Below are 1,153,433 nucleotides of genomic sequence, written 5' to 3' on the forward strand. Positions count from 1 at the left end.
GTATCGAAATATCGATAGAATCGAAATATCGATTTCCGACTATATAAAGTATATATATTCTTGATCAGGGAGAAATTCTAAGACGATATAAGCATGTCGGTCTGTCCGTCTGTCTGTCTGTTGTAATCACGCTACAGCCTTCAATAATGGCGCTATCGTCCTGAAATTTGGCACAGATGTTTGCAGGCAGGTCAAATTCGAAGATGGGCTATATCGGTTCAAGTTTTGATATAGTGCCCATATAAACCGATTTCCCGATTTGGGGTCTTGGACTTATAAAAACCGCAGCTTTTATCCAATTTGCCTAAAATTGACAATCTAGAGGTATTCTAGGACCTTAAGGAGGTGTGCCGAAAATGGTGAGTATCGTTCTATATTTTGATATAGCCCCCATATAGACTGATCTCCCGATTGTACTTCTTGGGCTTCTAGAATCCGAAGTTTTTATCCAATTTGCCTGAAATTTGAAATCTGGAGGTAACATACATTATGGATTCTTAGTCCAATATTTTGATGTGTTATAAACGAAATGACAAAGTTAATACACCCCACCATGCTATGCTGGAGGGAATATACAAATAGGTGAAAATACCAAAGAAAAATTAATTAATTTTTCAATCAAAAATTTTGTTATTCCTTTTACTAAATTCATGGATTGATACTATCATTTACGTGATTAAATCAATTTCAATTAAAATATTAATCAAATCCTTTAATTTTCTGATTCAATCAGGAATTTTCTCTATGTACTACAATTATATTTTAAGTTCTCAAAAAGAATCTCCGAGATGGAAAATTGAAAAATTATTAATGATAAAAATGCAAACTATAAAGTTTAATGAATTTAGAATCATTTATTCCTTATTCCATTATCGTTACACCCTAATGGATTTTATTGTGCTTAAAATTTTTTAGTACGAAAATAATCTTTTGCATTTAAATTGAAATCAGTAATAATAAAAAACAAGTATATACAGCAGTAAGTTCGGCCGGGCCGAATCTTAAATACCCACCACCATGAACCAAATATTAGGATTTCCTTTGAAATTTCAGGAGGGCTTGAGGACTTGAGGACACTTCCCGAAGATACATTTAAAGATTTCACCTATGAGCACTATATCAGATTCTGGATTTATAAGAACCATCATTAACATCTCTTGTAAGTGTGCAAGAAAATTATAAAATAGCGTCTTGATTTGAAATCTTAAATCTGTAGAAGTAAAATCTGGAAATTTTACATTGAGTTTCAAGCAATTTTCATGATCAGTGCGCCTTCTACACCCTCAAGAAGTGAAGTCGGTCTATATGGAGGCATTACCAAATGGACCGATAAAAACTTAATCCGATACACGTTTTTGTGAGCCTAAAATACCAGAATATTTACAATTTCAGGCATATCAGATAAAAACTACGGTTTCTAGAAACCCAAGGAGTTAAATCGGGAGATCGTTCTTATGGGGGCTATACTAAAATATGGACCGATACTCACCATTTTCGGCACACCTCTTTGTGACCCGAAAATACCTCTAGATTTCCAATTTCAGGCAAATAGGGTAAAAACTTCGGATTCTAGAAGCCCAAGAAGTAAAATTGGGAAATGGGTCTATATATATATATATGGGGGCTATACCAAAATATGGACCGATACTCACCATTTTCGGCACACCTCTTTATGGTCCTAAAATACCTCTAGATTTCCAATTTCAGACAAATTGGATAAAAACTACGGTTTCTATAAGCCCAAGACTCCAAATCGGGAGATCGGTCTATATGGGGGCTATACCAAAATATGGACCGATACTCACAATTTTTGGCACACGTATTTGTGGTCCTATAATACCTCTAGATTTCCAATTTCAGGTAAATTGAATAAAAACTGCGGTTTCTATAAGCCCAAGAAGTAAAATCGGGAGATCGGGGGCTATACCAAAATATGGACCGATACTCACAATTTTTGGCACACGTATTTTTGGTCCTAAAATACCTCTAGATTTCCAATTTCAGGTAAATTGAATAAAAACTGCATTTTCTCTAAGCCCAAGAAGTAAAATCGGGAGATCGGTCTATATGGGGGGCTATACCAAAATATGGACCGATACTCACAATTTTTGGCACACGTATTTGTGGTCCTATAATACCTCTAGATTTCCAATTTCAGGTAAATTGAATAAAAACTGCATTTTCTCTAAGCCCAAGAAGTAAAATCGGGAGATCGGTCTATATGGGGGCTATACCAAAGTATGGACCGATACTCACAATTTTTGGCACACGTATTTGTGGTCCTATAATACCTCTAGATTTCCAATTTCAGGTAAATTGAATAAAAACTGCGGTTTCTATAAGCCCAAGAAGTAAAATCGGGAGATCGGTCTATATGGGGTCTATACCAAACCGTGGACCGATACTCACCATTTTTGGCACACCTCTTTATGGTCATAAAGTACCTCCAGATTTCAAATTTCAGGCAAATTGGATAAAAACTACGATTTCTATAAGCCCAAGACCCCAAATCGGGAGGTCGGTTTATATGGGGACTATATCAAAACCTGGATCGATATAGCCCATCTTCGAACTTGACCTGCTTGCAGACAAAAGACGAGCTTGTGCAAAATTTCAGCATGATTGCTTCATTATTGAAGACTGTAGCGTGATTACAACAGACAGACAGACAGACAGACGGACAGACGGACATCGTTATATCGTCTTAGAATTTCTCCCTGATCAAGAATATATATACTTTATATAGTCGGAAATCGATATTTCGTTGTGTTACAAATGGAATGACAAACTTATTATACCCCCGTCACCATTCTATGGTGGTGGGTATAAAAAAAAAACAAATATGCTACTGCATAAATTGCAAAAACAACAAGTATATACGGCCGTAAGTTCGGCCAGGCCGAAGCTTATGTACCCTCCATCATGGATTGCGTAGAAACTTCTTCTAAACACTGCCATCCACAATCGAATTACTTAAGTTGCGGTAACGCTTGCCGATGGCAAGGTATCTTAAAACCTCCTAACACCATCTTCCAAATTGTATGTAAGTCCATACGTGGTATATATTAAATCAAAAATGATCGATCGTATATAATTCAGTTTGACAAAGTAGACATAAAATTTTGACAAAATTTTCTACAGAAATAAAATTTTAACAAAATATTCTATAGAAATAAAATTTTCACAAAATTTTCTATAGAAATAAAAATTTTGACAAAATTTTCTATAGAAAAAAAATTTTCACAAAAATTTTTACAGAAAGAAAATATTAACAAAATTTTCTATAGAAATAAACTTTTGACAACATTTTCTATAGAAATAAAATCTTGGTAGATTAATTTTGGCTCGAGTGGCAACCATGATTATGAACCGAATAAAATTTGAACAAAATTTTCTATAGAAATAAAATTTTGACAAAATTTTCTATAGAAATAAAATTTTGATAATGATGAAAATTTTGTTATGAACCGAATAAAATTTTAACAAAATTTTCTCTAGAAATAAAATTTTGACAAAATTTTCTATATAAATAAAATTTTGGTAGATTATTTTTGGCTCTAGTGGCAACCATGATTATGAATCGATATGGACCAATTTTTGTGTGATTGGACCAATTTTGGTATGGTTGTTAGCGACCATATACTAACACCACGTTCCTAATTTGAACCGGATCGGATGAATTTTGCTCCTCTAAGAGGCTCCGGAGGTCAAATCTGGAGAACGTTTTATATGGGGGCTATATATAATTATGGACCGATATTAACCAATTCTGGCACGGTTGTTATTGATCATATACTAACACCATGTTCAAAACTACAACCGGATTGGATGAAATTTGCTTCTCTTGGAGACTTCGCAAGCCAAATCTGGGGATCGGCTTATATGGAGGCTATATATAATTATGAACCGATGTGGACCAATTTTTGCATGGTTATTAGAGACCATATAACAATATCATGTACCAAATTTCAGGGCGATCGGATGAAATTTGCTTCTCTTGAGGCTCCGCAACCCAAATCTGGGGATCGGTTTATATGGGCGCTATATATAATTATGGACCGATGTGGACCAATTTTTGCACGGTTGTTACACACAAAAAAATTTCACGAACATTTTTCCAATTAAAATTTTAATTGAGTTTTAAAAAATATTCAATTAAAAATTTAATTGATTCAACAAATTTTTTAATTGAAACAAAAATCAATCACAAAAATAATAGTATCAATTAATTTTTTAATTGGATCAATTAACTTTTTAATTGAGCTTCAATTAATTTTTTAATTGATACTATCATTTCTGTGATTGAAGACATTTCAATTAAAAATTAATTGGATCAATTAATTTCGTGATTGAATCAGAAAATTTTTTTTTGTGTGTAGAGACCATATACCAATACCATGCACCCAATTTCAGCCGGATCGGATGCAATTTGCTTCTCTTTGAGGCTTCGCAAGCCAAATCTGGAGATCGGTTTATATGGGGTCTATATATAATTATGGACCGATGTGGACCAATTTTTGCATGGTTGTTAGAGACCATATACCAATACCATGTACCAAATTTCAGCCGAATCGGATGAAATATGCTTCTCTTAGAGGTTCCACAATCCAAATCTGCGGATCAATTTATATGGGGGCTATATATAATTAAGGACCGATATGGCCCATTTTCAATACCATCCGACCTACATCGATAACAACTACTTGTGCCAAGTTTCAAGTCGATAGCTTGTTTCGTTCGGAAGTTTGCGTGATTTCAACAGACGGACGGACGGACGGACGGACGGACGGACGGACGGACATGCTTAGATCGACTCAGAATTTCACCACGACCCAGAATATATATTCTTTATGGGGTCTTAGAGCAATATTTCGATGTGTTACAAACGGAATGACAAAGTTAATATACCCCCATCCTATGATGGAGGGTATAAAAAGGATTATTGAAAACTAATGAAGAGGAAGTAAGCACTGGAATATTTGTTTTATTTCGTATAAATCGCCTTTCCCTGTTTTAGTTCTCTTTGATTTCACAAAAAAAGTTACAAACTTTTTTTTTTTTGGCATAATGAAATTTCCCAGTGATCATCACTCACTCGTTATGCTTTGCAGATACCTTAAGATACTTTGGAATATAAAGCAAATATATAAAATTTCTATTTGTTGAAATATTGAAAGTAACTTCTTATGAAACTAGCCGAAGGCGGAAGTTTACATTAAAAATAATATCTATAGAATTTGCGAAAATTCGATTTAGAGAATTAAATACTTTATGAATTTTGAAAAATTTTAAAAAGTGTACGAATACGTATTTATTATGCTGAAATTCAATTTACTGTTTGCCCTCATAATATCATTTATAGGTTGCTTACAATATTCTCTTACTATAACATGAGAGAGACCTTTGCACGTGACTATGTTGTATCACTATATTATATACATATGATGAACAAAGGTATTGTTTTTTTTAGCAATATTTCTAATATTAAAATTATTGCTGATGAATAGTGAAGCCACCTTTATTTTATCACACTAGTAACAGATTTCTTGGCATATTTTCCAAAAAACGGGGTAAAATAGAAAATACGAAAATAAAACTAATTCATGTAGAACTCAACTAATGCGGAATCAGTTGTCATTGGCAAAAGAAATGTGCACGAACTCTATATCTTGACAGTGAATCCTGACTACTGCCATTTCCATATTGCGTTGACTGTATGAGCAAGTTCCGTATCCTGGATGTAAGGATGTGCGAGTTAATATGTTTCATTTACTTATGCTATGCACATATTGTATAAAACAAACATCATTCCTGCCACCGAAGGAGCGGCAGGCAACTTAGGTAGCTTGGCTGGCACATAGTCAGCTAACAATTTCATGGCCAAATGGAGCACGTTCTTCACACCATGCTGTTTTTTTTCGTTATTTTTCATGCAAGACTATAGAATCTTGCTAGTGGAGAGGACAAAAGTCACGCGTATTACTGACGCCACATAGAATGTTTTCTCTTTTTGGATGATATCTCGAGGCAACGGTTGAATGGTGTGAATGGTGACGTAGGTATGATAAATGCGATATTTAAATCTTGGGGGCCTTTTCAAATACATTTATGAATGGTTAAGAAAAATGGAATGGAATATTGTTGTTTAAAAAAATCAAGTTCAAAATCTTCACATGTCACCTCAAGCAATGAAGATAGACAAATCCAATGACGTCTATTGACAAAATACTGAAAAAAAAAACTTTTTATACTAATCAACATACGAAAGTTGTCTTTAATATTTCGGGTTTAAAAAACCAAAAAGCTAATATTAAACATCGTAAGTTTTGCATGCATTTGAACCAATTTTCGAAGAACTTTTGCCTGATTGAGGTACCTCCAAAAACATGCAATCTGACCACATCAAATGCTTCTTCAGGTGTGGAAAAACGTTGACCTTCGATGCCAAGTCAGGACTATACGGCAGATGACCCATCTTATTGATGTTTCTAGTGCTCAAAAAATGCAGTTCTGTGAGCCGATGTGTGAGAACTCGCATTGTCTTGGTCAAGGGTGATCCGCCTTCGGCCGTTGAATTTACTGATTAGTAGCCAACGTGTTGCAATGGTTACCTTGTCTACCTAGCATACAAAGGGTCATGGGTTTAATCCCAATTTCGATCAAACACCAAATTAAGTAGTTCCTTAGAGAATTCAAGCGTGAAATTGTGATTGCTTTATATTTGGCTATCGATAGGGCCCCCAGCATTTAAATGTTGACAAATCGTTTGTTTCTCGTACCATTGTTTGTTATCGTGATGCTGCCTAAAAATTGGACACAAAACTGTAACAACATCAGAAATTATGCGAGAAGTGATGACAAGATTCGATCGCAATTCCCGCTAGAAAAGTTCCTCGAGAGCTGAATATGTAGCGAAAATGGATACAACATATATATAAAAAACAAGTATATACGGCCGTAAGTTCGGCCAGGCCGAATCTTATGTACCCTCCACCATGGATTGCGTAGAAACTTCTACGAAAGACTGTCATCACCAAATTTCAACTCACATGGTTGTTAAATATCATATACTACCACCACGTACCAAATTTCAACCAGATCGGATGAATTTTGCTTCTCCAAAAGGCACCGGAGGTCAAATCTGGCGATCGGTTTATATGGGGCTATATATAATTAAGGACTGATAGGAACCAATTCCTGAATGGTTGTTGGATACCATATACTAACATCACGTACCAAATTTTAACCGAATGGGAAGAATTTTGCCCTTCCAAGGTGCTCCGAAGGTCAAATCTGAGAATCGGTTTATATGGGGGCTATATATAATTATGGACCGATATCGACCAATTTTTGCATGGGTGTTTGAGGCCATATATTAACATCATGTACCAAATTTCAGCCGGATCGGATGAAATTTGTTTCTCTTAGAGGCTCTACAAGCCAAATCGGGGGAGCGGTTTATATGGGGGCTATATATAATTATGGACCGATTTGGACCAATTTTTGAATGGTGGTTAGAGACCATATACTAACACCATGTACCAAATTTCATCCGGATCGGATGAAATTTACTTCTCGTAGAGGCCTCGCAAGCCAAATTTGGGGGTCCGTTTATGTGGGGGCTATACGTAAAAGTGGACCGATATGGCCCATTTGTAATACCATCCAACCTACATCAATAACAACTACTTGTGCCAAGTTTCAAGTCGATGGCTTGTTTCGATCGGAAGTTAGCGTGATTTCAACAGACGGACGGACGGACACGCTCAGATCGACTCAGAATTTCACCACGACCCAGAATATATATACTTTTTGGGGTCTTAGAGCAATATTTCGATGTGTTACAAACGCAATGACAAAGTTAATATACCCCCCATCCTATGGTGGAGGGTATAAAAAACTGTAACAACACCAGGAATTATGCGAGAACTGATGACAAGATTAGAAAAGTACCCCGAGAGCTGAATGTGTCGCGAGAATGGATACAACATATAGAAAACATTAAGTTCCAAGAAGTACCAGAACTCACTGATGCACAAACTAGTGGCCAGTAACGGAACTTACATTTTTTTTCGATGAGAATCAATATCAAATTGAACAGTTTGTGAAATTGTAGATCCAAAAAGTGAAAAAGCTACCGATGCACAAAAAAGTTAGAATTAAAAGAGCAAAGGCGCCAAGGTTAGGTATAGTGGTAGTCCATTATTTCAGGCTCACAATTGTGTTACCACAGTGGTGAACTTCTCTCTTGTCACTGAATGCTGCCCGATTCCATGTTTAACTCATTGATAAGGGACCATATTTCTGAGAAGGGATAATTAGAGCGTTTTTATACCCTCCACCATAGGATGGGGGTATATTAACTTTGTCATTCCGTTTGTAACACATCGAAATATTGCTCTAAACCCCCATAAAGTGTATATATTCTGGGTCGTGGTGAAATTCTGAGTCGATCTGAGCATGTCCGTCCGTCCGTCTGTCTGTTGAAATCACGCTAACTTCCGAACGAAACAAGCTATCGACTTGAAACTTGGCACAAGCAGTTGTTATTGATGTAGGTCGGATGGTATTGCAAATGGGCCATATCGGTCCATTGTTACGTATAGCCCCCATATAAACGGACCCTCAAATTTGGATTGCGAATCCTCTAAGAAAAGCAAAGTTCATCCGATCCGGCTGAAATTTGGTACATGGTGTTAGTATATGGTTTCCAACAACCACATCGGTCCATAATTATATATAGCCCCCATATAAACCGATCCCCCGATTTGGCTTGCGGAGCCTCTAAGAGAAGCAAATTTCATCCAATCTGGCTGAAATTTGGTACATGGTGTTAGTATATGGTCTCTAACAATCATGCAAAAAGGGGTCCACATCGGTCCATAATTATATATAGCCCCCATATAAGCCGATGCCCCTATTTGGCTTGCGGAGCCTCTAAGTGAAGCAAATTTCATCCTATCTGGCTGAAATTTGGTACATGGTGTTAGAATGTGGTCTCTAACAACCATGCAAAAATTGGTCCATATCGGTCCATAATTATATATAGTCCATAATTATATATGGTCCCGATCCCCCGATTTGGCTTGCGAATCCTCTAAGAGAAGCAAATTTCATCCGATCCGGCTGAAATTTGGTACATGGTGTTAGTATATGGTCTCCAACAACCATGCAAAAATTGGTCCACATCGGTCCATAATTATATATAGCAGTTAGAAGCAAATTTCATCCGATCCGCTTGAAATTTGGTACATGGTGTTAGTATGTGGTCTCTAACAACCATGCAAAAATTGGTCCACATCGGTGCATAATTATATATAGCCCCCATATAAACCGATCGCCCGATTTGGCTTGCGGAGCCTCTAAGTGAAGCAAATTTCATCCAATCTGGCTGAAATTTGGTACATGGTGTTAGTATATGGTCTCTAACAATCATGCAAAAATTGGTCCACATCGGTCCATAATTATATATAGCCCCCATATAAACCGATCCCCAGATTTGACCTCCGGTGCCTTTTGGAGAAGCAAAATTCATCCGATCTGGTTGAAATTTAGTACGTGGTGATAGTATATTAGATTTAACAACTATGCCAAAAGTGGTCCATATCAGTCCATACGCATATATAGCCCCCATATAAACCGATCCCGAGATTTGGTTTTGGAGCCTCTTTGAGGAGCAAATTTCATCCGAGACAGTTGAAATTTGGTACATTGTGCTAGTATATGACCGTTAACAACCATGCCTAAATAGGTCCATATCGGTCTATAGTTATATAGCCATCAGATAAATCGATCCCCAATCACACAAAAATTGGTCCATATCAAGTTCATAATTGTATATAGCCCCCATATAAGCGACCCCAGTATTTCAATTCTGGCACGTATATGCCACGTATGGGCTAACTCACAATTTAGAAAACGATGTTAAGAAGTTTTAAGATACCACAATCCAAGTAATTCGATTGTGGATGACAGTCTTTCGTAGAAGTTTCTACGCAATCCATGGTGGAGGGTAGGAAAGATTCGGCCTGGCCGAAAAAGTTACCAATTGCCTTTCTTCGATGATAGGCCCTATGAAATTGCGCTGTGTGTGAACAACAAAATGATCGGGTCACCAGAACTCAAGCGCCGCTGATGGTAATGTATTAACCGTGGGGTTAAAATAAATACCGAATATTATCGGAAAAATGTTCCAAAGTCGGTATGGAATACTTTACCATGGATATTAGGTTAGGTTAGTTATAGTGGCATCCCTTTATTTTAGGCTCACTTATACTATTCAGTCTACTATGATACCACAGTGGTGAAGTTCACTGAGTGCTGACTGATTCTATGTTTAGCTTAATGGCCAGGGACTTCCTTCTTATAGCCGAGTGCGAACGGCGTACCATATTGCGTTGAAACCGCTTAGAGAAGCTTCGAAACGATCAGAAATGTCACCATCTTTACTGAGAGAGGACAATCCACATTTAAATTTTTTGTTATGTTTGATAGAAACTGGGATTTAACCCATGATCGTTTGTATGCAAGGCTGTCATGCTAACCATAGCACCACGGCGGGGGCCCTATGGACATTTTAATAGGACTTATAGCTCCATCGCCCTTAGCACGAGTCAACAAAAATGGCTTAAAAAGTAGGGTTTTCCCTTCATATCTAGCCAATTGCCACCAAATTCTCCGAATCTCAATCCCAAAAAAAGAAAAAGATGTAGCAAGCTTCAATTTAAAACGGAGGTTCTTCATTTCATTTCTTGCGCACAATGGTGAGCAAAATCTCCGAATCGAAATCCATGAGGAAGGCAAACATTTAGGTCCAAGACCATGGACATTCCCACAGGACTCAGCACTGCCCTCAGTCCACCTCAAACAAGAATGGCCTAAAAAGGGGGGTGCTTTGCTTTATTTCAACCCCGTAATCGCCATCAAAATCTCCGAATTTAAATCCTTTGGACTTTTACTCCTGGAGGATTGTTTGAGAGTAAGGTTGGCTCTAAGAAATATCAAATCGTCGATCAAGACGGCACTTCACAGGGAATGGGCCAAAATATCGTAGAGCCACTTTTGTGCGGTGTGCATTGTGGGTCAGTTGAAGGCCATATTTCGTGCCAATGATAACCAATTCGAACAAATCTAAACTGATTCTAAAAGTTGAATCTTTTTTTGCTTTTGAACGCTTTATTTTGGTGTATTATATATGAGCGGCCCTGTAATAGATGCCGTCTGTCTGTAGCTCTTTCTTACATGTTTTTCCAACCAAAAAATATTAACTCAAACCGTTTCATTCAGTAAAAATTAAAGGCCTTCATTTTTTGGGCTAACTATACCGGAACTATACATTTTTCCTTTACCCAAAAACAAACACCCAGTGGCATATTTACCCACCAAAGACTAATGTTTGTATGTATGTATGCGTGTGCCACGTAAATGTCCTTGCAACATGTGTGTGCTAATAACATGTCCGCCGTCATCTTCTACTTGCTACTTATAAATTCGTCTGCTCTACATTTTGGCTTGTTAGTTACTACTTCTGCAACTGCAGCAGCAACAGCAGCCGCATCATCATAAAGGGATTTACTGGGGAAGATGTGTTGTTGTTTTTTGTTGGGCTCTGTGTTTTGTTTTTCTTTTGACGTTTGAATGCCTTCGCTTTAATTATAAGAGTATACTTTGCATTTAACCCTCTGTTCCCCTACTCACGTAGTTGAGAACTTACGTAAGGGACATGAAAAATCTGTTGCTAAACAAGACATGTTGCTTGTTTTTACAGATGGTATTTTGTTGTTTTTGTAACTGGTGTAGGATTTGTTGTAGTTGTTGTTCTTGTTGTTATTATTAAACATGCATACAACCAATATTTCTGGAAGATGCTGACATTGTTACAGGCATTGTATGAAACATGCCTGTGAAATGAGTTAAGGTCCCCAGAGAGAGAGAGAGCGCACACCAACAAAAAAGTACTCTGGCCCAGTGAACATGAAATTGCATTATCTTTGTATTTGTTGTTGTTGTATACATCATTTTGTATATAGGGATAAGAGTGTGCAACTTAAAGCATGGTACAAAAGCAAATAATTGGGATGTCAAGAGAAAGTTACTTTAATGAAAAGGCCTGCCCTTTAATAATTAGATGGAAAAAGGTTAACTGAGATATAATCAAATGAGAAATAGCTAAAGTCAGGAAGGTTTCTCTGTACCTTACTCTAACAAGCTGAGTTCGGTTGGAATGAGTTTCTCTTTACTCTTCGTAAATGGTAAATTATTTCAACGTGTTTCATTAGAAAATATTTTATTAATAAGACAATTGAGAAATGATATGGGTCGAATTTTTGGTCAAGACGAGCGAGTGGAGAGTAAGACAGTGAGCACTGAGAAATGCCTTGAGAAATGCCCTGTTTTGAAAACGATTACAAGCTCAAAAACAAGTGAGTAAAGCAGAAAGTCGGGAGGGGCCGACTACATCATACCCTAAACCACCCCTACTGAATTAATAAACATTCGGGAGAACCCGAATTTCCACATTTAAGAACACTAAGAACATTTCCTCTGTTGGTTAAGCTACAATTGTAGTTTAGTCAATGCATGGTTTTAGGCTGAAATCGAAAAACAACAACAATGATTAAAGAAATATAAAACCAACAATAACAAAACAAAACGAATGAAAAAAAGAGGAAGCACGCTCAAAATAAACCCAGCCAACTGTACTCGATGATTTGACGATGGCAAAAGGAAAAGAGATATGTTTGTACGACTTTATTTCCGCATAAGCCGGCTATCATGTAAAACTTTTTTTCGAAAGATTCAAATGTGGTTTACTTTTGGGTTTAGTGAACTGCCTGAATTTATTCTGATAATTGGTTGATAGTTTTGCTGCAAGTAGAGGATGCTGATGAGGAATGTAATAAAATTTTGACAAAATTTCCTATAGAAATAAAATTTTGACAAAATTTTCTACAACATTAAAATTTTGACAAAAATTTCCTAAAAAATAAAATTTTTAAAAATTTTCTATAGACATAAAATTTTCAAAAAAAAAAAAAATAAATAAAATGAATAAAATTTTGATAAAATTTTCTATAGAAATAAATTTTCGACAAAGTTTTCTATAGAAATAAATTTTTGTTGTTCTTTTGATTTCAGCTTAAAACCAGGCATTGACTAAACTACAAGTGTAGCTTAACCAACAGAGGAAAAGAATGTTTGTCAAATTTATTTGGGCAAAGCCCTATAGACTGCAAAATGGTTGGATGGACGCACGTTTCGGAATTACCACATTCCTCATCAGCATCCTCTACTTGCAGCAAAAGTATCAACCAATTATCAGAATAAATTCAGGCAGTTCACTAAACCCAAAAATTTTATATCTAAAGGGTGGTTAAAATTTCAAGGGCCGATGTTGATTTTGAATAAAACACAAACTATTTAGGAAATTATTGTAATTTTATTTTATTATGATATATTGGTATTACTCAATTATGTATGGAACAAAATATCGGCCAAATGGGCGCCGCGACCTCGGTGGCACACCTTCATCCGATAGTCCAAATGTTCGATGACGCTGAGGCATAATGGAGGTTCTATGCCGTTAATGTGCCGAACTATCTCGTCCTTTAGCTCTTGAATTTTTGCTGGCTTATCGACGTACACCTTTTCAAATAACCCCAAAGAAAAAAGTCCAACGGTGTCAAATCACATGATCTTGGCGGCCATTTGACATCGCCATTACTTGAGATAACACGGCCATTGAATTTGTTGCGCAAAAGAGTCATTGTTTCGTTAGCTGTGTGGCAAGTGGCACCGTCCTGCTGAAACCACATATCGTCCACGTCCATATCTTCCAATTCGGGCCATTAAAAGTTCGTTACCATCTCACGATTGCGAACACCATTCACAGTAACTGCCTGACCGGCTTCATTTTGGAAAAAATACGGCCCGATGATGCCGCCAGCCAATACACCGCACCAAACAGTCACTCTTTGTGGGTGCATTGGTTTTTCGACAATCACTCTTGGATTCTCATTCGCCCAAATGCGGCAATTCTGTTTATTGACGAATCCACTGAGGTGAAAATGTGCCTCATCACTGAAGATGATTTTCTTCGAAAACTGATCAACCACTGTTGCCATTTCTTGGAACCATTCTGCCAATTCACGACGTCCATGGTTCAAATTGAGTAAGTCTGAAATAGAGAAATGTCAAATAAAATTCGGAAAAAAACTTGGCGTTTAGGTGTGGTTCACATTCAACATCGGCCCTTACAATTTAACCACCCTTTATAAAAAATGTTGTGAAAATTTTATTTCAATAGAAAATCTTGTCAAAATTTTAATGTTATAGAAAATTTTGTCAAAATTTTATTTCTATAGGAAGTTTTGTCAAAAATTTATTTCTTGCGAAAATGTTGTCAAAATTTTATTTGTGTAGTAAATTTTGTCAAAATTTTATTTGTATAGAATTTTTTGTTTCAAAATTTTATTTATATAGAAAATTTTGTTAAAATTTTAGTTCTATGGAAAAATTTGTCAAAATTTATTTTCTGTAGTATATTTTGTCAAAATTGTATTTCTATAGAAAATCTAGTAAAAATTTTACTTCTATAAAAAATTTTCTGAAAATTTTATTTCAATAGAAAATCTTGTCAAAATTTTAATGTTATAGAAAATTTTGTCAAAATTTTATTTCTATAGGAAATTTTGTCAAAAATTTATTTCTAGCGAAAATTTTGTCAACATTTTATTTGTGTAGTAAATTTTGTCAAAATTTTATTTGTATAGAATTTTTTGTTTCAAAAATTTTTATATATACAAAATTTTGTTAAAATTTTAGTTCTATGGAAAATTTTGTCAAAATTTTATTTCTGTAGTAAATTTTGTCAAAATTTTATTTCTATAGAAAATCTTGTAAAAATTTTATTTCTATAATGTTAATGTTATAAAAATTTTTTTCAATATTTATATTATATTTATTTATTCTATAGAAAATTTTGTCAAAATTTTAATTTTGTAGAAAATTTTGTTAAAATTTTATTTCTTTAGTGAATTTTGTCAAAGTTTTATTTCTGTAGTAAATTTTGTCAAAATTGTATTTCTATAGAAAATCTTGCAAAAATTTTATTTCTATAAAAAATTTTATTTCAATAGAAAATCTTGTCAAAATTTTTATGTTATAAAAAATTTTGTCAATATTTATATTATATTTATTTATTCTATAGAAAATTTTGTCAAAATTTTAATTTTGTAGAAAATTTTGTTAAAATTTTATTTCTTTAGTGAATTTTGTCAAAATTTTATTTCTATAACAAACTTTATTTCAATAGCAAATTTTCTTAAAATTGTATATTCAACTGATGGTCATTGATACTTACTGCTAAGTCGAAAACTTGTAAAAATGACTCAAATTTTCCTATACCTCTAAACTATCGGCTGATAAATCATAAACGCATTTTTGCCAAATTGCCTAAAACTATTTAAATATTTCCTATATTCATAACCTGCGCCACACTGTGCCCAAGGCATTAGCCGTGCCCAAGATTTTGTAGAAGTCTGACAAAATTTTGTCCAAATCGGGTCAGTTTTAAATATTGGTTAATGGGAACATAAACCTTTATATAAAGCACTCAACAAATTTGAAGAGACTTTGAGATTTTATCGTACTGAAATGTTCTTTTTGGAATTGGCGCAAAATTGGGCATAGGACGGTTGTCCACCATTTCAACAGCCGTTGCACTGAATATGCCTCACTTCGTACTGTGTGATCCTTATTCAGTGTTTTTGGATGTGAATTAAAAAAAAAAAATAATAATTTTTTGACAAATAAATAATTTTTATATTTTTTATGTGAAAATTGCCAAATAAATAATTTTTATAATTCTTTATGCTTTTTAATGCATTCTAATACTTGTCCTGAAAGATTTATCTCTAATATTTTCAGAAATTCTGAATTTTTTCTTTTCTCTTTGGGAGGATATTTTTCGAAGTGCTTTTAAAGTTGTGCCTTTAGAAGAACTTCCAAATTTTTTTGATGGTATATAAAGGGCTTGGACTGGCTTGGAAGTCAAAATTCTGATTAAAATATATTATATAGTGTCATGTGCTGTATTTATTTTATAAACTAGAACGATTACTTCAGTAAAAACCATATATTTGATACAAAACTTTTTTCTTATTTTATTCAGCAAAAAACAAAGTTTTCCACCTATTTGTTATAGCAATTTTTTATTTTTTATTTTATTCACGTTTTGTTTCATATTTGCTTCGATTAATTCACAGAAATAATTATTCAATCTTTCCTAAAAAAAAAAAAAAACAAAACAAATTCCTACAGGCCATTCATGTGCTATGGATTTGGAAGTAAATAATTTAAAATTCCCTATGAAGGTATAGCTAAAGTGCTATAGAAATTTTTAAGTAGGGTGGTGTACGTGTTTATCTCCCGGGGCTAGGCTTTAAAATGTTCATAATCAAATATTTTCCTCAATGTGGGTCTCTAATCTCCACAGTAATATTTCAAAACGTAGAAGACAGAATATATTCCCCTTTGTCTTTGTTGTTGTACCATTACTCTGAAACATGTAAATAGAAATATTCCACCAAATCCCATATTTAGAAGATTTTTGGCACTCAACTAAGCCAGTATCCCTATCTCCCCCTAGTAAGCCCATGTAAATAAATCATTACGAAAATACGAAAACAAAAATTCATTGAATGCGGTAAAACTGACTAGTCAAAAAAAAAAAAAAGGAAAAACACGTGAAGGCGTTAGCAAAAACTTCCCAAAAATTTCGCGTGTGTTTGAACTTTCATTGTTGCTATCCCATAAGAAGATTTCACAAAGGACATTGCTAGTAGAGTTGTTGGTTTACATAATCCTCTGGTTGCCGCGGACAAATGTTAAGGGCCATAAATAATAAATGGCGATTGTGGGACAGTTTAAGATCCCAAAGTGGTTTTACAGGTTTAAGGCTTACCATTATGCCACCATAGCGCCGAGAGCCTTTTGCCAACTCTAACTGTGACAAGGACAAAGTCATGGGGACGAGATGCAAACACGATTTAATGGGGAAAACAAAATAAAACCATCTGCGCGATTTGTGATTCCCACCGAAAGGAATATGAATACGGAAAAGATTTATGAAAATAAAAATAAAAACAAAATTTGGGAAGATCATATGAACTCAATAGCTACAACGAACATCCATGAGTGAATGTGTAGCAGGGATGGAAAATGCAATACAATAGTACTTTTTTCAATACCTTTACACCCTGGTCAGTACCGTAGTACCGCGAATGATTTAGTAACTTTTGTGTATACATTTGTGAACCGATAATATTTTAACAAACTTATTTGCTAATAGTCTTTTACAAATTTGGCAAAACAAAGAAGTTCAAGCGGGAAGAACATCTCGATTTTGTAAAAGACATAGTTAAAAAGAGAAGTTCACCAATCTGGTATCACAATGGACTGAATAGTCTAAGTGAGCCTGATACATCGGGCTGCCACCTAACCTAACCTAACCTAGTTAAAAACACGATTTTATTAAATTTCAAGAATGCTTTAGCTGAAAAAAGCCTGTGTTTCTATATTACGCATCCACACGAACACTTTCTATATGAGTTATCGATCGCGTACTAAAATAATGCTAATCTTACAAAAAATTACCCAAAAATATTATTTTGCAAAAGTTTATTTCTTCAGAAAGTTTTGTCAAAATTTTATTTCTATAGAAGATTTTGTCAAAGTTTTATTGCTGTAGAAAATTTTGTCAAAATTTTATTTCTGTAGAAAATTTTGGCAAAATTTTATTTCTATAGAAAAGTTTGTCAACATTTTTTTCTATAGAAAATTTTGTCAAAATTTTATTTCTACAAAAGATTTTATCAACATTTTTTCCTATAGAAAATATTATCAACATTTATTTTCTATAGAGAATTTTGTCCACATTATTTTATTTCTATAGAAAATTTTGTCAAAATTTTATTTCTATAGAAAATTTTGTCAAAATTTTATTTTTGTAGAAAATGTTGTCAAAATTTTATTTCTATAGAAAATTTTGTCAAAATTTTATGTCTATAGAAAATTTTGTCAAAATTTTATTTTAATAGAAAATTTTGTCAAAATTTTATTTTAATAGAAAATTTTGTCAAAATTTTATTTTAATAGAAAATTTTGTCAAAATTTTATTTTAATAGAAAATTTTGTCAAAATTTTATTTTAATAGAAAATTTTGTCAAAATTTTATTTTAATAGAAAATTTTGTCAAAATTTTATTTCTATAGAATTTTTTTTCAAAATTTTATTTCTATAGAAAATTTTGTCAAAATTTTATTTTAATAGAAAATTTTGTCAAAATTTTATTTCTATAGAACATTTTGCCAAAATTTTATTTCTATAGAAATTTTTGTCAAACTTTTATTTCTATAGAAAATTTTGTCAAAATTTTATTTCTATAGAAAATTTTGTCAATATTTTATTTCTATAGAAAATATTGTCAAAATATTATTTCTATAGAAAATTTTGTTAAAATTTTATTTCTATAGAAAATTTTGTCAAAGATTTATTTCTATAAAAAATTTTGTCAAAATTTTATTTATTTCTATAAAAAATTTTGTCAAAATTTTATTTCTATAGAAAATTTTATCAAAATTTTATTTCTATAGAAAATTTTGCCAAAATTTAATTTCTATAGAACATTTTGTCAAAATTTTATTTCTATAGAAAATTTTGTCAAACTTTTATTACTATAGAAAATTTTGTCAAAATTATATTTTTATAGAAAATTTTGTCAAAGATTATTTCTATAAAAAATTTTGTCAAAATTTTATTTCTATAGAAAATTTTGTCAATATTTTATTTCTATAGAAAATTTTGTCAAAATTTTGTTTCTATAGAAAAGTTTGTCTAAATTTTATTTCTATAGAAAATTTTATTTCTATAAAAAATTTTGTCAAAATTTTATTTTTATAGAAAAGTTTTTCAAAATTTTATTTCTATAGAAAATTTTGTAAAAATGTTATTTCTATAGAACATTTTGTAGAAATTTTATTTCTATAGAAAATATTGTCAAAATTTTATTTCTATAGAAAATTTTTTCAAAACTTTATTTCTATCGAAAATATTGTCAAAAAATTAGTTCTATAGAAAATTTTGTCAAAATTTTATTTATATAAAAAATGTTGTCAACATGTTATTTCTATAGAAAAATTGTCAAAATTTTCTATAGAATTTTTGTCAAAAATTTAGTTCTATAGCAAATTTTGTCAAAATTTTATTTCTATAGAAAATTTTGTCAAAATTTTATTTCTACAAAAGATTTTATCAACATTTTTTCCTATAGAAAATATTATCAACATTTATTTTCTATAGAGAATTTTGTCCACATTATTTTATTTCTATAGAAAATTTTGTCAAAATTTTATTTCTATAGAAAATTTTGTCAAAATTTTATTTTTGTAGAAAATGTTGTCAAAATTTTATTTCTATAGAAAATTTTGTCAAAATTTTATGTCTATAGAAAATTTTGTCAAAATTTTATTTTAATAGAAAATTTTGTCAAAATTTTATTTTAATAGAAAATTTTGTCAAAATTTTATTTTAATAGAAAATTTTGTCAAAATTTTATTTTAATAGAAAATTTTGTCAAAATTTTATTTTAATAGAAAATTTTGTCAAAATTTTATTTCTATAGAATTTTTTTTCAAAATTTTATTTCTATAGAAAATTTTGTCAAAATTTTATTTTAATAGAAAATTTTGTCAAAATTTTATTTCTTTCTATAAAAAATTTTGTCAAAATTTTATTTCTATAGAACATTTTGCCAAAATTTTATTTCTATAGAAATTTTTGTCAAACTTTTATTTCTATAGAAAATTTTGTCAAAATTTTATTTCTATAGAAAATTTTGTCAATATTTTATTTCTATAGAAAATATTGTCAAAATATTATTTCTATAGAAAATTTTGTTAAAATTTTATTTCTATAGAAAATTTTGTCAAAGATTTATTTCTATAAAGAATTTTGTCAAAATTTTATTTATTTCTATAAAAAATTTTGTCAAAATTTTATTTCTATAGAAAATTTTATCAAAATTTTATTTCTATAGAAAATTTTGCCAAAATCTAATTTCTATAGAACATTTTGTCAAAATTTTATTTCTATAGAAAATTTTGTCAAACTTTTATTTCTATAGAAAATTTTGTCAAAATTATATTTTTATCGAAAATTTTGTCAAAGATTATTTCTATAAAAAATTTTGTCAAAATTTTATTTCTATAGAAAATTTTGTCAATATTTTATTTCTATAGAAAATTTTGTCAAAATTTTGTTTCTATAGAAAAGTTTGTCTAAATTTTATTTCTATAGAAAATTTTATTTCTATAAAAAATTTTGTCAAAATTTTATTTTTATAGAAAAGTTTTTCAAAATTTTATTTCTATAGAAAATTTTGTAAAAATGTTATTTCTATAGAACATTTTGTAGAAATTTTATTTCTATAGAAAATATTGTCAAAATTTTATTTCTATAGAAAATTTTTTCAAAACTTTATTTCTATCGAAAATATTGTCAAAAAATTAGTTCTATAGAAAATGTTGTAAAAATTTTATTTATATAAAAAATGTTGTCAACATGTTATTTCTATAGAAAAATTGTCAAAATTTTCTATAGAATTTTTGTCAAAAATTTAGTTCTATAGCAAATTTTGTCAAAATTTTATTTCTATAGAAAATTTTGTAAAAATTTTGTTTCTATAGAAAATTTTGTCAAAATTTTATTTCTATAGAAAATTTTGTCAACATTTTATCTTAATAGAAAATTTTATCAAAATTTTATTTTAATAGAAAATTTTGTCAAAATTTTATTTTTATAGAAAATTTTGTAAAAATGCTGTTCTTTAGAAAATTTTGTCAAAATTTTATTTCCATGGAAAATTTTGTGAAAATTTTATTTATATAGAAAATTTGTCAAAATTTTCTTTCTATAGAAAATTTTGTCAAAATTTTATTCCTATAGAAAATTTTGTCAAAATTTTATTTCTATAGAAAATTTTGTCAAAATTTTAGTTCAATAGAAAATTTTGTCAAAATTTTATTTCTATAGAAAATTTTGTCAAAATTTTATTTCTATAGAAATTTGGTCAAAGTTTTATTTCTATAGAACATTTTATCAACATTTTTTTATTGAAAAAATTATCAACATTTGTTTTCTATAGAACATTTTGTCAAAATTTTATGCCTATAGAAAAATTTGTCAAAATTTTTTTTCTATAGAAAATTTTGTTAAAATTTCATTTCTATAGAAAACTTTGTCAAAATTTTGTTTCTATAGAAAAGTTTGTCTAAATTTTATTTCTATAGAAAATTTTGATTCAATAGAAAATTTAGTCAAAATTTTATTTCTATAGAAAAGTTTTTCAAAATTTTATTTCCATAGAAAATTTTGTCAAAATTTTATTTCTTTATATACAAAATTTTGTCAAAATTTTAGTTCAATAGAAAATTTTGTCAAAATTTTATTCCTATAGAAAATTTTGTCAAAATTTTATTTCTATAGAAAATTTTCTCAAAATTTTATTTCTGTAGCAAATTTTGTCAAAATTTTATTTCCATAGAAAATTTGGTGAAAATTTTAATTCTACAAAAAATTTTGTAAAAATTTTAGTTCTATAGAAAATTTTGTAAAAATTTTATTTTTATAGAAAATTTTGTCAAAATTTTAGTACTATGGAAAATTTTGTCAAAATTTTCTTTCTATAGAAAATTTTGTTAAAATTTTAGTGCTATATAAAAATTTATCAAAATTTTATTTCCACAGAAAATTATATCAACATTTTATTTCTATAGAAAATTTTGTCTAAATTTTATTTCTATAGAAAATTTTGTCAAAATTTTATTTCTATAGAAAATTTTGTCAAAATGTTATTTCTATAGAAAATTTTGCCAAAAATTTAGTTCTATAGAAAATTTTGTCAAAATTTTATTTCTATAGAACATTTTGTGAAAATTTTATGTATATAGAAAAGTTTGTCAAAATTTTCTTTCTATAGAAAATTTTGTCAAAATTTTATTTCTATAGAAAATGTTGTCAAAATTTTATTTCTATACACAATTTTGTGAAAACTTTAATTCTATAGAAAATTTTGTCAAAGTTTTATTTCTATAGAACATTTTATCAACATTTTTTTCTATTGAAAAAATTATCAACATTTGTTTTCTATAGAACATTTTGTCTTCATTTTTTTTCAAAATTTTGTCAAAATTTTCTTTCTATAGAAAATTTTGTTAAAATTTTAGTGCTATATAAAAATTTGTCAAAATTTTATTTCCACAGAAAATTATGACAACATTTTATTTCTATAGAAAATTTTGTCTAAATTTTATTTCTATAGAAAATTTTGTCAAAATTTTATTTCTATAGAAAATTTTGTCAAAATTTTATTTCTATAGAAAATTTTGTCAAAATGTTATTTCTATAGAAAATTTTGCCAAAAATTTATTTCTATAGAAAAGTTTGTCAAAATTTTATTCCTATAGAAAATTTTGTCAAAATTTTATTTCTATAGAAAATTTTATTTATATAGAAAAGTTTGTTAAAATTTTCTTTCTATAGAAAATTTTGTCAAAATTTTATTCCTATAGAAAATTTTGTTAAAATTTTATTTCTATAGAAAATTTTGTCAAAATTTTATTTCTATAGAAAATGTTGTCAAAATTTTATTTCTATAGAAAATTTTTTGAAAATTTTAGTTCTATAGAAAATATTGTCAAAATTTTAGTTCTATAGAAAAATTTGTCAAAATTTTAGTTCTATAGAAAAATTTGTCAAAATTTTATACCTTTAGAAAATTGTGTTAAAATTTTATATCTTTGGAAAATAAAAACTGGATTGTTATTTATCTACAGAAAATTTATGAAGTAACATGAAATACAAATGTGGCAACCGTGATTACAGTAATTCGGTAGCGGATATAAAACTAAAAAACAATATTAAAATTGAGGGGTTGACAAACAAAATTTTATTTTCTTTAAAATTCAGTCTAAAGGAGCTCTTGATAATCTTTCGATGGAATTTGTGTTGAAATTTAGTGAAAAGTACTTTTTCACTCAAAAAATACCTTTTTGGAACTTTATAAAAATTGTATTTTCCATCCCTGTGTACCAAGGGCTACATAACCTAAAAAGGGTGTTCCAATAGGTGCCACATAAAAGCAAACAAATTATACATTCACCGAAAGTGAATTTACGTAATATATTAAAAATGACGCAATCTCAATTTTAGAGTGTGCAATTTATATACTATTTGCTTATATTTTTTTTCATAAAAATTAAGACAACAATTTGGCAAATTGGCGTCCCTCCATTAAAATCGTATTTCTTTGGACTATGGCAAATTTTCCTTAAAGCAAAGAAACACATTTTTATTTAAAGAAATCGTCCTTACAGTAACTGAATTATTGAATCTTTAGATTTAAGATAAAAACGCTTCAAATATAAGCTAAGATTTTTTTCTGTTGAGAATTTAGCATCTTTGGTTTAATGATTATTATTATTATTATTTTTTTTTTTTGTGAATTAAGAAAACAATTTTTATTTGTAATCTGTTATAATATGGAGTTTTAAATTGCCTTTTGTTTGTACGTGAATAGCTTTATTAATATACCGCTAAAATAAAATGAAAATTCAATAAATGAGATCTGTATCCTAATTTTTATTTTAGTGATCCTAGATTCCAAGCCAAGTAGGTGGCTAAAATATATCTTAATTTATTTTTTGGATCCAAGTAACAATTTTTTGCAGTGCGGATACACAAGGATAGTCATCCTTGTTATACCTTAAACCATAGTGAAGGGTATAATAGGTCTTATCTTAGGTTTTCATACATTTTAAAAATTGTCCAATTTCAATTCATGACAAAATTAAAATTTCTAGGTGAAAGATTCATTTGTTTTAACCCCTTTTTTCCATCCAAGATATATCCCGCATACATCGCGCATGGGAAAAAGGCAACGTTCCATGTATTTGTTATATACAAAAATGACAGCATCGAAATGACTAAAGAATTATAAATGATGCTACAAAGTGAAAGCAATTTTTTATTTTTCGTTTTTTTTTTTTTCATTTTCACAGATCTAAAAGCAGCCACTATGTGAGGAAAGTCCACCACGATTTTCACCATAAACTCTTTGATGATAGCAGCAAAAATCTACAAGACATAAAAATTGTTTATTTAACTCATTTGTTATATATACAAAAAAAAAAACAATCACAACAACAAATATAAGAACAATTTATAACAACCAACATGAATATACAGGTGGTACAGGTCCTTTATGGCGACTAAAGAGCTTTTTGACGTAGATTTTTAAGGTAGAACAATATCTCCTATTTAAAAAAAATTCTCTCAGAGTCGGCAGTATGAATCAATAAACAAATCAAATGATCGGTTTCTTGATGAAAACAGACAATTTATTTCAATTTAACCTAACCTAACTATCACAATGAACTGAATAGTCTTACTGAGCCTGAAACGAAATCGGGCTGCCACTTTCACCACGATGGCTAAATTCTCTAAAATTCAAAATTCTCTAAAACATATAGATGCATAACATAAGAATTCAAATCGGTTTATATGAGCAAAATATATCCAATCCTAGATATAGACCTTTTTTAAAATTTACCTGCTTGCAGACAAAATTAGAATTTGTGGCCCCATTCATCAATGTTAGAACTTGATTTAAACAGAGAACCAGACCGTTGGACATCGTCATGTTTTTCTAATAATTTTTCCTTGATCAATAATATATAAACTGTATGTGTTTGAAAATTCAATATTTTGATATGTTACAAACTGAATGGCAAACTTATTATGTACCCAATTCCATGGTGTAGAGCATTTGAAAAAAGATTTACGATGTGAATTCTTTTTTTGATCTTGACTATCTATATTCATAGGCCAAAGCATTGGGCAGTTGCACTATGCAATTCACACACACACACACATACAAAGTGTGTTATTGACACTTGAAAACTGTTCTTCTACCTTTCTCTTGTGTGTATGGATTATGTGTGAGAGAGTGTATAGTCGTTCATTTATGTATACACGAGTGAAATGAATCCACTCTCACATTGTGATGTTGATGATGATGATGCTACAGCTTCTGTTATTCACTTCAATTAATTAATTGCAATTGCATCCAAACCATGGGGTAATTTATATTCATCTAAAGTGAACAAGAATTGAGGAAAAAAATTGCATACATACACCTATACACATACATGTTTTTTTTTTTAATAAAGAAAAAGCAATTGCATTTAAAAAACAAATTTAAAGAGTTTGAGATTTAAATTCAGATCAAGGGAAATTCTCTTAAAAGTCTATGATGGGATTTTTCAGATGAGAAAAAATTGTGCAATAATGACATTATGCTTTTTGGTAAGAGCTTTAATTTCGAATGAGACTAAAACTCAGAGAACATGAGGGAAATTTCTCCCAAATTCTACGAAGGGAAATTGCAAGACAAGTTTTTTGGTAAAATCTTTGATTGCCCAGATTTATATTTCATTTTAAAATAATTTCTTATAGAAAATATATATTGGATAAAACTTAAAATCAATTTTCCTGCTGTTAAAAATACAATACAAATTCTCTTTTGTTTCTTTTCATTTGAAACTTAATTTCGAAAGAGATTTAAGCTTCGAGCACATTCAAATACTTCAAATTTGTTGGTTGATATATATAAAGACTTATGTTTCCACATACATATATTTATTTAAATCTGAATCGATTTGGAAAATATTTTCTAGACTTACACAAAATCTCTACACCTAAGATTTAAATCGGCTAATCCCACGGGGCTGAGTACAATGTTAGCAAAAAATATGGGAAATATTTAAATCAAAAGCTATTTTTATGCAATTTCACATTTATCGGTCGATTGACTGTATAAGCTGTCGACTTAACAGCAGCGATTTTAGAAGATATATAGGGGTATTTTTGCCATATTTGCCCAAGTTGGAAAATACATATATATAGGGAATTTGTGTGAAACTTAGCCTATTTTGACCAAATTTGTTACAAATTGCTAAATGTTAATTCTACTTGTTGTGGAAAATTTCAACTAAACCAGAGTATATTTTTTACCTAAGGTGGACATATTAGATTCATACCTAAGGTGGACATATTAGATTCAAAATATATGAGTGAGTGAGATAGGAATCTACAAACATTTTTTGGGTGTATAAATGCCCTTAAATTGTAAATGTGTTGAATTTATATATATGCTTTAACGAGCTTATCTTGCACCGACAAGTGAAAATTTCTACTTCTACAAAAAGGAGATGTTACTCACAATGGACTTTGATAGTATGAAAAAAAAACACCAAAATTTTAATTTTAAAGATTTAGAATTATACAAAATGTTATCAATATTTTATTTCTCTAAAAAATGTTCTCAAAATGTTACTGTTCTCAATATTTTATTTTTATAGAAAATTTTCGCAAAATTTTATTTCTATAGAAAATATTCTCAAAATTTTATTTCTCGAGAAAATTTTCTCAAAATTTTATTTCTATAGAAAATTTTCTCAAAATTTTGTTACTATAGAAAATGTTTTCAAAATTTTATTTGTAGAGAGAATTTTCTCATAATTTTATTTCAATAGAAAATTTTTTCGAAATGTTATTTCTATTGAATTTATTTCTGTAGAAAATTTTGTCAAAATATTATTTCTATAGAATATTTTGTCAAAACCTCATTTCTATAGAAAATTTTGTCAAAATTTCATTTCTCTAGATTTTTTTTTCTATTTTTTTTTTCTATAAGCAATTTTCTCAATTTTTTTTCAAAATTGTATTTCTATAGAAAATTTTCTTAAAATTTTATTTCTCGAGAAAATTTTCTCAAAATTTTATTTCTATAGAAAATTTTCTCAAAATTTTGTTACTACAGAAAATGATTTCAAAATTTTATTTCTAGAGAAAATTTTCTCATAATTTTATTTCAATAGAAATTTTTTTCGAAATGTTATTTTTATTGAATTTATTTCTGTAGAAAATTTTGTCAAAATTTTATTTCTATAGAATATTTTGTCAAAACCTCATTTCTATAGAAAATTTTGTCAAAATTTCATTTCTCAAGAATTTTTTTCTAAATTTTATTTCTATAAGCAATTTTCTCAAAATGTTATTTTTATTGAAAATTTTTTCAAAATTGTATTTCTATTAAAAATTTTCTTAAAATTTGATTTCTAGAAAATATTTTGTCAAAACCTCCTTTCTATAGAAAATTTTATTTTTATAGACAATTTTCTCAAAATTTTATTTTTATAGAAAATTTTCTCAAAATTTTATTTTAATTTTCTCAAAATGTTATTTCTATTGAAACATTTTTCGAAGGCTTACATCTATAAAAAAATTTTTGCCAAAATTTTATTTCTATAGAAAATTTTCTTAAAATTTTATTTCTATAGAAAATTTTCTTAAAATTTTATTTCTATAGAAAATTTTCTCAAAATTTTATTTCTATTGAAAATTTTATCAAAATTTTATTTCTATTGAAATTTTTCTCAAAATTTTATTTTTATAGAAAATTTTCTCAAAATTTTATTTTTATAGAAAATTTTCTCAAAATTTTATATTTATAGAAAATTTTCTCAAAATTTTATTTCTATTGAAAAATTTTTCGAAGGATTATTTCTATAGGCAATTTTCCCGAAATTTTATTTCTATTGATTTTTTTTTTTATAAAAAAAAAAATTTTGCCAAAATTTTATTTCTATAGAAAATTTTCTCAAAATTTTATTTCTTTTGAAAATTTTCTCATGATTTTATTTCTATAAAAAATTTTCTCAAAATTTTACATTTAAAGAATTTTCTCAAAATTTTATTTTTATAGAACATTTTCTCAAAATTTTATGTTTATAGAAAATTTTCTCAAAATTTTATTTTTATAGAAAATTTTCTCAAAATTTTATTTCTAGTGAAAAATTTTTCGAAAGTTTATCTCTATAGGCAATTTTCTCAAAATTTTATTTCTATTGAAAATTTTTTCGAAGACTTACATCTATAAAAAAATTTTTGTCAAAATGTTATTTCTATAGAAAATTTTCTCAAAATTTTATTTCTATAGAAAAGTTTCTCAAAATTTTACATTTATAAAAAATTTGCTCAAAATTTTACATTTATAGTATTATCTCAAATTTTTTTTCTATTGAAAATTTTCTCAATTTTTTTTTTTTATAGAAAATTTTCTCAAAATTTTATTTTTATAGAAAATTTTCTCAAAATTTTATTTTTATAGAAAATTTTCTCAAAATTTTATTTTTATAGAAAATTTTGTCAACATTTTATTTTTATAGAAAATTTTCTCAAAATTTTATTTTTATAGAAAATTTTCTCAAAACTTTTATTTTTATAGAAAATTTTATTTCTATTGAAAATTTGTTCGAAGGTTCATTTCTGTAAAAAGAAAATTTTGTCAACATTTTATTTCTAGAGAATATTTTTTCAAAATTTTATTTCTATAGAAAATTTTACATTTATAGAATTTTCTCATAATTTTATTTTTATTAAAATTTTTTCGAAGCTTTATTTCTATAAAATATATTTGTCAAAATTTTATTTCTCTAGAAAATTTTCTCAAAATGTTATCTCTATTGCAATTTTTTTCAAAAATGTATTTCTATAGAAAATTAGATCAAAATTCTATTTTTATAGAAATTTTTTTCAAAATTTTATTTCGTTAGAAAATATTGTCAAAATTTAATTTCTATAGAAATGTTTTTTTCCTATTTTTTTCTATAGGAAACTTTCTCAAAATTTTATCTCTATTGAAATTTTTTTTCAAAATTTTATTTCTATAGAAAATTTGTTCAAAATTTTATTCCTATTGAAATTTTTTCGAAGCTTTATTTCTATAAAATATATTTGTCAAAATGTTATTTCTATTGTAATTTTTTTCAAAAATTTATTTCTATAGAAAATTAGATCAAAATTTCATTTAATAGAAAATTTTCTCAAAATTTTATTTCATTAGAAAATATTGTCCAAACTTCATTTCTATAGAAAATTTTGTCAAAATTTAATTTCTATAGATTTTTTTTCCTATGGGAAACTTTCTCAAAATTTTATCTCTATTGAAAATTTTTTCAAATATTTATTTATATAGAAAATTTGTTCAAAATACCATTAGTTACGAAGAAATGTTTTGCAAATCTACCAAAACATCAGGAATTCTCCCATTTTACCAAATAGTAAAAAATCTACCAAATAGTAAAAAATCTACCATTTTTAGTAGAATTATACTAACTGTGTCAACCGTGCTCTGGATCCGGCCAGAGAGAATGTAAATACAAGACGACGAAAAGTTATTTTTTGCAAAGAAAACAAATGTCGCACAATATCTGCGTTGCGACGTTGTGATCGGAGCGCTGTTTTGATAAATTGTTTGTAATTTCAAATTATCTGCCAAAAAAATTAATAGGGTGAAAACATTTATTAGAAAGAACATTTCTTACTACAAAGTAGATTTCAAATCCTATTTTCAGTACGTTTCGCAAAGCAGGCAGAGAACTGGAAAGGTTGACGCCGACTTAAAGTGTATGATATTTGAGAGAAAAGCCGATAAAAACTACACGATATTAGAGAATTTTTCCTCATAACTACCACCTACTGACGAGGTTTCCCTTCACAGTTTCGTTCGCTTTGGGCATAATTGCAAATACACATTGTGGCGCTGCTCCATAGTGTGGCGCTGGGTATACAAAATAGTTTTTATCTTTTTTGCCTTAAAACTTAATTTCGAATGGTATTTAAAAGCAGAGTGTATTAGGGGAATTTTTTTTTCTATGAAATCTCTGCCTACATTGATCATAATTTCGACTTAAAATAATTTTGGATCCAAAAGACAAAAAAATATATATAAATAATATAAATAATAATAAAAAATATAAATAATATAATATATTTTTTGTTATTTTTAATAGAGGCGATTAAATTGCATCTCTATTGTCTTCTTCTTAAAAATTTAATAAAAGATTCTCACATTTTTTTTATGGTAACCAAAAACTCAAAATTCACTCAAAAATATGTAGGGAGAATTATAAAATTTCTGCCTGTCTTTTGATTTAAAATAATTTCGAATACTTAACAGAAATGTTTATATTTATTATTATCTTTAATACAGTCGATTAAAATTCCATCTCTTTTTTCCACTTGTTTAAAAATGCAATAAAAAATTCTCCAAATATTTTGTTCATATTACCTTAAAACTCTGATTGAAAACCTAAAAGTTTAACACCTCCACAAGAAATCTAAAAAAAAAGTTCTGTCATACATCCATCTTTACTTCACCATGATTAACCAACAACACCCATCACTACATTGTTTAGATTCCAATCAAGGCACTCATCCATCTATCGATCGATCTCTCGACCGATTCATCCATCCATCAATCAATGAAATGTTAGGAAATTTTCCAATGATTGCAAAAATGTTTGAGTGAAGTGTTAAGAGTCTACTTCACCAGATAGCCAAATGTTAGCCATTATGAAAGGATGATGGGGGAATTGAGAATTAAAAAAAAAAAAAAAAAAACAACAATTAAGCTACAATTACCATTTTCCAAGGAACAATAATTATGAAGTCTTCATTCTTCATATGGTATGGCATTCTAATTGCACAGCAAGGAATACACATTGAAGTGCAGAACCAAAATTGTAGCTATGGAATCTGGTAACTATCACAATGGCATTGTGTATTAGAGATGCAATTGTATTTTGATAAAGAACTAGGACTTATTATGAGATCTCCATCATTCTTTCAATTAGAAGATGCCTATAATAATTTCTAAAATTTTAAATTTTGAATAAGTGTTCAAAGCCACTTCCCTAGTTTATGTAGCTTATAAATAAATCGATATTTGTTGAGAGAGTCAGGTAGTGTCTCAACAAATTGGAGGGACATACACATAAATTTGATCCGTTTATACTAAGACTTTACATACTCGTAGAACAAAAAAAAAAAAAAAAACAAGTAAGTAAAGTCTAAAGTAGGGCGGGGCCGACTACTTTGTAGACCTTCACCACTTTGTAGACCACAATTTGTCTAACAATCTTAACTTCTTCATGAAGGTTTATATTCCCATATACAAATATTTATATCTTAAACGATTTGGAGACAATTTTTTGTACTTCTACAAAATTTTTAGAATTAAAATTTAAATCGGCTAATGTCCTGGGATGAAGCACAATGTTACTAAAAAACAAGTATATACAGCACTAAGTTCGGCTGGGCCGAATCTTAAATACCCACCACCATGAACCAAATATTAGGGTTTCCTTTGAAATTTCAGGAGGGCTTGAGGACTTGAGGACACTTCCCGAAGATAAATTTAAAGATTTCACCTATGAGGACTATATCAGATTCTGGATTTATAAGAACCATTTTTGTTTGAGTTTTAGAGGAATCATTAACATCTCTTGTAAGTGTGCAAGAAAATTATAAAATAACGTCTTAATTTGAAATCTTAAATCTGTGGAAGTAAAATCTGGAAATTTTACATTGAGTTTCAAGCAATTTTCATGATCAGTGCGCCTTCTACACCGTCAAGAAGTGAAGTCGGTCTATATGGAGGCATTATCAAATGGACCGATAAAAACTTAATCCGATACACGTTTTTGTGAGCCTAAAATATTTGAATATTTACAAATTCAGGCAAATCAGATAAAAACTACGGTTTCTAGAAACCCAAGGAGTTAAATGGGGAGATCGTTCTTATGGGGGCTATACTAAAATATGGACCGATACTCACCGTTTTCGGCACACCTCTTTATGACCCGAAAATACCTCTAGATTTCCAATTTCAGGCAAATATGATAAAAACTTCGGATTCTAGAAGCCCAAGAAGTAAAATCGGGAAATCGGTCTATATGGGGGCTATACCAAAATATGGACCGATACTCACCATTTTCGGCACACCTCTTATGGTCCTAAAATACCTCTAGATATCCAATTTCAGACAAATTGGATAGAAACTACGGTTTCTATAAGCCCAAGACCCAAAATCGGGAGGTCGTTTTATATGGGGGCTATACCAAAACATGGACCGATACTCACAATTTTTGGCACACGTATTTGTGGTCCTACAATACCTCTAGATTTCAAATTTCAAGTAAATTGAATAAAAACTGCGGTTTCTATAAGCCCAAGAAGTAAAATCGGGAGATCGGTCTATATGGAGGCTATACCAAAACATGGACCGATACTCACCATTTTTGGCACACCTCTTTATGGTCATAAAATACCTCTAGATTTCAAATTTCAGGCAAATTGGATAAAAACTACGATTTCTATAAGGCCAAGACCCCAAATCGGGAGGTCGGTTTATATGGGGACTATATAAAAACCTGGACCGATATAGCCCATCTTCGAACTTGACCTGCCTGCAGACAAAAGACGAGTTTGTGCAAAATTTCAGCACGATTGCTTCATTATTGAAGACTGTAGCGTGATTACAACAGACAGACAGACGGACATCGTTATATCGTCTTAGAATTTCTCCCTGATCAAGAATATATACACTTTATATAGTCGGAAATCGATATTTCGATGTGTTACAAACGGAATGACAAACTTATTATACCCCCATCACCATTCTATGGTGGTGGGTATAACAAGTATATACGGCCGTAAGTTCGGACAGGCCGAAGCTTATGTCCCCTCCACCATGGTTGCGGTAACAATTGCCGATGACAAGGTATTGCCGATGACATGGTAAGAATTGCCAATGACAAGGTATCTTAAAACTTCCTAACACCTCTTCTAAATTGCAAAGTAGTCCATACGTAGTATTAAAGTAGTCCATACGTAGTATTAAACTAAAAAAGGCCGATTAAATACGTATATAATTAAGTTTAAAGTTTCTATAGAAATAAAATTTTGACAAAATAAAATTTGGAAAAAATTTTGTATAAAAATAAAATTTGGATAAAATTTTCCATAGAAATAAAATTCTGACACAACTTTCTATAGAAATAAAATATTGACAAAATTTTCTATAGAAATAAAATTCTGACAAAATTTTCTATAGAAATAAAATTTTGACAAAATTTTCTATAGAAATAAAATTTTTACAAAATGTTCTATAGAAATAAAATTTTGACAAAATATTCTATAGAAATAACATTTTGACAATGTTTTCTATAAAAATAAAATTTTGATAGATTATTTTTGGCTCGAGCGGCAACCATGATTATGAACCGATAAGGACCAATTTTTGTGTGATTGGGGATCGCTTATATATAACCTTAGACCGATATAGACCAATTTTGGCATGGTTATTAGCGGCCTTATACTAACACCACATTGCAAATTTCAACCGGATCGGATGAATTTTGCTCCTCTAAGAAGCTCCGGAGATCAAATCTGGGAAACGGTTTATATGGGGGCTGTATATAATTATGGACCGATATGGACCAATTCTTGCGTGTTTGTTGGAGACCACATTCTAACACCACGTTCCAAATTTCAACCGGATCGGATGAATTTTGCTCCTCCAAGAGGCTCCGGAAGACAAATCTGGGGATCGATTTATATGGGGGCTATATATAATTATGGACCGATATGGACCAATTCTTGCATGGTTGTTAGAGACCATATACTAACACCTCGTACCCAATTTCAACCGGATCGGATGAATTTTGCTCCTCCAAGAGGCTCCGGAATACAAATCTGGGGATCGATTTATATGGGGGCTATATATAATTATGGACGGATATGGACATATTTTGGCATGGTTATTAGAGACAATATGCTAACTCCACGGACCAAATTTCAATCGGATCGGATGACTTTTGCTCCTCTAAGAGGCTCCGGAGTTCAAATCTGGGGATCGGTTTATATGGGGGCTATATATAATTATAGGCCGATGTGGACCAATTTTTGCATGGTCATTAGAGAACATAAACCAACACCATGTACCAAATTTCAGCCGGATCGGATGAAATTTGCTTCTCTTAGAGGCTCCGCAAGCCAAATCTGGGGATCGGTTTATATGGGGGCTATACGTAAAACTGGACCGATATGGACCAATTCTTGCATGGTTGTTAGAGACCATACACTAACACCACGTACCCAATTTCAACCGGATCGGATGAAATTTGCTTCTATTAGAGCAATCGCAAGCCAAATTTGGGGGTCCGTTTATATTTGGGGCTATACGTAAAAGTGGACCGATATGGCCCATATGCAATACCATCCGACCTACAACAACTACTTGTGCCAAGTTTCAAGTCGATGTCTTGTTTCGTTCGGAAGTTCGCGTGATTTCAACAGACGGACGGACGGTTCACGTAATCATCAAATTGCACGTAAATCGGATTACAACTTTGACCTCTTTGGTCATATGACGGAAAATCGGGCGAAAGATATATATGGGAGCTATATCAAAATCTGAACCGAATTCAACCAAAATTAGCACACATATCCAGAACCTTAATTCTACTCCCTGTGCAAAGTTTCAAGTTCAGTTCTACTCACTCAGTAAAATTTCATGTAAATCAGAGTAAAACTTTTGCCTCTGTGGTCATATTGGTCCAAATCGGGCGAATGATATATATGGGAGCTATACCTAAATCTGAACCGATTTCAACAAAATTTGGCACAATTAACGATACTATTAGACGTACTCCTTGTGCAAAATGTCAAGCAAATCAGGACAAAACTCTGGCTTTTGAGGCTATATAAATGCAAATCGTACGAAAGATATATATGGGATCTATATCTAAATCTGAACCGATTTGGCTGATATTACGTGTATTTTACGAGAGCCCCCAAATATTCGGCCTTGCGAAATTTTAAGAAAATGTGCTGATAAATACGTCAATTATGATCAGATCGGTGATAAATATAACAGGTTGGCTGATAAGTCCCCGGTCTGACACATAGATGGCGTCTCTAGATTTAAATGCATATTATTTTTATACAGTACCAACCTTCAAATGATTCGTGTCAAAATTTGACGTCTGAAAGTCAATTAGTTTGTGAGATAGAGCATCTTTTGTAAAGCAACCTTTGTTATTGTGAAAAAATTAAAAAAAAGGAATTTCGTGTTTTGATAAAATACTGTTTTCTGAAGGGAAAAAATTCGGTGGAAGCAAAAACTTGCCTTGATAATGAGTTTCCGGATTCTGCCCCAGGGAAATCAACAACAATTGATTGGTATGCAAAATTCAAGCGTGGTGAAATGAGCACGGAGGACGGTGAACGCAGTAAACGCCCGAAAGAGGTGGTTACCAACGAAAACATCAAAAAAATCCACAAAATGATTTTGAATGACCATAAAATGAAGTTGATCGGGATAGCAGAGGCCTTAAAGATATCAAAGGAACGTGTTGGTCATATCATTCATCAATATTTGGATATGCGGAAGCTCTGTGCAAAATGGGTGCCGCGCAAGCTCACATTTCACCAAAAAACAACAACGTGTTGATGATTCTGAGCGGTGTTTGCAGCTGTTAACTCGTAATACACTCGAGTTTTTCCGTCGATATGTGACAATGGATGAAACGTGGCTCCATCACTACATTCCTGAGTCCAATCGACAGTCGGGTGAGTGGACAGCGACCGGTGAACTGTCTCCGAAGCATGGAAAGACTCAAAAGTCCGCTGACAAAGTAATGGTCTCTGCTTGGGATGCGCATAGAATAATTTTTATCGATTATCTTGAGAAGGGAAATACCATCAACAGTGACTATTATATGGCGTTATTGGAGCGTTTGAAGGTTGAAATGAAGGAGAAAAAAGGTTGTTCGTCCAAGACAACGCACCGTGCCACAAGTCATTGAGAACGATGGCAAAAATTCATGAATTGGGCTTCGAATTGCTTCCCCACCAACCGTATTCTCCAGATCTGGCCCCCAGCGACTTTTTCTTATTCTCAGACCTCAAAAGGATGCTCGCAGGGAAAAAATTTGGCTGCAATGAAGAGGTGATCGCCAAAACTGAGGCCTATTTTGAGGCAAAACCGAAGGAGTACTACCAAAATGGTATCAAAAAATTGGAAGGTCGTTATAATCGTTGTATCGCTATTGAAGGGAACTATGTTGAATAATAAAAACGAATTTTGACAAAAAAATGTGTTTTTCTTTGTTAGACCGGGGACTTATCAGCCAACCTGTTATATGGCAGCTATATCTAAATCTGAACCGATTTTTTTCCAAATCAATAGCGATTATCTTTGAGCCAAAGTAGAACTCTGTGCCAAATATGAGAACGATCAGATTTAAACTGCAAACTGTACTTTTTGCACAAAATTACATATGCAGACAGACAGACGGACAGACAGACAGACAGACGAACATCGCCAAATCAACTCAGAATTTAATTCTAAGATGATCGGTATACTAAACGATGGGTCTCAGACTTTTCCTTCTTGGCGTTACATACAAATGCACAAACTTATTATACCCTGTACCACAGTAGTGGTGAAGGGTATAAACAGACATATTTTAGGTTCTCAATCGATCTTGCCCTGCTGCTAAAAGCGTATCATAAAGAAATTCCACAACTACTTTGCTATGTAATATTCCACGTATATGATTTTTCCCATATTTCATTTCAACTGCTGACAATATTCACACAATGTTTTATTCACCAATCGGAGAAAAAGAAAATCCTTTCGGAGAAACAATTTCTTTATATATTCAATCCCAAAAAAGCTTCCTCTTTCACATACAAAGAAATGACTTGTAGAAAAAAAAAATAATAGCATTTTTTCGCAAAAGATTTCCTATGAAAACTAGCGATGATTATAAAGAAATATACAAAAAAAAACTTTACAAAAGACAATGTGAATACATTGCATAAAATTGTATACAAATTTCAATCACATCACCAAAAAAAAAAAAACAAAATCTTCTATAAATGAATGTCTCTACGAGGAAAAGTTTCCCATACTTGAAATAAATCTTTTCCTAAGAAAATGAAATGCATTAAGAAAATTACAAAAAAAAATACTATCTCACCATTGTATGAATATTGAAAGAGAGTCTAGGTTAAGAATGCAAGTCTAAGAATTACACATATTCACTGAGAAAGCATATGTGTGATTACTAGGCGATATTGGATGTATACATATGCATAAGAGTGTGATAGTGTGTGTGTGCGTGTGCATTAATGCAAAAATATTTGCGAATAAATATGCGTGTATACATTTGGGATTGTATTTGTCAGTATGCTCCCTTGAATTACCAGACTCAGAGAGATTTCTGGAAAAAGTTCATGAAAAATGAGACTCTGGAAGCCACTTGACTTTAAATATTGGATTTTATTTCTAATATTTTAGTTGCACTTCTGGTAATTTGAGGGATTTGCCATTGAACAGAACAGATAAATGTTATCATTTATTATTAAATTGCATATTATTCGGACATAATTAGGTGGCTTTAAACAGAACAATTATTTCATAGTTCGAATCTGATGTAAACTATTTTCTTGGCATTTCGGTCTTACGGCCATTTTCATGTAGCTCCGTTAGGCTTTAACTGCCAGTTAACAGAAAGAAAAATTGAAATATCTTTTCTCCAGTTAACTTTAACTGAAAATTTTTTAGCAGTTATGTTTCTAACTGGCATGGTTTAAAAGTCCGTTAGCTAACGTAGCACTAACGGAGCTTCATGCAAATTGGGGCTATATTCATATTTTCCAATTTTGAAAAATATGAACACAAGATATTTGTCCACCTCATGTTCTCAAAGGATCCTTGATTTTCCCCTTCGGTAGAACCATCAGTAAGCTCGTTCGTTTATATCTTTTGAGCTGGCCCATTTTCATCCATTCACATGAAGTGACCTTGCCAGCGTTTTAGATACAGCTCGTGGGTCATACGGTATCTATCTTCACATATATCTTGTGAAGAATATTTCTCTTGAACTTTCTAAGAGCGAACTCATCTGCTTGTATTAATATACCCAATGTTTCACATCCATATATTGACAGACTGGTACTATGAGTGTCTTAGGGAGTCTTATAGAAATGACAAAAGAGATGGATGAAACATGGCTTAAAAACGTTGACGACAGCTTTATAGTCGACGGCTAGGCGATATGTGCCAATTTGTCTCTCTAGGGTAGTGCGGAAATCTTGTCGGTGGTGTATTTTCCAGGTCTGATGTTGGTATGGTCCAATAATAACATTGCCCATAGGGTCCAACCATTCAAACTGCATCCTCCACAGCACTTTGTATCAGATGGGAAAAGACTGATTTCTCTGTGGCTGGCACATATCGTCTTGGCCTCATTCTTGTGCACGGAATGACACGGTTGTCACAGTTTGTAGAATTCTTCCAAAAATGATAGATTCTTTACTGTTTGATAGATTGGCAGATTTCTTGAAGTTTTGCAAAATAGTAAAAGGTAATTTTTAAAATAATATAATTTTGACAAAATTTTCTACGGAAGTAAAATGTTGACAAAATTGTCTGTGGAAATAAAATTTTGATAAAAACAGAAAAATTTTAATAAAATTTTCTATAGAAATAAAATTTAGACAAAATTTTTTAAAAATAAAATTTTCACAAATTAAAAAAAAAAAAAAAACAAGTATAAACGGCCGTAAGTTCGGCCAGGCCGAAGCTTATGTACCCTCCACCATGGATTGCGTAGAAACTTCTACTGAAGACTGTCATCCACAATCGAATTACTTGGGATGAGGTAACACTTACCGATGGCAAGGTATCTTAAAACTTCCTAACATCGTCTTCTAAATTACAAGGTGGTCCATACGTAGTATATATTAAACTAAAAAAGGCCGATTAAATACGTATATAATTAAGTTTAAAGTTTCTATAGAAAAAAATTTTGACAACATTTTCTATAGAAGTAAAATTTGGAAAAAAATTTTGACAAAATTTTCTATAGAAATAAAATTTTGATAAAATTGTCTATAGAAATAAAATTTTTACAAAATTTCTATTGAAATAAAATTTTTACAAAATTTTCTATAGAAATAACATTTTGACAATGTTTTCCATAAAAATAAAATTTTGGTAGTTTATTTTTGGCTCGAGTGGCAACCATGAATATGAACCGATATGGACCAATTTTTGTGTGATTGGGGATCGGCTATATATAACTATAGACCGATAAGGCTCAATTTGGGCATGGATATTAGCGGCCTTATACTAACACCACGTTGCAAATTTCAACCGGATCGGATGAATTTTGCTCCTACAAGAGGCTCCGGAGATCAAATCTGGGGAACGGTTTTTATGGGAACTATATATAATTATGGACCGATATGGACCAATTCTTGCGTGTTTGTTAGAGACGACATTCTAACACCATGTTCAAAATTTCAACCGGATCGGATGAATTTTGCTTCTCCAAGAGGCTCCGGAGGACAAACCTGGGAATCGATTTATATGGGGGCTATATATAATTATGGACCGATAGGACCAATTTTGGCATGGTCATTAGAGAACATATACCAACACCATGTACTAAATTTCAGCCGGATCGGATGAAATTTGCTTCTCTTAGAGCGATCGCAAGTCAAATTTTGTGGTCCGTTTATATGTGGGCTATACGTAAAAGTGGACCGATTTGGCCCATTTGCAATACAATCCGACCTACATCAATAACAACTACTTGTGCCAAGTTTCAAGTCGATAGCTTGCTTCATTCGGAAGTTAGCGTGATTTCAACAGACGGACGGACGGACGGACGGACACGCTCAGATCGACTCAGAATTTCACCACGACCCAGAATATATATACTTTATGGGGTCTTAGAGCAATATTTCGATGTGTTACAAACGGAATGACAAAGTTAATATACCCCCCATCCTATGGTGGAGGGTATAAAAATGTTGACAACATTTTCTATGGAAATAAAATGTTGACAAAATTTCCTATAGAAATACAATTTTGAAAAAAAATTTCTATAAAAATAAAATTTTCACAAAATTTTATATAGAAATAAAATTTTCACAAAATTTTATATACTCGTAGAAATAAAATTTTAACAAAATTTTATATAGAAATAAAATTTTCTGTAGAATTTATATTTTGGCAAAATTTTCTTTAGACAAGAAATTTTGACAAAATGTTGTATAAAATAAAATTTTGATAAAGTTTCCTATGGAAATAAAATTTCAACAAAATTTTTTATCGAAATAAAATTTTGACAACATTTTCCGTGGAAATAAAATTTTGACAAACATTTTCTATAGAAATAAAATTTTCTATGGAAATAAAATTTTGACAAAATTTTCTACAGAAATAAAATTTTGACAAAATTTTCTATTGAAATAAATTTTTGACAAAATTTTCTATAGAACTAAAATTTAAACAAAATTTTCTATAGAAATAAAATTTTGACAAAATTTTCTATAGAATTAAAATTTTGACAAAATTTTCTATAGAAATAAAATTTTGACAAAATTTTCCGTGGAAATGAAATTTTGACAAAAATTTTCTATAGAAATAAAATTTTCTATGGAAATAAAATTTTGACAACATTTTCTATAGAAATAAAATTTTGACAAACTTTTTTTTATAGAAATAAGATTTTGACAACATTTTTTACAGGAATAAAATTTTGAGAATATTTTGTGTAGAAATAAAATTTTGACAAAATTTGCTATGGAAAAAAAATTTTGACAAAATTTTCTATAAAATAAAATTTTGACAACAGTTTCTACAGAAATAAAATTTTGACAACAGTTTCTACAGAAATAAAATTTTCACAAAATGGAAACCAAAAATAAAATTTTGACAAAATTTTCTATAGAAATAAAAATTTTAACAACATTTTCTATAAAAAAAAAAATTTAAAAAAATCTATAGAAATAAAATTTAGACAATTTATTTTATACCCTGCGCTACATTGTGGAACAGGGTATCCCAGCAAAAACTCCTATTACCAGGTATGAGTACAATTATGCCTGCGCCAAATTGGTAACAACTTTTACACAGGCATGATATTGGAAGAAAGTACTTCCGTGCAAGCTACCAGCAGTCGAAAAATAAGTACTTCTTCGCAAGCATAACAGCTCTCCAAAAATAATATCTTTACCACCGTGGTGCAATGGTTAGCATGCCCGCCTTGCATACACAAGGTCGTGGGTTCGATTCCTGTTTCGACCGAACACCAAAAATTTTTTCAGCGGTGGATTATCCCACCTCAGTAATGCTGGTGACATTTCTGAGGGTTTCAGGACTTCTCTATGTGGTTTCACTGCAATGTGAACGCCGTTCGGACTCGGCTATAAAAAGGAGGTCCCTTGTCATTGAGCTTAACATGGAATCGGGCAGCACTCAGTGATAAGAGAGAAGTTCACTAATGTGGTATCACAATGGACTGAATAGTCTAAGTGAGCCTGATACTGATACATCGGGCTGCCACCTAACCTAACCTACCATAAAGATTCCCAAAAAGTGCAAACTCACCCCTGTTGTTTTGTAATCCAACACACTATACCACGCTCCACGACATGGATCTATTCAATGATCCGGTCTCCTAGTTTTTAGTTTCGATCACCGGTCTCCTGGGTTTTGGTTTCGACATTAAATTATTATTGATTTTTTTACCGCAGAGCCTACTTATTGATTTTTATACCCTGCGCCACACTGTGGAACAGGGTATTATAAGTTAGTGCATATGTTTGCAACACCCAGAAGGAGGCGAAATAGACATATGGTGTCTTTGGCAATATTGTTCAGTGTCGGACCCTGAGTCGATCTAGCCATGTCCGTCTGTATGTGAACACATTTTTGTAATCAAAGTCTAGGTTGCAATTTAAGTCCAATCGACTTCAAATTTGCCACAAGTATGTATTTTGAGTCAGAATAGAACCCTATTGATTTTGGAAGAAATCGGTTCAGATTTAGATATAACTCCCATATATATCTTTCGCCCGATTTTCAAACATATGACAACAGAAATTTTAAGTCTACAGTTTTTTGGACGTCTAACAAATTTTGTCCAGCTCGAGTCGGATTTAAATGCATTTTTAGGGGAACAGAATTTTTGACGGATTTGGTATGGCGAAAATGTGGATCTACAAAGTGGTGCAGGGTATAATATAGTCCGTACGCCCGACTTTAGACTTTCCTTACTTACACCAAAAAAATTTCAGCGGAATCAGGCACTAAGGGTCCTGGCTCTTTGATCTTGGGTCAAGCCAAGTTACATTGTGTATATCAATAATTTTGCCGCAACGCTGTTGCTGTTGTCTCATGCCGATATTGCACGTTTACTGGATTGATACTAAATTTTCCAACGTTGGGGCCCAACCGATTTTTGCCTTACAGTCTTCATGAACAATTTAACTATACTCGCAAGGACAGAGGTCATAAGCTTCTTCTAGAAATCTTATGGCAACTACATATTTACGGAAGTACAATTTTAAGATTTATGTATGTACATATTGTTCAGTATATTGCAAATAGAAATAATTTAAGTAGTTCGACCTGTCTAATGTCTATTACTACTAAACTGTTCCAGAACTTGCATCTTGTAATAAATCCAAATCATAACCCGAAATGTAAATTTACTCCGTCAATGACCACACCAAAAATTTAATGAAAAACCCTATTATTATTTTGAGGCCAATTCAAAAAATTCTTCTCCCACAGTGCTAGAAGAAAGGGATATGATTATTAAAGTAATTTTTCTTATTTTCTGGTGACAGAGAGAGAGAAAGTATAAGCTGTAATATAAATAACGACACAAAAGTCTTTCTACTATCACAAAATGTAGTGGCACAATACAAAATCCCTTATCCCTATAGAGAAATGTGACATCTCCAGACAAGAGAACTATAAAGGAATAATTGAAGAAAAGCTTCCATGAATGGGAACAAAAGCCTATAGGATATTTCGATATACATATGAGCTTTAGTATAATGCATTTTTGCATATACGACATCGCTGTAATTTTAAAGATAATTATTTTAGTATTAGACAATAGAACTCATTGTAATTTCTAAAGTACTCTGAAGAAAATCCATCATTATATTAATGTTGATTATGGGAATATTAAATTTTGCATTTATGAGGTTCTTAATGCGACAAGTTGTAAAAGGTATTAGTGAATTTATATTATATATAATTAATATATAATAGGATTAACGTCAATATGGAAAATGGGACATATTTGATTCCTAATCAAAATCCACGCAGAACGATTGTATACACAAAGTGGATGATAGGTATTGAAACTAGTTTCAAGTTGCTCTGACAGTTTTTGACAGTGTTTTGATTTGTTCATTCCGAAATAAAACAAATAACAAATCCCACGATTTTTTTACTCAATGCCACATTGAAATAAAATTTTGAAAAAAAAAAATTATAGAAGTAAAATTTTGACAAAATTTTCAATAGAAATAAAATTTTGACAAAATTGAAAAAAAAAATTGTCTGTGGAAATAAAATTTTTACAAAATTTGTTATAGAAATAAAATGTTGGTAAAATTTTCTATAGAAATAAAATTTTGAAAAAATTTTCTATGGAAATAAAATGTTGATAACATTTTCCATAGATGTACAATTTTGATAAAATTTTCTAAAGAAATAAAAATTTTAACAAAATTTTCTATAAAAATAAAATTTTGAGAAAATTTTCTATAGAAATAAAATTTTGAGAAAATTTTCTATAGAAATAACATTTTGACAAAATTTTCTATAGAAATAAAATTTTGACAAAATTTTCTATCAAAATAAAATTTTCTGTAGAAAAAAACTTTGGCTTAATTTAATATAAAATAAAGTTTTGACAAAATTTTTTGAAAAATTTTCTATAGAAATAAAATTTTGACAAAATTTTCTATAGAAATAAAATTTTGACAAAATTTTCTATAGAAATAAAATTTTGACAAAATTTTCTATAGAAATAAAATTTTGACAAAATTTTCTCTAGATTTAAAATTTTGACAAAATTTTCAACAGAAATAAAATTTTGACAAAATTTTCTATAGAAATAAAATGTTGACAAAATTGTCTTTAGAAATAAAATTTTGACAAAATTGTCTATAGAAATCAAATTGCGAGAATATTTTCTATTGAAATAAAATTTTGAGAATATTTTCTATAGAAATAAAATTTTGACAAAATTTTCTATAAAAATAAAATTTTTACAAAATTTTCTACTGAAATGAACTTACGGCAAAATTTTCTTTAGAAAAAAAATTTTGAGAATATTTTTTATAAAAGTAAAATTTTGACAAAATGTTCTATAGATATAAATTTTTGACAAAAGTTTCTATCAAAATAAAATTTCCCCTAGAAATTAAATTTTGGCTTAATTTAATATAAAATAAAGTTTTGTCAAATTTTCTATAGAAGTAAAATCTTGACAAAATTTTCTGTAGAAATAAAATTTTGACAAAATTTGCTATAGAAATAAAATTTTGACAAAATTTTCTATAGAAATAAAATTTTGACAAATTTTTCTATAGAAATAAAATTTTGACAAAATTTTCTATACAAATAAAATTTTGACAAAATTTATCATATAAATAAAATTTTGACAAAATTTTCTATAGAAATAAAATTTTGATAAAATTTTCTATAGAAATTAAATTGTGAGAATATTTTCTAATGAGATAAAATTTTGAGAATATTTTCTATAGAAATAAAATTTTGACAAAATTTTCTATAAAAATAAAATTTTGGAAATTTTTTCTACAGAAATAAAATGTTGACAAAAATTTCTATAGAAATAAAATTGTGAGATAGAAATAAAATGTTGAGAATATTTTCTATGAAAATAAAATTATGAGCATATTTTCTATATAAATAACATTTTGAGAATATTTTCTATAGAAATAAAATTTTGAGAATATTTTTTTTTATAGAAATAAAATTTTGAAAAAATTTTCTATAGAAATAAAATTTTGACAAAATTTTCTAAAAAAAAATTCACAAAATTGAAACCAATTTCAGTATGCTCGTACAGCTCACAGATTTATTCCAGTGACTGTTTAATTTATTCTTTATAAGCTTAAACAAGTATTTTGATGTTTTCATTCCGAAATAAAAATATAACAAATAGCAAATTCCATGATTTTGAAGCTAATGCAATGAAAACTTTCCAAATAAGGAAATTAAATTCTTACTAAATTGCCCATTTTATTCATCTATTTATTTGTTACAATTCAAAAAACTATATTAAACATTAAAGCTACCAAGGCTATCGGCTTTTGCCCATTTAAGTTTCCTTTAGATATTGAAAAAAGAAAAAAAAAATAATAAAAATCCCCAACATATCGACAAAGAAGTTACTAGAATTTACAAAATGATCTAATCCTTTATGATTTGTTTCTACTTTGTACAATCATTCCAAAAAGGAAATAGAGAAAAATGGGGATACAAAACATTCGATACCAATCTTATTGCAATGAACCATAAAAGAATATTAAACAAATAATATTGCGTAGTCAAAGATCCTTGTATCTCATCACATGGCACATCACACATATCATGTAATGGTATAGACACAGACCCAAGTTCAACAAAATAAGGAGACACACACACAAACAAATATAAATATTTGGGATTTTTCTTACAACATCAAAAATAAAATCATCAAGATTAAATTCAAATAGTTAGAAATAATTTCGGAAAAAATTGTATGTCCGTGTAAGTTCAGTGTGTAGCACCATGTTAGCATTGAATGTGAATGGGTTTTCTACAGAAGGTTCTGTAAATAGAAATGGAAATTCTGAGGCTCTATATATGAATATAGATTTTAGGTTATGAAAATTTATGAAAAGGGATCAAAGGCGATTCGAGTGTGCATTGTTTGTGTTTCATTTGCAAAAAATTTTTTGTTCGTCATTTTAAAGTTAATGGATGATTAGTTATGGAATCGATCGTAGTGCAGTAGATAGCATTCCTATTTTGCATTCAAAGGATAACTTTTTCAAACTTTGATTTTTTTTAAATTATGACAAAATTTTCTATAGAAATAAAATGTACGCGTTAGAATTGTTGTTGTATCCTGGAAACCAGTTTCTGTTAATTGTCATATGTTGTAGTTGACTGTAGAAACAATAAGCATTGTTCGACTGTTCACCACTTAGGTGAATTCAAACAAATTAGCTTTCTAAAAATAAATTTCGTGTTGTTGCATTACTATGTAACAAAACGAAATAAAAATAAGATTAAGGGACTTGTAAGTTATATGAAAAGATGATGTACAGTGGGAGAAAAGATGATTCAATTTGTAAGAGGAAATTTCCCAAATGTTTTCTCCATAAGGAGTTAGCATAAAGGGCCCAAAATTGAGTTATCTCTCGTAGCCAGATCTATACTAAAGGCTGTGGAAAGGTTCATTCGCCCGAACCGAAACATGTACAGTCCAGGCGTGTATAGATTTGTATCTGGCGTTTTCTTTTCAATGGCTCTATTAACCATGTTCCTTAATCTATATCTGTCCATAAAGCTCGAATAATAATTGTTTAATTAGAAATAAAATTTTGAAAAATTTTTTGGCGAATTAAAATTTTGACAAAATTTTCTTAAGAAATAAAAATAGAAAATAACCACAAAAAATTTATTTACAACTGCGAAACCACATTTTGACAAAAAGCTCTATAGGAATGAAATGTTGACAAAATTTTCCACAGAAATAAAATCTTGATAAAAATCTCTACAGAAATAAAATTTTGGTAAAATATTCTATAGAAATAAAACTTCCTATAGAAATAAAATTTTGGTAAAATTTCCTATAGAAATAAAATTTTGATAAAATTTTCTACACAAATAAATTTGTGATAAAATTTTCTACAGGAATAAAATTTTTAAATTTTTTTCAGAATAAACATTTTGACAAAATTTTCTATTGAAATAAATTTTGACAAAATGTTCTATAGAAATAAAATTTTGACAAAATGTTCTATAGAAATAAAATGTAGACACAATTTTCTATAGAAATAAAATTATGACAAAATTTTCTATAGAAATAACATTGTGGGAAAATTTCCCATAGAAATAAAATTTTGGAAAAATCTTCTATAGAAATTAAATTTTGACAAAATTTTCTATAAGAATAAAAAATTGACAAAATTTTCTATAGAAATAGAAATTTGACAATATTTTTATAGAAATACAATTTTGACAAAATTTTCTATTGAAATAAAATTTTGACTAGATTTTCTTTAGACATAAAAATTTTACATTTTCTATAGAATTAACATTTTTATCAAATTGTGCGAAATTTTCTATAGAAATAAAATTGTGACATAATTTTCTAGTGAAATAAAATGTTGACAAAATTTTCTATAGAAATAAAATTTTGACAAAAGTTTCTATAGAAATAAGATTTTGACAAAATTTCCCATAGAAATAAAGTTTTGACAAAATTTTCTGTAAACATAAAATTTTAACAAAATTTTAAATAGAAATAAAATTTTGATAAAATTTTCAATAGCAATAAAATTTTGATAAAATTTTCAATAGCAATAAAATTTTGAAAAAAATTCTTAAAAACAAATTTTGACAAAATTTTCTATATAAATAATGTTTTAAAAACAATTTTTTTAGAATTAAAATTTTGACAAAATTTTGTTAAGGAATAAAAATAAAAAATAAGCCCAAACAATTATATACGGCCGTAAGTTCGGCCAGGCCGAAGCTTATGTACCCTCCATCATTGATTGCGTAGAAACGTCTACTGATGGCAATGTATCATAAAACTTCCTAACAACTTAATATATACTTAATATATTAAACTACAAAAGGGCCGATTAAATACGTATATAATTAAGTTTAAAGTTTCTATAGAAATAAAATTTTGACAACATTTTCTATAGAAGTAAAATTTTGACAAAATTTTCTATAGAAATAACATTTTGACAATGTTTTCTATAAAAATAAAATTTTGGTAGATTATTTTTGGCTCGAGTGGCACCCATGATTATGAACCGATATTGACCAATTTTTGTGTGATTGGGGATCGGCTATATATAACTTTAGACCGATATGGACCAATTTTGGCATGGTTATTAGCGGCCTTATACTAACACCACGTTGCAAATTTCAACCGGATCGGATGAATTTTGCTCCTCCAAGAGGCTCCAGAAATCAAATCTGGGGAACGGTTTATGTGTGGGCTATATATAATTATGGACCGATATGGACCAATTCTTGCGTGTTTGTTAGAGACCACATTCTAACACCAAGTTCCAAAATTCAACCGGATCGGATGAATTTTACTCCTCCAAGAGGCTCCGGAGGACAAATCTGGGGATCGATTTATATGGGGGCTATATATATAATTATGGACCGATATGGACCAATTCTTGCATGGTTATTAGAGACCATATACTAACACCACGTACCAAATTTCAACCGGATCGGATGAATTTTGCTCCTCTAAGAGGCTCCGGAGGTCAAATCTGGAGATCGGTTTATATGGGGGCTTTATATATAATTATGGACCGATATGGACTAATTCTTGCATGGTTATTAGAGACCATATACTAACACCACGTACCAAATTTCAACCGGATCGGATGAATTTTGCTCCTCTAAGAGGCTCCGGAGGTCAAATCTGGAGATCGGTTTATATGGGGGCTTTATATATAATTATGGACCGATATGGACCAATTCTTGCATGGCAATTAGAGAACGTATACCAACACCACGTACCAAATTTCAGCCGGATCGGATAAAATTTGCTTCTCTTAGAGGCTCCGCAAGCCAAATCGAGGGATCGGTTTATATGGGGGCTATATATAATTATGGACCGATGTGGACCAATTTTTGCATGGTTGTTAGAGACCATATACTAACACCACGTACCAAATTTCAGCCGGATTGGATGAAATTTGCTCCTCTAAGAGGCTCCGGAGGTCAAATCTGGAGATCGGTTTATATGGGGGCTATATATATAATTATAGACCGATATGGACCAATTCTTGCATGGTTATTAGAGACCATATACTAACACCACGTACCAAATTTCAACCGGAACGGATGAATTTTGCTCCTCTAAGAGGCTCCGGAGGTCAAATCTGGAGATCGGTTTATATGGGGGCTATATATAATTATGGGTCGATGTGGACCAATTCTTGCATGGCAATTAGATAACGTATACCAACACCACGTACCAAATATCAGCCGGAACGGATAAAATTTGCTTCTCTTAGAGGCTCCGCAAGCCAAATCGGGGGATCGGTTTATATGGGGGCTATATATAATTATGAACCGATGTGGACCAATTTTTGCATGGTTGTTAGAGACCATATACTAACACCACGTACCAAATTTCAGCCGGATTGGATGAAATTTGCTTCTTTTAGAGCAATCGCAAGCCAAATTTGGCGGTCCGTTTATATGGGGGCTATACGTAAAAGTGGACCGATATGGCCCATTTACAATACCATGCGACCTACATCAATAACAACTACTTGTGCCAAGTTTCAAGTCGATAGCTTGTTTCGTTCGGAAGTTAGCGTGATTTCAACAGACGGACGGACGGACGTGCTCAGATCGACTCAGAATTTCACCACGACCCAGAATATATATACTTTATGGGGTCTTAGAGCAATATTTCGATGTGTTACAAACGGAATATACCCCCATCCTATGGTGGAGGGTATAAAAATTGATTAACAACTGACTAACAATTTTGACAAAATTTTCAATTGAACTAAATTTTGACAAAATGTTCTATAGAAATAAACTGTAGACACAATTTTCTATAGAAATAAAATGATGACAAAATTTTCTATAGAAATAAAATTTTGCAAAAATGTTCTATAGAAATAAAATTTTGACAAAATTTTCTATAGGATTAAAAACTTGACAAAATTTTCTATAGAAATAGAAATTTGACAATATTTTTATAGAAATACAATTTTGACAAAATTTTCTATTGAAATAAAATTGTGAATAAATTTTCTTTAGACATAAAATTTTTACATTTTCTATAGAATTGAAATTTTTACAAAATTGTGACGAAATTTTCTATAGAAATAAAATTGTGACATAATTTTCTAATGAAATAAAATTTTGACAAAATTTTTTATGGAAATAAAATTTTGACAAACCTTTTTAAAGAAATAAGATTTTGACAAAATTTCCAATAGAAATAAAATTTTGACAAAATTTTCTGTAAAAATAAAATTTTGACAAAATTTTCAATAGAAATAAAATTTTGATAAAATTTTCAATAAAAATAAGATTTTGAAAAAATATTTTTTAGAAATAACATTTTGAAAAAATTTTCTTTAAAAATAAATTTTGACAAAATTTTCTATATAAATAAGGTTTTGAAAAAAATTTTTGTAGGATTAAAATTTTGACAAAATTTTGTTAAAGAATAAAAATAAAAAATAACTACAAAAATTGATTAACAACTGCGAAACAAAATTTTGACAAAAATCTCTATAGAAATGAAATGTTGTTCTGTAAAAATAAAATGTTGACAAAATTTTCTATATTACTAAAACTTTCACAAAATTTTCTATAGAAATAAAATTTTGATAAAAATCTCTACAAAAATAAAATTTTGATAAAATTTTCTATAGAAATAAAATTTTGACAAATTTTTCTACAGAAATAAAATTTTGATAAAAATCTCTACAGAAATAAAATTTTCATAAAATATTCTATAGAAATAAAATTTTGATAAAATTTCCTATAGAAATAAAATTTTGATAAAATTCCCTATAGAAATAAAATTTTGACAAAATTTTCTATAGAAATAAAATTTTGAAAAAATTTTCTATAGAAATAAAATTTTGAAAAATTTTTCTATTGAAAGAAAATTTTTGACAAAATATTCTATAGAAATAAAATGTTGACAAAATTTTCTATAATACTAAAACTTTTACAAAATTTTCAATAGAAATACAAGTTTGATAAAATTTTCTATAGGAATAAAATTTTGACAAAATTTTCTACAGAAATAAAATTTTGACAAAATTTTCTGCAGAAATAAAATTTTGATAAAATTTTATATAGAAATAAAATGTTGATAAAATTTTTTATAGAAATAAAATTTTGACAAAATTTTCTATTGAAATAAATTTTGAGAAAATTTTCTATTGAAATAAATTTTGAGAAAATTTTCTATTGAAATAAATTTTGAGAAAATTTTCTATTGAAATAAATTTTGACAAAATTTTCTATTGAAATAATGTTTGAAAAAATTTTCGATTCAAATAAATTTTGACAAAATTGTCTATTGAAATAAATTTGACAAAATTTTCTACAGAAATAAAATTTTGACAACATTTTCTAAAGAAATAAAAATAGCCATAAAAAATTGATTAACCACGGCGAAACAAAATTTTTCTATTTGCTAGTTTTTGGTAAAGTTTTCTTAAACATTTGGTACATTATTTTTGACTCGAGTGCAAAAATGTTACCGAACCTGGACAAAGATCTCACAACTGCTGATACCAAGGCTGATATATTGACGAAATTATCTGAAGAGATGAAGGAAATACGTCCCACTTGACAATGGAGCAATTGAATTTCCTACCTCGTAACTTTCATTTCGCCGCGTCTATTCCGTCGATGCTGAATTTAAGACAAATACAACTAGACGATAAAAAGAATGACCTCTCGGCACAAGCTGTCACCTTCCGATTTAGCACAGCCAAATTGGTCAAATTGAACATCTAACTGTTGCCCCATATAATATTTTCTTATTAGGACTATGATATTTTTGTTTTATTCCAAAAAGACTTAAAGAGCCATTCGACGGGCACAAATATCAGTCATTCACGCAGACCTATTTTCAAACATCCGAATTTTTCACATGTATTCTTAGTTACTGTTTACATCCTCCTCCCATCGTTCGACCAATTTGTTTATCCGCTTCACCGTAAATCGGTCGATCAGGTGTCAAAAAAATTATTGTAACACCACTCATTTAGATTGGCAGTGAACGGAAACGGTGATAGTCGGTAGTATGTTGAATTTTGAGGAACCTTGATCGGACTATGCCGAGCAATGAATTTCACAATCCTCTTCATATAAAAAGTTCTAGCACCCTTCTTTTCTCATTATACCAAAGACAACAGAGAGCCATTTTACTCAATTTAGCCTTACAAAAAAAAGTTCTGAAGATTTAAAATTGTTCTTATTGTTCTTTCTCCTTCCTTTATATGACAACTCTTCCATAAAACTCAGCCAATTAAAGTTGTTTTGTACTTAAAAACAAAATTTTACAAACAATTCTATGCTACTTACAACGCTACAATTCTCTCAATCTCAATTCATGGTGATGCTGTCTTGTTTTTATGCTTCACTAGGTAATGATTTTTCATCCAGGATATTCTTTTGTTGATTTTGCGGAAACAACAAAATTCTTAGGTTCATTTGAATTTTTGTAGTGATTACTTTGGCTTACAACGACTAGAACGTCATTAGATTGAGACCAAGTGTAGACCAAGCGGTAGGTATAACAAGAAAAAGGGGGGAAATTTTAAATTGGTATCGATGGGTCTTGGATGTGGTAAAAGAGAGAGCTGGTATTAGTTAGAGAAGTCAAAGATGAATAATACTTTACTGGAGAAGTGACATAAGTTTTTACTGGAGAAGTGACATAAGTTGTTACTGGAGAAGTGACATAAGTTTTACCATGGTATGCTGCGTAGGTGCATTGGAGACTGGAGCCAAATATACCGGTGGGTTTACTAGCCAACCGGTGACAATTTGACTTCTGATTGCTATATAGGGTTCCACTAATACAGGCAATCTTAAGGGGGCCGCATAAACGATAAGGAAATGAACACCATCACTGCTGATGGGTGGACAATGCTGCATTGGTATGATGAAACTGCCTTCTGGCACACTCACTGGTGTTGTCGATCACGTGGTTGGTTGGTTGCTAATTATTTCTGAAGTCTAACCTTGTCTCCTTTCGATGGTAGCCTCATTGGGAAGGCATGTTTTGTGTGAGTCACCTCACGGCAATTTTTCAAGTTCTGGAAGGTTAAGGTTTCGCAGTGTTGTTACCACGTTGTGTTTTCTTCCTGGTCCGTTTATTTCATCTAAATTCCCTATAAGACTGTATACCAGCCGTATCGCTAGCAAGGATCCACCGTGGTGCAATGGTTAGCATGCTCGCCTTGTATACACAAGGTCGTGGGTTCGATTCCCTCTTCGACCGAACACCAAAAAGTTTTTCAGCGGTGGATTCAGTAAACCTGAAACCCTCAGTAATGCTGGTGACATTTCTGAGGGTTTCAAAGCTTCTTTAAGTGGTTTCACTGCAATGTGGAACGCCGTTTGGACTCGGCTATAAAAAGGAGGTTCCTTGTCATTGAGCTTAACATGGAATCGGGCAGCACTCAGTGCTAAGAGAGAAGTTCACCAATGTGGTATCACAATGGACTGCATAGTCTAAGTGAGCCTGATACATCGGGCTGCCACCTAACCTATCCTAACCTAACCTAGCAAGGCATCTCTTAAAATAATTAGGTCACTGCTCGCAACAGTTTTAGCAAACATTTCTGTGTGTTTGCTTAAGAAGAAATGACTCCTGAAGGTTTCGAATGTTCATAGACATACTCTGACCAAGGAAATGTATATGAACCTTGTGATTTTGGTGCAGATACCACCAGAGGGCGGTGTGAGTTACCGTATGAAAGATTTTAGACAAATAAAGTTATACAAGAATTGAAGTTGAAACCCCTAAGACTCGTACATATTTGTTAAATTGTTTGATATAACTTAAAGAATCTTAATTATTCACAATGAATAGTCCTAAAACAAAGGACTCTAAAGTCTATACTTCTATAGGGATTTCCTCTTAAATAAAATTTTCCTCAAAAGCCTCTTAGGCAATTTTTAGTCTGCTCCTTCATTTAGCTCCAAAATAAACTATTGTTAGGTAAAAAATGACCATTTCCTTAGTCCAAATATTACCCTTATAATAATACAGTATTAAAAAAATTCCCTATATTTACTCCAAACTGCAATCCCTTATACCGGTAGTGTGGTTCAATGAATAACCCAGAGAATGTGATTATTTGCATGCAACACAACATCCTTTAAAATGGGACATGACTTCTATGACAATGACTTTAGTTGAATCCTTAGTGAGAAGATGGGTTTGTAATGGTGTTGGTGTGAATGTATGGTTCCAATGAGTAGCTATGTGCATTATAATGGTGTCATAGGTTGTGTCATTACACGAATCCTAGTACCACTACGACATTTGAACGTTTGTTGGTAGCCACACATATACACTATGTCTGGTGTCCATAGCTGAACGACCAATACTGCAGGCACCCATAATTTCTTCGCATGACCGGAAGGGTCGTAATAAATAAACAGCACAAATGCAACATCACAACAATAATAATCTAATGTAATTTTTATATTGATGCTGGGCTATAACAAAGGATTTCATCATCAGCAGCATCAGCATCATCGTCATGGAAAACCTTGCAGTGTTCAACCCTTTTGAGTCAAAGCAAGCTGTATTAATTTTTATGGAAATTACTTGGAGACTTTGTTTTTCAGGAAAATTTTCCAATTTCCCCAATATTGTGTTGGATGATGGGGTTTGTGGTAATGCATCCTTGGTCAGGTGCCAGGTAGATATCGATTACTTTATCGCAAATGTAAATGACTGGACATTTTGAAAATATGTGTGATTGTCCTGTGATATAGGATGACATGTTCTAATAGGAGTTGAACAGGTTTTGTTGTCAAAGGTTATCAGTGGCTAAAATTTAAATATTGCATAAATGAGGATTGGATATTTTCATATGAGGTTGAATTGACTGAGTTTATCAAAATTTAAAGCAAATTTTACCAAAAACTACCAAACCAAACGAATCTTATTTTGTCCAAATTTTATTTCTATAAAACTTTTGTCTTTATTAGTCCTACTCTTATTTCTATAGATTTTTTTTTCAAATTTTAGTTCTATAGAAAATGTCAAAACTTTCTTTCTATAGAAAATTTTGTCAATTTTTTTATAGAAAATTTTGTCAAAATTTTATTTTCTTGGAAAATTTTATTTCTATAGGAAAATTTTGTCAAAATTTTATTTCTTTAAAAAATTTTGTCAAAAATTTTATTTCTATAGAAAATTTTGTCAAAATTTTATTTCTTTAGACAATTTTGTCAAAATTTTATTTCTATAGAAAATTTTGTCAAAACTTTATTTCTATAGAAAATTTTGTCAAAATTGTTTTTATAGAAAATTTTGTCAAAATTTAATTTCTATAGAAAATTTGTCAAAATTTTATTTCTATACGAAAATTTTGTCAAAATTTTATTTCTTTAGACAATTTTGTCAAAATTTTATTTCTTTAGACAATTTTTTCAAAATTTGATTTCAAAAGAAAATTTCGGCAAAATGTTATTTTTATAGAAAAATTTCTAAAAAATTTATTTCTATAGAAAATTTTGTCAAAATTTTATTTCTATAGAAAATTTTGTTAAAATTTTATTTCTATAGAAAATTTTGTCAAAATTTTATTTCTATAGACAATTTTCTCAAAATTTTATTTCTATAGAAAATTTTGTCAAAATTTTATTTCTTTAGACAATTTTGTCAAAATTTTATTTCTTTGGACAATTTTGTCAAAATTGTATTTCTATAGAAAATTTTGTCAAAATTTTATTTCTATAGAAAATTTGTCAAAATTTTATTTCTATAGGAAAATTTTGTCAAAAATTTATTTCTTTAGACAATTTTGTCAAAATTTTATTTCTTTAGACATTTTTTTCAAAATTTGATTTCAAAAGAAAATTTCGGCAAAATTTTATTTTTATAGAAAAATTTCTCAAAGTTTTATTTCTATAGAAAATTTTGTCAAAATTTTATTTCTATAGAAAATTTTGTCAAAATTTTATTTCTATATAAAATTTTGTCAAAATTTTATTTCTATAGAAAATTTTGTCAAAATTTAATTTCTTTAGACAATTTTGTCAAAATTTTATTTCTATAGGAAATTTTGTCAAAATTTTATTTCTATAGGAAATTTTTCAAAATTTTATTTCTATAGAAAATTTTGTCAATTTTTTTATAGAAAATTTTGTCAAAATTTTATTTCTATAGAAAATTTGTCAAAATTGTATTTCTATACGAAAATTTTGTCAAAATTTTATTTCTTTGGACAATTTTTTCAAAATTTGATTTCAAAAGAAATTTTCGGCAAAATTTTATTTTTATAGAAAAATTTCTCAAAATTTTATTTCTATAGAAAATTTTGTCAACATTTTATTTCTATAGAAAATTTTGTCAAAATTTTATTTCTATAGAAAATTTTGTCAATATTTAATTTCTTTAGACAATTTTGTCAAAATTTTATTTCTATAGGAAATTTTGTCAAAATTTTATTTCTATAGGAAATTTTGTCATTTTTTTTATAGAAAATTTTGTTAAAATTTTATTTCTATAGAAAATTTGTCAAAATTTTATTTCTACACGAAAATTTTGTCAAAATTTTATTTCTTTAGACAATTTGGTCAAAATTTTATTTCTATAGAAAATTTTGTCAAAATTTGATTTCAAAAGAAAATTTTGTCAAAAAACAACAATAACGATTGAAGAGAAGCCAACAATAACAAACAAAACGAATGAACATTTTATTTTTATAGAAAACTTTCCCAAAATTTTATTTCTATAAATTTTAATCAAAATTTTAATATTTATAGAATATTTTTGTCAAAATTTTATTTCTTATTTTGTTTATTTTTCCATTTATTTAAGCAATTCAAGGCCCTTTAAAGGCCAGTTTAACGAATTACAATTTTAATAGAAAATTTCGTCAAAATTGTATTTTTACCGAAAATTTTGTCTAAATTGTATTTTTGTAGAAAATTTTGTCAAAATTTTATTTTTATATAAAATTTTGTCAAAATTTTATTGTTATATAAAATTTTGTCAAAATTCTATTTTTATATAAAATTTTATTTTTATAGAAAAATTTTTCAAAATTTTATTTTTCAGAAAATTCTTTCAAAATGTTAGTTTTGTAGAAAATTTTATCAAAGTTTTATCAAAATTTATTTTATATAAAATTTTGTCAAAATTTTAGTTTTATACGAAATTTTGTTATAATTTTATTTTTGTGTAAAATTTTGTCAAAATGTTATTTTTATATAAAATTTTGTCATAATTTTATTTTCGTTTTGTTTGTTATTGTTGGTTTATTCTTCAATCATTGTTGTTGTTTTTGATTTCAGCTTAAAACCATGCATTGACTAAACTACAAGTGTATCTTACCAACAGAGGAAAAGTATGCTTGTCAAATTTATTTGGGAAAAGCATACATTTCCTCAGTTGGTTAAGCTACACTTGTAATTTAGTCAATTCATGGCTTTGTATAAAATTTTGTCAAAATTTTATTTTCATAGAAAATTTTATCAAAATTTTATTTCTATGTTGTTATTTTTATATAAAATTTTGTTAAATTTTGCCCCTATCGCATACACCACATTCTTCGGTATTACGATCATAAGAGTCCGCGTGGTCTGAAATAGAGCTACCATCTGGTCGATCGACTGGACCAGATTTGCTGGATCGGCTAGTTTCACCCTCTGGATCTTATCCCGCATATTAGCAAAACCCTTTGTTAGGATTTCGATCCGCTGGAAGAAACCTGCTGGATCTCTCAGATATTTGAATTGACACTCTGCAGCACCTTTGCAGAATCTTCAGTTTGGGGATACTCCGAATGCGTTTGGGGTTTGAGAAGATCCACTCCGTCGACGGCTACCGCTTCGAGAGATCATATTCCCCTAGATGACTGGTTAAATTTTCTCGCTGGCAAGTTGGTCGATCCCTTTCGTGAATCTTAATATCGGCTGGAGTTCTTCTCCGGCCATCGCCTTTTATCTTCATAGGGAAGTTAACACATATGTCGGAAATCTGACCCCGTAAATCTTACGCGCTCTTGTATTCTCCCACATTCTTAATATTGGTGCATAAAATGGAGAAAAAGAAGATGGGTCCTTGAAAAACTAGAAACTTCTTCTTTTAATGCTTTGATGTAAACAAAACAAAAGCTTTTAAAACCTTTTTCCTTCAATGTCCATATTCAAAATAATTTCTTCACTGGTTATTGGTGGAGTTTACATGGTAAAAGTTGGTACAAACTTTTCTGTATTTTTTTAGGTAAATTTTATTGCTTTTTTCTTGTTTCATGCTAAATTTATTCTTTTTTATATTAAAACGGTGAAAATTTGATTTTTTTCTGCAACTGCAAAAAAGAAAATAAAAACTTCGTAGAAAGCGAGGAAAAATTTAAATTTAAAAGAGCATCTGCTCTTAATAGAAGACAACAATGCTTTTACGTTCTAAATTACACTTTATCTTATTTATTCCACTACCATATTTTTTCTGGTTTCAAATGATTCCAGCCATTAAGATTCCAATCTCTATAATATATATTGCGGCATGGTGATGGTCATTTGCAAAAATAGAAAAAAAATGTAAAGCAATAAGAGAAAATTTTAATTCCATGTTTTCTTGGATTTGTGCTTTATTTTATTTTCTAAAAAAACAGAAAAAATTTTATCATTATTTTTAGATTTTCCTTTGGCTCATTCTTAATCCAATTCTACGAATTTATACCAAAACAAAACCAAATAAACAGAGGAAATGTGTGGATGTCATCTGTGGTCAAATGTTAAATTATAAATGTTTGCCTTTCTTCCGTGCACTATCGTCATCATCAAGATGAATCCTAAGAAGTTTCTCTAACGAGAGAAACTTTCTATGGTGCCAAAGGAAAAGGATTCATAAGAAAAGTGTTTGGGTTTACTCTAATGAAGTTTAATGGTAATGACTACACAGATTAGGCTTTTATTTAATGTGAGACAAAATATGTTGAAGGTATTTGGTCATTTATATCACAACATACCACTGAATTTTATCTATTTTTCCTTTGATGGGTTTGGGAAAAGGTAAAGGATTGCCGCAGTCAGTTGTGTTGACCGTAATATTTTGAATGATTTTTTAAAAGAAATTAAAGGCAGTGCCCACCTTGTTTTGGTTTTAACCATTTTTATAGATACTGGACGCAGAATATGTTATATACATTTTAAGTGTAGGCTTTGTTTAGCTTAAGTGGCTTGGTAATTGATATTAGGTGTATTAAAATATTGGCACTTGAATGGTAAACGACCTGGCGTTTCTTAGGTCCTCAACACCATTGATCAAAGAAATAGTTTATTTTTCCTAGTTGTACTGAGTTACTTTCTCAAGAAGATCGGTTCAATTTGGAGACTCTGTATTTATACGAACAATTTTGGTTTATGGGATTCAAACAACCAACATATGCTACACGCAAATAACTCAACGGTATTTTTGCCCATTTCCAGCGGAGCGCCATCTTTAAATGATAGATACTTTGGTATTTTTTTATACCTATCTTTATAGAAAATTTTGCCAAAATTTTATTTCTACAGAAAATTCTGTAAAAATTTTATTTCTATGGAAAATTTTGTTAAAATTTTATTTCTATAGAAACTTTTGTCAAAATTCTATTTCTGTAGAAAATTTTGTGCAAATTTTCTATCTTTAGAGAACTTTGTGAAAATTTTACTTCTATAGAAAATTGTGTCAAAAATGTTGTTCAAATTTTATTTCTGTGAAGAAATATTGACAAAATTTTATTTCTATAAATATAATTGTCAAAAAAGTTTATAGAAAATTTTGTAAATTTATTTTATAAAAGATTTTGTCAAAATTTTAACTCTATGGAAAAATGTTCCAAATTTTATTTCTATGGAAAAAATTTCCAAATTTTATTTCTAAAGAAAAATTTTGTCAAAATTTTATTTCAATGAAAAATTTTATTAAAATTTTATTTCTATAGAAAATTTTATCAAAATTTTATTGTCAAAATTCTATTTCTGTAGAAAATTTTGTGCAAATTTTATGTCTTTAAAGAACTTTGTGAAAATTTTACTTCTATAGAAAATTGTGTCAAAAATGTTGTTCAAATTTTATTTCTGTGAAGAAAAATTGACAAAATTTTATTTCTACAAATATAATTGTCAAAAAAAATTTATAGAAAATTTTGTAAATTTATTTTATAAAAAATTTTGTCAAAATTTTATTTCTATGGAAAAATCTTCCAAATTTTATTTCTAAAGAAAAATTTTGTCAAAATTTTATTTCAATGGAAAATTTTATTAAAATTTTATTTCTATAGAAAATTGTATCAAAATTTTATTGCTATAGAAAATTTTGTCAAAATTTTATTGCTATAGAAAATTTTGTCAAAATTTTATTTTTATAGAAAATTTTGTTAAAATTTTTTATTTCTATAGAAAATTTTACCCAAATTTTATTTCTATACAAAATTTTGTCAAAATTTTATTTCTGTCGAAAATTTTGTCAAAATTTTAGTTCTATAGAAAAATTTTCCAAATTTTATTTCTAAAGAAAAATTTTGTCAACATTTTATTTCAATGGAAAATTTTATCTAAATTTTATCTCTATAGAAAATTTTGTCAAAATTTTATTGGTATAGAAAATGTTGTCAAAATATTTATTTCAATAAAAATTTCGCTAAAATGTTATTTCTATAGAAAATTTCGCTAGAATTTTATTTCTATAGAAAATTTTGTCATAATTTTGTTTCTAAGGAAAATTTCGCCAAAATTTTATAAAAATTTATGTCTATAAAAATGTTGTTAAATTTTTATTTCGGTAGAAAATTTTGTCCAAATTTTATTTCTATAAAAATTTGTTAAATTTTTATTTTTATAGAAAATTTTTTTCAAAATTTTATTTCTTAAGAAAATTTTGCCAAAAATTGTATTTCTATAGAAAATTTGGTCAATATTTTTTATTTCTATAGAACATTTTATTCAAATTTTATTTCTATAGAAAATTGTGTCAAATTTTTATTTCTATAGAAAATTTTGTCAAAAATTTATTTTTATAGAAAAGTTTGTCAAAATTTTATTTCTATAGAAAAGTTTGTCAACATTTAAACATTCTGTGTTTGGGTATAACAGAGTACGGTTGGAGTCAGCGGGGATGAGCGGGGATTACCTTTACCTGTGTGAGATGAACCGAGTGATCATGGATCTCTCATGAGCCGAAGATAAACCAAAAGCTTTATGACAAATCAATTGGTTTATCGCTCCCAGAAAAGATGACCAAAGATGACGATAAAACCATGGATATATATAAATGAAACAGCAATTAGGGAATGGACTGTATTTAAAGATTGTGTTTTATTTTCTTTGGTCGACTTCTTACCAGTAGGTGTTCGTAGTTACAGGGATGAAAAGCAAGTGACTTATAAAGGAAATACTATTTTCAAAATGGCTTAGTGATTTTATGGATAAAACTTAATTTAATTGTCTGATTACTCATCTACCAATGCGACACTGTAGACAGAAATTCATTTGGGGATTTTTATACTAATCTAGAAATTCATGTATTGATTAGGGTTTTCGTTTCAACGTAAACATATAGAAAATTTTGTCAAAATTTTATTTCTATAGAAAATTTTGTCAAAATTGTATTTTTATAGAAAATTTTGTCAAAATGTTATTTCTATAGAAAATGTTGTCAAAATTTTATTTCTATAGAACATTTTGTCAAGATTTTATTTCTATGGAAAAATTTTCCAAATTTTATTTCCAAAGAAAAATTTTGTGAAAATTTTATTTCAATGGAAAATTTTATCAAAATTCTATTTCTATAGAAAATTTTATCAAAATTTTATTGCTATAGAAAATTTTGTCAAAATTTTATTTTTGTTGAAAATTTTGTCAACATTTTAGTTCTATGGAAAAATTTTCCAAATTTTATTTCTAAAGAAAAATTTTGTCAAAATTTTATTTCAGTGGAAAATTTTATCAAAATTTTATTTCTATAGAGAATTTTGTCAAAATTTTAGTTCTATAGAAAATTTTGTCAAAATTTTAGTTCTATAGAAAAATTTTCCAAATTTTATTTCTAAAGAAAAATTTTGTCAAAATATTATTTCAATGGAAAATTTTATCAAAATTTTATTTCTATTGCAAATTTTGTCAACACTTTATTGCTATAGAAAAATTTGTCAAAATATTTATTTCAATAAAAAATTCGCTAACATTTTATTTCAACAGAAAATGTCGCTAGAATTTTATTTCTATAGAAAATTTTGTCATAATTTTGTTTCTAAGGAAAATTTCGCCAAAATTTTTATAAAAATTTATATCTACAAATATTTTGTTAAATTTTTATTTCCGTAGTAAATTTTGTCCAAATTTTATTTCTATATAAATTTTGTTAAATTTGGTCAAATTTAAATTTCCATAGAAAATTTTCTCGAAATTTTATTTCTATACAAAATGTTGTCAAAATTTTATTTCCATAGCAAATTTTGTCAAAACTTTATTTCCATATCAAATTTTATCAAAATTTTATTTCTATAGAAAATGTTGTCAAATTTTTTTATTTCTATAGAAAATTTTATCCATATTTTATTTCTATAGAAAATTATGGCAAACTTTTATTTCTATAGAAAATTTTGTCAAAATTTTAGTTCTATAGAAAATTTTGTCAAAATTTTAGTTATATAGAAAAATTTTCCAAATTTTATTTTTAAAGAAAAATTTTGTCAAAATTTTATTACAATGGAAAATTTTATCAAAGTTTTCTTTCTACATTTTCCTAATTTTGTTTCTAAAGAAAAATTTTGTCAAAATTTTATTTGAATGGAAAATTTTATCAAAATTTTATTTCTATAGAAAATTTTGTCAAAATTTTATTGCTATAGAAAATTTTGTCAAAATATTTATTTCAATAAAAAATTCGCTAAAATTTTATTTCTATAGAAAATTTCGCTAGAATTTTATTTCTACAGAAAATTTTGTCATAATTTTGTTTCGAAGGGAAATTTCGACAAAATTTTTATAAAAATTTTATATCTATAAAAATTTTGTTAAGTTTTTATTTCGGTAGAAAATTTTGTCCAAATTTTATTTCTATAAAAATTTTGTTAAATTTTTATTTCGGTAGAAAATGTTGTCCAAATTTTATTTCTATAAAAATTTTGTTAAATTTTTATTTTGCTAGAAAATTTTGTCCAAATTTTATTTCTATAGAAAATTTTCTCAAAATTTTATTTCTATACAAAATTCTGTCAAAATTTTATTTCTATAGGAAATTTGGTCAAAATTTTATTTCTATAGGTAATTTTGTAAAAATTTTATTTCTATAGAAAATATTTTCAAAATTTTATTTCTATAGAAAATTTTGTCAAAATTTTATTTCTATAGAAAATTTTGTCAAAATTTTATTTCTATAGAAAATTTTGTCAAAATTTTATTTCTATAGAAAATTTTGTCAAAATTTTATTTCTATAGAAAATTTTGTCAAAATTGCATTTCTATAGAAAATTTTGACAAAATTATATTTTCATCGAAAATGTTGTCAAAATTTAATCAAAATACAAAATTTTGTCAAACATTCTAAAACTTCTAAAAGAATATCTCTTGCAGTGTATACGGGGGTTGTCTATAATCTTTTGGCATTAGGCTACCCCAGTGTTACAATCTGCCAACTGAGAGCTCTATGGTTTAGCCACTAAAAAAAATTAATATTTCGATGAAAATCCTCGAAAATTTTAAATTTTTATATGAAAACTTATTTTGGTCATATCTCCTTAAATATGCGTCCTGGTGCGAGAAGGATGTTAAGTTGTGACCAACCCAATAATTTCTATAAAAATTTGAAACTTTTATATCAAAAACTTATTTTGGCCATATCTCCTTAAATATGCCCAAGAGCTTAAAGGACGTTTATTCGTGACCACCGCTAAAAAAATCAAAATTTCGATTAAAATCCTCGTAAAATTATCTGATTTTTCTTGTTCTGGAAACCATTGTCGACCTTGATATTTCAATCAAGGGAGTATATTTCTATTAAGAAGTGAATTTCAGATGAAAACTCGCTTAATTACTTATTTTGTAATTGATAGGTGTAGCACCAATCATGTATCTTGTTTCTTTACATATCTTAGCTTTATTCAAATTGTCCGAACTTACATGGTCGGACAAGTCCAGGACATTACCGACAATAGGCCTTCCAGTGCGTCGGGCATCTTTGATGTCGAAATAATCGGAACGGAATCGTTGAAATGAAACAAAAAAACGCATTATCGGGCTCACAAATTCAATTCTTATTTCAGCGACCTGGCTGGCATTTAATTAAATTGAATTCAATTCATCTACCAATATGACTTATTGAGCGTAGAATGAGTCAACAGCTCTTTCCCGTTATTGTTTTTCATCCAACTCTTGCCTTTCCAAATGAAAAAGGCAAAGAAAATCAGGTATAAACATGAATACAGTGAAACCTCTGAAAATTTGATATTACTGAAAAGTAGAAAAGAAGAAGAACGACTGGTCTTATTGTGGCCCACACAAAGGCACCCGTTAGCGGTCTCTTTTGATATATTTCACTGTTCATAACATAAACATACGTCGTCCATAGACCATCGTCTCTTCTTAATATTTTCCTCAAAGAAAAAAAGGCGTTTCGTTTTTTTTTCCTCAACCCAATGCTCAGTCACCTCTGAAAAAGTACAAATCACGAAATCTTTGTTGGAAATAAAAATTTCCAAAAATCACACGAATTGGCCACCATGCAGTAAATTTCACTGACTACAAATTTGTTTTCCTACTTCAATAGGATTTTCTTGCAGTTGCCACGAAATAGAAAACAAATATTTTTTATACGTTTTTTCCACTCGAAATGAAATGAACCAATGCCACCACCATATTCAACAGCTGCCAGCAACAATTTATATTCGGTCAAAGTGCAATTTTGTTGTGATAGTGAAAATGAAACACAAAAAACGAATCCACTTCAATTTCGTTTGCTCCCATTTTGTTATGCCAAAGCACCCACATTTCGCTCCATTTGTGGAAGTGAATGAAGATTTGCTTTGGGAAACGAAAAGCAAAGACCATAGAAAATGCATTGGTTGGTAAAGTCATCAGGAATTCTGGAAACGAAGTACAAATGTTACATGGAGTTGGTGTAGCATTGTGGTTTCGAAGATATTTTTTGGGCAATTGCAGTGAGAAGAATTATTACAACCCTATGGGTTCTATTGGATATGAAACATTCCGTAACATAGTGGAAATCATGTATATTTAAAAGGGCATGCAAAAGGGTATATTTTTTAAACATAATTCAGGGCATATGAAGTTCCCGACGCCCAAAAAAGCGAACCCATTACGGCATTAAAACAATTTCACTTTATTTGCGTTCAGGTAAATTTGTATGTTTTATTTAAAATTTTCTTAAAATGAGAAACTTTCGTTCACTTTATTAATACTGTACTTAGGTAATAGGAAACTGTTTATCTTTTATAATATGGGCGCTTGTAATACAGTTTAATTAACAATTTCTTGGTTGGTTCTCACTTGCATATTTAGAAATCTCCATAAATTTTGGCAATGATTTTTCGTATTGAAATTCGTGATTGCTATGTTGGTTTACTATTAAGTACCAGGGTGCGTATTCGTATTGAAGACTTGATTTTATTCTTCATACGACATAGTGTACGGTATTTAACACGAGAGTGTAGCAGGGATGGAATATGCAGTACTATAGTATTTTGTTCAATACTTTTTCAGTACCATAGTATCTCCGCGAATGATTTAGTACCTTTTGTGTGGGAGCCACCGTGGTGCAATGGTTAGCATGCCCAGTCGTGGGTTCGATTCCTGCTTCGACCGAACACCAAAAAGTTTTGCAGCGGTGTATTATCCCACCTCAGTAACGCTGGTGACATTTCTGAGGGTTTCAAAGCTTCTCTAAGTAGTTTCACTGCAATGTGGAACGCCGTTCGGACTCGGCTATAAAAAGGAGGTCCCTTGACATTGAGCTTAACTTGGAATCGGGCAGCACTCAATGATAAGAGAGAAGTTCACCAATGTGGTATCACAATGGACTGAATAGTCTAAGTGAGCCTGATACATCGGGCTGCCACCTAACCTAACATAAACTTTTGTGTAAACATTTTTGAGCCCATATGAGATATATGATACAATAGAAAATCTCGATTTTGTAAAAGCCATAGTCAAAAACACGATTTTCTTGAATTTCAAGAATCTTTTAGTCAAAAAAGCATGTGCTTCTACATTACGCTTCCACACGAACACTTTCTATATAAGGAATTATCGATCGCATTCTAAAATAATGCGAACTAATACAGTCACGGTCGAAACTTGAGACAAAAATAATCCAACAACATTTGGAAAATATCTTTCCAAAAAAAATATTATTTTGCAAAAATTTATTCCTTCAGAAAGTTTTGTAAAAATTTTATTGCATTTTATTTCTATAGAAAATTTTGTCAAAGTTTTATTGCTTTAAAAAAATTTGTCAAAATTTTATTTCTATAGAAAATTTTATATCTTTTTTTTCAAAATTTTATTTCTGTAGAAAATTTTGTTAAAATGTTATTTATATAGAAAATTTTGTCAAAACTTTATTTCTTTAAAAATTTTTGTTATTTTTTTTTTTCATTTTATTTTTATAGAAGATTTTGTCAAAATTTTATTTCTGTAAAAAATTTTGTCAAATTTTTTTTTTTTGGAAAATTTTATTTTTATAGAAAATTTTGTCAAAATTTTTTCAAAATCTTACTTTTTTTAATTTTATTTTTATAGAAAATTTTGTCAAAATTTTATTTCTATAGAAAATTTTGTCAAAATGTTATCTTGTTTTTTAAATTTTATTTTTTATAGAAGATTTTGTCAAAATTTTATTGCTATAAAAAATTTTGTCAAAATTTTATTTCTATAGAAAATTTTGTCAAAATCTTATTTCTATAGAGAATGTCAAAATTTGATTGCTATAAAAAATTTTGTCAAAATTTTATTTCTATAGAAAATTTTGTCAAAATCTTACTTTTTTTAATTTTATTTTTATAGAAGATTTTGTGAAAATTTTATTTCTACAGAAAATTTTGTCAAAATTTTATTTCCATAGAAAATTTTGCAAAAACTAATTTCTATAGAGAATGTCAAAATTTGATTGCTATAGGAAATTTTGTCAAAATTTTATTTCTACAGAAAATTTTGTCAACATTGTTTTCAATAGAAAATTATGTCAAAATTTTATTTCTATAAAAAATATTGTCAACATCTTTTCTATAGAAAATTTTGTCAAAATTTAATTTTTGTTTGTGTAGAAATTTTATTTCTATATAAAATTTTGTCAAAATTTTATTTTTATAGAAAATCTTGTCAAAATTTTATTAATATAGAAAACTTTGTCAACACTTTATTTTTATAGAAAATTTTGTCAATTTTTTTTTTTGAAAAATTTATTTTTATAGAAGATTTTGTCAAAAATGTATTTTTATAGAAAATTTTGTCAAAATCTTATTTCTATAGAAAATTTTGTCAACATTTTTTTTCTATAGAAAAATTTGTCAAAATAATTTTCTATGGAAAATTTTGTCAAAATTGTATTTTTAAAGAAAATTTTGTCAATTTCTTTTTTTTTTTAATTTTATTTTTATAGAAGATTTTGTCAAAAATTTATTTATATAGAAAATTTTGTCAAAATTTTATTTTTATAGAAAATTTTGTCAACATTGTACTTCTTAGAAAAATTTGTCAAAATTTAATTTTTTTTTGAAATTTTTGTTTTGTTGGTTTCGTCCAGTCGTTTTGTTTTTAAATTCATATATCATCTGTGATGTGCATTTAGACTGATTGTCTGTAGGTACACATAGTGTACCGTAGTTTATGTAATGATATAATGGCATTTTATTTGTATAGAAGAAAATTTTATTTTTATAGAAGATTTTATTAATATAGAAAAATTTTATTAATATAGAAAACTTTGTCAACACTTTATTTTTATAGAAAATTTTGTCAATTTTTTTTTTTTGAAAAATTTATTTTTATAGAAGATTTTGTCAGAAATTTATTTTTATAGAAAATTTTGTCAAAATCTTATTTCTGTAGAAAATTCTGTCAACATTTTTTTTTCTATAGAAAAATTTTTCAAATTAATTTTCTATGGAAAATTTTGTCAAAATTGTATTTTTAAAGAAAATTTTGTCAAATTCTTTTTTTTTTTTTAAATTTTATTTTTATAGAAGATTTTGTCAAAAATTTATTTATATAGAAAATTTTGTCAATTTTTTTTTTATAGAAAATTTTGTCGACATTGTATTTCTGTAGAAAAATTTGTAAAAATTTAATTTTTTTTGAATTTTTTTTTTTTTTTTTTGGTTTCGTCCAGTCGTTTTGTTTCTAAATTCATATATCATCTGTGATGCGCATTTAGACTGATTGTCTGTACGTACACATAGTGTACCGTAGTACACGTAATGATATAATGGCATTTTATTTTTATAGAAGATTTTGTCAAAAATTTATTTCTATAGAACATTTTGTCAACATTTGATTTCTATAGAAAATTTAGTCAACATTTTTTTTCTATAGAAAATTTTGTCAAAATTTTATTTATTATTTTTTTTTAAATTTTTATTTCTATAGAAAATTTTGTCAAATTTTCTTATATTGCAAATTGTGTCAAAATTTTATTTCTATAGAAAATATTGTTAAAAATTGATTTAAAAAAAAATTCTTTTCCTTTTCCTCTGTTGGTTAAGCTACACTTGTAGTTTAGTCAATGCATGGTTTTAAGGTGAAATCAAAAAACAACAACAATGCTTAAAGAACAAAACCAACATAACAAAACAAAACGAATAAAAAAATGAGGAGACACGCTCAAAAAACCCAGCCAACTGCACTCAAATCGATGATTTGACAGTGGCATAGGAAAAGAGATATGTTTGTACGAATTTATTTCGGCATAAGCCAGCTATCATGCAAAACCTTTTTTCGGAAGGTTCAAGTGTGGTTCATTGTTGGGTTTATTCTGATAATTGGTTGATAGTTTTGCTGCAAACAGATGATGCTGATGAGGAATGTGGTAATTCCGGAACGTGCGTCCATCTAACCATCTTGCAGTCTATAGGGCTTTGCCCAAATAAATTTGACAAACATTCATTTCCTCTGTTGGTTAAGCTACACTTGTAGTTTAGTTAATGCATGGTTTTAAGCTGAAATCAAAAAACAGCAACAATGCTATAAAAAATTTTGTAAAAATTTTATTTCTATAGAATATTTTGTCAACATTTTGTTTCTATGGGAAATTTTGTCAAAATCTCATTTCTATAGAAAATTTTGTCAAAATTTTATTTCTATAGCAAATTTTTTCAACATTTGTTTCAATACAAAATTTTGTCAAAAAAAAAATTTTTTTTGAGAATTTTATTTTTATAGAAGATTTTGTCAAAATTTTATTTCTGCTGAAAATTTTGTCAACATTTATAGAAAACAACATGTATCGAAAATTTTGTCGAAATTTATTTTTCTTTTATATTTGTTTTATTTCTATAGAAATTTATTTTTATTTATATCCAGGAATTTTATGAAGTACTGCGAATTCTACCAATGTACCAAATAGTAGATTTTTACCAACTGTGGCAACCGTAACTAAAATAATACGATAGTCTTTGTAAGCGGATATAAAACTTAAAAATATATTTAAAATTTGAGGAGTAGACAAACAAAATTTTACTTTCTTTAAAATTCAGTCTAGAGGAGCTCTTCACAATAATCATCCAGTACACACACACAATTTTTTTCTGATTCAATTACAAAACTAATTGATCTAAATAATTTCTTAATTGAAATGTCTTCAATCACAGAAATTTTTTTTTTTTTTTTTTTTTTTTTTTTTATTTAAGCAATTATTGTACAAACTTCATGCTTAACTTATACTACAACTAGTCTCTAGCTAATAAAGGACTAACCAGTAGTTCAAATGTTGGTGTCGATAGACGTAATAGTAAAATTATCTTAGTTCAAGAAATTATTGAATTAAGAAAATGCATGTAAAAAAAAAAAATATTTGGTTATGTAGTTCGGTTTTATGTAGTAAAACGTGTAATTAGATCTCGAGGATAAAATCGCCTTAGTCTTCTAGGTTGATCTGAAGGTTCTAGTAATTTTACAGCTTCACGGTTTACGTGTTGCTGAAGACGCATATAGTGTTTTTGGGCGTATCTTGAGATTTCCTCATTAACTGTACTTATTTGTAAGTCTCGATGCAGGTCCTTATTTCGGACATACCATGGAGCATTAACTGCTGATCTTATTGCTTTGTTCTGAAATTTTTGAATTTTTGCTATAGCACTATTTGATGCACAACCCCAAAGTTGAATACCATATAGCCATATTGGCTTTAGTGTTTGCTTATATATTAGGAGTTTATTATCATTTGAGAGAACGGAATTTCTGCCCATTAACCATTGTAAGTTACGATATTTGATATCCAATTCTTCACGTTTTTTATCGATATGGTCTTTCCAAGTTAATTTGGAATCCAGTATAAATCCAAGATATTTTGCGGAATTTGTATGTGGTACTTGTTCTGTGTTTATGTATAGAGGCTTATATTGCGTAGTGATTTTTGCAAAGTCGACGTGTAGAGATTTGCTGCTGTTCAATTTAAGACCCCATTCAGTTGTCCATTGATAAACTTTGTTGAGGCCTTCTTGGAGTTGGCTTATGGACTCATCCGTGTTTCTCCCCGAAGACATTAACACCGTATCATCGGCAAATGTTCCTATGAAGCACCTTTCGGTTACAGGCATATCATAAGTATATAATAGATATAATAATGGGCCAAGAATGCTGCCTTGTGGTACCCCTGAATATATTGGGTAGAGTTTTGTAAATTCATCGTCATGACGTACTCTATAAAAGCGGTTACTGAGGTATGAACCTAAGATTTCACAGTAATTTTTTGGAAGCAACCTTTCAAGTTTGCTAAGAAGACCTTCATGCCACACACCGTCAAAAGCCTGAGAAATGTCCAAGAAAACAGCAGAACAAACTTGCTTATGTTCAAAAGCGTAATTAATATTTTCAGTTACCCTATGTACTTGTTCGATTGTAGAGTGCTGTTTGCGAAAGCCAAATTGGTGGTCAGGTATAATATCCCTCGAATGGACAAAGTACTCCAGTCTTTTTCGGAATAATTTTTCAAAGAGCTTCCCTATAACTGGTAGAAGTGATATAGGTCTATATGAGCTGGGATCATGAGGGTTTTTGCCCGGTTTTGGTATCATGACTATTTCTGCAACTTTCCAGCAGCTAGGCACGTATTTCAATTTTAGTACAGCGTTCATTATTGTGGTCAAGCGCGCGAAACCATGATATGGTAAGTTTTTAAGGACATCACTCTTTAATTGGTCGAAACCACCAGATTTGTTGTTTTTGAGTTGTTTGACCTCATTCCACACTTCTCTAAAAGAAATGTTGTCAATAGGAATTTCGGCATGGATCGATTGTTGGTGAAGATTTTGATTTGCATTATTTGGTATTTGCGTATAATTTGAAAATATAGATTGTAGGTTTTGTGCGAACTCATCTGCTTGTTCAATGCTGCTCTTAGCCCATTTTCCGTTCCTTTTTAATATTGCTACTTTTTGTACTGCTGGTCTATTTTTTAGATTTACTGCCTTCCAAAGGGAGTGGTCTGAGTTTTTGTTTGGGGCAAGGTTTGACAAGAACCTATGGAAATTTTGATCCTTGTGTTTTTTTGTCAGCCTGCTTAATTTTTTGGTAGCATTATTTAACATAGTTTTGTCTTCAGGTGACCGTGTTTGTTGCCATCTTTTCCTAAGCATTCTTTTGAGTTTGATTTGATTTATTATATGTTGCGGATAAGAACACATATTAGTTACATTATATGGTTCTGGTGTACTATGCCACGCAGCATTTTGTATCAGGTTTGTGAACGCCTCCACTTCTTCTTCGAATTCATTCGAATTTGTAATCGGCGAATGACTAATGGACTTTGTGATTATGTGTCTAAAGTAATTCCAATCAGTTCTTTTGTTTGTCATTCCATAATTAGTTTGTGTAACTGTTGGTCTGCTTAAATAATACAAATAGATGGGTGAATGGTCAGAGCTAAGTTCATGACCATCTTCTATTCTAAGTTTACTAGGGGGAATTTTTTTGGTAATAAAAAAATCAATTAGATCTGGAATTTTTGACACATCTGCCGGCCAGTACGTTGGCTTTCCCGTTGATACTACTGCACATCCAGTAAGCTGCACTGCGCGATACAGTTCTCTACCTTTGGGTGTTGTTAATCTAGAACCCCATTGGATATTCTTTGCGTTGAAGTCTCCTCCCATAATAAATGTATGTTTGTGTGAATTTAAAATATCCTTATATTGTTCAAATTTTATGTTGTGCCTTGGAGGACTGTATAATGATGAAACAGACATTAGTATTTTGTTTATATCAAGTGTTACGGTTGTAACTTGGAATTCTTCTAATGATATTGTATTTTCCGGCCAGTGTTTAATAGATTTTTTGATCAAAATAGCACTTCCTCCCCTAGCTGTGTTGCTAGGGTGATCAGAATGAAAAAGGTTATAGTTTTTAATATTCAGGTATGAATCTTTAACAAAGTGTGTTTCGCTTATGAGACATATGTCAATATTTTTCTCATGTAAAATGAACCGAAGTTCGTTTATATGCCTTAAAAGGCCATTAGCGTTCCATTGCATAATTTTTAGTGATGACTCCATCTAAGCAAGAGTACCGAAAAAATTCTCCTCTAGCATATTTAATCTAGTGTCAAGAGATTTATTAAAAGTTTCAATCGCCTCTAATTTCGCAAGGATTTTGGACAAAGTGTTTTCGTAAGAGCCTTTGCTAGCACTTATCTTCTGCGTGTTGTTTGATTTAGTCATCTCTGAATATGACTTCCTAGTTAATGGTGGAACGGTGGAATTTATTCCTGATTTGTGAATTACTTGTTGTGGTATTTTATTCGAATTTGCATTTCTATTTTGATTTTTTAGTTTTTGATTGCGTAGCTTTTGAAGTTCCTTTGCAACGATACAACCTCTGTAGCTAGCAGGATGTTGTTCGCCGCAGTTGCAGCATTTCGGGAGAAACACCGAAGGTTTTTCGCAAGTTTTAGTTTCGTGCTTTCCTGCACATCTAGCGCATCGGGACTGTTTAGAACAGTAATTTTTTGTATGGTTATACCCCTGACAGTTCTTACACTGTGGTATATGTTTTGGGAGTTTTATTGCTTCGATTTTTACAATCGTATTAAGAATTTGCTTAATATCATATATTTTCTGTATGTTTTCTGTAGGGTGAAAACTTAAGACAAATAAATCGAGAGGATCTTTTGTATAATAATGTGTTTTGTTAAAAGCATTTATAATATTGAAACCCTGTTCTTTCAAATCAGTAATAATATCAATAGGATCACAAGTGTGATGCAAATTCTTCGCTATGACACGTATAGGACGATCATGTTTATTTTCATATGAGTGCCATTGAATTTTGGCTTCGTTAAGAGCTTTCGTTACCTCTCTATAATCGTTAGCCTCAAAAGTCGAAATTTTTTGGGATTGTTTGTCTATTTGTTTTGTAATAAAGCCATTTGCGGCTTTTGATTTAATTACATTTCGAAGTGCTCCGAAGTTTTCCATTGAGCTTACTATTATTGGAGGTGGACGAACAGGTTTTTGTTGCTTTTTCGAAGCTGCTTCCGTTCCATCAATATCATCAGTAGGTACTGATTCAGTTATGGGTGGTGTAGATGGTTCTACATTTTTGTTTGAAATTTTTCGTGCCTTTTTATCATTTTTTCTTTTTTTCATAAGGATCCACTCAGTTTCCCTTGCTAATTCTTCCTCATCCGTTGCATAAACTGTTTGTTGTTCTATGCCCGATTCCATGTTTACTTCGTTGTTTGCGCTTGAAGGAGGCTCCCCTCTTTGTTCATTAGTTCCATAATTAGAATTTTTTGTTTGCATTCCTGCAAATTGAGATCGCAGTGCTTCATTTTCTTGATGGAGTTGGTTGCATACACTTTCCAATAGTTTTATTCTTTCTAAAAGTTCAATATTATGTTGTTCTAACTCTTTGAGTTTGGAGACTCTGAATTGGCTTATGCTATTCCTTGGATTTGCACTCGGTGTGCCATCCATTTTCAAAAGTAACAGTCAATACTTTTGTTTGTATTACTACCCGGTTCATTATATCATGTAACTGACAATAAACTTGGCAGCACTGTTCTTGCCACTATTATGCGTAACACGAACAGATGTTTGATTTTATATTTACTTTTCTGTCTCTGTCAGATTGTTTATCGTAAAAATCGTGTTTTGTTTATGTTATTATTTAATAATTTATTTTGCGATTTAATCAGTGTGTACCACACCAAAACAACTATCTTCACCACCAGGAGTTCAACTCGCGGCGCGATTTGTTTCAATAATTACTTTGTGTTGCAAAAGTTATTATTTTAGACAAAATTTCTTAGACGAAGTATGAGCGTTTATATGCAGGTATTACTACGAACAGTGTTCCGAATCGAAAAAAAAAATCACAGAAATGATAGATAGTATCAATTAAATAATTAATTCATCCAATTAAAAAATTAATTGATACTATTAATTTTAGTGATTGACTTTAGTTGCAAATAAACAAATTTTGGTAATCAATGAAGTTTTTAATTGAATATTCTTTAAAACTCAATTAAGACCTTAAAGGAATTGTGTGAATGGAATTTTTGTTGAAATATATACCGTTTTTGTACTTTCTTAAAAATTTTATTATCCATTCCTGAGGTGTAGTATTTCTGGGTACACGTCACATCTACTTACTAGAGGTGTGCACGTGAGTAATAGTTTACTCACGCTCATGCACACTCACGAAAAAAAAATTTGTACTCACGCACACTCACGCACGAAAACGTCGTGACTCACGAAAAATACCGTGACTTACGAAAAATATCGTGACTCACGAATAATTTTATGATTAATTTACCTTAACGAAGTGTCTGAAAACATGAGCATTACTAAAATCGAGAGTGTTATTAAACTCTTAACATCCCAGGTGTCACTAAAATTGTAATTGAATTTATCTCTTAAGCGTTTTATGTTGGCGAGCAGGAATATTTTCGTGAGTGTTACTTACGTTACTCACGCACATTCACGAATATATTATTTTCGTGACTCACGCTCACGCACGACATTTTGGTTTGTTAATCACGCTCACGCACACTCACGCTGTTGTCATTAGCGTGACTCACACACGAATCACGAAAATGTTCGTGAGCCACGACAATTTCGTGTCACGTACACACCGCTACTACTTACCCAGGTTTTGCTAGGTTATTTTTAAATTGGTAACAAATTACCAATGAAAAGAAATCTTATTTGCTTTTGCCAGGGCTTGGTTTGCAACAAGAGCTAAATTTTAAGTGCAGAAGAAATATAGATACCCTGAAAAAATTTGAAGTTTTTCTTAAGTCTCTTTTCTAATATAGGCTTCATAACATGCAATTTAAAAGACAATTTTAAGAAGCTTTTATATATTTATATATTTTACCATCGGCAACTACTACCACAATTCATTAAATTTGATTGTGGATGACAAGCTTTAGTAGAAATTTGTACACAATTCATGGCGCCATATAGATTTATTTTACTTATTTTATTCGTAAGATTTATATTTATTTATACACCTACTATATCCTGTGGCCCAGGCTAGGCATTTTCCAGAATATTTCGTAAATTTTTGTACCTAATTAATTTTTATTTATTTTCCAATTTTTTTTTGCAGATTTATATTCAGCTTGCAAATCAAAAAATTTCTTCTGAAAGGTAAGCAAACAACGCCTATACATAATATTTTTATTTATATTAATTAATTTGTCTATTATGATGTGAGAATTGAAAACCATCAAGGTAGTCCCGCTAATTATTTCATTCTAAGAACTTGATATTATATTATTTTCTTTTGTTTTATGTTGTTAGGTTGACCATTGGATTGGTTAAAATACGAAGTAAAAGTCCATAATAATTTTTTTTTTTTGCAGAACAATCCTAATAAGATTTCAGCTGGGAATCTAAATGTTCTTATGAAAACACAAAACACGACAGATTTATATGGAAAAAAAACCAAAGTCAAAATTAATGTTGTGTTTTTAATACCAATCTCCATTTCATCAAGGGAAAATAAATACGAAGAAATCTATAAAGTAGATTGGACATTGTAGGCTAACTACACCAGCATTATTCAAATAAAAACTGTGGATATTTTTAATGTTTTAGATTGTAAGGTTATGTATACATCTGCCCTCTCTGAGCTATCGTGAACTCTCTAACAGCATTATCATCAAAAAAGAAAACAAATTAAAACAAATGACTTTTAAAGGGAGGGATATGATTTCAATTATTTCTATTATTTTCCTTCTTGCTCTTCTACTTTATTTAAAATATTTTCACAGGTGTGGATGATGATGATGATGAAGAATTTCTATTTTCTATTTTACTGAATAAACATTGATACAGTTTGCTGATGGTTATTGCCTGCTTAAAGTTTACAAAATAAAAGTTCTACGAAAAAGTGTTTATATGTATGTCTTACGGTTATTCTATGAAACTTCTAAAACTTAAAGTCTAAGTTAACAATGTTACAAAGTGTATGTATATAACAGTATATAACAATGTTACAAAGGATAATTTGTGAAACTTTAATGTTTACATTATAGGGAAAGATGAAATAAAGATGGTGGATGGCTGTTTTATATTTCAGTAAAAAAAAACCTGTAGCCAACAATAAAAATGTTTCTGTTTTTTTGGGTTAGCTGCATCAAAAGCAAAGAATTTTACATGGGCTTGACACAGGACGGACGTCCACCACATTTTAATAACCGTTGCACTAAATTTGCATCATTTCTTAAGTTGTGATCCAAATTCAATCAAACAATTTTTGTAATTATTTTTTATAATTTATTACTATGTTGCATGCATTCTAACTAGTATCTGAAATCTTTGAACCTCAAATATTATCAAAATTTCAAAATTTTTTCCACAAAATTTTTCACAAAATTTAAATAATTTTTATGTGAAATAAAGTTAAAGTTATTCACTAAAAATATGAAAAAAACATGTGAGTAAAGTAGAAAGTCGGGCGGGGCCGACTATATTATGCCCTAAACCACACCTACTGAATTAGTAAACATAACCATTTGAGGGGTATAATTGGCATAAGTTTGGAATATAAACCGCATTTCCATATTTAAGAACATTAAAGGGTTCATGGGAATTGTATCACAATCTAAACAGAAATGTCTCATATTAGGAGATATAGTTGGTTCTGAACCTTCAGAGTTAGCATGCCACTAATATTTAGTCCATTATTAAACAAGTAAGTAAAGTAGAAAGTCGGACGGGGCCGACTATATCATACCCTAAACCACCCTTACTGAATTAGTAATCATAAACATTTGTGGGGTAACATTGATATAGGTCTGGGAGATAAACCGCAGTTGCATATTTAAGAAAATTTAGAGGTACATGTTTATGGGTGATTTCTCACAATCTGACTATTGCTCATAGTCAATGTTGCCAGGGAAACTGTTCGGTTTACCCTACAAGGACAAAAAAGTTCCCTAGTTTCCCATACAATTTTCCCTAGAATATTTTTCGTTAAATTTAAAAAAAAATTACAAAACAAAAATGGTTCTAAGTACTTTATTATCTTAAAACATGAATATGCAACGTATATAACTTAGGATATAAATTTGTATCACCACCACGGTTGCCACAGTTGGTAGAATTCTACCCAAAATAGTATTTTTTTTTTTTGCTAAATCTCTATAAAAATAAAATTTTAGAAAAAGTTTCTATAAACAAATTTTTGTGAGAAATTTTTCTATAGAAATAAAATTTTGACAATAAATTCCATAAAAATAAAATTTTGAGAACATTTTCCATAGAAATAAAATTTTTGAGAAAATTTTTTATAGAAATAATATTAAAAAAAAATTCTATAGAAATACAATTTTGACAAAATTTTCTATAGAAATAAATTGTGGACAACATTTTCTACTAGAATAAAGTTTTGACAAAAATTTCTATAGAATTATTTGTTTGGTAGATTTGTGGTAATCTTCAAATTTTGTTAGATTTTTTTTGGCACGAGTAGTAACTGTTATTACCACACATTGTTAAAGATCAAGCCTTGCCGGCTTCTAATTTCCTCCTCTGGAGCCACCAAAATGTAAAAGTTATTACAAATTGTGTTGAGTGAAAATGTCCTACATTGTGGCCCTATGTCCCTACAAGACGCTAAATATTAGAAAAACCCTACATATAGGGAATTTCCCCTACTTCTAGCAACACTGACTGTGTTGATATTGCACCTACGGAGTTAGTATGCCACTAATATTGGGTCCATTATTAAAAAAGAGAAAATCGCTCAATTAGTGTGGGTAATAAATCCAAATTTGTAAAAATCGAGCAATATTCTTATGTAAGAGCTACAAGTACGTATAAGTATGATTGGTTAGTACATCAAAATTTGAAATTTGAGTAACATTGGTTAATAAATAAGAGTACTATGGCCAAATTTGGGAAAATCGAGCGATGCATATATATGGAAGCTATACCTAAATCTGAACCAATTTGCGTAATATTTTGCGGGTTCGATTAATACCACACCGTGGTGCAATGGTTAGCATGCCCGCCTTGCATACACAAGGTAGTAGGTTCGATTCCTGCTACTACCGAACACCAAAAAGTTTTTCAGCGGTGGATTATCCCACCTCAGTAATGCTGGCGACATTTCTGAGTGTTTCAAAGCTTCTCTATGTGGTTTCCCTGGAATGTGGAACGCCGTTCGGACTCGACTATAAAAAGGAGGTCGCTTGTCATTGAGCTTAACATGGAATCGGGCAGCACTCAGTGATAAGAGAGAAGTTCACCACAGTGGTATCACAATGGACTGAATAGTCTAAGTGAGCCTGATACATCGGGCTGCCACATAACCTAACCTAACCTAATACCACAAAAGGTTACCTTGGTCAAAATTTGAGTAAGATCAGTTAAGAAATAAGGCCTCTATGGTAAAAAAATAAGGTTATTAGGGGCGAGTTTTTCAAAATCGGGCGATACATATATGGGAGCTATATCTACATCTGAACCGATTTTGATAAAATTTTGCACATACCGTTAGTACTATAGTGGACTGGATCTGGGTTAGGACATCAACTCAGAATTTAATTCTAAGCCCATCAATATACTATACAATGGGTCTCAAACACGGTGCCACAGTTGGTAGAATTCTACGAAAGCTGGTAGATCTGTTAGTGATTGGTAGATTGGTAAGTTTTGCAAAATATTCCTCTCCACCTATGAGGTATTCCACAAATTTTCTTTAAAAATAAAATTTGGGCAAAAATTTCTATAAAATAAAAATTTTCACAAAATTGTCAATAAAAATAAAATTTTGACAAAATTTTCTATAAAAATAAAATTTTGACAAAATTTTCTATAAAAATAAAATTTTGACAAAATTTTCTGTAGAAATGAAATTTTGATAAAAGTTTGTACAGGAATAAAACTTTGGCAAAAAAGATTTTTTTGTGTGGTAGTTTTTTCATTTTACAAAATAATCCTCTCCAACTGAGAGTTACTACATAAATTTTCTATAAAATAAAAATTTGCAAGATTTTCTACAAAAATAAAATTTTGGCAAAATTTTCTATAAAAATAAAATTTTGACAAAATTTTCTATAAAAATAAAATTTTGACAAAATTTTCTATAAAAATAAAATTTTGATAAAATTTTCTATAATAATAAAATTTTAGCAAAATTTTCTATAAAATAAAATTTTGGCTAAATTTTATATAAGAATAAAATTTTGTATAAAAATAAAATGTTCACAACATTTTGTATAAAAATAATATTTTGACAAAATTTTCTATAAAAATTAAATTTTGGCAAAATTTTCTATAAGAATAAAATTTGACAAAATTTTCTTTAAAAATAAAATTTTGACAAAATTTTCTATAAAAATAAAATTTTGACAACATTTTCTAAACAAATAAAATTTTTACAAAATTTTCTATACAAATAAAATTTTGACATCATTTTCTATAAAAATAAAATTTTCACAAAGTTTTCTAAAAAAATAAAATTTTTACAAAATTTTCTGTAGAAATTAAATTCGGACAAATGTTTGTACAGGAATAAAACTTTGGCAAAAAGATTTTTTTGTGTAATAGTTTTGTTTGTTTTACTCCACAAATTTGCTATAAAATAAAATTTTGCAATATTTTCTACAAAAATAAAATTTTGGCAAAATTTTCTATAATAATAAAATTTTGGCAAAATTTTCTATAAAATAAAATTTTTGCTAAATTTTTTATACGAATAAAATTTTGCAAAAAATTTTGTATAAAAATAAAATTTTGACAAAATTTTCTATAATAATAAAATTTTGACAAAAGTGATCTCAACCCACTCCTTCTTGGCGTTACATACAAATGCACAAACTTATTATACCCTGTGCCACAGTAGTAGTGAAGGGTATGCAAATTATGTAAAACTCACTACCACATCTTCGGATTTTGCAAGAAATATTCACCTCCAGAGATAAAGGTTAAGTTACACTGTGCATAATTTAGATGATTGTTCACTTTAAAGAGAACAGCCATTGATTTTTCACCTCCTACGTTAAAGGTTAAACTCCATTGTGTATTTTTAGTAGGTGTTACTTCAATGTTCACATAAAAGTAAATACAGTCAATGGTTCTATTGAGCTACATCGCGTGTTTTTTACCTAAGTAAACTTTTCAACTACCAATATTCACATACACACGCGCGCACACACAAAGATAAACTGAAATATGGTATTCTCCCATGTGAGTAAGGTAGAGTATGTGGGTGTTTATGGTTTATGCAAAATATTCTCACTGAGCTCACACAGCTGCAATTTGGTTTTGTTATTCATTCTCTCTATCAATGTACTATTCAAACTTTAACTTTTTAACTTTAGTCATCGTTGTATATAAACTATGTCAATTCTTTGTGTCATGTGTCTGTTTCCTCTCTTGCTGTTTTATTTTAATGTACCAAATTCAATATTGAGAGCGATGGTGTTTTATTGCTTTTGTTGCCCCCCCTGTTGAAGTCAAAGGAAAAATTTGTTTACAGATTGGTTTTTTCCTTTTTTTGTTTTTCGTGAAGGGGATATTATAACCAATTTACCTCAGGTGGAAAAAAACAATATATTTTTAATTATTTTAAAATCGTGTTAGGGTTAAAAGAGATATATTCGGAATGGTGTTTTGATATAAATGGAAATGGTTAACATAGGGATTATATAATGGGCTGTGTGAAATGTCGGAATCGTAGTGAAAATATCGGATTTGAAATCATATAATAAAGGGTGATTTGTTAAGAGCTTGATAACTTTTTTTAAAAAAAAAACGCATAAAATTTGCAAAATCTCATCGGTTCTTTATTTGAAACGTTAGATTGGTCCATGACATTTACTTTTTGAAGATAATTTCATTTAAATGTTGACCGCGGCTGCGTCTTAGGTGGTCCATTCGGAAAGTCCAATTTTGGGCAACTTTTTCGAGCATTTCGGCCGGAATAGCCCGAATTTCTTCGGAAATGTTGTCTTCCAAAGCTGGAATAGTTGCTGGCTTATTTCTGTAGACTTTAGACTTGACGTAGCCCCACAAAAAATAGTCTAAAGGCGTCAAATCGTATGATCTTGGTGGCCAACTTACCGGTCCATTTCTTGAGATGAATTGTTCTCCGAAGTTTTCCCTCAAAATGGCCATAGAATCGCGAGCTGTGTGGCATGTAGCGCCATCTTGTTGAAACCACATGTCAACCAAGTTCAGTTTTTCCATTTTTGGCAACAAAAAGTTTGTTAGCATCGAACGATAGCGATCGCCATTCACCGTAACGTTGCGTCCAACAGCATCTTTGAAAAAATACGGTCCAATGATTCCACCAGCGTACAAACCACACCAAACAGTTCATTTTTCGGGATGCATGGGCAGTTCTTGAACGGCTTCTGGTTGCTCTTCACTCCAAATGCGGCAATTTTGCTTATTTACGTAGCCATTCAACCAGAAATGAGCCTCATCGCTGAACAAAATTTTTCGATAAAAAAGCGGATTTTCTGCCAACTTTTCTAGGGCCCATTCACTGAAAATTCGACGTTGTGGCAGATCGTTCGGCTATTCATGATGAAATGCCAAAGCATACTGAGCATCTTTCTCTTTGACACCATGTCTGAAATCCCACGGGATCTGTCAAATACTAATGCATGAAAATCCTAACCTCAAAAGAATCACCCTTTAGTACCAACTCTATTATACCTAGTTCATATTGAAGATGCACAAAAAAAATGGGAAGTTCTTCCAAAGGCACAACTTTAAAAGCACTTCCAGAAGATGTACTCCTAATGATGTTCTTTATTTTAACTACCAAGGGAATTTTTTTAATTAAATTTTTTATAACTTGGTTTTTTCATACTTTTAATAGGAAATTTTAACTTTTTTTTTCATAAAATGGTATAAATTTTATTTTTTTTTACATTTAAATTTTGTCGAAAAAATGCTAAATCCAATCGGAAAAATTTTGAATTTTTGAAACTATTTGAGGTCAAACGTTTACGACAAGCGTTCGAATCCAATAAAAATTATAAAAATTATTTATTTGACAAAATATCACAGAATTTATTAATTTACATCCAAACCAGTGAATTCGGATCCCATCTAAAAAGTGATGCAAATTCAGTGCAACGGCTGTTTAAATAGAGGACTTCCGTCCTATGACAAACCCATTTTAAATTCATCGCTTCTGCGTCCATTTTGTACCTCTTCCGGATCCAAAAAGAAAATTTTCATTACTTTTTTGGCGACTCTTTTTTGCTAGGTAATATACCACCGTATTATTGTGTACAATAACGTATATATTTATTCATGTGCCTGTCACTCCAAAATGTATATAAATATTTTACTTCAATTTATAATGTATGTATATTCTATCAGAATACTAAAATTTCAGCTGTTATATGACTAGTTTTTTTTTGCAAGACTATTTTGCACTTAAAATTCCCTCTATTCTCTATTCATTCTTAGCAGCAAAACTTCCCCTTTCGTTTACATAGTAGAGTTTTTCTTTTTGTTGATACTGGATAAAAAAAAGAAATTGAAATTTACAAGTGTTGCAAATTTGTTCAAGTGTTTGCATACACATTTTTCATTATTTCACTCCCCACCACATTTAGAAAATTGCGTTGTGGTATAAAATTCAAGAGAAATGTTTTTTTTTTTACTTCATCTAACTTAGGTCCTATGCATTGAGAAAATGAGTGGCATTGGCCAAAGTTGTTCAATGAGATTTCCTCTATTGATGGTTGAAATCATCTAGCTACCTCTGGTATATTTATACCACACTCTTGCATACTCCCTGCTTTTTTCAATCCTACCTACTCTCTTTCTTTCTATCGTTCTGTTATTCCTATGACTATAAAAACAGCAGTATTTACAATGGACCAGTGTTAAATCTTTATTTCTATTCTTACCTTTTTAATATATTTATATATGCCATAAAAAGGGGTTTTCGGATTCTTTTTATTTTTTTCTTATTTTTACGAGAATAGAAGATTTACATATTCCTAGTAAAAGGGTCGTCTTATAGAAGAATGATGGCAAATATATATTCGAGGAAAACATTTTTTTTTTTAATTTTCCGGAATTTTGATCTATTTATTTTTTATTTATTTATTTATTTAATAAAAATAATTTAATATTTAATTATTAACTAATTTTGATATTTTAAGCATAAAATTAGTTATCATTTTTATTATTATTATTATTTTTTTTTTTGAAAATTAAATAAAGCAAAAACGAATATAAAATTAATAAAAAAGTAAGAAAACACAATGGAAATAAAATTATTCCCGATTAAATTTAATCATGTGCCATTTGGCTATTTCACTTTCATGAGAATACTTTTCAGAGGAGTTTGAAAATTAAAAGAATTATAATTTTTTCAAGAATATAAGGGGAAATATATTTATTCAAATATAGATGCAAAAAAAAAAAAAAAACAAATAATAATAAATAAAAAAAACCGCCTCTGGAAGGATCTGAGCTTGCCTTATATTATATTTTTTATACCCTGAACCACTCTGTGGAATAGACTATTATAAGTTAGTTCATATGTCTTCAACACCCAGAAGGAGATAAGATAAAAACTTGGTGTATTTGGCAATATTGATCAGTGCCGGCTCCTGAGCTGATCTAGCCATATCCAATCGTCTGTATCTAAATTAGATGTGAGCAAGTAAGTAATATTTTACTAACACTCAAGCACACTCATGAAATTTTTGTCAAAATTTTGTTTCTATAGAAAATTTTGTCAAAATTTTATTTCTATAGAAAATTTTTGGAAAATTTTATTTCTATAAAAAATTTTCTCAAAATTTCCATAGCAAATTTTATCAAAATTATATTTCTATAGAAAATTTTGTCAAAATTTTATTTCTGTAGAAAATTTTGTCAAAATTTTATTTCTGTAGAAAATTTTGCCAAATTATATATAAATTTTGGCCAAAATTTTATTTATATAGAAATTGAAAGGACCTCTTAGTTGGAGAGGAATAATTTTCCAAAATTTTATTTCTATAGAAAATGTTGTCAAAATTTTATTTCTGTAGAAAATTTTTTCAAAATTTAATTTCCATAGAAAATTTTCTCAAAATTTTATTTTTATAGAAACTTTTATCAAAATTTTATTTCTAAAGAAAATTTTGTCAAAATTTAATTTCTGTAGAATATTCGGTCAAAATTTTATTTGAATAGAAATTTTGGTCAAAATTTTATTTATATAGAAAATTTTGTTAAAATTTTATTGTTACAAGAAATTTTGTCAAAATTTTATTTCTATATAAATTTTGCTCTAAATATTATTTATACAGAAAATTTAAGCACCTCTTAATTGGCATGGGATATTTTTCCAAAATTTTATTTCTTTACAAAATTTTGTCAAAATTTTATTTCTATAGAAAATTTGGCCAAAATAATATTTTTTTAAAAAAATATCAAAATTTTATCTTCATAAAAAAATTGTTGAAATTTTATATCTATACCATTTGTGTCAAAACTAAAATTTTTATAGCAAATTTTGTAAAAAAATTATTTCTATAGAAAAATTTGTCAACATTTTATTCGTATTTTGTCAAATTTGTTACAATTTTGTCAAAATTTGTTTTCTATAGAATATTTGGTAAAAATTCTACAGAAAATCTTATCAAAATTTTACTTCTACATTAATTTTGTCAAACTTTATTTTGAAAACTTTCTTTAAACATTATTTCTATAGAAAATTTGTTTCAAAATTGTATTTCTATAGGAAATTCGTTTGAAATTTTATTTGTGTACAAAATTTTGTCATAACTTTTTATCTATAGAAAATTTTGTAAAAATTTTATTTATATAGATGTGAGGAGTACCTCTTAGTTGGAGAGGAATACTTTTCCAGAATTTTATTTCTATAGAATATTTTGTCAAAATGTTTTTTCCCATAGAAAATTTTGTCAAAATTTTATTTCTTTAGAACATTTTGCATTTTTTTTTTATTTCTATAAAAATTCTTGTCAAAATTTTATTTCTATTGAAAATTTTGTCAAAATTTTATTTCTATAGAAAATTTTGTCAAAATTTTATTTCCATAAAAATTTTGATCAAAATTTTATTAATATTGATTTTTTTTTTAAATTTATTGCTACAGGAAATTTTGTCAAAATTTTATTTCTGTAGAAAAATTTATTTCTATAAAAAATGTTGGTCAAAATATTATGTATATAGAAAATTGAGGTACCTCTTAGTTGGAGAGGAATATTTTTCCAAAATTTTATTTCTATAGAAAATTTGGTTAAAAATTAATTGATACAGAAAATTTGGCCAAAATTGCATTTCTATAAAAATATCAAAATTTTATCTCCATAAAAAAATTGTTTAAATTTTATATCTATACCATTTGTGTCAAAACTTAATTTTTATAGCAAATTTTATTTCTATAGAAAATATTGTCAACATTTTATTTCTATAGAAAATTTTGTCAAAATTTTATTTCTACAGAGAATTTTGTCAAAAAATTTTCTACAGAAATAAACTGTAGAAATTTTTTTCAAAATTGTATTTCTGTAGAAAATTTTGTCAAAATTTTATTTCTATATAAATTTGGGTCAACATTTTATTTATATAGAAAATGGAAGTACCTCTTAGTTGGAGAGGAATATTTTTCCAAAATTTTATTGCTATAGAAAATTTTGTCAAAATTCTATTTCTATAGAAAATTTGGTTAGGATTTAATTGATACAGAAAATTTGGTCACAATTTGATTTCTATAGAAAATTTTATCAAAATTTTAACTCCATAAAATTGTTGATATTTCATATCTATAACTATTTGTGTCACAACTTAATTGTTATAGCAAATTTTTTAAAAATTTTATTTCTATATAAATTTTGGTCAAAATGTTATTTATTTAGAAAATTTGAATACCTGTTAGTTGGAGAGGAATATTTTTCCAAAATTTTATATCTATAGAAAATTTGGTTAAAATTTAATTGATACAGAAAATTTTGCCAAAATTGTATTTCTATAAAAAAATATCAAAATTTTATCTCCATAAAATTGTTGATATTTCATATCTATAACTATTTGTGTAGCAACTTAATTGTTATAGCAAATTTTTTGAAAATTTTATTTCTATAGAAAATTTTGTCAACATTTTATTTGTATAGAAAATTTTGTCAAAATTTGTTTTCAATAAAATATAAAAATTCTATAGAAAATCTTATCTAAATTTTACATCTACATAAAATTTTGTCAAAATTTCATTTTTAAAACTTTCTCTAACAATAATTTCTATAGAAAATTTTTCTTCAAAATTTTATTTCTATTGGAAATGCGTTCAAAATTTTATTTGTATAGAAAATTTTGTCAAATCTTTTTATCTATAGAAAATTTTGTCAAAATTTTATTTATGTAGAAGTAATGAGTACCTCTTAGTTGGCGAGGAATATTTGTCCAAAATTTTCTTTCTATAGAATATTTTGTCAAAATGTTTTTGCCCATAGAAAATGCTGTCAACATTTTATTTCTCTAGAAAATTTTGCATTATTTTATTTCTATAGAAAATCTTGTCAAAATTTTATTTTTATTGAAAATTTTGTCAAAATTTTATTTCTACAGAAAATTTTGTCAAAATTTTATTTCTACAGAAAAACTTGTCAAAATTTTATTTCTGTAGAAAATTTTGTCAAAATTTTATTTCTATATAAATTTTGGTCAAAATTTTATTTATATAGAAAATGGAAGTATCTCTTAGTTGGAGAGGAATATTTTTCCAAAATTTTATTTCTATAGAAAATTTTGTCAAAATTTTATTTTTATAGAAAATTTTGTCCAAATTCTATCTCTGTAGAAAATTTGGTTAAGATTTAATTGATACAGAAAATTTGGTCACAATTTGATTTCTATAGAAAATTTTATTTCTGTAGAAAATTTTGACCAAAATTTCTATATAAATTTTGGTCAAAATATTATTTATATAAAAAATTGAAGTACCTCTTAGTTGGAGAGGAATATTTTTCCAAAATTTTATTTCTATAGAAAATTTGGTTAAAATTTAATTGATACTGAAAATTTGGCCAAAATTGCATTTCTATAAAAAAAATATCAAAATTTTATCTCCATAAAATTGTTGACATTTTTTATCTATAACCACTTGTGTCAAAACTTAAATGTTATAGCAAATTTTTTAAAAAATTTATTTCTATAGAAAATTTTGTCAAAATTTGTTTTCAATGGAATATTTGGTAAAAATTCTATAGAAAATCTTATCTAAATTTTACTTCTCCATAAAATTTTGTCAACATTTTATTTTTAAAACTTTCACTAAACATTATTTCTATAGAAAATTTGTTTCTAAATTTTATTTCTATAGAAATTTTTTTCAAAATTTTATTTCTATTGAAAATGCGTTAAAAATTTTATTTGTATAGAAAATTTTGTCAAAATTTTATTTATATAGAAGTAATGAGTACCTCTTTGTTGGCGAGGAATATTTTTCCAAAAATTTTATTTCTATAGAATATTTTGTCAAAATGTTTTTTCCCATAGAAAATTTTGTCAAAATTTTATTTCTTTAGAAAATTTTGCATTATTTTATTTCTATAGAAAATCTTGCAAAATGTTATTTCTATTGAAAATGTTTCCAAAATTTTATTTCTATTGAAAATTTTGTCAAAACTTTCTTTCTATAACATTTTTTGTCAACATTTTACTTCTATAGAAAATTTTCTCTAAATTTTATTTTCGTTGAACATATTCTCTAAATTTGATTTCTATAGAAAATGTTTCGCCAAAATTTTATTTCTATAGAAAATTTAGCCAAAATTTTATTTCTACAGAGAATTTAGTCAAAATTTTATATCTGTAGAAATTTGACATACCTTTTAGCCTATCTTTTTGGAGGAGAATGTTTAGCCAAATCTACGAAAACATAAAGAATTCTAATTCCAAACAGTAAAAAATCTACCATTTTTGAAAGAATTCTACCAAGTGTGGTAATCGTGCTCATATAACCATAAACAACAACAACAGGATTTACTCCAATTTATGTGAGCTTGTGCAAAGGGAGTAGAACTAACATGAAATGATTTGAGATGGTATAGAAAATGTAGATCTACAATATGGTGCAGGTTATAATGTAGTCGGCCCGACCGACTTTAGACTTTCCTTGCTAGTTTTCACTAATAATAGAAAACATCTCGAAAAGTATGCCTTGGTGTCAAACTACGTTGATATAACAAACATATAAATTGACTTGAATTCAAAAAAAAAAAACAAACAAACAAAATCCAAATTAATTTTCATGGAGATTATGCAAATGTGAACTACTACTTTCAGCTCACAACTTTGGATGAAGACCAATTTTTGGAAGCTTTTTTGTTGCTGGTTGATTTTTAATGTGGAGGAATACAAAAACGGTTCACTTTTGTTGGAACATCACACTATGCAAATATTAATAAAATTCTTTGTTAATATTTGGCTTATAAAATTATACCATAAATACAATGAAACATTTCGTTAATGTAATGCCTTTTTATCAAATAACTAAATTATTTTTACTATTATTTTTACCAAAGAACCGCTTATTTTTTTGCGAATTGACATGGCATTAAAATTCAGTCTTACGCTAATTCCGAAAATTTCGACAGATTCTAATTTATATCGATTCGGCAAGTCCTCCAATTATTCTATGCTTTAAAAATTCCAACATATTATTGCTGGACAATAACATCTTTTTCTCCCCCTAATAAATTTCTTTTATCGAACAACCCTTTATTGCTCACCTTTTTCGAGCCATAAGTAACTCGACAAACGTGATTATCATATTAAATGGACCTTGGGTATAGTCATTTCGAATTGACTTAGATTAAGAAATACCAATAAAAGATGTACCAACATCTTTCGAACCAGAGATACAAAGATCATAATCGCCTCCCTTTTAAAGGCCATAAAATCTATAGAACAACATTTCCATAAAATGGTCAGAAATAAAATGTTGAAGAAAAAAACAAAAGAAAACTTTTATTTTTTCTTATTTTATTTTCTAAAAACTTAAAAATACCAAAGAGACCTCAAATACAATATAGCTTAAAGCCCTCTCCCCCAACCCAAAGTTCACACAGACATACACATCGAAGAAAACGATAAGACTTAGAAGGTTTCTTAAGAAATTAAATGCGTCAGTCACCAGCATAAATTTCTTTAACTGATTTTCTGTTGGAAAGAAAAAGTTTTGTGGCTATGCCTGCTTTTTTTTTTTTTTGCCCCGGTAGCTGGGGTTTTTCAAAGTTATTTTGGCTTTTCCTGGGAGTTCCAATAGAGATTTGCATTCACTGAATACCCATTATTTCAAATTTGTAGTGCAATATGTTCCCATGTTTGAGAGCAATTTTGTGAGTGTGTGTTTGTGTGATTGAAGTTGTGGGGATGTGGCTGTGGAAAAAAACAGGTATGTTCGCATTCGTTAAAGGCCTTGTTTCGAGGCCTGAATTGTGTCATCGCTTGTTTAAATGCCCAGCGAAAAAAGCGTCGCCAAAAAAGTAATTAAAATATTCTTTTTGTATCCGGAAGTGGTGCATAATTGACGCAGAAGCGATGAATTTAACATGGACTTGTCATAGGACGGAAGTCCTCCATTTCAACAGCCGTTGCACTGAATTTGCATCAGTTCTTTAGGTGTAATCAGAATTCAGTGTTTTGGACGTAAATTAAAAAATTCTGTTATATTTTGTCAAATAAATAATTTTTATAATTTTTTTATAATTTTTAATTGATTCTAACGCTTGTTGGAAACGTTTGACCTCAAATATTTTCAAAAATTCAAAATTTTTTCAGATTGAATTTAGCATTTTTTTTCGACAAAATTTAAATGATTTGTACCATTTTATGAATTCTTACTCTGTTTTTAGCTTATTTGAAACAAAAAAAAGTTAAAGTTACCCATTAAAAGTATGAACAAATCAAGTTATAAAAAATTGAATTAAAAGAACTTCCTGGGTAGTTAAAATCAAGAACATCAATGGGAGTGCATCTTCTGGAAGTGCTTTTAAAGTTGTGCCTTTGGAAGAACTTCCAAATTTTTTTTTGCTGGGTGATCAAAACTTCATGACACCTGAATTTGAGGTGGGTTCGACTCAAAGTGGGTTATTGTTGCTTCCTCAGGGGTGACTGCTAGATGTATACTGACCTTACCTTGGCTATCGGTAGTAAGTTTGTACTCCATATAAGGATCGGATGTGGTAGTCGTCTCGTGCCCGATTCGTATGAATTCAGACCGGGTTTGGATATTGACATCAAGCCATTGGTATAAATATTATAGAATTATAAACCTTGTCTCGATAGGGAAACTGTAGGATTGAATGTCTCGACAGAAAAACTGTGGACCTGAAGTTTCAGTAGGGGAACTGTAGGCTTCAAAACCTTAGTATGGAAACTGTACACCCGAACGTTCCAGTAGGGGAAATGTGGGTCTGAAGGTATCAGAAGAGGAACCGTACACCACAGAGTAGAAGGAAAACTGTAGAGCCGAAGGTCTCAATAAGGGAACTGTGGGTATAAATATCTCAGTAGGGGAACTGTAAGCTTGAATGTTTCGTTAGGAATACTGTGGACCTCAAATTTCAATAGGGGAACTGTGGGCCTTAAAATCTTAATATGGACACTGTAGATCCGAATGTTCCAGTTGGGCTACTGTAGGCCTTAAGGTTTCAGAAGAGGAACCGTAGACCCCAGAGTTTTAGTTGGGGAACTGTAGACCCGGGAGTTTCTGTAGGTGAATTGTAGACCTGAATGCCTCCCGAGAGAAACTGTAGACCCGAAAGTTTCAGCAGGAAAACTGTTGATCCGAAGATCTCAGTAGAGGAACTGTGGGTCTGAAGATTTCAGATTTTAATTGTCGACACAAACGTTCCAGTAAAGGGACTGTAGGCCTGAATGTTTCAGGTCTACATGTTTCAGGGCAATGTCAATTGGTGAACTGTAGGCTTCGATGCCTTGCAAGAGAAACTTTAGACCCGAAGGTTTCAGCAGGAAAACTGTCGATCCGAAGATCTCACTAGAGGAACTGTGGGTCTGAAGATTTCAGATTTTAATTGCCGACCCAAACGTTCCAGTAAAGGGACTGTAGGCCTGAATGTTTCAGGTCTACATGTTTCAGGGCAATGTCAATTGGTGAACTGTAGGCTTCGATGCCTTGCAAGAGAAACTGTAGACCAGAAGGTTTCAGCATGAAAACTGTCGATCCGAAGATCTCACTAGAGGAACTGTGGGTCTGAAGATTTCAGATTTGAATTGTCGACCTAAACGTTCCAGTAGAGGAACTTTAGGCCTGCATGTTTCAGTAGGGAAACTGAAGATCTCAATTGGGAAACTGTAGGCTTGAATGTCTCAGTATGGAAACTGCAGACCTGAAGTTTTCAGAAGAAAAACTGTCGATCCGAAGGTCTCAATAGGGGAACTGTGAGTCTGAAGATTTCAGTGGGGAAACTGCAAGCTTGAATGTTTTGGTAGGGAAACTGTAGACCTAGAATTTCAGTAGGGGAACTGTGGGCCTTAAAGTCTTGGTATGGAAACTGTAGACCCGAAAGTTATAGTAGGGGAATTGTAGGCCTGAAGGTCTCAGAAGAGGAACCGTTGGCCCCATAGTTTTATTTGGGGAACTGTAGACCTAGGAGTTTCAGTAGGGGAATTGTAAGCCTGAATGTCTCGACAGAGAAACTGTAGACCCGAAGATTTCAGAAGGAAAACTTTAGATCCGAAGGTCTCAATAGGGGAACTGTGCAGAATATCAGTAAAGGAACTGTAGGCTTTAAAGTCTTAGTATGGAAACTGTAGACCCGAAGATTTCAGTAGGACGACCGTAGGCCAGATGACCTCAATAGGGGAACAGTAGGTCTGAAAGTCTCCGTAGAGAAACTGTAGACTCGAAGTTTTTAGAAGGAAAACTGTAGATCCCAAGGTCTCAGTTGGGGAACTGTAGGTCTGAAGATCTCAGATCTTAGTTTGGAAATTGTAAACCCAAACGTTCCAGCAGGGGAGTGTTTAGTAGGAAACTAAAGATCTCAGTTGGGGAACTGTGGTCTTGAATGCATCGGTAAGGAAATTGTAGGCCAGAAGGTCTCAGAAGGAAAACTATAGATTCGAAAGTTTCTGTATTGGAAATGTAGGACTGACGGGGTTGGTAAGACTGAACGCTTGAGTAAGGCAAGTGTATGCCTTAATGTTTCGATAGTGAATCTACCGAATCTCTCAGAAGAGGATCTATAGACCCCAGAGTTTCATTAGGGGACCCGGAAATTCCAGTAGGGGAATTGTAGACCTGAATATATTGGCAAAAAAAGTGTACACCGTGTCAATAGGGAAACTGTAAGCCCCAAATTCCCAATAGGGGAACTGTAGGGCTAAAGATCACAAAAGGAGAATTGTATATTTGAATGTCTCGATAGGGAAGCTCTAGACCCGAAATTTCAGTAGAAAAACTGTAGGGGATGTGTGGACCTGAATGTCTCGTCAGAGAATTTGTAGAACCGAAATGTCCCAATAGAGAAACTGTAGGCCTGAAGATCACAGTAGAGGAACTGTGGGCTGAAATGTCTCGAATATGTCTCGAGGAGAATTCTAGGTCTAAAAATGTCTATAGGGGAGCTTGAATGTCTCAGTATGAAGATTGCAGATCCGAAATTTCAGTAGGGAACTGTAAACACGGGAATTTCAGTAGGTGAATTGTAGACCTGAATGTCTTCCCATGAAACTATAGACTCAGTAGGGAAACTGTAAGCCTGAAGGTCTCAGTAGGGCAACTGTTTGCTTGAAAAAAATTCAGTAGTAGAGCTGAAGATTTCCGTAAGAGAATTGTAGGCCTGAATGTATCGCTAGGGAAACTGTAGAAGATTTCTGGCTGTAGGCTTCAAGCTGACTGTATGCTTAAAATCTCGGTAAGGAAACTGTAGACCCGAAATATCAGTAAGGAGGGTTTCATTAGCGGAATTGTAGGCCTGAAGGTATCGCTGGGGATACCGTAGGCCTTAAGGTCTAAGTAGGGCAACTGCAAAACCGATCTCAGTAGGGGAAATCTAGGTCTGAAGCTCTTAATAGAGGTCTGCACTGTAGGTCGGAGCATTTCAGGCTGTAGGCTTCAGGCTAACTGTAGGCTTGAAATCTCGGTAGGGAAATTGTAGACCCGAAATTTCAGTAGGATAACAGCAATCCCTAGAATTTCAGTAGGGGAATTGTCGGCTTAAATGTCTCGCTGGGCAAAACGTAGGCCTTAAGGTTTCAGTAAAGAAACTGTGACACTGTGGTGTAATGGTTAGCATGCCCGCCTTGCTGCCACTAACCTAACCTCACCATCGAAACTGTAAATTCTAAGATTTCAGAAAGGGAAATGTATGTCTGACACTCTCAATAGAGGCTTGAACGGTAGTCTAAAGATTTCAGGCTGACGGTAAGCTTGAAATCTTGGTAGGGTTTCAGTAGGGGAGTTGTCGGCTTGAATGTGTCTCTGGGGAAACCGTTGGCCTCATGGTCTCAGTATGGAAACTGCAAAACCTAAGATCAAAGTAGGGGAAATGTAGGTCTGACACTTTCAATAGAGGTTTGAAAAGTAGTCTGAACATTTCAAACTGTAGGCTTCAGGCTTGGAATCTCGGCAGGAAAACTATAGACCCGATATTTTGAAATCTCGGTAGGGAAACTGTAGACCCAAAATATCAGTAGAAGAACTGCAAACCCGAGGGTTTCATTAGGGCAATTGTAGGCCTGAATGTATCGCTGGCGCAACCGTAGGCCTTAAGGTCTCAGTAGGGCAACTGTAAAACCGATCTGAGTAGGGGCAATCTAGGTCTGAAGCTCTTAATAGAGGTTTGCACTGTAGGTCGGAGGATTTCAGGCTGTAGGCTTCAGGTTAACTGTAGGCTTGAAATCTCGGTCGGGAAATTGTAGACCCGAAATTTCAGTAGGATAACAGCAATCCCTAGGATTTCAGTAGGGGGAATTGTCGGCTTAAATGTCTCGCTGGGGAAATCGTAGGCCTTAAGGTCTCAGTATAGAAACTGTGACACTGTGGTGCAATGGTTACCATGCCCGCCTTACTGCCATTATACCTATACCTAACTTCACCATCGAAACTTTAAATCCTTAGATCTTAGTAAGGGAAATGTAAGTCTGACACTCTCAATAGTGGTTTGAACGGTAGTCTAAAGATTGCAGGCTGACGGTATGCTTGAAATCTCAGTAGAGAAACTGTAGACCCGAAATTTCAGTAGGATAACAACAAACCCTAGGGTTTCAGTAGGGGAGTTGTCAGCTTGAATGTGTCTCTAGGGAGCCGGTGGCCTCATGGTCTCAGTATGGAAACTGCAAAACCTAAGATCAAAGTAAAGGAAATGTAGGTCTGACACTTTCAATAGAGGTTTGAAAAGTAGTCTGAAGATTTCAAACTGTAGGCTTCAGGCTTAGAATCTCGGCAGGAAAACTATAGACCCGATATTTTAGTAGGGGAAGTGCATACGCGAGATTTTCAGTTGGAAAATTGTAAACCTGAATGTATCGGCAGGTAAACTGTAGTCCTTAAGGAATCAACGGTGCAAATGAAAACCAGAATATCTCAATAGGGCTGAAACTCTCAATAGAGGAATTATGATCCTGAATATCTCATCAGGGGAACTGAAGACCAAAAGGTGAGAAAACTATATGTCCAAAGATTTCAGTATAATATTAAAAAACCCAGGAATGAGTTCTTAAGAACGTTTCCAATGCTGTATTACAGAAAAAAACTAGAATCGAATTTTGTTAGAAAAAAATTGAAAGGTCTAAGAAAATTTTAATTTACAAAATCACTTTAAATCGAATTTTGATTTTGATCAGCATCGACTAATTGGTTGCAACCATAATGGCAAAATCGAAAAGTTGATAATGAGTTAGAAAGGGGAACATGATTAAATTTTTGTGTGCTGAATAGTCATCAAAAGGCCTTTTGCATCACATGACTTTCAAATCACGATCCCTCAAATTATTCCCATTTCAACTTATTTTTCTTCTTTGACAGTTTTTTTTTGTTTTATGTGGTTTTGAGTGTACACATGTCTGTATTCTGATTGCTAGAACACCAGTGGATTTCCACTTGGTATGTATCTGTGTATCTTTCTTCCTTTACCACTTTAGTTACCCAGAAATACACATTAAAAGTCGAATTCAAAAAAAGGAGAAAAAAATTGACTTATTGCGGTGTAGTGTTTAAGTTTTTTTTTTTTTGCTACACATGGTCTGTTGTAGAATTTTTCAAATCGTCTGTATGTCATTTAAAAAGACATTTTGTGGTTGACACTTTATTATTTAGTTTTTTTTCCAATTTAGAAGCAAATGTTTCGTTTACTCAAAGTACATGTTGGAAGTTTCAAACTCATCTCAACTTTCTCTAACCTTTGCTTCCTCAGCAAATATTAAAAAAAAGAAAAAACTATTTGATAGTTAAAGTTAATAGAGAGCCGTAGATAATTTTCTTTATGTCATATTGCTAAATAATTGTTTTTTAACAAATATGAAATTTTTTTTTGTGGTGGTGTCATTTAAATAACTTTGGAAATTTTATTTTAATTTGAATTTTTTTTAATAAGGCACAACTAGCTATATTAGATTTTGATTTGATTCTATGAAATGATTTCTATAGTTGCGGTTTCTTTTACATAAATTACAATTTAGAGATAATTAAAGCAATTGTAGAATGTTATAAAATCTGATGGCTAAGAAATAAATGAAAAAATTAAAAAAAACAACTGCATAAAAATTTCCAATGTATTGAAATTTCCTTTGGGTTTTGAACCCTGAAATTGCCTAAAATCGAAAGACATATAAAGCAATTAAGTCATATGTAATTTTCAAAGAAAAAAAGCTTTTTCTCACACACAAAAATATAGAATATGACAAACATCTACTTAACTGTCGTTGCAGATCTATAATTCGGTGCACCTCAGTGTACTTCAGTTATCGTTTCCTCTTTCTTAATGTAGCCGATATGGAGAGTAGTTTGATTTGACAACATTTTTTATAGAAACAAAATTTTTGAAAATTTTCCCATACAAACAAAATTTAATATAGAAATAAAATTTTGACAAAATTTTCTATAGAAATAAAATTTTGACAAAATTTTCTATAGAAATAAAATTTTGACAAAATTTTCTATAGAAATAAAATTTCTTATTAGTTTTTTATTTGATTTTTGATCGACCTTTTATTAGAATAATAAATTCATTTTTTTTCAAGTTCGAGGTCTTTTTTAAATATTTTATTTATTTTTCCCCATATTTCGCGCTTACGATATTAAATTGCTTCATCAGGTTTTTACAATAGATTTATAGTAATTAAATTTCATAAATTTTCTACAGACATAAAATTTTGACAAAACATTCTATAAAAATAAAATTTTGACAAAATTTTCTATAGAAATAAAATTTTGACAATATTTTCCATATACATACAATTTTCTATAGAAATAAAATTTTGACAATATTTTCTGTATACATAAAATTTTCTACAGAAATAAAATTTTGACAAATTTTTCTTTAGAAATAAAATTAAAAAATTTTTTTATAGAAATAAAATTTTGACATTTTCTGTAGAAATAAAATTTTCAAAAAATTTTCCGTAGAAATACAATTTTGACAAAATTTTCTATAGAAATAAAATGTTGAAAACATTTTATGCAGAAATAAAAATTTTACAAAAATTTCTATAGAAATAAAACATTGACATAAATTTCTCTAGAAATACAATTTTGACAAAATTTTCTATGGTGTATAATTTTAGCAAAATTTTCTATAGGCAAAAAAATTTGACAAAAAATTCTTTAGAAATAAATTGTTGGCAAAAGTTTCTAATGGAATAATATTTTGACAAAATTCTTTATGGGATTACAATTCTCACAAAATTTTCCATAGAAATAAAATTTTGACAAAATTTTTTATGGGAATAAAATTTTGACAAAATATTATGTAGAAATAAAATTTCCTATAGAAATAAAATTTTGGCAAAATATTCTATAGAAATAAAATTAGGACAAATTTTCTATAGTAACAAAATTAGGACAAAATTTTCTATAGAAATAACATTTTGACAAAATTTTCTATATAAATAAAATTTTTAACAAATTTTTTTATAGAATTTTAACAAAATTTTGACAAATTTTTCTGACAAAATTTTCTATAGAAATTTTCACAAAATAATATTTCTATAGAAATATTATTTGACAAAATTTTCAATAGAAAAGTTGACAAAATAATATTTCTATAGAAATAAAATTTGACAAAATTTTCTATAGAAATTTTGAGAAAATAATATTTCTATAGAAAAAAAAAACAAAATTTCCTAAAGACGTAAAATTTTGATAAAATTTTCTATACAATAAATAATATTGTGACATAATAATAATAATAAAATAAAATTTTGACATAATTTTCTTTTGCTATAGAAATAAAATTTTTACAAAATTTTCTATAAGAATACAATTTTAACAAAATTTTGTCAAATAAAATTTGACAAAATTTTCTATACAAATAAAATTTTGACAAAATTTGCTATAAAAATAAAATTTTGACAAAATTTTCTACACAAATAAAATTTTGACAAAATTTTCTATACAAATAAATTTATGACAAAATTTTCTATACAAATAAATTTTTGACAAAATTTTCTATACAAATAAAATTTTAACAAAATTTTCTATACAAATAAAATTTTGACAAAATTTTCTATACAAATAAAATTTTGACAAAATTTTCTATACAAATAAAATTTTGACAAAATTTCCAAAAAAAAAAAATAAATTTTAACATAATTTTCTTTTGCAATTTGCTATAGAAATAAAATTTTTACAAAATTTTCTATAAGAATACAATTTTAACAAAATTTGTTATAGAAATAAAATTTTGACAAAATTTTCTATAGAAATAAAATTTTGACAAAATTTTCTATAGAAATAAAATTTTGACATAATTTCCTAAAGACGTAAAATTTTGACAAAATTTTTTATAGAAATAAAATTTGACAAAATTTTCTATACAAATAAAATTTTGACAAAATTTGCTGTAAAAATAAAATTTTGACAAAATTTTCTATACAAATAAAATTTTGAAAAAATTTTCTATACAAATAAATTTTTGACAAAATTTTCTATACAAATAAATTTTTGACAAAATTTTCTATACAAATAAAATTTTAACAAAATTTTCTATACAAATAAAATTTTGACAAAATTTTCTATACAAATAAAATTTTGACAAGATTTCCAAAAAAAAAATAAAATTTTGACATAATTTTCTTTTGCAATTTGCTATAGAAATAAAATTTTTACAAAATTTTCTATAAGAATACAATTTTAACAAAATTTGTTATAGAAATAAAATTTTGACAAAATTTTCTATAGAAATAAAATTTTGACAAAATTTTTATAGAAATAAGATTTTGACCAATTTGTTTCAGATTTTTGACATGATTTCGACAAAAATTTCTGACAAAATTTTGTATAGGAATTTTGACAAAATAATATTTCTATAAAATAAAATTTGACAAAATTTTCTATAGAAAAAAAATTTTGACATAATTTCCTAAAGACGTAAAATTGCTTTTTCTTTCTACAGTCAACAACAACAACATGCGACAACTTACAGAAACTGGTTTCAAGGAGACAACAACAATTCTAACGCGTACATTAGTAGTGTTTTTCCTAGTTTTACGACGCGCTCTTCGTTAGGTTAGGTTAGGTTATGTGGCAGCCCGATGTATCAGGCTCACTTAGACTATTCAGTCCATTGTGATACCACAGTGGTGAACTTCTCTCTTATCACTGAGTGCTGCCCGATTCCATGTTAAGCTCAATGACAAGGGACCTCCTTTTTATAGCCGAGTCCGAACGGCGTTCAACATTCCAGTGAAACTAAAAGCTTTAAAACCCTCAGAAATGTCACTAGCATTACAGAGGTGGGATAATCCACCGCTGAAAAACTTTTTGGTGTTCGGTCGTAGCAGGAATCGAACCCACGACCTTGTGTATGCAAGGCGGGCATGCTAACCATTTCACCACGGCCTCTTCGTTGCTTATTATATTATTAATATATTATTATTATATTAATAAATATTTATATTCTACAGCAAAAACAAGAAATTAACGTCCAAATGCATTATAACTAATTTTACAATTATTAATCGAGCTTTATGGACAGATTTAGATTAAGGAACATGATTAATAGAGTCATTGAAAAGAATCATGTTACTTAATCTAAATCTGTCCATAAAGCTCGATTAATAATTGTAAAATTAGGTATAATGCATTTGGACGTTAATTGCCTGTTTTTGCTGTAGAATATAAATATTTATTAATATTTTAGGGATTGCTGGCATAAGCAAGAAATTTGCTTGGTGTGCAGTGAAGGGCACAAAATATTGACCTCTGGTCTTGGTTTTATATGTTACGCCAACTTTAGACTTTCCTTACTTGTTTATCTACAGATTTCTTCAAAATCTTATTACAGAAAATCCATTTTTACTAAGTGCTCATCTCAAACAAATAGAAAATTTAATGAATATTCTTTTTGGGCTAATTACAAAATCTCAATTACAATTGTTATCATAATTTGTTTGATTTCCAAGTTATTAGCATAGAAAATTTCTTTCCTAATTCATTACCCAAATTAAGTGTACAAATTTCATTGAAAAGTTCATACAAAATAAAGAAAAATTTTCATATTAATTATCACCTAATTTCCATGTCAAAGAAGTTAACATTAATGGAATTACCTTTAATTGCATATAATCTCGAAGGCCAGCGAAATACCATGAACAAAAATATTCAAATGTCATGATCATCATCATCATATGCCTACAAATTATTGTCATTTACTCATTAAAATTCCTTTTGCCAAAGACTAACTTGTTTCGCTTTTAGTTTAAAAAAATAAAAATTCTCAAGAATTGTTTAATTTATTATTCACTTAAAATAAAATGGAAATGATGACAAAGCCAAATTAAAGTGTCAAAATGGTAGTCTGGGCATGACCTGTCTTTCCTGTTCCGGTTGAGGGCGCCCTCAAAAAAAAAAAACGACTAAAACGACACAAAAAAATCACAATGGAAACGGACATCCTTTGTTGTTTGTAAATGAGAATAACACCAAAAGCAAAAAAGCGAATGTTAAGTGTGTGTATTTAACATTTTTTGCAATTAACATAATTCATACTACAACAAAAACAAGTGTTTTCAAAACATTTTCTACACTATTGCGTGACCCCACACCCACACCCAAATAGACATACACATGCACACAAACACTATATAATACTCACAATAACCTCCCAAAAACCTCCCATGATGTTCTTTGTTTTTGCAAATCTTTAAACGTCAGCTGAGTACAACGCTTAGCCAAAAATAAAATGCGAAATGTTTCTTAAGCCCAAAGTTAAAGTTTTATGGCTTTCATTCATTTACTCAATGCAAGGTTCGTCGAACCTCCTGTTCGTCTGCCCTCTACTTCATAATTTTGCCTCAACGACCTACTGAACATTAAAAGACAGACTCTTTGTTGAAGGAAGAGCGAGAGAGAGAGAGGACAAGAGAGTGAGATAGACCAAAGACCATACAAATGCAGTGAGAGAAGAATACTGAGACGCGTTTTGAATAATTTTTTTGCCATTATGTTCAACGGTTGTGTGAGAGATCACAACCCCAACCCCTCTCTATTCCACCCACCCCATTTAAGTGTGAATTTGTTGAAATGTATAGATATCATTTTTGTTTGTCTCAGTAATTTTCCAGTCATAGAGGTATGGGAAGTTATAGAAATTTAATGGAAGAACAAAATAGAAATGACTAAGGACTTAAATGGGACAAAATGAGGCGTACACAAGCGGAAGTCAACTATTCGATCGGCTGATAGCCACTGTCGTGAAAAATGCCTCGTTTCGATTTTTTATCGCTAATTAGTAGTTCAGTGTATTGTTTTTAATTTGCTTTCCAACCGATCATACCAACCATGTAACGTAATATTATTTTGTCTCCATATTTCGCTTGGCTTGGACAATTTCAAGTGGTTGCCTAATTGTGAAAAGTTATGTAAATTAACACGCCAAATATGTAGATAAGCACTTAATAAATTACTTAACGAAATTAATGAGAAAACGTGCACGAAGCATTCTAAGAAGACTGTAGAGCAAGCCAAATACCAAAAAACCAAGACAAAAAATAATACCGGAAGGAAACGACAGAGACGAAACGTTGTGGATACGGAAGGGAATTGAGGCAAATGGTGGAGGTAATAACGAAAATACAATTCAATTCTTTGCAATAGTGAAGGAAAATATAGCCGCCTGGGGGTGGGTATTGTGAAGAATGAAAGTGTACTTGAGCCATAAAAACCGTCACTGTAATCATAATTCTGCCAAAGGAGAATCATAGACAAAAACAGAGAAACGGAAATTATTTTGAAGATGTTTTCTTTGAAGCATTTCGGTGCTAATTATGAAGAACACAGGGTTTTTGTTCGTTGAATTACTTTTGTTTTATTTTCCAAAGATAAGATTTATGAAAGTTTTTGCAATCATTTGGTATTTTTAAGCATACTAAAAAGTTTTTAGTTGTAATCGTGATTATGTACAAAGAGAAGACAAGTAAAATTGAGGAGGAGGGTTAATTTCAATTTCTTAATTAATTTTTTTTTGCGAGGGGGGACAGAAACACGAAAATGAATTATTATTACTATTATTAGGAAACTTAAGAGTTTTGGGGCAAATAAAGCTAAAACTATATTTTACTAAAATTAATCCATAGATGAATTGTAAAATGGGCTTCGGTAAAGACAGGCACAGAATCAGAGCGGAATGGGTTTGGTTCACGGTTGGTGTAGTGACAGACCAATATTTCAGGATCACTTAGACTATTCAGTCCATTGTGATACCACAGTGGTGAACTTCTCTCTTTTCCCATTTTCTCAAAATTTAATTTACACAAAAATATTGGTCAAAATGTTGTGTCTATAGAAAATTTTGTCAAAATTTTATTTCTATAGAAATATTTGTCAAAATTTTGTTTTTATAGAAAATTTTGTCAAAAACTCATTTCTATAGAAACTTTTGCCAAAGGGAGTAACCGTGGTGCCCGCCTTGCATACACAAGGTCGTGGGTTCGATTCCGAACACCAAAAATTTTTTCAGCGGTGGATTTCCCCACCTCAGTAATACTGGTGACATTTCTGAGGATTTCAAAGCTTCTCTAAGTGGTTTCACTGCAATGTGGAACGCTGTTTGGACTCGGCTATAAAAAGGAGGTACCTTGTCATTGAGCTTAAAATGGAATCGGGCAGATCTCATTGATAAGAGAGAACTTCACCAATGTGGTATCACAATGGACTGATTAGTCTAAGTGAGCCTGATACATCGGGCTGCCACCTAACCTAACATAACCTAACCTAACATATTTCTAAAAATTTGCAAAATTTTATTTATAAAGAAAATTTTGTCAAAATTTTATTTCTATAGAAATATTTTTTAAAATTTTATTTCTGTATAAAATTTTGTCAACATTTTATTTCCATTCCACTTCATACCACAGTGGTGAACTTCTCTCTTTTACCATTTTCTCAAAATTTAATTTATATAAAAATATCGGTCAAAATATTATTTCTATAGAAAATTTTTTCAAAATTTTATTTCTAAAGAAATATTTTTCAAAATTTGGTTTTTATAGCAAATTTTGTCAAAAACTCATTTCTATAGAACATTTTGCCAACATTTTACTTCTATAGAAAATTTTATCAAAATTTTATGTCTATAGAAAATTTGCAAAATTTTATTTATATAGAAAATTTGTAAAATTTTATTTATGTAGAAAATTTGCAAAATTTTATTTATGTGGAAAATTTGCAAAATTTTAGTTATAAAGGAAATTTTTTAAAAATTGTATTTCTATAAAAATATTTGTCAAAATTTTATTTCTCTAGAACATTTTATCAACATTTTACTTCTATAGAAAATTTTATCAAAATTTAATTTATATAGATTTCATTCTATTTCTATGGAAAATTTTGTCAAAAGTTTATTTCTATATACATTTTTAACAAAATTTTACTTTTCTAGAAATATTTGCCTAAAGTTTATTTCTATAGAAAATTTTGTCAAAAGTATAATTCTATATAAATTTTTATAAACATTTTCTTTCTCTGGAAATATTTGTCAAAAGTTTATTTATATTGAAAATTTTGTCAACATTTGTGATACCGCAGTGGTGAAATTCTCTCTTTTATCATTTTCTCAAAATTTAAAATATATAAAAATATTGGTCAAAATGTTATTTCTTTAATTATTATTTTTTATTAATTTTATTTTTATAGAAAATTTTGTCAAAATTTTATCTTTATAGAAAATTTTGTCAAAATTTTATCTTTTTTGAAAATTTTGTCAAAATTTTATTTCTATAGAAAATTTTGCTAACATTTTATTTCTATAGAAAACTTTGTGAAAATTTTATTTATATAGAATGTTTTTTTTTTTTTTCATTCTATTTCTATGGAAAATTTTGTCCAAAGTATTATTTCTATATAATTTTTATAAACATTTTCTTTCTCTGGAAATATTTGTCAAAAGTTTATTTCTAGTGAAAATTTTGTCAACATTTTATTTCCATAGAAAATATTATCAACATTTTATTTCTATGGAAAATTTTGTCATAATTTTACTTCTATAGAAAATTTTGTCAACATTTTATTTCTATGGAAAATTTTCTTAAAATTTTATTTATATAGAACATTTTGTCAAAATTTTATTTGTATAGAACATTTTGTCAAAATTTTATTTATATAGAAAATTTTGTCAAAATTTTATTAATATAGAAAATCTTGTCAAAAGTTTATTTCCATATAAATTTTTATCAAAATTTTATTTCTCTGGAAATATTTGCCTAAAGTTTATTTCTATAGAAAATTTTGTCAAAAGTTTATTTTGATATAAAATTTTGCCAAAAGTTTATTTCTATAAAAATTTTTTCAAAATTTTATTTCTCTGGAAATATTTGCCTAAAGTTTATTTCTATGGAAAATTCAAAATTTCATTGCTATAGATTATTTTGTCATAATGTTATTTCTGTTGAAAAGTTTGTAAAAATTTTATTTCTATTGAACATTTTATCAAAATTTTATTTCTATAGAAATATTTGTCAAAATTTAATTTCTATAGAAAATTTTATCAAAATTCTATTTCTATAGAAAATTTTGTCAAAATATTATTTCTATAGAAAATTTTGTCAAAATATTATTTATATATATAGAATTTTATCAAAATTTGTTTATATAGAAAATTTTGTCAAAAGTTTCTTTCTATACAAATTTTTATCAAAATTTTATATCTCTGGAAATTTTTGCCATAAGGTCATTTCTATAGAAAATTTTGTGAAAATTTCATTTCTGTAGAAAATTTTGTCAAAATTTATTTCTATGTAAAAATTTATCAAAGTTTTATTTCTCTGGAAATAATTGTCAAAAGTTTATTTCTATAGTAAAGTTTGTCAACATATTATTCCTATAGAAAAATTGTCAAAATTTAATTTCTATAGAATACAGTAGAACATCTATCATTTTTGCTAGAGTTCTACCAACTTTGTCAACTGTGATCTCAATACATTGGAATTATGTACTTGGCCCATTTTGAAGAATAAGATTGGCACAAAATATTTCCTAAATTTCCATGATCTTGAGACTCCCGCAATACGGCAACAAAATCTTTAGATCTCCATCCGTTATGAGAGTCAGACGACGTTACGTCGGGAAGGCGCCAAAGTTCCACATTACTACTGGCATACAGCTTTTTATAATTTATTTCGCCAGTTGGCTGTCGTGCCAAAGGTAGTCAATCCGAAAAAAAACCTTAACTGATCTTAAAATGTTATGTTATTTCCGAATGTTTTTGCTTTGTAAAAATAAAAGTAAAAATTAAAAATTATAGCGCTTTAATTGTTGTTTTATATTTTAGCCACCCTGTATATAAACCCGTATAACTTTTGTCGTTTTGAGTGGATATAAGCCACACCTTCTATCCCAGTTGCCAAAACTGTTAAATCGAGGGTCTTCTCTGACCTCACCTTCCTACCATTTCAATAAAATCCCACTGTGCCAAAAATTCCCCAAATATTTTATTCCATCCATCCATTTGATCGTACGCTCAAATTTAAATGTGAAGTAATCATTTGTAATGTTTTATGACTTTGCAGTATGTTACTATTGCGGAGATATTTCAAAATCTTGGAAGCAAACAATTTTTTGTGAAACTAAACGGAAGGGAAAATAAAACTGTTGGAGTTGGAAAGAAAGTGGTAGGAAAATGAAAAAGCTGCAATTTTGGCAAACACATAAATACATACGTGGCAAAATAGTTTAGACTCGGGAATGATGATTTTTTAATGTAGAAGATAAATAGAAAATAAGAGTATTTTTTTTTTTTTGGAAAATTATCTATTTCCAGATATCAAGTTAATAGTAAAGCAACTTTATTGCTAATGTAAATTCTAAGAAGTTATAACCAAATTCTCTAAAAATATTTTTTTTTTCTGTGTGTGTTTCGAGAGTATTGAATAGTTCACATGAATCAAGTGTGCAGTAGTTGTACGAAATGGTCCCAGACGCCTCACAGAAAAATATAGAAATAATACGAATGCTTGTGCAACCTAAATTTTAAACATCATAAAATCCAAAAAAAAAAATATATTTTTATTTTGTTTTTACACATTTTGTCAGTCTCCTCAAAAATGATTACGGAATACCCCATATACCTATATGCATAAACTGAAAACTTCTCTCTGATCCATTATGGTATTCGAAGATTTATTACGAAGAATATGAAAATAAAATTGAACAAATGAAAAAATCCTGGAAGCGCTTAATTACTTGGTCATGCATCTGTGGTATTTTCTTATGACTGCATAAGCCATTCTTCGAAACAGCCGATGACAATGGCTTTACTTAAAAATTCATTTCATATTCTCCAACATAAATGTGTGGCAGGGAGGAGGGACTTTTACACTTGAATTCTTCTCTGTGGGGAAAAAATTATGCAAATGCACAGAGGACAACGAATGAAAAGTAATTAATAATATTTCATTTATTAATCTGATGGCATTAATATTATGGTCGACAGGAAAATATTGAACAGAGGCGATTGTAAAACGAATTGGAGTTTCTCCACAATGCAGGTGAAGACAAAAAATTAAAAAGAAAAATCATAACAGAGGCCAAAGAAATTTATACTAATTACTTAAACGAAAAAAGGGGTTGTATATTAAGTGAAATTTATTATAGATATGTGATCATGGTTGCCACAGTTCATAGTATTCTACACAAAAACCAGGAGGTACTTCACAAATTTTCTATAGAAATAAAATTTGGACAAAATTTCCTATAGAGATAAAATTTTGACAAAATTTCCTATAGAGATAAAATTTTGACAAAATTTTCTATTGGAAAAAAATGTAGACAAAATAAATAGCAATAAAATTTTGACAAAATTTTCTACGGGATTTATATAAAATTTTCTATAGGAATAAAATGTAGACAAAATTTTCTATTGGAATAAAATGTAGACAAAAATATCTATTGCAATAAAATTTTGACAAAACCTTCTATAGAAAAAATATTTTGATCAATTTTTCTATAGGAATAAATTTAGACAGAATTTTCTAAGCAACACAATTGTGAAAAAAAAAATCTATATGAATACAATTTACACAAAATTTTCTATAGGAATAAAATTTAGACAAAATTTTCTATAGAAATAAAATTTTGAAAAATTTTTTTTTCGGAATAACATTTTAACAGAATTGTATATAGAGATAAAATTTTTAAAAATTTTCTAAAAGAATAAAATTTAGACAGAATTTTCCAAGCAATAAAATTTTGACAAAATTTTCTACAAGAATAACATTTTAACAAAATTGTCTACAGAGATAAAATTTTTACAAAATTTTTTAACAGAACAAAATTTAGATAGGGAATAAAATATACACAAAATTTTCTATAGGAACAACAATTCCACAAAAATTTTGAAAAAAAAATTTTTTCTTTAGGAAGACAATTTAGACAAAAAATTCTATAGGAGTAAAATATTGACAAAGTTTTCTATAGAAATACAATTTTATAAAATTTTCTATACAAGTAAAATTTCGACAACAATTTTGATAGTTATAAAATGTTGACAAAATTTTCTATCGAAATAAAATTTTGACAAAATTTTCTATATGAATAAAATTTAGACACAATTTTCTACATAACATTTTTTACGAAATTTTCTATAGAAACATAATTTTGACAAAATTTTCTATAGAAGTAACATTTTTACAAAATGTTTGGAAAAAAATTTATAGAAATAAAAAAAAAAATTATAGAAATAAAATGTTGACAAAATTTGCTTTTGTTATAAAATTAAGACAAATTTTTCTATTGAAATAAAATTTCAACGAAATTTTTTTATCTAAATAAAGTCTTGACAAAATTTTCTATTGTTATAAAATTTAGACATTTTTGACAAAATTTTCCATGGAAATAGAAATAAAATGTTGATTTTTTTTATAAAAAACAAATTTGGGAAATTTTCTATAGAAACAAAATATTGACAAAATTTTCTACAGAAATAAAATTTTGACAAAATTTTTCTATAAAAATAAAATTTTGACAAAATTGCTATAGAAATTAAAAGTTGATAAATAAATAAAATTTTACAAAAATTTTTAACGTTATAAAATGTTGACAAAATTTTTTATCGAAATAGAATTTTGACAAAAATTTTCTATAAGAATAAAATTTAGACACAATTTTCTACAGAAATAAAATTTTGACAAAATTTTCTACAAGAATAACATTTTAACAAAATTGTCTACAGAGATAAAATTTTTACAAAATTTTTTAACAGAACAAAATTTAGATAGAATTTTCTAAGCAATAAAATTTTGATAAAACTTTTTATTGGAATAAAATTTACACAAAATTTTTTAAGGGAACAAAAATTCCACAAAATTTTCTATAGGAATAAACTGTTGAAATAAAATTTTATGGGAGTAAAATTTTGACCAAATTTTATATAGAATTAAAATTTAAAAACAAAATTATTTAGGAAGACAATTTAGACAAAAATTTCTATAGGAATAAAATATTGACAACATTTTCTATAGAAATAGAATTTTATAAAATTTTCTATACAAATATAATTTTGACACAATTTTCAATAGGAATAACATTTTGACAATTTTTTTAGGAGTAAAATTTACACAAAATGTTTTCTATAGAAATAAAATTTTGACAAAATTTTCTATAGAAATAAGATTTTGACAAAATTTTGAAAAAATTTTGAAAAAAATTTCCATAGGAATAATATTTGAACAAAATTCTCTATAGAAATAAAATATTGACAACTTTTTTTATAAAAACAAAATTTTATAAAATTGTCTATAGGAAGAACATTTAGGCGAAATTTTCTATATAAATTTTGATAAAGTTTTCTATATAAATAAAATTCTGACAAAATTTTCTATATAAAAAAATTTAGACAAAATTTTCTATATAAATAAAATTTTGACAAAATTGTCATAGAAATAAGGTTTCGCCAAAACTATCGATAGGTGTAAGATTTAGAAATAAATTACAGACAAAATTTTGTCTATAAATAAAATGTTGGCAAAGTTTTCTGTAAATACTAGCTTGAAAACATTTTCTAAAAAATAATATTTTTTAAATATTTTCCAACGGAATAACATTTTAACAAAATTGTCTATAGAGATAAAATTTTCACAATACTTTTTAAAATAATAAAATTTTGACAAAAATTCTACAGAAATAAAATGTTTGCAAAATTTCTGTAGAAATAAATTTTTGAAAAACTTTTATAGAAACACAATTTTTAAACAAACTCTATAAAAATAAAATTTTGACAAAGTTTTCTATTGTTATAAAATTTTGATACAATTTTCTATAGAAATAATAGTTTTTGAAAAAAATTTCCGTAGAAATGAAATTTTGACAAATTTTTCCATAGAAATAAAATTTTAACAAAATTTCTATGGAAATCAAATTTTGACAAAATTTTCCAAAGAAAAAGAAAAATTTCTTCTACACAAATAATGTTTTGAAAAAATTTTCTATTGTTTTAAAATTTAGACAAATTTTTTTATATAAATAACATTTTTACAAAATTTTCTATAGAAACATAATTTTGGCAAAATTTCCTATATGGATAACATTTTGACAAAATGTTTGGAAAAAAATTTATAGAAATAAAAAAAATCTATAGAAATAAAATTTTCACAAAATTTGCTTTTGTTATAAAATTAAGACAAAATTTTCTATTGAAATAAAATTTCAACGAAATTGTTTACTTAAATAAAGTCTTGACAAAATTTTCTATTTTTGTAAAAATTCAGACATTTTTGACAAAATTTTCCATGGAAATAAAATTATGAAAAAATTTTCAATAGAAATAAAAAGTTGAAATTTTTTTTTTTATAAAAAACAAAATTTGGGAAATTTTCTATAGAAACAAAATATTGACAAAATTTTCTACAGAAATAAAATTTTGACAAAATTTTTCTATAGAAATAAAATTTTGACAAAATTGCTATAGACATTTAAAGTTGATAAAACTTTTATAGAAATAAAGTTTTTACAACATTCCTATAGAAATAAAGTTTTTTTCAAAATCTCTGTAGAAATAAAATGTTGACAAAATTTCTATAGAAATAAAATGTTGACAACATTTTCATAGAAATAAAATGCTGTCAAAATTGCTATAGAATAAAATTCCGACAACATAAAATATTGACAAAATTTTCTGCAGAAATAAAATTTTGACAAAATTTTTCTATAGAAATAAAATTTTGACAAAATTGCTATAGAAATTGAAAGTTGACAAAATTTTTATAGAAATAAAGTTTTCACAAAATTTCTATAGTAAATAAATTTTTACAAAATTTCTATAGAAATAAGATGTTGACAACATTTCCATAGTAATAAAATTTTGACAAAAATGCTATAAAATTTAAAAGTTGACTAAATTCCTATCGAAATAATATTTTGACAAAATTTCTATATAAAAAAATTTAGACAACATTTTTTATAGGAATACAATTTTGGAAAAAAATTCTATAGAAATAAAATTTTCACCGCATTTTCTATAGCTATAAAATTTTGACAAAAGTTTCTATAGAAAAAATGTTTGACAAAATATTCCATAGAAAGAAAATTTTGGCAAAATTTTGTATAGAAATAACATTTAAAAAAAAAAAAATCTTGTATAAAATGAAATTTAGCAAATAAGATTTTGTTTGTTTGGTGTATTTGGATAAAATTTTCTTAGAAATTTTTGGTAAATTTTTTTTGGCTCTAGTGACAACCGTGTATGTGATATGTAAAAATGAAGAATATATCGAAGTTTACTATATGATAAAGGACAATTTCTATATATTAAATTAACCGCCGAACTGATTTTTTTCTTCTCTTTAGAAATCAAATTAAAATTCTACACAATTGACTGTGTAGTCTAAATGAGCCTAAAATAACGGCCTGCCACTATACCCAACCTAACCTTAAGGTCTATAGAAATTCCTAAGATTCAAAGATTTGCTTGCATTACATAAAATATTCCTTTAAATGCCACCCTCTGACTTTAATCTAATGGAGTTATTGCCAATAACTGCTGTCACCATTTGGACCTTGAAATATATGTATGTCTGTTTTGTTTTTTTTTTTTTTTTGTATTTGTCCGCATTATTTCATATACAAAGATGGAACTTGATGTTGATATTGTTGCTGTGTCATGTGGCCAGCATATTTCATAAAGGACTTGTTTATGCGATGCATGGTATTGGTGTTGAATATAAATAAATGTCAATGCAAAGGCATAACCAGCAAAAATTCTTAGAATAGACGCCCAGCCGGAAATAAATCAAATTATTTAGGTCGTAAGAAGCAACAAATGTCAAAACAAAGCTAAATGAAAATCTATGGCTATTTATTTCGAACAGAGGGGGACACTTTTCCTCAATTTTATTGGAACTTTGTCAAGTAGGACATTTTCTTTGCTATGAAATTCATTTGCTTAAGAAGCAAAATTTTAAAGAAATTTTAGTCTCTTAATTTATCACAGCAAAACTGTCTTAGAAGCACTAAAATTATTTCACTGGAATGAATTAATGAAAATAAAACAAATTTTTATATTTATATAATTTGTAATATAAATATAAAAATGTCTGAAATAGCCAACACAAAGGATCAAAAATAATAGCTTGCTTTGAAAACCCTTCGTCGTAGTGGAAAACATAGACTCTCCAGAAGTTTCTGCATATGGAGATTACAATAATTGAGTTTTAGAGAATAATTGAGTATGAGCGTGCCCGAATCTTCGATGAAATAAAGCTTTTCATATGATTGCTCAAATGAGTCATTGATCAAATGAGCAGGAGAAGTACAGACGGGAAATTCTTTTGTAGTATGGAGCAATGTGGATAATAAGTATGCTTTTTATCACCTTGGCTTATATGGGAGCTACATGAGAACTTGGACATCCATTATCGAGGGCTATAGAATATATATATATATATATTCTTAAATAACTTTTTTCCTTGTCCAAGAACAAACAATTTTAGAAATAGTACAAAATCACACGATTCATGGGTATAACGCCCATCTTAACATGATTAACACTTTGGTATTTGTTATTGCCAATTCTCTCCTCCAAAGTGACACAATGAAACAAGAAACAAACAATTTATTCACATTTAAATGCCATATAAGGCAATCACAATATCTTCTCGCTAAGTGACTGAGTGAACCTGAAAACAACATTGAGTAAATAAACGAAAAATCAATTCAAAATCTATGGGTAATTCGGGTTCACACCGAATATAGTAGACCGTTCTCCCGATTTGATTTCTTGGTCTTCTATGCACCGCAATTTTTATTCGATTTAGAGATATTTTAGGTCCGTAAATATATGGAGCGAAAATGTAGGGATCGGTGAATGCTTTGGTATAGCCCCTCTGTCTTAAGTCTCCATTTGCTTGGTACAGCGTTTTTCATCAAATCCCCCTGCAATTCTATATATTTTCAAGTAACCCAAAGAAGAGTTTTCAAAAGAAACAATTATATTATCTTATTCATGATGGTTGGTTTTTACGATTCGGTCATTCGGTCCTGCCGAACTCAAGTCCATATATACTTTTTTTTTAATACGATCACAATATATATCGTTTACTCCGATAAATTTTCCAATTTATTTATTTGAAAAAAAAAAATTATAGAAAAATTTTGGGAGAATTTTCAATAGAAATAAAATTTAGAAAAAATTTCTATAGAAATAAAATTTTGACAAAATTGATTTAGAAATTAAAATTTGACAAAGGTTAGGTTAGGTTAGGTTAGGTTAGGTGGCAGCCCGATGTATCAGACTCACTTAGACTATTCAGTCCATTGTGATACCATATTGGTGAACTTCTCTCTTATCACTGAGTGCTGCCCGATTTCATGTTAAACTCAATGACAAGGGACCTCCTTTTTATAGCCGAGTCCGAACGGCATTTCATATTACAGTGAAACCACTTAGAGAAGCTTTGAAACCCTCAGAAATGTCACCAGCATTACTGAGGTGGGATAATACACCGCTGAAAAACTTTTTGGTGTTCGGTCGAAGAAGGAATCGAACCCACGAACTTGTGTATGCAAGGCGGGCATGCTAACCAATTATTTTATAGAAATAAATTTTTGCAAAATTTCCTAGAGAAATAAAATTTTGCAAAATTTCTATAGAAATAAAATTTTTGGACAAAAATTTTCACATAATTTTCTATAAAAATAAAATTTTGACTAAATTTTCTATAGATATAAAATCTTGACAAAATTTTCTTTAGAAATAAACTTTTGACAAAATTTTCCATAGAAATAAAATTTTGACAAAATTTTCTATAAATAAAAAAAAATTTAATTTGCTAAAAATAAAATTTTGACAAAATTTTCTATAGATATAACATTTTGACAAAATTTTCTATAGAAATAAACTTTTGACAAAATTTTCTATAGAAATAAAATTTTGGCAAAATTTTCTATAGCAATAAAATTTGTACAAAAAATTCTATAGAAATAAAATTTTGATAAAATTTTCTATAGAAATAAAATTTGTACAAAAATTTCTATAGAAATAAAATTTTGATAAAATTTTCTATAGAAATAAAAGTTTGACAAAATTTTCTACAGATGTAAAATTTTGACAAAATTTTCTATAGAAATAAATTTTTGACAAAATTTTCTATAGGAATAAAATTTTGACAACATTTTCTATAGAAATAAAATTTTGACAAAATTGATTTAGAAATTAAAATTTGACAAAACTTTTATTGAAATAAAATTTTCATAAAATTTCTATATAAATAAAATTTTGCAAAACTTCCTAGAGAAATAAAATGATGACAAAATTTCTAAAGAAATAAAATTTTTGGACAAAATTTTGAACAAAATTTTCAATAAAAATAAAATTTTGACAAAATTTTCTATAGATACAAAATTTTGACAAAATTTTCTATAGAAGTAAAATCAACATTTTCTATAAATAAAAAAAAAAATAATAAAAAAAAATTGTCAAAATTTTCTTAAAATAAAATTTTGAAAAAATTTTCTATAGATATAATATTTTGACAAAATTTTCTATAGATATAATATTTTGACAAAATTTTCTATAGAAATAAACTTTTGACAAAATTTTCTATAGAAATAAAATTTTGGCAAAATTTTCTATAGAAATAAAAGTTTGACAAAATTTTCTATAGATGTAAAATTTTGACAAAATTTTCTATAGAAGTAAAATCAACATTTTCTACAAATAAAAAAAAAAATAATAAAAAAAAATTGTCAAAATTTTCTTAAAATAAAATTTTGACAAAATTTTCTATAGATATAATATTTTGACAAAATTTTCTATAGATATAATATTTTGACAAAATTTTCTATAGATATAATATTTTGACAAAATTTTCTATAGATATAATATTTTGACAAAATTGTCTATAGAAATAAACTTTTGACAAAATTTTCTATAGAAATAAAATTTTGGCAAAATTTTCTATAGAAATAAAAGTTTGACAAAATTTTCTATAGATGTAAAATTTTGACAAAATTTTCTATAGAAGTAAAATCAACATTTTCTATAAATAAAAAAAAAAATAATAAAAAAAAAATTGTCAAAATTTTCTTAAAATAAAATTTTGACAAAATTTTCTATAGATATAATATTTTGACAAAATTTTCTATAGATATAATATTTTGACAAAATTTTCTATAGAAATAAACTTTTGACAAAATTTTCTATAGAAATAAAATTTTGGCAAAATTTTCTATAGAAATAAAATTTGTACAAAAATTTCTATAGAAATAAAATTTTGATAAAATTTTCTATAGAAATAAAAGTTTGACAAAATTTTCTATAGATGTAAAATTTTGACAAAATTTTCTATAGAAATAAAATTTTGACAACATTTTCTATAGAAATAAAATTTTGACAAAATTTTCTGTAGAAATAAAATTTTGACAAAATTTTCTGTAGGTATACAATTTTCTACAGAAATAAATTTTGAAAAAATTTCAAAATTTCGGTTGTCACTAGAGCTAAATCCACCTGAAATTCTTATTTGAAAAAAAAAATTAAAGAAAAAAATGTTGGGAAAATTTTCTACAGAAATAAAATTTTGGAAAATTTTGACAAAATTGCTATAGAAATTAAAAGTTGACAAAAATTTTATATTTATATAAAATTTTGACAAAATTTCTATAGAAATAAAATTTTGACAAAGCTTTAATAGAAATTAAATTTTGACAAAATTTTCTATTGGAATAAAATTTTCGTTTTTTTGTTATTGTTGGTTTGTACTTCAATCATATTTGTTGTTTTGATCTCAGCTTAAAAACCATTGCGTTGGCTAAACTACAAGAGTAGCTTAACCAACAGAGGAAAAGAATGTTTGTCAAATTTATTTGGGCAAAGCCCTATAGACTGCAAGATGGTTGGATGGACGCACGTTTCGGAATTGCCACATTCTTCATCAGCATCCTCTACACACAAAGAAATTTTCATTGAAAGTCAGCCAACGAAAAATGTTCAATGATGTAACGAAACGTTTTCATTAATACAATGAAAATATTCGTTAATAGTACGAACCGTTACGTAGATTTGCAGAAAATTCGTTATATTACCGAAAAAATTTGTTTCATTGGCTGACTTTTAATGCCACATTTCGTTAATATAACGAAACTTTTCCTATTGGTGTAGTACTTGCAGCAAAACTCACAATAAATTCGGGCAGTTCACTAAACCCAAAATGAACCACACTTGAACCTTCCGACAAAAAGTTTATGATAGTCGGCTTTTTCCGAAATAAATCTTTGTATAATTATTTCTCTTATCCTTTGCCACCTTCAAATCATCGATTTGAGTGTAGTTGGCCGCCGAATATGGTAGATGGTAGACCGATCTCCCGATTTGATTTCTTGGGCTTCTATGCATCGCAATTTTTATCCGGTTTGCCTGAAATTCAAAATTTAGAGACAAAATTTCTATAGAAATAAAATGTTGACAAAATTTCTATAGAAATAAAATGTTGACATAATTTCTATAGAAATAAAATTTTGACAAAATTTTCTCTAGGAATACAATTTGACAAAATTGTTTTCTGTAGAAATAAAATTTTGAAAAAATTTTCTATAGAAATACATTTTTGAAAAAGATTTAAAAATTTCGGTTGTCACTTTTTTTGTAATATGATCACAAAATATATCGTTAACTCCGTTCCATCTTGTACATTATTTATTGGTTTTAAATAGCTAATGTGAACTCTCCCGGAATTTGAGATATGAAATATTGAGTTTTGAATATGACGCCGTTTTACTGCCATTTGGAATTAACTGATAGGGGGTATGACGTAACTCTTCCCACTGTATAAGACATAAATCAAACATTTTCATATAATGACTTCATAGCAAATTATTATGTTGTCAAATATAAAAATTTCTATGTTTATATTTGTTTTATCAGTATCATATATGACATAGCCATTAAATATTCTCATCCATAAATTTAGTTTGTGTAAATCATACAATGTCTCTGGTTTAATTTAAAAAGCTCGACATAACCATAAAGGATTTTTTTTTTTGTAACAAATACAATTGCCAGTTTATATAGCACTGGCCATAAAAGCTTAGTTTAAAATTCATAATTCAATATATGACTTTATTACCCAATTGCTAATGCAGAGCTTAGTTGCTAAGGCAACTTAAAAATTTTTATATCGACTGGCTACATTAGTTACAATGTTATTCAAGCGCCACCAAGGATGTTGCTATTAATCTACAAAGTGTTGTTGCTAAATCCAAAGAGTAGTAGCAAAAACCAAAAATCCCTTGTAGCTCCATTAGAATTCCTTTAAAGCCACCACTTTAAAAGCTTTTGCTAGTTTACAACAAATTGTCTCATCATCCTTAATAAACACAATAAAATTTCGTAACCATAATGATAGAGCTTGAGACATGAAGAAGCTAAAGTCTAAGAAAACAGGCGACAATTGTAACAACCCCACACTTAAGGAATGTAACACCCCTCGAGTGTGGCTATACAATAGTCCACTGCCCTACTGACTGACACAGACAAGGCGAATAGAAGTGCGACCTCGTTTAGATAGTATTAACCTCATGTAGTATCAAAATGTGTCATAAAGAAACAATTGTCCCCACTTTTACTACTAGAACAAGTGTGTAGATTTTCTCATACGTGGGGTTGGTTATTCACATTCTTTATGCTTTTTTTTTTCTTTTTTTGTGGTATATATAAATTTTTGATATTTTTTTCATTCGTTTTCCTTACGGAATGGACAAAAGTCCTGTTTTTTTTTTTGTCTGTTGTTAAAAGAAATTTTGTGGGTAGTGCAAAGCCATTAACATCAAGCAGAAAATAACAAAAATTTTATGTCTGCCATAAAATTAAGTGACACTCAAACTGTGATTAATTGCTTTGGCAAAACATGAAGCGACCTCAACATAATCATTAAAATTTTACGTTGTCACTTAAATATTCGAGAACTCTCCACTGTGGCCTATACACCTACTCTCAGCCATACACACACATAAATATGCACATACTCACCACAATGATGACGGTGAGTGATGTGGTTTGGTTTACTAACAACACACAAAACACATGGCCACACGTTCAAATTAATGTCGTTCATCTAATGCATTTGCTCTCAGAGTAGTGTTAAGGTTTTATGAAAATATCTTTTATGGCTAAAAGCTGTTGGCTAAGAGTCCAAAAAGGAAAACTATTTGTCGGAATATTTTTTTTTTTCGTAGTACTTCTAATAGAGATAATAGTCTATAGAAGACCACAAAAACTTGAAAACTGAGGTTTTCATTTGGATAAACTTTAAGATCGAACTACAAATTTTATAATACAACATATATTAGTATGCGGGGAAAGCTAAGAGACAAATTTAAATCATAATCATTTTGTTCATTAATTCACAGAAGTACTTTGGAACTGAAATATTACAACTAAACACTTTATTGATAAAATTTTGATAAAATTTGCTAAAATTTTGACAAAATGTTCTATAGAAATAAAATTTTCTACATAAATACAATTTTGACAAAATTTTCTACATAAACACAGTTTTGACAAAATTTTCTATAAAAGATACATTTTGACAAAATTTTCTATAGGAAAAAAATTTTGGCAAAGTTTTCTATAGAAAAAAAATTGACAAAATTTTCTATAGAAGTTAAACTTTTTTAATCCTATAAAAATTTTTTCCAAATTTTATTTCTGTAGAAATTTTTTTTCAAAATTTTATTTCCACGGAAAATTTTGTCAAAGTTTTTTTTTTCTATGGAAAATTTTGTCAAAATTTTTTTTCTCACAGAAAATGTTGTCAAAATGTATCTTTTATAGAAAATTTTGTCAAAATTGTATTTATGTAGAAATTTTAAACTTTATTTATATAGTTGAAACTTTATTTATATAGAAGATTTTGTTAAACTTTTATTTCTGTAGAAAATGTTGTCAAAATTTTATTTCTATAGAAATTTTTGTAAAAACTTTATTTCTATGGAAAATTTTGTCAAAATTTTATTTCAATACAGAAATAAAGAAATAAAATTTTGACAAAATTTTCTATATATATAAAATTTTTTACAAAATTTTTTATAGAAATAAAATTTTTACAAAATTTTCTATAAAAGATACATTTTGACAAAACTTTCTATATGAAAAAAAATTTTGATAAAATTTTCTATATAAAAAAAATTTTGACAACATTTTCTATAGAAATAAAATTTTGAAAAAATTTTCTATTATGTTCTATAATTTTCCGTGGAAATAAAATGTTGAAAAAAATTTCTACAGAAATAAAGTTTTGACAAAATTTTCCAAAGAAAAAAAATTTGGAAAAAATCTATTTCCATAGAAAATTTTGCAAATTTTATTTCTGTAGAAATTTTTTTCAAAATTTTATTTCCACGGAAAATTTTGTCAAAGTTTTTTTTTTCTATGGAAATTTTTGTCAAATTTTTTTTCCTACAGAAAATTTTGTCAAAATGTATCTCTTATAGAAAATTTTGTCAAAATTGTATTTATGTAGAAAATTTTGTTAAAACTTTATTTATATAGAAAATTTTGTTAAACTTTTATTTCAGTAAAATATTTTGTCAAAATGTTATTTATGTAGAAAATTCTGTAAAAATTTTATTTCTGCAAAAAATGTCGTCAAAATTTTATTTCTATAGAAATTTTTGTAAAAACTTTATTTCTATGGAAAATTTTGTTAAAATTTTATTTCAATACAGAAATAAAGAAATAAAATTTTGACAAAATTTTCTATGGAAATAAATTTTTGACAAAATTTTCTATATAAATAAAATTTTTTACAAAATTTTGTAAAGAAATAAATTTTTTACAAAATTTTCTATAACAAAACTTTCTTTGACAAAACTTTTTATATGAAAAAAATTTTTGATAAAATTTTCTATATAAAAAAAATTTTGACAAACTTTTCTATAGAAATAAAGTTTTGAAAAAATTTCCTACAGAAATAAAATTTTGACAACTTTTCCTTTGAAAAAAAAATTGAAAAATTCTATTTCTATAGAAAATTTTGCCAAATTTTGCTATAGAAAATTTTGCCTATATAAAAAAAATTTTGACAAAATTTTCTATAGAAGTAAAATTTTGAAAAAATTTTCTATTATGTTCTATAATTTTCCGTGGAAACAAAATTTTGAAAAAATTTTCTACAGAAATAAAATTTTGACAACTTTTCCATTGAAAAAAAAAAATTTGAAAAATTCTATTTCTATAGAAAATTTTTTTCAAAATTTTTTTTTCCACGGAAAATTTTGTCAAAGTTTTTTTTCTATGGAAAATTTTGTCAAAATTTTTTTCCTACAGAAAATTTTGTCAAAATGTATCTTTTATAGAAAATTTTGTCAAAATTGTATTTATGTAGAAAATTTTGATAAAACTTTATTTATACAGAAAATTTTGTTAAACTTTTATTTCTATAAAAAATTTTTGTCAAAATGTTATTTCTGTAAAAAGTTTTGTCAAAATTTTATTTTTATAGAACATTTTGTTAAAATTTTTGCTATAGAAAATTTTGTCAAATGTTTTTTCTATGGAAAATTCTGTCAAAATTTTATTTATGTAGAAAATTTTGTAAATTTTATTTCTGTAGAAAATTTTGTCAAAATTTTATTTCTATATAAATTTTTGCAAAAACTTTATTTCTGTAGAAAATGTTGTCAAAATTTTATTTATGTAGAAAATTCTGTAAAAATTTTATTTCTGTAGAAAATGTTGTCAAAATTTTATTTGTATAGAAATTTTTGTAAAAACTTTATTTCTATGGAAAATTTTGTCAAAATTTTATTTCAATACAAAATTTTGTCAAAATTTTATTTATGTAGAAAATTGTGTAAAAATTTTATTTCTAAAGAAAATTTTGTCAAAATTTTATTTCTATAGAAAATTTTGTCAAAATTTTATTTCCATAGAAAATTTTGTCAAAATGTTAATTCTATAGACATTTTGTCAAAATTTTATTTCTATAGAAAATTTTGTAAAAACTTTGTTTATATAGCAAATTTTTTCAAAATTTTATTTCTATAAAATTTTTTTTTATATTTTATTTCTATAGAATATTTTGTTAAAATTTTATATATATAGAAAATTTTGTTAAAATTTTATTTCTATTTTGACCAAATTTTCGATAGGAATAAAATTTTGACAAAATTTTCTATAGAAATAAATTTTTGACCAAATTTTCTATAGAAATAAAATTTTTGACAAAATTTTCTATAGAAATAAAATTTTTGACAAAATTTTCTACAGACATAAAATTTTGACAAAATTTTCTATAGAATTAAAATTTTGACAACATTTTCTATAGATTTGAAATTTTGATAAAGTGTTCTATAGATATAAACTTTTGACAAAAATTTCCGTGGAAATAAAATATTGACAAAATTTTGTATAAAAATAAAATTTGGCAAAATTTTCTAAAGAAATAAAATTTTGGTAAAATTTTCTATAGAAATAAAATTTAACAAAATTTTCTATAGAAATAAAATTTGACCAACAATTTTCTAAATACTGAAATAAATTTCTAACATTTATGTCGAAGGAAACATTTTTTTTTTGATAGTAACCATTAAAATTTGATCAAAACTTTTTAATATAATAGTTGTGTTCCTTTACGTACTACTAGTTACTACTTTTACTAGTTTTTACTAGAAACCGTTCCTCAACCCCAAAAAATAGTAAAAGTAGTAAACAATTTTAAGAGAACAACGTCAAAATGCATGTCTCTTTTAAAATTTTTTTACTACAAGTTACTCGACAAATTCTTTCGAGTAAAAGTTGTAGATATGTCATGACAAAAATAATTATTTGTTTTCAAATTTTACAAACTAAAGTAGTTCCAAATCGCTTTTTTTGGAAATAATTCTATAACTTTTTAATGGATTAAGATATCATCATAATTTTTTCTTTATGCCAAAGCTGAGATGTTTTTCTCAATATTTAGAGGTTTGTAGGTCCCTAGTGGATTCACGGTCTGGCCTATAGACGTTGGAAGTTGGACACCTCGGATGTATGAAATTTAGTTTTACTTTGCAAACGCGTAATTATGCGCCGATTTTCATGATTTTCTGGATAGAACTTATAAACCACCATAAAAAGATTGTGTATGTGTGCGAATATATCTAATATTTGCGAGATAGGGCCTTACAATGTATTTTTTTTTGCAAAATTTGAACAAAGTGGGGTCTGTATTTTGAGTCTAGAAGGATAGTTTTAAGATCGATTGTTGTTATATTTTCTTAACTACATTCCTTATAAAATTCTACGTATTCTGGAGGAAAAAAACTGTGCACCTTCCACTCCACAATTTGGAATTTCAAAACAATGCCGAACCAATACAACTTGTTTCGAAAAAAGTACCAAAACATTGACCGACTCACACCAAATTCGACGCAACCTTTAATGGACCAAAACTACCTCTACGTTTTGAATTTCATGCAAATCGGATAAAAGTTTTAATGTCTATGTCATGAAGACCCCAACTGGGGGGTCGGTTCATATGGAAGCAAAATCGAATCTTAGGCCGATGTAGTCCATCTTTAAAATTGACCTGCTTGTAGAAGAAAAACGTGTCTGGTAAAATTTCAGCACTATAGGTTCATTATTGAAGGAAGTAGCCCAATTACAACAGATAGCCAGACAGAGAGACATCGTCTTATAATTTCTCCCTGATCAAGACTATATATACTTTCTATAGTCAGAATTCGTTTGTATGTGTTACAAACGGAATGAAAAACCCCACCTGCTACTGATAATATGCGCTATTATTTTACTTTATGGCCCAGAAGCCAGGGTTTTACTTTGATTAAAAATTTTGCAAAAGGAGTACTTTTTATAACAAAGTAAAACCATAGCTTCTTTCTATCGTAATAAGGATTTCAAATTTTCCTGCAAAAAATCTGCCATTTGTCAAAATAATTGCGATATAAAAGTATTTAATTTACCTACATGTTTTGAAAATATTTATTCAAATCACAATGCTTCTTTTGTTTTTTATTTGACATTTTTACTATATTTTCGTTCCTGTACATTTAAAAAATTTAGAAATCTGAGAGGATTGTCGATATTTCTCTCTTTTACTACTTTTTACTACGAGTAAAGTAAAGGAACACACCTAATATCTTTCTAAATTTGGTAGTTTTTGGGTAAAATTTGTTTGATTCTTTTTGGCAGGTGTAGTAACCATGGCTTTCAAAGCATTTTTCTAATGCAATTTCTTTACAATTTTTCTTATGAAAATTAATTGTAAAACTGATTTTGATGGAAGTTTCTTATGTGCCAAAGTTCCAGTAAAAGCGATGCGCAGCACCCCTCTCTGTTGTTATCTCATTTACAAACTAAATTGCCATAGATATTTATTTAGCTTTATTTTGACATTTGTTGCTTATTATGACCTAAATATTTTGATTTATTTTTAACTGGGCGTCTATGGGCATTTTGCTGGTTACGCTTTTGCATTGACACTTATTTATATTCAACTGAAAAGACCACGCATAATACAAAAAAGTCCTTTAAAAATTATGTGGACTACATGATACAGCAGCACTATTTAGAGCAAATTTCATACAGAAAAAAAAATTTTTTTGGTTTCAATCATGAAATCGAAACATTCAAGAAATCGATTCAACCGTGGAATTGATAAACAATAAAACAATAAAAGTGAGGATATCTTCCAGAAGAATAGTCTAAGTGAGCCTGAAATATAAAGTCAGCCACACTGAAAAAAAGTATATCCGATTCCACTTATGATTTTGGTATTGATTCCGAGCCAAAGAAGTGGAGAATTGGTGTAAGGATAACTTTAAGATAAAATTTTCGTTTAAATTTGAGTTTTACATGCCTGATTCTAGGAAACAAATGTTAGTTTATTTGGTTTTTCAGTTTTTTTTCATGTGCTCTCAAAGTCTTTTAAAAACGTGTTATCGATAACTTAAATTTCCAGATTTAGACTCGACTTCAAATATAAATTATGCTAGGTTTTAAGTGAAAAAACCCTAAAAAAAGTGTTGAAAATTATCTCCTCTAGCTTTTTGGCTTTGTGGTAAAAATGCAAAAATCAACAAATTTGAAGTGTATTTCATTAAATTTGTCTAAGTTATTAAAGCCAAGAGTACTTTAGACAACAACAGTATTAAACTCATAGATGTATGTTATGAAACATAAGAAAATAATATCAATAAATTATTTTTATGTCAAATTTTATCAAACATATGAAATAATTTGTTATATTTAATAGTCCTTTCAATATAAAGGACATAATCTATACAAATGTTTTGTGTATTTTTTAATGTAGCACATAAAAACATTGTTTTTGCCTTCAAGAGTTTTCCAATTCAAAATAGATTTCACTGGGTATTTGTTGCGATCATAAATTTTAACGTCTGTTACATTGTTTCCATTGAGATTTATTTGAAATTCTATAAAAATTCAAATGTTCTTCTCTAGAAATGTGTGAGATGAGATGTATGGTCATAGACGTAACAATCTCTCTCCCTCTCCCTTTCTCGCTCTCTGTTTGTTAGGGGAAATACAATAAAAGTCTAGAGCATCAAATACAAAAGAGAATTACCATGAATATTTGTTTTTGTTGTCGTTGTTGTTGCTCTGTGGAGTATTTTTGGCTTGTTACACGCTTATATTGTAGCTGTCAACAGCATCAGTATAGCACAACAGCAATTCATTTTAATAGAAAGAACCGATGACGGCAAACAATTTGCATTTTCAATAGAATTATATTCTACCATGGATGAGAGTTGAATAAATGAATGAATTTTTTATTTATGTCTCCTCTCTCTCTCTGTTTGCGGCTCTGCCAACGTCATTCAGAAATCATCATCAAGACAATTGCTAATGTTTTGTGGCATTGCAAAAAAAGACTTACATATGTACGTAGAATTTCTAAATATGGGAAGACACATATATGAATTTCTCTGTCTCTCACTCTCTAGGACATTTGCAACAGACAGAATGTTCATTCTGTCATTTCATTTTAAAATAAAATACCATGTGGTTTCTATGATTTTCTGAGAAATATTAAAATATACGTTTGTGAATTTTATATGGGAACATTTTGATTGATTGCATGTTTCCTACTCAATTTAATTTGGGAAAATAAGTGAATTAGTCAAACGTTTATGGGACAGGAAAATCAAATTAAATCAAAGGCTTGTAAGTATGAAAAATTGAATTTCGAATAGTCATATAACGAGTCAATTTTGTGAGGGAATTCCACTACTAATCACATAAGGGATCCAATCACGGTTGCCACAGATGGTAGAATTCTACCAAAGATAGTAGATTTTTTTATTGTTTGCTAGGTTGGTAGTATTCTTGATGTTGTGGTAGATTTTGCAATTTCTTCCTCTCCGCATCACACATTTTTATGAAAATTAAATTTTGACATAATTTTCTATAGAAATAAAACTTTTACAAAATTTCCTGTAGGAATCAAATTAAAAAGAAAATCAATAGAAATTAAATATTGACAAAAATTTCTATAAAAATTATATTTTGACAAAATTTTCTATGGAAATTAAATTTTGACAAAATTGCCTATATAAATAAAATTTTGACAAAATTTCCTATATAAATAAAATTTTGACAAAATTTTCTATGGAAATAATAAAATTTTCTATATAAATAAAATTTTGAACAATTTTCTACAGAAATAAAATTTTGACAACATTTTCTATAGAAATAAAATTTTGACAACGATTTCTATAGAAATAAAATTTTGACAACATTTTTTAAAGAAATACAATTGACACAATATTCTATAAAAATAAAATTTTGAAAAAAAAAATCTATAGAAACTAAATTTTGACAAAATTTTCATTATGACAAAACTTTCCATGGAATTAAAATTTTGACAACATTTTCTATAGAAATAATATTTTATTGTTGTTTTTTTGTTTTTTGATCTCAGCTTAAAGCCATGCATTGACTAAACCACAAGTGTAGCTTAACCAACAGAGGAAAGGTATGCTTGTCAAACAAAACGAATGAAATAATATTTTGACAAAATTTTCTATATAAATAAAATTTTGACAAACTCTTCTGTGGAAATAAAATTTTAGCACAATTTTCTATACAAATAAAATGCTGACAGAATTTTCTATCGAAACAATGTTTTTTAAAAATTTTTATAAAAATAAAATTTTTGACAATATTTTCTATAGAAATAAAACGTTGACAAAATTTTCGATAGAAATAAAATTTTGACAAAATTTTCTATAGAAATAAAATTTTGAGAACATTTTCGATATAAATAAAATGTTGACAAAATTTTCTATAAGAAAATTTTCTATAGATATAAAATTTTGACAAAATTTCCTAGGAAAATAAAAATTTGATGAAAACTTCTATTGAAATATTTTTTTTTTTTAAATTTCCTATATAAATAAAAATTTGATGAAATTTCCCATAGAAATAAAATTTTATCAAAATTTCCCATAGAAATAAAATTTTGACAAAATTTTCTGTAGAAATAAAATCTTGACAAAAATGTCTATCGATATAAAATTTTGACAACATTTTCTATAGAAATAAAATTTTACCAAAATTTTCTATAGACACAAATTTTTGAGACAATTTTCTATAGGAATAAAATTTTTATTAAAGTTTTTATAGAAACAAAATTATGGCAAAATTTCCTATAGAAATAAAATGTTGACATATTTTTCTAAAAAATAAAATGTTGACAAAATTTTCTACAGAAATAAAAATTCGATAAAATTTTCTATAGAAATAAAAGTTTGACAAAAGTTTCTATAGAAATAACAAGTATATACGGCCGTAAGTTCGGCCTGGCCGAATCTTATGTACCCTCCACCCTGCATTGTGTAGAAACTTCTACGAAAGACTGTCATCCACAATCGAATTACTTGGGTTGGTCTTACAACTTTTTAACATCGTTTTCTAAATTGTGAGTTAGTCCATACGTGGTATATATTAGACAAAAAAGTTATGTATAGATAAGTCTACAAATAATTACGAATCGATATGGACTTTTTGCACGATAGGTAGATAGCCAGAATAGAAATATGGGGGTCGCTTATATGGTGGCTATATACAATTAGGAACTTGATATGGACCAATTTTTGTGTGATTGGGGATCGATTTTTCTGAGCGATATATATAACTGTAGACCGATATGGACCTAGTTAGGCATGGTTGTTAACGGCCATATACCAGCACAATGTACCAAATTTCAACTGATTCGGATGAAATTTGCTCCTCCAAAACCAAATCTCGGGATCGGTTTATATGGGGGCTATATAACATATGATTATGGACTGATATGGACCACTTTTGGCATGGTTGCTAAATATCATATACTACCACCACGTACCAAATTTCAAACAGATCTGATTAATTTTGCTTCTCCAAAATCGGCTCCGGAGGTCAAATCTGGCGATCGGTTTATTTGGGGCCTATATGTAATTATGGACCGATTTTGACCCATTTTTGCATGGGTGGTTGAGGCCATATATTAACACCACGTTACAAATTTCAACTGAATCAGATGAATTTTGGTCTTCCAAGAAGCTCCGGAGCTCAAAACTGGTGATCGGTTTATATGGCGGCTATATATAATTGTTGACCGATGTGGACCAATTTTTGCATGGTCATTAGAGACCATATACTAACACCATGTACCAAATTTCAGCCGGATAGGATGAAATTTGCTTCTCTTAGAGGCTCCGCTAGCCAAATTTGGGGGTCCGTTTATATGGGGGCTATACGTAAAAGTGGACCGATATGGCCCATTTGCAATACCATCCGACCTATATCAATAGCAACTACTTGTGCCAAGTTTCAAGTCGATAGCTTGTTTCGTTCGGAAGTTAGCGTGATTTGAACAGACGGATGGACGGACATGCTCAGATCGACTCAGAATTTCACCACGACCCAGAATATATATACTTTATGGGGTCTTAGAGCAATATTTCGATGTGTTACAAACGGAATGACAAAGTTAATATACCCCCGTCCTATGATGGAGGGTATAAAAATTTGGCAAAAGTTTCTGTAGAAATACAATTTTCTATAGAAATCAAATTTTGACAAATTTGTTATAGAAAATAAAATTTGATAAAATTTCCCATAGAAATAAAGTTTTGACAAAATTTTTTTATAAAAATGCATTTTTTACAAAATATTTTATAAAAATTAAATTTGAACAAAATTTAGCATATAAATTAAACTTTTACAAAATTTTATAAAGAAATAAAATTTATACCAAATTTTCTATAGAAATAAAATGTTGGAAAATTTGTCTGGGAATCAAATTTTTGCAAATTTTTTCGTAGGAATCAAATTTTGACAAAACTTTCTCTAAGAGGAAAATATTGACAAAATTTTCTCTAGGAATACACGCACCCAGAGAAGGAATATGATCACCTCAAACATATTTTAAGAGCAAAATGTTATTTTTGGGTGGTGACCATGTAACATGGTTTTCGCAACCATGTCATTTTCTCGGAAATCATGTATCTGATATTGGCAAGCAGGTTATATTTGACGAGAAAATAACATTTTAGTGACAATTATGTTACATGGTCACCATACAAAAATAACATTTTGCTCTTGAAACATGTTTGAGGTGATCATATTCCTTCTCTGCGTGTGTGATAAGCTTCCATAGAAACAAAATGTTGACAATTTTTCCGATAAAAAATACAATTTTGTCTAAAAGGCAATTTCTTAAAAAAAAAAATATTCTCATCGTTTAGGTCATACTATCAAATTCCATTACGTGAATCTTCTCCCTTTTTGTAGAATTAGCAATTTTGATGTAGACTAAAAATATTTAAAATTGTCATAAATGTAATGAATTCAAGGAATAATTATACACCCAAATAAATTGTCGCTATTAGGAGTGATCATAAAATAATAAATAAAATTCTAGAATGCTATAATAAATCGTTTTTTTTTTTTTTTGATCAAATTTTTTTTTTAAGTTATGGGGTTTTTGGTAAAATGTTCTTGAAATGTTGGTAGATTAATTTGGTCTAGATCCGCATATAAATATATTTTAAAATATATTGTGGAGTTCGGAGTGGTCCGTTCGTCTGTCTGGTGAATTCACGCTAACTTCTAAAAGAAACAAACTATCCACTTGAATATGGCACAAGTAGTTTACCATTGATGTAGATCGGGTGGTATTATAAATCGAACGTATAGTTCTTATTTAGACAAAGCTCCCATAATTATAAGTGTAGTCCCGGATTCCCAAATTTGATTACCGGATCTTCCTGGAGTTGCAAATTTCATCCGATTCGGTTGTTATGTGGTAAATGATGTCTAATTATTTCCTCTAACCATAATGCAAAAGTTGTCCATATCGGTTCATAATTATATGTAACCCCACATAAACTGATCCCCAGCTTTTACTTCTTGTGCCTCCAGGAAAAGCAAATTTGGTACATGATGTCAGTATGTGCTTCCTATAATTCGTGCAAAAATTGATCCATATCGGTTCATAATTCTATATAGCTCCAAATAAATTGACCAACACCACAACAATCAAGGCAACCAAGTATCGAACCGTGGTGCAGTGGTTAGCATGCTCGCCTTGCATACACAAGGTCGTGGGTTAGATTCCTGCTTCGACCGAACACCAAAAAGTCTTGCAGCGGTGGATTTCCCACCTCAGTAATGCTGTTGACATTTCTGAGGGTTTTCAAAGCTTCTCTAAGTGGAACGCCGTTCGGACTCTGCTAAAAAAGGAGGTCCCTTGTTATTGAGCTTAACATAGAATCGGACATCACTCAGTGCTAAGAGAGAAGTTCACCATTGTGGTATCACAATGGACTGAATAGTCTAAGTGAGCCTAATACATCGGACTGTCACCTAACCTAACCTAAGTATCGAAATTACAGCTGATCGTTGATCTCTTAAATTTCTGACAGTTACAATCTATTTTACTTGCTTCCGTTGTATTCATATTAGCTACACTAACTATCTATTATGCTCTCAAAAATTTGAAAATGTTATTTTTATTTATATCTACCACATACATGCTCTTCGTTAATATGGAAAGCATGTTTTTTCTGAACATGACACGCTGGTGGAAAACTTCTGGCTCCAATGCATTTGCCCGCATTAACTCGACCACGCACACCTCCATAATATCAACGCCTTAAATCACGCTTTTAAATTTATGATCGATTTATGCCCAATGTTAGAGCAAGTGAATTTTCTATGACAGACAACAGACGAGTACATGTGAGTGGGTATGTGTGTAAAAGTCGAACTGTTTTATATTCCATTGATGTTTTTGAGTGCGTTGGGAGAGACTTCCTTTTTTGTGGATGTTGGTTTTATTGTTGTGGTGGTGGGGGGGTATTTTGTCAATGCGTTTACAGACAATCAATGTCGTTTAATGTCGTGTACAATTATTTGGAGGAAAGACTGGATACTGTGGTTTTGCTACAATTCAATGAAAATACAATGAGAGTAGCAGGATTTGACAAATCCTGTGATATTTATTAAACTCTGAAAAGGTTTTGCTCTTTATAGTATCGACTTTTGTTTCCATTATCTTCTGAAGTACTAAAGTTACTAAAACTTACTAAACTTTAAATTACTTTAACTTTAAATTTAAATTTACGATTTAAAGTTAAAAATGAATTGCAATAGTTTTAACTTTAAATCACAGTGCACCACACATTGTTGATGGGAAGTTACTAACATCATGGTTGCCAATGACATCAAGTGATGGCACTTTAAATAATATAACGAGGAATTTTTCGCACAAATATGTCAACGTAATAAAGTGTGTATTTTGAAAATTGACAGCATCAACGACAAATTTATAATAAAATCAATTACGACTAATAGAAGGAATAAAAACATCAAAATAGATCGGCAAGAGTAAATGTAGGTGTACAGGAGGAAAGGCTTCAATAGAGCAATATGCAACGCTATGTCACCTAGCCAACTAGTGACAAATCAAATTGTTCGTAAAATACGTGACGGAAGATGTCAACAAAACCACGTTTTGATGCATAAAACAAGGTGTGTAGCATTGTATCAACTCCATGGTTCACAAAAATGCATAGCTCTATTGGAAATTAAAATAGACATGTCGTCGGTTTGATTTGTTTGAAACTTGCCAATTTATGGCAATATTCTAAGCTCTGTGTGTTAGTTTTTATGGGATTTAATTATCGCACTGATATTTTGCATATAATTTTTGTGAATTTTTTGAAAGAGATAAATTATCTAAAAAACAAACTGATATACTCTTTCTGCCAGAGAAGAAGATATAACTAAGGCCGATTTCGTTTCGGAAAAAAATATGGTGCCTTGTTATTACACAAATTTTTCCCTCCTTCTATTTTCGGCGAAATGATTGTGTCATTCCAATGTTATTGTAAATTGAAAATATTCAAAGGGGTTTTGTATCCAAAAGCTGTGACAGTGTTATTCATATTTTACAATCAATTTCGAAAATGTTGCACATTCTTATTCGAAGCGAAATCGTCATAAGAAACCAGGCTTACTTGAATGAATGGCTATCCTATTCATATAGAGAAATTGACTATAATTTTTCCATCAGAAACTTTGCACAGACCAAAGTATTATATTCCATTCCCAAATAGTTTTGTCTCAGCTGAATCTCGTATTCGCCTTAGTTCTATGCCAAGGTAGTCATATTTTCTATATATGTCTGGAATCTCAAATATGCTAAAAAGCACGAGTAGATTTGGCCATCTGCATCTTTGTTACAATTTTATTTGCGCAATTGCCGCAAATCTCTCAGCAACTTTTATCGCTAAGAAGACATCATTCTGACGACTCTCTGTCTACATGATCTTGAAGCAGGGATGGAAAATTCGGTACAATAGAACTTTTATCTATACTTTTCCAATCTGGTTAGTACCGTAGTACCCCTGAAAATGATATAGTACTTTTGTGTGGACATTTTTGAGCCGATATCGAATTTGTGGTACAAAAGTTTTGACAAAATATTTTAAAATTTTAAAAAAAGTCTTTAACAAACTTATTTGCTAATAGTCTTTTACAAATTTGGCAAAACAGACAAGTTCATGCGGGAAGAAAATATCGATTTTGTAAAAGCCATAGTCAAAAACACGATTTTATTGAATTTCAAGATTTTTTTAGTCGAAAAAAGTATGGGATGCTTTGTTACGCTTCCACATGAACACTTTCTAACATAGATGATATGTTATCGATCGCGTACTAAAATAATGCGAACCATGAACGTCACGGTCGAAACTTAAGACAAAAACTAATCCACCCACATTTGGAGAAAATCTCCCCAAAAACTAAAAAAAAAATATTTTGCAAAAATTTATTTCTTCAGAAAGTTTTTCAAAAGTTTTTTCTTTTGGAAAATTTTATCAAAATTTCATTTTATTTTTTGTCAACATTGTATTTCCATAGAAAATTTTATTTCTATAGACAATCTTGGTAGAAAATTTATATAAAACATTTTTAGCAAAATTGTATTTCTATAGAAAAGTTTGCCAAAATTTTATTTCTAAGAAAATTTAGCCAAAATTTTATTTCTATAGAGAATTTTGCCAAAATTTTATTTCTATAGAAAATTTTATCCAAATTTTATTTTAATAGAAAACTTTGTCAAAGTTTAATTTTTATAGAAAACTTTGTCAATTTTTTTTCTATATAAAATTTTATTTCTATAGAAAATTTTGTCAAAATTTTATTTCTATAGAAAATTTTGTCAAAATTTTATTTCTATAGAAAATTTTGTCAAAATTTTATTTCTATAGAAAATTTTGTCAAATTTTTTTTTTGTATTGAAAATGTTGTCAAAATATTATTTCCATAGAAAATGTTTACCAAAATTCCTATAGAATTTCTTATTTCTATAGAAGACTTTTAGCAAAATTTTATTTCTGTAGAAAAGTTTGTCAAAATTTTTTTTGTATATAAAATTTTGTCAAAATATTATTTCTATAGAAAATTTTTAGCAAAATTTTATTTCAATAGAAAATTTTATCGACATTTTATTTCTATAGAAAATTTTTAGCAAAATTTTATTTCTGTGGAAAATTTTCTCTAAATTTTATTTCTATAGATAATTTTGTCAAAATTTTATTTTTGTGGAAAATTTTGTCAAAATTTTATTTTTATGGAAAATTTGGTCAAAGTTTTATTTTCAGAAAATTTTAAGCAAAATTTAATTTCTATAGAAAATTTTTAGCAAAATTTTATTTCTATAGACAATTTTTAGCAAAATTTTATTTCTCTAGACAATTTTTAGCAATTTTTTTTTATTTTTTTTTTTTATTTTTGTTAACATTGTATTTCTCTAGAAAACATTGTATTTCTATAGAAAATTTTATTTCTATAGACAATTTTGGTAGAAAATTTCTTAGAAAATTTTTAGCCAACTTTTGTTTTTATAGAAAAGTTTGCCAAAATTTTATTTCTATACAAAATTTTGCCAAAATGTTATTTCTATAGAAAATTTAGTCAAAAATGTATTTTAATAGAAAATTGTGTCATAATTTTATTTTTATAGAAAATTTTGTCAAAATTTTATTTTTATAGAAAATTTTGTCAGCATTTTATTTTTGTAGAAAATTTTAACAAAATTTTATATCTATAGAAAATTTTATCAACATTTTATTTTTGTAGAAAGTTTTGTCAAAATTTTATTTCGGTAGAAAATTTTGTCAAAACTTTATTTCTACATAGCATTTTGTCATTCTTTTATTTCTATAGAAAATTTTGTCAAAATGTTATTTCTATAGAAAATATTAACTAAATTTTTTTCTTTTGAAAATTTTGTCAAAATTTTATTTCTATAGAAAATTTTGTTAAACTTTTTTTCTATAGAAAATTTTGTCACAATTTTATTTCTATAGAAAATTTTGTCAATATTCTATTTCAATAGAAAATTTTTTAAAAATTTAATTTCTATAGAAAATTTTGTCAAAATTTTATTTCAATAGAAAATGTTGTCAAAATTTTATTTCTATAGAAAACTTTGTCAAAATTTTATTTCTATAGAAAATTTGGTCAAAATTTTATTTCTGTAGAAAATTTTGTCAAAATTTTATTTCGAGGGAAAATTTTGTCAAAAACTTTATTTTATAGAAAATTTTGTCAAAACTTTATTTCTACATAGCATTTTGTCAATCGTTTATTTCTATAGAAAATTTTGTCAAATTTTTTTTCTATAGAAAATTTTAACTAAATTTTTTTCTTTTGAAAATATTGTCAAAATTTTATTTCGGTAGAAAATGTTGTCAAAATTTTATTTCTATAAAAAATTTTGTCAATATTTTATTTCAATAGAAAATTTTATCAAAATTTTATTTCTATAGAAAATTTTTAGCAAAATGTTATTTCTATAGAACATTTTGTCAAAATTTTATTTCTATAGAAAATTTGGTCAAAAATTTATTTTTATAGAAAATTTTGTCAAAATTTACTTTCTATAGAAAAATTTTACCAAAATTTTCTTATTATAGAAAATTGTGTCAAAATTTAATTTCTATAGAAAATTTTGTCAAATTTTTATATCTATAGAAAGTTTTGTCAAAATTTAATTTCTAAACAGCATTTTGTCAAACTTTTATTTTTATAGAAAACTTTTTTAAAATTTAATTTCTATAGAAAATTTTGTCAAATTTTTTTAACTATAGAAAATTTTGTCAACATTTAATTTTTATACAAAGTTTTGTCAGAATTTTATTTCTAAATAGCATTTTGCTAAACTTTTATTTCTATAGAACACTTTTTTAAAATTTTATTTCGGTGGAAAAATTTGCAAAAATTTTATTTCTATAGAAAATTGTGTCTAAATTTTATTTCTACAGAAAATTTTGTCAAAATTTTATTTCTACTGAAAATTTTGTCAAAATTTTATTTCTACTGAAAATTTTGTCAAAATTTTATTTCTTTGTCAAAAATTTATTTTTATTTATCTACAGAAAATTTATGGAGTACCATGAAGTACAACGGTGGCAACCGTGATTACAATTCTACGGTAGGCTTTGTAAGCGGATATAAATTTAAAAAAATATTTCAATTAAGGAGTTGACAACCAAAATTTTATTTTTTTTTAATTCAGTCTAAAATAGCTCTTATTAATAATCTTCCAATGGAATTTTTGTTGAAATTTTGGGAAAGTACTTTTTCGCTCAAAAAAAAACTACCTTCTTATACCCTGCGTTTTTCTTAAAAATTGTATTTTCCATCACTGATGGGGGTATATTAACTTTGGCATACCGTTTGTAACACATCGAAATATTAGTCTCAGTCCCCATAAAGTATATATATATTCTGGATCGTGGTAAAATTCTGAGTCGATCTCAGCATGTCCGTTCGTCCGTTCATATGTTGAAATCACGCCAACTTCCGAACGAAACAAGATATCGACTTGAGACTTGGTACAAGTAGTTATTATTGATGTAGGTCAGATGGTATTGGAAATGAGCCATATCGGACCACGTTTACGTTTAGCCCTCATATAAAACACCCACAGATTTGGCTTGTGGACGCTCTAGGAGGTGAACTTTTCGAAAGATTTAGTTGAAATTTTGTACATGATGTTAGTATATGACCTATATCACGCATGCAAAAATTGGTCCATATCGGTCCATAATTAAATATAGCCGATCCTTAGAATTTGCTTGCGGATCCTCTTGGAAAGCAAATTTCATCCAATCCGGTTGAAATTTGGTACGTGATGTGAGCATATGGTCTCTAACATTCATTCTAAAATTGGTATAAGCCGATCCCAGATTCGAAATCCGGAGCCTCTTAGAGGAGCAAATTTCATCCGATTCGATGAATATTTCATACGTTATATTAGTATATGGCCGATTTTCTGTCATTCCATAAAGTTAGGTAGAATGAAAAGGTAAGATTCTATAGTGGTGGTTATGAAAACACTTCCATTGTGGTGCGATTTATTTTGGCAAAAAATCGATTAGTTCGTTTAGTTGACTTTAACAATACATTTTTGACCGACATCAAAATTCTCTTATTCAATTTAAGTTGAATTTCAAAAACGTTTGGTGGAATTGAAAAATTATTAAAAACTCCAACGTTTCGAATTTCTCATTACAAAAAATTTGCTTAATAGATTTTCGCATTATTATACCGTAATCTATTACAAACGCTCTTTATCCCTCCCACAGGAATAGACAGGTATATTATATGCAAATAACGAAAGAAATTAAAATTTTTTAATCTCTTGAATGCTATGAAATTTGATCATATCGATCATTATTGATTTGATTTCATAACAAAAATCATTTGAAGATGCATAGCAAAAGAAAAACATGAGTATAAATTTACTTTGTCCTCCAGTATATAATTTTATTTATACGCCTTAATGAGATATAAGGAAAACCGTTTAAGTATCTTGCGTATGCCAAAAAGATAACCTGCGACTTGCAGATAATTGCTTGTGTATGTGTAATCGCCTGCATGTGAGCACGTCTGCCTCTGAGTGTATCATATAAAACTTAAACCTGAGGGTTTTGTTATTTTCTTTTTTTATTTTTCACATAACCAACGTGGCAAGCATGGCCGTTGTTATTTACAACAGTCATTATGTTGTAAACGAGACAGTGTGCAGGTCGTCTAAATGTGTCTGTGTAATAAGAATTTGTTCTTTTGTTTTCTTGTTTTTTATCTTCGACCCTGGCATACTGGCCTTGTGTGAGTGACTATGCAAGAGAGTATGTGTGAGTATGAAATATATATTATGATATACATGAGAGCCTTCATATTTATCATTAAGATTATTACTTTATATATGTGCATGTGTGAGTGTGCGTATTCGTGTGCTTGTACGTACACGTACTAGAATATAACCTGCAATAATATTTAAGCTTTAATTCTCGTAAAGCAGCAGTTACTTTGACTATTTTCAAGGGTGGAGGGTTGGGAAATAGTCTCGGCATATAACAGTTCATAAATAAAAAGCAAATAACTTCTAGAAGGTCATATTTGCCATGAAAACAAAAAAAAAAAAAAACATCACAGCGAAATGAGCATTAGGTGTGCATGGAGGGGATATTAAATCAATTCAGTTGAAACCTAAGCCAAAGTGAGAAGTTATGACAAGAGCTGTCACAATATCTCTAAGCCAAATAACCTAGAAGATATTTTATGGGATTTTCATTTTATGTTAGACACATTATATACACTCTAATGGTTTTGTTTTAAGACCATAATAAAATGCAAAATTAAATGGGGTATAAAATAAAGCAAACTGTAATTGCTGGAGTTATATCCTTGCAATCATATACACAAAGTTTTATTAAATTTTAGTACTAATAATTGCAATTGCGAAAATGTATAGGAAGTTTTGTCAAATTTCAATTCTATAGAAAATTTTGACAAAATTTCATTTCTATAGAAAATTTTGACAAAATTTCACTTTATAGGAAATTTTGAAAAACAAATTGACTTTCATAGGAAATTTTGTCAAAATTTCACTTCTATAGGAAATTTTGTCAAAATTTTATTTCCATAGAAAATGTCAAATTTTTTTCCCATGGGAAATTTTATCAAAATTTCCTATAAAATTCAATTTCATTTCTATGGAAACCATTGTCAAAATTTCATTTCTATAGGAAATATTGTCAAAATTTCATTTCTGTAGGAAATTATGTCAAAATTTTTTCTAAATTTGGCAAAATTTAATTTCTATAGGAAATATTGTCAAAATTTCATTTCTATAGAAAATTTTGTCAAAATTTCATGTCTATTGGAATCTTTGTAAAAATTTCATTTCTATAGATTTTTTTCAAAATTGCATTTCTATAGAAAAATTTTATTTCAAAAATTATAATTTAAAAATTCTCAAACTATAGTTTAAACAAAAAATTTTTGTGTATAATTTTGTAAAAATTTTATTTCAATAGAAAATTTTGTTAAAATTTTATTTCTATAGAAAATTTTGTTAAAAATTTATTTCTACAGAAAATGTTATTAAAATTATATTTGTATAGAAAATTTTCTCAAAATTTTATTTCTATTGAAAATTTTCTATAGATTTCATTTCTATAGAAAATGTTTTCAAATTTTTAATTCTAAAGAATATTTTCTCAAAATGGAAAAACTTCACAAAATTTTATTTCTCTAAAAAAATTTCCCAAAATTTCATTTCTTTCAAAATTTTAGTGCTATAATTAAAATTATATTTATGTAGAAAAAAGTCACCCACAATTTAAATTTTTCGAAAAAATTTTTTTTTGGCGTTTTATATTTTATTTCTATAGAAAATTTTGTTAAAATTTTATTTCTACAGAAAATGTTATTAAAATTATATTTATATAGAAAATTTTCTCTAAATTTTATTTCTATTGAGAATTTTCTATAGATTTCATTTCTATAGAAAATGTTCTCAAATTTTTAATTCTAAAGAATATTTTCCCAAAATAGGAAAACTTCACAAAATTTTATTTCTCTAAAAAATTTTCCCAAAATTTCATTTCTTTCAAAATCTTAGTGCTATAATTGAAATTATATTTATGTAGAAAAAAGTCACCCACAATTTAAAGTTTTCGAAAAAATATTTCTTTTTTTTTGGCGTTTTAAATTTTATTTCTATAGAAAATTTTGTTAAAATTTTATTTTTATAGAAAATGTTATTAAAATTATATTTGTATAGAAAATTTTCTCAAAATTTTATCTCTATTGAAAATTTTCTATAGATTTCATTTCTATAGAAAATGTTCTCAAAGTTTTAATTCTAAAGAATATTTGCTCAAAATAGGAAAACTTCAAAAATTTTATTTTTCTAAAAATTTTCCCAAAATTTAATTTCTTTCAAAATTTTAGTGCTAAAAATTATATTTATGTAGAAAAAAGTCACCCACAATTAAAATTTTTCGAAAAAAAAAAATATTTTTCGGCGTTTTAAATTTTATTTCTATAGAAAATTTTGTTAAAATTTTATTTCTACAGAAAATGTTATTAAAATTATATTTGTATAGAAAATTTTCTCAAAATTTTATATCTATTGAAAATTTTCTATAGATTTCATTTCTATAGAAAATGTTTTCAAATTTTTAATTCTAAAGAATATTTTCTCAAAATAGAAAAACTTCACAAAATTTTATTTTTCTAAAAAAATTTCCCAAAATTTCATTTCTTTCAAAATCTTAGTGCTATAATTAAAATTATATTTATGTAGAAAAAAGTCACCCACAATTTAAAGTTTTCGAAAAAATATTTTTTTTTTTTTGCGTTTTAAATTTTATTTCTATTGAAAATTGTGTTAAAATTTTATTTCTACAGAAAATGTTATTAAAATTATATTTATATAGAAAATTTTCTCTAAATTTTATTTCTGTTGAAAATTTTCTATAGATTTCATTTCTATAGAAAATGTTCTCAAAGTTTTAATTCTAAAGAATATTTGCTCAAAATAGGAAAACTTCAAAAAATTTTATTTTTCTAAAAAATTTCCCAAAATTTAATTTCTTTCAAAATTTTAGTGCTAAAAATTATATTTATGTAGAAAAAAAGTCATCCACAACTTAAAGTTCTCGAAAAAAAATATTTTGTGGCGTTTTAAATTTTATTTATATAGAAAATTTTGTTAAAATTTTATTTCTACAGAAAATGTTATTAAAATTATATTTATATAGGAAATTTTCTCAAAATTTTATATCTATTGAAAATTTTCTATAGATTTCATTTCTATAGAAAATGTTTTCAAATTTTTAATTCTACAGAATATTTTCTCAAAATAGAAAAACTTCACAACATTTTATTTTTCTAAAAAAATTTCCAAAATTTCATTTCTTTCAAAATTTTAGTGCTATAATTAAAATAATATTAATTAAAAAAAAATGTCACCCACAATTTAACATTTTCGAAAAATATTTTTTTCAACGTTTTAAACAAAATTTTATTTTTATTAAAAATTTTCTCTAGATCTTATTTCTATTGAAAATTTTCTCTAGATTTCATTTCTATAGAAAATGTAATCAAAGTTTTATATCTAAAGAAAATTTTCTCAAAATAGAAAAATTTCGTAAAATGTTCTCAAAATTTAATTTCTATAGAATTTTTTTTTTTTCAAAATTTTATTGCTATAATTAAAATTATATTTATGTGGAAAATTTTCTCAAAATTTTATTTCTATAGAAAAATTGTTTAAAGTTTTATTTCTATAGAATATGTTATAAAAGATTAAATCTATAAAAAAATGTATCAAAATTTTATTTCTATGATTTTTTGTTGGGTTTGAAAATTTTATTTCTATTTTCTCAAAATTTTATTTCTATAGAAAATTTTCTTAAAATTTTATATCTGTAGAAAAGATTCTCAAAATTTAATTTTTGTTTTTAATTTTATCAAAATTTGATTTAAAAGAAAATGTTGTAAAACTTTTATTTCTATAAATAGTTTTGTTTCCATACATTCCAAATTTGCATAGATTTTTTTTTAAATTTTATTTCTCTAGAAAATTTTGTAATTTTTTTATAGAAAATTTTATCAAAATTGTATTGCGATAGAAATTTTTTTCAAAATTTTGTTTTTAATTTTCTTAAAAATTTATTTCTTAGAAAAATTCCTCAAAATTCAATAGAGAGTTTATAGAAATTTCAAATCAATAAAAATTTTTTATAATTTATTCCAAATTTAAGATCTATAGATAATTTTCACAATATTTGATTTCTGTACAATTTTTTAAGATTTTATTCCATTACAAAATTTATTGAGATTTTATTTCTACAAGAAATTTTGTATAAAATTTATCTATTTATATGGTCAAAGTTTTATTTCTATAGATTTTTTTCAACATTTTATTTATGTATAAAAATGTTAGCCACTCTACGTTTGTTAGTATGCCATGTGATACTGCAATGACCTCGGCACTTTTGATAACTTTGAACTTTACATATAAAATCAAATCAATTTTTATTGAAATCATGACACAATACTTGAAGCAAATATAAAAATATTTTCCTAAAGCCATATTTAAATATAAATTCATTTGGTATTATTTTTCCAGGTCACACGATTGCTATAGGCAAATTTCAAATAAATTTATTTATTTTAATAAAATAACATTAAAAATATTTTGGCAAAAATCAACGACACTTCAAAACTTTCCCATTTCCCCAAAACTATGGTGACCACTCTTTATCAACATGTATGACGATCTATAATATTTGCAATAATTTATGTTTAATTTCTTACCTATGTATGTTCATAAAAATATTGTTGCAATTATTTATTGTATAATAGGTGGTTGAACATTGTCCACAGATGACATCTGTTTGTTATACCCGCACAATAACTAAACAATGTACACAAATTAATGTGCAATTTTATTTACAATCTAATTGCAATGAACATTGTCGTCCAAAATAAATAGGCATATGATTCAATTAAAATAATTACCACGAATCCAGCATAATGGTCTAAATGTATAATATGCCATAATTTTGTATCACGTATAGGGGCAGAATCTCAAAATATTGTCAATTATTGGAATAGCTAACAAAAATTTATGTTGCAAAAGAGTAACATGGTATTACCGAAATTGGATCACATTATTTACAATGTATGCTCATTTTGGACAAAAATTAAATTAATTACCAAATAACTGGAGGGAGAATACATTTTTGGAGTAATTACAATATTACCGGTCACTTATATGCTAACTAAGGTGTAAATGGAAAATCGTACATTGATAAAATTTAGTTTTTTGAAATTTTAATTTAAAATAAAGTTTTTTGTGTTTCGTTAAATTTCTATGTGGTTCTTTATAGGGCAAATTTTAAACGACACTACAGTCAACTTTAATAAAATATAGTTTAAAATATGTGTACACCTATCGTGTACAATCTCCTTCATCTTTAAATTGTACTCTATATTGTTCCGATTGAAATTCCTATAGAAACTTTTGTCAACATTTTATTTCTATAGAAAATATTGTCAAAAAAAAATTTTTTTTTTGAATATTTTATCAAAATGTTACTTCTATTGAAAATTTTATCAAAATGTTACTTTTATAGAAAATTTTGTCAAAATTTTATTTATATAGAAAATTTTGTCAAAACTTTATTTCTATAGAAAATTTTGTCAAAAATTTTTTCCTATAGAAAATTTTGTCAAAATTTTTTCTTTTAGAAAATGTTGTCAAAATTTTTTCCTTTAGAAAATTTTGTCAAATTTTTTTTTCTATAGAAAATTTTGTCAAAATTTTATTTCTATAGAAAATTTTGTCAAAATTATATTTCTATAGAAAATTTTGTCAAAATTTTATTTCTATAGAAAATTTTGTCAAAATTTTATTTCTATAGAAAATTTTGTCAAAATTTTATTTCTATCGAAAATGTTGTCATAACTTTATTTCTATAGAAATTTTTTTCAAATTTTTATTTCTGAAGAAAATTTTGTCAAAATTTTATTTCTATAGAAAATTTTGTCAAAATTTTATTTCCACAGAAAATTTTGTCAAAATTTTATATTTATAGACAATTTTGTCAAAATTTTATTTCTATAGACAATTTTGTCAAAAATTGTTTCCTATAGAAAATTTTGTCGATTTTTTTCCTATAGAAAATTTTGTCAAAATTTTATTTCTATAGAGAATTTTGTCAAAATTATTAATTATTATTTCTATAAAAAATTTTATTTCTATAGACAATTTTGTCAAAATTATATTTCTATAGAAAATTTTGTCAAAATTTTATTTATATAGAAAATTTTGTCAAAATTTTATTTCTATAGAAAATTTTGTCAAAATTTTATTTCTATCGAAAATGTTGTCATAAATTTATTTCTATCGAAAATGTTGTCATAAATTTATTTCTATAGAAATTTTTTTCAAATTTTTATTTCTGAAGAAAATTTTGTCAAAATTTTATTTCTATAGCAAATTTTGTCAAAATTTTATTTCCGCAGAAAATTTTGTCAAAATTTTATTTCCACAGAAAATTTTGTCAAAATTTTGTTTCTATAGACAATTTTGTCAAAATTTTATTTCTATAGACAATTTTGTCAAAATTTTATTTCTATAGACAATTTTGTCAAAAATTGTCTCCTATAGAAAATTTTGTCGATTTTTTTTCCTATAGAAAATTTTGTCAAAATTTTATTTCTATAGAGAATTTTGTCAAAATTATTAATTATTATTTCTATAAAAAATTTTATTTCTATAGACAATTTTGTAAAAATGTTGTCTATTAGAAAATTTTGTCAAAAGTTTATTTCTGTTAGAAAATTTTACGACATTTTATTTCTATGGAAAATTTTGTTAAAAATTTATTTCTGTAGAAAATTTTGTTAAAATTTTATTTCATTAGAAAATTTTATCAAAATCTAATTTGTTTAAAAAAAAATTTTAATATTTTATTTCTATGGAAAATTTTGTAAAAATTTTATTTCTTTAGAAAATTTTGCAACATGTTTATTTCTATAGAAAATTTCGTCAAAATGTTATTTCTATAGAAAATTTTGTCAGAACTCTATAGAAAATTTTGTCAAAATTTTATTTCCATAGAAAATTTTGTCAAAATTATATTTCTGTAGAAAGTTTTGTCAAAATTTTATTTCTATAGAAAATTTTGTTGATATTTTATTTCTATAGAAAATTTTGTCAAAACTTTATTTCTATAGAAAATTTTGTCAAAATTTTATTTCTATAGGAAATTTTGTCAAAATTTTATTTCTATAGAAAATTTTGTCAAAATTTTATTTCTATAGACAATTTTGTCAAAAATTGTCTCCTATAGAAAATTTTATCAATTTTTTTCCTATAGAAAATTTTGTCAAAATTTTATTTGTATAGAGAATTTTGTCAAAATTTTATTTCTATAGAACATTTTTTAGACATTTTTTTTTCTATAGAAAATTTTGTCAAAAGTTTATTTATATAGAAAACATTGTCAAAATTTTATTTCTAAAGAAAATTTTGTAAATTTTTTTTCTACAGAAAATTTTGTCAATTTTTTTCTATAGAATAACATATTTTATCAAAAATTTTTTTCTATTAAAAATTTTGTCAAAATTTGATTTTTATATAAAATTTTGTCAAAATTTTATTTCTATAGAAAATTTTGCCAATATTTCATTCTATAGAAAATTTTGTCGAAATTTGATTCCTATGGAGAATTTTGTCAAAATTTGATTTCTATAGAAAATTTTGTAAAAATTTTATTATACCCTCCACCATAGGATGGGGTATACATAATGTAATAATAAAATGTATAATAAAATGTTGATTTTGTCATATCGTTTGTAACACATCGGTAGTGTATATTCAGGGTTGTGGTAAAATTCTGAGTCGACCTAGTGATGTCCGTCCGTCTGTGGAAATCACGCTAATTTCCGAAAGAAACATGCTATCGCCTTGAAACTTGTCACAAGTAGTTGCTCTTGATATAGGTCGGATGGTATTGCACATGGACCATATCGGACCACTTTTACGTATAGCCCCCATATAAATCCCAGATTTTGCTGCGGATCCCCTTGGAGGAGGAAATTTCATCCGATCCGTTTGAAATTTGGTACGTCGAGTTAGTATACGGTCTTTAACATTCCTGTTAAAATTGGTCCCTATAGGTCCATAATTATATATAGTCCCCAAATAAACGGATCACCAGATTTGACCTTCAGAGCCTCTTGGAGGAGCTAATTTCATCCGACATGGCTGAAATTTGGTACGTGGTATATGGTCTCTATCAACCATGCACAATTTGCTTTTTATGGGTCCATAATTATATAGCCTCATATAAACCGATTTTATTTCTATAGAAAATTTTGTCAAAATTTTATTTATTTAGACAATTTTATCAAAATTTTACTTCTGCAGAAAATTTTGTCAAAATTTTATTTCTATAAACATTTTTGTCAAAATTTTTTTTCTTAAGAAATTGTTTTCAAAATTTTATTTCTATAGAAATTGTTTTCAAAATTTTATTCCTATATAAAATTTTGTCAATATTTTATTTCTATAAAAAATTTTATCACTTTTTATATCTATAGAAAATTTTGTTAACAGTTTATTCCTGTGGAAAATTTTGTCAAAATTTTATTTCCTTAAATATTTTATAAAAATATAAGTTCTATAAAAAATTTTATAAATATTTTATTTCTTTAGAAAATTTTGTAAAAATTTTTTTGTGTGAAAAATTTTATTTCTTTAGAAAATTTTGTAAAAATTTTATTTCTATAGAAAGTTTTGTCGAAGTTTTTGTTTTTTGCTATAGAAGATTTTATTAAAATTTTATTTCTATAGAATGTTTTATCGAAATTTTATTTCTACAGATTTTTTTTCAAGCTTTTACTTCTATAGAAAATTTTGCAAAAATTTTATTTCTACAGAAAAATTTAATAGAATTTTATATTTTTTGATAATTTTGTCACAATTATATTTCTATAGAAAATGTTGTCAGCTTATTATTTCTTTAGCAGATTTGGTCAAAGCTTCAATTTTATAAAAAAAATTATTAACCTTTTATTTCTACACAAAGCTTAGTCAAAATTTAATTTCGATATGAAATTTTGTGGAATCTACAAGTCTATTAAACATTTTGAAAACATTTATTTCTATAGAAAATTTTGTCAAACTTTTATTTTTATAGGTAATTTTATCAAAATTTTATTTCTATAGAATGTTTTTAAAAATTTTAATTCCATTTTGTTAAAAGTTTTATAAGTATATTGATAAAAATATTGTTTTCATAGAAAATTTTGTTAAAATTGTATATCTATAGAACATTTTTTAAAGCTTTATTTCTATCGACAAATTGGTATAATTTTATTTCTATAGTAGATGTAGTCAAAATTTAGTTTTTAAATAAAATTTTAAAGTTTTTTAATTTTGAAATTTTGATGTTTCATTCATTGTGAGAAATATCTATGGTGATTCTAAAAAGGGGTCGTGAACAAAACTATAGTAATATAAAATATATTCTAAAATATTCTAAATTGGTTTTATTAGATAGCTGAAATAAAATCTATTTCTATTAACTGTAAAAAAATTAGTTCTTATTTTTTTAATGAATTGGAAATGTGAGAAATTCAAAATATTGGCAAAGAGATAACTTCACTGTAATAGGAAACCATTTTTTATTTTCCTTGACATCAATGTTATGCATAGGACCCATATTAATGTATATAATATTACTCCCACAGGTGTGTTTAAAACCTAGCCACCTTAAAAAAGGCAAACAACCAATAGCCCCTCCCACACAAGCATACTATATAAATGATGCATTCATCCACTCAAATACTTTTGCACACAACACTTATCCAGATCCTTACATATACTCTTACAGACACCGCATAGAAAAGGCCGGGATAGCGAAAATGAGAAAAAATCAGAGAAAACAATGAGGATGACGGTGATCCATAACCCACCTATTCTGATGAATTGTTAACGCTTAAGAAAGAGGGAAATAAATTGCAAAGTGAACATGAAAAGCAAACTTTAACACTCACTCACACACACACAAACATCCACCCATTCACTTACGTAGCTTTCAAAACAGAATTTAATCTTAAAGAGAAAAGTCATACATAAATGGTATAGTGCGAGATGGGAGATTTAACGGAAGGATGATGAAAAAAATTAACTTAATTTATTTCATTGCTCTTTTGTGACACGACATAAAAAAAAAAACAAAGCTGAATGTGAAGCGAAGCTACATACAAAGTGAAATGAAATGAAATGAAACTCAAGGAACTTGAGTGATTGTTTGATTTACTGATGCTAGCGATGCTGCTTTCCGCGTAAAATTCACGCTTGTTTCACAATACTTGATGGTACTGTTAACGTATTATTCTCAAGAGTAGTTGTCGAGAGAATGTGATAGAGCGAGAGGGAGGTAGAGAGTAGCTAAAGAGAAGAACTGCATGGATAATGAATGTCTGATGACTGACGATGACACTTGGGTGATGAGGGAGAAAATTATATTTGTATTTTCACATAAACAAACATACTCTCACACACACTCCTTCACAGACCCCTACATACCGTTATGAGTATGTAATACATAACTATGAATGCCCTTTGAATGTGTGGATGAGTTTTTATGTACGTTAGTGTAGCTGGTATTAACGCATGCATGTGTAAGTAGACGGAAATAGAAATGATTTAGTAGGTGTTAAGTTGAAATATTTTCTCATAAAGTATGCATAGAAAATAAAAGTCGATAAAACAAAAAACACGAAATGAAAGTAAATGGAGATACAAGTTAATACTCGTATACAACACCTAAACACACTCACCAAGAGTATTGTCGAGTATAATAAAACGAGGGTAAATATTAAATTTCCCTCATACAATGAGTAACTTTTGCGAAACTAATATTATAAATGAAGAAACTTTAATAGCTACGGAAATTACTTTATTATGAGTTTTGTTATATTCTTCATCTTGGGACGAGGTTATCGTTTCATTGCCAATGGGTTTGTAACGAATCAGAATAAGGGAATTTAAAATTGTACGCCAAATATTTACTTCATATAGAAGTAAAAGGGGAATATCAAGGTAGAAGAGAATGAAAAAGTTTACACGCGAGAGAGTATATCGCAATATTTATATTATATTCAATATAAGAGAGCAGGCACATCATCGATCCCACTGTTGTCAGCATTTTTCTAGATCTTATCGTTCCAAAAATCTCCATATAATATAGAATTCTCCACAAAAAAAAAACAAAAATGACAAAATTTTTTTTATAGAGGCAAAATTTTGACAAAACTGTTTATAGGAACAAAAATTTGACAACATTTTTATAGAAATAAAATTTTCTATGGAAATAAAATTTTGACAACATTTTCCCTAGAGATAAAATTTTGAAAAAAAAATCTATAGAAAAATATGTTCACAACATTTTTTATAGAAATAAAATAACGACAACATTTTTATAAAAATAAAATTGTGACAACATTTTTTATAGAAATAAAATTGTGACAAAATTTTCTATAGAAATAAAATTGTTATTTTGAAAAAAATTTCTATAGAAATAAATTTTTTACAACATTTTCTATAGAAATAAAATTTTGACAAAATTTTCTGTAGAAATAAATTTTTGACAAAATTTTCAATAGAAATAAAGTTTTGACAACATTTTCTATGGAAATAAAATTTTGACAAAATCTTCTGTAGAAATAAATTTTTGACAAAAATTTTAATAGAAATACAATTTTGACAAAAAATTTCTATAGGATAAAAATGTTGACAACATTTTCTATTGAAATAAAATGTTGAAAAAATTCTCTATAGAAATAAAATGTTGACAAAAATCTCTATAGAAATAACATTTTGACAAAATTTTCTATAGAAACAACATTTTGACAAAATTTTCTATAGAAATAAAATTTTGACAAAATTTTTTATAGAAATAAAATTTTGACAAAATTTTCTATAGAAATAAAATTTTGACAAAATTTTCTATAAAAATAAAATTTTGACAAAATTTTCTACAGAAATAAAATTTTGACAAAATTTTCTATAGAAATAAAATTTTGAAAAAATTTTCTATAGAAATAAAATTTTGAAAAAATTTTCTATAGAAATAAAATTTTGACAAAATTTTCTATAGAAATAAAATTTTGGCAAAATTTTCTATAGGAATAAAATTTTGACAAAATTTTCTATAGAAATAAAATTTTGACAAAATTTTTTATAGAAAAAAAATTAAAAAAAATTCTATAGAAATAAAATTTTGACAAAATTTGCTATAGAAATAAAATCTTGACAAAATTTTCTATAGAAATAAAATTTTGACAAAATTTTTCATAAAAAAAAAAATTAAAAAAATTTCTATAGAAATAAAATTTTGACAAAATTTTCTATAGAAATAAAATTTTGATAAAAATTTCTATAGGATAAAAATGTTGGCAACATTTTCTATAGAAATAAAATGTTGACAAAATTTTCTATAGAAATTAAATCTTGAAAAAATTTTCTATAGAAATAAAATTTTGACAAAATTTTCTATAGAAATAAAATGTTGCCAAATTTTCTATAGAAATAAAATCTTGACAAGATTTTCTATAGAAATAAAATTTTGACAAAATTTTCTATAGAAATAAAATTTTGACAAAATTTTCTATAGGAATAAAATTTTGACAAAATTTTCTAAAGAAAGCTGAGAGCAAAACAACAATCAAAAACAAAACGAACAAAACAACAATAAAAAACAAAACGAAATAACATTTTAATAAAATTTTCCATAGAAATAAAATGTTGACAAAATTTTCTCTAGAAATAAAATTTTGATATATTTATCTACAGAATTAAATTTTGTCAAAATTTTCTACAGAAATAAAATTTTGACAAGATTAATAGGAGCAGAATTTTGACAAAATTATTTATAAAAATTAAATTTCAAAACTTCCTATAGCATTACAAATTTGACAACATTTTCTATAGAAATAAAATTAAAAAAATTCTAAAGCATTAAAACTTTGACAAAATTTTCTATAGAAATAATATTTTGATAAAATTTCTATAAAATAAAATTTTATTATTGTTGTTTTTGATTTCAGCTTAAAACCAAGTATTGACTAAACGACAAGTGTAGCTTAACCAACAGAGGGAAATTATGGTTGTCAAATTTATTTAGGTGGTTCAAGTGTAGTTCACTTTGGGTTGAGTGAATTACCCGAATTTATTCTGATCATTGGTTGAGAGTTTTGCTGCAAATAGAGGATTGTGATGAGGAATGTGGTTATTCCGGAAAAGCTATACATCAAACCGTCTGGCAGTCTATAGGACTTTGCCCAAATAAATTTGACAAGCCTACCTTTCCTCTATTGGTTAAGCTATATTTGTAGTTTAGTCAATATATGGTTTAAAGCTGAAATCAAAAACAACAATAATGATTGAAGCATAAACCAACCATATCAAAACAAATCAAATGAAATAATATTTTGACAAAATCGTCTACAGAAATAAAATTTTGAAAAAATTTTCTATAGAAATAAAATTTTGACAAAATTTTCTATCGATTTTCTATAAAAATAAAATTTTGACAAAATTTTCTATAGAAATAAAAATTTGACAAAATATTCTATAGAAATAAAAATTTGACAAAATATTCTATAGAAATAAAATTTTAACAAAATTTTCTACTGAAATAAAATTGTAACAACATTTTTTATAGAAATAAAATGTTGCCAAAATTTTCTAAAGAAACAAAAGTGTTACAAAATTTTCTGTAGGAATAAAATCTTCTATAGAAATAAATTTTGACAAAATTTTCGATAGAGATAAGATTAAAAAAAAAAGATTCTATAGAAGTAAAATTTTAACAAATAAGATTTTCTATAGAAATAAAATTTTGACAAAATTTTCAATAGAAATGAAATTCCGACAAAATTTTCTACAGAAGCAAAATTTTGTACAAAATTTTCTACAGAAGCAAAAATTTGTACAAAATTTTCTATAGAAATAAAATTTTACCAAAATTTTCTACAGCAATAAAAATGTGACAACATTTTTTATAGAAAAAATGGCAAAATTCTCTATAGGTATAAAATTTTGACAAACATTTTTATAGAAATAAAATTTTGACAAGGTTTTCTATAGAAATAAAATGTTGACAAAATTTTCTATAGAAATAAAATTTTGACAAAATTTTCAATAGAAATAAAATTTTGAAAAAAATCTATAAAAATAAAATTTTTACAAAATTCTCTATAGAGTGAAATCTATATATATAAAATTCAAATTATGTTTGTTTATTTGTTTGTTTGTTTGTTTGTTTATTTGTATGTTCCGGGTTGGCGCGAAAACGGCTGAACCGATTTACTTGAAACTTTCAGAGAACGTGGGGGGCACTCATGTGCTGAAAATAGGGTACCTAATTTTTTGACATATGGTCGCGGAGAGGAACCTCCCCTATGTCCGACTTTTTGAAAATTAGACCAAAGTTGACCGATTTGCTTGAAATTTTCATTGAAGATTGGGGTTGGCATCTAGACAAAGATCCGCTACTTTTTATTTCGATATTTGGTGGCGGAGGGGGGCCTCCCCTTTGTTCGACTTTTTTTTAAGTACAGTGAAAAAACTAAAATTCTCTAAATTATCAGAGATTTACAGAGAACATGTGGTGAGGTTATGGAATTAATATGGGGTACCCGATGATTTCATATGTGGATGGGGAGGGGGACCTCCCCGTTGCCCTACTTTTTGAAACTTGGAACAAAATTATGCGATTTACTTGAAATTTTCATTGAATGTTGGGGTTGGCATCTAGACAAAAATCCGCTACATTATTTTTCGATATTTGGTCGGGGAGGGGGACCACCCCTTTGCCCGATTTTTTTTTTTTGTTTGAAAGTACAAACAAAACTAAACTCCCCCGACTGAAATTTTACGGAAAAAATGGGTTAATAAAAATAAAAGGGCATAGGGAGACATCCGCTTCTCTTAAGTACATACAGAGAAACAATTAAACTTTTACCGAGTTACTTGAAATTTACAGAGGACTGGGGAGAGGTTACGATATTAATAGTTGATACCAAATTTTGTGATATTTGGACGGAAGAGGGGCCGCCCCTTTAGGCTTATAATTTGCTTGACATTTTCTGGGACGTTTACAAAAGATACGCTACATCACTTTTCGATATTTAGTCGGGGAGGAGGTCCTCCTCTAAAACTGCAAAAAAAAACAACAATTCTTAAGTTTTCTTGAAATTTACATAGGCAGTGGGGGAAGGTTATGAACGAAGAGCAACCTTCCTTGCCCCACACTTGAAGGAAAGTTTAAAGAATTTTCAGGGAAGGTTAGGGGTGCTCTTCACTACGGTGTTTGTCGATATTGTATCGGGGAAAGTGACGTCCCTTTAAAACAATAGAGCAAAATTTAAACATCGCCGATCTACTTGAAATTTACAGGGAACGTGGGAGGAGGTGATTAAATTTATACATGATTTTTAAATTAGTATATGATTTTTCGATATCTGGTTGGGGAAGGGGAAAATTGAAATAAACTTTGTCGAATTACTTCGATAGAATTTATAGGGACCATTGAGTAGTTGCGAAATTAATATAGGGTGGTAGTCCGATATCAGGTCGGAGCGGAGCGAATGTGGGGGGAGGGTTCCCTTTTGTCCGTTTTTTTTTTCTTAAATTGAAAGTAGAGGGTTGTCCGTAAATGGGAACTCTGTACATAATTTTATGATTTTTGCACAGGCTTCTGCCAGACTTCTTTTTAGTAAAGAACTTAAATTTACATGAAATTGGCAGCCAACGTAGAGGGTGCATCATTTGCCAACATTTTAGCAAATGTTAATGTGGTAAAATTTGTTACTATTTTTGCTTTTTCCGATTTATTGGATGGGAAACAGTAATTCTTTGTATGTTATTATAATATAGAGCATAATTTTCAGATATGTTGAGGAGAAGGATACCTTTCCTTGACAAACCACACTTAAAATTCACAAGAAATATAGAAGAAGATACACCGTCTCCCACCGTATGTGCACCTATAAACGAAAAATCAAGTAGTCCGATTTGTTTAAAAGAATTCAAATCTTTTCGAATTTGTTTTCAGCACGAAGGATATAGTTGACTAAGTTAACGCAAAATATTCCTCCAAATATGCTTCGGAAGGCGCAGCGAAGCGGGCCGGGTTACGCTAGTTTTCTATAGAAATAAATATTTGACAAAATTTTCTATAGAAGCAACATTTTGACACAATTTTCCATAGCAATAAAGATTTTACAAAATTTTTTATAGAAATAAAATTTTGATGAATAAAATTTTTCTATAGAAGCAACATTTTGATAAAATTTTCTATAGAAATAAAATTTAAAAAAAAAATTCTATAGAAATAAAATTTTTACAAAATTTTCAATAGAAATGAAATTCCGACAAAATTTTCTATAGAAACAAAATTTTGTACAAAATTTTCTATAGAAATAAAATTTTATCAAAATTTTCTACAGCAATAAAAATTTGACAACATTTTTTATAGAAAACCAGTACGGAAAGTCTAAAGTCGGGCGTGGCCGACTATATTATACCCTGCACCACTTTGAGATCTAAATTTTCGATACCATATCACATCCGTCAAATGTGTTGGGTGCTATATATTGTCCCAAATACATACATTTAAATATCACTCGATCTGGAAGAATTTGATAGACTTCTACAAAATCTATAGACTCAAAATTTAAGTCGGCTAATGCACTAGGGTGGAACGCAATGTTAATAAAAAAATATGGGAAACGTTTAAATCTGAAGCAATTTTAAGGAAACTTCGAAAAAGTTTATTTATGATTTATCGCTCGATATATATGTATTAGAAATTTAGGAAAATTAGAGTCATTTTTACAACTTTTCGACTAAGCAGTGGCGATTTTACAAGGAAAATGTTGGTATTTTGACCATTTTTGTCGAAATCAGAAAAACATATATATGGGAGCTATATCTAAATCTGAACCGATTTCAACCAAATTTGGCACGCATAGCTACAATGCTAATTCAACTCCCTGTGCAAAATTTCAACTAAATCGGAGTTAAAAATTGGCCTCTGTTGTCATATGAGTATAAATCGGGTGAAAGCTTTATATGGGAGATATATCCAAATCTGAACCGATTTCAAGCAAATTTGGCAACTAAATCAGAGCAAAAAATTGGCCTCTGTGGGCAAATGAGTGTAAATCGGGCGAAAGCTATATATGGGAGCTATATCTAAATCTGAACCGATTTTGCTGATATTTTGCAAGTTTTTCGAGACTCATAAAATATTCGGATGTACGGAATTTGAGGAAGATCGGTTGATATACACGCCAATTATGACCAGATCGGTGAAAAATATATATGGCAGCTATATCTAAATCTGAACCGATTTTTTCCAAAATCAATAGGGATCGTCTTTGAGCTGAAACAGGACCCTATACCAAATTTTAGGACAATCGGACTAAAAGTGCGAGCTGTACTTTGCACACAAAAATACATCAGCAGGCAGACAGACAGACAGACAGACGGACAGACAGACAGACGGACATCGCTAAATCGACTCAAAATTCTATAGAAAATTTGGTCTATGATTACTCCTTCTTGGCGTTACATACAAATGCACAAACTTATTATACCCTGTACCACAGTAGTGGTGAAGGGTATAAAAATGGCAAAATTCTCTATAGGAATAAAATTTTGATAGAATTTTCTATAGAAAAAAAAAAATTGACAAACATTTTTATAGAAATAAAATTTTGACAAAACTTTCTACAGAAATAAAATTTTGACAAATTTTTCTATAGATATAAAATGTTGACAAAATTTTATATAGAAATAAAATTTAGACAAAATTTTCAATAGAAATAGAATTTTGAAAAAAATTTCTATAGAAATAAAATTTTTACAAAATTTTCTATAGAAATAAAATTTTTACAAAATTTTCTATAGAAATAAAATTTTTACAAAATTTTCTATAGAAATAAAATTTTTACAAAATTTTCTATAGAAATAAAATTTTTACAAAATTTTCTATAGAAATAAAATTTTTACAAAATTTTCTATAGAAATAAAATTTTTACAAAATTTTCCATAGAATGAAATTTTCTATAGAAATAAAATTTTGACAACATTTTCTATAGAAGCAACATTTTGACACAATTTTCCATAACAATAAAGATTTTACAAAATTTTTTATAGAAATAAAATTTTTGACAAAATTTTCTATAGAAATAACATTTTGACAAAATTTTCTGTAGGAATAACATTTTTACAAAATTTTTTATAGAAATAAAATTTTGAAAAAAAAAATATTCTATAGAAATAAAAATTTAAAAAAATTTTCTATAGAAATAAAATTTTGTATAGAAATAAAATTTGGAAAAAAATTCTATAGAAATAAAATTTTTACAAAATTTTCTATAGAATAAAATTTTCTATAGAAATAAAATTTTGACAAAATTTTCTATAGAAGCAAGATTTTGACACAATTTTCCATATTAATAAAAAATTGACAAAATTTTTTATAAAAATAAAATTTTGACAAAATTTTCTCTAGGAATAAAATTTTTACAAAATTTTCTCTAGAAATAAAATTCTGATAAAATTTTCTATAAAAATAAAATTTAGACAAAAAAAATAAAATGTTTACAAAATTTTCTATAGAAATGCAGCTTAGCTTTATTGAAAGCCAATAGTCTATAAATGCGAAAAAAAAACTAAAATTAGAATCGTTTTATAAAATTATTTGTCCAAATTTGTTAAAATTTTTAGGGAACATATTTTTTTTTTTTTTGAGGTGCAGTTATGTTCAAATTCAAATATGGGTACTAGTATAGAATCCCTTGACCACGTTGTTTTACTTACAATGTAATGAAATCAAATTCTTTAACCTTAAATTTTCCATCTATACCTCGCTTTGACACATATCGAGCCGACGATTTCTTGTGTTCCTTCTCACTGTGATTTTGCATCATCTCATGGTGATTTGTTGCAAAGAGTTTGAGTTAATAAATTTATCATCACCACCTCATTGCCTTTGCAGACACATGTACACATGTTATCACGCATTTTCATGCGGGAAATGATTTCGAGGAAAAAAATCCCTTTATAAATGGATCTTATTTCAGATTCGAGAAAAATAAATATTTTCATTAATACACACATCATTTATTTGTTTAAGGCTTTTTAATGTATAGCGAGTACGACTGTATTATGGTCGATTTCATTAATATTAAAAACATATTTCTCATTTCTCAATTTCATTTCATTTTCTTTCTTTCACAGTTACCAAGGATATTTCCATATAATTCAGCAGGTGAGTTGTTTGCCTTGTGGTCATATATGATAAACCTTCGCGTCATCATTGTATTGTGGCATTTTAATTTATTTTTTCTGGTGATGAACATTTTTTCTTTTTAATTTTAATAAAAATAATTTATTATTTTAAGAAAATATGAGGAGAAGATGAACTCAATGGGAAGAAAATAGCTTTTTTTCTGCAATATGTACACAGTAAAAAAAATTGGAAGATCTTTTAAAGGCACGACTTTAAAAAGAATTCCAAAAATATCCACCAATATATATCCCCCAACAAATATAAATTTGAGGCCATGACTTTTGTACCCAATATATTTTTGGATCACCTCCACAGTTATTAGTTTTTTTTGTCATATTTATTTTAATAAAAACCCTCTTGTATCCATTTTGTTAAGAAAATTAAAATTCGCGAACCTCTATCTAAATCCTTTGCCGAATTCATCATAGTCAATTTGCAATGCTATTATTTATTTTGTTTTTCATCATTCTTCAAATAGAAATGCCTTTGTTTTGCATTCATCACCATGCACTCATCGACCAGAGGTTTTTGCTTTTGTGGTTCACAAACTAAAGGATTATGCCTCGAGTAGAAAACCACAGAGAATTTACTGTTGCTATTGCGTATTGTTGATCCTGTAGTTACCACCGTTATCCAGGGGGATCTAAATAACAATTCATCAACAATATGTGTATCAATTGGTTGGTTGCAGTAGCTTAAAACAAAGGCTTTATGTCGATATAACCACATCCGAATGGGATGAATGAAAAGTTTCAACGACTAATAGAGTACAGGATATATGTATGTAAATATGTAGCACACTTTTGTTTTTGTGAAATTGGTACAAGTTTAAAGCATGTGCCAATAACGTAGCCATATACTGGAATTCATATACACATACACACTTCCATGGCTCTTGAGGAAGGATAGAGTCTCATATAAATACAGGCACTAGCCGTTGAACTATTTATTGTTAGCTGGTTGGGTCAAAAACCTAAATTGCCATTGTGGAACTACTTACTCTTTATATCCACTACCATAGAGTGGCGAGTTTAATTAGTTTGTGATTCTGTTTATATTAAATGCAAATAAAGGTAGGTTAATATACAATGCAAAAAAGAACGGCGATATATTTTTATAGCCACTGCCAATGGATGGTATAGGAAGAAAGGTGTACTACCATTACCTATCCGTTTATAACAAATCGAAATATTTGTCTCAGACCCCATAAAACATATATATTCTGGATCATGGTAAAACTTTTCACAAATTTTCTATAGAAATAAAATTTTGACAACATTTTCTCCAGGAATAGAATTTTTCTAAGGTTTTCTAAATGAATAAAATTTTGACAAAATTTTTTATACGAATAAAATGTTGACATAATTTGCGATAGAAATAATATTTTGACAAAATTTTCTATAGAAATAAAATTTGGACACAATTTTCTAAAGAAATAAAATTTTGACAAAATTTTCGATTGAAATAAAATTTTGACAAATTTTTCGATAGAAATGTAATTTTGAAAAAAAAAATCTATAGAAGTAAAGTTTGGACAAAATTTCTATAGAAGTAAAATGTTGACTAAATTTTCCATAGATGTAAAAGTTTGACTAAATTTTAAATACAGGTAAAATTTTGAAAATTTTTTATTGAAAAAAAAAATTAACAAAGTTTGCCTATACGAATGAAATTTTGACTTAAAAAATGTTGACAATATTTTCTACAGAAATAAAATGTTGACAGTATTTTCTATAGAAATAAAATGTTGTTAATATTTTCTGTAGAAGCAAAATTTTGACGAAATTTTCTATAAAAATAAAATTTTGACAAAATTTTCTATAGAAATAAAATTTTGAAAAAAAAAACAAGTATATACTAGAGGTCTGCATCGAATAACTTTTCACTACATGTATGCAATTCGCTGTCGAATATAGTACATACACTGTCTTTCTCTCAGAGCGCAAGTAGTGAAGTGAAGAGAACACTTGCTTGTCAAATACCACCAAGTACTTATCCGAAAAAATATGTGTTCCGAAAAAAAGGAACAATAAAAATGCAAGTACTTGAAAAAAAGTACAACATGGATTCTCTTCACTTCACGTGGTACCACAAGTATTTCTCAGTTATGTGCGAAGCAAAACTTTCCATTATTATTAATCATAGATATGTATGTATGTCACATATTTCATATATTTATGTATGTCACACACTTACCTTAACGTTTGCCGTTCTTTATAACAAACCTAAAACACATATTATGGAGAGTAACTGTTTTTTGTATTTCTGAAACTGCACGTGGTACATGGAGTACTCTATGAAGTTTTGTTCTCGCAACATACTCGACGTGATCACTCTGAGTACACTTCAATAAGAGAGAAAGAGGAATATGTGTTTGTTGGTAGTGAAGACATCAGAGTACCAACAAGAAGTTACTCGTGGCTTTTGGTGTTCATCAAAATGTGTACCAATTGTTTTGCTACTCTCTCAAATATATGTACTCATGTAGCAAGTACACGTGTACTCTTCATTTACAAATGGAATTGTGCAAACCTCTAGTATATACGGCCGTAAGTTCGGCCAGGCCGAATCTTATGTACCCTTCACCATGTATTGCGTAGAAACTTCTACGAAAGACTGTCATCCACAAATTTCAACTCACATGGTTGTTAAATATCATAAGCTACCACCACGTACCAAATTTCAGCCAAATCGGATGAATTTTGCTTCTCCAAAAGGCACCGGAAGTCAAATCTGGGAATCGGTTTATATGGGAGCTATATATTATTATGGACTGATAGGAACCAATTCCTGCATGGTTGTTGGATACCCTATTCTAACATCACGTACCAAATTTCAACCGATTGGGAAGAATTTTGCTCTTCCAAGGTGCTCCGGAAGTCACATCTGGGGATCGGTTTATATGGGGCCTATATATAATTATGGACCGATATCGACCAATTTTTGCATGGGAGTTTGAGGCCATATATTAACATCACGTGCCAAATTTCAACTGAATCAGATGAATTTTGGTCTTCTAACAGGCTCCGGAGGTCAAATCTGGTGATCGGTATATATGGGGGCTATATATAATTATGGACCGATATGGACCAATTTTTGCATGGTTGCTGGATATACTAACATATACTAACACCATGTACCAAATTTCAGCCGGATCGGATGAAATTTGCTTCTCTTAGAGGCCTCGCAAGCCAAATTTGGGAGTCCGTTTATATGGAGGCTATACGAAAAAGTGGACCGATATGGCCCATTTGCAATACCATCTGACCTACATCAATAACAACTACTTGTGCCAAGTTTCAAGTCGATAGCTTGTTTCGTTCGGCAGTTAGCGTGATTTCAACAGACGGACGGACATGCTCAGATCGACTCAGAATTTCACAACGACCTAGAATATATATACTTTATGGGGTCTTAGAGCAATATTTCGATGTGTTACAAACGGAATGACAAAGTTAATATACCCCCCATCCTATGGTGGAGGGTATACAAATCAATAGAAATAAAATTTTGACAAAATTTTCTATAGAAATAAAAAAAATAGAAATAAAATTTTGACAAAATTTTCTATAGCAGCAAAATTTTAAAAAAATTTTTTTAGAAATAAAATTTCGTTTTTTTTTTTTTTGTGTTTATTGCTGGTTTGTACTTCAGTCATATTTGTTGTTTTGATTTCAGCTTTAAAACAATTGCGTTGACTAAACTACAGAGGAAATGAATGATTGTCAAATATTTTTGGGCAAAGCCCTATAGCCACGGGAGCCACCGTGGTGGTTAGCATGCCCGCCTTGCATACACAAGGTCGTGAGTTCGATTCCTGTTTCGACCGAACACCAAAAAAGATTTTCAACGGTGGATTATCCCACCTCAGTAATGCTGGTGACATTTCTTCTCTTCTCTAAGTGGTTTCACAGCAATGTGGAACGCCGTTCGGACTCGGCTATAAAAAGGAGTCTCTTGTCCTTGAGCTTAACATGGAATCGGGCAGCACTCAGTGATAAGAGAGAAGTTCACCACTGTGGTATCACAATGGACTGAATAGTCTAAGTGAGCCTAATACATCGGGCTGCCACCTAACCGAACATAGCCTGCAAGATGTTTGCATGGACGCACGTTTCGGAATTACCATATTCCTCATCAGCATCCTCTACTTGCAGCAAAACTATCAACCAGTTATCAGAATAAATTCGGGTATATGACTAAACCCAAAGTGAACCACACTCGAACCTTCCTTTTCCTCTGTTGGTTAAGCTACTCTTGTAGTTTAGTCAACACAATGGTTTTAAAGCTGAGATCAAAACAACAGATATAAAATAAAATAAAAAACAAAAACGAATGTAGTAAGAGGTGGGAGCCACCGTGGTGCAATGGTTAGCATGCCCGCCTTGCATACACAAGGTCGTGGGTTCGATTCCTGCTTCGACCGAACACCAAAAAGTTTTTAAGCGGTGGATTATAGCACTTCAGTAATGCTGGTGACATTTCTGAGGGTTTCAAAGCTTCTCTAAGTGGTTTCACTGCAATGTGGAACGCCGTTCGGACTCGGCTATAAAAAGGAGGTCCCTTGTCATTGAGCATAACATGGAATCGGGCAGCACTCAGTGATAAGAGGGAAGTTCACCAATGTGGTATCACAATGGACTGAATAGTCTAAGTGAGCCTGATACATCAGGCTACCACCTAACCTAAGAGGTAGCACGCTCAAAATAAACCCAGCCAACTGCACTCAAAGCGATGATTTGACAGTGGCAACGGAAAAGAGAGATGTTTGTACACAGTTTTTTCTTGGCAGAGCCCAACTATCGTAAACCTTTTTTCGGAAGGTTCATGTGTGGTTCACTTTGGGCTTATTGAACTAGCCGAATTTATTCTGATAATTGGTTGATAGTTTTGCTGCAAGTAGAGGATGCTGATGAGGAATGTGGTAATTCAGAAACGTGCGTCCATCCAACCATCTTGCATTCTATAGGGCTTTGCCCAAATAAATTTGACAAACATTATTTTCCTCTGTTGGTTAAGCTACTCTTGTAGTTTAGTCAACGCAATGGGTTTAAAGCTAAGATCAAAACAACAAATAAAATTGTAACAATATTTTCTACAGAAATAAAATGTTGACAAAATTTTCCCTAGAACCAAAACTTAGACGAAATTATAGAAATAAAATTTTGACAAAATTTTCTATAGTAATAAAATTTTGACAAAATTTTCTATTGAGATGGTTAGGTTAGGTTAGGTGGCAGCCCGATGTTTCAGGCTCACTTAGACTATTCAGTCCATTGTGATACCACAATGGTGAACTTCTCTCTTATCACTGAGTGCTGCCCGATTCTATGTTAAGCTCAATGACAAGGGACCTCCTTTTTATAGCCGAGTCCGAACGGCGTTCCACATTCCAGTGAAACCACTTAGAGAAGCTTTGAAACCCTCAGAAATGTCACCAGCATTACTGAGGTGGGATAATCCACCGCTGACAAACTTTTTGGTGTTCGGTCGAAGCAGGAATCGAACCCACGACCTTGTGTATGCAAGGCGGGCATGCTAACCATTGCAACACGGTGGCTCCCTATTGAGATACAATTTTGACAAATTTTTTTTATAGAAATAAAATTTTGTCAAAATTTTCTATCGAAATAAAATTTTGACAAAATGTTCTATAGAAATAAAATTTTCACAAAATTTTCTATAGAAATAAAATTTTGTCAAAATTTTCTATCGAAATAGAATTTTGTCAAAATTTCTATCGAAATAAAATGTTGACAAACTTTTGTATGGAAATAAAATTTTGATAAAATTTTTTATGGAAATAAAATATTGATAAATTTTTTTGTGGAAGTATAAATGAGTTTCAGTGCTTGCCCTACTTCATATATTTCGCTATTTACTTCCTAGAATTTCGATTTCGAAACCATAACGACTTTTAACCTCTGATTTGATGGTTTATTGTGGAAAATATTTTTTTCAGATTAGTAGAGATATTAGAAGCTATAGCTTACCACATATTCTCACACCAACACATACACTCCATTGGCAATGCATACAATTTATGCAGATGGTATTAGCTCAGACTTCATAAAATCCAACTAAAATAAAAAAATATCGATAGTATTTTATGAAATTAGTTTTTTTAGTAAAAAAAAAATCACAATATTGTCATGGCTTATGTACTATATTTAATATGGCCACATACAGGTTTGTATAGATATAAGGTTGTGTGTCAAATGTGTTCATCCTCTGACTACAATCTGCTTTATCTAACTACAGATTATACTACAGTCTGAGAGCTTTAATGATAAATATTTTTGCTTTGTTTTAGATTTTTTTATCTAAAATATGTTACACATTTATTATTCTTTTGTTGGCTCTTGATAAATAAACTTGTTAGAAATAGAGTTTAGTTTTTTTTTTCCTCTTCCATTTCCTACTAAACTCTTATATTTGGAATTGTGTAGGTTTTCTAGTGCTTTGTTTTGAAATTGCAAATGATTTAGGCTAGACAAGATAAAGCCAGCCAAAAATTTTTGTTTCCAACACCATACGATGGGGAATATATTAACTATGCCATTCTGTGAATATATTGGCCAGAGACGTCTTAGAGAATGGCGAGTATTTGTGGCTACATGCTAAGAGTTTAGTTAGTTTAACTTTAACCGAAAAAATAAAAATTCGAATTTGAACTAAAGGAGGCCATGATGTATAATGAAACCTTTTTTACACAGACAACTCATTAGAGAGACGAAAATGCTGAAATGTTGAAAATTCAAAGATAGAAAGAATTTCAAAATGATCGAAAAATTAACATTCCCAAATTTCAAGAAAAAAAAAAAAACAGATACAAATTCAATTAAATGTGGAAAGTCGACTTGAAATTATTTCGTCCACTAAGAGAAAACCCCTTGTCTATTGCACACTTCTGAGGTGTGTCCGGTTTTCAGGATCAAAGTTTGAGAGGTTTCATTTTATTAAGAAACTAAACAACTCTGATTTTAAGATAATCTAAATTTATTTCTTAGATGTATGTTTTAGGCTTCGCACAGGCATTTTTATGGAATGGGGTTCAGAAACTCTAGTACCCTCATTTTATTCATTATACCCTAAACCACATAGTGGTCAGGGTATAATAAGTTTGATCGGCCAAAAAATTTTCCTACCAGAAATATTGATTTTAGACCCCATAAAATATATACCGATCGACTCAGAATCACCTCCTGAGTCGATCTAGCGCTTGGTGTCCGTCCGTCTGTCCATGTATTTGTTGTTCACAGGATTCCGGTCGCAATTATTAACCGATTTGGATGAAATTTGGTACAGGATGTTTTTTGGGCACAAGGACGAAGGCTATGGAATTTGGAAGAAATCGGATCAAATTTAGATATAGCTCCCATATATATGTATCGCCCGATTGCGACAAATTGGAGTCACGTTGCCTTTTTTTTACAAACCGATGGTCATCAAATTTTGCACATAGTAAACTTTTTCATCACCCTTTAAGTCTGCAAAATTTCATCGAAATCGGTTCAGATTTAGATATAGCTCCCATATATATGTATCGCCCGATTTTCCCAAATTTGGCCATAAAAACCTTATTTATTAAGCAATCTTACTCAAACTTGGCTTACTGTAATCCTTTATGGTACTGACAATATGTGCCAAAAATAATCGATATCGGTTCAGATTTATATATAGCTCCCATATATATGTATCGCCCGCTTTTGCCAAATTTGGCCGTAAAACCCTTATTTATCAACCGATAGTGCTCAAAGTTGGGTAAATATAATCTTCTAGACCTCTAACTGTATGTGCGCAATTTCATCGAAATCGGTTCAGATTTAGATATAGCTCCCATATATATGTATCGCCCGATTTGGGCAAATTTGGCCGTAAAACCCTTATTTATCAATCGATTGTACTCAAAGTTGGCTAAATGTAATCTTCTATAGCTCTAACTATATGTGCGAAATTTCATCGAAATCGGTTCAGATTTAGATGTAGCTCCCATATATATGTATCGCCCTCTTTTGCCAAATTTGGCCGTAAAACCCTTATTTATCAACCGATCGTAACCAAGGTTGGCTAAATGTAATCTTCTATAGCACTAACTGTATGTGCAAAATTTCATCGAAATCGGGTCAAATTTAGATATAGCTCCCATATATATATATCGCCCGAATTTTGAAAAATTTGCCTCCAATAACCTTATTTTTGACTATAGGGGCCTCATTTATTAACTGACCGTACTCAAATTTTACACAAAGTGATCTTCTGTGGTTTCAATCATACCTGAAAAATATTATACAAATTGGTTCAGATTTAGATATAGGTCCCATATATATGTATCGCCCGATTTTGCCAAATTTGGCCGTAAAACCCTTATTTATCAACCGATAGTGCTCAAAGTTGGGTAGATATAATCTTTTAGACCTTTAACTGTATGTGCGCAATTTCATCGAAATCGGTTCAGATTTAGATATAGCTCCCATATATATGTATCGCCAGATTTGGGCAAATTTGGCCGTAAAACCCTTATTTATCAATCGATTGTACTCAAAGTTGGCTAAATGTAATCTTCTATAGCTCTAACTGTATGTGCGAAATTTCATCGAAATCGGTACAGATTTAGATATAGCAACCATATATATGTATCGCCCGATTTTGCCAAAGTTGGCCGTAAACCCCTTATTTATCAACCGATCGTAACCAAGGTTGGCTAAATGTAATCTTCTATAGCACTAACTGTATGTGCAAAATTTCATCGAAATCGGGTCAAATTTAGATATAGCTCCCATATATATATCGCCCGAATTTTGAAAAATTTGCCTCCAATAACCTTATTTTTGACTATAGGGGCCTCATTTATTAACTGACCGTACTCAAATTTTACACAAAGTGACCTTCTGTGGTTTCAATCATACCTGCAAAATATTATACAAATTGGTTCAGATTTAGATATAGGTCCCATATATATGCATCGCTCGATTTTGTCATATTTGGCCATAATACTCTTATTTATTAACCTTTGGTATTCAAATTTCAAATTATGATGTACTAGCTGATCGTATTTAGACTTACATGTAGCTCTTACATAAATCTCTTGACCTATTTGCAGAAATTTGAATTTATTACCCACAACTAATTGACCGATTTCCTCTTTTTTTAATAATGAACTCAATATTAGAGGCATACTAACTCTTTTGGTGCAAAATAAACTATAGCTCATAATATTAAACATTTCTGCTCAGATTGTGACAAGACACCCATAAACATATACCCCCCTTTATGTTCTCCAAAACCTATACCAACGATACCCCACAAATGCTTATGTTTACTAATTCAGTAGGGGTGGTTTAGGGTATGATATAGTCGGCCCCGCCCGACTTTCTACTTTACTTACTTGTTTTAGCATAGTGTAAATATAGCTTAGTATAAATATATAGATAATTAGGTCATGCGGCTTATCAATTTAATTGTGAAGTTATTATAATCGAGCACAAATCTTGATTAATTTCATCTCAACAATTTTGCAAAATCTGTACTTCTATCGTATTATATTTTTTCAAGACTAGTCCTTGTAGTAATAGGACCTATATTGCCTCTACTATTTGTTTTACCTTTTTCTATTACATTTCACAGAGGTGCAAGACCCTTGTCAAAACTGAAATTGCTGATATTAACATTTATAAAATTTTTGCCTTTTTACAACATTTATTATATTAAATAATTTTATTTCTGTTTCCTTTTTTCTCTGCAATAAAAAAGGAAACATTTACTACGACAGGAAGTGAAAATTTCATTTCCTTTATTCACACAATATTAAATAGCATTAACTCAGTCACAGAGAAACGTCGCACACAAATACACACACACACATTTACCTGTTAGTAAGTAGTAAACAAATACTCAAATTGAAATAAAATGAGAAAATATGACAAACAAAACATCTATGGGATGCCATTTAATGACACCTAAAAACAGCTGACACAGGTCTAAAATATTTACTCAACCGTATCGGAAAATATTCAGAAAAAATAGTGAATGGAATGAGCGGATCAACCAGCATATGTCACTAACTGACTGCGAAAAAGAAGACTAACTGACAGACTCACTGAAGCATCAATAATGGCAACATTTAAGAGCATATGTTGGATATGAGCACACAAACACACACACACAAGTGTTTTGCAATATTAATGGAATTGAAAGCCTTGAATAAATATAAAAATAATGTAATAAATATAGGGACAATATCAACAAATGTAAAAAGCTAAAAACATTTTAATAAATTTTATAGATTAACTGGTTTTTTTGTGCATTTTAATTCGCTAGCTGATTGAATAAGCGCATTGACTGTATAAGCTGGATTTAAGGGTAAATGGAAAAGTAAATAGTCCTTTGTAATGCCACAATGAAAAACTTTCATTCAAATAGGAAAAAAACTAAAAATGGGAAAATAACTTGGAAAATATGATTGAATGGATATTCGCTTCAATAAAACAAGTAAGAGAAAATTTGTAAACCGCTCTAAAGTAATGCTTGTTTGGTTGGTTATTAATGCATCGCCACACACTATTCAGTAGAAGTAGTCAAAATTTTATTTCTATAGAAATAAAATTTTGTCAACATTTTATTTCAATAGAAAATTTTGTCAAAATTTTATTTCAATAGAAAATTTTGTCAAAATTTTATTTCAATAGAAAGTTTTGTCAAAATTTTATTTCTATAGAAAATGTAGTCAAAATTTTATTTTTTATAGAAAATGTTGTCAAAATTTTATTTCTATAGAAAATTTTGTTAAAATTTTATTTCTATAGAAAATTTTGTCAAAATTTTATTTCTATAGAAAATTTTGTCAAAATTTTATTTCTATAGAAAATTTTGTCAAAATTTTATTTCTATAGAAAATTTTGTCAAAATTTTATTTCCACACAAAAAAAAATAACAAAAATCTTTCCAATTAAAGTCTTAATTGAGTTTTAAAAAATATTCAATTAAAAATCTGATTGATGCAACATTTTTTTTGTTTTTAATTGAATCAATAATTAATTAATTTTATAATTCGAACAATTAATGTTCTTAATTGACTATCAATTAATTTTTAATTGATACTATCATTTCTATGATTGAAGACATTTCAATTACAAATTAATTACGTTAATTAATTTCGTGATTAAAGACAAAAAATATTTTTTTTCTTTATAGATTTTTTTTTTCAAAATTTTATTTCTACAGAAAATTTTGTCAAACTTTTTTCCTATAGAAAATTGTGTCAAAATTTTATTTCTATAGCAAATTTTTTCAAAATTTAGTTCTATAGAACATTTTGTCGAAATTATATTTCTATAGAAAATTTTGTCAAAATTTTATTTATATAGAAGATTTTGTCAAAATTTTATTTCAATAGAAAATTTTGTCAAAATTTTATTTCAATAGAAAATTTTATCAAAATTTTATTTCAATCGAAAATTTTGTCAAAATTTTATTTCAATAGAAAATTTTGTCAAAATTTTATTTCTATAGAAAATGTTGTCAAAATTTTATTTCCATAGAAATTTTGTCAAATTTTTTTTTTTTAGAGAAAATGTTGTCAAAATTTTTATTTGTATAGAAAATTTTGTCATAACTTTATTTCTATAGAAAATTTTGTTAATATTTTATTTCCATAGAAAATTTTGTCAAAATTTTATTTCTATAGAAAATTTTGTCAAAATTTTATTTCTACACAAAAAAAAAAAATCACAAAAATCTTTCCAATTAAAGTTTTAATTGGGGTTTAAAAAATATTCCATTAAAAATTTGATTGATGCCACAATTTTTTTTAATTGAAACAAAAATTAATAGTATCAATTAATTTTTTAATTCGATCAATTAATGTTCTTAATTGATTTTCAATTAATTTTTAATTTGATATTATCATTTCTATGATTAAAGACATTTCAATTACAAATTAATTGGGTTAATTAATTTCGTGATTAAAGACAAAAAATTATTTTTTGTCTGTATAGAATTTTTTTTTTTAATTTTATTTCTACAGAAAATTTTGTCAAACTATTTTCCTATAGAAAATTGTGTCAAAATTTTATTTCTATAGAATTTGTCAAAATTTTTTTCTATAGAACATTTTGTCAAAATTTTATTTCTATAGATGTTCTATTTGTCAAAATTTTATTTCTCTAGAAAATATTGTCACAATTTTATTTCTATAGAAAATTTTGTCAAAATTTTATTTCTACACAAAAAAAAAATCGAATTAAAGTCTTAATTGAGTTTTAAAAAATATTCAATTAAAATTTTTATTAATTTAATTAATTTTTTAATTCGATGAATTAATGTTCTTAATTGACTTTTAATTAATTTACAAATTATTTACAATTACAAATGAATTGCATTTATTAATTTCGCGATTAAACACAAAAATTAATTTTTGTCTTTATAGAATTTTTGGTTTTTAAAAAATTTTATTTCTACAGAAAATTTAGTCAAACTTTTTTCCTATAGAAAATTGTGTCAAGATTTTGTTTTTATAGAAAATTTTGTCAAAATTTTATTTCTATAGAACATTTTGTCAAAATTATATTTCTATAGAACATTTTGTAAAAATTTTATTTATATAGATTTTTTTTTAATCTTATTTCTTTAAAGAATTTTGTCAACATTTTATTTCTGTAGAAAATTTTGTCAACATTTTATTTCTATAGAAAATTTTGTCAACATTTTATTTCTAAAGCAAGTTTTGTCAAAATTTTATTTCTATAGAAAATTTATCAAAATTTTATTTCTATAGATAATATTATCAAAATTTTATTTATATAGAAAATTTTGTCAGCATTTTATTTCTAAAGCAAGTTTTGTCAACATTTTATTTCTATAGAAAATTTATCAAAATTTTATTTCCATAGAAAATTTTGTCAAAATTTTATTTCCATAGAAAATTTTGTCAAAATTTTATTTTTATAGAAAATGTTGTCAATATTTTATTGCTATAGAAAATTTTGTCAAAACTTTATTTATTCTTTAGACAATTTTGTGAAAATGTTTTTTTTTTTTTAATAGGAAATTTTTCAACACTTTATTTCTACAGAAAAACACAGAAAAAAATTCATAAAAATATTTCCAATTAAAAGTTAATTTGGTTAATTAATTTCGTGATTGAAGACAAAAAGTATATTATTGAGTGTATAGAAAATTTTGTCAAATTTTATTTCTATAGAAAATTTTGTCAAAATTTTATTTCTATAGCAAGTTTTGTCAAAATGTTATGTCTATAGAAAATGTTATCGAAATTTTATTTCTATAGAAAATTTTGTCAAAATTTTATTTCTATAGAAAATTTTATCAAAATTTTATTAATATAGAAAATTTTGTCAACATTTTATTTCTAAAGCAGGTTTTGTCAAAATTTTATTTCTATAGAAAATTTATCAAAATTTTATTTCTATAAAAAATTTTGTCAAAATTTTATTTATATAGAAAATTTTGTCAACATTTTATTTCTAAAGCAGGTTTTGTCAAAATTTTATTTCTATAGAAAATTTATCAAAATTTTATTTCTATAGAAAATTTTGTCAAAACTTTATTTATTCTTTAGACAATTTTGTGAAAATGTTTTTTGTTTTTTTTTTAATAGGAAATTTTTCAAAACTTTATTTCTATAGAAAAACACAGAAAAAAAATTCATAAAAATATTTCCAATTAAAAGTTAATTTGGTTAATTAATTTCGTGATTGAAGACAAAAAGTATATTATTGCGTGTATAGAAAATTTTGTCAAATTTTACTTCTATAGAAAATTTTGTCAAAATTTTATTTCTATAGCAAGTTTTGTCAAAATGTTATGTCTATAGAAAATGTTATCGAAATTTTATTTCTATAGAAAATTTTGTCAAAATTTTATTTCTATAGAAAATGTTATCAAAATTTTATTAATATAGAAAATTTTGTCAACATTTTATTTCTAAAGCAGGTTTTGTCAAAATTTTATTTCTATAGAAAATTTATCAAAATTTTATTTCTATAGAAAATTTTGTCAAAATTTTATTTATATAGAAAATTTTGTCAACATTTTATTTCTAAAGCAGGTTTTGTCAAAATTTTATTTCTATAGAAAATTTATCAAAATTTTATTTCTATAGAAAATTTTGTCAAAATGTTATTTCTATAGAAAATTTTGTCAATATTTTATTGCTATGGAAAATTTTGTCAAAACTTTATTTCTTTAGAAAATTTTGTGAAAATGTTTGTTTTTTTTAATAGAAAATTTTGTCAACACTTTAGTTCTAAAGAAAAAACAGAGAAAAAATTTCATAAAAATATTTCCAATTAAAAGTTAATTGGGTTAATTTATTTCGTGATTGAAAACAAAAAGTATATTTTTGTGTGTATAGAAAATTTTTTCAAAATTTTACTTCTATAGGAAATTTTGTCAAAATTTTATTTCTTTAGGAAGTTTTGTCAAAATGTTATTTCTATAGAAAATGTTATCAAAATTTTAGTTCTATAGAAAATTTTGTCAAAATTTTATTTCTATAGCAAGTTTTGTTAAAATTTTATTTATATAGAACATTTTGTCAACATTTTATTTCTATAGCAAGTTTTGTCAAAATTTTATTTCTATAGAAAATTTATCAAAATTTTATTTCTATATAAAATTTGGTTAAAATTTTATTTCTATAGAAAATTTTATAAAAATTTAGTTTCTCTAGAAAATTTTGTCAAAATTTTATTTCTTTGGAAAATTTTGTCAAAATTTTATTTCTATAGCAAGTTTTGTCAAAATGTTATTTATATAGAAAAATTTAACAAAATGTCTTTTCAATAGAAAATTTTTTACAAATTGTATTTCTGTAAAAATTTTTGTCAAAATTTTATTTCTACACAGAAAAAAATTTCACAAAAATGTTGCCAATTAAAGTCTTAGTAGTGTTTTAAAAAATATATTGAATTAAAAATTTGATTGATTCAACATTTCTTTTTTAAATTTAAACAATAACCAATCACAAAAATTAATAGTAACAATTAATTTTTTTATTGGATCAATTTATCTTTTAATTGACTTTCAATTAATTTTTAATTGATACTATCATTTCTGTGATTGAGGATATTTCAATTAATTAGTTTCGTGATTGAAGACAAAAAATATTTGTTTTTTTTTGTGTGTTTATACAATTTGGTCAAAGTTTTATTTCCTTAGAAGATTTTGTCAAAATTTTATTTCCATAGAAAATTTTGTCAAAATTTTATTTCTATAGAAAGTTTTGTCAAATTTTTTTTCCTATAGAAAATTGTGTCAAAATTTAGTTTAAATAGAAAATTTTATCAACATTTTATTGCTATAGAATATTTGGTTAACATTTTATTTTTATAGAAAATTTTGCAATTTTTTATTTCTATAGAAAGTTTTGTCAAAACTTTATTTCTTTAGACCCCTATGGTGTCACTTAGTACAAGATATTCATTAGATGAACAAAAATATTGACAATCAATGTTACTAAGGTCGATTCTGCAATTGGTGTTTGTTACGGTTTTTGCTAGCTTAATATAAGTTTTCTATTTTATTTTGGTTATTTCATTATTTTTTCAAATTTGGTACATTTTGAACCCAAAATTACTGCCGTTGGTATATTAAAAAAATACAAAAAAAAAAATATATTGTTCATCCCTGTCACATAGTCGACTCCGGTTATTCTTAGGACAAAATTAGAAAAGAAATAATCAACAATGGTTGTTTTCCGTTTTTAGCTATAGCGCGAGGTGCTCGATTCAAATAACGTAAAACAAGTGTAACATTGTTTGTTTTTATCCGCTGAATACAAATATAAAAAAAAAAAACAAAGCCATACGCATACAATCAATAATTACAACACCCATACTCACACTCTCTGCCCCTTTCTCACTCTTTGTTTCAATTTCAAGCTCACCATACTCACAAACTCATATAAGCAACAACAACAAGCATTGAATAGTCTATTGGCCATATGGAGCCTGTATAGAAGATTGTAAATGGTTCTGTTGGAGTTGGCTATACAATGTCGCTGATGATAAAAGAGCATAGTTAATAGAAAAATTATTGTTTAGCAAAGAACTCCTCCGCTCTAGCAAATATCCAAACACGACAACGACAGTGAATTTTCGCTGTTACATGCTGCTGTTGCTGCTACCATAGCCTAAGGGATCTAAATTGCCATGAAACTCTTAAAAGTGAAATACGATGAAAATTGGTGGAATTCATGTGGAGTGAGTGAATGAAAGCTTTTAGAAAATTCTTTATAGAATTTATGATGTGTCTCATATGGCGTCCAACAAACCGCGACGAACAAAAATATTCCCAAACAGCCATACCACACACACAAACACACAGTCGAACCAAACAACCAATGTTGTTACAGTGACGATAAATACCAACTAGGAATGTCAGCCGTTTTCAAAACAGCCATTTGCCACAATACACAAACAATACTCGTATGTAGATAGGCTATCATGCCAGTCTTGATTGTTGATTTAGAGTTTGCTGTGCGAGCAAATGGTTATATGTGTATGTATATATACATAGGAAAAAAAAATAATGGCAATGGAATTGTGTGTCTACATAAATATTAACCATATCTCTAACAATTTTACCCAAATCACTTTTAATATGAAAAAATTTTGTAAAACCCTTAAAGAAGTCCCATACATTTCATTGGAGTTTTTCCCAGTGTATTCAAGGCCCAATATAATATAATTTATCACTTTTAATATGAAAAAATTTTGTAACTTCCTTAAAAGAAGTTCCATAAATTTCATTGAAATTTTTCCCGGTGTATTCAAGACCCAATATAACTGTGTCCTGGTTCATAGTTGACTATAGTTAGCATGTAGTCGAAGGTAATAGCGGATAAACTCTATAAAATGAACCCGTTGGGAAGTTGATGACGATGACAAGTGAGACAATGTATATGGTGTCACGATTTTAAGTTTGTCATATGCCGTAGATATCATATCCAGATGCAGTACTATAGCGACAATAGTGCCCGTGAATAAAATAAGAAAAACTTTTACTTATAACATCGAAAACATACCGCCACACAAACGAAATACGTAAAAGAGATAGTTTACGAGGGTAAACTGAAAATCATAATAACAAAAAAAAAAAATTAAAAAAAAAATCATTTATTACGAGGGTAAAACGAAAATCAAAAAATCACAAAATATTTCAAAAATATCATTTATTAACCAATTGCAAGATTACAAAAGCATTTCGATCTATTTCATTCAAATATAAAGTTTTTCGTGATGGAATTCAAGCGTGATAGTGTGATGGCTTTATACTTGGCAGGAAACTACATGAGTTTATCGCTAGAGCCCTCCTGCATTTAATTATAAAAAAAATTGTTTCTCGTATTTTTACCGAGATACTGGCAGTATTGCATCCACGGTTTTAGAATTCTACGCAAAATGGTAGATTTTTTTATTGTTTGGTAGATTGGTAGTATCCCTACGAAAATTGGTGCAAATTTCCATTGACGGATCTATCACAGGACTCGTACCGGAGATCCAGTTTGTCGCAGTTTTTAAATAGTCGTAATTTAATGATTTCCATACTCGCTTGATATAAAAATCTTATTGGATCTACACATTTAATGAAGTAAATAGAATTACCAGAAACACCTATTGTGCAATATATTTCAAAAGTTTTTCATTTCTGGTGCGATTCGGATAACCAAACTGAAACAGATTCCTAATAGTTTATCAGAGACTGGTTCATGAGGACCTGTCTATGGAGTGCTACTATACTAAAATGTCCTAAGGAACGAGTCCAAGACGTGTCCTAAAGTGTAAATTTACCCCGCCAATGACAAACCCATGTTAAAATTGCTGGTGCCTTCCATACGTCTTGACCAGAACTAGGACTGGTCCATGCAAACCAGGGACTAGCCCTGCACCGGTCCTGTGGTTGATCCATTTCCCCTAGGGATCCTTGACGCTTTGGTAGATTTTGCACGATATTCCTCCACAACTGAGATGTAAAACAAATTTTTGACAATATTGTCTAGAAATAAGATTTTGAAAAAATCTTCTATAGAAATAAAATTTTGAAAAAAAAAACTTTTATAGAAATACACTTTTGAAAAACAATTTTTATAGAAATAAAATATTGAAAATAATTTCTATAGTAATAAGATTAAAAAAAAATCTATAGAAATAAGATTTTGAAAAAAAATTTCTATAGAAATAACATTTTGAATAAAAAAAATTCTATAGAACTAAAATGTTGAAAAAAAAACAATTCTATAGAACTAAAATTTTGAGAACAATTTCCATAGCAATAATATTTTGAAAAAATGTTTTATAGAAATAAAATTTTAAAAAAAACTTTCCACAGAAATAAGTTTTTACAGAAATAAAATTTTGAAAAAATTTTCTATACAAATACAATTTTGGAAAAAAAATCAATAAATAATGTTTTTAACAAATTTTCTAAAGAAATAAAATTTCTTTGGTAATATAATTTTGAAAAATATTTTCTATAGAAATAAAATTTTGACAAAATCTTTTATAGAAATAAAATTTTGAAAAAATTTTCATAGAACTAATATTTTGAAAAAAAAATTTATAGAAATAAAATTTTGGAAAATGTTTCTATTGAAATCAAATTTTGAAAAAAATTTTCTATAGAAATAAAATGGTGAAAAATTTTCTATAGAAATAAAATTTTGGAAAATTTTTCTATAGAAATAAATTTTTAAAAACTTTTCTATAGAAATAAAATTTTGAAAAAAAAAAATATAGAAATAATATTTTGAAAAAAATTTTCTTTAGTAATATAATTTTGAAAAATATTTTCTATAGAAATAAAATTTTGAAAAAATTTTCATAGAAATAATATTTTGAAAAAATTTTTATAGAAAAAAAAATTTCTATTGAAATCAAATTTTGAAAAAATTTTCAATAGAAATAAAATGGTGAAAAAATTTTCTATAGAAATAAAATTTTGAAAAATTTTCTATAGAAATAAATTTTGAAAACATTTTCTATAGAAATAAAATTTTGAAGAAAAAAATTATAGAAATAATGTTTTGAAAATTTTTTTTAGTAATATAATTTTGAAAAATATTTTCTATAGAAATAAAATTTTGAAAAAAAATATAGAAAAAAAATTTTCTATTGAAATAAAATTTTGAAAAAAAAAATTTCTATAGAAATACAATTAAAAAAATCCATAGAAATAAAATTTTGAAAAAATGTTCTTTAGAAATAAAATTTTGAAAAAAAAAATTATAGAAATAAAATTTTGGAAAAATTTTCTATTGAAAGAAAATTTGGAAAAACTTTTCTATAGAACTAAAATGGTGAACAAATTTTCTATAGAAATAGAATTTTGAAAAAAAAAATTATAGAAATAATATTTTTAAAAAAAATTTCTTTAGTAATATAATTTTGAAAAATATATTCTATAGAAATAAAATTTTGAAAAATTTTTATAGAAATAATATTTTGAAAAAAAAAAGAGAAAAAAAAATTCTATTGAAATAAAATTTTGAAAAAAAATAGAAAAAAAATTCTATTGAAATAAAATTTTGAAAACAAATTCTATAGAAATAACATTTTGAAAAAAAATTCTATAGAAATAAAATTTTGAAAAAACTTTACTATTACAATTTGGAAAAATATTTTCTATAGAAATAAATTTGACAGATATTCTGTTCCTCTGTTGGTTAAGACACACTTGTAGTTTAGTCAATACATGGTTTTAAGCTGAAATTAAAAACAAAAATAATGATTGAAGAATAAACCAACAATAACAAAACAAAACGAAATAAAAGTTTGACAAAATCTTTTATAGAAATAAAATTTTGAGAAAAAAAATTCTTTAGTAATATAATTTTGAAAAATATTTTCTATAGAAATAAAATTTTGAAAAAATTTTCTATAGAAATAAAATTTTGAAAAAGATTTCTATAGGAAAAAAAAAGTTTTCTATAGAAATAATATTTTGAAAAAAGTTTATATAGAAACAAAATTTTTAGAAATTTTTCTTTAAAAATAAATTTTTGACTAAATTTTCTATAAAAACAATATCTTTAAAAATTTAAATTTTATGTTTTAAGTCCTACTATGAAAGTCTTCCTTTTTTTGACTTTTGTAGAAGTCAATATCTTTAAAAATTTTAAGTTTTATTTTGACCATAATATCAAAGTCTCCCTTTTCGGCCTTTTGTTGAAGTAGTAATTTTGTCTTTTTGGTGCAAATTAAAACTTTTTAAAACTAAATCTAAAATAAAATAATGAAAGGTTTCTTTTGAAGAAACATTTTTTTGTTTCATTAAAACCACAAAACATTGATCCAAAACTGCAAAATAATATTTTTTTTTGGTAGATTTTTGGTAAAAAATTCTCCAAGATTTGGTAGATTATTTTTGGCTCGAGTGGCAACCGTCGTTGCATCGCATCCGAAGAGGTGATTATATAAACGGTAACAACTGCAGAAATAATTTGAAACGTGAAGGGTCGCTTTTACCGAAACACCGATCGCAATGGTGGAAACCCTGCTCGTAAGATGAACATAGCGCGAGAACGGATGCAACACATATTGACATATGACGAAGGACTAAAGCCATTGAAGTTTCAAAAAATAGAAAAGCTCACCGCTTGCACGAACATTTTCAAATTTGGGTTTCTCCGATAAACAGCCATTCAAAATTGAAGAGTTTACTTGTTCATTCTAATTCTTCCTTAATTTGCGTTGTTCACCCTCCTATGAAAAGGAAACCGCATAACCCAACATAAGTTACTTGAAAAGAGTTAATCATTTTATCTCGATTTAAAAAGAGTAGGTTTCCTCTTTTTAAACAAAGACTAACTATGACAACCCACGAGTGAATGCACACGCCTCTTTGTGAGGTTAGAGAGTGTGTATGGGTGTGTGTAGGAGAGAATGAGTGAATCTTTGTTTGAGAGTATAAGGGAATGAGTGTCGTATATTATGTTTTGGGTTTTACTGCTACCACCACTACTACCGCTGGCACTTCTATGTAGACGACTACAGTTAACTGTTGGTGTTTTTGTTATGCTCCATATACTGTTATCCTTTGATTTCTCACTGGGGATTTGTAACCGGTCATATGGATGATGTCGCCGCATATACAAAACAATGAAATGGGAACTATGCCCACACACACACGCTGAGTGAAGACACAATTCTTCATATATATGTACATCGATTTGTGAACTTGATCTTATGTGGCTTTATGTAGTACGCTCATATGTTGGATATTGAAACGAATGACTGAAAGCTTTGCGAATGCACTGTACTTATTGTTGGGCGATAGTGTCTGCTGTGGGCAGCTTGTGTAGGCTATTCTGTTAGGGGATATACTATCTCTGATTGTTTTGTGCCTTGTGCTGTTAAGGGATTCGCTATTTAGCCACAGGCATACTAACACAAAGTAACACCCCAATACTTTCATCCATTCATGTAGTTTACACAATCACACATATATGGGGGGGGGGGTCGGGAGAATGTACATTAGAGTGGAATCATTAATTAAGTGGAAAAAGGTTTTATCTCCTTTTTAAAAAGAATTAAAACTATACATTCATAAGAATATTATCATAATATGTATTTCGCATTTATTTTATTATATTTTTAACATTAAAATTAAGTAAAAAAACACGTATATACGGCCGTAAGTTTGGCCAGGCCGAAGCTTATGTACCCTCCACCATGGATTGCGTAGAAACTTCTACTGCAGACTGTCATCCACAATCGAATTACTTGGGTTGCGGTAACACTTGCCGATGGCAAGGTATCTTAAACCTTCCTAACACCGTAATATATACCACATAGTCCATACGTGGTATATATTAAATTAAAAAAGGCCGATTAAATACGTATTTAATTAAGTTTAAAGTTTCTATAGAAATAAAATTTTGACAAAATCAAATTTTGACAACATTTTCTATAGAAGTAAAATTTGGAAAAAATTTTCTATAAAAATAACATTTGGAAAAATTTTCCTATAGAAATAAAATTTTGACAAAATTTTCTATTGAAACAAAATTTTCTATAGAAATAAAATTTTGACAAAACTTTCTACAGAAATAAAATTTTGACAATGTTTTCTATAAAAATAAAATTTTGGTAGATTATTTTTGGCTCGAGTGGCAACCATGATTATGAACCGATAAGGACCAATTTTTGTGTGATTGGGGATCGCCTATATATAACTATAGACCGATAATCTGGGGCTCGATTTATATGGGGGCTATATATAATTATGGACCGATATGGACAAATTCTTGCATGGTTGTTAGAGACCATATACTAACACCACGTACCCAAGTTCAACAGGATCGGATGAATTATGCTCCTCTAATAGGCTCCGGAGGTCAAATCTGGGGATCGGCTTATATGGGGGGTATATATAATTATGGGCCGATGTGGACCAATTTTTGCATGGTCATTAGATAACATATAGCAACACCATGTACCAAATTTCAGCGGGATTGGATGAAATTTGCTTCTCTTAGAGGCTCCAAAAACCAAATCGGGAGATCGGTTTATATGGGGGCTATATATAATTATGGACCGATGTAGACCAATTTTTGCATGGTTGTTAGATACCATATACTAACACCATGTACCAAATTTCAGCCGGATCGGATGAAATTTGCTTCTCTTAGAAGCCAAATCGGGGGATCGGTTTATATGGGGTTACATATAATTATGGACCGTTGTGGACCAATTTTTGCATGGTCATTAGAGAACATCTACCAACACCATGTACCAAATTTCAGCATATAAACGGACCCCCAAATTTGGCTTGCGATTGCTCTAAGAGAAGCAAATTTCATCCGATTCGGCTAAAATTTGGTACATGGTGTTGGTATATGGTCTCTAACAACAATGCAAAAATTGGTCCACATCGGTTCATAATTATATATAGCCCCCATATAAACCGGTCCCCAGATTTGGCTTGCGAAGCCTCTAAGAGAAGCAAATTTCATCCGATCCGGAAACATGGTGTTAGTATATGGTCTCTACCAACCGTGCCAGAATTGGTCCTTATCGGTCCGTAATTATATATAGCCCCCATATAAACCGTTCTCCAGATTTGACCTCCGGAGCCTCTTGGTGGAGCAAAATTCATCCGATTCGGTTCAAATTTAGAACATGGTGTTAGTATATGGCCGCTAACAACCATACCAAAATTGGTCCATATCGGTCTATAGTTATATAGCCGATCCCCAATCACATAAAAATTGGTCCACATCGGTTCATAATCATGGTTGCCACTCGAGCCAAAAGTTATCTACCAACATTTTGTATGGAAAATTCTGTAAAAATTTTATTTCTATAGAAAATTTTGTTAAAATTTTATTTCTATAGAAAATTTTGTTAAAATTTTATTTCTATAGAAAATTTGGTTAAAATTTCATTTCTATAGAAAATTTTGTCAAAATTTTATTTCTATAGAAAAATTTTATCAAAATGTTTTTTTTTGTAATAAAAATTTTTGTTAAAATTTTATTTCTATAGAACATTTTGTCAAAATTTTGTTTCTATAGAAAATTTTGTCAAATTTTATTTCTATAGAAAATTTTGTCAATCTGGATTATATACGTATTTAATCGGTCTGTTTTAATTTAATATATATGACGTATGGACTTACTTACAATTTAGAAGACGGTGTTAGGAGTTTTTAAGACAACTTGCCATCGGCAATCGTTACCGCAACTCAAGTAATTCGATTGTGAATGGCAGTGTATAGAAGAAGTTTCTACGCAATCCATGGTGGAGGGTACATAAGCTTCGGCCTGGCCGAACTTACGGCCGTATATATTTGTTATTATTATATTTTAATCATTGGAAATCTATCGCCTTACCCTTATAAACCGCCACAATCTAATTCAATGTCTTGGACATGTTACGCTTCATCTGTTTCCTACTCCATAAATACTAATCATGAGTTTAGTGATTTGTTTGACTGTAAGTAGTTTAGTTAGTAATGTGTTAAGTTGACCATACAATTGTAACAAATTAAATTATGACCCAAATCACAAAAACAAACATCAGCAACAGTAACCCAAAGAAACCTTCTGCTACATTTTGCTTGACATTTTCTTCATTAAGATGTTTTCCTTTGCCATTCATTGTGCTATTCCCCTTTTTTGTGTTGTGTGGTTTATATTTTCTATAGATTTGTTTTGAAGATAATGTTACAATTGTAGCATCCCTATTTCGGAAAGAAATGGTGGGAGGAAATCATAAATTAAGCCTTAGCAAAATAAGCAAAAAGCCCTTTTCTGTGTATGTTTCGTAGGCTCTGTTGTGAATGGTAACGTGAACAAATTTGTACCGGAAGTTGCTGAAACTAATTGATGTGAATTGGGACTGTTCTTTGTAACAAGGGTGTGTATTGAACTCAAAAAGCTTACTCAGTCTCAATGGACAAGGGTGAGAGCTCAATTAATTGATGTCATAGAAAATGAATTGACCTTATTTAATATATTATGATAAGAAAATGTGAAGTTTTCTATTATATTTAGTTGAAGGAATATAAATACGTCTCAATAATGCCTTCAATTCATAAAACAGAGAATTATTTTTCTATTAATAGGCTTAAGACTACATCCTTAGTAACCATTGGTTATAACACTAGTGCTATATGCCATTGGGAATTGGCTGTATTGGTAGCGAAAACTTTGAAACTGAAAACACTAGATTTTCATTATAAGAGGAAGCCCAAAAAAATATCCTAGTGACTCTATGCCTATTGATATGTAATTTTAATTTTTTTCTCTATTGTTCTTCTTGAGAGCATAGGACTTCTACAAGAATCTTGTCTCTGTTTTTATCGATACATATAATTTTACCCTGCGTCACACTGTGGAACATGGTATTATAAGTTAGTGCAACACCCAGATGGAGATGAAATAGGCACGTGGTGTCTTGCGAAATAATGCTACTGAGTCGATCTAGCCTTGTCCGTTTATCTGTCCGTCCGTCTGTCTGAGGACGCATTTGTGTGATCAAAGTCTAAGTCGCAGTTTTAGCCCAATCGACTTCAATTTTGGCACAAGAATGTGTTTTGGGTCAGAATTTTGGAAGAAATCGGTTCAGATTTAGATATAGCTCCCGATTTATACTCATATGACCATAGAAGTTCAAATTCGATTTGCTGGAAATTTTGCAGGGGGGCTATTATTGCGGTTCTGGATATCCATTCCGATTTTGGTTGAAATCGGTTTAGGTATCGGTTCAGATTTTATATCCTTCGCCCGATTTACACTCATATGACCACAGAGACCAAGTTTTAACTCCGATACATGGCAAATTTGGTTGAAATCAGTTTAGATTTAGATATAGCTCCCATATATATGCTTTTCCGATTTGGACAAAAATGGCCAAAATACATTTTCCTTTTAAACTCGCCACTACTAAGTCGAAAACTTGTAAATACGACATAAATTTTCCTATAATTCTAATACATATCTATCGACCGATAAATCATAAATGCACTTTTGCGAAGTGGCTTAAAAATTGCTTTAGATTTAAATATTTCCCATATCTATATCCTGCGCCACACTGTGGAACAGGGCATTATAAGTTAGTGCATATGTTTGCAACACCCAGAAGGAGACGAGATAGACACATGGTGTATTTGGCAAGTGTGCTCAGCGTCGGCCCCTGAGCAGGGTTGATAAAGTTGACATTTTTGTGCTTTTTTTGATACATTTCGACTGTCAAAGCACCGTTGCACGACCGCGAGCCATTTGGTATCATAATTATTCTATGAACGTTTCTCAGATATCAGCTCAACTATAAAAATTATAAATAGCGGACATTGAAGAAATAAGCATATTCCAAAATGAGGATATTTTAGTTTTTATTACAGGAACACATTTTTTTCGTCAAAATTTGTTTTTATTATTCAATATAGTTTCCTTCAAGAGCGATACAACGATTATAATGACCTTCCAATTTTTTGATACCATTTTGGTAGTACTCCTTCGGTTTTGCCTCAAAATATGCCTCAGTTTCGGCGATCACCTCTTCATTGCAGCCAAATTTTTTCCCTGTGAGCATCCTTTTGAGGTCTGAAAACAAGAAAAAGTCGCTGGGGGCCAGATCTAGAGAATACGGTGGGTGGGGAAGCAATTCGAAGCCCAATTCATGAATTTTTGCCATCGTTCTCAATGACTTGTGGCACGGTGCGTTGTCTTGGTGGAACAACACTTTTTTCTTCTTTATATGGGGCCATTTTGCAGCGATTTCGACCTTCAAACTCTCCAATAACGCCATATAAGAGTGACTGTTGATGGTTTTTCCCTTCTCAAGATAATCGATAAAAATTATTCCATGCGCATCCCAAAAATCAGAGACCATTACTTTGCCCGCGGACTTTTGAGTCTTTCAACGCTACGGAGACGGTTCACCGGGCGTCCACTGCGTTCACCGTCCTCCGTGCTCATTTCACCACGCTTGAATTTTGCATACCAATCAATTATTGTTGATTTCCCTGGGGCAGAGTCCGGAAACTCATTATCAAGCCAAGTTTTTGCTTCCACTGTATTTTTTCCCTTCAGAAAACAGTATTTTATCAAAACACGAAATTCCTTTTTTCCATTTTTTTTCACAATAACAAAAGTTGCTTCACAAAAGACGCTCTTAAGGACGTCAAATTTTGACAGAAATTATTTGAAGGTTGGTACTATATAAAAATAATATGCATTTAATACTAGCGACGCCATCTATGTGTCAGACCGGGGACTTATCAGCCAACCTGTTAAGATAGTGTATATATTTGAAACGCCGAGAAGGAGACGATATACACACATTGTGTCTTTAGCGATAATACCTAGAGCTGGCCCCTGAGCCGGTTGCCACAGTTGGTAGAATTCTGTAAAAACGATTTTGGTAGATTTTGCAAAGAGGTACTTCTTCATAAATTTTTTATAGAAAAAACATTTTTGAAAAATTCCCTATTGAATAAAAATTGGGCAAAATTTTTTATGGAAATAAAATTTTCGATAGAAATAAATTGTTGACAAAATTTTCTATAGAAATACAATTTTGACGAAATTTTCCTATAGAAATAAAATTTTCACAAAATTTTGGAAATCACATTTTCACAAAATTTTCTATAGAAATAAAAATTTGATACAATTTTTTATAGAAATAAAATATTGACAAAATTTTATTTGGAAATAAAATTTTGACAAAATTTCCTATAGAATAAAAATTGGACAAAATTTTCTATGGGAATAAAATTTTGACAAAATTTTCTCTAGAAATAAATTTTGACAAAATTTTCTATAGAAATAAATTTTGACAACATTCTCCATAGAAATAAAATTTTCAAAAAATTATCAATAGAAATAAAATATTGACAAAATTTTCTATGGAAATAAATATTTCAAAAAATTGTTGACCAAATTGTCTATGGAAATAAATATTTCAAAAAATTTTCTATAGAAATAAATTGTTGACCAAATTTTCTATAGAAATAAAATTTTGACAAAATTTTTGTAGAAAGAAAATTTTGGCAAAATTTTCTATAGAAATAAAAATTTCAAAAAATTTTCAATAGAAATGAAATATTGACAAAATTTTCTATGCAAATAAAGTTGTGACAAAATTTTCTATGGAAATAAATTTTTCCAAAAAATTTTTATAGAAATAAATTGTTGACCAAATTTTCTATATAAATAAAATTTTGACAAAATCTTTTATGGAAATAAAATTTTGACAAAATTTCCTATAGAAATAAATTGTTGACAAAATTTTCTAAAGGAATAAAATTTGACAAAATTTTCTATAGAAATAAAATTTTCAATAGAAGTGAAATATTGAAAAAATTTTCTATAGAAATAAAGTTTTGACAAAATTTTCTATGGAAATAAATATTTCAAAAAATTTTCTATAGAAATAACCAAATTTTCTATAGAAATAAAATTTTGATAAAGTCTTTTATGGAAATAAAATTTTGGCAAAATGTTTGTAGAAATAAAATTTTTACAAAATTTTCTAAAGGAATAGATTTTGATAAAATTTTCTATAGAAATAAAATTTTCAAAAAATTATCAATAGAAATAAAATATTGACAAAATTTTCTATAGAAATAAAGTTTTGACAAAATTTTCTATGGAAATAAATATTTCAAAAAATTTTCTATAGAAATAAATTGATGACTAAATTTTCTATAGAAATAAAATTTTGACAAAATCTTCTATGGAAATTAAATTTTGACAAATTTTTTGTAGAAATAAAATGTTTACAAAATTTTCTAAAGGAATAAATTTTGACAAAATTTTCTATAGAAATAAAATTGTCAAAAAATGTTCAATAGAAATAAAATATTGACAAAATTTTCTATACAAATAAAGTTTTGACAAAATTTTCTATGAAAATAAATATTTCCAAAAATTTTCTATAGAAATAAATTGATAACTAAATTTTCTACAGAAATAAAATTTTGACAAAATCTTCTATGGAAATTAAATTTTGACAAAACTTTCTAAAGAAATAAATTTTGACAAAATTTTCTATAGAAATAAAATTTTCAAAAAATTATCAATAGAAATAAAATATTGACAAAATTTTCTATAGAAATAAAGTTTTGACAAAATTTTCTATGGAAATAAATATTTCAAAAAATTTTCTATAGAAATAAATTGTTGACCAAATTTTCTATAGAAATAAAATTTTGACAAAATCTTCTATGGAAATACAGTTTTGACAAAATTTTTGTAGAAATAAAATTTTTAAAAAATTTTCTAAAGAATTAAACACATTTTGCTTCAAACATATATATTTTCAGGATTGGTGCAAAAAAAATATTGTTTGTATTGTTCAAACAAATTATGTTTCACCTTAGGGTATACACTGGTAGTAAGAAATTTTAATGAAATTTTCTTTGTGTTGATATATTTTTAAGGTTACTTCCATTACTTCCATTATTTTACTTGCAGCATACTCTCTAGGTCTCTCTTTCTAAACACATATATGTTTATAGGCTATTTCCAAATTAATATATGTTTGCATCTAAGCATATTATATTTACAAACTTTTTGTGTCTCAAACATAATATGTTCTAACATATTAACATATATGTCCCAAACATGTTATACTTGTTTATGAACATTATATGCTTACACATAAAAATATTATATTAAAAAATTTGAGTTCCAAGCATATAATTTTTACACCCAAACATACGAAAAACAGCCTTTTTCGTCCTCAACAAATTTGAGGGTTTGGGATGGTGTAGAAAATGTAGAAGTACAAAGTGCTGCAGGGTATATTATAGTCGGCCCCGCCCGACTTTAGACTTCCCTTACTTATTTTAGTATAATTTAGTGTCTTGTTTATTGTTAATAATTCATGTAAAATTATTATAAACTTTAAAATTTTTAAATTTGTAAATTTCAATAATATATTATGTGCAAAAGTTATCCCTAAAATTTATTGTACATAAATCATTTCGGCACCCAAAAATGTTAAGCTTCCCTGCAAACAAATTTTAATCTATAAAGAAAATACTTTCTTCAATTGTAAAACATCGGCCCAGTCAATTTCGATGTCATTGACAATAGCATTACAAGAACAAGAACAAAATTATTATGTAAAAAAACTTTTAGAAATTGCTGTTTTTCCTTTCTTTTATAATGGAAATGGAAAAACCAATAGTTATGGTCTGGTAGAGCAATTAAAAGTTTTTCCTATACTGATTTTTTTTTTCTCTTTTCACTTCATATGCTTTCTTATTTAGATATTCATTGAGAAGGAAAAATAAATTCACTGAAGCGTAAGATCTGCTAGATATCTATGAGTATATTTGGCAATGTATATGTGTTTGTATGAGAGTGTATTTGACATTGGGTTTGTGAGTGTCCCCAAATAAAGTTTTTGCCAAATTAAAAACGAATTGTATTACTCTACCCCCATTTCATAGGTCTGTATGACTGTCGCAGTGAATTTTTGTAGATAAGTAAAATGGACATTGAATCGCACACATATACACACAAATAAATTCACACTAATAATTGTGCTTACAAACCAATGCAAGTGAAAGTTATTTTTTGAGCAATCAGAGTAAGCTCTTACATACAATTTTCAATCTTTATGGAAACAAATACAAGTTCAGAGTTGAGAAGGATTGTTAGCATTTACCCATCAGCAGGGTCAGCATGATGCCAATAAATGCAAAAAACAACAACAAAAGGAAGATTCAGGGCCGTATAATACCATCTAAAATGGAGAGGAAGTCTTTCGAAAATAATGGAGATTTAAATACGCTTTGGAATTCGTTTACAATAAGCAATTTGTGAAGACAAATTCTTAAGTTGTTCTCCAGTACAAATTCATGGGAACCTGTCTAAGGACAGCTGCTACTAAACCGTACTTTGAAATGTGTCCAAGTTATGTGCATAGTGTAAAAGTGCTACGAGTGGCTCATTGCACATCGTTCCGGTCGAAATTAGGTGATATTTTTTTGCGTCATCTGAGGAATTTATTCCCAGGCGCGAAATAAATATTACACAAAGACCTTCGGACCTACTGTTTCTCCACAGAGACCTTCGGGCCTACTGTTCCACCACAGAGACCATCGGGCCCACTGTCCACAGAGACTTCCGAGCCTACTGTTCCACCACAGAGACCTTCGGGCCTACTGTTCCACCACAGAGACCATCGGGCTTACTGTTCCACCACACAGACCTTCGGACGTACTCTTCCAACACAGAGACTTTCGGGTCTACTGTTCCACCACAGAGACCTTCGGGTCTACAGTTGCACCACAGAGACCTTCGTGCCTATTGTTCCACCACAGAGAACTTTGGGCCTACTGTTCCACAACGGAGACCTTCAGGCCTACTGTTACACCACAGAGACCTTCGGTTCTATTCATGGGGACCTGTCTAAGGACAGCTGCTACTACACCATACTTTGAAATGCGTCCAAGATATGTTCATGGTGTAACAGTGCTACGAATGGCTCGTTGCACATCGTTCCGGTCGAAGTTCGGTGATATTTTCTTTGCGTCGTCTGAGGAATTTATTCCCAGACGCGACATAAATAATACACAGAGACCTTCAGGCCTACTATTCCCCTACAGAGACCCTCGGTCCTACTGTTCCCCCACAGAGACCTTCGGACCTACTGTTCCACCACAGAGACGATCGGCCCTACTGTTCCCCACAGAGACCTTCGGGCCTACTGTTCCCCCACAGAGACCTTCAGGCCTACTGTTCTACCACAGAGACCTTCGGGCCTATTCATGGGGACCCGTCTACGGTCAGCTGTTACTAAACCGTACTTTGCACATCCTTCCGGGCGAAGATCGGTGATATTTTCTTTGCGTCCCAGACGCGAAATAAATATTACACAAAGACCTTCGGACCTACTGTTCCCCCACAGAGACCTACGGGCCTACGGTTCCCCCACTGATACCTTTGGGCCTACTGTTCCCCCACAGAGACCTTCGGGCCTACTGTTCCACCATAGAGACCTTCGGGCCTACTGTTCCCCCACAGATACCTTCAGGCCTATTGTTCCACCACAGAGATCTTTGGGCCTATTCATGGGGACCTGTCTAAGGACAGCTGCTACTAACCCGTACTTTGAAATGAGTCTAAGTTATGTTGATAGTGTAAAAATGCTCATGGCACATGGTCCCGGGCGAAGTTTGGTGATATTTTCTTTGCGTCGTCTGAGGAATTTATTCCCAAATGCGAAATAAATATTACACAGAGACCTTCGAACCTACTATTCCACCACAGACACCATCGGGCCTACTGTTCCCCCACAGAGACATTCGGGCCTACTGTTGCACCGCAGAGACCTTCGGGCATACTGTTGCACCACAGAGACCTTCGGGTCTACTGTTCCCTTACAAAGAATTTGGGGTCTACTGTTCCCTCACAGAGAACTTCGGGTCTATTGTTCCTCCACAGAGACCTTCGGGCCTACTGTTCCACCACATAGACCTTCGAGCATACTCTCCACCACAGAGACCTTCGAGCCTACTGTTCCACCACAGAAACTTTCGGGCCTACTGTTCCACCATAAGACCTTCGGGTCTACTGTTCCACCACAGAGACCTTTGGCCTACTGTTCCACCACAGTAGGGATGCCAGATTTTGAAGAGGCAAAAAGAGCACATTCAGCTTATAAAAAGAGCACATACGAAAAGAATAGAGCACACTTTTTCATATAAAAGAAAAACATTTAATTTAATTGAAATATAATTCATTTGAACATTTAAGCAAAAAGCTACATACCATAAACATAAAATAACCCACTTTCAACTCAAGCTAATTTTCTTACAATACTTTGTAAGTCATTTTTTGGTGTTTTTGTGAAAAACGTTATTGAAGAAGTTTGTTTACATTTAGAACAGAGTACAAAGTGAAGAGGCAAGATCAGCATGCTATTCTACGACTCTGATATATAAAGTAAAACACTCTTTAATTAGAAAATAACGGCTAGGAAAATCTCTTATTGCGACATTTACATCCCAATAAACACAAACGCTTGAAAAATGCTAAATTTCAACAATTTTTCAAACATTTTTTCAAAGGATTAGGGTAATATTCAAGTTGAGAAATTGTTGAGAAAATCGCGTTCTCAACAAAAAATAGACATTACCCTCAACAGTGAAATTCAACACATTAGCAATAATATCTCAAGTGTTATCCTCAAATTGAAATGCATCGCTACTCAATAATTTGTCAAACAATTTTCGATGCGAGTCAAATTCAAAATTAACATCGTTGCAAATACTTTTCAACCTAAATTTGTATGAATGATATCCCCACTTCAAATTGAAAGTCAAAGCCAAAATTCTATGAATTTTGTATAATTTATTCATTTTCATCAAAATAAATTATATAATAATACACTACACTACATAATACACTACAATACCAATTGATAAATAATAATCTTATTAAACATATCAACAAATAAGAAAAAAACAACAAACAACAAAACTTTAAATATCTTAAACATTATTAGTAAACACTTTTGCATTGATCATTCGATTTCCTTCCTGTTGGTGTCATAAAACAGCACTAAAATGTATTAACATGCGGGCAATTTGAAATTAGGAACGCACTGGACCGCGTGTTAGAATTGATTTCCAGCAGAAGGAATTCACAAAATATCAATTTTAAACTGATAACAGAATATGATTTAAATTGACGATGCGATGCAGATTTTTATCCAGAAGTTGTTGATTTCAACAATTTGTTGTTTTTAACAATTTTAATTGATTGCACTTGTAATGTTTCTGGAAACTTTTTCTTGTCGATAAGCCACTCATTTTTCATTGGTCAGCTTTTAATGTTTGCAAGAATGTACCATCTAAAGATTTTAGTTTTCTGCAAAGAGATTTAAATTTAGTGACTTCTCTAAAGTGTTGATTTAATTTTTCATATTGACGTACCAATTATTATAAACTAATTGAAGCAGTTCCAGTTAATTGTGCACCATTTTTTCATCGGTCAGCTTTTTAATGTTTTCAAGAACGTAGAATCCATAATTTTAGTTTTCTGCAAAGAGATATACATTTAGTGACTTCCTTAAAGTTTTATTTCATTTTCTATTTTCACTTACCTATTTTTATAAACTATTTGGTTATTTGTCTAAAATTTTCCATTTTTTTATTTCTTGCAATTGACCACGAACTTCGTTGCACAAATAAGTACTGAAAACCTCATGGTTTTTTCGTTGCATTTTAGTGTAGTGTTTTGTCAAAGTTTTCTCATATTATCTTCAACACCTTTTCAAAGATTTCGTCAACATTTTGGCAAATTGGAAGTAAACAATTTGAAGATGTATTGAAAATGAGCTATTTCAAGTCAAGTTGAATTTATGTTGAAAATTATATTTACCCTCAAACTGAAAAGTTGTTGCATTTGAAAAACGCTTATCCTGTGTTTATTGGGATATTTTCAGTTTACTTTTACCATTTGATTAATATTTGTTGTGATGCTAAAAAAGAGCACTTTTGCGTGCTCTTTTGGCCTTTCTTGTTTTAAGAGCACATTTTGTAAAAAAGAGCACATGTGCTCTTTAAAAGAGCACGTCTGGCATCCCTACACCACAGAGACTTTCTAGCCTACTGTTCTACCACAGAGACCTTCGGGCTTAGTGTTCCACCACAGAGACTTTCGGGCTTACTGTTCCACCACAGAGACCTTCTGGCCTACTGTTCCACCACAGAGACCTTCGGGCCTACTGTTCCACCACAGAGACCTTCTGGCCTACTGTTCCACCACAGAGACCTTCTGGCCTACTGTTCCAACACGGAGACCTTCACGCCTAGTTTTCCACCACAGGGACATTCGGGCCTACTGTTCCACAACAGAGACCTTCGGGCCTACTGTTCCACCACATAGACCTTCGAGCATACTCTCCACCACAGAGACCTTCGAGCCTACTGTTCCACCACAGAAACTTTCGGGCCTACTGTTCCACCATAAGACCTTCGGGTCTACTGTTCCACCACAGAGACCTTTGGCCTACTGTTCCACCACAGAGACTTTCAAGCCTACTGTTCCTCCACAGAGACATTTGGCCTACTGTTCCACCACAGAGACTTTCAAGCCTACTGTTCTACCACAGAGACCTTCGGGCTTAATGTTATACCACAGAGACTTTCGGGCTTACTGTTCCACCACAGAGACCTTCGGGCCTACTGTTCCACCACAGAGACCTTCGGGCTTACTGTTCCACCACAGAGACCTTCGGGCCTACTTTTCCACCACAGAGACCTTCGGGCCTACCTCCACCACAGAGACCTTCGAGCCTACTGTTCCACCACAGAGACCATCGGGCCTACTCTTCCAACACAGGGACCTTCAGCCCTACTGTTCTCTCACAGAGACCTTTGGGTCTCCTGTTCCCTCACAGAGACCTTCGGGCTTACTGTTCCACCACTGAAACTTTCGGGCCTACTGTTCCACCACAGATACCTTCGGGACTACGGTTCCACTACAGAGACTTTCGGGCCTGCTGTTCCCCCTTGACCGATTACCGACCCGAAGCTGATCCCGATTGTCACACCACTGCCACACCGTCTCTACAACAATCAATTGCAGCAACACTAGAAGTTCCCGATCAACTACAAATCGATGAATGCAGAACTTCGAAATCGCCAACGAGACGAAATACTCAGCAACGACCAAAGGTCCACGTCTCAACGAATTCAATAGCCTCCGATTGTGAACGAATCATCAACTACGCAGCATAGACGAACCGATATTCTCCTCCACTAACGATTATCTACGAACCGAATACCTCACCAATTACCCAAGCTATACGAGCCGACGTCCTCATATATCGCCGTTCATCAACAAGCGGAATAATCAACGAACACCGATCCTCAACGAACCGAATTTCTCATCAAATCCCGATCATCAAGCAACTAAAGAATGGAAGTATTTACGATTATCTATGAATCGAATTCCCTCTTCATCTCACGAAGACACCAGATGCAATATCGACGAAATCCAAATAAATTGAGAATTTTACGGCTCATCCTCTTGCCCATAGCATACTTAGGATCATATAAAAGCTATAACATTTATCTGGTGTTAATTAATAGATAGAAAGACGGACGGATAGCGAACTGTAGATCAACTAAAGAAATTGACTTTATGCAAAATCTCAAATCATGGATCATGACTTTCGAACTCAACGAAGGCTGACATCTCGTCCGCCACTGAGGAATACTTGGACACATAAGGTACATTTTTTCTGAAGAGGCTCAAGACAATCTACGAAATGTAGATTCAATTATCTATACCAAAGTCTATTGAACAATTGTCCTATAAAGATGGCGAAGACTTGCGCATTGGCCAAAAAGGTGAATGCCATGTTTTTTGGAATTCACATAATTTGATCTACATTGGTCGAAAGTTTATTGTGATGTACTCTGAAGAACACACACAATTCTCTATCTTTATTTAAAAAAAAAGTTAAAGGGATTCACTTCTCATTATTAAAAACCCGAAGAGATCTGGCAATTTGGTGTACTGTGCGTCATATGTATTGCTGTACTAAGAACAGTTCCACTGCGAAGACCAACGAGTCCTTAGTTCCAAAGCAAACTCTTCCATCATTGAGACAATTCGTGGACCTAGTAGGTTCCCCTGCTAAACCTTTGGGTTCATAGTTCCTTCATTAAGACTTTTCAGTGCCACCACCGAGCCTACAATTCAAACATTGAAATCTTTGGAGCTATAGATCATCCTTTAAAACCGTCAAGCTCTTCCATAAATAAGCCCTTTCGGCCTGCAGTTCATTCAGAGAGATCTTTCAGTTTTCAGTTCCGTCACTGAAATATTTGGTTCAACAGATCAATCAATCTTTAAAGCTAAAGTTCAACCTCTTCAATTCTCGAGCTCTTCCATCAATGAGCCCTGTCGCTCAACAGATCAATCATTTTCATCTTTCAATCGTCTTTCGGTCTTCAGTTCCGTCACTGAGATATTTCCTTCTACATATCAATCATTGACTTAACAGTTTCACTATTGAGACCCTTGTGCCCCCCCAGTTCCACCATGAAACCTATAGTTCCAAGACAAAGACTTTCAGACCAAGAATTCCGTCTCTCAAGACCGCTACTATAATTTTTTGGGAGCCACCGTGGTACAATGGTTAGCATGCCCGCCTAGCATACACAAGGTCGTGGGTTCGAATTCTGCTTCGACCGAACACCAAAAAGTTTTTCAGCGGTGGATTATCCCACCTCAGTAATGCTGGTGACATTTCTAAGGGTTTCAAAGCTTCTCTAAGTGGTTTCACTGTAATGTGGAACGCCGTTCGGACTCGGCTATAAAAAGGAGGTCCCTTGTCATAGAGCTTAACATGGAATCGGGCAGCACTCAGTGATAAGAGAGAAGTTCACCAATGTGGTATCACAATGGACTGAATAGTCTAAGTGAGCCTGATACATCGGGCTGCCACCTAACCTAGCCTAACCTAACTATAATTTTTGAGCCTACTGTTCCATCACTGGGAACTTCGAACGTACAATTTAATGAATGAGATCTTCGGATCTACTGGACGCCTGCTAAAATCTTTGGGGTAATAGTTCCTCCATTAAGAATTTGAAGTCAGCAAACAAAAAAAAAAAAAAAACGAAAATTGGCCGAAAAAATTAAAATCAATTCAATGTCAATCACTCCTTCCTCAAAAGTATACTTTAAGAGGATTACATTAAAAGCTGTAACATTTATTAGGTGATAAATTAATAGATGGAAAGAAGGACGGACAGCGAGCTATAGACCAACATAAGAAAAGAGTCTGACACTCTCACTATCTTTGCCTTGAAATGGATGACTTGCAGAACTTGATGAAGGCTATCTGAAGGCATTATTTGAGAAAGATGGTCGCTTCATTTTCAATTCAGTGACAATCTGTCGCCATCATTAACTTGGGCCATGGGTGTCTCACGAATGCAACGAAGAAAGGCAGGAAATGCCTTCAAACTGCTGCTCAATATCTCGTTCGCCACTGAGCAACATCTGGAGACAAAACGAACATTTTGTATCAAACCATAACGGAGTTTAGGAATGGTGTCTTTAAGGCAATGTGAAGCAAGGAAATGATTGGGTTGCCTCAGGAGCGATGCTGAAATCGGGAGTCAACGAAGGTCAAAAAAGTCAATAATCTGCATTTGGTGTGACGAGGACGGCAAAGGGCATTAGGAAATATCCCTTTTCAAGATCGAGCTCTATATAGGTTAGCGGGACCAACTAAATGAGTTTATTCACTTCAAAGGGCTCGATAGACAAGGTTAATTCATCTGGCTTCAAAGCAGTAACCTTTATCTAGCGACCAATGAATAGATGAAAAAACCGGCGAATAGATCGGCTTAAGAACCCAGCAAAAAAAGCGTCACCAAAAATATAGTACAAATGTTCTTTTTGGATCCAGAAGTGGTGAACAATCTTGTGTAGTGAATATAAAGAATATCTTTGGGAGAGCATTTTTGCAAATGCTTTTGAAGTTCTGACTTTAGAACCAATCTTTTTATACCCTCCATCATAGGATGGGGGTATATTAACTTTGTCATTACGTTTGTAACACATCGAAATATTGCTCTAAGACCCCATAAAGTATATATTCTGGGTCGTGGTGAAATTCTGAGTCGATCTAAGCATGTCCGTCCGTCTGTTGAAATCACGCTAACTTCCGAACGAAACCAGCTATCGACTTGAAACTTGGCACAAGTAGTTGCTATCGATGTAGGTCGGACGGTATTGAAAATGGGCCATATCGGTCCACTTTTACGTATAGCCCCCATATAAACGGACCCTCAGATTTGGCTTGTGGAGCCCCTAACAGAAACATATTTCATCGGATCCGGCTGAAATATGGTATATGGTGTTGGTATATGGTCTCTAATAACCACGCAAAAATTGGTCCACATCGGTCCATAATTATATATAGCCCCCATATAAACCGATCTCCAGATTTGGCTTACGGAGCCTAAAAGAGAAGCAAATTTCATCCGATCCGGCTGAAATTTGGTACATGGTGTTGGAATATGATCTCTAACAACCATGCTAAAATTGGTTCACATCGGTCCATAATTATATATAGGCCCCATATAAACCGATCACCAGATTTGGCTTGCGGAGCCTCAAAGAGAAGAAAATTTCATCCGATCCAGCTGAAATTTGGTACATGATTTTGGTATATGGTCTCTAACAACCATGCAAAAATTGGTCCGTATCGGTCCTTAATTATATATAGCCCCCCATAAAAACCGATCCCCAGATTTGGCTTGTGGAGCCCCTAAGAGAAGCATATTTCATCCGATCCGGTTGAAATTTGGTACATGGTGTTGGTATATGGTCTCTAACAATCATGCAAAAATTGGTCCACATCGGTTCATAATTATATATAGACCCCATATAAACCGATCTCCAGATTTGGCTTGCGAAGCCTCAAAGAGGAGAAAATTGCATCCGATCCGCCTGAAATTTGGTACATGATATTGGTATATGGTCTCTAACAACCATGCAAAAATTGGCCCACATCGGTCCATAATTATATATGGCGCCCATATAAACCGATCCCCAGATTTGGCTTGCGAAGTCTCCAAGAGAAGCAAATTTCATCCAATCCGGTTGTAATTTGGAACATGGTGTTAGTATATGATCTTTAACAACCGCGCCAGAATTGGTCCATATCGGTCCATAATTATATATAGCCCCCATATAAAGCATTCTCCAGATTTGACCTCCGGAGCCTCTTGGAGGAGCAAAATTCATCCGATCCGGTTCAAATTAGGCACGTGGTGTTAGTATATGGTCGCTAACAACCATACCAAAATTGGTCCAATCACACAAAAATTGGTCCATATCGGTTCATAATCATGGTTGCCACTAGAGCCAAAAATAGTCTACCAAAATTTTATTTGTATAGAAAATTTTATCAAAATTTTATTTGTATAGAAAATTTTATCAAAATTTTATTTCTATAGAAAATTTTATCGAAATTTTATTTCTAGAGAAAATTTAGTTAAAATTTTATTCGGTTCGTAATAAAATTTTCATCATTGTCAAAATTCTGTTTCTATAGAAAATTTTGTCAAAATTTTATTTCTATAAAAAATTTTGTCAAAATTTTATTTCTATAAAAAATTTTGTCAAAATTTTATTTCTATGGAAATTTTTATCAAAATTTTAATTCTATAGAAAATTTTGTCAAAATGTGTCCTTTGCATACACGTTGGAATTCAAATAAACATATTTGTAATCGATAATCTTCTTCCTTTATCGGGAACATTTAAACACTGTTCATTCTCCACCCAAACATCGTTAATGTGTTGACCCTACATTCAACCTACAACCCTGTTTTGTAGCCGTAACACTTCCAGTCCCCATTGATTGTAGCTAAATGCATGTTGTCGTTTATGTTTGTTATTACCATGTCTCTCTAAGTAATTTAGCAAAAGTACTTCGTAAACAAGTGGCAATTTCATAAGGACATAAAGAAAAAAAAAAATAATAATAAAAAGACACAAACACTTTTACATAGACTCTGTCTTAAAGGCAACGGGGCACCATGAGGGCAGAGAAAAGTTGAGTGTTGTTTTAGTCACCAACAAATATAAAAGTCTTGCTATTAAATAACTTCGACGAATAAAGTTTGTCCCATGACTTTGAAGCATGTATATAGTAATAGAGATGTGAATTTGTTCATTGAGATAGGTTATGGGAGAAAATCTCAAGAACATTATACTCATTGGTAGGGAGAAGAAAGGATTATGATTTTATAAAATATTTTAACAAATATAAAAGGGGGAGAGAGCGATCTAAAGTAGGAAGGAGATGACTGTATGATATTTTACTTTGGTCCTGTGATGTAAAATAGAAAACAAAAACAAACTAATTATTCTTAATTGAATGATAATGTATTAATAAATTATGACTTTATTTCATAATTAATAATAAAATCAATTTGTTATTACATTTTGTTGACATGCAAATGACCAGTTCAGTAAACAGCACTAAAGATAAGTAATGCCTGGTATATACCATCGCCTAAGTAAATTTTAAAGACAACATTTTCCAAGGAGAAACAGAGTCTAGAACAAAGACACCTATGTTGTATGGACTCGGAACCTTTTATAGCAGCATGCATTTATTATCAATTTTTTTGATATCTTATTAGTACCTCATCTTGTGCACCAAATACCTTATTGTACTGAAAACTACAGGAAATCTCCATCACCGACATCTTCGGGCTTATAGTTCTACACAGAGACCTTCAAGTTTATGGTTTCACTGCTAACACCATCGAGCTCTTCCATCATTGACACTTTTCGCTCTACAGTTTTAACAGTGACACCTATCCGTCATTAGTTCTAGTACTGGGTTATTTCGTTTTACAGTTCTATCCCTGAGATCTTCGGGTTTAGAGTCTCAACATTAAAACTTTTGGGTTAACAGTTCCATTATTGAGACCATGGAGACTACAGTTCCATCATTGAGAACTTTGAGTTTACAATTTAATTAATGAAACCTTTGGTCCTGCAGATACCCTGCCAGAACCTTTGGTAATAGTTTTCCCGATAAGACTTTGAATTTTTCAGAGCAACCATTGACATCTTTGAGCCGACAATTCCAACATTGAGACCTTTCAGTCTTCAGTTCTATCACTTAGATTTTTCTCTTTATATAGATCCATCAGAGTAATATTCGTACCTACAGTTCCACCACTAAAACCGTTTGAGCCAAAACTTTGATTATTGAGACCTTTTTTACTACAGTTCCATAATTGATAAATTTGATCGTACAGTTTAATGAATGAAATCTTTGGGCCTACCATGTCCCTGCTAAAATCTTCGGTTTAATAGTTCTCCCGTTAAGATTTTGAAGTTTCCAGAGCCATCATTGCCATCTTTGAGCCTACAATTCCAACATCGAGGCTTTTGGAGCTACAGTTCCACCTCTAAAACTTTCGACCTCTGCCATCATTGAAACCTGTCGTTTTAAGGTTAGGTTAGGTTAGGTTATGTGGTAGACTATTCAGTCCATTGTGATACCACAGTGTTGAACTTCTCTCTTATCACTGAGTGCTGCCCGATTCCATGTTAAGCTCAATGACAAGGGACCTCCTTTTTATAGCCGAGTCCGAACGGCGTTCCACATTCCAGTGAAACCACTTAGAGAAGCTTTGACACCCTCAGAAATGTCACCAGCATTACTAAGGTGGGATAATCCACCGCTGAAAAACTTTTTGGTGTTCGGTCGTAGCAGGAATCGAACCCCCGACCTCCTGTATGCAAGGCGGGCATGCTAACCATTGCACCACCTGTCGTTCTAAGATCACTCACTGAAACGTTTCTGTCTTCAGTTCAATCTCTGAGATATTTTAGTGTACAGATCCATCACTGAGATCTTCGGGCCTGCGGTTCCACCACTAAACTTTTAGGGTTAACAATTCCATTACTGAGAACTTAGAGCGTGCAATATAATGAAAGAAACCTTCGGGTTACTAGTTCCCCCTTTAAGATTTTGGAATTTTCAGCGCCACCATTGACATCTTTGAACCTAAAATTCCAATATTGAAACCTTTGGAGCTGCCAATATTGAAACCTTCGAGCTCTGCCATCATTGAGACCTTTCGCTCTAAGATCAATGAGATTTTTCGGTCTTCAGATCAATCTCGGAGATATTTTAATATACATATTCATCACTGAGATCTCCGGGCCTGAGGTTCCACCACTAAACTTTTAGGGTTAACAATGAAGTTTTCAAAGCCACCATAGACATCATTGAGCGTACTGGTCCACCACAAAGACCTTCGAGTCTAAATTTGCACCGCTAAGAAAATCGAGCTCCATCCTTCCATCATTGAGTCCTATCGCTCTAATATCAATCACTGAAATCTCTCGGTCTTTACTTCCATCACTGGGATATTTCGGTCTATAGTCCCATCACTGAGATCATCTCATGTACAATTCCATTACTAAGATATTCCGGCCTACAATTCCTCCACCAAAATCAGTTGATCTAACTGTTCCATTATTGAGACCTTTTGTCATACAGTTCCATCATTGAAAACTTCGAGAGAACAATTTAATGAATGGGACCTTTGGATCAACTGTTACCCTGCTAAAACCTTCGTATTAATTGTTTTCCTAATAAGAATACGGAGTTTTTAGCACCACCATTAACACCCTTGTGTCTCCAATTCCAAAATTGAGATCTTTGGACCTATAGTTCAACCTCTAAATCCTTCAACCTCTGCCATCATTGCGATCTTTCCCTCTAAGATCAATCAATGAGATCTTTCGGTCCTCAATTCAATCTCTGAGATATTTTAGTGTACATATATATCACTGAGATCTTCGGGCTTACAATGAAGTTTTCAAAGCCACCACGGACATCTTGGAGCGTACAGTTCAGCCACAAAGACCTTCGAGTCTACATTTGCACCGCTAAGAAAATCGAGATTTTACATAATTGAGTCCTTTCGCTCTAATATCAATCTCTCGGTCTTTACTTCCATCACTGGGATATTTCGGTCTATAGTCCCATCACTGAGATCATCTCATGTACAATTCCATTAATAAGATATTCCGGCCTATAATTCCTCCACCAAAATCAGTTGATCTAACAGTTCCATTATTGAGACCTTTTGTCATACAGTTCCATCATTGAAAACTTCGAGAGAACAATTTAATGAATGGGACCTTTGGATCAACTGTTACTCTGCTGAAACTTTCATGTTAATTGTTCCCTTAATAATAATTTTGAGTTTTTAGCACCACCATTAACACCTTTGGGTCTACCATTCCAAAATTGAGATCCTTGGAGCTATAGTTCCACCTCTAAATCCTTCGAGCTCTGTTATCATTGTCAGATCTTTCCCTCGAAGATCAATCACTGAAACCCTTCGGGCCTGCAGTTCCACTATTAAACCTTTAGAGTTAACAATCCCTAACTGAGAACTTAGAGCTTACCATTTAATGAATGAATCCGTTAGACCTACAGTGTACCTGGTAAAACCTTTGGGTTAATAATTCCCCTGTAAAGACTTTGAAGTTTTTAGAGACACGACGGACATCATTGAGCGTATAGTTCCACCACAAAGACCTTCGAGTCTACAGTTTCACCACTAAGAGCTCTTCCATCATAGAGTCCTTTCGCTCTAATATCAATCACTTAGCCCTCTTGGTCTTCACTTCGATCACTGGGATATTTTGATCTACAGTTCCATCACTGAGATCATCTGGTGTACAAACCCATCACTAAGATCTTCGGGCCTACAGTCTTTTGAGCTAACACTTCGATTCTTGAGACCTTTTGTCCTACAGTTCCACCATTGAGAACCTCGAGCGAACCATTTAATGAATGAGACATTTGCATCAACTGTTACTCTGCTAAAACTTTCGGGTTAATTGTTCCCCTAATAAGAATATGGAGTTTTTAGCAGTCTACAATTCCAACATTGAGATCTTTGGAGTTAAATTTGCACCTCTAAAACCGTTCACTGAGATGTTCTGGTCTTCAGTTTCATCTCTGAGATATTTTAGTGTACCGATTCATCATTGAGATCTTCGAGCCTTCAGTTCCATCACTAAAACGTTTTGAGTTTAGTTTCTCTATTATTAAGACCTTTCAGCTTATAGTCCCAACATTGGGACCTTTTGGCTTTCAGTGCCACCATAAACCTTCGAGTTAACAATTCCATCAATAAGGCCTTCGTACCTACAGTTCTGACGTAGAAGCTTTCGGGCCTACAGCACTGACACTTCCGAAGAACATCGTGTCTACCGTTCCACAATTAAGATCTTTGTGCCTAAAGTTCCACCACTAAAATCGTCGAGGTTGTTCCATCATTAAGACCTTTCGGTTTATACATCCAACGTTGAGACATTCTGGTCTTCAGTCCCACCACTAAAACCTACGAGTTAACAGTTTCATCACTGAGACCTTCGAATCAACAGGTCCGTCGATAAAGCATTCTGGCCGACAGTTCCAACACTGAGACCTTCCACTCCTAAAACCTTCGGGTTAACGTATCGCCTATGTTTAAACCTATGGGAAAGTTTTTAAACCTATGGGAAAAATCTTCGGGTTAACAGTTCGCAGTAATAGTTCCACCACCTAGACCTTCCACAGATAGAATCGTTGAACATAAATTTCCCGCATTAAAACCTTCAAATTTTCTGGTTTTTAGTTCTACAACTTAAGCCTTCAAGATAACAGTTCATCACTTAGATCTTTATGCCTACAATTCCATCGCTGAAACGATCGGGATCGCCACTCATATTTTTGAGTTTACAGGGAGAATCTTCAGATTAGAAGTTCGGTTTCATAGTTCCACCCCCTTGACCTTCTACATTTAAGATCTTTGAAGCTAAAGATCCACCACTTTATGTTAGGTAAGGTTAGGTGGCAGCCCGATGTATCAGGCTCACTTAGACTATTCAGTCCATTGTGATACCACATTGGTGAACTTCTCTCTTATCACTGAGTGCTGCCCGATTCCATGTTAAGCTCAATGATAAGGGACCTCCTTTTTATAGCCGAGTCCGAACGGCGTTCCACATTGCAGTGAAACCACTTAGAGATGCTTTGAAACCCTCAGAAATGTCACCAGCATTACTGAGGTGGGATAATCCACCGCTGAAAAACTTTTTGGTGTTCGATCGAAGCAGGAATCGAACCCACGACCTTGAGTATGCAAGGCGGGCATGCTAACCATTGCACCACGGTGGCTCTCCACCACTTAAATCTTCAAGTTTTCTGGCTTTCTTTTCCGCAACTGAAAACTTTGGGTTTACAGTTCCATCATTGAGACCTTTAGCCTACAATTTTATCGCTGAAACCTTCGGTCGCACAATTCAATCAATTATAGCTTTCGCTACTATAACCTTCAGGTTAACGGATCGTCACTTAGATTTTGCCTACAGCGAAAAATCTTCGGGTTAAGAGTTCGGTGTCGTAGTTCCACCACCTATATCTTCCACAGTTAATATGTTTGAACCTAAAGTTCCACCACTAAAACCTTAAAAATTTTTGGCTTTCAGTTCCACAAATGATACCTTTACGCTTACTGTTCCATCATTGAGACCTTTAGGCCTACAATTCTATCGTTCCCCCACTGAAACCATAGAGTTTAAGACCTTCTGACTTTCAGTTCCTCAAGTGAAATCTTCGAGTTCGATCACTGAAACCTTTAGATCTAAAATTTCATCGCTGAAACCTTCGCGGGTATAGTTCTATCACTGAGACACTCCACTACTAAAATCTTGGGGCTAAGCCCACGTAAAATTTATTGCAGATTGGACGAATTTTGCACTACTTTCAGATCGAGAGCCAAACCACTTTTTTCTGAAGCTCTTTTTATTTTACTGGGTTACATATATCGAACATTGCATATGCATTACTTCCATCCTCAATATGGCAAAAGTGAAACTTTTCCTTTTATCAATGTGCACACACTACATGTGGTAAGTGTAAAGTTTATCGTTCTGTTCGATATGTTTTCTGTTTCGAACTTTAATACTCGACCATTGGAGAGCTCATCATCAGCCATGGCAATAATAACCATCATAGTGCCAATAACCAACTAAAAAATTTCAAACACGAAGTTCGATGCAGTACTTGAACTAATCGTACTGGTCAATATATTGGTTTCCTAATTGTCCTTGGTGTTGTTAGTTCTTCTATGGCAAATGCTGGTCCATTGGTGGTTGACTCCTAATTGTCGTTTGCCATATTTCAGAAGTTGTTAGAAATTCTCTTCACATTTGGATTTCACTGGAGAAGTGAACGAGAATATGTGTGCTGTTTCGATTTAGTTACTTTTTTTCTTCAAAAAAAATTTTTTCTATTCTATGACGAGAATGACTTCTGTTGGCTAAGGACCAACGTCATTATTGCATGTTGAGTGTTGAGACCATTCACATCATCACCATCTTCATCATCATTCCTTTCATCATTAAATTTTTTTGAAACTATTTTTGTACAAAGGACCAGCAAAATTTAACTTGTGGAGAATTTTTGTGTAACTTAGTTAACACAATGTTGCTGTTGCTCTCATTGTTGATGTTACTGTGGTCATTTTCATCATCACCATCGTCATCATTGCAAGCAGCAACAATAGAATCCATCAAATTAGTTGGCAACATCCGCTTTATCAATACACTTAACAAAAATGGTTGCTTCCACATTACCTGAGATGGCTATAGCTGTCAATTGTGACATTCTGACACCAATAAGATGGTCCTGGTAAGATAAGTGCTATACCTGATGGATCGAAGATGGGAGACATGACAGGACTGGGCGTTTATGTAGAGGAGCCACAGACCGATCCTATTCACATTATCGCACCACAGCCACGGTTGCCACAGTTGGTAGAACTCTACCAACAATAGTAGATTTTTTACTATTTAATAGATTGCTAGAAGTCTTGATGTTTTGGTAGATTTTGCAACATTTTCTTTTCAAAAATTCATGACAAAACTTTCTATAGAAATAAAATGTTGACAAAATTTTCTATAGAAAAAAAAATTTTGACAAAATTTTCTATAAAAATAAAATGTTGACAAAATTCTCCATAAAAATAAAATTTTGACAAAATTTTCTATAGAAATTAAATTCTGACAAAATTTTCTACGGAAATAAAATGTTGAAAAAATTTTCTATAAAAATAAAATTTTGACAAAATTGTCTATAGAAATAAAATTTTGACAGAATTTTCTATAGAAATAAAATTTTGACAAAATTGTCTATAGAAATAAAATTTTGACAGAATTTTCTAAAGAAATAAAATTTTGACAAAATTTTCTATAAAAATAAAATTTCGACAAAATTTTCTTTAGAAATAAAATTTTTACAAAATTCTCTAGAGAATTAAATTTTTACAAAATTTTCTATAGAAATAAAATGTTGACAAAATTTTCTATAGAAATAAAATATTGACAAAATTTTGTATAGAAATAAAATTTTGAACAAATTTTTCATAGAAATAAAATTTTGGCAAAATTTTCAATAGAAATAAAGTTTTGACAAATTTTTCTATAGGAAAAAAATGTTTGACAAATTTTTCTACAGAAATAAAATGTTGACAAAATTTTCCATAAAAATAAAATTTTGACAAAATTTCTATAGAAATTAAATTGTGACAAAATTTTCTACGGAAATAAAATGTTGACAAAATTTTCTATAAAAATAAAATTTTGACAAAATTGTCTATAGAAATAAAATGTTGACAAAATTTTCTATAGAAATAAAATATTGACAAAATTTTGTATAGAAATAAAATTTTGAACAAATTTTTCATAGAAATAAAATTTTGGCAAAATTTTCAATAGAAATAAAGTTTTGACAAATTTTTCTATAGGAAAAAAATGTTTGACAAATTTTTCTACAGAAATAAAATGTTGACAAAATTTTCCATAAAAATAAAATTTTGACAAAATTTTCTATAGAAATAAAATTTTGACAAAATTGTCTACGGAAATAAAATTTTGATAAAATTTTCTATAGAAATTAAATTGTGACAAAATTTTCTTTAGGAATAAAATTTTCTATAGAAATAAAAAATTGACAAATTTTCTATAGAAATAAAACTTTGAGAATGTTGTCTATAGAAATAAAATTTAGAGAAAATTGTCTGTAGAAATAAAATTTTGACCAAATTTTCTATAGAAATAAAATTTTGAAAAATTTTCAATAGAAATAAAGTTTTAACAAATTTTTCTATAGAAATAAAATGTTGACAAAATTTTCCATAAAAATAAAATTTTGACAAATTTTTCTATAGAAATAAAATTTTGACAAAATTTCTATAGAAATTAAATTGTGACAAAATTTTCTACGGAAATAAAATGTTGACAAAATTTTCTATAAAAATAAAATTTTGACAAAATTGTCTATAGAAATAAAATTTTGACAAAATTTTCTATAGAAATAAAATTTTGATAAAATTGTCTATAGAAATAAAATTTTGACAAAATTGTCTATAGAAATAAAATTTTGACAAAATTTTCAATAGAAATAAAGTTTTGACAAAATTTTCTATAAAAATAAAATTTTGACAAAATTGTCTATAGAAATAAAATTTTGACAAAATTTCCTTTAGAAATAAAATTTTGCGAAAATTGTCTATAGAAATAAAATGTTGACAAAATTTTCTATAGAAATAAAATTTTGACAAAATTTTCAATAGAAATAAAGTTTTGACAAAATTTTCTATAGAAATAAAATTTTGACAAAATTGTCGATAGAAATTAAATTGTGACAAAATTTTCTACGGAAATAAAATGTTGACAAAATTTTCTATAAAAATAAAATTTTGACAAAATTTTCTATAGAACTAAAATTTTGAAAATTTTTTCTACAGAAATAAAATGTTGACAAAATGTTCTATGAAAATAAAATTTTGACAAAATTTTCTATAGAAATAAAATTTTGACAAAATTTTCTACAGAAATAAAATTTCGACAAAATATTCTATAGAAATAAAATTTTGATAAAATTTTCTACAGAAGTAAAATTTTGACAAAATTTTCTAAGAAAAAAAATTTTGACAAAAATTTTTATAGAAAAAAATTGACAAAATTTTCTATAGAATAATATTTTGACAAAATGTTCTATAGAAAAAAGTTTTTGATAAATATCTCGGAAATAACAAGTTAACTTTTTTCTAAGGTGTTTAAAAGATTTATTCGTGGGGCAATATCAGCCCCCGATATCTTTTTCTTTTTGAAGTGTATCATTATCAACTTCATCCTCCACGTTGTGAACAATTCAAACAACTAGAAAATTGGGTGGAAACTATTGTGGAGTTATTTGTGTTTCTACTTCATCTCTTAACAAACTATTGGCATAGTCTTAGTTCAGTCACTGCCATTTCTGTTTCAGTGATTCAGCTTAGTTTAGCAATGGTTTCCCGCCTCATCTTTAGCTTGAGTACTTAACAAAATTGTACAATTACACGAATGGTTAAAACTTTTCAAAAGATTGAAAGATGTTCTTCTTTAGTTGTTGTTTCAATGAATTTTTGGGAAGATGTCGATGTAATCCGCATTTGGTGGTGGACCTTAGAAAGTTAAATTGATCGAAGAATATAATCACTTCAGTTGGTATGCAAAATTAGATAGTGTGAGGGGAAAAATATTTTGGGTTCGGGTCAAACTTAAAAACAAATCAAATTCAAATATTGCTTCAATATATATAAGGTTAGAGTACATAACCCACCAAAAAAAGAGAAGAAGACAAATAAGTTTTCTCGCAATCTACATAAAAGGTATTTCTTACTTCCTATTTGCCTTTGAAGTCATGCCGGAAATCCGCCTATAAAAAATGTCTTATTTCTATAGAAAATTTTGTTCAAATTTAATTTCTATAGAAAATTTTGTCAATATTTATTTCTGTAAGAAATTTTATCAAAATTTTATTTCTATGAAAAATTTTATTTCTATCAACATTATATTTCTATAGAAAATTTTGTCTTAGATTTATTTCTATGGAAAATTTAATTTCTATAGAAAATTTTGTTGAAATTTTATTTCTATAGAATATTTTATCAAAATTTTATTTCTATAGAAAATTTGGCAAAATTTTATTTCTATTGAAAATTTTGTCAAAATTTTATTTCTATAGAATATTTGATCAAAATTTTATTTCTATAGAAAATCTGGCAAAATTTTATTTCTATAGAAAATTTTGTCAAAATTTTATTTCTATAGAAAATTTTGTCAAAATTTAATTTCTGTAGAAAATGTTGTCAAAATTTTATTTCTATAGAAAATTTTGTCAAAAGTTTGTTTCCATATGAAGACAGCGCTTCACCGGGACTGAGCCAAAATATATACAGGAACCACATTTGTGTAGTGTGTGGTTTCTTTGTCAGCGGCTTGAAGGCCATAACTCTTGCCAAAGGTAGCCACTTCGAAATTAGGATCAGTCACTGATATATAGCATTCGCCCATTCACCCATTTAAATTTTATGTCTATAGAAAATTTTGTTAGCATGTTATTTCGTTATAAAATTTTGTCAAAATTTTCTTTCCAAATAAAATTTGTCAAAATTTTGTTCCTATAGGAAATTTGGTTAAAATTGTATTCCTATTGAAAATTTTGTCAAAATTTTATTTGAATAGAAATTTTGTCAAAATTTTATTTCAACAAAAATTTTGTCAAAATTTTATTTCTATAGAAACTTGTGCAAAAACTTTATTTCCACAGAAAATTTTGTAAAATTTTATTTTCACAAAAAAGTTAGTCAAAATTTTATTTTCACAAAAAAATTAGTCAATTTTTTTGTCAACATTTTATTTCCACAGAAAATTTTGTCAAAAGTTTATTTCCATATGAAGACAGCGCTTCACCGGGACTGAGCCAAAATATATATAGGAACCACTTTTGTGTAGTGTGTGCTTTTTTTGTCATAACTCGTGCTAAAGGTAGCCACTTCGAAATTAGGATCGGTCACTGATATATAGCATTCGCCCATTCACCCATTTAAATTTTATGTCTATAGAAAATTTTGTCGAAACTTTATTTCGTTATTTTTGTCAAAATTTACTTTCCAAAGAAAAATTTTTCAAAATTTTATTCCTATAGAAAATTTGGTTAAAATTGTATTCCTATTGAAAATTTTGTCAAAATTTTATTTCTATAGAAACTCGTGCAAAATCTTTATTTCCACAGAAAATTTTGTAAAATTTTATTTCCATAAAAGGTTAGGTTAGGTTAGGTTAGGTTAGGTTAGGTTAGGTTATGTGGCAGCCCGATGTATCAGGCTCACTTAGACTATTCAGTCCATTGTGATACCACATTGGTGAACTTCTCTCTTATCACTGAGTGCTGCCGATTCCATGTTAAGCTCAATGACAAGAGACCTCCGTTTTATAGCCGAGTCCGAACGGCGTTCCACATTGCAGTGAAACCACTTAGAGAAGCTTTAAAACACTCAGAAATGTAACCAGCATTACTGAGGTGGGATAATCCACGGCTGAAAAAATTTTTGGTGTTCGGTCGTATTAGAATCGAACCCACGACCTTGTGTATGAAAGGCGGGCATGCTAACCATTGCACCTCGGTGGCTCCCATTTCCATAAAAACTTTAGTAAAAATTTTATTTCCACAAAAAATTTTGTCAAAATTTTATTTCTATAGGAAATTTTGTCAACATTTTATTTCCACAGAAAATTTTGTCAAAATTTTATTTCCACAGAAGATTTTGTCAAAATTTTATTTTTTATTTATATCTATCGAAATTTTTATCAAAAAATTTTTTTTCTTTAAATAATTTTGTCAAAATTTTTTTCTTTGAAAAATTTTGTCAAAATTTTATTTATATAGAAAATTTTGTCAAAATTTTATTTCTATTAAATATTTTGTCAAAATTTTATTTCTATAGAAAATTTTGCCAAAATTTTATTTCTGTAAAAATTTTGTCAATTTTGCATATAAAAAATTTTGTCAAAATTTTATTTCTGTAGAAAATTTTGTCAAAATTTTATTTCTATAGAAAATTTTGTCAAAATTTTATTTCTGTAGAAATTTTTTTCAAAATTTTATTTCTATTGAAAGTTTTGTCAATATTTTATTTCTATGGCAAATTTTGCCAAAATTTTATTTCTCTAGAAATTTTTGTCAAAATAGTATTTTTATAGAAAATTTGTCAAAATTTTATTTCCACACAAAATTTTTGTCAAAATTTTATATCCACAAAAAGCTTTCACAAAATTTTATTACCACAGTAAATCTTGTCAAAATTTTATTTCTATAGAAAATCTTGTCAATATTTTATTTCTACAGAAAATTATGTCAAATTGTTTCTATAGAAAATTTTGTCAATGGAAAGAATACTTTTACAATTTCATTAAATTCCCAAAAAAGATATTTGTGAAGCGACTTCACAAATATTTTTAATTAGACATATATGAATATTTGTTCAAAAAGATTCATTTAAGTCTCATTGAAGATAATTAATAGTGAGGCTGTCTATTAGTTTTCCCGATTAAATTCACAAAAATGTTTACCAATTTGTTGTTATTGCGTTTAAAACTCTCAGGTTTATACAATTCACATTTCCCACTTTCGTTGGCTTGCAGTAAAATATTTCCAAAAGAAATACACATTTTTTTAATTACTAAAATCCCTTAAACTTTCAACTGCCGGAGTAGATTGCCGGCATTTGAACACAAAATTTGAATAAAGTTAATTTGATTATTACTTTGGAATGGATTTGCATGAAATACAACAAGAACATAAGAAACAGCCAATTTTTGTCAACGACCATGTCAAACATTTGTCTTTAATTTATATTTCCAAGAAATTTTCCACATCTACCACAAAATTCTTCTTAAACGAAAATGTCTTTTGCCAAGTTACACAATAAATGTGAAACCACAATCATGATATTCCCATACAGATATTGAGAAGTATTCACCCTCTGTGTATCTCACATCATAGCCCAGTTCATGGTTTCATGAGAAAATATGCATATTTATTCCATTTCGCTGCTTGAGAAATGTATTTACATTTCTTATATTTTATTATCCCTTCTTAAGTTCTTTTCAGATCCTTGATCACAAGTATTGTACAAGTCAACGTATTGCGTGCGTGTGTGTGAGAGAGAAAGAGCGGGTGGTGTGGTGTACTCTTCTTCGTGGGTTTTCGTTCCAAATCATTCTCACATGTGTATACACACCCAAGAGAGATATACTGATGACTTCTCCATTGCTATCGGGGTGTGTGTGAGTGCATTGCTTGTAAACATCTTGGTGTATGTGTTTGTGTATATCTATGCTTCAGAGGATATATTCGGAAAACTTTTCTATTAAATGAAAAACTTTTTAATTTTAAAAAGTTGTCAAACAAAATACTTGAGTATTATTTCTCTCTTTCGCTCTCTTCCTGCTATGTAAAGGAATTCTTTAACATCAACGACATAGACGATGACAACAACGAGAATGCATACAATAATGCCTTGTCAACATCAGAGAGGACAATGCTTTTCCATATTCAATGATATGGGATGTTGCTGTTAGATCCATAATAATAGTGAAACATGGGTACATGTTGCAAAGTTTATGTCTGTTGTACTATCCGATTTCAATAGAAGAGTCGTGTGCTGAAATATGTTATTGTAAAATAATTTAAATTTAATATTAATTACAGATAATTTATTATTGCTTAATACGTTAAGCAGAGTAATTTATGTTAGCACTTACAGTACACACTTTTGCGTACTTGATTATATGTAATTAATTCGTTTTTTTCTGCTTTTTCCTTCAAATGATGCAAAATGACTAAAAAAACTACTTTATAGAAAAGTTTATTTTTCTGTCTTTTGGACAAGAAAAACAACTTAATATCAGAGAAATGCCTCCTCTCTGCTAAGCAAAAACGCATTCGTATTTAAAGGACATGAAATCTTTGGCCTCACGACAATAGTTTTTCAGTGTGCACTGCACTATGGGCCAATGGCCGAAATCTCACGCATAAAACGTGAAAATACAAAAATGTTTAAAGTTACAACGTTAAAATAAATTGGAAAATTGATGTAAACGTGTATACGTTTACTGGGCGCGCAAATTAGTAATGCTAAATTGACAGCATTTGCTATAGTTATAGAAAAGGTGGCTGATATGCATTGCAACCAACTTCAGATTGCTACCATTTCTAAACTGACATTTGATAAATGTATTCCATTGAGATTTCATTATATTTTTTACAAACCTACAAAACATTTTGATCTATTGCATTCAGAAATAAAGCTATTCATGATTGACTTAAGGAGTCATTGTGTGATTGCTTGGCATTTGGTTGGAAATCTACAATTGGCCATCGTTAGGTGTCATTCAAAATTTAACTGTTTTGTTTCTCGTATCATTGTTCTATTTCGCGACCAAATTATTCAAAAAGTGAATGGTAGATTTGATTGAAATCCACGCCGCAGTGGTAGAAAACTTGTGTTGAAATTATCTCGAAAATGGATACAGCACATATTGAAAAGCCATTAAAGTTCCATAAAGTGTAAGTCCTCATGGTGAAGATTGGATGAGCCTGTAGTTGCTTCTTTTGCGCGCAAGTGGTGATAAGAGAGATGGGAAGCCATTCCTCATCTCAACTCAAAATGGCCATTAAAATCTTTGGGTCTTAATCCGTTAGAATTTTGGTAGTGGAACGATATGAAGACAGCGCTTCACCGGGATTGGGCCAAAAATATAGAGGACCCACTATTGTGCAAACTCTCGGCAGCCACCGTGGTGCAATGGTTAGCAAGCCCGCCTTGCATACACATTTCTGTATGCAATGCGGGCATTTCTGAGGGTTTCAAAGCTTCTCTAAGTGGTTTCACTGTGGAACGCCGTTCGGACTCGGCTATAAAAAGGAGGTCCCTTGTCATTGAGCTTAACATGGAATCGGGCAGCACTCAGTGATAAGAGAGAAGTTCACCATTGTGGTATCACAATGGACTGAATAGTCTAAGTGAGCCTGATACATCGGGCTGCCACATAACCTAACCTAACTATTGTGCAGTGTGTGATTTCTTTGTCAACAGTTTGAAGAACTTAATTCGTGTCAAAGGTAGCCAATTTGAAATTAGGATCGGTGCGTAAACTTGGTTGAAAGTAATTCAGATTTTTATATAACCAGTTTAAATCTTTGGTCCGAAACATTTTGTCAAAATTTTATATCTATAGAAAAATTTTTGTGTAAACATTTTATTTCTATGGAAACTTTTATCAAAATTATATTTCCATAGAATATGTTTTTAAAATTTTATTTCTATACTAATTTTTGTCAAAATTTTATTTCCATGGAAAATTTTGTCAAAATTTTATTTCTATAGAAAATTTTGTCTCAATTTTATATCTATTGAAAATTTTGTCAAAATTTTATTTCTATGGAAAATTTTGTCAAAATTTTATTTCTATAGAAAAGCTTGTCAAAATTTTATTTCTATGAAAAATTTTGTCAAAATTTTATTTCTATAGAAAAGCTTGTCAAAATTTTATTTCTATGGAAAATTTTATTTCTATTTTGTGAAAATTTTATTTCAAAAATGTTGTTCTTATAGTACATTTTTTCAAAATTTTATTTATGTGGAAAATATTGGCAAAATTGTATGCCTATCAAAAATTTTGCCAAATTTATTATTTTAATGGAAAATGTTGGCAAAACTGTATTTCTATAGAAATTTTTGTTAAAATTTTATTTTTATTGAAAATGTTGGCAAAATTGTATGTCTATAGTTTGCAAAAAATAAAGTTTTGCCAAAATTTTATTTCTACAGAAAATTTTGTCAAAATTTTATTTCTATAGAAAATTTTGTCAAAATTTTAGTTTTATAGAAAATTTTGTCAACATTTTATTTCCGTAGAAAGTTTTGTCACAATTTAATTTCTATAGAAAATTTTGCCAAAATTTTATTTCCATAGAAAAAGTTGTCAAAATTTTATTTCTATAGAAGATTTTGTCAAAATTTTATTTCTATGGAAAATTTTGTCAAAATTTTATTTCTATAGAAAATTTTGTCAAAATTTTATTTTTATAGAAAATTTTGTCTAAATTTAATTTCTGTAGGAAATTTTGAAGATATTTTATTACTATAGAAAATTTTGTCAATTTTTTTTTTTTGTGAAAAATATTGGCAAAATTGTATGTCTATCAAAAGTTTTGCCAAATTTATTATTTTAATCGAAAATGTTGGCAAAATTGTATTTCTATAGAAATTTTTGTTAAAATTTTATTTTTATTGAAAATGTTGGCAATATTGTATGTCTATAGTTTGCAAAAAAAAAGTTTTGCCACAATTTTATTTCTACAGAAAATTTTGTCTAAATTTTATTTCTATAGAAAATTTTGTCAAAATTTTATTTCTATAGAAAATTTTGTCAAAATTTTATTTTTATAGAAAATTTTTTCAAAATTATATTTCTATAAAAATTTTGTCAAAATTTTATTTCTATAGAAAATGTTGTTAAAATTTTATTTCTATAGAAAATTTTGTCAAAATTTTAGTTCTATGGAAATTTTTTTTCAAATTTTATACGTATTTAATCGGTTGTTTTTATTTAATATATACCACGTATGGACTTACTTACAATTTAGAAGACGGTGTTAGGAATTTTTAAGATACCTCGCCATGGGCAAGCGTTACCACAACCCAAGTAATTGGATTGTCGATGGCAGTGTTTAGAAGAAGTTTCTACGCAATCAATGGTGTATATACTTTTTTATTATCCGTCGTTGACCCCTCAAGGATACCTACTTTTATACAGCTTCAGTTTCTTAGATCATTTTAACTCTTTTTCCCTCTTTTATATTCTAGGCTTATAAATAAAAACATAATTGTGTTTTGCGAATCCATAACGTCAATAATATTTCATCTCATGTATTCTGCAATCATTAGTCATCGTATTATAAATAATAAAGCCAGCAGGGATTACCTATTTACTCTCTTACTTTTTGGCTTTCCCAAAATGCCGAAGCCTTTGCAAGTCCTCCTTTTGCTTGTCATGAAGAAATTCATCAACTTTTTTTTCACAAGCAAAATAAGTGTACAAACTTAGACGTTTTTTGTCGCGCTTTGGCTCTCTTCAAAAAAGGTTTTATCCTAATACTTTTTTTTTTCAAAGTAACAATTTGTTTCGATCAATTCAAATTCATCGATGCCCCGCCCTTTATGTAGTACTAGAGAACTTTTTTTTCATCCTTATCCCGGTCTATTGTTCATTAATAATGTCATGTTTTATGACAAAGCAACATCAATTACATTCAATAGCGAAGAATATATGACGAGGCAAAACAAACAAAACAAAAAATTATCGAACACTGTTGCAAAAAAAGAGAAAAAGAAAACTCGTTAAGTTTTTCTCCTTCAATTCTCAGGAAAGGAAAGAAAATTCTTTTAGTAATTCAACAGAATAAGGGATTCCCCCTCTCTGCGAGCAAGTCATCGAAGGTAAAAAAACTAGACAAGCCATTCAAGAAGCTGTTATTTGATAAACTGTTAATATTGAATTTGTAACCCAAAGGCACTTTGTCATTATGAGTTGTCAAAGTTATGCTTAAACACCATTTGTGTCCTTGTTCTGACATACCTGGCAGTCTGGCCGTGTCATGTCATATGGGTGGGGGTGGGTCCAGGGCAAGGCAAAATGTTGTTGTGGCAAAACTTTTACTTATGATGGTAATTTTTCCTCTTTTATGGGATAGTGTTACAGTTGCTTTTTGTGTGAGGCGTTTGTATTGATCCTGATGTTGTCTATAAGGATTAAAGGTAATCGGAGCCATCAATAAAGAGGGTTATCAAATTGGCGATTAATTATGATCCAACTAGGAGAGTTTCATAAGTGTGATCTAAATCGCTCATACCTATGAATCCCAAATCGATCTGGGATTCATAGGTGTGTGCTTACCCATATACGAATTCTTTTATTGAATGCACTAGCGACAGTGTAGTGGATTATAGGACGGACACCATTTATTTAGCCTTCAACAAATAGTGAAGAAAAAACCAAATTTTTTTCGATCCCCATAAAATCGTTAATTCTTTTCTAATCTGAACCGTTTTTGGTCAAAATCGAAATAGGCCAAAATCAAATTAGGAAATATTTTTGGGATATTGCCACTCTTGCCAACAATAATCAATCAAAATTTTAAGGAAATTTTACCAAATTAAAAAAACCTTAAATGATAAATTTTTTAAATGATAAAATCTTGAGATTTTCAACAGTTTAGTATTTTTTAGTGCCAACCTTATTCTCAAAAATACCGAAAGGGCAATAATCCAACAAATGGAGATAGTGGTTGCCACAGTTTGTAGAATTCTACCAAAAGTTGTAGATTTTTTTGCAGTTTGGAAGATTGGTAGAATTTTTGGTGTTTTGGTAGATTTTGCAACATATTCTTCTTCAGCTAAAAGATACTTCACAAATTTTTTTGACAAATTTTTTTTTAGAAATAAAATTTTTTCTATAGAAATAACATTTTGACAACATTTTCTATAGAAATAAAATTGTGACAAAATTTTCTATAGAAATAAAATTGTATCAACATTTTCTATAACAATTTTTTCTATAGATATAAATTTTTCACAAAATTTTCTATAGAAATAAAATTTTGTCAAAATTTTCTATTGCAATTAAATTGTGACAAAATTTTTTATATAAATAGAACTTTTATAAAATTTTCTATAGAAATAAAATTTTGAAAATAAAATTCTATAGAAAGACAATTTTGAAAAAAGTTTCTTTAGAAATAAAATTTTGACAAAATTCTCTATAGAAATAAAATGTTGACAAAATTTTCTATAGAAATAAAATTTTGACAAAATTTTCTTTAGAAATAAAACTTTTCTAAAAGTTTCTACACAAATGCCATTTTGACAAAATTTTCTATAGAAATAAAATTTTTATATAAATAAAGATTTGCACAAAATTTACTATAAAGATTAAATTTTGAAAAAAAAATCTATAAAAATTAAATTTTAGCAAAATTTTCGATAAAAATTACATTTTGACTAAATTTTCTTTAAAAACTAAATTTTGACAAAATTTTCTATAAAAATTAAATTTTGACAAAATTTTCTATAAAAACCCAGCAAAAAAATTTGGAAGTTCTTCCAAGGGCACAACTTTAAAAGCACTTCCAAAAGATTCACTCCCAATGATGTTCTTAATTTAAACTACCCAGGAAGATCTTTTAATGCAATTTTTTATAGCTTGGTTTTTTCATACTTGTTTCAAATAGGTTAAAAACCGAGTAAGAATTCATAAAATGGTACAAATCCAGTCTAAAAATATTGCGAATTTTTGAAAATGTTTGAGGTCAAACGTTTCAAACAATCGTTACAATCCACCAAAAATTATAAAAAATTATAAAAATTGTTTATTTGACAAAATATTAAAGAATTTTTTAATTTACATCCAAAACATTGAATGCGGATCACACCTAACGAAGTGGTGCAAATTCAGTGCACCGGCTGTTGAAATGGAGAACCTCTGGATCCAAAAAGAACATTTTCATTACTTTTTTGGCGACGCTTTTTTTGCTGGAAATTAAATTTTGACAACTTTTTCTATAAAAATTAAATTTTGTCAAAATGTTCTCAAGAAATAAAATTTTGACAACATTTTCTATAAAAAATAAATTTCGACAAAATTTTCTATAGAAATAAAATTTCACCAAAATTTTCCATAAAAATCAAATTATGAAAAAATTTTTATTAAATTAAATTTTTGAGAAAACTTTCTATAAAATAAAATTTTGACAAAATTTTCTATAGAAATAAAGCTTTGACAAAATTATTTTAAGAAATAAAATGCTGACAAAATTTTCTATAGAAATAAAGGTTTGACAAAAATTTCTATAGAAAAAAAAAATTGACAAAATTTTCTATAGAAATAAAATTTTGACAAAAATTTCTGTAAAAATAAAATTTTGACAAAAATTTCTATAGAAATAAAATTTCACCAAAATTTTCTATAAAAATAAAATTATGAAAAAATTTTTATAAAATTAAATTTTTGAGAAAACTTTCTATAAAATAAAATTTTGACAAAATTGTCTAAAGAAATAAAATTTTGACAAAATTTTCTATAGAAATAAAATTTTGACAAATTTTCTATTGAAATAAAAGTTTGACATAATTTTCTATAGAAAAAAAAATTGACGAAATTTTCTGTAGAAATAAAATGTTGAAAAAATTTCTATAAAATAAAATTTTGACAAAATTTTCTATAAAATAAAATTTTGACAAAATTTTCTATAGAAATAAAATTTTGACAAAATTTTCTATAGAAATAAAATTTTGACAAAATTTTCTATAGAAATAAAATTTTGACAAAATTTTCTATAGAAATAAAATTTTGACAAAATTTTCTATAGAAGTAAGTTTTTGATAGAAATAAAGATTTGTACAAAATTTATTATAAAAATTAAACTTAGACAAAATTTTCAATAAAAATTAAATTTTGACAAAATTTCCTGTTAAAGTTAAATTTTGACAAAATTTCCTATAAAAATAAATTTTGAAAAAATTTTCTATAAAAATTAAATTTTGACAATATTTTCTATAAAAATTAATTTTGACACAAATTTCTATAAAAATAAAATTTTATCATAATTTGCTATAAAAATAAAATTATGAAAAAAATTTTATAAAATTAAATTTTTGACAAGATTTTCTATAGAAATAAAATTTTCGTTTTGTTTTTTATTGTTGGTAGAAATTAAATTTTGACAAGATTTTCTATAGAAATAAAATTTTGACAAAATTTTCTATAGAAATAAAATTTTGACAAAATTTTCTATAGGAATAAAATTTTGACAACATTTTCTATAGAAATAAATTTTTGACAAAATTTTATATAGAAATAAAATTTTGACAAAATTTTCTACAGAAATAAAATTTTGACAAAATTTTCTATAGAAATAAAATTTTCGTTTTGTTTGTTATTGTTGGTTTCTTTTTAATCATTATTGTTGTTTTTGATCTCAGCTTAAAACCATGCATTGACTAAACTACAAGTGTAGCTTAAGCAACAAGCATACTTTTCCTCTGTTGTCTAAGCTACATTTGTAGTTTAGTCAATGCATGGTTTTAAGCTGAGATCAGAAATAAAATTTGGACAAAATTTTCTTTAGAAATAAAATTTTTAAAAAATATTCTATAGAAATAAAATTTTTAAAAAATTTTCTATAGAAATAAAATTTTGCAAAATTTTCTATAGAAATAAAATTTTGACAAAATTTTCTAAGGAAATAAAATTTTGACAAAATTTTCTATAGAAATAAAATTTTGATAAAATTTTCTATAAAATAAAATTTTGACATAATTTTCTATAGAAATAAAATTTTCTATAGAAATAAAATTTTGACAAAATTTTCTAAGGAAATTAAATTTTGACAAAATTTTCTAAGGAAATTAAATTTTGATAAAATTTTATATAGAAATAAAATGTATACAAAATTTTCTAAAGAAATAAAATTTTGACAAAATTTTCTAAAGAAATAAAATTTTGACAAAATTTTATATAGAAATAAAATTTTGACAGAATTTTCTATAGAAATAAAATTTTGACAAAAATTTCTAAGGAAATAAAATTTTGAGAAAATTTTCTATAAAATAAAATTTTGACATAAGTTTCTATAGAAATAAAATTTTGACAAAATTTTCTAAAGAAATAAAATTTTGAAATAAAATTTTAACAAAATTTTCTATAGAAATAAAATTTTGACAAAATTTTCTACAGAAATAAAATTTTCCCAAAATTTTATATAAAAAAAAATTGACAAAAATTTCTAAGGAAATAAAATTTTGATAAAATTTTCTATAAAATAAAATGTTGACATAAGTTTCTATAGAAATAAAATTTTGACAAAATTTTCTAAAGAAATAAAATTTTAACAAAATTTTCTATAGAAATAAAATTTTGACAAAATTTTCTACAGAAATAAAATTTTGACAAAATTTTCTATAGAAATAAAATTTTCGTTTTGTTTGTTATTGTTGGTTGATTAAAAAATCATTATTGTTGTTTTTGATCTCAGCTTAAAACCATGCATTGACTAAACTACAAGTGTAGCTTAAGCAACAAGCATACTTTTCCTCTGTTGTCTAAGCTACATTTGTAGTTTAGTCAATGCATGGTTTTAAGCTGAGATCAGAAATAAAATTTGGACAAAATTTTCTTTAGAAATAAAATTTTTAAAAAATATTCTATAGAAATAAAATTTTTAAAAAATTTTCTATAAAATAAAATTTTGACATAATTTTCTATAGAAATAAAATTTTGATAAAATTTTCTAAAGAAATAAAATTTTGACAAAATTTTCTAAAGAAATAAAATTTTGACAAAATTTTATATAGAAATAAAATTTTCTATAGAAATAAAATTTTGACAAAATTTTCTAAGGAAATTAAATTTTGACAAAATTTTCTAAGGAAATTAAATTTTGATAAAATTTTATATAGAAATAAAATTTATACAAAATTTTCTAAAGAAATAAAATTTTGACAAAATTTTCTAAAGAAATAAAATTTTGACAAAATTTTATATAGAAATAAAATTTTGACAGAATTTTCTATAGAAATAAAATTTTGACAAAAATTTCTAAGGAAATAAAATTTTGAGAAAATTTTCTATAAAATAAAATTTTGACATAAGTTTCTATAGAAATAAAATTTTGACAAAATTTTCTAAAGAAATAAAATTTTGAAATAAAATTTTAACAAAATTTTCTATAGAAATAAAATTTTGACAAAATTTTCTACAGAAATAAAATTTTCACAAAATTTTATATAAAAAAAAAATTGACAAAAATTTCTAAGGAAATAAAATTTTGATAAAATTTTCTATAAAATAAAATGTTGACATAAGTTTCTATAGAAATAAAATTTTGACAAAATTTTCTAAAGAAATAAAATTTTAACAAAATTTTCTATAGAAATAAAATTTTGACAAAATTTTCTACAGAAATAAAATTTTCACAAAATTTTATATAAAAAAAAATTTTGACAAAATTTTTTACAGAAAAATTCACCACTGTTGAATCACAATGCTCAAAGTAAGCCTGACCGGCAGCCACAATACCTAACCTAATCTAAAAAATATATGTGGACTTATTCAATATCCCTTTTAAGAGCATAATAATGTTCAATTCTTAACTTAAGGGCTTTCTCAACTCAATAGATTTTGTTTAAACAATACCATGTACAAACGTTTCTTTAGCAATTCAAACGTTTCTCTAGCAATTCATTGATGATTATGTGAAGACTTTACCTCGCCTACTAACATACCATAGATTGAGGGTGTTTCTCTACGAATGGAAAGTGCATAGTCGAACATACATGGAACCCACTAACATCATCAGCAAAGCCAATGAAGATAAAAGCTAAACATCAGGTTGTGTGTTTCTAGGATTTTTGAAAAAAGAGCAAAAAAAAAAAGAATAAAAGCCATTGAACAACAAAAGGGCAAATGTAAGACAATTTCCTAATAGAACACCTTAAGGTCTAAGAGTTGCTTGCATTTGCAATGGAATTAAAACAATCAAGGTGTACTTCCCACATAAAGTGAAACAATTGATGAAGGTGATCGATATTTGATTTGAGTTAACAACAAAATAAAAAAATATGAACGGGGTGGCTGATATGCATTGCAAACAAAAAAATAGAAAAAAATACAAAATTTTCTATTGAAATAAAATTTTGAGAAAATTTTTTATAAAAATAAACATTTTGAGAAAAATTTTTATTAAAATAAAAGTTTTAACAAAATTGTTTATAAAAAATAAAAATTTTAACAAAATAGTTTATAGAAATAAAACATATACAGGATGCTTTCATTTCTAAATTAGCAGCCGAGCAGTTAAGTAACATTGATAGAGCCTGGGCTTAGCACTCAGGAGCTCCCTTAAATTTCATTTATTTTAAAGAAGTTGAATCTATGGATCGGAATTAAAAAAACAGCTAAGCCGATATAAATTTGTCGTTTTGGCGACGCCCATTATCCATTATCAAATAAATTTGAAGTTATCCGAATGGTAATGACATTTGTTGTACAACAAATCCTACAATCAATCCTACCATAAAATTTACTTTTCATTCAAATTATCTGAGGAAAATTTTTGCAAAATTTTTAATATAAACTTGATTGATTGTGGAGCAAAATTTTTGCAAAAATTACTGTTTCTTTTTACTACATTTGTGCTTCAATCTCTATGGAGGCCAATTTTTTTAATTCCATCTTGAGATTTTTCCAATTTCACAAAGCACTCGTCCTTTTTGTATGAAATTCGCCAGTTATGTGCGCTTTGACTATGACCGCTCGTTTTACTGTTCTTGCACATGCTTCAATTTCCACAATGCTGGTCGATTGACTTTCTATGTAAAACTAATCATTCCATAGGGCTTTGCTGGCTAGGATTGGATCTCTTCTTTCCTTTTCCGTTGTACGACAACACATCCGTAAAAGGATGTTTATTTCATGTTTATTTACGGCACCATTGTGTGGATGTGGTGCTGCAGTGCTTATGGTTTATGGTTTCTGGCTGTTTGGTCATTTCCTATTGAATTGTTTTCGATATTGCCTTTTTTTGTGCACAAATGCACAACAGGGTGTAAAATGGATTTGTGCTCTTAGTAAATAGTTTTTCATTGCACCATCGCCTTGCACATAAGATAAGTGTTTGAAGATTTAAATTGAAATGGTGTTGCGTAGCAGGGTTTAGGTTTTTTGGAATATTAATTGGATTTTTTTTTGGCAAAATGGGTATAACATAAATGGAAAATGATTAATTTCAAAAATATTAAAAAAAATATTTAAAAAAAATAAACTTTTCCTCTGTAGCTTAAGCAACAGAGGAAAAGTATGCTTGTCAAATTTATTTGGGCAAAGCCCTATTGACTGCAAGATGGTTGGATGTACAGCTTTTTCGGAATTACCACATTCATCACTCTTTTCCTCAAAAACAAACCCAGCCAACTACATCTAAATCGATGATTTGAGTTTGGCAAAGGAAAAGAGATATGGTTGCAAATTAGGCATTAGCCGACTATCAAACCTTTTTTCGGAAGGTTCAAATGTGGTTCATTGTTGTGTTGAGTGAATTACCCGAATTTATTCTGATAATTGGTTGATAGTTTTGCTGCAGGTAGAGGATGCTGATGAGGAATGTGGTAATTACGAAACATCTGTACATCCAACCACCTTGCAGTCTATAGGGCTTTGCCCAAATATATTTGACAAGCATACTTTTCCACTGTTGGTTAAGCTACACTTGTAGTTTAGTCAATGCATGGTTTTAGCTGGAATCAAAAACAACGATACGATTGAGGAGAAACCAACAAAATCAAACAAATTTTTTTTTATAAAAAATTTTGTTAAAAATTTATTCCTTTAAAAAATGTTGTCAAAATTTTATTTCTATAGACAATTTTGTCAAAATTGTATTTCTATGGACAATTTTGTCAAAATTTCATTTCTATAGAAAATTTTGTAAAAAAATTATTTCTATAGAAAATTTTGTCAAAATTTCTATAGAAAATTTTGTCAAAATTTTATTTCTAGAGAAAATTTTCGCCAAACTTTTATTGGTATAGAAAATGTTGTCAAAACTTTTCTGCAAAATCTGCCAAAACATCAAGAATTTTACCTATCTACCAAAACGTAAAATATCTATAATTTTTTGTAGAATTATACAAATTGTGGCAACCATGCGACAGATACCATCTGTCTATTTCGTCTCCTTCTGGGTGCTGCAAATATATACATTAACTTATAATATCTTGTTTTTTGTCAAAATTTTATTTCCATAGAAAATTTTGTCAAAATTTTATTTCTATAGAAAATTTTGTCAACATTTTATTTCTATAGAAAAGTTTGTCAAAATTGTATTTCTATAGAAACTCTTGTCAAACTTTTCTTTCAATAGAAAATTTTACCAAAATTTTCTTTCAACAGAAATTTTCTTTCAATAGAAAATTGTGTCAAAATTTTATTTCTATAGAAAATTTTGTCAACATTTTATCGCTATAGAAAATTTTGTCAACATTTTATTTCTCTCGAAAATGTTGCCAAAATTGTATTTCTATAGAAATTCTTGTCAAAATTTTATTTCTCTAGAAAATGTTGTCAAAATTTTATTTCTCTAGAAAATGTTGTCAAAATTGTATTTCTCTAGAAAATTATGTCAACATTGTATTTCTAAAGAAAATCTTGTCAAATATTTTCAAACATCTATTGTTATTTTTGGGCTTTTAAGGTCAGGTATTTTAATGCGAATAAAAGATTAATTTATTCCATTTTTGTCATCCAACGTTTCGCTGGGCGATTCCAGCTTCTTCAGGGATGGTATTTTTATTGAATATTTAATCTTTCGTCAGGTTATTTTCTATTGCACTTATAAAGTTTTCTTATTCGCTAACATATGATATGAGACAAACACAAAACTTTATATAATTGCTGAAAATAATCAGATTTAAAACTAAATATCACAGAGCTTTCCTATTATCTAGATCACAGTTGAATATCGACTCTATAGAAAATTTTACCAAAATTTTCTTTCAATAGAAAATTTTGCCACAATTTTCATTCAATAGAAAATTTTGCCAAAAGTTTCCTTCAATAGAAGATTTTGCCAAAATTTTCTTTCAATAGAAAATTTTGTCAAAATTTTATTTCTCTAGAAAATGTTGTCAAAATTTTATTTCTGTAGAATATTTTGTCAACATTTTATTTTTATTGAAAATTTGGTCAAAATTTTATTCCCTAGAAAATTTTGTCAAAATTTTATTTCTATAAAAAATTTTTGTCAAAATTTTATTTCTCTAGAAAATGTTGTCAAAATTTTATTCCTATAGACAATTTTGTCAAACTTTTCTTTCAATAGAAAATTTTACCAAATTTTTCTTTCAATAGAAAATGTTGCCAATATTTTCATTCAATAGAAAAATTTGCCAAAATTTTCATTCAATAGAAAATTTTGCCAAAAGTTTCTTTCAATAGAAGATTTTATTTATTTCTATAGAAAATTTTGTCAAAATTTTTTTTCTATAAAAAAATTTGTCAACATTTTATTTCTATAGAAAATTTTGTCAACATTTTATTTCTATAGAAAATGTTGTCAAAATTGTATTTCTCTAGAAAATTTTGTCAAATATTGTTTCTATAGAAAATGTTGTCAAAATTTTGTTTCTATAGAAAACTTTGTCAAAATTTTGTTTCAATAGAAAATTTTGTCAAAATTTTATTTCTATAGAAAATTTTACCTCTATAGAAAATTTTACTTCTATAGAAAATGTTGTCAAAATTTTAGTTCTATAGAAAATTTTGTTAAAATTTTATTGCTCTAGAAAATGTTGTCAAAATTGTATTTCTCTTGAAAATGTTGTCAAAGTTATAATTCTATAGAACATTTTGTCAAATATTGTTTTAATAGAAAATTTTGTCAAAATTTTATTTATAGAAAATCTAGTCAAAATTTTATTTCTATAGAAAATTTTGTCAAAATTTTATTTCTATAGAAAATGTTGTCAACATTTTATTTCTATACAAAATTTTGTCAAAATTTTATTTCTATAGAAAATTTTGTCAAAATTTTATTTCTGTAGAATATTTTGTCAACATTTTATTTTTATTGAAAATTTGGTCAAAATTTTATCCCCTAGAAAATTTTGTCAAAATTTTATTTCTATAAAAAATTTTTGTCAAAATTTTATTTCTATAAAAAATTTTTGTCAAAATTTTATTTCCATAGAAAATTTTGTCAAAATTTTATTTTTATAGAAAATTTTGTCAAAATTCTATTTTTATAGATAATTTTCTCAAAATTTTATTTCCATAGAAAATTTTCTCAAAATTTTATTTCTACAGAAAATTTTCTCATAATTTTATTTCTATAGAAAATTTTGTAAAAATTTTATTTCTATAGAAAGTTTTGTCAAAATTTTATTTCTATACAAAATTTTGCTAAATTTTATTTCTATAGAAAATTTTGTCAAAATTTTATTTCTATAGAAATTTTTGTCAAAATTTTATTTCTATAGAAAATTTTGTCAAAATTTTATTTCTCTAGAAAATGTTGTCAAAATTGTATTTCTATAGAAAATTTTGTCAAATATTGTTTCTATAGAAAATTTTGTCAACATTTTATTTCTCTAGAAAATGTTGCCAAAATTTTATTTCTCTAGAAAATGGTGTGAAAATTGTATTTCTATAGAAAATTTTGTCAAATCTTGTCAAAATTTTCTTTCAATAGAAAATTTTGTTGCTATAGAAATTTTTTTTTTAAATTTAATTTTTATAAAAAATTTTGTCAAAATTTTATTCCCAGAGAACGTTTGGTCAAAATTTTATTTATATAGAACATTTTATCACAATTTTATTTCTATAGAAAATTTTTTAATATCTTATATCTATAGAAAATTTTGTCAAAATTTTAGATCTATTGAAATTTTTTTTCAAAATTTTATATCTATAGAAAATTTTGTCAAAATTTTATTCCCAGAGAACGTTTGGTAAAAATTTTATTTCTTTAGAACATTTGGTCACATTTTTATTTTTATAGAAAATTTTGGTAATATTTTATATCTATAGAAACTTTTGTCAAAATTTTATTTCTATAGAAAATTTTGTCACAATTTAATTCTTATAGAAAATTTCGTCAGAATTTTATAGCTATAAAAAATTATATTTCGATAGAAAATTTTGTCAAAATTTTATTTCGATAGACAATTTTGTCAACATTTTATTTCTATAAAAAGGAATATTTGAAAAAATCAAGCAAAACATCAAAAATTCTACCAATGTAACAAACAGTGAAAAATCTAACATTTTCGTTAGAATCCTACCAACTGCGGCAACCGTGCCCAACGGAGCCCAACGGGGCCCACCCTGAGCATTTCTGGGAAAGACACCATATGTCTTTTTCATTTACTGTTAGGTGTTGCGAACATATGCACTAACTTATAATACCCTGTTCCACATACTTTTCAAACAGTGGAAAAATATGTTGAAAAGTATACAGTTGAAGACATACTCGTGACAGTTTTTATAAAAATTTCTATTCGATTTCGGTTACAAACTTTATTCGAAATGAAAGTTGATTTTAGCTTTCTGAAAGTTATATTCAAAACATAGTATCACAATTTATTCCAATGCATATAGGTTTACGAAAACAAAAATTCATAAATTTCTCTACCCAGTCTTGAAATAAAATACTTTACACAGAGTAGAGAATTTTATAGATTCTTTTAAGTGGAAATTGACAGGAAATTGACATAGATTTTGTTTTTTGAAAATATTATCAAACTTTGAAACAACATGTTTTTCCCCCAGCTCTGTCTGTCAAGTATTCTTAAAGTAATAGAATCCTTTTTATGTTAAGCTCTCAACACTTTTATTCAACATAGGTATATTCTACCATATATACAAGTATTGTATTAAAGTTGAATACATCATGAATGTAGCCTATAACTCAAATTTCATTCATGGCATTGTTCGTTATTCATTGACTCTGGTCAAAAGAAATCAATCAAAAGTTTTCCCATAAATTTTCCTAAGCTCTATTACATGTAGAGCCTTTAGGCACTTCACATGGTTTTGTTCAAGTTGAAATTTTATTTTTGTTGCTGTTGTTTTTCATCTATTGTTATTTCTTAGCCTTTCATTTAGATATTGAGTTTCATTTCCATGAAAATTCGATTATCCCATTTTTGTGCTTTATTTGGTGAACCACTTATTTACTCCACACTAAAGTATTTTCCTACACACATAGATATATGCATGTGTGTATGTATTTATTTAATGGTTTTTCTCAAAGGATATCTGAACACGTTGTTGGTAATGATGATGATGCGATGATGTTGATGATGAAAGACTTTACGTTCTTTACCTATAGCTAAGGAGATTTCTTGGTCTGTTTGTTTGCATATAAGGAATTTTTCACCTTGAGCAAAGTTCATAAGAAATGTGATAATGCTCGTTATTATATTTGACTTTATTTGCTGAGAATTTCTATATGGGGCATTTAATGAAAGATTGGATTGGCAATTGTAATTACCATTAAATTAAGGATATTAAAGAAAAACGATCATACAGATCCAATAAAATTTTCTGTTAAATGTTGTCTTTTGGTATTCAAATAGAAATGTCAGTTTTGCAGATAAATGACGGGTTGTCTATGTCATACTTCAAGCCGAAAGTGAATCGTTAATAATATTAAATAATATCAGGCAAATGCCCACATTAACTACTATTACAGGAGCGTATATTTTTCATGGTGTAGCCAAAGCAAATCGTAAAATTGTTGCCCTACAGGCAAAGTAACGCGTTATATTGACTTAATTTTATTGTTCAAAAGCCACAATTTTTGGGAAAAAATCAAATTTTACAATCAGTTCAGTTTGTTCAACTTAGCTTCCGTTTGGCATGAAAGAGGCTGACATTATACAAAGTTTAGCTAACATATCTTTTATAGAAAACTTTTATCAAAAATTCATTTCTATAAAAACTTTTCCTTTTGAACAAAATTTTATTCCTAGAGAAAATTTTGTGAAAATTTTATTCATAGAGACAATTTTGTCAAACTTTTGTCAAAATTTTATTTATATAGACAATTTTGTCAAAATGTTATTCCTGGAGCAAATTTTGTCAAAATTTTATTTTTATATACAATTTTGCAAAATTTTATTTGTATAGAAAATTTTGTAAAAATTTTATTTGTATAGAAAATTTTGTAAAAATTTTATTTGTATAGAAAATTTTGTAAAAATTTTATTTGTATAGAAAATTTTGTTAAAATGTTATTCCTAGAAAATTGTGTCAAAATTGTATTCCTAGAGAAAATTTAGCCAAAATTTTATTCCTAGAGAAAATTTAGCCAAAATTTTATTCCTAGAAAAAATTTTGTTTCTGAAGATAATTGTGTCAATATTTTATTCGTGGAGAAAATTTTGGTAAATTTTAGTTCCTAGATAAAATTTTGTCGAACTTTTATTTTGTTAGTAAATTTTGTCAAAATTTAATTCCTTGAGAAAATGTTGTGAAAATTTTATTCCTAGAGAAAATTTTGTCAAAATTTTATTCCTAGAGAAAATTTTGTCAAAATTTTATTCCTAGAGAAAATTTCGTTTCTGTAGATGATTGTGTCAATATGTTATTCGTGGAGAAAATTTTGGTGAATTTTAATTCCTAGATACAATTTTGTCAAACTTTTATTTTATTAGTAAATTTTGTCAAAATTTAATTCCTTGAGAAAATTTTGACAAAATTTTATTTCTATTAAAAATTTTGTTAAAATTTTTATTGCTATAGGAAATGTTATCAAAATTTTAATCGTGGAGAAAATTTTAATTCCTTGAGAAAATGTTGGCAAAATGTTATTTTTACAGAAAATTTTATTTCTACAGAAAATATTGCCAAAAATTTTTTCTATAGAAAATTTTGTGAAATTTTTGTTCTTATATTAAGTTTTGTCAAAATGTTATTTCTATAGAAAATTTTTTCAAAATTTTATTTCTATTGCAGCTTAAAACCATACATTGACTAAACTATAAGGGTAGCTTAACCAAAAGAGGAAAATAATGTTTGTCAAATTTATTTGGCACGCTCAAAATAAACCCAGGAAAAGAGATATGTTTGTTTTGAATTTATTTCGCCATAAGCCGGCTAGCAATGTAAAACCTTTTTTCGGAGGGTTCAAGTGTGTTTTTGTTGGGTTTAATAAACTGCCTGAATTTATTCTGATAATTGGTTGATAGCTTTGCTGCAAGTAGAGGATGCTGATGAGGAATGTGGTAATTCCGAAACGTGCGTCCATCCAACCATCTTGCAGTCTATAGGGCTTTGCCCAAATAAATTTGACAAACATTCTTTTCCTCTGTTGGTTAAGCTACACTTGTAGTTTAGTCAATGTATGGTTTTAAGCTGCAATAAAAAACAACAACAATGCTTAAAGAACAAAACCAACAATAACAAAACAAAAGGAATGGAAAATTTTATTTCTATAGAAAATTTTACCAAATTTTTTTTCTATATAAAGTTTTCCAAAATTTTGTTCGTATGTAGAATTTTGTAAAAATTTTATTTCTATAGAAAATGTTGTCAAAATTTTATTTCTATAGACATTTAGTGAAATTGTTATTCCTAGATAAACTTTTGTCAAAATTTTATTTCAATAAACAATTTTGTCAAATTGTTATTCCTAAATAAACTTTGGTCAAAATTTTATTTCTATAAATAGTTTTATCAAAATTTTGTTTCTATAGAAAATTTTGCCAAAATGTTATTTCTATAGAAAATTTTGTCAAAATTTTATTTCTATAGAAAATGTTGTCAAAATTATTATTTTGTCAAAATTTTATTCCTATGTAGAATTTTGTCAAAATTTCATTTCTGTTGAAAATTTTGTCAAATTTTTATTCCTAGAGAAAATGTTGTCAAAATTTTATTCTTAAAAAAATGTTGTTGCTGTGTCAATGTTTTATTTGTGGAGAGAATTTTGGTAAATTTAAATGCCTAGATAATGTTTTGTCAGACTTTTATTTTGTTAGAAAATGTTGACAAAATTTTATTTTTTTTTTAAATTTAGTTAACATTTTTATTTCTATTGAAAATGTTATCAAAATTTTATTCCTGGAGAAAATTTTAATAAAATTTAATTCCTTGAATAAATGTTGGCAAAATTTTATTTTTAAAGAAAATTTTATTTCTACAGAAAATTTTGTTAAAATTTTATTTCTATAGAAAATTTGGTCAAATTTTTATTCTTATATAAAATTTTGTCAAAATTTTATTTCTATAGAAAATTTTGTCAAAATTTTATTTCTGTAGATTTTTAGTCAAATTGTTATTTCTAGATAAACTTTTGTCAAAATTTTATTTCTATAGAAAATTTTGTCAAATTTTAATTTTTATAAAAATTTTTTTAAAATATAGGAAATTTTATCAAAATGTTATCCGTGGAGAAAATTTTAATAATGTTTACTTCCTTGAGAAAATGTTGGCAATTTTTTTTTTTAATTTTATTTATACAGAAAATTTTGTCAAAATTTGATTTCTATAGAAAATTTTGTTAAATTGTTATTCCTAGATAACGTTTTGTCAAAATTTTATTTCAATAGAAAATTTTGTAAAATTTTTATTCTTATATAAAATTTTGTAAAAATTTTATTTCTAAGGAAAATTTTGTCAAAATTTTATTTCAATAGACAATTTTTTCAAATTGTTATTTATAGATAAACTTTTGTCAAACTTTTATTTCTATAAATAATTTTATCAAAATTTTATTTCTTAGAAAATTTTGTCAAAATTTTATTTCTATAGAAAATTTTGTCAACATTTTATTTCTAAATTTGTTTATTTTTAAAATTTTATTTGTATAGAAAATTTTACCAACATTTTATTTCTATAGAAAATTTTGCCAAAATTTTATTTCTATAAAAAATGTTGTCAACATTTTATTTCTATACAAATTTAGTCAAATTGTTATTCCTATATAAACTTTTGTCAACATTTTATTTCTATAGAAAATTTTGTCAAATTCTTATTCTTATATAAAAGTTTGTAAAAATGTTTTCTTCTACAGAAAATGGTGTCAAAATTTTTTTTCAATAGACAATTTTCTCAAATTATTATTTCTAGATAAACTTATGTCAAAATTTTATTTCTATAAATAATTTTATCAAAATTTTATTTCTATAGAAAATTTTGTCAAAATTTTATTTCTTTACAAAATTTTGTAAAAATTTTATTTCTATAGAACATTTTGCCAAAATTTTATTTTTATAAATAATTTAAGCAAAATTTTATTTCTATATAGAATTTTGTCAAAATTTCATTTCTGTTGAAAAATTTGTCAAAATTTTATTTCTATAAAAATATTTTCCAAATTTTTATTCTTATATAAAATTTTGTCAAAATTTTATTTCAATAGACAATTTCGTCAAATTGTTATTTCTACATAAACCCTTGTCAAAATTGTATTTCTATAAAAAAATTTTCAAATTTTATTTCTATAAAAAATTTTGTCAAAATTTTATTTCTATAGAAAATTATGTCAAAATATTATTTCTATTGAAAATTTTGTCAAAATTTTATTTCTATAGAGAATTGTGTCAAAATTTCAGTTCTATAGACGATTTTGTCAAATTATTATTTCTAGATAAACGTTGTCAAAATTTTATTTCTATAGAAAATATTGTCCAATTTTTTTTCGTATAAAAATTTTTGTTAAAATTTTATTTCTATGGAGAATTTTGTCAAAATGTTATTTCTATAGAGAATTTTATCAAATTGTTATTCTTAGATAAATTTTTGTTAAAATTTTATTTCTATAAAAAATTTTATCAAAATTTTATGTCTATAGAAAATTTTGTAAAAATTTTATTTCTGTAGAAAATTTTCTTAAAATTTCGATAGAAAATTATGTCAAAATTTTATTTCTATAGAAAATGTTTTCAAAATTTCATTTCTTAGCCGATTCCAAACGGCATTTTAAATTTCAGGAGAAACCATCCGAAATTTTAAGCAGTTGCCCATCAAAAAAATTTGGAAGTTCTTCCAAAAGCACTTCCAGAAGATGCACTCCCAATGATGTCATTTATTTGAACTACCCAGGAAGTTCTTTTAATTCAATTTTTTATAACTAGGTTTTTTTCATACTTTTAATGGGGAATTTTAACATTTTTGTTTCAAATAGGTTAAAAACAGAGTAAGAATTCATAAAATGGTACAAATCATTTAAATTTTGTCGCAAAAAAATGCTAAATCCAATCTGAAAAAATTGTGAATTTTTGAAAATAGTTGAGGTCAAATGTTTCCTACAATATTTGGATTCCGTTAAAAATTATAAAAAATTATAAAAATTATTTACTTGACAAAATATCACAATTTTTTTTTAATTTGCATCCAAAACATTGAATTCGTATCACACCTTAAGAAGTGATGCAAATTCAGTGCATCGGCTCTTGAAATGGAGGACTTCCATCCTATGACAAGCCCATGTTAAATTAACCGCTTCTTCGTCAATTTTGCACCACTTCCGGATCCCAAAAGAACATTTTCATTCACTTTTTTTGGCGATCCTTTTTTTGCTGGGTGATTACAGCAAACTTTGTCTTCAAGGCGTACAGCAACATACAATATTCAAATTTCTACCTCTTAAATTGACTTGGATTTTTTTGACTGGATTGCCTCTATGGCAATTTATATTATTCTGCAAAATAGTTTTGTTTTTCTTTATTTATTTCTTTGCTCTTCTGTGGATAGATATACATTTCTGTTCTCTACAAAATTCACAACAAAATTGGAATTTTCGGAAATACCTTTCTTATCACATTCCTCTTACAGAGATCATGTTAAATCTAATTAACATTTGCTGTTATGTTTAATCCGTAGTATTAAGTTATGGGATTGTATTGTTTAATTAAATTGATAAAGCAAAACAATTAACACCTGAATCAATACTTAGGTTACATTTTTGTCACAGTAACAGAATATTTTTTGTTTCGATCACAAATTATTTGATGCAATTAATTTTTAAATGAAATTTCTTAAATCAAGGAAATTATACTATCAACCACCGACGATAATTAAAAATATTTCTAGTTAAAAAATCAATTAAATCACTTAATTTGTATATTTGAACATTTTTTAATTCATTAAAGAGTTTAATTGAAAAACTTTTGGTTGTATTTGTTTTTTTTTATCTCGGTATCGATAGCAAAAGCATTATTATAACGACAAAAATTTTGGAACAGGACACGATTTTGCATTAAGTTTAGCATTTCTATATATTTGGGTATGAGACACCTTTAATATGAGGCCTTTTATATTCTCACATAAAAATGATAGTATTTCGTCCCTCTTATTAAGTTTGAAATTTTATCAGAATTCCTCTTAGTAAATAACACTTGCTTTAAACCGAAATCTCTAAAATTTAATTTGCTTCATTCCAATGTTAGATTTCTTTAGTTATTTATTTATTTTGGTTTGCTTTATTTTGTGGCGATGTGCTCCTCCCAGAGATGGTCCGAATAGCAATTTTTTTCTATTGTCAAAAACGTCATATACATATGTAGCAAATCTCGAAAACACTTGAGATTCGATTTCAAACTATTTTTTTAATATAGTTTGAAATCAAATTGAAGATTTTTTATATAAAAATATTTTGAAATTTTCACTTATATTATTCAAATTTTTATTTTGTCAAAAATTAAATAATTTCCAAAGGTTTACGGCATTTTTGACGTCTAGTAAAATACGTCGTATATATATGTCCATCTCTGGTTCCTCTTATCCTTTTCTCCTATAGCTTCTTCTTTGTTGTTGTCATTGTCTCCCCAACATCGATGTGGTTGTTCTTTACATATTCATAAGAATGACTGAGTGAATGTTCGTTTGCATGCATATCTTAAATATTTATAAAGTTTTATTCAGATAATGGGTCTCAGGTATATAGCTCAGGGCCAAAGACTTTATTCCTTCCAAACCATAACAAAAGAATGGTCGTTGAAAGTGTTATTATAGTTGTTTTAGTCATTAACACCATTACCCAAAATATTTTTTTTTGTTTGCAGAGAAAAGTGGAAATAGCATGCATGAATTCATTGCGAGAGGGGGGGGGGAGGGGGTGTGAAATAATAAAAATAAATAAACATGAAATTGTTATGAAGTTATGTTTATGGTTTCGGAGGTTTATAAGGCTAGTTTGCTTCAAGGATATACATTTTGTGCCAAATATACAAATGTAAAATACACTTGCTTTAATAACGATAAGTGAACCAAATATTTTCTACAAATTTAATATAAAAGCTTAAAATATGAATATTAACCAAATTACTTAGACCAATCCAAAATCTAAATAATTATCGCATTTAGCGAATTTTCCGTTTTTATACGGACGGACATCGCTAGAAAGACTTAGAAAATCACCACGAACCAGATAACGATTTGTCATCGTTGGTAAGATTTTATAAAAAATGATAGATTTTTTACTGTTTGGCAGAATGGTATAATTCTTGATGTTTTGGTAGATTTTGCAAGGAAATTTTCTATAGAAATACAATGTTTACAAAAATTTTCTATAGAAATAAAATTTTCACAAAATTTTCTATAGAACTAACATTTTCACAAAATTTTGTATAGAAATACAATTATCACAAAACTTTCTATATAAATAAATTATTATTATTATTAGTTTATTTAAAATCATAATAAATTATGAAAATAAATACAAAAAAAAATGAAGGTACTAACAACTATAGAAATAAAATTTTCACAAAATTTTCTATAGAAATAAAATTTTCATAAAAATTCCTATAGAAATTAAATTTTCACAAAACTTTCTATAGAAATTAAATTTTCACAAAATTTCCTATAGAAATTAAATTTTCACAAAATTTTCTATAGAAATAAAATTTTCACAAAATTTTCTATAGAAATAAAATTTTCTACAGAAATACTATTTTGACAAAATTTTCTATAAAAATAAAATTTTGACAAAATTTTCTATAAAAATAAAATTTTGACAAAATTTTCTATAAAAATAAAATTTTGACAACATTTTCTATAAAAACAAAAATTTTACGAAATTTACCATAGAAATAAAATTTTCACAAAATTTTTATAGAAATAAAATTTTCCATATAAATAAAATTTTATAAAAAATTAAAAAAAAAAAAAATAAAATCTTGGCAAAACTTTCTATAGAAACAAAATTTTCGCAAACTTTTCTATAGAAATAAAATTTTCTATAGAAATACTATTTTGACAAAATTTTCGATAGAAATAAAATTTTGACAAAATTTTCACAAAATATTCTATAGAAACAAAAATTTCACGAAATTTTCTAAAGAAATAAAATTTTCTATAAAAATAAAATTTTGACAAAATTTTATATAAAAATAAAATCTTGACAAAACTTTCTATAGAAATAAAATTTTCACAAAATATTCTATAGAAATAAAAATTTCACGAAGTTTTCAATAGAAATAAAATTTTCACAAAATTTTTTATTGAAATAATATTTTGACAAAAATTTCTATTGAAATAAAATCGTTACGATATGTTATGTAGGAATAAAATGTAAAAACAAAAATGTAGAAATAAAATGTAAAAATAAAATTTTGGCCATTTTTTTTATAGAAATAAAATTTTCATAAAATTTTCTATAGAAATAAAATTTTGAGAAAATCTATATATTATATATAAAATTCAAAGTATGGTTGTTTATTTGTTTGTTTGTATGTTCCTGGTAGGCTCGGAAACGGCTGAGCCGATTTACTTGAAACTTTCAGGGATCGTAAGGGGCGGTAATGTGGTGAAAATAAGGTACCTCATTTTTTGACACCTGGTCGCGGAGGGGGTCTCCTCCTTGTCCAACTTTTTGAAAATTGGACCAGAGTTGACCGATTTGCTTGAAAGTTTCACTGAATGTTGGGGTTGCCATCTAGACAAAAATCCACTACAGTATTTTTCGATGTTTGGTCGCGGTGGGGGACCTCCCCCTTGTCCGAATTTTTTTTAATGTACAGTGAAAAAACCAAAAATTCTTTAAATTACCTGAGGTTTACAGAGAACAGGCTATGAGGTTATGAAATTAAAATGAGGTGTTCATATGTGTACGGGGAGGGGGACATTCCTCTTGCCCAACTATATGAAACTTTGAACAAAATTATCCGATTTGTTTGAAATTTTCAGGAAAGGTTGAATGAGGCGTCTAGACAAAGAACGGCTACTTTATTTTTCGATATTTGGTCGGGGTCCCCCTCCCATTTGCCCGACTTTTTTAAAGTACAGTGAAAACAAAACTAAAGTCCTCCGACTGAAATTTTATGAAAAAATAGGGTGAGGTTATGAAATTTATATTAGGTTCAGTACATACAGAGAAACAATTAAACTTATCTAATTTACTTGAAATTTACAGAGGACGTGGGGAGAGGGTATGAAATTAATATAGGATACTTGATTTTGTGATATGTGGACGGAAAGGCTGGCTGCCCCTTGCCCTGGTGTTTGAAAATTGGGCTTATAATTTGCTTGACGTTTTCTGGGACGTTTACACAAGATCACTTGATCACTTTTCGATCTTTCGTCGGGGAGGCGGGACCTCTAAAACTGAAAAAACTAAAATTCGCCGTTTGGTAGTTTATGAATTCAATATAGGGTACGTGATTTTCAGATATCTGGTCGGAGTGGAGCGAAGGTGACTCAATTTTCTATGGAAATAAAATTTTGACTAAATTTTCTATAGAAAAAAGTATTTCTATAGTAATAAAATTTTGAATAATTTTTTTATAGAAATAAAATTTTGACAAAATTTGCTATAGAAATAAAATTATGACAAAAATATAAAAAAAAAAATTTGACAATAACATTTTGACAAAATTTTCTATAAAATACAACTTTGAAAAAATTTTCTGTCAATATTCCACATATGTATATGACCTTAAAATAAAATAAAAATAATAATTTCGATTGTTCGAAATATTTCAAATAAATCGATATGGGCATTAAAATGGATCGAAAATGGAGGAAACATAAAAAGATAGCCGTAATTGGAAGTTGATTTTCATTTACAATCATGCTGTACATTGATCGAATGAATAACGCAATGGAAACTAATTTGCGTAAAAACTTACTTAGTTACAAAAATGTGAAGTGTTTTAAAAAATTTGGGTTAGCGGGAGTCGGAGTCGAGCAAAATTTTTACGACTTCTACTCCGACTCCAGCAAAATCTTCAGACTCCGACTCCAAGACTCCGACTCCGGCTCCACAGCCCTGATGTTGAGGAGAAGGATACCTTTCCTTGACAAACCACACTTTAAAATTCACAGGAAATGTAGAAAATATGAAAGAATTCAAATCTTTTCGAATTTGTTTTCAGCACGAAGGATATGGTTGACTAACTTAACACAAAATGTTCACACAAATACGCATCGGAAGGTGCAGCGAAGCGGGACGGGTTACGCTAGTTTTCTATAAAAACAAAATTTTCACAAAATTTTCTATAGAAATAAAATGTTTTTTGGTCAAATTTTGTCCTAATTTTTATTAGTTTTTTTTTCCTCGTGTGGCACCCGTGCTCTGATACCAATACTTCCCCATACTAGATGGAGGGTGTATTAAAGTAAAGACAAAAATCTTTAAAAATGCCTTAGCTTTTTCAGTAAATTGAGCTCCAGTAAACTGTTTTTCCTCATCTTGCTTATTTTATTTTAAAAATTTATTTTAATTTTCATTTATAAATTCTTGGAAAATAAGTCCTTTGATTATTTTTCCCAAGTAAATAGTAAATAAATGCAATACAACATTTTTTCTTTATCCTTGAGCAAAGAAGTAATTTATTTTCTTTGTTTACTTGGCCCAGCTGGTCTCATTTACCCCCTCAGAATAGCGTCAATTGAACACAAATGTACTTTGTTATAAAAGTAAAGTAAATCCCTCCATCCTTGTATTAATTGAAAATTGCACAGACTTTCAGACAATTCAGGTTTACTTTTTGGGTAAATGGAAAAATAAACGGAAAAAATTCTCTTCATGGTGGACGACCCAATGGACCAATTGAAAGGACATTCACTTGAAATCTGCTTAATGAAACATTTAAAAGGTGGAGATGAACATTCATCTCTTCTGTTTATTTTATTCAATTACTTACTGGAAAGTCATTCATTTATTACCAATAAATTATATGAGAATATTTCGCTTTTACCTCGATAACTTTTGGGTAATATTGCCTTGCCTTTAAGTGAACTGCAGTTTTTTTTCACAATTAAATATCGTTTTCATGCCATTGTGTAAAGATTTGATTGGGCATTAAGGACATACAATGCAAAGTTAACGAAAAACTACAGTGGCTATTGATTTTCTGTATTATTTTTCTGTATATGGGCGACAGCAATAAGAAAGAGGCAAGAGCGTGTAGAGAGGACTATGTGATACCTCTAGATAAACTTAAGACATGTAAGGAAAGTCTAAACTCGGGCGGGGTCGACTATAATATACTCTGTCCCACCTTGTAGATCTACATTTTGGATGCAATCTCAAACCCATCATGTTTGTTGGATGCTAAATATAAAGGTTTATGTGCTATAAGACTTTGAAAAAAATTTCTATAGAAATGAAATATCGACAAAATTTTCTATAGAAATGAAATTTTGACAAAATTTTCTACAGAAATGAAATTTTGACAAAACTTTGCATAGAAATAAAACTTTGGCAAAATTACCCATAGAAATAAAATGTTGAAAAAATTTTCTATAGAAATAAAATGTTGAAAAAATTTTCTATAGAAATAAAATTTTGACAAAATTTTCTACAGAAATAAAATTTTAAAAAAATTTCTATGGGAATAAAATTTTGACAAAATTTTCTCTAGAAATAAAATTTTGAAAAAAATTTTATAGAAATAAAATTTTGACAAAATTTTCTATAGAAATAAAATTTTGACAAAATTTTCTCTAGAAATAAAATTTTTAAAAAATTTTTTATAAAAATAAAATTTTGACAAAATTTTCTATAGAAATAAAATTTTACAAAATTTTCTATAGAAATTAAATTTTGACAAAATTTTCTATAGCAATAAAATTTTGACGAATTTTTCTATAGAAATAAAATTTTAACAAAATTTTCTATAAAAAAAATTGGCACAATTTTCTATACAAATAAAATTTTCACAAAATTTTCTATAGAAATAAATTTTTGACCAAATTTTCTATAGAAAAAAATTTGAAAAAAATTTCTATAGAAAAAAATGTTGACAAAACTTTGCATAGCAATACCATTTTGACAAAATTACTCATAGAAATAAAATGTTGAAAATTTTTTCTATAGAAATAGTAATTTGAAAAAATTTTCTACAGAAATAAAATTTTGCAAAATTTTATATAGAAATAAAATTTTGACAAAATTACCCATAGAATTAAAATGTTGAAAAATTTTTCTATAGAAATAGCACGTTGAAAAAATTTTCCACAGAAATAAAATTTTGACAAAATTTTATATAGAAATACAATTTTGACAAAATTGTCTATAGAAATAAAATTTTGACAAAATTTTCTATAGAAATAAAATTTTGACAAAAATTTCTATAGAAATAAAATGTTGACAAAACTTTGTATAGAAATAAAATGTTGACAAAACTTTGTATAGGAATAAAGTTTTGACAAAATTTTCTATAGAAATGAAATTTTGACAAAATTTTCTATAGAAATAAAAATTTGACAAAATTTTCTATAAAAATAAAATTTAACAAAATTTTCTATAGAAATAAAATTTAACAAAATTTTCTATAGAAATAAAATTTTCTATAAAAATAAAAATTAAATTAAATTAAATTTTGACGAAATTTTTTATAGAAACAAAATAAAATTTTGACAAAATTTTCTATAGAAGTAAAATTTTGACAAAATTTTCTATAGAAGTAAAATTTTGACAAAATTTTCTATAGAAGTAAAATTTTGACAAAATTTTCTATAGAAATAAAATTTTGACAAAATTTTCTATAGAAATGAAATTTTGACAAAATTTTCTATAGAAATAAAAATTTGACAAAATTTTCTATAGAAATAAAATTTGACAAAATTTTCTATAGAAATAAAATTTTGATAAAATTTTCTTTAGAAATAAAATTTTGACAAAATTTTCTATAGAAATAAAATTTTGAAAACATTTTCTATAGAAATAAAATTTTGACAAAATATCTAAAAAAATCTATAGAAATAAAATTTTGACAAAATTTTCTATAGAAATAAAATTTTGACAAAATTTTCTATAGTAATAAAATTTTGACAAAATTTTCTATAAAAATAAAATTTTGACAAAATTTTCTCTAGAAATAAAATTTTGACAAAATTTTCTATAGTAATAAAATTTTGACAAATTTTTCTATAGAAATAAAATTTTGACAAAATTTTCTATAGAAAAAAATTTTGACAAAATTTTCCATAGAAAAAAATGTGAAAAAAATTTCTATAGAAATAAAATGTTGACAAAATTTTGTATAGGAATAAAATTTTGACAAAATTTTCTATAGAAATGAAATTTTGAAAAAATTTCTATAGAAATAAAATTTTGACAAAATTTTCTATAGAAATAAAATTTTGACAAAATTTTCTATAAAAAATAAAATTTTGACGAAATTTTTTATAGAAATAAAATTTTGACAAAATTTTCTATAGAAAAAAATTTTTGAAAAGAATTGATATAGAAATAAAATTTTGACAAAATTTTCTATAGAAATAAAATTTTGACACAATTTTCAATGGAAAAAAAATTGAAAAATATTCTATAGAAACAAAATGTGGACAACATTTTGTATAAAAATAAAAATTTGACAAAATTTTCTATAGAAATGAAATTTTGAGTATATTTTCTATAGAAAAAAAATTTTAAAAATTTTCTATAGAAATAAAATGTTGACAAAATTTTCTATAGAAATAAAATTTTTTACAAAATTTTCTATAGGAATAAAATGTTGACAAATTTTTCTATAGAAATAAAATGTTGACAAAATTTTCTATAGAAATGAAATTTTGACAACATTTTCTATAGAAATGAAATGTTGACAAAATTTTCTATAGAAATAAAATTTTGACAAAATTTTCTATGGGAATAAAATTTTGACAAAATATTCTATAGAAATAAAATTTTGACAAAATTTTCTACAGAAATGAAATTTTGACAAAAATTTCTATAGAAATACAATTTTGACAAAATTTTCCACAAAAATAAAGTTTTGACTACATCTTTTATAGAAAATTTGTTTACAAAATTTTTATAGAAATAAAATTTTGACTAAATTTTCTGCAAAAATAAAATTTTGACAAAATTTTGTATAAAAATAAAAAATTTACAAAATTTTCTATAGAAATAAAATTTTGACAAAATTTTCTATAGAAATAAAATTTTGACAAAATTTTCTATAGAAATAAAATTTTGACAAAAATTTTCTTTATGATTTTTTTTTGACAAAAAATATTGAAATAAAAGCATTATTATTTATTTTTATTTCAACTTAACAAACAACCCGAGTAGTTTAACCAACAGAGGCATGGTATGTTTGTCAACAGTAGAATAGTCGAAAGTCTAAATTTTTGAAATTGTTAAAAAATTAAATTCTAAAAAACAACTTTTCAAAATTTTGAAATTGACTTTTTAATTTTCAGTGCAATCCCTATTCCGACTATATGAATAAATTTTGAAATGTTGACTCAAAAAATATTAAATCTTCAAATATAAAAAAAATTAACAAAAAAATCAGATTTTCTTATGTTAATTTGGACAGACCCTAAGAATCACCTGTTAAGCCACGTCCCTGACCAAAATTCCAATGTGATACATTGTTCTTAGTTTTGCCAGCAGCACTTGGGTATAAAGCTATTTTCCAATTGTCCTTCTATTGATTATTTCAATGTCCACTTAAATAAGATCTGCAAGACAAACACTTTTGTCACCCCTTTCTCTTATTCTGACACTCTGGAGACCTTACCGCCACAACTTTCCTTCCTTGGCATTATCTGGTAAGAATACATTCACACGTACATGCAGACACACTCACACATACCACAATATCCTCCCTGTATAACCACTTGAGCAAATTCATTTAAAATATTCCAGGCGGACATTTTCTTTGGTTTTAAGCTTCAATGACAATGTCAAGAAGGAGAAGAAGTTGTGAAAGGATATCGGAGAGAGAATGGGAAAATTTCAAGTGGTTTAGGGACACATTTTGTTAATGTTTATATTATCATTGGCTATTGGTATTGAAAAATTAAGTATCAACAAATATTGTTGACACTGTCTACTGATGCGTTTGGGGAGTAACCAAGATAGACAATGATATTAAATGAACAGAGAGTGGGTCAAGTTCGGAGAAAATGCACTTGAAGAAAAAGCTATTGTTTATTAAAGAGTTGAAATTTCTTTAGAAAATTTTGTCAAAATTTTATTTTTAGAATTTTTTTTTTAAATTTTATTTAAAAAAATTAGTTTTTATTTCTATTTCTATGGAAAATTTTGTCAAAATTTTATTTCTATAGAAAATGTTGCCAAAATTTTATTTCTATAGAAAATTTTGTCAAAATTTTATTTCTATAGGAAATCTTATCAAAATTTTATTTCTTTAGAAATTTTTTTCAACATTTTATTTTTTCTGTAGAAAGTTTTGTTAACATTTTATTTCTATAGAAAAATTCTTCAAAATTTTATTTCTATAGGAAATTTTGTTAACATTTTAGTTCTATTGAAAAATTTTACAAAATTTTATTTGTAAGAAAATTTTGTTAAAATTTTATTTCTATGGAAAATTTTGTGAAATTGTATATCTATTGAAAATTGTGTCAAAATTGCATTTCTATTGAAAATTTTGTCAAAATTTAATGTCTATAGAAAATTTTGTCAGAATTTTATTTTTATAGAAAATTTTGTCAGAATTTTATTTTTATAGAAAATAATGTCAAAATTTTATTTCCATGGAAAATTTTGTAAAAATTTTATTTCTATAGAAAATTTTATTAAAATTTTTTATTTAATTTCTATAGAAAATTTTGTCAGAATTTTATTTTTATAGAAATTTTTGTCAACGTTTTATTTCCATGGAATGTTTTGTCATAATGAAAGTTTTGTCAATATTTAATTTCTATAAAAAATTTTGTCAAAATTTTATTTCTATAGAAAATTTTGTCAAAATTTTATTTCTATAGAAAATGTTGTCAATATTTTATTTTCATGGAAAATTTTGTCATAGTTTTATTCCTGTAGAAAGTTTTGTTAATTTTTTTTCTATACAAAATTTTGTCAAAATTTTAATTATATAGAAATTTTTGTCGAAATTTTATTTCTATAGAAAATTATGTCAAAATTTTATTTCCATGGAAAATTTTGTAAAAATTTTATTTCTATAGAAAATTTTATTAAATTTTTTTTTTTAAAAATGTATTTCTTTTTTTTCTTAAAAAATGCTTGGATTGTTTAAGATTTTTTCCAAGAATAGGTTTTTCTCAACATTACATGTTATTGTTATTTTTTCTTAGTATACTCTACCACCTAATGGACCCCAAATTGTTTTGATACAAGTCAAAATTTCGGCTAGTTCATTTGCTTCAATCCAAACACTGGGGTATATTAGCATATCCTGCCATAATAAATGTCCATCCATTGAGTGGTATTAAATTTATAATGACCGAATGACGATGAAAATGAATGAATTTAAATTAAAACGATGACAACAAGGCGAAGAAGCAAAGTAATTAAATGCAAATAGCTTGGTTTATGTTAATGTGTTAACAAAATTGCTGAAAACGTTTGTTAGTTTGTTGCTTTTGTTTTTTCTTCTTTTTGTTGATGTTTTTTTTCGCTTGGACGACAACAGCAAAATGAATAGAAATTGAGATCTAAATAAGTGATAAATTTTAATAAATTGCTTTAAGGCCAAAAGAACAATTGTGTTTTTGTTTGAAATTTTCTAGTGTTTGCATTTTCACAGAGGGCGCACAGAGAGTGAATAGAAAATAACAATGTAGTTTTGAAATTAATTGTATTTACATAAGATTTTAAATTTTAAAGGAGATTTAAAGAAAACTATATAATTTTTTTTAAATTCTCGTATTTGTATGGCCTAATATTAATAATTTTTTTCTTTGTTTTTTTTTTATTTGCAGGTAAGATCCCATAAAACGAAATTAAGAAAATATGTGAGTACCAATTGCCTAAATAAGGGTATGCACTAACGCCCTAATACCCTTTTATTTCATAAACTAAGAAAATTACTCAGCTGAATTTTCTTTATAAATTAACATCCTACACGAACGAAATGTTTTCCTTTCGGATATGAGAAATCGGATATTATATCGGATATTATATTATTTACGTTATTTTTGTAGTTTTAAGGCGAGTGTCTCTAAAAGCTTAAGTTAGTCAAGTCGTTTGTAGAACACTGATATAATTAACTGAGAGGAATATTGTAGCGAAGCCACAGATTTCATGTCCTTAACATGCGAATCAGAATTTTGCTTAGCATAGAAGACGCATTTCACTGACATAAAGTTTTTTGCCTTGTCCAAACGTCTATACAATTTTTAATGAAGTCATTTTGTCCTTATAGTTAAGTGATTCGACCTAAAATTGCGTATCCTAAAAGGAAAGAAAATTTTGTTTAACTAAGGTAAACTTGGCTTTAGTAAATTCTGAAAAATTCTTCAAAAATATAATGAAATCGTGTTGAATTTTTTTACTTTTTATTACTTGATTACAAAGCAAAGAAGCGTTTAACATTTTATTCTAAAGGCTTTTTGACTTGAAACAACTGTCAACTACGGCCCGTTTTCTGAGACGGCTAAATAGAAAAAATATTAAATAAGAATTTGTTAATAAATTTTAAAATTTTTATTATTAGATGTGTGAAATTAATAATATGAGATTTACTGCAGATTAGGTAGTTCGACATATACGCAAAGGCAATACTGCAACTATATCCATTCTATAGCTTTTATTTAAGGTTAGGTTAGGTTAAAAAGATGATTCAGGTTGACCTTTCCCTTTCCAATGAAATAAATCTAAGTCAGTATTCGGCGTAGTGTGTCCTCCAATATCTTCTTTTCATTCCATTACAGGAACTATGTATCTCTCATGAATTCCCTAATTTTTTCCACTGCCTGTTTCTCATCTGGGCCAGGTCTCGAATCACTTCTTGACCATGATGTTTACTCTTTACCTACCGATGGAAGGGTAGTGACAAAGATAGTGTTCCACGTTCTCACCCTCCTCAAAACTCGCCCTACATGCACTACCCTCTGCTGGTCATATTCGGCACATATGTGCTCATAATTCTAGTTGCCGTCCTACATTCCTTGAGTAGCTTTCCATTTTCTATAGAAATAAAATTTTGACAAAAATTTCTATAGAAATAAAATTTTGACAAAATTTTCTATAGAAATAAAATTTTGACAAGATTTTCTATAAATAAAATTTTGACAATTTTTTTTTATTGAAATAAAATTTTGATAAAATTTTCTATAGAAATAAAATTTTGACAAAATTTTCGAGAGAAATAAAATGTTGACAAAATTTTCTAGGGAATAACATTTTGACCAAATTTTCAATATAAATAAAATTTTGAAAAAAATTTCTATAGAAATAAAATTTTTACAAAATTTTCTATAGAAATAAAATTTTGACAAAATTTTCTATAGAAATAAAATTTTTACAAAATTTTCTATAGAAATAAAATTTTGACAAAATTTTCTGTAGAAATAAAATTTTGAGAAAATTTTCTATGGAAATAAAATTTTGAGAAAATTATCTATGAAAATAGAATTTTGACAAAATTTTCTATAGAAATAAAATTTTGACAAAATTTTCTATAGAAATAAAATTTTTACAAAATTTTCTATAGAAATAAAATTTTGACAAAATTTTCTGTAGAAATAAAATTTTGAGAAAATTTTCTATGGAAATAAAATTTTGAGAAAATTATCTATAAAAATAGAATTTTGACCAAATTTTCAATATAAATAAAATTTTGACAAAATTTTCTATAGAAATAAAATTTTGACAAAATTTTCTATAGAAATAAAATTTTTACAAAATTTTCTATAGAAATAAAATTTTGACAAAATTTTCTGTAGAAATAAAATTTTGAGAAAATTTTCTATGGAAATAAAATTTTGAGAAAATTATCTATAAAAATAGAATTTTGACAAAATTTTCTATAGAAATAAAATTTTGACAAAATTTTCTATAAAAATAAAATTTTGACAAAATTTTCTATGGAAATAAAATTTTGACAAAATTTTTTATAGAAATAAAATTTTGACAAAATTTTCTAGGGAATAAAATTTTGACAAAATTTTTTATAGAAATAAAATGTTAACAACATTTTGTACAGAAATAAAATTTTGACAAAATCTATATATAAAATTCAATCTATGTTTGTTTATTTGTTTGTTTGTTTATATGTTCCGAGTTGGCTCCGAAACGGCTGAACCGATTTACTTGAAACTTTCAGGGATCGTAGGGGGCGTCCATGTGGTGAAAATAGGGTACCTCATTTTTTGACACCTGGTCGCGGAGGGGGGCCTCTCCTTTGTCGGACTTTTTGAAAATTGGACCAAAGTTGAGCAATTTGCTTGAAATTTTCATTGAATGTTGGGGTTGGCATCTACACAAAGATCCGCTACTTTGTATTTCGATACTTTGTGGCGGAGGGGGACCCCCTTTGTTCGACTTTTTTTTAAGTACAGTGAAAAAACTAAAGTTCTCTAAATTATCTGAGATTTACAGAGAACATGCAGTGAGGTTATGGAATTAATATGGGGTACTTGATGATTTCATATATGGACTTTTTGCCCTAATTTTTGAAACTTGGAAAAAAATTATGCGACTTGCTTGAAATTTTCATTGAATGTTGGGGTTGGCATCTAGACAAAAATCCGCTACATTATTTTTTGATATTTGGTCGGGGAGGGGGACCACCCCTTTGCCCGACTTTTTTAAGGTACAGTGAAAACAAAACTAAACTCCCCCGACTGAAATTTTACGAAAAAAATGGGTGAGATTATGAAATTTTGGGGAAGGGGAAAATTGAAATAAACTTTGTCGATTTACTTCGATAGAATTTATAGGGACCATTGAGTAGTTGCGAAATTAATATAGGGTACGTGATAGTCCGATATCAGGTCGGAGTGGAGCAAAGGTGGGCAGAGGGTGCCCTTTTGTTCGTTTTTTTTTTTTTTTTTTTTTTAAATTGAAATTAGAGGTTTGTCCATAAATGGGAACTCGGTACATAATTTTACGTATTTTGCACAGGCTTCTGCCAGACTTCTTTTTAGTAAAGAACTTAAATTTACATGAAATTGGCAGCCAACGTAGAGGGTGCATAATTTTCCAACATTTTAGCAAATGTTAAAGTGGTAAAATTTTTTATTACTTTTGCTTTTTCCGATTTATTGGATGGGAAACAATAATTCTTTGTATATTACTATAATATAGTGCTTAACTTTCAGATATGTTGAGGAGAAGGATACCTTTCCTTGACAAACCACACTTAAAATTCACAAGAAATATAGAAGATTTAGTTGGACAATCTTCTATATTTCTTGAATACAGAACATTATTTAAAAAATTTGGAAGAAAGGGTACACTCTCTCCTTAAGACGAACCGTTTTACATATGCATTCCCGCCGTATTTCTACCTATAAACGAAAAATTAAGTAGTCCGATTTGTTTAAAAGAATTCAAATCTTTTCGAATTTGTTTTCAGCACGAAGGATATAGTTGACTAAGTTAATGCAAAATGTTTCTCCAAATACGCTTCGGAAGGCGCAGCGAAGCGGGCCGAGTTACGCTAGTTTTCTATAGAAATAAAATTTTGACAAAATTTTCTATAGAAATAAAATTTTGACAACATTTTCTATAGAAATAAAATTTTGACAAAATTTTCTATAGAAATAAAATTTTGACAAAATTTTCTATAGAAATAAAATTTTGACAAGATTTTCTATAAATAAAATTTTGACAAATTTTTTTATGGAAATAAAATTTTGATAAAATTTTCTATAGAAATAAAATTTTGACAAAATTTTCTAGAGAAATAAAATATTGACAAAATTTTCTAGGGAATAAAATTTTGACCAAATTTTCAATAAAAATAAAACTTTGACAAAATTTTCTATAGAAATAGAATTTTGACAAAATTTTCTTTAGAAATAAAATTTTGAAAAATTTTTCTATAGAAATAAAATTTTGACAAAATTTTCTATAGAAATAAAATGTCGACAAAATTTTCTATAGAAATAAAATTTTTACAAAATTTTCTATAGAAATAAAATTTTTACAAAATTTTCTATGGAAAGAAAATGTTGACAAAATTTTGACAAAATTTTATATAGAAATAAAATTTTGACAAAATTTTCTATGGAAATAAAATTTTGAGAAAATTTTCTATGGAAATAAAATTTTGACAAAATTATCTATAAAAATAGAATTTTGACAAAATTTTCTATAGAAATAAAATTTTGACAAAATTTTCTATAGAAATAAAATTTTGACAAAATTTTCTATAGAAATAAAATGTTGACAAAATTTTCTATGGAAATAAAATTTTGACAAAATTTTTTTATAGAAATAAAACTTTGACAAAATTTTCTATAGAAATAAAATTTTAACAAAATTTTCTATGGGAATAAAATTTTGACCAACTTTTCAATAAAAATAAAATTTTAACCAAATTTTCTGTAGAAATAAAATTTTTACAAAATTGTCTACATAAATAGAATTTTAAAAATTTTTGCTATCGAAATAAAATTTTTACAAAATTTTCTGTAGAAATAAAAATTTTCCAAATTTTCTATTGAAAAAAATTTTGACAAAATTTTCGATAGCAATAAAATTTTGTCAAAATTTTCCGTAAAATGTTGACAAAATTTTCTATAGAACTAAAATTTTTACAAAATTTTCTATGGAAATAAAATTTTGCCAAAATTTTCTATAAGAATAAAATTTTAACAAAATTTTCGATAGGAATAAAATTTTAACAAAATTTTCGATAGGAATAAATTTTGACAAAATTTTCGTAGAAATAAAATTTGAAAAAAAAAAATTTTTTGTTTATTTTAAGTTTGGTAGATTTTTGGTAAATTTTTCATCAAATTTGTGGCCTCATGTTATTTTCGAGCCATTTAACACATTCTGTAATGGAATACACTTCTGCCTGCTGGATTGTGAGGTGGTTCGGTAATCCGAATAATATCTTGTTCTCTGCGGCCCCCACATATACTCCCAGTCTTTTCCTCTCACATATCACGATCCATCAGTGTATCAGTAATTTCCCTCTGGTATCTGTTCTGGTATCCATTTCTCCCAGGACAATCTAACTGGCGTCGGAATGTCACACTCGGCAGCTATGGCCACCTCAAGTATCCGATCATGAATTATTGCGGCATCCGTCATTTCACCCACTGTCTCACTTATTATCCTTTGTTGGTTCGTCTTTTATGTTTCCGTCCATCCGCCCAACATCTTCAACCTCATCGCAGCCATGGCGGCTACGTTTTTTTTATCTAAACCTCAATAGGTGTAAAGTCCAGCTTTTTTCTAAGGCTCTGGTTGACGTGGCTCTGGTTGGTCCAAGTATGCCATTTGTGTTTTTTTACACTCAATTCGAACCACCGTGGTACAATGGTTAGCATGCCCACCTTGCATACACAGGGTCGTGGGTTCAAACCCAGTTTCGACCAAACACCAAAAAGTTTTTCAGCGGTGGATTATCCCACCTCAGTAATGCTGGTGATATTTTTGAGGGTTTCAAAGTTTCTCTAAGTGGTTTCACTGCAATGTGGAACGCCGTTCGGACTCGGCTATAAAAAGGAGGTTCCTTGTCATTGAGCTTAACATAGAATCGGGCAGCACTCAGTGATAAGAGAGAAGTTCACCACTGTGGTATCACAATCGACTGAATAGTCTAAGTGAGCCTGAAATATCGGGCTGCCACTATACCTAACCTAACCTAACCTACCCTCAATGCGAGAAGTTTTCATTGAGGGTAAAAACAATAGAAACGCGTCATTGCAGATGATGAAATTGGATCCACAGAGACAAAAATCATATGGCTATCCGGGTCAACATTAACATTCAAGCCAAATATTCATTGAGAGAAACAAATGACGGAAATTACTCCTATCCAAAGAAAATTTCAATTTCTCTCTCTCACTCCTCTGCTAATACATATACATCATAAATATTTCCGAAAAATTCTTCTATCCATACGGTGATAAATTTCACACTCAATGAATCAAATACCAATAGAATGGAAAAAAATGCGAGTACCTCATCCATATTGTGCAACAAGAGAAAATTGAAAATACGCAAAAAATAATAGATTACATCATCTTGTCAAAGAAAAATTGATGTACCTCGAAGTGGGAGGTAAAAGAAATGGAGAGCTAGCTAAAGCACAAAAAAAAACGTACAACGAAGCAATGGAAAACCGGAACATTACTGGAAAATCTTGTTTGGCTTATGAATTAATCGATGCAAACAAGGATGAAAGAATGCTGCCATAACAACAAGAACATAAACAAGCCTTCTGGCGGCAACAATTTCGAGCAGCTCTAATACCTAGGTGGGATGCAAAATAAGTTGATATAGAGTGGTGTGCTAGTGTGTGGGTGTGATTTTGATTTTCCAGGGTATACAAAGTCAAAGATAGACTAGAGGAGATAGAGAGAGAGGAGTGAGTATAGAAGCTAGAAAAGATGACATGATGCATGGTGCGTCACAAAACTTAACTAATGCTCATTTTTCACATATTCAAAAATGTGGAAAAACGTTCTAGTGGTTTTTTACTCACTTGTTCGATGTGTTCTCTGGCTTTACCTAACACTAACCCAGCAAACAAATTGGAAGTTCTTTCACAAAAATTTCTTTTGAAAAGTATTGCTCCGTACTCCGATTAATTTTAATAAGATAAGTTTTAGAAAATACGCATTTTGGCCGTATTAAGCGAAAAATAAAAATTTAGAACAATTACATGTTGCAAAAAAAAAAAAGAAAATGTATAAAAAAATCAATGTAATTTACTTTTGAGAAGTATATATGACCGAAATTCGGCCAGACAGAATCTTAGGTACTCCCATTATGGTTTGCGTTTAAAGTTCTACAAAATTAAATTAAATTAAAAAATATTTTAAAACTTCTTAACATTGTCTTCTAAATTGTGAGTTAGTCTATATGGAGTCTAAGAGACAGATTAAATACCTACATGAGTCACTTTGTTATTGATCGGTCTATCTAGAGGAGTCTATAAATAATTAACATATGAATGGATATGTGAGAATATTTTCTCTTTCACGAAGTCATGGAATTCAACTCTGTGGATCGGACAATATTTTGATATATTCCCCATATAAAGGCTATACTGAAATGTGGTCCAATATGGACCATTTGCAATATCAGCTACCCAGAAAAAAAAAAAATATTCCAACAAGTATATACAGCCGTAAGTTCGGCCAGGTCGAATCTTATGTACCCTCCACCATGGATTGCGTAGAAACTTCTACTAAAGACTGTCATCCACAATCGAATTACTTGGGTTGCGGTAACACTTGCCGATGCCAAGGTATCTTAAAACTTCTTAACACCGTCTTTTAAATTGTAAGTTAGTCCATACGGGGTATAAATTAAACAAACAAAAAAGCCGATTAATTACGTATATAATTCAATTTGACAAAATTTTCTATAGAAATAAAATTTTGACAAATTTTCATTAGAAGTTAAATTTTGGTAGATTATTTTTGGCAATATGGACCAATTTTTGTGTGATTGGCGATCGGCTATATATAACTATTGACCGATATAGACCAATTGTTGCATTGCTGTTAGCGGCCATTTACTAGTGCTGTGTACCAAATTTCAACCGAATGGTTGAAAAGTTCCGGGGGTCAAATCTGGGGATCGATTTATATGAGGGCTTTATATAATTATGGACCGATATGGATGCATTTTTGCCTGTTTTTAGAGACCATGTACCAAATTTCGACCGAATCGGATGAATTTGGCTCCTCCAAGAGGCTGCGGAGGTCAAATTTGGGGGATCCTTTTATATGGGGGCTATAATAATAATATAATTATGAACCGGTATGGACCAATTTTTGCGATATGGACCATTTTCGGTCCGGTTGTTAGAGACCCTATGCTAACACCACGTACAAAATTTCAACCGGATCGGATGAATTTTGCTCCTCCGCCAAGCCAAATCTGAATGTCGGTTTATATGGGGGCTATACGTAAAAGTGGTCCGAAATGGCCCATTTGCAATACCATCCGACCTACATCAATCGGATGAATTTTGCTCCTCCAAGAGGCTCCGAAAGCCAAATCTGAATGTCGGTTTATATGGGGGCTATACGTAAAAGTGGTCCGAAATGGCCCATTTGCAATACCATCCGACGTACATCAATAACAACAACTTGTGCCAAGTTTCAAGTCGATATCTTGTTTCGTTCGGAAGTTAGCGTGATTTCAACAGAGGAATGAACGGACGAACATGCTTAGATCGACTCAGAATTTCACCACGACCCAGAATATATATATACTTTATGGGGTCTTAGAGCAATATTTCGATGTGTTACAAACGGAATGACAAAGTTAATATACCCCCATCCTTTGGTGGAGGGTATAAAAAAGGAGTTTGGATCCCCAATTTGTGAACTGGAAGTAGTGCAAACTTGGATCATCTCCAATGAATTTTGCATGGGCTTGTCAAAGGAAGGATGTACTCCATTTTTGGATCTTTTGCACTGCTTTAGAAGTTGTGCCTTGGAAGTTCATTTGGATAAAGGAATTTAAGCCTCTAATGCCCAAGCCCGCCTTTAGGCGGTCTTCATTTAATAAGGAAGCTTTTAGTAAAACACACCTTAAGACAACAAAAATGGGTAAAATAAAAAGAAAACTTATGGCGATTTCGATTGGGAAAAAAGGTGCAACATTCTCGAAATTGATTGCCAAATATAAAGGATACTGTCATAGATTTTGGATCTTGAATCAGTCACAATATTATGAATTAACAATAACTTTGGAATGATACTATAATTTGAGCGAAAATACAGTGGGGGAAAAAGTAGTGTAACACCAGAGCAACATATTTTTTGCGAAACGAAAACGCCCTTAGTTAAAACTGTTCAAGAGGCTTTGCAGCATATACTGTTTTACCGTACAAATTTTTCTTGTTTAGTTTTCTTGCTTTCGTGTCGGTAACATTGAAAATTTAATCAGCTGGCAAAAAAATTGGGGCATTAGAGGGTTAAAAATTAAAAACACAATTTTTTTTTCAAATTTCACATTTTATTTTTATACCCACCATTCCGTTTATAACACATCGAAATATCGATTTCCGACTATTTAAAGTATATATATTCCTGATCTGGAAGAAATTCTAAGACGATATAAGCATGTCCGTCTGTCTGTGCTACTCACGCCACAGTCTTAAATAATGAAGCAATCGTGCTGTAATTTTCACAAACTCAGCTTTTGTCTGCAGGCAGGTCAAGTTCGAAGATGGTCTATATCGGTCCAGGTTGTGATATAGTCCCCATATAAACCGATCTTACGATTTGGGGTCTTGGGCTTATAAAACCGTAGTTTTTATCCAATTTGCCTGAAATTCGAAATCTACAGGTATTTTAGGATCGTAAAAAGGTGCGCCGAAAATGGTGCCTAACGGTCAATGTTTTGGTATAGCCCCCATTGAGACCGATCTCCTGATTTTGCTTCTTGGGCGTCTAGAAACTGTATTTTCTATGCTATTTGTCTGAAATTGAAAATCTAGAGGTATTTGGACCATAAATTGGTGTGTTGAATATGATCCGTATCGATCGATGTTTTGGTATAGCCCCTATATAGACTGATCTCCCAAGTTTACTTCTTGGGCTTCTAGAATTCGTAATTTTTACCCGGTTTGTCTGACATTGGAATTCTAGAGGTATTTGAGGACCATTAAGAGGTGTGTCGAAAATGGTGAGTATTGGTCTACGTTTTGGTAAAGCCCCCATATAGACATACCTCCCGAATTTATTTCTAGAACTTCTAGTATCCGGCTAACTACAAATAGGTCAGCCGAATATGGTGCGTGTCGACCCATGTTTTGGTATAGTCCACACATAGACCGATCTTACGAGATTACTCCTTGGACTTCTAGAAACCATAGTTTTTATCCGATTTGCACAAAAATGTAAATATGCTCGTATTTGAGACCCTCAAAAATCTGTATCGCATTTATTTTTACAGGTCCATTAGGTAAGTCATCGATATAGACCAATTTAACTGCTTGAGAGTACACCAGAGATGGTCTGTATCAAACTTTTTTAGGTTTGCGACTGTCGTAAAGTTGTAAACGTCGTAAACGTCACATACGCGTCGTAAATGTAGAAAAAGTAACAAAAGTCGCAAACTGAAAATACTTTAGTCGCGTCGGCTAGGCAGCGAATTCGATGATATCCAAGACGATGGTAGGTGCGAAGAAGTTTCAATTCTTAGGAATGTTCACAATTTTCGGTTTTAGTCCCCACATTTTCCCTATTGCCTTTTGCACGAGTACAGGGTAACCGTGGATTTTCTCGTCCTTTCTTAGCTTTAAGTTCAGTCTCCTGTCCAATATAACTCCAAGGTATTTTGCACACTCACCAACGGGAATTTCGATACCACGTAAGAAAATAGGCTTGACGGTGGAAAAATTTTCACAAATTTCTGCAGAAACTCACAGCGAATGCTGTCATGCTAAATTAAAAAATGTTCAGGATTTCTTCTATTCGCAAACGTATGTCGCAAAAGTCACAGTTTGTGACAGGCCAACCCTGGAGTACACCCAAAGAAAAAAATATTTTCCTCCGGAATACAATTTTAGACAAACGTATAAAGTATTTTCGTTTAGAGTAAACTAATACGAATTTTTGATAAGCGATTCAACGATTGCCTCTAAAATTTGTGTCAAAAGAAAATTTTGCTTGTCTCAAAATTCGTTCCTCAGAAAAGAAAAACACTTCTTCCAGGGTATAACAGGCGCACTGATCATAAAAATTGCTTGAAACTGAAAAGAAAATTTCCAGATTTTACTCCTCGCATTCATTTAAATAATGGAGGAAAAAATCTACAAATTTAAGATTTCAAATCAAGGAGTTATTTCATCACAATATGTTTATGATTTCTATAAAACTCAAACAAAATTGTTCTTATGAATCCAGGATCTGATCTAGTCTTCATAGGTAGAATCTTTAAATTTATCTCTGGGAAATGTACTGTTTGAACTGTTCTGCTGGTTGAGCTCATTCGTATATTTCAAAGATCTCTAAAAACCATGAAAAAATTGGACCCTATCGGTTCATATTTATATATATTTATTGACTTCTCTATATAAACCGATATACTATATATGGGCTAACTTACAATTTAGAAGACAATGTTAATGGTACATATAATTTTTCCTGGTTGAACTTTTGGTCGTATATAAATTTTTCCATTTCTGATCCAAATTTTCTTAACTTTCAAAACTGAAGTTGTAGGTCTAAATTACTTTATGAAAAGCTCTTTGTGTGCTGGGTTATTTACTGTTGTTGCTGATGTAACACGACAGGTAACATGAAGTTTTTTGAGGTGTTTTGTTATCGGTCTGAACATCAGTACCATGGCGAAGGTAGCCCTAGCAACTACCAACCTCTTCTATCATCTACTCTTGGGGAAGAGTAAATGGATATAATATAGAGGAATTTCACTCATAAACATTTCTATGTGAATGTGAATTTCTATATGCCTGTATGTGTATAGTGAAGAGAGATGAACATCAACACTAGTTCAGGTTTCCGATATATTTTCATTCACCTCCAAGTAATTCGCTCCCCAGCACCCCCCACCCATACATGACGCCAACTACAACCAACATTGTAGTATGGTGTCAGTGCACAACATGCAATGCAGTGACACAAATTTCCGTGAATGAGTTTTTGTGGCTATTCAAGTACCGGCTCGAACATTTGTTCTTTTCCAATAAAACATGAGAATATGTTTTGATATTTTGTTTGTTATGATGGGACAATGGAATAATTTTTTTTTTGTTCTTCTTTTTCTGCATCTTGTTGGAGGAAATAGGAACTTGGCAAACGGATATGCTATGGTAACTTTGGACAAAAAAAATATATATGTTGGCACAAACTGTAAAAAAGTCTTGTTATTTTTCGAGATAAGTAAGTGTACCAAAAAGCAATGGTCATATTATGTAGAATATAAATCTGATAAAAATTTTTGTAAGACATAGTCTTGTTGCCCATCAATCCATGTCATTGCAATAAGCTATGAACACAAGTTTTTTTCATCTGCAAGTGGTCTCATATGCAATATTCAAAGTAGTTTATTTAGAGTTATTATCATTGCAGAGAAATTTACAAAAAAAAGACAGATGAAATGATACGAAAAGTGCAAGACATCGGTATGGAGCTTAGTTTAACTAAATTTGTTGAATAAATATGTGACAAGCAAATAAATAATTTTAGTTTTACGAAAATCAAAATAAACCCCTAATGTCAGAGTGTAAAAATGAAATGGGGTCATGTAGTAGGAACTTTATAAATCCTTTCGAGATTAGTCAAAACTTTTAATTTCAACGAAAGTTACTAGAAATGTAACAATTAAAGAACACAAAAAAAATATCACCATGATATTTCCATTTACTAAGTTGATTCAAATTGAAAATGGAATTCTATATTTTAATTTGTTTTATATAATTGTATTAGTTAGAAGATTTTAAAAACATATAGGATATTCTCCCCGAACTATAACTATAAGATTTTTGTATTCTTGTTGTGCAAGTATTATTCAATAAATCAAAGTAAGTGTAAAAAATCATTTAAAAATTAAATCAAATTAAATAAGTATATACGGCCGTAAGTTCGGCCAGGCCGAAGCTTATGTACCCTTATGTACCATGGATTGCGTAGAAACTTCTACTGAAGACTGTCATCCACAATCGAATTACTTGGGTTGCGGCAGAGTTGCCAGGTGATTTTTTCAAAAACACCCAAAAAATTGCAGAGTATAAAAGTACAAAAAGTGGTCCCAAAATTACGTGAAAAAAATCCTGTAGTGATACACTTTAAAAATTAAATTTAACACAAATATATATCCTGAAAGAAGAGTTCTTTCCTGAGAAACGAAATTTTAGAAAAACTAAGTTTTCTTTTGATGCTAATTTTTTTTTTCGTTTGAAGTAAATAAAAAATCAAATTTGCTATTTAAGAAAATATTTTAAAACAAAAGTGATTTTCGTTTGTTTAAAATTTCATCTCTGAGGAAATTATTATTTTTTTTATGGATGTAATAATACAATATGTATATGAATTTAAAAAGCGGGCTTACTCTTAAAAAGCTTTCAGCTGCTAATACGATTGTTTTTAATTTTGTCAAATATTAAAAATGCCCTTTCAACAGAAGAGTTTAAAAATGATAATGAAAATAATGCTATTGGATACTTGTTTGTATTCAGGATCTTCTTGTTGACATCTTTTTTCTCATAACTCATGCTAGAATTGTTCCGAATTTGCTTGAGAATTGCTCCACTTTATAAGGTCTGAAATAATTTTTTACCCCCAAAAATCCCCCCAAATAAATTTTACCCCTAAAAATCCCCCTAAACGTGAAAAAACCCCTAAATTTGGGGGGAAAACCCTAACCTGGCAACACTGGGTTGCGGTAACTTTTGCCGATGACAAGGTATCTCAAAACTTCTTAATACCGTAATATTTATATACCACATAGTCCATACGTGGTATATATTAAATTTAAAATGGCCGATTAAATACGAATATAATAAAGTTTGACAAAATTTTCTATAGAAATAAAATTTTGCCAAAATTTTCTATAGAAATAAAATTTGACAAAATTTTCTATAGGAATAAAATTTCGACAACATTTTCTATTGAAATAAAATTTTGACAAAATTTTCTATAGAAATAAAATGTTGCTAGATTATTTTTGCTCGAGTGGCAAGCATGATTATGAACCGATTTGGACCAATTTTTGTGTGATTGGGGATTGGCTATATATAACTATAGACCAATATGGACCAATTTTGGCATGGTTATTAGCGGCCATATATTAACACCACGTTGAAAATTTCAACCGGATCGGATGAATTTTGCTCGTCCAAGTGGCTCCGGATGTCAAATCTGGGAATCGGTTAATATGGGGGCTACATATAATTATGGACCGGTATGGACCAATTTTTTGCATGGTTGTTAGAGACCATATACCAACACCATGTACCAAATTTCAGCCGGATCAGATGAAATTTGCTTCTCTTAGAGCAATCGCAAGCCAAATTTGTGGGATCGGTTTATATGAGGGCTATATATAATTATGGACTGATGTGGACCACTTTTTGCACAGTTGTTAGAGACCATATACTTACACCATGTACTAAATTTCAGCTGGATCGGATGAAATTTGCTTCTCTTAGAGGTTCCGCAATCCAAATCTGGGGATCGATATGGACCAATTTTTGCATGGTTGTTAGAGACCACATACTAACACCATGTACCAAATTTCAACAGGATCGGATGAAATTTGCTTCTCTTAGAGGGTCTGCAAGCCAAATTTGGGGGTCCGTTTATATGGGGGCTATACGTAAAAGTGGACCGATATGGCCCATTTGCAATACCATCCGACCTACATCAATAAAAACTACTTGTGCCAAGTTTCAAGTCGATCGCTTGTTTCGTGCGGAAGTTAGCGTGATTTCAACAGACGGACGGACATGCTCAGATCGACTCAGAATTTCACCACGACCCAGAATATATATACTTTATGGGGTCTTAGAGCAATATTTCGATGTGTTACAAACGGAATGACAAAGTTAATATACCCCCCATCCTATGGTGGAGGGTATAAAAATAGAGACAGTAAGGAAAGTAATCGAAAATATTTATATTTTTTAGTTAAAATATCAATTATACCAATTGACGATTAATTAAAAAAAAAAAATTAGTAATGTTATTTGTTGTTGTTTTTTCTTTAGAAAAATTAAAAATTATTTTAAAATATTAATGCTTGAAACTTTTTTATTAAAATACTTATCATTAAATATTATTACTGAGTAGATTTTATTAAAAAAAATATTAATTATTAAATATAAACATTTCTTATATTATACATAAATAAATAAATAAATAAGAATTATTTCCAATGAAAAATTTTATAGATTTATTTTATTTCATTTTTTTTATATTTTATATAAATACTATTACATATTAATACATGAAAATATAATTTTTTTCCTATAGAAAATTTTGACAAAATTTTATTTCTTTAGAAAATTTTGTCGAAATTTTATTTCTATAGAAAATTATTTCTGTAGAAAATTTTATCAAAATTGTATTTCTATAGCAAATATTGCCAAATTTTTTTTCTGGAGAAAGTTTTTGACAACATTTTTTTCCAAAGAAAGTTTTTGACAAATTTTATTTCTATAACAAAATTTTGTGAAAAATGAAAAAAAATGAAAATTTTGTAGAAATTTTATTTCTATCTAATTATACAATTATTTTTCGAGCTTTATGGACAGATATAGATTAAGGAACATGGTTAATAGAGCCATTGAAAAGAATCTGTCCATAAAGCTCGAAAAATAATTGTATAATTAGATATAGTGCATTTGGACGTCAATTGCCTGTTTCGGTATCAGGCTAACATGAAATATAAATTTTATTTCTATATGTTACTATATAAAAATAATATGCATTTGATACTAGCGACGCCATCTATGTGTCAGACCGGGGATTTATCAGGCAACCTGTTACAAAATTATTTTTGTACAAAATTTTGTTAAAATTTTATTTCTATGGAAAATTTTGTCAAAATTTTATTTCTATAGAAAATTTGGTCACCATTTTTTTTCAATTAAAAATTTTGTTAAAATTTTATTTCTATGGAAAATTTTGTCAACATTTTATTATAATTGAAAATTTTGTCAAAATTTTATTTCTATAGAAAATTTTGTCAAAATTTTAATTTAGCGAATTCAACCAAAATCTACCATTTTGGGTTGACATACGAACGCGTTTTTTCATATTCCCATTATGCGTAAATTTTGTGAAAAATATTTTAAAATTAATGTGGGTATGCGATGGGAATTCTTATACTCATAGCCACATGGTGCAATTTTTAAAATGATTCGGGTGTCTCGCCTCCTTTGGCACCTACAATCTAATATTTTGTCCCCAGACATCACAAAAACGTGGTCCATGCCAGTCCATAGTCCGAATTTTTGGCCCTATATATTTCGTTTTTTAGTTTTAGTGATACATACTTTGCAATTTCTCATTCCACTCTAATTCTGGTCGCCTCATCTTAATCATCTCAAAAGTTTTGGCATTGGAAAAAACTGGTTTGTAGTTACTCTTAGCACTTGAAGCCCTATCACGATTTCGAATCTTAACAAAATGATATTTTAATTCAGCCATATTCTGTTTTGTCATTTCCATATGAGTTGCATTTTTATTTTGAAGATGATATTGTTTGCCAAAACAGATTTTAATTTCAACAATTATTCTGGTAGTACGTTTCTTTTTTTTATTTTTTAAGTGATCCAACGAATAATTGGTGCATATCATTCCGTTATACCAACCAAAGAATTTGGGGAAGGGACTATGGGAGGAATAAAGCCAAACAGCTTGACTCTGATGTTGGATGTACCGTGGTTTGCTTGGCAGGAGGCTTTTTCGTAATGAACCACCACAACATTCATGACAATCGCCAAAGAAAAGGTTAACATCCTAGCCAAATGGCACCAGCATGAACAACGCTTCGCTCATTGAAGAGGTATGTATGTATGGGGCATCATGGCATGCCATGAAAGTGTGTGGGTGTGTCATCAACGTTTAAATAATCTGTGGCATTTGGAAAGGGCTGATGCCGCTGCTGCTACTGCTACTGCTATTGCTGTGTGAGGATGCATTGCCAGTCTGTGGTGCATAACCATGCCAAAAACATGTCAGGGCTGTTATGCCTCGTTATCATCGCCAAAGCAAACTTCCATGACGGCGCATTCATATATGCATAGTTGATGCTAAGAGGCAAAATGATCTACGACCGAAATTTTGAGAAATTAATAGAATATACAGAGTAACACTTCTATAGTGAAACCTCTCAAACTTGGACACTTTGAAAACCGGACACCTCCCAAATGTCTGGGTATGTAACTTTTAACTGCGGCAGAAGTTACGGTTGGCACAAAATATGTTATTATTCCTTAAGCATTTCATACTACGCATTTTTTTTATCAAAAAGTGAGGTGCTTCCACCAGCTGTATTTTAGATTTATCTTCATTGACATAAAAGTCGATGAAATTTTATATTTCATTTAATGGATTATTTCATTAATATCCACAAAAACTAAAAAAAAAACAAATAATGTCATTTAGCTCACTTTGCTTTATCACCAAGAAATTTTAACATTCACTTTCACAACCTTGGCATGGTTGAAACGATTCTTGTTTTAATTTGCATAAATTGTAGTTGCTCATAGTTGAATCTTATTATACCTGTCTTAAAATTGTTTTGCATCTTTTGTAACATTTGCTTAAAGCATTACCAAAATCGATTTGAGGTTACCTTATTCGCGTGCAATGTACGGTTGAAAAACCTTAAGCATTAAGCGTTCACAATTATTTTTAAAATTATGGATTCCAAAAAAGGTTCCAATTTAGATTTAAGAAAAATATTCAAAAATAATACAATATTAGATTGTAGGTGCCAAAGGAGGCGAGACTCCCGGATCATTTTTAAAATTGCACCATGTAGCTATGAGTATAAGAATTCTTAACGCATACCCACATTAATTTTAAAATATTTCTCACAAAATTTACGCATAAAGGGGATATGAAAAAAGCGTTCGTATATCAACCCAAAATGGTAGATTATTTACTATTTGGCAGATTGGTAGAATTTTTAAAGTTTTGGTTGAATTTGCTAAATTAAAATGTTGACAACATTATAAATTAAAATAAAATTTTGACAAAATTTTCTATAGAAATAAAATGTTCACAACATTTTCTATAGAAATAAAATTTTTACAAAATTTTCTATAGAAATAAAATTTTGACAAATTTTCAATGGAAATAAAATTTTGACAAAATTTTCTATAGAAATAAAATTTTGACAAAATTTTCCATAGAAATAAAATTTTTACAAAATTTTCTATAGAAAAAAAGATTTGACAACATATTCTATAGGAATAAAATTTTTACACAATTTGCTATGGAAATAAAATTTTGACAAAATTTTACAAAATTTTACAAAATTTTTTACAGAAATAAAATTTTGACAAAATTTTTAATTGAAACAAAATTTTTACAAAATTTTCTATAGAAATAAAATTTTGACAAAATTTTCTATAGAAAAAAAGTTTTGACAACATTTTCTATAGAAATAAAATTTTTACAAAATATTCTAGGGACATACATTTTTGACAACATTTTTTATAGAAATAAAATTTTGACAACATTTTGTATATAAATAAAATTTTTACAAAATTTTCTATAGAAATAAAATTTTGACAAATTTTCTATGGAAATAAAATTTTTAAAACATTTTCTATCGAAATAAAATTTTAACAAAATTTTCTATAGAAATAAAATTTTGACAAAATTTTCTATAGATATAAAATTTTTACAAAATTTTCTATAGAAAAAAAGTTTTGACAAAATTTTCTATAGAAATAAAATTTTTATAAAATTTTCTATGGAAAAAAAGTTTTGACAAAATTTTCTATGGAAATAAAATTTTGACAAAATTTTCTATAGAAATAAAATTTTTACAAAATTTTCTATAGAAAAAAAGTTTTGACAAAATCTTCTATAGAAATAAAATTTTGACAAATTTTCTATGGAAATAAAATTTTTAAAACATTTTCTATCGAAATAAAATTTTGACAAAATTTTCTATAGAAATAAAATGTTGACAAAAGTTTCTATAGAAATAAAATTTTTACAAAATTTTCTATAGAAAAAAAGTTTTGACAAAATTTTCTATAGAAATGAAATTTTTTACAAAATTTTCTATGGACATAAAATTTTGACAAAATTTTCCATAGAAATAAAATTTTGACAACATTTTGTATAGAAATAAAATTTTTACAAAATTTTCTATAGAAATAAAATTTTGACAAATTTTCTATGGAAATAGAATTTTTACAACATTTTCTATCGAAATAAAATTTTGCCAAAATTTTCTATAGAAATAAAATTTTTCCAAATTTTCTACAGAAATAAAATGTTTACAAAATTTTCTATAGAACAACGTTTTGACAAAATTTCCTATAAAAATAAAATTTTTACAAAATTTTCTATGGAAATAAAATTTTGTCAAAATTTTACAAAATTTTCTATAGAAATAAAATTTTTACAAAATTTTCAATTGAAATAAAATTTTGACAAAATTTTCTATGGAAATAAAATTTTGACAAAATTTTCAATTTAAATAAAATTTTGACAAAATTTTCAATTGAAACAAAAATTTTGACAAAATTTTCTATAGTAATAAAATTTTTCCAAATTTTCTACAGAAATAAAATGTTTACAAAATTTTCTATAGAACAACGTTTTGACAAAATTTCCTATAAAAATAAAATTTTTACAAAATTTTCAATTGAAATAAAATTTTGACAAAATTTTCAATTGAAATAAAATTTTGACAAAATTTTCAATTTAAATAAAATTTTGACAAAATTTTCAATTGAAATAAAATTTTGACAAAATTTTCTATAGAAATAAAATTTTGAAAAATTTTTCTACAGAAATAAAATTTTGACAAAACTTTGTACAGAAATAAAATTTTGATAAAATTTTCTATAGAAATAAAATTTTGACAAAATTTTCTAAAGAAATAAAATTTTGACAAAATTTTCTATAGAAATAAAATTTTGATAAAATTTCCGAAATAAATTCGTACAAACATAGGAATAGAGATATGTTTGTACGAATTTATTTCGGCATAAGCCGGCTATCATGCAAAATCTTTTTTCGGAAGGTTCATTGTTGTGTTTAATGAACTGCCTGAATTTATTCTTATAATTGGTTGATAGTTTTGCTGCAAGTAGAGGATGCTGATGAGGAATGTGGTAATTCCGAAACGTGCGTCCATCCAACCATCTTGCAGTCTATAGGGCTTTGCTCAAATAAATTTGACAAAAAATGTTTTCCTCTGTTGGTTAAGCTACACTTGTAGTTTAATCAATGCATGGTTTTAAGCTGAAATCAAAAAACAACAGAAATAAAATTTTTACAAAATTTTCTATAGATTTTTTTGACAAAATTTTACAAAATTTTACAAAATTTTTTACAGAAATAAAATTTTGACAAAATTTTTAATTGAAACAAAATTTTTACAAAATTTTCTATAGAAATAAAATTTTGACAAAATTTTCTATAGAAAAAAAGTTTTGACAACATTTTCTATAGAAATAAAATTTTTACAAAATATTCTAGGGACATAAATTTTTGACAACATTTTTTATAGAAATAAAATTTTGACAACATTTTGTATATAAATAAAATTTTTACAAAATTTTCTATAGAAATAAAATTTTGACAAATTTTCTATGGAAATAAAATTTTTAAAACATTTTCTATCGAAATAAAATTTTGACAAAATTTGCTATAGAAATAAAATTTTGACAAAATTTTCTATCGAAATAAAATTTTGACAAAATTTTCTATAGAAAAAACGTTTTGACAAAATTTTCTATAGAAACAACATTTTTACAAAATTTTATATGGAAATAAAATTTTGACAAAATTTTCTATAGAAATAAAATTTTGACAAATTTTCTATGGAAATAAAATTTTGACAAATTTTCTATGGAAATAAAATTTTTACAACATTTTCTATCGAAATAAAATTTTTACAAAATTTTCGATAGAAATAAAATTTTTACAAAATTTTCTATGGAAATAAAATTTTGACAAAATTTTCTATAGAATAAAATTTTGACAAAATTTTCTATAGAAATAAAATTTTGACAAATTTTCTATGGAAATAAAATTTTGACAAATTTTCTTTGAAAACAAAATTTTTACAACATTTTCTATCGAAATAAAATTTTTACAAAATTTTCTATAAAATAACATTTTTACAAAATTTTCTATGGAAATAAAATTTTGACAAAATTTTTTATAGAAAAAAAGTTTTGACAAAATTTTCTATAGAAATAAAATGTTTACAAAATTTTCAATTGAAATAAAATTTTGACAAAATTTTCTATGGAAATAAAATTTTGACAAAATTTTCAATTGAAATAAAATTTTGACAAAATTTTCTATAGAAATAAAGTTTTGAAAATTTTTTCTACAGAAATAAAATTTTGACAAAACTTTGTACAGAAATAAAATTTTGATAAAATTTTCTATAGAAATAAAATTTTGACAAAATTTTCTATAGAAATAAAATTTTGACAAAATTTTCTATAGAAATAAAATTTTCACAAAATTTTCTATAGAAAAAAGTTTTGACAAAATTTTCTATAGAAACAAAATTTTTACAAAATTTTCTATGGAAATAAAATTTTGACAAAATTTTACAAAATTTTCTATAGAAATAAAATTTTGACAAATTTTCTATGGAAATAAAATTTGTAAAACATTTTCTATGGAAATAAAATTTTGACAAAATTGAAATGAAATTTTTACAAAATTGAAATGAAATTTTTACAAAATTTTCTATAAAAATAAAATGTTTACAAAATTTTCTATAGAAATAAATTTTTTACAAAATTTTCTATCGAAATAAAATTTTGACAACATTTTCTATAGAAATAAAATTTTGACAAATTTTCTATGGAAATAAAATTTTTATAAAATTTTCTATAGAAATAAAATTTTGACTAAATTTTCTCTAAAAATAAAATTTTGACAAATTTTCTATGGAAATAAAATTTTGACAAAATTTTCTATAGAAATAAAATTTTGACAAATTTTTCTATATAAATAAAATTTTGACAAATTTTTCTATATAAATAAAATTTTGACAAATTTTTCTATATAAATAAAATTTTGACAAATTTTTCTATATAAATTAAATTTTGACAAAATTTTCTATGGGAATAAAGTTTTGACAAAATTTTCTATAGAAATAAAATTTTGACAAATTTTCTATGGAAATAAAATTTTTACAACATTTTCTATCGAAATAAAATTTTGACAAAATTTTCTATAGAATAAAATTTTGACAAAATTTTCTATAGAAATAAAATTTTGACAAATTTTCTATGGAAATAAAATTTTGACAAATTTTCTTTGAAAACAAAATTTTTGCAACATTTTCTATCGAAATAAAATTTTTACAAAATTTTCTATAAAATAACATTTTTACAAAATTTTCTATGGAAATAAAATTTTGACAAAATTTTTTATAGAAAAAAAGTTTTGACAAAATTTTCTATAGAAATAAAATGTTTACAAAATTTTCAATTGAAATAAAATTTTGACAAAATTTTCTATGGAAATAAAATTTTGACAAAATTTTCTATGGAAATAAAATTTTGACAAAATTTTCTATAGAAATAAAATTTTGAAAATTTTTTCTACAGAAATAAAATTTTGACAAAACTTTGTACAGAAATAAAATTTTGATAAAATTTTCTATAGAAATAAAATTTTGACAAAATTTTCTATAGAAATAAAATTTTGACAAAATTTTCTATAGAAATAAAATTTTCACAAAATTTTCTATAGAAAAAAGTTTTGACAAAATTTTCTATAGAAATAAAATTTTTACAAAATTTTCTATGGAAATAAAATTTTGACAAAATTTTACAAAATTTTCTATAGAAATAAAATTTTGACAAATTTTCTATGGAAATAAAATTTTTACAACATTTTCTATCGAAATAAAATTTTGACAAAATTTTCTATAGAAATAAAATTTTGACAAATCGAAATGAAATTTTTACAAAATTTTCTATAAAAATAAAATGTTTACAAAATTTTCTATAGAAATAAAATTTTTACAAAATTTTCTATCGAAATAAAATTTTGACAACATTTTCTATAGAAATAAAATTTTGACAAATTTTCTATGGAAATAAAATTTTTATAAAATTTTCTATGGAAATAAAATTTGGCTAAATTTTTAAATTTTAAAATTTTGACAAATTTTTCTATATAAATTCAATTTTGACAAAATTTTCTATGGGAATAAAGTTTTGACAAAATTTTCTATACCAATAAAATTTTGACAAATTTTCTATAGAAATAAAATTTTGACAAATTTTCTATGGAAATAAAATTTTTACAACATTTTCTATCGAAATAAAATTTTGACAAAATTTTCTATAGAAATAAAATTTTGACAAAATTTTGTATAGAAAGAAAATTTTGACAAAATTTTCAATTGAAATAAAATTTTGACAAAATTTTCTATGGAAATAAAATTTTGAAAAAATTTTCAATTGAAATAAAATTTTGCCAAACCTTTCTATAGAAATAAAATTTTGAAAAATTTTTCTACACAAATAAAATTTTGACAAAACTTTGTACAGAAATAAAATTTTGATAAAATTTTCTAAAGAAATAAAATTTTGACAAAATTTTCTATAGAAATAAAATTTTGACAAAATTTTCTAAAGAAATAAAATTTTGACAAAATTTTCTATAGAAATAAAATTTTGATAAAATTTCCGAAATAAATTCGTACAAACATAGGAATAGAGATATGTTTGTACGAATTTATTTCGGCATAAGCCGGCTATCATGCAAAATCTTTTTTCGGAAGGTTCAAGTGTGGTTCATTGTTGTGTTTAATGAACTGCCTGAATTTATTCTTATAATTGGTTGATAGTTTTGCTGCAAATAGAGGATGCTGATGAGGAATGTGGTAATTCCGAAACGTGCGTCCATCCAACCATCTTGCAGTCTATAGGGCTTTGCTCAAATAAATTTGACAAAAAATGTTTTCCTCTGTTGGTTAAGCTACACTTGTAGTTTAGTCAATGCATGGTTTTAAGCTGAAATCAAAAAACAACAGAAATAAAATTTTTACAAAATTTTCTATAGATTTTTTTGACAAAAGTTTCTATAGAAAAAAATTGTTGACAAAATTTTCTATAGAAAAAAAATGTTGACAAAATTTTCTATAGAAATAAAATTTTGACAAACTTTTTATATGTTACAAATAAAATTCTATTAAAATTTTCTATAGAAAAGAAATCAAATATTTTTGTTTGTTAGTTTTGTGGTAAAATTTTCTCAAAATTTTTGTCCCGTGATTTCGACCCTATCTTTATATTTAAGTAACTAGCTAACTTCCGAGACTCATTAAACTCATAATAATACCTGACACAAGGATTACATTAATTATGCTCCCTTAAAAGTGCATCCCTCCCAATGCTAGTTCAAATAAAATTTTCCACGAAACACCACATGATTGCCCACAATTTCATGATTCATATTTCACTATACCTGCAACTGATGGTAATTTTGCCAAAAGGAAAAAAGTAAGGAAGAATGTTTATTAACACCATTTAAAAATAAACAAAATTACAATTCATGTTCTGATTCTACATAGGAGCGTACAAGTTTAACGTTTTGTTACTTTCGGTCGCAATTCTCAATGAAACCACAAAGTTAATGCTGTTATGAACTAGCAGTGTGAACAAAATCAACGCGTTTTGGGAAAAACCCAAAACTTTTTTTCTCATGTTTTACGTAAATGAATCCTTGTGATCCTTTATGGGTTGTTGATACACAATATTTTATGACATACTTACACACTTAGGCCATAATGCCATAGGAATGTTTGCAGATATTTTATTTCTAGTGAGTAATTGAGTGAGTGTATGTGTGGGTGTAGAAATTTTCTGCGTGTTGGCAAATTAATTTAAACAACTCTCTCAAATTGTATCTGAATTCATTCCCATGCATCTCTACGTTTGGGAGTGTGTTTGTATGTTTATATGAGATTGTGTTTGTTTTTTTTTTTTGCTCTCTCAAAACTTTACTTAATTTCCGTTACATATCTCTGTATGCGCCGTTTGCCTTTATAAATGCCATTCACGCCAGTGATTAAAACCACAAAGTTGATGTGATTCGAAATTGCTGGTGGCATATCTTAAATGCTTTGGGGTTTTATTTGTAAATTGACAGTGAAATATTTGTTTAATTAGCAAAATGCCAAAGGAATGCCTATGGGAGGTTTACCAAGTTTTGTTGTTTTCGCCTTAATTGTTAAAGTGATATAATACTTAAGCTGAAACAAAAAAGATTCCACCTCGAAATAAATACCATTTGTTTTACAAGGTCAAGGTAATATACAATTGTTTCCTGGAAATTTCAAAACATTAAAATTTACATTGAATATATTTTATGTGAAGAAGCAGCGGCAATTATTGCAACAAAATACTGGTAATGGTTAAAAAAAATATTTAAATTCAATTTTGTTTAGAATATCTTGTGTCTATTTCATATATAATTTTTATATTGTTTACAAACATAAAATTATTTTAAATATCCAATCCCCAATCACGCCACCACCTATTGCCTCTGTTTACTATATGTAAGTACACTTCTATTATTCTCGTTGTCTAAGATCTATCTCTTGCTCCCCATGCTCTCACACATCCTATGGTGCTGAGCATAAAAAATGTGAGCATATCTACCACCTAAGATATGCAAATCCCCACTCACTCCACCATCTATTGCCTATGTTTACTATATAAAGTACACTCCTATTATTCTTATTGCCTAACATCTATCTCTTGCTCTCAATGCTCTAACATATCATATGTGCTGAGTACAAAAAATATGAGAATATCAGATAATTTTAACACCTAAAATATAAAAATCCCCACTCACTCCACCATCTATTGCCTTTGTTTACTATATAAAAAACACTCCTATTATGCTCATTGCTTAAGCTCACTCTCTAGCTCTCAATACCCTGCCAATGACTCCTAAACATAACAAAAGCCAAACACAGTCATAACCAACTACACAGAAGCTACCCAAATTGATGCACCCACTACAATAAGGGAATACGTTGAATTGAAAATTACTACTTTAAAATTTGGAAATATACCCCCATGTTCTGGTTTTACTAATTTCCAAAACTCAAGAATTTTAACAGCAATTAAATTTTTAACCATTTTTTTCCAAGAAATTTCCTACAATTGATCTATGTAAAAATTTCGTATTAAATATCATTGTGGTTCGGATACTAGAAATTGAGGTATTCATAAACTAGAACAGGTGGGATACTTCTTAGTGAAAAGATCAAATTGAAATTGGATTGAAGTCCGAGAGTTTGTAATTTTTTTTATACCCTCCACCATACGATGGGGGGTATATTAACTTTGTCATTCCGTTTGTAACACATCGAAATATTGCTCTAAGACCCCATAAAGTATATATATTCTGGGTCGTGGTGAAAATCTGAGTCGATATAAGCATGTCCGTCCGTCCGTCCGTCCGTCTGTTGAAATCACGCTAACTTCCGAACGAAACCAGCTATCGACTTGAAACTTGACACAAGGAGTTGTTATTGATTTAGGTCGGATGGTATTGCAAATGGACCATATCGGTCCACTTTTACGTATAGCCTCAATATAAACGGACCCCCCAGATTTGGCTTGCGGAGCCTAAAAGAGAAGCAAATTTCATCCGATCCGGCTAAAATTTGGTACGTGGTGTTGGTATATGGTCTCTAACCACCATGCAAAAATTAGTCCACATCGGACCATAATTATATATAGCCCCCATATAAACCGATCCCCAGATTTGGCTTGCGGAGCCTCAAAGAGAAGCAAATTTCATCCGATCCGGCTGAAATTTAGAACATGGTGATGGTATATAGTCTCTAACAATCATGCACAAATTGGTCCATATCGGTTCATAATTATATATAGCCCCAATATAAACCGATCCCCAGGTTTTGTTTTCGGAGCCTCTAGGTTAGGTTAGGTTAGGTTATGTGGCAGCCCGATGTATCAGGCTCACTTAGACTATTCAGTCCATTGTGATACCACAGTGGTTAACTTCTCTCTTATCACTGAGTGCTGCCCGATTCCATGTAAAGCTCAATGTCAAGGATCCTCCTTTTTATAGCCGAGTCCGAACGGCGTTCCACATTCCAGTGAAACCACTTAGAGAAACTTTGAAACCCTCAGAAATGTCACCAGCATTACTGAGATGGGATAATCCACCGCTGAAAAACTTTTTAGTGTTCGGTCGTAGCAGGAATCGAACCCACGACCTTGTGTATTCAAGGCGGGCATGCTAACCATTGCACCACGGTAGCTCCCAAAGCCTCTAAGAGAAGCAAATTGCATCCGATCCGGTTGCAACTTAATACGTGGTGTTAGTATATGGTCTCTAACAACCATGCAAAAAATGGTGCATATCGGTTCATAATTGTATATAGCCCCCATATAACCGATCCCCAGATTTGACCGCCGGAGCCACTTGAAGGAGCAAAATTCATCCGATCCGGTTGAAATTTGGTACATGTCGCTAGTGTGTGGCCGATAACAACCATGGCAAAATTGGTCCGAATCGATCTATATTATATATAGCCCCGAAATAAACCGATCCCCAATCCAGAAAAATCACGATTGCCACTCGAGCCAAAAATAATCTACCAAAATTTTATTGCCATAGAAAATTGTTTCAAAATTTCATTTCTATAGAAAATTTTGTCAACATTATATGTCTTTAGGAAATTTTGTAAAAATATAATTTCTATACACAAAATTTTTTATATAGAAAATTTTTGTCTATACCCAAAATTTATTTCTATACAAAATTTTGTCAAAGAATTTCATAGTTGGTGAGGAATATTTTTCAAAATCTTCCAAGACATCAAGAATTCTACCAATCTACCAAACAGTAAAAAATCTGTCATATTTGGTAGACTCGTGTTCGTAATTGTATATAGTCCCCATAAAAAAGCGACCCCCATATTTCAATTCTGGCTCTATAATTACCGCACAAAAGTTCATAACGGTTCGTAATTATTTCTTCCCTATATATACCGGTCAAGAACTGAATATATATTCGTATTTAATCGACCATTTTTTTGTCTACTATATATCCCGAATTTACTAATTTACAATTTAGAAGATGATGTTAAGAAGTTTTAAGATGCCTTGGCATCGGCCGCAACCCAAGTTATTTAATTGTGGATGACCTCTTTAGTAGAAGTTTCTACGCAATCCATGGTGGAGGGTACATAAGATTCGGCACGGCCGAATATACTTGATTTTTTTTATAAAAAAAAAAAAAATAAATAAATTCGTGCGAATGTCAGATGACTGGTACTATCTAGGCCTTTACCTTTAGTTTAAACCAATATCCTCTCCTGCGGTAACAATATTTACAAAAAAAAAAAAAACAAAAAAATAAAATAAAATAAATTAACATATTAACATTCAGGTCAAATAATATTCAGGCTGTCACTGATTAGCTTGATACTGGTAAAACTGTCTGTCTGATTGTTACAATGGATACTGACATACTTTTATTTTATTTTACTATTTTTATTTTATTTTTTCGAAAATGTAGGTTCGCTTTCCTATCAGTTTACTACCCTAAGTAATATGGAACTATGAAGTCCACAACAAAATAGTTGAACGCCTCTTATTCTGACTCAAGAATACTCACATTTACCATGTTAGGTACAGTATTATTAAATACATTTTATGAAACTTGTCGAACAAAAAACTTTTTTTATTACAAATTTTATTTTTTATAGTGGTCAAAGAATGACCAACTTATAAATGCTCATCCTGCACTCCCCATCGATAACAAGTTATCACCACAAAGTTTTGCCAGTGGTTACAAAAATGTAACAAAAAATTTACACGTGCCGTTACTTCTAAATGCACTCATATGCATCTTTGTTTTGGGGGAGGTGGGGGGAGAACATCAGATCCACAATATTTTTTAACTTTTATCGTACAACTTTAAACACCATGTACTTTGAATTTCATAATGTGTATAAATTTGAATATAAAAAAGTAGGGGGAGGGAGAGAGAGAGGCATTTAGGTCCCACACTTCAACTAAACGAAATGTAGGACTTGCACTTGGATATATGATAGTATTGGTGACCAACTTTTGTAAGCTCCACAAATAGATAATCTCTTTAAAATGCTTACCAACCGACAGATATGTTGAAATGAACATTCAAATGACACATTGAATAAGATCTAAACGAATCTATTGACTGAGTGAGTCTGTCTGACAATTGCATGGATGATTTTCTGTATATTTTTTTTATATAGTGTATATGGTTGGGATATTGCATATATTTCGAGTTATGAATGACATTCAAATATCATTTGCATAGTCAGTAACATCTACAGAGCCGAATAAAATTATTGGCCCAGAGAGAAGTTTTGAGTAAAACAGAAAATATCAAGCACAACCAAAGAAAACAAATAATTTCGAATTTTCGTAGAAAATTTGTTGTAAATCGAATATTTATAGACAATTTGTTGTAAATCGAATTTTCATAGAAAAGTTGATGAAAATAGAATTTTCACAGAAAATTTTGATGGAAATCGAATTTTCATAAAACATTTTATGAAATTCGCATTTTCATAGAAAATTTGATGCCAAACGAATTTTTATAGAAAATGATGAAAATCAAATTTTCTTAGAAAATGATGAAAATCGAATTTTCTTAGAAAATGATGAAAATCGAATTTTCTTAGAAAATTTGATGCAATTCGAATTTTCATAGAAAATTTGGTGTAAATCTAATTTTAATAGAAATCGAATATTTATAGAAAATTTGATGAAATTCGAATTTTCGTAGAAAATTTGATGAAATTCGAATTTTCACAGAAAAGTGTTTTAAGTCGAGTTTTCATAGAAAATTTGACGTAATTCAAATTTTCATAGAAAATTTTATGAAATTCGAATTTTCATAGAAAATTTGATGAAATTCGAATTTTCATAGAAAATTTTTTGTAAATCGAATTTTCATAGAAAACTTGTGGTGAATTCAATTTTTATAGAAAATTTGATGAAAATCGAATTTTCATAGAAAATTTTATAAAAATCGAATTTTCATAGAAAATTTGATGAAATCCTAATTTTCTAGAAAATTTGATGAAATTCGAATTTTCATAGAAAATTTGATGAAATTCGAATTTTCATAGAAAATTTGATGAAATTCAAATTTTCATAGAAAATTTGGTGTGAATCGAAGTTTCATAGAAAATTTGTTGTAAATCGAATTTTCGATAAATATCGACATTTCATAGAAAATTTGATGAAATTCGAATTTTCATAGAAAACTTGTGGTGAATCGAATTTTTATAGAAAATTTGTTGTAAATCGAATGTTCATAGAAAATTTGATGAAAATCGAATTTTCATAGAAAATTTGATAAAAATCGAATTTTCATAGAAAATTTGATGAAATTCGAATTTTCGTACAAAATTTGATGAAATTCGAATTTTCATAGAAAATTTGATGTAATTCATAGAAAATTTGTTGTAAATCGAATTTTCATAGAAAACTTGTGGTAAATCGATTTTTTATAAAAAATTTGTTGTAAATCGCATTTTCATAGAAAATTTGATGAAAATTGAGTTTTCATAGAAATTTTGATAAAAATCGAATTTTCATAGAAAATTTGATGCCAACGAATTTTCATAGAAAATTTGATGCCAACGAATTTTCATAGAAAATTTGATGATGATTGAAAAAAAAGAAAACTTGTGGTGAATTCAAGTTTTATAGAAAATTTGATGAAAATCGAATTTTCATAGAAAATTTGATGAAATTCGAAATTTCATAGAAAATTTGATGAAATTCGAATTTTCATAGAAAATTTGATGAAATTCGAATTTTCATAGAAAATTTGGTGTGATTCGAAGTTTCATAGAAAACTTGTAGTGACTCGAATTTTTATAGAAAATTTGTAGTGACTCGAATTTTTATAGAAAATTTGTTGTAAATCGAATTTGATGAAATTCGAATTTTCATAAAAAACTTGTAGTGAATCGAACTTTTATAGAAAATTTGTTGAAAATCGAATTTTCATAGGAAATTTGAAGACAATCGAATTTTCATGGAAAATTTGATGAAAATCGAATTTTCATAGAAAATTTATTTATAATCGTATTTTCATAGAAATTTATTTACAATCGAATTTTCATAGAAAATTTAGTGCAAATCGAATTTTCATAGAAAATTTGACGACAATCGAATTTTCATTGAAAATTTTATGGCAATCGAATTTTCATAGAAAATTTAGCGCAAATCGAATTTCCATAGATAATTTGATGAAAATCGAATTTTCACAGAAAATTTATTTACAATCGTATTTTCATAGAATTTTTAGTAAAACTGGAATTTTCATAGAAAATTTGATGACAATCGAATTTACATTGAAAATTTAGTAAAAATCGCATTTTCATAGAAAATTTATTTACAATCGTATTTGCATAGAAAATTTAGTGAAAATGGAATAAAGGGTGATACGGTCAAAATTTGGTCAATATAAACTTGACGTATTTCTTTCAATTTTGCATTTAAAAAACGTGAACACCCCTCATTTTGAAGGTGTGTGTGTAGAATGTTGCTCCTATTTTGATTTTGGAATTCACTCTTCAGTTGTCAAAATGCCGTCCAAGCAAGAAGAGCAGCGTAGCAAAATTTTGCTCGCGCATCGCGAAAATCCGAGCTACTCGCACACAAAGCTGGCAAAATCGCTAAAAGTTGCCAAATCAACCGTTATAAATGTAATTAAAGTGTTTGGGGAACGTTTGCCGGACTATCGACTTACAAGAAGGTAGTGACTCCTAATCGCGATGATAAATAAAATACGACGGCCAAAGCGCGATCCCGGAGGCTGTACACGACGATGCTGACGAAGTTTGACTGCGTGGTAATGGACGACGAAACCTACGTCAAAGCCGACTACAAGCAGCTTCCGGGACAGGAGTTTTATACGGCAAAGGGAAGGGGAAAGGTAGCAGATAGTTTTAAGCACATACAACTGTCAAAGTTCGCAAAGAAATATCTGGTTTGGCAAGTCATCTGTACCTGTGGCTTGAAAAGCAGCATTTTCATAGCTTCCGGGACTGTTAACCAGGAAATTTACGTGAAAGAGTGTTTGAATAAACGTGTGCTACCTTTCTTGAAGAAAAACGGTTGTTCCGTACTATTTTGGCCGGATTTGGCATCTTGCCATTACGGTAAAAAGGCCATGGAGTGGCCGCCAACAACGTGCAGGTGGTTCCCGAGGACAAGAACCCTCCCAACACGCCAGAGCTCCGCCAATGTGGCTGTACAAAATCTGTGGCAGGTGTCAAGCGTGAGGACCGGCAATTCGGATTTGGAAAAGCGAAAGCCTAACTGAATATTTTTCCTGAATTTTATACTAATTGAACTTGAAAAAGAAATTTAATTTGATTTTTTAAATAAACGATTTCACCGATTTACACGCGTTTTCCCTTGACCAAATTTTGACCGAATCACCCTTTATTCATAGTAAATTTGATGACAATCCAATTTTCATAGTAAATGTGTTATAAATAGAATTTTAATAGAAAATTTAATGAAAGTTCAATGAATGAAAATTTAGTGAAATTTATATTTTCATAAAATTTACATACAATAAAATTTTCACAGAAAATTTGCTGTAAATCGAAATTTCATAGAAAATTTGTTGTTAATCGAATTTTCATGGAAACTTTGTTGTGAATTGAGTTTTCTTTGAAAATTCGATTTACAACAAATTTTCTATAAAAATTCGATTCATCACAAGTTTTCTATGAAACTTCGATTTACATCAAATTTTCATATAAAATTTGGTGTAAATCGAATTTTCATATAAAAATTTTCATAGAAACTTGTGAATCGAGTTTTCATAGAAAATTTGATGAGAATCGAAATTTCATAGAAAATTTGATGAGAATTAATGCCGCTGATTTTTTTTTGCAGGCATTTCATGTTGAAGCATCAAATTTAGTTAAAACCAATCAGCAAGATAGTTTCTTCAGCATAACTAATATCCCCTCTGTGTTATTAAAATGACATATGATAAATACATGCCGTCACTTCAAAGTACACAAAAGCCTATCAAATCTTACCAAAAAATTCTTTATTCCAAATTTAAAGCAATTCTGATAAAAGCCAAAGAGGGATGCTAAAATCTGACCATATCAAACAACAAATCCAATTTCGAACTATAATAATAAATTGTCACATATGAGCTATATGGTATCTTCGAACTTGGAGAAGACAGTTTGTGAGTCATAAGGAGATCATTTGTAGGGAGAAGAGAATGAATTCAAGTTATGACATTAATAGGATTTTCAATGCACTCACGACCCGAATGCGTATAAGTCTAGTAAAATGAATAAGAGACCGTTTTTAAATTAATTATTTTTATTTTTTGTTACGTAGTGTAAAGTCACTTTTCATTGCCTTTTTTTATATTGTATATAGAAAACCACAAGCCACACAAAATCATAGACTTGCCATTACTCACACCCATATATTGGACCTACATATCTAGGTTGAGTAATGTAATAAAATTTAAACCCCCTCATACACTCTCACACAATATCATAGGATATTTATTTGGGATGGTCCAGTGCACAGGACTTGTCTGAGTCATTTGTTCTTATAATTGCTGTAGGCTATATTTTGATCTTTAAAAACGAATTAATTTTTTTGTTTTTTTTTCGCAAACAATAAAAAACTCGGGTGATGAACTTTATTTACTAAAAGGCAAAATACCATATTTCATTCATTCAAGTGGGGTTTATTTTCGTAATCCTTTTTATTAAATAACAATAAAAAAAGTTTCCATGAAAATAACAAAACAATTGTTATTTTATTTGTGTGTGTGCGTGGGTGTGTCTAGACATATCACTTTTAACTTGATTGTGTACATCCGTCCCCGTATTTTGATGCTATTTTTTGTTATTGTTTTTTGTTAACCGGGTAGAGTAAAATATTTACCAAACAAATCAATGACATGAATTTATAGTTGAAGCCAAAAATCAGCCAATGTTTATTGTTGTACGAAACAAAAATTCACATTTTCCAATTTATTCGCTCTACCATAGAATGGATGGTAAAATGGATTTATTGTAACATTTGTAACAAGTCGGGAAATAGTTTCGTCATTGTAGACAATATTCGGAAGTGGATCGCGTTGGTACAAGTGATGCACTGTGTATTTAGCTCTTGGGAAACTAAATTTCTACGCATTTCAAAATGTGTGGGAGCTCACAGATGCACTAGAAAGTTACACTGGTAAGAGTCAAGAGTCGAAATTGGCCAATTGCTAAATTTATTTATTTATATTTAATGGTTTAAAAATTAACAATTCTATGCACAACCAATATGATCCATTGTATTCATGGTTATTCCAACAGAACTCAGTATCATAGCACTCAGGACGTTCAACGTATTGTGACTTAAAAAGGAGGTTCCTTTTTCATTTCTGACCCACAAAATGGTCATCAAAATCTCCAAAAAAGCACTTTTGAGAGCAAAGTTGACATGAACAAAAACACCAAAGTAATGACCATCTCAAGACGATGCTTCGTCGAGAATGGACCATAGCCATTGCCGTGCAACGCATGATGGATTTGTCGGACGTTTTCGTTCCAAAGGTAGATTCTAAAATTTGATTTTATTTTCGACATTTTTTACTTCGAGTACAAATATGTACCCTTCTCCAGGGATTGTATAGAAAGTATACTAAAGGCTGTCATCCACAATTGAATAACTTGAGTTGTGATCACGGTTGCCACTCGAGCCCAAAAAAAAATCTACCAAAATTCAAACAAGAAAATCTTATTCAAACAAGAAATATGTTTGTACGAATTTATTTCGGCATACGCCGGCTAAACCTTTTTTCGGAAGGTTCAAGTGTGGTTCACTTTTGGGTTTTGGTGAACTGCCTGAATTTATTCTGATAATTGGTTGATAGTTTTGCTGCAAGTAGAGGATGCTGATGAGGAAGGTGGTAATTCCGAAACGTGCGTCCATCCGACCATCTTGCAATCTATAGGGCTTTGCCCAAATAAATTTGACAAACATTCTTTTTCTCTGTTGGTTAAGCTACAATTGTAGTTTAGTCAGTGCATGGTTTTAAGCTGAAATCAAAAACAACAATTTTGCAAAATTTTATTTCTAAAGAAAATTTTGTCAAAATTTTATTTTTATGGAAGAACTTGTCAAATTTCTATTTCTATAGAAAATTTTGTCAAAATTTTATTTCTATAAAAAAATCCTCAAAACTTTAGTTCCATAGAAAATTTTCTCAAAATTTTATGCCTATAGAAAATTTTGTCAAAATTTTATTTCTTAAAAATATTTTTGAGTGTTGTTGACCTATTTTATGTTTATTCTGATTATTAATTTTGTTCGGCTTAAGGTCATAGAAACAATCGATTATTGATTTGTTTTAATATTTATTTCCAATATTTCGGTTAGTGTCACTAACCATCTTCTGGGATTTTGTATTTACATAAAATACAAAAATTAAATTACTTTTAATGTTCACAAATCACAATTTTAGATATATTATATTGAAAATAACTAACGTGAGTTCGTGTGATGCTGTTCGTTCTGTAAGTCACCGTACACTAAGCTTCGTTTGTTTCGATGCTTGTTTATGATGTGTCGACACATTCTCGCGCATTCTTCCGAGTCTTTTTTTGAAATTCATTCTCTTGTCAGGAGAGAGATCTATTATATTAAGCATATCAAGAGTGTATCTACTCCTATGATTATTCTCTTGAGCAAGTATCTCGACGTCTGTGAAGTTGGGCTTGTGTCCTGTTGTTGCACAGTGAGCTGCAAGTGCTGTTTTTTGCTCTACTGATTTGTCTGCAGCTTTAAGGTCTCATTTATGCGACGAAAGTCTTGTCTTACGTTTGGTCATTGTAGTGCCAACATATGCCATTGGGTATATTTCTATAGAAATTTTTTTCTAAATTTTATTTCTATAGAAAATTTTGTCAAACTTTTATTTCTATAGAAAATTTTTTCAAAATTTTATTTCTATAGAACATTTTTTCAAAATTTTACGTCTATAGAAAATTTTATCAAAATTTTATATTTATAGAAAATTTTGTCAAAGTTTTATTTTTATAGAAAATTTTGTCAAAATTTTATTTGTATAGAAAATTTTGTCAAAATTTTATTTCTATAGAAAATTTTGTCAAAATTTTATTTGTATAGAAAATTTTGTCAAGATTGTAATTTGTATTTATAGAAAACTTTGTCACAATTTTATTTCTATAGAAAATTTTTTCTAAATTTTATGTATATAAAAAATTTTTTCAAAATTTTATATTTATAGAAAATTTTGTCAAAATTTTATTTGTATAGAAAATTTTGTCAAAATTGTATTTGTATAGAAAATTTTGTCAAAATTGTATTTCTATAGAAAATTTTGTCAAAATTCTATTTCTATAGAAAATTTTGTCAAAATTTTATTTCTATAGAAAATTTTGTCAACATTTGATTTCTATAGATAATTTTGTAAAAATTTTATTTCCATAGAAAATTTTGTCAAAATTTGATTTCTATAGAAAATTTTGTCAAAATTTCATTTCTATAGAAAATTTTATAAAATTGTTATTTGTATTGAAAATTTTGTCTAAATTTTATTTTTGCAGACAATTTTGTCAAAATTTTATTTTTGTAGACAATTTTGTCAAAATTTTATTTTTATAGAAAATTTTGTCAAAATTTTATTTCTAAGAAAATTTTGTCAAAATTTTATTTCTATAGAAAATTTTGTCAACATTTTAATTCTATAGAAAAATTTGTCAAAATTTTATGTCTATAGAAAATTTTGATAAAATTTTTTGTCTATAGAAAATCTTGTCAAAATTTTATTGCTATGGAAAATTTTGTCAAAATTTTATTATTATAGAAAATTTTTTCAAAATTTTATTTCTATAGAAAATTTTGTCAAAATTTTATTTGTATCGAAAAATTTGTCAAAATTTTATTTGTATAGAAAAATTTGTCAAAATTTTATTTGTATAGAAAAATTTGTCAAAATTTTATTTCTATAGAAATTTCCTCTCTGTACTTCAAGAAATCTAGCAATCTACAAAACAGTAAAAAATTTACAATTTTTATTAGATTTTTCCATACCATTCGTCCAACATTAATAAAAACTGCTTGTGCCAAAGTTGAAGCCGATAGCTTGTTTAAATCGAAAGTTCGTGTGATTTCAGCATACGGACGGACATCGTTCAGAGTTTTACCACGACTTAGAGATGCGGTTGCCACAGTTGGTAGAATTTTACCAAAACTGGTAGATTTTTAAAGCTTGGTAATGGGTAGATTCCTTTCCGTTTTGGAAGATTTTGCAAAATATTCCTATCCCAGTGAGAGGTACTTCAATTTTCTATAGAAATAAAATTTTGAGAAAATTATCTGTAGAAAAAAAATTTTGACAAAATTTTCTATAGGAATAAAAGTTTACGAAAATTTTCAATAGAAACAGTATTTTGACAGTATTTTCTACAGGAATAAAATTTTGAAAAATTTTTCTATGGAAATAAAATTTTGACAAAATAATCTATAGAAATAAAAATTTGATAAACTTTTCGGTAGAACAAACATTTTGAAAAAAAAATCTATAGAAATCAAATTTTAAACAAATTTTCTGTAGAAATAAAAAAAATCTCAGATCTAAAATTTTGAAAAACAAAATCTATAGAAATAAAATTTTTACAATATTTGCTATAGAAATAAAATGTTTTGAAAATTTTCTATAGAAATAAAAAAAATCTCAAAACTAAAATTTTTAAAAAAAGAAACCAAAGATGTAAAATTTTTACAATATTTGCTGTAGAAATAAAATTTTGACAAAATTTGCTATAGAAATAAAATGTTTTGAAAATTTTCTATAGAAATAACATTTTGAAAAATTTTTCCTTATATTCAATATCTCTAAAAATTTTAATTCTTGCGTTAGATCATACTATCAAAATCGATTTTAAGTGCTCCATTTGCTAGGAGTAGTATCTTTCCATTGTTGGTGCAAGCTAAAATCTTCATAACATACATTTACTATTCAAGGGATATTTATACACCCTAAAAATTGTCGCTAATAGGAGATATCAAAAATATATAATATTGCAAATATTGACAAAAAAATATAAAGAATAAAAAAAATAAAAAATAAAATAATAAAACATTTCTTTCAAAAAAAAAAATTGTTCATACTTACCAAAAAATTGATCAAAGACCTCAAAATATATTTTTTTAAATTTGGCAGATTTTTGTTAAAATGTTCTCCACATTGCGGTAGATTATTGGAGATCAATATTTTTCTGTATTATAAACGGAATGACAAAGTTAGTATCCATGAAGTAGATTTTAGTAGTTTTCCATTTTGTTAGGGTTTTTTTATTGCAACTTAGTTATTTTTCATCCTTTTCGTCGTCTGCTTGAGACTTATTCAATTACGTCGATCTATTCGATGGCGAATCATATAATATCTAACATAATCTTTTTTTCCATTTGATTTGAATGGAATATTATTTCATAACTTTTATTTATATTCATAACATCTACTAAAATAATTAATTGAATTTTTTTCTCACTGTGTATTGACAACAAAACTATATTTTATTGCTGTATTGTATCAAAACTATAGCCAACCCGTTTTGTTTTTTTTTTTCTTACATGGCGCTCATAGGATTTTGATGTCGGCAATGTCTGTTTTAGTATGTTGGCATTGTAGGATTTCAAGCTTTCCATATCGAGGTTGAGGGGTTTAATTTAGTTAAAAGCATTTTTGCAAATAATACGCATACAAATAAATCGTTTATTTGCCAGCGACACAGTTAGCAATATTCACACTAACACAGACATTTGAACACAAACACTAAAGCCATGGCAGAGACAAAGACTAACGGCCACAAGGAGGCTGTTTTTATTTAATATATAGATTTTTTATATAGTGACAAATGCTGCACTCACTAACACATAGAAAGTCATATATTATGTTGTTTGAATTCTCAGTGACATGCCAACAACAAATGAAATAAATTATCACTGACAAAACAAAAACTTTCAAATCAAGATGATGTGAACAGTTTGAATTATTTTTTTTTGGTCTCACACTCGCTATATTTTCATTTTATTTTGTAATTTCATCTAAAAAAGAAACTGACAAAATGTCATTTTAAACCAATGTTGTTTTGCTATTTAATAAAGTATCACTGTTATTATTTTAAATAAATATGAGAGCTGTCTCAATGTTCGAATAGAAAAAGACAACAAAAATGAGTTGAAATAACAAAAATCTAGTGGGTAATACGAAAGTTGCCTTCAATATTCAAGGATTGTTGAACTCTAGTCTCACAATGTGCCAACTAATAGCTCTATTAAATTTTCTTGCGATTATTAGTTTCAACTTTCGATTATTAGTTACACTGTTCAATAACAGTGCATCGATGATTATTTCTATAAAAAAATTTTATTTCAATACAAAATTTTGTAAAAAATTTATTTCTATACAAAACTTTGTCAAAATTTTATTTCTATAGAATATTTTGTCAAGATTTTATTTCTATAGAAAATTTTGTAAAAATTTTATTTCTACAGAAAATTTTGTCAAAATTTTATTTCTTAAAAAAATTTTTTCAAAATTTTATTTTTATAGAAATTTCGTCAAAATTGTATTTCTATAGAAAATTTTCACAAATTTTTATTTCCATAGAAAATTTTGTCAAAATGTTATTTCCATAGAAAATTTTATCAAAATTTCATCTCCATAGAAAATTTTGTCAAAATTTTATTTCCATAGAAATTTTTCCAAATTTTAAATTTGTGAACTATTTCTATAGAAAGTTTTGTCAACATTTTATATCTATATAAAATTCTTGCAAAATGTTATTACTATAGAAAATTTTGTCAAAATTTTATTTCTGTAGAAAATTTGATATAAATTTTATTTCTATAGAAAATTTTGTAAAATTTTTATTTATATAGAAAATTTGATATAAATTTTATTTCTATAGAATTTTTATCAAAATTTTATTTCAATTTTGGCTTAGGTAGATTGTTGAACTCTAGTCTCACAATGTGCCAACTAATAGCTCTATTTAATTTTCTTGCGATTATTATTTACAACTATCGACATGGATTTATTCAATAACAGTGCATCGGTGATTATTTCTATAAAAAATTTTATTTCTATACAAAATTTTGTAATAATTTTATTTCTATGCAAAATTTTTTAAAAAATTTATTTTTATAGAATATTTTTTCAAGATTTTATTTCTATAGAAAATTTTGTAAAAATTTTATTTCTATAGAAAATTTCGTCAAAATTGTGTTTCTATAGAAAATTTTGACAAATTTTTATTTCGATAGAAAATTTTGTCAAAATTGTATCTCCATAGAAAATGTTGTCAAAATTTTATCTCCATAGAAAATTTTTTCAAAATTTTATTTCCATATTAATTTTTCCAAATTTTAAATTTGTGAACTATTTCTATAGAAAGTTTTGTCAAAATTTCATTTCCATAGAAAATGTTGTCAACATTTTATTTCTATATAAAATTCTTGCAAAATATTATTTCTATAGAAAATTTTGTCAAAATTTTATTTCTATAAAAAATTTGATATAAATTTTATTTCTATAGAAAATTTTGTAAAGCTTTTATTTATATAGAAAATTTGACATAAATTTTTTTTTCTATAGGTTTTTTTAATTTTATTTATATAGAAACTTTTATCAAAATTTTATTTCATACAGTAAAAAATTTACCATTTTTGGTAGAATTCAACAAACTTTGGCAACCGTGATCTAAATAAGTTGAACTTCTGTGCCTGGAGCATTTTGGAAAATTCGTTTGGCACTAAACAATAGCATTATGACGCTCATCTTAATGGGCCAAATACCGCAGAGCCATTTTCATGCAGCTTGCGATGGCTATATCGCGACCCCAAAGTATCTAATTCGAACAAATATTAACTGATTTAAAGAATGTATGTTTTGTCCAAAATATTTCATTTGTTTCATTAGATTTCAACTACCCAGTAGAAAGGAATATAATTTTTTATACCCTCCACCATAGGATGGGGGTATATTAACTTTGTCATTCCGTTTGTAACACATCGAAATATTGCTCTAAGACCCCATAAAGTATATATATTCTGGGTCGTGGTGAAATTCTGAGTCGATCTAAACATGTCCATCCGTCCGTCCGTCTGTTGAAATCACGCTAACTTCCGAACGAAACAAGCTATTGACTTGAAACTTGGCACAAGTAGTTGTTATTGATGTAGGTCGGACGATATTAAAAATGGGCCATATCGGACCACCTTTACGTATAGCCCCAATATAAACCGACGCACAGATTTGGATTGCGGAGCCTCTTGGAGGAGCAAAATTCATCCGATCCGGTTGAAATTTGGTACCTGATGTTTGTACATGGTCTTTAACACGCAAAAATTGGTCCACATTGGTTCATAATTATATATAGCCCCCATATAAACCGATCGCCTGATTTGGTTTGCGGAGCCTCTAAGAGAAGCAAATTTTATCCGATCCGGCTGAAATTTGGTACATGGTGTAAGTATATTGTATCTAACAACTGTGCAAAAATTGGTCCACATCTGTCCATAATTATATATAGCCCCCATATAAACCGATCCCAAGACTTGGCTTGCGGAGCCTCTAAAAGAAGCAAATTTCATCCGATCCGGCAGAAATTTGGTACATAGTGCTAGTATATGGCCTTTAACAAATTGGTCCCCATCGGTCCATAATTATATATCGCCCCCATATAAACCGATCCCCAGATTTGTCCTCCGGAGCCTTTTGGATGAGCCAAATTTATCCGATCAGGTTGAAATTTGGTACGTTGTGTTATTATATGGTCTCTAACAACCATGCCAAAATTGGTCCATATCGGTCCATAATTATATATAGCCCCCATATAAACCGTTCCCCAGATTTGATCTCCTGTTGGAGAAGCAAAATTCATCCGATCCGTTTGAAATTTGGAACGTGGTGTTAGTATATGCCCGATCCCCAATCACGCCAAAATTGGTCCATATCGGTTCATAATCATGGTTGCCACTCGAGCCAAAAATAATCTATCAAAATTTTATTTCTATAGAAAATTTTGTCAAAATTTTACTTCTATAGAAAATTTTGTCAAAATTTTTGTTTTATAGAAAATGTTGTCAAAATTTTATTTCTATAGAAAATTTTGTCAAAATTTTATTTCTATAAAAATTTTAGTCAAAATTTTATTTCTCTATAAAACTTTGTCAAAATTTTATTTCTATAAAAAATTTTGTCAAAATTTTATTTCTATAGAAATTTTTGTCAAAATTTTATTTCTATGAAAAATTTGGTCAAACTTAATTACATACGTATTTAATCGGCCTTTTTATACCCTTCACCACTACTGTGGTACAGGGTATAATAAGTTTGTGCATTTGTATGTAACGCCGAGAAATAGTGGTCATAGACCCATCTTTTAGTATACCGATCGGCTTAGAATTAAATTCTGAATCGATTTAGCGATGTCCGTCCGTCTGTCTGCCTGTCCGTCCGTCTGTCTGTATATGTAATTTTGTGCAAAAAGTACAGCTCGCAATTTAAGTCCGATCGCCCTCAAATTTGGCATAGGGCTGTTTCTTGGGACAGAGACAATCGCTATTGGTTTTGGAAAAAATCGGTTCAGATTTAGATATAGCTGCCCGATTTGATCATAGTTAGCGTGTTTATGCCGTACATCCAAATAGTTTATGAATCTCGAAAGTCTTGCAAAATATCAGCTAAATCGGTTCAGATTTAGATATAGCTCCCATATATCTTTCGTCCGATTTAGACTCATATGACCACAGAGGGCAAAGTTTACTACCGATCTTTGTGAAATTTTGCACAGAGGGTAGAATTGACATTCTACCAATGCTTGGTAAATTTGATTGAAATCGGTTCAAATTGAGATATAGCTCCCATATATATCTTTCGTCCGATTTGAACTTATATGGCCTCAAAATCCAGGGTTTTGCCGTGATTTGCTTCAAACTTCGCACAAGGAGTACGTTTAGTAGTATCGGTAATTGGGCCAAATTTGGTTGAAATCGGTTCAGATTTAGATATGGCTCCCATATATATCTTCCGTCCGATTTGCACTCATATGACCAGCGGGGGCCAACGTTATACTCCCATTTACGTGAAATTTCGCATAGATAGCAGAATTATTGTTCTAACTAGACATGTCAAATTTAGACAAAATCGGTTCAGATTATATATAGCTCCCATATATACGTACCAGAGTTTGGGAAATATGGTAGACTGTTTCACATTTTAGACCCATTTTCAATGGAAGTTTCCTCCAATTAACTGGATAGCGTTAGCCGATTTAAATTTTAATTCTAGAGATTTTGTTGAAGTACAAAAATTGTCTCCTTTATATAGCTTCCAGCAAATGTGAAGTAGTTGAGATGGTAACACAGGGTATAATATGGTCGGCCCGCCCGACCATATTATACCCTTAATATATGTTACCACGTATGGACTACCTTGCAATGTAGTGTTAGGAAGTTTTAAGATACCTTGCCATCGGCAAGTGTTACAGCAACCCAAGTAATTCGATTGTGGATGACAGTTTTCAGTAGAACTTTCTACGCAATCTATGGTGGAGGGTACATAAGTTTCGGCCTGTTCGAACTTACGGCCGTATATACTTGTTTTTAAATCATTTCCTCTTCCAATTACATGCTTGCGTTTTTATCTTTACACAATACAACCAAGGATTATCTACTTATTATTATTAATTAAAATATTGAAGCTTCAGCAGGTTTGCTTTTTATGAGAAAAAAAAAACACATCCTCTCCTCCTGCCAATCTAGATTTAGATTTATTGAAAATTTTATAAATTTATTAATGCTATAGGAGTATAGGTGCAAAATAAGCAATATCCATATTGGGAAAAACTTTCTTAATTTCTGTCGCAGAGTGACAAATTATCCCCAAGCAAATAAATTGAATTCGCCATGAGCAGACACCAGGGAATATTTTTTTTTTCTACTCAGAGATTTTTATTTTATTTTTACACAGACTTATCATTTCATTCATTAATATATGAATGATTACATACAATACCAACTAAAAAATATTTTTCCTTTATTTTTTGTTTAACATTCACCGCATTTATAATTATGAGCAAATATATGACATCTGAAGGATGATTTTCATTGTGATGAGTGCACAACCCTCACCTACGTTATAAACCCAGTATAATTGTATTGACCTCCCCTGAAGAGATAAATATTGATATTTTTGTGGATTAATTTTTTAAGAGTGATGACAATGACGAGCTTGCAGTGATAATCAGAGACAATTTTTATACAGTCAGTAATTGGTTTATTTTATAAACATTTTGGCAAGTACTATAAGATCGAACGAAATTAATAAGGGAAATGACAAAATTGTGACAAAAATCGTAAAGAAATCAGTAAGCATAGAAACATATCGGCCGAATGATACAAACGGATAACACACATACACACACAACGTGGCACAAAATAGTGCCACAAATAGAGGCAATTTGCGAGCATTTTCAACACTGCCGAAAACGAGAGTGCTGTGATTGCCGTGCTTGCTCCTTTGAATTCTTTTCGGCCCGCTGAAATGATAGCATATTTCAAGAATTCTATCAATCTACAAAACAGTAAAAAATTTATAATTTTTTTAGATTGATAGAATTCTTGATTTTGGCAGATTTTGCAAAGAAGTACTTCTTCATAAATTTTCTATTGAAATAAACTTTTGACAAAATTTTCTATTGAAATAAAATTTTATCAAAATTTCCTATTGAAATAAAATTTTGCCAAAATTTTTTTTTGAAATAAAATTTTGCCGAATTTTTCTATACAAATAAAATTTTGTCAAAATTGTGTGGAGATATAACATTTTGACAAAATCTTCTATGGAAATAGAATTTTTGAAAAATTTTCTATAGACATAACATTTTTTCAAAATTATCTATAGAAATACAATGTTGACAACATTTTCTATAGAAATAAATTTTTACAAAATTCTCTATAGAATAAAAATTGAAAAATTTGTTCTATGGAAATAAAATTTTGATACAATTTCCTATAGAAATAAATTAGTGACAAAATTTTCTACAGAAATAAATTGTTGGAAAATTTTTCTGTAGAAATAAAATTTTGCAAACACTTTCTATAGATATAAAATTTTGACAAAAATTTTCTATAGATATAAAATTTTGAAAAATTTTATATAGAAATTAAAGTTTGACAAAATTTTCCATGAAAATAAAATGTTGACAAAATTTGCTATAGAAATAAAATGTTGACAAAATTTCCTATAGAAATAAATTGTTGACAAAATTTTCTATAGAAATAAAATTTTAAAAAAATCTGTAGAAATAAAAGTTTCGAAAAATTTTGTATAGATATAAAATTTTGAAAAAAGTTTTTATAGAAATAAATGTTTGACAAAAATTTTTATGGAAATAAAATTTTGACAAAATTTCCAATTCAATAAAATTTTGACAAAACTTGCTATAGCAATAAAATTTTGACAAAATTTGCTATAGAAATAAAATTTGAAAATAAAAATCTGTAGAAATAAAATTTTTACAAAATTTTCGAAGAAATAAAATTTTTATTGCAAAGAAGTACTTCTTCATATATTTTCTATTGAAATAAACTTTTGACAAAATTTTCTATAGAAATCAAATTTTGTCAAAATTCCTATTGAAATAAACTTTTGCCAAAATTTTCTATAGAAATAAAATTTTATCAAATTTTTCTATGCAAGTAAAATTTTGTCAAAAGTTTGTGTATATATAAAATTTTGACAAAATCTTATAGGAAATAAAATTTTGGGAAATTTTTCTATAGAAATAAAATTTTGTCAAAATTTTGTGTAAATATATAATATTGACAAAATCTTCCACGAAAATAAAATTTTGGCAAAATTTTCTATAGACATAAAATTTTTACAAAATTATCTATAGAAATAAAATGTTGACAACATTGTCTATAGAAAAAAGATGTTGACAAAATTTTCTATAGAATAAAAATTGGACAAAATTTTCTATGGAAATAAAATTTTAACCCAATTTCCTATAGAAATAAATTGGTGACAAAATTTTCTATAGAAATAAATTGTTGGAAAAATTTTATGTAGAAATAAAATTTTATATAAATATAAAATCTTGACAAAATTTTTATAGAAATTAAAGTTTGAAAAAAATTTCTATGGAAATAAAATTTGGACCAACTTTGATATAGCAATAAAAATAAAAAATCTATAGAAATAAAATGTATACAAATTTTTCGAGGAAATAAAATTTTTATTTCAAAGAAGTACTTCTTCATATATTTTCTATTGAAATAAACTTTTGACAAAATTTTCTACAGAAATAAAATTTTGCCAAAATTTTCTATAGAAATAAAATTTTGCCAAATTTTTCTATAGAAATAAAATTTTGTCAAAATTTTGTGTAGATATAAAATTTTGACAAAATTTTCTATGGAAATAAAATTTTGGCAAATTTTTCTATAGAGATAAATTCTTGTCAAATTTTTGTGTAGATATAAAATATTGACAAAATCTGCTATGAAAATAAAATTTTGGAAAAATTTTCTATAGACACTAAATTTTTACAAAATTATCTATAGAAATAAAATGTTGACAACATTTTCTATAGAAATAAAATTTTGACAAAATTTTCTATAGAATAAAATTGGACAGTTTTTTCCATAGAAATAAATTGGAAAATTTTCTGTAGATATAACATTTTCTATAGATATAAAATTGTGACAAAATTTTCTATGGAAATAAAATTTTGACAAAATTTGCTATGGAAAAACAATTTTGATAAAAATAAATTGTTGACAAAATTTTCTATAGAAATGAATTGTTGGAAAAATTTTCTGTAGAAATAAAATTTTCCAAAAATTTTCTATAGATATAAAATTTTGACAAAATTTTCTATGGCAATAAAATTTTGACAAAATTTGCTATGGAAATACAATTTTGACAAAATTTCCTATAGAAATAAATTGTTGACAAAATTTTCTATAAAAATAAATTGTTGGAAAAATTTTCTGTAGAAATAAAATTTTCCAAAAATTTCTATAGGAATAAAATTTTGACAAAAATTGTTTATAGAAATAAAAGTTCGACAAATATTCTTTATAAATAAATCTTTAACAAAATTTGCTATAGCAATAAAATTTTGACAAAATTTTCTATACAAAAAAAATTTGACAAAATTTTCTGTAGAAATAACTTTTTTTAAAAATTTTTCTGCAGAAATAAAATTTTGCAAAATAAGATTTATTTAGAAAATCTAAAAAAATGTGCAAATCGGTTTAGATTTAAATATACGTATTATTTTATAATAGCGTCTGAGTTTGATATTGCGTAATTTTAGCACTTTTGGCTTTGAAAAGTACTAAAAGTACTAGTACTTTTTCGTCAACACCAAAACAAAAACAAACTGGCGATCATTAGCTTGGAAATGTTACGTACGTGAGTAACCTTTTGTTGCATTTGGCTCATTCTTGAAAGTCTGTATGTATGATTCGACGCCTGCGTACATTCAGGCTCATACGTGTAAGTCCACGTCTTGATATATTGTGAACTGTTTTTTTCCGCTTTGATATACGTTCCACCCCATTACATATGCAGATGTTGAACTGTGTATAAACACATGCACACACACAAGCATCCATAATACTTTTATTATAACGCTAGTAAATTAACTCAAAGTTATAATTTCCAGCTGCGTAGACATTATTAAAGTCAGTAATTACAATGCCAAAAGCAACTTTTGTGTCATTCGATGTGAACGTGTTTATATTTATCTGTTGGTTTGTTTTATTTTCCATATAAATCATCTCCCTCTTTGGGTATTACACATGGAACAATGCGTCTGTGTGTGTGTGTGTGTTTGAGTATTTCCCTTTATATTACGATACACATGTTGACGTGTGGTTTAGTTGTTTGAGAATGAATAGCATTCATAAAATAAATGTGTATATCTCAAAAGAAGTGTTTATATGTATGTGTGTGTGTGTGAATAAACAAAGAATTTTGTAAAAAACAACAACAATGGGTTTATAGCTAGCCATGTAATTTTTATTAAAGAAATTTACATGTGTGTGTTTCATGGTAAATTTACAGACAGCTATGGCCATACAAATATTTTCTACCTAAAGATCAAACTTGACCATTAAGTGTTAAAATCTTTGTTAAAATAGACCAACTTCTCATTTTAATACAGTCATGGATTATAACAAATTTTATAATAATAATTCCAAAATAATCTAAACATGTAATTATTTAGAAATACTCGTACTTTCAGAGGAAAAAATATCACCAACATTTTTATACCCTCCACCATAGGATGGGGGTATATTAACTTTGTCATTCCGTTTGTAACACATCGAAATATTGATCTAAGGCCCCATAAAGTATATATATTCTGGGTCGTGGTGAAATTCTGAGTCGATCTAAGCATGTCCGTCCGTCCGTCTGTTGAAATCACGCCAACTTCCGAACGAAACAAGCTATCAACTTGAAACTTGGCACAAGTAGTTGTTATTGATGTAGGTCGGATGGTATTGCAAATGGGTCATATCGGTCCACTTTTAAGTATAGCCCCCATATAAAGGGACCCTCAGATTTGGCTTGTGGAGCCTCGTGGAGGAGCAAACTTCATCCGATCTGGCTGAAATTTGGTTCATGGTGTTAGCATATGGTCCTTAACAACCACGCAAAAATTGGTCGACATCGGTCCATAATTATATATAGCTCCCATATAAACCGATCACCAAATTTGGCTTGCGGAGCCTCTAAGAGAAGCACATTTCATCCGATCCGGCTGAAATTTGGTACATGGTGTTGGTATATGGTCTCGAACAACCATGCAAAAATTGGTCCACATCGGTCTATAATTATATATAGCCCCCATATAAACCGATCCCCAGATTTGGCTTGCGAAGCCTCAAAGAGAAGCAAACTTCATCTGATCTTGCTGAAATTTGGTACATGGTGTTAGTATATGGTCTCTAACAACCATACAAAAATTGATCCATATCGGGCCATAATTAAATATAGCCCCCATATAAACCGATCCCCAGATGTGGCTTGTGGAGCCTCTAACAGAAGCACATTTCATCCGATCCGGCTGAAATTTGGTACATGGTGTTGGTATATGGTCTCCAACAACCGTGCAAAAATTGGTCTACATCGGTCCATAATTATATATAGCCCCCCTATAAACCGTTCTCCAGATTTGACCTTCGGAGCCTCTTCGAGGAGCAAAATTCATCCGATCCGGTTCAAATTTGGAACGTGGTGTTAGTATATGGCCGCTAACAACCATACCAAAATTGATCCATATCGGTCTATAGTTATATATAGCCGATCTCCAATCACACAAAAATTGGTCCATATCGGTTCATAATCATGGTTGCCACTCGAGCCAAAAATAATCTACGAAAATTTTATTTCTATAGAATATTTTTTTAAAATTTTATTTCTATAGAAAATTTTCTCAAAATTTTAGTTCTATAGAAAATTTTGTCAAAATTTTATTTCTATAGAAAATTTTGTTAAAATTTTATTTCTGTAAAAAAAATTTTTTGAAAATTTTATTTGTATAGAAAATTTTGTCAAAATTTTATTTCTGTAAAAAATTTCTTTGAAAATTTTATTTCTATAGAAAATTTTGTTAAAATTTTATTTCTATAGAGAATTTTGTCAAAATTTTATGTCTATAGAAGATTTTGTCAAACTGAATTATATACGTATTTGATCGATCTTTTTTGATTTAATATATATGGACTTACATACAATTTAGAAGACGGTGTCAGGAGGTTTTAAGATACCTTGCCATCGGCAAGCGATACCGCAACTTAAGTAATTCGATTGTGGATGGCAGTGTTTATAAGAAGTTTCTACGCAATCCCTGGTGGAGGGTACATAAGCTTCGGCCTGGCCGAACTTACGGCCGTATATACTTGTTTCAATTAAAATTTTAATTGATTTTTAAAAAATATGCTATGAAAAATTTTATTGGCTCAACAAAATTTTTAATTAAAACAAAAATTAATTGTATCAATATTTTTTTTTATTGGAACAAGTAATTTTTTTTAATTAACTTTGGTGATTGATACAAATTAATTTGATCAAATAATTTCGTGATTGAAAAAAATATGTTTTTTCTGTGTTCAAGAATGTTTGCTGGTCTATTATAGCATGATTACGAGCTTATACACTTCTCCGCAGGAGATTAGAATTTGTATCTATTGTATGAAACTCAATGATTGAATGTGTTTCTTACATTTGAGAAAAAAAGGAATATAAGATCATCTAAGACCCCATAAAGTATATATATATTTTGGGTCATGGTGAAATTCTGAGTCGATCGAAGCATGTCCGTCCATATGTTGAAATCACGACAACTTCCGAACGAAACAAGCTATCGACAAGTAGTTGTTATTGATGTAGATCAGACGGTATTGCAAATGGGCTATATCAGATCACTTTATAGCCCCCATATAAAGGGTGATATGGTCAAAATTTGGTCAAGGGAAAACGCGTGTAAATCGGTTAAATCGTTTATTTAAAAAATCAAATTAAATTTCTTTTTCAAGTTCAATTAGTATAAAATTCAGGAAAAATATTCAGTTAGGCTTTCGCTTTTCCAAATCCGAATTGCCGGGCCTCACGCTTGACACCTGTCATCAGATTTTGTACAGCCACCTTGTCCACCTTCTTCGCCGCAGAAAGCCAGTTTGCCTTGAACTGCTGCTCGTCCTTAGCAGTTTTTTTGGTCTTCTTTAGGTTCCGCTTGACAATAGCCCAGTATTTCTCAATTGGGCGGAGCTCTGGCGTGTTGGGAGGGTTCTTGTCCTTGGGAACCACCTACACGTTGTTGGCGGCGTACCACTCCATGGCCTTTTTACCGTAAGATGCCAAATCCGGCCAAAACAGTACGGAACAACCGTGTTTCAGGAAAGGCAGCAGACGTTTATTCAAACACTCTTTCACGTAAATTTCTTGGTTGACAGTCCCGGAAGCTATGAAAATGCTGCTTTTCAAGCCACAGGTACAGATGGCTTGCCAAACCAGATATTTCTTTGCGAACTTTGACAGTTTTATGTGCTTGAAAATATCTGCTACCTTTCCCTTCCTTTTGCCGTATAAAACTCCTGTCCAGGAAGCTGCTTGTAGTCGGCTTTGACGTAGGTTTCGTCGTCCATTACCACGCAGTCAAACTTCGTCAGCATCGTCGTATACAGCCTCCGGGATCGCGCTTTGGCCGTCGTATTTTGTTTATCATCGCGATTTGGAGTCACTACCTTCTTGTAAGTCGATAGTCCGGCTCGTTTTTTGGCTCGATGCACGGTTGTAGACGATACACCCAGCTTATTTGCGGCATCTCGGAGAGAGAGGTTAGGGTTTCGCTGGAAACTACCGGCAACTCTCTTTGTCGTCTCAGCGGCTTCCGGTTTTCGATTTCCCCCCGATCCAGACTTCCTGGCTGTCGACAAACGTTCCCCAAACACTTTAATTACATTTGTAACGGTTGATTTGGCAACTTTCGCTATGCGCGAGCAAAATTTTGATACGCTGCTCTTCTTGCTTGGACGGCATTTTGACAACTGAAGAGTGAATTCCAAAATCAAAATAGGAGCAACATTCTACACACACACCTTCAAAATGACCCCTCATTTTGAAGGTGTGTGTGTAGAGGTTTTTTAAATGCAAAATTGAAAGAAATACGTCAAGTTTATATTGACCAAATTTTGACCGTATCACCCTTTAAACCGATCCCGAAGACCTCCGGAAACTATACGAGGAGAAAAATTCATCCGATCCGGTTGAAATTTGGTACGTGGTGTAAGTATATGGTCTCTAACAACCATGCAAAAATTGGGCCATAGCGGTCCATAATTATATATAGCCCCCATATAAACCGATCCCCAGATTAGTCGGATCCGGTTGAAATTTGGTACGTGGTATACGTATATAGTCTCCAATAACCATGGAAAAATTGGTCCATATCGGTCCATATTTGTATATAGCTCCCATATAAACCGATCCCTAAATTTTACCTCCGCTGCCTTTTGGGGAAGAGAAATCCATCCGATCCGGTTGAAATTGAGTGCGTGGTGTTGGTATATGGTTTTGGAGCCTCTTGGAGGAGCAAATTTCATCCGATTCAGTTGAAATTTGGTGCAGTGTGCTAGTATTTGGCCGTTATTAACCACCCAGCAAAAAAATTTGGAAGTTCTTCCAAAGCACAACTTTAAAAGCACTTCCAAAAGATGGCCTCCAAAGATGTTCTTTATTTTAACTACCCAGGAAGTTCTTTTAATTCAATTTTTTATAACTCATTTTTTTCATATTTTTAAAGGGTAAGTTTAACTTTTTTTGTCTCAAATATGTTAAAAAGAGAGTAGGGATTAAAAAAGTGGTACAAATTTTTTAAATTTTGTCGGAAAAATGCTAAATCCATTTTAGAAAAATTGGGAATTTGTGGAAACATTTGATGTCAAATGTGTCAGGCAAGCGTTAGAATGCATTAAAAATCATACAAAATTGTAAAAAATTATTTATTTGGCAAAACATCACAAATTTTTCTAATTCACATCCAAAACACTTAATTCGGATCACACCCTACGAAGTGAAGCAAATGCAGTGCAACGGCTGTTGAAATGGTGGACATCCGTCCTATGACAAGCACATGTTATATTCATCGCTTCTGCGCCAATTTTGCACCACTTTCGGATCCAAAAAGCACATTTTCACTACTTTTTTGGCTACGTTTTATTTGCCCATGTAAAATTCATTGGAGATTGGGGATCCAAACTACTTTTTTGGAAGGTCTTTTTTGCTGGGTTATAATATAGATATATATTATAATATATAGTTATATATAGCTCTCAGATAAACCGACTATAAAACTTGGTCCATATCGGTTCATAATTGTATATAGCCCCCATATAAAGCGACCTCCATATTTCAGATTTTATCTTTTCAACTCAATACTGCATTTATCACATTTGTTTTTAAATTCCTGTAACTCAAATATTTTTATTTCTGTGAATAAATAAGATTTTTTAACTTAGATTTCCATTTTCTAATTTTTGATATTTAGACTTGTTTTTGACATTTTCTTCATTATCAACGTATAATTTTCAGTTGCTAATATCAACGAACCATGTTGTTACTTTCAAATAAATCATAATAAATTAGACATTTCCACGACATAGAAAAAAAAACTATTTCCATAGGCAACAATGAATCTCACCATAAGTCCTCTTATCAAGGCTCACGTATTTACTGCGTATAAATTAATATGTTTACGCTGAAGAAATATTTTACACATACTATACATTATCCATATAAACCGAAATAGCAACCACTCACAATATTTTTTTTACACCAAATTGGCGTCTGCTATTTCCGTTTCGCATTATTTCCAGCAAATTGCTTTTTGTAGTTTATTTCGTTGGTGAGGTATTATTATATCACATTTTAAAAATAACAAAATGCGAAAAAAAATAAATTCGATTCATTTCACTTTGACTTCCTTCTCTCACCACAGGTTCTTCAAAGTGAATGCGATCGAGCTCATTTTTTTCTGGTGCCGGTTGCAAGCGTATAACATTTCATTATGGCTTTTGTGGTATGAGAAATATAATGACGTTGCTGGAAGTATGCCATTTAATTTGGCTACCAACATATTTTCGTTCGTTTACGTTACGTCCATTAATGGCAAAAAAAAAAAATTAATTCACTACAAGAGTGAATTATGTGTTTTTCTAGTGGTAGACAATGGTCACTGTGGTTAAAGTGATCGATTACGACTACGCAATGGGGGAAAATAAAAATCTTTAAATTTGAGATTTCAAACCAAGCCGGTATCTCATCATTTCTTAGATCGTTCGCACGAGATTTGAATCATTTTTACGAGCGACACGTTTGCCACTCGGGCCAAAAAAATCTACAAAAATTTGAAGAAAATTTTACCAATAAATTACCAAATAAAAAGTTATGGCAAAAAATGTTCCTTCAAAAGAAATGTCTTATTATTTTATTTATTATTTTTTGGTCACCGCCAATAGCGATAATTTATTTTAGCGTATAAATATCTCTTGAGACTTTGATAGTATGGCCTAAAACAAAAATTAAAATTTTTAAAGTTATTTATAGAAAATGAATATATTTATAGAACATTTTGTCAAAATTTTATTTCTATATAAAATTTTGTTAACATTTTATTTCTAGAGAAAATTTTGTCAAAATTTTACTTCTATAAAAAATTTTGTGAAAATTTTATTTCTATAGAAAATTTTGTGAAAATTTTATTTCTATATAAAATTTTGTCAATATTGTATTTCGATAGAAAATGTTGTCAAATCTTTATTTCTATATAACATTTTGTCAAAATTTATTTCTATAAAAAATTTTGTCAACATTTTATTTTCATAGAAAAATTTGTCAAAATTTTATTTCTATACAAAATTTTGTCAAAATTTTAAATTTATAGACAATTTTTCACAAGTTTCTTGCTATAGAAAATTTAGCCAAAATTTTATTTCTATAGAAAATTTTGTCAAAATTTTATTTCTATAGAAAATTTTGTCAAAATTTTATTCCTATATAAAATTTTGTCAAAATTTTATTCCTATTTAAAATTTTGTCAAAATTTTATTACTATAGAAAATTTTGTCAAAATTTATTTCTATATAAAATTTTGTCAAAATTTTATTTCTATAGAAAATTTTGTGAAAATTATATTTCTATAGAAAATATTTTTATTTTTATAGACAATTTTCCAAAAGTTTCTTTCTATAGAAAATTTTGCCAAAATTTTATTTCTATAGAAACTTTTGCCAAAATTTTATTTCTATAGAAACTTTTGCCAAAATTTTATTTCTATAGACAATTTGGTCAAAATTTTATTCCTATATAAAATTTAGTCAAAATTTTATTACTATAGAAAATTTTGTAAAAATTTATTTCTATATAAAATTTTGTCAATATTTTATTTTCATAGAAAGTTTTGTCATCATTTTATTTCTATACAAAATTTTATCAACAGTTTTTTTATAGAAAATTTTGTCAAAATTGTATGTCTATATAAACTTTTATAAAATTTGTCAACATTTTATTTCTATAGAAAATTTATTAAAAATTTTATTTGTATAGAAAATTTTGTCAAAATGTTATTTCTATAGAAAATTTTGTCAACATTTTATTTTCATAGAAAATTTTGTAAAAATTTTATTTCTATACAAAATTTTGTCAAAATTTCTTTCTAGAAAATTTTGTCAAAATTTTATGTCTATATAAAAATTTGTCAACATTTTATTTCTATAGAAAATTTATTCAAAATTTTATTTGTATAGAAAATGTTTATCAAAACTTTATTTCTATAGAAAATTTTGTCAATATTGTATTTCTATAGAAAATTTTATCAAAATTTTTTTTCTATAGAAAAATTTGTCAAAATTTCATGTCTATATAAAAGTTTTTCAATATTCTATTTCTATAGAAAATTTTATCAAAACTTTATTTTATCAACAGTTTTTTTTTTATTTGTTATCAATAGTTTTTTTTTAGAAAATTTTGTCATAATTTTATAAAATTTGTCAACATTTAATTTCTATAGAAAATTTATTCAAAATTTTATTTGTATAGAATATTTTTGTCAAAATTTTATTTCTATAGAAAATTTTGTCAATATTGTATTTCTATAGAAAATTTATTCAAAATTTTATTTGTATAGAAAATTTTTGTCAAAATTTTATTTTTATAGGAAATTTTGTCAATATTAGATTTCTATATAAAATTTTGTCAAAATTTTATTTCTATAGAAAATTCAGTCAAAATTTATTTCAATATAAAATTTTGTCAAAATTTTATTTTCATAGAAAATTTTGTCAAATTTTTATTTCTGTACAAAATTTTATCAAAATTTTATATTTATATACAATTTTTCAAAAGTTTCTCTTTATAGAACATTTTGCCAAAATTTTATTGCTATAGAAAATTTTGTCAAAATTTTATGTCTGTAGAAAATTTTGTCAATATTTTATTTCTATAGAATTTTTTTTTACAATTTTATTTGTTCGGAAAATTTTGTGAAAATTTTATTTCTATATATTTGTTATAATTTTATCCCAATAAAATCTAAAAAAAAGTTTAGTTGCTAGTGCTTAAATCTGTTTTTTATTTAATGTAATTTTTATTATATATTTTATATATACAAATAAAATAAAATAATTTTGGTTTATTTTCAATTCTTTTCAAACCAATGTATCCGATATTTAATTATGTAATAGTATTTTTAAATATGTATAGTTCAAAAGAGAAGACCCAAATATGGAAAGAAAAAAATGACGGAAAACACGAACGTGCGAAATACCAAGAAATATTGTCCGATGTTATTGTGTTCTGTTTTGCTCTGCTCTGTTCGATGTTAATAATTGGCATAATTTACATTACAACACAATATTACAAGCACTTGGCCTCATAAATATTTCCGAGTAAGGTTATGAGAGAGGAGTACAAATTTCTTAGTTTTTTGTTGTTGAATTCCACATTTTTAAATTACAAGCTATTTAAATATTTGTTATGATCAAATATACATAGGAATTTTCCAAGTAAACTATATACAGGGTTGCTGATATGTATTGCAACAACTATAATTTAGTAATCAGTTCGCTTGACAGCTGACAGATTTTTTCCAGTGACAGTTCAATGGGTCAATTTGCGATGAATAATTTTTCATAGGAAGTTAACACAAAACTGCCATCATGAATTGCGTAGATAGTGCTACTAAAGAATGTCATCTACAATCGAATATTTGGGTTGTGGTAATACTTGCCGATGGCAAGACATTTTAAAAATTCCTAACTTTGTCTTATGTCTATATTAAGGCAAATGAAATACCTATATAAGGCACTTCATTTCTATAGAAAACTTAATGGAAACTTAATTTCTATAGAAAATTTTGTCAAGATTTTTTTCTATAGAAAATTTACGAAATTTTTTTCAAACATTTATTTCTGTAGAAAATTTTGTCAAACTTTTATTTCTGTAGAAAATTTTGTCAAAATTTTATTTCTATAAAAATTTTTTTCAAAATTTTATTTCTATAGAAAGTTATGTCAAAATTTTATATCTGTAAAAAATTTGTCAAAATGTAATTTCTGTAGAAGTGTTTTTTTTCAAAATTTAATTTCTATAGAAAATTTTGTCAACATTTTTTCTTGTATCGAAAACTTTGTCAAAACTTTACTTGTATAGAAAATTTTGTACACATTTTTTTTCGATAGAAAATTTTGTCAAAAAAAAAAAATTATAAAAAAATTTGTCAAATTTTTTTTCTATAGAAAACTTTGTCAAAGCTATATTTCCATAGAAAATTTTGTCAAAATTTTATTTCTACAGGAAATTTTGTGCAAATTTTATTTCTCTAGAAAATGTTGTCAACATTTTATTTCTATAGAAAATTTTGTCAAAATTTTACTTCAATAGAAAATTTTGTCAAAAATTTACTTGTATAGAAAGTTTTGTCAAAGTTTTATTTCTATAGAAAATCTTGTCAAAATTTTATTTCCATAGAAACTTTTGTCAAAATTTTATTTCTACAGGAAATTTTGTGCAAATTTTATTTCTCTTGAAAATGTTGTCAACATTTTATTTCTCTTGAAAATGTTGTCAACATTTTATTTCTATAGAAAATTTTGTCAAAATTTTACTTGTATAGAAAATTTTGTCAAAATTTTATTTCTATAGAAAATTTTGACAAAATTTTATTTCTATAAAAAATTTTGATAAAATTTTATTTCTATGGACAATTTTGACAAAATTTTATTTCTATAAAAAATTTTGACAAAATATTATTTCTACAGAAAATTTTGTCACAATTAGACAATTAGACAATTTTTTGAAAATGTTATATCTATATAAAATTTTGTTAATATTGCATTTATATAGAAAATTTTGTCAAAACTTTATTTCTATAAAAATTGTGCTAAAATATTATTTCTATAGAAAATTTTGTTAAAATTTTATTTCTATTGAAATTTTTGTTAAAATTTTATTTATATAGAAAATTTTATCAACATTTTTTCTTGTATCGAAAATTTTGTCAAAATTTTACTTGTATAGAAAATTTTGCGCACATTTTATTTCTATAGAAAATTTTGTCAAAAAATTTTTTTGTAGAAAATTTTGTCAAAAAAAATTTTATAGAAAATTTTGTCATTTCTTTTTTTTTTTGTAGAAAACTGTGTCAAAATTTTATTTCTACAGGAAATTTTGTGCAAGTTTTATTTCTCTATAAAATGTTATCAAAATTTTATTTCTGTACAAAATTTTGTCAAAATTTTACTTGTATAGACAAATTGTCAAAATTTTATTTCTATAGAAAATTTTGTCAAAATGTTATATCTATATTAAATTTTGTTAATATTTCATTTATATAAAAAATATTGTCAAAACTTTATTTCTATAAAAAATTTTGCCACAATTTTGTTTCTATAGAAAATTTTGTTAAAATTTTATTTCTATAGAAAATTTTGTCAAAATTTTATTTCTATTGAAAATTGTGTCAAAATTTTATTTCTGGAGAAAATTGTATCACAAATTCTAAAAAAAATTTGTCCCAATTTTATTTCTATAGAAAATTTTCGCAAAATTTTATTTCTACAGGAAATTTTGTGCAAATTTTATTTCTCTATAAAATGTTATTTGATAATTTATTTCTATACAAAATTTTGTCAAAATTTTACTTGTATAGACAATTTAGTTAAAATTTTATATCTATAGAAAATTATGTCAAAATGTTATGTCTATATAAAATTTTGTTAATATTTCATTTATATAGAAAATTTTGTCGAAACTTTATTTCTGTAAAAAATTATTTCTATAAAAAATTTTGCCAAATTTTTATTTCTATAGAAAATTTTGTTAAAATTTTATTTCTATAGAAAATTGTGTTTCTATAGAAAATTGTGTCAAAATTTTATTTCTGTAAAAAAATGTATCAACTTTTATTCCTTTAGAAAAACTTGTCAAAAAGTCTGAAACAAAATTTTGTTCGAATTTTATTTCTATAGAAAAATTTCGCAAAACTTTATTTCTTTATAAAAATTTAATTTCTATGGGGTCTGAACCATAGAACCATGGTGTCTGAAACCAACATATTGATGTGTTACAAACGGAATGATAATGCCAATATACCCCCATACTATGGTGGGGAGTATAAAAAAAAATTAAAAATATTCTGTTGCAGAAATATCAGCCACCCTGTATAAACATTTTTCCGTCATTAGTATAGTTTGTGCTATGCTTGGGCCTTGTGAGGCTAGGCCACCTAGAGATAAGATAAGTATAGCCTCACATAATTATGATCGCGTGTCTCACATTTACACATATTATCACCGCCGATTTTGCTATCCCCTATAAAGTTTTCATATACATTCTCTGTGCCTATTCACACTTCTAACAATTCATCTACAATAACCCATTTTCTCCTACAAATGCTCACAAATAAACACCGACTTGTATTGAAGAGGAACACGCACATAAATACATGTGTTGACTGACCATTTGTAATAACGTTTGAGTATGTATTTAACTCTCCGTATGTGTGTAACACTCTTTGAATGTGTGCATTATAAATTAATATGATAAATCTTCAAAAAGAAAATTTACCATAATTACAGCACCTTAGCGCCACATATACCTTGAAATGAGTTGGTATTTAAGAAACCACTTTGTCAGAATTAACTAACGGAACCACATACTGGCCAAAGAGTGCACCACTCATTATGGGCAAAAAAGAAAATCCTTGCCCCTCTACTTCAAGGGGATTCTTATCAAATGTCCATAGCCATATACCCCATTTGGGCATACCACAATTTATAAAGACTTGTTTTTAGTAGCAACTTTTTGTATTTTGAGGAATTTTTCCTTGTACCACCACATCAGTAGTGGTGGTTTTTTCATTAGCCTCATTATTTGGTCTGAGCAAAAGAGAGAGAGAGTAATGGTGACAGAGAGGGGAGCGGAGTTTATTTTGTTTTGTTTCCTGTTGGCATCGTTAAGGATGAATGCGTATACAAGTCTTTGCCATTTATTTTATTTAATCAGAAACTATCTTAACGACCAAACATTAACAGCAACAGTGATTCACTGGCTGCCATCTTTGGTATTAGCTGGTTATCGTTTGATTTCGGTAGGTCTCATTGTGAGCACCATGCTCATAATATATATGACCATTGCTTTTAATATGCAGGCCAGTTTTTTGTTTTTTGTACATACCTTTATTGTTATTTTTAGGTAAAAACTGGTAATGATGTGTCTGTGTATATGTGTGTAATTAAAGCAGTGTTTGTTACTTTAGCTGCCATTGACTTTTTATGTTAGCCTATTTCGACCGTAATTATAATAATAATAAGGATTTTTACACATACATTAGGCCAACAATTATTTTTGGTATATAGACTAATGGATTTTGGGCATATGGGGCATTCACTCATTGCTTAGATTTGATATTTTAGAGCACGAAAAAACTAAAAACCCAAAATAGGAAGAGACAAGAAGATTTAAAATTAGAATCATCACCGCCTAAAATTTAAAGAAAATATAATGCGAAGTAAACCATCGTTGACTTATGGGACAAACAATAATAAGGCTCTTTGAAATTGGAAAACTCACCGGAAAATTTCATTAAAAAAATCCTACTTGCAATGTCCAGGTGATATGATACAGGTGTGTGTTTGACACGCAATTGTTATGGATGTGTGGCGCTCTTGGAGGATCGTTCCATAAAATAAATGGCGCCCAACGGGGGGCGCTGAACAGATTTACTTGAAATTTTTGGAGAATGTGAAGGGTGATCATATGGAGCAAATAGGGTACCTGATGTTTAAATATGGTCGGGGTGGGGACCACCCTTTTGTGAAAAGGGGAACAAAGGTCGATTTGCTTGAAATTTTCAGACGAACATGATTATGTCGTCAAATTGGTTGAAAATGAATGTGCCCAATAGACAGAAATCCGCTGCTTTTTTTTTCGATATTTGGTCAATATTTTAAGTGGGAGAGGGGGTGGGGGTGGAGGAGCATGCATTTGCACGAATTTTTGCTTAAAGTACTGTGATAAAAAACTTTCTGCGATTTGCTTGAAATTTACAGAAGACGTGGGGGAAGTTGTAAAGTTAATATAGTGTTCCTGAGATTTTAATATTAGGATGTGGAGGGGGACCTGCCCCCTTTGGCCATCGGTTTGTAAATTGAACCAAAATTCTTCGATTTGCTTGAAACTTCCAGGAAAGGTTGAACGTGGTGTCTAAGCAAAGATTCTCCATTTTATTTTTCGATATTTGGTGGGGACCCCCCCCACCTTTTGAACGACTTGGTTTAAATGCTGTAATAAAAGTGATCTGTGTTATTGTGGGAAACGGGTGAATATATTTACATAAAATTTTCGGAGAATGTAAAGGGTGATCATGTGGTAAAAAAGGGTATCTGATTTTTTAATATTGTCGGCGAAGGGATCCCCCTTACCGGAATTTTTGAAAAGGGATCAATTTGCTTAAATTTATCAGAAAAGGTTGAGGGTGTCCAATAGATAAAAATCAGATGTTTTTTTTTAATATTTCGTTTTTTGCCTGAAGTACAATGAAAAAAACTAAAATTTACAGAAGACGTGGGGCCAGATTATAAAGTTAGTATGGGGTACCTGATATTTTGAGGGGGCTCCCCCTGCCTGGTCATATGAGAAATGGACACAACGATATCCGATTTTCTTGAAATTTTCAGGAACGGCTAAGGTGGTGTCTAGACACAAATACTCGATTTTATATTCCGGGGAGGGGCTTCTCATTTGTCTGACTTTTTTTAAGTGCAGTGATACCACACTGCGAAACAAGGTATTTTAAGTTAGTGCATATATTTGAAACATCCAGAAGGAGACGAGATAGACATATGGTGTCTGTGGCAATATTGCTCGGGGCTGATCCCTGAGTCGATCTACCTATGTCCGGCTGACCGTACGTCCATCTCTCCGTGCGTCTGTGAACACATTTTTGTAATCACAATTTTAATCCAATCGATTTCAAGTTTGGCACAGGTATTTGTTTTGGGTCAGAATAGAATATTTTGGAAAATTTTATATTGAGGGGGCTCCCCCTGCCTGGTCATATGAGAAATGGACACAACGATATCCGATTTTCTTGAAATTTTCAGGAACGGCTAAGGTGGTGTCTAGACACAAATACTCGATTTTATATTCCGGGGAGGGGCTTCTCATTTGTCTGACTTTTTTTAAGTGCAGTGATACCACACTGCGAAACAAGGTATTTTAAGTTAGTGCATATATTTGAAACATCCAGAAGGAGACGAGATAGACATATGGTGTCTGTGGCAATATTGCTCGGGGCTGATCCCTGAGTCGATCTACCTATGTCCGGCTGACCGTACGTCCATCTCTCCGTGCGTCTGTGAACACATTTTTGTAATCACAATTTTAATCCAATCGATTTCAAGTTTGGCACAGGTATTTGTTTTGGGTCAGAATAGAATATTTTGGAAAATTTTATATTGAGGGGGCTCCCCCTGCCTGGTCATATGAGAAACGGACACAACGATATCCGATTTTCTTGAAATTTTCAGGAACGGCTAAGGTGGTGTCTAGACACAAATACTCGATTTTATATTCCGGGGAGGGGCTTCTCATTTGTCTGACTTTTTTTAAGTGCAGTGATACCACACTGCGAAACAAGGTATTTTAAGTTAGTGCATATATTTGAAACATCCAGAAGGAGACGAGATAGACATATGGTGTCTGTGGCAATATTGCTCGGGGCTGATCCCTGAGTCGATCTACCTATGTCCGGCTGACCGTACGTCCGTCTCTCCGTGCGTCTGTGAACACATTTTTGTAATCACAATTTTAATCCAATCGATTTCAAGTTTGGCACAGGTATTTGTTTTGGGTCAGAATAGAATATTTTGGAAAATTTTATTTCTATAGAAAATGTTGTCAAAGTTTTATTTCTTTAGAAAATTTTGTCAAAATTTTATGCCTATAGAAAATGTTTTTAAAATTTTATTTCTATAGAATATTTTATTTTCATTTCTATAGAAAAATTTGTCAAAAGTTTATTTCTATAGAAAATTTCCGTAAAGTTTTATTTATATAAAAAAATTTTGTCAAAATATATTTTTATAGAAAATTTTGTCACAATTTTATTTTTATAGAAAATGTTGTTAAAATTTTATTTCTATAGAATATTTTGTCAAAATTTTATATCTATAAAAAATTTTATCAAAATTTTATTTCCATAGAATATTTTGTCAAAATTTTATTTCTATAGAAAATTTTGTCAAAATTTTATTTCCATAGAAAATTTTGTCAACATTTTATGCCTACAGAAAATGTTGTCAAAATTTTAATTCTATAGAAAATTTTGTCAAAATTTTATTTCTATAGAAAATTTTGTCAAAATTTTATTTCTATAGAAAATTTTGTCAAAATTGTATTTCTATAGAAAATTTTGTCAAAATTTTATTTCTATAGAAAATTTTGTCAATATTTTATTTCTACGGAAGATTTTGTCAAAATTTTATTTCTATAGAAAATTTTTGGAAAATTTTGTCAAAATTTTATTTCTATAAAAATTTTTTGGGAAATTTTGTCAAACTTTTATTTGTGTACAAAATGTTGTTAACATTTTATTTCTATAGAAAATTTTGTCAAAATTTTATGCCTATTAGTGCATATGTTTGAAACATCCAGAAGGAGACGAGATAGACATATGGTGTCTGTGGCAATATTGCTCAGGGCTGATCCCTGAGTCGATCTACCTATGTCCGTTTCTCCGTCTGTCTGGGAACACATTTTTGTAATCACAGTCTAGGTCCCAATTTCAATCCAATCGATTTCAAATTTGGCACAGGTATTTGTTTTGGGTTAGAATAGAACACGATCGATTTTGGAAAATTTTATTTCTATAGAAAATTTTGTGAATATTGTATTTCTGTGGAAAATGTTGTCAACATTTTATTTTTATAGAAAATTTTGTCAAAATTTTATTTTTATAGAAAATTTTGTTAAAATTTTATTTCTATAGAAAATTTTGTGAAAATTTTATTTCTGTGGAAAATTTTGTCAAAATTTTATTTCTATAGAAAGTTTTGTCAAAATTTTATTTTTATAGAAAATGTTATCAAAATTTTATTTCTATAGAAAATTTTGTCAAAATTTTATTTCTACGGAAAATTTTGTCAAAATTTTATTTCTATAGGAAATTTTTGGAAAATTTTGTCAAAATTTTATTTCTATAGAAAATTTGTCAAAATTTTATTTCTACAGAAGATTTTGACAACATTTTATTTCTATAGAAAATTTTGTCAAAATTTTATTTCTATAGAAAATTTTGTCAAAATTTTATTTTTATAGAAAATTTTGTTAAAATTTTATTTTTATAGAAAATTTTGTGAACATATATTTTATGGAAAATTTTGTCAAAATTTTATTTTTATAGAAAATTTTGTCAAAATTTTATTTGTATACAAAATTTTGTCAAAATATATTTTTATAGAAAATTTTGTCAAAATTTTATTTTTATAGAAAATTTTGTTAAAATTTTATTTCTATACAAAATGTTGTTAAAATTCTATTTCTATAGAATATTTTGTCAAAATTTTATTTCTATAGAAAATGTTGTTAAAATTTTATTTCTATAGAAAATTTTGTCAAAATTTTATTTCTATAGAAAATGTTGCCAACATTTTTATCCCATAAAAAAATTTTGTCAAAATTTTATTTCTATAGAAAATTTTTGGAAAATTTGTCAAAATTTCATTTCTATAGAAAATTTTGTCAACATTTTATTTCTATAGAATATTTGGTCAAAATTTTATTTCTATAGAATATTTTGTCAAAATTTTATTTCTATAGAAAATTTTGTCAACTTTTTATTTCTGTAGAAAATTTTATATATAATATATATCTTTCGCCTGATGTTTACTAATATGGCCCCAGAAGCCAGAATTTCGGCATGATTTGCTGTAAATTTTGTACAAGGAGTGCAATTGATAGTGTCGTAAAATGTGCCGAATTTTGTTGAAATCGGTTTAGATTTAGATATAGCTCCCATATATATCTTTCGCCCGATATGCACTTATATGGTACCACAAGCCAGAGTTTTGTCCTGACTTGCTTTAAGTTTTGTACATGGAGTAGAATTATCGTTCTCGATACACATGCCAATTTTGGTTGAAATCGCTGCAGATTTGGATATAGCTCCCATATATATCTCTCGTCCGATTTACACTCATATGACAACAGAGGTCAAATTTGCAATCCTGTTTATTTGATAGTTTGCACACGGAAGTAGAATTGTCATTGTAGCTATGCGTACCAAATTTGGATGAAATCGGTTCAGATTTAGATATAGCTGCCATATATATCTTTCGTCCGATTTATACTCATATAACAACAGAGGTCAAAGTTGTAATCCGATTTACGTGAAATTTTGCACAGGGAGTAGAATTAGCATTGTAGCTATGCATGCCAAAACATGGTAGCTATGCATGCCAAATTTGAAATCAGGTTCAGATTTAGATATAACTCCCATATATATGTTTTTCCTATTTGAGCAAAAATGGGCAAAATATCCACATTTTCCACTGCTAAGTCGAAAACTTGTAAATTGACTCCAATTTGCCTATACTTCTGATACATTTAGCGATTGATAAATCATAAATCCACTTTTGCAAAGTTGTTTTCCACTTCAGTGCATTAGTCGACTTAATTTTGATATGCTATCGAAAATGTGGATCTACAAAGTGGTGCAGTGCATTATATATAGACATCACCCGATTTTAGACCTTCCTTACTTGTTCAATATTTTGATAGGACCTCCTCCTTGCCCGAGCTATTGCAAGTTGGACTAAATTGCTCCGATTTTCTTTTAATTATTAAGGCGTCTTAAGGTGGCGTCTAGACAAAGATCCGCAATTTGTTGGGGGAACTCCCTTTTTCGTAATTTGTTCGGGGGAACTCCCTTTGCCCGACATTTTGAAAGTTGAAGAAAAGTTTCCCGAGTTTCTTGAAATTTTAGAGAAATTTAGGGTTGTCCCTGGACAAAAAATCACCTTATTTGTTGTGCGATATTTGATCGGGGTAGACTTTTTTTGAATAATAGAACAAAATCTTTATTTCACCAATTTACTTGAAATTTACAGAGAACGTGGGAAAGGCGAGTAAATTAATATGGGATAAGTAATTTTTCGATATTAGCTCGAGATGTTATATCTCTCTGCCTTGCCCGGTTTTTTGAAAGTTTAAAGTTTTCATAGTCTCTTGAAACTCTTCTGATTTATTTGACATTTACTAGGAACGATAGAGAGGTGCACCATCTGCTTGCCCGATTTTTTGTGATAATTGAAAATTTTCCGAATTTATATTAATTAATTAATTAATAATTTTAATTCTTCAATGCTACGTAATTTAAATCGATTTAGCAATAAAATACATTAAATTATACTGACGACCCTATAATATTAAACCATTAATTAAGATATATAAGAAATTCAAAAATAAAGATGCCTCCTTGTACTTCTTGCTCTTCACAAATATTGTATATGGATGTTAACATAAAAGTTATTATTTTATATCACGCAATCGGATCATACCGCCTTTTCATATTCAATTCATGCTCCTTTTCATTAAAATTTAAGTCACGAATTAGAGAAAAGTAATTTTACCTAACATGCTATTTTATCAGTTGTTATTAATAACAGTCTTTTGTTTGGTTGCCTAGTAAATATTGACTTCTGTCGTTACTGTTGACATTACAAAAGACCAAACATTAAATAAAACACCAACTTAATTATTGACACTTGTTCAATACAATGGCATTCGATAAGACTTTGCGAGGTGAGTGCAAAGTTCTGTTTTCCTTTAATTATTGTTAATGTTCTGAAAGCATTTATACATAATTCTAGAGATCTTTATCGTAATGAACATTAATGTGACTCGGGTTTGTATTGATAAGCTAGCTTAGGCAAGGTAAGGTGAGGTGGTTGCAGTGTTGACAGAAAAAAATTTTCGGTTTACCCTTCAAGGACAAAAAATGTTCCCAAAAAATTTTCCCTACAATATTTTTCGTTAAATTTGAACAAAATTTACAAAACAAAAATAATTCTATGCGCTTTATTATCTTAAATCATATAAAAAACCAACGTATATTACGTAAAAATAAATTTGTATTACCACCACGGTTGCCATAGTTGGTAGAATTCTACCAAAAAGAAGTAGTTTTTTCTGTTTGGTAAATTGGGAGATTTCTCTATAGAAATAAAATTTTTGAAACACTTTATTTTAAAATTAAATTTTGGAAAAAGCTTTTGTTGATGTGATAGGCTCAAAATGAACTTGGCTGAATGTGAATTTGGAAGGCTGCAAAACACCAACAGGAGTAGAAATGTCACTCGATTTTAGTCAAAGATTTCCTCCGAAAAGAAATAAAGAAAACAGGTGTTGTTCGTTTCAAAGATGAATCCAAAGTGAGTTTTTATTTGGTCATGAACTTAACAGCTAACATAGGATTTATTGTAGTTGCAATTTTAACGAATGCAAGGCAACGCCACCTGCATTTCAACTATATGTAGTAATTGTACTTATAGATACGTTTCTATGTAAGGGAATTCACATTATTGACCCAGCAAAAACTCTCATTACCCGGTAATCTTGTAGGTAAGCCAATTTAAAAATTAATAACCACTTATTAATTGGCATCGCTTCGGATTACATTTACATACGCATGTCCTAGGAGGAAAGTACTTCTCCCCAGGAATACTTTCGGCCATAAAATAAGTAGTGCATTTAAAGCATATAATCACCTAATATGTAATGACTTATTCGTAGATACACCAAAGCTTGCAAAATAGACACATATTGTCTCAGGCAACCAAATCTCGAAAATATTGATTTCTATGGCCGATTACAATGGATCAAAATATGGCGAGTGGTGCTGTAATAGGAGAACTACTTGAATAGAAATAGAATATTGTATAAATAAACAAAAAATCTAATAAATAATCTAAATAAGACTACACTCAAATTAATTTCACACTTAAAATAGAAATATATGTAGGTTGTTTAAGGGAGTTGGATTCGTGAATTACGTTATAATATATCCAATAGCCAATTCACATAAGGTTCGAAATCTACTAAAAGTGGATTTTAAGTCTCTTTTTATAAGGCAAATGGCATTTGAAATTTAGTTTAAGCGCATTTTGGAAGTGTAATGTCAATGAGGTATAAGAAAGCATTTATTTAAAACATAATATGATAATGTAATTATACACAATTATTATGAAATATTTGTGATAAAAAATTCTTAACGGAAAAATCTTCAGAATTACCGTTACATTACATATTCTTTTTGATTTTTTATGTAAGTGCTCGATTATGTGAATAATTATATTAACTACAACTGCCTAAAAATTTGAGAATAACAATTCGAAAATTGCCGAGAAGTATTTATTTTTGTCATTACAAGTTAGTCATTATAACTCGCCGCAATGTAATGCAACGTGTAATGACAGCTTTACTCCTGGTAATGTCAATTGTAATGAGATGTGGTTACCTAGTTTTTGCTGGGGACGTAAACATTCCGGGCCCCTTGATGGGTACCATCAAAATATTTTGTTTTAAAAATTCAGATTTTGTTTTAAAAATTCAGAATATTAACAAAGATTATAGAATTAGGTTAAAATTTTGATTGTTATTTTTGTTATTTGATTACTTTCACCAGTTCAATGGCCCACATTTACATAGGACACGTTCCTGAAACCAACCATCCGAATATCGAATTTTGAGCCATTGGCATGCCGTCGTGGTTTGGCATAACTCCACCTAGAATGAGTTTAGGGTACACGTCGGCTCCGAAAACTAGTGATATTTGTGAACTTTCGTAAAAGTTGGGATCTGCAAGAATCAAATTTAAAAATCGTTCTTTGAAAGTCGATGGTAGTGAGTGGGATGGCGTCTTCATGGATATCCGGTTATCGATTCGAAAGCACGATGTAAATCTGGCTTGTGGATCGGACATTGACCTAATGGTTAACTGGCACATAGTAATGTCCTCCACACGACTCGTCGGAACGCCAAGTTTTTCAACAATTGCTTTGGCTATGCGGCTCGTTGCTGATCCTGTGTCGATAAGAGCTCTAATCGGATAGAGACGTCCTTCATGAGCTATCTTTACGAGGGCGGTAGGAAGAATAGTGACTATTTGAGGTGGTAATATTCTTGGTACGGCAGGAACCATAGATTTCTGTCGGAGCGATCTGTTTATTGTGTTTTCGTGTAATAACGTATGATGTGGTCGTCTACAGATATGGCATCCAGTGTTGGAGAAACAACCCGAACCAGAATGTTCATGTGCCAAACAATTTGCACAATAGTTATGTTTTGCAACGATTTGCTTTCTTTGGTGAGAACCCATAGAGAGGAATTTTTTGCAATTTCGCAACGGATGAAATGCTTTACAGATTCGGCATTGAAAACGTCGAGAAGATTTTTTAAAAGTTCCCTTTGGGGTGGAAGGGCGATTCTCCACAATTCTAGGCATTCTGAAAATAAAATAAGCTAAAAATAAAGAACTACTGCAAAAAAAAAATTGTTGGTAGAATAAAGTTAGAGTAGGGGAGGAAATAAGCTATTTTGTTGGAAGGATGACTAGCTTTACGATTGGGCGCGTAAGTACGCCTTTGGTTGTATAAATGTCGGCCACTCTAACACGATTATCTTTTCCTGGATATAATTTTGTAACTCGGCCAATTCGCCACTCGCTAGGAGGAAGGTTTTCCTCCCGAACAACCACAACGGAGTCAATTTCGATATTGTTTTGTGGAGTCTTCCATTTATTCCTTTTATGGAGTTCCTTTAAATATTCCATTTTCCATCGTTGGCAAAAGTGTTGTTGAAGAACTTTAACACGCTGCCATCGATTAACGACCGACTCAGGATGGGTATCATAGCAAGGTTCAGGTGGGGCTAATATGGGACCACCAGTTAGGAAATGACCTGGCGTAAGCGGGTTTAAATCCTGCGGATCTTCCGAAGCAATAGAGATTGGCCTGGAATTCATACAAGCCTCAATTTTGGCTAAAAGAGTGCAGAACTCCTCGAAAGTATACGTAAAGTTACCGGAAATTTTTTTGAAATGGTTCTTAAAACTTTTTACACCGGCTTCCCACAAGCCGCCCATATGGGGTGCACCTGGAGGAATGAAATGCCAGGAGAGTTGTTGATGGACAAAGTGGGATACAAGATTGGATTTTGAGGCTTCAACAAAATTTTTTGCGATTTCTCTTGAAGCGCCTGTGAAATTGGTTCCGTTGTCGGAATACACATTTTGGGGGCAACCTCGTCTTGAGATGAATCGATGAAATGCTGCCAGAAATGCGGGAGTGGATAGGCAGGATGTTGCTTCCAGATGAATGGCTTTCGTTGCAAAGCACACGAAAACACAGACATATCCTTTTGAAATTTTAGAACCACGCCCTGAAAAGCTTTTAATGTTGAATGGGCCTGAAAAATCAATGCCGGTGTTATAAAACGGACGTTTAAGAGTGGTTCTAGCTGGAGGAAGTGCAGCCATAAGCTGTTTTTGGAGTTTCTTTTTATAGAGAACACACACCTTGCATTGGTGGATAATGGATTTAATTAAATTTTTTAATTTTGGAATCCAAAATTGTAATCTAACGAGGTTAAGCACTTGTTGATTACCACCATGAAGACACAAAAGATGTGTAAATTTCACTATAAGCCGACTTAGATGGCCATTGTAGGGCAGAATAATAGGATAGCGTTCGTCATAACTTAGCGATGGTGAATATGCAAGTCGGCCAAATGCACGAATAATCCCATTTTCATCCAGAAAAGGATTGAGGTTGAGAATAGCACAAGATTTAGAAAGCATTTCCTTCTTTCTTAAGGATTCAACGACATTTGGAAAATATTTTGCCTGCGTCAGTAAAATTAATCTATTTTTTGTGTTTTTTATTTCATCAACGGTTAAATCAGTCGAATAGTTAACGCAAGAATTACGATGCTTTGGGTGAATTCGGTAAATGAAGCGAAATATATAAGATATAACTCGGATAGCTCGAGGAAACGACGAAAATCGTTCAACAATGTCCCTTTGATTTGAGTCGGTGGCAACATGTACTTTTATAGCTTTTTGTTCCAAATTTGTATCGGTGAGGATATCTTGGCACAAAGGCCAACAACTTGGTGGTTGTGCTAACCAGTAGGGCCCGTGCCACCAAAGAGGGTTATCTATCAATTCGTTGGGATAAACACCACGACTAGCTAAATCTGCGGGATTGGACTGGGTATCTACATGGAACCAGTTGTCAATTCCAACTTTGTTGCTTATAAGAGATACCCTATTTGCAACAAAAGTTTTCCAATGACAGGCAGGTTTTCTAAGCCATGATAGGACGATCGTAGAGTCGGTCCATTTGAAAACTTCATATTCGGGAATTTTCATGGAAGGTATGACAGACTCGACAATATCGGCTAGTAAGGTAGCACCACAAAGTTCTAGCCTTGGAATCGAAAGTGATTTTACGGGGGAAACTCTGGATTTTGAAGTTAACAAATTAACGCAAACGGAATTATCTTCGAATTGGATGCGAGTATAAATGGCAGCCGCGTAGGCGTTTTCCGATGCATCACAAAATGCATGAAATTGAATATTACATTTTGGAGAATAGGAGACCCAACGAGGAATTTGAATAGATTTGGTGGATGAGAAATTTTCTAAAAATTTTACCCACCCATTAAAGCATTTAGGAGTGATATCATCATCCCAATCAACTTTTGAAAGCCATACATCTCGCATTAGAATCTTGGCAAGTATAACAATTGGAGCTAACCATCCGGCTGGATCAAATATTTTAGATATCTCAGAAAGAACTTGCCGCTTTGTATATTTTGGGTTCGGAGGTGAAGCTTGTATATCGAAAAGGAAACAATCTGACATCGCATTCCATTTCACGCCTAATGTTTTTGTTTGACTGGAATCGTCAAAAACAAGAAAATCTTGTTTCAAAATATGTTCCTTTGGCAAGGATTTTAAAAATTCTGTGGAATTTGACGTCCATTTTCTTAACGGGAAGCATGCAGAGTTAAGAGCGGAAATTAATTCATTCCTGGCCTCAAAGGTAGATTCGAGATCATGACATCCGCTTAAAACATCATCGACGTACATGTCGTCTCTAATAATTTTACTGGCGATAGGATATGAAGTATAACAATCCTGTGCTAACTGCAACAGCGACCTAATTGCTAAATATGGTGCTGCATTCACACCAAAAGTTACAGTCTGAAGTTCGAAATCTTCAATTTTGTCGTTGGAATCGAAGCGGAAGAGAATTCTTTGGAAACGGGTTTCACGTGGATTAACTCTTATTTGCCGATACATTTTTTCAATATCGGCACTGAAAACGAAGCGATAAAACCGCCATCTTAAAAGGAGGAGAGTCAAATCCGTTTGGAGAGTTGGACCTGGATATAGGATATCATTCAATGATGTGCCTGAAGAACTAGGACAAGAGGCATTGAAAACGACTCTTACCTTTGTTGTAGTTCTATCAGGTTTAATGACCGCGTGATGTGGAAGATAATAATGTTCAGGATATTTATTTTCGGAAAGGGTGGGAACTTTTACCATATGACCCAGTTCTAAATATTCTTGAATGACTGAATCATATTGCTTTTTCAGATCCACGTTTTTAAGCAGACGAGTTTCGTTTCTTAGAAACTGAGCACTTGCAATAGATCTTGATTGACCTAGCCGAGGAGAATCATTGGATAAAGATGGTTTAAACGGAAGGGATACAACAAATCTACCGTTTTTGTCACGGGTAGTAGTATCTGAGAATAATTTTTCGCAGAAAGAGTCGGAATCAGAGAGGTGAGGCTTTTGCGGAACTTCCTCCACCTCCCAAAAACGCTTAAGCTGTTTTTCTAAATTGGATTCTGTCAAATAAGATACCACAGTAGAAAAGGACGATATTTTGGGGTTTTGTTGGATAGGACCTGTAATTATCCATCCAAATACGGTCTCTTGTGCAACTAAGGATCCACATATATTCCGTTGGACATTTTCCAACATGATGTTGTTAAACAAATCCGCACCTATTAACAAATCAATTCGATTGCTTTCGTAAAACTGTGGGTCAGCGAGTTGAATGTTTGGAAAGTCTACCAAAATGGAAGGATTCACAGAGGTGGTTGGAAGGTCGCCTGATAGGCGCGGTACAACCAGGGCTGTAATACTAACTTCTAAGTTTGAGTCGAATCGGGGGCATATGGAAAAGTTAGCCAATTTGTTGGCCTTGGCTGTTGTGACACCGTTTAGGCCTGCAATTTCCGCTTCAATAGCTTGGAATGGTAGCTTAAGTATGTTAAAAATACGTTCAGAAATAAAAGATCCTTGAGAGCCGGAGTCAATTAAAGCCCTTACGAAATATTTTAATCCCAGATGTGTGACTTGAACGACCGCTGTACCGAGAAGTACATTATGGGAATGTGCGGCAAAACACGTTTGAATACTGTTCCCAGATGTCGAAGGGCAGAATGAAAGTGGCTCCGAATTTGAAGGATGGGAAGAAGCTTGGGGTGATGTGGACTGTATAGATTGGGCATTGGACTTTTGGACTTGTTGCTGACTTTTTATATTTGGAGTAGCAGACGTTTCTTGTGATTGTTGGATATCACGATGTAGTAGTGTATGGTGTCTTTTACCACAAGAAAAACAATTATAGGAGCTTTTGCATTCTTTAAGGTTATGTGCCTTAGCGAAACAGTTAGTGCATAAATTCAGTTTTTTAATATATAATGCTCTCTCATTAGCAGTCATATTTAGAAATTTTGGACATTTGCGTATAGTGTGAGAAACATTTGCACATAAACTGCAAGATGGATTAGACGAAGAGGGAGAAATTTTAGCATGATTGCTATTAACTTTTTTGTTCAAGGGAAGATTAGGTTTCTTAGAATTCGAATGTGATTTATCAGAACTAGAAGGCGCATTGATTTCGGAAATTGTTTCCAATGTCTGGTACCGACTCGACAGAAAACAATCTAAATCTTCCCATTTGGACAAATCTTTTTTGTTTTTAATGGATTGCTCCCACAATGATAGAGTGGTGCGAGGAAGTTTTGTTGAGCATACATACACAAAAATTGCATCCCAACTAGAGACATCAATGTCATACATTTTTAACGATGAAATACAGGAGTTTATATCCCTCTGAAGGCATTTGATATCGTCACTTGATTCCGCCGAAACAGTGGTGAGGTTGAAAAGTAATCGGAGTTGAGAATGGACAAGCATTCTCTTGTTCTCAAATCTATCTTTGAGATTAGACCAAGCGATGTCAAACCCACTGTTTGTTAACGGGCATTTTTTAACAATGTCATGGGCTTCTCCTTCTGTCTTTTTTCTCAAATGGAAAAGTTTCTGAACCTTTGAAAGACTTGAATTTCTAATATATATGGCGGAGAACATGTCTCGGAATGAAGGCCAAGACTGATAATCCCCTCGAAATGATTCAGTGTCACAGGCTGGTAAATGGAAATTTGAAGGAGAAGGTAACGATACAGTGGGATTTGTTTGCGAACGCATGTGGATATCGGAACTAAGTTTCGAAACAATTCGAACATATATCTCGTAGGAGCTATGGAGTCTGGCATTTATACTATCTAAGTCCGGATTTCCATCATCTGAGTCTGAATCAGCTTCATTATCCTCAGCTGATTTATCCTCTTTAGATTGGCCACGATCCTTCTCCTCACTATCAAGTTGATCAATGCATTTATCATAGAGACCCTTAATTGTAGACCATATGGATTTAAGCTCTTCACGATGGACCTCTAAGGAAAAAATGGTTGAATCAGAAATAACTGCGTCAGTTAATTCCTGTTCAAACATAACCAATTTATTATTGGCGCGTATAAATCTGTCCAAGGCACTCATAATGTATAATATGAAAGAGCTTGAATTGGTTGTGGAGAAATTAACACAGAAATTGGAATAGACTAAAATTAAATATCCCGAAACAGATAGCTTCAAATGAGCTTCAACGAATCACAGAATGAATGTTCCGGCGAACTTTTGACGATTGATAATAATGGTAGATAAAAAATATTTTCCTTTCATATATTTTATCAGAAAGAGGATTGAAGCACAATTGTAAACAAATATTTCTAATGGTTCGATTTTATTTTATGTTAAAGATGTTATTTCATCTCTTAGGATTTAAGAGTTTCCATTTCTACTTGGACTTACGTTTTCACTCATAACTGGATAACTTCTGGGGAATTTAAAAAGGAAATTATTAATAGAAACAGCCAGTAATGTAATACCTTTATTGTTAAACAAAGTGGAAATTACTTGACGTCGTGGATTTAAACAGATTTTTTCAAGCGATGGGTTAGATGTTCAAAACAAAAACTTTATAAGTGGTAGTTGGCAAAAACTTCAGAATTGAACAATTGAGTGTGCGCTTACTTTCAATAAAGAAACCTTTTTGTTTTTTTTTTTTTTTCAGCTTTCATATTTCAGGGCCTTGACTCGATAAAAAATATGAAAATATTTCCTTGAATCGTTAACCAGTAGCGAACAGTTTGTGAAAATGTCGTAATTAGAACTTTTTTCTAGCCAGAGCTGGGAAAATGAAGATAATTGGCAGATCAACTTTTCATAAACAAAATTTCGTTTAAAAACAAAATGAGGTTTTCAAATAAAGAAAATACAAGAATTTCACAAACAACATAAATAATTTGTATTGTTTCTTAAATATACAAAAAAAATAATAAGTATGGAAAATACGTTCAATTATGTTTTTCTTTTATGGAAAGTGAAACGTGTGGGAATGTTTATTTAATTCTTGTATCGGCTTTCTATTGCGAAATTTGGCAAAAGTGTACTAATGTTTTTGCTCGAGTGTATAGAATCTATAACATTACTTCAATATGTTGGTAAAGTCTGGTCACCTTTATTAAAGAACGTTTTTCACCGATAATTTTCTTTCTCCAAATGGATTTATGGGTACAAATGGTAAACGCTTGTCACAATTATTAAAGAAAGTTTTTTCACCGATGACCTTTCCCCAAATGGATTTATGGGTTTACATTTAAAAAAAAGAGTTATGGATCATGCAACACTTTTAAAAAATTGAGGTCACGATAAAAAAATCATAATCTGACTTTTTGAAATATATTTGGTTGATATTTCTTTATATTGTTAAGATTTTTCATGTATATGGTTTTTTTATTTTTCTGATTATCACTTTCCTCCCTTTTGGTTCTCGCATGCATAACAAATTTATCGATCTGTGGGTTATCGATGGGAACTCCGGAATGAAACGACTAACCAATTTTATAGAATGAGTGTAACTGGAAGAGAGAGTGATGAGTCGTATACTAATCGAGCACCCACTCTCTGCCTCTCTTATTAAACTGTCATACAAGAGATATATTGATAAATTGGTAATTACAATAAGGGGGAATTATAAGGCATGAGTAACATTAATAAAATAAAAAGAGCAGGAATGCGAATATGTAAATAATTTTTTGGAGGGAAAAGTAAAAAATATTTGCATGTATGTACGTACCACTCAAATTAAGTTATCTTTGTGGAATAACGGTTAAAGGTTAAAGTGGAGACTTTGACTATCTCGTTTTCTCTTTTAAGAAATCACACACTTTGTAATATATATAGGTTGTATATATATTTTTCTGGTTATGGTTAAACACGTGTACATATATACATATGATTATAAATCCAAATTTTAGGTTATGTTTGATATTACCTTTCTTTCAAGTGCACTTTTTCGGTTTTCGATGGAATTTCTTATGTAATATTTTTTTGTATGTATGTACATTTCTATTTTGCCTTTTGCATGGAATTTTCTGGATTTTTTTTTTTTTTTTCAAAGAAATGTACAAAACTTTTGTAAAAACATATATATGTTTATATGGAGAACAAAAAAACTACGAGAATTCACTTGTCGTTTTAGGAAACACTAAGAGTATTTTTTTTTGTTGAGAAATTATGTTGGATTTTATGAGAATTATTGGCTGAGATATTGAAATTAGTATTTTAAAGAAATTTTAGCGACTTTTTCTGTTTTACGAAATTTTTATAATACTCTTTTTTATATAATGGATTTAATTTTCTTTTTAGAAAAACATTTAATGAAAGGTTTTAAGTTTGTAATGAATTTCTAAACCACACTTTGTAAAATAACTTAGGAAAATTACACAGAAATTTCGCTCTTTTCTTTTTCGAAATTGTTAATTTTTCCTATTTTAAAGGAGAGACTTTAGAAGAAATGTATTTTATGATTTTTACGCGAAATTTTTAGTCTCTTTGTCGCATACATATACTGAGAACATTGAAATATTCCGAATTACGTCAATTCGCTTGCCTGCCAACACTATACTAGTTCCCAAATTGAAACATACATACCATTGGAGACGAAAATGTACACAGAGACAAACCTGAGACAAATGGAATTAGTGGAGATGATTCCGTATGATGGAGTGAGATGATGAGTGATGTAGCTTTGGGGAATAAATGTTATGCAACCGGGTCCAAGTTTGTAGAAATCCGGTTCGAATGGATCATAAAATGTTGATGTGATAGGCTCAAAATGAACTTGGCTGAATGTGAATTTGGAAGGCTGCAAAACACCAACAGGAGTAGAAATGTCACTCGATTTTAGTCAAAGATTTCCTCCGAAAAGAAATAAAGAAAACAGGTGTTGTTCGTTTCAAAGATGAATCCAAAGTGAGTTTTTATTTGGTCATGAACTTAACAGCTAACATAGGATTTATTGTAGTTGCAATTTTAACGAATGCAAGGCAACGCCACCTGCATTTCAACTATATGTAGTAATTGTACTTATAGATACGTTTCTATGTAAGGGAATTCACATTATTGACGTAAACAGCTTTTATAAAATATTTTGAGAAAATTATTTATAGAAATAAAATTTTGACAAACTTTTCTATAGAAATAAAAATTTGACAAAATTTTCTACCGAAATAAAATTTTGAAAAAATTTTCTATAGAAATAAAATGTTGACAACATTTTCTACAGAAATATAATTTTGACATTTTCTATAGAAATAAAATTTTAACAACATTTTCTACAGAAATATAATTTTGACAAAATTTTCTATAGACATACAATTTTGACAAAATTTTCCATAGGAATAAAATTTTGACAAAATTTTCGATAGAAATAAAATGTTTACAAAATTTTCTATAGAAATAAAATTTTGACAAAATTTTCTACAGAAATTAAATTTTGACAAAATTTTCTATAGAAATAAAATTTTGACAAAATTGTCTATAGAAACAAAATTTTCTATAGAAATGAAATTTAGATAAAATTTTCTATAGAACTTTTTTACAGAAATAAAATTTTGACAATATTTTCTATAGAAATAAAATTTTGACAAAATTTTCCCAAGGAATAAAATTTTGACAAAATTTTCTACAGAAATGAAATTTTGACAGAATTTTCCCTAGGAATAAAATTTTGACAAAATTTCTATAGAAATAAAATTTTGACAAAATTTTCCCTAGGAATAAAATTTTGACAAAATTTTCTATAGATATAAAATTTTGACAAAATTTTCTATAGCTATATAAAATTTTGACAAAATTTTCTACAAAAATTAAATTTTGACAAAATTTTCTATAGAAATAAAATTTTGACAAAATTGCCTATAGAAATAAAATTTTGATAACATTTTCTATATATATGAAATTTTGATAAAATTTTCTATAGAAATTTTTTTCAGAAATAAAATTTTGACAACATTTTCTATAGAAATAAAATTTTGACAAAATTTCCCCTAGGAATAAAATTTTGACAAAATTTTCTACAGAAATAAAATTTTGACAAAATTTCCCCTAGGAATAAAATTTTGACAAAATTTTCTACAGAAACAAAATTTTGACAAAATTTTGACAAAATTTTCCCTAGGAATAAAATTTTGACAAAATTTTCTACAGAAATAAAATTTTGACAAATTTTCTACAGAAATAAAATTTTGACAAAATTTTCCCTAGGAATAAAATTTTGACAAATTTTCTATAAAAAAAAATGTTGACAAAATTTTCTATAGAAATAAAATTTTTCTATAGAAAAAAACTACAAGCTTAAGGTTCAAGCGTGGTTCACTTTGGGCTTTGCCAAATAAATTTGACAAATATTATTTTCCTCTGTTGGTTAAGCTACTCTTGTAGTTTAGTCAACGCATTGGTTTTTAAGCTGAGATCAAAACAATAAATATGATTGAAGTGCACATCAATAATAACAAAACAAAATGAAATAAAATTTTGACAACATTTTCTATAGAAATAAAATTTTGACAAAATATTCTATAGAAATAAAATTTTGACAAAATTTTCTATAAAAATAAAATTTTGACAAAATTTGCTACAGAAATATATTTTTGACAAAATTTTCTATAGAAATAAAATTTTGACAAAATAATCTATAGAAATAAAATTTTGACAAAATAATCTATAGGAATAAATTTTTGACAAAAATTTTCTATTGAAATAAAATTTTTGACAAAATTTTCTACAGAAATAAAATTTTGACAAAATAATCTATAGAAATAAAATTTTGACAAAATAATCTATAGAAGTAAAATTTTGACAAAATTTTCTATAGAAATAAAATTTTGACATAATTTTAACAAAATTTTCTATAGAAATAAAATATTGACAAAATTTTTTATAGGAATATTTGGTTGGTAGATTTATGGTAAAATTTTCTTCAAATAGTTGTAGATTTTATTGTGGTAACCGTGGTTACTACCTCCTCTAGAACCACCAAAATGTAAAAGTTCTCCTTTCATATTTCGGGTAAGAGAATAGAAAAAATCAACAGTCAGGATGGCCGTAGAAGTTCCTTCTGCATCGGTATGGCCGAAGTTTCAGCTTTTTTTTTTGTTTAAAGGAACTATGTTGTATTATCAGTTTTTTATTTCATAAGATCGATTTTGTTTTATTTATTTATTTATTTATTGTTAATATTAAATTTCTTCTATATTACCCCAATATCCATCAGTATACATAATATATCTGTTACACCACAATATACTACTTTTCTATTTCTCTTTAATTTATGTATGAGTTCATGAGTAGTATCATTGCACACATTACACCATTACCCATTTATGTATTTAACCTTAATTAAATTTTGCTAATGAAACATACCAACACACACAAAAAGGTCATACATATATTCAAGCTAATTAAAATGGTGTCGAAATCTCAAGTGATGAATGAGCCAAAGCAGAATATGAGGGCAATTAATGAAAGTGTTAATATACCATACGTCACAGTTAGTGATTTTTGATTTTTACTTTGTTTCTTGTGTTACAAAGAAACAAATTTTCATTAATTAGTACAAACATAATTAAATATACATTTTGATATTCCGCAATTAGTTTATGTACATATATTTAGAGTCACAGAGTATTGAGAAAAACCTTCTATTAAGTTGTATAAAGAATAGGACATGGTGTCGTATGATGTATACGAACAAAAAATTATAATACGAATACGCACCATGGTTACTACATATGCAGTTTATAAAACACAGAGGTCAAGGTTGCCATTCGTACCAAAAAAAAAAAAAAATACCAACATTTGAAGAAAAATTTTCCAAAAACTACCAAATTTAAAAAAATCTTATTTTGATGTTTTTGATAAAAAGTTTGTGGTGAGAGTGAAAATATGTTCCTTGGAATTGTGTGTCGTGGCGTAGGTCGAAAGCGAAAAACGGCAAAATGAGGTAGTTATGGAAATTTTCCACACATATTTAAGGACAATCTGTTCTCATTGTTAGGTTTGGGAATGTTAGGTGTGTTTATTTGCATATTATTAGAATATTTTTGTATTTTATTTTATTTTTTTTTATTTTCTATTTCTTTTATTATACCCTCCACCATAGGATGGGGGTATATTAACTTTGTCATTCCGTTTATAATACATCGAAATATTGCTCTAAGACCCCATAAAGTATATATATTCTGGGTCGTGGTGAAATTCTCAGTCGATCTGAGCATGTCCGTCCGTCCGTCTGTTAAAATCATGCAAACTTCCGAACGAAACAAGCTATCGACTTGAAACTTGGCACAAGTAGTTGTTATTGATGTAGGTCGGACGGTATTGCAAATGGGCCATATCGGTCCACTTTTACTTATAGCCCCCATATAAACGGACCCCCAAATTTGGCTTGCGGACCCTCTAAGAGAAGCAACTTTAATCCGATCCGGCTGAAATTTGGTACATGGTGTAAGTATATAGTCTGAAACAACTATGGTCCACATCGGTCAACAGTTATATATTGACCTCATATAAACCGATCTCACGATGTGGCTTGCGGAGCCTCTAAGAGAAGCAAGTTTCATCCGATCCGGCTGAAATTTGGTACATGGTGTTAGTATATGGTCTCTAACAACCATGCAAAAATTGGTCCACATCGGTCCATAATTATATATAGCCCCCATATAAACCGATCACCAGATTTGACCTCCGGAGCCCCTTGGAAGAGCAAATTTCTTCCCATTCGGTTGAAATTTGGTACGTGATGTTAGTATATGGTATCCAACAACCATGCAGGAATTGGTTCACATCAGTCCATAATTATATATAACCCCCATATAAACCGATCCCCAGATTTGACCTCCGGTGCCTTTTGGAGAAACAAAATTCATCCGATCTGGTTGAAATTTAGTACGTGGTGGTAGTATATTGTATTTAACAGCCATGCCAAAAGTGGTCCATATCAGTCCATAATCATATAAACCGATCCCGAGATTTGGTTTTGGAGCCTCTTGGAGGAGCAAATTTCATCCGAGTCACTTCACACGTTAACAACAATGCCTAACTAGGTCCATATCGGTCTATAGTTATATATAACCCTCAGATAAATCGATCCCCAATCACACAAAAATTGGTCCATATCAAGTTCATAATTCTATATAGCCCCCATATAAGCAACCCCCATATTTCAATTCTGGCTCTCTACGTACCGTGCAAAAGTCCATAGCGATTCGTAATTATTTGTAGACTTACTTATACATACCTTTTTTGTCTAATATATACCACGTATGGACTAACTCACAATTTAGAAAACGATGTTAAGAAGTTTTAAGATACCACAACCCAAGTAATTCGATTGTGGATGACAGTCTTTCGTAGAAGTTTCTACGCAATCCATGGTGGAGGGTACATAAGATTCGGCCTGGCCGAACTTACGGCCGTATATACTTGTATTATTTATATATTATTATTTAGGATATCTATTTATCATTTCGTACTGGCCATAGTGCATTGACTTTAGTGTAGGGTCTGCCATTATGTGGTCATGTGATAATATGTGATACAGTGAGAGCGACTGTTTTTCACACAGGGGAAAGTTACTACTTCTACAACAAGGGTGAACATACTCCGAAAGGAATTAGATAGTATGAAATAAAACGAAAATTATGTTTTGTTTAAGATATTGAATTTAAAGATTTTTTTTTCAAAATTTTCTTTCGGTAGAAAATTTTTTCTCAAAATTTTATTTCTATTGAAAATTGTCTCAAAATTTTATTTCTTAAGATTTTGGCCAACCTTTTAGTTTTAAAGAAAATTTGGGCAAAATTTTATTTCTAAAAAAAATTTGGCCAAAATTTTATTTCTATAGAAAATTTGGTCAAGATTAGCATTCTGTTGAAAATGTGGTCAACATTTTATTTCTATAGAAATTTTTCTCAAAATTTTATTTCTAAATAAAAGTTGGCCAAGATTTTATATTTCTGAAGAAAATTTGGCCAACATACTTTTTCTAAAAAAAATACAACATTTTATTTGTATAGAAGATTTTCTCAAAATTTTTATTTCTAAAGAAAATTTACGCAAAATTTGATCAACATTTTATTTCTACAGTAAAATTTCTCAAAATTGTATTTCTAAAGAAATTTTGGCCAAAATTTTATTAGTGAAGAAAATTTGGCCAAAGTTTTTTTTTTCTAAAGAAAATTTGGCCCAATTTTATTTCTTTCAGAGAAAATTTTCTCAAAAGTCTTTTTTTTGTTTTCTAAAGAAAATTTCCTCAAAATTTAATTTCTTAAGAAACTTTGACCAAAGTTTTATATCTAAAGAAAATTTGGCCAAAGTTTTATATCTAAAGAAAATTTGGCTAACATACCCTTTCTAAAAAAAAGAAAAGGTATGTTAGCCAAATTTTCTTTAGAACATACCCTTTCTAAAAAAATTACAAAATTTTATTTGTATAGAAAATTTTCTCAAAATTTTTATTTCTAAAAAAATATGCGCAAAATTTTATTTCTTAAGAAAATTTTATTTCTGTAGAAAATTTGGTCAACATTTTATTTCTACAGAAAATTTGGTCAAAATATTATTTCTGTAGAAATATATCTATAGAACGTTGGAAGCCACGGTGGTGCAATGGTTAGCATGCCCGCCTTGCATACACAAGGTCGTGGGTACGATTCCTGCTTCGAGCGAAAACCAAAAAGTTTTTCAGCGGTGGATTATCCCACCTCAGTAATGCTGGTGACATTTCTGAGGGTTTCAAAGCTTCTCCAAGTGATTTCATTGCAATGTGGAATGCCGTTCGGACTCGGCTATAAAAAGGAGGTCCCTTGTCATTGAGCTTAACATAGAATCGGGCAGCACTCTGTGGTAAGAGAGAAGTTCACCAATGTGGTATCACAATGGACTGAATAGTCTAAGTGTGCCTGATACATCGGGCTGAGACCTAACCTAACCTATCTATAAAAAGTTGTCTCAAAATTTTATCTCTATGTAACACTTTCTCATAATTTTATTTATGAAGCAATTTTTTCAAAATTTTATTTCTAAGCAAAATTTGGTCGAAATTTTATTTCTATAGAAAATTTGGCCAACATTTTATTTCGATAGAAAATTTTGTCAACATTCTCTTTCTGTTGAAAATTTGATCAAAATTTTATTTCTATAGATTATTTTAATCTTAGTTTCATAGAAAATTTGATAAAAATTTTATTTCTACAGAAAATTTTGTCAAAAATTTATTCCTATTGAACATTTTCGCAGCATTCTATTTCTATAGAAAATTTTGTAAACATTTTATGTCTATAGAAAATTTTTTGACAAGATTTTATTTCAATAGAAAAATTTGTCTACATTTTACGTCTATAGAAAAATTTGTCAAGATTTTATTTCCATAGAAAGTTTTCTCAAAATTTTATTTATATAGGAGATTTTTCTCAAAATTTTATATCTAAAGAAAATTTGAAAAAATTCTTTTTCTATAGAAAATTTGATCAAAAATTTGTTTCTGTACAAAAAATTTTTATAGAATTTGTTTCAAAATTTTATTTCTATAGACAAATGTTGTCCAAATTTTATTTCTATTAAAAATTTGGTAAAAAAATTCTTTCGTTTTGTTTAGAAAATTTTGTCTAAGATTTCTTTTAAAAATTTTATTTTTAAATAAAGTTTGGCCAAAATTGTATTTCAAAATTTTTCGTTCTAAAGAAAATAAAAAAAAAAATATTTCTAAAGAATATACGGTCAAAATTTTATTCCTTAGAAAATTTGTTTTAGTTCTAAAGCAATATGGCCAAAATTTTTGGTTCTAAAGAAAATTTGGTAAAAAATTTTTTTCTAAAGGAAATTCGGTGAAAATTTTTCGTTCTAAAGAAAATTTGGAAAAAATATTAATTTTAAAGAATATATGGTCACAATTTTATTCTTTTAAAAAATTTTGTAAAAATTTAAGTTCTACAGAAAAATTTCTCAAAATTTTAGTTCCATATAAAATTTGGTAAAAATTTTATTTCTACAGAAAATTTTCTCAAATTTTTATTTCTGTAGAAAATTTTCTCAAAATTTTATTTCTCTTGAAATTTTGGTCAATAAAGAAAATTTTGTCAACCATTTATGTCTAAGGAAAAATTTGTCAAAATTTTATTTCTATAGAAAATATTTCCAAAATTCTATTTCTAAAGAAAATTTGATGAAAATTTTATTTCTAAAGAAAATTTAGCAAAGATTTTATTTCTATTAAAAATTTGGTATTTGTGAAAAAAAATTTTTTTCAAAATTTAATTTTTTAAAGCGAGAAAAACTCAATATTTTATTTCTACAGAATAAAATATTCTTAAAGTTTTATTTCTATAGAACTTCTGTAGAAGAATTTCTCAATATATATATATATATATATATATATATATATATATATATATATATATATATATATATATATATATATATATATATATATATATATATATATATATATATATATATATATATATATATATATATATATATATATATATCTCTATTCAAAATATTATTTTAATTAAACTTTGCTTATTTAATTATTTATTTATTTTTTTTTCCATTAATTTAATTTAATTGTATTAATTGCCTTTTTATATTATTTGGAATTTTTTTAATACTTATACATTTTTTATACCCTGCGCCACACTGTGGAACAGGGTATTATAAGTTAGTGCATATGTTTGTAACACCCACAAGGACACGAGATAGACACATGGTGTCTTTGGCAATAATGCTCAGGGTGGGTCCCTGAGTCGGTATAACCATGTCCGTCTGTCCGCTTGTAAAAATCCGTGATATAGAGCTTAAATTTGCGAATGATTAAAAATTTAATTTTAAGATATATTTTCGAATAATGAAAACTCTATTTTTGAAATGATTACGCATAACCATAAATCGAACAAAAATAATAAAATACAATAACGAACTCGAGCCTAATAGCACACAATAGAAAAAATGCATATGTATGTGTATATTGATTGGTATGAGTGTGATGTTATATTTGTAAACGATAATGTTTACAGCAAAATTGTATATTATTATTTTATTGTTGTCATTATTGTTGTAGATTTAAAAGCTTTAACGCATGCATGGATGGATAGAATGCTTTAAACTGTCAGAAGAGGACAAACATTCATCTGGAAAAAATACAAATACGCATTTACAAGTTTTTCAATTCTATGGGTGTATAAAATTGTTCAGAAAACATGACTTTATGTAGTAAATAGTAAATTAACTTTACCAAGTATAGATAGTTTTGTTAAATGCACATACAATATGTACATTGGTAAAGAACGTCAAAAAAATTGTTGATGAAATTAATACAGAAATAGCCCAGCAAAAAAAAGTTGGAAGTTATTCACAAGCATTTCATTTTAAGAATATCCCGGGATCATCCATTAATTTTTTCCACTTCCAATGAAGTTATTTTAAATTGTGGACAATTAGATGTCCAAAAAAAAAAAAAAAAGAATACAAAATAAACAAAAAAAATTAAAAAATAACGGAAATAAAATTAAAATTACTAGGATTTTAAATGGAAAAGACTTATTTCTACAGAAATATATGCCGAAAAATAAAAACGATGTACAAAAAAATCTTTTGTATAAATATTTGATAAGAAAGGAGGTTCAAGTGTAACTCACTTATTTGAATTATATTCTGATAATTGATTGATAGTTTCGCTGCAAGAAGAGGTTGCTGATGAGGAATGTGGGAGTTCCGAAACGGCCGTCCATCCAACCATCTTGCCCAAATAAATTTGACAAACTTACTTTTCCTCTGTTGGTTAAGCTACTCCACTAGTTTAGCTAATGCATCGTTTTAAGCTTTAATAAAAACTATAATAATGCCTGAAATATTTTTAAATATTATTATTTTATATCCGTTCCATCCAATTATTCACATCAATATGCGAGTCTTGACGTATGCATGTTTACAGTAATTTTGTATATGCAACTCCCTACCAAATACAAGCAACAATTCTCATTTTTGCAAAATACATTAAAAATGCTTTTGTTTATTGTGTCAGAACAATGCCAATTGACGTAAGTGCGTTTGTAAATAAATAAGTGAGGATTTTCAAATAAACCACTTTAAGTGTAGTGCGTGTATTTGTGGATATTGTGTGCAATGCTTTAGCAATTATTTCTCTATGTTTTGTTGTTATGCCGACAACATAGCGACTGAATTGATTATGTGCATGTGTGTAAGTATGTGGTATTATGAATATAAAGCGAATAAGTTCCTTATTCGAAAAAAAAACAAGTAAAGTTTAAAGTCGGGCGGGGCCCTGCACCATTTTGTAAATCCACATTTTCGATACTATATCAAATCCGTCAAATGTTTTGGGTGCTATATAAAGGGTAATACGGTCAATATAAACTTGACGTATTTATTTCAATTTTGCATTTAAAAAACTTGAACACCCCTCATTTTGAAGGTGTGTGTGTGTGTGTATAGAATGTTGCTCCTATTTTGATTTTGGAATTCACTCTTCAGTTGTCGAAATGCCGTCCAAGCAAGAAGAGCAGCGTATCAAAATTTTGCTCGCGCATGGCGAAAATCCGAGCTACTCGCACGCAAAGCTGGCAAAATCGCTCAAAGTTGCCAAATCAACCGTTACAAATGTAATTAAAGTGTTTGGGGAACGTTTGTCGACAGCAAGGAAGTCTGGGTAGGGGGGAAATCGAAAACCGGAAGCCGCTGAGACGACAAAGAGAGTTGCCGGTAGTTTCAAGCGAAACCCTAACCTCTCTCTCCGAGATGCCCCAAATAAGCTGGGTGTATCGTCTACAACCGTGCATCGAGCCAAAAAAACGAGCCGGACTATCGACTTACAAGAAGGTAGTGACTCCAAATCGCGATGATAAACAAAATGTGACGGCCAAAGCGCGATCCCGGAGGCTGTACACGACGATGCTGACGAAGTTTGACTGCGTGGTAATGGACGACGAAACCTACGTCAAAGCCGACTACAAGCAGCTTCCGGGACAGGAGTTTTATACGGCAAAAGGAAGGGGAAAGGTAGCAGATATTTTCAAGCACATAAAACTGTCAAAGTTCGCAAAGAAATATCTGGTTTAGCAAGCCATCTGTACCTGTGGCTTGAAAAGCAGCATTTTCATAGCTTCCGGGACTGTCAACCAAGAAATTTACGTGAAAGAGTGTTTGAATAAACGTCTGCTGCCTTTCCTGAAGAAACACGGTTGTTCCGTACTGTTTTGGCCGGATTTGGCATCTTGCCATTACGGTAAAAAGGCCATGGAGTGGTACACCGCCAACAACGTGCAGGTGGTTCCCAAGGACAAGAACCCTCTCAACACGCCAGAGCTCCGCCCAATTGAGAAATACTGGGCTATTGTCATGCGGAACCTAAAGAAGACCAAAAAAAACTGCTAAGGACGAGCAGCAGTTCAAGGCAAACTGGCTTTCTGCGGCGAAGAAGGTGGACAAGGTGGCTGTACAAAATCTGATGGCAGGTGTCAAGCGTGAGACCCGGCAATTCGGATTTGGAAAAGCGAAAGCCTAACTGAATATTTTTCCTGATTTTTATACTAATAATGACTTGTTTCACGGTGCAATGTCTTGGTGGAACAACACTTTTTTCTTCTTCATATGGGACCGTTTTGCCGCGATTTCGACCTTCAAACGCTCCAATAACACCATATAATAGTCACTGTTTATGGGTTTTCCCTTCTCAAGATAATCGATAAAAATTATTCCATGCGCATCCCAAAAAACAGAGGCCATTACTTTGCCAGCGGACTTTTGAGTCTTTCCACGCTTCGGAGACGGTTCACCGGTCGCTGTCCACTCAGCCATTTGTCGATTGGACAGTGATGGAGCCATGTTTCATCCATTGTCACATATCGACGGAAAAACTCGGGTGTATTATCAGTTAACAGCTGCAAACACCGCTCAGAATCATCAACACGTTGTTGTGTTTGGTCAAATGTGAGCTCACGCGGCACCCATTTTCAAGCTCAAGCTCATTTCACCATGCTTGAATTTTGCATACCAATCAATTATTGTTGATTTCCCTGGGGCAGAGTCCGGAAACTCATTATCAAGCCAAGTTTTTTCTTCCACCGTATTTTTTTCCTTCAGAAAAAAGTATTTTATCAAAACACGAAATTCATTTTTTCCAAAATAACAAAAGTTGCTTCACAAAAGACACTCTATCTCACAAACTAATTGACTTACAGACGCCAAATTTTGACACGAATCATTTGAAGGTTGGTACTATATAAAAATAATATATACTAGCGACGACATCTATGTGTCAGACCGGGGACTTATCAGCCAACCTGTTACATCTAAATCTGAACCGTTTTCAACGACATTTAGCACACTTGACAATGCCATCAGTATTGAAATAAAGGCAAAAATCTGGCCTTTGGTGCCAATGAACTCCATATCGGCCGAAAGATATTTATGGGAGCTATATCTAAATCGGAACCGATTTGAACCAAAATTAATACACGTAGCTAGAATATCAATTCTACTCCCTGTGCAAAATTTCACGAAACTAGGTGTTAAACTTAGGCTTCTTTAGTCATATGAGTGTAAATCGGGCGGAAGATGTTTATGCTACATTTAAATCTGAACGGACTTCAACTAAATTTGTCACAATTGACAAAGCTATCAATTGTACTCCTTGTGCAAAATTTGAAGCAAACCAGGATAAAACTCTGGCTTCTGGAACCATATAAGTGCATATCGGGCGAAAAATACGAGGGCCGTTCGGGAACATCTTAGCCTAGCACAAAAAGCGCGGTATAAACAGAAAAAATTAAGTGTTTTGGAAACTTCCATCTCTGTTATGAACACATGTTAAATTTTGTTTCTATTTGGCAACTCCTTCATATAGAAACAGGTGTTCAAAAAAACGCATCCGCAATTTTTTTACAATGGAAAAATTAGAAATGCGTGCTGTCATTAAATATTTACATAAGAAAGGTTTATTGGGGCAAGAAATTCATAATGATATGGTGAATGTGTTAGGTGAAAGTGCTCCTTCATATGCAATAGTAAAAAAATTGGGTTGCTGAATTTAAACGTGGTCGAACCAGCATTGTAGATGAACCACGTAGTGGACGTCCAAGAACAGCAACAACAACACAAATTGTAGCCAAGTATTCCGAACTGCCCGTATTAAATGATCGACGAATAAAAGTGCGTGAAATTGTTAATTTCATGGGCATTTCAAATGATCGAGTCCATTTAATTTTGCATGAAGAACTACAGATGAAAAAGCTTTCTGCAAGATAGGTGCCGCATTTGTTAACAGTCGTCAAAAAGAATGAACATTTCTCAAGCTTGTTTGGGTCGTTTTAAGCGAAATAAAATGGATTTTAAGCGTCGTTTCATAACTGTTGGTGAGACATGGATCCACCACTATACTCCAGAGACAAAAGAACAATCCAAATAATGGACTGAAGCTGGAGGAAGTGCCCCAAAGAAGGCAAACACAATTCAATCGGCTGGTAAGGTTATGGCAACGGTTTTTTGGGACTTCAAAGGTATTTTATTGATTGACTATCTGCAAAAGGGTAAAACAATAAATTCACAGTACTATTGCAAACTTTTGGATCAATTAAATGTACAAATTCCAGAAAAACGTCCTGGCTTACAACACAAAAAAATAATTTCTCATTAAGACAACGCACCAGCGCATAAGAGTGTTTTAACAATGGCTAAAATCAACGAATTAAAGTACGAGTTGCTTGACCGCCCACATTATTCTCCTGATTTAGTTCCCAGTGACTTTTACTTGTTCCCAAATCTTAAAAAATTCCTTGCTGGCAAGCGTTTTACCTCAAATGAAGATGCAATTACAGTTGTAAACCACTAATCTGAAGACCTTGAGGAAAACTATTTTAATCAAGCGATAGAATTGCTAGAAAAGCATTGGACTAAGTGTATTGAAGTTTCAGGAGATTATATTGAAAAATAAAAATATTTTTGAAAAACTAACTATTCCCTTTCATTGATAGGCTAAGAAGTTTCCGAACCGCCCCCGTATATAGGGAAGCTATATATAAATCTGAACCGATTTGGCTGAAATTTCGTAAGTTTTTCGAGACTCACAAAATATTCAGACGTACGGAATTTAAAGAAGATCGGTTGATAAACACGCTAATTATGACCAGATCGGTGATAATTATATATGGCAGCTATATATCGAAATCTGAACCATTTCTTCCAAAATCATGCGAATCTTGGGAACAGTCGGATCTAAACTGCGACCTGTACTTTGCACACAAAAATACATAAACAGACAGACGGACATCCCTAAAACGACTCAGAATTCGATTCTAAGACGATCGGTATACTAAACGATGGCTCTCAGACTGGTATTTCATGGCGTTACATAAAAATCCACAAATTTATTATACCCTGTAACACAGTAGTTGTGATGGTTATACAAAACCAATAGTAATGCGAAAATGTATATGTGCTTTTTACAGGCCTAGAAGTATATTTCATAGGAATTCCGTGCTTTGTTGTAAACGATTTTATGCACATAAGTTCTTTTATGTGGAAAATCATCTAATTAAAGTGAAATGTGAACTACATCTAGCTTTAAAACGCCTCACCTATATAAAATATCCGTATGGGTCATTTTCACCATACATACATTTTTATATTAATCTTCAATTCCCCTTCGCCCCTATATACTCTATTCAACACCTTAAAAATACCCTATATCCCCTAAATGCCCACTAAATGTCCATTTCATTGATTGCAAGACCGCATGAAATACACATGCAATCGTTGAAAAATTCCAACAATTTTACGACAAAGTTAAATTTCCACAAAATTTCGATGCTGCTGACAAAACCGAAATTCTTTTCCATTGAAATTATGATTACCCTCATAATGGTGCATATATGACATAGTGATATTGAGTCAACCAAATGGTATGTGTTAAATATGCACTATGGTATTTTTATATACTGCAGCAGCAAGTTAAAATCGCGCTGCTCACATATTGAAAGATTCCTGGCGTGCTGATAATAAACCACATTGTCTTCTGGGTGTGTGTGTTCACCTATAGGTGATCCACAAATGTCACCACATGAGTATTTACTTCTATGGTTCGCTGACACTGTGATTGACAAAGTACGAGCGACATTTTTTCACACAATTTGCAGTAAGTATGCATTTTCATATCGTAAATTTGAGATTTTGGTTATTCGTGGAATGCAAACGTAAATTATGGGTATATGAGAGAGATATTGTAAAAAAAGAAAAAAAGGATGACAAAGTCATGTAATTTCCTTCTTACATTACTGCTTTGAAAATATGAAAATATGTTAATAATGATTAACGATAGGTTAGGTTAGGATATGTGGCAGCCCGATGTATCAGGCTCACTTACACTATTCAGTCCATTGTGATACCACAGTGGTGAACTTCTCTCTTATCACTGAGTGCTGCCCGATTCCATGTTAAGCTCAATGACAAGGGACCTCCTTTTTATAGCCAAATTCCAGTGAAACCACTTAGAGAAGCTTTGAAACCCTCAGAAATGTCACCAGCATTACTGAGGTGGGATAATCCACCGCTGAAAATTTCTTGGTGTTCGGTCGTAGCAGGAATCGAACCCACGACCTTGTGTATGCAAGGCGGGCATGCTAACCATTGCACCACGGTGGCTCCCAAGATTAATGATAAACACCATGAAAAATAGTTACACAGACGGACAAACAATCAGATCTAACTTTCTAAGGACGATAATTCTTATTAAACTGATATATCGAAACTTTGATCTACACATAAAAAAAGTATTTTTTTTTTCTGATCCAATCACGAAATTAATAGAACCAATTAATATCTTAATTGAGATGTCTTCAATCATCATTTTATATTTATTTATTTTCGTTATTTTTGTTTAAATTAAAAAAAATTTTTTTGAATCAATTAAATTTTTAATTTTTAATTGAATATTTTTTAAAACCCGATTAAGACTTTAATTGGAAAAAATTGCGTGAAAATTTTGTGTGTATAGGTATACGATGTATATAAATCTGTTATAATGGGTTTACCAAAAAAAAAAACAAGGTGTTCAGTTTTCGTCTTCAAAGAAATATAATTTGTTTTTTCTTGGGTTATATGATCTGATATCGATTTCATAATAAAGGGGAATAAATGCCTATAGAAATGGTAATTGTATTTTAAGTATATTGAAACGCTGATGATATCTCAGAGTATTCGAGAATATGAACTTGGTTATTAGAAGCTCTTTTGCTATAAAAGACAGTAAGGAAAGTCTAAATCGGCGAAGTCGACTATATTATACCCTCCAATATTTTGTAGATTGAAATATTCATTCCAATAAAAAAATGTTAAAGTTTTTGCAAAATCAATTTCTACATTTGAGTAATTGACAAAATTTTCTATAAAAATAAAATTTTGACAAAATTTTCTAACGAAATAAGATTTTGACTAAATGTTCTATAAAAATAATATTTTTGCCAAAATTTTCAATAGAAAGAACATTTTTACAACATTTTTTATAGAAAAAAACTTTGACAAAATTTTCTATAGAAATAACATTTAAAAAAATCTAAAGAAATAAAATTTGGACAAAATTTTCTATAGCAATAAAATTTTGACAAAAATATCTATAGAAATAAAATCTTGGCAAAATTTTCTATAGTAAAAAAATTTTGACAAAATTGTCTATAAAAACAAGTAAGGAAAGTCTAATGTCGGGCGGGGCCGACCAAATTATACCCTGCACCACTTTGTAGATCTAAATTTTCGATACCATAGCACATTCGTCAAATGTGTTGGGGGCTATATATAAAGGTTTGTCCCAAATACATACATTTGAATATCACTCGATCTGGACAGAATTTGATAGACTTCTACAAATCTATAGACTCAACATTTAAGTCGGCTAATGCATTAGGGTGGAACAGAATTTTAGTAAAAAATATGGGAAACATTTAAATCTGAAGCAATTTTAAGGAAACTTCGCAAAAATTTATTTATGATTTATCGCTCAATATATATGTAATAGAAGTTTAGGAAAATTAGAGTCATTTTTACAGCTTTTCGACTAAGCAGTGGCGATTTTACAAGGGAAATGTTTGTATTTTGACCATTTTTGTCGAAATCAGACAAACATATATATGGGAGCTATATCTAAATCTGAACCGATTTCAACCAAATTTGGCACGCAAAGCTACAATACTAATTCTACTCCCTGTGCAAAATTTAAACTAAATCGGAGTTAAATATTGGCCTATGTGGTCATATGAGTGTAAATCGGGCGAAAGCTATATATGGGAGATATATCTAAATCTGAACCGATTTCAATCAAATTTGGCACACATGTACTCCTCGTGCAAAATTTCAAGCTAATCGGGATAAAACTCTGGCTTCTGGGTCCATATAAGTGCATATCGGGCGAAAGATATATATGGGACCTATATCTAAATCTGAATCAATTCCAACCAAATTTGGCACGCATAGCTACAATGCTAAATCTACTCCCTGTGCAAAATTTCAACCAAATTGGGCCAAAACTTTGGCTTGTAGGACCATATTAGTCCATATCGGGCGAAAGATATATATTTGGGAGCTATATCTAAATCTTAACCGATTTCAATCAAATTTTGCACACTTGACTATACTACTAATTGTACTCCTAGTGCAAAATTTCAACCAAATTCCGCCAAAAATCTGGCTTCTGGGGCCATATAAGTCCATATCGGGCGAAAGATATATATGGGAGCTATATCGAAATCTGAATCGATTTCTTCCAAAATCAATAGGGTTCTATTCTGACCCAAATCAGGAACATGTGCCAAATTTGAAGGCGATTGGACGTAAATTGCGACCTAGACTTTGATCACAAAAATGTGTTCACAGACAGACGGACGGACGGACAGACGGACATCGCTATATCGACTCAGGAGCCCACACTTAGCATTTTTGCCAAAGACACCATGTGTCTATCTCACCTCCTTCTGGGTGTTGCAAACATATGCACTAACTTATAATACCCTGTTCCACAGTGTGGAGCAGGGTATAAATATGGGAAACGTTTAAATCTGAAGCAATTTTAAGGAAACTTCGAAAAAGTTTATTTATGATTTATCACTCGATATATATGCATTAGAAGTTTAGGAAAATTAGTGTCATTTTTACATCTTTTGGACTAAGTAGTGGCGATTTTACAAGGAAAATGTTGGTATTTTGACCATTTTTGTCGAAATCAGAAAAACATATATATTGGAGCTATATCTAAATCTGAACCGATTTCAAATTTGGCACGCATAGCAACAATGCTAATTCTACTCCCTGTGCAAAATTTCATTTAAATCGGAGTTAAAAATTTACCTCTGTGGTCATATGAGTGTAAATCGGGCGAAAGCTATATATGGGAGATATATCAAAATCTGAACCGATTTCAACCAAATTTGGCACGCATAGCAACAATGCTAATTCTACTGCCTGTGCAAAATTTCAACTAAATCGGAGTTAAAAATGGGCCTCTGTGGTCATATGAGTGTAAATCGGGCGAAAGCTATATATGGGAGATATATCTAAATCTGAACCGATTTCAACCAAATTTGGCACGCATGGCTACAATGCTAATTCTACTCCCTGTGCAAAATGTCAACTAAAGCGGAGCTAAAAATTGGCCTCTGTGGGCAAATGAGTGTAAATCGGGCGAAAGCTATATATGGGAGCTATATCTAAATCTGAACCGATTTGGCTGATATTTTGCAAGTTTTTCGAGACCCATAAAATAATCGGATGTACGGAATTTGAGGAAGATCGGTTGATATGCACGCCAATTATGACCAGATCGGTGAAAAATATATATGGCAGCTATATCTAAATCTGAACCGATTTTTTCCAAAATCAATAGGGATCGTCTTTGAGCCGAAACAGGACCCTATACCAAATTTTAGGACAATCGGACTAAAACTGCGAGCTGTACTTTGCACACAAAAATACATCAACAGACAGACAGACGGACAGACAGACAGACAGACGGACAGACAGGCGGACATCGCTAAATCGACTCAGAATTTAATTCTAAGCCGATCCGTATACTAAAAGGTTGGTCTATGATTACGCCTTCTTGGCGTTACATACAAATGCACAAAATTATTATAAGCTGTACCACAGTAGTGGTGAAGGGTATAAAAATGTTGACAAAATTTTCTATAAAAATAAAATTTTGACAAAATGTTCTATAGAAATAAAATGTTGACAAAAGTTTTCTATAGAAATAAAATTTTGACTAAATTTTCTATAGAAATAAAATTTGGCTAAATTTTCTAGCGAAATAAAATTTTGATAAAAATTTCTATAGAAATAAAATTTTGACAAAATTTTCTACAGAAATTAAATTTTCACAAAATTTTCTATAGAAATTAAATTTTCACAAAATTTTCTATAGAAATAAAATTTTGACAAAATTTTCTATAGAAATAAATTTTGACTGAATTTTCTAGCGAAATAAAATTTTGACAAAATTTTCTTTAGAAATAAAATTTTGATAAAATTTCCTATAAAAATAAAATTTTGATAAAATCTCCTATAGAAATAAAATTCTGATCAGATTTTTTATAGAAATAAAATTTTGATAAAATTTCCTATAGAAATAAAATTTTGACAAAATTTTCTACAGAAATAAAATTTTGACAAAATTTTCTATAGAAATAAAATTTTCGTAAAAAATTTCTATAGAAATAAAATTTTTACAAAATTTTCAATGGAAATAAAATGTTGACAAAACTTTCAATAGAAATAAAATTTTGACAAAATTTTATTTAGAAATAAAAATTTTACAACATTTTATTTAGAAATTCAATTTTGACAAAATTTTATTTAGAAATACAATTTTGACAAAATTTTCCAATTTGAACAAATTTAAACTGATTTTAAAAGTTTTTGTTATTTCTGACATTTGTGGTTTTGAACATTAGAACGAAAAAAGGTTGCAATTTTATTCGAAATACTTTTTTCTGAACTAATGCATAAAACCTAAAATGTTTCAGTTTAAAGAAATTCTATTGTATCGAATAGACTGTAATTTAAAATTTAAAATCTGCACATGTATGAGTTTGTATACTCTACACATATTTACTCTACATATACATATGTATATGTATGGATATGTCAGGTCAACATCACATTATCTGATGACAGGATATATATGTACATACTAATGCGTGTGGGCTTTTTACATTTGTGTATACTGTATCGTCATACGTGTGCGTGTAATTTGGTCACTTGGCACGCAAAAATTTTGTTGACGCGTAAAAACCGCGTCACCGGAACGGTAGCAAAACCACAAATCCACACGTACAAAAAATGCGTGTTAACTGATGACACCGATGCAGATCTAATATAAACTGGTCAATCTAAAATAGACACAAACACGTGGTCCATGGGTAATTTCTTTATGGAAAATCTATTTGAAAATGTACGAGTATGGATTTAATGAAGGAAGTTGCTGATGTAATGTCCTGTTTTAGGGTATGCAAATACCCTAAAACAGAAATATTTGCATCACTGTAAGGATAAGGGTATATATTTGCAATAGTGTTCAGAATCATGTCATGAGTCAATTTAGAAATATTTGTCTGTCCTTCCTTTCATTTGTGAAAATAATTTTGTAACTAAAATCTAGGCGAATCCGATTTAATTCAAATTATGCACAGAAAAAAATTCAATTATACGCACTTAATATTTTTTGCCTCTACCTCAGGATACCGTATATATAGATTATATATTTCATTTCATTTGACATTTTTCCCTCATCTCATGACGCTGTAACCCATAGCACGTAAAACCTATGGCAATATTGTCGGATGTGTACTCAATGCCATTGCAATGTCCAAGACCGTCATGATGCTGTCAAACCATTACATATCACCGCGTGATAAGTTTATTTAAGAAGAAATCAACGAAAAACCAACAACATTTTGAGGCTACAAAGTCATTAATTTTAAATTATGTATTATTTTGGTTTGAGCATTTCTATTATTTTCATCTCACCACACTGATATCCAAAAATGACCCTGTGGTTGGTTTATGGAGAAAACATTCCGTACAGGTTAGTCGAGAGTTTTGTTTTTCTAAATGTGTCACTTAAATAACATGGAAAAGTCCTAATGCGGCTTTCATGTCAAAAGGCATCTGGTAAATGGTTGTGTTTTACTACCATAGAAGCGTTATGTCTCTCACTCTTTCATTCACCACACTCTCCAGTTTTCACTCTTACTCTCTCTCACTCTTTCTCTCTCCCATCCTAATGAAATGATGATTTGGTTTAAATGCTGTGGTTAACCGTGATTTTGATGTGACATCACATCGTATTGATTTATGCTGTCCTGTGCGGTGTTATGCTCTTAGTTTGTGGTCGAACAGATTAAATGCTGTTTGCATGAGCACGTATGTGTGTGTGTGAGCGAGTGTATGTTTTTGTATTACCACAAACTTACAGGATAGAGGGTTTGTGGTCTATGGTATACTCTCACTATTGTTGCTCTCAATCTTTGTTTTTGTTGCATTATCGAATTCCATTGTTATTTTTCATTTGTGATGATGATGAGAATGATGATGAAACTTGGTTGATATTGCTCTCATTATTTTTGATAAGGCAAAAATCGATTAAATTTTTAAGAAGGAGAATATGTGAAAAAGGTCAACTATGTCAAAAAGAGTAATGGTTAAGTGTTTTTTTGATTTTCTATGAAGTTTGTAATCTTTTCACAAAAAAGGGAAATAGGTCATATCTTTGGGATTAAATTTTAATTGTATTTTAAAGCCTTTCATACACAATGGCTTTTTCAACAGGAAAAGTGTATCTGTTTCTTCCAAATACAATGACCATAGATATGTGATTAAGATTTTATATAAAAAGTGGATTACAAAGGATTAAAGAATATTTTCATATTGCTTAGGATCAAAGAAACTTTACTAATAACAGCACTAAATAAGAAAGACTAGAAAATCTAAAAAATGCATTATAACTAGGGTTTTCTTTTTCCCGGACTTTTTCCATTCCCGGGAAAGCGGGAATTTTTTCGAATTTCCCGGGATCCCGGGTCAAAGGGAAACCAACTTTTCTGTGGCATACATTTAGACAGTTGAATTAGTTAGAAATCGCCTAAAGGTACGGTTATAAGGCGCTGTTTGGACAACTGACAATATATATAATGTTGATCTCTTACATGAGCCATAAATCATACTAAAATACAAAATATTTTGTAATAAAAAATTTTTTACAATGGTTTCTTTCGGTATAGTTTTCGGAAGAACAGTATTAATACAGTTTTTGTAACATTAAAAAACTGTTTGGAAATGAAAGAAAATTATTTCGATTTCACTATCATGTAATACCACATTCACATTACATTACACATTACAACTGTCATTTGCCTTATAAATAAGGATTTTAAAATACACTTTTAATAGATTTCGCGCCTAATGTGAATGAGGTATAATTAAAGAAACTATCTTAATAAAGGTTGGAATTTTCATATTTCATAAAAACATCCTTGTAATAATTATGAAATTATGCAATTGCAAACGTGTGTCACGTAAGTTAAAATATGTCACTTTGTTTATAAAGGTTTACTCTGTCTTTCAGAATGTCGGTTTACAGAAATATGACAATCATAAATTGGGAAGCGCAATCTTCATTTTAACAATTGGGAGCCCGTTAGAATGTGGGCTAGAATCAACGACTATGTGTATGTCCCATAAGGCAATTACTACTGCTTGGTACCGCAGTCATTCACATTACACTTCCAAAATTCACTTTACCTATATTTCAATTATCATTTGCCATAAAAAACCCTCTATTATATAAAACATAGTATAGAAAATTTCCCGGGAATTCCCGCACTTCATTCCCGGGAAAGCGGGAGCGAAAAAATAGCAAATTCCCGGGAATTCCCGGGATCCCGTTCCCGGGAAAATACCCTAATTATAACTCAACAAGTGACAGCGACGTACAAAGTTCATTGTCATCATAGCTAAACTGATGGTTCATGCAAAAAAAAAAAAAAAAAAAAAACTCGTATATACGGCCGTAAGTTCGACCAGGTCGACGCTTATGTACGCTTATGTACCCTTCACCATGGATTGCGTAGTAACTTCTTCTAAACACTGCCATCCACAATCGAATTACTTGGGTTGCGGTAACGCTTGCCGATCGCACGGTATCTCAAAACCTCCTAACACCCTCTTCTAAGTTATAAGTAAATCTATACGTGGTACATATTAAATTAAAAAAGACCTATTAAATACGCATATAATTCAGTTTGACAAAATTTTCTATAGAAATGTTTCCCTTGTCATTGAGCTTAACATGGAATCGGGCAGCACTCAGTTATAAAAGAGACGTTCACCAATGTGATATCACAATGGACTGAATAGTCTAAGTGAGCCTAATACATCGGGCTGCCACCTAACCTAACCTAACCTTCTATAGAAATATAATTTTAACAAATTTTTCTATAAAAATAAAATTTTCACAAAATCTTCCATAGAAATAAAATTTTTACAAAATTTTCTATAGAAATGAAATTTTAACAAAATGTTCTACAAAAATAAAATTTTAACAAAATGTTCTACAAAAATAAAATTTTAACAAAATTTTCTATAGAAATAAAAATTTTATAAAATTTTCTATAGAAATAAAATGTTCACAAAATCTTCTGTAGAAATAAAATTTTTACAAAGTTTTCTATAGAAATGAAATTTTAACAAAATGTTCTACAAAATAAAATTTTAACAAAATGTTCTACAAAATTAAATTTTAACAAAATTTTCTATAGAAATAAAATTTTTATAAAATTTTCTATAGAAATAAAATTTTGACAAAATTTTCTATAGAAATAAAATTTGTTCAAAATTTTTTATCGAAATAAAATTTTGGTAGATTATTTTTGGCTCGAGTGGCAACCATGATTATGAACCGATATGGACAAATTTTTGTGTGATTGGGGATCGGCTATATATAACTATAGACCGATATGGACCACTTTTGGAATGGTTGTTAGCGGCCATATACTAACACCACGTTCCACATTTGAACGGGATCGGATGACTTTTGCTCCTTGAAGAGGCTCCGGAATTCAAATCTGGAAAACGGTTTATATGGGGGCTATATATAATTATGGACCGATATGGACCAATTCTGGCACGGTTGTTAGAGACCACATACTAACACCATGTTCCAAATTTCAAACGGATCGGATTAAATTTGTTTCTCTTTGAGCCTCCGCAAACCAAATCGGGGGATTGGTTTATATGGGGGCTATATATAATTATGGACCGATGTTGACCCATTTTTGCATGGTTGTTAGAGATCATATACTAACACCATGTACCCGATTTCAGCCGGATAGGATGAAATTTGCTTCTCTTGGAGGATCCGTAAGCCAAATCTGGGGATCGGTTTATATGGACCGATGTTGACCAATTTTGCATGGTTGGTAGAGATCATATACTAACACCATGTACCCAATTTCAGCCGGATAGGATGAAATATGCTTCTATTAGAGGCTCCGCAAGCCAAATCTGGGGATCGGTTTATATGGGGGCTATATATAATTATGGACCGATATTGACCAATTTTTGCGTGGTTTTTAGAGATCATATACTAACACCATGTACCCAATTTCAGCCGTATAGGATGAAATTTGCTTCTCTTGGAGGATCCGCAAGCCAAATCTGGGGATCGGTTAATATGGGCGCTATATATAATTATGGGCCGATGTGGACCAATTTTTGCATGGTTATTAGAGAACATATACTAACACCACGTACCAAATTTTAGCCATAACGGATGAAATATGCTTCTATTAGAGGCTCCGCAAGCCAAATCTGGGGGCCCGTATATATGGGGGCTATACGTAAAAGTGGGCCGATAAAGGGTGATACGGTCAAAATTTGGTCAAGGGAAAACGCGTGTAAATCGGTGAAATCGTTTATTTAAAAAATCAAATTAAATTTCTTTTTCAAGTTCAATTAGTATAAAATTCAGGAAAAATATTCAGTTAGGCTTTCGCTTTTCCAAATCCGAATTGCCGGGCCTCACGCTTGACACCTGCCATCAGATTTTGTACAGCCACCTTGTCTACCTTCTTCGCCGCAGAAAGCCAGTTTGCCTTGAACTGCTGCTCGTCCTTAGCAGTTTTTTTGGTCTTCTTTAGGTTCCGCTTGACAATAGCCCAGTATTTCTCAATTGGGCGGAGCTCTGGCGTGTTAGGAGGGTTCTTGTCCTTGGGAACCACCTGCACGTTGTTGGCGGCGTACCACTCCATGGCCTTTTTACCGTAATGGCAAGATGCCAAATCCGGCCAAAACAGTACGGAACAACCGTGTTTCTTCAGGAAAGGCAGCAGACGTTTATTCAAACACTCTTTCACGTAAATTTCTTGCTTGACAGTCCCGGAAGCTATGAAAATGCTGCTTTTCAAGCCACAGGTACAGATGGCTTGCCAAACCAGATATTTCTTTGCGAACTTTGACATTTTTATGTGCTTGAAAATATCTGCTACCCTTCCCCTTCCTTTTGCCGTATAAAACTCCTGTCCCGGAAGCTGCTTGTAGTCGGCTTTGACGTAGGTTTCGTCGTCCATTACCACGCAGTCAAACTTCGTCAGCATCGTCGTGTACAGCCTCCGGGATCGCGCTTTGGCCGTCACATTTTGTTTATCATCGCTATTTGGAGTCACTACCTTCTTGTAAGTCGATAGTCCGGCTCGTTTTTTGGCTCGATGCACGGTTGTAGACGATACACCCAGCTTATTTGCGGCATCTTGGAGAGAGAGGTTAGGGTTTCGCTTAAAACTACCGGCAACTCTCTTTGTCGTCTCAGCGGCTTCCGGTTTTCGATTTCCCCCCGATCCAGACTTCCTGGCTGTCGACAAACGTTCCCCAAACACTTTAATTACATTTGTAACGGTTGATTTGGCAACTTTTAGCAATTTTGCCAGCTTTGCGTGCGAGTAGCTCAGATTTTCGCGATGCGCGAGCAAAATTTTGATACGCTGCTCATCTTGCTTGGACGGCATTTTGACAACTGAAGAGTGAATTCCAAAATCAAATAAGGAGCAACATTCTACACACACACACCTTCAAAATGAGGGGTGTTCAGGTTTTTTAAATGCAAAATTGAAAGAAATACGTCAAGTTTATATTGACCAAATTTTGACCGTATCACCCTTTATTGCCCATTTGCAATACCATCCGACCTACATCAATAACAACTACTTCTGCCAAGTTTCAAGTCGAAACTTTTGGCAAAAATTTTATTGCTCCAGAAATATTGTCAAAATTTTATTTCTATAGAATATTTTGTCAAAATTTTATTTCTACAGGAAATTTTCTCAAAATTTTATTTCCTTATAAACTTTTGTCAAAAATGTATTTCCTTATAAACTTTTGTCAAAATTTTATTTCCTTAGAAACTTTTTTCAAAATTTTGTTCCTATAAAAATTTTTGTGAAAATTTCTATAAAATATTTTGTCAAAATTTTCTAGAAAATTTTATCCAAATTTTATCAAAATTTTCTAGAAAATTTTATACAAATTTTATCAAAATTTTATTCCTATAGAAAATTTTGTAAAAATTTTATTTCTATAGAAAATTTTGTAAAAATTTTATTTCTATAGAAAATTTTGTCAAAGTTTTATTTTTACAGAAGATTTTGTTAAAGTTTTATTCCTATAGAAAGTTTTGTCATAATTTTAGTTGTATAGAAAATTTTCTCAAAATTGTATTTTTTTTAGATACTTTTGTCAAAATTTTATTCCTATATAAAATTTTGTCAAAATATTGTATGTATTTCTGTTGAAAATGTTGTCAATTTCTTTTTTTTTTCTAAAAAAAATTTTAAAATGTTAAAATTTCTATAGAAGATTTTGTCAACATTTTATTGCCATAGAAAATTTTGCCAGCATTTTATTTCAATGGAAGTATTTGTTAAAATGTTATTTCAATAGATTTTTTTATTAATGTTTTCAGTATTTTATTTTTTAGAAAATTTTTTAAAAATTTTCTTTTCTAAAGAAGTGTATCAAATTTTGTGCGAATCAGTTTAGATTTCAATATATAAAAGTGGGAATGCAAATCGTTACATATAACTCAAAGTAAATGTGGGGAAATGCAGCTGACATCGAAAATATTTGTGTACAGAATGGTGTAGGGTATAATATAGTCGGCTCCACCCGACATTAGACTTCCCTTGCCTTTATAATTATCAACGGTCGATGGATAAAAACTAAAAAGCTAGCAGTTACCAAATTTACAAGTGATTCAAAACTCCTCCTGTTGAAAAACAAATAAAATTCCATGGGCTTATAAATAAAATTAAAACTTGACCAACTTGACTATATAGTAACAATTTCAATTTTTGTTTTGTCATTTTACTTATTCTTTGTTACCCATTAGCTTATTAGTTATTTGCTGGAATTGTATTTTTCATATTTTGTAATGTCACCCACACCCACCAATAATCCCAAAATTTAACCCAATTTCATTGTGAAGTCTTTCTCCTGCTTTCAGAGGAAGATAATTTTTTTTCCATTTGACATGTATTCAGTTGAATGCCGAATGATATCCCTTTAGAAATTTTGTCAACATTGTGCGGTTGCAACTATTGTTGTTCCAATATTTTGTTTTTGTTGCTTTGTTTTGTTGTAGTGAACTGTTTGTCATGTCATTCATCATCTGCACATTGAACATATTTAGTAGAGTGGAAAAATATTGAAAATTGTATTCTTTGTTTCAAATCCGAACAACAAAAATCGCGAATCACAAATCCCCAAGTCAAATATTACAAATAGTGTGCTGAAAGCAAAATGTCAGAAGACAATAAACGATTGTCAAAATGGGGTTTTTATGATTAGTAGATGCATTTCGTTTTTGTTCTATGACATTTTTCAAACAATATGGATTTTTGTTTTTCCAAAGAAAAAAAAAAAAAAAAAAAAAAAAAGAAAAACAATGAGATTACATTGAAACTCTTTCCTTTTCGCTTTGTTATTTGTTTATAAGAAAACTACACTTTATAATTTAGTTCCGCTTATGTTTTTTTTGACCTCATGTATTGTGCACTGATCTATTGTTCCTGGATGTCATTTGAAAGGGAAAAATAGTTATGATGATGACGATGGAAGGTTTCAAACAAAAAAAAATGTATAAGACCATTTTTCTTTTCCTTAAAAATATGTCCACAAAATGTCATATAAAGGTCATATACTCGTATACAGAGTGTAGGGTATAAACTATCTAAATCTCTTAAGATTTAATAAGAATCATAGATTTAAATCATTTCGAATTGTAAGCAAATTATATATTTGGGGATATCAATCCTTCTCTCTTCTCGCCTCTATTGAATTTTTTTTTTACTTTTTCTTGAGCACCACAGAAGGAGCTTTTTACATTTTTTTCTTTTCAAATAAAAAAAGCAAAAAAAAAAATTTGTATATAAAAGCTACAGATTACTTGATATATAATGCAACAAAGTAAAGTGCTATATTTGTCTGACCATATTTGTATATACCGGAAGAATGAATATATGGAGGCTTTATGTAATTCTGAACCAAATTAGATCAAATTTGACACACTTAAATATCATATTAAATATATTCTCCGTGGCAACTATGCAGTCAATTGGAGGAAAATCCCATTGAAAATGGGTCTAAAATATGAAATAGTCTACCATATTTTCCCAACTCTGGTGTACATATATAATTCTGCTATCTCTGCAAAATTTCACGTAAATGGGAGTTTAACTTTGGCCCCCGTGGTCATTTGAGTGTAAATCGGGCGAAAGATGTACATGGGAGCTATATCTAAATCTGAACCGATTACAATCAAATTTGGCACTCTTACCGATACTGTTAAGCGTACTCCTTGTGTAAAATTTGAACCAAATCACGGCAAAACTCTGGCTTTTGAGGCCATATAAGTTCAAATCGGACGAAAGATATATATGGGAGCTATATCTAAATTTGAACCGATTTCAATTAAATTTACCAAGCATTGGTAGAATGTCAATTCTACTCTTTATGCAAAATTTCACGTAATACATGAACAGACAGACAGACAGACAGATGGACGGACATCGCTAGATCAACTCAGAATTTAATTCTAAGACGATCGGTATACTAAACGATGGTCTCAGACTTTTCCTTCTTGGCGTTACAGACAAATGCACAAACTTATTATACCCTGTACCACAATAGTGATGAAGGGTATAAAAATTAACAAAATTTTCTATAGAAATGGAATTTCGACAAAATTTTCTACAGCATTAAAATTTTAAAAAAATTTTCTACAGAAATAAAATTTTCTATAGAATTAAAATTTTGACAAAATTTTCTATAGAAATAAAATTTTGACAAAATTTTCTATATGGTAGAATTAAAATTTTGACAAAATTTCCTACAGAATTAAATTCTTGACAAAATTTGGTATAGAATTACAATTTTGACAAAATTCTCTATATAATTAAAATTTTGACAAAATTTTCTATCGAAATAAAATTTCGACAAAATTTTCTATAGAATTAAAATTTTGACAAAATTTTGTACAGAATTACAATTTTGACAAAATTCTCTATAGAATTAAATTTATGACAAAATTTTCTATAGAAATAAAATTTTGACAAAACTTTGTATAGAAATAAAATTTTGACAAAATTTTCTATAGAATTAAAATTTTGATAAAATTTGGTATAGAATTACAATTTTGACAAAATTCTCTATATAATTAAAATTTTGACAAAATTTTCTATAGAAATAAAATTTCGACAAAATTTTCTATAGAAATAAAATTTCGACAAAATTTTCTATAGAATTAAAATTTTGTTATATTACATGTTAGCCTGATACCGAAACAGGCAATTGACGTCCAAATGCATTATATCTAATTATACAATTATTTTTCGAGCTTTATGGACAGATATAGATTAAGGAACATGGTTAATAGAGCCATTGAAAAGAAAACGCCAGATACAAATCTATACACGCCTGGACTGTACATGTTTCGGTTCGGGCGAATGAACCTTTCCACAGCCTTTAGTATAGATCTGGCTGGGAGAGATGACTCAATTTTGGGCCCTTTATGCTAACTCCTTATGGAGAAAACATTTGGGAAATTTCCTCTTACAAATTGAATCATCTTTTCTCCCACTGTACATCATCTTTTCATATAACTTACAAGTCCCTTAATCTTATTTTTATTTCGTTTTGTTACATAGTAATGCAACAACACGAAATTTATTTTTAGAAAGCTAATTTGTTAGAATTCACCTAAGTGGTGAACAGTCGAACAATGCTTATTGTTTCTACAGTCAACTACAACATATGACAATTAACAGAAACTGGTTTCCAGGATACAACAACAATTCTAACGCGTACATTAGTCGTGTTTTGACAAAATTTTCTATAGAATTAATATTTTGACAAAATTTTCTATAGAATAAAAATTTTGACAAAATTTTCCATAGAAATAAAATTTTTTACAGAAATAAAATTTTCTGTAGAAATACAATGTTGACAAAATTTTGGCAAATTTTCTATAGAAATAAAATTTGGACAAAATTTTCTATAGAAATGAAATTTTTACAAAATTTTCTATAGAAATAAAATGTTGACAAAATTTTATATAGCAATAAAATTTTGACAAAATTTTATATATTATTAAAATTTTGACAAAATTTTATATATAATTAAAATTTTGACAAAATTTTATATATAATTAAAATTTTGACAAAATTTTATATATAATTAAAATTTTGACAAAATTTTCTATAGAAATAAAATTTTAACAGAACTTTGTATAGAAATAAAAGTTTGACAAAATTTTCTATAGAAATAAAATTTTGACAAAATTTTCTATAGAATTAAAATTTTGAAAAAATTTTGTATAAAATTAAAATGTTGACAAAATTTAGTATAGAATTAAAATTTCGACATAATTTTCTGTAGAATTAAATTTTTGACAAAATTTTGTATAGAATTAAACAATTTGACAAAATTTTGTACAGAATTAAAATGTTGACAAAATTTAGTATAGAATTAAAATTTTGACATAATTTTCTGTAGAATTAAATTTTTGACAAAATTTTGTATAGAATTAAACAATTTGACAAAATTCTCTATTGAATTAAAATTTTGACAAAATTTTCTATAGAAATAAAATTTTTACAAAATTTTCTATAGAAATAAAATGTTGACAAAATTTTATATAGCAATAAAATTTTGATAAAATTTTATATATAATAAAAATGTTGACAAAATTTTATATATAATTAAAATTTTGACAAAATTTTCTATAGAAATAAAATTTTGACAAAACTTTGTATAGAATTAAAATGTTGACAAAATTTAGTATAGAATTAAAATTTTGACATAATTTTCTGTAGAATTAAATTTTTGACAAAATTTTGTATAGAATTAAACAATTTGACAAAATTCTCTATTGAATTAAAATTTTGACAAAATTTTTTATAGAAATAAAATTTTTACAAAATTTTCTATACAAATCAAATTTTGACGAAATTTTCTATAGAATTAAAAATTTTGAAAAAATTTTGTATAGAATTACAATTTGACGAAATTCTCTATAGAATTAAAATTTTGACAGAATTTTCTATAGAAATAAAATTTGGATAAAATTTTCTATAGAAATGAAATTTTGACAAAATTTTCCATAAAAATGAAATTTTGACAAAGTTTTCTATAGAAATAAAATTTTGGCAAAATTTCCTATAGAAATAAAATTTTGACAAAATTTTCTATAGAAATAAAATGTTGACAAAATTTTATATAGCAATAAAATTTTGACAAAATTTTATATAAAAAAAAAAAAACTTTTGACAAAATTGTCTATAGGAATAAAATTTTGATAAAATTTTCTATAGAAATATAATTTTGACAAAATTGTTTATAGAAATAAAATTTTGACACTATTTTCTATAGAAATAAAATGTTGACCAAAACCACCCTGTATATCTAAAGGTGCACATAAAAAATAGTTCTTCGATTTTTTTTTGTCTTCACATTTCAAATTCATTCACCAATAAATTGCATCCAGGTACCAAAAAGCAATTTAATATTATTTTTGTTTGCCTATCAAATCTCCTAATTACTCCAAAAATATTTTCAACAGTTATTGAGAATTGTGAACATAGTTTGAGTTATAGTTGTTGAGCATTCGAATTACCCTTGACTTCAATTTGAAGAGTTATTTCCTTCCTTTATTCTGCATTCACTGTCGCCTCAATAATGAGAATAAAAAATAGAAATTACTATATATGAATAAAAAGTAAGCAATTATTCTTGAATATTCATTAAAAATAGAAAACAAAAAAATGCAAGAATTAATTTTGTTCAAAGAATGCTAAATTTTATTCCCAGCAAAGAGGAGCAAAGGAGAAGTAAGCTAATTCCAATTACTATAATCATGTCAAGAAGGCTCTTAATGAATTTTCTATAAATACACAAAAATATCAAATTGGGGGATATAATTATTGGGGTAGTGAATTGTGGGATATACAAATTTTCATTGGAATTATGATAATATAAATAAAGATATCGTTGCCAAATTATTTTTATTCTAAATTTATTTTTTCTGGTTGTATCTTAAAAGTTTCAGTGCGCATTTAAGGATTAATATAATAATTATACCTTGTGCCACACTGTGGAATATGACATTACAAGTTAGTGCATATGTTTGCAACACGCAGAAGGAGACGAGATAGACACATGGTGTCTTTGGCAATATTGCTCAGGGTGGGTCCCTGAGTCGATCTAGCCATGTCCGTCTGTCTGTGAACACATTTATGTGATCAAAGTCTAGGTCGCAGTTTTAGTCCAATCGACTTAAAATTTGGCAGAAGTTTCTGTTTTGGTTCAGAATAGACCCTATTGATTGTGGAAGAAATCGGTTCAGATTTAGATATAGCTCCCATATATATCATTCGTCCGATATGCACTTATATGGCCGCAGAAGCCAGAGTTTTAGCCTAATTTGCTTGAAATTTCGCACAATTAGAACAATTAGTACTAAAGTCAATTGTGTCAAATTTGGTTGAAATCGGTTCCGATTTAGATATATGTTAGCTACCACATATATGTCTTTCGCCTGATATGGACTTATATGGCCCCATAATCCAAATTTGTATCCTAGTATGCTTTAAATTTTGTACAGGGAGTAAAATTAACCTTTTCGATATACATGCCAAATTTGGTTGAAAGCGGTTGAGATTACATATAGCTCCCATATATCACTCGACCGATTTACTCTCATATGACCACAGAGGTCAAATTTGTAATCCGATTAAAGTGAAATTTCGCACAGGAAGTAGAATTACCATTGTAGCCAAGTATGCCAAATTTAGTTGAAATCGGTTCAGATTTCGATTTCGCTATATTTCCCATAAATGTTTTTTCTGATTTTGGTAAAAATACCACAATTTATTTCCGTGTGAAATCGCTACTGCTTAGTCGAAAAATTGTAAAAATCCCTCCAGTTTTCGTATACTTCTAATACATATCTATCAACTGATAAATCATAAAAACGCTTTTGCGAAGTTCCCTCAAAATTGATCAAGATTTAAATATTTGTCCATATTTTTTTAGCAACATTGTGTTCCACCGCAGAGCAATAGCCGACTTAAATTTTAAGTCAAGAGATTTTGTAGCAGTCTGAAAAATGTTGTCCAGATCGAATTAGATTTAAGTATATGTATGTGGGACACAACATATTGTTCGCCTCTGATATGGTATCGAAAATGTGGATCTACAAAATTGTGCAGTGTATAATATAGTCGGCCCCCTTTCGACTTTACAAGTTTCCTTACTTGTTATACCCTCCACCATAGGATGGGGGTATATTAACTTTATCATTCCGTTTGTAACACATCGAAATATTGCTATAAGACCCCATAAAGTATATATATCCTGGGTCGTGGTGAAATTCTGACTCGATCTGAGCATGTTCGTCCGTCCGTCTGTTGAAATCATGCTAACTTCCGAACGAAACAAGCTATCGACTTGAAACTTGGCACAAGTAGTTGTTATTGATGTAGGTCGGATGGTATTGCAAATGGGCCATATCGGACCACTTTTACATATAGCCCCCATATAAACCGACGCTCAGATTTGGTTTGCGGAGCCTCATGGAGGAGCAAAATTCATCCGATCCGGCTGAAATTTGGTTCATGGTGTTATTACATGGTTTCTAATAACCATGCCAAAATTGGTCCACATCGGTCCATAATTACATATAGTCCCCATATAAACCGATCCCCAGGTTTGGATTGCGGAACCTCTAAGAGAAGCAAATTTCATCATATCCAGCTGAAATTTAGTACATGGTGTAAGTATATGGTCTCTAACAACTGTGCAAAAATTGGTCCACATCAGTCCATAATTATATATAGCCCTCATATAAACCGATCCCCCAAATTTGGCTTGCGATTGCTCTACGAGAAGCAAATTTCATCCGATCCGGCTGAAATTTGGTACATGGTGTTGGTATATGGTCTCTAACAACCATGCAAAAATTGGTCCATATCGGTCCATAAATATATATAGAGCCCATATTAACCGATCCCCAGATTTGGCTTGCGGAGCCTCTAAGAGAAGAAAATTTCATCCGATCCAGCTGAAACTTTGCAGAAATTGGTCCACATCGGTTTATAATTATATATAGCCCCATATAAACTGATCCCCAAATTTGGCTTGCGGAGCCTCTAAGAGAACCAAATTTCATCCGATCCGGCTGAAATTTGGTACATGGTGTTAGTATATGGTCTCTAACATCCATGCAAACAATTGGTTCATATCGGTCCATAATTACATATAGCCCACATATAAACCGATCCCCCGATTTGGCTTGCAGAGCCTCTAAGAGAACCAAATTTCATCCGATCCATATAAACCGATTCCCAGATTTGACCTCCGGAGCCTCTTGGAGGAGCAAAAGTCATCCGATCCGGTTGAAATTTGGTACGTGGTGTTAGTATATGGTCTCTAACGACCATGCAAGAATTGGTCCATATAGGTCCATAATTATATATATCCCCCATATAAACCGTTCCCCAGATTTGATCTCCGGAGCCTCTTGGAGGAGCAAAATTCATCCGATCCGGTTGAAATTTGCAACGTGGTGTTAGTATAAGGCCGCTTATAACCATGTCATAATTGGTCCATATCGGTCTATAGTTATATATAGCCGATCCTCAATCACACAAAAATTGGTCCATATCGGTTCATAATCATGGTTGCCACTCGAGCAAAAAAAAATCTACCAAAATTTTAGTTTTATAGAAAACATTGTCAAAATGTTATTTCTATAGAAAAATTAGTCAAAATTTTATTTTTATAGAAAATTTTGTCAAAATTTTATTTCTATAGAAAATTTTGTCAAAATTTTATTTCTATAGAATTTTGTCAAAATTTTATTTCTATAGAAAATTTTGTTAAAATTTGATTTCTATAGAACATTTTTTCCAAATTTTATTTCCATAGAAAATTTTTTCCAAGTTTTATTTCTATAGAAAATTTTTTCCAAATTTTACTCCTATAGAAAATGTTATCAAAATTTTATTTTGTCAAAATTTTATTTCTATAGAAACTTTAAACTTAATTATATACGTATTTAATCGGCCTTTTTTAGTTTAATATATACCACGTTATTACGGTGTTAAGAAATTTTAAGATACCTTGCCATCGTCAAGTGTTACCGCAACCCAAGTAATTCGATTGTGGATGACAGTCTTCAGTACAAGTTTCTATGCAATCCATGGTGGAGGGTACATAAGATTCAGCCTGGCAGAACTAACGGCCGTATATACTTGATTATTTTGTATATTTTCCTTAGTTTTTTGAAATGAAATCTGAAATACTGAAACAGCATCACATCTGAAGAACTAATACGAAATCAAAGCATCTGATATTAAGATATACGTTTTACGACCTATGACAAGTCCATGAAAAATTCATTGCTTTTTGAGTCAATATTGCGCCATTTCCAGATCCAAAAATAACATTTTCATTGCTGTTTTGACTTTTGTCTGGGCCTTTAATTTCAGCAACAAAAATTGATTATGTCTTCTACCATTCAAATGCAATCAAATCTAATAAACAAAAGTCTTAATGTTTATCTACTTACAGCATAATCGAAACAATCAATGGCCAAAGAAATCCTATTAAATATAATCCCCCAAGAAGAGAAGGGTTTTGGACCAACAACGCAACTTTTACAAGTGGACAACAACAACAACAACAAATAATTAAGCAAAGACCAAAAGAAATCAAGTCGAAAAAAATCATCGAAGACGCACCAAAACTATAGCTAGAATCTCAAACAGCAAAAACTACACAAAAACATCTTGTTCCAGCTTAAGAGAAAGAGAAACAACGATTTATTGAAGTAATCAGGAACAAAAGCGGACACAGTTAAACCAATAGAAAAGCTTAGAAGAGCTGGCAAAAGAAAAAATTCCAATAGAAGGGAAATTTTCTGAAGAGAAATTAAAGAAAAAGGAAAATCAGCAGATGACTGCATTGCAATTTGGATGAGAGAGAACAAAAAAGAAATTAAGTGTAATTAAGTAAAAGAGACACTCTAATACCAATGACATGATGCAGAGATATTAACAAAAAACCAAAGTAGAGACTAAGCTACCACAAGGCAAGGAAAGACATAGAGTATCCCTCTACTCCCAAGGCTAAGACATCACATCCAAAAGCCTTAACTAAGACAAAAAAGAAAAAAAAATAATCTCCCTTCCTACTCCTATCACTAGAGCTTACCGTATCTGACAATATAATCGGTATTCCTTATGTAGCATAAAGAAACTATTCAATAGCCCATGTACAAGAAAGCAGAAAGAATTTGATAAAATTCCTAAATATTTCCAACGAACGATAGTCGAAATGCAACGAAAGAGTGCATTTTGAACTGATACAAAAAGCTCAATAAGTCTTAGATATTAAAATTTTGCAAAAGATATTCAAGTGAATTTGGTCTTTTATTTGGCCACCTCTATCCCACGCTGCAAAGAACTCTGTCGAGCTGTCATGCGATTTGAGAGAATTTTTGTACTCAATGAACGCTGAATGAAGATTACTAATCCATGAGATTTGATTTTCACTTTGAATGGACTCAACAGCATTTAACATTCAAATGCATATTTGGAAACTTCTATTAATTGGTAAGTTCTGATGGCAATATTATCTCAAGTTTGGATAAAAAAATATATAACAAATATTTTATTTATTTTTTTTTATAAATAATAATTAAAAATTCTTAAAAAATTAGTAAAAGAATAAAATCGCATCTACATAATGATATCTGACATCGCAAAGAACGTTTCAAAATTCTAACTCGATCTTGCTATGTCCGTCCATCTTAAGGTATGTTAATTTCCATACTTCACTACTGGAGTCTCCAACAAGATAAAATTTTATTTGATATGTGATGCAAGTATGACTCAAGGACGATAAAATCGGTCTTCAGATTTAGCTTTGTGATCAGTAAGACGACACAATAGCATAAAACTGGATATGCGGAGTGGGTTTTCGAGGAATTTTCACATACTTTATTGAGAATTCGAATGAAATTTCTAAAGTCTTATTTCTAGTAATTTAAAAATTATTAAAAATTCCAAATTTCAAATCTTTAAGCCTGGCAAGAACGCATTAAATGACTAAAAATTTTAACTAAATGCAATATCTTTTGCTAATGCAAATGAATATAAACACACATCACTATTTGCTTAACTTCTTAGCAAATCCATGACTATACATGATTCTCCAGATCCCTTAAGTATTAATAAACATTGGTTCTCCTTAAGTCTCAGGGCATACAAACATCTAGTTTTCTCTCTCCCACACACACACACATCATCTTGCATAAATATTTAGCTTAATTAGCAGAAGATTTAGAAATCTTTGACCAATACAAATATGCATATTTACCACACACCTTTAAGATATTTTAACCCTTTGAGTACCGGTGTCCATTTAAAACGAAATGAAATTTTAACAACATTTTCTATAGAAATTAAATTTTGACAAAATTTTCTATAGAAATGAATTTTTTACAACATTTTCCATAGAAATGAAAACTTTAAAAATTTTCCATAGAAATGACATTTTGACAAAATTTTCTATAGAAATCAAATTTTGACAAAATTTTGTATAGAAACAAATTTTTTACAACATGTTCTATAGAAACAAAATTATGACTAAAAATCTATAGAAAAATAATTTTGAAAAAAATTTTCCATAGAACTAAAATTTTGACAAAATTTTCTTGTATAAAATTTTTGTATAAAAAATTCTGTATAGAAAATTGTTTATATAAATGAAATTTTAACAAAATTTTCTAAAGAAATGAAATTTTGACAATTTTTCTATAGAAGTTAAATTTTGTCAAAATTTTCGATAAAATAAAATGTCAACAAAATTTTCGATAGAAATTAAATTTTTACAAAATTTCCCATAGAATTGAAATTTTGACATTTTCCATAGTATTGGAAATTTGAGAAAATATTCTTTAGAAATGAAATTTTGACAAAATTTTCAATAGAAATGAAATTTTGACAAAATTTTCAATATATATGAAATTTTGACAAAATTTTCAATAGAATTGAAATTTTGACAAAATTTTCTATAAAAATTAAATTTTGACAAAATTTTCCATAGAAATGAAATTTTGACAAAATTAAAAAAAATGAAATATTGACCAAATTTTCTATAGAAATAAATTTGGACAAAAATTTACATTGAAATGAATTTTGACAAAATTTTCTATATAAATGAAATTTTGACAAAACTTTCCATAAAAATGGAATTTTGACAAATTTTTCTAAACTTTTACAAACGAAACTTTTTTTACAAAATTTTATATAGAAAATTCTATATAGAAAATTTCTATAGAAAAATGTTTATATAAATGAAATGTTGACAAAATTTTCTACAGAAATGAAATTTTGACAAATTTTTCTATAAAAGTTAAATTTTGATAACATTTTCTATGAAACAAAATTTCAACAAAATTTTCGATAGAAATGAAATTTACGATAGAAATGAAATTTTGACAAAATTTCCCATAGATATTATATTTTGACAAAATTTTCCATAGAAATGAAATTTTGACAAAAATTTCTATAGAAGTTAAATTTTGAAAAAATTTTCAAAATAAATGAAATTTTTACAAAATTGTATACAGAACTGAAATTTTGACAAAATTATCTATAGAAATAAAACTTTTGCTAACAAAACTGTTTTTACAAAATTTTCTATAGAAAATTCTATATAGAAAATTTCTATAGAAAAATGTTTATATAAATGAAATTTTGACAAATTTTTCTACAGAAATGAAATTTTGAGAATTTTTTCTATAGAAGTTAAATTTTGACAACATTTTCTATAAAATAAAATTTCAACAAAATTTTCGATAGAAATGAACGTTTTACAAAATTTACGATAGAAATGAAATTTTGATAAAATTTCCCATAGAAATGATATTTTCACAAAATTTCCCATAGAAATGAAATTTTGACAAAACTTTCTATAAGAATGGAATTTTGGCAAATTTTTCTATAGAAATGAAATTTTTACAAATTTTTCTATAGAAATGAAATTTTGACAAAATTATCTATAGAAATAAAACTTTTGCTAACAAAACTGTTTTTACAAAATTTTCTATAGAAAATTCTATATAGAAAATTTCTATAGAAAAATGTTTATATAAATGAAATTTTGACAAATTTTTCTACAGAAATGAAATTTTGAGAAATTTTTCTATAGAAGTTAAATTTTGACAACATTTTCTATAAAATAAAATTTCAACAAAATTTTCGATAGAAATGAACGTTTTACACAATTTACGATAGAAATGAAATTTTGATAAAATTTCCCATAGAAATGATATTTTCACAAAATTTCCCATAGAAATGAAATTTTGACAAAACTTTCTATAAGAATGGAATTTTGGCAAATTTTTCTATAGAAATGAAATTTTTACAAATTTTTCTATAGAAATGAAATTTTGACAAAATTTTCTATAGAAATAAAACTTTTACTTACAAAACTTTTTTGTACAACATTTTCTATAGAAAATTCTATATAGAAAATTGTTTATATAAATGCAATTTTGACAAAATTTTGTATAGAACTGAAATTTTGACAATTTTTCTATAGAAGTTAAATTTTGAAAAAATTTTCTATAAAATAAAATATCAACAAAATTTTCGATAGAAATGAAAGTTTACACAATTTACGATAGAAATGAAATTTTGACATAATTTCCCATAAAAATTATATTTTGACAAAATTTCCCATAGAAATGAAATTCTGAAAAAACTTTCTATAAAAATGGAATTTTGACAAATTTTTCTACAGAAATGAAATTTTGAAATAAAACTTTTACTTACAAAACTTTTTTGTACAACATTTTCTATAGAAAATTTTATATAGAAAATTTCTATAGAAAATTGTTTATATAATTGAAATTTTGACAAAATTTTTATAGAACTGAAATTTTGACAATTTTTCTATAGAAGTTAAATTTTGACAAAATTTTCTATAAAATAAAATATCAACAAAATTTTCGATAGAAATGAAAGTTTTACACAATTTACGATAGAAATGAAATTTTGACAAAATATCCCATAGAAATGATATTTTGACAAAATTTTCCATAGAAATGAAATTTTGACAAAACTTTCCATAAAAATGGAATTTTGACAAATTTTTCTATAGAAATGAAATTTTTACAAAATTTTATACAGATCTGAAATTTTGACAAAATTATCTATAGATATAAAACTTTTACTTACAAAACTTTTTTGTACAAAAATTTCCATAGAAACAACATTTTGATAAAATTTTCTATAGATATGACATTTTAAAAAAATTTTCTATATATATGAAATTTTGACAAAATTTTTCTTAGAAATGAATTTTTGACAAAATTTTCTTTGAAATAAAATTTTTACAAAATTGTCTATAGAAATAAAATTTGACAAAAATTTTTATAGAAATGTTATTTTTACGTATTTTTGAGTATTGTTGACCTATTTTATGATTATTCTGATTATTAATTTTGTTCGGCTTAGAAACAATCGATTATTGATGTGTTTTAATATTTATTTCCCTTAGAAATGAAATGGTGCAATGGTTAGCATGCCCGCCTTGCATATACAAGGTCGTGGCTTCGATTCCAGCTTCGACCGCACACCAAAAATTTTTCAGCGGTGGATTATCCCACCTCAGTAATGCTGGTGATATTTCTAAGGGTTTCAAAGCTTCTCTAAGTGGTTTCACTGCAATGTGGAACGCCGTTCGTACTCGGCTGTAAAAAGAACGTCCCTTGTCCCTTGTCTTAAAAATAAAATGTTTACAAAATTTTCTGTACAAATAAAAGTTTGATAAAATTTTCTATATAAACAAAATTTTGACATTTTCTATAGATATAAAATTTTTACAAAATGTTCTATAGAAATGTATTTTTGACAAAACTTTCTTTAGAAATGAAATTTCGGCAAAATCATCTTAAAAAAAATTTAAAATTTTTCTATAGAAATAAAAATTTTACAAAATTTTCTGTAGAAATAAAATTTTCTATAAAAATGAAATTTTTACAAAATTTTCTATAGAAATGCAATGTTGATAAAATTTTCCTTAATAATGAAATTTTGACGACAATTTTTTATTAAATGAAATTTTTCTACAGAAATGAAATTTTTACAAAATTTTCTACAAACATTAAATTGTGAAACAATATAAATGAAATTTTGAAAAATTTTTCAAAAGAAATGGAATTGAGACAATTTTTTATAGAAAAGAAAATTTAAGAAATTTTTCTATAGAAATAAATTTGGCAAAATATTTTTTTTTAGTTGTTTTTGTTTTTTTTTGTTTTTGTTTTTGTTTTTTGAAAAATTTTTTCAATATTTTGGTACATTATTTTTGGCTCGAGTGGCAACCGTGATTACAATACAATTCGACTTACATTAATAACAATTACTTGTGTCATATTTCTAGTCGATGCGTCCGGGACTTAAGAGTGATTTGAACAGACGGACGGACGGAAATCGGAGATGACTCAAATTTTTGCGACGACCCATAATGTATATAATATATGTAGGTTTGAGGCCAATATTTCTGTTGTACAAAGGAAACATAGTCGTATAGTGGAGGGTATAAAAAAATACATTTTTTCTGAAAGTAGCTTCAGTTCGGTAATGAAAAGGTTAATTGCAAATATTTCCAAGTTGAAAATCACTTAAAATAAATTTATTTGTTGGCACTTTTCTCTTCCATTTAAATTGCAAATTCGCAAATGTTTTGTGTATTTTTTCTTCTTTCATTAATTATTATCTTGTTTTTTTTTTTTTTATTTTTTAAACATATTATAAAATTCAGGTTCTATTTATAGAACACTTGACAAATTTTGTATTTTAATTAATTCTTTGTTGATTTAGTATACTATCAAATTATGTTGAATATATTTTGTATTTGAGCATAAATAGATTTAGCAAATTTATTCAAATATCCATTTGAACAGATTTTCGGTCATGAAACCTATCGAATTGATTGGCTTATCTAAGTAGTCGGTGTTCTCTGAACATTGTGCAATATAAAGGGAAATCATTACAATGAAATAGCAATAACACTAAACAGGTATTCGTAAGCAGTTTCTCTTCATCTGTAGAACTGTAAAGCACAGATTGTTGAATAGGGTGTACAGAAAAATCTCATAAAAATTCGAAGAAACAAATCTTTCCTGGTAGCACTCACAGTATAAATTCAGAACATCCCAATATCATTGGGATTCATTTAATTCTGAATGCATTCAATTCATTGACTTTAATATGTTTGTATCTTGCAAAACCACGTGTTCCACTTCACTCGACTATCTATAACTAACAATTAGTTCAGATATTTGAATACATTAATTTTCTCCATTTCACTTGAAGAGCATTCAAGTGTAGCTTAGAAATCGATAATATCCAAACATGAAGTGAACATGTGGATGTATGAGTGTATGCTTCTGATTGAATGAATCATAGATCTCTTTGAATTCCTTATATGGCCACAGTGATGCGAACCTATTGAGAGGATATTAATTATATTTAAGTGGAAGTCTAATACATTGAAATGTATGATTCCAAGTGTGTGTGTGTATTGAGTGTATATGTGCCTGCATACATTTCTTCGTATTATGAGGCAAATGGAGGTTTATTAAGGGAAATCAATGGAATTGTAATAGCTGAAGACATCAGCAGCAATTTTCTTTCTGACCTAAAATTAGTATGAGATCTCTTGATTTATAAGAGAGAAATCCTCGCACTACGACATATTTATCCATATTTTCTAAATTTTAAGAACTTAGACTACTCAGCTGTAAGAGAAAAATTTTACCATATCGACTGGTCATCAATATACAACCTTGAATTCCCTGACGGTCAGTTTACTTTCTTTAACATAACCACAACTGATGATAAATTTTGGCAAAATTTTCTATGGAAATAAAATTTTTACAAAATCTTCTACAGAAATGAAATGTTGACAAAATTTTCTATAGAAATAAAATGTTGACAAAATTTTCAATAGAAATAAAATTTTGACAAAATTTTCTATAGATTTGAAATTTCGACCAAATTTTCTTTAGAAATACAATTTTGAGAAAATTTTCCATAAAAATAAAATTTTGAGAAAATTTTCTACAAAAATAAAATTTTGAGAAAATTTTCTACAGAAATAAAATTTTGAGAAAATTTTCTACAGAAATAAAATTTTGGGAAATTTCTATAGAAATACATTTTTGAGAAAATTTTCCATAGAAATAAAGGTTTGACAAAAATTTTCTATAGAAATAAAATTTTGAAAAAAATTTCCATAGAAGTAAAATTTTTACAAAATTTCCATAGAAATAAAATTTTTACAAAATTTTCAATAGAAATAAATTTTTTACAAAATTTTCTATAGAAATAAAATGTTGACAAAATTTTCTACAGAAATAAAATTTTGACAAAAATTTTCTCTATAAATAAAATGTTGACAGAATTTTCTATAGAAATAAAATTTTGACAAAATTTTCTATAGAAATAAAATTTTTACAAAATTTTCTATAGAAATAAAATTTTGACAAAATTTTCCATAGAATTAAAGTTTTGACAAAAATTTTCAATAGAAATAAAATTTTTACAAAATTTTCTACAGAAATAAAATTTTGACAAAATTTTCAATGGGAATAAAATTTTGACAAAATTTTCTATGGAAATAAAGTTTTGACAAAATTTTCCATCGAAATAAAGTTTTGACAAAAATTTTCTATAGAAATAAAGTTTTGACAAAAATTTTCTATAGAAATAAAATTTTGAAAAAATTTTCTATAGAAATAAAATTTTTACAAAATTTTCTATAGAAATAAAATTTTTACAAAATTTTCTATAGAAATAAAATTTTTACAAAATTTTCTATAGAAATAAAATTTTGAGAAAATTTTCTACAGAAATAAAATTTAGACAAAATTTTCAATGGAAATAATATTTTGACAAAATTTTCAATGGAAATAAAGTTTTGACAAAATTTTCCATCGAAATAAAGTTTTGACAAAAATTTTCTATATAAATAAAATGTTGACAAAATTTTCTATAGAAATAAAATTTTGACAAAATTTTCTATAGAAATAAAATTTTTACAAAATTTTCTATAGAAACAAAATTTTGAGAAAAAAAAATTCTATAGAAATATAATTTTAACAAAATTTTCTACCGGAATAAAATTTTGTTCTATAGGAATAAAATTTTGACACCACGGAGCATTGGTTAGCATGCCCGCCTTGCATACACAAGGTCGTGGGTTCGATTCCTGCTTCGACCGAACACCAAAAAGTTTTTCAGCGGTGGATTATCCCACCTCAGTAATGCTGGTGACATTTCTGAGGGTTACAAAACGTCTCTTAGTGGTTTCGCTGCAATGTGGAACGCCGTTCGGACTCGGCTATAAAAGGGAGGTACCATGCCATTGAGCTTAACATGGAATCGGGCAGCACTCAGTGATAAGAGAGAAGTTCACCAATGTGGTATCACAATGGACTGAATAGTCTAAGTGAGCCTGATACATCGGGTGCCACCTAACCTAACCTTCTATAGGAATAAAATTTTGACAAAATTTTCTATAGAAATAAAATGTTGACAAAATTTTCTATAGAAATAAAATTTTGAGAAAAATTCCTATAGAAATAAAATTTTGACAAAATTTTCTATAGAAATAAAATTTAGATAAAATCTTTTATGGAAATAAAATTTTGACCAAATTATCAATAGAAATAAAGTTTTGACCAAATTTTTCATAGAAGTAAAATTTTGAAAAAACATTCTATAGAAATACAATTTTGATAAAATTTTCTATAGAAAAAAAAAAATGTTGACAAAAATTTCTATAGAAATAAAATATTGAGAAAACAAGTAAGTAAAGTCTAAAGTCGGGCGGGGCCGACTATATTATACCCTTCACCCTTATGTAGGCCACAATTTGTCTTACCATCTCAACTACTTCACATTTGCTGGAAGCTATATAAAGGAGACAATTTTTTTACTTCTACAAAATCTCTAGAATTAAAATTTAAATAGGCTAACGCTATCCAGTTAATTGGAGGAAACTTCCATTGAAAATGGGTCTAAAATGTGTAACAGTCTACCGTATTTCCCCAACTCTGTTGTACGTACATATGGGAACTATATATAATCTGAACCGATTTTGACTAAATTTGACATGTATAGTTAGAATAATAATTCTGCTATCTATGCGAAATTTCACGTAAATGGGAGTATAACCTTTGCCCCCCTGGTCATATGAGTGCAAATCGGACGGAAGATATATATGGGAGCCATATCTAAATCTGAACCGATTTCAACCAAATTTGGCACAATTACCGATATTACTAAACGTATTTCTTGTGCGAAATTTGAAGCAAATCACGGTAAAACCCTGGATTTTGAGTAAGTTCAAATCGGACGAAAGATATACAGTCTAAGAAAAAAGTCTACATACATCCCTTAACATAAGTGTTTGAGGCACTTAATGGCAAAAAAAGGAATAAAAAAAATATGTAATTTTTTAAGGAATGGATACACAATTTTATTCGAAAAATAAATTTATAATTCATTAATGAAAGGAAGAGTATAACAACAAAAAACATAAAAATTCATGGGAAAAAAATCTACATACAGCTATAAAACATAAACTTTACTTCGAAACGGTATTTAAATAACATACTAAAAAAACAGTTTTAATATTTTGTCGGCCCACCTTGAGCATCAATAACAGCCTGTAGACGGCGAGGCATTGATGCGATTAAATTTTCCGTAATATCGGGTGATATATCGGCCCAAGCACGAATAAGGGCGGTTTTTAAAGTTTCCCTGCTGCTGATATTATATTTTCGCACAGATTTTTCCAAAATGTCCCATACGTGCTCTATAGGGTTAAGATCTGGTGATTGGGGTGGTGAATATAGCTGCCTTGGGGCATAATAGAGGAGCCAATCACGAACACCATGGGCAGTATGCTTGGGATCGTTATCCTGTTGGAAAATCCATTTATTTCTCAGACCCAATTTTTCAACAGATGAACTCAAATTTTGTTCTAGTATATTTTTATACTGGTAACGATCCATGTTACCCTCGACAAAAACCAAGCGGCCGACTCCAGATGACGCAATGGCCCCCCAAACCATAACGTTGCCCCCACCATGTTTCACTGTTGGTAATTTTTTTTTGGTTCGAGGGCAGTGTTTGGTTTTCTCCAAACTTTGGGCTGGCCATCACTTCCGAAAATGTTAAACTTGCTTTCATCGGTGAAAAGAACAAGTTTCCAGAAATCCATTCCTTTATTTAGATGCTCTTTGGCAAAATCAAGGCGAAGTTGTCGGTTTTTCGGTGAAATTAAAGGCTTTTTGCGTGCAACTCTGCTTTTAAATCCGTTGTCATGTAAAATATTTATAATTGTTCGTGGTGTAACAGACACATGCGAACAAGTTTCAATAAGTTCCGCTAATTTTGGAGCACTTATTTTCGGGTCCTGGTTGACTTTTTTTCAAATACAGCTAACATCACGTTTTAAAAGTTTTTTTGGTCTGCCAGATCTTGGTTTATTTTCTGTAGTATTGGTGTTGTTGTAATTTTTTATGATCGCCTGTATAGTAGCTCGGCTTAAATTAACTATTTTCGAAATTTCTCTATAAGATTTGTTTTCTTTCCGGAGGTTTTCTGAAATACCTATCTCCTTCCGATTTCCCATTTTAATCGATTAAAACAAAAATTACAAAAAATAACTTCTTAACTAAAGTCTCGACCCTCTTAAATTTAAGAAAATCAACAAAGTTAACTCTTATTTTGATTTGTTTTGTTCTAATTTTCTCCTTTATTGTAGGAGTTGCATTACTGTATGTAGATTTTTTTCCTTCTAATTTTCGCGTTTTTTCCCAAAAAAATTTTTTGTTTCATGTTTTTAGAATTTTTCTTCATCATTTTTGTTTACTACAAAAGCCTTAAACTTTGGTTTAAAAACATTTTTCATAGTCGCTACCAGTTCTCTAAAACGTAAGAAATGTAGGTTGTATGTAGATTTTTTATTAGACTGTATGTGGGAGCTATATCTAAATCTGAATCGATTTTGGACCATATTTGGCACATACAATTGTATCGTTAAAAGTACCGCTTGTGCAAATTTTAAAGTAAGTCAGGGCAAAACTCTGGCTTTTGAAAGATATATATATCGGGCGAAAGATATATATGTTAGCTATATCTAAATCTGAACCGATTTTAACAAAATTTGACACACTTAACGATACTGTTAAACGTACCCCTTGTGCATAAGTTAAATCGGACGAAAGATATATATGGGAGCTATATCTAAATTTTTTCTAAAACCAATAGCGATTGAAAATTTGACACACTTAACGATACTATTAAACGTACCCCTTGTGCATAAGTTAAATCGGACGAAAGATATATATGGGAGCTATATCTAAATTTTTTTCTAAAACCAATAGCGATTGTCTCTGTCCCAAGAAACGGCCCCATGGCAAATTTGAGGACGATCGGACTTAAATTGCGAGCTGTACTTTGTGCACAAAGTTACATATACAGATAGACGGACATCGCTAAATCGACTCAGAATTTAATTCTAAGCCGATCGGTATACTATACTATTTCTTGTCGTTACATACAAATGCACAAACTTATTATATCCTGTACCACAGTGGTGGTGAAGGGTATAAAAATTCTATTGAAATAAAATTTTGACAAAATTTTCCACAGAAATAAAATTTTTCAAAAAAAAAAAAAAAAAATTCTATAGAAATAAAATTTCTGTAGATATAAATTTTTGATAAAGTTTTCTATAGAAATACAATTTTGCCAAAATTTTATATATTTTATATAAATTTCATTCTATAACAAGTAAGGAAAGTCTAAAGTCGGGCGGGGCCGACTATATTATACCCTGCACCACTTTGTAGATCTAAATTTTCGATACCATATCACATCCGTCAAATATGTTGGGGGCTATATATAAAGGTTTGTCCCAAATACATACATTTAAATAGCACTCGATCTGAACAGAATTTGATAGACTTTTACAAAATCTATAGACTCAAAATTTAAGTCGGCTAATGCACTAGGGTGGAACACAATTTTAGTAAAAAAATATGGGAAACGTTTAAATCTGAAGCAATTTTAAGTAAACTTCGAAAAAGTTTATTTATGATTTATCGCTCGATATACATGTATTAGAAGTTTAGGAAAATTAGAGTCATTTTTACAACTTTTCGACTAAGCAGTGGCGATTTTACAAGGAAAATGTTGGTATTTTGACCATTTTTGTCGAAATCAGAAAAACATATATATGGAAGCTATATCTAAATCTGAACCGATTTCAACCAAATTTGGCACGCATAGCTACAATGCTAATTCTACTCCCTGTGTAAAATTTCAACTAAATCGGAGTTAAAAATTGGCCCTACGGTCATATGAGTGTAAATCGGGCGAAAACTATATATGGGAGCTATATCTAAATCTGAACCGATTTCAACCAAATTTGACACGCATAGCAATAATGCTAATTCTACTCCCTGTGCAAAATTTCAACTAAATCGGAGTTAAAAATTGGCCTCTGTGGTCATATGAGTGTAAATCGGGCGAAAACTATATATGGGAGATATATCTAAATCTGAACCGATTTCAACCAAATTTGGCACGCAAAGCTACAATGCTAATTCTACTCCCTGTGCAAAATTTCAACCAAATTGGGGTAAAACTCTGGCTTCTGGGACCGTATTAGTCCATATCGGGCGAAAGATATATATGGGAGCTATATCTAAATCTGAACCGATTTCAATAAAATTTGGCACACTTGACTATAGTATTAATTGTTCCTTTTGTGCAAAATTTTAAGCAAATTAGGGTAAAACTCTGGCTTCTGGGGCCATATAAGTCCATATCGGGCGAAATATATATATATATATATATATATATATATATATATATATATATATATATATATATATATATATATATATATGGGAGCTATATCTAAATCTGAACCGATTTCTTCCAAAATCAATAGGGATCTATTCTGAGCCAAAAAACATACTTGTGCCAAATTTGAAGTCGATTGGACTAAAACTGCGACCTAGACTTTGATTACAAAAATGTGTTCACGGACAGACGGACAGACGGACATGGCTATATCGACTCAGGAGCCCACCCTGAGCATTTTTGCCAAAGACACCATGTGTCTATCTCGTCTCCTTCTGGGTATTGCAAACATATGCACTAACTTATAATACCCTGTTCCACAGTGTGGAGCAGGGTATAAAAATGAAATTTTGACAAAATTTTCTATAGAAATAAAATTTTGGCGAAATTTTCTATAGAAATAAAGTTTTGACGAAATTTTCCATAGAAATAAAATTTTGACGAAATTTTCTATAGAAATTAAATTTTGACTAAATTTTCTATAAAAATAAACTTTTTTGACAAAATTTTCTATAAAAATAAAATCTTGAGAAAAAATCTATAGAAATAAAATTTTGAGAAAAGATTCTATAGAAATAACATTTTGACGAAATTTTCCATAGAAATAAAATTTTGATACAATTTTCAATTTACATGAAATTTTGAGAAAATTTTCTATAGAAATAGAAATACTAGCGTATTCTAAAATGTCATAGCCTTTGGCAGTTTTCACTGTCACCGTTAATTATTCTACAAAATTCCGCTAGTAAGTTCCAGACTTTCATTTAAAGTTTTTGTGTGCTTTTGTTTTTGTTTAATAAACTTAATTCACAATCCTTTCTTGTTGCCCCCTCCAAACATGTACTCATAACGAAAATCATAAAAAAAAAATCACCAAAAAAAAGGAGAACAGAAGTGACGAGAACCTAAAGGGAAACTGCTGAAGCCTTGTTGATGCTTAGGGTCCCAAAAGTGTAGCTAAATAAAACAAGAAGAAGTATTAACACGCTCCCATAATTTTCCAAGAACTAATAGTAAAAGATTTTGTTTTCTTTTTTTTTTTTTTGTTTATGTGTGTAGTTTGAAGTACTTTTCGTGTTTTGTTTCTGTACACTTTCTTGTAGTACTTTTAAACTAGAAACAAGAATTGTGTTCTCAAAAAGAGAAAAAGCAAAAAAAAAAAACTGACGAAAGTAACAAATGAAAAAGCTTGAGATGTTAGTTACGAAATATTTCTACCCTACCAACAAAGTAAATAAGGAATTTAAGAAGCGTGACAAGCTAAAAGTTTGTCTAAATAATTCAAGGACAAAAGGTTTTGAGGATTGTTTGAGAAAGAAAATTTAAGTGCATACCGTGTAGTGATAAACCTTTAAAAAAAAAAACTAAAATAGTTTGTTAGATTCCATGACCTAAATCATGGATATCCTTTGACACCGGTGAAAGGAAAAACAAGGGAACTAATTAAGAGCATGGTGTATAAATGACAGAAATACATAAGCCACAGGCTACAAGAGATTAGCTTGATTGGATCATTCACTCTTAGATTTGAACAGTTTTTACTACACACTCGAAATAAATCTGGTATTGAGAATAAGAATCCTCAATGAAATGACATATAAGGTCATCCCATTAGTTGTCAACTTCAGAGGTTTCTACAGATATGGCCCATGATTTAGGTTCCAATGGATGAATGGATGACAATCGTAAAGATCAACTATAACTACGGGTTCAGAATGAACTCTGTACTAATTAACCATTTAGACCGAAAATTTATTGCCTCTACTAATGCTATAAACATTTTTGCAGCAAAATGAAGAATTCAGGCCTAATAAATTTTGAGAAATATTTCGAATAAGATTTATTTATATTAAATTTACTCTACATTGATTGTACTAATATCAACCTTTTACCATGACTCATCTATTATTGGAATAGATGAGAAAAGTCTTCAAATATAGAAAGTTTCCTTTCAAATGTATTTGCTCCATAAAATATCTAACGTATATGAAAATATAGCAAAAGTTTTCAATGATAGTCATGTCACATTCAACAAATGCAAGCACTTGTGTGTGGCTGTGTGTGTATGTGTGTGTTATGGCATTGATGTTGCAACCAAAAACAAATGTTTCAGTAATGCAATAATAAGATAAAACAGGAAACCCCAATAGAATTCTTATCAATGCATATGTGAATGTTTGTGTCACCTCAAACCTATAACTGGAGAGGTTTCAAACACACACTCATGTTTGATGATTAACCCTTTTCAATACCAAAGCATTTGAAAATTTAATTTTTAAAAAGAAAAATTTCTGAAAATTGCATTTCTATAGGAAATTTTATGAAAATTTTGTTTCTAGTGCAAATTTGTGAAAAATTTCATTTCTATCGGAAATTTTCTCAAAATTTTCTTTCTATTGGAATTTTTTTCAAAATGTCATTTCTATAGGAAAAAATTTTTGAAAATTTCATTTCTTTAGGAAATTTGGTAAATGTTTCATTTATATTTTTGAAAATTTAATTTTTAAAGGATTTTTTTTAATTTTATTTCTAGAGAAAATTTTCCAAAATTTCAGAAATTTTCTCAAAATTTAATTTATATAGGAACAATTTCTGAAAATTTCATTTCATTTGACTAATTTTCTGAAATTTTTATTTCTATAGGAAATGTTCATTTCTATAGAAAAGTTTCTGAATAATTTATTTGTACAGGAGATTTTTCTGAAATTTTCATTTCTATAGGAAATTGTATAAAAATTTCATGTTTATAGGAAATTGTTTGAAAATAGGAAATTTTCTCAAAATTTCGTTTCTAAAGGATTTTTTCTCAAAATTTTATTTTATTTCTTTAAGAAAGTTATCAAAAAATTATTTCTATCAGAAATTCTTTTTAAAATTATATTTCTATATGACATTTTCTACAAACTTTAATTATTTAGGAAATTTTCCACAAATTTTATGTCTACAGTAAATTTTCTACAAATTTTATTTATAAAAGAAATTTTCTGAAAATTATATTTCTATAGGAAATCTTAAGGAAGTTTTGTCAAAATTTCATTTTTAAAGAAATTGACAAGACTTTAGTTCCTTAGGTAATTTTGTCCAATTTTATATCTAGAGAAAAATTCACTCCTATAGGAAATTTTCTGCAAATTTCATATCCATAGGAAATTGTGTGAAAATTTAATGTCCATAGGCAATTTTCTCAAAATTTCATTTCTAAACGATTTTTTTAATTTTATTTCTATAGGAAATTTTCTGAATATTGTCTTTCTCTAGGAAATTTTCTATAAATTTCATTTCTATAGCAAATTTTCTGAATATTTCATTTCTATAGCAAATTTTCAGTATATTTCATTTCTATAGGAAAATTTGTAAACATATATTTTCTATAGGAGATTTTATGAATATTTCATTTCTATAGAAAATTATCTAAAAATATCTTTTCTATAGGAGATTTTCAAAAAATTTAATTTCTATAGAAAATTTTCTGAAAATTTCCTTTTTATAAGAAATTTTATGAAAATTTAATTTTTCTGGAAAGTTTTCTGAAAATGTTATTTCTATTAGAAATTTTGTCATCATTTAATTTCTGCAGAAAAATGTTCTGAAAATTTCATTTCTATGGCAAATTTTCTGAAAATTTTATATGGTTTTTTTAAATTTCATTTCTAAAGGATTTTTTAAATTTTTTTCTATAGGAAATTTTTCCAAATTTTATTTCTATAAGAAATTTTCTTAAAATTTAATTTCTGAAAATTTCATTTCCATAGGAAAATTTTCCAAAATTTTCATTACTATGGCTAATTTTCGGAAAATTTTATTTCTATAAAAAATGTTCATTTCTATAGAAAAATTTCTGAATAATTCATTTGTATAGGAGATTTTCTGAAAAATTCATTTATATAGCAAATTTTCTGAAAAATTCATTTCTATAGAAAATTTTTATTTTTATAGGAAATTTTCTGAAAACTTCATGTCTATAGGAAATTTTCTGAAAATTTCATTTCCATATAAAATTGTGTAAAATTTTGCGAAGATTTCGTTTCTAAAGGATTTTTTCTCATAATTTAATTTTTATAATAACTTTTTCAAAAATTTATTTCTATAGGAAATATTCTCAATATTTCATTTCTATAGGAAATTTTCCAAATATTTTATTTCTATAGGACATTTTCTACAAACTTTCAAACTTTATTTGTACAGCAAAATTTTTACAAATTTTATATCTAATGGAAATTTTCTGAAAATTTAATTTCTGTAGGAAATTTTATGAATTTTTCATGAATATAGGATATTTTCTGAAAATTTCTTATCTATAGGGAATTGTAGGAAAATTTCATGTCTATAGGCAATCATCTCAAAAATTCATTTCTGAAGGATTTTTTCATAATTTTATTTATTATTTTCTGAAATTGCATTTCTATAGCAAATTTTGTGAATAATTCATTTCAGTAGCAAATTTTCTGAATATTTTATTTCTGTAGCATATTTTCTCAATATTTTATTTTTATAGAAAATTTTTTAAAAATTTTATTTATAGGAAATTTTCCGGAAATTTAATTTCTGTAAGATTCTGTAAGAAGAAAAATTCCATTTCTTTAGAGTATTTTCTGAAAATTTAATTTCTTTAGAAATTTTTTCTTGATATTTCATTTCTCTGGAAAGTTTTCTGAAAATGTTATTTCTATTAGAAATTTTGTCAACATTTCATTTCTGTAGAAAATGTTGTCACAATTTCAGTTCTATAGAAATTTTCTGAAAATTTTATTTCTGTTAGAAATTCTTGTCAAAGTTTCATTTCTATGGAAAATGTTGTCAAAATGTCAGTTCTATAGAAAATTTTCTGAAAATTTAATTTCTCTAGAAAATTGTCTGCAAATTGATTTCTGTTAGAAATGTTGTCAACACTTTATTTTTATAGTAAATTTTCTCATAACTTTACAAGATTTTTTGAGGGGAACCTTCACTCGCCAAAATTTTTGAAAATTTATATTGTTGAAAATTTCACTGAAGGTTGAAGGTGATCTCCAGAAAAAAAAAGTTACTGCCGGATTTAATTTTAGTTCACAATTTGCAGGTATCCTAGTCAGTGGCCTCTAAATTGAAATTTGGTATTTAATTGTTTCATATTTGCACGGTAAGGGAGAGTTCATCTTACCAAATTAAAACAACAAACCCAAATTTCTAAGTTTTTATAAGAAATTTTCTCAATAGATTTTTTTTTTTCAAAATTGTATTTCTACAGGAACTATTCTTAAGATTTCATTTCTATACTGCATTTCTTGCAAATTTATTTTTATAGGACATTTAATACAGGTCTTGTTTCTACAGTAAATTTTTTACAAACTTTATTTAAAAAAAAAATCTGATAATTTCATTTCTATAGGAAAGCTTAAGTAAGTTTTGTCAAAATTTCATTTTTGATGGTAATTTTGTTAGAATTTCATTTCTTAAGAAAATTTCGTCAAAATTTCATTTCTATAGGAACATTTTGTTAAAATTTCATTTCAATCGAAATTTTGTCAGAATTGATGTTCTTCGAAAAATTTTGTCAAAATATTATATCTTGAGGAAATTTCTGCAGGAAGTCTTAAGGAAGTTTTGTGTCAAAATTTCAGTTTTGAAGGAAATTTGTTAAAATTTCATTCCTATAGGAAATTTTATGAAAATTTTAGATCTAGAGGATTTTTTGTCAAAATTAAATTTCTTTAAGAAATCTTGTCATAATTTCATTTTTATAGGAAATTTTGCCAAAATTAATTTTTATAGGATATTTTGTCAAAATTTCATTTCTATAGGACATTTTGTCAAAATCTTTTTCCTATAGGAAATTTTATCAAAATTTCACTCGATAGGAAGTTTTGTATAAATTTCACTCTATAGGAAGTTTTCTCAATTCTTGTTTTTTCTTTCTATTAAATTTTCATTTCCATAGGATATTTTATGGAAATGTCAACTTTAAAATTTCATTTCTAGGGAAAATTTTACAAAAATTTTATTTCAATAGAAAATTTTCTTAAAATTAAACTTCGATAGGAAATTTTATCAAAATTTATTTTCTATAAGAAATTTTCTGAAAATTTTACCTCAATTTCAAAATTTAATTTTTATAGCAAATTTTGTGAAGAATTTCTTTAGGAAATTGTCAAAATTTAATTTCTTTACAAATTTTGTAGAAGTTGTATTTCTTAAAAATTTTTTCAAAATTAAAAATTTTTCAAAATTGTATTTCTTTAGGAAAATTTTATAACTTTAAAATTTTTCTGAAAAAAAATTAATTTGTTTACGAAATTTTTTCAGAATTTAATTTTTATGGGAAATTTTCCCAAAATTTAATTTCTATAGAAATGTTTGTCAAAATTTCATTTTTATTGGAATGTTTGTCAAAATTAAATTTCTGTAGGAGATTTTGCCGTAGTTAAAATTTTGCCGCAGTTTACATTTTGCAAACCTTTTTATTTTTATATAAAATGTGCCATGCAAGGGTTAATAATTGTCTTTCTCACAAATGTAAGTCCTTTCAACCTTACGTCCTTTGCCATTTTAAAAACTATATGCTTTCTTCTCATACGGTTAGCAGATTTGTTCGTACACTACTTTCTCTGTCTTTTGAACTCAACCATATTTTTATACGAATAACATGAAGTTGAAGAAAATCTTATGTAATTTATAACAACTTATCGATGTCATCAATCACTTGTGGAAGACAAACATATACGATTATATAGAGAGTTGCATTTTTCTTCTACTTCTGCTATATATCTTCAGTTCCGGTAGCTTGAACAATATGAAGCCAAAGGTGATGGCGAAGGTTTGCCAAAGGGGAGAGCATATAAAAAAGAATGTTCCTTTGTGGAAACTTAAGAGTTTCTTAAAATACAGTGAATAAATTAAGAGCAGCAGAACATTAAGAAGGTTTTCTTAAAGAATTGAAAGTTCTATCAAATGGCCAAAAACATTTTTCTGATCCCAACAATAGAAGTTGTGAAATAACCTGAAGACAATTTTAATTTTTATAGAAGAGTTAACTTAATCAAAAGATTTTTGTATACTAAATTTAAGTGAAATTGGCTTTTAAAAAATTTTGATTTTTTTTTTCCAAAAAAAATCTAATTGTAAAAAATTTCAAACTAAATTTTCCACCACTGTTCTTTTTGCACCATAAATCCAAAGACAAACTGCATTATACAAAATACTGCCAATGTTTAACTTTATTTCTTAGAGATAAATATAATTTCATTTGGAAAGAAATATTACGTTTTCTCAACTGGCACTATAGGATGGTGATGACCTCCTTCTATCTTAGACGAGACTTTCTACAAAAGACAAAGTAAAAAAACTTGAACATTTTCAATACTCAAGCAAGCATAACATTGGTAACTATAGTGAATAGCAAAAGTAGTTCTACTTTACTTTCTCCATATATCCTATGGAGTAATAGCGGTCAAAGGAGGAGGGGTTCCATATATGAAAATAAATCACAGAATCCTTTTGAATTTGTTACTCAATATTGCCTTTCCCCCCCAAAAAAAGCGGGTAACAGATTGTCCTACTTCGACCATATTTCGTATTTTGCCATGTGTGAAATTTGTTCTCCTCCTGCTCCAAAAAAAAAAAAACAAAAAAATATCTCATACCATATCAGACGAGTGTTTTCTCTCTCTCTCTACTGAGGAAAAGTGTCCAATAAAATTAGATTGCGTGAGTTTTATCATTTGTTAGCATTAGGGAATCTCCATCAGCCATACTTTTCCTGTTTTTTTTTTTGGCTTGGACAAGAGACAAATGATATGGAAGAACAAATAAGTTTTTCATAAATTACTTAAATTAATGATAATAAATTAATTTCGATAGCATCTTATGAAAGCAAATGTGAATGAGCAAAATTAATAGATACTTCAGTTTATATGGGGTCACAACAGAAGAAAAAAAAAACAATCCCATATTTTAAAACATTGTGGGCGAATAATGATAAACCGCCAAGGAAGTGCCAATAAGTTTTGTTCATAAATATGATTTGTAGTGTAGACACTTAGATATATGGTCTAAATCTACCATGGAAATAGCAACAATTTAATGGAATTATTTGGTTGTTTTGAAAATATAAGGAAGTTTGCAATAAATTATAAAGAAATAAATGAAATGTGACATTGTAAAACAAAGCCAATATAAAAATTTAGCACAAATATATGAGACATTCCTGTATTAAATTATTTAAAGCAATTCGAAAATTTGGTGAAAATGTTATTTCTATAGGAGATTTTCAGAAAATTTTATTTTTATAGGAAATTTTCTGAAATTTTAATTTCTACAGAAAATTTTCAGAAAATTTCATTTCTATAGGACATTTTGTGAAAATGTCATTTCTATACGACATCTTGTGAAAATTTCATTTCTATAGGAAATTTTGTAAAATTTTCATTGATATAGGAATTTTTTGAAAAATTTACTATAGCAAGGATTTTTGTGAAAAAATTAATTTCTATAAGAAATTTTTGAAAACAAAAATAATTTCTTTAGGAAATTTAAAAAAAAATTAATTTCTATAGGAAATTTTTGAAAAATTTTATTTCTATAGGAAAATTTCTGAAAATTTCATTTCTCAAGGAAATTGTTATTTCTATAAGAAATTGTCTGATAATTTCATTTCTATAGAAAATTTTATGAAAGTTTCGTTTGTATAAACAATTTTATTTAAATTTATTTCTATAAGAAATTTTTGAAAAAAAAAAAAAATAATTTCTTTAGGAAATTTAAAAAAAAAATAATTTCTATAGGAAATTTTATGAAAATTTCATTTCTACAGAAAAATTTATGAAAATTTCATTTCTATACAAATACAATACAAATATTTTTGAAAATTTTCATTGCAATAAGAAACTTTTGAGAAAATTTCACTTTTATGGGGAATTTTCTCAAAATTTAATTTCTATAGAAAATTTGCCAAAAATTTCACTTCTACAGGACATTTTGTGAAAATTTCATTTCTATACGACATTTTGTGAAATTTGTATGTATTTTGTTTTTATTTTTAATCAATTAATTTGATTTTTAAACAAGTATATACAGCACTAAGTTCGGCCAGGCCGAATCTTAAATACCCACCACCATGAACCAAATATTAGGGTTTCCTTTTAAATTTCAGGAGGGCTTGAGGGCACTCCCGGAGATAAATTTAAAGATTTCACCTATGAGGACTATATCAGATTCTGGATTTATAAGAACCATTTTTGTTTGAGTTGGACCGATAAAAACTTAATCCTAAAATATGGACCGATACTCACCGTTTTTGGCACACCTCTTTATGACCCGAAAATACCTTTAGATTTCCAATTTCAGGCAAATAGGACAAAAACTTCGGATTCTAAAAGCCCAAGAAGTAAAATCGGGAAATCGGTCTATATGGGGGCTATACCAAAATATGGACCGGTACTCACCATTTTCGGCACACCTCTTTGTGGTCCTAAAATATCTCTAGATTTCCAATTTCAGACCAATTGGATAAAAACTACGGTTTCTATAAGCCTAAGACCCCAAATCGAGAGGTCGTTTTATATGGGGACCATACCAAAACATGGACCGATACTCACAATTTATGGCACACGTATTTGTGGTCATACAATACCTCTCGATTTCCAATTTTAGGTAAATTGAATAAAAACTGCGGTTTCTATAAGCCCAAGAAGTAAAATCGGCAGATCGGTCTATATGGGGGCTATACCAAAATATGGACCGATACTCACAATTTTTGGCACACGTATTTGTGGTTCTGCAATACCTCTAGATTTCCAATTTCAGGTAAATTGAATAAAAACTGCGGTTTCTATAAGCCCAAGAAGTAAAATCGGGAGATTGGTCTATATGGGGGCTATACCAAAACATGGACCGATATAGCCCATCCTCGAACTTGACCTGCCTGCAGACAAGAGACGAGTTTGTGCAAAATTTCAGCACGATTGTTTCATTATTGAAGACTGTAGCGTGATTACAACAGACAGACGGACAGACGGACATCGTTATATCGTCTTAGAATTTCTCCCGGATCAAGAATATATATACTTTATATAGTCGGAAATAAATATTTCGATGTGTTACAAACGGAATGACAAACTTATTATACCCCCGTCACCATTCTACGGTGGTGGGTATAAAAATTGGATTTCTAGATTTTTTTTTTTGAAAGCTTTAGATTTTTTGTTATGTATGTAGATATCGAGGTGTTGTGAAAGTAATGCTACTATGATGCAACTTTTGTACTATTTATTTAACGAACATGTTCATATAAACATACAGCAATAGTTATTTTAATCATTTGGTGTATTTAATGGCTATGCATTCCAATATATTTTGAAATTTTTATCGTTCTCAATTAAAATTCTCATTCTTACTTCCTAGAAAACATTATAGAAAAGAAGCTACTTTCAAAGTCTCAAGTGACCTGCTGTGCTCATTAAGATTGTAACTTTGTGGAAAATGGGTCTTAACAAGAAAATTGTTTGATAACATCTGGAGTGTGACTTCATAAATTCCAAAGTAATGCTTTTACGGTTGCAAAAACGTGTGACAACACTTCTTTCATATAAAGAAACTCCTTCTAGACTAAACACACACTCCCTCTATGTGTGACAGATAGAGACACATAACCACAGCACACTCATGCCAATGGTCCTTAATATCTAATCTTGGCAAAACGAAATATATAAATGATATTTTAAAGTGGAAAATTTACCTTCTTACCACCATCACCAACTGTCTCTTTTCATTTGGTGAGTTTTGTACCAATGCCACTTAAAATCACACACACACACACGCTCTCACACTCAACTAACACATCACACATGCCATAGTCTCTCATTCGTTGTCGTTAACATTTGAACACGTAGACCTTTTTCTTGTCATGATTTTCAGCAATTACAGCAACAATTAGATAAGAATTGCAATCGTGTTTCGAATTCTGTTATAGTCGAAAATATAAACACACATCCATACATCGGATTCACTCAAAAAAAAAAGAAATAATAAAAGAGAAAAATATACGGTGACGTATATGTCATTGCTATTACAAAACGAATGTCAATGTCTCATGCGTATGTGGTGATGGGGGATTTTTGAGAGATATGTTTTTTGTTGTTATTGTTTGTTTTTTTTTTTAATCTCTCACACACAGTGGTAGTATTTGAGGGAATTTAAAAAACATCAATTTTTGATATAGCAAACATATCAACCGGTCTTTAAATTACTTGCTGGAAGAACAAATTTTTTATTTAATTTTTAATTTTCTGTTTTACTTAAAGCGATGCTGTAAGTAAATTAAATTGGTCCATATTGGTCTTAATCTTTTGTTTAAAATTTTTATTCTTTAAATTTTGGCCACGAATCTTTGAAACTTGCGTCTTTCCGTTATACTCATATGACATTGAAATAAGGCGACTTTTCCCTTAGGAAAACTCTTTGGATTTAAAGATAACATATAATCTTATATTAACTGAACTGATTTTTGGATTAAAAATAAAAAGCTTCATATAGGCCAATACTTATTTTGAGTATTTTATATGTTTGGTATATATTTTTATTTTATTTTTTTTAATTAAGAAAATATTTTCTACTTTGAAATATCTGTTATGACATGGACTTTTTAACATACTTCATGAATAGATGCACTAAAATATGCCAAAAAAGAATAAAAATTCCAAAAATTATATCTATATCCTAATTCTAAATTTATAGACCATAGATTTAAAGCTAGTATGTATCGTAGCTCCCTATGAAGTGCACTTATTTTGAAGAAGCAGCACGTTTGGCTCTGAATTTATACCAAACTCTTGATTCGTTATTAAAGACTTTGTCTCAATGCTTTATTCTGCACAAAAAAAATCTGATTCAATCACGAAATTAATTGATCCAATTAATTTTTAATTGTCTTCAATCACAGAAATGATAGTATCAATTAAAAAATTAAGTGAAAGTCAATTAAAAAATTAATTAATCCAATTAAAAATTAATTGATACTATTAATCTTTGTAACTGATTTTTGTTTCAATTAAAAAATTTGTTGAATCAAAAAAAAATTTAATTGAATATTTTTTAAAACTAAATTAAAAATTTAATTGGAAAAATGGTCGTGAATTTTTTTTTGTGCAGTTACGACCTCCATTTTCGATTGATGTTATATGCTGAGTGTCTTTTTAGTCTGAAAACAAGTATATACGGCCGTAAGTTCGGCCAGACCGAATCTTATGTACCCTCCATCATGGATTGCGTAGAAACTTCTACGAAAGACTGTCATCGACAATCGAATTACTTGGGTTGTGTTATCTTAAAACCTCTTAACATTGTTTTTTAAATTGTGAGTTAGTCCAAACGTGGTATATATTAGACAAAAAAGTTATGTATAGTTAAGTCTACAAATAATTACGAATCGATATGGACTTTTTGCACGGTACGTAGAGAACCAAAATTGAAATATGGTGGTCGCTTATATGGGGGCTATATACAATTATGAACTTGATACGGACCAACTTTTGTGTGATTGGGGATCGATTTATCTGAGGGCCATATATAACTATAGACCGATATGGACCTAGATAGACATGGTTGTTAACGACCATATACTAGCACAATGTAACAAATTTTAACTGACTCGTATGAAATTTACTCCTCCAAGGGGCTCCAAAACCAAATCTCGGGATCGGTTTATATGGGGCCTATATATGATTATGGACTGATATGGACCACTTTTGGCATGGCTGTTAAATATCATATACTACCACCACGTACCAAATTTCAACCAGATCGGATGAATTTTGCTTCTCCAAAAGGCACCGGAGGTCAAATCTGGGGATCGGTTTATATGGGGGCTATATATAGTTATGGACTGATATGAACCAATTCCTGCATTGTTGTTGGATACCATATACTAACTTCATGTACCAAATTTCAAATGAATCGGATGAATTTTGCTCTTCCAAGAGGCTCCGGAGGTCAAACCTGGGGATCGGTTTATATAGGGCCTACATATAATTATGGACCGCTTTCGACCAATTTTTGCATGGGTGTTTGAGGCCATATATTAACACCACGTACTAAATTTCAACTGAATTAGATGAATTTTGATCTTCCAAGAGGCTCCGGAGGTCAAATCTGGTGATCGGTTTATATGGGGGCTATATATAATTATTGACCGATTTCGACCAATTTTTGCATGGTCATTAGAGACCATATGCTTACACCATGTACCAAATTTCAGCCGGATCGGATGAAATTTGCTTCTCTTAGAGGCTCCGAAAGCCAAATCGCGGGATCGGTTTATATGGGGGCAATATATAATTATGAACCGATGTGGACCTATTTTTGCATGGTCATTAGAGACCATATATTAACACCACGTACCAAATTTCAGCCGGATTGGATGAAATTTGCTCCTCTTCGAGGCTCCGCAAGCCAAATCGGGGGATCGGTTTATATGGGGGCTATATATAATTATGTGGACCAATTTTGCATGGTTGTTAGAGACTATATACTAACACCATGTACCAAATTTCAGCCGGATCGGATGAAATTTGCTTCTCTTAGAGGATTCGCAAGCCAAATTTGGGTGTCCGTTTATATGGGGGCTATACGTAAAAGTGGACCGATATGGCCCATTTACAATACCGTCCGACCTACATCAATAGCAACTAATTGTGCCAAGTTTCAAGTCGATAGCTTGTTTCGTTCGGAAGTTAGCGTGATTTCAACAGACGGATAGACGGACGGACATGCTCAGATCGACTCAGAATTTCACCACGACCCAGAATATATTTATGGGGTCTTAGAGCAATATTTCGATGTGGTACAAACGGAATGACAAAGTTAATATACCCCCCATCCTATGGTGGAGAGTATAACAAAAGTAGTCACCCTGATCGGAATCAGGAAAATTTGGCGGAGAACCTGGAGTTTGCATCCCATATTGAAATTTTATTGTGGTCGGTGTGTTTAATGGTCTAAAAGCAAAATTCCTACCTTGAAACCATACCTTGACCGAAAGGTAAATGTTAAATAGACTCAAAATTTCATCTTGATACGATTGGTACACAAAGTGATGGATCTTAGACTATTCCTTCTGTGTGTGAGATATAAATGCACAAAGGACGCTGTAATACTCCTCCACAAATGGAAGAAATAGATCTCAATTGATTTCCACCGAGCCAGATACTTTCACTTTCACAGAATGAAAAGGTGGTCGCTGATACTGATATCTCTGTTTAAGAAATTTACAAACTGTAATCTAAAACTCGTATCGCAAATTTGAAGGATTGCTATAATCAGTGAGGTTTCTATAGGCTGAATTCAATGTCATTATTTTGCCTTTTATTGGCCACACACATACATATTTATTAGTAGTTTTGAAATTCTCTCCCAATGTATTTCCGTATCCACTTGTTTCTTTCTATGTTGTCCTTCATTGTCATCCTTTTAAAAGAGAAGTTTTACCGGAAGAAAAAAAAAAACATAACAACTGTTAAGCTTTAGATTATTGTGTTGTCTGACTGGCTGGCTGTCTGAGTTTGACTCTTCTGCTTCAATTTGTGATTTGGTCTACAAATGTGAATGCGTGCAAATATCATTGCTTTACCACAAACACACCCATATATAAGTCCAAGTATTTGTGTGTTCATATCAGCAAGTAAATATGCGATGGTCCTTTATTTTTCTGTTATCTTCTGCCTAATGAAGATAATTTTGCTGCTGCTGCTGCTGCTACTGGATGCTTCTCTTGTTGCCTTTAATTTTTAATTTTCTCAACCATATGAAACCACATTTCACTTGGCACCAAATGCCAAAACCACTAAGATATGGTCACAAAAACGATTGACATTCACACTTACAAGCGTAGCAGATAAGAGACAACAAAAGTTGCAGTAAGAAAGGACATTTTATAAACAGGAGGCCATACATACATATGTGCCAGTGGAGGGGGGAGGGAGGTTTGTACACAGGGCAAAAAGACAATCATAATATTTAAGATCTCTACAAAGATTGTTGAAAGTTATTATCCTGTGATGCAATTAAATTCTAACTTTGTGCAGTATATATCTTCCCTTGGCATTCTGGACTTTTGTGAAGTTTGCAGAATAGATTTTGAGAAAACTTTGTAATACTCCCACATAGATATATGCATATATGTGAAAACTTATATTCATTAATTATATTTGAAATTAGCCAGGATATTGTAAAGAAATCTAATTAATTATCCCTTTGAGAATCCTGCACAGGTTAAAAGGGGAATATGTGATTTAATTCCATTAAACTATGCATAGCTGAATTCTAACTATAATTGGCAAAGATGAACGTTTTAGTTTTGTCAAACATAAGACATAATGTTTAAATTACATGAAATTTGATTCAAATACAGAATTACGAAAATCTTTACCTATTCCGCCAAATTGGGTTAGATAAAAAACTAATGTTTTTAAAAATGCCAATTTTTAAAAACATATATAAAACTATAACTGCAGTAGGACTTAAATTTTCCGTGTGTAATAAGTATCGACTATCGGAAAATTAGCACTATGATTATCTAAAGGTATAATAAGAGTCCTTGCAGGGGTGTCTAGTTATGCAGCCGTTAATGGGTAGTGCATAATCAGTTGGTTATCTCCAGTGACATTTCAGGCGGTATGAATATAGACCCACGGTTGGTTGAATTCTACCAAAAATGGTAGATTTTTTAATGTTTGGTAGATTGGTAAAATTCACAAAATTTCTATAGAAATAAATATTTAACAAAATATTCTATAGAAATAAAATTTTGCAAAAATTTTATATACAAATACATTTTTGACAAAAATGTCTATAGAAATACAATTTTGACAACATTTTCTATAGAAATAAAATGTTGATAAAATTTTCTATAGAAATAAACCTTTGACAAAATTTTCTATACAAAAAAAAAGAAAAAAACTTTTCCTAAAAAATAAAATTCTGACAAAATTATCTATAGAAATAAAATATTGACAAAATATTCTATAGAAATAAAATTTTGCAAAAATTTTCAATTGATATAATATCTTGACAAAATTTCCTATAGATATAGAATTTTGAAAAATTATCTATAGAAATAAAATGTTGACAAAATATTCTATAGAAATAAAATTTTGACAAAATTTTCTATAGAAATAAAATTTTGACAAAATTTTCTATAGAAATAAAATTTTGACAAAATTATCTATAGAAATAAAATTTTGACAAAAATTTCTATAGAAATAAAATTTTGCGAAAATTTTCTGTAGAAATAAAATTTTGCGAAAATTTTCAATAGACATACAATTTTGACAAAAATTTTTATAGAAATAAAATTTTGCCAAAATTTTTATAGAAATAAAATTTTGCCAAAATTTTCTATAGAAATAAAATTTTTACAATATTTTCAATAGAATGAAATTTTAACAAAAATTTCCTATAGAAATAAAATTTTGACAAATATTTCTATACAAATGAAATTTTTGCGAAAATTTTCAATAGAAATACAATTTTCACAAAATTTTCAATAGATATAAAATTTTGACAAAATTTTGTATAGATATAAAATTTTAACAAAATTTTCTATAGAAATAAAATTTTGCGAAAATTTTCTATATACATAAAATTTTGACAAAATTTTCAATAGAAATAAAATTTTTTCAAAATTTTCTATAGAAAGACAGTATTAACAAATTTTTAATAGACATAAAATTTTGACAAAATTTTCAATAGAAATAAAATTTTAACAAAATGTCTTCTAGAAATAAAATTTTGACAAAATTTCTTATAGAAATACAATTTTGACAAAATTTTCAATAGATATAAAGTTTTGTTAAAATTTTCGATAGAAATACAATTTTGACAAAGTTTTCAATAGAAATAAGATTTTAACAAAATTTCCTATAGAAATAAAATTTTAACAAAAATTTCTATACAAAAAACATTTTTGCGAAAATTTTCTATAGAAATAAAATCTTTACAATATTTTCAATAGAAATACAATTTTGACAAAATTTTCTTTAGAAATAAAATTTTAACAAAATTTTCAATAGATATAAAATTTTGACAAAATATTCTATAGAAATAAAATTATCACAAAATATTCTATAGAAAGACAGCATTAACAAATTTTCTATAGACATCAAATTTTGCGAAAATTTTCTATAAAAATAAAATTTTGACAAAATTTTCTATAGAAATAAAATTTTGACAAAATTTTCAATAGAAATACAATTTTTAACCAAATTTTGACAAAAGTTTCTAAAGAAATAAATTTTGACAAAGGTTTCTATAAAATATTTTTTTAACAAAAGTTTCTATAGAAACACATTTTGACAAAAGTATCTATAGAAATATTTTTTTAACAACAGTTTCTCTAGAAATTTTCTATGGAAATAAATTTTTGACAAAAATCCCTATAGAAATAAAATTTTGAGAAAAAAATCTATAGAAATAAAATTTTTGAAAAAAAATCTATGGAAATAAAATTTTGTCAAAATTTTCTATAGAAAAAAATTTTAACAAAATTTTCTATAGAAATAAAATCTTGACAAAAACTTCTATATAAATAACTTTTTGCGAAAATTTTCCATAAAAATAAAGTTTTTACAAATTTTCAATAGAAATACAATTTTGACAAAATTTTCGTTAGAAATAAAATTTTGATAAAATTTTCAATAGATATAATATTTTGACAAAATATTCTATAGAAAGACAGTATTAACAAATTTTTAATAGACATAAAATTTTGACAAAATTTTCAATAGAAAAAAACTTTTAACAAAATATCTTATAGAAATAGAATTTTGACAAAATTTTCTATAAAAATAAAATTTTGACAAAAATTTCAAAAAATAGAAATGCAATTTTGACAAAAATTTTCAATAGATATAAAATTTTACAATATTTTCACTAGAAATACAATTTTGACAAAATTTTCAATAGATATAAAATTTTGACAAAATTTTCTATATATATAAAATTTTAACATAATTTTCTATATATATAAAATTTTAACATAATTTTCTATATATATCAAATTTTAACATAATTTTCTATAGAAATAAAATTTTTCGAAAATTTTCTATATACATAAAATTTTGATAAAATTTTCAATAGAAATAAAATTTTGCGAAAATTTTCTATATACATAAAATGTTGACATAATTTTCAATAGAAATAAAATTTTAACAAAATTTCCTATAGAAATAAAATTTTGACAAAAATTTCTATACAAAAAACATTTTTGCGAAAATTTTCTATAGAAATAAAATTTTTACAACATTTTTAATAGAAATACAATTTTGACAAAATTTTCTTTAGAAATAAAATTTTAACAAAATTTTCAATAGATATACAATTTTGACAAAATTTTCTATAGGTATAAAATTTTAACAAAATTTTCTATAAAAATAAAATTTTTCGAAAATTTTCTATATACATAAAATTTTAACAAAATTTTCTATAGAAATAAAATTTTGCGAAAATTTGCTATACACATAAAATTATGACAAAATTTTCAATAGAAATAAAATTTTAACAAAATTTTCTATAAAAATAAAATCTTGACAAAAATTTCTATATAAATACAATTTTTGCGAAAATTTTCTATAGAAATAAAGTTTTTACAAATTTTCAATAGAAATACAATTTTGACAAAATTTTCGTTAGAAATAAAATGTTGATAAAATTTTCAATAGATATAATATTTTGACAAAATATTCTATAGAAATAAAATTATGACAAAATGTTCTATAGAAAGACAGTATTAACAAATTTTCGACAGACATAAAATTTTGTAAAAATTTTCTCTAAAATAAAATTTTGACAAAATTTTCTATAGAAATAAAATTTTGATAAAATTTTCTATAGAAATATAATTTTTAACCAAAATTTGACAAAAGTTTCTAAAGAAATAAATTTTGACAAAAGTTTCTATAAATTATTTTTTTAACAAAAGTTTCTATAGAAATACATTTTGACAAAAGTTTCTATAGATATATTTTTTTAACCACAGTTTCTATAGAAATAAAATTTTTACAAAATTTTCTATGGAAATAAATTTTTGACTAAAATCTCTATAGAAATAAAATTTTTAGGAAAAAAAAACCTATGGAAATAAAATTTTGTCAAAATTTTCTATAGAAATAGAATTTGGACAAAATTTTCTATAGAAATAGAATTTTGATAAAATTTTCTATAGAAATAAAATTTTTACAAAATTTTCTACAGAAATAAACTTAAAGAAAAAAATTGTACAAAAATAAAATTGTGACAAAATTTTCTATAGAAATAAAATTGTAACATAATTTTCTATAGAAATAAAATTTCGACTAACTTTTCTATATAAATAAAAATTTACAAAAATCTTCTATAGAAATAGAATCTTGACAAAATTTTTTATAGAAAAAAAAATTTAAGAAATACATTAAAAAAAAAAAAATAATTCTATGTTTTTCAATCGAACTATAGCCGAAACTATAAAAAGTATTGCTGAAAAATAAAATTAAAAGGGCAACGGTAATCAACCAGAAAGAAAAGAAATTTTGACAAAATTTTCTATACAAATAGAATTTCGACAAAATGTTTTACAAAAATAAAATTAAGCGAAAATTTTGTATAGAAATAACATTTAGCAAAAATTTTGTATAGAAATAAAATTTAGCGAAAATTTTGTATAGAAATAACATTTAGCAAAAATTTTCTATAAAGTCAATATCTCTGTTAATTTAATTTTCGTTTATGTTCATACTATCAAAGTCTCCCTTTTTTCTGTTCGTGCAAGCTACAAATATTTATAACTTCGACATATTTACAATTGAAGGGATGCAATGAAATTAATATTTTAAACCTGTTGGCTTGGCACGGTCTGTGTTATTCCATTAAGTCTCACATTCATGTTGCCAACATCAATGTTAGCTGAAAATATATTCTCCAATGATGTACTAAAATTCTATGTTTTCTAATTCAAATTGGAGAGAACCATATTAACATTTTTAACATTTAACATTTTTGTAGCATACCAGAGCTTTTAGTAAAACTTTGATGTTAATGTAAAGCATAGAAAATTCATCGTATATCGTGTGTTGAAGGAAACTAAATAATAATTTTGTATTTCGACATAAAGAATCAAGGATATAAACTCCGTATAAAAGCACATGGTCTAATTTTACTAAAAATTTCTATAAGCTCTTCATACAAAATGTATAACTTCTAGTTGGTTGATTATTTTATTTATAGGACATTTCGAAATTTTTCTATAATTCCGAAAATAAAGTGACCTAATATTATAATAGTGAATGATATTATAAAACATTATTTTATTTTTTATAGTGCCACAAACCCTGTATAAAAGGGCATGTTTCTAATTATTCCAAAAATATTATAAAATTATTCTAAGCTCTTCATACAAAATTTATATATTCTAGTTCGTTGCTTCTTTTATTTATAGAACATACATATCGACATCTTTTCTATAATTCGAAAAGTAAATCGACTTTATATTATATGAATAATATAATAAAACTTTATTTTAATTTTCATAGTACCATAAATGGATTATAGATATAACATTAGTAGACGCTTACCATAATATTATTTATTAGAAGATGCCATGAAAAGAGCGACATCTTTTAGGAGTATTGTGATGTAATTTAATGTTGGTTTAGTTTCTTATACGAATTGAATATTATAGCATTACTTAAATATAACAGAAATCTATAAAATTATGTTTATAATAGATGAGAAGCATTATGGTACAATTTTTCTTTCGTTATGTATTACATTTAAGTATTATGGTTTCACATTCACATTTACTATTGCTATATTATAATGCATATACAAATGATTAAAATTGAAGGAATGTAATATTTCCCATAATATTGATACAAAAGACACAATTATATTGCGTCATTTTTTTTTTCAAATAGTACAGATTTAATATTTCTATAATATAACAGTTTATAATAGCTGAAACAAAAGTATCAGATATGTTATAGCAACTGTTATACTACATAATCCAGATATTCTTCTGTTATCTACATAATTGAATGTAAAGCTTTTCAATTTTATAAATGTAACAGAAAAACTTAGACAGATAAATTTGAGTTTAAAAAGTAATAGTTGTTATACTGGGTCATAGATACAATTTTTTATCTAATAACGTCGAAAGCTCTTCAAGGCCAAAATGGTTTGATTTCTTCTAACCAACGAAACTAATTCTGTTGGATTGTAAGCTCTAAGAAATCGTTATTTGAGGTAACTCTTTTTTTAAGAGTAAACGATGAGAGAGTGATGGCTTTATTTTTATAGGAAAGTTTTCGTAATGGGAGTTAGTCTTAGAATTCTCTTAAAACCATTTCACCGACACTAAATTCTATACGGGAACAAAGAGAAGGAGAGCAACTTAAGTTTAAAATTCATATGCTGGCAAAGGTGACAAATAAAAACTCAATATAGAACTCCTCCATAAGGGAGAAAAATTAAACAAGAGCGAAGACATAACACAGTAAAAAGACATTAAAATATTTTTCAAAAACTTGCCTTCTAGCGAATCTTATATGTTAAAAAGTTCCAAACTACTTCACAGTCGATCCAATTAATTTCTTAATATAATTGCCCCACTAAGAAAATGATAAAATCACTCAAAGAATTATTTAGAATTAAAAACAACTCTATATACCTACAAGGTAGCTGATATGCAACTTCAGGTTACAACCGCTCCTAAGACGCTCGTCTGACAGTTGACAGATTTATTCCTGTGACAGTTCAATATACCCTGCGCCACACTGTGGAACAGGGTATTATAAGTTAGTGCATATGTTTGCACCACCCAGAAGGAGACGAGATAGACACATGGTGTCTTTGGCAAAAATGCTCAGGGTGGGCTCCTGAGTCGATATAGCCATGTCCGTCTGTCCGTGAACACATTTTTGTAATCAAAGTCTAGGTCGCAGTTTTAGTCCAATTGACTTCAAATTTGGCAAAAGTATGTGGCTCAGAATAGAATCCTATTGATTTTGGAAGAAATCGGTTCAGATTTAAATATATCTCCCATATATATTTCGCCCGATATGGACTTATATGGACCCAGAAGCCCGGTTTATATGGGGGCTATATATAATTACACTAGGCAACAAATAACAAACTTTTCTCTGTGAATTGTTTCTAGCATATTTTTTCTTATTGATTATGACCTACTAAACACGAAAATGATTTTTAAAAAATTTTCTGTCGATTGGTTTTCGAGATATAATTTTTTTAATTTTTTTTTTTAATTTTTGGAGGTACACCTACAATTTTGAGCATATCTTTCGTTTTCTTTGATCCTAATACTACTCAAATTAAAGAAAATTGAGCCGTCTACAACTCATTCTCAGAAAATTTTCAAATCGGGTAAGTAGTTTGGATGTTAGCGGCTTAAAAAGGTAAAAAACGGCGTTTTTTAAGTAAAAATGTGGCAAAAAAAAAAACATATAAAAATTCATATAAAATATAAAAAAATTTCTAACGGAATTGTTTTTTTGCGTGTAGCTGGAATCTTTACAAAGAAATTAAGCCCTTACTTAACGAAATCTGACAATAACTAGCGGACTGATAATTTTTTTAAATTTAAATTTTTTTTAAATTTTTTTAAAAATCATTTTCGTGTTTAGTAGGTCATAATCAATAAGAAAAAATATGCTAGAAACGATTCACAAAATGGTTGTTGGCTAGTGTTATTGACCGATGTGGACCAATTATTGCATGGTGGTTAGAGATTACATACTGACACCACGTACCAAATTTCAGCCGGATCGGATGAAATTTGCTTCTCTTTGAGGCTCCGCAAGCCATATCTGGGTATCGGTTTATATGGGGGCTATATATAATTATGGACCGATGTGGACCACTTTTTGCATGGTTGTTAGAGACTATATACTAACACCATGTACAAAATTTCAGCCAGATCGGATGAAATTTGCTTCTCTTAGAGGATCGGCAAGCCAAATTTGGGGGTCCGTTTATATGGGGGCTATACGTAAAATCGAACCGATATGGCCCATTTGCTATACCATCCGACCTACATCAATGACAACTACTTGTGCCAAGTTTCAAGTGGATAGCTTGTTTAGTTCGGAAGTTAGCGTGATTTTAACAGACGGACGGACATTCTCAGATCGACTCAGAATTTCACCACCACCCAGAATATATATACATTATGGGGTCTTAGAGCAATATTTCAATGTGTTACAAACGGAATGACAAAGTTAATATACCCCCATCCTATGGTGAAGGGTATACAAAAATTTAATTAGAAATATTTTTGTGATAATTTTTTTTTTTGTTGTGTAGGAAAATTATGATACCTATTTCCATGTTTACCCTCTTTATCCCCCCCCCCCCTCCAACGAGATTTGGTTAACTTGAAAAAAGAAATTTTACCAAAAAAAAATATATTGGTTCGGGAAAATAACTCATTTTTTTTTTGTTAATATTTTAAAATTGAAATTTCCACTTTGTTAAAATATTTTTATTTTTTTTAGACTATTGGATCATCAAAATCATAATATTCGCCTCAATATTGGGTGTGTTCTTTACAGTTGCTTTTGTTTAAAAGAACGGATATCAATGAAATTAAAGTTTAAACATTTTTATCAAATTTTAGATAAGTGTAATGAAAATATCCTTTTAGGAAATTCATTTAACTAGGACATTTCGAATTTATTGTCCACTCTAATTTATGGCTTCCCTTCGAAGGATTCACAACCCGGGGGCAAACATTATCTATTCTCTTCTATTCGCATTGCATAGTTTTGTTTACCAATACAATTTAATTTCACTGCACATTTTCCACAATCACATCAAGATAATACGGGACAAAGTTTTCATTTAACAAAGTTTGAGGGTGCACACAAACCAGAGTGTCACTTAATTACGGGATAAACTTTTTCCAACCGCGTTTGGTTCAATGCACCAAGTCTTCTATGGCGACTTTAACCCTAGGCCCCCTTTACATAGTTCGTAGTTCACACTCACAAAACTTGACCTTTTATTTGGGGCCAAGTTAATGAGAACTTAGCCTGGATTGGTAGATGTTGCAGATGTACTAGTAGTAGTGGTAGTGGTGATGAAGAACTCAATAGCATTAGAATGGATTTTTTTTTTGCTATGACCACCATAATCATTCGAAAACTAACACTTGAAACTATTTAGAAAAGTTGAGAAAAGACATGCCTTGCATCGCACACATTTGCCAGGGACCACGGTGATCCTAATGACTTGCAATGAAACTGTTTTTGGTGGGACAACCAAACAACCGACCTACAAAGCCTCAAACCATCCGGCAAACGGACGAATGAACGCACGAACGAAACAAAAACTTTAATTAACTGCAGTCTTAAAGTTACAACTTTGTGAATGCAACATGCGGACAACACTCCATCCACTTCAAAGTGCTTGGGTTGCTTTGCTGAGTGAGGATTACCTTTGCCCAGATGTTGACGCACCCATGAGCCATTAGTACTCAGTGCTGGTCCACCTTCGTCTTCATTTTCTTCACTCCCTCCATACCATACCAGTGATATTTAGACTCAAAATGTTAGTAAACTATTTGTGAGTTCAGTGGTGATGTTCATTTTACTATGATGGGCTTTGTGGAGATTTTGGTTGAAATTTTGTAATTTTCAGAAAACCCCTTTGCCATGCACCCAACACAGCCATTTCACTCATCCTCCTCCGTGCTGGCCCAAAAGGAAAACTTTCACGTAATTAGGAGAAGGTGGCATTGTAAAGCCATAAAAGTTGAATAAAAGTCTTCCCATATTTTCACTTCGAATGGTCCTTGCCTATGTTTGAAGGCTAGAGGCATTTTGCTGAGTTAAGTTGCTGCGACCATAAATACAGCCGGAAATATCGTTAAGATTTATCGGAAATTTGGTAATGCTTAGTAAAGAAGTGATATGGTTCCATTTAGACAGAGGGTTAAATAGTAGAGTCGGTAAAAATTATTTTTATCACTGAATGATTTAATTTTCTTTTATTCGAAATATAGATAGTTATAATGGATTCACACTAATTGGGGTTGTGGTGAAATTTGCTGATGGCACAGTATAAAAAAAGGCGGATTAAATACCTATACAAGCCTCTATAGAAATTACAATTATGAACCGATATGGGCCATTTCACCATGGAATTAGAGGGCCAACTTTCAACCAGATCGGATGAACTTTGTTCCTCCACGAGGCTACAGAAGTCAACATTTACGTTGTCGGTTTATATGGGCTCTATATATAATAATTGACCGGTTGGTTCATCAGGAGGCTGCAGAAGTCAAATCTGGGGTATATGGGGCTATATTATATTATAGGCCGATATCGATTAAATTTTGCATGGTTATTAGAGAGCATATACTAACACCGCCCGGTCGGATTAAAGTAGCTCCTCCAGGGGGCTCCGCAAGCTAAATATGGGGAACGGTTTATATGGGGGCTATACCTAAAAGTGGTCTGATATAAGCCATGTGCAATACCGTTTGATATACATCAATAACAACTACTACGCCAAGTTTCAAGTAGACAACTGGTTCCGATCGGAAGTAAGCGTAATGTGTATTTGGCGGTACCAGCTAGGCGTGGTGTAATATGAACAGCTGCAACAGAGTGAAACGATCGCAAGAGCTTCTTATCGAACTCCATTGATGCGCTTGAGCCGCTCATTGAGTCATGAAAGGCCACAATATTTGCTGAGGCACGACAATATAATTTTGCACTCAGACTCCTGTTGCAAAATTCGTAAAAAAATATTTGGATACATTCAAATGGGAAGTCCTATTCCACCTCTCTATATCCCAGACAATGATCGATGACATATGGCCTGGTTGAGCAGCATATTCGTTTTTATGAGGAATCTATGAAGAATTGGATCGATTCGCGTTATGAGCACATTTGGTAGAATTCTACCAAAACTGGTAGATTTTTTTATACTGTTTGGTAGATTGGTAGAATTCTTGATGTTTTCGTAGATTTTTAAAATATTTCCACCTATTAGATACTATAAACAATTTTTGTAAAATTTAACAAAATTTTCTACAGAAATAAAATATTGACAAAATTTTCTACAGAAATAAAATATTGACAAAATTTTCTATCGAAATAAAATTTTGACAGAACTTTCCATAGAAATAAAATTTTCTATAGAAATAAAAATTTTTACAAAATTGTCAAAATAAAATTTTGACAAAATTGTCTGTAGAAATAAAATTTTGAGAAAATTTTCTATAGATATACAATTTTGACAAAAATTTTGTATAAAAATTTTTAAAGAAATAAAAATCTTAACAAAATTTCCCATAGAAATAAAATTCTGACTAAATTTTCTATAGAAATGAAATTTTCATTAAAATTTTCTATAGAAATGAAATTTTGAAAAAAAAAAATCTATAGCAATGACATTTTGAGAAAATTTTCTATAGAATGAAAGTTTGACAAAATTGTCTACAGAAATAAAAATTTGAAAAAATTTTCTTCCACATTTTGAGGAAATTTTCTATAGAATGAAAATTTGACAAAATTTTCTACAGAAATAAAATTTTGAAAAAAATTGTCTATAGAAATAAAATTTGGAGAAAATGTTGACCAAATGCTTTATAGAAATAAAATTTTGAGAAAATTGTCGATAGAAATAAAATTTTGACAAAATTTTTTATAGTAATACAATTTTGGCAAAATTTTCCACAGAAATAAAATTGGGAGAAAATGTTCTATAGAAGCCCAACATTTTCTACAGAAATACTATTTAGAAAGTTTTCTAAGAAATCAAAATTGTTAAAAATATTTCTATAGAAGAAAATTTTTATAAAATTTTCTATAGAAATACAATTTTTATAAAATTTTTATAGAAAAAAAATCTTAATAAAATTCTGACTAAAATTTGAGAAAATTTTCTATAGAAATGAAATTTTGAGAAAATTTTCTATAGAAATGAAATTTTGAGAAAATTTTCTATAGAAATGAAATTTTGAGAAAATTTTCTATAGAATAAAAGTTTGACAAAATTGTCTACAGAAATAAAAATTTGAAAAAATTTTCTTCCACATTTTGAGGAAACTTTTTTTTTAGAATGAAAATTTGACAAAATTTTCTACAGAAATAAAATTTTGAAAAAATTTTCTACAGAAATAAAATTTGGAGAAAATTTCTATAAAGCATTTGGTCAAAACCAAATGCTTTATAGAAATAAAATTTTGAGAAAATTGTCTATAGAATGAAAATTTGACGAAATTGTCTACAGAAATAAAATTTTTAAATAATTTTCTTCCAAATTTTAAGAAAATTTTCCGTAGAATAAAAATTCTACAACATTTTCTACAGAAAAAAATTTTAAAAAAATTTTCTATAGAAATAAAATTTGTAAAAAATGTTCACCAAATGTTTTATAGAAATAAAATTTTGAAAAAATTTTCGATAGAAATACAATTTTGACAATTTTTTTTATAGAAATACAATTTTGGCAAAATTTTCTACAAAAATAAAATATTGAGAAGAATTTTTATAGAAATAAGATTGTTAGAAATATTTCTATAGAAATACAATTTTGACAAAAATTTTCTATAAAAAATAAAATATCACTAAATTTTTTATGGCAATGAAATTTTGAGCAAATTTTCGATAGAAATAAAACTTTGAGAAAATTTCCTATAGAATGAAAATTTGACCACATTGCAACAAAATTTTGAAAAATGTTCTACCCAGCAAAAACTGGGTAAGCACTAGTGATTCTTTCAGTAATACCGGTAATCAAAAAGTTACTACTTGCAGTATTACCTGGGATTTACAAATAATAACTTACCTGTGTAGACAAAAAGTGATTCTTTCTATTAATACCGGTAGTCAAAATCATATATTGAGGTCCAGGTTCGGATCTACAGTGGACACCGTTAATAATAGCGATAAGTAATGCCAAATTACATTTCAGAAAAAATGCCAATAAAATATACCTTTGTTTTCTATAGTTGTATAGTACATAATTTATATCACAAAATAACCCAGTAATACCGGTAATCAAAAAGTTACTGCTTGCAGTATTACCTAGTATTTAAACCTAATAATTTACCTGTGTAGGCAAAAAGTGATTCTTTCTATTAATACCGCTAATCAAAATCATATCTTGAGGTCCGGGTTCGGCTCTACAGTGGGCACCGTTAATAATAGCGATAAGTAATGCCAAATTACATTTCAGAAAAAATTCCAATAAATATACCTTCGTTTTCTAAAGTTGTATAGTACATAATTTATATTACAAAATAACATCATTGAATAGATCCATATCGTGGAGCGTGGTATAGTGTGTTGGATTACAAAACAACAGGGGTTAGTTCGCACTTTTTGGGTATCTTTATGGTAAAGATATTATTTTTGGAGAGCTGGTATGCTTGCGAAGAAGTACTTATTTTTCGACTGCTGGTATGCTTGCACGGAAGTACTTTCCTCCAATGTCATGCCCGTGTAAAAGTATTACTACTGATATATGTACGAGGAAGTTGTTACCAATTTGGCGTAGGCATACTTGTACTCATACCTGGTAATAGGAGTTTTTGCTGGGTATAGAAATAAAATTTGAAGAAAATTTTCTATATGACATTTTGATAAAAATATCTATAGAAATAAAAAGTTGAGCAAATTTTCGATAGAAATAAAACTTTGAAAAAATGTTCAATAGAATGATGAATTTTCTACAGAAACAAAATTTTGAAAAAAAACGTTCTATAGAAATAAAATTTGAGAAAATGTTGACCAATTTTTCTATATAAATACAATTTTATAATAATATATATTGAAATATATTGAAATATATATTGAAAAAATTTTCTATAGAAATAAAATTTTGGCTAAAATTTCCATAGAAATAAAATTTTCTATAGAAATAAAATTTTGGCGAAAATTTCCATAGAAATAAATTTTTTTACAAAATATTCTAAAGAAACAAAATTTTGACGAAATTTTTTTATAGAAATACAATTTTGGCAAAATTGTTCAAAGAAATAAAATATGAGAAAATGTTCCATAGAAAAAAAAAATTGCCAACATTTTCTACAGCAATAAAATATTGAGAAAATTTTCTATAGAAATAAAGTTTAATGAAATATTTCCAATGAAATAAAATTTTGAAAAAACAAAAATCTATGAAACTAAAATTTTGATAAAATCTCTATCGAAATAAAATTTGGAGAAAATGTTCTATAGAAATAAAATTTTGACTAAATTTTCCATAGAAATGAAATTTTCACAATAGTATATATAAAAATAAAATTTTGACAAAATCTTCTGTAGAAATAAAATTTTGAGAAAATTTTCTATATGAATAAAATTTTGAGAAAATGCATACAATTTTGACCAAATTTTCTATAGAATTGGAATTTTACTAACATTTTCTATATAAATAAAATTTTGAGAAAATTTTCTATAGTAATACAATTTTTCCAAAATTTTCTATAGAAATAAAATTTTGACTAAATTTTCTAAAAAAAATCTAATTTTGGCAAAATTCTCTTAGAAATAAAATTTTTACAAAATTTTCTTAGAAATAAAATTTTGATAAAATTTTCTATAAAAATAAAATTTTTGACAAAATTGTCAATAGAAATAAAATGTTAACAAAATTTTCAATATAAATAAATTTTGACAAAATTTTCTATAGAAATAAAATATTGAGAAAATTTTCTATAGAAATAACGTTTAGAGAAATATTTCTATAGGAATAAAATTTTGAACAAAAAATCTATAGAAATAAAATTGTGATAAAATTTCTATAGAAATAAAATTTGGAGAAAATGTTGTATAGAAATAAAAGTTTTACAAAATTTTCCATAGAAATGAAATTTTGACAAAAATATCTATAGAAATAAAATTTTGACAAAATCTTCTGTAGAAATAAAATTTTGAGAAAATTTTTCTATATGAATAAAATTTTGAAGAAAAATTCTATATGAATAACATTTTGAGAACATTTTCTATATGAATAAAATTTTGAGAAAATTTTTTATATGAATAAAATTTTGAGAAAATTTTCCATATGCTGTATGCATAAATTTTCTATAGAATTTTCATTTTACCAAAATTTTCTATAGTAATAAAATTTTGCTAAAATTTTCTGTAGGCATACAATGTTGACAAAATTTTCTATAAAATTTTGCAAAATAAGATTCTTTGTTTGGAAGTTTGGCTCGAGTTGTACCCGTGATGATGAGTTCAAAGACGAGTCGTTTTTCATCGCGGTATTCATACACTAATAGAAAAAGATTCGTTATGTTAACGAAATGTGTCGTTAAAAGTCAGCCAATGAAACAAATTCGTTAATACAACGAATTTTTTCGTTAATATAACGAATTTTCTGCCAATCAACGTAACGTTTCGTACTATTAACGAATATTTTCATTGTATTAATGAAAATGTTTCGTTATATCAATGAACATTTTTCGTTGGCTGACTTTTAATGAAATTTTCTTTGTGTGTATGTTTCCAGAAAAATGAGAAAAGATGTGGTCAGAACGTATATCTCCGGAAGTATACCTTTATGTTGTTGCCGGGGACGTTCGCAGATTTTTTTCTCATCCATAGAAAAAATATCTTGACTAGCCGTATGTTAGTTTAGAGTAAATTGTCTGAAAATATTTCTAGCTAATCATAGAAGTTTTCCTACACTGAAAGGAAGCATGCTCGGTTCCAAAGATTTTATCTTTACACTAATGATTTGGTATTCAGTACGAGCCAAAAAAGCGGAGAATTGAAGTAAGGACAAATTTAAAACACAATTCTCTTTTAAATTCAATTTTGCGTACTTGATTCTAGGAAACAAAGTTTAATTGATTCGATTTTTCAGCTTTGTTTCTTCTTATGCTATCAGAGTCCTTTAAAATAATGTTAACGTTAACTTCAATTTCCACATTCGGAGTAGAAATTATTCTGTGTTTGAAGTAAAAAAATGTCTTTAAAATAAAATGTTAAAAAATTTCCTATTTTTAAACGCTTTTTTGGCTTTGATACAAAAAGTAAAGATGATTTTATTAATGTTGAAGAAATTTTCAGAATTATTAAAGTCAAATTGACCTTAGTCAAACAAGAGAGAAGTTCACCAATGTGGTATCACAATGGACTGAATAGTCTAAGTGAGCCTGATACATCGGGCTGCCACCTAACCTAACCTAACCTAGTCAAACAAAAATTTCTTTCTTTCAAATCACTTAACTATAAAGACAAAACGACTTCATTAATAAGTTTATTGACTTTTGGACAAGAAAAAAAATTTTAAGGACATGAAATATTTCGATATTTTAGAAAAGAAATGTGAAACTTAGATTTACCTCAATAGAAAATTTCGAGAATTTCAACTTGATCTTGCTTTTCCTGTCCTCATAAGCAATATGATACAATTGAAGAGTTTTAATTCCCTGGAAAATTTAAATTATCTTGGTATTCTTTCTAACTTGACACCCTTAAACATTTCAGCTAGCATAGCTATCATAATGTTCTTCGTAATTTAATCCAAAGTAGAAATGCCTTTTTGCCCCTTTCATTGTATGCCAACCCACTTGCCCATAGTTACACCAAAGTCATACACATTGGCTCGTCAGGTATTCCCAGTAATTAATTTCTATAGACCGTAATGTATGTGCTGTGGTTGAATTGGTACATTCCAATTGTCTACCGAAGCCAGTGATACCAAAGACACCATCCGCACCACCACCACCACCCCCAAAATAACTTCCCACATACTTAGATTAAATTCAAAAGGATTTTAGAATATTTCACCGACACATCAGTGTCGTAACAACACACAAGGTGATACGATATCTCACCAACTCTCTGAGCCTATTCATACCTACCCAGACACACACACACACACAGGTTCATTTGAGGAAGTAAGCCTTTGATTTTTCTCAACATGTTTTGTTAATGATTAATTTTGTTGTTGTTGGTAGCCGGGTGAGTGAAAGGTATATGTGAAGGCAAAAGGAAAAACAGTGAGGACCAAAGGCGAAATGTAAAACTAAAGCCCAAGCATCAGAGGCCAAAACAACCACTTCTAAAGGATAATTGACGCTTGAGCTTTTCAGCAGGGTATCGTTTTTTTTTTGTTGCTGCCGCACACCTTACCACACGCACACATCCATTCAATTCTCACGATGCTTCAAAGAAATTGCTATGATTTACATTTTAATGTCCGTCTGGGACTGTGTATTGGAGATGAATGGTCTATCTATTGGATGGCTGCTTGTGGCTTATCAGGGGCAATGTGAATTTGAGTGTGTGGACGAAAATAGGTGGATTTGTATTAGATCCTGTTGCATACCAATGAAGGAGTGATATAAGCACATAGCCGTCAACTACAACACAAAATACCAGGTGTTTATAAAAGCCTACAATATGGTCGAAAACTCCCGCATTAAAATAATTTGGCAAATTGTGTATTTTGCTATTCTCCAAATCCAAAAAAAAAATAAATTAAATTGGTATACCTAAAAGCCCTAACTACTCACAGTGAAACCTCTCAGAAGTGAATACCCATTGTCGGCGACATTTTCTTCACTTTTGGGAGGTTTTCAGTTATGAGATGTTAATTTTAATATCCTTATATAGCAAAAGTCTCACGACAACTGTGCCCTTTTCAGAAGTCTCCGGTTTTAAGAGTATACAAGTTTGAGAGGTTTCACTGTATACACTTTCATAGGAAAAACAAGTATATACGGCCGTAAGTTCGGCCAGGCCGAATCTTATGTACCCTCCACCATGGATTGCGTAGAAACTTCTACGAAAGACTGTCATCCACAATCGAATTACTTGGGTTGTGGTATCTTAAAACTTCTTAACATCGTTTTCTAAATTGTGAGTTAGTCCATACGTGGTATATATTAGAAAAAAATGTATGGAATTTGAAATATGGGGGTCGCTTTTATGGGGGCTATATAGAATTATGAGCTTGATATGGACCAATTTTTGTGTGATTGGGAATCGATTTATCTGAGGGCTATATATAACTATAGACCGCTATGGACCTGGTTACGCATGGTTGTTAACGGCCATATACTAGCACAATGTACCAAATTTCAACTCGGATGAAATTTGCTCCTCCAAGAGGCTCCAAAACCAAACCTCGCGATCTGTTTATATGGGGGCTATAAAGGGTGATACGGTCAAAATTTGGTCAAGGGAAAACGCGTGTAAATCGGTGAAATCGTTTATTTAAAAAATCAAATAAAATTTCTTTTTCAAGTTCAATTAGTATAAAATTCAGGAAAAATATTCAGTTAGGCTTTCGCTTTTCCAAATCCGAATTACCGGGCCTCACGCTTGACACCTGCCATTAGATTTTGTACAGCCACCTTGTCCACCTTCTTCGCCGCAGAAAGCCAGTTTGCCATGAACTGCTGCTCGTCCTTATCAGTTTTTTTGGTCTTCTTTAGGTTCCGCTTGACAATAGCCCAGTATTTCTCAATTGGGCGGAGCTCTGGCGTGTTAGGAGGGTTCTTGTCCTTGGGAACCACCTGCACGTTGTTGGCGGCGTACCACTCCATGGCCTTTTTACCGTAATGGCAAGATGCCAAATCCGGCCAAAACAGTACGGAACAACCGTGTTTCTTCTGGAAAGGCAGCAGACGTTTATTCAAACACTCTTTCACGTAAATTTCTTGGTTGACAGTCCCGGCAGCTATGAAAATGCGTCTTTTCAAGCCACAGGTACAGATGGCTTGCCAAACCAGATATTTCTTTGCGAACTTTGACAGTTTTATGTGCTTGAAAATATCTGCTACCTTTTCCCTTCCTTTTGCCGTAAAAAACTCCTGTCCCGGATGCTGCTTGTAGTCGGCTTTGACGTAGGTTTCGTCGTCCATTACCACGCAGTCAAACTTCGTAAGCATCGTCATGTACAGCCTCCGGGATCGCGCTTTGGCCGTCGTATTTTGTTTATCATCGCGATTTGGAGTCACTACCTTCTTGTAAGTCGATAGTCCGGCTCGTTTTTTGGCTCGATGCACGGTTGTAGACGATACACCCAGCTTATTTGCGGCATATCGGAGAAAGAGGTGGTTGTTAAATATCAAATACTACCACCACGTACCAAATTTCAACCAGAGCGGAGGAATTTTGCTTCTCCAAAACGCACTGGAGGTCAAATCTGGGGATCGGTTTATATGGGTGCTATATATAATTATGGACTGATATTAACCAATTCCTGCATGGTTGGAGGATACCATATACTAACATCACGTACCAAATTTCAACCGTATTGGATGAATTTTGCTCTTCCAAGGGGTTCCGGAGGTCAAATCTGGGGATCGGTTTATATGGGGCCTATATATAATTATTGACCAATTTCGACCAATTTTTGCATGGGTATTTGAGGCCATATATTAACACCACGTACCAAATATCAACTGCATCAGAGGAATTTTTGTCTTCCAAGTGGCTTTGTAGGTCAAATCTGGTGATCCTCCAAGAGGCTCCGGAGGACAAATCTGGGGATCGATTTATATGGGGGCTATACGTAAAAGTGGACCGATATGGACCAATTTTTGCATGGTTGTTAGATACCATATACTAACACCATGTGCCAAATTTCAGCCTGATCGGATGAAATTTGCTTCTCTTAGAGACTCCGCAAGCCAAATCTGGGGATCGGTTTATATGGAGCTTTATATAATTATGGACCGATGTGGACCAATTTCTACATGGTCATTAGAGACTATATGCCAACACCATGTACCAAATTTCAGCCGGATAGGATGAAATTTGCTTCTCTTAGAGGCTCCGCAAGCCAAATCGGGGGATCGGTTTATATGGGGGCTATATATAATTATTGACCGATGTAGACCAATTTTTGCATGGTTGTTAGAGACCATATACTAAAACAATGTACCAAATTTCTGCCGGATCCTATGAGATTTGCTTCTCTTAGCGGGTCTGCAGGCCATATTTGGGGGTCCGTTTATATAGGGGCTATACGTAAAATTGGACCGATATGGTCCATTTGCAATACCATCCGACCTACATCAATAACAACTACTTGTGTCAAGTTTCAAGTCGATAGCATGTTTCGTTCCGAAGTTAGCGTGATTTCAACAGACGGACGGACGGACGGTCATGCTCAGATCGACTCAGAATTTCACCACGACCCAGAATATATACTTTATGGGATCTTAGAGCAATATTTCGATATGTTACAAACGGAATGACAAAGTTAATATACCCCCATCCTATGGTGGAGGGTATAAAAATAAAACATTGTGGCGGTTATGTAAAAATTCAAGTGTCCGGAGTACTAAGTCTGTAAAGGAAATAAACGAACTGTTTGGATATTCCAGACACTTGAAAATTCGCTCGGTTTCGTTTGCAACTCATCGAAATATTGGACGCAGACATTTGTACTCATTGTACAAAATTTTAAGTAAATCAAAACAAAACTCTGGCTACTGGAAGTAAATCAAAACAAAACTCTGGCTACTGGAGCCATATAAGAGCATATCGAACGCGCGCTATATCTAAATCGATTTTTTCCCCAAATCAATAGAGATCGAGTATGTCCCAAAATACACACTTAAATCAAAGAGGAAGTCAATTAACATATATTTAGATATAGCTCTCAACTATTTTGTTGGATTTCAGATGTCCACAATGCAGATGCAGTTTCTTAGTTCCTTACTGGTTTTAAATAATTGGATCAATTGGATTTTATAAATATTCTATCCAGTGTTTCTTTTATGGTGGAGTATTTGCTGATTATTTAGCAATGATAGAATTCCAAAAATTTTTATACGACCGTAACTTAATTTAATTTTTGTGTTATGCAAACAATGTATAGAAAAACATTTTTTGTGAAAAAAATGTTTATCATTTCTACGAATTTCAATCTTCATATTGTGGTTGTGATAACTTGTGAGTTTCAAGGTTTTCTGGGCACTGAAGCAAATGCTTGCAAAATGAATGAAATGTCGTCAACAAATTCACTCTCTTTCATTTCATTGCTCTTTCATCTATGGTGGTGGTAATGCGATTAGAACTTTTATGAAAGTCAAATAGTTTCATGGACCACAGAAAACTATTCAAATGCTAAATCGCTTGTTTGTTTGTTTCAATTCATTGTCCTTTTTTTGTCATTCTTTTGATGGGATGAAGGGGTTTGGTAAGGAGGCCAACTCTAGCCTAGGATGATAAATTGCTCGTTAATGGGACATTATGGCTTAAAGGTTGACTGCAATCTGCAACCGGGCTATATAGCCCTACACCCCTCATCTTTTGTAATTTCATCATCATTGTGGCCATCACTCAGTAAATGAAGTACAAGTGGGGGAGGGGAGGGCGAGCACTATTATATGGTATTACTGTCAAAAATCTCTTTTCATGAGTTATTAGGGTCGTTGTGTTTCTGTGGCCTGTTTTCCATGAATATTTTTGAATAATTTCCTCATTTTGTGTTAGACCATAAAATAATAGTTTTGACATTTATTTATTGGAGTGATAAGTTATGAAAATATTTGACATTCAGTATGAATGAATAAACTAGCAAAACTGGGAAATAGGCAAAGTTTGACAAGTTGACTGACTGTTTGTGTGTTGGTTTTTGTTGAATGATTAACTAGGGTGTGATTAACAGCTACTAAGTGTGGTCATTCAAATGATGTTTTTGTATAGATATCCTCCGAATGACAACAGAACAAAAAGATGTGGGTCAAATAGGATGTTCTTTGATTTAATCTTTTGCTAGAAATTATTTGTAATAAAAGTTTTAAATTAACTTATCAAAGTTAAAATGAAAGGTAATTTTTGTGATTTTATTAACAACAGTGTTGTTATTAATGCTCCCCTGAAGGAATCGAATCAGTAACCACCACATTTTAGGATTGTTATGAAAAAGGAAACCTTGGACACAATTTTGCTATTTAAATGATATCTATGTTAAATGAGCATAGCCTAGTAAGGAAAGGGCTTCTGAGAAAGTAGTTTCGATTTTCATTTTGTAATCCGGAAATACATTAAATTATGATAATTTCCTATCTTCTATGGATTTTACAACAGCTTCCCAGCAAATATAAAACAAGTATATACGGCCGTAAGTTCGGCCAGGCCGAATCTTATGTACCCTCCACCATGGATTGCATAGAAACTTCTACGAAAGATTGTCATCCACAATGTTGTTGTTGTTGTAACAGTTTATTGTGATTTCATCCATTTTTATGTTATACACTTTGGTACTTCAGCTTGTGGCCAGATCGAGGAACTCTGCGACTAAGGTGGGGTGCGTCCAGAGTGACCTGGCGGTAAGTCGGGTTGGTTTAGCTGGGCAAGAGAAAAGATGACGCGTGTCGTGTGGCCCTTGATTGCAAATTGGACATACGTCAGCTACGCTGCTATCAATCATTGATAAATAGGAATTGAGGTGTCATCCACAATCGAATTACTTGGGTTGTGGTATCTTAAAACTTCTTAACATCGTTTTCTAAATTGTGAGTTAGTCCATACGTGGTATATATTAGACAAAAAAGGTGTGTATAGGTAAGTCTACAAATAATTACGAATCGATATGGACTTTTGCACGGTACGTAGAGAGCCAGAATTCGAATATGGGGGTCGCTTATATGGGGGCTATATACAATTATGAACTTGATATGGACCAATTTTTTGTGATTGGGGATCGATTTATCTAAGGGCTATATATAACTATAGACTGATATGGACCTAGTTAGGCATGGTTGTTAACGGCCATATACTAGCATAATGTACCAAATTTCAACTGACTCGGATGAAATTTGCTCCTCCAAGTGGCTCCAAAACCAAATATCAGGATCGGTTTATATGGGGCCTTTATAAGATTATGGACTGATATCGACCACTTTTGGCATTGTTGTTAAATATCATATACTACCACCACGTATCAAATTTCAACCAGATCGGATGAATTGTGCTTCTTCAAAAGGCAACGGAGGTCAAATCTGGGGATCGGTTTATATGGGGGCTATATATAATTATAGACCGATTTCGACCAATTTTTGCATTGGTGTTTAAGGCCATATATTAACACCACGTACCAAATTTCAACTGAATCAGATGAATTTTGGTCTTCCAAGAGGCTCCGGAGGTCAAATCTGGGGATCGGTTTATATGGGGGCTGTATATAATTATGCACCGATGTGGACCAATTTTAGAATAGTTGTTAGAGACCATATACTACCACCATGTACCAAATTTCAGCCGGATCGGATAAAATTTTCTTCTTTTAGAGGCTCCGCAAGCCAAATCTGGGGATCGGTTTATATGGGGGCTATATATAATTATGGACCGATGTGGACCAATTTTGGCATGGTAGTTAAGGACCATATACTAACACCATGTTCCAAATTTCAGCCGGATCGGATGAAATTTGCTTCTCTTAGAGGCTCCGCAAGCCAAATCGGGGGATTGGTTTATATGGGCGCTTTATATAATTATGGACCGATGTGGACCAATTTTTGCATGGTTATTAGAGACCATATACAAACACCATGTACCAAATTTCAGCCGGATCGGATGCAATTTGCTTCTCTTAGAGGCTCCGCAAGCCAAATCGGGGGATTGGTTTATATGGGCGCTTTATATAATTATGGACCGATGTGGACCAATTTTTGCATAGTTGTTAGAGACCATATACTAACACCATGTACCAAATTTCAGCCTGATAGGGTGAATCTTGCTTCTTTTAGAGCAATCGAAAGCCAAATTTGGGGGTCCGTTTATATGGGGGCTATACGTAAAAGTGGACCGATATGAACCAATTTTTGCATTGTTGTTAGAGACCATACACTAACACCATGTACCAAATTTCAGCCGGATCGGATGAAATTTGCTTCTCATAGAGCAATCACAAGCCAAATTTGGGGGTCCGTTTATATGGGGGCTATACGTAAAAGTGGACCAATATGGCCCATTTGCAATACCATCCGACCTACATCAATAACAACTACTTGTGCCAAGTTTCAAGTCGATAGCTTGTTTCATTCGGAAGTTAGCGTGATTTCAACAGACGGACGGACGGACGGACACGCTCAGATCGACTCAGAATTTCACCACGACCCAGAATATATATACTTTATGGGTCTTAGAGCAATATTTCGATGTGTTACAAACGGAATGAAAAAGTTAATATACCCCCATCCTATGGTGGAGGGTATAAAAAAGGTATGTATAGGTAAGTCTACAAATAATTACGAATCGATATGGAATTTTGCACGGTACGTAGAGAGCCAGAATTGAAATATGGGGGTTGCTTATATGGGGGCTATATACAATTATGAACTTGATATGGACCAATTTTTTGTGATTGGGGATCTATTTATCTGAGGGCTATATATAACTATAGACTGATATGGACCTAGTTAGGCATGGTTGTTAACGGCCATATACTAGCACAATGTACCAAATTTCAATCGGTTTATATGGGGGCGATATATAATTATGGACCGATGTAGACCAATTTTTGCACGGTTGTTAGAGACCATATACTAACGCCATGTACCAAATTTCATCCGGATCGGATGAAATTTGCTTCTCTTAGAGGCCTCGCAAGCCAAATCGGGGAATCGGTTTATATGGGGGCTATACATAATTATGGACCGATGTGAACCAATTTTTGCATGGTCATTAGAGACTATATACTAACACCATGTACCAAATTTCAGCCGGATCGGATGAAATTTGCTTCTCTTAGAGGCTCCGCAAGCCAAATCGTGGGACCGGTTTATATGGGGGCTATACGTAAAAGTGGACCGATATGGCCCATTTGCAATACCATCTGACCTACATCAATAAAAACTACTTGTGCCAAGTTTCAAGTCGATAGCTTGTTTCGTTCGGAAGTTAGCGTGATTTCAACAGACGGACGGACGGACATGCTCAGATCGACTCAGAATTTCACCACGACACAGAATATATACTTTATGGGGTCTTAGAGCAATATTTCTATGTGGAATGACAAAGTTAAAACCATTTATGTTATATCCTTCGACATACAACGGAATCTGTTAAATATTTAATTGTCTCTCTCTCTCTCTCTCTCTGCCTCGTTTCTACACCAATCGAAATCAGTAGGTCAAAGATTATTAGAATTTTCACCACAAATAAAAAATCACAAAACAATTTTACTTTCTTTATGATTTGATTGCATTTTATTTCAATTGTTATAAATTTCCACAATTTCCTACCCACAAAATCTATTACAATGTAACTTTTTAGAGACACCAAGCAACCAAACATACGCTCATAGGTCTACAATGGTTGTTAAAATGTCCTTTTTGTGTGCTCATTGTTTGAATAGCTGCACATCGACAAAATATATATCACAAAAATATTCTTGTTTTTTTATTGTTGGTGTTGGTATTGGTCAGACATATTTAAAGTATTCGGGGAATTTTTATTGTAACAACCATCATGATGGATTGTGCGGTGAACATTGTTAGCGGTGTCCTGTAGTTCGCTTTGTTGTTGCTGCTGCCGCTGCTGCTACTTTCCCTGCTGATAGTATCTCTGTGTGCATTTATTATCCTCGCGGTTGGCCTTTTGCCCATTTATATATCGCGTGAAATTTCTTTTTTTGCGGGGACTTTTCAGGACACTGAAAAAATAATTAATAATGAGAATTTTTTTACTTGGCTTCTAGCACTTTCATTAATTTTATTGTAATCTTCCTCTAAGTTATAAAATATCTTAGAAATATATGCCTCATTTGTGAGAGCCTTTAAGAGTCACTTTTTCAGAATTATCCCTATTAATTTCTCTCAGTGTTTTTATTTGAATGTTTAACAATCGCATTGCATTCTATATTCTGTATTGTTATTTTTATAGCACAGTTTTACTGATAACAAAAAAACCTTCAAAGTTATGCCATCCTTTTGGAATCAACAGATTTTGATGGTATTCTGTAACTCTGTGCGACATCAATCAAAAACACAAAATAAAAAAAATAAAAAAATATTTTCTACTAAAAAAAAATATGTATGTCAATTGAATTGCTTATTTGAATTGTATGGAATTGTCTTCATTGTTGAAATGAAGATCCATGGCGGTTTTTAACAATACACCAGAGAATTTCTTTGTCTAGGGCAGGTTGATATTCAGCAAATGGAATCTTGGTCACTATTTTAGAAAAATGAAAAAGGAAAAAATGATATCAGACAGAATTCTTTTTGAAATATACATCTATACATTTCCCTTAGAGTTACACTAAATTAGATTAAATTTTCAGACACCATAAATAATTTACAAAATAAATTTAACATAAATGTTCTCCCAATAGATTCTGAAGAAGCCAATTTAGGGTCGGTGAAACATAGACGAAAAAAAATTAACTACATAATAGCTTAAAACAAACTCTATGAATTGGTAGTATTCAGCAAATTTTTGGGAGTTGTAAATAAAATTTTTAACCCATCGAGTACCGATATCCCCTACGGAGAAAATTCGAAAACGACACCAAATTCTCGCAATCCCACTTAGTAGCGGTTAATTTGTGGATTTTATTATAAAAAAGGAGGATGTAATTAAAATACGCTGTAAATATATTCCATATTGGAGAGCACTAAATTGCAACTTTATAAACTTCATTAACGAAAAATACGCAATTTTGAGACCATTTTTTATTGAACGTCTCTAGCCAAATGTCATTGATATAAAACCTTTAAGTGATGTTATTTTTTCTGTTTTGTATTTATTCTGACACTTCGACAAATGTTGTAGGTCAAATAGGTCTTATTTTCGTAAGGTAGTTTGGTCACAATTCAAGAATCAATTTTTCAAAACAAACTCATATAGGTTTGTTGTACCCTCCACCATAGGACGGGGGTATTTTAATTTTTTATACCCTCCACCAGGGCTGTGGAGCCGGAGTCGGAGTCTAAAGATTTTGCTGGAGTCGGTGTCGGAGTCGTAAAAATTTTGCTCGACTCCGACTCCGGCTAAACCAAATTTTTTAAAACACTTCATATTTTTGTAACTAAGCAAGTTTTTACGCAAATTAGTTTCCATTGTGTTATTCATTCGATCAATGTACAGCATGATTGTAAATGAAAATCAACTTCCAATTACGGCTATCTTTTTATGTTTCCTAGAATGTTAGACTAGCAGATGGGTTTTATCGATCCATTTCAATGCCCATATCAATTTATTTGAAATATTTCGAACAATCGAAATAATTTTTTTTTTAATTTTATTTTAAGGCCATATACATATGTGCAGTATTGGGCGTTATTCAATAATTTTTTATTCAAATAACAAATAATTTTTTATTCGTTATTTTTCATTTGGAATTTTTTGAAATCAAATTTCAAATGTTATCTGTTTATTTGTGTCACAAATAATTATTCGTCATTCGTTAATTGTTATTTGTCATACAAATAATAATTTTTTTGAATTGAAAAAAATAAATTGAATTTATTGAATTCTTCTGATAAAATAATCTTTTTTTGAGGAGCGATAATTGTCTTTATAACTAGGAATGGAACCGGAAGGTACAACATCCAAAAATAGTGATTCAAGTGAATCTAGTTTTTCCATTTTTGATGGAAAATTCTACAGAACTTTAGAAGACAGAGTAAAGAATATCAGTGCTGTGTGCGTGAAATGTAAGCCTGATTTTGTTAAGATAAAAGGAGAGAAAAATTCAATATCAAACTTCATATCTCACCTTAAGAGGCGACATGGTAAGGATGCGTTTGAAGAGTACCAGAGCTATAAATGCCTGAAACTTTCTCACGCGAAGGAGGTAATGAGAAACAAGTGTACAAGAGACAAACAAGGGAAGCATCTGATTCTCTTTGAGTTGAACGAAGAAGTTACAAAATTTGTAATTGATTCGTTGGTGCCTTTTAGAGTAGTAGAAAATCAATGCTTCAAAAAAATATGTGAAGGGTGTACCTCAGGACAAATAATTTCAAGGCGCCAGCTTGGTCGTGAAATAGATAAAAAAATTTCAGAGCCATGTGGTGGAAACTAAGCTAAAACTTAAAGAGAGCAAGTTTGTTTGTACAAATGCTGATATTTGGCCATCACATGAGCGAAGTTTCTTTGGAGTCACTGCTCACTGGATATATTTAGGCGAATCGGCGGCGCTTTCATGCAGACGTTTTAAAGGAGTGCATTCATATGATAAATTAGCTGAAATCCTGAATGAAATACATTTTTGAGAACTTTTTTTCACATACGTATATTATTTGAAATTTTATTTGAAACTTTCGAATAACAAATAAAAAGATAACAAATAAATTGAAGTTATTTGTTTCCACAAATAAACGAATAAAAAAATTATTTGTTATTCCAAATAAAAACTAAATCGAATTTATTCGTTATCTTTTTATTCGTTATTTAGAATAAATTTTGACCAACACTGCATATGTGGAATATTGACAGAAAATTTTTTCAAAATTGTTTTTTTATAGAAAATTTTGTCAAAATGTTATTTCTATAAAAAGTTTTGTCAAAATTTTATTTCTATAGCAAATTTTGTCAAAATTTTATTTCTATAAAAAAATTATTCAAAATTTTATTACTATAGAAATATTTTTTTTTTTATAGAAAACTTAGTCAAAATTTAATTTCTATAGAAAATTTTGTTTCTATAGAATATTTTGCAAAATTTTATTTCTATAAAAATTTTATTTCTATAAAAATTTTATTTCTATATATTTGGTCAAAATTTGATTTCTATAGAAAATTTTGCAAAATTTTATTTACTAGACACACATTTTTCCAAAATTGTATGCTCACTGATACTCACTGCTAAGTCGAAAACTTGTAGAAATTACTTAAATTTTAAAATTTTTCAATGAATGAATCATAAATGCATTTTTGCGAAATTGTTTAGACAATTATAAATATTTTCCAAATATTGCCCGAGATTTTGTAGAAGTCTGATTTGAGATTTTATCAAAATGTAGATCTACATACAAAGTTGTGCACACAATATTATAATCGGCCCGTCCGACTTTAGACTTTCCTTGCATTTTTTGTTAAAATTGTGTTACGTCCCATAACGTTAGATTTAAATTTTAAGTACATAGATTTTGTAGAAGTATATACAATTTTGTCTAAATCGATTTAGATTCAAATTCATGCATATGGGAATATAAACCTTTATATAGCTCGCAACAAATTTTAAGGATTTGAGGTAGTATCAATAATTTTGGTCCACAAATACATATACTGGTGGTATCTTCTCATATTATGATGGGTATTTAAATCATTATTTTATTTATTAAACATTGCCCTAAAATTTAAAATATAGAGTTCAATTGGCATCTAATGTGCAATTAAGATCTTTTTTTTGCACACATAAATAAATACGATACTTTATATCGATCCACTTACGGTACCCCCACAATAGAACAACAAATTAGTGGTATTAAAATTAGATTTAGTTATATTACCCGGAGTCGACTCCGGAGTCGCAGTCGAGCTGATGAAAAATGCTGGAGTCGGAGTCGAACAAAATTGGCTCGACTCCACAGCTTTGCCCTCCACCATAGGATGGGGGGTATATTAATTTTGTCATTCCGTTTGTAACACATCGAAATATTGCTCTAAGACCCCATAAATATATATATTCTGTGTCGTGGTGCAATTCTGAGTCGATCTAAGGATGTCCGTCCGTCCGTCTGATGAAATCACGCCAACCTCCGAAAGAAATCGACTTGAAACTTGGCACAAGTAGTTGTTATTGATGTAGGTCGCATGGTATTGCAAATGGGCCATATCGGTCCACCGACATGACCGATCCCCAGATTTAGCTTCCGGAGCCTCTAAAAGAAGCAAATTTCATCTGATCCGGCTGAAATTTGGTACATGGTGTTAGTATACGATCCCTAACAACCATGAAAAAATTGGTCCATATCGGTCCATAATTATATATAGCCCCCATATAAACCGATCCCCAGATTTGGTTTCCGTAGCCTCTAAGAGAAGCAAATTTCATCCGATCCGGCTGAAATTTAATACGTGGTATAAGTATATGGTCTCTAACATCCACGCCAAAATTGGTCCATATCGGCCCATAATTATATATAGCCCCCATATAAACCGATCCCCAGATTTGAACTCCGGAGCCTCTTAGAGGAGCAAAATTCACCTGATCCGGTTGAAATTTGGAACGTAATGTTAGTATGTGATCTCTAACACACACGCAAGAAGTGGTCCATATCGGTCCATAATTATATATAGACGCCATATAAATCGATCCCCAGATTTGACCTCCGGAACCTCTTGGAGGATCAAAACTCATTCGATTCTTTTGGTGTTAGTAACATATTTGGTCTCTAACAACCATGCAAAAATTGGTCCATATCGGTCCATAATTATATATAGCCCCCGTATAAACCGTTTCTCAGATTTGATCTCCGGAGCCTCTTGGAGAAGCACAATTCATCCGATCCGGTTGAAAATTGGAATGTGGTGTTAGTAACATATATGGCCGCTAATAACCATGCCAAAATTGGTCCGTATCGGTCTATAGTTATATATAGCCGATCCCCAATCACACAAAAATTGGTGCATATCGATTCAAAATCATTGTTGCCACTCGACCCAAAAATAATCTAATAAAATTTTATTTCTATAGAACATTTTGTCAAAATTTTATTTCTATAGAAAATTTTGCCAAAATTTTATTTCTATAGAAAATTTTGTCAAATTTTATTTCTATAGAAGTTTTGTCAAAATTTTATTTCTATAGAAAAGGTTGTCAAAATTTTCTTCTATAGAAAATGTCAAGATTTTATTTTGTCAAAATTTTATTTCTATAGAAAATTGTGTCGAAATGTTATTTCTATAGGAAATGTTGTCATAATTTTATTTCTAAAGAAAATTTTGTCCGAATTTTTTTATATAGAAATTTTTGTCCAAATTTTACTTCTATAGAAAATGTTGTCAAGATTTTATTTTGTCAAAATTTTATTTCTATAGAAAATTTTGTCCAAATTTTATTTCTATAGAAAATTTTGTCCAAATGTTATTTTTATAGAAAATGTTGTCCAAATTTTCTTCTATTGAAAATGTTGTCAAGATTTTATTTTGTCAAAATGTTATTTCTATAGAAAATTTTGTCAAACTTAATTATATACGTATTTAATCGGCCTTTTTTAGTTTAATATATATCCCGTATGGTCTACCTTGCAATTTAGAAGACGGTGTTAGGAAGTTTTAAGATACCTTGTCATCGGCAAGTGTTACTGCAACACAAGTAATTCGATTGTTGATAACAGTCTTCAGTAGAAGTTTCTACGCAATCCATGGTGGAGGGTACATAAGCTTCGGCCTGGCCGAATTTACGGCCGTATATACTTGTTTTTTCAATCCCTTAGTAATATATCGAAATATTGATCTTAGATCCCACTAAAAATATTTATGCTAGGTCATTGTGAAATTCTGAGTCGATTTAGCGATGGACGGACATCAGTCAGTCTAAAGCTAATTTATGAACGAAATAAGCTACCCAGCAAAAAAAGCGTCGCCAAAAAAGTAATGAAAATGTTCTTTTTGGATCCGTAAGTGGTGCAAAATTGACGCAGAAGCGATGAATTTAACATGGGCTTGTCATAGGACGGAAGTCCTCCATTTCAACAGCCGTTGCACTGAATTTGCATCACTTCTTTAGGGGTGATCCGAATTCAATGTTTTGGATGTAAATTAAAAAATACTGTAATATTTTATCAAATAAATAATTTTTATAATTTTTTATAATTTTTAATGGATTCTAACGCTTGTCGGAAACGCTTGACCTCAAATATTTTCAAAAATTCACAATTTTTTCAGATTGGAATTAGCATTTTTTCGACAAAATTTAAAATTTTATGAATTCTTAATCTGTTTTTAACCTATTTGAAACAAAAAAAGTTAAAATTACTCATTAATAGTATGAAAAAGCCAAGTTATAAAAAATTGAATTAAAATAACTTCCTGGGTAGTTAAAATAAAGAATATCGTTGGGAGTGCATCTTCTGGAAGTGCTTCTAAAGTTGTGCCTTTGGAAGAACTTCCAATTTTTTTTGCTGGGTATCGACTTGAAACTTGGCACAAGAGGTTGCTATTTATGTAGGTCGGATGGTATTGTACATGGATCATATCGGACCAATTTTTGGGAATTGCCTTCATATAAACCGAGGTTTGGTTTGCGAAGCCTGTTGGAGGAGCAAATTTCAGCAGATCCGCATGAAATGTGGTGCTTGGTATTAGTCTAAGACCTCTACCATCCAGTCAAATTTCATCCGATCGACTTGAAATTCAAATTGGTCCATAATTCTTTTTGATAATTTTTACTTGAAGGCGAGCCAGAATTCAGAAATGTAAGTTGTCATTAAATGACATTGATAACACATGCAGAAAAAATGTGAAAAATCGAACAAATGATTTTTTTTCCTACGTACGAAAAAACTCAAATCGTTAATACGAAAGACGACATCTTTGGAACCGGGCATGATTTTTACCGTGTATGGACTAACTTAGAATTTCGAAAACAATGTTAAGAAGTTTTAAGATAACTTGCCATCGGTAACTGTTACCACAACCCAAGTAATTCGATTGTGGATGGAAGTTTTTAGTATAACCTTATACGCAATTCAGGCACTGAAAATAGGTATATCCGGTTCCAAAGTTTTGGTAAGGATTTCGAGCCAAAAAAGCGGAGAATCTACACAAAGTAATTCACATGGTAAATAACATGCCGCTCACTCTATTTGAAAAAGCTTCCTTTTCTCATTGTAGACCAGCATTTTTGTATCACTCATTTCCTAGGGACTATGTGTTGGGTGCCGGGGTTTTAGTTTTTCAGCCTTTTAGTATTTAAGACTCCGTTTTATTTCATCTATTTATAGAAAAACAAATTTATTTGCATTGAGAAACTGAAATCAAAAATAATTTTTCTAAATTTCTTTCTTGCCTATACTAAAGTGGAATTACGCCAAACAGTTTTAGCAGCATCATGAAAACCACAAAAATTCGCGTACAACAGCAATGTCCTGCCACGATGCAGCAGCATTCATTTCTAAATCTTTTGACCATAACACAAAACCGCAATGGTTAAAATCTACCCGTCATTTCCCCTAACAACATTCACTTCCCTCTCATCATATGAGTGAGTAGTGATTGTGCAGCTTCACTGTCATTTCGATTCATTTGATATCACATTGCATTGCATCTTCTATGACTCGGTATGAGTATCTGACTGTGCTTTATGTGTCTTCAAAAAAAAAAAAAAAAACAAAAAACGAAAAAAAATTCACTTCACCACCAAGTTTCATTCATTACTCAGCGTATGTGCTACGCTTTTGTTTGGGTTAGCTGCCTAGCCGTTTTTCATTGTTGGCATTTTTCGTCATTGTCAGTCGGTTGGCCAATGTGTCTTTCGGTTGTTATCCAGCATTGCGTTGCATCTCCGATTGCGATTTTCCAAATGACAATGAGAAACAATAATTCAAATTGTAACAAAAACTGCATAAAAGTGAATTACAGAAGAAAACAAATGACAAACTCTCAAAACTACCCAACCCCCACACGCAATATTTGGTCCTTAGGAAATGACTGCTACAAAAATGATTGTCGTTGTACAATGAGTAAAGGAAGCTCTTTGAAATGGAGTGAGTGAAGTAGAGACATGTTATTTGCCTTAAAACCATTCTCTGTAGATTGGATGATATTTTTGATTTATCCTTGAGCATATCCTGCTACTAATGCGAGGCTCTAGCAATAGTTTAGAATAATTGATGCATGTCTAGGCCCCATAAAATATATGTGTACCCATTACCATTAATTCATAGATTTTAACTTACAACCATATCATTCCATTTTGGTTCATAAATTTATGTAGTTCCCACGTCATTGGAACCCCAAATTTGCCTGTAGTGCAGATGTTTGCACCACCCAGCAGTAATATGTTAACCATTGTACCACGGAGTCATAATCACTTTGTCATACCGTTTGTAACTACGATAATTACAGTTGGTAGAATTCTACCAAAAATGGTAGATTTTTTACTGTTTGGTAGATTGATAGAATTCTTGGTCTTTTGGTAGATTTTGCAAAATATTCCTTTGCAACTACTAGGAACTTTACAAACCTTCCAAACAAATAAAATTTTGAACACGATGTCTATATATATTCTATAGAAATTAATTTTTGACAAAATTTTCTACAGAAATAAAATTTTGACAAAATTTTCTACAGAAATAAAATTTTGACAAAATTTTCTACAGAAATAAAATTTTGACAAAATTTTCTACAGAAATAAAATTTTGACAAAATTTTCTATAGAAATCAAATTTTTACATAATTTTCTATAGAAATAAAATTTTGATAAAATTTTCTATAGAAACAAAATTTTAACAAAATTTTCTATAGAAATAAAATTTTTACAAAATTTTCTATAGAAATAAAATTTTGACAACATTTTCCACAGAAATAAAATTTTGACAAAATTTTCAATAGAAATAAAATGCTGAAAAAATTTTTATAGAAATAAAATTTTGACATAATTTTTATAGAAAAAAAAAATTGACAACATTTTCTATAGAAAAAAAAATTTGACAAAATTTTCTATAAAAAAAAAAATTACTAAATTTTCCATCGAAATAAAATTTTGACAAAATTTTCTACAGAAATAAAATTTTGACAAAATTTTCTATAGAAATAAAATTTTTACCAAATTTTCTATTGAAATAAAATTTTGAAAAAATTTTATATTGAATTAAAATTTTTACACAATTTTCTATTGAAATAAAATGACAAAATTTCCTACAAAAATAAAATTTCGACAAAATTTTCAATAGAAATAAAATGCTGACAAAATTTTTTATAGTAATAAAATTTTGACAAAATTTTTTATAGCAAATAACATTTAACAAAATTTTCTATAGAACAAAAACTTACTAAATTTTCCATAGAAATAAAATTTTGACAAAATTTTCTATTGAAAAAAAATTTTGACAAATTTTTCTATTGAAATTAAATTTTGACAAAATTTTTTATTGAAATAAAATTTTGACACAATTTTCTATTGAAATAAAATAACAACATTTCCTACAAAAATAACATTTTCCAAAATTATTTATAAAAAAAATTCACAAAATTTCCTATTGAAATAAAATTTTGACTAACTTTTCTATTGGAATAAAATTTTGACAAAATTTTTTATTGAAATAAAATTTTGACAAAATTTTTTATTGAAATAAAATTTTGACAAAATTTTCTATTGAAATTAAATTTTGACAAAATTTTCTATTGAAATAAAATTTTGACAAAATTTTCTATTGAAATAAAATGACAAAACTTCCTACAAAATTAAAATTTTGACAAAATTATTTATAAAAAATTTCACAAAATTTCCTATTGAAATAAAATTTTGACAAAATTGTCTACGGAAATAAAATTTTGACAAAATTTTCTATCGAAAGAAAATTTTGACAAATTTTTCTATTGAAATTAAATTTTGACAAAATTTTCAATAGAAAAAAAATTTTGACAAAATTTTCAATAGAAATAAATTGTTGACAAAATTATTTATAGAAATAAAATTTTGACAAAATTTTCTATAGAAAAAAAATGACTAAATTTTCCATAGAAATAAAATTTTGACAAAATTTTGTATTGACATAAAATTTTGAGAAAATTTTCTATTGAAATAAAATTTTAACAATAAATGACAAAATGACAAAATTTCCTAAAAAAATAAAATTTCGATAAAATTTTCAATAGAAATAAATTGTTGACAAAAGTTTTTATAGAAATAAAATTTTGACAAATTTTTCTATAGAAAAAAAATTGACAAAACTTTCTATAGAAAAAAAAATTGACAAAATTTTCTATAGAAATAAAATTTTGACAAAATTTTTTCTTGAAATAAAATGTTGACAAAATTTTCTATTGAAATAAAATGTTTACAAAATTTTCTATAGAAGTAAAATATGGACAAAATTTACTATAGAAATAAATTGTTGACAAAATTTTCTATATAAATAAAATGTTGACAACATTTTCTATAGAAATAACATTTTGGCAAAATTTTCTATAGAAATACAATTCTGACAAAAATTTCTATGAGAATAAAATTTTACCAAATTATCTATAGAAATAACATTTTGAAAAAAAAAAATATCTATGGATATAAAATAATGCTAAAATTAAAATTTTGACAAAATATTCTCTAGAAATAGAATAGAAATAAAAAAGTCACAAAATTTACTATTGAAATAAAATTTGGACAAAATTGTCCATGGAAATAAAATGTGAACAAAATTTTCTATCGAAATAAAATTTTAACAAAACTTTCTATAGAAATAAAATTTTTAAAAAATTGTCTTTGGGAATAACGAAGTTTTGTATAGAAATAAAATTTTGACAAAATTTTCTATAGAAATAAAATTTTAACAAAATTTTCTTTCGAAATAAAATTTTGACAAAATTTGCTGTAGAAATAAAATTTTAACAAAGTTTTCTACTGATATAAAGTGTTTACAAAATTTTCTATACAAATAAAATTTGGACAAAATTTACTATAGAAATAAATTGTTGACAAAATTTTCTATATAAATAAAATTTTGACATATGTTCTGTAGAAACAACATTTTGACAACATTTTCTACAGAAATAAAATTTTGACGAAATTTTCTATAGGAAAAAAATTGTAGTTTAGTCAATGTATGGTTTTAAGCTGCAACAAAAAACAACAACAATGCTTAAAGAACAAAACCAACAATAACAAAACAAAACGAATGGAAAAAGAAGAGGAGGCACGCTCAAAATAAACCCAGCCAACTGAATTCAAATCGATGATTTGACAGTGGCATAGGAAAAGAGATATGTTTGTTTCGAATTTATTTCGGCATAAGCCGAAATAAATTTTTTATAGCAAAAAACATTTAACAAAATTTTCTATAGAACAAAAATTTACTAAATTTTCCATAGAAATAAAATTTTGACAAAATTTTCCATTGAAATAAAATTTTGACAAAATTTTCTATTGAAATAAAATTTTGACAAAATTTTCTATTGAAATAAAATGACAAAACTTCCTACAAAATTAAAATTTTGACAAAATTATTTATAAAAAAATTCACAAAATTTTCTATTGAAATAAAATTTTGACAAAATTGTCTACGGAAATAAAATTTTGACAAAATTTTCTATCGAAAGAAAATTTTAACAAAATTTTCTACAGAAATAAAATTTTGACAAAATTTTCAATAGAAAAAAATTTTGACAAAATTTTCAATAGAAATAAATTGTTGACAAAATTAATTATAGAAATAAAATTTTGACAAAATTTTCTATAGAAAAAAAAATGACTAAATTTTCCATAGAAATAAAATTTTGACAAAATTTTGTATTGACATAAAATTTTGAGAAAATTTTCTATTGAAATAAAATTTTAACAATAAATGACAAAATGACAAAATTTCCTAAAAACATAAAATTTCGACACAGTTTTCAATAGAAATAAAATGTTGACAAAAGTTTTTATAGAAATAAAATTTTGACAAATTTTTCTATAGAAAAAAAATTGACAAAACTTTCTATAGAAAAAAAAAATTGACAAAATTTTCTATAGAAATAAAATTTTGACAAAATTTTTTCTTGAAATAAAATGTTGACAAAATTTTCTATTGAAATAAAATGTTTACAAAATTTTCTATAGAAGTAAAATATGGACAAAATTTGCTATAGAAATAAATTGTTGACAAAATTTTCTATATAAATAAAATGTTGACAACATTTTCTATAGAAATAACATTTTGGCAAAATTTTCTATAGAAATACAATTCTGACAAAAATTTCTATAAGAATAAAATTTTACCAAATTATCTATAGAAATAACATTTTGAAAAAAAAAAATATCTATGGATATAAAATAATGCTAAAATTAAAATTTTGACAAAATATTCTCTAGAAATAGAATAGAAATAAAAAAAGTCACAAAATTTCCTATTGAAATAAAATTTGGACAAAATTGTCCATGGAAATAAAATGTGAACAAAATTTTCTATCGAAATAAAATTTTAACAAAACTTTCTATAGAAATAAAATTTTTAAAAAATTGTCTTTGGGAATAAAATTTTAACGAAGTTTTGTATAGAAATAAAATTTTGACAAAATTGTCTATAGAAATAAAATTTTAACAAAATTTTCTTTCCAAATAAAATTTTGACAAAATTTGCTGTAGAAATAAAATTTTAACAAAGTTTTCTACTGAAATAAAGTGTTTACAAAATTTTCTATACAAATAAAATTTGGACAGAATTTACTATAGAAATAAATTGTTGACAAAATTTTCTATATAAATAAAATTTTGACACATGTTCTGTAGAAACAACATTTTGACAACATTTTCTACAGAAATAAAATTTTGACGAAATTTTCTATAGAAAAAAAATTTTTGTTTAGTCAATGTATGGTTTTAAGCTGCAACAAAAAACAACAACAATGCTTAAAGAACAAAACCAACAATAACAAAACAAAACGAATGGAAAAAAATGTTGACAAAATTTTCTATAGAGTTCACAAAATGTTTGAGACATACTTAAAAACGGGAAAATTTCACTGACCTGTGAGGATTTCGAAAAAAAATAAAATGTAAATATCAAAAAATAATTTCTTTCCAATAAAAATTAATTAAAAATAGCGTTAGTTTAACTAAGAAAATTTATTTTATATGATAACCTATACCTATAGGTTATCATATAGTTGGTTCCTCTCTTGCCTTTTGATCTTTTTTCTAGAAATCCCTAAGTAAATAGCAATTAAACTTCTGTGAACTAACTCAAAAACTTAAAAAACTCAAGGCATCAAATATTCTATATAATTATTTTAGTCTCCCTTCTTTTAATGGAATCTCTGTAGGATATTTGCATATTTTCCAAAACGATAATCTGTGGATTTTATTTAAATCTTTTATTGCCCAAGAATAAAAAAAAAGACTCTCTGGGTTGACACACAGGATGATTTCTTATTTGTTTTCTCGTTTTCATTTCCCGAAGCGTGCAAGATAATTCGATGTTAATCCTATGCAACTTTCAAAGTAACTTGAAAAAAAATCAAATTTTAACAGAATCGCATTCTCTGGTATTTTTGAATGGAATTATTTAACTCATAGTTGATGTAGGAATGTATGTGTAAGTATGTATGGGTTTTTAAGATTTTTCATTTATGTATCCGTGGGTGTGTGTGTGTGTGTGTTACATTTCCACACCCTACACTCTTGATGTTAATGCTACTTACAAAACAAAGACAAACAAACACCAAAAGCTCCAAAAGATGTTTGTTATTGCTTTGAGGTTTACCACTCCACTTCACTCCATATGAATGTGAGTGGCACTTGATGGATGTCACTGGATTGCAATGAGTTGTTAGTATACCAATCAACCAAAAACTACCATAGTTACCCCTAGGGTATTGGCTGTGAAGACCTTATATTGGGGTTTTAAGTTCAGGACGTTGCTACATGATCCAGCTGAGAAGACATTGGTGAAATATAATGTCTGTCATAGTTCGTTTCCTGCTGTGATACAATAAAGATGAAGTGGAATTGTCTGTGGGAGTGTATGCGATGCGATCTTTGTTGGAAATATTTTTCTTTCCGCTATTTGGTGGTGTTTGCTTGTTAAGTGCAATAGGGATTTTCCGTATATAGAACTGCCGCAGTTGATGGCAGTTTGTCTGCGAAATTAATCCAAGAGGAAAGTGTGTGTGTGTTCTAATGTAAGAAGAAACTCCATAAAATATTGCAATAATGGTGAAGCTTAATGACAAACTTCATCTACATAGCGCATATACAGTATTTCCACATTTTTTGAGAAAAAGTCGATTAATCCATATCTAGATTTTCGTCTTCTGTATCTCTAGCTTTCTTCCTAGTTTCCTAGATGCTATGCAAACACAAATTGCCACAACGATGAGGTAGATATTTAACAAGAAGTTTACCTTATATGTCAACTACACCAACGATGAAATGAAATTAAATTAAACATAGACCGATTGCACTGTTCCACTATTGCAGTTGCTGTAGTTTCTTCTGCGAATGCTGGTAGCCATAAGTTTCTGTTTGCGGTTAGTGCAATTGCTTGGAAATAAACATGAAATTTTCTAGAGAATTTGAGATAGCAACAACGCTGAAAACAAAATTTAAATTAAATGCCATAAAAAAAATATTTTTCCAATTTATTTGTCTTCGGTTAAAGCTTTGGCTGCTTTGGTCGTTTGTTGTCCTTTATGAAAAAAGAAACAATACACAGAAAAAGATTTCACAAAAATTTTCCCAATTAAAATTTTAATTGAGTTTTAAGAAATATTCAATAATAACTTAATTGATTCAACAAATTTTTTAATGTACAGAAAAATCAAACACACAAATTAATAGTATCAATTAATTTTTTAATTGGATCAATTAATTTTTTAGTTGACTGTCAATGAATTTTTTAATTGATACTATAATTTCTGTGATTGAAGACATTTCAATTAAAAAATTAATTTCGTGATTGAATCAGATTTTTTTTTGTGTAGAGAGTTTAATTTCATTCACGGGACACATATTTGATTTTTTCGAAGACTTTCATGGACATTTTCATTTTTGTTGAAGTTGTCACGATATAAAGTCATTTTCGCTCTAGAACACATATTAAAGGAGATGGCCTTGTAGGCTTTATGTATCATTTTCTATAGAAATAATATTTTTCCAAAATTGTCAATATAAATAAAATTTTCTATAGAAATAAAATGTGGACAAAATTTACTGTAGAAATAAATTTTTGACAAAATTTTCTATAGAAATAAAATTATTCAAAATTTTCTATAGATATACAATTCAATTTTCTATAGAAATTCTATTTTCTAAAAAAAAATTTTTTTGACGAAAATTTCTATAGAAATAAAATTTTGATAAAATTTTTTATAGAAATAAAATTCTGACAAAATTTTCTATAGGAATAAAATATATTATATATATATATAAATATTATAAAATATTATTTTCTAGAGAAATAAATTTTAAAAAAGTTTTCTAGAGAAATAACATTTGGAAACAATTTTCTAGATTAAATTTTATTTTTATCTATAGTAATAAAATTTTTAGAAAATTTCCATTAGAATTAAGATTTTCAGAAAATTTTTTATAATAATAACATTTTGACAAAAATTTCTATAGAAATAATTACTATCAACAGGAATAATTATATATAATAATAATTAATGATATATAATATTAATGTATTGGCCTTGCGTATCATTTTCTATATAAATAATATTTTTACAAAATTTTCAATAGAAATAAAATTTTCATAAAATATTCTATAAAAATAAAATATCGACAAAATTTACTATAGAAATAAATTTTTGACAAAATTTCTATAGAAATAAAATTTTTACAAATTTTCTATAGAAATAAAAAAAAATTCTGGCAAAATTTTCTATAGAAATAAAATTTCGACAAATAGAATAGAAATAGAAATAAAATTTTCATAAAATTTTCTACAGAAATAAAATTTGGGCAAAATTTACTATAGTAATAAAATTTTGACAAAATTTTCTATAGAATTAAAAAAAAAATTCTGACAAAATTTTCTATAGAAATAAAATTTCGACAAATAGAATAGGAATAGAAATAAAATTTTCATAAAATTTTCCATAGAAATAAAATTTGGACAAAATTTACTATAGTAATAAAATTTTGACAACATTTTCTATAGAAATAAAATTTAGACAAAAATTTCTATAGAAATGCAATTTTGACAAAATTTTCTATAGAAATACAATTTTGACAAAATTGTCTATAGGAATAATTATATAAAGTACTAATTAATAATATATAAAATTAATGTATTGACTTTGTAGGCTTTGTGTATCATTTTCTAAAGAAATAATATTTTTACAAAATTTTCAATAGAAATAAAATTTTCATAAATTTTTCTATAGAAATAAAATTTCGACAAAATTTACTATAGAAATAAATTTTTGAAAAAAAATTCTTAGAAATAATATTTTTACAAAATTTTCAATAGAAATAAAATTTTCTATAGAAATAAAATTTGGACAAAATTTAATTTAAATTTTTGACAAAATTTCTATAGAAATGTTGTTTACAATGTTTACAAAATGTTCTATAGAAATAAAATTTTTACAGAATTTTCTATCGAAATAAAATTTTGACAAAATTTTCTATTAAATTAAATTTTGACAAAATTTTCTATAGAAATAAAATTTTGACAAAATTTTCTATAGAAATACAATTTTTACAAAATCTTCTATAGAAATAAAATTTTGACAAAATTTCCTATGGATATAAAATTTTATTTTCTATCGAAATAAAATTCTATTTTATAGAAATAATATTTTGACAAATATTTTCTAAAGAAATAAATTTTTAAAAAATTTTCATGAGAAATAAAAATTTGAAAAAATTTTCTAGAGAAATAAAATTTTGCCAAATTTTTATTTTTATCTAGTAATAAAATTTTTAGAAAATTGTCAATATAAAATTTTTAGAAAATTTTCAATAGAAATAAAATGTTTACAAAATTTCCTTTAGAAATAATATTTTTACAAAATTTTCTATAGAAATTAAATTTTTACAAAATTTTTTATAATAGTAAAATTTTGACAAACGTTTCTATAGTAATAAAATTTTGACAAAATTTTCTATAGTAATAAAATTTTGACAAAATTTTCTATAGAAATAAAATTTTGACAAAATTTTCTATAGAAATAAAATTTTGACAAAATTTTATATAGAAATAATATTTTCACAAAATTTTTCAAAATACGATTTTTTTTGTTTAATAGCTTTTTGGTAAAATTTTCTCCTAATAGATTATTTTAAAATTTAAACTTTTCGAGGATTTTCATAGAAAGTTAGCATGCAGAGTTTACTTAAATACCAAGTGAGGTATGTAAAAAAAATTTTAGATTGTAAGAATTCGGCGGACGGACATCGTTAAGTCGAATTGGAATGTGAGAGATGTTAAGCGATTGATCTACGACTGCTCCTTCGATTCTTCTATATGAGTTTACATATTACATATTATAAAAAAAATCATGAACGACGTGCACATTTCAAAACGAGCCGGTCATGAAAGTGAATCAACGCAAATGTGATGTCAAAAGGAGAACAGACGCACAGTGTGAAAGCGGTAAAAAACTATGTGCTCCGATTTTTATTCTTATTTCATTTTTTAATAGTCTATGATATCGAGCTTCGAATGCAAAAGTAACATTTTTCTATAATTGAGTAGAACTTTTTTTTGAAAAACTATTTGAATTTTAAGCTTGTTTTTGGTCGAAAATGGGGTTAAATTACGTAGATGGTGCAAACGACTGAATGTTCCGATTTTAGCAAAGTTAAATATTTTGTGTAGGTATTGAGGTAGGCTTTGAAGTAAACCCAAAAACAAAAATATTTTAAAATTTTTTTGGATTTTTCAATGCTATTTATACCATTCACCCCTACTGTGTAGGGTATAATAAGTTTGTGAATTGTATGTAACGCCATGAAAGAAAAGTATGTGGCCCATCGTTTAGTATACCGATCGTCTTAGAATTAAATTCTGAGTCGATTTAGCGATGTCCGTCTGTCTGTCCGTCTGTCTCTTCATGTATTTTTGTGCACAAAGTACAGGTCGCAGTTTAAGACCGATCATCCTCAAAGTCGGTATAGGGTCGCTTTGTGGGACAGAGACAATCGCTATTGATTTTGGAAAAGATTTAGGTTCAGATTTAGATATAGCTGTCATATATATTTCTCTCCGATCTGGTCATAATTGGCGTGTTTACCAAATGATTCTGTACATCCGAATATTTTATGAGTCTCGAAAAACTTGCAAAATTACAGCTAAATCGGTTCTTATTTAAATATAGCTCCCATATATATCTTTCGTCCGATTTGGACTCATCTGCCAACAGAGGCCATACCGATTTTCGTGAAATTTCGCACAGAGAGTAGAATTTTTTTTTTTTTTTGAGTTGAAAGCTGAGAACAAAACCGTGACAGTGGACGAAACCGTGAACATTCCCTTTTACGTGAAGGTATCACAATGGACTGTTTCAGGCTCTAAGTGAGCCTGAAACTTAATTGGGCTGTCACTTTAAACTTCCGTTTCACTATGTAACCGTCCGTTCACGATTTTGGGTTGTAATTTTTTCTATTAGTGTATACCAAAGTAGTGGCGAAGGGTGTAATTAATTCATACAATTTATTTTTTTTTTTAATCACACCAAAAATCGAACACAGCCATTGTACAGTGTGGCTGATATTTATTGCAACCATTTTCATTTTGCTATAATTTCTAAACAATTCGTCTGATGGATGACAGATTTATTCTAGTAGAAGCTCACTAAAATATTTTGATCTATGACATTCAGAAATAAAGTTTTTTGAGAGAAATTTAAGCGTGTGTTAAAACTTGATGACACTATTAAAGCCCAGGGCAGACATTCCAACAGGACTCAGTGACACCGCACTACCTAAAATTAGATAGTTCCGATTTTTTTCTATTTAATGCAATGCATTAAATATCAGTCACCCTGTATATTTTTACAGTCATAAAGTACAAATTCATATTCCACAATTTTTTTGTATAAAATTTACAGTTTCTTGTATTTCTTTCATGTTTCTGTTTTCACAAATTCGCACTTTACTTTTTCTTTTTGCTTGAATTGAATTTGGTTTATATAAACATAGTGTATCTTAATTTTTTTCACAAAATACAAATCTACCAACAAATATGAACAAAATTCACCGATGTTCGCCATAAAAGTGCAACTAAGACAAACTTTTTAGTGGAACTTCAGAGTCCTCCCATATTTTCTACAAAGCCAAAGTGAATTTTAATTGCCACAAGGATATGCACAATTCTCACAAATGTTAGAGGTTTACTAGGATTATTGTTGTGTGGTTTTGTGAGAAATATGTTTTTGATGTTTAGTTTTTTTTGTTGAAAGTTTTGTGGAATTCAAAAAGCGGTGAAACATCTGAAACAAAATTGAATTTTAATTGACCTCTTACTGCAAACGCTTATATCTATGGTAACTGTTTTGGTGAAAGGATTAAGTCGATTAATGGATTTTCGGTCTTGTTGAGTTTACTAGAGGCTTTGCATTAGCGATAACATTAAGCAAAGAATAATATTGGATAGTTGAAAAAGTATTTTGGTATTGGTACTATTGGATTTTATACACACGTTTAGTTCATATGTGACCTACCTAAAAAAGGGAAATTTCTTTGGTGTGTTGAAAATTTCCAAAAAATTTATAAAATTTAATTACAACAATATTATTTTATTGCAATAAAATAAGTTAAATTTAGCGATATTTCAACTACGGATTTTTTTGTCCATGTATTCTGATTACCGCCCTGTCTTTCATAGGCATTTCATATGCAGTCCAAAAATATTCTCTATTGGCTATGGTAAATTCTTTCAACACTTTGTGATTATTTCTAACTTCGTCTACGATTGCTGTAAATTTATTTTCCCTTTGTTGAATTTTTGGAATCCATAATCTAATGTGCAATTATTCTTGTCTCCTATTTTGAGTTAATCTTTCGAAAATTGTGTTCTCTACTAAATTTAATTTCAACAACACAAAGCAACTCTCAATGACTAGAAAACCAGAATGTGAGAGAGATAATATTCTTAATAAACCTCAATTAAAATTACATGACATATCATTTTCAATACAGAGGAAGGCATACAGACATAAACACAAAAACTGAACATACGCACAACCCTGCAAACATTTTCAATCGAAAGTGTATCTTAGAGTTTCACAATGCATGATAAAACTTCCATAGGCAATATCTTCTTAGAGAGTTTCTGTTTCCGGAGCCAAAAATAATCTACTAAAATTTAGAGAAAATTTTACCAAAACAGAAAAACACCAAACAAAAACATTTTATATAAAAAAAAAAATTTTTTAAATTTTATTTCTATAGAAAATTTTCTCAAAATTGTAAGCCTATAGAAAATGTTGTCAAACATTTATTTCTATAGAAAATTTTAAAAAGAATTTTATTCCTATACAAAAATGTTTCAAAATTTTATTTCAATTGAAAATTTCCCCAACATTTTATTTCTACAAAAAATTATATCAAACTTATATTTCTATACAAAAACTTAAAAAAAAAAACAAAATGTTATTTCTATGGAGATTTTGTCAAAATTTTATTTCTGTAGAAAATTTTGTAAAAATTTTATTTCTATAGAACATTTTGTCAAAATTTAATTTCTATAGAAAATTTTGTCAACATTTTATTTCTATAGAAAATTTTGTCAAAATTTAATTTCTATAGAAAATTTTGTCAAAATTTTATTTCTATAGAAAACTTTGTCAACATTTTATTTCTATAGAAATTTTGCTAAATTTTATTTCTATAGAAAATTTTGTCAAATTTTTATTTCTGTAGAAAATTTTGTCAACATCTTATTTCAATAGAAAAATTTTACTTTTATAAATTTATTTAGAAAGCTTTATAAAATATTATAGAAATTTATAGAAATTGTATTTCTATAGAAAATTTTGCCAAAATTTTATTTCTATAGAAAATGTTGTAAATATTTTATTTTGAATATTATGTCAACATTTTGTTTCCATAGAAAATTTTACTCCTATAGAAAATTTTTTCAAAATTTCATTTCCCCAAACTTTTATTTCTACAGGAAATTATATCAAACTTATATTTCTATAGAAAACCTTTTATTTCAAATTTTGTCAAAATTTTATTTCTACGGAAAATTTTTTCAAAATTGTATTTCTATAGACAATTTTGTCAAAATTTTATTTCTATAGAAAATTTGGTCAACATTTTCATTCAATAGAAAAATTTTACTTTTCTAAATTTTTTTAGAAAGTTTTATAGAATATTATAGAAAAATTATAGATATTGTATTTCTATAAAAAATGTTCTCAAAATTTTATATCTATAGAAAGTTTTGTCAAAATTTTGTTGTGAAAATTTTGACAAAATTTTATTTTGAATAATTTGTCCATATTTTATTTCGATAAAAAATTTTGCCAAGATTTTTATTTCAATTGAAATTTTTTTCAAAATTTTATTTCTACAAAAAATTTTCTCAAGATTCTTTATTTCTACAGAAAATTTTGTCAAGATTTTTTTGGAAAATTTTGTCAAAATTTTATTTTTATAGATTTTCTTTTCAAAATTTTCCCAAAAATTTAAGTTCTTTGGTCAACATTTTAATTCAATAGAAAAATTTTACTTTTCTAATTTTTTTAGAAAGTTGTATAGAATATTATAGATATTGTATTTCTATAAAAAATGTTCTCAAATTTTTATATCTATGGAAAATTTTGTGAAAATTTTGTCAAAATTTCATTTTGAAAAATTTGTCCAAATTTTATTTCCATAAAAATTTTTGCCAAGATTTTTATTTCAATTGAAAATTTTTTCTAAATTTTATTTCTACAAAAAATATTCTCAAGATTCTTTATTTCTACAGAAAATTTTGTCAAGATTTTTTAGAAAATTTTGTCAAAATTTTATTTAATTTTTTTTTAAATATTATTTCTATGGAAAATTTTTCCAAAATTTAAGTTCTTTAGAAAATTTGCTCAAAACTTTACTTTTATAGATAATTTTCTCAGAATTTTATTTCTATAGAAAGTTTTATCAATATTTTATTTCTGTAGAATATATTGTCTAAATTTTACTTTGAAAATTTTCTAAAATCTAGTTCTATGAAAAATGTTCTCACAGTTTGTATTTCTATAGATAATTTAATCAATATTTTATTTCTATAGAAAATTTGGTCGTCATTTTGATTCAATAGAAAAAATTTACTTCTATGTATGTTTTTTAGAAAGTTTTATAGAATATTATAGAAAATGTATAGATATTGTATTTCTATAGAAAATTTTGTCTAAATTTTATTTTGAAAATTTTGTGAAAATTTTATTTCCATAGATTTTTATTTCTATACAAAACGTTTTAAAAATTTTATTTCAATTGAAAAAATTTTATTATTACAGAAAATTTTGTCAAGATTTTTATTTTTTGTTAGAAAATTTTTCAAAATTTTATTTTTATAGATTTTTTTCAAAATTTTATCTCTATAGAAAATTTTCTCAAAACTCTATTTCTAGAGATAGTTTTCTCTAAATTTTATTTTTATAGGACATTTTTTCAACATTTAATATCTATAGAATATATTCTCTAAATTTTATTTTGAAAAATTTTTCAGCATTTTATTTCTATAGAAAAATTTTCTAAAAATTTTTCAATTGAAAATTTCCACAAAATTTTATATCTATAGATAATTTTGTCGCAAGTAGAGACATTTTAGCGATAGACAATTAAATTAAACCACAAATGCTTGCAGGGATAGTTGGCGTTTGCAGTGGCAGTAGCATGCAGTTCAAGATTTGTACAAAATTTACGATTGTATATCAACACTACAACACTTTAGACACCAAACCAATGTCACAAGCTTCCATCTGTTAATGTAAAATGACAATGCCAAATGATGGCAGCCATTGTAGGCCTATCTCTAGGCAACATGGACAATATTCTAACATTTTTAGTTCGTGTAGAGTCGTTTGGGTGGTTATGTGTGTCCTTGGTATCATACTTTTGTGTGGTCAATTGTCCATGCACACACACACACTCACATCAGACACTGAAAGTTTTGGCTTCAATACTTAACACTTGCAAAACGCAAAATAAACACAGATCTTACATTAAGACCACAACTCTCCAATTCAAGTATAATTTCCTTTCTCCAGTGGACCTACATAGTGGGATAGTCCAAAGATATATCATCGTTCATAATTGGGATATTTCAAAATGATGATGACGAGGGTTGTAAGTAGCGGTAGCAATCAGACAAGTTTATATGGGTTAATGTTTGGCCAGCGTGATGGCTTCTTTCGAAAACCAGTTGTGTTATATTCAGAGTTGCCATTTTGACCCGATCAGACCTAAATTGGTCTAAAAAATTATTAAATTTTAAATTTGGTCCGATGGTCGGACCATAAGGCATTTGGTTGATTTTAATCCATTTTCGTCAAATCGGCAATTTTTCCAAAAAAATTTTGATAAAATTTTCTGTAGAAATAAAATTTTGACAAAAATTTCTATAGAAATAAAATTGTAACAAAATTTTTTATAGAAACAAAATTTTGTGCGGAAATAAACTGTACAAAAATTTTATGTAGATACAAAATTATGCAAAAATTCTGTATAGGAAGAAAATTTTGTGTATAGAAATGGAATTTTTACAAAATTTTCTAAAGAAATTTGACAAAATTTTCTATAGAAATAAAGTTTGGAAAATATTTTCTTTATAAATAAAATTGTGATAAAATCTTCTAAAGAAATAAAATTTGGACACAATTTTCTATAGAAATAAAATTTTAATAGAAATAAAAATTTGACAAAAATTTCTATAGAAATGGAGTTTTGACAAAATTTCCTGAAGAAATGAAATTTTGACAAAATTTTCTATAGAAATAAAATTTTAACAAAATTTTCTACAGAAATAAAATTTTAACAAAATCAGCTATAGAAATAAAGTTTTGACAAAAACTTCTATAGAAATAAAATTTTGAATTTTTTCTATAGAAATAATTCTTTGACAAAATTTTCTATAGAAATAAAATTTGGACAAAATTTGCTATTGAGATAATATTTTATCAAAATTTTCTATAGAAATAAAATTTGGAAAAAATTTTCTATAGAAATAAAATTTCGACAAAAATTTCTATAGAAATAAATATTGAATAGAAATAATATAGAAATAAAATTTGAATAGAAATAAAAATGTGACAAAACTTTCTGAAATAAAATATTGCCATAACTTTCTATAGAAATAAACGTTTTAACAACATTTGTATAGAAATGGATTTTTGACAAAATTCTCTGAAGAAATAAAATTTTCACAAAATTTTCTATAGAAATAAAATTTGAACAAAATTTTCTATAGAAATAAAATTGTAACAAAATCTTCTATAGAATTTTATAGAATTTTGACAAAATTTTCTATAGAAATAAAATTTTGACAAAATTGTCTATAGAAATATAATTTTGACAAAATTTTCTATAGAAACAATTCTTTGACAAAATTTTCTCTAGAAATAAAATTTTAAAACAATTTCCTATTGAGATTATATTTTGTCAAAATCTTCTAAAGGAATAAAATTTGACAAAATTTTCTATAGATATAAAATTTTGACAAATATTTCTATAGAATTGAAACACATTTTTTTTATAGAAATAATTCTTTGAAAAAATTTTCTATAGAAATAAAATTTGGACAAGGTTAGGTTAGGTTAGGTGGCAGCCCGATGTATCAGGCTCACTTATCCATTGTGATACCACATTGGTGAACTTCTCTCTTATCACTGAGTGCTGCCCGATTCCATGTTAAGCTCAATGACAAGGGATCTCCTTTTTATAGCCGAGTCCGAACGGCGTTCCACATTGCAGTGAAACCACTTTGAGAAGTTTTGAAACCCTCAGAAATGTCACCAGCATTACTGAGGTGGGATAATCCACCGCTGAAAAACTGTTTGGAGTTCGGTCGAAGCAGGAATCGAACCCACGACCTTGTGTATGCAAGGCGGGCATGCTAACCATTGCACCACGGTGGCTCCCAAAAAAAAATTTGCACAAAATTTGCTATTGAGATAATATTTTATCAAAATTTTCTATAGAAATAAAATTTCGACAAAAATTTCTATAGAAATAAAATTTTGATAAAATTTTCTATAGAAATAAAATTTGAATAGAAATAAAAATGTGACAAAACTTTCTGAAATAAAATATTGCCATAACGTTCTACAGAAATAAACGTTTGACAAACATTTCTATAGAAATGGATTTTTGACAAAATTTCCTGAAGAAATAAAATTTTGACAAAATTTTCTATAGAAATAAAATTTTGATAAAATTTTTTATAGAAATAAAATTTTGATAAAATTTTCTATAGAAATAAAATTGTAAAAAAAATCTTCTACAGAAATGAAATTTTGACAAAATGTTCTATGGAAATATAATTTTGACAAAATTTTCTATAGAAACTTGGACAACATTTTCTATAGAATTTCCTGAAGAAATAAAATATTGACAAAATTTTTTATGGAAATATAAGTTTTACAAAATTTTCTATAGAAACTTGGACAACATTTTCTATAGAAACAATTCTCTGACAACATTTTCTATAGAAATAAAATTTTAACAAAATTTCCCATTAAGATAATAATTTGACCAAATTTTTTGTAGAAAAAAATTTGGACAAAATTTTCAATATAAATAAAATTTGGACAAAAATTCTTAAAGAAATAATATTTTGACAAAATTTTCTATAGAAATAAAATTTGAATAAAAATAAAAATTTTCCAAAATTTTCTGTCGAAGTAAAATTTTGGAAAAAGTTTGATTTTTTTATTATAGTATAATAAAATAAAATTATATATTAATTTATAAATATAATTTGAAAAAAAAAATGGTCCGCTGGTACGAATTTTGGTCCAATTTTGGATATATATTTATTATATATATATATATTTATATATTTATATATAAATATATATTTATTTAGTTGAAATAAATTATATAAATATAATTTGAAAGAAAAAATGATCCGCTTGTACGAATTTTGGTCCAATTGTGGAAAAATATTGGTCCAAAATAAAAATTCATTGTGGAAACCCTGGTTACATTGTTCTTGGTTTTGAATATTTACGCAGCTTCGAAATAAAAAAGAAAGACACTCAGTTTAGTTGAATCTCTTGTACCCTACCGCATGTGTTTGAACCATTAGTGTCTCCAGAAGAAAATCTCGAATGTTTTTAGGAAGGAAAGAGCAAATATAAAGAGAAGCCAGCTATATTATACCCCAATCGAAATGGATAAATTCCAGGACCAAGAACCCTTCCCAGTTCTGGTTGGAACTTATGGAAGGGACCGATCACTTTAGCACGGGTTTTTCATTGACTTTAAGACACAACTTGGATTCATTATAAAGGACATGTCCTTCAAAAAAGCCCATAGACAGTTTCCCATGAATAAGTCTGAGACAAAATCTTTAATTTTGAGCATCCGAATTATAATTTTGGTTTACTACTGAAACTGCCTCCGATTTTCGTGTATACATTTCCTGGCAATTTGATATGTCTACAAGGATAATGACAAGTAATTCTTACGCATACACTATCTGTCTATGTGGACATTGACACTCTTACCAATGAAGATATAAAACACATGTCGTTTCTCCTCTAGATTGAGTGTGGTGAATAATTTGGCCAACAGTGAATTGGTCTCTCCGTCGTTTTCTCTTCATAGGCATTTTATTTGCTAAAGTTCTTGTAGCCACTGGACACTTCTCAAAAATCCTTGGCAAGTGTTTAGCATTTGTAATGTGTACTGGTGATGATGATGATGATGGTTCTATTTCCGTTTCAGCATACACACATAGATTTCCATAAGTCGATACCAAGCACTTGTTCCAATCTCAACTCAAATGTGCCCTTGTGCATATGACTTGATAATGTTAAGTCTAATGATGTTGATAATGTGAAGTCCAATAGTTTTACTACCACTACACACACACTACTCTGCCTCCATGTAACCGGTGTTCCCTTTGCTTGTTTCTATTGACTTGTGTTGTCAGAATTTCTATACTGATGCTGATGATAGTCCTATTTACTTTGCAAAGGAAACCAAATATGGTTGGTATTCGAGAATCACATTTCATCAATAGACAATGCAACAACATCTGTTTACCGTGTTTGAAAGACCTTCTGCAGACCAAATGCATGAAAACTCTGAGAATGCAGCCAAGGAAACATCCTCACCCGTCTCTAACTGGTACCGGAATTCATGTAAGCAACCAACCAACTTAAAGGTCAACTGTTGTAAATATGTTTAGCGCTATAATTACTTCGTTGAATATCATGTTGTAGAGGATTACATGAAGAATACCTCAAGGATAAGCTGAATATGGAAAATAATCTTTGGACTTTGATGTTCTATATTGGGTTTAATGCAGTCAGTTTATGCTTGGATGAACACTTTCTATATATTTGAAAATCCATTTCATTTTGTTGGAAGCTTAAATTTAAAATGTGGAATTTTAGAAAATGTTTGAAATTATTCAAAAAATTGTAACAACCCTACGGGAAATGGATCATCCACAGGACCAGTACAGGACTAGTCCCTGGTGTGTATGGACCAGTCCCAGTTCTGGTCAAAACGTATGGAAGCGACCGGTCACTTTAACATGGGTTTATAATTAATGGGGTAAATTTACACTTTACGACACGTCTTGGACTCATTCCAAAGGACACGTCCTGGGAAAATTTAGTAGGAGCAAAACGGTCTAAGCGTATGGAAGGGACCGGTCACTTTAATATGGGTTTGTAATTAATGGAGTAAATTTACACTTTACGACACGTCTTGGATTCATTCCAAAGGACACGTCCTGGAAAAATTTAGTAGGAGCATCCCACAGACAGTTACTCATTAACCAGTCTCGTACAAACTATTGTGAATATGTTTCCTTTTTGGCACGATTCGCATCAGAAGTGAAAACCATTCGAACTATGTTGATTCGATTTTAATTTTAAGCGAGCATGGAAATCAATAAATTATGACTATTTAAAATTTGCGACAAACGGGAGCACCGTTACCAGTCATATGATATGTCCGCCAGTGACAATTTGCATCAATTTCCCGACGAAAAACGACTCTTTTCTCTTTCAACTCAATCCGCAAATCAACCCAATTTTTGGCTTCCGCATAAGAATCAGTCAGGTCAGATCAGTCGGATGGGGCAGGTCTTCCCATTTGGGTGTTTGCAAATAAGTTTTTACGGGTTTTGCAACATGCGGCCGAGGGTTAACGCTGAATTTTAAATATCGTGATAGGGCAACCCAAGTATTGAAATCTCCCAGCTCTATCATAAAACTTGCCAATTTTGGAGATTATACGTACACTGAGCGTTTTATTGTCATACGAAGGCTATATATGTTGTTTACAGCAAACCAAAAAGATTCATTTCATCCAAAAAATGGAAATAAACCGTGGAAATTCTTGTGTGTTCATTTTATAAACTTTTGAACGTGGATTAACTCAACAACAGTACTTCGATGAACTTAATTCAATTTTTGAAGATGAAGCTCCGTCAAAGACCAGTGCCTCGATAAATTCAATCGAAGTCGTTGTTCACTCCAAGACGAACTTTGTGAAGGTCCTTCAAAATCAGTTTTTGTTCCGGAAACTATTGATGCTGTGAGATTGTCATGTGACATAGGGCATTAGTAGGTCTAGTACACATTCAATATTACATGAACATTTCCCACTCAATTTGCGAATCGCTCAAAAAAAAGGTTGTGTGGATTGATCGAAAGTAAGGTACGATAGCAGGTGATGAATCGTGGATTTAAGCGTACGAAAAGTCGTCTGCTGTTTACGAAAGTAAACAGCAGACGACTGTTCGACACCTGAAGAGGCGGTTGATGCATTAGGAATGCGTGTTGAGGATACCTCAATGAGAGTGGCGATATTGCTTCCATAATTGGTTCAATCGAATGCAATGGTGTATATATTTTAATGGGAATATTTTGAAAAAAACTAAAGCAATAATCCAGAATTATAAAAAGCAACCCTCGTAAATCACCTTACTCGGCTCAAGCACATCAGTTGAGTTCAATAAAAAGTTCCTGTTATCGCTTCACTTGGTTGCAGCAGCTAAAAGTACACCACACCCAGGTGCACGCAGAGAGAGAGAGAGAGAGATATCATCACCTCACAGAAAAAATGTTCACGAAATTTTTTCCAATTAAAGTCTTAATTTGAGTTTTAAAAATATTCAATTAAAAATTTTATAGATTCCACAAATTTTTTAATTGCAACAAAAATTAAATACAATAACAATATACGGCCGTAAGTTCGGCCAGGCCGAATCTGATGTACCCTCTACCTGGATTGCGTAGAAACTTCTACTAAAAACTGTCATCCACGAATTACTTGGGTTGCGGTAACACTTGTCGATGACAAGGTATCTTAAAGCTTTTTAGCATCGTTTTCTAAATTGTAAGTTAGTCCATGCGGCGTTGACAAAATTTTCTGTAGAAATAAAATTTTGACAAAATTTTCTGTAGAAATAAAAGTTTGTCAAAATTTTCTATAGAAATTAAATTTTGACAAATTTTTCTATAGAAATAAAATTTTGACAAAATTTTCTATAGAAATAAAAATTTTGACAAAATTTTCTAGAGAAATAAAATTTTTATAGAAATAAAATTTTGACAAAATTTTCTATAGAAATAAAATTTTGACAAAATTTTCTATAGAAATAAAATTTTGACAAAATTTTCTATAGAAATAAAATTTTGACAAAATTTTCTAAAGAAATAAAATGTAGACAAAATTTTCTGTAGAAATAAAATTTTGTCAGAATTTCCTATAGAAATAAAATGTAGACAAAATTTTCTATAGAAATAAAATTTTGACAAAATTTTCTATAGATATAAAATTTTGACAAAATTTTCTATAGAAATAAAATTTGGACAACATTTTCTATAGAAATTTTGTATAGAAATTAATAATCAGAATAGAAATAAAATGTTGACAAAATTTTCTATAGAAATAAACTGTTGACAAAATTTTCTATAGAAATAAAAATTTTGACAAAATTTTCTATAGAAATAAAATTTTGACAAAATTTTCTATAGAAAAAAAATGTTGACAAAATTTTCTATAGAAATAAAATTTTGTCAGAATTTTCTATAGAAATAAAATGTAGACAAAATTTTCTATAGAAATAAAATTTTGACAAAATTGTCTATTGAAATAAAATTTGGACAACATTTTCTATAGAAATTTTGTATAGAAATTAATAATCAGAATAGAAATAAAATATTGACAAAATTTTCTATAGAAATAAAATGTTGACAAAATTTTCTATAGAAATAAAAATTTTGACAAAATTTTCTAGAGAAATAAAATTTTTTATAGAAATAAAATTTTGACAAAATTTTCTATAGAAATAAAATTTTGACAAAATTTTCTATAGAAATAAAACGTAGACAAAATTTTCTGTAGAAATAAAATTTTGTCAAAATTTTCTATAGAAATAAAATTTTGACAAAATTTTCTATGGAACTAAAATTTTGACAAAATTTTCTATAGAAATAAAATTTTGACAAAATTTTCTATGGAAATAAAATTTTGGTAGATTTTTTTTGCGGTTTGAACAAATTTTTGTGTGATAGGCCATCGGCTATATATATAACTATAGACCAATATGGACCAATTTTTGCATGGCTATTAGTGGTCCTATACTAGCGCAATGTACCAGATTTCAACGGGATCGGGTGAATTTTACTCCTTCAAGAGGCTCCGAAGGTCAAATCTAGGGATCGGATCACTTTTACTACTCACAGATTTCGCTTGCGGAGCCTCTTGGAGGAGTAAAATTCATCCGACTCTGTTGAAATTTGGTACGTAGTGTTAGTATGTTATATTGTCTCTAACAACCATGCAAAAATTGATCCATATCGGGCCATAGTTAAATATAGCCCCCATATAAACCGATCCCCAGATTTCATCCGATTCGGATGAAATTTGGTACATGGTGTTGGTATATGGTCTCTAACAACCATACAAAAATTGTTCTACATCGGTCCATAACTATATATAGCCCCCATATAAACCGATCCCAAGATTTAGCTTGCGGAGCCTCTTGAAGGGGCAAAATTCATCCGATCTGGTTGAAATTTGGTACGTGGTGTTAGTATATGGTCTCTAACAACCATGCCAGAATTGGTCCATATCGGTTCATAATTATATATAGCCCCATATAAACCAATACCCAGATTTGACCTCCGGAGCCTCTGGAAGGAGAAAAATTCATCCGATCCACTTGAAATTTGGTACATTGCGCTAGTGTATGGCCGATAACAACCATGCAAAAATTGGTCTGTATCGATCTTTATCATATATAGCCCCCATGTAAACCGATCCCCAATCACAGAAAAATACCGATTGCCACTCGAGCCAAAAATAATCTACCAAAATGTTATTGCCATAGAAAATTTTGTCAAAATTTTATATGTCTATAGAAAATTTTGTCAAAATTTTATTTCTATAGAAAATTTTGTCAAAATTTTATGACTTTAGGAAATTTTGTCAACATTTTATGCCTTAAAGAAATTTTGTCAAAATATAATTTCTGTACAAAATTTTGTCAAACATTTATTTCTATAGCAAATTTTGTCAAAATTTTATTTCTATAGAAAATTTTATCAAAATGTTATTTATATAGAAAATTTAGGAAGCATTTCATAGTTGGAGAGTAATATTTTGCAAAATCTTCCACAATATCAAGAATTCTACAAATCTACTACACAGTAACAAATCTGCCATATAGAGTGATACGGTCAAAATTTGGTCAATATAAACTTGACGTATTTCTTTCAATTTTGCATTTAAAAACCTGAACACCCCCCATTTTGAAGGTGTGTGTGTGTAGAATGTTGCTCCTATTTTGATTTTGGAATTCACTCTTCAGTTGTCAAAATGCTGTCCAAGCAAGAAGAGCAGCGTATCAAAATTTTGCTCGCGCATCGCGAAAATCCGAGCTCCTCGCACGCAAAGCTGGCAAAATCGCTAAAAGTTGCCAAATATATCGTTACAAATGTAATTAAAGTGTTTGGGGAACGTTTGTCGACAGCCAGGAAGTCTGGATAGGGGGGGAAATCGAAAACCGTAAGCCGCTGAGACGACAAAGAGAGTTGCCGGTAGTTTCAAGCGAAACCCTAACCTCCCTCTCCGAGATGCCGCAAATAAGCTGGGTGTATCGTCTACAACCGTGCATCGAGCCAAAAAACGAGCCGGACTATCGACTTACAAGAAGGTAGTGACTCCAAATCGCGATGATAAACAAAATACGACGGCCAAAGCGCGATCCCGGAGGCTGTACACGACGATGCTGACGAAGTTTGACTGCGTGGTAATGGACGACGAAACCTACGTCAAAGCCGACTACAAGCAGCTTCCGGGACAGGAGTTTTATACGGCAAAAGGAAGGGCAAAGGTAGCAGATATTTTCAAGCACATAAAACTGTCAAAGTACGCAAAGAAATATTTGGTTTGGCAAGCCATCTGTAAATGTGGCTTGAAAAGCAGCATTTTCATAGCTTCCGGGACTGTCAACCAAGAAATTTACGTGAAAGAATGTTTGAATAAACGTCTGCTGCCTTTCCTGAAGAAACACGGTTGTTCCGTACTGTTTTGGCCGGATTTGGCATCTTGACATTACGGTAAAAAGGCCATGGAGTGGTACGCCGCAAACAACGTGCAGGTGGTTCCCAAGGACAAGAAACCTCCCAACACGCCAGAGCTCCGCCCAATTGAGAAATACTGGGCTATTGTCAAGCGGAACCTAAAGAAGACAAAAAACTGCTAAGGACGAGCAGCAGTTCAAGGCAAACTGGCTTTCTGTGGCGAAGAAGGTGGACAAAGTTGCTGTACAAAGTCTGATGGCAGGTGTCAAGCGTGGGGCCCGGCAATTCGGATTTGGAAAAGCGAAATCCTAACTGAATATTTTGAATTTGAATTTTGTACTAATTGAACTTAAAAAAAAGTTTAATTTGATTTTTTTAAATAAACGATTTCACCGATTTACACGCGTTTTCCCTTGACCAAATTTTGACCGTATCACCCTTTATACAAAATTTTGTCAAACATTTATTTCTATATAAAATTTTGTCAGAATTTTATTTCTGGCCGTATATACTTGTTTTGTATTTAATGTCTGATGAAGAAAATTTCGTCCTGCTGGTTGGTACTAAACATTCATACTAACACATTCATGCACTCACAGTAATGTTCATGGTTGTAGCAATGAGTCCCTGGAATTTAGTATACAAATGTCCATACTATGTTTTCGTGCATTTTTTTTGTATTATAACAATAACAAATGCAATGTGCGCTAATAGTGTTTTAATGTTTCTGAACTAAGCTGTTCGAATCCACATGCAAATCTCTATTACTAAGCTCTTGATTGGTTGCAATTGTTTTGGCGGTTTTATCAATAACATTACAATTGCATTGGACAAATATAAGGTATTAACATTTGATTTTGAGATATTCAATATTCTAGGTGGCCAGGGGAGGTTGTTATTTAATTTTTGCACTTAAAGAGAAAGAATGAGAAAAGGAATTGTAATGAGAATGAAATAGACGAATATTGGACATTTACACCGAACCGACCGACTACACCGAAAAATGAAAATTTTAAACGGATCCCAAAAACCTTTTTTTGGCCTCATGAAAATGAGCCCCAAAACCTTAGTAAGACTCTAAAAAATTATTTAAAAAAAACAACAACACCAACTTTTTATGGTGTTTCGAGGTGTAACTTAATTTTATTTCTGAGGCCGGTTTACATAATGAAAATATACCCCAATATTTGAAGTGAAATTAACCCCAATTTCCTTTTTGAGATGAGAGTGTTTCGCTTACAAGTGGGGCCCATTTTCGCTTTCTGGCGTTTGACAACAGCGGCAAGTGTACACCGTTTTGTTATTCCGAATAGCATTGTGTAGCAACAGGTTTGATATTGAAAGCGAGGTTTTGCTAATTTTTCATCCTATAGGTAGATCAAAAATGGGCTAACGCGAACTGGCTTTGTTTAGACTTAAGGGTTCAAAGTATACTTACGTGATTAAAAAGTAATATATATGAGCGGCCTTCGGCTACGGTTTAACGCTTTCTCCTACACACAGAGTCCTCAATGGATTAACCCAACCGAAGTGAACGGCCGAGGTTTTTTGCCTAACATGAACATAAACTGACATTTGTGGTTTCATTCTAATAAGGCTAAGTGAATACACATACTCGTAAAATTTATTGACGTAACAAAAATTTATATTTGTATTTATTTGTTGGATGATGCTTCATAATGAATATGAATCCTATAAAAATTAACCCTAAACAAATTTTAAATGTAGAATTAAAATGAACACCAAAATAAAAATAGGGCTCATTTTTCTCTTTCCCCTTAAATTATATTTTATTTATATTTTAAATATAGCGTGAAATGAACCGATGGAAAAAATATAAAGTTTTAAGAGTAACAAGTATATACGGCCGTAAGTTCGGCCAGGCCGAAGCTTATGTACCCTCCACCATGGATTGCGTAGAAACTTCTACTGAAGACGGTCATCCACAATCGAATTACTTGGGTTGCGGTAACACTTGCCGATTGCAAGGTATCTTAAAACTTCCTAACACCGTCTTCTAAATTGCAAGGTAGTCCATACGGGATATATATTAAACTAAAAAAAGGCCGATTAAATACGTATATAATTAAGTTTGACAAAATTTTCTATAGAAATAAAAATTTGACAAAAGTTTCTATAGAAATAAAATTTTGACAAAATAAAATCTTGACAACATTTTCTATAGAAGTAAAATTTGGACACAATTTTCTATAGAAATAAAATTTGGACAAAATTTTCAAGAGAATTAAAATGTTGACAAAATTTTCTATAGAAATAAAATTTTGAAAAAAGTTTCTATACAAATAAAATTTAACAAAATTTTCTATAGAAATAAAATTTTAATAGATTATTTTTGGGTCGAGTGGCACCAATGATTATGGCGATATGGACCAATTTTTGTGTGATTGGGGATCGGCTATATATTGGACGAAGTTTGCTCCTCCAAGAGGCTCCGGAGTTCAAATCTGGGGATCGGTTTATATGGGGGCTATATATAATTATGGACTGATATGGACCAATTTTGGCATGGTTATTAGCGACCATATACTAACACCACGTTCCAAATTTCAACCGGATCAGATGAGTTTTCATCCTCCAAGAGGTTCCGGAGTTCAAATCTGGTGATCGGTTTATATGGGGGCTATATATAATTATGGACCAAAATGGAACAATTCTGGCATGGTTGTTAGAGACCATATACTAACACCACATACCAAATTTCAGCCGGATCGACTGAAATTTGCTTCTCTTTGAGGCTCCGCAAGCCAAATCTGGGGATCGGTTTATATGGGGGCTATATATAATTATGGACCGATGTGGGCTAATTTTTGCATGGTTGTTAGAGACCATATACTAACACCACGTACCAAATTTCAACTGGATCGGATGAAACTTGCTTCTCTAAGATGCTATACGTAAAAGTGGTCCAATTTTGCCCATTAAAGGGTGATACGGTCAAAATTTGGTCAAGGGAAAACGCGTGTAAATCGGTCAAATCGTTTATTTAAAAAATCAAATTAAATTTCTTTTTCAAGTTCCATTAGTATAAAATTCAGGAAAAATATTCAGTTAGGCTTTCGCTTTTCCAAATCCGAATTGCCCGGCCTCATGCTTGACACCTGCCATCAGATTTTGTACAGCCACCTTCTTCGCCGCAGAAAGCCAGTTTGTCTTGAACTGCTGCTCGTCCTTAACAGTTTTTTGGTCTTCTTTAGGTTCCGCTTGACAATAGCCCAGTATTTCTCAATTGGGCGGAGCTCTGGCGTGTTGGGAGGGTTCTTGTCCTTGGGAACCACCTGCACGTTGTTGGCGGCGTACCACTCCATGGCCTTTTTACCGTAATGGCAAGATGCCAAATCCGGCCAAAACAGTACGGAACAACCGTGTTTCTTCAGGAAAGGCAGCAGACGTTTATTCAAACACTCTTTCACGTAAATTTCTTGGTTGACAGTCCCGGAAGCTATGAAAATGCTGCTTTTCAAGCCACAGGTACAGATGGCTTGCCAAACCAGATATTTCTTTGCGAACTTTGACAGTTTTATGTGCTTGAAAATATCTGCTACCTTTCCCCTTCCTTTTGCCGTATAAAACTCCTGTCCCGGAAGCTGCTTGTAGTCGGCTTTGACGTAGATTTCGTCGTCCATTACCACGCAGTCAAACTTCGTCAGCATCGTCGTGTACAGTCTCCGGGATCGCGCTTTGGTCGTCGTATTTTGTTTATCATCGCGATTTGGAGTCACTACCTTCTAGTGCGGCTCGTTTTTTGGCTCGATGCACGGTTGTAGACAATACACCCAGCTTATTTGCGGCATCTCGGAGAGAGAGGTTAGGGTTTCGCTTGAAACTACCGGCAACTCTCTTTGTCGTCTCAGCGGCTTCCGGTTTTCGATTTCCCCCCGATCCAGACTTCCTGGCCGTCGACAAACGTTCCCCAAACACTTTAGTTACATTTTTAACGGTTGATTTGGCAACTTTTAGCGATTTTGCCTGCTTTGCGTGCGAGTAGCTCGGATTTTCGCGATGCGCGAGCAAAATTTTGATACGCTGCTCTTTTTGCTTGGACGGCATTTTGACAACTGAAGAGTGAATTCCAAAATCAAAATAGGAGCAACATTCTACACACACACACACCTTCAAAATGAGGGGTGTTCAGATTTTTTAAATGCAAAATTGAAAGAAATACGTCAAGTTTATATTGACCAAATTTTGACCGTATCACCTTTTAGTACTTATGCCAAATTTCAAGTCGATAGCTTGTGTCGTTTGTACATTAACCTGATTTCAACAGACGGATGGACGGACATGCTTAGTTCGACTCAAAATTTCACCACGTCCTATGGTAGAGGGTATAATTAACTGATCCAATTAAAAATGAAGTGATACTATTAATTTTTGTGATTGAATTTTGTTTTGTTTTAAAAATTTGTGGAATCAATTCAATTTTTAATTGAATATTTTTGAAAATTCAATTAAAATTTAATTGAAATTTTATTCTGTGTACTATAATTTCTGTGATTGAAGACATTTCTGTTAAAAATTAATGCTTAGATTAATTTCGTGATTAAAGACAACAATTTTTTTTTTTTTTGATGTATGTCAATTTCGAATCGCTTTAGTTAGGAGAAAGTCTTTAACCCTGGCTGAAGTCTGGCCAATTTTAAAAGATCAAAATCACGTTAATCCTCTGTGGACATTTTCCATAAAGGAAAGACTTAAACCCCAACCGCAGGACATTCCCTTTTGTCACTTTGAAATCGGTCCATACAAAGGAAAGGACCACGGTCAAAGACCGCCATTTTTTATCACATTGGAATCCCGTTAGCCCACTTTCGACTCCACAATAGAACAAAACCTTTAACCTGAATCAATGGCGATCTAGCTATATTGGACCTATTTATAGAAGAAAGTCTAAATCCTCGCCATCCATATCAAATCGGTTATAATAAAATTCTTTTCGGAAGAATAGTTGTCAATATGTTGAAATCGTAAAAAACTAAAATTAGGGGTCATTATCATTCGAAATATTGATGTTTATTTTCATAATTTAAGAGGGCTCGAAAAATAAAATTAAATTGCTCCCCAAAAAAACATAAAAAATTGATGTTATTGTTTTCTATATAATTTTTTGGGGGGTCCTACTTCATTTAGTTTTGAGGAAAATTTTTGTCGGACCCATATTTAATTTTCTCTCAGAGTTCATTTTAACATAGTCAATAAAATCAAAAGTGAAAATGGGCCATAATTTTTCTATAGTTATATTCTGTTGGAGCTCATTTTCATGGAGCCCATAAACAGTTTGAAGCGTCGCCTCACTATTGAGGCCTTGTTTCATTTGGATTTCGGGGGCTCATTTTTCTTGGGACTATTTTTATGGCACCTTTGGTTTTAGTTACATGTTATCGTTTTTTTCCAAATTTTCCACAATTATTTTAACTTTGTTGACACTACACTAAGTTATAAAAATTTTAATTCAATGCAAAAAAAAAAAATTAGCTCTTTTTCCACGTTTTTTGTTTTTTTTTTTTTTTTTGATGATCCCTTTACAAAAACTAAGGTTTTGTATGATGAAATTTCATGAAATGGAATTTATATATCAATAAAATTATATACTTTTATTTAATATATGAGGTCATAAATAAAAACAATAATAATTCAATTCGTAAACGTGTAACCGATGGGGGACAACCTCATCCTTTAGTGTTTTATTTTTTTCATACAAGGCCATACAAAATATTCAAACAATGGATAAATCACAGTTGGAATTATGAAATCTGTCAAAAAAAAAAAAAACAATTTTTCTCCACACATTTAATAACGAAAATTTCACACGATAAGTTATTAACATTGCAACAAAAGTTCGGACAAACCGAAAAAAAACCCGAGGTGAATTGTTGAACTAAAGTAAAAAGTCAATATTAAACCTTTTTGTAGGAGAGTTTGTAACACAAACCAGCATTCATACACCATTTTTTAACGGAGGGTAATATACTGGATGTTATTATAGGATTTCTGAGTATTTTTGTGCTGTTCTTTTTTTCTACAAAGAGTAATTTTCCATGGTGAAATGTTGTGCACAGATATTTCACATCATCAGCATTATCGTCCTTGTCGTCATCATCATAAAAAACCGACAATGCAATGGAATACCAGAAAAAGCAACAGAGGTAACAAAATTGTTAAATACTTTGTATGAAAACAATTTTGTATGTTGTGCATACTAATGAGATTTTTGCCAAAAAAAAAAAAAAAAAAAAACATCAAGAAAGAATAAATAAATATGAAGGCGTTGCTGGAGATGACAATACTACAGCTGGCTTATGCTGAAAGTGAATATTTTACCAAAAAAAAGTTTAGTTTTTTTTTCACACTACTAAGCCAAATATGGAAGTTTCGTTTATTTAACCCTCTAATGCCCCAATTTTTTTTACCAGCTGATTAAATATTCAATGTTAACGAAACAAAAGCAAGAAAACGAAAGAAGAAAAATTTATACGGTAAAATTCCGTATATGCTGCCAAGCCTCTTGAACAGTTTTAACTAAGTTTTCTTTTTATTTTAGCCAATTTTGTTGTCTTAAGGTGTATTTTACTAAAAGCTTCATGATTTATGGAAGCCCGCCTAAAGGCGGGATTGGGCATTAGAGGGTTAACTGACAAAAAAAGAACCTTTAACCTAGCCTGAAGGCGAACGTTTCCTTGTTTCTCTTATTTGGAATATTTTTACTCTTAAAATGGAAATAATATATAATAATTTAATTTCTGAGTAGACAAATTGATGAGATTTATTATTTTTAATACAACTTAAGTTTAGGGATAATTGATTTTTATTTAAAAAAAATATATTATATTTTTATACCCTCCATCATAGGATGGGAGTATATTAACTTTGTCATTCCGTTTGTAGCACATCGAAATATTGCTCTAAGACCCCATAAAGTATATATATTCTGGGTCGTGGTGAAATTCTGAAATTCAATCTAAGCATGTCTGTCTGTCCGTCCGTCCGTCTGTTGAAATCACGCTAACTTCCGAACGAAACAAGTTATCGACTTGAAACTAGGCACAAGTAGTTGTTATTGATGTAGGTCGGATGGTATTGAAAATGGGCCATATCGGTCCACTTTTACGTATAGCCCCCATATAAAGGGACCCTCAGATTTGGCTTGTGGAGCCTCTAATCTATATGGTGTTGGTATATGGTCTCTAACAACCATGCTAAAGTTGGTCCACATCGGTTCATAATTATATATAGACCCCATATAAACCGATCTCCAGATTTGGCTTGCGAAGCCTCAAAGAGGAGCAAATTGCATCCGATCCGGCTGAAATTTGGTACATGGTTTTGGTATATGGTCTCTAACAACCATGCAAAAATTGGTTCACATCGGTCCATAATTATATATGGCGCCCATATAAACCGATCCCCAGATTTGGCTTGCGGAGCCTCAAAGAGAAGCAAATTTCATCCGATCCGCCTGAAATTTGGTAGATGGTATTGGTATATGGTCTCTAACAACCATGCAAAAATTGGTTCACATCGGTCCATAATTATATATGGCGCCCATATAAACCGATCCCCAGATTTGGCTTGCGGAGCCTCAAAGAGAAGCAAATTTCATCCGATCCGGCTGAAATTTGGTACATGGTTTTGGTATATGGTCTCTAACAACCATGCAAAAATTGGTTCACATCGGTCCATAATTATATATGGCGCCCATATAAACCGATCCCCAGATTTGGCTTGCGAAGTCTCCAAGAGAAGCAAATTTCATCCAATCCGGTTGTAATTTGGAACATGGTGTTAGTATATGATCTTTAACAACCGTGACAGAATTGGTCCATATCGGTCCATAATTATATATAGCCCCCATATAAAACATTTGACCTCCGGAGCCTCTTGGAGGAGCAAAATTCATCCGATCCGGTTCAAATTAGGCATGGTCGCTAACCACCATACCAAAATTGGTCCAACCACACAACAATTGGTCCATATCGGTTCATAATCATGGTTGCCACTAGAGCCAAAAATAATCTACCAAAATTTTATTTCTATAGAAAATTTTGTCAAAATTTTATTTCTATAGAAAATTTTGTCAACATTTTATTTCTAGAGAAAATTTTGTTAAAATTTTATTCGGTTCATAATAAAATTTTCACCATTGTCAAAATTTTGTTTCTAGAGAAAATTTTGTTCCAATTTTATTCGGTTCATAATCATGGTTGCCACTCGAGCCAAAAATAATCTACCAAGATTTTATTTCTATAGAAAATTTTGTCAAAAGTTTATTTATATAGAAAACTTTGTTAAAATTTTATTTCTGTAGAAATATTTGTCAAAATTTTCTTTCTATAGAAAATTTTGTCAAAATTTTTATTTCTATAGAAAATTTTGTGAAAATTGTATTTCTATAGAAAATTTTGTAAAAATTTTATTTCAATAGAAAATTTTGCAAAAATTTTATTTCTATAGAAACTGTTGTAAAAATTTTATTTCTATAGAAAATTTTGTAAAAATTTTATTTCTGCAGAACATTTTGTAAAAATATTATTTCTATAGAAAATTTTGTGAAAATTTTATTTCAATAGAAAATTTTGTAAAAATTTTATTTCTATAGAAAATTTTGTAAAAAAAATTATTTCTATAGAAAATTTTGTACAAGTTTTATATCTATATAGAATTTTGTCAAAATTTTATTTCTATAAAAAATTTTGTCAACATTTTATTTCTAGAAAATTTTGTCTTGGTTCTCTATATAAAATTTTGGCAAAATTGTATTTTTATAGAAAATTTTGCCAAAATTGTATTTTTATAAAAAATTTTGTCAAAATTGTATTTTTATAGGACATTTTGTCAAAATTGTATTTTTATGGATTTTTTTAATTCGTTTTCTATTGAAAATTTTGTCAAAATTTTATTTCTATAGAAAATTTTCTCAAAATGTTATTCCTATAGAAAATTTTGTCAAAATTATATTTTTATAAAAAATTTTGTCAAAATTGTATTTTTTAGGACATTTTGTCAAAATTGTATTTTTATATATTTTTTTTTATTAATTCTGTTTCTATAGAAAATTTTGTCAAATTTTTATTTCTATAGAAAATTTTCTCAAAATGTTATTTCTATAGAAAATGTTGTCAACATTTTATTTCTAGAAAATTTTTGTCTAAACTCTGTATAGAAAATTTTGACAAAATTTTATTTTTGTAGAAAATTTTGTCAAAATTGTATTTTTATAGAAAATTTTGTCAAAATTTTATTTTTGTAGAACATTTTGTCAAAATTGTATTTTTCTGGAATTTTTTTTCAAAATTCTGTTTCTATAGATTTTTTTTCAAAATTTTATTTCCTTTTCTATAGAAATTTTTATTTTCTTTTCTATAGAAATTTTTTTTTTTTATAGAAAAATTTGTAAAAATTCTAGTTATAAAGAAACTTTGTCAAAATTTTATTTATAAAGAAAATTTGGGAAATTTTTTTTATGGTAAATAACACAATGTCAACATTTTATTTCTATAAAAAAATTTCGTTTTGTTTTGTTATTGTTTTTTTTGGTTTCTTTCTTTAAACATTGTTGTTGTTTTTGATTTCAGCTTAACCAACCGAGGAAAAGAATGTTTGAAAAATTTATTTGGACAAAGCCCTGTAGACTGCAAGATTGTTGTATGGACGCACGTTTCGGAATTACCACATTCCTCATCAGCATCCTCTACTTGCAGCAAAACTATCAACCAATTATCAGAATAAATTCAGGCAGTTTAATAAACCCAAAAGTGAACCACACTTGAACCTCCCGAAAAAAGGTTTATGATAGCCGGCTTATGCCGAAATAAATTCATACAAACATTTCTCTTTTCCTTTGCCACCATCAAATCATCGATTTGAGTGCAGTTGGCTGCGTTTATTTTGAGTGTGCTTCCTCTTTTTACATTCGTTTTGTTTTTTTATTGTTGGTCTCTTTCTTTAATCATTGTTGTTGTTTTTGATTTCAGCTTAAAACCATGCATTGACTAAACTACAAGTGTAGTTTAACCAAATTTTGTCAAAATTTTATTTCTATAGAAATGTTGTCAACATTTTTTTTGACAGAAAATTTTTCAATTTCTTGTTTTTTTTTAAAGAGTTCTTGTCTAGCCGTGCTCGACGTAAGACGTGTTTAAGGTGTGCTCTAACATTCCTATTGTTCAAGTTTAGAAAAAACAAGTATATAAAGCAGTAAATTCGGCCGGGCCGAATTTTAAATACCCACCACCATGAATCAAGTATAATAGTTTACTATGAAAACTCTTCGTCGTAGTGGGTTACTTGATAATATATAGAATTATAGGGGGTTTGATGACAAATATTCTCCCAAACGAGCCAGCTCCCGAAGACAAACTTTAAAGATTCTACCTATGAAGGCCAGATAAGATTCTGGATTTATGAGAACCAATTTTGTTTGAGTTTTAGAGAAAATATAAACAAATCGTGTATATGTTGAAATTACGCCTTGACTTAAAATCTTAAATCTGTAAATTTTTCCGCATTTATTTAAATACGATGAGTAAAATCTGGAACTTTTACTTTCAGTTTAAAGCAATTTTCATGATCAGTGCGCCTGCTATACCCTGAAAGAGGTGTTTTCTTTTTTGAGAAAGCAAAGTTTTCTTTTGACACAAATTTTAGAGACAATCGTTGAATAAACGAAAACACTTTATAAGAAAAAGACATTTCGTTTGTCTAAAATTTTATTATAAATTACTAATTTCCAGCAAATCGGATAAAAACTAAGGATTCTAGAAGCCCAAGAAATAAAGCCGGGAGATCGGTGTATATGGGGGCTATACCAAAACATGGACCGATAGGCACCATTTGCTACTCACATATTTGTGATCTTAAAATACCTCCAGATTTTCAATTTCAAATAAATCGGCCAGAAAATATAGTCTCTAGACGCCCAAGAAGTAAAAATCGAGAGATCAGTCTATATAGGGGTTATACCAAAAAATGGACCGATATACCTCAATTTCGGCACTCTTATTTGTGGTCTAAAAATCCCTCTAGATTTCGAATTTTAGGCAAATCATGTAATAAATACAGTTTATTGTAGATCAAGAATTTCAGTCAAAGCGGATGTTAAATATAGTTTCTAGAAGCCCAAGAAGCAAAATGGGAGATCGGTCTATATGGGGGCTATACCAAAAAATGGACCGATGGGCACCATTTTCGGCACACCTTTTCATGGTCCCAAAAGAACTCTACATTTTCAATTTCAGAAAAATCGGATAGAAAATATAGTTTCTAGAATCCCAAGATCAGTCTCTATGGGGGCTATATCAAAACATGGACCGATGAGCACCATTTTCGGCATACCTTTTTATGGTCCTCAAATACCTCTAGATTTCCAATTTCAGGCTAATCGGATGGTAAATATAGTTTCTAGAAGCCCTAAAAGCAAAATCGGGATATCGGTCTATATGGGGGCTATACAAAAACATGGACCGATGAGAACCATTTTCGGCACACCTTTTTATGGTCCCCAAATACCTCTATATTTTCAATTTCAGGCAAATTGGATAATACTGTTTCTAGACGCGTAAGAAGAAAAATCGGGAGATCGGTCTATATGGGGGCTATACCAAAACATGGACCGATATGGACCATTTTCGACACACCTCTTTATAGTCCCACAATACCTCTAGATTTCCAATTTCAGGCAAATCGGATGGTAAATATAGTTTCTAGACGCCCAAGAAGCAAAATCGGGAGATCGGTCTATATGGGGGCTGTATCAAAACATGGACCGATGAGAACCATTTTCGGCACACCTTTTTATGGTCCTCAAATACCTCTATATTTTCAATTTCAGGCAAATTGGATAAAAACTACGGGTTTTATAGGCCCAAGACTCCAAATCGTGAGGTTGGTTTATATGGGGGCTATATCAAAACATGGACCTATGCGGACCATTTTCGACACACCTCTTTATGGTCCTAAAATACCTCTAGATTTTCAATTTCAGACAAATCGGATAGAAAATACTGTTTCTAGACGCCTAAGAAGTAAAAACGGGAGATCGGTCTATATGGGGGCTATACTAAAACATGGACCGATACGGACCATTTTTGACACACCTCTTTATGGTCCCAAAATACCTCTAGATTTCCAATTTGAGGCAAATCTGGTAAAAACTACGGTTTTTATAGGCCCAAGACCCCAAATCGGGAGGTCGGTTTATATGGGGACTATATCAAAACTTGGACCGATATAGCCCATCTTCGAACTTGACCTGCCTGCAAACAAAAAACTAATCTGTGCCAAATTTCGGGACGATAGCGCCATTATTGAAGGCTGTAGAGTGATTACAACAGACAGACAGACAGACAGACAGACAGACGGACAGACGGACATACTTATATCGTCTTAGAATTTCTCCCTGATCAAGAATATATATACTTTATATAGTCGGAAATCGATATTTCGATGTGTTACAAACGGAATGACAAACTTATTATACCCCCGTCACCATTTTATGGTGGTGGGTATAAAAATATACGACAAAATTATCTCCCACTTAAATAGTGAATATTTTTTTTACAATAACAATTCGTTAAGCCAACATAACAGCACAGTTGTCTGTCTGACTGATGTGCGCGCTCTATGTGCATGCCTCGAAAGGCAACAACAAACTAATTTAAAAAAAAAACTACATTCTATTCGTTACTATGAGCAATGAAAACAATAAAAACAACAACATCTGTGCTCTCAGTGGGAACCACGAAGGTATGAATCTAAGCGAGAGTAGCAGTGATGATGAAGAGAATTGGCAGCAGGTACCACTGAAGAGAAAATTTAGCGGATCACCAACAATGTACAGTGGTAAGAGAGTGCACCATGATGATGAGACACCGACTACCTCAAATCGCTTTGATGCATTAGCTACAAATGAAGAGACTGAAGACGGCGAAATTGCCAGCAGAAATGTACCTAAACCCCCACCAATATTCATTCCCCATGTTCATGATATAACTAAAATGATAAACAGTATAAGTAAAGTTATTATTAATACAGAATTTTACTTTAAATCTTTGCGTGATGGTCAAGTCAGACTTATGATAAAAACTGTTGATTCATATAGGGCTGTAGTGCGACATTTAGATAATGTTAAAATAAGCTATCATACTTTTCAGTTGAAACAAGAGAGAGCGTTTAGAGTTGTACTAAAGGGAATCCACCACTCCACACCTATCTCTGATATCAAAGCTATGCTTTTAAGTTTGGGGCACCAAGTTCGTAGTGTTCGTAACATTATCAGCAAAATATCTAAACAACCATTACCAATGTTCTTCATAGATTTGGATCCAAAAGAAAACAATAAGGATATTTATAAGATAACTTCTTTCGATAACGCTATTATAAAATTTGAACCCCCAAAAATTTTTGAAGATATTGTTCAATGCTTCAGGTGTCAAGAATATGGACACACTAAATCTTATTGCAGAAAAAAATTTAGATGCGTCAAATGTGGACAAGACCACCCCACAACAGAATGTAAAAAAGCCCCTGAAATTCCACCCAAGTGTGCTCTTTGCTCAGAGTCTCATACCGCCAACTACAAAGGTTGTATTGAATACCAAAAACGAGTTAGAGAAAAATCCTCTAAAATAAATACAAATAACTTTGGTCAAATTCAAACAAATAATCTAAGATATATTCCACCAAACAATGGTATGAACCAAAATCAATCATGGACGTATTCTCAAGCTGTTAGGGGCGAAGAACCTTCAATAAGTAATCAAAGCATTTTAGAAAAAATTGAAACAATGTTAGCTAAACAAATTGAGCTAACAAATACATTAATGAATATGATGTCACTGTTGATGAATAAAATATGCAACTAGACTTAGTTATTGTCGAATGGAATGCCAATGGTATTCTAAATCATTTAAATGAAATCGAAATTTTTCTAAAAGATAACTTTATAGACATACTCTTAGTCTCCGAAACACATTTTACCAACAAATCGTATTGCAACATAAGAGGTTATGATGTAGTGTATTCTAACCATCCTGACAACTCTGCGCATGGAGGTGCTGCAGTTATTATCAAATCGACAATAAAATACGAAGTTGCAGATCCTATATCACAGCCTTATCTACAGGCAGCTGGTGTCAAAATATTTTGCGACAATACAAACACATCCATTTATTCAGTTTACTTTCCACCTAAATTCAATCTGAAATGTGAGCAGTATGAGAGTTTTTTCACTAAACTCGGAAAAAAGTTTATTGTAGGAGGAGACTTTAATGCTAAGCATCAGTGGTGGGGCTCACGGCTTGCCAATCCTAAAGGAAAGGAGTTGTTAAAATGTATTATAAAACACAAATACAATACTCTTTCTACCGGAACTCCTACCTTCTGGCCTACCGATCCCAATAAAATACCCGATCTCCTAGATTTCTTTATATACGGGGGTATTCCTCAAACTTCATTGACAATAAAATCCTCTGAAGATCTTAGTTCAGATCATAGTCCGATATTCGTTAATTATGCTACACAATTTTGTCGTAAGTTGCCTGGTCGTAAGTTGATAACATCAAAAACAGATCTAATTCAGTTCCAAAATTGGATAGAAGATAATTTAAATTTGAATATTAGTATCAAGAGCTGTTCGGAGTTGGATGAAGCGGTAGAAAAGTTTACCACATTAATTCATGAAGCGGCTTTCATATCAACACCACAATCACAACCTAAAAACCGCTCATCATTTAATATTTCGAATGAAATAAGGCAACTAATACGAAAAAAGCGCCGACTAAGAAAAATCTGGTTTAGAACACGTAGACCTCAAGATAAGTCGGCACTGAATAGTGCTACCAAACATCTAAAGAAATGTATAAAGGATTATAAAAACGGTACTTTGAATGATTTTTTAAGAAACTTAAATCCTGGTGACAGGAATGAATGTAACTTATGGAGAGCCACCAAATATTTGAAAAGGCCCAAAAAACGCAATCCACCTATAAGAAATTCTCTTGGATCGTGGTGCAGATCTGATGAGCAAACAGCCGATGCATTCAAAACTTTTTTAGAAGATACATTTACTCCATTTAATCTTTGCCACCCAACAGAATCAAAAGAAACCATAGATTTTTTAGATGTAGCATGCCAAATGCATCGACCTATAAAACCCATTAAATTTTGTGAAGTAAAGAATGAAGTGAAACAGCTCAATTCAAAAAAGTCTCCAGGAGCTGATCTAATAGGTGGCAAGGAGATAAAGATGCTACCCAAAAAAGGGCTAATTTATATAACTCTCCTATTTAACTCCATATTAAGACTATCTTACTTCCCTAGTCATTGGAAGCTTGCAAAAATTATCATGGTGTTAAAACCCGGCAAAAAAGAAAATGAAGTCTCCTCTTACAGGCCCATAAGTCTTCTACCAACATTTTCGAAATTGTTTGAAAAACTTTTTCAGAAACGGTTGCTACCAGTATTGGAAAAATTAAATATTATTCCAGAACACCAGTTTGGATTTCGAACTTCCCATGGGACCCCTGAACAATGTCACAGAGTTGTGAAAGAAATACGTACCAGTCTAGAAAATAAAGAGTACTGCGTTGCCGCCTTCTTAGATGTGAAACAAGCTTTTGACCGTGTTTGGCACGAAGGATTACTTTACAAAATCAAGATTATGCTTCCATCTCCTTACTATCTTTTAATAAAATCTTATCTTGATAATAGGCATTTTTATGTTGATGTTAATAATGTCAAGTCTGGTATTGGGATTGTTAAGTCTGGAGTACCACAAGGCAGTGTACTGGGCCCAGTTCTTTACACTATATACACATCAGATATGCCTGTAAATAATGATGTAACTGTTGCCACCTACGCCGATGATACTGCAATATTGGGATCTAATACTTCTCCATTTAAAGCATCAAAACTTGTTCAAAAGCAGCTCAATTCAACTGGCAAATGGCTAAAAAGGTGGAATATAAAAGTTAATCCTGAAAAATCAACTCACGTTACTTATACCCTGAGAGCAGATGAATTGTATACTTTAAAAATTCATGGAGAGTTAATACCTAAACACACTAGTGTGAAATACTTGGGGCTTCATATAGATAGAAGTCTGACTTGGAAAAAACATATAGAAGCAAAAAGAAATCAATTAAATATCAAAACTAAAAGTATGTTTTGGCTCCTCGGCCCAAAGTCCGAGCTGTCATTGCAAAATAAAGTTCTTCTATATAAAACTATTTTAAAACCCATATGGACTTATGGAATCGAACTTTGGGGTACTGCTGCCAACTCCAACCTAGAAATCTTACAAAGATATCAATCTAAAACACTTCGAACAATATCAAACGCACCTTGGTACATGAAAAACAGCAACATACACAAAGATCTTGGTGTCCCCTTTCTTAAAGATGTAATAGCCACTAAGAGTACCAATTATCTAAACAGACTTAGCTATCATCCAAATATTTTAGCTATAACTTTATTAGATGACACTTACGAAAAAAGACGCCTCAAACGCACTCATATTCTTGATTTGCCTTTTTTGAATAAATAATATAATATTGTATAGTATATGCTAAAAATGTAAAACGTTATAGAAATGTTAATTGCAATGGTGATTAACTAAATTTTTGTGTTACCTAGTTATTAATAAATTTGCTTATTATTGTATTTTAAATAGATTGCAAATAAAGAGAAAAAGAAAAAAAAAAAAAAAAAAAAAATTCTTGTTTTTGTTTGAAGAGAATTTTTTCAAATTTTGTTTTTCAAAAATTTCGTTCTATGAAAAAATTTGTCAAAATTTTATTTTATTTTGTCAAAATTTCATTTCTTTATAAATTTTTTTTAAGAATTTTAATTCTATAGAAAATTTTGTCAAAATTTTGTTTCTATAGAAAATTTTGTTAACATTTTATTTCCACAGAAATATTTGTCAAAATTTTATTTCTTTAGAAATTTTTGTCAAAATTTAATTTCTGTAGAAAATTTTATAAAAGTTTTTCTAAAGAAAATTTTATAAAATTTTTTTCTAAAGAAAATTTTGTCAAAAACTTGGTTTTTTTTTAGAAAATATTGACAAAATTTTATTTTTGTAAAAAATATTGTCAAAATTTTATTTCTATAGAAAATTTTGTCATAATTTTATTTCTGTAGAAAATTTTGTCAAAATTTTATTTCTATAGAAAAAAATGTCAACATTTTGTTACTATAGAAATTTTGTCACAATTTTATTTCTGTAGAAAATTGAATCAACATTTTATTCAATAGAAAATTTTGTCAAAATGTTATATCTACAGAAAATTTTGTCAGAATTTTATTTCTATAGAAAATTTTGTCAAAATTTTATTTCTATAGAAAATTTTTTCAAAATTTTATTTCTATAGAAAATTTTGTCAAAATTTTATTTCTATAGAAAATTTTGTCAAAATTTTATTTCTATAGAAAATTTTGTCAAAATTTTATTTCTATTAAAAATTTAATTTTTGTTAATTTTTTTCTAAAGAAAATTTTGTCAAAATTTTATTTCTAAAGATAATTTTGTAAACATTTTATTTTTATAGAAAATGTTGTCAAGGTTTTTTTTTAACAGAAATTTTTTTAAATATTGCTTTTCAATAAATTTGTCAACAAAATTTTTAGTTGAAGTTTTTAACAATTTTTTTCTAAAGAAAATGTTGTCAGAAATGTCAACAGCAGTACGGAGAGGGGATAATCCGTCGCTAAAAATCTTTTTTTGGTTTGGAAAAATATTCCCATAGCTCTTAAAAAATCATCATTTACTATTGAAATGCATAGCAAATTTTTTATGTCCTCTTCCACGTTTTTCTATAATATATTAGAACCCCCCCAAAAAAATAAATATAGTACCTATTTTAATATTTGATATTATTGTCCAAAAATGGATACGCACATGCATATGGATACCCAAAAACAAAGAAAAACGAAATAACCTTGTTAAATATATATGATGATAGTTTCTAACTTCCAGCATAGTATGAAGGATTTATAATTATGGCAAAAATTATTCCATATATTCATGTGAGGGCTGTTCTAAAAACGTTTTCTCCATATTTACTACATGTTACACGAACGTGATGCAGGGTATAAATGATACGTCTAAATCTTTCTTGAATCCTTACACAGACACAGACATGTTTCCTTGTGCTTGGTCTTTCCTTTCTTTTATTTTACATTTTTTTATTATTTGTTCATGGTCTCCTCCGCCCCATTATATTACAGAATAAAGGTGTAAACATTTTTTTAATATCACTTTTCATTACGTGTTTCCCATTCGTGCGTTGTCGTAGAGCATTAAGCCTTTTTATTTAGCTTCATTTATTCAACAATGTTGTTTGTGTATTTGTACGTGGGATGTGTAAAAGAGTACCAATGTTTGTGTGTGTTTGAGTGAATGTGTTATCTGGTTGTCCTTGCTGCTTACATGAGTTGAGCTTAAAGCATAAATGTGAACAAGCATTCGTGTCTATGTAATTGTAAGTATAAGTACAATTCATGACATTTACATGCGTCTTGAGTGCGTATGCATGTATACGAGGGTGTGTGTGTGTGAACACACATTGTATTGCGATTGTTGTCTAAAATGAATGTTCTCATAAGTATGTATGAACATATCCCCATATGTGATTCCATAAAGCCTCTATTGTTATAAATAACCACTTTATAGCCTCTAATTATATTGTTTCATTAGCTGCTCATTGTTAAACATTATATTCATTTGTTATTATTTTCTAATTTTCATTTGTTTTCTTTTGGAACTCCTCTCAATTTACGATTCGTACATATTCTTAAAAAAAAAAACTCGTAATATACTTTTGACTAATTTACAATTTTAATGAACGTTGACATGAATAAGAAAACTCTATTAACCTTCTCGTAAAAGAGTTATTTTCTTTGCAATGTAAGTCAAAAATCGATGTAAATTACCCAGCAAAAAAAGCGTCGCCACAAAATGGTGAAAAAAATCGTCAAAATTTTATTTTATAGAAAATTTCGTCAACATTTAATTTTATAAAAAAATTTTATTAAAATATTATTTCTATAGAAAACTTTGTAGGAAAAATGTGTCAAAATTTTATTTCTATAGAAAATTTTCTTAAAATTTTATTTCTATATTTAAAGGAAATTGTTTCAAAATTTTATTTCTATGGAAAAGTTCATCAAAATTTTATTTTACAGAAAAAATTGTTAAAAAGTTATTTCTAAAAATTTTTTTTTGTAAAATTTAATCAAAATAAACCGAGCCATTTGAATTCAAATCGATGATTTGACAGTGGCATAGGAAAAGAGATATGTTTGTTTTGAATTTATTTCGGCATAAGCCGGCTATCAATGTAAAACCTTTTTTCGGAGGGTTCAAGTGTGGTTCACTTTTGGGTTTAGTGAACTGCCTGAATTTATTCTGATAATTGGTTGATAGTTTTGCTGCATGTAGAGGATGCTGATGAGGAATGTGGTAATTCCGAAACGTGCGTCCATCCAACCATCTTGCAGTCTATAGGGCTTTGCCCAAATAAATTTGACAAACATTCTTTTCCACTGTTGGTTAAGCTACACTTGTAGTTTAGTCAATGTATGGTTTTAAGCTGCAATAAAAAACGACAACAAAACTTAATTTCTATAGAAAATGTTCGCAAATTTTTATTTCTACAGAAAATTGCGTCAAAATGTTATTTCTATAGAAAAGTTCGTCAAAATTTATTTTTTATAGAAAAATTTGTGAAAATATTATTTCTATAGAAAAATTTTTCAAAATTTTATTTTTTATAGAATACATTGTTAAAATATTATTTTTATAGAAAAGTTGTATTTCTATAGAAAATATTCTCAAAATTTAATTTCTAAAGAAAATTTTGTCAAAATTTTATTTCTCAAATAATTTTGTCAAAAATTTATTTCTCAAGAAAATTTTGTCAAAATTTTAATTCTATAGAAAATTTTGTTACAATTTTATTTCTATAGAAAATTTTGCTAAAATTTTATTTCGAATCAAAATTGTAATTCTATAAACAATTTTTTAAATTTTTTATTTCCATAGAAAATTTTGTTTCTGTAGAAAATTTTGTAAAAATTTTATTTCTATAGAAAACTGTGCCAAACTTTTAATTCTATAGATAATATTTTGAAATTTTTATTTCTATAGAAAATTTTATTTCTGTAGAAAATTTTGTTAAAATTTTATTTCTATAAAAAACTGTGTCAAAATTTTAATTCTATAGACATTTTTTTCAAATTTGTATTATACCCTCCACCATAGGATGGGGGTATATTAACTTTGTCATTCCATCGAAATATTGCTCTAAGACCCCATAAAGTATATATATTCTGGGTCGTGGTGAAATTCTGAGCCAATCTGGGCATGTCCGTCCGTCTGTTGAAATCACGCTAACTTCCGAACGAAACAAGCTATCTACTTGAAACTTGGCACAAGTAGTTGTTATTGATGTAGGTCGGATGCTATTGCAAATGGGCCATATCGGTCCACTTTTAGGTATAGCTCCCATATAAACGTTCCCCCAAATTTGGCTTGCGAACCCTCTAAGAGAAGCAAATTTCATTCGATCTGGCTGAAATTTGGTACATGGTGTCAGCATATGATCTATAACAACCATGCAAAAATTGGTCCACATTGGTACCGATCACCAGATTTGAACTCCGGAGTCTCTTGGAAGACCAACATTCATCTGATTCAGTTGAAATTTGGTACGTGAAGTTAATATATGGTCTCAAAAACCCATGCAAAAATAGGTCGAAATCGGTCCATAATTATATACAGCCCCCATATAAACCGATCCCCAGATTTGACCTCCGGAGCCCCTTGGAGGAGCAATTTTCATCCGATTCGATTGAAATTTGGTACGTTATGTTAGTATATGGTATCCAACAACCATGCAGGAATTGGTTCATATCAGTCCATAATTATATATAGCCCCCATATAAACCGATCCCCCGATTTGACCTTCGGTGCCTTTTGGAGCAGCAAAATTCATCCGATCTGGTTGAAATTTGGTACGTGGTGGTAGTGTATGATATTTAACAGCCATTTCAAAAGTGGTCCATATCAGTCCATAATCATATATAGCTCCCATATAAACCGACCCCGAGATTTGGTTTCGGAGCGTCTTGGAGGAGCAAATTTCATTCGAGTCAGTTGAAATTTGGTACATTGTGCTATTATGTGGCCGTTAAAAACCATGCCCAACTAGGTCCATATCGGTCTATAGTTATATATAGCCCTCATTTAAATCGATACACAATCACACAAAAATTGGTCCATATCAAGTTCATAATTGTATATAGCCCCCATATAAGCGACCCCCATATTTCAATTCTGGCTCTCTACCACGTATGGACGAAGTCACAATTTAGGAAACGATGTTAAGAAGTTTTAAGATACCACAACCCAAGTAATTCGATTGTGGATGACAGTCTTTCGTAGAAGTTTCTACGCAATCCATGGTGGAGGATACATACGATTCGGCCTGGCCGAACTTACGGCCGTCTATACACTCAAAAAAAAAAGTTTACTTGGATCCAAAGATTTTGACCTTCCTTTAAGGATTTTGGTATTGATTCCGAGCCAAAGATGCGGTTTCTTTAAAATAAAGAAATTTTTTAGGGACCTCCCTCGCTTTAAATCTAGGATCGATAAAATTAAAATTGGATACAGATCTCATTCATCGAATTTTTATTTTCTGTTTGCGATATATTCATGTACAAACAAATTCCAGTTTCAAAATCCAAATTATGCTATGTACTTCAAAGTAAAAACTGTTTTCTTAATGCTAAAAAAAAACTTTAAACCAAAGATGCAAATCCCTAAAATAAGTCTTAGCCTATATTTGAGGCATTTTTATCTTAAATTTAAAAATTCAATATGTCAGTTGAGTTAAAGACGATTTCTTTAAATTAAAAATGTTTTTCTTTATTTTAAGGAACATTTGCCTTACTTCAAAGATCTACAACTTCAACAGAGGGACGCAAAACTTCAAGATTTGTGTCCTAAATTTAATGAAAAAAATTTTTGAAGCAAGGATTACAAACTTTCTTTTAATTAAAATGTCATTATTTTAAAGAAATTTGTACTTAGCATTGCGTTAATTTCGAGTCTTAAAATTTAAGTTTCATAATCTTCCATATTAGGTCAATATTTTTTTCAGTGTACTTGTTTCTATCTAATTTTATTTCAAAATTTTATTTCTATAGAAAATTTTGTTTTATTTCCATAGAAAATTGTGTCAAAATTTTAATTCTATAGAAAATTTTGTCAAAACTTTATTTCTATAAAAATACGTTCTCATAATTTTATTTCGATTGAAAAATTTTTCAAAATTTTATTTTTATAGAATTTTTTTTTTTCGAAATTTTATTTCTATAGAAAATTTTTCTACATTTTTTTTTTAAGAAAAGATCGTCAGCAGGAAATTTGTGAAGTACCTATGAGGACTGCCAGTTTGCTGATGGCAACAATAGAGTTGACCAACTCCGAATCTTAAAAGGGAACCTTCGTATACTTCATGTGGTCTGAGAGAGAGTCAAAATGACTCTTGGGCAGCCCGATTTTTTTTATGCTCTCTTAGACTATTAATTTGGGATTCATTTCCTCATAGTTAGGTTGTTTCCATTTTAAATTTTGGTTTTCATATTTGTTGTTTTGATTTCAGCTTAAAAACCATTGCGTTGACTAAACTACAAGACTAGTTTAACCAAGAGAGGAAAATAATGATTGTAAAATTTATTTGGGCAAAACCCTATAGACTGTAATTACCACATTCCTCATCAGCGGCTTTTGCCGCAATAAATCTTTGTACAAACATTTCTCTTTTCCTTTGCCAATTTCAAATCATCGATTTGAGTGCAGTATTTTTCAATTGCGCGGACATTCCTTTTTCAACCGAAACCTTGCTCATTTTACAAGATTCCCCAGTTTTAGCAGAAGCAATGTTCCATCGTCTACTGATTTCCTTAGTAATTAATTCCTGGAACACTAGACTAATATTTACCAGGAAGCCACATGACCAAGTACGAGTATCATTGTGTTTTTCTTTTATTTTAGTCTTGTATTAAAATATGCTTCCATAGCTTCCATTTAAAATTCATGATGTAGGTGTTGAAATGTGAAAGAAAATTAAGCAAAAAAAAAACCTTCTTTGAGAAAGACTGAAAGCATTTTGGTCTAGTTTTAAGTGTTGACCGTTTGTTGCTCTCACACAGTTGATATCAGCAGTAGTAAACTTTTTCTTTGCTATAACATGGCTATGGTTTTTAACCAATTGAGCAGAAATACAAAAACGAAAAATAGGGATATCATAGGGGAAAGTCGATATAAAGTATTTAAAAACTATCAGAATACAAATTATAGAAACTCAAATTACGAATAAATCTACAGTGAAACCTCTCAAAGTTGGACACTCTGAAAAGCGGACAAAGTGAACAACTTTAATGAGATGTTTGCCATATTAGCATACGAAAATGAACATAATTAAGATGAACGGACATATTCAAAATGTAGACAAAATTTAGGTGACTGTGGCAGAGGGAGGTGTCACTGTATTATAAATTATTCTTTTTTTTTTTTGTGAGATGAAGACCTCTTTATATAAAAAAAAAAAAAAATTTTGAGAATTCCATACCTACACCCCTATCTACCACCACCATCACCTTTCTGGGTTTCTATAGGAAGATGCTCACATTTCCACAAGTAAACATTTACTTTAAATGCTTAATTTAAGGCTTCACTTCATGACACTTCCAAGTCAACAAGATTGAAAACCACACAACGATGACGACGACGACCAACAAGTAGACCGACCGACCGACCGACCAACCCAACCAACCAACTGACACACAAAAAGCCCAGGAAGTGAACATCATAAAGAGAATTTTATTCACAAACACTGATGAGCTTTTCGTAATACCAAGAAGCATTTTAGGCTGTGTGTGTGTGTATGGGTGAATTGCTTGTTTCTCCCTTCCTTGCTATATTTCTGTTGACAAACTAATTTCCGTTTCTTGAGGTTTTTCTAAGAACACAAAAAAAAAACTTTTTCCAGGAAATTCATGGCCGAAAACTTAGTCTTCATTGATTGCTTTAATGTTATCTTTAATTGGTGTTTATAAGTGAGGAAGTGAGAGTATTGGTGTTTATTTTAAATTAACTTTAATTGTTATGCAAATGTTGTACAAGGTAAAACAACAGGTATAATGAAAACAAAGAAAACGTCATACTAAATAAAATTAAATTTAATTAAAATGTTGGGGAAAAGAACTTATAAAAATTTACTGTAATATGTGAAGTTTGGCTTACAAGACACAAGTACTTGACATTGTAAAATTTTAGAAAAAGTTTTATTTTGAACATCATACCGTCAAAACTGGAAAGGAAAGAAATCGTTGGGTCGATCTATATTGGGGTCTATATTGAAACATAGACCGATATGACCTACCGGCAGACAAAATACAAGTTTTCCCAAATTTTCATCACGATAGTTTAATTAATAAAGGCTGTTCGCATGATTACAACAGACGAACGGACATAGCCAAGTCCATGATCCGGTAGCTGACATGCATTGCAACTAACCTCGAGCTGCTATATTTTTCTAAACCGCTCACCTGCCAGCTGACAGTTAATTTTATTTTTTTACAAGCTCACAAAACCATCTATTGCATTCAGAAATAAAGTTCTTAGTGATTGAATTCAAGCGTTATAGTGTGATTGCTTTATATTTGACTAGAAAACCACAGGCACCTATCGTTAGAGACCTCTTTCACGTGAATAAATCCTTGTAAACGAAATCAAGTACACCCTCACAAAAAATCGCTTCTGTAACATATACTCCCAAACATATTTTGCTTCAAGCATATACATTTTTGGGTATTGCCCAAACATTTATATGTTTGATCTCTTCCAATATATAATATGCTTGAAAGCATATTGGTCTAAACAATATATGTTTGGGTAGTCTAAGTTCCAAACATTTTGTATTTTTGCATCCAAATTCAATAATGTTGTCTTCCAAACAACAATATGTTATTATGTGAACATATAATATGTTTGGAAGCATTTTGCTCCCAAAAATATTATATTATATATTAAAAAAAATTCTCCCAAACAATATTGTGCTCAAAATTTTATTTATTTATTTATATATTTACAATCATAATGAATTATGAAAATAAACAGGTAATATAGGTGCTAACAACATAGGTTTTCGACCTGAATGCTCAAAATTTTGTTTCTGCCTAATTGTATAGTCCCTCACATCTTTCTCACTTCCACGAGATTTTTTAGTTCTAGCACCTTTTTCTGTAATACAAACATTGTAGAAGAAATTATTCAATTTTATGATTTTTTATACCCACCATAAATGGTGACGGGGGTATAATAAGTTTGTCATTCCGTTTGTACCACACATATAAAGTATATATATTCTTGATCAGGGAGAAATTCTAAGACGATATAAGCATGTCCGTCTGTCCGTCTGTCTGTCTGTTGTAATCACGCTACAGCCTTCAATAATGGCGCTATCGTCCCGAAATTTGGCACAGATTAGTTTTTTGTTTGCAGGCAGGTCAAGTTCGAAGATGGGCTATATCGGTCCAAGTTTTGATATTGTCCCCATATAAACCTACCTCCCGATTTGGGGTCTTGGGCCTATAAAAACCGTAGTTTTTATCAGATTTGCCTGAAATTGGAAATCTAGAGGTATTGTGGGACCATAAAGAGGTTAGTATAGCCCCCATATAGACCGATCTCCCGATTTTGCTTCTTAGGCGTCTAGAAACAGTATTTTCTATCCGATTTGTCTGAAATTGAAAATCTAGAGGTATTTTAGGACCATAAGGAGTTGTGTCGAAAATCGTTCGTATCGGTCCATGTTTTGATATAGCCCCCTTATAGACCGATATCCCGATTTTGCTTCTTTGGCGTCTAGAAACTATATTTACCATCCGATTTGCCTTAAATTGGAAATCTAGAGGTATTGTGGGACTATAAAGAGGTGTGTCGAAAATGGTCCATATCGGTCCATGTTTTGGTATAGCCCCCATATAGACCGATCTCCCGATTTTGCTTGTTACACGTCTAGAAACAGTATTTTCTATCCGATTTGTATGAAATTGAAAATCTAAAGGTATTTTGGGACCATAAAGAGGTGTGTCGAAAATTGTCCGCATCGGTCCATGTTTTGATGTAGCCCCCATGTAAACCAACCTCCCGATTTGGAGTCTTGGAGTCTATAAAGCCCGTAGTTTTTATCCAATTTGCCTGAAATTGGAAATATAGAAGTATTTGGGGACAATAAAAAGGTGTGCCGAAAATGGTGCTCATCGGTACATGTTTTGGTATAGCCCCCATATAGACCGATATACCGATTTTGCTTTTAGGGCTTCTAGAAACTATATTTACCATCCGATTTGCCTGAAATTGGAAATCTAGAGGTATTTGAGGACCATAAAAAGGTGTGCCGAAAATGGTGCTCATCGGTCCATGTTTTCATATAGCCCCATAGAGACTGATTTCCCGACTTTGCTTCTTGGGCTTCTAGAAACAATATTTTCTATCCGATTTTCCTGAAATTGAAAATCTAGAGTTCTTTTGGAACCATAAAAAGGTGTGCCGAAAATGGTGCCCATCGGTCCATTTTTTGGTATAGCCCCCATATAGACCGATCTCCCATCTTGCTTCTTGGGCTTCTAGAAACTATATTTACCATCCGCTTTGCCTGAAATTCTTGAGCTACAATAACTGTATTTATTACATGATTTGCCTTAAATTCGAAATCTAGAGGTATTTTTAGACCACAAATAAGAGTGCTGAAATTGAGGTATATCGGTCCATTTTTTGGTATAACCCCCTTATAGACTGATCTCTCGATTTTTACTTCTTGGGCGTCTAGAGACTATATTTTCTGGCCGATTTGTTTGAAATTTAAAATCTGGAGGTATTTTAAGATCACAAATATGTGAGTAGCAAATGATGCCTATCGGTCCATGTTTTGGTATATCCCCCATATACACCGATCTCCCGGCTTTATTTCTTGGGCTTCTAGAATCCGTAGTTTTATCCGATTTGCTGGAAATTAGTAATCTATAATAAAATTTTAGACAAACGAAATTTCTTTTTCTTATAAAGTGTTTTCGTTTATTCAACGATTGTATCTAAAATTTGTGCCAAAAGAAAACTTTGCTTGTCTAAAATTACGTTTCTCAAAAAAGAAAACACTTCTTTCAGGGTATAGCAGGCGCACTGATCATGAAAATTGCTTCAAACTGAAAGTAAAAGTTCAAAATTTTACTGATCGTATTTAAATAAATGCGGAAAAATCTACAGATTTAAGATTTTAAATCAAGGCGTAATTTCAACATATACACGATATGTTTATATTTTCTCTAAAACTCAAACAAATTTGGTTCTCATAAATCCAGAATCTTATCTGGTCTTCATAGGTAGAATCTTTAAAGTTTGTCTTCGGGAGCTGGCTCGTTTGGGAGAAGATTTGTCATCAAACCCCCTACAATTCTATATATTATAACGTAATCCACTACGACGAAGAGTTTTCATAGTAAACTATTATACTTGATTCATGGTGGTGGGTATTTAAAATTCGGCCCGGCCGAATTGTTTTATTTTAATTTTACCTTTTGCCGGACGGGGATTCGAACAGCGGACCACACAGTTTGTAAGGATCAAAGAAGTAGCTGATCAATTGCCCAAGGGAAAATAAAATGTTAATTTTGTAATAACAAGCAACAACCACCAACTTAATTCAATATCGCTCCCTGTTAAATAGCGCTCCAAGCTACTAAACACATATATGTTTATAGGCTATTTCTAAATTAATATATGTTTGCATCCAAGCATATTATATTTACAAACATTTTATGTCCCAAACATTATATGTTCGAACATATTAACATATATGTCCCAAACATGTTATGCTAGTTTATGAACATTATATGCTTGCACTCAAAAATATTGTGTTTAAAAATTTGTGTTCCAAACATATAATGTTTATAGCCAAACATATGAAAAACAGTCTTTTTCATCCGTGTATATACAGCCGTAAGTTCGGCCAAGTCGAATCTTAAACACATACCACCATGAGTCAAAAAAAGGCTTCCTCTGGAAACCACTCGTCGTAGTGGTTAACCAGAAAATTTATAAAATGTTGGGGGGATTTTATGAAACATATTTCAACAAAAAGATCACTTCAAATTATACGCTTCCCGAAGTTTAATTCAAATGCGACATATACGGGGCCTACATCAGATTCTGAATTTATAAGTACCATTTTTGTTTAAATTGTAGATAAATCTTCTATTCCCTCAATAAAGACTTTTCATTCTCGACTTAAACATTCTCAAGTTTTCGAATTTATATTACGTTTCAAAAAGCCCAAGAAGTCAAATCATAAGATCGGTCTATATGAAACGATGCACATTCATGTGGCCCTAAAATAGCTCTAGATTTCCAATTTTATAAAAAAACTAGCGTAACCCGGCCCGCTTCGCTGCGCCTTCCGAAGCGTATTTGTAGGAACATTTTGCGTTAACTTAGTCAACCATATCCTTCGTGCTGAAAACAAATTCGAAAAGATTTGAATTCTTTTAAACAAATCGGACTACTGGCTTTTTCGTTTATAGGTACAAATACGGTGGATATTCATATGTAATACGGTTCATCTTAAAAATGTCGGGGAGAGGGTGTACCCTTTCCTCCGAATTTTTTAAATAATGTTCTGTATTCAAGTACTTGGACAATCTTTTATATTTCTTGTGAATTTTGAGTGTGGTTTGCCAAAGAAAGGTATCCTTCTCCTCAACATATCTGAAAATTAAGCACTATATTATAATAAGATACAAAGAATTACTGTTTCCCATCCAATAAATCGGAAAAAAGCAAAAGTAGTAAAAAATGTTACCACATTAACATTTGCTAAAATGTTGGAAAATGATGCACCCTCTACGTTGGCTGCCAATTTCATGTAAATTTAAGTTCTTTACTAAAAAGAAGCCTGGCAGAAGCCTGTGCAAAAATCATAAAATTATGTACCGCGTTCTCATTTACGGACAACCTTCTACTTTCAATTTTAGAAAAAAAAAACGGACAAAAGGGAACCCTCTCCCCACCTTCGCTCCACTCCGACCTGATATCGGACTATCACGTACCCTATATTAATTTCACAATTACTCAATGGTCCCTATACATTCTATCGAAGTAAATCGACAAAGTTTATTTAAATTTTCCCCTTCCCCAACCAGATATCGAAAAATCATATTCTATATATATAAAATTCAAATTATGTTTGTTTATTTGTTTGTTTGTTTGTTTGTTTATTTGTATGTTCCGGGTTGGCGCGAAAACGGCTGAACCGATTTACTTGAAACTTTCAGAGATCGTGGGGGGCACTCATGTGCTGAAAATAGGGTACCTCATTTTTTGACATATGGTCGCGGAGAGGAACCTCCCCTTTGTCCGACTTTTTGAAAATTAAACCAAACTTGACCGATTTGCACGAAGTTTTCAGGGATAGTAGGGGGTGATCCCTAGACAAAGATTCGCAATTTTTTTTTTCAAAAATTGATCGGGAGGGGGTACCTCCCCTTAAGCGACTTTTTGTTTGTTTGTGTGGTCCGAGTTGGCTACGAAACGGCTGAACCGATTTACTTGAAACTTTCAGAGATCGTAGGGGGCGTTCATGTGGTGAAAATAGGGTACCTCATTTTTTGACACCTGGTCGCGGAGGGGGACCTCCCCTTTGTCGGACTTTTTGAAATTTGGACCAAAGTTGACCGATTTGCTTGAAATTTTCATTGAAGGTTGGGCTTGGCATCTAGACAAAGATCCGCTACTTTATATTTCGATATTTGGTGGCGGAGGGGGGCCTCCCCTTTGTTCGACTTTTTTTAAAGTACAGTAAAAAAACTAAAATTCTCTAAATTATCTGAGATTTACAGAGAACATGTGATGAGGTTATGGAATTAATATGGGGTACCCGATGATTTCATATGTGGATGGGGAGGGGGACCTCCCCCTTGCCCTACTTTTTGAAACTTGGAACAAAATTATGCGATTTGCTTGAAATTATCATTGAATGTTGGGGTTGGCATCTAGACAAAAATCTGCTACATTATTTTTCGATATTTGGTCGGGGAGGGGGACCACCCCTTTGCCCGACTTTTTTTTAAAGTACAGTGAAAACAAAACTAAACTCCGACTGAAATTTTACGGAAAAAATGGGTGAGGTTATGAAATTTATATCAGATTCCTGATTTTTTAATAAAAATAAGGGCATAGGGAGACATCCGCTTCTCTTAAGTACATGCAGAGAAACAATTAAACTTTACCGAGTTACTTGAAATTTACAGAGCACTTTGGAGAGATCGTAACCTCCGTCAACCGTAATAGTTGATACCTGATTTTGTGATATTTGGACGGAAGAGAGGCCGCCCCTTTAGGCTTATAATTTGCTTGACATTTTCTGGGACGTTTACAAAAGATACGCTTTTCGACATTTGGTCGGGGAGGAGGCCCTCCTCTAAAACTGCAAAAAAAAATTTAAGTTTTCTTGAAATTTACAAAAGCAGTGGGGGAAGGTTATGAACGAAGAGGCAACCTTCCTTGCCCCACACTTGAAGGAAAGTTTCAAGAATTTTCAGGGAAAGTTAGGGGTGCTATTCACTACGGTGTTTGTCGATATTATATCGGGGAAAGTGACGTCCCTTTAAAACAATAGAGCAAAATTTAAACATCGCCGATTTACTTGAAATTTACAGGGAACGTGGGAGGAGGTGATTAAATTTATACATGATTTTTAAATTAGTATATGATTTTTCGATATCTGGTTAGGGAAGGGGAAAATTGAAATAAACTTTGTCGATTTACTTCGATAGAATTTATAGGAACCATTGAGTAGTTGCGAAATTAATATAGGGTACGTGATAGTCCGATATCAGGTCGGAGTGGAGCGAAGGTGGGGGAGGGTTCCCTTTTGTCCGTTTTTTTTCCTTAAATTGAAAGTAGAGGGTTGTCCGAAAATGGGAACTCGGTACATAACTTTTGATTTTTGCACAGGCTTCTGCCAGACTTCTTTTTAGTAAAGAACTTAAATTTGCATGAAATTGGCAGCCAACGTATAGGGTGCATCATTTTCCAACATTTTAGCAAATGTTAATGTGGTAAAATTTTTTACTACTTTTGATTTTTCCGATTTATTGGATGGGACACAGTAATTCTATATATGTTATAATAGAGTGCTTAATTTTCAGATATGTTGAGGAGAAGGATACCTTTCCTTGACAAACCACACTTAAAATTCACAAGAAATATACAAGATTGTCCAACTACTTGAATACAGAACATTATTAAAAAAATTTGGAGGAAAGGGCACACCCTCTCCCGCCGTATTTGTACCTATAAACGAAAAATCAAGTAGTCCGTTTTGTCTAAAAGAATTGAAATCTTTTCGAATTTGTTTTCAGCACGAAGGATATAGTTGACTAAGTTAACGCAAAATGTTCCTCCAAATACGCTTCGGAAGGCGCAGCGAAGCGGGCCGGGTTACGCTAGTACTAATATAAAAATCATGTATAAATGTAATCACCTCCTCCCACGCTCTCTGTAAATTTCAAGTAGATGGGAGATGTTTAAATTTTGCTCTATTGTTTTAAAGGGACGTCACTTTCCCCGATACCATATCGACAAACACCGTAGTGAAAAGCATCCCTAACCTTCCCTGAAAATTCTTGAAACTTTCCTTCAAGTGTGGGGCAAGGAAGGCTGCCTCTTCGTTCATAACCTTCCCCCATTGCCTTTGTAAATTTCAAGAAAACTTAAGAATTTTTAGTTCTTGATTTGCAGTTTTAGAGGAGGACCTCCTCCCCGACGAAATATCGAAAAGTGATGTAGCATATCTTTTGTAAACGTTCCAGAAAATGTCAAGCACATTATAAGTTAAAGGGGCAGCCTCTCTTCCGTCCAAATATCACAAAATCAGGTATCAACTATTAATATCGTAACCTTTCCCCAGTCCTGTGTAAATTTCAAGTAACTCGGTAAAGTTTAATTGTTTCTCTGTATGTACTTAAGAGAAGCGGATGTCTCCCTATGCCTTTTATTTTTATTAAAATATCGGGAACCTGATATAAATTTCATAACCTCACCCATTTTTTTCCGTAAAATTTCAGTTGGGGGAGTTGAGTTTTCACTGTACTTTAAAAAAAAAGTCGGGCAAAGGGGTGGTCCCCCTCCCCGACCAAATATCAAAAAATAATGTAGCGGATTTTTGTCTAGATGCCAACCCCAACATTCAATGAAATTTTCATGAAAATCGCATAATTGTGTTCCAAGTTTCAAAAAGTAGGGCAAGGGGGAGGTCCCCCTCCCCCTCCCCGTCCACATATGAAATCATCAGGTACCCCATATTAATTCCATAACCTAACCGCATGTTCTCTGTAAATCTCAGATAATTTAGAGAATTTTAGTTTTTCACTGTACTTTAAAAAAGTCAAACAAAGGGGAGGTCCCCCCCAAACATTAACGAAATATAAAGTAGCGGATCTTTGTATAGATGCCAACCCCAACCTTCAATGAAAATTGCAAGCAACTCGGTCAACTTTGGTCCAATTTTCAAAAAGTCCGACGAAGGGGAGGTCCCCCTCCGCGACCAGGTGTCAAAAAATGAGGTACCCTATTTTCACCACATGAACGCCCCATACGATCTCTGAAAGTTTCAAGTAAATCGTTATAGGGCGATACATATATATGGGAGCTAAATTTAAATCTGAACCAATTTGGATGATATTTGGCAGGTTTGCTTGATATTACAGAAGATTAGCTTCTGCTCAATTTGTATTCAATCGGTAAATAAATGAGGGCACTATGATAAAAAATAAGGTTATTAGGGTGACACTTTTCAAAAGCGGGCGATCATATTTATGACAGCTGTATCTAAATCTGAACCGACTTCGATAATTCTTTGCAGGTACAGGAAGTTTTGGTAGATCAAATCTCTATTGAAATAAATAGTTTCTATAATTTTTGTTTTTTAATTTTTCTATAGAAATAAAAGTTTGAGAAAAAATTCTATAGAAATAAAATTTGGAGAAAAGTTTTCTATAGAAATACAATTTTGAGAAAATTTTCTATAAAAATAAAATTTTGAAAAAATCTATAGAAATAAAATGTTGACAAAATTTTGTATAGAAATAAAATTTTGAAAAAAAAAAATCTATAGAAATAACATTTTGACCAAATTTTCTATAGAAATAAATTTTTGGCAAAGTTTAAGATGAGATTTTCTTCTAACTTTGGTAGATTTTTTGACACGAGTGGTAAAATGTCCTCCCAAAGATGCTCTTTATTTTAACTACACAGGAAATTCTTCCAATTCAATGTTTTATAACTCGCTTTTTTCATTCCTTCAGTGGGCACAATGTACCAAATTTAAACCGAATCGGATGAATGTTGCTCCTCCAAGAGGCTCCGGAGGTCAAATCTGGGGATCGGTTAATATGCGAACTATATATACCCAGTAAAAAAATTTGGAAGTTCTTCCAAAGGCACAACTTTAAAAGCACTTCCAGAAGATGCACTCTCAATGATGTTCTTTATTTTAATTACCAGGGAGTTCCTTTAATTCCATTTTTTATAACTTGGGTTTTTCATACTTTTAGTGGATAAGTTTAACATTCATGCTTCAAATAGGTTAAAAATAGAGTACGAATTCATACAATGATACAAGTCATTTAAATTTTGTCGAAAAAAAATGCTAAATATAAATGGGTATACCACATTTGCTGCACTCACCCTACATGTTTCACTTACTGGGTGACATCACAATTTCTTCCACTAATACCTTTGATCTCCCTTTTAAGTTACATTGACTTTGTAAATCTCACAAACAAAGCACAAAATTACTCAATTACATTCCCAGGTGATATCCCCAATAACTTCTAGTTGTTCATTTTTATTTTCTTGAGAACATAAATCCTCCACTAAACCCTTTTGTCACGATGAAAGGTAATGTGATTTAAAAGATTTCCTGCTTCATAAAAAGTCGTTTGTAGGGTTTTCCAGTTTTGTCATACAAGTGTCTTAATGTTCTATCAACGCCATCAAATGAATAGCAAACCTATTGAGACCGTATGCTTTCTTGATATCCCACATTAATAAAAAAAAGGTAAAAATAATATGATTTTGTGTGATATGAAAAATCTTCTCTACGGCAGATTTGTTGTTCAAGTCCGCAAATATTTGTCCAGGCCTCGGGTCAAGTAACTTCGAAATGACCCTTTTCTAACACATCTCCAACACAAAACCATCATACATCACACTGTAGATGGGTATGCAGCAGCAGCAGCAAATTTATCAACAGGAAAATCTGTTGATATATCTCCGTAGTTGTATTGCGGTTATGGTAGGAGGAAATGAACAGGACAAAAGTCTGAAATGATTTCATTTTACCACCACTGGTGTTGTCGACTGGTACTTTTACACGTATGTGTGAAATTCGTCATGTTTTTCTCTTGGACAAAAAAATGACTTAAAAAAGGGTAAACCAAAGAGACCTTCATTATGTTTGATGCTTAAGCCATCTGGCCAAAATGACATATTTCCTTGCGGGAAACAAGATGTGCGTATGTATGAGTGAGGGAGAGTGTATGGTGTAAATATTATAGAATGTGTGTGTGTGTTAGAAAGGCATCATGTATTAGGGTACGTTTTGATATGTGTATGTGCACTTTTGTGAGACATTTCTTCATATCTGCCCAGCAAAAAAAAATGTGGAAGTTATTCTAAAGTAACAACTTTAAAAGCACTTCCAAAAATGTCCTCCCAAAGATGTTCTGTTTTTATACCCTAAACCACATAGTGGTCAGGGTATAATAAGTTTGATCGGCCAAAAAATGTGCCTACCAGAAATATTGATTTTAGACCCCATAAAATATATACCGATCGACTCAGAATCACCTCCTGAGTCGATCTAGCGCTTGGTGTCCGTCCGTCCGTCCGTCCGTCCGTCTGTCCATGTATTTGTTGTTCACAGGATTCCGGTCGCAATTATTAACCGATTTTGATGAAATTTGGTACAGGGAGGTTTTTGGGCACAAGGACGAATGCTATTGAATTTGGAAGAAATCGGATCAAATTTAGATATACCTCCCATATATATGTATCGCCCGATTTCGACAAATGGGGTCACGTTGCACGTTTTTTCAAACGGATCGTCACCAAATTTGGATAAAGGTAATCTTTTCCATCGCCCTTCAAGTCTGCAAAATTTCATATAAATCGGTTCAGATTTAGATATAGCTCTCATATATATGTATCGCCCGATTTTCCCAAATTTGGCCACAAAACCTTTATTTATCAACCGATCTTACTCAAAGTTGGCTAAATATAATCTTCTATAGCACTAACTATATGTGCAAAAAATCATCGAAATCGGTTCAGATTTAGCTATAGCTCCCATATATATGTACCGCCCGATTTTTCTAAATTTGGCCATAAAACCCTTATTTATCAACCGATCTTACCCAAATTTGGCTAAATGTAGTCTTCTATAGTACTAACTATATGTGCAAAAAATCATCGAAATCGGTTCAGATTTAGCTATAGCTCCCATATATATGTACCGCCCGATTTTTCTAAATTTGGCCATAGAACCCTTATTTATCAACCGATCTTACTAAAAGTTGGCTAGATCCAGTCCTCTATAGTACTAACTATATGTGCAAAATTTCATAGAAATCGGTTCAAATTTAGATATAGCTCTCATATATGTATCGCTCGATTTTGAAAAAATAGCCCCTAATAACCTTATGTTTGACCATACAGGCCTCATTTCTTAACTGATCTTACTCAAATGTTGCACAAGGTAACCTTTTTTGGTTGTAATCAAACCCGCAAAATATTATGCAAATTGGTTCAGATTTAGATATAGCTTCCATATATATGCATCGCTCGATTTTCCCAAATTTGGCCATAGTACTCTTATTTATTAACCAATGTTACTCAAATTTCAAATTTTGATGTACTAGCCGATCGTACTTATACGTACTTGTAGCTCTTACATAAGAATATTGCTCGATTTTTACAAATTTGTATTTATTACCCACACTAATTTAACGATTTTCCCTTTTTTAATAATTGGCTCAATATTAGTGACATACTTACTCCGTAGGCGCAATATCAATACAGCCAGTGTTGCTAGAAGTAGGGGAAATTCCCTATATGTAGGGTTTTTTTTCTAATATTTAGCGTCTTGTAGGGAGGTAGGGCCACAATGTAGGACATTTTCACTCAACACAATTTGTAATAATTTTTACATTTTGGTGGCTCTAGAGGAGGAAATTAGCAGCCGGCAAGGCTTGATCTTTAACAATGTGTGGTAAACTTTTTTCCTGTAGAAAATGTTGTCAACATTTTACATCTATAGAACATTTTGTCAAAATTGTATTTCTATAGAACTTTTTTTCTAAATATTATTTCTACAAAAAAATTTTCTCAAAATTTTATTTCTGTGGAATTTTTTCTCAACATTTTATTTCTATAGAATTTATTGTCAAAATTTTATTGCTATAGAAAAATTCCTCACAAAAATTTGTTTATAGAAACTTTTTCCACAATTTTATTTTTATAGAGATTTAACAAAAAAGATTACTAATTTGTGGTGGTAATACAAATTTATATTCTAAGTTATATACGTTGCATATTCATGTTTTAAGATAATAAGGTACTTAGAATCATTTTTAAAATTGTTTAAATTTAACGAAAAATATAGTAGGGAAAATTGTTTGGGAATGTAGGGAACTTTTTTTGTCCTTGTAGGGTAAACTGAACATTTTCCGTGGCAACATTGACTATGAGCTATAGTCAGATTGTCACAAAACACCCATAGACATGTACCCCTTAATTTTCTTAAATATGCAACTGCGGTTTATCTCCCAGACCTATATGTTACCCCACAAATGCTTATGATTACTAATTCTATAATGGTGGTTTAGGGTATGATATAGTCGGCCCCGCCCGACTTTCTACTTTACTTACTTCTTTAACTACAAAGGAAGTTCTTATGATTAAATTTTTTACTCGGAGTTTTCATCTTTTTAATGAATAATTTTAACTTTTGTTGTTTCAAAATGGTTAAAAACAGAATAAGAATTAACAAAATGATACAAATTATTTAAATTTTGTAGAAAAAAAAATCCTAAATCCATTCTAAAACAAGTATATACGGCCGTAATTTCGGCCAGGCCGAATCTTAAATACCCACCATCATGAATCAAATATAATAGTTTCCTTTGAAAATTTCAGGGGAGTTTGATGATTGATATTTTCCCAAGCAGATCAGTTCAACCAGTACGCTTCCCACAGATAAATGTAAAGATTTTACCTATGCAGACTAGATCAGATTCTGAATTTATAAGAACCATTTTTTGTTTGAGTTTTAGAGGAATCTTGTAAGTGCAAGAAAATTATGAAATAGCGCCTTGATTTGAAATCTATAATCTGTGGATTTTCATCCTAATTATTTAAATGACTACGAGAAGTAAAATCTGGAAATTTTGCATTCAGTTTCCAGCAATTTTCATGATCAGTGCGCCTTCTATACCCTCAATAAGTGAAATCGGTCTCTATGGAGGCCTTACCAAATCGACCGATAAAACTAAATCATACACACTTTTTTATGGGTCTAAAATGCCAGTATATTTTCAATTTGTGGCAAATCGGATAAAAAGTACAATTTCTAGAAACACTAGGAGCCAAATCGGGAGTTCAGTGTAATGGGGGCTATACCAAAACATGGAAAGATACACACAGTATTCAGCACATTCAATTGTAGTTCTAGAACCTAGACCCCAAATCGGAGGGCCGGTTTATAAGGGGGCTATATCAAAAACTGTACCGATACTCAATATATTCGGCACATCTCTTTATTTTCCTAGAATACCTCTACATTTGCAATTTCAGGCAAATTGGATAAAAACTACGGATTCTAGAAGCCCAAGAAGTAAAATCGGGAGATCGATCTATATGGGGCTATATCGAAACATAGACCGATACTCCATTTTCGGCACACCTCCTTAAGGTCCTAGAATACCTCTAGATTTCCGATTTGAGGCAATTTGGGTAAAAATTACGGATTCTAGAAGATCAAGAAATAAAATCGGGAGATCGGTCTATATGGTGGCTATATCAAAACATGGACCGGTACTCACCATTTTTGGCACACGTCAATAGGGTCCTAGAGTACCTCTAGATTTCCAATTTCAGGCAAATTGGGTAAAAACTACGGATTCTAGAAGCCCAAGAAGTAATATCGGGAAATCGGTTTATATGGGGGCTATATCAAACATGGACCGATACACCCCATTTTCGCCACACCTCTTTATGGTCGTAGAATACCTGTAGATTTCCAATTTCAGTCAAATCGGATAGAATATACACTTTCTAGACGCCGAAGAAGCCAAATCGGGAAATCGGTCCATATGGGGGCTATACCAAACCACGGACCGATAGGCACCATTTTCGCTACACTTTTTGGTGGTCCTAAAATAGCTCTAGATTTCCAATTTCATTCAAATTGGATAAAAACTACAGTTTTTATAAGTCCAAGACCCCAAATCGGGAGGTCGGTTTATATGGGGACTATATCAAAACTTGGACCGATATAGCCCATCTTGGAACTTGACCTGCCTGCAAACAAAAGACGAATCTGTGGCAAATTTTAGGACGATAGTGCCATTATTGAAGACTGTAGCGTGATTACAACAGACAGACAGCCAGACAGACAGACGGACATCGTTATATCGTCTTAGAATTTCTCCCTGATCAAGAATATATATATATATATATATATATATATATATATATATATATATATATATATATATATATATATATATATATATATATATATATATATATATATATATATATATATATATATATATATATATATATATATATATATATATATATATATATATATATATATATATATATATATATATATATATATATATATATATATATATATATATATATATATATATATATATATATATATATACTTTATATAGTGATATTTCGATGTGTTACAAACGGAATGAAAAACTTATTATAGTCCCGTCAACATTCTATGGTGGTGGGTGTAACAAGTATATAAGTTCGGCCAGGCCGAATCTTATGTACCCTCCACCATGGATTGCATAGAAATTTATACTAATGAATCTCATCCAAAATCTTACTTTGAATCTCATCCAAAATAATTACTTTGTTTGTGGTAATACTTACCGATGGCACGGTATTTTATGGGGGCTATATATAATTATGGACCGATATGAACCAATTCCTGCATGGCTGTTGGAGACCATATACCAACACCACGTACCAAATTTCAATCAGATCGGATGAATTTTGCTTCTCCAAAAGGCACCGGAAGTCAAATCTGGGGATCGGTTTATATGGGGGCTATATATAATTATGGACCGATGTGGACCAATTTTTCCATAGTTGTTAGAGGCCATATACTAACACCATGTACCAAATTTCAATCGGATTGGATGAAATCATCTTCTCTTAGAAGTTACGCCAAATCTGGGGATCGGTTTATATATATAATATATAATTATAGACCGATGTGAACCATTTTTTGCATGGTTGTTAGATACCACATACTAACACCACGTACCAAATTTCAACCGGATCGGATGAAATTTGCTGTTCTTAGAGGCTCCGCTAGTCAAATCTGGAGATCGGTTCATATGGGGGCTATATATAATTATAGACCGTTGTGGACCAATTTTTCCATAGCTGTTAGAGACCATATACTAACCCCATGTAAAAAATTTCAACCGGATTGGATGAAATTTGCTGCTCTTAAAGGGTGATACGGTCAAAATTTGGTCAAGGGAAAACGCGTGTAAATCGGTGAAATCGTTTATTTAAAAAATCAAATTAAATTTCTTTTTCAAGTTCACTTAGTATAAAATTCAGGAAAAATATTCAGTTAGGCTTTCGCTTTTCCAAATCCGAATAGCCGGGCCTCATGCTTGACACCTGCCATCAGATTTTGTACAGCCACCTTGTCCACCTTCTTCGCCGCAGAAAGCCAGTTTGCCTTGAACTGCTGCTCGTCCTTAGCAGTTTTTTTTTGTCTTTTTTAGGTTCCGCTTAACAATAGCCCAGTATTTTTCAATTGGGCGGAGCTCTGGCGTGTTGGGAAGGTTCTTGTCCTTGGGAACCACCTGCACGTTGTTGGCGGCGTACCACTCCATGGCCTTTTTACCGTAATGGCAAGATGCCAAATCCGGCCAAAACAGTATGGAACAACCGTGTTTCTTCAGGAAAGGCAGCAGACGTTTATTCAAACACTCTTTCACGTAAATTTCTTGGTTGACAGTCCCGGAAGCTATGAAAATGCTGCTTTTCAAGCCACAGGTACAGATGGTTTGCCAAACCAGATATTTCTTTGCGAACTTTGACAGTTTTATATGCTTGAAAATATCTGCTACCTTTCCCCTTCCTTTTGCCGTATAAAACTCCTGTCCCGGAAGCTACTTGTAGTCGGCTTTGACGTAGGTTTCGTCGTACATTATCACGCAGTCAAACTTCGTCAGCATCGTCGTGTACAGCCTCCGGGATCGCGCTTTGGCCGTCGTATTTTGTTTATTATCGCGATTTGGAGTCACTACCTTCTTGTAAGTCGATAGTCTGGCTAGTTTTTTGGCTCGATGCACGGTTGTAGACGATATACCCAGCTTATTTGCGGCATCTCGGAGAGAGAGGTTAGGGTTTCGCTTGAAACTACCGGCAACTCTCTTTGTAGTCTCAGCGGCTTCCGGTTTTCGATTTTCCCCCGATCCAGACTTCTTGGCGTTCCCCAAACACTTTAATTACATTTGTAACGGTTGATTTGGCAACTTTCGCTCGGAATTTCACGATGCGCGAGCAAAATTTTGATACGCTGCTCTTCTTGCTTGGACGGCATTTTGACAACTGAAGAGTGAATTCCAAAATCAAAATAGGAGCAACATTCTACACACACACACACACCTTCAAAATGAGGGGTGTTCAAGTTTTTTAAATGCAAAATTGAAAGAAATACGTCAAGTTTATATTGACCAAATTTTGACCGTATCACCCTTTAGAGGCTCCGCAAGCCAAATCTGGGGATCGGTTTATATGGGGGCTATATATAATTATAGACCGATGTGAACCATTTTTTGCATGGTTGTTAGATACCATATACCAACACCATGTACCAAATTTCAGTCAGATCGGATGAAATATGAAATATATGATATAAGGGGGTCCGTTTATATGGGGGCTATACGTAAAAGTGAACCGATATGGCCCATTTGCAACACCACTCGACCTACATCAATAATAACTACTTGTGCCAAGTTTCAAGTCGATAGCTTGTTTCGTTCGGAAGTTAGCGTGGTTTCAACAGACTGAGGGACGGACATATATGCTTAGATCGATTCAGAATTTCACCACGACCCAGAATAGATATACCTTATGGGGTCTTAGAGCAATATACAAAGTTATAATACCACCCCTACCCATTCTATGGTGTAGGGTATAAAAATTGTGATTCGTTTGAAATATTTGAGTTATAACGTCAGACAAACATTAGAAAGCATTCAAAATCATAAAACAAAAAATTATAAAAATTATTTATTTGGAAAAATATCACAAACGTTTTTAATTCATATCCAAAACACTGAATATGGATCACACCTTAAGAAGTGATGGAAATTCAGTGCAACAGCTGTTAAATGGTGGACATCCGTCCTATGACAAGCCCATGTTAAATTCGTCGCTTCTGCAGAAATTTTTTTTGACGACGCTTTTTTTGCTGATGAGCTATCATTAAATTTGAAAAAAGTTTCACAATTATTAAAGACAAATTGATATTAAACAACATTTTCTTTCATGTTGATACACATTTTTAAGTCGAATCACTTAATTATACGGACAAAACGCTTTTATTGAAGAGTTTATAGACTTTTGGACAAGAAAAAAAAAACTTTATATCAGAGAAATGCGTCTTCTATGCTAAGCAAAAATCGCATTCGTATTTTAAGGAAAAAAAATTTTTGACCTCACAATAATATATTTTTCAGTGTATGAGAACAAATGCATAATAATTTCTAAATGTCTCCAAAAAATTAAATCATATTTGTATGAGTATTTTTGTTTTTTCGTAAGGACGTCTTGCTCTAATTTTAGGGAAAGCATTCCGGCCAGCCTTTATCAGCTCACCCTTAGGTCTACAAGTACATGACCGCCTTGTAGCATCTAATATATATGCATACAACATCATATACCCTTTGATTATCGGCCAACCATTCTTTTAGTCAAACAAACAATTAGTCCTCAAAAGGTCTTGGAGGCATGGTGTGTATGAGTGTGTGTTACACACCCTATGGTAAGGAAACAAAAAAAGAAAACTCTGCTGTGCTGGGAATTTGTTGTAATTAATTAATCCGTTTAGACCAGTTTTGGCTACTGTTGCCAGGTTACATACATACACTTGCACTCATATACACTCCATTTCTTGTTATGTGCATGTGTGCGCGAGTGTGTTTTGTTTGCAGCCAGAGGGCCCTATGCATGATGGTATTTTGGCAATGAAAGCTTATGTCTAGAAAGCTTTTATCCTTTGATGGACTAATGTTTTCATTCATTCACATACATATGCGCATATATGGTACATATGTATATGCTCAAAACCATGTTTTCCCTTTGGCAAGATTATAAGCCAAACACGTTTGCAAATGGCTAAATTAATGTGCCATAATTAGCATATATACTTAGAGGCACATATAAAATTATTAATGTAAAATCTGAATTTTAATTACACATTTTTTTGGCAGAAAGAAATTTTTTTTTAAATGTCAAAAGAATTCACACATTGTAAAACAGGAAAATTCGTGTTGAAAATGTTATTAAACAAGTTTTTATTAATTGGTTTTGGGAACTGGCGGAGATGAATGGAAAAATTGGTACGCAGATTGAGGTGTGATTGGCTAAGGGAAACATTATCATATTTTATGATTATATAGGTGGTATTGGGGAAACCATAAAGGAAGGCAATTTACACTGGGTCGTCTAGAAAACAGTTCCAATAAGAGGCGTTGGTTGTTTTGTTACTCAAAGAAAATTGTCAAAAATAAAAATCGATATCAGTCAAATTGCAAAGTATTTGCCCTATTCAGACGATGTCAGGATTAAAACCTTTTTGGTTTTTATACTATCAGATGAATTTGCAAATCATTAAATACTTGTGTGAGTATAATATAATGTAATAAGAAACTTGTACGCTAAGATATTATATGTTTACATTTGATACTTAGTAATTTTCAACGTTTTCAAAAGATCCGGGTATAATAACTTTGATTTGCAAGATATTAGGTCTACCAAAAATATAAAATATATTCCGATTGACTACAAAAAATATTAGATTTTTACTGTATTGTAGATTAATGGAATTCTTGATGTTTTGGTATATTTTGCAAAATATTCCTCTACATAAATTTTCTGTAAAAATAAAGTTTTTAAAGAATTTAAGTTTTGACAAAATTTTCTATAGAAATAAAATTTTGACAAAATACAATTTTAACAAAATTTTCTATACAAATAAAATGTTGACCAAATTTTCTACAGAAATAAATTAATGACATAACTTTCTATAGAAATAGAATTTTGACAAAATTTTCTATAGAAATAAATGTTGACAAAAATTGTGTGTAGAAATAAAATTTTCTAAAGAAAAAAATAATTGGCAAAAATTTCTATAGAAATGAAATTTTAACAAAATTTTCCATAGAAATAAAATTTTACCAAAATTTTCAATTGAAATTTAATTTTTAACAAAAATTTCTATGGAAATAAAATGTTGACAACATTTTTTACAAAAATAAAATTTTGACAAAATGTTCTATAGAAACAAACTTATGACTTTTCTATAAAAATAAAACAATTTTCTATAGAAATTAAATTTTGACAAAAATTTTCTATAGAAATAAAATTTTTCTAAATTTCTCTAAATTTTTTTTATACAAATAAAATTTTGACAAAAAGTTTCTTTGAAATAAAATTTTTACAAAATTTTTATAGAAACAAATTTTTGATTTTTCTATAAAAAAAAAATGAAAATTTTCTATAGAAATACAATTTTGACAAAATTTTCTATAGAAACAAAATTTTGATAAAATTTTCTATATAAAAAAATTTTTGACAAAATATTCTATAGGAATAAAATTTTGCCAAAATTTTCTATAGAAATAAATTTTTTGACAAATTATTTCTTTAAAATGAAATTTTTACAAAATGTTTCTATAGAAATAAAATTTTGACAAAATTTTCAATAGAAATAAAATCTTGACAAAACTTTCTATAGCTACAAAATTTTGACAAAATTTTCTATAGAAATAAAATTTTGACAAAATTTTCTATAGAAATAAAATTGTTACAAAATTTTCTATAGAAATAAAATATTGACAAAACTTTCTATAGCTATAAAATTTTGACAAATTTTTCTATAGGAATAAAACTTTGACAAAAATTGCTATAGAAATAAAATTTCGACAAAATTTTCAATAAAAAATAAAATTTTGTTAAAATTTTCTATAGAAATAAAATTTTGACAAAACTTTCCACACAAATAAAATTTTGACAAAATCTTCTATACACATAAAATTTTAACAAAATTTTCTATACAAATAAAATTTTGACAAAATTTTCTATACACATAAAATTTTAACAAAATTTTCTATACAAATAAAATTTTGACAAAATTTTCTACAGAAATAAATTAATGACATAACTTTCTATAGAAATAGAATTTTGACAAAAATTTTTATAGAAATAAATGATGACAAAAATTTTGTGTAGAAATAAAATTTTGACAAAATTTTCTAAAGAAACAAGTATATACGGCCGTAAGTTCGGAGAGGCCGAATCTTATGTACCCTCCACCATGGATTGCGTTGGAACTTCTACTAAAGGCTGTCATCCACAATCGAATTACTTGGGTTGCAATAACACTTGCCGATGGCAAGTTATCGTAAAACTTTTTAACACTGTCTTCTAAATTGTAAGTTAGCCCATACGGGGTATATATTAAACAAAAAAAGGCCGATTAAATACTTATATAATATAGTTTGACAAAAAAAAAAATTTGACAAAATTTTCTATAGAAATAAAAACTTGACAAAATTTTCTATAGAAATAAACGTTTGACAAAACTTTCTATAGAAATGAAATTTTGACACAACTTTCTATAGTAATAAAATTTGACAAAATTTTCTATGGAAATAAAGTTTTGGTAGATTAATTTTGGTGATATGGACCAATTTTTGTGTAATAAGTCATCGGCTATATATAACTAAAGACCGATATTGACCAATTTTTACATGGCTGTTAGAGGCCATATATTGACAAAATGTACCAAATTTCAACCGCATCGGATGAATTTTGCTGCTCCGGGAGGCTCCCCAAGCCAAATATGGGGATCGGTTTATATGGGGGCTATACGTGAACGTGGTCCGATATGGCCGATTTTCAATACCATCCGACCTACATCAATAACAACTACTTGTGCCAAGTTTCAAGTCGATAGCTTGTTTCGTTCGGAAGTTAGCGTGATTTCCACAGACGGACGGACAGCCGGACAGACGGACAGACGGACGGACGGACGGACATGCTTTGATCGACTCAGAATTTCACCACGACCCAGAATATATATACTTTATGGGGTCTTAGAGCAATATTTCGATGTGTTACAAACGGAATGACAAAGTTAATATACCCCCATCCTATGGTGGAGGGTATAAAAATAATTGGCAAAAATTTCTATAGAAATGAAACTTTAACAAAGTTTTCTATAGAAATAAAATTTAACAAAAATTTTCAATTGAAATAAAATTTTAACAAAATTTTCTATTTGAATAAAATTTTGGCAAAATTTTTTATAGAAATAAAATTTTGACAAAATTGACTTTTCTATAAAAATAAAAAAATTTTCTATAGAAATAAAATTGTGACAAAAATTTTGTATAGAAATAAAAATTTGACAAAAATTTCTAAAGAAAAAAATAATTGTTGTTGTTTTTTATTGCAGCTTAAAACCATACATTGACTAAACTACAAGTGTATCTTAACCAACAGAGGAAAAGAATGTTTGTCAAATATTTGGGCAAAGCCCTATAGACTGCAAGATGGTTGAATGGACGCACGTTTCGGAACTACCACATTCCTCATCAGCATCCTCTACTTGCAGCAAAAATAATTGGCAAAAATTTATATAGAAATAAAATTTTGATAAAATTTTCTATAGAAATTAAACTTTGACAAAATTTTCTATAGAAATAAAATTTTGACAAAAAATTTCTTTGAAATTAAATTTTTACTATAGAAACAAATTTTTGACTTTTCTATAAAAAAAATGAAAAATTTTCTATAGAAATAAAATTTTGACAAAATTTTCTATAGAAATAAAATTTTGACAAAATTTTCTATAGAAATAAAATTTTGACAAAATTTTCTATAGAAATAAAATTTTGAACACTTTTCTATAGAAATAAAATTTTGACAAAATTTTCTAAGAAATAAAATTTTGACAAAATTTTCTAAGAAATAAAATTTTGACAAAATTTTCTAAGAAATAAAATTTTCACAAAATTTTCTATAGATATAAAATTTTTACATAATTTTCTATAGAAATAAAATTTTGACAAAATTTTCTATAGAAATAAAATTTTGACAAAATTTTCTATGAAAATAAAATTTTGAAAAAAAAATTGTCTATCCAAATAAAATTTTTAAAAAGTTTTCTATATAAATAAAGTTTTGACAAAATTTTCTAAATGTTCTCTAGCTCTTAAAAAAACACCTTTCACGCATTCATTGAAGTCAAATTTCCAAATGTTTTGGTATCTCTAAAGAGAGGTAGACTTCGACATAAACTCCCTTACAGATCCTGAATGAAATTCAAGAAAGGAATTATATAGCCCTCTTATCTTTTAACGTGAAACCAAAATTTTCATTCAAGATTCCAAATACAAGGTTAGGTTATGTGGCAGCCCGATGTATCAGGCTCACTTAGACTATTCAGTCCATTGTGATACCCCATTGGTGAACTTCTCTCTTATCACTGAGTGCTGCCCGATTCCATGTTAAGCTCAATGACAAGGGACCTCCTTTTTATAGCCGAGTCCGAACGGCGTTCCACTTTCCAGTGAAACCACTTAGAGAAGCTTTTGAAACCCTCAGAAATGTCACCAGCATTACTGAGGTGGGATAATCCACCGCTGAAAAACTTTTTGGTGTTCGGTCGTAGCAGGAATCGAACCCACGACCTTGTGTATGCAAGGCGGGCATGCTAACCATTGCACCACGGTGGCTCCAAATACTAGATCCACAAATCCAACACAATCAAAATACATGACCCACTAAATTTTTATCGTGTAGCTAAACCTACTAAAATATAAAGACAATCATATGACCATTAATTAGTCTTAAAAAATATCTCTTTTTTTGTAACCACAAAATTGTTACCTTTTGCAAGTAAAAACCTCTTTAATTTTTTATTAAAAACTACGCTATATTGTGTGTTCAGTTGCCTGCGAATGTTGTAATGTAGATATAACCATAAATCATTCTATTTAAAAGCTACAAATAACGAGCTCATCTTCCCACAAGAAGTCTCTTACTCTCATTCTCTATCCCTCTCCCCCTCTGTGGTACACATACAAACATAGACATAAAAGTAATTATTCCTTTGGTTTGATACCGTTAGTAAAATTTTAAAACAATTCTGCCAAAAAGTTAGCTTCCGCTGGAAAAAGTGCACACAAATCAACGAATAGTTCAAGCGAATTTTACCGTAAATTCAAGATTGAAAATGACGACGGTAAGTAGAAAAAAGCACATGTTTCTATGTCAACCACCTCCGAAAATCGACTTAACTTTTGTGTCTACGTAACCAGCAGGTGTGAGTGTATATGTTAATGTAACGTATACATGAAATTGTAAAAGATAAAGTAGCTGTGTAGAGGTACACCGGGCAGTTATTGAGGGCCTTTTAAATTACTTCATATAACATTAAAGACTAATTTTGTGGTACTTAATGTCGATCAATTAACCTGAATTTCCAGAATTTCAAGACAACAGTTTCTATAGAAATAAAATTTTGACAAAATTTTCTATAGAAATAAAATTTCGACAAAATTTTCTATTTTCTGCTGTAATTTTGCATTAACTTCTTCGTCTTTTGTTTGCAGGAAGTTCAAGTTCGATCACTTTTTACCTGAATTTCCTGAATTATAGAAATAAAATTTTGACAAAATTTTGTATAGAAATAAAATTTTGACAAAATTTTGTATAGAAATAAAATTTTGACAAAATTTTCTATAGAAATAAAATTTCAACACAATTTTCTATAGAAATAAAATTTCGACAAAATTTTCTATAGAAATAAAATTTTGACAAAATTTTCCATAGAAATAAAATTTTGACAAAATTTTCTATAGAAATAAAATTTTGACAAAATTTTCTATAGAAATAAAATTTTGACAAAATTTTGTATAGAAATAAAATTTTGACAAAATTTTCTATAGAAATAAAATTTTGACCAAATTTTCTATAGAAATAACATTTAAACAACATTTTCTATAGAAATAAAATTTTGACAAAATTTTCTATAGAAATAAAATTTTGACAAAATTTTCTATAGAAATACAAGTTTGACAAAATTTTCTATAGAAATAAAATTTTGACAAAATAGAAATAAAATTTTGACAAAATTTTGTATAGAAATAAAATTTTGACAAAATTTCCTATAGAAATAAAATTATGACAAAATTTTCTATAGAAATACAATTTTGACAAAATTTTCTATAGAAATAAAATTTCGACAAAATTTTCTATAGAAATAAAATTTTGACAAAATTTTCCATAGAAATAAAATTTTGACAAAATTTTCTATAGAAATAAAATTTTGACAAAATTTTCTATAGAAATAAAATTTTGACAAAATTTTGTATAGAAATAAAATTTTGACAAAATTTTCTATAGAAATAAAATTTTGACCAAATTTTCTATAGAAATAACATTTAGACAACATTTTCTATAGAAATAAAATTTTGACAAAATTTTCTATAGAAATAAAATTTTGACAAAATTTTCTATAGAAATACAAGTTTGACAAAATTTTCTATAGAAATAAAATTTTGACAAAATAGAAATAAAATTTTGACAAAATAAAAATAAAATTTTGACAAAATTTTGTATAGAAATAAAATTTTGACAAAATTTACTATAGAATTAAAATTATGACAAAATTTTCTATAGAAATACAATTTTGACAAAATTTTCTATAGAAATAAAATTTCGACAAAATTTTCTATTTTCTGCTGTAACTTCGCATTAACTTTTTCGTCTTTTGTTTGCAGGAAGTTCAAGTTCGATCAATTTTTACCTAAATTTTCTGAATTATAGAAATAAAATTTTGACAAATTTTTCTATAGAATTAAAATTTTGACAAAATTTTGTATAGAAATAAAATTTTGACAAAATTTTCTATAGAAATAAAATTTTGACAAAACTTTCTATAGAAATAAAATTTCGTTATTGTCGTTTTTTGATCTCAACTTAAAGCCATGCATTGACTTAACTACAAGTGTAGCTTAACCAACAGAGGAAAAGTATGCTTGTCAAATTTATTTGGGCAAAACCCTATAGACTGCAAGATGGTTGGATGTACAGCTGTTTCGGAATTACCACATTCCTCATCAGCATCCTCAACAATAACGATTGAAGAGAAGCCAACAATAACAAACAAAACGAATGAAATAAAATTTCGAAATTTCTATAGAAATAAAATGTTGGCAAAATTTTGTATAGAAATAAAATTTTGACAAAATTTTCTATAGAAATAAAATTTTGACAAAATTTTCTATAGAAATAAAATTTTGACAAAATTTTCTATAGAAATAAAATTTTGACAAAATTTTCTATAGAAATAAAATTTTGCCTGAAATTCAATATCCACACATAAGTGCACCGAATATGGTGCGTTTCGGTGCATATTTTGATATAGGCAAGTTTAACATTTTTCTGTAAATATGTTCACGTGGTTTCGCTTAAAAGCAAAATATTTTTTTAATTCCTTCAAATAAAAAAAATGTTGCCTATTTTTGGAGCTTTAAAGATTTTTGGTCTGTATTTTTTCAGTGAATTAAGAAAATTCAGTTTTCCATAACTTTTTGAATTTGTTAATGGGCCTCCATGAAAGGCCTCCAAATGTAAAATGATTAGGCGGATAGGATTTTACGGATGTAAGGTTTAACGACTAGAAACACATACACATAACATACATGCTACTAAGTGCAATCAGTATTTATGAGACAGTGTTGGTGTTTTTCCAGCTAGAAAGCGTGAGACAAACAACCATGAAAGAAGTGATTCACGAAACTAAAAGTCACATCATACGTAACATTAGACACGGGTTTAGTATTCGTGTGTGTGTTTCACATGCATGTCCTGTAAACGGAAAAAGGTGTATGTAGGTGTGTGTGTTAGTTGTGAAAGAAACTACAAGGGAGGTTAGATGCATGATCTACAGATTTTATGTGCTTTGGCCCAAAAATTTAGGTCATCAACAGGAAATGCAGCTAATTTTTCTTATGGCCGTCTTTGCTTTAACCTTCCTTAGCGGGTTCCTTTTCTTCTTCTTCTTTTTCGGTTTCTTCTTCCATAGGTTTCCCTTAAAATTTATGGGTCTTGTGTTTGTGTGTTTGTGCGAGAAACGTTGTGTCTAAGTAAAATGCATTCACTAAATTTACGTGTATAAATCTAGAGATTCGTCTAGGGCCATACCACGTAAATCATAGAGATTTAAAACACACTTTTAGCATCAAGACACCGTGTAGTAGGGCATCAGAGCTTAAACAAAAGGTGATAACAATGACACATTCTCACTACCACAAAATGGCCAAAGCTAATGGCAGTGGCACAATTACTAATCACAGTCTTTAGTGGTTGTCCTCATAAGAGGATTAGATAATTTGTGGTGATTTTGAGATGGAAACTTGCACGAGGATGATTCGGTGTTTTGATTTTGGGAAGCGTGTTAACAAAAAATGTGCGGATATTGGTCGTGGTACTATAGAAACGAGTCCTTGACAAATTTCACAAAATTTCAATTTTCACTAAATTTCCTTCAGAAATGAAATTTTGAATAAATTTCGTATAGAAATTAGTCCTTGACAGGACTTCCTACAGAAATGAAATTTTGACAAAATTTTCTATAGAAATGAAATTTTGACTAAAATTTCATAATTTCCTATAGAAATGAGTCATTGACAAAATGTTCTATAGAAATGAAATTTTGACAAAATTTTTTATAGAAGTTAAATTTTGACATAATTTCCAATAGGAATGAGTCGTTGACAAAATGTTCTACAGAAAGGAAATCAAAACAAATAACGAAATGAAATGTTGACAAAATTTCCTAAAAAACGAAATTGTGATAAAATTAAAAAATGCAATTTTGACAAAATTTCCTAAAAAATTAAATATTGACAAAATTTTCTATAGAAATGAAATTTTGACAAAATTACCTATAGAAATGAAATTTTAACAAAAGTTTCTATGGAAATGAGTCCTTGACAAAATTTCCTATAGAAATGAATTTTTGACAAAATTTCCCATAGAAATTAGGCTTTGACAAAATTGCCTCTAGAAATGAAATTTTCACAAAATTTCCTTCAAAAATTAAATTTTCACAAAATTTCATTCAAAAATGAAATTTTGAATAAATTTCTTATAGAAATGAGTACTTGACAAGATTTCTTACAGAAATGAAATTTTGGCAAAATTTCATAATTTCCTATAGAAATGAGTCCTTGACAAAATTTCCTATAGAAATGAAATTTTGACAAAATTTCCTATAGAAATGAAATTTTGAAATAATTTCCTATAGAAATGAGTCCTTGACAAAATGTTATGTAGAAATGAGATCAAAACAACAATAACGAAATGAAATGTTGACAAAATTAAAAAAAATTAAATTTTGACAAAATTTCCTAAAAAATGCAATTTTGACAAAATTTCCTAGGAAATTAAATTTTTACAAAAATTTCCTATAAAAATGAAATTTTTACAAAAATTTCCTATAAAAATGAAATTTTGACAAAATTTCCTACAGAAATGAAATTTTGACCAAATTTCCTATAGAAATGATTTTTTTTTTAAATTTCCAATAGAAATGAATCTTTGAAAAAATTTCCTATAAAAATGAAATTTTAAGAATATTTCCCATAGAAATGAAACTTTGACAAAATTTCATAAAGAAATGAAATTTCGACAAAATTTTCTATGGAAATGAGTCCTTGACAAAATTTCCTATTAAAATGAAATTTTAACAAATTACCTACAAAACTGAAATTTTGACAAAATTTCCTATAAAAATGAAATTTTGATAAAATTTCCTATAAAAATTAAATTTTGACAAAATTTTCTATATAAATAAAATTTGACACAATTTCCTATAGAAATGAAATTTTCAGAATTAGATAATCTGTGGTGATTTTTAGTTAGAAACTTGCCGAGCATCATTGGATATCTTGATTTTGGGCAGCGAGTTAACAAAAAGTGTGGATAATGGTCATGGTAGTTTAGAAATGAGTCCTTGACAAAATTCCCTATAAAAATTAAATTTTTACAAAATTTTCTAAAGAAGTGAAATTTCGAATTTTGATCAAATTGCCTATAGAAATGAAATTTTGGCAAAATTATCTATAGATATGAAATTTTGACAAAATTTCCAAAAAAAAAAAAAAAAAATTAAATGTCGACTAAATTTCCTATAGAAATGAAATTTTGACAAAACTTCCTATACAAATGAAATTAATTAGAAATTAAGTTTTTACAAAATTTCCTATAGAAATGAATTTTCCACAAAATTTCCTACAATAATGAAATTTTGACATTTCATACAAAAATTAAATTTTGACAAAATTTCTTACAAAAATGTAATGATGACAAAATTCATCAAAATATGTTTGCTGCAACCATAATATGTTTGCGGAAAACATGTTATAGTTGCTGCAAATATGTTTGGCACCAAAAATAATGCAAACATAACACATATTATGGTTGCCGCAAACATATTATGATTGTTGCAAACATATAACATATTATGGTTGCCGCAAACATATTATGTTTGCAACAAACATTTTAATTTTTGCAGCAAACATCTTATTTTTGGGGCCAAACATTTATGGTTGTAGCAAACATATTATAGTTTATAGTTGGGTTGTCGCAAACATATTATGATTGCAGTAAACATGTTATTTTTGGTGCCAAACATATTATGTTTACAACAATCATAATATGTTTGCGGCACACATATTATGGTTGCCGCAAACATATTATGATTGTTGCAAACATATAACATATTATGATTGCCGCAAACATATTATGTTTGCAACAAACATTTTAATTTTTGCAACAAACATCCAAACCTTTATGGTTGTAGCAAACATATTTTAGTTTATAGTTGGGTTGTCGCAAACATATTATGGTTGCAGCAAACATATTATAGTTGCAGCAAACATATATGAAATGTTTGCTGCTAGCATAATATGGTTGTTTCAACTATAACATGTTTACTGCACACATAATATGTTTACTGCAAAAATAATATGTTTGCTGCATAACATATTAATGTTGCCGCAAACATACTATGTTTGCAACAAACATGTTATTTTTGGGGCCAAACATTTATGGTTGCAGCAAACATGCTATTTTTGGGGTCAAACATATTATGGTTGCAGCAATAATAACTTTTTCGCTGCACTCATAATATGTTTGCGGCAACCATAATATGTGTGCAGCAAACATATTATTTTTGCAGTAAACATATTATGTTTGCAGCAAACATGTTATTTTTGGTGCCAAACATATTATGTTTGCAACAATCATAATATGTTTGCTGCCACCCAAATTAAAAAAAAATAAAAATGAAATTCATGTTCAAAACCTCAAACATTTCGAAAAAATTGACACTACAACTTTGCTGAATACTGCAATAGAAAGTTCACAGCATTTTTCGAGCTATGGCATCTGCTGTAGTCGAAGTGTCCTAAAATAATCAAAATACTTTGAGTACTAAATTTTTTTAATGTATATGTAATATGGGCTTTGAGAATATTGTTGGTCATGAAAGTGTTAAATTTTCTCTCATTACCTTCTGTTTGTTTTTTTACTTTGACAAAACTTCCCCATTGTTTCTACACCGCCATCACTTCCGAAATTGTATGCCTTATTGGAATCACAGTAGACACACTGAATTTCATGTCTTACAAGCACTTCATTGTAATGGTGGTACTTTTTTGGTGGCAATAATGTCTGCTTGCCATGACAATTCGATCGAGAGCACAGTCCCTACCTCAAAGTAAGTAAAAGCAAAGGCTTAGGATATTTTAAAAGCTTTAGCATTTCCGGTGATTTATACATTTTGTGGCAATAAAATACATCCCGTTGCAAATATTTGGCTAGTTCACTGCGACAACGAGATATTGTATTAGGGTGTTATGTAAAAACCAAAGGAATTCCCAAGAAAAGATAACGTGTTAACCTGAAATCGAGTCAAAACAACTCTTTGCTGTGAAAGCAATAGAGAGGAACCAATGTTACTCCCCAAATTAGGACGCCTTTTTCCACAAAAATTCCCATTAAATTTCTCATAAAAATCCCCAATAAATGTTTGACAATTATTTATAAAAAAAAATTAAACAGATCGGCAATACTTTAAAAATTTAAAAAATATGACTTTTTCGTCATAAGATCAAGATTTCGAAATACAACACCTGGAGACCAGTGATTGCCAAAATGTTCGAGAAATAAAAATGTGCGTTCGACACAATTTACCTCTGAACGAAAAATTAAATAATAAAATTGGGTTGGTAGATCAATATGAACCATCTTCATATAAACATTTATTTTTATACCCTCCACCATAGGATGGGGGGTATATTAACTTTGACATTCCGTTTGTAACACATGGAAATATTGCTCTAAGACCCCATAGAGTATATATATTCTGGGTCGTGGTGAAATTATGAGTCGATCTGAGCATGTCCGTCCGTCCGTCTGTTGAAATCACGCTAACTTCCGAACGTAACAAACTATCGACTTGAAACTTGGCACAAGTAGTTGTTATTGATGTAGGTCGGATGGTATTGCAAAGGGGCCATATCGGTCCACTTTTACGTATAGCCCCCATATAAACGGACCCCAAAATTTGGCTTGCGAGGCCTCTAAGAGAAGCAGATTTCATCCGATTTGGCTGAAATTTGGTACATGGTGTTAGTATATGATCTCTAACAACCATGCAAAAATTGGTTCACATCGGTCCATAATTATATATAGCCCCCATATAAACCGATCCCCCGATTTGGCTTGCGGAGCCTTTAAAAGAAGCAAATTTCATCCGATCCGGCTGAAATTTGGTACATGGTGTGGTACATGTATATGGTCTTTAACAACCTGGCAAAAATTGGTCCACATCGGTCCATAATTATATATAGGCCCCATATAAACCGATCCCCAGATTTGACCTCCGGACCCCTTGGAAGAGCAAAATTCATCCGATTCGGTTGAAATTTAGCACGTGATGTTAGTATATGGTCTCTAACAACCATGCAAAAATTGGTTCACATCGGTCAATAATTATATATAGCCCCCATATAAACCGATCCCCGGATTTGACCTCCGGTGCCTTTTGGAGAAGCAAAATTCATCCGATCTGGTTGAAATTAGGTACGTGGTGGTAGAATATGATATTTAACAACCATGTGAGTTGAAATTTGTGGATGACAGTCTTTCGTAGAAGTTTCTACGCAATCCATGGTGGAGGGTACATAAGATTCGGCCTGGCCGAACTTACGGCTGTATATACTTGTTTTCTTTTGGGAATTTGGTTGGAATTTTCACTTTTTTGGGGCGTGATAACAAATTAACGTCCTTTTGGCTCTAGGACATTCAGCTTTGGGAAAAGACATTTTATACATAAAATTTTTTTATACCCTCCATCATAGGATGGGGGTATATTAACTTTGTCATTCCGTTTGTAACACATCGAAATATTGCTCTAAGACCCCATAAAGTATATATATTCTGGGTCGTGGTGAAATTCTGAGTCGATCTAAGCATGTCCGTCCGTCCGTCCGTCTGTTGAAATCACGCTAACTTCCGAACGAAACAAGCTATCGACGTGAAACTTGGCACAAGTAGTTGTTATCGATGTAGGTCGGATGGTATTGAAAATGGGCCATATCGGTCCACTTTTACGTATAGCCCCCATATAAAGGGACCCTCAGATCTGGCTTGCGGAGACTCAAAGAGAAGCAAATTTCATCCGATCCGGCTGAAATTTGGTACATGGTATTGGTATATGGTCTCTAACAACCGTGAAAAAATTGGTTCACATCGGTCCTTAATTATATATAGCCCCCATATAAACCGATCCCCAGATTTGGCGTGTGGAGCCTCTAAGAGAAGCATATTTCATCCGATCCGTCTGAAATTTGGTACATGGTGTTGGTATATGGTCTCTAACAATCACACAAAAATTGGTCCACATCGGTCCATAATTATATATATCCCCCATATAAACCAATCCCCAGATTTGGGTTGTGGAGCCTCTAAGAGAAGCATATTTCATCCGATCCGCCTGAAGTTTGGTACATGATATTGGTATATGGTATCTAACAACCATGCAAAAATTGGTCCACATCGGTCTATAATTATATATAGACCCCATATAAGCCGATCTCCAGATTTGGCTTGCGAAGCCTCAAAGAGGAGCAAATTGCATCCGATCCGGCTGAAATTTGGTACATGGTATTGGTATATGGTCTCTAACAACCGTGCAAAAATTGGTCCACATCGGTCCTTAATTATATGTGGCGCCCATATAAACCGATCCCCAGATTTGGGTTGCGGAGCCTCAAAGAGAAGCAAATTTCATCCGATCCGCCTGAAGTTTGGTACATGATATTGGTATATGGTATCTAACAACCATGCAAACATTGGTCCACATCGGTTCATAATTATATATAGCCCCCATATAAACCGATCCCCAGATTTGGCTTGCGAAGTCTCCAAGAGAAGCCAATTTCATTCAATCCGGTTGTAATTTGGAACATGGTGTTAGTATATGATCTTTAACATCCGTGCCAGTATTGGTCCATATCGGTCCATAATTATATATAGCCCCAATATAAAACATTCTCCAGATTTGACCTCCGAAGCCTCTTGGAGGAGCACAATTCATCCAATCCGGTTCAAATTAGGCACGTGGTGTTAGTATATGGTCGCTAACAACCATACCAAAATTGGTCCAATCACACAAAAATTGGTCCATATCGGTTCATTTCTATAGAAAATTTTGTTAAAATTTTATTTCTGTAGAAAATTTTGTCAAAATTTTATGTCCACTTTGTCAAACTGAATTATATACGCATTGGATCGATCTTTTTGATTTAGTATATACCACGTATAGACTTACATACAATTTAGAAGATGGTGTTAGGAGGTTTTAAGATACCTTTCCATCGGCAAGCGTTACCGCAACTTAAGTAATTCGATTGTGGATGGCAGTGCTTAGATGAAGTTTCTACGCAATCCATGATGGAGGGTACATAAGCTTCGGCCTGGCCGAACTTACGGCCGTAGATACTTGTTAATTTTTACTTTCACCTCTTCTATATTTGTAGGATATATTGTCCCAAGTCCTCACAAAATAAGTTCATAATTGTAGAAAAACATCTTAGCCAAGCTGAGTAAAATAATAAATTAGTGCTTGAACCCCCAAAATAAAATCCGGAACCCTTTTGTATGTCGTGGTATAAAGAGTAACTAAGTTTTCCATTTTTAAATATGGACTAGTCGTTGTGCTTATTTTCAATAATGTGGAAATAAAAACAATTTCATGTAAAACATTATTGACAAACTGATTTATTCTACTGAACTGATTTCGAAAAAAATCCCCAAAAAATCCTCAAATTTACGAAATTTCCCCACGAAATCCCTAGGTCTCCAACTCAAAAAATTCGTCCTCATCTACGAAAAAATATCCCCAATTTGGGGGAAAATCCTCAATACTGGCGACACCGAGTAAAATCGTTCTTCAGCAACAATAGTGTCGTAGGAGTTATGGAATACCTCAAGATGTCTTGGGACGTGGCAATCTGCGCTATTATTCAAATTTATCAATAATATTACAGTGATGTAGGTGTATAAAAAACAAATTCGTTTGAATCTGCTCATAAAAATATAACTTTTCGCTCTCTTGAATTTACAATTAACAACAAACATTGATCTATCAACAGAAACAAGCTACACTCCTCATATATGTGTGACCATTCACCTCCTATTAGTGTATTAATATAAACAGAAAGACAAAAAGTCTTCTATGTGTGTTCTCAAAGAAATAGAGAGAGAAAGTTAGAAATGTACTTGCTTAAACTCTATCAAATTCAGAAATAAAGGGTGATTTGTTAAGAGCTTGATAACTTTTTTTTAAAAAAAAAAACGCATAAAATTTGCAAAATCTCATCGGTTCTTTATTTGAAACGTTAGATTGGTCCATGACATTTACTTTTTGAAGATAATTTCATTTAAATGTTGACCGCGGCTGCGTCTTAGGTGGTCCATTCGGAAAGTCCAATTTTGGGCAACTTTTTCGAGCATTTCGGCCGGAATAGCCCGAATTTCTTCGGAAATGTTGTCTTCCAAATCTGGAATAGTTGCTGGCTTATTTCTGTAGACTTTAGACTTGACGTAGCCCCACAAAAAATAGTCTAAAGGCGTCAAATCGCATGATCTTGGTGGCCAACTTACCGGTCCATTTCTTGAGATGAATTGTTCTCCGAAGTTTTCCCTCAAAATGGCCATAGAATCGCGAGCTGTGTGGCATGTAGCGCCATCTTGTTGAAACCACATGTCAACCAAGTTCAGTTCTTCCATTTTTGGCAACAAAAAGTTTGTTAGCATCGAACGATAGCGATCGCCATTCACCGTAACGTTGCGTCCAACAGCATCTTTGAAAAAATACGGTCCAATGATTCCACCAGCGTACAAACCACACCAAACAGTGCATTTTTCGGGATGCATGGGCAGTTCTTGAACGGCTTCTGGTTGCTCTTCACTCCAAATGCGGCAATTTTGCTTATTTACGTAGCCATTCAACCAGAAATGAGCCTCATCGCTGAACAAAATTTGTCGATAAAAAAGCGGATTTTCTGCCAACTTTTCTAGGGCCCATTCACTGAAAATTCGACGTTGTGGCAGATCGTTCGGCTTCAGTTCTTGCACGAGCTGTATTTTATACGGTTTTACACCAAGATCTTTGCGTAAAATCTTCCATGTGGTCGAATAACACAAACCCAATTGCTGCGAACGGCGACGAATCGACATTTCACGGTCTTCAGCAACACTCTCAGAAACAGACGCAATATTCTCTTCTGTACGCACTGTACGCATTCGTGTGGTTGGTTTAATGTCCAATAAAGTAAACTGAGTGCGAAACTTGGTCACAATCGCATTAATTGTTTGCTCACTTGGTCGATTATGTAGACCATAAATCGGACGTAAAGCGCGAAACACATTTCGAACCGAACACTGATTTTGGTAATAAAATTCAATGATTTGCAAGCGTTGCTCGTTAGTAAGTCTATTCATGATGAAATGTCAAAGCATACTGAGCATCTTTCTCTTTGACACCATGTCTGAAATCCCACGTGATCTGTCAAATACTAATGCATGAAAATCCTAACCTCAAAAGAATTACTCTTTACAAGTAAATAGAGAGAGAGAGAGAGAGAGAGAGCTCAATTATTCCTACAGTAATAGAGAGAATGAAAAGAAATGAGATAGAGAAAACGAATGTTAGTTAGAGAAAGTGAACTCAATGGTTCACTCAAATATCATTTCGTTTAGACTCCCAGAAACCCATTGTTGTTATAGTGTTTTTGTCAAATATGAAAAATTTTATTTTTTCAAAGCTTTTGCTTTAGATTGACGATTTAAATTAGTCCACCCTAATACCTTTTTATATTTTAAAGAAAAAAATCCCCAGATCCTAAAGAGAACATCAAATATTGTATTTAGAATGCCCAAAGAGGGCGTGTATCTGTCGACACAAGCAATAAAGGAACCAACAAATAAAGCACCAAAAAATGGAGAAACTACTTAGAGACATGTACACAGACTATTTGATAAACGGCCAAACATGGCTTTAGCTCGTCCATTTTTATAGTTAGTTATCTAAAATGTGGTAAGGCCATATTTCAATGCAAAATTCCCATTCATTGCCAGGGAGGTGCCTAAAGAAGATATTTTTAAACTTTAGATTTGCTATTTAGTTATTATCCCTGGTAAGCACTTTACGAAGGCACTTTAAATTAATATAACATGCACTAGGATTTATATGTTGTAGGCTATGTGAAATGTGAAAAACAAGCTTACATGAAAAATGATTTTTGCGGCAAAAAAGGAAATAAAACAAAGAGTCGAAAATGAAATGACTGGGCGCTCCTATACATGCGCCAGAGATGAACAATTCAATAATTTATGATGATTACAACATTTAAAGGTCAATAAAAATCAAATGAGTGCCAAAACAAATGGAATTGTGCTTGATTTGAAGTGAACCAAATGAAAAAAGACATAGAAAAACATTTTCCTGGCATGGTAAATGTCTGCCTTGAAGTGCAAAAGTATTGAGTTCATTGAGCCATAATTTATATTTTTGTGTATAGATTTTCTTTATGTTTTTTTGGGAAATAATTGCAAGTCTTCATGCTAGCCATAAAATGGAAATAAATCACAGTACAGACATAAGACTACTTTGTCTGATATTTTATTGGCAGCAACAATTTACATGTTAATAAATTGAAGGAGGCTTAGCAGCACATCAATGTAAAACTTATGAGAGAGAGAGAGGGGAGAAAGAAAACGTGTAAGCTAAGGCTATGTTTCACTGAGATTTTAGCAATAGGAGATGCCTTAGATAAAAACATCGATTTCTAACTGTTTAAAAACAAAATATCGATCAACTACTACATCGTGTTGTGGAACCATAAAACGCATTGTGGAGGACTAATTCTTTTGGCTTTCTTTGGATCAACTTAAAATATAGTACTTTTGATTTTATTTTTTAAAATTATTCAGATATTTTAGTTTTATTGATTTTTTTTTAATTTCATTTTTAATTTATTTAAATTTAAGTTAGATAATAAATTTAATATAAGTATTACAACAATATTGGTTTACAAATTTAAATAATTGTTAGTTTGTTTGTTTCCAATAAGATTTTAGCCTTCAGTATTCGTATCCAAAATTCCAATATCTACATATGTTTACTTAGTTAATAATTCAATTGTTTTATTAATTCACTAATTTTTAATTCACCATAAAAGTTTCACTTTCATTTTACCGCTTACTTTCCATTGATCGAGTGACAGCAATGCAGGTTTCGTCGGTGATCTCTTCCATCTGTTGGATGTTGTTTTTATTTTTCTATGGCAAAAAGCCTCGATTTCATAAATTCCTTTATTTAATTCGATCGCCAAATTGGCATTAGAAAAAAACATCAACAACAATAATGGTAAGCGAAGAGTTCACTGAGTACATAAAGGGTGATACGGTGAAAATTTGGTCAAGGGAAAACGCGTGTAAATCGGTGAAATCGTTTATTTAAAAAATCAAATTAAATTTCTTTTTCAAGTTCAATTAGTATAAAATTCAGGAAAAATATTCAGTTAGGCTTTCGCATTTCCAAATCCGAATTGCTGGGCCTCACGCTTGACAACTGCCATCAGATTTTGTACAGCCACCTTGTCCACCTTCTTCGTCGCAGAAAGCCAGTTTGCCTTGAACTGCTGCTCGTCCTTAGCAGTTTTTTGGTCTTCTTTAGGTTCCGCTTGACAATAGCCCAGTATTTCTCAATTGGGCGGAGCTCTGGCGTGTTGGGAGGGTTCTTGTCCTTGAGAACCACCTGAACGTTGTTGGCGGCGTACCACTCCATGGCCTTTTTACCGTAATGGCAAGTTGCCAAATCCGGCCAAAACAGTACGGAACAACCGTGTTTCTTCAGGAAAGGCAGCAGACGTTTCTTTCACGTAAATTTCTTGGTTGACAGTCCCGGAAGCTATGAAAATGCTGCTTTTCAAGTCACAGGTACAGATAGCTTGCCAAACCAGATATTTCTTTGCGAACTTTGACAGTTTTATGTGCTTGAAAATATCTGCTACCTTTCCCCTTCCTTTTGCCGTATAAAACTCCTGTCCCGGAAGCTGCTTGTTGTCGGCTTTGACGTAGGTTTCGTCGTCCATTACCACGCAGTCAAACTTCGTCAGCATCGTCGTGTACAGCCTCCGGGATCGCGCTTTGGCCGTCGTATTTTGTTTATCATCGCGATTTGGAGTCACTACCTTCTTGTAAGTCGATAGTCCGGCTCGTTTTTTGGCTCGATGCACGGTTGTAGACACGGTTGAAAGAAATACGTCAAGTTTATATTGACCAAATTTTTACCGTATCACCGTTTATGTACCTTGTGGCCTTAAATAAATAGAGAATTGACAAACAATGAAGAGTGCAAAAATCAACGACTCCAACAATCATCAGAGACAGCAGTGTTGTCGTTGTTGTTTTAGTTATGACGAAGAGACAGTCACTTCCAGTGCTGGCACAATGAATTTTTATTTTGAACCAACATTTTTCCACAATTGGACCAAAATTCATACCAGCGGAACATTTTTCCAAATTAAATTAATTAATAGATAAAAATTTTCCAAAATTTTACTTCGATATTAAATTTTGTAAAATGTTTATTTCTATAAAAAATTTTGTCAAAATTTTATTTCTGTTGAAATTTTTGTCAAAAGTTTATTTCCATAGAAAATTTTGTCAAAATTTTATTTATATAAAAAAATTTTGTCAAAATTTTATTTATATAGAAAATTTTGTAAAAATGTTATTTCTATAGAAAATTTTCGAAAATTTTCCTTCTATAGAAAATTTTGTCAAAATTTTGTTTCTATAGAAAATTTTGTCAAAATTTTATTTCCATCGAAAATTTTGCAAAATTTGATTTCCATTGAAAACTTTGTCAACATTTTATGTCCATAAAAAATTTTGTCAAAATTTTATTTCTATAGAAAATTTTGTCAAAATTTTATGTCTATAGAAAATCTTGTCAAAATTTTATGTCTATGAAAAATTTTGGCAAAATTTTATTTCTATAGAAAAATTTGTCAAAATTTTATTTCTATAGGAAATTTTGGTGAAAAGTTTAGTTCTATAAAAATTTTTTTCAAAATTTTATTTGTATAGAAAAATCATATTTCTGCCCATGATAAGTTTAATGACGTTTTGATCTATAAAAAAATCTACCCAAATATCTCAGATATTATTAAGTTTAATTATTATTATTATCTTTTTTTTGTTTAAGATAAACCACACAAAAATATTAACGGCAAACTTTCTCTCTTTTTTCTTTTTAGGTAAGTCTCCTCCCCACATATCCACAGGAATTTACTTTAAGACAAGCAAGTAAAAGTTAAGGTAATTTTACGAAAACCACTATCACAAAAAAAAAAAAAAACAATAAAAACAGAAAAACTTTCTCTGGTTTTGAAAAACTAACCACCAAATAAAATTCTTATAAAATAAAACAACAAAACCAAAAAACATACTCTTGAAAACCTCATGGATGTAGCAAGACAAAAAGGTGTTCGTTCACCTTTCTTTGACTCAAAAGAAGAAAAAATCAAAAAATAAATTACCTGCAATTTAACATGTCGAAATCATTGCTAGATTACACTAATTCAACATGTACCAGATAAACCGACCTGAAAAGCCAAACGAAGACATTATTTTGGCAAGAAGACGAATGGCCAAAATATTAAGTTTGTCATACCACAAGAATACACAAGTGGCAGATAATGCACAACTCTCTACTAAAAAACACACAAGGAAGGACCATGGTAATATCAAAGTCAAGAAGAAACCGGGAAATAAACTCCCAACAAATGAAGACATCCTTCAAAAGCACACAAAAAACAAACGAGACGATCTCACTCAAAAGTGACATTTGCTAAATTTTATGTAATTTTCAGGGAAATATTTAAACGTGTCTCCATGCCACCAAAGTTTTTTTTTTTCAAATTATCTTTAACGATTTGAAAAATGCAAACTACCTTAAAGAAAAATACCAGAGGAAATAAGCAGAAAAACACTAAATTATGAGTCACTTAAAAAAGTTAGTGACCATCACAAAACAGACACAGAAGGTAGACTTCGCACTTGTGTATTTGGCTCACGTCCAATTTCACCGCCCTCCCGGCTATTGTCAAAGGAGACAGTACATTATGAACTTTAAATTTGTTTTTTTTTGTGTTATTTCATAACCTTTGCAGAAAGTTTACAAAATATTTAACTAAATTTAAAAAAAAAAAGTTTTGTTTTTATTTCTTTATTGTCCACAATTTTCTAAGAAATTCTTTGTCACAGAAACATATTGAAAAGATTTATTCAATTGAAATTTGTTTAAGACATTTAAATCATAATTTGAGGTGAAGAGATTCCAATATGGGAAAGTCAATTTGCTCAAAATTTTTATATAGACGCAAAGTGGATTTTTCAAAATTTTGAAAAACATATAACATTTTAGCAATGTGTAAAAAATTTGGTGAAAATCAGCTTTAGATTTCTAGATATTTCCCATATTTTTTACTAACATTGTTCTCCGCCCAAGGCCATTAACCGATTTAAATTTGAAGTCTACACAGAAAAAATTTTCACGAAAAATTTTCCAATTAAAACTTTAATTGAGTTATAAAAAATATCAACAAATTGTTTAATTGAAACAAAATTCAATCACAAAAATTAATAGTAGCAATTAATTTTTTAATTGGATCAATAAATTTTTTAAATGACCTTCAATTAATTTTTTAATTGATACTATCATTTCTATGTTTGAATACATTTCAATTAAAAAAATAATTGGATCAATTAATATCGTGATTGAATCAGAAAAAAAATGTGTGTAGAGATTTTGTGGAAGTCTAAAAAATTATGTCCAAATTGGTTCAAATTTTAATAAATGTATATGGGAATATAAGCCCAACAAATTTGAATAATTTGAAATGGTATCGAATATATAGATATACAGTGTATACTACAGTCGGCCCCATCCGACTTTGGACTTTCCTTACTTGTTTTAAATTGGAAAAGTCGACACTTTTAGTTTTCTAGATTTTCAAAATTTGGAAATATCGACTTTTTACACTTTTTTGTGCTGAAGTTTTAACCCATTATTAATTAAATTAATTAAATTTCATCGTCTGTCTGTACATAAGCATCCTTTGTAGAATAATTTATAAAATAAATGATATCGTCGATTTTCAAAAATGTCAGAAGACGATTAATCGAATTTTGCGATTATGACTTTGACTTAGACTTTTTATACCCTAAACCACATAGTGTTCAGGGTATAATAAGTTTGATCGGTCAACAAATGTGCCTATCAGAAATATTGATTTTAGACCCCATAAAATATATACCGATCGACTCAGAATCACCTCCTGAGTCGATCTAGCGCTTGGTGTCCGTCCGTCTGTCCATGTATTTGTTGTTCACAGGATTCCAGTCGCAATTATTAACCGATTTTGATGAAATTTGGTACAGGGCGTTTTTTGGGCACAAGGACGCTATTGAACTTGGAAGAAATCGGATCAAATTTAGATATAGCTCCCATATATATGTATCGCCCCGATTTCGACAAATGGGGTCACGTTGCGCTTTTTTTCAAACGGATCGTCACCAAATTTGGCAGAAGGTAATCTTTTCCATCGCCCTTTAGTTCTGCAAAATTTCATCCAAATCGCTTCAGATTTAGATATAGCTCTCATATATATGCATCGCCCGATTTTCACAAATTCGGCCACAAAACCTTTATTTATCAACCGATCTTACTCAAATTTGGCTAAATATAATATTCTATAGCACTAACTGTATGTGCAAAAAATCATCGAGATCGGTTCAGATTTAGCTATAGCTCCCATATATATGTACCGCCCGATTTTTCTAAATTTGGCCATAGAACCTTTATTTATCAACCGATCTTACCCAAATTTGGCTAAATGTAGTCTTCTATAGCACTAACTATATGTGAAAAAAATCATCTAAATCGGTTCCGATTTAGATAAAGCTCCCATATATATGTATATCCCGATTTTCCCAAATTTGGCCATAGAACCCTTATAAAGGGTGATTCTTTTGAGGTTAGGATTTTCATGCATTAGTATTTGACAGATCACGTGGGATTTCAGACATGTTGTCAAAGAGAAAGATGCTCAGTATGCTTTGACATTTCATCATGAATAGACTTACTAACGAGCCACAACGTCGAATTTTCAGTGAATGGGCCCTAGAAAAGTTGACAGAAAATCCGCTTTTTTATCGACAAATTTTGTTCAGCGATGAGGCTCATTTCTGGTTGAATGGCTACGTAAATAAGCAAAATTGCCGCATTTGGAGTGAAGAGCAACCAGAAGCCGTTCAAGAACTGCCCATGCATCCCGAAAAATGCACTGTTTGGTGTGGTTTGTACGCTGGTGGAATCATTGGACCGTATTTTTTCAAAGATGCTGTTGGACGCAACGTTACGGTGAATGGCGATCGCTATCGTTCGATGCTAACAAACTTTTTGTTGCCAAAAATGGAAGAACTGAACTTGGTTGACATGTGGTTTCAACAAGATGGCGCTACATGCCACACAGCTCGCGATTCTATGGCCATTTTGAGGGAAAACTTCGGAGAACAATTCATCTCAAGAAATGGACCGGTAAGTTGGCCACCAAGATCATGCGATTTGACGCCTTTAGACTATTTTTTGTGGGGCTACGTCAAGTCTAAAGTCTACAGAAATAAGCCAGCAACTATTCCAGCTTTGGAAGACAACATTTCCGAAGAAATTCGGGCTATTCCGGCCGAAATGCTCGAAAAAGTTGCCCAAAATTGGACTTTCCGAATGGACCACCTAAGACGCAGCCGCGGTCAACATTTAAATGAAATTATCTTCAAAAAGTAAATGTCATGGACCAATCTAACGTTTCAAATAAAGAACCGATGAGATTTTGCAAATTTTATGCGTTTTTTTTAAAAAAAAGTTATCAAGCTCTTAACAAATCACCCTTTATATTAACCGATCTTACTAAAAGTTGGCTAGATCCAGTCCTCTACAGTACTAACTAAAGGGTGATTTGTTAAGAGCTTGATAACTTTTTTTAAAAAAAAAAACGCATAAAATTTGCAAAATCTCGTCGGGTTCTTTATTTGAAACGTTAGATTGGTCCATGACATTTACTTTTGAAGATAATTTCATTTAAATGTTGACCGCGGCTGCGTCTTAGGTGGTCCATTCGGAAAGTCCAATTTTGGGCAACTTTTTCGAGCATTTCGGCCGGAATAGCCCGAATTTCTTCGGAAATGTTGTCTTCCAAAGCTGGAATAGTTGCTGGCTTATTTCTGTAGACTTTAGACTTGACGTAGCCCCACAAAAAATAGTCTAAAGGCGTCAAATCGCATGATCTTGGTGGCCAACTTACCGGTCCATTTCTTGAGATGAATTGTTCTCCGAAGTTTTCCTCAAAATGGCCATAGAATCGCGAGCTGTGTGGCATGTAGCGCCATCTTGTTGAAACCACATGTCAACCAAGTTCAGTTCTTCCATTTTTGGCAACAAAAAGTTTGTTAGCATCGAACGATAGCGATCGCCATTCACCGTAACGTTGCGTCCAACAGCATCTTTGAAAAAATACGGTCCAATGATTCCACCAGCGTACAAACCACACCAAACAGTGCATTTTTCGGGATGCATGGGCAGTTCTTGAACGGATTCTGGTTGCTCTTCACTCCAAATGCGGCAATTTTGCTTATTTACGTAGCCATTCAACCAGAAATGAGCCTCATCGCTGAACAAAATTTGTCGATAAAAAAGCGGATTTTCTGCCAACTTTTCTAGGGCCCATTCACTGAAAATTCGACGTTGTGGCTCGTTAGTAAGTCTATTCATGATGAAATGTCAAAGCATACTGAGCATCTTTCTCTTTGACACCATGTCTGAAATCCCACGTGATCTGTCAAATACTAATGCATGAAAATCCTAACCTCAAAAGAATCACCCTTTATATGTGCAAAATTTCATCAAAATCGGTTCAGATGTAGATATAGCTCCCATATATGTATCACCCGATTTTGAAAAATTCTCCCCTAATAACTTTATGTTTAACCATACAGGCCTCATTTCTTAACTGATCTTACTCAAATCTTCCACAAGGTAACCTTTTGTGTATTGATCAAACCCGCAAAATATTATGCAAATTGGTTCAGATTTAGATATAGCTTCCATATATATGCATCGCTCGATTTTCCCAAATTTGGCCATAGTACTCTTATTTATTAACTAATGTTACTCAAATTTCAAATTTTGATGTACTAGCCGATCGTACTTATACGTACTTGTAGCTCTTACATAAGAATATTGCTCGATTTTTACAAATTTGTATTTATTACCCACACTAATTTAACGATTTTCTCTTTTTTAATAATGGGCTCAATATTAGTGGCATACTAACTCCGTAGGCGCAATATGAACACAGCCAGTGTTGCTAGAAGTAGGGGAAATTCCCTATATGTAGGGTTTTTCTAATATTTAGCGTCTTGTTGGGACGTAGGGCCACAATGTAGGACATTTTCACTCAACACATTTTGTAATAATATTTACATTTTGGTGGCTCTAGAAAAGGAAATAAGAAGCCGGCAAGGCTTGATTTTTATCAATGTGTGGTAAACTTTATTCCTGTAGAGAATTTTGTCAACATTTTATTTATATAGAACATTTTGTCAAAATTGTATTTCTATAGAAATTTTTTTCAAAATATTATTTCTATAAAAAATTTTCTCAAAATTTTATTTCTGTGGATTTTTTTCTCAAAATTTTATTTCTATAGAATTTATTGTCAAAATTTTATTTCTATAGAAAAATTTCTCACAAAAATTTGTTTATAGAAACTTTTTCCAAAATTTTATTTTTATAGGGATTTAACAAAAAAGATTACTAATTTGGGTAGAATTCTACTAACTGTGGCAACCGTGGTGGTAATACAAATTTATATTCTAAGTTATATACGTTGCATATTCATGTTTTAAGATATTAAAGTACTTAGAACCATTTTTGTTTTGTAATTTTTTTTTTTAATTTAACAAAAAATATAGTAGGGAAAATTGTTTGGGAATGTACGGGAAAGTAAGGAACTTTTTTTGTCCTTGTAGGGTAAACCGAACATTTTCCGTGGAAACATTGACTATGAGCTATAGTCAGATTGACACAAAGCACCCATAGACATGTACCTCTTAATTTTCTTAAATATGCAACTGCGGTTTATCTCCCAGACCTATATGTTACCCCACATATGCTTATGATTACTAATTCTGTGTAGGGTATGATATAGGCGGCCCCGCCTGACTTTCTACTTTACTTACTTGTTATTATTCAACATAGTTCAGTTCAAGAGCGATACAACGATTATAATGACCTTCCAATTTTTTGATACCAATATTGGTAGTACTCCTTCGGTTTTGCCTCAAAATAGGCCTCAGTTTCGGCGATCACCTCTTCATTGCAGCCAAATGTTTCCCAGCGAGCATCCTTTTGAGGTCTAAGAACAAGAAAAAGTCGCTGGGGGCCAGATATGGAGAATACGATGGGTGGGGAAGCAATTCGAAGCCCACTTCATGAATTTTTGCCATCGTTCTCAATGACTTGTGGCACGGTGCGTTGTCTTGGTGGCACAACACTTCTTTCTTCTTCATATGGGGCCGTTTTGCCGCGATTTTGACCTTCAAACGCTCCGATAGCGCCATATAATAGTCACTGTTGATGGTTTTTCCTTTCTTAAGATAATCGATAACAATTATTCCATGCGCATCCCAAAAAACAGAGGCCATTACTTTGCCAGCGGACTTTTGAGTCTTTCCACGCTTCGGAGACGGTTCACCGGTCGCTGTCCACTCAGCCGAAGTCGATTGGACTCAGGAGTGTAGTGACGGAGCCATGTTTCATCCATTGTCACATATCGACGGAAAAACTCGGGTGTATTACGAGTTAACAGCTGCAAACACCGGTTAGAATCATCAACACGTTGTTGTGAGTTCGCGCGGCACCCATTTTGAACAGAGCTTCCGCATATCCAAATATTGATGAATGATATGGCCAACACGTTCCTTTGATATCTTTAAAGCCTCTGCTACCTCGATCAACTTCATTTTAAGGTCATTCAAAATCATTTTGTGGATTTTTTTGAACTTTTCGTCGGTAACCACCTCTTTCGGGCGTCCACTGCGTTCACCGTCCTCCGTGCTCATTTCACCACGCTTAAATTTGGCATACCAATCAATTATTGTTGATTTCCCTAGGGCAGAGTCCGGAAACTCATTATCAGGCCAAGTTTTTGCTTCCACCGTATTTTTCCCCTTCAGAAAACAGTATTTTATCAAAACACGAAATTCCTTTTTTTCCATTTTTTTTTTTTTCATAATAACAAAAGTTGCTTAACAAAAGACGCTCTATCTCACAAACTAATTGACTTACAGACGTCAAATTTTGACACGAATCATTTGAAGGTTGGTACTATATAAAACTAGTATGCATTTAATACTAGCGACGCCATCTATGTGTCTGACCGGGGACTTATCAGCCAACCTGTTAGACCGGACAAATCTGAACTGAATCTAAAATTTGATGTTAATTCCGACTTTTTTGCTTTTGAACAATAAAATTAAAAACGTATAAGTTTGTTGCATTACATATCAGTCGTGTGCCTTATATTATTGCAAATCGAGATTTGAAAAACTGATAATACCGCCCATCTTATAGATATGGGTATATAAAGTCAGTTCTTATTTTGTAAATAAATATATGAATATTTTCCAAACAAAGTATATTTTCCAAGACTTTTTTTCCAAAATCAAGTCATTGTTTAAATTGTTTAAGAAAGACTGAGGATATTTGCAAGACAACATCACAAATTCTATATCCCTCACTACGTACGTAAATCCATTAACAGAAAAAGCGATTGGAATTTTGTTTATTCTCTTTTTGTGAATATAATATTTAAGAGAACATTTAACAAACTGTATTGAAACGATTTTACACTCTAAGAAAATTATCCATCTTCTTACTCTGTTAAAAAAATGCTCTTTTTAGATTTTCGTGTTATACGTAGACCCATCTCCTTACTATGTAAAAAAATTGTTCTTAGTAGAGTTGTAAGTACGAGATAGTTCCATTTACTCTGTTAAATAGATGCTCTTTATAGAGTTTCGTGTTATATGTAGTCCCGTCTCTTTACTCTGTTAATAAAGTGCTCTTGGTAGAGTTGTGGGTATGAAAATTATCCATCTCCTTACTCTGTTAAATTTTTGCTCTTTATAGAGTTTCAGGAAAAATGTATTTCCATCTCTTTACTCTGTTTAAAAAATCCTCTTTGTAGAGTTTTATATACGGCAAATTTCTTCTCTTTTACGTTTGAATCACTTGTGATTATATTAAAATTCTAGCTAATTCTCTGAGATTTCTGGTTAACATAAAAATGCTCTTTTTCTCTATATTCTCAGTAGAAATAAAGTGTCTTACAAAAACATTTTATTACGGTTTACTCTGTTGATATAGCTTCTTTTAGCCTCATTTATCATTTCTGAAAATGGGAAATGTGATTTGTTAAATAGTTTTTTTTAATTGTATTCAGCTCTGTTTATTTTTTTATAGAGCCCTTTAACCAATATTGTAGGTTTTTATGGTCTTGCCTAAAATGAAATTTCGGACCATTAAGGGATATTTAACATTTTTTGTTTAGCTTGTCCTATTTTTATATATATTTATTTATCACATTTTATTTAGTTTGTTTATTTTTATTTACCTATTTTTTGTTCGTGCCTGATAATAATAATTACGGCGTTTGTCCAAATAAATGACTGAACATTATGTTAATACTTGGAATGATAAATTGTATTTAGGACTAATCACTAAGCAAATCAAAATTCAAATTTCCTCATATTTTTATTTAAAATCATGATTAAATGATATTTCCATTTTTTATTTATTATTTTAATATAAAATTTATATTATTTATTTTAATATAAAATTAAAATTAATGGTTGCCAACATAACTATGAAAATATCTACCAAACGGATTATATTTAATTTTTCCTCATTAATAACATTTAATTAATTACATATCGCATTTAGTTATATCTTATGAATAAATGCCTGATTTAGCAATTCTATACAAAAAGTTGTAAATCATACCTATTATTATTCCAACCGTAAATCTTAAAGAGTAAAAAAATGTTTATTTTACATACGTTTCGTAGTACTCTTAATAAAAACTGTAAATTGAATTATGTCTCTTTCTCTTCCTTGGCTTTTGCATATCCGGCTTTTGTCTCCCACTCTATGTTTAGTTCTTAGCAAATTTAATGTTGTCCTAGTTTTTATAGGCAACATAATGTAATTTAATATTTGTAATACTGACCTACTACAACTAACATTGTGTTTATAACATTAGTCGATAATATTACACACCCTCATAATGTTACCATTCTAACAAATATATCTCTCACTCTCTTTATTTTTTCTGTTATAGAAAAAGAGAGTCTTCCTTTTTATTTCGCTATGTTACTAAAAGATTTAAAAGAGTTCCTTTTAAGGGCTAACGACTGTTAACACGATAGATTGAGCATTGAAAATCACATCGTATTTGAAACGAATATAACATGGCAAAGTTGCGTAGTCATTTGTGTGTAAGTGAACGGATGTGTGCGTGTGTATATTTTGCAAATGTTTGTTATCATCCTCTGTTTTGTGATAACATTACGTGTTCGTCTATCTGTTAGCCTTCAAACACAGCATCCTTGGTGTATTGAGCTGTATGTGAAGCATCAGTTTTATTTGAAACGTGTGCGGATAAACGTGCGTTAATACGGTCACTTCGCGCCGCATTATTTCATCAATATTTTGAGAGAGAGTGTGTAAATCGTTGAGCCGTGTGTAAGTCGGTGTGCGTAGATTCGAGCGGGTTACCGAAATTATTTGAGTGTGCATCTTTATGAAATATTAAAGGAAAAAAAAAAACAACTAACTAAAACAACAACAACATACAAAGGATAACCAAACCATAATAACAGAGAGCAATATAGCATAGAAAAAAAAAATCATCAAAACAAATGCGAATTACTATCAAGTGGATATCACTAACAAAACCCATCAACCCACTAATTGTATTGAGATTTATGTGAAATAAAATAAATTAAATTAACAAAGATAAAATATATAAATAAAATTAAAAAAAATATATATTAATTACTAAGGAAATTAAAAAAAAAAATACATGTATTTATGAATAATTGCTAAAATGTGTAAAATAAATTATTTCAATAATATGAAACCATCCATTAAATATTGTATTTGATGTAATTGCAAAATATAATAATGAAGTGATAATAAATAATTTGCACTATATTGATATCATTACTGGAAAATGGGTTAAAATAATATTAAGTTTTGAGATGTTATAGTGCTTATCTTCATATTTGTGAAATCAAGGAGAATAAATGAATGTAAAGTAAAAAAAAAGTGATATAAGAAATGATTTTTGTGTAAGCAAATTTGCTATACATATAAAGTGTTTTAACTTTGTGAATGGTTATTCCATTAAAATAAAAACTTAATTAAAATAACTATGAAGGTAAAATAATCAAAATAAAACTTAATACCAAAATGTTTTTCATTTTAATCTCATTACTTTAATAATAAATATAAAATATATCTGATATTTATAGAGGAAATTAAGGAAATTGTTTTTGTGTATTTTTTTTTAATTAATAATAATATAATAAATAAATATATAAACAACGATATACAAATTATTTACGTGTTCTAAGAAACGGATATATTCTTGCATTTTTTTCATAATACAAAAAAATAAATCAATAAATAAAACAATTGTTAAATTTGTCTTGAAATCTTAATAATATAAAGACATATTCTTGCAATTGTTTCAACAATAAAAAAAAAACGTTAAATAAAATTTATAAATTGCTATTAAAACAATAATAAGAATTTAAATACTCAAAAAAAAAACCATAGATTTTTTGGAAATTTTTTTCTTAATATTTTTTTCTTCAAAATCAAAAAAAAAAAAATTAAATTGCTATTAACCCACGGACAGACACATGAGTCTGGCCAGACCTTTTTCGATTCTAATTGTAATTAAAATCATTTATAATAAAGCTAGAGACTTGAAACTTCTGGCACCCTCCTAAAATTTTATTACCTATCGATGTGTGAAAAAATCAGAACGGAAAATACGACAGTAATAATGTAATAATATCAACAAAATAGCATATTTTCCATATAAATACATTAAAATACATAGTGGGACCGGCCAGGCCTCATGTGTTACGAATGTGACTATCGATACATGTGTATGACGGAGGGTTAAAGCAATAATAAGAAGTTGAATACTTAAAAAATCCTTCGTTTTTTTATAAAATTTTTTCTTAATATTTTTTTCTTTTGTTTTGTTATATTTTATTCAATGTCCACATTATTCCTTTAATTTTAGCTTAAAATTATTTGTAATCTTATCCAAAAGAGGAAACCTTTTTCTAATGTGATTTTTTTTTAATAAGAAAATTTGTTTTCGTATTAGTGGTTTAAAAAAAGATCTTCACGAGTGTTAAATGTTTTACCAAGAAATTTGTATTGAGTAAAAATATAAACTTTCGTAAGAAGTTACATATAAGAAAAATATTAACCCTAGACAGCTAATCTACGTCTGAGAGACGTGTGCTTTTCTTAGTTTCTCGCTTTTCCTAACTGAAAATTAATATTGACAATGTGATATATTTCATACACAATAAATAAAATATTATTATCAAAAACGTTTTTAAGTAAAGGTGGGTAATAGGTTCGAGTTTAGCCGCTAAAACCGAAATTAAATACAGTATGAAATTATACCTAGTTGATGCAAATTTTATTAAAACTTGATTGGGAATTTCACAAAGTTTATATTCTTTTTAATGTACTATTAGAGAAAAGTAATCGTGACAAAATGGCAATTTTAGCGGTTAAACTTAATACTAACCGTAATATAAAAAATCTGTGTAAATACAAAAATAAAATAAAAATCACTTATATTGTAACCATGACGATAAACTATGATATGTCCCACAGACTTAGGTTTATTTTATCCGTAATTTTCAGTAGGGTTAAAATAATATTGAAAATATTTTACTATATGAATTAAGCAAAAAAAAAAATCGCTAAATCTCGTATACTTTGTCCACGGTAAAATTAACTAAAAACAAATCAATAAATTGCCCCTAACAGACTTATAACAAGACTGGTACCTAATCTTCCTTTATAACAATTTTTTAATTTGCATATAATTTACTAATTTCTCTGCTCTATTCATATCAAAATTTTATTGGATCTAGACATTTACTTAAATGCAATTGTTAGAATAATCTTTTGTTCAATACCATTCCAAAAAGTGATTCCTTTCTGTTGAGATTCGGGTGCTCAAAATGGAACCGGTTCTTAAGCGGTTATCCACTGAACCTCGTATACTGTGTCCACGGTAAAATTAAATAAAAACAACGCAAAAAATTGCACCGACCAGACCTCTCACAGGACAGATACCAATGCTTCAATTTATCGCAATTTTTAACTTTCATATAATTTATTAATTTCTCTGTTCTAGTCATATCAACATTTTATTGGATATAGACTTTTACTTAAATACAATTGTTAGAATTATCTTTTATTTAATATATTCCAAAAAAGGATTCCTTTCTGTTGAGATTCAGGTGCTCGAAATGAACAAAGTTCTTAAGCCGTTGTCCAAGACATAATTAAGACCAAAAATAGACTGAATTAAACAATAAACAAAAACAACAAACAACTGTGAATCTCGCATACTGCGTCCACGGTAAAATTAAATAAAAACAAAGCAAAAAATTGCACAGAACAGACCTATCACAGGACTCATACCAATGCTTCAATTTATCGCAATTTTTAACTTTTATATAATTTATTAATTTCTCTGTTCTACTCATATCAAAACTTTAATTGTTCTAGACATTTACTTAAATAAAATTGTTAGAATAATCTTTTGTTCAATATATTCCAAAAAGTCATTCCTGTTTGTTAAGATTGGGGTGCTCAAAATGTACAAGGTTCTTAGCTGTCTAGGACTGAATTAAGCAAAAAAAAAAAAAAAAAAAAAAAAAAAAAAAAAAAACACTGAACTTCGTATACCGTGTCCACGGTAAAATTAAATAAAAAACAAGTATATACGGCCGTAAGTTCGGCCAGGCCGAAGCTTATGTACCCTCCATCATGGATTGCGTAGAAACTTCTTCTAAACACTGCCACCCATAATCGAATTACTTAAGTTGCGGTAACGCTTGCCGATGGCAAGGTATCTTAAAACCTCCTAACACCATCTTCTAAATTGTATGTAAGTCCATACGTGGTATATATTAAATCAAAAAAGATCGATCCAATACGCATATAATTCAGTTTGACAAAGTAGACATAAAATTTTGACAAAATTTTCTACAGAAATAAAATTTTAACAAAATTTTCTAAAGAAATAAAATTTTCACAAAATTTTCTATAGAAATAAAAATTTTGACAAAATATTCTATAGAAAGAAAATTTTGACAAAAATTTCTACAGAAATAAAATTTTCACAAAATTTTCTATAGAAATAAAAATTTTGACAAAATATTCTATAGAAAGAAAATTTTGACAAAAATTTCTACAGAAATAAAATTTTAACAAAATTTTCTATAGAAATAAACTTTTGACAAAATTTTCTATAGAAATAAAATCTTGGTAGATTATTTGTGGCTCGAGTGGCAACCATGATTATGAACCGAATAAAATTTGAACAAAATTTTCTATAGAAATAAAATTTTGACAACATTTTCTATAGAAATAAAATTTTGGTAGATTATTTTTGGCTCTAGTGGCAACCATGATTATGAACCGATATGGACCAATTTTTGTGTGATTGGAGCAATAACACCACGTTCCTAATTTGAACCGGATTGGATGAATTTTGCTCCTCCAAGAGGCTCCGGAGGTCAAATCTGGAGAACGTTTTATATGGGGGCTATATATAATTATGGACCGATATGGACCAATTCTGGCACGGTTGTTAAAGATCATATACTAACACCATGTTCCAAATTACAACCGGCTTGGATGAAATTTGCTTCTCTTAGGGGCTGCACAAGCCAAATCTGGGGATCGGTTTATATGGGGGCAATATATAATTATGGACCGATGTTGACCAATTTTTGCATGGTCATTAGAGACCATATACTTACACCACGTACCAAATTTCAGCCGGATCGGATGAAATTTGCTTCTTTTAGAGGCTCCACAAGCCAAATCTGGGGATCGGTTTATATGGGGGCTATATATAATTATTGACCGATATGGACCAATTTTTGCATGGTTGTTAGAGACCATATACCAACACCGTGTACCAAATTTCAGCCGGATCGGATGAAATTTGCTTCTCTTAGAGGATCGGCAAGCAAAATTTGGGGGTCGGTTTATATGGGGGCTATACGTAAAAGTGGTCCGATATGGCCCATTTGCAATACCATCTGACCTACATCAATAACAACTACTTGTGCCAAGTTTCAAGTCGATAGCTTGTTTCGTTCGGAAGTTAGCGTGATTTCAACAGACGGACGAACGAACATGCTCAGATCGACTCAGAATTTCACCACGACCCAGAATATATATACTTTACGGGGTCTTAGAGCAATATTTCGATGTGTTACAAACGGAATGACAAAGTTAATATACCCCCCATCCTATGGTGGAGGGTATAACAAAGTGAAAAATTGCGGTTGTCCAAAACTGATTTAAAAAAGACTGAATTAAGCGAGAAACGAATAAAACTCTGAACCTCGCATACTGTGTCCATAGTAAATTTAAATAAAAACAAAGCAAAGTTGCAAAGTTGCCCCTAACAGACCTATCACTGGACTGTTACCAAGCTCCAATTTATTTTATTTTCATATAGTATATCACTTTTTCTGCTCTATTCAAATCGAAATTTTATTGCATCTAGACATTTACTGTTGAGATTCGGGTGCTCAAAATAAACCAGTTTCTTAAGAGGTTGCCCAAGACTCGTTCATAGCGACATACCTATGGAGCGATCCTAACATACTAAACTGTCCCAGGAAGTGTCCTTTGGAATATGTCCAAGACGTGTCCTAAAGTGTAAATTGAGCCCGTCAATGAAAGGCCCATCTTAAAGCGACCGAAGCGGTCTTTTCCATACATTTTGTCCAAACCTAGGACTGGTCCTATTCATAAATTTCCCGTAGAATATATATTTTGAGCTGCTGTGTTTGATTTTTTTTCTCTGAAAAATTTATTTTTTTGAATAATTTACAATTTTTTCCTTGAAAAATTCACAATTTACACAAATAAAAATTTGGCTTATAAAACATGTCCATCTTAAGGAAGCGTATAACTTTTTTGTTAATTCTAGATAAAGACGAAAAAAAAACAAGACAACACCTTTTTTAAAATTTGTATTTTTATACCCTTCACCACTACTGTGGTACAGGGTATAATTTTTAAAGTTTGTGCATTTTTATGTAACGCCAAGAAGGAAAAGTCTGAGACAAACAACAACTTTGAAGGAGTTGAGATGGTAACACAAATTTTGGTCTACATAGTGGTGAAGGGTATAATATAGTCGGCCCCGCCCGACCTCAGATTTTACTTACTTGTTTGAAAGTATGTTAAAGTCGAGTTTTTCCATCCCATTACTACTAAATTTGAAAATTCTAAAGGCGTGATTAAATGTTGGTCATCCAAAACCACTTTAATACGAAGGTTGCCTTTTATATGTTTGAGTTATCTAAAAAAAAAAAAAAAACAATCTGAACCGTTTCTTGGAGGGGTGGAAAAATGTTGACTTTTTATGTTTCGAGTACTCAAAAATTCAGTTATTTGAGCTGATATTTTAAAGCTCGCATTAGCGTTGCCTTCGGCGGTAGGTTTTCCTGATTTCTTGGATAACAACTTGAAAGGAACTGATTGTGTATCACCCAGAATGGATGGGCCTGCGTTGCTTTAGTAATACGATTGAGACATTTTCAGTGTTTCCGGAAAAACAATATGATATGTCTTCGGCGGTTGGTTTTCCTGATTCCTTGGATGACAACTTGAAAAAACTGATTGTGCACCACCCAGAATTGACTACCCTGCGTTGCTTTAGTAATACGATTGAGACATTTCCATTTTTTTCGGAAAAACAAGGGATCATTATTTTAAGTCCCTTGTGCTTCACCAAACACCCATGCTGTTGACTGCGATTTACTGTCATAGACGTGTTTTATAAAACCGCGGTGCAATGGTTAGCATGCCCGCCTTGCATACACAAGGTCGTGGGTTCAATTCCTGCTACGACCGAACACCAAAAAAAAGTTTTTAGCGGTGGATTATCCCACCTCAGTAATGCTGGTGACATTTCTGAGGGTTACAAAGCTTCTCTAAGTGGTTTCACTGGAAAGTGGAACGCCGTTCGGACTCGGCTATAAAAAGGAGGTCCCTTGTCATTGAGCTTAACATGGAATCGGACAGCACTCTGTGATAAGAGAGAAGTTCACCACTGTGGTATCACAATGGACTGAATAGTCCAAGTGAGCCTGATACATCGGGCTGCCAAATAACCTAACCTAAACTTTATAAAACCGTGATCATATTTTTTGAGCATTTCTTTCGATCAATCTATAAGACTCTTTTTTTTTGAGCGATTGAAAAAATTGTCTTGAATTCAACGCGAAAAATTTTTTTACGCTCAAATGTCCATGCAATATTGAATGGTCCCACTAATGCGTGAGATTGTCTCAATATCACGATAGGTCAAATGACAATCTTACAATATCAGTTGGTGTACAGCACCAGTGGAACAACAACTAATTTTGGACGACCTTCAAGAAAATTGTCTTGAAAAGAACGATAATCGATAATTCCGTCTATATAAAAAGAAACTCTCGTATGTTCTGTCATAGTTATTTTTATTTCCAATTTTTAAACACCCAAATATTCAAAAATTAGAATTATAAACATTTCTCTACGAGTTTTTTAATGTTTGTGAATTATTTTCTTAAGCCTGACCACTAACAACCTAATTACTTAGAAAAGTACATACCAAAAACAAAAACCCTAACTCAAACTGAATGTGTAACATTGTTTCTCGAATTTAATTTTAAAGATTTAATCACATTTATTAAAATCCATTTAACAATCGCAACAATGGGAAACAAAGATATTAGAAAAACTTTGGCCATAACAATTTTGCGGAGCTATGTTTGGAAATGTAGCAAATGGTTATTTAGGGACTATTTAACAAAACAGAAAACTACCATTAAAAATAAGTTAATAACATTAAAGTAAAATTTCAAATATACACCATAATACGGCTGAGCCTTGAATCGAAGGCCAGGACGGAAAGAAGCCTATTTAAAATTAGTCACGTACCATAGGAAAATATACATTCGAGGAGCACAAATTTAATAACATGGGAGTAATGAGGGGATTTTTGCGGAGTCTGGTAATGTTTTTTTGTGTTACTTTAGAGGTTTCCCGATATTCCTTTTCAAACGTGCAGGATGTTTGCAATAGAACATGAGTAAAATTTCAATTTTTTTTGGGTGGGTGTGTGTGTGTATGCTTTGTTTTTCAATTCAATTATTCAATAGAATTTTTTTTATTAATATTGAATTGAAAATGAATTTTAATGTATAATTTTCTGTGAAGGTCGTTCTTTGAATAAACGAAGAATCTTTTTTTTTAATTTAATGAATGTCATGGAAACTTTTTTTGTATAAACTAAGAATACAATTTGTGAAGTAAATGGTGCAATGGTGATACTTTTACAAACTTTACAAATGCTCAAATCAACCACATAAAACTTAATTTCCTGTATTATTGATTCTTAATTGTATTCAAATTTAATTGTGTGTGTGTGTGTGTGTGTGTGAATAATTAATTACATAGGAACCAAGTGATAATGTTTCATAATTTGATAGCCACATTTGTTATGAAAACCCGATTCTCATATAACAACGGCTGAATAGGGTAGCGTATACGTGTTACAAATAAAGTATACGCTCCATGGCACCAATACCCATACAAAAAATATATCCGATAAAAAGCCAATTTATTTTAATCCGAAAGTGATGCCACATGGGATCACAAGCAACGTACACAGAAAAAAATATTATCTATATATTTCAAATTAAAAAGTTGATTGAAGTTGGAAAATGTTCCAATTAATAAAAAATAATTGATACAATAAAATTTTTGATGAAGATAGAAACATTAAGTTAATTTAGTAAATGATTAAAAATTTTGAAATGTTTAATTAAAAAATTAAACAATTAACTTTTAAATCGGACTCGGAAAATTAAGTCAGATGGATTTTTTTTAATTTTATAAAAACTTTATTTCACACTATCCATTTTTTTATCAAGCTCAAAACTCTAAGCCAGTTAAGAAAATAATTGAAAATAGTCACCTTTTTAATAAAAAAAATATTAATTATGTTTTGCAATCAATTAAATTTTTATTGAATCAATAAAAAAATAATTGAAATTTGCTAATGAAATCAATTAATTCTTTTAATCAAGTATTTTTTTTTTTTGATGCTCAATTCAAACTGTGATTGATACTATCATTTTCCTGATTGCACCCATTTCAATTAAAGAATAAATTGGATCAATTAATTTTGTGATTGAATTAGAAGCATCATTTTTGTGGGTAGAAGTAATATTTTAAAGCATCTTCTGCATAGATTTCGCATTAAATGTTGATATGTGATGGTACTTAAATATTTCGCTTTTCATAATTTATGAAGAATTCCATGTATACAGACCACTCCAATCCATTCACTTTTTATACCCAGAAAAAAATTTTACGAAATTGTTTGCAATTAAAGTCGTAATTGAGTTTTAAAAAATATTCAATTTAAAAATTTTTTAATTGAAACAAACATCAATCACAAAGATTAAAAATATCAATTAATTTTTTAATTGACTTTCAATTAATTTTTTAATTGACTTTCAATTAATTTTTTTAATTGACTTTCAATTAATTTTTAAATTGATACTATCTTTTCTGTGATTTAAGATATTCCAATTAAATGATAAATTGGATCAAATAATTTTGAGATTGAATCACAAAAACAGTTATTGTGTGTGTTTTGTACATGGTAAAATAAAATAACAAATTATTTTTATATACCGACTCAAAAAACATCTACAGAAATGAAATATTGACAACATTTTCTATAGAGATCAACATTTTGACCAAATATCTATAGAAATAACGTTATGACAATATTTCTATAGAAGTAAAATGTTGGAAAAATTTTCTATAGAAATAAAAATTCTGACAAAATTTCTATAGAAATAAAATTTTGAAAAAATTTTCTATAGAAATAAAATTTTGAAAAAATGTTCTATAAAAATCAAAATTTTGACAAAATTTTCTATAGACATAAAAATTTTGACAAAATTTCTACAGAAATAAAATTTGACAAAATTTTCTATAGAAATCACAATTTTGACTAAATTTTCTATAGAAATCAAAATTTTGACAAAATTTCTACAGAAATAAAATTTCATCAAAATATTCAATAGAAATCGAAATTTTGACAATATTTCTATAGAAATCAAATGTTGAAAAAATTTTCTATTGACTTAAAAATTCTGACAAAATTTCTCTAGAAATAAAGTTTGACAAAATTTTCTATAGAAATCAAAATGTGGACAAAATTTCTATAGAAATAAAATGTTAACAAAAATTTCTATAGAAATCAAAATTTTTACAAAATTTCTTTAGAAATAAAATGTTAACAAAACTGTCTATATAAAATAAAATTGTGACAAAATTTTCTACAGAAATGAAATATTGAAAAAATTTTCCATAGAAATCACAATTTTAACAAAATTTCTATAGAAATCAAAATTTTGACAAAATTTATATAGGAATAAATAGTTAACAAAATTTTCTATAGAAATAAAATTTTGACAAAATTTTCCACAGAAATGAAATATTGACAAAATTTTCTATAGAAATCAAAATTTTGACAAAATTTCTATTGAAATAAAATTTTGACAAAATTTCTATAGAAATAAAACTTTGACAAAATTTTCTAAAGAAATGAAATATTGACAAATATTTCTAAAGAAATGAAATATTGACAAAATTTTCTAAAGAAATCAAAATTTTGAAAACATTTCTATAGAAATCAAAATTTTGGCAATAATTTCTATAGAAATCAAAATTTTGACACAATTTCTATAGAAATCAAATTTTGACAAAATATCCATAGAAATAAAATTTTAAAAAAATTTCTATAGAAATCAAATTTTTTATGGAATTGAAATTGTGATACATTTTTTATAAAAAGCAGAATTTTGACAAAAATTTGAGTAGAAATAAAAAGTTGACAACATTTTCTATAGAAATAAAATAACACAGTTTTCTCTAGGAATAAAAGTTTGTTAAAATAGTCCATAGGAATAAAATATTTTGAAATCAATTTACATAGAAATTAAATGTTTACAAAATTTTCTATAGAAATAAAATTTCGACAAAATTTTCTACGGAAATGAAATGTTGACAAATTTTTCTATAGAAATCAAAATTTTGACAAAATTTCTATAGAAATCAATATTTTTATAAAATTTCTATAGAAATCAAAATTTTCAGTAGAAATAAATTTTTGACAAAATTTTCTATAGAAATAAAATCTTGACAAAATTTTCTATAGAAATAAAATGTTAACAAAATTATCTATAGAAATCAAAATTTGACAAAATTTCTATAGAAATCCAAATTTTTACAAAATTTCTATAGAAATCAAAATTTTGACAAAATTTGTACAGAAATACAATGTTGACAAAATGTTCTATAAAAATAAAATTTTGACAAAATTTTCTAAAAATTAAAATTTGACAAAATTGTCTATATAAATAAAATTTTGACAACATTTTCTATAGAAATAAAATTTTGACAAAATTTTCTATAGAAATAAAATTTTGACAAAATTTTCTATAGAAATAAAATTTTGACAAAATTTTCTATAGAAATAAAATGTTAAAAAAATTTTCTATTGAAATCAAAATTTTGACAAAATTTCTATAGAAATCCAAATTTTGACAAAATTTCTATAGAAATCAAAATTTTGACAACATTTTCTATAGAAATAAAATTTTGACAAAATTTTCTATAGAAATACAATTTTGACAAAATTTTCTATAGAAATATAGTGTTAAAAATTTTCTATTGAAATCAAAATTTTGACAAAATTTCTATAGAAATCCAAATTTTTACAAAATTTCTATAGAAATCAAAATTTTGACAAAATCTGTATTGAAATAAAATTGTCATAAAAATTTCTAGAGAAATAAAATTTTGACAAAATTTTCTATAGAAATAAAATGTTGACAAAATTTTCTATAGAAACAAAATTATGGCAAAATTTTCTATAGAAAAAAAATTTTTATAGAAATTAAATTTTGACACATTTTTTATAAAAATTAAATTTTGACTAATTTTTCTATAGAAATAAAATTTTGACAAAATTTTCTATAGAAATGACATTTTGACAAAATTTTCTATAGGAATAAAATGTTAACAAAATTTTCTATAGAAATCAAAATTTTGACTTAATTTATATGGAAATAAAATTTTCTATAGAAATAAAATTTTGACAAAATTTTCTATAGAAATAAAATTTTGACAAAATTTTCTATAGAAATAAAATTTTGACAACATTTTCTATAGAAATAAAATTTTGACAACATTTTCTATAGAAATAAAATTTTGACAAAATTTTCTAAAAAATTAAAATTTGACAAAATTGTCTATATAAATAAAATTTTAACAAAATTTTCTATAGAAATCAAAATTTTTACAAAATTTCTATAGAAATCCTAATTTTTACAAAATTTCTATAGAAATCAAAATTTTCACAAAATTTGTATAGAAATAAAATTTTCATAAAATTTTCTAGAGAAATAAAATTTCGAAAAAATTTTCTATAGAAATAAAATTTGGACAAAATTTTCTATAGAAATAAAATGTTAACAAAATTTTCTATAGAAATCAAAATTTTGACAAAATTTATATAGAAATAAAATTTTGACAAAATTTTCTATAGAAATAAAATTTTGACAAAATTTTCTATAGAAAGAAATTTTGACAAAATTTTCTATAGAAAAGAATTTCTTTACAGAAATTAAATTTTGACACATTTTTTATAAAAATGAAATTTTGACTAATTTTTCTACAAATTTAATATTAAATCAACATCTTTAGAAATACTCGTCATACTTTGGTCATACTATCAAAGTCGATTGTGGGTAATTTCTCCTTTGTGCTAGAATTAGCAATTTTCCTTTGTTTATGCAAGCTAAAAATATTTAAAGTTTCGATACATTTATAATTCAAGGTGTATTTATATACCCCAAAAAGTTTCGCTATTAGGAGGAATCATATAATAATAAATGAATTTCTGAAACAAATTAATAAATCATTTTTTAATGAAACATTTATCTAATAATTAGCACAAACTTTTGATTAAAATCTTAAAGTAAGATTTTATTTATTTAGTAGTTTTTTGGTAACATTTGCTTCATAAATTTTGTAGATTTTTTTTGGCTCGAGTGGCAACCGTGGAGCGTATACGTTTTGTATTATAAGGTATTCGCTGAAAAAATATAAAGTATTCGCTCTAAGGTACCAATATGGATTTTTCCCCTTTATTTCATTCCACTTGGGAAATGACAAAAAACTTTTACTTCTTCCCATGACTTATTCAATTTCTTCAGTTCCATAGAGACAAATCTTCGCCACATGTTTCTCGGACGTCCTGAGCGTCTGGTTCCTTGGAGGTTCCAATCCATAGCAGTTCTTGAAATGCTGCTGGGACATTTGCGTAGAGTGTGTCTTATCCATTTCCATTTTCGTCTGGTACCATTATCCAATATGGATAATGGTACCAGAACAAAAAGTATAATTAATTAGGGGCTAGAGTAATCTGTTTGAGGACAGTTTAAATAAATTTAAATAAATTAATTTCATTTTATTATCATATTCAAATAAAATTAAATTGTCAAATAATGCAAAGCATTCAATGAAAAAAATTAACCTACGACTATGGGATGGCTTATACAAGTACCAAAAAAATAAAATATATATCTACACTATTAATGAGAAGGAGAAATTTTTGAAAATATATAACTTTTGAGCCTCCTGGAAGAAAAAATTTCATTCGATCCGATTGAAATTTTATATGTGATGACCATTGGTCCATATCGTTACATAATTATATATAACCCCCCAATAAACTGGTCTCGAGATTTGACTTCTTCAGCTCCTGGAAGCTGATTCTAATCCTATTGTCTCCCCATTATCTCATTTTTATACCCTTCATCAGGCTATAATAAGTTTGTGCATATGTATATTTCGCCAAGAAGGACCAGTTTGTGATCCGATCGGCTTGGAATTAAATTCTGAACCGACTTAGCAATGTCCGCTTGCCCGCCTTTTCATGTATTTTTGTGTGCAAAGGTCAGCTTGCAGTTGAAGTGCGATAGTCCTCAAATTTGACAAAGTGACTTACTTCGGCTCAAAGAAAATCGCGGTTGATTTTGAATTTAGATATGGCTGCCGCATATATTTATCACCGATCTTGTCCTAATTGACGTGTTTATCGACCAAACGTCTTTAATTGACCAGCTATGGGAATATAAACTTTTATGAAGGTGTTTGTTTTCTATTTAAAAGAGAGGTGTATGCATGTTAGCGCCACTTGTATGTTATTTAAAGATATTCATCACTGACCGCTGGCATTGAGAGCATTATTTTTTTTTTATTCTAATTAAATTTTTGATTAATTTATTTTAAATTCTCTTTCGTTTTTCATGATTTATTCGATTATATTGTATGTTAATAGCCTAGGAATTTGATCTATAATGAAACAAATATAATGAATGAATTAAATGAAACAAAAATTTCTGACACATATCAAACTTATGACAATCATGAAAATAATGTTATTGTTATATTTTTTATCCATGCATTTCTAAAGTAAAGAGAAAATTTCAATGCCCGCATAGAGTGTGTACAAAATGTATAAATATTTCAGATAATGTAGTCACACATGTGTATTCCATATTGAAACTTCAAATAAACAAGTTTTCAATATTTCGCCTTCAAAACATCCTAAGTGTGGGAGTGTGTATTTGTGTGAATGTGTATATTTATACACAACAATGTTATGCAGCGGATACGGAAACTCATATCTCTTTGATGATTATGATGATGATGACAACATCGATAGTTATTGTCACCGGCATATCATTTGGTTTGGTGTGCACAAATATGTTGTCCTCATTTTTTTATCAGAAAGTTTTATATTCTATATGTAAGACATTCCAAGACACATAGGATAGCTGAAAAGAAAAAACTTTCGATGTACAAATATTTTTCATAATTATTAGTGGTTTTTTGAGAAAATTCTCATAAAATATTTTTAATTTAAAAAGAATGTCTATATTAGAAAAAGAATTTTCCTATTTTAAGAAGAATTCAAACACAGAAGGCCATCTTATCAATGAAGAAATAAAAATGGGTGGACATGAGATTTAGGCAATGTTTTTTTTAGTATAAAAAATTAATCTTTGCTTTAACTGGTGTTTAATCATACAAACCACTTTTCGCATTTTTTTATTAAAACCTTCAATATCTTTAAGGTAAATTAAATTAAGCTCTTCATATTCAAAAAATGTCAGTTTAAAAAATCGAAATTAAAACAGACATTTAAAAATAAAATATAATACATTATTTGATATAGAACTCTGAAATATTTTTTTTTTTTTTTTCAATATAACCTAAAAATCATTTCATCTTGAATTTATTTTAAATTTCTAGGAATGATAATTCCTAGAAAGTTAATATTCGGGAGATTAACTCGATTTTACAAGATACAAGCAATGCTTTGCATACTTTTTGGCGTTATTTATGGCCACTGGAAATATTATATTAAAAAAGGGAAAATTGCAAAACGTAAATTCTATCATTTGTTAAGACACCCAGAACTTCTGTGATCTTAACTGGACTCGGAGCCCAAATATACACAAATTATAAATTAACACATATAACAATGACTCAGTATGTCCCAAAAGTGGAACAAAAATGTTAAAAGTATCGCCTCTAGACGCACAACAAAAAAAGTGGCACACAAATATTATTGCTTGAAAGAAGGAACAAATCTGTCACTTAAGTCCCACAATGTTCACCCTGGTCGTACATAGCACCTAACTGTTCTTTGATATCGCTGCTGAATTTACCTTCCAAATAATCGCAACTGCGAACTTCTATTTTTATAGAATCCATAGGCTCTTTAGCAATCGATGGTGTTAACAAACGAATTGCTAGTAGACAGATGGACAGGCATATCAGGTGGAGTGTGCGGGCTTGGTTTGGAGTTTACTACTAACCACGAATAGAATAGGCTAACAGTTTTGCCAGTATTTGGGATATTTCCCCAAATTATGGATATTTCTTCGTGAATGGGTACGAAATTTCTGAGTTGAGAACTTTGGAATTTGTTTCCATAAATTTGCGAATTTTTTTCGAGAATTCAATTAAATCTTTTTTAACAAAATTTTGTTTCTATAGAAAATGTTCTCAAAATTTTATTTCTATAGAAAATTTTCTCAAAATTTTATTTCTATAGAAAATTTTCCCAAAATTTTATTTCAATAGAAAATTTTGTCAAAATTTCATTTCTATAGAAAATTTTGTTAAAATTTTATTTCCATAGAAAATTTTAATTCTATAGAAAATTTTCTAAAAAGGTAGCTTCTATAGTAAATGTTCTAAAAAAATTATTTCTATAGAACATTTTGTTGAAATTTCATTTCTATAGAAAATTTTGTCAAAAATGTATTTCTATAGAAAATTTTCTCAAAATTTTATTTCAATAGAAAATTTTGTTAAAATTTTATTTCCATAGAAAATTTTGTTAAAATTTTATTTCCATAGAAAATTTTAATTCTATAGAAAATTTTCTCAAAATGTTATTTCTATAGAAAATATTCTAAAAAAATTATTTTTATAGAACATTTTGTTGAAATTTCATTTCTATAGAAAATTTTGTCAAAAATGCATGTCTATAGAAAATTTTCTCAAAATTTTATTTCTATAGAAAACTTTGTCAAAATTTTATTTCTATAGAAAACTTTGTCAACATTTTATTTCTATAGAAAAATTTGTTGAAATTTCATTTCTATAGAAAATTTTGTCAAAAATGCATTTCCATAGAAAATTTTCTCAAAATTTTATTTCTATAGAAAATTTTGTCAAAATTTTATTTCTATAGAAAATTTTGTCAAAATTTTGTTTCTATAGAAAATTTTGTTAAAACTTTATTTCTTTAGAAAATTTTATTTCTATAGAAAATTTTGTCAAAATTTTATTTCTATAGAAAATTTTGCCAAATTTTAGTTCTATAGAAAATTTTGTCAAAATTTTATTTCTAAAGTAAATTTTGTCAAAATTTTATTTCTAAAGTAAATTTTGTCAAAATTGTATTTCTATAGAAAATTTTGTCAAAATTGTATTTCTATAGAAAATTTTGTCAAAATTGTATTTCTATAGTAAATATTGTCAAAATTTTATTTCTGTAGAAAATTTTGTTAAAATTTTATTTCTTTGTAGAAGAGTTTCTCAAAAATTTATTTCTATATAGAAAACTTTCTCAAAATGTTAGTTTTATAGAAAATGTTCTAAAAAAATAAAATATTGTCAAAATTTCATTTCTATAGAAAATTTTGTCAAATTTTTATTTCTATAGAAAATTATGTCAAAATTTTATTTCTAGAGTATTTTTGTCAAAATTTTATTTCTCATTTCATTTATTTCAATCAATAATCAAAAAGCCTAAATTGGCCTATACAATTATGCAGTTCTCCAATTTTTGACACTATAATTAATAATACATAAATACAATAACATCTTATGATCTAATAATTAATTGTTATTCCTAATACCTATAACTAATAACTGACTCGAATGTGGATGAGATAGCATTTAAGATATGGTTTACCATTAGCTTGAGCTGGCACTATAATATGATTTTTCAAATTAACTGTAACATGATGTTCCCAAATTGATCACAAGTCAATGCAAAATTTCTTCTCTCGTAAGGAACGAACGTATTCCACAGTTGTATAGCGCGGACACGAAACGACCTTTGCATTATTATGGACCGATACTGTGGAACCTGCAGTGACTGTGTTCGGGCCGAATTGCCAAAAATGAATTTCGAAGATAAATAAGATGGTCTATTATACTTTACGGCCTTGTACATGAGGAGAAGTACTCTAAGTTTCACTAGATTCTCAAAACTACATCCTATGAACTGATAGACATATGAACTAATATGGTCACTGTAACGTAGATTATATACAAAACGAATTATCCTGTGGAAACACAATTTCAGGCGCTCAAGACTACCAATACAAGCTCCTGAGTAGACCTCTAAGCCATATAATATATGGGGTAACAGTACAGACAAACCAACCATTTTCCGTACATCAGGTGGAAGAGATACACCAGTATTGTATAGTTTCCTAAGTAAAAAAGATATTCTCGATACTAATCTGTTTATGTGTACATCAAACTTGAGATGGTTATCAATGTAAAACCCTAAGACCCTCATCGATGCTACATTATCAATAATCAAATCATTCAACGAGAATTGCAACGATGAGTCCAAAGATCCAAAAACCATGGACCGCGACTTTGATATATTGATATCAATAAAGTTTCCTCGACACCAGTCCACTATAGCTGCCAAATCTCTATTCACGCTATCCTTAAAAGTTTGATCGTCAGTGCGATTGTTGTGGGCAAGCAATTGCAAATCGTCTGCGTATAAGTACCCCCTCGTAACCGTCAAGACGTCAAATACATCATTCACATACAACGAAAATAATATAGGGGCCAATATTGAGCCCTGCGGCACTCCGCGAAATATCCGACGCTCCTCAGAGTCAACGCCATTATGCCGGACAAATTGCCTTCTTCCTCCTAGAAAAGATTTAACTAAACGGCATGCTGATGAGGAGAACCCATATATTTCATACAGCTTATTCATCAAAACGTTATGATTTATCGAGTCAAAAGCCCGACTTAAGTCCAAGCTTACTAACGCTACGGTCCTCTTTTCATCTACCGACCTTCTTAATTCATCGACAAGATCTACCATCAATGTCGTTGTACTATGCCCGCGGCGGAATCCCGATTGATACGATGATATTAAGTTGTTCTCTTCTACAAATGCGACAACTTGAGAATTCATTAAAAATTCGAAACACTTAGAAATCGCAGGAAGTATACTAATCGGCCTATAATTTCTATAGAAAATATTTCTATAGAAAATTTTTTCAAAATTTTATTTCTATAGAAAATTTTTTCAAAATTTTATTTCTATAGAAAATTTTGTCAAAATTTTATTTCTAGAGTATTTTTTGTCAAAATTGTATTTCTATAGAAAATTTTGTCAAAATTTTATTTCTATAGAACATTTTTTAAAAGTTTTATTTCTATAGAAAATTTTGTAAACATTTTATTTCTATAGAAAATTTTGTCAAAATTTTATTTCTATAGAAACTTTTCTCAAAATTTTATTTCTATAGAAAATTTTCTCAAAATGTTATTTCTGTAGAAAATGTTGTAAAAAAAAGTTATTTCTATAGAAAATTTTGTCAAAAATGTATTCCTATAGAAAATTTTGTCAAAAAATTATTTCTATAGAAAATTTTGTCAAAATTTTATTTCTATAGAAAATTATGTCAACATTTTATTTCTTTAGAAAATTTTGTCAAAATTTTATTTCTATAGTAAATTTTGTCAAAATTTTATTTCTGTTAAAATTTTATTTTGTTTTTGTATTTTGTTAAAATTTTCTATGTAGAAAAATTTCCCGTAGAAATATTTCTATATAGAAAATTTTGCCAGAAGTTTATTTCTATGTGGAAAATTTTTTTCAAAATTTTGTATCTATATAAAAAAACTTTGTCTGAAATTTATTTCTATAGAAAATTTATGAAGTATCTCTTTGCAAAATCTTGCAAAACATCAAAAATTCTACCAATATACCAAACAATAAAAAATCTACAATTTCTGGTAGAATTCTTTGACAACGTGTTACCACCCAATGTTACTACTTGAATATTTAAAAGTAAATTTTTGTTCATAAATACAAGGTGACCGAACTCCCATTTTCATATCTCCAACATTTGGAAGGCGATCATCAGTCTCTTGGAGTTGTTGTTCGAAATCTTAATGTTATTGCAGCTTGCTGGATTTGACAAAATTTTAATTGTTAAAATATTCTTGATTGTGTACATAAGAGCCTTTTGCTGTTTTTTTTTTAACTTGTCAAAAATCTATTGTGGTTTTTTGTGAGGAATTTAAGTTTAAATTGGGGATTTTTGGGAACGAAAATATCATAATTTGAGGACAAGAGCCAGAAAAATATTGACAACACTGTTGGCTACGAGAAGTTGGCATGACTCAAATCTCGGTAATATGAAAATTGCGGATAACCACAAATAAAAATAATTTTTGGTAAAATTTTAATTATTATGTCTATACCATCGCAGCCCAGCAAAAGTACTTCCGAAAAAGCTGTTTTGATCCCCAATTTATGACACGAAAGTAGTGCAAACTTAGGTTAGGTTAGGTCAGGTTAGGTGGCAGGCCGATGTATCAGGCTCACTTAGACTATTCAGTCCATTGTGATACCACATTGGTGAACTTCTCTCTTCTGTCACATTTAATGAATTTTACATGGGCTTGTCATAAGACGCAAGTATATATTTTTTTTAAATATTTTTTTTATGTTTTGCATCTTTTTTATTTTGTCATTTCTGTCGTATTTTTTTGTAGAAATATTTTTCCCCATTTAAACTTCCATGGAAGTGAAAAAGTCAACAGGCACAGGTTCAAAACCCCGCGGGCTTGAAATGTTTCATTTTATTTTTATTACATTTTTTTTGTTTTTGATTTTCTATCCCATTTTGCGACATTTAATTGTCCAAAATTTAAATTTTGACTTTAAACCTTCAAAATAGTGTATTGTAGTAAGGAAAAAAATTGATGGGCGATACCGGGTTGCTTCTAAAAAGCAATTTTGTGGAACAACTTCCAATTTATTTTGCTGGGTAATTATGGAATGCCCCCCATATTCCTATCTGTAGATGATTTTGTTATCTTCCATTATGATTTAATTTATAACAAACGCATTTAATGTTACCATATTCAATAATTGATGGCAACACACTTAGGTATGTTAATATGCCTACGTGTGCGATTGTTGGCTTGCCTTAAGTCATCCAAAAAGGAGCGAAGACTTAATGCTAAGGAAGTTCGTTTTCTTTAAATGCTTTCGTCGAGACACAAAAGGGGTACTACGTACATTTGTTTCTTTCTTTGTGTCGTTCCATCTCACCTCATTCATTCAATCACCCATTAGTGGTGTGAAATATTTGAAAGCAAAAACTGAAAGAGAAAAACTTTTCGCACGTTTGACTTCAAATGGAACTGAAGATGCTAATTGCTTGCTGATGATGACGATGTTGATGGCGATGGGAACACTGATGATCATTTCGAAAACTTTGGGGATAATTAAAAATACAAAAATGCTTCATGACTCTTAAGTGGGATAAATGCTGCATAATTTATTGCATATGAATTGAAATGAATAAATTAAATTCTTAACAAGGATGTATTAAATTGTTTTTATGCTGTCTATACGAGATAGAAGAGTGTCAAGTGAAGAAATATTTTTTGGCAAATCCAAGAGACAGATATTTAAGAGAAAAATATGGAGAAACTCAATATTTATAAACCGATTTTACTCAAATTTAGCACAAGGTAATCTCCTCCAATATCAACAAAACCTGCAAAATATAATCTAAATCGGTTCAGATTTAGATATAGCTCCCATATATATGTGTCGCACATTTTTGAAAAAATTACCCCTTACAAATTTATTTCTGACCATAATATCCTTATTTAGTACCCGATCTTACTCTAAGTTAGCACAAGGTAACCTTCTGTGGTATCAATCAAATCTGGGAAATATCATCGAAATCGGTTCAGATTTAGATATTGCTCCCATATATATGCATCGATCGATTTTCCCAAATTTGGCCATACTACTCTTATTTCTTAACCACTGTTGCTTGCAAATGTACACGTATGAGCTGATCGTATTTAGACTTTCATGTAGCTCTTACATAAATCTATTATCCTATTTTCAGAAATTTGGCTTTATTAACCACACTAATTGAGCGATTTCATCTAACTCTGTAGGTTCAGAATCAACTTTAGCTCCTAATATCAGACATTTCTGTTCAGATTGTGATAAAACTCCCATGTACCCCTTAATGTTCTTAAATGTGGGAATGCGGGTTTTCCCCAAATCTATACCATTGATACCCCATAAACAATGTTTATTAATTAAGTAGGGGTGGTTTAGGGTATGATATAGTCGGCCCCGCCCGACTTTCTGCTTTACTCACTTGTTTGGTATTGATTCTGAGCAAAATGTACCGGTTCTATAAAATACAAAAAAAATAAAGAACTATCTGGCTTATATTCTAGTCTCCTAATTTAAATAAGGCTCAAAAACGATCCCTATAGATTTTGGACGATCGGTTCAGATTTAGATATAGCTGCCATATATATTTATAAATGATTTACCCCGAGTAAAATTTTTGCACAAGGAGTAGAACTAACATGATTAATATGCATACCGAATTTGGTTGAAATCGATTCAGATTTAGATATAGCTCCATTATATATCTGTCGTCCAAATTACAGTCATATAACTACCGTAGATCAAAATTTCCCACCGATTTACTTAAAATTGTGCACAAGGAATGAAAATAACATTGTTACTATACATGCCAAATTTAGTTTAAATTGGTTCAGATTTAATTATAGCTGCCATATATATCTTTCGTCCGATATACGCACTTATATGGCCCCAGGAATGAAATCGGGCAGCACTCAGTGATAAGAGAGAAGTTCACCAATGTGGTATCACAATGGACTGAATAGTCTAAGTGAGCCTGATACATCGGGCTGCCACCTAACCTAACCTAACCTAACCTATATGGCCCCAGAGGTCAAAATTTCACTCCGATTTATTTGAAGTTTTGCACAGAGAGTAGGACTAGCATACATATTTGACCAAATTTGGTCAAATTCGGTTGAGATTTAGATATAACTCCCACATATCTTTCGCTCGATTTAGATTCATATGACCACGGAAGCCAAAGTCTCATTTCGAACATTTTGAAGTTTTGCACTGAGAGTTCAATTAAAATTGTAGCAATGTTTGCTAAATTTTATCAAAATCGGCTCAGAATTAGACAAAGCTCCCATATATATCCCAGCAAAAAAAAAATTGGAAGTTCTTCAAAAGGCACAACTTTAAAAGAACTTCCAGAAGATGCACTCCCAATGATAATCTTTATTTTAACATCCCAGGAAGTTCTTTTAATTCAATTTTTTATAACATGTTTTCTTCATACTTTTGATGGGTAATTTTATCTTTTTTGTTTCAAGTAGGTTGCAAACAGAGTAAGAATTTATAAAATGGTACAAATCATTTAAATTTTGTCAAAAAAAAAAAAATAAATAAATAAATAAAAAAAAAACGCTAAATCCAATCTGAAAAAATTGTGAATTTTTGAAAATATTTGAAGTCAAACGTTTCCGACAAGTGTTAGAATCCATTAAAAATTATAAAAAATTATAAAAATTATTTATTTGACAAAATATCACAGAATTTTTTAATTTACATCCAAATCATTGAATTCAGATCACACCTAAAGAAGTGACGCAAATTCGGTGCAACGGCTGTTGAAATGGAGGACTTCCATCCTATGACAAGCCCATGTTAAATTAATCGCTTCTGCTTCAATTTTGCACCACTTCCGGATCCAAAAAGAACATTTTCACGCTTTATTTTGCTGGCATGTTCTTCCGATTTTAGTAAATATGACCAAAATTCCCACATGTTCCTTGTAAAATCGTCACTGTTAAGTCGAAAACTCGCAAAAATGATTCAAATTTACCTATACTCTAATTCGTATTGATTTGCAAAATTTTTGCAATTTAAATATATCCAATATTTTTATACCCTGCGCCACACTGTGGAACAGGGTATTATAAGTTAGTGCATATGTTTGTAACACCCAGAAGGAGGCGAGATAGACACATGGTGTCTTTGGCAATAATGCTCAGGGTGGGTCCCTGAGTCGATATAACAATGTCCGTCTGTCCGTCCATCCGTCCGTCTGTCTGTGAACACATTTTTGTGATCAAAATCTAGGTCGCAATTTAAGTCCAATCGGCTTCAAATTTGGCACATGTTCCTAATTTGGATCAGAATAGAACCCTATTGATTTTGGAAGAAATCGGTTCAGATTTAGATATAGCTCCCATATATATCTTTCGCCCGATATGCACTAATAGGGACCCAGCAGCCAGAGTTTTATACCGATTTGCTTGAAATTTCGTACAAACATAACACTTAGTCGTATAGTAAAGTGTGCAAAATTTTATTGAAATCGGTTCAGATTTAGATATAGCTCCCATATATATCTTTCGCCCGATATGGACTAATATGGCCAGAGTTTTGGCCCAATTTGGTTGAAATTTTGCACAGGGAGTAGATTTAGCATTGTAGCTATGCGTGACAAATTTGGTTGAAATCGATTCAGATTTAGATATAGCTCCCATATATATATTTCGCCCGATATGCACTTATATGGACCCTGAAGCCAGAGTTTTATCCCTTTATATAGCTCCTAAGAAATTTGAAGGTGTTAAGATGGTATCAAAAATGTTGGTATACATAGTGGTTAAAGGTAGAATATTTCCTCAGTGTAGATATTAAAACAGGTATTAAAATTGCACTGAAATATTCCAATTGGTATTAAACTTATATAAACTCTTTTTAAAAGCAAAGCAAAATATTTCCTAATTTTAATATGGCTAAAAAAGCCAAAATTATTTTTCAAATTTGAACCAAATATACCCCTGATACTTTATTTGAGTGTTTAATATGAAAACATTAGATTTTATTAATGCATTTATGTTCGCAACATCTCTACGTTTAACAATTTCATTGCAGTGCTGTCTTATTTGTCGATTAGGTTAAAGGTAACTCTTAAGCAGCCTTGTCCAACATCTGTTCATTTTACCCTTGTTCAGTATCACTTCTTGAGTATAATTTCATTTCAATTAAATTTCTTAATATAGTCATAGATCCCCATGGTTTAACACTTTTTCCAAAACAAGGGACAATGTCCTTTGGCTTTGCTTGAAGACTCTACAATTTGAGTTAATTAAGAATAAAATCCACAGACAATTAATCACGTCTTCTGCTTGACTTGATACCGCATGAAAGATGAAAATTTTATTCTATCGTCATCATCATCATCATCAAAGTTGTCATCATACAATTTTCTCTTACATTTTCTGCAGAGGTCATTAAAAGCAACCAAGTCTGCAGGGTTTTATGTTGACCCCATCTGACCAGCCATCCACTAGTAGACCACTTGAAAAACACAAAGACAGTGACACTGATACATACACATACACTGCAGTGTAAATTGCATCAATTATATATATTAGTGTATGTGTGTGTGTTTGTGCTCTGTAGGATTTAAGTAAAACCACTTGGCTTAGTTTCATAATTGCATCATAATGTCAGACAATCAAAAATGTCCTAGGCAATTTAAAGAGAAATTTTTAAAACTAGAATTATTATGTTAAGATCACATAATTGCCAATGAATTAAAAACCAATAAACAAATTTGTACGAATTTATTTGTTAGTTTAATTGTTAAGACATTTTTAGAATGTAATAAAATCTAATACCTACTTCTAATGAAAAGTAGAACATTGAATGGGGTTTAAATTTTGATATTTCAGAATCAAAACGTAATTATGAGCTCAGTAAAGAAAGAAGACTGATTCCATTCGATATGAACAGAAAATTGCACATGTTCGGACGAAACAACACGTACACTTATGTGGCAACTGCTGGCCGGTGAATAGTATCCGTCGGGTCAATCCGGTGCAAAGAACACGCCGCCGTGGGATTGTTGACTAGGGTAATTTTAGCCCAATTAAGATCAGGAAAGTGCAGCCGCTTCAATTCCTACTTATCTGTGACTGATAGCAGCTTAGCTGACGTATGTCCAATTTGCAACCAAGGGCCACACGACACGCGTCATCTTTTCTCTTGCTCAGCTAAACCAACCCGACTTACCACCAGATCACTCTGGACACATCCTTCCTTAGTCGCAGAATTCCTCGATCTGGTCACAAGCGTATAACATAACAAGTAAGGAAAGTCTAAAGTCGGGCGGGGCCGACTATATTATACCCTGCACCACTTTGTAGATCTAAATTTTCGATACCATATCACATCCGTCAAATGTGTTGGGTGCTATATATAAAGGTTTGTCCCAAATACATACATTTAAATATCACTCGATTTGGACAGAATTTGATAGACTTTTACAAAATCTATAGACTCAAAATTTAATTTGGCTAATGCACTAGGGTGGAACACAATTTTAGTAAAAAACAAGTACATACGGCCGCAAGTTCGGCCAGGCCGAATCTTATGTACCCACCACCATGGATTGCGTAGAAACTTCTACGAAAGACTGTGATTTAGTCCATACATGATATATATTAGACAATAAAGTTATGTATAGTTAAGTCTACAAATAATTACGAATCGATATGGATTTTTTGTACGTAGAGAGCAAGAATTGAAATATGGGGGTCGTTTATGTGGGGGCTATATACAATTATGAATTTGATATGGACCAATTTTTGTGTGATTGGGGATCGATTTATCTGAGGGCCATATATAACTATAGACCGATATGGACCTAGTTAGGCATGGTTGTTAACGACCATATACTAGCACAGTGTACCAAATTTCAACTCACTCGGATGAAATTTGCTCCTCCAAGAGGTTCCAAAACCAAATCTCGGGATCGGTTTATATGGGGCTATGTACGATTATGGACTGATATGGACCACTTTTGGCATGGTTGTTAAATATCATATACTACCACCACGTACCAAATTTCAAGCAGATCGGATGAATTTTGCTTCTCCAAAAGGCACCGGAGGTCAAATCTGGGGATCGGTTTATATGGGAGCTATATATAATTATGGACTGATAGGAACCAATTCCTGCATGGTTGGTGGATACCACATACTAACATCACGTACCAAATTCCAACCGAATGGGAAGAATTTTGCTCTTCCAAGGGGCTCTGGAGGTCAAATCTGGTGATCGGTTTATATGGGGGTTTTATATAATTATGAACCGATGTGGACCAATTTTTGCATGGTTGTTATAGACCATATACTAACATCACGTACAAAATTTCAGCCGGATCGGATGAAATTTGCTTCTCTTAGCGGCCTCGCAAGCCAAATCGGGGGATCGGTTTATATGGGGGCTATATATAATTATGGACCGACGTCGACCAATTTTTGTATGGTTGTTAGAGACCATATACTAACACCATGTACCAAATTTCAGCCGGATCGGATGAAATTTCCTTCTCTTAGAGGCCTCGCAAGCCAAATCGGGGGATCGGTTTATATGGGGGCTATATATAATTATGGACCGATGTGGACCAATTTTTGCATGGTTGTTAGAGACCATACACTGACACCATGTACCAAATTTCAGCCGGATCGGATGAAATTTGCTTCTCTTAGGGGCCTCGCAAGCCAAATCGTTGGATCGGTTTATATGGGGGCTATATATAATTATGGACCGATGTGGACCAATTTTTGCATGGTTGTTAGAGACCATATACTAACACCATGTACCCAATTTCAGCCGGATCGGATGAAATTTGCTTCTCTTAGAGGCCTCGCAAGCCAAATTTTGGGGTCCGTTTATATTGGGGCTATACGTAAAAGTGGACCGATATGGCCCATTTGCAATACCATCCGACCTACATCAATAACAACTACTCGTGCCAAGTTTCAAGTCGATAGCTTGTTTCGTTCGGAAGTTAGCGTGATTTCAACAGACGGACGGACGGACGGACGGACGGACGGACGGACATGCTCAGATCGACTCAGAATTTCACCACGACCCAGAATATATATACTTTATGGGGTCTTAGAGCAATATTTCGATGTGTTACAAACGGAATGACAAAGTTAATATACCCCCCATCCTATGGTGGTGGGTATAAAAATGGTCCGATATATCTTATTTTCAATACAAGCCGACCTATATAAACAAGAACTACTTGTACCCTGTTTCAAGTGTATAGCGTGTTTCGTTCGGAAGTTAGCAGATTACCAGAGTAGCACAAACCAGAGTATACAAACAGAAAATATCACAGCATGTCGAGGAGGTTCCACCAAAATTTATAAATTAAGAAATTTAGTAAATTTAACGGTTGGGCAGGGCACTACTCCAAATAATCTTCCATGTCGTACTTACACACACACACACCCTCACATTAAATATTCTAAGTTTCCATAACGAAATATTTTGAGTATGCACTACACTACCACAAATATGTATTTATTCTCAAAATTATTCTTCTCTAGAGAACATCAAAAGCTATGCTATTCACCACACGGGTGGCATAAAGTCTTATCAACCTACAACTTTGTTGCTAGCTAAATAGCATTAGAAACAATAACAATTGCTTCCCACTTGGGTGCACTAAGAGACTTTCTTACGCTCCCTAGTGCATCACTAAGTAAACAGCTATAACAGTAAACAGCCTCAAGCTTAAGTATCAATTTTCTAAAATGAAAATGATTTCAATTCATGTGGGTGCAGAGGAGTACACATCGCACTAAAGAGGCATAGCATACAATTCACATAGTAAATCTCACTCGCACTCTCTCTCCCCCTCTCTCTGTGTGGCAAAATAATAACGCGAAACCAACATGTAAACAAATCGCAACATTATCAGCATGAAAAGCATAAAATATGAACAAATAATAAAGAACAAGCAGTAGCACAACATCATGACAGGCTAGACAAATAGATAGAAGAAACGACAGACATGCTCCCGCCAGTGAAATAGTGTTAGAGAAAAAATGTGATGGATCCGTAGAGGGAGCATAACATAGTAATTTAGTACGTGGTAGAGTATGGTAAGGAAAAATGAAACTCATCAAAAACTTTCATTCTATTTAAGCTAATAATATAATTTCGTATTATGAATACCATGGAAAACATGAAGGAATACAATAAAAAGAAATAAAACAAAAACTTCCAGTGAGTAACTAAAGATTCCAATTAAGGTTTATGCAAGAGCACAACGCTCGCTTGATATACGAAGCCACCACATTCCACACTCCATGTAACCAATGAATTGTTTATTGCAAAAAGGAACAAACTTTTTGATAGATTTTCCAACAAAATTGTGGAAACTATTTGCAACGTAATCAAACGCGCTATATTAACATGCACCATGAACTACAAACTTTTTTTGAAAAACAAAATAAAGTAATGAGGTGTAATTTGGCAGCTCGGAATTTATGATACCCCACATAAATATGATATTGAGCAATATTTGAAAATATTATATAAACGAAACCTTTGTTCGTAATGTTTTTAATTCAATATAATCTATGCCGTGACCATCTAGAATATTTGAACCAATGGATAGACATGTAAGGCTGGACAGACATCCCTGGGTTCTTTCTTAGGGAATCCTTTGATAAGATTTTCTTGATATACAAATTCACTATAAATTAAAAAAAAAAAAAAAAACAAGTAAGGAAAGTCTAAAGTCGGGCGGGGCCGACTATATTATACCCTGCACCACTTTGTAGATCTAAATTTTCGATACCATATCACATCCGTCAAATGTGTTGGGGGCTATATATAAAGGTTTGTCCCAAATACATACATTGAAATATCAGTCGATCTGGACAGAATTTGATAGACTTCTTTAAAATCTATAGACTCAAAATTTAAGTCGGCTAATGCACTAGGGTGGAACACAATTTTAGTAAAAAAATATGGGAAACATGTAATTTGAAGCAATTTTAAGGAAACTTCGCAAAAGTTTATTTATGATTTATCGCTCGATATATATGTATTAGAAGTTTAGCAAAAATTAGAGTCATTTTTACAACTTTGCGACTAAGAAGTGGTGATTTAACAAGGAAAATGTTGGTATTTTGACCATTTTTGTCGAAATCAGAAAAACATATATATGGGAACTATATCTAAATCTGAAGCGATTTCAATCAAATTTGGCGCACATGACTATATTACTAATTGTACTCCTAGTGCAAAATTTCAACCAAATTGGGCCAAAAATCTGGCTTCTGGGGCCATATAAGTCCATATCGGGCGAAAAATATATATGGGAGCTATATCTAAATCTGAACCGATTTCTTCTCCAAAATCAATAGGGTTCTGTTATGACCCAAATTAGGAACATGTGCCAAATTTGAAGGCGATTGGACTTAAATTGCGACCTAGACTTTGATCACAAAAATGTGTTCACAGACAGACGGACGGACGGACGGACAGACGGACATGGTTATATAGACTCAGGGACCCACCCTGAGCATTATTGCCAAAGACACCATGTATCTATCTCGTCTCTTTCCGGGTGTTACAAACATATGCACTAACTTATAATACCCTGTTCCACAGTGTGGCGCAGGGTATAAAAAACAGATGTGGCTTGCGGAGCCTCTACACCGAAAAAAAAGTTTACTATTGTTTACGAAAAATGAACTAACCCATAGTAAGAATGACCATGATTTGGCGCCAAAGATTTTTTTCATCTAGATAAGTTCATGATTTTCTTATAAATAAGATTATGTATTGCATCGTATTTTAGTTCATTCTTACTACGCTGTGGGAAGAATGTACTTACACTCATTCAAAATATTCCTGCTATCCGGAAAAATGAACAAGTTTTTGGGAATCCTATATTTAGAAATTGGTTTCAAATAAACTGTTTATCAGTATAATTTTCAAAGAAGTAAATAAATTGAGGAATTAAAGGTACAACAAGCCTGTATACAACTAAGAAATTTTTCGTATAATATAAGACAATTTTTCATAACTACCAGTATTTTATTTCAAAAAATTATTATTATATTACATAAAACTATGGCTTATGATATACAATAAAAGAAATGTTTTTATTCGTACGCTGTATGCTGTTACTTTTCGGTAGTTAGTAATTGCTTCTTCAAAAGAGTAATATTCTATGTTAGTAGAATGAAACTAATTAATATCAATTTCCATTTTCTATCCATATGAAAGATATATGCCATAAGTTGCTATTTTAATTTCATTTCTGTCCAATTTCACCGATTTCGCTAGTTTTTGTTGTGTGGATTTGCGTCATAAACCTCTGAAGTTAAAAAGGTATATAAAATATAAAAATATTAACAAATTCTATGGTATTTTGATCTTTATCTTACAACAGAATTTTCTTAGAGCAAATAGGGATATCAGCTTAGTTAGCATTAAACAGTAAGAAGATTCCAAAAAATACCATTAGATTTGCTGTCATCCTGCATATGAAAATTATTTTTAATAAATAGAAATTTTGGCTTTATTACAAATGGACGAAAAACTTACCACATTGAAAAAAATCATCCAATTACTACATTAGTGGAATCATATCCATGCACAAATGGGACATTTTTGAAATCTTTCTCAGAATATAAATGAAATAAAAATATTATAAAATTAGATATAATTTCCACTTGTCAATATAGCATTTAGTATTTGTGGTGGATATTAAGTTCGAGTTTAGTGGCAAAAATCCCAATTTTTCATGATTAGTTTTCTTTAGAAATACATGGGAACAAAATTGAACCGTTTTTGTGCTCATTTAAAATTTATATCAAATTTTTAGTAATTTGAGGTCGCTGAATCCAAATTTACACTTGTTTTTTTAAGAGCTCGACTTTTTGAGATATACGGTTATGTTCAAAATTAAGGCACTTCCGCTATATATATCGGAATAACTTGAAAACAATTCATCATATTAAATTAAAAAAACAGCGTTCTACATAAGCTTAAAAACGATTTTCTGTTCTTAATCGTGTAATCCATTTAAAGAATATAAACTTAATAAAAAACTTGTTTCGAGCTATTCTCCATCAAGTTATATTTAAATTTGCATCGAAGGCGTATAATTTTATACTTTTCTTACTGATTTATTTCTGATTTTAGCACCTAAACCCGAACTTAGTACACACCTTAAGGACTCGCTATAACATAAAAATATAGACTCAAAAAATTGTACTGTGATCCAGATGTAGAGTAAATATAGATCATTTTATTACCACTCATTATGAATAGTTTTATGTAAACCAATTTAAAACCGCACTAATTTTAAATTATTAATAGAAATATACAGTTTCTTAATATGTGATTTATTTTAGAGTTATTTATTTTTTATCAATATAAAGTGTTTTTGTTTTCTCTAACATCACACCATTCACTTATCAGTTTCTAAAATGTTACGAAATAAATGTATTTTTATTAATAAACACAAATACCGCACGCAAGCGCACCACGTGTGCGCTTCATAAATGCATCAACAGAACTGAATGCACCAATAAAACTCAAAGACACAAATAGTCATAAAGGACACATATGTAAAGAAAAACAACTCCACACACAAATGATCCCTTTCTGATCTCGCTATTGCAACAAAACAACTATCACCACAAAAGATACCAACAACACACATTCCATAACATCATCGCAATAACAAACACAAACAAAAAAAAAAAAGATGATGCAATAATTTCATAATTTCTTCTCACTTCAATTTCCAGTATCACGTTTATTGATTAGTTGGTATTCTATCTATAGGATAAGGTAAAATATATTCAAAATTTACGAGGAATCCATAAAAAATTATATACACCCGTCAAGGATTAAATTAACTACTTTTTATTCTACTTTATCTAAAATTTTCAATGTGAGGAAATATACTCCAACTTATAGTAAAAACCGAAATAAGCTGTAGGAAGCCGTCATACGAATCGGTACTGTGGTTAAGTTAATTTTTACTACAAAAATTTTTTTCCATACAAAAATTTTTCTTAGTAAATTGTCCACATTTCGTAGCAAGATTTTTATATTGCCTATGTATTTTTATAATACAATCAACGATGCATTAACTATTGTATTGGAAATTTATTTAAGGAAAAATCCGTCCCATTTCGTAGTTAGTGAACTAAAAAACATTTACTGAAGTTTTATAAGTTTTCCTTTAGCTAAGTTAATTTTCGCAGTGGTTACGAAAAATGAACTATATTACAGTAAATTTTTTGAACTATGTGGAAGTTAAACTGGTCCTAAAATTAACAAGACACCTTTTTTTCTGTGTAAGAGAAGCAAATTTCATCCGATACGGCTGAAATTTGGTGTTTGTATATCTTCTCTAATGACCATGCAAAAATTGGTCCACATCGACCCATATTTATATATAGCTCCCATATAAGCCGATCCCCAGATTTGACCTCCGGAGCCTCTTAGAGGAGCAAAATTCATCCGATCCGTTTGAAATTTGGTACATGGTGTTAGTATATGGTCTCTAACAACCATGCAAGAATTGGTCCATATCGGAACATAATTATATATAGCCCCCATATAAATCGATCCCCAGATTTGTCTTCTGGAGCCTCTTGGAGGAACAAAATCCATCCGATCCGGTTGAAATTTGCAACGTGTTGTTAGTATAAGGCCGCTAATAACCATGCCAAAATTGGTCCATATCGGTCTATAGTTATATATAGCCGATCCCCAATCACACAAAAATTGGTCCATATCGGTACATAATCATTGTTGCCACTCGAGCCAAAAATAATTTCCAAAATTTTATTTTTATAGAAAACATTGTCAAAATGTTATTTCTATAGAAAATTTTGTCAAAATTTTATTTCTATAAAAAATTTTATTTCTATAAAAAATTTTGTCAACATTTTTGTTCTATAGAAAATTTTGTCAACATTTGATTTCTATAGAAAATTTTGTCAAAATTTTATTTCTATATAAAGTTTTGTCAAAATTTTATTTCTATAAAAAATTTTGTCAAAATTTTATTTCTATAGAAAATTTTGTCAAAATTTTATTTCTATAGAATATTTTGTCCAAATTTTACTTCTATAGAAAATTTTGTCAATTTTTTTTTTTTTTATAAAAATTTTGTGAAACTTGTTAAATACGTATTTAATCGGCCTTTTTTAGTTTAATATATGCCACGTATAGACTACCTTGCAATTTAGAAGGCGGTGTTAGGAAGTTTTAAGATACCTTGCCATCGGAAAGTGTTACCGCAACCCAAGTAATTCGATTGTGGATGACAGTCTTCAGTAGAAGTTTTTACGCAATCCTTGGTGGAGGGTACATAAGCTTCGGCCTGGCTGAACTTACGGCCGTATATACTTGTTATATTTTTTTATGATTTTTATGTTAATGCTTGTTCAAAGCTCAAAAGATAATGTTCCACTTTCTTCCTTTCATGTACCCTGCAAATTTTTAAATGAATCGGAGATGTTAAGTTTTCACATATACGTCGGATGTAAAAAAATCGAGTTTTTCAGGAAAAAACGTCGATAATTTCCATGGAAGTGATTCGTGCGCGAGCAACTGTTGCTCATCTTGCAACACCTATACAGTCGACAGCTGTTTTCTTTTTGGCTCATAAGCGTAAGTCTACGATTCATCACCTCTCACGATGTCATAGATATATTCCGAAGGATTGCGATCATATTTTTGAAGCATTTCTTTCTACCAATCGACACGAGTCTTTTTTGAACAGTTGACATATTGTGTGGGCTCCAACGCCAACAATTTTTTTTGACGGTTAAATGTTCATGCAATATGGAAAGTATACTGGTCCCACTAATGTCTTATTTAGGTTGTCTCAATCTCACGATAGATCGTCTAACTAGGATCTTGCAATATCTGTTGGCGCACAGCATCAATGATTTCAGGAACCACAACTGATTTTAGACGACCTATACAAAATTCGTCTTAGAGTGAATTACGAACTCGATTGTGATTCACTCAAGGACCACCGATCGACAGTGGTGCTTGACGGAGCTTCACCGCCAAAAATTTAATTAACAACATCGATGCACTGTTGTGGAGTTAATCCACTTTGAAAATTGTAAAAAATAATCGTATGAAACTATTCATGAATTAATTCCGTTCGTATAGCAAAATATTCTGGGTACTTATTACCTCAAAAATGTCAAGTTTTACGATAGAGCTGTCAATGGGCAGATTGTAGCACAGGAAGCTGACCAAGATGATGGTAGTGAATTTTTGTCGCGGGACACACACACTCACTCTTCTTCCACATCAATTTTTGGTCAATTTTAGTTTACAGGAATTAGAATGATTTCCGTTTTTATTTATACTGTAATTTTCGAAATATTCATGTGAACTGTAAACTAAGATTAGGAAGAAAATTATTGGGACTTTCAATGTATTTCAAAAACGCCTCAATATCTTCAAAAATCTCAATTTTCGTTTTACGTCAGTTTGATCGCCTTTTAAAAGAGATACAGACTATCAAAGTCCATTGTGATTTCTCATCGTAGTTAGTTTTCTTTTCTATACCTTTTCAAAAGCAACTAAAAGTCTGGCTCAAATTCATCAGTAATGATGCCAGCGTTTCTATTAATTCAAATAAAATGAATTAATTAATTAAGATTACCAAAACATTAATTAATTAATAATAAAAATTTGATATATGATCTAAAAACATTGCAATAAATTTCTCCATATAGGTCCTCAAAGGGTTAATTATTTTTGAATATGCTTTTTGGTTTATCTTTAAACGTCAAAAATTAAATTACAACAAAAATCACATCTTAAATGTTTCTTTGTTTTCTAATTGAATATTGTAGCAAATTTTGATAATCCATAAACATTTATTTAACATAAAAACACATTCGTCGACACACACACCACACTCACTCATATGGAAACATGTGTATTGCTCCTCAAAGTAAGAACCATAAGAACCATAAACATTTAATGTGCCATTAAAGTAATCCTCACTAATCCCATACAAATTTATGAAACTACATCACATTAATGGTCAAATAAACAATAGAAGCCATGAACAACGCAAACTGCCTTAAACAAAGACCAAAAAACCTTGGTCTTTTAATATGGTTTCGCTAAACAGGATTGTACGGCTTCAATTTCCTTAGACATTTCCCCAAGGATTACATAAATTCGTAACCATTAGAGCTACATTATAGGCCTATCACTGACATATTTTGGGGGCAAATTGTGTAGTTTTGGGTGTGGAGGGCGTGGATTGAATCTTGGCCATTGTTCTACAATTAGCTAAATTTTATTAATGATCCCCCATTGGCTTTGTGGTTGTTCTCACATTTATTTTAATTACCATTTCCTCCTTTATTTACCACTAGTGGTACTTGAGGTCGGTGTGTGGGGTGGTGGTCGAATAGAAAGACAGCCTGTTATGGATACAGCTCAGCTTTTGTGATTGCATTAAATTTTCTTAGTAAACTGATATTAATGAGTTTTTCTTGAGTCCATATATTCTCAGATGATGGATCAAAAGTCATCAACCGTGGCCAGCAAATGACATTGGTAACGAGAGTTTTAGTCTTTTCCAGTCATTTGGTCGCCTTTTGAAAGTTTTATTTTTGATTTTGTTTCATGATTTCATTTTTAATTTATTCATTTATATACAGGGAAAATATTTATTTTAAGATATTCATCTTTGTTTGGCTTTTTTACTTGAGTTTTCCTTGTTGCTAAGACCTCCTTGAGAAGGCACCAGCACAAGAAGTTTGATCCCCGCTTGATTTACGTGATTATCGCATATAATGTTTTTTCAAGTTTGTCTTTTTTTTGTCTACTTCTTGACGTTATGCTCACTTGTTCTTTTCAAAGAGAAGAACATCAATCACATCACCAGTCAATCTCTTATGTCTTACCATAAAATGGCTAAAAGCAAGTCATTGAGGCTTGTTGTTGGTTTTTTGTTTAATGCCACACAACTCTGCTTTACAGATTTACTCCTTGTTTACTGACACAATCATTGATTACTTTTGGCAAAGTTTACACCTCCTCAGTTCCAGGCAAAGTTGAGAGTGTTATACATTTTCCATATATATCGAAATATTAAAAAAAAAATCCCAAGGAAGGCATGTAAAGAACAGATTTTAAATTTAAATGAAATTAGCAAAATTTTCGTTAGTAATAAAATATTGACAAAATTTTCTATAGATAAAAATGTTGAAACAAATATTCTATAGAAAAAATTATGAAAAAATCTTCTATTAAAATAAAATTGTGACAAGACTTTCTAAAGAAATTCATTTTTGACAAAATTTTCTATAGAAATAAAATTATTGGCTAAATTTTCTACAGAAATCAAATTTTGACAAAAATTTCTATAGAAATATAATTCTGACCAAAATTTTCTATAGAAATAGAATTTTGACAACATTTTCTATACAAATAAAATTTTTAAAATTTTATATAAAAATAAAATTTTCAAAAAAAAAAAAAATCTATAGAAATACAATTTTTACAAAGTTTTCTAAGGAAATAAAACTTTGACAAAATTTTCTAAATAATTAAAATTTGAAAAAATTTTCTATAGAAATATAATTCTGACCAAAATATTCAATAGAAATAGAATTTTGACAAAATTTTCTTTGGAAATAAAATTTTTACAAAACTTTCTATAGAAATAAAATTTTGACCAAATTTTCTATAGAAATACAATTTTGACCAAATTTTCTATAGAAATAAAATTTTCACAAAAATGTCTATAGAAATAAAATTTTGACCAAATTTTCTATAGAAATAAAATGTTGACAAAATTTTTTATAGAAATAAATTTGACAAAATTTTGACAAAATTTTCAAGAAATATAAAATTACAAATTTTTCTAAAGAAAAAAAATATTCACAAAATTTTCTACAGAAATCAAATTGCGACAAATTGTTTTATAGAAAAATAAAATTTTCAAAAAAAAAAAAATTCTAAAATTTTTATAGAAATATAATTCTGACCAAAATTTTCTATAGAAATAAAATTTTGAAAAACTTCTACAAAAATACAATTTTCAAAAAAAAAAAAAATATATATATATATAGAAATAAAATTTTGACAAAGTTTTCTAAGGAAATAAAATTTTGACAAAATTTTCTAAAGAATTAAAATTTGGCAAAATTTTCTATAGAAATATAATTCTGACCAAAATGTTCAATAGAAATAGAATACTGATAAAACTTTCTATGGAAATAAAATTTTTACAAAATTTTCTATAGAAATAAAATTTTTACAAAGTTGTCTATAGAAATAAAATTTTCACAAAAATTTTCTATAGAAATAAAATTTTCACAAAAATGTCTCTAGAAATAAAATTTTCACAAAAATGTCTCTAGAAATAAAATTTTCACAAAATTTTCTATGGAAATAAAATTACAAACTTTTCTAAAAAAAAAATATTCACAAAATTTTCTACAGAAATCAAATTTTGACAAACTGTTTTATAGAAAAAAAAAATTTTTGACAAAATTTTCTATAGACATAAAATTTTGACAAAACTTCCAAGAACTATAAAATTTTTAAAAATTTTTCTATAGAAATAAAATATTGACAAAACTTTCAATAGAAATAAAATTGTTATCCGAATTTTCTTCAAAATTTCAAAAATGTTATTTTCTATAATTTTCGATAGAAATAAAATTTGGCAAAATTTTTTATAGAAATAAAATGTTCACAAAATTTAAAAAAAATATATATAGAATAACAAAAATTTATTAAAATATAAAATTTTGACCAAAAGTTTCTAAGGAAATAGAACTTTGACAAAATTTTCTTCAGACCTAAAAGTTTGACAAAATTTTTAGAAATATATCAAATTGTGAAAAAATTTTCTATAAAAATAAAATTTTGACGGAGTGTTCTATAGAATTAACAATTTTATCCAAATTTTCTATAAAAATATTTTCTGTAGATATAAATTTTTGCCAAAATTTTCGATAGAAATTAAATTTTGACAAAAATTTCTATAGAAATAAAATGTTGACAAAATATTTTGTACACAAAACAAAATTTGGCCAAAAATTTTCTATAGAAATATAACTTTGACAAAATTTTCTTCAGGCATAAAATTTTGACAAAATTTTCTTCAGGCATAAACTTTTGATAAAATTTTCTTCAGACATAAAATTTTGTTAAAATTTTCTAAAGAAAAAATTTTTGACAAAATTCTCTATAAAAATAAAATTCTGACGAAGTTTTCTTCAGAAATAAAATTTTGACAAATTTTTCTATACAAAAAACAAAATTTTTGGTCTAAATTTTCTATAGAAATAGAATTTTGACAATTTTCTTCAGACATAAAATTTTGATAAAACTTTCTATAAAAAAAAATCTCTATAGAAATAAAATTCTGACAAAATTTTCTATAGACATAAAATTTTGGCAAAATTTTCTAGAAATATATATAATTAAAAAAAAATAGAAATAAAATTTTGACATAACTTTCTACAGAAATCAAACTTTTATCCGAATTTTCTATAACAAAAAATTTCTGTAGATATACAATTTTGACAAAATTTTCGATAGAAATAAAATTTTGACAACATTTTCTATAGAAATAAAATGTTGACAATATTTTTTTTATAGAAACAACATTTTTGAAAAAAAATTACAGAATTAAAATTTGACAAAATTTTCTATAAAAATATAAAATTTTAAAAGCATTTTCTATAGAAATAGAATTTTCAAAATATTTTCTATTGAAATAGAATTTTGACAAAATTTGTTATAGACAAAAATTTTTACAAAATTTTTTAGAATTGTATAAAAATGTTGAAAAAATTTTCTATATAAAAAAATTTTGACAGAACTTTCTATAGAAATAAAGTTTTTATCGAGATTTTCTATAAAAAAAGTTCTGTAGATATACAATTTTGACAAAATTTTCTATAGAAACAAATGTTACAGAATTAAAATTCGACAAAATTTTCTACAAAAATATAAATTTTTAACAAAATTTTTTATAAAAAAAAATTAAAATTTTGGCAAAATTTTGTATAGAAATAAAAAAACTACAAACTAAAATTTTTTATTTGGTAGGTTTTTCGTAACATTTTCTTCAAATTTTAGTAGATTATTTTTTGATATTGTTGAAACCGTGATTCTGACCTATTCTCGGTTAGGCATCATATTGATAAAATCGAAATTTTGGTACCTGTTAGTGCCGATCTTACACTCCAAGTCATAAAACAAATCTGAATTATTGGAAGTTACAATCAACGAACCGTTTCAACTCCCAAACATTTTGAAAATTCTCCGGCATTCCAAAAGTAAGTAAAAAGTTTATGTGTTCTGAATTATTTTGAAGAAAATACGTATTTAATAAATCTTTATGATACATTTCTGTAAAAAAGTCAAGGAAACTTTTTTAAAATATAATAATTCCACAAAAATTGCTTTAATGCCCTAGAAGGTAAACTTTTTTTTGAGTACATATGCAAAATCTATAGATTCCACAGTCCTGGATAGAATGCGGAAATGCAACTTTGAGTAGTGCTGTGGCTATATGCCCTATGTAATGGATCCAATATTTAGTGGTGGTTGTGGCTTGACTATAAAGAAAATAAGTCCTTTGTGATTGAGGAGGGAGAAGTCCCCTATTTTCCATATCTAAATTTCGTAAGAAATATGCTTTGACTATGATAGTCATTAAAAATTTCTTGCGTAATTAATTTTTAATGATTATATACTATGTCTTTTATGGAAGTTCAGAGAACATTGCTTCGATATGACCTTTAGTGCAATACACCCAAATGGCATATATCATCATAATAATTTTTGAAAATATTTAATTAACAACACATCAATTATATTTGTCTACAACTAACAATCAACAAGAGCAAATGACCTAGTTGTCATCACGATATCCATCCATAGATGATAATTTGAAGACATCATCAACATCCGCGGTCTGTAGCTAGATGAAATGGCCTAATTAATAATTACCATAATAATGATATGATGTGAATATTCGATATACTTCTTGCAATACACACATAGAAATATGATATTAAAGTCTACAAAATAATCAACATGCATTGTCTTTAGATAATAAATATTGGCCGAGGGTGTCCTTTAGGGAGAAGATCGAGATAGCTTTAAATAGATATCATACTAATGAGTTATTAATCACCATAATATCTTGAAGATACTTTACTTATATCCAATGAAATGAATCCCAAGAGATAATGATGAGGTTAAGAGCATATGGTTGACATAAAATTTATTTAAGGATTTTCCTTGATGTATCTATCATTGCTTCTTAAAAATATGGGCAATTGTGTTTATGCTCAAAAATATAATGACCGATGTGACATAATATAGTATTCAATTAGCAATTAAATTCAAAGTGTATACTATAGGCTAGTTCCGTTTGTCCCTGAAGAAACATATTATTTACGGATGTTACTAAAATAGCATATAAAATAAGGTTGATATATGCGAAGAATACTGACTAAAAAGGGAGGGAGTAAGTGATATTTCACAAAATTTTCTATAGAGACTATATTAACAATATTTACTATAGATATACAAATTTGACTCAAATTTTTTATAGAGATAAAATATTGATAAAATTTTCTATAGAGATACAAATTTGACAAAATTTTCTAAACCGATAAAATTTTGACACAATTTTCTATAGGGTTAAAATTTTGACAAAATTTTCTATAAAGATCAAATTTTGACAAAATTTTGTATAGAAATAAAATTTTGAGAAAATTTTCTATAGCAATAAAATTTTGACAAAATATTCTATAGAAATAAAATTTTGAGAAAATTTTCTATAGAAATAAAATTTTGAGAAAATTTTCTATAGAAATAAAATTTTGACAAAATTTTCTATAGAGATAAAATTTTGACAAAAATCTCTTAAGAGATAAAATTTGAAAAAAATTTCTATAGACATAAAATTTTGACAAAATTTTCTATAGACATACAGTTTTGACAAAATTTTCTATAGAGATAAAATTTAGACAAAAATTTCTACAGAGATAAAATTTTGACAAAACTTTCCAAAGAGATAAAATTATGACAAAATTTTCTATAAAGATAACATTTTGACAAAATTTTCTATAGAGATACAATTTTGATAAATGTTTCTATAGAGATAAAATTTTGACAAAATTTTCTATAGAGAAAAATTTTGACAAAATTTTCTATTGGGATAAAATTTTGACAAAATTTTATATAAGATAAAACTTTTAATAGAGATAAAATTTTGACAAAATTTTCTATAAAGATAAAATTTTTACAAAATTTTCTACAGATATAAAATTTTGACAAAATTTTCTATAGAGATACAATTTTCTATAGAGATAAAATTTTGACAAAATTTTATTAGGAGATAAAATTTTGACAAAATTTTCTATAGAGATAAATATTTGACAAAATTTTCTATAGAGATACAATTTTGACAAAATTTTCTACAGAGATAAAATTTTGACAAAATTTTCTATAGAGATACAAATTTGACAAAATTTTCTAAACCGATAAAATTTTGACACAATTTTCTATAGGGTTAAAATTTTGACAAAATTTTCTATAAAGATCAAATTTTGACAAAATTTTGTATAGAAATAAAATTTTGAGAAAATTTTCTATAGCAATAAAATTTTGACAAAATATTCTATAGAAATAAAATTTTGAGAAAATTTTCTATAGAAATAAAATTTTGAGAAAATTTTCTATAGAAATAAAATTTTGACAAAATTTTCTATAGAGATAAAATTTTGACAAAAATCTCTTAAGAGATAAAATTTGAAAAAAATTTCTATAGACATAAAATTTTGACAAAATTTTCTATAGACATACAGTTTTGACAAAATTTTCTATAGAGATAAAATTTAGACAAAAATTTCTACAGAGATAAAATTTTGACAAAACTTTCCAAAGAGATAAAATTATGACAAAATTTTCTATAAAGATAACATTTTGACAAAATTTTCTATAGAGATACAATTTTGATAAATGTTTCTATAGAGATAAAATTTTGACAAAATTTTCTATAGAGAAAAATTTTGACAAAATTTTCTATTGGGATAAAATTTTGACAAAATTTTATATAAGATAAAACTTTTAATAGAGATAAAATTTTGACAAAATTTTCTATAAAGATAAAATTTTTACAAAATTTTCTACAGATATAAAATTTTGACAAAATTTTCTATAGAGATACAATTTTCTATAGAGATAAAATTTTGACAAAATTTTATTAGGAGATAAAATTTTGACAAAATTTTCTATAGAGATAAATATTTGACAAAATTTTCTATAGAGATACAATTTTGACAAAATTTTCTACAGAGATAAAATTTTGACAAAATTTTCTATAGAGATACAAATTTGACAAAATTTTCTAAACCGATAAAATTTTGACACAATTTTCTATAGGGTTAAAATTTTGACAAAATTTTCTATAAAGATCAAATTTTGACAAAATTTTGTATAGAAATAAAATTTTGAGAAAATTTTCTATAGCAATAAAATTTTGACAAAATATTCTATAGAAATAAAATTTTGAGAAAATTTTCTATAGAAATAAAATTTTGAGAAAATTTTCTATAGAAATAAAATTTTGACAAAATTTTCTATAGAGATAAAATTTTGACAAAAATCTCTTAAGAGATAAAATTTGAAAAAAATTTCTATAGACATAAAATTTTGACAAAATTTTCTATAGACATACAGTTTTGACAAAATTTTCTATAGAGATAAAATTTAGACAAAAATTTCTACAGAGATAAAATTTTGACAAAACTTTCCAAAGAGATAAAATTATGACAAAATTTTCTATAAAGATAACATTTTGACAAAATTTTCTATAGAGATACAATTTTGATAAATGTTTCTATAGAGATAAAATTTTGACAAAATTTTCTATAGAGAAAAATTTTGACAACATTTTCTATTGGGATAAAATTTTGACAAAATTTTATATAAGATAAAACTTTTAATAGAGATAAAATTTTGACAAAATTTTCTATAAAGATAAAATTTTTACAAAATTTTCTACAGATATAAAATTTTGACAAAATTTTCTATAGAGATAAAATTTTGACAAAATTTTATTAGGAGATAAAATTTTGACAAAATTTTCTATAGAGATAAATATTTGACAAAATTTTCTATAGAGATACAATTTTGACAAAATTTTCTACAGAGATAAAATTTTGACAAAATTTTCTATAGAGATAAAATTTTGACAAAATTTTCTATAGAGATAACATTTTGATTAAATTTTCTATAGAGATAAAATTTTGACAAAATTTTCTACAGAGATAAAATTTTGACAAAATTTTCTATAGAGATAAATTTTTGACAACATTTTCTATAGTAATAAAATTTAGACAAAATTTTCTATAGAGATAATATTTAACAAAAATTTCTATAGATATAAAATTTTGACAAAATTTTCTATAGAGATAAATTTTTGGCAAAATTTTCTATAGTAATAAAATTTAGACAAAATTTTCTCTGGAAATAAAATTTGACAAAAATGTCTATAGATATAAAATGTTGACAAAATTTTCTATATTGATAAAATTTTGACAAAATTTTCTATAGAGATAACATTTTGACAAAATTTTCTATAGGGGTAAAAATTTGACAAAATTGTCTATAGAGATAAAATTTTGACAAAAATTTTTTATAGAGATAAAATTTTGACAAAATTTTCTACATAGATAAAGTTTTAACAAAAATTTCTACAAAGATAAAATTTTGGCAAAATTTTCTATAAAGATAAAATTATGACAAAATTTTTTATAGTAATAAAATTTTGACAAAATTTTTATAGAGATAAAATTTTGACAAAATTCTCTATAGAGATAAAATTGTGACAAAATTTTCCAGAGAGATACAATTTTGACAAAATTTTCTATAGAGATAAAATTTTAACAAAATTTTCTATAGAGATAAAATTTTGACAAAATTTTCTACAAAGATCACATTTTGACAAAATTTTGTATAGAAATAAAATGTTGAGAAAATTTTCTACAGCACTAAAATTTTGACAAAATATTGTATAGAAATACAATTTTGAGAAAATTTTCTATAGAGATAAAATTTTGACAAAATTTTCTATAGAGATAAAATTTTGACAAAATTTTCTATAGATATAAAATTTTGACAAAATTTTCTATAGAGAAAAAATTTTAAAAAAATTTTCTATAGAGATAAACTTTTGACAAAATGTTCTATAGACATACAATTTTGACAAAACTTTCTATAGATATAAAATTTTGACAAAATTTTCTATAGAGATAAAATTTCACAAAAATCTCTTTAGAGATAAAATTTTGACAAAATTCTCTATAGAGATAAAATTTTGACAAAATTTTCTATAGAGATAACATTTTGACAACATTTCTATAGAGATAAAATTTTGACAACATTTTCTATAGAGATAAAATTTTGACAAAAGTTTTTATAGAGATAAAATTTTGACAAAATTTTCTATAGAAATAAAGTTTTTGACAAAATTTTCTATTTAGACAAAATTTTCTATAGTAATAAAATTTTAACAAAATTTTCTATAGAGATAAAATTTAAACAAAATTTTCTATAGAGATAAAATTTCGACAAAATTTTCTATAGAGATAAAATTTTAACAAAATTTTCTATAGAGATAAAATTTTAACAAAATTTTCTATTGAGATAAAATTTTAACAAAATTTTCTATAGAGATAAAATGTTGACAAAATTTTCTATAGAGATAAAATGTTTACAAAATTTTCTATAGAGACAAAAATTAAAACATTTTCTGTTGAGATAAAATTTGATCAACATTTCAAATAGGGATAACCATTTTGAAGAAATTTTCTATGGAGATAACATTTTGATAACATTTTTCATAGAGAAAGATTATGACAACTTTTTCTATAATGTTAATATTTAATAAAAAAAATAATTTTTTTCCATAATAACCACAAACATTTAATCAAACACTGCAAAATAAGTTTTTTGGTAGTTTGTTGGTAAGATTTTCGTAAAATTTTGATAGATTTTTTTTTGCCTCGAGCGGCAACCGTGCTCAGAATGTCATCACGAACTGAAGTATTTCTACTTTTTGGGGTCTAAGGGGTTACAAACGGTGTGACAAATTTCTGTGGGAAAGGGAATTATAATTAAAGCGAGTGGAAGCTTCCATATGAAGGACATTTTTGCTGAAGTATAATAAATACCATGAGCTAAAATAATATTCAATTAAAGTTAGTGTCCATTTTAAAAGTCAAACTGTTAAATTTTTAACCGACAAAACATTTGTTTTCCAAGCAATAATTCATAAATCTAAGGTTAGCGTTAAAGATGGCTCTCATGTCATAGAACACCCCTATCGTTTATACCTCTTGTGCCACATTTCATAGAAGATCATATAAAAACTAAGCTACTCTCTTATAATAAAAAAAATCTAAAATAAAAAAAAGTTTAGTTGTTTTTTTGCAAGTTTTGCAAATTGTCCATGAAGCATAACATTTGCTATAAAAACAATTCGTCGGAAACAAGCATAGTCACCTTTCAACATAAAAGAGCTAATTTTGTACTCACTGTAACAAAAAACAAACATACACTCAAGAGAGGGAGAAAATTGGCAGAGAGGGAGCTGAAAAAACTCCCTCATTGCAAAGTAGGATTTTTCAAATTCGCATACGCATACAATCGTACAATCGTACAAGGCTAACTACATCGAAACTTAATGCAGCCTTTACCCTCATATATGTATAAAGAAACACCCATATTCCCATCTCATACATCCACACCTATCAATAATAAGGAAATAAAATAAACGAGAAATTATTTAGTCCATCCCACTGCAAATACACTAAATGATAGCAATTTCTTTTGTAAATTATATACAAAAAAGGGGGAAATATAGAGAACAAAATTGGAAAAACTAAACAAAGGGGATACAACCAAACAATAAAGTACAAACCATGATTTTTTTTCTATCTCTTGATATTTTCTGTTTGTAGGGATATCGCGAGTGGGAAGGGTATTCAAACTTTTTTAATACAAAGTTTTGGATAACAAAGGGTCGCCTGATACAGGTCTTGAAGAGAAAATTTTCTGTTTTCTATTTAACGCAAGAGTTAGCAGAGAGCGAAAAAAATAGAAAACAAGTATATACGGCCGTAAGTTCGGCCTGGCCGAATCTTATGTACCCTCCACCATGGATTGCGTAAAAACTTCTACGAAAGACTGTCATCCACAATCGAATTACTTGGGTTGTGGTATCTTAAAACTTCTTAACATAAAGGGTGATTCTTTTGAGGTTAGGATTTTCATGCATTAGTATTTGACAGATCACGTGGGATTTCAGACATGGTGTCAAAGAGAAAGATGCTCAGTATGCTTTGACATTTCATCATGAATAGACTTACTAACGAGCAACGCTTGCAAATCATTGAATTTTATTACCAAAATCAGTGGCAGAAAATCCGCTTTTTTATCGACAAATTTTGTTCAGCGATGAGGCTCATTTCTGGTTGAATGGCTACGCAAATAAGCAAAATTGCCGCATTTGGAGTGAAGAGCAACCAGAAGCCGTTCAAGAACTGCCCATGCATCCCGAAAAATGCACTGTTTGGTGTGGTTTGTACGCTGGTGGAATCATTGGACCGTATTTTTTCAAAGATGCTGTTGGACGCAACGTTACGGTGAATGGCGATCGCTATCGTTCGATGCTAACAAACTTTTTGTTGCCAAAAATGGAAGAACTGAACTTGGTTGACATGTGGTTTCAACAAGATGGCGCTACATGCCACACAGCTCGCGATTCTATGGCCATTTTGAGGGAAAACTTCGGAGAACAATTCATCTCAAGAAATGGACCGGTAAGTTGGCCACCAAGATCATGCGATTTGACGCCTTTAGACTATTTTTTGTGGAGCTACGTCAAGTCTAAAGTCTACAGAAATAAGCCAGCAACTATTCCAGCTTTGGAAGACAACATTTCCGAAGAAATTCGGGCTATTCCGGCCGAAATGCTCGAAAAAGTTGCCCAAAATTGGACTTTCCGAATGGACCACCTAAGACGCAGCCGCGGTCAACATTTAAATGAAATTATCTTCAAAAAGTAAATGTCATGGACCAATCTAACGTTTCAAATAAAGAACCGATGAGATTTTGCAAATTTTATGCGTTTTTTTTTTAAAAAAAGTTATCAAGCTCTTAACAAATCACCCTTTAGTTTTCTAAATTGTGAGTTAGTCCATACGTGGTATATATTAGACAAAAAAGGTATGTATAGGTAAGTCTACAAATAATTACGAATCGCTATGGACTTTTGCACGGTACGTAGAGAGCCAGAATAGAAATATGGGGGTCGTTTATATGTGGGCTATATACAATTATGAACTTGATATGGACCAATTTGTGTGTGATTGGGGATCGATTTATCTGAGGGCTATATATAACTATAGACCGATATGGACCTAGTTAGGCATGGTTAACGGCCATATAATAGCACAATGTACCAAATTTCAACTGAATCGGATGAAATTTGCTCCTCCAAACCAAATCTCCAAAACCAAATATCGGGATCGGTTTATATGGGGGTTATATATGATTATGGATTGATATGGACCACTTTTGGCATGGCTGTTAAAAATCATATACTACCACCACGTACCAAATTTCAACCAGATCGGATGAATTTTGCTCCTCCGAAAGGCACCGGAGGTCGAATCTGGGGACCGGTTTATATAGGGCCTATATATAATTATGGACTGATATGAACCAATTCCTGCATGGTTGTTGGATACCATATACTAACATCACGTACCAAATTTCAACAGAATCGGATGAATTTTGCTTTTCCAAGGGGCTCCGGAAGACAAATCTAGGGATCGTTTTATATGGGGGCTATATATAATTATGGACCGATTTCGACCTATTTATGCATGGGTGTTTGAGGCCATATACTAACACCACGTACCAAATATCAACTGAATCAGGTGAATTTTGCTCCTCTAAGAGGCTCCGGAGGTCAAATCTGGGGATCGGCTTATATGGGGGCTATATTTAATTATGGACCGATATGGACCAATTTTGGCATGGTTGTTAGAGACAATATACTAACACCACGTACCAAATTACAGTCGGATCGGATGACTTTTGCTCCTCTAAGAGGCTACGGAGGTCAAATCTAGAGATCGGTTTATATGGGGACTATATGTAATTATGGACCGATGTGGACCAATTTTTGCATGGTCATTAGAGACCATATACTTACACCATGTACTAAAATTTGCTTCTCTTAGAGGCTCCGCAAGCCAAATCGTGGAATCGGTTTATATGGGGGCTATATGTAATTATGGACCGAAATGGACCAATTTTTGCAAGATAATTAGAGAACATATACCAACACCATGTACAAAATTTCAGCCTTATCGGATGAAATTTGCTTCTCTTAGAGCAATCGCAAGCCAAATTTGGGGGTCCGTTTATATGGGGGCTATACGTAAAAGTGGACCGATATAGCCCATTTGCAATACCGTTTGACCTACATCAATAACAACTACTTGTGCCAAGTTTCAAGTCGATAGCTTGTTTCGTTTGGAAGTTAGCGTGATTTTAACAGACGGACGGAAGGACGGATATGCTCAAATCGACTCAGAATTTCACCACGACCCAGAATATATATATATATATATATATATATATATATATATATATATATATATATATATATATATATATATATATATATATATATATATATATATATATATATATATATATATATATATATATATATATATATTTATGGGGTCTTAGAGCAATATTTCGATGTGTTACAAATGGAATGACAAAGTTAATATACCCCCATCCTATGGTGGAGGGTATAAACACGTTGAAAAATTATACACACATGAAGCATAAAAATTTACAAAGTTCGTACTTCTCACAAAATAGTTCATTATTTCTTTAAATTTGTAAAGTTTACCACAAATGCGTCCATCGTGATCTTCGTATGGCACTAAAGACATTCTTGCAATTTTGAACTCCAATTTTTTTCCTCAAACTACAAAATTTTCTTTAACAAGTGAAAAAAATTATAGTGTCTAATAAATTTTCTTGAAGTTTTCTAGAAATATTTACTTTTTTTTGTGATATCGGCGTAATGTAATATTGTTTAATTAAAATTTTGTAAAAATAATCTAAATTTTCTAAAATAAAGTAAAATTTTTCGTCCTTGTGGGTTCACTGGTTCTTCAGTGTATGGTGAATTTAACCGAACTCGTAGTTCACTTCAAGACGAATTTCATGAAGTTCCTCCAAACATCAGTTGTTGTTCCGGAAACCATTGATGCGGTGAGCCAATATTGGATGATCGTCATGTGATCTATCGTGAGATTGAGAGACATTTGTAGGTCCAGTGTACGTTCAATATTGCATAAGCTTTTGACCGTCAAAAAAATTTGTTCGCGTTGAATTCCACACAATTTTTTAATCACTCAAAAAAAGGCTTGAGTTGATTGATCGAAAGAAATGCCCCAAAAATACCATGGAGGTGCTTCGACACCTCCATTTCAATGCGCGGAGGTGGGTCTTTCACCATAATGGCGAAAGACCAATTTTTTTCCATTGTGAAGTGGGTTATATTTCCATATAACTGTTTTCCCTTGTATTTATTTAAAAAAATTAATTTCTTCCCACTGTGTCTTATTATATCTCCCACGTTCTTCCATTTTTGTCACGAGCTAGAGTTCATTCTCTGCATTTGTTTTTTTTTCTTTCTTCATCATCAGCAATAACCCAAAGAAAATACTTATAGCGTGGGAAGTCTTATACAAAAATAAAATTAAATAAAGAGAACACAACTGAAATTTTGAAAAAATTCCCTGCCATTTTCAAACTCAAGTTTTTGGTCTTTGTTTGTCTTATTATAGGACGTGTTTTACTCACTTCACCTGTAAGCATTCTTTGTTTTATGTTCTACTGTATTTTATAGAAAAAAAAAGTGGGATGACTTCTCACTTTTAGAAGGCGTTATACACAAAGCTATTTAAGTCAATTTTCAATTGTATCTTTGATTAAAAAGAGGTGTAAATAAATAGGAAAAAATAGCAAAAGCAACTACACAGGGACAAAGAGAATAAAAACTATGGAAATTGACTATGAAGGACGAAGCACGAAGAATGTTTTACCATAATTTTGCTTTGACAACAGAGAGGGTTTTTGTGGATGGTAAACAAAGGCGACTGTTAGAAGAGTTTTGAGGGAAAATAAGCTGTATATTATTAACGACATACTTGATGGTAATATAAACGGCAGACAATCGAACATTACAATAGCAAAACCAGGCAATATCAAGAATCGAATAAAATTTGCAGCATTTTTATGAGAATAAAATTTTAAACATTTTTTTTTATAATGGCAGGTAATAGAAGCCGAGTTTGAATTAGGAAATATATGATTATTAAAGATCTCTAGAAGAAGAAAAAAACAGAAAAAACGAATAAATTTAAATTTGTCTCTTAAAGTCTAGTAGGTTAGGTTAGGTGGCAGCCCGATGTATCAGGCTCACTTAGACTATTCAGTCCATTGTGATACCACATGGGTCAACTTCTCTCTTATCACTGAGTGCTGCCATATTAATTCCATGTTAAGCTCAATAACAAGTCTAGTAAGGAAAACTCAAATTTAAAAGAGAATTCCCTGCCCTACACTGTGGAACAGGGCCCCTGTCGATCTAGCCATCTGCCCGATTTTGAAAAATTTGTCCCCAATAATTTTATTTTTGACCATAGTGACCTCATATATTAACCGATCTTACTCCTCAAATTCAGCACAAGGTAATATGCTGTAATCTCAACAAAACCTGCAAAATATCATTCAAATCGGTTCAGATTTAGATATAGCTTCCATATAACATATATGTAGCACCCAATTTTGAAAAATTTGTCCCTAATAACGTTATTGTCACCATAGTGGCCTTATTTATTAACCGACCTTACTCAAATTTAGCACACAGTAACACTCTCGGTTCAGATTTATATATAGCTCCCATATATATACATCGCTAGATTTTCCCAAATTTGGCCATAATACTCTTATTTATTAACCAATGCTACTCAAATTTAAAATTTTTACGTATTATCCGATCGTATTTAGACTTGCATGTAAATCTTTTATAATAATATTGCCCGATTTTCCCGAATTTTGATTTATTACTCACACTAATTGAGCGATTTCTTCTTTTTATACCCTGCGCCACACTGTCGAACAGGGTATTATAAGTTAGTGCATATGTTTGCAACACCCAGAAGGAGACGAGATAGATACACGGTGTCTTTGGCAATAATGCTCAGGGTGAGTCCCTGAGTCGATCTAGCCATGTCCGTCCGCCCGTCTGTCTGTCTGTCTGTGAACACATTTTTGCAATCAAAATCTAGGTCGCAATTTTAGTTCAATCGACTTCAAATTTGGTACAAGTATGTATTTTGGGTCAGAATTAGAGGTGTGCACGTGAGTAGTAGTTTACTCACGCTCACGCGCACTCACGACTGGAAAATCATACTCACGCACGATATTTTTTTGGTAGGACTCACGCACACTCACCGTGACTCACGAATAATTTTATGATTAATTTACCTTACCGAAGTGTCTGAAAACATGAGCATTATTAAAATCGAGAGTGTTATTAAACTCTTAACATCCCAGGTGTCACTAAAATTGTAACTGAATTTAACTCTTAAGCGTTTTATGTTGGTGAACAGGAATATTTTCGTGAGTGTAATTCATTACTCACGCACACTCACGAAGATATTATTTTCGTGACTCACGCCCACGCATGACATTTTGTTTTGTTAATCACGCTCACGTACACTTACGCTGTTGTCATGAGCGTGAGTCACAACTCACGCACGAATCATGAAAATGTTCGTGGGTTACGACAATTTCGTGTCACGTGCACACCTCTAGTCAGAATAGAACCCTATTGATTTTGGAAGAAATCGGTTTAGTTTTAGATAAAGCTTCCATATATAAGCTTTTCCGATTTGGGCAAAAATGACCTAAATACCCTCATTTTCCTTATAAAATCGCCACTGCTAAGTCGAAAACTTGTAAAAGTGACTCAAAGTTTTCCTTTATTTCTAATACATATCTATCGACCGATAAATCATAAACACACTTTGCGAAGCTGCCTCAAAATTGGTCCAGATTAAAATGTTTCCCATACTTTTTTTTACCAACATAGTGTACCATTCCAGGGTATTATCCGACTTAAATTTTAAATCTATAGATTATAAATTTGGTTCAGATGGAGTCAACTTTAAATGTATGTATTTGGGACAAAAACCTTTATATGTAGCACCCAGCACATTTGACGGATTTGATATAGTATCGAAAATGTGGATTTACAAAGAGGTGCAGGGTATAATATAGTCGGCCCCGCCCGACTTTAGACTTTCCTTACATGTTTTCTACTAACAGTGTGTTGCACCCAAGGGCATTAGCCGACTTATATTTTAAGTTTGTAGGTTTTGTATAAGTCTAAAAAGATTCAGATTTAAATGTATGTATTTGGGACAAGCCCTTCATAAAAGGGTGATACGGTCAAAATTTGGTCAAGGGAAAACGCGTGTAAATCGGTGAAATCGTTTATTTAAAAAATCAAATTAAATTTCTTTTTCAAGTTCAATTAGTATAAAATTCAGGAAAAATATTCATTAGGCTTTCGCTTTTCCAAATCCGAATTGCCGGGCCTCACGCTTGACACCTGGCATCAGATTTTGTACAGCCACCTTGTCCACCTTCTTCGCCGCAGAAAGCCAGTTTGCCTTGAACTGCTGCTCGTCCTTAGCAGTTTTTTTGGTCTTCTTTAGGTTCCGCTTGACAATAGCCCAGTATTTCTCAATTGGGCGGAGCTCTGGCGTGTTGGGAGGGTTCTTGTCCTAGGAAACCACCTGCACGTTGTTGGCGGCGTACCACTCCATGGCCTTTTTACCGGGATCGCGCTTTGGCCGTCGTATTTTGTTTATCATCGCGATTTGGAGTCACTACCTTCTTGTAAGTCGATAGTCCGGCTCGTTTTTTGGCTCGATGCACGGTTGTAGACGATACACCCAGCTTATTTTCGGGATCTCGGAGAGAGAGGTTAGGGTTTCGCTTGAAACTGCCGGCAACTCTCTTTGTCGTCTCAGCGGCTTCCGGTTTTCGATTTCCCCCCGATCCAGACTTCCTGACTGTCGACAAACGTTCCCCAAAAACTTTAATTACATTTGTAACGGTTGATTTGGCAACTTTTAGCGATTTTGCCAGCTTTGCGTGGGAGTAGCTCGGATTTTCGCGATGCGCGAGCAAAATTTTGATACGCTGCTCTTCTTGCTTGGACGGCATTTTGACAACTGAAGAGTGAATTCCAAAATCAAAATAGGAGCAACATTCTACACACACACACCTTCAAAATGAGGGGTGTTCAGGTTTTTTAAATGCAAAATTGAAAGAAATACGTCAAGTTTATATGGACCAAATTTTGACCTATCACCCTTTATGACGGATTTGATATCGAAAATGTGGATCTACAAAGTGATGCAGGGTATAATATAGTCGGCCCGCCCGACTTAGACTTACCTTACTTGTTTTCGTTAAATTTTTAACAACAATGGGTCCTAATTACCATAAAAAGGTATTTTGATTTTAAACAGAAATAAACATTTTATCTCGGAACAAAATGGTTAGTGAATGAATTTGTTTATATGAACACGAATGTAAGTTGTTCTAACTAACATACCACAAAATAAAAGTTTTACCTTTACAAATCATTTCTAGCTTCAGCTTTCTTTATAGAAAATACCAATATTTGGAAAAAGTTATCGTCAATAGTTTACCGCATTGAAGTTTAAAAAATTCTGAATCAATTGTCAACCTGTCACTGGAAAAATATCGATTTAAATTTAAATTTCTCTAGGATATATATAACAAACTTTTATAAATTTTTCCCACTTGCCATTTGTTTTATAGTTTAACTTATTTAGTATTTATTTGATTATGATGCATGATAAATCAGAAAAAATATATATTTTGATATGTTACCTATAGGAAAAACTGAAACGAAAATGAATTCAAAGCAAAAAACATTACTAAAATAAATAAGAAAAAATCCACAAAACCGAAACAAATATCCAAAACGAAAGAATAAATCTAAAAAAACGAAAATGTCACGGAAATGAAAACATAGCCAGAGATATGGTATGAATCAAATAGCCAGGAAACGGAAAAGGGTTCTATGAATGCATATATTCTATGGAAGTTTGTGTGTCTGTGTGTGTGTGTGAGAGAGAGAGAGCGAGAGAAAGTGAAATGAGACCCAGAGTTCAGAATGTGTGATATAGAGTATCATAAGTGCAATGTGATGCAAACACGTTTTGCTTTCGAGGTCTTTTGGCCAAGCTGTTCATTTTTTGTAGGTTGAATGTGATAAAAAAAAAACTTAGAACTTCTTACACACATACACACCCATATCCATGCAGACATAGACATATCGGTTTTGTTTATCCATATAGAAAAAAAGAAGACAGTAAACGAATGTTTCACTTGTCACCTTGTTGTCACATAGCATATCGGTTTACACAGATGCATAAAACATGTTATCTGAACCTACCAATACATTCGCACATGCATCTATGTGTGTTTGAATGAGACAAAGTATTTGCATTTGAACAAAGCTAGAGACTATAACATACAACCAATGACAATTTAACACACTGACTTTGAGTGAAACAAATGGTTAAAGAAAAAACAAAATCAATCAATCATTGCAGTGAAGAAAATTCATTTGTATGAAAACAAATTAAAAATTCAATGTTGAAAATAAGGTTTCGACATTAGGGGGGCAACAGGAAAATAAAATTAGTAAAGTGATTTGCATGATTGCTACACTCAAAAAAAGTTTACCTGGATCCAAAGATTTTGACCTTCTTTTAAGGATTTTGGTTTTGATTCCTAGCCAAAGAGATGCACTGTTAGAAAAATATGTTTTATATATGTTCCGATATAAACAAAATGTGTTTCGGGCACAATTTTTAAACACAATATATTTAAGGGCAAACATGTAATGTTCCTAAACTAACACAAAATGTTTGGGACACATATGTTAATATGTTAGAATATATTATGTTTGGGGCATGAATGTTTCATAAAAATAATATGTGTGAATGTAAACATATATAAATTTACAAATTTCGAGTAAACATATATATGTTGTGATACTTTATTCAGAGAGCGACAAAGAGAGAGAGTTAGTATAGAGAAATAAATAGAGATGGAAACCGGGAGGGTTGAATAAAAAGATATCAACATAACACAGCGAGAGAATGAAATGAGAGCAATTTCTGTGAAACCGCTTGTATGTTGTTTCGGAAAACTGTTTCATGATAAGGCCAAAAATTTAATATGCTTAAGTCTAAATATTATTTAATTTGAATATTAGAATGAGTATTCGGAATCAAGAGAATAGACATTTGAAAAACAACAGCATATTACAAAAAAAGATGCGAAGAACTCAAAAATTTCGTGGAAGTGAAAATTATGTGAGGGAATGAGCACAATCTTTTTTGAGGAATTCTTCCAAGCATATACTATTTTTGGACTCAAAATGCTTCCAAACATATAATATGCTCACATAAAACAAACATATTAATGTTTCGGCAGTATCCAATAATATATGTGCTTCCTGCAAAATATGTTTGGAACATATGTTAGAGAAGCGATTTGTCTTGAGGGTGTGGGTTCTTCAAAAAATAAGGATTTTTTTTGCACCTACCTGGCTTTAAATCTAAATCACCAAAAAAAATGCCAGTCTAAAAATCCAAATTATGACCGATACTTCGAAGTAAAAAATATTTTCTTAATTCCGAAAAACTTTAAAACAAAGATGCTAAATCCTCAAAATAAATCTTAGCCTATATTTGAAACGTTTTTGTTTTAAATCTAAAGTTTCAATATTTCACTTAATTTAAGGACAATTTCTTTAAATCAAATCTTATGTACCCTCCACCATGGATTCCATAGAAACTCATACTAAAGACTGTCATCCACAATCGCATTACTTGCAAGGTATCTTAAAACTTCGGAACACCGTTTTCTAAATTGTATATATTAAACAAAAACAAAGCCGATTAAATACGTTTATAATTCAGTTTGACAAAATTTTCAATAGAAATAAAATTTTGACAAAATTTTCTATAGAAATAAAATTTCGACAAAATTTTCTATAGAAATAAAATTTTAATGAATTGATAAAGGTCGATCACAAAGAAAATTAATAAAAATAAAATTTTGGCAAAATTTTCTACAGAAATAAAATCTTGACAAAATTTTGTATAGTAATAAAATTTTGACAAAATTTTCAATAGAAATAAAATTTTGTCAAAATTTTCTATAAAAATAAAATCTTGACAAAATTTCATATAGTAAAGGGTGATACGGTCAAGGGAAAAAGCGTGTAAATCGCTGAAATCGTTTATTTAAAAAATCAAATTAAATTTATTTTTCAAGTTCAATTAGTAAAATTCAGGAAAAATATTCAGTTAGGCTTTCGCTTTTCCAAATCCGAATAGCCGGGCCTCACGCTTGACACCTGCCATCAGATTTTGTACAGCCACCTTGTCCACCTTCTACGCCGCAGAAAGCCAGTTTGCCTTGAACTGCTGCTCGTCCTTAGCAGTTTTTTTGGTCTTCTTTAGGTTCCGCTTGACAATAGCCCAGTATTTCTCAATTGGGCAGAGGTCTGGCGTGTTGGGAGGATTCTTGTCCTTGGGAACCACCTGCACGTTGTTGGCGGCGTACCACTCCATGGCCTTTTACCGTAATGGCAAGATGCCAAATCCGGCCAAAACAGTACGGAACAACAGTGTTTCTTCAGGAAAGGCGGCAGACGTTTATTCAAACACTCTTTCACGTAAATTTCTTGGTTGACAGTCCCGGAAGCTATGAAAATGCTGCTTTTGACTTGCCAAACCAGATATTTCTTTGCGAACTTTGACAGTTTTATGTGCTTGAAAATATCTGCTACGTTTCCCCTTCCTTTTGCCGTATAAAACTCCTGTCCCGGAAGCTGCTTGTAGTCGGCTTTGACGTAGGTTTCGTCGTCCATTACCACGCAGTCAAACTTCGTCAGCATCGTCGTGTACAGCCTCCGGGATCTCGCTTTGGCCGTCGTATTTTGTTTATCATCGCGATTTGGAGTCACTACCTTCTTGTAAGTCGATAGCCCGGCTCGTTTTTTGGCTCGATACACGGTTGTAGACGATACACCCAGCTTATTTGCGGCATCTCGGAGAGAGAGGTTAGGGTTTCGGTTGAAACTACCGGCAACTCTCTTTGTCGTCTCAGCGGCTTCCGGTTTTCGATTTCCCCCCGATCCAGACTTCCTGGCTGTCGACAAACGTTCCCCAAATACTTTAATTACATTTGTAACGGTTGATTTGGCAACTTTTAGCGATTTTGCCAGCTTTGTGTGCGAGTAGCTCGGATTTTCGCGATGCGCGAGCAAAATTTTGATACGCTGCTCGTTTTTCTTGGACGGCATTTTGACAACTGAAGAGTGAATTCCAAAATCAAAATATGAGCAACATTCTACACACACACACCTTCAAAATGAGGGGTGTTCGGGTTTTTTAAATGGAAATTTGAAAGAAATACGTCAAGTTTATATTGACCAAATTTTGACCATATCACCCTTTAATAAAATTTTGTAAAATTATTTTTTGGGGATCGGCTATATACAACTATAGACCGATATGGACCAATATTGGCATGGTTGTTAGCGGCCATATACTAGCGCAATGTACAAATTTTACCACGTACCAAATTTCAACCGGATCGGGTGCATTTTGCTCTTCCAAGGGGCTCCGAAGTTCAAATCTGGGTATCGGCTTATATGGAGGCTACATATAATTATGAACCCATATGAACCAATTCCTGCATGGTTGTTAGAGACCATATACTAACACCACGTACCAAATTTCAACCGATTCGGATGAATTTTGCTCATTCACGAGGCTCCGGAGGTCAAATCTGGGGATCGGTTTATATGGGGGCTATATATAATTATGCACCGATGTGGACCTATTTTTGCATGGTTGTTAGAGACCATATACTAACACCAAGTACCAGATTTCAGCTGGATCGGATGAAATTTGCTCCTCCACGAGGCTCCGCAAACCAAATTGGGGGATCGGTTTATATGGGGGCTATAACAACATAATTATTGACCGAAGTGCAGCAATTTTTGCATATTTGTTAAAGACCATAGACTAACGCCATGTACCAAATTTCTGCCGGATCGGATGAAATTTGCATCTCTTACAGGCTCCGAAAGCCTAATTGGGGGATAGGTTTATATGGGGGATATATATAATTATGCACCGAAGTGGAGCAATTTTTGCATGTTTGTTAAAGACCATATACTAACACCATGTACCAAATTTCTGCCGGATCGGATGAAATTTGCTTCTCTTACAGGCTTCGAAGGTCAAATCTGGGAATCGGTTTATATGGGGCTATATATAATTATTGACCGATGTGGACCAATTTTTGCACGGTTGTTAAAGACCATATACTAACATCATTTACTAAATTTCAGCCGAATCGGATGAAATTTGCTTCTCGTGGAGGGTCTGCAAGCCAAATTTGGGGATGTATATGGGGGCTATACGTAAAAGTGGTCCGATTTGGCCCATTTGCAATACCGTCCGACTTACATCAATAACAACTACTTGTGCCAAGTTTCAAGTCGATAGCTTGTTTCGTTCGGAAGTTAGCGTGATTTCAACAGACGGTCGCTCATGCTTGGATCGACTCAGAATTTCACCACGACCCGGAATATATATACTTTATGGGGTCTTAGAGCAATATTTCGTTGTATGCTACAAACGGAATGACAATGTTAATATACCCCCTCCCCACCATCCTATGGTGGAAGGTATACAAATTTTTCAATCATAGATTATAAATTTTATTTTAGTTAAAATTGCATTATTGTGAAGAAATTTTTATTTAATATTTTGTAAATTTCGCATCCCAAAAATTTAGGTTGCGTAATCTTTAATATAACGTAGATATGTTTTTCAGTGTGGATACGCCCAAAAATAAATATACCGACAGGCGGACAGAGAGACAGATATACGAATATCGCTAATTCAACTCAGAATTTAATTCTGAGACGGTCGATATACTAAACGATGGGTCTCGAACTGGTCCCTATTGGCGTTACATACAAATTCATAAATTTATTATACCCTACACAGAAAGAAAAATTTAATTAAAATTGAGCCAACGACATTTTTTCATTGACATAACAAACCATTTTTATTGAGGCACTGAAAATGTTCATTAAAAGCATGAAATGTTTCTTTATTTTATAGAAAAATTGTAACAATAACGAAAAATTTCATTATATTTATAAAAGTGTTTCGTTGGCTCAATTTTGATGACAAATTTGGTTAATATCACGAAACTTTTTCTATCGATGCATTTCGCTGCTACAAAATTTTGTTTCCTTGTCCAAAAGTTGGCAAACATTTCAATGAAAACGTTTTGTTTTAGACTTAGGAATTTATACCATAAAATGCTTGGGTAAAAGCCAATTTCATTTTCATGTTAGCATATCTCCAAATATCCATAGATTTTCTAAATTTCAACATAATTCATACCACTGTGTGTACTTTTCCAACCATTTTTCTAGATCACGTGGGTAGACATGAACATTGCTGCTGGTGGTTGGCTTAGATGGGTGTGATGATTTGACTGTGTATGTGACACTCTGTCGTGACATGGTTGATGGTGACATTGACGATGACACTCGTTTCGTTCATATTCCCAATTTGATGTTCATGAAATTTTTTTTATATGTTGTTGTCAATTAGATGTTTTTGTTTTTTTTTTTTTAAAGATTTTTCTTTTATTATTTGGAAATCAAATTTAGAAGGATTTAGTTTTTGTTTACCTCGGTTATTGCTAACGTTTTTCAGTTTGCCATCCATTTTGAATGTTAATAAACTTGTAATATCATCGGTGGTCAGCAGTATTTTGTCCTCTCTTTATTAGTGTTTGTCAAAATCTGCATGTTTTCAATTAGAATTCAAGTCCACTGTAGGATTTTTTATAACCATCACCATAGGATAGAAATGGGGGAATAAAAGGTTTGTCATTCCGTTTGTATTTAGCCCATGGAAATGACGATTTCAGAGCAGAGAGATCGAAGACGATCTAAAGATGTCCGTCTGCCTTTGGTTTTAATCATAATACATGCATACATCCTGCATACATCCAAATTCGTAAATAGGCTATACAGAGTACCTGATATGTATTTCAGCCAAAGTCAAGTTGCTATAATCTCCAAAGCTATTCAAGAGCTCTCCAATGCACAAAAAAGTTTGGCCTGGAAAGAGCCAAGGAGTAAATTGCCAGTTACTGAATTTGATTTTCACTGATGAGAAGTCACTAAATAAAATAAGACGTTTGTGAACAAACAAAATGATCGGGTTTAACTGGCAAAGAACATAGCTGAAAATACCTTTCATTGGTCAACAGAACTGCCGTAGTGGTCGATGTTGGCCCCTGCTCGTTTTCATCGATCGTGGAGTCAAAATAAATGCAAAATAATTTCGGAAAAATATAGTCCACTCCCAAATTTTTTTTGTTGGGTGGTGTGTATGTTTGCAATACCCACAAAAAAAAATTCACGAAAATTTTTCCAATTAAAATTTTAATTGAGTTTTAAAAAATATTCAATTAAAAATTTAATTGATTCAACAAATTTTTTAATTGAGACAACAATCAATCACAAAAATTAATAGTATCAATTAATTTTTTAATTGACCTTCAATTAATTTTTTAATTGATACTATCATTTCTGTGAAGACATTTCAATTAAAAAATTAATTGGATCAATTAATTTCGTGATTGAACAAAAACAAAAATTTTTTGTGTGCAGAAGAGGATGAGATAGATACATAGTCTCTTTGTCAATAACGTCTGTCTGACCCTCTCTCTGTGAATGTATTGAACTGTCAGCAAAGTCGAGGTCTCAGTTTATGTACAATCGTATATGTTAGTATATGTTGTGGGTCGGAAACAATCCTTATTAATTTATGAAGAAAATAGCTCAAATTCGGATATTGCTCCCGTATTTTATTCTATTTCTATTGCCCGAGATGTACTTATATGACCTCAGAAGCATGAGTTTTTATACCCTCGACCATAGGATGGGAGGTATATTAACTTTGTCATTCCGTTTGTAACACATCGAAATATTGCTTTAAGACACCATAAAGTATATATATTCTGGGTCATGGTGAAATTCTGAGTCGATCTAAGCATGTCCGTCCGTCTGTTGAAATCACGCTAACTTCCAAACGAAAAAAGCTATCGACTTGAAACTTGGCACAAGTAGTTTTTATTGATGTAGGTCGGATGGTATTGCAAATAGGCCACATCGGACCACCTCTTGGAGGAGCAAAATTCATCCGATCCGGTTGAAATTTGGTACATGGTGTTAGTCTATGGTCTCTAACAACCATGCAAACATTGGTCTACATCGGTCCATAATTATACATAGCTACCATATAAACCGATTCCCAGATTTGACCTCCGGAGCCTCATGGATTAGCAAAATTCATCAGATTCGGTTGAAATTTGGTACGTGGTGTTAGTATATGGTTTATAACATCCATGCCGCAAGTGATTCATATCGGTCCATAATTATATGTAGCCCCCCATATAACCCGATCCCCAGATTTAGCTTGCGGAGCCTAACCATCCGATCCGGCTGAAATTTGGTACATGGTGTAAGTATATGGTATCTAACAACCATGCAAAAATTGGTCTACATCGGTCCATAATTATACAAAGCCCCCATATAAACCGATCCACAGATTTGATCTTCGAAGCCCCTTGGAAGAGCAAAATTCATCCGATTCGGTTGAAATTTGGTACGTGATATTAGTATATGGTTTACACTAATACCACTCCGAAAGTGATCCATATCGGTCCATAATTATATGTAGCCCCCCATATAAACCGATCCACATATTTAATCTCCGAAGCCCCTTGGAAGAGCAAAATTCACCCGATCCGGTTGAAATTTGGTACGTGGTGTAAGCATATGGTCTCTAACATCCATGCAAAAATTGGTCCACACCGGTCTTAATTATATATAACCCCCATTTAAACCGATCCCCAGATTTGACCTCCGGAGCCCTTGGAGGAGCAAAACTCATCCGATCCGGTTGAAATTTGGTACGTTGTGAAATTTGGTACATTGCGCTAGTATATGGCCGCTAACAACCATGCCAAAATTGGTCCATATCGGTCTATAGTTATATATATTCGATCCCCAAAAGTAATCCACAATAATGTTATTTCTATAGAAAATTTTGTTAATATTTTATTATTATACAAAATTTTGTCAAGATTTTATTTCTACAGAAAATTTTGTCAAAATTTTATTTCTATAGAAAATTTAGTCAAAATTTTATTTCTATTGAAAATATTGTCAAAATTTTATTTCTATAGAAAATTTTGTCAAAATTTTATTTCTATAGAAAATTTAGTCAAAATTTTATTTCTATAGAAAATTTTGTCAAAATTTTATTTCTATAGAAAATTTTGTCAAAATTTTATTCCTATAGAAAATTTAGTCAAAATTTTATTTCTATAGAAAATTTAGTCAAAATTTTATTTCTATAGAAAATTTAGTCAAAATTTTATTTCTATAGAAAATTTAGTCAAAATTTTATTTCTATAGAAAATTTTGTCAAAATTTTATATCTATAGAAAATTTAGTCAAAATTTTATTTCTATAGAACATTTTGTCAGAATTTTATTTCTATAGAAAATTTTGTCAAAATTTTATTTCTATAGAAAATTTTGTCAAAATTTTATTTCTATAGAAAATTTTGTCAAAATTTTATTTCTATAGAAAATTTTGTCAAAATTTTATTTCTATAGAAAATTTTGTCAAAATTTTATTCCTATAGAAAATTTAGTCAAAATTTTATTTCTATAGAAAATTTAGTCGAAATTTTATTTCTATAGAAATTTTTGTCAAAATTGTATTTCTATAGAAAATTTTGTCAAATTTTTATTTCTATAGAAAATTTTGTCAAAATTTTATTTCTATAGAAAATTTTGTCAAAATTTTATTTCTGTATACAATTTTGTCAAAATTTTATTTCTATAGAAAATTTTGTCAAAATTTTATTTCTATAGACAATTTTGTCAAAATTTTATTTCTATAGACAATTTTATCAAAATTTTGTTTCTATAAAAAATTTTAATCAAAATTTTATTTCTATAGAAAATTTTGCCAAAATTTTATTTCTATAGAAAATTGTGTCAAACTGAATTATATGTGTAATTATTCTGTATTAAATCGGCCTGTTTTTGTGTAATATAGACCCCGTATGGAGTAACTTACAATTTAGAGGACGGTGCTAAGAAGTTATAAAATACCTTGCCATCGGCAAGTGTTACTGCAAACCAAGTAATTCGATTGTGGATGACAGTCTTTAGTACAAGTTTCTATGCAATCAAAGGTGGAGGGTACATAAGATTCTGCCTGGCCGAACTTATGACCGTATACACTTGTGTTTTCTGATTTGCTTCAAATCGTCTCACGAAAATGTCCCAATATTTAAAGTTGCACAATTGACAGATTTCACTGTTTGTTAGTTATTGAAATTTTATTCACTATGAGTTTCAATCGCTAATTTTATACGCTTTATTTTTCATTTTTGGCGCTTGAATAACCAAATTTAATTGCCATTGCTATCAATCGGCTAAAATATGATATGCAAACAACTTCATACATAAATCAATATTATTCATTTGAACTTGTTAGTTCTATATTATATATTGAGTCCAATTTATCATTGCTTGTATTTTATTTCAATTTAAATTGTATTTCAATGATATCGTAGAGCAACAAAACAACTCTTAACTAACTCTTAACAACTCTACTTTTCAATTTAAATTTGGTGAAAACCAATTTTTCTCTAGAAATTTATTTAATCAATGGTGACAGATTTGGGTCATGTTTTGTATATAACCGGGTGATTTTAAGGGCATTATATGCTGAACTATTTCTTTTGAAAAAAAAACCTGCCACTTTTATGGCTTACTAATGAATTTATGACTTTATCAAATGTAAATTTTATGAATAGCCAAATATGTTTTTGCCATCATTTCGAATTTATGCTTACATCACTACAGAATTTTTTCAACCATAAATCAACTCTACTACTTTTGATTTAGTTTTAGTTTAGATTAATTAAAATTGAAATATGTGTATATCACTTGAGGGTGAAAATCGAATGCATATGGAGTCTAGAGTCTACTTCACGTAATACCTCAAAATATAATGGGGGAACCCATTTAAAAAGCATATAACTACAGCAATTCCTAATGCCAGGAGGCATATGTGATTATGCATGTGTTGGTTATATTTTTCCATGTTTTTTTTTTTTTTTTGCAAATAATTTATTATGTATAATATTGCATTTATGATTTTGTAAAGCTGATATTAATTCAGAAAAACATCATAGATTTTTGTTTCAATGACTATTGTATGAATTGCTTGTGGTTTACAATAATAATGAATTTGATTCTTCTTTGTTATAGAAATTAACAAAAATTGCACTTTTTAAAACATTCAATTAGCTTAATATTAAAACAATTGTTTTGGAAAAATAATTAATTATTCCATTTTGTTTTAAACCAGACATTTATTTTTTGGTCATGCTTCATGCTATATTTTCTAACAAAACACTAACTACAGTGAATAATGGATTTAAATAAAAAAACAGTTTCGCTTAAACTAACGACCGTTAGATAAGTTCAGCAAATGGATGTTAAGAGTAGCAAATAAAAAAAAATGGAAAACGGATATTACACTAACCCAAAACACAATGGCGAAAAAACAGATAAAAGTAGAGAAAACAAGTAAGAAAAGTCTAAAGTCGGGGGCCGATTATATTACACTATGCACAATTTTGTAGATGTATCAGTCGATAGCTATGTATATGGCCCCAGATAGGAATATTTAAGTTTTTGACTTAGCAGTGGCGATTGGGAGCCACCGTGGTGCAATGGTTAGCATGCCCGCCTTGCATACACAAGGTCGTGGGTTTTCCCGCTTCGACCGAACACCAAAAAGTTTTGCAGCGGTGGATTATCCCTCCTCAGTAATGCTGGTGACATTTCTGAGGATTTCAAAACTTCTCTGAGTGGTTTCACTGCAATGTGGAACGCCGTTCGGACTCGGCTATAAAAAGGAGGACCCTTGTCATTGAGCATAACATGGAATCGGGCAGCACTCAGTGATAAGAGAGAAGTTCACCAATGTGGTATCACAATGGACTGAATAGTCTAAGTGAGCCTGATACATCGGGCTGCCACCTAACCTAACTTAGCAGTGGCGATTTTACAAGAAAAATGTTGGTATATTGACCATTTTTGCCGAAATAAGAAAAACATATATATGGGAGCTATATCTAAACCTGCATCGATTTCAACCAAATTTGGCACGCTTAGCTATAATATTAATTCTACTCTCTGTGCAAAATTAAAAGCAAATTAGGGCAAAACTATGGCTTCTGGGGTCATATAAGTGCATCTAGGGCGAAATATATATATGGGAAGTATATCTAAATCTGAACTGATTTCAACCACATTTGGCACGCTTAGCTACAATATTAGTTCTACTCACTGTGCAAAATTTAAAGCATATAAGGGCAAAACTCTGGCTTCTGGGCGAAAGATATATATGAGAGCTGTATCTAAAACTGAACCGATTTCTTCCAAAATCAATAGGGTTCTATTCTGACCCAAAACTCATACTTGTGGCAAATTTGAAGTCGATTGGATTAAAATTGCGATCTATACGTTGATTACTAATATATACGGCCGTCAGTTCGGCCAGGCCGAAGCTTATGTACCCTCCACCATGGATTGCGTAGAAACTTCTACTGAAGACTGTCATCCACAAACGAATTACTTGGATTGCGGTAACAATTGCCGATGGCAAGGTATCTTAAAACTTCCTAACACCGTAATACATACCACATAGCCCATACGTGGTATATATTAAACTAAAAATAATTAAGTTTAAAGTTTCTATAGAAAAAAAATTTTGACAACATTTTCTATAGAAGTAAAATTTGGAAAAAATTTTCTATAGAAATAAAATTTGGATAAAATTTCCCATAGAATTAAAATTCTGACAAAATTTTCTATAGAAATAAAGTTTTGACAAAATTTTCTATAGAAATAAAACTTTGACAAACTTTTCTATAGAAATAAAGTTTTGACAAAATTTTCTATAGAAATAAAATGTTGACAAAATTTTCTATAGAAATAAAATTTTGACAAAATTTTCTATAGGATTAGAATGTTGGTAGATTATTTTTAGCTCGAGTGGCAATCATGATTATGAACCGAAATGGACCAAATTGTGTGACCGGGGATCGTCTATATATAACTATAAACCGATCTGGACCAATTTGTACCAATGTACCAAATTTCAACCGTATCGGATGAATTTTGCTCCTCGAGGAGGTTCCGGAGGTCAAATCTGGGGATCGGTTTATATAAGGGCTATATATAATTATGGACGATATGGACCAATTTTTGCATGGTGGTTAGAGACCAATTTCTGCATGGTTGTTAGAGACCATATACTAACGAAACGTATCAAATTTCAACCGTATCGCATGTATTTTGCTCCTCCAAGAGGTTCCGGAAATCAAATCTGTGGATTGGTTTACATACGGGTCATATATAATTATGGACCGATATGAACCACTTTACGCATGTTTGTTAGAGACCATATACTAACACCACATACCCAATTTCAACCGGATCGGGTAAATTTTGCTCCTCAAAGATGGTCCGGAGTCAAATCTGGGGATCGGTTTATATAAGGGCTATATATAATTATGGACGATATGGACGATATGGACCAATTTTTGCATGGTGGTTAGAGACCAATTTCTGCATGGTTGTTAGAGACCATATACTAACACAACGTAGCAAATTTAAACCGTATCGCATGAATTTTGCTCCTCCAAGAGGCTCCGGAGGTCATATCTGGGGATCGATTTTTATGGGGGCTATACGTAAAACTGTTCCAATGTGGCCCATTTGCAATTCCGTCCGACCTACATCAATAACAACTACTTGTGCCAAGTATCAAGTCGATAGCTTGTTTCGTTTGGAAGTTAGCGTGATTTCAACAGACGGACTTGCTCAGATCGACTCAGAACTTCACCACGACTCAGATTATACATACTTTATGGGGTCTTAGAACAATATTTTGATGCGTTACAAACGGAATGACAAAGTTAATATACCCCCATCCTATGGTGGAGGGTATAAAAACCTAAAATAAAAATTCTTTTTTTCGCAAAAGAACTTAGTCTCTTTAATTCACTTAGTGTTTCGGTAATCCCTTTTAATACAACAAGGTAATAGGTTAAAGAAAAAATCGCCCATTTATTATTAATTCACATAAGTTGAATGTTTAATAAATGTACCTCGTTTACGTTAATAGAGGGGCATTATGTAGATAACTTGCTCTACTGAGTACTGATTGCTCATTTTTGGCTTATGAATATTTATTAAACAAAAATATGTGCATGTATATGTGTAGACGAAAACAAGTGGAAAAGAGAAAATTCCTATTAACCGCATAAAGCCAAACACTCGCACAAAACGAGCATTCATGGACTACAAGTATACGCATATAAAATACACTAGCCCTCTCTCTCTCACTCACACATACCCGCACACACTTACTTTGGCACCTACCGTTACTCAAACACCCATTTAAATTATGGTTTGGTTTCAAGGCTTCAATGTGTAGCCAGCCATTGGATTCATCGTATTGGCTAATTGTTCGTATCTCAGAATTATTGAATTAAAAATGAAGAGAAAAAGTGGGCACTTTATGTACTCGTATGTGAGACCATAATGACGTTGACATTTCACCTAATCCTAAAAGTATGCTTTCAAATACCATTTAATAGCAAAATATTAACATAAGCATGGATAAAAATTCTAACAGTGAGGGTATGTGTCGAAGTTTTTATCGTATATGCCCACATGTGTGGGTGATTGTGTGTGCGTGTGTTATTTTTTTATAGTTTAATAAAGTTTTAATTACTTTATATAAAGCTTAACAATACTTGGCACAAAGCAATAGCAACAGCAGTATAATAACTGAAATAAATAGACAACCCTAGATACCTAGCTAGCATTTACGTATATATAACATATCCATAATTATCCATAATTTGCAAATGTTACAATAGCCCCTGCAAAATTATTTTAAAATACCCGCTTAACTGTCGCTGCCGTAAACATTAAACCAAGTAATAACATCATTAATAATAATAATAATAATTACAACACCAACATGGCTATATTTATGTTTTATGGCCATATAATAATTTAAATAAAATATATCCTCTGTTATTGTTGCATTTATATTTTAAACGTATGCATTTTTATTAAATTTAATTACAACGCCTTTAAGCCATATTGATTAATTAGTAGATGTATTAATACTGGACTGCAAATTGAATTGTTTATTATTTTTTTTTATATAAAAATGTTTTCCAAATTTAATATTCAACCAAAAATAAATTTGTTTTGTTGTTATTGTATTTTCTATTTTCATGTATGACATCCGTTTGGATTTAATTATCAGTTAGCGAAAATTAAATTGAAAATATTTTTTTTTGCGGGTTTTCCAGCATAGAAAGACTTCATCGGGAAGGAATCGGAGTCTGTTGTCATAAAATAAGTATTTTGGTTTAATTAATATTTAGTAAAGTAAATTAAAAATTAAATTAAATTTTTTTTTTGGAAAAGTAAATTGAATTTTTTTTGTTGTGGGTTTAATTTTAGAATTTTTTAACAGAAGAGTTGTGAATTGATGTTACATACACGGAAAAATGACCCTTGTTCAACTAATGCTAAAACTAACTTTTTTTTAATTTTTATTGACAAAAACGAGCTCGACGTCTGTATATTAAATTCATTTTTATTCAATATTTCGCCTTTTCATTGAAAGACTTTATCGGGAAATTTTTTAAAAGAACAAAATATGTATGCCCACTATTGAGTTGAATCCAAAAACAATTAAATATGAAGATGGGAAATTGGCCGACGTAGTACCAAAGGGTTAATTTACGGAGTTCGATGCATACACGTTCGTCATTATACCCTTCATCACTACTGTGGTACAGGGTATAATAAGTTTGTGCATTTGTATGTAACGTCAAGAAATAGTGGTCATAGACCCATCTTTTAGTATACCGATCGGCTTAGAATTAAATTCTGAGTCGATTTAGCGGTGTCCGTCTGTCTGTCTGTCCGTCCGTCTGTCTGTATATGTAGTTTTGTTCACAAAGTACAGCTCGAAATTTAAGTCCGATCGTCCTCAAATTTGGCATAGGACCGTTTTTTGGGACAGAGACAATCGCTATTGGTTTTGGAAAAAATCGGTTCTGATTTAGATATAGCTGCCATATATATGTATCCCCGATGTGGTCATAGTTAGCGTGTTTATCAACCGATTTTCTTGAAATACCGTACATCCAAATATTTTATGAATCTCGAAAATCTTGCAAAATATCAGCCAAATCGGTTCAGATTTAGATATAGCTCCTATATATATCTTTCGTCCAATTTAGACTCATATGACCACAGAGGCCAAAGTTTACTACCGATCTTCGTGAAATTTTGCACAGGGGGTAGTATTGACATTCTACCAATGTTTGGTAAATTTGATTGAAATCGGTTCAAATTTAGATATAGCTCCCATATATATCTTTCGTCCGATTTGAATTTATATGGCCTCAAAATCCAGGGTTTTGCCGTGATTTGCTAAAAATTTCGCACAAGGAGTACGTTTAGTAGTATAGGTAATTGTGGCAAATTCGGTTGAAATCGGTTCAGATTTAGATATGACTCCCATATATATCTCCCGTCCGATTTGCACTCATATGACCAGGTGGGCCAAAGTTATACTCCCATTTACGTGAAATTTCGCATAGATAGCAGAATTATTATTCTAACTATGCATGTCAAATTTAATCAAAATTGGTTCAGATTGTATATAGCTCCCATATATACGTACACCAGAGTTGGGGCAATATGGTAGACTGTTTCATATTTTAGACCCATTTTCAATGGGATTTTCCTCCAATTGACTGGATAGTTTCCTCAGAGAATACAAATATTCTCATACTTTACACAAAATTCTGTGATGATTTCCCCATATCTTAGCCATATCCTACACACTGCAATGCCAAAATTTCCACAGAACGTATGAGTTTTAAATAAGGCTCCAAGTCGCCCGACTAGACCAAATAATATATCACAACCCACACTAGACCACATATCTTGGCGAGATCTAACCAATATCCTTGTAAAATCGCCACTGTTGAGTAGCAAAAATTTTAAATATTACTCTAATTGTCCTATATCTCGAATACACATGTATCGCCTGATATATCATAAATGCTTTTTTGTACAATTGCATTAAAATTTCTCTCGCTTCATATTTCCCATATTTTGTTACCCTGCGCCACACTGTGGAACAGGGTATTATAAGTTAGTTTTTTACTAACATTGTGTTTCATCCCAGGGCGTTAGCCGACTTAAATTTTAATTCTAGAGTTTTTATAGAAGTACAAAAAATTGTTTCCATTAAAAGTATTTCTATCTGGAAATGCAAACTTTTATATAGCTCCAAGCAAATTTTAAGTAGTTGGGATGGTAACACAAATGTTTGTCTACATAGTGGTGAAGGGTATAATATAGTCGGCTCCGCCCGACTTTAGACTTTACTTACTTGTTTTTAATTTGCATTTTTTTTTTGACCGATTTGCTGATATTAATTTCTTTGAACCTAACGAATCGGAGTGTGTTGTCATAAAATATGTATTTTGGTTTAATTAATATTTAAATTTTAAATGCCAATGAAATTTTCTTTATTTCATGTATGTCTCCAAAATTTTATAAACTATATGAGAGTATAATTTTAAATGATGCTATTTAAAACAGATGCTAATTAAAACAGAAAATTTATATCTTATATTTAGCCAGAAATGTAGTGTTTTTTGGTTCGGACCTAAAACAGAAAACGTTCTTCGTACAAAGAACGTGTTACAGCGTGGATATGTCGTTTTTTGCTTTTAAAAGACGGATGAATTTCGTTAATTATATATAAAATCCAAAAATGTTAGTAAATTTTCGTTAAGTTAACAAAGCATTAAAGAAATTGAATTGATGATTTCTTAATTTTTGTTTTTAAATATAAAATCAAAAAAAAAATATATATACGGCCGTAAGTTCGGCCAGGCCGAATCTTATGTACCCTCCACCATGGATTCCGTAGAAACTTCTACGAAAGACTGTCATCTACAATCGAAATACTTGGGTTGTGGTATCTTAAAACTTCTTAACATCTTTTTCTAAATTGTGAGTTATTTAGTTCATACGTGGTATATATTAGACAAAAAAGTTATGTACAGTTAAGTCTACAAATAATTACGAATCGATATGGACTTTTTGCACGGTACGTAGAGAGCCAGAATTGAAATATGGGGGTCACTTTATCTGAGGGATATATATAACTATAGACCGATATGGACCTAGTTAGGCATGGTTGCTAACGACCATATACTAGCACAATGTTCTAAATTTCAACTCACTCGGATGAAATTTGCTCCTCCGAGAGGCTCCAAAACCAAATCTCGGGATCGGTTTATATGGGGGCTATATATGATTATGGACTGATATGGACCACTTTTGGCATGTTTGTTAAATATCACATACTACTACCACGTACCAAATTTCAACCAGATCGGATGAATTTTGCTTCTCCATAAGGCACCGGAGGTAAAATCTGGGGATCGGTTTATACGGGACCTATATATAATTATGGGCTGATAGGAACCAATTCCTGCATGGTTGTTGGATACCATATACTAACATCACGTACAAAACTTCAACCGAATGGGAAGAATTTTGCTCTTCTATATATAATTATGGACCGATGTGGACCAATTTTTGCATGGTTGTTAGAGACCATATACTAACACCATGTACCAAATTTCAGCCGGATCGTATGAAATTTGCTTCTCTTAAAGGCCTCGCAAGCCAAATCGGGGGATCGGTATATAATGGGCTATATATAATTATGGACCGATGTGGACCAATTTTTGCACGGTTGTTAGAGACCATATTCTAACATCTTGTACCAAATTTCAGCCGGATCGGATGAAATTTGCTTCTCTTAGAGCAATCACAAGCCAAATTTGGGGGTCCGTTTATATGGGGGCTATACGTAAAAGTGGGGGCTATACGTAAAAGTGGGGGCTATACGTAAAAGTGGACGTAATGGCAAAGTTAATATGCTCCCATCCTATGGTGGAGTGTATAAAAAAATTATTTTCCCATTTGGAAATTTGGAAAAAAATCCTATAAATATAAAATCGTACCGAAATTTCCTACAGCTTAATTTTTTATTTAAAAGTACAAAAGAAGGCAAAAAAACATTAGAATTGTTTTGTTTAATTCATTGACACTAAATTAACATACAATATTACCTTAGTTTATTAATAAAATAAATTATTATATTTGTATTTCTATTGTAATTTAAAATTATTATTTAAATTGTATAAGAATTTGTATTGATGTTGCATTTCTATAGGAAATTTCGCTAAGATTTGATATGTTTCCAATTGCCATAATGGTACCCATTTTTTTTAAATTTTTCAAAATGTTGTACTTTCCAAAAACAAATATATTTTCCTACGAATGAATTGTATATTAAATAGTGTTGAAAAATATTTACAGGATTTTTGGTGTTTTGTGTAGATTTTATTTCTATAGGAAATTTGTTGGAAGATTTCATTTATTTATCTACATATTTTCTTTTATATATATTTTTGATTTCAATTATTTATTTTTAAACAATTTTTTTTTTAATTTAATAATATTATTGAATTCTTTATTAATATATTTTACTATCCATCTATTGGGATATCTGGTACTGTTTTAATAAAAAATAAATTTGTATAGGGAATTTTAATAAATTTTTATTTCTATATGTATTTTTGTAAAAATTTCATCATTAATGGAGATTATGTCCAGATTTTGTTTTAACACTAAATTTTGTTTATCTGATTTTTTTCTTGTTTTATAATTTTGTAAACATTAGCTGCTTATAAAAATTTACTTCACACCAAGTTGGGAATTTTAATTTCTGAAAAAAAACACAACACCTCTCAAACATAAAAAGTTTATAATTCTTAAGCATACTTTAGGAAAATTGCTGCTGAATGTTTAACAGATTTCAAAACTGTTTAAAATAAAAAAATAAATAAAAAAAATCCTAAACATTAATGAGAAGAGTTTATACCAACAAGAAAATTAGCTTAAAAGTTAATTGTGCGGATTAACATTCATGTTCCAAATTTCATCCTACATGCAATTAACCTTAATATGACTTGTCTCGATCAAATTATCAAAGAGCACAAAAAAAGTTTTTTGATAAGCCTCTATTTAAAAGGAAGTTATCCTACTATCCTGCCATCTAGCGTATTATGATATTACGATATGGTCTAATACCTTTTGCATTTACCCTGTAAGCCTTTAAGGGAAATTCAAATTCAATTTAATCTTTTTTTTTGTTTTTAGAAAAATTTAGTTTAAATTTAATTTATTTTCCATTTTAAAAGTTTTGGGTAATTATTTTCCATCACTCTTTGTATGTGAGCTGTTGGCGACATTTCGTTACTTCTAGGCTATTTACATAAAATCTGTGTAAAAGCATTTCTGTGAGCGAGATTTTGCTGCCCGAACAACATTACACAATATCCAGATGAACAAATTTAGGATTCTGAAATAAGGTGTGATCCTCCTCAACAATCTGAGGAAGCAATAGTATATACGGCCAAAAATTCCTAAGGAGAGAATCCTTAATATGACGTATAAAAAACCAGTGCTAATGCGGTTAATATCGGTCCATGGTAAATAGGAAATATATAAGGCTTTGGTTATGGGCATTTGAGACCATAAATAATTTCAAGTAATGTTTATGGCACTATCCAATCGGTTTAAAAGGTACGGTTTCCGAACTTAAGTTTGAAGTTTTTTACATTAGTTGTTAGAGTTGTAGGAAAAAGTTGTGTTCAATTTCAAAGGGCGTGTTGCATGATTTTAGACCCAAAAGCTGAAGATTGTTGATCTAAATTAATCGGATAATGTCAATAAAAATGCCCTGTAGCAGTCATGTTATGAGATCGGTCTATTAATACGGGGGCTACATAAAAAAATGGATTGATATATACTGTGACTTCAACGCCCCGAATAAGCCAATCCGTCAGAACAGTCTATATGGGGATAATATCAAAATAAGGGCCTTCGTAAAATTAAAATATTTACATGTTTCTAATTACTACGAGTAGCAAATCGGTGAACTGAATAGTCTAAATGAGCTTTTATCGGTCTGCCATGAAAATTGCGACTTCCAAGTCCTCAAAAACTACAAGCGAGAGATCAGTCTATATGGTGACTACCTCTATATAAAATTGCAAGCATATCGGATGAAAATTGCAGCTGCCAAATTCTTAAGAAATCAAATCTGGAGATGTGTTTATTTAGAAGCAATTTAAGGCAAATTGCCATAGCTCTCTATGAACTTTACATACTTCTAGATTTTCAGCAAAATGGAATAAAAATAGCAGCGTATGTGCCCAAGAAGTCCAATCGGGGCATCGAGTTTAATGGAACCTTATCGAAATATAAACAAGTAAGTAAAGTCTAAAGTCGGGCGGAGCCGACTATATTATACCCTTCACCACTATGTAGACAAACATTTGTGTTACGATCTCAACTACTTCAAATTTGCTACGAGCTATATAAAGGTTTGCATTTCCAGATACAAATATTTTTAATGGAGACAATTTTTTGTACTTCTACAAAAACTCTAGAATTAAAATTTAAATCGGCTAACGCCCTAGGATCAAACGCAATGTTAGTAAAAAATATGGGAAATATGAAGCGAGAGAAATTTTAATGCAATTATACAAAAGAGCATTTATGATTTATCAGGCGATACGTATGTCGAGATATAAGACAATTTTAGTAATACTTAAAATTTTTGCTACTTAGCAGTGGCGATTTTACACAGATATTGGTTAGATCTCGCCAAGATATGTGGCGAGATATATATTATTTGGTCAAGTCAGGCGACTTGGAGCCTTATTTAAAACTCAACCGTTCTGTGGAAATTCTGGCATTACAGTGTGTAGGATATGACTATGATACACCCAGAGAAGGAATATGATCACCTCAAACTTGTTTTAAGAGCAAAATGTTATTTTTGGGAGGTGACCATGTAACATGGTTTTCGCAACCATGTTATTTTCTCGGAAATCATGTATCTGATTTCGGCAAGCAGGTTATATTTGACGAGAAAATAACATTTTAGTGACAAACATGTTACATGGTCACCATACAAAAATAACATTTTGCTCTTGAAAAATGTTTGAAGTGAGGAAATTATCACAGAATTTATGGGAATTTTTGGTCATATTTTTATAAACCGGAACAACGAATATATGAAGGCTTTATCTAAATCTGAACCAAATTAGATCAAACTTGAAACACTTAAATATCATATTAAATATATTCTCTGTGGAAAATATTCAGTCAATTGGAGGAAAATCCCATTAAAAATGGGTCTAAAATATGAAACAGTCTACGATATTTCCCCAACTCTGGTATACGTATATATGGTAGCTATATATAATCTGAACCGATTTTGTCTAAATTTGACATGCATAGGTAGATTAATAATTCTGCAATCTCTGCAAAATTTCACGTAAATGGGAGCATAACATTGGCCCCCGTGGTCACATGAGTGTAAATCGGGCAAAATATATAAGGGTGATTTGTTAAGAGCTTGATAACTTTTTTTTTAAAAAAAACGCATAAAATTTGCAAAATCTCATCGGTTCTTTATTTGAAACGTTAGATTGGTCCATGACATTTACTTTTTGAAGATAATTTCATTTAAATGTTGACCGCGGCTGCGTCTTAGGTGGTCCATTCGGAAAGTCCAATTTTGGGCAACTTTTTCGAGCATTTCGGCCGGAATAGCCCGAATTTCTTCGGAAATGTTGTCTTCCAAAGCTGGAATAGTTGCTGGCTTATTTCTGTAGACTTTAGACTTGACGGAGCCCCACAAAAAATAGTCTAAAGGCGTCAAATCGCATGATCTTGGTGGCCAACTTACCGGTCCATTTCTTGAGATGAATTGTTCTCCGAAGTTTTCCCTCAAAATGGCCATAGAATCGCGAGCTGTGTGGCATGTAGCGCCATCTTGTTGAAACCACATGTCAACCAAGTTCAGTTCTTCCATTTTTGGCAACAAAAAGTTTGTTAGCATCGAACGATAGCGATCGCCATTCACCGTAACGTTGCGTCCAACAGCATCTTTGAAAAAATACGGTCCAATGATTCCACCAGCGTACAAACCACACCAAACAGTGCATTTTTCGGGATGCATGGGCAGTTCTTGAACGGCTTCTGGTTGCTCTTCACTCCAAATGCGGCAATTTTGCTTATTTACGTAGCCATTCAACCAGAAATGAGCCTCATCGCTGAACAAAATTTGTCGATAAAAAAGCGGATTTTCTGCCAACTTTTCTAGGGCCCATTCACTGAAAATTCGACGTTGTGGCAGATCGTAAGTCTATTCATGATGAAATGTCAAAGCATACTGAGCATCTTTCTCTTTGACACCATGTCTGAAATCCCACGTGATCTGTCAAATACTAATGCATGAAAATCCTAACCTCAAAAGAATCACCCTTTATATGTAATTTTGTAAAAATTTCATCTTTATGGGAGATTATGTCCAGATTTTGTTTTAACACTAAATTTTGTTTATCTGATTTTTTTTTCTTGTTTTATAATTTTGTAAACATTAGCTGCTTATAAAAATTTACTTCACACCAAGTAGGGAATTTTAATTTCTGTAAAAAAATACAACACCTCTCAAACATAAAAAGTTTATCATTCTTAAGCATACTTGTACTTTAGGAAAATTGCTGCTGAATTAATGAGACGAGTTTATACCAACAAGGAAATCAGCTTAAAAGTTAATTGTGCGGATTAACATTCATGTTCCAAATTTCATTCTACATGCGATTAACCTTAATATGACTTGTCTCGATCAAATTAACAAAGAGCACAAAAAAAGTTTTTTGATAAACCTCTATTTAAAAGGAAGTTATCCTACTATCCTGCCATCTAGCATATTATGATATTACGATATGGTCTAATTCCATTTGCATTTACCCTGTAAGCTTTTAAGGGAAATTCAAATTCAATTTAATCTTTTTTTTTGTTTTTAGAAAAATTTAGTTTAAATTTAATTTATTTTCCATTTTAAAAGTTTTAGGTAATTATTTTCCATCACTCTTGATATGTGAGCTGTTGGCGACTTTTCGTTGCCTCTAGGCTATTTACATAAAATCTGTGTACAAGCATTTCTGTGAGCGAGATTTTGCTGCCCGAACAACATTACACAATATCCAGATGAACAAATTTAGGATTCTGCAATAAGGTGTGATCCTCCTCAACAATCTGAGGAAGCAATAGTATATACGGCCAAAAATTCCTAAGGACAGAATCTTTAATATGACGGATAAAAAACCAGTGCTAATGCGGTTAATATCGGTCCATGGTAAATAGGAAATATATAAGGCTTTGGTTATGGGCATTTGAGACCATAAATAATTTCAAGTAATGTTTATGGCACTATCCAATCGGTTTAAAAGGTACGGTTTCCGAAGTTAAGTTTGAAGTTTTTAACATTTGTTGTTAGAGTTGTAGGAAAAGGTTGTGTTCAATTTCAAAGGGCGTGTTGCATGATTTTCGACCCAAAAGCTGAAGATTGTTGATCTAAATTAATCGGATAATGTCAATAAAAATGCCCTCTAGCAGTCATGTTATGAGATCGGTCTATTAATACGGGGGCTAATTAAAAAAATAATAATTCTGCAATCTCTGCAAAATTGCACGTAAATGGAAGTATAACTATAGCCTCCGTGATCATATTAGTGTAAATCGGGCAAAAGATATATATGGGTGCTATATCTAAATCTGAACCGATTTCTACCAAACTTGGCACACTTACCGATACTATTAAATGTACTCTTTGTGCAAAATTTGAAGCAATTCAGGGTAAAACTGTGGCTTTTGAGGTCACAAATCGGACGAAAGATATATATGGGAGCTATATCTAAATGTGAACCGATTTTAACCAAATTTGGCACACATAACGACGACGTTAAACTTACCTCTCGTGCAAAATTTGAAGCCAGTCAGGACAAAACTCTGGCTTTTGAGGCCACATAAGTGCAAATCGGACGATAGATATATATGGTAGCTAAATCTAAATCTGAACCGATTTCAATCAAATTTACCAAGCATTGATATAATGTTCATTCTACCCTCTGTGTAAAATTTCACGAAAATCGGTAGTAAACTTTGGCCTCTGTTGCCATATGAGTCAAAATCGGACGAAAGATATAAATGGGAGCTATATCTAACTCTGAACCGATTTTGCTGATATTTTGCAAGTTTTTCGGGACTCATAAAATAGTGGGATGTACGGAATTGGAAGAACATCGGCTGATAAACACGCCAATTATGAACAGATCGGGGATAAATATATATGACAGCTATATCTAAATCTGAACCGATTTTTTCCAAAATCAATAGCGATTGTGTTTGTTCCACAAAACGACCCTATGCCAAATTTGAGGACGATCGGACTTAAAATGCGACCTGTAATTTGCGCACAAAAATACATGAACAGACAGACAGACGGACGGACAAACAGACAGACAGACGGACATCGCTAAATCGACTCAGAATTTAATTCTAAGACGATCGGTACATTAAACGATGGGTCTCAGACTTTTCCTTCTTGGCGTTACATACAAATGCATAAACGTATTATACCCTGCACCACAGTAGTGGTGAAGGGTATAAATATGGGAAACGTTTAGATCTGAAGCAATTTTAAGGAAACTTCGCAAAAGTTTATTTATGATTTATCGCTCGATATATATGTATTAGAAGTTTAGCAAATTAGAGTAATTTTTACAACTTTTCGACTAAGCAGTGGCGATTTTACGAGGAAAATGTTGATATTTTGCCATTTTTGTCGAAATCAGAAAAACATATATATGGGAGCTATATCTAAATCTGAACCGATTTCAACCAAATTTGGCACGTAAAACTACAACGCTAATTCTACTCCCGGTGCAAAATTTCAACTAAATCGGAGCAAAAAATTGGCCTCCGTGGTCATATGAGTGTAAATCGGGCGAAATCTATATATGCGAGCTATATCTAAATCTGAACCGATTTCAATAAAATTTGTCACACTTGACTATAGTACTAATTGTTCCTCTTGTGCAAAATTTTAAGCAAATTAGGGTAAAACTCTGGCTTCTGGGGCCATATAAGTACATATCGGGTGAAATATATATATATGGGAGCTATATCTAAATCTGAACCGATTTCTTCCAAAATCAATAGGGATCTATTCTGAGCCAAAACACAGACTTATGCCAAATTTGAAGTCGATTGGACTAAAACTGCTACCTAGACTTTGATTACAAAAATGTGTTCACGGACAGACGGACGGAGGATATGACTATGATACACCCAGAGAAGGAATATGATCACCTCAAACTTGTTTTAAGAGCAAAATGTTATTTTTGGGAGGTGACCATGTAACATGGTTTTCGCAACCATGTGATTTTCTCGGAAATGATGTATCTGATTTCGGCAAGCAGGTTATACTTGACGAGAAAATAACATTTTAGTGACAAACATGCTCTTGAAAAATGTTTGAAGTGAGGAAATTATCACAGAATTTGTGGGAATTTTTGGCCATATTTTTATAAACCGGAACAACGAACATCGCTATATCGACTCAAGAGCCCACCCTGAGCATTTTTGCCAAAGACACCATGTTTCTATCTCGTCTCCTTCTGGATGTTGCAAACATATGTACTAACTTATAATACCCTGTTCCACAGTGTGGCACAGGTTATAAAAATATCATATTTTAGTTTGCTAGAGAATGACTCATATAATAAACAAAAATACTTACCATTATTAAATTTATAAAATTCATTACAATTACTCTTAGTCAATTATGAATCTCTTGTCTTAATTTTCCAAAATCCGAGCAGCTTCATTTTATTATCTCATTATTGTTTTTTGTAGCCGTTTTTTGTTCATTTTTCAATGTTCTCTCTCTCCCACTTTCTCTCTCTCCATGCTCTCTTTTGGTTTTTTGAATTAGTAGTCCCTTTAATGCAGTATACGTTTTGATTTTTTGTTGGTGTTATTTAACACCATCGCATAGTAAGCCATACACTTTCACTGGCTGGCTTTTCACCAGAACATGGGCGTTTTCGTTGTTGTTAGTCCTCACTTAGCTAGATTAGATTATCCCAGGAAATGCCAACCATGGCCATGGTGTATGGATGAAGATGGTCTTTTGTAAAATGATTTTCATTGTTAATGCGTTACTGTTAAGCAATGTTGCACTTTACATAAGCCATGTAATCTTTGGGGAGAACATGCAAAGAGAAACACAACAAAATAAAATCTTCAACCTTATTACGGCAGAACAATATTGTGGGGTGAGAAAGATGGGGAGGGACCCCGGCGGGAGTTCTGGGCCAAAACAAAAGATCCCACTTCAAGCAAAGGGGGCAAAAACAGAACTAAAACGAAGAAATACCCAGCAGACAAGGTGAGCTGAATGGCTATTGTAATGGCCCAAATAAATGCAAAATTATAGGGATGGGAGGGAGAAAACCATGGATATAACCAACCCAGAAACCACCAAACAAGTTAAAGTATCTGAAGTAGGACTAAGTTATATTATGGCTTACAGAAGATAATAAAAATAGAATGTTAATGATGATTATAAGTCATAAAAACCACCAAGAATGGACACGAGGATATGAAAAACAAAAAAACTCACATACGAATAACCCAATCCAGCAAACCCTGCCACAGAACTCACTCCAAACAATGGGATAAAATAATTAAAGAAAATCTAGCAAGGGAATAAGAACAACAGGCGAAAAAAGAAAACCCTCAACTCTTAAGTAGAAAAACTGAGATACAAAACCCACAAAAAAATAACAGCTAAAGGAAAATAATCTCTGCTTTAGCCATTTTTGGGTTAAAGACCAAAGAGAAAAAGGCGAAGATGAAATCAAAAACACGACCACAACTCATAATTAAATGAATAAAGATTAATTACATAATATTTTTCATTAAGTCTGAAGAATCCCATCAAAATCAGTTGCCAACAAAACAATAACAATGCCGATGATAGTCGATGTCTAATTATCACCAACACCAGCGCAATAAACTTCAGCAAAATTTCCATGAAGCCCCAATGGCAACGTCAGCAACCTTTTATGAAGAATTTTACACCCGGGGGATAGTAGGGATGTCATCACAGTTTTCCGGTTGATTGATTGACAATTTTATATAAAGATATCGATAGGCATGATTTTTTGTGTGACTTCCGGCTTTCTAGTGATGACATAAAAAATATGGTAATTTCATATATATGAGAGACAGTAATTTGGTTTTGCAAATCATGTGAAATACATTCTTGTTAAGGACAAAATTCTGTATATACAGATAAATCAATTTATGTACATGGATATTACACCGAAAAACGTCCTTTGTTAAACTACGATTATTGCAAAAAAAAATTAATATTTTACGAAACTTCCCTAAACCAATTGCGATTTTTTTACTACCATCTATAAAATTCCAAATTCTAGTTACAGCAATAATAAAGTAAAAGTAAATAAATCAAATTTTGACAAAATTTTCTATAGCAATAAAAGTTTGACAAAATTTTCGATAGAAATAAAATGTTGACAAAATTTTCTAGACAAACAAAATTTTTACAAAATTTTCTGTAGAAACAACATTTTCTGTAGAAATAAAATTTTGACAAAATTTGTTTTAGAAATAAAATTTTGACAAAATTTGTTTTAGAAATAAAAATTTGGCTAAATTTTCTCTAGAAATAAAATTTTGACAAAATTTTCTATACAAATAAAATTTTTGAAAAAAATTTTTTGTTGATTAAAATTTTGGGAAAAAATTCTATAGAAACAAAATGTTGACAAAATTTTCTAGAGATACAAAATTTTGATACAATTTTCTAGAGAAACAAAATTTTGATAAAATTTTCTATGCAAAACAAAATTTTGACAACATTTTTTATACAAATAAAATTTTGACAAAATTTTCTGTAGAAATAAAATTTTGACAAAATTTTCTATAGAATTAAAATTTTGATAAAATTTTCTATAGAATCAAAATTTTGACAAAATTTTCTATAGAAATAAGATTTTGTCAAAATTTTCTACAGAAACAAAATTTTGACAAAATTTTGACAAAATTTTGACAACATTTTCTATTGAAATAAAATTTTGACAACATTTTCTATAAAAATAAAATTTTGACAAAATTTTCTATAGAAATAAATTTTGGACAAAAAATAAAATTTTGACAAAATATTGAATTAAAATTTTGATAAAAATGTCTATAGAAATAAAATTTCGGCAAAAATTTGTATAGAAATAAAATTTTGAGAAAATTTTCTATAATTATAAAATTTTAAGAAAATTTTCTATAATTATAAAATTTAAGAAAATTTTCTATAATTATAAAATTTTGACAAAGTTTTTTATAGAAATAAAATTTTGACAAATTTTTCTTTAGAAATAAAATTTGGACAAATTTTTCTATAGAAATAAAATTTTCTCTACAAATAAATTTTTGACAAAATTTTCTAGAGAAATAAAATTTTAACAAAAATAAATAAATTTTGGACAAAAATACAATTTTGACAAAATTTTCACTAGAATTAAAATTTTGATAAAATTGTCTATAGAAATAAAATTTCTACAAAATTTTCTACAGAAATAAAATTTGGACAACATTTTCTATAGAAATAAAGTTTTGATAAAATTTTCTCTAGAAATAAAATTTTGACAAATTTTTCTCTACAAATAAAATTTTGACAATATTTTCTCCAGAAATAACATTTTTACAAAATTTTCTATAGAAATAAAATTTTGACAAATTTTTCCATAGAAATAATATTTTCTATAAAAATAAGCTTTTATCAAAAATTTCTTTAGAAATAAACTTTGACAAAATTTTCTATAGAAATAAATTGTTGACAACATATTCTAAAAAAATAAAATTCTGCAAAATAAGAGTTTTTTTGGAAAATATTTCTCTACATTTTGGTAGATTTTTTTTTATAGAAATTTTCAATAGAATTAAAATTTTGACAAAATTGTCTATAGAAATAAAATTTGACAAAATTTTCTACAGAAATAAAAATTTGACAACATTTTCTACAGAAATAAATTTTTGACAAAATTTTCTACAGAAATAAAAATTGGACAAAATTTTCTACAGAAATAAAATTTGGACAAAATTTTCTATAGATATAAAATTTTGACTAAATTTTCTATAGAAATAAAGTTTTAATAAATTTTTTCTAGAAATAAAACTTTGACAAATTTTTCTATAGGAATAATATTTTCTATAAAAATAAGCTTTTAACAAAAATTTCTATAGAAATATAAATTTACAAAATTTTCTATAGAAATAAATTGTTGACAAAAAAATTTTAAAAGATAAAATTCTGCAAAATAAGATTTTTTTGGTAGTTTTTTTGGAAAAAATTTCTCCACATTTTGATAGATGATTTTTTGGATGGAGTGGCACCCGTTGTTGAGTGAAGGTACACATTTCAGAAGTTTATGAATTACTCTATGGACTCTAGAATCGTCTGGAGCTAGTACGTTTCATTAACTCTTAAATGCGGTTAGGCCTAAAAAAAAATTCTATAGAAATTTTTTCAGGCTCACATCATTGTGAACCTGTGAACGTACATATGTCGCATCTATGTTTAGCTCAATGATAAGGGACCTCCGAGTCCAACCGCATTCCACATTGGGGTGAAACCACTTAGAAAAGCTTTAATACACTCATTACTGATAGGGGATAAATTACCTTTGAAAATTTTTTGATTAAAGGATTACCTCAATAAGTACCGAAGAAGACTCAATCCACGTCGCAAATCAATCATTTTATAAAATGAACGACTCAGAGTCACATCAAGACTGGATCCACAATTGGATGTCTGTCGTCTCCTACATTTACCTTGCCATTAATGTCGCAAATGATAAGCCCTATTTCCCAAATGACATACCAAATTTTTAGATGTATTGCATACTATGTTCCCTTACCACACACAAACACTCGCACAAAACTCAACAGAAGGAGTGTAGTTGCTAGTAAATGACTATAATTATATTGTAATTAGAGGACAAACGATAAAATTGAGCTGATTTTGTAACCAGAAAATTATGTATGGAGCAATTGAGATCTGCCACAGATAGGAAATGATGAGTTAGAATATGAGAATATGAGGTAATTTTGTGATGCTGTGCAAAGATACTGCGCGATTATGGGGCTGCAACCCTAGTTCCCAACTCAATTACCATAACAACTACAACAAAATTCTTCAACTAATACTCTCAGCACTCTAGAGAATTGAGGACCTCATAGCAACTAAAGTGAAGTGATTGCATCCTAGAGTAGTAAAACAAAATGAGAGCACTATGGGAAAACTAGGAAAAAGTAGAGATCACAGATACTTGCAATATACACACACCATATAAAGGATATTTATTTATATAGCTTTGAGTGTGTTGGTGTGTGTTCTTTTCTACTTTATTAGGTCACAGTTAGTTGAATTAAAATCTCTACCCCTTTTATTAACAATCATTTCTTCTTCTATGTGCAGTCATATCAACAAATTTCTACTTATAACAAAGTTATTAACAATTCCCTGTAATTAGTAACAAACATAGGCGGACTTATGATATTAATATGATGAAGGAGCAATTCCAAAATAACTAAGTAGTAGGAAATTTTCTAAGAGAGAATAGAGATCTAAATTTTGATTAAGTTTTATATATACCAATAGGTGAATATAAATTTATTAACAAATTCAAAAGTTTGAATATGTAATATTTAAAGGAAAATGTAGGTATACTGGGCATATTTGCGAAAATCGGAATATCATATAAGATAGCTACATCTAAACCTAAACCAATTTAAACAAATTTTGTCAAAATGTTAATTCTATAAAAAAATTTTGACAAAAATTTATTGTCAAAAATTTTCTATAGAAATTTTTTCAAAATTTTATTTTTATAGAAAATGTTATTTCCATAGAAAATTTTGTCAACATTTTATTACTATAGAAAAATTTGTCTAAAATTCATTTCTTTAGAAATTTATTCAAAATTCATTTCTAAAGAAAATTTTGTCAAAATTTTATTTTTATAGAAAATTTTGTCAAAATTTTATTTCTATAGAAAATTTTTTTTCTATAGAAACTCTTGTCAAATTTTTTTTCAAAAAAAAATTTTGTCAACATTTTATTTCTACAGAAAATGTTGGCAAAATTTTATTTCTACAAAAAAAAATTGTCAAAATTTTTATTTATTTATAAAATTTTGTAGAAACTTTTGTCAAAATTTTATTTCTATCGAAAATTTTGTCAAAATTTTATTTCTATAGAAAATTTTGTCAACATTTTTGTCGAAATTTAATTTCTATACAAAATTTGGTCAAAATTTTGTTTCCATAGAAAATTTTGGCAAAATTTTATTACATAGAAAATTTTCTCAAAATTTTGTTAAAATTTTATTTCTATAGAAAGTGTTCTAAAAATTTTATTTCTATAGAAAGTGTTCTAAAAATTTTATTTCTGTACAAATTTTCTCGAAATTTTATTTCTATAGAAAATTTTGTAAAAAATTTTATATGTATAGAAACTTTTGTCAAAATTTGTAAACATTTTATTTTTAAGAATATTTTGTCCAAATTTTATTTTTAAGAAAATCTTGTCTAAATTAAAAATCTATAGAAAATGTTGTCAAAATTTTATTTCCATAAAAAATTTTGTGAAAATTTCATTTTTTAAAAATTCTGTGAAAATGTTACTTATACAGAAAATTTTGTCAAAATTTTATTTCTATAGAAAATTTTGTCAAAATTTTATTTCTATAGAGAATTTTGTCAAAATTTTATTTCTATAGAAAATTTTTTTTCTATGGAAACTCTTGTCAAAATTTTTTTCAACAAAAAATTTTGTCAACATTTTATTTATACAGAAAATTTTCGCAAAATTTTATTTCTACAAAAAAAATTGTCAAAATTTTTTTCTTTATAAAATTTGGCGAAATTTTATTCCTATAGAAACTTTTGTCAAAATTTTATTTCTATAGAAAATTTTGTCAAAACGTTATATCTATATAAAATTTATTCAAGAATTTATTTCTATCGAAAATTTTGTCATAATTTTATTTCTATAGAAAATTTTAGCAAAATTTTAATTCTATAGAAAATTTTGTCAAAATTTTATTTCTATAGAAAATTTTGTCAAAACTTTATTTCTATATAAAATTTTGTCAAGATTTTATTTCTATCGAAAATTTTGTCAAAATTTTATTTCTATCGAAAATTTTGGCAAAATTTTATTACATAGAAGATTTTGTCAAAATTTTATTACATAGAAAATGTTGTCAAAATTTCATTTCTATAGAAAGTGTTCTAAAAATTTTATTTCTATAGAAAATTTTCTCAAAATTTTATTTCCATAGGAATTTTGTCAAAATTTTTTTGTATAGAAACTTTTGTCAAACTTTGTCAACATATTTTTTAAGAATATTTTGTCCAAATTTTATTTTTAAGGAAGTCTTGTCTAAATTTTAAATCTAAAGAAAATGTTGTCAAAATTATATTTCCATGAAAAATTTTGTGAAAATTTTATTTCTCTAGAAAATGTTGTGAAAATTTTATTTATATAGAAAATGTTGTCAAAATTTAATTTCTATAGAAACTTTTGTAAAAATTTTATTTCTATGGAAAAATTTTTCAAAATTTTCTTATTTTTTAAGAAAGTCTTGGACAAGTTTTAAATCTATGGAAAATGTTGTCAAAATTTTATTTCCATAAAACATTTTAGCAAAATTTTAATTCTATAGAAAATTTTGTCAAAATTTTATTTCTATAGAAAATTTTGTCAAAATTTTATTTCCAAAGAAAATTTTGTCAAAACTTTATTTCTATATAAAATTTTGTCAAGATTTTATTTCTATCGAAAATTTTGTCAAAATTTTATTTCTATCGAAAATTTTGGCAAAATTTTATTACATAGAAGATTTTGTCAAAATTTTATTACATAGAAAATGTTGTCAAAATTTTATTTCTATAGAAAGTGTTCTAAAAATTTTATTTCTATAGAAAATTTTCTCAAAATTTTATTTCCATAGGAATTTTGTCAAAATTTTTTTGTATAGAAACTTTTGTCAAACTTTATCAACATATTTTTTAAGAATATTTTGTCCAAATTTTATTTTTAAGGAAGTCTTGTCTAAATTTTAAATCTAAAGAAAATGTTGTCAAAATTATATTTCCATGAAAAATTTTGTGAAAATTTTATTTCTCTAGAAAATGTTGTGAAAATTTTATTTATATAGAAAATGTTGTCAAAATTTAATTTCTATAGAAACTTTTGTAAAAATTTTATTTCTATGGAAAAATTTTTCAAAATTTTCTTATTTTTTAAGAAAGTCTTGGACAAGTTTTAAATCTATGGAAAATGTTGTCAAAATTTTATTTCCATAAAACATTTTGTGAAAATTTTATTTCCATAAAAAAGTTTGTGAAAATTTTATTTCCATAAAAAAATTTTGTGAAAATTTGATGTCTATAAAAAAATTTTTTCTATAGAAACTCTTGTCAAAACTTTTTTCAACAGAAAATTTTTGTCAAAAGTTTATTTCTACAGAAAATGTTGTCAAAATTTTATTTCTACAAAAAAAAAAAAAACTGTAAAAATTTTATTTCTTTATTAATTTTTGTCGAAATTTTATTCCTATAGAAAATTTTGTCCAAATTTTATTTCTATATAAAATTTAGTCAAAATGCGCAAGCAACTTTTAGGAGCATATAGCTTCAGATTACTGGCGGATCTGGAAAACGTTAACTTAAGCAGTCTGCTACTGTTTTTGGAACAATCTGGTTGGTTCAACAAAGAAAAATAATCAAGAAGGTTCAGCGGTTAAAACTAGAAGTGCCCATATGTAATAGGTACTTTTAGTTAATGTGGTATCACAATGGACTGAATAGTCTAAGTGAGCCTGAATCTTAATCGGGCTGCCACTTTAACCTAACCTAACCTAGTCAAGATTTTATTTCTATCGAAAATTTTGTCAGAATTTTATTTCTATAGAAAATTTTGTTTCCATAGAAAATTTTGGCAAAATTTAATTCATAGAAAATTTTGTCAAAATTTTATTACATAGAACATTTTGTCAAAATTTTATTTCTATAGAAAATTTTTTTAAAATTTTATTTCTATAGAAAGTGTTCTAAATATTTTATTTCTGTAGAAAATGTTCTTAAAATTTTATTTCTATAGAAAATTTTGTCAAAAATTTGTTTTTATAGAAAATTTTGTCAAAAATTTGTTTCTATAGAAAATTTTGTCAAAAATTTGTTTCTATAGAAAATATTCTAAAATTTTATTTCTTAGCAAAATTTTCTCAAAATTTTATTTCTATAGAAAATTTTGTCAAAATTTTATTTCTGTACAAAATTTTGTTTCTATAGAAAATTTTCTGAATTTTTTTTTTTTTTAGAAAATTTTTCTTTTCTTTAGAATATCTTATCATAATTTTATTACTATGCAAAATTTTGTCAAAATGTTACTTCTATAGAAAATAGTTTCAAAATTTTTACTTATATAGAAAATATTCCCAAATTTTTATTTATATAAAAACAAGTATATACGGCCCTAAATTCGGCCAGGCCGAATCTTATGTACCCTCCACCATGGATTGCGTAGGAACTTCTACTAAAGGCTGTCATCCACAATCGAATTACTTGGGTTGCGATAACACTTGCCGATGGCAAGGTATCGTAAAACTCTTTAACACTGTCTTCTAAATTGTAAGTTAGCCCATACGGGGTATATATTAAACAAAAAAAGGGCGATTAAATACGTATATAATCTAGTTTGACAAAATATTCTATAGAAATAAAATTTTGACAAAATTTTCTATAGAAATGAAACCTTGACAAAATTTTCTATACAAATAAAATTTTGACAAAATTTTCTATAGAAATAAAAACTTGACAAAATTTTCTATAGAAATAAAATGTTGACAAAATTTTCAATGGAAGTAAAATGTTGACAAAATTTTCTATAGCAATACAATTTTGACAAAAATTTCTATAGAAATAAAATGTTGACAAAATTTTGTATAGAAATGAAATTTTGACAAAACTTAGTATAGAAATAAAATGTTGACAAAATTTTCTACAGAAATAAATTTTTTACAAAATTTTCTATAGAAATAAAATTTTGACAAACATTTCTATAGAATAAACTTTTGACAAAACTTTCTATAGAAATGAAATTTTAACAAAACTTCCTATAGTAATAAAATTTGACAAAATTTTCTATGGAAATAAAGTTTTGGTAGATTACAAAATTTTCTATAGAAATAAAATTTTGACAAAATTTTCTATGGAAATAAAATGTTGACAAACATTTGTATAGAAATAAACTTTTGACAAAACTTTCTATAGAAATGAAATTTTGACAAAATTTTCTACAGTAATAAAATTTGACAAAATTTTCTATGGAAATAAAGTTTTGGTAGATTATTTTTGGCGATATGGACCAATTTTTGTGTAATAAGTCATCGGATATATATAACTAAAGACCGATATGGACCAATTTGTACATGGCTGTTAGAGGCCATATATTGACAAAATGTACCAAATTTCAACCGTATCGGATGACTTTTGCTCCTCCAAGAGGTTCCGGACGTCAAATCTGGGGACGGTTTATATGGGAACTATCTATAATTATGGACCGATATGGACCAATTTTTGCATGGTTGTTAGAGACCATATACTAACACCATGTACCAAATTTCAACTGGATCGGATGAATTTTGCTCTTCCAAGAGGCTCCGGAGGTCAAATCTGGGGATCGGTTTATATGGGGGCTATATATAATTATGGACCGATATGGACCAATTTTTGCATGGTTGTTAGAAACCATATACTAACATCAGGTACCAAATTTCAATCGGATCGGATGAATTTTGCCCCTCCAAGAGGCTCCGGAGGTCAAATCTGGGGATCGGTTTATATGGGGGCTATATATAATTATGGACCGATATGGACCAATTTTTGCATGGTTGTTAGAGACCGTATACTTAGACCACGTACCAAATTTCAACCGGATCGGATTAATTTTGCTGCTCCGGGAGGCTCCCCAAGCCAAATTTGGGGATCGGTTTATATGGGGGCTATACGTAAACGTGGTCCGATATGGCCCATTTTCAATACCATCCGACCTACATCAATAACAACTACTTGTGCCAAGTTTCAAGTCGATAGCTTGTTTCGTTCGGAAGTTAGCGTGATTTCCACAGACAGACGGACAGACGGACGGACGGACGGACATGCTTAGATCGACTCAGAATTTCACCACGACCCAGAATATATACACTTTATGGGGTCTTAGAGCAATATTTCGATGTGTTACAAACGGAATGACAAAGTTAATATACCCCCATCCTATGGTGGAGGGTATAAAAACATGAAATTTTATTCTATAGAAAATTTTTTCAAAATTTTATTTCTGCAGAAAATTTTTTCAAAATTTTATTTCTATAGAAAATTTTGTCAAAATTTTAATTCTTTTTTGAGTGTAAAAGATGGTTAAAACCTTTGGATTAAATTAAACTTAAATGTCTATATTGACCCTTTACAACTAAATTATATTTTTGTTATTATATGTATAATTATATCCATTTATTAATCAAAATAATTTTATTATGAATACAATGCCGGAGGTAATGTCAAAGTTTTAAGTGTAAATGATAGTTTACAAAAGTGTCATTTGTGGTTGAAAAAAGATTTTAGTGGGTCGAAGAAAGAGAATAGAACAAAAATGCCAATTATAAAGTTTTATTTCACTTTTTTCCGATTCCTTATTTTGGCTTTGTTAAAGCTTATACAATGCTCTAGTCAGAAAATAAACCCTTAGATCAAATATAGAAGTAAAAAATAATAGGAGAAAATCAATGTCAGCTTTTGGTTTTTTTCTTTTTTACTCAATCCACGGAAGAAACCATAAAATAACTATTGTGCCAATTACACTGAATTACAGACAATAATGAAATGCTATGCTATGAAAAAAAAGAAAAGAAGGGAAACTCTCGAAACGGAAACGGAATCTGTATAGTCAGAGATAAAACTTCTTTTTGCAGTTGACTTTTCATTAAATTAAGTCAATTGAGCTGGAGGCAGAAATTGGATATATTTTTTCCGTTTCGGTGTGGGAGAAAAACAAAAATTCTCCTGATCATGGGGCGGACCAATGCAGTTGGCACTAAACTTTTTAATTTGTTCCCCATTCATCGTTTTGCCACAAGTTGTCTTAGGGATCTTTCGTACGTTTAGACCAAGTTCAGTTGTTTGTTGTTGTTTGCCATTTTCCTTGCATCGCTCAATGCGTATTTGCTGCTTAATGTTTTTAATTAAAAGTTTTATTCTTTTGTGCATGCCTTCCCATTTGCTGGTTTCCTATTTGCCTTTCCCCATATTCTACAACAGTTTTTGAACAGCAAGTAGCATCAAAAAGGCAGCCCTCAGAGTAAAAGGCAAGTTCATACACAATATATTTTGCATTTTGCATCTAAATAAAGGTCATTATATAGAGAGTTTCATGAGAAGAGTTTTATGAAGAATTTGTAGAGGAAGACTTTTGCAAGAGATAGATGATGATGTTTTCATGTTAATTGATGTTTTCCTATTTTGTTATTTATAAAAACAAAATTATTAAAGTCTTGTTAAAAATTTACTACTCAATAGGAAGGCAAAGGCCAATGTCCGCTACGGTTAGTGATGATACACATAAACAAGATTCGTAAAGAAACTAAAAAATTTAAATGAATTGGAATCCCTAAATTTATTTTAAAATTTGAGTTCAAACTTGCCTCAAAAATTTATATGGTTCCAAAGAGTTTGACCTTCCCTTAAGGATTTTGGTATTGGCTCTGAGTGTCTTTATTTTAAAGAAGACTCTTTTTAGGTCTTCTCTACAATAAGGACACTTCTTATGCAGCTATCTACGTTTAAATTTAGGCTCTAATAAATTCAAATTAGGAGGGAAGAGGTTTAAATTGCGTATAGGTTTGCTATAATATTGCTCCCAAATTTAAAAGCTTGGAGACCAAGTCTTTTTGTCACTTTATTGTCTGATAATTCTTTTGATCCCAAATGTAGCAACTTATTGTTTGTATTTGTATACCCACCATCAAAGGATGGGCGGTATACTAACTATGCCATTCCATTTGTAACGCATCGCAATATTGGTCTCAGATCACATGCAATATATATATATATATATATTCTTGGTAGTGGTGAAATCCTGTGCCAATATAGCGTTAACCGTCCGTCTGTCTGGTTACATATGCAAACTTCACAACGAAACAAGCTATCAACTGGAAACCTTTTTCCTATAGAAATAAAATCTTGAAAAAAATTTCCATTAGAAAAAAAAAATTGCAAAATTTTCTATAGAAATGAAATTATGACAAAAATTCTCTGTAAAAATAAAATTTTCTAACGAACAAAAATTTTGACAAAATTTTCTATAGGAATAAAATTTTATACATATTCTATAGAAATAAAATTTTAACAAAATTGTCTATGAAAATAAAATTTTGACAAAATTTTCTATTGAAATTAAATTATGACAAAAATTCTCAGTAGAAATAAGATTTTGACAAAATTTTTTAACGAAAAAATAGAAAATGAATTTTCTATATAAATAAAATTTTCTATAGGAATAAAATTTTATACATATTCTATAGAAATAAAATTTTAACAAAATTGTCTATGAAAATAAAATTTTGACAAAATTTTCTATTGAAATTAAATTATGACAAAAATTCTCAGTAGAAATAAGATTTTGACAAAATTTTTTAACGAAAAAATAGAAAATGAATTTTCTATATAAATAAAATTTTGACAAAATTTTCTATAGAAATAAAATTTAGACAAAACTTTCTATAGTAATAAAATTGCGACAAAATTTTCAGTAGAACTAAAATTTTGACAAAATTTTGTATAGAAATAAAATTTTGACAAAATTTTCTATAGAAATAAAATTTTGACAAAATTTTCTATAGAAATAAAATTTTGACAAAATTTTCTACAGAAATAAAATTTTACGTATTTTTGTGTGTTGTTGACCTATTTTATGATTATTCTGATTATTAATTTTGTTCGGCTTGAGGTCATAGAAACAATCGATTATTGATTTGTTTTAATATTTATTTCCAATATTTCGGTTAGTGCCACTAACCATCTTCTGAGATTTTGTATTTGAGTTCTTGTGCTGCTGTTTGTTTCGCAATTCACCGTACACTTGTTAGTGACACTAACCGATATATTGGAAATAAATATTAAAACAAATCAATAATCGATTGTTTCTATGACCTCAAGCCGAACAAAATTAATAATCAAAATAAAATTTTGACAAAATTTTCTATAGAAATAAAATTTTATACAATATTCTATAGAAACAAAATTTTAACAAAATTTAACAAAAAAAAAGAAATAAAAATTTAACAAATTTTGACAACATTTTCTATAGAAAAGAAATTATGAACAAAAATTTCTGTAGAAATAAGATTTTGACAAAATTTTCCAAAGAAAAAAATTTTGACAACATTTTCTACAGAAATAAAACCTTGACAAAATCTTCTATGGAAATAAAATTTTGACAACATTTTCCATAGAAATAATATTTTGACAAAATATTCTATAAAAATAAAATTTTAACAAACTTTTCTATAGAAATAAAGTTTTGACAAAATATACTATAGGAATGAACTTTTGACAAAATTTTCTATAGAAATAAAGTTTTGAAAATTTTCTATAGGAATAAAATTTTATATTTTTCTATAGGTATAAAAATTAAAAAAAAAATAAAATCTTAACAAAATTGTCTATGTAATTAAAATTTTGAAAAAATTTTCTATAGAAATAAAATTTTGACAAAATTTTCTATTGAAATAAAATTGCGACCAAATTTTCTGTAGAAATAAAATTTTGACAAAATTTTCCATAGAAATAATATTTTTAGAAAATATTCTATAGGAATAACATTTTGACAAAATTTTCTATAGAAATAAAATTTTGGCAAAATTTTCCATAGAAATAAGGTTTTGATAAAATTTTCTATAGGAATAAAATTTTATAAAATAATCTATAGAAATAAAATTTTATAAAATATTCTATAGAAATAAAATTTTAACAAAATTGTCTATGGAAATAAAATTTTGACAAAATTTTCTATAGAAATGAAATTATGACAAAAATTCTCTGTAGAAATAAAACTTTGACAAAATTTGCTAACGAAAAAAAAAAAATTGACAAACTTTTCTACAGAAACAATATTTTGACAAAATCTTCTACAGAAATAAAATTTTGACAAAATTTTCTATAAAAATAAAATGTTTACAATATTTTCTTTAGAAATAAAGTTTTGACAAAGTTTTATATAGAAATGAACTTTTGACAAAATTTTCTATAGAAATAAAATTTTGACATAATTTTCTATAGAAATACAATTTTGACAAAATTTTCCATAGAAATAAAATTTTGACAAAGTTTTCGATAGAAATAAAGTTTTGACAAAATTTTCTATAGAAATAAAATTTTGACAAAATTTTCTACAGAAATAATATTTTGACAAAAATTTTTATAGAAATAATATTTTAACAAAGTTGTCTATTAAAAATAAAATTTTGAAAAAATTTTCTATAGAAATAAAATTTTGACAAAATTTTCTATTGAAATAAAATTGCGACCAAATTTTCTGTAGAAATAAAATTTTGACAAAATTTTCCATAGAAATAATATTTTTAGAAAATATTCTATAGGAATAAAGTTTTGACAATATTTTCTATAGAAATAAAGTTTTAACACAATTTTCTATAGAAATAAAGTTTTGATAAAATTTTCTATAAGAATAAAATTTTATAAAATATTCTATAGAAATAAAATTTTGACAAAATTTTGTATGGAAATATCATTTTGACAAAATTTTCTATAGAAAAAAAAAATATTGATAAAATTTTCTGTAGAAAAACTTTATTTCTGTAGAAATAAAATTTTTACAAAATTTTCCATAGAAATAATATTTTTAGAAAATATTCTATAGAAATAAAATTTTGACAAAATTTTCTATAGAAAAAAAAATTAACAAAATTTTCTATAGAAATAAAATTTTGGCAAAATTTTCTATAGAAATAAATTTTTGCAAAATTTTCAATAGATTTAAAATTTTGGCACAGTTATTAATTAAATTTTTCCAACATTTCATTTCTATAGAAAATTATGTCAAAATTTTATTTCTATAGAAAAATTCATCAAAATTGTATGTATTTCCACGACAATTGTAGCAAAAATTATACAAAATTATTTTTAAGCTTTTAAACCAAAACAAGGCTATGTGACCAAAAGTTCAGCCAGTCCGAATCCACCATCATGGATCTAATAGCATAACTTCTTCGAAACGTCCTTCTCGTAGCGGGTAATTTGATAGTATATTTTTCCAAAATTTTGGCAAAATTTTTTATAGAAATAAAATTTTAACATAATTTTCTACAAAAATTAAATTTTGGTCAAATTTAATTAATAATTAGTCCAAATTTTATTTCTGCAGAAAATTTTATCAATATTTTATTTCTATAGAAAATTTTGTCAACATTTTATTTCTATAGAAAATTTTGTCAAAATTTTGAAAAAATATACTATCAAATAACCCGCTACGAGAAGGGCGTTGCGAAGAAATTAGATCCATGATGGTGGGTGTTGAAGATTCCGACTGGCTGAACTTTCGGCCGCATATCCTTGTTATGATTTAAAAGCTTAAAAATAATTTTATATAATTTTTTCTACTTTTATTCCCCCCACCCACATTTTGCAGAGTGAATAAAATGTGCTTGGAATAAAATAATTCATATCCTTATGAGTTGACGTGCGTTGTGCATATAAAATTGCCATCCCGCAACCAAAATGATGTGACCCAGCCTGTGTTATGGTGTTCTTGCCTTGCGTTCATTATTTTTCATAAAGTTTTTTTTTTTTTATTTTGAATTTTTTCTATCCTTTTTCCGTTCTTTTTGTTTCTGATGAAAATCCTTACATCATTTCCTTCTGCATCATGTTTTTTATGGGATTTTTATTACAGCTTAACGTTTAAGTGAAAATTGTTTGGGGTATCATTACTTGAGAAAGCTGTGAGCATGATGCCTCTACTAAGGGCAAAAAAGGGCTTATTGCATGCTTCTCGAAAGAGAATTGACAAATGTCTAATAACACGGTTTTTGTCTTCTTTGCGTTTTTGTCTGCATCAGAAAGCAACTTCAGGAAGTGGGTGGTCTGATGATGACTCGATTTCTGTTTTTATTGTAGTCACTCAAACATAGTCGGTGAAATACTTCTTTGGAGAAAACTCATTCCATTAGTCTGCCTCTTGTGTTTTATGTGGGTGGGTAATTTCAAAGGAAATTTCCCAATAAAGGAGTTTATGGACGTTGTTTTTTGCGGAAGCAATTACACTTACAATGAACTGTAAGCAAAGTCAGTGTTTATGAAGAGAACGTTAAAAAGAATAAGGTAGGATACTCGTATCTTCTTTGTATATACTTATGGGGGGTTCATATTGACTTATCGAGGGTGTGTTTTGCAACAAAGATATTGCAAACTTACAAATATGCTTTAAGTTAATCGTTAGGATTAAAATGCAATAGTTGTGTCTATGGTTTATGATTTTTAGTACAATCAATTGAAAAGAAATAAAGTTTTTAGAATAATAAAAAAATAACTTTGGTTTTAGAAAACTTACAAAATTAAAAGAAAATCTATTAAACATTACCAAAAATCTATCAAATTAAAAAAATCTTATTGAGAAAGTTTTGATTAAATTTTTGTGGCTAGTATGAAAAAATGTTTTTTTTTTTTTTTTTTAGAAAGAATTGTTTTATTATTTTATTTGCAATATAGTATAATATTTTTTGAGCGTATAAATATCCTTTTAATTGTAAATGTGTCGAGTTTTAAATGTTCTAACGATATTACCTTGCACCAACAAGGGAAAGTTACTATTTCTACAAAAATGTAGAACTTACTCCCAATAGACTGTGATAGTATGACCTAACATGAAAATAAGAATTGATAGATATTGAATTTATACAATACTAGCGTAACGCGGCCCGCTTCGCTGCGCCTTCCGAAGCGTATTTGTAGGAACATTTTGCGTTAACTTAGTCAACCATATTCTTTGTGCTGAAAACAAATTCGAAAAGATTTGAATTCTTTCAAACAAATCGGACTACTTGCTGTTTCGTTTATAGAAATAAAGTTTTAACACAATTTTCTATAGAAATAAAGTTTTGATAAAATTTTCTATAAGAATAAAATTTTATAAAATATTCTATAGAAATAAAATTTTGACAAAATTTTGTATGGAAATATCATTTTGACAAAATTTTCTATAGAAAAAAAAAATATTGATAAAATTTTCTGTAGAAAAACTTTATTTCTGTAGAAATAAAATTTTTACAAAATTTTCCATAGAAATAATATTTTTAGAAAATATTCTATAGAAATAAAATTTTGACAAAATTTTCTATAGAAAAAAAAATTAACAAAATTTTCTATAGAAATAAAATTTTGGCAAAATTTTCTATAGAAATAAATTTTTGCAAAATTTTCAATAGATTTAAAATTTTGGCACAGTTATTAATTAAATTTTTCCAACATTTCATTTCTATAGAAAATTATGTCAAAATTTTATTTCTATAGAAAAATTCATCAAAATTGTATGTATTTCCACGACAATTGTAGCAAAAATTATACAAAATTATTTTTAAGCTTTTAAACCAAAACAAGGCTATGTGACCAAAAGTTCAGCCAGTCCGAATCCACCATCATGGATCTAATAGCATAACTTCTTCGAAACGTCCTTCTCGTAGCGGGTAATTTGATAGTATATTTTTCCAAAATTTTGGCAAAATTTTTTATAGAAATAAAATTTTAACATAATTTTCTACAAAAATTAAATTTTGGTCAAATTTAATTAATAATTAGTCCAAATTTTATTTCTGCAGAAAATTTTATCAATATTTTATTTCTATAGAAAATTTTGTCAACATTTTATTTCTATAGAAAATTTTGTCAAAATTTTGAAAAAATATACTATCAAATAACCCGCTACGAGAAGGGCGTTGCGAAGAAATTAGATCCATGATGGTGGGTGTTGAAGATTCCGACTGGCTGAACTTTCGGCCGCATATCCTTGTTATGATTTAAAAGCTTAAAAATAATTTTATATAAGTTTTTCTACTTTTATTCCCCCCACCCACATTTTGCAGAGTGAATAAAATGTGCTTGGAATAAAATAATTCATATCCTTATGAGTTGACGTGCGTTGTGCATATAAAATTGCCATCCCGCAACCAAAATGATGTGACCCAGCCTGTGTTATGGTGTTCTTGCCTTGCGTTCATTATTTTTCATAAAGTTTTTTTTTTTTATTTTGAATTTTTTCTATCCTTTTTCCGTTCTTTTTGTTTCTGATGAAAATCCTTACATCATTTCCTTCTGCATCATGTTTTTTATGGGATTTTTATTACAGCTTAACGTTTAAGTGAAAATTGTTTGGGGTATCATTACTTGAGAAAGCTGTGAGCATGATGCCTCTACTAAGGGCAAAAAAGGGCTTATTGCATGCTTCTCGAAAGAGAATTGACAAATGTCTAATAACACGGTTTTTGTCTTCTTTGCGTTTTTGTCTGCATCAGAAAGCAACTTCAGGAAGTGGGTGGTCTGATGATGACTCGATTTCTGTTTTTATTGTAGTCACTCAAACATAGTCGGTGAAATACTTCTTTGGAGAAAACTCATTCCATTAGTCTGCCTCTTGTGTTTTATGTGGGTGGGTAATTTCAAAGGAAATTTCCCAATAAAGGAGTTTATGGACGTTGTTTTTTGCGGAAGCAATTACACTTACAATGAACTGTAAGCAAAGTCAGTGTTTATGAAGAGAACGTTAAAAAGAATAAGGTAGGATACTCGTATCTTCTTTGTATATACTTATGGGGGGTTCATATTGACTTATCGAGGGTGTGTTTTGCAACAAAGATATTGCAAACTTACAAATATGCTTTAAGTTAATCGTTAGGATTAAAATGCAATAGTTGTGTCTATGGTTTATGATTTTTAGTACAATCAATTGAAAAGAAATAAAGTTTTTAGAATAATAAAAAAATAACTTTGGTTTTAGAAAACTTACAAAATTAAAAGAAAATCTATTAAACATTACCAAAAATCTATCAAATTAAAAAAATCTTATTGAGAAAGTTTTGATTAAATTTTTGTGGCTAGTATGAAAAAATGTTTTTTTTTTTTTTTTTTAGAAAGAATTGTTTTATTATTTTATTTGCAATATAGTATAATATTTTTTGAGCGTATAAATATCCTTTTAATTGTAAATGTGTCGAGTTTTAAATGTTCTAACGATATTACCTTGCACCAACAAGGGAAAGTTACTATTTCTACAAAAATGTAGAACTTACTCCCAATAGACTGTGATAGTATGACCTAACATGAAAATAAGAATTGATAGATATTGAATTTATACAATACTAGCGTAACGCGGCCCGCTTCGCTGCGCCTTCCGAAGCGTATTTGTAGGAACATTTTGCGTTAACTTAGTCAACCATATTCTTTGTGCTGAAAACAAATTCGAAAAGATTTGAATTCTTTCAAACAAATCGGACTACTTGCTGTTTCGTTTATAGGTACAAATACGGCGGATATGCATATGTAAAATGGTTCGTCTTAAAAAATGTTCTGTATTCAAGTAGTTGGACAAACTTCTACATTTCTTGTGAATTTTAAGTGTGGTTTGTCAATGAAAGGTATCCTTCTCCTCAACATATCTGAAAATTAAGCACTATATTATAATAACATATAAAGAATTACTGTTTCCCATCTAATAAATCGGAAAAAGCAAAAGTAGTAAACAATTTTACCACATTAACATTTGCTAAAATGTTGGAAAATGATGCACCCTCTGTCAATTTCATGTAAATTTAAGTTCTTTACTAAAAAGAACTCTGGCAGAAGCCTGTGCAAAAATCATAAAATTCCCATTTACGGACAACCCTCTACTTTCAATTTAAGAAAACAAACGGACAAAAGGGAACACTCTCCCCACCTTCGCTCCACTCTGACCTGATATCGGACTATCACGTACAATATATTAACATAATTTCATAACTACTCAATGGTCCCTATAAATTCAATCGAAGTAAATCGACAAAGTTTATTTCAATTTTCCCCTTCTCCAACCAGATATCGAAAAATCATATACTGATTTAAAAATCATGTATAAATTTAATCATCTCCTCCCACGTTCCCTGTAAATTTCAAGTAGATCGGAGATGTTTAAATTTTGTTTATTGTTTTAAAGGGACGTCACTTTCCCCGATACAATATCGACAAACACCGTAGTGAATAGCACCCCTAACCTTCCCTGAAAATTCTTGCAACTTTCCTTCGTTCATAACCTTCGTCCACTGCCTTTGTAAATTTCAAGAAAACTTAAGAATTTTTATATTACATGTTAGCCTGATACCGAAACAGGCAATTGACGTCCAAATGCATTATATCTAATTATACAATTATTTTTTCGAGCTTTATGGACAGATATAGATATAGATTAAGATTAAGGAACAAAAAAAATTTTTGTTTTTTTTTTTTGCAGTTTTAGAGGAGGACCTACTCCCCGACCAAATATCGAAAAGTGATGTAGCTTATCTGTTGTAAACGTCCCAGAAAATGTCAAACAAATTATAAACCTAAAGGGGCAGCCTCTCTTCCGTCCAAATATCACAAAATCAGGTATCAACTATTAATATCGTAACCTATACCCAGTCCTCTGTAAATTTCAAGTAACTCGGTAAAGTTTAATTGTTTCTCTGTATGTAGTTACTTAAGAGAAGCGAATGTCTCCCTAGTCCTTTTATTTTTATTAAAAAATTAGGAACCTGATATAAATATCATAACCTCACTAATTTCTCCGTAAAATTTCAGTCGGGGGAGTTTAGTTTTGTTTTCACTGTACTTTAAAAAAAAAAAGTCGGGCAAAGGGGTGGTCCCCCTCCCCGACCAAATATCGACAAATAATGCAGTGGATTTTTGTCTAGATGCAAACCCCAACATTCAATGAAAATTTCAAGCAAATCGCATAATTTTGTTCCAAGTTTAAAAAAGTAGGGCAAGGGGGAGGTCCTCCTCCCCATCCACATATGAAATCATCGGGTACCCCATATTAATTCCATAACCTCACCACATGTTCTCTGTAAATCTCAGATAATTTAGAGAATTTTAGTTTTTTCACTGTACTTTAAAAAAAGTCGAACAAAGGGGAGGCCCCCCTCCGCCGCCAAATATCAAAATAAAAAGTAGCGGATCTTTGTCTAGATAACAACCCCAATCTTCAATGAAAATTTCAAGCAAATGGGTCAACTTTGGTCCAATTTTCAAAAAGTCCGACAAAGGGAAGGTCCCCCTCTGCGACCAGGTGTCAAAAAATGAGGTACCCTATTTTCACCACATGAACGCCCCCTACGATCTCTGAAAGTTTCAAGTAAATCGGTTCAGCCGTTTCGGAGCCAACTCGGAACATACAAACAAATAAACAAACATAGATTGAATTTTATATATATAGATTTTGTCAAAAATTTAATACAATAGAAATTTTTGACAAAATTTTATTTCCACGAGAAATATTGTTAACATTTCGTTTCTATAGAAAATTTTGTCAAAATTCTATTTCAATGGAAAATTTTGTCAAAATTATATTTCTATAGAAAATTTTGCCTAAATATTATTTCTATAGAAATTTTGCCTAAATATTATTTCTATAGAAAATTTTGTCAAATCTTTATTTCTATAGAATATTTGCTCAACATTTTATATCTATAAAATTTTTGTGAATCGAACTCACGACCTTGTGTATGCAAGGCGGGAATGCTAACCATTGCACCACGGTGGCTCCCTATTTTTGTAGAAAATTTGATCAATATTTTATTTTTGTAGAAAGTGTTGTCAAGATTTGATTTTCATAGAAAATTTGGTGAAAATTTTATTACCATAGAATATGTTGTCGAGAATTTAATTCAATAGAAAATTTTGTCAAAACTTTAGTTCTATAGAAAATTTTCTGAAAATTTTATTACAATAGAATATTTTTGTTATTGTATATCTATAGAAAATTTTGTCAAAATTTCATTTATATAGAAAATTTTTTCAAAATATTACTTTTGTAGAAACACTTTTGTAGAAAATTTGGTCAATATGTCATTTTTCTAGAAAATTTTTTCAAAATTTTATTTCTATAAAAAATTTTGTCAAAATTTTATTTCTATAAAAAATTTTGTCAAAATTTTATTTCAATATGAAATTTGGTCAAAATATTATTTCTGTAGAAAATTTAGTCAACATTTTATTTAAAAAAAAAATTTTTATTCACTCGAAATTTTATTTCTATAGCAAATTTTCTCGAAATTACAATATTTATAGAAAATGTTGTAAAAATGTTATTTTTATAGAAAATTTTGTCAATATATGATTTTTATAGGAAATTTGGTCAAAATTTTATTCTATAAAAAATGGTTTGTTCTATAGAAAATTTTCTCAAAATTTTATTTCTATAGCAAATTTTGTCAAAATTTTATTTCTTTATGAAATTTGGTCAAAATATTATTTCTGTAGAAAATTTTGTCAACGTTTTATTTTATAAAGAATTATTTATTCTCTCGATAATTTTCTCAAAATTTTATTTCTACAGCAAATTTTCTCGAAATTATATATATTTGTAGAAAATGTTGTAAAAATTTTATTTCTATAGAAAATTTTGTCAATAAGTTATGTTTATAGTAAATTTGGTCAAAATTGTATTCTATAAAAAATGGTTTGTTCTATAGAAAATTTTCTCAAAAATTTATTTCTATAGCAAATTTTCTCAAAATTCTATTTCTATAGAAAATTTTGTCAACATTTTATTTCTATAGAAAACTTTGTCAAAACTTTAGTTCTATAGAAATTTCTTTTTAATATTTTATTTCTATAAAAAATTTTGTCAAAATTTTACTTTTGTAGAAAATTTGGTCAATATTTCAGTTTTGTAGAAATTTTTTTCAAAATTTTATTTCTATAATAAATTTTGTCAACATTTTATATCTTTATGAAATTTGGTCAAAATATTATTTCGTAAGAAAATTAGGTCAAAATTTTATTCTATAAACAATTATTTATTCTCTCGAAAATGTTCTCAAAATTTTATTTCTATAGCAAATTTTCTCGAAATTATATATATTTATAGAAAATGTTGTAAAAATTGTATTTCTATAGAAAATTTTGTCAACATTTGATTTTTATAGGAAATTTGGTCAAAATTTTATTCTATAAAAATGATTTGTTCTATAGAAAAATGTCTCAAAATTTTATTTCTATAGAAAATTTTCTCAAAATTCTATTTCTTTAGAAAATGTTGTCAAAATTTTATTTCTATGGAAAATGTTGTCAAATTTTTGTGAATATTCTATTTCTAAGAAAATGTTGTCAAAATTTTATTTCTTTAGAAAATGTTGCCAAACATTTTTTTCTAAAGAAAATTTTCTCAAAATTTTTTTCTACAGAAAATGTTGTCAAAATTTTATTTCTATAGAACATTTGGTCAAAATATTATTTCATAAGAAAATTAGGTCAAAATTTTATTCTATAAAAAATTATTTATTCTATAGAAAATTTTCTCAAAATTTTCTTTCAATAGCAAATAATTTTTATAGAAAGTTTTGTCAAAATTTTATTTCTATAGAAAATTTTTAGTTCTACAGAAATAAAAAAATTTCTACAGAAAATTTATCTGCAGAAAATTTTGTAAAAAATTTATTTCTATAGCAAATTTTCTCCAAATTTTATTTCTATTGAAAATTTTCTCAAAATTTACCAAAACATGAAGAATTCGAACAATCAACCAGACATTAAACAATCTACGATATGGGTCATATTCTACCAATTGTGACAACTGTGGTCAGGTGAAGAAATTGGGGCTTCTTATTTTTTGACATCTGTTCGGTGAGATGGTTTTTCCGTTTTTCATAAAATAATTATGTTATGATAAACGATAATATTATAGAGTTTTTAAAATACTTAGTTTTGAATTTCTGATGTTTTAATTTAAATTGTTCTCCTTTTTAATAATTAATTAATTTGAAAAAAATTGCTTTAAATGTATTTATAAATATTTTATATTTCTCGCCATTTAAATTTCCTTGGAAAATGTTGAAATATTTTCTATTACATTTTATTTTCCTCTCGCATTTCAAATAATCATTCAGTTCATTTCCGCCCCCTCCCTAGCTTCTGGTGAAATTGTAAATTTTTCCTTCATTTACAGAATATCATTAGTATATATTTTCTCAATTTTTCTGGTACGTTGGCATTGTGATAGTCCATGCAGACAGCATTGGGTTCTTCCAAGTGGAAAAAAGGGAATAAAGTTAGCCAGTAGTTGTTTACATTTCTAGTGAAACGCCTTCAACTACTGCGAAATTTTGTTAGCAGGAAAAAATTGAAAAAAATAAATAAAAAGTAGAACGTATTTGCTTTACCATTAAGTTAAAAGAACTTTTGAGGTCAAGTTATAGCTTTAGTGGCCATAAGAATGGTTTGATTTCGTCCTTATAGCCTTTTGTGTATTGCAATTTGTGTGTGTGTGTGTGGGTGGGCTAAATGTGTGAGCTATTCTTTATGGTTAAATCAACATCAATGCTAAGGCAAACATTTTTTTGTTAAATGCTCATTTGAAATGAAGATTGCTGATGAATCGAAGGTTTTCCTCAACAAGGGCGAGGTGGGTTAGGGAAAATCATTGTTTCCTATTTAATTTCGATTGTTATTTCATTACAGGACTGAATCAAAGCATATTGGAGATTTTGATTTTATTCTTCTGCTGATTTTGATGCATGTGAATAGAACCTTTCCCAAATACTTTGGAAATTACTTCCCTTTCGTTGGCAACCTTGAATATATCGATAAACTCAGGATCCACTTGATATCAATCGTAGGATAAATGAACGAATAAGAACTAATCAAACTTTCGTTTTTATTTAAAACTTGTGCTTAGAATTTAATTAATAAAATATAAGTTCTAGAATATGCGAAAAGAAGACTTTTTATGGGTTTTCTCATTTTTATATATAGTTTGACCCAAATAGTTTGAAGGCTGATGAGTAAAAGACGTAAACTTTAAATGTAGATGAATTAAAGATTTTGATGTAATAGAAAAAGGGAAATTGGAAATTGAAATCGAAATATCATAAAATTTAACTAGAAGGAGAGAATAAAAAATCATTGAAAAAATATTTCAACGGCACAATTATTTCGATAAATTGACCGATGATTTGGCCTATGCGTTCGAGTGATTTGGCGCCATTCGATTTTTTTTTTTGTTTGTGGGAATACCTAAAGTCTTGGGATAAACCAACAACGATTGACGCTTTGGACCTTCAGAATGACCTTTGCGCGAAATAGTCGTGTTTGCCATATGCCCGAAAATATTCTACCAAATATTTTTTTTGTCATTTCATAATTTGGCATGTATTTTATTTATATATAAAATCAGCAAGTTCTTAGAAAAATACCCTTTACATACACCAACCCTAAAATAACCTAAAGGTATCGAGGTAAAAAAGACTATTATTAAACTGATTCAAAGATATCATGTCCTTAAACAACGAATGCAAATTTTGCTTAACATAGAAGATGCATTTCTCTGATTTCAAGTTTTTTCCTAGTTCAAAAGTCTATAAAATTTTCAATGAAGCCGTTTTGTCCTTATAGTTAAGTGATTCGCCTTTATAATGGATATTTTCAAATGAAATAAAATTTCGTTTTTATACCCACCACCATAGAATGGTGACTGGGGTATAATAAGTTTGTCATTCTGTTTGTAACACATCGATATATCAATTTTCTACTATATAAAGTACATATATTCTTGATCAGGGAGAAGTTCTAAGACGATATAACGATGTCCGTCTGTTTGTCTGGCTGTCTGTCTTTTGTAATCAAGCTACAGTCTTCAATAATAAAGCAATCGTGCTGAAATTTTGCACAAACTCGTCTTTTGTCTGCAGGCAGGTCAAATTCGAAGATCGGTCCAGGTTTTGATATAGTCCCCATATAAACCGACCTACCGATTTGGGGTATTGGGCTTATAGAAATCGTAGTTTTTATCCAATTTTACCAGAAATTGAAAATCTTGAGGTATTTTATGACCATAAAGAGGTGTGCCAAAAATGGTGAGTATCGGTCCATGTTTTGGTATAGCCCCCATATAGACCGATCTCCCGATTTTACTTCTTGGGCTTATAGAAACCGCAGTTTTTATTCAATTCACCTGAAAATGGAAATCTAGAGGTATTGTAGGACCACAAATACGTGTGCCAAAAATTGTGAATATCGGTCCATATTTTGGTATAGCCCCCATATAGACCGATCTCCCAATTGTACTTCTTGGGCTTATAGAAACCTCAGTTTTTATCCAATTTTCCTCAAATTGGAAATTGAGAGGTACTTTAGAACCGTAAAGAGGTGTGCCAAAAAAGGTGAGCATCGGTCCATGTTTTGGTATAGCCCCCGTATAGACTGATCTCCCAATTGTTCCTCTTGGGCTTATAGAAACTGCAGTTTTTATCCAATTTACCTGAAATTGGAAATCGAGAGGTATTGTGTGACCATAAAGAGGTGTGCCAAAAATTGTGAGTATCGGTCCATATTTTGGTATAGCCCCCATATAGACCGATCTCCCGATTTGGGGTCTTGGGCTTATAGAATCCGTAGTTTATATACAATTTACCTGAAATTGGAAATCGAGAGGTATTGTATGACCATAAAGAGGTGTGCCACAAATGGTGAGTATCGGGCCATGTATAGCCCCCATATAGACCGATATCCCGATTTTACTTTTTTATCCAATGTGCCTGAAATTGGAAACCTAGAGGTATTTTCGGGCCATAAAGAGGTGTGTCGAAAACGGTGAGTATCGGTGCATATTTTTGTATAGCCCCATAAGAACGATCTCCCGATTTAACTTCTTGGGTTTCTAGAAACCGTAGTTTTTATCCGATTTGCCTGAAATTGTAAATATTCTGGTATTTTAGGCTCACAAAAAAGTGTATCGGATTAAGTTTTTATCGGTCCATTTGGTAATGCCTCCATATAGACCGAATTCACTTCTTGAGGGTATAGAAGGCACACTGATCATGAAAATTTCTTGAAACTTAATGTAAAATTTCCAGATTTTACTTCTCGGGTGAAAACCTACAGATTTAAGATTTCAAATCAAGACGTTATTTTATAATTTTCTTGCACACTTACAAGAGATGTTAATGATTCCTCTTAGTTCTTATAAAGTTCTTATAGAGTTCTTATAAATCCAGAATCTGATATAGTCCTCATAGGTAAAATCCTTAAATTTGTCTTCGGGAAGTGTACTGGTTGAATTGCTATGCTTGGGAGAATATCTATCATCAAACCCTCCTTAAATTTCAAAGGAAACTATAATATTTGATTCATGGTGGTGGGTATTTAAGATTCGGCCCGGCCGAACTTACTACCGTATATACTTGTTCTAAGATCTTAGATCAATACTCCTTAAAAATTTTTCAAAATTAAATTTATTTAAATTTTTTAGACTATTTGTAAAATTTTGTTTTACTAAGGTCAATATGATTTTAATACTTCTGAAAATTTCTTCAAAATTAAATTTAAATTAAATTTATTTAAATTTGTTGACTACTTCTATCTTCACTACAAAGCACAAAATTATTTAAAAATAGGAGACGTTTTAAATTTATTATTTAAATTTAATATTTATTTTAAATTTAAATTTATCTTAAATTTTGATTTAAATTCTCGTTAACACATTTTAAAGACATTGATAGTACATGAAGAAAAAAGCTGAAAAAAACGCATAAAGAGAATTGTATCTTAAATTTGTCCTTGCCTCAATTCTCCACTTCTTTGGCTTGGAATCAATACCAAAATGATTAGTGTAAAAACAAAATCTTTGGAATTGGGCACGCTTTTTTTTAGTGTTGTCACACATTAGGTTGTAGGCTCAAACTTAGTCTTTCAGTCTAAGAAATTATATATAAAACTAATTTAACTTTTGTTACTTATTTCCTTAAAAATTAAAAAAAAATAATAACTCCTAACTTGCAGGTCAACACTTGTTGCCTCTGTCATGGCAATACCATGTTCAATTACTTGAAGTTTAAGTTTTACAAAAAATTCCCCTAAAATAATTTTTGTCATCAATCATCGCTTATTATGGCCATTTCCAGGAACATGTGTTTATAATAGCTTTAGTTATTCAAAACCCCCAAAATATGTATACAAAAATGTGTTTCGAGTACTCCACGAAATCTAAATTTTGCATATTCCAGCAGGGAAAAGTAGGAAATGGCCTTGTCAAATAGTTTCTGTTGTATGTCCTTACAGTAAAATTCAGAAAATGTAATTGAAAATTAATTAAGTGTATTTCAAAAGTACTGTCTTAGCCGGTGTTTTTGCTGAGTAAAGGAGCATTTAGCTTTTTCGTGAGTCGTGAGTCACGCTGAAGGAGACGATGTGAGTGTGCGTGAGCATGATTAACAAAATAAATGTCGTGTGTGAGCGTGAGTCACGAAAAAAAATTTCTTCGTGGGTATGGGTGTCAGTAACGCTCACGAAAATAATCCCGCCCAGGGATATAAAACGCTTAAGACTTGAATTTATTTAAAATTTTAGCGACACCTGAGATGTTAAAAGTTAAATACGCTCTCGATTTTAATCATGCTCATGTTTTCAAACATGTCCCTAAGTTTAATTACTCATAAAATTATTCGTGAGTCACGACATTTTTCACGACATTTTTCGTGAGTCACGATATTTTCGTGCGTGAATGTGCGTGAGCGTGAATAAAATATTACTCACGTGCACACCTCTAGCCCTGAGTCTTGAACACATTTTTATAATCAAAGTCTAGGTCGCAATTTTCGACCAATCGACTTCAAATTTGGCACAAGTTTCTGGTTTGGGTCGGAATAAAACCCTATTGATTTTGGAAAAAAATCGGTTCAGATTTAGATATAGCTCCCATATATATATTTCGTCCGATATGTACTTATATGGTCCCAGAAGCCAGAGTTTTACCCTAATTGGCTTGAAATTTTGCACAAGGAGAACAATTAGTACTATAGTCCAGTGTGTCAAATTTGATTGAAGTCGGTTCAGATTTAGAGTGTCACCCCAACTTGTTTGAAATTGTGCACTAAGAATACAATTAGCAGTGTAGTAAAGTGTACTAAATTTCTTTGAAATTGGTTCGAATTTAGATATAGCTCCCATATATATCTTTCGCACGATTTGCACTAATATGACCACAGAGGCCAAAAATTGTACTCTGATTTACATGAAATTTTGCGCAGGGAGTAGAATTAAGATTCTAGATATGCATACCATTGTTGGTTGAATTGCGTTCAGTTTTAGATATAGTTCCTATATATATCTTTCGCCCGATTTTTCGTCATATGACCATAGAGGACAAAATTGTTGTCCGATTTACGTGAAATTTTGCATAGGGAGACGAATTTATATAGTAACTATGCATGTCAAATTTGGTTGAAATCGGTTCAGATTTCGATATAGCTTCCGATTTGGACAAAAATGACCAAAATACCCACATTTTCCTTATAAAATCGCCACTGCTACGTCGAAAAGTTGTAAAACTACTACATTTTGCCTATATTTCTAATACATATCTATCGACCGATAAATACTAAATACACTTTTGCGAAGTTTCCTCAAAGTTGGTTCAGATTTAAATGTTTCCCAAGACATTAGCCAAATTTTAATTAAAAATGGAAGATTTTCTTTTATTTTAATGAAAATTGCCTGTTATGTTATATGGTAAAATTGTGTGTCCTGAAATTTAGGTTGCATAGTTTTTCATACTAGGTCAATATTTTTTTCTTCAGTGTGAGAATGAGGAGGCACCAAATATTCCGCTTAAAAAGGCCTCTAGTGGGATAACACCACAATTACTTCCGCATTGATATCACCCACTTTTCATTTGTATGTGTGTGTGTGCATTTCCTCTATTGAGTGGTGAGAATTATGTGGCGACTCACATAGGATCCTCAATCATACAAATTACTGTTGTATTTACACACATACGCGTATATACTCATTCTTTCAACTTTGTAAAATAGCATAATCTTCCAAATACAACCAACAAGAAGCCTCTATGAATATCAATTCAAGGGTGTTTGTGTATGTGTTATATAATTTTCTGGCGAAAAAAATATACAACGACAACAATTTGTATCTTTAACGAGTCTGTCACTTATAGAAAAAACGAAACGAGTTAAAAAATGAGAAATATGGCGGCATAGTCATCAGACCGACATAATGGCAGCATCAACCAGACGGTGGCAAGGGATAAGATAACCATGTCGCGATACACAACGCATTATCACCAAAGAAATATCCCAAATGATACTAGCATCCAGTCACCATCAACGAAGCAACCAAGCAGTAATACACGCATAACTTATGCATGAATTGGTTTCAATTAAAACAAGTATATACAGCCGCTAGTTCGGCCAGGCCGAATCTTATGTACCCACCACCATGGATTGCGTGGAAACTTCTACGAAAGACTGTCATCCACAATCGAATTACTTGGGTTGTGGTATCTTAAAACTTCTTATTCCTGCATGGTTGTTGGATACCATATACTAACATCACGTACCAAATTTCAACCGAATGGGAAGTATTTTGCTCTTCCAAGGGGCTCCGGAGGTCAAATCTGGGGATCGGTTTATATGGGGCCTATATATAATTATGGACCGATATCGACCAATTTTTGCATGGGAGTTTGAGGCCATATATTAACACCACGTACCAAATTTCAACTGAATCAGATGAATTTTGGTCTTCCAAGAGGTTCCGGAGGTCAAATCTGGTGATCGGTTTATATGGGGGCTATATATAATTATGAGCCGATGTGGACCAATTTTTGCATGGTTGTTAGAGACCATATACTAACATCGCGTACCAAATTTCAGCCATATCGGATGAAATTTGCTTCTCTTAGAGGCCTCGCAAGCCAAATCGGGGGATCGGTTTATATGGGGGCTATATATAATTATGGACCGATGTGGACCAATTTTTGCATGGTTGTTCGAGACTATATACTAACACCATGTACCAAATTTCAGCCGGATCGGATGAAATTTGCTTCTATTAGAGGCCTCGCAAGCCAAATCGGGGGATCGGTTTATATGGGGGCTATATATAATTATGGACCGATGTGGACCAATTTTTGCATGGTTGTTAGAGACCATATACTAACACCATGTACCAACTTTCAGCCGGATCGGATGAAATTTGCTTCTCTTAGGGGCCTCGCAAGCCAAATCGGGGGATCGGTTTATATGGGGGCTATATATAATTATGGACCGATGTGGACCAATTTTTGCATGGTTGTTAGAGACCATATATTAACACCATGTACCAAATTTCAGCCGGATCGGATGAAATTTGCTTCTCTTAGAGGCCTCGCAAGCCAAATTTTGGGGTCCGTTTATATGGGGGCTATACGTAAAAGTGGACCGATATGGCCCATTTGCAATACTATCCGACCTACATCAATAACAACTGCTTGTGCCAAGTTTCAAGTCGATAGCTTGTTTCGTTCGGAAGTTAGCGTGATTTCAACAGACGGACGGACGGACGGACGGACGGACATGCTCAGATCGACTCAGAATTTCACCACGACCCAGAATATATATACTTTATGGGGTCTTAGAGCAATATTTCGATGTGTTACAAACGGAATGACAAAGTTAATATACCCCCCATCCTATGGTGGTGGGTATAAATAAAATAATAAAATGTGCTGAAATGTGAAAAAAAGCAACCCCAAGAACATATTCTACTTTTTATTCGTTATGGCTGGTTATGCTGGTGTATCCAGAAAACTGCTAGAAGATATTATTTTTTTTAATGCCACTTTGGTTAAAGAACCCACAAAAATGAAGAACACTAAAATCCCTTTGGAAGAATGAAAGTGATAAAGCATCGAGCTAACATATGTAAGTGATTGTTAAAAGCATTAGGGTTATTTTAACTTATATATGTATATATTAGAAAATATAATGGATATTTTTTTTCCTAGAAATATGTGGATTATGAAATATGTAATAAGGAGGATGTAATATATTCTTAGTAGAGAAAAATAAAAAAAAAATAGACCTTTATAAATATTTTGATGAAATTTGGCCATTAAGGACAATTAACCATTCGAAGAAATGAGCTTCCAATTGATGTTCTTGAAGTGTTTATTAAATTGGCTTTAAGGTCTATACCTAAACCAAAAAGAATAACTGAATTTCGTCATTGAAGCAAATAATTTTTATTGATTTCAATTAAAATTATTTTGTGTAAAACCTAAGGTGTTTTTTTTTTTGTAAATTGAAGTAATTGAAATAATTCAAAGTAATGACCTTTAGAATAAATATTCCCATAACAGCATATTTTTTTCATTCCTCGAAACATGCCAAATATCCATCAGCATTTTTTCTATTCTCTTTTATCCCTTCTCGACTCGAAGTTCATTCCCTGGAGTGGTCTCTCGATTTCTGGGAATTTCGAGAATTCACACTAAACCATATCAGGCGAACACGGTGGTTGCAGAATGTTATTGGTTAAATTTTTTTGATTAAATGGCCACAAGTGAATTAATTCATAAAAATCAAAATCTGTATAAAGATATACTTTTAGTATACTCTTAAATAGTATACTAAGAGTATACTCTTAGTCATTTGGATGACACAAGGGTAAAATATCTGTAATGACAAATTGTAAATTCTATACATTTGTATAGCCTTCACAATAACCCAGCAAAAAAAATTTGGAAGTTCTTCCAAAGGCATAACTTTAAAAGCACTTCCAGAAGATGCACTCCCAATGATGTTCTTTATTTTAACTACCCAGGACGTTATTCTAATTCAATTTTTTATAACTTGGTTTTTTCATACTTTTAATGGATAATTTTAACTTTTTTTGTTTCAAATAGGTTAAAAACAGAGTAAGAATTCATAGAATGTTACAAACCATTTAAATTTTGTCAACAAAAATGCTAAATCCAACCTGAAAAAATTGTGAATTTTTGAAACTATTTGAAGTCGAACGTTTCCGACAAGCGTTAGAATCCATTAAAAATTTTAAAAATTTATAAAAATTATTTATGTGACAAAATATTGCAGAATTTTTATACCCACCAACATAGGATGGGGGGTATATTAACGTTGTCATTCCGTTTGTAACACATCGAAATATTGCTCTAAGACCCCATAAAGTATATATATTCTGGGTCGTGGTGAAATTCTGAGTCGATCTGAGCATGTCCGTCCGTCCGTCCGTCTGTTGAAATCACACTAACTTCCGAACGAAACAAGCTATCGACTTGAAACTTGGCACAAGTAGTTGCTATTGACGTAGGTCGGATGGTATTGCAAATGGGCCATATCGGTCCACTTTTACGTATAGCCCCCATATAAACGGACCCCAAAATTTGGCTTGCAAGGCCTCTAAGAGAAGCAAAGTTCATCCGATCCGGCTGAAATTTGGTACATGGTGTTAGTATATGGTCTCTAACAACCATGCAAAAACTGGTCCACATCGGTCCATAATTATATATAGCCCCCATATAAACCGATCCCCCGATTTGGCTTGCGAGGCCCCTAAGAGAAGCAAATTTCATCCGATCCGGCTGAAATTTAGTACATGGTGTCAGTTTATGGTCTCTAACAACCATGCAAAAATTGGTCCACATCGGTTCATAATTATATATAGCCCCCATATAAACCGATCACCAGATTTGACCTCCGGAACCTCTTGGAAGACCAAAATTCATCTGATTCAGTTGAAATTTGGTACGTGGTGTTAATATATGGTCGTTAACAACCATGCCTAACTAGGTCTATATCGGTATATAGTTATATATGACTCTCAGATAAATCGATCCCCAATCACACAAAAATTGGTCCCCCCATATTTCAATTCTGGCTCTCTACATACAAAAAGTCCATATCGATTCGTAATTATTTGTAGACTTAACTATACATAACTTTTTTGTCTAATATATACCATGTATGGACTAAATCACAATTTAGAAAACGATGTTAAGAAGTTGTAAGATACCACAACCCAAGTAATTCGATTGTGGATGATAGTCTTTCGTAGAAGTTTCTACGCAATCCATGGTGGTGGGTACATAAGATTCGGCCTGGCCGAACTTGCGGCCGTATATACTTGTTTTAAATTTACATCCAAAACATTGAATTCGGAACACACCCAAAGAAGTGATGCAAATTCAGTGCAACGGCTGTTGAAATGGAGAACTTCCGTCCTATGACAAGCCCATGTTAAATTCATCGCTTCTGCGTCAATTTTGCACCACTTCCGGATCCAAAAAGAACATTTTCATTACTTTTTTGGAGACGCTTTTGTTGCTGGGACGATGCAAGGTATATTATGTTTGTCATTCCGTTTGTAACACATCAAAATATTCGTCTCAGACCCCATAAAGTATATGTATTCTAGGCCATTTTGAAATTCTGAGTTGACCTAGCTATGTCCGTCCGTCCGTCTGTTGAAATCGCGTTAACTTCCGAACTATATACCTAAAACTTACCTATTGATGTAGGTATTGTAAATGGTCACTTTTACGTATAGTCCGCATATAAGCCGACATCCACATTTGGCTTGCGATGGCCCCAGGAGGAGCACATTTCATCAGATTTCGTTGAAATTTGTTACGTGCTATCAGTATATATCCTCCAGTAACCATGCAAAAATTATATGGTTAGAGCTCAAATATTTTGTAATTGATGTTGCAGGCCTCAAAAACGGGTCATCTCGGCCTTATAAAAGTGTTTTCAGTATTTTTTGAGGATTTTTGATTATCAACTTTATCTCTGAATTTTAGTGATATCTTCGTTATTGAGTTATGTTTGTTTTTAGCTTTCAACTGAAATATTCCAATATATTTCTGCTAATTTTCAAAAAATTCAGTATATTTAAAAAAAAATTGCTTTTTTGTATTTTGAGGAATTTCCAATAAAAATTATGCGAACGTACCAATATTGTTTATTTTCTTTTAGGGATTAAAAAGGCGTATTTAAAATTTTTCTAAAATATCGACTTTTCGATTTTTGTCAAATTTTACTACTAAAATATAAAATTTTGCTAATTTTAAAAATTGGTATTTTTTTTAAATGATTGTTAAAATTCAAAATTTCCCTGCAAAAAAGTATGGAAGTTATTGTACGAGTAAAGGCACAACTTTAAAAGCACTTCCAAAAATGTTTTTTTTTTTAGCTACACTGGAAGTTCTTTTAGTTAAATTTTTTTTTAATGTTTTTTTTCATATTTATAATGAGCAAAAATTCCAAAAATTACGAATTAATGAAAAGAAGCGATTTATAAAAAATTGAGTTAAAAGAACTTCCTATGTAGCTAAAATAAAGAAATTCTTTGACATTTTTGGAAATGCTTTTAAAGTTGTGTCTTTACAACATAGTATGCACTAAAAATCATAAAAAATTATAAAAAATAAAAATAAAAATATTTGAAAAAATATCACAAAATTTTTAAATTCACACTGAAACATTGAATTCGGATGGCACCTTAGGTTAGGTTAGGTTACGTGGCAGCCCGATGTATCAGGCTCACTTAGACTATTCAGTCCATTGTGATACCACAGTGGTGAACTTCTCTCTTATCACTGAGAGCTGCCCGATTCCATGTTAAGCTCAATGACAAGGGACCTCCTTTTTATAGCCGAGTCCGAACGGCGTTCCACATTGTGGTGAAACCACTTAGAGAAGCTTTGAAACCCTCAGAAATGTCACCAGCATTACTGAGGAGGGATAATCCACCGCTGAAAAACTTTTTGGTGTTCGGTCGTAGCAGGAATCGAACCCACGACCTTGTGTATGCAAGGCGGGCATGCTAACCAATGCACCACGGTGGCACCTTAAGAAGAGAGGCAAATTAAGTGCAACGAACTTTTAAATACAAATTATGCGAACACACCAATATTGCTCATTTTCTTTAGGGAGGCTTAAGCGATACATTTAAATTTTTCCAAAATTTCGACTTTTTACTGGCTTATGACAGTATAATAATTTGGAAGTTGTTCTACAGGTGCAACTTTTAAAGCTCTTCCCAACATGTTCTCCCAGAGATGTTCGTTATGAGTGATTTTTTAAACTCGCTTTTATTATATTTTGAATGGGTAATTTTTTTGTTTCAAATAGGTTCAAAACAGAGTAAGAATTAATATAATGGTAAATATTATTTAAATTTTGTAGAAAAAGTTTCTAAATTCATTCTAGAAACATTGCGAATTTTTAAAAATATTTGCGGTTAAACGTTAGACAAGCTTTAGAATGCATTACATATCATAAAAAATATCAAATTTAAAAACAAATAATATATTTTTTTTTTAATTCAGTGAATTCGGATGACACTTTTAAGTTTGATGTACCATAAATTCGGTGCAACGGCTATTGAAAGGTGGAAATCTGCCCATGTTAAATTCATCGCTTCTACGCCAATTTTGCACCACTTCTGCATCCACAAAGTACATTTTTACTTCTTTTTTGGTAACGCTTTTTTTATTAGGAATTTCGATACGAAAATATAAAATTATGCCAATTTAAAAAAATGGTGCTGAATATAAAATATTGTGTATTTTTTCAAAAATTTTAAAAAATTTCAATTTTCAATTTTTTGCCTTCGCAAATTGAAGTGTTTTAACTACAATTTCCAAAAAACAATTAAAAGTCGATTTTGAAGATTACCAATAGTCTTTCCAATTTCGTTAAATTTTCCATTAAATACTCCTAAATTTTTCGGCCACAAAACAAAAACTCTAATCTTTTTATAACGAATTTCAGAATCCAAGAAATGCAATTTGTTAGACTAAAATTCTTTGGATTCTGAAAAGCAATCATAATAAATGTTTAGAAGTCTGTGCAAAATAATAAAATTTTCTTTCACATTGTACCTTATTGAACACACTATGCACCTTTTCAAACCGATTATAATTTTAGCATATTTTAGACATAATGAAGTCTAAAATATCGCCATGGTATAACACAAAATTTCTTAATTTCCAAAGCTTTTGAAAGCTATTCAAATCTCATTAGGAATAATCAACCTATTTCTATTATAGAATTTTCTTAGATTCAGTTTAGGAAAATGCTTAGAAGACTTTGCATTATATGTTTATGTATGACGCTCTAAGTTTTCCATTGTTTATTCAAACGGGAATATGAAAATTTAATTATATACTATATTATGGTGCATAATAAGTTGAAAAAAACTAATAATGAAGAGAAATTTACAATGTAGATTTTTGCCAAATTTCCTCTGTATAAAGAAGCAGTACTTAACATCGCCATTAAAGATAATTCTGTTATTCTTCCCGAATTTATTTATTCATTGCATTTAATGTTAATTGTAGTTAAAAACTCTTTACTATTCATTCATTTGGCATACTTCATTAAGAATGACTTTAATCCGTTTTTGGAAGTAAATGAGCTCATTACATAGAATTACAGCTGCAACGTCAATAAAACTAAAATATTAGTGCAAGCTGAAATGTAGAGAAACGCATATACTTATATGCATGTCTACACGTACACCCATATACATTCAAAAGCCTGAGTATGTATTAGTTTAAGGATTTTTGAAAAGAAAGTTTGCACACATACTATATGTATGTATATTGATCTATACACAGGGCTGCCAATAAAATTTCTAGAAAAATCGGTATTTTTTCGAAAAAAAAAATTCTTACTCGGCAGTTGCATTTTAAAAACCGTTAACAAATCGGGAATATAAATAATGTTAAAATTAGAGATATTTTTTGGTCACAAAGAAACACAAAAATATTTATTTCATATAGAAAAGAGAAATGTTAATTTACACAACTATGCATTTCAATAATAAAAGTATAACGAATTAATTTAATTGAATTAACTTAAAAATTTTGATCAGCGAAAAACTGTGCATACCAGAAATATTGATTTTAAAATATATACCGATCGGCTTAGAATAACCTCCTGAGTAAAAAGCTGGCAAAAAATTGAAATAAGTACAACAAGAAAAAAATTGGAATGTAGAAAAACTGTGCCATTGACACCAAAAGGCCAGCGTTGAGGCCTCAGAGATAAAATCATCAATACAAGACCTCAAAAATAAAGACATGATCATTTATCTCATAAAATTTAGTTTTTCTTTTAATAATAGAAAATAACTCTCTTATAAGAAGACCCCTTTGTTATGGTATTCTACAATCTATTTTGTTCATTTCCATTCTAGTGTAAAACGATTTAATGTTCTATTATTCCATTTAAATATTCACCTAAGTTTCCGTTTTTTAATACCACTTTTATTTGTAAAACCCTTCTTTAAGTCATTATCCAATTTAATCCGTATATCCGTAGCCTTCATGTGAACAAATCTAATACAATTTTCATAATTACAAGACTTTGAAATCACTTCTGTATACAACCGAAATCTTTTCATGACAGTGTTAACGCCTTCTTTTCTATGCCTCTCCATCCATATCACAAAATTAAGGTTACGTTAAGAAAACCTCAAGATTACTTTTGACCTGATTATATTTTGCCCTTTCGCATGATGTTGGCTCTTTAAACCAACTTAATTTCAAAGTTTCGCCTTCTGTTGCCGTTGCCTTCACAGAGGCATCATAGTCTCGACCAAAAATGTACTCATATGGAAAACCTTCAACTTTCATACATAGACATGCAATGCACAGTGGGGGAGTTTGAGTAACTTCTTGGTGGAATTTGTAAAATATTATATTTTTGATTTAAAATTAAAATGTAATATACAATAAATTTATTTAATTATTATTGATTCACTTACAGAAAAAAAATATTTCTTCAAAAAAAAAAAAAAAAAAAAATTAAATAAAATGGGGGTATTATATTTGTTTTGAATAAGTTTCCTTAACATAATTAATTTTTGCCGTATGTTAGGTTAATAAAGTAAAGCAGCGTGAACATTGTACAAATAATGAAGCATATTATAAGATTTACTTAATTCTCACAAAATAATTTACAAACTATGAAATTTTCTTAAAAAAAGTAAAAAAAAAATATGAAATTTTCTTACAAAAAATATCTTAAAAAAAGTAAAAACCAAAATATGTCTGTGTAAAAAATTTTTTTCCATGCATGTCCAGTTTTAATAATTTATAAATGATAAATAAATGTAAAATAATTGTAAGTAAGAAATAAAATCTAAAATTAATGAAACTTAAATAGAAATTTCCTCTACAGATATTTCAAATAAAAAATTCTCTGGAAAAGGTCAGAAAAAAGCAGATGGAACGTCATAAAAAAAGATTGACCTAAACAGTCCATTAAAATAAACCAAAATCTGATGAAAACTAAGTGGTCATAAAAGAAAACAGAAAAAAATCTAAATTTGGCAAAATTTTTAAAAATTAACCTGAACTTTCTTTTCACTATTTTTATACCCTTCACCACTACTGTGGTACAGGGTATAATAAGTTTGTGCATTTGTATGTAACGCCAAGAAGGAGTAATCATATACCTTTTAGTATACGGATCGGCTTAGAATTAAATTCTGAGTCGATTTAGCGATGTCCGTCTGTCTGTCTGTTGATGTATTTTTGTGTGCAAAGTACAGCTCGTAGTTTTAGTCCGATTGTCCTAAAATTTGTTTCGGCTCAAAGACGATCCCTATTGATTTTGGAAAAAATCGGTTCAGGTTTAGATATAGCTGCCATATATATTTTTCTCCGATCTGGTTATAATTGGCGTGTATATCAACCGATCTTCCTCAAATTCCGTACATCCGAATATTTTATGAGTCTCGAAAAACTTTCAAAATATCAGCCAAATCGTTTCAGATTTAGATATAGCACCCATATATAGCTTTCGCCCGATTTACACTCATTTGCCCACAGAGGCCAATTTTTTGCTTCGATTTAGTTGACATTTTGCATAGGGAGTAGAATTAGCATTGTAGCTATGCGTGTAAAATTTGGTTGAAATCGGTTCAGATTTGGATATATCTCCCATATATAGCTTTCGCCCGATTTACACTCATATCACCACAGAGGCCAATTTTTAACTCCGATTTAGTTGAAATTTTGCACAGGGAGTAGAATTAGCATTGTAGCTATGCGTGCCAAATTTCAGATTTAGATATAGCTCCCATATACTTGTGTTTTTCTGATTTCGACAAAAATGGTCAAAATACCAACATTTTCCTTGTAAAATCGCCACTGCTTAGTCGAAAAGTTGTAAAAATGACTCTGATTTTCCTAAACTTCTAATACATATATATATCGAGCGATAAATCATAAATAAACTTTTGCGAAGTTTTCTTAAAATTGCTTCAGATTTAGACTTTACTTACTTTAGACTTTAGACTTTACTTACTTGTTTTTTACTAATATTGTGATCCACCCTAGTGCATTAGCCGACTTAAATTTTGAGTCTATAGATTTGTAGAAGTCTATCAAATTCTGTCCAGATCGAGTGATATTTAAACGTATGTATTTGGGACAAACCTTTATATATAACCCCCAACACATTTGACGGATGCGATATGTTATCGAAAATTTAGATCTACAAAGTGGTGCAGGGTATAATATAGTCGGCCCCGCCCGACTTTAGACTTTCCTTACTTGTGTGAGTATTAATTTAAGAATATTTTTTTGTAGTTTGTTTTTTTTTTTGTGGTTGTAAAATAAAAAAATAATTTTTAATATTATTTTCGTTATAAAACTCCCACTGTATTTACCAACATAAATTCACATAGCGAATGTGTCATTCACTATGCATACAAATATCTTGCTCTTTGAACTTTTTCAACTTGGTTTTGTTTGTATGAAAATAGCATTCGCTCATTGTGCATTTGGTGTGCTTAACTATTTTAGACTCTCTGAATTCACATGCGCTTTTTCTGGCTTTAACAGCAAAATTACATAGACGTGTACAAGTACAGGGTTTCTTGACAAGTTTTTGTTTCACAAGTACTGCAAAAAAAAATGACAACGTGAGAAAATCAAAGAAAATAATATAATTTATATGAGAACCTACTCTCTAAATTTTGTTTATTAGTTTAGCCAAGACATTGGTAAGAAGAATATTTTTCAAATGAGTGAACAGCAATAACAAGTTCTCATGTGATAAACTTTCAACTCTCACACATCCTCTCACAAAAACTCATGCATAAGAATTGCATTGAACTTTTCAGATAATGACATTGCTCGTATTTGCTCTTATAATAAGATATAGTAGAAGAGTTTTTTGTAATGAGAGCATAACTAGCTGTCCAAGTGCATATGTCTGTGTGTATATGCACACTCACTTAATACGACATTCAACGCCCGTTATGTTGTGCTACTTCTATCTACCATAAAGTGTCAAGTGTAGAAGAGTGCCTTTTTCTGAATATTTCCCCTTTACTCAGATTTGCCTCCTTATTTGCAGTCACTGTCAAATCTCAAATACTATATAATGGGGTTTTACTGACATTTTGGTGGACATATAAACAAGGTTAAGATATTAGGCGACGATGAGCAGTCTATCTAAAATTTATATTGCGAACATAATTATCTGCGATAAATGTGTACGACAAGTGAAAAAGACGAAAATTTCGATGCTAAATAACATAACAAAGATCATATACAAAAACATAATAGTTTAATAGCTGAGGATAATATTGCAATTTTTATTCTAATGAAAAATATATCATAAAGATCACATAAGATTAACGAATACCTCGTAACTGACAACAAGGGTGGTAACTGTGGTAGGTGGGTGTCAAAGAGTAAACTTTTGAGTTGATTTATTTTGCATACAGATCGAATTTATTGTGTGTTAATAATTTTCTATCTGTTATAACTATGTACAGATTTCACACTTCAGAAAAATTACATAATTTTTGCACTTTTTAGTTATTTCAAGACTACAATTCACAAAACCAATTTTCCTTATAGGTTTCGTGAAATGTGTGAATTGTGAAATATTCCTCATAAAAATTATTTGTCTCGCGACCTTCAAAATAAGTTGATGATCTTATTATAAAACTGATATTTGTGACCAGTTCGTAAAATATTAAGATTGCAAAAAGGGCAAAAGTGGAAAGAGCGGAAACTAAATTCAAGGAATGTAACTTTGGCAAGTCAAGAGGTATAAAAGGAATGGTATTACGGTCAAAAACTTCTTTACCAATTAAACAATTTTTTAGAAAATATTGGCCATGTGCTGTCTGGAGATCATTCGGCTTCTTCAGAGCACATTCGCCAAGTGTAGATCACTGCTTGGATTGTTTTTTAGTCTACGAAATATGCCAGTGGAACCAAGACCAAGATACGATGTAAAAACTTTTTCAGGTTGCTTTTCAACAGCATGACTGCGTTTATTGTCCAAAGCGAGTTATCACGCCTATCATTTAAATGTCTACTCTCTTTTCTTACTAGGGTATTTTCAATCGATTGTCTATGATCTTGTATTTTCGTGAATATATCCACTCGTGCCAAAAATAATCTACCAATATTAAAGAACATTTTTCCAAAAATCTACCAAATAAAAAATCCTATTTAGAAGTTTTTGATCAAAATTTTGTTTGTTAGTTTTATCTTCGAAGGAAATGTTTTTTTTTTTATTTTATTTTAGTTATTTCAGTTATTATTTCTACAAAAAGGGAGAACTTACTCACAATGGACTTGGATAGTAACAAGAAAATTAAAATTTGTAAAACGGCTGAATTTATAGAAAATTTTGTCAAAATTTTATTTCTATAGGAAACTTTATTAAAATTTTATATCTACAGAAAATTTTGTCAAAATTTTATTTCCTTAGAAAATGTTGTTCAAATTTTAATCCTCTAGAAAATTTTGTCAAAATTTTATTTCCATAGAAAATTTTGTCAAAATTTTATTTCTCTAAAAATTGTTGTCAACATTTTTTTTCTTTAGAAAACGTTGTCAAAATTTTATTCCCATAGACAATTTTGTCAAAATTTTATTCATATAGAAAATTTTGTCAAAATTTGTTTTTCTTTAAAAATTTTTGTCAAAACTTTATTTCTATAGAAAATTATGTAAAAATTTTATTTCTTTAGAAAATGTTAAAATTTTATTTCTCTAGAAAATGTTGTTAAAATTTTATTCCTCTAGAAAATTTCTATAGAAAATTTTGTCAAAATTTTATTTCTCTAAAATTTTTTGTCAACATTTTATTTCTTTAGAAAATGTTATCAACACTTTATTCACATAGAAAATTTTGTAAATTTTTTTTAGAAAATTTTGTCAAAACTTTATTTCTATAGAAAATTATGTCGAAAATTTAGTTCTAATTATACATTTGGACGTCAATTGTCTGTTTCGGTATCAGGCTAACATGTAATATAAGAAAATTTATTTCTCTAGAAAATTTTGTCACAATTTTATTTCTAAAGAAAATTTTGTCAAAATTTTATTTCTAAAGAAAATTTCTAAAGACAAAATATTATTAAAAAAAATTGTCAAAATTTTATTTCTTTAGAAAATTTTGTCAAAATTTTATTTCTTTAGACAATTTTGTCAAAATTTTATTTCTTTAGAAAAAGTTGTCAAAATTTTATTTATTTAGAAAATTTTGTCAAAACTTTATTTCTATAGAAATTTTTATCGAACTTTTATTTCTAAAGAAAATTTTGTCAAAGTTTTATTTTTATAGAAAAATTTGTCACAATTTTATTGCTATAGAAAATTTAGTCAAAATTTTATTTCTATAGAAAATTTTGTCAAAATTTTATTTTTACAGATATGTTAGCCAAAAAAAAAAATATAGAAAATTTTGTAAAAAAAATTGTTCAAAAAAATGTTGTCAAAGTTTTATTTCTATAGAAAATTTTATTTCTTTAGAAAATTTTGTCAAAATTTTATTCCCATTGAAAATTTTGTCATTTTTTTTTGGAAAATTTTGTCAAAATTTTATTTATTTAGAAAATTTTGTCAAAACTTTATTTCCATAGAAATTTTTATCGAAATTTTATTTCTAAAGAAAATTTTGTCAAAATTTTATTTCTATAGAAAAATTTTTCACAATTTTATTGCTATAGAAAATTAAGTGATAATTTTATTTCTTTAGAAAATTTTGTCAAAATTATATTTTTAAGATAATTTAGTCAAAATTTTATTTCTATAAAAAATTTTGTCACAATTTTATTGCTATAGAAAATTAAGTCAAAATTTTATTTCTATAGAAAATTTCGTCAAAATTTTATTTCCTACAAAATTTTGTCAAACAAAAAATTTTATAGAAAATTTTGTCAAAATTTTATTTCCTAGAAGATTTTGTCGAAATTTTATTTCCTAGAAAATTTTGTCAAAGTTGTATTTCTATGGAAAATTTTGCAAAAACTTTATTTCTATAGAAAATGTCGTCGAAATTTTATTTCTTTAGAAAATTTCGTCAAAATTGTATTTCCATACGAAATATTGCCAAAAAATTTATAGAAAATGTTGTCAAAATTTTATTTTACATAGAAAATTTTGTCAAAAATTTATTTCCATAGAAAATTTTGTCAAAATTTTATTTCTAAAGAAAATTTTTTCGAAAATTTAATTCTAAAGAAAATTTTGTTAAAATTTAATTTCAATAGAAAATTTTGTTAAAGTTTTATTTCTATAGAAAACTGTGTCATAATTTTATTTTTTTTTTAATGTTTGTCAAATTTTAATTCCCATAGAAAATTTTGTATTTTTTTTTTTTTGTGATAATTTGGAAAAAATTTATTTCTTTGGAAAATTTGTCAAACTTTTATTTATTTGGAAATTTTTGTCAAAATATTATTTCTTTGGAAAATTTTTTCAACATTTTATTCCTTTAGAAAATTTTGTCAAAATTTTATTCCTTAAGAAAATTTTGTCACAATTTTATTCCTTTAGAAAATTATGACAAAATTTTATTTTTTTGGAACATTTTGTAAAAATTGTATTTCTTTGGAAAATTTTGTCAAAATTTTATTCCCATAGAAAATTTGGCCAAAATGTTATTCCTCTAGAAATTTTTGTAGAAATTTTATTTCTAAAGAAAATTTGGTTTAAATTTTTAATTATAAAGGAAATATTGTCGAAATTTTATTGCTAAAGAAAATTGTGTTAAAATTTTATTCCTGTAGAAAATGTTGTCTACATTTTTGTACCTAAGGACATGTGCTGTAGGGAATATTTTGCAAAATCTACCAAAACATTGAGAATCCCAATCTACCAAACAGTAGAAAATATACTATTTTTGATAGAATTCTACCAACTGTAGCAACCGTGCTGTTTTTTAATACGACAATATGAAACACTATTTTGGGCTTAATAGCTGTTTAATAAAGGGATTATTGTTTTGTTTTTTTTTTTCAACGGACAAAATTTACCGAATATTTATAATTCACAAGAGTTTATAAACTGGAAAAAATCACTATAAGGTTCGATAGTGAACCACTATTTTTAAAACGACTTGAGTCTTATGCGGTTATAACCGGAGTTTTTAATAAAAATTTCATCAGATATAAGTATTGTAAGTTCGACATATTTCGATATATGAATGGAATGGCAAACAAAAAATTATGCTTTCCAACCTACAACAAATGCGTCTCAGTCTCAGTTAAATTCGAGGGAATTATAACTTTAGAAAATATGTAAATTTTTAGTCTGAAAATTTTCAAAGTATGTTCTTAGTAATATTTCACCCAAGTATTTTTATGATCTTTATAAATAGCACTCACAAATATGCCCTTTAAAATAATCCAAATATTTCAACCCACTTACCTAACATTAATTTAGTTTAGAATTTTTCGAAAGTAAAAATTTCTACAAATTACCTTCTATGGGAAATTTTAGACCAGAAAATATGTATGTATGCTTGTGGTTTACAGAAAATTTCGTTCCTTGTTTTTCATTTGCTATGGCCTGCATACCTTTGATGTGTATACGGCTTATGGATGGAAATACCTTTTGTCTCCACGCATGGAAAAATATAAAAAATGAATTATACATTTTTTTTGGTCCATCTATGTTATGTGACATTTATCTGCATAGCATTCGTTGTATATGGACATTGTTATTAGAGGTGTGCACGTGGCACGAAATTGTAGTGACTAACGAAAATTTTTGAATCACGTCAAAAAGGATTAACCCATCAAATGTCGTACATGAGTTACGAAAAAAATGTAGGTGAGTGTAGGTTAGGTTAGATTATGTGGCAGCCCGATGCATTAGGCTCACTTAGACTATTCAGTCCATTGTGATACCACAGTGGTGAACTTCTCTCTTATCACTGAGTGCTGTCCGATATCTCACTTATAACTGAACTTAGAGAAATTACAAATAATGCAGACCAAAAGGCTTGTCACAGTATTGAAAAAGTTAAACTCATGATCAACTATGTACAAGGCGGGAATACTAATCACTGTGGCTCTTAGTTAACTTGAAATCGATTATCCTTATCATGGGATGACTAACAGATTAATGAACTTATTTTTAAGTGGTTTTTCTTTGTCATAGAAACTAAATTTAATGAAAATTAAAATGCAGATACTGTGTATCGACACTTCTAATTTAAATGGGCTACCTGTACATGTTACCTTAATGTCTTGGGATAGAGACTACTTGAATTTTTGTCGAGTCACGAAGATATCCCTCCCTAATGCGATTACTAAAAAAGAAATAAAATATTTAACACATGGCTAAATTTATAAATCAAATTCCCCAATTGTTTTATTTCTTTTTATTTTTGGGTTGCATATACGGATTTCCTTATGTAGCTGTGCTTTTTACACTATATGTTTTTAAGTGAAAAACTAGGTGCAATGGCACCCATGTCCTGGGTTGGCTAGCAGATAAATCCTTTGTATTTTCCTGACACAAACCATTTACCTAGTCTATGTAACACACACACAGTCGCATATAAACCATCCATGTCTTACTTACCTCTGACTCGAGGGCTTTAGTACTTGCCTTGACAACTTTCATTGTTTTTGCTTTTTTTTAGTATCAACACCTCATACGGACGACCAGAATTGTTTTTCCTATATTTGCAGAGAGTGGCAATGCCATATTCTGTTGTCTATGATTTCTTTCATCATATTTTATGTTTGTGCAAAAAGGTCTGAGAGGGTAAATTGTTTATTCGTATGTGAGTTTTAAGCCTCTCTCTCTCTCGCTCTCTTTTACACACAAGAGTTTTATGGAATATGAAAATACTATTGGAATTATGCATGAAACAAACATAAAAGTAAAGATATCGTTAAAAAAACGAGTGCTTGAAGCACACATACCTATGCGAGAAACCCACTCACACAATGCCCTTTGTATGAGAAATACACAGTTACTCACATATCTATATAAGGTGCTCACACTTTATATGCATATGGTTCAAGTATGCATGCGTAAATGGCTATCTGGCAATACAATACCATCAAAGCCAGTGTATTACTGAGACCTTCCACAATAATGAGGCAAAACTTAGAACAAAGAGAATTTAATATTGGAGTGGGCATTATAAAAATTGGACTTGGTTAATGAAAAATGGGCTACCAAAAATTTGAGTAAAAGGCACCATAAATTAGTGTAGTTTCTAAATAATCAAAATTCGAATTGGAGGAAGGGGAAGCTACAGTAAAAAATATCACCAAAATATTTACAATTAAAAAGTTGATTGAAGTTGAACAAGTTTTCAATTAACAAATTAATTGATACAATTAACTTTTTAATCAAGATAGAAACATTAAGTTAATAAATTAATTGATACAATTCACTGATGAATCAAACTCGGGAAACTATTTTAGCTAAAATGGTGATGGTTAGGTTAGGTTAGGTGGCAGCCCGATGTATCAGGCTCACTTAGACTAATCAGTCCATTGTGATACCACATTGGTGAACTTCTCTCCTATCACTGAGTGCTGCCCGATTCCATGTTAAGCTCAATGATAAGAGACCTCCTTTTTATAGCCGATGGAATTTGTTTTGATTTTTTATTAAAATTTATTTCAAACAATAATTGTTTTAAACAAACTAAAATCACAAAGTCACACAGAAAAAAAAATTCACGCAAAATTTTGCAATTAAATTCTTAATTGAGTTTTTAAAAATATTCAACTAAAAATTTAATTAATTCAACAAATTATTTAATTGAAACAAAAATTAATAGTATCCATTTTTATCAGCAATTTTTTAATTGGTTTAATTAATTTTTTAATTGATACTATTATTTCTGTGAGACATGACTGGGGTAACATAATCATGGCAAACCCACTTTTCTGTGAAGACATTTCAATTAAAAATTAATTTTATCAATTAATTTCGTGATGGAAGAAAAAAAAATATTTTTTGTTTTCAATAATTAAAAATAGTTACGTTTTTCACGTTACGTTTTTTTTTGAGTTCAACATCAATTGAATTTTTAATTGAATCAATTAAAAAATAATTGAAATTTGCTTAAGAAATAAATTAATTTTTTGATCAATTATTTGCTTATGCCCAATTCAAAGTGTGATTGGATCAATTAACCCTCCGATTAATGACAGTTCTGAACTTCACGGCCGTGTGAAAAGGTCCCTACGGACCTTTGTTTTTGTGATTTTTTGTTTTGTTTTTATTGTTTATAACTAAATTCTACATACAAAAATAATTTTTTCAATTGTTATACCCTCCACCATAGGATGGGGGGTATATTAACTTTGTCATTCCGTTTGTAACACATCGAAATTCTGAGTCGATCTGAGCATGTCCGTCCGTCCGTCCGTCTGTTGAAATCACGCTAACTTCCGAACGAAACAAGCTATCGACTTGAAACTTGGCACAAGTAGTTGTTATTGATGTAGGTCGGATGGTATGGAAAACGGTCCACTTTTACGTATAGCCCCCATATAAACGGACCCCCAAATTTGGTTTGGGGGTCCGTTTATATGGGGTCCGTTTAATTATATATAGCCCCCATATAAACCGATCCACCGCTTTGGCTTGCGAGGCCTCTAAGAGAAGCAAATTTCATCCGATCGGGCTGAAATTTGATACATGTTGTCAGTATATGGTCTCTAACAACCATAAAAAAATTGGTCCACATCGGTCTATAATTATATATAGCCCCCATATAAACCGATCACCAGATTTGACCTCCGGAGCCTCTTGGAAGACCAAAATTCATCTGATCCAGTTGAAATTTGGTACGTGGTGTTAATATATGGCCTCAAACTCCCATGCAAAAATTGGTCGGTATCGGTCCATAATTATATATAGGCCCCATATAATCCGATCCCCAGATGTGACCTCCAGAGCCCCTTGGAAGAGCAAAATACTTCCCATTCGGTTGAAATTTGGTACGTGATGTTAGTATATGGTATTCAACAACCATGCCGGAATTGGTTCCTATCAGCCCATAATTATATGTAGCTCCCATACAAACCGATCCCCAGATTTAACTTCCGGGTCCTTTTGGAGAAGCAAAATTCATCCGATCTGCTTGAAATTTGGTACGTGGTGATCGTATATGATATTTACAAACCATGCCAAAAGTGGTCCATATTAGTCCATAATCATATATAGCCCCCATATAAACCGATCCCGAGATTTGGTTTTGGAGCCTCTTGGAGGAGCAAATTTCATCGGAGTTAGTTGAAATTTGGTACATTGTGCTAGTATATGGTCGTTAACACTCATGCCTAACTAGGTCCATATCGGTCTATTGTTATATATATCCCTCAGATAAATCGATTTCCAATCACACAAAAATTGGTCCATATCAAGTTCATAATTGTATATAGCCCCCATATAAGTGACCCCCATAGTTGAATTCTGGCTCTCTACCACGTATGGACTAACTCACAATTTAGAAAACGATGTTAAGAAGTTTTAAGATACCAAAACCCAAGTAATTCGATTGTGGATGACAGTCTTTCGTAGACGTTTCTACGCAATCCATGGTGGAGGGCCTGGCCGAACTTACGGCCGTATATACTAGTTCATTAATATTTTTTTTTTTTTTTGAGTTCAACATCAATTGAATTTTTAATTGAATCAATTAAAAAATAATTGAAATTTGCTTAAGAAATCAATTAATTTTTTGATCAATTATTTGCTTATGCCCAATTCAAAGTGTGATTGGATCAATTAACCCTCCGATTAATGACAGTTCTGAACTTCACGGCCGTGTGAAATGGTCCCTACGGACCTTTGTTTTTGTGATTTTTTGTTTTGTTTTTACTGTTTATAATTAAATTCTACATACAAAAATAATTTTTTCAATTTTTTTATTTCTTTTTTTTGCTTGAATTTTCTTAAGACTATTATAAAAAAAGATTAAAAATTATTGTTGTTGAACGTGTACTTATTGTCTCCTGCCCTGTGCGCAAGTGTTGCAGCGATGTAAAAGTGTGCTATGTTCTTCGCAAACAGCGTTGCCGCAGGCGAAGCAGTATGCCCGCGTTTTCCGCTGCCGCCCGTACTCAGAACTGCAAAGCCTACATGACGGTCTACTTGACCTAGCCGCAAACGGCGGTACATTGCCTTCCATCGGTCTAGGTAATACCTGAAATGAAAAGAAAAATAAAAAACAAATAAATATATATTCTATTCCTGAATTTGAAGATGTTTTTCTTACCCTGACTTCGAATGCTTCCATCGCATTGCGTATCCTTGGATATGAGGTTATATGGTTTTTCAGGGCAGGTTCTTCGATATTTGGTGTGACCAATTGTTTCGTTAGCAGTAACAAGAACGACCGCCGTCTGTCACTACTTTTTATAGGCTTCATTTCGTTGTAAATCGTAAAAGCAGCCAATGCAGCGACGTCCAGCATATTATAAAACATGGCCAGCGGCCATCGTTGTGTTGCTCTTTTGCAGCTGTAAGTGCCTAGCATTTGATCCATGGAATCAACGCCGCATTTGTTGGCGTTGTAATCTAATGTGGCATAGGGCTTCCGCTTCTCGGTTTGCTCGTCAACGAGGCAGGTGTAGTGCATTGTGGAGAGCACGTTCACCACTTTATTTTTTTTTTCGGCACGTATGAGCATAACGATATATCCCCTTCGTTGAACCCAAATAATGTACTATTGATGGTGCGCTTCGGGTTCTTCTTGAACTCCTGTGGAATGAATGTTTTGTTGTAGCGCACCATACCACACACTTATGCGGTCTTCCTCCTCAACAAAATACGCGCCAAGTCAAGGGTGGTAAAGAAATTATCCGCGTATATAGTACGGCCAGCATCTAAATATTTTTCCACAAGATCCAGCACTACGTTCTGCCCTTGGTTTATCTCCCGTTGTTGGTTTGACAGTTTTCCAGAATATATCATTACCCTCACAGGATAATAACTCTGTGAGTCGCATAACCACCATACTTTCAAACCATACTTAGCTGGCTTTGACGAAATATATTGTGTGAAGCGGGTGCGGCCTCTGTAAGGGGAACAACTGCTCATCAACTGTTAGTGCTTCATGAGGAGTGTAAGCTGCTGCCATGTTATGTTGCAACATTTCCCAAATGTCGTCAATAGCCGCAGTTTTGCTGTTGATGAGTCGCTGTTGTCGAGTGTTTCCATTGACGAATCGAATAAATTGCTTTATACACATGAAGCGATCGTACGACAACGCAGCTTTGTGTATTGAGCAACGCGTCGCGTCCCATAATTCCATAGCTGGTTCATGGTTTGATCTTGTGAGTCCAGCATACAAAAGAATAGCTACAAAGGTGTCAAACTCTTTCACTGTCACTGGCTTCCACTCCTTCTCAATATCTCTCAATGACGACTAAAAAAAATATGTGTGTATTTTTGTTCTTCGAAATTCGAATGTGTATTTTTGTTCTTAGAATTTTTTCTTAGAATTTTTTGTTTTTATCATTACCCCTAATGTCTTTGAGTTTAGGTCTTTGTGTTCAGAACAAGTAAATTATATGTTGAAACAATAAAAAATTATAATGATGTCTAAAAACATGCATTTATTAGTGAAATTCGGTACGAGGTCCATACGGACCTATTCACAAGTCCGCGTACTATTCTCACTGAAACCTCAATAACTCCTAAAGTAATGATCCGATCGGCTTGATTTTTTTTTTCAAAAGATAAATACTCTTGGAATACAGAGTAACTTTGGAGGTGGGTTGTAGTGGCCGAAGTAGGAGTAATTTCAGTTTGAAAAGGCAAAAAGGTCCCCAGGGACCTTCTCACTCAACGGAGTGTTAATTTAACCCATTTTTGTTGTCAGTAGGTGTGGATTACTAAAATCGTCCCATTTTATCGAAGAGTACCTGCTGGCGGGTTTGGCAATTAGATGTACTTTCAAAGTAATGAATCGGGAAGGATTTACATCTTTTTTTCTTGGTAAACTCATTGTGAAATGACCCATATTTATTACTTGTTGTTTGTGGCTGGTTGACGTTGCACACAACAGAAGAATATTTTATAACTTTTGCCTGTTGTATGATATGACAAAACATAAATGTTTTTCTCTTCATACATACATAATCAGGGGAGATACATCAGTGCCAAAAACAAGAAAACGAAACACATACACAACGACAACTATACCATTTTTCCATAACAATGTCTATCAAAGCCAGTGAGTATTCTTTCTTCTCTCCATTACAGCGACATACACACACACACACACACACAGAAGAAAAGTTAATTTAGTTATAAAAAAAAAATTGAAGCAAAATTCCAAAGCTTCTTAGTAACTGAAAAATTGGGTTAATAACAGTATCATAAAATTGCTTTTAAAATTGCTTCATAGAAGGATTTTTTTTCCATTCTCCTTTTTGTTCTCTCTCTCCCTTCTTCAATAGAAGGTAATGGGATTCTATTTCGATTGCACATTAGATAGGTAAAGTGGTATGCAAAACAAAATTGTTCAGCTTCTACTTAAATTTCTATGGAATTCTAAAATTTCAAGTATTGCACAATTTTTATGACTAATGAGCTTAAAATGCATTGAGAGGTATGAGAGAAACATTTTTGAAATCCCTATTGAAGGATTTTTGGTGTAAGAATATTAGAATCTGAATTGTTGTTTAGAAGAAGCCAAGCACTGAGAAAAAGGCAGGACTGAAATGAAAATAAGTAGTAGAGACTTGAAAAATCTAAAAGTAGCATTTCTTACAGATCCAGATAGTGGTATATATATATGGTAACTCAAATTGGTTTTTAGATGTGTGGTATTATGAATATTAATATTATCAAGAATATAAATCTCTAAGGGAATTATTAGTGGCAAAATGTAATGTTAAATTTCAAAATGTATTTTTTTTTAAATTTATTTATAAATTTTATTGTTTAAAAGCAAAAAATAAAGGAAATAATATTAAATGTTAGAATCAGTTGGGATTGGTTACCATTGGCACGAATTATGGCCCTCAAACCGCCATCAAACACTCCACGCCAGTGGCTCAACAGTAATTTGACCAATTCCCGGCGAAGAGCCGCCTTAACCAACAAAATACCATCAGCGCAAAAGTCCAAAGGATTGAGATCCGGGGGTACATTGTGCGATAGAAATGCAGCGAGATACTTCCTTTCTAAGCCATACTTGGTTTAAGCGTTCTGCATGTGATGGTGCTGAGCACTGTTGAAATGTCCATGGTCTGCGCCCGAAATGTTTGCCTATCTAAGGCATTGTGTGATAAAAATGCAGCGAAATACTTCCTTTCTAAGCCATATATGGTTTACGCATTCCGCATGCGATGGTGCTGAGCCCTGTTGGAATGTCCATGGTCTTCGCCCGAAATGTTTTCTAAGGCATCAATACTGCCTTTAGGAATTTTTCCATACAATTCGGCATTTACGATCGATTTTCGGCGAATACGAGCAAAGAGCAACCATCATCGCAAAAATTCAACGGACTCATATACGAAGATTTTGGAAGTCATTGCGCTATAGAAATGAAGCGAAGTAACTTCTTTTTAATCCATTTTTGGTTAACGCATGCTAAATGCGATAATGCTGAGCCCTGTTGGAATGCCTACTTGTCTTTCCAAATTTCCAATACTGTCTTAAGGATATCTACCGATAATATTCGGTATTTATTTTGATTCCAAGTTCAATGAATAAGAGCGCCCATATCACTACCAAAGGCGGCGCTTGAGTTCTAATGGCCAATAGAAGCTGATCTTTGTAGCAAGAAACCCCGATAATTTTGTTTGTTCACAAACTGTTCAATTTACTATGGCTTCTCATTGGACAAACGAAAATTTCGCTCAAACAAAGCAATTCCTTGGCTGTTTCCAGTTTAACATTTATTCTACATCGGCAAACTCTTCTACTTTTTTGGAACTTTAACGATTTGGCCCAATCTGATTTTCTATATGTATTGCGTCCCTTCTACCTGATCTTTACTTTTTGGATCATTTCTGCTGGTTGCTCTTTTTCGTCCAATTTTTGGACACGATGTAACACTGTCAGTATCACGGTGACGAGCAATGGTACGAGAAGCAACAAATTTTTATCAACATTTCGTCGTCCAATTTTTGGAAACGATGCAACACTGTCAGTATCGTGGTGATGAGCAATCGTACGAGAAGCAAAAGATTTATTCAAATTTAAGTGCTGGAGGTATCTAAAGATAGTCAATTATATAAAGCTATCACACCCTTGAATTTCGTTACGACTAACTTTATATCTGAATGCAATATACTTTTGTAAGCTTTTAAAATAAAATTGAATTCTCACTGAATTTGAAATTATAGCCAGTTGAAGTTGGTTGCAATACATATCAGGCACTCTGCAATTCGAAGTATAACACAGGCACAACATCCTTACTTTTCATTCAATCCAATGATATAAGACCATGGAAATAATAAAAACAAGTATATACGGCCGTAAGTTCGGCCAGGCCGAAGCATATGTACCCACCACCATGGATTGCGTAGAAACTTCTACTGAAGACTGTCATCCACAATCGAATTACTTGGGTTGCGGTAACACTTGCCGATGGCAAGGTATCTTTAAACTTCATAACACCGTCTTCTAAATTGCAAGGTAGTCCATATGTGTTGACAAAATTTTCTATAGAAGTAAAATTTTGGTAGATTATTCTTGGCACGAGTGGCAACCATGATTATGAACCGATATGGACCAATTTTTGTGTGATTGGGGATCGGCAATATATAACTATAGACCTATATGGACCAATGTTGGCATGGTTATTAGCGACCATATACTAACACCACGTGCAAATTTCAACGGATGAATTTTTCTTCTCCAAGAGGTTCCGGGGATCGATTTATATAAAGGCTATATATAATTATGGACCGATATGGACCAATTCTTGCGTGTTTGTTAGAGACCACATACTAACACCACGTTCCAAATTTCAACCGGATCGGATGAATTTTGCTCCTCCAAGAGGCTCCGGAGGACAAATCTGGGGATCGGTTTATATGGGGGCTATATATAATTATGGACCAATGTGGACCAATTTTTGCACGGTTGTTACAGACCATATACTAACACCATGTACCAAATTTCAGCCAGATCGGATGAAATTTGCTTCTCTTAGAGGCCTAGCAAGCAAAATCGGGGGATCGGTTTATATGGGGGCTATATATAATTATGAACCGATGTGGACCAATTTTTGCATGATTGTTACAGACCATATACTAACACCATGTACCAAATTTCAGCCAGATCGGATGAAATTTGCTTCTCTTAGAGGCCTCGCAAGCCAAATCTGGGGATCGGTTTATATGGGGGCTATACGTAAAAGTGGACCGATATGGCCCATTTGCAATACCATCTGACCTACATCAATAACAACCACTTGTGCCAAGTTTCAAGTCGATAGCTTGTTTCGTTCGGAAGTTAGCGTGATTTCAATAGACGGACGGACGGCCATGCTCAGATCGACTCAGAATTCCACCACGACCCAGAATATATATACTTTGTGGGGTCTTAGAGCAATATTTCGATGTGTTACAAACGGAATGACAAAGTTAATATACCCCCCATCCTATGGTGGAGGGTATAAAAATATATTCAATACCATTCTTACATCTGAAGAGTTATTTACCCAAATCTAAAACACTTATGTACCACTGGGATACTCATGACTCTCAAAATATATGCATTAATACGGCTCTTATCTTTAATTTGCTCTAGGTCTTATTTTATGACTTCAACACTTACACATACTTTGAAATCCTCACAAAAAAAAAATAAAAACCAGAAAATGATGCCAGCATCATTTTAGTGGCACTTCAATGAGACCTAAATGTACCCGGTAAACATTTGGCCACATTAGCGTTTACTAATCTGCTTGAATTAAACCTGGCAATTGTTGTTGTTGTCAATGCTGTGCTACTTGTTAACACAAGAGCAAATGCCGAGTGTGTAGAAATATCACATCTTTGATGGGTGTGTTTTTCCTATTTTTATATTCGCTTGCACTGACTGAAGAGACATACATAGATGGAATGCTTAACCTCTCTACGTTTCCCATGTCAAAAGTGTTTTAATTCAGAACACTTTTACTTTTCAGTTATACGCCATATCACCTCATACTCTCTCGCGCTCTCTCTCTCTCTCTCTATAACTCTTCCTCGGCACATTCGTATTCACAATAAGATTTGATATTCATTCATACACTCACTTGCAGTTGGTTTACTCACAATTCACCCAAGCAAATATGAGAGCATGGTTGAGTGGTTTTGGGAGGGGGAGATTAAAATGCATAGTCATTTGGGTTAGTAGTGGGTAAGAGGTCGCCATATGAATGCCTAGATCTCAACTCCTTTAGCTTGAGTGGTTAAATAAGTGGGGTGAAAATCTGAGTATTGAAGTCTGTGTGTGTGTGTGTGTGTATGTAAGAGAATTTGTGTACATTTCATTTCATACATATTTATGATAACACGCTAAAACGTGTTTAGCCTATTTGTTAATATGAGCTTTTGTATGTGACTATGATATTCAGGCTTACTAACGCACACACACACACAAAATCACCATGACATATTCCTAATGCAAACAACCTTATATTTGCTCTTAGGTTTTGCGTTTATTTGCACAAACAAAAAGGGCACAAATAAATGCTAATGCATATGTGTGGGTATTATACAATGTGGTTGAGTAGTAATGCTTGACTATTTATTTAAATAATTGACCCATTCTGTTACACAATTATTTGAGTTAAATAAAACTTAAGGCCGTATGTAACGTTAACGAGTTATGCCCCTGGAGTTTAATCTGTTTTTGTGTATTTTTGTGCTTCAATCATGAAATAGACTTTAAAGGCGATTTTGAAGACTTAGGAATTTGCAATTTTAAGGACAATTTGATCTCAATTCTATAGAATTGTGAATCATTAGAATCTTTAATGTAAATATATCATTTCTCTGCGATCAAAAGTTTACCAATGATATCCCAGCAAATAAATTTGAAAGTTGTTCTAAAGGTACAACTTTAAAAACCCTTCCAAAAATGTGCTCCCAAAGATATTTTTATTTTTAACTACACAGGAAGTTTTTCTAATTCAATTTGTATACCCTCCACTATAGGATGGGGTATATTAACTTTGTCATTCCGTTTGTAACACATCCCCATAAAGTATATATATTCTGGGTCGTGGTGAAATTCTGAGTCGATCTGAGCATGTCCGTCCGTCTGTTGAAATCACGCTAACTTCCAAACGAAACAAGCTATCGACTTGAAACTTGGCACAAGTAGTTGTTATTGATATAGGTCAGATGGTATTGTAAATGGGCAATATCGGTCCACTTTTACGTACAGCCCCCATATAAACGGCCCCCCAAATTTGGCTTGCCGATCCGCTAAGAGAAGCAAATTTCATCCAATCTGGCTGAAATTGTGTATATGGTGTTGGTATATAGTCTCTAACAACCGTGCAAAAATTGGTCCACATCGGTCCATAATTATATATAGCCCCCATATAAACCGATACCCAGATTTGAATTGCGGAGCCTCTAAGAGAAGCAAATGTCATCCGATCCGGCTGAAATTCGGTACATGGTGTTAGTATATGGTCTCTAATGGCCATGCAAAAATTGGTCCACATCGGTCTATAATTATATATAGCCCCCATATAAACCGATCACCAGATTTGACCTCCGGAGCCTCTTGGAAGGCCAAAATTCATCTGATTCAGTTGAAATTTGGTACGTGGTATTAATATATGGCCTCAAACACCAATGCAAAAATTGGTCGAAATCGGTCCATAATTATATATAGCACCCATAAAAACCGATCCCCAGATTTGACCTCCGGAGCCCCTTGGAAGTACAAAATTCATCCGATTCGGTTGAAATTTGGTACGTCCTGTTATTATATGGTATCCAACAACCATGCAGGAATTGGTTCATATCAGTTCATAATTATATATAGCCCCCATATAGACCGGTCCCCAGATTTGACCTCCGGTGCCTATTGGAAACGCAAAATTCATCCGATCTGTTTGAAATTTGGTATGTGGTGGTAGTATACGATATTTAACAACCATGCCAAAAGTGGTCCATATCAGTCCATAATCATATATAGCCCCCATATAAACCGATCCGGAGATTTGGTTTTGGAGCCACTTGGAGGAACAAATTTCATCCGAGTCAGTTAAAATTTGGTACATTGTGCTAGTATATAGCCGTTAAGAACCATGCCTAACTAGGTCCATATCCGTCTATAGTTGTATATAGCCATCAGATAAATCGATCCCCAATCAAACAAAAATTGGTGCATATCAAGTTCATAATTGTGTATAGCCCCCATATAAGCGACCCCCATATTTCAATTCTGGCTCTCTACGTACGGTGCAAAAGTCCATATCGATTCGTAATTATTTGTAGATTTACCCATACATACCTTTTTTGTCTAATATATACCACGTATGGACTAACTCATTCGATTGCGGATGACAGTCTTTCGTAGAAGTGTCTACGCAGTCCATGAAGGAGGGTACATATATACTTGTTTATAAATCGCTTTTTTCATATTTTTAATGGGTACATTTAACTTTTTGATTTCAAAATATATTAAAAACAGAGTAAGAATTAATAAAATGGTACAAATTGTTTAAATTTTTAAGAAAATAATGCTGAATACATTCTAAAAAATGTAATTTTTTTTGAAAATATTTGAGATCGAAAGTTTCAGACAAACATTTTAATGCATTAAAAATCATAAAAAAAATATAAAAAATATTTATTTACCAAAATATCTCACAATTGTTTAATTCACATCCGAAACACTGGATCCGGATCACACCCTAACAAGTCATGCAGATTAAGTGCAAAGACTATTCAAATTGTGAACAAGTCCTTGTTAAATTCATCACTTGTGGCCAATTTGGCAACACTTCCGAATCCAAAAAAGAGCATTTTCACTACTTTTTGACGACATTTTTTTTTTTGCTGGTAGGTCAAGGAAAAAACTGTGTATCAAAAAAATTATTCTTATGTACTTAGCTAAACTCACTTTCGTTTTATAAGCCAAAAAACATCTTGGTTCTTACGATATTGGTTTTTTTTTTATTTATTACATCAAATACAGATAATACGAGAAAAAATAAAAATTAATAAAATTGTATTTGTTACTATCAAAAATATTTCCTTTCTTTAAAATATTTTGAGAAAACACTTTTTTTTAAATCGGTCGTTCACATCTACGTTACTGAAATCTTTTTCCCCAGAAAAACACTTAAACTTGCCCATTGTTATCGTTTATTAAAATCCTTCGAAATAATTTGGAATGCCTAATGAACCCTCGTTGGCATAGGGACTTTTATATCAGGGCTATGATGTCCCATATGACATATTCATATGAAGGTTGTGACCAGCATAAAAATTCATAATGCTCCTGGATAGAGTAGGTCTTTGTGTAGACAAATGGTCATAAATATTCATACTCACACATACACACACATAGAGAATAATAGTGGGAAAATGTTTTTCCGTCACATTTGTTTTTATTGTTATTGCTACAGTATTATTAAAGAGAATGAGAGGAAAGCAAAAGAGAAAAAAAGAAAACAAAAGAAACTAAAACGGTCTATATTTATTTATGTCATATGATTACAACAACAACAAAAACAATATATGCCTCAATAAACCTGGTACGATTTTTAGCAACAAAAATTTTTGTTTTCCCTTATTGAGAGTAAAAGCAAAGAAAACTCTTTAAATATTTTGTTAAGTCATTGGTCTTAAGTGTTAAATCTATTTCTCCCTAATACTTATACATATATACTTTATCTCTCATATCCACAGATACTCATATTCAGGACGTTACATACATATGTACACAGCAAAGTTCAATTCACATTAACATTCATATTCATATAGTCAACAATCTAGTATTACGAATACCACAGCATACCAGCTCATTGTGTGAGAGTAATATCTATTCGCTCTCTAACATTGTTGGGCTCTTTAGGGTTTGCTAGCTTTTGTTGTTTGGTGTTGTTGTTGATGCTAGACTTGTTTTATGTGTTGGCGTCAGTGCCGAACATTTCGTGTTCTATCGCCGGAAAAAGAATCAAAATATCATAAGCATTAATGACATTTGCTCTTTCTTTAGTATGCTTCCGTCCTTCCTTCCTTCCGCATATCCGTTTCTGGGGGCCTATAGATTATTCGAGCCGGAAGGGGGAGGTTGTACGAATAATATTTGCACATTATTTCATGATTTGGCCATCACCATGTGTGGTGTTTATGCTGTTCAATTCAATAAATAAAATTACCATTGGTTTATCATTAAATTTAGGCACGCACTGGGGCCAGTGTATGTTTGGGTATGTGTGTTAGTAAGTATGTCTGATATGATTTTTATGCTTTAATTCTAGCCATGAAGAATATCAATGGTATTTTAGTGTTTTTTATATCCATAACTAAAGGACTTGGAAGCTTATTTGCCACTCGCGTCAGAAATTATCTACCAAAATTTGAAGAAAATTTTACAAAAAAAAAAAAAACTATACCAAATTAAAAAAAATATATATTTTAAATTTTATTTCTATAGAAAATGTCAAAATTTTATTTCTATACAAAATTTTGTCAAAATTTTACTTCTATAGAAAATTTTGTCATAATTTTATTTCTACAGAAAATCTTGTCAATGTTTTATTTCTGTAGAAAAATTTGTCAATATTTTAGTTCTAAAGAAAGTTTTTTTTCTATAGAAATTTTATCAAAATTTTATCAAATTTTGTCAAAATTTTATTTCTATAGATTTTTTTTTTTCTATAGAAGATTTTGTAAAAATTTTATTTTTATTTGAAAACTTTTATTTCAATAGAAAAATTTTGTTAAAACTGGATTTCTTTAGGAAATTTTGTCAAAATTTTAATTATATAGAAAATTTTTTCAAAATTTTATTTCCAAAGAAAATTTTGTCAACATTTGATTTCTATGAAACTTTTGTCAAAATTTTATTTCTAAAGAAAATTTTGTCAACATTTTATTTCTTTAGAAAAATTTGGCAATATTTTATTTCTGTAGAAAATTTTGTCAATGTTTTAGTTCTAAAGAAACTTTTATTTCTATAGAAATTTTATCAAAATTTTATTTCTTAGAGAATTTTGTCAAAATTTTATTTCTATAGAAAAGTTTTTCAAAATTTTCTTTCAATAGAAGATTTTGTAAATTTTTTTTTTTATTTCAAAACTTGCCAAAGTTTTAGTTCTATTGAAATTTTTGTAAAAAAAAAAAAATCTGTAGAAAATTTTATAAAAATTTTATTCTATGGAAAATTTTGTAAAAAAAATTTTCTATAGAAATTTTTTTCAAACCATATTTAATTGTGATCTCTATAGTAAGCAATATATTCTCCTTTGAAGTAGAGGTATGCATGTGACACGAAATTGTCGTGACTGAAGAAAATTTTCGTGACTCACGCGTGAGTCATGAGCCATGCTCATGACAACAGCGTGAGTGTGCGTGAGCGTGATTAACAAACCCAAATGTCGTGCGTGAGTGTGCGTGAATAACGAATTATGCTCACGAAAATAATCCCGCTCTCCAACATAAAACGCTTAAAAATTAAATAAATTTGCAATTTTAGTGACACCTACGATGTTAATCGTGCTCATGATTTCAGACACGTCTCTCAAGTAAATTACTCATAAAATTATTCGTGAGTCACGACATTTCGTGTCACGTGCACACCTCTACTTCAAAGGAGAATATATTGCTTACTATAGAGATCGCAATTATTTTTCGTGAGTCTCGACATTTTCGTGTGTGAGTGTGCGTGAGTACAAGTTTTCTTTTCGTGAGTGTGCGTGAGCGTGAGACCTACCAAACAATGTCGTGCGTGAGTGAGAGTGCGTGATCGTGAGTAAAATATTACTCACGTGCACACCTCTACTTTGAAGTCAATTTGTTATAAATGATTTTCCAACCGATTTTGTTCTTTGTTTTTTTTTTTTCTTGCTCAAGGCATAAAATTTTCTTGCGGTGTGCCTTGCAACATATGGCAATAAAAGCTTCGGCGATTCTTTATTGTGTTTTATTATTTTGTTATATAAAATCAATATTTCATGTGGTACGTCTTTAATCAATTGTCTGCAAACTTTTTCATCCAAATTACTGCCAATACTATGGTAGCCATTTGCTAGGCTTTAACATTAAATTGGATTACCCGAACATTAGCTTAAATGCAATTTTGACGAATCGTTATGGCTTTATCTTCAATAAAAACCACACCATAAAATAAATGTTAATTCGATATTTCTCTTTTCGTTGGTTTATTTTGTTTTCTTTTTTATATTAGGCATCCAAAAAGCAAAACGCACTGAAACAAAGTCTGACTCGATTTCAAAGATTTTGTCTTTAAACTAATGATGTTGGTGTTAATTGCTAGTCAAAGAGCAGAGAATAACAATAAGGTTACATTTAAGAAGAAATTCTCTTTCGTATTTGAGGTTTGGGTCTTGATAATAGAAAATAAATTTGAATTTATTCGCGGTTTTGGTCTTTTTCATACGGTATCAAAGTCCTTTAAAAACACGATAACGAAAATAGCCTTGAAAGGCATCTCCTATTTTTTGAATACTTTTTAGCTTTATATTCAGCCTATAAAAAATCAGCAAATTTAAGGAGGATATTACGATATTATTGAAAATATTAAATATCTGTTTTACAGTTTTCTAAGACAACACGACACGAAACCACTTAGAGAAGCTTTGAAACCCTCAGAAATGTCACCAGCATTACTGAGGTGGGATAATCCACCGCTGAAAAACTGTTTGGTGTTCGTTCGAAGCAGGTATCGAACCCACGACCTTGTGTATGCAAGGCGGGAACTTTATATCAGAGAAATACGACTTGCATTCATATTTTAGGACAAGTGTAACACACTTCATGGTCCAGGGATAAGAGAACAATTTCTTTTAATGACGGTTTCAATTCAGTTATTTACGTTAACAAAAAAATCCATAACTTAAGCATAGCCCATTGACGTTTGCTTGACCTTAATGTTCAGTTGGCGTGTTCTAGGATACACAAAAGATCAGGGTTGGATCATTATTGGTTATTATGATTTGGTTTTCTTTCCCCCCCCCCCCCCAAATTGGTTTTACCCTATCGAGTGCAGTGTTGCGTATTATTGTTATCATCGCATTAGTCATCATACGCACCATGGGCCATACACCCATCCATTTGGAGTGGGATAGCAATCCCACTATTAGTGCAGAGGGAAAATGTGTAAGCATTTTATTTGGCAAACAAGCACGATTTATCGAAAAAAATATTTTGTCCATAAGAACCTCTTCTACAATATGTGTCCTCACATGTCTACGAAAACTTTTGCTTATTTTGCTAAATTTAAGTTAAATGTCAATTTGGAAGTTCATTTGTAATAAAGTTTTAGATAACTTACATTAGTTTGACAGTTATTGAGGAGGTATTGTTTTGTTTTTCTTTTAATTCTATTTAATATTTAAGTATTTGTTTTATTACCTTAGAAATAAAAATTTTAAGAAAATTTTCTATAGAAATAAAATTTTGAGAAAATTTTCCATAGAAATAAAATTTTAAAAAAATTTTCCATAGAAATAAAATTAAAAAAAATAAATCTATGGAAATAAAATTTCGATAACATTTTCTATAGAAATAAAATTTTAAGACAATTTTCTATAAAATTAAAATTTTAAGATATTTTTCTATAGAAATAAAATTTTAAAAAAATTTTCTATAGAAATAAATTTTTAAGAAAATTTTCTATTGAAATAAAATTTTGAGATATTTTTCTATAGAAATAAAAGTTTAAGAAAATTTTCTATAGAAATAAAATTTTAAGAAAATTTTCTATTAAAGTACAATTTTGAGATATCTTTCTATAGAAATAAAATTGTGACAAAATTTTCTATAGAAGTAAATTTTTGAGAAAATTTTCTATAGAAATAAATTTTTGAGAAAATTTTCTATAGAAAAAAAATTTAAGAAAATTTTCTATAGAAATAAAATTTTGAATTTTTTTTTTACAGGAATACAATGAGAAAATTGTCTATAGAAATAAAGGTTTGAAATATTTTTCTATAGAAATAAAATTTTAAGAAAACTTTCTATAGAAATAAAATTTTAAGAAAATTTTCTATTGAAATACAATTTTGAGATATTTTTCTATAGAAATAAAATTTTGAGAAAGTTTTCTATATAAATACAATTTTGATAAAAAAATCTATAGGAATAAAATTTTGAGAAAATTTTCTTTAGAAATAAAATTTTGAGAAAATTTTCTTTTGAAATAAAATTTTGAAAAAATTTTCTATTGCAATACAATTTTGAGATATTTTTCTATAGAAAAAAAATTGTGACAAAATTTTTTATAGAAATAAATTTTTGAGAAAATTTTCTATAGAAATAAAATTTTGACAAAATTTTCTATAGAAATAAAATTTTAAGAAAATTTTCTATAGAAATAAAATTTTGAAAAATTTTTTACAGGAATAAAATTTTGATAAAATTTTCTATAGATATAAAATTTCCACAAAATTTTCTATAGAAATAACAGTTTGAGAACATTTTCTATAGAAATACAATTTTGATAAAAAATTTTATAGGAATAAAATTTTGAGAAAATTTTCTATAGAAATAAAATTTTGACAAAACTTTCTCTAAATATTAAATTTTGAGAAAATTTTTAATAAGAATAAAATTTTGACAAAATTTTCTATAGAAATAAAATTGTGAGAAATTTTTCTATAGAAATAAAGTTTTGAGAAAATTTTCTATCGAAGTAAATTTTTGAGAAAATTTTCTATAGAAATAAATTTTTGAGAAAATTTTCTATAGAAATAAAATTTTAAGAAAATTTTCTATAGAAATAAAATTTTAAGAAAATTTTCTATTGAAATACAATTTTGAGATATTCTTCTATAGAAATAAAATTTTGAGAAAATTTTCTATATAAATACAATTTTGATAAAAAAATCTATAGGAATAAAATTTTGAGAAAATTTTGTTTAGAATTAAAATTTTGAGAAATTTTTCTTTTGAAATAAAATTTTGAAAAAATTTTCTATTGCAATACGATTTTTAGATATTTTTCTATAGAAAAAAAATTGTGACAAAATTTTCTATAGAAATAAATTTTTGAGAAAATTTTCTATAGAAATAAAATTTTGACAAAATTTTCTATAAAAATAAAATTTTGAAAATTTTTTTACAGGAATAAAATTTTGATAAAATCTTCTATAGATATAAAATTTCCACAAAATTTTCTATATAAATAACAGTTTGAGAACATTTTCTATAGAAATACAATTTTGATAAAAAATTCTATAGGAATAAAATTTTGAGAAAATTTTCTATAGAAATAAAATTTTGACAAAGCTTTCTCTAAAAATTAAATTTTGAGAAAATTTTTAATAAGAATAAAATTTTGACAAAATTTTCTATAGAAATAAAATTTTGAGAAAATTTTCTATAGAAATAAAGTTTTGAGAAAATTTTCTAGAGAATTAAATTTTTGAGAAAATTTTCTATAGAAATAAAATTTTTGTGAAAGTGAAAGTTTTTGGGAAAGTTATATTTCTATGAAAAATTTTGTCAAAATTTTATTGAAGTACTACTTAGTTGGAATGAAATGTTTTGGAAAATCTACCAAAACATCAATAATTCTACCAATCTAACAACGAGTAAAAAATCTACCATTTTGGGTATTCTACCAAATATGGCATCCGTGCTCTCATACCCAAATTTTTCGATTGTGCTGTGAAAATAAATGCCGAATATTATCATGAAAATTTCCTAAATCCAGTATTGAAGCCCTGGGCAGACAAAAATGTTGACTGCAAACCATGGCAATTCCAACAGGACTCAGAACGCGTCATCAAATAATGTCTTTAAAGGGAGGTTCCTTTCTTCATTTCTACCGCACTTTGACCACCCAAAATCTCCGGATGTCAATCATTTGAATTATTGCGCCTGGAAAATGTTCAAGATGGCCAGACAAGGGCTAATATATGGCGGAGCCACTTTTGTGCAAAGTTTAATGGGTTTGTCGACCTTTGAAGGCCATAATTCGCACCAGAAGTAGCCAGTTTGTACAAATCTAAACTGATTCTAAAAATATTTTTTTTTTTTGAACAATGAAATTAAAAACAAAAACAAACATTGCACTTTTCTCTGTTGCATTAAGCAGTTTTTGTCAGGTGACCAATGTCCAATGTTCTTCTATTAAATGAGTCAATGAAGCAAAAATTGATTTAAATCTTAAACATGGATAAAAGTGTAAAGTATAATAATAAAAAGAACAAATAAATCAAAATCTCGTAAATAAATCATTTGAATTTATTCTCATTTGGTCAACATCAATGACACCATAAACCATTCCGACTATGCAGAATTACTTTTTGCATGGATTGACATGATAACAACCAAGACATGACATGATGCGGAAGGACACCGAACAAAAGAACAAAAGAGAATCGTATGAAATGATGAAATAAATGTCCAATAGCTGATGTACTTATGTGATGCGCCATAGTTATTCAGGAAAAACGACAAAGAACAATGGGGACACTAGTGGGTCAAGATGCCATATATGTACGTCACACATTCGATTGGAGGTACTAGCAAATCGTACAATTCACTTTAAAAGTTGTTGTAAACTAGGACATTTGGTCAGTTTGCTGGGGTACACGTGTCGTAGTGGACACATATATGTCTGTATGTATGCATGTGTTATTTTCTGTTTTCATATGTGAGTGTATACGACTATATATGTCATCGAGAACTTTTAAAACAATACAACCATGATATGTATACACAATATTTTACAATGGATAATGGTTTCGTTATAGATACTAAGATAGCATGGTTCAAATGAATCGAAATTGTAATTATTCCATATAATATTTTCCAATTTTGAACACTGTCTTGTAATTCAAGTTCTAGTTGTATATAAAAAACACTAATTTGGATACAGCCAAGCAGATTAGATACATATATTGTTATATATAAAAAAACGATCGAAAGTCTGGCGAGACCTAATTATGGTTCCCTACAACAAACCTACTGAATTAATATACCACCACATTTGTTTGTGAAATGAAGATTTAGGGCTAATTTCCTATATTCAAAAAAATTTGAATCTATAAAGAAAAATCTATAAAAAAATTTAGTTTTATATTTTCTATAGAAATACATAATTTCTATACAAATAAAATTTTGACAAAATTTTCTATAGAAATAAAATTTTGACAAAATTTTCTATAGAAATAAAATATTGACAAAATTTTCTATTGAAATAAAATTTTTACAGCATTTTCTATAGAAATAACATTTTGACAAAATTTTCTATAGAAACAAAATTTCTATAAAATTTTGTATAGAAATAAATTTTGAAAAAATTTTCTATAGAAATAGAATATTGACAAAATTTTCTTTTGAAATAAAATTTTGACAAAATTTTCTAATGAAATAAAATTTTGACAAATTATCTATTGAAATAAAATTTTGACAAAATTTTCTAGGGAAATAAGATATTGACAAAATTTTCTATTGCAATAAAATGTTGACAACATTTTCTATAGGAATAAAATATTGACAAAATTTTCTACTAAAATAAAATTTTGACAACATGTTCTATAGGAATAACATTATTAAAAAATTTTCTATAAAAATAAAATATCTACAAAATTTTTTATTGAAAATTTTTTATTGATTTTTATTTTTGACAAAATTTTCTAGAGAAATAAAATTTTGACAACATTTTCGATAGAAATAAAATATTGACAAAATTTTCTATTGAAATAAAATTTTGACAACATTTTCTATAGGAATAACATTTTTAAAAAATTTTCTATAGAAATAAAATTTCAACAAAATTTTATATAGAAATAAAATATTGACAACATTTTTTATTGAAATAAAATTTTGACAAAATTTTCTAGAGATATAAGATATTAACAACATTTTCTATAGAAATGAAATATTGACAAAATTTTCTATTGAAATAAAATTTGAAAACATTTTCTATTGAAATAAAATTTTGACAACATTTTCTATAGGAATAACATTTTTAAAAAAATTTCAATTGAAATAAAATTTTGACAAAATTTTCTAGAGAAATAAAATTTTGACAAAATTTTCTATTGAAATGAAATTTTGACAAAATTTTCTGTAGGAATAACATTTTTAAAAAATTTTCTATAAAAATAAAATGTCGACAAAATTTTATATAGGAATAAAATGTTGACAAAATTTTCTAGAGAAAAAAATATTGAAAACATTTTCTATAGAAATAAAATATTTACACAATTTTCGATTGAAATATAATTTGACAAAATTTTCTAGGGAAATAAAATTTGGACAAAATTTTCTATAGAAATAAAATGTCTACAAAATTTTATATAGAAATTAAATATTGACAAAATTTTCTATTGAAATAAAATTTTGACAAAATTTTCTAGAGAAATAAAATATTGACAGCATTTTCTGTATAAATAAAATGTTGACAAAATTTTGCTATTGAAATAAAATTTTGACAACATTTTCTTAGGAATAACATTTTTAAAAAATTTTCTATAGAAATAAAATTTCAACAAAATTTTCTATGGATATAAAATGTTGACAAAATTTTCTATAGAAATAAAATATTGACAACATTTTCTATAGAAATAAAATATTGACAAAATTTTCTATTGAAATAAAATTTTGACAAAATTTTCTGTTGAAATAAAATTTTGACAAAATTTTCTATTTAAATAAAATTTTGACAAAATTTTCTATTGAAATAAAATTTTGACAAAATTTGCTATTGAAATAAAATTTGACAAAATTTTCTATTGAAACAAAATTTTGACAAAATTTTCTAGAGAAATAAAATTTTGACAAAATTTTCTATAGAAATAAAATATTGACAAAAGTTTCTATAGAAGTAAAATTTCTATTGAAATTTTTTAAAAATAATTTTCTATAGAAGTAAAATATATACAAAATTTTATGTATAAATAAAATATTGACAAAATTTTATATATAAATAAAAGATTGACAAAATTTTCTATTGAAATAAAAATTTGACAAAATTTTATAGAGAAATAAAATATTGACAACATTTTCTATATAAATAAAATATTGACAACATTTTCTATATAAATAAAATATTGACAAAATTTTCTAGGGAAATAAAATATTGACAATATTTTCTATAGAAATAAAATATTGACAAAATTTTCTATTGAAATAAAAATTTTGACAAAATTTCTATTGAAATAAAATTTTGACAAAATTTTCTATAGAAATAAAATATTGGCAAAATTTTCTATTGAATTTTGACAACATTTTCTATAGGAGTAACATTTTAAAAAAATTTTCTATAGAAAATTTACAAAATTTTATATAGAAATAAAATATTGACAAAATTTTCTAGAGAAATAAAATGTTGACAACATTTTCTATAGAAATAAAATATTGACAAAATTTTCTGATGAAATAAAATTTTGACAAAATTTTTTATTGAAATAAAATTTTGACAAAATTTTTTATTGAAATAAAATATTGACAAAATTTTCTATAAAAATAAAATATTGACAACATTTTCTATAGGAATAACATTTTTAAAAAATTGTCTATAGAAATAAAATGTCAACAAAATTTTATATAGAAATAAAATATTGAAAAAATTTCTATTGAAATAAATTTTTGACAAAATTTTCTAGAGAAATAAAATTTTGGTAAAATTTTCTATAGAAATAAAATATTGACAAAATTTTCTATAGAAGTAAAATTTCTACAAAATTTTCTATAGAAGTAAAATTTCTACAAAATTTTCTATAGAAATAAAATTTCTACAAAATTTTCTATAGAAATAAAATTTTAAGAAAATTTTCAATTGAAATAAAATTTTGACAAAATTTTCTACTGAAATAAAATTTTGACAAATTTTTCTATTGAAATGAAATTTTGACAACATTTTCTGTAGGAATAACATTTTTAAAAAATTTTCTATAGAAATAAAATGTCGACAAAATTTTATATATATATAAAATTTTGACAAAATTTTCTAGAGAAAAAAATATTGACAACATTTTCTATAGAAATAAAATATTGACAAAATTTTCGGTTGAAATATAATTTGACAAAATTTTCTAGGGAAATACAATTTGGATCAAAAACTTCAAAGTAAGATTTTTTTAATTTTGGTAATATTTTCTTCTAACTTTGGTAGATTATTTTGGACACGAGTGGCAACGATGGAATCTTCATAATTTCTATATATTTATGGAAAATATTGTCCAAATCAATGATGAATACTGGTGATGGCGCCATCACGAAATATATAAATTAGCCCTTGGGCACCCACAATAAAATTCTGTAACCCTCTCTATTCCAAAAATTTCATTTGCTTCCTATTGTATGACATGGTATAAAGAGGAGCAATCTATATATTTTAAAAATGCGCTGTGATTCTTCTTTAGTAATGTAGAAGTAAAAAGAATAAACCCGATTTAACCGTTTCCAATAAAACAAATCCTCACAAAGCTCGCCATGTTTATGGAAATTCCCCACCAAATCTCCAAGTCCCGAAGTCAAAAATTACAGATTTGGGGAAAATCCTCAATACTGACAATACTATGTGGTATTGTTTTGTTGGAACTGCATATCATGCTTGCACCAGCAATCCAATCTAAACCAATTCGCAAAATTTTCCATGTTGTTGAGTAACAAAGGCCCAATTGCTGCAAACAGCTTCGATTATTGATGGTCATCATTAGAACTGGCCGATAAGGCTGTGATACTTTTTTCAGTTCACTCTCCACGTAAGAATGTTGGTGTTTTAATGTCCAACAATGTAAATTTATTCACAATAGTCTTTTACGCTCTTGTAATTCAAACACTTCAGTGGGTCGATTATACTGACCATAAAATGGAAGAAGGGCGTGATGAGCTTTCTTTAAAGATCATGCATTTTGGTGGTAAAATTCAATAAGAGCTGTTCCTTTGTAAGACAATTCATGGTTTAATCAAATACCAAACTAAAGATATTTGACAGTGAAACAAAATAAGAAACATGCGTCCGCTGCTTAAACCAGTGCTGCGAAAATGATAATAGGCACAAGTCGCCCTTTATTATTTAGTGCCCCTTCTTTCTTCATTTCATATTGAAAATACTCTCATTAATTTTTATCTAAATAATTTTAAAACATTTGCTAAATTCCATAGATTTTTTTCCATAGCTACCTTCTCCATTGATTAAGTGTTGCTCATATAAAGTCACTTTAATATTAACCATATAACCATAAAACCTCTTCATAGACCTCAACAAGTTTTCTTCATTTTCATTTGATTATATTGAGGTTTACTTGCTTACCTTGCTTGAATTATCTCCTTCTTGGATACTCTTGAGATTCTATTGGTCTTGTCATAATATATCACTTGAGACTTTGTTTATGAAATTCTTTGAAAGGACGAAAAAAAAAACAATTTTCTCTTAACATTAAATAATCATGACATCAAGATTTTTTTCTCATATGAGTTTATTTCAATTTTTCATTATAAAGCTCATATAAAATTCATTGGAAAAGAAAATCTTTTGAGTTCGAAAAAATGAAAATTGTTTTCCTAAAATTCTATATTAACAAGCATATAATTTGACAGAATTGATATTAAATCTTTATTATTATTTAAATTAATTTAAGACACAATCATGAAAAGCGATTATTAAGAAATATCAAAATTGGTGGGAATTTGTGGGAAATTTCATTAGAACATAAGAAAATAATTGACATGCATAGTGCAACAGTAATAGGACATTGAAAGTGACAAAAAAGAGTCTATGCGATCACTAACAAGTATATGCGGACTTAAGTTCGGCCGGGATGAATTTTAAATACCTACCACCATGAATCCAATATACGAGTAGTTGTTTCCTATAATTGTTTAATCTTCGTCGTAGCGGGTTACTTGATAATATTTCAGGTGGATTTGATGACAACGGTCCATTATGGGGCTATAACAAAACATGGACAGATTCACACCATACTTGCCACACCTATTTACGGACCTAAAATACCTCCAGATATTGAAGTTTAGATAAATTGGCTAAAAATTGATATGACTGCAAGCTCAAGAGGTCACATCGTCTACATGTGGGCGATGCCAAAATATTGACCGATACACAGCATCTTCGTCGCAATTATGCGTGGACCAAAAGTACCTCTAGATTTCCAATTTCAGGCAAATCGGATAAATATTCGGATATCCAGACGTTTAAGAAATCAAATCGGGAGATCTCTCCATATGGGCCCAGCAAAAAATTTAGGAAATGTCCTCCCACAGATGTTCTTTATTTTAACTGCACAGGAACTTCATTTGAGTCAATTTTTTTATAACTCGCTTTTTATACCCTCCACCATAGGTCATTCCGTTTGAAACACATCGAAATATTGCTCTAAGACCCCACAAATTGTATATATTCTGGGTCGTGGTGAAATTCTGAGTCAATCTAGGCATGTCCGTCCGTCCGTCTGTTGAAATCACGCTAACTTCCGAACGAAATAAGCTATCGACTTGAAACTTGGCACAAGTAGTTGTTATTGATGTAGTCCCGAAGTCAAAAATTTCGTTCCACACCATAAAAAATTACAGATTTGGGGAAAAATCCCCAAAATTTGCAATGGTATTGCAAATGGGCAATATCGGCCCACTTTTACGTATAGCCCCCATATAAACGGAACCCCAAATTTGGCTTGCGGATCCTCTAAGAGAAGCAAATTTCATCCGATCCTGCTGAAATTTGGTACATGGTGTCAGTATATGGTCTCTAACAACCACGCAAAAAGTTGGTCCACATCGGTCCAAAATTATATATAGCTCCCATATAAACCGATCCCCCGATTTGGCTTGCGAAGAGAAGCAAATTTCATCCGATCCAGCTGAAATTTGGTACATGATGTTAGTATATTGTCTACACATCGGTCCATAATTATATATAGCTCCCATTTAAACCGATCACCAGATTTGACCTCCGGAGCCTCTTGGAAGACCAAAATTCATCTTATTCAGTTGAAATTTGGTACGTGGTGTTAATATATGGTCGATATCGTGGTGTTAATATATGGTCGATATCGGTCCATAATTATATATAGGCCCCATATAAACCGATCCCCAGATGTGACCTCCGGAGCCCCTTGGAAGAGCAAAATTCTTTCGATTCGGTTGAAATTCGGTACGTGATGTTAGTATATGGTATCCAACAACCATGCAGCCACCGTGGTGCATACACAAAGTCGTGGGTTCGATTCCTGCTTCGACCTAACACCAAAAAGTTTTTCAGCGGTGGATTATCCCACCTCTGTAGTGCTGGTGACATTTCTGAGGGTTTCAAAGCTTCTCTAAGTGGTTTCACTGCAATGTGGAACGCCGTTCGGACTCGGCCCTTGTCATTGAGCTTAACATGGAATCGGCCAGCACTCAGTGATAAGAGAGAAGTTCACCAATGTGGTATTACAATGGACTGAATAGTCTAAGTTAGCCTGATACATCGGGCTGCCACCTAACCTAACCTAACCATGCAGGAATTGGTTCCTATCAGTCCATGTGTATAGTTAGTTCCCATATAAACCGATTCCCAGATTTGACCTCCGGTGCCATTTGGAGAAGCAAAATTCATCCGATTAACAACCATGCCAAAAGTGGTCCATATCAGTCCATAATCATATATAACTCCGATCCCGAGATTTGGTTTTGGAGCCTCTTGGAGGAGCAAGTTTCATACGAGTCAGTTTAAATTTGGTACATTGTGCTAGTATATGGCCTTTAACAACCATGCCTAACTAGGTCCATATCGGTCTATAGTTATATATAGCCCTCAGATAAATCGATCCCCAATCACACAAAAATTGGTCCATATCAAGTTCCTAATTGTATATAGCCACCATATAAGCGACCCCCATATTTCTATTCTGGCTCTACGTACCGAACAAAAAGTTCATACCTATTCGTAACTATTTGTAGACTTAGCTATACATAAAATTTTTTTGTCTAATATATACCACGTATGGACTAACTCACAATTTAGAAAACGATGTTAAGAAGTTTTAAGATACCACAACCCAAGTAATTCGATTGTGGATGATAGTCTTTCGTAGAAGTTTCTACGCATTCCATGGTAGAGGGTACATAAGATTCGGCCTGGCCGAACTTACGGCCGTATATACTTGTTTCATATTTTTAATGGGAAATTTAAAATTTTATTGTATCAAATGGGTTAAAAACAGATTAAAAATTAATAAAATAGTTCAAATTATTTAAATTTTGCCGAAAAAAAATGCTAAATCCTTTCTAGAAAAATTGCGAATTTTTGAAAATACTTGATGTCAAACGTTCCAGACAAGCGTAGGGATGCACTAAATATCATAAAAAAAAATTTAAAAATAATTTATTCGTCAAAATATCACAAAATTACTTTATTCACATCCAAATCACTGGATTCGCATCACACCTTAAGAAGTGATGCCAATTCAATGCAACGGCTATTGGAATGGTGGACATCCATCCTACACCACTTCCGGATCCAAAAAGAACATTTTCACTACTTTTTTGGCGACGCTTTTTTTTTGCTGGGAGCGACGGATACACGCCATATTGGGCACATTTATATGTGGACCCAAAATACCTCTCGATTTCTTGTTGCAGGCAAATTAGAAACAAATTTCGGTGTCTAGAAATCCAGGAAGTCAAATCAAGAGATCGGGCTGTATAGGGGCCACTCACACCATATTCGACCCACCTATTTATGCACCCAAAATATCTGTAGAATTTAAAATGCAGGTAAATCGGATAAAACTCGGAATGTCTAGACGCTCAACACCCCAAATCGGGGGTCGTTAGTATGGGATCTATATCAAAATCTGGACCTATATAAATAATTTTCGACAGACAAACGACAAGAGAATTGTGCCCTATAGATATCCTTACTTCAATTCTCCCCTTCTTTGGCTGGGAATCAATAATCGTTTGTATAAAAATCAAATCTTAGAAACCGGACGTTTCAGCGTGATTACTTTATGAGATGTTGACCACATTTGTTTGCATAAAATTTAATAGAAAAAATCAATTATTATCTGGCATTGGTTAATTAGCAAACTTTTCAATACCATTTTATTCCAAAATAAAAAAATCCCGAAAATAACCATCTAAAACAAAAAACGAACATACCATTTAAAATAGCTTTCCTAAGAACTTTATCCACATCCCAATCCACCAATTTCAATTAACAAGCTTTTTTGCCAGTTTCAAGTGGTTTGACAAAATTATTTTCGATTACATCAAGGAATTTACCGAGAAAAAACTGCTGCATCACGTTTATAGTTAAGACTTTGGTTGTCTTAATGTGACTTCGTTATCCCATTGTCCTTTATCTTCTTTCTAGCTAAAGGAAGTTGTCAAGAAAACGAATGAGTGATGAACAGGAAATAAATCATATAAGACAGGTGACGCACATTTATGTTAACGTCATCTTCTTTCAAGAAGAAATCTTTTTCTTCTTCATTTTTATCAACGAATACATTTCTTGAAAGGAGTTTTCATTGTTGAAGTGAAACCAAAGAACGAACGCACAGTTGATAACATGTAAATCTTCCAGATGGTAAAATAAAGGATGACTACTGAATAGTGAATGAACGAAAATGACAAATAAGTAGATCGTCTATATTGTGTTGGGGAAAATAGTGCAACTTAGGAGAAAGAAAGAGGGGGACATACTGATATTTTTTGTCATATATACTTCACCATAATTATGCTTTGTCTTCAATCTAGAGTCTAGTTGGTGTAGCAATTTATCCTACATAAAAATACAGGCAAACGGAAGGACTCCATTCATTCAATTAATATGGAACCGGACAATTTTTTTTCAGTGTGTCACAGTTCATTTGCAAACACTTCTAAACATTTCCAAATTTTTGCACTATTCTAATGCAGCAAAACATATGAAGTTAACAAAAATATATACATTTATAAAGTGACTGCAAATGATGCCTGCCCAACATGTTATGGGGGTGCATGTGACAAAAAGTTGAGCATCTTTATGCTCTCCTTTATAATCAAAAAACACCACAAAAAGGACTCTCAAAGTCAATGACTACTCAAATATTACTACCAAGGACATAACTACATATTTGTCCACATTCACATTTGTACTTATGATGACGATGATGGGTCTGTCTTTTTTGGTGTTCTTTCTTTCTTTCATCCACATCAAGAGTGTCATTTCGAATGGAAACAAAACTAAAAGTGGCCAGAATAACTTTAACTTGGTTAACTTACTTGCAAGTTGTTAACATCTACAAAAAAAACTGTGTTAACTTGTAATATAATTCGACTTATGTCCTAAAGCAGTAGCAAGGAGAGGTTTTTTTTGGGAATGAGTTGGTATATGGGTGTATGTGTAAGGGTGTGCGTGTGTAATTTGACCACGTTCATCTCCCGTTATCTTTGTCATTATGAGACGAGACGAATTTCACATTTTGCTTTTTTTGTTTTGGTATGATCCATTATAACATTGACCACACACACACACACCCATACTCTTACTCAATACAGACATGACAAACATTTAGTAATGCTTTGTTTGTGAGTGTGTGTGTGTGGTATTCTAAGAAGTCCCATAATGTCATCAAAGTTTGAGTGCAACAAACTTTTATTTCACCACTTCTAAAATATGTCATCATACATATCCATGCATAAATTCTCCCTCTATACTCGTACACCTAGTAGCAGTATAAGATGATGCTATTTACAAAAACAAAAACAAAAACCAAACAATTTTCTGAAGAGTTATAGTCTTGAACTTTTTGCCTTCTTGTTTATTTTAGTTACAAAATTTTCTGGATCTTTCCAAGTTGTTTTGAGGGTTAACGCTATTTTCTTGTTATAGTAATTACGAATAGTTGCTTAGTTTGCAAAACTATTTGTTAATGGCTTGCTTAAAGTACTCAAAAGAATATTTAACAATTTCTTAAGCAAATATGGAATAATCTATGAAGAAACACTGTACGCTATAAATAAATATTTTTCAATAACAATTAAAAAAATTACAAATTAACAAGTATCTTATGTACACTCCACCGAATCTTATGTACACTCCACCATGGTTTGCGTAGAAACTTCTACTAAGGACTATCATCCACAATTGAATTACTTGGGTTGCGCTAACACTTGCCAATGGCAAGTTATCTTAAAACTTCTAAATTGTAACTTAGTCCACACGGGATATATATTAAAAAAAGGCCGATTTAATACGTATATAATTCATTTTGACAAAATTTTCTATAGTAATAAAATTTTGACAAAATGTTGTATCGAAATAAAATTTTGACAAAATTGTCTATAGTAATAAAAATTTGACAAAATTTTCTATAGAAATAAAATTTGACAAAATTTTCTATAGAAATAAAATTTTGACAAATTTTCTATAGTAATAAAATTTTGACAAAATATTCTACAGAAATACAATTTTGACAAAATGTTCTATAAAAAAAAAATTGAAAAAATTTTGTATAGAAATAAAATTTTGACAAAATTATCTATAGTAATAAAATTTTGACAAAATTTTCTATAGTAATAAAATTTTGACAAAATGTTCTTTAAAAATAAAATTTTGACAGCATTTTCTATAGAAATAAAATTTTCCATTCGTTTTGTTTTGTTATTGTTGGTTTTGTTCCTTAAGCATTGTTGTTGTTTTTATTGCAGCCTTAAACAGAGAAAAGAGTTTGTTTCGAATTTATTTCGGCATAAGCCGGCTATCAATGTACAACCTTTTTTCGGAGGGTTCAAGTGTGGTTTTTGTTGGGTTTAAAAAACTGCCTGATTTTATTCTGTTAATTGGTTGATAGTTTTGCTGCAAGTAGAGGATGCTGATGAGGAATGTGGTAATTCCGAAACGTGCGTCCATCCAACCCTCTTGCAGTCTATAGGGCTTTGCCCAAATAAATTTGACAAATAAAATGTTGACATTTTCTACAGAAATAAAATTTTGACAAAATTTTCTATAGAAATAAAATTTTGACATTTTCTACAGAAATAAAATTTTAACAAAATTTTCTATAGAATTAAATTTTGACAAAATTTTGTATGGAAATAAAATTGTGACAAAATTTCCTATAGAAATACAATTTTGACAAAATGTTCTATAGAAATAAAATTTTGACAAATTTTTCTATAGAAATAAAGTTTTGACAAAATGTTTCTATAGAAATTAAATTTTGACAAAATTTTCTATAGAAATAAAATTTTGACAAAATTTTCTATAGAAATAAAATTTTGACAAAATTTTTCTATAGAAACAAAATTGACAAAAATTTCTAACAAAAATAAAATTTTGACAAAATTTTCTATAGACATAAAATTTTAACAAAATAAACCCTTCCAACTGCACTCAAATCAATGATTTGATAGTGGCAAAGGAAAAGAGATATGTTTGTACAAATTTATTTCGGCAAAGGCCGGCTATCATGAACCTTTTCTCGGAAGGTTCAAGTGTGGTTCACTTTGGGTTTATTGATCTGCCTGAATTTAATCTGATAGTTGGTTGATAGTTTTGTTGCAAGTAGAGGATGCTGATGAGGAATGTGGTAATTCGGAAACGTGCGTCCATCTAACCAACTTGCAGTCTATAGGGCTTTGCACAAATAAATTTGACAAACATTCTTTTCCTCTGTTGGTTAAGCTACACTTGTAGTTAAGCCGGCTATCAATGTAAAACCTTTTTTCGGAGGGTTCAAGTGTGGTTTTTGTTGGGTTTAATAAACTGCCTGAATTTATTCTGATAATTGGTTGATAGTTTTGCTGCAAGTAGAGGATGCAGATGAGGAATGTGGTAATTCCGAAACGTGCGTCCATCCAACCATCTTGCAGTCTATAGGGCTTTGCCCAAATAAATTTGACAAACATTCTTTTCCTCTGTTGGTTAAGCTACACTTGTAGTTAAGCCGGCTATCAATGTAAAACCTTTTTTCGGAGGGTTCAAGTGTGGTTTTTGTTGGGTTTAATAAACTGCCTGAATTTATTCTGATAATTGGTTGATAGTTTTGCTGCAAGTAGAGGATGCAGATGAGGAATGTGGTAATTCCGAAACGTGCGTCCATCCAACCATCTTGCAGTCTATAGGGCTTTGCCCAAATAAATTTGACAAACATTCTTTTCCTCTGTTGGTTAAGCTACACTTGTAGTTTAGTCAATGTGTGGTTTTAAGCTGCAATAAGAAATAAAATTTTGACAAAGTTTTCTATAGAAATAAAATTTTGGAAAATTTTGCTATAGAAAAAAAATGTTGGTACAATTTTTTATAGAAATAAAATGTTAACAAAATTTTCTATAGAAATAAAATTTTGACCAAATTTTCTATAGAAATAAAATGTTGGTAGATTATGTTTGGCTCGAGTGGCTACCATGATTATGAACCAATATGGACCAATTTTTGTGTGAATGGGGATGGGCTGTATAGAACTACAGGGTGATTTGTTAAGAGCTTGATAACTTTTTTTAAAAAAAAAACGCATAAAATTTGCAAAATCTCATCGGTTCTTTATTTGAAACGTTAGATTGGTCCATGACATTTACTTTTTGAAGATAATTTCATTTAAATGTTGACCGCGGCTGCGTCTTAGGTGGTCCATTCGGAAAGTCCAATTTTGGGCAACTTTTTCGAGCATTTCGGCCGGAATAGCCCGAATTTCTTCGGAAATGTTGTCTTCCAAAGCTGGAATAGTTGCTGGCTTATTTCTGTAGACTTTAGACTTGACGTAGCCCCACAAAAAATAGTCTAAAGGCGTCAAATCGCATGATCTTGGTGGCCAACTTACCGGTCCATTTCTTGAGATGAATTGTTCTCCGAAGTTTTCCCTCAAAATGGCCATAGAATCGCGAGCTGTGTGGCATGTAGCGCCATCTTGTTGAAACCACATGTCAACCAAGTTCAGTTCTTCCATTTTTGGCAACAAAAAGTTTGTTAGCATCGAACGATAGCGATCGCCATTCACCGTAACGTTGCGTCCAACAGCATCTTTGAAAAAATACGGTCCAATGATTCCACCAGCGTACAAACCACACCAAACAGTGCATTTTTCGGGATGCATGGGCAGTTCTTGAACGGCTTCTGGTTGCTCTTCACTCCAAATGCGGCAATTTTGCTTATTTACGTAGCCATTCAACCAGAAATGAGCCTCATCGCTGAACAAAATTTGTCGATAAAAAAGCGGATTTTCTGCCAACTTTTCTAGGGCCCATTCACTGAAAATTCGACGTTGTGGCTCGTTAGTAAGTCTATTCATGATGAAATGTCAAAGCATACTGAGCATCTTTCTCTTTGACACCATGTCTGAAATCCCACGTGATCTGTCAAATACTAATGCATGAAAATCCTAACCTCAAAAGAATCACCCTTTATAAACCGATATGGACCAATTTTGACATGGTTGTAAGCGGCCATATACTAGCGCAGTGTGCCACATTTCAACCGAATCGGATGAATTTTGCTCCTCAAAGAGGTTCCGGATGTCAAATCTGGGGATCGATTTATATGAGGGCTATTTAAGTTTATGGACCGATATGGACCAATTTTGGCAAGGCTGTTAAAGACCATATACTAACACCTCATACCAAATTTCAACCGGGTCGGATGAATTTTGCTTCTCCAAAACGCTCCGGAAGTCAAATCTGGGGACCGACCTACATTAATAACGACTTCTTATGCTAAGTTTCAAGTCGATAGCCTGTTTCAGTCGAAAGTTGGAATGATTTCAACAGACGGACGATGGGCGTGGTTAGATCGACTCAGAATATATACCTATATGTATTTTACGGGGTCTTGGAGCTATATTTCAATGTGTTACAAACCCAATGACACATCATACAAATATGAGCCACTCACCCACATAAAAATGCCACTCGGCCACGCAAGAACGCATTTTTTTGACGGTAAGTGGTTCATATTTGTATGATTTGTCATCGGATTTATTCACTCAATTGGTTATAACTTTGTAATTTTTCGGACGATTTTCTTCTAGTTAGTCTTATTTCTCACGCTAAGGTATCATCTTTACGTATATGAAAAGAAACAATTTTTTTTCAATTTTTTTATTATTTTCTGGCGGCAATGAGTCATTTTAAAACACTTTTTTTCGGAAATTTGCCCTTTTTTCATCGATATTTTTTGAACCACTTAACTTATCACAGATCAAATTATATTATTCATCATCTCAATACCTTTCATTTAAGTACCAACAACGTTATAATCGGACATTTCTAACTCGAGATATAATTTTTTTAGTGAAAAAAGAGCGAAAAACTAAAAATAACGGGATATCTCAAAACTCAATAAAAAATGTTTAACTTTTATTCGAATTCAGCAAATTAAAATATATAAGGAAAGGCACATCTCATCAAATGTACATGAAAAAAAATATTTTGTAAACTAGTTTTATTTTATTAAATCAATTAAATTTTGGCATCGTTGATTAGCCGCATTTTAGTAATTGAAAAAAATTTATGCTAATTGCAGAATAAAAAAATATTTTCTTCTGTGTATAAATTTTCATTTCAGTTAGCACAATCCAGATTCATTTTATTTTTTTTTTTCATAATTTGTTGCATCCGTTTCCGTATGCTTTGTTCACCTGAGACATTAAAAAGGAGTGAATGGTTGTGTGTGTGCGTGTATGTTCATATAAGAATAGCTGTGTAAGCATTGCTCTTGTGACTTGGCATTTACGAATATATGAATATGGGGGGAAAAAATATGTTTTTGGTAAAATATTTTTACTGCCATTACAAGCAGATGGGACACAAGTAGTATATCAAATTGTCATGAATTATGTACGTATGGAATACGTCTCCTATATTTCTTCCTATGGTTTTGGGATATTGGGAAAAATTTCCTGGTTTCGGTTTATTTATTTATTTATTTATTTTTGCAATTCAATACTAAATCTTAACGATATAGATGTTAAGTTGTTTGTCTTTGCCAAAAAGTTTTATATTGGATATTTTACATGCATTTATTTCCTATAAAACGTGAGACATCAACAAAACTTCTCGATATTTTTTTTAGATATTTGACAGACTTGACAAAAAGTTTTCGAAGTAAAATATCAAGTTTATGTCAATAGATCGAAATATTTCACTAACTTTTTTCTATGCCAAAGAAATAGCATGGTAATTTTGTTTTGGTAAATTGTTACGTGTGGAAAATCACGTATATTCTTGAGATTTTTTTGGAATTTAAACAAAACTAATCTATCAACATATGGGCATATTTGAAATTTTTAAATTAAAGTTTGGAGAAAGGAATTTTTGTTTTGTTAGAAACTTGTGAAGAGAAACAAAGACACGGCAAGAGACCAGTTAACCTTTCGACATAAGAACACAGAGTTTTTTCTGTCTATGATAATATCTGGTGATTAATCTACTAGAATATTTATTAGAAATATGCTATTCACATTTTTAGTTTTTATAGCATTTTCTAAAAAAGCCACACTCTATGCCAATAGAGACTTAAATAGCTCTGTTTAATCTTATATCCAAAGTAATCAATCCATGACTATGTTCTCTAGCATTGATATCACCCCATAACCATGTTTACCCAGTTTTGTAAACTCTCAAGAAAATACTGCAACTGTTAGTTTGCTCTGGTATAAGCCCACATGGAAAATTGCCATAACTGGATGAGACCACAAAATATAAATTGGAAAACACTAACCACCATGCAGGCAGGCAATCATGCCTGCATCTGAATGTAGCTAAGCGCAAATGGTATAACATCACATTGTTGCAATGGTCAAAGAAGATGTATGCCTGCATTTTAGTAGATTCTCGGGTAATGAAAACACCACACAATGTTGCTTATGCCTACCCCAATGAAATGAAATATCATTGATGAGTGAAAGCTATGTGCTGGATGACTAGGATGAAGCAACAACAACAACAGCAGCAACAACCATTGCTTGGAATTAATGTCTTCAGCTGCATTCGATGCCCTACTCTTTTTTTGCCAAAATTTTATTTCTATAGAAAATTTTGTCAACATTTTATTTCTATAGAAAATTTTTCAAAAATTTATTTCTATAGAAGAATTTTGAAAAAAATTTATTTCTATAGAAGAATTTTGAAAAAATTTTATTTCTATTGAAAATTTTGTCAAAGTTTTATTTCTATAGAAAATTTTGTCAATATTTTATTTCTTTAGGAAATTTTGTCAAAATTGTTTTTTTTTTTATAGAAAATTTTGTAAAATTTTATTTCTATAGGAAATTTTGGTAAAATTTTATTTCTGAAGGAATATTTTGTCAAAATTTTATTTCCATAAAAATGTTCTATAGAAAATGTTATCACAATTTTACTCCTATAGAAAATTTGTCAAAAATTGTATTTCTATAGAAAATTTTGTCAAAAATTTTATTTCTAGAGAAAATTTTGTCAAAATTTTATTTCTTTAGAAAATTTTGTCAAAATTTTATTTTTATAGAAAATTTTGTCAAAATTTTATTTCTAAAGGAAATTTTGTCAAAGATTTATTTCTATAGAAAATTTTTGAAAAAAATTTATTTCTATAGAAAATTTTTGAAAAAAATTTATTTCTATAGAAAATTTTGGTAAAATTTTATTTCTGTAGAATTTTTTTTTAAATTTTATTTCTATAGAAAATTTTGTCAACATTTTATTGCTGAAGGAATATTTTGTCAACATTTAATTTCTATAGAAAATGTTGTCAAAATATTATTTCTATAAAAAATTTTGTCAAATTTTGTTTCTATAAAACATTTTGTCAAAATTGTATTTCTATAGAAAATTTTGTAACTTTTTTTCTATAGAAATTTTTGTCAAATTTTTATTTTCTATAGAAATTTTTCCTATAGGAAAATTTTTTTCCTATAAAAAATTTTGTCAAAATGATATTTCTGTAGAAAATGTTGTCAAAATTTTATTTCTGAAGAAAACTTTGTAAACATTTTTTTTTTTTTGGTTTTTGTTTTTGTTTTTATTCAGTCTGTTGGTTGCAAAATGCATTGATCAGCTATGATGCGCGCATTCAAGACTGTTGTTATACGAAGTACATTATTGTACTCTAGTACAATAATTTAAAATGAGTAATGAGGCTATCATTACTCATTTTTTTATGATGTTATGGAAGCAAAATGTTGTCCAAAATGGTAAGAAAGACAGCTGTTTCAGATTTCCACATCCTCATCAGTTCCCTTTATTGGACGATCTACTCATTTCAATTATTAGACAATTTTGGTAAAGCTTTCTTATATTGCAAAGAATGAGCTTGAAACAATCCAAAAAGAAAAATAGTAGAAATATTTTTGCCTTCCAATTAACACCACTCTAGTATATTGCCGTCGGCAATTGATTTACTAGAGTATGAATGCCATGTAATGCCGTATGCTACCTTCTTCCATTTTTTTTTTTAGAAAATGTTGTCAAAATTTTATTTCTATACAAAATTTTGTCAAGATCTTTCCTCTGTTGGTTAAGCTACACTTGTAGTTTAGTCAATGTATGGTTTTAAGCTGAAATCAAAAAAACAACAACAATGATTAAAGAACAAAAACCAACAATAACAGAACAAAACGAATGAAAGATGTTATTCCTATAGAAAATTTTGTCAAAATTTTATTCCTGTAGAAGATTTTATCAAAATGTATTTTTATAAACATTTTTTGAAAAAAAAAAATTATTTCTATAAAAACTGTTTCAAAATTTTTTCTTTTGAAAATTTTGTCAAAATTTTATTTCTGTAAGAAATTTTGTAAAAATTTTATTCTATAGAAAATTTTGTCAAAATTTTATTTCTATAGAAAATGTTGTCAAAATGTTATTTCGATTGAAAATTTTATTTCTATATTTATTTTATTTCTATATTTCTTTTTTATAGAAAATTTTGTAAAATTTTATTTCTATAAGAATTTTTGTCAAAATTTTATTTCTATAGGAAATTTTGTCAAAATTTTATTCTATCGAAAATTTTGTCAACATTTTATTTCTATGGAAAATTTTGTCAAAATTTTATTTCTATACAAAATTTTGTCAAGATGTTATTCCTATAGAAAAATTTGTCAAAATTTCATACCTGTAGAAGATTTTGTCAAAAATGTATTTTTATAAACATTTTTTGAAAACATTTTATTTCTATAAAAACTGTTGTCAAAATTTTTTCTATAGAAGATTTTGTCAAAATTTTATTCCTGTAAGTAATAAGAATTAAAAAATTAATTTGAAAAAATTTAATTCTATAGAAAAACTTGTCAAAATTTTATTTCTATAGAAAATGTTGTCAAAATTTTATTTCTATAGAAATTTTTTAAAATTTTATTTCTATAGAATTTTTTGTCAAAATTTTATTTCTATAGGATTCTTTGTCAAAATTTTATTTCTATAGGGAATTTTGTCAAAATTTTAATAGAATTTAATAGAAATTAATCAGAATATTATTAAATAGAAATGTTTGTCAAAATGTTATTTCTATAGGAATTTTTTCAAAATTTTATTTCTATAGAAAATTTTGTCAAAATGTTGTTTCCATAAAAAATGTTCTATAGAAAATTTTATCACTATTTTATTCCTGTAGAAAATTTTATCACTTTTTTTTGTGTAGAAAATTTTCTCAAAATTTTATTTTTATAGAAAATTTTGTCAAAATTTTGTTTCCAAAAAAATATTCTATAGAAAATTTTATCAAAATTTTATTCCTGTAGAAAAATTTTATCAAAAAAAAATTTTTTATATAGAAAATTTTCTCAAAATTTTGTCAAAATTCTATTTTGATAAAAATTTTTGTTTCCATAAACAATATTCTATAGAAAATTTTGTCAAAATTTAATTTCTATAGAAAATTTTGTCACAATTTTATTTCTTTAGAAAATTTTTACAAAATTTTATTTCTTTAGAAAATTTTGTTAAAAATTTGATTTCTTAGAAATTTTGTTAAAAATTTGATTTCTTTAGAAGATTTTGTCAAAATTTTATTTCTATAGAAAAATTTGTAACAATTTTATTTCTAAAGGAATATTTTTACAAAATTTTATTTTTATAGAAAATTTTGTCAAAATGTATTTCTATAGAAAATTTTGTCAAAATTTTATTTTGATAGAAAATTTTGTTTCCATAAACAATATTCTATAGAAAGTTTTGTCATAATTTTATTTCTATAGAAAATTTTGTCACAATTTTATTTCTTTAGAAAAGTTTTAGAAAATTTTATTTCTTTAGAAAATTTTGTTAAAAATTTGATGTCTTTAGAAAATTTTGTCAACATTTTAATTCTAAAGGAATATTTTTACAAAATTTTATTTTTATAGAAAATTTTGTCAAAATTTTATTTTTATAGAAAATTTTGTCAAGATTTTATTTTTATAGAAAATTTTGTCAAAATGTATTTCTATAGAAAATTTTGTCTAAATTTTATTTCTATAGAAAATTTTGTCAACATTTTATTTCTATAGAAAAGAACTAAAAAAAAAATAAAAATATAGAACTTTGCTTTGTTGCATTACATATCAACAACCCTGTATAGTACTATACATTGTATAGCTGTAGGGTAACTGTAAGTAACTTGTCTGCTTATGTTTTCTTTTTCTTACAACCAAGCTTCCAAGTAACTTGCATAACTATTTCTCTCTTTCGTCTATCCATCTAACCATATTCCACTGGAATGCATTTGCAATTTTTCCAATGTTTACACCCATTTCATGCTGAAAATGTTTACTAACAATTGTGTTGTGTTTATTTAATAAATTTTTGTTGTTTTTCATTTTGCTACTGACTTTGCTCTAGATTCACTACGTTTGCTATTGTAGCTATTGCAATGTTTGATGCTTTTGGATTCGGGATGCCTTGCAATCGCTGCACCCATTTGAATATGTATTTGAAGTTGATGCAACAACAACAACAATAAAAAAAGATAGTTTGTCTTTCTATGCTATTGTGGTTGTTGTTGTTGCTGCTGTTATTATTTTCATTTAGCGCTCATGCGGTCCCACACTCTATTACGAGGCATTGGGGAGAGCTTCTCTACCATTGGTAGCACCGGATGTGTATTTGCCTTCTAACTTCCGTTACAAAACTAGTTTATGTTGGACTTCCGTTTGTGAAAGGCAAACAGGAAAAATAGTAGTCGAATATTATTGTGCGATAAGGAGTCTGTGTGGGTGAGTATGTTTGCTTACTTCGACAGATCCAACACACTCGCATCTATGGGATCTTCAATACGGGGGTTTATTTGCATGCCAAGTTGAAATTCTATCTTTGAGTATTTGCATACATCCCCATATACATTAAAGTGTTTACTTAGAATTGATAAAAGTTATTGCAAGGCTTTAGAGAATAGGCAAAGACGACCCCTTTGAGTTAAGTTTGTATATAAGTTAGACACTGAAAAACTTTGTATATGTAGAATAATGTAAGGATGGCTTAGAGATATATAAAGGGTGATTCTTTTGAGGTTAGGATTTTCATGCATTAGTATTTGACAGATCACGTGGGATTTCAGACATGGTGTCAAAGAGAAAGATGCTCAGTATGCTTTGACATTTCATCATGAATAGACTTACGATCTGCCACAACGTCGAATTTTCAGTGAATGGGCCCTAGAAAAGTTGGCAGAAAATCCGCTTTTTTATCGACAAATTTTGTTCAGCGATGAGGCTCATTTCTGGTTGAATGGCTACGTAAATAAGCAAAATTGCCGCATTTGGAGTGAAGAGCAACCAGAAGCCGTTCAAGAACTGCCCATGCATCCCGAAAAATGCACTGTTTGGTGTGGTTTGTACGCTGGTGGAATCATTGGACCGTATTTTTTCAAAGATGCTGTTGGACGCAACGTTACGGTGAATGGCGATCGCTATCGTTCGATGCTAACAAACTTTTTGTTGCCAAAAATGGAAGAACTGAACTTGGTTGACATGTGGTTTCAACAAGATGGCGCTACATGCCACACAGCTCGCGATTCTATGGCCATTTTGAGGGAAAACTTCGGAGAACAATTCATCTCAAGAAATGGACCGGTAAGTTGGCCACCAAGATCATGCGATTTGACGCCTTTAGACTATTTTTTGTGGGGCTACGTCAAGTCTAAAGTCTACAGAAATAAGCCAGCAACTATTCCAGCTTTGGAAGACAAAGCTGGAATAGTTCGGCCGGAATAGCCCGAAGAAATTCGGGCTATTCCGGCCGAAATGCTCGAAAAAGTTGCCCAAAATTGGACTTTCCGAATGGACCACCTAAGACGCAGCCGCGGTCAACATTTAAATGAAATTATCTTCAAAAAGTAAATGTCATGGACCAATCTAACGTTTCAAATAAAGAACCGATGAGATTTTGCAAATTTTATGCGTTTGTTTTTTTTAAAAAAGTTATCAAGCTCTTAACAAATCACCCTCTATATGGGTCAGAGAACCATTAATTTAAGAAATAAATCCTGCTATTTTTCATATAAATTTTTGCAATTTCGTAGAGGAGAACTATAAAGCCCGAAAGATAAGGGAACAATTTATTGAATATATTATAAAAAATAAGAAGAAAACATAATTGAATAACGTTGCAGTATTTTAAAAAATCATAAAAAATAGGAATAGAAGAACTGAATGTTTTGTACCTTCCCATAATGGATTTCATTTATGGAAATGTAAAAATTTTATATATCACCTAAAATAAAAATTAAAAAAAGAATAAAATAATGTATGATATATGAACATAGACTGTAATAACACCATAAATGCTTCGCAAAGTGAAGTTCAGGGTTGGTAAAAATCCATGCCTCAGTGGTAGAAAATTTGCGAGGGAGTTGAACATATCGCATATAGTGGATGTGAAAAATTGGCTTGTATTGGATGTGAAGTGGATGTTGTATTGGATGTGAAGTGGATGTGAAAAATTGGCTTGTGAACAAACAAACTGCTTTGGCAATCAGTTTGTTTGTTCACAAGCTTCTCAATAAAAATAATTAAAAAATAAAAATTATTAAAAAAGTTTAAAATAATAATGATACAGCCATAATGACAATTTTTTATATGGTTTTGTATGATTTTTATATAAAATAAAATTTTTATACAATTAAAATAAAACAAGTAAGGAAAGTCTTAACTCGGGCGGGACCGCCTATGTTAAACGCTTTAACACTTTGTAGACCAATTCTTTGTATTTGTTAGGAGCTATATAATTTAAATCAGCATTTGCTTTGTACAAAATATTTTTTATACTCTTATAAAATCTCTTTATTTAAAGTTTAATTCGAAAAATATTTGAAGCTAAAGCAATTTTTATGCAATTGCATTTATGATTTATCGGCCAATACATATGCATCTGAAGCTAAGGTGAATTTAAGGCATTTTTTTAATTTTTCTACTAAACAAAGGCGATTTTGCAAATGTAAGAGCTAGTTCTCCTCCAGATAGGTGGTCAATTGTGAGCTTTGGGACAATATTTTCCCAATTCGGGCAACATTTATGCATTTCGGGGCTTTATCTAAACTTAAGTGTTCTATGGACAGTATACAGAGGTTAGGGCAGCGCTTCCCAAATTGGTGCGTCATCTTTTCAAATTGGGTTGGGAAGCTCTGGTTTAGGACATGACTAATGTAGGGCGAAATCATTACCGAAATTGTGAGCAAAATGTGGGTATCAGCTGGGAACAACTCCATGTGAAACTCTGGCCTCTGGGTCTATTAAATCCGTATCGGGCCGAAGATACATATGGGAGCTATAATTAAGTGAACCTGAAACTTAATCGGGTTGCCATTTTAACCTTTAACTCTGAACCAATTTTGACCCAACATGTATAGTTAGTATATATAGAAGGTTAATATTACCATCTAATTAGGCCCACTTGACGCCACTATAGCACGTACTAATTGTGCAAGATTTCAAGCAAATCACTATAGAACTCTGGCCTCAGGGGTAATATAAGTACATGTCGGGCGAAAAATACATAAGGGAGCTATATCTAAATCTGACCCGATTTGGCTCTAAGTGGATCTGTCTACCAGAGGATGGGTCTCAGACTGGTTCTTCTTTGCGTCACATACAAATGCCTAAACTTATTGAGTGTAAATTTAAACACACTGATCAATCGAAGTAGTGTCCATCGCTAGCCATAACTTTTTTCCATCTTTCTCGGCAAAAATCGTCTCTTCTTTTAACTCAAACCGCGATTCGACCCAATTTTTGGCGTCTTCATAAGCACACAATTTCTGATCAGCCAAGTTATGTCTCATCGATTTGAACAAATGGTACTCATAAGAAGCAATGTCTAGGCTATATGGCGGCAGGAGGAGGACAATATTTTATGAGTTTTGAAAAATATGGCCGAGCGTGATGCAAAGTCACCTTGGTCGTTTATCACACAATTGTGTTCTATAGCAAGCTCCTGTGATCGTTTCACTTTCTTGCTGTAACTAATAGTACATTACACCCAACTGGTCGCTACAAATACTAAAGGTTTAAGCTTCTTTCCTTGAATATGCGGCTAACCGTCGATGTTGTGACATGACTGCGGTAACAATGATTCGATACCCACCTTAATACACACGAACTTTTGTTTGCAAATTAACACAACTCCTATACAATCAAAGTTTGAAATTATATATTTGCTATATAGTTTAATGAAAGCAATTAATTTTTAGGCAAACAACAATTTAAATTACAAATAAACCAAATTTGTAGCATATTTCCACGTCAAGAAATTTGTTTTTTTGTTTTGCTTATCATGCAATTTTATAAAATGATTTTCACAGAGAAACTTCTCCATAAAAGTTACTTAGTCGATAGGTTGTGGATTAATTGATTTTGTTCGAACGGAGAAATAAAATATTGATTAAGAAAAAAAAAAATAATTGGGAATTTAAAAGAGAGATTAAGCGATAAATGGAAATTTCATGAAATTGGAATAAAAATTATAAATATGTTACTAAAATTCACATCTTGCAATATATATGTAAGCTATGTAATTATAGGACCACACTTCGAACCAAAGTTATAGTCTCGTTAAAATAAAGACATGTTTTAGGGAGCGATTAAGCATTAAATCTGGACTCTCTAATATGAGTATTAGTATACAGATTTGGGTCCTTGAAAAATGCCCCAAATGATGGATATCCAAAAAAAAAATAAGAAAAATATTCCAAGTGAATTATAGTCAAAAAAAAAAAAGATCAAATTCAAAACAAAAGGAAAAATACCCCAATATTTATGAAAAATTCCGCAATCAATGAAATAATCCCCAAATATAATACAAAATTGCCCAAAAAGAATATACATCCAGCAAAGGCGCAACTTTAAATGCACTTCCAAAAATGTTCTCCCAGAGATGTTCTTTAGTTTAACTACTCAGGAATGATGGATGTCCAAAAAAATAAGAAAAATATTCCAAGTGAATTATAGTCAAAAAAAAAAAAGATCAAATTCAAAACAAAAGGAAAAATACCCCAATATTTATGAAAAATTCCGCAATCAATGAAATAATCCCCAAATATAATACAAAATTGCCCAAAAAGAATATACATCCAGCAAAGGCACAACTTTAAATGCACTTCCAAAAATGTTCTCCCAGAGATGTTCTTTAGTTTAACTACTCAGGAAGTTCTTTTAATTCATATTTATACACAAGTTATTTCATATTTTTATAAAGTAATTTTAACTTTTTTTGTTTCAAATAGGTTAGGAACATAGTAAGGATTAATAAAATGGTGCAAACTATTTAAATTTCGTCGAACAAATTGCTAAATCCATTCTAGAAAAATAGCGCATGTTTGAAAATATTTGAGGTCAAGCGTTTCAGACAAGCGTTAGAAAAATTAAGAATTATAAAAAAGTTTAATAAGTATATAGGGCCGTAAGTTCGGCCAGGCCGAATCTTATGTACCCTCCACCATGGCTTGAGTAGAAACTGTCATCCACAATCGAATTAATTGGGTTGTGGTATCTTAAAACTTCTTAACATCGTTTTCTAAATTGTGAGTTAGTCCATACGTGGTATATATTAGACAAAAAAGGTATGTATAGGTAAGTCTACAAATAATTACGAATCGATATGGACTTTTGCACGGTACGTAGAGAGCCAGAATTGAAATATGGGGGTCGCTTATATGTGGGCTATATACAATTATGAACTGGATATGGACCAATTTTTGTGTGATTGGGGATCGATTTATCTGAGGGCTATATAAAACTATAGACCGATATGGACCTAGTTAGGCATGGTTTTTAACGGCCATACACTAGCACAATGTTACAAAATTTCAACTGACTCGGATGAAATTTGTTCCTCCAAGTGGCTCCAAAACCAAATCTCGGGATCGGTTTATATGGGGGCTATATATGATTATGGACTGATATGGACCACTTTTGGAATGGTTGTTAAATATAATATACTACCACCACGTACCAAATTTCTACCAGATCGGATGAATTTTGCTTCTCCGAAAGGCACCGGGGGTCAAATCTGGGGATCGGTTTATATGGGGGCTATATATAATTATGGACTGATAGGAACCAATTCCTGCATGGTTTTTGGATACCATATACTAACATCACGTACCAAATTTCAAACGAATCGGATGAATTTTGGTCTTCCACGAGGCTACGGAGTTCAAATATGGTGATCGGTTTATATGGGGGCTATATATAATTATGGACCGATTTCAACCAATTTTTGCATTGGAGTTTGAGGCCATAATTAACACCACGTACCAAATTTCAACTGAATCAGATGAATTTTGGTCCTCCAAGAGGCTGCGGAGGTCAAATCTAGTGATGGGTTTATATGGGGGCTATATATAATTATGGACCGATGTGGACCAATTTTTGCATAGTTGTCAGATACCATATAAATACACCATGTACCAAATTTCAGCCGGATCGGATGAAATTTGCTTCCCTTAGGGGCTCCGCAAGCCAAATCGGGGGATCGGATTATATGGGGGCTATATATAATTATGGACCGATGTGGACCAATTTTTGCGCGGTTGTTAGAGCTTATATGCTAACAGCATGTACCAAATTTCAGCCGGATCGGATGAAATTTGCTTTTCTTAGAGGCTCGGCAAGCCAAATCTGGGGATCGGTTTATATGGGGGCTATATATAATTATTTACCGATGTAGACCAATTTTTGCACGGTTGTTAGAGCTTATATGCTAACAGCATGTACCAAATTTCAGCCGGATCGGATGAAATTTGATTCTCTTAGAGGCTCCGCAAGCCAAATCTGGGGATCGGTTTATATGGTGGCTATACGTAAAAGTGGACCGATATGGCCCATTTGCAATACCACCAGACCTACATCAATAACAACTACTTGTGCCAAGTTTCAAGTCGATAGCTTGTTTCGTTCGGACGTTAGCGTGATTTCAACAGACGGACGGACGGACATGCTCAGATCGACTCAGAATTTCACCAAGACCCAGAATATATATACTTTATGGGATCTTAGAGCAATATTTCGATGTGTTACAACGGGAATGACAAAGTTAATATACCCCCATCCTGTGGTGGAAGATATAAAAATGTTTACTTATCAAAGTATCAAGAAATTGTTCACCAATTTTGTATGATTTTTTTTTTTTAATATTTCATTTTTGTTTTTGGGGCATTCTTCATTTGTGTCATTTTTCTAGAGGTATGCCTACGGATTTCTAGAGATATGTTGAAAGAGTTTCAGTCATCAAACCGACATAAAATTCTATATACACACAGAAAATTTATTAATTAATTTTTTAATTGAAATGTCTTCAAACACAGAAATGATAAATAGTATCAATTAAAAAATTAATTGATCCAATTAAAAAATTAATTAATACTATTAATTTTTGTTTCAATTAAAAAAATTGTTGAATCAATTAAATTTTTAATTGAATATTTTTTAAAATTTAATTAAGGCTTTGATTGGAAAAATATTTCTTGAAAATTTTTTCTGTGTATTATTTTATTTTTAGTAGTGGGTCTCGGCCCAACCTAAGGTCCTGAATACTTTTTAACAATATATTAACGAAGCTATTTATACACAAATAAATGTGATTGTATTCACTTTATAATCCAGATTAAAAAACAAGGCACTTCTAACTAAAAGAGGATTGCTTAGTTACAAAAGACTTAAAACGAAATATTAACTTTTTTTAATCCATATATTGAAAGTTGTTTCTTAAAATACAAAAGGTCTTTCTTTATTTTAAGATAAATTTTTCATACTTCAAACACGTACGACTTTACCAGAGGGATGCAAATTCAAGTCCCATATTAAAAAAAGAAGAACATTAAAAATTACATTTTTTTACATAAATTGCTTTATTATGAAGGCTGAAAGCATTCGTGTGAATTATTTTTATATTTGAGTCTGATAATATCAAATTATTATTAATTTTCCTTTCGTAAATATTGAATTTTTTACATTGTCCGCTGTAGAAAATAGATCGTTTTTTTTCATATTGACTATAGATAAATATTTTTTTTTTTTATCATAGACTCCAATATAACTTCATTATTTTTTTAAACAGGAATTTCTCTATATATATATATCTTTCTATATACATGTAGTTTCATTTCAAATGCAAACAATGGCCCTAAAAACGTTATCTTAAAGTTTCATTTAAACCTCCCACCATTTATCCTCTCGATATGATTAACAAAAAGCAAAAATCTGCCCCCCAAAACTTGTTCAAGCCATTAAAAATTTTTCGTAACAACAGAAGCCAATGTAGATGGTAATTCAACCACCTTTCTATTCAGCAGCATGAAACACAAAAACTGTTAAAGAAGAACAAAAAAGCTTGTGTTTCACATTTAGAATAAGGGCAGTGCATGCTTGTATAGAGTTAAAATATCAATGGGAAATGTTTTGAGTTTTAAGAAAGAAGGGGCCTAGTTAAAGAATTTTGGTTTTAAATGAAATTTAAGAATTTTAAAATCTAGTAAATAATTTTTCTCATAAATAATTTTCCATTTTCTCTTATCAGGAAGGTGTTCCCATCTTTTAGTCATTTTTTTTAACATTTTGATTATCCATGACATCCTAGGTTTCTGTGACATTTTAGGAAATTATCAAAAAGGTATTAAAAATCCCATTAACAAAATGACATTTCATTTTTTTTTATACGACAGGTTTTATGTGTAAAGGTATATATACTTTTTTTTTGCTAAATAGACATCAATGACTTTATATTCCTTAATCTCTGGGGGTTTCCTAAATGAAAGTTTATATAGTTATGTGTATGAGTAGTATAAAGTTTACAAAAGAAAATATTGTATTTCTATACATTTCTTGTTTCGCCTGACCTTTTAAACTTTTACCTTTGGCAGTTTTTTAATATGTTAGATAAACATAAAAAAGCACTTTTTCAGATCACCTAAACATTAACATTCATATTGGAATGTTCCTTTTCTGTGACAAGTTGATACCCAAATTTAAAGAAAATATTTTTGGGAAGTTTAATATTGCGGATTTTTTACATATTTTTGTTATAAATAAACAAAAAAAAAACACTAACATTCATTTCCCTAAAAACATGTCCAGATATTCGACAAGCTCTTGTGAAACGAGCATGTGTAATCCACATATAATCCTGCTTAATATGACGTCAGGTTACAGTTTTTTTTTTTTTTAGTTACTTTAATGGCACAATTTCTAAATCGTCTTATTGAAACAATTATTCTATAGTGTCAAATATGAAAATTATTGGATGTTATGGGAGAGATATTATGTCATATATAATTTAAACCAAGATGCTCTTTATATTTGAGTAAAGTACACAAATTAAATTTTAAAAAAATCTTTTCAATATTTTCACTAACTAAATGGTTTTTAAGAAAGAGGAAAATTCATTCTTCGTGTATAAATATTTTTGCCAGTCTCCAAATTTTCCAGCTTAGATTTATCTCCTCTTAGCAATAAATTAAGAATGAAGTACAAAACTGCTTCTTTAAAATAAGTATTTCGAGCCAAAAAATTTCATACCACATGGAAAATCAGATTTTAGTTTTTTAAGTAAAACGGAAAAATATTCCGGCTGTCATGCACGGTTACAACTCGAACCCAAAATAATCTAACAAACTTTTACCAAACACTGAATTCTTATTTTGTCAAAATTGTATATTAATAGAAAATTTTGTCAAAATTTTACTTCTATAGAAAATTTTGTTAAAATTTTATTTCTATAGAAAATTTTGTCAAAGTTTTTTTCTATAGAAAATTTTGTCTAAATTTTGTTTCTGTAGAAAATTTTTTCGAAATTTAATTTCTTTAGATTTTTTTTTTAACTTTATTTCTATACAAAATTTTGTCAACATTTTATCTCTATACAAAATTTTATAAAAATTTTATCTCTATACAAAATTTTGTCAAAATTTTATTTCTGTAGAAAATTTTGTCAAAATTTTATTTCTATAGAAATATTTTAACAAAATTTTCTATGGAAATAAATTTTTGACAAAACCTTATTTCACTAGAAAAATGTTGATAATTTTATTTCTATAAAAAATTTTGTCAAACATTTATTTCTATAGAATACTTTGTCAAAAGTGTATTTCTCAAGAAAAAATTATTTCTTTAGACAATTTTGTCAAAATTTTATTTCTATAGAAAATTTTGTCAAAATTTCATTTCTATAGAAAATTTTGTTAAAAATTTATTTCTAGAGAAAATGTTATTTCTTTAGAAAATTTTGCCAACATTTTATTTCTATAGAAAATTCTTTCAAAACTTTATTTCTATAGAAAATTATGTCAAAATTTTATTTCTATAGAAATTTTTTTCAAAATTTTATGTCTACACAAATTTTAGTCAAAATTTTGTTAAAAATTTATTTCAACAGAAAATGTTATTTCTTTAGAAAATTTTGTCAACATTTTATTTCTATAGAAAATTCTTTCAAAACTTTATTTCTATAGAAAATTATGTCAAAAATTTTATTTCTATAGAAAATTTTTTCAATATTTTATTTCTATATAAATTTTTTGTTTCTACACAAATTTTACTCAAAATCTTATTTCTACCGAAAATTTAGTCAAAATTTTATTTCTATAGAAAATTTAGTCAAAATTATTTGTAACGAAATTTATTTGTAACGAAAATTTTGTTTATTTCTTTAGAATAATTTATTTCTTTAGAATAATTTGTCAATATTTTATTTCTATAGAAAATTGTTTAAAATTTTTATTTCTAAAAAAAATATATTCTAGAGAAAAACATTTTAGTTCAAAAGAAAATTTAGTCAAAATTTTATTTCTATAGAAAATTTTGTCAAAATTTTATTTCTACATAAAATTTTGTCAACATTTAATTTCTATAGAAAATTTTGTCAAAATTTTATTTCTATAGATATTTATGTCAGAAATTTATTTCTATGAAAAATTTTTTCAAAATTTTTGTTTCTACACAAATTTTACTCAAAATCTTATTTCTACCGAAAATTTTGTCAAAATTTTATTTCTACAGAAAATTTAGTCAAAATTTTATTTCTACAGAAAATTTAGTCAAAATTTTATTTCTATAGAAAATTTTGTCAAAATTTTATTTCTAACGAAATTTTTATTTCTAACAAAAATTTTGTCAAAGTTTTATTTCTATTCAAAATTTTGCCAAAAGTGTATTTCTATAGAAAATCTTCTTTCTAAAGAAAATTTTGTAAACATTTTAGTTTAAAAGAAAATTTAGTCAAAATTTTATTTCTATTTTAAATTTTTTCAAAATTTTTGTTTCTACACAAATTTTACTCAAAATCTTATTTCTACCGAAAATTTTGTCAAAATTTTATTTCTACAGAAAATTTAGTCAAAATTTTATTTCTATAGAAAATTTTGTCAAAATTTTATTTCTATAGAAAATTTTGTCAAAATTTTATTTCTATAGCAAATTTTGTCAAAATTTTATTTCTATAGAAAATTTTGTCAACATTTTATTTCTGTAGAATAATTTGTCAAAATTTGATTTCTATAGAATATTTTGTCAAAATTGTATTTCTATAGCAAATTCTGTCAAAATTTTATTTCTATAGAAAATTTTGCCAAAAGTGTATTTCTACAGGAAATTTTGCCAAAAGTGTATTTCTATAGAAAAATTTTGTCAAAACTTTATTTCTATAGAAAATTTTGTCAAAATTTCATTTCTATAGAAAATTTTGTCAAAACTTTATTTCTATAGAAATTTATGTCAGAAATTTATTTCTATAGAAAATTTTGTGTAAATTTTATTTCTACAGAAAATTTAGTCAAAATTTTATTTCTACAGAAAATTTAGTCAAAATTTTATTTCTATAGAAAATATTGTCAAAATTTTACTTCTAACGAAAATTTTGTCAAAATTTTATTTCTAACAAAAATTTTGTCAAAATTTTATTTCTATTGAAAATTTAGCCAAAAGTGTATTTCTATAGAAAATCTTATTTCTATAAAAAAATTTTGTCAACATTTTATTTCTTTAGAATACTTCAAAATTTTATTTCTATAGAAAATTCTTTAAAAATTTTATTTCTAAAGAAAATTTTGTAAAGATTTTAGTTCAAAAGAAAATTTTGTCAAAATTTTATTTCTACAGAAAATTTAGTCAATATTTTATTTCTATAGATAATTTTGTCAAAATTTCATTTCTATAGAAAATTTTCTTCTATAGAAAAATATGTCAAAATTTTAATTCTATAGAAAAGATGTCAAAATTCTATTTCTATAGAAAATTAACTTGGAACTTGGAAACAAAGTTTAGTATATGTCTTTACTAATCTAAAATGCCTCTAGGTTTCAAATCTCCGCATTTAAACTAATCTGACGACAATTGCGGCTTCCATGCCTTCACGACATCTAATCGGGAGATTTGTATTAATGAGCGCTATACCAAACCATGGGTACACCTGAGGATACTAAAGAACTTCTAGGTTTTTATTTTCATGCTCTTAAGAAGACAATATATAACACAAAGTAAGCACAGCTCCTACGTGTCATAATATTACATTAGATTTAAAATTCGAAGCAAATCAGGTGAAAATTATGGCTTATGGAAAATTATAGGTTGTGTACAATTATAGCACGACAGCTTTATAAGTGAAGACTGTAGAGTGATTACGGCAGCCAGACAAGCGGAAATCGTTATATTGTCTTAGAATTTCTCACTGATCAAGAACATATGTACTTTATATAGAATTCCGTTTACGATATTTCAATGAGTTACAAACGAAATGGCAAACTTATTATACTTTAATCTAATTAACCTATTAAAAGATACTATTAATTTTTGTGATTGATTCGAAATATTTTTGTGCAAATTTTTTTCTGTGTATATGTGATAGGTATAAAAATTAAGGATGTCATCGATGCTTTAACATAAAACTGAACTTATATGTCTAATACCATAATTGTGAGAATTTTTTTCCTTCTCAAACCATAGCGTTATCCCGAGGACATTGTAACGCGTGAAAATATGCTACGAATTTTTTCCTGTAGTAGGTAAACCGGGTTCTCTTATGAGCCGCTAATTTCTAGGATTCATTTTCAATGAAATGGAGAAAACAATGATTGTTGGGTCTGTTAAGTTACTATAATTTGGAGAATGATTTTCTTCTCAAACCCTAGTCGTATCAAACAGACAACTGATAGTCTTAAAATAAGCAAAGGCATATTTCTGTAGTAGGCAAACTGAGGTCTCCTTTGATATTCTCAAGGATTGACTTTAGATGAAACGGATGTTAAAAATTAATATATAAAAATAAAAAATAAATTGATTTTCATAGAAAAAAATCTTGCAATTATTTAATTCATATTTTTTCTTAATAAAAAATTAGTGCGCCACCCTATATCAATATCGGGTTTTAAATGTTTGTCCAAAAGTGGTGAAAGATAATATGGAAGCTATACCTAAATCTGAACCGATTTCTACGAAATTCTTACGAAATTCATCGGTTATCATCAATTTAGGGCTCTACCCTGAGCATTGACATAACCACCATGGGTATATCTCGTTTCCTTGTGGTCATTGCAAACATATCCGCTAACTAACAATATTTTCACCAACCAAGTGGTGCAGGGTATAAAAAAGAAATCATAAGAAATAGTGAATAATTTATGAGATATTTCCTTGTAGCCCAATATATTTTCATTTCACTTTAAATCAACAAAACTTTATTTATTTTCCTGTGTTATAGGAAACTCTTAAACTACATCAGTTTGCAATATCCTTTAGGCAATTTCTAACACATTTCTACATTGCCTGCATCAATTAAATAATTTCAAAATAAAAGAAAACTTTCATACACATTCACACACACCCGCACTTCCAAGCCTGTAGGATAAATAAAGATTCCTATTTTGGTCCAGAAAATAAATAAATTGATGAAAATTAAATTAAGCTGATATCTAGCCTATATGTTTTCTTTATTAGATTTGTAGATTGTTTAAGGCTATTTGTTTAGGCATACGAATAAACTTATTTGAAAAGCTTTGAAAATCTATTTGTTTATTTCCCTTTTAAGAAAAAAAAATAGTTTCTTTGTTTAAAATGTATTTCCTACAAAAAATTTATAAAAAACAAAAAACAGTTTATTGTTATCACTTCAATCCATTAAGGTTGCATTTTAAGACTTTTCTAAAATAGCAATAGTCTTTGTTTTCTATTATTTATTTGTGACCTTTTCTTAGGAACAAAAGGATTTGTTGGGAGTTCCAAGAGAATCTTTGTTAGTTTAAACAATGTTAAGAAATTTAAATTTTATTTTTTTTTTTAAACAAAACTGGAATTATACATAATATATACAAAGTATATTTTTAACGGAAACAAACATTGAAGTGTATATAAGAAAAAAATAAAAACAAATATTTTTGTGATTATTAGGAAAAAAAAAATGTTTCTTAAAAAAAACCGTTTTACTATTTTATTCTAGAAGTTTATTTCTTATTTTTTGGTCAGTCCTAACAGCGACAATTTATTTGAGTGTATAAATATCCCCTGACTGGTAAATGTATCGAAGTCTTAAATATTTTTAATTTGTCTATAGAAATTTTTTTTTGATATTATTTCTATAGAAAATATTTGTTAAAATTTTATTTATATGGAAAATTTTATTTCTATAGAAAATTTTGTCAAAATTTTATTTCTATAGAAAATTTTGTCAAAATTTTATTTCTATAGAAAATTTTGTCAAAATTTTATTTCTATAGAAAATTTTGTCAAAATTTTATTTCTATAGAAAATTTTGTCAAAATTTTATTTCTATAGAAAATTTTGTCAAAATTTTATTTCTATAGAAAATTTTGTCAAAATTTTATTTCAATAGAAAATTTTGTCATAATTTTATTTCTATGGAAAATTTTGTCAAAATGTTATTTCTATAGAAAATTTTGTAAAAATTTTATTTCTATAGAAAATTTTGTAAAAATTGTATTTATATAAACTTTTGTAAAAATTTTATTTATATAAAATTTTGTCAAAATTTTATTTCTATAGAAAATTTTGTCACAATTTCATTCCTATAGAAAATTTTGTCAACGTTTTATTCCTATAGAAAATTTTGTCAAAATTTTATTTCTATAAATTATTTTGTCAAAATTTTATTTATATAGAAAAATTTCTCAAAATTTTATTTCTATAGAATATTTGGTCAAGATTTTATTTCTATAGAAAATTAGGTAAAAATTTTATTTCAATAAAATATTTTTTTATTCCTATAGAAAATTTGGTAAAAATTTTGTCAAAATTTTATTTCTATAGAAAATTTTGTCAAAATTTTATTTCTATAGAAAATTTTGTCAAAATTTTATTTCTATAGAAAATTTTGTCATAATTTTATTTCTATGGAAAATTTTGTCAAAATGTTATTTCTATAGAAAAATTTCTCAAAATTTTATTTCAGTAGAAAATTTTGTCAAGATTTTATTTCTATAGAAAATTTTGTAAAAATTTTAGTTCTATAGAAAATTTTGTAAAAATTTTATTTCTATACAAAAATTTGTAAAAATTTTATTTATATAAACTTTTGTAAAAATTGTATTTATATAAAATTTTGTCAAAATTTTATTTCTACAGAAAATTTTGCCAAAATGTTATTCTTATACAAAATTTTCTATAGAAATAAAATTTTGTCAACTTTTTATTTCTATAAGTTATTTTGTCAAAATTTTATTTATATTGAAAATTGTATATTATTCCTACAGAAGATTTTGTCAAAATTTTATTTCTATAGAAAATTTTTCCAAAATATTATTCTAAAATGTTGTCAAATTCTATAGAATTTGTTTTAAATTTTATTACTATAGAAAATTTTGTCAAAGTGTTATTTCTATAGAATATTTTGTCAAAATTTTGTTTCTATAGGTAATTTTTTAAAATTTTATTTTTTTTAGAAAATTTGTTATATTTTATTTCTATAGAAAATTTTGTCCACATTTTATTTCTATAGAAAATTTTGTCAACATTTTATTTCTGTAGATAATTTTGTCAAAATTTTATTTATACAGAAATTTTTGTCAACATTTTATTTCTTAGAAAGTTTTGTCATAATTTTACTCCCATAGAAAAGTTTGTAAAAATTTTATTCCTATAGAAAATTTAATCAAAATTTTATTTAAAAAAATTTACCAAATCATCATGAATTGTAGAAATCTATCAAACAGTGAAAAATCTACCATTTTTTTGTAGAATTCTACTGTGGCAATCGTGTTTTTGGTTCAGTTTTTCTTCCGGACAATATTTAAAACTTAATAATAATTTTAATAAAATTAATTTAAATAATAATAAATTAATCATATGGATGTGAGAGAGATGTTGGGAAAATAAAATTGGGCAGAAAATTGAAAAAAAAAACTTACAATTTATTGAGCTTTATCACCAAAATACTTTACTGAAAATTTCTGAATACTATTCGTGGGTCTAACATATCGTTTTATAGTCAAACTTGTTTTATGTGCGAGAGAAATTCAAAATTATTTTCTCTATTTATTTGTGATCTTGTCTTGATTACAGGGTGTATAATATGAAGGCAACAAAGTAGAAGCCGCAATTTTCTGATTATTTCCATGATGTATTTTAGGCCTTTGTGAGATGTGGTTTACAAAAAAATATAACCCAATTAAATCCTTTTTTAGAAAACAATTTAAAGAAAATTCTAGCATCGGTGCAAGACATTTTTCTATAAATTCTTTAACGTAAATATTTATCCTACTTTGCACTTTCTATATTCTCTTACGTCCTTGATGTCATAAACTTTTCCTCTATATGCTATGTACAAATTTTTTATTTGTTGATATTTTTGTAATATTGTTTTCATGTATCCCTTTATTGCTCCCAGTATCTTGGTGACATTCTTGTCGTAACTATGTCCTCATATGTTGCTGGTCCAAACAACAGTCATAACTATGTTGCTCCGTTGAAGTTTCCGGCCCCAACCAAATCTAAAACTTTGGAGGACTTAGTTGTTGCAGGCAATTTTTGCAACATATGCCCGAATGTACGAAAGCAAAAGGCCGTATCATAAAAGAAATACGGAAAGAATTTCATCAATTTATTTTAGTTTTCTCATGGAAACTAAATATTCTACAAACATAGAGCCCATATGACAACGAGAGCAAATGAAGTTAATATAAAGACAGTGATAGTTACGCACGTCTCCAACTATGTTTTTTTTTGTCAATAGATACAGTGATAGGAAAAGTTTCTTTATATTAACAAAATTTGTCATAGAAATTCATGGATGAAGCAATACCATAAACTTGTAAGATTTTTTATATTCTTCATTGTTTTAATAAAGATAATATTCCATTACGTGTGTATAACCATATTTCGAAAATCATAGATTAAAAATTTACCTAATATATTCTATATAATGGGTCTGTTATATAGGACATTTTAGCTGACAATTAAAAATATAATCCCTATAACCATACCAATTTTCACCCTATTCTTTACTTTGAACATTTTTAAGACTCTTGTAAAAATTAATATTCATGAACATGCCAATGTGTTATCACTAAAATCTCCCAATTTTTATTTTTTCATTTTTGTAAAAAAGATATTGTTACACTTGTTTGCATTTGAGTATCTCATGGATACCTGGCACTGATTGCTTTAGTTTCTCTTTAGTTGTTTTAACAACATAATTCCCTTTTTTTGTACATCTTCTCTTCTTTCTTCTTTGAAAATTGCAACATGACATCTCTTGAGGTACTTAAAGTACCAGTGAAAGTGTAGTGTAATAGCATCCTTTGAAAAACAAAGTTTTTGGGCCAATGGCATAGAAACTAGCAATCATCTATGTTCAGAACACCATTAAAAAATGTTAAAGTGAAAAAGAGAGCGAGAGAGCGGGAGAGGGAAGAAAAGACCCATTTGTGTTAAGTTTAGTAAAAATTGCCAAAGTTTTATAAAGCGTAACACAAAAAGTGAAAGCAACGACATAAGATTCTAAAGAGTTTTGTCTTTAAAATGTTTAAAGGAAGATTTATTGCTGAAAGGTGTGAGCGGATGTTAGGTATGAGGGAAATTTTATTAAGTATTAGTATTAGTATTAGTATTAGTATTAGTATTAGTATTAGTATTAGTATTAGTATTAGTATTAGTATTAGTATTAGTATTAGTATTAGTATTAGTATTAGTATTAGTATTAGTATTAGTATTAGTATTAGTATTAGTATTAGTATTAGTATTAGTGTTAGTATTAGTATTAGTATTAGTATTAGTATTAGTATTAGTATTAGTATTAGTATTAGTATTAGTATTAGTATTAGTATTAGTATTAGTATTAGTATTAGTATTAGTATTAGTATTAGTATTAGTATTAGTATTAGTATTAGTATTAGTATTAGTATTAGTATTAGTATTAGTATTAGTATTAGTATTAGTATTAGTATTAGTATTAGTATTAGTATTAGTATTAGTATTAGTATTAGTATTAGTATTAGTATTAGTATTAGTATTAGTATTAGTATTAGTATTAGTATTAGTATTAGTATTAGTATTAGTATTAGTATTAGTATTAGTATTAGTATTAGTATTAGTATTAGTATTAGTATTAGTATTAGTATTAGTATTAGTATTAGTATTAGTATTAGTATTAGTATTAGTATTAGTATTAGTATTAGTATTAGTATTAGTATTAGTATTAGTATTAGTATTAGTATTAGTATTAGTATTAGTATTAGTATTAGTATTAGTATTAGTATTAGTATTAGTATTAGTATTAGTATTAGTATTAGTATTAGTATTAGTATTAGTATTAGTATTAGTATTAGTATTAGTATTAGTATTAGTATTAGTATTAGTATTAGTATTAGTATTAGTATTAGTATTAGTATTAGTATTAGTATTAGTATTAGTATTAGTATTAGTATTAGTATTAGTATTAGTATTAGTATTAGTATTAGTATTAGTATTAGTATTAGTATTAGTATTAGTATTAGTATTAGTATTAGTATTAGTATTAGTATTAGTATTAGTATTAGTATTAGTATTAGTATTAGTATTAGTATTAGTATTAGTATTAGTATTAGTATTAGTATTAGTATTAGTATTAGTATTAGTATTAGTATTAGTATTAGTATTAGTATTAGTATTAGTATTAGTATTAGTATTAGTATTAGTATTAGTATTAGTATTAGTATTAGTATTAGTATTAGTATTAGTATTAGTATTAGTATTAGTATTAGTATTAGTATTAGTATTAGTATTAGTATTAGTATTAGTATTAGTATTAGTATTAGTATTAGTATTAGTATTAGTATTAGTATTAGTATTAGTATTAGTATTAGTATTAGTATTAGTATTAGTATTAGTATTAGTATTAGTATTAGTATTAGTATTAGTATTAGTATTAGTATTAGTATTAGTATTAGTATTAGTATTAGTATTAGTATTAGTATTAGTATTAGTATTAGTATTAGTATTAGTATTAGTATTAGTATTAGTATTAGTATTAGTATTAGTATTAGTATTAGTATTAGTATTAGTATTAGTATTAGTATTAGTATTAGTATTAGTATTAGTATTAGTATTAGTATTAGTATTAGTATTAGTATTAGTATTAGTATTAGTATTAGTATTAGTATTAGTATTAGTATTAGTATTAGTATTATGTTAGGTGGCATCTCGATGTGTAAGGCTCACTTAGACTATTCAGTCAATTGTGATACCACATTGGTGAACTCCTCTCTTATCACTGAGTGCTGCCGGATTTCATGTTAAGCTCAATGACAAGGGACCTCCTTTTTATAGCCGAGTCCGAACGGCGTTCCAAATTGCACTAAAACCACTTAGAAAAGTTTTGAGACCCTCAGAAATGTCACCAGCATTACTGAGGTGGGATAATCCACCGCTGAAAAACTTTGTGGTGTTCAATCGAAGCAGGAATTGAACCCACGACCTTGTGTATGCAAGGCGGACATGCTAAACATTGCACCACGTTATTTTAGTCTTTTTGATGTACGTCTCAGTGTCATTTGTCTGTCCACATTTTGATATCGCCGATAAGTCTTGATATCTACCTGCCATATATAGCAATTCCATCGATTTTTCAACAGATTTTGCCACTGTTGCTTGCGATAAATCTAGTTTGAACTACATATGTAGCTGAATCGATTTATTTCTAAACACTGTAAGAATTTAATATTTTTTATGCTTAGATTGTGTTTATTTTACATATCTTATTCTCGCCTTTATAGTTCTTCCTTCTTTTAAAAGAATGTTTTGTCCTATAATAACATTAAAAAAAGAAATTTAATATGATATAATTGTGACCCTTTAACTTTCTTTTTCTTTTGTTTTGATAATATACTTCAAATGTAGAATATTCATATCTTTCTGTGAACCTTTAATTAAAAATTAAATTCAAAAGGATGTGTCCCTTAACAAATATAATTCAGTAAAATATTTTGTAAAATATATTCTACTGGTATGGGATAATTAAATTAATTTATTTGACAGGTGTTGACTTTTGTTTTTCGTTGCTAGACCCAATAAATGGGAATGTGACAACAAATCAAATGGAGAATTCAATTTCATTTAAATTTTATAGCAAATATAAAATAAGGAATCCAATAAAAATTACAAATTTTACCATAAAATCTTTTATTTGGAGAGTTAAAAAAAATAACCTTAATTATTTGGTGTTAAAATTTGAATTGTCATAAAAAACAAGGTCAGTTTTTCATAAAAAAATTAATATAGACAATTAGTTAATTTTGTGCAAATTTAATTTTGCTAAAAATAAGCTTCTACGAAAATAGTAGGGTGTCTCTACTCTATGATATGAAATCTTGAGATTTTTATTTTTTTTTTTTATTGTTTTATATTTTATTACTTACCCTAGAGGAAAACAACATTTGTCACATCTACGAAAACATCAATAACCATAAAATGGTTAGACACACAATGAAAAGCTTTTACTTAATTGTTTTTTTTCCTTTTTTTGTAAAAGTGGAATTGATTGTCGACAAGACAATGAATATAAACCAAGTAAATATGGACGAAAGTTCGGCCAGGCTGAGTCTTATGTAGACTCCGCTTTATATCACCCTCCACAGGTACCAGAGATCGGTTTATAAGGGGATTATATATAATTATGGACCAATAAACCATCCGACCAACATCAATAAAAACCACCTATACCAGGTTTAAAGTCGATAGCTTGTATCGTTCAGAAGTTTTTATACTTTGGTATATTGATCTTCAACTAAAAGGTACTTCAACTTTGCATAGAAACAAAATTTGGACATTATTAGCTATAGTAATAAAATTGTCATAAATTTTTTTATAGTAATAAAACTATGAGGAAATTTTCTACAGAAATAGAAGTTTGAGAATTTTTTTTTAGAAATAAAAATTTGAGAAAATTTTCTGTTAAAATAAAATCTTGACAATATTTTCTATAGAAATAAAATTTGACAAAATTTTCTATAGAAATAAAAGTTTAAGTTTCTATACAAATAAAATCCTGACAAATTTTTGATAATATTATTTATACAAATAAGATGTTGAAAAAAAAAACTTCTGTATAAATAAAATTTTGACAAAATTTTTTATAGAAATAAAATTTTGACAAAATTTTCTGGAGAAATAAAATTTTGACAAAATTTTCTGGAGAAATAAAATTTTGACAAAAATTTTCTAGAGAAAGAGAATTTTGACAAAATTTTCTAGAGAAATAAAAGTTTGACAAAATTATCTAAGGAAATAAAATTTTAACAAAATTTTCTATAGAAATAAAATTTTAACAAAATTTTCTATAGAAATAAAATTTTAACAAAATTTTCTATAGAAATAAAATTTTAAACTAATTTCTATACAAATAAAATCCTGACAATGTTTTCTATTGAAATAAAGTCTTGACAATATTTTCTAGAGAAATAAAATTTTTATAAAATTTTCTAGAGAAATAAAATGTTGACAAATTTTTCTAAAGAAATAAAATTTTAACAAAATTTTCTATAGAAATAAAATATTAACAAAATTTTCTATGGAAATAAAATGTTGATAAAATTAGAAATACAATCTTCAGAAAATTTTCTGCAGAAATACAATTTTGAGAATAGAAATAAAATTTTTACAAAATTTTCTATAGAAATAAAATGTTGATAAAATTTTCTATAGAAATAAAATTTTAACAAAATCTTCTATAGAAACAAAATTTAAAAAAAAAATTCTATGGAAATAAAATGTTGATAAAATTTTCTAGAAAAATAAAATTTTGACAAAATTATCTAAGGAAATAAAATTTTAACAAAATTTTCTATAGAAATAAAATCCTGACAATGTTTTCTATAGAAATAAAATCTTGACAATATTTTCTAGAGAATTAAAATTTTGACAAAATTTTCTAGAGAAATAAAATTTTGACAAAATTTTCTAGAGAAATCAGATGTTGACAAATTTTTCTACAGAAATACAATTTTAACAAAATTTTTTATAGAAATAAAATTTTAACAAATTTTCTATGGAAATAAAATTTTAACAAAATTATCTAAGGAAATAAAATTTTAACAAAATTTTCTATAGAAATAAAATGTTGATAAAATTAGACATTTTTAGACAGTTTTCTATAGAAATAAAATTTTGAAAATATTTTCTATAGAACCAAAACTTTGAGAACATCTTCTATTGAAATAAAATGGTGAAAAAAATCTGTAGAGATAAAAACTTGACAAAATTTTCCACCAAAATAAAATGGTGACAAAATTTTCCATAGAAATAAAATTTTAACAAAATTTTCTATATAAAATTTTCTATAGAAATAAAATTTTAACAAAATTTTCTACAGAAATAAAATTTTAACAAAATTTTCTATAGAAATAAAATTTTTACAGAATTTTCTATAGAAATAGGATGTTGATAAAATAAGAAATACAATTTTCAGAAAAGTTTCTATAGAAATAAAATTTTGATAATATTTTCTATAGACCTAAAAAATTTTCTATTGAAATAAAATGTTGAAAAAAATCTGTAGAGATAAAAACTTGACAATATGTTCTATAGAAATAAAATTTTAACAAAATTTTCTATGGAAACAAAATGTTGATAAAATTACAAATACAATCTTCAGAAAATTTTCTATAGAAATGCAATTTTGAGAATATTTTCTATAGAACTAAAACTTTGAGAAAATGTTCTATTGAAATAAAATGTTGGAAAAAATCTGCAGAGGAAAAAACTTGACAATATTTTCCATCATAATTAAATTTTGACAAATTTTTCTAGAGAAATAAAATTTTGACAAAATTTTCGATAGAAATTAAATTTTAACAAAATTTTCTATAGAAATAAAATTTTAGCAAAAATAAAATGTTGATAAAATTAGAAATACAATCTTCAGAAAATTTTCTATAGAAATACAATTTTGAGAATAGAAATAAAAATTTTACAAAATTTTCTATAGAAATAAAATGTTGATAAAATTTTCTATAGAAATAAAATTTTAACAAAATCTTCTATAGAAATAAAATTTAAAAAAAAATTCTATGGAAATAAAATGTTGATAAAATTTTCTAGAAAAATAAAATTTTGACAAAATTATCTAAGGAAATAAAATTTTAACAAAATTTTCTATAGGAATAAAATCCTGACAATGTTTTCTATAGAAATAAAATCTTGACAATATTTTCTAGAGAATTAAAATTTTGACAAAATTTTCTAGAGAAATCAGATGTTGACAAATTTTTCTATAGAAATAAAATTTTAACAAAATTTTTTATAGAAATAAAATTTTAACAAAATTTTCTATGAAAATAAAATGTTGATAAAATTTTCTAGAGAAATAAAATTTTAACAAAATTGTCTAAGGAAATAAAATTTTAACAAAATTTTCTATAGAAATAAAATGTTGATAAAATTAGAAATTTTCAGACAATTTTCTATAGAAAAAAAATATTTTCTATAGAACTAAAACTTCGAGAAATAAAATGGTGAAAAAATTTGTAGAGATAAAAACTTGACAAAATTTTCTACCAAAATAAAATTTTGACAAAATTTTCTATAGAAATAAAATTTTAACAAAATTTTCTATAGAAATAAAATTTTTACAGAATTTTCTATAGAAATAAGAAGTTTATAAAATTTGAAATACAATTTTCAGAAAATTTTCTATAGAAATAAAATTTTGATAATATTTTCTATAGACCTAAAACTTTGAAAAAAATTTCTATTGAAATAAAATGTTGAAAAAATCTGTAGAGATAAAAACTTGAAAATATTTTCTATAGAAATAAAATTTTAACAAAATTTTCCATCAAAATAAACTTTTGACAACATTTTCTATAGAAGTAAATTTTTAACAAAATTTTCTATAGAAATAAAATTTCGACAAAATTTTCTATAGAAATAAATTGTTGAGAAAATTTTCTATAGAAATAAAATTCGAAGAAAATTTTCTATAGAAATAAGATTTTGAGAAAATTTTTAAAAAGTTTTCTATAGAAATAAAATTTAGAGAAGATTTTCTATAGAAACAAAATTTTGTCAAAAAATGTCTTTTTTTAAATTTGGTAAATTTTTGACAAAATTTTCTTAATTTTTTTTTAATTTGGTAGATTTGTTGTTGTTTTCTTCAAATTTTGGAAGATTATTTGTGGCACAATTTGTTCAAATTTACCCCATCTTTTTGCATAGGGTTCAAAGTTAATGTTGTAACAATAAAACGGAAGTAAAACCGAATAAACAAATGAATATTATATTTGAACTGGTATTGAAATGGAAATAGTCTAACATAAACAAAAGGTATTTTTTTACAATACCAACTTGGCCTACTACTAATTTTCCTAAGAAGAAGGATGAAAAAGAAAAAAAAAACAGGCGACTCGACTAGAAAGCCACTCCCAAAGAAACATTTCCATAATGTCTATGCCGTCGTCAGTTTCACCGTCGTCACCATCATCATCCTATCATCATCCTATATAACCAGGTCAATATGATGACAATGAGTTAAGAAAAAAATGCAAAGCACATACCATTTGCTTAGACTCACTAACACACACTTATATAAAAAGTGTACCGCACAAATTTGAAATTCAATGAATTTTCAAAAAGGCAAGGAAGTGACAGTGATTTACATAAGAACCAGAACAAATCTTTTGAACCAATTCTCCCATGAGTATGATATTGGTCTTATCCAAAATAAGAAAGTAAGGTGGATTTCAAAGCCGCATGGTCTAGATTTGGTTTGACAATTGTGCGAAGTACTTGTTCTCATTTCCATAGATGGTTGTTTACAAAAATTAACTAAAATTAACTAAATTTGTCATAAAGTCCAATTTTTTATAGGCCTATTGCCGATCACATAAAATGCTCTTAATATGTATTGATGTCAAGATTTTTTTGTAAATAAAGGAAAAGATTTTTCTAATAAATTGTTTTCCAAAAAAAAAAATAAAACTTATAATTATTACAAAAGATTTGATTAAATAAAAAGGTTTGAGTTTGAGTTAAATTACGTAAAATATATACTTATACTAATAAGAAAGCTTTAATGTATCGAAAAAATATTGTTTTGAAGACAATATTAGGTCAGGTTAGGTAAAGGTTGGAAAAATTTGGTTAGGTGGACGGCCGATGTATCAGGCTCACTTAGACTATTCAGTCCTTTGTGATACCACACTGGTGAATTTCTCTCTTACCACTGAGTGCTGCCCGATTCCATGTTAAGCTCATTGACAAGGGACCTCCTTTTTATAGCCGAGTCCGAACAGCTTTCCACAATGCAGTGAAACTACTTAGAGAAGCTTTGAAATACTCAGAAATGTCACCAGCATTACTGAGGTGGGATAATTCAGCGCTGAAAAATTTTTGGTGTTCCTCGAAGCAAGAATCGAACCCACGACCTTGTGTAAGCAAGGCGGTCATGCTAACCATTGCACCACATCCTCTAGAGAATAAATATTGAAATCTTTCTTATATACAAAGATTTTTGCTATCTTCTGTTGTTTGTTGCTTTTTCATCATTTTATTATATTAATTAATTTATTAAATACCATTAAATATTTCATTTAATCTTAGATAATGTTATAGTTATTTTTATAAATCTACACAAATAACACTACAAAAGCTCTTTAATAAGAAAAAAAAACGATAACATATAATACCAAATAATTTCCAAACCATTTAATCTATTGAAAAACCAATAAAGTAGTATTCCATGGTGTTTATCCCATTATATAATTCAATTCAATTAAAATAATGTTTTTAATTTATCTATTTAGATTTTTTGTTTTCTATTAAAATAAAACTAAAAAAAAATTCTCAGAATCCTGATAGGAGTAGAATACACAATTAAATCTTATAACATTTTAACACATACAACTTCCATCAATATTTAAATATTTACTTTTGTTGTCCTGTAGGAGTTTGCATCAAGTGTGTGCGTGTGTAAATTAGTATTTTTGTATGTGTGAAAGGTGAATTTATTTTAAATTTAATTAAAAATTTCATTAGATAAATGTGTTTATCTTCAATTGCAACTAATAGGCAAAAATTGCAAAATAGTCACTTATCACACACACACACACATTAACAAATAAATACAACTCAACCATAACAGACTATGCAACAGCTGCTTTAAGTAAACAGTGGTTCAGGGCATATACACTTGTTGATGTACATTGGTTTGTTGGTTTCTTATGGAAGAGCTATCCATATTATGGAACATATTTACAAATGTAATGTAAAAAATTTCCCAGAAAATACAAAGACTGAAACACATGAAAAAAAGTCAAAGAAAATAAGGTGTAATCGAAACTGAATAATTAAGCAGCTACAAGTAAATATAGCCAAAAGTTTAGCCGGGCAGAATATTGTGCCCTCTTTACCATGGATATCTTACAAAATTTTGTAAGATATATTTGTCTTCCAAATTTTTAATTGTGAGTGCATACACTGAAATACATTAATTATGGGGCATGGAATTTGTCCAACAATAAGGCCAAAAATACTTAAACTAAAGAAATTTGAATTAACAGCAGTTTCCTTTATATTTTTATACCCACCACCATATAATGGTGATGGAGTTTAAAAAGTTTCCCAGCCAAATATTTGGAAGTTCTTTTAAAGGCACAACTGTAAAAGCACTTTGAAAAATTTTTTTCAAAGTGCTTTTTATTCTCCCAGAGATATTGTTTATTTTAACTATACATGAAGTTCATTAATTATTTTTATACCCTCCACCAGAGGATGGGGGTATATTAACTTTGTCATTCCGTTTGTGACACATCGAAATATTGCTCTAAGACCCCATAAAGTATATATATTCTGGGTCGTGGAGAATTTCTGAGTCGATCTGAGCATGTCCGTCCGTCCGTCTGTTGAAATCACGCTAACTTCCGAACGAAACAAGCTATCGACTTTAAACTTAGCACAGGTAGTTTTTATTGATGTAGGTCAGATGGTATTGCAAATGGGCCATATCGGTCCACTTTTACGTATAGCCCCCATATAAACGGACCCCCAAATTTGGCTTGCGATTGCTCTAAGAGAAGCAAATTTCATCCGATCCGGCTGAAATTTTGTACATAGCGTTAGTATATGGTCTTTAACAACCAGGCACAAATTGATCCATATCGGTTCACTTTTACGTATAGCCCCCATATAAACGAACCCCCAAATTTAGCTTGCGATTGCTCTAAGAGAAGCAAATTTCATCCGATCCGGCTGAAATTTGGTACATGGTGTAAGTATATGGTCTTTACCAATCATGCAAAAATTGGTCCTTATCGGTCCATAATTACATATAGCCCCCATATAAACCGATCGCCCGATTTGGCTTGCGGAGCCTCTAAGAGAAGCAAATTTCATCCGATCCGGCTGAAATTTGGTACATAGTGTTAGAATATGGTCTCTAACAGCCATGCGAAAATTGGTCCATATCGGTCCACTTTTACGTATAGCCCCCATATAAACGGACCCCCAAATTTAGCTTGCGATTGCTCTAAGAGAAGCAAATTTCATCCGATCTGGCTGAAATTTGGTACATGGTGTTAGTATATGGCCTTTACCAATCATGCAAAAATTGGTCCTTATCGGTTCATAATTACATATAGCCCCCATATAAGCCGATCCCCGGATTTGGCTTGCGGAGCCTCTAAGAGAACCAAATTTCATCCGATCCGGCTGAAATTTTGTACATGGTGTTAGTATATGGTCTCTAACAACCATGCAAAAATTGGTCCATATCGGTCCATAATTATATATAGCCCCCACATAAAGCGTTCTCCAGATTTGATCTCCGGAGCCTCTTGGAGGAGCAAAATTCATCCGATCTGGTTGAAATTTGCAACGTGGTGTTAGTATAAGGCCGCTAATACCCATGCCAAAATTGGTCCATATCAGTCTATAGTTATATATAGCCGATCTCCAATCACACAAAAATTGGTCCATATCGGTTCATAATCATGGTTGCCGCTCGAGCCAAAAATAATATACCAAAAATTTTATTTTTATAGAAAACATTGTCAAATTGTTATTTCTATAGAAAATTTTGTCAAAATTTTATTTCTATAGAAAATTTTTTCCAAATTTTGTTTCTGTAGAAAACTATTGCCAAATTTTATTTCTATAGAAAATTTTGTCAAAATTTTATTTTGTCAAAATTTTATTTCTATAGAAACTTTAAAATTAATTATATACGTATTTAATCGGTCTTTTTTAGTTTAATATATATGTATGGACTATGTGGTATATATTACGGTGTTAGGAAGTTTTAAGATACCTGGCCATCGGCAAGTGTTACCGCAACCCAAGTAATTCGATTGTGGATGACAGTCTTCAGTAGAAGTTTATACGCAATCCATGGTGGAGGGTACATAAGCTTCGGCCTGGCCGAACTTATGGCCGTATATACTTGTTTTTTTTCTAACTCGCTTTTTTATATTTTTAATGGGTAATTTTTAATCTATTTTTTCTCCAACTATGAAATGCTTCATAAATTTTCTATAGAAATAAAATTTTGACAAAATTTTCTACAAAAATAAAATTCTGAAAAAATTTTCTATAGAAATTATATTTTGAAAAATTTTCTGAAGACATAAAATGTCGACATATTTAATATATATTTTTAGCTTATTTATTTATATCACTGTAATATGTCATCTCAATAAAGACAGACTCAATGTATTTCCCTGTGTTATAGAGTTGGGCATTAGGTTAGGTTAGGTGGCAGCCCGATGTATCAGGCTCACTTAGACTATCCAGTCCATTGAGATACCACATTGGTGAACTTCTCTCTCATCACTGAGTGCTAGCCGATTCCATGTTAAGCTCAATGACAAGGGACCTCCTATTTATAGCCGATTCCGAACGGCGTTCCAAATTGCAGTGAAACCACTTAGAGAAGTTTTGAGACCCTCAGAAATGTCACCAGCACTACTGAGGTGGGATAGTCCACCGCTGAAAAACTTTTTGGTGTTCGGTTCGAAGCAGGAATCGAACCCACGACCTTGTGTATGCAAGGCGGGCATGCTAACCATTGCGCCACGGTGGCACCCAATAGAGTTGGGCATTACTCCTAGAGAATATTTTTTTTTTGTAATACTTTTCAATGTAATTATTATTTATATTATTTTTATAAAAATTATTTAAAAGTTTTTATTATATGTAAATACTTTTCAATAAAATCATTAATTATTTAATTAATTATTATAAAGCATTAAGTCAATTTAAATAATATATTTTTTTATATATACACTATATATCTTTGCTTTTTTCAAACTAGTAATTGCAATTTTTACAACAGTTAACTAGCAATTAAAAACCATTTTTTTTCACTTCAAATAAACCACGTGTTCTAAAATCACATTATGACCTTTTACAAAAGTTTCAACTTTTCCCTTTTTTTGTCATTCCATTTGTAACACGACGAAATATTCCTCTAAGTATGTATATATATTCTGGGTCGTGGTGAAATTCTGAGTCGATATGAGCATGTCCGTCCGTCCGTCTGTTGAAATCACGCTAACTTCCGAACGAAACAAGCAATCGACTGGAAACTTGGCACAAGTAGTTGTTATTGATGTAGGTCGGTTGGTATTGCAAATGGGCCATATCGGTCCACTTTTACGTATAGCCCCCATATAAGCGGACCCCCAAATTTGGCTTGCGTGGCCTCTAAGAGAAGCAAATTTCATCCCATTCGGCTGAAATTTTGTACATGGTGTTAGTATATAGTCTCTAACAACCATGTAAAAATTGGTCCACATCGGTCCACAATTATATATAGCCCCCATATAAACCGATCCCCCGATTTGGCTTGCGAGGCCTCTGAGAGAAGCAAATTTCATCCGATCCGGCAGAAATTTGGTACATGTTGTTAGTATATGATCTCTAACAAAGATGCAAAAATTGGTCCACATCGGTTTATAATTATATATAGCCCCCATATAAACCGATCCCCCGATTTGGCTTGCGAGGCCTCTAAAGAAGCAAATTTCATCCGATCCGGCTGAAATTTGGTACATGGTTTTAGTATATGGTCTCTAACAAGCATGCAAAAATTGGTCCACTTCGGTCCATAATTATATATAGCCCCCATATAAACCGATCCCCCGATTTGGCTTGCGAGGACTCTAAGAGCAAATTCTTCCCATTCGGTTGAAATTTGGTACGTGATGTTAGTATATGGTATCCAACAACCATGCAGGAATTGGTTCCTATCAGCCCATAGTTATATATAGCTCCCATACAAACCGATCCCCAGATTTGACCTCCGCTGCCTTTTGGAGAAGCAAAATTCATCCGATCTGCTTGAAATTTGGTACGTGGTGATCGTATATGGTATTTAAAAACCATGCCAAAAGTGGTCCATATCAGTCCATAATCATATATAGCCTCATATAAACCGATCCCGATATTTGGTTTTGGAGCCTCTTGGAGGAGCAAATTTCAACCGAGTGAGTTGAAATTTGGTACATCGTGCTAGTATATGGTCGTTAACAACCATGCCTAACTAGGTCCATATCGGTCTATAGTTATATATATATCCCTCAGATAAATCGATTTCCAATCACACAAAAATTGGTCCATATCAAGTTCATAATTGTATTTATATAGCCCCCATATTTCAATTCTGGCTCTCTACGTACCGTGCAAAAAGTCCATATCGATTCGTAATTATTTGTAGACTATATACATATACATAACTTTTTTTCTAATATATACCACGTATGGACTAACTCACAATTTAGAAAACGATGTTAAGAAGTTTTAAGATACCACAACCCAAATATTTCGATTGTGGATGACAGTCTTTCGTAGAAATTTCTACGCAATCCATGGCGGAGGGTACATAAGATTCGGCCTGGCCGAACTTACGGCCGAACATACTTGTTATATTTTATATTTCTATACAAAATTTTGTCAAAATTTTATTTCTGTTGAAAATTTTGTCACCATTTTATGTCTTTAGGAAATTTTTTCAAAATATAATTTCTATACAAAATTTTGTCAAAATTGTATTTCTATTGAAAATTTTGTCAGAATTTTATTTCTGTAGAAAATTTTGGCAATAAAATTGTGGTAGACTATTTTTGGTTTGAATGGCAATCGTGATTTTTCTGTGATTGGGGATCGGTTTATTTGGAGGCTATGTATAATATAGATCGATACGGACCAATTTTGGCATGGTTGTTATCGGCCATACACTAGCGAAATGTACCAAATTTCAACCGGATCGGATGAATTTTGCCCCTTCAAGAGGCTCCGCAAGCCAAATCTGGGGATCGGTTTATATGGGGACTATATATAATTATGAACCGATGTGGACCAATTTTTGCATGGTTGTTAGAGACTATATACCAACACCATGTACCAAATTTCAGCCGGATCGGACGAAATTTTCTTCTCTTAGAGACTCCGCAAGCCAAATTCGGGGTCCGGGGCTACATGTAGATGTTAACCGATGTGACCCATTGGCAAATACCATCCGACCTACATCAATAACAACTACTTGTGCCAAGTTTCAAGTCGATATCTTGTTTCGTTCGGTAGTTAGCGTGATTTCAACAGACGGACGGACGGACATGCTTAGAACGACTCAGAATTTAACCACGACCAAAAATATATACTTTATGGGGTCTTAGAGCAATATTTCGAAGTGTTACAAATGGAATGACAAAGTTAATATACCCCCCATTCTATGGTGAAGGGTATAAAAACATTTTCACTACTTTTTTGGCGACGCTTTTTTGCTGAGTTGTCATTCCATTTGTAACACATCGGAATATCGATTTATACTCTTAATCAGGAAGAAATTCTAAGACGATATAACGATGTCCCTCTGTCTTTCTGGCTATCTGTTTTTTTTAACGCTACAGGCAGTTCTAGTTCGTAGATGGGCTATATCAGAGGGAAATGCAGGTTTATATAAGAAACGTGTTGTTGTTTCATATTTACATAGAGGAATAGCAAAGATGCTATACGCGCATCATATGCTACATGCACCCAAAGAAAAAATACTTTCCTCCGGAACGAAATTTTAGACAAACGAAATTCTCCTTTCTTATACAGGATTTTCTTTTAGACCAAATAAACGCGGATTTATAATAAGAGATTCAACGATTGCCTCTAAAGTTTTTTTATTTGCTTTTAAAGAAAATTTCTTTGTGACAAAAGGAAACTTTGCTTGTCTAAAATTTCGTTCATCGGAAGAGAAAACTCTTCTTTCAGTGTGCTATAAAAAAAGAAACAAACCAAATAAACAAATTTCATTGGCATGTAAAACAAATGAAAAAAAAATACAGAAACCAATATTTATCTCTTAAACCCAATCCACAAAAAAAAAATAAAATTTTTGTTTTAATTATTTTTCAAGTCACCCACTCGAAACCATCTTCAAAAGATTCAATTTATTTTACAGATAATGAAAACAAAATTAATTGAAATTAAGGTGTTGAAAAAGAGTCTGAAAGGGGAGAACGAGACATCGAGAGAACATTTAAACTTAGAATTGTGAATACCATTTGGGAAACGGAAATGAATGAATGTAAGCAGAGCCTCGTGGTTCTATAAACAAAAGCAAACATCCATCCGAATAAAATTCATTCATTAATTGAAGCACAAGGCAACAACCAATGAACATCAAGTGTTTCCAATACATTTGATTTGAATTTCGACATTTTTATTGGGGGGGGCGGCGAAAAACAAAAAAGGAAAAACATTTTTAATTGTAACTGTATAAAACTTTAAATATTGAGTGTCATCGACAAAGAGAAAGGAAAACGGAAATTAACCCAAGAAATTTAAGGGAAAAGCCATCAATTGTTCTTTATATAGAGAAGAAGGTTTACGAAATTTCCCCCCACCATCCTTTTTATTGGTAGAATAAAGAGTAGGCCTCAATATATTGTAGGCTACAAGAATTGTTGATCCAAATGATTGGAAACATGGTTTCTATTGGTTTTACCTCATTCCATGTTTTTTTCTTTTTTTTTAATTTATGAAAAAGGAAACCACGTTTGAAAGGTACTTCAACGAATCTATAACGAAGGGTCATTTATAAAACAAACAAAAATCTATACATTAATAATTTTTTGTGTTACGTATTCTTCCTTAGAAAAAAAAGGATATGAAATGAATTAATAAATAAACATTAATTCAAAGTAGATTCAATAGATTTTCTTTACAAAAAAATTAATAATTAACAACCTGGAGATACTAGCAAATGTTCGTCCGGACCACATGAATGATACCAGCCACATAATATCTGGCATGTGGCAAATGAACTTAAAGACAAACCCTAAATTTGTTCCCCAGAAGTCAAATTTGGTAGTGGGTTTATATAGTAACTATATAGTTATGATCGATATGTACCAATTATTACATGAGTAATAGAAAGCATATACTGACATCACCCACCAACTTTAAACCGGATCGAATGAAATGTGCTTTTTGAAGATGTTCAAGAAGATAAATCTGGGAATTTCAACTGGATTTGATGAATTTTGTTCCTCCAGGAGGATCTGCAAACCAAATCTGGGGATGGGTTTATATGAGGGCTATATATAAATATAGATCAAGTTTTTCGTGGTTATAGAGACCACATTCCAACATCGCGTATACAATTTCAACAAGATCGGATGAAATTTGTTCCTTGGAGGAACAAATTTCTATATCTGTTTATTTGGAGTCTATACCCAAAATAGTCCATTTGGATTATTTTTATACCCTGCGCCACACTGTGGAACAGGGTATTATAAGTTAGTGTATATCTTTGCAAAACCCAGAAGGAGACGACGTAGACCTATGGTGTCTTTGGCAATATTACTCAGGGCCAGCCCCTGGATCGATCTAGCCATGTCCGTCCGTCTGTCTGTGAACACATTTTTGTAATCAAAGTCTAGATCGCAATTTAAGTCCAAACATTTGACGGATTTGATAAGGTATGAGCTTACGGCCGTATATACTTGTTTGTCTTTAAATATTTAAATTATAAAAAATTAAAAAGGCAAATTTTTTGAAAAAAAAAAAAAAAATATTGGTACAGGCAGTTCTAAATTATTTTTTTTGTACATTTAGTTTGATAACATCATCAAGCAGTCTAAACATTGAATGTACTATTTTTTGTATCGATATAACTTACCTATATTTCCCTTTCTTCCATTGACACTGTCCCAACATTTATCAAAATCGGTAAATAAATGTGATCTAAATACTGTGCACAAGAAATACATGGTCAGACAGACGGTCAGCAAGGGCTGGTTCTGACGCAGGAGGTGGTTCTGAGTCGATCAGTATATATTTTATGGGGCTCAAAATCAATATTTCTGATAAGCACATTTTTTCGCAGATACCCCGCCAACTATGTGGTTTAGGGTGCTGTACAAATACTTATGTGCGACAGTGTATATAAACCAACACTAATACCACCAAGAACAAATAAGATCTTTTGTGAGTTGCAAAACTTAAGAATATTATGTATGTACATAATCTCATTATTTTTTGGAAATTATATTTTTCCAACAATACATATGTAGGGTGAACACATATTATAAGGTGCATATATCACCTAAGGCTTATATTTTATCTTTATTGTTATTACCTTATTGTTATTGTATACCAACCTACATACACACACATACACCCACATACAACACTAATCAATCATATTGCGGATTATTCCAATGAAAATTCATTAACTTTGCATGAATGAAATTCGAAGATGAAAGAAATTTCCGGGATTTTTGTGCTTAATGATTTAGGTGAAAAAGTAATTTACATTCAGATAAAATATGATATAATGAACAAAATGCTAATTACACATATGAACATATGTTCACTGATAAAGAATAATTAAATTTAAAGGGGATTTATTAATTTATTTCAGGAATAAAATTAAAACGAACAAATAAACAAAAATTATGAAAATTGATTTAATGCTGTTGGGAAGAGGATAACTTTCAAAATTTTATTTCTATAGACAATTTAATAAAAATTTTATTTTTTTTTCTATAGAAAATTTTGTCAAAATTTTATTACTATAGAAAATTTTGTCAAAATTTTATTTCTATAGAAAATTTTGTCAAAATTTTATATTTATAGAAAGTTTTGTCAAAATTGTATATTTATAGAAAGTTTTGTCAAAATTTTATTTCTATAGAAATTTTTTTCAAAATTTTATTTCTATAGAAAATTTTGTCAAAATTTTACTTCTATAGAAAATTTTGTCAAAATTTTATATTTATAGAAAGTTTTGTCAAAATTTTATATTTATAGAAAGTTTTGTCAAAATTTTATTTCTATAGAAAATTGTTTCAAAATTTTATTTCTATAGAAAATTTTGTCAAAATTTTACTTCTATAGAAAATTTTGTCAAAATTTTATTTCTCTAGCAAATTTTGTCAAAATTTTATTTGTATAAAAAATTTTATTTCTATAGAAAATTTTTTCAAAATTTTATTTCTTTAGACAATTTTGTCAAAATTTTATTTCTATGGAAATTTTTTTCAAAATTTTATTTCTACCGAAAATTTTTTCAAAATTTTATTTCTATAGAAAATCTTTTCAAAATTTTATTTCTATAGAAAATTTTTCCAAATTTTATTTCTATAGAAAATTTCTTCAAAATTTTATTTCTTGTCAAAATTTTATTTCTATAGGCAATTTTGTAAAATTTTTATTTTATTATTTTTTAGAAAATGTTCTCAAAATTTTACTGCTATAGAAAATTTTGTTAAAATTATATTTTTATAGACAATTTTGTTAAAATTTTATTTCTGTCGAAAATTTTATCAAAATTTTATTTGTATCGAAAATTTTATCAACATTTTATTTCTATAGAAAATTTTGTCAACATTTTATTTCTACAGAAAATTTTTTTAAAAAATTTATTTTTTTAGAAAATGTTCCCAAAATTTTATTGCTATAGAAAATTTTGCCAATTTTTATTGCTATAGAAAATTTTGTCAAAATTTTATATCTATAGAAAATTTTGTCAAAATTTTATTTCTATAGAAAATTTTGTCAAAATTTTATTTTTATAGAAAATTTTGTCAAAATTTTATTTCTATAGAAAATTTTGTCAAGATTTTATATTTATAGAAAGTTTTGTCAAAATTTTATATCTATAGAAAGCTTTGTCAAAATTTTATATTTATAGAACGTTTTGTAAAAATTTTACTTCTATAGAAAATTTTGTCAAAATTTTATTTTTATAGAAAATTTTGTCAAAATTTTATTTTTATAGAACATTTTTTCAAACATTTTATTTCTATAGAAATTTTTGCCAAAATTTTATTTTTATAGATAATTTTGTCAAAATTTTATTTCTCTAGAAAAGTTTGTCAAAATTTTATTTCTATAGAAAATTTTTTCAAACATTTTATTTCTATAGAAAATTTTGTCAAAATTTTATTTTTATAGAAAATTTTGTCAAAATTTTATTTCTCTAGAAAAGTTTTTCAACATTTTATTTCTATAGAAAATTTTGTCACAATTTTATTTTTCTAGAAAATTTTTTCAAACATTTTATTTCTATAGAAATTTTTGCCAAAATTTTATTTTTATAGACAATTTTGTCAAAATTTTATTTCTCTAGAAAAGTTTGTCAAAATTTTATTTCTATAGAAAATTTTGTCAAAATTTTCTTTCTATAGAAATTTTTTTCAAACATTTTATTGCTATAGAAAATTTTGTCAAAATTTTATTTCTATAGAAAATTTGGTCAAAATTTTATTTCTATATAAAAGTTTGTCAAAATTTTATTTTTATAGAAAATTTTGTCAAAATTTTATTTCTATAGGAAATTTTGTCAAAATTTTATTTCTATAGAAAATTTTGTCAAAATTTTATTTCTATAGAAAATTTTGTCAAGATTTTATATTTATAGAAAGTTTTGTCAAAATTTTATATCTATAGAAAGCTTTGTCAAAATTTTATATTTATAGAACGTTTTGTCAAAATTTTACTTCTATAGAAAAGTTTGTCAAAATTTTATTTCTATAGAAAATTTTTTCAAACATTTTATTTCTATAGAAAATTTTGTCAAAATTTTATTTTTATAGAAAATTTTGTCAAAATTTTATTTCTCTAGAAAAGTTTTTCAACATTTTATTTCTATAGAAAATTTTGTCAAAATTTTATTTTTATAGAAAATTTTTTCAAACATTTTATTTCTATAGAAATTTTTGCCAAAATTTTATTTTTATAGACAATTTTGTCAAAATTTTATTTCTCTAGAAAAGTTTGCCAAAATTTTATTTCTATAGAAAATTTTGTCAAAATTTTCTTTCTATAGAAAATTTTTTCAAACATTTTATTGCTATAGAAAATTTTGTAAAAATTTTATTTCTATAGAAAATTTGGTCAAAATTTTATTTCTATATAAAAGTTTGTCAAAATTTTATTTTTATAGAAAATTTTGTCAAAATTTTATATCTATAGAAAATTTTGTCAAAATTTTATTTCTATAGAAAATTTTGTCAAAATTTTATTTTTATAGAAAATTTGGTCAAAATTTTATTTCTATAGAAAATTTTGTCAAGATTTTATATTTATAGAAAGTTTTGTCAAAATTTTATATCTATAGAAAGCTTTGTCAAAATTTTATACTTATAGAACGTTTTGTCAAAATTTTACTTCTATAGAAAATTTTGTCAAAATTTTATTTTTCTAGAAAATTTTGTCAAAATTTTATTTCTATAGAAAATTTTGTCAAAATTTTATTTTTATAGAAAATTTTGTCAAAATTTTATTTCTCTAGAAAAGTTTTTCAACATTTTATTTCTATAGAAAATTTTGTCAAAATTTTATTTTTATAGAAAATTTTTTCAAACATTTTATTTCTATAGAAATTTTTGCCAAAATTTTATTTTTATAGACAATTTTGTCAAAATTTTATTTCTCTAGAAAAGTTTGTCAAAATTTTATTTCTATAGAAAATTTTGTCAAAATTTTCTTTCTATAGAAAATTTTTTCAAACATTTTATTTCTATAGAAAATTTTGTCAAAATTTTATTTCTATAGAAAATTTGGTCAAAATTTTATTTCTATATAAAAGTTTGTCAAAATTTTATTTTTATAGAAAATTTTGTCAAAATTTTATTTCTATAGGAAATTTTGTCAAAATTTTATTTCTATAGAAAATTTTGTCAAAATTGTATTTCTATAGACAATTTTGCAAGATTTTATTTCTATAGAAAATTTTGTCAAAATGTTATTTCCATAGAAAATTTAATAAAAGTTTTATTTCTATAGAGAATTTAATAAAAATTTTATTTTTTTTATAGAAAATTTTGTCAATATATTATTCGTGTAGAAAATTTTATCAAAATTTTATTTGTATAGAAAATTTTATCAAAATTTTATTTCTATAGAAAATTTTTTCAAAATTTTATTTCTATAGAAAATTTCTTCAAAATTTGATTTCTTATCAAAATTTTATTTCTATAGAAAATTTTGTCAAGATTTTATATTTATAGAAAGTTTTGTCAAAATTTTATATCTATAGAAAGCTTTGTCAAAATTTTATATTTATAGAACGTTTTGTCAAAATTTTACTTCTATAGAAAAGTTTGTCAAAATTTTATTTCTATAGAAAATTTTTTCAAACATTTTATTTCTATAGAAAATTTTGTCAAAATTTTATTTTTATAGAAAATTTTGTCAAAATTTTATTTCTCTAGAAAAGTTTTTCAACATTTTATTTCTATAGAAAATTTTGTCAAAATTTTATTTTTATAGAAAATTTTTTCAAACATTTTATTTCTATAGAAATTTTTGCCAAAATTTTATTTTTATAGACAATTTTGTCAAAATTTTATTTCTCTAGAAAAGTTTGCCAAAATTTTATTTCTATAGAAAATTTTGTCAAAATTTTCTTTCTATAGAAAATTTTTTCAAACATTTTATTGCTATAGAAAATTTTGTAAAAATTTTATTTCTATAGAAAATTTGGTCAAAATTTTATTTCTATATAAAAGTTTGTCAAAATTTTATTTTTATAGAAAATTTTGTCAAAATTTTATATCTATAGAAAATTTTGTCAAAATTTTATTTCTATAGAAAATTTTGTCAAAATTTTATTTTTATAGAAAATTTGGTCAAAATTTTATTTCTATAGAAAATTTTGTCAAGATTTTATATTTATAGAAAGTTTTGTCAAAATTTTATATCTATAGAAAGCTTTGTCAAAATTTTATACTTATAGAACGTTTTGTCAAAATTTTACTTCTATAGAAAATTTTGTCAAAATTTTATTTTTCTAGAAAATTTTGTCAAAATTTTATTTCTATAGAAAATTTTGTCAAAATTTTATTTTTATAGAAAATTTTGTCAAAATTTTATTTCTCTAGAAAAGTTTTTCAACATTTTATTTCTATAGAAAATTTTGTCAAAATTTTATTTTTATAGAAAATTTTTTCAAACATTTTATTTCTATAGAAATTTTTGCCAAAATTTTATTTTTATAGACAATTTTGTCAAAATTTTATTTCTCTAGAAAAGTTTGTCAAAATTTTATTTCTATAGAAAATTTTGTCAAAATTTTCTTTCTATAGAAAATTTTTTCAAACATTTTATTTCTATAGAAAATTTTGTCAAAATTTTATTTCTATAGAAAATTTGGTCAAAATTTTATTTCTATATAAAAGTTTGTCAAAATTTTATTTTTATAGAAAATTTTGTCAAAATTTTATTTCTATAGGAAATTTTGTCAAAATTTTATTTCTATAGAAAATTTTGTCAAAATTGTATTTCTATAGACAATTTTGCAAGATTTTATTTCTATAGAAAATTTTGTCAAAATGTTATTTCCATAGAAAATTTAATAAAAGTTTTATTTCTATAGAGAATTTAATAAAAATTTTATTTTTTTTATAGAAAATTTTGTCAATATATTATTCGTGTAGAAAATTTTATCAAAATTTTATTTGTATAGAAAATTTTATCAAAATTTTATTTCTATAGAAAATTTTTTCAAAATTTTATTTCTATAGAAAATTTCTTCAAAATTTGATTTCTTATCAAAATTTTATTTCTATAGACAATTTTGTAAAAATTTTGTTTCTATCGAAAATTTTGTAAATATTTTATTTCTATAGAAAATTTTGTCAAAATTTTATTTCTATAGAAAATTTTGTCAAAATTTTATTTCAAATGAAAATTTTTTCAACAATTTTATTTTTTTAGAAAATGTTCCCAAAATTTTATTGCTATAGAAAATTTTGTTAAAATTTTATTTTTATAGACAATTTAGTTAAAATTTTATTTCTATCGAAAATTTTATCAAAATTTTATTTGTATCGAAAATTTTATCAAAATTTTATTTCTATAAAAAATTTGTCAATATTTTATTTCTATAAAAAATTTTGTCAAAATTTTATTTCTACAGAAAATTTTTTAAAAAATTTTATTTTTTTAGAAAATGTTCCCAAAATTTTATTGCTATAGAAAATTTTGTCAAAATTTTATATCTATAGAAAATTTTGTCAAAATTTTATTTCTATAGAAATTTTTTTCAAACATTTTATTTCTATAGAAAATTTTTCAAAAATTTTATTTTTTTTAGAAAATGTTCCGAAAATTTTATTACTGTAGAAAATTTTGTCAAAATTTATATCTATAGAAAATTTTGTCAAAATTTTATATCTATAGAAAATTTTGTCAAAATTTTATTTCTACAGATTTTTTTTCAAAATTTTATTTCTATAAACAATTTTGTCAAAATTTATATGTATAGAAAATTTTGTCAAAATTTTATATCTATAGAAAATTTTTTCAAAATTTTATTTCTATAGAAAATTTTTTCCAAATTTTATTTCTTGTTAAAATTTTATTTCTATAGAAAATTTTGTCAAACTGAATTATATACGTATTTAATCGGTCTTTTTTGTTTAATATATAGACCGTATACTAACTTACAATTTAGAAGACGGTGTTAAGAAGTTTTAAGATACCTCGGCAAGTGTTACCGCAACCCAAGTAATTCGATGTTGGACGAAAGTCTTTAGTAGAAAGTTGTACGCAATCCATGGTGGAGCGTTTAAGTACCCTTCGGTCTGACCTATCTTATGGCCGTATATACTTGTTTTATTTTATTTTCAATTTTAAATTTTGTTTTCAAAAGTTCTATAAATATCAGATATTTTGATCACTTAAAATAATTAATATAAGCATTTTGGTATAAATGATAAATATAAAAATTATTCAATTTATAGATGTTTTATATACATTAAGGAAACACACAGAACAAAATATTTTATAAATATAAAGCACCGTATTGACTATGAAACGTAAAAATATACAATTAACAAAAGAGAAAAACATTAAAAATTTTAATAAACTGCAAATAAGAAAACCCCTTACAACTATAAATTGTGCAAAATCAACGGGTGTCTTTGAACAAAACCACATGAAACTGCCACAACAATATCATGGAAAATATCGAAGTTTCAACTATAACCACATTATTAAGAATCTGCAAAAATTAATGCTTCAACAACATCCGTTTGTGTTAATGCAACACCCTGTCAATGCGATCAACAGCAATTTTCATGAGAATTTTATAGCTTGGCGCTTGTCAACGGCAACATTTAGTACTACATTGCTGACTATAAGAAGCTTGAATTTGCCAACACTAGCGACTTTCCATTGTTGACAAAAAGTCAATGGCATACGTTTTAATTTCAACAACAGAGTCGTTGTCATCATCAACACCAACACCAACATCATCATCGTCGTCACCGTCACCGTCACCGTCATCTTTATCAACATTTAAAACAAGATTTTATTGTTATAATCACTTGCTTCGTGGGTGTTCTCATTTGTGTTGACGTTATTATTGTTGCTGACAATATTAGTGCCGCTGCTGCTGTTGCTGATTTTGGGTTCTGGTGATTGCTTGAAAGGATCTTTGCCAGCCAGTGATTCTTTCATTATATAGAAACGCCCGATTTACGTGACTTGCTCAGTAGGCGTTTTGAGTTTATTATTTCACTTTTTACCTCTTTTGCCAGAGTCCTTACCCGTGACGCCTTAAAAATTTCCCATAATCTTTTTGTCAAACGCAAAGCCAAACAAGAAGGACCAGAGCAATATATTCTCCAGTAATATCATAAACATTTACAACAGAGGATACAACAAAACAAGACCAAACGACAACAACAACGATACCAACTGCCATTAAAATTATTATTGTTTTTATTGCTGCTTCTATTGTTGTTGTTGTTGCTGCTGCTGCTGTATTGTTTAAAGAACATTTTTATCACCGTTGTTACAACAGCTTTAGCAGTATCATTAGCGACTGTTCGAGCTATTCGCACTGTTCGTGTTGCTGTTACTTCGGTTATTGCCTGGAAGGCATTCCAGCTGCTACTGCTGCTGTTTCTGCCCTCGTTGCAGGTGTTATAGTTATGGTGGATCCATTAAAAATTTTTTGGGTCTTAACAAATAGTACCTATTTGGGTAAGTAGAAAGTTTTCATTTATATCTTTGTCCAAGTCTCAAACATCCACCTCCCACACCAGTATCTCTTATATTTTTAAATGCTAACGCCTTTAAAGCATAATGCGTGTAATAATCAACATCTTGTTCAGTGTGTGAGTATTTTGCAATAAAAAATTGTAGACGCTAACACATAAAGTAAGCAAAAGTTATGCATCAAGCTGCTGGATGAGGAAATTTTATGATCAACATAAGTAGACCTATAAACAATTTGAAAATTACTTTCTTCTTTTGTTTATCATCAGATTTTAATTTGCTATTTAAACGAGGTGCTTCTTTCTTAAGTATATATTTAAAAATTTAATATAAAAGAAAAAATTCTAAAGTAAATGAGGCTGAATTTGGAATGAAATTTGTGGAATTTAAATGATAAATAAGTGTAACGGCCAAAACTTTGACCGCGGCGAATTTTAAAAGTCCATCCAGCAATAAATTATATGCAATAGGAGAATTAACAATTTTACTGAATCGTTACAATTGCAGCTCTGCTTTTATTTTCGACAATGTCGTAAGCGAGAGTCCAAATTTTCTTGCCATGCAAATATTCTGACTTAGCAAGCCCACAAAATCCGCAGTTCTCGTTATAAGCATTTTATTCAGGAGTAATATCCCAGTAAAAAAAGCGTCGCCAAAAAAGTAGTGCAAATGTTTTTTTTGGATCCGGAAGTAGTGCAAAATTGGCCCAGCAGCGATGGATTTAACACGGACTTGTCATAGGACGGATGTCCACAATTCAACAGCCGTTGCCGTGAATTTGCATCACTTCTTACTCTGTGGTTCAAATTCAGTGTTTTGGATGTTAATTAAAAAATGATGTCATATTTTGACAAATAAATAATTTGTATAATTTTTTTATGATTTTTAATGCATTCTAACGCTTGTCCGAAACGTTTGAATTAAAATATTTGGAAAAATTCGCAATATTTCTTGAATGGATTTTAATTTTTTCGACAAAATTTCAAAAATTTGTACCATTTTTTTAAAGCATACTCTGTTTTTAATCTTTTTGAAACAAAAAAATTAAATTTACCCATTAAAAATAAGAAAAAAGCGAGTTATAAATAATTGAATTAAAAGAACTTCCTGTGTAGTTGAAATAAAGAGCATCTTTGGAAGTACATCTTTTGGAAGTGCTTTTAAAGCTGTGGCTTTGGAAGAACTCCCAAATTCCAAGTTGTGGCTTTGGAAGAACTTCCAACTCTAAAAATTTTAAATAGCGGACATTGAAGAAATAAACATATTCCAAAATAAGGATATTTTAGTTTTTAAAAAATGTTGAGATTCTGTACTCAACATTTTTTAATTTTGCAAATGTGAAACGTGAAATGTGTTTTTCCGCCACGCTGAAACGCCCAGAAGGAGATGAAATACACACATGGTGTCCTTAGCAATAATGCTTACAGCTAGCCACTGAGCCGGTTGCCACAGTTGGTAGAATTCTACAAAAAAGGGAAATTTTTTACTGTTTTGTAGATTGGTAGAATTCTAGATTTTGGTATATTTTGCAAAGTGGTACACCTTCATAAATTTTCTATTGAAATAAACTGTTAGTAAAATTGTCTATAGAAATACATTTTAATCAAACTTTTCTAAAGAAATAAAATTTTGACAAAGTTTTCTATATAAATTAAATTTACAAAACATTTTCTATGGAAACAGAATTTTGACAAAATTTCCCATAGAAATAAATTTTTAACAAAATTTTCTATAGAAATAATATTTTCAAAAAATTTTCTATAGAAACACATTGTTGACAAAATATTTATAGAAACAAATTGTTAACAAAATTTTCTATAAAAATAAAATTTTCAAAAAAAATTCGATAGAAATAAATTGTTGACAAAATTTAGTATAGAAATAAAATTTTTGCAAAATTTTCTAAAATAAAATTTTTGCAAAATTTTCTAAAATAAAATTTTAACAAAAATTTCTATAAAAATACAATTTTAACAAAGTTTCCTATAGAAATAAAATTTTGACAAAGTTTTCTATAGAAATAAAATTTCGGCAAAATTTTCTATAGAATAAACATGGGTGAACATTTTCCATGGAAATAAAATTTGGACAAAATTTTCGATAGAAATAATATTTTGACAAAATTTTCTATAGAAATAAAATTTTGACAAAATTTTTAATAGAAATAAAATTTGACAAAATTTTCTATAGAAATAAAATTTTGACAAAATTTTCTATAGAAATAAAATTTTGACAAAATTTCCTATAGAAATAAAATTTTGACAAAATTTCCTATAGAAATAAATTGTTAACAAAATTTTCTATAGAATAAAAATAGGGGAAAAATTTTCCATGGAAATAATATTTTGACAAAATTTTCTAAAGAAATATTATTTAGACAAAATTTTCTATAGAAATAAAATTTTCAAAAAATTTTCTATAGAAATAAATTGTTGACAAAATTTTCCATGGAAATAAAATGTTGATAAAATTTCCTATAGAAATAACTTGTTAACAAAATTTTCTGTAGCAATAAAATTTTCACAAAATTTTCTACACAAATAAAATTTTGACAAAATTTTCTATAGAAATAAAATTTTCACAAAATTTTCTTTAGAAATAAAATTTTGACAAAATTTTCTATAGAAATAAAATTTTGACAAAATTTTCTATAGAAATAAAATTTTGACAAATTTTTCTATGGGAATAAAATTTTGAAAAATTTTTCTATGGGAATAAAATTTTGAAAAATTTTTCTATAGAAATAAAATTTTGACACGCTCACGCTCAAAATAAACTCAGCCAACTGCACTCAAATCGATGATTTGACGGTGGCAAAGGAAAAGAGATATGTTTGTACGAATTTATTTCGGCATAAGCCGGCTATCGTTTAAACCTTGTGTGGCTCACTTTTGGGTTTAGTGAACTGCCTCAATTCACTGCAAGTAGAGGATGCTGATGAGGAATGTGGTAATTCCGAAACGTGCGTCCATCCAACCATCTTGCAGTCTATAGGGCTTTGCCCAAATAAATTTGACAAATATTCTTTTCCTCTGTTGGTTAAGCTACACTTGTAGTTAAGTCAATGCATGGTTTTAAGCTGAAATCAAAAACAACAACAATGATTAAAAGAAAAACCCAAGAACAACAAATTAAACCGAAATTGTGACAAAATTTTCTATAGAAATAAAATTTTGACAAAATTTTCTAATGCTATAAAATTTTCAAAAAATTTTCTATAGAAATAAAAATTTCAAAAAATTTTCTATAGAAATAAATTGTTGACAAAATTGTCGATAGAAATAATATTTCGACAATTTTTTCTATAAAATAAAATTTTGTTAAAATAAAAAAAATTGGCAAAAATTTCTATAAATATAAAATATTCACAACATTTTCTATAGAAATAAAATTGTAAAAAAATTTACTAAAGAGTTATATTTCTACAGCAATATCATTTTCAAAAAATTTTCTATAGCAATACAATTTTCAAAAAAGTTTCTATAGAAATGACATTTTTACAAAATTTCCCATAGAAATAAATTGTTAACAAAATTTTCTATACAAAAAAAAAAAATTTTCAAAAAATTTTCTATAGAAATAAATGGTTGACAAAATTTCAATAGAAATAAAATGAACTTTTATATAGAAACTTTTATATAGAAATAAAATTTTGACACAATTTTCTTAAATAAAATTTTGACAAACATTTCTTTAAAAATAAAATTTTGACAAAATTTTCTATGGAAATAAAATTTTGAAAAAATTAAATAAAGAATTAAAATTCTATAGCAATATTAGTTTCAAAAAAGATTCTATAGAAGTGACATTTTTAATAAATTTCTTATAGAAATAAACTGTTAATAAAATTTTCTATAGAAATAAAGTTTTGACAAAATTTTCTATGGAAATAAAATTTTGACAAAATTTTCTATAGAAATAAAATTTTGTCAAAATTTCCTAGAGAAATAAATTGTTTACAAAATTTTCTATAGAAATAAAATTTTCAAAAAATTTTCTATAGAAATAAATTGTTGACAAAATTTCAAACAAATAAAATTTTCAAAAAAGTTTATATAGAAATAAAATTTTCAAAAAATTTTCTATAGAAATAAAATTTTGACAAAATTTTCTATAGAAGTATAATTATACAAAATTTCCTATAATAATAAAATTTTGACAAAATTTCCTATTGAAATACATTTTTAACAAATTTTTTTTTTATAGAAATAAAATTGTCAAAAAATTTGCTATAGAAATAAATTGTTGACAAAATTTCAAAGAAATAAAATTTTAAAAAAAGTTTCTATAGAAATAACATTTTGACAAAATTTTTTATAGAAATAAAATTTTGACAAAATTTTTTATAGAAATAAAATTTTGACAAAATTTTCTATAGAAATAAAATTTTGACAAAATTTTCTATAGAAATAAAATTTTGTCAAACTTATAATTTTACAAAATTTCCTATAATAATAAAATTTTGACATAATTTTCTAAAATAAAATTAAAAAAAAAAAAAAATCTATAAAAATACAAATTTGACAAAATTTCCTATAGAATTAAAATTTTGTCAATCTATTCTATAGAATTATAATTTTGACAAAATTTAGTATAAGAATAAAATTTTGACAACATTTTCTATAGAAATAAAATTTTTTAGGAAATTTTCTGCAGAAAAACAATTTTGACTAAATTTTCTATAGAAATAAAATTTTACAAAATAGGATTTTTTTAGAAAATCTAAAAAAAAATGTCCGATTTGGATTTAGATTTAAATATACGTATACTTTTACAATAGTTTTTAAATATGATATTATGTAATTTTACCAACTTTTAGCTTAGAAAAATACAGTTTTTCGCCAACATCATTTACCTGCTGTGAAGTCATAAATGTAATAAATAGAATATCTATGGAATTTAATAGAACATGCCAGTCAAGAAGTCAAATCTGGTTTAAATTGGTCTATAAGGGATCTATATCCAAACATTGTAATATATAAACCACATACACTCACAGAAATTATAATGAACAAAGTTCACGTTTCAAAACGATCCTCTCGTGATAGTGGATCACCCCATATATGGTGTCAAACGGAGGACAGACGCCCAGTGTTTCGATCGCATACAATGAATGGACAAAAATAGAAGCAGGCATTGTATGAAAGCACAACTTTAAAGGACCTTGTTGAAGGTCAAAACTAATACAAATGCAAACTTTGGTTCCTATCGTACCACTCCTTTACATACCTCCTATACAAAGGGATCAAAAATAGTTGATTGCATAAAAGGATATGATAACACAAATAACAAAATGTCCGTAATTTGGGAGCGGTTATAGATCAATCTTTGAAATGTTGCATGGTTAGAGCAGAGATATTGGCCAAGTAGTGAGGTAAATTTTGAGACGCTAGGTGGATTGGAACTATACAGACAAGCCTGTACAATTGGTCCCCTCGTTTATGGGAAAAGTTTATCAATTTTTCAGTTTTTTTTAGAATCTCGAGTCGTTTTGTTAAATAATATTAAAATTCCTCAAAATGCCACAAAGATGGCCGAAAAGGAAAATTTGTTAAAATTAAAAAAAAAAAAACAACAAATAAAGTTAATATCTAAAGTTTACAGTATGTTATTTGTGGATGATAATTAACAGCAAGCATAAAATAAAATTGAAAACTAGAACCTCATACAATTAAATGCAATACATGACAAAAACTCGTTCATCCAAAAACCCTTCATGTTATAAATAAGGGAGTTTTTACCAAAAATATACTCCAAAAGCAAACAATTTTTCAAAACTATTTCTTATCAAAAAATAGCAGAATTTTATTTTTTGATTCAATAATATTCTCCATAATCAACCCAAAAAATAGTGTGAGAACAAAATTGAGAAATATATATTTTTTGGCGTCCTTTCTTATTTATCTTTATGGGTAAAAAAATTTTCAAAACTTTAACAAGTTTTCTATAAAAACTTATATTACTCCATAAAACATCATCATTAGTTTATTTTTGTTCAAAAAGAAATTTAAGAAAATTTCCATTCTATTTCTTAAACTAAGTAAAACAATTTTTTTTATTTAATTCATGGATTTCTCTTAAAATGCATCACATGAAGCAACAATGTTTCATTTTGGCAAACAAAAAAAAAATCAACTACGTGCTTAAGTGGCCATTGATAAAGCTTTGGTCAATTTAATTAATATTTTAACAATATTTATATTTAATCTATGGCATTTTCGTAATAAAAAAATCGTTTCTCTTTTCATTGCTGCAATTCCCTCTGGACATTATACATCAGAGGAATTGAATATTCTCGAGGGCAAATGCTACATAAGGTCAAGCAACCACTTCACAGCCCACTTGACAACCAAAGGCACTACCGCTATCATATTGATGGCAATCAACGATTTAACAAAGGGAAGTGAATATTTTTGCCCATTTTGTTTGTAGTAATATTATTGGCCTATTGTCGGAATAAAATTTTTAATAATGGTCTCAACTCAAACATGTGTCCCGGCTTAATGGAAAAGCAATGTAAAAATATATATATATTATATTTCATCTCATTTCCACAGGCTTATGGATGAAAGGCTAATTAAGTTAATGTTTTCGTTATGGACATTAATGGAATAAATGCTAAATTTTAGCTTGAACCTTCGAAATCGTTAAAAGAAAAAAAAACTTAATACATTTCATAAAACCCCAATATGGCCTATTAGATTATTATTTCTAATTAGGGTATAGCCTATTACAAAGAAGAAAAAATTGTCCTTAAAAATCTAATTTAAAGGCATTTTAGGATATATATCTGTTTGCAGGAAAATTGCCTTTGGCTATTGGGGTCATTTTGACTGCCTCGCCCTGTATAGTATAAAAAATCCAAAAACCAAAATTATGTAAACCATAAAACACTAGGAGTTGGGTTATGACTTTAGGGAGAAGGTCAATGTAATTCAATACAAGCACTTACATAAATGGTTCAATATTTTTTTTAGGGGTTTCATTATTTTGCCATAGGGATCTGTTTTAAAGTGTTCCATAAAATATGAAATGTATATAGGTCTATGCTTACAAAGGAAAATGAGATAGAAGGCCATGACAAAGGCTAAGTTTTTTATTTGATATGGGAAAGTCAATGTTTTTTCTTTTTGAGATAATAATAATTTAGAAATTATTTATGGGAGGAGGATACTCGAATAAATTTGTAAAAATATTTGATTAAATTTATTCATAATTTTCCAATTACTGATTCAGCTAAAGCTTGTAGGGTATTATATAAAATTATATGAAAAATATAAACTGCACCGTAATCTATGTTAACGTACGCTAAACCTACTATGAGATTTTACTGACAGACCGTTTTGTTTTTCAGGCTATCTTTAACTATTCAGACCTAAAATATCCTAGGTTTAAGTGATAGTGTTGCTTATATTCACATTTTGTTTATTTTGAAGAAAATGTCTTATTGAGTAAGATACTCGTGAAAGAGCTCCCTGTCTAGTGCTTACGGGAAATTAGAGCAACTTTTCATTTACCTATCCTAGTGAAATTCAGCGACGACTAAGGAACAGATGAATGAGTGAAATGTACCCGGCGATTGTGTCCCGCCAAAAACTAAAACTGTATTACCGGTAAAGGCTACATTTTTCTGAACCCAGAAACGATTTTTATAACCTCCACCATAGGATGTTTGGGGTGGGGGGGGGGATGTTATATTAACTTTGTCATTCCGTTTGTAACACATCGAAATATTGCTCTAAGACCCCATAAAGTATATATATTCTGGGTCGTGGTGAAATTCTGAGTCGATCTGAGCATGTCCGTCCGTCTGTTGAAATCACGCTAACTTCCGAACGAAACAAGCTATCGACTTGAAACTTGGCACAAGTAGTTGTTATTGATGTAGGTCGGACGGTATTGCAAATGGGCCATATCGGTCCACGTTTACGTATAGCCCCCATAGAAACGGACCCCCAAATTTGGCTTGCTAGGCCTCATAGAGAAGAAAATTTCATCCGATCATGCTGAAATTTGGTACATGGTGTTGATATATGGTCTCTAACTACCATGCAAAAATTGGTCCCAATCGAACCATAATTATATATATCCCCCATATAAACCGATCCTCAGATTTGGCTTGCGGAGCCTCAAAGAGAAACAAATTTCATCCGATCCGCCTGAAATTTGGTACATGATGTTGGTATATGGTCTCTAACAACCATCCAAAAATTCGTCCACATCGGTTCACAATTATATATAATCCCCCATATAAACCGATCCCCCGATTTGGCTTGCGGAGCTTCTAAGAGAAGCTAATTTCGTCCAATCCGGTTGAAATTTGGAACATGGTGTTAGTATATGATCTCTAACAACCGTGCCAAAATTGGTCCATATCGGTCCATAATTATATATAGCCCCCATATAAACCGTTCTCCAGATTTGACCTCCGGAGCCTCTTGGAGGAGCAAAATTAATCCGATCTGGTTCAAATTTGGATCGTGGTGTTAGTATATGGCCGCTGACAACCATACCAAAAATTGTTCCATATCGGTCTAAAGTTATATATAGCCGATCTCCAATCACACAAAAATTGGTCCATATCGGTTCATAATCATAGTTGCCACTCGAGCCAAAAATAATCTACCAAAATTTTATTTCTATAGAAAATTTTGTCAAAATTTTATTTCTACAGAAAATTTTGTCAAAATTTTATTTCTATAGAAAATTTTGTTAAAATGTTATTTCTATAGAAAATTTTGTTAAAATTTTATTTTGATAGAAAATTTTGTTGAAATGTTGTTTCTATAGAAAATTTTGTTAAAATTTTATTTTGATAGAAAATTTTGTTGAAATGTTGTTTCTATAGAAAATTTTGTTAAAATTTTATTTTTATAGAAAATTTTTTAAAAATTGTATTTCTATAGAAAATTTTGTCAAAATTTCATTTCTATTGAAAATTTTGTAAAAATTTTATTTCCATAGAAAATTTAGTCAAAATTTTATATCTATAAAAAATGTTGTTAAAGTTTTATTTCTATAGAAAATTTTGTCAAACTGATTTATATATGTATTTAATCGGTCTTTTTTAATGTAATATATACCACGTATGGTACAATTTAGAATACGGTGTTAGGAGGTTTTAGGATACCTTGCCATCGGCAATCGTTACCGCAACTTAAGTAATTCGATTGTGGATGGCAGTGTTTAGAAGAAGTTTCTACGCATTCCATGGTGGAGGGTACATAAGCTTCGGCCTGGCCGAACTTACGGCCGTATATACTTGTTTTTCATTGATTTTCTTTTTTTATGCGAAATTTATTTGATCAAAACTTTACTTTTCACATAAAACGGCCTAATTCCGTACTTTCTAAAACTTGCCAACAAAGACTGCTTCGGAAGTGAAAAAAATCGATAGGGGATACCGGGATACGATTTAAAAGAAATGTTTTGTGGGCTTGTCCAAAGGGACTGCATCGGAAGTGGAAAAAAACTTTATGGGGGATTCCGGGATGCGTTTTGAAAGAAATTTATGTGGACTTGCCCAAAGGGACTGCATCGGAAGTGGAAAACACTTGATGGGGGACTTTAATGACGTGAACTAGAAATTAATCACTGAAAAAAATACTCACCTAATATGCGTAAATTTCGAGTCCAAAAATATAGGTTTCATATATTTTTGGATTCGAAATTTACGCAACGTTAAGGACAAATTTCTTTAAAATATTATCATTTTATTTAAAAGAAAATTTATAATGGTTGCTTAAAAAATATTTTTCATTAAATTTAGGATGCAAATTTTGGAAATTTGCGTCCCTCTGTTAAAGTCGTAGGTCTTTGAAGTAAGGCACATTTTCCTTAAACTAAAGATTTTTTTTTTATTTGAAGAAGTCATTTTTAAATCACCTGATATTGTGAATCTTTAGATTTAAATATAGGCTAAGACTTATTTTTTTAGGATTTGCATCTTTGGTTATTATTGTTAGGTTTTTCGTGTTCTTCGATATTTATTTTCAAATAAAAGTTTTTCTGTTTTTTCTCAATCACAAAAAACAGAAAAAAAGGTTTTTTTATTGTATTAAGAAATCTCCTTTTACTATGTGTTATAATTTGGATTTTGAAACTGGAAAACTTTATCTGAATACCCTTATTAATATAACGCAAAAAAATCGATGTATACAAATTTTAGTTGGATTGTTTCTAAATTTAAAGGCAGAGAGGTTAAAAAAACATGACTTTATTTTAAAGAAGCCGAATCTTTGGTTCGGAATCAATATCAAAATCCTTAAGGGAAGGTAGAAATCTATGGATTCATGTATACTTTTGTTGTGAGTGTGGCTTTGCCAACTTCATCCGCTTTAAAAGTGATTATGTTGCCCCCAAAAAAATCCCACTTTTCTAAAATGTTTTTATTTTTGTAGGCTACAAATTTATTGGAACTCGATTGATGACTAGCATAAACCTAGCGCCCTATCTAGCTATCACAAAAGTTTATGGACGGACAGATATATACAAATGCTATTGACCGATTCCTCAATAGGATGTAATTCTACGAATTAATCTATAACTTATATTTAACCAAGAGCCATTTCATTCCATCTTCCTTTTTATAGTTTCGAACAAGTAAGGAAAGTCTAAAGTCGGGCGGCGCCGACTATATTATATCCTGAACCACTTGTAGATCCAAATTTTCGATACCACATCAAATCCGTCAAATGTGTTGCGTGCTATATATAAACCTTATGTTCCCATATACATATATTTAAATCTGACTCGATCTGAAAAAAATTGTTAGACTTATGTATACTTAAAATTTAAGTCGGCTAATGCCCTGGGGTGGACCAAAATGTTAGTAAAACAAGTATATACAGCACTAAGTTCGGCCGGGCCGAATCTTAAATACCCACCACCATGAACCAAATATTAGGGTTTCCTTTGAAATTTCATGAGGGCTTGAGGCCTTGACAACACTTCCCGAAGATAAATTTAAAGATTTCACATATGAGGACTATATCAGATTCTGGATTTATAAGAACCATTTTTGTTTGAGTTTTAGAGGAATCATTAACATCTCTTGTAAGTGTGCAAGAAAATTATAAAATAACGTCTTGATTTGAAATCTTAAATCTGTAGAAGTAAAATCTGGAAATTTTACATTGAGTTTCAAGCAATTTTCTGATCAGTGCGCCTTCTACACCCTCAAGAAGTGAAGTCGGTCTATATGGAGGCATTACCAAATGGACCGATAAAAACTTAACCCGATACACGTTTTTGTGAGCCTAAAATACCAGAATATTTACAATTCAAGGCAAATCAGATAAAAACTTGATTCTAGAACCCCAAGGAGTTAAATCGGGAGATCGTTCTTATGGGGGCTATACTAAAATATGGACCGATACTCACCGTTTTCGGCACACCTCTCTATGACCCGAAAATACCTTTAGATTTCCAATTTCAGGCAAATAGGATAAAAACTTCCGATTCTAGAAGCACAAGAAGTATAATCGGGAAATCGGTCTATATGGGGGCTATACCAAAATATGGACCGATATTCACCATTTTCGGCACACCTCTTTATGGTCCTTTATGGTATAAGCCGAAGACCCCAAATCGGGAGGTCGTTTTATATGGGGACCATACCAAAACATGGACCGATACTCACAGTTTTTGGCACACGTATTTGTGGTCCTACAATACCTCTAGATTTCCAATTTCAGGTAAATTGAATAAAAACTGCGGTTTCTATAAGCCCCAGAAGTAAAATCGGGAGATCGGTCTGTATGGGGGCTATACCAAAACATGGACCGATACTCACCATTTTTGGCACACCTCTTTATGGTCATAAAATACCTCTAGATTTCAAGCCCAAGACCCCAAATCGGGAGGTCGGTTTATATGGGGACTATACCTAAACCTGGACCGATATAGCCCATCTTCGAGCTTGACCTGTCTGCAGACAAAAGACGAGTTTGTGCAAAATTTCAGCACTATTGCTTCATTATTGAAGACTGTAGCGTGATTACAACAGACAGACAGACGGACATCGTTATATCGTCTTAGAATTTCTTCCTGATCAAGAATATATATAATTTGTGTAGTCGGAAATCGATATTTCGATGTGTTACAAACGGAATGACAATCTTATTATACCCCCGTCACCATTCCATGGTGGTGGGTATAAACATATGGGAAACATTTAAATCTGAAGCAATTTTTAGGCAACTTTGCAAAATTGTTTTTATGATCTATCGGTCGATAGATATGTATTAGACGCATAGGAAAATTGGAATCATTTTTACAAGTTTTCGACGTAGCTGTGTCATTTTTACAAGGAAAATGTGGGTATTTTGGCCAATTTTGCCGAAATCACAAACATCTTATATATGGGAGTTATATCTAAATCTGAACCGGTTTCAATCAAATTTGGCGTGCAAAGCTACAATATTAATTCTACTCCCTTTGCAAAATTTCACTTAAATCGGATTACAACTTTCACCTCTGTTGTCATATGAGTGAAAATCGGGGGACATATATATGTTATATATGGGAGCTATATCCAAAACTTAACCGATTTCTTCCAAAATCAATAGGGTTCTATTCTGACCCAAAATACATACTTGTGTCAAATTTGAAGTCGATTGAATTTAAATTGCGACCTAGACTTTGATTACAAAAATGTGTTCACAGATAGGCGGACATGGCTCGACTCAGGGGCCTAGATCGACTCAGGGGCCGACTCTGAACAATATTGCCTAAGACACCATATATCTATCTCGTCTCCTTCTGGGTGTTGCGAACATATGCACTAACTTATAATACCCTGTTCCACAGTGTGGCGCAGGGTATAAAAAACGGTTTACCCCAAGGGGCAATGCTCTTTGGCGCATATCCCATAAGTAAATTTAAATTTGAGATATGTGCGTACAGACTTTGGATCTATGCAAATCAACTAGCATTGATATTTTAAGGATAACAAATTTTTGTTCACAAGACGACAGTTCTTTTTCTATGTATTTGACTTTGGCTTACCATAATCAATTATTGGGGATTAAATATACCTTAATGGGTTTTCACATTTGCAAACGTCACTCCAAAGTTAAAAGCAAATTTTTATAGCACTTAAGTATGTATAGAAATTTGTTTCCATTTTCCAGCTTCTTAGGTAATTTTCATATGAAATTCTAGACCATACATTCGCAAATCTAAATCCTTTCTGTATTTGGAATAAGAGAAGTTTGCACATAAAAAATTGACCATCATTAAATTTCAAGTCGACCTAAAAAAAGCATTTGCTACGAATACTACTGATACAAAAAAATATGATTTCTCTTTTTACTTTATATGTGTGTGTTATTTATAAAACATAAATAAGGATTTTATGCCATTGCTAAACAATCTCCCTCATCAGGCCCCAAACACAATAGCTAACTCATATGAAGGACATTCATACGTATGCATTGTAAAAACAAACAAAAAAACAAACCAAAAACATAATGGATATACACCACCAGAACAAATATAATGGAAAACAACAAAACAAATCAGACTCCATGAAAAAGAGGTCATTTTAGAGATGAAATTTAAAAATCCCATTTGAAAAACCCACTCGAAACACACACAATGATATTTTAAGGATTTTTCTATTGAAAAATGCTTCGAATTTAAAGTGTACCCTATTGAGAAATTATCTTTGGACACCATAACGTATGAGTGCTATTTAGATAAATGGATTGGAATATAAATCACACGCACCATTGGACATGGTCATTGTACGAGTGTTGTATGTAGGTGGTGGTTTTCTTTGTTGGACTGTGTTGTCTACTTTTGGTTAGTGTTAAATGAACTTTTTTTTAATACAGGCTGTTACTCTTTTTTGACAATTTATTGACTACATATATATATATATAGCTTGTTGAGATTTAAATAGTTTATGAATGAGTTGTGGTTGTCCCAAAAGGGTTGTCCCAAATGTGAATATTATTTACTGATTTTAATCTGAAATTAAAATAATAATATAGACATAACAAACCCAACAAGTAAAGGGTGATTTGTTAAGAGCTTGATAACTTTTTTTTTGAAAAAAACGCATAAAATTTGCAAAATCTCATCGGTTCTTTATTTGAAACGTTAGATTGGTCCATGACATTTACTTTTTGAAGATAATTTCATTTAAATGTTGACCGCGGCTGCGTCTTAGGTGGTCCATTCGGAAAGTCCAATTTTGGGCAACTTTTTCGAGCATTTCGGCCGGAATAGCCCGAATTTCTTCGGAAATGTTGTCTTCCAAAGCTGGAATAGTTGCTGGCTTATTTCTGTAGACTTTAGACTTGACGTAGCCCCACAAAAAATAGTCTAAAGGCGTCAAATCGCATGATCTTGGTGGCCAACTTACCGGTCCATTTCTTGAGATGAATTGTTCTCCGAAGTTTTCCCTCAAAATGGCCATAGAATCGCGAGCTGTGTGGCATGTAGCGCCATCTTGTTGAAACCACATGTCAACCAAGTTCAGTTCTTCCATTTTTGGCAACAAAAAGTTTGTTAGCATCGAACGATAGCGATCGCCATTCACCGTAACGTTGCGTCCAACAGCATCTTTGAAAAAATACGGTCCAATGATTCCACCAGCGTACAAACCACACCAAACAGTGCATTTTTCGGGATGCATGGGCAGTTCTTGAACGGCTTCTGGTTGCTCTTCACTCCAAATGCGGCAATTTTGCTTATTTACGTAGCCATTCAACCAGAAATGAGCCTCATCGCTGAACAAAATTTGTCGATAAAAAAGCGGATTTTCTGCCAACTTTTCTAGGGCCCATTCACTGAAAATTCGACGTTGTGGCAGATCGTTCGGCTATTCATGATGAAATGTCAAAGCATACTGAGCATCTTTCTCTTTGACACCATGTCTGAAATCCCACGTGATCTGTCAAATACTAATGCATGAAAATCCTAACCTCAAAAGAATCACCCTTTATATACGGCCGTAAGATCGGCCAGGCCGAATCTTATGTACCCTCAACTATGGATTGCGTAGAAACTTCAACTAAAGACGGTCATACACAATTGAATTACTTGGGTTGCGGCCGTCTTTTAAATTATGAGTCCATGCGGGATATATATTAGGCAAAACAAAGGCCGAATAAATACGTATATATTCAGTTCTTGACCGGTATATATAGGGAAGATATAATAGTGAACCGATATGAACACTTGTGCTGTAATTATAAAGCCAGAATTGTTATATGGTAGTCGCTTTATAGCCCCCATATACAATTATGAACACGATTCTACCAAAAATGACAGATTTTTTACTGTTTGGTAGATTGGCAGAATTCTTGATGTTTTGGAAGATTTTGCAAAATATTCCTCTCTAACTAAGAGGTGCTTCATAAATTTTCTATAGAAAATTTTCTACAAAAGTAAAATTCTGAAGAAAAAAAAAAATTCTATAGAAATATAAAATTTTGACAAAATTTGCTATAGAAATAAATTATAAACAAAATTTTCTATAGAGATTATGTATTGACAAGATTTTCTATAGAAATAAAATTTTGACAAAATTTTCTAAAGAAATAAAATGTTGACAAAATTTTATTTCTATAGAAATAAACAATTTTGACAAAAATTTCTATGGCAATAAAATTTCGGTAGATTATTTTTGGCTCTTTGAGGCTCCCCAAGCCAAATCTAGGGATCGGTTTATATGGGGGCAATATATAATTATGAACCGATGTGGACCAATTGTTGCATGTTTGTTAGAGACCATATTCTAACACCATGCCCCAAATTTCAGCCGGATCGGATGAAATTTATTTCTTTTAGAGGCTACGCAGACCAAATCTGGGGATCGGTTTATATAGGGGCTATATATAATTATGGACCGATGTGGACCAATTTTTGTATGGTTGTTAGGGAATATATACTAACACCATGTACCAAATTTCTGCCGGATCGGATGAAATTTGCTTTCCTTAGAGGCTCCGAAAACCAAATCTGGGGATCGGTTTATATGGGGGCTAGATGTGGAACAATTTTAGCATGGTTTTTGGAGACCATATACCAACACCATGTACCAAATTTCAGCCGGATCGGATTAAATTTGCTTCTCTTTGATGCTCCGCAAGCCAAATCTGGGGGTGCGTTTATATGGGGGCTATATATAAATATGAACCGATGTGGACCAATTTTGGCACGGTTGTTAGAGACCATATTCTAACACCATGCCCCAATTTTCATTAAAAAAAAAAAATTAAATCAAAAATTTGAAATCCTCAAAATAAGTCTATAATCCTATATTTCAGATTTTTTTAAATTTTTAACTCAAAAATTTAATAACATTGAAGATTATTTCTTTAAATCAAAAATAAATTTATTTATTTTAATTAATATTCATAATTTAATGAAAAATAATTACAACAAACGCTCGTATACAAAAAATCTTTATTTTAAAGAAATTTGTCCCCAATGTTATATAAATTACGTATCACAGAATTTGGGTTCCCTAATCATTCAATTTAGGTAATTTTTTTTCTGTGTATTTATCACTGTAAACGCGTTAGTGTGTTTATGGCTCACACACACTTACACAAATTTTGGAAAAATTTTTAGAAAATTTTCTATAGAAATAAAATTTTTACAAAATTTTCTATAGAAATAAAATTTTGACTCAATGTTCCTTAAAAATAAAATTTTGACAAAATTTTCTATAGAAATAAAATATTGATAAATTTTTCTATAGAAATAAAATTTTTGACAACTTTTTCTATAGAAATAAAATTTTGACAAAATTTTTTACAGAAATAAAATTTTGAACAATTTTTCTATAGAAATAAAATTTTGACAAAATTTTCCCTAGAAATACAATTTTTGACAAAATGTTCTATAGAAATAAAATTTGGCAAAATTTTATACAGAAATAAAATGTTGACAAAAATTTTCTATAGCAATAAAGTTTTATAAATTTTTCTATAGAAATAAAATTTTGACAAAATTTTCTACAGAAATAAAATTTTGACAAAATTTTCTGAAGCAATAAAATTTTAATACATTTTTCTATAGAAATGAAATTTTGACAAAATTTTCTACAGAAATAAATTGTTGCAAAAATTTTCTGAGGAAGAAAGTTATAGTTAAATTTTCTATAGAAATAAAATTTTGACAATATTTTCTATAGAAATAAAATTTTGAAAAAAATTTCTATAGAAATACAATTTTGACAAAATTTTCTATAGAAATAAAATTTTGACAAAAATTTTTATAGAAATAAAATTTTGGCAAAATAATCTTTAAAAAAAAAATTTTGACAAAATTTTTTACAGAAATAAAATTTTGACAAAAATTTTCTATACCAATAAAATGTTGATAAATTTTTCTATAGAAATAAAATTTTGACAAAGTTTTCTATAGAAATAAAATGTTGACAAAATTTTCTATAGAAATAAAATATTGACAAAATAATCTTTAAAAATAAAATTTTGACAAAATTTTTTACAGAAATAAAATTTTGACAAAAATTTTCTATACCAATAAAATGTTGATAAATTTTTCTATAGAAATAATATTTTGACAAAGTTTTCTATAGAAATAAAATTTTGAAAAAATTTTCTATAGAAATAAAATTGTGAAAAAAATTTTCTATAAAAATAAAATGTTAACAAAATTTTCTATAGAAATACAATTTTGACAAAATTTTCTGTAGAAATAAAATTTTGACAAAATTTTCTATAGAAATAAAATTTTGACAAAATTTTTTATAGAAATAAAATCTTGACAAAAATTTTTATAGAAATAAAATTTTGGCAAAATAATCTTTAAAAAGAAATTGACAAAATTTTTTTTAGAAATAAAATTTTGGCAAAATAATCTTTAAAAATAAAATTTTGACAAAATTTTCTATAGAAATATATTTTGGAGATTGCCATTGCACTGGCTTTAATTTTTCGGTCACTTCATAATTTGTTTGGCGACCTTTCAAAGTCAAATTTGGTCTGGCCAGACCAAGTAGTCTATACTAGGGTTAATTAGTGCCACCCGATAACCTCTATCGAATGCTCCAAATGATTCAGGTTCGATGTCGCAATTTGTAAACTTTTGGTAGACGGTAGAGACGTCTATGGTACCTTCTCCGTACAAACTGAATGTGTCCCCAGAGGATGCGACTGCTTTTTGATCGCGACGAAGAGTACATGTCGAAATTGCTAATTTGTTTCTCTTGAATATTCCATTTCTGAGCATGAAAAATTACGAAATCATCAAACAAATAAAAAATATTCAATTAAAAATTTAATTGATTCAACAATTTTTTAATTGAAACAAAAATTAATAGTGTCAATTATTTTTTTAATTGACTTTCAATTAATTTTTTGATTGATACTATAATTTCTGTGATTGAAGATACAAAATATTTTTTTGTGTGTACTATTGAAAAAACGCAAACTCTAATTTAAGACCTTAAGAGGTTGGCTGATAAGTCACCGGTCTAACAAAGAAAAACACATTTTTTGTCAAAATTCGTTTTTATTATTCAACATAGTTCCCTTCAAGAGCGACACAACGATTATAACGACCTTCCAATTTTTTGATACCATTTTGGTAGTACTCCTCCGGTTTTGCCTCAAAATAGGCCTCAGTTTCGGCGATCACCTCTTCATTGCAGCCAAATTTTTTCCCTGCGAGCATCCTTTTGAAAACTGAGAACAAGAAAAATTCGCTGGGGGCCAGATCTGGAGAATACGGTGGGTGGGGAAGCAATTCGAAGCCCAATTCATGAATTTTTGCCATCGTTCTCTATGGCTTGTGGCACGGTGGGTTGGCTTGGTGGAACAACACTTTTTTCTTCTTCATATGGGGCCGTTTTGCCGCGATTTTGACCTTCAAACGCTCCAATAACGCCATATAATAGTCACTGTGGATGGGTTTTCCCTTCTCAAGATAATAGATAAAAATTATTCCATGCGCATCCCAAAAAACAGAGGCCATTACTTTGTCAGCGGACGTTTGAGTTTTTCCACGCTTCGGAGACGGTTCACCGGTCGCTGTCCACTCAACCGACTGTCGATTGGACTCAGGAGTGTAGTGATGGAGCCATGTTTCATCCATTGTCACATATCGACGGAAAAACTCGGGTGTATTACGAGTTAACAGCTGCAAACACCGCTCAGAATCATCAACACGTTGTTGTTTTTGGTCAAATGTGAGCTCGCGCGCCACCCATTTTGCACAGAGTTTCCGCATATCCAAATATTGATGAATGATATGACCAACACGTTCCTTTGATGTCTTTAAGGCCTCTTCTATCTCGATCAACTTCATTTTACGGTCATTTAAAATCATTTTGTTGATTTTTTTTGGTAACCACCTCTTTCGGGCGTCCACTGCGTTCACCATCCTCCGTGCTCATTTCACCACGCTTGAATTTTGCATACCAATCAATTATTGTTGATTTCCCTGGGGCAGAGTCCGGACACTCATTATCAAGCCAAGTTTTTGCTTCCACCGTATTTTTCCCCTTCAGAAAACAGTATTTTATTAAAACACGAAATTCCTTTTTTTCTTTTTTTTCACAATAACAAAAGTTGCTTCACAAAAGACGCGCTATCTCACAAACTAATTGACTTACAGACGTCAAATTTTGACACGAATCATTTGAAGGTTGGTACTATATAAAAATAAGATGCATTTAATACTAGCGACGCCATATATGTGTCAGACCGCGGACTTATCAGCCAACCTGTTAATGATTTGATCCTGTATTTATTATGGGCAAGGAACTGGTTTAGGGATAGCTTTATTATTTATTTCGAACCTGTTTCGATTGATTGAAAAAATTTGTTTGGAAAAAATTGTTAAATCAGCTTTGACAAAGACACTTACCTCTAATAAAGGGACTTAAAGTTAACCACTTTTTATTTAAAACACACTCCATTTGCTCCAAGAATATTTCATACATTTTAAATTATTCCCAATACATGTTCACACACATATCAAATTGTTGAAATTTCCTCCAGTCAATACCACAATGACCTTCACACTTTATGGTGCTAGCTACAAAACGCAATTTTTCTCTCTCTCACATACTCATGTTCGTAACAAATTCTCATTTACGTTGCTTCATATATTGACTTGTTTCACAATCATATAAACCTTCGATGATACACACTCGGACATTGTATAAGAACAACCGGATATGATGCAAGTCTGACTGAGTTGATATTGAGTGTATATGTGTGTTTGGGTGTGCGTCTGTGCGTGTAAAAAGTGTGTCTGAATTTTCGTCTCCATTTTAATGCGTTTTTGTGTTGTGGTTTCACATAAAATGTGTTGCCATATGGGATATGAGGTAAGCCAACGTATAGATGGGTAAATACATACATATGAGTGTGTATTGAGACTACTTGTGTATAACTGTGTTATCGAAAGTCTTTTGCCTTAGAGGATTTCATTTAAAATATGTTTCTTTCCCCTTGGTTTTTTTTATTTTTGTTCGAAAATCATGTTAACCCTAATACAATGAATGTAATACACTTGAATGCTCATGGACCTCAGGACTAAGCAACCTAACCTAAGGAAGGATTCAAAATGCTTTGTCAATATTTTGGTGTTGGCTATGGTTTCCTCGTTTAGGGGATTTTGATTCTCTTCAAAGAGTTTTTAGTTTATATGCAATATTTACACCCCCTGTATTATATCATAAAATAGCAAATTTATTTCTTTAGATACAAGCTTTAGCATAGATTAGATATTGTGGGATTACAATCGAGGCAACACTGTATTTGTCATAAATGAAGCACACTTGGAGAAAAGTTTTTTTTTAATTTTATTATAACCACAATAGGAGTGTGATAGGGGTATAACAACCCAGCAAAAAAATTTGGAAGTTTTTCCAAAGGCACAACTTTAAAAGCACTTCCAGAAGATGCACTCTCAATGATGTTCTTTATTTTAACTACCCAGGAAGTTCTTTTGATTCAAATTTTTATAACTTGGTTTTTTCATACTTTTAAGGGATAATTTTAACTTTTTTTGTTTCAAATAGATTAAAAACAGGGTAAGAATTCAAAAAATGGTACAAAACATTTAAATTTTGTCGAAAAAAATGCTAAATTCAATCTGAAAAAATTGTGAATTTTTGAAAATATTTGAAGTCAAACGTTTCCGACAAGCATTAGAATCCATTAAAAATTATAAAAAAGTATAAAAATTATTTATTTGACAATATATCACAGATTTTTTTAATTTACATCCAAAACATTGAATTCGGGTCACATCTGAAGAAGTGATGCAAATTCAGTGAAACGGCTGTTGAAATGGAGGACTTCCGTCCTATGACAAGCCCATGTTAAATTCATCGTTTCTGTGTCAATTTTGCACCACTTCCGGATACAAAAAGAACATTTTCATTACTTTTGTGGCGACGCTTTTTTTTTTTGCTGGGAAGTTCCCTATTTTTTTTGTAAAATATCGTCATCATAGGAGGCGATAGGGGTATAACAAGTCAAAATTTTATTTCTATAGAATTTTTTTCAAAATTTTATTTCTATAGAAAATTTTGTCAAAATTTTATTTCTATGGAAAATTTTATCAAAATTTTATCTCTATAGAAAATTTTGTCAAAATTTTATCTATATAGAAAATTTTGTCAAAATTTTATCTCTATAGAAAATTTTGTCAAAATTTTATTTTTATAGAAAATTATATCAAAGTTTTATTTCTATATAAAATTTTGTCAAAATTTTATTTCTATAGAATTTTTTTTAAAAATTTTATTTCTAAAGAAAATTTTGTCAAAATTTTATTTCAATAGAAAATTTTGTCAACAAATTTATTTCTATAGAAATTTTGCAAAATTTTATTTCTATAGAAAATTTTGTTAAAATTTATTTCTATAGTATTTTTTTTTTTAAATTTTATTTCTATAGAAAATTTTGTCAAAATTTTATTTCTATAAAAAATTGTGTCAAATATTTATTTATTTAGAAAATTTTGACAAAATATTATTTCTATGGAAAATTTTATCAAAATTTTATCTCTATAGAAAATTTTTGTCAAAAATTTATTTCGCAGGGAAAAAATTTGGTTGCAAAGAAGAGGTGATCGCCGAAACTGAGGCCTATTTTGAGGTAAAACCGAAGGAGTACTACCAAAATGGTATCAAAAACGTGGAAGGTCGTTATAATCGTTGTATCGCTCTTGAAGGGAACTATGTTGAATAATAAAAATGAATTTTGACAAAAAAATGTGTTTTCTTTGTCAGACCGGGTACTTATCAGCCAATCTGTTACAGAAAATTTTGGCAAAATTTATTTATACAGAAAATGTCAAAATTTTATTTCTATTGAAAATTTTGTCAAAATTTTGTTTCTGTAGAAAATTTTGTCAGCATTTCAATTCTATGAAAATTTTATAAAAATTTTATTCTATAAAAAATTTCAAAATTTGTTTCTATAGAAAATTTTATTTATATAAAAAATTTTGTTAATATTTTATTTCAGTAGAAAATTTTACCAAAATTGTACTTCTATAGAAAATCGTATTTCTATAGAAAATTTTGTCAAAATTTTATTTCCATAGACGCTTTTATAAAAATTTTATATCTATAGAAAATGTTGTCAAAATTTTATTTCTATAGAAAATTTTGTCAAAATTTTGTTTCTATAGAAAATTTTTTATTTCTATAGAAAAGTTTGTCCAACATTCAAATTTTATTTCCGTAGAAAATTTTATAAAAATTTTATTTCTATGGAAAATTTTGTCAGCATTTTATTTCTATAAAAAATTTTATCAAAATTTTATTTCTTTTGAAAATTTGGTCAAAAATTTATTTCGTTTTGTTTTGTTATTGTTGGTTTGTACTTCAATCACATTTGATGTTTTGGTCTCAGCTTAAAACCATGCATTGACTAAACTACAAGTCTAGCTTAACCAACAGAGGAAAATAATGTTTGTCAAATTTATTTAGATGCGAAATCCAGCATGGCATAATGAATTCTACCAATATAGCAAACAGAAAACATTTGAAGCAAAAAGAGAATGTTACTATTTCTACAAATGGCAGAAAAAAGTAATTAGTTTATACTATGGCCTAAAAAAATTTTAATTTTTAAAGGTACTGACTGCCACAAGAGACAGGAAAATGGAGACTTTGGTAGTATGGCCAACAAAAGTAAAATTTTTAAAGATATTGACTTTATAAATAATTTATTAACAATGAGATTTTTATAGAACAATTTCCTAAATTTTTTTTCCTATAGAAAATGTCCTCTGTCCTACAGAAAAATTTATCAAAATTTATTTATACAGAAAATGTTAACATTTTATTTCTATTGAAATTTTTGTCAAAATTTTATTTCTATAGAAAATTTTGTCAGCATTTCATTTCTATGAAAATTTTTTAAAAAATTTTTATTTCTATAAAAAATTTCAAATTTTTTTTGTATAGAAAATTTTGTCAAAATTTTATCACTATAGAACATTTTGTCAAAAATATATTTCTATATATTTTATTTCTATAGAAAATTTTGTTTCTATAGCATTTTTGTTTAAAATATTTATTTATAAAGAAAATTTTTTCAAAATTTTATTTCTATAGAAAATTTTGTCAAAATTTTATTTCTAAAGAAAATTTTGTCAAAATGTTATTTCTATAGAAAATTTTGTCAAAATTTTATTTCTATTGAAAATTTTGTCAAAATTTTATTTCTATAGAAAATTAATTTCTATATAGAAAATTTTGTCAGCATTTCATTTCTATGAAAATTTTATAAAAATTTAATTTCTATAAAAAATTTCAAAAGTTTTTTCTATAGAAAATTTTGTCAAAATTGTATTTCTATAAAATTTTGTCAAAATTTTATCACTATAGAACATTTTGTCAAAAATATATTTCTATATATTTTATTTCTATAGAAAATTTTGTTAAAATTTTATTTCTATAGATTTTTTTTTTTAAATTTTATTTCTAAAGAAAATTTTTTCAAAATTTTATTTTTATCGAAAATTTTGTCAATATTTTTTTCTATAGAAAATTTTGTCAAAATTTTTTTCTATAGAAAATTTTGTCAAAATTTTATTTCTATAAAATTTTGTCAAAATATTATTTTTATAGAAATTTTGTCAAAATTTTATCGCTATAGAAGAGCCACCGTGGTGCAATGGTTAGCATGCCCGCCTTGCATACACAAGGTCGTGGGTTCGATTCCTGCTTCGACCGAACACCAAAAAGTTTTTCAACGGTGGATTATCCCACCTCAGTAATGGTGGTGACATTTCTGAGGGTTTCAAAGCTTCTCTAAGTGGTTTCACTAGAATGTGGAACGCCGTTCGGACTCGGCTATAAAAAGGAGGTCCCTTGTCATTGAGCTTAACATGGAATCGGGCAGCACTCTGTGATAAGAGAGAAGTTCACCAATGTGGTACCACAATGGTCTGAATAGTCTAAGTGAGCCTGATACATCGGGCTGCCACCTAACCTAACCTATCACTATAGAACATTTTGTCAAAAATATATGTCTATATATTTAATTTCTATAGAAAATTTTGTTAAAATTTTATTTCTATTGAAAATTTTGTCAAAATTTTAATTCTATAGAAAATTTTGTCAGCATTAAAATTCTATGAAAATTTTATAAAAATTCTATTTCTATAAAAAATTTCAAATTTTTTTTCTATAGAAAATTTTTATTCTATAGAAAATTTTTTTAATATTTTATTTCAGTAGAAAATCTTACCAAAATTTTACTTCTATACAAAATTGTATTTCTATAGAAAATTTTGTCAAAATGTTGTTTCTTTAGAAAGTTTTGTCAAAGATTTATTTCTATAGAAAAGTTTTTCCAAAATTCAAATTTTATTTCTATGGAAAATTTTGTCAAAATTTTATTTCTGTAGAAATTTTGTCAAAATTTTATTTCGATAGAAAATTTGTCAAAATTTTATTTCTATAGAAATCTTATCAAAATTTTATCACTATAGAAAATTTTATCAAAATTTTATTTCTATGGAAAATTTTGTCAACATTTTTATTTCTGTAGAAATTTTGTTAAAATTTTATTTCTACAGAAATTTGGTCAAAATTTTATTTCTATAGGAAATTTTGTCAATATTTTATTTCTGTAGAAAATTTTGTCAAAATCTTAATTCTATAGATAATTTTGTCAGCATTTTATTTCTAGAGGCAATTGGTGAATTACCTCTTAGTTGGGGAGGAATATTCTGCGCAATCCAACAAAACATCTAGAATTCAATCTATCAAAAAGTAAAGAATTTACCATTTTTGTTAAAATACTACACATTGTGGCAACTGTGATCTCAATCCGTTGGACTTTTGAGTTGAGGCATTTTGATGAATAGGATTGGCACTAAAACCAACCAAAGTGTTTTGTCATTTTAAGACGGTTTTGCGAGGGATACGCATATTCACTTTCATGCAACATGTTATTTGTTGTTTGTTGGCCGTTTGAAGTCCATAATTTGTGCCAATTCGAACAAATCTAAACCGATTCAAAAATTTGATTTTCTTTTCAATATATTTGCTTTATATATTTATATTATTTATATTTTATTATTTATTTATATTTTTTTATATTTATATATTTTTTTTTTTTTTTGAAAAAAAAAATACGTTGAGCTCTACTTGGTTTCATCCCATATCAGCCACTATGTACATCTATTTATATTTTACATTTCCAATTAATTTTATTTAGTGACAAAAATTAGTCATATGTTCGTCTCATCCCAATATACATATTTATTTGCTTAACACATTAGCATGAGCGATTTATATTTGTTTACGAAAGTTAACCTCGAAACAAAAGTAGAACAAATAGCATTAAATTGAAACGAGGATATTAACATGCCATTTGGTTCTCTACTGGAATTATGAAATCACATTGAGTTTTTTTCTTGAAGTTTTCTAAAAAAAATGAATGTATATATATAAATGTAAATATGAAACGACTATGCCAAATACAACAAACAAAACGGTATAATGTAATGCTTTTAGCCTAAGGATAATATTTGCGTATTTTATATTTGATTTGGTTATTGTTTGTATCTTTTTTGTTATTTGTAGTATTTGCTATGATAGTGAGGTACAGTTGATGGGGGAGGGGGTTATTAACATATATACAACTTAATATTGATTCTGAATTTATTAAAATTTTAAGCATAAACTAATGTTATATATTAACATAAAATATAAATTTTAAATTTAAAAAATATATAAATTGTATCACATAAGAAACTGATCAAGAGGACGGACATGTTGTATAAATCAAAAAGTATGTAATGTATTGAACGCTAAAGGGTTTGTTTCACTTCTTATGAACAAGCTTGAATTCTATAATAAATTAATTCACATTTTTTTTCAAAATTGATTATGACACTGTAAAGTTATTGATCCATATGAATTAAATTTAAATGTGTACTTGAGACCTCTTCATATTCTCAGGTTGCTTCCGCCTAAAAGTATACTACAAAAAATACATTTGCATTTTTTAAATTGTCCCCAAAAGTAATTTGGCATCACTCTAGCCCATTCAATACCATTCAATTGAGAATGAAATCAATGTAGGTATTGAGGCGACGACAGCTTGGAGCCTCTATACTTTATTGAAATAGGTTTTATGACCATTTATTGTTTTGTTTGTTGTCGTGTTTTCCATGTCATTTTGTCAACATGTCAAAGCCATCAAGCTCTGGTCAACATGTCTGTGACATTTAAATGTCAATATAAAATATATTTGAAAAAAAAAAAACTTTTGTCAACCATCATTGGCATATCTAAAATTTATTTGAAAAAAAAAACCAAGAACTAAAAATAGAATGGAGTGGGAGAAGCTGGCATACCCTGCACGTGGACAAGTTTATACAACATACATTTAATTAACGATGGATCCTTGCGACACTAAACGAGAGTCACGGTTCACCACAAAGGTAGACTTCGTAATATTAGTAGGATTTGTAATATTAACGTCATTCATTACTAAAATTATTTTTTAATGAAACAAATTCGTAAACACAATGACACTTATTTTCATTTTCATTTTCTTAATGAAAATTTTGTCAAAATTTTATTCCTATAGGAAATTTTGTCAAAATTTAATTCCTTTAGAAAATTTTATCAAAATTTTATTTCTATAGAAAAATTTTGTCAAATTTTTATTCCTATAGAAAATTTTATCAAAATTTTATTCCTACAGAAAAATTTTATCAAAATTTTATTCCTATTGAAAAATTTTGTCAAAATGTTATTCCTATAGGAAATTTTGTCAAAATTTTATTCCTATAGGAAATTTTGTCAAAATTTTAATTCTATAGAAAATTTTGTCAAAATTTGATTTCTATAGAAAATTTTGTCAAAATTTTATTTCTATAGAAAATTTTGTGAAAATTTTATTTCTATAGAAAATTTTGTCAAAATTTTATTTTTATAGAAAGTTTTGTCAGAATTTTATTCCTATAACAAATTTTGTCAAAATTGTATTCCTTTTTTAATTTTCTCTAAATTTTATTTCTATAGAAAATTGTGTCAAAATTTTATTTCTTTTTTAATTTTCTTAATGAAAAGTTTTTTAGTTTTACTTTAAATCAATTTGGTTGGTTCAATTATAATGAAATTTTCTTTCTGTGTTTAAAATTAGGGTATTCCCTAAAAAAAAATAGGAAAATACAATTTAGACCACTCCTTGAGAACATACAAATGTAATGCGTCATTCAGATTATAATTTTTTAAAACTATAAAGATTTTTAATTATATTATTTGTTTGCTATTATACTAAATAATGTATTTAATTTTTTTTCTACCTCTTTTCAGGTAAGTAAATGACAAGAAATGAAGATACAATGGCCGTAAGTTTGAACTATGAATAAACCATTGAAATATAGCAAAGAAGATATTCTACATAAGAAATAATTGGAATATAATTTATTCTTAATTTATATTTAAATTTAATGAATTATATTTAAATTTAATTTTATAAACCTAATACTAATAAATTAAATTTTTGTTAAATTGAAATTAAATTTATTTTTTGTTTTTATTTTAAATGAAATACAAATAAATTTAATTTTAATAAAACATATTTATTATATTTTAACTTCCACTCTTTTTTTGTTTTTCTTTTTTATAAGGTCTTGTACTTTTTTTTCTTGAACGTAAAATGTATCTATAGAAAAATGTATACCGAAAATAAAAATAAAAATAAAACTATATACATGATGGTAATGAAATGCAGCGCTATAATTTTTAATTTTCTCTTACTTTAATTGCTCAAAACAAAAAATCTCTTTAAGTTTGTTTTATTTTAATAAATTTAAATGTTATATAAATAAATGTAATATATTAAGTCTTCTAAAAAAATTTCAAGCATAAACTACAAATATTAAATGGGACTTTTTAAAATCATGAGCTCTTTAGGTAAACGCAAATTTAATTTTAATAAATTAAAATTTAAGTATTGAAAATTTAATTTATATGTAATTAAATAAGTTTAATTTACTTATTTTTATACCCATTATCATAGAATGGTGACGGGGGGTATAATAAGTTTGCCATTAGGTTTTTAACACATCGAAATATCGATTTCCGACTATATAAATTATATATATTCTTGATCCGTCTGTCTGTCTGTCTGTCTGTTGTAATCACGCAACAGTCTTCACTAATCAAGCAATCGTGCTGACATTTCGCACAAACTCATCTTTTGTCTGCAGGCAGGTCAATTTCGAAGATGGGCTATATCGGTCCTGGTTGTGATATAGTCCCCATATAAACCGGCCTCCCGATTTGGGATCTTAGGCTTATAAAAACCATAGTTTCTATCCAATTTGCCTGAAAGGGGAAATCTAGAGCAATTTTGGGACCAGAAAGTGGTGTGCCAAAAATGGTGAGTATCCGTCCATGTGTTGGTATAGTCCCCATATAGACCGATCTCCTGTTTTTATTTCTTGGGCTTATAGAATTCATAGTTTTTATCCAATGTGCCTGAAATTATAAATCTAGGGGTATTTTACGATCACAAAGAGGTATGCCGAAAATAGTGAGTATGGGTTCATATATTGATATAGCCCTCATATAGATCGATTTCCAGATTTTATTTCTTGGGCTTATAGAAACCGTTGGCTGAAATTGGAAATCTAGAATTATTTTAGGGCCATAAAGAGGTATGCCGAAAATGGTGAGTATACACACAAAAAAAAAATTTCTGATTCAATCACGAAATTAATTGATCCAATTAATTTTTAATTGAAGTGTCTTCAATCACAGAAATGATAGTATCAATTAAAAAAATAATTGAAGGTCAATTAAAAAGTTAATTGATCCAATTAAAAAATTAATTGATACTATTATTTTTGTGATTGATTTTTCTTTCAATTAAAAAAAATTGTTGAATCAATTAAATTTTTATTGAATATTTTTTAAAACTCAATTAAAATTTTAATTGGAAAAATGTTCGTGAAATTTTTTTGTGTGTAGGTCCATATATTGATGTATCCCCCATTTAGACCGATCTCCCGATTTTATTTCTTGGGCTTATAGAAACCGTAGTTTTTATCCAATTTGCATGAAATTCGAAATATAGAACTATTTTAGAACCATAAAGAGGGCGCCTAAAATGTTGAGTATTGGTCAATGTTTTAGTATAGAACCCATATAGACCGATCTCCCGATTTTACTTCTTGGGCTTATAGAAACCGTAGTTGTTGTTCAATTTGCCTGAAATTGAAAATCTGGAGGTTGTTTAGAACTATAAATAGGTGCGAATGATTTTATTGTTTGGGACTCTAGAAACCGCAGTTTTTATTCAATTTGCATGAAATTCGAAGTCTAGTATTATTTTAGGACCCTATTTAGGACCATATTGTGATTGTAAATCTTGAAAAAAAAAAAAAAATTATCTTTAATAAATGTAATTATAAACAAGTATATACGGCCGTAAGTTCGGCCAGGCCGAAGCTTATGTACCCTCCATCATGGATTGCGTAGAAACTTCTTCTAAACACTGCCATCCAGAATCGAATTACTTAAGTTGCGGTAACGCTTGCCGATGGCAAGGTATCTTAAAACCTCCTAACACCATCTTCTAAATTGTATGTAAGTCCATACGTGGTATATATTAAATCAAAAAAGATCGATCCAATACGTATATAATTCAGTTTGACAAAGTAGACATAAAATTTTTACAAAATCTTCTACAGAAATAAAATTTTAACAAAATTTTCTATAGAAATAAAATTTTCACAAAATTTTCTATAGAAATAAAAATTTTCACAAAATTTTCTATAGAAAGAAAATTTTGACAAAAATGTCTACAGAAATAAAATTTTAACAAAATTTTCTATAGAAATAAACTTTTGACAAAATGTTCTATAGAAATAAAATCTTGGTAGATTATTTTTGGCTCGAGTGGCAACCATGATTATGAACCGAATAAAATTTGAACAAAATTTTCTATAAAAATAAAATTTTGACAATGGTGAAAATTTTATTATGAACCGAATAAAATTTTAACAAAATTTTCTCTAGAAATAAAATTTTGACAAAATTTTCTATAGAAATAAAATTTTGACAAAATTTTCTATAGAAATAAAATTTTGACAAAATTTTCTATAGAAATAAAATTTTGGTAGATTAGATTTTGGTTTGATTATGAACCGATGTGGACCAATTTTTGTGTGGTTGGACCAATTTTGGTATGGTTGTTAGCGACCATATACTAACACCACGTTCCTGATTTGAACCGGATCGGATGAATTTTGCTCCTCCAAGAGGCTCCGGAGGTCAAATCTGGAGAACGTTTTATATGGGGGATATATATAATTATGGACCGATGCGGACCAATTTTTGCATGGTTGTTAGGGACCATATACCAATACCATGTACCAAATTTCAGCCGGATCGGATGCAATTTGCTTCTCTTTGAGGCTTCGCAAGCCAAATATGGAGATCGGTTTATATGGGGTCTATATATAATTATGGACCGATGTGGACCAATTTTCGCATGGTTGTTAGAGACCATATACCAACATCATGTACCAAATTTCAGCCAGATCGGATGACATTTGCTTCTCTTTGAGGCTCCGCAAGCCAAATCTGGGGATCGGTTTATATGGGGGCTATATATAATTATTGACCGATGTGGACCAATTTTTGCATGGTTGTTAGAGACCATATACCAACATCATGAACCAAATTTCAGCCGGATCGGATGAAATTTTCTTCTCTTTGAGGCTCGGCAAGCCAAATCTGGGGATCGGTTTATATGGGGGTTATATATAATTATGGACCGATGTGAACCAATTTCTGCACGGTTGTTAGAGACCATATACCAACACCATCTACCAAATTTCAGCCGGATCGGATGAAATTTGCTTCTCTTTTAGGCTCCGCAAGCCAAATCTGGAGATCGGTTTATATGGGGGCTATATATAATTATGGACCGATGTGGACCAATTTTTGCATGGTTGTTAGATACGTTATACCAACACCATATTCCGAATTTCAGCCGGTTCGGATGAAATATGCTTCTGTTAGAGGCTCCACAAGCCAAATCTGAGGGTCCCTTTATATGGGGGCTATACGTAAAAGTGGACGATATCCCATTTTCAATACCATCCGACCTACATCGATAACAACTACTTGTGCCAAGTTTCATGTCGATAGCTTGTTTCGTTCGGAAGTTAGCGTGATTTCAACAGACGGACGGACGGACATGCTTAGATCGACTCAGAATTTCACCACGACCCAGAATATATATACTTTATGGGGTCTTAAAGCAATATTTCGATGTGTTACAAACGGAATGACAAAGTTAATATACCCTCATCCTATGATGGAGGATATAAAAATTAATTTATTTATTAATTAATTATAAAAAATTAATTTATTCTTGCTTGGACTTAATTAAAAAAGAATTTTTGAAACTAAATACAATTTTATTAAAATTAAATTTAAATTAATGCTGTGTTTATCTAAAAGATTTATGACTTCATAGAGGCTCACTGGAGACATCTTGTTATATTTGTAATTAATTTTTTAAAATTAAATTAACTTCTTTATTTAAGGCCAAGCAAAAGTGCAAATATTAATAAAATATTACGATCATAAAACTTTGTCCTTAGAGGGCGTCTCTAAAATCATAATTTAATTTGATCTAAAAATTAAATTTAGTTTAAATGTAATTTTATGAAATTTACTTTTACTTATTATTTTAAAATTAATTAAATTACTATTACTGTAGAATCATAAGCCCTTTCAATAAACACAAAATTATATTAATAAAATTTTATATTAATAAATGTATATTTAATTTTAAAAAAATAATTTAAATTTAATTTTAATGAATGTAATTTATTTATTCTTTTAAAATTAATATCAAATATTAATTATATATTACTCATACCAAACAGATTCCCCTAGTGGACCTCTAGAAAATCCTAAGCCCTTTAGATAAACACAAATAATGTTATCCATTAAAAAGCACTCAGATGCTGCCTCTACCTAATCAAAATGTATCAAATCATTTCACTTTAGCTAATATCTTAATTTCTTTGGAATTGTTTTTTGGCTTTCACCCAAACAACAAAAAAATCCCCATCAATATTAACATCAATATATTGGCCCCTGTGGATTTCTTCCACAAAAACTTATAAATATTTCTTTTTGTTCTACCTACCAATGACACCGCTCATTCCTGACACGCTTGTCATTACCTTCATATACACTGCTAAGTAGAAAGAAAGCCATGTTCAAACTGATAAATTCTTGTTTCTCTGGGGATAGATAAAAATCAAACTTTTCTTCTTTTAGGAAGTAAAACAAAAAAACAAAAACACGAGAAAAAAGAAGTACAAAAAAAAAAAAACAAAAATACATAAATAAATCCCTTAATTCCCTTGACACCTTAGTAGGGAATCTGACCACTAAACAAAATCTCCTTCTTTATCCATAGCCAACACAATTGGCTGGTATCAGTTGTTTTAGTAACAAAATTTTAATTAAAATTGCACCACTCCAGTAACGGGAGGAACACCAAAATGAGATGTTCGTCTTTATGAAATTCAGGCAAGAAAAATAACATAAAAATACTTTTAAAAATTCGTCTATTTTCTTCCATATATCTTTGGACTTTCTTAAGATCCTTTCGTAAATAGAGAAATAGAGAGTGGGAAAAGCGAAAAGAAATGACTAGGGAACTAAAGCGGTAAACTTTTCGGATAGAGTAAACAATTCTTAAGTGAAAAAAAGATTAATGACACCCCAATGATATGATGGCCAATAGCAAAAATTTTTTGCCAAAAATAAAAATAAAATAAAAAAATAAAGCAAATACGCGATATATAATGGGAATAGTCAAAATATTTAATGGAAATTATAAATAAATAAAACAACACTTAAGGAAAGTTAATAAAATAAATTTGATTTTCTAATATACTCAAAAACAATGTTTTATTTTATATTCATTTACAAAATTATTTGATACAAAAAAATTTTAATTTAAATTGTATTTGCTAAGCTATTTGTAACAAGATTTTTATACCCTCCACCATAGGATGGGGGTATATTAACTTTGTCATTCCGTTTGTAACACATCGAATTATTGCTCTAAGACTTCATAAAGTATATACATTCTGGGTCGTGGTGAAATTCTGAGTCGATCTGAGCATGTCCGTCCGTCCGTCTGTTGAAACCACGCTAACTTCCGAACGAAACAAGCTACCAACTTGAAACTTGGCACAAGTAGTTGTTATTGATGTAGGTCGGATGCTATTGCAAATGGGCCATATCGGACCACTTTTACGTATAGCCCCAATATAAACCGACCCCCAGATTTAGCTTGCGGAGCCTTTTGGAGGAGCAAAATTCATCCGATCCGGTTGAAATTTGCCTCTGGAAGAAGAAAATTTCATTCGATCCCGTTGAAAATTAGTACGTGGTGTTAGTATATGGCTTCTACAAACCATTCAAAAATTGGTTCATATCGGCCTATAATTATATATAACCCCCATATAAACCGATCCCCAGATTTGATTTTCGGAGCCCCTTGGTGGTGCAAATTTCACCCGATCGGGTTTAAATTGGATTGATGTGTGGTATTAATATATGGCCTCTTACAACCATGCAAAAATTAGTCCCAAATGATATATAATCATATAGGCTCCATATTAACGGATCCCCACATTATATTTCCCGCACTTCCTGCAAGTGCAAATTTCATTCGATCCCGTTGAGATTTAGATCGTACGAAAATTGGTTAATATAGGTTCATAATTATTTATAGTCTCACCAAGAACTTAATTGGTGGAGGGTGTATAAGATTCGGCCTGGACGAACGTACGGCTGTATACACTTGTTTGCAGACGTAAAGGATGGTGCATTAGATCACTTTGTGCCATATTTGATAAACGCCATGTGATCGCATTTGTCGCAATCGGGCGATACATAACAGATTGGTTGATAAGTCCCCGGTCTGACACATAAATGGCGTCGCTAGTATTAAATGCATATTATTTTTATATAGTACCAACCTTCGAATGATTCGTGTCAATATTTGACGTCTGTAAGTCAATTAGTTTGTGAGATAGAGGGTCTTTTGTGAAGCAGCTTTTGTTATTGTGAAAAAAAAAAAAATGGAAAAAAAGGAATTTCGTGTTTTGATAAAATACTGTTTTCTGAAGGGAAAAAATACGGTGGAAGCAAAAACTTGGCTTGATAATGAGTTTCCGGACTCTGCCCCAGGGAAATCAACAATAATTGATTCAAGCGTGGTGAAATGAGCACGGAGAACGGTGAACGCAGTGGACGCCCGAAAGAGGTGGTTACCGACGAAAACATCAAAAAAATCCACAAAATGGTTTTGAATGACCGTAAAATGAAGTTGATCGAGATAGCAGAGGCCTTAAAGATATCAAAGGAACATGTTGGTCATATCATTCATCAATATTTGGATATGCGGAAACTCTGTGCAAAATGGGTGCTCACATTTGACCAAAAACAATAACGTGCTGATGATTCTTAGCGGTGTTTGCAGCTGTTAACTCGTAATACACCCGAGTTTTTCCGTCGATATGTGACAATGGATGAAACAGGGCTCTATCAATACACTCCTGAGTCCAATCGACAGTCGGCTAAGTGGTCAGCGACCGGTGAACCGTCTCCGAAGCGTGGAAAGACTAAAAAGTCCGCTGGCTTTTTACAAGACAACGCACCGTGCCACAAGTCATTGAGAACAATGGCAAAAATTCATGAATTGGGCTTCGAATTGCTTCCCCACCCACCGTATTCTGCAGATTTGGCCCCCAGCGACTTTTTCTTGTTCTCAGACCTCAAAAGGATGCTCGCAGGGAAAAAAATTGGCTGCAATGAAGAGGTGATCCCCGAAACTGAGGCCTATTTTGAGGCAAAACCGAAGGAGTACTACCAAAATGGTATCAAAAAATTGGAAGGCCGTTATAATCGTTGTATCGCTCTTGAAGGGCACTATGTTGAATAATAAAAACGAATTTTGACAAAAAAATGTGTTTTTATTTGTTAGACCGGGGACTTATCAGCCAACCTGTTATATATGGGAGCTATATCGGATTTCTTCCAAATTCAAAAGTGTTCGTCCGTTGTGTCAAAACAACGCCGTGAACCAAATTTCATCAAAATCGATTAATAAATTCGACCGGTATCCAGCGAACGCCAAATACATGGATGGACTGACGCACGGACGGACGGACACCATGGCCGCTAACAACCATACCAAAATTGGTCCATATCGGTCTATAGTTATATATAGCCGATATCCAATCACACAAAAATTGGTCCATATCGGTTCATAATCATGGTTGCCACTCGAGCCAAAATAATCTACCAAAATTTTATTTCTATAGAAAATTTTGTTAAAATTTTCTTTTCTATAGAAAATTTTGTCAAAACTTTATTTCTATAGAAAATTTTGTTAAAATTTTCTTTTCTATAGAAAATTCTGTCAAAACTTTATTTCTATAGAAAATTTTGTCAAAATTTTATTTCTACAGAAAATTTTGTGAACATTTCATTTCTATAGAAAATTTTGTTAAAATTTTATTTCTATAGAAAATTTTGTCAAAATTTTATTTCTATAGAAAATTTTGTCAAAACTTTATGCCTATAGAAAATTTTGTGAAAATTTTATTCTAATAGAAAATTTTGTGAAAATTTTATTTCTATACAAAATTTTGTTAAAATTTTATTTCTATACAGAAAATTTTGTCAAACTGAATCCTATATGTATTTAATCGATCTTTTTTGATTTAAGAAATATATACCATGTATGGACTTACATACAATTTAGAAGACGGTGTTAGGAGGCTTTAAGATACCTTGCCATCGGCAAGCGTTACCGCACCTTAAGTAATTCGATTGTGGATGGCAGTGTTTAGAAGAAGTTTCTACGCAATCCATGGTGGAGGGTACATAAGCATCGGCCTGGCCGAACTTACGGCCGTATATACTTGTTTAAAAAAAAAAAAAAGTTAAAAAAAAAATAATTGAAGATTATGCATACGAGTATTTTCAGTACATCTGACTCACAAAGCAATTGAACTTCTTTTCTGGAAGCTTTTTTGTTAGTGTGTATCAATAAGAAATCTGCGCCACACAGCAACCAGTAGCCTTCATAGTTCATGCAAATGTTAATTATTAGTGATTTTGTGACAACTAACGTCGAGAACATTTAATTGAATGTATATTTATTTGCTAGTATTTAATTAAAAATTTTCCCATCTTCCCCATTGTGTTCTTCGGTCCTCAAGTAAGGCGATGGAGCATCTAAATATTTGACACAGTAGAGTATGAAATATGAAAGTACAACATTGACAAAACAAATGAACACAAAAAACAATTACATTTTATGTTGTTGACAACTGTTTAATTAGCTTTCAAATTGTAGCCCAGTCAGTCAGTGACTAAAGAGGAAAAGAAAACGAATGAACGAAAGGAGCAATGAAATACGATGGAATGCCAGAAATCGCGCTTTAATGAACACCAAAGACATAAACAAGAACATTTAGTTTTGTATACAAGAAAAAGAAAGCGGAACGAAGCAGCAGACTTAGCTATAGTAGCCACCAAGGCTACATTTCCTTTTAAACCCCTCTCTCTCTCTCTCTCTCTCTCAATTTTGAGAATAGTAAATGCTGTCCTTAACACCATCATAGAGAAACATAAGAAATAGCATTGGCAACATTGTTGCTATGGTTGTAGTTCATCGTCTTCTTCTTCTTATTCGTCTCCATCATCATTATCACTACCATTAATGGGTATTGTGTGTTAGCTTTTGAAAGATAAATAAAAATTTCATAAAAAAAATTTTTTGATATAGCCATTGCGAAAATTCTTCGTAATCATCTTTCTCTCAAAATCTGCTACTTTTGCTTTCCCACACCAAGTCCTATTTTAGATGTTGAGATTTATGAAATCATTAAAAATTCTTTGTTCAAGTGATTCATGCTCATACTTCTAATAGCATAGAAGTGATAATGATTTCGTGGTAATGCTGGAATATCTTTACAGGATCTATTATACACGGATTAAATTACCCTTTTGGAAATTGTAAAAATTGTTATGCAAATGGAAAAAATATGTATAATCTGGGTCGTGGTGAAATTTTGATGTCAGTCCGTCCGTCTGTTGAATTCACCCGAACTTCCGAACGAACGAAACCCCACACAACGGTTACCTTTTATATTTTGGTGATTAGAAAACTAAAACAAATATTAATCCACGAAAATGGTTTTATTCGTTCTTGCATGTTCTTTTCCTACTCTGATTGAGGCATCTCCAAACATTCATTCTGAACGCATCAACCGCTTCTTAAGGTGTAAAAAACGTTGACCTCTCAATTTATTTCAAAATTTTATTTTCATAGAAAATTTTGTCAAAATTTTATTTCTATTTCTGATTGATTATCGTTGACCTTTTTATTTTATTTTTAAGCAATAATATTTTTAAGCTTCACACTAAACAGAGTGTGAAGCTGTGCACACCAGAATAAATCCTTGAAAATGGTTTTGACGAAGTCAACCGAAATATTGGAAATAAAACTTAATAAAAACATCAACCCTATGTTTTTTAATCGACCTATAGCTGAAACTATGATAAGTATTGCTTAAAACTATTATCTATATATATAAAATTCAATCTATGTTTGTTTATTTGTTTGTTTGTATGTTCCGAGTTGGCTCCGAAACGGCTGAACCGATTTACTTGAAACTTTCAGAGATCGTAGGGGGCGTTCATGTGGTGAAAATAGGGTACCTCATTTTTTGACACCTGGTCGCGGAGGGGGGCCTCCCATTTGTCGGACTTTTTGAAAATTGGACCAAAGTTGACCGATTTGCTTGAAATTTTCATTGAAGATTGGGGTTGGCATCTAGACAAAGATCCGCTACTTTTTATTTCGATATTTGGTGGCGGAGGGGGGCCTCCCCTTTGTTCGACTTTTTTTTTAAGTACAGTGAAAAAAACTAAAATCCTCTAAATTATCTGAGATTTACAGAGAATATGTGGTGAGGTTATGGAATTAATATGGGTACCTGATGATCTCATATGTGTATGGGGAGGGGGACCTCCCCCTTGCACTACTTTTTGAAACTTGGAACAAAATTATGCGATTTGCTTGAAATTTTCATTGAATGTTGGGGTTGGCATCTAGACAAAAATCCGCTACATTATTTTTCGATATTTGGTCGGGGAGGGGGACCACCCCTTTGCCCGAATTTTTTTGTTTGAAAGTACAAATAAAACTAAACTCCCCGGACTGAATTTTTACGGAAAAATGGGTGAGGTTATGAAATTTATATCAGGTTCCTGATTTTTTAATAAAAATAAAAGGGCATAGGGAGACATCCGCTTCTCTTAAGTAACTACATACAGAGAAACAATTAAACTTTACCGAGTTACTTGAAATTTACAGAGGACTGGGGAGAGGTTACGATATTAATAGTTGGCCGCCCCTTTAGGCTTATAATTTGCTTGACATTTTCTGGGACGTTTACAAAAGATACGCTACATCACTTTTCGAAATTTTTTGTCGGGGAGTAGGTCCTCCTCTAAAACTGCAAAAAAAATTCTTAAGTTTTCTTGAAATTTACAAAGGCAGTGGACGAAGGTTATGAACGAAGGAAAGTTTCAAGAATTTTCAGGGAAGGTTAGGGGTGCTATTCACTACGGTGTTTGTCGATATTGTATCGGGGAAAGTGACGTCCCTTTAAAACAATAGAGCAAAATTTAAAAATTCTCCGATCTACTTGAAATTTACAGTGAACGTGGGAGGAGGTGATTAAATTTATACATGATTTTTAAATCAGTATATGATTTTTCGATATCTGGTTGGAGAAGGGGAAAATTGAAATAAACTTTGTCGATTTACTTCGATTGAATTTATAGGGACCATTGAGTAGTTATGAAATTATGTTAATATATTGTACGTGATAGTCCGATATAAGGCCAGAGTGGAGCAAAGGTGGGTAGAGGGTTCCCTTTTGTCCGTTTTTTTTTTTTTCTTAAATTGAAAGTAGAGGGTTGTCCGTAAATGGGAATTTTATGATTTTTGCACAGGCTTCTGCCAGACTTCTTTTTAGTAAAGAACTTAAATTTACATGAAATTGGCAGAGGGTGCATCATTTTCCAACATTTTAGAAAATGTGGTAAAATTGTTTACTACTTTTGCTTTTTCCGATTTATTAGATGGGAAACAGTAATTCTTTGTATGTTATTATAATATAGTGCTTAATTTTCAGATATGTTGAGGAGAAGGATACCTTTCCTTCACAAACCACACTTAAAATTTACAAGAAATGTAGAAGTTTGTCCAACTACTTGAATACAGAACATTTTTTAAAACGAACCATTTTACATATGAATGATCGGCGTATTTGTACCTATAAACGAAAGAGCAAGTAGTCCGATTTGTTTGAAATAATTCAAATTTTTTCGAATTTGTTTTCAGCACGAAGAATATGGTTGACTAAGTTAACGCAAAATGTTCCTACAAATACGCTTCGGAAGGCGCAGCGAAGCTGGCCGGGTTACGCTAGTCATGTATAAATTTAATCACCTCCTCCCACGTCCCTGTAAATTTCAAGTAGATCGGCGATGTTTAAATTTTGCTCTATTGTTTTAAAGGGACGTCACTTTCCCCGATACAATATCGACAAACACCGTAGTGAATAGCACCCCTAACCTTCCCTGAAAATTCTTGCAACTTTCCTTCAAGTGTGGGGCAAGGAAGGTTGCCTCTTCGTTCATAACCTTCCCCCACTGCCTATGTAAATTTCAAGAAAACTTAAGAATTGTTGTTTTTTTTTGCAGTTTTAGAGGAGGACCTCCTCCCCGACTAAATATGTGATGTAGCGTATCTTTTGTAAACGTCCCAGAAAATGTCAAGCAAATTATAAGCCTAAATGGGCGGCCTCTCTTCCGTCCAAATATCACAAAATCAGGTATCAACTATTAATATCGTAACCTCTCCCCAGTCCTCTGTAAATTTCAAATAACTCGGTAAAGTTTAATTGTTTCTCTGTATGTACTTAAGAGAAACGGATGTCTCCCTATGCCCTTTTATTTTTATTAAAAAATCAGGAACCTGATATAAATTTCATAACCTCACCCATTTTTCCGTAAAAATTCAGTCGGGGGAGTTTAGTGTTGTTTGTACTTTCAAACAAAAAAATTCGGGCAAAGGGGTGGTCCCCCTCCCCGACCAAATATCGAAAAATAATGTAGCGGATTTTTGTCTAGATGCCAACCCCAACATTCAATGAAAATTTCAAGCAAATCGCATAATTTTGTTCCAAGTTTCAAAAAGTAGGGCAAGGGGGAGGTCCCCTCCCCATCCACATATGAAATCATCAGATACCCCATATTAATTCCATAACCTCACCACATGTTCTCTGTAAATCTCAGATAATTTAGAGAATTTTAGTTTTTTCACTGTACTTAAAAAAAAAGTCAAACAAAGGGGAGGCCCCCCTCCGCCACCAAATATCGAAATAAAAAGTAGCGGATCTTTGTCTAGATGCCAACCCCAACCTTCAATGAAAATTTCAAGCAAATCGGTCAACTTTGGTCCAATTTTCAAAAAGTCCGACGAAGGGGAGGTCCCCCTCCGCGACCAGGTGTCAAAAAATGAGGTACCCTATTTTCACCACATGAACGCCCTCTACGATCTCTGAAAGTTTCAAGTAAATCGGTTCAGCCATTTCGGAGCCAACTCGGAACATACAAACAAACAAATAAACAAACATAGATTGAATTTTATATATATAGATTTATTATTTCTATTATTTTTGTTTTAGAAAATATTATGAAAATTTTATATTGTAAAAATTTATTTCTACAGAAAATTTTGTCAAAATTTTTATTCCATAGAAAGTTTGTGTTTCTATAGAAAATGTATGCAAAATTTTATTTCTATAGAAAATTTTTGCAAAATTTTATTTCTAAAGGAAATTTTGTCAAAATTTTATTGCTATAGAATATTTTGTAACAATTTTTTTTTTAGAAAATATTATTAAAATTTTATTTCTATAGAAAATGTCAAGATTTTTTCTATAGAAAATTTTGTCAAAACTTTATTATCACAGAAAATTTTGTTAAAATTTTATTTCTATAGAATATTTTGTATAAAGTTTTATTTTTTAGAAAATATTATGAAAGTTTTATTTTTGCAGAAAATTTTGAAAAAAAAAATCTACGGAAAAATTTGTCAAAAATTTTATTTATTTATGGAAAATTTTTGCAAAATTCTATTTCTATATCAAATTTTTGCAAAATTTTATTTCTATATAAAATTTTTGCAAAATTTTATTCCTTTAGAAAGTTTTGTCAAAATTTTATTTCTATAGAAAATTTTCGCAAAATTTTATGGTGCAAAAAAAAAAATTAATTATAGAAACTATTTCCAAAATTTTATTTCGATAGAGATTTGATCTACCAAAACTTACTGTCACCGTGGTGCAATGGTTAGCATGCACGCCTTGCATACACAAGGTCGTGGGTTCGATTCCTGCTTCGACCGAACACCAAAAAGTTTTTCAGCGATGGATTATCCCACCTCAGTAACAGTGGTGACATTTTTGAGGGTTTCAAGACTTCTCTAAGTGGTTTCACTGCAATGTGAAACGCCGTTCGGACTCGGCTATAAAAAGAATGTTCCTTGTCATTGAGCTTAACATGGAATCGGGCAGCACTCAGTGATAAGAGAGAAGTTCACAATGGACTGAATAGTCTAAGTGAGCCTGATACATCGGGCTGCCACCTAACCTAACCTATGACTACAGAAAATTTTTGCAAAATTTGTTTTCTGTAGAAAATGTTGTCAAGATTTTTTTTTAGAAAATTTTGTCAAAACTTTATTACCACAGTAAGTAAAAGTTTTATATTTTAGAAAATATTATGAAAATTTTATTTCTATAGAAAATTTTGTCAAAATTTTATTTCTATAAAAATTTTTTGTCAAAATTTTATTTTTATAGAGAATGTTGTCAAGATTTTTTTCTAAAGAAAATTTTGTCAAAACTTTATAACTACAGTAAGTTTTGTCAAAATTTTATTTCTATTGAATAGTTTGTGAAAAGTTTTATTGTTTTTAGAAAATATCATAAAAATTTTATTTTTGTAGAAAATTTTGTAAATTTTTTTTTTGTCAAAACTTTATAACTACAGTAAGTTTTGTCAAAATTTTATTTCTATAGAATAGTTTGTGAAAAATTTTATTTTTTTGGAAAATATTATAAAAATTTTATATTTTTAGAAAATTTTGTAATTTTTTTTTTGCTACAGAAAATTTTGAAAAATTTTATTGCTATAAAAATTTTTGCAGAATTCTATTTCTATAGCAAATTTTGTCAAAATTTTATTTCTATAGAACATTTTTGCAAAATTTAATATCCACACTGAAAAAAAGGATGTCTGATTCCAAAGATTTTGTCTTTAGTTTAACAATTTTGGTATTGATTCCGAGAAGCGGAGAATTTAAGTAAGGATACTTTTAAGACACAATGCTCTTATAAATTTAGGTTTTTTGCACTTGACTCTAGGAAGCAAATTTTAATTTTTCGCTTTTTCAGCTTTTTTTCTTCATATGCTATCAAAGTCCTTTAAAAACAAGTTAACGACAACTTTATTTTCCAAATTAAGACTCGACTTCTAGTAAAAAACGTTTTTAAAATAAAGTGTTGAAAAACGTGTCCTATATTTGAACGATTTTTTGCTTTGTAGTCAAGATGCAAAAAGACAACAAATTTAAAGACAATTTCGTTAATTTTAAAGAATTTTTCTGAATTATTAAAGTCAAGTTGACCTTAGCCCAAAAAAATGTTCTTTCATGTTATGATACCCGTTTTGAGTCAAATCACTTAATTATAAGGACAACAGGACTTCATTGAAAAATTTATCGGCTTTTGGACAAGGAAAAAAACTTTATATTACAGAAATGTGTCTTCTACGCTATGCAACATTTGCATTCGTATTTTAAGGACAGGAAATCGTTGGCCTCACGACAATATTTTTTTTCAGTGCATAGAAAATTTTTGCAAAATTTTATTTCTATAGAAAATATTGTCAAAATTTTATTTCTATAGAAAATGCTGTTGAAATTTTATTTCTTTTGCAAATTTTTATTTCTATAGAAAATTTTGTCAAAATTTTATTTTTATAGAAAATTTTGTCAAAATAGTATTTCTATAGAATATTTTGTAAAAAGTTTTATTGTTATAAAAAATTTTGTCAAGATTTTATTTCTATTGAAAGTTTTACCAAAATTTTATTTCTCCATTTGTTTTGTTTTGTTATTGTTGGTTTTGTTCTTTAAGCATTGTTGTTGTTTTTTTTATTATTTCAGCTTAAAACCATACATTGACTAAACTACAAGAGTAGCTTAACCAACAGAGGAAAAGAATGTTTGTCAAATTTATTTGGGCAAAGCCCTATAGACTGCAAGATGGTTGGATGGACGCACGTTTCGGAATTACCACATTCCTCATCAGCATCCTCTACTTGCAGCAAAACTATCAACCAATTATCAGAATAAATTCAGGCAGTTTATTAAACCCAACAAAAACCACACTTGAACCCTCCGAAAAAATTTATTCTGATAATTGGTTGATAGTTTTGCTGCAAGTAGAGGATGCTGATGAGGAATGTGGTAATTCCGAAACGTGCGTCCATCCAACCATCTTGCAGTCTATAGGGCTTTGCCCAAATAAATTTGACAAACATTCTTTTCCTCTGTTGGTTAAGCTACTCTTGTAGTTTAGTCAATGTATGGTTTTAAGCTGAAATAATAAAAAAAACAAAATTTTATTTCTAAAAAATTTTTGTGAAAATTTTTTTTCTATAGAAAATTTTGTCAAGATTTAATTTCTATAGAAAATTGTATTTCTATAAAAAATTTTTGCAAAATTTTATTTCTGTAGAATATATTGTCAAAATTTTATTTCTATAGAAAATGATGTTCAAATTTAATTTCTTTTGCAAATTTTTATTTCTATAGAAAATTTTGTCAAAATTTTATTTTTATAGAAAATTTTGTCAAAATAGTATTTCTATAGAGTATTTTGTAAAAAGTTTTATTGTTATAAAAAAATTTGTCAAGATTTTATTTCTATTGAAAGTTTTACCAAAATTTTATTTCTATAGAAATTTTTCGCAAAATTTTATTTCTAAAAAATTTTTGTGAAAATTTTATTTCTATAGAAAATTTTGTCAAAATTTAATTTCTATAGAAAAGTTTTTTCGCAAAATTTTATTTCAAAAAAAAATGTTTGTCAACATTTTATTTTTATAGAAAATGTTTTCAAACTTTTATTTCTATAGAAAATTTTGTCAAAATTGTATTTCTATAGAAATTTGTGTCAAAATTGTATTTCTATAGAAATTTGTGTCAAAATTGTATTTCTATAGAAAATAGTTGCAAAATTTTATTTCTATAGAAAATATTGCCAAAATTTTATTTCTATAGAAAATTTTGCCAAAATTTTATTTCTATAGGAAATTTTGTCAAAATTTTATTTCTATAGGAAATTTTGTCAAAATTTTATTTCTATAGAAAATGTTAGCAAAATTTTATTTCTATAGAACATTTTGCCAAAATTTTATTTCTATAGGAATTTTTTTCAAAATTTTATTTCTGTAGAATATTTTGTAAAAAGTTTTATTGCAATAGAAAATTTTGTCAAGATTTTATTTCTATTGAAATTTTTACCAAAATCTTATTTCTATAGAAAAATTTCGCAAAATTTTATTTCTAAAAATTTTTTGTCAACATTTTATTTCTACAAAATTTTTGTCAAAATTGTATTCCTATAGAAAATTTTGTTACAATTTAATTTCTGTAGAAAATTTTTCGCAAAATTGTATTTCTAAAAAAATTTTGTCAACATTTTATTTCTATAGAAAATGTTTTCAAAATTTTATTTCTACAAAATTTTTGTCAAAATTTTATTTCTATAGAAAATTTTGTCACAATTTAATTTCTATAGAAAATTTTTCGCAAAATTTTATTTCTAAAAAAATTTTGTCAACATTTTATTTCTATAGAAAATGTTTTCAAAATTTTATTTCTATAGAAAATTTTCCAAAATTTTATTTCTATAGGAAATTTTGTCAAAATTGTATTTCTATAGAAAATAGTTGCAAAATTTTATTTCTATAGAAAATATTGCCAAAATTTTATTTCCATAGGAAATTTTGTCAAAATTTTATTTCTATAGAAAATGTTTGCAAAATTTTATTTCTATAGAAAGTTTTGCCAAAGTTTTATGTCTATCGGAATTTTTTTCAAAATTTTATTGCTATAGAAAATGTTTGCAAAATTTTATTTCTATAGAAAATTTTTCCAAATTTTTTTTTTTATAGAAAATTGAGTCAAAATTGTATTTCTATTGAAAATTTTGCCAAAATTTTATTTCCATAGAAAATATTATGAAAAGTTTGTTTTTGTAGAAAAAGTTGTAAAAATTTTATTTCTATAGAAAACTTTTTCTAAATTTTATTTATATGGAAAAATTTGTGAAAATTTTATTTCTACTGAAAATTTTGTGAATTTTTTTTTTCTATAGCAAATTTTGTCAAGTTTGTAGTTGCCAAAGGGGTCAGTTAAAAAGTTACACCTTCAGCGCCTATGGGCCATCATTACGGCCAATGGTCACAATGTTCGGATTAATCGACAGTGGGCTGAAAATAAATGTCGAATAATATTGGGAAAAATCCTAAAGACTTAGCAGTGTTTGGGCCCTGGGCAGAGAAATATTTCAGGAGCAGATCATGAACATTTCACAAGGATATCACTCAGCACACGTAGCCTAGAATGGCTTCATTTATACTACACAACGGCCACAAAAATCTACGGATCTCAATCCGTTGAACTTTTGCACTTGTGACATTGAAAACAGTAAGGTCAGCACTAGAAAATGCGAAAGTTTCGATCATATCCAAACGCCGCTTAGCCGTGAATGAACTAAAAAACCACCGGGCAACTTTCAAGCACCAATTTTAATCAAATGTAGCCAATTCGAAATGGTCTAAAAAGACTCTAAAAATGAAGGAAAACGTTTAATTTCGTTTTTTTTTTTATATAGCGCTTTACACTGTCCGTTATATATCAACCATTCTACAGAAACCACCATATTTTGAAAGCAAAGACGCCTAAGAATTGTTTTATCAATTCATATTTTAACTTACAATTTGTATAGCATGAAAATACGGACACGGAAGTGTTTACGAAAATTAAAAACAAAATTTATTAAAAAAGATTAAATTCTAAATTACTAGCAATTGAAGCTAAATTTTCATATTTTCGAAACACTTTTTTTTAATATCTAAACATTTTTTTCAATTTACTCTACCCCTTCTTACAAAAATTATACTTGTCTTATATACACCGTAAAAGGACATCACATTAAAAATTAAACACAGAAAAACATAGATTTTCCTTATCTTTGAACTATTAAAAGAAATATATATTTTTTGCTGAATAGGTGGTATAAACGCAGAAATCATGACCACATTAAGAAATGTCATGATAATGTGCTAAACAATAACAGTTTGACCCAAAAGCAAAAGGAGAAAATCCCACGCTCAGCCTTCTTAAGAACAACAACAAAAAATAGATTCCAACAAATATCGAAGAAATAAAATCCATGTTTATGGTATGGACAAATCTAAACCTTTTTCAAGAATCCTTTTGTTTTTTGGCCATCGAAAAATTCTTTTCGATTCATTGTTTTCTACTGAAGGTGGATATTATTTGAGATTCCTGTTAATCCTCTTACTCCTTCATTATTGCCCACCCCTTTCACCCGTATACACAGCACACACAAAGGCACAAAAATATCCTTGAAAGTTTACTTGCCACAACAATACCATTTAAATTGAGGTCACATCGTAATATAAACCGGAATGAGATTGTCGAGAGGGAGGGTCGAGAGAGACAGAGAGAGGAGAGTGTATGCGTGTGTGTGTGGAGGGCTACAAATAAACTTGGAATGGTATTTTCCCCAATGCAAAACAATTTGTTGCCTTTAAGCCAAATGGAATATCTAACAAACATGAATTAAATTCAAATCAAAGGAGTTTAACCTGCTGTTTTGGCCAAAAAGGAATGCTGCTTGTGCTGTGCTCAAACCCACCATTGTAATGACCACAAAACAGAAGAGACCCTAACAAATACAACGATACGAACATAAACAATGTCTAAAGAATCAAGGGAAAGGGTTAATGTTTTAAAAAAGTTAGATGTGATTGTGACCTTCTATATTTTATCTTAACTACAGGAGTCCATTTAAAAGGGTTCTAATTTACAGCCTGCCAGAGAAAGGATGTTTAGATAAAAATTGATTCAAAGTCTATGATGTAATTTTGTTTTTTTTTTTATTAGCATTACTTTTCTTTGTAAACCCAAATTACAATTGTATGACATCTTATTAATTTTTAGCCATAGAAAAAGGCTGCAAAAAGATTAGAAACTACAGTTGTCTTCCTTACAAGCAGAAGGCCAATGGTTCCACCATAATCTGTAAAAAGGCACCAAAAATGATATCTTAATGCAAAATTAAAATTCCTAGAAGATGTGGAAGTAATGTCGTTGCCTACAGTTCAACAGAGTTATCATACACTAAGAAAATATCACCAAAATTTTCCAATTAAAATTTGAATTGAAATTTAAACAAGTATATACGGTCATAAGCTCGGCCAGGCCGAAGCTTATGTACCCTCCACCATGGATTGCGTAGAAACTTCTACTAAAGACTGTCATCCACAACCGAATTATTTGGGTTGCGGTAACACTTGCCAATGGGAAGGTATCTTAAAACATCCTAACACCGTCTTGTAAATTGCAAGGTAGTCCATACGTTGTATATAATAAATTAAAAAGGCCGATTAAATACGTATATAATTAAGTTTGAAAAAATTTTCTATAGAAATAAAATTTTGACAAAATAAAATTTTGACAACATTTTCTATAGAAGTAAAATTTAGAAAAAAATGTTCAATAGAATTAAAATTTTGACAAAATTTTCTATTGAAATAAAATTTTGACAAAATTTTCTATAGAAATAGAATTTTGCCAAAATTTTCTATAGATATAAAATTTTACAAAATTTTCTATAAAAATAAAACTTTGGTAGATTATTTTTGGCTTGAGTGGTAACCATGATTATGAACCGATATGGACCAATTTTTGTGTGATTGGGGATCGGTTATATATAACTATAGACCGATATGGATCAATTTTGGCATGGTTATGAATCGGATGAATTTTGCTCCTCCAAGAGGCTTCGGAGGTCCAATCAGGGGATCGGTTTATATGGGGGCTATATATAATTATGGACCGATATGGACCAATTTCTGCACGGTTGTTAGAGACCATATACTTATACCATGTACCAAATTTCAGCCGTATCGAATGAAATTTGCTTCTTTTTGAGGCTCAACAAGCCAAATCGGGGGATCGGTTTATATGGGGGTTATATATAATTATTGACCGATATGGACCAATTTTTGCATTAGTGTTAGAGACCATATACCAACACCATGTACCAAATTTCAGCCGGGTCGGATGAAATATGCTACTCTTAGAGGTTCCGCAAGCCAAATCTGGGCATCGGTTTATAGGAGCTATACTTAAAAGTGGTCCGATATGGCCCATTTTCAATACCATCCGACCTACATCAATAACAACTACTTGTGCCAAGCTTCAAGTCGACAGCTTGTTTCGTTCGGAAGTTAGCGTGATTTCAACAGACGGACGGACGGACATGCTTAGAACGTCTCAGAATTTCACCACGACCCACAATATATATTCTTTATGGCGTCTTAGAGCAATATTTCGATGTGTTACAAACGGAATGACAAAGTTAATATACCCCCATCCTATGGTGGAGGCTATAATTAATTGAAACTCATTGAAAAAAATAATTGATCCAATTAAAAAAATAATTGATACTATTAATTTTTGTGATTGATTTTGGTTTCAATTAAAAAATTGAATCAATTACAATTTTAATTGAATTTTCTTTTTATACCCTGCGCCACACTGTGGAACAGGGTATTATAGGTTAGTGCATATGTTTGCAACACCCAGAAGGAGACGAGATAGACACATTGTGTCTTTGGCAAAAATGCTCAGGGTGGGCTCCTGAGTTGATATAGCCATGTCCGTCTGTCCGTGAACACATTTTTGTAAACAAAGTATAGGTTGCAGTTTTAGTCCAATCGAATTCAAATTTGTCACAAGTATGTTTTTGGCTCAGAATAGAACCCTATTGATTTTGGAAGGAATCGGTTCAGATTTAGATATAGCTCCCATATATATATTTCTCCCGATATGGACTTATATGGCCCCAGAAGCCAGAGTTTTACCCCAATTTGCTTAAAATTTTGCATAAGAAGAACAATTAGTACTATAGTCAAGTGTGCCAAATTTTATTGAAATTGGTTCAAACTTATATATAGCTCCCATATATATCGTTCGTCCGATTTACACACATATGACCACAGAGGCCAATTTTTTGCTCCGATTTAGTTGAAATTTTGCACAGGAAGTAAAACTAGCATTGTAGCTATGCGTGCCAAATTTAGTTGAAATCGGTTCAGATTTAGATATATCTCCCATATATAGCTTTCACCCGATTTACACTCATATGACCACAGAGGCCAATTTTTTGTTCCGATTTAGTTGAAATTTTGCACAGGGAGTAGAATTAGCATTGTAGCTATGCGTGCCAAATTTGGTTGAAATCGGTTCAGATTTAGATATATCTCCCATATATATGTTTTTCTGATTTCGACAAAAATGCCAACATTTTCCTTGTAAAATCGCCACTGCTTAGTCGAAAATTTTTATAAATGACTCTAATTTTAACTAACTTCTAATACATATATATCGAGCGATATACCATAAATAAACTTTTGCGAAGTTTCCTTAAAATTGCTCAGATTTAAATGTTTCCCATATTTTTATTTACTAAAATTGTGTTCCACCCTAGTGCATTAGCCAACTTAAATTTTGCGTCTATAGATTTTGTAAAAGTCTATCAAATTCTGTCCAAATCGAGTGATATTTAAATGTATGTATTTGGGAAAAGCCTTTATATATAGCACCCAACGCATTTGACGGATGTGATATGGTATCGAAAATTTATATCTACAAAGTGGTGCAGGGTATAATATAGTCGGCCCCGCCCGACTTTAGACTTCACTTACGTGTTTTTTTTTTTTTTTTTGAGTGTGGTTAGCTAACTACATTTTGACAGAGCTTCATGAATGTAAATATAATAAAAAAATTGTTCATAAATAATAACAAAGCATCGATCTAAGTATTATTTTTAATTTCCTATAAGTACACAGCGTACTTGTAGTAGGATTAAACATGATTTGTACTTTGGGTCAAATGCTTTTCATATCACAATACTAATACATACGACAAAGAATAAGCTGCTTATGATATTTCTCCATAATAAAAGCAACTTAAAGCAATTCAATTGTCAGCCCGTAGCAAAAATTCTAATAAATATGTTGACAGCTGCATTTCGACATTCCATTTTGAATTTAATTAGCTGTCAAAGATATACAATAGAACAGCAAAGCTTTTACTCATTTAAAAATTGTAGCAATAATTTAAAATGTTATTATACAAATAAATTGATGATATTTAATGGAATTGTTGAAGACAGGTAATAAAATTTCAATTAATTTAATTAATTAAAAATTTCTTTTTATACCCAACATCATAGGATAGTGATGAGGGAATATGGAGATTGCCATTCCGTTTAACCCCATTGACCCATACGAGTAACGCTATTGATCCTGCACTCTAAAAATGTTACTTAAATTCATTGATTTTGAGCTCCTCTTAAGGATTTTACAATTGATTCCGGGTAAAAAATTAAGACATTTTTTGGAGATCTATTTAGCTTTAGATCTAGACTCTGTAAAAATTAAAATTTAGATTGAGATTTGTTTAATGCAATTAAATTTCAATTTTGTTATTTTTAATAATAATAGTTACAATATTAATTTACATAAATTTGATGATTTAATTTTAAAGAGCTTAAGGTTTAACCTTTTTCTACTTAAATAATACAATTTGAATTCATGAAAGATGTATAGGAATAATTGGTGATTTGAATGGAGGAAAAAAAATTAAAAAAAAAAACTTGTATGAACATTTTTATACCCTGCGCCACACTGTGGAACAGGGTATTATAAGTTAGTGCATATGTTTGCAATAGCCAGAAGGAGACGGGATATACAAAAATGCTCATGGTGGGCTCGTGGGTCGATATAGCCATGTCCGTCTGTCCATCTGTCTGTGAAGACATTTGTGTGATCAAAATCTAGGTCCCAGTTTCAATCCAATCGACTATAAATTTAGCACAAATATGTGTTTTGGGCCAGAATAGAATTCTGTTGATTTTGTAAGAAATCGGTTCAGATTTTGGTATAACTTCCATATATATATATATTTTGCCCGATATGCACTTTTATGACTCCAGAAGCCAAAGTTTTGCTTTGATTTTTGTGAAATTTTTCACAGAAACTAGAAATAACATTCTTACTAAGCATGCCGAATTTGGTCCAAATCGGAACATATTAAGTTATAGCTCCCGCATATATCTTTCGCCCGATTTACACTCATATGGTCACAGAAGCCATAGTTTCACTCCGATTTACGTGTAATGGAGTAAAATTAACATTTTTACTACACAGAGAATACAGATTGGTTGAGACAATCGAATTTATTGCCAACCTCCTTTTGGCAGTTGCAGCTACTATCAGTTGGTAGTTGTGTCTCCCAAATAATTCGGTCCTGACAATCGAACGATGGCAAGGGAGACTTACATGACATAAAGAGTTGGATTTGTCAACCAATTAATTCTGCTGTAAGTACTTTCAGCATTCGGTTGTGTCAATCAACTCTCGGAGTACCTACAACCGAATTCCAGAACAAAATTGGTCCCGCTGTCTAAATATCGGTACCCACATCCAATTTGTAATTTATCATTTTTTAAATGAAAGAAATGCAGTTTTATATCTATAAATTGTTTATTTTTATTTCATTTTATTTGGCGATGTCATACATGTAATAGAAACTTATAATTATAGTGTATATCGATATATTACATTAGTAGTCCCATATAACAAATTCATCCCCATTAGGTGACAATGATACGTATGATGTATATCTTACAGTTAATTGTTTTAAGTTTACAATAGCAATATTAGACGTTGTTTTAATACGATATGCAAAATAATGTCGATCGAAGTACCAGGTTTCTAATAATTTGACACACAAATAAAAGCTTTCTCCATCTTGAATAATATGTTCTATGGAACCAAAAGTTGGCTCGCCATTGTCAGATACATGATGACAAACAACCATTAATTTTTTTAAAATTAAATCTTCGTAAGTCAACCAGGATAACTGTTGTGCAGTACTACTAAAATGATTACCATATATTGTGTCTGGTTTTATATTCGAGCTAATGGAAGTGTGAGAATTAAAATCATTATCTAATAGTAACTTCGCTGTACTAAACTGGTTTTTTATACTCAATGTTTTCAACACATTTATTCTATTATTTGAAACGTATGCTGTTTTTTTTAAATCTTGGTGTTTGCTTTCGAACCTTATAGAATTAATGTGGACAAGAGGACCTATATTTTTAATTAATCTAGGATAGTGTAATAGAAAATGAAATTTTGGTTTTAATCCTTCGCCAGAAACGGATAAGTATAGCTTATTGTGTTCTGTAATTAAGGTTTGTAAATATAAATCTATATTAAAAGGAACTTGTTTTTTAAATACTATATGAATTATTTCCCGCAGCGTAATTAAAAGATCCCACTGAGGACATGGATTTACTAAGTCACCTATAAAAAATGGCAGGTGTTGAAAAATTAAAAACATTTCCGATGCGGTTAGCCTAAATTTATTCTTATTTAAGCAATCAATATCAAATAATGGTGGTTTAGAGTGTATTGGCCCAAAATTAAACATTTCTATTCTTTTATTAAGTTGCTCGATAGTAAATATTTTTTTCTCTAACACAAAATATTTTAAAACAACTTTTAGGTCGTAATGACAGACACCTTCCAGGACATCATGCATTATATCAACGCAAAAGTTCTCTGACACGTGAAAATTCTGTAAATCATTGAAAATAGAATTCTCTTTTATACCAGATGTTTCTAGTAAATCACATTCATAATTTATTTTTTTTCTGAGCTGTTCACATTTTTCAACACATAAATATTTTGTCTCCTGGGAGCTGCATTTGCAAAACCGACAAAAATGTTTGGAACTAAACGACTCAGAAAATCCTAATATAGAATTTATTCCCAAGTTATCGCCTCCAACAACACATGGAACTATCTTAATAATTTTATCATCTACTAATATCCCTTCGCTTTGTAAAATATTCAAACACTCGACAAACTTTTTAAACAATGTTCTATTACCGAATCTTTTTCGATCCTCCGTATAAAATAGCATTGTTAAAAAGATAGAAGATAGTTTAGAATTTAGATGGTCTGGGAGAGTTAAAAATTTTATATAAACTCCGCCAAGTTTAAGTTTTCCACTATGTGATCCCAATGGATTTAATATTTCGAAGTCATCAAAATATATCATTATTGGCAAAATTATATATTTGGAATCATTATTGGGGTTGAGAATTTTGACTTTCTCTTGCCACCAATAGCTCTGAACTATGTTGCAAAATGACTTGCAATATTTTACCGTATTCATGTAATTGATAATAATGTTTAATAATTCTGTTTTAGAAAATAGATAGGAAAACAATTGATAAATATTGACAATGGCATAAAAAAAATCATTCTTAGTTTTGGAAATTTCATTGTTATGGTTGTATGAAAAGTAGAATTCTTTTCCTAGATTTACTAGATCGTAGTCAACTAAAATATTACAATTATTTAAATACTTTAAAAGCAAATATTCGGATTTGAGTTCTGTTGGGCTTAGAAGGGTCTTTGCAATCTGCACTACTTCCCGGTTATCATCGTCACGTATACAATTTAATATATTGTTTAACCCAATGTCGTAGTATGTGAAAAATTCTTTAAAGGTCTCGAAGCTATTTGTTCTAGGAATTCTAATGTCACAAATCACTTTTAGGATAGTACGCAAAAGATCTCTATTAACATTACATTCTATTGATGATAAAGTTTCGCAGTTCTGTGAAAAATGTATGGCTTCAATGATTTCAGTCTCGAAAATTGGATTTGATTGTACTTTCGTATTATTATTTGATGGAGGAAGCTTTTCAAAGTGTTCTTTTTTAACATGTTTCAAATGTGTATAAATGTTTGAAAATACGCGGTTGCAACCGTCGCTACAAAAAAACCTTCTGTTACTTCTATGACGATATCGTACATGTAATGAGTATTGTGTATATATAGTAAATTTCTGTTTGCAACATCCATAACTCATATTGTGCAAATTAAGAAAGAAATAAATAATTAAAAAGAGATAATATAGATCTGAGTTAAGATAGTAATTTTAAAATATGGAATATAAAACTTATACGAAAATTACAAATCTGCATTATTTGCAAGTTTATGGTAAACTGTTCTAATGCTTAAATTATTGATATCATATTGAGTTTTAATATTAAATATGTACCGTTGAACAAAATTCCATACTACTTTGGCTTCTATCGGATATTTAACATTTAAGGCAATGAAAATAGCAAAGCATGCTTCAACAGCTTCTAATGGTTGATTGAAAAAGTATTTTTTTCCACACAGAATCACGTACGCCTTAAGTTCATTAAGATTGCCCACAAAGGTTATTCTAGGTTGGCTTTCCATATAAAGTCTTTCAGAATTATCAGCTTCCTGCAATGTCTTAAAAAGATGTGTAAAAATTATAAGTGATTAAACTATAAACACAATTAGATTTTTATATAGTCCTTAGAACTTTGACTTACTTCGTAGTACATTATAAACTTCTCTTGTACTTCAATTTTAGATGCTTTTGCTCCCCCTTTTTTATTAGCTCGTATAGCAATCGATGGAAATATGTAGGGTAGAAGTAAGAATGCCACTGCCTTTTTAGATACTGAAATAAACCTCATTTGTAACTGGCCAATATTAAAATACGTTTTCTCAATATTACCATTATTTAACATTTCTGAACGTTTTAAAATTATTTGAGCCAAATTATCTTTAACAAATTTTGCTTGCTCCAAAACGTTTCCATAAAATTTGTCCCAACCTTTTATGCCATTGTAAGAAGGATATGTATTAGAAACATCGTTTAAAAGTAGTACAAAAATGTTGTTATCATTGTTTTTAAATATTTGAAACTATTCCAAGAATTCAAGTGTAGATAATTCTGCCTTCTGCAAGAGCTGCTGACGTTCGTTTAAGCAATTGCGCCACTTTTCAATAAAGGTATTGTCAAATATTGTGTTAGTTTATATATATATATATATATATATATATATATATATATATATATATATATATATATATATATATATATATATATATATATATATATATATATATATATATATATATATATATATATATATATATATATATATATATATATATATATATATATATATATATATATATATATATATATATATATATATATATATATATATATATATATATATATATATATATGTCAGTTAGGAACATAACAGCTGAATTTGGTTCAGTTAAAGTTAACCGGAAAGAAGATATTTGCAATTTACTTTCTGTTTTCTGGCAGTTAAAGCCTAACAGAGCTACATGAAAATGGTCGTAAGTTTTATTGTTACCTTGAGCTACAAGACAAATAGATGATTTATACGAGTATGCCCGTCGCTTCAAAAATCCAGATTGTGATAACTTTTTTCTGTAATTGTTATATGCATCATACAATTTTCCCGATGCTTTTTGCCCGAACTGAGCACTGGTGTAATATAAATCTTTAGGTTCTTGAGGCAAAACTTTGTTTACTAAATCGGCTAAATACGTGAAATCGTTACGGTTTAGTCTGAAACACAAAAATTTCATTAGTCTTAGAGTAAAAGTTAAATTTGCAAAAGAATATTATAATAAAGTCACGAGAAGAGGGAAGGAAAACGTGTATAATTTGTTTGTTATTTTATAATAATAACAGGCATGTTTACCATATCGGTCCATAATTATATATAGCCCCCATATAACCCGATCCTCAGATTTGTCTTCCGGAGCCTCTAAGAAGGGCAAATTTTATCCGATTCGGTTGAAATTTGGTACGTGGTGTTAGTCTATGGCTCCTAACAATTATGTAAAAGTTGGTCCATATCAGACCATAATTATATATACATAGCTCCCATATGAAGCGATTTTCAGATTTGACCTCCGGAGCCTTTTGGAGGAGTAAATTTCATCCGATCCAGTTGAAGTATATGTACTAAATTTATACCTTCGATTTTGGTGGCAGTCTTTAGTAGAATTTTGTATGCAATCCATGGTGGTGGGTACATAAGATTCGGCCTGGCCGAACTTACGGCCGTATATACTTGTTTTTTTAGTATATTCGATTTTATAAAAAGATATATAATATGCGCCTCAAATTCTTTTATGATTGGTTAAATTGTAACTTTATTTTTCTGATGTATCATTGTACTTACTCGATATTTAGATTTCGCTCAAGTATATATTTTATTAAAATTTTGGATAGTTTTGTTCTGTCCCCGTTTTCTATGCTGCTTTTATTGTGGACGATTATTTTGTAGTCCAGATCTTCAAAATTATCCAAAACCTAAGTAAGACTTACATAAAATTACAAAATTCTCTAATAAACGTAAATTCCTTTACCTCCTTATTGACTAAAGATGAAATTTTGGTTTCATACTCCTCATTGGCCACCACAATTTGAATATTCACATTATTAAAATCCTCCTGAGAAGTGGTCAGTACAGGTACTTTAGATTCAGTACAGATGTGGTCATTAACAATTTTCGCAACTGATTCTATTTCTTCTAGTTCATATTCAATTACATTCTCAAATGTTTCTGTAATGTCAGTTTATTTATGATATTATAATAAAAATCTTATTAACGACCCTTTTCATGTAGCTCCGTTAGGCTTTAACTCTCAGTTAACAGAAAGTAAATTGCGAATGTTTTTAACTAAAAAATGTTCAGCAGTTAAGTTTCTAACTGGCATATGGAATATAAAGACATGATAACAAGTATGTCCATAGTATGGTTTAAAAGTTTGTTTGCTAACGTAACACTAACGGAGCTACATGCAAATGGCCATAACATTTTTATACATACCTGGATTAATGTCAAAAGCTTCAAGATACCAACCAGGTATTTTGCGATATTGGTCTATGTAATCTACCAATATATCATCTGGTATCGATGATAGATCTTCGTCTTTAAATACTATATTTCCCTTTATATTGAAATGGCGTTTTACTGTAAAAGTACATAAGAACAAATTTAACCCTTATGCAAAAACTGGAAAATCGCAATCAAGAAGTGACACAGGCAATGATACATTTCAACCCGATACCATCAATATTGAAGGATAGTAGCATGGTTAAACTATATTTTTGCTCTAAGAACGCGATATTTTATAAAACCGAAATTTTTTAACAATAAACGTGGGATCGTTTGATATTCTATAATTAATAAAAAATACTACTTACCGTCCCGGTGAATTGCTTCAGCAGATTTTTCTGCAAACTTAACGATAGATGATATTCCTCTGTATGTGATTTTCACGTAATATCCCATTTTTTCAGTTTTTTTCTGACGTAAAACAATTAATTAAAATTTTACATGTCATTACAAATCATAGCCAACTTTTTGTTGGCTCAGTAAATATTTGATTCTGAATACCAAATTAACTTGAAGCAATGCTGTATTGGGTCTGTTCACAGTAAGTTGATTGTGGGTACCAATTTAATGAAAAGCATTAATGTAACCAATTGTCATTCGATTGGTACAACCAATACATGGTTCGAAAACATCATTTTCCGAAGTTGGGGTAACTAATAGGAATACAATTTTTTTGAAAAAGAGTAATTTGGTTACTAACACACCCAGTTGGTTGTGAGTACCGACATTCCATACAATTCATTTTCATATGGTTTTACAGACTTCCATATTGTTGAAATTTAACAATTTTAGTCGTTGTAACAAACTGTATGTTACGGGGAATAATTTTCTATTGACTTCACCGTTTTCTAACCAATCTGTTTTCTGTGTGTATGCATGCCGAATTTGGTTGAAATCGGTTCAGATTTAGATATAGCTGTCATATACAGTGCCCCACATAAGTATTGGCACAGCACTCCAAATCACATAGTGGTTAACGTATCTGCGAAAAAATGTGCCAACCAAAAATATTGATTTTAAGCTCCATAAAATATATACCATCGACTCAGAATCACCTCCTGAGTCAGTTTAGCCCTCGGTGTCCGTCCGCCTTACCATGTATTTGTTGTTCGCAATATTCAGGCTACTATTATTAACCGATTTTGATGAAATTTGGTACATTTTTGATGTAAGAATGGGGAAATATAATTACAAATAAAAGAAAAAACTAGTCCATTCATTGTCTAGACTGCTTGATGATGTTATCAAACAAAAATGAATGCCCAACAAGTATATACGGCCGTAAGTTCGGCCAGGCCGAATCTTATGTACCCTCCACCATGGATTGCGTAGGAACTTCTACGAAAGACTGTCATCCACAATCGAATTACTTCGGTAAATACGTATATAATTAAGTTTGACAAAATTTTCTATCGAAAAAAAAAAATTGACAACATTTTCTATAGAAGTAAAATTTGGACAAAATTTTTTATAGAAATACGATTTTAACAAAATTTTCTATAGAAATAACATTTTGACAAAATTTTCTATAAAAATAAAATTTTGACAAAATTTTCAAAAGATTTAAAATTTTGACAACATTCTCTATAGAATTAAAATTTTGACAACATTTTCTATAGAAATAAAATTTTGCCAAAATTTTCTATAGAAATAAAATTTGACAACATTTTCTATGGGAATAAAATTTTGCCAAAATTTTCTATAGAAATAAAATTTTGGTAGATTATTTTTGACTCGAATGGCAACCATGATTATGAACCGATATGGACCAATTTTTGTGTGATTGGGGATCGGCTATATATAACTATAGACCGATATGGACCAATTATGGCATGGTTATTAGCGGCCATATACTAACACCACGTTGCAAATTTGAACCTGATCGGATGAATTTTGCTCCTCCAAGACGCTCCGTAGTTCAAATCTGGGGATCGGTTTAGATGGGGGCTATATATAATTATGGACTGATATGGACAAATTTTTGAATGGTTGTTAGAGACTATATACTAATATCATGTGCCAAATTTCAGCCGGATCGGATGAAATTTGCTTCTCTTAGAGGATCCGCAAACCAAATCTGGGAATCGGTTTATATGGGGCTATATATAGTTATGGACCAATATGGACAATTTTTACTTGGTTGTTAGAGACCATATACTAACACCACGTACCAAATTTCAACCGGATCGGAAGAATTTTGCTTCTCTAAGATGCTCCGGAGTTCAAATCTGGGGATCGGTTTATATGGGGGCTACATATAATTATGGACCGATATGGACCAATTCCTACATGGTTGTTAGAGACCATATACTAACACCACGTACCAAATTTCAACCGGATCGGATGAAATTTGCTGCTCTTAGAGGCTCGCAAGCTAAATCCGGAAATGGGTTTATATGGGGGCTATATATAATTATGGACCGACGTGGACCAAATTTTGCATGGTTGTTAGAGACCATATACTAACACCATGTACCAAATTTCAGCCGGATCGGATGAAATTTGCTTCTCTTAGAGGCTCCGCAATCCAAATCTGGGGATCGGTTTATATGGTGGCTGTATATAATTATGGACCGATATGGACCAATTTTTGCACGGTTTTTGGAGACCATATACTAACACCATGTACCAAATTTCAATCGGATTGAATGAAATATGCTTCTCTTAGACGCTCCGCAGGCCAAATCTGAGTGTCCCTTTATATGGGTGCTATACGTAAAAGTGGACCGATATGGCCCATTTGCAATACCATTCGACCTACATCAATAACAACTTCTTGTGCCAAGTTTCAAGTCGATAGCTTGTTTCGTTCGGAAGTTTGCGTGATTTCAACAGACGGACGGACATGCTCAGATGCTTAGAGCAATATTTCGATGTGTTACAAACGGAATGACTTCCTATGGTGGAGGGTATAATAAGCCAAAGAATTTAGATCCTCCAAATATGCCTTTTCCTATACAGTGAAACCTCTCAAACATGGACACTCTGAAAACCGGACACCTCTCAAAACATGGGCTATTGTCTGGGGAAGTACGTATTTTGACGTATTAAAATTAACTTCTCATCACCAGAGAACTGCAACCGGTGGCTGTTTTCGAATTGCAAACTTACCCACAAAATGTCGGTGGCAGTGAGTAAGAGACCAATTACCATGCGATCATTTGATACAAATGCGAGAATAAAAACACCGATAGTATATAACAATGTTCGTATGCAGTGTCTTGCAATCTTACACGATGTCGATTGGTAAACAAAAAACGAAGTCGGCACTTAAGTGTGATTGCACTCAACAACAACAATTACTAGCAGTTGCCATTAGCTCAAGAGAATTGAGAGAGTGCCAAATAAGAGAATACCAAACTGCTGAGACATGGGTAACCAATTTGTGTGATCGCTTTACTACGGTGTTTTTGAGAGACCAACACTCATACTAACAAACACCGACAGTCGTCGGTTGCATTGGATATTGGTGGTTGAATTTTTTTTTTACCAGTTGGTGTTTTAAGATTGCAAATGTTGGTGTTTACTAAATACACTGGTCGGTTGGTGTAGATCGCAGCCGTTCTCTGCTGGACACTTCCGAAAGGTGGACAAATTTTGGGCTACCATGGGTGTCCACCTTTCAGATGTTTCACTGTATATGCAATTTATTTATCTTTAATGCAAAGGTTCTATATCTCACATAATTTTACGATTGTTTTCCTTATATCAAACATGATGTTCTTTACTTTAAGGAAAATTTGTCTTATTTTAAAGACAAACATTTGAAGATTTTTTTTTTTTAATTTTGATCTTTCTGTTAGTTAAAATGCCTTTATTTTGAAGAAAATTAAAATTTTACACAGTCTTTAATACTAGGCCAATATTTTTTAAGTGAAATATCTTTTGTACAAAAGTGAAATATTAACTACTACTCCACGCTGGCGCCCTGCATTATGGTTGGACCACCCTCTAAACACGTTTTCTTAAACTTTAATTTAAGTTTCCTAAACTTTGTTGTTCCTATGTGAACATTAAAAAAAAAAAACAAGCTCTACATCTACTTCCTCCTCGCCGTCTGTATATGACATCTAGTGTTACTCCTTAAAAACAAAAACTTAAAAAGGGTATAAAGCAAAAACACAGAAAACATTCGGATAATATAAATTTATGCTGAATCTACTTGGAAAAAAACAAATAATTCGCAGAAAACATTTGAGAAGAAAAATCTCCGAAGCCATGATAATGACCATGTTGCTGATATTGCTGGTTCAAATGTCACTTCTCAATGCTGACAACAAGATTAGATTTAGCCAAAAAAAAAATAGAAAACATAAAAAACCTAAAGGAAATGAAAAACAGCTTAATATGCATAAAAGTAGAAAATGATAGGGGTATATTTAGCATTTCTTAAAAATTTGGGTTTCTTTCCAAGAAAAAAGGAATGCTGCAAAAAATTCCTCAAATTGAATTGAAACGAAGAAAGAAGGCAAAATGAATGAGGAAATATTTTGAGAGGCAAAAAAAATCGTTAGGAAATGAAAATGTTGAAGAGCTCTCACGGATGTAATGGCACATTTCAATAGAAATGACAACAGACATTTCACATAGTCTTAAATTACAAAAAATTATATATTAGAAATATATTAAAAAAAATACTAAGGAATATTTTAAGTAGACATTTTCATTGTTAGTAATTATATTACATATAAATCTAAATCTATATATATAAAATTCAATCTATGTTTGTTTATTTGTTTGTTTGTTTGTTTGTATGTTCCGAGTTGGCTCCGAAACGGCTGTACCGATTTACTTGAAACTTTCAGAGATCGTAGGGGGCGTTCATGTGGTGAAAACAGGGTACCTCATTTTTTGACACCTGGTCGCGGAGGAGGACCTCCCCTTCGTCGGACTTTTTGAAAATTGGACCACAGTTGACCGATTTGCTTGAAATTTTCATTGAAGATTGGGGTTGGTATCTAGACAAAGATCCGCTTCTTTTTATTTCGATATTTGTTGGCGGAGGGGGTCTCCCTTTTGTTCGACTTTTTTTAAGTACAGTGAAAAAACTAAAATTCTCTAAATTATCTGAGATTTACAGAGAACATGTGGTGAGGTTATGGAATTAATATGGGGTACCCGATGATTTCATATGTGGATGGGGAGGGGGACCTCCCCCTTGCCCTACTTTTTGAAACTTGGAACAAAATTATGCGATTTGCTTGAAATTTTCATTGAATGTTGGGGTTGCCATCTAGACAAAAATCCGCTACATTATTTTTCGATATTTGGTCGGGGAGGGTGACCACCCCTTTGCCCGAATTTTTTTGTTTGAAAGTACAAACAAAACTTAACTCCCCCGACTGAAATTTTACGGAAAAAATGGGTTATGAAATTTATATCAGGTTCTCGATTTTTTAATAAAAATAAAAGGGCATAGGGAGACATCCGCTTCTCTTAAGTACATACAGAGAAACAATTAAACTTTACCGAGTTACTTGAAATTTACAGAGGACTGGGTAGAGGTTACGATATTAATAGTTGATACCTGATTTTGTGATATTTGGACGGAAGAGAGACCGCCCTTTTAGGCTTATAATTTGCTTGACATTTTCTGGGACGTTTACAAAAGATACGCTAGATCACTTTTCGATATTTAGTCGGGGAGGAGGTCCTCCTCTAAAACTGCAAAAAAAAAACAACAATTCTTAAGTTTTCTTGAAATTTACATAGGCAGTGGGGGAAGGTTATGAACGAAGAGGCAACCTTCTTTGCCCCACACTTGAAGGAAAGTTTCAAGAATTTTCAGGGAAGGTTAGGTGTGCTATTCACTACGGTGTTTGTCGATATTGTATCGGGGAAAGTGACGTCCCTTTAAAACAATAGAGCAAAATTTAAACATCTCCGATCTACTTGAAATTTACAGGGACGTGGCAGGAGGTGATTAAATTTATACATGATTTTTAAATTTGTATATGATTTTTCGATATCTGGTTGGGGAAGAGGAAAATTGAAATAAACATTGTCGATTTACTTCGATAGAATTTATATGGACCATTGAGTAGTTGCGAAATTAATATAGGTACGTGATAGTCCGATATCTGGTCGGAGTGGAGCGAAGGTGGCGAGACGGTTCCCTTTTGTCCGTTTTTTTTCTTAAGTTGAAAGTAGAGGGTTGTCCGTAAATGGAAACTCGGTACATAATTTTATGATTTTTGCACAGACTTCTGCCAGACTTCTTTTTAGTAAAGAACTTAAATTTACATGAAATTGGCAGCCAACGTAGAGGATGCATCATTTTCCAACATTTTAGCAAATGTTAATGTGGTAAAATTTTTTACTACTTTTGCTTTTTCCGATTTATTTGATGGGAAACAATAATTCTTTGTATGTTATTATAATATAGTGCTTAATTTTCAGATATATTGAGGAGGAGGTTACCTTTCCTTGACAAACCACACTTAAAATTCACAAGAAATATAGAAGATTGTCCAACTACTTGAATACAGAACATTATTAAAAAAATTTGGAGGAAAGGGTACACACTCTCCCGCCGTATTTGTACCTATAAACGAAAAATCAAGTAGTCCGATTTGTTTAAAAGAATTGAAATCTTTTCGAATTTGTTTTCAGCACGAAGGATATAGTTGACTAAGTTAACGCAAAATGTTCCTCAAAATACGCTTCGGAAGGCGCAGCGAAGTGGGCCGGGTTACGCTAGTATTTTTATAATATTTAAACATTATATTAGGATTTAATTTGAAATTTTTAACATAACTAAATTATTAAATAATTAATTTAATTTATTTATGGACATTTCATTAATAAGATATATTTCTTTTAACTTTCTGAAAACTGAATACAAAATGAATTCAAATAGCACTGAATTAAAACAAAAGAAAATTCTGGACTCTTTTAGAGTCGAGAGTCAACTTTCCTTCGATAGACGAATGACTTGGATTTCGATTGGGTTTTTAATATATCACCACAAATATTTAAAATTTTTCTTAAAAACCCACGTTCCCTTTAAACCTATCTACTACACCATTACCAGACCCTATTTAATCCAAAAAAAAACTTAGAAATTCAAAAAAGACTTGTAATATAATTTTGTCACATTTAACCAATATCACTAACATCATTTGCACGACCACAAACGACTTGAAGAAACTGGAGTGTAAGAATAGTCATTGTCAAGACCGGAATACAGACTTTATTATAAAACCTAATGGCGGTTATGAGAAAAAAAAACAGCGAAATATTTTTGCATATGGCTTCATATTCTCATTTGTTTGCTTTTAAAAATAAATTTAATTTTCTTTAATAAGGAAATTCAAAGGGAAGCGAAAGCAACAAAAAAAAACTGAAATATGAATGTAAAGCTTCAAGGAGATTCTAATACTCTTGCCAATTTTGGTATGTATGGTAGCAAGTATTATTCAAAATTAACCCCTAGGGATTGAAGGAAATTCCTTATGTGTTTCTTTTTTTTTTGGGCTTTTGAAGATGGTTATGTAAACAAATTCCACTCACTTTGATGTCTTCTGGGGGTGAACGCAGTCAACAACAAAAAAATACCTTTTATGACACGTCCCTTTATGTATGCCTATGTGAATACAATAAGTTCTAATAGAAAGACTATTTAGATTTTTTTTTTTCTTAAATTTAGTGGAAATAGGCAATGTGGTTAAAATATTTAATACATAAGCTCCTTGAATCACTTTAATACTCTATATCAAAGGTAAAGGAGTACTAATAAATTATAAATTTTTTATAGGATATGAATTCAGTACTTTTTTACATGAAAGAAGACTGTTTCCTTTTTTATAACGCCCAAAAGTATGTGAAGAGTAAAGACGTGTTAACGCAATAAGATCCTGATACTTCAACAGTTATGTACACAGAAAAAAAAATTATTCAATCGCGTATCTAATCGATCAAGGTCACGGGCATTTGTTATTTTAGGTAACGGCCAGACGGAGCAGTCTAAAATCCATTTTTTAGTACACCGATCGTCTTAGAATTAAATTCCAAACCGATTTAGAAATGTCCATCGGTCTGTCTGTTCATGAATTCTTGTCTTCAAAGTGCAACTCGCAATAGAAGCTCTAGCATTCTCAAATTTCGGCTCATAATAATAGGCTCATATAACATACCGTGTGGTTGAACGCTATATTTTGTAATTTCTTCTTTTTTTGCTTCTTTTTTAAATTTATTGTTCAATGTTGGAAATAGCCTCAAATTTTACAATCAATTTAGATTTGTTCGATTTGCTTATCTTTGGCCCAAATTGTGGCCGACAACCGGCCGACAAAGCTTTCACACACTGCTCGAAAGTGGCTTTACAGTATTTTGGTCAATTCTCGGCAACGCACCGACTCGAGATGACCGAAACTTTGATTTTTTTTTGTGCCAATCCTCTGTTGGAGACTCAATCGACTTTGCATAATTTACTTTATAATTTCATTTATTATATTCACTTAGTAGGCATTGATTTTCTATTTTAGTATATTGTCAATTGTAGAAAATATTTTTTCATTCCCAAATAAAATTTCGTGTTGTTAAATTCGAGTGTGTTCTTAATACTTCAATCCCACACATAGATGAATTTCCAAAACCCTCCTCTCCGAAATGCCCTTAGTACCAGCTTACGGTAAAAATTAATGGAAGGATCTCCTTTTAGGTCATTCTTGCTTGAAGCGTGTAAAGTGCGTTGGTGCTGAGGGCTGTCATGTTAGAATGCCCATGATTTCCGGCCAAAATCCAAGTCTTCATTACTGTGTTTAGAATATTTTCCCGATAATATTCGGCATTTATTTTGACCCCACTGTCGATCAATTCGAGCAGGCTGTGACCATCGGCCTTTACCGCAGCCCACCACGGGTGCTTACAGTTAGGTTAGGTTAGGTTAGGTTAGGTTAGATGGCAGCCCGATGTATCAGGCTCACTTAGACTATTCAGTCCATTGTGATACCACAGTGGTGAACTTCTCTCTTATCACTGAGTGCTGCCCGATTCCATGTTAAGCTCAATGACAAGGGACCTCCTTTTTATAGCCGAGTCCGAACGGCGTTCCACTTTGCAGTGAAACCGCTTAGAGAAGCTTTGAAACCCTCAGAAATGTCACCAGCATTACTGAGGTGGGATAATCCACCGCTTAAAAACTTTTTGGCTACCAACTGTAGAATTCTACGAAGCCTGGTAGATGTATATACTGTTTGGTAGAACTATTGATGATTGCGTAGATTTTACAAAATATTCCTCTCCAACTGAAAGGTATTTCAAAAAATTTCTTATATTTCCATTTTCCTATAGAGATAGAATTTTGACAAAATTTAACAAATAAAACTATGACAAAATTTACTATGGATGTACAATTTTGACAAAAGTTTCTATAGAAATAAAATGTTGACAAAATTTTCTATAAAAATAAAATTTTGCCAAAATTTTCTATAAAAATAAAAATATGGCAAAACCTTGACAAAATGTTCTACAGAAATAAAATGTTGACAAAATTTTCTATAGAAATAAAATTTTGACAAAATTTTCTATAGAAATGAAATTTAGACAAAGCCTTGAAAAAATTTTCTATAGAAATAAAATTTTGACAAAATTGTCTATAAAAATAAAATTTTGACAAAATTATCTATAAAAGTAAAATTTTGACAAATATTTCTATTGAAATAAAATTTTGTACAAAAGTTTCTATGGAAATAAAATTTTGACAAAATTTTCTATAGAAATAAAATTTTGACAAATTTCCCTATAGAAATAAAATTTTGACAAAATTTTCTATGGAAATAAAATTTTGACAAAATTTTCTATAGAAATAACATTTTTGAAAAAATTTTCTATAGAAATAAAATTTTGACAAAATTTTCTATAGAAATAAAATTTTGTACAAAATTTTCTATGGAAATAAAATTTTGACAAAATTTTCTATAGAAATAAAATTTTGACAAATTTCTCTATAGAAATAAAATTTTGACAAAATTTTCTATGGAAATAAAATTTTGACAAAATTTTCTATAGAAATAAAATTTTGACATAATTTTCTATAGCGATAAAATTTTGACAAAATTTCTATGGAAATAAAATTTTTACAAAATTTTCTATAGAAATAAAATTTTGACAAAATTTTCTATAGAAATAAAATTTTGACAAAATTTTCTATAAAATAAAATGTTGACAATGCCTTGACAAAATTTTCGATAGAAATAAAATTTTGACAAAATTTTCTACAGAAATAAAATTCGGCAAAATTTTCAATAGAAATATTTTTTTTTTTTACAAAGCCTTGACAACATTTTCTATAGAAATAAAATTTTGACAAAATTTTCTATAGAAATAAAATTTTGACAAAATTTTCTATAGAAATAAAATTTTGACAAAACTTTGATAATATTTTCTTTAAAAATTAAATTCTGAGAAAATTATCTATGTAAATTAAATTTGGCAAAATTTTCTATATACATAAAATTTTGACAAAATTTTCTATAGAAAAAACAAAATTTTACAAAATGTTCTATTGAAATGAAATTTAGATCAAATTTTCTGTAGAAATAAAATTTTGACAAAATTTGCTACAGAAATAAAATTATTCGAAATTTTGTATAGAAATAAAATTTCTATATAAATAAAATTTTGACAAAATTTTCTATAGAAAAAAAATTTTACAAAATTTTCTATAGAAATAAAATTTTGACAAAATTTTCTATAAAAAAAAAATTGACAAAATGGTCTATAGAAATGAAATTTAGATCAAATTTTCTGTAGAAATAAAATTTTGACAAAATTTTCTTTAAAATTAAAAATTTGAGAAAATTTTTTATAAAAATAAAATTTTGACAAAATTTTCTACAGAAATAAAATTTTGACAAATTTTTTTTATAAAATGAAAATAGAGGAAGCACGCTCAAAAACAAACCCAGCCGACTACATTCAAAACGATGAGTTGAGTTTGGCAAAGGAAAAGAGATATGTTTGCAAATTTGTTTAGGTAGTAGCCGACTATCAAACCTTTTTTCGAAAGGTTCAAGTGTAATTCACTTTGGGTTGAGTGAATTACCCGAATTTATTCTGATAATTGGTTGATAGTTTTGTTGCAAGCAGAGGATGCTGACGAGGAATGTGGTAATTCCGAAACAGCTGTACATCCAACCATCTTGCAGTCTATAGGGCTTTGCCCAAATAAATTTAACAAGCATACTTTTCCTCTGTTTGTTAAGCTACACTTGTAGTTTAGTCAATGCATGGTTTTAAGCTGAAATCAAAACCAACAATATATAAAATTTTTAAAAAATGTTCTATAGAAATAAACTTTTGAAATAAATTTTCAAGGGGAAAACACTTTTGACAAATTTTCTTTAGAAATAAAATTTTGACAAAATTTTCTTTACAAATAAAATTTTGACAAAATTTTCTTTACAAATAAAATTTTGACAAAATTTTCTTTACAGATAAAATTTTGACAACATTTCCTATAGAAATAAAATTTTGACAAAATTTTCAATAGAAATAAAATTTTGACAAAATTTTCTATAGAGATAAAATTTTGACAAAATTTTTTATAGAAATAAAATGGTGACAAATAAAATTTTGACCACATTTTCTATAGAAATAAAATTTTAAGAAAATTGTCGATAGAAATAAAATTTTAGCAAAACAAGAGTTTGTTGGTAGTTCTCATAAAATTTTCTTCAAAATTGTGTAGATTATTTTCGACTCGAGTGGCATTTGGTGGATCTTGTTTTCTGTTTTTCAAAAGTGTAAATTGTTGGCTGACCTCTTTGGCAAGTGAACCCGATCATTTTGTTTGTTCACAAACTGCTCAATTTGGAATGGTTTCTTATCGGAGAAAGATTTATTAACATATAAATGCTTGCATGCTTTAAAGATAGCCAATAGTAGGTTTCTGGCAAAATATAAATCAACTTCTCTTTCCTATAATCATATACATATGCCGAATACCATTAATTCACCGATATTTTCACAAAGTCAGCTTGACGCAATTTTGACTGGCTGGATCAAAGTTTTGATTCAACATTAATGATTTATTCAATATAAGATATCAAACCAATTTAAATCCAATTTTTGTTATAAATTTAATCACATGTCTATTATAGAAAAAAATCAAATTTTCCTCTTCACTAACTACCAATCACTGCAAATATTTTGATGATCCATATGCATATAAAAACAAACTATAAAATCAGGTTCATTGTTATTTAAATTTTACATGAAAATAAGACGCAATCATGGATGAACAATTTCCAATTATTTTCTTTATAGATGCAAATAAAAACACATACATATGCATATATGCACTTATACATACATAACAATCAATCTTTAGAAAGTATTTGTAAAACCCATTTTATACGAATGTGGTCAAATGAATATGAAATCTTTCTTATTTTCGAAACATGATAGTTATTTCTAATATCGATTTATCCACAAAGTTTCATAACATTTTCTCGCTCAAGAACTTAAACAGAAAGACCGACATAGGTCATCCTAGGGATTGAAATCAGTATCAGAAGTTGACTTCTCAATAATCAGTATCAAAATATTGGCTTTTTGAGTTTTATGTTGTTTAGACATTTCATTGATTTCAATAAAATTTCGAAATTTCAGAGAAATCTGATAAAAATTGCAGTAAGTAGTGGCTCAGGTAGGTCTATAGGGGGATATACCAAAACATATACAGCTACACTCTACAAAAAATTGTTTCAAATATTCCTCTCCAACTAAAATGTAATTCACAATTTTTGTTTGTTTTTATTTTCTTACTTATAGAAATAAAATTTATAGTAATAAAATTTTGACAAAATCTTGTATAGAAATAAAATTTTGACAAAATCTTGTATAGAAGTAAAAGTTTGACAAAATTTTGTATAGAAATAAAATTTTAACAAATTTTTCTATAGAAATACAAATTTGACACAATTTTCCCTAGCAGCAAATTTTTGGCAAAATTTTCTACAGAAATGAAATTTATATCAGAATTTCTATAGCAATAAAATTTTGACAAAATTTATATCAGATTTTCTATAGCAATAAAATTTTGACAAAATTTTTTATAGAAATAAAATTTTGACAAAAGTTTCCATAAAAATAAAATGTTGACAACATTTTCTATAGAAATAAAATTTTGACAAAATTTTCTATAGAAACAAAATTTTGTATAGATATAACATTTTGACAAATTTTTCTATAGAAATAAAATTTTTAAAAAATTTTCTATAGAAATAAACTTTTGAGAAAATTTTCTATAGAATTTTACAGAAGTAAAATTTTGAAAATTTTCTCTATAGCAATAAAATATGGACAAAATTTTCTATAAAAATGAAATTTTGACAAAATCTTCTACAGAAATAAAATTATGACAATATTTTCTATAGAAATAAAATTTTGACAAAATTTCTCTATAGAAATAAAATTTTGACAAAATTTTCTATAGTAATAAAATTTTGACATAATTTTCTATAGAAATAAAATTTTGACAAAATTTTCTATAGAAACAAAATTTCATATAGAAATAAAAATTTGACAATTTTTTCTATAGAAATAAACTTTTTAAAAAATTTTCTATAGAAATAAAATTTTGACAACATTTTCTATAGAAATAAAATTTTCTATGGAAATAAAATTTTAACAAAATTTTCTATAGAATTCTACAGAAGTAAAATTTTGAAAAATTTCTCTATAGAAATAAAATTTTGACAACATTTTCTATAGAACTAAAATTTTGACAAAATTTTCTATAGAAATCAAATTTTGACAAAATTTTCTATAAAATTTAAATTTTGACAAAATTTTCTATAGAACTAAAATTTTGACAAAATTTTCTACAGAAATAAAATTTTGACAAAATTTTCTATAGAAATACAATTTTGACAAAATTTTCTATAGAAATAAAATTTGACAAAATTTTCTATAGAATTCTACACAAATAAAATTTTGAAAAATTTCTCTATAGAAATAAAATTTTGAAAAAATTTTCTATAGAAATGAAATTTTGACAAAAGTTTCCATAAAAATAAAATGTCGACAAAATTTTCTATAGAAATAAAATTTTGACAAAATTTTCTATAGAAACAAAATTTTGTATAGATATAACATTTTGACAATTTTTTCTATAGAAATAAAATTCTTAAAAAATTTTCTATAGAAATAAACTTTTGAGAAAATTTTTTATAGAATTCTACAGAAGTAAAATTTTGAAAAATTTCTCTATAGAAATAAAATTTGGTCAAAATTTTCTATAAAAATAAAATTTTGACAAAATCTTCTACAGAAATAAAATTATCACAAAATTTTCTATAGAAATAAAATTTTGACAAAATTTTCTATAGTAATAAAATTTTGACATAATTTTCTATAGAAATAAAATTTTGACAAAATTTTCTATAGAAATAAAATTTTGACAAAATTTTCTATAGAAACAAAATTTCATATAGAAATAAAATTTTGACAATTTTTTCTATAGAAATAAACTTTTTAAAAAAATTTCTATAGAAATAAAATTTTGACAAAATTTTCTATGGAAATAAAATTTTGACAAAATTTTCTATAGAATTCTACACAAGTCAAATGAAAAATTTCTCTATAGAAATAAAATTTTGACAAAATTTTCTATAGAACTAAAATTTTGACAAAATTTTCTATAGAAATTAAATTTTGACAAAATTTTCTATAAAATTGAAATTTTGACAAAATTTTCTATAGAAATAAAATTTTGACAAAATTTTCTACAGAAATAAAATTTTGACAAAATTTTCTATAGAAATACAATTTTGACAAAATTTTCTATAGAAATAAAATTTGACAAAATTTTCTATAGAATTCTACACAAGTAAAATTTTGAAAAGTTTCTCTATAGAAATAAAATTTTGAAAAAATGTTCTATAGAAATGAAATTATGACAACATTTTCTACAGAAATAAAGTTATGACAAAATTTTTTGTAAAAATGAAATTTTGACAAAATTTTCTATAGAAATAAAATTTTGACAAAATTTTCTATAGAAATAAAATTTTGACAAAATTTTCTATAGAAATAAAATTTTGACAAAATTTTCTATAGAAATAAAATTTTGACAAAATTTTCTATCTACACAAGTAAAATTTTGAAAAATTTCTCTATAGAAATAACATTTTGACAAAATTTTCTATAAAAATGAAATTTTTACAAAATTTTCTATAGAAATAAAATTTTGACAAAATTTTCTATAGAAATACAATTTTGACAAAATTTTCTATAGAAATAAAATTTTGACAAAATTTTCTATAGAAATAAAATTTTGACAAAATTGTATATAGAAAAAAAATTGATAAAATTTCAATGTAGTAGATCACACGCAGTGAAGAACAATATTTCAAGATCGAAATATTATTTTTAGACGGAGAACATGGAACATTTTTGTCGCAAAACTTTTATTTTCTCGAAAAATGTACATGGTTGCCAAAGTCAGATATATAATATCCGAGAAAATAACATAGTTGCGATAAATATGTTACATGTTCCCCATCCAAAAATAAAATTTTGGTCTTGAAACATGTTTGAGGTGATCATATTCCTTCTCTGTAAGCAGATAGATCTATATGGGGGCTATATGGGGGCTATACCAAAACATGGACAGATGCACTCTAAAGTCGAAACACAAATTTGTACAGTTCTTCCAGTTTTCCAATTGCAGACCAATGGGATCCATTTTTATCCGGTGTCTAAAAGAAATAATCAGAAAATCGTTTTGTTTGGGGGCTATAATGAAAATCTTCACATTAACATACAAATTACTCCACATACGGACGGACATCGGAATTTCGCAGAAGACTGTAAACCCCCTTCTCATATCTTTCTCCATGTTATACAAACATTTTACAAAATACTATAATACCCTGACCACAAGGTCGGTTAGGGTAAAATAGTCTCTAAGGTTCATATGAATTGAGTTTTGCAACTTTCATTTATATCATTTCACAATAATCTCTATGGTGCAAAATCTTAGAAAAACTTTTTTCCATTCCAACTTACACATGTTTATAAGCGATTTGCTTTTCTTTTTATTTTTGAACTTTTGGGCTCATTGTTTTCCCAAGAATATTGAAAGCATTTAACAAACCAAGGAAATTTGTAGAAGAAAACTATAGTCATAGTAAAAAAAACAATACCAGACTTAGGTTTTTCACTTTCTTTCTGTTTTTCGAAAATCTTTTTATATTTTTCCAAGCAAATAGAAAACAAAGAAAAAAATATTACCAAAGTTTTGTCGTGGTAAAAACAAACCTCAATTGCTGTCTCTTCTACTGATACTGCTGTTGCTGTTGATATTAGACAATTGCTATGATGGCATAGCAATGTACAAACATGTAAGACATTATTATTAAAAAAGTTTTGTAAACATATATCTGCAAAGATACTTTTAAAGATGGTTGAAAGAAAGCACTTCTGAGTACAGGAAACTTTATAGGAACTTTCAAATAATCTACCAAGAAAACAAGAAATGAAAAGAAGCAAAAATACATTTGTTCAAATGAAACAAAAGAAATCTTTAAAATTTAATAATTTAAAAATGTAAAATTTATTAATAAAAATAATTTCGTATTTTTTCGGTTTCTTTGCAGTTACAAAATTTGTACGCATTGGTATTGCCGATAAGAACGATTCACCGCCTTATTTTGATAAATTTTTATACGAGACTGAAATCGATGAAAATGCCGATTTACAATCAACCGTACTCACAGTCAATGCCAAGGATCACAATGAGTGTAAGTATTACTCACATTTTAATAAAATACTAAAAACCACTTTGAAAACGAAAAAAATTAATAAATCTGATTTGTATGACAATTTTCTCAAATTTTTATATCTTTAAAAATTTTTTCAAAATTTTATTTCTATAGAAAATTTTGTCAAAATTTTATCTATATCGAAAATTTGGTGAACATTTTATCTCTATCGAAAATTTGGTCAAAATTTTATTTCAATAGAAAATTTTATCAAAATTTTATTTGTTGTTTTTTTTTTCGATTTCAGCTTAAAACCATACATTGACTAAACTACAAGTGTAGCTTAATCAACAGAGCAAAAGAATGTTTGTAAAATTTATTTGAGCAAAGCCCTATAGACTGCAAGATGGTTGGATGGACGCACGTTTCGCAATTACCACATTCCTCATCAGCATCCTCTACTTTGTTGGTTAAGCTACACTTGTAGTTTAGTCAATGTATGGTTTTAAGCTGAAATCAAAAAACAACAACAATGATTAAAGAACAAAAACTAACAATAACAGAACAAAACGAATGAAAGAAAGAAGAGGAAGCACGCTCAAAATAAAACCCAGCCAACTTCACTCAAATCGATGATGAAGATGATGAAGAAGATGTTTGTACGAATTTATTTCGGCACAAGCCGGCTATCAATGTAAAGTCATTTTTCGGAAGGTTCAAGTGTGGCTTATTGTTGGGTTTAATGAACTGCCTGAATTTATTCTGATAATTGGTTGATAGTTTTGCTGCAAGTAGAGGATGCTGATGAGGAATGTGGTAATTCCGAAACGTGCATCCATCCAACCATCTTGCAGTCTATAGGGCTTTGCCCAAATAAATTTGACAAACATTCTTTTCCTCTGTTGGTTAAGCTACACTTGCAGTTTAGTCAATGTATGGTTTTAAGCTGAAATCAAAAAAGAACAACAATGATTAAAGAACAAAAACCAACTATTTCAATAGAAAATTTTATCAAAATTTTATTTCTATAGAAAATTTTATGAACATTTTTATTCTATAGAAAATTGTGTCAAGTTTTTATTTCAATACAAAATTTTATCAAAATTTTATTTCTATAGAAAACTTTGTTGAAATTTCATTTCTATAGAAAATATTGTCAAAATTTTATTCCTATAGAAAATTTTTTCAAAATTTTATTTCTACAGAAAAGTTTTTCAACATTTTATTTGTACAGAAAATGTTGTCAACATTTTGTTTCTTTATACAATTTTATCAAAATTTTATTTCTATAGTAAGTTTTGTCAAAATTTTATATATATAGCAAATTTTGTCAATATTGTATTTATATCGACAATTTGGTCAAAATTTTATCTCTATAGAAAATTTTGTCAATACTTGGCTTCTTTAGACAATTTTGTCAAATATTTATTTCTATACGAAATTTTGTCAAAATTTTATTTCTATTGAAAATGTTTGTAAAAAATTATTATCTTATAGAAAATTTTGTCACAATTTTATTTCTATAGAAAATTTTGACAAAATTTTATTTCAATAAAAAATTTTGTCAATATTATATTTCTACAGAAAATTTTGTCAAAATTTTTGTTTTATAGACAATTTCATCAAAATTTTATTGCTATTGAAAATTTTGTCAAATATTTATTCTTATAGAAAATTTTGGCAAAATTTTGTTTCTATAGAAAATTTTTGACAAAATTTTATTTCTGTAGAAAATTTTATCAAAATTGTATCGCCATCGAAAATTTGGTCAAAATTTTATTTCAATAGAAAAATTTATCAAAATCTTATTTCTATAGAAAATTGTATCAAAATTTTATTTCTGTAGAAAATTTTGTCAAAATTTTATTTCTATAGCAAGTTTTGTCAAAATTGTATTTCTAAAGAAATTTTGTCAAAATTTTATTTCTATTGAAAATTTTTTTTCAAAATTTTATTCTCATAGAAAATTTTGTCACAATTTTATTTCTATAGAAAATTTTGACAAAATTTTATTTCTATAGAAAATTTTGTCAAAATTTTATTTCTATAGCAAATTTTATCAAAATTTTATCTATATCGAAAATTTGGTCAAAATTTTATCTCTATAGAAAATTTTGTCAAAATTTTATTTCTATAGAAAATTTTGACAAAATTTTATTTCTATAAAAAATTTTGTCAAAATTTTATTTCTACAGAAAATTTTGTCAAAATTTTTGTTCTATAGACAATTCCATCAAAATTTTATTTCTATAGCAAATTTTGTCAAAATTTTATTTCTATTGAAAATTTTGTCAAATTTTTATTCATATAGAAAATTTTGTCACAATTTTGTTTCTATAGAAAATTTTTGACAAAATTTTATTTCTATAGAAAATTTTGTCAAAATTTTATCTCTATCGAAAATTTGGTCAAAATTTTATGTCAATAGAAAACTTTATCAAAATTTTATTTCTATAGAAAATTATGTCAAAATTTTATTTCTATAGAAAATTTTGTCAAAATTTTATTTCTATAGCAAATTTTGTCAAAACTTTAGCAAATTTTGACAATATTGTATCTGTATCGAAAATTTTGTCAAAATTTTATCACTATAGAAAATTTTGTCAAAATTTGGTTTCTTTAGACAATTTTATCAAATTTATATTTCTATATGAAATTTTGTCAAAATTTGGTTTCTTCAGACAATTTTGTCAAAATTTTATTTCTATTGAAAATTTTGTCAAAATTTTATTCTTAAAGAAAATATTGTCACAATTTTATTTCTATAGAGAATTTTGACAAAATTTTATTTCTATGGAAAATTTTGCCAAAATTTTGTTTCTATAGAAAATTTTGTTAACATTTTTGTTCTATAGACAATTTCGTCAAAATTTTATTTCTATAGGAAATTTGGCAAATTTTTATTCTTAAAAAAATTTTGTTACAACTTTATTTCTATAGAAAATTTTGACAAAATTTTATGTCTATAGAAAATTTTGTCAAAATTTTATTTCTATAAAAAATGTTGTCAAAATTTGTGTTCTATAGACAATTTCTATAGAAAATTTTGTTCTATTTTTTTTTATAAGAAATTTTGCCAATTTTTTATTTTTATAAAAAAAATTATTTCTATAGAAAATTTTGTCAATATTTTATTTCTATAGCATTTTTTTCGAGATTGGATTTCTATAGAAAATTTTGTCAAAATTTTATGTCTATAGAAAATTTTGTCAAAATTTTATGTCTATAGAAAATTTTGTCAAATTTTTATTTCTATAGAAAATTCTGTCAAAATTTTATTTCAAAAGAAAATTTTATCAAAATGTTATTTCTATAGAAAACTTTGTTAAAATTGTATTTCTATAGAGAAATTTTTCAAAATGTTACTTGTGTAGATTTTATAGAAAATTTTGTTAAAATTTTATTTCTATAGAAAACTTTGTTAAAATTTTATTTCTATAGAAAATTTTGTCACAATTTTATTTCCATGGATAATTTTGTCATAATTTCATTTCCATAGATAATTTTCTCAAATTTTTATTTCCAAAGATAATTTTGTCATAATTTTATTTCAATAGAAAATTTTCTAAAGTCGTTAGAAAATTTTGGCAAAAAAAATTCTTTTAAAAAACTTTCTAACTAAATTAATTGGAATCACCATTGCGACAAATTTCAAATGTCAGGAAACATTCATTTGACTCAACACCTGATCCTGAGTAGACGTTATTGGTCTTTATCACTTTGTTCTGGGTAACTTCTGTTCGAGTAATGGTGCATAATTTCTTCAAATGACATTGGATGCTATTATAGCTCATAAACAAAATTCCGTCCATTCATTTGTTAGAAAAATAAACGTATGCCTGAAAAATTCACTTTGGCAATATCTTAAAAACCCAAGTCTTTTAAGGATTTTTACTATGTGATGGTCGTTACCATACTCGTAGCAAACAAAGAGACAACTTAAAAATATTTAGACAATTTCAAATTGTCGTGTTGTTTTTTTTTTAATATTTACAACAAAAAAGTTATGGTCATAAATAATTTCGATTACCATAAATTTAGCTGGGTAACAATTTCTAAGGAAATCATAAAAACGTGCTACAAATTCCATGGAGACATTTATAAAAGATATTTTCTGTATTATCAATTTTATTACAATTTGGTCTTCAATTATCACAATGAACACAATTCTTCCAAGTCCAAAATGAAATTCAACAAAAATCTCTTTGAGAAGGACCAATTTTTCGATTGTGCTTGAGTTTTGCCCGTTTCCTTTGAAAATTGCTACAGATTGTAGGGATTTTGTTAATAATTGACTAAATTTCACACATAATTTTTGTATTCTTTTTGCCCAAGTTCTTTTCTTGGCAATTTGTAAAATGGTTATGTTTACATCTTTTAGTGATGATTTATTTGTTCCATTTTCTCATTTTTTTATGTCTCAGTCAAAATGGAAAATCAAGAAAAGTACCAAGTCTTTAGGGCGTCATTTGTAAATGAACCATTTGCTAAAATAGAGCTCTTGAAAAGTTTGTAGCATTTATATATGTAAAGATATTGAAATGAAACATTATGGGGGGGTTGGTGATTTGGGGGGAGAACCTTGAGTATTTAGCATAATATTTACGTTTTGTGAAATGTTATTACAGACTTTGTTTAATTTGCTAACTTTTTGCAAATGGACTTCTTTATTATTTATTTTTCGAGTGCCAGCTCATGGGGGAGATGAGTGGAAATTTGCAAAACATGAATGATCAAAAATGATAAGGAATTTAACTTTATCATGTAATAGCTTGCAGAGGTAGATTTTTATTTTGCTACCATGTTTTCTTTTTAAAAAAGTCATTTTTGTTATCTTGAAAATTCCATACATAAAACGTTGGATACTTTTCTTCAGGTCACTTTTTCAGATGAAAATAGTGGTTGAATTGGTTTTGGAGTGAGTTAATCCTTCATGACTCTTTGTCGGAGACTTTTTCATCCATGCAAAATTGCTTTCTTTTATTTAGGCTTAAATCGATTTAAATATAACTTCGGATATGGGGTCAATTGTATAGTCACCGGCCTACCATAGTAGACTATACACTCAAAACTTTTTATACCCATAGGATGGGGGGTATATTAACTTTGTCATTCCGTTTGTAACACATCGAAATATTGCTCTAAGACCCATAAAGTATATATATTCTGGGTCGTGGTAAAATTCTGAGTCGATCTGATCATGTCCGTCCGTCCGTCCGTCCGTTCGTCCGTCCGTCTGTTGAAATCACGCTAACTTCCGAACGAAACAAGCTATCGACTTGAAACTTGGCACAATTAGTTGTAGGTCGGACGGTATTGCAAATGGGCCATATCGGTCCACTTTTACGTATAGCCCCCATATAAACAGACCCCCAAATTTGGCTTGCAGACCCTCTAAGAGAAACAAATTTCATCCGATCCGGCTGAAATTTGGTACATGGTGTTGGTATATGGTCTCTAACAACTATGCAAAAAATGGTCCACATCGGTCAATAATTATATATAGCCCCCATTTAAACCGATCCCCAAATTTGGCTTGCAGACCCTCTAAGAGAAGCAAATTTCATCCGATCCGGCTGAAATTTGGAACATGGTGTTGGTATATGGTCTCTAACAACTATGCAAAAAATGGTCGACATCGGTCAATAATTATATATAGCCCCCATATAAACCGATCCCCCGATTTGGCTTGCGGAGCCTCTAGGAGAAGCAAATTTCATCCGATCCGGCTGAAATTTGGTACGTGATGTTAGTATATGGTATCCAACAACCATGCAGGAATTGGTCCACATCGGTCCATAATTATATATAGCCCCCATATAAACCGATCCCCCGATTTGGCTTGCGGAGCCTCTAAGAGAAGCAAATTTCATCCGATCCGGCTGAAATTTGGTAAGTGATGTTAATATATAGTCTCTAATGACCATGCAAAAATTGGCCCACATCGATTCATAATTATATATAGCCCCCATATAAACCCCATATGACCAACGGAGCCTCTTGGAAGACCAAATTCATCTGATTCAGTTGATATTTGGTACGTGGTGTATATATATGGCCTCAAACACCCATGCAAACATTGGTCGAAATCGGTCCATAATTATATATAGGCCCCATATAAACCGATCCCCAGATTTGACCTCCGGAGCACCTTGGAAGAGCAAAATTCTTCCCATTCGGTTGAAATTTGGTACGTGATGTTAGTATAGGGTATCCAACAACCATGCAAGAATTGGTTCCTATCAGTCCATAATAATATATAGCTCCCATATAAACTGATCCCCAGATTTGACCTCCGGTGCCTTTTGGAGAAGCAAAATTCATCCGATCTGGTTGAAATTTGGTACGTGGTGGTAGTATATGATATTTAACAACCATGTGAGTTGAAATTTGTGGATGACAGTCTTTCGTAGAAGTTTCTACGCAATCCATAAGATTCGGCCTGGCCGAACTAACGGCCGTATATACTTGTTTTTTCTGATTCGATCACAAAATTAATTGATCGAATTGATTTTTTTATTGTCTTCAATCACAGAAATGATAGTATCAATTAAAAAATTAATTGATACTATTAATTTATGTGACTAATTTTTATTTCAATTAAAAATTTGTTAAATCAATTAAATTTTTAATTGAATATTTTTTAGAACTCAATTATGATTTTAAATTATGATTAAAATTTTCTTGAATTTTTTTTTTCTGTGTATAGATTCTTTTTTGACAAAAATCTTTTTTTAATACCCTCCAACATAATATGAGGGATATACTAACTTCGTTAATTCATGTGGGACGCATCGTAATATTGGTTTTAGGTTAGTTATAATGGCAGCCCGATATTTCCGACTCACATGAAATACCACAGTGGTGCACTTATGTTTAATCACTGAGTGCTGCCTATGTTTCTATGTTCAGCTCAATAACTAGGCACGTCCTTTTGCGAAACCACTCAGAGAAGCTTTGAAAAACTCAGCAATACTGTGAGGGGATAGTCCACAGCTGAAAAACTTTTTGTGTTCGGTCAAAAGTGCGATTGAACCTACAACCATTTGAATGGAAGGCGGTCATGCTGACCATTACACAACAGTGGCACCCATATTGTTATTTGTCCCCAAAAGTATACCCTGCGTCACACTGTGGAACAGGGCACTATGAGTTAGTGCATAGGTTTGCAACACCCAGAAGGAGACGAGATTGACAAATGGTGTCTTTGGCTATATTGCTCAGGACCAATCCCTGAGTCGATCTAGCCATGTCCGCCTGTCTGTGAACACATTTTTGTACTCAATCGGCCCCAGAAGCCAGAATTTCAGCCTGATTTATTTTAAATTTGCACAACGTCTGCAATTGGTAGTGTAGTAAAATATGCCGAATTTGGTTGAAATCGGTTCAGATTTAAATATAGCTGCCAACATTATTCTTGTAAAATCGCCACTGCAAAGTCGAAAACTTGTAAAAATTACTTCAATTTCCTTATAACATACTTCTAATAAGGTACATATCTACCATAAATACACTTCTGTGAAGTTGCCTGAAAATTATTCAGATTTAAATGTTTCCAATAATTTTTACAAACATTGTGTTCCACCACAGGACATTAACCGACTTAAATTTTAGGTCTATAGATTTTTTAGAAGCCTAATAAATTTTGTCCAGATCGAGACAGATTTAAATGCATATAATAGTTTGGCTTATAAATTCCCGGTCTAACAAAGAAAAACACATTTTTGTTGTCAAAATTCGTTTTTATTATTCAACATAGTACCCTTCAAGAGCGATACAAGGATTATAACGACCTTCCAATTTTTTGATACCATTTTGGTAGTACCCCTTCGGTTTTGCCTCAAAATAGGCCTCAGTTTCGGCGATCACCTGTTCATTGCAGCCAAAGTTTTTCCCTGTGAGCAACCTTTTTGAGGTCTGAGAACAAGAAAAAGTCGCTGGGGGCCAGATCTGGGAGAATACGGTGGGTGGGGAAGCAATTCCAAGCCCAATTCATGAATTTTTGCCATCGTTCTCAATGATTTGCGGCACGGTGCGTTGTCTTGGTGGAACAACACTTTTTTGTTCTTCATATGGGGCCGTTTTGCCGCGATTTCGGCATTCAAACGCTCCAATAACGCCATATAATAGTCACTGTTGATGGTTTTTCCCTTCTCAAGATAGTCGATAAAAATTATTCCATGCGCATCCCAAAAAAACAGAGGCCATTACTTTGCCAGCAGACTTTTGAGTCTTTCCACGCTTCGGAGACGGTTCACCGGTCATTGTCCACTCAGCCGACTGTCGATTGTACTCAGGAGTGTAGTGATTGAGCCATGTTTCATCCATTGTCACATATCGACGGAAAAACTCGGGTGTATTATGAGTTAACAGCTGCAAACACCGCTCAGAATCATCAATACGTTGTTGTTTTTGGTCAGATGTGAGCTCGCGCGGCACCCATTTTGCACAGAGCTTCGGCATATCCAAATATTGATGAATGATATGACTAACACGTTCCTTTGATATCTTTAAGGCCTCTGCTATCTCGATCAACTTCATTTTACGGTCATTCAAAATCATTTTGTGGATTTTTTTGATGTTTTCGTCGGTAACCACCTCTTTCGGGCGTCCACTGCGTTCACCGTCCTCCGTGCTCATTTCACCACCAGGGTTTCCACAATGAATTTTTATTGTGGACCAACATTTTTTCAAATTGGACCAAAATTCGTATCAGCGGACCTTTTTTCAGATTATATTTATATACTTTAGTTAAACTAAATTAATATATAATTTCATTTATATAAAAAAATTAAAATTTTTCCAAAATTTTACTTCGACAGAAAATTTTGTCAATTTTTTATTTCTATTCAAATTTTATTTTGTCCACATGTTATTTCTATAAAAATTTTTGTCCAAAGTTTGTTTATATTGAAAATTTTGTCCAAATTTTATTTCTATAAAAAATTTTGTCCAAATTCTATTTCTATAGAAAATTTTGTCAAAATATTATCTCAATAGGAAATTTTGTCAAAATTTTATTTTTTTAGAAGATTTTGTCAAAATTTTATTTCTATAGAAAATATTTTCCAAACTTTATTTCTATAGAAAATTTTGTCAAATTTCTTTAGATAATTTTGTCAAAATTCCATTTCTATACATAATTTTGTCAAACTTTTATTTCTGTAGAAAGTTATCGCAATATTTTATTTCTTATACAAAAAATTTTCTTCCTATACAAAATTTTTGCATAATTTTATATCTATATAAAATTTTTGTACAGTTTATTTCCGCACAAACTTTTGGCAAAATTTTGTTTCTATAAAAAATTTTATTAAAATTTTATTTCTATAGAAATTTTTGTCAAAATTTTATTTCTACAGAAAATTTTGTCAAAGTTTTAAAAATTTGGAAAAATTGCAGATTTGACGAAAATGGACCAAAATCAACCAAATGCCATTTGGTCCGACCATCGGACCAAATTTAAAATTTTATAATTTTTTGGACCAATTTTAGTCCGATCGGGCCAAAATGGCAACTCTGTTCACCATGCTTGCATTTTGCGTACCAATCAATTATTGTTGATTTCCTTGGTACAGAGTCAGAAAACAGTATTTTATCAAAACACGAAATTCCTTTTTTTCCATTTTTTTCACAATAACAAAAGTTGCTTCACAAAAGACGCTCTATCTCACAAACTAATTGACTTACAAACGTCAAATTTTGACACGAATCATTTGAAGTTGGAACTATATAAAAATAATATGCATTTAATACTAGCGACGTCATCAATGTGTCAGACCGGGGACTTAAAAGCCAACCTGTTATATAGGAACAAAAACCTTCGTATATATCACCCAACGAATTTGAAGGATTTGATATGGTATAGAAACTGTGGATCGCCCGAATTTAGAATTTCCTTATTTGTGTTTTCTGAGACAGTCTCCGGAAACTCGCCAGAAAGCCAAGTTTTTCTTCAAAACTCAATATTTTATTTATTTATTGAAATATTAAAACTTTTCCCATTCTTTCCCATTTCAGCCTCGAATATTCGATACTCGATTACAGGCGGTAACATAGGCAATGCCTTTGGTGTACACAACAATACAGGAGCTATTTATGTAGCATCACCCTTAGACTATGAAACAAGACCAAGGGTAAGTATATGAAAATAAAAATATTCGTGACATAATTATGGCTGGCTCATATGCAATACATCAATTTTTTTCATTTTCATTTATTTAGTGTAAATGAATTAACAAAAAATATAAAATAATACAATAAGACGGATTGCCAGGTCCTTCGCCTAAATACAAAAAATTAAAGTGGATTTTTTTTCATTTTCATTTTCATTTCTATTTTAATTTTATTGTTCAAAAGCAAAAAAAAAGTTTTATATGATTTATATGAATTGACCACCCTTGGCACCTACTATGGCCTTTCAACTACCGACAAAGCTATCACACTTTGCACGAAGTTGGTTCTGTGGTAGGATCGGGCCATCTGCGGCGAAGAGCCATATTGAGATGATGGACACTTTAGTAATTTTTATTGTGCCAACTTTACTCTCCAAAATGCTCTAGGTGCAAAAGTCAAAAAGATTGTCAATGGTTTGAGTCCCAGATGTTGGTCTGTCCAAGCCTTTGTTCGGAAAAAATATAGAATTTTAAACCTTAAACCAAATATTGTTTAGGGTAAAATTTAAAAAAATTAAAAAAAAAATAATTGTAGACCCCATAAAATATATACCGATCGAATCAGAATCAGATCCTGAGTCGATCTAGCCCTTGGTGTCCGTCCGCCTGTCCATGCATTTGTAGTTCGCAGGATTGCGGTCGCAATTATCAACTTATTTTGATGAAATTTAGAACAGAGTGTATTTTTTGGCACAAGAACGAACGCTATCGAATTTTGAAACAATTGGATCAATTGCTTCTATATATGTGTATTGCCAGATTTCAATTCAATTTAGTAGCATTCTAGTAAGCAAAATTTAATGGAAATATTCGGAATTTGTTTGAAGCCAACGGTCGATGAACACCAGACCATTATCATGGGTGGCGCTTGAGTCTTGAAAACCAATCGAGCGGGTAAATTTTCAACTGACCTCTTAGGCAAAAACTCCTTCGAATATTTTCATTAAAGTTCGATGATTTGTCAAAATTTTTGACAAAAATTTAAATTTTGTGTCCTTAAGACTACCGCAGTTGAATAACAATTTTTTTACTGTTTTGTCAAAATTTTATTTCTATAGAATTTTTTTCAAGATTTTATTTCTAAAGAAAATTTTGTCAACATTTTGTTTCTATAGAAAATGTTGTCAAAATTTTTATAGTAGCTTTTGTTAAAATTTTATTTCTATCGAAAATTTTGGCAAAATTTTAATTTCTATAGAATAATTTGTTAAATTTTTATTGCTACAGACAATATTTTCAAAAATTTATTTCTATAGAAAATTTTGTCAAAATTTTATTTCAATAGAAAACTTTCTCAAAACGTGAAAATTTTATTTGTATAGAAAATTTTCTCAACATTTTTATTTCTATAGAAAATTTTACTTTTGTATAGAAAATTTTGTCAAAATTTTATTTCTAATAAAAAATTTTTCAAAATTTAATTTAGAATAATTTGTTAAATTTTTATTGCTACAGACAATATTTTCAAAATTTTACTTCTATAGAAAATTTTGTCAAAATTTTATTTCAATAGAAAAATTTCTCAAATCGTGAAAATTTTATTTGTATAGAAAATTTTCTCAAAATTTGTATATCTATAGAAAATATTTATTTTAAAGTTCGATGATTTTCATTCAAGTTCGATGATTTGTCAAAATTTTTGAAAAAAATTTAAATTTTGTGTCCTTAAGACTGTCGCAGTTGAACAACAAATTTTTTAATGTTTTGTCAAAATTTTATTTCTGTAGATTTTTTTTTTCAAAATTTTATTTCTAAAGAAAATTTTGTCAAAATTTTATTTCAATAAAAAAATTTGATTTCTGTAGTAAATTTTGTCAAAGTTTTATTTCTATAGTAACTATTGTTAAAATTTTATTTCTATCGAAAATTTTGGCAAAATTTTAATTTCTATAGAATAATTTGTTAAATTTTTATTGCTACAGACAATATTTTCAAAATTTTATTTCTATAGAAAATTTTGTCAAAATTTTATTTCAATAGAAAAATTTCTCAAAACGTGAACATTTTATTTGTATAGAAAATTTTCTCAAAATTTTTATTTCTATAGAAAATTTTATTTTGTATATAAAATTTTGTCAAAATTTTATTTCTAATAAAAAATTTTTCAAAATTTAATTTAGAATAATTTGTTAAATTTTTATTGCTACAGACAATATTTTCAAAAATTTATTTCTATAGAAAATTTTGTCAAAATTTTATTTCAATAGAAAAATTTCTCAAATCGTGAAAATTTTATTTGTATAGAAAATTTTCTCAAAATTTTTATTTCTATAGAAAATTTTAATTCTGTATATAAAATTTTGTCAAAATTTTATTTCTAATAAAAAATTTTTCAAAATTTAATTTAGAATAATTTGTTAAATTTTTATTGCTACAGACAATATTTTCAAAATTTTATTTCTATAGAAAATTTTGTCAAAATTTTATTTCAATAGAAAAATTTCTCAAATCGTGAAAATTTTATTTGTATAGAAAGTTTTCTCAAAATTTGTATATTTATAGAAAATTTTATTTTGTATAGAAAGTTTTGTCAAAATTTTATTTCTAATAAAAAATTTTTCAAAATTTAATTTCCTTAGAAAATTATGGCAAACTTTTATTTCAATAGAAAATTTTCTCAAAATTTAATTTCTATAGAAAATATTTTCAAAAATTTTTTTTTTATATAGAAATTTTATCAAAATTTTATTTCAATAGAAAATTTTCTCAAAATTTAATTTCTATAGAAAATTTTCCCAAAATTTTATTTCTATAGAAAATTTTCTCAAAATTTTATTTCTGTAAGAAATTTTGTCAAAATTAAGACTATTGCAGTTCAATAATTTTTTTAATATTGTTTTATTACTTGGCTTTTATACATAATTTCAGCAGAAATATTGCACCTTATTGTCTGAAAAAAAATTAATAATGCATTGCCCAAAAAGAAAAGGGTTAGTCATTGGAGAAAACCAAAATCCTGGGCTCTTTCTACTCTAACTCTGTTTATGCTCTTGCCTTTTTTGTAACTTCAGTGGCATTAGTCCAAGCCTATTTTTCCGTATTTGAAAAATTTGTCAAAATTTTATTTCTATAGAAAATTTTATCAAGTTTTAATTTCTAGAGAAAATTTAATCACGAATTTTTTTCTACAGATCTTTTTTTTAATATTATTGAAAATTTTGTTAAAATTTTATTTCTAAAGAATATTTTGTCAAAATTTTATTTGTATAGAAAATTTTATCACGAATTTTTTTACAGATTTTTTTTTTTAATTTTATTTCAATAGAAAAATTTATTTCAATAGAAAATTTTGTCAAAGTTTAATTTCTATAGAAAATTTTGTCAAAATTTCGTTTCAGTGGAAAATATTGTCGAAGTTTAAATTCTATAGAAAATTTTGTCAAAATTTTATTTCTGGAGAAAAATTTGGTCATAATTTTTTCCATAGATAGAAAATTTTGTCAAAATTTTATTTCTATTGAAAATTTGTCAAAATTTTATTTCTATAGAAATTTTTTTCAAAATTTTATTTCTATAGAGAATTTTTGTCAAAACTTTATTTCTGTAGAAAATTTTCTCAAAACTTTAGGAAATGTTGACAAAATTTTATTTTATAGAAAATTTTTTTCAAAATTTTATTTCTATAGAAAAATTTGTATACATTTTATTTCTATAGCAAATTTTGTCAAAATTGTATTTCTATAGAAAGTTTTGTCAAAATTTTATTTCCATAGAAAATTTTGTCAAAATTTTATTTCTATAGAAAATTTTGTCAAAATTTTATTTCTATAGAAAGTTTTGTCAAAATTTTATTTATTTATTTTTTTTTTTTTTGGTTTGTACTTGCAACAAAACTATCAACCAATTATCAGAATAAATTCGGGTTGTGCACTAAAAGTAGAGGATGCTGACGAGGAATGTGGTAATGCCGAAACGCGCGTCCATCCAACCATCTTGCATTCTATAGGTTTTTGCCCAAATAAATTTGACAAACATTCTTTTCATCTGTTGATTAAGCTACACTTGAAGTTTAGTCAACGCAATGGTTTCAAAGCTGAGATCAAAACAAAATTTTATTTCTCTAGGAAATTTTGTCAAAATTAAGACTATCGCAGTTGAATAAAAATTTTTTACTATTGATTTATAACTTCCCTTTTATACATTATTTCAACAGAAATGTTGCACTTTATTGTCTAAAAAAAAATAAATAATGCATTGCCGCAAAAAAGGGTTAGTCATCGGAGAAAACCAAATTCATGGGCTCTTTCTAGTCTCATTTTGTTTATGATCTTGCCTTTATTGTAACTTCAGTGGCATTAGTCGAAGTATATTTTTCCGTATTTTATCGCATTTGTTCTTGAGGTAGATTCACCTGAATTTCGTTGCTATACATATCGACCCAGACTGTATTAAGAAGTGTCTTGCAGAAACGATCCTTGTCATTTATTAATTGGTATAAATGTCTACATATTTTTGGCCGGATAGAGGATAATGCAAAGGGACTCTTAAATGGCTCATGAGCCCCTCTGAGCACATAACTACGCAAAAGGACAGTCGGGCGGTCTGGGATAGATTGCTTAAAAAATATGGGTTACACTTAAACCATTATGAGTTCTTATACCCTAACTGCATAATACTTTAGCTATAAAATATCCTCTTTTGTATATTTCAATGTCTTTTATAAAAACATGTTAATATGTATATTTGACAACAATTTTATATTTTCCCCAAAAAAGATATGCATATGTATTTTGGCTTAGAAAAAAACGAAAAACAAGGTCCTTTTCCATAACAGTTGTCAAATGGATTTTTAAGCTATTTTAAATGAACTTGGGTAACTTGTCCAATGTCTAACGTTTTCCACATACATGTACCAACCAAAAGGCAGCATATGACCTCAACAGGCAATAGACTCCTAAAGAAGGAGGTCAACCTCTTGTGTGCTTTTTATCTCGGTAAAAGTACAATGCACTCAGTAAACATTTTTTGTCTATTTTAAAAATCCATTATTCAAATTTTTTGTTGCTGCATTTAACTAAAATTATTCAAGCACTCGCACACTCTAAATCCAGACAAAGAAATAAGAAGCGGGTTTTTCTGGTTTGTAGTGGGCAAGGATATATTTTTGAGGAAAACATTTTTCATTTGTTGGTATTTTTTTTTTTTTTTTTTTGTAAGGACAACAAAATAAAGCTATTTTGGAGTTTGAAAAATATTGGTGATATTCATAAATAAAATTTATTAAAAAGCATTAGAGTTAGTCATTATATGCAAAGGAGATTTTGAGAAATTCGAAAAGTTTGTATATTAAATTAAGATAGGGCCAAATGGAGAGTGTCTCACAATAAGTTAAAAACGGCTAAGCACCCAGATGGGCGCTAAACTATTGATCAATTGAGTTTGATTTCAAAAGTACAAAATCAAATTTAATGAGAAACAAAAAGTTAAGGTCATTTTGTCAAAATTTATTTTTATAGAAAATTTTGTCAAAATTTTATTTTTATAGAAAATTTTGTCAATTTTTTTTCTATATAATAATTTGTCAAAATTTTATTTCTATAGAAAAATTCCTCAACGCGTTAGGAAATTTTTTGAAAATTTTATTTTATATAAAATTTTGTCAAAATTTTATTTCTTAAGAAAATTTTGTCAAAATTTTATTTCTATAGAAAATTTTGTCAAAATTTTATTTCAATAGAAAATTTTGTCAAAATTTTATTTGTATAGAAAATTTTGTCAAAATTTTATTTCTATAGAAAATTTTGTCAAAATTTTATTTCTATAGAAAATGTTGTCAAAATTGTGTTTCTATAGAAAATTTTGTCAAAACGTTACGAATTTTGCCAAAATTTAATGTTATAGAAAATTTTTTCAAAATTTTATTTCTATAGAAAATGTTATATCAATAGAAATGTTTTCAAAATTTTATTTCTATAGAAAATTTTGTCAAAATTTTATTTCTATGTAAAATGTTGTCGAAATTTTATTTCTATAGAAAATTTTGTCAAAATTTTATTTCTATAGAAAATTTTGGTAAAATTTTATTTCTATACACATTTTCTAAAAATTTTATTTCAATGGAAAACTTTGTCAAAATTTTATTTCTATATAATAATTTGTCAAAATTTAATTTCTACAGAAAATGTTGTCAAAATTTTATTTCTATAGAAAATTTTCTCAAAACGTTCGGAAATTTTTTCAAAATTTTATTTTATAGAATTTTTAAAAATTTTATTTCTTTAGAAAATTTTTCAAAATTTAATTTCAATAGAAATTTTCTTCAAAATTTTATTTCTATAGAAAAATTTTGTCAAAATTTTATATCTCTAGGAAATTTTGTAAAAATTAAGTCTGTCGCAGTTGAACAAAAGTTTTACAATATTGCTTTATTACTTCCCTGTTTTATATTCAACAAAAATGTTGCACTTTATTTCCTGAAACAAAAAAAAAATAAATAATGCATTGCCCAAAAAGAAAAGGGTTTGTCATTGGAGAAATCCAAATTCATGGGCTCTTTCTAGTCTAACTTTGTTTATCCTCTTGCCTTTTTTGTAACTTCAGTGTCATAAGTCCAAGCATATTTATCCGTATTTGATCGCATTTGTTCTTGAGGTAGATTCACCTGAATTTGGTTGCTATACATATCGACCCCATTGTATTAAGGAGTGTTTTGCAGAAACGATCCTTGTCATTTATTAATTGGTACAAATATCTACATATTTTTGGCTGGATACAGGATAATGCCGCTATGCCAAAGTGGCTCTTGAATGGCTCATAAGCCCCTCTGAGTACATAACTGTACAAAATCAAATTTAATGAGAAGCAAAAAGTTAAGGTCGTTACGGAAAGAGTCAAATTTTTTGAATTCTTAAAAAAAATTAAAAAATCGACTTTCATTCTATGATTTTTTAAAAATTCAAAGGAAAAGTCGTCTATTCTAAAGATCTAAGAAGGTAAACATCGACTTTTCAACTAATCGATTTTTTCGAAAAAAAGAGTCGAAAAGTCAAGGTTTACTTTCCGGCAATTTGTGAATACCACGCCAATCAGTGTTGCCAGTATTGGGGATTTTTCCCAAAATCGGGGATATTTTTTCGGATGGGGACAACATTTGTTAGTTGGGGACTTTTGAATTTAGTGTGGAATTTCCACAAATTTGGGGATTTTTGTGGGGAATTTTCGATATTTGTTCAGTATACGAGTAATTATCATAGTAAGAACTATGGTTTATATGAAATTCTTTACATGCTAAAAAAAGGCTTAAAGAAGTACAGAGATTCTCAAAAAAATAAAAAAAACTTTCCTCCTCTTTATTCCACGGAATTTATTTGGGTGGCCCAAGAGCTTCTTTACAATTTACTCTTTTTCCCAAGAAATTGTTTACTATTGTGAAATTATTTCGTAAGGACTCATATGCGTACATCACTGATTTTGAACATGTATCCCATATCCCGCACACACAGAGTAGAGTTCATATCGGGACAGCAACGCATTTTGCAACGTATCGGATGATATTTTTAGCACCCGTCTCCTGGTTTTGTGTTTTTTGAAATCTTCATTCAATTGCACATTTTTATTTTATTTAAAATGTTTTTTTTCTTTTTTTTAATTTTGTACGGATTTTCTACAGCAGAATCTATTCGTTTACTTTTTTTTCAAAAAACTTGCCAAAAATTTATTGGGGATTTTTATGGGGAATTTTAAATTGAATTGGGGATTTTTGGGGATAAAAGCGATCCATTTTGGGGACAAGAGCTCGAAAAATACTGGCAACACTGACGCCAATGAAATTGTTCGTCTTTAAAGCAAACCAATCAGACACCAAATTTTCGACCTCTACGTAGGAATCAAAGTGCTGCTCAGCCAATGCGTGTCCCATCGCTATAAACAAATAGCAGTCGGAAGCAGCTAAGACTGCAGAATACAGCGGGTGGCGTAGATGCTCCTACCCAAGTGTTTTGATTATATCCTGAACCGGATTTGCTTTGTGTGCAGGTGCATTGTCATGGAGCAAAATTACCTTGCCGTGTGCGGTTCAGCAGGTTTTAGGAGCTCGTTGTGCCTCCAAACACACGTCTTCTTGCCGAGTTGATCTGGTTTTGCAGTCGATGCTTATAGTTGTCCCGGATTAACCCATGATTTTGTCCATTTAGGATTCTGAAAACAAATCCATTCTTCATCGCCAGTAACAATTCTATACTAAACCCGTTTTTTCGTGTCTTTGAAGCAAAAATTCGCAAGGGTTTTTTCAGCACCCATTTTCCACACTTTTGGAACTTTTCCATAGCTTTTAGGCGGTCAGAAATTGCTTGTTCTGCAAAATTTAAAATTTCTTGTATTTGCTTTTGATCCAGAGGAGTCATCTCCATACAATATCGTTTACAATTAGGCGTCTTCAAACTTTTTTGGTTGTGTTCCACATTCTTCATTTTTCACATCAAAATCAATATTTCTGAACCGTTGAAACCATCTTTTTTTTTTGGTTCTGATTGAGTATGATCATCATATGCCACGACACCATATGCCACTGTGTGACCATATGCCACTGTGTGACTCTGCAGCACTTTTCGTCAAATGGAAACAAAAAATTAATGCTTTCCAAAAATCACCACTTTCTGGTACAAAACTCGACATTTTTAACACAAGTCGATCTAATTCACTTTTTATAGTAACCAAAATTTTGACATAAGTCGAGAAATTTTGTTTTTTTTTTTTTTTTAATTTTAAAACTCAATTTTTTTGGCTCTTTATGTACTAGATATAAAAAATATAAAATAAAATAACAATACAAATATGCATCATGAAACTCTAAGCACATACCTCGTAACATTCACTATAATCACCCGTATGCCAAAAACTTAATGCAAACAGTTTTCCTTTTTTTATTTAGATGCGAAAATCATTTCATGAGTGGGCGTGTATACTTGAGTATGTGATTGTGCAGCACAAATAAAGTACTGGAAATTCTTAACAAAAAACAACAAAGAAACCTATTATAGAATAAATGAACGAAAGAAGAAAAAAGACAAGATCTGAGTAAAGAGGAGCAAAATCTAAATAAAAACGTAATTAACAGCGTACAACACTTAAGTGCACAATCACAAAATACCCACATATTTACACTTTTATGTTCAATTTTTTTTTCTCATTTTAAATATAATAGAAAGTTTTTTTTTTATGTCACGAGTATGTGTTGGGTGTTTTTTTATAATTTATGCAAGGACCTTGTTAAAAGTGTTTACATTTGCTTTTATATTTGTATTTTTCTCTCTTCTCTAAATTTCATTTTAGTACGAATTACGGTTGGAGGCGTCACGTAATCGTAAAACCAACTACACCACCGTTATCATAAACGTACGCGATGTTAATGATAATCCACCGACATTCGATCGTCAAACATATCGCACACAAATAACAGAAGAAGATGATCGCAACCTACCCAAGCGTATATTACAGGTGAGTTTTGGGATTAGAAAAAAAAAGATAATAATAATTGAAGCTAATGTATTATAGATAATAAAATTGACAATTTATTCAAAATATATAAAATAGACAATAAATTTCTCAAAATGTTTATACTATAGACATTTTTTAATTATTTATTTTATTAGAAGATTTTTGACAATTCTATTTTTTTTTTGTACACATTTATTTTGTTTCTATATAAAATTTTGTCATAATTTTATTTCTGTAGAAAATTTTGTCGAATTTTTATTTCTATAAAAAAAATGTTATCAAAATTTTATTTATTTAGAAAATTTTGCCAAAAATTGTATTTCTATACAAAATTTTGTCAAAATTTTATTTCTATACACTCAAAAAAAAGTGAACTCTCTATTTCACTAAAGCCAATTTAACTCTATATTAGTTCATAGAATCATTATGTTTGGAAACAGTTTACTTTACTCAAATAATTTTTTGCGTACGTTAGTTAAATGAACTAAAACACAGGAAAAAATTATACAAAAATAAAGCATAAAGGTTTCCTAATTTCGTATTTCTCACAAAATAGTTCATTATTTCTTTAAATTTGTAAATTTTACCAAAAATGTGTTCATCGTGAACTTCGTATGGCACTAAAGACATTCTTGCAATTTTGAACTCCAAGATTTCTCTTAAAACTACAAAATTTTCTTTAACAAGTGCAAAAACTTGGTTATGTCTAACAAATTTTCTTGAATTTGTCGAAAAATATTTACTTATTTTTACCATATCGGAGTGATGCCAGCGCTTGTAATACTGTTTAGTTAAAATTTTCTAAAAAAATTCAAAATTTTCTAAAATTAATCGAAAGTTATCTTTCCTGGTGGGTTCACTGTTTTTTCAGTGTACATAATTTTGTCAAAGTTGTATTTCTATAGAAAATTTGGTAAAATTTATTTCTATAGAAAATGTTGAAAAAAAATTATTTCTAACGAAAATTTTATCAAAATTTTATTTCAATAGAAAATTTTGTCAACATTTTATTTCTATAGAAAATTTTGTCAAAACTTTATTTCTATAGAGAGTTATGTCAACAATTTTATTTATTTAGAAAATCTTGTCAAAATTTTATTTCTATAGAGAATTTTGTCAAAATTTTATTTCTATAGAAAATTTTGTCAAAATTTTATTTCTATAGAAAATTTTGTCAAAATTTTATTTCTATATATAATTTTATCAAATTTTTATTTCTATAGAAAGTTTTATCACAATTTTATTTCTATAGAAAGTCTTATCACAATTTTATTTCTATAGAAAATTGTGTCAAAATTTTATTTCTATAGAAAATTGTGTCAAAATTTTATTTCTATAGAAAGTCTTATCACAATTTTATTTCTATAGAAAATTGTATCAAAATTTTATTTTTTTCGAAAATTTTATCCAAAATTTTATTTGTATAGAAAATTTTGTCTAAAATTTTATTTATATAGAGAATTTTGTCAAAATGTTATTTCTATAGAAAATTTTGTCAAAATTTTATTTGTATAGAAAATTTTGTCAAAATTGTATTTCTATAGAAAATTTTGTCAAAATTTTATTTCTATAGAAAATTTTATCAAATTTTTATTTCTATAGAAAGTTTTATCACAATTTTATTTCTCCAAAAAATTTTATCAAACTTTTATTTCTATAGAAAGTCTTATCACAATTTTATTTCTATAGAAAATTGTGTCAAAATTTTATTTCTATAGAAAATTTTATTTCTATAGAAAATTTTGTCAAAATTTTATTTCTATAGAAAATTTTATCAAACTTTTATTTCTATAGAAAATCTTATCACTATTTTATTTCTATAGCAAACTGTATCAAAATATTATTTTTTCGAAAATTTTATCCAAAATTTTATTTCTATAGAAAATTTTGTTAAAATTTTATTTCTATAGAAAATTTTGTCAAAATTTTATTTCTATAGAAAATTTTGTCAAATTTTATTTGTATAGAAAATGTTGTCAAATTTTATTTGTATAGAAAATGTTGTCAAAATTTTATTTCTATAGATAATTTTATCAAATTTTTATTTCTATAGAAAGTTTTATCACAATTTTATTTCTATAGAAATTGTATCAAAATTTTATTTTTTTTCGAAAATTGTATCCAAAACTTTATTTATATAGAAATTTTTGTCTAAAATTTTATTTATATAGATAATTTTGTCAAAATGTTATTTCTATAGAAAATTTTGCCAAAATTTTATTTGTATAGAAAATTTTATCAAATTTTTATTTCTATAGAAAGTTTTATCAAACTTTTATTTCTATAGAAAGTCTTATCACAATTTTATTTCTATAGAAAATTGTGTCAAAATTTTATTTCTATAGAAAATTTTGTCAAAATTTTATTTCGATAGAAAATTTTATCAAACTTTTATTTCTATAGAAAATCTTATCACTATTTTATTTCTATAGCAAACTGTATCAAATTATTATTTTTTTCGAAAATTTTATCCAAAATTTTATTTATATAGAAAATTTTGTCAAAATTTTATTTCTGTAGAAAATTTTGTCAAAATTTTATTTCTATAGAATATTTAGTTAAAAATTTATTTCTATAGAAAATGTTGAAAAAAATTATTTCTAACGAAAATTTTATCAAAATTTTATGTCTATAGAAAATTTTGGCAAAATTTTATTTCTATAGAAAATTTTGTCAAAATTTTATTTCTATAGAAAATGTTGTCAAAATTTTATTTCTATAGATAATTTTATCAAATTTTTATTTCTATAGAAAATTTTGTCAAAATTTTATTTCTATTGAAAATTTTATCATAATTTTATTTCTATAGAAAATTTTATCAAATTTTTATTTCTATAGATAATTTTATCAAACTTTTATTTCTATAGAAAGTCTTATCACAATTTTATTTCTGTAGCAAATTGTGTCAAAATGTTATTTCTATAGAGAATTTTGTCAAAAATTTTATTTATATAGAAAATTTTATTTCTAAAGGAAATTTTATCAAAATTTTATTTCTATAGAAAATTTTGTCAAAATTTTATTTCTTTTTTTTATTTTTATTTCTATAGAAAATTTTGTCAAAATTTTATTTCTATAGATAATTTTATCAAATTTTTATTTCTATAGAAAGTTTTATCACAATTTCATTTCTGTAGAAAATTTTATCAAACTTTTATTTCTATATAAAGTCTTATCTCAATTTTATTTCTATCGAAAATTGTGTCAAAATTTTATTTATATAGAAAATATTGTCAAAATTTATTTTATCAAAATTTTATTCCTATAGAAAATTTTGTCAAAACTTTATTTCTATAGATAATTTTATCAAATTTTTATTTCTATAGAAAGTTTTATCACTATTTTATTTCTATAGAAAATTTTATCAAACTTTTATTTCTATAGAAAGTCTTATCACAATTTTATTTCTATAGAAAATGTTGTCAAAATCTTATTTTTATAGAAAATTTTGTCAAAATTTTATTCCTATAGAAAATTTTGTTAAAAATGTATTTTATCAAAATTTTATTTCTATAGAAAATTTTGTCAAAACTTTATTTCTATAGAAAATTTTGTCAAAACTTTATTTCTATAGAAAATTTTGTCAAAACTTTATTTCTACGGAAAATTTTGTCAAAAATTTATTTCTATAGAAAATTTTGTCAAAATTTTATTTCTATAGAAAATTTTGTCAACATTTTCTTTCAATAGAAAATTTTGTCAAAATTGTATTTCTATAGAGAATTTTGTCAAAATTTTATTTATATAGAAAATTTGTGAAGTACTGGGTAGTTGGGGAGGAATATTTTGCAAAATCTACCAAAACATTAAGAATTCTACCAATCTACCAAATAGTTAAAAATCTACCATTTTTGGTAGACTGTGACAACCGTGAGTGTAACTCCTCGATCAAAAAATCCTATATTAAAGTATGCACATTCTTTCATATTCAAGTTAATCCGAGAAGTGTAGATTTTGCTTAAATGTATAAAAAACGGAAATTCCTTTCCCTATCAAATATTGAAAAGAAAATTGGGGAGTTTTTCTCCAGAGACAATTCTGCCAACTGTGACAACCGTGAGTGTACCTTTCCGGCCAGATATACAAAATTTATATATTCATTTACGCACCTACTCCCATATTCCCTGTAAATTTCAAGTAATTCGGATAAGTTTAGATTTTGCTCTATTGTTGAAAAAAAGGGAACGGGGCCGTCCCTATCGAATACAAATTTGGGATTTTTTCCAGAGATAATCCTAAACTTCCCTGAAATTGTTAATGAACATTTTTTCAAGTTTTAAAATTTCGGGGCAAGAAGATTTCCCACCAAATATCGAAAAATTGATTTCAAATTAACCCGAGAATTGTGGACCAATTTTTAAATTATCTGACAAGGGGGAAGTCCCCTTGTCCAAGTATTAAAAAAGTAAGTACCCCATATTAACTTCATAACTTGTCCCCAAGTCCTCTGTAAGCGTCAAGTAAATAGGAGAAGTTTAGATCTTGCTTATTGTTAAAGGGACGTCCTCTTCCCCGATCAGATATCGAAAACCAATTGGGGTTTTTCTTCCAGAGACAAATCCTAAAATTCCCTAAAATTGCTAGTGGACATTTCTTCAGGTTTCAAAACTTAGAGGCTAGGAGAGGTCCCCCTTTCGGAAAAATATCGAAAAATAAAGTAGCAGGTATTTTCCTAAACGCCGCCTTGAATCCTACCCAAAAATTTCAATAAATCGGAGAATTTTATTCCTTGGTATGACAAGGCGGACGTCCCCTGTCCAAACATTAAAGAATTAGGTACCCCATATGAACTTCGTAACTTCGTTCTCTTTAAATTTATACTAAATCGTAGAAGTTTAGTCCGTTTATTGTACTAAAAATATAAAAAGCATTGGGCAAAGGGGAGTTTCCCATCCTCTATGAAATATCGAAAAATAAGATTTGTCTTGATGCCACAAATTTCAAGCAAGTCGAAAAACTTTGGTCCACTTTTCAAAATGTCAGGCAATAGGGAGGTCTGCCTCCCCGTCCAAATGTTAAAAAAATCAGTTACCCCTTATTTACTTCACAACTTCCACATCCTCTGTATTTTTCAAAAAAAAATGTAAAATTTCATTGTAAACTTTTTCTATGCCCATCACCATCCTATGATGGTGGGTAGAAAAATTGAAATAGAAAGCAAATATAATATAGGCAATAAAATAGACAATTTTGCCAAAATTATTTTTATGCAATATTTTCTTGAAAATAAAGACATTTTTAAAAATATTTGTTTTTTTTTTAATATTCGACTTGGTTTCATGAAGAATTTAATGTATTATTTCCATGGAAAAAAGACAAATTAGGACACGCCTTTAAAGCATTAACCAAGAGCAAAAAGACAAATAAACAACGTTTTTTATCGGCTGAATTTGAAATTTAAAAATCAATATGTTCACTTGAACTCTCATTTCTTGTGAAATTGTCTATTTACATAGGAAAATAAATTAATTTTAAATGTTTTTAGTCTATCATCATCCATCGCCATACAAAATCTAGCAGACTATGAAAATAGACTATTTAACTTTGGATGAATTGAATACAAAAATTAATGGAATTTCGCAGAAATATTGTGAATATTATGAATAGAAGAAAAATTAGGCAATACGGCTTGTTAGTGGTGTGTGATACCATCATTCTGTAAATTTGTCTTATTTTTATTTAAGACCCATAATGCTGTTTGGTTTGGGTTATAAAAAGTAGGACCCTTGTTATTGATCTAACTATCATGCAATCTGGCAGCACTCATTGATTAAAGAGGAGTTCTAGACGTGTGGTATCACAATGTAGCCTCAAATGGGAAAACCTATAGCCCATCTAACCTACCAAATATAAAAAATTTCCTATACGTGCAAAATTGAATACTTTGAACTTTTTGACAATTTCTCAAATATATATGATATTAAATATCGCTGAATGCCATTTTGTTTCTGCAAATAGTATCAAAAAAATTAAAAAAAAATTGAAATTAGTTTTATTTTATTTTTGAACTTTAAAAACAGTTCTAAACCAAAGATTTTTAATATGTATCTACAAGTGTTCGATACTGTAATCTTTGGATAAGGTTCAAATTAAATTCCTTCCTTATTTCACTGGAAATTATAAGACCCAAAAGTCTCATAGTATATGTTGTTAATTCGTATATAATATAGTCCTCCGTTAAAATATACCACTGAAACCGCATAAAAATTCTTTAAATTTACAATGTCATCATTTTCATTTGTATTTCGTTTCCTGTTTTCGTTTTTTTTTTTTTTTTTGTAAACAGTCATTGAAACAATGTCAAAATTTATTGCCATTCCCAAAGAGAAGCAATTGAACGGGCCAAAAAAATATATACATACAATGGGGCATCTGCAACAGCAGCCGCAGTAATAAGTGGTCAAAATGTTGTAATCATTATACATTGTAAGCAAGAGGAATCCTTTTGCGGATACCAGCAGGAAGGAATAATATTTTTTTTTATGTTAAGGGCCCTTGAAAAATCTGAACTCAGTATACAACACTGGCAGTGAAATGGTCTTTGTATTAGCAAAAATGTATTTAGCCGGCGCATGAAGAGGAATATGATTCAACTCTTTCTATCCTGACAATATATAAACACGTCGATAGTGGCGATATTGAAATCGACCTTTCAAAATCCCAGCAAAAAAAGCGTCGCCAAAATAGTAGAGAAAATGTTCTTTTTGGATGCGGAAGTGGTGCAAAATTGGCGCAGAAGCGATGAATTTAACAAGGGCTTGTCATAGGACGGATGTCCACTATTTCAAATGCCGTTGCACTGAATTTGCAGCACTTTATAAGGTGTGATCCGAATTCAGTGTTTTGGATATAAATTAAAAAATTTTGCAAAAATTTGCCAAATAAATAATTTTTATAATTTTTTATGATTTTTAAAGCATTGTCTGAAACGTTTGACATCAAATATTTTCAAAAATTGGCAATTTTTCTAAAATGGATTTTGCCTTTTTTGGAAAAAATTTTAATAATTTGTACCATTTCATTAACTCTTACTCGGTTTTTAACCTATTTGAAAAAAAAAGTTAAAATTTTCTTTCAAAAATATGAAAACAGCGAGTTAAAAAATTTAATTAAAAGAACTTCCTGAGTAGTTAAAATAAAGAACATCTTTGGGAGAACATTTTTGAAGTACTTTTAAAGTAAAGTTGAAGTGCCTTTAGAAGCACTTCCAATTTTTTTTGCTGGGAATCTGATAAACTCTAAAGTTGGCATTTTTAAAATTTCAAAAATTAGAAAATCCAATTTAAATATTTTAAAAATTTAATTTTAATATTTTAAAAATTCACTTTTTTAAAAATTTGATACAATCGGATTTTTTTGCACGCTTAGACAAATTATTTAAAATTTCTTTAAAACTCAAACAAAAATCATTCTTATAAATTTAGAATCTGATGAGTCTGATAGTCTCTTTATGTAGAAACTTTAAAATTAAGTTAAGGAATGGGGATTGGAGATATAGCCCAGCTGTTTATTTTGTTTTTAATATAAAGGCCCTCAAGAAAATCCTTCTGTTATCTCTCTGCTTTGTTTATGTTTATTTCCTTTTACATGTATGCGAATATATGCCCACAAAACTCCCTCAATTCCTTTTGGCCATTGAATGAAAAAAAAAAACACTTGTCCATAAATTTTCCCAAAATAAAAATGGTAAAAAAACGAATCTTAACTTAAAAATAAGCAATGTTTTACTGGCCTTTACAGCAGTATCTTGTTTTTCCGTTGTATTTCATATTTGTTTTTTCTCTTCAAACAATTCATGCATGCCCGTTTTTTATCCGCCTGACTGGAGCATAAATATGAAATGTAAATGTAATTGTAATTCTGATTGCCAATGAGCTTTAATTATACTCAATATTCCAGTAAAAATTAAGCAAAAAAAATGCAAGGGAATATTTGCACTTGTCGTAACGGAAAATATAACAAAAGTCAAGCTGCATTGCATGCAATGCGGAAGGGAAATTATTATATCAATGATGCAAGAAGTCCTAGGGGATGGTGGGAGTTTTTTTTTTTAATATTAAATGTTATACACTTCTTGAAAAAAGTGGTCAGCATATAAGAAAAAATATTATGATTGTTTAAAAATCCTTTTTTATGTTATATTTTGCAAAATTTTGTTCCTATAGAAAATTTTGTCAAGATTTTAGCTCTTTAAAAAATTTTGTCAAAATTTTATTTCTAAAGAAAATTTTGTCAAAATTTTATTTCTATAGAATATTTTATCAAAATATATTTTTGTCTAAATTTTATTTCTTTAGAAAATTTTGTCAAAATTTTAGTTCGTTTTGTTTGTTATTGTTGGTTTCTCTTCAATCATTATTGTTGTTTTTGATTTCAGCTTCAAACCATGTATTGACTAAACTACAAGTGTATTGACTAAACCGAGGAAAAGTATGCTTGCCAAATTTATTTGGGCAAAGCCCTATTGACTTCAAAAACAACCATTATGAGTGAAGAGAAACCAACAATAACAAACAAAACGAATGAAGATAGAGGCAGAACGCTCAAAAACAAACCCAGCCAACTACATTCAAATCGATGATTTGAGTTTGGCAAAGGAAAAAGATATGCTTGTAAATTTTTTCAGGCAGTAGCCGACTATCAAACCTTTTTTCGGAAGGTTCAAGTGTAGTTCACTTTGGGTTGAGTGAATTCCACGAATCTATTCAGATAATTGGTTGATAGTTTTGCTGCAAGTAGAGGATGCTGATGAGGAATGTGGTAATTCCGAAACAGCTGTACATCCAAACATCTTGCAGTCTATAGGGCTTTGCCCAAATAAATTTTACTAGCATACGTTTCCTCTGTTGGTAATGCTAAACTTGTAGTTTAAAATTTTATTTCTATAGAAAATTTTGTCAAAATATTATTTCTATAGAAAATTTTGTCAAAATTTTATTTCTATAGAAAATTTTGTCAAAATATTATTTCTATAGAAAATTTTGCCAAAATTTTATTTCTATAGAAAAGTTTGCCAAAATTTTATTTCTATAGAAAATTTTGTCAAAATTTAATTTCTATACAAAATTTTGTCAAATTTTTATTTCTATAGAAAGCTTTATCAAAATTGTATTTCTATAGAAAATTTTGTCAGCGTTTTATTTCTGGAGAAAATTTTGTAAAAATTTTATTTCTATTGAACATATTATTTCAGTAGAAAAATTTGTCAATTTGTTTCTATAGAAAATTTTGAGAAATTCTATTTTATATAAAATTTTGTGAAATTTTATTTTATAGAAAATTTTGTGAAATTTTATTTTATAGAAAATTTTGTCAAAATTTTATTTTACAGAAAATTTTATTTCTATAGAAAATGTTGTTAAAATTTTATTTCTATAAAAAATTTTGTCAAAATTTTATTTCTATAAAAAATTTTGTCAAAATTTTATTTCTATAGAATATATTGTCAAAATTTTATTTCTATTGAAAATTTTGTCAAAATTTTATTTCTATAGAAAATTTTGTCAAAATTTTATTTTACAGAAAATTTTATTTCTATAGAAAATGTTGTTAAAATTTTATTTCTATAAAAAATTTTGTCAAAATTTTATTTCTATAAAAAATTTTGTAAAAAATTTATTTCTATAGAAAATTTAGTCAAAATTTTATTTATATAGAAAATTTTATCAAACTTTTATTTCTATAGAAAATTTTGTCAAAAATTTATTTCTATAGAAAGCTTTATCAAAATAGTATTTCTATAGGAAATTTTGCCAGCGTTTTATTTCTGTAGAAAATTTTGTTAAAATTTTATTTCTTTTGAACATTATATTTCATTAGAAAAATTTGTCAATTGGTTTCTATAGAAAATTTTGTGAAATTTTATTTTATAGAAAATTTTGTGAAATTATATTGTATAGAAAATTTTGTGAAATTTTATTGTATAGAAAATTTTGTGAAATTTTATTGTATAGAAAATTTTGTGAAGTTTTTTTTTTCTTTAGAAAATTTTGTAAAAATTTTATTTCTATAGAAAATTTTGTCTAAATTTTACTTCTATAGAAGATTTCATCAAAATTTTATTTCTCTAGAGAATTTTGTCAAGATTTTATTTCTATAGAAGATTTTATTTCTATAGAAAATCTTGGCAAAATTTTATTTCTATAGAAAATTTTGTCAAAGTTTCATTTCTAAAGAAAATTATGTCAAAATTTTATTTATATAGAAAAATTTTATTTCTATAGAAAATTTTGTCAAAATTTTATTTCGATAGAAAATTTTGCCAAAATTTTATTTCTATAGAAAATTTTGGCAAAATTTTATTTCTATAGAAAATTTTGTTAAAGTTTCATTTCTAAAGAAAATTATGTCAAAATTTTATTTATATAGAAAAATTTTATTTGTATAGAAAATTTTGTCAAAATTTTATTTCGATAGAAAATTTTGGCAAAATTTTATTTCTATAGAAAATTTTGGCAAAATTTTATTTCTATAGAAATTTTTGTCAAAATTTCATTTCTAAAGAAAATTTTGTCAAGATTTAATTTTTACAGAAAAATTTTATTTCTATAAAAAATTTTTGTCAACATTTTATTTCTATAGAAGATTTTATCAAAATTTTATTTCTATAGAGGATTTTGTCAAAACTTTATTTCTATATGAAATGTTGTCAAAATTTTATTTCTATAGAAAATTTTGTCAAAATTTTATTTATATAGAAAAATTTTATTTCTATAGAAAATTTTGTCAAAATTTTATTTCGATAGAAAATGTTGGCAAAATTTTATTTCTAAAGAAAATTTTTTCAAAATTTTATTTCTATAGAAAATTTTTTCAAAATTTTATTTCTATAGAAAATTTTATCAACATTTTATTTCTATAAAAATTTTTGTCAAAAATTTATTTCTATAGAAAATTTTATCAATATATTATTTTATAGAAAATTTTTTCAAAATTTTATTTATATAGAAAATTTTTTCACTAAGCCTCTTAATTAAAAAAAACATCGAGAAAAAATCCAAACTATGTGGGGAAATAGAATTTGTTGTCGTTTTCGAATGTCCTCCTAAGTGGACATCGGTAGTCAAAAGGTTAATAGATTAACAGAATTTAATAAAAATTCAAATCTGAAAACCGGGTTTTAAAATGATTTTTTTGGATAAACGTTTTTTGTCAAAGAAAAAAAAAAACGGTTGTTTGAACATACTGTATCCAATTGAAATTATATCCATGAAATTATATTGAGGATTCCCTAAGGTATTGAGCCTAACAGAGAAATATTTAGATTGATTAACAAACTTTAAATTTTATTTTTTTATATGAAAATTTTATAAAATTAATGTTAATAAATTATCCTCTACTTTTTAATAGATGCATTTTCAAATTTAAAATTTTATTATTATACCCACCACCATAGGATTGTAACACATCGAAATATTGCTCTAAGACCCCATGAAGTATATATATTTTCTGGGTCGTGGTGAAATTCTCAGTCGATCTAAGCATGTCCGTCCGTCCGTCTGTTGAAATCACGCTAACTTCCGAACGAAACAAACTATCAACTTGAAACTTAGCACAAGTAGTTGTTATTGTAGGTCGGATAGTATTGAAAATGACCATATCGGACCACTTTAACGGATAGCCCCCATATAAACCGATCCCCAGAGTTGGCTTGCGAAGCCTCTAAGAGAAGCAAATTTTATCCGATCCGGCTGAAATTTGGTACATAGTGCTAGTATATGGTCTTTCACAAACATGCAAAAATTGGTCCACATCGGTCCATAATTATATATAGCCCCCATACAAACCGATCCCCCGATTTGACTTGCGGTGCCTCTAAGAGAAGCAAATTTCATGCGATCCGGTTGAAATTTGGAGCGTGGTGTTAGTATATGGCCTATAACAACCATGCCAAAATTGGTCTATATCGGTTTATAGTTATATATAGCCGATCCCCAATCACACAAAAATTGGTCCATATCGGTTCATAATCATGGTTGCCACTCGAGCCGACAATAATCAAAATGTCAAAATTTTATTTTCATAGAAAATTTTGTCAAAATTTTTGTTCGATGGAAAATTTTGTCAAAATTTTATTTCTATAGAAAATTTTGTCAACATTTTTGTTCTATAAAAAATTTTGTCAAAATTTTATTTCTATAGAAAATTTTGTCAAAATATTATTTCTATATAAAATTTTGTCAAAATATTATTTCTATACAAAATTTTGTCCAAATTTTATTTCTATAGAAACTTTTGTCAAAATTTTATTTCTATAGAAACTTTTGTCAAAATTTTATTTCTATAAAAAATTTGTCAAACTTAATTATATACGTATTTAATCGGCCTTTTTTAAATTAATATATACCACGTATGGACTACCTTGCAATTTAGAAGGAAGTTTTAAGATACCTTGCCATCGGCAAATGTTACCGCAACACAAGTAATTCGATTGTGGATGACAGTCTTCAGTAGAAGTTTCTACGCAATCCATGGTGGAGGGTACATAAGTTTTGTCCTGGCCGATATACGTATATACTTGTTTTTTCTTATAAAAATTTATTTTATAATTTTTCTCTAATAGAATATGCGTAAAATTATAAATTGTCTTTAGAAAAAGTAATGAAAAATATTTAATTGAAATTAAATTTAGTGGCACAATATAATGAAATCCTTCTCGTCTTGTTTTTTTACAGGTTACTGCCACCGATGGCGATGTAGATAGACCCATAAATATTGTATATTTTCTCACCGGTCAGGGTATTGATCCTGACAACACTGCTAATAGTAAATTTGATATAAATCGCACAACAGGCGATATTTTTGTACTAAAGGTAAGTCTTTTGTATATATAAAAAATAGCCGTCACCTTAAAAAATCCTTTTACAAGGACATCCGAATAAAGAGTTATCTTTCATTGATCGATACATGAGTCTCCGCCGAAGTCAAAGTAATATTAATTGAATGGCATTATTTTTGATTATAATAACCCTATTGGGCATACAGTGTGGCTGATATGTATAGCAAATAATTTAAGGCCTAGAAGCCAAGATTTAAATCAATGTTCAGTATTGACAAAATTTGCGAAGGTTAAAAAAAAAACAAAAAGTCTCATAAATAAAAATATGTTAACAATTTATTTAGTTGCTGAGAAAAAGATTATAAAATATAGATATATGAAATTTATTAAAATTAGTTGATGGTTAGACAAGACGAGATCATTTTAAATTAATTTTCATAGCTAGAAATCCTCCGGATCTCAACTATTTGGACTCTTGCATCAGAAGCTTTTGGAGAGTAAGGTTGGCCCTGAAAATTTCAAAGTGTCAATGATCTCCAAACACTGCGCTTCGTCGGGAATGAGCCAAGAGGTCATAATTCATACAAAAGTAGCTAATTCGAACAAATTTGATTTTTTTCCAACATTTTTGATTTTGAACAATCAAATTAAAAAACTAAAAAAAAAAAATTAAAAACTATAGCGCTTTACTTTGATTCATTATATATCAGCCACCCTACTTATGGAAGTTTATGGTATAGACATCCAAAAACATCCTTTATATTGGTACCTGTGTCTCGGCCTATCAATTACATAACAATTGAATGCAATTCATTGTGAGCATCCATAAAGCATGACTAAAATTTTTTCCGGAAAAATTAGTTATATTTTTTTACCTTTTTAATACCCTCAAAGAAAAATTTAAATAAATTTTCTTTTTTTCTACAGCCCCTTGATCGCGATCAACCGAACGGTAGACCCCAATGGCGTTTTACCGTTTTCGCCCAGGATGAGGGCGGTGAAGGCCTTGTCGGCTATGCTGACATTCAAGTAAATCTCAAAGATATCAACGACAATACACCACAGTTCCCTCAGGGTATTTACTATGGTAATGTCACTGAAAATGGCACAGCCGGTGCACCGGTAATGACCATGTCTGCTGTCGATTACGATGATCCCAACGAAGGTACACATGCCAAACTAATCTATTCGATAGAGAAAAATGTCATCGAAGAGGAGACAGGAGCGCCGATCTTTGAAATTGAACCAGAGACGGGAGTGATTAAGACAGCGGTATGCTGTTTAGATCGAGAACGTACCCCAGATTATTCCATACAAGTGGTAGCCATGGATGGTGGTGGTCTTAAGGGCACGGGCACTGCTTCGATAAGAGTTAAAGATCTAAATGATATGCCTCCCATGTTCACAAAAGATGAATGGTTCACCGAGGTGGATGAGACGAATGGCACATATGTCCCCGAAACACCCATACTCACGGTAACCGTACAGGATGAAGATGAAACCAATAGTTTCCAATATAAAGTGGTACCCAATAGCGGCTTGGGTTCAGATAAATTTGCCATGATACGCAATAGTGATGGTACGGGTTCCTTGAAAATTGTCAAACCTCTGGACTATGAGGATCACATGCAAAGCGGCGGCTTCCGATTTCGCATACAAGTCAACGATAAGGGTGACAATGATAGTGATAAATATCATTTGGCCTATTCCTGGGTTGTGGTGAAACTTCGTGACATTAATGACAATTCACCACATTTTGAACGAGATCATATAGAAGTTTCAGTTTATGAGGACATTAAAGTGGGGACAATTTTAGAGCAATTCAAAGCTACAGATGCCGATCAAGGAGGCAAAAGTAAGGTTAACTATCGTTTGGTCAAAGCCACCAATCGAAAACGACAATTTGCCATTAGCGATAAGGGAGCTGTTAGTATACAACGCTCACTGGATCGTGAAACGGCCGAGCGTCATCATTTAGAAGTCTTGGCTGTTGATGATGGTGCGATACCGCGCACCGCCACTGCTACTCTCACCGTCATCGTTAAAGATGTCAACGACAATGCGCCTGTTTTCAAAGAAGACTATCGACCCGTCTTGCCAGAAAATGTTGGTCCAAGAAAAATTATCGAGATTGCAGCAAAAGATGCCGACGATCGAGCCCGAGGGAATGGTGGACCATTCTCATTTCGTTTAGATCCTTTGGCGGGCGATGATATACGATCGAGCTTTAAGCTGGAATATGATCGAAGTGAGTATATGATTGTAGAATTTCAAACAAAAATTAAATGGATTCCTATCATCAATAGTAATAGAAAACACTTTCGTAGATAACTTCCAATAATAAGACGCAAATTTCCTTTCTGTGGAATAGAATTGTAGACAAATAAACTTTTGATTTCTCGCTAAAATTCTTTCCTTAAGAAGAAGATTTATTTAATTTTACTTAATTTTTTATTCACAGAGAATATTCATTATAGCTAATATGTCAAATAGAAATGAAGTAAATTGAAATGACTTCTGTGTAAATATGGTTATATGAGGGGGTAAATTGGCTTAAACTTATTTTGATCAGGAATCGCCATTAAAACCAAAAAGACAATTTTTCGAGGTGTGGTCTTTTCAAAATTTTAAGATGTCGACTTTTCGTGTTCTCAAAGTTTTGAAAAGTTGGAAATGTCGAATTTTGATATTTTTTAATTTGGAATGTTCAACATTGCGAGTTTTGGAATTTTTCAATATTTGTAAAAGTCGCCGTTGGACCTGTTTGCTAATTTTTAAATCTTGGGAAAGCTGTCTCATCGACTTTTATAATTTTTCAAAAATTGGAAAAAATGATTTTGAACATTTTTTTTTTTAATTGGGAAAAGTCGACTTATATACCTTTTAATTTTTTTCAAACTTTGAATGAAATGCGTCTTTACGAGTTTTACAATTTTTCCAAATTTGAAAAAAGTCGATTTTCAACTTTCCTTTTTAATTTTTAAAACTCGATTTATCGACCTTTTAAATTTATTAAAAATTTTAAATAGTCAAGATTTTGCATATATTAAAATCTTGCGAAAATCGTCTCTTCGACTTTAAGAATTTTTCAAAATTTAAAAAATAACTACTTTGAGCCCTTTTTTTAAAAGTCGACTTACTTACTTTTTACAATTTTCTTTTGGAGTTTTACAATTTTTCTAAATTTGCAAAAAGTCGATTTTCAACTTTCCTTTTTAATTTGGAAAACTCGACTTATCGACCTTTTAAATTTATTAAAAATTTAAGAAATGTCGAATTTTGATATTTTTTAATTTGGAATGTTCAACATTGCGAGTTTTGGAATTTTTCAATATTTGTAAAAGTCGCCTTTGGACCTTTTTGCCTATTTTAAAATCTTGGGAAAGTTGCCTATTCGACTTTTACAAATTTTCAAAATTTGGAAAAAACAATTTTGAACTTTTTTTTTAAATTTGGAAAAGTCGACTTATTGACCTTTTAATTTTTGTAAACTTTGAAAGAAATGCGTCTTTTTGAGATTTACAATTTTCAAAATTTTCCAACATTTGGAAAACTTTATTTATCGACCTTTTAAATTTATAAAAATTTTAAATAATCGAATAGTCAAGTTTTTGCCTATTTTAAAAATAGGCATTTTTCATTTTTTTTTTTTTAAGTGGAAAAGTCGAATTCTAGAGAAAAATTTCACAATTTGGGAAGATCGCTTGTTCGATTTTTATACCCTGCTCCACACTGTGGAACAGGGTATTATAAGTTAGTGCATATGTTTGCAACACCCAGAAGGAGACGAGATAGACACATGGTGTCTTTGGCAAAAATGCTCAGGGTGGGTTCCTGAGTCGATATAGCGATGTCCGTCTGTCCGTCTGTCCGTCTGTCCGTGAACACATTTTTGTAATCAAAGTCTAGGTCGCAGTTTTACTGCAATCGACTTCAAATTTGGCACAAGTATGTGTTTTGGCTCAGAATAGATCCCTATTGATTTTGGAAGAAATCGGTTCAGATTTAGATATAGCTCCCATATATATATTTCGCCCGATATGGACTTATATGGCCCCAGAAGCCAGATTTTTACCCTAATTTACTTAAAATTTTGCACAAGAAGAACAATTAGTACTATAGTCAAGTGTGCTAAATTTTATTGAAATCGGTTCAGATTTAGATATAGCTCCCATATATATCTTTCGCCCGATATGGACTAATATGGTCCTAAAAGCTAAAGTTTTTACCCAATTTGGTTGAAATTTTGCACAGGGAGTAGATTTAGCATTCTAGCTATGCGTGCCAAATTTCATTGAAATCGGTTCAGATTTATATATAGCTCCCATATATAGCTTTCGCCCGATTTACACTCATATGACCACAGAGGCCAATTTTTTGCTCCGATTTAGTTGAAATTTTGCACAAGGAGTAGATTTAGCATTGTAGCTATGTGTGCCAAATTTGGTTGAAATCGGTTCAGATTTAGATATAGCTTCCATATATATCTTTCGCCCGATATGCACTTATATGGACCCAGAAGACAGAGTTTTATCCCGATTAGCTTGAAATTTTGCACAAGGAGCACAATTGGTAGTATAGTCATGTGTGCCAAATTTTATTGAAATCGGTTCAGATTTAGATATAGCTTCCATATATATTTTTCGCCCGATATGGACTTATATGGCCCAGAAGCCTGAGTTTTGGCCCAATTTGGTTGAAATTTTGCACAGGGAGTAGATTTAGCATTCTAGATATGCGTGCCAAATTTGGTTGAAATCGGTTAAGATTTAGATATAGTTCCCATATATATGTTTTTCTGATTTCGACAAAAATGGTCAAAATACCAACATTTTCCTTGTAAAATCGCCACTGCTTAGTCGAAAAGTTGTAAGACTCACTCTAATTTTCCTAAACTTGTAATACATATATATCGAGCGATAAATCATAAATAAACTTTTGCGAAGTTTCCTTAAAATTGCTTCAGATTTAAATGGTTCCCATATTTTTTTTTACTAAAATTGTGTTCCACCCTAGTGCATTAGCCAACATAAATTTTGAGTCTATAGATTTTGTAAAAGTCTATCAAATTCTGTCCAAATCAAGTGATATTTAAATGTATGTATTTGGGGCGAACCTTTATATAGCACCCAACACATTTGACGGATGTGATATGGTATCGAAAATTTAGATCTACAAAGTGGTGCAGGGTATAATATAGTCGGCACCGCCCGACTTTAGACTTTCTTACTTGTTTTTTTTAAATTTGGTGAATTTGATTTTTTTTAAAAATTTGGAAGCCAAATGTTTTAATTTTCGTCTTTTCCAAAATTTTAAAAAGTCAACTATTTAAGTTTTTAACTTTTTAATTTAGTTTGTTTTTATAATTTGGAAGTCCAACTGCTGGAGTTTTCGATTTTCTCAACATTTGGAAATGTCAACTTTTCTAGTTTTTAATTTTTTATTTATGTTTTTTTTTATTTTTTCAAAAATTCGACTTTTTAAATATCCGATATTTCAAAATTTGTAAAATTCAAATTTAAATCCATCGAATTTTTTTAAATTTATAAAAGACAATTTTTGTATTTTTAGCCATTTAGAATTGGTAAAGCCGAATTTTCGATCTCTTGAATTTGTCTTTTTTGAAATTTTGGAAAAAATCGACTATTATAAAATTTAGAAAGGCCAACTTTTTAAGTTTAAGTTTTCGATTTTTCCAAAATTTAAAAGAGTCGAATTTACGACATTTGGAATTTCTAAAAATTTTGAATTTTTCGAAGCTTTCGAGTTTTTCCTAATTTGGAAAAGTCAACTTTTCGGGACTTTAACTTTTAATTTTCTTAATTTTGAAAATACGAATTTTCGAATATCCAATTTTAGCAAAACTTGTAAAAGTCGAATTGCAACCTATTGAATTCAATAAAATTTGGATTTTCATTTTTGATCATTTAAACTTGGCAAAGCCGGCCTTTTGATCTTTCAAATTTTATCATTTTAATCAATTTATTCAATACTTTATAAGGCCTTGAATTTATTTTCTTAAATCTTCTCCAATTTCTCTGAACAACATTGAAGAGATTCTAAAGGACCCCTAAGTACTTCCACAATACACAATCTTTTTCTCTATAAACAAACACGCACTCTAAAAAATTAATCCACTCTTTAATTATGATGCGTGGGTTGACACCGTAGACATGATTTTAATTGAATGAATCCAACTTTTCTTAAGGGGTGAATGAACAATTGAGAGAAAAAATAATCAAATGATTTCACTTGAATGCTAAAGTGAAAGATAAAACCAATCATTTGTGAACAAAACAAATCAATTACGGTGAACAAATAACCATTTTGGAAATAAGCCATTGTTTTATATGGACATTGCAGCAGACATAGTATTGGCAAAAGCTTCAAAATACCACTTTGGTTGGTCAGCTGTCTTTCGTTTGGGTCAATGGGATGCTCTTTGTGCGGCAATCGAAAAAAAATCTGTTACCCTACTACAAAACGTAGGTAAAATAGAGTGGAATGGAATAGAGAGTAGCGGGAGTGATATGGGATCGTTGCTTCCAATATTTTTCTGACTATTGTCCACAAATTGCGATGCTTTCGTCCCCAAAATATGCCCAATTTAAATTAAAATTCTTCACACAAATCCTCAATTCCTTAAAGAGTTGTAATGAAAAAAAAAAATAAAATAAAGAATAGGATGTGGAAAATCATTGATAATTAAAAATTTACCAAATCTATAGAAAATTTTGTCAAAATTTTAATTCTATAGAAAATTTTGTCAAAATTTAAATTCTATAGAAAATTTTGTTCAAATTTTATTTCTATAGAAATTTTTGGCAAAAATTTATTTCTATAGAAAATTTTGTCAACATTTTATTTATTTATTTAATTTTGTCAAAATTTTATTTCTATAGAAAATTTTGTCAAAACTTTATTTCTATAGCAAATTTTGTCAAAATTTTATTTCTAAAGAAAATTTTGTCAAATTTCTATAGAAAATTTTGCCAAAATGTAATTCCTATAAAAAATTTTAGCAATATATATGGCTTTGCCCAAATAAATTTGACAAACATTCTTTTCCTCTGTTGGTTAAGCTACACTTGTAGTTTAGTCAATGTATGGTTTTAAGCTTAAATAAAAAAACAACAACAATTCTTAAAGAACAAAACCAATGATTGCAAAACAAAACGAATGGAAAATTTTATTTGTACAGAAAATTTTTTTCAAAATTTTATTTCTATAGAAAATTTTGTCAAAATTTTATTTCTAAAGAAAATTTTTTCAAAATTTTATTTCAATAAAAAATGTTGTCAAAAATTTTTATATAGCAAATTTTGGCAACATTTTATTTATATAGACAATTTTGTCAAAATTTTTTTTTATATGTAAAATTATATAGAAAAATTATATTTTTCTAGAAAATGTTGTCAATTTTTTTATTTCTATACAATTTTTTGCCAAATTTTTATTTCTATTGTCAAAATTTTATTTTTGTTGAAAATTTTGTCAAAATGTTATTTCTATAGAAAAATTTGGTAAAATTTTATTCGCATAAAAATTTTTGCCAACATTTTATTTCTACAGAAAATTTTATCAAAATTTTATTTTTATAGAAAATTTTGTCAAAATTTTATTTTTATAGAAAATTTTGTCAAAACTTTATTTGTATAGAAAATTTTGTCAAAATTTTATTTCTATAGAAAATTTTGTCAAAATTTTATTTCTATAGAAAGTTTTGTCAAAATTTTATTTCTATAGAAAATTTTGTCAAAACTTTATTTGTAAAGAAAATTTTGTCAAAATTTTATTTCTATACAAAATTTTGTAAAAATTTTTTACTATAAAAAACTTTAGCAAATTTTTTTTTTGTACAGAAATTATGTCAAAATTTTATTTCTATAGAAAATTTTATTTCTATAAAAAATTTTGTCAAAATTTTATTTCTATAGAAAATTTTGCCAAAATTTTATTTCTATAGAAAATGTTGTCAAAATTTTATTTCTATAGAAAATTTTGTCAAAATTTGATTTCTATAGAACATTTTTGTCAAAATATTATTTCTATAGAAAATTTTGTCAAAATTTTATTTCTATAGAAAATTTTGTCAAAATTTTATTTCTATCGAAAATTTTGTTAAAACTTTATTTGTAAAGAAAAATTTGTCTAAATTTTGTTTCTATAGAAAATTTTTTCAAAATTTTTGAATTTTAGCAAAATTTTATTTGTGCAGAAAATTTTGTCAAAATTCTATTTCTAAACAAAATTTTGCCAAATTTTATTTCTATAAAAAATGTTGTCAAAATTTTTTTATATACAAAATTATATAGAAAAATTTTAATTCTATAGAAAATGTTGGCAAATTTTTTATTTCTATACAAATTTTTGTCAAATTTTTATTTTTGTTGAAAATTTTGTCAAAATGTTATTTCTATAGAAAAATTTGGCAAAATTTTATTCGCATAAAAATTTTTGCCAAAATTTTATTTCTACAGAAAATTTTATTTTTGTAGAAAATTTTGTCAAAATTTTATTTCTATACAATTTTTTGCCAAATTTTTATTTCTTGTCAAAATTTTATTTTTGTTGAAAATTTTGTCAAAATGTTATTTCTATAGAAAAATTTGGTAAAATTTTATTCGCATAAAAATTTTTGCCAAAATTTTATTTCTACAGAAAATTTTATCAAAATTTTATTTTTATAGAAAATTTTGTCAAACTTTATTTCTATAGAAAATTTTGTCAAAATTTTATTTCTATAGAAAATGTTGTCAAAATTTTATTTCTATATAAAATTTTGTCAAATTTTATTTCTATAGAAAATTTTGTCAAAATTTTATTTCTATAGAAAATTTTGTCAAAATTTTATTTCTGTAGAAAATATTGTCAAAATTTTATTTCTATAGAAAATTTTGTCAAAATTTTATTTCTATAGAAAAATTTGTCAAAATGTTATTTCTATAGAAAATTTTGTCAAAATTGTTTTTCTATAGAAAATTTTCTCAAAATTTTATTTCTATAGAAAATTTTGTCAAAATTTTATTTCTGTAGAAAATTTTGTCAAAATTTTATTTCTGTAGAAAATTTTGTCAAATCTTTATTTCTATAGAAAATTATGGTAAAATTTTATTTCAATAGAAAATTTTGTCAAAATTTTATTTCTATAGAAAATTTTGTCAAAATTTTATTTCTATAGAAAATTTTGTCAAAATTTTATTTCTATAGAAAATTTTGTCAAAATTTTATTTCTATAGAAAATTTTGTCAAAATTTTATTTCTATAGAAAATTTTGTCAAAATTTTATTTCTATAGAAAATTTTGTCAACATTTTTTACTATAAAAAACTTTTGCAAAATTTTTTTTATACAGAAATTTTTGTCAAAATTTTATTTCTATAGAAAATTTTATTTCTATAAAAATTTTTGTCCAAATTTTATTTCTATAGAAAATTTTGTCAAAATTTTATTCTATAGAAAATTGCGTCAAAATTTTATTTCTATGGAAAATTGAAGTACCTCTTAATTGGAGAGGAATATTTTACAAAATCTACCAAAACATCGATAATTCTACGAAACTAACAAACAGTAAAAAGCGTTCCATGGTTCTTTAATTTTAACATTTACAATTTGTTATTCATAACTAAAACCCCATTCATTTTCCCCTATATCGAATTTACGACATTTGGAATTTCTAAAAATTTGGAATTTTTCGAAGCTTTCGACTTTTTCATAATTTAGAAAAGTCAACTTTTCGGGACTTTAAATTGTAATTTTCTTAATTTTAAAAATACGAATTTTCGAATATCCAATTTGAACAAAACTTGAAAAAGTCGAATATAGCGATTATTGTTCGGCTTACTCGTATATACACACCACTATAAACACATTTCTTTGTGTTGAGTTGTGAAGGCATAGTAGCCTATAATTTATCCATTATCATTTGTATTTGGTAATCAATCAATGTTTCTGCGTACGAGTGTGTGTGTGCGTGTGAGTAACATTTTAATTGAAACATCATTGTTTGTCTTCTTTCGGATTTGCCACAATTTTCTGGCACTATCGTCATACCTCTACACATACATATATACACAATGCAGAGTTCATGGCCATTGCGAATCATTTTTAGGTGGTCCCTTGTAAAGTAAATACGTTGCCATAAGTAGTGTTGCTATTGTTGTTATTATTGTTAAATACAATTAGAGTCTGTTTAATTGTTAATTGCAATCTATCACTGTGTTTGCGTGTGTGTGACATAAAGACACATGTCACACATATTTCAGTGATCTACATACATCAATGAGCAAAATCAAATCACCATACCCAACTATCCGGTTAACATTAATTGATATGACATTTAATTTAATACAATCATCAAAAATATAATTTACATTTTACCATACATTATACAATGTATGAGTAGATTTAGATAAGCCAGTGATTGATGTAGTGCGATGGCAAATTGCCATTAAATGCCAATTATACGAATTAAATTCGGATATAATATAATTGATTTTGTTAAGTGGCTTAACACAAAAGCCTATGTAATCAGTCATTCAATGAGTAATTCTTTCGATTTTGTAGAGATCAAAAAAATATAACAAAATTTCAATTAAATTTGAAATAAATAAAAATAAAACAAGTAAGCAAAAAAGTTGCTACTGACAAGGTATCTTAAACACATTGCTACATCATTCTTTGGCATTCTACCAAAAATGGTAGAGATACTTCATAAATTTTCTTTAGAAATAAAATTTTTATAAAATTTTCTACAGAAATAAAATTTTGACTAAATTTTAGATAGAAATAAATTTTTTTATAGAAATACATTTTTTACAAAACTTTCTATAGAAATAAAAAAAATTGACAAAATAAAATTTTGACAAAAGTTTTTCTAAAAATTAAATTCTGACACAATTTCCTGGGAATAAAATTTTGACAAAATTTTCTATAGAAACAACATTTTGACAAAATTTTCTATAGAAATTAAATTTTGATAAAATTTTTAATAAAAATAACATTTTCTATAGAAATAAAAGTTTTACTAAATTTTCTATAGAAATAATTTTTTTACAAAACTTTCTATAGAAATAAACAAGTATATACAGCAGTAAGTTCGGCCGGGCCGAATCTTAAACACCCACCACCATCAATCAAATATTAGGGTTTCCTTCGAAATTTCAGAGGGTTTGAGGACAGATTAAGCAGATCAGTTCAACCAGTACACTTCACGAAGCTAAATTTAAAGATTATACCTATGAAGACTATATCAGATTCTGGATTTATAAGAACCATTTTTGTTTGAGTTTTAGAGGAATCATTAACACCTTGTAAGTGTGCAAGAAAATTATAAAATAACGTCTTGATTTGAAATCTTAAATCTGTAGAAGTAAAATCTGGAAATTTTACATTGAGTTTCAAGCAATTTTCATGATCAGTGCGCCTTCTACACCCTCAAGAAGTGAAGTCGGTCTATATGGAGGCATTACCAAATGGACTGATAAAAACTTAATCCGATAAATGTTTTTGTGAGCCTTAAATACCAAAATATTTAAAACTTCAGGCAAATCGGATACAAAATACGGTTTCTAGAAACCTAAGGAGTTAAATCGGGAAATCGTTCTAATGGGGGCTATACTAAAATACGGACCGATACTCACCATTTTTGGCACACCTCTTTATGGTCATAAAATACCTCTAGATTTCCAATTTCAGGAAAATTGGATAACTACGATCTCTATAAGCCCAAGACCCCAAATCGGGAGGTCGGTTTATATGGGGACTATATCAAAAACTTGACCGATATAGCCCATTTTCGAACTTGACAAAAGACGAGTTTGTGCAAAATTTCAGCACGATTGCTTCATTATTGAAGACTGAAGCGTGATTACAACAGACAGACAGACAGACGGACAGACGGACATGGTCATATCGTCTTAGAATTTCTCCCTGATCAAGAATATATATACTTTATATAGTGGGAAATCGATATTTCGATGTGTTACAAAAGGAATGACAAACTTATTATACATGCATCACCATTCTATGGTGGTGGGTATACAAAATTTACAAAATAAAATTTTGACAAAAGTTTTTATAAAAATAAAATTCTGACACAATTTCCTCTAGGAATAAAATTTTGACAAAATTTTCTATAGAAATAAAATTTTGACAAAAGTTTTCTTAGAAATAAATTTATGACAAAATTTTCTCTAGGAATAAAATTGTGACAAAATTTTCTATAGAAATAAAATGTTGACAAAATTATCTATAGTAATAAAATTGTGAAAAAAAATTCTACGGTAATAAAATTTTGACAAAACATTTTGTAGAAATAAAATTTTTACTAAATTTTCTATAGAAAGAAAATGTTGACAAAATTCTATAGAAATAAAATTCTGAAAAATTTTCTATAAAAATAAAATTTGACAAAATTTTCTATAGAAATAAAATTTTGACTAAATTTTCTATAGAAATAAAAAAAAACAACATTTGCTGTAGAAACAAAATTTTGACAAAATTTCCTTGAGGAATAAAATGTTGACAAATTTTTCTGTAGACATAACATTTTGATAGAGAAAAAAATTATGACAAAATTCCCTCTAGGACTAACATTTTGGAAAAAAATTTCTATAGTAATAAAATTTTGATAAAACATTTTGTAGAAATAAAATTGTTACTAAATTTTAACAAAAATAAAATTTTGACAAAATTTTATAGAAATAAAATTCTGAAAAATTTATTACAAATAAAATGTTGACTTAATTTTCTATAGAAATAAAAAAAACAACATATGCTGTAGAAATAAAATTTTGACAAAGTTTTCGATAGAAAAAAATTATGACAAAATTTCCTCTAGGACTAACATTTTGAAAAAAAATCTAGAGTAATAACATTTTGACAAAACATTTTGTAGAAGTAAAATTTTTACTAAATTTTCTATAAAAATAAAATTTTGACAAAATTCTATAGAAAAACTATTCTGAAAAATTTTCCTAAAAATAAAATTTTGACAAAATTTTCTATAAAAATAAAATTTTGACAAAATTTTCTATAGAAATAAAATTTTGACAAAATTTTCTATAGAAATGAAAAAACAGCATTTGCTGTAGAAGTAAAATTTTGACAAAATTTAATCGAGGAATAAAATGTTGACAAATTTTTCTGTAGAAATAAAATTTTGACAAAGTTTTCGATAGAAAAAAATTATGACAAAATTTCCTCTAGGAATAACATTTTGAAAAAAAAAATCTATAGTAACAAAATTTTGATAAAACATTTTGTAGAAATAATTTTTTTACTAAATTTTCTATAGAAATAAAATTTTGACAAAATTCTATAGAAATAAAATTCTGAAAATTTTTCTATAACAATAAAATTTAGACAAAATTATCTATAATAATAAAATTTTGACAAAATTTTCTGCAGAAATAAAATTTTGACAAAATTTTCTATAGAAATAAAAAAACAACATTTACCATAAAAATAAAACTTTGACAAAAATTTCCTCGAGGAATAAAATTTTGACAATGTTTTCGATAGAAATAAAATTATGATAAAAGTTCCTCTAGGAATAAAATTTTGAGAAAATTTTCTAAGAAATAAAATTTGGACAAATTCTTCTATAGAAATAAATCTATCACAAAATTTCCTTTTGGAATAAAATTCTGACAAATTGCCTCCAGAAATAAAATGTTGACAAAATTGTCTATAGTAATAAAATGGCAAAACATTTTGTAGAAATAAAATTTTTACTAAATTTTCTATAGAAATAAAATTTTGAGAATATTTGCAATAGAAATAAATTTCTGAAAATTTTTCTATAGAAATAAAAAATTTTAATTTTTTCTATAGCATTAAATAATTTACAAAATTTTCTGTAGAAAAAAAATGTTGACAAAATTTTCTATAGAAATAAAATTTTGACAAAATTTTCTATAGAAATAAAATTTTGACAAAAATTTTCTATAGACATAAAATTTTGACAAAATTTTCTATAGACATAAAATTTTGACAAAATTTTCTATAGGAATAAAATCTTGACAAAATTTTCTACAGAAATAAAATTTTGACAAAATTTTCTATAGAAATAAAATTTTTGACAAAATTTTCTATAGAAGTTAGATTTTGACAAAGTTCTATAGAAATAAAATTTTGAAAAAAATTTTTATAGACATAAACTTTGGACAGAATATTCAATAGAAAAAAAAATTCTGAAAAAATTCTATAGAAATAAAATTTTGAAAATGTTTTCTATAGAAGTAATTCTGAAAAATTTTTTATAGGAATAAAATTCCAAAAAATTTTCTATAGACATACAATTTTGACAAGTTTTTCAATAGAAATAAAATTTTGAGAAAATTTTCTATAGAAATAAAATTTTGAGAAAATTTTCTTTAGAAATAAAATTTTACAAAATTGTTTATAGACATACAATTTTGACAAAATTTTCTATAGAAATAATATTTTGACAAAATTTCTATAGAAATAAAATTTTGACAAAATATTTTGTTTGTTTTGTTTTTTGTTTTGTAGTTTGTTGGTAGAATAATCTACCAAAATTCGGAGAAAATATTGGTAGATTTTTTTTGTCTCGTGTGGCAACCTTGATCTTAAACATTGCCTACTGAATTGTAAGTTTGGTCATATGGAGTTTATGGATAAAAAAGAGGGAGACTTAATATCTATATTAATCCCTTCAATTTTTTCCTAATTATATATTGGAGTTAATACACGAGGGTTGCCTTTTATATTTATTAAGTCATAAACGTTCACACTAAGAAATATAATAAAACCTACACTTACAGAACTTATTCTCCTTCTCACTTGCACCCTCAATATTCGCCCAATTTCCTTCATTTATATCATCAATGGGACCCGAATTCATGTTCCATAGAATAAGGTCGTAAAGACATTTGTGTTTTATTGCTTGCTCATCGCGACATTTCCCAGATTTTATGTTAAACGTCAACAAACTGTTGCATTCCACAACATTACACCCAGCCTACTCAAAAAGCCCATTAAACCTAATAAACGGATTAGAGATGGAATTCTTTGGATTTTCCCATCAAGATTTGCTTTGCCATTATTATCCAAAGAATTTTATAAACCGGCCAAGATTGTGTTCTACTCCCCCACAACACAATGTTGATGTTCTGATTAAAAAGCAATTTAATTGCAATTCCTATTTCAATTAAAAGCTAACGTTCGTCATTATTTTCAATTTTTCTCTTTTTGTTGGTGGACTCCTACTCTTCGAAGACTACGAGTGCTTTATTGCGAGGCATTTGTAGGAAATTGTTTTCAATGCCTCAATTCAATTAAAGTTTAAGGTCAAGCAAAAATGCTTCTAAAATAGAGTAGAGAAAACAGAAGAATAGATGTGTTTTCGGCGGTAATTAATTTACCGAAATTTTCATAAAAATTTTAAAATATTCCAATTTCCAACAAACAATTTATATTTAACGAAAATTGTCACAAAAAATTTAATTTATTGATTTTTTTTTATGAAAATTATAATTTAAAACAAGTTTCATGCTTTGTCGAAATTTATGTGGAATTTTTAATTCATAGACATTTTTAATATAAATTTTAAGAAAATTTTTGATTTATTAAAAAAAAGTTTGAAATTTATGGAAATTTTTGTTTTATTGAAATTTCATAGATAATTCTGTTTCTTCAAGTTTTCATAGAAAATTGTATAAGTTTCATAGATAATTGTGATTCTTCAAATTTAAAAAAACAAACAAAAAATGAGTCTTTATCATTTTATAGAAAATATAGGTTTATAGAAACGTAAAAAATTTTGAATGAATTTATTGAAATTTTCATAGAATCTGCATAGAAATTTTTGGTTTATCGAAATTTTCTTAGAAAATTTTGTTTTATCAATTTTTTTTTAGGAAATTTGGTTCTATCGACATTTTTTTATACCCTCCACCATAGGATGGGTGGTATATTAACTTTGTCATTCCGTTTGTAACACATCGAAATATTGCTCTAAGACCCCATAAAGTATATATATTGTCCGTCCGTCCGTCCGTCTGTTGAAATCACGCTAACTTCCGAACGAAACAAGTTAACGACTTGAAACTTGGCACAAGTAGTTTTTATTGATGTAGGTCAGATGGTATTGCAAATGGGCCATATCGGTCCACTTTTACGTACTGACCCCAAAATTTGGCTTGCGGATCCTATAAGAAAAGCAAATTTCATTCGATCCTGCTGAAATTTTTTACATGGTGTTAGTATATGGTCTCTAATGACCATGCAAAAATTGGTCGAAATTGGTCCATAATTATATATAGCCCCCATATAAACCGATCACCAGATTTGACCTCCGGAGCCTCTTGGAAGACCAAAATTCATATGTTTCTGTTGAAATTTGGTACGTGGTGTTAGTATATGGCCTCAAACACCCATGCAAAAATTGGTGGAAATCGGTCGATAATTATATATAGGGCCCATATAAACCGATCCAGGAGCCACCGTCGTGGAATGGTTAGCATGCCCGCCTTGCATACACAAGGTCGTGGGTTCGATTCCTGCTTCGCCCGACCACCAAAAAGTTTTTCAGCGGTGGATTATCCCACCTCAGTAATGCTGGTGACATTTCTGAGGGTTTCAAAGCTTCTCTAAGTGGTTTCACTGCAATGTGGAACGCCGTTCGGACTCGGATATAAAAAGGAGGTCCCTTGTCATTGAGTTTAACATGGAATCGGGCAGCACTCAGTGATAAGAGAGAAGTTCACCAATGTGGTATCACAATAGTCTAAGTGAGCCTGATACATCGGGCTGCCACTTAACCTAACCTAACCTAACCGATCCCCAGATTTGACCTCCGGAGCCCCTGGGAAGAGCAAAATTCATCCGATTCGGTTGAAATTTGGTACGTGATATTAGTATATGGTATCAAACAACCATGCAAGAATTAACCGATCCCCAGATTTGACCTCCGGTGCCTTTTGGAGAAGCAAAATTCATCCGATCTGGTTGAAATTTGGTACGTGGTGGTAGTATATGATATTTAACAACCATGCCAAAAGTGGTCCATATCAGTCCGTAATAATATATAGCCCCCACATAAACCGATTCGGCGATTTGGTTTTGGAGCCTCTTGGAGGAGCAAATTTCATCCGATCCGGCTGAAATTTGGTAAATGGTGTTAGTATATGGTCTCTAAGGACCATGCAAAAATTGGTCCACATCGGTCCATAATTATATATAGCTTCCATACAAACCGATCACCAGATTTGACCTCCGGAGCCTCTTGGAAGACGAAATTCATCTGATTCAGTTGAAATTTGGTACGTGGTGTTAGTATATGACCTCAAACACCCATGCAAATTTGGTCAAAATCGGTCCATAATTATATATAGGCCCCATATAAACCGATCGCCATATTTGACTTCCGGAGCCCCTGGGAAGAGAAAAATTCATCCCATTCGGTTGAAATTTGGTACGTGATGTTAGTATATGGTATCCAACTACCATGCAGGAATTGGATCATATCAGTCCATAATTATATATAGCTCCCATATAAACTGATCCCCAGATTTGACCTCCGGTGCCTTTTGGAGAAGCAAAATGCATCCGATCTGGTTGAAACTTGGTACGTGGTGATAGTATATGATATTTAATAACCATACCAAAAGTGGTCCATATCAGTCCATAATCATATATAGCCCCCATATAAACCGATCCCGAGATTTGGTTTTGGAGCCTCTTGGAGGAGCAAATTTCATCCGAGTCAGTTGAAATTTGGTACATGGTGTTAATATATGGCCTCAAACACCCATGCAAAAATTGGTCGAAATCGGTCCATACTTATATATAGCTCCTCCAAGAGGCTCCAAAACCAAATCTGGGGATCGGTTTATGTGGGGGCTATATATGATTATGGACTGATATAGACCACTCATGGCATGGTTATTAAATATCATATACTATCACCACGTCATCGATTGTGGATGACAGTCTTTCGTAGAAGTTTCTACGCAATCCATGGTGGAGGGTAATATACATAAGATTCGGCTAGGTCGAACTTACGGCCGTATATACTTGTTATTTTTAGTCTTATTGGAATTATCCTAATTTTGGTAAAAATTTAATATACATCGGTATTTACATAGGAATTTTTTCATTTATATTTCGATTTATCGAAATTTTCATATTTATTTGTGGTTCATCGAAATTTTCTTAGAATATTTTTTTAAAATTTTTTTATCGATTTTTTTTTTTAGAAAATTTTGTTTTATCGAAATTTTCTTATGAAATTTGAATTTATTGTTCATTCATTGGATTTATCGATATCTTCATTGAAAATTTAGATTTATCGTAATTTTCATGGAAACTTAAGATATATAGGAATTTTCATAGAAAATTTGGATTTATTGAAGTTTTCACAAAAAATTTATATAAATTAAAATTATCATAAATAATTTGCATTAATTGAAAATTTCCTAATAAATTTGGTTTTGGCGAAATTTACATAGATAATATGTAAATAACATATGTATGCAAAAACAAATTGGATTTATTCAAATTTTTATAAAAACTTTAGGTTTATCGAACTTTCCGTAGAAAATATGTATATGTCGGAATTTTTATAAAAAATTGGATTAATTGAAATTTTCATAAAAAAATTTTATTATTCGTAATTCTGTAAGAAAATTTCGATATATCGTAATTTTAATAGGAAATTTAGGTGTATCGGAATTTTTATAGAAAATTTAAATTTATTGAGGTTTTCATCGAAACTTTAAATTTCTCGAAATTTTCATAAAAAACGGATTTATCGAAAACTTCTTAAAAATTAAGATTTTTGCAAAATTTCAGTAGAAAATTCTAATGTATTGGAATTTTCATAATTATTTCGATTTATATAAATTTTCTATGAATTTTCATAGAAAATTTTGATTTATTGAATTTTTCATAGAACATTTGGATTCAAAATTTGAAATTCGAAACTCTCATAGAAAATTGGAATATATTGTAATTTTAATAATTTTTTTTTTTTTTTTTGATTTATCGAAATTTTTGTAGTAGGCTTGAACTTTTGAAATAAAGATTTTCATAGAAAAAATCGGATATAAAAAATTTACATAGGAAATTTGTATTTTTGGGAATTTTTTGGAATTTTCCTAGAAAATGGGAGTAAAAAAATTGATGTATTGGAATTTTCAATACTATTTGGATTTATTTAAATTTTCTATGAATTTACATAGAACATTTTGATTTATTGAATTTTTCATAGAAAATTTGGATTTATCGAAATTTGAAATTCGAAACTTTGATTTATTGAAATTCTCATAGAAAATTCGAATATATTGTAATTTTAATAAGAAATTTAAATTTTCGAAATTTTCATAAAAAAAATTTATTTGATTTATCGAAATTTTTATAGTAGGTTTGAATGTTTGAAATAGAGATTTTCATAGAAAAATCGGATATAACAAAATTTTCATAGGAAATTTGTATTTTTGGGAATTTTTCGGAATTTTCCTAGAAAATGGGAGTAAAAAATTTGATGTTTTGGAATTTTCATAATTATTTCGATTTATTTAAATGTTCTACGAATTTTCATATACAATTTTTTTATTGAAATGTTCATAGAAAATTGGAATAAGAAATTTAAATTTATCGAAATTTTCATAAAAAAAAATTTAATTTATCGAAATTTTTATAGAAGGTTTAAACGTTTGAAATAGAGATTTTCATAGAAAAACTCGGATATAACTAAATTTACATCGGAAATTTGTATTTTTGGGAATTTTTTGGAAATTTCCTAGAAAATAAGGGTAAAAAAATTGGATGGATTGGAATTTTCATCATTATTTTTATTTATTTATTTGGATTTATTGAAATTTCCATACAAAATTTTGATTATTGGAATTTAACTAGAAAATTTTGATTTTTGAACATATCCATATTTTGTTAGTTTTTTGAATTCGATATAAAAATTTATAATTTTCCACTAAAAGTTTAAAATTAATTATAATGTCCTTTGTGGAATGATGAGTGCGGAAAGCAATAGCCAAATCCCCATGACTAAGTAATAAATTAATAGCAACTTGAAACTTTTCCATCTTTAAATTAAAAGGTGTCTTATGTTTTTATTCAACTTCCTTCCCACGGATCGTTCCATCCGAAATACCCATCTGTTGTGGGTTAGGAGCAATTGTATCCTTATGTTTTAAGTTACAACTTGTTGTGTTTAAATGACTTTGTGAAAACAATGCTCTTTTGAAATTTCTAATAACTTTTACCACGGAAGTCCTTGTTGTTGTAGCACACTTAACTTCAATGAATGTCCTTCTAGTTTGCTGAACATAAAGATTTTGTTGGCTCATAATACTGTTGAATGATATTCTTTGGCATGGCCTTAAGATTTATTTCTGTGTTTTTTGCGTTTCATTCAATTTATGGTCGTTTTTCATTCCCAAAGCAATCAGTTAATATTGAAAAACTGATTTTTTTTTTACAAAAACTTTGTTAATTAATGGCAACAGGTCAAAAGTTAGGGGGGAGAGAAAACTCCTTTTAGGGTCTAGTTTCTTACAAAAAGCTTTTCAGACAGAAAGAGAAGTTAAAAAAGAGGAAACTTGTAAAGAAAATGTTTGGCATCTCTCCATTTATGAGTTGGTGGAAAAAAATAGAAAAGTGTGCGTATCTTTATAAGGTGAATTTTTTTTTTTTTAGATTTTATGATTTTTTTCTTCATCTGCTTAGAATTTAGCAAAAACTCCATAAATTTTTTTCCAAAGAAAAATGAAACTTTTCATTCCCATTTTTGAGTGGGTTGTAGGTCATAATATCATTTTCTGTCTCGTTGTAATTGTGATGATTTTTGACCTTTTTCTCGGATTAAAAAGGGAATATTTTATTCTTTGTAAGTAATATGAGTATATGGGAACGGTTTCTTAAGCCTTTAAGGAGATTAAAGGACACATGTTTTAATTTTCTCTTAGAGTCCTTTAGGAATCAAAAGAAATGAGAACTTTTCTTAGTTAGTTCATATATATATTTTTTTTTTTAATAAATATGACACATCTTTAGATTTTCTTTCTGCGTAATAAATAAACGAGACATTATTTTGACTTTGTTGGGACTTTCTATTTTATAGTCTAAAATAACAAATATTTAGTGTTATACATAGAATATAATAGAAAATAGGATCTGCAATAAAATTAAGAAAAACATCCTCCGTTTCCCCTTCCGAAAATTTTTCATAATTGAAATCAAATCTGGGTTAGGCCGACAGCCTCTAGTTGCAAGTGCCCGTATAAATAAGTTTATTGTAATTTGTAATTATAATAATTTAAATAATACATATATCTGGCCATAGTTTCATATGGGAGACAAGTTAATAGGGTCCGATCTGACCTCCATTAATAAGATTGGATTGTAGAAAGATTTTAGACGATTTAATTACCGGAAAAAAATATATTTAACTACAAAAAAATAGAAACTTACTCAATTAAAAAATTAACTGACATGACTAAAATTTATTTCAAAATAAAAAATAAATTCAGTTAAGAAAATGGAAAATTGTTTAAGTTTTTAATCAAAATAAGACTTATTCCAATTAATATTTTAATTAATTATACAAACATTTCCACATGAAAATACCGATGGCTAATATGAAATGGAAAATAAGTAAAGCTCTATAATTTTAGCAGGTCTTCTTAAACAAAAAAAAAAAAAAAAAAAGTTGGAAATAATATCAAATTTTGGAATCAGTTTAGATTTGTTCGAATTTGCTAGCATTGGCGAATTATGAATTATCCCAATTCATATTTTAATTAAATAAACAAACATTTCAGCCTTGTCACAATGAATTTTTATTTTGGACCACCAATTTTCCAATATTGGGTCAAAATTCGAACCACATTAATATAAATTAAATTAATATAATTTAAAAGTTAAAAATTTTCTATTTGTTCATATTTTTATTTCTATTTAAAATTTTTATTTCAATAGAAAATATTTGCAAAATTTTATTTCATAGATATTTTGGTCAAAATTTTATTTCTATCAAAAATTTTGTTAAAATTTTATTTTTTTTAGATAATCTTGTCAAAATATTATTTCTATAGAAAATTTTGTCAAAATTTTATTTCTATAGAAAATTTTGTCAAAAATTTATGTCTATAGAAAATTTTGCCACAATTTTATTTATGTAGAACATTTTGTCAAAATTTTATTTCTATAGAAAATTTGGTCAAAATTTTATTTCTATAGAATAATTTGCAAAATTTCATTTCTATAGAAAATTTTGTGAACATTGTATTTCTATAGAAAATTCTGTCACATTTTACTTCTATTGAAAATGTAAGAATTTTATTTCTATAGAAAATTTTGACAAAATTTTATTTCTATAAAAAATTTTGTCAATTTTTGTTTTCCTGTAGAAAACTTTGTTAAATATTTAGTTCATTCGAAAATTTTGTCAAAATGTTATTTCTATAGAAAATTTTGTCCAAATTTTGTTTCTATAGATAATTTTGCCAAAATTTTATTTCTATAGAACATTTTGTCAAAATTTTATTTCAAACTTTTTTTCTATAGAAAGTTATTGCAAAATTTTACTTTTATATAAAATTTTTACAAAACTTTCTTTCTATTCAAAATTTTGTATCTAAACATAATTTTTTAAAGTTTATTTCGGAAAAAAATTTAGCAAAATTTCATTTCTATAGAAATTTTTGTATAATTTTTTTTTACAGATAATTGAAAAAATTATCGATTTGACAAAAATGGACCAAAAACAAACAAATTCCTTTTGGTCCGACCATCGGACCAATTTCTATAGAAATTTTTGACACAACTTTATTTCTATAGAAAATTTTGTCAGCATTTTATTTATACCGAAAATTTTGTCAAAATTTTATTTCTATGGAAAATTTTGCCAAAATTTTATTTCTATGGAAAATTTTGCCAAAATTTTATTTCTATGGAAAATTTTGAAAAATTTTATTTCTATAGAAAATTTTGTCAAAATTTTATTTCTATAGAAAATTTTGTCAAAATTTTATTTCTATAGAATATTTTGCAAAATTTCATTTCTATAGAATATTATGCAAAATTTCATTTCTATAGAAAATTTTGTGAAAATTGTATTTCTATAGAAAATTCAGTCACATTTTACTTCTATTGAAAATGTTACAATTTTATGTCAATAGAAAATTTTGACAAAAATTTTATTTCTGTAGAGAATGTTGTACATTTTTTGTTCCTGTAGAAAACTTTGTAAAAATTTCATTTTTATAGAAATATTTTGTCAAACTTTTATTTCTATAGAAAATTTTTTCAATATTTTATTTTTATAGAATATTTGTCGAACTTTTTTTCTATAGAAAGTTATCACAAAATTTTATTTTTATATAAAACTTTTACAAAATTTTCTTTCTACACAAAATGTTTGCATAATTTTGAATCTAACATGTTTTTTTAAGTTTATTTCTGTAAAAAATGTTGGCAAAATTTTATTTCTATAGAAATTTTTGTCTATTTTTTTTTTTTACAGAAAATTGAAAAAAATTATCGATTTGACGAAAATGGTCCAAAATCTAACAAATTCCGACCATCGAACCAAATTTAAAAATTAATCTTTTTTAGAACAATTTTGGTCAGATAGGAATAAAATGGCAACCTTGAAACATTTCCACTTGAAAATACAAATTGGCTTATATGTAATGGAAAAAAGTAAAGCACTTTAATTTTATCAATTTTTTTTATCAAATATAGATAATTAAATTATTGGAAATAAAATCAAATTCCGGAATCCTTCTACATTTGTTCGAATTGGTTAAATACCTTTAACTCGAATTATGGTCTTCAAGCACCCGACAAAACCACCATTGCACGAATTTGGATTGACAATAAAAAGTTTACTTGGATCCAAAGATTTTGGTCTTGCTTTAAGGATTCCGAGTCAAAGATGCGGCTTTTTTTTAAATAAAGACATTTTTAGCGACCGATCTGGCTTTAAATCTACACTCAGAAAAAGTTTACTTGGATCCAAAGGCTTTGACCTTCCATTAAGGATTTTGGTATAGATTCCGAGCCAAAGATGCGGTATCTTTAAAACAAAGAAATGTTTTTGCGACCTATCTGGCTTTAAATCTAGGATCTATAAAATTAAAATTAGGATACAGATCTCATTTATCGAATTTTCATTCTATTTTTCCGGTATATTAATAAAGTTATTGACTTATAAACAAACGCCAGTATAAAAATCTAAATTATGACGGATACTTCGAAGTAAAAAATATTTCCCATATCCCATTAAATAAAATGTGATTTTTTATTAGCTATAGGACATTTTTATTTGAATCAATAGTACGGTCCACATCATTTAACGTTTGGTGATTAATTCATGCAAATGTTGACGGCGATTGAGGTAGATTTCTCTTGAACTGATTACTCCCCAGATGATTTTTTTTTTATGAAATGATTAAAATTTCTTGAAACGCATACGGGAAACAGATGGCTTAACTATTTTGAAGATCTCTGGGATTTTTTGTTTACATTTTAAAGATAATTAAGTGCTCTTACATCTACATACATATAAGGGAAACAGAAAGCTTAACTATTTTCAAGATCTCTTGGAATTTTTTTTTCAACATTTTTAAGATAATTAAGTGCTGCTGCATCAGTTAATTTAAGCAAAAATTAAAAAAAAATATTTCCTCTTTTTCAGAAGTACCTTTCAGTCTTAATTGCAAATTGATTTAATATCCTCACGTTTATTTTCTGTTTTTTTTTTCTTCCATTTAATTTTCCCCCAATGCATTTGTACAAATGGAAACGGAACAATATTCGTGCCACTTGTTTCGATGAAATGTAACACCTATTGAAATTTACGCTGCCATGGCCAACAACCACTTTACATTGAATTTCGCCAATCAACCAAATTAACTGTTATTTGTCGACGAAATGTATGCATTGATACCCTGCGATTGCTGAACTCCAATTACGCCACCACTCAATACAGGAGCCGATGGTGGCAATGGTGTGGCCATAGTCTCCTCATTGCGACCCTTTGATCGTGAACAACAGAAAGCCTACCTCATACCCATCGAAATTAAGGACAACGGCTCACCCGCTATGACAGGCACTTCAACGCTAACGGTCATCATAGGCGATGTCAATGACAACAAAATGCTACCAGGCAGCAAAGAGGTACTGGTCTACAACTATCAGGGTCAGTCACATGATACGCCCATTGGCCGTGTTTATGTTCACGATTTGGATGATTGGGATGTGGTGGACAAGAAGTACTATTGGGAGCAACAGGAACATCAGCGTTTTAAATTGGATACCGATACGGGTATTGTTTCGATGAAAGCTGGAACTCGACGTGGTCGTTACAATCTACGCTTTAAGGTCTACGATCGGGAACAGGGTCAAGTTGATGTGCCAGCGAATATGTCAGTTGTGGTGAGAGACATCACGCACGAGGCAGTGCAACAGGCTGGCTCTATGCGTTTACAGGGCATTAGTGATGAGGAATTTGTTAGAACTTGGGATTTCAAACAACACAAACAGGTGCGTTCGAAGCTAGAGAGATTCCGCGATAAGTTGGCCGAACTGCTGTATACCGAACGAGATATGGTGGATGTGTTCAGTGTACAGACCAAGGAAGAGGGTATCACCGATGTCCATTTTTCAGCCAAACCTGCGAATCAACAACCCAATTTCAAGGCTGTACGCCTTAATGGGGTAGTTTTGATGCAACGTGAGGAAATCGAAAAGGAATTGGGTCTAAATATTACCATGGTGGGCATAGATGAATGTCTGCAAGAGCACAAAAAATGTCCTGGATCCTGCACGAATCGTGTAGAGATCAATAGATTACCGCATACTGTGAATGTCAACAAAACCTCTTTGGTGGGTGTGCGGCTGGACATTACTGCGGAATGTGTATGCAAAGCCCGAAACTTTACAAAAGATGCCTCCTGCCGCACCATAAGCTGCTTCAATGGTGGCCGATGTGTTGATACCAGAAATGGGCCTAAATGTGTGGCATGTCCCATAGGCTATAATGGTCCTCGCTGTCAACAAAACACACGAAGTTTCAAAGGTAATGGCTGGGCCTGGTATCCCCCACTCCAACTGTGTGAAGAATCCCATTTAAGTCTGGAGTTCATAACCAAAGAAGCAGATGGCTTAATTCTCTACAATGGCCCCATTGTCCCTCCCAAATTGGAAGGTGAAGTTATGACGGATTTCATTGCCGTTGAATTGGAGCAGGGCTACCCAAGACTTTTAATCGATTTTGGTTCCGGGACTCTTGAGCTAAGAGTGAAAACCAAAAAGACTCTTGATGATGGAGTGTGGCATCGTCTCGACCTCTTTTGGGATTCGGAAAATGTTCGCATGGTTGTGGATTTCTGTCGATCAGCCGATGTCTTCGAAATGGAAGATGGCTCACCGCCAGAATTCGATGATAATTCCTGCCAGGCTCGGGGAGCCATACCACCTTTCAATGAAGCCCTCAACTTAAATACCCCCCTTCAGCTGGGTGGCCTATATCGCCAACATTTCGATCAATCCCTCTTCCGCTGGCAATATGCCTTCACATCCAAAGGCTTTGATGGCTGTATACGCAATGTCATACACAATTCCGAGCATTATGATTTAGCCTTTCCCGCCCTGGCCCGCAACAGCTATCCCGGATGTCCTCAGACCGATGAGGTATGCCTCAAGACAGACCACACTGCCCGCTGTTGGGAGCAAGGCAATTGCGTTGCCAGTCTAGTCCAGGCCAAGTGTCATTGTCAACCTGGTTGGACGGGGCCCATGTGTAACATACCCACCATACCCACCACCTTCAAGCAACAAAGCTATGTGAAATTTGCCTTATCATTCGAACCAGATCGTTTCACCACCCAACTGCAACTACGCTTTCGCACACGCGAAATGCATGGAGAAATATTCCGCGTCTCCGATCAACATCAACGCGAGTATGCCATTTTGGAATTGAGTAAAGGTCAATTGCAATTTCGTTACAACCTCAACTCTCTGAAGGCCGACGAGCACCACTTGGCCCTCAGCTCTATAGCTGTCAACGATGGCCAATGGCATGTGGTTAAGGTGAGCCGTTATGGCTCGGCCGCCATGATGGAATTGGATGGCGGTGAAGGTCGTCGCTACAATGAGACATTTAATTATGTAGGCCATCAATGGTTGTCCATAGATAAGCAAGAGGGTGTCTATGCCGGAGGCAAGGCTGAATATACAGGCATAAAAACTTTTGAAGTTTTAGGCGATTTTCAACGAAGCTGTCTTGATGATATCAGGTAAGTGGCTTTCAACAAAACAAAACAAAAAAAACAGAAACCAAGAAAAAACGAAAAATAATGTAAAGATTTATGATGACATATCTCCCAGGGCTCCGTTTTCAATAGAACCAGACATATTCTTCACATGATAGTGAAAGTATTATGTAAATAGCTGTAAGGCTTTCAGTTGCCATGATAATCTATATGAGAAAGAGAATGAGTGTATGTTGAATGTGTACAGGTGTGAGAGAGAGTGTGGGTTTACATAATATCTCTTTTATCTGGTGGTGTTACAGCTCTATTTTGTATACAAAATGTATTTGTGTGAGTAAGAATGTAAGCCAACCTGAGCGTGCATAAGAAAAAGTTGTCACAGGACCAAAGGCCTTTTAACTAGGCCTTGAGAAGAGACTCAAAATATATCTCAGTTTCGATCGAACACTAAAAAAAAAATCCAGAGATAACCCACCCTTAATCCATCTCTCAAAAATTTCTATATAAAATATAAAATTTTGAAAAAATTGTCTATAGACATAAAACTTTGACTAAATTTTCTTTCAATATTTGTATGAGTCCATAATTGTATATATAGCTTAGCACAATACCGAATGCAAATGACTAAGAAATCAATCGCTATTCGCCCTCACCCTACCTATCCCGTCCCTATCTCCTACTGTGATATATATCACATGACCCATCAATGGGAGGCCCTACATCTCTGTCACTGTATCATGCCCGGTATAAAAATAGCAAATAATAAATAGATAAATAAATAAATAAATATGATTCCAATAAATCGTAAATATATAAATGATGCCCTATAACCCTATCCAACACTCCCACCCTAATAATGAGAATATTGTCCTAATTTCTGAGGAAAATTCTTATATCTACCTCAACACATTGCCGGGTAGGCCCCTAATTTTCTTGCCTATAGCGCTTTCGACCCACGCCAACGGGTCTCATCAGTAGGCTAACTACCCCCAACAACTAAAAAAATATATGTTATAATAATATGTATTACATACCTATTACCTATAAATATATAATATTATTATTATAATACAAATACCAAATAAATATAATAAAATTATTATCATAATACGAATAACGAATAAAATATCACTAAATAAAACAGATGTTGAACTAGAAGGACTCAACACAACCCTTCTGTGGAATCCTTAGACTCCTCCAACCGATATACCTATCACCCAGACATTGGACTCAAAACAACAAAATTCACGTTGTGGAATCCCCCAATTCCCACGTCCGTAAGTCAATATCAGACATATGCCCACCCATCTAGTCCGCTTCAGACATCCTTCCGGTCCTAAAGTCCTATACCCATCCTACTAGTCACAGTAATTAAGCCCCAGCCTCGTCCCCTACACTTATATGCGGACATTAATGGAAACCTAGTATAGAAGTCCAAAAATAACTCCGGTTCAGTTTCAACTGCTCGGTAACGGAACACAAAACTGTGTTCCCAGACCACTATACCACCATTTAGGACAGTGGCCTTACTCCGCAGTCCGGAATCAGACTATTGAATGAAAAATCCCCATGTCCTATATCCCACCCCTCCCCTCCTAAACCACATCGTGGCATATTCCGTCCAGTCAGACTGTCCCGTACGTCTCCCGTACCCATTTACCCTGAGTTGCAGTCCAATCATGTCACATATGATCGGAACGCCCTATCATGTGTCCATTAACCACGATATACATATTTATAATCATGGCTAATTGTCTGTCGTGTCATTCTCCTATACCAAAGTCCAGAGCTAACCAAGGCGACATTATATAAACATAAATATTTGAAAAAATTGTATAGAAATAAAATTTGGAGTAAATTGTCTTTAAAATTTTGAAAAAAAAATCCAAGAAATAAAATTTTGACAAAAATGTCTATAGAAATAAAAATTTGAAAAAATTTTTTTTTGAAATCAAATTTAGACAACATTTTCCATAGAAATAAAATTTCGATAACGATTCTATAGAAATACTTTTTTTTTAAAATGCTCTATTGAAATAACAATTGTGACAATTTTTTTATCGAAATAATATTTTTACACATTTTTTTATGCAAATAAAATTTTGACAAAATCTTGGCAACATTTTCTATAGAAATAAAAGCTTGACACAATTTGCTATAGAAATAAAATTTTTACACATTTTTTTATGCAAATGAAATTTTGAGCGTGCTTCCTCTATCTTCATTCGTTTTGTTTGTTATTGTTGGACTCTCTTCAATCGTTATTATTGTTTTTGATCTCAGCTTAAAGCCATGCATTGACTAAACTACAAGTGTAGCTTAACCAACAGAGGAAAAGTATGCTTGTCAAATTTATTTGGGCAAAGCCCTATAGACTGCAAGATGGTTGGATGTACAGCTGTTTCGGAATTACCATTTATTCTGATAATTGGTTGATAGTTTTGCTGCAAGTAGAGGATGCTGATGAGGAATGTGGTAATTCCGAAACAGCTGTACATCCAACCATCTTGCAGTCTATAGGGCTTTGCCCAAATAAATTTGACAAGCATACGTTTCCTCTGTTGGTTAAGCTACACTTGTAGTTTAGTCAATGCATGGCTTTAAGCTGAGATCAAAAACAATAATAAGAAAAAAAATTTTGAAAAAATTTTGCCAACATTTTCTATAGAAACAAAATTTTGACAAAATTTTCCATAGAAATAAAATGTTGACAAAATTTTCTATAGAAATAAAATTTTGACAAAATTTTCTATAGAAAAAAATTGTTGACCAAATTTTCTACAGAAATAAAATTTGAACAAAATTTTCTATGGAAATAAAATTTTGGCAAAATTTTCTATAGAAAACAAAACTTTCTATAAAAAACAAAATTTTGACAAATTTAAAAAAAAAAATAAAATGTTAACACAATTTTCTATAAAAATAAAATGTTGACAAAGTCCATGGAAATTAAATATTGACAAAGTTTTCCATGGAAATTACATTTTGAGAAAATTTCTATTGAAATAAAATTTTGACAAAATTTTCTATTTTGACAAATTTTTCTATCCAAATAAAATTTTTATAAAATTTTCTAGGAAATACAATTTTTATAAAAATGTCTATAGAAAAAAAATTTGACAAAAGTTTCTGTAGAAATAAAGGTATGAGAAAATTTTCTATAGAAATAAAATTTTGACAAAATTTAGTAAAGAAATACAATTTTGCCAAAATTTTCTTTAGAAATAAAATTTTGTCAAAATTTCTATAGAAATAAAATGTTGACAAAATTCTCTATAGAAATAAAATTTGAATAAAATTTTCTATTGAAATAAAATTTTGTCAAAATTTCTATAGAAATAAAATTTTAATAAAATTTAATATAGAAATACAATTTTGAGAAAATTTTCTTTAGAAATACAATTTTGAGAAAATTTTCTATAGAAATAAAATTTTGACGAAATTTTCTATAGAAATAAAATTTTGACAAAATTCTCTATAGAAATAAAATTTTAATAGAATTTTCTATAGAAATAAAATTTTAATAAAATTTACTATAGAAATACAATTTTGACAAAATTTTCTATAGAAATAAAATTTTTACACATGTTTTTATGCCAATAAAATTTGACAAAATATTCTATAGAAATAAAATTTTGACAAAGTTTTCTATAGAAATAAAATTTTGACAAAATTTTCTATAGAAATACAATTTTGACTAAATTCTCTATAGAATTAAATTTCTTACCAAGTTTTGTATAGAAATAAAATTTTAATAAAATTTTCTAAAGAAATAAAATTTTGACAAACTTTTCGATAGAAATAAAATTTTCTATAGAAACAAAATTCTAACAAAAGTTTCTATAGAAATAAAATTTTGGCAAAATTTTCTATAGAAAACAAAATTTTGACAAAACTCTCTATAGAAAAAAAAATTTGACAAAATTAAAAAAAAAAAATTAAAAAAATGAAATGTTGACATAATTATCTATAAAAATGAAATGTTGACAAAATTTTCCATGGAAAGTAAATTTTGGCAAAATTTTCTATACAAATAAAATTTTGACAAAATTTTCTGTCTTGACAAATTTTTCTATCGAAATAAAATTTTTGTAAAATTTTTTAGGAAATAAAATTTTCCTAAAATTGTCTATAAAAAAAATTTTTGACAAAATTTTCTGTAGAAATTAAGGTTTAAGAAAATTTCTATAGAAATAAAATTTTGACAAAATTTACTATAGAAATACAATTTTGACAAAATTTTTTTTAGAAATAAAATTTTGTCAAAATTTCTATAGAAATAAATTTTGTACCAAATTTTGTATAGAAATAAAATTTTAACAAAATTTTCTATACAAATGAAATTTTGACAAAATTTACTAAAGAAATACAATTTTGACAAAATTTTCTTTACAAATAAAATTTTAATAAAATTTTCTATAGAAATACAATCTTGAGGAAGTATTCTTTAGAAATAAAATTTTGAAAAAATTTTCAATAGAAATAAAATTTTGACAAAATTTACTAAAGAAATACAATTTTGACAGAATTTTCTTTAGAATTAAAATTTTGTCAAAATTTCTATAGAAATAAAATTTTGACAAAATTCTCTATTGAAATAAAATTTTCTATAGAAATAAAATTTTAATAAAATGTACTATAGAAATACAATTTTGACAAAATTTTCTTTAGAAATTAAATTTTGACAAAATTTTCAATAGAAATAAAATTTTAATAAAGTTTAATATGGAAATACAATTTTGAGAAAATTTTCTTTATAAATAAAATTTTGACGAAATTTTCTATAGAAATAAAATTTTGACAAAATTTTCTATAGGAATTACATTTTAACAAAATGTTGACAAAATTTTCTATAGAAATAAAAATTTGGCAAAATTTCCTCTAAAAATACAATTTTGACACAATTTTCTATAGAAATAAAATTTTAATAATTGTTTTTTGAAAGGCCTGTAAAGGTAGTGGCCCTCTAGAAATCCAAATGTTTATATAAAGATATCCATGTGTCTTTATATGAAAAATTTAGTTACTGTGTTTTTATTTTTTGGGTGTCATTGTAATCTTTTTTCATTCTTATCAACCGGCGGCACAGTTCATGTCCTCGCATGACCTGTTAAGAAGTTGTTAGAGACCTTGGCTTTCCTGGGCTTACATAGATAACGTCAACCAAGGAAATATTGGTTTGCACATAAACAAAATGGTGTTGGTATGGCAAAGGACATGGAATGAAATGAATTAATGAATCGGTAGTTGGACGGACGTAGATAGAGAGAGAGAGAGAGTACAGTGTTCTAATTTCGGTATTTGTAAGTTATCCATTTAGATGTCAAACGGTCATTAGAGTCTTCCGTACATTCAAAGTCTTGGCAATGGTGACAATATACCCCAGCACACACACGCACACTCAATAACACCCTTGTCTATAGGTGTTAGCATCCACTACCCTTGATATTTGGGTTTCTAATTAAAATTTATCTACTCGCTGGCAGTTGTCGAACAAAGCCAACTGAATCCATTGACCAAAAGTGGCAACCGAGTAACCATTAATTTTTCTTAGTCGAATGTTTTATGAAGTATCATGGAAACCACCAACATATATGACATATAATGGCCTAAAATGACACAACCACAATTGACAGCAAATGAGAGATGAGTGACTAACTTTTGGCTTGTATTGGCTTAATAACCTTGGCACATAATTCATTTGCCTGAGATGAATTATTTTGACAAAACTTGAACAAAAAAAAAAAAAACAAAAAACCAACCCAGAATGTGATTAGTGTTGCGTTACCGGTATGCGGTAATGAAATAAAGTTCATTGACATGTCAAAATAAATCTTGTATATTTATCAAAATGACTTATTTTGTTAGAGCTTTGTAAGATTTTGTGATGCCAAGGAGATGGCAATGGGAGTAATATACGCAACTGAATGTCACAACAGTTTCACACATACAGTGATAAAAATGTATTTAGTATTAAGTTCGTAAGATTTTTTTCCCCGTATTTTTTAAAGAAATAAAGATCATAGGAAATATTTTTTGAATGACCATCTTAAAATAAAAACTTATCAAATATATTTCTTAAATTATATAAAGTTAGATATGCTAGTTATGAAAAATTTAAAAATGTAGGATTATTTCACATTTTAATACCCTCCACCGTAGGATGGATAGGTCGTGATAAAAGTCTGAGTCGATCTACGGATGTACGTCCGTCTGTTAAAATCCAATCCAAAATATTTAAATGAGCAAATTTCAATCGATCCGGTTAAATTTTGGTACCCGTTGTTAGCACATGTCCTCTAAAAAATGGTGCAAAACTTGGTTTGGAGGATTAGATTTCATCCAATCCGGTTGAAATTTCGTATAGGAATAAAATTTTGACAAAATTTTCTAAAGATGTACAATTCGACAGAAAACAAAATTTTCTATAGAAGTAAAATTATGGCTAAAATTTTTATAAAAATAAAATTTTCGCAAAATTTTCTATGGAAATAAAATTTTGACAAAATTTTCTATCAAAATAAAATTTGGACAAAATTTTCTACAGAAATAAAATTTTGATAAATTTTGGGATATTTATCACAACATGAAGCCACCATAGTACAATGGATAACATGTCGGTCTGGCACACATAGGACCGTAGGTTCACACCATGTTTCTTCTCAACTCCAAAAAGTTTTTCAGCGGTGAATTATGCTCTTTCATTATTGGTGGTGGAATTCCTAAGTCAAACGGCGTTCGGCCCCTCCAAAAAAAAAAAAGATGTCCGTTGTCATTACATTGGCAAAACATAGAAAGTTTAGCATAAGAGTGATTTATGTGGATTTTGATTACAATGAAACCGGCAAAAAATTTTATATTAATTGCAAAATATTTACCAAAAGTTTTCTATTTAGGGTTTGTTGTGAATTAGAATAGCACTCTCATTAAGGCAAAAAAAGTGTTGCCTAAATGTTAGGTAAGGTCAGTATCCTTACCCAACATTTAGGCAACAACTTTTCACAAACAAGAAATCGTTCTTAGGCTTGTCTATATTGTCTTTTAAACTAAATAAAATCGCAATTGCACGGTTCAGCTGGGCACTGTAGAGATCATTGTTGATAATTGCATTCCTTTCAATCATTTCCCAGAGCATCCCAGAATATTATATTTTTGGGTAAATATCAGCTTCGTCATCTCTCGGGGCTACTGTCTTTGCTTATCAAAAATGTGCAGACACCATTTCCCTTGACGATTCCAAAAAAAGGCGCACGTGCTTTTCAGTATAAAAATTAATTGAAAGCTAATTAAAAAATACATTGATCCAATTAAAAAGTTTGCTGATACTATTCATTTTTGTGATTGATTTTTGTTTCAATTAAAAAATTTGTTGAATCAATTAAATTGTTAATTGAATATATTTTTATACCCTGCTCCACACTGTGGAACAGGGTATTATAAGTTAGTGCATATGTTTGCTACACCCAGAAGGAGACGAGATAGACACATGGTGTCTTTGGCAAAAATGGTCAGGGTGGGCTCCTGAGTCGATATAGCGATGTCCGTCTGTCCGTCTGTCCGTGAACACATTTTGTAATCAAAGTCTAGGTCGCAGTTTTAGTCCAATCGACTTCAAATTTGGCACAAGTATGTGTTTTTGCTCAGAATAGATCCCTATTGATTTTGGAAGAAATCGGTTCAGATTTAGATATAGCTCCCATATATATATTTCGCCCGATATGGACTTATATGGCCCCAGAAGCCAGAGTTTTACCCTAATTTGCCTAAAATTTTGCACAAGAAGAACAATTAGCACTATAGTCAAGTATGCCAAATTTTATTGAAATCGGTTCAGATTTAGATATAGCTCCCATATATATCTTTCGCCCGATATGGACTAATACGGTCCCAGAAGCCAGAGTTTTACCCTAATTTGGTTGAAATTTTGCACAGAGAGTAGAATTAGCATTGTAGCTATGCGTGCCAAATTTGGTTGAAATCGGTTCAGATTTAGATATAGCTCCCATATATAGCTTTCGCCCGATTTACACTCATATGACCACAGAGGCCAATTTTTAACTCCGATTTAGTTGAAATTTTGCACAGGGAGTAGAATTAGCATTGTAGCTATGCGTGCCAAATTTGGTTGAAATCGGTTCAGATTTAGATATATCTCCCATATATAGCTTTCGGCCGATTTACACTCATTTGACCACAGAGGCCAATTTTTTGCTCCGATTTTGTTGAAATTTTGCACAGGGAGTAGAATTAGCATTATAGTTATACGTGCCAAATTTGGTTGAAATCGGTTCAGATTTAGATATAGCTCCCTTATATATGTTTTTCTGATTTCGACAAAAATGGTCAAAATACCAACATTTTCCTTGTAAATCGCCACTGCTTAGTCGAAAAGTTGTAAAAATGACTCTAATTTTCCTAAACTTCTAATACATATATATCGAGCGATAAATCATAAATAAACTTTTGCGAAATTTCCTTAAAATTGCTTCAGATTTAAATGTTTCCCATATTTTTTACTAACATTGTGTTCCTCCCTAGTACATTAGCCGACTTAAATTTTGAGTCTCTAGATTTTGTAGAAGTATATCAAATTCTGTCCAGATCGAGTGATATTCAAATGTATGTATTTGGGACAAACCTTTATATATAGCCGCCAACACATTTGACGGATGTGATATGGTATCGAAAATTTAGATCTACAAAGTGGTGCAGGGTATAATATAGTCGGCCCCGCCCGACTTTAGACTTTTCTTACTTGTTTTAAATTCAATTATGTCTTTCATTGGAAAAATTTTCGTGAAATTGTTTTCCGTGTAGCTGGCGAGATGTTCATCAAAAATTTGAAGGTACTTTCCTTTGGGTGTTTTCGTTGGGCTCTTGAAGCACTCATGCTCCGAATTTTCAGGCGAAGTATTTTTATACCCTCCACCATAGGATGGGGAGTATATTAACTTTGTCATTCCGTTTGTAACACATCGAAATATTGCTCTAAGACCCCATAAAGTATATATATTCTGGGTCGTGGTGAAATTCTGAGTCGATCTGAGCATGTCCGTCCGTCCGTCCGTCCGTCCGTCCGTCCGTCTGTTTAAATCACGCTAACTTCCGAACGAAACAAGCTATCGACTTGAAACTTGGTACAAGTAGTTGTTATTGATGTAGGTCGGACGGTATTGCAAATGGGCCATATCGGTCCACTTTTACGTATAGCCCCCATATAAACGGACCCCCAAATTTGGCTTGCGAGGCCTCTAAGAGAAGCAAATTTCATCCGATCCGGCTGAAATTTGGTACATGGTGTTAGTATATGGTCTCTAATAACCATGCAAAAATTGGTCCACATCGGTTCATAATTATATATAGCCCCCATATAAACCGATCCCCCGATTTGGCTTGCGAGGCCTCTAAGAGAAGCAAATTTCATCCGATCCGGCTGAAATTTGGTATATGGTGTTAGTATATGGTCTCTAACAACCATTCAAAAGTTGGTCCACATCGGTCCATAATTATATATAGCCCCCATATAAACCGATCACCAGATTTGACCTCCCGAGCCTCTTGGAAGACCAAAATTCATCTGATTCAGTTGAAATTTGGTACGTGGTGTTAATATATGGCCTCAAACTGCCATGCAAAAATTGGTCGAAATCGGTCCATAGTTATATATAGCCCCCATATAAACCGATCCCCAGATTTGACCTCCGGAGCCCCTTGGAAGAGCAAAATTCATCCGTTTCGGTTGAAACTTGGTACGTGATGTTAGTATATGGTATCCAACAACCATGCAGGAATTGGTTCATATCAGTCCATAATTATATATAGCGCCCATATAAACCGATCCCCAGAGTTGACCTCCGGTGCCTTTTGGAGAAGCAAAATTCATCCGATCTGGTTGAAATTTTGTACGTGGTTAGTATATTATATTTAAAAACCATGCCAAAAGTGGTCCATATCAGTCCATAATCATATATAGCCCCCATATAAACCGATCCCGAGACTTGGTTTTGGAGCCTCTTGGAGGGGCAAATTTCGTCCGAGTCAGTTGAAATTTAGTACATTGTGCTAGTATATGGCCGTTAACAACCATGCCTAACTAGGTCCATATCGGTCTATAGATATATATAGCCCTCAGATAAATACCCTCCACCATAGGATGGGGAGTATATTAACTTTGTCATTCCGTTTGTAACACATCGAAATATTGCTCTAAGACCCCATAAAGTATATATATTCTGGGTCGTGGTGAAATTCTGAGTCGATCTGAGCATGTCCGTCCGTCCGTCCGTCCGTCTGTTGAAATCACGCTAACTTCCGAACGAAACAAGCTATCGACTTGAAACTTGGAACAAGTAGTTGTTATTGATGTAGGTCGGATGGTATTGCAAATGGGCCATATCGGTCCACTTTTACGTATAGCCCCCATATAAACGGACCCCCAAATTTGGCTTGCGAGGCCTCTAAGAGAAGCAAATTTCATCCGATCCGGCTGAAATTTGGTACATGGTGTTAGTATATGGTCTCTAACAACCATGCAAAAATTGGTCCACATCGGTTCATAATTATATATAGCCCCCATATAAACCGATCCCCCGATTTGGCTTGCGAGGCCTCTAAGAGATGCAAATTTCATCCGATCCTGCTGAAATTTGGTACATGGTGTTAGTATATGGTCTCTAACAACCATTCAAAAGTTGGTCCACATCGGTCCATAATTATATATAGCCCCCATATAAACCGATCACCAGATTTGACCTCCCGAGCCTCTTGGAAGACCAAAATTCATCTGATTCAGTTGAAATTTGGTACGTGGTGTTAATATATGGCCTCAAACTGCCATGCAAAAATTGGTCGAAATCGGTCCATAGTTATATATAGCCCCCATATAAACCGATCCCCAGATTTGACCTCCGGAGCCCCTTGGAAGAGCAAAATTCATCCGTTTCGGTTGAAATTTGGTACGTGATGTTAGTATATGGTATCCAACAACCATGCAGGAATTGGTTCATATCAGTCCATAATTATATATAGCGCCCATATAAACCGATCCCCAGAGTTGACCTCCGGTGCCTTTTGGAGAAGCAAAATTCATCCGATCTGGTTGAAATTTTGTACGTGGTTAGTATATTATATTTAAAAACCATGCCAAAAGTGGTCCATATCAGTCCATAATCATATACAGCCCCCATATAAACCGATCCCGAGACTTGGTTTTGGAGCCTCTTGGAGGGGCAAATTTCGTCCGAGTCAGTTGAAATTTAGTACATTGTGCTAGTATATGGCCGTTAACAACCATGCCTAACTAGGTCCATATCGGTCTATAGATATATATAGCCCTCAGATAAATCGATCCCCAATCACACAAAAATTGGTCCATATCAATATTTGTATATAGCACCCATATAAGCGACCCCGATATTTCAATTCTAGCTCCCTACGTACCGTGCAAAAAGTCCATATCGATTCGTAATTATTTGTAGACTTACCTACACATACTTTTTTTGCCTAATGTATACCACGTATGGACTAACACACAATTTAGAAACGATTTTAGATATCACAACCCAAGTAATTCGATTGTGGCTTACAGTCTTTCGTAGAAGTTTCTACGCAATCCATGGTGGAGGGTACATAAGATTCGGCCTGGCCGAACTTACGGCCGTTTATACTTGTTTTTTCACAGTTGTAAATTTTTCGGCCAATTCAATTTTTGCTTTGTCAATATTTTGCTTCAATAATGTCTTCAGATGGTATTCGTCGAATTCTACGGATTGTGGTGTATCTTCAAGGTCAACGTGTGTCCATACACAACGCGTATGGTTCACATCATTAGTCCCCGATGGAGGATCAGGAAAATCAGATCTCAAAAATTGTAGCTTTTCCCACCTAAAACCGTAAATCAATTTTGTAGTGCAGAAACAACAAACAAAATGATTGTAGGATAACTCCGCGATATTAACCTCTTTTGAAAGTAAAGAGGATAATATGAAAGAACAAAGTAAATTGAAATCAAAGGCATTTTCATTGCCCCCCCCAGGGGAAAAGGGACAATAACAAAAAACAAAATCCTTTCATGTGCAAAACAGTGGCACATTTACAGGACATTGTTCCAAGAATTTGGGTTTTTCTGTTTTCAGCGAAATCCTAACCATAGCGACAATCATGGTAATGGCTCTAATTATTCTTGCCATTGCAAGATCAAAGGGAAACTAACAAAAGATTTTCCTCTATTTATTATTTATTAGGCCGGTTTTCTTGGAGCATTTATTAGCTATTTATTCTGATTAATTTCTGCAATAATATTATGCAATTGAAACAAATAAAGTATATGAGTGAAATTATTTCGACAATTTATATATTAACAAGTATATACGGTCGTAACTTCGGCCAGGCCGATCTTAACAGGTTGGCTGATAAGTCCCCGATCTGACACATAGATGGCGTCGCTAGTATTAAATGTATATTATTTTTATATAGTACCAACCTTCAAATGGTTCGTGTCAAAATTTGACGTCTGTAAGTCAATTAGTTTGTAAGATAGAGCGTCTTTTGTGAAACAACTTTTGTTATTGTGAAAAAAATTTAAAAAAAAGGAATTTCATGTTTTGATAAAATACTGTTTTCTGAAGGGAAAAAATACGGTGGAAGCAAAAACTTGGCTTGATAATGAGTTTTCGGACTCTGCCCCAGGGAAATCAACAATAATTGATTGGTATGTAAAATTCAAGCGTGGTGAAATGAGCACGGAGGACGGTGAACGCAGTGGACGCCCGAAAGAGGTGGTTACCGACGAAAACATCAAAAAAATCCACAAAATGATTTTGAATGACAGTAAAATGAAGTTGAACGAGATAGCAGAGGCCTTAAATATATCAAAGGTCATATCATTCATCAATATTTGGATATGCGGAAGCTCTGTGCAAAATGGGTGCCGCGCGAGCTCACATTTGACCAAAAACAACAATGTGTTGATGATTCTGAGCAGTGTTTGCAGCTGTTAACTCGTAATACACCCGAGTTTTTCCGTCGATATGTGACAAAGGCTGAAACATGGCTCCATCACTACACTCCTGAGTCCAATCAACAGTCGGCTGAGTGGACAGCGACCGGTGAACCGTCTCCGAAGCGTGGAAAGACTCAAAAGTCCGCTGGCAAAGTAATGACCTCTGTTTTTTGGGATGCGCATGGAATAATTTTTATCGATTATCTTGAGAAGGGAAAAACCATCAACAGTGACTATTATATGGCGTTATTGGAGCGTTTCCACCAAGGCAACGCACCGTGCCACAAGTCATTGGGAACGATGCCAAAAATTCATGAAGTGGGCTTCAAATTGCTTCCCCACCCACCGTATTCTCCAGATCTGGCCCCCAGCGACTTTTTCTTGTTCTCAGACCTCAAAGGGATGCTGGCAGGGAAAAAATTTGGCTGCAATGAAGAGGTGATCGCCGAAACTGAGGCCTATTTTGAGGCAAAAACGAAGGAGTACTACCAAAAGTGGTATCAAAAAATTGGAAGGTCGTTATAATCGTTGTATCGCTCCTGAAGAGAACTATGTTGAATAATAAAAACGAATTTTGACACAAAAAAATGTGTTTTTCTTTGTTAGACCGGGGACTTATCAGCCAACCTGTTTTGTACCCTCCACCATGGATTGCGTAGAAACTTCTACTAAAGACTGTCATCCACAATTACTTGGGTTGTGGTAATCCTTACCGATGGCAAGCTATCTTAAAACTTCTTAACATCGTCTTCCAAATTCTAAGTTAGTCCACACAAAAAGGTATATATAGGTTAGTCTACAAATAATTACGAACCGATAGGAACTTTTACGCGGGAATTAGAGAGCCAGAAGTTTATCGGAGAGCTGTATATAACTATAGACCGATACGGACCTAGTTTGGTATGGTAGTTAGCGGCCATATACTAGCACTATGTACCAAATTTCAACTGATGGGTCAAAATTGGGGACCGGTTTATATGGGGGCTATATATAATTATGGACCTATATGGACCAATTTTTGCATTGTTATTAGAGACCATACACTAACACCACGTACCAAATTTCAACCGGATCGGATACATTTTGCTCATACTTACACCACGTACCAAATTTCAACCGGATCGGAAGAATTGTACTCCTCTAAGAGGTTCCGGAGTTCAAATATGGGGATCGGTTTATATGGGGACTATATATAATTATGGACGGATATGAACCATTGTTAAAGACCATAAACTAATACCATGTACCAAATTTCAACCGGATCGGATGAATTTTGCTCCTTCAAAAGGCCCCACAAGCAAAATCTGGGCGTCTGTTTACATGGGGACTATACGTAAAAGTGCACTGAAAAAACAGTGAACCCACCAGGAAAGATAACTTTCGATTAATTTTAGAAAATTTGGAACTTTTTTAGAAAATTTTAACTAAACGGTATTACAAGCGCTGGCATCACTCCGATATGGCAAAAATAAGTAAATATTTTTCGACAAATTCAAGAAAATTTATTAGAAAATTTTTTCAAGAAAATTTATTAGACATAACTAATTTTTTTCAGTAGTTAAAGGAAATTTTGTAGTTTTAAGAGAAATGTTGGAGTTCAAAATTGCAAGAATGTCTTTAGTGACATACGAAGTTCATGATGGACACATTTTTGGTAAAATTTACAAATTTAAAGAAATAATGAACTATTTTGTAAGAAATACGAAATTAGGAAATCTTTATGCTTTATTTGTGTATAACTTTTTCCCGTTTTTTAGTTCATTTAACTAACATACGCAAAAAATTATTTGACTAAAATAAACTTTTTCCAAACATAATGATTCTATGAACTAATATAAAGTTAATATGGCTTTAGTGAAATAGAGAGTTCACTTTTTTTTTGAGTGTGTCCGATATTGCCCATTTGCAATACCATCCGACCTACATCAATAACAACTGCTTATGCCAAAGTTTAAGTCAATAGCTTGTTTCGTTCGGAAATTAGCGTGATTTCAACAGACAAACCGGAATGATAATGCTAATATAACCCCCTACCCCCTCCCCTTCTCCCATGGTGGAGGGTATAAAAAGATATATTTTTTCATTACTTTCTGTTTTCCTACTTTTTTTTACGTTTAGTGTCTCATATCTTGATTATCCAATGCTAAGAGAAAACAAGCCTATTATTGTATAGCTTGAGTCATTAATTGTAAAATGTAATACACGTTCACTCTTTGAAAAAAAAAATCTACAACTGCCATTGATGGTGTTTCAGTTTAATTGTTCTTCATTCACTTGAAAAAAAATAGATTTTCGAGGTTGTAGTTGTTGCTTTTATGTTTTTGTTTTTTTTTACAATACCCGCTTATATGCAAATGAGAGTTATGTGTTGCCCTGTGGCCAGTGAATGAAATTATCTTTGTGTGTGTTTGAGAGTATGAGTGGGTGAATGGATGAACGATTGAGAGCTTGTGTAAGTGCTCTAGAACATTTTATTGATGAGCAATTGCGAATGAGATTTGATGTTTTCCTCAGGAACAATAAAAATACTTTAATTGCTTACGTTGTTTTTTTTTTATACCCTCCATCATAGCATGGGGGTATATTAACTTTGTCATTCCGTTTGTAACACATCGAAATATTGCTCTAAGACCCCGAACGAAACAAGCTATCGACTTGAAACTTTGCACAAGTAGTTGCTATCGATGTAGGTCGGATGGTATTGAAAATGGGCCATATCGGTCCACTTTTACGTATAGCGCCCATATAGAGGGACCCTCAGATTTGGCTTGTGGAGCCTCTAACAGAAGCAAATTTCATCCGATCCGGCTGAAATTTGGTACATGGTGTTAGTATATGGTCTCTAATAACCATGCAAAAATTGGTCCACATCGGTCCATAATTATATATAGCCCCCATATAAACCGATCCCCAGATTTGGCTTGTGGAGCCTAAAAGAGAAGCAAATTTCATCCGACCCGGCTGAAATTTGGTACATGGTGTTGGTATATGGTCTCTAATAACCATGCAAAAATTGGTCCACATCGGTCCATAATTATATATAGCTCCCATATAAACCGATCCCCAGATTTGGCTTGTGGAGCCTCTAACAGAAGCAAATTTCATCCGATCCGGCTGAAATTTGGTACATGGTGTTAGTATATGGTCTCTAATAACCACGCAAAAATTGGTCCACATCGGTCCATAATTATATATAGCCCCCATATAAACCGATCCCCAGATTTGGCTTGTGGAGCCTAAAAGAGAAGCAAATTTCATCCTATCCGGCTGAAATTTGGTACATGGTGTTGGTATATGGTCTCTAATAACCATGCAAAAATTGGTCCACATCGGTCCATAATTATATATAGCCTCCATATAAACCGATCCCCAGATTTGGCTTGCGGAGCCTCAAAGAGAAGAAAATTTCATCCAATCCGGCTGAAATTTGGTACGTGATGTTGGTATATGGTCTCTAACAACCATGCAAAAATTGGTCCATATCGGTCCTTAATTATATATAGCCCCCATATAAACCGATCCCCTGATTTGGCTTGTGGAGCCTCTAAGAGAAGCATATTTCATCCGATCCGGCTGAAATTTGGTACATGGTGTTGGTATATAGTCTTTAACAATCATGCAAAAATTGGTCCACATCGGTTTATAATTATATATAACCCCCATATAAACCGATCCCCAGATTTGGCTTGCGGAGCCTCAAAGAGAAGAAAATTTCATCCGATCCGGCTGAAATTTGGTACATGATGTTGGTATATGGTCTCTAACAACCGTGACAGAATTGGTCCATATCAGTCCATAATTATATATAGCCCCCATATAAAACGTTCTCCAGATTTAACCTCCGAAGCCTCTTGGAGGAGCAAAATTCATCCTATCCGGTTCAAATTAGGAACGTAGTGTTAGTATATGGTCGCTAATAACCATACCAAAATTGGTCCAATCACACAAAAATTGGTCTATATCGGTTCATAATCATGGTTGCCATTCGAGCCAAAAGTAATCTACCAAAATTTTATTTCTATAGAAAATTTTGTCAAAATTTTATTTCTATAGAAAATTTTGTCAAACTTTTATTTCTAGAGAAAATTTTGTTAAAATTTTATTCGGTTCATAATAAAATTTTCATCTTTGTCATTTTTTTTTTTATAGAAAATTTTGTTCAAATTTTATTCGGTTCATAATCATGGTTGCCACTCGAGCCAAAAATAATCTACCAAGATTTTATTTCTGTAGAAAATTTTGTCAAAAGTTTATTTCTATAGAAAATTTTGTTAAAATTATATTTCTGTAGAAATTTTTGTCAAAATTTTCTTTCTATAGAAAATTTTGTCAAAATTTTTATTTCTATAGAAAATTTTGTGAAAATTTTATTTCTATAGAAAATTTTGTTAAAATTTTATTTCTGTAGAAAATTTTGTCAAAATTTTATGTCTACTTTGTCAAACTGAATTATATACGTATTGGATCGATCTTTTTTGATTTAATATATACCACGTATGGACTTACATACAATTTAGAATGTGGTGTTAGGAGGTTTTAAGATACCTTGCCATCGGCAAGCGTTACCGCAACTTAAGTAATTCGATTGTGGATGGCAGTGTTTAGATGAAGTTTCTACGCAATCCATGATGGAGGGTACATAAGCTTCGGCCTGGCCGAACTTACGGCCGTATATACTTGTTTTCAATTTACTTTTGGGAGCTCTGGTAAAATAAAAAAAAAAACTTTGATATTAACCCTCCAAAAAAAACTGCTTAATTTAAAATGAAATTGAATATTTAATTATTTTCCTTTATATCTTATATGGTTTTCATAGAAATTACTATTCTCTCATTTGTTTTCTTTCTTTTTCTAGACTTGATGGCAAACATTTACCACTGCCACCCTCTATGAATGGCACCCAATGGGGACAAGCAACAATGGCGAGAAATTTAGAACGTAACTGCCCCTCAAATCGACCATGTTCGAACATTATCTGCCCGGATCCATTTGATTGTGTTGATTTGTGGAATGAATACGAATGCACGTAAGTATCATTAAGACCATAGTGCCTTTTCCGCACATCGATGCAAACGGCAAAGGCAAAGTTTTGTGTTCACATAACATCATGCATTGTGTGAACACTATCCAATTTGTAGTCTGACATAGCCAGCTCAGATAGCTGTGGGCTCAAATTCTCGCTCTCTTTTTCTCCCTCTCTGTGTGGGTGGCCAACTCTTTGGTAATATAATGAGAATTAAATGATGGAATGAGATGGTCCCTCTGGCAAACTAGCATCAAACAAACAGCAAGTTTGGGTCAAATTCACAAAGGCGAAAAAAAGAAATTGATTAAAATTGAAAATATGGAAAACGGGACTATTAGCGAACAATAAGGTGTAAGGCCTTAAGGCTAATAGCGGGTGAAATGCTCAAAGTTATAAAAGCTACAAACATATGTATGAGATGGTAGAAATACGAGCTATTACAATATACAAGAAAAAGCTGAACTGAGGAAACTTATATGCAAATCGGCAATTTTCTAAACAAAAACTGCACCAAAAAAAAATTTACATTAAGCCAAATATTTTGTCGTTCCACTAAGGATTTTTTTACTGTGTCTCTTCAAACAAATACATATTTTAGTATGCTATCTATAACATTAATGTTAGTATATAGAGCACATATATCACATTTTCATTTGCGATATATTAACAAAGCGATTCACGTTCCAATAAATTCCACTTTACAAATCACTATTAGAATTTAAATGGTGGCTAATATGTATTGCAACAACACTGAAACAATTTTTCACCTAATATGAGAGATTATGCAGCTTAAATTTTAGGTTACGCAATTTGCACAGTATTAAGGAGAAAATTCTTAAAATTAATTAAATTTTAATTAAAAGACAGTTTGAAATCTTTTTTTCATTCGGAAATAATGTTATACATGACGGAATTTAAGTGTGATTGCTTTATATTTGGCTGAGAAACCTATCGTTGGAGAGCCACATGTGGTAATAATTGCTTGTTACCTTGATATTGACAGTTTTGCAACCTTTCCAAAAGGTGGACAAAAAAACGGCAACAACACAAGAAATGATCCGAAAAGATAAGAAATAGGCACTGTACAGGAATACTGTGAATATGAGTTTGTATAATTATCCGGTTTACTCACAGTTCAAAAATTTAGAAAAGTCGGAAAAAAGTCTAAAATTTCGGTTTTCTTGAATCCAAAACTCGAAAATTCAACTTTTCCCTATTTGAAAAAAACTCGAAAGGTCGGAAAGTTGACTATAAAGGTGGAATTATATACCATGCGGTCATGCGTGCGTTATATGCTGTTGTCAAAAAAAGTTAAAATGTGAGAACCACTATTGTTTGAGTTACACGACAAAAGTAACGTCTGCATATGACGCCTAAAGTTGACGAACATTTATCTTTTCAATGCGTCGAATGCGTTGACAACATTAAACAACATGTAAACAAATCAACAAACGAAAAACAATCTAGAATATAGACGAGGAATTATTGTGGAAATTTAAAAAAAAAACATAAGGTTAGGTTAGGTGGCAGCCCGATGTATCAGGCTCACTTAGACTATTCAGTCTATTGTGATACCACATTGATGAACTTCACTCTTATCACTGAGTGCTGCCCGATTCCAACTTAAGCTCAATGACAAGGGACCTCCTTTTTATAGCCGAGTCCGAACGGCGTTCCACATTGCAGTGAAACCACTTAGAGAAGCTTTGAAACCTTCAGAAATGTCACCAGCATTACTGAGGTGGGATAATCCACCGCTTAAAAACTTTTTGGTGTTCGGTTGAAGCAGGAATCGAATCCACGACCTTGTGTATGCAAGGCGGGCATGCTAACCATTGCACCACGGTGGCTCCATAAAAAACATAAAGTCCAATACTTTAAAAAGTGCGTGGAATATAAAAACATAATAAAAAGTGCCGAGGCGAGGAATGTAATCAGCAAATTTATTTGTGTTCCGACTAGAGGTGTGCACGTGAAACGAACTTGTCGTGACTCACGAAAATTTTCGTGATTCGTGCGTCAGTCGTGAGTCACGCTCATGACAACAGCGTGAGTGGCGTGAGCGTGATTAACAAACCAAAATGTCGTGCGTGAGCGTGAGTCACGAAAATAATATCTTCGTGAGTGTGCGTGAGTAACGAATTACACTCACCAAAATATTCCTGCTCACCAACATAAAACGACACCTGGGATGTTAAGAGTTTAATAACACTCTCGATTTTAATAATGCTCATGTTATCAGACACTTCGGTAAGGTAAATTAATCATAAAATTATTCGTGAGTCATGATATTTTTCGTGAGTCATGGTATTTTTCGTGAGTCATGACGTTTTCGTGCGTGAGTGCAAATTTTCTTTTCGTGAGTGTGCGTGAGTCCTGCCAAAAAATATTGTGCGTGAGTATGATTTTTCAGTCGTGAGTGTGCGTGAGCGTGAGTAAACTATTACTCACGTGCACACCTCTAGTTCGGACGCATGCTGTGTAACTCAATTGAAGAATCGTATTCGTCAAGGCATTCGAATACAACGTACGCAAGTATGACCGCATGGTAGGTAATTCCAACTTAACAAATTCTTTAATGTCAATAATTTGGACTTTTTTCAAACTTCAAAAATCGTCTATTTCTGAAAACAATCCCTATCGTAGTGTTAATTACTCCTTTTTAACAGCCAATTTAAGTGTTTGTTCGGTTTGATGACAGTTGAAAAATTTTAGAAAGTCCGAAAATCGAAACCACATTTTTTTTTTTTTTAAGCAAAATCGAAAACTAAAAATCCCACTTTTTTAAATCTTATAAATGTTGATATTTTAAAAAGTCAAAATGTCGGTTTTTTAAAATCTTACGAAAAATCGAAAATGCGGCTTTTCCATATTTGTAAAAAAATGAGTTTTGCAAATTTAAAAAAAACCGAAAATTAGGACTTTATTTCTGAAAATCGACTTTCTGAAATTATTTACTGATTGCAATACCTATCACTGTGTAACTTAATATATTTACACAGCCAAATTAAAATTTGGTTCGGTGTAATCACAGTTCAAACATTTTAAAATGACGGAAAATTGTTTTTTGTTCTTTGCAAATTTTCAAAATACGGAAAACTAGAAAATCTACTTTTACAAATTTTAGAAAAGCCGAAATTTTTTAATTTTGAAAAGGACGAAAACTCAAAAATTCTAATTTTCCACATTTGAAAAAAAACCGAAAAGTTGACTTTTACAATTTTTGAAGTCCTGTGTCCACTGCGTCAATTAATCTTTTTCACAGCCAACTTAACATTTTTTGTTCGGTTTAAACGCAGTTCAAAAAACAAATCGAAAGTTGAGTTTTCAGACTTAAAAAAAATCGAAATTCTAAATCGTCAAAATGTCGATTTTTAGGTCCTAAAAGATGGGAAATTTCGAATTTTCCAAATTTGGAAAAGGCCGAAAATTGCGACTTTTCCGATATTTAAAACAAACTATTTCTGATTAATTTTAAATTTAAATTTTTGAACAAAAACAATGATCAATTGCAAAACTTAATAATAACAAGTAATTTTTTTAAATGACTTCGGTGATTGATACTATCATTTCTGTGATTGAAGTCATTTGAGTTAAAAATTAATTGGATCAATTAATTTTGTGATTGAATCCATAACTTATTTTAGTGTGTTTGCTAATTAATCTTTTTCACAGCCAACTAAACCTTTTGTTCGGTTTAGCCACAGTTCAAAAGTCGAAATTTTAAAATGTCAAAATTTCGCTTTTTTAAAATCTTGAAAAGGCGAAAACTCGTAAATTCCAATATTCCTCATTTTAAAAAATCGGAAGGTCGAAAAGTCGAATTTCACAAATTTTCAAAATGTCGAAAATCGGGACTTTTCCTATATTAAACAAAAATACTTTTTTCCTATTACAATCTCTAACACTATGTTCATTAATCATTTTCACAGTCAACTTAACATTTTCTACGATATGGTTTTCTAATTAGTTAAAACAAAAAAACACTTTTTACTGTGATCATTTAAACTCAGACCCCTCTACCATTTCGTCCATGTTACAGTATAATGTTAATGAAGGCATTTTTGTATTGTAATCATTTTGAAATAGCTTCCCTTGAATTCCCTCCTCATTGATTTCATTGGAATCATTGAAATAATGTTTCTTTAATTCACTGATTCTCTTTTCATTTTACAGTCTACTTCTCGGAAAGAGGGAAAAAGTTGCACATTCATTTTTTAATATACATTTTGTGTTTGATGTAAAGTGCAATTAAAAAGGAAGAAAACGGAAGAAACGGAAGTGACGGAAATGTTGTAATACAAATTGATTTTCTCTTTCTTCCATAAAAAGATTTAATGAGTATATATAAATGAAAAAATGCTACCATAGAAGAAGTGGGAAAAAATAATTGTATTATATAAAGGGAAAATATTTATAATAAAATAATTTAAAGGAGTCAATTAAAGTACACTAAAAAGAGTTTACTTGGATCTAAAGATTTTAACCTTCCTTTAAAGATTTTGGTATTGATTCCGAGCCAAAGATGTGGGTTATTTAAAATAAGAAAATTTTTTTCCGACCTATCTGGTTTTAAATCTAGGATCTATAAAATTAAAATTAGGATACAGATTTCATTGATCGAATTTTCATTCTATTTTTCCCGGTATATTAATAAAGCTATTCACGTACAAATAAATGCCAGTTTAAAAATCCAAATTATGACGGATACTTCGAAATAAAAATTATTTTCTTAATTCCAAAAAAAAAACTTTAAACCAAAGATACAAAATTCTCAAAATAAGTCTTAGCCTATATTTGAAACGTTTTTACTTTTAATCTATAGATTCAATATTTCAGTTAATTTAAGGACGATTTTTTTAAATCAAAAAGGTGTTTCTTTACTTGAAGGAAATTTTGCCTAAGTTTAAAGACATGCAACTTTAACGAAGGGTCGCAAAATTTCAAAGTGTGTGTCTTAAATTTAATGAAAATAATTTTTTAAGTAAAGACTATAAACTTTCTTTTAATTAAAATTTCATTATTTTAAAGAAATTTGTCCTTAATAGTGTGTAAATTGCACATCCTTGCGCAATTGAGTTTGCCTAATCTTTAATATCACGTAAATATTTTTTCCAGTATAAGTATTAATTTTGATAAAAATGTCTGGCAGAAATAGGAAAATAAAAAAATTTACATAGAAAATCTAAATGCTAAAATTAGCATATATTTATTGAAATAAAAAAGTATATACGGCCGTAAGTTCGTCCAGGCAGAATCTTATGTCCCCAATTTTGGCATGGTTGTTAGCGGCCATATTTCAACCGATATGGACCAATTTTTGCATGCTTTTTAGAGACCGTATACTAACATCAGGTACCCAATTTCAAACGGATCGGATGAATTTTGCCCCTCCAAGAGGCTCCGGAGGTCAAATCTGGGGATCGGTTTATATGGGGGCTATTTATAATTATGGACCGATGCGGACCAATTTTTGCATGCTTGTTAGAGACAATATACTAACACCATCTACCAAATTTCAGCCGGATCGGATGAAATTTGCTTCTTTTAGAGCCACCGCAAGCCAAATCTGGGGATCGGTTTATATGGGGGCTATATATAATTATTGACCGATATGGACCAATTTTTGCATGGTTGTTAGAGAGTATATGCTAACATCATGTACCAAATTTCAACAGGATCGGATAAATTTTGCTCCTCCAAGAGGCTCCGCAAACCAAACCTGAGCGTCGGTTTATATGGGGGCCATACGTAGAAGTGGTCCGATATGACCCATTTGCAATACTATCCGACCTACATCAATAACAACTAATTGTGCCAAGTTTCAAGTCGATAGCTTATTTCGTTCGGAAATTAGCGTGATTTCAACAGACGGACGGACGGACGGACATGCTTAGTTCGACTCAGAATTTCACAACGACCCAGAATATATATATACTTTATGGGGTCTTAGAGCAATATTTCGATGTGTTACAAACGGAATGCCAAAGTTAATATACCCCCCATCCTATGGTGAAAGGTATAAAAAATATTATGTTTTAATTTATTTTTATAATTTTGTAAGAAATTTTCCCTAGCTCAACGACTTTTTCTTTATTCCTCAATTGCCTCAAAATTTTTATGAACTAACTACCAGTAAAATTTCAATGACATACAAATAATTGTCTACAACAACTACGCAAAAATTGGTCCACAATTATATATAGCCCCCATATAAACCGATCCTCAGATTTGGCTTGCGGATCCTCAAAGAGAAGCAAAGTTCATCCGATCCGGCTGAAATTTTGTACATGATGTTGGTATATGGTCTCCAACAACAAAGCAAAAATTGGTCCACATCGGTCCATAATTATATATAGCCCCCATATAAACCGATTCCCAGATTTGGCTTGTGGAGCCTCAAAGAGAAGCAAATAACACCCGATCCGGCTGAAATTTGGTACAACCATCCAAAAATTGGTCCTTATCGGTCCATAATTATATATAGTCCCCATATAAATCGATCCCCAGATCTGGCATGCGGAGCCTCTAAGAGAAGCAAATTTCATCCGATCCGGTCCAAATTTGGAACGTGGTGTTAGTATATGATCTCTAACAACCATGCAGGAATTGGTCCATATCGGTCCATAGTTATGTATGGCCCTTATATAAACCGATCCCCAGATTTGACCTCCGGAGCCTCTTAGAGGAGCAAAATTCATCCGATCCTGTTGGAACTTAGAAATTTTGTCAAAATTTTATATTTCTATAGAAAATTTTGTCAAAGTTTTATTTCTATAGAAAATTTTGTCAACATTTTATGTCTTTAGGAAATTATGTCAAAATATAATTTCTATAGAAAATTTTGTCAAAAATTTATTTCTATAGAAAATTTTATCAAAATTTTATTTCTATAGAAAATTTTGTTAGAATTTTATTTCTGTAGAAAATTTTGCCAAATTTTATTTCTATGGAAAATTTATGAAGCTTTTCATAGTTGGAGAGGAATATTTAGCAAAATCTACCAATTAGTAAAAAAATCTGATATTTTTGGTAGACTCGTGTTCATAATTGTATATAGCCCCCATATAAATCGAGCCCAATATTTCAATTCTGGCTCTATAATTACCGCACAAAAGTTCATATCGGTTCGTAATTATTTCTTCCCTATATATACCGGTCAAGAACTGACTATATGTGTATTTATTATACCCTCCACCATAGGATGGGGGTATACTAACTTTGTCATTCCGTTTGTAACACATCGAAATATTGCTCTAAGACCCCATAAAGTATATATATATTCTGGGTCGTGGTGAAATTCTGAGTCGATCTGAGCATGTCCGTCCGTCCGTCTGTTGAAATCACGCTAACTTCCGAACGAAACAAGCTATCGACTTGAAACTTGGTACAAGTAGGTGTTATTAATATAGGTCGGGTGGTATTGCAAATGGGCCATATCGGTCCACTTTTACGTATAGCCCCCATATAAACGGACCCCCAAATTTGGCTTGCGATTGCTCTAAGAGAAGCAAATTTCATCCGATCCGGCTGAAATTTGGTACATGGTACTACTATATGGTATCTAATAACCATGCAAAAATTGGTCCATATCGGCCCACTTTTACGTATAGCCCCCATATAAACGGACCCCCCAATTTGGCTTGCGATTGCTCTAAAAGAAGCAAATTTCATCCGATCAGGCTGAAATGTGGTACATGGTGTTACTATATGATATATAATAACCATGCAAAAATTGTTCCATATCGGCTCACTTTTACGTATAGCCCCCATATAAACGGACCCCCAAGATTGGCTTGCGATTGCTCTAAGAGAAGCAAATTTCATCCGATCCGGCTGAAATTTGGCACATGGTGTTAGTATATTGTCTCTAATAGCCGTGCTAAAATTGGTCCATATCGGGCCACTTTTACGTATAGCCCCCATATATACGGACCCCCAAATTTGGCTTGCGATTGCTCTAAGAGAAGCAAATTTCATCCGAACGGCTGAAATTTGGTAGATGGTGTTAGTATACGGTTTAACAACCATGCAAAAATTGGTCCACATCGCTCCATAATTATATATAGCCCCCATATAAACCGATCCCCCGATTTGGCTTGCGAGGCCTCTAAGAGAAGCAAATTTCATCCGATCCGGCTGAAATTTGGTACATTGTGTTGGTATATGGACTCTAATGACCATGCAAAAATTGGTCCACATGGACCCATAATTATATATAGCTCCCATATAAGCCGATCCCAGATTTGACCTCCGGAGCCTCTTGGAAGACCAAAATTTATCTGATTCAGTTTAAATTTGGTATGTGGTTGTAGTATATGATATTTAACAACCATGCCAAAAGTGGTCCATATCAGTCCATAATCATATATAGCCCCCATATAAACCGGTCCCGAGATTTGGTTTTGGAGCCTCTTGGAGGAGCAAATTTCATCCGAGTCAGTTGAAATTTGGTACATTGTGCTAGTATATGGCCGTTAACAACCTAACATGCCTACCTAGGTCCATATCGGTCCATAGTTATATATAGCCCTCAGATAAATCGATCCCCAATCACACACAAATTGGTCCATATCAAGTTCATAGTTCTATATAGCCCCCATATAGGTGACCCCCATATTTCAATTCTGGTTCTCTACGTACCGTGCAAAAGTCCATGTCGATTCGTAATTATTTGTAGACTTACCTATACATAACTTTTTTGTCTAATATATACCACGTATGAACTAACTCACAATTTAGAAAATGATGTTAAGTAGTTTTAAGATACCACAATCCAAGTAATTCGATTGTCGATGACAGTCTTTCGTAGAAGTTTCTACAGAATCCATGGTGGAGGGTACATAAGATTCGGCCTGGCCGAACTTACGGCCGTATATACTTGTTTTTATTATATTTTACTTGTTAATCTCAAAATTTGAAATACAATTTAGTCCAATTTATGCACATTGTAGTTCATAGTTCCCATAAAAGAGTTCGCCTTTTTTTGTGTACTAATACGATTTTCCCACGTTTATTTTATTCGTATTTCATGAAATTTATTTATTTCACAACCACATTAATATTCTAACAATATTAATATACATATTTTTAATCCCTATGGCATTAACGTTTATAATAAGATGTTGCTAATGATTTAATTAACATTTAAATCCTTTTGCCTAGATCCTCGGGGCCAATATATTCATATGCCTCAAATTGAATTAATTGATCTTTGTGCAAAAAATCGACAACAATATTATTATATTTTTGTAATTTTAGCAATTTAAAATGGCATAAAATCTAATTAACTACAACTTGGGATTAATTAAAAATTTCCACTTGTCCTCATAATAAAATTCTCATATGTAATACTAATTACATTTCTATAGAGAGGAGAGATTTACATTTGACAGGCATGCAGCCACATTAATAGGCAAAACTTGTTTATAATTTACCAATATACGGTTTTTAATCATTATACATAATTTGTGAAAACATTTAGCTGCTACCGCAATTAATTGGATTCACATATCAATGTTTCGAAGAATCGTTATAATAAAACAAGTATATACAGCAGTAAGTTCGGCCGGGCCGAATCTTAAATACCCACCACCATGAACCAAATATTAGGGTTTCCTTTGAAATTTCAGGAGGGCTAGATTACTTGAGGACACTTCTCGAAGATAAATTTAAAGATTTCACCTATGAGGACTATATCAGATTCTGGATTTATAAGAACCATTTTTGCTTGAGTTTTAGAGGAATCATTAACATATCTTGTAAGTGTGCAAGAAAAATATAAAATAACGTCTTGATTTGAAATCTTAAATCTGTAGATGTAAAATCTGGAAATTTTACATTGAGTTTCAAACAATTTTCATGATCAGTATTTACAATTTCTGGCAAATCAGAAAAAAACTACGGTTTCTAGAAACCCAAGGAGTTTAATCGGGAGATCGTTCTGATGGGGGCTATACTAAAATATGGACCGATACTCACCGCTTTCGGCACACCTCTTTATGACCCGAAAATTCCTATAGATTTCCAATTTCAGGCAAAATAGGATAAAAACTTCGGATTCTAGAAGCCCAAGAAGTAAAATCGGGAAATCGGTCTATATGGGGGCTATACAAAAATATGGACCGATACTCACCATTTTCGGCACACCTCTTTATGGTCCCAAAATACCTCTAGATTTCCAATTTCAGACAAATTGGATAAAAACTACGGTTTCTATAAACCCAAGACCCCAAATCGGGAGGTTGTTTTATATGGGGACCATAAGCGTAGGAAGGCCTCTGGGGGGGGGCTTAGACCCCCCAGAAAAATTTTAGCCCCCCCCAGAATTTGAAACCTATTTACGATTTTACATTTTTCTAAAAATTAAACAAGTATATACACAGCAGAAAGTTCCGCTAAAGATTTTCATGCACAATCGAATTACTTTGGTTGTGGTAGCAGTTGCCGATGGCAATGTTTTTAATCTAGTATTTATAAAATAAATCTGTGGTTGAACTTTTGATTTAGTTGAATAACTAAAGCTCTTTTATTATTTTGTTTAGTCTGGTTTAGTCAATTTAATTTAAAAAATAGTAATTGATACTATTTGGGGGCTACACCAAAATATGGACCGATACTCACCATTCTCGGCACACCTCTTTATGGTCCTAAAATACCTCTAGATTTCCAATTTCAGACAAATTGGATAAAAACTACGGTTTCTATAAGCCCAAGACCCCAAATCGGGAGATCGCTCTATATGGGGGCTATACCAAAATATGGACGGATACTCACAATTTTTGGCACACGTATTTGTGGTACTACAATACCTCTAGATTTCCAATTTCAGGTAAATTGAATAAAAAACTGTGGTTTCTATAAGTCCAAGAAGTAAAATCGGGAGATCGGTCTATATGGGGGCTATACCAAAACATGGACCGACACTCACCATTTTTGGCACACCTCTTTATGGTCATAAAATACCTCTAGATTTTCAATTTCGCGCAAATTGGATGAAAACTACGGTTTCTATAAGCGAAAGACCCCAAATCGGGAGGTCGGTTTATATGGGGGCTATACCAAACCATGGACCGACACTCACCATTTTTGGCACACTTCTTCAAGGTCCCAAAATACCTCTAGATTTTCAATTTCGCGCAAATTGGATGAAAACTACGGTTTCTTTAAGCGAAAGACCCCAAATCGGGAGGTCGGTTTATATGGGGGCTATACCAAAACATGGACCGACACTCACCATTTTTGGCACACCTCTTCAAGGTACCAAAATATCTCTAGATTTTCAATTTCGCGCAAATTGGATGAAAACTACGGTTTCTATAAGCGAAAGACCCCAAATCGGGAGGTCGGTTTATATGGGAGCTATACCAAAACATGGCCCGATATAGCCCATCTTCGAACTTGACCTGCGCGCAGACAAAAGACGATTCTGTGCCAAATTTCAGGACGATAGCTCCATTATTGAATGCTGTAGCGTGATTACAACAGACAGCCAGACAGACAGACAGACAGACAGACGGACAGACGGACATGCTTATATCGTCTTAGAATTTCTCCCTGATCAAGAATATATATACTTTATATAGTCGGAAATCGATATTACGATGCGTTACAAACGGAATGACAAACTTATTATACCCCGTCACCATTCTATGGTGGTGGGTATAAAAATACAGTTGGTTTAATTTTGCAAAGTTGCTATACATTTATTTTACTCTTTAACACTACTGTGATACAGGGAATTATAAGTATGTCAATATATATATTTAATATCTGTAAGAAGTAATGTGAAGCCATCAGAAAAATATACAAATTGTCCCAGAATTAAATTTTGATTCGATTTACCCATTTTCCTCTGTCTACCTGTCCGTCCTTCTATATTCAAAGATTGCTACAACGAGTTTCAAATTAATTGTTTGTCGATTTTTTTAGAGTAGCTACCACAAAACTACAAAGTAATAAAAATCACCGATCTCTTTTTCAGTAAATTTCAAGTAAAGCCTAGGATTTAAGCTTTCTTTTGGATGTACTTGAAATTTTATAATAGCAATTGCTTTTGAAATTTCAAAATATCTACGATTTTTAATTACTATAGAAATTCTAATATAATTTCGAGGTAGTAATAAATACTTTTAATTTTGCATATGCTTACTCTTCAACACCTCTCAAACACACACACGCACACACAACCCTCTTTAAACTATTAACATACGAGTATACATAGGCGTAAAAATTCATCAAGTGTCAATATTTGAATCGAATACCTATGCGAATCCATCAAGTGTTAGTGTGAACGCTATTAAATGTTTAGGAGCCATTGAAAATGAGCATTATTTCATTGTATTGCGTTTGCAGAAATGTTGCAATATATTACAGTTCCGGCCATGAAAGATATGCATCTTATCATGGCAAGGAAAAAGAGATTAATCAAATAATTATAAAATAATTTTTGAAGACAATTATTTGGATACATTTGATCTATAGAATTTTCAATTCAATTGAAAAATATTTTTTTCAGATTTCGAATTTTAGTTTTATTGGTTTTCGATCATATCGAAATTTTGGTCTTAAAGCCACGGCTGCCACAGTTGGTAGAATTCTACCAAAAATGGTCGATTTTTAATTGTTTGGTAGATTGGTAGAATTCTTGATGGTTTTTAGAAGGTAGATTTTGCAAAGTGTTTCTCCTCCACCAATGTTAAGAGGTACTTAAATTTTTTATGGAAATAAAAGTTAGGCAAAATTTTCTATAGAAATAAAATTTTAACTAAATTTTCTATAGAATAAAATTAAAACAAAATTTTCTATAGAAACAAATTTTTGGCAAAATTTTCTATAGAAATAAATTTTTGGCAAAATCTTCTACAGAAATAAATTTTTGGCAAAATTTTCTATAGAAATAATTTTTTGGCAAAATTTTTTATAGAAATAAATTTTTGGCAGAATAAAATAAAATAAAATAAAATTTTAGTAAAATTTTCTATGGAAATGAAATTCTTTTGACGAGGTCAACCGAAACATTGGAATCAAAAAGTCCAAGACGTAAAATCGGGAGATCGGTATATATGGGGGCTATATCAAAACATGGACCGATACTCACCATTTTCGGCACACCTCCTTAAGGTCCTAGAATACCCCAAGATTTACGATTTGAGGCAAATTGGGTAAAAATTACGGATTCTAGAAGCCCAAGAAGTAAAATCGGGAGATCGGTCTATATGGGGACTATATGAAAACATGGACCGATACTCATAATTTTCGGCATACCTCCTTAAGGTCCTAGAATACCTCTAGATTTACGATTTGAGGCAAATTGGGTAAAAATTACGAATTCCAGAAGACCAAGAAGTAAAATTGGGAGATCGGTCTATATGGTGGCTATATCAAAACATGGAGTGGTACTCACCATTTTCTTCACACCTTCTTATGGTCCTAGAATACCTGTAGATTTCCAATTTCAGGCAAATTGGATAAAATCGGGAGATCGGTCCATATGGGGGCTATACCAAAACATGTACCGATATGCACCATTTTCGGTACACTTTTTGATGGTCCTAAAATACCTCTAGATTTCCAATTTCAGGCAAATTGGATAAAAACTACAGTTTCTATAAGCCCTGACGGACATCCCTAGATTAGGTTAAGTAGCATCCCGAAGTATCCGGCTCACTTAGACTATATCAGTCCATTGTGATACCACAGTGGGTAACTTCTCTCTTATCACTGAGTGCTGCCCGATTCCCTGTTAAGCTCAATGACAAGAGACCTCCTTTTTATAGCCGAGTCCGAACGGCGTTCCACATTGCTGTGAAACCACTTAGAGAAGCTTTGAAACATTTAGAAATGTCACTACCATTACTGAGGTGGGATACTCCAGCGCTGAAAAACTTTTTGATGTTCGGTCGTAAGGCCTAGGTGGACTGATGTGATGATTCAGAGCAGATATTTCTGATAGTCATATATACTAAGTGGAAAATTCCGAAAATTCGATTTTATTCAGTTTGAAAACGGTTTGTTTTTGGATTTGTTCAAGGAAATTATTGGAAACCGTTTTATAAATGACATCCGAAATATCATACAGCAAATTGATGTATAAATTAGACCTACATAATAATCTATCAATCGTGTAATGTTTTCACTGCGTATATATAACTTCTCAGGGAAGCTCTGAAAACTCATCAGTTGCCAGTATTGGGGATTTGCCTCCAAATATTTTTCATGGATATGGACGAAATGTTTTAATTACGGATTTTTTTCAAAATTTCCATAAATTTGAGGACTTGTGTAACCCAATTTTATTGTTCATTTCTCGAGCATTTGGAAGACAATTGCAACTCTCCCGGTTTTGTGCAGCCCTCAAGCAATTTTTGCAGCATACCGTATTTGTTTATTTTTTTCACATAAAAACTTATCAAACATTTATTGAGGATTTTTGTGAGGAATTTTAATTTTAAAGTTGGGAATTTTTGGGGACCGAAACATCCCAATTTGGGCATTCCTACATACAGTTGTGCTCAAAATAATAGTAGTGCTGTGCTGAATTTTTTTTCTGCTTCTTCTATTCCTTCCACTAAAGGTTTATTTTATCTTTGTTTTTTACTATATCATTGTTTGGAGTGTGCATAATAAAAAAATACCGTTGGTTTAACTTCTGATGCTATTGTTGTTGTAAAAAAATCGACATAAGAAGAATCCCTTTGCAAGCTCCAAAACAAATAAAAGGGTTATAAGCTAGCTTACAAACAATTAAAAGACGAAAATAATTTAGCTGTCCATAGTCCAAGAAAAGTCACTCTCCTTTCAAAAAAAACATGTATCGAAAAGAATAAAGTATGCCCAAGAGGATTTCCATTGGTCAGTACAGAAATGGTGGAACATTCCATTTCCATTGGTCAGTACAGAAATGGAGGAACATTCCCCAGTACAGAAATGGAGGAACATTGGATGGATGAGTCAAAAATGGTGCTTTATGATTGAAGAGGATCCCGTCTATATGTTCGGCAACCTAAAAACACTGAGTACAGTACCAATTTTACGACAAAAACTGTAAATCACGATGGTGCTTTAATTTATTTGCTACTATTATTATTTTGAGCGCAGCTGTATATGGCCTCTCTGAATAAGTTTGAAAACTCAGCAATATCACTAATATTAATGAGAAGATTTAGTATTATAGGAAATTCTACATAAGTCAACAATTTAATTTATAAAATCCTGACTCTTATTTTAAAAGTCTATTTATCCCACTCTTGGGTATAGCTACCAGTTTACCAGTCAACATTTATTGCTGTTACAAGTACACATAGCCAAGTTTACTTTGTAAGGTACATAAGCACAATGCTATGCAATCCAATTTCTTGCAACAATATAATATCAAACCAGAGCAAGAGAGAGGGAGAGAGAGAGAACGTATTTCTATATCTTCACTTAGCTTAAGGCAAGTAAGTGAGTGCAGTGCATTGCTATGCATATGGCGAAGGTTAACCCCTTTCAATAGAGGATTTGTGAAGAGACCCACCATTCATTTACCAGCATGATTGTTGTGAAAGTGTACACATTCGCGACTCTTCCGCCCATAAGCAAATGCCCGTATACCCTTCTTAAATATTGAGTATATAAACATTAAGTGATGAGATATTAATACGCCACAACTCATGTCTATATCCAATAACTCTCTTTCACACACGCACTTACATACCCATAGTTTTATATATGTACAGATGGCAACGAAAGCTTCTCAAGATTATATTGACACATATACACACACCTTTACGTCGCCATTTATGTTAGCACAACTACGAGATGTAGTGTTAGTCGAGATCATAGCTTAAAGAGTATACTTACTCAGGGGGAATGCAATTTATTGAAGAATGTTTCCCAGAGACATACAAATAAAAGTGCTTACTTATATCTCAGCATTTACTTGGATTATTTGTGTTACCCTAGAACAATTGTTACCACGTCATTGATATCATTGCTGTATATGAGTCGTATATATAGGTATAGTGCATTATGGTTTACAATGCTGTTCTCGTATATTCCCCCTAACCGAGCTCTCTATTATATGGCACTACCCAAAAATTTAAGATTTGTAAAGTGATATTTAAAATATGATTGAAAGCGAATAGATAAAAGAATGTGAAGATATCCGTCCATCTGCTGTGATCAGACTTTCCAATGACATTTGAAATGACTCAGGCTATGGTCACACTAGGCAAATATTTGACCAAAATGAGTGTCAAACATTTTTCCAGAACCATTTTCCAAATATATGGATACGGTTTTTGGAAAATAATCCTACAACGGTGTTAGATATCCAATATGAGCTAAAAATGTCTGTTGGTTTGGCTGTGGCGACGGATTCTTTTTTGATTTCAGTCAAATTTTTGCCCCGTGTGACCATACATCAAACATGCCAAAAATATTTATTCATAGCAAAACATTCAACAGTTTAATGATAAAAGCATCACTGTTGCCATAATCTACCAAAATTTTAAGAACATTTTACCAAAAAACTACCCAATAAAAATCTTATTTTGCAGTGTTTGGCCAATTTTTTGTGTGGTAATTAGAAAAAATCTTTTTTCTAAAGGCGTATGACAATTTTGTCAAAATTTCCATGTCTATAGAAAATTTTGTCAAATTTTATTTATTTAAAAAAAATTTCTATCGATTTTTTTTAAATTTAATTTCTATTGAAAGTTTTTTTTTTAATTTCATTTCTATAGAAAAAAAATTCATTTCTATAGATATTTTTTTTACAAATTTTTTTCCAAAAAAATTTTTGTCAAATTTTATTTCTAAGAAAATTTTGTTAAAATTTTATTTCTATAGAAAAATTTTTAAACATTTTATTTCAAGAGGCAATTTGTGAACTACCTTTTAGTTAGAGAGGAATGTTTTGAAAAATGTACAATTTTTTTTAAGATCATTTCTATAGAAATTTTTTTAAAAATGTTATTTCTATAAAAATTTTTGTCAAATTTTATTTCTAAGAAAATTTTTTTAAAAATTTTATTTCTACAGATATGTTTTTTAAAATTTTATTTCTATAAAAATTTTTTTCAAAATTTTATTTCTAGAGACAATTTGTGAAGTACCTCTTAGTTGGAGTGGAATGTTTTGAAAAATGTATTTTTTTTTTTACAAATTTCATTTCTCTAGAAATTTTTTTAAAAATTTTATTTCTAAGAAAATTTTGTAAAAATTTTATTTCTATAGAATTTTTTTTATAAATATTATTTCTATAGATGTTTTTTAAAATTTTATTGCTATAGAAATATTTTTAAAAATTTGATTTCTGTAAAAATTTTTTTCAAAATTTTTTTTTCTAGAGGCAATTTGTGAAGTACCTTTTAGATGGAGAGGAATGAATGTATCAAAACATCAAGAATTATACCAATCTACCAAACAGTAAAAAATCTACCATTTTTGGTAGAATTCTACCAACAGTGGTAACGGTGAACGTAATACGAAAATTTAACTTTTTTTTGTTTTTTTGTTTTTTTTTTGTGGGTGTATATAAGGTCAAAATATCGGTTAGGACGACGAAAACGTCTTCCAGTAATGGATATATCGGTTTTTATCGGATCTGTAGTAAATTGTAGATATTTCTTTGTTTCCTTGTTAGGGATATATCTGGTCATAAATTTATTATTAGAATTTCAAGTGAGTTTTATGGATTATGCACCTGTCTCAAAACAAACGTTTCGAATAATATCGGTAACCGATATTATATTTTAAGTTTTACATTTCTGGCAAGGCAAAAAATATTTTGAGGTTTTCTGTATTTTTTTTTAGCCTGTTTAGCTATTTTTGGTCATATCTAGCGGTTTTTGGTGAAACAATTCTGGCAATGTTGCCGTTGATTTATCAGCCTACAGTATACCTCTGAGTACCCACAAACATATTTGCATCATAATATCTATTTAATCTAAGCTCAAATTCTCTCTAAAAGTCAATAGTTTATTTTGGAAAACATTGCAAGTCGACTAGGTCGATTAGTCGCACTTAATATTACAAGACGGTTTTTCGTATTTTTTATTTTGAATTTTCCTCACAAACATCGATTAGTATACACATTGATTTACGAAATTTGCATTCATAGTGTCTAGTGAAATAAAAAAAAAAATCATTTGTACTTATTTGTTTGTTTTTTTTTTTTTTTTTTTTTTGTTCACACCTGGAAGGTTTATTTTTCAATTGAAATTCATTTAGTGAAATTGCTTTTCAACCTCTAATAAACTTCATAAAAACTTTTCCTTCACCACTTCAAAATATCTATTCTCTATTATATTAAAATCCTATACCCCACATTCCATATTGTTTCTCAACACTTGTATGGAAAGCCCCTTACATGTACGCAGCACAAACAAACAATTAGATCTAAATTTACACATTAATAACGCAACGGTGCTCATTTTATAACATTAAATATAATGTGAGTAACATTTGTGTATTTGTTGGTGTGTGTGTGTGAATGTAATGGGACGAAATTCATGTGTCCTTCAACAATAGTCCATACACTCACACACAAACACATTGTTGCTTACAATACTATTACTAACTGTGTGGTCCCCTAAATAGTATTTTGGGAGATTTGTTAATACACTTTATTAGTATAATCAATTATACAGAGAGAGAGAGAGCTTTGTATCTTTACTATAACAACCATTGTGTGAAATGTGTACAATGAAGATGAGAATCTTTAAAAATGTTTTTCAAATGAAGATGGATACATGTAGAGATTTCCTAATTAGCAGAACAATGGTGTATTGTTGTTATGGCTATTAAATACAACAAATAAGGATTTTAGGACCACGCAAATGTGGAGAAGTTTGAACCTTGAATAAAACAAAGGCGAATTTGAGGTATTTAATATGAAACAGATGATTCTAATTTAATAAAGGCTACGTTTCAACAAAAGATTTTTCATTGAATAATTAAAATAAAATATGAAAATGAAAAAAAAAATAAATGATAAATATAAAATAAAAATGCACCGAAAAAAAGTGAACTGTTTTATAGAAAAAATGAACTACCACGCACGAAAATTTAACTAAATTTTACTCCACATTTTGAGATTTCCACAAAGCTTTGTTAAAACCAGGAAATTTTAATGCCCTGTTGTACTTTTTAACGGCAGTTTACGAAATTACAACATCTCATAGAAGAAAAAAGAAAAAAATCATTGGCGCCAAATCATGACCATTTTAACCATACAGTAGTTCAATTTAAAAGAATCTAGTTTACTACAAACTTGAGCTCCACTGTCAAATAATATTTATTAGATTTAATTTTTAAATTCGTAAAATGAAAATTCGTATTAATAACGAAAATGTTCATGATATTTTGCTAATATTACAAAACCTCTTTCTACTAGTGTCGCAAATTTCTCAAATAACACTCATTTAATGCTCAATATTGCAAAATTTTGGTACAAGTTTATTCTCCACAAAGTCTTTTAAATGTTTGAAACATCAACAAAATAAATTAATATTGTAATATAGCTCATATGGGTATCGAAAATTGAATTTTCGACTTTTTGTAACAAAAGATCGAAACGTCGCAATTGATATTTTTGTACGCGAGTTTTGCCATTTTGTAAAATCTCTCTGATGGACATCACTCTGATGGACATTGAAAAATTGTCTGAGAAGGACCTCCAAGAAATGCTTCACATCAACTTTCTCTACCAGATGTTTTTAAGAAATTAATAAATTATAACTTCAAAACACAATATGACATTCAAAAACAATCTTTAGTATACCGAGATAGTCATAAAGCTATATTATAACCCGACATCAATGGCACTTGCCCCATACTACTGACGATAGTGCTAACATTTTCCACATCATTACTTCCATCAAATGCAACAAATGCTCAAGTGATGAACCCCTATAATCCAACAGGAAATATTGCTCAACTTTGCCAATCGATGGTATGGCAACGAGAAAAACTGCAATTTCCTATGCCATCTCATCTGTACCAAATACGCACGGATAGCTAAACACAGGGGCGAAAGTATAAAAATTGTGAAATATTACATAGCACTATATTGTTCAATGGGGCTAACATTCATGTCAAATGGAAAGAATAATTATCGAACGGTGTGAGAAATATTAGATAGGGGCTATAGGATGACTGGTGTTAATATAAGAGACATTCACGAAGAAAAATGAAGAGTCAATACAATTATTACTAGCGAAAAGAATCGATTTGGATAATTAACCTAATTCCAGACGAATCCAGAAGAGCAAAACAGGAAATTGGGAAAATACATTTACAAATACTATAAAGAAAACTTGTCCGCGGGCTGAATATATAGCGAGAACGGATGCTACACATATTAAAAAATGAGCTTAGACTAAAGCCATTGAAGTAAAATTCTGTCAAAATTTTATTTGTAGAGAAAATGTTGTCAATATTTTATTTCCATAGAAAAGTATGGGTAAATTTTATTTCTATAGTAAATTTTTTCAATATTTTAGTTCTATAAAAATTTATATAAAATTTAATTTTTTTACCAAAGTTTTATTTCTATCAAAAGTATTGAAAAAATTTTATTTTTATAAAAATTTTATTTTTATAGAAAATTTTGTCAAAATTTTATTTCTATAGAAAATGTTGCCAACATTTTATTTCTATAGAAAATGTTGTCAAAATTTCATTTCTATAGAAAATTTTGTGTAAATTTTATTGCTATAGAAAATTTTGTCAACATTTTATTTAAGTAGAGAATTCTGTGAAAATTTTATTTATTTCTATAGAAAACTTTGTTAAAATTTTGTCACAATTTTATTTCTATAGCAAAAATTTTATTTCTATAAAACATTTAGTCAATATTGATCTTTTATAGAAAATTCTCTCAATATTTAATATATATACAAAATTGTTGTTAAAATTTTATTTTTATAGAAAATTTTGTCAAAATTTTATTTGTTTAGTAAATTTTATCAAAATTTTATTTCTATAGAAAATTTTCTCAAAATTTTATTTCAATAGAAAATTTTGTCAAGATTTTATTTCTATAGAAAACTTTGTCAAGATTTTATTTCTATAGAAGATTTTGTTAATATGAAAATTTTGTCAAAATTCTATTTCTATAGAAAATTTTCTCACAATTTTATTTCTATAGAAAATTTTCTCAAAATTCTCTTGTTTAGGAAATATTGCTAACATTTTATTTTTATAGAAAATGTGTTCAAAATTTTATTTCTATAGATAATTTTGTCAAAAATTTAATTCTATAGAAAATGTTGTCAAAATTTCATTTCTATAGAAAATTTTGCCAAAACTTTATTTCCACAAAAAATTTTGTCAAAATTTTATTTCTTTAGAAAATTTTGCCAAAAGATTGTTTCTATAAAAAATTTTTTCAATGTGTTATTTCTATCAAATATTTTGTCAAGATTTTATTTCTTTAGAAAATAATGTCAAAATTTAATATACATAGAAAAATGTTTCAAAAATTGTATTTCTATTAAAAATATTGCCAAAATTTTTGTTCTGTAGATAATTTTGTCAAAATTTTGCCAAAATTTTATTTCAACAGAAAATTTTGCAAAAATTTCATTTTTATAAAAAATTTTGTGTACATTTTATTGCTATAGAGAATTTTGTCAAAATTTTATTTATATAAAAAAACTAGCGTAACCCGCCCCGCTTCGCTGCGCCTTCCGAAGCGTATTTGGAGGAACATTTTGCGTTAACTTAGTCAACTATATCCTTCGTGCTGAAAACAAATTCGAAAAGATTTGAATTCTTTTAAACAAATCGGACTACTTGATTTTTCGTTTATAGGCACAAATACGGCGGGAGAGGGTGTACCCTTTCCTCCAAATATTTTTAATAATGTTCTGTATTCAAGTAGTTGGACAATCTTCTATATTATATCGAAGCAGGAATCGAACCCACGACCTTGTGCATGCAAGCGGGCATGCTAACCATTGCACCACGGTGGCTCCCTAGTTCTGTAGAAAATTTTGTCAAAATTTTATTTCTATAGAAAATTTTGTCAAAATTTTATTTCAATAGAAAATTTTCTCAAAATTGTATTTCAATAGAAAATTTTGTCAAGATTTTATTAGAAAATTTTGTCAACATTCTATTTCTATAGAAAATTTTGTCAAAATTTTATTTTTATAGCAAATCTTGTCCAAATTTTTTTTCTATAGAAAATTTTCTCAAAACTTTATTTCCATAAAAAATTTTCTAAAAATTTTATTTCTATAGAAAATATTGAAAATATTGTCAAAATTTTATTTCTATAAAAAGTATTGCCAAATTGTTATTTCTATAGAAAATTTTTCCAAAATTTTGTTTCAATAGAAAATTTTGTTTAAATTTTACTTCTATAAAAAAGTTTGTCAAAATTTTATTTCTATACAAATTTTTGTCAAAATTTTATTTCTATAGAAAATATTCTCAAAATTTTATTGTATAGAAAATTTTGCCAAATTTTTATTTCTATAGAAAATGTGTTCATAATTTTATTTCTATAGAAAATTTTGTCAAAATTTTATTTCTATAGAAAAATTTGGTTTTTATTGAAAATTTTGTAACAATTTTATTTCTATGGAAAATATTGTCAAAATTTTATTTCTTTAGAAAATTTTATCAAAATTTTATTTCTATCAAAATATTGCCAAAATTTTATTTCTATTCAATATTTTGTCAAAATTTTATTTATATAGAAAATTTTGTCAAAATTTTATTTCTATCAAAAATGTTTGTCAAAATTTTATTTCTATAGAAAATTTTTTCATTTGCTATAATTTTTTTTTTTTTGCTATAAAAAATTTTCTAAAAATTTTATTTCTATAGAAAATTTTCTCAAAATTTTATTTTAATAGAATAAAAAAGTTTGTCAAAATTTTATTTCTATACAAATTTTTGTCAAAATTTTATTTCTATAGAAAATATTCTCAAAATTTTATTTCAATAGAAAATGTGTTCATAATTTTATTTCTATAGAAAATTTTGTCAAAATTTTATTTCTGTAGAAAATTTTGTTAAAATTTTATTTCAAATTTGTCAAAATTTTATTTCTATAGAATTTTTTCTCAAAATTTTATTTCTAATGTTGTCAAAATTTTATTTCTATAAAAAGTATTGCCAAATTGTTATTTCTATAGAAAATTTTTCCAAAATTTTATTTCTATAGAAAATTTTGTTTAAATTAGACTTCTATAAAAAAGTTTGTCAAAATTTTATTTTTATACAAATTTTTGTCAAAATTTTATTTCTTTAGAAAATATTCTCAAAATTTTATTGGATAGAAAATTTTGCCAACATTTTATTTCTATAGAAAATTTTGTCAAAATTTTATTTCTATAGAAAAATTTGGTTTTTATTGAAAATTTTGTAACAATTTTATTTCTATGGAAAATATTGTCAAAATTTTATTTCTTTAGAAAATTTTATCAAAATTTTATTTCTATCAAAATATTGCCAAAATTTTATTTCTATTCAATATTTTGTCAAAATTTTATTTCTATAGAAAATTTTGTCAAAATTTTATTTCTGTAGAAAATTTTGTTAAAATTTTATTTCAAATTTGTCAAAATTTTATTTCTATAGAATTTTTTCTCAAAATTTTATTTCTAATGTTGTCAAAATTTTATTTCTATAAAAAGTATTGCCAAATTGTTATTTCTATAGAAAATTTTTCCAAAATTTTATTTCTATAGAAAATTTTGTTTAAATTAGACTTCTATAAAAAAGTTTGTCAAAATTTTATTTTTATACAAATTTTTGTCAAAATTTTATTTCTTTAGAAAATATTCTCAAAATTTTATTGGATAGAAAATTTTGCCAACATTTTATTTCTATAGAAAATTTTGTCAAAATTATATTTCTATAGAAAAATTTGGTTTTTATTGAAAATTTTGTAACAATTTTATTTCTATGGAAAATGTTGCCAAAATTTTAGTTCTGTAGAAAATTTTGCCAAAATGTTATTTCTATAGAAAATTTTGTCAAAATCTTATTTCTATCTAAAATATTGCCAAAATGTTATATCTTTTGAATATTTTGTCAAAATTTTATTTATATAGACAATTTTGTCAAAATTTTATTTCTATAGAAAATTTTCTCAAAATTTTATTGCTAGAGCAAATCTTGTCCAAATTTTATTTCTATAAAAAAATTTCTCAAAATTTTATTGCTATAAAAAATTTTCTAAAAATTTTATTTCTATAGAAAATTTTCTCAAAATTTTATTTCTATAGAAAATGTTGTCAAAATTTTATTTCTATAAAAAGTATTGCCAAATTGTTATTTCTATAGAAAATTTTTCCAAAGGTTTATTTTTATAGAAATTTTTGTTTAAATTTTACTTCTAAAAAAGAGTTGGTCAAAATTTTATTTCTATACAAATTTTTGTCAAAATTTTATTTCTATAGAAAATATTCTCAAAATTTTATTGTATAGAAAATTTTTTCACAATTGTATTTCTTTAGAAAAGTTTGTCAACATTTGGTTTTTATTGTATTTTATTGTATAGAAAATTTTTTCACAATTGTATTTCTTTAGAAAAGTTTGTCAACATTTGGTTTTTATTGAAAATTTTGTAACAATTTTATATCTATAGAAAATATTGAAAAAATTTTATTTCTGTAGAAAATTTTGTCAAAATTTTATTTCCATAGAAAATTTTGTAAAAATTTTATTTCCATAGAAGGTTTGCAAAATTTTATTTCTATAGAAAATGTTTACAAAATTTTATTTCTATAGACAATTTTGTCAACATGTTATTTCTTGTGAATAATAAATTTAAAAAATCAAATAAAAAAAAAATAATGCATTGCCCTTATAAAATCAACTTTCCCAATCAATGTCTCATATATGCTTGTCATAACACTCATTGCCCCATTGACATTTCACCATTGTGTTACACATGATAAATGGTATGAACATTTCACATTGGCCTCTATTTGATATCCAGGCAAAGCGTTTGGCATCAACTACCACTTCCCTACCATTTCCATGCTATTGCATTATGCAGCATATATAAATTTGTTATTGCTAATGATTTTGTTTTACTCACTATAGCAAAATGCATTGCGTTTACCACCTACTTCACCTCCTTCGGAACAAAGCTAAGGCTGTGGTTATAATCTCAGTAAGCCATACACTTTTGCTAGCATCCACACTAAGTGTGTGTGTGTGTGACGTATGATTCATATAGGGAATTGCGTATTCAATTTAGGGGTATTTTCGGAACAACTGAAGGGTTGTTAGTGGAAAATGTATGTTAATTCACTAAATTTCTCGCACAATATGAATTTTTAAACTGTCCATCATGAGGTATGAAAATCGAAATATGTACTAATTTATGCACGATGATAGTCGATCTTAGCCGGGGAAACAGTACCACAAGACCAATAAAATATTTTCACAAATGGGAGCCACCTTGCATATAAAGGGTCGAGGGATCAATCCCAGTTTCGACCGAATAACGATTCCTTGATATCGCATTGGTGACTGTTCGAGGTTGATGATTCAGTTTCGTTGCACCCAGAGAGGGAATATGATCACATCAAACATGTTTTAAGAGCAAAATGTTATTTTTGGGTGGTGTCAATGTAACATGTTATTTTCTCGGAAATCATGTATCTGATTTCGGCAAGCAGGTTATATTTGACGAGAAAATAACATTTTAGTGACAAACATGTTACATGGTCACCATACAAAAATAACATTTTGCTCTTGAAACATATTTAAGGTGCTCATATTTATTCCTTCTCTGCGTGTGATTCGGGATTGTCGTTGATGATTCGTTGATAGTGTGTCGTTGACTCCGATCGGTTAGTAAATGACCGCAATCTGACCCCATTTATCGAAATCTGGCGATACATACATATGGGAGTTATATCTAAATTTGATCCGAGTTTTTCCAAATTAAATAGCGTTCACCCTTGTGCCAAAAAAATGCAATATACCAAATTTCATTAAAATTGATTAATAATTGCGACTGGAATCCTGCGAACAACAAATACATGGAAAGAGGGACGGACGAACAGACAGACGGACGAACACCAAGGGCTAGATCGTCTCAGGAGGTGATTCTGCGTCGATCGATATATATTTTGGGGGTCTAAAATCAATATTTCTGGTAGGCACAATTTTTGGCAGATCAAAGTTATTATAACCTGACCACTATGTGGTTTAGGGTATAATTCCAACCTATTTTGTTTAACCAGAAAATGAACTAATTAGCGTGGCGATGGACGGATGGAAATCACTGATTAATATTAGATCGATAAACACCTATAAGATGGGATCATTGGTTAATATTTGTAATATTTTTATACCTTCCACCAAAGAAGGGGGGGTATATTAACTTTGTCATTCCGTTTGTAACACATCGAAATATTGCTCTAAGACCCCATAAAGTATATATATTCTGGGTCGTGGTGAAATTCTGAGTCGATCTGAGCATGTCCGTCCGTCCGTCCGTCCGTCTGTTGAAATAACGCTAACTTCCGAACGAAACAAGCTGTCGACTTGAAACTTGGCACAAGTAGTTGTTATTGACGTAGGTCGGATGGTATTACAAATGGGCCATATCGGTCCACTTTTACGTATAGCCCCCATATAAACGGACCCCCAAATTTGGCTTGCGAAGCCTCTAAGAGAAGCAAATTTCCTCCGATCCGGCTGAAATTTGGTACATGGTGTTAGTATATGGTCTCTAACAACCATGCAAAAATTGGTCTACATCGGTCAATAATTATATATAGCCCCCATAAAAACCGATCTTCCGATTTGGCTTGCAGAGCGTCTAAGAGAAACAAATTTCATCCGATCAGGCTGAACTTTGGTACATGGTGTTACTATATGGTATCTAATGACCATGCAAAAATTGGTTCATATCGCGGCATAATTATATATAGCCCCCATATAAACCGATCACCAGATTTGACCTCCGGAGCCTCTTGGAAGACCAAAATTCGTCTGATTCAGTTGAAATTTGGTACGTGATGTTAATATATGGCCTCAAACACCCATGCAAAAATTGGTCGATATCGGTCCATAATTATATATAGGCCCCATATAAACCGATCCCCAGATTTGACCTCCGGAGCACCTTGGAAGAGCAAAATTCTTCCCATTCGGTTGAAATTTGGTACGTGATGTTAGTATATTGTATCCAACAACCATGCAGGAATTGGTTCATAACAGTCCATAATTATATATAGCTCCCATATAAACCGATCCCCAGATTTGACCTCCTGTGCCTTTTGGAGAAGCAAAATTCATCCGATCTGGTTGAAATTTGGTACGTGGTAGTAGTATATGATATTTAAGAACCATGCCAAAAGTGGTCCATATCAGTCCATAGTCATTTATAGCCATATAAACCGATCCCGAGATTTGGAGCCTCTTGGAGGAGCAAATTTCATCCGAATTAGCTGAAATTTGTGGATGATAGTCTTACTTATTTTTTTTTTTTGTAAACCGATATAAGAATCTGAATTTCATATTTCCTTCATCGCAAACCCTAAATCATAAAAAATACTGCTGATGATGCATTCTCTCAATATATGCTGTAATCAATATTCCCTTACAAAATTTATGATGTCATATCATATGCTTTATTAACAACTTTTGACATTATATTCCTCCCGCACACACATACACACACAAACTAACTAACCCCTCGATTCTTTATGTTTTTTCATCTCTTCCATGTTATAGATGCAGCGAAGGTCGTGTCATGTCTGCCGATACCAAAGGTTGTGTGGATCGTAATGAATGCTTGGATATGCCTTGCCTGAATGGTGCAACATGCATAAATCTGGAGCCACGTCTACGTTATCGTTGCATTTGCCCGGAAGGTTATTGGGGTGAAAATTGCGAATTGGTACAGGAGGGTCAAAGACTAAAGTTAAGCATGGGTGCATTAGGTGCCATCTTTGTGTGTCTTATTATCATTTTAAGTAAGTATCAGCTCATCTAACTTTACAAATTGATATACACGTATGAAATTTCATATCACTGTCTTTTTCTTTCTCTTTTTGAGAGAGATATTAACTTTTACGAGTATAAAGTACCAAAGTATGGAAAGTAATAGAGTGTAGCAGGTGTGTGCGTGTGAACTGGTTGTGAAATGTTCGAAAGAGGATATGAGATTCAAAGCAAAATTGAATATAAGAATTTAATAATATAATATGACAATGTGAGGATATGCGAATATAATGAGGTGCAGGTATACACACATCATAGTACACATGGAAACTTTTTAGAGAACTCTTCAATAAGGAAGTCTTTTTTTGCCGATTAATATGCTATATAATGTGACGTATTTAGAAAAAAATAAATGAATATTACTATAAAAGTTTATCTACTTCAAATTTGAAATTTATGCAATACAATAAAATTTTTGACTAACTAAAACCTAATATACTGTTTAATACACAGACACAATTTTTTTGGGTTTTACTTTAGGCGAAATTCATTTTAAATGGATATGAAAATAAGAGTCATCGATTCCAATAAAAAAATATTTTATCCAATTAAAAATATAACAATAATTTTTGTGATTGACATTTGCTTTAATTGAGCAATTTTTTTAACACAATTTTTTTGGGGTTTTCCTATGAGAAAACATTCCAAATTGAGCAGCTTGTGAAGAATCAAAGAGAACGGATTCAATTGGCAAATAGGGCTGCTGAAAATGTACACCTTCGATTGGCCAACAGAACTCATGTGCCGCCAATGGTAATGGTGTGGGCCTCCACACAAACGGCCGATAATCCTATTCATCTACCATGGGGTCAAAATATATGCCAAATATTATCAGGAAAATTTTCTAATGACAGCATAGATCATCGATATTCCAATAGGACTCAGCACTGTTGCACTCAGTACGCTTCAACCAAAAAAGGCTTAAAGAGAAGGTTCCTCGTTTCATTTCCACCGCACAATGACTACCAAAACTTACGGATCTCACTCCGTTTGGCAGTTTAAGGAGTTGTTGGCTCCACAAAAATACCAAAGCGGCCCAAAATACCTTAGAACGACTTTCGCACAGGGTGTGAAGGCTTTGTCGGTCGTCTTTAGTCCATAATTCGTGCTAATTTGAAGAAACCCAAACTGATTGTAAAATTTAAGTTAGGTTATGTTTAGCGGCAGCCCGATGTATCAGTCTCACATAGACTATTTATTCCATTGTGATCCCACCTTAGTGAACCTCTCTGATCCTCTTTTTTATTGTCTATTTGGATCACCGTACCACATTGCGGTGAAACCACTTAGAGAAGGTTTAAAACATTCAGAAATATCACAAGCATAACTAAGAGAAGATAATCCACCGCTGAAAAACTTTAGGGTGTTTGGTCGAAATTTTATTTCAAAACTTTACTTCTATAGAAAATTTTGTCAAAATTTTATTTCAATAGAAAATTTTGTCAAAATTTTATTTCAATAGAAAATTTTGTCAACATTTTATTTCTATAGAAATTTTTTCAAAATTTTATTTTTATAGAAACATTTGTCAAAATTTTATTTTTATAGAAAATTTTGTCAAGATTTTATTTCTATAGAAAATTCTGTTAAAATTTTATTTCCATAGAAAATTTTGTTAAAATTTTATATTTATACAACATTTTATTTCTATAAAAAATTTTCTAAAGATTTTATTTTTATAGAAAATTTTGTCAAAATATTGTTTCAATAGCAAATTTTGTTAAAATTTTATTTCCATAGACATTTTTCCAAAATTTTATTTCTGTAGAAAATTTTGGCAAATTTTATTTCTATAGAAAATTTTGTTAAAATTTTATTTTCATAGAAATTTTTTCAAAATTTTGTTTCTATAGACAATTTTGTAAAAATTTTATTTCTATAGAAAATTTTGTCGAAATTTTATTTCCATAGAAAATTTTTTAAAAATTTTATTTCTATAGAAATCTTCGTCAAAATTATATTCCCGTAGAAAATTTTGTCAACATTTTATTTCTACAGAAAATTTTGTCAAAATGTTATTTCTATCGAAAATTTTGTCAAAATTTTATTTCTATAGAAATTTTGTCAAAATTTTATATCTATAGAAAATCTTGTCAAAAATGTATTTCTAAATAAAATGTTGTCAAAATTTTTGTTTCTAAAGAAAATTTTGTCAAAATTTTTGTTTCTATAGAACAGCGTGTGTAGGCTTTGTCGGCCGTTTTAAGTCCATAATTCGTGCTAATTAGAAGAAACCCAAACTGATTGTAAAATTTAAGTTAGGTTATGTTTAGCGACAGCCCGATATATCAGGCTCACATAAACTATTTATTCCATTGTGATCCCACCTTAGTGAACCTCTCTGATCCTCTTTTTTATTGTCTATTTGGATCACCGTACCACATTGCGGTGAAACCACTTAGAACAGGTTTAAAACATTCAGAAATATCACAAGCATAACTAAGAGAAGATAATCCACCGCTGAAAAATTTTAGGGTGTTTGGAAGAAATTTTATTTCAAAACACTTCTATAGAAAATTTTGTCAAAATTTTATTTCAATAGAAAATTTTGTCAAAATTTTATTTCAATAGAAAATTTTATTTCTATAGAAAATTTTGTCAACATTTTATTTCTATAGAAAATTTTTTCAAAATTTTATTTTTATAGAAACATTTGTCAAAATTTTATTTTTATAGAAAATTTTGTCAAAATTTTATTTCTATAGAAAATTTAGTAAAAATTTTATTTCCATAGAAATTTTTTTCAAAATTTTATTTCTATAGAAATTTTTGTCAAAATTATATTTCTGTAGAGAATTTTGTCAAAATTTTTTGTTTCTTTGAAAAAATTTATCAAAATTATATTTCTATAGAAAATGTTGTCAACATTTTATTTTTATTGAAATTTTGTCAAATTTTAATTTCTATAAAAAATTTTGTCAAAATTTTATTTCTATACAAAATTTCTTCAAATTTTATTTCTATGGGAAATTTTGCCAAATTTTATTTCCATACAAAACTTTGTCAAAACTCTATAGACTCTTTATCAAAATGTGTGTTTATGTAGAAAATTTTGTCAAAATTTTATTTCTATAGGAAATTTTGTCAACATTTTATTTCTATAGAAAATTTTGTCAACATGTTATTTCCATAAAAATTTTTGTCAAGATTTTATTCCATAGAAATTTTTTAAAAATTTTATATCTATAGAAATGTTTTCAACAAAATTTTTTTACAGAAATCTTTGTCAAAATTTTATTTCTGTAGAAATTTTTCAAAAGTTTATATCTATAGAAAATCTTGTTAAAAATTTATTCTATATAAAATGTTGTCAAAATTTTTGTTTCTATAGAAAATTTTATCAAAATTTTACTTCTATAGAAAATTTTGCCAAAATTTTTGTTTCTTTAAAATATTTTTTCAAAATTGTATTTCTATACAAACTTTTTTAAACATTTTATGTCCATAGAAAATTTTGTCAAGATTTTATTCTATAGATTTTTTTTTTCAAAATTTTGTCAAAATATTGTTTCTATAGAAAACGTTATCAAAATGTGTGTTTATATAGAAAATTTTGTCAAAATTTTATTTCTATAGAAAATTTTGTCACAATGTTATTTCCATAAAAATTTTTGTCAAGATTTTATTCTATAGAAATTTATTCAAAATTTTATATCTATAGATAATGTTTTCAAATTTTTTTTACAGAAATCTTGGTTTCCACAGAAAATGTTGCCAAAACTTTTGTTTCTATAGAAAATGTCAAAATTTTTGTTTTTATAGAAAATTTTGTCAAAATTTTTGTTTCTAGAGAAAATTGTGTCACAATTTGTGTTTCTATAGAAAAGTTTGTAAAAATTTTACTTCTATAGAAAATTTTGTCAACATTTTTGTTTCTTTAAAATATTTTATCAAAATTGTATTTCTATAGAAAATTTTGTCAACATTTTATTTCCATAGAAAATTTTGTCAAGATTTTATTCTATAGATTTTTTTTCAAAATTTTGTCAAAACGTTGTTTCTATAGAAAACATTATCAAATTGTGTGTCTATATAGAAAATTTTTGTCAAAATTTTATTTCTATAGAAAATTTTGTCAACATTTTATTTCTATAGAAAATTTTGTCAAAATGTTATTTCCATAGAAATTTTTGTCAAGATTTTATTCTATAGAAATTTATTCAAAATTTTATATCTATAGATAATTTTTTAAAAATTTTATTTTTACAGAAATCTTTCTCCAAATTTTATTTCTATTGAAATTTTGTCAAGATTTTATATCTATAGAAAATCTTGTTAAAAATTTATTTCTAAATAAAATGTTGTCAAAATTTTTGTTTCTATAGAAAATGTTGTCAAAATTTTAGTTTCTATAGACAATTTTGGCAAAATTTTTGTTTCTAGAGAAAATTGTGTCAAAATATTTGTTTCTATAGAAAATTGTGTCCAAATTTTACTTCTATAGAAAATGTTGTCAAAATTTTTGTTTCTTTAAAAAAATTTATCAAAATTATATTTCTACAGAAAATTTTGTCAACATTTTATTTTTATTGAAATTTTGTCAAAATTTCATTTCTATAAAAAATTTTGTCAAAATTTTATTTCTATACAAAATTTCTTCAATTTTTATTTCTATGGAAAATTTTGGCAAATTTTATTTCTATACAAAATGTTGTCAAAATGTTGTTTCTGTACAAAACTTTATCAAAATTTGTGTTTATATAGAAAATTTTATTTCTATAGAAACTTTTGTCTAAGTTTTATTTTTTTAGAAAATTTTGTCAACATTTTATTTCTACAGAAAATTTTGTCAAAATGTTATCTCCATAGAAAATTTTGTTAAAAATTTATTTCTATAGAAAATTTTGTCAACATTTTATTTCTATAGAAAATTTTGTCAAAATTTAATTTCTATAGAAAATTTTGTCAAAATTTTTATTTCTGTAGAAAATTTTGTTAAATTTGTTTTCTTTTGAAATTTTCACAAAATTTTATTTCTATAGAAAAATTTTGTCAAAATTTTTTTCCTATTATTTCGGAGTTACCAAATTCTACTTGCAGCAAAACTTTAAACGAAGTATCAAAGTAAATTCGTATACTTTACTCAACCCAAAGTAAGTTAGACTTAAACCTTTCGAAAACGATTTCTTCACCTAAATTCTTCAATATCAAAAACTTGTATTTGCTAGCTATTTCATAATTGCTATTTAGTTTAATTATGTCTGCTCTTTAAATATATCTCCTTGTCCACAACTTTAGTATATCTTCTATTTTAAATTTTATTAGGAAATATTACTATTTCGAATAGGGTCATACAATTTGTGTAATATATCCTTGGCTTTCTACAATTTCCTAAATCACAGCCATAGCCCATAGTTTGTGGTACGACAATCGTTTCACCAAAAATTACCTTTTTTCTTAAAACGGGAAATACTTGATTGTATTTCCTAGCAAATGAAAAAAGCTACAAAAAAAAGAAAATCTAACAATATCCTATATCATGTAGCGTATATCCAAACGGTCTTTTCACTTAACCAAACTAAAAATGGTTACAGAGGAAATAACGAAAAACAAAAAAAAAAAATAAAATTGAAAAACTTAAGAAATATTATGGTATTGTTTACGGCCAGTGTCATGATCCTATTACAGGAAACAGGAAATGCGCCATAGTAAAATAATCTAAAGCCATAGTAAAAATAAACCAAAAAGGCGATATAAAAAATATCCTGGGGATATATTAAATTTTTAAAACTTTTTCTATTTTTTTTTGTCGATTTCAAAGAAAACCAGTGGGTTTTTGCCGAAATTGTTTTCATTTAAAGGGAAAAAAGAGATTCTATGAGCTTTGTCAAAGTTTCCATTTTGGTATACATTTAAAGGAATTTTTAAAGAATTTTAAATCTCTCTATAGTACCCTATGCCCCTGCCCTAAAGGGATGATATTCTTGTAAGCCTCTTATAAAAATTAGTTAGTTTATTGGCCCTCTTTTTTCTATTTCATTTGTAAAGTCTATGAAATACCATTGTGGTTTGACTGAAACGTGTTTGGAGATTTTCCACCCTTGGGCATTGTATTCAATTTTATAATGAACCCAAATAATTCCATAAGACTTGAAATTTTGCTAGGCATTTTACATGCATCTTGATGAATTCAATTGTATTTTGAGTTTAAAGAGAAAAATTATTTAAATTGAATTTTTTTGTTTAATCAGCGACATGTTATTCTAGTTGGAGCATTCGCTAGTTTTGTTATAATACGGTTACAGTATTTCAAAGGGCTACATTGGACGAATTTTTGTTCGAATTCCAATATTTTTTTTTAAGAAAATTAATACGAGTATTAAAAATATATCAATTATCAATTTTGCATGAAATTGAAGGCTTTAATTAAGACAGTTAAAATGATGAGATTTAGGTAAAAAAGGCTACATTTTGTTGATAAACTTTTTGCTATTTTATTGCGATAAGAAAATGGAGTCCATGAAAACGAGTCCCAAAACCAAAATGAAACAGGGCGCAAAATTATTATGAGACCCAATAGGTCCCACTTGAAAACAGAGCACAATCCTAATGAGCAAATTGGGGTTCATTTTCATTTGAAATATTGGGGTCTATTTTCATAATACAAACGAGCCCCAAAAATAAATTACTCCCTAAAAAATATTAAACAAGTATACACGGCCGTAAGTTCGGCCAGGCCGAAGCGTATGTACCCTCCACCATGGATTGCGTAGAAACTTCTACTGAAGACTGAATTTTGACAACATTTTCTATAGAAGTAAAATTTGGAAACAGTTTTCTATAGAAATAAAATTTTGACAAAATTTTCTATAGAAATAAAATTTTGACAAAATTTTCTATAGAAATAAAATTTTGAAAAAATTTTCTATAGAAAAAAAATTTTGACAAAATTTTCTATAGCAATAATATTTTGATAATGTTTTCTATAAAAATAAAATTTTAGTAGATTATTTTTGGCTCGAGTGGTAACCATGACTATGAACCGATATGGACCAATTTTTGTGTAATGGGGGATCGGCTATATATAACTATAGACCGATAACGACCAATTTTTGCATGTTTTTAGCGGCCTTATACTAACACCACGTTGCAAATTTCAACCGGATCGGATGAATTTTGCTCCTCCAACAGGCTCCGGAGATCAAATCTGGGGAACGGTTTATATGAGGCTATATATAATTATGGACCGACATGGACCAATTCTTGCGTGTTTCTTAGAGACCACATTCTAACATCATGTTCCAAATTTCAACTGAATCAGATGAATTTTGGTCTTCCAAGAGGATCCGCAGGTCAAATCTGGTGATCGGATTATATGGGGGCTATATATAATTATGGACCGATATGGACCAATTTTGGCACGGTTGTTAGAGACCATATACTAACACCATGTACCAAATTTCAGCCGGATCGGATGAAATTTGCTTCTCGTAGAGCAATCGCAAGCCAAATTTGGGGGTCCGTTTATATGGGGGCTATACGTAGAAGTGGACCGATATGGCCCATTTGCAATACCATCTGACCTACATCAATAAAAACTACGTATGCCAAGTTTCAGTCGATAGCTTGTTTCGTTCGGAAGTTAGCGTGATTTCAACAGACGGACGAACGGACGGACGGACGGACGGACATGCTCAGATCGACTCAGAATTTCACCACGACCCAGAATATATATACTTTATGGGGTCTTAGAGCAATATTTCGATGTAATACAAACGGAATGACAAAGTTAATATACCCCCATCCTATGGTGGATGGTATACAAATTGGTATTGTGGTTTTTCACATAATTTTTTGGGGTCCTACTACATTCAGGTTTTTGGGGCCTATTTTCATGGGACCAAATCTGTTGCAAATCAAAACTACAAATCCCACAAAGCGAAAAAGGTCCCATATAAACACAATGTACAGTCCCAAAAAGGAAATTTAGTTAATTTTCATTTGTAATATTTTGGGTTGTATTTTCATAATGCACACGAGCCCAAAAAATAAAAAAAAAACATAATTAATTTGTGTTTTTGCTTTCGATGTTCTTTTTGTTTTTTGGGGTCCTACTTCATTTAGAATTTGAGGTTCATTTTCAAGAAAATTATGAATTTTTCTGTTTTTGGGGAGTAACTTCATCATATTTTTTGGGCCCGTGTGCATTATAAAAATAAATCCCAATATTTCAAATGAACAAAAATTTCCTTTTTGGAATTGTGCTTCGTTTTAAATTAGGGTCTATTTTCACATTCCGTATAGCATTATATCGCATTAGATTTGTTTTTGGAGGGGTATTCGGGATTTTCACCTATGGACGGAATCCAAAGTGAGGCTAACGCGATACCCAAAAGATTTGTGGTTCATTTTCTTGGAGTCCATTTTCAATGTTTAAGACTTTTAAAGTAGACGATTTAATCTAAATAAGCTATAACTATTTTCCATATTGGTGAGCATTTTTATAAACTTCTTTAACAATAAAAGAACTACACGAAATTTTTGAGACCTTTTTTCTACTTTATATCTCTAGTAAAAGGGCATTCATACAAAAACGATAGCTGATCTATTTTCGGATCTTTTTTTGTATCTTTCGAAAGATATTTTAGGGCAAATAGCGCATATTTTCATAAGGCCGTTTGATCACAATTCAAGAATCAAATTTTGAGAACAAACTCATATAGCTCTTGAAGTAATTGTGGCAGGTCCTGAAAATTCCAATTTTTTTTTCTACACGCTGTTAGTACCAGTAAACAAAGTAACAAAATTAATGTTTTTAACATTATGTTTATTTCGGTACTGAAAGGCTAAAAACGACAATATTACATTGAAGACTCAAACACCGAAAGAAATCGATTCTTTTTAAAATATCCGGTAATACCGAATTTTCATCAAAACCGACAGTCGGTCAAATATAAACCGACGGTCCAACGGTTTTTATTACTTTATTTAACTTATGTGGCATTCATACATTGAGCTTCTGTCCATATCCAGCTTTATACAAGTAGGTCCAAATTGTTTTATCTAATGTTAGGTAATCGAAACACTGTGGTTTTAACATCATTTTTGTTGATAAAACCATCTATAACATCGAAATGACCAGAACGGTGAAATTGCTCCTGTAACAGGGCCTTAAGAACCAATATCGGGGCCTGAAATGCTATTCACCGTTTAAGAAGCCACGTCTACATTTCTGCTCTCGGCGATTGATTCGTAATTAATCGATTGGCTATGGGTCCCTTAGCATTTCTTGGACCAATATCCTAAATAAATTATGATTTGACTCACAAAGAAAGTCCTCTATAATTTCCGTCCCACAGTGCTATTGTGGGGTGTTTTAACTAAATCATACAGTAAAATATAAAATTTATTTTGGACATTATGGGAAATGCTTTTGTTTCATCACAACAATCACGTTCATATTCTGTGTCGTCTGACTTGAGGTCGGCTTCGTTTGCTTTTTCCTTGCTTTCTTTTAGAGACAAATTCTGACAATTCCTCTTTTACTGGGGTTCTTTCATTCTTATAATCGCTATCACTCAAGGGAACAGTCGTACTATTCAGTATTGAGATTCTCAGTTGGTCCTCTTGTGTTATTGTCTTCTAGGGGTGGCAAAAAAGATGTTCAAAATTTACGGCTTTATTAGCACTTCATAAAAAAATCAAACGAATGAAAAAACAACAACGACATCAACAACAACAATAGAGTTCCCTTGTCCCATCAATGTTCCAATTTTCATTTTTCTCCTTCTAGGACTACAATGATATTTGTCTGAATTTTTTAAAGAGAGGGCCATTGTGTCAATGGTATGGGAAACAAAAGAAAAATAGAAGAGGTTGCTTATATTGTCCATAATGGCCACGCAGATGAGAGTATTCCACAATGTGAGCCAGAAAAGAATGAAGAAAAAAACCGTACAGCTAATGAGGGTCCACCAAAGTTAATTTATGAGGTTGAATGCTTTCTTTTGAGGTCAATGGGAGAGGGATTCTGTTTGGGAATAAGGATAATTATTGAGCCAAAAAAACATTTCGTGGATATTTTATTTATTTGTCCTCCTCTCACCCATGTTAATGGAATTGTTTAATGCAAATATTTTCCTATTAAAGGGACAGCTTAATGAAATCGTCAATAAAAAATAAGGATAGGGATTGGAGATAACCACATTATTAGCTAAACAATACAATGGGTATAAAATTCTCGTTTTTAAAGTGGAATTTAATTTTGTTCAAGACTGCTTTAAAAATATTTGATATGTATGAAAAAAATGTGGGTGCCCCACATGATTTTGCAACAGATATTAAAGTTTTATAGTTTTATAGAAGTTTTATAGAAATGATTTTCCAAAATTTTATTTCTATAGACATTTTTGCCTATAGAAAATTCTGTCTAAATTTTATTTCTATAGAAAATTTTGTAATTTTTTTTTTTTTAATTTTCTCAAAATGTTATTTCTATAGAAAATTAAGTCAAAATTTTATTTCTATAGTAATATCTGTTAACATTTTATTTCTATCGAAAATTCTGTTAAAATTTTATTTCTATAAAAAAATTTTCAAACTTTTATTTCTATAAAAAAAAATTTTATAAATTTTATTTCTATAAAAAAATTAAATTCTATTTCCATAAAAAAATTTTAAAAATTTTATTTCTATAATATATTTTATCAAAATTTTATTTCTATAGAAAATGTTGTCAAAACTTTGTTTTTTAGAAAATTTTCTCAAAATGTTATTTCTATAGAAAATTTAGTCAAAATTTTGTTTTTTAGAAAATTTTCTCAAAATGTTATTTCTATAGAAAATTTAGTCAAAATTTTGTTTTTTAGAAAATTTTCTAAAAATTTTATTTCTATAGAAATATCTGTTAACATTTTATTTCTATAGAAATTTCTGTCAAAATTTTCTATCTATATAAAAATTTTCAAAAGTTTATTTCTATAAAAAAAAATGTTCAAACTTTATTTCTATAAAAAAATTTTCAAAACTTTATTTTTATAGAATATTGTATCAAAATTTATTTCTATAGAATATTGTATCAAAATTTTATTTCTATAGAAAATTTCTCAAAATTTTATTTCTAGAGAAAATTTTGTCGAAATTTTATTTCCATAGAAATGCTTTTCCAAAATTTTATTTCTATAGAAAATTGTGTAATTAATTTTTTAATTTTAATTTTCTCAAAATGCTATTTTTATAGAAAATTTAGTCGAAATTTTATTTCTGTAGAAAATTTAGTCAAAATTTTATTTTATAAAAAATTCTGTCAAAAATTGTATTTCTATAAAAAATTTTCAAAATTTTATTTCTATAAAAAAAATTTTCAAGATTTTATTTCTATAAAAAAATTTTTAAAATTTTATTGCTATAGAATAATTTTTAATTTTCTCAAAATGCTATTTTTATAGAAAATTTAGTCGAAATTTTATTTCTGTAGAAAATTTAGTCAAAATTTTATTTCTATAGAAGATTCTGTCAAAATTTTCAAAATTTTATTTCCATAAAAAAAAATTTTCAAGATTTTATTTCTATAAAAAAATTTTCAAAATTTTATTGCTACAGAATATTTTATCAAAATTTTATTTCTATAGAAAATTTTGTTAAAATGTTTTTTTATAGAAAATTTTGTCAAAATGTTATTTCTATAAAAATTTTTTGTCAAAATGTTATTTCTATAGAAAATTTTGTCGAAATTTTATTTGTTGTTGTTTTTTTTTTTTTTTTTTTTTTTTTCTTGCAGCTTAAAACCATACATTGACTAAACTACAAGTGTAGCTTAACCAACAAGAAAAGTACTTCCAAAAATTTAATTCTATAGAAAATTCTGCCAAAATTTTATCGAAATTTTATTTCCATAAGAAAGCTTTTCCAAAGTTTTTGTCTATAGAAAATTTTGTCAAAATTTTATTTCTATACAAAATTTTGTCAATTTTTTTTTTTAATTTACTCAAGATGTTATTTCTATAAAAAACTTAGTCGAAATTTTATTTCTATGGAAAATTTAGTCAAAATTTTATTTCTAAAGAAATATCTGTTAACATTTTACTTCTATATAAAATTCTGTCAAAATTTTATTTCTATAAAAAAATTTCAAAGTTTTATTTCTATAAAAAATTGTATTTCTATAGAATATTGTATCAAAATTTATTTCTATAGAATATTGTATCAAAATTTATTTCTATAGAATATTGTATCAAAATTTTATTTCTATAGAAAATTTAGTCGAAATTTTATTTCTATAGAAATATCTGTTAACATTTTATTTTCTGTCAAAATGTTATTTCTATAAAAAAAAATTCAAAATTTTATTTCTATCAAAAATTTTCAAAATTTTATTACTATAAAAAAATTTTCAAAATTTTATTTCTATAGAATATTTTGTCAACATTTTATTTCTATAGAAAATTTTGTCGAAATGTTGTTTTTTATAGAAAATTTTGTCAAAAATTTAATTCTATCGAAAATTCTGTCAAATTTTTATGTATATAAAGGGTGGTTAAAATTTGAAGGGCCGATGTTGATTTTGAATAAAACACAAACTATTTAGGAAATTATTGTAATTTTATTTTATTATGATATATTGGTATTACTCAATTATGTGTGGAACAAAATATCGGCCAAATGGGAGCCGCGACCTTCGATGACGCTGAGGCATAAAGGAGGTTCTATGCCGTTAATGTGCCGAATTATCTCATCCTTTAGCTCTTGAATTGTTGCTGGCTTATCGACGTACACCTTTTCTTTCAAATAACCCCAAAGAAAAAAGTCCAACGGTGTCAAATCACATGATCTTAGCGGCCAATTGACATCGCCATTACGTGAGATAACACGGCCATTGAATTTGTTGCGCAAAAGATCCATTGTTTCGTTAGCTGTGTGGCAAGTGGCACCGTCCTGCTGAAACCACATATCGTCCACATCCATATCTTCCAATTCGGGCGATAAAAATTTCGTTATCATCTCACGATAGCGAACACCATTCACAGTAACTGCCTGACCGGCCTCATTTTGGAAAAAATACGGCCCGATGATGCCGCCAGCCCATAAACCACACCAAACAGTCACTCTTTGTGGGTGCATTGCTTTTTCGACAATCACTCTTGGATTCTCATTCGCCCAAATGGGGCAATACTGTTTATTGACGAATCCACTGAGGTGAAAATGTGCCTCATCACTGAAGATGATTTTCTTCGAAAATGGATCATCCACTGTTGCCATTTCTTGGAACCATTTAACACGTTGTTGGATTGTGTATCTCTCCATGGTTCAAATTGAGTAAGTCTGAAATAGAGAAATGTCAAATAAAATTCGGAAAAAAACTTGGCGTTTAGGTGTGGTTCACATTCAACATCGGCCCTTACAATTTAACCACCCTTTAGAAAATTTTGTCAACAATTTATTTCTATAGATTTTTTTTCAAAATTTTATTTCTACACTAAATTTTTCCAAATTGCATTTCCAGAGAAAATATTGTCGGAATTTTATTCCCATAGAAAAGTTTTTTCCAAAATTTTATTTTCATAGAAAAGTTTTTCTAAATTTTATTTTTATAGAAAATTCTGTCAAAATTTTCGTTTTATAGAAAATTCTGACAGTTTTATAGAAAATTCTGTTAATTTTTTTATAGAATTTTTTTTTTTTCAAAATTTTAATTCCATAACAAAGTTTGTCAGAGTTTCATTTCTAAAAAAAATATCAGAATTTTATATTTATAGAAAACACTGTCAAAATTTCATTTCTATAGAAAATTTTGTCAAAATTTTATTTCTCTGAATTATATTATTTTGTAAAATCTATCAAAACTTCAAGAATTTTACCAATCTACCATTAACAGTAAAACACCTACTATTTTTGGTAGAATTCTACCAACTATGGCAACCGTGTTCGGAATGCGACTCGACATTCTGACAGGTGATGAATTGTGGATTTACGCTTATGAGTCCGAATGTAAACACTAGTCGGCCGTAGGGGTGTTTTAATATGATCAACAAAATCCGACAAAAGTTACGTGCGCACGTAGCACTGTCAAGCAATTGATCGCCCTTTTTGTGGAAAAACTGGACATGTCGCAATCGTACCACGTCGAACGGTCATTTCTGAGTGGTACATAACCATTTGTTCGGCAGTTGTCTTTCAAGAAATCAGAAAAACCAATCGCCGAAGATGGATCACTCCGCAAAACGAGCTCTCACACATCGGCTCGAAGTATTGCATATTTTAAGTACTCAAAACATAAATTTTTTGGATCATCTGCCTCTAGTCCTGACTTTGCACGGAATGACGTATTTTTGTTCCCGTAATTTTATTTCTCTAGAAAATTTTGTCAAAATTTTATTTCTATAGAAATATATGTTAACATTTTATTTTTATAGAAATTTCTGTTAAAAATTTACTTCTATAAAAAAAATCAAAATTTTATTTCTATAGAAAATTCTGTCAAAATTTTATATCTATAAAAAAACTTTCAAAATTTTATTTCTATAAAAAAAATTTCAACATTTTATTTCTATAGAATATTGGCATGGAATGACTTATTTTTGTTCCCGTGAGTAAAATAAGAGGTCAACATTTTTCGATATCTGAAGAAGCGGTTGATGCGATCAGAATACCTGTTTTGAAGTTACCTCTATCAGAGTAGAAAAAGTGCTTAGACAATTCGTTCAAACGCATGGCAAAATGTGTAGATTTTAGTGGCGAATATTTCGAAAATTAATATTTGTTTATGTTCTCCAAACCCCAATTTTAATTTGAAAATAATTGTAAAATTTTTATCCAATTTCCTATTTCGGATTAAATTATGACTTTCAAAATTTTATTTCTATAAAAAAAATGTCAACATATTATTTCTATAGAATATTGGCACGGAATGACTTATTTTTGTTCCCGTACGTAAAATAAGAGGTCAACATTTTTCGATATCTGAAGAAGCGGTTGATGCGATCAGAATACCTGTTTTGAAGTTACCTCTATCAGAGTAGAAAAAGCGCTTAGACAATTCGTTCAAACGCATGGCAAAATGTGTAGATTTTAGTGGCGAATATTTCGATAATTAATATTTGTTTATGTTCTCCAAACCCCAATTTTAATTTGAAAATAATTGTAAAATTTTTATCCAATTTCCTATTTCGGATTAAATTATGACCTAAACCTTTTATAAGAATTTGGACTTAATCATAAATCTCATTTATATGAAAAGCATCATATACAATGATGTAAATAAGAAAACTTTTTTCATAACTTTTTACATGCAATAGGCTCCATCATCAATAATCAGCGGTCTTAATTAAATGTCATTATTAGGGAAAAAATGTGTCAACGCCATATTTCAAACTTTATTTTCAATTTTACTCCCTGTCATTAAAAAGACGACAAAAAACTTAAAAGAATATATTTAAATACGACCAAATAACATTGACAAATTATATATTTCTCTAATACATTTTTGTGGAATTCATATTTTCCATTAAGGATATTGTAGTCCACCTACTCCTCACACCCCATACTCGACTGATCCACACTACCAGTCCCTGGTAGAACTAATTAACTTTGATTCGTGAGAAACCAAGGACTAGCCGATAAATTTACTACACAAAAGAAACCACAAATCATATTGCTTCATCATGATAACAAAACGAGAAAAGAACATTGTAAGGAAATTCCCTATCTACGGAAACCACAAATTAATCATTAATCATAATCACGACTACCCTTACAAATATTCCCAATAATTTTGGGATGAAATGCCTTTGGCTATGGGTTTATTAAATGCTGTTGAATGACAGACAATATACACGCATAGCAAACACGGTTGCCACAGTTTGTAGAATTCTACCAGAACTGGTAGAAATTTTTACTGTTTTGTAGATTGGTAGAATTCTTGATGGTTTGGTAGATTTTGTTGCAACTTTATAGAAATAAAATTTTGACAAAATTTACTTTATAAATAAAATTGTTACAAAATTTTCTATAGAAATAAAATACTATACATAAAACTGTTACAAAATGTATAGAAAATAAAATTTAGACAAAATTTTCTATAGAAATAAAATATTGATAAAATAAATAAAATTTTGGTTGAAAAAAATTTCTATAGAAATAAGATTTTGACAATATTTTCGACAAAAATAAGATTTTGACAATATTTTCGATAGAAATAAAATTTTGAGAAAAATTTCTATAGAAATAAAATTTTGAGAAAAAATTCTATAGAAATAAAATTTTGAGAAAATTTTCTATAGAAATAAAATTTTGAGAAAATTTTTTATAATCATTGTTGTTGTTGTTGTTGTTTTTTTTTTATTTTTTATTTCAGCTTAAAACCATGCATTGACTAAACTACAAGTGTAGCTTAACCAACAGAGGAAAAGAATGTTTGTCAAATTTATTTGGGCAAAGCCCTGTAGACTGCAAGATTTTTGGATGGAATAGAAATAAACTTTTGAGAAAAATTTCTATAGATATAAAATTTTGAAAAATTTTTAGAGAGAAATAACATTTTCACAAATTTTCTGTAGAATTGAAATTTTGACAAAATCGTCTACAAAATTAAAATTTTGAACAATTTTTCAATAGAAATAAAATTATGATAAAATTTTCTATAGAAATAAAATTTTTAAAATTTTTTCTATAGAAATAAAATTTTGCAAAATTTTCTATAAAACTAAAATAGCAAGCTATTGAGCAACAAGAAATATCCTAGTTTAGAGCCCAAAATATAATAATAATTTTTATGTTTGCCTGATATCAGTGCAGGCTCTTTTTTTGGATTTTCTATAGAAATAAAATTTTGACAAAAATTTCTATAGAAAAAAAAATTTTGACAAAAATTTCTATAGAAATAAAAAATTTTGACAAAATTTACTATATAAATAAAATTTAGACAAAATTTTCTTAAGAAGTAAAATTTAGACAAAATTTTCTATAGAAATAAAATTTTGATAAAATTTTTGATAGAAATAAAATTTTGATTGAAAAGAATGTCTATAGAAATATATTGAGTAACAAAAATTTTTACCGAAATAAGGTTTTGACAATAATTTCTATAGAAATAAAATTTTGAGAAAAATTTCTATGGAAATAAAATTTTGAGAAAAATTTCTATAGAAACAAAATTTTGAGAAAATTTTCTATAGAAATAAAATTTTGCAAAATTTTAAAGAGAAATAAAATTTTCACAAATTTTTTGTAGAATTGAAATTTTGACAAAACCGATTACAAAATTAAAATGTTGACCAATTTTTCTATAGAAATAATATTATGATAAAATTTTCTAAGGAAATAAAATTTTTACAAATTTTTCTATAGAAATTAAATTTTGACAAAATTTTCTATAAAAATAAAGTTTTTATTTTTGTTTTGCTTATAACATAGCATGCTATTGAGGAACAATACAAATTCTATTTTAAAGCCCAAAATATAATAATTTTTATGTTTGCCTGATATCAGTGCAGGCTGGTTTTTCATCCAAATTAATTATTCTACATATTATTAGAATTTTCAATACGAGCCCATTGGACACGAAGATTAAGAAATTGGTATTATAAACTTAAAAAAAAAACAGATACCACAAATTGAACCATCATCTTTTCATATAACTACAATCCCTTAAAATCAGTTTTCGATTGTGGCTTGTAACAACACTAATGCAACAACAAATGGAAATTACTCCATTCAATTGATAGGTTCACGATCTGTCGTGTTTCTAGTCAATAACAATTACTGGGATAACTAATTGAAACTTTCTTCACTAACGTAAAAATTCATATAACTTTCGACAAAATTTTCTATAGAAAACAAAATTTTCTATAGAAAAAAATTTTGACAAATTTTTCTATAAAAAGAAAATGTTCACGAAATTTTCTACAGAAATGAAATTTTGACAAAATTTTCTTTAAAAAAAAATTTTGATGCAAAGTTCCTATAAAAATAAAATTTTGACAAAATTGTCTATAGAAATAAAATTTTGACAAAATTTTCTATAAAAATAAAATTTTGACAAAATTGTCTATAGAAATAAAATTTTGACAAAACTTTCTATAGAAATAAAATTTTGACAAAATTTTCTATAGAAATAAGTTTTAACAAAATTTTCTATAGAAATAAAATTGTGCCAAACTTTCTGCAAAAATGAAATTTTGACAAAATATTCTATAAACGTAAAATTTTGACAAAATGTTTCTATAGAAATAACATTTTGAAAAAATGTTCTATAAAAATAAAATGTTTACAAAATTTTATATTGAAATAAAATTTTGACAAAATTTTCTATTGAAATAAAATTTTGACAAAATTTTCTATAGAAATAACATTTTGACAAAATTTTGTATAGACGTAAAATTATATTATTATTATTTTATTTAAAATCATAATAATTTATACATTTCGATGCAAATTTCTTATAAAAAAATATAACAAAATTTCCTATAAAAACAAAATTTTGACAAAATTTTCTATAGAAATAAAATCTTAACAAAATTTTCTATAGAAATAAAATTTTTAAAAAATTTTCTATAAATATAAAATTTTGATAACATTTTCTATAGAAATAAAATTTTGACGAAATTTTCTATAGAAATAAAATTTTAACAAAATTTTCTACAGAAATAAAATTTTTACAAAATTTTCTATAGAAATAAGTTTTAACAAAATTTTCTATAGAAATAAAATTTTGCCAAATTTTCTGCAGAAATGAAATTTTGACAAAATTTTCTAAAAACGTAAAATTTTGACAATATTTTTCTGTAGAAATAACATTTTGAAAAAATTTTCCATAAAAATAAAATTTTGACAAAATTTCCTATTGAAATACAATTTTGGCAAAATTTTCTATTGAAATAAAATTTTGACAAAATTTTCTATAGAAATAACATTTTGACCAAATTTTCTATAGAAATAAAATTATGTTATTATTAGTTTATTTAAAACCATAATAATTTATACATTTCGATGCAAATTTCTTATAAAAAAAAATTAACAAAATTTTCTATAAAAACAAAATTTTGACAAAATTTTCTATAGAAATAAAATTTTGACAAAATTTTCTATAGAAATAAAATTTTAACAAAATTTTCTATAGCAATAAAATTTTTAAAAAAATTTCTATAAATATACAATTTTGATAAAATTTTCTATAGAAATGAAATTTTGACAAAATTTTCTATTGAAATAAAATTTTGACAAAATTTTTTATAGAAATAAAATATTATTGTTATTAGTTTATTTAAAATCATAATAGATTATGAAAATAAATACAAAAATATAGGTACTAACAACTAAGGTTTTCGACCTAGCTATAGAATTAAATGTTTCTATAGAAATACAATTTAGACAACATTTTGTATAGAAATAAAATTTTGATAACATTTTTTCTAAAAATTAAACCTTTAAAAAATTTTCTACAGAAATAAATTGTTGGCAAAATTTGCTATAGCAATAACATTTTGACAAAATTTTTTATAAAAATAAAATTCTGACGACATTTTCTATAGTTTGGTTTTTTTTTGGTAGTTTTTTTGTTTTTTTTTTTTTTTGTAAAACTTTCTCCAAATTTTGGTAAATTATTTTTGGCTCTAGTGGCAACCTTGATAGTACTCTCCTTAGGGGGCCTACTAGGCGAATGAGTATTATTGAAATTTTCGCCTCCCAAAAAACTAATTAAGTATACGCACCGAAGGACATAAAGATTTATGGCATAACAACCTAACCAATAACATTTTGTAATTTTTATATGAAATTTATTCAACGGATATTATTACCACATATAAAACTTGTTGATATTGCCAACAGTCGTCATTACATTTTAATACAATGGCATTATTTGAATCATCCATATCATTACTCATTCAAATGGCCGTTCATAGTTTTATCCGCATACGCACATATATGCTCTCCCTCACCCTCTCTCTCTTTCTCATTTATACTCATATCTACTCACCCAACCATCCATTACATTATACGATTACTTCTGTTAGCAAAAGTGAGTTAGTAGTGAGTGTGGTTTGTTATCCCTTTGGTTAACACATCGAAAGTGTGTTCTTGTATGGCATGAACAACAAGCAAGCAGTGCAGCTGTAAAACCTCAAAGCTTTTAGTCTAATTAAAACCAGTTAAAAATCCCTTTTGGAATAAGAATTTCCTCCAATTGCAAAATTTCAATGAATGAACAGAGTAGTGATGATGTAAAGTGCAGAAGGACACAACAAAAGCTTTAATCATTTTATGGTTAGGGGCAAAACATCAACCAAAAAGGAAAACCAATATTTGGGTATTAACTATTAAAATGGCATAAGCACATGTTTTATCAACACCGTATATATGCACTGACTGGAAATGACTATGAAGAGATAAAACAAAAAAAAGGAAAATATGTTGATAAAAATATGCCGTTAAAAAAACTTTTAGTATAATAAAAATAGATTTATTTAAAAAAATAAGTGATAAGCAAGTAAGGTCGGGTTGATAGGACTGTAGGATAACCTAAAACAAAATCCAACAAGTAAGGAAAGTCTAAAGTCGGGCGGCGCCGACTATATTATACCATGCACCACTTTGTCGATCTAAATTTTCGATACCATATCACATCCGTCAAATATGTTGGGTGCTATATATAAAGGTTTGTCCTAGATACATACATTTAAATACCACTCGATCTGGACATAGTTTGCTACCCTTCTACAAAATCTATAGACTCAAAATTTAAGTCGGCTAATGCACTAGGGTGGAACACAATATTATTAAAAACAAGTAAGGAAAGTCTAAAGTCGGGCGGGGCAGACTATATTATAACCTGCACCACTTTGCAGATCTAAATTTTCGATACTATATCACATCCGTCAAATGTGTTGGGGGGCTATATATAAAGGTTTGTCCCAAATACATACATTTAAATATCACTCGATCTGGACAGAATTTATAGACTTCTACAAAATCTATTGATTCAAAATTTAAGTCGGCTAATGCACTAGGGTGGAACACAATATATATGTTTTTCTGATTTTGAAATTTGGCACGCATAGCTACAATGCTAATTCAACTCCCAGTGCAAAATTTCAATTAAGTCGGTGTAAAAGGTTGGCCATTGTGGTCATATGAGTGTAAATCGGGCGAAAGATATATATGTGATCTATATCTAAATCTGAACCGATTTCCATAAAATTTGGCACATTTGACTACACTACTAATTGTACTTCTAGTGCAAAATTTCAACCAAATTGGGGTAAAACTCTGGCTTCTGGGACCGTATTAGTTCATTTCGGGCGAAAGATATATATGGGAGCTATATCTAAATCTGAACCGATATCAATAAAATTTGGCAAACTTGACTATAGTATTAAGTGTTCTTCTTGTGCAAAATTTTAAGCAAATTAGGGTAAAATTCTGGCTTTTGGGGCCATATTAGTCCATATCGGGCGAAGGATATATATGGGAGCTATATGTAAATACATACTTGTGCCAAATTTGAAGTCGATTGGACTAAAACTGCGACCTAGACTTTGATCACAAAAATGTGTTCGCAGACAGACGGAGATGGCTATACCGACTCAGGAACCCACTCAGAGCATTTTTGTCAAAGACACCATGTGTCTATCTCGCCTCCTTCTGGGCGTTGCAAATATATGCACTAACTTATAATACCCTGTTCCACAGTGTGGCGTTCTTTTAATTCAATTTTTTATAACAGGAAGTTCTTTTAATGCAATTTTTTATAACTTGTTTTTTTGTTTTCATAATTTTAATGGGTAATTTTAATATTTTATGTTTCAAATAGTTTAAAAACAAAGTAAGAATTCATAAAATGGTACAAATCATTTAAATTTTGTCGCAAAAGTGCTAAATCTAATCTAAAAAAATTGTGAATTTTTGAAAATATTTGAGATAAAACATTTCCGACAAGCGTTAGAATCCATTAAAAATTATAAAAATTATTTATTTAACAAAATATCACACAATTTCTTAATTTACATCTAAAACATTGAATTCGGATCACACCTAAAGAAGTGTTGGAAATTCAGTGCAACGGCTATTGAAATGGAGGACTGCCGTCCTATGACAAGCCCATGTTAAATTCATCGCTTCTGCGTCAATTTTGCACCTCTTACGGATCCAAAAAGAACATTTTCATTACTCTTTTGGCGACGCTTTTTTTGCTGGGATATTTTGACAACATTTTCTATAGAAATAAATTTTTGCAAAATTTTCTATAGAAATAAAATTTTTACAAAATTTTCTATAGAAATAAAATTTTTACAAAATTTTCTATAGAAATAAAATTTTTACAAAATTTTCTATAGAAATAAAATTTTTACAAAATTTTCTATAGAAATAAAATTAAAAAAAATTCTATATAAATAAAATTTTGACAACGTTTTCTGTAGGAATAAAATTTTGACAAAATTTTCTATAGAAATTAAATTTTGGAGAAAGTTTCTAAAAAAATGTATATAGCAATAAAATTTTGACAAATTTTCTATAGCAATAAAATTTTGACAAATTTTCTATAGAAATAATATTTTTACAACATTATCTATAGAAATACAATTTTGCCAAAATTTTCTATAGGAATAAAATTTTGACAAAATTGTCGATAGAAATAAAATGTTGACGAAATTTTCTATAGGAGTAAATTTTTGAGAACATTTTCTATAGAAATAAAATTATGACAAAATTTTCTATAGAAATTAAATTTTGAAAAAAGTTTCTATAGAAATAAATTATAATTATACAAAATTTTTTTTATAGAAATAAAATTTTGGCAACATTTCCTATAGAAATAAAATTTTGACAAAATTTTCTATAGATATAAATTTTGCCAAAATTTTCTATAGAAATAAATTTTGTCAAAATTGTCGATAGAAATAACATGTTGACGAAATTTTCTATAGGAGTACATTTTTGAGAACATTTTAAATAGAAATAAAATTTTGATAAAGTTTTCTATAGAAATTAAATTTTGAAAAAAGTTTCTATAGAAATAAATTATAATTATACAAAATTATTTTAGTAGAAATAAAAATTTGGCAACATTTCCTATAGAAATAAAATTTTGAATAAATTTTCTATAGAAATAAATTTTGCTAAAATTTTCTATAGAAATAAAATTTTGAAAAAAATTTTCTATAGAAATAAAATTTTGACAAATGTTTCTATACACACAAAAAAATATTTTTTTGATTCACTCACGAAATTAATTGATGCAATTAATTTTTTAATTGAAATGTCTTCAATCACAGAAATGATAGTATCAATTAACAAATTAATTGACAGTCAATTAAAAAATTAATTGATTCAATTAAAAACTTAATTGATACTATTAATTTGTGTGATTAATTTTTATTTCAATTAAAAAATATGTTGAGTCAATTAAATTTTTAATGGAATATTTTTTAAAACTCAATTAAGATTTCAATTGGAAAAATTTTCGTAAAATTCTTTTCTGTGTAGGAATAATATTTTGACTAAGGGCGTTTTCGTTTCGCAAAAAATATGTTGCCTTGGTGTTACACTACTTTTTCCCTCATTGTATTTTCGCCCAAATGATAGTGTCATTCCAAAGTTATTATTAATTCATAACATTTTGAGGGATACAGGATCCAAAATCTATGACAGTGTCCTTCATATGTGGCAATCAATTTCGAGAATGTTGCACCTTTTTTCCCAATCGAAATCGCCATAAGTTTTCTATAGTAATGAAATTTTGATAAATTTTTTTATAGAAATAAAATTTTAACAAAATTCGATAGAAATATCGAAATCAAATCGGGTCGAGTCTTAAATCGGGGGATCGGTTCGTTTCTCACCATGTTCGTCAAACCTACCTATTAAACGTACAGCACAAAAAAGCGTCGCCAAAAAAAGTATGAAAATGTTCTTTTTCTTAACATCGATTCTTAAGGTGTGATCCGAATATAATACAATTTTATGACATTTTTCAAAATAAATAATCTTTTGAATTTTCTTATGAATTTCAATGCATTCCAACAAGAAAATTGAAAGTTGTTCTAAAGACACAACTTTAAAAGTACTTCCAAAAATTTCCTCCCAAAAATGTTCTTTTAATTCAATTCGCTTTTTTAATATTTTTGGTTGGTAATTTTAAGTTTTGTTGTTTCAAAATGCTTCAAAATGGAGATTAGAGTAGTGTACTTTAATTGTGTTCAAAAAAAATTTAAATCCATTCTAGAAAAATTGCGTATTTTTGAAAGCATTACAAATTATAAGAAAAAAAAAATATAAAAAATATCTATTTGGCAAAATATCGAAAAATATGTCGATACACATCAGAAACACTGAACTCTAATCATACTTTAAGAAGTGATACAAATTCAGAGCAACGGACGGACAGAAGTACGGACATGGGTATACCGAATTGTTCCCTCATTTATTTTTTATAGTCGAAAATCTATATTTCGATACGTTACAAACGGAATGACAAACATATTATATCCCCCATCACCATTCCATGGTGTTGGGTAAGAAAAATAGTATTGTAGGGTATAACAGCGACAGTCATTCACTTACGATAGAATCGAAAATTCTATGCCTTTTATATGGCCCATTCAAAAACAACATTTTTAAAATAGCTAATGGAAATACCGGATTTTTTATATGGTTTTTTTTTATTGTATTTTTTTGTATTCAAGTATATGTTTTCTGTTTCATAAGAGGATTATCACTACATTCTCAGAAATACAATGACGCGTGATTGCTGTTGTAATGTTTGTTGTTTCATTCAATGACAAAAGGAAATATTAACAGGATAATATTAAATGCATTATTAAAGGTATAGAAAAAAAACACAAACAAAACAAATACAGCAAAACAAAAATAACTTCCACTACGCTACTCTACATCCATTGACAATATGTTGTACAACGAAACCGAGATTTTTTCATCAGATTTTCTGAGAGTACTTAAAGTGCTCTTAAAACTTTTATCATACGAATTGGTATAGTTCTTATGGTAAATGTAAAAAAACTTTAAGATTGTGTCAATTAAAATTATAACAACTTCTACGAAAAGTTTACGTTTTTAGAATAGAGAAAAAGTTGTAAACAGTAGCCCAATAAACAACGAAAGTATTTAGGACGACTAAACCGGTTGATTCTTCTTTGGAGGAATAGTGATTTAATATTAAAGATAATGATAGATTAGACATAATTAATTTTTTCACTTCCTAAGGAAAATTTCGAAGTTTGGTGGAAAAAAATTACAAAAATGTCTTTTTGTACCACGCGAAGTTCATGACAGGCGCATTATTGGTAAAATTTACAAATTTTAACAAATTCTCAATTATTTTGTGGGAGAATTTTGGTGGAAAAAAAAATACAAAAATATCTTTTGTATCATACGAAGTTCATGATAGGCGCATTATTGGTAAAATTTAAAAATTTTAAGAAATTTTCAATTATTTTGTGGGTGACACGAATTTAGTGAAACTATATAAATTATAGAGCATAACTTAATTTGTTCCTTTTTATACCCTCCACCATAGGATAGGGGGTTTATTAACTTTGTCATTCCGTTTGTAACACATCGAAATATTGCTCTAAGACCCCATAAAGTATATATATTCTGGGTCGTGGTTAAATTCTGAGTCGATCTGAGCATGTCCGCCCGTCCGTACGTCAGTCCGTCTGTTGAAATCACGCTAACTTCCGAACGAAACAAGCTATCGACGTGAAACTTGGCAAAAGTAGTTATTATTGATGTAGGTCGGATGGTACTGCAAATGGGCCATATCGGTCCACTTTTACGTATAGCCCCCCTACAAACGTACCCCCAAATTTGGCTTGCGAGGCCTATAAGAGACGCAAATTTCATCCGATCCGACTGAAATTTGGAACATGATGTGAGTATATGGTCTCTAACAACCATGCAAAAATTGGTTCACATCGGTCCATAATTATATATAGCCCCCATATAAACCGATCCCCCGATTTGGCTTGCGAGGCCTCTAAGAGAAGCAAATTTCATCCGATCCGGCTGAAATTTGGTACATGGTATTGGTATTGATCTCTAACAACCATGCAAAAATTGGTCCACATCGGTCCATAATTATATAAAGCGCCAATATAAACCGATCCCCAGATTTGGATTGCGGAGCCTCAAAGAGAAGCAAATTTCATCCGATCCGCCTGAAATTTGGTACATGTTATTGGTATATGGTCTCTAACAGCCATGCAAAAATTGGTTCACATCGGTCCATAATTATATATAGCCCCCATATAAACCGATCCCCCGATTTGGCTTGCGACGCCTCTAAGAGAAGCAAATTTCATCCGATCGGCTGAAATTTGGTACATGGTGTTAGTATATGGTCTCTAACAACCATGCAAAAATTGGTCCACATCGGTCCATAATTATATATAGCCCTCATATAAACTGATCCCCCGATTTGGATTGCGAGGCCGCTAAGAGAAGCAAATTTCATCCGATCCGGCTGAAATTTGGTACATGGTGTTAGTATATGGTCTCTAACAACCATGCAAACATTGGTCCACATCGGTCCATAATTATATATAGCCCCCATATAAAGCGATCACCAGATTTGACCTCCGGAGCCTCCTGGAAGATCAAAATTCATCTGATTCAGTTGGAATTTGGTACGTGGTGTTAATACATGGCCTCTAATTGCCATGAAAAAATTGGTCGATATCGGTCCATAAATATATATAGAGGCCCCATATAAACCGATCCCCAGATTTGACCTCCAGAGCCCCTTGGAAGAGCAAAATTCTTCCCATTCGGTTGAAATTTGGTACGTGATGTTAGTATATGGTATCCAACAACCATGCAGGAATTGGTTCCTATCAGTCCATAATTATATATAGCTCCCATATAAACCGATCCCCAGATTTGAGCTCCGGTGCCTTTTTGGAGAAGCAAAATTCATCCGATCTGCTTGAAATTTGGTACGTGGTGGAAGTATATGATATTTAACAACCATGCTAAAAGTGGTCCATATCAGTCCATAATCATACATAGCCTCATATAAACCGATCTCGAGATTTGGTTGGGAGCCTCTTGGAGGAGCAAATTTCATCCGAGTGAGTTGAAATTTGGTACATTGTGCTAGTATATGGTCGTTAACAACCATGCCTAACTAGGTCCATATCGGTCTATAGTTATATATGGCCCTCAGATAAATCGATCCCCAATCACACAAAAATTGGCCCATATCAAGTCCATAATTGTATATAGCCCCCATATAAGCGACCCCCATATTTCAATTCTGGCTCTCTACGTACCGTGCAAAAAGTCCATATCGGTGCCTAATTATTTGTAGACTTAACTATACATAACTTTTTTGTCTAATATATACCACGTATGGACTAACTCACAATTTAGAAAACGATGTTAAGAAGTTTTAAGATACCACAACCCAAGTAATTCGATTGTGCATGTTAGTCTTTCATAGAAGTTTCTACGCAATCCATGGTGGAGGGTACATAAGATTCGTCCTGGCCTAACTTACGGCCGTATATACTTGTTTTTAGTTCATTTAAATAACGTACGCAAAAAATTGTTTTAGTCAAATTATTAAAATTAAAAAATTAAATTAAAAATTAAAATTCTTTAAAATCAAAAAATCTAAAGAAGAAATTTCTTATTTGGTAATACGAAACCATTCTATACGATATATAATTTTTTAAACATTTATTTTAATGATAATAAAATCGAAAATAATTGGTAAAAATTATTCATTCAAAAATAAAACTCAAAATATTTTCTTAAGGTGTTTCATTTCCTTTCTAGAGTCCTTTGCATAACAGCCAAGCTATGACAAAAGCAATAAACAAAACACATTTCCTTATGATAAAGTGGTATTAGACAAAGTTTTGAAATATAAAACTAACCAAAAAATTATGAGCTTAAAATGCCATAGGGCTTTCCAAAAAAATGCAAAAACTTTAAGTGAACACACGTAGAAGCATGTCTGAATGATTAAGATAAACCACAAAAATGAGCGTGAAAGAGACAGAGAGAGAAGAAAAAAATTAAACAATACCAAAGACCAAACAGGTCAACTACCATTAGGTTAGAAGCCATAAAACTTGAGCTTAATTGAGTAAAAATTTCTAACAAAAACAAGATATGTTTACCACAGTTATTTATTATCTGTTATAGTATTTCTATAAATATAGTATTTCATGGAAGTATGATAGGAAGATGTTAGTGAAATGTTTTTGGATATTATGCCATGGTGCTATAAAACAAAAAAAATATTCATAGTCATTTGAGTAAGATAAATATTTATTATTTAGAAGCATCATTACAAAATGTATATATCATAGAAAAAATATTTGCTAAGGGTAGGAAGAGTGAGTTTAAAACAAGTATATACGGCCGTAAGTTCGGCCAGGCCGAAGCTTATGTACCCTCCACCATGGATTGCGTAGAAACTTCTACTGAAGACTGTCATCCACAATCGAATTACTTGGGTTGTGGTAACACTTGCCGATGGCAAGGTATCTTAAAATTCCTAACACCGTATTATATACCACATAGTCCATACGTGGTATATATTAAAGCAAAAAAGGCCGATTAAATACGTATATAATTAAGTTTAAAGTTTCTATAGAAATAAAATTTTGACAAAATAAAATTTTAACAATATTTTCTATAGAAGTAAAATTTGGAAAAAAAATTTCTATAGAAATACAATTTGGATAAAATTTTCTATAGAAATAAAATTCTGACAAAATTTTCTATAGAAATAAAATTTTGACAAAATGTTCTATAGAAATAAAATTTTGACAACATTTTCTATAGAAATAAATATTTGACAAAATTTTCTATAGATATAACATTTTGACAATGTTTTCTATAAAAATAAAATTTTGGTAGATTATTTTTGGCTCGAGTGGCAACCATGATTAAGAACCGATAAGGACCAATTTTTGTGTGATTTGGGATCGCCTATATATAATTAAAGACCGATGTGGACCAATTTTGGCATGGTTATTAGCGGCCTTATACTAACACAACGTTGCGAATTTCAACCGGATCGGATGAATTTTGCTCCTCCAAGAGGCTCCGGAGATCAAATCTGGGGAACGGTTTATATGGGGGCTATATATAATTATGGACCGATATGAACCAATTCTTGCGTGTTTGTTGGAGACCACATTCTAACACAACGTTCCAAATTTCAACCGGATCGGATGAATTTAGCTCCTCCAAGAGGCTCCGGAGGACAAATCTAGGGATCGATTTATATGGTGGCTATATATAATTATGGACCGATATGGACCAATTCTTGCATGGTTGTTAGAGACCATTTACTAACACCACGTACCCAATTTCAAACGGATCGGATGAATTTAGCTCCTCCAAGAGGCTCCGGAGGTCAAATCTGGGGATCGGCTTATATGGGGGCTATATATAATTATAGACCGATATGGACCAATTTTGGCATGGTTGTTAGAGAACATATACCAACACCATGTACCAACTTTCAGCCGGATCGCATGAAATTTCGTTCTCTTAGAGGCTCCGCAAGCCAAATCGGGGGATTGGTTTATATGGGGGCTATATGTAATTATGGACCGATATGGACCAAGTTATGCATGGTTGTTAGAGACCATATACTAACACCATGTACCAAATTTCAACCGGACCGGATGAAATATGCTCCGCAATCCAAATCTTTGGGTCCGTTTATATGGGGGCTATACGTAAAAGTGTTCCGATATGGCCCATTTGCAATACCATCCGACCTAAATAACAACTATTTATGCCAAGTTTCAAGTCGATAGCTTGTTTCGTTCCGAAGTTAGCCTGAATTCAACCGACTGACGTCTCTAACAACCATGCAAAAATTGGTCGATATCGGTCCATAATTACATATATAGCCCCCATATAAACCGATCGCCAGATTTGACCTGCGGAGAAGAACCGAGGAGAAAAATTCATCCGAGCCGTAAACCAATCCCCCGATTTGGCTTGCGGAGCCTCTAAGAGAACCAAATTTCATCCGATCCGGCTGAAATTTGGTACATGGTGTTAGTATATGGTCTCTAACAACCGTGCAAAAATTGGTCCATGTCGGTTCATAATTATATATAGCCCCCATAAAAACCGATCCTCGGATTTGACCTCCGCAGCCTCATGGAAGAGCAAAATTCATCCCATTCGGTTAAAATTTGGTACGTGGTGTTAGTATATGGTTTCAAACAACCATGCAAAAATTGATCGATATCGGTCCATAATTATATATAGCCCCCATATAAACTGATCCCCAGATTTAACTTCCGGAGCCTCTTGGAGGAGAAAAATTCATCAGATCCGGTTGAAATTTGTTATATGGTGCTAATATATGGTCTCTAACAACCATGCAAAAATTGGTCCATATCGGTCCATAATTATATATAGCCCCCATATAAACCGTTCCCCATATTTGATCTCCGGAGCCTCTTGGAGGAGCAAAATTCATCCTATCCGGATGAAATTTGCAACGTGGTGTTAGTATAAGGCCGCTAATAACCATGCCAAAATTGGTCCGTATCGGTCTATAGTTATATATAGCAGATCCCCAATCACACAAAAATTGGTCCATATCGGTTCATAATCATGGTTGCCACTCCCGCCAAAAATAATCTACCAAAATTTTATTTTTATAGAAAACATTATCAAAATGTTATTTTACAGAAAATTTGTCAAAATTTTATTTCTATAGAAAATTTTGTCAAAATTTTATTTCTATAGAAAATTTTTTCAAAATTTTATTTCTATAGAACATTTTTTCCAAATTTTACTTCTATAGAAAACTAGCGTAACCCGGCCCGCTTCGCTGCGCCTTCCGAAGCGTATTTGGAGGAACATTTTGCATTAACTTAGTCAACTATATCCTTCGAGCTGAAAACAAATTCGAAAAGATTTCAATTCTTTTAAACAAATCGGACTACTTGATTTTTCGTTTATAGGTACAAATACGGCGGGAGAGCGTGTACCCTTTCCTCCAAATTGTTTTAATAATGTTCTGTATTCAAGTAGTTGGACATTCTTCTATATTTCTTGTGAATTTTAAGTGGGGTTTGTCAAGGAAAGGTATCCTTCTCCCCAACATATCTGAAAATTAGGCACTATATTATAATAACATACAAAGAATTACTGTTTCCCATCCAATAAATCGGGAAAAGCAAAAGTAGTAAAAAATTTTACCACATTAACATTTGCTAAAATGTTGGAAAATGATGCACCCTCTACGTTGGCTGCCAATTTCATGTAAATTTAAGTTCTTTACTAAAAAGAAGTCTGGCAGAAGCCTGTGCAAAAATCATAAAATTATGTACCGAGTTCCCATTTAGGGACAACCCTCTACTTTCAATTTAAGAAAAAAACAAAAAAACGGACAAAAGGGAACCCTCTCCCCACCTTCGCTCCACTCCGACCCGATATCGGACTATCACGTACCCTATATTAATTTCGCAACTATTCAATGGTTCCTATATATTTTATCGAAGTAAATCGATAAAGTTTATTTCAATTTTCCCCTTCCCCAACCAGATATCGAAAAATCATATACTAATTTAAAAATTATGTATAAATTTAATCACCTCCTGCCACGTCCCTGTAAATTTCAAGTAGATCGGAGATGTTTAAATTTTGCTCTATTGTTTTAAAGGGACGTCACATTCCCCGATACAATATCGACACCCCTAACCTTCCCTGAAAATTCTTGAAACTTTCCTTCAAGTGTGGGGCAAGGAAGGTTGCCTCTTCGTTCATAACCTTCCCCCACTGCCTTTGTAAATTTCAAGAAAACTTAATTTTTTTTTGTAGTTTTAGAGGAGGACCTCCTCCCCGACCAAATATCGAAAAGTGATTTAGCGTATCTTTTGTAAACGTCCCAGAAAATGTCAAGCAAATTATAAGCCTAAAGGGGTGGCCTCTCTTCCATCCAAATATCACAAAATCAGGTATCAACTATTACGGTTGACGGAGGTTACGATCTCTCCCCAGTCCTCTGTAAATTTCAAGTAACTCGGTAAAGTTTAATTGTTTCTCTGTATGTACTTCTCCCTATGTCCTTTTATTTTTATTAAAAAATCAGGAACCTGATATAAATTTCGTAACCCATTTTTTCTGTAAAATTTCAGTCGGCGGAGTTTAGTTTTGTTTGAACTTTAAAAAAAAAAAATTTGGGCAAAGGGGTGGTCCCCCTCCCCGACCAAATATCGAAAAATAATGTAGCGGATTTTTGTCTACATGCCAACCCCAACATTCAATGAAAATTTCAAACAAATCGCATAATTTTGTTCCAAGTTTCAAAAAGTAGGGCAAGGGGGAGGTCCCCCTTCCCATCCACATATGAAATCATCGGGTACCCCATATTAATTCCATAACCTCACCACATGTTCTCTGTAAATCTCAGATAATTTAGAGAATTTTAGTTTTTTCACTGTACTTTAAAAAAGTCGAACAAAGGGGAGGTCCCCCTCCGCCATCAAATATCGAAATAAAAAGTAGCGGATCTTTGTCTAGATGCCAACCCCAATCTTCAACGAAAATTTCAACCAAATCGGTCAACTTTGGTCCAATTTTCAAAAAGTCCGACAAAGGGGAGGCCGCGACCAGGTGTCAAAAAATGAGGTACCCTATTTTCAAGTAAATCGGTTCAGCCGTTTCGGAGCCAACTCGGTACATACAAACAAACAAACAAATAAACAAACATAGATTGAATTTTATATATAGATGTTGTCAGCATTTTATTTTGTCAAAATTTTATTTCTATAGAAACTTTAAACTTAATTATATACGTATTTAATCGGCCTTTTTAGTTTAATATATACCACGTATGGACTATGTGGTATATATTACGGTGTTAGGAAGTTTTAAGATACCTTGCCATCGCCAAGTGTTACCGCAACCCAAGTAATTCGATTGTGGATGACAGTCTTCAGTAGAAATTTCTACGCAATCCATGGTGGAGGAGCTTTGGCCTGGCCGAACTTACGGCCGTATATACTTGTTTGAAATTAAAACAATAGTTTTTACTTTAAAATATCTTATGAAGGATAAACCAAGTCGTGCGAAAATTAAACTAAGTTGTACTCCACATTTCCACATTTCTACAAATGCACTTTTCAAGTACGAAAATACACTCTCTCATAGAGGAAAAAATTAACTACCAATAAAGAAAAATCCTCGTAGCTCAATCATGGCCATTTTAACCATTCAGTGGTTCATTTTTACTAGTGGTTCATTTTTACTAGTGGTTCATTTTTACTAGTTTTGGGAATCGTAGGTAAATTTTCTTCTGGTTTAGTTATTATTGAACTTTAAAAGATATATGGCCAAAATAAATTTTTAATAAAAAAATTGGGTTTATGAAGATATTCAAAGAAATTTAAATTTTGATTTTTGCGAGAGCACGATTTAAGGTCAAATGACGTTTTACGTGGGTGTTTTGGTATTTTGTGAGTGCTCACAAATTAAAGTCCTTTCTAGCTCAAGGACACATACATATATAAAGAGATATGGCCAAAATAAATTTTTCATATAAAAATTTTAAATTTTCTATGATTTTCATCGAAATTTTGAATTTTTGGAAGTGGTCACGAACTAACGTCCTCTTCGCACTATGACGCATATTCAAGGATATATGGCCAAAATAAGTAACCAGTTAAAATAATAACAAATTAACGTTGGAATTGTCGAGGATTTTCATCATCTAAAAAAAATTCTAGTTCTTGAGGATTTTAATCGAAATTAAGATTTTTTTGTAGGTGGTTACGATAACGTCCTTTCCGTTGTAGGACGTATATTTAAGGAGATTTGTATGTTCCGGGTTGGCGAGAAAACGGCTGAACCGATTTACTTGAAACTTTCAGAGATCGTGGGGGGCACTCATGTGCTGAAAATAGGGTACCTTATTTTTTGACATATGGTCGCGGAGAGGAACCTCCCCTTTGTCCGACTTTTTGAAAATTAAACCAAACTTGACCGATTTGCACGAAGTTTTCAGGGATAGTAGGGGGTGATCCCTAGACAAAGATTCGCAATTTTTTTTTTCGAAATTTGATCGGGAGGGGGTACCTCCCCTTAAGCGACTTTTTGTTTGTTTGTATGGTCCGAGTTGGCTACGAAACGGCTGAACCGATTTACTTGAAACTTTCAGAGATCGTAGGGGGCGTTCATGTGGTGAAAATAGGGTACCTCATTTTTTGACACCTGGTCGCGGAGGGGACCTCCCCTTTGTCGAACTTTTTGAAATTTGGAACAAAGTTGACCGATTTGCTTGAAATTTTCATTGAAGGTTGGGGTTGGCATCTAGACAAAGATCCGCTACTTTATATTTCGATATTTGGTGGCGGAGGGGGACCTCCCTTTGTTCGACATTTTTTAAAGTACAGTGAAAAAACTAAAATTCTCTAAATTATCTGAGATTTACAGAGAACATGCGGTAAGGTTATTTAATTAATATCCGATACCTGATGATTTCATATGTCGACGGGGAGAGGGACCTCCCCCTTGCCCTACTTTTTGAAACTTGGAACAAAATTATGCGATTTGCTTGAAATTTTCATTGAATGTTGGGGTTGGCATCTAGACAAAAATCCTCTACATTACTTTTCGATATTTGGGTGTGGGGAGGGTTGGGAACAGCCCCTTTGCGCGACTTTTTTTTTAAAGTACAGTGAAAACAAAACTAAATTCCCGCGACTGAAATTTTACGGAAAAAATGGGCGAGGTTATGAAATTTATATCAGGTTCCAGATTTTTTAATAAAAACAAAGGGGCATAGGGAGACATCGGCTTCTCTTAAGTACATACAGAGAAACAATTAAACTTTACCGAGTTACTTGAAATTTACAGAGGACTGGGGAGAGGTTACGATATTAATAGTTGATACCTGACTTTGTGATATTTGGACGGAAGAGAGGCCGCCCCTTTAGGCTTATAATTCCGATATCAGGTCGGTGTGGAGTGAAGGTGGGGAGAGAGTTCCCTTTTGTCCGTTTTTGTTTTCTTAAATTGAAAGTAGAGGGTTTCCATAAATGGGAACTCGGTACATAATTTTATGATTTTTGCACAGGCTTCTGCCAGACTTCTTTTTAGTAACGAACTTAAATTTACATGAAATTGGCAGCCAACATAGAGGGTTAATGTGGTAAACTTTTTTACTACTTTTGCTTTTTCCGATTTATTGGATGGGAAACAATATTGTATTGTATGTTATTATAATATAGTGCTTAATTTTGAGGAGAAGGATACCTTTCCTTGACAAACCACACTTAAAATTCTCAAGAAATATAGAAGATTGTCCAACTACTTGAATACAGAACATTATTTAAAAAATTTGGAGGAAAGGGTACACCCTCTCCCAGACATTTATTAAGACGAACCGTTTTACATATGAATATCCTCCGTATTTTCGAATTTGTTTTCAGCACGAAGGATATGGTTGACTAAGTTAACGCAAATTGTTCCTACAAATATGCTTCGGAATGCGCAGCGAAGTGGGCCGGGTTACGCTAGTTTTTAATAAATTCTGCATAAGAATTTTATATTTTTTGGGGGTAGTCAATGTCCTTTTCGTTCTTGGACACATATCTGAGGAGATATGTCCAAAAAAAGTTGTTCATCGAACTTTTGATTGGTTGGGGGTGATGACGAATTAGGGTTCTTTTAGTGTTAGGAGTCTCATACAATCAAATATGTGGCCAAAATAATTTTTTCATATAAAATTTTGGATTTTTTTGAGGATTTTTATATGAATTTTAATTTCCAGATGTGGTCCATTTCATTTTGAGGACTCATATCTAAGGAAATATTAACAAAATAATAAGAATTTTAATTTTTTTGGGTGGTCAAAAATTAAGAGCTTATTTGCTCTTGGACGTATATCTAAGGAAATGTGTCAAAAAAAAATAATTATAAAATTTTGGATTTTTTGAGGATTTTCATACGAATTTTGATTTTTTGGGATAACTGCTTCTTGTAATCTAACATATACTCCATATGGGTTAACTTGAAATTTAGAAGACAGTGATAGGAAAGAAAACTGTACTTTGCCATCGGAAATTGTTACTACATCCCAAGTAATTCGGTTGTTGTTGGCAGTCTTTTGGTAGAACTTTGTACGCAATCCATGGTTGTGGGGACATAAGATTCGGCCTAGTTAGACTTTCAGTCGTGTTTTCTTGTTAATTTAATTAAAATTTTAATATTTTACATTTGATAAAATTTAATTAATTAAGAAAAATTAAATTTTAATTATTGTATCACACTTGTTTGCCATAAGGGTTGTGTACTTACATACAATAATGTGCTAAAAAAGTTCACATACCAATTATCAGGCGGATCTGATGGAACTTAGCCATGAGGATATTTAAGAAGTCAAATTAATTTTAAATAATATTGAATTCAATGTAATAATTATTAGAAGAAGAAGGTTTCAAGTTTTCCACTCCATTAATTAATTTTAGCTTTATAAAATTTAGTTCGTTTGGATTAAATTTTTAAATAATTTCAGCTTAATTTTATTTTGGATTTTGCTAATATAATGCATCAAAATACACATATTATCGGCAAGGATCTCTTTGCTTGTGTTTCTTTTATTTTCTTTATACCACTCTGTAAGTTATAAACACCATATAAAAAAATCTACAAATTTTTCAATTAAATTCCTGAGAGCACATAAAAAATAAACTTATTCACTGCAACATTTGATATATTTTTGTCACATACTAGATAAATTTATGTGACATACAAAATAAATTTACTACGCAACAAGTTATGGTTGGAAAAATTTGATAAAATACTTTGTTGTTTTTATGATAGCTCAAAAAAATTCATAAGTCACATTAAAACCAAAAACACACACACATTCATATCTATGACACACTTTCATAGTCCCTTATTTGAGATAATATCACAGATAATATCTCAACGCAACAATTTGTATACATGTATATATGCAAAGTCTATAAAAATGTATAAGGATAACTCAAAAATACCAGCATGCATTTCAATGTGACAACAAATATCGTAATAATAAATACGAATGTTAATTTTGTTAGACTTTTTACATTTTCCTTTTATTATTGTGAATATATTGCGCATTGTAGATTTGCCATCAGCTCTAAATGTGATGTGATGATACCACCCGCAAAAAAAAATATTTCGTTTTATGTTTTATGCTATGATGAGATCCAAACCGAAGAGATTTTGATTTGAGATTTGGTTTTAGGTATGGTTGTTATTGAATTTCTGGTTAAAAGTCATTACAATAATTTTAATGAAAAACGTTTCGCTATTTGATTTACGACAAAATGTTAACGAGTACTGGAGTTGTTACCAGTGTTGCCAGTATTGGGGATTTTTTCACAAATTGGGATATACCATAAATTTAGGGTAGATTCAGTATAAAAAATCAGGTTTACATGAAACTTTTTTTTTATACCCTCCACAATAGGATGGGGGTATATTAACTTTGTCATTTCATGTCCGTCCGTCCGTCTGTGGAAATCACGCTAACTTCCGAACGAAACAAGATATCGACTTGAAACTTAGCACAAGTAGTTGTTATTGATGTAGGTCGAATGGTATTGCAAATGGGCCGTAACGGTTCACTTTTACGTATAGCCCCCATATAAACGGACCCTCACATTTGGCTTGCGGAGCCTCTAACAGAAGCCTATTTCATCCGATCCGGCTGAAATTTGGTATATGGTGTTAGTATATGATCTCTAGCAACCATGCAAAAAGTAGTCCATATCGGTCCATAATTATATATAGCCCCCATATAAACCGATCCCTCGATTTGGCTTGCGGAGCCTCAAAGAGAAGCAACTTGCATCCGATCTTGCTGAAATTTGGTACATGATGTTGGTATATGGTCTCTAACAGCCATGCAAAAATTGGTCCACATTGGTCCATAATTATATATAGTCCCCATATAAACCGATCCCCAAATTTGGCTTGCGGAGCTTCAAAGAGAAGCAAATTTCATCCGATCCGGTTGAAATTTAGAACATGGTGTTAGTATATGGTCTCTAACAACCGTGCCAGAATTGATCCATATCGGTCAATAATTATATATAGCCCCCATATAAACCGATCCCCAGATTTGGCTTGCGTAGCTTCAAAGAGAAGCAAATTTCATCCGATCCGGTTGAAATTTAGAACATGGTGTTAGTATATGGTCTCTAACAACCGTGCCAGAATTGGTCCATATCGGTCAATAATTATATATAGCCCCCATATAAACCGATCCCCAGATTTGGCTTGCGGAGCCTCAAAGGGAAGCAAATTTCATCCGATCCGGTTGAAATTTGGAACATGGTGTTAGTATATGATCTGTAACAACCGTGCCAGAATTGGTCCATATCGGTCCATAATTATATATAGCCCCCATATAAACCGTTCTCCAGATTTGAACTCCGGAGCCTCTAGGAGGAGCAAATTTCATCCGATCCGGTTAAAATTTGGAACGTGGTGTTAGTATATGGCCGCTACCAACCATACCAAAATTTGTCCACATCGGTCTATAGTTATATATAGCCGATGGGAGCCACCGTGGTGCAATGGTTAGCATGCCCGCCTTGCATACACAAGATCGTGGGTTCGATTCTTGCTTCGACCGAACACAAAAAAGTTTTTCAGCGGTGGATTCTCTCAACTCAGTAATGCTGGTGACATTTCTGAGGGTTTCAAAGCTTCTCTAAGTGGTTTCACTGTAATGTAGAACGCCGTTCGGACTCGGCTATAAAAAGGAGGTCAGTTGTCGTTGATCTCAACATGGAATCGGGCTGCACTCAGTGATAAGAGAGAAGTTCACCAATGTGGTACCACAATGGACTGAATAGTCTAAATGAGACTGATACATCGGGCTGACACCTAACCTAACCTAACCTATATATAGCCGATCTCCTATAACACAAAAATTGGTCCATATCGGCTTAATCATGCTTGCCACTCAAGCTAAAAATAATCTACCAAAATTTTATTTCTATAGAAATTTTTTTAAAATTTCATTTCCATAGAAAATTTTGTTAAGATTTGATTTCTATAGAAAATTTTGTTAAAATTTCATTTCTATAGAAAATTTTGTCAAAACTTTATGTCTATAGAAAATTTTTGTGAAAATTTTATTTATATAGAAAATTTTGTTAAAATTTTATTTCATGCTTGCCAGTCAAGCTAAAAATAATCTACCAAAATTTTATTTCTATAGAAAATTTTTTTAAAATTTCATTTCCATAGAAAATTTTGTTAAGATTTTATTTCTATAGAAAATTTTGTTAAAATTTCATTTCTATAGAAAATTTTGTCAAAACTTTTTGTCTATAGAAAATTTTTGTGAAAATTTTATTTATATAGAAAATTTTGTTAAAATTTTATTTCATGCTTGCCAGTCAAGCTAAAAATAATCTACCAAAATTTTATTTCTATAGAAAATTTTTTTAAAATTTCATTTCCATAGAAAATTTTGTTAAGATTTTATTTCTATAGAAAATTTTGTTAAAATTTCATTTCTATAGAAAATTTTGTCAAAACTTTATGTCTATAGAAAATTTTTGTGAAAATTTTATTTATATAGAAAATTTTGTTAAAATTTTATTTCTATAGTAAATTTTATCAAAATTTTATTTATGCAGAAAATTTTGTCAAACTGAATCATATACGTATTTAATCGATCTTTTTTTATTTAAAAAATATATACCACGTATGGACTTACATACAATTTACAAGACGGTGTTGAGAGGTTTTAAGATACCTTGCCATCGGCAAGCGTTGCCGCAACTTAAGTAATTCGATTGTGGATGGCAGTGTTTAGAAGACGGAGGGTACAGAAGCTTCGGCCTGGCCGAACTTACGGCCTTATATACTTATTAATTCTACATTAATAAAAAAGAAGCAAAACGAGTCGTCTACAATTAAAAAAAAAATAATAACAAAATTTGTCCTTTTTATTACATGTCATACAATAGAGTAAAAATTGAACATTTGACTAGAAGCGGAAACTGGATTTTGAAGAACCAAGTGCTTAATAAAAATTTACTCAAATTGGCTAAGACATTTTATATAATTTTGAAATTATTTCGTGAGAATTGTTTAATTGTAATAATTGAAATATTTGTAAGTCATTTACGAAATTTTTTCTAAATTTGGTATACATCTGTTCATGTTTTGATATAAACTCCATACACACTGATTTCCCGATTTGATTTCTTGAGGGCATGGAAGCAGCAATTTTCATCCGAGTTGATTGAAATTTGAAATCTTATATAATTTAATGTCAGTTAATTTGGTACATATGGGGCCGATATGTTTGATATTTAAAAATTAACCATATTTTAGATCCAATCGGAGCTATGCCAAATGGAGGTAATATCGATCAATGATTCGATATGACTTCCTTCTAGGTAAATCTCTCTATTTAATTTTTTACTAATTTTCTCCTGACATGCCCGCAATTTAGATTGGACACATGAAGGTCATTGTTATTTTGATTTCCTTATTTCTCAAAGTAATAGTTTAATTAATTTAATTAATTAAATATTTTTTTTTTTGGTTTGTCCCAAAATATTTTTCTAAGAATTTCTTACAAAATCTTCTCAATATTCTAATTATATTTGCCCCAAATAGCAAATGGCAACTCTGGGGCATTCCATTTTCTGCTGGAACACTTGAACCATAAAACAATTAAGAATTACGCCAAAGACCAACCAGTAGCACACACCAGTTACATTCTGACATCATTTAAAAGCCTTAAGCAATACTCGACACCATTAATATGGCAGGGGAATGATCTTTTTGACTTTGTTTTTTTTTTTTTTGCGTTATTTTTCTATAAAATAAACACTTGTAAACGTTTACTAATCCTCTGCTCCCCCTAACATAACCATCATCAATGATTTCCATTTTTTTTCTCTACAGTTTTAGCTCTTATCTTCGTGCTATACAATCGTAAACGTAAAACAACAAATAAGAAACGAAACGGCCCCGAGAAGGATGTACGTGAAACAGTGATTAGCTATGATGATGAGGGTGGAGGTGAGGATGATATGACAGCATTTGATATAACACCCCTACAAATACCAATAGGACAAGGTGGTACAATGCCACCGGATATCGCTGCCTGCAAGGTGCCAATAATATGTAAGTGTATTTTATGACATTTTCTATTTACTGGAACATATTCGTTTTGTCTGTGGGTTTTCTTGTACACACGAGAGTCAATACTATCATGAGCACACACACACATACCTATGTATATGCGTAGAGTGAAGCGATCCTGATATTGTTATTGCTACATGCTGGGTTTATTTGTGTTGATTGTTCTTTGGCATTTGTTGTTTGTTTCGTTTCTGTTTTTTCCTATTGACTTTTATACACCAGTATTTGTTTTAGTGATTGTAGCCATTGTCGAAGGCTGTGTTTACCACCGACACAGCAACTTTTAAGGCTTAAAGGCACGTAAAATATTAAAAAAAAGGATGACTTCTGATGTCATTTTCCTCTTTATTGTTGTCAATTCAATTTGATTTTAGTTCTAACATATTGAATGGTAGCACAATGGGGAATAGTTTCGAATTAGCTTCAAGAAAATAATTAGAGTAAACAACAAACAATAATAACAATGAAAATATAAAATAGAATAAAGTAAAATAATATAAAGTATAGTAAAATGAAATAAAAATAACAATAAAATTAAATAACATAAACAAATAATAGTAAAATAAAATAAAATAAATTAATATTCAAAATAAAATTAAAATAAAATAAAATAAAATAAAATTAACTAACAAAAAAATAAAATTAAAATAAAATTAAAATAAAATAAAATAAAATAAAATAAAGTAAAATAAAATAAAATAAAATAAAATAATATAAAATTTAATTAAATAAAATAAAATAAAATAAAATAAAATAAAATAAAAATAAAAAATAAAATAAAATAACATAAAATAAAATAAAATTAAATTAAATAAAATAAAAAAAAATAAAAATAAAAATAAAAAATAAAATAAAATAAAATAAAATAAAATTAAAATAAAATAAAAATATAAATAAAAAATAAAATAAAATTAAATAAAATTAAAATAAAAAAAAATAAAATAAAATAAAATAAAATAAAATAAAATTAAATTAAATTAAAATAAAATAAAATAATATAAAATAAAATAAAATAAAATAAAGTAAAATAAAATAAAATAAAATTAAATTTAATTAAAATTAATAAAGTAAAATAAAATTAAATAAAATTAAATAAAATTAAAATAAAATAAAATAAAATAAAATAAAATTAAAATAAAATAAAACACAATACAATAAAATAAATTAAAATTAAAAAAAAAAAACAAGTAAGGAATGTCTAAAGTCGGGCGGGGCCGAATATATTATACCCTGCACCACACAATAAAATAAAATAAAATAAAATAAAATAAAAATAAAAAATAAAATAAAATAAAATAAAATAAAATAAAATAAAATTAAATTAAATTAAATAAAATAAAAAAAAATAAAAATAAAAATAAAAATAAAAAATAAAATAAAATAAAATAAAATTAAAATTAAAATTAAAATTAAAATAAAAATAAAACTAAAAAATAAAATAAACTTAAATAAAATTAAAATAAAAAAAATAAAATAAAATAAAATAAAAATAAAATAAAATTAAATTAAATTAAATTAAATTAAATTAAATTAAATTAAATTAAATTAAATTAAATTAAATTAAATTAAATTAAATTAAATTAAATTAAATTAAATTAAATTAAATTAAATTAAATTAAATTAAATTAAATTAAATTAAATTAAATTAAATTAAATTAAAATAAAATAAAATAAAATAAAATAAAATAAAATAAAATAAAATAAAATAAAATAAAGTAAAATAAAATAAAATAAAATTAAATTTAATTAAAATTAATAAAGTAAAATAAAATTAAATAAAATTAAATAAAATTAAAATAAAATAAAATAAAATAAAATAAAATAAAATAAAATTAAAATAAAATAAAACACAATACAATAAAATAAATTAAAATTAAAAAAAAAAAAAAAAAAAAAAACAAGTAAGGAATGTCTAAAGTCGGGCGGGGCCGAATATATTATACCCTGCACCACTTTGTAGATCCACATTTTCAATACCATAGAAAATCCGTCAAATGTGTTGGGTGCTATATATTAACGTACTCGATCTGACTCGATCTGGACAAAATTTGTAAGACTTCCAAAAAACTGTAGACTTATAAATTCGGCTAATCCCCTGGAGTGGAACATAATGTTAGTAAAAAACAAGTAAGTAAAGTCTTAAGTCGGGCGGAGCCGACTATATTATACCCTTCACCACTATGTAGACTCTCAACTACTTCAAATTTGCTGGGAGCGATATAAAGGTTTGCATTTCCAGATACAAATATTTTTAATGGAGACAGTTTTTTGTACTTTTACAAAAACTCTAGAATTACAATTTAAATCGGCAAACACCCTGGGAAGAAACACAATGTTAACATAGTAAACAAATATGGGAAATATGACGCGAGAGAAATTTTTATGCAATTATAAAAAAGAGAATTTATGATTTATCAGGTGATACATATCTATTCGAGATATAGGCCAATTTTAGTAATATTTACAATTTTTGATACTTAGCAGTGGCGACTTTACATGGATATTGGTTAGATCCCGCCAAGATATATGGTCAAGTGTGGTTGTGATATATTATTTGGTCAAGTCGGGCGACTTGGAGCCTTATTTAAAACTCAACCGTTCTGTAGAAATTCGGGCATTACAGTGTTTAGGATATGACTAAGATATGGGGAAATCATCACAGAATTTTGTGTCAAGTGTGGGAATTTTTTCCTTATTTGTATAAACCGGAAAAACGAATATATGGAGGCTTTATCTAAATCTGAACCAACTTAGATCAAACTTGACACACTTAAATATGATATTAAATATATTCTCTGTAGAAACTATCCAGTCAATTGGAGGAAAATCTCATTGAAAATGGGTCTAAAATATGAAACAGTCTACCATATTTCCCCAACTCTGGTGTACGTATATATGGGAGCTATATATAATTTGAACCGATTGTGACTAAATTTGACATGCATAGTTAAAATAATAATTCTGCAATCTCTGCAAAATTTCACGTAAATGGAGTATAACTATTGCCTCCGTGATCATATGAGTGTAAATCGGGCGAAAGATATATATGGGAGCTATATCTAAATCTGAACCGATTTCAACCAAATTTGGCACACTTACCGATACTATTAAACGTACACCTTGTGCCAAATGTGAAGCAAATCACGGCAAAACTCTGGCTTTTGAGGCCATATAAGCCCAAATCGGACAAAAGATATATATGGGAGCTATATCTAAATTTGAACATTTACCGATACTATTGAACGTACTCATTATGCAAAATTTGAAGCAAATCACGACCAAACTCTGGCTTTTGTGGCCATATAAGTTCAAATCGGACGAAAGATATATATGGGAGCTATATCTAAATTTGAACCGATTTCAATCAAATTTACCAAACATTGGTAGAATATCAATTCTACCCTCTGTGCAAAATTTCACGAAAATCGGTAGTAAACTTTTGCCTCTGTGGTCATATGAGTCTAAATCGGACGAAAGATATATATGGGAGCTATATCTAAATCTGAGTGTAAATCGGGCGAAAGCTATATATGGGAGCTATATCTAAATCTGAACCGATTTCAACCAAATTTGGCACGCATAGCTACAATGCTAATTCTACTCCCAGTGCAAAATTTCAATTAAATTGGAGTAAAAGATTGGCCACTGTGGTCATATGAGTGTAAATCGGGCGAACGATATATATGGGAGCTATATCTAAATCTCAACCGATTTCAATAAAATTTGGCACACTTGACTACGCTACTAATTGTACTCCTAGTGCAAAATTTCAACCAAATTGGGGTAAAACTCTGGCTTCTGAGACCGTATTAGTCCATATCGGGCGAAAGATATATATGGGAGCTATATCTAAATCTGAACCGATTTCAATAAAATTTGGAACACTTGACTATAGAACTAATTGTTCTTCTTGTGCAAAATTTTAAGCAAATTAGGGTAAAACTCTGGCTTCTGGGCCATATAAGTCCATATCGGGCGAAATATATATATGGGAGCTATATCTAAATCTGAACCGATTTCTTCCAAAATCAATAGGGTTCTATTCTGAGCCAATACACATACTTGTACCAAATTTGAAGTCGATTTGACTTAAACTGCGGCCTAGACTTTGATTACAAAAATGTGTTCACAGACAGACGGACAGACGGACACGGCTAGATTGACTCAGGGGCCGGCCCTCAGCAATATTACCAAAGACACCATATGTCTATCTCGTCTCCTTCTGGGTGTTGCAAACATATACTTATAATACCTTGTTTCACAGTGTGGCACAGGGTATAAAAAATAAAATAAAATAAAATAAAATAAAATAAAATAAAAGAAATGGAATGGAATGGAAAAAAATAAAATGAGATAAAATATAACACAATACAATACGATAAAATAAAATAAAATAAAATAAAATAAAATAAAATAAAATAAAATAAAATAAAATAAAATAAAATAAAAAAATTAACTAAAATAGAATAAAATAAAAAAAATTAAATTAAATTAAATTAATATTAAAATTAAAATTAAATAAAAATAAAATAATAAATGAAATAAATGTATAACAAATTAAATAAAATTAAAAAAAAATAAAAGAAAATACATTAAATAAAATAAGATTATATAAAATAAAATAAAATAAAATAAAATAAAATAAAATAAAATAAAATAAAACAAAATAAAATAAAATAAAATACAATAAAATAAATAAAAATTAAATAAAATTAAACTAAAATAAAAAGAAAATAAAAGGAATAGAATGAAAAAGAAAATAAAAAGAAACGTAAATATTATTATATCATATCATACCATATCAAATAAAATAAAATAAAGTAAAATAGAATAGAATAAAATAAAATAAAATAAAATAAAATAAAATAAAATAAAATAAAATAAAATAAAATAAAATAAAATAAAATAAAATAAATTAAATAAAATAAAATAAAACAAATAAAATAAAATAAAATAAAATAAAATAAAATAAAACAAAATATAACAAAAAAATTAAAATATGATAAAATAAAAGGTAAAAATAAAAATTAATAAACAGTGAAATTAAAGGAAATAAAATAATGTAAAATAAAAAAATTAATTGAAAAATATAATGCAATAAAAAAATAAAATATGATAAAACAAATAAAATAAAATAAAATAAAATAAATAAAATACAAGTATATACGGCCGTAAGTTCGGCCAGGCCGAATCTTATGTACCCTCCACCATGGATTGCGTAGAAACTTCTACGAAAGACTGTCATCCACAAATTTCAACTCACATGGTTGTTAAATATCATATGCTACCACCACGTACCAAATTTCAACCAAATCGGATGAATTTTGCTTCTCCAAAAGGCACCGGAAGTCAAATCTGGGGATCGGTTTTTATGGGGGCTATATATTATTATGGACTGATAGGAACCAATTCCTGCATGGTTGTTGGAAACCCTATACTAACATCACGTACCAAATTTCAACCGAATGGGAAGAATTTGGCTCTTCCAAGGTGCTCCGGAGGTCAAATCTGGGGATCGGTTTATATGGGGCCTATATATAATTATGGACCGATATCGACCAATTTTTGCATGGATGTTTGATTCCATATATTAACATCACGTACCAAATTTCAACTGAATCAGATGAATTTTGGTCTTCTAAGGGGCTCCGGAGGTCAAATCTGGTGATCGGTTTATATGGGGGCTATATATAATGATGGACCGATATGGACCAATTTTTGCATGGTTGTCAGAGACCATATACTAACACCATGTACCAAATTTCAGCCGGATCGGATGAAATTTGCTTCTCTTAGAGGCTCCGCAAGCCAAATCGGGGGATCGGTTTATATGGGGGCTATATATAATTATGGACCGATATGAACCAATTTTTGCATGGTTGTTAGAGACCGTATACTTAGACCACGTACCAAATTTCAACCGGATCGGATGAATTTTGCTGCTCCGGAAGGCTCCGCAAGCCAAATTTGGGGATCGGTTTATATGGGGGCTATACGTAAACGTGGGCCGATATTGCCCATTTTCAATACCATCCGACCTACATCAATAACAACTACTTGTGCCAAGTTTCAAGTCGATAGCTAGTTTCGTTCGGAAGTTAGCGTGATTTCCACAGACGGACGGACAGCCGGACAGACGGACAGACGGACGGACGGACGGACATGCTTAGATAGACTCAGAATTTCACCACGACCCAGAATATATATACTTTATGGGGTCTTAGAGCAATATTTCGATGTGTTACAAACGGAATGACAAAGTTAATATACCCCCATCCTATGGTGGAGGGTATAATAAAATATGATAAAATAAAATACAATGTGTCAAGATTGCTCTTCAAAATTTCCCAGGTTCAAAAGTCCAAGGTATTGAGATTCTGAAATTTTTGTGGTTATTGTGCAGTAGAAATGAAGCGAGGAACGTCATAGTAAACAATTCTTGGATAGCAAGAGAAACCTATGAAAATGACATGTAGTAGCTTTTTAACGAGCAATCACAAAATTACAAAATATTCAGTATAAAAATTAGTATTATTAGCGATACGTAAAAACTTTTTCGACTATCCAGTATATCCACTTAAAGACTTATAGCACAAAATTACAACGCCTTTTATATAAAAAAACTTCCTAAACATATTTCTTCGCATTTTATTGTTTTTACTCCATTGTTCCCTTATTGTTTTTCTCCGTTTTGTTTTGTTTTTGTTTTTTTTTTTTAACCAACAAGTTGTTTTCCCCAATATTTACTCTGAGACTAACTAGTAATGATTGTTGACCTACTTCATGTTTCTTTTGTTTCATGCGTTGCCAACCAACAAACCCCATTTGCCTATACAGATCCCGTTGTGACATTGATGCCTGGCCAGGAATTGAATGTGGGCTTCCTGATGGAGGAACGCAAAAAACGTTGTGATAAAGATATCAATGCTCCACCCTTCGATGATTTACGAAATTTTACCTATGAGGGGAGTGGGAGTATAGCGGAATCCTTAAGCTCGTTGGCATCAGGTGAGTTCATACATAAAATCGACTGAAAATCCCCTCGTACCTACTAAGAAATTTAAATGGTTGTTTGGAAAAACTTTTTTGTTTTGTTTTTTTTTGTTTTTGTTTAGCCATTCACAAAATACCAAACTAATGTCCAATACGTGCAAATATAAACTCAAGTACATTTTTCACTTTGTCAATGACCTAGAAAATGTTTTGTAAAAGTAACATGATATTTCCCTAAAAGCTCCATTTACTTTTTGGGTTGGACAAAACAAATTTATGGCAACAATATAATATGCATCATAAAATTTTATTTTTACAAAAAAAAGTAAAACAAAAGATTTTTGGGTGTATATTTTTTTTAAAGAGTAATTTCTAGATTTAAGGATGGCATTAGCGAAGTACCTTTTGTTACCGAATGTATATAATTTTTTTCCAGCAAAATAGTAAATTAAAACTCTACTATAATATTGCAAAAATTAACTTAATTTGATTTAGTTAAATTTAATTAATTAATTTTTATATTCGTTTAAATTTTTTATTTTAGTTTATAGTCTTTATTTTGTTTTTTTTTTTTTTTTAATTTAATTTTTTTGACCACTCAGACAACCACTTTAATTGAAATTGTTTATCTATCAAAATAACTGCATTACGAAATCTCTCTCTTCTTTTTTATTTTTTGCAGGCACTGATGATGAGAATCAAGACTTCAACTATTTAGAAACGTGGGGGCCACGTTTCAATGCCTTGGCGGCCCTATATCTGCAAGATAAAACGAAACTGAAACAACCAACAGACGAATTAACACAAGATAGTGGTGTATTATAAAACTAAATTAAGTTCTTAGATTAAATTATCCAGAAATTAAGTATTACATATAAAACAAACCCCCTCCCAAAAAAAAACTCAACAACCTTGTAAATTAAATCCCTTGCCGACACCATTACCACAAAATTGAAAAAGGCGAAAAAATCAAATAAATAAAAACTTAAAAAATAAGTGAAAATACTAGAATAATTACGAATACTAAAATAAAACACGCAAAAAAACTGAAACCAAAAAAACTGGTTCAGTAAACACTAGAGGATAATTACTAGCAAAAGAGGCAGTGAGAAAGTGTAAAATATTGATGGTCCCAAAAAAAAAAAAAAGAAATTAATTTTTTACATAGTGCATAAGTTGTAGAGTGAAATTGATGATGAAAAACAAAAAGTTTTCAGCGTTAATAAAGTATATAAATACGTTTTTTTTCTCCTTTTTTTTGCTTGGGATAGAGAAGCGACAAAAGCATGAAGAGTGCAAGAGAAATTTTTCACACACACACAAACTTTCACAAATGAAATATAAATTAGCCTTAAGGACTTATTTGTATGTATGCGGGATGGGCATCAAGCCAAGAAACTTTTTCATTAAGATTGCATGTGAACAAAATTGAGAAGAAAAATGGAAATTTAAATGATGAAAATGCGAATAACAGAGAGAATGTATAAAACGGTATTCAAATAATTAAATGACCAAGCTGAAATATATTAAAGGTTCATCGAAATATTTTCGGTGACAAAAAGATCTTTACAAAAGGGTAAATGCTTTATGAATGAATTGCAAAAATTCAACGGTTGTACTTCTTTTTTAAATATGGGGATAAGAAAAAGTGTTTTTCGTATTTTAGCAACAGATGTCATTGGGGTCCAATATATCCAGTGCTATCAAGTTAACCCACATGGAGTTGAAATTCTTGAAGTTGGAAAGTTTAGTAAAAATAATTAATAAATTCCAATATTTTCAATTTTTTTGGTTTTGATTAATGGTTGGCTGGAGAAAGATCTTCAAGGATTGCTTTTTACATTATCAGTAAGAATTTTAATGCACCAAATTAACATATGCCCTTCTTTGCTATTTGATCACGAAATATTCAAAATATTTTGAATAACTCCGCATTTAGGCAGCTGTCAAAATTCAAATGCTGGATTTTTTGTGCCAATTTTTTTTTATAAAAATAAATTTTTAATTAAGGGAAAATTTAAAATCTTTGCTTCAAAAATTTTTTCATTCATTTAGAACATAAATCTGTGGAACTTGCACTAAAAAAAAATTTACAAACAAATACCGAGCTTAAAAATCCAAATTATAACATTCTTCAAAATAAAAAATGTTTTCTTAATTCCAAAAAAAAAACTTTAAAGCGAAGATGCTAAATCCTCTAGGTAAATCTTAGCCTATATTTGAAACGTTTTTATTTTAAACCCAAAATTTCAATAGTCCTGTTAATTTAAGGACCATTTCTTTAAATCCAAAATGTGTTTCTTTACTTTACGAAATATTTGCTTTAGTTCGAAGACATACGATTTTAATCGAGGACCGCAAATTTCCAAAATTTATGTTCTAAATTTAATAAACAAAATTTTTAGAAGCAAAGTTTATAAACTTTATTTTAAATAAAATTTCATTATTTTAAATAAATTTGTCCTTAATATTTTGTTAATTGCCCATCCTCAAATTAAGGTTGCGTAATCTTTAATATCAAGGAAATATTTTTTCAATGTAGGAAAATTTTGCAAAATTTCTTGTCTATAGAAATTGCAAAATTCCATTTCTATAGAAAATTTTTGGATTTTTTTTTCATTTTCATTTCATTTATATAAGAACTGTTAGCAAAATTTCATTTATATAGGAAATTTTTGTAAAATTTTGCAAAATTTCATTTATATAGGACATTTTTGCAAAATTTCATTTATATAAGAAATTTTTGCAAAACTTCATTTATATAGGAAATTTTTGTATATTTGTTTCTATAGAAAAATTTTGCAAAATTGCATTTTTGCAAACATTATTGTCTATAGAAAGTTTTTGCAAAATTGAATAGAAAATTTTTGCAAAATTTCATTTATATAGGAAATGTTTGCAATTTCTTTTTCTATAGGAAAATTTTGCAAAATTGCATTTCTATTGAAAATTTTTGCAAAATTTCATTTATATACGATTTTTTTTTTGCAAAATTTCGTTTATATAAGAAATTTTTGCAAAATATCATTTATATAGGAATTTTTGGTATTTTTTGTCTATAAAAAAGTTTTGGAAAATTCCATTTCTATAGAAAATTTTTGCAAAATTTCATTTATATAGGAAATTTTTGCAATTTCTTTTTCTATAGGAAAATTTTACAAAATTTCTTGTCTTTAGACAATTTTTGCAAAATTCTATAAATTTCTATAAAAAAATTTGCATAATTTCATTTTTGATTTTTTTTTTGTTTCTATTAGAAAATGTTGCAAAATTTCTTGTCTATAGAAAATTTGAGCAAAATTCCATTTCTATAAAAAATTTTTGCAATTTTTTTTTTCTATAGGAAAATTTTGCAAAATTTCATTTATATAAGAAATTTTGCAAATTTTTTTTTATATAGGAAATTTTTGTAAATTTTTTTTTGTTGTCTATAGAAAATTTTTGAAAAATTTCATTTATATAGGAATTTTTTTCTATAGGAAAATTTTGCAAAATTTCTTGCCTATAGACAATTTTTGCAAAATTTCTTGTCTATAAAAAAATTTCACAAAATTTCATTTATATAGGAAATGTTTGCAATTTTTTTTTATAGGAAAATTTTGCAAAATTGCATTTCTATTGAAAATTTTTGCAAAATTTCATTTATATAGGATTTTTTTGCACAATTTCGTTTATATAAGAAATATTTGCAAAATATCATTTATATAGGAATTTTTGGCAATTTTTTTCTATGAAAAATGTTTGCAAAATTCCATTTCTATAGAAAATTTTTGCAAAATTTCATTTATAGAGGAAGTTTTTAAAATTTATTTTTCTATAGGAAAATTTTGCAAAATTTCTTGTCTATAGAAAATTTTTGCAAAATTCCATTTCTATAGAAATTTTTTGCATTTTTTTTTTCATTTTCATTTCATTTATATAAGAACTGTTTCATTTATATAGGACATTTTTGCAAAATTTCATTTATATAAGACATTTTTGCAAAACTTAATTTATATAGGAAATTTTTGTATATTTGTTTCTATAGGAAAATTTTGAAAAATTGCAAACATTATTGTCTATAGAAAATTTTTGCAAAATTCCACTTGTATAGAAAATTTTTGCAAAATTTCATTTATATAGGATTTTTTTGCACAATTTCGTTTATATAAGAAATTTTTGCAAAATATCATTTATATAGGAATTTTTGACAATTTTTTTTCTATAGAAAATTTTTGCAAAATTTCATTTATAGAGGAAATTTTTAAAATTTCTTTTTCTATAGGAAAATTTTGCAAAATTTCTTGTCTATAGGAAATTTTTGCAAAATTCTATAAAAAAAAAATTTTGCATAATATCATTTTTGCAATTTTTTATATTAATATAGAAAATTTGAGAAAATACCACTTCTACAGAAAATTTTTGCAAAATTCCATTTCTATAGAAAATTTGCAAAATTTCATTTATATAAGAAATTTTTGCAATTTTTTTATTTGCGAAATTTTTGTAAATTTTTTTTCTATAGAAAAATTTAGCAAAATTTGTTGTCTATAGAAAATTTTTGCAAAATTTCTTGTCTATAGAAAATTTTCACAAAATTTCATTAATATAGGAAATGTTTGCAAAATTTCATTTATATAGCAAATGTTTGCAATTTTTTTATAGGAAAATTTTGCAAAATTACATTTCTATAGAAAATTTTTGCAAAATTTCATTTATAGAGGAATTTTTTGCACAATTTCGTTTATATAAGAACTTTTTGCAAAATATCATTTATATAGGAATTTTTGGCAATTTTTTTCAATAGAAAATTTTTGCAAAATTCCATTTCTATAGAAAATTTTTCTAAAATTTCATTTATAGAGGAAATTTTTAAAATTTCTTTTTCTATAGGAAAATTTTGCAAAATTTCTTTTCTATAAAAAAAATTTTGCATAATTTCATTTTTGCTATTTTTTCTATTAATATAGAAAATTTGAGCAAAATTCCATTTTTACAGAAAATTTTTGCAAAATTCCATTTCTATAGAAAATTTTTGCAAAATTTCATTTATATAAGAAATTTTTGCAATTTCATTTTACAAAATTTCTAGTCCATAGAAAATTTTTGCAAAATTCTATAAATTTCTATAAAAAAATTTTGCATATTTTAATTTTTGTTTTGTTTTTTGTTTCTATTAGAAAATTTTGCAAAATTCCATTTAGTCTATAGAAAATTTGAGCAAAATTCCATTTCTATAGAAAATTTTTTTTCTATAGGAAAATTTTGCAAAATTTCATTTATATAAAATTTTTTTTTATATAGGAAATTTTTGTAATTTTTTTTCTATAGGAAAATTTTTCAAAATTGCATTTTTGGAAAATTTGTTGTCTATAGAAAATTTTTGCAAATTTCCATATCTATAGAAAATTTTTGGAAAATTTCATTTATATAGGATTTTTTTGCAATTTTTTTCTATAGGAAAATTTTGCAAAATTTCTTGTCTATAGAAAATTTTTGCAAAAATTCTTGTCTATAGAAAATTTTCACAAATTTTCATTTATATAGGAAATGTTTGCAAAATTTCATTTATATAGGAAATGTTTGCAATTTTTTTCATAGGGAAATTTTGCAAAATTGCATTTCTATAGAAAATTTTTGCAAAATTTCATTTATATAGGAATTTTTTGCACAATTTCGTTTATATAAGAAATTTTTGCAAAATATCATTTATATAGGAATTTTTGGCAATTTTTTTCTATAAAAAATGTTTGCAAAATTCCATTTCTATAGAAAATTTTTGCAAAAGTTCATTTATAGAGGAAATGTTTATAATTTTTTTTCTATAGGAAAATTTTGCAAAATTTCTTGTCTATAGAAAAATTTTGCAAAATTCTATAAATTTCTATAAAAAAATTTTTGCTTAATTTCATTTTGGCAATTTTTTTCTACTAATATAGAAAATTTAGGCAAAATTCCATGTGTATAGAAAATTTTTGCAAAATTCCATGTATATAGAAAATTTTTGCAAAATTCCATTTCTATAGGACATTTTTTGTTGCAATTTTTTTTCTATAGGAAATTTTTGTAAAATTTCTTTTCTAATGGAAATTATTGAAAAATTCCATTTTTATATGAAATTTTTGCAAATTCTATTTTTAAGATTTTTTTCTTCAAAATTTCATTCTGAGAGGAAATTTATGTTTATATTTTTTTCAAAATTTAATTTTTATAGGAAATTTATGCAAATTTTCATTTGCATAGGAAATTTTGTGAAAAGTTCATTTCTATAGGAAATATTTGCAAGATTTCATCATAGCCAAAAAACATTGAAAATGTTGAAAGTGGTGCAAAATAGGCTCAGAAGCAATGTATTTTACAAGGAAATGGGAATGAAATTTTACAAATTTTTGAAAACTTTAATTTCAATAGAAATTTTTGCAAAATTCCATATCAATAGAAAATTTTTGCAAATTTCTTTTTTTTTTTCTATAGGAAATTTTTGTAAAATTTCTTTTCTAATAGAAATTTTTGCAAAATTCCATTTTTAGAATTTTTTTTTCAAAATTTCATTTTTATAGGAAATTTATGCAAATTTTCATTTCCATAAGAATTTTTGTGAAAACTAAAACAAATTAAAATTGTATTAAAAAATTTAAAATAAAACTTAAAAAAAATTATGTATTTTTTTATATTGAAAAAAAAAAATAAGAAACCCCTTTTAAAAAAGTTATAAATTTTTTCGACTGTTATCTCTACATAAATAATAATTTATCTCTACATAGTAATAATACTAGCAAATATTTGATCATAAATTACATAAATAATAATAATTATCTCTACATAAATAATAATTTATCTCTACATAATAATAATACTAGCAATATTTGATCATAAATTACACGCCTACTAAGTTATGGATTGATACATTTTTCAAATATTTTTTCAGAAAGTTGCATTATTTTATTTGTCCTTAAAATGTCAATATTATATGTAAAATTTGTACTTAATATTGTGTAAATTGCGTGTCCTAAAATTTAGTTAACATAGCCTTTCATATCGGGTCAATATTTTTTCAGTGTACAAAAAATCAATTATATGAATTTTGCAACAATTCTATGTGACAGCTGCCTACATGCGGAGTTATTGCAAACAATACCCCTGTTTGGAACATCTGATTTAACCTACGGACTTTTATACAACAGATCAATATATGTAATATCACATTAAGGGTGACTCTGTGTGGGCAGAAGTTAAACGTATAAGAATCTAGCATTTGATTAGTCGAAAGTATTTTTATAATTTTCCAACAATTCTATTTAAAATTCGCCTTTAATTTAGTTTAGATTACAAGTAACCTATAGCTCATAACATAACCTTTCAAGTTTATGGGATAGGTATAGGTGATTTGGTCTTTTCACTTTCCCCACACGTTTTCAATTTATTGACTATTCAAATTGGAAAAGCATAAAAAAATTCCCTTTCTTGTATACACATGATTTGCCCATATTCACGAAAGAAAAACTTTTAAACGAAAAAAAAAAAAAAACAGATATGTGAGAGAAAAACGGTCGTTAAATATTTCACAAGAATTGTTTTTACTTATCTTATCCCCTGGGTATACAAAAGCCTGTGACAAAGGATTCATGCTGGGCAATGAACAAAAAATCCTACAAAAAAATGGAAAACAGAAAACGTGAATGTTGAGTAAAGGATAGGATGGGGGTCGTAAAGGATGGGGAATTTTGTTGATGAACAAAAAATTGGTGTTGGCATAAAGCGAGCAAAAAACAATGGTCAAGGCATAATGATTACAAAAGTAACATGTAGACAATATGTCATATACACCCACCCATACTAACAAACAAGCTAATGAAAGGACATTTCTGGGATATGTAAATATTGAGAGGAAACTCTAAAAAAATAAAGATGTTTTAAATAAATTTAAAATAATTTTTCCAGCATTCTAGAAATGCCGCAGGAACTTCTCTTTAGCCCAGTAAAAAATCATTCAAATTTGTATATAAATTTTTTTTTGTATATATTGGTAATAATAATAATAGTATTAAATTATTATTTTTACTTTTTATAATTTATATTTAATATAGGTATAAAAAAATTAATATTAATTGTTAGATATTAATATAAAATTAACTAAAATACAATATCAAATAAATACTGAAAAAAAAAAATGAAAACACAACTATATAATGGAAAAATCCTTGAAACCGTAAGAAACCAACAACTATAACTAATGCAAATATAATTGTTAAAATTCCCGGCATTATAAATTTATTAATAAATTAAAAATTCATATAACAATAGCAAATAATAAACTTGAAACAATAGTGAAATATAAAATCAAAAATGCATTTATTAGTCTTTCTCATAATTTGTACTAATTAATATTACCCCCTGTCCCCTCTACAAAAATAGGAAACAATAACCATAAAATCTCATCTATAGAAATTCAAATTGGAAATAACCAAAAAAAAAAACCAAAACAGAAATAATAAAATCAACAAAAGAATACAAATACACTTATATATATAAATAACCATTAATAGCTGCTATTTATTGTAGTATAGTTTTAAGTATTAATCTTCCTAAGTAAATAAACACATACATATTCCATATATATATACAAAAGAAAATTTATTTCATTAATTTATTTATATATAAATTTTCATTGACATAACTATAGTTTTAATTCCCTTTCCCCCCAAAAAAATAAATAAATACAAACCATAAGTAAGAAAATTAAAAACGGAAAATACACTCACTAGTTGAATCATCTTCGTTAATGTTAACATTTAAGTATTATGAATATAATATAGTATATCGTAAAAAAATGGAATTTTTTTTAAAAAACAATGTTTAAAATTTACCAAAAATATATTGAAAACAAAAAAATAAAAATAAAAATGTGCTAAACTTAAACTGATGAATAAAAATAAAAAATAAATATAATTTTAAATTATCAAATGTATTGTGTTTGATTTCTACAATGAAAAAACAAGTAAAGAAAGTCTAAAGTCGGGCGGGGCCAACTATATTATACCCTGCACCACTTTGTAGATCTAAATTTTCGATACCATATATAAAGGTTTGTCCCAAATACATACATTTAGATATCACTCGATCTGGAAGAATTTGATAGACTTCTACAAAATCTTTAGACTCAAAATTTAAGTCGGCTAATGCACTAGGGTGGAACACAATGTTAGTAACAAAATATGGGAAACGTTTAAATCTGAAGCAATTTTAAGGAAACTTCGAAAAAGTTTCCTATTCCTTTATCGCTCGATATATATGTATTAGAAGTTTAGGAAAATTAGGGACATTTTTACAACTTTTCGACAAAGCAGTGGCGATTTTACAAGGAAAATGTTGGTATTTTGGCCATTTTTGTCGAAATCAGAAAAACATATATATGGGAGCTATATCTAAATCTGAACCGATTTCAACCAAATTTGGCACGTATAGCAACAATGCTAATTCTACTCCCTGTGCAAAATTTCAACTAAATCGGAGTTAAAAATCGGCCTCTGTGGTCATATGAGTCTAAATCGAGCGAAAGCTATTATATATGGGAGCTATACCTAAATCTGAACCGATTTCAACCAAATTTGGCACGTATAGCAACAATGCCAATTCTACTCCCTGTGCAAAATTTCAACTAAATCGGAGTTCAAAATTGGCCTCTGTGGTCATATGAGTGGAAATCGGGCGAAAGCTATATATGGGAGATATATCTAAATCTGAACCGATTTCAACAAAATTTGGCACGCATAGCTACAATGCTAATTCTACTCCCTGTGCAAAATTTCAACTAAATTGGAACCAAAAATTGGCCTCTGTGGTCATATGAGTGTAAATCGGCCGAAAGCTATATATTGGAGCTATATCTAAATCTGAACCGATTTCAACAAAATTTGGCACGCATAGCTACAATGCTAATTCTACTCCCTGTGCATAATTTCAACTAAAACGGACCAAAAAATTGGCCTCTGTGGTCATATGAGTGTAAATCGGGCGAAAGCTATATATGGGAGCTATATCTAAATCTGAACCGATTTCAACCAAATTTGGCACGCATAGCTACAATGCTAATTCTACTCACTGTGCAAAATTTCAACCAAATTGGGGTAAAACTCTGGCTTCTGGGACCGTATTAGTCCATATCGGGCGAAAGATATATATGGGAGCTATATCTAAATCTGAACCGATTTCAATAAAATTTGGCACACTTGACTATAGTACTAATTGTTCTTCTTGTGCAAAATTTTAAGCAACTTAGGGTAAAACTCTTGCTTCTGGGGCCATATAAGTCCATATCGGGTGAAATATATATATGGGAGCTATACCTAAATCTGAACCGATTTCTTCTTCCAAAATCAATAGGGATCTATTCTGAGCCAAAACAAATACTTGTGCCAAATTTGAAGTCGATTGGACTAAAACTGCGACCTAGACTTTGATTACAAAAATGTGTTCACGGACAGACGGACAGACGGACATCGCTATATCGACTCAAGAGCCCACCCTGAGCATATTTGCCAAAGACACCATGTGTCTATCTCGTCTCCTTCTGGGTGTTGCAAACATTTGCACTAACTTATAATACCCTGTTCCACAGTGTAGAGCAGGGTATAAAAAGAGTAGAATCTGTAAGTAAAAATAGCTAAATTTGGACACATGCCACTATATGATTATTAGTTTATTATTGAGCTTAACATGCAATCGGGCAGCACTCAGTGATAAGAGAGAAGTTCGCCAATGTGGTATCACAATGGACTGAATAGTCTAAGTGAGCCTGATACATCGGGCTGCCACCCAACCTAACCTAACCTAGTTTATTATTTAACAAACAATTAAAGACAAAAATGTGTAATGTATAGGGCGGCGGCCAGTCATATCCAACGAAAGAAAATTATTTTTAAGGAATACGACGTGCTTTTGAGCAGTCATGTCGATTAATTTTACTCCTCAATAGTACGCTTGCTGCTTATGCCAAAAAATAGTCTACCAAAATTTTAAGAATATTTTACCAAAAATCTACCAACTTTTAATAACCCTTATTTTGAAGTTTGTTTTTATTTTTTCGAAAAATTTCTCAAAATTTTATTTCTGTAGAAAATTTTGTCAAAATTTTATTTCTATAGAAAATTTTGTCAAAATTTTATTTCTATAGAAAATTTTGTTAAATTTTTTTTTTTTAAAGTTGAGTAAAGATTTTATTTTTATATAAAATTTTGTTAAAATTTTATTTATATAGAAAATTTTATTCCTATAGAAAATTTTTCAAGATTTTATTTCTATAGGATATTTTGTCAAAAATTTCTTTTTATAGAAATTTCTGCCATAATTGTTTTTTTTTATAGAAAATTTTACAAACTTTTATTTAATAATTTTCTATGTCAAAATTTTATATCTATAGAAATTTTGTCAAAATTTTATTTCTAATGAAAATTTTGTCAAAATTTTACTTCTAACTATCGAATATTTTGTTAAAAGTTTTTCCGTAGAAAATTTTCTCAAAATTTTATTTCTATAGAATATTTTCATTTTTTTATTTTTTATACCCTTCACCACTACTGTGGTACAGGGTATAATAAGTTTGTGCATTTGTATGTAACGCCAAGAAGGAAAAGTCTGAGACCCATCGTTTAGTATACCGATCGTCTTAGAATTAAATTCTGAGTCGATTTAGCGATGTCCGTCTGTCTGTCTGTCTGTCTGTCTGTCTGTCTGTCTGTCTGTCTGTCTGTCTATCTGTCCGTCTGTCTGTCTGTATGTTGATGTATTTTTGTGTGCAAAGTACAGTTCGCAGTTTTAGTCCGATTGTCCTAAAATTTGGTATAGGGTCCTGTTTCGGCTCAAAGACTATCCCTATTGATTTTGGAAAAAATCGGTTCAGATTTAGATATAGCTGTCATATATATTTTTCACCGATCTGGTCATAATTAGCGTGTATATCAACCGATCTTCCTTAAATTCCGTACATCCGAATATTTTATGAGTCTCGAAAAACTTGCAAAATATCAGCCAAATCGGTTCAGATTTAGATATAGCTCCCATATATAGCTTTCGCCCGATTTACACTCATTTGCCCACAGAGGCCAATTTTTTGCTCCGATTTAGTTGAAATTTTGCACAGAGAGTAGAATTAGCATTGTAGCTATGCGTGTCAAATTTGGTTGAAATCGGTTCAGATTTAGATATAGCTCCCATATATAGCTTTCGCCCGATTTACACTCAAATGACCACAGAGGCCAATTTTTTGCTCCGATTTAGTTGAAATTTTGCACAGGGAGTATAATTAGCACATTAGCAATGCGTGCCAAATTTGGTTGAAATCGGTTCAGATTTAGATATAGCTCCCATATATATGTTTTTCTGATTTCGACAAAAATGGTCAAAATACCAACATTTTCCTTGTAAAATCGCCACTGCTTAGTCGAAAAGTTGTAAAAATGACTCTGATTTTCCTAAACTTCTAATGCATATATATCGAGCGATTAATCATAAATAAACTTTTGCGAAGTTTCCTTAAAATTGCTTCAGATTTAAATGTTTCCCATATTTTTTTAGTAAAATTGTGTTCCACCCAAGTGCATTAGCCAACTTAAATTTTGAGTCTATAGATTTTGTAAAAGTCTATCAAATTCTGTCCAAATCGAGTGATATTTAAATGTATGTATTTGGGACAAACCTTTATATATAGACCCAACACATTTGACGGATGTGATATGGTATCGAAAATTTAGATCTACAAAGTGGTGCAGGGTATAATATAGTCGGCCCCGCCTGACTTTAGACTTTCCTTACTTGTTTTTTTTTTTTCATTTTTATACCCTGCGCCACACTGTGGAACAGGGCCTGGTTGAAATTTGGCACAGGGAGTAGAATTAGCATTGTAGCTACATATGCGTGCGAAATTTGGTTGAAATCGGTTCAGATTTAGATATAGCTCCAATATATTGCTTTCGGCTGAAATTTGGCACAGGGAGTAGAATTAGCATTGTAACTATGCGTGCCAAATTTGGTTGAAATCGGTTCTGATTTAGATATAGCTCCCATATATAGCTTTCGCTCGATTTAGACTCATATGACCACAGAGGCCGATTTTTAACTCCGATTTAGTTGAAATTTTGCACAGGGAGTAGAATTAGCATTGTTGCTATACGTGCCAAATGTGGTTGAAATCGGTTCAGATTTGGATATATCTCCCATATATAGCTCTCGCCCGATTTACACTCATATGACCACAGAGGCCAATTTTTAACTCCGATTTAGTTGAAATTTTGCACAGAGAGTAGAATTAGCATTGTTGCTATGCGTGCCAAATTTGGTTGAAATCGGTTAAGATTTAGATATAGCTCCCATATATATGTTTTTCTGATTTCGACAAAAATGGTCAAAATACCAACATTTTCCTTCTAAAATCGCCACTGCTTAGTCCAAAAGTTGTAAAAAATGACTCTAATTTTCCTAAACTTCTAATACATATATATCGAGCGATAATACATAAATAAACTTTTGCGAAGTTTCCTTAAAATTGCTTCAGATTTAAATGTTTCACATATTTATACCCTTCACCACTACTGTGGTACAGGGTATAATAAGTTTGTGCATTTGTATGTAACGCAAAGAAGGAAAAGTCTGAGACCCATCGTTTAGTATACCGATCGTCTTAGAATTAAATTCTGAGTCGATTTAGCGATGTCCGTCTGTCTGTCTGTCCGTCTGTCTGTTCATGTATTTTTGTGCGCAAAGTACAGGTCGCAGTTTAAGTCCGATCATCCTCAAATTTGGCACAGGGTCGTTTTGGAAAGTTGTAAAAATGACTCTAATTTTCCTAAACTTCTAATACATATATATCGAGCGATAAATCACAAATAAACTTTTGCGAAGTTTCCATAAAATTGCTTCAGATTTAAATGTTTCCCATATTTTTTACTAACATTGTGTTCCACCCCCGTACATTAGCCGACTTAAATTTTTTTTTACTAATATTGTGTTCCACCCTGTCAAATTCTGTCCAGATCGAGTGATATTTAAATGTATGTATTTGGGACAAACCTTTATATATAGCCCCCAACACATTTGATGGATGTGATATGGTATCGTGTTAAATTTTATGTATCCCTTTATAAAAGCGCGTTTCCAATCTTATTGAGATATGGAGAAAAAAGAAATATATATATATATATATATATATATATATATATATATATATATATATATATATATATATATATATATATATATATATATATATATATATATATATATATATATATATATATATATATATATATATATATATATGTTGCAAGAATCCCCAACGATGCTTTAACTAAGCGATTGGCAACTGCTCTTTTTTTCGTTAATAAAAAAAATATTTACTTATTTTTCGTTTATTGTTCATGTATCAGCCTTCTTTATACCACTCTTAGGCATTAAGTGAAATAAAGTCCAACTGTTAACGTTTATAAGTATAACACTTTTTGGTAACCGGCCAACGAAGTCCATCTTCATCGTACCACCAATTGCTATCATTATTTCAAAGTGACTATGCATAGTATTAAATTTAGCAACGTGGTCCCAGAGGAAAAATTAAGGATAGATAGGGCCTTATTAAAAAGTGATGTTATTACAAAAAGGCAAGGTTTCTTAAAGTAGGCATTTTTCGCCATAAAGAAAGAACATAAAAAAAATAAAGAGTTTTAAAATTTTATAATTTATTTATAGAGCAACTTTACTCTTTTTTAATACACTTTCCAATTTTAAAATTTATTTAAATTATCATTTTAATAAAATATAAATTTTGAGCCCTACGAATAAATTTTTTAATTCATTTCCCAATTGTAAAAATTTGTACAATTTTTTTTAAAGTTTAAATGTAGGCCCCTACGAACGATTTTTGTTTTTTTTTTTTTTATTTCTTTTCGAATCCAATTTTCAAAGGCCTTGCCAATGTTGCCTTCGAATTACCCTCATGTCAACACCTATTCTTTTCAAATTTGATTCCATTTCTATTCATTGCTTACGTAGTCACCGTGCTGCTTTTAGTGTTGATGTTGCCATTGCTGATGCCAATGTTTTTGTTGTTTGTGTATTATGAAATGTTCCTGTTGTTTAAGTCCTTAATGAGCCTTGTTAGCAAATAAACACTTGTCTTTTGTCTTCGTATTTGTATTTGTGTGAATGTAAGTGTTAGTGTTTTTAACGATTTGTGTTGTAAGGGCACAGTAGTTTTTAAATACAAAAAAAAATTGAAACATTACGGGGCCATGTACAGGGTGGCTGATATGTATCGCAACCAAATTCATTGCAACCATTATTACACCGCTCGTCTGAGATTTGATTGTTTACAAGCTTTCGAAAGCATTTTGATCATTTGTATTCAAAAATAAAATTATTCGTGATGGACCCAGCAAAATAATTTAGAAGTTGTTCTAAAGTCACAACTTCCAAAGCACTTCCAAAAATGTTCTTTAGTTTAACTACACTTTTTTTTTCCACCATAGGATGGGGGGGGGGGGGGGTATATTAACTTTGTCATTCCGTTTGTAACACATCGATATATTGCTCTAAAACCCCATAAAGTATATATATTCTGGGTCGTGGTGAAATTCTGAGTCGATCTCAGCATGTCCGTCTGTCCGTCTTTTGAAATCACGCTAACTTCCGAACGAGACAAGCTATTGACTTGAAACTTGGCACAAGTAATTGTTATTGATGTAGGTCGGATGGTATTGCCATATCAGACCACTTTTACGTATAGACCCCATATAAACGGACCCCCAAATTTGGCTTGCGGGGACACTAAGAGAAGCAAATTTCATCCGATCCGGCTAAAATTTGGTACATGGTGTTAGTATATGGTCTCTAACAACCATGCAAAAATTGATCCACATCGCTCCATAATTATATATAGCCTCCATATAAACCGATCCCCCGATTTGGCTTGCGGAGCCTCTAAGAGAAGCAAATTTCATCCGATCCGGCTGAAATTTGGTACATGATGTTAGTATATGGTCGCTAATGACCATGCAAAAATTGGTCCACATCGGTCCATAATTATATATAGCCGCCATATAAAGCGATCACCAGATTTGACCTCCGGAGCCTCTTGGAAGACCAAAATTCATCTGATGCAGTTGAAATTTGGTATGTGGTGTTAATATATGGCCTCAAACGCCCAAGCAAAAATTGGTCGAAATCGGTCGATAATTATACATAAGCCCCATATAAACCGATTCCCAGATTTGACCTCCGGAGCCCCTTGGAAGAACAAAATTCATCCGAATCGGTTGAAATTTGGTACGTGATATTGGTATATGGTATCCAACTACCATGCAGGAATTGGTTCATATCAGTCCATAATTATATATAGCCCCCATATAAACCGATCCCCAGACTTGACCTCCGGTGCCTTTTGGAGAAGCAAAATTCATCCGATCTGGTTGAAATTTGGTACGTGGTGATAGTATATGATATTTAACAACCATGCCAAAAGTGGTCCATATCAGTTGGAGGAGCAAATTTCATCTGAGTCAGTTGAATTTGGTACATTGTGCTATTATATGGCCGTTAGAAACCATGCCCAACTAGTTCCATATCGGTATATAGTTATATATAGCCCTCAGATAAATCGATCCCCAATCACACAAAAATTGGTCCATATTAAGTTCATAATTGTATATGGCCCCCATATAAACGACCCCCATATTTCAATTCTGGTTCTATACCACGTATGGACTAGGTCACAATTTAGAAAACGATGTTAAGAAGATTTAAGATGCCACAACCCAAGTAATTCGATTGTGGATGACAGTCTTTGGTAGAAGTTTCTACGCAATCCATGGTGGAGGGTACATAAGATTCGGCCTGGCCGTACATACTTGTTTTTTGTTTCAGGTCGGGTAAAAAAACAGAGTAAAAATTTATAAAATGATACAAAATTTTTCAAATTTTATCGAAAACATAATAAATCCATTCTAAAAAAATACTAATTTTTAAACATATCTGAGGTCAAACGATTGAGACAAGCGTTAGAACGCCCTAAAAATCATAAAAAAAAACAAGTAAGGAAAGTCTAAAGTCGGGCGGTGCCGACTATATTACACCCTGCACAACTTTGTAGATCTAAATTTTCGATACCATATCACATCCGTCAAATGTGTTGGGGGCTATATATAAAGGTTTGTCCCAAATACATACATTTAAATATCACTCGATCTGGACAGAATTTAATAGACTTCTACAAAATCTATAGATTCAAAATTTAAGTCGGCTAATGCACTAGGGTGGAACACAATGTTAGTCAAAAAAATATTGGAAACGTTTAAATCTGAAGCAATTTTAAGGAAACTTCGAAAAAGTTTATTTATGATTTATCGCTCGATATATATGTATTAGAAGTTTAGGAAAATTAGAGTCATTTTTACAACTTTTCGACTAAGCAGTGGCGATTTTACAAGGAAAATGTTGGTATTTTGACCATTTTTTTCGAAATCAGAAAAACATATATATGGGAGCTATATCTAAATCTGAACCGATTTCAATCAAATTTGGCACACATGAATATATTATTGTACTCCTAGTGCAAAATTTCAAACAAATTGGGCCAAAACTCTGGGTTCTGGGGCCATATAAGTCCATATCGGGCGAAAAATATATATGGAAGCTATATCTAAATCTGAACCGATTTCAATCAAATTTGGCACACATGACTATACTGCCAATTGTACTCCTTGTGCAAAATTTTCATCTAATCGTGATAAAACTCTGGCTTCTGGGTCCATATAAGTGCATATCGGGCGAAAGATATATATGGGAGCTATATCTAAATCTGAATCGATTTCAACCAAATTTGGCACGCATAGCTACAATGCTAAACTTACTCCCTGTGCAAAATTTCAACCAAATTGGGTCAAAACTCTGGCTTGTAGGACCATATTAGTCCATATCGGGAGAATGATATAAATGGGAGCTATATCTAAATCTGAACCGATTAAAATCAAATTTTGCACACTTGACTATACTACTAATTGTACTCCTAGTGGAAAATTTCAACCAAATTCGGCCAAAAATCTGGCTTCTGGGGCCATATAAGTCCATATCGGGCGAAAGATATATATGGGAGCTATATCTAAATCTGAACCGATTTCAATCAAATTTTGCACACTTGACTATACGACTAAGTGTCATGTTTGTACAAAATTTCAAGCAAATCGGTATACAACTCTGGCTGCTGGGTCCATATTAGTGCATATCGGGCGAAATATATATATGGGAGCTATATCTAAATCTGAACCGATTTCTTCCAAAATCAATAGGGTTCTATTCTAACCCAAATTAGGAACATGTGTCAAATTTGAAAGCGATTGGACTTAAATTGCGACCTAGACTTTGATCACAAAAATGTGTTCACAGACAGACGGACGGACGGACAGACGGACATGGTTATATCGACTCAGGGACCCACCCTGAGCATTATTGCCAAAGACACCATGTGTCTATCTCGTCTCCTTCTGGGTGTTACAAACATATGCACTAACTTATAATACCCTGTTCCACAGTGTGGCGCAGGGTATAAATATGGGAAACGTTTAAATCTGAAGCAATTTTAAGGAAACTTCGAAAAAGTTTATTTATGATTTATCACTCGATATATATGTATTAGAAGTTTAGGAAAATTAGGCCATTTTTACAACTTTTCGACTAAGCGGTGGCGATTTTACAAGGAAATTGTTGGTATTTTGACCATTTTTGTCGAAATCAGAAAAACATATATATGGGAGCTATATCTAAATCTGAACCGATTTCAGCCAAATTTGGCACGCATAGAAACAATGCTAATTCTACTCCCTGTGCAAAATTTCAACTAAATCGGAGTTGAAAATTGGCCTCTGTGCTCATATGAGTATAAATCGGGCGAAAGCTATATATGGGAGCTATATTTAAATCTGAACTGATTTTAATCAAATTTGGCACGCATAGCAACAATGCTAATTCTACTCCCTGTGCAAAATTTCAACTAAATCGGAGTTAAAAATTGGCCTCTGTGGTCATATGAGTGTAAATCGGGCGAAAGCTATATATGGGAGCTGTATCTAAATCTGAACCGATTTCAACAAAATTTGACAGATTGAATTTTATATATATATATATATATATATATATATATATATATATATATATATATATATATATATATATATATATATATATATATATATATATATATATATATATATATATATATATATATATATATATATATATATATATTATATATATATATATATATATATATATATATATATATATATATATATATATATATATATATATATATATATATATATATATATATATATATATATATAGATTTCGTGTAAATTTCGCATCCTAAAATGTAGATTGCGTAATATTTAATACCACGTAAATTTTTTTTCAGAGTAGGGCTTTATATTTTAATGGAAAACCTCAAGTGAAAGTCTTTGGAGCTCTCCACAATTTAAATGTGATTTTTTTAATGCAAAGCTACCAACATCAGAAATGATCCGAAATGTTAAATCCACGTCCCAGTAGCAGAAAACTTGTTCGAGAGCCTGGACTTAATCCATTGAAGTTCCCAAAAGAGCACCAGAGTTCAAGCTCCGCCGATGAAAATGATTTGGGCTTCGGTAACAGTCGATAGTGGCTTCCCACTTGCATACATCGACCATGGGGTTAAATGTTGTCAGGAAATTGTCCTAAAGACAATATTCAAGCCCTGGGAGGACAAAAATTTCTTTTCATTTCATTTATTTATTTATGCATAATCAGTAAGCCTATTGTGGCCAAATCGATTATAAACATCAACATAAGAGACCATAAGTGTAATATTGAGATATTTCGGCCGCAGACCATAGAATATCCAACAGGATTTAGCAACATTGCCCTGGGCACGATTCAACCAACAAATCTGGCTTATTTTCTACCGCATAACGGCCACCAAATTCTTCGAATCTGAATCCGTTGGACTTTAAAGCGTGACTCTTTTTCGAAAGTAAGGTTGACACTTCAAAATACCAAAGTGTTTTGCTCGAAATGGACCAAAATACCCCGAAGCCACTTTCGTGCAGCATGTGATGGCTTTGTCGACCGCAATAATTCATGCCAAAGAAAGTCAATTCGAACAAATCCAAACAGGGTCTAAATTTGACTTTATTTCCGTCAATTTTGAAAAATAATATTTACTAAAAATAAAAACAATATAGCATAACAAATACACCAACCCATATATATTGAGCAAAATGTTTGTTTTTTTTTACCAAAATTTTTCTAATTTCTTCTGCCAACACCCTCGTATACAAATGATGGTAACTAATACTCTCACTAATTTTCATACATTAATTTGCGTTAAACAGCCACCTACAACATCGAAATGCTAAGAAATGTCTCCACCCGATACATCGAGAGCCAGAAAATAACATCACCCCATAGCCCCCACTTTCCACTGTGTTGTCGTCCTGTCGTTGGTTATGTTCGTTTATCTCACTCAATATTATTTATTTTTTGGTGCCTCTTAGCGGAATGGTGAGGCATTTGCTATTGTTGTCCTTTAGTCTTCTACAGCCTCCCCCTGTTTGGGGGCGCCAATTTGCCTGAATGTTGTTCGTTGCACAATAATCTCAGTGTTGGCCTTAATGTATGTGTATGGGTGTCTATGTGTTCAGGTTTCTGCAGATGATGAAGGTCGTTATCAACATTTCACTGGCGTTTATTTTTTTGTTTTGCAAAGCTGTCAAATTTTCTTTTTCCATTCACACTTTCAAACAAAATGAAGAAATAATCGCTCATGTCTTCAGTATTTATTTATTCAGTTTTTCACATCATAAGAATTTAAGCGGAGCATTTTTTAAAGATATGTTCGCACATATATTTTTCTCCGAAAAATCATTCAGAGCAAAATTGTTGTAATAAATTTTAGAAGAAAATTTGTTTCTTAAGTTGAAGCAAAATAAAAGTTATGAATATGTAAGAGATTTTCGCTGAAACGCAGTTATTTTTTCCTCCATAGTGTTTCCGAAATAAAGCATTATTAGAAGCACAGTAGAACTAGAAATAAAATTTGGGACAAAATGTTCTATAGAAATAAAATTTTGGACAAAATTTTCTATAGAAAAATAATGACGAAATTTTCTGAAAAAATTAAATTTTGTTGCTTTTGATTTCAGCTTTAAGCTGAAATAATGATTGAAGAATAAACCAACAATAACAAACCGAAACGAAATTAAATTTTGACAAAATTTTCCATAGAAATAAAATTTTGACAAACGTTTCTATAGTAATAATATTTTGACAAAATTGTCAATGGATATAAAATTTTGGACAAAATTTTCTATAGAAAAAAATGTTTACGAAATGTTCTAAAGAAATTAACCCTTTCACTACCGATGTCCACTTAGAAGGACATTCGAAAAAGACACCAAATTCTATTTTCCCACTTAGTTTCGATGTATTTCTTGATGTTATTTTATAGTAGACGCTTTAATCTAAATAGGCTATAAATATTTTCTATATAAGCGAGCACTAAAATACATTTTTATAAACTTCTTTAACAATAAACGAAAAATACGAAAATTTGAGACAATTGTTCTACTACATGTTTCTAGTAAATGGACATTAATACAAAAACTATAGCTGATACTACTTCGGCTTCTTTTTTATATTTTTTCCACACTTTGAAAGATATTATAGGCCAAATAACGCTTATTTTCGTAAGGTCATTTGGTCACAATTCACGAAACAAGTTTTCAGAACAAGCTCATATAGCTCTTAAAGTAATTGAGGTAGGTTCTCAAAATTACAAGTTTTGTTCTACAAGTAGAAACAGAATAAAAATTAAAGTTTTTAACATTAGGTTTATTTCGGTAGTTAAAGGGTTAAAATTTGACAAAATTTCCATAGAAATTAAATTTTGACAAAATTTTCCATAGAAATAAAATTTTGACAAAATTTTCTATAGAAATAAAAAATTGACAAAATTTTCTATAAATGGTGATACGGTCAAAATTTGGTCAAGGGAAAACGCGTGTAAATCGGTGAAATCGTTTATTTAAAAAATAAAATTAAATTTCTTTTTCAAGTTCAATTAGTATAAAATTCAGGAAAAATATTCAGTTAGGCTTTCGCTTTTCCAAATCCGAATTGCCGGGCCTCACGCTTGACACCTGCCATCAGATTTTGTACAGCCACCTTGTCCACCTTCTTCGCCGCAGAAAGCCAGTTTGCCTTGAACTCCTGCTCGTCCTTAGCAGTTTTTTTGGTCTTCTTTAGGTTCCGCTTGACAATAGCCCAGTATTTCTCAATTGGGCGGAGCTCTGGCGTGTTGGGAGGGTTCTTGTCCTTGGGAACCACCTGCACGTTGTTGGCGGCGTACCACTCCATGGCCTTTTTACCGTAATGGCAAGATGCCAAATCCGGCCAAAACAGTACGGAACAACCGTGTTTCTTCTGGAAAGGCAGCAGACGTTTATTCAAACACTCTTTCACATAAATTTCTTGGTTGACAGTCCCGGAAGCTATGAAAATGCTGCTTTTCAAGCCACAGGTACAGATGGCTTGCCAAACCAGATATTTCTTTGTGAACTTTGACAGTTTTATGTGCTTGAAAATATCTGCTAACTTTCCCCTTCCTTTTGCCGTATAAAACTCCTGTCCCGGAAGCTGCTTGTAGTCGGCTTTGACGTAGGTTTCGTCGTCCATTACCACGCAGTCAAACTTCGTCAGCAGCGTCGTGTACAGCCTCCGTATTTTGTTTATCATCGCGATTTGGAGTCACTACCTTCTTGTAAGTCGACAGTCCAGCTCGTTTTTTGGCTCGATGCACGGTTGTAGACGATACACCCAGCTTATTTGCGGCATCTCGGAGAGAGAGGTTAGGGTTTCGCTTGAAACTACTGGCAACTCTCTTTGTCGTCTCAGCGGCTTCCGGTTTTCGATTTACCCCCGATCCAGACTTCCTGGCTGTCGATAAACGTTCCCCAAACACTTTAATTACATTTGTAACGGTTGATTTGGCAACTTTTAGCGATTTTGCCAGCTTTGCGTGCGAATAGCTCGGATTTTAGCGATGCGCGAGCAACATTTTGATACGCTGCTCTTCTTGCTTGGACGGCATTTTGACAACTGAAGAGTGAATTCCAAAATCAAAATAGGAGCAACATTCTACACACACACACACCTTCAAAATGAGGGGTGCTTAGGTTTTTTAAATGCAAAATTGAAAGAAATACGTCAAGTTTATATTGACCAAATTTTGATCGTATCACCCTTTAGAAATAAAATTTTGAAAGAGTACGTTTTCTATAGAAATAATATTTTAACTAAATTTTCTATAGAACTAAAACTTTGACTAAATTTTCTATAGAACTAAAACTTTGACTAACTTTTCTATAGAAATAAAATTTTCTTAAAAACTAAAATTTTAACAAACTTTTCTATAGGAATAAAATTTTTAAAAATTTTATATAGAAATAAAATTTAGACAAAATTTTTATAGAAATAAAACTTTTCCATAGGAATAAAATTTTGTCGAAATTTTGTAGAGAAATAAATTTTTTACAAAACTTTCTATAGAAATAAAATTTGATAAACTTTTCTATAGAAATAAAATTTAATTTTCTATGGAAATAAAATTTTGAAAAGGTTATCTATAGAAATAATATTTTGACAAAATTTTCTATATTAATAAAATGTTGACAAAGTTTTCGATAAAAATAAAATTTTGACAAAATTTGCGATAGAAATAAAATTTTCCAAAGAAATACAATTTTGTCGAAATTTTCTAGAGAAATAAAGTTTTAACAAGATTTTCTATAGAAGTAAAATTTTCTGTAGAAATACAATTTTGAGCAAATTTTCAATAGAAATAAAATTTTGACAAAATTTTCCAAAAGAAATAATATTTTGACAAAATTTTCTGAAAAAAAAATTAATACAAAATTTTCCATAGAAATACAATTTTGGACAAATTTTTCGGTAGAAATAAATTTTTGAAAAAAATTTTCATAGAAGTAAAATTTTGACAAAATTTTCTATAGCAATAAAATATTAACAAACTTTTCTACAGAAATAAAATTTTCCATACAAATAAAATGTTAGACGAATTTTCCTATAGAAATAAAATGTTGAACAAAATTTTGTATAGAAATAACATTTTGAACAGAATTTTCAATCGAAATAAGATTTTGACAACATTTTCTATAGAAATAAAATTTTGACAACATTTTCCATATAAATAATATTTTAACTAAATTTTCTTTAGAAATAAAACTTTGACAAAATTTTATATAGAAATAAAATTTTGACAAAATTTTTATAGAAATAAAATTTTTCCATAGAAATAAAATTTTGTCGAAATTTCTTAGAGAAATAATTTTTTTTACAAAACTTTCTATAGAAATAAAATTTTGAAAAAAAAATCTACAGAAATAAAATTTTAACAAAATTTTCTATAACAATAAAATTTTGACAAAACTTTCTATTGAAATAATATTTTGACAAAATTTTCTATATTTATATATATACATTTTTACTAAATTTACGATAGAAATAAAATCTTAACAAAATTTACGATAGAAATGAAATTTTCCAAAAAAATAAAATTTTGACGAATTTTCTATAGAAGTAAAATTTTCTATAGAAATAAAATTTTGAGCAAATTTTCAATAGAAATAAAATTTTTACAAAATTTTCTATAGAAATAATATTTTGACAAAATTTTTATGGAAATAAAATTTTGACATAATTTTCTATAGAAATACAATTTTGACAAAATTTTCTAGAGAAATAAAATTTTGAGCAAATTTTCAATAGAAATAAAATTTTCACAAAATATTCTATAGAAATAATATTTTGACAAAAATTTCGTAGAAATAAAACTTTGACTAAATTTTCTATAGAAATAAAATCTTGACAAAATTTTCCATAGGAAATAAAATATAGACAAAATTTCTATAGAAATAAAATTTTGACATAATTTTCTATAGAAATACAATTTTGACAAAATTTTCTATAGAAATAATATTTTGACAAAATTTTTTATATTAATAAAATGTTAACAAAGTTTTCGAAAGAAATAAAATTTTGACAAAATTTACGATAGAAATAAAATTTTCCAAAGAAATAAAATTTTGTCGAAATTTTCTAGAGAAATAAAATTTTAACACGAGTTTCTATAGAAGTAAAATTTTCTATAGATATTCAATTTTGAACAAATTTTCAATAGAAATAAAATATTGACTTTTTTTTGGAAATAATATGTTGACAAAATTTTCCGTAGAAATAAAACTTTGACTACATTTTCTATAGAAATAAATTCTTGACAAAATTTTCTATAGAAATAAAACTTTGTCGAAATTTTCTAGAGAAATTAAATTTTGACAAAGTTTGCTATAGAAATAAAATTTTGACAAAATTTTCTATAGAAATGAAATTTTGACAAAATTTTCTATAGAAATTAAATTTTGAACAAAATTTTCTATAGCAATAAAAGTTGACAAAATTTTCTAAAGAAATAATATTTTGACAAAAATTTCTGAAAAAAAAAATAAATTTTGACAAAATTTTCCATAGAAATACAAATTTTTCTGTAGAAATAAATTTTTGAAAAAAAAATTTTCATAAAAATAAAATTTTGACAAAATTTTCTATAGAAATGAAATTTTGACAAAATTTTCTATAGAAATTAAATTTTGAACAAAATTTTCTATAGAAATAAAAGTTGACAAAATTTTCTATATAAATAAAATTTTTACAAAATTTTCTGTAGAAATAAAATTTTGACAAAATGTTCTATAGAAATAAAGATTTTACAAAATTTTTATGGAAATAAAATTTTGACATAATTTGCTATAGAAATACAATTTTGACAAAAATTTTCAATAGAAATACAATTTTGAGCAAGTTTTCAATAGAAATAAAATTTTGACAAAATTTTCTATAGAAATAATATTTTGACAAAATTTTCTATAGAAATGGAATTCGCAAAACAATAATTTGCAAAAACAATTTTGACAAAAATTTTCAATTGAAATAAATTTTTGACAAAAATGTTCTATAGGAATAAAATGTTGACAAAATTTTCTATAGAAATAAAGTTTTAAGAAAATTTTCTATATAAAAAAGTTTTGAAAATATTTTCTATTGAAATAAAATTTTAAAAAGTAAGTTTATTGTTAGTTTATTTTGGCTCGAGTGGCTATCGTGCGTCTGAATCGATCTAGCTATGTCTGTCCGTCTGTCTGTGAATACATTTTTTTTGGTGGTCTAGTAAAGTCGCAGTTTTACTCCAATCGACTTCAAGTTTGGCAAAAGCATGTGTTTCAAAATAGAACAATTTTGATTTTAGAAGAAATCGATTTAAAATTAGATATATCTTCCTAATATATCTTTCGCCCGATATGCACTCATATAGCCCTAGAAGTTGTCCGATTTTCTTCTGTATTCTGTACTTTAAATTATACGCAGAAAAGTAGGTCCTATTGTATTGACACTTTAATTTTAGTGCTTCCAAATTTACAATTTTTTTGTTGGGATAGATTCTCAGCTAAGCAGATGCTTTGATTGAAGCAATTGCGATTAAAATTTTTAATGATTGAAAACAAACAAATATTTTTTTTCTATATATTTGTTTTTAACCATGCCATACTCAATAAAATTTTTTCATTTTCAATTCACAACCCTAATGACATGCGTCACATTTCCCACCCCCTTTTTAATGACATTTAAGAAAAATATATACATATATAAATTATGAAAAATACATGATACAAAAAGTCACTGGTTTGGTGATGCTAATGACAAATTTTTCATTTCACACATCATAAATCATTGGCATTGAAGAGGAAAATAAGGTGAGGAGTATATCCTGTCCACACTCACAATGAAATTTTGTTGAAGTCACCCGCTGCGTAAAGCTCTTTAGAATATGAGATATATAAAATTTCAAAATAAATTAACCAAACAACAGGCTTAGTATATAAAGGTCTACAGAAAATGGATTACTTTGGCGTTGACGTGAGGATTTAGCCAAATTTGGTGCACGTTCTCAAGAAAAAATTATAAAAAATATGTAGACTAAAACAATGATAACCTGCCGCAATGTATCATTATGAAAAGGATTAGCTTTTGTGTTTTCGTTTTTTTTTTTTTTTGAACTGAAGAAGAATTTTAATCATGATTTTAATGAATAACGGAATATATTCACGAGTTATGTACCACTTGCTGTAAAACCTAATATGAAAGGTGAAATTCGAATATTTGCCGAAGAAGAAGAAGGAAAGGTAGTATAAGTCAGACATGGCCATCTATACGAGTATTATACCATACTCCATTATATACGCCAACATATTAGTTACCATTCGAAGTCCTTAATTTTTTGTTTTTTTGTGACCTAGAGCTCCAGGGTGACTGATGTGTATTGCATGCAACTTCAGGTTGCTATACATTTGAAATCAAGCCGACATATTTATTCCAGTGACAATTCATTTTAACAGCATTTGGATCTATTGCACTCAGAAATAAAATTATTGGTGATAGAATTGAAGCATGATAGTGTGATAGCTTTATAGTTGGAAAACCTAAAAGTCTCTATTGTTATGCTATGGTCACACTGGGCAAATATTTGATAGACATCGAAAAAGAATCCGTCGCAACAGCCAAACCAGCAAACATTTTTCGCTCATATTGGATATATAATATCACGGTAGGAATAATATTTTTCAAAAATCATATCCAGATATTTGGAACATGGTTCTGCAAAAATGTTTGACACTGATTTTGGTCAAATATTTGCCTAGTGTGACCATGGGCTTAGTAAGTATTGCATTTAAATGTTAATACACGTTTTTATACCCACCACCATAGGATGGGCCGTATATTAACTTTGTCATTCCGTTTGTAACACATCGAAATATTGCTCTAAGACCCTATAAAGTATATATATGGGAGCCACCGTGGTGCAATGGTTAGCATGCCCGCCTTGCATACACAAGGTCACGGGTTCGATTCCTGCTTCGACCGAACACCAAAAAGTTTTTCAGCGGTGGATTATCCCACCCCAGTAATGCTGGTGACATTTCTGAGGGTTTCAAAGCTTATCTACGTGGTTTCACTGTAATGTGGAACGCCGTTCGGACTCGGCTATAAAAAGGAGGTCCCTTGTCATTGAGCTTAACATGGAATCGGGCAGCACTAAGTGATAAGAGAGAAGTTCACCAATGTGGTATCACAATGGACTGGATAGTCTAAGTGAGCCTGATACATCGTGCTGCCACCTAACCTAACCTAAAGTATATATATTCTGGGTCGTGGTCAAATTCGGGTAGCACTCAGTGATAAGAGAGAAGTACACCAATGTGGAATCACAATGGACTGAATAGTCTAAGTGAGCCTGATACATCGGGCTGTCACCTAACCTAACCTAACCTAACCTAAAGTATATATATTCTGGGTCGTGGTGAAATTCTAAGTCGATCTGAGCATGTCCGTCCGTCCGTCCGTCTGTTGAAATCACGCTAACTGCCGAACGAAACTTGGCACAAGTAGTTGTTATTGATGTAGGTCGGATGGTATTGCAAATGGGCCATATCGCTCCACTTTTACGTATAGCCCCCATATAAACGGACCGCCAAATTTGGCTTGCGGATCCTCCAAGAGAAGCAAATTTATCCGATCCTGCTGAAATTTGGTACATGGTGTTAGTATATAGTCTCTAATAACTATGCAAAAATTGGTCCACATCGGTCCATAATTACATATAGCCACCATATAATCCCCCGATTTGGCTTGCGGAGCCTCTAAGAGAAGAAAATTTCATCCAATCCGGCTGAAATTTGGTACATGGTGTTAGTATATGGTCTGTAACAACCATACAAAAATTGGTCCACATTGGTCCATAATTACATATAGCCCCCATATAAACCGATCCCCCGATTTGGCTTGCGGAGCCTTTAATTGAAGCAAGTGTCATCCGATCCGGCTGAAATTTGGTACATGATGTTAGTATTTGGTCGCTAATGACCATGCAAAAATTGGTCCACATCGGTCCATAATTATATATAGCCGCCATATAAACCGATCACCAAATTTGACCTCCGGAGCCTCTTGGAAGACCAAAATTCATCTGATTCAGTTGAAATTTGGTACGTGGTGTTAATATATGGCCTCAAACACCCAAGCAAAAATTGGTCTAAATCGGTCGATAATTATATATAGCACCCCCCCCCATATAAACCGATCTCAAGATTTTACCTCCTGAGCCCCTTGGAAGAGTAAAATTCATCCGATTCGGTTGAAATTTGGTACGTGATGTTAGTATATGGAATCCAACAACCATGCAGGAATTGGTTCATATCAGTCCATAATTATATATTGTTCCCATATAAACCGATTCCCAGATATGACCTCCGATGCCTTTTGGAGAAGCAAAATTGATCCGATCTGGTTTAAATTTGGTACGTGGTGGTAGTATATGATATTTAACAACCATGCCAAAACTGGTCCATATCAGTCCATAATCATATATAGCCCCATATAAACCCAACCCAAGCTTTGGTATTGAAGCCTCTTGGAGGAGCAAATTTCATCCGAGTCAGTTGAAATTTGGTACATTGTGCTAGTATATGGCCGTTAACAACCATGCCTAACTAGGTCCATATCGGTCTATAGTTATATATAGCCCTCAAATAAATCGATCCCCAATCACACAAAAATTGGTCCATATCAAGTTCATAATTGTATATAACCCCCATATAAGCGACCCCCATATTTCAATTCTGGCTCTCTACGTATCGTGCACAAAGTCCATATCGATTCGTAATTATTTGTAGACTTAACTATACATAACTTTTTTGTCTAATATATACCACGTATGAACTAACTCACAATTTAGAAAACGATGTTAAGAAGTTTTAAGATACCACAACCCAAGTAATTCGATTGTGGATGACAGTCTTTCGTAGAAGTTTCTACGCAATCCATGGTGGAGGGTACATAAGAGTCGGCCTGGCCGAACTTACGGCCGTATATACTATAATTCAGAAAAATTCTTCAAAATTAAAGAAAACGTTATTTTTATTATCTAGTATTTGAGATTAGTTATAAAATATTATAATATTCTAGACTCCAGCAACCTTAAGGCTTTTCTAAAGTAATCTGGCGTTACAATTCAGATAAACAAAGAATAACAAGTATATACGGCCGTAAGTTCGGTCAGACCGAAGCTTATGTACCCTCCACAATGGAAACTTCTACTAAAGACTGTCATCCACAATCGAATTACTTGGGTTGCGGTAACACTTGCCGATGGCAAGGTATCTTAAAACTTCCTAACACCGTCTTCTAAATTGCAAGGTAGTCCATACGTAGTATATATTAAACTAAAAAAGGCCGATTAAATACGTATATAATTAAGTTTAAAGTTTCTATAGAAATAAAATTTAGACAAAATAAAATTTTGACAACATTTTCTATAGATGTAAAATTTGGAAAAAAAAATTCTATCGAAATAAAATTTGGAAAAAATTTTCTATAGAAATAAAATTTGGAAAAAATTTTCTATCGAAATAAAATTTTGACAAAATTTTCTATAGAAATAAAATATTTACAAAATTTTCTATAGAAATAAAATTTTGACAAAATGTTCTATAGAAATATCATCTTCACAATGTTTTCCATAAAAATAAAATTTTGGTAGATTATTTTTGGCTCGAGTGGCAACCTTGAATATGAACCGATATGGACCAATTTTTTTGGTGTGATTGGGGATCGGCTATATATAACTATAGACCGATATGGTCCAATTTTGGCATGGATTTTAGCGGCCTTCTACGAACACCATGTTGCAAATTTCAACCGGATCGGATAAATTTTGCTCCTCCAAGAGGTTCCGGGTATCAAATCTAGGGAACGGCTTATATGGGGGATATATATAATTATGAACCGATATGGACCAATTCTTGCGTGTTTGTTAGAGACCACATTCTAACACCATGTTCAAAATTTCAGCCGGATCGGATGAAATTTTCGTTTCTTAGAGGCTCCGCAAGCCAAATCGGGGAATCGGTTTATATATAATTATGGACCGATGTGGACCAATTTTTACATGGTCATTAGAGAACATATACCAATACCATGTACCAAATTTCAGCCGGATCGGATGAAATTTGCTTCTCTTAGAGGCTCCACAAGCCAAATCGGGGGATCGGTTTATATGGGGGCTATATATAATTATGGACTGATGTGGACCACTTTTTGAATGGTAGTTAGAGACCATATATTAACACCATGTACCAAATTTCAGCCGGATCGGATGAAATTTGGTTCCCATAGAGGCTCCGCAAGCCAAATCGGGGGATCGGTTTATATGGGGGCTATATGTAATTGTGGACCGATATGGACCAATTTCTGCATGGTTGTTAGAGACCATATACTAACACCATGTACCAAATTTCAGCCGGATCGGATGAAATTTGCTTCTCTTAGAGCAATCGCAAGCCAAATTTGGGGGTCCGTTTATAAGGGGGCTATACGTAAAAGTGGACCGATATGGCCCATTTGCAATACCATTCGACCTACATCAATAACAACTACTTGTGCCAAGTTTCAAGTCGATAGCTTGTTTCGTTCGGAAGTTAGCGTGATTTCAACAGACGGACGGACGGACGGACATGCTTAGATCGACTCAGAATTTCACCACGACCCAGAATATATATACTTTATGCGGTCTTAGAGCAATATTTCGATGTGTTACAAACGGAATGACAAAGTTAATATACCCCCATCCTATGGTGGAGGGTATAAAAAACATTGAAGAAAAAATAAAGGATTAAAAATAAAGTAATAAAATCTAAAATTCTACAAAAAAAAAATAATTTACATATCATCCTCTTTGTAATTTAACGATGCTGTTTTTTCTGTGTATAATAAAAGCCTTATGTATTAAATAATATTCAATAATTATTGGAATAATGATAAATAAATTATCTGTCCAGGTAAGCCTTATATCTCGATAAGCAGTATCTCTTTACAATCGTGAACATTTTATTTCCGATCACAGAAAAAAATTTTAATGTTTATTTTGATTAATAAAATATCAAAAAAAAAAAAATAAAATAAAATGAAGTCCTGTACTTTGTCACATTACATACTCGTATCTCCCTGTAGTTTATGAACGACGGAGTTTTTATGTGTATAATAAATTGATTATAATTCTGGATCATTTATTTCCCTGTTAAATAATATTCAATAATTACTAGTATAATGATGAATAAAGTATTTGTCCCGGTAAGCCTTATATCTCGATAAGCAGTATCTGAATAGTTTCAAATAAAAATAATCCTAGAACTTTCATAAAATTGCTTTTCAAATATTTTATGATAGTTTATATCAACCTTGACCAACAGAAGGAGTAACTTTATCCACTACTCTTACTAAACACAAAACCAGAAAGGTAAAATTTCACCATGTTTGCATTTTATTAAAATTTCTAGATACTTTCACATCGCATATTCAATCGAAAGTTTTTCGTTTTTTTGCATTATTGATAGGTATGACATTTTTCCGTTTTTATATTTGCTCGAACTATAATAAAAACTGATTGTGCTACATCACGTAGTGTCATATATGCAGATTCATTTTAGACATATGCTATAACCAGGACACTTCACTTCCCCTCTGCGCCAACCATTCGGAATGTCAACACCTTTTGCCACACTACCAGTCATCGTTAGAGTTGAATATCTGGAAGACCTAAATAAAACATTGTATTTTATGTCAACTCTAACGCCAACCCATCCACCGCTAAACAGGTGCCAGGTGGCAGGCACATACATATGCATATGCATGCATAAACATTTACTGTGTTTTGCAAACGAGGATCTCTCTATGTGAATAGAAAACTCCATACATTTGCAAAATTTATTAAAGTCAAATCGAATCGAATAACTCACAGAGATGTGTGTATTACCGAAGTCACACACACACACATAGGACAAATCTAACAACAAATGTCACGTTACCGTATAGGTGTACTGTTTTACAGCATTAAGTAATGCCATGAAGATTACTGTGCTAGGATTAAGAGATACCCAGTAAACATCGGGTAAGTGGTTGGAAAAAGAAACTGAATACTAAGAGTATTTGTTTCAATCCGTATGCATGACATACCATCGCGGCGGATTCTGTTACCATACATCAGATTCGCACGATGCGCTCGGGCTAGAAAATTTAGAGAGCCGCTGGACCAAGGGGTATATCTAATTCATTTTTATACCAAACATGCAGAAGGAGACGTGATAGACACATGGTGTTTTTGGCAATAATTCTCAGAGCCGGCCCTTGTCCACGGTTGCCACTTGTGCCAAAAATAATCTACCAAAATTTGAAACAAAAATTTACCAAAAATCTACCAAATTTAAAAAATCTTTATTTTAAAGATTTTGATCAATTTTTTGTGGTTAGTATGAAAAAATTGTTTTCTTCGAAAGAAATGCTTTACTATTTTATTTTAGAAATTTATTTCAGTATTTCCAATATCATAAATTTTGATCTCTCCTATTAGCGAACATTTTTTTGCGTGTATAAATATCCCTTCAATTTCAAATGTGTCGTATGAAAAATTTGTTTTCTTCGAAATAAATGTTTTACTACTTTATTTTAGAAATTTATTTCATTATTTGCAATATCATAAATTTTGATCTCTCCTATTAGCGAAAATTTTCTTGGGTGTATAAATATCCCTTCAATTTCAAATGTGTCGAATTTTAAATGTTATAACGAAAAATTCAACAACGAAAAGCGAACACGATAATTAAATTATTTAAACATATCGAATTTATAGAAAATTTTATCAAAATTTAACTACTATAGAAATTTGTATCAATATTAAATACTATAGAAAATTTTGTCAAAATTTTATTTGATAGTTTTGCTGCAAGTAGAGGATGCTGATGAGGAATGTGGTAATTCCGAAACGTGCGTCCATCCAACCATCTTGCAGTCTATAAGGCTTTGCCCAAATAAATTTGACAAACATTCTTTTCCTCTGTTGGTTAAGCTACACTTGTAGTTTAGTCAATGCATGGTTTTAAGCTGAAGAAAATTTTGTCAAAATTTTATTTCTATAGAAAATATTGCCAAATTTTATTTTTACAGAAAAGTTTATCAAAATTTTATTTCTGTAGAACATTTTGTCAAAATTCCATTTCTATAGATTTTTTTCAAAATCTTAATTCTATAGAAAATTTTAGCAAAACTTTATTTCTATAGAAATTTATTTTTTTATTTTATTTCCATAGAAAATTTTGGCAAAATTCTATTTCTGTACAATATTTTGCCAAAATTTTATTTCTATAGAAAATTTTGTCAACATTTTATTTCCATAGAAAACTTTGTCAAAATTTTATTTCTACAAAAAATATTCTAAAAACTTTATTTCTACATAAATTTGCCTCAACCACGAATGGTTTAAACATCTTATTGCTAAAGAATTTTTTTTTTTTTTCAAAATTTTATTGTTACAAAAATTATCTCAAAAGTTTATTCCTGTAGAAAATGTTCTCAAAACGTCATTTCTACAAAATTGGTGTCAAATTTTATTCTGTAGAAAATTTTGGTAAACTTTTGTTTCCATAGAAAATTTTGTCAAAATTCTATTTCTATAGATTTTGTTCAACATTTTAATTCTAGAAAATGTTCTCAAATTTTCAAAATTTTAGCAACATTTTATTTCTATAGAAAATGTTTTCAAAATTTTAATTCCATAGAAAATTTTGGTAAAATTTTATTTCTGTAGAATATTTTGCCAAAATTTTATTTCTATAGAAAATTTTTTCAAAATTTTATTTCCATATTTTTTTTTTTTAATTTTATTTCTATAGAAATTTTTCTCAAAATTTTATTTCTATAGAAAATTTTCTCAAAACGTTATTTCTATAAAAATGATGTCTAAATTTTATTCTATAGAAAATTTTGGCAAAATTTTATTTCCATTTTGTTCTATAGATTTTCTATAGAAAATTTATTTCTATAGAAAATTTTCTCAAAACGTTATTTCTATAAAAATGATGTCTAAATTTTATTCTATAGAAAATTTTGGCAAAATTTTATTTCCATAGAAAATTTTGTCAAAATTCTATTTCTATAGATTTTTTTCAAAATTTTAATTCTATAGAAAATGTTCTCAAAATTTTCATAAAATTTTCTTTCCATAGAAAATTTTCGCAAATCTTTATTTCTATAGAAATTTATGTTTGTATTTTATTTTCATAGAAAATTTTAGCAAAATTCTATTTCTGTACAATATTTTGCCAAAATTTTATTTCTATAGAAAATTTTGTCAAAATTTTATTTCCATAGAAAATTTTGTCAAAATATTATTTCTACAAAAGATATTCTAAAAACTTTATTTCTGCATAAATTTGCCTCAAGCACGAATGGTTTAAAAATTTTATTGCTAAAGAATTTTTTTTTTTCAAAATTTTATTCTTACAAAAAATTATCTCAAAATTTTATTCTCAAAACGTTATTTCTAAAAAATTGGTGTCAAAATTGTATTCTATAGAAAATTTTGGCGAACTTTTATTTCCATAGAAAATTTAGTCAAAGTTCTATTTCTATAGATTTTTTTCAAAATTTTAATTCTAGAAAATGTTCTCAAAATTTCAAAATTTTCACAAAATTTTATTTCTATAGAAAATTTTCTAAAAATTTTATTTCTATAGAAAGTTTTTTCAAAATTTTATTTCCATAGAATATTTTGGTAAAATTTTATTTCTGTAGAATATTTTGCCAAAATTTTATTTCTATAGAAAATTTTTTCAAAATTTTATTTCCATAAAAAATTTTCTTTAAATTTTATTTCTATAGAAAATTTTCTTAAAATTTTATTTCTATAAAAAATATTCTCAAAATGTTATTCTATAAATTTTTTTCTCAAAATTTTTTTCCATAGAAAATTTTGCCAAAATTTTATTTCTGTAGAATATTTTGCCAAAGTTTTATTTCTATAGACAATTTCGTCAAAATTGTATTTCTATACAAAATTTTCTACAAATTTTATTTCTATGTAAATTTGTCTCAACCAAGAAAGGCTTAAAAACTTTATTGCTAAATTTTTTTTTTTTTAAATTTTATTGCTACAAAAATTTTTCTCAAAATTTTATTTCTATAGAAGATTTTCTCAAAACGTTATTTCTATAAAAATGATGTCAAAATTTTATTCTATAGAAAATTTTGGCAAAATTTTATTTCTATAGAACATTTTGTTAAAATTATATTTCTATAGATTTTTTTTAAAGATTTTTTTTTTAATTTTATTTCCATAGAAAATTTTGGCAAGATTTTATTTCTGTAGAATATTTTGCCAAAATTTTACTTCTATAGAAAATTGTGTCAAAATTTTATTTCTATAAAAATTTTATTTCAATAGAAAATTTTTTTAAAATTTTATTTCTATAGAAAATTGTCTCAAAATGATATTTCTATAAATTTTTTTCTCAAAATTTTATATCTATAGAAAATTTTTTGAAAATGTTTTTCCATAGAAAATTTTGGCAAAATTTTATTTCTGGAGAATATTTTGCCAATGTTTTATTTCTACAGACAATTTCGTCAAAATTTTATTTATATACAAAATTTTCTACAAATTTTATTTCTATATAAATTTATCTCAACCAAGAATGGTTTAAAAACTTTATTGCTAAAGATTTTTTTTCAAATTTTTATTGCTACAAAAATTTTTCTGAAAATTTTATTTCTATAGAAAATTTTGGCTAAATTTTATTTCTATTGAAAATTTTGGCAAAATTTTATTTCTATAGAATATTTTGTCAAAATTCTATTTCTATAGATTTTTTTTCAAAATTTTATTTCTATAGCATATTTTGTAAAAGTTCTATTTCTATAAAATTTTGTTTTTTAATTTTACTTCTATAGAAAATTTTCTCAAAATTTCAAAATTTGCATAATTATTTCTACAGAAAATTTCCGCAAAATTTTATTTCTATAGAATTTTTTTTCAAAAATTTATTACCATAGAAAATTTTTGCAAAATTTTATTTCCAAAAAAATATTTTCAAAACTTTATTTCCATAAAAAGTTTTTTAAAATTTTATTTCTATAGAAAATTTTCTCAAAATGTTATTTCTATCATTTTTTTTTTTCAAAATTTTATTTATATAGAAAATTGTCTCAAAGTTTTACTTCTATAGAACATTTTCTCAATATTTTATTTCTATAGAAAATTTTGTCATAATATTTTTTTTATAGAATATTTTGTCCAAATTTTATTTCTATACAAAATTTAGTCCAAATTTTATTTCTAAAGAAAATTTTGTCAAAATTTTATTTCTACAGAAAATTTTGTCAAAATTTTATTTCTTGAGAAAATTTTATCAAAATTTCGTTTCTATAAAAATTTTGTCCAAATTTTACATATTTTATTTCAATAGAAAATTATCTCAAAATTTTATTTCAGTAGGAAGTTTCGTCAAAATTGTATTTCATAGAGTACCTCATAGTTGTGGAGGAATATTTTGCAAAATCTACCAAAAATATATGCTTGCAAATCTGTTTAGGAAATAGCCGACTATCAAAAACCTTTTTTCGGGAGGTTGAAGTGCTGTACATTTTGGGTTTAGTGAACTACCCGAATTTATTCTGATAATTGGTTGATAGTTTTGCTGCATCTAGAGGATGCTGATGAGGAATGTGGTAATTCCATCTGGCAGTCTATAGGGCTTTGCCCAAGTAAATTTGACAAGCGTATTTTTCCTCTGTTGGTTAAGCTACACTTGTATTTGCATGCATGCATGGTTTTAATCTGAAATCAAAAACAACAATATCTACCAAAACTTCAAGAATTCTACCAATTTACCAAAAACTAAAAAATCTTCCAATTTTTGGTAGAATTTTACCAACTGCGGCAACCGTGTCCTTGAGTCGATCTGGCTATGTCCGATTGTCTCTGAACACATTTTTGTGATCAAATTCCACGTCGCAGTTTTAGTCCGATCGAACGAATTTTTTTTATTCCCTTCCCACACTGTGGAACAGGCACACAAAAAAAAGATTCAACCACGAAATTAATTGATCCAATTAATTTTTTAATTGAAATGTCGTCAATCACAGAAATGATAGTATTAATGATGATGAAATGATACTATTAATTTTTGTGATTGATTTTTGTTTCAATTAAACAACTTTTTGAATCAATTAAATTTTTAATTGAATATTTTAATATTTAATTGGAAAAATTTTCGTGAAATTTTTTTCTGTGTATCTTTGCAACACCCCAAAGGAGTGTTGGTGTGTGCTGGGTGCGATGGTACTGCGTTCTTTTGGAATGTCCATGATCTGTGGCCGGAATGTTTGTCTGCCACGGACTTCAATGCTATTTTCAGGATATTTTCCCAATATATTCGAAATGTAGTTTGATCCCACGGTCGATAAATAAAAGCGGTAAACGATCATCGACCGTTGAGATAAGCCACACCATTACTATCGAAGGCCCTTGAGTTCTGGTGGCCAATTAACTTTGTGAAATTCTGAGTTGATCTAGGGATGTCCGTCCGTTTGTTGAAATCACACTAACATCCGAACGAAACAAGCTATCGACTTGAATCTTGCTACAAGTACATGTGCACTTATGTGAAAGCCGCTGGTCGATGAACTGAACCCATGGGGTTAATCCGGTGCATAGAACCCGTCGCCTTGGAATTGCCACAAGTATTTATTGTTGATGTAGGTCGGATGGTAGTGCAATCACTTTTATGTATAGCCCCCATACAAACCGACCGCCAGATTTGGCTGCAGAGCTTCTTAGAGAAACAAATTTCATCCGATCCCGTTCATAGTTATATATAACCCCCATATAAACTGATTCCCAGATTTGGAGGAGGAAATTTCATCCGACCAGGATGAAATTTTGTTCGTACCATAACCATAATTATATAACCCCCCTATAAACCTATCCGAATATTTGATCTTCAGAAGTAACTGGATTTCATCCGATCAGGATGATATGGACCTTGCAAAAATTGGTCCATATCGGTTCATTATTATATATGAAGTTTTACTGAACTTTGCCATAGGCAATTGTTACCACAAACCAACTAATTCGATTTTTAGATGACAGTCTTTAGTAGAACTTTGTGCGCAATACTTGATGGAGGTACATAATATCTGGCCTGGACGAACTTACGGCTGTGTATACTTGTTGCTGTTTGCGAATTAGAAAATTCCAGCATTCATAAATTTTTTTCCGAATATTTTAAATAAATTTTTAATCGAAAGTTTTTTATTTTTTACTTTCTATTCAATTTTACTATTATTTTTTTCTCCGCTAATTACCGCTCATTTAACGTAATCTCTATACCACGAATAATCTAAAACACTTTAATGTATTTATTTTAAATCCCTTAACGATTTAGGCTTTACACTCCAATTTGTGTAGTTTTTTTTTTTTTTCAATTAATTTACATAGTAAGTCAAGTCCTAAATGCTGTTATGCTCTCACACCAGCCATATTGCGATGAACAACGATGTTGTGTCGAAATGTGTAAATGATGTTTGGTTACATGCAAACATTCAGTATTTTACAAGAGTTTTTTTTATAATGTTTTGCATATACTACTCTGGGTCTTTGTCGTCTCGAAACATCCTGTATGGTGTTGACTACTTGGGCGGAATATAGGAAATTGGACTATGGATGTAATTTTTGTTTTTTTGTGGGTGAGTGTATACTAATGTGAGAGAAAACGTGTGTGTGTATGTGAATTTGCTGTGGTTACAAACGAATGGTTTCATTATTTAAATGCCTATTTTTGCATTGGTGGTAGTGGTGTTAGTGGTTGGTTGTTTGGTATAGTAGTTGTGGTTGTCAAAATTAGAAAAACGGTAGTTCACTTGCAGGCCCTCACTGTCACAAATGTGTGGAGCACAAAACTGTATAGGAACCATGGTTGCCACAGTTGGTAGAATTCTACCAACTAAGAGGTACTTCACAAATTTTCTATAGACAACAGTTTCTATAGAAACATAAAATATTGAATATAAAATATTGTTTCTAGAAATATAAAATTTTTATAGAAATATAAAATTTGGACAAAATTTGTTATAGAAATTTAAATTCTGACGAAAGTTTCAATACAAATATAAAGCTTTGGAATTAAAAACTAAAATTTTGCCATTTTCTCTGGAAATAATATGATGACAAATTTTTGTATAGAAATAAAATTTTGGCAATATTTTCTATAGAATTGAAATTTTGACACAATTTTCTATAGAAAAAAAAATTGACAAAATTTTCCACAGAAATAAAATTTTGACCAAATATTCTATAGAAATAAAATTTTGACAAAATTTCCATAGAAATGAAATTTTGACAAAATTTTCTATAGAAATACAATTTTGAAAAAATTTTCTATAGAAATAAAATTTTGACAAAAGTTTCTCTAGAAATAATATTTTGACAAAATTTTCTCTGGAAATAATATGTTGACAAAATTTTGTATAGAAATGAAATTTTGACAAAATTTTCTATAGAAATAAAATTTTGACAAAATTTGCTATAGCAATAAAATATTGACAAAATTCTCTACAGAAATAATATTTTGACAAAATTCTTTATGGAAGTAAAATTTTGAAAAATTCTTTATAGAAATAAAATTTTGACAAAATTCTTTATGGAAGTAAAATTTTGAAAAATTCTTTATAGAAATAAAATTTTGACAAAATGAATAAAATAAAAATTTCTATGGAAATAAATTTTTGACAAATTTTTTTATAGAAAAAAAGTTTTGACATTTTTTTCTATAGGAATAAAATGTTGACAAAATTTTAATAGAAATAACATTTTGGCAAAATTTTAATAGAAATACCATTTTGGCAAAATTTTCTATAGGAATATAATTTTGACAAAATTTTCTATAAAAATAAAATTTTGGACAAAATTTTCTGTAGAAATAAAATTTTGACGAAATTTTCTATAGAAATAAAATATTGACAAAATTTTCTATAGAAATTAAATTTTGACAAAATGTTCTATAGAAATTAAATTTTGACGGAATTTTCTATAGAAATAAAATCTTGACAAAATTTTCTATAGAAATAAAATTTTGACAAAATTTTCTATAGAAATAAAATTTTAACAAAATTTTAATAGAAATAAAATTTTGACAACATATTCCAAAGGAATAAAATTTTGACAACATTTTCTATAGAAATAACATTTTGACAAAATATTTCAAAGGACTACAATTTGGACAACATTTTCTGTAGAAATAAAATTTTGACAAAATTTGGTATAGAAATAAAAAAATAAAATGTTGACAAAATTTTCTATAGAAATAAAATTTTGACAAAATTTTCTCTAGAAAATATTGACAAAATTTTAATAGAAATAACATTTGGTAACATTTTTTACAAAAATAAAATGTAGACAAAATTTTTTGTATAAATAATATTTTGACAAAATTCTTTATAGAAGTCAAATTTTGACAAAATTTTCTATAGGAATAAAATTTTGACAAAATTTTCTATAGAAATAAAATTTTGACAAAATTTTAATAGAAATAACATTTTAACAACATTTTCTATAGAAATAACATTTTAGCAAAATTTTCTATAGAAATAAAATTTTGACAAAATTTTCTATAGAAATAAAATTTTGACAAAATGAATAAAATAAAAATTTCTATGGAAATAAAATTTTGACAAAATTTTTTATAGAAATAAAATTTTGACATTTTTTTCTATAGGAATAAAATTTAGACAAAATTTTCTATAGAAATAAAATGTTGACAAAATTTTAATAGAAATAACATTTTGGCAAAATTTTCTATAGAAATAAAGTGTTGACAAAATTTTCTAAAGAAATAAAATTTTGTTTTGTTATTGTTGGTTTTGTTCTTTAAGCATTGTTGTTGTTTTTTATTGCAGCTTAAAACCATACATTGACTAAACTACAAGTGTAGCTTAACCAACAGAGGAAAAGAATGTTTGTCAAATTTATTTGGGCAAAGCCCTATAGACTGCAAGATGGTTGTAAATGTAAAACCTTTTTTCGGGAGGTTCAAGTGTGGTTCATTGTTGAATTTAATGAACTGCCTGAATTTATTCTGATAATCGGTTGATAGTTTTCCTGCAAGTAGAGGATGCTGATGAGGAATGTGGTAATTCCGAAACGTGCGTCCATCCAACCATCTTGCAGTCTATAGCGCTTTGCCCAAATAAATTTTACAAACATTCTTTTCCTCTGTTGGTTAACCTACACTTATAGTTTAGTCAATGTATGGCTTTAAGCTGCAATAAAAACAACAACAAATAAAATTTTGACAAAATTTTTTTTATGGAAATAAAATTTTGACAAAATTTTCTACAAAAATAAAATGTTGACTAATTTTATATAAAAATAAAATGTTGACAAAATTTTGCTTTAAAAATAAAATTTTGACAAAATTTTCTATAGAAACAAAATTATGACAACATTTTCTATAGAAATAACACGTTGACAAGATTTTGCTATAAAAATAAAATGTTGACAAAATTTTCTATAGAAATTAAATTTTGACAAAATAAAAAAATTTGCTGCAATAAAATATTTTGACGAAATAAAATTTTAACAAAATTTTCTATAGAAATAAAATTTTGAAAAAAAATTCTATAGAAATAAAAATTTGACAAAAGTTTCTCAAGAAATAATATTTTGACAAAATTTTGTATAGAAATAAAATTTTCACAAAATTTTCTCTGGAACTAACATATTGACAAAATGTTGTTAGATAGGAAATTTTGACAAAATTTTCTATAGAAATAAAATTTGGAAAATTTTTTTAAATAAAATTTTGACCAAACTCTTTATGAACTGTTTATGAACCAAACTGTTTGAAAAAAATTCTATAGAAATAAAAATTTGACAAAAGTTTCTCGAGAAATACAATTTTGACAAAATTTACTACAGAAATAAAATTTTTAAAAAATTTTCTATAGAAATAAATTTTGAAAAAAATTTTCTTTAGAAATAAAATTTTGACATAAGTTTCTCTAGAAATAATATTTTGACAAAATTCTTAATAGAAGTAAAACTTGATATAGAAATAAAATGTTGACAAAATTTTTATAGGAATAAAATTTTGATAAAATTTTTTATAGAATAAAATGTTAACAAAATTTTCTATAGAAATAAAATGTTGACAAAATAAAAAATTGTGATAAAATAAAAAAATTTTCTATAAAAATAAAATAATGTTTTTTCTTTTTGTTTAAAGTAATTTCCCTGAAGACGAGCATCGGAGATGTCTCGAAATATTGGAAAATTTTAAATATAAAAAACAACAACATCTGTTTTTATTCACATGACCTCAAGCCGAACTAAGCAAATATAAATAAAATAATGTTGACAAAATTTTCTATAGAAATGAAATTTTGACAACATTTTGCGTAGAAATAAAACTTTGACAAAATTTTCTATAGAAATAAAATTTTGAAAAAATTTTCTATAGAAATAAAATTTTGACAAAAGTTTATCTAGAAATAATATTTTGACAAAATTTTCTCTGGAATTAATATGTTGACAAAATTTTGTTAGATATGAAATTTTGACAAAATTTTCTATAGAAATAAAATTTCGACAATTTTTTTAAATAAAATTTTGACCAAACTGTTTATGGAAATAACATTTTGACAAATTTTTCTATAGGAATAAAATTTTGACAAAATTTTCTATAGAAATAAAATGTTGACAAAATTTTGTATAGAAATAAAATTTTGACAAAATTTTGTACAGAAATAAAATTTTGACAAAATTTTGTATAGAAATAAAATTTTTACAAAGTTTTCTATAGAAATAAAATTTAGACAAAATTTTCTAAAGAAATAAAATTTTGACAAAATTTTCTAACGAAATAAAATTTTGACAAAATTTTCTTTAGAAATGAAATTTTGACAAAATTTTCTATATAAATAAAATTTTGACAAAATTTTAATAGAAATAACATTTTGGTAAAATGTTCTATAGAAATAAAATTTCGACAAAGTTTCTATAAAAATAAATTTTTCACAAAATTTTCTATAGAAATAAAATTTTCTAAAGAAATATCATTTTGACAAAATTTTAATGGAAATAACATTTTGGCAAAATTTTCTATAGTAATAACATTTTGGCATAATTTTCTATAGTAATAAAATTTTGACAAGATTTTCTATAGAAATAAAATTTTGACAAAATTTTCTATAGAAATAAAATCTTGACAAAATTTTCTATAGAAATAAAATTTTGACAAAATTTTCTATAGAAATAAAAATAAAATTTTGAAAAAAATTCTATAGAAATAAAATTTTAACAAAACTTTCTATACAGGTAAAATTTTGACATCGGTTTTTGGTACAATTTTGGTAGATTATTTTTGGCTCGGGTGGCAACTGTGATAGGAACTCAGCCTCTCGCAATAATTCCCAAATATTGGCCCATATTCAAATTTAGTCAGAATTCACTCACACATAACTCTCATGCACTCCACCCAACTCCTATTCTCTACATACAGACACAGAGGCAAAATTGAGTAATTCCAGTCAAACTTAGTTTAAGCATTTGTTTTATGGCTCTCACATACCTTCACACATGCATTGTACCCAAAACTACCAAAAGAATTGTATAGAAGCAAATTGTATTTCTGTGACTCTTTGCAAAGCATAGGGAATTGTTCATTGAGGATTTTTTTCGTAAGCCTTTGGTGTCTTTTTTGTTCTAATAAAAAGAGGAAGTCGAAAGGGTAGACTTTCTTCCGGCTCACATCAGTTTGGCTTTTGCCGTTATGTTTTATGGTGCTGATGGTGGTGGTGGTGGTGGTGGGGGAGAATTTTCTCTCTTGAAATTTAAATTGCAGATGACATGTTAGTAAGTGAAATTAATCTACTTTTTGAAGTTTGTGTCTGAAAACTAGTGTCACATGGAAGGGTTTTCTGGGGGTTTGTTTCATACTAGAACAAGAACTAGAATTCGGGTATTATGATAGAACAGCAATAAAAAGCAGAAATACTAAATATTGAAAAAAGGGATATTTGAAACTGCCACTGCCATCCACTGGGTTTTATGATTCACAGATTTGGTCCTTCATAAACGAATACATTAAGTGTTTACACAAATATTTGAGTTTTTTGTAAAGTTTGAGAAAAAAGGGTTACAGCAGACATTACTCTAGAGATATGAGAAACATAGGAATTAGACATAAAATTATAAAACAATGTTGTATTTATATATCCAGCTTAATATTGTTTTAAAGTAACCTAATTGTCATTTTACTGGTGACGAAATAATTGTTTGTTTTTTCTAAATATCCAAATCTTTCTTTATTTAAAATAATGAAATTTTAATTAAAACAAAGTTTGTAATCATTGCTTCAAAAAAATTTTTATTAAATTTAGGACACAAATTTTGGAATTTTACGTTCCTCCATTAAAGCCATATGTCTTTGAACTAAGGCAAAGTTTCTTTGAAGTAAAGTAACACATCTTTGAAAAAGGAAGAATAAATCGTCCTTAAATTACCTGAAATATTAATCTTTTGTTTTAAAATAAAAACGCTAAGACTTATTTTAAGGATTTAGTATTTTTGGTTTATTATTATTATTATTTTTGTTTGTTTTTGGAATTAAGAAAGCATTTTTACTTTGAAATAGCCGTTATAATTTGGATTTTTAAATAAGCATTTTTTTTGTATGTGAATAGCTTTATTAATGTACTGCGAAAAGAGAATGAAAATTCGATAAATAAGATCTAATTTTAAAGCCAGATGGGTTGCTAAAAAATTTCTTTGTTTTAAAGATGACTGTATCTTTGGTTTCAAATCAATACCAAAATTCTTAGGGGAAGGTCAAAATCTTTGGAGAATGTTAATTTTACACTCTGCGCAAAGTGTTAAGTAAATCGGAGACGGATAACTTTGGCGATAATGGTCATAGGAGGGTAAATCGGGTGAAAAATGTATACAGGAGCTATATTTAAATCTGAACCGATTTCTTTCAAAATCAATAGGGTTCTTTTCTGACAAAAAACACATACGCAGCAAAAAAAATTGGAAGTCCTTCTCAAGGCACAACTTCGAAAGAACTTCCAAAAATGCCCTTCCAAATACGTTCTTTATTTTAACTGCACAGGAACTTCATTTGAGTAAATGTTTTATAACCCGCTTTTTTCATATTTTTAATGGGAAATTTGTTATTTTTATACCCCCCACCATAGGATGGGAGTATATAAACTTTGTCATTCCGTTTGTAACGCATAGAAATATTGCTCTAAGACCCCATAAAGTATATATATTCTGGGTCGTGGTGAAATTCTGAGTCGATCTGAGCATGTCCGTCCGTCCGCCCGTCCGTCAGTTGAAATCACGCTAACTTCCGAACGAAACAAGCTATCAACTTGAAACTTGGCACAAGTAGTTGTTATTGATGTAGGTCGGATGGTATTGCAAATGGGCCATATCGGTCCACTTTTACGTATAGCCCCCATATAAACGGACCCCCAAATTTGGCTTGCGAGGCCTCTAAGAGAAGCAAATTTCATCCCATCCGGCTGAAATTTGGTACATGGTGTTAGTATATGGTCTCTAACAACCATGCAAGAAGTGGTCTACATCGGTCCATAATTATATATAGCCCCCATATAAATCGATCCCCCGATTTGGCTTGCGAGGCCTCTAAGAGAAGCAAATTTCATCCGATCCGGCTGAAATTTGGTACATGCTGTTAGTATATGGTCTCTAACAACCATGCAAAAATTGATCTACATCGGTCACTAATTATATGTAGCCCCCATATAAACCGATCACCAGATTTGACCTCCGGAGCCTCTTGGAAGACCAAAATACATCTGATTCAGTTGAAATTTGGTACGTGGTGTTTATATATGGCCTCAAACTCCCATGCAAAAATTGGTCGAAATCGGTCCATAATTATATATAGGCCCCATATAAACCGATCCCCAGATTTGACCTCCAGAGCCCCTTGGAAGAGCAAAATTCTTCCCATTCGGTTGAAATTTGGTACGTGATGTTAGTATATGGTATCGAACAACCATGCATTAATTGGTTCCTATCAGCCCATAATTATATATAGCTCCCATATAAACCGATCCCCAGATTTGACCTCCGGTGCCTTTTGAAGAAGTAAAATTCATCCGATCTGCTTGAAATTTGGTACGTGGTGATCGTATATGATATTTAACAACCATGCCAAAAGTGGTCTATATCAGTCCATAATCATATATAGCCCCATATAAACCGATCCCGAGATTTCGTTTTGGAGCCTCTTGGAGGAGCAAATTTCATCCGAGTGAGTTGAAATTTGGTACATTGTGCTAGTATGTGGTCGTTAACAACTAGGTCCATATCGGTCTATAGTTATATATATCCCTCAGATAAATCGATTTCCAATCACACAAAAATTGGTCCATATCAAGTTCATAATTGTATATAGCCCCCATATAAGCGACCCCATATTTCAATTCTGGATCTCTACGTACCGTGCAAAAAGTCCAAATCGATTCGTAATTATTTGTAGACTTAACTATACATAACTTTTTTTGTCTAATATATACCACGTATGGACTAACTCACAATTTAGAAAACGATGTTAAGAAGTTTTAAGATACCACAACCCAAGTATTTCGATTGTGGATGAAAGTCTTTTGTAGAAGTTTCTACGCAATCCATGGTGGAGGGTACATAAGATTCGGCCTGGCCGAACTTGTGGCCGTATATACTTGTTTTTTTTTTTTTTTTTTTTAAAGCTAAGTACTTATGACTACCATTGTAAATAGAAATTTTATAGTTTTGAGAAATATAATATCCCATAATGACCACAAGACCAAAAATGTATCAAAGACATTAAAAATATTAAATACAATACATATATACATTAATAAACAAGCTTTAATAAATTAATTGTTGTATAACATTGTCCCAAAAAAAATTGTATACAATTTTTATTTCAAATAAATTTAAACATTCCACAATTTCCATTTCATATCTCTATCAAAGCAAACAATAGTCCAAAAATTTTACATCCGTTTAGATAATAAATTCAAAATTTCAGTTGCAAATATTATTACGATTTCTTTTCATAGTTTCATTTTCATTATGAGACAATTTTCACATGAAATATAGTGTAGACTTTTAAATGTAAAATAAGGTCTATGAGAAATGAACAATATATGGTATATACATACAAACACATACACACACACAAATGCATACTCATATGGTTTAGCATTTGTTGTGTTGGCAATTTTATCTTGCATTTATAGTTGAAAATGTCCACACTAAATATGCACACATATTTTATGATACAATGTGTATGTGTTTATGTGTGTGTGTGCGAGAGAGAGATTCCCTTTGTCATTTGCACTTGTCACATACAGACAAACACCCATAGATAGGCCAGCAGGTTTCATAATACTTTATAAAATATTGAAAATTCATATTTTTGGAGAACAATGATAAATACCGGAAGTTTGTTTTATATATCCTGCTGAGTGTTTTATAGTATTTTGTGTGTGTATGTATGTATAATTCTACCCCCATTATAAATTGCAGGCTAGATGCACTCGACGAAATATATAGAATGTCAGTTTTTTTTTTATGCATTAGAGCAGTAGGAGGTGGGTAGATAATTATAATCGGACCAACAAAGTCCGTAAATTCTGGTGGTCACATATTTCGCAGAAAAGTTTCGTCTTGCCACCCCATACTTTTCAACTATATTTTAATAACATAAATTCACTGGTTTACTTATTATTTTTTTTTTTTAACACAATATATTTTATAGAACTAAACCTTTGACAAAATCTTCTATAGAAATCAAAATTTTGACAAAACTTTCTATAGAAATAAAATTTTAAGAAAATCTTCTATAAAAATAAAATTTCGACAAAAATTTCCATATAAATAAAATTTTGAAAATAATTTCTATAGATAGAAAATCTTGAAAAAATTTTCTATAGAAATAAAATTTTAACAAAATTTTCTACAGAAATAAAATTTTGACAAAATTTTCTATAGATATAAAAATTAAAAAAAATTTTCTATAGAAGTAAAATTTTGACAAAATTTTCTAAAGAAATAAAATTTTGACAAAATTTTCTATAGAAATAAAAATTTTGACAAAACTTTCCATAGAAATAAAATTTTAAGAAAATCTTCTATAAAAATAAAATTTCTACATAAATAACATTTTGAAAATAATTTCTATAGATAGAAAATCTTGACAAAATTTTCTATGGAAATAAAATTTTGAAAATAATTTCCATAGATAGAAAATCTTGACAAAATTTTCTATAGAAATAAAATTTTTACAAAATTTTCTATAGAAATAAAATTTTAATAAAATTTTCTATAGAAATAAAATTTTGACAAATTTTCTATAGAAATAAAATTTTAACAAAATCTTCTATAGAAATAAAATTTTAACAACATTTTCTATAGAAATAAAATTTTGACAAAATTTTCTGTAGAAATAAAAATTAAACAAAATTTTTCTATAGAAGTAAAATTGTGACAAAATTTTCCATAGAAATAAAATTTTGACAAAATTTTCTATAGAATTAAAATTTTAAAAAAATTTTCTATAGAAATAAAATTGTGATAAAATTTTCCATAGAAATAAAATTTTAACAATATTTGCACAAAATAAAATTTTGTCAAATTTTTCTATAAAAATAAAATTTTGACATAATTTTGTATAAAAAAAAAAAACTTTGACTATAGATATAACTATAGATATAAAATTGTGACAAATTGTGACTATAGATATAAAATTGTGACAAAATTTTCCATAGAAATAAAATTTTGACAAAATTCTCTATAGAAATAAACTTTTCTATAGAAATAAAATGTTGACAACATTTTCTATGGAAATAAAATTTTGACAATATGTTCTCTACAAATAACATTTTGACAAAATTTTTCTGCACAAATATAATTTTAACAAGTATGTATATACGGCCGTAAGTTGGGCCTTAAAATTTTTTTACCACAAAATATTTTATAGAACTAAAAATTTGACAAAATCTTCTATAGAAATAAAAATTAAACAAAATTTTTTTCTATAGAAAATTTTGACAAAATTTTCTATAGAAATAAAATTTTAAGAAAATCGTCTATAAAAATAAAATTTCGACAAAATTTTCTATATATATAAAATTTTGAAAATAATTTCTATAGATAGAAAATCTTAACAAAATTTTCTATAGAAATAAAATTTTAACAAAATTTTCTATAGAAATAAAATTTTGACAAAATTTTCTATAGAAATAAAATTTTGACAAAATTTTCTATAGAAATAGAATTTTAACAAAATTTTCTATAGAAATAATATTTTCACAAAATTTTCTATACAAATAAAAATTAAACAAAGTTTCTATAGAAGTAAAATTTTAAAAAAATTTTCTAAAGAAATAAAATTTTGACAAAATTTTCTATTGAAATAAAAATTTTGAAAAAATTTTAAGAAAATCTTCTATAAAAATAAAATTAAGACAAAAATGTCTATATAAATAAAATTTTGAAAATAATTTCTATAGATAGAAAATCTTGACAAAATTTTCTATAGAAATAGAATTTTAACAAAATTTTCTATAGAAATAAAATTTTGACAAAATTTTCTATAGAAGTCAAATTTTGACAAAATTTTCTAAAGAAATAAAATTTTGACAGAATTTTCTATAGAAATAAAATTTTCACAAAATTTTCTACAGAAATAAAATTTTGACAAAATTTTCTATAGAAACAAAATTTTGACAAAATTTTCCATAGAAATAAAATTTTGACAAAATTTTCACAAAATAAAATTTTGTCAAATTTTTCTATAAAAATAAAATTTTGACATAATTTTGTATAGAAAAAAAAAACTTTGACAAAATTTTCTCTAGATATAAAATTGTGACAAAATTTTCTATAGATATAAAATTTTGACAAAATTCTCTATAGAAACAAAATTTTGACTAAATTCTCTGTAGAAATAAACTTTCTATAGAAATACAATTTTGACAAAATTTTTCTGTATAAATATAATTTTAGCACAATGTCTATAGAAATAAAAAATTTTCTATGGAAATAAAATTTTGACAAAATGTTCTCTAGAAATACCATTTTGACAAAATTTTTCTGTACAAATATTATTTTAACGAGTATATACGGCCGTAAGTTGGGCCAGGCCGAATCTTATAAACCCTCCACCATGGATTGCATAGAAACTTGTACTAAAGACTCTCATCCACAATCGAATTACTTGGGTTGCGGTAACACTTGCCGATGGCAAGGTATCTTAAAACTTCTTGACACCGTCTTCTCAATTCTAAGTTAGTCAATACGGGGTATATATTAAACAAAAAAAGGCCGATTAAATACATATATAATTCAGTTTTACAAAATTTAATATAGAAATAAAATTTTGACAATATTTTCTATAGAATTAAAATCTTGACAAAAATTTGTATAGCAATAAAATTTTTGTGTAAAAATAAAATTTTTGTAGATTATTTTTTGGGATCGGCTATATAACTATAGATCGATATGGACCAATTGTGGCATGGTTGTTAGTGGCCATATACCAGCGGATCGGGTGAATTTAGCTCTTCCAAGGGGCTCCGGAAGTAAAATATGGGAATCGGTTTATATGGTGGCTATATATAATTATGGACCGATATGGACCAATTCCTGCATGGTTGTTAGGGACCATATACTAACACCACGTACCAAATTTCAACCGAATCGGATGAATTTTGCACATCCATGAGGCACCGGAGGTCAAATTTGGGGATCGGTTTATATGGGGGCTACATATATTTATGGACCGATATGGACCAATTCCTGTATGTGTGTTAGAGACCATATACTAACACAATGTACCAAATTTCAGCCGGATCGGATGAAATTTTCTTCTATTAGAGGCTCCGCAAGCCAAATCGGGGGATCGGTTTATATGGGGGCTATATATACTTATGGACCGATGTGGACCAATTTTTGAAATTTGCTTCTGTTAGAGGCTCCACAAGCCGAATATGGGGATCGGTTTATATGGGGGCTACATGTAATTATGGACCGATATGGATCAATTTTTGCATGGGTGTTAGAGGCCATATACCAACACCATGTACCAAATTTCAACCGGATCGGGTAAATTGTGCTCCTCCAAGAGGCTCCGTAAGCCAAATCTGAGCGTTGGTTTATATGGGGGCTATACGTAAAAGTGGTCCGATATGGCCGACCTACATCAATAACAACTACTTGTGCCAAGTTTCAAGTCGATAGCTTGTTTCGTTCGGAAGTTAGCGTGATTTCAACGGACGGACGGACGGACATGCTTAGATCGACTCAGAATTTCACCACGACCCAGAATATTTATACTTTATGGGGTCTTAGAGCAATATTTCGATGGAACGGAATGACAAAGTTAATATACCCCCCATCCTATTGTGGAGGGTATAAAAACATTGCCTATAGAAATAACATTTTGACAAAATTTTGGTTAGAAATAAAATTATGGTAAAATTTTCACAAAAGTGTCTTTAGGAATAAAATTTTAACAAAATCGTTCATTACAATAAAATTTTGATAAAATCTTCTATATTTCTATAAAATTTTCTATAAAAATAAAATTGTGACAAAATGTTCCGTAGAAATAAAATTTTGACAAAATTTTATATAGATATAAAATGTTGACAAAATTTTCTATAGAAATACAATTTTAACAATATTTTCACAAAATAAAATTTTTTCAAATTTTTCTATAAAAATAAAATTTTGACAAAATGTTCTAAAGAAATAAAATTTTGACAAAATTTTCTATCGAAGTAAAATTTTGACAAAATTTCCTATAGACATAACATTTTTACAAAATGTTCTATTGAAATAAAATTTTGACAAAACTTTCCAAATGAAATACAATTTTGACAAAATTTTCTACAGAAATAAAATTTTGACAAAATTTTCCATAGAAATAAAATTTTGACAAAGTTTTCTTTAGAAAAAAAAATGTGTACAAAATTTTCTATAGAAATAAAATTTTGGCAAAATTTTCTATAGAAATAAAATTTTGACAAAAATTTTTATAGACATAAAATTTTGACAGAATTTTTTATAGAATAAAAATTTTGACAAAATTGTCTACAGAAATTAAATTGTGACAACTTGGGTAATTTCTATAGAGCCAAGTTCACCCAAGTCAAACATAATTTCCTTTCATGTGACGATACCGTGTTTTACGTCGAATCACTTAACAAAGAAGACAAAATGACTTCATTGAAAAGTTTATCGACTTTCCTGTTTGGCCTAGCGACAATAAATCTTTGGCCTAGCGACAACATTTTTTTCAGTGTAGATAAGCTTTGAAACACTCAAAAATGTCGCCAGCATTACTGAGATGGGATAATCCACCGCTAAAAAACTCTTTGGTTATAATGTTACCATATCACAGAATTGCGATTGCAGGTATCTCCATAAAAAAACACAATTTATGTTACAAAAAGTCTTAAAGCGAGCCAAAGAAAATTGTATAATATGGGACATCGTTTACGTTGGACCTAAACTGACTTCCTGTATTTACTTGCATATGCAATAATCTTTTGTTGCTTGGTCCATTTATGCTCTGGTCTCTTGGTATTCATGATATGCGTTATTCCTTTTTAATTCCTTTCCTATATCTTGGCCATAGTTCTAAGATTGTTACGATTATGATTATTATTTTTATGATTCGAATTCAATACATGTCCTTACTCTCACACACCACACGTACTCACATATACATATATAGATAAACACACACACTCACACACTGAACATGTGTATCAACAATGCTTCCAGGAAACTTGAATATGAAAATTGCATGCACGCCAGGAAGGTTCCACAAATATATTCAATTCCTGGAACATTGTAAATCCTCCATGGCTCTCAAATAGACACAACGGAAAAGAGATTTGACATGATACAAGAACCTGGTAGATTTTTTTTTTTATCGTAGCAGTGGGATATCAAACAATTTATGTAGACTAGTCGGCAATGAATTTCAGCTAAGTGGAACATAGAATGAAACTGATTAAAATTAAATATATAGAATAAGAAAATATAAAAATCTACTTACTAATTATATCCTGCACCACATTGTGAAACAGGGTATTATTTATTTATTTTATTTATTTATTTTATTTATTTATTTATATGTATTTGGCAATAATGCCAAGGGCCGCTCAATGAGCACGGTCTGTGCGACCGGTAGAATTCTACAAAAAACTTTTATTGTTTGGTAAATTGGTAGAATTCTTGATGTTTTGGTAGCAGTTTTAAAATATTCCTCTCCAACTAAGAGGTACTTAACTCAATTTAAAAAAAAATGAAATTTTGACAATATTTTCTTTAGACATAAAATGTAGACAAAATTTTCTATAGAAATAAAATTTTGATAAAAATTTCTATAGAAACAAGTAAGGAAACTCTAAAGTCGGGCGGGGCCGACTATATTATACCCTGCAACACTTTGTAAATCCAGCTTTTCGATACTACATCAAATCCGTCAAATGTGTTGGGGGATATATATAAAGGGTTTTGTCCCAAATACATACATTTAAATCTGACTTCATCTGAACAAAATTTATAATCTATAGACGTAAAATTTAAGTCGGCTAATGCCCTGGGATGGTACACTATGTTAGTAAAAAACAAGTAAGGAAAGTCTAAAGTCGGGCCAGGCCGACTATATTATACCCTGCACCACTTTGTAGATCTAAATTTTCGATACCATATCACATCCGTCAAATGTGTTGGGTGCTATATATAAAGGTTTGTCCCAAATACATACATTTAAATATCACTCGATCTGGACAGAATTTGATAGACTTCTACAAAATCTATAGACTCAAAATTTAAGTTGGCTAATGCACTAGGGTGGAACACAATTTTCCCTGTGCAAAATTTCAACTAAATCGGAGCAAAAAATTGTCCTCTGTGGTCATATGAGTGTAAATCAGCCAAAAGCTATATATTGGAGCTATATCTAAATCTGAATCGATTTCCACCAAATTTGGCACGCATAGCTACAATGCTAAATCTACACCCTGTGCAAAATTTCAACCAAATTGGGCCAAGACTCTGGCTTCTAGGACCATATTAGTCCATATCGGGCGAAAGATATATATGGGAGCTATATCTAAATCTGAATCGATTTCCACCAAATTTGGCACGCATAGCTACAATGCTAAATCTACACCCTGTGCAAAATTTCAACCAAATTGGGCCAAGACTCTGGCTTCTAGGACCATATTAGTCCATATCGGGCGAAAGATATATATGGGAGCTATATCTAACTCTGAATGGATTTCAACCAAATTTGGCACGCATAGCTACAATGCTAAATCTACTCCCTGTGCAAATTTTCAAACAAATTGGGCCAAGACTCTGGCTTCTAGGACCATATTAGTCCATATCGGGCGAAAGATATATATGGGAGCTATATCTAAATCTGAATCGATTTCAACCAAATTTGGCACACATAGCTACAATGCTAAATCTACTCCCTGTGCAAAATTTCAACCAAATTGGGCCAAAACTCTGGCTTTAAGGACCATATTAGTCCATATCGGGCGAAAGATATATATGGGAGCTATATATAAATCTGAACCGATTTCAATCAAATTTTGCACACTTAACTATACTACTAATTGTACTCTTAGTGCAAAATTTCAACCAAATTCGGCCAAAAATCTGGCTTTTGGGGCCATATAAGTCCATATCGGGCGAAATATATATATGGGAGCTATATCTAAATCTGAACCGATTTCAATCAAATTTTGCACACTTAACTCTACGACTAAGTGTTATGTTTGTTCAAAATTTCAAGCAAATCGGTATAAAACTCTGGCTGCTGGGTCCATATTAGTGCATATCGGGCGAAAGATATATATGGGAGCTATATCTAAATCTAAACCGATTTCTTCCAAAATCAATAGGGTTCTATTCTGACCCAAATTAGGAACATGTGCCAAATTTGAAGGCGATTGGACTTAAATTGCGACCTAGACTTTGATCACAAAAATGTGTTCACAGACAGACGGACGGACGGACAGACGGACATGGTTATATCGACTCATGGACCCACCCTGAGCATTATTGCCAAAGACACCATGTGTCTATCTCGTCTCCTTCTGGGTGTTACAAACATATGCACTAACTTTTAATACCCTGTTCCACAGTGTGGCGCAGGGTATAAATATGGGAAACATTTTAATATGAACCAATTTTGAGGCAACTTCGCAAAAGTGTATTTATGATTTATCGGTCGATAGATATGTATTAGAAATAAAAGAAAATTTTAGTCACTTTTACAAGTTTTCGACTTAGCAGTGGCGATTTTATAAGGAAAATGTTGGTATTTTGGTTATTTTTGCACAAATCGGAAAAGCATATATATGGAAGCTATATAGAAATCTGAAATTTGACATTTCGATTTCTTCCAAAATCAATAGGCTTCTATTCTGACCCAAAACAGGAACTTGTGCCAAATTTGAAGGAGATTGGACTTAAACTGCGACCTAGATTTTGATCACAAAAATGTGTTCACAGACAGACGGACGGACATGGCTAGATCGACTCAGGGACCCACCCTGAGCGTTATTGCCAAAGACACCGTGTGTCTTTCTCGTCTCCTTCTGGTTGTTGCAAACATATGCACTAACTTCCCAGCAAAAAAATCGTCGCCAAAATAGTAGTGAAAATGTTCTTTTGGGATCCGGAAATGGTGCAAAATTGGCGCAAAAGCGATGATTTTACCATGGGCTTGTTATACGACGAATGTCCACCATTTCAACAGCCGTTGCACTGAATTTGCATCACTTCTTAAGGTGTGATGCGAATCCAGTGATTTTGATGTGAATAAAGAAATTTTGTGATATTTTGACGAATAAATAATTTTTAAAATTTTTTATGGTTTTTAATGCATTATAACGCTTGTCTGGAACGTTTGACATTAAATGTTTTCAAAAATTCGCAATTTTTCTACAAAGGATTTAGCATTTTCTTCGGCAAAATTTATTTAAACAATAAAATTTTAAATTTCCCATTAAAAATACGACAAAAGCCAGTTATAAAAAATTGACTCAAATGAACTTCCTGTGCAGTTAAAATAAAGAACATCTTTGGGAGGACATTTTTGGAAGTGCTTTTAAAGTTGTGTCTTAAGAAGAACTTCCAATTTTTTTTTGCTGGGTTATAATACTTTGTTTCACAGTGTGGCGCAGGGTATAAGAAAATTTTGATAGAATTTTCGATAGAAATAAAATTTTGATAAAATTTTCAATAGAAATAAAATTTCAATAGAAATAAAATTTTGACAAAATTTTCAATAGAAATAAAATTTTGACCAAATTTTCTATGGAAATAAAATTTTGACCAAATTTTCAGATTTAGATATAGCTCCCATATATGTATTTCCAAATTTGCTTTAAATTTCACACAAGGAGTATAATTAATTGCGTCGTAAAGTGTGGCAAATTCTGTTGAACCGTATATATCTTTCAGTCTCATATGACCGTCGTAGGTCAATATTTTACTCCGATTTGCATGAAATTCTTCACATAAAGTACTTTTTTGCGTTGTCCATATTCCACCATAATTAGTCATGGCTCTTAGGTATATAACCAATGAATGGTTATATATCTAAGACTATTCCTAATTAGTATAAATAATGGTTATTTTAAACTCAACCCAATGTGGGGCATAGCATTAACTTGTTCCCTTGTTTCAATTTGGAAATCCACTGTTGCTTAGTGTTCATTTCAAATGATATCCATAGTGGCCAGTTATTGGTAGGGGGCGGGGCTTTGAAACGGAATTGAGAAAATTGTTCAATATCATTTTCTATGGAAAGTATTTAAGGTATTTACAATAAAACATTTAAAATATTTACATGTTTTTATCATTACAAACATATGTTGCTATCGTCATATTACACAACGTCAGTGTCATCATCCACACATACAGAGATTTTGTTACTTCCGATTCCTTCTTATGTAGTTCCCATAGCAACGTCAACGACGACGACGACATTTACCATCACCACTCAACCACCCCTACTCCCCCAATTCTATTCACGCTGTAATGTTGTATTTGTGTACGACACAAATTGTAAATGAGTGTGTGTGCGTGTGTCTTCGGCCTTGTTCATGGAATATTTATAAATCTCACCGATTCGAAATGTTTGTAAAAATGTCGTCGTTTACTTTTCCTCTCCATTGCTCTCAGCATCAATATATGCTGGAACATTACATTTATTGATTTGTAATCAATATGTTAATGGTTGTTGGAGATTACCACAAAAACAGTACGGTAATGGTGTGAGTGAGTGAGTGAGCGAATGAATGTCATTGACAAATGGGGAAGAGAGCTTAGACCAAAAGAAATTATATCTGTTTTCATTTGAATAATTTAAAATAGCATATTCTGTAAATTTGTTATGCTCATCATATCAGCATCAACAACAACAAAAACTTAAAATGTCCTTTGTGAGAGACAATCTGGTGTTTGTGTAAGATAGTCTCTGTGCGTGTGTATGTTACGAGAAGCAAAAATGTTTTGTTTTCAAAACAAAACAAGTAGCAAACAAATCCCCACATCCATTCCAATTCATTAATAATTTCACCGAAAATTTTTATTCGGATTTATTTAGAGAACAAAAGTGACATACTCCTTACGTTTCATTTTTCAAAGTTCTTTTGATGAAATTGTAATCGCTTTGGAAATATTTAAAAGCGGTATTTATTGAATGGTTACATAGTATTGTCAAAACAAAAACATATTTGTGTTTTCTTATTCTGTCTTATTGATATTTAGATGACTTGAAAATCCCATATATCGTTACTTCAAAGCGGTATTTGTTTCACAATAATTCACATAACAACTTTTTTTTTTGGGATTTTCAAAGAATTTGCATTATTCCTTTCTTGGACAATAAAAGACACAGAACAAAAGGTTTTCAAATACACATTTATAGTTTTTTGAGATGACAGTCCATTAACGCTCTTTTTCTTCTAAGACAAAAAAAAAAACACGAACTAGGGTTCGTTTGACTTTATGATTTGTTATCGTCCAAAAAACTTCGATAAGGAGTTATGCCAAAATAAGTTATTCATATAAAAACTCCGAATTTTTTAGGATTTTCATTGAAATTTTGATTTTTTAGGGATAGTCACGAATTATCGTCCTTTTCGCTCTAGGACGCATATTTAAGGATATATGGCTAAAATAAGTTTTTCATATAAAAATTTCGAATTTTTTAGGATTTTCATCGAAATTTTGATTTTTTGGTGGTAGTCATGAATTGAGGTCCTTTTCGCTCTAGGACGCATATTTAAGGAGATATTGCTAAAATAAGTTTTTCATATAAAAATTTCGATTTTTTTAGGATTTTCATCGAAATTTTGATTTTTAAGGGTAGTCACGAATTATCGTCCCTTTCGCTCTAGGACGCATAATTGAGGAGATATGGCTAAAATAAGTTTTTCATATAAAAATTTAGAATTTTTTATGATTTTCTTCGAAATTTTGATTTTTTGGGGGTAGTCATGTGTTGAGGTCCTTTTCGCGCTAGGACGCATATTTAAGGAGATATAGCTAAAATAAGTTTTTCATATAAAAATTTCGAATTTTGAAATTTTGATTTTTTTGTGGTAGTCATGAATAGAGGTCCTTTTCGCTCTAGGACGCATATTTAAAGAGATATGGCTAAAATAAGTTTTCCATATAAAAACTCCGAATTTTTTAGGATTTTCATCAAAATTTTGATTTTTTAGGCGTGGTCACGAATTATCGTCCTTTTCACTCTAGGACGCATATTTAAGGAGATATGGCTAAAATAAGTTTTTCATATAAAAATTGCGAATTTTTTAAGATTTTCATCGAAATTTTGATTTTTTGGTGGTAGCCATGAACTGAGGTCCTTTTCGCTCTAGGACGCTTATTTAAGGAGATGTGGGCAAGATAAGTTTTTCATAAAAATATTTTGAATTTTTTATGATTTTCATCGAAATTTTGGTTTTTTGGTGTGGTCATGAATTATTTGTACATTTGTTTAAAATTTTTCATTCAAATTTCATTTTTTTTTTGCTTGGGTGATCAGAAATTGACATTCGTTTCTACACTGGTCACACGTTGACGGTGTCCCTATGTAGTTTTTAGTCCGTCATAATGAATATGTTCATCCATGGTCATAATAGCAAACAAAAATCACCCGTGAAGTTTTATCTAAAATCGGTAATTATTTATTTTCTTTTTGTTTCTTATTTTCAATTATTCTCCGCAAAAATGGCTTAAAAATAACATTTACATTAAATATTCAAAGTTTTTTTTGCGGAGTTACTCTATGTGTCCTTTCCATCGATATGAATATATATTGCAACATATATAAATAGATTCATACTCATACTCGGCACACAAACACACACCCATACATACACATAAACGTTATATACGAAACAATGACATGAATGCGTTTTTGGAAGTTCTAAAATCCACTTCGATTGAACTCTTTCAATTCCCCCCTCCCCAAACACACACACACACACACTATGGAATATATAAACTTTAATGGTGATATAATCATTTCCATTCATGGATAAATTTTTAATATGACCATAAAATTTCGGTTTGACTATATCCTCAACAAAAATTTGTTCATGTTGTTTGAGTTCCTGATGTGCTCTTGTCTTGTTTGCTCAAATGCTCTCTCACACATGCACATCGACATTAACACAATCCCACCAATGCCAATGAATTTACATATTTGTTATAGGAGATTTGTAGGGGTTCTCACATATTAGAATGGAATGTAGAAATATCCTCTGATTTTAATATTATTGTAACGGTTTGAAATGCTAATGTGAGGCTATTTGTAGTACCACTACTTGTGCGATACGATTACAATAAAATAGTTAAATAGTTAGTTAAAAATACTGGATAATAATGGAAAAATTCAAACATGCCTAATTTAACAAACACACTGAAAAAAATATTTACTTGATATTAAAGATTATGCAACATAAATTTTAGGATGCGAAATTTACAAAATATTAAGGACAAATTTCTTTAAAATAATGAAATTTTAATTAAAATAAAGTTTATAATCTTTGCTTCAAAAATATTTGTCATTAAATTTTGGACACAAATTTTGTACATTTGCGTCCCTGCGTTAAATTCGCATGTCTTTGAACTAAGGCTAATTTTCCTTAAATCAAAGAAAGACATTTTTGATTTAAAGATATTGTCCTTAAATTAACTGCAATATTGAAGCTTTAGACTTAAAATAAAAACGCTTCAAATATAGGCTAAGACTTATTTTGAGGATTTAGCGTCTTTGGTTAAATTTTTATTTTTTTGGAATTAAGAAAACATTTTCTTACTTTGAAGTGTCCGTTATAATTTTGATTTTTCAACTGGCATTTGTTTGTACGAGAATAGTTTATTAATATACAGAGAAAAAAAGAGAATAAAAGTTCGATGATTAAGATCTATACCCTAATTTTATTGATCATAGATTTAAAGCCAGATAGGTCGCTAAAAATGCCTTTATTTTAAAGAAGCCGCATCTTTGGCTCGGAATCAATACCAAAATTCTTAAAAAAAGGTCAAAATCTTTGGATCCAAGTCAACTTTTTTTGAGTGTAGATAAAATTATCTTTTAACTATGAGATTTGCGTACTTGATTCTAGGAAACAAATTTTAATTTATTAATTTTTCCAGCTTTTTCTTTATTTGCTATCAAACTCGTACACACTAATCTCAGTTTAAAAATCCAAATTATAACGGATAACGGATTCAAACTAAAAAATGTTTTCTTAATTCCAAAAACAAAATAAAATCAAAGATGCAAAATCCTCAAAAATAATACTTAGCCTATACTTGAAGCGTTTTTATCTTAAATCTAAAGATTTAATATTTCAGTAAATGTAAGGACTTCTTCATAGTATATCAAAAATGTATTTCTTTATTTTAAGGAAAATTGGACTAATTTCAAAGACGTAAGACTTTAACGGAAGGACGCAAATTTACAAAATTTGTGTCGTAAATTTAATAAAAAACTAGTATATACGGCCGTAAGTTCGGCCAGGCCGAATCTTATGTAACCTCCACCATGGATTGCGTGGAAACTTCTACGAAAGACTATCATCCACAATCGAATTACTTGGGTTGTGGTATCTTAAAACTTCTTAACATCGTTTTCTAAATTGTGAGTTAGTCCATACGTGGTATATATTAGACAAAAAAGTTATGTATAGGTAAGTCTACAAATAATTACGAATTGATATGGACTTTTTGCACGGTACGTAGAGAGCCAGAATTGAAATATGGGCGTCGCTTATATGGGGGCTATATACAATTATGAACTTGATATGGACCAATGTTTGTGTGATTGGGGATCGATTTATCTGAGGGCCATATATAACTATAGACCGATATGGACCTAGTTAGGCATGGTTTTTAACGACCATATACTAGCACAATGTACCAAATTTCAACTCACTCGGATGAAATTTGCTCCTCCAAGAGGTTTCAAAACCAAATCTCGGGATCGGTTTATATGAGGCTATGTATGATTGTGGACTGATATGGACCACTTTTGGCATGGTTGTTAAATATCATATACTTCCTACACGTACCAAATTTCAACCAGATCGATTGAATTTTGATTCTCCGAAAGGCACCGGAGGTCAAATCTGGGGATCGGTTTATATGGGGGCTATATATAATTATGGACTGATATGAACCAATTGCAGCATGGTTGTTGGATACCATATACTAACATCACGTACCAAATTTCAACCGAATCGGATGAATTTTGCTCTTCCAAGGGGCTCCGGAGGTCAAATCTGGGGATCGGTTTATTTGCGGGTTATATATAATTATGGACCGATTTCGACCAATTTTCGCATGGGTGTTTGAGGCCATATATTAACACCACGTACCAAATATCAACTGAATCAGATGAATTTTGGTCTTCCAAGAGGCTCCGGAGGTCAAATGTGGCGATCGGTTTATATGGGGGCTATATATAATTATGCACCGATATGGACCAATTTTTGCATTGTTGTTAGAGACCATATCCTTACACCATGTACCAAATTTCAGCCGAATCGGATGAAATTTTCTTCTCTTAGAGGCTCCGCAAGCCAAATCTGGGGACCGGTTTATATGGGGGCTATATATAATTATGCACCGATATGGACCAATTTTTGCATGGTTTTTAAGGACCATATACAAACACCATGTACCAAATTTCAGCCGAATTGGATGAAATTTTCTTCTCTTAGAGTCTCCGCAAGCCAAATCGGGGGATCGTTTTATATGGGGGCTATATATAATTATGAACCAATTTTTGCGTGGTTGTTAGAGACCATATACTTACACCATGTACCAAATTTCAGCCGGATCGGATGAAATTTTCTTCTCTTAGAGGGTCAGCAAGCCAAATTTGGGGGTCCGTTTATATGGGGGCTATACGTAAAAGTGGACCGATATGGCCCATTTGCAATACCATCCGACCTACATCAATAACAACAAATTGTGCCAAGTTTCAAGTCGATAGCTTGTTTCGTTCGGAAGTTAGCGTGATTTCTACAGACGGACGGGCGGACATGCTCAGATCGACTCAGAATTTCACCACGACCCAGAATATACATATATACTTTATGGGGTCTTAGAGCAATATTTCAATGTGTTACAAACGGAATGACAAAGTTAATATACCCCCCATCCTACACTGAAAAAAATGCATGCCCGGTTCCAAAGATTTTGTCTTTACTTTAATAATTTTGGTATTGATTCCGAGCCAAAGAAGCGAAGAATAGAAGTAAGGATATTTTTAGGACACAATTCTCTTTTAAATTTGGGTTTTGTGTACTTGCTTCTAGGAAGTAAATTTTAATTTTTCGCTTTTTCACCTTTTTTTCTTCATATGCTATCAAAGTCCTTTAAAAACGAGTTAACGACAACTTCATTTTCCAAATTATGACTCGACTTCGAGTAGAAATTAGGCTATGTTTCAAGAAAAAAACGTCTTTAAAATAAAGTGTTGAAAAACATGTCCTATGTTTGAATGATTTTTTGCTTTGTAGTCAAGATGCAAAAAGACAATAAATTTAAAGACAATTTCATTAAATTTAAAGAATTTTTCTGAATTATTAAAGTCAAGTTGACCTTAGCCCAAACATTTTGTCTTTCTTGTTATGATACCCATTTGTAAGTGAAATCACTTAATTATAGGGACTTCATTGGAAAGTTTATCGACTTTTGGACAAGGAAAAAAACTTTATATTAGAGAAATGCGTCTTCTATGCTAAGCAAAATTTGCATCCGTATTTTAAAGACATGAAATCTTTGACCTCACGACAATATATTTTTTAAGTGTATGGTGGAGGGTATAAAAACCAAAATATTCCATACCTTTATATTCCATTGTAACATACTTGCTAAAAAGATGCAACAGCACACGCCAACTATACAACTGAAGCATGCCAAACAAAACCAAGCAAAACCAAAACATTCCTACAACAACAAAAACACATGTGCCTTCATTGAAAACAACACCTCATCCAGACAAATAAAACATTCGCGAATAATAAACACACACACACACACAAACCACTGAAAGAACAAAAATAAAAACAACCCCACGCTCAGATATACACAACATCCCCATCACTCGCTACCATTTCTCATTATTGCATTGCATGCTCTCACTCTCAAAAAAAATTTCAAGTACATCATCTTTACATTAAACATATTCCACTTTGACGAGAAAGATCTCTGTGTTGTGAACTAATGTTCACCGCATCTGTCCACAATTTACTCTAAAAACAATACCCTACAGTATAAGAACGATGAAACGTTTAACTTAAAATTAGCAAAAACTTCATGAAATGATATCTACCCATTTTTGACGAAAATGTCTATAAATTTAATTACATGTGAACTAAAAATATTTCATTGAGAAATGTTGTACCAACTATTATTAACTATAGGAATTGCCAGTAAGAAATTGCTATCCGATTTCAAGTTCAATTTTCGTAAAAAAATATTTTCTCATACAAAAACTCTTTATAGTAAATTACACTTATTATTTAGAAAGTATTTTACATTTCATAAGTAGTTTTATAGTATGACGAAAGAATTTTTAACTACCAGTTAAGAAACTTTTTAAGGAAATCTTCATCGTATTTTGTAGGCTATGAACTAAACGATTGCTACTTAAAATTTGTAAAATTTCCTTTCGAGTAGTTAATTTTCGTTGAAGATGCGAAAAATGAACTAAAATACTGGAAAATTCTTGTAATAAATCCTCAAAATAAGACTTAGCATATACTTGAAGCGTTTTTATATTAAATCTAAAGATTCAATATTTCAGTAAATGTAAGGACTTCTTCATAGTATATCAAAAATGTATTTCTTTATTTTAAGGAAAATTGGACTAATTTCAAAGACTTAAGACTTTAACGGAAGCAAGCAAATTTACAAAATTTGTGTCGTAAATTTAATAAAAAAAAAACTTGAAGCAAATATAATAAACTTTATTTTAATTCAAATTTCATTTTGTTAAAGAAATTTTTACTTAATATTGTGTAAATTGCTGTGTGATCTTTAATATCACGTTAAAGTGTTTTTTTAGTGTAGACAGAATAAGTTGAAGTTTCTAGATTGAAAGTCATAATGCACAATACCCCACTGGCTTATTTATTCAAAATATATTAAAGAGCATTCGTTAATTTTCGCTTTTCATATTCAAATAAATTTCCGGCCAAAGTTTATCCATTTAGTTTGATGCTTCTATTGCTTTTACTCCTTTTGCCTTGCATTCGCAAAATATTCAACAACGAAACAAAATTATCATATTTGCAATGGTTGCTTTTAATTAAATTTAACTCAAACAAGAAATCCATTAGAAAATTGTAAATTTTTTTCAATTCTATTGCAACAACTGATGACAACAGTCCATGGCTGGCGACATTTGCATTATTTCGTTATTTTTAATCAAATATGAAATTTGTTCGGTCTCAAATGTGAAAAATCATAAATAAATAAAACGAAACGAAACAAAGGGGAAAAAACTGTGGAAACCGTAACCCGTAACCCGTAAAACTTTTGAACAAACAAAACCGCAAAAAAAACACAGACACACAACGAAACAGAAGCCAACAACGAATATAAAATGCGATTATTAACATTGACACCACAGAAATACATTTTGATATTACACTCTCGTTGTGTATAAATAAATATTTGGTGTGGGGGAGGGCGGGTGCATTGTACTATAGGGTGGATCCGACCCAATGGTACACAGAAAAAAAAGTGTCTTGTAAATTTAAGGACCATTTTGACTTCCACATAGTTCACCAAATTTACTGTAATATAGTTCATTTTTCGTAACCACAACGAAAATTAACTTAGCTAAAGCAAAACTTATAAAAATTCAGTAAATGTTTTTTAGTTCACTAACTACGAAATGGGAAGGATTTTTCCTTAAATAAATTTCCAACACAGTAGTTAATGCATCGTTGATTCTATTATAAAAATACATGGGCAATATAAAAATCTTACTACGAAATGTGGACAATTTACTAAGACAAAATTTTGTAAGGAAAAAAATTTTTGTAGTAAAAATTAACTTAACGACATTACCGATTCGTACGATGACTACCTACAGATTATTTCCCTTTTTATTATATGTTGGAGTGTTTTTACTCACATTGAAAATTTTAGTTAAAATAGAATAAAAATTAGTTAATATAATCCTTGACAGGTGTATATAATTTTTATAGATTCCTCATAGATTTGGTATATATTTTACCTTAACTTATAGATAGAATTCCTACTAATCAATAAACGTGCTACTGGAAAATGTGAGTGCATCATGCGAGGGAGTTTTTAGAGACATTTTGTGTATATCTCGTATGATTGTTTGTGTTTGTTATTGCGTCATTTATGCTGTTGTTGGTTGTTTTGATTCAAGAGACAATGGAATGTTCCTTGTGTGTTGTTGGTATCTTTTGTGGTGAGAGTTGTTTTTTTGCAATAGCAAGATCAGAAAGGGAACGTGTGTGTGTGGAGTTGTTTTTCTTTACGGCAGGTATGTATCCTTTATGACTATTTGTGTCTTTCAGTTTTATTGTTGCATTCAGTTATGTTGATGCATTTATGAAGTGCACACGTGGATTTAATTTTGCAAAATTGTACGTGCGGTATTGGTGTTTATTAATGAAAATACATTTATTTCGAAACATTTTAGAAACTGAGAAGTGAATGATGTGATGTTAGAGGAATCAAAAACGCTTTTTATTGATAAAAAACAAATAACAGATTAAGGAACTGTATATTTCTGTTAATATGTTAGTTTAAAATTAGTGCGGATTTTAAATTGATTTACACAAAAAATATACAACATGAGTGGTAATAGGATGATTTATATTTATTCTACATCTGGATCACAGGTTGAGAAGCAACCATTTTTTTGAATCTATATTTTTTATGTTACAGCAATTCCTACAGGTGAGTACTAAGTTCGAGTTTAGCCGCTAAAATTAAAAATAAATCACTAAGCAAAGTATAAAATTATACGTCTTCAATACAAATTTAAATATAACTTGATGGAGAATAGCCCAAATCAAGTTTTTTATAAAGATTATTTTTTATAATGGATTATTAAAGAAAACTTATCATGGAAATTGCAATTTTAGCCGCTAAACTCGAACTTAATATCCACCTTAAATTCTAAATGCTATACTGACAAGTGGAAATTATGTCTAATTTCATAATATTTTTTATTTCAATTATATTCTGAGAATAATTTCAATAACGTCCCATTTGTCCATGGATATGATTCCAATAATGTACCTTCTGGATGGATTTTTCAATGTGGTAAGTTTTTCTGTAAACGGTCCGTTTTTAATAAAACCAAAATTTCAATTTATTAAAAATTATTTTTTTCACTTGCAGGTAGACAGGTCTCGTAATGGTAATTTTTTGAATATTCTTACTGTTTAATACTAATTAAGCTGATATCCTTATTGGCTCTAGGAAATACTCTTGAAAACCGTAAGTTAAAGATCAATATGAACGATAGAATTAATTAATTAATAATATTTTTCTTATATTTTGTATAACTTCAGATGCCTCTAAGCCAAATCCGCCCAACAAAAGTTAGCCAAAATCGATGAAATTGGACAATTCAATTGAATATAGCAACTTATGCCACATATATCTTTCATATGGATAGAAAACATGGACATTTAAATTAATTAGTTTAGTCCTAATAACATAGAATATTACTCTTTTGAAGAAGCAATTACTAACTACCGACAAGTAAATGCGTCCAACGTACTAATAAAAATATTTCCTTTATTGTATATCATAAGCCATAGTTTTGTGTAATATAATAATAATTCTTTGAAATAAAATACTGGTGGTTATAGAAAATTGACTTGTTTTGTACGAAAAATTTCTTAGTTGTATACAGGCTTTTTGTACTTTTGATTCCTCAATTTCTCTACTTTTTTGAAAATTATACCGACAAACAGTTTATTTCAAACCAATTTCTTAATACATGTTTCCCAAAAAATTGTTAATTTTTCCAGATAGCAGGAATATTTTGAATGAGTTTAACTATATTTTTCCCACAGCATAGTAATAATGAACTAAAATACGATGTAATACATGAACTAATTTATAAGAAAATCATGAACTTATCTAGATGAAAAAAATCTTTGGCGCCAAATCATGGTCATTCTTACTATGTCATTTTTCATAAAAAATAGTAACCTTTTTTTTCGGTGTATGGGGAATATTTTATGAAATATGTTCTTTTTTCGATTAAAAATCGAATAAATGAATCTTCTCTAAAAAAAGACCAAATTCCATATCAACCCAGCAAAAAAACTGGAAGTTGTTCCAAAGACATAACTTAAAAAGCATTTTCAAAAATATCCTCCCAAAGAAGTTCTTTACTTTAACTACACATGAAGTTCTTTTAATTCAATTTTGTATATATTTTGAAGGGGTAATTTTTATTTTTGTTTGTTTCAAATGGGTTAAAAGCTGATTAAAAATTAATACAATGGTACAAATTATTACAGTTTTGTCGAAAATAATGCTAAATACAATCTAGAACAAGAATATATGGCCGTAAGTTCGGCCAGGCCGAAGTTTATGTACCCTCCGCCATAGATTGCGTAGAAACTTCTTCTAAACTCTGCCATCCACAATCGAATTACTTTAGTTGCGGTAACGCTTGCCGATGGCAAGGTATCTTAAAACCTCCTAACGCCGTCTTCTAAATTGCAAGTAAGTTCATACGTGGTATATATTAAATTAAAAAAGACGGATTAAATACATATATAAATCAGTTTGACAAAATTTTCTATAGAAATAAAATTTTGACAAAATTATCTATAGAAATAAAACTTTAACAAAATTTTTTATAGAAATAAAATTTTGACAAAATTTTCCATAGAAAAAAAATGTTGACAAAATTTTCTATAGAAAAAAAATTTTGACAAAATTTTCTATAGAAATAAAGTTTTGACAAACTTTTCTATAGAAATTAAATTTTAACAAAATTTTCTATAGAAATGAAATTTTAACAAAATTTTCTATAGAAATAAAATTTTAACAAATTTTCTAGAGAAATAAAAATTTGACAAAATTTTCTATAAAAATAACATTTTGGTAGATATTGACCAATTTTTGTGTGATTTGGGATCGGCTATATAACTATAGACCGATATGGACCAATTTTGGCATGGTTGTTAACGGCCATATACTAACACAATGTTCCAAATTTTAACCGGATCGGATGAAATTTGCCTCTTTTAAATAGAGGATCCGCAAGCCAAATCTGGGGATCAGTTTATATGGGGGCTATATATAATTATGAACCGATGTGACCAATTTTTGCATGGTTGTTAGAGACCATATACCAAAACCATGTACAAAATTTCAGACGGATCGGATGTAATTTGCTTCTCTTTGAAGCTCCGCAAGCAAAATATGGGGATCGGTTTAAATGGGGGCTACATATATTTTTATGGACCGATGTGGACCAATTTTTGCATGGTTGTTAGAGACCATATACTAACACCATGTACCAAATTTCAGCCGGATCGGATGAAATTTGCTTCTCTTAGAGGCCTCGCAAGCCAAATCGGAGGATCGGGTTATATGGGGGCTATATATAATTATGAACCGTTGTGGACCAATTTTTGCATGGTTGTTAAAGACCATATACTAACATCATGTACCAAATTTCAGCCGGATCGGATGAAATTTGCTTCTCTTAGAGGCCTCACAAGCCAAATTTGGGGGTCCGTTTATATGGGGGCTATACGTAAAAGTGGACCGATATGGCCCATTTGCAATACCATCCGACCTACATCAATAACAACTACTTGTGCCAAGTTTCAAGTCGATAGATTGTTTCGTTCGGAAGTTAGCGTGATTTCAACAGACGGACGGACGGACGGACATGCTCAGATCGACTCAGAATTTCACCACGACCCAGAATATATATACTTTATGGGGTCTTAGAGCAATATTTCGATGTGTTACAAACGGAATGGCAAAGTTAATATACCCCCCATCCTATGGTGGAGGGTATACAAATTGGAAGGTCGTTATAATCATTGTATCGCTCTTGAAGGGAACTATGTTGAATAATAAAAACGAATTTTGACAAAAAAATGTGTTTTTCTTTGTTAGACCGGGGACTTATCAGCCAACCTGTTATCTCAGTAAAGCTTAGCACTGAGCAAATCCTACAACCATCCCTTTTGTTCATATTACTATAGAAGTAATAACCTGGCAACTTTTGAAAAATGCAACGTAATTGAATGACCAAATGAGGCATAAATTACATTCAATAATAATCGAATGGGTGTGCCTAGGATGCCCACAACTGAAATGGCAACCAATTTTGGGGATATTTAAATAATTCATTAAATATTGCATTTGTTATACTATAATGAATAACAATCGAACAATTTTCAACAAATATTGCATATGCATGCAATAGCAAAAATAACTGCAATAGGATGTAACGAGAAAGATTTATATAGCGAATATTACTGTCAAGTTATTACAAATTAAAATCCAAATTTCTATAAAAATATTTGCACATTTTCCGCAATGAGATTTCAAGTATATGCCCTGTTGTTAACCAATCCCCCGTTTGCACCAATATCCTCCTCAATATTATAAAAATATCAATATAATTATATGAAGCATAATTATTTTTCCATTATATATAAAGTTCATTACAATGAAATGTATGGATTTTTATTATTGTGCTTCACAATTTTGGAAATATGTAAATAGAAATGGAAATGTGTTCAAACGAAATTTGACAAAAGTTTTTAATGCACCAAATTGCCAAACTCAACCCATATTCACATCCTGTATGTGGCTGCAGAATGGTAGCTGAAGTAAACAATTCATTGAATATTTATATAATTATATTCTCTAATTCTATTTTCTATTAAATAACATTTGACAATTTATTTCCAATGATCAATATCATACAACATTAGCTATGAAATTAGTTGTATACCATTTTTTTGTTTGCAAACAAAAAACTATATATAACACTTAATATAAATTACTATAATCTGTATATAGTACCGTAAACTATTTAAATAATAAAGATCCAAAGGGTTTTTGGCAGGTCATGTTTACAGTAACATAGGAATTAATTAATAATTTAATATAAATTAAATATTTACATTTTACAATAACAAAAAAATAAAAAATATGAATTTAATGAATATATTACGAAATAAACTTAATATATTATTAATATATTGGTAGAATTCTTAATGTTTTGCAATACATTTCTCTCCAACTAAAAGGTACTTAATTTTTCCATATAAATTTAATTTTTACTAAATTGTCTACAGAAATAAAATTTTGAGAAAATTTTCTAGAGGAATAACATTTTGAAAAATTGTTTAATACGAATAAAATTTTGAGAAAATTCTATAGAAATCAAATTTTGACAAAATTTTCTGTAGAAATCAAATTTTGAGAAAATTTTCTATCGAAATAAAATTTTGACAAAATTTTCTATAGAAATCAAATTTTGAGAAAATTTTCTATCGAAATAAAATTTTGACAACATTTTAAACAGAAATCAAATTTGTACAAAATTTTCTTTAGAAATCTAATTTTGAGAAAATTTTCTATCGAAATAAAATTTTGACAAAATTTTCTATAGAAATCAAATTTTGACAAATTTTTCTGTAGAAATCAAATTTTGAGAACATTAAAAAATCTTTTTTTAATGTTTTTGATCAAATCTTTGAACGCAAAGTCTTTTCTTGGTATGAGTGAATGATGATTTTTAAAGATATTGAGTTATAAAAAAATTCTCAAAATTTAATTTTTATAGAAAATTTTCTCATAATTTTATTTCTGTAGGAAAATTCCTCAACATTTTATTTCTATAGAAATTTTTGTCCAAATTTTAGTTATGTAGATAATTTAGTCAAAATTTCATTTCTATAGAACATTTTGGCAAAATTTTATTTCTATAGAAAATTTTGTCAAAATTTTATTTCTGTAGAAAATTTTGTCAAAATTGTATTCGTATAGAACAATTTTTATACCCTCCACCATAGGATGGGGGTATATTAACTTTGTCATTCCGTTTGTAACACATCGAAATATTGCTCTAAGACCCCATAAAGTATATATATTCTGGGTCGTGGTAAATTCTGAGTCGATTTAAGCATGTCCGTCCGTCTGTTGAAATCACGCTAACTTCCCAACGATACAAGCTATCGACTTGAAACTCGCCACAAATAGTTGTTATTGACGTAGGTCGGATGGTATTGGAAATGGGCCATATCGGACCACTTTTACTTATAGCCCCCATATAAATCTACGCTCAGATTTGAAGCCTCTTGGAGGAGCACAATTCATCCGATCCGGTTGAAATTTGGTACATGGTGTTGGTATATGGTCTCTAACACCCATGCAAAAATGGGTCCATATCGGTCCATAATTACATATAGCTCCCATATAAACCAATCCCCCGATTCGGCTTGCGGAGCCTCTAACAGAAGCAAATTTCATACGATCCATATAAACCGATCCCCAGATTTAGCTTGCGGAGCCTCTAAGAAAAGCAAATTTCATCCGATCTGGCTGAAACTTGGTACATGGTATATGGTCTCTAATAACCATGCAAAAATTGGTCCACATCGGTCCATAATTATACATAGCCCCCATATAAACCGATCCCCAGATTTGGCTTACGGAGCCACTAATAGATGTAAATTTCATCCGATCCGGCTGAAGTTTGGTACATGGTGTTAGTATATAGTCTCTAACAACTATGCAAAACTTGGTCCATATCGGTCCATAATTATATATAGACCCCATATAAACCGATCCCCCAATTTGGCTTACGGAGCCTCTAAGAGATGCAAATTTCATCCGATTCGGTTGAAATTTGGTAGGTGGTGTTAGTATATGGTCTCTAACAAACATGCAGCAATTGGTCCATATCGGTCCATAATTATATGTAGCCCTCATATAAACCGATTTCCATATTTGACCTCCGGAGCCCCTTGGAAGAGCAAAATTCACCCGATCCGCTGGTGTATGGTCTCTAACAACCCTGCCACAATTGGTCTATATCGGTCTATAGTTATATAAAGCCGATAGCCAAAAATTATCTACCAAAATTTTATTTCTATAGAAAATTTTATCAAAATTGTATTACTATACAAAATTTTGTAAACATTTTATTACTATAAAAAATTTTGTCAAGATTTTATTTCTATAGAAAATTTTGTCAAACTGAATTATTTACGTATTTAATCGGGCTTTTTTGTTTAATATATACCCCGTATGGACTAACTTATAATTGAGAAAACGGTGTTAAGAAGATGTAAGTACTTCGAAAATTTTATTTCTATAGAAAATGTTGTCAAAATTTTATTTCTGTAGAAAATTGTGTCAAATTTTAAGTTCTGTAGAAAATTTCGTCAAAAATTAAAAAAAAAACAAAAAATTCTATAAAATTTTTGTCAAGATTTTATTTCTATTTTGGAAAAAAATTAAAAAAGCGCTATAGAAAAATTTGTCAAAATTTTATTTCGATAGAAATTTTCTCAAAATTTGATTTCTACAGAAAATGTTGTCAATATTTTATTTCTGTAGAAGATTTTATTTCTATATAAAATTTTGTCAACATTTTATTTCTATAGAAAATTTTCTCAAAATTGTACTTCGATAGAAAATTTTCTCAAAATTGTACTTCGATAGAAAATTTTCTCAAAATTGTACTTCGATAGAATATTTTCTCAAAATTAGATTTCTGTAGAAGATTTTGTCAAAATTTTATTTCTATAGAAAATTTTGTCAACATTTTATTTCTATAAAAAATTTTGTCAAAATTTTATTTCTATAGAAAATTTTGTCAAAATTTTATTTCTATAGAAAATTTTGTCAAAATTTTATTTCTATAGAAAATTTTGTCAAAATTTTATTTCTATAGAAAATTTTGTCAAAATTTCAAATTTTAGCACTTTTTTAAATTTTTGCCACAATTTTCTATAGCAATAAAATCTTGACAAAAATTTATATAGAAATATTTTTTTTTTTTAATTTTTGACGAAATTTTCTACAGAAATAAAATTTTGACAAAATTTTTTACAGAAATAAAATTTTGACAAAATTTTCTATAGAAATAACATTTTGACAAAATTTTCTATAGAAATAAAATTTTGACAAAATTTTCTATAGACATAAAATTTGGACAAATTTTTCTATAACACTTTTTTAAATTTTTGCCAAAATAGAAATAAAATCTTGACAACCATTTCTATAGAAATAATTTTCTTTTCGAAACATTTTTGACAAAATTTTTTATAGAAATAAAATTTTCACAAAATTTTTTATAGAAATAAAATTTTGACAAAATTTTCTATAGAAATAACATTTTGACAAAATTTTCTATAGAAATAAAATTTTCTATAGAAATAACATTTTGACAAAGTTTTATATAGAAATCAAATTTTGACAAAATTTTCTATCGACATAAAATTTTGAAAAATTTTTCTATAGCTCTTTTTTAAATTTTTGCCAAAAAAGAAATAAAATCTCGACAAAAATTTCTATAGAAATAATTTTTTGTTTTTGAAAATTTTTTGACGAAATTTTCTACAGAACTTAAAATTTTGACAAAAGTTTCTATAGAAATAAAGTTTTGACAAAATTTTCTATAGAAACAAAATTTTCTATTGAAATAACATTTTGACAACATTTTCTAAAGAAATAAAATATTGACTAAATTTTCTACTGAAATAAAATTTTTTTAAAAAATTTTTAAAAATTTTTATAGAACTAAAATTTTGAGAACATTTTCTATAGTAGTAACATTTTGACATAATTTTCTATAGAAATAAAATTTTGCGGAAATTTTCTATGGAAATAAAATGTTGACAAAATTTTATTTAGAAATACAATTTTTACAAATTTTTCCATAGAACTAAAATTTGGAGAAAATTTGCATTGGAAATAAATTTTTGAGAACATTTTTCCAGAGGAGTAACATTTTACAAAATTGTTCTATACGAATAAAATTTTGAGAAAATTTTCTATAGAAATAAAATTTTGATAAATTTGCGCCAGAAATAAAATTTTTGACTATAGAAATAAAATTTTGACAAAATTTTCTACAAAAATAAAATTTTGACAAAATTTTTGTTTGAAATAAAATTTTGAGAAAATTTTCTATAGAAATAAAATTTTGACAAATTTTTCTATAGAAGTAAAATTTTGAGAAAATCTTCTATAGAAATCAAATATTGACAACATTTTCTGTAGAAATCAAATTTTCAGAAAATTTTCTATAGTAATAAAATATTGACATAATTTTCTATAGAAATAAAATTTTGCCAAAATTTTCTATAGAAATAAAATTTTGAGAAAATTTTCTATGGAAATAAAATGTTGATAAAATTTTTTTTAGAAATAAAATTTTGACAAATTTTTCCATAGAACTAAATTTTTGAGAAAATTTGCATTAGAAATAAAATTTTGAGAAAATTTTTCCAGAGGAATAACATTTTAAAAAATGGTTCTATATGAAAAAAATTTACTATAGAAGTAAAATTTTTGGAAAATTTGTGACAGAAATACAATTTTTGACTATAGAAATAAAATTTTGACAAAATTTTCTAGAGAAATAAAATTTAGACAATTTTTTTTTTAATAAAATTTTGAGAAAATTTTCTATAGAAATAAAATTTTGCCAAAATTTTCTATAGAAATAAAATTTTGCCAAAATTTTCTATAGAAATAAAATTTTGCCAAAATTTTCTATAGAAATAAAATTTTGACAAAATTTTCTACAGAAATAAATTTTGTCTATAGAAATATTTTTTTTTTTTTAATTATATAGAAGTAAAATTTTTACAAAATTTTCTATAGAAAAAAAATTTTCTATTGAAATAACATTTTGACAATATTTTCTAAAGAAATAAAATTTTGAAAAAATTTTCTATAGAAATAATTTTTTTTTAACATTTTTACAAAACTTTTATAGAACTATAATTTTGAGAACATTTTCTATAGTAATAAAATATTGACATAATTTTCTATAGAAATAAAATTTTGCCAAAATTTTCTATAGAAGTAAAATTTTGACAAAATTTTCTACAGAACTAAAATTTGGACAAAAATTTCAATAGAAATAAATTTTTTTTAGTTTATATAGAAATAAAATTTTGACAAAAATTTCTATAGAAATAAAATGTTGAGAAATTTTTCTACAGAAATAAAATTATGAGAAAATTTTCTATAAAATAAAATTTTGAGAATTTTTTTATAACTCAATATCTCTAAAAATCATCATTCACTCATTCCAAGAAAAAACATTGTGTACAAAGATTTGATCAAAAACGTAAAAAAAAAGATTTTTTAATGTCGTGGGTAAATTTTTCTTCAAATTTTGGTACGTGTTGCAACCATGTTTGACAAACGAACGCTATTTGTGTTATATTGCCCTATATATAAAAAAATTATCATACCAAAAAAAATTTTCCAGTTGCGTGCAATTATGTTTTATAACTTTCTACGTGGATTAACTCAACAACAGTCCGTCGATGAATTTATTTTAATTTTTGGTGATGAAGCTCTGTCAAGGATCAGTGTTTATCGATTGTTTGGTCAATTCAACCGAGATCGTAGTTCACTCCAAGAAAATTTTAGTGAGGTTCGTTCAAAATCATTTGTTGTTCCGGGAACCATTGATACTGTGCGCCAACAGATATTGGAAGATCATCATATTGACCTGTTGTAACATTGAGACAATCTCTGGCATACATCCAAAATGCTCCAGGACCAAAAGTCCAACAGCTTAAAATTCGGAGAATTTGTTGGACATTTTGCTGTAAAAATGAAGCGAGGAACCTCATCTTTAAGCCATTTTTGGTTGATAGCAACCTGAATCGATTAAGATGCAGAATTTCCAGAGAGAATTTTGTAATATCTTGGGCAACAAGTCAAGCAAGGGGAAACATGTCTTAGAGTATTTTCTGTCGTACTGATTCTGATGGGCAATATCGAGCTCCTTGTTTCAAGATACCTCGCCATCGTCAAGAGTAATTCGATTGTGGGTGAGAGTCTTTAGTAAAACTCAATCCTCCGTTAGGGATTTAGGGATTATTTCCATAAATCAAAATTGTTTTTCTTTATTTCGAAAAAAATTTGCCATACTTCAAAGACATATGGAGGGTTGCAAATTTTAAAAATTCGTGTCCTGAATTTAATAAAAAAAATAGTTAACCAAAAAATTATGATCTTTTTTGTTTTATTTATTTCCATTTATTTAACCAATTCAAAGCCTATTTGAAATGAATTTTTTTCTTAATTTTAGGGAAATTTGTCCTTAATATTGTGAAATGCGCATTGTGATGTGCGTGTCCTAAAATTTAAGATCATAGTAAATCAATATATTTTTAGTGATGTACAAAAATTCCCCATAGCCCCATTTTATTGGTAATTTGAAGTAAACCAATCATTAAAAATTATCATACATTGATTAGAAATTTTAAACTATTGCTTTAAAACCTTTATTTTATTTATATATCTATTTAACCACTTATTTACTTAGGCACGAATGTTGTGGCGTTATAATTATTTGTGGCCTCAAATGTTTGTGGCATTCTTAACAAAAAAATCTCAATAAATTAAATCATAGGAAGAATTTTTGTATATTAATTTAATTATGTAATTTTAATCCATGGCGGCATTTCCCACATGCCTTACACAATTATCTTTATAATTATAAGCCCCCATTATGGCATTAATATTGAATATATTCGATATTAGTTGTGATCGATGTGTAATGACATGGAGTCATTCTCAAAATCATGTAAAAATAGTTCTCACCAGTTTATTACTCAATATAACAAATTCCAATTTTAATGATGTCATTAGGTTTTTGGAAAAATTATGACTAATATGTATATCAAAGCCATAAGCAATTAATAAAACAATACAGCAGCTGTAGGAATTTTTATTGAACAGAAAAAAATACTTCCCATATTCCCCATTATACAGGAAATGGGATGTTACGCACCATAGTTTTATTGCCATTCTCTATTAAGTGGATGTTGAATGAGATTAACAGACTGTTAACGGCAGTCTGTAAAATGTATTTACTAACACTATGTGGTGTATGTAATATGGTTCAAAGTCTAACCACAGTTATAGAGCCATAGTCAGTTTGTTGCGATGTTAACAATGTTTGAAAGGCCCTGTATAAAATGACATCTGCCGGCGTTATTATTGGTTTATGACTTTGCTATGAAGGAAACCAAGTCTATGTGGATGTTATGTTATCTGCATTCACACCGGGAGCCATGCAAACTGATGCACTACAAAGAGCACTGAGCAGAGAATGAAGCCGACTTAATTTTGTCCAAGCCGGCTGACACTAATTTTTTGCCTCCGGCGGCTTGATGGCTAAGCCGATATATATTTGTCTATTCGGCGGAGGACAATTATCCGTTATAAAATCAATTTGAAATTATCCTCGCTTTATATAGGGTCTATTTATACCCGACAAAAAGATTTTGAAGGTCCGCTAAGCTACTACTTTAATTTACATACAATTTGTATACCCTCCCCATAGGATGAGGGGGTATATTAACTTTGTCATTCCGTTTTTAACTCATCGAAATATTGTTCTAAGACCCCATAGAGCATATATCTTCTGGGACGTGGTGAAATTCTGAGTCGATCTAAGCATGTCCGTCCGTCTGTTGAAACCACGCTAATTTCCGAACTAAACAAACTATCGGCTTGAAACTTGGCATAAGTAGTTGCTATTGGTGTAGGTCGGATAGTATTGCAAATGGGTCATATCGGACCACTTTTACGTATAGCCCCTATATAAACCGACCCCCAAGATTTGGCTTGCGGAGTTTCTTAGAGAAGTAAATTCCATCCGATCCGGTTGAAATTTGGTACGTGGTGTTAGTATTTATATGGTCTCTAACACCCATGCAAAAATTGGTCCATAGCGATCCCCAGATTTGACTTCCGGAGCCTCTTGGAGTAGCACATTTAATTCGATCCGGTTGAAATTTTGTACATGGTGTTAGTATATGGTATCTAACAACCGTGCAAAAATTGGTCCATATCGGCCCATAATTATATATAGCCCTCATATAAACCGATCCCCAGATTTGACCTACTACTCTTGGAGGAGCAAAATTCATCCGATGGTATTTTGAGCTAGTACATGGCCGCTAACAACCATGCCAAAATTGATCCAATCACACAAAAATTGGTCCATATCGGTTCATAATCATGGTTGCCACTCGAGGCAAACATAAAACCAAAATTTTATTTCTATAGAAAATTTTGTCAAAATTTTATTTCTATAGAAAATTTTGTCCAAATTTTATTTCTATAGAAAATTTTGTCAAAATTTTATTTCTTTAGAAAATTTTGTCAAAATTTTTTTTCTATAGAAAAATTTGTCAAAATATTGTTGCTATAGAAAATTTTGTCAAAATTGTATTTGTATAGAAAATTTCGTCAAAATTTTATTTCTATAGAAAATTTTGTCAAAATTGTATTTCTATAGAAAATTTTGTCAAAATTGTATTTCTATAGAAAATTTTGTCAAAATTTTGTTGCTATAGAAAATTTTGTAAAAATTTTGTTGCTATAGAAAATTTTGTCAAAATTTTATTTCTATAGAAAATTTTGTCAAAATTTTATTTCTATAGAAAATTTTTTCAAAATTTTATTTCTATAGAAAATTTTGTCAAAATGTTATTTCTACAGAAAATTTTGTCAATATTTTATTTCTAGAAAAAATTTTGTCAAACTCAATTATATACGTATTTAATTGACCCCCGTATGGACTAACTTACAATGTAGAAGATGGTGTTAAGAAATTTTAAGATACCTTGTCCTCGGCAAGTGCTACCGCAACCCAAGTAATTCGATTGTGGATGAGTCATCAGTAGAAGTTTCTACGCAATCCGTGATGGAGGGTACACAAGATTCGGCATGGCCGATGTGACCGATTTTTTAATGTTTGCTAGGATGCATATATTGCCATTACTTATTGAGTTTCGACAGGATCGAATGAAAATTCCTTTTCCAAGAGCAAATCTATTCCTTTCCGTGTTGATAATTTTTGCTGGTAACCAATTCGATCAAAGAGAGTCATAGGTTAGGTTAGGTTATGTGGCAGCCCGATGTATCAGGCTCACTTAGACTATTCAGTCCATTGTGATACCACAGTAGTGAACTTCTCTCTTATCACTGAGTGCTGCCCGATTCCATGTTAAGCTCAATGACAAGGGACCTCCTTTTTATAGCCGAGTCCGAACGGCGTTCCACATTCCAGTGAAACCACTTAGAGAAGCTTTGAAACCCACAGAAATGTCACCAGCATTACTGAGGTGGGATAATCCACCGCTGAAAAACTTTTTGGTTTTCGGTCGTAGCAGGAATCGAACCCACGACCTTGTGTATGCAAGGCGGGCATGCTAACCATTGCACCACGGTGGTAATGAGAGTCATGCCAAGTATAAAGATATTACTTTTAAAATGACACAATTGCTTATTATGGCAATTAAGGCCTATAAATTTCATGCAATCATAATGGTTTTTTGGTACTAAGTTCGAGTTTAGCCGCTAAAACCAAAAATAAATCATTAAAAAAAAGTATAAAATTATATCTCTTTGATACAAATTTTATTATAACTTGATGGCGAATAACCCAAAGTCACTTTTCATAAATTTTTTATATTTTTTGAAATGGGTTATTAAAGAAAAGTAATCGTGCAAAAATTGGGAATTTAGCGGCTAATGCTTAGTACTAAATTCATAAGCGTAGTAAGGCCTCTGGGGGGAGGGCTTAGACCCCTCCAGAAAAAAATTAGCCCCCCTTGAATGTGAAAACCTATATATGATTTTCCATTATATATTGTTACTGTAGTATAGATAGGGGGCCTATAGCCCCCCCTGGTTAAAATTGCCTAGATAGGGCAATGACTAAATTCCTTTCTGCGAAAAACTAATATCTTCATCTATCCCCGTTAATGGGGTATCAAACCCAAGGATATTAAATTATTTATGCGAAATAATATGCCTGCCTATTTTTTCGTGCGAAACATTAATCCAGGTTGTATATACAGTAGAATTCGGTTATAGCGACCGCCAAGGGACCGAAATAATGGTCATTATAACCGAACGTCGTTGTATCCAAATAAGTGTACACAATATTTTTAATTTTTTTTTTATCATGTATATTCATATTTATTGAGATTGCAAATAGTTTAGAAATGTGGTTTGTTTTCTATTTACAAGAATTTCTTTTAATAATTTACTTTCAATAATTTTAACGGAACTATATACACTCTCTGATATATCAGAACCCCCAAATCGTAAATACTGTTTTAATGTGTGCACCGCACTCAAGGTTTCTGTCCTAGTTGGAATTTTGATTGGCTCATCTTTGTCATCTTGTTCATTATCGCTGTGAGTTTCATCATTTTCTTTTGTGTTCTCCACTATTGCTCTCAATGAAGGCTCTTCTGATATCACGACGTTGTCATCGACATTTACGAACTCATCCCAGTCCTGGTTTGAACTCTAACTCATCCAAAACTGGTTTGAATATTTTTTTCTTTGTCATTTACACCTCTGTTTGGGATAGTCAAAAACAAATTCTGTGATTCCCCGCAGTATATGTTTCTTTATTTAGTATTGGCTGACGACAAAAAATGGAATGAAAAAATAAAAATTAGTACACAGAACTTACATCGTCGTTATAACCGAATGTCCATTCCAAAGCAGACGTTCAAATTGGTCGTTAAAAGCAGATGGTCGCTAAAACCGGAGTCGTTCTAAGCGAACGCTTGCGCATGTACAAACTATTAAGAACCAAACTAGCTTTGAAAATCCGTCGTTATAAACGGATGGTCGTTATAACCGAGGTCGCTATAAATGCATTCTACTGTATATGTTTTGCATACAAATGTGTTTGAAAATGCTCAAAACAAAAATTTTGCACTTGTTCCACGCTAACGTTTTTGGAATATATAGAGTAGGTTATGTTAGGTTAGGTTAGGTTAGGTTAAGTTATGTGGCAGCCCGATGTATCAGGCTCATTTAGATTATTCAGTCCATTGTGATACCACAGTGGTGAACTTCTCTCTTATATAGAGAGTATAACAGTTTTTCGTGCGAAAACATGATCTTGGTATTAGGCTTATACTCACCTTTATATTAAAAACCAATCTAAGCAGCGTTGCCGCAACCGAATTTTATTGTGGACCAATTTTTTTCAAAATCGGACCAAATTTCCAATTTCGAAAAAAAAGCCTTAAAAAGTAATTTTTGTTGAACCTAGTGCTTTCATTACAAAATGAAGTAAACCAGAAATAAATGATATGATTGACATCAGAATCAAAACGTCGACTTTTCAATTTTTTTATTGGAATAGTCCCACGAAGACCAATCTCCCGATTTTACTTCTTGAGGGAATACAATAGATTTCGGAATTTTCATTCAATTTGCTGTAGTGATGCTTTGCACCCATAATTATACGCGTCAAGTGTAGTTGATATTGGTCCATATAGTTCAATCCTACCATTCCACTTCTGGCACACATTCGAGTATAGGGGTTAAAATTGTCCAGAAAGTTGTAGAATCTAACCCAAGACCAAGGCGCGAAATATTCATTCTATTTTCTTGAACCCTTATGCGGTAATTGAAATGGTATCTAATCTCATATTGAATATGTAATAAAAATTTAAATACTAGAAAAAATAGATACATTTGACCAAATCTATGAAAATGGACCAAAATGGGCTAAATTCCGTTTGGTCGGACCATCGGACCAAAATTTAAAAATTACAAATCTTTAGGACAAATTTTGGTCCGAGCGGACCAAAATGGCAACGCTGAATCTAAGTGAAAAAAAGGTTGGTTAAATTGTAAGGGCCGATGTTGAATGTGAACCACACCTAAACGCCAAGTTTTTTATACCCTCCACCATAGGATGGGGGTATATTAACTTTGTCATTCCGTTTGTAACACATCGAAATATTGCTCTAAGACCCCATAAAGTATATATATTCTGGGTCGTGGTTAAATTCTGAGTCGATCTAAGCATGTCCGTCTGTCCGTCCGTCTGTGGAAATCACGCTAACTTCCGAACGAAACTAGCTATCGACTTGAAACTTGGCACAAGTAGTTGTTATTGATGTAGGTCGGACGGTATTGAAAATGGGCCATATCGGCCCACGTTTACGTATAGCCCCCATATAAACCGATCCCCAAATTTGGCTTGCGGAGCCTTCCGGAGCAGCAAAATTCATCCGATCCGGTTGAAATTTGATACGTGGTCTAAGTATACGGTCTCTAACAACCATGCAAAAATTGGTCCATATCGGTCCATAATTATATATAGCCCCCATATAAACCGATCCCCAGATTTGACCTCCGGAGCCTCTTGGATGGGCAAAATTCATCCGATCCGGTTGAAATTTGGTACCTGATGTTAGTATACGGTCTCTAACAACCATGCAAAAATTGGTCCATATCGGTCCATAAATATATATAGCTCCCATATAAACCGATCCCCAGATTTGACCTCCGGAGCCTCTTGGAGGAGCAAACTTCATCCTACCCGATTGAAATTTGGTACGTGGTGTTAGTATATGGTCTCTAACAACCATGCAAAACTGGTCCATATCGGTCCATAATTATATATAGCTCCCATATAAACCGATCCCCAGATTTGACCTCCGGAGCCTCTTGGAGGGGCAAAATTCATCCGATCCGTTTGAAATTGGGTACCTGATGTTAGTATACGGTCTCTAACAAGCATGCAAAAATTGGTCCATATCGGTCCATAATTATATATAGCTCTCATATAAACCGATCCCCAGATTTGAACTCTGGAGCCTCTTGGATGAGCAAAATTCATCCGATCCAATTGAAATTTAGTACGTGGTGTTAGTGTATGGTCTCTAACAACCATGCAAAAATTGGTCCATATCGGTCCATAATTATATATAGCTTCCATATAAACCGATCCCCAGATTTGACCTCCGGAGCCTCTTGGAGGAGCAAAAGTCATCCGATGCGGTTGAAATTTGGTACATTTCGTTAGTATATGGCCTCTAACACCCTTGTAAAAATTGTCAAATTTTATTACTATAGAAAGTTTTGTCAAAATTTTATTTCTATAGAAAGTTTTGTAAAAAGTTTATTTCTATAGCAATTTTTGTTAACATTTTATTTCCATAGAAAATTTTGTCAAAATTTTATTTCTATAGAAAATTTTGTAAAAAAATTATTTCTGTAGAAAATTTTGTCAACATTTTATTTCTATAGACAATTTTGTCAACATTTTACTTCCATAGAAAATTTTGTCAACATTTTATTTCTATAGAAAATTTTGTCAAGTTTTTATTTCTATAGAAAATTTTGTCAAACTGAATTATATACGTATTTAATCGGCCTTTTTTTTTTGTTTAATATATACCCCTTATGGACTAACTTATAATTTAGAAGACAGTGTTCAAAAGTTTTACGATACCTTGTCATCGGCAAGTGTTATCGCAACCCAAGTAATTCGATTGTGGATGACAGCCTTTAGTAGAAGTTCCTACGCAATCCATGGTGGAGGGTACATAAGATTCGGCCTGGCCGAACTTACGGCCGTATATACTTGTTTCGAATTTTATTTGACATTTCTCTTTTTCAGACTTACTCAATTTGAACCTGGAGAGATACGCAATCCAACAACGTGTTAAATGGTTCCAAGAAATGGCAACAGTGGATGATCAGTTGTCGAAGAAAATCATCTTCAGTGATGAGGCACATTTTCACCTCAGTGGATTCGTCAATAAACAGAATTGCAACATTTGGGCGAATGAGAATCCAAGAGTGATTGTCGAAAAACCTGGCTGGCGGCATCAACGGGCCGTATTTTTTCCAAAATGAGACCGGTCAGGCAGTTACTGTGAATAGTGTTCGCTATCGTGAGATGATAACGAACTTTTTATGGCCCGAATTTGAAGATATGGATGTGGACGATATGTGGTTTCAGCAGGACGGTGCCACTTGCCACACAGCTAACGAAACAATGGATCTTTTGCGCAACAAATTCAATGGTCGTGTTATCTCACGTAATGGCGATGTCAATTGGCCGCCAAGATCATGTGATTTGACACCGTTGGACTTTTTTCTTTGGGGTTATTTGAAAGAAAAGGGGTACGTCGATAAGCCAGCAACCATTCATGATGTAAAAGTGGAAGTGGTAGAATATAAAACAAGCGGTATGTTCAAGTTGTAAGAAAGAATAAGAATTTAATAGTAAAATAATTTTCAGTATATAAATCAATGCCTACTATATACTATTTATTATATTTCAGTACAAGTACAAATATTACAGGTTCATTTCAACACCGCCCCTGAACATGTAATATCATTGCTTTTTGTTATTATATATATATTGAGAATAAAACAGTGAATGAAATTACTGTAAGCCAAACTCCTTCGTAAACTTGATTAACTTGTCATAAATAACGCCTTTTGTAAGCATGTCAGCAACCATTTCATTAGTGGATATATATTGCAATTTTATAGTATCATCATTTAAATGTTCACGAATAAATTTGACTTTTATGTCAATGTGTTTGGTTCTGGACGAGTATGCATTATTATAAGCAACATGTATAGCACTTTTGTTATCGCAGTTCAAAATTAAGGTCTTTGGGGGATTGACTTCAAGCTCTTTTTCTAAGTGTTTTAACCAAATAGCTTCTTGAATTGCGGCCACCATGGACATAAATTCGGCCTCGGTTGAGGACAAAGCGACAGTTTTTTGCCTTTTAGTTGCCCATGAAATTGCGCCAGCTTGGTGTATAAAAATGTACCCAGTAGTTGAACGTCTTTCATCAACTTCACTGGCCCAATCCGCATCGCAATAACCGGATAGTTCTTGTCCACTATTTTTGTACACAATTCCCTTGTCCATGGTTCCTTTTAGATAACGCATCACTCGTTTACACGCTTCCCAGTGACCCTTCCCTGGATTGTCACAATATCTACTTAAAACGTTAACAATGTAGCAAATATCAGGTCGAGTAACATTTGCAGCAAAAAGCAAACAACCAATTGCTTCCATGTATGGTACTGTTGACATTTGCTCTTCGTCCTCGCCTGTTTTGGGACAAAAATCTTTTGAAATTTTTTGATTACAATCAACTGGAGTCTTCGTTGGATTACAATCGAGCATTTGAAATCGGTTGAGAACATTCTGAATATATTGGGATTGATCAATCTTTATTGAATTTTTTGATCGAGTTATTCGAATTCCCAAAATTGAAGAAGCTTCACCCATATCTTTCATTTCAAAATTCTTCATTAGTGATAACTTAATGCGATTAATATTATTAAGTTCATTTGATAAGATTAACACATCATCTACGTAAATCGAAACATATGTAATTTCCCCATTCTGAGTTCTATAGTAAATACACTGGTCAGTATCACATCGGGTAAGACCCATCTTCAACAATACGCAGTTCAATGTTTCGTTCCAAACTCGACTAGATTGTTTCAGCCCATATATAGATTTCTTGAGTTTACAAACTCTGCCAGTTCCATCATCCATTCCTTCGGGTTGTTGCATATAAATTTCTTCTTTGAGATTTCCATTTAAGAATGCTGTAACCGCGTCCATTTGATGTATATGCAGATTATGTTTGGCTGCTAAAGAAATTAGATATCTTATGGACTCGTATCTAACTACTGGTGCAAAAGTTTCGTTGTAGTCTATACCTTTTTCTTGACTGTAACCTTTTGCTACCAGTCTTGCTTTTCGACGCACCACCTCACCATTCGTACCAATTTTTGTCTTATATACCCATTTGGCAGGAATTGGTTTCTTATTTGGTGGTAAATCAGTAAGGATCCATGTTTTGTTACTCATCAGAGAATCATACTCTTGTTTCATAGCTTTCTTCCATTCGTTACCATAGGAAGAAGAAATCGCTTCATTAAAATTTTGCGGATCATTTGACACAAACTCTAAAGCACTGAAGTTGTACGAAGTTTTAGGCCTGTTAGCTATTCTCTCAGAACGTCGTAGTTGCCTATTTTCATTAACAGATTCAGGAGTTGGTCTTGGTGGAATTTCCTCACCATGTCCTACTACATTTTCTACCATTATGCTGTCATAAAAATCTTCGTCACTACTTGCTAAATCGTTCTCGGTATTCGACGGTTCATCCAGAATCTCACTGTCTAAATCCCGGTTCGTTGGCAATTCTCCATCAGTATTTCCCTCCGAATTGGCATTACACGAATTCAACTTATTACTCCATTCAGGAAAATAACAAATCTGTTTATTACGAGGGGTTGCTTCAACAAACTCATTCTCAAAAAATTCCACATCTCTACTTGTAATAATTTCTTTAGTGGCTGGGTAAAATAGACGGTAAGCTTTCGACTGTAAACTGTAACCAACTAATATGCACTGGATGGACTTCTTTGACAATTTAGTTCGTTTCTGCTTCGGTACATGAACCATAGCTTTGCAGCCGAATACTCTCAAATGCTTTAACGTAGGTTTTTTGCTTGACCAAATTTCCTCAGGAGTTTTCTCATTTCCTCTGCATGGAACACGGTTTATTAGATAGGCAGCAGTTACGGCTGATTCTGCCCAAAATTTTTCACTTAGGCCACTATCGAATAACATGCAACGCATTCTATCAACCACAGTCCGATTCATCCTTTCTGCTACTCCGTTCTGTTCTGGAGTATATGGACAGGTTTTCTGATGGATTATTCCATGGTCTCTTAGGAATGAAGAAAGTCGGTTGTTGACGTATTCTGTTCCATTATCCGTACGCAATATCTGTATTTTTGAAGAACATTGATTTTCGACAAAAGTTTTAAATTCACAAAATTTTTCGAAAACCTCTGATTTACGCTTCATGGGATAGACGAACACTTTTCGTGAAAAGTCGTCAACAAATGTTAATAAATAACAATTTCCCGAAAAAGACTTTTCTTTAAAAGGACCCATTAAATCAGAATGTATTACTTGAAGAAGTTTTGTAGCTCTTTCACCAACATCTTTAAATGGCTTTCGAGTTTGCTTTGCTTCAAAGCAAATTTCGCATTGATCATTTAAATTTATTTCGCAATTTAAGCCAAAACAAGCTAATTTCACTTTCCGAAGATTGTCATTGCATATGTGACCTAGCCGACAATGCCATAAATTTGAATTTTCCTTTACAATGAGAGATTGTCCTTCAGGAAAAACATGTCACATTTCAAACGGTACAACCCATTAGACAAACAAGCTTTTCCAATTAAATCTCCTTGTTTGTTAAAAATGTTGCATGTTTTCTTTTCGAATACAACCTTATTGCCATTCTGGGTTAATTGGCAAACCGAAAGTAAATTTGCACAAAGGTTTGGAACATATTCGACATTTTTAACCACTGCATTCCGTGTGCTTTTTTCAAGTTTCAGAGACAATCTCCCAAGGACGAAACTCCCATTTTGTCATTGTTAGCTACAATTATTTCTTTATTGTAAACTTGAGTCTTGTTATAAAGGACATCCCGATTATTAGTCATATGCGACGTCGCTCCCGAGTCTACGTACCACTCATTTGACTTTTCTGTACTCGACATAAGAGCAGCGTATAAAATTTCACCACTGTTTTTCGTGGGTTTCTTCGAATTATTGCAATTCTTTTTTGGGCAATTTTTACTAAAGTGACCAATTTCGTTGCACGAGTGACATCTAAATTTCCCGTTTTTGAACTTCTTTTTTGAAGCCAAAGCACTATCTTTCTTACCATTATCGAATTTTGCAACTTGTAATATCAAATTCTTCACAGAATCGACTGTTAGTTTTGCTTTTGAATTTTCCACTGCCATTACCAATGATTGAAATTCTTCAGGCAGACCGGCCAACATTAATGACGCCGTTACCTCTTCGTCAATATTTAGGCCTGCATTATTTACCTTAATTGAAGTAAGAACCATCGCGTTGACATATTCTTCCATCGACGAAAAATCAGAAAGTTTAAGTTGCACCAATTGCTTCAGTAACTCAACTTTCCTGGTCAATCCTGTGTCTTCATAAGCACGTACCAGCGAATCCTAAGCCTCTTTAGCTGTTGTTGCTGTTGCAATGTGACCGAAATTGCTGGGTTCTATCATGAGTGTTATCTCAGCCAAAGCAAGTTCATTCGCTTCATTGTCCCCGGCATCTTTGACTCCGTTTTGTACAACTTTCCAACATTTTTTTATTACCAAGCAGGACTTCGCATGTCTTCGCCACACATCGAAATTTTCTCGTCCACGCAATCTTTCAAATGGAAAATTAATGCTTGAAGCCATCTGGTTTTATTGAAACTATTTGATTTACGGTTTAATATATATCGCGAAACAATTCTACCAATCAGTACAAAAGGCCCATAACCTGATGTAAAAGTGGAAGTGGTAGAATATAAAACAAGCGGTATGTTCAAGTTGTAAGAAAGAATAAGAATTTAATAGTAAAATAATTTTCAGTATATAAATCAATGCCTACTATATACTATTTATTATATTTCAGTACAAGTACAAATATTACAGGTTCATTTCAACAATTCAAGAGCCAAAGGATGAGATAATTCGGCACATTAACGGCATAGAACCTCCATTATGCCTCAGCGTCATCGAAAATTTGGACCATCGGGTGAAGGTGTGCCACCGAGGTCGCGGCGCCCATTTGACCGATATTTTGTTCCATACATAATTGAGTAATACCAATATATCATAATAAAATAAAATTACAATAATTTCCTAAATAGTTTGTGTTTTATTCAAAACCAACATCGGTCCTCGAAATTTTAACCACCCTTTACAATATAACAGAGTAAAATCCGGCATATGGGGCATTGTGGTGTGTTGTATGGCATTTGTTTTTCAACATTTTATACCGGTTCTCTCAATCATGGACAAAATTGTAATCCACAATTCATCGCTACACCAGCGTCATCTGGCATTAGTCTACGAGTACAAACATTATGGTTTGTGTCTGAACTAAGAAAGGTTTTATTGCAATAGTTTGTATTTTCACCGCATACTCATTAAATGGCTCTTTTACCAAACATAACGATAACAAGTAAGGAAAGTCTTAAGTCAAATCCGTCAAATGTGTTGGGTGCTATATATAAAGGTTTTCCCAAATCGATAAGGTTTTTGGTTGTACAAAATCTATAGACTAAAAATTTAAGTCAGCAAAGCCCTGCAGCAATATTAAGATAACTTCACAAAAGTTCAGTTATGATTTTTCGGTCGATATATATGTACTAGAAGTATAGGAAAATTTAAGTACTCTTTTTTTTACAAGTTTTCGACATAGCAGTGGCGATATAACAAGGAAAATGTTGGTATTTTGGCCGTTATTGCCGCAATCACAAAATCATATATATGGAAGCTATATCTAAATCTGAACCGATTTCAATCAAATTTGGCATACATTGTTACAATGTTAATTTTACTCCCTACGCAAAGTTTCAAGTGAATCGGAGTAAAACTTTGATCTCTGTAGTTGTATGAGTGTAAATCGGGTGAAAGATATATATGGAAGCTATATCTAAATATGAACCGATTTCAACCAAATTCAGCAAGCATAGCTGGAATGCTAATTCATTCTCTGTGCCAAATATCACGTAAATCGAAGTATAACTTTGGCTTCTGTGGTCATTTTAGTATAAATCGGGTGAAAGATATATATGGAAGGTGTCGGGTTTTCAGAGTGTCCAATTTTAAGAGGTTCTTTATGGGGCCTGAGACTAATATTTCCATGTGTTACAAACGGAATGACAAAGTTAATATATAAAGAATGATTTTCTAAGAGCTTGCTGACTTTAAATTTAAATAAAACACCTGCCGAATTGTGAAATGGCTCAAAAAAATTATTGTGTAGATAATTTCTTGTCATTTAACATGTACAGTAAAATCTCTGAAGGGTTGACACCCACGGTTGCCTAAGTTTTGTCCACATTTGGGAGGTGTCCAGTTATGAGAGATAAATTTTAATGTGTTAATATAGCTAACGTCCCTAGACAACCGTCCACATTTAGGAGGTGTCCGGTTTTCCGAGTGTTCAAGTTTGAGAGGTTTCACTGTAAATATAATTTCGGGCATATGGCTATTTTCAATAAGACTCGTTCATCTTTTCAAGCATTTGAGGAAGTATTTCAGCAATGACACATGGAATATTGGTTACCACTCGCGCCAAAAATAATCTACCAAAGTTTGAAGGAATTTTTACCAAAAATCGACCAAATATAAAAACAAAAATTATTTGGAAGTTTTAGATCAAAACTTTGTAAAAAATTTTATTTCTATAGACAACTTTGTAAAAATTTTATTTCTTTAGCAAATTTTGACAAAATTTATTTCTATAGGAAATTTGGTCAAAATTTTATCTCTATAAGGAATTTGGTCAAATTTTTATTTCTATAGAAAATTTTGTCAAAATTCTATTTCTTTGGAAAATTTTGTCAAAATTCTATTTCTCTAGAAAAATTTGGTCAAAATTTTATTTCTATAGAAAATTTGGTCAAAATTTTATTTCTATAGAAAATTTGGTCAAAATTTGAAAAAAAAAAATTATTTGGTCAAAATTTTATTTCCATAGAAAATTTTGACAAAATTTATTTCTATAGCAAATTTGGTCAAAATTTTATTTCTATAAGAAATTTGGTCAAAATTTTATTTCTATAAGAAATTTGGTTAAATTTTTATTTCTATCGAAACTTTTGTCAACATTCTATTTCTCTAGAAAATTTTGTCAAAATTTTATTTCTATAGAAAATTTGGTCAAAATTTTATTTCTATAAGAAATTTTGGTCAAAATAGTTTCTCTAGAAAATTTTGCCAAAATTTTATTCAAAGTTCGCAAAGAAATGTCTGGTTTGGCAAGCCATCTGTACCTTGAAAAGCAGCTTTTCATAGCTTCCGGGAATGTCAACCAAGAAATTTACGTGAAAGAGTGTTTGAATAAACGTCTGCTTTCCTGTAGAAACACCGTTGTTCCGTACTGTTTTGGCGGGATTTGGCATCTTGCCATTACGGTAAAAAGGCCATGGAGTGGTACGCAGCCAAAAACGTGCAGGTGGTTCCCAAGGATAAGAACCCTCCCAACACGCCAGAGCTCCGCCCAATTGAGAAATACTGGGCTATTGTCAAGTGGAACCTAAAGAAGACCAAAAAAACTGCTAAGGACGAGCAGCAGTTCAAGGCAAACTGGCTTTCTGCGGCGAAGAAGGTGGACAAGGTGGCTGTACAAAATCTGATGGCAGGTGTCAAGCGTGAGGCCCGGCAATTCGGATTTGGAAAAGCGAAAGCCTAACTGAATATTTTTCCTGAATTTTATACTAATTGAACTTGAAAAAGAAATTTAATTTGATTTTTTAAATAAACGATTTCACCGATTTACACGCGTTTTCCCTTGACCGTAAATTTTTGACCGTATCACCCTTTAGAAAATTTTGTCAAAATTTTATTTTATAGAAAATTTTATTCAAAATTTTATTTCTATAAGAAATTTTGACAAAATTTATTTCTATAGGAAATTTTGTCAAAATTATATTTCTATACGAAATTTGGTCAAAATTTTATTTCTATAAGAAATTTGGTCAAATTTTTATTTCTATAGAAAATTTTGTCAAAATTCTATTTCTCTAGAAAATTTGGTCAAAATTTTATTTCTATAGAAAATTTGGTCAAAATTTAATTTCTCTAAGAAATTTTGGTTAAAATTTAATTTCTCTAGAAAATTTTGTCAAAATTTTATTTCTATACAAAATTTGGTCAAAATTTAATTTCTCTAAAAAATTCATGTACCTCGTAGCTTGAAAGGAATCTTATGCAAAATCTACGAAAACATCAAGAATTCTACTAATCGACCAAACAGTAAAAGGTCTACGAAAATTGGTAGAATTCTTCCAACCAAGGCCGTAGCCAGGATTTTAATTCCGAAGGGGGGGGGGGGGGGGGTTGTTCAACTTAAAAAAAATATTCATATAATCTCATGTGTAGAAATTTTTATTTATGCATAGGTATGTTATACAATATTTTTATAATATTAAATTGAGCCGACGGGCTTTTTGGGCAGCAAATAAATCAATGACTTCTTCAGTCGGCACATTTATTCGGCGATGAACCGACATTAATGCAAATCCATTGAGTCTACTCTCGCTAGTCGAATTTCTAAGATACATCTTTAATCTCTTCATTGTTGAAAATGAACGTTCGGATGAGCACGTAGTAACTGCAGGGATGGAAAATGCTGTACTAAAGTACTTTTTTCAATACTTTTTCACCCCGGTCAGTACCGTAGAACCACCGCGAATGATTTAGTACCTTTGGTGTAGACATTTTTGAGTCGATATCAGATTTATGGTACAATAGCTTTGACAAAATATTTCAATATTTTGAGAAAGTCTTTATCAACCTTAGTTGCTAATAGTCTTTTACAAATATGACAAAACAGACATGTTCATGTGGGAAGAATATCTCGATTTTGTAAAAGACATAGTCAAAAACAGGATTTTATTGAACTTCAAGAATGTTTTAGTCGAAAAAAGAATGCGATTCTATATTATCGATTTTTTATTTCGGTAGAAAATGTTGTCAAAATTTTATTTCTATATAGAATTTTTGCAAAACTTTATTTTTATAGAATATTTTGTCAAAATTTTATTTCAATTGAAAATTTTGTAAAAATTTTATTTCTATAGGACATTTTTGCAAAATTTTATTTCTATAGAAAACATTTTGCAAAATTTTATTTGTATAGAAAATTTTTGCAAAATTTTATTTATATAGAAAATTTTATCAAAATTTTATTTTCTTTAAAATTCGGTCTCTTGACAATAATCTTCCAGTGAAATATTTGTTGAAATTTAGTAAAAAGTACCTTTCCGCTCAAAAAATACCTTTTTTGTACTTTCTTAAAAATTGAATTTTCCATCCCTGAGTAACTGGCAAAGGACCAAAATTTTTAAAAGAATATGCACGTTTGGAAATAGCTCATTATTGCACTCTCCAAGTGCTTCCATCGCTGACTTAGGCAGGTTCTTTTCGCAGGTTTTGCGCCATTTCATTTACACATGTGTGTTTGGCTGTTTCGTTGTTGTTGCTATGGCCAAACAAAGCGAGTCATGTTCACAAAAAGAACAACAAACACACATAAAAAGTAGAAATACATTTTCCAAAAATTAATTTTGTGGTGCGAGAACAAAAACAATTTGTTTTTTTTCGACCGTCGTTTGACGGGCTTTTCAACTAGTTTTCTATGATTTGTGCAAGTTTTATAGGTAAGCGTTTTTCAAAATAAAACCTCCAGCTTATCTTCAACATCTTCGATAAGATTTTTCTATGCAGCTAAAAATATATATTTATTAATATAAAAATATTCACTCATTTCGGGGGGGTTTGATCCCCCTCATCCGCCCGCTGAATACGACCTTGCTACCAACTATGGCAACCGTGTTTCCAAAGCGTCAATCGTTGCTAGTTTATCCACGGAAACAAATGACTTTAGGTATTCCTTAAGTTTAGGACCTTTTAGAGAGCAGGATAAGGACTAAACAATATCCGAGTATGGATGCGCTAAAGAAAGCAATTGTAGTGAATTTGACTAAAATACTTTCATAATATACTCGTGCAGATGTAATATTTCCTTTTGAAAAACTGCCAAGAGAATATCTTCGACTCTCAGTTGCAGTCCAGTGATCCTTTAGGGTCATTGGACAAACAAAACCTCTATCAAAGTTTATAACGACCACAATGCTATAAGCCTAACAATTCACTCGTATTAAAAAAAAATAACGCCACCATGATAATCTAATGCAAAATACTACAAAATATTTATGACTTTCTATTGGACATATTTTTTATTGGCCATCAACACGATACATCCAATCATCCATATATACATACATGCCAAAATCACACATTCATAATCAGCTAATCTAAAACAATTTACTCAAAAATTGCACTTGCTCACGAGGATGTTAGGATTTCCTTTCATTTTTCCAAGAACACCATTGCGTTTAAGGCTAAAATTCCCACAAACTTGACTAAAACTGCAATTCCACACACATACACATGCATATACCCAGAGCACGCGATAAACGCTTTATTTAACAGGTACCGCCTCCTCCTTGAAATCTCAACAATGTTAACCATGCATCACCGTTGTTGTGGTAAGGTTTTCGGTGCAAGGTACATGAAATTCTACCACAATCGATGGAAGCATATCTGACACAACACATGCCAATTGCTGCAAATAATGCATCATGGTATGCGGACCTGCTCCTGCTCCAACAACAACAACCAAAATATGTGGTACATGGACCAACGGAAAAAAAGCATTGTGCCATAGCAAATGCTCTGAAATATTTCATCCTTTTGTGGTGGTTAACAAAGACGCTTACTTACGCCATGGCAAACAAGCGTAAAAGCTCTTGTCGATGAGCTCTACTGATGATGATGAATTAACGCACTTCAGACCGTGTGTGTGTGTTGATTAACTGTGCTGGGAAGGAGTTAATCGAACATTTCTCGTACATATGAGATTTTGGTGGCATCTTCACCTAAGGAGCAGACGATGCTGAGGTGAGAGAGGTTTGGGTTTGTTTTTTGTGGCAGACATCATAAATCCAAATTTTCTTAAGTTTAATGATAATGAATGGAGCATAACAAGGTGATGAAAATTTCCAACAGGTATTTGTATTTCCCATATGCACCAAAATAGAAGTTGCATGAAGATCGAATCGTACTTGTTTCAAAAGAGCGGAGATTGTTGTGCACCAGGGATGGAAAATACAGTACTATCGTACTTTTTTTAATACTTTTTCACCTTGGTCAGTACAGTAGTACGCCCGCGAATAATTTAGTATCTTTTGTGTAGACATTTTTGAGCCGATATCAGATTTATGGTACAATAGTTTTGACAAAATATTTTAATATTTTGAGAAAGTCTTTAACAAACTTATTTGCTAATAGTCTTTTGTCAAATTTGGCAAAACAGACAAGTTAATGCGGAATGAAATTTTTTTCTTTTAGAAAATTTTGTCAAAATGTTATTTTATTTTTATACCCACCACCTGGAAATCTAGAGGAATTTTAAGACCATTAAGAGGTGTGCCAAAAATGGTGAGTATCGGTCCATGTTTTGGTATAGCCTCCATATAGACCGATCACCCGATTTTACTTCTTGGGCTTCTAGAAACTGTATTTACTATCCGATTTGGCTGATATTGGAAATCTACCTGTAGATTTTAGGACCATGAAGAGGTGTGGAGAGTATCGGTCCATATTTTGTTATAGCCCCTATATAGACCGATCTCCCGCTTTTACTTCTTGGGCATCTAGAAACCGTAGTTTTTACCCAATGTGCCTGAAATTGGAAATCTAGAGGTATCTTAGGACTACAAAGAGGTGTGCCAAAAATGATGAGTATCGGTCCATGTTTTGGTATAGCCCCTATATAGATCGATCTCCCGATTTTACTTCTTGGGCTTACAAAAATTGTAGTATTTTTTTCCAATTTGCCTCAAATTGAAAATCTAGAGGTATTTTAGGACCATAAAAAGGTGTGCCGAAAATGGTGAATATACGCCCATGTTTTGATATAGCCCCCATATAGACCGATCTCTTGATTTTACATCTTGGACTTATAGAAACCGTAGCTTTTATCCAATTTTCCAGAAATTGGAAATCTAGAGGTATTATAGGAGCTTAAAGAGGCGCGCCGAAAATGGTCAGTATCGGTCAATATGATTTGCATGAAATTGTAAATATACTGGAATTTTATAATTAAAAACAAGTATATATGGCCGTAAGTTCGGCCAGGCCGAAGCTTATGTACCCTCCACCATGGATTGCGTAGAAACTTCTAGAGACTGTCAACCACAATCGAATTACTTGGGTTGCGGTAACACTTGCCGATGGCAAGGTATCTTAAAACTTCCTAACATCGTCTTCTAAATTACAAGGTAGTCCATACGTAGTATATATTAAACTAAATAAACTAAAAAAGGTCGATTAAATACGTATATAATTAAGTTTAAAGCTTCTATAGAAATAAAATTTTGACAACATTTTCTATAGAAGTAAAATTTGGAAAAAAGATTCTATACAAATAAAATTTGGAAAAAAATTTCTATAGAAATAAAATTTTGACAAAATTTTCTATAGAAATAACATTTTGACAAAATTTTCTATAAATTTTTTTTTGCAAAATTTTCTATAGAAATAAAATTTTTACAAAATTTTCTATAGAAATAAAATTTTGACAAAATTTTCTAAAGAAATAACATTTTGACAATGTTTTCCATAAAAACAAAATTTTGGTAGATTATTTTTGGCTCGAGTGGCAACCATGAATATGAACCGATACGGACCAATTTTTGTGTGATTGGGGATCGGCTATATATTACTATGGACCGATTGGGACCAATTTTGGCATGGATATTAGCGGCCTTATACTAACAGCACGTTGCAAATTTCAACCGGATCGGATAAATTCTGCTTCTCCAAGAGGCTCCGGAGATCAAATCTGGGGAACGGTTTATATGGGGGCTATATATAATTATGGACCGATATGGACCAATTTTTGCATGGGCATGGTCACCACGTACCAAATTTCAGCCGGATCGGATGAAATTTTCGTTTCTTAGAGGCCCCGCAAGCCAAATCGGGGGATCGGTTTATATGGGGGCTATATATAATTATGGACCGATGTGGACCAATTTTTGCATGGTCATTAGAGAACATATACCAATACCATGTACCAAATTTCAGCCGGATCGGATGAAATTTGCTTCTCTTAGAGGTTCCGCAAGCCAAATCGGGGGATCGGTTTATATGGGGGCTATATATAATTATGGACCGATGTGGACCAATTTTTGCATGGTCATTAGAGACCATATACTAACACCATGTACCAAATTTCAGCCGGATCGGATGAAATTTGCTTCTCTTAGAGGCTCCGCAAGCCAAATCGGGGGATCGGTTTATATGGGGGCTATATATAATTATGGACCGATGTGGACCAATTATTGCATGGTTGTTAGAGACCATATACTAACGCCATGTATCAAATTTCAGCCGGATCGGATGAAATTTGGTTCTCTTAGAGGCTCCGCAAGCCAAATCGGGGGATCGGTTTATATGTAATTATGGACCGATATGAACCAATTTTTGCATGGTTGTTAGAGACCATATACTTACACCATGTACCAAATTTCAGCCGGATCGGATAAATTTGCTTCTCTTAGAGTAATCGCAAACCAAATTTGGGGGTCCGTTTATATGGGGGCTATACGTAAAAGTGGACCGATATGGCCCATTTGCAATACCATCCGACCTACATCAATAACAACTAATTGTGCCAAGTTTCAAGTCGATAGCTTGTTTCGTTCGGAAGTTAGCGTGATTTCAACAGACGGACGGACGGACATGCTCAGATCGACTCAGAATTTCACCACGACCCAGAATATATATACTTTATGGGATTTTAGAGCAATATTTCGATGTGTTACAAACGGAATGACAAAGTTAATATACCCCCATCCTGTGGTGGAGGGTATAAAAACGTGTATCGGATTTAGTTTTTATCGGTCCATTTGGTAAGGCCTCCATATAGGGCGATTTCACTTCTTGAGGGTATGGAAGGCGCATGAAAATTGCTTGAAACTGAATGTAAAATTTCCAGATTTTACTTCTCGTAAACATTTAAATAATGGGGATCAAAAATTTATTTCGGTAGGAAATTTTGTCAAGATGTTATCTATAGAAATAGATGTATCCATAGAAATTTCTGTCAAAATTTTATTTCTGATGAAAATTTTGTCAAAATTTTATTTCTAACGAAAATTTTGTCAAAATTTTATCTCTATAGAAAATTCTGTCAAAATTTTATTTTTGATTAAAATTTTGTCAAAATTTTATTTCTGATGAAAATTCTTTGAAAATTTCATTTCTCATGAAAATTTTGTCAAAATTTTATTTCTATAGAAAATTTTGTCCAAATCTCATTTTTATAGAAACATTTGTCAATTTCTTTTATCTATCAAAAATTTATTTCTATAGAAAATTTTTTAAAAATTCTTTTCCTCTGTTGGTTAAGCTACTCTTGTAATTTAGTCAACGCTTTAAAGTTTTTTGGTTTTAAAGCTGAGATCACAACAACAAAAATTTTATTTCTTTAGAAAATGTTGTCAAATTTTATTTCTATAGAAAATTCTGTCAAAATTTTATTTCTATAGAAAATGTTTTCAAAATTTTATTTCTATAGAAAATTCTGTCAAAATTTTATTTCTGAAGTAAATTTTGTCAAAATTTTATTTTTATTTATCTACAGAAAATTTATAAATCACCATGAATTCTACCAATCTACCAACCAGTGAAATGCAACCAACTGTGGCAACCGTGATTACAATACTACGGTAGACTTTGTAAGCGGATATACAACCAAAAAGAAAATTAAAATTGAGGAGTTATCAAACTAAATTTTATTTTCTTTAAAATTCAGTCTAAAGGAGTTCTTGACAATAATCTTCAAATGGAATGTTTGTTGAAATTTATTGAAAAGTGCTTTTTCGCTCAAAAAATACCTTTTTGTACTTTCTTAAAAATTGTATTTTCCATACCTGTTGTGAAATTCTCTAATTGTGTATGCAATTTCCATAAGAAGTGAGCATATAAAGCTGAGTACTATGTTCAGTTTTCAATCTGAAAACCAACTTGTTGTCACGGTTGCTTTTTTAATTAATTAATATAGAAATATAAAATTATTTGCAATCAATTCCTTGGATCTTTTCCTTCCATTGTTTGGTAAGACTTGATCAAAATATAATCGTCTTCATAAATATTTTTGTACTTTTAGTTTAGTGTTTTGGTGAAAAACCTGAACATAGTACTTACCTTAAAACCAAAAATGAATCGACTCCTACGGTCAGATCAATACTGAAGGCTATGGAAATACGAATTAGCCAGCGATGAAACATGTATAGCTACACGGACGAAAAATAGTGTTATTCATAATGTTTGGGTGTAAAAATTATATGTTTGGAACTTTAATTTTTTAACACAATATTTTTAAGTGCAAGCATATAATGTTCATAAACTATCATAACATGTTTGGAACATATATGTTAATATGTTAGAACATATTATGTTTGGGACATAAAATTTTTGTAAATATATAATATATTTGGATGCAAACATATATTAATTTAGAAATAGCCTATACACATATGTACGTATATGCACGCTCACAAAAAATCGCTTCTGTAACATATACTCCCAAACATATTTTGCTTCAAGCATATACATTTTTGGGTATTGCCCAAACATTTATATGTTTGATCTCTTCCAATATATAATATGTTTGAAAGCATATTGGTCTAAACAATATATGTTTGGGTAGTCTAAGTTCCAAACATTTTGTATTTTTGCATCCAAATTCAATAATGTTGTCTTCCAAAAAACAATATGTTATTATGTGACCATATAATATGTTTGGAAGCATTTTGCACCCAAAAATATTATATGCTTAAAAAAAATTCTCCAAAACAATATTGTGCTCAAAATTTTATTTATTTATTTATATATTTACAATCATAATGAATTATGAAAATAAACAGGTAATATAGGTGCTAACAACATAGGTTTTCGACCTGAATGCTCAAAATTTTGTTTCTGCCCAATTGCATATTCCCCGACATCTTTCTGACTGACCACTGACCCCGACATCTTTCTGACTGACCATCTGACCACGAGATTTTTTAGTTCTTAGCACCTTTTTCTGTAATACAAACAGGAGAAATTATTCAATTTTATGATTTTTTTATTTTAATTTTACCTTTTGCCGGACGGGGACTCGAACAGCGGACCACACAGTTTGTAAGGATCAAAGAAGTAGCTGATCAATTGCCCAAGGAAAAATAAAATGTTAATTTTGTAATAACAAGTAACAACCACCAACTTAATTCAATATCGCTCCCTGTTAAATAGCGCTCCAAGCTACTAAACACATATATGTTAATAGGCTATTTCTAAATTAATATATGTTTGCATTCAAGCATATTATATTTACAAACATTTTATGTCCCAAACATAATATGTTCTAACATATTAACATATATGTCCCAAACATGTTATGCTAGTTTATGAACATTATATGCTTGCACTCAAAAATATTGTGTTTAAAAATTTGTGTTCCAAACATATAATGTTTATAGCCAAACATATGAAAAACAGTCTTTTTCAACCGTGTGTGTTTAGAAAGAGAGGCCTAGAGAGTATGCTGCAAATAAAAGAATCGAAGTAACCAATTGTCGCCTTAAAAATATATTCACACAAAGAAAATTTCATTAAAATTTTTTTCTACCAGTGTATGCCTGAGGTGAAACATAATATGTTTGAACAATACAAACAATATTTTGTTTGGACCAATCGTGAAAATATATATGCTTGAAGCAAAATGTGTTTTGGACATATGTTACAGAAGAAATTTGTTTGTTGAGGCTGTATGTATCGAATGGTACGATGTAGTCGCCCCCTCCCGACTTTCTACTTAAAAAATCTGTAACAACCTCTAAAATCCATATGTGTCAATGTAGTTTATATGGTTCAACATGATGTAAAAGCAAGTGAAGAATCGTGAAATCAATTCAAGGACGTCAATAAGATGGACCGACCAATCGACGTTTTTTTGCATTTGAAGTAAACATCAAATTACTCTTAAGATCGATTTATCCGAAAGAAGTTTATTTGTCTGGACAAAGAGATAAGCCAACACGTAACAGAGTTGAAACATGTGTAGCAGAATTCGCTTATGTGTTATAGCATGTTCGACAAGCGTGTTTTATTTCAATTTGGCGAATGCATCGTAGATGCATGAGTGTGGTCGGCAATGAGTGGATCTCTGTCTGGGCACTTGTGGGAATTGTGAAGTGACCTTTTTCTTTCCGTTCAACAATTCACGACATGAATACATTCGTAGCCTGAAAATTCATTTGCGTGTATAACGAGACTATGTTGAGAGCAAATTACAGAGTTTTTTCGTCTTTCTTATTTTTGTTGTTGTTGGCGCTTATATGGTAACAATATGTCTGTCTTTAAATATTTTCGTCTGTCTTTAGTTGTTCGCTGATGCGTGCTCCAATGCTCAATGTCCACTATTTACCTTTATTTACGGAACATTTAAGAAACCACCAATGTTGACCACAATGTTGAATTGCTACAAAGTAATCAACCAACCAAGACAGGGGTAAAAGGACATAGCACGGATATTCAATCAGGAACTACAGTGTTTGCATTTGTTTGCCGTACGATTTATTCATCTCTACACTGGTATGTTTACTCTCTCGGTTATTCATTCATTCATGTGTTACCGCAAGCCATTGAAAATGCTACAGTCAATAGAAAATGTTAACTGAGTTAACTCTAACAGGGTGTTAAATAACCACAAATGTAAAGAAACGAGGTATGGGAGAGAAGTTTGAAGGTCATGTTTTAAAAGAAATGTTATGATCCAGTCCGTGTTGCAAGTATTTTTCTGGCTCTTACCCCTGAATTATGCTGTTTTCGTCCCCAAAAATCCCCAACTTAAACTTAGATTCCTCACAAAAAATCCCCAATACATTTTTTACAAGTTTGTTTTCGAAACAAAAAATAAAGCAAAAGGCTCTGTTGTAGAAAATAGTAATAATTTAAAAATTAAAATTTTGTCAAATCCAGCTAGAAAGATTAAGATTTCGAACCGCAACACCAACACCCAGAGAAGGAATATGATCACCTCAAACATGTTTTAAGAGCAAAATGTTATTTTTGGGTGGTGACCATGTAACATGGTTTTCGCAACCATGTTATTTTCTCGGAAATCATGTATTCGATTTCGGCAAGCAGGTTATATTTGACGAGAACATAACATTTTAGTGACAAACATGTTACATGGTCACCATACAAAAATAACATTTTGCTCTTGAAACATTTTTGAGGTGATCATATTCCTTCTCTGCGTGAAGAGACTGGGATATCAAATTGGGTGGTAGACACGTTGCCAAAGTTGATAAACATTTTGTATATATATAAAATTTTAACAAAATTATCAATAGAAAAGAAATTTTGATAAAATTTTCTATAGAAATAAAATTTTGACAAAATTTTTTGTAGAAATGAAATTTTGACTAAAATGTCAGTAGAAATGAAATTTTGAAAAAGTTTTCTATAGTAAAGAAAATTTAATAAAAATTTCTATAGAAATAAAATGTTTACAAAGTTTTCTATAGAAATAAAAAAATTCTAAAATTTTCTATAGAAATAAAATTTTGCCCAAATATGGAAATGAAATTTTGATAAAATTTTCTATAGAAATAAATTTTTGTTGTTGTTTTTTATTGCAGCTTAAAACCATACATTGACTAAACTACAAGTGTAGCTTAACCAACAGAGGAAAATAATGTTTGTCAAATTTATTTGGGCAAAGCCCTATAGACTGCAAGATGGTTGGATGGACGCACGTTTCGGAATTACCACATTCCTCATCAGCATCCTCTACTTGCAGCAAAACTATCAACCAATAAATAAAAATAAATTTTTGACAAAATGTTATATATAGAAAAAAAAATTTGACAAAGTTTTATATATAGAAATAAAATTTTGACAAAATTTTATATATAGAAATTAAATTTTGACAAAATTTTATATATAGAAATAAAATTTTGACAAAATTTTCTATAGAAACTAAATTTGGCCAACATTTTCTATAGAAATAAAATTTTTAAAAAATTTTCTATATATATTTTATAAAATTTTCTATAGAAATAAAATTTTGCCAAAATATAGAAATGAAATTTTGATAAAATTTTCTATAGAAATAAATTTTTGACAAAATGTTCTATATAGAAAAAAAAAATTGACAAAATTTTATATATAAAAATAAAATTTTGACAAAATGTTCCATATAGAAAAAAAAATTTGACAAAATTTTATATATAAAAATAAAATTTTGACAAAATTTTATATCTAGAAATAAAATTTATACAAAATTTTCTATAAAAATTAAATTTTGTCAACATTTTCTATAGAAATAAAATTTTAACAAAATTTTCTATAGAAATAAAATTTTGACAAAATTTACTATAGAAATAAAATTTTAAAAAAATTTTCTATAGAAATAAAATTTTGTTAAAAAAGATTAAACTTTTTTCTCGAAAAAATCCCCAAATTTATGGAAATTCCCCATCAAATCCCCAAGTTCCCAACTCAGAAATTTCGTTCCCATTCACGAAAAATATCCCCAATATGGGGGGAAAATCCCCAATACTGGCAGCACCGGATCCAGTAGTAAACTGTAAACTGAATTGTAAAACTGATGTTATTTGATAAAATTTACACTTTGAAAATTTATTCGGAAAATGTGATTTGAATAAGGAAAATTTTAGAATTTTTAAAATTTGGAAAAATTCGTGCGGCTTCTTTAAAATAAAGAAATTTTAGCGACTTTAAATCTAGAACCAATAAAATTAAAATTAGGATACAGATTTCATTTATGAAATTTTCATTCTCTTTTCTCTGTTTATTAATAAAGGTACTCACACACAAACAAATGACAGTTTAAAAATCCAAATTATAACGGATACTTCAAAGTAATGTTCTCTTAATTCCAAAAAAAAAAAAAAAACTTTAAACCAAAGACGCTCAATTCTCAAAATAAGTCTTAGCCTATATTTGAAGCGTTTTTATCTTAAATCTAAAAATTCAATATTTCAGTTAATATAAGCACAATTTCTTTAATTCAAAAATGTTTTTACTTTAAGAAAAATTTGCCTTAGTTCAAAGACATATGACTTTAATGGAGGGGCGCAAATTTCCGAAAGTTGTGCCTTAAATTTAATAAAAAAATTTTTTGAAGCAAAGATTATAAACTTTATTTTAATTAAAATTTCATTATTTTAAAGAAATCTGTTCTTAATATTTTGTAAATTGCGCATCCTAAAATTTAGGTTGCATAATCTTTAATATTACGTAAATATTTTTTTAAAATTACAACAAGAACACCCGTGGACATTTTACTTTCATGTTTAGCACAAAAATCCCTCACTTACTATATTACACTTCTCTTGGCCTCACCAATGTATATCAACCAGAGATGGAAAATGCAGTACTATAGTACTTTTTTTAATACTTTTCCACCTTGGTCAGTACCGTAGTAACTCCGCCAATGATTTAGTGCCTTTTGTGTAGACATTTTTGAGCCGATATCAGATTTATTGTACAATAGTATAAAATATTTCAATATTTTGAGAAAGTCTTTAACAAATTTTTTGGTAATAGTCTTTCACAAATTTGGCAAAATAGCCAAGTTCATGCCGGAAGAAAATTACGATTTTGTAAAAGCCATAGTTAAAACACGATTGTATCAAAATATTTATTTCTATAGAAATTTTGTCAAAATTTTATTTCTATTTTTGTTAAAATTTTATTTTTATAGAAAATTTTATCTATAGAAAATTTTATAAAAATGTTATTTCTATAGAAAATGTTGTCCTCATTTTGTATCAAAATATTACTTCTATAGAAAAATTTGTCAAATTATTTCCATAGAAAATTTTGATAAAATTTCATTTTTATAGAAAATTTTGTGAAAATTTTATTTCTATAGAAAATTTTATCAAAATTTTATTTCTATAGAAAGTTTTGTCAAAATGTTATTTCTATAGAAAATTTTGTCAAAATGTTATTTCTATAGAAAATGTTGTCCTCATTTTGTATCAAAATTTTATTTCTGTAGAAAAATTTGTCAAATTATTTCAATAGGAAATTTTGTCAACATTTTATTTCCATAGAAAATTTTATCAAAATTTTGTCAAAATATTATTTCTATAGAAAATTTTGTTCCCATTTTGTATCAAAATTTTATTTCTATAGAAAAATTAGTCAAATTATTTCTGTAGAAAATTTTTTCAAAATTTTATTTTTATTGAAAATTTTGTGAAAATTTTATTTCTATAGAAAATTTTATCAAAATTTTATTTCTGTAGAAAATTTTGTCAAAATTTTATTCTATAGAAAATTTTATAAAAATGTTATTTCTATAGAAAATGTCCTCATTTTGTATCAAAATATTATTTCTATAGAAATAATTTGTCAAATTTTTTTCATAGAAAATTTCTTCTATAAAATTTAATTTTTATAGAAAATTTTATTTCTATAGAAAATTTTATCAAAATTTTATTTCTGTAGAAAAATTTGTCAAATTATTTCTATAGGAAATTTTGTCAACATTTTATTTCCATAGAAAATTTTATCAACATTTTATTTCTATAGAAAATTTTGCCAAAATTTTATTTCTTTAGAAAATTTTGCCAAAATTTTTATACCCTAAACCACATAGTGGTCAGGGTATAATAAGTTTGATCGGCCAAAAAATGTGCCTACCAGAAATATTGATTTTAGACCCCATAAAATATATACCGATCGACTCAGAATCACCTCCTGAGTCGATCTAGCGCTTGGTGTCCGTCCGTCCGTCTGTCCATGTATTTGTTGTTCACAGGATTTCGGTCGCAATTATTAACCGATTTTGATGAAATTTGGTACAGGGAGTTTTTTGGGCACAAGGACGAACGCTATTGAATTTGGAAGAAATCGGATCAAAATTAGATATAGCTCCCATATATATGTATCGCCCGATTTCGACAAATGGGGTCACGTTACGCTTATTTTCAAACGGATCGTCACCAAATTTGGCAAGAGGTAATCTTTTCCATCGCCCTTCAAGTCTGCAAGATTTCATCCAAATTGGTTCAGATTTAGATATAGCTCTCATATATATGTATCGCCCGATTTTTCTAAATTTGGCCATAAAACCCTTATTTATCAACCGATCTTACTCAAATTTGGCTAAATGTAGTCTTCTATAGCACTTACTATATGTGCAAAAAATCATCGAAATCGGTTCAGATTTAGCAACAGCTCCCATATATATGTACCGCCCGATTTTTCTAAATTTGGCCATAAAACCCTTATTTATCAACCGATCTTACTCAAATTTGGCTAAATGTAGTCTTCTATAGCACTAACTATATGTGCAAAAAATCATCGAAATCGGTTCAGATTTAGATATAGCTCCCATATATATGTATAGCCCGATTTTCCCAAATTGGCCATAGAACCCTTATTTATTAACCAATCTTACTCAAAGTTGGCTAGAGCCAGTCCTCTATAGTACTAACGGTATGTGCAAAATTTCATCGAAATCGGTTCAGATGTAGATATAGCTCCCATATATGTATCGCCCGATTTTGAAAAATTTTCCCCTAATAACCTTATGTTTGAACATATAGACCTCAGTTCTTAACTAATCTTACTCAAATTTTGCACAAGGTAACCTTTTGTGGTATTAATCAAACCCGCAAAATATTATGCAAATTGGTTCATACTTACATATAGCTTCCATATACATGCATCGCTCGATTTTCCCTAATTTGGCCATAATACTTTTATTTATTAACCAATGTTACTCAAATTTCAAATTTTGATGTACTAGCCGATCGTATTTATACGTATTTGTAGCTCCGACATACGAATATTTCTCGATTTTTACAAATTTGGATTTATCCCCCATACTAATTGATCGATTTTCTCTTTTTTAATAACGGACTCAATATTAGTGGCATACCGTAGGTGCAATATCAACTACAGCCAGTATTGATAGAAGTAGGGGAAATTCCCTATATGTAGTTTTTTTCTAATATTTAGCGTAGAACGTAGGTCACAATGTAGGGACATTTTCACTCAACACAATTTGTAATAATGTTTACATTTTGGTGGCTCTAAAGGTGGAAATTAAAAGCCGCCATGGCTTGATCAACAACATTTACACCTCGTGCCAAAAACAATCTAACAAAATTTGAAGTTTACCACAAATCTACCAAACAAATATTTTTATAGAAATTTTTGTCAAAACTTTATTCCTGTAGAAAATTTTGTCAACATTTTATTTCTATAGAAGATTTTGTCAAAATTGTATTTCTAAAGAATTTTTTTTTTTGAAAATATTATTTCTATAAAAATTTTTCTCAAAATTTTATTTCTATGGAATTTTTTCTCAAAATTTTATTTCTATATTATTTTTTATCAAAATTTTATTTCTATAGAAAAATTTCTCAAAAAAAAAATTGTTTACAGAAACTTTTTCCAAAATTTTATTTCTATAGAGATTTAACAAAAACAAATTACTATTTTTGGTAGAATTCTACCAACTGTGGCAACCGTGGTGGTAATACAAATTTATTTTCTAGGTTATATACGTTGCATTTTCATGTTTTAAGATTATAAAGTACTTACAACCATTTTTGTTTTGCAAAATTTGTTTAAATTTAACAAAAAAATTGTAGGGGCAATTGTTTGGGAATGTAGGGAACTTTTTTGTCTTTGTAGGGTAAACCGAACATTTTCCCTGGCAACACTGACTATGAGCTATAGTCATATTGAGACAAAGCGTCCATAAACATGTACCCCGTAATTTTCTTAAATATGCAACTGCGGTTTATCTCCCAGATCTATATCAATGCTACCCCACAAATGCTTATGATTACTAATTCAGTAAGGGTGCTTTAGGGTATGATATAGTCGGCCCCGCCCGACTTTAGACTTTCCTTACTTGTTTTTTATGAAGTAGAAATGAAGAATTTACAAACAAAATTTTATTATCTGTAAAATTCAGTTTAAAGGAGCATTTGGCAATAATCTTCCATTGGAATTTTTGTTGAAATTTAGTTAAAAGTACTTTTTCGCTCCCAAGCACATCGCTATTGCTCCGTTAGTGCTACTGTAATTAACTGAGTTCTCTCTCTCTCTCATACAACAACTAATAGCATTTCAAACTTTTATTTTACATGTTCCCTATGTCTTTCTAACTGTAGAAATACTCTCATGACTCTTTTGCATTTTACTTCAATAATGCCATCGCCCCCATTTATTCGTTTATTGGGCGAGTTACCATCGTTTTCCTTGTCGCTATATTTTGTTTTGTCATCTTTGCCTTCTTCATAGCCAATTATAGTATGAATCCGACTGGAGTGCATAATGTAGGCAATGACAGAATGCTGTTTAGCCCGAAGAAGGATAAGCAACGTTGGTGGTTTTCTTTAACGAAGTCTTGGAAGATCTTGTTGTGACTCTCATAAATTCCAACTTTAAAGTTGGCTTATAATTGAAATTAATTGACTGTTGATTGCTGTTGTCAACCGACGAATATCCAGAAGTATTAACATTAGCCTGTGTGTAACAATGACATCGATAACACACCGATAGAGAGAGAGAGAGAGAGAAGAGACAACAACAACAACCAGGCACCAAGCCATTTTAAAGACTACCCACTATTGTCACACTACTCTACTCTAAAAGTGAATCTGCATAAATGGGAATAAACAAGAGTAAGGAAAGGTAAGGTGTTGCTGCATGACTGTGATTGTGGTAAAAGCCACTATGACACTTTACAGATAAATGGAATTACGTAATGCTAGTATTGCAATTCAGAAGATATTCAGTATCTTCATCATAATGACTGTGAAGTGAGATAGATGTCTTTGTGTGATCATATTGAGTAGCAATGTGGGTTAATCAATGGGCATGCGGAGTTTCCATTGAAAGTTGATATTGTGGTTCAATTTACTTTCATTGCGGTAATCATTTTGAATGCAATTGCGATTGAAGTGGAGACAAATATAGAGAAGTGAATAGGAAGTAAGTCAATGAGTCAGCAAGTTAATAGTTTAAAATATTGATACAGGGTGGCTAATATGTATTGCAATCAAATTTAGGTTGCTATCATTTCTAAACCACTCATCTGAAAGCTGACAGATTTATTCCAGTGACAATTTATTTTACTGTTTACAAGCTTACAAAGACATTTTGATATACTGCATTTCAAAATAAAGTTATTCGTAATAGAATTCAAGTGAATGCCAGTTTTAATAGAATTTCAGGCCGCAAATAGCTTGCCAGAAAAAATGCAACACATATTAAAAAACAAGTGAGTAAAGCAGAAAGTTGGCGGTGCCGACTATATCATACCCTAAATCACCCCGTACTGAATTAGTAAACATTGTTTGTGGGTATCAATGGTACAGGTTTGGGGAAAAACCGCATTGCCACATTTAAGAACATTAAGGGGTACATGGGAGTTTTATCACAATCTGAACAGAAATGCGTGATATTAGGAGCTATAGTTGATTCTGAACCTACAGAGTTAGTATGTCGCTAACATTGAGTCCATTATTAAAACAAGTGAGTAAAGTAGAAAGTCGGGTGGGGCCGACTATATCATACCCTAAACCACCCCTACTGAATTAGTAAACATAAGCATTTGTGGGGGTATCATTGGTATAGGTTTTGGAGAACATAAAGGGGGGTACATGTTTATGGTTGTCTTGTCACAATCTGAGCAGAAATGTCTAATATTAGGAGCTATAGTTTATTTTGCACCAAACGAGTTAATATGCCACTAATATTGAGTCCATTATTAAAAAAGAGGAAATCGGTCAATTAGTTATGGGTAATAAATCCAAATTTCTGTAAATAGGGCAATAGATTTATGTAAGCACTACATGTAAGTCTAAATACGATCAGCTAGTACATCAAAATTTGAAATTTGAATAACATTGGTTAATAAATAAGAGTATTATGGCCAAATTTGGGAAAATTGATAGATACATACTATATATGGGAGCTATATTTAAATCTGAACCGATTTAGATGATATTTTCCAGATTTGGTTGATACCACAGAAGGTTACCTTGTGCTATATTAGAGTAATATCGGGTCTAAATAAGGCTATTATGGTCAGAAATAAATTTGTAAGGGGTAATTTTAATCTGAGCCGATTTGGATTAGAGGTGTGCACATGAGTAATATCCTACTCACGCACACTCACGACGGAAAAATCTTACTCACGCACGATATAGTTTGATAGGTCTCCCGCACACTCACGAAAAGAAAACTTGTACTCAACCACACTCATGTCGTGACTCACGAAATATGTCGTCACTCACGAATAATTTTATGAGTAATTTACCTGAGGGACGTGTCGGAAATCATGAGCACGATTAAAATCGAGAGCGTTATTAAACTCTGAACATCCTAGGTGTCACTAAAATTGCAAATTAATTTAACTTTTAAGCGTTTTATATTGGAGAGCGGGATTGTTTTCGTGAGCGAAATTCGTTATTCACGCACACTCACGAAGATATTGTTTTCGTGACTCACGCTCACGCAAGACATTTTGGTTTGTTAGTCACGCTCACGCACACTCACGCCGTTGACATGGGCGTGACTCACGCGTGAATCACGAACATTTTCGTGAGCCACGACAATTTCGTGTCACGTGCACAACTCTAATTTGGATTATATTTTGCAGATTTTGTTAATATTACAAGAGGTTACCTTGTGCTAAATTTGAGTAAAATCGGTTTATAAATGAGGCCACTACGGTAAAAAATAAGGTCATAAGGGGCAAAATTTTGAAAATTGGGCGCTACATATATATGGGAGCTATATTGATATTTTGCATATATAGTCACTTACTATAGAACATTATAGTAAGCCAAATTTGAGTAAGATCTGTTGATAAATAAGGGTTTTATTTTCACATATAGTAAGTGCTATAGAAAACTAGATTTGGCCAACTTGAAGTCATATCGGTTGATAAATAAGGGACTTATGGCCAAATTTGGGAAAATCGAGTGATACATATATATGGGAGCTATATCTAAATTTGAACCGATTTCGATGAAATTTGGCACACTTAAAGGGTGGTCAATTTGATTACTTTGTGGCAAATGTGACGCCGATCGGTTGGTAAATAACCTCAATCTGACCCCATTTATCGAAATCGGACGATATATAAATGGGAGCTATATCTAAATTTGATCCGATTTTTTCCAAATTCAATAGCGTTTGTCTCTGTACCAAAAAACCGCCACATACCAAATTTCATCAAAATCGGTTAAGAATTGCGACCGGAATCCTCGGAACAACAAATACATGGACGGACGGACTGACGGTCGGACAGACGGACGGACAGACGCACGGACGGACACCAAGCGCTAGATCAACTCAGGAGGTCATTCTGAGTCGATCGGTATATATTTTATTGGTTCTAAAATCAATATTTCTGGTATGCAAATTTTTTGGCAGATCAAAGTTATTATACCCTGACCACTATATGGTTTAGGGTATAATAAGCTTAGTCTAAAGGAACCATAGTGATGCAATGGTTAGTATGCCCGCTTTGCATACAAAGGGTCCTGTGTTCAAAGCCAGTTTCGACCGAACACCAAAAAGTTTTTCAGCGGTGTATTATCCCCTCTCAGAAATGCTCTCGTTTCAAAGGCTATACAAAATAGGTCCCTTGTCATTGAACCAGTCACTAAACACAAGCAACAACATTTTGCTTTTAATTCTATAATAAGGAGTCATTATCATTTCTATCAATGAAGACATGCAAACCTGGAGATGCCTTTAAATTTAATTGTTTTGACAAATTACCTTAACTATTTGAAATAAAACTCTTTTTGTATGAAGGAAATTCAATATGGATATCACATCACTTCAGAAGAAGAAGACTTTGAACGGAAGCTATCATAGCAAGCACTACAATCAAAAGATCGTTTACGAGAGATTATTCTGGTAATATGATAAGACTATAAACGGAAGCTACTGGCTTTGTTGTGTATTGGATTTTGTTTTTTTGGTTTCTCATAAAAAAACAATGCTTTAGAATTTAGTGTCATGGCATTTATCACTTTTTGATTAGTCCGTTTAACAGGCAATTGAAATTTGATAGCGTACTATACGCTTCAAAAAAAAATGTGAAGAACATTTTTTTGTAGCCACTGTTATAACGAGAAACTTTTCTATGGAAAATTTTGGGATGGAAATTTTTGAAAAAAAATTGGGATGAAAAAATTTTCTATAGAAAATTTTCTTGGCCCCTGTGTGGCTTATTTTTATGTATAGCCCCCAGTTAGATCGATCTCTAGATTAGAGTTCGTGAGTGTCTGAAGCTTTTTATACCCTGCATCATAGGATGGGGGTATATTAACTTTGTCATTCCGTTTGTAACACATCGAAATATTGCTCTAAGACCCCATAAAGTATATATTCTGGGTCGTGGTGAAATTCTGAGTCGATCTAAGCATGTCCGTCCGTCTGTCCGTCTGCTGAAATCACGCTAACTTCCGAACGAATCAAGCTATCGACTTGAAACTTGGCACAAGTAGTTGTTATCGATGTAGGTCAGATGGTATTGAAAATGGGCCATATAGGTCCAGTTTTACGTATAGCCCCCATATAAAGGGACCCTTAGATTTGGCTTGTGAAGCCTCTAACAGAAGCATATTTCATCTGATCCGGCTGAAATTTGGTACAGGGTGTTGGTATATGGTCTCTAACAACCATGCAAAAATTGGTCCACATCGGTCCATAATTATATATAGCCCCCATATAAACCGATACCCAGATTTGGCTTGCGGAGCCTCAAAGAGAAGAAAATTTTATCCGATCCGGCTGAAATTTGGTACATTGGGTTGGTATATGGTCTCTAACAGCCATGCAAAAATTGGTTCACATCGGTCCATAATTATATATAGCCCCCATATAAACCGATCCCCAGATTTGGCTTGCGGAGCCTCAAAGAGAAGAAAATTTCATCCGATCCGGCTGAAATTTGGTACATGATGTTGGTATATGGTCTCTAATAACCATGGACAAATTGGTCCATATCGGTCTTTAATGATATATAGCCCCCATATAAACCGATCCCCAGATTTGGCTTGCGAAGTCTTCAAGAGAAGCAAATTTCATCCAATCCGGTTGTAATTTGGAACATGGTGTTAGTATATGATCTTTAACAACCGTGCCAGAATTTGTCCATATCGATCCATAATTATATATAGCCCCCATATAAAACATTCTCCAGATTTGACCTCCGGAGCCTCTTGGAGGAGCAAAATTCATCCGATCCGGTTCAAATTAGGCACGTGGTGTAAGTATATGGTCGCTAACAACCATACCAAAATTGGTCCAATCACACAAAAATTGGTCCATATCGGTTCATAATCATGATTGCCACTAGAGCTAAAAATAATCTACCAAAATTTTATTTCTATAGAAAATTTTGTCATAATTTTATTTCTAGAGAAAATTTTGTTAAAATTTGATTCGGTTCATAATAAAATTTTCATCATTGTTAAAATTTTATTCCTATAGAAAATTTTATCAAAATTTTATTTCTATAGAAAATTTTGTTCAAATTTTATTCGGTTCATAATCATGATTGCCACTCGAGCCAAAAATAATCTACCAAGATTTTATTTCTATAGAAAATTTTGTTAAAAGTTAATTTCTATAGAAAATTTTGTTAAAATTTTATTTCTGTATAAATTTTTGTCAAAATTTTCTTTCTATAGAAAATTTTTTAAAAATTTTTATTTCTGTAGAAAATTTTCTGAAAATTTTATTTCTATAGAAAATTTTGTTAAAATTTTATTTCTGTAGAAAATTTTGTCAAAATTTTGTGTCTACTTTGTCAAACTGAATTATATACGTATTGGATCGATCTTTTTTGATTTAATATATATACCACGTATGGACTTATATACAATTTAGAAGATTGTGTTAGGAGGTTTTAAGATACCTTGCCATAGGCAAGCATTACCGCAACTTAAGTAATTCGATGGCAGTGTTTAGAAGAAGTTTCTACGCAATCCATGATGGAGGGTACATAAGCTTCGGCCTGGCCGAACTTACGGCCGTATATACTTGTTTTGTCTAATATATACCACGTATAGACTAATTTACAATTTAGAAGACGGTGTTAGGAAGTTTTGAGATACCGTGCTATTGGCAAGTGTTACCGCAACTTAAGTAATTCGATTGTGTATAACAGTTTTTAGTAGAAGTTTCTACGCAATCCATGGTACATAAGCTTTGGTCTAGCCGAACTTACAGCCGTACATACTTGTTAATTTTAACAATTACTTTTTTATACAAATTTATATGAGCGAATTTATAATATTTTTTGTTTTTTTCAAAAATCTTTGAATCGAAATTTTTTCTATAGAAAATTGATGAGATTTATTATAAAGAAATAGTATTTGAAAATATCCATCATTAACTTTGAGAATTTTTTTGTTTTCGATTAGTGTCATGAAACACCAGTGGCACTATCACCATACACCTATGGGCTACTACCATTAATTATTTGATTTGACCAAGTTTATGATCCCTGAAGTAAATGTGTTAAAATTGGTGGTTATTTTAAGTGATTTCTTGTGTCGTTTAATGATTTTTACGACTTTGTCACATTCTTGTTAGTATACAAAATGAACGATGCAAACGATGGAGTTGAAGAAGGCGGATATATGGTCATTTAAGAAATTCAAGAGCTTTGTTTTAATGAAGCCGCATAGAAAAATGTGGTTAGTTCAGCCTGATCGGCGTTTTTCTCATTCTCTTCATTCCACTAAGACAGGTTACATATGGCGAGTGCCTTTTTTCTTCAATGGTATCATTTTAATTGGTTTTTATGAATGGACCAACACAATAAATCTCCTTAATGATTTCTTTCGAAGTAGCCTATGATATATCTATGTGTTGGTCATAGTTCACAACTGTTGAATTTCGAAAAAAATGGTTAATCAAAATGAAAACGAGAGAAATTTTGTTTGTAATCATACCACAACATTAAGATCATTAAGAGAATTATATGAAAAATTACAGTCTATAAATATTTAAATATCCCTTTGATTTGATTAATTGTCTCATTCGATGTTCCCAGGCCCTCGAATATTTGAAATTTTAACAAACGCATGGAACAACTTTGAAAACTAATAGATCTAGTAATAGATCATTTTCACACCTATGTATATTTGGGAATGCCATCCAATTAATATAGTATAATTTGAAAATTATTCAAATTGCAAAATGTATATCGATCGAACTAGTGGACACTTGCGTAGGATGAAGTGACAAAATATTTGTAGCGATATCCATTGATTTATTTCGATTATCTGAGTAAATGACACCCATGGCGAATTTAAATGACCACTGGTCATTGGATATCATCATCACACACTGTAGAACAAAATTAGATATAGCTAAATATATAAATCGGTTCAGATTTAGATATAGCTCCGATATATATCTTTCGTCCGATATGCACTTATAAGACCCCAGAAGCCAGAGTTTTAACCCAAGTTGGTTGAAATTTTGCACTGAAAATACAATTAGTAGTGTAGTCATGAGTGTTAAATTTTATTGAAATGAGTTCAGATTTAGATATAGCTCCCATATATATCATTAGCCCGATTTGTACTAATATGACCACAGAGGCAAAGTTTTAGTCTGATTTAAGTGAAACTCGCTTGCTAAATTTGGTTGAAATCGGTTCAGATTTAGATATATTATTCCCATACATATTTTTCGCCCGATTTTCCGTCATATGACCCAGGGCTATGAAAATTTTGCTGGACTCGGAGTTGTAAAAATTTTGCTCGACTCCGACTCCGGCTAAACTAAATTTTTTAAAACACTTCACATTTTTGTAACTACACAAGTTTTTACACAAATTAGTCTCCATTGCGTTATTCATTCGACCAATGTACGGTATGATTGTAAATGTAAAACAACTTCCAATTACGGAGATCATTTTATGTTTCCTAGAATGTTAGACAAGTAGATGGGCTGAATCGATCCATTTTAATGTCCACCACCAAAATATTTCGAACAATCTATTTTATTTTTTAAATTTTATTTTAGGACCATATACCTATTTAGATATGTCGATTATTGACAGAAAATTCTTTAAAAAATTTATTTCTATAAAAAATTTTGGCAAAATTTTATTTTATAGAAAATTTTGCCAAATATTATTTCTATAGAAAATTTTGTCAAAATTTTATTTCTATAGATATTTTGGTCAAAATTTTATTTCAATAAAAAATTTTGTCAATATTTTATTCTATAGAAAATTTTGTCAAAAATTTATTTCTATAGACAATTTTGTCAAACATTTATTTCTATAGAGAATTTTGTCAAAATTTTATTTCTATAGAAAATTTTGTAAAAATTTTATTTCTATAGAAAATTTTGTCAAAATTTTATTTCTATTGAAAATTTTGTCAAAATTTTATTTTTATAGATATTTTGTTCAAAATTTTATTTCCATAAAAAATTTTGTCAAAATTTTATTTCTATAGAAAATTTTATCAAAATTTTATTTCCGTAAAAAATTTTGTCAAAATTTTATTTCCACAAAAAATTTTATTTCTATAGAACATTTTATCAAAATTTTATTTCCATACAAAATTTTGTCAAAATTCTATTGCTATAGAAAGTTTTATCAATATTTTATTTCCATAAAAAGTTTTGTCAAATTTTTATTTCTATAAAAAATTTTGTGAAAATTTTATTTCTATAGAAATAAAATTTTATTCTTTATTTTATTTTTATTTTATAGAACATTTTGTCAAAATTTTATTTCCATAACAAATTTTGTCAAAACTCTATTTCTATAGAGAATTTTGTCAAAATTTTATTTCAAAAAAAAAATTTTGTCAAAATTTTATTTCATAGAAAATTTTGTCAAAATTTTATTTCATAGAAAATTTTGTCAAAATTCTATTTCTATAGAGAATTTTGTCAAAATTTAGTTCTATAGAAAATTTTGTCAAAATTTTATTTCTATAGATATTTTGGTCAAAATTTTATTTCAATAAAAAATTTTTTTTCAAAAAAAAATTTTGTCAAAATTTTATTTCATAGAAAATTTTGTCAAAATTTTATTTCATAGAAAATTTTGTCAAAATTCTATTTCTATAGAGAATTTTGTCAAAATTTAGCTCTATAGAAAATTTTGTCAAAATTTTATTTCTATAGATATTTTGGTCAAAATTTTATTTCAATAAAAAATTTTTTTCTATAGAAAATTTTGTCAAAAATTTATTTCTATCGACAATTTGGTCAAAAATTTATTTCTATAGAGAATTTTGTCAAAATTTTATTTCTATATAAAATTTTTTCAACTTTTTTTATAGAAAATTTTGTCAAAATTTTATTTCTTTAGAAAATTTTGTCAAAATTTTGTTTCCATAAAAAATTTTGTAAAAATTTTATTTCTATAAAAAATTTTGTCAAAAATTTATTTTATAGAAAAATTTGTCAAAATTTTATTTCTATAGAAAATTTTGTCAAAATTTTATTTCTATAGATATTTTGGTCAAAATTTTATTTCTATTCCTATTTTTGCCAAAATTTAATTTCCACAAAAAATTTTGTCAAAATTTTATTTCTGTAGAGAATTTTGTCAAAATTTTATTAATATAGAAAATTTTGTCAAAATTTTATTTCTATAGCAAATTTTGTCAACATTTTATTTCCATAAAAAGTTTTGTCAAAATTTTATTTCGATAGAAAATTTTATCAAAATTTTATTTCCATAAAAAATTTTTTCAAAATTTTATTTTATAGAAAATTTTGTCAAAATTTTATTTCTAAAGATATTTTGGTCAAAATTTTATTTGTATAGCTATTTTGGTTAAAACTTTATTTCCATAAAAAATTTTGTCAAAATTTTATTTCTATAGAGAATTTTTTCAAAATTTGATTTCTATAGTGAATTTTGTCAAAATTTTGTTTCTATAGAAGATTTTGTCAAAATTTTATCTATAGAAAATGTTGTCAAAATTTTATTCCTATAGAGAATTTTGTCAAAATTTTACTTCTATAGAAAATTTTGTGAAAATGTTATTTCTATAGAAAATTTTATCAACATTTGATTTCCATAAAAGATTTTGTCAAAATTTTATTTCTATAGAAAATTTTGTCAAAATTTTATTTCTATAGAAAATTTTGTCAAAATTTTATTTCTATAGAGAATTTTGTCAAGATTTTATTTCTGTATAGAATTTTGTCAAAATTTTATTAATATAGAAAATTTTGTCAAAATTTTATTTCTATAGAAAATTTTGTCAGCATTTTATTTCCATAAAAAGTTTTGTCAAAATTTTATTTCGATAGAAAATTTTATCAAAATTTTATTTCTATAAAAAATTTTGTCAAAATTTTATTTTATAGAAAATTTTGTCAAAATATTATTTCTATAGAAAATCTTATCAACATTTGATTTCCATAAAAGATTTTGTCAAAATTTTATTTCTATAGAAAATTTTGTCAAAATTTTATTTCTATAGAAAATTTTGTCAAAATTTTATTTCTATAGAGAATTTTGTCAAAGTTGTATTTCTATAGAAAATTTTGTCAAAATTTTATTCTACAGAAAATTTTGTCAAAAATTTATTTCTATAGAAAATCTTGTCAAAATTTTATTTCTATACAAAATTTTGTGAACATTTTATTTCAATAAAACATTTTGCCAAAATTATATTTTATAGAAAATTTTGTCAAAATTTTATTTCTATAAAAATTTTATTAATATAGAAAATTTTGTCAAAATTTTATTTCTATAGAAAATTTTGTCAGCATTTTATTTCCATAAAAAGTTTTGTCAAAATTTTATTTCGATAGAAAATTTTATCAAAATTTTATTTCTATAAAAAATTTTGTCAAAATTTTATTTTATAGAAAATTTTGTCAAAATGTTATTTCTATAGAAATCTTATCAACATTTGATTTCCATAAAAGATTTTGTCAAAATGTTATTTCTATAGAAAATTTTATCAACATTTGATTTCCATAAAAGATTTTGTCAAAATTTTATTTCTATAGAAAATTTTGTCAAAATTTTATTTCTATAGAAAATTTTGTCAAAATTTTATTTCTATAGAGAATTTTGTCAAAATTGTATTTCTATAGAAAATTTTGTCAAAATTTTATTCTACAGAAAATTTTGTCAAAAATTTATTTCTATAGAAAATCTTGTCAAAATTTTATTTCTATACAAAATTTTGTGAACATTTTATTTCAATAAAACATTTTGCCAAAATTATATTTTATAGAAAATTTTGTCAAAATTTTATTTCTATAAAAAATGTTGTCAAAATTATATTTTATAGAAAATTTTGTCAAAATTCTATTTCTATAGAGAATTTTTTCAAAATTCTATTTCTATAGAAAATTTTGTCAAAAATTTATTTCTATGGAAAATTTTGGTCAAAATTTTATTTCTATAAAAAATTTTGTCAAACTTTTATGTCTATAAAAAATTTTGTCAAAATTTTATTTTTATAGATATTTTGGTCAAAATTTTATTTCTATAGCTATTTTGATCAAAATTTTATTTCCATAAAACATTTTGTCAAAATTTTATTTCTATAGAGAATTTTGTCAAAATTTTATTTCTATAGAAAATTTTATCAAAATTTTATTTCGATAGAAAATTTTGTCAAAATTTTATTTTTATAGATATTTTGGTCAAAATTTTATTCCTATAGCTATTTTGGTCAAAATTTTATTTCCATAAAAATTTTTATTTCTATAGAGAATTTTGTCAAAATTTTATTTCTATAGAAAATTTTGTCAAAATTTTATTTCGATAGAAAATTTTGTCAAAATTTTATTTCGATAGAAAATTTTGTCAAAATTTTATTTCCATAAGAAATTTTGTCAAAATTTTATTTCTATAGAAAATTTTGTCACAATTTTATTTCTATAGAAAACTTTATTTCTATAAAAAATTTTGTCAAAATTTTATTTCTATAAAAAAAAATTTTCAAAATTTTATTTCTATAGAGAACTTTGTCAAAATTTTATTTCTATAAAAAATTTTGTCAAAGTTTTATTTTACAGAAATTTTGTCAAAATTTTATTTCTATAGAAAATTTTGTCAAAATTTTGTTTCTATAGATATTTTGGTCAACATTTTATTTCTATAGCTATTTTGGTCAAAATTTTATTTCCAAAAAAAATTTTGTCAAAATTTTATTCTATAGAAAATTTTGTCAAAAATTTATTTCCATAGAAAATTTTTTCAATATTTTATTTCTATAGAAAATTTTGTCAAACTATATTTCTATAGAAATTTTTCTCAAAATTTTATTTCTATAGAAAATTTTGTCAACATTTTATTTCTATAGAAAATTTTGTCAAAATTTTTTATCTATAGAGAATTTTGTTAAAATTTTATTTCTATAGAAAATTTTGTCAATATTTTGTTTCTATAGAAAATTTGGTCAAACTATATTTCTATAGAAATTTTTCTCAACATTTTATTTTTATAGAAAATTTTGTCAACATTTTATTTCTATAGAAAATTTTGTCAACATTTTATTTCTATAGAAAATTTTGCAAAATTTTTTTTCTATAGAAAATTTTCTCTAAATTGTATTTCTTACCGATACTCACTGCTAAGACGAAAACTTGTAAAAATCATAAATGCATTTTTGCGAAATTAGAAATAATTTCTTTATTTATGCGCAGCGCCACACTGGACTCAATGCATCAGCTGTGCCCAAAATTTTGTAGAAGTCTGCCAAAATATTGTCCAAATCGGGTCAGTTTTAAATATTGATTAATGGGAACACAAACCTTTATACAAAGCTCTCAACAAATTTGAGGGATTTTAGATTGTATCGAAATGTAAATCTAAATACAAAGTTGTGCAGAATATATTATAGTCGGCCCCGCCCGACTTCAGACTTTCCTTATTTGGTTTTTACTAAAATTGTGTTTCGTCCCATAATGTGAGATTTAAGTTTTAAGTACACTCAAAAAAAGTTTACTTGGGACCAAAGATTTTGACCTGCCTTCAAGGATTTTGGTATTGATTCCGAGCCAAAGATGCGAGTTTTTTAAAATAAGTAAATTTTTTTGCGACCTATCTGGCTTTAAGTCTAGGATTTATATAATTAAAATTAGGATACAGATCTCATTTATCGAATTTCCATTCGATTTTTCCGGTATATTAATAAAGCTATTCACGTACAAACAAATGTTAGTTTATTTTTATGTTAGCCTGGTATCGGGTTTCGTCCAAATCAATTACTTTACATTAATTACAATTTTAAATGCGAGCTAATTGGATATGAAGATTAAGGAATTTGTATTATTATGGTATTGAAAAGAAAATGCCAGATACCCATCTTACAAGCCTGACTATTCTATGTTTCAGTGTTAGCTAATCCACATTTCCACACACAAAAAAATAACTGCAAATAAATATTAACAACTTTATTCGTATGTAAAATCTGCTGATGCTCAACAAATTTGTCTATTGAATATGAGGCATTTGTTGTTGAAATGTGTTTGTAGATGCTTGACAGAGGAAATAATAGAAATATTCTGAATTTTTAACAAATTGTTTTGTTGAGAAAATAGTTGACTGCTACCGATATAAATACAAAAATACAAGACTGGTTACGCGCACATCGCTGAGAACATGTACGAAAGCTAAAAGAAGTATGCGAAGAATACCGTTAGAACAAAATGAGTATGAGCACATGCACGTGTATGATAGCAAGCAAAGAGCTCATTCATCAGAGAATACAGAAAAGCATTTATAAATGTCTGTGCAAAATTTTTATTTTTCAATTTGTTAGTTTCTTAAAAGTGTTTGTTGTATGAGATAATTAATAAAACCATATTAATATCGGGATTAGAGTTATTACAATTCTAATTAACTAGAATATATCACTGGGCAAAAAGTTGTCAAAATGCTTGCTAGGACTACTCAAATTTAAAATCGTCATACATTTACAAAACTGAGTATAGGATTTTCGACACAAAAATGTTACATGTTCCCCGTCCAAAAATAGCATTTTGGTCATATTCCTTCTTTGTGTGTACTTAACAAAATATCTCCAAAATTGTTCCGGCAATTTTGCAATTCTGTCAATTTCAATTTTTTGTCAATACACCAATAAATTTGTTACAGGTCATTGATAGACTCCAACAAACCGTATACAAATTTTTTCGTTCAAATTCAAAAATATTTGTTGAGGATTAAACGTAACGTCCAACAACAAATATTTTGTACTGTTGGATGCTCAACAAATTACTTACAAATTATGTTATTGAGAACACAAATTATTTGTTGCCTTCTGATGGTAACGATTGCTAATAACTTTTTTGTAATAATGGTTATTAAATTAACAAATTTTGTTATTGGTTTTCCAACAAAAGTTATTGGTTCTCAAACTTATTTTTATCTGTGCATAGTCTGTAGTAAGATCTGGCTGGGTGAGATGATTCAATTTGGGTCTTATATGCTAATTTCTTATGGAAATTACTTACGAGAATCATTTCTCCCAAGTTGAATCATTTTTTCACCACTACTGTGCATCATCTTCTCATATAGCTACAATCCCTTAATCTTATTTTTTCGATTTCAAAATCCAAATTATAGGACCGACATTGCCTTAAATTAAAAAATGGCCAAAATACCCACATTTTCGTTATAAAATCGCCACTGCTAAGTTGAAAACTTGTAAAAATTACTTGCCTATGCTTCTAATACATATCTATGGACCGATAAATCATAAATACACTTTTGCGAAGTTGCCTCAAAATATGTTCAGACTTTAGACTTTCCTTACTTGTTTAACTCGCATAGTATTTATATTTCAATTTTTGTGACATTCTGCCGGAGATGTGTATGTGAGCGATAATATAATGACGCCGAGGCACGTCCATGATGCAGATTGCAATACTAGGGTTTTCCAATCTAGAAATATAAAAGGCAACCCTCAACTACCAGTATCACGGCAACGAACAACAAACGATTTATTCACATTTAAATACTGCATGGGGTGTGCAACTTTTTGTCGTACATATGTACTTGTGTACACTACAAGTTATTGGGATATAATAAAAAACTCATCACTCCAAAAAGTCATCACTCTTTGTCCAAAATATTACAACCTGCTGAGTTAGCTTAAGCATCATTCATAGTTAAGCCCTATTTTTTCCTCCCAGTTTTAGATCTTTCTGATCTAAAACTACCATCGGTAAAAAAAAAACACATAATAATCATCTGTCCATGGACTCATATGTGGTGCTAACGAGGTTCATTTGTACTTTTCGTTAGAGTTCGTACAATGTAAACAGCTCCACATTTAGTTCACAATATGATGATGAGGGGCTTTATTACTACTGTGTCTTCTTTTTCGGCTGTATTGATTCGATTCATAAGCCATTGTTCGAAAGCTCATTTCGTTAGCGATCGTTGGTGTTAACTCCCGTTGCGTTATCAATGAACTCTAATCCATATCGGTGGCTTGGTGAAGTCTTCTGGAGAAATCAAAATCCCAAATCTATTTGGCTTGTTCTCATGGATAAGTACCTGAGATTTTCTGGCAGAGCTTCGGCAAATGTGTTAAAAGTTTCCATTTGTAGTTTTTTTTTTTACTTCTTCCACAAGTTTATTTGGCAGTGTAATTATTGGCTCTTTTGTTCGTTTGCCATGAAACTGACCACAAATATATTTTTGGTGGTATGGGGGAGATATATTGTGGCAGATGGAATATGGAATCACCCACTTAATGTGCGGATGTTTTGGGCCTTTCGTTGCTTGAGTTACTGATTATGGCCTCCTTTTTTTGTTCTTTGTTGTTCATTTTGGGATCGTACCAATTTAATTGTGAATTATTTAAGTAAATAATTAAAAGACCCTCTGGGCGTGCGTGTTAAATTTATGAAATATATGTATGTTGAAAATATTTATTTTTTTTACATTTTCCTGCGGTTGTTGGATCACAATTGATGATCATTAGATCATACTTGTGGTCAATTTTTTTTTTAATAAGAGAAACTTTTTGCTTACTCTAATGATAAGTTATCAACTTATAAAGAAAATGAGATAATTTGAATTCATTCATTATCATAGAATAATAATTTTACCACTATTGTATGATTTCAGCTTCAAAACTTTACCGTGGTTAAACTACAGCTTGAGCAGAGAATAAAATTATTTTTGTCAAATTGATTTGGGCAAAGTCCTTTAGACTGCAGGATGGTTGGATGGACGATCGACTGCCACCTTCCTCTTCAGCGTCTTCTACATGCAGCAAAACTATCTACAAATTTTCAGAACAAATTCGAATAATTCACTAAACCCAATGTGAATTACACTCGAACCTCCCGAAAAAGGTTTTTGATAGTCGACTTTACTTTCATTCAGTGGCAAGCAGGACTATAGGATAACTTTGGCTGTGGTAAATTGTGGTGTGTTGTCGGTTCGCAGACTTCAGTTGCGTCGAATGACTCTCCTTTTCGCTCTATTACTCACGGGATGCTTGGCAAACTGTCGGTTGAAAAATCTCGACCAACTCTTTGGATCACTCAAGTTTCACGTGGTCAAAGTTGATTGAAATCCCTTCATCTCTAGTAGCCGGGTTCGAGAGGGCACCCACTGTTGACCACATCTTACCTATCTATCTTACTAATCGCTAGATTAAAGTCCCAAATTTTAGGATCTGCAGGGTTCGCACGACGGCGTTCATTCGCGACGAAACATGGAACATGGAAGGGGGACGGGAGCTCAATGAAGCGGCGATCTGTATATTCTCTGAAGCCTTCCCAGTTGGCTTTCTTTTGGTTGGTTCAGAGGTTATGAAGTCGGAAACTCGGTTAAAGGGGAGAATTATGGGGAGGTGGTCTGATCCCAGTGAAATGACCGATTGTCAGGATAGGTCATTTATCCGACCAGATATATCTGGCGAACTGCTGCAATCACTCATAATTCTCGTGGGGGTCTCTTCGTTAACCGTGCAAAATTTGGAGTTATTTATCTGCTTTGCTAAAGCTATGCCTCTCTGGCCATTACGAAAGAGAGAATACCAATGTTTATGGTGACAAATTTCAGGTCGATAGCTGGTTTCGTTCGGAAGCTAAGACGAACCTCGCTAGATCGACTCAGAATTTCACCACGACCCAGAATTTATATAGTTTATGGGGTATGAGAACAATGTTTCGATGTGTTACAAACGGAATGTCAAAGTTAATATACCCCCACAGGAGCCACCGTGGTGCAATGGTTTTACATGCCCGCCTTGCATATACAAGGTCGTGGGTTCGATTCCTGCTTCGACCGAACACCAAAAAGTTTTTCAGCGGTGGATTATCCCATCTCAGTAATGCCGGTGACATTTCTGAGGGTTTCAAAGCTTCTCTAAGTGGTTTCACTGGAATGTGGAACGCCGTTCGGACTCGGCTATAAAAAGGAGGTCCCTTGTCATTGAGCTTAACATGGAATCGGGCAGCACTCAGTGATAAGAGAGAAGTTCACCACTGTGGTATCACAATGGACTGAATAGTCTAAGTAAGCCTGATACATCGGGCTGCCACCTAACCCCCCCATCCTATGGTGGAGGGGGTATATTGGAATATAGCGCTTTACCACCCTGTTAATTGGAATAATTTGACTTTAAATTCAATGTTGACATAAGATCGGTGTAAAAAACAATAGCTAACAAGTATATACGGCCGTAAGTTCGGCAAGGCCGAATCTTATGTACACTCCGCCATGGATTGCGTAGAAACTTCTACTAAAGACTGTCATCCACAATCGAATATCTTAAAACTTCTTAACATCGTTTTCTAAATTGTGAGTTAGTCCATACGTGGTATATATTAGACAAAAAAGTTATGTATAGGTAAGTCTACAAATAATTACGAATCGACATGGAAATTGAAATATGGGGGTCGTTTATGTGGAGGCTATATAGAATTATTAATTTGATATGGACCAATTTTTGTGTGATTGGGGATCGATTTATCTGAGGGCTATATAAAACTACAGACCGATATGGACCTAGTTAGGGATAGTTGTTAACGGCCATATACTAGGACAATGTTCCAAATTTCAACTCGGATAAAATTTGCTCCTTCAAGAGGCTCCAAAACCAAATCTCGGGATCGGTTTATATGGGGGCTATATATGATTATGGACTGATATGGACCACTTTTGGTATGGTTGTTAAATATCATATACTACCACCACGTACCAAATTACAACCAGATCGGATGAATTTTGCTTCTCCAAAAGGCACAGGAGGTCAAATCTGGGGATCGGTTTATATGGGGGCTATATATAATTATGGACCGATGTGGACCAATTTTTGCATGGTCATTAGAGACCATATACTAACAACATATACCAAATTTCAGCCGGATCGGATGAAATTTGCTTCTCATAGAGGCTACGCAAGCCAAATCGGGGGGATTTGTTTATATGGGGGCTATATGTAATTATGGACCGATGTCTACCAAATTTTGCATGGTTGTTTGAGACCATATACTAAAACCATGTACCAAATTTCAGCCGGATCGGATGAAATTTGCTTCTCATAGAGGCTCCGCAAGCCAAATCGGGGGGATTGGTTTATATGGGGGCTATATGTAATTATGGACCGATGTGTATCAATTTTTGCATGGTTGTTAGAGACCATATACTAACACCATGTACCAAATTTCAGCCGGATCGGATCAAATTTGCTTCTCTTAGAGGCTCCGCAAGCCAAAATTCGGGGTCCGTTTATATGGGGGTTATACGTAAAAGTGGACCAATATGGCCCATTTGCAACACCATTCGACCTACATCAAGAACAACTACTTATGCCAAGTTTCAAGTCGATAGCTTGTTTCGTTCGGAAGTTAGCGTGATTTCAACAGACGGACGGACGGATATGCTCAGATCGACTCAGAATTCCACCACGACCCAGAATATATATACTTTATGGGGTCTTAGAGCAATATTTCGATGTGTTACAAACGGGATGACAAAGTTAATATACCCCCATCCTATGGTGGAGGGTATAAAAAGTGAGGATTATAATCCAGAATCAGTGGATGGGAGTGGGTGGGTGGTCATGCGCTTTTAGCAAGACCGGAACAGATTCAAGTTTGTACCTACTTCTTCTATACTATAGATTAATTGCCTATCTACGTACAGTAGAATTCGGTTATAGCGACCGCCAAGGGACCGAAATTATACGTCGTTATAACCGAACGTCGTTGTATCCAAATAAGTGTACACAATATTTTTTTAATCATGTATATTCATATTTATTGAGATAGTTTAGAATTGTGGTTTGTTTTCTATTTACAAGAATTTCTTTTAATAATTTACTTTCAATAATTTCAACGGAACTATATAAACTCTCTGCTAAATCAGAACCCCCAAATCGTAAATAATTTTTTAATGTGTGCACCGCACTCAAGGTTTCTGTCCTAGTTGGAATTTTGATTGGCTCATCTTCGTCATCTGGTTCATTATCGCTGTGAGTTTCATCATTTTCTTTTGTGTTCTCCACTATTTCGCTCAATGAAGGCTTTCTGATGTCACGACGTTGTCATCGACATTTACGAACTCATCCCAGTCAATATATTCGGCTACTTGTTGCATATTTTTATATGTTTCCTGTAGCAACGAAAGCGGAATATCATCTTCGTCTTCGAAATCTACATCTGGGTACACACTTTCGGCTGGAAGTAGTCCCGCATGTCGGAAAGAGTTAGCTATTGTTGTTGATTTTACACTTTGCCAAGCAGAGGCCACCATGTCAATTGCATCTAACAAACTAATGGTGCTTTGTGTGTTATTGTCTGCATCGCGAATAATTTTCAGCATAAGTTGTTTGCGATAATTGCTTTTCAAACATCTAAACTAATTTTATCGATGACAAATTTTGAACATTTGGTTTGAATATTTCTTCTTTGTCATTTGCACCTCTGTTTGGGATAGTCGAAAACAAATTCTGTGATTCCCCGCAGTATACACGGATGAAAAAGACTGTTTTTCATATGTTTGGCTATAAACATTATATGTTTGGAACACAAATTTTTAAACACAATATTTTTGAGTGCAAGCATATAATGTTCATAAACTAGCATAACATGTTTGGGACATATATGTTAATATGTTAGAACCTATTATGTTTGGGACATAAAATGTTTTTAAATATAATATGCTTGGATGCAAACATATATTAATTTAGAAATAGCCTATAAACATATATGTGTTTAGTAGCTTGGAGCGCTATTTAACAGGGAGCGATATTGAATTAAGTTGGTGGTTGTTGCTTGTTATTACAAAATTAACATTTTATTTTTCCTTGGGCAATTGATCAGCTACTTCTTTGATCCTTACAAACTGTGTGGTCCGCTGTTCGAATCCCCGTCCGGCAAAAGGTAAAATTAAAATAAAAAAATCATACAATTGAATAATTTCTTCTACAATGTTTGTATTACAGAAAAAGGTGCTAAGAACTAAAAAATCTCGTGGAAGTGAGAAAGATGTGGGGGAATATACAATTGGGCAGAAACAAAATTTTGAGCATTCAGGTCGAAAACCTATGTTGTTAGCACCTATATTACCTGTTTATGTTCATAATTCATTATGATTGTAAATATATAAATAAATAAATAAAATTTTGAGCACAATATTGTTTGGGAGAATTTTTTTAAGCATATAATATTTTTGGGTGCAAAATGCTTCCAAACATATTATATGGTCACATAATAACATATTGTTTTTTGGAAGACAACATTATTGAATTTGGATGCAAAAATACAAAATGTTTGGAACTTAGACTACCCAAACATATATTGTTTGGACCAATATGCTTTCAAACATATTATATATTGGAAGAGATCAAACATATAAATGTTTGGGCAATACCCAAAAATGTATATGCTTGAAGCAAAATATGTTTGGGAGTATATGTTACAGAAGCGATTTTTTGTGAGCGTGTATGATTCTTTATTTAGTATTGGCTGACGACAAAAAATGGAATGAAAAAAAAATTAGTACACAGAACTTACATCGTCGTTATAACCGAATGTCCATTCCAAAGCAGACGTGCAAATTGGTCGTTAAAAGCAGATGGTCGCTAAAACCGGAGTCGTTCTAAGCGAATGCTTGCGCATGTACAAACTATTAAGAACCAAACTTGCTTTGAAAATCCGTCGTTATAAACGGATGGTCGTTATAACCGAGGTCGCTATAAATGAATTCTACTGTATTTATATCTCTCTTGGTTTCTCAAATAAATCATGGCATGTTATAGACTCAACAATTTTGATGAGTTGACGATGGTAAATTCAAGAATTGTTCAGCTAAATGTTAACGATTACACATTTCTCTCCGCTACATTCCTCTATGGAATTTAATCTGAATGGAAATCTCATAAGTATCTAGAAAAATGTTTTTTTGTTTTTTTATATAAATGATGGCAACCCTATAGCCTATGGTCCGCTGAATACTTTCAATTGGAATTGAAAACAAATGTGTGTATTTATTTTGATGTTATTTGTTTATGCTATTGTTTGAAAAAATACCGGCCTTTTGTAGGCATGAGATGTAGCAAACACACAAAAGATCGATTGAACGCCACAATGCAATCCCATATGTAATACACATACTCTCACTCATGGCTACCCAAAAATACTCTCTTTATACTCTCGCATTATGCCCATAAAAAAAAACGAACAATATAAATTAAGAAACACGTGCGATTGATAATAATGAAGTTACAATACAATCTCTGAGAAAATAATGCAAGAGAAAGAGTTAAAACGATTAGTATTCTTCTCACATAGTGAATTAAACAGAGAGTAGAACACATTAGATGAGAGCCGAAGTTATAACATACTGTAGCATCTTTGCACACAAAAATGTAAACAAACCCAAAATGATCCACAGAAACATCATCAACAACAACAACAATAACAACAGCGAGTGTCTACAAGCCCCCCATGTTGGGGTATCGGCAACAATAACAAACGAATGACCGGTTAGTTGTATGTAAACAAACATAACGAACGGTTGGTTACACACGGATGGTAGACGCGCATGAATTTTTGTAACATACACAAATCAAAGACAAATAATTCGTACCACAAATAAAAGACAAAATTAGTGAAGTTTTGAGTTTTGTTAAGAAAATAATAGAAAAAATATTAGTGAAATTGATTATCATACTGTGTGAATAAGAAGGAAATGCTTAAATGGAAAAATTATAGCAATTTATGGTGATATAGAACAAGGAGAAAAACGAAAGCAGCATTTAACCAACGTTTGCTATTAATACTCGAAGTGTGAGTTAAAGTTGTTGTTGTTGTCGGTTCTTTTGAAACAGTTTACGGGTGCGTTTCTATTCTCTGCTGTTTGTGGCATGAGAATAGGGAATCGTCAAACTTCAGTCTCTGCCACATCCGGGCATAATATGTATACATAAATTGCCTTCCGGTGTTTTGGCGCATTTGTTGCATGGCTTTGCTTGTTTTGCATTTTGCCATTTATAACGGTACGGTACAGTGTTAAATCTACAATTTTATGGCAAATTTATTTTTAGCAAAACGTCCTGCTGCTTGAAGTGCTTTAATAAAACAGCCTCCCAGAAGGGATATTTTTTGTGAGTGTGTGCGTGTTGTTTATTTAAAATTTCCAACAAAATTATTGTTTATAAAGATGATATTTGCAACTCAACCATCTGAAAAATGGGGGGAAATTAAATTCCTGTGAACGTAGGCCTAACCCCAACTATAGTGAATGAAATAAAAAAAAAACAGCTCCCTACAAAATCCAAATTGGCAAATGAGTACAGTTACAGTGTGTGTTTGTGTACGCGTGTGTGAGCATTCTCATCGAATTACTCCGCCTCTGCAGGTCATGATACATATGGCAAGTGTAACAGTATTGCATACAACCCCACAATATTAGGGAGTACACATTGTTGTTTACTCCATGAAACTCCAAACTATAGTCATTTGCCCTTTGCCAATTCATCGTCATCGTGGACGTTGTTGTTGTTGTTGTTGGTGGCATTAACCGAAAGGGTGAGAGAGGGTGCCGCATAAAATTCATATGTATATCTTAACAATCTAAAAGTGAATCTTTAATGAATGCACTATGAGTTGTTGATCCACAGAATAAAAACAAAACAACAACAACAACAGAATCGTTTTGAAGTTGAAATCTGTTGCCATTTGGTGTTGTCTCCTTCGGTTGTTGTTGTTTTTATTTGCTAGAGGGTAACGGTCTCGATTCACGAATTCTGTTTATTTTTGAAAATTGAATATTTGTGTGTGGACGGCATGTGTTGCACGGTATGCGGGTTGAGTAAACGCGAGGGAGCATCTCAAAAAATTCAAGTGTATCCAAGAATATTGTGTAGTGTTCATACATTTTCGCCATAATTTTTTTTATGTGAAAAAAAAAACGAATATATAAAAAAAAATATAAAAATGTATAGCAATTAAAAGAAGCAAGAGAAGATGTTTACTATAAATAATTGTGGATATTAATGTGAATTATAAAATTTACTACAAGCATGTGTTACATTAAAAGGTGAAATTTTAAAGATTTGATGACAGTGAAAGTGAAGTAAACATGCCATAAAATAATATTTAAAAAATGTTCAACTAAAATTGTAATGACCAATGCTATGATCGGCAGGTTGTAATAAGCTTATTTACCTTCTAAATAAAGGGTGATACGGTCAAAATTTGGTCAAGGGAAAACGCATGTAAATCGGTGAAATCGTTTATTTAAAAAATCAAATTAAATTTCTTTTTCAAGTTCAATTAGTATAAAATTCAGGAAAAATATTCAGTAAGGCTTTCGCTTTTCCAAATCCGAATTGCCGGGCCTCACGCTTGACACCTGCCATCAGATTTTGTACAGCCACCTTGTCCACCTTCTTCGCCGTAGAAAGCCAGTTTGCCTTGAACTGCTGCTCGTACTTAGCAGTTTTTTGGTCTTCTTTAGGTTCCGCTTGACAATAGCCCAGTATTTCTCAATTGGGCGGAGCTCTGGCGTGTTGGGAGGGTTCTTGTCCTTGAGAACCACCTGCACGTTGTTGGCGGCGTACCACTCCATGGCCTTTTTACCGTAATGGCAAGATGCCAAATCCGGCCAAAACAGTACGGAACAACAGTGTTTCTTCAGGAAAAGCAGCAGACGTTTATTCAAACACTCTTTCACGTACATTTGTTGGTTGACAGTCCCGGAAGCTATGAAAATGCTGCTTTTCAAGCCACAGGTACAGATGGCTTGCCAAATCAGATATTTCTTTGCGAACTTTGACAGTTTTATGTGCTTGAAAATATCTGCTACCTTTTCCCTTCCTTTTGCCGTATAAACTCCTGTACCGGAAACTGCTTATAGTCGGCTTTGACGTAGGTTTCGTCGTCCATTACCACGGAGTCAAACTTCGTCAGCATCGTCGTGTACAGCTTCCTGGATCGCGCTTTGGCCGTCGTATTTTGTTTATCATCGCGATTTGCAGTCACTACCTTCTTGTAAGTCGATAGTCTGGCTCGTTTTTTGGCTCGATGCACGGTTGTAGACGATACACCCAGCTTATTTGCGGCATCTCGGAGAGAGAGGTTAGGGTTTCGCTTGAAACTACCGGCAACTCTCTTTGTCGTCTCAGCGGCTTCCGGTTTTCGATTTCCCCCCGATCCAGACTTCCTGGCTGTCGACAAACGTTCCCCAAACACTTTAATTACATTTGTAACGGTTGATTTGGCTACTTTTAGGGATTTTGCCAGCTTTGCGTGCGAGTAGCTCGGATTTTCGCGATGCGCGAGCAAAATTTTGATACGCTGCTATTCTTGCTTGGACGGCATTTTGACAACTGAAGAGTGAATTCCAAAATCAAAATAGGAGCAACATTCTACACACACACACCTTCAAAATGAGGGGTGTTCAGGTTTTTTAAATGCAAAATTGAAAGAAATGCGTCAGGTTGATATTGACCAAATTTTGAACGTATCACCCTTTATATTAGATTTGAGTCATTAGGATCTAATACTACAGAAAATCTTTCATTTCTTTAATTAGTGCATTAAAAACGTTTAAAATAGTTTAGATAGAGTGAAACTAGAGTGATCAAAACTGGTGGGCGACAACTGGTTAGGTTAGGTTAGGTGGGAGCCCGATGTATCAGGCTCACTTATACTATTCAGTCTATTGTGATACCACATTGGTGAACTTCTCTCTTATCACTGAGTGCTGCCCGATTACATGTTAAGCTCAATGACAAGGGAGCTTCTTTTTTATAGCCGAGTCCGAACGGCGTTCCACATTGCAGTGAAACCACTTAGAGAAGCTTTGAAACCCTCAGAAATGTCACCAGCTGAAGTGGGATAATCCACCGCTGAAAAACTTTTTGGTGTTCGGTCGAAGCAGGAGTCGAACCCACGACCTTGTGTATGCAAGACGGGCATGCAAACCATTGCAACTGGTGGTCCGTTTTATCTTTTATGATTTTATCGGTTTTGTTCAAAATTGTCTCTATGGATGGAAAGAAAACTCGGCTTCAAAACCGAGTTCCGAGTTCTGTGATTTCAATATAAAATTCAATATAAACAAGTATATACACGGACGTAAATGACAGTTTTTCATATGTTTGGGTGTAAAAATTATATGTTGGGAACTCAAATTTTTTAACACAATATTTTTAAGTGCAAGCATATAATGCTCATAAACTAGCATAACATGTTTGGGACATATATGTTAATATATTAGAACATATTATATTAGGGACATAAAATGTTTTTAAATATAATATGCTTAGATGCAAACATATATTAATTTGGAAATAGCCTATAAACGCTTCTGTAACATATAACCCAAACACATTTTGCTTCACGCATATATATTTTCAGGATTGGTCCAAACAAAATATTGTTTGTATTGTTCAAACATATTATGTTTCACCTTAGGGCAAAAACTGGTAGAAAAAAAATTTAATGAAATTTTCATTGTGTGGATATATTTTTATGGCGCCAATTGGTTTCTTCCATTATTTTACTTACTGCATACTCTCTAGGTCTCTCTTTCTAAACACATATATGTTTATAGGCTATTTCCAAATTAATATATGTTTGCATCTAAGCATATTATATTTACAAACATTTTATGTCCCAAACATAATATGTTCTAACATATTAACATATATGTCCCAATCATGTTATGATAGTTTATGAACATTATATGCTTGCACTTAAAAATATTGTGTTAAAAAAATTGAGTTCCTATATGTTTACACCCAAACATATGAAAAACAGTATTTTTCGTCCGTGTGGGGGTCGCTTTATATGGGGGCTATATACAATTATGAACACGAGTCTACCAAAAATTGCAGATTTTTTACTGTTTGGTAGGTTGGTAGAATTCTTGATGTTTTGGAAGATTTTTCAATATATTCCTCTCCAACTATGAAATGCTTTAAAAATTTTCTATAGAAATAATATTTTGACAAAATTTTCTACACAAATAAGATTTAGACAAAAGTTTCCATAGAAATAAAATTTTGACAAAATTTTCTATAGAAAAAATTTTTTGACAAAATTTTGTATAGAAATAAACTTTTTACAAAATTTTCTATAGAAATAACATTTTGATAAAATTTTCTACAGAAAAAAATTTTTTTGACAAAATTTTCTAGAGAAATATAAAATTTTGGTAAAATTTTCTGTGGCAATAAAATTTTGGTAGATTATTTTTGGCTCGAGTGGCAATTGTGATTTTTCTGTGATTGGGAATCGGTTTATCTGGGGGATATATATAATTATAGATCGATACGGACCAATTTGGCATGGTTGTTATCGGCCATACATACCGGATCGGACGAATTTTGCTCCTTCAAGAGGCTCCGGAGGTCAAATCTGGGGATCGGTTTATATGGGGGCTATATATAATTATGAACCGATATGGACCAATTTTTGCATGGTTGTTAGAGATCATATACCAACATCATGTACCAAATTTCAGTCGGATCGGATGAAATTTGCTTCTCTTTGAGGATCCCCAAGCCAAATCTGGGAATCGGTTTATATGGGGGCTATATATAATTATGAACCGATATGGACCAATTTTTACATGGTTGTTAGAGACCATATACCAACACCATGTACCAAATTTCAGCCGGATCGGATGAAATTTGCTTCTCTTAGAGGCTCCGCAAACCAAATCTAGGAATCATGTACCCATATAGCATCACTCGATCTTTCTTTCGGAGTTCCGTAAGCTTTAATTAAAATTGAACGAATTTTTACATGGTTGTTAGAGACCATATACCAACACCATGTACCAACTTTCAGCCAGATCGGATGAAATGTGCTTCTCTTAGAGGCTCCGCAAGTCAAATCTGGTGGTCCGTTTAAATCCGGGGGCTATACGTAAAAGTGGCCCAATATAGCCCATTAGCAATACCATCTGAACTACATTAACAACAAACTACTTGTGCCAAATTGCAAGTCGATAGATTGTTTCGTGCGGAAGTTAGCGTGATTTCAACAGACAGACGGACGGGCGGACATGCTTAGATTGACTCAGAATTTCACCACGACCCAAAATATATAAAATATATACTTTATGGGATCGTAGACCAATATTTCGATGTGTTACAAACGGAATGACAAAAATATAACCACCCCCACCCCCTTCTATGGTGAGGATATAAAAAAACGTTTACATGAATGGCACCCTACACGTCCAAATTACAAATAGTGAGGCATCTAGTCTCTATCGCAAGGCCATATTGCATCTTCCATTAAAATCTCTTTGTTTATCGGGGATTTTAGTCTGATTTAGTAGGGATACTCACCCCTAAAAATTATACATCCATATTGTGTCACTCGATCTCTCTTTCGGAGTTTCGGAATAAGCTTCAATTAAAAATTTCAAAAATCATATATCCTTGCCAAGTCCAAAAAGCTTCAAGTAAAACGTATAAAATAAAAGAATTACTAATCGATTGTGATGTCACATGTGGTAAACCACCTCTACCATAATCCATATCGTTTATAAAGCTGTTTTTTTTATCCATATTGTAGCAAAGACAAATTAATAGTTTCTTTATGCACAGAAAAAAAATATTTTTTAATTTCCATCACGACTTTTATTGATCCAATTAATCTTTAAATGAAATTTCTTCAATCACCGTCATTAAAGAAATGAAACAAAAAATTTGTGATTGATTTTTTTTATTAGATTTTTATACCCTCCACCATAGGATGGGGGTATATTAACTTTGTCATTCCGTTTGTAAAACATCGAAATATTGCTCTAAGACCCCATAAAGTATATATATTCTGGGTCGTGGTGAGCATGTCCGTCCGTCTGTTGAAATCACGCTAACTTCCGAACGAAACAAGCTATCGACTTGAAACTTGGCACAAGTAGTTGTTATTGATGTAGGTCGGATGGTATTGCAAATGGACTCTATCGGTCCACTTTTACGTATAGCCCCCATATAAACGGACCCCCAAATTTGGCTTGAGATTGCTCTAAGAGAAGCAAATTTCATCCGATCCGGCTGAAATTTGGTACATGGTGTTAGTATATGGTCTCTAACAACCAGGCAAAAATTGGTCCATATCGTTCCACTTTTACGTACAGCCCCCATATAAACGGACCCCCAAATTTGGCTTGCGATTGCTCAAAGAGAAGCAAATTTCATCCGATCCGGCTGAAATTTGGTACATGGTGTTAGTATATGGTCTCTAACAACCATGCAAAAATTTGTTTACATCGGTGCATAATTATATATAGCCCCCATATAAACCGATCCCCCGATTTGGCTTGCGGAGCCTCTAAGAGAAGCAAATTTCATCCGATCCGGCTGAAATTTGGTACATGATGTTGGTATATGTTCTCTAGTGACCATGCAAAAATTGGTCCACATTGACCCATAATTATATATAGCCCCCATATAAGCCGATCCCCAGATTTGACCTCCCGAGCCTCTTAGAGGAGCAAAATTCATCCGATCCGGTTGAAATTTGGTATGTGGTGTTAGTATATGGTCTCTAACAACCATGCAAGAATTGGTCCACATCGGTCTGTAATTATATATAGCCCCCATATAAATCGATCCCCAGATTTGTCCTCCGAAGCCTCTTGGAGGAGCAAAATTCATCCGATCCGGTTGAAATTTGGAACATGGTGTTAGAATGTGGTGTCTAACAAACACGCAAGAATTGGTCCATATCGGCTTATAATTATATATAGCCCCCATATAAACCGTTCCCCAGATTTGATCTCTGGAGCCTCTTGGAGGAACAAAATTCATCCGACCCGGTTGAAATTGCCAAAATTGGTCCATATCGGTCTATAGTTATATATAGCCGATCCCCAATCACACAAAAATCCATGGTGGAGGGTACATAAGCTTCGGCCTGGCCGAACTTACGGCCGTATATACGTGTTTTATTTAGAATTCAATTAAACTTTATATTGGTGATATTATTTTTTTTTGTTATTTATTTATTACTTTTGAACAATTTTATGTGACACTGTTATACATAACACGTGCTGTAGTCCAAAAATAGTTTAAAATATTTCTTAAACGTGCTCAATTTCTGTGACATAAAAATTGATCAAATCAATATATATTGCAAGGAAAAAAAGCTCCTTATAAACATATCATTGTTTTGAAATAAAATTTAAATAAAAACCAGTAAGGAAAGTCTAAAGTCGGGCGGGGCCGACTATATTATACCCTGCACCACTTTGTAGATCTAAATTTTCGATACCATATCACATCCGTCAAATGTGTTTGGGGCTATATATAAAGGTTTGTCACAAATACATACATTTAAATATCACTCGATCTGGAAGAATTTGATAGACTTCTACAAAATCTATAGACTCAAAATTTAAGTCGGCTAATGCACTAGGGTGGAACACAATGTTAGTAAAAAAAAGGGAAACATTTAAATCTGAAGCAATTTTAAGGAAACTTTGCAAAAGTTTATTTATGATTTATCGCTCGATATATATGCATTAGAAGTTTAGGAAAATTAGAGTCATTTTTACAACTTTGCGATTAAGTAGTGGCGATTTTACAAGGAAATTGTTGGTATTTTGACCATTTTTGTCGAAATCAGAAAAACATATATATGGGAGCTATATCTAAATCTGAACCGATTTCAACCAAATTTGGCACGCATAGCAACAATGCTAATTCTACTCTCTGTGCAAAATTTCAACTAAATCGGAGTTAAAAATTGGCCTCTGTGGCCATATGAGTGTAAATCGGGCGAAAGCTATATATGGGAGATATATCTAAATCTGCACCGATTTCAACTAAATTTGGCACGCATAGCAACAATGCTAATTATACTCCCTGTGCAAAATTTCAACTAAATCGGAGCAAAAAATTGGCCTCTGTGGTCATATGAGTGTAAATCGGGCGAAAGCTATATATGGGAGATGTATCTAAATCTGAACCGATTTCAACCAAATTTGGCACACATAGCTACAATGCTAATTCTACTCCCTGTGCAAAATTTCAACTAAATCGGAGTTAAAAATTGGCCTCTGTGGTCATATGAGTGTAAATCGGGCGAAAGCTTTATATGGGAGATATATCCAAATCTGAACCGATTTCAAGCAAATTTGGCACGCATAGTTAAAACGCTAATTCTACTCCCTATGCAAAATTTCAACTAAATCGGAGCAAAAAATTGGCCTCTGCGGGCAAATGAGTGTAAATCGGGCGAAAGCTATATATGGGAGCTATATCTAAATCTGAACCGATTTGGCTGATATTTTGCAAGTTTTTCGAGACTCATAAAATATTCGGATGTACGGAATTTGAGGAAGATCGGTTGATATACACGCCAATTATGACCAGATCGGTGAAAAATATATATGGTAGCTATATCTAAATCTGAACCGATTTTTTCCAAAATCAATAGGGATCGTCTTTGAGCCGAAACAGGACCCTATACCACATTTTAGGACAATCGGACTAAAACTGCGAGCTGTACTTTGCACACAAAAATACATCAACAGACAGACAGACAGACGGACAGACAGACAGACAGACAGACAGACAGACAGACAGACAGACAGACAGACAGACAGACAGACGGACATCGCTAAATCGACTCAGAATTTAATTCTAAGACGATCGGTATACTAAACGATGGGTCTCAGACTTTTCCTTCTTGGCGTTACATACAAATGCACAAACTTATTATACCCTGTACCACAGTAGTGGTGAAGGGTATAAAAATAATAATAGCAATTCTTTAATCTTCATGTCCAATAAGCTCGTATGAAAATTGTAATAATATATAGTAGAAAAAAAAACTAAACTACATAAAAGAAATATACAGAGATAATTTCGTATGTGATAAAGTGCTAAAAATCTCATCAAATTTCAATATTTAATTTCAGAAAATTGAATATTATTTACTCAATTATTGGTATTTGAACAAAAGAAAAATCTACAAGAAACACATACATACAAAGTATATAAAACACACTTTTTAACATTTATCAATTATCTTAAATAAGGATAATCTTATTCGAGAATTAAAAAAAAGCTATAATCTTGCTGGACTATCATCTTCACATCACCATCCTCAGACATCATCCTCACGACATCCGCACACCTTTGGCAACATAGGCTATTGTGTTGGCCAACGATTGTTTGCGTGTGGTTTCAAACCTTCAAGCATCAAGCACTTCATCGAGTGTGGTATCCTGTTCGTCTCATCGCATCTTAGGTAAGTGCATCTTTTTCAATATTTTCTTTCTTTATCGGCATTGGCATCATCATCGTTTACTTTTATTGACCATAACACTTGGCGAATGTTTGTTTTATTTTTCGATTCTTTTCTGTTTTTTGTTTATAAAACAAATAAAAACAAACGATTTTGATTTTATCCAGAGGCCTTGAATTATCTTCAATTTGTTCGTTTTTATTTTTACCAGATGTGTTAATTTTTATTATGATCATTGTCCGTGCTCAAAGGAGTTGAATGTTGTTTTTATATCGTTGTGTTATTGGGTGTTCTGGATTTTTTTTTGTATTATTATCTGGAAATTATAATCGAACTGCTATTGACAGTAATTTTTATTTATGAGCTTGTAGATAAAAATGATGATCGCCTTTGTTTTCGTATTATGATAAAGGAAAAATAGCATGAAGAAAAGCTGAGCAGTATAATGAAATATTTAAATTGTTTTCTTATTTGAAATCAGCTCAAATTGAGCTTATGTCAGATATGACAATCGTAGAAAATATTGAATAATATTTGCTTGGTAATTGCAAAACGCCTATTGACATCATGTGCCTAATTTCATCCGGATGAGATGAAAATTGCGGCCCAGGAGGCTGCAAAAGGCAAATCTGGAGATTAGTATATATATGGGGGCTACATATAATTATGGAGCAATTTTTGTTTGGTTATGAGAGGCATATATTGACAACACACTGAAAAAACAGTGAACCCAGCAGGAAGAAAACTTTCGGTTAATTTTAGAAAATTTTGAATATTTGTAGAAAGTTTTAACTAAACAGTATTACAAACGATGGCATCACGCCGATGTCATAAAAATAAGTACATATTTTTGACAAATTCAAGAACATTTATTAGACATAACTAAGTTTTTTTTCACTTGTTAAAGAAAATTTTGTAGTTTCAAGCAAAAACTTGGAGTTCAAAATTGCAAGAATGTCTTTGGTGACATACGAAGTTCATGATGGACGTATTTTTGGTAAAATTTAAAAAAAATCTGAACTATTTTGTGGAAGTCATGAATTTAGTTCATCTTTATGCTTCATTGGAATATATTTTTTTCCTCGCGTTTAGTTAATTTAACTAACGTACACAAAAAATTATTAGAGCAAAGAAAACTTTCTCTAAACATAAGCAAAAAAATAATTCTTTCCTCCCAAACGAAATTTTAGACAAACAAAGTTCGTTTCTCATTTGCTTTTCGCTGCAAGAAAGTGTATTTCGAAGAAAAGTATATACTTTTTGTGATAAACGTTTATTCTTTTCCAGGATGCAAAAACAATTTCATAAAGACAAATTCAAAAAACAAAAAAACATTGTTTTTTTTCCTAATTGCATTGTCCCTCACATCTTTCTCACATCCACGAAGATTGTTAGTTCTTAACACCTTTTCCTGTAATACCAACAATGTAGAAGAAATTATACGATTTTATAAATTTTAAATTTTTTTTTACCTTTCGCCTGGACGGAGAATCGAACCGCGGACCATGCACTTTGTAAGCCAACACACTAACCACTGAGCTATGTACCTGTTATGGTCATCAATAGATAATTATCCATATAAGTTATATTTATATAACATAGCTTGCGGCGCCCACGAACCGAATAAACAAAGTTTATTTAACAGAAACAAACATTTAGTTTGGCACCGTGGAGCAGTGGTTGCTACGTCCGACTTGCATGCCAAGGGTCGTGGGTTCGATCCCTGCTTCGACCAAAGTTTTTTTTTGTTTTTGTTTTTTTTTTTTTTTACATATATTCCAGATATGTTCGGAAGATTCCGAAAAAATGTTCAACATTATATTGTAGTATATTAAATTTTGGACTGTAAACTGTGTCTTATTAAAGACCTAAAGTCGGAAAAGAACAGTGTTTGATATAAACGAAATGGACTGTGTTGTTGTTTCAAAAATAACTTTTTTTATTGAAAAAATAAAAATTTTGTAACAAACGAGTTTTTTTGGTGATAAAAGTTTAAAATTTTCGAAGCAATTCAAAAAATCTAACAAAAGAAAAACGTTTTCGGTACACGTTTTCCAAACGTTTTTTTTTTTTATTTGCGTGTAATCAAATTTCGCATTCGTATTTTGAGGACATTGACTTTTTCGCCTCACGACAATAATTGTTTCAGTTTGTTCTCATAATTTGTACACCAAAAAAGTGAACTATATTTTGGGAAAATTAATTATATCGTGCGATAATTTATCTAAATTGTAGTCAAGTTTTGAGATTCATTAAATGAACAAAAATTTACTGACATTTTTGAATTTTTAACTACCATTTAGGAAATTCGTCTTTCTCAAAAGCAAAAAAAGGAACTAAAAACAGGTATATACAGTAGTTAGTTCAGCCGGGCCGAATCTTAAATACCCACCACCATGAATCAAATATAATAGTTTCCTTTGAAAATTTCAGTGGGGTTTGATGACAGATATTTTCCCAAGCAGATCACTTCAACCAGTACGCATTCCACTGATAAATGTAAAGATTTTACCTATGAAGACTAGATCAGATTCTGAATTTATAAGAACCATCTTTTGTTTGAGTTTTAGAGGAATCATAAACATCTCTGGTAAGTGTGCAAGAAAATGATGAAATGACGCCTTGATTTGAAATCTATAATCTGTGGATTTTCGTCCCAATTATTTAAATGACTACGAGAAGTAAAATCTGGATATTTTTGCATTTAGTTTCAAACAATTTTCATGATCAGTGCGCCTTCTATACCCTCAATAAGTGAAATCGGTCTATATGGACCCCTTACCAAATGGGCCGATAAAACTAAATCATATGCACTTTGTTATGGGTCTAAAATGCCAGTATATTTTCATTTTGTGGCATATCGGATAAAAACTATAATTTCTAGAAACCCTAGGAATTAAATCGGGAGTTCGGTGTAATGGTAGCTATACCAAAACATGGAAGGATATACACAATATTAAGCACATTTAATTGTAGTTCTAGAATCTAGACCCCAAATCGGAGGGCCGGTTTATAAGGGGGATATATCAAAAACTGTACCGATACTCAATATATCGGCACACCTCTTTATGGTCCTAGAATACCTGTAGATTTCCAATTTCAGGCAAATTGGATAAAAACTACGGATTCTAGAAGCCCAAGAAGTAAAATCGGGGGATCGGTCTATATGTGGGCTATATCAAAACAAGGACCGATACTCACCATTTTCGGCACATCTTTCTACTTTCCTAGAATACCTCTAGATTTCCAATTTCAGGCAAATTGGGTAAAAAACTACGGATTCTAGAAATCCAAGAAGTAAAAACGGGAGATCGGTCTATGGGGGTTACGGATTCTAGAAGCCCAATAAGTAAAATCGGGAGATCGGTCTATATGGGGGCTATATCATAATATGGACAGGTCCTCACCATTTCGACACACGTCTTTATGGTCCTAGAATACCTCTAGATTTCCGATTTGAGGCAAATTTGGTAAAAATTACGGATTCTAGAAGACGAAGAAGTAAAATCGGGAGATCTGTCTATATGGTGGCTATATCAAAACATGGACCGGTACACACCATTTTCGGCACACCTCTTTATGGTCCTAGAATACCTCTAGATTTCTGATTTGAGGCAAATTGGGTAAAAATTACGGATTCTAGAAGACCAAGAAGTAAAATCGAGAGATCGGTCTATATGGGGGCTATATCAAAACATGGACCGATACACACCATTTTCGGCACACCTCTTTATGGTCCTAGAATACCTCTAGATTTCCGATTTGAGGCAAATTGGGTAAAAATTACGGATTCTAGAAGCCAAAGTAGTAAAATCGGGAGATCTGTCTGTATGGTGGCTATATCAAAACATGGACCGATACACACCATTTTCGGCACACCTCTTTATAGTCCTAGAATACCTCTAGATTTCCGATTTGAGGCAAATTGGGTAAAATTTATGGATTCTAGAAGCCAAAGTAGTAAAATCGGGAGATCTGTCTGTATGGTGGCTATATCAAAACATGGACCGGTACACACCATTTTCGGTACACCCCAAAGGCGTGTACCGAAAATCCTAGTCCTAGAATACCTCTAGATTTCAAAATTCTTGTAAATTGGATTAAAACTACGGATTATAGAAGCCCAAGAAGTAAAATCTGGTGATCGGTCTATATGGTGGCTATATCAAAACGAGGACCGATACACCCCATTTTTGGCACACCTCTTTATGGTCCTAGAATACCACTAGATTTCCAATTTCAGGCAAATCGGATAGAAAATACACTTTCTAGACGCCCAAGAAGCAAAATCGGGAATCGGTCCATATGGGCGCTATACCAAAACATGGACCGATAGACACCATTTTCGGTACACTTTTTCATGGTCCCAAAATACCTCTAGATTTCCAATTTCAGGCAAATTGGATAAAAACTACAGTTTTTATAAGTCCAAGACCCCAAATCGGGAGGTCGGTTTAAATGGGGACTATATCAAAACTTGAATCGATATAACCCATCTTCGAACTTGACCTGTCTGCAAACAAAAGACGATTCTGTGCCAAATTTCAGGACGATTATGCCATCATTGAAGGCTGTAGCGTGATTACAACAGACAGACAGACAGACGGACATGCTTATATCGTCTTAGAATTTCTAACTGATCAAGAATATATATACTTTATATAGTCGGATATCGATATTTCGATGTGTTATAAACGGAACGACAAACTTATTATACCCCCGTCACCATTCTATGGTGGTGGGTATAAAAATCATAGGCGCCAGATCATTACCATTTTGACCATGCCTATAATTTATTCTTACAATTTGTAAGTGTACCAAAAAACTTCTTCTGCTTTAGTTAGCATAGAATATGTTGGTATGATCATTGAAATTTTATAAAAAAAAAAACAAGTATATACGGCCGTAAGTTCGGCCAGGCCGAATCTTATGTACCCTCCACCATGGATTGCGTAGAAACTTCTATGAAAGACTGTCATCCACAATCGAATTACTTGGGTTGTGGTATCTTAAAACTTCTTAACATCGTTTTCTAAATTGTGAGTTAGTCCTTACGTGGTATATATCAGATAAAAAAAGTTATATATAGGTAAGTCTATAAATAATTACGAATCGATATGGAACATGGTAGTTAACTGAAATTTGCTCCTCCAAGAGGCTCCAAAACCAAATCTCGGGATCGGTTTATATGGGGGCTATATATGATTATGAACTGATATGGACCACTTTTGGCATGGTTGTTAAATATCATATACTACCACCACGTACCAAATTTCAACCAGATCGGATGAATTTTACTTCTTCAAAAGGCACTGGAGGTCAAATCTGGGGATCGGTTTATATGGGGGCTATATATAATTATGCACCGATATGGACCAATTTTTGCATGATCATTAGAGACCATATACTAACACCATATACCAAATTTCAGCCGGATCGGATCAAATTTGCTTCTCTTAGAGCAATCGCAAGCCAAATTTGGAGGTCGTTTATATGGGGGCTATATATTATATGAACTGATATGTACCAATTCCTGCATGGTTGTTGGATACCATATACTAACACCATGTACCAAATTTCAGCCGGATCGGATGAAATTGGCTTCTCCTAGAGGTTCCGCAAGCCAAGTCGGGGGATCGGTTTATATGGGGCTATATGTAATTATTGACCGATGTAGACCAATTTTTGCATGGTTGTTGGATACCATATACTAACATCACGTACCAAATTTCAACCGGATCGGATGAATTTTGCTCCTCCAAGAGGCTCCGGAGGTCAAATCTGGTGATCGGTTTATATTGGGGCTGTATATAATTATGGACCGATGTGGACCAATTTTGGCAAGTCAATAGAGATCATATACTAACACCACGTGCCAAATTTGAACCGGATCGGACGAATTTTGCTCCTCCAAGAGGCTCCGGAGGTCAAATCTGGTGATCGGTCAATTATGTAATTATTGACCGATGTGGACCAATTTTTTCATGGTTGTTAGAGACCACATGCTAACACCGCGTACCAAATTTCAGCCGGATCGGATGAAATTTGCTTCTCTTAGAGGCTCGGCAAGCCAAATTTGGGGGTCCGTTTATATGGGGGCTATACGATATGGCCCATTTGCAATACCATCCGACCTACATCAATAACAACAACTTGTGCAAAGTTTCAAATCGATAGCTTGTTTCGTTCGGAAGTTAGCGTGATTTCAACAGACGGACGGACATGCTCAGATCGACTCAGAATTTCACCATGACCCAGAATATATATACTTTATAGGGTCTTTGAGCACTATTTCGATGTGTTACAAACGGAATGACAAAGTTAATATACCCCCCTTCCTATGGTGGAGGGTATAAAAATTGAGACATATTAGAAATAAACAAAAGTTCGTTGAATTGGGGAAAATTTCTTATGAAATCTTAAAACTAAACTAAAACCAAATATTTTTTGTTTGCAATAAGTACATGTTTACTTTAGCAACGTACTTGTTTCCTGTATAGGAGTCAACTGTCCTATCATTCTCGCCTCTTTCTTCATATATATCCCAATATGGCGAATCTTTATATCACTTACAGGTCTTTTCGCCTCTATGAATATTCCTACAAAACCTTTTGCTATATGGATTACCAGAAACTCTTCACGTCTGCCATGATGATGACCTTGTTTAGCCAATTAGACACTAAAATATTTTTATTTTCCTCTTTGTCGAAATTTGCATATGTCAACTATGACAAAGAGAAGATATTCATCATATGAAACTTAGCATCATCATAATTGATGAATAAGATAATGATAAATGTTCCAAAATATAAAACGTATAAGCAAAATATGACAAAAAGTTTATGAGTATAAAATGCAAATGCAATTCCACGAATAATGTGAAACTACTGGAATATTTCATACAGCAAAAACATGAAAAACATACAATTTTTTCTTATATAGGTAAGAACCTTATCCTGCAGGATTTGGCTGCATGCTATATATTTGTTTGTGTATATTCGACTTGTGTATCTTGTGCTCTATAGGAGGCAACAAATTTGACATAAGATAATGAAAAATAACAATATGAAAAACTGTAGCATAAATACAGATAAACCTCATAGAATACAATTGGGTCTCTTCAATACTGTGGGAAAATATACGGCTTATAATCCATTTTGAAAACATGTGTTACCTTGGGATTATATGTCAACATCTATTTCGTTGACTTAATGTCTAAATTCAAATTCAAATTAATCAATCAATAAAATAAATCAGGTCTTTGGTGATTAATTATCGTTGATGATTTACATCAAATTGTCCAGTGGTTGTCTTAGTTTCCTGTTACACATTGACTAAACGCTGTGACATGACATGATTAAATTTACTATGTTACACACCTACTTAAGTGCTTTAAGCCAAACGTGATTAATTATAGATTTAAAAATTAGCTAAAATTTCACCATGGGTTGTTCATCATTGATTAGTGTAAAAAATACACTGAAAAAATTATTTACGTGATATTAAAGATTACGCAACCTAAATTTTAGGATGCGAAATTTACAAAATATTAAGGACAAATTTCTTTAAAATAATGAAATTTTTATTAAAATAAAGTTTATAATCTTTGCTACAAAATTGTTTTCATTAAATTTAGAACACAAATTTTGTAAATTTTCGTTCCTCCGTTAAAGCCGCATGTCTTTGAACTGAGGCTAATTTTCCTTAAAGTAAAGAAACACAGTTGTCACATATCGACGGAAAAACTCGTGTGCATTACGAGTTAACAGCTGCAAACACCGCTCAGAATCATCACGTTGTTGTTTTTGGCCAAATGTGAGCACGCGCGGCACCCATTTTGCACAGAGCTTCCGCATATCCAAATATTGATGAATGATATGACCAACATGTTCCTTTGATATCTTTAAGGCCTCTTCTATATCGATCAACTTCATTTTACGGTCATTCAAAATCATTTTGTGGATTTTTTGATGTTTTCGTCGGTAACCACCTCTACCACCGTGCTAATTTCACCACGTTTGAATTTTGCATACCAATCAATTATTGTTGATTTCCCTGGGGCAGAGTCCGGAAACTCATTATCAAGCCAAATTTTTGCTTCCACCGTATTTTTTCCCTTCAGAAAACAGTATTTTATCAAAACCCGAAATTCCTTTTTTTCCAATTTTTTCACAATAACAAAAGTTGCTTCACAAAAGACGCTCTATCTCACAAACTAATTGACTTACAGACGTCAAATTTTGACACGAATCATTTGAAGGTTAGTACTATCTATATATATAAAATTCAATCTATGTTTGTTTATTTGTTTGTTTGTATGTTCCGAGTTGGCTCCGAAACGGCTGATCCGAATTACTTGAAACTTTCAGGGGGCGTCCATGTGGTGAAAATAGGGTACCTCATTTTTTGACACCTGGTCGTGGAGTGGAACTCCCCTTTGTCGGACTTTTTGAAAATTGGACCAAAGTTGACCAATTTGCTTGAAATTTTCATTGAAGGTTGGGGTTGGCATCTACACAAAGATCCACTACTTTTTATTTCGATATTTTGTGGCGGAGGGGGACCTCCCCTTTGTTCGACTTTTTTTAAAGTACAGTGAAAAAACTAAAATTCTCTAAATTATCTGAGATTTACAGAGAACATGCGGTGAGGTTATGGAATTAATATGGGGTACTTGATGATTTCATATATGGACGGGGAGGGGACCTCCCCCTTGCCCTACTTTTTGAAACTTGGAAAAAAATTATGCGACTTGCTTGAAATTTTCATTGAATGTTGGGGTTGGCATCTAGACAAAAATCCGCTACATTTTTTTTTCGATATTTGGTCGGGGAGGGGACCACCCCTTTGCCCGACTTTTTTTTTTAAGGTACAGTGAAAACAAAACTAAACTCCCCCGACTGAAATTTTACGGAAAAAATTGGTTATGAAATTTATATCAGGTTCTCGATTTTTTAATAAAAATAAAAGGGCATAGGGAGACATCTGCTTCTCTTAAGTACATACAGAGAAACAATTTAACTTTTACCGAGTTACTTGAAATTTACAGAGGACTGGGGAGAGGTTACGATATTAATAGTTGATACCTGATTTTGCGATATTTGGACGGAAGAGAGGCCGCCCCTTTAGGCTTATAATTTGCTTGACATTTTCTGAGATACGCTACATCACTTTTCGATATTTGGTCGGGCAGGAGGTCCTCCTCTAGAACTGCAAAAAAAAATTTTAAGTTTTCTTGAAATTTACAAGTGCAATGGGGGAAGGTTATGAACGGAGAGGCAACCTTCCTTGCCCCACATTTGAAGGAAAGTTTCAAGAATTTTCAGGGAAGGTTAGGGGTGCTATTCACTACGTCGTTTGTCGATATTGTATCGGGGAAAGTGACGTCCCTTTAAAACAATAGAGCAAAATTTAAACATCTCCGATCTACTTGAAATTTACAGGGACGTGGTAGGAGGTGATTAAATTTATACATGATTTTTAAATTAGTATATGATTTTTCGATATCTGGTTGGGGAAGGGGAAAATTGAAATAAACTTTGTCGATTTACTTCGATAGAATTTATGGGGACTATTGAGTAGTTGTGAAATTAATATAGGGTACGTGATAGTCCGATATCAGGTCGGAGTGGAGCAAAGGTGGGCAGAGGGTTCCCTTTTGTTCGTTTTTTTTTTCTTAAATTGAAAGTAGAGGGTTGTCCATTAATGGGAACTCGGTACATAATTTTATGTATTTTGCACAGGCTTCTGCCAGACTTCTTTTTAGTAAACGTAGAGGATGCATAATTTTCCAACATTTTAGCAAATGTTAAAGTGGTAAAATGTTTTACTACTTTTGTTTTTTCCAATTTATTGGATGGGAAACAGTAATTCTTTGTATATTACTATAATATAGTGCTTAACTTTCAGATATGTTGAGGAGAAGGATACCTTTCCTTGACAAGCCACTTTTCGATTTTTTTTTAGCACGAAGGATATGGTTCTCTAAGTTAACGCAAAATGTTCCTACAAATACGCTTCGCAAGGCGCAGCGAAGTGGGCCGGGTTACGCTAGTATAAAAATAATATGCATTTAATATAATACTAGCGACGCCATCTATGTGTCAGACCGGGGACTTATCAGCCAAACTGATAGTTGCATTGTCAATTTTTAAAATGCATGTGACGATTATGACGATATTTTCTGAAAAAAAGTGAAGATTTTTCTTAAAATTTTATTACCAGTACCGACTGTAGTATATCCTTAAAAATTCTCCATTTTCAGTGAGAGTACATACAAACATTATAGCCAAATTTTGCATTACAATGAGAAGACCTGTTTTGTCACTCACACGCACACACTGTAATCGGAGTGTTTATGTTTCTTACATCTTCTCCTATCTTCAGACAAGTGCTGTTGCTCCAAATTCTTGTAACATACATACATATGCATAAATTTATTTATTTATATGCATGCACAAAAATAAAGTACAAAGTTTAAGTCATAAAAAGCCGCAGGACTAGGGATGTTCACGTGATTGATAGATATGTGTCACTTGCCAAATATGAAACGTCATTTGTTAAAGCATCTTAGCTATAGATGAATATTTTACCTGTAATATTATCTGAGTTATATCTCAATAAAAAAAAACAGCTTCGCAATTTCATGGAAATTTAGTGTTCTTCAAAAAACTACGTTCTTATTTCGTTCGTGTATTTACACGTGAATAGCTTACATCAGTCACGTGCACTTTTCTACACCCAAGCATCATTTCTAATCAGAAGGAACATATAAATAATACTGAGCTCATGAAGTGAGTGTAGATAAAAACAAACTCATACCCATAAAGTATAAGCACTCATACATAGATTCTCTCACACTCTCACCAAAAAAATATCCACGTACAAGAGCATAAGCATATCTCTAAGTGACAATAAAAGACAATTACTCATAATGTACGACAACAGAAGACTGATGGTTACCCCTCTTCTTCCGACCTTAGCATACTCGTACACAAATGTACCTAGCCCTTATAAAACCAGATAGAGTCTCTGCCGCCTCCCTCCGAGCAAGCATCAAAGTAGGAGAGACCAATTGCTGTCGAATTGCAGTAGCACAAAAGTCGCATTAAATGTCAACGGGGGAAACAAAAAAAATACTTCAAAATCCCAAACTATTCTCATGCGTCGTAGTTATGTTAGTTTGTAAACTACAAGAACTAAGCCTGTGGAAGTGAACTAAGGTAGGGTAGCAGGGGTAGAGATGAACAAGTGCAACTATAATTTTTGCACTTGTCACTGCATCACAGAACTCCCTGGAAGTTAAAGCTTAGAAGCAAAAACAAAACACCAAAAACAGAAACAGAAACAAACACAACACCAATCGACAATGAATGGTTCTTGTCATCCTGAAGATATAGTTTTTTGAGGGATTTGCTTTTATTTCGTGCGAACATGTGAGTGTTGTTGTGTATGGAGGAAAATATTCATTGCGAATGAAATTTAACAAAACACAGTGGGGTTGTAATGAAGAAAATAATGATATTAGTTTTGAAATTTTAAAATGTTATACTACAGCTGGAAAAGTATATATATTAAATAAATAAATAAATAAATAAATCACATATATCAAAAAATTTTTATAGGACAATATAGAGTGAAAACATATTGTCATGGGAACAAAAATTTCATGTCCTTCAAATATGAATGCGAAAGTCCGTTGCACTGAATTTGCATCATTTCTTTAGGTGTGATCCGAATTCAATGTTTTGGATGTAAATTAAAAACTACTGTAATATTTTGTCAAATAAATAATTTTTTTATAAGTTTTTATAATTTTTAATGGATTCTAACGCTTGTCGGAAACGTTTGACCCCAAATATTTTCAAAAATTCAAAATTTTTTCAGATTGGATCTAGCACTTTTTCGACAATATTTAAATGATTTGTACAATTTTATGAATTCTTACTCTGTTTTGAACCTTTTTGAAACAAAAAAAAGTTAAAATTACTTATTAAAACTATGAAACAAACCAAGATATAAACAAGTATATACGGCCGTAAGTTCGGCCAGGCCGAAGCTTATGTACCCTCCATCATGGATTGCGTAGAAACTTCATCTAAACACTGCCATCCACAATCGAATTACTTAAGTTGCGGTAACGCTTGCCGATGGCAGGGTATCTTAAAACCTCCTAACACCATCTTCTAAATTGTATGTAAATCCATACGTGGTATATATTAAATCAAAAAAGATCGATCCAATACGTATATAATTCAGTTTGACAAAGTAGACATAAAATTTTGACAAAATTTTCTGTAGAAAAAAATTTTAACAAAATTTTCTATAGAAATAAATTTTTCACAAAATTTTCTATAGATATAAAATCTTGACTAAGTTCTCTATAGAAATAAAGTTTTGACAAAATTTTCTACAGAAATAAAATTTTAACAAAATTTTCTATAGAAATAAACTTTTGACAAAATTTTCTATAGAAATAAAATCTTGGTAGATTATTTTTGGCTCGAGTGGCAACCATGATTATGAACCGAATAAAATATGAACAAAATTTTCTATAGAAATAAAATTTTGACAAAATTTTCTATAGAAATAAAATTTTGACAAAATTTTCTATAGAAATAAAATTTTGACAATGATGAAAATTTTATTATGAACCGAATAACATTTTAACAAAATTTTCTCTAGAAATAAAATTTTGACAAAATTTTCTATAGAAATAATATTCTGACAAAATTTTCTATAGAAATAAAATTTTGGTAGATTATTTTTGGCTCTAGTGGCAACCATGATTATGAACCGATATGGACCAATTTTTTTGTGATTGGACCAATTTTGGTATGGTTGTTAGCGACCATGCCTTATTTGAACCGGATCGGATGAATTTTGCTCCTCCAAGAGGCTCCGGAGGTCAAATCTGGTGAATGTTTTATATGGGGGCTAAATATAATTATGGGCCGATATGGACCAATTCTGGCACGGTTGTTAAAGATCATATACTAACACCATGTTCCAAATTACAACCGGATTGGATGAAATTTGCTTCTCTTGGAGACTTCGCAAGCCAAATCTGTGGATCGGTTTATATGGGGGCTATATAAAATTATGAACCGATGTGGACCAATTTTTGCGTGGTTGTTAGAGACCATATACCAACATCATGTACCAAATTTCAGCCGGATCGGATGAATTTTGCTTCTCTTTGAGGCTCCGCAAGCCAAATCTGGGGATCGGTTTATATGGGGGCTATATATAATTATGGACCGATGTGGACCAACTTTTGCATGATTGTTAGAGACCATATACCAACACCATGTACCAACTTTCAGCCGGATCGGATGAAATATGCTTCTCTTAGAGGCTCAACAAGCCAAATCTGGGGATCGGTTTATATGGGGGCTATATATAATTAGGGACCGATATGGACCAATTTTTGCATGGTTGTTAGAGACCATATACCAACATCATGTACCAAATTTCAGCCGGATCGGATGAATTTTGCTTCTCTTTGAGGCTCCGCAAGCCAAATCTGGGGATCGGTTTATATGGGGGCTATATATAATTATGGACCGATGTGGACCAACTTTTGCATGATTGTTAGATACCATATACCAACACCATGTACCAAATTTCAGCAGGATCGGATGAAATATGCTTCTCTTAGAGGCTCAACAAGCCAAATCTGGGGATCGGTTTATATGGGGGCTATATATAATTAACGACCGATATGGACCAATTTTTGCATGGTTGTTAGAGACCATATACCAATATCATGTACCAAATTTCAGCCGGATCGGATGAAATTTTCTTCTCTTTGAGGCTCCGCAAGCCAAATCTGGGGATCGGTTTATATGGGGGCTATATATAGTTATGGACCGATGTGGACCAACTTTTGCATGATTGTTAGATACCATCTACCAACACCATGTACCAAATTTCAGCCGGATCGGATGAAATTTGCTTCTCTTTTAGGCTCCGCAAGCCAAATCTGGGGATCGGTTTATATGGGGGCTATATATAATTATGGACCGATGTGGACCAATTTTTGCATGGTTGTTAGAGACCATATGCCAACACCATATACCAAATTTCAGCCGGATCGGATGAAATGTGCTTCTGTTAGAGGCTCCACAAGCCAAATCTGAGGGTCCCTTTATATGGGGGCTATACGTAAAAGTGGACCGATATGGCCCATTTTCAATACCATCAGACCTACATCGATAACAACTACTTGTGCCAAGTTTCAAGTTGATAGCTTGTTTCGTTCGGAAGTTAGCGTGATTTCAACAGACGGACGGACGGACATGCTTAGATCGACTCAGAATTTCACCACGACCCAGAATATATTTAATTTATGGGGTCTTAGAGCAATATTTTGATGTGTTACAAACGGAATGACAAAGTTAATATACCCCCATCCTATGATGGAGGGTATAAAAATTGAAATAAAAGAACTTTCTGGGTAGTTTAAATAAAGAACATCATTGGGAGTGCATCTTCTGGAAGTGCCTTTGGAAGGACATCCAAATTTTTTTGCTGGGTGGGTAGTTAAGCACATTAAAAGTGTGTTAACGACATTCTAAATTTCCAATTTCATACTAGACTGCATGTAGAACTTATGCTATGTTTCAAGTATTTTTTGAAAAAATAGATACCGATTTTTAAGTCGAATCACTTAACTGTAAGGACAAACCGACTTCCTTGAAAAGTTTATCGACTTTTGGACAAGGAAAAAACTTTATATCACAGAAAAGCGTTTCCTTTGCTTATCACAATTGTCATTAAGGACTCGAAATCTTCGTGTTCACGACAATATATTCGGTGTAGTCTGCGGCATGTTTGTCCGCCCAGAATTTCTATAGTATCTTTGGGCTGTTATGCCGATAATAGTTGGCATTTATTTTTACAACATGGTCGATGAATATGAACCAGGAGTGACGAAGACCGATGGTCGTGACGCCTGATTTCTGGTGGCTAATCGAAAGTGCTCATTTTCAGCTGACCTCATTGGCAACCCAGCAAAAAAATTTGGAAGTACTTCTAAAGGCACAACTTTAAAAGCACTTCCAAAAATGTCCTTTCAGAGATGTTCTTTATTTAAACCACTCAGGAAGTTCTTTTAATTCATTTATAAAATAACTCGCTTTTTTCATACTTTTAAAGGGCAATTTTAATTTTTTTTCTTTCAAATATGTTAAAAACAGAGTAAGGATTAATAAAATCGTATAAATTATTTCAAATTTTGCTGAAAAAATTTCTAAATTCATTCTAGAAAAATTGCGAAATTTTGAAAATATTTGAGGTCAAGGGTTTCAGACAAGCGTTAGATTGTATTAAAAATCATAAAAAATTATAATAATTAATTATTTGTCAAAATACCACAAAATTTTTTAATTCACATCTAAAACACTGAATTCGGATCACATCTGAAGAAGAGATGCATATTCAGTGCAACGGCTGTTGAAATGGTGGACATCCGTCCTATGACAAGCCCATGTTAAATTCATCGCTTCTGCGCCAATTTTCACCACTTCCGGATCCAAAATGAACATTTTGAGTACTTTTTTGGCGACGCTTTTTTCCCCTTCACCATAGGGGTATATTGTCATTCCACTTGTAACACATTGAAATATTGCTCTAAGACCCCATAATATATATATTCTGGGTCGTGGTGAAATTCGATCTAAGCAAGTCCGTCCGTCCGGTTGTTGAAATCATGCTAACTTCCGAGCGCAACAAGCTATCGACTTGAAACTTGGCACAAGTAACATAGTTGTTATTGATGTAGGTCGGATGGTATTGCAAATAGGCCATATCGGTTCACTTTTACGTATAGCCCTCATATAAACGGACCCCCATATTTGGCTTGCGAAGCCTCTAAGAGAAGCATATTTCATCCGATCAGGCTGAAATTTGGTGCATGGTGTTGGTATATGGTCTCTAACAACCATACAAAAATTGGTCCACATCGGTCCATAATTATATATAGCCCCCATATAAACCGATCCCCAGATTTGGCTTGCGGATCCTCTAAGAGAAGTAAATTTCATCGGATCCGGTTGAAATTTGTGACGTGATGTTAGTATATGGTCTCTAACAACCATGCAAAAATTGGTCCATATCGGTCCATAAGTATATATAGCCCCCATATAAACCGATCCCCAGATTTGACCTCCGGAGCCTCTTGGAGTAGCAAAATTCATCTGATTCAGTTGAAATTTGGTACGTAGGGTTAATATATGGCCTCAAACACCCATGCAAAAATTAGTCGAAATCGGTCCATAATTATATATAGGCCCCATATAAACCTATCCCAATATTTGACCTCCGGAGCCTCTTGGAAGACCAAAATTCATCCGATTCGGTTAAAATTTGGTACGTGGTGGTAGTATATGATATTTAACAACCATGCCAAAAGTGGTCCATATCAGTCCATAATCATATATAGCCCCCATATAAACCGATCCCGAGATTTGGTTTTGGATCCTCTTGGACGAGTAAATTTCATCCGAGTCAGTTGAAATTTGGTACGTGATGTTAATATATGGCCTCAAACACCCATGCAAAAATTGGTCGAAATCGGTCCATAATTATATATAGGCCCCATATAAACCAATCCCCAGATTTGACCTCTGGAGCTCCTTGGAGTAGCAAAATTCATCCGATCCGGTTAAAATTTGGTACGTGGTGTTTGTATATGGTCTCTAACAACCATGAAAAAATTGGTTCATATCGGTCAATAATTATGTATAGCCCCCATATAAACCGATCCCCAGATTTGAACTCCGGAGCCTCTTGGAAGAGCAAATTTCATCCGATCCGGTTTAAATTTGGTACATTGCGCTAGTATATGGCCGCTAACAGTCATGCAAAAATTGGTCCATATCGGTCTATAGTTATATATAGTCGATCGCCAATCACATAAAAATTGGTCCATATCGCCAAAAATAATCTACCAAAGTTTTATTTCTATAGAAAATTTTGTCAAAATTTTATTTCTATGGAAAATTTTGGTCAAAATTTTATTGCTATGAAAAATTTTGTCAAAATTTTATTTCTATGGAAAATTTTGTCAAAATTTTATTCCTATGGAAAATTTGGTCAAAATTTTATTTTTATAGAAAATTTTGTCAAAATTTTATTTCTATGGAAAATGTTGTCAACATTTTATTTCTATAGAAAATTTTGTCAAACTGAATTATATACTTATTTTATCGGCCTTTGTTTTTGTTTAATATATACCCCGTATGGACTAACTTCCAATGTGTGCAAGTGTTACCGCGACCCAAGTAATTCGATTGTGGATGACAGTCTTTAGTAGAAATTTCTACGCAATCCATGGTGGAGGGTACATAAGATTGGGCCTGGCCGAACTTACGGCCGTATATACTTGTTCAATATGTGTTGCATTCGTTCTTGTTAGCATGGCCACCATGCATACAAAGGGTCGTAGGTCTAATTTCAGTTTTAACCAAAACACTAAAAAGTCTTTTAGCGCTAGATTATCCCCTCTCAAAAACATTGGTTACATTTTTGAGAGTTTCAGAGCTTCCAGAAGTGGTTTCACAGAAATCTGAAACTCCGTTCGGACTGGGCTACAAAAAGAAGGTACCTTGTCATAGCATGGGGCAGGTCTCGGTTATAAGAGAAAATGGCAACACTGTGATATCATAACGGGCTAAAATAACGGTGAGCCACTATACCTAACCTAACACTGCGACGTGGATTCTGGTGTTGTTACCATTTCATCTCATCCACTTTTTGGTAGCGATGCAACACTGCTAGCATCACGGAAACGAGAAATGGTACGAGAAACAAAAGATTTAGTCGCAATTAAAGTCTGTGCCCTATCGATAGCCACATATGGTTTTCAAGCCAAATATAAAACAATCACACTACCACACTTGAACTACATCATGAATAACTTTATTTCTGAATGCAATAGATAAAAATGCTTTTGTAAGCATGTAAACAATAAAATTAACTGTCAGTGGAATAAACCTATTAGCTATAAGACAAGCGGTTTAGCTATGGGAGTAATCTGAAGTTGATTGAAATACATATAAGTCACACTGTAATTGTCTATGGGGAAAAAAGGGCATGATGTTGTCAGTTTTTTTTCTAACTTTCCCAAATTCATGCTTCCAGGGTGTATAAAATTCGATCTGTCCGAATTTTATACACGAATTTTTGGTCCTATACTCATACTCATGTTTTCTTCCTTATCACCCACGGTGCACTAATGACGCAGGGATACATAGTTGTTTAAGTGAATTCGTTTGCTTCATAAACGACAAACATTCGGCATAGCAAAAACATTTATTTAGTTCAACATTGTATGCCACAAATCGTATGAGGAATAATTCTAACGGTAGTTGCATACAACAACATGCTACAAAAAGATAACGTAGCTCCCACAAAGCTGTGTATGCGTTTGTTTCCACATTGAACTTTGTCTAGATGTTTATTTGTTGGTAGTTATAATTTAATCAAATAATGGCAACTCTATACAACACAAGCTATAATAACCCAGCAAAAAAAGCGTCGCTAAAAAAGCAGTGAAAATATTCTTTTTGGATCTCGAAGTGGTGCAAGGTTGGTGCAGAAGCGATGACTTTAACATGGGCTTGTCATAGGACGGACGTACACCATTTCAACAGCCGTTGAATTGAATTTGCATCACTTCTTAAGGTGTGATCCGAATTCAGTGTTTTGGATGTGAATTAAAAAATCTTGTTATATTTGGCTAAATAAATAATTTATATAATTTGTTTGTGATTTTTTTATATAATGATTGTCTGAAACGTTTGACTTCAAAAATTGTTGCAATATTTCTAGAATGGACTTTTTTCGACGAAACTTAAATAATTTGTACCATTTTATTAATTATTCCCTGCGCCACACTGTGGAACAGGGTGTCATAAGTTAGTGCATATATTTGCAACACCCAGAAGGAGATGAGATAGACATATGATGTCTTTGTCAATATTGTTCAGGGTCGGCCCCTGAGTCGATCTAGCCATGTCCGTATGTCCGTCCGTCCGTCTGTCTGTGAACACATTTTTGTAATCAAAGTCTAGGTCGCAATTTAAATCCAATCGACTATTGAATTTAAATCTGACTCGACCTGGACAAAATTTGTTAGACTTCCAAAAAACTGTAGACTTAAAATTTCAGTGTAATCCCCTGGGGCGGAACACAATGTTCGTAAAAAAACAAATATATACGGCCGTAAGTTCGGCCAAATCTTATGTACCCTCCACCATGGATTGCATAGAAACTTTTACTAAAGGCTGTCATCCATAATCGAATTACTTGGGTTGTGGTAACACTTGCTGATGGCAAGATATCTCAAAACTTCTTAACACCGTCTTCTCAATTGTAAGTTAGTCCATACGGGGTATATATTAAACAAAAAAGGCCGATTAAATACGTATATAATTCAGTTTGACAAAATTTTTAATAGAACTAAAATTTTGACAAAATGTTCTATAGAAATAAAATTTTGACAAAATTTTCTATAGAAATACAATTTTGACAAAATTTTCTATAGTAATAAAATGTTGACAAAAATTTCTATAGAAATAACATTTTGGTAGATTATTTTTGGGGACCTATAGACCGATACGGACCAATTTTGGCATGATTGTTAGCGGCTATGTACTAGCCCAATGTACCAAATTTCATCATGTACCAAATTCAACCGGATCGTATGAGTTTTGCTCCCCCAATAGCTCCGGAGGTCAAATCTGGGGATCGGTTTAAATAGGGGTTGTATATAATTAGGACCGGTATGGACCAAATTTTGCATGGTTGTTAGAGACCATATTTTAACACCATGTACCAAATTTCAACCGTATCGGGTGAATTTTGCTCTTCCGAGGGGCTCCAGAGGTCAAATCTGGGGATCGGTTTATATGGGGGCTACATATAATTATGGTCCGATATGGACCAATTCCTGAATGGTTGTTAGATAGCATATACTAATACCAATTACCAATTTTCAACCGAATCGGATGAATTTTGCTCATCCATGAGGCTCCGGAGGTCAAATCTGGGGATCGGTTTATATGGGGGCTATATATAATTATGGACCGATGTGGATCAATTTTTGCATGGTTGTTAGAGACCATATACTAACACCAGGTACCAAATTTCAGCCGGATCGGATGGCTATAATGCTCAGGGTGGGTCACAGAGTCGATCTAGCCATGTCCGTCTGTCCGTCCGTCTGTCTGTGAACACATTTTTGTAATCAAAGTCTAGATCGCAGTTTAAGTCCAATCGCCTTCACATTTGACACAAGTTCCTCTTTTGCGTCAGAATCATTAGCGTAGCTAGACAATTTTCCTAGGGGGGGCTATAGCCCCCTAGCTAAAAATCTATAGACTGAACTTATAGGTTCAATTAATGTTTTATTGAATAAAAAATTAGACATCAAAATAACTCGACAATTAATTTATAATAAAGCAACTAAAAGTAGTTCCACACTTTTCCCACCAAAAAAATGTGAGTTGTTCTAAAGGCACAACTTTAAAAGTACTTCCAAAAATGTCCTCAATTATTTTAACTACACAGGAAGTTTATTTACTTCATTTTTTTTTTCATGTTATAATGTGTAATTTGTTGTTTCTTTTTTTTCAAATAGTTTAAAAAAAGAGTAAGAATAAATAAATTGGTACAAATCATTCAAATTTTGCCACAAAACTGCTAAATCCATTATAGAAAAATCGATAATTTTAGAAATTATTCGAGGAAATATGTTTCAAACAAGCGTCAGAATGCATTAAAAATCATAAAAAAATATAAAAATTATTTATTTGGGAAAATATCACAAATTTTTTTAATTCACATTCAAAACACTGAATTCGGATCTCACCTTAAGAAGTGATGCAAATTCATTGCAACGGCTGTTGAAACGGTGGACATTTGTCCTATGACAAGCTCATATTACATTCATTGCTTCTCTGCCAATTTTGAACCACTTCTAGACCCAAAAAGAACATTTTCACTACTTTTTTGGCGACGCTTTTCCGCAGCATTGTTAAGATATTAATTTATAAAAGAATAGTTTTAATATCAATTACTATTTTTTTAATTAAATTGACTAAACTAAATCAATCATAAGTTCAACCACAGCTTTATTTCATAAATATATGACATTGCCATCGACAACTGCTACCACAACCCAAGTAATTCGATTGTTCATGAAAGTCTTTAGCGGAACTTTGTGCGATTGTATATATTTGTTTAATTTTTATAAAAATTAAAAAAACTATTGACATTTATTGAAAAATGGAAAATCATAAAAAGAGTTTCAAATTCTGGGGGGGCTAAAATTTTTCTGGGGGGTCTAAGCCCCCTCCCCAGAGGCCTTCCTACGCTTATGGTCAGAATAGAACCCTATTGATTTTGGAAGAAATCGGTTCAGATTTAGATATAGCTCCCATATATATCTTTCGCCCGATATGGACTTATATGGCCCCAGAAGACATAAGAGTGCGGACTGCACTTTGATTACAAAAATGTGTTCACAGACAGACGGACGGACATGTCTATATCGACTCATTGACTGAGATTTTGAGCAGTATTGCCAAAGACACCATGTATCTATCTCGTCTCCTTCTGGGACTAACTTATAATACCCTGTACCACAGTGTGGCGCAGGGTATAAAGATAGATTAAATACCTATTTAAGCCTCCTTTGTTCTTGATCGTTTTATAGAGGAATCAATAAATAATTATTAACCGGATCAGATGAAATTTGTTCCTCCATTATATCGAAAAATTTTTTCGCCTAAATATTTGCCCGTTTGCTAGAGTGTATATATTATTATTATGTACCAAATTTCAACGGATCGGGAGAGAGTTTTCAATAAACGGACTGGTTGGACATACATAGCTAGATTAGCTCAGGATTTCACAACTACCCAGAATATATGGTGTGTGAGACCATACCTCTATTTGATATGTATTTGACTCCCATCAAGGCAAAATGCATTTTGCCCCTTCTGTCTTTCCCTGCACTATCTAGATTCAAAGCAAATCACAGATTTATATCTTTATATAACCTTTCTGAAGATGTCCCTTATATGATTATTGTGCTCCATTTATAATTCTATTGCTCTATGGAGAAAAAATGTCATGTATGTTTCGATCTTTTAGAATATTTCATAAACTTCCTCCCGTTTCACGATGCCGTTTAGCAAGCAAGTTATTGTAGAATCTTCAGTCAGTTTTTCTTTTATTTTCTTGGTTTGTATAGATGTCCCATTTGTTAGTTTCACTTGTTTTCCCGCATTGTCGTCAGCAATCTAAAGTGGAGGGCAAGTAGGTAGTTAGAATTCATTCTCAGGGTGTTTCTGAAGTTACCTATATTTAGTGCAGTTGTTGCTTGCACATGAAAGGGAAGACGGTGACAAAGAGGAGATTAAATGCGAAACAAAAAACAGCTAAAGAAAAGTCATTTTATGATGACGACAAAGGAAGAGAGTTGCGACATATGGGAGTTTTCATAAGGCAAACAAAGAGAAGCTGTAAAAAATATAAGGATGGCCAATGGATAGTCTAAGTTAGTCTGAAATATCGGGATGCCACTATAACTAACATAACCTTTACCTTAAGGAGAGCCAATGGTTGGCACACATACCTCCACTCCCCTCCTATCAACCATCTTCGCATTATTGGGGTTACTAGGACTATGCTCTGGTATCTATGCAGAAGCCCAAACTCCCAGGACTGTAATTCCGGCATCAGAAACTCACACTTAGAGGTCTCGATCTGATGCATTCGTCTTCGTAAAACCTTCTCTAAACTTCCCAAGTATCCCGCAATATAGAAATACCCATAGACCTTATAATACATAGATGATCCACTATTCTCTTTAAAAAAATGTGTCAGTTCCAAAAATTAATTTTCTGACATTTCGTTTTGATTTTTTCTTAAAGAGTCAGTCCCAAACATTAATTTTCGCGCATTTGCTTTTGTGTTGTTCGTAAAGATCAATGCTGCTCAAAATTAAATTTCGTATTTTCGCGGTTTTGGTCACAATTTTTTAGTCAAATATGAACTTTTAATTATTAATTTATTTATAAATCCTCTGTTGCAAAATAAACGTTCTTATTTTGTGTAAAATTGGTAAACTACAAAAAGGAAAACAAAAGAGATTGTAAGCGTGCTCTTATTTTTCTCGCTTATTCTTAATCTTCGGAACTGTCAAACATAGTTTGACATCCATGGCTCATCTATGTAGTATAAGGCCTATGGAAATACCCATATTTATGTGAGCTCAAAAGTTAACCACATCGTTTATGCAAGAGTTTAGTTCAGTTTGTCGCTTGGGTTCTTGAGTAAAAGTCGTGTTCAGACACTTTGACTGGTTCGGCCGGCAGGAAGGCAGATGACATGTACAAAAAACTCAAAGAAATGGAAATATATAAGCCAAACTATCTCTAATGATGTTAAGAAAATAAAATAAAGAAAAAATAAAAATACAAAGTGGAAGATGCACCCCAAGGAGTCCAGAGTTTGGAGAGGAGCAAGAGTGCTGGACAAAGACAATACTTGGATGATTGCATGGAGCATTTGCAACTGTGGGAATAATTTGTTGCTCTTTATTGTTGTCTTTGGCGATGATGGTGGAAGCAACGGCGTTATTGTCGTTACCATTGTCGCTGTCGAAGTTGCCCAAGACCCATCGTTGCTGAAGCAATTCGTGAATGCTAAAGCGCTGGTGGCACAATTTATTTGACAGTTGAACATCCTTGATTACACTCACGCCGTGTGCATTTGTTTTGACGAACGTCCATTCATTTTTGAATGTACCTTCTAGAGTTTCATCAATTGTTTGATGATTGGATGGTACTACTAGGTAGTTTCATTTAGTCACTGGTTTTGTAACATCTTAGTATGGACAAAATTTGTTAATTTTATGTCTCTAGACATAAAATTTAAATCGACCAATGCCCTGGTTCGGACATTGAAAATTTTGTCAAAATTTTATTTCTATAGAAAATTTTGTCCATTTTTTTCTATAGTAAATTTTATCAACATTTTATTTCTATAGAAAATTGTGTCAAAATTCTATTTCTAGACAAAATGTTGTCAAAATTTTATTCCTAGAGAAAATGTTGCCAAAATTTTAATGCTATAGAACAATTTGACAAAATTGAATTTCTATAGAAATTTCTCAAACATGTTATTTCTAAAGATAATTTTGTCAAAAATGTATTTCTATAGAAAATTTTATTTCTATAGAAAATTTTTTCAAAATTTTATTTCTTCAGAAAATGTTGTCAAACTTTTATTTCTTTAGAAAAATTTGTCACAAACTTTTATTTCTATAGAAAAGTTTGTAACAATTTTATTTTTATAGAAAATTTGTCAAAATTATATTTTTATAGAAAAATTTTCAAAATTTTGTTTATATAGAAAATTTGGATAAATTTTATTTGTATAGAAAATTTTGTCAAAATTTTATTTCTATAGAAAATTTAGCCAACATTTTACATCTATAGTAAATTTTGCCAAAATTTTATATCTATAGAAAATTTCGCCAAAATTTTATATCTATGGAAAATTTTGTGAACATTTGATTTCTGTAGAAAATTTTATCAACATTTTATTTCTATAGAAAAATTTGTCAAAATTGTATTTTTATAGAAAATTTTGCCAAAATTTTATATCTATAGAAAATTTTGTCGAAATTTTATTTCTGTAGCAAATTTTGTCAACATTTTATTTCTATAGAAAAATTTGTCAAAATTGTATTTCAATAGAAAAATTTCTCTTTCTAAACAAAATTTTGTTTCTAAAGAAAATTTAGTCAACATTTTATTTTATGGAAAATTTTGTCAAAATTTTATTTCTACAGAAAATTTTGTCAAAATTTTATTTCGTCAGAAAATTTTTTCAAAATTTTATTTCGTCAGAAAATTTTGAAAAATTTTATTTCTATAGAAACTTTTGTCAAAATTTTATTTCTATAGAAAATTTTGCCAAAATTTAATTTCTATAGAAAATTTTGTCAAAATTTCATTTCTATAGGAAAATTTTTCAAAATTTTTCGTTAAAATTTTATTTGTATAGAAAATTTTTTTGCTATAGAAAATTTTATTTCTATAGAAAATTTTGTAAAAAGTTTATTTCTATAGCAAATTTTGTCAAAATTTTATCAAAATTTTATTCCTATATAATTTTTTCCCAAAATTTTATTTCAATAGAAAATTTTGTCAAAATTTTATTTCTATAGAAAATTTTACCAAAATTTTATTTCTATAGAAAATTTAACCAAAATTTATTATTTTCGAAAATTTTCTCAAAAGTTTGTTTCTGTAGAAAATTTAGTCAAAATTTTATTTCGTCAGATAATTTTGTCAAAATTTTATTTCTATAGAATATGTTGTCAGAATTTTATTTCTATAGAAAATTTTGTCAAAATTTTATTTCTTTAGAAAATTTTACCAAAATTTTATGATTTTCGAAAATTTTCTCAAAATTTTACTTCTATAGAAATTTTTTTCAAAATTTTATTTCATCAGAAAATTTTGTCAAAATTTTATTTCTATAGAATATTTTGTCACAATTTTATTTCTATAGAAAATTTTGTCAAAATTTTATTTCTATAGAAAAATTTACCAAAATTGTATTATTTTCGAAAATTTTCTCAAAATTTTACTTCTATAGAAAATTTTGTCAAAATTTTATTTCTATAGAAAATTTTCTCAAAATTTTACTTCTTTAGCAAATTTTGTAAAAATTTTACTTCTATAGCAAATTTTGTCAAAATTTTATTTCTATAGAAAATAATGTAAATTTTTTTCTATAGAAAATATTGTTAAAATTTTATTTGTATAGAAAATTTTGTTAAAATTTTATTTGTATAGATAATTTTGTCTAAATTTTATTTCTATAGTAAACTTTGTCAAAATTTTATTTCCTTAGAAAATTTTGTCAAAATTTTATTTCCATAGAAAATTTTGTCTAAATTTTATTTCTATAGCAAATTTTGTAAAAATTGTATTTCTATAGAAAATTTTGTAAAAAGTTTATTTCTATAGAAAATTTCTAAAGAAAATGTCAAAATTTTATTTTTATAGAAAATTTTGTTACCATTTTATTTCTATAGAAAATTTTGTTAACATTTTATTTCTATAGTATTTTTTTTTTCAAAATTTTATTTCTATGGAAAATTTTGTCAAAATGTTATTTTTATATTTATTTTTTTTTTTTCAGAATTTTATATCGTCAGAAAGTTTTGTCAAAAGTTTTTTTCTACAGAATATTTTGTCACAATTTTATTTCTATTGAAAATTTTGTCAAAATTTTTTTTCTATAGAAAATTTTTACCAAAATTTAATTATTTTCGAAAATTTTGTCAAAATTTTTTTTCTATAGAAAATTTTTACCAAAATTTAATTATTTTCGAAAATTTTGTCAAAATTTTATATCTATAGAAAATTTTGTCAAAATTTAATATTTATAGAAAATTTTGTTAAAATTTTATTTCTATAGAAAATTTTACCAAAATTTTATTATTTTCGAAAATTTTGTCAAAATTTTATATCTATAGAAAATTTTGTCAAAATTTTATTTTCATAGAAAATTTTGTCAAAATTTTATTTCAATAGAAAATTCTGTAAAAATTGTATTTCTATAGAAAATTTTGTAAAAAGTTTATTTCTATAGAAATCTATGTCAAAATTGTATTTTTATAGAAAATTTTGTCAACATTTGATTTCTATAGAAAATCTTGTTAACATTTTATTTCTATAGTATTTTTTTAAATTTTATTTCTATAGAAAATTTTGTCAAAATCTTATTTTTATTTTTATGTTAATTTTTTTTTCAAAATTTTATTTCGTCAGAAAATTTTGTCAAAATTTTATTTCTCCAGAATATTTTGTCACAATTTTATTTCTATAGAACATTATGTCAAAATTTTATTTCTATAGAAAAGTTTTACCAAAATTTTATTATTTTTGAAAATTTTGTCAAAATTTTATTTCTATAGAATATTTTGTCACAATTTGATTTCTATAGAAAATTTTGTAAAAATTTTATTTCTATAGAAAATTTTCCAAAATTTTATTATTTTCGAAAATTTTGTCAAAATTTTATATCTATAGAAAATTTTGTTAAAATTTTATTTCTATAGAAACTTTTGTCAAAATTTAATTTCTATAGAAAATTTTGCCAAAATTTAATTTCTATAGAAAATTTTGCCAAAATTTAATTTCTATAGAAAATTTTGTCTAAATTTAATTTCTATAGAAAAGTTTTCAAAATTTTATTGCTATAGAAACATTTTTCAAAATTTTATTTCTATAGAAAAATTTGTCAAAATCTTATTTCTATAGAAAATAATGTCAATTTTTTTCTACAGAAAATTTTCTCAAAATTTTTTTTCTACAGAAAATTTTCTCAAAATTTTATTTCTATAGAAAATTTTGTCAAAATTTTATTTCCATAGAAAATTTTGTCAAAATTTTATTTCTATAGAAAATTTTGTAAAATATGTATTTCTATAGAAAATTTTGTAAAAAGTATATTTCTATAGAAAATTTTGTCACAATTGTATTTCTATAGAAAATTTTGTCAAAATTGTATTTCTATTGAAATTTTTTTAAAAAGTTTATTTCTATAGAAAATTTTGTCAAAATTTTATCAAAATTTTATTTCTATATAAAATTTTTCCAAGATTTTATTTCAATAGAAAATTTTGTCAAAATTTTACGTCTATAAAAATTTTGCCAAAATTTTATTTTTAAAGAAAATTTTGTCAACATCTTACTTCTATAGAAAATGTTGTCAACATTTTATTTCTATAGTATTTTTTTCAAAATTTTATTTCTATAGAAAATTTTGTCAAAATCTTATTTCTATAGAGAATAATGTCATTTTTGGTTGTTTTTATTTCTACAGAAAATTTTCTCAAAATTTTATTTCTATAGAAAATTTCGTTAAAATTTTATTTGTATACAAAATTTTGTCAAAATTTTATTTCTATAGTAAAGTTGGTCAAAATTTAATTTAATGAAAAATTTTCTCAAAAATTTTATTTCTATAGAAAATTTTCTCAAAATATTATTTCTATAGAAAATTTTCTCAAAATTTTATTTCTATTGAAAATATTCTCAAAATTTTACTTCTATAGAAAATTTTGTCGAAATTTTATTTCTATAGAAAATGTTCTCAAAATTTTATTTCTATAGAAAATTTTGTCAAAACTTTATTATTTATAGGTCCGCAATAACCATTTGATCTCTATATTATCAAAAAATCGTTCCTTGAAATTATTTCTTCCGGGTAGAAACAAACAGACAAACATATCTCTGTTAGTTAAGCTTCTCTGATATAGTTTATCTTTGTCATCTTTCCAACACCATACAGTATGATTGGTTGATAAAATACAAGAAGTTTTTAAATTAATTTTTATTTTAATCTTAATTATATTTATTATAAATGAACAGTTTTTCGTTATCCTGATATCAATGAAGGAGTTCCAAATTAATTTATATAATTAATTATTTTTTATTGTTTATATAGGGTACTCTTACATCGTTTTAACCAGCAACATATATTTATTTTTCCTTACCAGGCCATTCTCTTTTTCACTTTGTTTGTGACACGAAAACAATAAGATTTCACATAAAATAAAATATTTTACAACTGTCATGAAATTTCCCAAATCTTGATCACATATTCTCATGCTTATTTTTTTGCAAATTTTCTGGTTAAAATCTTTAAACAAATAGCAACTGAGGGAAAAAATCGCTAAGCCGAAACTCTTCAAGTACCATTAGCGTCAACATTTGGAACACATTGAACAATTGAACATTGCATTCCATATCCTTAACATTGACACTTGAATATATTTCTTGATGTGATGTCAGTGTACGAAACTCACACCAAATCTGTGCCAACGATGGCTCGTTTTTGGCCTGACGTCAAAAAATATCTCTGCTCATCCCATGACTATGGCAAAAATATTTAACCATGTTGCTTCTCATGATGGCCAGAGTGCTGATGCTGATGCAGTGCTAACTGCAGGGCCGCAAACACACAAAATCTATTTCTCAGAACTTTTGGACAGTAAACGCACAAATAACTTCAAGATATCAGAAGTTTACATTGTTTGGAAGGGTGGTATGACCAGGCAAGAAACCGAAAGTGTTAATAGTTTTCCTTTGTTGAGTTTTCATAAACATTTTGCACATAAATATTTTTAAAGAGTAAAGTTTGCATAATTTTTGGAAATAAAAGAATATTTTTTATCTAATTGCCTGGGATAATTTAATTTTGTAAAAAATTAGCACTCGTGTCTACCATATAAAGGGAAGGCGCCGAAACGCGCCACTGATTTGAACCACCACCGCTTATTTTTTGCTAGTCGACACCACCGTCGAAAATATCGGATTATATCGACTGAAATGTATCCGTGGGAGGAAAATGACTCAATTTGACTCTTTACGTAGTCAAATTTTATAAAAATTTCAAGTTTCCATAATAATTTCCGAAATTTCATTTTATTTTCTTAAACTAAATTTCCTATCTCCTATCTCGATTTTTTCTATATTACTTTTGGTTTTTTATTTATCTGGAGTTTCGTAAGTAATCTTTTTTGTTATGTATAATTCGATTGGCATCTTCGTCACGTTTTCTATAGATCTTCATGAGTATAAAGATGTCGAAGTGAATGATGTTTCTCTGGGATATTAATGTGCATTGTGCCATTGCCAAAGTTTGTTTTCTCGTTTTGGTTTAAGATGACATATCTTACCATCTAAAATGTTTTCATAACTTATAGTCTTAAGAGATTGTCAGTGCATAAGGACATACATGAGATTATATATTGGAGTATTTGTAGTACGAGAAGTATGTATTAACATTAAAAAAATATATCATAATATTATAAGCATGATCAAGTAGAGTCTTGTAGTTTTAATATCAACAAAAATTGGTAATTTTTGTTTGGAAAATATTAAATAAACTCAAAAATATTGGGATTTCAAAATAAAATGATGGGAACAATTTATTTCAAAAATTTCTATGATATATGATAAAATGAGTAATAAAACCTTCATGGTATTTAATAAATAAATAAATTTTTAAGAAAATTGTCTAAAGCAATAAAATTTTGAGAACATTTTCTATAGAAATAACATTTTGAGAAAATTTTCTACAGAAATAAAATTTTGACAACATTTTCTATAGAAATAAAATTTTTACAAATAATACTCTAAAAATAAATTTTTCACAAAAAAAATCCTCTAAAACTAAATTTTGACAAAATTTTCTATAGAAATAAAATCTTAACAAAATTTCCTATAGAAATAAAATTTTGACAAAATTTTCTATAGAAATAAAATTTGGATAAAATTTTCTTTAACAATAAAAGTTTGACAAAATTGTTTCTAGAAAAAAAATTTAAGAAAATTTGCTATAGAAATAAAATTTTGACAAAATTTGGTATAGATATAAAATCTTGCCAAAATTTTTTATAGAAATAAAATTTTGACAAATTTTGGTATAGAAATTAAATTTTGACAAAATTTTCGATAGAAATAAAATTTTAACAAAACTTTCTATAGAAATAAAATTATGACAAAATTTTCTATAGAAATAAAATTTTGACAAAATTTTCTATAGAAAAAAAGTTTTTACAAAATGTTCGATAGAAATAAAATTTTGGCAAAATTTTCTACAGAAATTCAATTTTGACAACATTTTCTATAGAAAAACAATTTTGACAAAAGTGTGTACACAAAATAAAAGTTTGACATAATTTTGAAAAAAAGAATTCTGTAAAAATAAAATGTTGACAAAATTCTCTATAGAAATACAATTTTGTCAAAACTTTCTATTGAAGTAAAATTTTGACAAAATTTTCTATAGAAATAAAAGTTTAACAAAATTTCCTATAGAAATAAAATTTTGACCAAATTTTCTATGTTACAGAAATAAATTTTTGACACAATTTTCTATTGAAATAAAATTTGGCAAAATTTGCTATTGAAATAAAATTTTGACAAAGTTTTCTATATAAATAAAGTTTTGACAAAATTCTCTATAGAAATAAAATTTTGACCAAATGTACTATAGAAATAAAGTTTTCACAAAATTTTCGATAGAAATAAATTTATGACAAAATTTTCTACAGAAATTCAATTTTTACAAAATTTTTCTATAGAAAATTTGAGAAAATTGTCTACATAAATAAATTTTTGACAAAATTTAGAAAAAAAATTCTATAGAAATAAAATGTTGACAAAATTTTCTATAGAAATACAATATTGTCAAAATTTTTTACTGATGTAAAAATTTGACAAAATTTGCTATTGAAGTAAAATTTTGACAAAATTTTCTATAGAAATAAAATTTAACAAAATTTTCTATAGAAATAAAATTTTAAGTAAATTTTCTACAGAAATAAAATTTTAACAAAATTTCTTTTAGAAATAACATTTTGACAAAATTTTCTATAGAAATAAAATTTTGACAAAATTTTCTATAGAAATAAATTTTTGACAAAATTTTCCATAGAAATAAAATTTTTGACAAAATTTTCTATAGAAATAAAGTTTTCACAAAAAATTCTACGAGAACGAAAATTTTCTATAGAAAGAAAATTTTGACCAAATTTTCTATAGAAATAAAATTTTGACAAAATTTTCTGTAGAAGTAAAATGTTGACAAAATTTTCTATAGAAAATTTCTATAGAAACTTTTCTATAGAAATAAAATTTTGACAAAATTTTCCATAGAAATAAAATTTTGACAAAATTTTTTTAAGAAATAAAATTTTCACAAAATTTTCTATAGGAATAAAATTTTCACAAAATTTTCTATAGAAATAAAATATTCAGAAAATTTTCTATAAAAATAAAATTTTCTGAAAATTCTTTATAGAAATAAAATTTTCAGAAAAATTTTTATAGAAATAAAAATTTCAGAAAATTTTGTATAGAAATAAAATTTTCACAAAATTTTCTATAGAAATAAAATTTTCACAAAATTTTTCTATAGAAATAAATTTTTCACAAAATTTTCTATAGAAATAACATTTTCAGAAAATTTTCTATAGAAATAACATTTTCAGAAAATTTTCTATAGAAATAAAATTTTCACACAATTATCTATAGAAATACAATTTTCAGAAGATTTTCTATAGAAATAAAATTTTCAGTAAATTTTCTATAAAAATAAAATTTTCTGAAAATTCTTCATTGAAATAAAATTTTCAGAAAAATTTCTATAGAAATAAAATTTTCAGAAAATTTTGTATAGAAATAAAATTTTCAGAAAAATTTCTATAGAAATAAAATTTTCACAAAATTTTCTATACAAATAAAATTTTCACAAAATTTTCTATAGAAATAAAATTTTGACAAAATTTTCTATAGAAATAACATTTTGACAAAATTTTCTATAGAAATAAAATTTGGACAAAATTTACTATAGAAACAAAATTTTCTATAGAAATAAAATTTTGACAAAATTTTCTATAGAAATAAAATTTTGACAAAATTTCTATAGAAATAAAATTTTGACAAAATTTACTATAGAAATAAAATTTTGACAAAATTTCCTATTGAAATAAAATTTTGACAAAATTTCCTATTGAAATAAAATTTTGACGAAATTTTCTATAGAAATAAAATTTTGTTGTTGCTTTTTTTGATTTCAGCTTAAAACCATGCATTGACTAAACTACAAGTGTAGATTAACCAACAGAGGAAAAGAATGTTTGTCAAATTTATTTGGGCAAAGCCCTATAGACTGCAAGATGGTTGAATGGACGCACGTTTCGGAATTACCACACTCCTCATTAGCATCCTCTACTTGCAGCAAAACTATCAACCAATTATCAGAAAAAATTCAGGCAGTTCATTAAACCCAACAATGAACCACACTTGAACCTTCCGAAAAATGGTTTTACATGATAGCCGCCTTATGCCGAAATATATTCGTACAAACATAACTCTTTTCTTTTCTTTGCCACCGTCAAATCATCGATTTGAGTGCAATTGGCGGGGTTATTTTGAGCGTGCTTCCTCTTCTTTCATTTGTTTTGTTTTGTTATTATTGGTTTTGTTCTTTAATCATTGTTGTTGCTTTTTTTTGATTTCAGCTTTAAACCATAGGTTAGGTTAAAGTGGCAGCCCGATTAAGATTCAGGCTCACTTAGACTATTCAGTCCATTGTGCTTGGTTGGTTGGACGCACGCTTCGGAATTACCACATTTCTCACCAGCATCCTCTACTCGCAGCAAAAAAAAAATAAAAAAATAAAATGTTGACAAAATTTTCTATAGAAATAAAATTTTGAAAAAAAATCTATAGAAATAATAAAATAAAATTTTGACAAAATGTTTGATAGAAGTAAAATTTTGACAAAATTTTCTATAGAAATAAAATTTTCTATAGAAATAAAATTTTCACAAAATTTTCTATAGAAATAAAATTTTCACAAAATTTTCTATAGAAATAAAATGTTGACAAAATTTTCTATAGAAATAAAATTTTGACAAAATTTTCTATAGAAAAAAAATTTTGACAAAATTTTCTATAGAAATAAAATTTTAACAAAATTTTCTATAGAAATAAAATTTTGACAAAATTTTCTATAGAAATAAAATTTTTTATAGAAATAAAATTTTGACAAAATTTTCTATAGAAATAAAATTTTGACAAAATTTTCTATAGAAATAAAATTTTGACAAAATTTTCTATAGAAATAAAATTTTGACAAAATTTTCTATAGAAATAAAATTTTGACAAAATTTTCTATAGAAAGAAAATTTTAACAACAGAGGAAAGGAATATTTGTCAAATTTATTTGGGCAAAGCGCTAAAGACGGCAAGATGGTTGGATGGAAGCACGTTTCGATATTACCACACTCCTCATCAGCATCCTCTACTTGCAGCAAAAAAAAATAAAAATAATAAAAATTTGACAAAATTTTCAATAAAAATAAAATTTTTACAAAATTTTCTATAGAAATAAAATTTTTACAAAATTTTCTATAGAAATAAAATTTTGAGAAAATATTTTGAGAAAATTTTCTACATAAATAAAATTTTGAAGAAAAAAATCTTTAGAAATATTAAAATAAAATTTTGACAATATTTTCCATAGAAATAAAATTTTGAGAAATTTTTCTATAGAAATGACATTTTGAGAAAATTTTCTATAAAAACTTTAAATTTTGCGATTACGAACATCGGAACATGGGTGACTAACTATTGGAGTGTAATAAATAAATATGTTCGTATCAAATATGAAGAATTTGTACAAAATTTCATAAAATTAACATATTGTATAAAATACTTATGCATATTTTTATTAACCATAATTCAAGAAAATTGTGGTCCAGTTCATCGTATGACCATGACATTATAGGAGCAAATACAACCAAACCAAACAATGTACATTTATCCTCAACTCTCACAAATAATCATGACATAAATGGTCTACATAAGAAAACTTTAGTGTTTTCTTGTCGATATTTGGGTTATATGACTATTGCACTCCATGTTGAAGATCTTGGCTGTTAGGATGTCATTGTTTAACGTTTTCATGGTATAACCCTCAATGGAATCCTTAACAAAGAGTTTTTATGAGCATCATCGTATTGAGTTTTTTTTTTTTGGTAATGTTCAAGTATAATCACAAATACATTGTGAATTACCAGAACCATGAGGCCAAAAATGTTGCCAGCCATACTTATGGGCTCCATACTGTACTGGTAAACTTCATTCATATAAACGAGTTGTGCAACGGAACGAATCTCATATAAGAAAAAATAGTAGGCCATTCGAAATAAGAAAAACGGAGTTATGTCAGAATAGTTATTGACCAAGAGGGCTACAGACTAACCATGGCCGTGGTGATGTTTGCCTTAAACTTTTGATGGGGGTGATTTAAGTTTGGCCTTTGTGTGCGCAAAGAGAACTGATTCTTCTTCAAATGTAGTTTGTTTGGCCTCTTTGGTTTACTATATATTGGAGTTTGGAGATTTTTATGGAAGCTCATAATTATTGGTCATTATGATTTCGTTTATTTCATTTTTCCCAATTTAGGTTTTACTACAGCCATCTTCTTGCAGAACATTTTTGTTATGGACATAAATGGATCTAGAGAGAGAGAGAGAGAGATACACTGATATGGCCATTTTTTGTCAAATAAATCGAAACAGATTGCGCACAGTGGGATGATATTGGCGTTGGAATCTAACAAGTCAAGACAGTAACATGAAAAAGTGTAAGCGGTGGCAAATTAAACAGTGAGAAGTATAAAAAAATTAGTTCCTCTTTATTAATTGGCAGATCAAAATTAGTTGACGGACGCTTTAAAAAATAAAAGCAAAATTATTATTACTATATAATACCCTAAACCCCACGCCCCCCCCCCCCCCCTCCCCTCCCAACTGAATACATATGGTCTTAACATTTTGCATAGCATGAGAAATAGACCAATTCTAGTTTGCGTTGAATTGAAGAAAGTTATCTTTACCAGTTTCCAAATGGCCGAATTGTATTCCATTATTTCTTTATCTCTCAACCCATTATGCGGCCCATGAAAATTAACATTCCTGTCTTCATTTTAGCACATTGTCTGCAGCACAATGGGTGGCTAACGATTTTTGTGGATTTTTAGGATTATAGGCCGTAGTTTATTTCTTACTAATACACTACAAAAAAAAATATATTACAGATCGTCATATAACTGACCTTTCAGATCCAATATACAAAATGTTATTCAAGGAATTTCTGAATCATTTTCGCCTGTCTTCATCAGCATTTTCTATTTCCATTGAAGCTTTGAACATTTGACCCTGTTGTTATAGCTGCCACCAAGACTATGGACAGTGGCATCTTAAAGCCATCTGTTAAATTCCAAATACCACCAAGATATGACAACAATGTGTTACAATCAATGGCACTTTATGGATTGGGTGTTAATGGATACTAAGACTCCTCGTTTTTTTATGTTGCTTCAAATTGATGATGACTCCCAAATGGAGTTTAATAATCATGATGCATTTAATAGGCATTCATAATGATAACGTAATTAATCGAAATAGATGAAGAAGAGGGTTAAGGCTGCAAATAGACGCCATCTGAAGTGATATTCATTCAACGCCGGCATAGATAAGAAACGCTTTGTTAATTAATACTTAACAAAAAGAAAAAAAATTGTTGGGTGCTGATGGTGGAAAATAATAATTACTGGTGTTGGTCTTTTAATTGACCTCGAAAGTTATTAAAGAGTTGGGGTGTAAGCTTCACTACACATAAGCTATGTAAAAATTCCAAAGTTCCTAGAAATGTTGGCCTTTATAATTTTTTATGGTTACATTTTTAGGAAGTAAAAAGTTATACATTTTTTTATAAATCGGAAAACGTAACTGAGAATAGAGCCATGGTATATTTTACGCATCCTCCTTAAAGAGATCTTCTTTAAAATACCAAAGCTCAAAACTGCTTTAATTTTGTTGCGGTTATTGAAGTCGCTTTAAATCGTAAGGTAAAAAAATTAGATATTAAAGAAATTTTAAGCATTCACTCTACAGAAATAAAATCTTGACAAAATTTTCTATAAAAATAAAATTGTGACAAAATTTTCTTAAAAATAAAATTTTGACAAAAGTTTCTATAGAAACAAAATTTTGACAAAATTAACTATATATAAAAAAAGTTGAGAAAATTTTCTATACAAATGAAATCGTAACAAAATTTTCCATAACAATAAAAATTTGACAAAAGTTTTTTAGAAATGCGATTTTGAAAAAAATTTTCTATAAAAATAAAATTTTGACAAAATTTTCTATGAAAAAAAAAAAATTTTTAAAAATTTTCTCTAGATATAAAATCTTGACACAATTTTCTATAGAAATAAATTTTTTATAAAATTTTCTCTTGAAATAAAATTTTGACAAACTTTGCTGTAGAAATACAATTTTGACAAAATTGTGTATGGAACTAACATTTTGAAAAAATTTTGTATAGAAATAAACTTTTGACATAATTTTCTATAGAAGTAGACTTTTCAAAATTTTCTATAGGAATAAAGTTTTGGCAAAATTTTGTATAGAAATAAAATTTTGAGAAAATTATCTATAGAAATAGAATGTTGAGAACATTTTTTATAGAAATAAAATTTTGACAAAATTTCTATTAGAAACTTGACAGAATTTTCTATAGGGATAAAATTTTGACAAAATTTTCTACAGAAATAAAATTTTGACAAAGTATTCTAAAGAAATAAAATTTTGATAAAATAAAATTTTGACAAAATTTCTTATAGAAATAAAATTTTGACATAATTATTTATGGAAATAAAATTTTGACAAAATTTTTCATAGAAATAAAATTTTAACAAAAAATTTTATAGGAATAAAATTTGTGACAAAATTTTCTATTGAAATAAAATTTTGAGAAAATTGTCTATAGAAATAAAATTTTGATAAAATTGTCTGTAGAAAAAAAAAATTTTGATAAAAGTTTCTATAGAAATAAAATTTTGACAAAATTTTCTATAGAAAAAAAAATTGGACAAAATTTTCTATAGAAAGTAAAATTTTGACAAATTTTTCTATAGAAATAAAATGTTGACAAAATTTTCTATAGAAATAAAATTTTTATAAAATATTTTATAAAAATAAAATGTTGAGAACATTTTTATAGAAATAAAATGTTGACAAAATTTCTATTAAAAACTTGACAGAATTTTCTATAGAAATAAAGTTTTGACAAAATTTTCTACAGACATAAAATTTTGACAAAATATTCTAAAGAAACAAAATTTTGATAAAATATTTTATAGAAATTAAATGTTGAGACAATTTTCTATAGAAATAAAATTTTGACAAAATTTCTTATAGAAATAAAATTTTGACAAAATTTCTTATAGAAAAATACAATTTTAACAAAAAATTTTATAGGAATAAAATTTGTGACAAAATTTTCTATAGAAATAAAATTTTGAGAAAATTGTCTATAGAAATAAAATTTTAGAAAACTGTCTGTAGAAACAAAATTTTGATAAAAGTTTCAATAGAAATAAAATTTTGACAAAATTTTCTGTAGAAAAAAAATTTTGACAAATTTTTCTATAGAAATAAATTATTGACGTAATTATCTATAGAAATAGAATTTTGATAAAATATTTTATAGAAATAAAATGTTGAGAACATTTTTATAGAAATAAAATTGTGACAAAATTTCTATTAGAAACTTGACAGAATTTTCTATAGAAATAAAGTTTTGACAAAATTTTCTACAGAAATAAATGGTTGACAAAATATTCTAAAGAAATAAAATTTTGATAAAATATTTTATAGAAATTAAATGTTGAGACAATTTGCTATAGAAATAAAATTTTAACAAAATTTCTTATAGAAATAAAATTTTGACAAAATTTGTTATAGAAATAAATTTTGACAAAATTACTTATAGAAATAAAATGTTGACAAAATTTTTCTTATAGAAATAAAATTTTATAGGAATAAAATATTTTATAGAAATAAAATGTTGAGACAATTTTTTATAGAAATAAAATTTTTATTGTTGTTTTTGATCTCAGCTTAAAGCCATGCATTGACTAAACTACAAGTGTAGCTTAACCAAAAGAGGAAAACTATGCTTGTCCAATTTATTTGGGCAAAGCCCTATAAACAGCAAGATGGTTGGATGTACAGCTGTTTCGGAATTACCACATTCCTCATCAGCATCCTCTACTTGCAGCAAAACTATCAACCAATTATCAAAATAAATTCGGGTACTTCACTCAACCCAAAGTGAATTACACTTGAACCTTTTCCTCTTTTGGTTAAGCTACACTTGTAGTATAGTCAATGCATGGCTTTAAGCTGAGATCAAAAACAACAATAACGATTGAAGAGAAGCCAACAATAACAAACAAAACGAATGAAGATAGAGGAAGCACGCTCAAAAACAAACCCAACCAACTATATTCAAATCGATGATTTGAGTTTGACAAAGGAAAAGAGATATGCTTGCAAATTTGTTTAGGTAGTAGCCGACTATCAAACCCTTTTTCGGAAGGTTCAAGTGTAATTCACTTTGGGTTGAGTGAATTACCCGAATTTATTTTGATAATTGGTTGATAGTTTTGCTGCAAGTAGAGGATGCTGATGAGGAATGTGGTAATTCCGAAACAGCTGTACATCCAACCATCTTGCAGTCTATAGGGCTTTGTCCAAATAAATTTGACAAGCATACTTTTCCTCTGTTGGTTAGGCTACAGTTGTAGTTTAGTCAATGCATGGCTTTAAGCTGAGATCAAAAACAACAATAACGATTGAAGAGAAGCCAACAATAATAAACAAAACGAAATAAAATTTTGGAAAAATTGCTTATAGAAATAAAATTTTAACAAAAAATTTTATAGAAATAAAATCTTGACAAAATTTTCTATAGAAATAAAATTTTGATAAAATTTTCCATAGAATTAAAATTTTGACAAAATTGTCTATAGAAATAAAATTTTGACAAAATTTTCTATAGAAATAAAATTTTGATCAAATTTTCCATAGAAATAAAATTTTGACAAAATTGTCTATAGAAATAAAATTGTGAGAAAATTTTCTATAGAAATAAAATTTTGATAAAATGGTGTATAGAAATATAATTTTGATAAAATGGTGTATAGAAATATAATTTTGAGAAAATTGTCTGTAAACACAAAATTTGTGATAAAAGTTTCTATAGAAATAAAATTTTGTAAAAATTTTCTATAGAAATAAAATCTTGACAAAATTTTCTATAAAAAAAAATTGTCAAAATTTTCTTCAGAAAAAAAATTGACAAAATTTTCTTCAGAAAAAAAATTTGACAAAATTTTCTATAGAAATAAGAATTTGACAAAATTTTCTAGAGAAACAAAATTTTGACAGCATTTTCTATAGAATTAATATTTTGCAAAATATTCTATAGAACTGAATTTTTGACAATCTTTCTACAGAAATAAAATATTGACAAAAATTTCTATAGAAATAAAATTTTCACAAAATTTTCGATTGAAATAAAATTTTAACAAAATTTTGTAGAAATAAAGTTTTCACAAAATTTTCTATAGATATAAAATTTTGCCAAAATTTTCTATAGAAATAAAATTTGGACAAATTTTGCTATAGAAATAAAATGTTGACATAATTTTGTGTAGAAATAAAATTTTTGCAAAAATTTTCTTTAGAAATAAAATTGTGCTAAAATTTTCTATAGAAATAAAACTTTTACAAAACTTTCTACAGAAAAAAAAAATGTTTGACAAAATTTTCTATTGAAATAAAATTTTGACGTAATGTTCTATAGAATTAATATTTTAACAAAACTTTCTATAGAAATAAAATTTTGACAAAATTTTCTATAAAAATAAAATTTTCAGGAAATTTCTATAGAAATAAAATTTTGGAAAATTTTAATTTTTATTGTTGACTCGTGTCGCAACCTGGATTCCATTTCATCACTCTTGCCGTATACATTTTACTTTGTTCTTAAATAAACCTTAATTAATTTGCATTATCTCCAAAGATCTAACCTTAGCCTTGATTTAATGCAATTTAAAACAGTACTCTACCTCTATTGCTTCTCGTAATTCCCTTTTAAGCTCAAATAAATCACAACCAGCTTGTTTTTTGTTATTTTGCCCAAATCCAACCAAATTCCACCGACATGCACTAGACCAAAATTACTTGCCAAAGTTGTAGTTTTATGAAAAATATATGCAACCACACGAAAGCATCCAACAAAATTAATTTAACGCGCTTTTGCCTAAAAACCTAAATTCCAAAATAATCCAGCTTCCTTCATTCATAAAATTCACACACCGCATGTACACAGCTTGCATTTTACAGAGTACAGCATTAGAATATGCAAGAAACAAAACAAAAAAGATGTTCGCTGCCAACGACTACTAGCAGCATATTGAAGTTTACTCCATCTTTTGTTAAACTATAGGTAATTTTTGTTTTAAATTTCCTAATGGGTTGTGCATTACTCACCTCCTAGCCTTCTGCTTTTGGTTAACAGATAAACCTACCTTCCAGTCATCACTACCAAACATCCAAATTGTACCTACTGGCAATGGCAATTCACCAAAAAAAAAAAAAAAAAAACTCTGACATAGATAACTTTTGGCCAAAGAATTAAATGTAGCTGAAAATGCTACAATATCCTTTGTGAAAAATTTCCATCATGACTGGTGTCTCTGGGGCAAATTTGTTAACGTTGCATACCGCCAACGAAATGAAGATTATTTTGGCCATGGTTTTAACTTAAGAAGCTTCGAATAACTTGTTCCTATTCTTTCAGCAGCCTCGCTGGGCCACAAAAACAATCGTGAGAATTTTTATATGGCTACAACATACAATAACGAATTAGGATGTGGAAGCTTATTTATCTTATTTTTGCTTTAAAACGGTTTAATGTCTAAGTTGCACTTTTTTGCAACTGTGAATTGTTTTTAAAATTTGGGCAATTTTAGTCAATGATTTTAATTTGATTATGATTATTTGTGATGATGAAGAAAATTTAATTTTAATATGTGAATAGGAAGATCCAGAGTATCAAACTATAGAATGGGGTGAAAACTACACTGTAAGGTCGTTCTAGAGTATGGAAGTGCTCATAAATTAAAATGTTCACAAATCAAAATATTCTATAAAAGTTTTCATAAAACAAAAAATATTCTATAAAAAGTTAATTAATTAGAATTTTCTCTCTATCATAGGAAGATCCAGAGCATCAAACTATAGATTTCCGATTTTAGTGAAATTTTAGGCGAATGGGGCGAAAACTAAATAGTAAGGTCGTTCTAGAGTATGAAAGTGCTCATAAATCAAAATTTTCGATGAAAATGTTCACAAATCAAAATATTCTATAAAAGTTTTCATAAAACAAAAAATATTCTATAAAAAATTAATTAATCAAAATTTTCTTAAAAAGTGTCTAATAAATTTTTCATAATTTTTTCCCAAAGGAGAATCTTCTCTGAACCTTTTCATAAATCGTAACCTTTTAAAACCCTTTGCATAAATTAAAATTCGTTATAAAAATATTCATACATTTTTATGAAAATTTCCATAAATTTTCTGTAACAAAATTTACCTATAAATATTTTAATAAATCAGCAATTCTATGAAAAACTTTATAAATTATAAATTTCTAGTGAATAATAATAATCCACTATAAAAATTTTCATCACTAAAAGCTTCTTAAGAAAATATTCAAAAATCGAAATTTTTATAAAAATTTTTAAAAAATTAATAATCTAAAAAACTTTCTATAAACATTATATAAATAAATCATAAATTTCTATAAAAAAAATTTTATAAATCAAAAATTTCTATCAAATTAAATTTCGAAATCTAAACTTTCTGTAAAAAATTTCATAAATGAAGAATTAATGAATATTATCATAATCAAGATTTTCTATGAAAAATTTTAATGCGTCATATTTTTTTATAAAAATTTAACCAAATTGAAATTTTCAACCAAAATTATTATATATAAAATTTTTTGACGAAAATTCTAATAAATCAAGATTTTTATTTTATTTATTTAATAAATAAATCAAAATTCTCTATAGAAAAAAATCCTAAACATAATTTTCTATAAACATTTTATAAATTAACTTTTCTATTAAAAAAATCGAAAAATAAACATATTTTAGATTTTTTTTTTTCAAAAATCTTTTTTTTTTAATTTTTAGAATTCCGAAATTTCTATGAAAATTTTCATAAATAACAAGCAAGGAAAGTCTAAAGTCGGGGGGAGCCGACTATATTATACCATACCACATCCGTCAAATGCGTTGGAAAAATAAAAATTTTTTGAAATTGTTTTCAAAAATCTTTTTTATACCCTCCACCATAGGATGGGGGGTATATTAACTTTGTCATTCCGTTTGTAACACATCGAAATATTGCTCTAAGACCCCATAAAGTATATATATTCTGGGTCGTGGTGAAATTCTGAGTCGATCTGAGCATGTCCGTCCGTCCGTCCGTCCGTCCGTCCGTCCATCTGTTGCAATCACGCTAACTTCCGAACGAAACAAGCTATCGACTTGAAACTTGGCACAAGTAGTTGTTATTGATGTAGGTCAGATGGTATTGCAAATGGGCCATATCGGTCCACTTTTACGTATAGCCCCCATATAAACGGACCCCCAAATTTGGCTTGCGATTGCTCTAAGAGAAGCAAAATTCACCCGATCTGGCTGAAATTTGGTACATGGTGTAAGTATATGGTCTCTAACAACCATGCAAAAATTGGTCCATATCGGTCCACTTTTACGTATAACCCCCATATCAACGGACCCCCAAATTTGGCTTGCGATTGCTCTAAGTGAAGCAAATTTCATCCGATCCGGCTGAAATTTGGTACATGGTGTTGGTATATGGTTTCTAACAACCATGCAAAAATTGGTCCACATCGGTCCATAATTATATATAGCCCCCATATAAACCGATCCCCCGATTTGGCTTGCTGAGCCTCTAAGAGAAGCAAATTTCATCCGATCCGTCTGAAATGTGGTACATGGTGTTAATATATGGTCTCTAATGACCATGCAAGAATTGGTCCACAACCGATCACCAGATTTGACCTCCGGAGCCTCTTGGAAGACCAAAATTCATCTGATTCAGTTGAAATTTGGTACGTGGTGTTAATATATGGCCTCAAACTCCCATGCAAAAACTGGTCGGTATCGGTCCATAATTATATATAGGGCCCATATAAACCGATCCCCAGATTTGACCTCCGGTGCCTTTTAGAGAAGCAAAATTCATCCGATCTGGTTGAAATTTGGTACGTGGTGGTAGTATATGATATTTAACAACTATGCCAAACGTGGTCCATATCAGTCCATAATCATATATAGCCCCCATATAAACCGATCCCGAGATTTGGTTTTGGAGTCTCTTGGAGGAGCAAATTTCATTCGAGTCACTTGAAATTTGGTACATTGTGCTAGTACATGGCCGTTAACAACCATGCCTAACTAGGTCCATATCGGTCTATCGTTATATATAGCCATCAGATAAATCGATCCTCAATCACACAAAAATTGGTCCACTTTGTAGATCTAAATTTTCGATACCATATCACATCCGTCAAATGTGTTGGGGGTTGTATATAAAGGTTCGTCCCAAATACATACATTTAAATATCACTCGATCTGTGGAAACTCTCCAGTCAATTGGAGGAATATGCCATTGAAAATGGGTCTAAAATATGAAACAGCCTACTATATTTCCCCAAATCTGGTGTACGTATATATAGGAGCTATATATTATCTGAACCGATTTTGATTAAATTTGATAGTTAGAATAATAATTCTGCAATCTCTGCAAAATTTCACGTAAATGGGAGTATAACTTTGGCCCCCGTGGTCATATGAGTGTAAATCGGGTGGAAGATATATATGGGAGCTATATCTAAATCTGAACCGATTTCAACCACATTTGGTACACTTACCGATACTATTAATCGTACTCCTTGTGCAAAATTTGCAGCAATTCAGGGCAAAACTCTGGCTTTGGAGGCCATATAAGTACATATCGGACGAAAGATATATATGGGAACTATATCTAAATCTGAACCGATTTTAACCAAATTTGGCACACATAACGACACCATTAGACGTACCTCTCGTGCAAAATTAGAAGCAATTCAGGGCAAAACTCTGGGTTTTTAGGCCATATAAGTGCAACTCGGACGAAAGATATATATGGGAGCTATACCTAAATCTTAACCGATCTCAATCAAATTTACCAAGCATGGGTAGAATGTCAATTCTACTCTCTGTGAAAAATTTCACATAAATCGGACTACAACTTTGACCTTTGTGGTCATATGACGGAAAATCGGGCGAAAGATATATATGGGAGTTATATCTAAATCTGAACCGATTTCACTTGACTGCACTACTAACTGTACTCCTAGTGCAAAATTTCAACCAAATTGGGCTAAAACTCTGCCTTCTGGGGCCATATAAGTCTATATGGGACGAAAGATGTATATGAGAGCTGTATCTCAATCTGAACCGATTTCAATCAAATTTGGCACACCTGACTATAGTACTTATTGTTCTCCTGGTGCAAAATTTGGGGCCATATAAGTCCATATCGGGCGCAAGATATATATGGGAGCTATATCTAAATCTGAACCGAATTCTTCCAAAATCAATAGGGTTCTATTCTGACCCAAAACAGGAACTTGTGTCAAATTTGAAGGCGATTGGACTTAAACTGCGACCTAGACTTTGATCACAAAAATGTGTTCACAGACAGACAGACATGGCTATATCGACTCAGGAGCCCACCCTGAGCATTATTGCCAATGACAACAGGTGTCTATCTCGTCTCCTTCTGGGTGTTGCAAACATATGCACTTACTTATAATACCCTGTTCCACAGTGTGGCGCAGGGTATAAAAATATGAGCTTCAAGCCTACGTTACTATAGTTCCATGCTTCCAATTAGCTTAAGATTTTAATTTTAAGTTAATTGTAAATAAATAAATTTTCTATAATTTATTAATTAATATATCCCCATCCTATGGTGGAGGGTATACACCATAGGATGGGGGTATATTAACTTTGTCATTCCGTTTGTAACACATAGATATTGCTCTAAGGCCCCATAAAGTATATATTATCTGGGTCGTGGTGAAATTCTGAGTCGATCTGAGCATGTCCGTCCGTCCGTCTGTTGAAATCACGCTAACTTCCGAACGAAACAAGCTATCGACTTGAAACTTGGCACAAGTAGTTGTTATTGATGTTGGTTGGATGGTATTGCAAATGGGCCATATCGGCCCACTTTTACGTATAGCCCCCATATAAACGGACCCCAAATTTGGCTTGCGAATCCTCTAAGAGAAGCATATTTCATCCTATCCGGCAGAAATTTGGTACATGGCGTAAGTATATGGTCTCTAATGACCATGCAACAATTGGTCCATATCGGTCCATAATTATATATAGCCCCCATATAAATCGATTCCCAGATTTGTCCTCCGGAGCCTCTTGGAAGAGCAAAATTCATCCGATACGGTTGAAATTTGGAACATGGTGTTAGAATGTGGTCTCTAACAAACACGTAAGAATTGGTCCATATCGGTCCATAATTATATAAAGGGTGATACGGTCAAAATTTGGTCAATATAAACTTGACGTATTTCTTTCAATTTTGCATTTAAAAAACCTGAACACCCCTCATTTTGAAGGTGTGTGTGTGTAGAATGTTGCTCCTATTTTGATGTTGGAATTCACTCTTCAGTTGTCAAAATGCCGTCCAAGCAAGAAGAGCAGCGTATCAAAATTTTGCTCGCGCATCGCGAAAATCCGAGCTACTCGCACGCAAAGCTGGCAAAATCGCTAAAAGTTGCCAAATCAACCGTTACAAATGTAATTAAAGTGTTTGGGGAACGTTTGTCGACAGCCAGGAAGTCTGGATCGGGGGGAAATCGAAAACCGGAAGCCGCTGAGACGACAAAGAGAGTTGCCGGTAGTTTCAAGCGAAACCCTAACCTCTCTCTCCGAGATGCCGCAAATAAGCTGGGTGTATCGTCTACAACCGTGCATCGAGCCAAAAAACGAGCCGGACTATCGACTTACAAGAAGGTAGTGACTCCAAATCGCGATGATAAACAATATACGACGGCCAAAGCGCGATCCCGGAGGCTGTACACGACGATGCCGACGAAGTTTGACTGCGTGGTAATGGACGACGAAACCTACGTCAAAGCCGACTACAAGCAGCTTCCGGGACAGGAGTTTTATACGGTAAAAGGAAGGGGAAAGGTAGCAGATATTTTCAAGCACATAAAACTGTCAAAGTTCGCAAAGAAATATCTGGTTTGGCAAGCCATCTGTACCTGTGGCTTGAAAAGCAGCATTTTTATAGCTTCCGGGACTGTCAACCAAGAAATTTACGTGAAAGAGTGTTTGAATAAACGTCTGCTGCCTTCCCTGAAGAAACACGGTTGTTCCGTACTGTTTTGGCCGAATTTGGCATCTTGCCATTACGGTAAAAAGGCCATGGAGTGGTACGCCGCCAACAACGTGCAGATGGTTCCCAAGGACAATAACCCTCCCAACACGCCAGAGCTCCGCCCAATTGAGAAATACTGGGCTATTGTCAAGCGGAACCTAAAGAAGACCAAAAACAGCAGTTCAAGGCAAACTGGCTTTCTGCGGCGAAGAAGGTGGACAAGGTGGCTATACAAAATCTGATGGCAGGTGTCAAGCGTGAGGCCCGGCAATTCGGATTTGGAAAAGCGAAAGCCTAACTGAATATTTTTCCTGAATTTTATACTAATTGAACTTGAAAAAGAAATTTAATTTGATTTTTTAAATAAACGATTTCACCGATTTACACGCGTTTTCCCTTGACCAAATTTTGACCGTATCACCCTTTATAGTCCCATATAAACCGTCCCCAGATTTGATCTCCGGAGTCTCTTGGAGAAGCAAAATTCATCCGATCCGGTTGAAATTTGCAACGTGGTGTTAGTATAAGGCCGCTAATATCCATGTTGAAATTGGTCCATATCGGTCTATAGTTATATATAGCAGATCCCCAATCACACAAAAATTGGTCCATATCGGTTCATATTCATGGTTGCCACTCGAGCCAAAAATAATTTACCAAAATTTTATATTTATGGAAAACATTGTCAACATTTTATTTCTATAGAAAATTTTATCAAAATTTTATTTCTATAGAAAATTTTGCCAAAATTTTATTTCTATAGAAAATTTTGCCAAAATTTTATTTCTATAGAAATTTTTGTTAAAATTTTATTTCTATTGAAAAGTTTTTCTAAATTTTAGTTCTATAGAAAATATTTTTCCAAATTTTGCTTCTATAGAAAATGTTGTCAAAATTTTATTTTGTCAAAATTTTATTTCTATAGAAACTTTAAACTTAATTATATACACGGATGAAAAAGACTGTTTTTCATATGTTTGGCTATAAACATTATATGTTTGGAACACAAATTTTTAAACACAACATTTTTGAGTGCAAGCATATAATGTTCATAAACAAGCATAACATGTTTGGGACATATATGTTAATATGTTAGAACATATTATGTTTGGGACATAAAATGTTTTTAAATATAATATGCTTGGATGCACATATATTAATTTAGAAATAGCCTATAAACATATATGTGTTTAGTAGCTTGGAGCGCTATTTAACAGGGAGCGATATTGAATTAAGTTGGTGGTTGTTGCTTGTTATTACAAAATTAACATTTTATTTTTCCTTGGGCAATTGATCAGCTACTTCTTTGATCCTTACAAACTGTGTGGTCCGCTGTTCGAATCCCCGTCCGGCAAAAGGTAAAATTAAAATAAAAAAAATCATAAAATTGAATAATTTCTTCTACAATGTTTGTATTACAGAAAAAGGTGCTAAGTACTAAAAAATCTCGTGGAAGTGAGAAAGATGTCGGGGAATATACAATTGGGCAGAAACAAAATTTTGAGCATTCAGGTCGAAAACCTATGTTGTTAGCACCTATATTACCTGTTTATTTTCATAATTCATTATGATTGTAAATATATAAATAAATAAATAAAATTTTGAGCACAATATTGTTTGGGAGAATTTTTTAAGCATATAATATTTTTGGGTGCAAAATGCTTCCAAACTTATTATATGTTCACATAATAACATATTGTTTTTTGGAAGACAACATTATTGAATTTGGATGCAAAAATACAAAATGTTTGGAACTTAGACTACCCAAACATATATTGTTTGGACCAATATGCTTTCAAACATTTTATATATTGGAAGAGATCAAACATATAAATGTTTGGGCAATAGCCAAAAATGTATATGCTTGAAGCAAAATATGTTTGGGAGTATATGTTACAGAAGCGATTTTTTGTGAGCGTGTATAGAAAATTTTGCCAAAATTTTATTTCTATAGAAAATTTTGTCAAAATTTTATTTCTATAGAAAAGTTTTTCTAAATTTTATTTCTATAGAAAATATTTTTCCAAATTTTACTTCTATAGAAAATGTTGTCAAAATTTTATTTTGTCAAAATTTTATTTCTATAGAAACTTTAAACTTAATTATATACGTATTAAATCGGCCTGTTTTAGTTTAATATATACTATGTATGGACTACCTTGTAATTTAGAAGACGGTGTTAGTAAGTTTTAAGATACCTTGCCATCGGCAAGTGTTACCGCAACCCAAGTAATTCGATTGTGGATGACAGTCTTCAGTAGAAGTTTGTACGCAATCCATGGTGGAGCGTACATAAGCTTCGGCCTGGCCGAACTTACGGCCGTATATACTTGTTTATAAATCAAAAATTTTTATAAAATTTTTCATATATAAATACTACGTAAATCTTCTATGTAAAAATATTGGTCTATTACGTGAAACGCCTAACGGCAATAAACTGAATACTCCTAATTTTCCCCCATAATATAATGCAAGTGAAATTGTTTTTTTTGTGTTTGCTTCATCATTAGATTCTTCTTGGCCTTCTTTACATCCGAAAATGCAAGACCTGGTATATCTCTTAGCCAGAAGTGAAACTGATGGATTGTCATGAGACAATCAAAGTGGGGAAGGAGCATGTGGAGGAATAATAAATCCACTATGTAAGTTCCCAAATTGATGAGTGGGGCTGAATGTGGTGTGGGAGGATTAAGAGGTGGATGAATTGGCTCATCATCCTCGTCATTTTGCCGCTGTTGGTAGTGAATGAAGAGTTTCCAGTGTAAAATAAATCTTTCAGCAATTACCATTGGTAATGTGTCTTCTTTATGTTGGCAGAAAATGGAACTCGGTCTCCCCTTTATACTTCACACTTCCCTTTGACATAGAGACTATGCTCTGACAACGTCAAGTATTTTATTTTTGATGCTGTTGGTACTGGAAGAATGTTGAAGCATTGATGTAACCCATAGCGCAAATACAGAATGAGTAAACAGCTCTGAGCCAGCTTGATGCTGTAGCCCTTTGCATTAACACCACTGCCACATTGAAGAGTTCGTTATATGTACCGTGGCAGACACTGATGTATTTCGTTTAAAGCTTTCCAGATGCAAGTGCTTAATACCACATTGTATGGCAATCACCCGGGTTTCACTTGGATGACATGGTATTAAGAAACACTAAGATTTGTTTCTCGAGGTTGACTTACCTTACCTTGAGGACAACTACGTTGGAGTCAACTACAACGTAACATCAAGACGACTTCAAGATGACCTTTTATGGTTGATAGGTAGGTTAGGTTGGTCTATTACATTAGATGTTGCAAGTTAGATGCTGCTGTTCTTTCTTTTATTGCAAAAGAGGGAGAAATGAATTGTAAGTTGAATGGTCATGCTCGCTAGATGATGTGATTTGTAACACTTTAGAGTATGGTGTGATTGACTGTCATCCACAATCGAATTACTTGGGTTGCGGTAACACTTGCCGATGGCAAGGTATCTTAAATCTTCCTAACACCGTAATATATATCACATAGTCCATACGTGGTATATATTAAACTAAAAAAAGGCCGATTAAATACGTATATATTTAAGTTTAAAGTTTCTATAGAAATAAAATTTTGAGAACAATTTCTATAGAAGTAAAATTTGGAAAAAATTTTCTAGAGAAATAAAATTTGGATATAATTTTCTATAGAAATAAAATTCTGACAAAATTTTCTATAGAAATGAAATTTTGCCAAAATTTTGACAAAATGTTCTATAGAAAAAAATTTTGACAAAATTTTCTATAGAAATAAAATTTGGCAAAATTTTCTATAGAAATAAGATTTTGACAATGTTTTCTATAAAAACAAAATTTTGGTAGATTATTTTTGGCTCGAGTGGCAACCATGATTATGAACCGATAAGGACCAATTTTTGTGTGATTGGGGATCGCCTATATATAACTATAGACCCAAAATCTGGGGATCGATTTATCTGGGGGCTATATATAATTATGGACCGATATGGACCAATTCTTGCATGGTTGTTAGAGACCATATACTAACACCACGTACCCAATTTCAACCGGATCGAATAAATTTTGCTCCTCTAAGAGGCTCCGGAGATCAAATCTGGGGATCGGCTTATATGGGGGCTATATATATTATGGACCAATATGGACCAATTTTGGCATGGTTGTTAGAGACAATATACTAACACCACAGACCATATTTCAATCGGATCGGATGACTTTTGCTCCTCTAAGAGGCTCCGGAGATCAAATCTGGGGATCGGTTAATATGGGGGCTATATATAATTATGGGCCTATGTGCACTAATTTTTGCATAGTTGTTAGATACCATATACTAACACCATGTTCTAAATTTCAACCGGATCGGATGACTTTTGCTCTTCTAAGAGGCTCCGGAGATCAAATCTGGGGATCGGTTTATATGGGGGCTATATATAATTATTTACCGATGTGGACCAATTTTTGCATGGTTGTTAGAGAACATATACTAACACCATGTACCAAATTTCAGCCGGATCGGATGAAATTTGGCTCTCTTAGAGGCTCCGCAAGCCAAATCGGGGGATCGGTTTATATGGGGCTATATGTAATTATAGACCGATATGGACCAATTTTTGCATGATTGTTAGAGACCATATACTAGCACCACGTACCAAATTTCAGCCGGATTGGATGAAATTTGCTTCTCTTAGAGCACTCGCAAGCCAAATTTGGGGGTCCGTTTATATGGGGGCTATACGTAAAAGTGGACCGATATGGCCCATTTTCAATACCATCCGACCTACATCAATAACAACTACTTGTGCCAAGTTTCAAGTCGATAGCTTGTTTCGTTCGGAAGTTAGCGTGATTTCAACAGACGGACGGACGGACATGCTCAGATCTACTCAGAATTTCACCACGACCCAGAATATATATATACTTTATGGGGTCTTAGGGCAATATTTCGATGTGTTACAAACGGAATGACAAAGGTAATATATATATAGTGGAAGGTATAAAAATAGTTAACCTTATATACTAAATCTTAAACTAGTTGCACTCTAAATATTCTTATCAGGTATACCGATATGAAGTGAGCGTCAAGATACAAAATGTTCTCGATAGGGAATATTTGTTTTGAATGAGTCCTTATTTTTATACCCACCACCATAGAATTGTGACGGGGGTATAAAAAGTTTGCCATTCCGTTTGTAATACATCGAAATATATATATTCTTGATCAGGGAGAAATATATTCTTGATCAGGGAGAAATTCTAAGATGATATAAGCATGTCTGTCTGTCTGTCTATTGTAATCACGCTACAGCTTTCAATAACGGCGCTATCGTTCTGAAATTTGGCACAGATTCATCTTTTGTTTGCAGTCAGGCCAAGTTCGAAGATGGGCTATATCAGTCCAAGTTTTGATATAGTCCCCATATAAACCCACCTCCCGATTTGGGGTTTTGGGCTTATAAAAACTGTAGTTTTTATCCAATTTGCCTGAAATTGGAAATCTAGAGGTATTGTAGGACCATCGAAATGTGTACCGAAAATGGTGTCTATCGGTCCATGGTTTGGTAAAGCGCCCATATGGACCAATTTCCCGATTTAGCTTCTTGGGCGTCTAGAAATTGTATTTTCTATACGATTTAGCTGAAATGCGAAGGTATTCTAGTGTAAGCTCTCCTTTTCCAGACCGAGTGTAAGCTCTCTTTTTCCACTCCTCCGAAGTCACCAAACCAGAGATCGTAAAGATCTCCCGTTACATAGCCCACTTCCTACACCGCCGCTATGCTGTTTCGAACCACGTGGCCACAGTTAGGTTCACAGCCGTGGTTGAGTTAGCCACCGCGTTGCAATGGTTATCAGTCTGCCTTGTATACAAACGTTCATGGGTGCGATCTCAATTTCAGACAACAGACGGACGGTGACACCGGTGGAAGGAGCTTCCACCGAACCAGGCCTCGCAGCCATTCAAGCCTACTGCCTAGTCATTCTCGAACGTGTTGTCAGAATTGAATCCCGAGTCTTCAACTAACTGACGCCATGACATTCCGGTAACTTAAGTCAAACGGCAGACTGAGTGTAAACACTCCCTTTTTACCCCTCCGAAGTCACCAAACCATGTTGCATAGATCTCCCGCAGGATAGCCCAATGCCAACGCCGACGCAATGCCTTTCTAAGTCATGTGGTCATAGTTAGGTTCACAGCCATGGTTAAGGGAGCCACTGTGGTGCAAAGCTACCAGCCTGCCTTGCATACAAACGGCTGTTCAAGCCTACTGCCAACTCATTCGCGAAAACGTTGCCAGAATTGGATTCCGAGTCATCAACTAACTGACGCCATGCCTTTCCGGTCTCTCTAGTCAAACGACAGACTGAAAGTAAGCGCTCCTTTTTCCATCCCTCGGAAACACCAAACCAGGTCGCAAAGATCTCTCTTATCAAGACTCACTCCCTAAGCCAACGCTATGCCGTTTTAAGCCACGTGGTTACAGTTAGGTTCAGAGTCACTGTAAGGGAGCCGCAGTGGCAGTGGTTAGCAAGCCAGTCTTGTATACAATTGGTCATTGGTTTGATTTCAATTTCAACCGAACAGCAATGCTGGTGACATTTCTGAATGTTTCAATGCCACTTAGGCTAGATGGCAGCCCGAGGTATCAGGCTCACTTAGACTATTCAGTCCATTGTGATACCACATTGGTGAATTTCTCTCTTATCACTGAGTGCTGCCCGATTCGATGTTAAGCTCAATGACAAGGGACCTCCTTTTTATAGCCGAGTCCGAACGGCGTTCCACATTGCAGTGAAACCACTTAGATAAGCTTTGAAACCCTCAGAAATGGCACCAGCATTACTGAGGTGGGATAATCCACCGCTGAAAAACATTTTGGTGTTCGGTCGAAGTAGGAATCGAACCCACGACCTTGCGTATGCAAGGCGGGCATGCTAACCATTGCACCACGGTGGCTCCCTTCAATGCCCCTTTGAGTGGTTTCACTGCAATGGAAATGACGGTTGGACGTTAGGCTACAAAACAAGAGGTTCCTTGTTATTGAACTAAAGACGGAATCGGGCAGTACTCAGTGATTAGAAAGAAGTTCACCACCTATGGTATTACAATGGACTGAATTACCTAATTGTGCTACCATATCGGGCTGCCATCTGCTATGTCTAACCTAAATTTAATTTACTAATGCTGTTCGGTTTCAGGCCATGTTGCCTTAAGCGAACCCAGTGCGTACATTTTACTCACGCAGTGCCATTACAGGCCATGTTCACTTGACGACGCCGTGCCGCTCCAGACTACGTTCGCTACTGAGCCCCTTCGAACTAATTGCCAATGCCGTTCCGCCAAACGCCACGTTACCATCGCCGGAGTTACCACAATCATGCACCATATCAATGTATCAAATATTCATATCTGAAGGGTAAATGGTCCAATATACCGTGGACCGTGCCGATCCAGACTACGTTCACTAGCTTAGCCCTTTCGAACTAATTGCCAATGCCGCTCCGCCAAACGTCACGTCAAATGCCACCTTCATATCTGATATATTTATAATCTGTTATAATCGTAGGTCCTAATTGATGTCCATTGTTGCGAATAAAGTTCTTTAGTAATCCCAATAGTTAGCATGCCCGCCTTATTTTTGAATAAATTTTTATGTCAAAAGTATTTATTTATTCATCAATAGCTATTTGTCCCCTTCAATATCCCTTAGATATAATACATAGAGATATAATGCCAGAGTTTTATCCAATTCTCTGAAGCGCTGTTGTGGTTTAGTCAACAGTTCCTGTTTCGGGTTTTCTTTTTTTCTTCTTAATGGCAATAAACACCTTTCCTTTCATCAGTGTCTTCAGTTTTGTGAAGAGGAAAACGTCAAACGCCAAGCCGGACCGTTTTGAGGTAGTTGTAACGTTGTTTTTGCTCAAAATTGAGCAAGTTTCGTTGCCTCACGTTTCATGCCTAAAATTGGCTTGGTGCGATCCGAGCGAGACGATTGTTCAAAATCATTTGCGACGATTGTTCAGAATCATTTGCTTCAATTCTTTGGGCATCACTCATTGATAGTAAAGTGGGCACAATTGTCTAAGGGAGCCTGAAATAGTGAGCTAACTTGGGGACGATTATTCGTATGAAATCCTTAATGCAGGGTATTTGAAAATTTGGTGCTACCAACTTTCTTTCGGTAGTTTAATATAACAGTGTTTGTTTTGTGTACTGATGATAAAATATTTCTTCTAAACTCTTATGAAGTAGAATATCCAAGATTCGTAGTAACCTTAGCAAAACGAGTTTGTTTTTTTTTTTAATTTTTTCCCTGGCTTTGGTAAACCTTTTAAACTGTTGACGTATGAGTTCCTAGTTCCGAGATGTCGTTGGCGGTGATTGCTGCTTTGTTTTTTGTTGTTATCGTTTGTTATTGTTGCTCTTCGTCTCCAACAATTTAGTTTGGTTACGGTGTTCCCACCGTACTGAGATGTTTTGGGGCAATAAAATCTGTTGCTAAAATTGTATAAAATCCCTATGTTTAGTCATCAATTTGACTTTGAAATTGATATTGTCTATTTGATATTGATTGTATTGTGGTGCAACAAAGCTTTGCTGTATGCTCTGTGACGTACCCTCAATTCCAATATCCATAGTTTTGTGGCATCTTCCCATAGTGTAGTTTGCTTTTTCGTCTTCTTCCTCAAATATGGTGCTCTATTCATTGGGACATGAATCAAATTGATTGACAGGTCTTATGGTAGTAGAGTTTGCTTTTTTTTTCTTCTAGTTTTACCTTCCATTTCCCAGATGAATACAAATCGTAAGAGAAAACGAAAGAAAAAAGGTTAGAAAGCAAATACTGTTCATCATATATCTGTGAGTATGCATTATTTGAGATTGTTTGGGACGACAGGTAATGGAAATATATTTGAAATATCTGTATAATGAGTTCACATTTGATGAGATTGAATGTTCATCCTTTCCAAACTGACCAAATATGGTTTATTGGATTTTTTTTTTTAGTTTTTTGTTCTTCTCGAAAAGTAAACCTTGCTGCAGATTATTCTTCGTATGATTATTTTTTGATCATCAATTTGCAAACACAATATTGACAATAATTAAAAATAAATTTTGCATTTTGTGCTATAATGAATATTTTGCAAAGCGATGATATGTGTTGTAATCATCCACCCGTCTGATGCTTGCAATATAAGCGTCTATGGTGGGGATGACTTCCTTATTCGGCTTATATTGTGCCAACGAGTTTTTAAATCAAAAAAGCAATTGCACAATTAAGAAGACATCTTAGGTAGGACAACAGTTGACTGCGATGAGGAAGAAGGTGTGAGCCAAAGCTCTAAAATGATGAAACGGCACAGTTTTCATCTCAAAAGAGGACAGATTTTCCTTTTCTTCAGCCTCATTGAGTTTTTCGATTGTGTTCCTTTTTTCGCAATACGTTGCCAGGAAGAACATCCATTGCCAGGAGGAAAGTACAACTGGGAACTGAAGAATTAATCGATTTGTTATTGATCGGTAAGTAGCGCAACTGGGTGAAATTTATGGGTTATGTAATTAAAAAACTCTTCAGTTTGCAGTTAATATGAAATTGGTTTGTCACCCGATGACTTTCTTGTTTGGATCACCGCAAACTACCGAATTCATCCATATGGAGTTGATGATCACATCGGTTTGCCGACGGTGTTATATTTGGTTGGTGTTCAGATCCGTAGGTGAAAAAACTTCCGTTAGTACATTATCAGGAGTTGGTTGGTTAATAGACGGGCCAGAAATAATCGAATGTTACTTCAGGCTAATATATCACAGTTGCTGAACTTCTCTCTGATCAATGAGTGATGCCCCAATCTATCTCAAGGGAGGGAAGTTTTGAAACACTCAAAACGTCGCTAAACCACCGCTGAAATAATTTTGGTGTTTCACCTTCGTAAAGGGTGATACGGTCAAAATTTGGTCAAGGGAAAACGCGTGTAAATCGGTGAAATCGTCTATATAAAAAATCAAATTAAATTTCTTTTTCAAGTTCAATTAGTATAAAATTCAGGAAAAATATTCAGTTAGGCTTTCGCTTTTCCAAATCCGAATTGCCGGGCCTCACGCTTGACACCTGCCATCAGATTTTGTACAGCCACCTTCTTCGCCGCAGAAAGCCAGTTTGCCTTGAACTGCTGCTCGTCCTTAGCATTTTTTTGGTCTTCTTTAGGTTCCGCTTGAAAATAGCCCAGTATTTCTCAATTGGGCGGAGCTCTGGCGTGTTGGGAGGGTTCGTGTCCTTGGGAACCACCTGCACGTTGTTGGCGGCGTACCACTCCATGGCCTTTTTACCGTAATGGCAAGATGCCAAATCCGGCCAAAACAGTACGGAACAGCCGTGTTTCTTCAGGAAAGGCAGCAGACGTTTATTCAAACACTCTTTCACATAAATTTCTTGGTTGACAGTCCCGGAAGCTATGAAAATGCTGCTTTTCAAGCCACAGGTATAGATGGCTTGCCAAACCAGATATTTCTTTGCGAACTTTGACAGTTTTATTTGCTTGAACATATCTGCTACCTTTCCCCTTCCTTTTGCCGTATAAAACTCCTGTCCCGGAAGCTGCTTGTAGTCGGCTTTGACGTAGGTTTCGTCGTCCATTACCACGCAGTCAAACTTCGTCAGCATCGTCGTGTACAGCCTCCGGGATCGCGCTTTGGCCGTCGTATTTTGTTTATCATCGCAATTTGGAGTCACTACCTTCTTGTAAGTCGATAGTCCGGCTCGATGCACGGTTGTAGACGATACACCCAGCATCAAAATGAGGGGTGTTCAGGTTTTTTAAATGCAAAATTGAAAGAAATACGTCAAGTTTATCATGCAAGCTATCATGGTGGGTCCCGCGGAGATTCGATAGTATCTTTAGGTTCGGTAATTACTTCCGGTTTGTACTAAACACCTACTTATTCCAGCCATGTTGTTAGTTATTTTACGTTTGAATTTCATTCCGAAGGTTTCAGTGGGGAAAATATAAGCCAGATAGTCTTAACTCTAAAGTCTCAACAGCGGAACTGTAAGGGTGAAGGAAGTGAGGAAAAAGTAGACTCGAAGATATCATTGGGGGAACTGTAGTATCGATGGTCATTTGGGGAATCATAATCCCGAATGTCTCAGAGCGCGATCGATCGTAGAACCGAATGTATCATTAGGTAGCTGTGGGTCCAAAAATCTCAGTAGTGGAACTGCACACTTGATGGTCTTCGAAGGGAACTGTAATTCCAAAGGTTTCAGCTTGGAAATCTTAAGCCGGAAGATCTCAGTAGATTACCTGTGGGCTCGACGTCCTCAG

At 29.6% G+C, this 1,153,433-nt stretch overlaps 3 protein-coding genes and 2 long non-coding RNA genes across 5 annotated transcripts; 2 read left to right on the plus strand and 3 right to left on the minus strand.

The window, feature by feature from the left end:
• Nucleotides 1-72,211: 72,211 nt before the first annotated feature.
• Nucleotides 72,212-80,807, minus strand: LOC142225262 (uncharacterized). The gene is made up of 6 exons (XM_075295035.1): nt 80,780-80,807; nt 80,442-80,570; nt 73,093-73,604; nt 72,746-72,999; nt 72,289-72,385; nt 72,212-72,238 (listed from the first exon to the last, which is right to left on the minus strand). Exons 1-6 carry the CDS (start codon nt 80,805-80,807, stop codon nt 72,212-72,214), a joined length of 1,047 nt encoding a protein of 348 aa, XP_075151150.1.
• A 74,525-nt stretch (nt 80,808-155,332) lies between these two features.
• Nucleotides 155,333-954,991, plus strand: CadN2 (Cadherin-N2). The gene is made up of 13 exons (XM_075297355.1): nt 155,333-155,365; nt 355,092-356,134; nt 800,066-800,209; nt 810,191-810,306; nt 819,616-819,780; nt 832,455-832,592; nt 833,486-834,806; nt 857,537-859,844; nt 877,676-877,846; nt 905,549-905,790; nt 946,685-946,906; nt 953,762-953,932; nt 954,600-954,991. Exons 2-13 carry the CDS (start codon nt 356,080-356,082, stop codon nt 954,740-954,742), a joined length of 5,196 nt encoding a protein of 1,731 aa, XP_075153470.1. The 5' UTR covers nt 155,333-155,365; nt 355,092-356,079; the 3' UTR covers nt 954,743-954,991.
• Nucleotides 311,676-322,235, minus strand: LOC142225263 (uncharacterized). The gene is made up of 2 exons (XM_075295036.1): nt 322,232-322,235; nt 311,676-317,071 (listed from the first exon to the last, which is right to left on the minus strand). Exons 1-2 carry the CDS (start codon nt 322,233-322,235, stop codon nt 311,676-311,678), a joined length of 5,400 nt encoding a protein of 1,799 aa, XP_075151151.1.
• On the minus strand, nt 545,209-545,864 carry LOC142225108 (uncharacterized). Its single transcript, XR_012719211.1, has 3 exons — nt 545,737-545,864; nt 545,577-545,669; nt 545,209-545,506 (listed from the first exon to the last, which is right to left on the minus strand). It is a non-coding gene; the product is annotated as an uncharacterized LOC142225108 (long non-coding RNA).
• Nucleotides 954,992-1,021,935: 66,944 nt separating the features above from the next.
• LOC142227042 (uncharacterized) lies at nt 1,021,936-1,022,444 on the plus strand. Its single transcript, XR_012719787.1, has 2 exons — nt 1,021,936-1,022,063; nt 1,022,138-1,022,444. It is a non-coding gene; the product is annotated as an uncharacterized LOC142227042 (long non-coding RNA).
• The last annotated feature ends 130,989 nt before the right edge of the window (nt 1,022,445-1,153,433 follow it).

This window comes from Haematobia irritans, chromosome 2, assembly GCF_050003625.1.
Source record: "Haematobia irritans isolate KBUSLIRL chromosome 2, ASM5000362v1, whole genome shotgun sequence".
NCBI classification, from domain to species: Eukaryota; Metazoa; Arthropoda; class Insecta; order Diptera; family Muscidae; genus Haematobia; species Haematobia irritans.

What these genes read in the sequence shown, in the direction of transcription:
- LOC142225262 (XM_075295035.1), bottom strand. Translation starts at nt 80,807, where the DNA reads ATGAATAACAAAACCAAATTGCAGCTGT. An exon ending in CTTAACCTTTATCTCTGGAG is followed by an intron (nt 73,605 to 80,441) that starts GTGAATATTTCT and finishes ACAAAAATGTAG; the next exon opens with AACCATCTACACCACCCATA. An exon ending in AGCAAATTCTTAATACGATT is followed by an intron (nt 73,000 to 73,092) that starts GTAAAAATCGAA and finishes TGTTCTAAACAG; the next exon opens with TCCCGATGCGCTAGATGTGC.
- CadN2 (XM_075297355.1), top strand. Translation starts at nt 356,080, where the DNA reads ATGGACTCAACAGCATTTAACATTCAAATGCATATTTGGAAACTTCTA. An exon ending in GCGATATTTTTGTACTAAAG is followed by an intron (nt 832,593 to 833,485) that starts GTAAGTCTTTTG and finishes TTTTTTCTACAG; the next exon opens with CCCCTTGATCGCGATCAACC. An exon ending in GTGTCTTATTATCATTTTAA is followed by an intron (nt 905,791 to 946,684) that starts GTAAGTATCAGC and finishes TTTTCTCTACAG; the next exon opens with TTTTAGCTCTTATCTTCGTG.